Source organism: Canis lupus, chromosome 2 (genome assembly GCF_048164855.1).
Source record: "Canis lupus baileyi chromosome 2, mCanLup2.hap1, whole genome shotgun sequence".
NCBI classification, from domain to species: Eukaryota; Metazoa; Chordata; class Mammalia; order Carnivora; family Canidae; genus Canis; species Canis lupus.
The window spans coordinates 42,784,808-43,938,240 of NC_132839.1; the positions used below are offsets into that span (position 1 = coordinate 42,784,808).

General features: G+C 42.2%; 6 protein-coding genes and 7 long non-coding RNA genes across 42 annotated transcripts; 5 read left to right on the plus strand and 8 right to left on the minus strand.

The window, feature by feature from the left end:
• Positions 1-10,968: 10,968 nt before the first annotated feature.
• Positions 10,969-169,907, minus strand: LRRC28 (leucine rich repeat containing 28). Of its 9 annotated transcripts, none has more exons than XM_072797212.1 (11): positions 169,772-169,837; positions 168,424-168,541; positions 165,501-165,728; positions 147,174-147,214; positions 131,527-131,564; positions 130,281-130,418; positions 71,412-71,618; positions 53,570-53,672; positions 34,143-34,318; positions 32,387-32,546; positions 10,969-11,277 (listed from the first exon to the last, which is right to left on the minus strand). In XM_072797212.1, the coding sequence occupies exons 3-11, from the start codon at positions 165,666-165,668 to the stop codon at positions 11,205-11,207; spliced, it is 1,104 nt and encodes a 367-aa protein (XP_072653313.1). In that variant the 5' UTR covers positions 165,669-165,728; positions 168,424-168,541; positions 169,772-169,837; the 3' UTR covers positions 10,969-11,204. The 9 variants fall into 9 exon arrangements, 7 of the variants coding, with proteins under 7 accessions (XP_072653313.1, XP_072653324.1, XP_072653298.1 ...); XM_072797223.1 differs by having other exon boundaries at positions 165,653-165,728; positions 169,772-169,817; XR_012017006.1 differs by lacking the exon at positions 168,424-168,541 and having other exon boundaries at positions 25,827-32,546; positions 169,772-169,894.
• LOC140616609 (uncharacterized) lies at positions 158,173-160,920 on the minus strand. The gene is made up of 3 exons (XR_012017014.1): positions 159,638-160,920; positions 159,030-159,129; positions 158,173-158,344 (listed from the first exon to the last, which is right to left on the minus strand). It is a non-coding gene; the product is annotated as an uncharacterized lncRNA (long non-coding RNA).
• A 197-nt stretch (positions 169,908-170,104) lies between the features above and the next one.
• TTC23 (tetratricopeptide repeat domain 23) lies at positions 170,105-266,161 on the plus strand. Of its 14 annotated transcripts, none has more exons than XM_072797293.1 (14): positions 170,105-170,357; positions 186,476-186,623; positions 190,378-190,577; positions 195,085-195,208; positions 198,091-198,241; positions 198,431-198,556; positions 217,360-217,537; positions 235,392-235,497; positions 245,904-246,031; positions 250,743-250,892; positions 258,797-258,919; positions 265,057-265,139; positions 265,818-265,894; positions 266,022-266,161. In XM_072797293.1, exons 1-14 carry the CDS (start codon positions 170,349-170,351, stop codon positions 266,141-266,143), a joined length of 1,725 nt encoding a protein of 574 aa, XP_072653394.1. In that variant the 5' UTR covers positions 170,105-170,348; the 3' UTR covers positions 266,144-266,161. The 14 variants fall into 14 exon arrangements, 12 of the variants coding, with proteins under 12 accessions (XP_072653394.1, XP_072653489.1, XP_072653386.1 ...); XM_072797346.1 differs by lacking the exon at positions 170,105-170,357 and adding an exon at positions 172,166-172,288; XM_072797366.1 differs by lacking the exon at positions 170,105-170,357 and adding an exon at positions 179,053-179,296 and having other exon boundaries at positions 186,476-186,639.
• A 2,248-nt stretch (positions 266,162-268,409) lies between these two features.
• SYNM (synemin) lies at positions 268,410-296,670 on the minus strand. The gene is made up of 5 exons (XM_072797275.1): positions 295,745-296,670; positions 287,764-287,888; positions 277,906-277,976; positions 272,281-274,706; positions 268,410-271,429 (listed from the first exon to the last, which is right to left on the minus strand). The coding sequence occupies exons 1-5, from the start codon at positions 296,570-296,572 to the stop codon at positions 271,091-271,093; spliced, it is 3,789 nt and encodes a 1,262-aa protein (XP_072653376.1). The 5' UTR covers positions 296,573-296,670; the 3' UTR covers positions 268,410-271,090.
• A 63,000-nt stretch (positions 296,671-359,670) lies between these two features.
• On the minus strand, positions 359,671-376,439 carry LOC140616721 (uncharacterized). The gene is made up of 3 exons (XR_012017099.1): positions 375,231-376,439; positions 368,791-368,851; positions 359,671-361,582 (listed from the first exon to the last, which is right to left on the minus strand). It is a non-coding gene; the product is annotated as an uncharacterized lncRNA (long non-coding RNA).
• Positions 376,440-380,125: 3,686 nt separating this feature from the next.
• Positions 380,126-466,148, minus strand: LOC140610143 (uncharacterized). The gene is made up of 3 exons (XR_012011914.1): positions 465,629-466,148; positions 385,826-385,937; positions 380,126-380,862 (listed from the first exon to the last, which is right to left on the minus strand). It is a non-coding gene; the product is annotated as an uncharacterized lncRNA (long non-coding RNA).
• A 2,304-nt stretch (positions 466,149-468,452) lies between these two features.
• IGF1R (insulin like growth factor 1 receptor) lies at positions 468,453-771,330 on the plus strand. 5 transcript variants are annotated; one of them, XM_072797447.1, is made up of 21 exons: positions 468,453-468,593; positions 522,653-523,198; positions 700,085-700,397; positions 703,984-704,132; positions 707,184-707,328; positions 716,831-717,045; positions 719,111-719,237; positions 721,139-721,377; positions 723,755-723,922; positions 724,123-724,327; positions 730,077-730,360; positions 731,734-731,870; positions 732,353-732,512; positions 736,249-736,351; positions 737,119-737,189; positions 741,253-741,482; positions 741,806-741,916; positions 745,429-745,588; positions 750,107-750,236; positions 755,746-755,880; positions 763,620-771,330. In XM_072797447.1, the coding sequence occupies exons 1-21, from the start codon at positions 468,500-468,502 to the stop codon at positions 763,999-764,001; spliced, it is 4,104 nt and encodes a 1,367-aa protein (XP_072653548.1). In that variant the 5' UTR covers positions 468,453-468,499; the 3' UTR covers positions 764,002-771,330. The 5 variants fall into 5 exon arrangements, with proteins under 5 accessions (XP_072653548.1, XP_072653565.1, XP_072653586.1 ...); XM_072797464.1 differs by lacking the exon at positions 468,453-468,593 and adding an exon at positions 469,565-469,648; XM_072797485.1 differs by lacking the exon at positions 468,453-468,593 and adding an exon at positions 469,686-469,800.
• LOC140616759 (uncharacterized) lies at positions 667,906-675,513 on the minus strand. Of its 2 annotated transcripts, XR_012017129.1 has the most exons (4): positions 675,150-675,513; positions 673,591-673,782; positions 670,249-672,539; positions 667,906-668,354 (listed from the first exon to the last, which is right to left on the minus strand). It is a non-coding gene; the product is annotated as an uncharacterized lncRNA (long non-coding RNA). The 2 variants fall into 2 exon arrangements; XR_012017128.1 differs by lacking the exons at positions 667,906-668,354; positions 673,591-673,782 and having other exon boundaries at positions 671,648-672,539; positions 675,073-675,513.
• Positions 771,331-774,866: 3,536 nt separating the features above from the next.
• Positions 774,867-820,578, minus strand: PGPEP1L (pyroglutamyl-peptidase I like). 4 transcript variants are annotated; one of them, XM_072797510.1, is made up of 5 exons: positions 820,504-820,578; positions 813,971-814,023; positions 777,203-777,325; positions 775,810-776,036; positions 774,867-775,130 (listed from the first exon to the last, which is right to left on the minus strand). In XM_072797510.1, exons 1-5 carry the CDS (start codon positions 820,535-820,537, stop codon positions 774,881-774,883), a joined length of 687 nt encoding a protein of 228 aa, XP_072653611.1. In that variant the 5' UTR covers positions 820,538-820,578; the 3' UTR covers positions 774,867-774,880. The 4 variants fall into 4 exon arrangements, 1 of the variants encoding a protein (XP_072653611.1); XR_012017120.1 differs by lacking the exons at positions 775,810-776,036; positions 777,203-777,325; positions 813,971-814,023; positions 820,504-820,578 and adding an exon at positions 775,570-775,803 and having other exon boundaries at positions 774,989-775,130; XR_012017122.1 differs by lacking the exons at positions 775,810-776,036; positions 777,203-777,325; positions 813,971-814,023; positions 820,504-820,578 and adding an exon at positions 775,500-775,803 and having other exon boundaries at positions 774,992-775,130.
• Positions 775,918-776,555, plus strand: LOC140616770 (uncharacterized). Its single transcript, XR_012017138.1, has 2 exons — positions 775,918-776,063; positions 776,267-776,555. It is a non-coding gene; the product is annotated as an uncharacterized lncRNA (long non-coding RNA).
• Positions 820,579-829,129: 8,551 nt separating the features above from the next.
• LOC140616737 (protein FAM169B-like) lies at positions 829,130-916,861 on the plus strand. Its single transcript, XM_072797499.1, has 10 exons — positions 829,130-829,214; positions 850,313-850,446; positions 853,949-854,048; positions 858,814-858,924; positions 877,192-877,277; positions 884,193-884,370; positions 904,085-904,267; positions 907,708-907,839; positions 912,538-912,626; positions 914,081-916,861. Exons 1-10 carry the CDS (start codon positions 829,184-829,186, stop codon positions 914,264-914,266), a joined length of 1,230 nt encoding a protein of 409 aa, XP_072653600.1. The 5' UTR covers positions 829,130-829,183; the 3' UTR covers positions 914,267-916,861.
• A 167,037-nt stretch (positions 916,862-1,083,898) lies between these two features.
• On the plus strand, positions 1,083,899-1,088,635 carry LOC140610145 (uncharacterized). The gene is made up of 4 exons (XR_012011915.1): positions 1,083,899-1,084,188; positions 1,084,514-1,084,659; positions 1,086,849-1,086,912; positions 1,088,198-1,088,635. It is a non-coding gene; the product is annotated as an uncharacterized lncRNA (long non-coding RNA).
• A 5,328-nt stretch (positions 1,088,636-1,093,963) lies between these two features.
• Positions 1,093,964-1,097,158, minus strand: LOC140610146 (uncharacterized). The gene is made up of 2 exons (XR_012011919.1): positions 1,096,717-1,097,158; positions 1,093,964-1,094,294 (listed from the first exon to the last, which is right to left on the minus strand). It is a non-coding gene; the product is annotated as an uncharacterized lncRNA (long non-coding RNA).
• Positions 1,097,159-1,153,433: the final 56,275 nt, after the last annotated feature.

Sequence of the window (1,153,433 nt, forward strand, 5' to 3'; positions counted from 1 at the left end):
TCTCTCAGGAAAACTGAGATTAAGGGATATTCCTATGGCAAATAAAAAAGAGCAGGTTTTTCCTTTTAGGAGAGTCTACCAAGCACTTTTATGCATGACTTAATTATATGATCAATGTACAAGACTCATCAGTATAGCTCAAAACACAACTTACCTGGATTATTTCAAATAGTAAGATTATACTCACAACATTACAATTGGATTTGCTATTTTTTTCTCTACTAGTCCAATCAACTAAAAATAAAGAACATACACCTGAGAAGAGCAAGTTATAATTACTGTTTCTTACATACCATTTAAAACTCCCTATATTTAAAACTCCCTATATTTAAAAAAATAAAAATAAAAATAAAAAAATAAAAACAAAACTCCCTATATTTTATTTAAAATCTAGACATAGTTTTGGTTTACTAAATTAGACTGCAGATCCTCAAAGAGGGGAAGTTATTTGGCCAATAAATCTAACAGTGCCTTTTATCGGCTTCAGAGAATTATGAACAGCCTTGGATTAAGGTATTTTGGAATACCTGACAAAATAAACACAAATATTTAATAACTATGCTTAAAAGATAAGACCTTTAGGAAAGAATACCTCCCTGTACATTTTTGTTCGAGGTAAAGAATGGTACCAAGACAGTTTTGCAAACCAGGGAAAAGTAAATATGACTCCCTAGTACTTTACAGAATTTTCCACTTGATTGTATCTTCAAACACATTAATTTCATGGCACCTTACTTACTTGTGGTCTGAGGGGCCACATTGGAAGGGTGACTGATTGATGCATTAGGTGAGTTGAATGGCTCATCAACTGGAATTTTTAAATTACTGCAGTATTGGCCTGATGCTGGTGTTAACCAGGGAGGACTGACTCCGAAACTCGATAGGTTGTTAACACTGAGTTTCCATCCATTTCACAGCCATTGATGCACATGTCTATCTTTATGCCAGGGCCACTTAGTCTTAATTAATGTAGCTGTATAGGAGGGAAGTGTGCATCCTACAAATTTGCTCCTCTTTTTAAGATTATTTTGGCTATTCTGGGCCTCTTGTATTTCCATATGAATTTTAGGATTAGCTTATGAATTTCTGCAAAAAACACAGCTGGTATTATGATAGGGATTTGCACTGAATCTGTAGATTAATTTGGGGAGTATTGCCATCTTAACAATATGGCAGTTTCTCAATCCATGAACATAGCGTTTCTTCACATTTATTCAGGTTTTTAATTTTTTCAGTGATGCTTTGTAGTTTTCAGTAGGTAAGTCTTGTACTTCTTTTGTTAGTTTATTCTAGGTATTTTAATCTTTTTAATCCTATTGTAAATATAATTTAATTTCCTTCAGTTCCTTTCTGGATTGTTCATTGCTAATGCATAAAAATCAATTAACTTTCATATATTAATTCTGTGTCCTACAACCTTGTTGAACTTTTATTAGCTCTAATTCTGTGTGTGTGTGTGTGTGTGTGTGTGTGTGTGTGTGTGTATTCCTTATGATTTTCTAGATACAAGATCATGACATTGGAAAATATAGTTTTAATCCTTTGTTTCCAAACTGGATTTTACATTTCTTCTTGCCTATTGCCTAGGGTAGAACTTCTATTACAAAATTGAATAGAAGTGGTGAGAGGGGACATCTTTGGTCTTGTTCTTGGTATCAGGGTGAAAGCTTACAACATTTTGCCACCAATATGTTAGCTATAGGTTTTTCAGAGGTGTCATCAATCAGGTTGAGGAAGTTCCCTTCTAGTTTTACTTTGTTAAATATCTTAATTTATTTTTAAGATTTTGTTTATTTATTCATGAGAGGCAAGAAAGAGGCAGAGACATAGGCAGAGGGAGAAGCAGGCTCCCTGCAAGGAGCCTGATGTGGGACTTGATCCCAGAACCCCAGGATCACCACCTGAGCCAAAGGCAGTAACTCAACCACTAAGCTACCCAGGTGCCCCTAAATATCTTAATTTTAAAACATTTGTCAAATATCAAATGTTTTTTCTGCACCTATAGAGATAATCATGTTGTTTCTGTCCTTCACTCTAATAATATAGGGTTTTATATCATTTTCTACAAGTCTGTCAGTAACTGGTGTTAATTATTCTTCAAATGTTTTATAGACTTACTGGTGAAGATATATTCATTCTTAGACTTTTTTTGTGGGAACTTTTTTGATTACTAATTTGATCTCTTTTTTAGATCTGTTTAATTTTTTTTCTTCTTGAGTCAGTTTGGTGGTTTGTGTCTTTCTATAGGTTTCTTTATGTTTGCTAAATTGTTGGCATACAAATTCCTTTACGATTCTTTTATTTTTAAAGGGTGGGTAGTAATCTTTCATTCCTAATTTTAGTAATTTGAGTTTTCTTTATTTTTTTTCTAATCTAGGTAAGGGCATTTCTATTTTTCTTAAAGACTTTATTTATTCATTCATTTATTTGTTTGTTTGTTTGTTTGTTTATTTATAGGGAGCACAAGCAGGGGGAAAGAGTAGAGGGAGAGAAAGAATCTCAAGCAGATTTCCCACTGAGTGCAGAGTCCCCCTGTGGGAGTTGATCTCATGACCCTGAGATCATGACCTGAGCTGAAATCAAAAGTTGGATGCTTAACTGACTGAGCTACCCAAGCTTCCCTAAGGGCATTTCTATTTTGTAGATTTTTTTCTAAGAACCTGCTTTTGTTCTCTTTGTTTTTTTATTGAAGTTTTGGTTTAAATTTTCTCTATTATTTTCCACCTCTTTATTCCATTTATTTTGACTAAAATATGTATTATTCCTTTGTTCTGCTTCTTTTTGGTTTAGTTTGCTATTTTTTTCTGGTTTCTTGAGGTTGCAGTTAAGGTTATTCATCTAAGACCTTTATTTTGTAAACATAGGCACTTATAGCTGTATGTTACCTTTAAGTACTGCTCTAGCTGGATCCCATATGTTTTGATATGTTGTATCTTCACTTTCATTAATCTTAAGGAATTTTCTAATTTCCTTCGTGATTTTTTCTTTGATCCATTGGTTAAATTAGGAATGCATTGTTTAATATTCACATATTTGTGAATTTCCCAAATTTCCTTCTGCTATTTATTTCTAATTCCATTCCATTGTAGTCAAAGAACATATTTTGTATGATTTGATATCCTATTACAAATATTAAGACATGTTTAATGAACTAACGTATGATTTACCCCAGGGAATGTTCCATTGTTCCATGTGCACTTTAAAAGCATGTGCATTTTACTGTTACTGAGTATAATGTTCTATGGATGTCTGTTAGCCCTACCCAGCATTAAGTGTTGTTCAAGTCTTCTAATTCTTTGTTGACTTTGTCTAGTTGTTCTATCCACTCCTGCAAGTGAGGCACTAAAGTCTCCAAATGCTATTATTGAATTGTCTATTTGCCCTTCGATTCTATCAGTTTTTGCTTCATGTATTTGGAACTTTGTTGTTAGGTGCATATATGTGGATAATTACTTCTTGATGGATTGATCTTTTTTTTTTTTAATTTTTATTTATTTATGATAGTCACAGAGAGAGAGAGAGAGAGAGAGGCAGAGACACAGGCAGAGGGAGAAGCAGGCTCCATGCACCGGGAGCCCGAAGTGGGATTCGATCCCGGGTCTCCAGGATCGCGCCCTGGGCCGAAGGCAGGCGCTAAACCACTGCGCCACCCAGGGATCCCATGGATTGATCTTTTTATCATTATGTAATATCTTGGTCACTAGTAACAATTTTTGTCTTCAATTCTATTTTGTCTGATATTAATATGCCCATTCTAGCTTTTAGTTTGCATGATAGATCTTCTTCCATCCTTTCACTGTCAACCTAGCTGTATCATTGACAAAAGTGTGTCTCCTATAGGCAGCATTTAATTGGATCATGATTTTTACACATTCTGCCATCTTTGCTTTTTAACTGGAGTGCTTCATCCATTTACATTTCATGGAACTACTGCTAAGGTAGAATTTAGGCTGCCATTTTGTGATTTCTTTTTCTATATGTCTTATCCTTTTTTGTTCCTCTCTTTTTCCATTACTTTCATGCCTTCTGTTGCATTAGTTGATGCAACAGTGTCCCATTACTAGTGTCCCATTTTAACTCCATTGTTGTATCTTTTGCTGTATATTCTTTAGTTATTTTCTTTGTGGTTTCCCTGAGTATTATAACTAACATCTTAATATATAACAAACCAGTTTGGATTAACATCTAACTTAATTTCAGTAGTATACAAAAATTTTGTTCCCTCCCCTTTCCTTTGTACTGGTATTGTCATACAAATTTTATGTTTTTGCACTTTGTGTCCATCAACAGATATATATACATTTGCAGTTGTCTCAGAGAAAAAAAAAACATTTTACAAACAAAAAATGCATTTCTACTGTATTTTTATATTTATGTACATAGTTACCTTTATTAGTGCTCTTTATTTCTTCAGTGTGGATTTGCGTTATTGTCTATTGTCCTTCATTTTGGCTGGAAAGGCTATGTTTATTATTTTTTGTAAGGCAGGCTTGCTAATAATGAATTCTGCTTTTGTTTATATGGAAATGTCCTAATTTCTCCATTTTTGAAAGATAATTTTGTTGAATATAGAAGTGTTCGATAGTCATGTACTTTAGCACTTTGAGTAGGAGTATGTCATCCCACTGCCTTCTGGCCTCTGTGATTTCTGATGAGAATCCCCAGTACATGAGTATCTTCTCTTTGCTGCTTTCAAGATTCACTCCTTGTCTGTATCTTTTGACAGTGTGATTAGGTGTCCAGGCATGAATCTCTTGAGTTTATCCTACTAGGGATTCATTGAGTTTCTTGGGTATGTAAAATAATGTTTTCCACCAAATTTTGAAGATCTTAGTCATTATTTTTCAAATATTCTGTGGTCTTTCTCCTCTCCCTCAGTGGGGAGCACATGTTGGTGCATTCGATGGTATTTCATGGGCCTGTGAGGCTCTATTCATTTTTCTTCATTCTTTTAAAATTTCTGTTCCTCACATTGGATAATCCCAATTGACCTATATTCAAGTTCGCTAATTCTTTCTTCTGCTTCCTCAAATCTGATGCTAGGCACCTTTCAGGAATTTTTCATTTCAGTTATTATATCTCAATGCCAGAATTTATATTTGGTTCTTTTTTATAATTTTTATCTTTTTATTGATATTTTCTATTTAGTGAGACATCATTTTCATACTTGAGCTATTTAAACATATTTAAAATAGTTGATTTACAGTTTTTGTTTACAAAGTCCAATGTCTGGACTTCCTCAGGTACAGTTTATTCACTACTTTTACCCCTATGTATGGGACATTGTTTCTAATTTCTTTGCATGTCTCACGGTTTTTTGAGGAAAACTGAATATTTTAAATAATAATGGGGTAATCCTGAAAATTAGATTTTCTTACCCCTTTGCCAAGGATTTGATGAAGTTGTTGGGTTTTGTTTGCATAGGGACTCATTTCTATAAAGTCTATATTCTTTGTAATAATGGTCAGTTATGTTTCACTCAGGTGGTTTTGTGGTGAGCTAATGATTGGAACCTGAAACCAATAATCCTCCTAGTCTTTATTGAGGGCTTTGTGTGCATGTTGGGACACCCTTCAACATTCAGCCAGGAATGTTCATTTAAGCCTCACTTTCTGCCTGTGCAGATCCTCAAAGTCAACCTAAGGTGAGAATTTAGGATGTTCTTAGGTCTTCCCTGAAGCATATAATCTTTGGCTTGTGTAAAGTCCCATACATGAGCATTGCCATCCAAATTCATGAGAATGTCAGAGATTTTCAAAGCTGCTATGAACATCTCATCCCCCAGTTTTTCCTTTTAAGTTTTTGGTTAGCCTGTTGTTTGTTCTGATGGCTAACCACTGCTTCAGGCAGCCACAATTGCCTCTGATTTTATTTTATTTTATTTTATTTTATTTTTATTTTTTATTTTTTTTGCCTCTGATTTTTATTTGTTTTTTAACAAATGTCCCTGTGGAGGAGGCTTTTCACACCCAGTAAGCTCTGATCAGGCAAAATAAAGACAGCCTTGCAAAGGAGATCTTTCATGTAGTCACCAGACAAGTTAAATAATGACAATTCTCTGGGAATGAGGCTCTGAAGGAACTCTAACCCCCTTCTGCCTCTCCAGTGGCTTCTACACAGGTGCTTCTACCTTGATTGTAGATTGTTGGTTTTCAAGGATAGCAGAGTTGGGAGGTGGGATAGAAATAGAGCAAATTAGAATGCTACAAATCTTACTGTTCTTATTGAGATTCAGCTATTTCTTTTGAATAAATATTCCTTGGATTGTTGTAAACCTTTGGTTAATTTCCAGAGCGCTGAAGAAAAATTGATTCTGACATGTTTTGACAATTCCCTCCTGCTTTTATGGAGGGGAGAATTTTTGGAGGTCCTTACTCCATCATTTTTGCTAGCTTTAAGCATTTAATGCCCTTTTATTTTTAACAAAATGAATCTGGCTAAAACAATGAAGCTACCATCATCAACATTTCTAGGCATCAACATGATTCAAGCTCAACTATTCTATAAACAGAAATAACTGTGAGAACAACCAAACTGGATACAATATAAGTTTTAGAAAATGTCCACAGTCCAAGTGAATGTTGCCATAGTTTTGCAGTAGACAGACTCAGAGTTTTAAAAAAATCCTTTTTTTAAAGAAAGATTTTATTTATTTATTCATGAGAGACACAGAGAGAGAGAGAGGCAGAGACACAGGCAGAGGGAGAAGTAGGCTCCATGGGGGAGCCCCATGTGGGACTTGATCCCAGACCCCAGGATCACACACTGAGCCACCCAGGCATCCAAAAATTCGTTTCATTATGCAATAAAAGGAAGGAAAGAAGGAAGGAAGGAAGGAAGGAAGGAAGGAAGGAAGGAAGGAAGGAAGGAAGGAAGGAAGACTGATCATGGATTATTAGTCTCAAAAATGCTATGAGAAACAAATCTGATATTCTTTAACACAGGCAGCAAGGATACTCCACATGCTACTGTAAGGTGAATGGAAAAAACAACCTGTCAATCCTTGCAAGTCTCTTAATTACATATTGAAATGATCTTCAAATGCTCTACCTTCTGCCTAGCCACCACACTGGGTAGCCAGTACTTTTCTGTCTCCAAAGTTCACCATATAGTCATACTTCAAAGAGAACATCTTAGGCTGTAAAGCAATCTCTTTTCCTGACCAAGGATAACAGTCACTGAACTATGATTAGTCCCTTTTTTAGAGACACTTGCATTACATTCAATTCTATTAGCTGATGACACAGGGAGGTACTTTCTGGGTAGGGACAGTGACACTTGAATGATTTGTCGATAGACACGGAGATATTTTCCAAAAAATACAGACTTTGTAAAAAAAAAAAAAAATCCCCTCTGGGGATGCCTGGGTAGCTCAGTGGTTGAGCATCTGCCTTCGGCTCAGGTCATGATCTTGGAGTTCTGGGATAGAGTCCGGCATCAGGCTCCTCGCGGGGGCCTGCTTCTCCCTCTGCCTCTGTGTCTCTCATGAATAACTAAATTAAAAATCTTTTTTAAAAATCCTCTCTGCTTAAGAGAAGGCAAGCAAGGTATTCACTGAATTCCTAGTGAAATGTAGGAGAGTTTCATTAGGAGTAAGCAGGAGTCAGTGGAAACCACAAAAATAACAAAAGCATAGTAAAATGGCCAGGGTTATGTAAGGATACATTTTTAAATAAGATTCCTCAAAAGAGTGTGTTTACAAGTCTGTGAAATGAATTTACATCTCAATATTTAATTACATCAGGTTGCATTAGTGTTGGCCCGGTTAGGAATCCATGTTCATAAATCATCTGAACAAAAATGTTTTGACTTCTGCTGAAGTAATGCACCATTTTAAGCTTTCTACAGGGAAGATAAAAATGTCTGATTTTTCAGTTCAGGAAAGAGAAATCTAATTTTACTATTAATAGTTTTTTAAATCGGCTTCCAAAGTCCCCATAGATAAAATAGGTATACATTTTAGAGAAAACTATATGCAAAGCCTCATAGTCAACTGATGTTGAAGCCTTTTTTCTCAGACTGTAAAAAATTTAATTCATAACACTTAATGTGGAAAAGGGAGATGCACATTAGTAGACAAGCCAGATGTGAAAGGTTTTAGTACACTGTCCGAGATATTTAATGTATACCTGGCTTTTCTGGAAGAGGAGGGCTAGATAACAAAGGAGGTCATCACTCTTCTCTATTAACCAGAGTGGATCCTCCACCAGCCAGGACTCTGTTGTGTATTGATCATTTTTAAAAGTTTTGAAGTGTGCTCAAAATATATATTTTCTTCACTAAAGATGCAACATTTCATCTACACAATGTTATGTGATCAAGGATTTTGGTATGATAACATTTAGGCATTTTGAAGAACAGTAATAGGGGTAATCACTTAAAATGGACCTGCTTTGCATTATGTCATAAGAAGGCCCAGACCCATCAGGGTATCCTAGATTTAAAAATTTACCATTAAGGGGCACCTGTGTCAAGTTAAGCATCTGACTCTTGATTTCAGCTCCAGTCTTGATTTTAGGATGGTGAGTTTGAGCCCCACATGGAGACACACCTCAGATTACTGAGGTAAATTTACCTGAACAGACTATATTTTCCAAGTAAGTCACTTTTTTTTTTTTGCATTACTATAATTGCATAACGTATTTCTCTCTAGTATAAATTTTACTTATAGAAAACACATATAATGACTTCAGGATTTTCTGCAAAGCTCTGGACTCCATTAAAATACATGTAGCATGTAGGCCAATTTTATCGTTTACAACATTTCTTTATGGTATCAAAGGGTTAAGAATGATATCAGTGATATCAGTGACTCCAGTACAAAATTTTTATAATGAACAAGACCCAGGAAGCCAGATTTCAAGTTCCATTTCTCATCAGTTAAGCTGGTGCTGCACCAAGGATTAAGATTGAGAGTAGCAGGTTGTCTGCTAGCCAACTGTAGGTAGCAGATGCACGCTGTTCATCATGGGTACAGAGAGGGTGCTCAGATTGGAAGTGTCTTTGTAAAATTTCAAACAAGTTAAAACAGAAGCCTTATATATCCTTATCTCAACAAGAATCCTGAACATCAGGTTAGCACATCTCACAGCTCCGTTTTAAGACACGGGATTGTAGAGGGTGAAGTAGAGAGAAGTTGCAGTGTATTTACTGTCACTTAAATGATAGGCAGCAGCCACTGGAGCCTGAATTACATTTGTGAAGTTTCGTGCCACATTTTTCTTTCTTTTTTTTTTTTTTAAAGATTTTATTTATTCATGAGGGACACACACACACACACAGAGCGAGAGAGAGAGAGAGAGAGAGAGAGAGAGAGAGGCAGAGACACAGGCAGAGAGAGAAGCAGGCTCCATGCAGGGAGCCCGACGTGGGACTCGATCCCGGGACTCCAGGATCACGCCCTGGGGCTGAAGGCAGGCGCTAAACCATTGAGCTACCCAGGGATCCCATCATGCCACATTTTTCTGCTGCCAACTTATATACATGTAGAGGTTACGCTAAAACTTCAATTATTCCAAAGGATGAAAGAAGTGTTATATTTTGATATAGATCCTCAGTTCCTATTATACTAAAAGCCTTTGAAATGTGAAGGCTGACCAGGCCAAGTTATGAAAGGGACAAGAGGAAGGAAGAACAGTGGAAATGCAGTTGGAACACACGGTAATGTTCTGTCTTCACCACTCGACGTGGATAGTCCGCTTTCCGGGCAGCAGGTGGTGTGACTGAAGAGATCACACATTCGTCAGTAACCATGTAGGATTTTTAGCACTGTTAGAGCTTAGCATTACAGATTTAGGGCAGCTAATAAAATTCCAGAAACCAAGTTTTTGACAAGTCTGAAATTTTTTGGAAATAATTTTCCTACCAAGTAAATCTTGGTTCCCCTTTTAGTTCTGCGTTAGAGAAAACTCTGTATAATTAAAATTAAAAAAGAATTGCTTCGCAGCAACCAGATGAACATCTGGCAGCAAAGCAACATTAAAATGCTATCCTTTCAAAGGAAGAGCAAATATGTGGCTCTTCCATTAAGAGCATTTCTTCTGTCAGAGTATAATCTCACAGACTTTCCATTTATGGTCCTTTTTTTTTTTCTTTTTGTAAAAGTCCAAGGCTGAATTTGGACCCACTTCTTCTGTATTTTCCCAGTGGTATATGCACAATAGTGGGTTAAGTACATAAAGAACCTAGGGCCAAAATGAAGATAATCTAATGTATCAGGTATTTAAATAAATGTGCACAGGTTGTACTTAGAATCACCTGGCTAAAAAATTGGGAGAAGAGCTGAAGACAGTTTTTCACATGTAACAAATATATTTCAAAGTTAATGTAGATGTAATCATAAGCCCATCTAACAAGAAGCACTGGAGGACATATTTTGATGTTTTATCTTTCTCATTAGCCAGAAAATGTTTAATCCTACAAAGATCAGATCTTTTCAAGCCTCAAATATTCCTCAAACTCTTCTCATGTAAAAATAATTTTTTTTCTCAAAATAGCCTTCCAAAATAAGAGTGTATTTCACTTAATATCTACATTTTTATATTTAAAAATCCTCACAAAGGTCTCTTAATGTGTGGCAAAACTTATAAACAAGGTTGTAACTTTCCAGAGGGTGTATGCTAGGACCCTAGCAGGGCCTCCACTGGAGTCTAACTTCACTGCCAATTCCTCCCTCCCCCCACTCCCTGGCCCGTTATTCAATATTATGGAGGCCATAGAGTTTGCTGAACTTCGCTATAAACATGGAGGATAATCTCTGGGGGAAATAATTCTCTGGGTAAAAAAGAGAGGAAAAGATTAAAAGTATTGTGAAGGTATATGTGTTCAAAAGTTAATTTGGCTCTGTTATCAAATTAGAGGACTTCAGGGAACTGAAACTTGGCTTTCAAGATTTGGGGAGGCACATTGCACTAAATAGTTTGCTTATGAGACACACATAAAAAGAAAAACACAGAAGACAAAGGGTCCTTAATTTGGGGGAGGATATATTCCAACTTGGGGGGAAGAGTGAAGGCATTTCAGCTCTGAAGCTCAATCATGACATTTCCAGAGAGTTCTGTAGTCCCCCGCATTTGACAGGACAGGATGTGAGGGCCTGTTCCGCCAGGCTGGACTGTCCTGTCCCTCTGCCACACAAACAGCGTACAATATGCAGGCCACTGCAGTGTCAAGTTGGCAAAACTCCTGAGGCTCTTGAGTGTTTATCAACTCAGTAGGTCAAAAGTCTGCAGACACTGGGTGGAGCAGCAGTAAGCCACAAAACTAACTGTTGTCCTCCTGGAAGGGGAAAAGAGGGAGAGAACACTGTGAGTTCAAGATTAAAGTCTCAGGATTCTTTCCATTAGAGGCAGTCATTTTCTTTGTTAAAGCAAAGGATTAGGCATGGCCAAAAAAGTACACAACAGAAATGTAAATTTCCTTTTAAAACTGAACACTGGAATCAGGTGAGGTATGCGTAAGCTCATTTTAGTGATTTTCAAATGACCTCATAACCCCCAAGTTAGCAGCTAAGAAAAAAATAAGCTTTTTCCATGTTATAGTCTGAATTCTGCTTATTAGAACCAACAATGCAATAATAGAATTTGAAATATGTTATTAAAAATTGGGTAACAGAAAATATCACCCATTTAGCTGGAGCACTTAATACTGAAGAACTTAAAAAAAAAAAAAAAGGTTTTAAGGACTTTATCTTACCAATGTATTCACCCGGGATTGTTTGGAGAGGTAATTTTAGAATCTTACTAAGAGCATTTGAGGGTCTTCTTCACACATAAAAGAGGAATCCCATCTCAAACTCCCATCTGGCACCTTTTATCACTGAGCCATGAGCCCTCTGACCCACTCTGGACAGCTCCAGCTATGGGAGGGCCTGCTTTTCTCACCAGGAGAAAATGGTTTACTGTTGTTTCCACAAGACATCCTGTGGTGATCATCTTGTTTCCCCACCCCTTAATCCAGTGTTGGTTTTCTCTGTTGCCCAAGCAGGTCATGTCTATATATCACCCAAGCTGCCTGATGGCTGGTTTCTGACTGGATTAGGTCAGTGGAGGCAGAGCAGGAGGATGAAGGAGAGAAAAGCAGAATATTTTTTTTCTTCTGTTTAAAGTGTAGTTAATTGAAGTGTATTAACATACATACGAGAAAATTCACCTGCTTTCCATACACAGTTGAATGAGATTTGAAAAATATACAATTATTTAACACCAAAATCAAGAGAGGAAATATTTTTTATTCCCCAAAGTTCCTCATCTTCATTTGCAGCCAATTGCCACACCCCCTCCTCAGCCCACTCCCCACCAAGTCTCTGGCAACCATTCATCATTTTGATTATCTGTGGGTTTTGACTTCTTTTCCCCTGGGCTCTGACAGTCTTCCAAAAGAAGCTTTGCTACCATTTTCATCTTGATTGATAAATGCCTTCAAGGCAAGAGCTAGACCTACCTCTTTTGCCTTACATTTCTGGATCAATTATTCTGGATTCCCTTACCAACTAGCTTCCATCTAGGTTTGGCTGATGGGAGGATAAAGCTCCCCTGGATGGCCCTTCTTGAATGGCTCCAGTAACACTTCAACACTCAGCCAGGTAGTGCCAAATCGGCCTCAGCTTTTGATTCCTGCTTGCAGAGGGCCTCAAAATCATCAAGAGAAGAGAGCTCAGAGCCTCCCCGAGTCTTTTCTGAGCATGTTCACATCCCTATACATGCATGTAGCCATACAGACTCCCAAGGGATATATTAGCGGTTTTTAAAGCCCCTACAGAAAGCTTATTTCCCCAATTCCCTTTTCCAGCTTTATGGTTAGTCTATTGTTTCAGCCCCAACAGTTCTTCATGGCCTCAGGCAGCTGTGACATTAAGCAGTTGCCTATAATTGGTTTGACAATTTCTGACAAACACCCTCAGAGAAGAGGCTTTTTGTATTGGTGAGCTCTGACTGAAGTCTAATAAAGATAAGCTGGCAAGCTTGGTCTGTCAGTGAACCACAGAAAAGGACAAAGACCGTGCTCTGGTGATGGACCTTTGAAGCTCCTCTAGCTCCCTCTACCCCTTTTCAGCGGAGCCAGAATGCTGGTTTTACCTGGGATTGCAAATTCTTGATTTTCAAGGTTCAGAGTACAAGATGGTGCTATGAAAGCTTACTATATCACAAAGGTCTCTGTTCTGAGATTTAGCCACTTTTCTTGAGTAAATGCACACTAGATTGCTGTAAGCCTTTTGTTAATTTCCAGAGTTCTGAAAATTTTTGTTGTGGCCATTTTTGCTGGTTTTCTCTTTGCTTTTGTGGAAAGATTGAGTATTTGCACTCCGTCTCTACCTCTCTGACTAGAGCTCCTACCAGACAGCCCTTCTGTTGGCTCTGGTTCTCAGCAGCCTCCAGATTTCCTCATGTGTCAGGCCTAAGGTTAAGGGTGGTAAAGCTTCTACTGTTGTAAGTTTCCAGGGACTTTATCATCCTTGTGGGTGCTCTGAATCCTGCCTCAATTTCTGCAAATTGTCCCTCTCCATTCATTCTCTTCTCCATTCAATTCTCTTCAAAATCTCAGGTAATGTGTGTTTTCTATTCTAGCTAGTTTCCCAACTGATTTAGTAAGTGTTACAAGAAAGGAAACAGTCCATCAAGTTGGAATTCTAGAATTGGGTTGATCAGTGCACAAATGGCTTACTAGGGAAAAATGGGACACTGCTAACATGCAGTATGGTGTGGCATCTTAAGTACTCAAAGCATCACTTAAACAGACTGCTAAGGGAGGGTAAGGCGCTGAGGTCAAGTGACTGCAACTTGATTGCTATGGCATCACAGTCAATTCAGAGATTGTGCATGAGGTGGCTTCTTCTGATTGCTTATGAGATTATTGCTCCTCCACTTCAATCTCCATCCCCACCCCCAATAAAGTGCAGTGCCTTGAACTGCTAACTCAAGGCATAGATACAGAATCAACATTTCTGTTGTGGCTCTAAAGGAATTCTTATTCTATGAAGCCATAGGAAGGAAATGTCTGAAGCCTGAACATACAAGTTACATACCCCTGTATAGAGTCTCATACTAAGGTAAAGATGCTGGCTGGGAAGGGATAGAACCTGGAAACTTGAAATTAAAACCTCTGTACAGACACAAAGCTAAGAACTTTGAAAATTCTAATATCTCTAAGCATTTCTTCACACCAGAAACAGCCTTTCTTACCTTCCGAGACAATGAGCATTGCCTTGAGTAAAGATATTTCACTGACTTCATCTGGGTGGTCACCTAAAAAAGTGCCTATTCTCCTCAGGACCCACCAGTCACCATCTGTAGGGCCACAAAGGGTGTAAAATCCCAGCACAATCCAGAGAATTAATTGTAAGGCCTGCTACTAAGAGAGAGAACATACATGAAGAAGTTGCAGGATCTTGCCAAATTTTATTAGCAGGTCCTGGAGAGCAAGCATGCAAATGGATTCTAAGTAAATTAGCCAGCAAGACTAAATTTAAGTTTGGATCAGGCCAACAAGAGTGTTCACATATGCCTCAGGATTTAATGTGTTAGCCTGAGCACCTATAATAGCTGATAGAAGTCCTGAGTCAGTAAAGGCCTACAGTCAAGGAGCAGCAATGCTGGAACTCATGCTTCCCACTATGGAGGTAAGAGATCTAAGCTTCAGAGAAACAAGAACTTTGAAGTGGATCTGATGTATGTGATGCAACTTGGTCAGCCATTTCCTGAAAACCTTTGGGAGAGCCAAGAAGGCATTTCCTTTGCCAAAACTAAAAGTATGTATTGATGAGGGGGATACAAACTAGAAGCAGCAAACACACTTGATATTTAATATGACACATGCCTATCAGAGGTGAGAGAGAAATCCTCCGAAAGGTCAGGTGTCTGCTGCACTGCTAAAGTTTCAGAAGAATTACATCTGGAATGGCATTATGAAGAAACAGATACACACTGTGGGTGCCTTTGGATTTTCATGGCAAAATGTATTTGGGTGGGGACGTTTGGTTCTGCCAAGATGGAGTAGTCCAGTCCTTCCAGGTCCTTCCTCTTACAATTAAAACACAATAAACTGGCCTAAACACAACAAACATGAATAGGAAGGCTCTGAGAAACAGAAGGAATGTGGACATCTTAGAGACCTTGGGAAGCAACACAGCAGTGGTGAGTTCCCTAGGTTTTCTTACTGCCTTCCATATAGCCAGATAGGATTGCTTGGAGAAACCCAGAACCACCAATAGGCACAGGCAAAAACAATGATCTTCAAGAAAAGCCTCTTTCCCCCTTGCCAAAGGACCAGGACAGAGACATCTGTAGAGGCAAAGTAAGTAGTTGCTTCATGCTGGTATGAGGGAATAGAAAATGATAGCTAAAGGTACAAGGTTTCTTGAAGGGTGAGAAAAATGGACTGTAGTGCTGGCTGTACATATCCATGAATATATAAAAACTGCTGAATTGTATAAACAGGTGAATTGTATGATATGTGAATCATCTCATTAAAGCTGTTTGAAAAATAAAAGTACTTAAAGAAGAAATAGACAAAGCCACAATTAGAGTGGATACTTCAAAATCCAACTCAGCAACTGACAGAACTACTAGACAGAAAATCAGCAAAAGTACAGAAAAACTAAACAACTCAATTGAACCAAAGAATCTAATTGACATATATAGAACACTTCACTGAACAACAGCAGAATACCTCCCCCCCCGCCCCCTCCCCCCCAAAAAATGTCCATGGGAACATTCACCAGAATAGACTGTATCCTTGGCTCTAAAACATATTTCAACAAATTGGAAAGAATTGAAATGATACAGAGGATGCATGTGGTTTCATCTCCGATAAAGAGCCTAGAAGTTATTACTCTTGGCCATACAAGAACTGAAAATCAGGAACTTTTCTTCCAGCCACCAGAGAATTAAGGATGTAGGACAAAGAGCAACCTCAAAGTCTAGAGAGACAGGTCAATCTGGAGAGTCACAGCTGAGATTTGCTCACCTGGACAGAAGGTTCTAGAACTGCTGGAGGCTGAGTATAGGCTAGCCTGAGAGTCAGACAGTCCTGGGGCTGCAATCTTAGCATTGTCCCACACATTCTTGGGTTTTTACCTACAGAAATGCTATAGGCTGTCATGGTAAAAAATTTTTTTAAAAATTCCCTTGCCGCTCAGTCAGAAAGAGGAAAGAAGTAGTTATTGTGTGACATGCCCAGAGCATCATCCAGAACAAAGGACTGCTCTCCAGAGGAAAAGAGTTTATCAGAGCTTTATCCCAGCTGGAGAAAGGCATTGTTCCCACTCCAGACCCCTCTAGCCTATTCATATCACCTAAGTGGGGAAAGCAAACTATGAGACAGGAGAGAGACTTGTGAAAGTCACAGCCCAGACACAGGCCCATTAAGACACCGAGATATAATAAAATTTCAGAACGCTTCCCTCCCTCACACATTAGCACCCGAGTAACTGGTTCCTAGCATAAGAACAGTGGATTACAGATAAAACAACGAAATGCTAACTCTCTGAGGTGAAGTACATAGGATGGAGCCCAAAGTCAAGCAAGGAGACTAAAACAATGACACTAAAGGGATTTGCATTTGAAGCCTCTGGCACCTACACCTACAGCAAATATGAGACAGAGCCCAACTCCTAGCCTGATTAACATAAAATTTCACACTAAATGACTATTTGCCTCAATTCTTTTTACCTAATACAACATGTCTTGACTTTCAACAACAACAAAAAATTACAGATATGACATGAAGCAAGAAAAAGCACATGTTGAAGAGACTTCAGAACCAGAGCCAGGTAGGACACAGATGTTGGTATTACCAGACAGAGAATGTTGAAAGGTAGAACAGAAAATCCAAGATCTGTGGGATAATTTCTAAAGGTGCAACATATATATAATTACAATACTAGAAGGAGAAGAAAGAGAGAAAAGAAATTTGAAGTAGTAATGGTGAAGAACTTAACAAAATTAGTAACAGATCCAGTAGCATAACAGCACCGAGCAGAATATCAAAAACAAAACAACCCCAAAACAACACATAGCCATATCATATTCAAACTAGAAAAAAGAAAAAGGACATTTTCAAAAAGCAGAGGAGAAAAAAAAAAAACCCTTACATATAGAAGAACAAGTATATGTACTACAGTGGACTTATTAGTGCAAGCAAGAAAAGAGCAGAGTAAAAGTGCTCAAAGGAAAAAAAAATCACTAACTTAGAATTCTATACCCAGTAAAATTATCCTTACCTATAGAAGAACAAGCATATGAACTACAGTGGACTTACTTCATGCAAGCAAGAAAAGAGAATATTTTGTGTGGACAAAGAAAAAAAAAATCACTTCGAATTCTATACCCAGTAAAATTATCCTCCAGAAGTAAAGGAGTATAAAGACTTTTCCAGAGCAACTGATAAGAGGAAAATTCACTGCCAGGCAGACTTGCCCTGCAAGAAAGATTGTAAGTTCTTCAGTGAAATGAAGTCCTTCAGTGAAGGAAAATGATATAGGTCAGAAACTCAGATCTAAAAAAACCAGGAAGCCTGCTGGAGAAGGAATAAATAAAAGTAAAGTACTTTATTTTTCAAATTTTCAATTGATCTAAAACATAACTTGTCTAAAGTAATAAGGGTAGCAATGTATAGTATGAGTACCACAGATGGATAGTGACATGAATGACAGCAATTTCATAAAGGATGATAGGGAGGAATGCAGAATGTTCTGTTACAAGACACCTCTACTACACATTCAGTAATATAGTGTCATTTGAAGATGGGCTTTAGTGAAAAAATGTATTTTGCAAACTCTAAGGAAACCACTATACATTTTTTTAAAAGGAGTATAATTGTTGGTATGCTAAGAGGAGATAAAATGGAATCATGTAAAATACTCAATTAAAACCAGAGTAGGCAGAAAGGAGGGGGAAGGAGAAATGAAGAACAAATATAAAAATAGAAAACAATTATAAACATAGTAGATATTAATCCAGCTAAATCAAAATCACTTTAAATCTGAATTGTTTAAATATACCAATTAAAAGACAGACTATATTAGTGGATGAAAAAACAAGACCCAGCTATATACTATGTACAAGAAACCCACTTTAAACATATAGATGTGAACAAGTGAAGAGTAAAGGGAGGGAGAAAGATAAAGCATGTTAACATTAATCAAAAGAAAGATGGAATAACAAATCAATTTCAGATGAAGTAGACTTCAGGACAAGGAAAAGTGTCAGACATAAGGAGAGGCATGACATCATGATATGGGTGTTAATTCTCCAAAAAGACGAAACAATGTGAAATGTATGAATCTAATAACAGAACATCAAAACATTTGAGGCACAAAATGATAGGACTATAAAAAGAACAGACAAACCCACTATTAGAGCTGTAGATTTCAACACCTCTCTTTAAGTAACTGATAGATCCAGAAAGCAGAAAATCAGAGAAAATATAATTGAACTCAACAACACCATTAATCAAATGGACCTGACATTTATAGATACTCTATCCAACAATAGAAAAATACACATTCTTCTCAAGCTTGTGTGTAATATTATTCAGCAAGATAGACCACATTCTAGGATATAAAATCGCACCATAAAAAATTTAAAGGAGGAGAAATCATACAAACTTTGTTCTCAGACCACCGCTGGAATTAAACTAGAGATTCATAATAGAAAGACAGATGGAAAATCCCCAAATACTTGAAAATTAAACAATTAAGTTCTAAATAAAACATGAGTGAAAGAACAGGTCTCCAGAGAAATTTTTTTTTTAAAGATTTTAACTATTTATTCAGAGGGACACAGCTAGAGAGAGAGGCAGAGGCAGAGACAGAGGCAGAGGGAGAAGCAGGCACCATGCAGGGAGCCGACGCGGGACTCGATCCCAGGCCTCCAGGATCATGCCCTGGGCCGCAGGCGGCGCTAAACCGCTGCGCCACCAGGGCTTCCCCAGAGAAATTAAAATATTTTGAACTGAGGGGTGCCTGGGTGGCTCAGTTGGTTAAGCGTCTTGACTCAATTTCTGCTCGGGTCATGGGATTGAGCCCCATGTGGAGTCTGATTAAGAGTCTCTCCTTCTGCCTCTGCCTCTCCCCTACCTTGTGCTCTCTCTCTCAAAAAAAATAATCTTTAAAAAATATTTTGAAGTGAATGAAAATGAAATACAACTAATCAAAAAATTGTGGTATGCAGCAGAAGCAGTATTAGAAGGAAGCTTGTAGCACATGAAACATATGTATTTGAAAAGAAGAAATCTCTGAAATCAATAACCTGAGCTTCTATGAAAAAGTCAGAGAATAAAGAATAATTTATGAAGAACAGCCTAAAGTAAGTAAAAATCAAAAAGCGTGTTCTCTCTCCATAATGGAATCAAATTAGAAATCCACAACAGAAAGACAACAGGAAAATCTCCAAATATGGAAATAAAAAACAGTTCTTTGACCTTCTCTGACCCATGGGTCAAATGACTACTTTCCCATGGATTAAAGAGGCAGTCTCAAAGGATATAAAAATTTACATAAACTCAATGAAAATGAAAATACAACATATCAAAAATTTTAAGACATAGTAAACTAGTGCTGAGAGAGAAAGTTATAGTATTTAAATGCTTGTTAAAAAGGAAAGGTCTCAAATCAATAATCGGAGCTGCTGTTCCAACCCCCACCCCCCAAAAAGGCAAAGTAAACCCAAAGCAAGCAGAAGGAAGAAATAAGAAATCAATGAAATGAAAAATTTCACTAGGATTAAGGTCAATACAATTGATACATCTTCAGGAAGACTGGCAGAGATAAACAGAGGGAATACTCTCTTAATATAAGAAATGAAACAGGTGATATCAGTACAGATCCTGAAGCCATTAAAAATATGAGAATATTGTGAACAACTTCATAGTCATAAATTTGTAAACTGAGAATAGATGAATTCCTTGAAACTATAAATTGCCAACACTCAACCAAGATGAAATATCCAGGCTGAATAATCTTATAACTATTAAAGAAACTGACTTTGTAATTAAAAAAAGAAACTTCCAGGCCCAGATGATTTCACTAGAGAATTCTATTAAACATTTAAAGAAGAGTTAAGAGGAATTTTTACACAATCTCCTGCAGAAAAATAGAAGAGGAGGAACACTTCCCAACTCATAAGGCCAGTATTACTTTGACGCTAAAGCCAATGACGGGATGCCTGGGTAGCTCAGTGGTTGAACGTCTGCCTTTGGCTCAGGGCATGATCCTGGAGTCCTGGGATTGAGTCCCACATTGGGCTTCCTGCATGGAGCCTGCTTCTTCCTCTGCCTGTCTCTGCTTCTCTCTGTGTCTCTCATGAATGTATGAATGAATGAGTGAATGAATGAGTGAATGAATGAATAAAATCTTAAAAAAAAAAAGCCAATGACTACCAGAAAACTACAGACCATTTCTCTCATGAACAAAGAAACAAAAATCCTCAACAAAGTAATACTTAACTAAATTAATACAGAAATGTAGAAAAAGAACTATACACCAGGATCAAGTGGGAGTATTCTGGCTATGTAAGGCTGGTTTAATATTTGAAAATCAATTTCATCCACCATATCAAAAGGTGAGTGAAAAAAATGTGTATGATATCAACGGACTCAGAAAAAGCATCTGAGAAAATACAACATCCATTCATGATAAAGTCTCAGCAAACTAGGAATAGAGGGGATCTTTCTCAATTTGATAATTAGAATCTACAAAAAACTGACTGCTGGGACACCTGGGTGGCTCAGCGGTTGAGCATCTGCCTTTGGCTCGGGGTGTGATCCCGGAGTCCCAGGATTGAGTCCTACATTGGGCTTCCTAAATGGAGCCTGCTTTTCTCTCTGCCTGTGTCTCTGCCTCTGTGTGTGTTTCTCATAAATAAATAAATAAAATATTAAGAAAAAAAAAAAAAAACCAACCCAACTGCTAACATCACACTTTACAGTAATGTCTGCTATTATCACCTTAAGCAACATAGTATTTGAAGTTTTAACCACTGCAATAAGGCAAGAAAAAAATAAAACGCATACAAAATGGAAAGAAGAGAAGTAAAACAATTTCTGCCTTCAGATGGCATGATATGATTGTATACATAGAAAATGCAAAGGATCTACAAAAAATACTCCTATACTCTTAAGCAAGTTCACCAAGGTTGCAGGCATGTTACATCAAAACACAAAAATAAATCACATTTCCACATACTAATAATAAACACATGGAAACTGGAATTTAAAAATATAATATCATTTATAGACAGAAAGAAAGTGAAATATTAGGGTATAAATTTAACAAAACACTAAGGGATCTGAATGCTGAAAATCAGCAAATACTGATGAGAGAAATAAGAGTACCTAAATAAATGAAGAGTCACAGTATTCACACACTGGCAGCAAAGATGTTAATTCTCTCCAAGTTGATCTATAGATTGAATGCAGTTATTTTCAAAAACCAGTATAAGGGTCTTGTTTTGAGAAAAAGATAAGCCTATGGAAATTTATATGGAAATCCAAAGGCCCTGGAATAGTTAATACAATCTGGAAAGGTAAGAATAAAGAAATATCCCTTTATCTGATAGTAAGGCCTAATATATAACTACAGAATCAACATAGTTTGGCATGGACAGATAGACACAGATCAATGGAACAGAATAGGGAACATCTTTATGGCCTTGGGGTAGGTAAAGATCACTTAGGACACAAAAAGCACTAACTATGAAATTAAAATGGATAAATTTGACCCCATCAAAATTAAAGCTTTCTGCTTTGCAAATTACACTCATAAGAAGATGAAATCACTTTTGAGATTTTCTCAATTCAGGAAACTATATAAATTTTAAGCTATTAGATACTTTGTATTACCTTAATTTAGAAAAAAATAAAAGTTGGTTGGAACCCTATTTCAGATAATTTGCTACACCAGAATGTATATATTTGTATATATCACAACTGAAATGAAGATCAGATATAAAATGATCTTAAATGATAAGTGGATTTTTTGAGGATCACCTAACTAAACTCTCCCTGTTTTTTCTTAACTATGTTACATAGAAGCAATACATTTCATGGCACTGAATTTTTAAAAATAAAGGTTCTAAGCAAAAGAATCCAACTCTATAAAAATGTGGAATTTTTCTAACTTCCTGAAGCATAATGCCCATTGGCATCATTAAGTTCTTACGATGGAAGAGGGATGAAGAGGGTAGGGTGGGTAACCTGGAGGTGTCATATTTGTGCTACAAAAAAAAAAAAAAAAAAATCCCAACTCTGTGTACTTACTTTTGGGAGATTCATCTAAAAACATATTGTATCGGCCTTAAGAATGGATTTGTGCTGGTTTGATCCTTTAAAATTCCAGAACTGTGGCACCAGAGATGTGATAGGGGAGAAATTCTGAGCTAAGCAATAAACTTTATAGTTAGGAAAAAAAAAGATGCTAGTAAATTCTACAAAGAACATCAGATATGACATTTGTTGCTTTAGAATCTTGAACTTATTTATAGACGAGGCAGGAAAAAGAACATTTCAGCTTAGTTTTAAAATACAGAAATACCACTATTCTTAAAAAAAAAAAAATCACAATGTGGTTGGCACATACTGGAGCCCAAAAAATCATAAGAAATATGGTATTTTCTTTGCAAACGTGTTTCCTGATTAGGAACAAAAAGCATAGCCTTGACTCATACAGAAATTCAAGCCAGAAGAAAAATATTTATTAGACAGAATTGATTGGATGATATCCTAAGCCTGTGCACATATTAAGGGAGAATCATCTCATGACACATTTACATTTGTTGCACTTCTGTTAACAATGCTTGTTACAAAAAAAAAAATGCTTGTTATGTTTGTAACTTGTTACATATACAAAACTGCTTGTTACATTTATGTTAACAGTGACTGTCTCTCATGGGAAGAACCTATGTGCAGAATGAGGGGCTTACATACTACATACTGGTAGCTATATTTAATTGGTCCATGCCCTAGAATGTTAGGGGTGAAATATGTATGGGGAAAGATGGATCAGCTGGTTTGGTCACAGCTGAATCCCCAATACCTAGTACTGAGTTTGGCACATAGCGGATGGTCAGTACGTTAACTGTTGAGTGATACAAGGATAAAACAGTTACGAACAATTTACTTAGGTGAAGAACCTTTTACCTGTGCAAACTTACATAAGTCACCTTAAGAGTGTGCCAATGAATACACTTCTGCTGGAAGAAAAAAAATCCCAAACACAAGTAAGCAAATAATGTCAGTATTACTGATGTTAATTGTTTCACAGAAGAAAGTAATGGTCATAAAAAGCAAGGGTATAGAAATGAGAAACATCTTGTTAAGTGATCTGACCAGATAAGAATCAGAAGAGATTATTTACAGATAAAGTCCTTATCCCTAAGATAAAGAAGGGAGGAGTACTAAGTTGTTCTGAAAGATGTTGTTGGGAAGCCTTAAGACAAAGAATTCTGCATCCCTCTAGCAAACAGACCTCTGTCCCAAGGCAGTCACCCAGACATCTGGCTGTGTCATGGAATCACTCTGGCCTCAAAGACCTGAGTGATTTCCTGAAGAAAACCAAACTCTAACTCTGAGCTCAAAAGCAGCTGAGAAGCCATAGTGTCATTACCTACATGATTGTGAGGCACATTCACTGCATATCTGCTGACTGGACAGATTAATAAACAGGTGGATGAGTTATTCTGAGCAGTTTGGAAGGAACTCCAATGGCATTTTTTAACAGGAATAGGAAAAAAAGTTCTAAAACCCACATGGAAGCAACAAAAGATCCCAAATAGCCAAACAAATCTTGAGGCAGAACAAAGCTTGGAGGAATCTTACTTCCTGACTTCAAATGTTTTACAAACCTTCAGTAATCAAAACAGTATGGTACTGGCATAGAGATAGATATACAGACAAATGGAACAGGACAGAGAGCCTAGAAATAAAGCACACATACGTTGTCAACTGACCTTCCACAAAGAAGCCAAGAACACAAATGGGGAAAGGGCAGTCTCTTCAACAAATGGTTGAAGACTGAACATCCAGATGCAAAAGAATTAAACTGGACTTTTATCCAACACCATACACAAAAAGACCAACTCAAAATGGATCAAAGACTTATTTGTAAGATCAGAAAGTATAAAACTCCTAGAGGAAAACATAGGGGGAAATCTTCTTGACAATTTGCAATGTTTCTTGGATATGACGACCAAAAGCACAGCAAAAAAAGCAAAAATAGGCAAATGGGACTAGATCAAACTAAAAAGTTTCTGCACGGCAAAAACCACAATTAACAAAAGGAAAAAGCAACTTATAAAACAGGAACAAATATTTGAGAATCCCATATTTGATAATGGGTAAATATTTAAAATATAAGGAACTCCTATAACTCAATAGCAAAAAAAGTCTGATTTAAAAATGGGCAAAGCACTTACACAAACATTCTCCAAAGACACACAAATGCCAACAGGTATATGAAAAAGTACTCAACATCACTAATCATCAGGGACATACCAATCAAGACCACAATGAGATCCTATCTCATACCTGTAGGATGGTTATTATAAACAAATAAAAAACAAACAAAAAAGCCAACCAAACAAAAAATAATAAGTGTTGGAAAAGATGTAGAGAAATTGGAATCATTGTGTACTCTTGATAGGAATGTAAAATGGTAGTCTATGGAAAACAGTATGGCAGTTCCTCAAAAAATTAAAGTAGATCTGTCATATGATCCATAAATCCCACTTCTGGGTACATAACCTAAAGAATTGAAATCAGAGCCTCAGAGAAATACCTGCATACCCATGTTCATTACAGAATTATTCACAATATCCAAGATAGAAAAACAACTTGTGTCCATTGATGGGTGAGTGTATAAAGACAATGTTGTATAAATATACAATGGACTATTATTTAGACTTAAAAAAGAAGGATGTCCTGGCATATGCAACAACATAGACAAACGTGGAGGAGATTATGCTAAGTGAAATAAGCCAGCCACAGAAGGACAGGATTTCACTTGTATGAGGTATCTAAAAAAGTAAAACTCATAGAAGCAGAGAGTAGAATGGTGGTTGCCAAGGGCTAGGGGGGAAGAAAAAATGGGAGTAGTTGTTCAGTTTTAGTCATGTACACTGAACAAATTCTGGGGTGCTGCTGTGGAATGTAGTACCTATAGTTAAATAATATTATATTGTGCACTTAAACATTTGTTAGGAGAATAGATCTCCTGTTTAAATTCTCTTACCACAATTAAAAAAAAAAAAAAGAAATAGGGAGAATACCAATAATCTGATTCAATGGATCCTTAGTTAAGAAGTGGATTTAGGTGGGCAGCCCCGGTGGTGCAGCGGTTTAGCGCCGCCTGCAGCCCAGGGCGTGATCTGGAGACCCTGGATCGAGTCCCATGTCAGGCTCTCTGCATGGAGCCTGCTTCTCCCTCTGCCTGTGTCTCTGCCTCTCTCTCTCTCTCTGCATCTCTATGAATAAATAAATAAAATCTTTAAAAAAAAAAAAAAGAAGTGGATTTAGAGAGAGTCCACTTTAAAGTATTACCAGTGGTCGCTGAGTGAAGTAAGTCAGTCGGAGAAGGACAAACATTATATGTTCTCATTCATTTGGGGAATATAAATAATAGTGAAAGGGAAAATAAGGGAAGGGAGAAGAAATGTGTGGGAAATATCAGAAAGGGAGACAGAACGTAAAGACTGCTAACTCTGGGAAACGAACTAGGGGTGGTAGAAGGGGAGGAGGGCGGGGGGTGGGAGTGAATGGGTGACGGGCACTGGGTGTTATTCTGTATGTTAGTAAATTGAACACCAATAAAAAAAAAAAAATAAATAAAGTATTACCAGTGGTCATTTCTGGTGGTAGTACTTCCATTTGAAATAGTTTCCTTTTGTAGAATCGTATTTTCTAATTTTGCTTCAATGATAATGTATGAATTGAATAGATATGCTTTGTCACTCCCCAAAAATAAAAATAAAACCATTAGTCTACTAATGTTTTAACAATTAAACATATTTTTAATTTCTAAAGCAATTCCAGTTTTTTATAAAAATTCAGTACTACTCAAACGAAATCACTGTTAGGTTGAAAGCACTGTTTTACCATGCATAGTGGTACCCATATTTGACAAAGATTGGATCATGCTATGCAACCTGCTTAAAAAAAATTTTTTTTTAAGAAGAGAGGTGGTGCAGAGGCAGAGGGAGAGAGAGAGAATCTTAAGGAGGCTCCATGCCCAGTGCAGAGCCTGACACAGGGCTCAGTGTCACAACCCTGAGATCATAACTTGAGCCAAAATCAAGAGTTGGACGTTTAACTGACTGAGCCCCTCAGGCAGCCCTAAAAATATTTTTAACTAAACTTACAATTTTTTGCTGAAGAGTCTTTTCTTTTTTAACCCATATTAAGTTTTAAATAAAGGATTTTTTAAAAATCCCTCTCTCTCTCTCTCTCTATGTGTGTGTGTGTATATATATATATTTTTTCAAATCGTTGGTTTTGTGTATTTGTAAAAATATATTGTCACAATATGCAAATGATTCTATAGTATACAGAATTGAAAATTAAAGTCCCTCCTGACTAGACTATCCTACAACTCCACATTCCTCTCTCCCAAGATAACCACAGATAAGAGCTAGATGTACATCCTGTACACATGCATGTATTTCTGAGGTATCTTGTTCAGAATATTAGTGTATCCATTTTGTGTTTATGAGTACCACTTCAAAATTTCTTCATGCTATATGGTGATTCAATTAGTAGCTAATTGGTGAATCACTATGGTGATTCATAGTGTCTGAAACACAGATTTGAAGCAAGACTGCTAGGGTTCAAATTCCAGCTCTGCTATGAGACCTTGGCCCAGGTTCTAATATTCCTATGCCTCAGTCCCACCTCCTTCCACCCTCTATAAAATGGAGACTATATTAGGTTGAACCACATGTAAGTGCCAAGGCACATGATTGCTATGATTCAGTCTTGTTTTAAAATTCTTTAATTTTAAGGTTTTTTTTTTTTTTTTTTTTTTAAATAATTCAATCTAGTAACAGACCTGTCTTATAGTGCTTGGAGAGGAAATACAGTTCAGCTTCCAAGCTGGATCTCCTGACCCCTAAAAACCAGTATGTTCTTTCTATTCCAGCCTTCGGCCTCCCTGCACAAAAGCAGAGATGTCACCATACCAATACCTGTACACTGTAATATCTGTTACAGATAATCCTTAACCCAGTGATATCGGAAGAACCAGTGAGATTCTGGGCCATTTGTAGTTCCTGTCCCAAAACACCTTGGTGATTAAATGAAACCTTCTGAATGCCAAGATGATTACTTTTAGGTGTCAACTTGGGTAGGCCAAGGTGCTCAGTTGTTTGGTCAAACACCAATCTAGATGCTGCTGTAAAAGTATTTTTTAGATGCAATTAACATTTAATCAGTAGACTTTGAATAAAGCAGATTACTCTCCACGATGTGGGTGGGCATCATCTAATCAGTTGAAGGCCTTAAGGACAGAGCAAAGAAATAGAAAGACTTTTCTTTAAGACAGTGACCTGCTTGAGTTTCAAGTCTATGCCCTGCAGAATTTGGACTCAATTCCTAAATTTCCAACCTGCCAGTTTGCCCTATGGTTTTGGACTTGCCAACTCCTGCAATTGTGTGAATTAATTCCTTAAAATTAATCAATCTCTGTCTATATATGCAGATATAGGTATAGGTTCTGTTTTTCCGGACAACCCTTAACTAATATAGATATAACTACTGGAAGCGAGAAGCTGCCATAACAAATACTTAGAAATTTAGGAGTGGCTTTGAAATTGGGTAACAGGGGTTGGAAGAGTTATGAGCTGCATGGTAGACAAAGCCTAGAGTGCCTTGAAAAAACTGTTGGTAAAACACAGACATTAGAGGGTACTGGATGAGGCTCACGAAGGAAAGAGGGTGCTGTAGAGAGAGCTCCTACTGTCTTAGAGAACACATACATCGTCGTCATCAGAATGCTGCTAGGAAGATGAGCATTGAAGGTGTGTTTGCTGAGGTTTGGATAAAAGGGGAAAGTATGTTATGAGAAACTTGCAGAAAGGCGACCCTTTTATAAAGCACACAGAACTTGGCAGAACTGTATTCTGCTGGATGGAAAGCAGAACTTATAAGCAATGAACCTGGATGTGTAGCTGAGGGGATTTCTAAGCAAAGGGTTGAAGGCATGGCCTGGTTTCTACTTGCTGCTTACAGTAAGATGGTAGAGGAGGGAGCTAAGTGGAGGACACTGTTAGGCAAAAAGGAACCAGAACTTGAAGTTCTGAAAAATTCTCAGCCTATCCATATTATAACTAATGAGAAAGCTTGCTCTGGAGATAACACCAAGGGACAACTGTTTATACAATCAGTCATTTCAGCAGAAATGCTGACAGCTTGCACTTAAGGGGACAGGGATGGGACACAATGAGGAAAGGCTGTCAGGCTTCTGGAATTCTCCTGGCAAAAAAGGGGCAAGAAAGCAATTGAGGGAAGGGAGGAATGACCAAAGGGGATGGGGCAACTTTCTTGATTTTAGAGGGCAGGGCCCCACCCAGGGCTGATGGGGTGGGGCCTACACTGTGGTGGGCCTAAGGACAGAGTATCTAGCCAAAAGATTATTCTCAAGCATTAAAATCTAACGCGATTCTAGGTTCTGGACATATTTGGAACTCATTACCTCTTTTTCCTTCCCAATATTCTCCCTTTTGCCATAGGAAGGTCTATCCTATGTTTGTTCAAACATTACATACTGGAGCACATAACTTGGTTCATAACTGGAGAGGAGCCCCAGGAGGAATTATATCCGAGTTTGATCCATACCCGATTTAGATATTTAATATAAGATTTTGAACTTACGAGTTGATGCTGGAATGGGTTAGGATTTTGGGGGTGTTGGGATGGGATGAATTTATTTTGCATTTTTGGACCAGATTGTTAGGAGCTGAACTGTACTCTCCCAAACTCCCATGTTGAAGCCCTAACCTCAAACATGATGGTACTTGGAGTTGGGGACTTCTGGAGATAATTAGGTGTAGATGAGGTCATGAGGACAGGGCCCTTGTAATGGGACTCATACTCTTATAAAAAGAAGAGACACCAGAAAGCTGGTGTGTGTGTGCCCATACTCTCTCTGCCATGTTGAAGCAGCAAAAAAGTGGCCACCTGCAAACCAAGAAAAGAGCTCTCACCACATGCACCCTGATTTCAGATTTCCAGCGGCAGAACTGCGAGGAATAAATTTCTGTTGTTTAAGCCAGTGAGTTATGGTATTTTGTTATGGTAGTCTGAGCAGAGTATACAGTAACATTATTTGGAAACAGGATCACTGCAGGGATAATTAGGTAAGTGAAGATGAGTCAGTAGGATGGGCCCTAATGCAGTATCATTGATGTCCTTATAAAGGGGGGGCAGGCTTAGACACTGAGACAGAGAGAGAAGATGATGTGAAGACACAGGGAGAAGACAGCCATCTCCAAGCCAAGGAGAAAGGCTTCGAACAGACCCTTCCCTCAACAGCCCTCAGAAAAAACTGGCCCTGCTGACATCCTGATTTCATACTTCTGGCCTCCGGAACTGTGAGACAATAGATACCCTATTATTTAAGTCACCCAGTTTTGTGGCATTTTGTTGTGGCATTCCTAGTAAACGAATACATACTTCTGAGAAACTTTCAGTAGCCTGATTTCCTAATGGGAAATATAGAATTTGTGTAAGTCATGACTGTGTGGGGAATAATAAATAACTCTCTATGTTGCTGTTCTCCATTTTAATAAATGAACATAAATAAGTTTGGGGAATGAAAATTTGCTATGAGTATAAGGATTCACAGTCATGAATACACTAGTCATTCTTCTCTGTTATAGATATTTGAAGGTTTGGGTATCGCTTATGCAAAATATCGTAATTTCTTTTTACTGCACTCTATTAAATTTAAGTTGAAACTAACACTTGTATGGGACTTGGTATTTTAGAAGAATATCCAATATGTTCTTTTAAAATAATGCCAGATGTCCATATTAATTTAGATATTGGCTGATACATAAAATACAATTATTTTATGGCAAGCAATGCAAACTGAACTGAATATATTATAAAACTTAAAAATATTATTATAGAGACCTGAGTTTATGATATTAAAAATATTGATTTTATTTTCAGCAGTAAGCTACTGAATTCAAGTATTTGGTTTTTAGTTACAAAAGAAAGTACTTTAAAGACTATGATAGAAACTGAAGTCAATGCTTTTAATACAATCTCCATAGCAACAAGGGAAGGAGCAAAGTCTGGTGGACCAAATGAAAGCCACAAACTCTCAATTTCAACCCTAGCATTAACTCACCACAGAAGGCCATGTTTATATCTTGGCATTTCATCTGTGCTATAAACACAGGCACTTCTGGCTTTGCTCAACAAACGGGCATTGCCTAAATCCTATGTACTGAATATACTTATTTTATTAAGCTCATACTATTATATTTATGTTCTGAAACAATATAAGATTATTCATACTGAATTTTTAGGTTGTAGCAGAGAAGTAATAGTAAATAAAATACTCAAATACTGAATACATTTCCCAAATTTCACATAAAGATAACACAAAAATGACTTCATTTGAAGTATCTACTTTATTTTCACAAATTAATTACCATGATAAAAAGAGTATTTATCTTTTTGAATAGGTATTCAGAATGGTATCAGCTACTGACAGAGTATCCTGACCATACGGAATTGTTTTCATTTTCATATTTTCAGTAAGAAAAATGTCTTCTACAGAAAATTGTACAATAATGCATAAGGGTTTCACTATAGTTTAATGAATTAGTTAAAATTATCTCTGATGGTATTTTACTAATACGAAGAGCATTTGCTAAAAACACATATATCCACACAAGAAACTTTAAAGTCTCTGAGCTTAAGAAAAAAGATTAAAATAGTTAACATTTGCTTAATATTACATGGCTAGGCTCTTTCCATGAATGATCTCATTTGCTTCACAATGACCTTATTAAGCAGATATTATTATTATGCTCACTTTATTAATGAAAGGCTGAAGCTCAGAGATGTTAAGTGCTTTGCCCATGGTTTCCTGGTCCAAGCCCGTGCACCTGACTGCTATGCACTGGGGCTCTCCTCGACTCTGCCTATTTCATGTCAATTTTATTCATGTAGTAATACACTCAGACTCTGACTCAGTCCTTTTAACTTTAATCTAAATGGAATGCCGCCACTACATTTGATGATGTGGTCATCTTGGACTGGAAGTCACTCATTTAGAAAGGTTTAGAAGGAAGGCTTCTTGTGGGCAGGCGCAACAAAACAGGACACATTAAAAATACAGAAAGTGAAAACAGGTACTGAAAAGTATAACACAACAGGATCATTCAGGATTGGAAAAAGATCAATGTAGTTTTGCAAGGGAGTGGTTAGAGAGATAGTGGAGGGAACTACTGTTTGTTGGACACCCATTATATGTCAGGGTTTCACCTTCATCATGTGCCAATCCTCATGATGCCCCCGTCTCCCCAGCAGGCTGTTCTAATCCCATTCTGAGACTCGGAGAGGTCCAGCAACCTGTCCAGGCTCCCTTCTCATTCTATAAAAATGCTTATAAAGGAAACGCTCTTGGCACTAAATAGGAATAACAAGTTATCTGAAAAAGTTACTAACCCAAAATATCATTTGATGAATAAGTGAGGTGTTACAGAGTTTGTTGTGTTTTTTTTTTTTTTAACTTTGAAAAATGTGAACTTAGAAAATCCTAAATGTAGAATATCTATATGCTGAGGTTGTGCTAATGGGGATTTTTCATTTGATGTCCTAATTTTAATTGTCTAGTTTTTTTTTTTTAAACTACCAGGATAGGGGTTTTTACTTGGTGAACATTCTTAGCAAATTCAAGGCACTGTGCCAAGAAATAGAGAGTGGCAAGAGAATGGCATTTGGAAGTGTTAGAAATTCAAGACAGAAACACACATATACATGCACATACACACAAATGTGTGTGCACGATGTTGAGCCATGCACTTTCAGTTAGCAGTGCCAATTAAATAGAAGGGCTGGGCTGGTCCCATTATATAACAAATATTTTGTTCTTACATTCCTTATTGCCTAAAGACCATTGTGAATAGGGAATAGCAGGAAAACGCTCCTACAAAGAATAAGCTACTCTAAATAATACATACAATAAAACTGTTCTGTATACAACCAAAAAAGTAATAAAGGGAAGTCCAGTTTTCTTGTGATGCTGAAAATGTGCTTTTGTTTCATTCAGCTGTATCTCAGGAAGCACTCTATGCACCTTTAGAGCTGATGACTTAACAATACTTCCACGCATGGCCTCCACCCCTTGCCCAGGTGTAAGCCCTGGTGCCCACTTAGGCATGATTACCCCTGGTGCAGCCCTGCCATCGGCGTCTCTCTCAAGGGAAAGAGCTTGGGGTAGACAATCGTAAACATGGGCTCACTACACCGGTGACAGTGCCCCAGGGGGCAGTGCAGCAGCTCCAGGAGACTTCTGGGTAACGAGACTGGAGACAGAAAGTTCAAATCTGGAACACAAGAGAAAATCATGCATGAATTTAAAAAATCAGATTTCCTTAAGCTAGATTTAAGACATGTTTCTTTGTTACTAAGTCAGTTCAGTGAGTTAAAAAGTATCGCATGTTGAAAATACTATTATCTGATAGGCACAGAATTATTTGGAAATGAAAGATTTTTTAACCTCTTTGATACTAGGAGAAAAACCAAAATCTACTCTTTTAACAGCAAATAGAAGCTGTCTTGAGGTAGAAGCAAGAAAAGAATAAGACCAAATATTCTTGAAGAACAAAGATAAAAAAGGCATTAATTTACCCAGAGAAGGGTCGTAAAAACTTTCTATGGCAGACTTGAGACTGAAAAAGAACTGGCACCAAAGACCAACACTGACTTTCATTAAATTCTTCCTAAGTCAACTGGATATCTAGCATTACTCAAGTTGAACTATATTTACTGAAAAGAATGAAAATGGGAAACAAAGAAATCAAAGAAAAGAAAAAGAACGAAACAAGCTCTTCCGTGTTTCATTCCCGCAAGCTGTCATTTATAGAGAGGGTGTCTCCTTATCAGTCTAGCTGGAGCTCTACAAAAGAAACACTGAAAGCAAAACATCCCCATGGCCCAGGAATCCTGAACACAAGTGTAGCACTCTGGATTGCCATGGACGGGAAACATCCAAGAGACAGAGAGGGAAATGGTCACACTACAAATTACTGACTCATCTTTGGGAAGGAAACACAAATTATCTTCTCATCCTTTATATCTATTTGAACTTTATCAATAACCATTTATAAAAACAGAATTTACCCCTAGGTGAATAATTACAGTTGTCTTTTTAGTATTAAAAAAATAACATTGTATGAGACATTCCTAGAGGGTTAATGTGAGATGTTTTTGGATGGATCTTTATTTTTTTCTAAAGTAAAGACAAAACATTTAGCAGTTTTAAAAGCACTTGGAATGTATCTTATTAAAATTGCCTCCTGCTTTCTTAAAGCATCTCTGAGACACATATCACAATACCCATAAAATCTATGTACCGCCAAATCCTCTCCAAACCAAGAGTTAACGTGCTATGGTAATACTGCCAGGGACTCCTGATATTTCTTTCCCTTTAGGTATGAAATTTCTCAGATGCGAGGAGGCTGCTGGCTGAAACCTGCTTCTGCTGGGAGGTCCCCCATTTTGCTTTCAGGATAAGCTTTTGGCATTTTTTCCCCCAACTCAAGGAAGTACGTCTGCCAGCATTCTCACTTCCACCAGATATGTTCCCAAACACCAATTTCCTTCATTTAAACCACATGGTTTAACTTTTAACCTCCGTCCTTTATGACTGAAGACTGTATTTGAGTGAACGGTCCTCTGTGTCTGCAGGGGGTGCCGAAGGGAGCAGTGTTGATAAAATACTAAAACTGTGGTTTATTATTTCTTTTAATTAAAAAAAGGCCCCATTGTACAACAATGTGAATGTACTTAATGCCACTAACTGAGCACTTAAAACTGGTTAAAGTAAATTTTACGTTATGTAAGAAATGGACACCATAATAGGCACAGCATGAAATATAATTTCTAAGTTCACCGGTTAAGAGGCAGAAAGTCCTGTGTACCTTTAAGAAAAGTGTGGTAGGTGTGATGGAGACTCCTCATGGCCAGCTCTTGCAGAGGCAGAACATGGTCATTCTCTGTCCCTATGGCCTTCACCTCGGCAGGCAGGAAAACAGTTAGCTGCCCCGATGAGAAAGAAAGCAGCTTTACCTCGGAAACTTGAATGGGAGCCCCACAGCTGCAGAAAGACACATTCACAGTATTATTAGCAAAAAAAAAAAAAAAAAAAAAAAATAAGGCAAAGAATATACGTGCCAATAAAAATGTGTTAATCAAAATATACATTTAAAATTTTAAGACACTGCCGAATTGCCAGAATTCCTTTCAAAGTGAACAGATGCTAGCCTGGGTTCTTTAATAAAACCTGGCACAGAAATGTACACTCATCAATTGGAACTCAGCTATAGCACAGTTACTTCCAGTAAGGACAAACTTTGAAGGAACTTTCCTTTGTGAGACTGACACAATTTGTGCTGGAAGAGCCATTGATCCTCACTGCATTACCCTTTCCAAGTTCATGTCTACTGAAATTTTCAAAATTAAAAGGAAAAAAAACAGTGCTCTGTTAAGTTACAGCATTTTGTTTTAACCAAATTTTTGTGGTGGGGGAAGCAGCCCCATAAAGCAAATTGATTTTTAATGGTAGAAGATAGCTTTATTGGATCCCTCCACAAACTTGTACGGAAATTATTCATGACAAAGCCTATTGACTACACTAAGTTATGTCCTATCCCCCACAGCCACTCATAACTATAAAGGAGGTAGAGGAGCCTTGTTTCTACAACTGCCAAAACTATGGAATCCAACTTCATCCTATCTCTCGTCTGGGACCACCAGATTACCTAAAAGTCTCAAGACTTAACTTCTCTAATGACAAACAGGTGCGAACCAACCTTGGTTCTCCAGATACAATCTGAGGTAAGCTCTCTGTCCTCAACCAGAGACAGGCAATGAGGGAGAGGGCATGGGCTTGGGCTGCAGAAGCTGGCAGCTAATTCCTTTTACCAGAAAAATCAGAGCATCAGCTCTATGCCACCCAGTTAAAGAGACTTAAAGAGTATAACAACAAAACAAAAGAAAAGCAAATCCAAACAAGATGACTTTCCTTCGGAAAATGTAACAGTTACAATATAATTGTTCTAAAGTTGGGTCAGAGAAGATAAAGTGACTGATTGTCCAGGGAATTAAAGATTTCCTAGAGGAGACAATATCTGACTCAACTGACATCACTCAACCAATTTCTCCACCCAGCTGAAAAGAAAGAACCTCAGAAGGTCACTCTGAGACACCTTCCTGAGCAAAACCCATATCCAAAAGAGACCCACTGCTTCAAATTTGAACATTATAGTTTGATTTTGCCTTTTTCAACAGCATCTCATATTCTGTACCCAGTTTCTGGGATTCATCTATGTTGCTGCATGTACTATAGTTTACTCATTTTCACTGCTCTGTAGTAGCTGATAGACTGTTTCCAGCGTTGGGCTATCGTGAACATTTTTGTATTATTTGATGCAGATGAGCATACACTTCTGTTAGGTACATATGTAAGATCAGAACAGGCTTATTTATTACAGTAAGGAGAGACAGATGGTGAAAAGGTAAATATAAAATAAAACAGAGTGAGAGGGGAGTGAGAGCTGAATTAATCAAAGGAAGTCTTTTCTGAGGAGCTGACACCTGAGCAGAGACCCGACTGAAGAGTACAGTTGAATCAGGGAAGAGGAATTCCATCACAGGATGACAGGCATGTTAAATGGAGGACAGGAAATGAAGAACTCAGGGAGTCCAAAGCAGCTAGAACATAGTTGGGAAAAGTCTAAACAAGATTTTAGCAAACTGAATTCAACAATATATCAAGTCATTAGGGCCAAATGAGGTTTATTCTACCAATCAAGACTTTATTAACATTAGAAAAATCAATGTTATTCACTATACTAAAACTTAATAAAGGAAAAACCATAGATAATTTCAATAGATTAAAAAAGTTGTCTAACAAAATTCAACACTCATTAAAAAAAACTTAACAAATTTGAAAAGATGGGAATTTATTCATCTGAATAAAGCTAACTATGACAAGACAACAGTTTATACTTGGTGAAAGACTGTTTTCCCAATAAGTTCAGTAAGACAAACATGTCTGCTCTCACTACCTTTATTTAACAATGTACAACCACGCTAGGAATTTGAAGAGGGAGAATTATAAGAATTGTTAATCAGAAAGAAGCCTCTAGAAACTAGGAAGCATGAACAAGAAAGTTACTTAGAGGCTTAGAATGCCTCCCCCTCTAGACCTATTCGGGAAGGGCATGGCCACCACAGGAGCATGCAGTGCTATGGAGAAGAAACGTGCTACGGGGTGCACGCTGCAGCCAGTTCACAGATACAGTCTGTCAGGTACCTCAGAAACTTGCTGGAGAGTCTGACCTGCTGCTAGGGGCTAGAAAACATGCTGGAGGGTCTAGCTGGTTCACAGAATCAGCTCCTGGGTGGCAGATCACCAGGTGGTCTGCAAGAGTGGTCTGCCAAGGAACAGAGAAATTTGCTGCAGAGTATGGGTTTCTGCTGGACTGTTCTGGGTCTCCCTTTGCTAGCTGCAGGGCAGAAAACAGCAGCCTAGATGCATGAAGGGAAATGCCTTCCTCCTGTTTTGACCTTGAAGTATCCCTCTATGGCTTTCTATTTATTTATTTATTTATTTATTTAGTCATTCATTCATTCATTCATTCATTGAGAGACACACAGAGAGAGACAGAGACAGAGAGAGAGAGAGAGGCAGAGACACAGACAGAGGGAGAAGCAGGCTCCACGCAGGGAGCCTGATGTGGGACTTGATCCCAGGACTCCGGGATCACAGCCCAGGCTGAAGGCAGGCGCTAAACCACTGAGCCACCCAGGGATCCCCCCCTGTATGGCCTTCATTTTTTTTTTTAATTAATTATTTATTTATTTATTTATGATAGTCACAGAGAGAGAGAGAGAGAGAGAGAGGCAGAGACACAGAGGGAGAAGCAGGCTCCACGCACCGGGAGCCCGACGCGGGACTCGATCCCGGGTCTCCAGGATCGCACCCCGACCAAAGGCAGGCGCCAAACCGCTGCGCCACCCAGGGATCCCCCTCTATGGCCTTCTATTGAAGAAGACTTATATTAATCCAGATGACAAAGGAGAAAGTTCTCTAGGAGCCAGTTCCAGGGAAAAAAGTCGGTTTGGAGCAATAGAAGCAATAGATTGATAAAAGACACATATACTTGACTCCTCTCTATAGGGAGATAATATAATTTGAGGCATATGATAATATAACAGTTCTTTATATACCACATCTGGCAGGCAATCAAAATTAACCAGGTACAATGGTAGATAAAACGGCCTAAAAGAAAATAAAGAGAAAAAAATGATTAAAAAAAAGATTTTTAAAAAGATTCACAATGATGGAATTATCTGATACAAATTTATTTTTTAAATTATTTATTTTTGGCCGGGAGGCCCAGGACCACAAGGACACTCCTGCCCCGAGCTGAGCAGATCAGCGGCCCTGCCCCGGAGCCTCCAGGCCCTGCAGGCGGAGAGCGGTTGTTCCTCCTGGGGCCTCACGGGGTAAACAACCCCCACTGAGCCCTGCACCAGGCAGGGGGCAGAGCAGCTCCCCCAAGTGCTAACACCTGAAAATCAGCACAACAGGCCCCTCCCCCAGAAGACCAGCTAGACGGACAAGTTCCAGGGGAAGTCAAGGGACTTAAAGTATACAGAATCAGAAGATACTCCCCCCCTCCGCCCCCATGGTTTTTTTTGTTGTTGTTGTTGTTTTGTTTTTTGCTTTTTGATTTGTTTCCTTACCCCACCTTTTTTTCCTTTCTTTCTTTTTCTTTCTTTTTTTTTTTTTGCTTCCTTTTATCTTTTTTCTTTTTCTCTCTTCTTTCCTTCTTTCTCTCCTCTCTTTTTCTCCTTTTCTCAATACACCTTGCTTTTGGCCACTCTGCACTGAGCAAAATGACTAGAAGGAAAACCTCACCTCAAAAGAAAGAATCAGAAACAGTCCTCTCTCCCACAGAGTTACAAAATCTGGATTACAATTCAATGTCAGAAAGCCAATTCAGAAGCACTATTATACAGCTACTGGTGGTTCTAGAAAAAAGCATAAAGGACTCAAGAGACTTCATGACTGCAGAATTTAGATCCAATCAGGCAGAAATTAAAAATCAATTGATTGAGATGGAATCCAAACTAGAAGTCCTAACGACGAGGGTTAACGAGGTAGAAGAACCAGTGAGTGAGGGCTGGCAGGATATATTCAGGGTCCTAAATGAGAAGAGCATGCAACCAAGAATACTTTATCCAGCAAGGCTCTCATTCAAAATGGAAGGAGAGATAAAGAGCTTTCAAGACAGGCAGGAACTAAAAGAATATGTGACCTCCAAACCAGCTCTGCAAGAAATTTTAAGGGGGACTCTTAAAATTCCCCTTTAAGAAGAAGTTCAGTGGAACAATCCACAAAAACAAGGACTGGATAGATATCATGGTGACACTAAACTCATATCTCTCAATAGTAACTCTGAACGTGAACGGGCTTAATGACCCCATCAAAAGGTGCAGGGTTTCAGACTGGATAAAAAACCAGGACCCATCTATTTGCTGTCTACAAGAGACTCATTTTAGACAGAAGGACACCTACAGCCTAAAAATAAAAGGTTGGAGAACCATTTACCATTCAAATGGTCCTCAAAAGAAAGCAGGGGTAGCCATCCTTATATCAGATAAACTAAAATTTACCCCGAAGACTGTAGTGAGAGATGAAGAGGGACACTATATCATAATTAAAGGATCTATCCAACAAGAGGACTTAACAATCCTCACTATATATGCCCCGAATGTGGGAGCTGCCAAATATATAAATCAATTAATAACCAAAGTGAAGAAATACTTAGATAATAATACACTTATACTTGGTGACTTCAATCTAGCTCTTTCTATACTTGATAGGTCTTCTAAGCACAACATCTCCAAAGAAATGAGAGTTTTAAAATGATACACTGGACCAGATGGATTTCATAGATATCTACAGAACTTTACATCCAAACTCAACTGAATACACATTCTTCTCAAGTGCACATGGAACTTTCTCCAGAATAGACCACATACTGGGTCACAAATCGGGTCTGAACCGATACCAAAAGATTGGGATCGTCCCCTGCATATTCTCAGACCATAATGCCTTGAAATTAGAACTAAATCACAACAAGAAGTTTGGAAGGACCACAAACACGTGGAGGTTAAGGACCATCCTGCTAAAAGATGAAAGGGTCAACCAGGAAATTAAGGAGGAATTAAAAAGATTCATGGAAACTAATGAGAATAAAGATACAACTGTTCAAAATCTTTGGGATGCAGCAAAAGCAGTCCTAAGGGGGAAATACATCGCAATACAAGCATCCATTCAAAAACTGGAAAGAACTCAAATACAAAAGCTAACCTTACACATAAAGGAGCTAGAGAAAAAACAGCAAATAGATCCTACACCCAGGAGAAGAAGAGAGTTAATAAAGATTCGAGCAGAACTCAACGAAATCGAGACCAGAAGAACTGTGGAACAGATCAACAGAACCAGGAGTTGGTTCTTTGAAAGAATTAATAAGATAGATAAACCATTAGCCAGCCTTATTAAAAAGAAGAGAGAGAAGACTCAAATTAATAAAATCATGAATGAGAAAGGAGAGATCACTACCAACACCAAGGAAATACAAACGATTTTAAAAACATATTATGAACAGCTATACGCCAATAAATTAGGCAATCTAGAAGAAATGGACGCATTCCTGGAAAGCCACAAACTACCAAAACTGGAACAGGAAGAAATAGAAAACCTGAACAGGCCAATAACCAGGGAGGAAATTGAAGCAGTCAGCAAAAACCTCCCAAGACACATGAGTCCAGGGCCAGATGGCTTCCCTGGGGAATTCTATCAAACGTTTAAAGAAGAAACCATACCTATTCTCCTAAAGCTGTTTGGAAAGATAGAAAGAGATGGAGTACTTCCAAATTCGTTCTATGAGGCCAGCATCACCTTAATTCCAAAACCAGACAAAGACCCCACCAAAAAGGAGAATTACAGACCAATATCCCTGATGAACATGGATGCAAAAATTCTCAACAAGATACTAGCCAATAGGATCCAACAGTACATTAAGAAAATTATTCACCATGACCAAGTAGGATTTATCCCTGGGACACAAGGCTGGTTCAACACTCGTAAAACAATCAATGTGATTCATCGTATCAGCAAGAGAAAAACCAAGAACCATATGATCCTCTCATTAGATGCAGAGAAAGCATTTGACAAAATTCAGCGTCCATTCCTGATCAAAACTCTTCAGAGTGTAGGGATTGAGGGAACATTCCTCGACATCTTAAAAGCCATCTACGAAAAGCCCCCAGCAAATGTCATTCTCGATGGGGAAAAACTGGGAGCCTTTCCCCTAAGATCAGGAACAAGACAGGGATGTCCACTCTCACCACTGCTATTCAACATAGTACTGGAAGTCCTAGCCTCAGCAATCAGGCAACAAAAAGACATTAAAGGCATTCAAATTGGCAAAGAAGTCAAACTCTCCCTCTTCGCCGATGACATGATACTCTACATAGAAAACCCAAAAGTCTCCACCCCAAGATTGCTAGAACTCATACAGCAATTTGGTAGCGTGGCAGGATACAAAATCAATGCCCAGAAATCAGTGGCATTTCTATACACTAACAATGAGGCTGAAGAAAGAGAAATTAAGGAGTCAATCCCATTGACAATTGCACCGAAAAGCATGAAATATCTAGGAATAAACCTAACCAAAGAGGTAAAGGATCTATACCCTAAAAACTATAGAACACTTCTGAAAGAAATTGAGGAAGACACAAAGAGATGGAAAAATATTCCATGCTCATGGATTGGCAGAATTAATATTGTGAAAATGTCAATGCTGCCCAGGGCAATTGACACATTCAATGCAATCCCTATCAAAATACCATGGACTTTCTTCCGAGAGTTAGAACAAATTATTTTAAGATTTGTGTGGAATCAGAAAAGACCCTGAATAGCCAGGGGAATTTTAAAAAAGAAAACCATATCTGGGGGCATCACAATGCCAGATTTCAGGTTGTACTACAAAGCTGTGGTCATCAAGACAGTGTGGTACTGGCACAAAAACAGACACATAGATCAATGGAACAGAATAGAGAATCCAGAAGTGGACCCTCAACTTTATGGTCAACTAATATTCGATAAAGGAGGAAAGACTATCCATTGGAAGAAAGACAGTCTCTTCAATAAATGGTGCTGGGAAAATGGACATCCACATGCAGAAGAATGAAACTAGACCACTCTCTTTCACCATACACAAAGATTAACTCAAAATGGATGAAAGATCTAAATGTGAGACAAGATTCCATCAAAATCGTAGAGGAGAACACAGGCAACACCCGTTTTGAACTCGGCCACAGTAACTTCTTGCAAGATACATCCACGAAGGCAAAAGAAACAAAAGCAAAAATGAACTATTGGGACTTCATCAAGATAAGAAGCTTTTGCACAGCAAAGGATACAGTCAACAAAACTAAAAGACAACCTACAGAATGGGAGAAGATATTTGCAAATGACCTAACAGATAAAGGGCTAGCTTCCAAGGTCTATAAAGAACTTCTTAAACTCAACACCAAAGAAACAAACAATCCAATCATGAAATGGGCAAAAGACATGAAGAGAAATCTCACAGAGGAAGACATAGACATGGCCAACATGCACATGAGAAAATGTTCTGCATCACTTGTCATCAGGGAAATACAAATCAAAAACCACAATGAGATACCACTTCACACCAGTGAGAATGGAGAAAATTAACAAGGCAGGAAACCACAAATGTTGGAGAGGATGCGGAGAAAAGGGAACCCTCTTACACTGTTGGTGGGAATGTGAACTGGTGCAGCCACTCTGGAAAACTGTGTGGAGGTTCCTCAAAGAGTTAAAAATAGACCTGCCCTACGACCCAGCAATTGCACTGTTGGGGATTTACCCCAAAGATGCAATGAAACGCCGGGACACCTGCACCCCGATGTTTCTAGCAGCAATGTCCACAATAGCCAAACTGTGGAAGGAGCCTCGGTGTCCATCGAAAGATGAGTGGATAAAGAAGATGTGGTTTATGTATACAATGGAATATTACTCAGCCATTAGAAACAACAAATACCCACCATTTGCTTCAACGTGGATGGAACTGGAGGGTATTATGCTGAGTGAAGTAAGTCAATCGGAGAAGGACAAACATTATATGTTCTCATTCATTTGGGGAATATAAATAATAGTGAAAGGGAATATAAGGGAAGGGAGAAGAAATGTGTGGGAAATATCAGAAAGGGAGACAGAACATAAAGACTCCTAACTCTGGGAAACAAACTAGGGGTGGTAGAAGGGGAGGAGGGCGGGGGATGGGAGTGAATGGGTGACGGGCACTGGGGGTTATTCTGTATGTTGGTAAATTGAACACCAATAAAAAATAAATTTAAAAAAATTATTTACTTTTATTTATTTATTTTTTTAAGAGATTTTATTTATCTATGAGAGACACACACAGAGAGAGGCAGAGACATAGAGGGAGAAGCAGGCTCCTCACATGGAGTCCTTGATCTCAGGACCCTGGAATCATGCCCTGAACCAAAGGCAGATGCTCAACCACTAAGCCACCCAGGCATCCCTGATACAAACTTTATAATAACCATTCTTAATATGTCTAATAAGCTCTAATATTGAGAATTTTGATGGAAGAAGCTATAACACATGTGGTGTTAAGACTGAAGAAATCTAGGAGAATAGTAGTATTCCAGATAGAGGAGAAATAGGTGCAAAGAGGCAGGAGTCTGGTGTGCTCAAGAAGGGAGGAGGTAAATATGGCCAAAGTGGAGGTAGGAAGGGAGAGAGTGGTAGGGGAATTCAAAGGTATGACCTAGAAGACAAGTCATGTAGAGGCCCACAGGTCACTGCAAGGGCTCTGGCTTTTATGCTAAGTATATGGAATACCAAGGGTGATGGCTGAGTAAAGAGTAACTGGATCTGAGTTATGACATTGCTAGGATCACCAGACACCATGTAGAGAACAGACTCAGGGTGGTTGAGACAGAAAGAGGAAGACCTTTATTATCATCCAGGTGAAAGATGATGGTAACTTAGGTCAAGGTGATATTACACAGAAGTTGCAAGAGACTGAATATGTTTTTGAATGTACAGCCAACAGGCTATGTGATGGGTTGGTTGTGGGAAAAAGAGAAATTAAAGAAGATCCCCCCGAGCTTAGGAGCAGAGTAACTGGAAGAATGGAATTTCCATCAACTGAGATGTAGCAGATTATAGAAGACTGAGTTGGGGGGGCAAGGAATTAGGAGTTTGATTATGGATATGTTAACATTTAATTGTACATATCCATCTGGAAATGCCAATTAGATGCTGTTGGATGTAGGAGTCTGGAGGTCAGGCAAGTGGTCTAGGCTGAAGTTCTATATTTGGGAGTCATGCATGAGTAATATTTAAAGCATAATTGTGATCGCATGAAATAACCTAGCAAAGTTTCTCATCAGGGATGCTGTCAGCATTTCAGGGGGGCACATATTCTTAATTGTTTAGAACTTTTGTGTGCAAGATATTTAGCATCTCACCAAATGTCAGTAGAAATCCCAGTCTTAAAGCCTACTCCCTCCCCAACTTACACACATTTCCAAATGCCCTGGAGTGGAGAACTGCTATTCTTGCTTGGGAATCAGTGACCAATCAGACCAATCAGTGACCAATCAGAATTGGTAGAGACAGGGATCCCTGGGTGGCGCAGCGGTTTAGCGCCTGTCTTTGGCCCAGGGCGCGATCCTGGAGACCCGGGATCGAATCCCACATCAGGCTCCCGGTGCATGGAACCTGCTTCTCCCTCTGCCTGTGTCTCTGCCTCTCTTTCTCTCTCTCTGTGTGACTATCATAAATAAATAAATAAAATTAAAAAAAAAAAAAAAGAATTGGTAGAGACGGAGAAGAGTTTTGAGTCCTGATCTCAGTATGTTGTGAACAGGGGAATGAGGATGAAGCACTAGAGAAGGCTGAGAAGGGGTGGACAGTGGCAGAAGAGGGGAACCAGAGAGATGGTATTCTGAAAGCCAGGTAGTGAAGGTGTTTCAAGAAGTAGAAACTGATCAAGTGTTGGACAGGTCAAAAGATTAGAACTGAGAAGTGAATTTGGCAATGTGGAAGTAACTAGTGACACTGAAAATGCTGGCTTTGGTGTAGAATTGTGTTATCAAAGCCCAATTGGTGTGGGTGGATGAGAGAATGGAAGGAAGTGGTGTCAGGAAGTATAGGCATCTCTTTCAAAAAGTTTTCCTCCGAAGAGGAACAGAAAAATTAGGAAGAAAGTGGAGAATAAGAACAAAATGTTACATGAAAAAAAAGTAAGTCACAGGGGCATACATACAGCATGTGCCATTTACACAAAGATACAAAACCTGACAATATACTACCTGGGGAGGTATTTACGTATATCAAAATCAAAACTGAGTATAAATGAATGATCAATATAAAATTCAGGATAGTGGTTAACCTTGGGGAAGAGCGTACAATTGGAGAGATGCACATAGGAGCTTCAAAAATATTGGTAATGTTCTTGTGGTAAACTAATGAAATTTACATTGATGTGCAGGGTCAAAATATGGAAGCCTTCTAGCCAACTTTTAAGAAATGTGACCCTCTTACCTTAGTTGATGCAAAAAGAGGACAATGTAAGAAGAAAGGTGCCTATGGGGGCCTGTGACCTTACCATTTCCTTGTGGATTCTGAATTATAAGCCTTGCTCTAGGCAATACTGTCTTTATTAAAATGCACCATGGCCACTCCAGCCTACAGGCCAAATTGGCCTGAAAATTTCCATATCTGGTCATCCCAAATATAAATCTTACTTGTCCCCAAATCTAATTCCTTTATAAAGTCGTCCCTGATAATCCTCTCTTACCAATGATCTACCACGTTTTAAGTTTCTATCACATATTTCTAACTGTATTACAGGTGTTCTGCTGCTGTTAACTCATCTGAGTTCAATTTTCTCTTTTATCTAGTAGTTTCCATATTGATAGCTAAGCAGTTCCAAACACAGACATAGTTAAAGAAGCCTGAAAGAGAAAAGATAAGAAAGAAATGGGAAAAAGAATACTGAGTCATCCATACTATTGCCAAAAAGGAGATAATTTGGGGGTACTCAAAGGGGTCCATTAGAAGTCTCAGGACCAGGAGATGTGCTAGCGACCTCATAAGCATTACAAATATCTGTATTTGGTTATATTACAAGATCGCATGTTTAAGGACATGATTATATAGGAAAAATGACAGTAATCTGTCAAACAGGATTTTGGAAAATGTCTTATTTATGGATTAAATTAAATATATCTTGAGTCGTGTGTGTGTGTGTGTATTAGGGTGGGCAGGTGCTATGAAGTGTCACAATACATACCTGCTAAGTCTGTAAAAATGACAGACAAGCCACAGACTGGGAGAAAATATGTGCAAATCACATACTTGATGAAAGACATGTATTCAGAATATATAAAGAACTCTCAAGAGTCAATAACTTAAAACAATCCCATTTGTAAAAAGTGAGTGAAAGATTGGAACACACTTGGCCAAAGAAGATATATGGAGGGCAAATAAGTATGTGAAAAGAGGTCCAACGTCAGTAGTCATTAGAGAAATGCAAAGCAAATTAAAACCATAAGATATCACTACTCATTTATCAGATGTCTGAAAGAAAAAGAATCTGATAAGAACTCTCATAAGTTGCTGACAGAAATAAGAAATAGCATAGCCAAATTGGAAAATAGACCAGCAGTTTTTTATGAAGCTATGCATAACACTTACCATATGACCCAGCAACTACATTCTTAGGTATTCTATCCAGGTGAAATGAAAATTTATGTTCACACAAAACCCCATATATGAATGTGTATAGCAGCTTGTATCAGTACACTTTGTATGACATTATAGAAAGGGCAAATATAGGGACACAAAACAGACCATTATTTCCAGGGGCTAGAACGGGAGGGGAGAGTTCATTTCAAAGGGACACGGAGGGGATCCCTGGGTGGCGCAGCGGTTTGGCGCCTGCCTTTGGCCCAGGGCGCGATCCTGGAGACCCGGGATCCAATCCCACATCGGGCTCCCGGTGCATGGAGCCTGCTTCTGTCTCTGCCTCTCTCTCTCTCTCTCTCTCTCTGTGACTATCATAAATAAATAAATAAATAAATATTAAAAAAAAAAATAAAAAAAAAATCAAAGGGACACAGAGGTCATTTTTGGAGTAGATGAACTATTTTGTATCTTGATTATAGTTTGGCTTTATGACTCTATATATTTGTCAAAATTCACAGAAATGTATGCTAAAAAGCATGAATTGTACATGCTTGTACATTATTAGAACAAACAAAAAAGCCCAAACAGTATCATGCTTCTAAGGCAGGTCCTGGAGCCTTCTGCTCTATTAGTCATTAACCCTTTGTTGTGGACCTTAGGGGAGAGGCAGACATGGGAGTTGGGGAGCTCAGGTGACTTCGCCCAAGAGTTATTCACTAGCTTGGGTAGAAATACTTTAATACTATCAATAACTTAACAGCTGCAATGGGTACACTAGTGCAAACCAGCTACACATTGGCCTGTCAAATAATGTCAAGGTTTATGTGAAAACTTTTGCAATTTTTGCCTTTGGTATTTACTTTGCCTTTGCCTCTTGCTCTCAGAACCTCTGTTCACCCTGTGTGATCACATAAGCATGAGAGTCTGTAGTAACACACCTGCAGCTTGGTATGAATATTTCCATGGATTGGAAAGATCACCTTTATGAACCATTCTGTGAAGATGAAGAAATGAATCTCAAGTTTACTTTATAATGATTGTCTCTTTCCTAGTACAAAGAAAATTAAGATGAGAAAATCATATCCAAAATGCTACTATGCAGTGTGGCCATGAAGTCCGGAAGCATAGGTAAACACACAATAAATTATTCTTTTGATGATCTACTACAACACATGGTGTGATGATTAAATTTTTGTATTAAGTTGGCTTGGTCACAGTAGCCAGATATTTGGTCCAACACCAGACTAGATGTTTCTGTGAAGATATTTTTATGGATGAGATCAACATTTAAATTGGTAGATTGAATAAAGCTGACTACTCTCTATAATGTGGGTGGGCCTCAGAAGGCCTTCAGAGAAAAAGACTGAGTGAGACCCACTTCCAAACTGCCTTCATACTCAAGCTGCCACATCAACTCTTCCCTGGGTATCTAGCCAGCCCTGCGGATTTCAGACTCAGCAGCCAATTCCTCAAAATAAATCAACCTCCCTTTTCCCCTCACCCCCACACACATCCTATTGGTTCTGTTGCTGTGGAGAACCCTGACTAATATATGTGGTAAAATAATATTACTTGTTTCCAAACTTTATAGCCACACTGTAGCATGAGAACCCTGAGCAAAACGATAAAACAAGGAAAAAGCAGAATAAAAAACAAGCCAGTTATTTGTGAAATACTTCATAGTGTTATTGCCTTAACAGCTGCTGCTTCTTTATACAATCACGCATGAACTGTATGTGGACACTTCCCAAAGAATTTAACAATATAGAGTAACAAAAAAAGGTTTAGAAAACTGAAAGTCAGATTTTTCCTAATGCTTTCTTCATCTTCCATAATTAAAAAGACAGGTGTCTCAGTGAAACCACTGAAAAGGCTCCCATTAACAAGTAAGCGGATTCTCTGTTTTATATAATGTCTAATTTCCCTTTGACAAGTTCCTACTCTTCACCACAGGATATAAAGGGCTAATTAAATTCATTTTAGGATACATCTATTAACTGCCTTCTCTGCTTCATGGTGGAGAAGAGCCACAGCTATGAGGAATGCGGGCTGTAAAGGAGGAATTCACATGAGTTATCTGCTGTGCATGGTCAACCTCCCTTGACCTCATCAGAGATGAAATATCCATCCCTATTACCTGAAATGATGCAGGAGTGAGAAAGGTATTTTCCGTCTCTGCTCTCCAGGAACAAGCAGAGGGGCTCAAACATACAGAAGTGAATCGAGACCAAAGACAAGAGTAAGGCATTCTTGAAAAGTGTTTTTGCTGGATGCTAGGTTGATTGTATTTTTTTGTTTGTTTCACACCTTAAAAAAGTTGTTTCACTGTTTTCTTGCCTTCACAGTCTCTGATGAGAAGGTAACAACAGTCTTTTGAATTTTTCTTTATTTGTAATTTGTCATTTTTCTCTGGCATCTTTTGAGATTTTCTTTTTATCTTTGGTTTTCAGCAGCTTTGCTTAGGCATCATTTTCTTCATAATTTGTACTGCTTAGGGTTTGCTGAGCTTCAATGTAAATTTAAGTCTGATATTTGGGAAATTTTGATGTTAATTCTTCAAACATTTTTTGCCGCATTTCTCTTAGGCAAGAGAAAAATTAGGAAAAATCTGTTCCTTCTGGGACACCAATTATACCTCTATCAGGCTTTTTTTTTTTAATATAATCTGGCAGATTCCTGATGCTGGGTTCATTTTTGTTTTCAATCTTTTTTCTCTGTGTTCTTCACACTGATTAATTTCTATTGATCTACCTCCGAGCTCACTGACTTTTCCTCTGTTATACCCATTTGGTTGTTAAGCCCAATAAGAAAAATCTTTATTTCAGATATTGTATTTCAACTCTAGGATTTCCATTTGTTTCTTTCCTATAATTCCCTTTCTTACCCTGGTCTTTTCATTCACTACAAACTTATTTTTCTTTATGTCATTGAGAATAGTTGTTTTAAAATCCCCATCTATCAATTCCAACAGTTTGGGTCCTCTTGGGTTGGTCTCTGCTAATTGTCTTTTCCTTGAGAATGGGTCACATTTTCCTTATTATTCATGTTATGTAATTGTGGGTTGTATCCTGGATACTGTGAAAGATGTATTTATACTGTGAAGATGCTGGATTCTGTTACATTCCTCTAAAACTTAAAAGGAGTATTAATATTTTTGTTTAAATAAACAATTAATTACTTTGTTGGAATCAAACTTCAAACTCTCTTGATTGACGGTTCAATCTGTCAATTTATCTCTAGCCATACTACTTTGTGCTTGCCCCACAAGGAGTGGTTCAGGTATCTAATATTGCTTCTTATTGGCTGGAGGGCAGCCCCCACATAAAAAGAGACTGTGACATAAAGTCTATTTATTTATTTTTAAAGATTTTATTTATTTATTTTTAAGGATTTCATTTATTTATTCATGAGAGAGAGAGAGAGAAAGAGAGAGAGAGAGACGGGCAGAGACACAGGCAGAGAGAGAAGTAGGCTCCTGCAAGGAGTCCAATGTGGGACTTGATCTTGTGACTCCAAGATCATACCCTGAGCCAAAGACAGACCCTCAACCACTGAGCCACCTAGGTGTCCCAAGCCTATTTATTTATTTATTTATTTAACTTGTTAATTTTTTAAAAGATTTTATTTATTTATTTGAGGGGAAGGCAGAGGGAGAAGGAGAGAATCTCAAGCAGACTCTGTGTTGGGCACTGAGCCCAAGATTATGACCTCAGCCAATCCAAGAGTCCAACACGCAACCAACTGAGCCACCCAGGTGCCCCAAGGCTATTTTTAGAGACTGCTGGTTTAACTCAGAACTCAGAATGCATTTCTCACATAAACAACTCTGTTACCTTGAGTAGTTATATTAACAAACCATTTAATCAAGTCATTAAACCAAATTTGTATCAAGTCAAGCTGTAATTGCTTATTTACATAAGGAAAAGCAAAGCAATGGCTCAGTTTTCTGCATATAATCAGACAACTGAAAGAAGAACCGGTATAGGATCACTTTTACCATTATGTTTTCCTAAGTAAGCAAATATGCCAATTACCATTCTCTACAATTCTAATAGGATGGACTTCTCTTTCTGGGTAAAATACAGAAGAACTAAAGACATTTACTCCTACAGTAACAGTAAGAAAGACCCAGACAAAATAAAAATCATACTTTTCCATGAAGCTGGCAAAGAGCATTGAATGCACGGAAGCTGTGACAGCCCAGTTTCCAAGATGGCGCCCATGAGTCTCCCCTCCTAGTACTCACTCCCTTAAGTAGTCTCCTGCTGCAATAGATAGGACTGACCTGTGTAATCAACAGGATATAACAGAAATGACAGTGTATAACTTCAAGGCCAGGTCATAAAAGATAGTCCCATGCTCTAAATTTCTATCACTCTACCTCTCTTAAGCTATTTATTTTTTGTATTAACACTTATTTTTATATATTAGGATAAACATCTAAGTTATCTTTGTCTTTTCCACAATTCTTAGCACAGTGCTGACTTGCTAGTTAATGCTCAATAATTATATGACAAATAAGTCGTATAAGATTTCTAAGATTTCTTAAAACTGTACATTATTTGCTATATTTATGCTTTATAGTTTTATATCTGATTCTGTATTTTATTCTCAGATGTGAGTTATACATATAGCAGACTTTTTCATATTGTGCCACATGTCCCTAAAATGCTGTGTTCATTTTGCTCTGTTGCTCTAATTCTCTTAGACTTTTTTTTAAGATTTTATTTATTTATTCATGAGAGATACAGAGAGAGAGAGAGGCAGAGACACAGGCAGAGGAAGAAGCAGGCTCCATTCAGGGAGCTGGACATGGGACTTGATCCCGGGTCTCCAGGATCACACCCTGGGATGAAGGCGGCACTAAATCGCTGAGCCACCTGGGCTGCCCTCTCTTAGACTCTTCATCAGAAGAGGTAATGTAGAGACATCTGGGTGGCTCAGGGGTTGAGTGTCTGCCTTTGGCTCAGGTCATGATCCCAGGGTCCTGGGATCAAGTCCTGCATCAGGCTTACCATAGGGAGTCTGCTTCTCCCTCTACTTATGTCTCTGCCTCTCTCTCTGTGTCTCTTATGAATAAATAAATAAAATCTAAAAAAAAAAAAGAAAGAAAGAAAGAAGGAAGTAATGTAGTTGTTTCAGAGATGGTACAGTACAACAGAAGCTAGTGTGTTCTTATACTCCAGGCCTACACTGAAGAAGCATAGGTGAAAGCGGTGGAGAACCAAGTATATTGATTCTTAGTTTCTCAGCTTAAATATCCTCTCCTTAAAGAGAACTATCACTAAGCTTGATCAATTATTTATTGTTTATTTAGATTCCTGGATAGATTATATGGTCCACAAGGACAGATATTAAAAATTGCATTACTCATCACTGTATGGCCATTGTCTAACACAGTGACCAGAGTAGTTGCTCAATAAATATTAACTGAATGAGCTAAGTGAACCAAGATTCTTGTTCAGAATCAAGAAGCACACTTTCTAGGCCTCAAGTGCCCTTTTGCTCTATATATCAGGTTTACCTCAGAATCTTGTTCTACTCCTTGTCCTTCCTTCTCCCAATGCAGCCCCGTTTTGACTTGGAACGGGGAAAGCCCTTTGCATATATTCAACAAGAGAGATAAAAGAGATAAAAAAGAAGAAGGACCCTTAATTCTGTTGCCAAACCTTCAGAGCCATCATCTATTAGAATTTGGAGTACATTTTGCCATAAAATATCATATAATTTTGGGGGGTGCAAAATGGGTTAAATGACCTTTTATTTTTTATTTTATTTTATTTTTTGTTAAATGACCTTTTAATGAGTTGGCCAGGAATATAACCACCAGAGTTGCTTCTAACAAGTGCACTGACTTACACCAACAGACTAAAAATGCTTTTTGGATCACAGTTCATTTGTAAGTGGAGCTGCCTCTATTCCAAAAACTACTAATATTACAAACTCAATTATTTTATACTATCCTTTGAATAACTGTTTTATTTTTTATTGCTACTTCCAAAGGAAGATGTTAATAATAATAAATGTAGACTACTACTTAATAATTTGCATATTTCTCAAAGAAAATTAACTATAAAGTTCAATACTCCTGCTACCAAATACCAAGTAAAGGATTAAAAAATGTCTCTCTACTCAGCATATGTAAAACTTTCTGGCAGTCACTAACACAACAAATACATGACAAAGTAGAAGGCTCTTTATCTTAAGTAAAAGCTATTCCTTAATTGTGTGCAGTCTGAATTCCTAATTCAGTGCAGTCTCTGAAGGCTTAGGTGTGGGAAGAACTGCCTTCAGCCTTGGAGCACTCTTGCATCATTCCACGTATCTTGGTGATGGAAGGTATTTTACTTACCACTTGGAAGAATTAGGCTATGTTACAGATCCTTTAAGAACTCATTAGGATTAATGACTGAGTAGTATTAACAGCTGTCATATAATCAGCTGTCGAAAAATCACTGAGCTAAAACCCTACCGCACATTCTATTATCTCCGCTTCACAGAAGGTTCTGAAATACATCTCTGGGGTTGTATTTCATCAGCCTATATGGGCACTTTGAAGCGTCATCGAAGGCTCTTCCAAGATAACAATGGTATAATTTTTCCTAAGGGAAGGCCACTAGTCCTAGGAATGCCCTCTCTGGAGCAATTGCTGCTCAGTGCCTATCCCCTGGAGGCAGGCCAACAGGGGAGTGGCTGTCTTCTATGCACAAGTTTGTTGTCATCTCTATTCTTGCCAGAACTACATATAGTATGAGCCAGGTTACGCAGGGTGCTGGAATCACAAGTACAGAGTCAAATATGCTGGCTAAGTAGCCTTGAAGGTATCCCAAGTATCCTTTGGCTGTTTCTGTGAGGGAAGGCAGGCCCGTTTAAACAGGCTCTAGTAGCTGAGTGGTCCTATATTAATCTCACACCACTCTGGGAAACACTTTAAGGTGGTTCCGTCCCAACATTCTAGAAGGAGAGGCTGAAACCACTTTTCCAAACCGGACTGAGAAGAAAAGACTATTGCTGCTCTGAAAATAAAAGTCTATCATATCCTTTGAACGGAAACATCTGTTTTGGTTGCTAGGATCATGATTTGTATTAAGAGACTATGTCACATGTTGCATTCTAAATATTTTGAAATGGTCAAGTTCTAGGTCCTAGAGCTATTCCTGTAGTAAAACTGTCACTGCCGTGGAGGGTAGAGAAAAGAAAGCTTTTAAGTTCATGGTGATTCCTCCACTTTCAGGGACTGATACTATGGAGTTTATGAAGGTATACATGGATTCATTTTTGACCAGAAAATAATAAACAACTTGCTTACTGACTGAACTCAAAGTATAATACGGTAAATTGCTTGCTCAATATTCTTAGCTTCTAGTATTTGGTTTAGCATATTAAGGCCAAAGACAGAATTGAACAGGCATCTGATCCAAGGCAGTCTACCAATTTCTGAGTTACATCAGGATCAAAAAGTGAAATTGAAATAAATGTGGCAGAGTTCAGCTATAGTACAAAACATGAAATCAGCCTTACCCACTGCACCCGATGACTTTATTATACAGATAGGACGGCAAGCCTTTCAGGTGAATGTTGTTATCCACGTACACGTATTGTAGTTCTCGAGATCGACCTAAATCTGGATTAAAAAGAAAAGTACTATAATTCCTATAAATACGTATCAGTACAGTGTGAAATGTAAATGTAATCCATAATATTAGAATGAGTCAAAGTTTCTATTCTCGAGGACAAATTGTTACAGATTTACTTGAACTCTGTGTGTGAAATTATGTCAGGTGGAATATTAGATTCTGTATCAGAAAATGTGACCATAGAAAAATTACTCAACTCATCTGGTTTCTTGAACTATAAAATGAGATAACTGTGAAGAGAATATGATTAAATTTCCTTCCCCCATAAATGTTGTGACTTTTTATTAACAATTTTAAGAATACTACTTGTTGTAAGTCTGCATTCATTTTCATTTTCATTTTCCTCCAGCAGAAAAAAGGTGATATGAACAAAAGTGGCAGGTTAGCCTCACCAGGCTTAGTTCTACCCCTGTATCACCTACTGTGTTTCACCTCCCCTAGACAGAGAATGGGGAGCAGGGAGGGATAGGGATCAAGCCCTGGCTGGGCTGAAGTCTCTGGAGCTAGGCCGATGTAGGAATGGATAAACTGCCCAAGGCTGAAGACGGAGGAGGAAGTAAAGGGAACCCTAAATCCCAGTCCCCTAGTGAGGTGTGAAGAATAGGTGGACAATTAGGGAGACAAACCATGAGAGACTCCTAACTCTGGGAAACAAAGGGTTGCAGAAGGGGAGGTGGGTGGGAGGATGGGGTAACTAGGTGATAGGCACTAAGGAAGGGCATATGATGGGATGAGCCCTGGGAGTTATACTATATGTTGGCAAAATGAATTTAAATAAATAAATAAAGAAAGAATAGGTGGAAAATACCTGTAGGCCAGTAAGGACTGGAATGGGTATTGTTACAAAGAAAACCATAGGCTCAGAATGAAGTCACTTATGCTAGGTTGCGTCACCAAACTGGGCCTTAATACCTAATCTAATTGTAGTTTCAACCTCCCTGAGGAATGTAACCTTTAACTAGTCAATATGGAATTTCCTGGTGAGCACTAGGAAATTTACTGCTAGACCCCATCCATTCTGCCTTAGCAGGGCAACCTTGCCTAAAACAATGCACTTTCCTAATAATTTCCTTTTCACTGCTCCTGCTCTGCCTTTAAAAACTTTCCTTTTCTGCAACTTGATGGAGCTCCTTTCAACTTGCTAGATGGGATGCTGCCCCATTATCATTTAATAAAGCCAATTAAATCTTCAAATGTACTCAGTTGACTTTTTGGTATTTAACAGTATGGCTCAGTGGTTGAGCGTCTCAGGGTGTGATCCCGGTTCAGAGATGAGTCCCATATTAGGCTCCTGGCAGGGAGCCTGCTTCTCTCTCTACCTATCTATGTCTCTGCCTCTCTGTCTCTTGTGAATAAATAAAATAAAATCTTAAAAAAAAATAACAGTATGTACCAGGAATGGGAAGAGGTGAGAAAGGGGGTCCAGAAAGCAGGGTCTGCAACAGGAACAGGTGTTCCAGGAGAGACCGAATCCAGAGGTTTTCCAGACGCAGCTGGGAATTGGGGTGGGGGGGGGAGCACTAGCTGGAAGAGGACTTGGTGAAGAGATGAGGCACAGAGTACTGAAGGTGCTCTCTGCCCAACATAGGTATTAGCAGTGACACTTCCAAGTGTTGAGGCAATCCCTTCCTGCCTACTGTGTGTGCAAGAATGTTTGACCAGCCTTCCTTTCCACTCCTAGCACTCACTGGGTGGGGCTCTTTGTCTTCACTACCACAAAACAGAGTCCTCAGCAGTCTTGCCAAACCCTCTACTCCCTGAAGCAAGAACACAATCTTTGAAAAAATTTCTGGAGTTCTGCTAGTGCCAAGAGGCAACAGGCTGAAAGAAAAGCTCTTCCATCTAGTCCTATAGTTTGGAAAAAACAGAGGCCCAGATAACTGAATTGGGAAGTTCTTAAGTGTATTTACATTTCTAAAGAAAACCTATTTACCCATTAAGGACTTTTTAGGCACAATGGTAGGCTTTGGGGAATAGAGATACTAATAAGATATCATATTGATGTAGATGGACAGGAAAAACTGTTAACTGTTATACAATACAATCACTGCTTAGAGGCTTGTAGAAAGTCTTATGGGTTCACAGATGGGTTCTGGACAATCTGGTACAGAAAGTGGAAGGGGGTGATAGAAGACTGAGGTGAGGAAGGGTTCCTGGTGGGAGAGGGTAGGGAAGGGTCCATATTGCCTCCTTCCCATTGCTCATCCTCTCACAATGATCCTGATAATCCTGTCCAGGACTAGCACTGGAGTAAGACACAAAAAGAGTAATCAAAGCTGGGAGTGCTGGGAGGCAACAAAAGGGGAAGTGACAACTCTCAGAGAAAAAATAATTTCTGGGCTGCTGGCTAGAGATGCCCCTCCCCAGTGTGGTAGCTTAACAATATCTAACAAGCAGGACAGGCACAAACAGTGTGTGATTTCAGCCAGTAAGCCACAGAAGGCACTGTGGCTTCCTCTTTGCTCTCTATCTTGGATCATTCATTCTGGAAGAAGACAACTTCCTGGTTATGAGGGCCCACCTGCAGATCTCTGGAGAGGGAATGGGGCCATCTTGGAAGCAGCCTCTGCAAGCCCCAGGTTAAGCCTTCAGATTACTACAATCCCAAGGCTATGTGAATATCCTGTTCCTGGGATGCCTGGGTGGCTCAGTGGTGGAGCATCTGCCTTCAGCTCAGGGTGTGATCCCAGTCCAGGGATTGAGTCCCACATTGGGCTCCCTGAGAGGAGCCTACTTCTCCCTCTGCCTATGTCTCTGCCTTTCTTTCTGTGTCTCTCATGAATAAATAAAATCTTTACAATAAACAAACAAAATAACCAAAAAAAAAAAAAACAAAAAACCAAAAAAACAAAAAAAAATCCTGTTCCTCCTCAAAATCTTGCATATTAACTTTAACATCCACCAATAGATCTTGTTTGCAACACTTACTGTGTAGTTTTTATTGAATGGTGATTTTCTACTACCATTTTTCTGTCTTTATTTATTTTTAAAAGATTTTATTTATTCATGAGAGACACACACACAGAGGCAGAGACACAGGCAGAGGGAGAAGCAGGCTCCATGCAGGAAGCCTGATGTGGGACTCAATCCCAGGTCTCCAGGATTACACCCTGAGCTGAAGGCAGGCACTTAACCACTGAGCCACCCAGGCGTCCCTGTCTACATTTATTAACTGCTATTCTGTAAGGCAGAACCTTCCCTTCCTTTCCATTTATTTGATTTTTATATCAGTATGGATTGATGGATATTTATTTTATCATAAGAACTAAAAAAACCCAATACCATTATGATTTATCAGTCAAAATAAATGTTCCAGTTTTGGCAATTAGGAGCAGTCTAAGCCTGGGTCTTATGTTCTCTTAACAAGTTTTCATCCTTTTTTGAGCACTTCTTTACTTTCTGACACAAAATGTTCCAAACTCAGCTTGTTTTTTTCTTCCTCTAGCCCTGAAATCAACTACTTTTTCCAAGGAGACTTGATTCCTTTTATTGGGGTGTGTTTATAAACCAAGATCTGAGTGCCATGTGCTCATTACTAGAGGGGTACCATTGCTTCTAGGATCTCTCAGTGGACAGACCTATAAAATATATACCAGTATAAGAATCCGTGCGTCCATCTATGTCTGTATTAAGGGAGGTGTACCCTCAGCATTGACCCCTTGAAGTGGACTTGCAGGGTCAAAAGATGGGTAGATTCTTGGTACTTCCCTCCTGAAGGAGGTACTTCCCTCCAGTCTGCTTCCCCTCCAGCAATGCATAAAGGCATTGCCTTTCTCACTACCTCAATTTTTAAAGCAAATTATCCTATTTAAAAATGTTTGACATCCTGATAGGTGAGAAATGATATCTTGGCATTGTCTTAATTTGCATTTCTCTAATTACGAGTGTGAATGTTTTCAAATATGTCTGAGGACCATTTTAACTTTTTTTTAGTGAATTGTCTGTTCATAGTTCATGTGTCTGTTCTTTCACTTATTAACCACGTGAACAGAGTTTCAGTTTGCAATGCGTTAAATGGTATAGTAGTGCCTAGTCCCTGAACCTTACCACGTTGTTATGACAACTGAGAGTGAATGTAATCTGTGAAATTTAAATCACCATATTCTTTTAAGCATAAGAATATACACTTCATATAAATAATGTGTATTGCTACGTTAGTAAACATATATAAACGTATCTACTGGTATAAGGAGCTACAAATTTATAGAACATAGATGGAAAAAATAGAGACAGAAATACCAAGAATCCACTTGCACTGAAAAAGGTCTCGATATTAGCCAAAGAATTCTTATTCTAGATTTCTTCACTACTTCTCTGATGTGCCTACAAATCCTGTCATCACAAATAGACATCTGTGGACTTTAAAGGCACATAGAAAACTGTAAAAATTTTTTTCAAAATGAAACTGCATTGATAAAATGCAAAAAGCCCTGGTTTCAGATTTGCCTTTGGAGTCCCTATGGGACTCGAGGAAATATTCTTTACTTGTGCTTATGCAGAGGTAAAGCATGCAGAATACTAATTAAAGTTGTTAAGAACAGTCTTGGAGTCAGACAGCCTGGATCTGAATACCTGTTCTTCTATTTACTAAATGGTGTCCTCAGTTTCCCTGATCATATAAAGGAAAAAACAATGCTCTTAAAAAAAGAAAAAGATTTATTTATTTATTTTAGAGAAAAAGAGTGGGGGCAGAAGGAGAGGGAGAAAGAATCCCAAGTGGACTCCCCACTGGGTGTGGACCCTGAAGGGGGGGGGGGCTTGATTCCACAACCCTGAGATGGTAACCTGAGCCAAAACCAAGAGTCACTCAACTGACTGAACCACCCAGGCACTCCAATAACACTGTCTCTTAAGTTTGGTGAGAATTACTAACAAAGTTTCTACATTATCAAGCAGAATCTTTGCCATACACCTTCTCCAATATATGGCAATTTTTATTATTCTCATTATTAGTAGTGACATATTTGGAAGTATGGCCCTACAGCAAAAGGCCAATTAAGAGAGAATTCTCCCTAGCATGCAGCAAAAGGCATTAACACTTTTCTATAGTTATTGCATGGAAAGGAGTTGGAGGCAACAGCCTCTAGAGACAGCAATTCATCCCTTCGAGTCAAGGACACAAAATGAGACATGACAGAGGAAGCACCTCTCCCCTCTAATACACACAAAAAGAGCCTGTGCAAATGAAATGGTCTACGTGCACAGATCATAATACAAAAGTAAATAAAAGCTGATGCTGCCTACTTCTTATATGGCTTGGTCTTCCTTCCTATCCTAGTTTTATAAGGAAAAAAAATGAAGAGTCAATGATTTAAAAATGCTAATTGGTTTAGATCTTATTTTAGATTTCTGATATTCCAGAGAATTCTTTTTGTATCTCCTGACCACTTGGGAGAATGTCCTTTTTTATATATGCCCCTAATGGAATGAACTGTTTTCAACTGAAGCTGAAAGAAAACTCAAATCAGCTGTGATCAAATCTGTCACACAGTAGTAAGTGTAACACCACACAGACATGAGAATTTAATATAGACACTTAACCTTTCCAAATAACACAATTTCATACAGAGTTAGAAAGAGCAGTACTGGAATCACAGGATGTAGTGGGCTATGGAGTCAGAAAAGTGTCTGAATCCTGCCTTTCTACTTTCTAACTGCTTCAGGACACGAGGGGCAAATGACATGCTCCTAGCCTGTCATCTCTTCTCCAAAACAAGACAATACTACTTATCTCACAGGCTTGTCATGATGCCTCAACAATGTATACGCCAAGCTTGATCCCTTGCATAATAACTGGTTCTAGATACATCTTAGTCTTTTACCTCTCTCCTCTGACTATAAAGAGATCACAAAACAGAGTCCAAGATCATAAAAAAAAGCAGTCAAGTCTTGCTTTAGCTGACCCGCACACACAGCTACTGGGCAGGCTGAGACACTTTAACCACCCGTCAAGGTCACAGGCTGGAAGGGCAGAGCTGTGATAGCCTCAAGGGTGCATGCTCTCAGCCAAAGACTCTTCCGCTGGCAAAATCCCAAACACAATGGAATGGTATTTTTAATCATAATGAGGCTGAAATGCAAGTATTTTCTGTCTGAAAAAGCTTTGAAATATTTCTTCTGTTCTTAAGAGAGGAAAATCTTCACTTGATAATTAATGTTGGAAGAAACCATTCATGGACTGGCTAACGAGCTGGTTTGCTTTCTTCCTTCTGTTAATTTTAATATACCACTACCTTGCAATAAGAATACCAGGTAATAATATTTTTTAAAGTTCCCGTGCAAAAATGCTCAGTACATGAACTTTATAAAGTAAGGAAGTTGTCCATATGCATAGATGCTAAAGCAACACAGAACTTTTTCATGTGGCTTTTAAAAGTGCTGTACCGTGTCCACAATATTTCTCCTTTTTTTTCCCCAGGCCCACAGATCAAAGTATTGTTACTTCGAAATTAGCAAAAGCTAGCTGTCCTGAACAAACTCTAATTCCTTTTCTTTCCCCCCAACTTCAAGGCTCTGGCTGAGGATGGAACAAAATGCTTCTGTGTATTTAGGTTACTGCTCTTTTAACTATACTATAAAAGCAAGCATGGGGGTGCCTGGGTGGCTCAGTTGGTTAAGCATCTACCTTTGGCTCAGGTCATGATCTCAGGGTCCTGAGATCCGGATGGAGTAGGGCTCCTAGCTCAGTGGGGAGTCTGTTTTTCCCTCCCCCTGCTCTTAGGCTTTTATACTCCTGTTCTCTCTTTCTCCCCGTCCCACCCTCTCAAATAAATAAATAAAATCTTAAAAATAAGAAAAAAAAGCAAGCACAGAATGACAGCATGGGCTAGAACTTAACAGCAACTGTTTACTGTATACTTAACCAGTATAAAACTCATTTGTTTTTTTCAGAAGGTGAATGCTGTATCCTTTTCTACAAAAATGAAGGGGGAACAAAAACTACAACATCAAAGCAATAGATCCACATAGGTTGTTTGGAAGACTATCTATGTCACAATTATCATAGTTCAATCAGATACATTACGAGTCATGATTACATTTTTAATGTAAGTATGAAATGTGGGTTTCTTCACAACAAATTCGGAGTAATTTATAGTGTATTCCAAAAATCATCTTTAAAATAAGTTTGAAATGTACCTACATGGCATTTATGAAGAGAACTTTTCAGCTACTTTTTCCTAAGACTGACTTTTCTTTTCTTTTTTAAAGATTTTATTTATTTATTCATGACAGACACAGAGAGAGAGACAGACACACAGGCAGAGGGAGAAGCAGGCTCCGTGCAGGGAGCCCAACATGGGACTCCATCCTGGATCTCCAGGATCACATTCTGGGCTGAAGGCAGGCGCTAAACCGCTGAGCCACTGGGGCTACCCAAGACTGACTTTTCTTAACAGTGTTAGTTTCTTTTTTAATCTTTGAAGTACAGTTGACACATCTGTTAGTTTCTTTAAACACATGCACACATACTCCATTAAATCTTTTACATAATCATATTCTTTCTGATCTATGCAATTTGTACAATGTAAGATTTCACAGTGAATTATAATTTAATAAGATGCTTTAAACATCGATCATCACAACTGTTAAAATAAATGGATTTTAATGAATTTGAATGACTAAAGGCTTCTTTTGCTGTTGGTTTAAATATGCAAGCATCAGCATCTCTAATTCTTTTTTCCCCCAGCATCTCTTTTTGTGTTGCATAGTTTAGGTGACAAAGATATTACTAAGAGCCATCAGCTAGACACTATGCTAGGTGCTTGGGGTACAAAAGTGAAGACATACACAGCTCCAACCCTTTCTAACAGTCTAGCAAAACAATAAAAATAGTTCATGTTGACCACATGCTTATGTAGTACTGATGAGTGACACAGGTGTTTTAAATGGATCGTATTTAATTCTTACAATAGTGCTGTGAATTAGGTATTCATTTTACCTTGTTCCTGAGACTTAGACAAATTAATTAGCCTTTCTAAGCCCAAGATCACACAGCAATTAAATGGTAGAGCTAGAATTTAAAAGCAGACAGCCTGGTTCACCATGATGTTAGTTAGACAGCCTCCCAAACACATCATTTCCATATAAGCACGGAACTCCCACATAATGTAGCAGACAATACTCCCTAGCAAGCTGCATGGGTGGTGTGGCTGTCAGGGGACAGGCACTGTGCACAAGCATCCAGGTGTGATATCAGGAGATATTGCCAAGGAGATATGTGACGAATAAAAAATCCCTTTGCTTCTTTATTTTTTGATTATTTTCCCTCTTTGCTTCTTTTAAAAGATCAGATAGCTGGTGGGGTAGTTCTGACGTCTAGATTTACAGCAGTAATTTCAAGAAATACCAAGTAATTCAATAATTCCCTCAGAGAAGATCCCAGAGAAGACTTCATGCTGACTGTCCAGCAGACTCAGGAATTAAAACAGCAAGCCTTCCAGTGCCATGGAAACAGTGTGAAGAGCACAATGTCTTCAATCTGTATCTCTTCCTGAGCTGCTGCCCAGCTGGACTAGTACCTGTTTTTTTTTTCTGCCCTACCCCGCCCCCAAAAAAAACCTGAAGAACTTTGCTGAAAACTATGACTGATAGAAACTCCAGGTTTTTGCTTTAGACTGACAACATCTTCCAGATTTCCCTAGTACTGTACATTCTTGCCACTATTTAAAAAACTCTGAGTTCCCAAATCAAATTAACAAAAACTTTGCTGGGAAAGATCCTGCTCAAGGATCTTATTTGGGATCCTTATTTTTCTAAATTTCATATCTACTTATTTTTCTGAATTTCACATCTGTATTTTTTTACTATATTCCTTAGGCTGTACATTACATTGCTGTGTGTTATTTTATTACTGGAAGACTGTACCTCTTAATCTCCTTCACCTATTGCATTCATTACTCTACTGCCTCCACTCAGGCGACCATTAGTTTATTTTCTGTAGCTATCTATGTTCTTTATATTTATGAACAAACCACATAGAAAGTTTATAAGTTTGTTAGATTGTTAGTTTTTCTTGTTTTTTAGATTCCACATATAAGTGAATTCATATAGTGTCTTTCTCTGACTTAATTCACTTAGCATGATACCTTCTAGGTCAATCTATGTTGTCACAAATAGCAAGATTTCATTCTTTTTTTTTATCACTAATATTCATATATATTACATCTTCCTTATCCATTCATCTCAATGGACATTTAGATGGTTCCCATATCTCAGCTACTAGAAGTAATACTGTAATGAACATAAGGGTACATACCTCTTTTTGAGTTAGTGTTTTCCTTTTCTTTGGATAAATATCTAGAAGTAGAATTGCTGGGTCATAATGTAGTTCTATTTTTCAGTTTTTGAGAAACCACCATACTGTTTTCCTGAATGGCTGCATCAATTTACATTCCCGCTAACAATGAGCAGAATTCCCTTTTCTTCACAACCTTGCCAATCCTTGTTATTTCTTACCTTTGATACTAGTCATTCTGACAGGTGTGAAGTGATATGTCAAATTGCAGTTTTGATTTTTATTTCCCTAATGATGAGTGATGTTGAGCATCTTTTCATGTGTCTGCTGGCCATCAGTATGTCTTCTTCGGAAAAATGTCTACTCAGGTCTTTTGCCCATTTTTTGATTAGTTTGTTTATTTTTTTGATATTGAGTTTTCTGAGTTCTTTATATATTTTGAATGTCAATCCCTTATCAGATACATCATTTGCAAGTATCTTCTCCTATTTAGTAGGATGCCCTTTCATTTTGTTAATGGTTTCCTTCACTGTTCAAAATATTTTTGGTTTGATATAATCCCATTTGTTTATTTTTGCTCTTGATGCCCTTGCCTGAGGAGACAGATCCAAAAAATATCAGTAAGACCAATGTCAAAGGAGTTAATGACCATGTTTTCTTCTAGGTGTCTTATGCTTTTAGGTCTTATATCTATGTCTTTAATTTATTCTGAGTTTATTTTCATATATGGTGTAATAAAATTGTCCAGTTTCATTCTTTTGCATGTTGCTATACAGTTTTCCTAACACCATTTCTTGAAGAGACTATCTTTTCCTTGTTGTGTATTCTTGGCCACTTTGTCAGAAATTAACTGACCATGTTAAATGTGGGTTTATTTCTGGTCTCCCTATCCTGTTCTGTTGATCTAAAACAGGTCTGTTTTTGTGCCTGTGCCATACTGTTTTGATTCCTATAGCTTTGAAATCAGGTAGCATGATATCTCCAGCTTTGTTCTTCTTTCTCAGGACTGCTTAGGTGATTTGGGGTCTTTTGTGGTTCCATACAAATTTTAGGATTATTTTTTCTAGTTCCGTGAAAACTGCTATTGGTATTTAGATAGGAATTGTATTGAATATGTAGGTTGTTTTGGGTAGTATGGACATTATAGCAATATCACATCTGTACCTTTTAAAGAATGAGTAGTTCTCTCTTATTATAAAATAGTATTAAAGAAAACAGGGCTAACTTTTTCATAATAATCACTTTCCCGCCCCTAAATCCTATTCCAAAATTTAGACAAAAATATACTGTAGGTGAACTTTTCTCTTCACACATTAGCATAGTACAGTCAATGTCTGGCCCATGCTGCAGAAGCCATATTAAATAATCATATTAACTTCCTAAGAAAACCTTAAAGCAAAAAGTAAAGACCCAATGTGATGAAAGAAAAAAAAAAAGCAGAGGTATCATTTAAGGCAGTGGAAAAGGGCAGCCCAGGTGGCTCAGAGGTTTAGCATTGCCTCGGGCCTCGGGCATGATCCTGGAGACCTGGGATGGAGTCCCATGTTGGGCTCCCTGCATGGAGCCTGCTTCTTCCTCTGCCTGTGTCTCCCCTTATCCCCCACTGTGTCTCTCATGAATAAATAAATTTAAAAATCTTAAAAAAAAAAAAAAGTGGAAAAGGGTCAGATAAGTAAGTAGCGGATAATTTTTGTTACAAATACTTGCAAGAGGATAGAGTTCAAAAAGAGCACTGAACATCCATTTCCTGAAGAAATACAAGAGTTATAATAACTTCATTCTTGAAACAAGGTCTGAATGGACTTCAAAAACAGGATAATTCTCTCTCACTTTTTTCCATAACTAGTTTTTGAGCCTTGTTTTTAAACCCTTGTCTTCTCCTTTTCATTTTGCCTTTGATTAGAGACATACCCAACAATACCCACAAAAACACGGTACATTACATGATTTTAGTGGCATGTTTGGGTCTCTCCTTGGAAAGCAGTCATCATAACTTCTACTCATTTCAAACACTGGGACTTCTGGTATGTCTAAGAACAAACTTTTAAGCACTGACTTATTTAAGACTACAAAACTTTGCAAATACTTCAATTAAACAATGACCTCAAGGCAGTAGTTCTTCAAACTGCAGATCAAATACATTCGTCGTTCAGCAAAGTACAGTTTATATTCATCTCTAAGTCTGAGATTACAGGATTATTAGCCGGTTTTCATCTAATTTCTATACTGGTTTGAAGTTTGAGTAGTTTCACTGCATGCACTGACTTAAATATTTAAAAAAAAAAAATAGGAAAAAGAAATTCTTTCCCTACTTTGTAAGCTGACACATAGCAAACAAGAACAAGAAACCACAGAAAAAAACAAGTACAGTTAACAGATTATGTGTCTTATATACCATTTGCAATGAGAGAAGGGATTTCAGCATAAGTTTAGAAAATGCCTGGAAGCTACTTTCTTTTTTTTTTTTTTTTAAGATTTTATTTATTTATTCATGAGCAACAGAGAGAGAGAGACAGAGACACAGGCTGAGGGAGAAGCAGGCTTCCCGCAGGGAGCCCGACGTGGGACTCAATCCCGGGTCTCCAGGATCACACCCCGGGCTGCAGGTGGTGCCAAACCGCTGCACCACCGGGGCTGCCCTGGAAGCTACTTCTAAAACTGCACCCTACTTGGCATAAACTACTTTTTTTCCTACACAAGGTATCCAATCCCTATAAAGGAAAAAGTAACTACAACTACTATAGAAAATTGGGAGCGATCTCCTCTTATGTGATAAAAAGGCCGGTTTTACCTCCCTATCAAAGTCATGGTGTACAACCCATAACAGTAATGGAGTGGTCATCTCATTTGCAAGCACAAGCATAACTCTTGGAGAAAATATATACTGCACTACCAGAATCTCCAAGGACCAGCTCTAGAACTGGTTTAGAAACCCAAATAGTTCCCTTATTAGCAGAAAGCTATTCTCTGCTAAGTTTTGGGTTCATTACATGTAGTTTATGTACTAGAATATTCTATACATCTCAGTGTCATTTGCCAAATGTTCTTGGTTAAGAATTCGTCCACTGTTTATCTAACAGTCAAAAATTCTACCTGCTGGGGCACTTGGGTGGCTCAGCCAGTTAAGTGACTGCCTTCAGCTCAGGATATGAGCTGGGGTCAGGCCCTGCATCAGGCTCCCTGCTCAATGGGGAGTCTGCTTCTCCCTCTGCCCTTCCCCAGTGCTCATGCTCTCCTTCTCCCTCTCAAATAAATAAAAATCTTAAAAAAAATTCCACCTGCTAACGTAGGTGGAACTTTTGCTTTCTCGTTTTCTCAAACTAGAGAAGTTACTACCATTGAGATTAGATGACACAGCACTTCCTGGGGGCTAACTAAAGGATGCTCTTCCACAGCCAATTCATGCCTGGGCGACCTCACAGTATTTATATCTATTATTCATCATTAAATAAGTTGTGAACATTACTGAATAATCGGACTTATTAATTATGCAAGAGAAACCAGGAATAGTTGGTAAAAAAAGCCTCAGAGGAAAAAATAAAAACTTTCCTTTGTATTTTCTTATGCTTTCAGAAGCCCAGAGGTAAGTCACAACTCTGGGAGCTATTTAGTGTGCAGAACTATATTGAATCAACAACCAATACTGTCATTTCAAAACCTCTAGTAGATCTCATAGCATGAGACTCAAGTGATTAGTTTCCCTGTCTTCCTCATTAATAGTCACCACTGTGGAAAAAGTTTCTGTTTGTAGACTAACCTGTCACTCAATTATGGTATCATTAGAATAGGAACATCCTTCTTTCTTGATGCATCTCTTCATCTTAAAAAGAATGTACTCAAAGAGCATTATGGTTTAGCTAGTCTTACATATTATTTAAGTCATCCTACATGTACCTTCTGTAGTTCTTTTTGAATATGCTGAAATATGACATTCTTTTAAGAAGCCCCATAAAAACCGGCTTTTCTTCTAAGTCAACCTTCTTTCGTAAAGCAACCAAATTCAATAAGTAACTCCCCAAAGTAGGACTCCTACCTCTAATCAAGGACAGAAGTATTATTTTACCCATTTCATAAGACTTCGAGTTCCTGTACTATGCTGGCAGAATCACATTTAAACATGAGACTTCTATTTGAAAACTTTAGTTATGTGTATGTGTGTGTGCATGTATACACACAGTTACGTCCTCACTCTTGTAAAGAGGCATCTCCATTTGCTAGGTTTCCAAGAACAGTTCAGTTCTCTGAGGAAAGGCAGTGCCAGCAGCCACATACTTCATTTGACTCTGTCCGCCATAGTTCATAGCATTAGACAGCTCTTGTTTATCAGAAAGGAGTTCAAAGAAAGGTTTCAAGTGCACAAACTCTGTGGAAGGACAGCTATGGATTTAGTTATTTTTCTCCAAAAGACTTAATTGAATTCCCTTTCCAAAGCCACCCTTGTGGTATTAAAAAGGCAAAACAGAAAACAAAAACTCCCACAAAACCAAGAACAACACGGAGATCGCTGATATTCCTCAGATTCACTTCCATCATCTTCACAGATTATCCAGTCTCCAATCTCCCGAAGCCCTCTCTGGCTGTCTCAAGGTGGTGCTGATTTCTGGTTGTCTCATCTACTTCCTTACAAAGGTTTGCCCAATAAAACAGGGTATAAAGGCCACCAGTGTTCATATTTGCTTTCCAGCCCTGTACTCCTGCTGGTTTCAAAAGATCAGTCTGAGACCAGGGTGGAGCATTGCTTTAGGCAGCCTGTTTCTTTCTTGGTGGACAATTTTTATCCTCCTCCTCTTGCTTGTATATCTTTCTATGGTAAAATCAAACCTATCCACAGGCATGTGTCCTGCCATGAGCCTTACAAGCTGGGATAGTACCTAGAGGAGTGTGAAATTGCTTCCATCTCCTGGGCTGTCCGTGGCCCCAGGCTCAAGAGCTATGGTAGCCCGACTGTTGTGAGAGACCCTCCTCAGAGCCCAGTGCAGATCCCTCTGCCTCTCAAGCTCTTTGACACCATATTGACTAGTTCACAAAGGAAAACTTCTCCAAACACAGGCAAGGTTTCGCAGGTGACAAGAAACCTAGAGACAGAAACCCATCTGCAAGGCTCTGCTCACCGCTGAACCTGAGTGCTGAAGAAACGCCCACTCCTTCACCCAAACCAGTACTTACCACAGTGAACAAAGATGCTCCAGCAAATAAATAACTGAGGTGCTAAAGCAGAAGAGCAGTGATGTGTAGTGGACTCTATCTTCTACCAATCTATGTAACAATCATTTCTATCACCTTGCACCAGCTACTGCCACTCGGGCCATCTGTTGCCATAGGCATTCAGCATAATATACAAGGCCATTCCTTGGCACTGCAAATCAACAATGGTCAAGTTCCTGCTGGAATGACCTCTCTTCTCCCAGCACCACTGCCATCCCACCACAGCACATGTTTGGCTGTATCACTGCTAAAATGACAGGAAAGAAGGAGTGGCATGACCAGGGTAATAAGGAGCCATAGCTGGATGATCTACAGTGAGGTAGGGAGAATAGGCCAAGATGAAGGCATGGAGCTTGGTTGGACCTGAGATACGGCCCACAGGCTAAAGACTGGTAAATGAGATTCATTTAGTTTAAAAAGTCCAAGTATATATGGGTTTCTAGGCTGAACCAGGGTTCCAGAACTAGATGGCACTCTGGTTAGTATACCATTGGTATCAGACATGAGAACGGGGCTGTGGATTAGAGCCACTGGCAGGATAGAGTCAGTTGTTGGATGAATGGTTTAGGCTTCAGATAAAAGCATATGTGATAGAAGAAACAAGAAGACAAGGAAAATAAGTTATAAACTGCACAACTTCAAAATTAAGGAATCAGGAACTCCACTGAGGTTGAAGAGGCCAGGCAAAGTAAGAATGGCTAATCCCAAGAAAGAGCTAGATAACAGGTCTCTGGCCTAAGCTTTTATAAGATTTTTCCTGCTGTAGGATCTGCTAATGATAGATTAGAAACAAGTAACTGGGAGCACTTGGCTCCCAGAGTGGGTAAGTAAGACAAGGCCATTTCCTCTGGCAGACGGATCCTGCTAAGCAAGTAGAGATAAAGATTGAATCAGGCCAATGAGAGGGGCCATAGAAGTATTTGAATACAAAATGGTTGCCCAAATGACACTGGAAGTGGCTATACAACTAGAAAGATGCTCAGTACGGTTCTACCCTACTCCTTTTTTTTTTTTTTTTTTTTTTTTAAAGAGAACTACAGAGAGAGGGGTGGGTGGAGGGGCAGAGAAATAACCTTAAGCAGCTTCTATGCCTAGCATGAACCTGATGCAGAGCTTGATCTTATGACCCTGAGATCATGACCTGAGCCGAAATCAAGACCTGGGCGCTTATTCTACTGAGCAACCCAGATGCCTTAAGTTCAGCCCCATTCTCACATGAAGTCCCCCTGCAGAGGGATCATGCCCAGGATGTGGAGATAGCATGTCACAGTGGAAAAACTGTGGAGTTAAGAATCAGAGAGAGTCTGCAACTCAGTTTTGTCTCTCACTGGTTGTGATTCTAGATAGGTTACTTAAACTTCTCTGAATCTTAATTTCCTCATCTGTAAACCAAGGTTGTCAATAGGTTTTGTAATAACAGGTTCTATAATAATTAAATTAGAGAACGTCTGTACCATGCCTAACAGAATACCTAATTCAGTAAATGATTGTTCTTATAAATAGTTGCAATGGTATCACTCATGGATACACTCCTTATAGATGTGCTCAGTAGTAACAATAGTAAGAATAGTAACTCTACGAACAATAGTATGGGCAAGTCCAGACTTAACAAGTGAATCTGTTTCTGGGAACACCTGAGAGTCAAAGCATGGTTGCTTGTAATGGGATGTCCAGCTTGACCCTGAATGGTGACGTTAGACCACTGAGTTCTACATCATGCAGATCAAATCATCACATCCTTCACTACCCCACCTCCCCCCTTTCCCTGATTCACTGATGGGCATTGACTATGCCATCCTAGCCATCACTTGGTAGGCAGTCAGCATTGGTACAGGCAGCAGGTCTAAGGAAGTGGTAAATACAAGTTTTGGTGGTTACTACAGAGGGTCTTGAATATGAGAAGGAGGACAGAACTTTTAAAAAGCAGGATATGATAATCCACAAGCTATCTTCTCAGTTGGGTCGTCTGCATATGGTTCTTATATATAAGCTATCTTATTAGACTTCAAAATAACTCTAGAGTCAATAGGATAAACATTATTTCTGGTTCACAGATAAGGTAAATGAAGCTCTGAGAGGTTTTGGTGCTTTACTCCAGGTCATCCACTGTGAAGTGGGGGGATCTAGGTTAGAACCTGGATCTTTGGGTTTGTAGCTTAGTTCTTGACTGTTGTAGTTGTTTTATAACCTGTGGTTTATCCAGCAGTACTTTTATGTTTTTTAATCTATTTATATTTGATATTTTTCTCACTTGAAAGAAAGCTCTGGTTTCTTAGAAATATAACTTGCTTCTGAAATAGTTTTATTTCATTTTGCTAATTTTATAAGTATAGAATTTAATTATATTTATTGGAAAGTAATCTTCTTAAATTGGATAATTGGATAATTATTTGGTATTATTCAAATTGATTTTCATTTTCCAGTTATTTTTAATTGAAAATAATATGTGTACTGTATTATGGTAGAAAATATTTCCTCTCAGAGACTAGTAAATTATTTACTTCACTGCCATCAGGGATAAATTATTCATTATAAAAAATGCTTTTATGAGTAAAATCATAGGAGGCTTACTATGACAGCTTAGGTTTCTGTGGGGCCTCATATTTTAATTTCTTTTTAAATGGCACCTTTGTTTCTTACAAGTTAACAAAATAATTTAATTCTCAGTGAAAATAAATGTATTCTTTTATTAAAATGGGCCGGCTACAGAAATCTACAGTGAATAATATGTTATTTGCTAGCAACTGTGACATTTCGAGCTCTGCAGGCAGTTCAGCCAATTGTAAAGTTTTTAAAATTGTGTAGTCTGGTTATCTGGCAATGCTAATCATTAGGATGCTCAATACAAACTTTTCTACACAGAATTCAACATCTAAATGGATATCTTTGTACCAGATATCCTTTCATATTGCTATCCTTTCATATTGCTCAATACCCTCTGTTGATGTTATGGTCTTATGTATATAATACATACATATATGTGTGTGTGTGTGTGTGTGTATATATGCTTTCATTCCTTTTTCAGAGTAAATCCTCTCATATCGCCTGTATTTTGTCCCTAAACAACATTTATGCACAGATTTGTTTTAAAATATGAAATCTTGGATTGAAATAAACTCTGTTAATGGGGAATGATGCTTTGTTCACTACCAAAATGGATTTAGAGAGACAATTCAAGATAAACAGAATGAAGGAAACTACTCTCTCCTTCCTAGGCAAGGACACAAAGGCTCTCTGTTTTGGTCTTTGGCTTTTTTTCCTTTGCCAGACAAACACGATCACTTACCAAGTGGCAAAAATGCAAGACGGTTTCCAGCCATGGAGAGCTCATTGAGGCTGGGCAGCTGGCAGAGATGGCGCGGCACGCACCATAGACGATTTCGGTCCACGGTGAGGTACTGCAGAGAAAGGCACAGGTGAAGCCTCTCGGGTAAAGTTAGCAAACGATTGGTAGAAATGTCTAGTGTCTGCAGCTCCTTCAAATCGCCAACCTCTACAACCAAAATCAAAATTAAGATAAATCGCATCCTGATTAATTAAATCAAACGAATCAATACTGTTAACGGTTCAAAACAAATAAAATCAGTAGCTACAGCAATTTCCACAGACATGAATGTCAAAGTATGTAAAGAATCCAACAGAGGTAGGTATCTATAAATTAGCCTGCTAGAATATTCTTTTTTTTCTAATGGAAAAGAGTGCTCGCCTAAGAAAAGGAGATACACAACGTAGTGAATATGAGCCAGAAGTCTATTTCCATGGTTTCTGCTTGTCGATGAATCAAAAGTTGTTGCTAGTGTAGGAAAAGAATAATCACAGTCACTTCCAGGTACCTGGAAGTCTTTGCTACTCTTATTTGACCTTCTACTATTTACCTAAGTAAATAGTAGGGACTTAAAACATAAATAGTACCTCAGCAAGTATATCTTGTTCATATGAACTAAACAGAAAAAAACTTCTGGACAGAGAATTAGGATGTCTTTTGGAAATTTTCATAATGGCGAAGAATATAATAAGATGAAATGGCTGGAAGGTAATGTTTTTAGATATATTTGGCCATGTGGTTCCTTTTTAAAAACCCAAAGTGTACACATCCTATGAAGAGTTACTTTCATTCCATCCAAATGAAGTCCTTTCGTTTGCTTTAACATTCTCGCATTTTCAGTACCTATTGTTGTAATCTGTTCCGTGGTGAGTACAACTAATGTCTCTGTATTATGCCAAATCACCAAGTCTGAAGGTTTGGAAGTTCTTTACAAAGTACTTTATCCTTTTTTGGGAGAAATCACTGCCAGGAAGGCTCTCTGAGCAGAGTAAGCTCTGCTAAGCAATCTCTAGGGAATGGACATTTACCCTATCAGGACAGTACAATCCATTCAAGGCTCCACAGGATGTGCTATGTAGTGCAAGTCTACTTCTTTCACATGACGGAACTTCCAACTTGCAGTCCATTGAGGCCATTTCTTGGTCTTCTCTGATCCTAACCCTGTTCCATGAGCCGTTCCCTCAGGGTAAGGTTTCCCATGTTCCTACCACTTTATTGTACCTCCCCCTCCCAGGTACATCCCAGTTTGTTCAGGGCTTGGGTTAGTGTTAGCAATGTCTTCTCTACTAGACAGAAAGTCTTCTGTCCTCTTGGATCCCCAATTAACAGTTCTTACTGCTACAGACCAGGGGTTGACAAATTAGGACTCAGAGGCAAATTCTGGCCCATGGTCTGCTTCTATACTGCCTGCAAGCTAAGACTGGCTTTTACATTTTTAAAAGGTGGCAAAAAACAACAACAACAACAACAACAACAACAAAGCCAAAAAGGAATATGTGGCAGAGACCATATGTGGTCTGCAAAGCTTAAAATATTTAGTCTTGCCATTGATGAAAAAAGTTTGTCAGCCTTTGTTGGAGACTGTTACCCAGAGCATTTTTAGTGACTAGTTTTAATAAAAGTAACAGAAGTGCAAAATGTATTAATTTCTCATTGTTTGTATAATATTACAAGGGATTTGTGCCAGGAAATTCACACTTTATTACCCAGTTTCCCCAATACTGAGCAATATATGCAGTTGAAGATGGGTAAGGAGGATTCAGGAACACTCTGTGATGCTTAATTGGAGTTTTGTTCTACTTGAACCTAACTGAAGCACACGGGAGTCAATTTCATTCTTGGTTCCATTAGCATAGTATTTCATTTAGGTATGCCTGCCAATCTACCTTTCTAATTCACACATAAAAATGCTTCTAATTTGGGGTGTGTGGGGTAAGAAGTTGTGGGAAGAATCATGTTCTAGCATTGCATAAATAGTAACAAGAAACCTTCCTCACCTCACTTTATAAAGTGACCACAGGAGTGAAATAGGACAGAAGTGCAACCAAACAGCTACATATCCTGGGGCCAGGTGCCAAGAGAATCAGTTGGGATCTCTGCCACTGAGAGTCACAGCACATATGGGAGACAATGTGTGGGGCACATGGGTGGCTCAGTTGGTCAAGTGTGTCGGACTCTGATTTCAGCTTAGGTCATTATATCAGGGTCTCTGCACAGAGTCTGCTTGGGATTCTCTTCCTCTCCCTCTGCCCTTCCTCCCACCCACATGGATGCCCCCATTGCTCTGTTGCTCTCTCTCTAAAATAAATAAAATCTTAAAAAAAAAAGAGATACCGTGTGATAGGAGGTCAGAGAAAGAAGATGTAAATGAGGGGTTGGAGAAACTTTTGCAAAATGTACTGGCGGAGACAGGAACTTGAATAGCTGAAAAGAAAAATGGATAGTGTTGCCAGCAGGGGCTGGGTGTGGGGGTGGGGCTGAAAGATCAGGAAGGCACAGAAGTGAAATAATAATAAGCACAGCATGTACAAGGAGCTATCTGAAGCCTAACAAGTATCAAAGACACCCATGGGAGAAGAGTAGGAAATAAGTTCCTTAGGAAGGCTTCGTGGAGACGTGAGTGATAATGAATACTGGGTAGAGAGGTTTGGACTTACTGCCGTGAGAACATGACATCTCCTGAAGATTCATACAGGATAACAGTGCTCTTTTGTAAAAACTAGAATGATGAGACATATAAAAAGCAGTGGAATGGAAAGAGATTCAAGGCTGAGAAAACAAGGAGACATTTGACTAGACAGAGGCAACATGACAAACTTAAAGAATTTCAGAGATATTTTAAGAAAAGTATGAGGTATGCTTGATTGGAAACAGAAAATAGTGAAATAAAAAATGGTCAAAGATAATTTTAGTGTTTCTAGGTTATTAAACTCTAGATATGGTGATGCCAACACTAAAACTTAATTTTTTATGAAAAAATTAAAATTATATCAGTACTTCTGAATTGCAGTATCAAACCATATTTTGAAAGAAATTTGAAAAATATTAAAAATCATATGGGAGCAAGCAAAATAAATTATTTTAATCATTTACAAAATAATTAAATGTGTAAAATAGTGTTTTGATGTGGCTGCAAAAATTACTAAGGCTTGTTACCACTATTTTATTTTTAAAATTTATTTATTTATTTATTTATCTATTTGAGAGAATGTACACTTGAGCAGGTATAAGTGGGGGGAGGGGCAGAAGGGGAGGCAGAGGGACACGGAAACTCTATGCTAAGCGGGAGCCTTAAGCAGGGCTTGATCCCAAGACCCTGAGATCATGACCTGAGCTGAAACCAAGAGTCAGGAGCTCAACTGACTGAGCCTGACCTGAGCCACCCAGGTGCCCCAACTGCCCACCATTTCAATTCAGTATTGTCTTACTGTATTGTGAGATGGAGAAATAATATGTGATCATGATTTAAAATTTTCCATAATGTGATGATTTACATTTGACAGCGGTAACATCAATATTTATACTCTGCTTTGGCAGACATGCACACATATTTCAGATATTAAAATTAATAAACTTTTGACAAAAAAAAGAAAACACATAATGTCGTACCAAAGGTCAAAGTACTGAGGAATGGGAAGAAGAATGAAAAGCTGACATTTCTTACTTCCTATGTGAGATGAATAAAAGCATTTTATTAAATCTGAAACATTCTGGACTGCATATATTAAATGAATAAGTACAAAAAATGATATTATTCTTAGTAGCTTACTATTTAGGCCTTTTCAATTGTTATTTAGTGATTTTGTCAAATTTTGAAATTATGTGGGAAAGGAAGAAAAATAAAAATTAAATAGCTTCTCAAGTAGACTCAAATATAATTTTCATGACCACTTTATACCAGGCTGCAAATCTAAGACTACATACATATGGCATCTTAATTTCAATAATCAATTAAATAATATACTTGCTTAAGCTCAGCTAATGCAAAATACATTTTTTTCAAGTTTTTAATTCAAGTTCTAGTTAGATAACATACAGTGCAATTCTGGCTTCAGGAGCAGAATTCAGTGATTCATCGCCCACATACAACATACAACACCCAGTGCTCACTGCAAGTACCCTCCTTAATACTCATCAGCCCATCCCCCAACAACTCCCCTCATCTCCCCTTAGTTTATTCTCTATCTTTAAGAGTCTTTATGATTTGTTTCCCTCTTTCTTCTTTTTTGGGGGAAATTACATTTTTAGAAAGCAATTGAGTCAAACAAAAGTTATCTAAGATTCTAACTTGAATTCAAGAAAGAGGAAATAAACCTGAGGTAAAAAGAGATAAGCCCCAAAAGCCAATAAATGAATTCAAACAGAATACTAAAATATACTTGGATAATAACAAGAAAGGCAGGAAAGAGGGAATAGAGACAAAAGCAGAGATTACAAACAGAAATCTAATAAATGGTAGGCCTAAATCTAATGAGGTCAATAAGAACATTGAAAGCAAAGAGCCTGAGGACACCAATTAAAAGAGATTACTGGATTGGATTTAAATATAAGATCTAACTATAAAAGGAACCCATTTAACATATAAATACATGAATAGATTAAATATAAAGTGATAAAAACACATGTCATGCAAACCATAACCAAAAAAGAAACAAAAAGGAAAGCTGTACCTTCCAGTAGGATGCAGTGAGGAGGCTGCCAAATCCTCTGCCCAGAAAGTAACTATAAAATTCCACAAAATTGTCAAAAGCAACCATTTCAGTACTCTGGAAACTGACCAAAAGTTTTCAACAAATGGAAAAGCACGTATTTACGAAAAACTATAGCACTTCCACTAAGAAAAGCAGAAATGGGACGCCTGGGGGCTCAGCATTTTAGCACCTGCCTTCAGCCCAGGGTGTGATCCTGGAGTCCCAGGATCGAGTCCCATGTCGGGCTCCCTGCATGCAGCCGGCTTCTCCCTCTGCCTATGTCTCTGCCTCTCTCTGTCTCTGTGTCTCTCATGAATAAATGAATTAAAAATCTTAAAAAAAAACGAAGAGCAGAAATATGTGGTAAGCTCACTTGGGGTGGCTCCCATCCCTCTACCCAATTCTAGTATGGCAGAGAGGGTACGAACACTAGCAGCTTCACTGCTGGAGGGAGCTGACATGATTTGGAGCAAAAGGTGAAAAACCCACACCCAGTACTGTCCTTAATAATTAGTAATAATCTTGGTCACAAGTGAACAAGAGAGGCTAATGATTTTATGAGGCTGTGAGATGTTCTTGATTGAGGCAAGCAACGAATTGGGCAGATAGGTCAGAAAATTAACAAGGAGGTATGGGCTATAAAACAGGACGATCTATTGGATAGACTCTTCACATATATCTATATTTGTAGATTTACAAATTTCAGGTCTATAGAGAGCTTGCACATGTGTACAGAGGAGAAAAGATAGAGACCAACAAAAAACAACAGAGTACATTTGGAAACTGCCTAAATTGTTAAATGGGTTTCTGAACCCACACGCATCTACTGTCAGAAGAGAGAAGCCATACTAGCTCCAGGTGTTGACCACCAAGCTATACAGAAATAGGAACAAATCCTAATAAGCTAGGCTTAAAAATTAAAACAAAAAACCCCACAGAGAAATCAATGGTCACATACTGTGGGGGAAATGGATTTCATGTTTAGTCTGGGTAAATTACCATGAATATCAAATAAGTAAATAGAAATAACAATAATCCTCAGGTAGGGAAAAAAATCAGAATCCAGAGTTACAATATATTATTTAAAATATCCATTAAAAATTATGAAATATACAATAAAATAAGAAAGTGTAAACCATACTCAGGAAAAAATGAGTAAATAGAAAATGATTCTAAGTGGATCAAGATGTTAAATTTAGCAGACAATGACTTCAAATCAGCCATAATAAATATACTGAAAGAATTAAAAAGAGAGGTGCCTGACTGGCTCAGTTAGGTAGAGCATGCAACTCTTGATCTCAGGGTCATGTGTTCAAGCCCCATATTGGGTCTAGAGAAGGAAGGAAGGAAGGAAGGAAGGAAGGAAGCAAGCAAGCAAGCAAGGGAGGGACAGACAGACTAAAATGAACAAGTCCAAAGAAGGAAAGTATGATGATAGTGACTCAAAAAAACAAAAAAAATCTAAAAAACTAAAAATCAATTATAAGAAATATACTGGAAAGTTCACAGATATGTGAAAATTAAACAACATGCTACTGAACAACCAAGTCAAAAATCAAGAAAAAAAATTTTTAAAGCCTTGAGACAAATGAAAATGGAAATACAACATACCAAAATTTATGAGATACAGCAAAAGCCGTTCTAAGAGGGAAGTTCCTAGCAAAAAATGCCTCCCTCAAGAAACAAGAAAAAACCCCAATAAACAAATTTAATTTTATATTTTAAGGAACCAGAAAAAGAAGAACAAAGGAAGTCCAAAATTTATAGAAAGAAGGAAATAATAAAAATCAGAGCATAAATGATACATAGACTAAAAAGAAATAGAAAATAAAGAGCTCATTTTCTGAAAAGATAAACAAAATTGACAAATCTTTAGCTAGACTCACCAAGAAAAAACAAGAGGACTTAAATAAGATCAGACATAAAAAAGGAGACTTATACCACAAAAAATACAAAGGAGAGTACTATTAACAATAATATGCCAGCAAATTTGACAATCCAGAAGAAATTGATAAATTCCTAGAAATATATAACCTACCAAGAATGAATCATGAAGAAACAAAAGATCTGAACAGACCATTTACTAGTAAGAAGGTTGAACCAATAATAATAAAAAAATCTCCCAACAAACAAAGTCCAGGACCAGATGGCTTTTCTGGTAAATTCTACCAAATATTCAAAGAAAAATTAATACCAGTCCATCTCAAACTCTTCCAAAAAACAGAAGAGGAGGGAGTACCTGCAAACTCATTTTATGAGACCAATGTTACCTCAATACCAAAACCAGACAGAAGTGTCCCAAGAAAAGAAAATTACAGGGCAATATTCCAGAAGGACAGACACAGAAGTTCTCAGCAAAATATTAATAAGCTGAATTCAACAGCACATTAAAAGGATCATATACCATGATCAAGTGGATTTAATTCCACAGATGCAGGAACGGTTCAACATCTTTAAATCAATCAATGTAATAACACCACATTAACAAAATGAAGGATAAAAATCATACGATCAACTCAACAGATGCAGAAAAGCATTTGACAAAATTCAACACTGTTTTATAATAAAAGCTTCCAACATAGTGGGTACAAGGGAAATTTAACATATTAAAGGCCATATATGACGACCACAGCTATCATCATACTCAACAGTGAAAAGCTAAAAGTTTTTCTTCTAAGATGAGGAACAGACAAAGATACCCATTCTCATTACTTTTATTCAACATATTATTGGAAATCCTAGCCACCGCAATTAGGCAAGAAAAAACAAAAGCTATCCCAATTGCAAAGAAAGAAGAGCGTCGCTAATTGCAGATAGCATATACAGAAAACTCTAATGACTCTACTAAAAAACTGTTAGACTGATAAAGTTGCAACATAAAAAATGAATACATAAAAATTGGTTGCATTTTAATACACTAATAATGAACTGTCAAAAAGAGAAATTTAATAAACAATTTCATTTCCAATTGCATCAAAAAGAAAAACAAAACCTAGAAATAAATTTAACCAAGGAAGTGAAAGACCTGCTGACTGAAAACTGACACTGATGAAAGAAACTGTGGAAGATACCAATGGATAGAAAGATATACTATGCTCTTGAATTTAAAGAATGTTGTTAAAATGTCCATACTACCGAAAGCAATCTACAGATTCAGTGGAATCCCTATCAAAATATCAATGGATTCTTCCACAGAAACAGAACGTATAATCTTGAAATTTGTATGAGACCACAAAAGATCCCAAATAGCCAAAGCAATCTTGAAAAAAGAACAAAGCTGGAGGTATCACACTCCCTAGTTTTAAACTATAATACAAAGCAATAGCAATCAAAAAGCATGGTATTGACATAAAACAGACATATAAATACATGGAACAGAATAGAGAGCCCAGAAATAAACCCATGCATATATGGTCAATTAATTTACAACAAAGGAGCAAAGAATATACAATGAAGAAAGAATAATCTCTTCAATAAATGGTGTTAGGAACACTGGACAGCCACATTTAAAAGAATGAAAATGGCCACTATCTTATACCATACACAAAAATAAACTCAAAGTGGATTAAAGACTTGAATGTAAGACCGAAACCATAAAATGAAATGAAATGAAACCATAAAACTCCTAGAAGAAAACATCCAGTAAGCTCCTTGATGTTGGTCCTGGCAGTGATTTTTTAAATCTGACACCAAAAGCAAAGGCAACGAAAGCAAAAAATGAACAAGTGGGACTATATCAAACTAAAAAACTTCTGCACAGCAAGAAAATGAAAAGGCAACCTATGAATGGGAAAAAAATATTTGCAAGTCATATATCTTATAAGGGATTAACATCTAAAAAAACCAACCAAACAAAAAAAAAAAAACTTCCTACAACTCAATAGCAAAAAATCCCAAACAATCTGATGTTAAAATGGGCAGATCTGAATAAACATTTTTCCAAAGAAGACATGCAAAGACACATGAAAAGATTCTCAACTTCACCAATCATCAGGGAAATGCAAATCAAAACCACAATGTTGTATCACTTGATGCCTGTTTAGACCGGCTATTATCAAAAAAGACAAATAACAGATGTTGGTGAGAAGAAAAGGGAATCCTCGTGCACTTTTAATGGGAATGTAAATTGGTACAGCTACTGTGGAAAACAGTATGGAGGTTTCTCAAAAAACTAAGAACAGAATTACCATATGATCTAGCAATTCCACTTCCAGGCATTTATCCAAAGAAAACAAGAACACTTACTCAAAAACAAAGAACACTTATCCATGTTCACTGCAACAATAGCCAAGATATGGAAACAATCTAAGTATCCACTGATGGATGAATGGATAAAGAAAATGTACAATGGAATATTATTCATACATAAAAAACAATGAAATCTTGCCATTTGTGACAACATGGATGGACCTTTAGGGCATTATGCTAAGTGAAATAAGTCAGAGAAAGACAAATATCTCTCACTTATACGTGGAATCTTTTAAAAAAGTTCATAGATACAGACAAGAGAAGAGTGGTTGCCAGAGGTGGGGGGTGGGGATGGGATAGGCAGAATGGGAGAAGAGGATCTAAAAGTACAAATTTCCAGTTATAAAATAAGTTATGGGGATTTCATGTACAGCATTAGTGACTACAGTTAATAATACTATATTGTATATTTGAAACTGGATAGAGAGTAAATCCTTTTAAAAAAAAAAGATTTTATTTTTAAATAACATCTATATCTAACACAGGGCTGGAACTCACAACCTCGAGATCAAGAGTCATACACTCCACTGACTGAGCCAGCCAGATGTCCCTAGACAGCAAATCTTAATAATCTTCATCACAAGGAAAAAAATTTTTGTTAACTATGATGGTGGATGTTAACTATACTTTTTGTGGTGATCATTTTGCAATCTATACAAATATCAAATAATTATGTCACACACTGGAAACTAATATAATGTTTTATGTCAGTTACACCTCAGTTAGACAAAAATGAAAAAAATATTTATTAATAGAAGGCAATAAAGGAGCTAGAGAGGAACATAAAAGATATGAGTTGTGTAGAATACAAACTGCAAGATGACTGATGTAAATATGTCCATATTAACAATTACAGTAAATGTCAACAAACAAAACAATCCAAATCTAATGAGAAAGTCAGATGGCCTAAAAAACAATATGCTGCCTCTAAGAAGCACACTTCAGATGTAACTGTACAAATCGGCTGAAAGTAAAAAGTATGCAAAATATATATACCAGGCAAAAAACAAGAAGAGTGATATACCAGCTATATTCATATCAGAAAAGTTAGACATTAAGACAGGAGATATTACTAAGAATCAAATAGAAACACTTCATGACAGTAAAGTGATTAATGCTCATGGCATATGTAACAATTTTTAAGTATATGCACCCTAAAAACCCAAATGTACATAAAGCAAGAACTGAACAGAAAGGAAAAGTAGACATTTCAACAATGACGGATGGAGATTTTTGCACTTTACTCCCCATACTGACAACATCTGGTCAGAACGTAAGCGAGGATGTGAAAGACTTAAACCACACAGACCTAATTTGACATTTACAGTGTACTACAGCAGAATACACATCCTTTTCAGGTGTACATGGAGCACTCTCCAGTACAGAACATCCACTAGACAAAAAAACCACATCTCATATTTAAAGGAATTGAAATTACACAATGTTTGTCCTCTAAACAAAATGGAATTAAGTTAGAAATCACCAATAGGAAGAAGTCTGGGAAATTGCCAATATTTGGAAATTAACACTTCTAAATAACCCATGAATAAAAAATTACATGGAAAATTACAAAACATTTTTGAATAAAAATACAACATACCAAAACTTATGGGATGCAGTTAATGAAGTGCTTAGTGTAAAATTTAAAGCTTTAAATGCCTACATTGGAAAAGAAAGTTTCAAACTCCTTACCCAAGCTTCCACCTTAAGAAATGGGAGAAAAAACTGAAAACTAAACCCAAAGTAAGCAGAAGAAAATAAATAATAAAATTTCTAAAAAGTATAAAGGTCCTATGGGGGTGGATAAAGGCTGGTGTACAGGAAGCACAGAGAAATTTCAGGGGATATTGGAATTCCTCTGTGTTTCACTCTGGTGGTGGTTACACAACTCAAAATACATATTTTAACATATATGTTAAAAATTAAAAACAGTGACACATATTATTTTCAAAAATAAAATTCTTTCTAAAAGTTAATAAAATATACATCAAAACAAAAATTTAACCATTCCATATATTGATTCTCTGGACATTAGAAATAAATTTTGGCATAAAATGTATATAATTCAATCAGTTCCTCAGCTATTTTTATTTCTAATAATGCGCTACTTGCATTTTTCTGAAGGCTTTTTAAAAATATGGCATCAAAAAAAAAATAAAATAAAAAAAATAAAATAAAATAAAAATATGGCATCATTACATTTCCCATTACATTTCTATAATTAATTTATCATTAATAAATTTAACGTAGACACCTTCAAAAGCATTTATTACGATGTTATTACGAAATTAATGCAGTATTACTGATGTAGAGTTACAATGTATTCTTTCTGGAATACTAGTAGAATTTGACTCTTTTCAGCCGGTCTCCCTGTCCCCACACCACTCCTCAGGGAGTAAACATCAATGTGTACGCTTTATTTCCTTCACATACCTAGAATAATCCTACCTTCACAGTTGTTCATACTGTTTGCTTTTATACTAAATATACAATACCTTAAAACTTCTTACTACTTATAGAATAGTCTGAAAATGATTTCATTATTGCCACATAGTAATTACTTACACAATGCATAAAAATAATGTTAGAGTACCAATTTCAAAAGAAAAAACAGTAAGTCCCCTTTAAATCATCACTCTGCTGATACACACTGACCTAACCTAAAATTTAAGTGCGACTGGGAAGGAAGCCACCCACTCCATGCCAGGCCAATGACCACAGAGAGTCAATAACAAGGCTTGGTATTTTCAAGTGTTGGCTTTTTCCGGTACCACGAGAAATAGCTCTAATTTGAACTCCAAAGCACACTAGGTTAGGAAAAGCATACAGAGAAATAAAAGACAATATTGCAATGCCAAATTCCATCCTATATACAGTAAGGATGTCTCCCTTTATATTCATTTTCTTTCTTTTGATTAGGCTGTGGAGATACATACTCTGGTATGTAGATACAGGTTCAAACCTGTATTTACTCACACATTTAAAACCTTGGCTTGATGTTTAAAAAAAATCATCTGTAAAAAGAAAAGATAGAAACACGCACTCCAAATAATTGAATGAAATATCCTGTAAAATTCAATAATGCATGCAGAAACAATAAATAGTTGTAATTTCCAGCTCATTATACCACTTCATATTCTAAGTGTAAATCCTGAATATAAATATGTTTTAAATGGATGTAGTTCTGTCACAGAAGCAAATGTGAACACAGTATGTGTGTTTGTTATGTCTAGCACAGAGAAAGGAGCTCTTAGGAGGATGTCTTTAAGGAAATGGGCAGGACTACTTTCCTTGGACAAAAAAAAAAAAAAAACAAAAAACAACTCAGATTCCCATCACTTGTTAGTCCATTTTGAAGGAGAGCTAACAACAGCATACAGATGTCTCATGCCATGGGGTTAACAGCAGTAACCAAATGATACAACCTCATAGATGTTACTTGTGACAACTGGGATCAAATCCTATTCTAAAGTCATAACAAACATGTAAATGAATATTTCCTTAAGAAGTTTAACCTACTTATCTGACATGAGAACTAGAATTCTTTAAGCACTGAATACTGTACTTGTCTTTTTAAATCTAGACTGATCACTCTGCAAATAAGCAGCCTATCTAGAAATGGCTTTCTTACCACAGGTGGGCTGAAATATGTTCACAGACTAGGTAAAAAGAAAGCTTACCCTTTGAACCCTTTAAAATTATTTTTTAGTCAAACAAAAAAGTATATAATAAAGCCTTTTATTTTATCGATATTTTATGAATTGGCTAATGGCCAAATCTGGGAACATCATTAAAAGCTGTCATTTCCTCCACAGGATAGACACAGAGAACAAAGGCTGAGTACAGTGACAGGTCATACTGTAAAATCTGCCCTGAATGTCTTCTCTCTACCTCTAATGTTTCACACTGAGCTCAGCACCTTATCATTTCCTGTCTGAACTCACCCAACAGCCTCCATAACTGGTCTTCTTGCTTCTGTTCTGCCCCTTTCCCATCCATTTTCCACACAGAAGCCAAAGGGGTATTAAAATGGAAGCTAGGGTATCTGGGTGGCTCAGTGGTTGAGCATCTGCCTTTGGCTCAAGAAGTGATCCCGGGGTCCTGGGATAGAGTCCCGCATCAGGCTCCCTGCAGAGAGCCTGCTTCTTCCCCTGCCTATGTCTCTGCCTCTGTGTGTCTCTCATGAATAAATAAATAAAATCTTTAAAAAAAATAAAACGTAAGCCAGATCATGTTCCTTCCCTGTCCAGAACTCTGTCCTGGCTTCTCTACTGTACATGCATAAAATCTTACACGCCACATTACTAGCAATGAGGTCCCCCAGTCAGCCCTTGCCTGCCTCTCTTGTTCACCTCTGACAATCCAATTACCCTGCCCTTCTTTCTGGTCCAAGAAAGTGTCAAAAATTTTTTTTCCCTCAGAGATTCTAAATTGGGTATTACCTCTGCCAGGAATAACCCTTGCCCCACTCCTCAAACTACGGGCTCCTTCTTGTCTTTTGGAACTTCACTATCCTATTTTCACAATGGCCTTCTTTGGCACTCTAATTAAATACTATTGAGTTTTCTCAATTATAGAATCCCGTTTATTTCCTTTCCTGCATTTACTATGGTCTTTATTTATTCACTGATTTACCTACTAAACCACAGTCAGTGCCTCCCATTAGAAAATAAACTTCACAAGAGCAGAAGCACTGACTGCTGTATATATTGCCATAGTCTGGGCACCTCAGTTTCTAGTTCATGGTAAGTGTTCAGTAAATATTCTTATTCACTTAATTAATGAATCCCTTAAATTGTCTCATTTGTTAAGCAACCACAGACTAGACTTGTAGGCTGCAAAAAACCCCACAATTTGTGATTCCAATTTGTTTATCAAAATTGCAACTGTTTTAGAACTTCGAGACTCACAAATCCTAGAAAAAGAAATTTTGAAATCCAAGACTGCCAGAGGTTTATCACACATTGAACATAATTTAAGTTTTCCCCAATGCCTTATAATTACCTGTGGACATAAGTGATGGGAGTATTCAGTAAGAGAGATATTGATAGAAGACTAGCTGTCCACATATTAAATAGCCCGAGACTGTTAAGTATTTTCAAATTCTTTTTTTTCAAGATTTCATTTATTCATTCATGAGAGACACAGAGAGAGGGGCAGAGACATAGGCAGAGGGAGAAGCAGGCTCCCTGTGGGGAGCCTGATGTGGGACTCAATCCCAGGACCCCAGGATCACCACCTAAGCCAAAAGCAGATGCTCAACCACTGAGCCACCCAGGCATCCCAACCATTTTCAAATATGTGATTTCCTATAGTTGATAAAATTATAGAGAAATAAATATAATATACATAATTTATAAAGAATGATGATGAAATAATGTAACTAAAATTTCAGCAAAAATTTCATAAGGTATATAAGCAAATACTGTCCATCAAGCAAAGTAATTATGTTTTCATTCATATCTTCTGAAATTCCTGTTTTGGAATTGTCTTAAGATCTTGATTTTGAATTGCTTCATGGAGTCTAGGAATCAAATCTACCCTAAAAAGGACAGGGTTTTCCATCACCAATTTTATTTTATTTTTTATTTTTTTTTCCCCATTTCTTTTTTTTTTATATATATATATATATTTTTTTTATTGGTGTTCAATTTACTAACATACAGAATAACCCCCAGTGCCCGTCACCCATTCACTCCCACCCCCCGCCCTCCTCCCCTTCCAACACCCCTACTTCGTTTCCCAGAGTTAGCAGTCTTTACGCTCTGTCTCCCTTTCTGATATTTCCCACACATTTCTTCCCCCTTCCCTTATATTCCCTTACACTATTATTTATATTCCCCAAAGGAATGAGAACATATAATGTTTGTCCTTCTCCGACTGGCTTACTTCACTCAGCATAATACCCTCCAGTTCCATCCACGTTGAAGCAAATGGTGGGTATTTGTCATTTCTAATAGCTGAGTAATATTCCATTGTATACATAAACCACATCTTCTTTATCCATTCATCTTTCGTTGGACACCGAGGCTCCTTCCACAGTTTGGCTATCGTGGCCATTGCTGCTATAAGCATCGGGGTGCAGGTGTCCCGGCGTTTCACTGCATCTGTATCTTTGGGGTAAATCCCCAGCAGTGCAATTGCTGGGTCGTAGGGCAGGTCTATTTTTAACTCTTTGAGGAACCTCCACACAGTTTTCCAGAGTGGCTGCACCAGTTCACATTCCCACCAACAGTGTATGAGGGTTCCCTTTTCTCCACATCCTCTCCAACATTTGTTGTTTCCTGCCTTGTTAATTTTCCCCATTCTCACTGGTGTGAGGTGGTATCTCATTGTGGTTTTGATTTGTATTTCCCTGATGGCAAGTGATGCAGAGCATTTTCTCATATGCATGTTGGCCATGTCTATGTCTTCCTCTGTGAGATTTCTGTTCATGTCTTTTGCCCATTTCATGATTGGATTGTTTGTTTCTTTGGTGTTGAGTTTAATAAGTTCTTTATAGATCTTGGAAACTAGCCCTTTATCTGTTAGGTCATTTGCAAATATCTTCTCCCATTCTGTAGGTTGTCTTTGAGTTTTGTTGACTGTATCCTTTGCTGTGCAAAAACTTCTTATCTTGATGAAGTCCCAATAGTTCATTTTTGCTTTTGTTTCTTTTGCCTTCGTGGATGTATCTTGCAAGAAGTTACTATGGCCAAGTTCAAAAAGGGTGTTGCCTGTGTTCTTCTCTAGGATTTTGATGGAATCTTGTCTCACATTTAGATCTTTCATCCATTTTGAGTTTATCTTTGTGTATGGTGAAAGAGAGTGGTCTAGTTTCACTCTTTTGCATGTGGATGTCCAATTTTCCCAGCACCATTTATTGAAGAGACTGTCTTTCTTCCAATGGATAGTCTTTCCTCCTTTATCGAATATTAGTTGCCCATAAAGTTCAGGGTCCACTTCTGGATTCTCTATTCTGTTCCACTGATCTATGTGTCTGTTTTTGTGCCAGTACCACACTGTCTTGATGACCACAGCTTTGTAGTACAACCTGAAATCTGGCATTGTGATGCCCCCAGATATGGTTTTCTTTTTTAAAATTCCCCTGGCTATTCGGGGTCTTTTCTGATTCCACACAAATCTTAAAATAATTTGTTCTAACTCTCTGAAGAAAGTCCATGGTATTTTGATAGGGATTGCATTAAACGTGTATATTGCCCTGGGTAACATTGACATTTTCACAATATTAATTCTGCCAATCCATCAGCATGCAATATTTTTCCATCTCTTTGTGTCTTCCTCAATTTCTTTCAGAAGTGTTCTATAGTTTTGAGGGTATAGATCCTTTACATCTTTGGTTAGGTTTATTCCTAGGTATCTTATGCTTTTGGGTGCAATTGTAAATGGGATTGACTCCTTAATTTCTCTTTCATCAGTCTCATTGTTAGTGTATAGAAATGCCACTGACTTCTGGGCATTGATTTTGTATCCTGCCATGCTACCGAATTGCTGTATGAGTTCTAGCAATCTTGGGGTGGAGACTTTTGGGTTTTCTATGTAGAGTATCATGTCATCAGCGAAGAGGGAGAGTTTGACTTCTTCTTTGCCAATTTGAATGCCTTTAATGTCTTTTTGTTGTCTGATTGCTGAGGCTAGGACTTCCAGTACTATGTTGAACAGCAGTGGTGAGAGTGGACATCCCTGTCTTGTTCCTGATCTTAGGGGAAAGGCTCCCAGTGCTTCCCCATTGAGAATGATATTCGCTGTGGGCTTTTCATAGATGGCTTTTAAGATGTCGAGGAATGTTCCCTCTATCCCTACACTCTGAAGAGTTTTGATCAGGAATGGATGCTGTATTTTGTCAAATGCTTTCTCTGCATCCAATGAGAGGATCATATGGTTCTTGGTTTTTCTCTTGCTGATATGATGAATCACATTGATTGTTTTACGGGTGTTGAACCAGCCTTGTGTCCCAGGGATAAATCCTACTTGGTCATGGTGAATAATTTTCTTAATGTACTGTTGGAACCTATTGGCCAGTATCTTGTTGAGAATTTTTGCATCCATGTTCATCAGGGATATTGGTCTGTAATTCTCCTTTTTGGTGGGGTCTTTGTCTGGTTTTGGAATTAAGGTGATGCTGGCCTCATAGAACGAATTTGGAAGTACTCCATCTCTTTCTATCTTTCCAAACAGCTTTAGGAGAATAGGTATGGTTTCTTCTTTAAACGTTTGATAAAATTCCCCTGGGAAGCCATCTGGCCCTGGACTCTTGTGTCTTGGGAGGTTTTTGATGACTGCTTCAATTTCCTCCCTGGTTATTGGCCTGTTCAGGTTTTCTATTTCTTCCTGTTCCAGTTTTGGTAGTTTGTGGCTTTCCAGGAATGCGTCCATTTCTTCTAGATTGCCTAATTTATTGGCGTATAGCTGTTCATAATATGTTTTTAAAATCGTTTGTATTTCCTTGGTGTTGGTAGTGATCTCTCCTTTCTCATTCATGATTTTATTAATTTGAGTCTTCTCTCTTTTCTTTTTAATAAGACTGGCTAATGGTTTATCTATCTTGTTAATTCTTTCAAAGAACCAACTCCTGGTTTTGTTGATCTGTTCCACAGTTCTTCTGGTCTCGATTTCGTTGAGTTCTGCTCGAATCTTTATTAACTCCCTTCTTCTCTTGGGTGTAGGATCTATTTGCTGTTTTTTCTCTAGCTCCTTTATGTGTAAGGTTAGCTTTTGTATTTGAGTTCTTTCCAGTTTTTGAATGGATGCTTGTATTGCCATGTATTTCCCCCTTAGGACTGCTTTTGCTGCATCCCAAAGATTTTGAACGGTTGTATCTTCATTCTCATTAGTTTCCATGAATCTTTTTAATTCTTCCTTAATTTCCTGGTTGACCCTTTTATCTTTTAACAGGATGGTCCTTAACCTCCACGTGTTTGAGGTCCTTCCAAACTTCTTGTTGTGATTTAGTTCTAATTTCAAGGCATTATGGTCTGAGAATATGCAGGGGACAATCCCAATCTTTTGGTATCGGTTCAGACCCGATTTGTGACCCAATATGTGGTCTATTCTGGAGAAAGTTCCATGTGCGCTTGAGAAGAATGTGTATTCAGTTGAGTTTGGATGTAAAGTTGTGTAGATATCTGTGAAATCCATCTGGTCCAGTGTATCATTTAAAGCTCTCGTTTCTTTGGAGATGTTGTGCTTAGAAGACCTATCGAGTATAGAAAGAGCTAGATTGAAGTCACCAAGTATAAGTGTATTATTATCTAAGTATTTCTTCACTTTGGTTAATAATTGATTGATATATTTGGCAGCTCCCACATTCGGGGCATATATATTGAGGATTGTTAAGTCCTCTTGTTGAATAGATCCTTTAATTATGATATAGTGTCCCTCTTCATCTCTCACTACAGTCTTTGGGGTTAATTTTAGTTTATCTGATATAAGGATGGCTACCCCTGCTTTCTTTTGAGGACCATTCGAATGGTAAATGGTTCTCCAACCTTTTATTTTCAGGCTGTAGGTGTCCTTCTGTCTAAAATGAGTCTCTTGTAGACAGCAAATAGATGGGTCCTGCTTTTTTATCCAGTCTGAAACCCTGCGCCTTTTGATGGGGTCATTAAGCCCGTTCACATTCAGAGTTACTATTGAGAGATATGAGTTTAGTGTCATCATGATATCTATTCAGTCCTTGTTTTTGTGGACTGTTCCACGAACTTCTTCTTAAAGGGGAATTTTAAGAGTCCCCCTTAAAATTTCTTGCAGAGCTGGTTTGGAGGTCACATATTCTTTCAGTTGCTGCCTGTCTTGGAAGCTCTTTATCTCTCCTTCCATTTTGAATGAGAGCCTTGCTGGATAAAGTATTCTTGGTTGCATGTTCTTTTCATTTAGGACCCTGAATATATCCTGCCAGCCCTTTCTGGCCTGCCAGGTCTCTGTGGAGAGGTCTGCTGTTACCCTAATACTCCTCCCCATAAAAGTCAGGGATTTCTTGTCTCTTGCTGCTTTAAGGATCTTCTCTTTATCTTTGGAATTTGCAAGCTTCACTATTAAATGTCGAGGTGTTGAACGGTTTTTATTGATTTTAGGGGGGGATCTCTCTATTTCCTGGATCTGAATGCCTCTTTCCCTTCCCAGATTAGGAAAATTTTCAGCTAGGATTTGTTCAAATACATATTCTGGCCCTCTGTCCCTTTCGGCGCCCTCAGGAACCCCAATTAAACGTAGGTTTTTCTTTCTCAGGCTGTCGTTTATTTCCCTTAATCTATCCTCATGGTCTTTTAATTGTTTGTCTCTTTTTTCCTCAGTTTCCCTCTTTGCTATCAACTTGTCTTCTATGTCACTCACTCGTTCTTCCACCTCGTTAACCCTCGTCGTTAGGACTTCTAGTTTGGATTGCATCTCATTCAATTGATTTTTAATTTCTGCCTGATTAGCTCTAAATTCTGCAGTCATGAAGTCTCTTGAGTCCTTTATACTTTTTTCTAGAGCCACCAGTAGCTGTATAATAGTGCTTCTGAATTGGCTTTCTGACATTGAATTGTAATCCAGATTTTGTAACTCTGTGGGAGAGAGGACTGTTTCTGATTCTTTCTTTTGAGGTGAGGTTTTCCTTCTAGTCATTTTGCTCAGTGCAGAGTGGCCAAAAGCAAGTTGTATTGGGAAAAAGAGAAAAAGGAGAGAAAGAAGGAAAGAAAAGAGAAAGAGAAAAAAAAGGGAAGAAAAAAAAAACGAAAAAAAAAAAAAAGAGAAGAAAGAGAAAGAAAAAGAAAGAAAAAAAAGGGGGTGGGGGAAGGAAACAAATCAAAAAGCAAAACAAAACAAAACAAAACAAAAAAACAAACAAACAAACAAAAACAAAACAAAAAAAAGAACCACCGGGGAGTATCTTCTGATTCTGTGTACTTTAATAAGTCCCTTGGCTTCTCCTGGAAGTTGTCAGTCTAGCTGGTGTTCTGGGGGAGGGGCCTGTTGTGCTGATTTTCAGGTGTTAGCACTTGGGGGAGCTGCTGTGCCCTTGCCTGGTGCAGGGCTCAGGGGGGTTGTTTACCCCGTGAGGCCGCAGGAGGAACAGCCCCAGTGGCGGGGCAGCTCTGGAGCCCTGGATTCAGCTCCGGCAGGAACTCCGTCTGCAGGGCCTGGAGGCTCCGGGGCGGGGCCGCTGATCTGCTCAGCTCGGGGCAGGAGCGTCCTCGCTGTCCTGGGCCCTCCCGGCCTCTGCCTGTCCCGGGGGAGGCGGGATCCTGGGCTGTGTCCCGGCGCCTGCGCTGGTGGATTCGCGCTCCCGGGCCGCGCAGCCCCCTCCGCGGAGCCGCCCCCGAGCCCCCCAAGCTGCTCCTGGAACCGCGCAGCCCCCTCCGCACGGAGCCTCTTCCTCCGCCCGAGCCCCTCCGATCTGTTCCCGGGGCCGCGCAGCCCCCTCCGCGGAGCCGCCGCCCGAGCCCCTCCGAGCTGCTCCGGGTCCCGCCGGGTCCCGCCGTGCGCGCTGCAGCCCTTAGGGAGCTCGGCGCACTCTCCTGGGTGCGCAGTTGCTCTGTTACTGTCCCGGGGAGCCCGAGGGCATCCCCGCCCTCCTGGGTCCTGCTCCAACTCCCCACGAGCCCCTTTCCGCCCGGGAAGGTCGGTGCAGCTCCTGCTCCTCCGGGACGGGGGCTCTCCTGTCCTGGGGACACTCGCCCCGGCCTCAGCCCGGCTCCTCGCGGGCCCCTCCCCCTTGGAGACCTTTGTTTCTTTATTTCTTTTTCCCCGTCTTCCTACCTTGATAGAAGCGCGAACTCTTCTCACTGTTGCATTCCAGGTGTTCTCTCTTTAATTCTCAGGCCGAATTCATAGATTTTCAGGATGACTGGAAGGTTTTCTAGGTAATTTGGTGGAGACAGGTGATTTGGAGACCCTACCCTTCCGCCATCTTGCTCCTCCCCCCATCACCAATTTTATTAACAACATGCCTCAAACTCTGAAGGCAAATCCAAAACAACAAAAAAAATTTTAATGTTTAAATAAAATTGGCATCCTCAGAATCACTCAGGTTGAACATGTTCAATGATGGCTCCGGGGCATTCTCGTAACAGTGCTGCTTTCATATTTTTGGAAATTATTTAAAAGCTTTATTAGCCAATCTTATTATTATTATTTTTTAGCCAATCTTATTTAAACTACAAACCCCAGACTCCTGTTGGAATAAGTGTGTCTTTCAGATAATTAATTTGAAGGAATTCACAATAATTTGACTTCATGAATTCAGAATCTGGGTACATTTGTTCAAGTATTATATCCTTTTCACATTTGGGAAGGCGTGATCACATCTACCCAGTTTTGAAAAACTAAATCCATTCCTTAATTGGTCCACTTGATGGACCAGAAACAGCCTGAATTTGGTTCGCAACAGGATACAGTAAGACTGCAGGGAATGACTATTTTGGAGGCCAAACAGTATCAGTGTGTTTCTCCATCTTCACTCTTATATTCCACTGCAGTTGCATGCTTACCTCCTATGACAGCAGGTGCATAATGTATTTCAAAGGCACCATGAAATAAATGAGTGTTAGGAGACTTGCTTCAGAACCTACTCACCAATTATATTATTTCAAAGGGAATGTGGTTTATGAATTAAACATATAAAATGATATAAATAACATTTTTAATACCCTTTGTAATATATGACTTAGGGTCTTCCAGTATAGGACAAAATTGTCCTCAATCATAAGGGGCTTGCTATATATAACTTTGGATGTGTGGCAGGTTATGTTTAATAATGCATAATCACAACAGAGAATAAAATTAATGATACCAGAAAATTCACTGAAAAAAATCTATTAACTATGCATTTGCCTAATATAGACAATATACAAGAACTTTTAAAGTTAAGAAAATCAAACTAGCACTGAAGATGTCCTCTTAATTGTGAAAGATAATATTATTTGGAAGCTTTAAAATAAAGTGCTCTGAGACACATGACATCTGCAAAAAACACACAAAAAATTGATTTGACTTAAATATTTATGTCTGTCAAGCTTGCCAATTAATTCCCAACAGAAAATTTTAAATGTTAAAGATAGTATAAAATAACATTGTTTTGACATTTTACCCGGTGCTTTGTGTGTGATTAAATTATACACTAGACTCTCATTCAAAGTTCTTTAAAATAAGTAATTTACCAGGTGTTTATTGGTTATCTAACCAAATAGTCAATTTGGCATTTGAAGTACCTAGCAAAATGTCAATGAGAATTTTGCAGAAGACAAGAAAAAGTAGAAAGTATTATTGTTAAGGGGCAATTATAACTAACTGCTAGAAAGAAATGGCATAGATTTCTTTTTCAGATACACTGTCTTTAAAACTTAAAAGCATTTGTTCTAAAATTTAGCATCTTTATTACTGTTTTATGCCAGGACATGGATTAGTACTTGGAAAAATTCTTCATCTGCCTCATTCTGCAGAGTCATGAAGACAACATGACAACATATGCACATTTTCATTTTATGTTATGTTTCAGTGATTGTCTCACAGATTTCTTCTAGGGAGGCTTTTTATGTCTTTACCAAGATAGCACAATGGAGTTTTTAGGCTTTGACCTGAATGTGACCACCAGGTGACCACTGTTGGCATAAATATCATAGCATCATTATCCAGAATAAAATTTTATTTTTTTATTTTACTACTTTGCAGAGAATAGCTAAAAGCAATCCATATTTCACTATCTGAAAAGAATATTATTATAATGATTGCTTTCATCTTACTTTCTAAACTCAAAATAAAATAGGGGAAAAACCTTAAAGAGAAAAATTTTAGTGTGTATACATTTCAAATTGATCCAGTCCAGTTTAAAATTCCCATAAGATAGTAACTACCTTGAAAAGCAGAAAATTGTTGATAAAAAGAATGACCTCCACTGATACTGACAGAACACCAAGAAACCAAAGAAAAAACATATCAAGGAAAAACACATGAACCTGAGATTTAAGAAAATTCTCCATTAATTGAAAGAATTCTACGTTAAATTCAAAATATAGTTCTGATTTCTAAATGTGTACCCTTTATGCAAACTCATATAATCACTATTAATATGAGAAATTTGACATTTGGAATTTTGAATTTGTACATACTGGTCATCCACAAGTTTCTAGATTTACAACCTGCAATTATTTAGAGTTCTAGTCGAAGTCAGAGCAGAATGAAAACTGAAAGTACTCAATAGTGAACAACAGATGAAATGAGGGTACAGAAAAATGCTAACTTTTTATTTTTAAACTTTCCTATAATGTTTAAATATTTATATCTATCCTCATGTGTCATTTTTATAATAATATAAAATGCTTCATCACACACTTTGGGATTCCTTAGAACAAGAGATGCAACAATTCTAAACATTTGTATTACAGATATATGTATATATATTTTAGTTGTGTTTACTTTGGCTAAGAATGATCACACAGAGATCTGTGATTAAAATTCTAAGAATGTGGACTTCCTAATGACATTTCAGTTCACTGAAATACAATACAATAAAAAACAAAGATTTAGTAAGTATGCATATACTTGCTGCTTTGCAAATCTATATTGCTGAAAGTCCCTATAAATTCTTTCATTATAAAATGAAAAAAGTTAAACAGTTCCTGTTAAATATAAGTATTACACAAAACTGTATGGTGCTATTGTATGGAAAGAAAATGCATAAAAATATATTTCTTCAGATTTCCGTTTATTCCTAACCCTTTGGAAAAATACTACAAAATAGTACCACTGCTTAGCTGTAAGCCAGTTAGTATACATGGGAGTTCAAAGCCTTTGATTGTACTGTTATAAATCTTTTGTTGTGCGCTGCATTAAGAAACCTTTCAAATGTCCCTCAATAACAGGAAGTAGCAGAACAGTCGAACAAAAAGAATAAAAATCTGTAAGCACATAAAGAATACCAAACAGTTCAATGTGAACACATGATTTATACCCTATAAGCTGTATTTCTTTCAGAAATGAATTAGTTACACATAAAATTTCCAAGAATTTTAACATTTTCCAAATTAATTGATATTATGTTCTTTTCATTTAATTATTTGAACTGGCAGTTTAGCAAAAAATGAGAAATTATGTCAAAACAACACCCTAAAAGCAACCTTAAAAAAAAAAAAAAGCTAGAAAAAAGGGTCCATATTTACTTTTTCCATTAATTTTATCTAAACTAAATGTTTGCAATAACAGTTATGGTAGAGTTTCTGGAATATTGCTCATCTAAAGCAGTGTTTACTCCCAAATACATTCACAAGAACACTAGAGCAATGCTCCCATGGTCGAGTAAGTTTAGGAGAAACAATATGCTCCCCATTTGATAAAATGCACTTTAGCATACTAAAACACAGTTGTCAAAGCAGAAAACTCATTTAATTGTGATTTGCCAAGTTTCCTATTCCTTTGACCACAGTACACTTTTTTTTCACAAAACATGTAGAAAAAGTTTAGAAAATGCTGATCAACATTTAAGGCATGTTGTCTTCTATATACTTCATAAGAAAGGTCTAGCACTCTAAATATTAGCACTAATCTTTACTTTTGTATAGGAAATGTAAAAAGGAATTATCTTGAACTCTGCTGAAAGGAAAGAAATAAAAATATGATACGAAATTCTGGCTTTAACACTAGTGGTCAATGTAACACTTAATATACATATGATATCCGTGAGACCCTGATTATTATAACTATAGGCTGTCAGCTTTAAAAAATACTGTCCTGAGGTCCAAGCTTGTATTAGCTATGGGCTTTTCAAGACACTTTTGCAGATATTTTTATTTTATTTTTGCAGCCCTTCTGAAGAATATGCAATGAATTTCAAAATTTAATCTTACCTCCCTCCCCTCTGTCTTTGTAACTTTTACCCCATCAAGCATCAACTTTCTGCTTTCTTCCTTCTAGGCAAACAGGCATTTAGCTCCTTGTGCCCATGTTGCCATTACAGTAGCAATAATTTAAACTTACTAAAAATATATGGAACATGCCATATCCATAATCCCTTCAAATTCTTTCACAAAGATAGGATTTTCATTATTCCCAAAGAAATGGCTTCTACCATAGAAATTCTTCAGAAAAAAGTTTCAGATGGAACACTAGTAAATGAAACTAAGAGAAAAAAGGCATCTTGGTTTGAAATGACCCAACAAAAATATGGGTATAACTACTGATCAAATAATTTTTAATCCCTTTGTTTTTGCTTTCATTAGCATATAAAAACAGTATATATTACCTAACTTACATTTTTATGAGTGACTAAAAGTATAATAAGTGAAATAACTTAAACAGCTTTCAACTTTAGAAAATCTGTCAACAGTCACTGCAAATTTTACAAACGGCTTACTAGTTGAGCCAATATGGCATTAGAACTTAATTATACCTATGCACTACTAACATTTGCAGAAAGTATGAGCTCATTCCATTAATGGTATATAAAAGTTGCTAATTTGATGCTTTATTCAATTTTTCAAAATGTAATACTTTTATTTTAAAATATGAATTTGTAACAAAAAGTTTCTGGGTGGGAAATAGACTACTAGTATGCAAAGAGAGTGTTTTTAATATTTTATCTTAATCATGACTGTTGTCCTAGTTGGTGCTTAACAAAATGAGTGTCACAGAGTTTCAGACTTCAAAACTTTCTACATGGCCTGTTCTTATTATGCCCAAAGTAGCAATATCTAATTTTTGCAAAATTAAGTTAACAGGTAGAAAAAATTAAAAAGAAAAATATGACTGGGTCAAAGCATAAGAAAATATATGGGATTCTATACTTATCTCAAAATTAAGTTTAATAAGAAAGTAAACATATGGACTGCCCATGGCACTGCTACAATAGGAATCCTGGAACTGCTGCCTATCACAAACATTTTAGGATGGTAGCAACTTTCCACTGCAAGTTCAGCTTATAATTACACTGTAAGAAAGTTAATAAGGTTAAAACACCAAAACACTCTTGGCATCACAGAAACAATAGCACCTAAACAATAAAATGAATGACTTTACTTTTCTGTTGCCTAGACACTATTGTCTGTTGATGGGCTGCTGTCCTCAATAACCTAATTATGTTTTATATGTTAAATAAATAGTCAATGTTTAAGTTATACTATGCTCTTATGGGAATTATTACATGACTTGCATGTATACTTGTTTAAATCCATTTTATAATAAAAACTGCATCTTTTCACCCTCTGAAAATTTGAAAAATCTAACAAAAGCCATTCTCTAGCTATTATTATTTTATTCTTTTGGAGTAAAGAGAATAAAAACTGATATTAAATAATGCCCTAAGTAAAAAAATAAGTTAAAACATAGTGCCCTAAATACATAAAATCCAAGATCTGAGATTATATATACATTTTGCCCTATGAGTAAAGTATAATCAAAGATTTGCATTTGTCTTTGAGAATAGTTATAGACATGAATCTGCAAGAATGGGGCAAACTTCATTGTCAGAGATGAGCCACACACACTTCAGAAAAATAGTAAGGATACCAAAGAGACTTCTCAAGCTATACTTGAAGAATAATTAAGTTATACATTATAAATAAAATTCCACCTTTTCCAGGAATGATAATGATGTTCAAACTTATCCTAGAGAGAGGCACTTAAAGCCCAGGTTAGGTAAAGGGGCTATGAAGACTTTCACACACTTTAAAGCAGTTTAGCCAGAGAAAAAGCATCCCAAGATATTGAAAAAAATATAAGAAGTATATTCTCAGGGTTTTTTATCAATAACTACAGACACAGAACCTTGTCCAGTGCTAGAGAACCAGGGACAGAAAGATATTGCCACAAAAGTCATTATAAAAATAGGAATTCTGCAGCTCTAGGAGCCCCTTCAACATTTTAAATAGTTAATTAAATAAATGGCTTGTGAATATTTAAAAAGAGTGGGCATCCATTGTGGTGAGCAGCCTCTCCACCAAAAACAAGCATAACACTGGACAGAACTGGGCATCCCCAGTGGCCCAGTGGTTTAGTGCTGTCTTCAGCCCGGGGTGTGATCCTGGAGACCCAGGATGGAGTCCCACATCGGGCTCCCTGCATGGAGCCTGCTTCTCCCTCTGCCTCTCTCTCTCTGTCTGTCATAAATAAATAAACAAATAAATAAACAAACAAACAAATAAATAAATAACCAACCAACCACTGGACAAAACTGAAAAACAAAATCTTTTTAAGGTTCTGGAAGTAAACCAAAGGCAGACAATAAATTCAGAAATGTTTGTTCTTGAAAACCTGTTAAAGTTTCATTCAAGAATACTGGGAGTCTGCAGTCTTTTCTTGCTTGGAGTGGCTCCTATCCCATCCTACCACCAATCTCAATCTCAAGAACATTAGTTTACCAAACCACCAGCATGGCAGTCAGAGAGGGCATCTTTGATTTGGGGTGGGAGACAAAAATCTCACAGCTTTTTTCAGCTACAAGTAGCAAAACTCTGTAGGAAAAGAATGAGGAAAATAAACAGCATCTGTTTTGTTAGCCTGGGACTGCAGACCAGTTGGAATGAATGGCTGAACAGCCAGAAATTTAATTAAGATATTCTAGAAATGAAAAAAAAAAAAAGAGAGAGAGATTCTGGAAATGGGAGTCAAATAAGTGCTAGATATGTTGTCCACAAATCCTTAGATTACTGGGAAACTATGTGTAGTGCAGGGAAATCCAAGAGAGTCCATGGAAAGTAAAAGCCAAGGGAGATGTGATAACTGACTGCCTTTGCACTCTCTAGTCCAAACACATTTCAATCAACAGAAGACAAAAGTCTTATGGGCTTGAAGTGTTTCAGCAAACCTCTTATCAAATCAATGGCTACTCCTAAACTATACACAGTGTCAACAGCTACAAATTCAGGTTAAAAAATAAAAATTAGACTAAAATCTGAATGGAATCATCAGAGGCTGTATACCATGGAGAGGGGGTTATTCGGCAATTTAAAATTTAAACCCAGGAAATTTACAAAAATAAACAAATAAATAAAAATAACTCTCAGAAAAATCTATCAAAATCTGAAGTCACCACAATATATTACCTCAAATTTCCAGTTTTCAACAATAACAACAACAAAATACAAGACATGGAAAAAAATAGTAAAATGTGACATACTGCCAGGAGAAAAAAAAAAAAAAAGTTTTTCAATGTTTAAGCAATCAACAGAAACTGACTGAATGAGTCCAGATGTTGAACTTGGCAAAGATTTCAAAGTGGTTGTTATACCTATGTTTAAAGAATCAAAGGAAACTATGTCCAAGAAACTAAAGAAAAATATGATGACAATGATTCAATCGATAGAGAATCTAAACATAAAAATACAAGCAATAAAAAGAACCAAAGAAAAATTCTAAAAGTGAAAACTGAAATGAAAAATGTACTAGATGGTCTTAGGAATGGATTTGAGATGGCAGAGGAAAGAATTAATAAACTCAAGACACAGCAACAGAGATTATCAAATCTGGAGTTCAGAGGGAAAAAAAAATCAAAAGAAACTGAACAGAGCCTCAGAGACCTGTGGGATACTATCACATGCATAATGGGAATCCCAGAAAGAGAGAAATGGGAGGAAGTGGTAGAAAGAATGTGAAAGGACAATGGCCAAAGATGTCCCACATTTGATGAAAAATATTAATCTACATATCCAAGAAGCTCAATTAATTCCAAGTAGGACAAACATAAAAAGATCCACACCTAGACATATCATAGTCAAACTGCTCAAAGATAAATACAAGAAAGAAATTTTGAAACCAAGAGAGAAAAATCACTCAAACATAAAGAACAAGTAAAAATTGAATTCTTATCAGAAGCCACGAAAGTCAGAAGACACTAAAAGACATATTTAAAATGTTGAAAAAAGTTAATCAAGAATTATATATGCAATAGAACTATCCTTCAAAAATAAAGTCAAAATAAAGACATTCTCAGATGAACAAGAAGTGAAAAAACTGTTTGCTAGATTTGCCCTATATAAAATATTAAAGAAAGTCTACAGACTTGAATAAAAATGATACCAGATGGCAATTAAAATCAACAGGAAGAAATCCAGTTCTTTTACATTTACTGAGATTTGTTTTACGGATAGTACATGATCTATCTTGGAGAATATTCTATGTGTGCTGGAAAACAGTATGTATTCTGTTCCTACCGAGTGGAGAGAGAAATACACGTAAGTTTGGTCAAGTTGGTCAACAGTGTTTGTACAAGTTTTCTATATCCTTAGGTTATTTTGGTAGATGGAAAGAGGAGTATTAAAATCTTCCAACTGTAATTGCTTAGTTATCAATTTCCCCTTTTAATCCTGTCATCCTCTGTATTTTGGGCCTCTGCAGTGAAGTGTGTATACATTTATTGTGTTACATCTTCCTGACATAAGGACCATTTTATCTTTTTTTTTTTTTAAGACTTATGAGAGAGAGAGAGAGAGAGAGAGAGCAAGCATGCGCAGGTACAGGGGAAAAGCAGAGGGAGAGGGAGAAACAGACTCCTTGATGAGCCAGAAGCCCAATTCTAGGATTCCAAGTTCATGACCTGAGCAGAAGGTAGACTTGAGCCACCCAGGTGGCCCTGACCAATTTATCCTTATGAATTTTCTCTTTAACTCTAGTAATATTTTTTGTCTTAAGGTCTGTTGTGTCTTTTCTTAAAATAGCTAATGCAGCTAATACTTATTGTGCGCAAGGTTTGCCTTTTTCCTTTTTATTTTCGACCTATTTGAACCTATTCACCTATCTCAATTTTTTACTTCAAAGTTTATCTATTTTGGCAGGATATAATTATACTTTCCTTTTTATCAAGTTGGAAAATCTCTGACCTTTGATGGTAGTGTTTAGAATATTTATATTTAATGGAACTACTGCTAAGATTATAAATATGTAATTTTATTTTTTTTATGTCTCATACATCTTTTCATTTTGTTAATGGTTTCTTTTGCTGCTGAGAAGCTTTTTAGTTTGATCAGCCTCACCTGTTTATTTTTTATTTTATTGCTTCAGCTTTAGATGTCATATAAAAAAAATCATTACCAACACCTGTCAATGGTTTTATTCCCATTTTTTCTCCTAGGAGTGTCATGGTTTCAGGTCTTACATTAAATCATTAATTCATTTCAAGTTTAATTTTTGTAAGTGGTGTAAAATATGCGTTCAGTGCAATTGTTTTATATGTGAATATCCAATTATCCCAGCACCATTTATTAAAGAGAATAATTTTTCTCTATTGAGTACTCTTAGCTCCTTTGTCATATATTAGTTGACTGTATATGCTTGGGTTTATTTCCGGGCTCTCAATTCTGTTCCACTGATCTGTTTTTATGCCAGTACCATACTGTTTTGATGACTATAGCTTTATAGTATACCTTGAAATCAGGAAGTGTGATACCTCCTGCTTTGTTCTTCTTTCTCAGGATTGCTTTGGCTGTTTTGGGTCTTTTGTGGTTCCATATATATTTTAGGAGTGTTTTTCCTACTTCTGAAAAAATGTCAGTGGAATCTTGGTAGGGATTGCACTGAATATATAGCTGGCTTTCACTAGTACTAACATTTTGACAATAGTAATTCTTGAAATCCATAAATACAGGATACTTTTCCTTTTATATGAGTTTTCTTTTTTAAAAATTATTTATTTATTTATTTATTTATTTATTTATTTATTTATTTATTTATGATAGTCACACACACAGAGAGAGAGAGAGAGAGAGAGGCAGAGACACAGGCAGAGGGAGAAGCAGGCTCCATGCAGGGAGCCGGATGTGGGACTCGATTCTGGGTCTCCAGGATCGCGCTCTGGGCCAAAGGCAGGCGCTAAACTGCTGCGCCACCCAGGGAGTTTTTACTATGAATGGATGTTGAATTTTGTCAAATGTTTCTTATGCATCTATTGAAATGATTATATGATTCTTTTTCTTTCATTTTATTAATATGGTGTATCACATTGATTTGTGTACGTTGAACTATCCTTGCAACCCACATTATCAAGGTGAATGATTCTTTTAATGCGCTGAATTGGTTTGCTAGTATCTTATTGAGAATTTTTGCATGTAGGGAATGACAGCCAGTAATTTTCTTTTTCTGTAGTGTCCTTTTTATGATTTTGATATCAGAATAATGCTGGCCTTGTAAAATAAGTAAGGACTGTTCGCTCCTCTTCAATATTTTGAAAGAGTGTGAGAAAGGTTGGTTTTTTTTTTTTTTTTTAAGGTTGGTGTTTTCTTTAAATGTTTGAAAAATTCCCCTGTGAAGGCATCTGGTCCTAGGATTTTTTTTATTGGAAGATATTTGATTCCAGATTCAATCTCCTTATTAATTGGTCTATTCAGATTTTCTATTTCTTCCTGATTCAGTCTTGGAAAGTTCTATGTTTCTGAAAATCTGAGATCATTACTATTTCTTTTTATTTAAAGGTTTATTTATTTTGAGAGAGAAAGCTAGTGAGCTGGCAAGAGCAGGGAGAGGAGCAGCGGGAGAGGGAGAGCAGACTCCTTGCTGAGCACAGAATCTGATCTCAGGACCCTGAGATCATGACCTGAGCCAAAATCAGGATTCGGATGGTTAACTAACTAAGCCACCCAGGCACCCCTAGTGTTACTTAATGTAGATGTTTACTGCTACAAACTTTGCTCTTAAAACTGCTTTTTACTGCACCCCACAAGCTCTGTTATGATGTATTTTCATTTTGTCTCAAGGAACTGTTTAATGTCCTTTATAATTTCTTCTTTATTCTATTGCTGGTTTAGGAGAGTCTTGCTTAATTTCCATGTGTTTGTGAATTTTCCAGTTTTCCTCCTGTTGATTTCTAATTTCATGCTATTGTGGTCAGAGAAGATACTGGGTATTATTCCAATCTTCTAGAAGTCTCTAAGACTTGTTCTGTGGCTTAATGTATGATCTAACCCAAAAAATGATCTATGTGCACCTGAGGAAAAAAATGTATTCTTAATGCTGTTGGACAGAACTTTCTGTATATATCTGTTAGGTCCATTTGGTCTACAGTGTTGTTCAAATCCAAGGCTTCCTTATTTGATTTCCTGTCTGGATGATGCACCCATTGTTGAGAATGGAATATTATTAATGTTCCCAGCTGTTATTTTATTAATCTTTATTTCTCCTTTTATTTCTGTTGTTTTCCCTTTATTTGGGTGCTCCACTGTTGGACAAATTAAACACTTATGATTGCTAGATCTTCTTGATGTATTTATACCTTTAACATTATATAATAACTTTTTTTTTTTTTAAAGTACCTTTTAAATTGTAAAAACCATTCTTATCTTGTAAACCATTTTTTAAAAAGGCCATAGGCCAGAACTGGCTTGTGGGGCATAGTTTGCCAAACTCTGTGCTAGACTATAAAACAATGCTTATTAAATTAAAGGGGAAAAAAAGGGAAAACATACAAGTATATTCTCTGACCACAACAAAATTATATTAGAAGTCAACATAGAAATTTGAGAAATCCCCAAACATTTGGAAATTGAATAACACACTTCTCAAAAGCTCATGAGTCAAAGAAGAAATCATGAAGAGAATTATAAAATATCTTGAATGAAAACAAAAACACAATACTAAAAGCTTATGAGAAATGGTAGAAGTAGTGCTTTAATAAGCGTACTTCTTTTAAAATGCTTGCACTAGCTAGAGAGATCTAAAAATATATAATATAAGCTTTCAACTCAAGAAGCTTAAATAAGAAAAGTAAATCAAACCCAAAGTAAGTTGAAGGAAGGAAATAAAATCAGAGTAGCAATCCATAAATTATAAAACGGAAAAATAACAGAGAAAGCCAATAAAACCAAAAGTTGGTTCTTTGAAAAGAACAACAAAATTGGCAAACATTTAGCTAGACTAACCAAAGAGAATGAAAGCAAGAGAGGGAAAGAGCAAGGGAGAAAGAACACATATTACCAAAATTAGGAAGAATTCTACAGAAATGAAAATAATTGTACGCGAACATTATGAATAACTTTATGCAAAAAAAAAAAAAAAACAGACAACGCTAACATTGGGACAATCTGAACAACAAAATAATGGCATTGGATTACAACCCAACAAATAAATATCTATGAGTTCTAACTGGTGTAAGAAATAAAAGAAAATTCCTTACAGAATTTCAATTAATAAATGTAGAAGGAATGAGGGAAATGCAAATGTTACATTAGGCAAACACCATAGTAATTACTGTTACAGTAAAGAGAATGCTGAGGAATGCTAAAATCAGATAGTGAAGGTCTGAGAACAGCTTAATGACATAGTTTCAGAGTATTTCCAAGATACTTTTCAATTACAAAGGGAAAATTAAAAGTGGAGAAACTTAATAGCCATCAGCTTAACTGAGGGATCAAGGTTAATCAGCAGCAATCATGAGTAATAAAACACAGTGATATCATATACTCCCTGATATGATGCAGTGAGAACACAAGATCACTTTGGTGCTATTCTTGCCAAAAATATATAACTTCAATCTATTCATGAGGAAATAGGTCCATATAAGGTCTATTCCTGTGCTAAGATTCTAGGATTCCAAAGATAATGAACCAGCATCATGGTTCCTCCAAAATTCACTAGGAAAAAAAAGTACAAAAGATAACAAGAGGTAAGACTACAAGGCAGAAAACTTTCCCAAAACATAAATAATGGATGTGTTTTTAAATGTCTATATCATAAACATACATAGTTAACAGATGACTGAAACAGAACTATCAAATTTTTATAGCACAACATCTTAGGGTCCCGTGCAGGATCCAGTGTGACAAGTCTCTCTCCCTTGGATACCCAGATAATATAGTTCTTTCTCCTTAAATTTTGACTATGGGAAGCAGTAAACATTTTTCTCCATCTTCCACTCCAGATATGTGCCTTTTCCCTCTCACTTTGTTTTCATTCATTCAATATTAATTGACTACCCATGTGAAAGGCAGGGAGCCAAAAGCTGTGGGAAATACAAAGATAAATAAGAATAATCACTTCATGTCTCAAAATTGCTTCCAGTTGGTGCTTTTAAAAACAAGATTTTTGCAACTTATCCAGTTTTTCCTTAATAGTGGAAGCATTTGTCCGACTCAACTACATCCTCCTTGGAAGTTTAAGTCCCAAAAAGAGACTTTTCAATCCTGACTTTTATGAAAATCACCCCTTTGTCTTTTCACTTTTACCACCCAATTAAACATCCCTGAAGACTAGGATTTAGTTTTACTTATTTTATAACTTTATATGATTGGAATCATATAACATGCATTCTTTGTGACTGGCTTCTGTTGTTTAATATTATATTTGTGAGATTTAAACAAATTGTGAAATGTAGCTGCCTGCCTCTCTTCACTGTTGTATAATATTCATTGTGTAAATGAACCAATTTCATCTATACTCTTTTTTTTTTTTTATTTATGATAGTCACACAGAGAGATAGAGACAGAGAGAGGCAGAGATACAGGCAGAGAGAGAAGCAGGCTCCATGCAGGAGCCTGACGTGGGATCCGATCCCAGGTCTCCCAGGTCTCCAGGATCGCTCCCTGGGCCAAAGGCAGGTGCTAAACCGCTGCGCCACCCAGGGATCCCCATCTATACTCTTATTAAGAGACACTTGTGTTGCTTCTGGTTTGGGGCCATTATGAATATTGTGAATTTAATGGACATCACTATACATGTCCTTTGGTTCACATATAGGCATAAATCTCGGAGAAATGCTTGGTCAGGGAATGTACATCTTCAACGCTATAGGGTATGACAGCCCTTATTGTTCTATGAGTTTGTAAATGCTTAGTTTTGTCATTTTTTTTGGAGTCTAGTTGATATTTAGTGAATCTTATTGTGGTTTCAATTTGTATGTCCCTGATGACTAAAAAAGCTAAACATATTAACATACATTTATTGGGCGTTTGGATTTCCTCTTTAGGGAAGTACTTATTCAAGACTCCTGCTGAGTTTTTAAGCTAAGCCATTGGTCTTTTTCAATATTAATTTGTAGGAGTTCACTACAGATATAAGTCCATTTTCAGTTAGATGTATTGCAAATATCCTCTCCCATGGCGAGACTTACCTTTTCATTATTTGACAATCTATGTCAAGTAGCAGCACACTCTGACTCCCATGTCAGTTCTGGCCAACCATCCAAGTTTCTATATAAAGTTTCACTTATTATTTACATGCATCATTAACACATTGTCCTTGATCACTTTTGGGCCACAATGGCAGAGTAGCTGAAACAAAGACAGTATTCTACGTCTTGTTCATTTTTTGTAAATGTTCCAAGTGATTGAAAAGAATGTGTATTCTTCAGTTGCAGAGTATGTTATTATATGTATTCCATTAGATTAGCTTTAGATTTGAAAAACAGGTTACAGAAATAATTTGAGACCTAGGATAATGTTATCTTCTGCCTGAGAAAATTTCTATTTGCTGCTGCCAGGCACTTGGGGACATAAGCAACCTGAATGTAATGTCAGCAGGTTTCATAGTTTTGACAGCCCAGGTGACTGGAAGCTGGGCTGCAATCCGTACAAATGCTGCTTTATTTCAGATTCACCTTATGAAATATTTCACTTGCAAAAATACTTTAGTATATATTCTAACAGATAAGGACTTTTTAAAAATAAACCCACAATACTATTATTATACTTTTAAAAAATCAAGAATTCCTTTTTTAAAAATTATTTATTTATTTATTTATTTATTTATTTATTTATTAATTTATGACAGACACACACACACCAACACACACACACACACACACAGAGGCAGAGACACAGGCAGAGGGAGAAAAGCAGGCTCCATGCAGGGAGCCGGATGTGGGACTTGATCCTGGGTCTCCAGGATCACGCCCTGGGCTGAAGGTGGTGCTAAACCGCTGAGCGACCCTAGGCTGCCCAAAATCAAGAATTTCTTAATATTTCTAATACACTATCCATAATCAACTTTCCCTGGTGTTTACAAAAAAAATGTGTTTTTACCATGTTTGACTTATTTTTTTTAAGACTTTATTTATTTATTCATGACAGACACACACAGAGAGAGAGAGGCAGAGACACAGGCAGAGGGAGAGGAAGAGGAGCAGGCTCCATGCAGGGAGCCTGATGTGGAACTCGATCCCGGGTCTTCAGGATCACACCCCGGGCTGAAAGTGGCACCAAACTGCTGGGTCACCGGGGCTGCCCACCACGTTTGATTTAAATCAAAATCTAAACAGGGCCCAACAACTGCATTTGGCTGAAAGGATTCTTAAGTCTCTTTTAATCTATAACAGTTTCCTCCTCCTTTTTTTCATGTTTTATTTTTAAAATTGGGTATCTATTAAGGAATTTCCAACATTCTAAATATGCTTTATTATGTCTTCATGGTGTCATTTAAAATATTTACCTATCCCTTGTATTCCCTATAAAATGGTAGTTAAAAAAGCTTAAATAGATTCAGGTTCAATCTTCTTTGGTAAGATTGTATCTTAAGGGTAGGGCTATATACTTCCAATTGCATAACACTGAGAAGGATACAATATCTGCTTGACCCACTTTCAGTGATGTCAAGATTAATTAGTGGATCTAGGCATCATCAGCCCAATCCATCCAAAATAAGGTTCTCTACCAACTTTTTACCTAGTGGTTCAGGAGGCTGTTAATGATATTTGTTGCAATGTATTACTTCATTAGATATTACAAAGTACTGAATTTCCTAATTTCAACATTCTATATTTATTAGCTATAATTGTTCCATATAGAAAAATTGTCCTTCATTCAACTAGTTACCCTGAAATGTAATTGGTTTAGGAAAGGCAGAATAATGTTTAATTCTTTCCCTTTAAATTTTTCAGAGAACAAGTTGGTACCCTATCAACCTCTGGAGTTTACCAGTAAGTTTTCTTTTTTTAAAGAGTATCATTGTGAGCACATAAAAGTTTATATATCTGATGCATTTCAATCCATTTCAATTATTATTCTCTTTGATGGTCAAACTGACCACCTTTGACTTCTGTATTATTTTCACATAACCCCATTAGTCTTTGACTTGTTCTCTGTTTTCAGGTACAACATGTCTTGTGCCTCAACCAAGCAACTCAGGTTTGTTTCAGTGGGAAATAGCTTGTGAAGATGGCAATCTCTTTGGCCTGGGAATTCTTTACCACCTTGTTAGATCACTGGGGCCTTAAAAAGAGACCCCCCACACATACCAGTTAGTTTCTAACTGTCCTTAAAAGAGGGTTGGGCTGAATTACCCAGTCTGCCAATTTTGTAAACAGAAGTCTTCAAATAACCAAAGCAGAAAGCATACGGGAAGAGCCTAAAAGAAGAATCTGTGAAGGAGAGTACCAAAAAGCTTTTTTACAGACAGCTTCCCTCCGTTTTATGTCATAAAAAAGAAGACCAGTTCAGAAGAATCAACTCAGCTGTGGAAGAATTCAGAAAAGCTGTAGGATGGGAGATTCAGATCATGGTTCAGAGTGGCTTTGTTCCTGAACTCAAAGGTTTGTTCCAAAGCTGGTTTTCTTAATTCATAAGCCAAAGAATCTGCAAAATATCACCCTTACACTGGACTAAGAGTAGTAAAGTAAAAGTGAATTAGGAAGTAAAATAGAAAATAGCTATTAACAGGCCTAATTAGTGTGTTTAAGAGAGGCAGCAAAATGAGGAGCCAGATAACACCCACTAACACACTCTCCAGATACTAAGACTCTTACAGACTGTGATGAACAAATTTTTCATACTCCAAATGCTTGGTGTATGTATCTTAAGCTGATGTGAGAAGAGACGGCTCCTACAGACAAAAAGACAAAGGCACCATTCTTTAAAGATCTTTGGGATTCTCTCCCTTGAGCACCAAAAACAGTCAATAATTCTTTTGTTGGGATCCCTGGGTGGCGCAGCAGTTTAGCGCCTGCCTTTGGCCCAGGGCGCGATCCTGGAGACCTGGGATCGAATCCCACGTCGGGCTCCTGGTGCATGGAGCCGGCTTCTCCCTCTGCCTGTGTCTGCCTCTCTCTCTCTCTCTGTGTGACTATCATAAATAAAAAAAATAAAAAATTAATAATTCTTTTGTTAGATGGCTAACATACTAAAACATACTAAGATTCACTCTGCGACTTCAATAATTTTTATTCCAGTCCCTCACAGTAAACAGTATTAATGGATCTTCAGTAAGAAGCATAGCCTCCTGGGGATCCCTGGGTGGCTCAGTGGTTTAGCGTCTGCCTTCAGCCCAGGGCATGATCCTGGAGACCCGAGATCAAGTCCCATGTCAGGCTCCCTGTGTGGAGCCTGCTTCTCTCTCTGCCTGTGTCTCTGCCTCTGTTTCTCTTTGTGTCTCTCATGAATAATAAATAAATAAATCTAAAAAAAAAAAAAAAAAAAGAAGAAGCACACCCTCCTGCAGTTGAGTCTCAGGTGAGCCCATAGCATTGTCAACCTCACATTAGCCTTGTGAGACCCTAAGTAAGGGGGTCTAGGTAAGTTGTGCCTAGATGCCTGATCCATAGACACTGATAAGAAATGTGTGGGTTTTCTTAAGCTGCTAAGGTTCGTGGCAATTTGTTATGCAGCAATAGATAACTAATACAGTACCACAGGATAGTAAAATGATTTTAATTTACTATGTATTTCTGGCAACAGCTTGGAAAAAACTGCGCCAAGAATCAGAAGACCTTGTTCAGTCTTGATTCTACCTCAGTAACCTTTCTGCGCTGCAAGATTCCTTTTTTATTATCAGGATAAAACCTGCCCTGAGAACAAAAGAAAATGAGTGAAACACTGTGAAAGTTATAAAGCACTAAATAAACCCAAATTCAACTGCTTCTCATCAACAGTTCTGCTACCATCATCTCTTGCCTGGGTTATTTCCGTGGACTCCTAACTTGACTACCAGTGTTTGTCCTTGGCTCCATATGAATACAGATACCTAAGTGATTCATTTTTTTTTAAAGAGTTAATTTATTTATTCATGAGAGACAGAGACACAGGCAGAGACACAGGCAGAGGGAGAAGCAGGCTCCCCACAAGGAGCCCAATGTAGGACTTGATCCCAGGACCCCAGGATCATGACCAGAGCCAAAGGCAGCTCAGCCCGCTCAACCGCTGAGCCACCCAGGCGTCCCCTAAGTGATCCTTTTAAACTGAAGTCACATCATCTCACTTCTCTGCTCAGAATCCTCCAGTGACCTTCCATCACAAGTGGAATAAAGGTCCATAATGACCAAGGTCAGATATAATAAGGATATTATTATGGTCTATTACTAAGTATAGTATACTGCACCTTAGCAAGATTCTCAATTGCAGTATCTTTAATTTACCTTTACGACTGAAATGGTAATGGAAGTCAGAATAGTGGTGTCTTGGAAGAGTGCCCTTGGAAGGGGGGCAGACAATGACTAGAAAAAAGCACAAGTGGGCTTCTAGAGCTCTAGTAACATTTCATTTCTTGATTGGGTTGCTGGTTGTATTTACTTTGTGAAGTTACTTTGTAAGTTGTATTTACTTTGTGAAAATTTACTGAGTATATATTTTCATTTTTTATTTTTTTAAAGATTTATTTATTTACAGGGGAGAGGGGTAAGGGGAGAGGGGCAAAGGGAGAAGGAGAATCCCAAGCAGATTCCCTGAGGATAGACCTCGACCTGGGACTTTATCTCACAACTCTGAAATCATGACCTGAGCCAAAAGCAAGAGTCAGATGCTTAACCAACTGAACCACCCGGGTGCCCCCATTGAGTGTATACTTTTAATCCTTTTCTGTCTCTGACAATGGAGACCTTCACTCTGCCCATCCCTAAGTCAGCCAAAATCTTTTTAGAACAGTGCCCCTCTCTCAGGAAAGCAAACGAAAGGCCAAAGGCAGAGAAACTCTAAGTCAGTCTCCATGGGATGTGGATTTTTACTTTTTAAAGAAAGATTTATTTAGAGAGGGAAAGAAAGAGAGAGAGAGCATGTTGGGGGGAAGGTGCAGGGGAGAAGGAGAAAGAGAGAATCTCAAGTGGACTCCCCGCTGAGCTTTGAGCCTGATGCAGGGCTTGACCTCACAACCCTGAGATCATGACCTGAGCCAAAATCCAGAGTCACACGCGTAACCAACTGAGCTACCCAGATGCCCCAGGATGTGGATTTTAAGAGCATAGGAATAAACTAGAGGCTGAAGAATGAAATAGGGAAGGAAAGAACAAGGGAGGAATCCTGATGCTAGGACAGGGCATCTGCCCTATTCAGTTATTTACAAAATCTGAGGAATAAGTCATTTAAGAAACAGACTATTTTTAGAGATTAGTAACCTTCTGAGCACTTTTGGTCAAGAAGTTTGTGATGTTTAGTATTCTTTCTTTTTTAGATGGCAATTTTGCAATGAGAAATCTTACTGATTCTAAAGTTGATGTAATTTGACTACTTAAGTTTATATTAAATCCATTTTGTTCCATATTACAACTAATAATGCTTTAGTATGATTTGGATCATGCACATCATATTCTCCTCCATACTCTACCCATGTCCTACCAAATGTGAAAAAAGAATCAATTGTTCATCCCTATTCATCAAAAGTCTTATAAGGAATGAGATACTCTCTTGCTCTATGAAAATATGCTTCAGAATTGCCTGCCTCCAGTGTTTACATACAGTATAAAGCCAATTAAAAAGATGACCAGAGTGGGCACCTGGCCATATCTGACAATAAAAGAATCTAAAAGAAACACATAAAAATTTTAATGAGAAAAAAAGTGGGAAAAAAATCCTTAGACCTCAAGGCTCTCCTCTAAATTCAGAGGCAATGGGCCTTAAAAGAAGACTCCTGCCTGACAAGAGGCACCAACAGGAAGGAAAAGCAGCCAGTGCTCAAATATTCAAGAAAGCGCCACCGCAGCCCCACCCAGAGCACAGTGCACATCGCATAATGCAGAACATTAATTATGCCTGCACAGTGTAGCAGAGATGTCCAGCAAGCAGGGGCCAGAGGCGATGTGTAAAACCAAGCTTTTTTTTTTTAAATCTCTTTCAGAGTTTTCTTTCATTCTCTCACACAGAATCATACTACATATCTATATTACCAACTCATTCATTGTATGCTATTTTGAAAGGTATTACAAATGTATAAAATAACTAAATAGAGTTAATGAAATTTGATGTATTATTTACTAAAAGAGAGAAAGTGTTTTTTTATATAAAAATAAAAATAAGAGTAAAAACAAAGGTGAAGAGTAATTTGGGGAAAGGAAACAATATATCATTTAGTGTACATGTGTGTTTAAACAAGACTAACTCTTATTTCAGTGGCTGTGGTTTAACTGAGTTCCTTTAAATAGTTAGGGATTTGCAAAGCGCAAAGCTCATGTAACGTAATCTGTGTTTTCCGCAAATCCCCATCGGTCTACTTACTTAAGAAACCCATGCTTCCTGGCTGCATGCCAGCATGCCAAACCTGCCCAGTCGTGCATAGTTTTATTTCTGTTACTAAATTAGGAAACCAAAGCAGGCAACATCTGAGCCAACAGCAAAGAGGAAAGGCCCTGCATCATTAGTTTGGCTTGTCTTCTTAAAAGACGGATTATTATAAGATATTTAATTTTTAATTAGAGATACCAAAGTAATTTAACCTAATAAGGAATAACACTAAGAAGCAATTAAATGAAGACAAAGAGAGAAATACAAACGTTTAACAAAAGTATTCTTCTGAATAGCCTTAATCATGTTGAAAATAAACTAACTACTACCATTCAAGGCTTAATGTCTCAATGACAGATACTGAAATACTGCCTTATTTTTTTAAGCAGTGAGGAAGAAATGGGAATTTATTCATCACAATTTTTACAAAGATCTACTAACATACTTTATGCAGAGCACTGTTTAGAGAAACTAAGTAGAGCATTCAGAGACCCAAGTGAAGGAACACAAGGAAAGATTTCAAAAGAACAAAGTCACTTTGTTTATTTTCAAATTTTAGAATGACAGAAAAATATGGAAGGAAAAACACAATTTTCCACATTCCAAATTTCACTTTCCCCTAATTAGCATATCAGAGAGGTTTCAAAAGATGACAGTTGTTAAACAACATTCCTTAAAGTATTTTAAACACACCTGATACTTTATCGAAAGCTAAAGATTGACTCCTCTGGGTGTTGGCAGTATTTTAATTCTAGCAATATCTGAGTGATATTTCTTAATAAGCATTTTGTTAAATATTGATAAATTTCAAAGTAGTACTTACTTGAGTTCTATGTAAGAATTTAAAAATTAAATATATGCTATAAAATCTCTAGTTTTATATGGATGAAATGTATATAAGTGCCAGAATTTACACATTATAGAAAGAAATTAAAACTTGAGCATTGTAATGGGTCCTGAAAGACTTATCAAATATGACTTAAAAGAAAAAAAAGATGTTCACAATATTTACTTCCCAACCTTTAGCGATACAGACTTTCATATTTATAAAGAAATCATAAAGAAAACTCTTGCAGTAACCATCTTGATCGGTTGGTATCCTTTCATCTAATCTTTTTTTTTTTAAAGATTTTATTTATTCATTCATAGAGACACAGAGAGAGAGGCAGAGACACAGGCAGAGGGAGAAGCAGGCTCCATGCAAGGAGTCTGACGTGGGACTCGATCCCGGGTCTCCAGGATCACACCCTGGGCTGCAGGCGGTGCTAAACTGCTGCGCCACCAGGGCTGCCCTCATCTAATCTTTTTATACATATTTCCATGATTTTTATACAACACTGAAATGCATTTAGGTAATCTGGTGTGAGACAAAACTCAGAGCCTTTCTCTTCATTTCTCTCAACTCCTACCACCATGATCTGGCCATCAATGAAGAGCAGAAGCAGGTCCACAGAGACTAGACAAGAGGAAGCCATCTCCCCTGGTCTCAAGGCTATCCTTCAACTGTCTAACCTACTGAAGCCACAATGGAAACCATGTCCATATGGCCCCCCTGTCTGGCCTTTCACTGCCCCTATACTATTGATAAGAGGCACCCTGCTGTGGAAAGCACAATAGGATAGAGACACAAGCTTCATGTTGTTACATAAATAAAAAGCAAGTAATGACTGATTAGAAATTGTACTCAATAGTGTAGTCTCCATCGATCAGTGTAATAAAAGGTTTTTCAGACCCTCATTTTTACCTTATTGCTACATAAACATGTATATAGATGAATTACCCAAAAAGAAGGAAAAATTAATTTTCCACGATTATAAAAAATCAATGAAACTTATTTTCCAAAAGAAAGTTGAAAAGAAAAAGAACAAGACTGGAAGCCTTACATGGCCTCCTTTCGAAACTTCCCATTAAAGCTACAGTAATCAAGCCAATGTGTTATTGTCATAGGAGAGACATAAAGACTAACAGAATAGAACATCAGAAATAAACACGTATGTTTATAGACAACTGATTTTCAACAAAGGTACCAAGAAAATTCTACAAAGAAAGGATAGTCTTTTCAACAAATTGTGTAGGAACAATGTGAAGAGACTATGAAGAGACAAGCCACAGACTAGGAGAAAATATTTACACATATGCTATAGGGCTTGCATCCAGACAAGAGTAGGGTTGGCTGTAGGTTGCTGTAAGGGGTTATTTAGTAAACATTTTAGGCTTTGTGAACCATAGAGTAATTGCCACAACTATGCAACTCTGCCACTGTAGCACAAAAGCAGCCATAGACAATATGTATATGAATGGGCATGGCTGTCTTCCAACAAAACTTTATTTACAACATTAGGTAGGTCAGATTTTGCTAATCCCCGGTCTATAACACCTCTTTCCAAGTTATTTGATTCTCATTCTATGAGAGCTATTTCATAACTCTGTTAAGTTGTAGATAATTATTGATAGCAATGTAAAATAATCCTTGTTTATCAACACAAAAATAATTATGGAGAGACAACTCTCTGTCCCTGTGGAGAAAACCAGCTTTGCTTCCATTTGAACATTCACTTCAATATTCTTAACTACCCTATAACATCAGAACATATATAAACAACTCTTACAACTAATAATAAGAACAAAAACAACTTAGGGGCATCTAGGGGGCTCAATCGCTTGGGCATCTGACTCTTGGTTTAGGCTCAGGTCATAATCTCAGGGTCCTGGGATCGAGTCCCCAGTAGGGCTCCCCACTTGGCAGGGAGTCTGCTTGTCTCCCTTTCTCTTTGCCTCTCCCCCAGCTTGTGCATGCGCACATGTATGTGTGTGCATGTGTTATCTCTCTCTCCTAAAACAGATGGATAAATCTTAAAAAAAAAAAAACAAAAAACCACAAACAACAAAATTGAGCAAAAGATTTCTAAAGAGATCAACTTCACCAAAGAAATGGCAAATAAGCACAAGAAAAAGATACTACCTTAGTCTGTTCAGGCTTCTGTAACAAAAATACCATAAACTGTGTGACTTAAAAACAACAGAAACTTATTTCTCACTGTTTGGAGGCTGGGGAATCCAAGATCAAGGACCTGGCATATCAGGTGTCTAGTGAGGGCCTGCTTTCTCACTAATGGCTATTTTCTCACTGTGACCTGACATGGATGAAAGGCTGAGGGAGTTTTCTTGGGCTTCCTTTACAAGGGCTCCAATCTCATTCTTGAAGGCTCTGACCTAATGACCTAATTATAACCCAAGGGCCCCAATTCCTAATTGGGGGTTAGGATTTCAACATATGAATTTTGTGAAGACAAAAAAAAAAAAAAATGCCTAATCTTCAATTACTAGGGAAATGCAAAATAAAATCATGAGTTGCTACTGTATAGCCACTAGAACAGCCACAATAAGAAGAGAGAAAATACCAAATGTTGGCAAGGATATGGAAGAATTAGAACCTCACACATTGCTAGCAGGAACGTACATGGTATAGCTACTTTGGAAGACAGTTTAGCACTTCCTTTCAAAGTGAAAAACTTGGTTAGCCACAAAATCCAGCAATTCTATTCCTAGATATTTACCCAAGAGTAAGGAAAACATTTACCCACAAAAAGCTTGTGCACAAATGTTCATAGCAGTATTATTCATAACTGCCCAAATTAAAAACAATTTAAATGATCAATCGCCTAATGAATAAACAAAATACGGCATATTCATACAACAAAATATTACTTAGCAATAAAAAAAACCCAAGCTACTAAAACAAGAAACTGCATACAAGAACATTATGTTAAGTAAACTAAGCCAAGACACAAAAGGCTACATATTACATGATTCCATTTATATGCAATTTCTAGAAAAGGCGAAGCTATAAAAATAGATTGGCAGCTGGCTGGAGTTAAGAACCAGGGCTGGCGACAAATAGGAACTGGGGGACTTTTGGAGATGATGGACACATTCTAGAACTTGACTGTGATGATGGTTCCTCAACTGTACACATTCAAATAAAATTCATCAAATGGAACATGTAAAATAGTAAATTTCATGTTACGTAAATTCTCTCTATAAAGATGTTTTAAAAAAATCAATGGGCAGTAGTTCAAATCAATTTGTCACTCATGCCAGGAACAACATAACTGACATCGTTAAAAAGATTAACAAGATAGTGCATCCCTGGGTGGCTCAGCGGTTTAGTGCCGCCTTCGGCCCAGGGTGTGAGCCTGGAGACCCGGGATCGAGTCCCAAATCAGGCTCCCTGCATGGAGCCTGCTTCTCCCTCTGCCTGTGTCTCTGCCTCTCTCTCCCTCTCTCTTGGTGTCTTTCATGAATAAATAAATAAAATCTTTAAAAAAAAGATTAACAAGATATTGTTTAGAGGACTTTAAAAGTGATATGGAGGGATACAAGTTGTGTAAATCGATTACAGAGAGTGGCCCAGAGATAAGGAAATCAAAGTGCTACTACTTCTTGCTTTACTGTTTCTATATCATAACTTAACAGTTTCTAATTTACAAGTAGTTAGAAATTTAAACTATCAATAGGAGATAAACAGACATGATATATAAACACTCATACCTTGTATTATGTCATGTTTTTTAGCAGCAGAAAAAAGATTTTTGACAGTGATTTCCATGCCCTTCACAAAATGAAACCTGTCAGCATGAGCATAAATTTAAGGATGTTGTATTTTGACGGTAGAAGATACATCAGGACCCATCAAGTGAAAACCTATGTACCATGCTGAGTAAGAAAATGGAGACAGAGGGATTCAGTGACATTATGCTTTTTTGCTCTATTGAAAGTTCACAGTTCTTAAAGCTCCATGGAATTCTAAGTGCAGGAAATTCAAAGAGCTTTAGCCATAAAGTCTGAAATCATTTTCACAGGATATCATAGGCAAACCAAGAGCATTCAAATAAAATAGATATGATGATTGGCACTTTAGAAAAAAATTCTTAAAGAGTACAGAATAGGTAAAATCAGTACTAACTGTTGGTTGCAAAGCTGATTTGATCTTCTATGCTAAGAATCTCAAAAAACAAACAGAATAAAACTTTCATTTTTCTCTTTCATTTAAAATTAACAACATTCGGGCAGCCTGGGTGACTCAGCAGTTTAGTGCTGCCTTCAGCCCAGGGCGTGATCCTGGGGACCCAGGATCGAGTCCCGCATCGGCTCCCTGCATGGAGCCTGCTTCCCCTCCGCCTGTGCCTCTGCCTCTCTCTCTCTCTCGGTCTCTCATGAATAAATAAATAAAATCTTTAAAAAGACAAAAAAAAAAAGAAAATTGACAGCATTCTATAGTCTATGTTCAATGTATCACTTGCTAACTGTAATATAAATTTTTGGTTCTTAAATTGCTAAACAATATAGGGATTTAGCATGTATAAAATATATATTCAATTATGCCACTGGATCATTTCACTTTAAGTGAACAAAGCATGGATATTTATCTCTGAACAAGAGCAGTCCCTCTTGGTGTGTACAGACTTTAAGGCAATATTCCATGTAAGTAAGACAATATTAATGAATCTTCCTTCACTGGTTATGCAGAAAAATTTGTAAAAAAAAAATTGTCTCACATACTCAAACAGGTAATATTCAGTCACCTACTGAGAGCAAGCAATAGAAGAACACCACCACAGAAACCCTAACTTGGGTTTTGGATATATACAACAATATGCATAATTGTGCATACTTTTTGAAAATATTCTCCAAGTTATATTTGTTCTGCTTTATATCTTTTTCAAGTCATGTCAAGAGAAAATTATAAAAATATTTCCTTGGTTACTCAACTGAAGCTTTAATAATTCAATTTTTAATCTTATTTGACTTCTAAAAAACATACTTTCATTCATAAAAATACACATTTGAATTTTAGATAGGGGTAAAAATGGGTAAAAGAAAGAAATTCTGAGATTACTCTAAATATCCATATATATCTTTCAGCTACTATTTCCAACAAACTTGATTTCAACATTTTACAATAATGACTATAAAATTACAGCAAAAAGTCTCTCATTTAAAGAAAATGGATTCATTTTAAGAACCTAAATATATAAGTAAATAATATGCCTTCTACCAAACTTGCCATTACTCCCCCCAAAATAAATACTAAGACACTAAGACTGATACTGTAAGTTCACACTAAAGTAATAAATACCAAACTTTTGGGATTAAAAAGAAAAAAGTCATCAAAACAAAACCTGCCAGATTTTAATTCTCTTTCAGAATAAGGCAGGAGCAGGAAATGTCAGCAGATCTAGCCAAGAAAGAGAGAAGACATACAACTAGCTAATGACACTTATAACCATGTAAGGACATTCATTTTTTAAACTCTTTGACAGACACAGTTTTGACTTCAAGTCTTGTCACAAATACACAATGAAAACGAACACAAGTTGTTTAAAAACATCAACTTATCTGTGTAAAATTTTGATTTTTAAAAAAGGAATAGTAAAAAGGATTAAACAAAGAACTATGATATCAATTGTATGTGGTGGGGGGGTTGGTAACAAACTATATCAAACTAAATTTTGTTTAATTACTTCTCATTACATCAACCCTTGGCATATCATGAAGCTTTTCATTCACTAAAACAATCATTACCTTTAAAACTACTCGCACAATAGACAATATGACTTAAAACCTTTAAGAGGTTAAAACAATTTAAAGATGAAGTAAGTAACAAGTATGTTCAAATAAAATATGAAACAAAATAAAGGTTTTATATATTGAAGACAATATTTTTTTAGGAAATACCTATTTTAGCACATAATCTATATTCTGCCAGTTACTTTTTCTTCATGATTATATAGTTTGACCTAAAACTATAATTTTCTGATGTCACAAAATATACTGAAATCAAGGTTAAAATAAAAGACAGCTATAAAATAATCATGAAAATATAATCTTTTTAAATGTACCTATTTAAAACTTGCTTTTTCAAGAGACTGGTTCACAAATACAAATCAAATCACTATTAATATATAAAAATATATTTAATACTCAAAAACTCTTTAGTAAAAATGAACTATGAATCCCGAGTTTTATCAAGATATCAAAGCTATGATAGAAATTACTCCGCACCACCTGGAGGGGATCCCTGGGTGGCTCAGCGGTTTAGTGCCCGTCTTTGGCCCAGGGCGCGATCCTGGAGTCCCGGGATTGAGTCCCACGTCAGGCTCCCAGCATGGAGCCTGCTTCTCCCTCTGCCTGTGTCTCTGCCTCTCTCTCTCTCTCATAAATAAATAAATAAATAAATAAATAAATAAATAAATCTTAAAAAAAAAAAAGAAATTACTCCACACCACCTTGAAAGTACTGAAAGCTGATTTACATTCAAAAATAACAATTCAATCTCTGAATTCCCATTAATAAGTTGTGCCTAAAAAATACATTTTATAGGTTCTCAAGAACATTCACTCCTAAAGAGGAAGATCACTTATATTTATCAGCTTTTTAAAAAATATCCCTAATTCCTGGTATTTACAATAAACATATGGTTATGAACCCATTATGAGCTTCTATCACTGCAACCGCAATACTTTTGGCAAATTATTTTAACTGCCAAAGTAGTTTTTCAAATCTGAAATTTAGAAAGATGATCCTAAAAGGAATGTGTGTGAAAGACAATGAGTTGAATATATTTCAGAGAGAAAATAATGGGAAACACTTGAATCTAGATCATTTGGTCCTGAATACCACCTTACACATCAGCTCAGTCCCTCAACTTCATGCATGACTTCTTAAGTCCTCTTCAAATGATCTCTGTACTATCTTCACAGTTTCCATCAACCCCAAGCTCATAATAGACCTCGGTGAAGAAAATTAATTGTACACAAAGAGGGAAGAATAACAGTCCTGCATGTAAAGTAAATTTGGAAGTATTCCCCTTGGGATTTCAAATTGGGTCATTGTTATTATGATGTTAGCTGCTTTTAAATCTTTTCACAAAGGAATGGGCCATGGAAAGGAATTCAACATGCCTTAGCCAATAGTATGATTGATGGGAGAGAATTTCTAAGTCTAAAGGACTAACTTTTCTCCTTTTGCCTTTTTATTTTTTAAAGTATCATCACAATGAACTTTTGTTTTTCAGACATTTGGCATGTGTTCGGCAGTTTCCCTTCACATCTTTCCTAAAAAGGAGCGTTTCTGTATTTACTTGACATGGAAAAGGATGCATGGTCCAGAAAACAAAACTTTTTTTTCTTTTAGAAGAATCTTAATGGCCATTTTTATTCCAACGTGTTTGCCCAATTTTTAAACTTTGGAAAAGTTTTTAAGTAAAAATTTTAAAGTTTTAGCTCCATTTGTAACGAGATTATACAATATGTAATAGTATTGATAATAAAAATATTTCTTTCTGAGAAATCAATGTGTTTTATCTAATGTAGTATGCAGAGACAATTTTATATAAAAACCTGAATAAAGAATCTGTATGTTACTATGAAGTTACCAATATGTATTTAGCTATGGCATAAAGTTACCTTACTAATAGAGTATTATGTATAACAAAGATACTAATAAAGTAACTTTATGTGTATAAGAAACAATGAAAGAACAAATTCTGAATATGAGTTTTGGACTCTGGTAGACAACTTATTCAATTAGTTAATGGAAATCTAGCAAGCTGAGGATGTGTAAATGGTTAGATTTTATCCCTCTGTCCATTAGTTGTCCAACAGGTATCTTAACCACTCTGGACTGTACCCAGATAACTGAGTACTAATACAATACTTTTTTCCTCTATCCTCTCTGTCTACCCTCTTCCTTGGAAGTACAAATATTAGTCTAAAATATTAGACAATAAAACATCATAAGCTCCTTTGAAGTCTGGGTTTAAATTTTGTTCACCAAGGTGAGGCCTTCCTCTATCACATAGCATGAGTACTCTGAACCAACAAAAATTTTTTGTTAGGTAGATGAAACAGTAAGTCAGTGCCCCCCAGGTAATGTAGATAGCCTATAAGATAGAGGAAGTCTATTTATATATATTGCTGACTATACATATATACCTTGGTGACACCAGAGGGGTGCTGTGCCGGAGACTATTTAGATTCTTTATTAGTGAGAAAAGTGATAGTTAATTTGCCAGCACTGATATGGAATCAGTGAAAAGCTCAGTCTCCCTAGGAAGGTATATTATCCCAAATTATTGTGGTAGCCACCAAGGATGGTAATATGGGGTGAAGAGCCATGATAATTTGGGGGAGGGGCTTCAATAAGATCCTTTGTGTTTTGAGGATTCAAGAAGAGAGCTGCTCTATTTTCCCTTTGAGTTGATCTCTGAATGGCAGGCACAATGGAAGAGATGACAATGAAACTAGGGCTGACCCAGTGCTCCTGGAGGTACCCAGCAGCCCTAGAAACTAACAGAGGGAACACCAATGTGTATTACCAGTGACCAGTCTGTACTTACAGGAGTGGGGTTGGCACTCCTGAAGAAGCACAGCAGCCTGTGCTATCATATGTCAGATTACGCCAATAAAGTCTCAACAAATGGGGCAGTGAGCAACAGTGGAAGCCCTAGCATGACCAAGATCCATTCCTGCTATGTGCTCTACAGGAAGAGGGTAGATCTATTCCTCCCTACCTCTATATTAGACCAATGAGCACAGAGATTTCAGAACAATTTAGGCAGCAACAGGAAAGATCTAAGAAGAGATACTAAATTTCATTTCAATAAAGCAATGAGAGGCTCAACTAGAAGAAAAACACAATTTAAGAAAAAAATAATAAACTTGACCATACTTGAAGGCTGAATTTTTGGAACAATTCATGCTAGTTAAATGTAGCACATATTTCTGTGTTTGTGTATTTTATTTTTGCAGACATATGTTCTTTTGTATGCTTTCATTATTTAAAAAAATTATTATTAAATACAACATAGGTTGCTTTAATGTTTTAAATTTGGACTAAAAACTTTCCTTTTTTGGTATACAAAACAACTTTTCAAGGATAAAAAAATTTTTCAAAAAAAAAAAAATAGGCTGATTTATATGCCAGATGTAAGCAACATCTTTTCTAACTCCTGGTTACATTTTGTTGTTTGTTTGTTACCACAACCTTCTCTCATGGGAGTTCACAGCAAATCACAAAAGCATCAGGCTTCTGTTGACTATCAAGAGTGAGCGGATGCTTCTAATGTCCATTGGCCCATGTGGTCTTTACCAAAGGGTGAATCACAAAAATATTTGGCAAGCAGCTCTGCACTGATGGAAATCTTTCCTTAATATTCTTTTATTTGCAAGTGTATGGTATTTGTCTACCTAATGAATCACATAATTTTACTTGATGAAGTTAGAAAAAGCCTTTGGAATAAAATGAGTTTAAATTTGTTCTGTAACAAATATTATTCCACTTTTGATGCTAGAAGTAGAAGGCAATATACAATTGTTTGAGTAGTACATACTTTATATGTATGAAAGCATGCAGGTTAGCAATCAGATGAGAGATAAAAGAACATGTAATGGACACCCACTTCCAGACATGACAGGGTCACTGACACCAGACTTGTTCCCCACCAAAATACAATAAAACTACTCAAAAATATACGAGGTAACTGTTTTTCAAGGAACAGACAAGAAACACAGAACTTTGATCTTTCAAGAGTCGAGCTTCGTGTTGGGACATGGCTTTCTGCCATAGGGCCACAGCACTCTGGGCCACAGCACAGGAAGAGCTACCCCAAGCAGAGCTCAGCAGTCTCACAGAGCAGAAGGGCCAGAGATCTGACCTGGGGAGCTGAAGCAGCTGGAAAATGTAGGACAAGGTACCAAAGAGGAGAAAGCCATGAGAGGAAGAGGTGCTTAATAAATGACACACTGGAGAGAGCAAAAGAAGTCAGTGAGCAGAAGGCAGATCGTCAGGTATGTCATACACCTTCAGATCAAGAGAAAAAAAAATTTTCTTAGAAGAACAAAGTCTCAGTGACCTCTGAAACAATATCAAATGATTTAATGTGTGTGACTGGAGCTCTCGGAAAGAGAGGAACAGAGCAGAAAAATATCTGAAGAAATAATGACAGAAAACTTCCCAACTGGGGAATCAAGAAAACTCCAACCAGGATATTTTTAAAGTCCTACATTGTGGCCCATCCGAAACAAACTGCTAACAAAAGATAAAGAGAAAAATTTTAACATCACTATAGAAAAAGATATTATATACAAGCTAAGAATGATACAAATTTTGTATCATTGTATCAACAGAAGGTCACTTTCATAAAGTGCTAGAAAGAAATCCTGTCAATTGAGAATTCTATATCCAGAGAAAATATTCTTCAAAAATAAAGACAGTTTTGCATAAAGAAAATTGAGACAGGTCATTGCCAGAGGACTTGCACTACAAGTAATAACTAGAAGAAGTACTTCAGGCTGAAGAGAAATGATACCAGGTAGAAAATACAACTATAGGAAAGAACGAAGAACATGGGAAATAGTAAACATATGGGTAAAAACAGAATATCTTTTTTATTATCTTGATTTCCTTTATTTTTTAGGTTTTTAAAAAGATTTTATTTATTTATTCATGAGAGACACACAGAGAGAGAGAGAGAGAGAGAGGCAGAGACACAGGCAGAGGGAGAAGCAGGCTAAATGCAGGAAGCCTGATGCGGGACTCGATCCAGGGACTCCAGAATCATGCCCTGGGCAGAAGGCAGGCGCTAAACCACTGAGCCACTCAGGGATCCCCTTGATTTCCTTTTTTTTTTTTTCCTTGATTTCCTTTAAAGACAGTTGACTTGCAAAATAGACACTATACTGTGGGGTTCGTAACATATATAGAAAAAAATACAATATAAGAACAAGAGGAGGATATATTGAAGGAAATTACTAGAAGAGTCTTACAATTTATGCTAAGTAGTACAACATCCTAAGTAAATCGTAATGAGATATATATATAGATAGATATGAAAACCAATATCCATAGAAAACCTTACATAAGAATGTTTAATATTAGTGGTATTCATCATAGTCCAAAGCTAGAGGAAACCCATGTCTATCAAGAGAGAAATAAATATATCCACCATATATTCAAACATTAGAATACTACCCTGCAAATTAAAGAAGAATGGACTACCAATACATGCATCTTGAAATACAGCTCCACTTATATTATGTTCAATGGCAGATCACACTAATCTGTGGTCACAGAAATCAGAAGAGTGTTTGCCTATGGCAACCAAGACTGGAAGAGACATGAGAGTACTTTCTGGGGTAATGGAAATGTTCTATCTTGACAAAGATGCTGAATACATGCATATATACATTTGTCAAAACTCAGAATTGTACATTTTAGCATTTCACTATATGAAAAATTTACCTCAATTAAAAAAAAACAGTAAGAGAAGACATTGTTCTATTCTACTTCTGTATTTCAAATTTTCCATAATAAAAGGTTTTTTTAAAAAACAAAGGCAACTAATAATAATGTATTAATACACTTATATTAATGTATTGTACAATGTATTACTAATACACAATAGTTTATTGTATATTTGAAGTTTGCTAAAAGAGTAGATCTCAAGTGTTCTCACCACACACAGAGAGTAACTGCAGGAGGTGATGGATATTTTAGTTTCATTGTGGTAATCAATTCACACCACATACATATATCAAAAACTCATGCTGCATACCTTAAAATATATTATTTTATGTGTGAAAAAGATCAAAAATTAAAATTTTAAATATTATAGTAGAAAAAAATAAGCCAAAATCTTAATTCAATCTTTTCCTTACAGTATTTGGACACAAACCTATAAAACTCATTGCCAAGTAAAATACAAAGTTATTAAAATAATAATTTTTTTAAAAGGGAACTAGGCCTGCTCAGAAAAATAATGCTTCAAGATTCCAAAGTTCTTATACCATAAACCATGACTTGAGGGGAACCAGGATGGCTCAGTGGGTTAAGCATCTGACTTTGGCTCAGGTCATGATCTCAGGGTCCTAGAATCGAGCCCCACACCAGGCTCCCACTCGGCAGGGTGTGTTTCTCCCTCTCCCTTTGCCACTCCCCCAGCTTATGCTTGCTCTCTTTCTCTAATAAAAAAAATAAGTAAAATCTTAAAAAAAAAATAAAACAAAACCCATGACTTCAATAATTTTAGCTGGGAAGATTTTGTTTTTGAATGATGATTGTTTATTCATCTTGGAACCAAGTTAAATCCATATTATTAAATTCGCCTTCCCTTTCAGGCCAGGTTATAGATGAAGTCAGGAAAATATTTAAAGCATGTGTATCAAGAACCTTTCTTCAGTCTATGGTGCACGTCTGTCGGAATTTGTTGGAGCCCCATGCATATGTGACTCAGCCCTACCACTTGCGCGTTCTCTGGTTAGTGCTTCGCTGCCAGTATCTCTATCCCTGTGGCTGAGGCTTTTTCTACAGAAGGCTGCTGCTCTGCCACATGTATGTAGGTAACACATGCACAAGTACCCTTTCCCTAAGCAACTCTGAACCAGTAATTCTGGGGAGTCGATGTTTAACTGCTTAAGCCTCTCAACACTTGAGCAGGATGATTCCATGTGTTTCATACAGGAGTTCAGAGCGTGCCAACCCATAATCTGCCTGTCTGGCATATTAATTATTTTGAGTTAAATGCGCTAAAAAATGGCCGATGCAAGAAGGCACTTTGACCTTCTCTTTTCTTCCTAGAAGTACAAGATATAACTCCCACATAAAAGGTGTCTTCCCTATACCAGGAGGAAGGAAGACATTCTCATCAGCAGAGATGGAGAGCAGAGACCAAGGGAGATCTTAACAAATCAACCTTGTTAAACTAACCCTTACTGTTCCTAGTCACTGTTTCACAACTAACTGCCCTAGGCCACACCCCTTTGTCTTGTTACGTTTTCACAACTACTACTCTTCATCCAACCTAGTGCACAGTTGTTTGGCTTTATCCGCTTCTTTGGGTCTTTGTTTTTCTGATGAAGGTTCCTTTGTACGTGTAAAATTACTAAATAAAATTTATGTACTTCTCTTATTGATCTGTCTTATCTCAGTTAATTCTTGGGCCCAGCTGGAGACACTAAGAGGGCAGAGGAAAAATTGTACCTCCCCTGCATTGGCTTAATAACACACTCTAAGCTGTCTCTACATTCCTGTATCCTGTCACCACTTCACACCAGTGTTCTCTGTTCCTCCTCCCAAAAAAACTAGTTGTGCTGGGATGGAGGGAGGGGGAAGACATCTAATAGAAAGGGTGCAAAGAATGTTGTATAGAGGGGGGAAAAAAACAGATGACAGAATGAACTGCTTTACAGACATACTACTGCTCTTGTTATTGCTAACCCTGGACTTCCTTCTACTAATAAGAGCTTTTGCAATTTCGAAATATTAACAGTTAAGTAAATAAGGGAGTTCAAGAAACAATCAATCCTATACCCCAGAATGGCTGCTGTAAGCCTTTAGGGCAGCACTGTCACATGGAGCACTTTTGGTTGCAATTCATGGAAGCTTACTAGAGCTCTCTTAAGCACAAAGCCTATGGGCCTTAAGGACACAGCCAATGACTGGGATACTAAAGAAAACTTAGAAAGTCTCTGCCTCTATCTTCTCTCCACATATCTGCTTCATGTTTCTTTTTCTGTTTCCCAGTCTGTGTGGCTACTTCCCAGCACCCCAGAAGATTACATAGCATTATGCAGTAGCCCAGAGAGAAAAAGAAACTGATTTTCTTCTTTCATTTCCCCTGATATCTCTAACTCTCTTTCCTTCTCCCCCACCAGCCAGATCCAAAATTCCCAGGATAAGTGTTCCGCTTGGGTCAGGTACCTACACTAACACCAATCAACTGTAGAGATAAAGCTTTGTCATAAGGTAGGAAAACAGCAATACATTCAATCTAACAGAATGGGGTTAAGTGACATCCCAGAAAATGGATCCCAGTCCACATGGCTGCTACCATGTCTGTATTGGCAGACAACTCAATAGAATCAACCATATGAGTCACGGATGTGTTTAAGAAACTAATGAAAACATTGGACCTTCTTCACAGCAACATGTACATACTCATAAATATCAAACTGTGTGCAAATTTCAGGGTGTTCATGAAACCCCTTGTAATTCATACTTAGACCCTAATCTTAAAACTCCATGTACACATCTAGATTTTTCAAATATTGAGATCAAAGTTTTCAAATTTTAAATATTGAATATGAAATTATATTCAAAGGTTTTTCAACCACAACAAATGCACATAATGAAATGTTAAGTCTTTTGAGGGAATATAACATGTAGCAGTCTATACACAATCCTGGACTGGGTAGAAGGGGCTAACAATCAAATTTAACAATGGTGTCTAATGTCATCAAATAGAGACAACATGGGAGTCCCCCTCCTTTTTTTTTTTAAGATTTTATTTATTTGTTCGTGAGAGACACAGAGAGACAGAAAGAGACAGAGAGAGAGAGGCAGAGACACAGGCAGAGGGAGAAGCAGGCTCCATGCACAGAGCCCGACGTGGGACTCGATCCCAGGACTCCAGGATCACACCCTGAGCCTAAGGCAGGCGCTAAAGTGCTGAGCCACTCAGGGATCCCCCCTCCCCTCCTCTTTTTTTTACTACACTTAGAATACTTTCCGATTGTATATGCCCAACATGATCAGACATCTGGGGGATATATACCTAGCCCCTCAGCCATTCAAATCATAACATAGGAAAATACCTCATAAAGAGATAAATAAAGTGAGTCAAATAATTAGTAAGATCTAGTCCATTGCTACTCATGATGGTCTAGAAAGAAAAAAATCTACACACAACTCAGCCAAAAGTTCTATTCAAAACCCAGCTATTACTATATATAATTTTACCCAAAACAGGCAAACCTAACATACATAACAGAAGAAAGCTATGGAAATAAAACCAGAAGTAAACACTTAAAATCTATTATGTAACAAGTGAGATATAAATTAAAAATAAGATGCAAGCAATCAGAAAACCTATACCCTTCACTGGTTATTAGGAAGCAGTCAATGATATTAGTAGCACATCCTTAACCTCTAAGAGTATATAATGGAAGGAAATGACCGCATTCTACCACAAAATGCTCTTATATTACAGGAAAAAACAGAATAATAGAATACAAAGAACAATGGTCTAACAGAATTGTATTTCTCATATGCTCTTTAAATATATATAAAAAGGGGCTTCTGAATACAGTATTATATCCATATATTTTGATTTTACATATCTTGTAGAAGTTTCATATATGAGAATATGAAAACCCAAACTTTATCTTTACTGATACATTTTCTAGGCAATCTCCAAAAGAGAATCTAATTTCCTGAGCATTTAAATCTATAAACTTGATGAAAGCTAGAATGATAAACCCCACTATTGAGCCCGATTACATACAATAAACTCTAAAGGAAAGATCAGATTCCTACAACTTATTGAAATTTTTTGTATTAACTATCGTTGGAAAATGTAAGACAATAATTATATATGGCCAAAGAATTTTTTAAGCAGAGTCAACCACTATACTATTTTTGTAAACAATACTGAACCTATACATTAAGGCCAGCACATAGAGTATAAAAATTAATAAGTTATTGTGTTTCACTTTGAAATTTTTGTACTTGAAAGACTTAAGAGAAAGTATTTTTTATATCACAAAGAATTATTACAGACTTTTTCAGTCATGGATTAAGTATAAATAGTTTTTAACATTCTCATGTGACCCTGAAGTTCCATACCAGGTAGTAATTTGTAATTTTGGTTGAGTCATACATTTCACCCGGATACACTAAGAGACTGGTGAACTAAGAGATTTGGTGTTCCTGAATTACTAAGTAGAAATAATCCTCAGCAATGTGACATCCGCATTTTTCTCTGCTCATTCTTGAATGCAGAGTAACTTTCATACAATATTTAAGGCACAAGTTTTTTTTTTTTTTTTTAACATCTTTTTTTTTTAAATATGGGAAATGACATATGACAGAATTTGCAAATGTGTGGATTCACAAAGGAAGGCCCTTGGATGCCCCTTGTAAGAAAGCCAACAGGTTTAATGATAGCTCAGGAGAGTGCAGAATTTCAGGACTATACATATGTACATCACGTTCTAAGAGGATGTTCAGCAGGCAGAACTGACAAGTTCTTAGTTCTAGGACTTAGTTCTTAGTTCTTAGTTCTAGGACTCAAACTTAAATTCTGCAATGAAATTCTAGTTAAGATTTTTATTAAATCAAAATTAATGTACATCAGTTACCCTACTAGAGAATGACAGACAACACTGCATTTCCTTTTTGGATACTAAAATGATTACATCATGCAGAGTTCATCTAAATTCTCTGAGTTACCTTTTTGTATAAATATTTCACCAGAGGAATGACTGGAAGGGGCACTGATAGCAATGCATAATTGTAGTAATTGTAGCTAAAAACATAAATGCCACCTTCTTATGTCTGCATCAGGGAAAGACTCTTGAACACACTTCACCCACATTCCTTCGTTTCATCTTCAAACAAATGGACTGTCCCAAATCACAAATATACCCAAAGCCCGCTGTTGAGACACACAATGAGAAACGGGAATAAAAACAGATTTGTAAATAGACAAGAAACTATCATGTGCTACAGACTATGGTTACCTGGAGGTAGGAATTGCAGTTGGTTATTAGCTAATCGAAGGTGACGTAAAGCTCTTAGACGACCAATTTCTGGGCAAACAATTTGTAAGGCATTGTCACTAAGATCCAAACATTGGAGTTTTACGAGGGATCCAATGGCTTCAAAAAGAAAAGAGAGGTAATGGCAAAATCAGTTTTACCAAAGTGTTATGCCAAATCTTTAATGCAAGTACTGCCAATTAAAATATGTTAATACTTGATCTCCCTGCTTCTGTTGTTCATAAATAGTAAAAACATAGATCAAACTAAATTTTATAGGAGTGATAAGACTTCAACTTGATATAAAATATGATACCTTAAAAAGCACAATAAAAATGTTACAGTGTAAAGTACTGTTTGAATAAATAAATCATGAAATGATATATAAGCTATTTTTGTCTAACCAAAATTGTTAGCTGGACTTATTAAGTTTAAAATTTATCAGGGCACATGCGTGGCTCAGTCAGCTGAATGAACGACTCTTGATTTGGGCTCAGGTCACGATCGCAGCGTGATGGGATTGAGCCCTGTGTGGGGCTCCGCACTCAGCAGAGAGTCGGCTTGAGATTCTCTCCTCCCTGTGTCCCTCTCCCTGCCTGCACCCTCTCTCTCTCTAAAATAAGCAAATAATTTTTTTTTTAATTTATCTTTTTGAGATGCCTGGTTGGCTCAGTCAGTAGAGCATGTAACTCTTTATCCCAGGGTTCTGAGTTTGAGGCCCATGTTGAGTGTACAAAATACTTTAAAAATAATAAAAACAGATTAAAAAGTAATCTTTAAAATTTTATTTTATTATTTACCTAACAATTTATCCAATAATAATTTACCTAACAATTATAATCATTTCAGACTTATTTATTTTATCAAAATGGTTAACTGAACTTACTAATTAGGGGGAACAATCTTTGAAACTAATAAATTAAAGATGCTTTATAACTAAAATTCCCTAATACAGCAATCAAATTTTGTTCTATTGTTTTTTTTTATTGTTTTTTTTTTTAATTTTTATTTATTTATGATAGTCACAGAGAGAGAGAGAGAGACAGAGACACAGGCAGAGGGAGAAGGCTCCCTGCACCGGGAGCCCGATGTGGGATTCGATCCCGGGTCTCCAGGATCGCGCCCTGGGCCAAAGGCAGGCGCTAAACTACTGCGCCACCAGTTCTATTGTTATAAAGGAAAGTATAAACTATGGTACCTCCTAACTAAAAACTGAAAGTCCACTTACCTTCTGGGACTACGACTATGTTATTTGAGTGAAGGTACCTGTGGGAGGAAAGAAAAAAAAAAGGAGTGGCTATCAACCAGTACTTTTGCTAGATAATCAATCTGTAAAATGCTCACTTAGAAATTTATCCAATATAAAGGGATGAAAACTTTCTATCAGACTCTTTAGTGCATGACACAAAACCTGTGGTCATCACAAGTAATACCTTGAGAATGATATTTTTCCTGGAATTGCAATGTTAAACCTATTTACTGACTTAAGTTGTTATTTTAAAATAAAAGCATTCACGATAGCTATATGTTGAGATATTTCTTAAACTCAAAAAAAAAATTACTAGTTTTTCTAGTTCATTTTAAAGTATCAGGTTCTCAGAAAAACATGTTGCGTAAAGAAAAATCAACATTGCATAAATGAAAATGCAACTTTCAATTTCTAAAGGATAACTTCACAAAATAAATCAAAACTATTTCCAGGGAATATGCTGACTTAAGAACCAAGACTGGAGAGATTAAATAATGATCATTTACAGTATCTGTAAAAATACTCAACTGTCAAGGTACATGACTTATTTCACAGCAAAAGGAATCTCATAAACAAGAATCAAATTCTTTTCTTAAAAAAAAAAAAAAAAAAAAAAAAGAAAGGTTACCCTTGCTAACAAGTCCAGACAAGCCTAGTAAATAACACTTTTCCCACTAAAGTATCTTTAGCACACTCTGGTGGAGACTTTATGAAGTCAGCAGCAGCCAACTATTCAGAGCAGAACAATGGTGACAACTAGAGAGCACCTAGCAATAGTTTTAAAAAATAAATTTATATCACTGATTTTGAGACAAGAGAATTAGATATTTTTTATATTTTTCAAAACTATTGTTGTATTTGTTACATCTCATAAGTCAATCTTCATAAAGTATTTTGAAAAGAATTTTGAAATTTTCTTCTACATTTTTAAGCCTAACATCAAATGTTGCAATGTTACTGACACAAAATAAGAAAGGCATTACAGTAATACACTTAAGATTATTTAGTGATGCATTAAATAGATTTTGTGTAGGCATTAACCAGCTGGGTCTAACACAATTGAAATAATTGTTCCATTCTATCATATATTTTATTCCTTGCTTTGCGTATATAAAATGAATTCACAGTTTAAAATCAATATTCTTTAAACATTAACTTTAGGCAGGACTACCTAACTGCTTAACAGGTGACTCTAAAATTTCTTTGTGCCAAAAGACCATGTGTAATTAAGTGTGTAAGCACACACACACACCTACACATATGCTTTGTGCCAAAAGACCATATGTAACTAAGTGTGCAAGCACACACACATACCTACACATGTTTGCATTTGTTACACAAAAGCCAAGGTGGCTAGATACCAAAATAAAGAGACTACTGATTTTCAATTACCCACAAAATATATGCAAAAGGACCTTAAAATGTCCAAATCAAAATGTGAACTAAGGAGCTCACTTATGAATGAAATCAAAAAGTATATTTTAACACATTACATTTATCTACAGTAAAATGAAAATGCAGTCTACAGAAAGAAGAGAATGTTCCCAATCCTAACTGTAAAACATAGGTGCGTAGGACCATGCACTACCAAGTGAAACACCATTTCAACTCTTCAAGTTTTTCTGATGTGCAACTGATAAAGAATCACCACTGGTGGGATGGATCAGAGAGCAGGCTCTGGAGCCAAAATGAATGCACCACAGTAGCCATGTCACCAAGGGAAAATTACTCAACTTCTCACTTTCATAATCTATAGAAGCAGAGAATAAGAATACTAACAACAAGGACGTTGTAAGGATTAAATGAATCAGAAATGTAAAGCTCCTAGGGCAATCAGAATACCATGAATGTCACTGTTATAGTTATTATGAGTCATCTATAATCAAAGATTTAGCAATATTAAGTCACTTCTCTTTGCTCATTTTTTGTAATTTCAAAGTAATTAAAATGTTGGTGTTTTAATATAACTAGTTTTCATCATATTCTCCTATAATGCAGGAGCTTTCATTCATTGCTGGTGGGAATGCAAAACAGTACAGCTACTTTGGAAAGTAGTTTGGCAATTTTTTAATAAAATTAGATACAGATATTTACTTAATAGTGACATGCCAATGTCAGTTTATTTTTGACAAATGTATCATGGGATTTTAAGATGTTAACAATAGAAAAAACTAGGTGAGAGGTATACTCGAACTCTGTACTCTCTTTACAACTTTTCCATAAATATAAAATTGTTCCAAAATTTAAAAAGTGGATATTTCTTTAAATTAAAAAAAAAAACCAGGGCTTTTATTTCCAGCCATGATGGCATAACAGGGACCAGATTTACCTGGCTGCTATAAGCAACAGGAAAATTGGATGGAATATATGAAACAATTATTTTCAGATATTAAAAGCAGGCAATTAGGATTATGTTACCCAAGAGAGAAGAAATAAGGCAAGCCACACAATGTCCCTAGCTCTCTGCCTGGAGGCAAACCGTGAACTGTGGTACATGAATGGGATTCCAAAGTATGTAAGACTCACTGAATTATGGAGACACAAGTTAGAATTCAGGGAAACTGAGACAGCTGGAAGTTGTGGGGTAGAGGGGTGGAGTTCTGGAGGAGAGGATGCTACAGGAAAAAACAAACAAAAAAACCCAAAACACCTTTAATAATTTAAGTAAGGATCCTTTGACTCACTGCTGAATTATAAAATGTAGCCTAGGCAAAAAGTGACTGAAAATCTATCAGCTGAGTGGTCCACAGAGATCATACAGGGCTGGAAGGCATTTAAGTTCTGAGCAGCAAGTGTATCAAGTCCTTGCTGATTATTGGGCACTTTCAAATCAGATCCTATAAAGGCCATGCCTCAGTAATAGGGCTAAACTACCCCTAGCATAGAGGTTACACTAGACTGGTCCTAATCAAGTGTAAACACAAGCTATGAAAGGATCAACCTAAATTGTAAATAACTTCATGCCAGAATAATGCACAAGAAAAAGGAAGGCAACAAAGTCTAAAGACTCAGAAATGTAAACCTTGTAAGGATGCTGGCATCCAATCAGAAAGCATTAGGCTAATAAATCAAGAAAATGTGACCAATAACGATGATTAAAAACAGTCAATACCAGCAGATCCAGTATAACAGAGACAATAAAATTAGCAAAACAAGGACATAAGAACAACTATATAAGTTGGATCATATAAGTATATCCAGACAATTAAAGCAAAATATGAACATTGCAAGAGAAGTATTAAGGTATGAAGAAGAACCAAACAGAATTTCTAGAGATCAAAAATATAATGAACAAGTGAAAGCTTCACTAGATGAGATTAACAGCAAATTAGACATTGAAGACAGAGAAATACAAATTGTCCATACTGAAGAAAAAAAGACTGAAGAGTGTCAGTGATTAAGCGAAATATTAAACAATCTAACAAACATGTAAGAGTTTCAGAAACAGGGACCAGAGATAAGAGTTAAACAATAAATATCTGAGTATGTCAAAAAATTGCTAAATCCAATGAAAACTATAAAGACACAAACCCAGGAAGTTCAATGAATGTCAAATATAAGAAAAAAGAAAACTACAACAAGGTATATCAAAATCAAATCATATTACATGCAGGGGAACAAATATAAGAATAACAGCAGATGTCACAACAGAAACTATGTAAGCCAGAAGATAATGAACAACATAAAAGTGCTGAAAGGAAAAAAAAAAAAAAAGTCTTCAAGAATCCTAATTCCAGAAGACCAAAACAAAACAAAACTTCTAAACTATGATGAAGAATGTAAAACAAAAACTCTATGACCTTCAGAGAAAAAACTAATGTGAGATTTTTCTCACAGGAGAAAACCTTCAGGGCCTAATGCTAGACAAGAAGTTCTTAGAATTGACACTAAAAACATGATACATAAAAACAAAAATTGATAAACCAGACTTCATCAAAATGTAAAACTTTTGCTCTGCAAAGGAACATAAAGAGGATGAAAAGACAAAATACACATTGGAAGAAAATATTTGTAAACAATATATATAACAAAGAACTGGTTTCTATAATATTTCAAAGCTCTTAAAACTCAAGACTAAAAATAAATCCAAATAGAAAATGAGCAACAGATATATGTGCCTGAAGAAAAGATACAGATAACCATTAAATACTTGAAAAGATGTTCAGTATCATTAACCATTAGAAAAATATAAATGAAAACCACAATGAGATAAAACCACACATCTATAAAAATGACAGAAATAAAAACTAATGATAACACCAAATATTGGCAAGATGTGGAGAAACTAGAACAATCACATCTTGCTTGGAAGAATGTAAAAAGGTGCAGCCAACTTAGAAAATTATTTGGGAATTTCTTATGAAACTACAAATCTGGAGCAAAAGTAAAAGAGTAAAGACCTTCAAAAATTCTTTTGCATAAAATCAACAAGAATACTGGCAAAAATGGTAAGAAATCTATGTACAAAACTCTGGAAATTAACCAAAGTGATACTGGGAGGGTTTATTTGAGAAAAATGGCAAAATCTCATTAGGCACAATGAGCTGTGAACTTTGGGGCATTTTCACTTCCTCTAATTCTATCCCTCATTTTTCAGTTCTGCAGAAGCAGAATCAACAAAAAAATCTAGCCCACAATCAAAGTGAAAAGCAGCAGCCTGGCTAGCGCCTGAAGGGACAGAACCAAGTTACAGTTCACTCCCAGAGAACTGCCATCATTTGACTTGTTTCCTGATTTCCTTGGAAGCCCCCACTTGCAAAGCTATTTTTAACTTGATCTGACTAGAAACTTGCCCAAGTACAAACTCCCCCCCCCCCCCCCCCAAACAAATTATGGGCCATTGTTTAACTTCAAAGCCACCTGAGTCAAAAGATACTGCTGGAGCAAATAACAGACAACCAAAAACCTTGAATGGAAAAGCTGGGCAAGATGTTTCAGGAGCTCTGAAAAGCTCTGGTATATTTCTGGAAGTCTACAAGGTCAAAGGCAGGTCCAGAAATGTGCTAATGCTCAGGGAAGAGTTGAAAAGACCCTAAACAATCCCCTCTGCTGAACTTAAGGCTCCTACATAAGACAGAGTAGCTAAGGCAAAGTTGTGAAATACCAGGCTGAGAGGTGAGGGCCTGCTGCCATACAAAAACAAAGCTCCTCAGCAAAGACTGGGAGACCTACTGGACTCAGGCAACTAAGGAAATCTCTGCCTAATCAGCAGCTGACCACAAAGGTAACTGAGCAGATACTTTAAAGAATAATAAGAAAGAAAAAAGAAAGGAAAAGACAGAACTCTTTCAACTCATTCTATGAAGCCAATATTAGCTTGATAGGTGTCACAAGACCACAGATCAATTTCCCTCATGAATAAGAAGCAAAATTCCTCAACAAAATAGTAAGCCAGAGACATCACAAGAAGATAAAGATATCACAAGAAGACCACTGACCAATTTCCCTTATGAATACAGAAGCAAAATTCTCAACAAATTACTAATAAGCCAAATCCAGCAACATATAAAAAGTATTATATTCCACAACCAAATGGTATTTATCCCCACTGATAAAAGATTGGTTCTATATACAAGTATCAATCAATGTAATACATTGATTTTCATTTACATTATATTAACAGAAAAAAGAAAAAATAATATCATCGCAATGGATGAAAAAAAGACCATCTGACAAAATAAAAAATCCTATTGTGCTAAAAATCTCAACAAACAAGCAGTGGAAGGGAATCTCCTCAATAACATAGAGGATACCTATGAAAAATGTATAGTTATCACGACAATAAATGGCAAAAGACTGAAAGCTTTCCCCCTAACATTAGGCAGGAGCAAAACAAAGATACCCAGTCTCACCACTTTTATTCAACATTCTATTTATAGCCAAGGAAATTAAGCAAGAAAAAGAAATAACAGGGATACAGATTAGAAAGAATCAAAGCTATCTTCATAGGCAGATGACATGATCTTGTATATGGAAAATCCTAAGGAATCCACAAAAAAAAAATAAAAGAACAAATGAATTCAAGGTTGAAGAATATGTTGATCAACATACAAAAATTAGTTGTATTTTTTACATACAAGACAATGAATAATTCTAACATGAATTAAGAAAACCATTCTATGTGTAATAGAATCAAAAAGAATAGTTAGGAATAAATTTAACAAAAGAAGCTCAAGATTTTTACACTGAAAAGTGTTCAATGTTCAAACAAAAAAATGTTGAAAAAACTGAAGACCTAAATTGAAAGACACCTCACATTCATAGATTAGAAGACATATTATTAAGATGGCAGCACTCCACATATGGATCTAAGTAAAGATTTAATGCAATCACTATCATCAATTGCAGATGACTTTTTTCTTTAATAAAGAAAGATGCAGATATTAACAAGCAGATGTTAAAACTCACATGGAAATAATACAAAGGACTTAGAATAGCTAAAATAATTTTGAAAAATAAGAATATGGAAACACAAGGGACTTAAAAAAGCTAAAACAATTTTGAAAAACAAGAATAATTAGGAGGAATCAGACTTCTCAATTTTAAAACTTACTATGAAGCTACAGTAATCAAGTTTGTGTGCTACTGGCAAAAAGATAGACATATAGATCAATGGAATAAAACTGAGAATCCAGAAATTCACCCACATGTCCAATTTAATGGGGAAAGAGTATCCTTTCAATAAATGTTGAGGAGCTATTTGGACCTGCACATACAAAACAAGTTAGACCTTTACACTGTAGCATACGCAAAACTTAACTCAAAATGGATCAAAGACCTAAATGCAAGAGCTAAAATTATATAGCCTGAATAAGAAAAACAATTAAATCTTCATGATGATGGATTAAAAACAGTTTCTTATATAGGATACCAACATAAGATGCCAGATAAAAAATTATCAAGAAAGTAAAAAGGTAAACTACAGAATGGGAGAAAATATTTGAAAAGCTTGTTCTGATAAGTATCAAATGTATAAAGCATTCAAATATATAAATTATATATCTCAAATATATAAAGCACTTAAATATATGTAAAGCCATCTCAAATATATAAAGCAAATATATAAAGAAATCTTACAATTCAACAATAAAAAGACTAATATCATAATTTAAAAATGGATAGATCTGAACAGACATTTCTCCAAAGTAATATACAAATGGCCAGTAAGCCCATGAAAAGACATTATTAGTCAGAAAAATACAAAACAAATCTATGATACCAATCACACCTACCAGGATGACTATAATCAAAAGTACAGAAAGTAACAAGTGTTGATGAGGATGTGGAGAAATTAGGATCCTCACATATTGCTGGTGGAATTGTAAAATGATGCAGTTTTGGAAAATAGTTTGTCAGTTCCTCAAAAGGCTAAACAGAGTTAGCACTGCGATTCTACTCGTAGGTATAAACCCAAAAGAACTGAAAATATATGTTCATACATAAACTTCTACATGACTATTCACACTTTCATTAATCACCATAGCCAAAATGTGGGAACAACTAAAAATGTCTATTAACTAAAGACTGAATAAACAAAACATGGTATATCTATGCAATGGAATATTACACATCCATAAATAATGAATTCTGAAACATGCTACGACATAGACGAACCCTGAAAACATGCTATGTTAAAACAGCAAGACCTAAAAAAAGCCACATATTGTATGATTGTCCTGGACAGGCACAGCCATAGAAACAGAAAGCAGATTATTGGTCACTGAGGAGTTATTAGGGATTGGGAAAAGGGAGGAATGAATGCTAAGTGGGTTTCTTTTGAGGTGATGAAAATGTTCCAGAATTAGATAGTGCTAATGGTTGCTCAATCTTGTGATTATACTAAACACCACTGAATTTTATACTTAGAAGGGCGAATTTTATCGTATGTAAATTATATCTCAACAACAACAAAATGAAACATGTAATTATGGTATGACTCAGCAATTGCAGTCTTAGTCATTTATCTCAGAGAAATGAAAACTTATTCACATGGGACGCCTGGGTGGCTCCAACGGTTGAGTGTCTGCCTTTGGCTCAGGGTGTGATCCCAGGGTTCCAGGATCAAGTCCCACATCGGGTTCCCTGCATGTAGCCTGCTTCTCCCTCTCCCCCTCTCTCTGTGTGCCTCTCATGAATGCATGAATGAATGAATGAAGAAAGAAAGAAAAACTTATTCACAAAAAAACATGTATACAAATGTGCCAAACAGCATTATTTATTACAGATAAAAACAAAACCACTGATATGTCCTTCAATGGGTAAATGGTCAAAGAATCTGCATTATATCCATACCATGAAATATACTTCTCCAACAAAAAGGAACTACTGATACATGCAACAACTCCAACAGATCTCAAGGGATTGTGCTGAATGAAAAAAAAGCCAAGCCCAAATGGTTACATACTATGATTCCATTTATATAATATTCTCAAACAGATACAGTGATAGAGATGGAGACCAGAGTAGTAGTTGCCAAGGTTTGGGGGACTGCAGAGAAAATGAAAGGGTAGCTCAAACAATCCTTGCAGTGATGAAAGTACTCTCTCTACCTTGACTATGGTAGTGATTACACAAATCTATACATGAAAAAATTGCACAGAACACACACACACACAAATGGCTACACAGAAAATGATGAACACTGAGTAAGATAACACCAGTGTCAATTTTCTGGTGCTTATCTTGTACTATGGTTATGCAAGATGTGAATATTGGGGGAAACTAGAAGGGTACACGAGATATTTCTGTATTATTTCTTACAATTACATGTGATTCCACCATTATCTCAAAGTAAAAAGTTTAATTTAAAAAAAAGATGGAGAAATAAAGACTTTATTCAGGTAAATCTGAGAGAATAAAAGATATTTCGCATTTTAAATTTAAGTTAACAACCTAAATTCAAAATTAAAATGATGACTTCTGTCAGTTATGAGTTTAGTCTGTCAGCTCAAAATCTATCTTTTATGCCTGCTAGAGCTAGACCCTGTCAACACATCTCCTTTGTCAAGTGGCCTAATGTAAAGCTGTCAAAAGAGGGCCCCGGAGTGACCCTGCCAGATGACAGCAGCAGGAAGGCCCTCCCTTCTGGGTCCAGTCCGCCTTCAGTTGTTTACTTAGCACAGGAGCCAAGGCCCAGAGGCACTCACCTCAGCAGCCCTCTTGGAAAACCTCAAGCCACATTCTCAAACTATGAATTCCCCTGGCCCAGCTCTGTAGCAGCTCTTGGCTGCACCCTCAGGCCACTCTCCCCCTACCCAGCAATGAACTTCTAAAGACCAGCTTCAACCAGCCTCAACCAACAGTCTTACCACCCTGTGGCCACTTCTGTGGTAGCTCTGCTCACACTTCAGGCAGTTGCCTCCCCACTAGCCATACTGCTTCTACAGACCAGCTCCAGATTACCAAAACCCTCCTGCAATAGTGAGCTGATATTAAAGATCAGCTCCAGCCTAAACCATCTGGCAAGCTCCTTCACACCAGTAGGCTGTACGTTCTTGTGGCAGCCAGACCTCTGCCGAAGAGATCTAAATATCAGCCTAGGGGATGGTGTTCTCCTCAGTCATTATTCCCTTCATTGTCTACTTTCCCTCAGCCCAGAAGACCTACTTTTTGTACTTACTAATTCTGAAAACCTTAGACTCCTTTTAACCTCTTTTAGTAGCTAATAACATTTTACTAGTCAACAACTCTAATTTTTCCTGTTTAAGGGAATGGTTTCTATCTCCTAACTGGACCCTGACTGACATATACATGATGTGTACACGTATATGTATACTGATAGATACACACACAAACACAAACATATGTAAGCCATACAATAGCACAAAGAATGAAGTACTGATATAAAGTTCCTGTTACACATGAAGTGGTACATTATGTGAAGGCATATTGTAACAGGTTAAAGCAGCACAATATCAACCTTAAAACACTGAAAGTTAATAATCCAACAGTGGTAGTAAAATGGGATCCTCCATAACACTAAAATAATTTTAAAGGAAGAAAGAAAGGAGGGAAAAAATAAATAACAGCTGAGACAAATAGAACACAGGTTGTAAGATGGTTGACTTAAACTCAATCATATCAGTAATCATATTGAATGTAACATGATCTAAAACACTCCAGTTAAACCGCCCAGATTGTCAGATCGGTCAAAAATCAGAGAACCAACTAATACAGACTTCAAGAAACCACTTGAATTATAAAGACAGTTAAAAGAAAAGGTTAAAGTAGTTAGAAGAAAAGAATGCAAGTTCCAATTCAGTACAGCAAAATAAACTCCTACTGGATTTCTTCTCTGGCAGATAACAACTAAAATCCTAATGCGTGCATACACATGCACAACCATGCGCACACACACACCTCTAAGGTACTGCAGTGTAAATAAAAACAAGCCAATTCTGGCAAAGAATCTAAACTTAGAAGAAGGAATTGCAGTGAGTGAGTTGAGTTTTGTTTTTTAAGCAGCATTTTGTACCTTAAAGGCCGGGTATAGACAGTTACCAGGCAAAGTGGTTAAAATTCTGATAGAAAACATCAGTCTTACTACTCTAAAGAATAGGAGGACAGGGTTCAGGGCAACCATGACCACTGACAATTAAAGGGAGAATACCAGAAAAAAAGAGCCAGGGAAGGAGAACCCTAAATTCTACTTCTAAATTTTGCCTAAATCATTGGCCATCTTAGAACATACAAATATGGAAAAAGCTACAGTTAAAGGTAAAAGAACTGTACTGAGACTTCAGCTGCCTTCCAAGAAACAGTTCAATGCTTAAGTTAAACCAGGTAAATTTCCTGCTAAAGCAAAAATATCAAATATAGCAGATTACAGTCTTCAAGACACAACATTCCTAATTGTCAGGATAGAACCTAAAGTTATTCAACATATGAGAACACAAGAAAATGTGGTCCATTAACAACAACAACAAACAATGGCTATCAAGCTCAAGATGACCAAGATGTTGGAATTAGCAGACAGGAAATTTGACGTAGTTATTATAGCTATACATAGTGATCTAAAGTAGAATATGCCTATAATGTAAAGATGGGAAATTTCAGTAGGAAGGAAGGGAGGGAAGACAGATGGTCAGATGAATGAATGAATAAACTAAATAAGATCTGAGACTGAAAAAATTACTGAATAAAGGTGAATAACACAATGAATATGACAAAGGAAAGAGTTTATGAACTTGAAGAAAGCTCAATAAAAATAGTCTAATGTAAAATGCAGAGAGAAGGAGTGCCTTGGTGGCTCAGTTGGTTAAGCATCTGTCTTCAGCTCAGGTCATATCACAGGGTCCTGGGATTGAGCCTCATGTGGGGCTCCTTGCTCAGCAGGGAGTCTGCTTCTCCCCTGCCCTTCCCCCACTCAGCTCCTGCTATATCTCAGTCTGAAATAAATAAAATCTTTGGGAAAAAAAAAGAGCAAAGAGAAAAAAGACTGAAGGAAATATGAACAGTGCCTTAGAGGATTGTAGTACATCATCATCAGATACAACATATGTGTAAATGGTGCCGAAGAAGGCAGAATAGTGTATAAAAAAATATTCAAAGAAATAATGGTTGAAAATGTATCATATTTGGGAAAAGACAAATTCAAGAAGCTCAGCAAAGTCCAACATAAATACAAACAAAATTATAGCAATGTACATCATAGTTAAATTTCTGAAAACCAAAAAAGAAAATCTTAAAAGTAGCCAGAGAAAAATGATATATTAATACATGTGGAAAAGTATTAAAATCCAAATTATATATAATATACATAATACAGAATTATATACTATTTATTCATTCATATTACATAACTTAGATTAGATATGAACATATATACTTATATATTATTATGTAACACATAATAAATATGTAATATTATATGTAATATATAATACATATGTTATATACAATTAACTACATATATATTACATAAAAATACTTTTAAAGGGCTCAAAGAAAAACACTTCAAGCCTGAATGCAACCACCATTGTATACATAATACAGTTTGGAGTATTATACTACAGTCTTCTTCATCTTCATCATTGTTTCACTGTTTTGCCTGAAGGCCTCAAGAATTTTTTTCTGAAAAAGGTTTTGAATAAATTCCACACCCATTACTAATGACAATTCTTGAGAAAGTAGGAATTAATGGTGTGTTAGGCAGCCTCCAAGACAGTCCCCACTATCTCTACTATCTGGCATTTAGGCCGTTGTGTAACAGCCTCCCCTTAAGTGTTGGGCTGGACCTACTGTCTTGTTTCTAACAAAATATAGCAAAGGTGATGGGATTAGATTAGAAAGAGACTAACCTGCATACCCTCTCTGGCTCTTCTTTTTTCTGTGAACTGATGGAAGCCAGCTGCCATGTTGTGCGTGACACCACAGAGAGGCCAACTGGCAAGGAACTAAGGGAGTCAGTCCCCTGGCCAACAACCAGCAAGGAACTGAGACCTTCAGACCAACAATTTAAGATTAACTGAATCCTGCCAACAACCACATGAGTAAACACAGAAGAGGATACTTCTTTAGTTGAGCCTTCAGGGAAAACAGCAGCCCTGGGCAACAATCTTTGATTGCATGCCTTGAAAGAGACATTGAGGCCAAGAATGCAGCTAAGCCAAGCCCAGATTCTAGACCTTCAGAAAATAGGAGACAGTAAGTGTTTTATTCTTTTAAGCACCCCTACCCACAGTTTAAACCACTACATTCTGGGGTAATTTGTTAAGCAGCAATAGATTATTGACACAAATGGATATTTACTTAACACAATAGAATACATATACATTAATCGTAAAGCCAGTGTTTTTCTTATGGGGCAATGCTGGAGGCATTCCTACTAAGGTCAGAAAGAAAACAAGGATGCCTATCATCTCTAGTACAATTTCACACTGTTCTGAAAGGACTAGCCAATGCAATCAGACTAGAGAAGATAATTAAAGGCATAAGGTTTAGAAAAAAAAAGGAATAACACTATCTGTATTTTCAGACAAGAGGGTATGCCTAAAAACCCTGAGGAATCAACCATAAAACTAACTCAAACAATAAGATTTCAGCAAGGCATCAGGGTATAAAGATAACACACGAAAACAAATGGTGTTCAAATATTAAAAGAATAATCACTTAAAGAGGTAACAGGTAAGAAAATTCATTTATAATAGCAAAGATTATATATTAAATGTTTAGGAATAAACATTAGAAATATTCAAATCCTATATGAATGAAACTATAAGGAACCTTTAAAAACAAAAAGACTTAAAATAATTTTAAGACTTCCTTCTTCTTGAAAATACATACTGATTATTTAGAGGTAAAAAACCATGATGTATGCAACACTCTCAAAAGCTTCAAAAAATACACACATATTGTGGAGGCCGAGAAAATTAAGGCCATTCCACTTTAAGTTCAGGGTTAGCACAAGTACAGCCATCCCAGGCCCCTGTGAATAAGAGCTGAAATTTACATTACTTCAGTTACAGGAGAAAAAAAAACAGCTTATAGCTTAACGTCCTAGAAAGCCCCATATTAGAATAAGAACAGAGCCCAAGCCAAGGGCAGGAAGCTCCATATTAGAATAAGAACAGAGCCCAAGCCAAGGGCAGGAAGCTCCATATTAGAATAAGAACAGAGCTCAATATCAAAATGTAAACAGAACTTGAGGAATTGCTCCACCCCTTCTGGAGGTCTCCTAGACCAGCCCTTAAAACTAAGCTGAAACCCACCTCGGGGTCCAAGTCCCTGCTCTGCTGTGTCGGGTATACTTGGACCCAAGCTCGAGCTTGTAAATAAACCCTCGTGTGTTTGCATCGGTGTCAGCTCCTTGTTGGTTTCTCGGATTCACAATCTTGGGCACAACAATATATATATACACATATATAAAGTGAATGAGATTGAGGTGCCTGGGTGGCTCAGTCAGTTAAGCATCTGCCTTTGGCTCAAGTGATGATCCCATGGTCCTAGGATCAAGCTCCATATCAGGCTCCCTGCTCAGGAGGGAGCCTGCTTCTCCCTCTGCCCCTCCCCCTGCTCATGTTTTCTCTTCCTCTCTCAAACAAATAAATGATATCTTTAAAAGAAAAATAAAGAGAATGAAATTAAAAACTTGATAAAGCAAATGAGGTAGAAAATCAAAGATGTTTAAACTGATTCTAATCAAGGGGAAAAAATCAGAGAAATCTGGACACTAAAGACATTAAGTTGGGGAGAGATTGGGATAATTTAAATAGGCAATGTATATTAGATGATATTACTGAATTCATATTACTTTTTTTCTTGTTGTTAGAGAGAGCATAAGCAGGGGGAGGGGCAGCAGGAGAGGGAGAGAGAGAATCTTAAGCAAACTCCACATCTGGCAAGGAGCCCTACTAGGGGCTCAATATCATGACCCTGAGTTCACAACCTGAGCCAACCCAAGAGTTGGATGCTTAACGGACTAAGCCACCCAGGCGCCCCAGAATATTACTTTTAATGTGTGATAATATAAGTACATGCAAAATTGCTTTTATTCTTAGTAGATACATACTGTTATATTTAGGGGTGAAGTATCATAATATCTGAAATTTGTGTGTGTGTGTATGTGTCTACATGCATGTGAGAGGACTGGAAAGGGAAGGAGGGAGGGAAAGGATAGGAGACAGAAAGAGAAATAAAATGTGGCAAAACATTAACTGGTTAAATTAGGTGAAGCATATATGGAAGTTCATTGTACTATGCTCTCAATTTTTCTGTTAGTTTGAAATTTTTCAAAATAAAAGGATGGAGGGAGGGGAAGAAATGACAGACTCCCAGCTTAAAGATGGAGGTCTAGAGTTAGTTTTCCTTCCTTTACTTTTTGAAAATCATGCCAAATAATAAAGAACAAGAAACAGCAATGAAAACACCTCCTTCAACAAAAATAGGAGGGAGCTGGAAAGAAAGGAAAGAGAATATTCTAAATATCTTCCTTATAGGTAAATCAACAGATACTTAAAGTTGATGCACTAAAAAACAAAGGTGTAGGGATGCCTGGGTGGCTCAGTGGTTGTCTGCCTTTGGCTCAGGGCATGATCCCAGGGTCCCAGGATCGAGTCCCACATCGGGCTTCCTGCGTGGAGCCTGCTTCTCCCTTTGCCTATGTCTTTGGGCCTCTCTCTCTCTATCTTTCATGAATAAATAAATAAAATCTTTAAAAACAACAACAAAAAAAGGTGTGAACATATTATTTAGCATTATGGAAGTAATTGTCAAAAGAACTAAAGAACAAAAGAGATATGGAGGACACAGGGAAGTAGGCTTTTAGTCTATATTTTAAATCATTAACACTGTTAGATATTTATATCAAGTAACACATGGAGTAGTGGTAACAGCAAAAAACTTTCTCAATTACACTGTCCAGAAGGACTTTGTAACCAAGAAAAAAAAATATCTTTCATAGTTTTAAAAAGTTCATCTCTACTACCTTAAGGTAAGACATTTAAAACACAAATTTAAATGGTAAAATACTTTAAAATACTACTGACTTAGCAGAACTACCTACATGAACATGACGACCACGATACCAAAAAATAATAAATACATTAAAATTGTATATCCTATTATTTCAAATAACTTAAAATTATTTTCATTCTTGTTTTTTTAAAAAGTTGAATAAACAGACTCACAGTTCCACAAGGTTTGGAAGCTTCTGAGCAAGGTTTTCTGGCTGAAAATTAAAAACTCAGAATTAAATTTTATTTTTGAAATAGGTATAAACATTTCTAATGAGCTTAAACACAAAGGACTATTTCTGGGGGGAGGAGTGTAAATCTGGAGAAGGTAATGCAAACATAATAAAGCAGTAGGTCTGGGTTTTATGATTATATAGCTCATACTACAATTTAAACCTATAAATTTGAACACCTAAAATTAATGTCTCTCAGAGAAACCAGAAGCCCTGTATTCCACCAGAGTCCTGGGAGAAATTAAACTGTTCTTAACAGACAACACACAGGGAAGAATGCCAACTGACAATGAAGCCAGATATTAGAGTGACACCAGCAAGGAACAACAAGGATCACTGGCAACCACCAGAAGTAAAGAGAAAGGAATAGAGTCTCTCCCTCAGAGCCCCAAAAAGGAACCAACTCTGCCCACACCTCAATTTCAGACTTCCGGCCCCCAGAATTGTAAGAGAATAAATCTCTCTTGTTTTAAGCCACCTAGCCTGTGTAATTTGTTATAGCACCCAAGAAAACTAACATTCACCCCCACCTCCTTGCCTCCAAACTCCCAAATTGTGTGCCTCTTAAAAAAAATAAGGGAAATCCCCAGGTGCCAGAAACCAAGACCTACTTAAACTCAGGGTAACCAGAGTAAGCTGGGGCTCATGATCCAGGGAAGTGGCAGATCTTGGCCACCAGGTCCTGAGGGGTATGCTGTGGCAGTTAGGGAAAAGGCCATTGGGAAGACAGATTGGGATGAATCTAGGTGCCTTACACAGAGGCAAAGTTTTGGAGGGAATGGCCCTTCCATGAAAAGATCAGAAATTCCACTCACAGAAAGCCAGCCTGTCTGTCTCTGTCTCTCTCTCTCTCACACAAATACACACACACTTACGCACACATGCGCCCAGTTCAAATTTACATAACACAAAGACAGGGGTTGTTGAGACTAAATGAACACCTACACTCAAACATACTGTAGAGTGGGCTAGCTAGCAATAACAAAGAATCAGGAATAGTTTTTTTAAGAAGTAGTTAGGTGTGGCTGGAGTCCTGAAAGACAAACATAAATTTTCAGAGGTTGCTGTGGGGCAGGGAGGAAGAGTGCCACTGGTTTGCTTTCTAGGCACAAGAAGCAACATATGCAAATTTGAGACAGGGAGGTATGTTTGGGAAACTGCAAATACAATCTCTTCTGCTGTAACTCCCTAACAGTCCTCCTGAACAGATCTTACATTTTCAAAAATCCTGTTATAAAAACAATTGTGTAGGGAACCCTGGGTGGTTCAGTCAGTTAAGCATCCAACTCTTGATTTCGGCTCAGGTTGTGATCTCAGGGTCGTGAGATCCAGCCTCACATAGGACTCAGTAGGCATGGAGCCTGCTTAAGGTTCTTGCTCTCTCCCTCTGTCTCCCTCTGCCCCTCCCTCCTCTAAAAAAATCATGTTAATAGAAAAACAAAAGTGAAGACTAGAAAGTTTTCTGTTTGTAACAAAGCCGTTTTTCACACATAAACTTAGTAACAATGATTACCATTAAGGAAAGGACTAGGGTTGCTATTCCCCATCTACTTTAGTATTTGAATATTTAACAGTAAGCATGTGCATGTTATGTCTCACATAATTTTAAAAATTACATTAAAAATGTGGTACTCACAGCATAAACTCCTACATAATTGAGTAATCAATCATTATTTATCCAATTTGGGTTTTAAACACTCAGTTTGATTATGTCTGGGCCATAGGGTACAAAGGTCTATGATGATTTTGTAGAAAGTGGTGTGGAACAGATCGTTAGAGCTTATCTTACACTATGGGAAAACTTTTTACAAAAAAATTCTGAATACAGGGGCACCTGGGTGGCTCAGTGGTTGAGCCTTTGACTCATGTTGTGATCTCAGGGTCCTGGGATCGAGTTCCGCATCGGGCTCCCTGTGGGGAGCCTGCTTCTCCCTCTGCCTGTTTCTGCCTCTCTCCGTGTCTCTCATGAATAAATAAATAAAATCTTTAAAAAAAATTCTGAACACAATAAAAATGCAATGGTTTATTTTAAACAAGGAAATGACATTACTAATTTCAGTTGGCATACTGATATTTTTTTTTAGCAACAGCATCCAAAGTTGCTTATATATACATATATCTCCTTTTATGACAGTCAAATACTGAATACAAATATTCACTATTTGGCTGAATACTGAAGACAATGAAGCATTTATTGATACTCATTTTTTAAAAGATTTTATTTATTTATTTGATAGAAAGAGAGAGAGAGAGAAAGCACTAGCAGGGGAACAGCAGAGGGAGAAGCAGGCTCCCCGTTGAGCAGGGAGTCCAATGAGGGACTCCATCTCAGGATCATGACCTGAGCCAAAGGCAGATGCTTAACCAACTGAGCCACCCAGGCATCCCAAATATTCATTTTTTAATAAAATCACTTGTATTCAGTTTTCAAATGGTGATTCTTAAAAAAAGAAAACACACATTTTGAAATCAATCTATGCAATGAGATTCTTCAGGACAAGTCTCTCCTCAGATGTTACTCTTAGATCTGTCCAAAATCTCAAAATGTTTTAGTACTGGTATCTCCTCTATTAAGGAGAATATGCACTTCCATTTATGGGCATACATACAAAACTTTTTAGGCAAACTATTTGCCAGCTAGGGATAGGGTAACGTAGAGGGGGAGTAGCAGTAAGAGGCTATTTAATACAACAGCTGTTCCCTGAAAAGGAAAGACTTATCCAGAGAAAAACCTCCTCTGTTTTATCTGTGACAATCAGTATCACATCTGGCTGACTCACAGGACCTGTGGTCATTCCTTCCAGATGTCTATTTGGTGCCATCAAACAGTATTCTAATCTTCTCATGAGAACTTACTTAGCTCTTTCCAGTATACAGCTTCACACACAATTAAGCACTGAGTGTTTCTCCTGCTAATGGTGCAGTTACTCTATATAACAGAGTAGATACATTGTGTTTTTATTTAAAAATAAGCAAGCTGACCATAAGAAAACTGCAGTTCATTAGGATACTGGGTGGGGAAAAAAAAACCAAACCCTTATTAGTACCTCCCCCAAAAACCTTGACAAATAGGCACCCCATTGCATGAGCTGTGGCTGACACCTACTGGTAAGCATCACTGAATTACTTCCTCCTAAACTAGTTAAAAATTGTTTTCTAAACTAAGCCCAAATTCTCTTCATTAAATCCCACATTATACTCAGCCAAATAATTTTTCTGTACAAATAATGTAAAAGTATACTTGAGCAAGCACAGTTAAACATAAAATTTACCTCTATTTTTGAATCAATGATGTTTTACTATACTGTTTGAAGGAAAACCGTCCTTAAATGGGAACATTTTTAAATTGTGTATTTTGGAACCAACACTTCAAATATGTTGCGAACACTACATTCAGTGATGTTCTCTGATGAACACCATACACTACCTACTTCTCTTTCTTCTTCTTCTAGGCGACTGGTAGGATTACTTTGACTTACTTTGGTCAATGAAATTATGTTGAAGTGGTAGCCTTAAAGAGTCTGAGCTTGAGCTATAAGAACTAAAATATACTTAATTCATGACTTTGAAAGTTGCCACAAAAACTAGAAAGCTTAATGAGTTATTGAGCTGGTGTATGAATGAAATGTTTTGTTTTCCTTCAGGATCAAATCTTAATTAACTTTTTTAAATTAAAAACAAAATTTTAAAGTGAAATACAAAAAGTTATATATAATTCATATAGTTCCTAGTGACAGAACTGTATGATAGAAACTTTGTCAGCCTTCATCCCTGACTGTGGACATCATCAACCAGAGTCCCCAAGCAATATGAGTCATGCAGTGTGAGTAAAAGAAATAGTTGTGCTGTTAAAAACCACTAGGATTCAGGGTTCAGCAAAAACCTGCTCCATCCTGATCTCTAAAAACACATTAAAGAAGTCATGAATTAAATGTATTTTGCTTCTAATAGCATTTATAAAAAGTCAAATGAAGCTGGAACTCTATCTCTATATACATAAACTAATTAAAAGTAGATTAGTGACTTATAACTGCTAAAACCATAAAACTCATAGAAAAAAATATAGGGGTAAATCTTTATCATTGTGGATTTGGCAATGGAATCACAGATAGGATACCAAAAGCATGAGGAACAATAGATAAAATGGACTTCATAAAAATTAAAAACTTTTGTGCATCAAAGGGTCTTACAAAAACGTGAATTACAAGAAAGTGAAGACAGCATTTAAAATGGGAGAAAATATATATGAATCATGTATCTGCTCAAGGTCTAGCATCCAGGATATATAAATAACTTTTACCAAAAAAAGCCCCAAATAACCCAATTTGAAAATGGGCAATGATGTGAGTATTCTCTAAATATAAGCAAATGACAAACAAGCACATGAAAAGACACTCAACATCATTATCATTAGGAAAATGCAAATCCAAACTACAATGAGGTATCATCTTACACCTCCTCACTTCACACCCACTGTTGTAATAATATTTTAAAAACCGGAAAATAACAAGTGTTGGTGAAGAGATGAAATCTAGAACCGTTGTACCTTGCTGGTAGAATTGTTCAGCAGTTCCCCAAAAAGTTAGAGTCATCATATGACACCATTCCACATCCAGGTATATACCCAAAATAATTAAAATATAAATGTACACCACATATTCATAGCTGCACTGTTCACAATACCAAAAAGGTAAAAAAGAGCCCAGTGTCCATCAATGGATGAATGGGTAAATAAACTGTGGCATGCACATACAATGAGATCTTACTGAGCCATAAAAAGTAATGAAGAGCTGATCAATACACTACAACTTGGATGAACTCTGAGAACTTTACTAAGTGGGAGGAAGCCAGACGAAAGGTCACATACTGAATAATCCCATTTATATGAACTATCCAAAATAGACAAATCCATAAAGACAGAACACAGTATGATGGTGACCAGGGCAGGGGTGTGGTAGGGAATGGGGAGAAACTGCTTAATGGGTAAGGCGTTTTACTTTGGATGGAAATATTTGGAACTAGACAGGGGCAGTAGTTGTACAACACTGCGAAGATACTAAATACTACTGAATTGTTCATTCTGAAATGGTTCATTTTACATTAAGTGAATTTCATCTCAAAAATTACTACTATTATTTTTAAAGATTTTTATTTATCTGAGAGAGAGGGAGCACAAGCGGGGTAGGGGCAGAGGGAGAGGGAGAAGCAGACGACCTACTAAGCAGGGAGCCAGAGAGATGCAGGACTCTATCCCAGGACCCCAAGATCATGACCTGAGCCAAGGTCAGATACTTAACCACCTGAGCCACTCAGGTGTCCCTTTATAATTTTTCAATTAAAATAAAGTTAATGAAGTTTTGGTATTGAGGGGGAAAAGGAACCTCACTTATAATCACAACATTACTCAACAAACTTTTTTTTTTTTTAAGATTTTATTTATTTATTCATGAGACACACAGAGAGAAAGAGGCAGAGACACAGGCAGAGGGAGAAGCAGGCTCTATACAGAGAACCTGATGTGGGACTTGATCCCAGGTCTCCAGGGTCACGCTCTGGGCTGAAGGTGGGGCTAAACTGCTGAGCCACCCGGGCTGCTCACTCAGTGAACTTTCTAGTTGGATCAGTAATTTGATGTCACTGCTTCTGAGCAAGTATATCAGTGTGAGTCAAATGTTATGTGTTTATGTGGGAACAACAAAGGTAGACCTCTTTTGCTGCCCACAACATAGCCCGTTCCTCCTCCTGTATTTCTCTTCCTTTTAATATTTATCATAGAGCAGTATTCCTCCACAGAGTCAGACACTAACCAGAAGACTTACAGGAACAGAGAGCTAACCAGCACATCCTTTCATCTTCTGCAGTACTATAAAGACTTTCCAGAGTCCTGCTACCATTTGCTCCCTATTGTCCTTTACCATTTACCCATTTGTCTTTTGCTTAACTCCCTGTTAATTACTCATTTTCCTCTTTTTAAATTTCTCTCCAGATAAACTTTAAGTGGCCCAAAACAAACACTTGTCCTATTTCCTTGGTGTTTCCTGGAGACAGAAAAACACAGTAGGGTTCTCAATACCTGCAATGACCAACAACACATCTCTGGTGGTGAAGTTAATTTCTTCTTAAATGAGTGGCACAAAGAAATGCTATTACCTATGGTTTTCATTTGACTTACTCTACAAAGCATTATACACTTTTCAGGGAGAAAATGGGATATACAGGAAGAAAGGAGGTGCTAGAGAGAAAAAGGGACAAGGAAAAATGTGTTTGAGAGCATTAATAGCTCACTAACCCCTCTTGCTAAAAGACGACCACTCCTATCAAGTGCAATCACTGATAGATCAAGTACCACACTGTAAGTTTACATATGTTTTGTAAGCTAACACTGACATCTTGTTTCCCAGGGGGGAAAAAAATGTGACCATGCTGTGCAAATAATGGGTAATCTATTCATAAGCAATAAAAAAAAGATAATCCAAAACCTATGTCAGGGTTTTATGGGAAAATGCTGATTTTGCTTATTTGGAAATATGAGCCTAACATCTTTCATTCTTTGTGTCCAAAAGAAAAGCAATGAAAAGTCTGTGCAAATATTCAAATTTCTTGGAGTTTCTCCTCCAAAGTAATCAGCCCAGTACTTCGTGTCCTGAGTTCAATAAAACAAAAATCCATTGGAAATTCACAGAATGCTTGAATATAAAGCATTACAATTATTATAATTAACAAAGCCACTTCAAAAGGGAAAGGGGAAAAATGAGGTAAAGAAAATTTTGCAAACGTGCAGACAAGTTCTTTTGTTTTTGTAGTTGTCTTTGAGGTGCCTAAAAAGAACGCTGAAACAATTTTTCTTCACTGCTTTGCACTACAAATATCTATCACCACTACAGTTGCATTTTGACTTTTTTGACAAAAATGATAAAAATTACATTACTGTTTTTCAGGTTTTTACTTAAATTCCAGGTAGTTCACATATACTGTAATTTTTTTCTGATTTTTTAAAAGATTTTTATTTATTTATTCATGAGAGGCAGAGATATAGGCAGAAGGAGTAGCAGGCAGACTCCCTGCGGTGGGGAGCTCAATGCAGGACTTGATCCCAGGACCATCACCTGAGCCAAAGGCAGATGCTCAACCACTGAGCCACCCAGGCATCTCAATGTACACTGTAATATTAGTTTCAGGTACAGAATTTAGTGATTCATCATTTCCATATAACACCCCGTCCTCATCACAAGTGCCCTCCTTAATCCCCATCACCTATTTAGACCATCTCCCTACCCATCTCCCCTCCAGCAACCCTCAGTTTGTTCTCTGTAGTTAAGAGTCTGTTTTCTGCTTTGCCTCTTTTTTCCCATGTTCATCTGTTTTCTTAAATTCCACGTATGAGTGAAATCATATGGTACCTGTCTTTCTCTGACTTAACTTCGCTTAACAAAATACACTCTAGCTCCATCCATTTCATTGCAAATGGGAAGATTTCATCCTTTCTGATGGCTGAGTAATATTCCATTGTGTGTATATGTATGTGTGTCTGTTATGTGTATACACACATCTTCTTTATCCATTCATTAGTCAACAGACATTTGGGCATTATTGATTTTAATGTGTTCTTTTTCCCAAACCAATAGAACTTTCTGCAATGATAGAAATATCCCCTATCTTACCCTGACATGGTGGCTACCAAGCATTTAAAAAGTAGTTATAATCACTAACGAATTAATATTACTTCATTACAATTGAGCATTTATAGAGGCTAAAGTTATGTTCTTAAAAAAAAAACAACAAGAATATATTAACTATTTGCAAAACTGCCAAAATGTAGAAACTGAAGACCATTATTTTTTACTTAGCAAACACCCCTACAGAAAATATGCTAAAAAAAATTAAAACTGTACATTCAGTATATTTACAAAACTAAAGTGTGCATTTGGATTGTGATAAAAATTTAATTACCAAGGAAAACATTTTTTAAAAGAAGAAAAACAAAAATTACTGACATGACTCTTGAAGTATTAATCTCAACAATATTTGTTTAAAAATGTAAGTTAAATAAATATCATAAACAAGGGTTGAAAGTTAGAGAATCGTTTGCTCCTACTTTCTATTTTTTTTAAAAAACCTATTTAATATGCATCCAATAAGTATTTTATGAATGGAATGCTCAAAGCAACAGGAAAGTACACATACCAAAAAGATTAAACATTTACTCCCATAAAACCAAATGAAACATTAAAAATTACACATAGCATGAATAATTCTGTTAGGATTATGACATAATTTTTTATTGGGGGAGCACAGCTCAAGCTCAATGTATAATATTTCAAATGTCTCACTTATATATGTATTTATTGACTGATTTGATGGGGCTAACATTTAGAAACTGGTACCTCATTTTCAATGCACAGGTGTGCATTGTAATGAACGCTTGAAAATGAATTTCAACTTGTGGAAACACATACATAGCAATGGCTTTTGAGCCTTCAACTTGCAAACAGAACCTTTCCAGTGCACAAGGATATATAGTCTGGTATAAGGGAAAGAACTCTATGCCTGCCACCTCTTCCTAAACCCTCCCTTCCTAACTCCCAAGGCAGAAACTATGAGTCACATAGAGTAGGCTAAATCATGCTCCCTATATTTTAAGAAAGTATAGAATGATACATTTCAAAACCATTTATATCAAGAAGAAGAGTAACACAGTGAACCTCAGAGGTACACTTCACAGAAGTTAACTAGGAAAACTCACTTAACATGGAAATACCTCATTGCTCTGCCATGGTTAAATGGAGTTAAAATTTAACTACATGATGCTAGACTAGAAATGGGTCATCAATTAATACCTGCAGGATGAAAATGAAAGACTACATGACCAATTAGGAGACCTGGTATTTGCTCTAACTGGCCGTAAAAAGTGACTTTGGACCTACCCACTAACCTTTTCTAAGCTTACTTTCCTCAAGAAGAAGAGCTATCTAAATTATCTATAAAGCCCCAACTAGCTTTGAAATTCTATGATCTAGCTTTGAAATTCTATGAACTTAAACAGAATTAAGTTATAGGTCAGACATTCATTTTCCAAACTATTTCAAATACTTTGGTAGCTATTTGACAGGAACTGTCAATTAACCAGAAACAATGAAGGGGAAAAATGATGAAATCTGAAAATCCAGTATGAAAAGCAGTTTTTGGTTTATAACAAAACTCGTACTCTTCAAGTATATGTATTACGTATATGTATTACTGAGATAGGATATATTTGTAATGAATGTCCTGCAGGACAGTATCATATATACACATCAGGATTAATACAAAAACAGAGCATTTGAATGCTTTACCACTTGACATGACTATTTCCACACATTCAATTTAAGAAACAATTAAGATGCAGAGCACCTAGATGGCTCAGTCGGTTAAGCATCTGACTCTTGATTTCTGCTGAGGTCATGATTTCAGGGTTGTGAGATCAAGCCACATATCTCTGGGCTCAGTGGGGAGTCTGCTTGAGATTCTCTCTCTTGCCCTCTGCCCCTCCCCTGCTCTCTCTCTCTCTCTCTCTCAAATAAGTAAATCTAAAAACAAACAAAAACAAAGATAGTTTTAAGTAGAACTAACTCAAGGACAGAGCAACTGCAGTGATTATGGAGGCTCTGTATTCTAACAGTGGTTGAAGCTGGAAGGGCCCAACAAATTACAGAAAAACAAGAAGCCCCTCCTTATTTGGAATTCAAAGTGAATCAAACAAAAACAAAACTTAATTCCCTCTCCCACATTCTTCTGCCTCACTTGATGGCAGGATGCTCTTTTACCACTTTCTGTCTGCTTTCCCTTCAGGGTATTCTTATGTTCATTTAATCCAGATCCTATTTTTTCCAAATTCCAAAGGGGGTGGAGGGCACAGTTATGTAACTTTCCCAGACTTCGACCCCTTTCACCCTTAACCCAGCCACCCGTTGTAGGAGCCATCAATGTCAACAGCATAAGGACGGGCATCACCATCCTACCATCCTTATATCCATCAAAATATCTAGACTCACTGATTAATACAACTTGAGAGCCAGCTAACATCTGAGTGGTACTATATTCAAAAATCTCATTTGAGGTGGTTTTTTTTTTTTTTTAAGATTTTATGTATTTTAAGATTTTATGTATTCATTTGAGGGGGGAGAGGGAGAGAGAGAATGTGCACAAGTAGGGGGAGAGACAGAGGCAGAAGCAGCAGCAGACCCCCTGCTGAGTGGGGAGCCCCCCCTCAGGGCTCAATCCCAGGACTCTCGGATAATGACCTGAGCCAAAGGCAGACACTCAACTGACTGAGCCACCCAGACACCCCCAATGATCTTATTTTAATTGTTTTTTAATTGTAAAAATATGTAGTGAAAAATATATAAAATATAAACCAAACTTAATAGAACCTTTCCTTCTACATACTTCCAGCTCCTACCCCCATTCTCTTGCCTGCCCCCATCCACAGCTACAATCACTATTAAGTTTGATCTATGCCCTTTTTAATGCCTTAGCTTATTGCCTATAAAATAGGGATAATAGTGCCTACCTCACAGGATTGTCTTGAGGATTAATTAACTTAATACACGTAAATTAAGACAGCATCTGGAACTTACTAAAGACTCAAATGATGTAAGATGCTGTCATATTTTAACAAATCCCATATTGATGAACATTTAGGTTTTCACAATTTTTCATTATATCCAATGCTGTGATAAACAAACTGGCTTGCTTGACTTTTTTCAATTATATAAATTCTTATAAGTGAAAAATGCTGATTCAAACACATACTTATGCAAAATGTTGTCAGATGTGGTCAAACCACACACCAAAAATATTCAGCAAGTCCCCTCCAACTGATAGTATGTGAGAGCATTTTCTTATTGTCTTCCACATCAAGTATCTTCAACACTAGATATTAGTCTTTGCCAATCTAATAGGTTAAAGATGATCAATGTTTTACCTTACATTGGAAGTTAAACATCTTTTTTGTGTTTCTCTCATGATTTGCTTGCCTGTTTATATTTATCGGGAAGGTCAAGAATGCTTTCTTCTGTGTCAACAGGAAAGGAACCACTTCTTGCCTTACACGCTGTTCTAATTCAGAATGTTCTAAAATGAACAGAACTTTTCTTCCCTCCAATCCCAGCAGCATATCACTGTTAAGTTTTCTCCTATTGCATAGATTAATTACTCAATCAAGATCCATCTGCTGGGGCAGCCCAGATGGCTCAGCGGTTTAGCACCGCCTTCAGCCCAGGGCCTGATCCTGGAGACCCAGGATTGAGTCCCACGTCAGGCTCCCTGCATGGAGCCTGCTTCTCCCTCTGCCTGTCTCTGCCTCTCTCTCTCTGTGTCTATCATGAGTAAATAAATAAAATCTTAAAAAAAAAAAATCCATCGGCTGTCATTGCTTATACATAAGCCAAACTCCCCTCTTTCATTAAAAGATGTCTCTTTCTTGTCCTTTCATATTTATAAATAAAATTGGCAACTGATGAGAGCTCCATTAGTATTTGGGTAGGTCATTCTTTCATGTCCCCATGAAAATCTCCTGTTCTTCTCATTAAGAGAAGTTGACAGGTCCATTAAGTGATTTTGCTTTCAAGTTGAGATTTCTTTTTTTCCCCAAGTCTCTTTTATTTTATAAATAAAAAAACTGAGGTCCAAAGAGGTTAAGCACATAGGACCCAGGGGTCTATTATCTCCTAACGTCAGGTTTTGCTCCCAAACACTGAAACACCCCCTTTCTGAGGCTATAGTCCTCAAATGTTTCCACTGCTAATTCCCTACCTACCTTCCAGGAACTTCCAAGTTAGGAGTCAGAACTGGTGATTGCAGCTTCCAAGCCATAGTTTCTCTCCAACTCTTACGCTCCAGCTTTTCTGGTGGGGGAACTGAGGGGGGGATAGGGGTAGTCTTCACCTCAGCCTCCTTCATCCTGCACACCATACCTGGCCTTTGCCTGAAACTTCTCCACATATTAAGTTTCTCTCCACAACCACATGTTCCATGCCCCTAGCTCACTCAGGCATACATGATACATGTTTGTGGATCCTTTGGTCCCTCTATTCTGTTTATTCACTCCTTTCTTTCTTTGCCTGCCCTCCAGCTCATGTTCCATATCCCATCATCTGTGTCCCCAGTCACTCCTGCCAAGTTCCTGAACCTCCTTAGTCCATCTGCACTTGGGTTGTATCCACCTGAAAACAATCTAAGCCTGCAGGAATGCAACAGTGCACCTTCTTCATACCCCAGACAGGTGGGTACTGCTGGAGAAAATCCCCCAAGTAAGCAGATGGCTCCACCGTGAGCCTAGCAACCGACAGCTAGCTAATGCCAACGATCCTACTATCTTTCTCTAGCCAAACTGCCATGTGATTCTTTACAACAATCATTTCAAACCTGCGTTCTCTACAAATCTTCACTCCCCAGGCAGTTGGCCTTGCCAGATAGAATGTAGAATTTTCATGTCAGCTGTGCTAAATTAGTGGCTCTCAATTCTACTCTGTGGTTTCCTAAACAATCCATACAGTTCCTTAGAAGGGAAGACCGTATGGATTAAACAAGATTCTCGCCTATCCCATCCCTTAAATAAGAATAATTTCAGTGTACCTATTTTACTTAGTGAATTTTCTGAATAAATGTTTCTGCTAAAAGGAGTTTGAAAACATTTACTAGATATTACATATCCCACCCACGTCGGGGTTGGTTTAGAGAACATCAATATGCAAAGCAAACAAAAGGAGAGCTTTTCTGGTGGAAGTGGAGACATACTACTGCTCAGTCTCCCCATAATTCTCTACCTCGACCCTACTTAGGAACTATCAGGCTCTGAAGAACACATTTAAAAAACCACTGCTCTAGGCAAAATAGGCACCTAGACTTGTCCCCTGAACTTTTTGCCTTTGAGTCACAGTTCATACTTTCCCTTTAGCTTGAGATGTCAACAAATGAAAATTCCAGGAGAATTCCATAAGACTTTGTTCCAAGTCAGTGCCTTGAAGAGTATAGAGTATACAGTAAGTACTCAATAAATACATGTTGAATGAATACTGTTCCTCCTAAACTCCTGCCAATGTCATTCTTCAGTGTGAATGTAAACAGCACCTTCTTCAAAAACTCTTCTACAATCCTGCTACATAGAATTAGATTTTGTGTTCTACAAATGTTGGGCATTGGGCCAGGCATAGAGATACAAAATTTAAGACAAAGTCCCTTTCCTCAAAGGCTCTCAGTCTGGAACCTTTATGCCTGTATTGATAGTCCTTATATTAATCTACTTTATATTCATTTATTTATTCATTCAACAGTCATGTGAATATGTATCACCTGACAAACACAGAACCTATATCTCCTATTCTCCTATTTATCCTCTAACTCAGCCACAAAGGTGAGATTTCACAATTCTTGAACTGCATTTAAAATAGCCATAGACAAATTCTTTAAAAACATTTTCTAAGATGAGTGTTAGGAGCCAAAATTATGTTTCCTAATACTACTTATTCACCTATTAATTGCATAACTGAATTCCTATATAAATTGATTCATGCTTTTAAAAGTTTTAAGATTTCCCAGTTATACAAATAAGTGGTAATACTGTATAATGAAATACAGTTGACCTTTGAACAACATAGGTTTATAAAACATGGGTCTACTAATACATGAATTTTTTTCAATAAATACAGTACAACACTGTATTTTCTATTAAGTTTGTTTGTTTATTTGAGAGAGAGAGAGAGAGCATGCACCAGTTCCCACATGTGGGGTTGGGGAGGGAAGGGCAGAGGAAGAGGAAGAAGAGAATCCCAAGCAGATTCCCTGCTGATCCCAGAGCCCACAGGGCTCAATCTCGCAATGCTGAGGTCATGACCTAAGTTAAAATCAAGAGTCAGATGCTCAACCAACTGAGCCACTCAGGCACCCCCTTATGATTTTCTTAATAACACTTTTTTTTTTTTTAAGATTTTATTTATTCATGAAAGACACAAAGAGAGAGGCAGAGACATAGGCAGAGGGAGAAGCAGACCTCCTGTGGGGAGCCCAATGCGGAATTTGATCCCAGGACCCTGGGATCACACCCTGAGCTGCAGGCAGACACTCAGCCACTGAGCCACCCAGGTGCCCCAATAACATTTTCTTTTCTCTAGCTTACATTATTATAGTAACAGTACATAATACATATTACATGCAAAATATGTGTTAACTGTTTAAGTTATCAGGAAGGCTTCTGGTCAACAGTAGGCTATATTGGAGTCAAAAGTTACACATGGGGATCCCTGGGTGGCGCAGCGGTTTGGCGCCTGCCTTTGGCCCAGGGCGCGATCCTGGAGACCCAGGATCGAATCCCACGTCGGGCTCCCTGCATGGAGCCTGCTTCTCCCTCTGCCTATGTCTCTGCCTCTCTCTCTTTCTCTGTGTGACTATCATAAATAAATAAACATTTAAAAAAAAAAAAAAGTTACACATGGATTTTCAACTGAGCAAGGGGTCAGCACCCCTAACCCTGGCATTGTTCAAGGATCTGATGGTACTGATAAAAGTACTTTAAGATGGGGTGCCTGGGTGGTGCAATTGGTTATGTGTTGGACTCTTGGTTTTGGCTCAGGTCATGGTCTCGGGTTGTGAGATCAAGTCCTGCATTGGGCTCACGCTAAGCACAGAGTCTGCTTCAGACTCTCTCTCCCTCTCACTCTGCTCCTTTCACGTATGTGCTTTTTCTCTCTCTCTAAAATAAATAATCTTTAAAGAAAAAGAACCTTAAAATGTAAAATGTGCCTACCCATTGATCCATTAATCCTACTTTTAAGATTCACTCCTAAACACAAACACACATGCACATACAAAGATGTGTACATATCTCTTGCCCTAGAGGTTAGTGGAATGAGAATACCAGGAAGTAGAAAGAGAAATTGGCAAATAAGTATGTGTAGTATGATTCTATTTTGTTGTTTAAGAAGGAGATAAAGTATATAATTACATAAATAAAAGCAAAGCAGTAGGACCTACCCAAACTATTAACACTGATTATTCCACAGTATAAAACTGGATGAAGAGACAGCTACCTTCCAATGTTCCTCTATGTTCACTGATATTAGGGCATGTATCATTTTGTATTTAAAATATGAAAAGTTTATTCTTTTAAATGTATAAAAAGAGCTTTTACTGTATTTTAGTTTTAATACAGGCATTCCCCAAATTCTGAGCATTTAACATACAATCATCCTGCAAAACATATACCACGGCCATACCAAGAAAAAAAAAGGAAGAAGGGCAGAGGTGGTGCATTAGTGACTTCTCTTCTCACAGAAAGGTTTCATACTGTACAGGGTGGGGAAAGAAGGAGGGGCGGATCCCTGGGTGGCTCAGGGGTTTAGAGCCTGCCTTTGGCCCAGGATGTGGTCCTGGAGCCCCGGAATCAAGTCCCACATTGGGCTTCCTTCATGGGGCCTGCTTCTCCTTCTGCCTGTGTCTGACTCTCTCTCTGTGTCTCTCATGAATAAATAAATAAAATCTTTAAAAAAGAAAAAAAAGGGAGAGGGGAATACTAAGGAGAAATGATGTAAACAGATAAAACAATGTTAATTAAAAAATAATAAAACAAGGTTAATTAAAAAAATAAAACAATGTGAAAATGGAAATTATTTTTTTTTAAACTTTTATTTATTTATGATAGTCACAGAGAGAGAGAGAGAGAGAGGCAGAGACACAGGCAGAGAGAAGCAGGCTCCATGCACCGGGAGCCCGATGTGGGATTCGATCCCAGGTCTCCAGGATCACGCCCTGGGCCAAAGGCAGGTGCTAAACCGCTGCGCCACCCAGGGATCCCTGAAAATGGAAATTATTGACAAGAATTCCAAGCTTCCTTAAAAAAAAAAAAGGTCAAAACCCATAATGCATTAACACACCATCAGGGATCCCTGGGTGGCGCAGCAGTTTGGCGCCTGCCTTTGGCCCAGGGCGCGATCCTGGAGACCCAGGATCGAATCCCACATCAGGCTCCCGGTGCATGGAGCCTGCTTCTCCCTCTGCCTGTGTCTCTGCCTCTCTCTCTCTCTATGTATGACTATCATAAATAAATAATAATAAAAAAAAAATGTTTATTAAAAAAAAAAAAGACACCATCGGTTTCCAATAACGTGTTTTTGCCCCTCCCCTTTAGACAGCATTGTAGTTGCAAGTCAAATTCCATATATTTAATCCTCTTTAGGAAATATACTTATATCAATAACACAAACAAACATTCTAAAAGCCTGAAGTCACTAGTTAGAGCACCCTAGGATAAGTACTACTTCATCTGCTTTCAAAACCTGTGTGGTAAGCCATTCCCAGACTATACTGGATATGTTAGCTGTCTTATGTCAGTCCTGAGAGGGAAGGGGAGGCCACTATGTTTCCTACCACCCTGATATCTGTACAACACTCTAAAATTTAAAAGCTCTTTGATACACATGAATCAAATGTTCTAGCTCATTAAAAAGCATTCAAATAAAACACATACAGCTATCATTATAAACATATGCAACAATTTAATCTTTGAACAAAAAGATGGCAAACCATGAACTTGAAATGGATGCTTATGAGCTATTATGAATGCTGGTTATAAATGTAGAACAGATACCTAAATATTTTCATTAATTGAAAACTGCAGCTGAGAAACTGCCACAAATCCAAAAACTCACTGTTAACTTTCATAAATGAAAGCTGATTTCTTTGAGCAAACTCTCGGTGGACTTTGACTAATAATTAAGACATAATTCACCCACAACTTTTCATTTGTACATCAATAACATACATGGGAAAATCTGGGCTATCATCCTTGACAAATCATTTCTCACAACACTTGGAAAATACAGTTTCACCTCATGCAATTATGATTTTGCAAAAAGGATTAATATAACTGTATTACTAAAGTTTAAGATAGTTGAAGTTTTAAAACTGAAAAATCTACTTTAAAAAAATCTAACTAGGCACTCAAAATAACATATATGCCAACATGCCGAACACAAAAAATGAAAGATGTATTTCCATGTACTGTCAGAAACAGCAAAGATAAACAAATTTAATGCTCTCTACTCATCAGAGGTAATTTAGACAGATTGAATAAAACTTTTCCAGGAAAACACTCCATTTAAATGAAGCCAGTAAGGCATACTTTCAGATATTTAGGATAGACCAATATAGAGAAGGGATTGAAAAATAGGTCTGTTCACAACAAGATATCATAAAACAAGTAAAAATAAGAATTCGAATGTAAGACTCAAATGAAATCAAGTGATAATCAGAAAAGGCCACATAAAGGACATCCATTTAAAACAGAGACCAAATTTCACAATGTGAGTGGGAATAGAAGCCAGAGTAGGACATCCTCTTGAAAAAATTTTAACCCTATACATAATAAAAATGTAAGGCTATAGTAATAACTGTGCACTTATTCTCACAACATAAAGAGTGAATTAAATGTTGCTTTTGTGGCAAAAATTCTTCCAATAAACTGGATGATAGCCCAATTTAACATCATTTGATTTTTCACAGTGTAACCATAAAGGTTTTTTTGTTTGGGAGGGTTTGTTATGCTCTTCTTCCCAAAAAAAGAAAGGCTACATCAAGCTTCCCAAATGCCTGTCTTAATATTTTAATCTTCAAATCATCTTTTTAAACGCCTCTAACTCAGGTCAACTTTGTTGGCCTTTCTCTTTACTTTTTTTTTTTTTTTTTTTTTTTTTTTTTTTTTTATTTATTTATGATAGTCACAGAGAGAGAGAGAGAGAGAGAGGGGCAGAGACACAGGCAGAGGGAGAAGCAGGCTCCATGCACTGGGAGCCCGACGTGGGATTCGATCCAGGGTCTCCAGGATCGCGCCCTGGGCCAAAGGCAGGCACCAAACCACTGCGCCACCCAGGGATCCCTTCTCTTTACTTTTTAACTTGTCCATTGGATATGGTTAACATCCAGAAATCCTCTTGGAAGTTTATCACACAAAGACAGCAGAGACAGATGCATGGGCTAAGTGAAGAGGGGTTTTGGAAGAGACTACTTGTAGGAGTGGTACATTTTGTGAATATTTTGCTTTCCTATACAACCCTTCCTTCAACCTCATCCTGCAGGGACTTGGATAATGAATCCTCCCTGTACTTGCATTTTTATTACCTGTTTATATAAGAAGAAGGGATATGCATCTTAGTCTGCATATCTTAGATTTTGTAAAATATATATTGGTCAGGCCCAGATTCTAAATGATTTTTTTAAATGCAATATAATACTGTACCAAGGTTGTAAGGGAGTTCCTTTTCATATAGAGCCTCTCCAAGTACTGTAGTCCCTCATCTTTCAGTAACTCCAATGGAAAATGGTGCAGATTCCTATAATTTAAGAACAAATTCTTGTGCTTTTCCAGCTTTGCCACAGAGATCGTCTTACAGAGTTCAGATGCCATGACTGAACATATCCCATCAGGCACACTGCAGCACTACATCTTGTCAAAATTGGTCCATTTCTAAAGAGAAAAAGAAATTGAATAATTAAGATACTGTTCATCAGCATTGCCAAATAAACCACTTAGCACACATGACTATTTGCAGACACCAAAAAAAGAATTACACATTCAATCTCTGTATTTGTTTCTTTCCTAACAACTAAATTTATCACACATATATAGGAGATTAAAATGAGCAACTATTGGGAATCCCTGGGTGGCTCAGTGGTTTGGCGCCTGCCTCCGGCCCAGGGCGTGATCCTGGAGTCCCGAGATCGAACATCCGGCTCCCTGCGTGGAGCCTGCTTCTCCCTCGGCCTGTGTCTCTGCCTCTCTCTCTCTCTGTGTGTCTCTCATGAATAAATAAATAAATAAATCTAAAAAAAAAAAAAGCTACTTTTTATTAAAAATGCCCTCACTATTTAAGCTTACTTAGCACTTAGCAGCAACAGTCCCAAATGAAAAAAAAAAAAAAATAGTTCTTCAACTTCAAACAGGAATGTCTAACAGAAAGAAACCAGTTTCATAACCTGCAACCAAAGATAGCTGAAAAATCAGATACAGCAAACCCATTTCCTTCTTGAACTACCCCATTTTATGTTCAGCTTAAGGGATTTCAAAAATATTGATAAATACATACAAAATAGATCACTGACAGCTTCGTTTTCTTTATTTCTTACTATCTTTAGAATATTGTCCTATATTCTAATTTTTTTTATCTCTTTATTTTCTTTCTTCTTAGCTTTGAGGATTATCAGAAGTAATAAAGAATCATGTCCAGGACGATATGGTTTTATTATCTCAATGAAAGAAGAAATACTGTGCTAGGAAATAAGAACCTTGTGTTATTTTATTACTATCTTTCCAAGCCTCAGTTGCCTAATATAAAAAATGGAGACAGCAATTTATTGGTACAGACCAGAACCCAGAACAGATTAAATTCCCTTCTACCTCTGAAAGTGACAGGGTAGGAAGAGAAATAACATTTGCCATCTTATCAACAAGGAACAGAGCAAAAACAAATTTCATTCACAATCACTTAACATAAGAAGAAACAAACTCAGAGCTTCAGTAATTTGTCCAAGGTCAAACAGCTCATAAAGGCTAAAAGCAAAGATTTTTTCCCCATCTTGGGGTAGAGATGAGGCTGTTCCATGTATTTTAAAACCTGGGTTTTCTACATACACAGACTCACAGGTCTCTATATAATACTAAGGAAATGTGAAAACACTAAAAAGTTGAGCTTTGTTCAAAGACTACATTTTCCTGGGCATCCTTTCTCAAACTCCCCAATAGAAAGTATCTTTCAAAGAAAAATTTTTTTAAGAAAAACTATCTTCCCCTGGGAATTAACACTAAGTTAGTGCAAAACATAGTAACATAAGCTTTCGAAAGCAGTTTTGTAACTTTCTTGGTAATTTTCCATTATTCAAAATTCCAACTCCTAGCTAATAAAAAGGCACTTGCCATTTTATTTAAAAGGACAGGGGATCCCTGGGTGGCGCAGCGGTTTGGCACCTGCCTTTGGCCCAGGGCGCGATCCTGGAGACCCGGGATCGAGTCCCACATCGGGCTACTGGTGCATGGAGCCTGCTTCTCCCTCTGCCTGGTGTCTCTGCCTCTCTCTCTCTCTGTGACTATCATAAATAAATAAAAATTTAAAAAAATTAAAAAAAAAATAAAAGGACAGACAACATGGAATAGTCAATAATATCCCCAACGCAACATGAGAATTCAAAATTTTCCCATTCTGATCCTACTTACACACCTAATTTATAAGACATATGTGACTTGAACAACATACTCAATCTTTCTATATTTTAATTCTCTCATGTCTAGAACAAGGAGAACTAAACTAGAAATAATACCCATGATACTGCATGGGAAGAGGTTTCCTGGATTATTATTCACTGAAGTAGTGAATTGGAAGCAGGTTAGATGTCTCACCAGTGCCTTCAATTTAATATATTTTGATTTTCATCACCAATCTGAATTTTCCCTAGTGTTTCTCATCTCAATTAACAGCACACACCTCTATCCACCTAGCTGTGTAAGCCGGAAAGCTGGAAGTCATGAAGGATTCCATCCTGTCCTTCACCTGCCCTGTCCAATTTAGCTTAACACCGGTGGTTTCCATCTCCAAAATACATCTCAAATCCATCCACATCTCTCCACCGGCCAAAACCAAAAGCCACTGTCATCTCCTGCCTGGCCATCTGTACTACTGGTCTCCCTGTGCCCACTCTGGTCACTTTCTAATACATTAATCATTTTAGCAGTGAGCCTTTAAAATGTAAATCCCATTGTTTCCCTCTCTTGGGTAAACTCACTCCCCAGCGCACACATATCAACTAAATACAGCCTTGAAAAGCTTTTTTAGAAAATCAGACTCTTATCAGGCACCAAGGGCTCCTCACAATCTAGCCCCATTTGCTTCTCCATTCTCCAGCCTTATCTGGCAGCACCCTCCCTGGCTTCTCACCAAGCTCCTGGGCTTTTCTAGTCCTTTCTGTCTAGTCTCTTTCAAGATCCAAACTTCACACCACTTGCTACTCTCCACTTACCTTGAAAGCACTGTCCCATCAGCCTTCAAGTTTCAAAGTAAAAATCACTTCCCGATCCAAAACTATTCTCCTGTTATTCATTCAGAGAAGCCCCCCCCCCACTTTTATATATGACTCCTTGCAATCTGTAATCTAAGTATTTATTGGTGTACCTGTCTATGATCAATGTAGCCAAGGGACTGCAAGCTCCTGAGGGCAGAGATCTTGTTTTCCTCACTCTTGCACGCCTGTCCATGCACAGTATCTAACACAAGGCAGGCCCTCAAACAGCTGATGAGAGGATGAAAGTAGGACAGGTAAGACGCAAGGTAGATTTTTTTCACTCTGTAATCTATGGTCATCTTGTAGATACTATATCCCAAGAGCTTGCTATGTGCCATAAAGATCCCTAATCCGTAAGACTCTGCACTGCAAAAGACATTATTTAGCCTGTATTATAGATTAAAAACAGAAATTTTTCTCAGAGGGTAACTTGCCAGAATTCTAACCCAGGTGGGCCAACTCCAAAGCCTGTGCCCTCCCTGCCTTACAATATAGCCATTCAGGCGCTTCAAGGGGCCTGTGTTTCTTCCCTCTCATCACCGAAGTGGTAGGCGAAGCTTACACAAATATAAGACTACAAAGTAAGACTATATCCAAAACCCACCCTCACTGATGGAAGATCCAGTAAGAGAACTCGGTGAAACTAACTGCTTTCCTTCTCAATCCCGACGGCTGGGAATGGGCTCCTTTAAAACATCACTACACCTCGTTAAAACGCATCTGGCTACAAAGGCAGCTTGGGAGAGAAAATCTGCACAAACGAAATCCGAAAGCTGCCAATAATAAACAATGCTAATGGTTTTCCAAAACGCATTCGCTGGCAATATACAGCCTTTACCAGTATCGGTCATTTTCTTACACCAATTCCCTTGGCTACCTCTTACCTACAGTTAAAGATAAATGGTATACTTCATAATATTAACTGAATAGATACAACTGCACCGCCACAAGTTTTCTACGTAAACACCAATCCACTTTATTGTTTAAAACAAATCAACGAACCCCTCCCACCTTAAGAAAATGCCACACACTTTGAGCAGGTGTGTGTAAAAGGAAAGGAGACCCTCGGACTGACTTCCGTATTTAATGCAGCCGAATACTCACTCCAATTGCCTAATACTGGGATCAGAGAATGCAAAACTGTGTATTAAAAGCATCTGTAAAAGGCTGTTTTCTCAGTAGTCTCAGGCCAACACCTGCCGCTTTGCCCGAGTGAACCAAACACTAAGGTCGTTACGGTTTGGAAGCAGGGAGCCCCGCGGCAGGGATTTCACAGACCGGGTGTCGGGGTTCCCCGGCCGCCGCGGGCGGGGAGGGCCCGGCAACTATGGCGGCTCGGGCCGGGGGACCACTGGCCGCTGCCCCGACGCTTCTGCCGGACCCGGCGTGCTGGCCGGGCGCCGGGCCAGGGCGCCCTGAGCCACGCGAGCCACCGACGCGACAGGCGGCCGCACTCACCTCGGCGCCGGCAGAGCCAGCGCTCCGGGGGCAGGCGGCGCTGGACTGCGAGCCGAGGGTCTGCGGGCGGAGCGGGGCGGGGAGCCGGAGGGGGCGGGGCAAGGCGCGGCCGGCCAGGGGCGGGGCAGGGCGGGGCGGAACCCGCACGGTGGAGAGCGGGGGGAAGCGGGAGGCGTGGGGAGGAAGACGGAACATCGCGATAATTCGCCTCTGTTCTCGCGGGATCAAAACTCCCTGGACGAGAGGTTCGTTTTCCAAGCGACGTGCCTATTGGCCGAGAGCGCGGCTTCCTCCAGACCTGCCCCGCCCGCCGCTCAGGATTGACTTCCGGCTCCGGCTGGGGTCTTGCTCCATCGATCCCAGTGCTTCGCTTTGCTTTGCTTTTTGGAGGGTTCCACTTAGACGGCTCCAACATCAGGAGTTGCTGATACCGGATCTGTTCTTTCATTCATACATTCATTCAGGCACTCCCGCTTGCATTCATTGTACACAACAATAATCACACCCGAGCGCTTGTGTGCCAGGCAGCGTTCTAAGAGAGCTGTGCATAATCTCCCCAAACCCTGAAAGCAATCTCATGACACAGGTACTATTATTATACTCGTTTAACGAATGAAAAACTGAGGTCCGGTGGGTTCCTGTAATATGGTCAAGGTTGGTTATCAAGCGGTGAGCCTCAGCGTGGGGCTTGAGGGCTCACTGTGCGCGCTGGCAGGTTTGCTCCAAAAAGGAGGCGGCTGATCTAGTCTCTGCTCTGGAGATCCCTGAGGTCTATTGTGAGAAAAGACCGCTGCAAAGGACCATCAGAGCTTAGTGAGTTAAATATTACGGCAATTCCTTGCATGGCCGAGTAGGCGGTCGATAACTTTCTTCAAGATGAAAATATTTATTCCTATGTCAGCGGAAGGACGCATCAAAGGAAGAGAACTTTATGATGGTAAAAAGAATTCCAAATATTGTTAGGGAACATTTTAAAAACAATTTTATTTTTTTTTAAAATATTTTGTTGGGCAGCCCCGGTGGCTCAGCGGTTTAGCGCCGCCTACAGCCCAGGGCGTGATCCTGGAGACGCAGGATCGAATCCCACGTCGGGCTCCCTGCGTGGAGCCTGCTTCTCCCTCTGCCGTTGTCTCTGCCTCTCTCTCTCTCTCTCTCCTCTCTGTGTATTCTCGTGAATAAATAAATAAAATCTTTTTTAAAAATGTTAATAATGTCAGTTTTCTGAAGTGAACAGTTTTAAAGCTTCCTCTTGTGAAACTTGCTGTCATTTATTGTTCTTTGAAAAGCTTGCTGTTGACTTCTTAGCCATTCATTGACAAGCAACCTTGATTCTATAACTACTTTGCGTTGGTTTATTAGAGATGAATAATCTGAAAAGCAGATTCATACTAAATAACGCCTGTCCAAAACAAGTTTCGAGTTATAATAAAATACTGATTACTTATATATTAAACTGGTCTTCAGAAGTTACTGAAGCATATGGCAAGGTGAACGTCATGTAGTTCTAAGAACTTTGATACACATTTTTAAAAAAGATTTTATATACTTATTCATGAGAGACACACAAAGAGAGAGGCAGAGACATGCAGAGGAAGAACCAGGCTTCCTGCAGGGAGCCGTATGGGGGACTCAATCCCAGGACCCAGATCAGGACCTGAACTGAAGGCAGACGCTCAACCGCTGGGCCACCCAGGCGTCCCCACTTTTCTAAATACCTAAGAATTTGTAGTACTTAAGAACTTTTTTTTGCTAAATTTATAATGAGGAAGCCTACAGCCTGTATAACAACAAAAATAAGGTATTAAGGATCAATCCAAATAATACGACTTACTCCTAATATTGGAGAGTGACCCCCAAAATGATTAAAAACAGAACGACAAATTTTTAAAGCGATCGATGTTAGCCACTTAGCTTTCATCTCTTAAAAAAAAAAAAAAGAGGAAACATTTTAATGAATTAACTTTACATCCAATGTTTGATCGCAAAAAAAATGAATCATCTTAGCATTAACTTCTACACCTCTGAAATTTCAGGACACAAAAATAACCAAGTGATTCTGTGTGTCAGAATGTCCATTGAAAGGTGTGTTGATTTTCACATCTTGCCTAATTCAAAACACTAAAAAATCCTTAAGCTACCTATTTTGCAATCTTTAGCAAACTGTAGCATCAACAGGCAGCGCGGTATCACTTTAAAAAAATTCCAAGAAAAAGACAACCCCTTTGTAAAATTCCCACCTCTGGCTCCCCAGGATTGGGTTGCAAACTTCAACAAAATACTGTTCTCCACTCCCTATTGGTGCATGCTCTATCATTCATTCTTCGGCTGGAGTTTTGTGAGGTTGCTTTATGGGAAAACGCCGCTATGATTTAGTCTGGAACTTCCTTGCTTTTACATGGCTATTAATTTGTACAAAGAATCCCAAACTGATACAGCGGGAACCAAACTGGCAAATCAAGCTGTGGAGACAACTGTGTAATTCGCTGGAAAAAAAGGAGAACCTCTTCTGCGTGCGGGGTAAATTGACAAAGGATTTTACGACACAGAGATTTGAGAGTTAAAGAAACTTTTCCGGTTTTTCGATAGTATTAAAGGAATAAGCGTCAAAGGAGAAGCAGATAAAATCAGGCACAATCTAAGAGTGACCGGAAGAGCAGTTTTCAGAAAGTGTTTTTAGGGTGAGATTGGAAGATTGTTATTTCCAAATAATCAGTGGATTTTTGAATGGTAAAGGGAACAAGGTAGTAAGATTAATTATAGATTATTATATAGATTATATACCTAAAAAGCTGTGGTTTGTTGTTGCTTTAATACAGATTTAGAGGGACACTTTGTACTATTGTAATTTTTAAGTGAGATGGGTATTTGTGTATGTTATATACCGCATATAATAGACAATGTATGAAAAGATATAAGAAAAAATTAGAGTCAGCTTTGGATCCAAATTTTGTGTGTATTTGTAGATTAGGAAATTCAGAGACAAATCTGTTAAGGACCAAGGAAAATATAATATTGTTACATGAAGCAGAATCAGTAGGTAATTAACATAAGGATAAATTCTCAAAAAAGAAATCCAACGTTTATATTTTCAGAATGACATTTTCACTAAAACTAAAATACGAGGGACGCCTAGGTGGCTCAGTGGGGGTGCCTGCCCCTACAGGGATCAGGCTGCCTGTGAGGCACCTTCCTCTAAATAAGTAAATAAATAAATCTTTAAAAAACACTAAAATATGAAAGTTCAGGAAAATATTGATAAACAAGAATAACTTACATTTGAAATAGCAATATAATCCTTTTTTGTAGGATTCAACTCAATATAAAACTCCAAAATACAGCATCTTAAAGATTCTTCATGTGTTCATTTAATGAATATAGCTAGTGGCACATCTATATCTCTACAGGGCACAATTTATAGTGGGTATGCAATGACTATCTCTTAAATGGTTTCTGTTATATGGGGATTTTTTTTTAAGATTTTATTTATTTATTCATGAGAGACACAGAGAGAGGCAGAGACACAGGCAGAGGGAGAAGCAGTCTCCATGCAGGGAGCCCGATGTAGGACTTGATCCAGGGACTCCAAGATCTCACCTGGGGCCAAAGGCAGGAACCAGACCGCTGAGCCACCCAGGGATCCCCTATATGGAGATTTAAAATAGTAAGGTTAAGTCCCTCAAGAAGCTTATACTGTAGCTGGGAAAATGAGGCTCAAAACATTTAAATAAAAACTTCTGGACAGTTCTTGATGCATAGATGCCGATTGTAGACTACAGGTGCTTCAAGAGCATAGGTTATTGTGAGCTGAAATACTCGGGGAGCTTCACAACTGGCTTACGACCTAATTCAGTCCTGAGCAATGGGCAAAATTTCAGTAAATAAAAAAGAAGGGAAGTAGCATCCCAGGTAGTGGATGAGTTGTTAGCACATATGTGTGAGCATAAAGAATAATCGACTCATGGTTCATTTGGGGACTTTTTGGGCTTTGAAAATAAAAAGGAAGGACATCAGAAGTTGCATGAAGAGTCAAAATTGTCAGAATTAAGGGGTTTGGTCCTGGGTTTTCAGCAGGAGTAAGACCTAAGGAAAGTAGTAATGGGAAAAGATTAAGCTGATAGAGCAATTTAAGATGGTTCCAAGAACAGACTGGAAATTAAAGGATTAAATACTTTAGATAATGGAGTACAGATTGGTAGCAGCCTTATAAGAGATTTTATCAAAGTAACTTTACTTTCTGGTGGCAGACTAATGAATCTTAATGCGTTCCTTTATATTCTTCTAAAGCATTGAGCTTATTTTTTTATTCAGAGGTATAAATACAAATTTTACTAGGTGTAGTGGTAGTTGCAGTGCAATTAACACAGTAAACATGGTTGTTGTTCATATTGGATCAGTTCTTGCTCCTTTGTCTCAGATTTATGTGTATTTTTTGGTTCTATTGAACTGAATAGAAGGAATTTCAGCAACAACAACAACAAAAAGGCAGAAAAAAAACAACCTTATGATTGAAGAACACCATGGGAGGATGGGAGGTGTTCTTACTTGTACTGGAGGCTTTCACTTGACCTGTTTCTCTGAGTCAAGACTAAATTACATACACTCAGTGAGTTGCCCCCGTTTACCAGATAGTTTCCTCAGTGTTGGGCAAAGGTGAACCAAGAATTAGCCCTCCCCCCTACCCCCACCCCCACAAAGCAAAGTGCTTCAGAGACCCTAAACAGGGTGTTTGTCTCCTGCCTCAAACCTGCTTCAAAGGATCCTAAGTTGTTGATCAGTGGTTCTTACTTAGGTAGACGGAGAAGAAAGAATCTGGTTGTGGAAAAGGACTTTGAGACAGTCACCTGCTGCAGATGACTGGTATGGTGGGCTGCAGTGCTCATCAAATCTCTCTTTACTCCCCTCTATGTGCTAGCCATTTCAGGGAAGAAAATGAAATGTTAGCCCATGTGACCTATGTCACTTCTGGCCAATGATGGTGGAAAGTTCATCCCCAGTTTTCCAGTCTCTTGGTCTGCCTGCTAGGACTCCCATTACTTAAAGCTTGGATCTCTGAGTTACTGTGAATCATACATCCCCACTGTCCAAGCCCTATTCCCAAACCAAGTGAGTCAGTAGCATGAAGTGATTAATATGTTCCCTCATTTTAGCCCATCCAATCCTGCCCACCTAATTGTTAGCAGGTTTTCTTCTGGGGACATTGGCATTTATTTAAGTTTTCTTTAGTTAAAAAAAAAATTACCCTGATTAACAGTTTCAGATACCAAGTGTATGAGGTATTTGGAGAGAAAAATCACACCATGAAGATGGTTTAATTGTTCATCTAGTAAAGATTTATTGAGGCCCAATAGGTGCCAGGCACTAATGTATTTGATCTACCTATTCATAGAACCATAATACTTTTTTATTTTATTTTATTTTATATTTATTTATTTATTTATTTATTTATTTATTTATTTATTTATTCATGATAGACCCAGAGAGAGAGTGAAAGAGGCAGAGACACAGGCAGAGGGAGAAGCAGGCCCCATGCCAGGAGCCCGACGCGGGACCCATCCCAGGACCCCAGGATCGTGCCCTGGGCCAAAGGCAGGCGCCTAACCGCTGAGCCACCCAGGGATCCCCCCATAATACTTTTTTAAAGATTTTATTTATTTTGACAGAGAGAGCACAAGCAGGAGTGCGGCAGAGGGAGAAGCAGACTCCCTACTGAACTTGATCCCAGGACCCTGGCATCATGACCTGAGCCAAAGGTAGATGCTTAACCAAATGAGCTACCCAGCTGCCCCCATGGAACCATGATACTAATCTAGGATTGCTTTTTCAGATTTGGGAGCCTCTGCCACATTGTCTTTGGGAATTGGGGCTGCCCTATCTTAGAAAAATCTTGTAGGGGTGCTCAGTGGCTCAGTCGTGTAGGCGTCTGCCTTCAGGTCAGGTCTTGATTCCAGGGTCCTGGAATGGAGGCCCAGGGGTGGGGCAGACTCCTTGCTCAGCGGGGAGTCTTCTACACCTTCTCCCTCTGCCCCTCCCCCCAGTTGTGCCCGCGCGCACACGCACGCGCTCTCTCTCTCTCTCTCAAATGAATAAATAATATCTTTAAGAAAAAATAATAAAATAAAATTTTAAAAAAGAATAAAAAGAAAAGTCTTGTAATCATAGATATTTAAAAGCCAGAATTACACATAAACCTGCATTGTGGTTTCATAGCTATTTTTAATAGCTTTAGTGAGATGTTAATTATATACCGTAAAATTCACTCATTTTAAGGATACAACTCAGTGTTTTTTTTTAAAGAAAATTTACAGAGTTGTGCAAGTATTATCACATTCAAATTTTAGAAGATTTCTATCCTCCAAAGAAACTTTGTGCCCATTTGTAGGCATTTCCCACTCCTACCCTGGTGCAAGCAATCACTAATAAACTTTGTTCCTATAGGTTTGCCTTTTCTGGACATTTAACATAAATAGCATCATTAAGTATGTGGTCTTCATATCTGGCTTTCATAGAGCATGTTTTTGAAGTTTATCCATGTTGTAGCATGTATCAGTACTTCATTTTTATTGCCAAATAATATTCTGTCATAGGTACAGTACCACATTTTGTTGATCCATTCACCAGTTGATGGACATTTGGATTGCTTTTTTAGCTATTGTAAATAATGCTGCTATGAAGATGTATACAAGTTTTTGTGTGAACAAGTGTTTTCAGTCTCTTGGGGATATACACTAGGCATGGAGCTCCTGATTTATGTAGTAATTCTATGTTTACCTTTGAGAGGAATTCCTCATTCTAACCTGAATGTACTATCTTACTTTCCACCTGTGGCATATGAAGGGTCTAATTTTGCTACATCCTTGCCAGTACTTCTTAGTGTCTGTATCTTTGACAAGACAAAGTTGTCTTGTCAACAACTATACAAAGTTATAGTTGTTCTGGTGGGTGTGAAGTGAAGTGTGAAGTGGTTCTCATTATAGTTTTGGTTTTCATTTTCCTAAGGACTAGTGATTTTAAACATTTCATGAGCTTATTGGTCATTCATATATCTTCTTCGGTAAATTGTCTTTTCAAATTTTTTGCCTATTTTTTTACTTAGGTTTTTGTCTTATTTTTGAATTGTGTTTGTTATATATTTTGGATTAACGTCCATTATCAAACATGTGATATATCTACAATTACTTGCAAATATATTCTCCTATTTTGTGAATTGTCTTTTAACTTTCATGACAGTGTCTTTGAAACAAAAGTTTTTAATTTTGATAAAGTCCAATTTATTTTTTTCTTTTTATCAATTGTGCCTTTGGTATTGTACATAGAAATCTTTGTGTAACCCAAGCTCATACATATCCCTTTGTTTCCTAACAGCTCTACAGTTTTAGCCCTTACTTTTAGGACTTTGATCCAGTTGGAGTTCATTTTTGTATATGGTGTGAGGTAGGGGTCCAAATTTGTTATTTTGTATGTGCCTATCCAGTTGTTCCAGCATCATTTGTTGAAAGGACTATTCTTTTCCCATTTAATTACCTGGTACTCTTGTCAAAAAATAATTGACTGTAAATGTAGAGGTTTATTTCTGGACTTTCAATTCTATTCCATTAACATATAGTGTCAGTCCTTAGGACAATATCACCCTGTGTTGATTACTGTCGCTTTGTTGTAAGTTTTTAAAATGGGAAGAATGAGGATACCTGGGTGGCTCAGCGGTTGAGCCTCTTCCTTTGGCTCAGGGCGCGATGCTGGAGACCCGGGATCGAGTCCCACATCGGGCTCCTTGCATAGAGCCTGCTTCTCCCTCTGTCTGTCTCTCTGTGTCTTTCATGGATAGAGAAATAAATAAAATTAAAAAAAAAATAAAATGGGAAGAATGGTCCTCTAACTTTGTTCTTTTTCAAGATTGTTTTAGCTATCCTAGGTCTTTTACATTTCTATATAAATCTAAGGTCAAATTCTGCAAAAAAAAAAAAAAAAAAGACAGCTGGGATTTTGATAGGTGTTATATAAAATCTATAGATCAATTTGGGGGTATTGCTATCTTAATAATATTAAGGCTTCTAATCCATGAGTATGGAATGTATCTCATTTACTTAAGTGTCCCTTGATTTCTTTCAGCAATGTTATATAATTTTCAGTGTAAATGTTATATAATTTTCAGTGTAAAAGTTTTGTACTTCTTTTAAGTGTAGTCCTGAGTATTTTATTCTTCTTGGTCCTATTGTGCATGGAAATGTTTTCTTAATTTCATTTTCAGATTGATAGATATTCAGTTTTGGTTTATTTTGTGTCCTCTGGCCTTGCTGAAATTGTTTAACAGTTTTAGTAGGATTTTGTTGTTGTTTTCATTTTGTTTTGGGGTGTGTGTGTGTGTGTGAAGATCATGTCAACTGAATTGTGTGTGTGTGTGAAGATCATGTAAACTAAATTTTTTTTTCTTCCTTTCTAATCTGCATGCCTTTTACTTTTTTCTTGCTTTATTGCACTGGTTAGAATACCCATTAAGTCTTAAATACAAATGATGACAGCAAACATCCTTGCCTTGTTTCCAGTCTAAAAAGAGAAGCAGTCAAACATTCACCATTAAGTGTGATGTTAGCATTAAGTTTTTAAAAAGTTTTTATTGGCCCTTTATCAGATGGAGGAAGTATCCTGCCATTTTTTTTCTGCATTTATTAATATGATCATTCAGTTTTTGCCCCCTATTCTATGAATATGGTGTATTACATTAGTGATTTCAGATGTTAAACCAACCAGCTTTATTTATTTATTCCAGGGATAAATCCCCCTTGGTCATAATATATAATCTTCTTTATATCTTGCCTGATTTGATTTTTCTAATATTTTGTTGAGGACTTTTTGTGTTCAAAAGCATCATGGATATTGGTTTGTTTTCTTATTACGTCTTTGTCTGGCTTTGGTAGCAGGATAATATTGGCCTCACAGAATAGAGTTGCAAACTATTTTTCTGATAGAGTTTGCAAAGATTCATATTACTTCTTTAAAGGTTTAGTAGGATTTACCACTGAAGCCATCTTGGCCTGGGCTTACCTTTATGTAAATATTTTAAATTACTAAATTATTTGCTTGTTATAGTTCTATTCAGATTTTTTATTTCCTTTCAATTCGGTTTTGATGTTTTGTATCCTTCCAGAATGTTTTTCCACTTCATAGCTTGCTGATGCCACAGCTTACCTATGGGCAAGGTTGCTTTTTAACCAGTACACTCTCATACGGTCATAATGGTTGTTGTTTCCCAGGAGCCACTGCCCTGGGGGCTCCTGCCCCGCCCTCAAGCTTCCTACATCCTCCCCCAAGTCAGCCCCCAAGGGTTAACACCTGTAACAGCAGGGGACCTTCTGAACCTAGTTCCAGCATAGTTGCCATCTATACAGATTGGTTGGTCCTCCTGCTAAACCAGTTTTAAATTGTTGAACATCACCTCTTGAAATGGAAGACTGAGACCCCACTTCAGACCTCTTCCTCCTCCCATTTTGTTCTGAGGCTGATCATGTGCTTCAGCATTCTACTGAACAGGTCTGGCAGAAGGAATAGCATCAATTGATTGGATATGTCTGACTGGCAGTTGTGGGAGCCGATTGAGAGGCCTGGGAAGCTTTACCCAAGGCTGGCAGGGAGAGGGTTCTGTGTGGCCCTGGGCTGATTTCTAATGAAAATTTAAGCCCCACCTATGGCTATTACAAAGAAAACAAAAGTGACTGATGATAAGCATGTAGCTCCAAGTAAGTGAACTGAAGAGGATGTCTGTGCTAAAGATGTTACTATAAGATGCAACACACATTGACACAGACACATATTTAAAGCAAGGTCATAGATTCACATGTTTCCAAAAGCCAGGCAGGTACCGTGCCTCATTTAATTGGCAGAGATGCACATTTTGGTGTTTAAACATCTCTGAAATTGGAATGCATGTTACCGTTGATGGCAAGTCATAGTTTAATAGCTTTGTGGTTTTATTCTTAGTGGTTATAGAATAGTGATGTATCTGATAATCTTATATCAGTGATGGCTCAGATCAGATTACATTTAGGAAACGAGTGGCAAGTGGCATGGGCTAGGAAAGCCATATCCCTTTATGTCAGCCTTTCACTCTGAAAGAGAGGTATGGTTACAGAGACCTATTCTTTTACTATAAGGATAAAGCAACACAGGAGCAATGACAAATGGCAACTACTTTGGTGCCTCCCTGTCCAGGAGCAATAGGGAGTGGTGGCAACTGGCAATCGCCACGGCTTCTGCCATTCCCCCCTGATGGATTGTTGCCTGTGATGACATAGGCTCAGTATTTTTTTTTAATATTTTTTTTCAATTTTTATTTATTTATGATAGTCACAGAGAGAGAGAGAGAGAGAGAGAGAGGCAGAGACACAAGCAGAGAGAGAAGCAGGCTCCACGCAGGGAGCCCGACATGGGACTCGATCCTGGGTCTCTAGGATCAGGCCCTGGGTTGAAGGTGGCGCTAAACCGCTGAGCCATCCGGGCTGCCCGATAGTGTTGTTTTTATAGGAAGCCAAAAATCTCAAAAGCCAGATCCTAAACCTTCTAATTTTAAAGTAATGGCTTAATTTTTTTTTTCCCCTTTCTGGCCAAAAAGAAAAAAAAAAAAAGCATGTGCAAGTTAGATCCAGCCTGTGAGTGCTTGGATTAAAATGGCTCTTTTAAGGATTTAATATTTTAAGAGGCAATGTGAGACAAACCACTTGTTACAGTTAAGCCGAAAAAAGAAAGAAAAATCCGCTCAATTTCAAAGTTTAGCACTAGGTTCAAGGCCCAGAGTAGCAAATATTACAGAGCATATTACTCACATAGCTTCTAAAATTTCTTCTCTGCCTCCCCTAAGTAGAAGATAAGAAAGTGTGGTTAGATTTGTTGAAGATGTTACATTTCCTTGTTATAAAAGTGTATGATTACTTTTTAAAATGCCATCTTAGGTTTCCAAAGCAAGAATATTTGCTTCCCACTCCTAAAGACTGGTCAATGAAAGTCAGAATGATGTGGTAGGAAACCACCAAATTCTTAGACGACTGGAGTCCTGATTCTGCCTGTGTGACATGGGGCAAGTAATTTAGCTTCTGTCAGCTTCATTGTCCTCAGTTATAAAACAGAGATAATCATACCTGTCTCCCACATGGCTATGGCAAGGGCCACAAAAGATAAAATATGGGAAAGCATAAAGGGTTATGTAAATACCAGTTGATATTGCCCAAATCATGTGAGTAGTTGGACCAGCACAGATTTTTGAATCTCAGATTCCCAAACCCAATCTCCTGCTCTTTTTGTAGACCATAACACTTACTGAAATGATCAAATCATCAACTAGTGGGCTGAATAGATGAGAAAGCTTAAGTCAAGAGCTTGTTAGAAAAAAAGTCAGCCACCATTTTGGCATCAGAGATAGCACGGAGTCTCTGTACAGCAGGGTTTAGGGAAAGCTTAAATGTTGAATCAAAAGATGAGCCTTCCACGTTTTGAAGGGCTACCCAAGAATGGTTTTGCTGGGATTGATTGGCCTCTGAAGTTTTCTCAGACTGGCCTTCAACCAATTTCTTCCCTTTCTCATGTTTTCATTCTATATTGTCTCATGAAAGAAAGAAAAGTTCTGACTTTCTTCCTTCTTGGTGAAAATGTAAAGCTCTATTTTGGATTATTAAGGGGTGGCCACCTTTACCTTGGTAGGTAGGTCCAGGTTAACTGCTCAACACTTAACCTCTAGACATCTCAAATTCTATTTGTATAAAGGCATAGAAGGTTACTAATTTTTTTTAAAAGGAAAGGAAAAATATTATCTTTAAAAAGATGTCTCTCAGGACTAGTGATATATTTTTAGCTTCTTTTTTCTTCTAAAAATTTTTTAAAGTAAGCTCTATACCCAACATGGGGCTTGAATTCATGACCCTGAATCAAGTGTCACATGCTTTACTGACTGAGCCAGCCAGGTGGCCCAATATATTTCTAACTTCTGAGTTGGACATTCTTCTTCTTTTTTTTTTTTTTTTGAATTGGACATTCATTTTTTTTTTTCAAGTTTTTTTTTTGAGTTGGACATTCTTATAGAAATTTTCTCCCATAGCCTCAAATTCAATCTGGCTGAGACCAAATTGATTATCTTATCAAAAGGATAATTCTCATTTATCTTGTTACTTCTGTCCATGACATTAGTGTGTTTTAGGGGTCAGTAAACTTTTTCTGTAAAGGGCCAGATAATAAATACTTTAGGCTTTGAGAGCGATACGGTTTCTATCACAAATACTCACTTCTGCTGTTGTAGTACAAAAGTGGCCATAGATAAGATGTAGATGGATTAAAAGGGCTGTGTTCCAATAAAGCTTTATTTATGAAAACAGACAGTGGGCAGCACTTGGCCCATGCCATAGTGTGCCAGCACCTATCTAGAGTTCCTGGATGAAAATGTCAAAGTCAGTTTTGACTGTTTCCCTTCTTCAATTTTTACATCTAAGCAGCTCTCAAGTTGAGTAATTACTTCTTTCAGTAATTCTTATCCTTCCCATCACTTCCCTTCTCACTGCTGCTGTGCACATGAATTCATTCTATACAATATTCAGTGATTCATGCGACTGGTGGTAAGGGCTGGCTGCAGGACCATACCCACTTAGTAAAGAGGGTACCAAAATTTCTAGGGGGATGATTTTTTTTATTGTTTTTTTTTGTTTTTGTTTTTGTTTTTGTTTTTTTTATTGGCTAGGGGGATGATTTAAGAAGCATATAAAATATTCTAATTTTAACTTTAGGGAAAATACCTGCTTTGTCAGAATATAAATTATAGAAAGTAAAACCAATGAAATCTTACATGAAGGGCCATGGTTAAAAATGGTTGTCAAACGTTGCTCAAATTTAGAATTTCCCAAGGTATGCAATGTTTAAAATTGGTGATGCTTAATGTGATGTTAGGTGGAACACAGACGAACTTTTATTTTTTTTTTATTTTTTATTTTTTAAAGGGAAATTTTTTTTTTAAGATTTTATTTATTTATTCATAGAGACAGAGAGAGAGAGGCAGAGACACAGGCAGAGGGAGAAGCAGGCATCATACAGAGAGCCCGACAAGGGACTCGATCCAGGGTCTCCAGGATCACGCCCCAGGCTGCAGGCGGCGCCAAACCGCTGGGCCACCGGGGCTGCCCCAGACCAACTTTTAAAATATTATTAATACTTGTGTTTTTATTTTAACATGTATTGGAGAAAATATGATGTCAAACCCATAATATATCTGGTTATTTTTTTAGGGTGAAGCTGAAGTAAATATTTAGGTTTTTAAAAAGTTGTAGCCTTAAAGAAAAAGTTAATATTGTAGGCAGAATATAGATATGCTAACAGTTGTCAAGATGGTAAAAGAAAAGTTTGAAAATCAGTGACCACTTTACTGCCTATAGTTTCCATTATATTTGCCTACTAATTAACAGATCTGTCTCAGCATTGTCACTTATCTTTCTTGATAAAACCTTGAGGAGCTCATCACCACCTGCCAAATAAAGTCAATTAAACTCTTAACCTAAAATCAATGTCTTCTAAGCCTGGCTCCAGCCTTCCAGTCTTCCTCTACCTCCTGGCTTTCCAAACAGTGCTCAGAAAGTACCAGTTGCCTAAGAGTTAATGAGTGCTCCAGAAAAGAGGATTTCATAGTCCAAAAAGTTAGGGAAAGTGTTGCATACTGTATCCCTCTGAGTTCTATTCACAAGGAATTATACCATGTTCAAACCTTTGAGGAGAACCGAGGTAATGAAACTTGTCCATGTTTATCATAGAACAACATATCCTGTTGTGGAAACAGTCTGTGTGTTTATCAGCTTACTTGATCATCTTTGTCGATAACCCTCTCTTTTAGATTGTACATTAATGTCTTGTGTGTCTAGTGTAATAGGTTGGTTTGGAAAATGCTGTTCTATATCCATGTCTCCAACCTTCCCCCACTCCCCCTGCCAAACTTACCAACCAAACTGAACCACCCCCCATTAGATATCTACCCAATTCATTTGCACTTTTGAGCCTTTGCTAATTATGCACTCCACTTGGGGTGCTTTCTCCTCTCTGTCCTTGTTCTCAGAATCTTTTCAGCCAAGCAACCTGATATCCCACAACAGTAATGGTTCCTATTTCTGAAGTCTTAATACTTCCCACTTTTCCAGCATTTATAGTACCCAGTATCAGTATCATGGCAGCTGTATACCTGATCTTTTTTCCTGCTAGATTTTGCATTTCTCGGAGTTACTGTTTTCCACATAGTACGTTGTTTATAGTAGAAATTTAATAAATAGTTGATGAATGAATAACAATAAGGGTGAAATTTGAAATAACTTATCTATAGTAAATAATAGAATCAGAGTCTGAAGGATCTACATGGGGAGAGGGACAAATGGAGAAGGATCTCTGAAAGGCTGATACATATATATACATACATATATATGTGTGTATATGTATACTTATATTTTAAAACAGTTTTATTAATTGATATAGAAAAGTGTGCAATCTGATAAATCTTGATTTATGTGTATACCCATGAAACTAGCACCTCAATCAAGATAATAACATAACCATCACTCCAAAATGTTTCTTCATATCTCTGTCATTTCTATATCCTCCTCCTCCCTGCATCTTCTCCTCTGCAATGCCTCTCACTACCAGCCCGGTTCAAGACAACCACTGATCTGCTTTTGGTCGTTATACATTGGTTTGCATTTCCTACAATTTTATAGAAAGGGAGCCATATAGTATTTATACTCTCTTCTTTCTGGCTTCTTTCACTCAGCATAACTGAAGCAATTCATGTTGTAGCATATCTGTTCCTTTTTATTGCTGAGTATTATTGCATTGTATAGTTTTGTTTATCAGTTTACCAACTGATGGGCATTTGAGTTGTTTCTAGTTTTGGTTATTAAAAATAAAACTCCTTTGAACGTTTGTGCATAAGTCCTTGTATGAACATGGGCAGCCCTGATGGCCCAGCGGTTTGGTGCTGCCTTCAGCCCAGGGCCTGATCCTGGAGACCTGGGATTCAGTCCCATGTCAGGCTCCCTGCATGGAGCCTGCTTCTCCCTCTGTCTGTGTCTCTGCCTCTATCTCTCTCTGTGTCTGTCATGAATAAATAAGTAAAATCTTAAAAAAAAAAAAAGTCCTTGTATGTTCATTTCTCTTATGTTGTATGTCTCTTATGTTCTATCTAGGAGTTATAGTACTTTTTTTAAAGATTTATTTATTTATGATAGACATAGGGAGAGAGAGAGAGGCAGAGACACAGACAGAGGGAGAAGCAGGCTCCACACCGGGAGCCCGACGCAGGACTCCATCCCAGGACTACAGGATCGCGCTCTGGGCCAAAGGCAGGCGCCAAACCGCTGAGCCACCCAGGGATCCCCTCTATCTAGGAGTTAAATGAATCATGTGCTATGTGTGTATCTAGCTTATTAAGAAACTGCCTGCCTGGCTCAGTCAGTAGAGCATGCAACTCTTGATCTCAGGGCTGTAAATTGAGACCCCACACTGGGTGTAGAGATTACTTTAACAAAACAAAATCTTTGAAAAAAGAAACCGCCAATTTTTTTTCCCAAAGTGATTGTAGGATTTTGCATGCCAACCAACAGTGTGTGAGAGTACCTATTCCTCCTCCTCCCAGTGCTTAGTATCATCAGTCTTTTCAGTTTTATTCATTCTGATTGGTGCAAGTGGTATCTCATTGTGGCTTTAACTTGTATTTCCATAATGACTAATGATGTTGACATGCACCTTTTCATGTGCCTATTTGTCATTGATATATCTTCTTTGATGATGTGTCTTCTAAAATATTTTGCCCATTTTTAATAGTGGCTATGTTTATTAGTTTTAATTATACAAGTCACATTCATTTTTTTGGCAGATTTATTCCTATTTCATATTTTTGATGCTATTATACACAGTATTGTATTTTAATTTCAATGTGTCCACATCCAGAAATGGATATTAGATTTTTGTCAAGTTCTTTTTTGGGTGTTGATAAGAGGATCCTGCAGTTTTTCTTTTGTAGGTTACTAATATTATGAATTATATTGACTGCTTTGTGAATGTTAAACCAATTTTACATTCCTGAGTTAATATTGTACTTGGTCATGCTATATTTTCTCTTTTACATATTACTGGGTTTAATTTGCTAAGATTTTGTTTTGAATTTTTGCATCTATATTACTGAGGGATATTGGTCTGCAATTTTCTTTTGTTGGTTTTGTCTTATTTTGGTATCAGGGTTTCATAGAATTAGTTAGGAAATATTCTTTTTTTCCATTTTCTGGAAGAGATTGTATAAAATTAGTGTTATATCTTCCTTAAATATCTGGTAGAATTCACTAGTGAAGCTATCTAGGCCTGGAGTTGTTTTTCCCTTTCCTTCTTTTCTTTTTCTTGGAAGATTTTTAAAATACAAATTCAGGGGATGCTAGGGTGGTTCAGTAGTTGCCTTTGGCTCAGGTTGTGATCCCGCGGTCCTGGGATTGAGTTCTGCATCAGGCTCCCTGCCGGGATGTTCTCCCTCTGCCTATTTCTCTCTCTGTGTCTCTCATGAATGAATGAATGAATGAATGAATAAATAAATAAATAAATAAATAAATAAATAAATAAAATCTTTTAAAAAAAAACAAAGTCAGTTCTTTCTTTCTTTTTTTTTTTTTTAAGATTTATTTATTTATTTATTTATTTATTTATTTATGATAGACAGAGAGAGAGAGGCAGAGACACAGGAGGAGAGAGAAGCAGGCTCCATGCCGGGAGCCCGACGTGGGACTGGATTCCGGGACTCCAGGATCGTGCCCTGGGCCAAAGGCATGCGCCAAACCGCTGAGCCACCCAGGGATCCCGCAAAGTCAGTTCTTTAATAGGTATAGGGCTATTCAGATTATCTGTTTATTCTTGAGTGAGCCTTAGTATTTTGTGTCTTTAAAATAATTTGTCCATTCATCTAAGCTGTCAAGTGTATTGGCATAAAATTTTCATAACATTCCCATAATAAACTTATAATATTTGTAGAATCTGTAGAATCTATTTGTAGTGGTGCCATCTCTCTCATTCCTGATATTGGTGACTTTTGTCTCCTCTCTTTTTTTTCCTGTTTAGTCAGGGTAGAGATTGATTAATATGATTGGTCTCAAAGAACCAAAATTTTACAAATATTGTAAGTTTATTATGGGAATGTTATGAAAATTTTATGCCAATACATTGTATTTTGATTTCTTCTTTGAACAGTGGTTGGGTTTTTTTTTTTAAATTGTGTTATTTAGTTTCCAAATATTTGAACATTTTCCAGATACCTTTCTGTTATTGACTTAAAATTTAATCCCTTTGTAGTCATAATCGAGAATATATTTTGTATGTCTTGTATCCTTATAAATTTACTGAAACTTGTTTTACCACCCAGAATAAAATGTGTCTTAGTGTCCATGTGCACTTGAAAAGAATGTGTATAATGTGTATTCTACTCTTCTTGAGTATAATATTCTAGTAAATGTCAAATCATGTTGGTTGATGATGTAGTTCAAGTCTTATGTATCCTTAACTGATTTTCTGCCTACCTGGTGTATCAGCTATTAAGAGCAAGGTATTTAAATCTCAGAGTATAATAAAGGATTTGTCTATTTCTCCTTGCTTTTCCATCAATTTGGGGTCCCATATTTTGAAACTGTTACTAGGTATATAAACACTTAGAATGATTATATCTTCTTGACTAATTGACCTTTTATAATTATAAAATGACCTTCTTTATGATAATATTCTTTGCTCTACAATTTACTTTGATCTTAATATAGATCCAAGTTTGTTTTTGACTAATTTTAGGATATTATTTTCCATCATTTTACCTTTAATCTAATTTGTCCTTCTCTATTTGAAATGAATTTCTTGTAGGCAGCATACAGTTAAGTTTTGCATTTTTGTCTAATCTGTTGATGTCTATCTCTTAAGTGGGAGGTTTAGACCATTTACATTTAATCTGATTGTTGATAAAGTCTATCATCTTGCTATTTATTTTTTATTTGTTCCATCTGTTCTTTGTTCCCTCTCCCCACTTTTTTTCTAGTTTCTACTGGATTGCTTTTATGAGCCCTTTATCTCCTTTGTTGGCTTATTACCTATAATTCTTTATTTTGTTATTTTAATGATTGCTTAGAGTTTATACTATAGGTCATACCTTCAATTAATATACCATTCCATATACAATGTAAGAACTTCACAATTCCATTTCTTCCTTCCTAGCCCTTATGCTACTGTTGTCATACATTTCACTTATACACATATGTTATAAGCCTCACAGTACATTATTTTTTCCTTAAAAAATGTTATCTTTTAAAGAGATTTAAATAATATGAAAACAGCTACATATTTTCCCATGTAAGTATCATTCCCATTGTCTTCATTCCTTTATGTAGATCTAGATCTTCCATTTGCTATCATTTTCCTTCCTTCTGAAAGACTTTCTTTACTAATTCTTGAAGAACATTGGAGTATGTATCTGCTGATGATTAATTTTCTCAGTTTTTGGTTTTAAAAGATATTTTCACTGGTACAGAATCTTAACTTGACAAATGTTTTTCTTTCCAGTCTGTTGTTTCACTCCCTTCTCATGTGCATTTTTCCTGCAAGCAATACGCTATCGTCTGTATCTTTTATTTTTTCATACTAATATGTTTTTTCCCCTTACATTTAAGATTTTCTCTTTACCTTGGTTTTGAGCAATTTGGTTATCATATGCCTTGATGTAGCTTTCTCTGTTTCTTGTGTTTAGTGTTCATTGAACTTCCTGAATGTCTAGCTTTTTACTGTTCCTCAAATATGGAAAATTTGGGGCTGTTATTTCTTCAAATATTTTTTTCTGTCTCCGCTACAATCTACTTTCCTATAAAGACTCAAATTGCATATATACTAAGCAATTTGAAGTTGTTTCACAACTCATGATTTTTTTAGGTGGTTTCTTTTGCTGTGTCTACAAGTTCAGTCATCTTTTCATCTGTAATATCTAATCTGTCATTAATCCCTCTAGTTCATTTTTCATCTCACATAGTATTTTCATATATAGAAGTTAAATTTGGGCCTTTTTTAAATATCTTATGTATCTCTAAACTGTTTAAACATATGGAATACAATTATGATAACCACTTTAATACTCTACTAACTTACATCTGTGTCAGTTCTGGGTTCTGATTGATTGATTATTCTTCTCATGATGGCTTATGTTTTCCTTTCCCTTTGCATGCCTAGTAATCTTTGATTGGATGTCAGACTTTGTGAATTTTACCTTGTTGTGTGCTAGCTATTTTTGTATTCCTATACATCCTTGAGTTTGTCTTCTGGGGCAGTTAAGTTTTAGAAATAGGCTGATTCTTTTAGGTCTTATTTTTATGCTTTGTTGGGTGAGTCTAAGCAGTGCTCAGGTAAGGTAGGGTAAGGGTAATTTCACACTAGTGAAACAAAACCCTTCTGAGTGCTTTACCCAATACATCATGAATTATGAGTTTTCCAGTCTGGTTGGTGGGAACAGGCATTGCTAACCCTATGTGAATGCCAGGCATTGTTCCTTTTTTAATATTATTAAATGAATCTTTCCCCAGACTCAAGTATTTTTCTTATTCACATGCTGATCAGTATTCTCTCCCCTTATTTGTAATGGTCCCTCTGCTAATTTCAAGAATCCTCTATCTCTGCATCTATATCCTCTCCAGTAATCTATCCAATAAATTCTAGCTATCTTGTTCTCCCCAGATCCTCAGCTCTAGTTCCTCAACGCAGAGTCTACCAGGCTACTTCTGTGTTTCTGCTCCCTGCACGTCCTGAATACCTCAAAGCAATACATTGGGGAAATCATGGATCTCACTTTATTTCTTTTTTCCATTGATCAGGTTGATATCCTGTTTCTTTAAAAAAAAAAAAAAAAGATTTTTATTTATTTATTCATGAGAGACACACGCACAGAGAGAGAGGCAGAGACACAAGCAGGCTCCATGCAGGGAGTCCAACGTGGGACTCGATCCCGGGTCTCCAGGATCATGCCCTGGGCTGAAGGCGCACTAAACCACTGAGCCACCTGGGCTGCCCTTATATCTTATCTCTTGAAAACCATGTTCCCATAGCTTTTTTGTCTATGTGGAGTTTTTTTGGTTTGTTTTTGTGTGTTGGTTGGTTGGTTGGTTGGTTATTTCAGGAAAGAGAATAATCTAGTCCTGTTGCCCCATCTTGACCAGAATTGAAAGTTTAATACGTCATTTTTTTACTGCTTCAAGGTCAATTGGGGTTCAGGTGATCTACGCTGGGTTCTTTGAGAATTGTTTGGGCTTGCCTGATTTCTCCTGTATATGCATATGTAAAATACATATATGAATATGTATATTTGAACGAACGAGCAGTGTTTGATTTAGTTAAAAGTGGAAACCAGCCTGAAAGTTTTACAAAGAAGTTAGTACCAGTTATCAGGATCTTTTTTGATGGAATACTGCTAATTTCAAAGAAGTCATGGGTAGAGCATTAAAATTTTCCTAGATTTAGCATCAATTTCTAGGAAAAATGTGTATTTGTGTAAGTAACTATGGAAATTATCATTTAACACCTTTATTTTCTTATTTAAAAATTAGAGGACAATGTCTATAAAAATATGCAAGAATCAAAGGAAACCCACATATCCAATCACCTAGATGAAATTGTTGCTGCTGTCAGCGTAACGCCTAGAAAGAAGATCCAAAACAAACTGCCTCAGACAGCACTCTTCCAGCCTCCTCGAGAGAAACTCCACCTCTGTGAAGAGAAAGCGAAGTCCTATTCTAGCAGTCACAAAGTAAGGACCCTTCATTTTCTACACCTGTGCTCTGGTAACTAGTGAGAATTTAGGTTACATTTCTAACCTAAGAAGTTTGATACAAGAGAGTATATAGAGTACCTTTATCACAGAATGAGTGGGTGTAGGCCATCAGGGCTCCAGGCACAGCACTTGGCACAGTCAACATCATACCTGCTGAATGACCGCACAAAGGAACAAACACGGTTACCCTGACTCTGGCAAGTGTATACTAGACCAACTGGTTGTAGGTTTGACCTATCAGTCTTTTTCCATCTGTATAGACCTATTTATTGAGCTCCCCCTAGTGCCAGGTCTAGGCACTGGAATATAACACAAAGCGATGAAACTTCTACAGCTTACAATTCTTACATTCTTGATCTTCTTGCTTTCCACATACATCTGTCCCATTCTCTCCTCAAAGTTTTACGCATTCAAAAAAATAAAATAAATAAATTAAAAAAGAAGTTTTACTCATTCACTTGTTCATTTAATATGCGTTTCTCTACCACCACTTACGTTAGGCCCTACTGTCCGTTTTTTTTTTTTTTTTTCACAAATAGCTACTGTATACCTACTATGTGCCAGGTGCTATGCAGGTGCTGGGGGCACATATGGGAAAGCTACAGCTTCTGCCTCAGAGGGACTCATGGTTTGGTTGGGATGCTAGGCAGGAGGCAGACAATGGCAGTCAATGCTGTGATGGACACAAGTTCAGATGAAACCAATTCACAACATGGCATGAGGGTAAGCAGTGGGCATGGAGATAGTGAATGGAGAGCAACCAAAGTGCTTCTTGGGATGGGAGTTACTTGGACAGCACTGATAACAGTGCTTACGAGTTGGCCAGGTAAGGGAGAGGACAATGGTGTTCTGGGCAGATAGAGAATAGAGTATTATTAACTATAGTCACAGATGCTGTATGTTACATCACCAGGATTTAGTTATTTCATAACTGGAAGTTTGTACCTTTTGACCACCTTCATCCATTTTACCCACCCCCTACCCCTGGCAACCATGAGTCTGTTCTCTGCATCTGTGAGGTTTTTTTGTTCTTGTTATTTAAGATTCGACACATAAGTAAGATCATACAGTATCTGTGATTTCCTTCTGATACATGGTTGAATAATATTCCATCATATATTCAATGTCATTCAATGTTTTCTTTATTCATTCATCCATCCTTGGACTCTTGAGTTGTTTCCATGGAATACAGGCTTTAATGACATAGGACAGGAAATGAGATTGATTATAGAAGGAGCTAGGGCCCAGAGGGTATTTAATGCCCAGAGAAAAAGTTTAGATTTTGTCCTAAAAGTGTTGGAAACTATCATAGGATGACAAGTAGGAGTGCCATGAGCAGGTTTGAGTTTCTGGAATGGTTACTCACATAGCTGAGTGGAGGATGGGTGAGGAAGGAGCAAAACTGGAGAAGGCGCCCCAGTTCAGAGGATATTTAAAATAATCCCAGCAAGGGGGCACCTAGGTGGCTCAGTTGGTTGAGAATCCAACTCTTGATTTTGGCTCAGGTCCTGGGATCAAGTCCCTCATCAGGCTCCTTGCTTGGTGGGAAGTCTGCTGGAGATTCTCTCTCCCTCTCCCACTGCCCCCCCATCTCTCTCTCTCTCTCTCTCTCTCTCTCTCTCTCTCTCTCTCTCTCTTTCTCTCTCAAATAAATAAAACTTAAAAAAATAATCTCAGCCAGGAATTGTAACAGCCTGAACTACAGCAGAGGCAATAGAGATGCTAAGATCAGACAGGAATTTGGAAATGTGAACCAGTGGGACCTGGTAACTGAGGGGACATAAGGGTTGTAGTGGCAAGAGCCAATCAGAGTGGGTGTATGCAATCCGTGACTTAGGTCTCAGCCAGCTTGGGTGACTGGAAGCTTGCCAGTTCCTTTGCCACTGTAATGAATACAGGAGGAAGAACAGGATTATGGAGAGGAGACATGAATTTGGTTCTAAATGTGTGCTTATTCATTATGCAACAGATATTTATTCAGTACCCACTATATGTCAGGGTCTGTGCTAGGTAGGCATTAGGCTGGCAGCCTCTCTCAACCACAGGTCTGCAAGAGAATTAAACCTGAATGCCTCAAGGCATTTAACGTCCATAAAGAAGTAACTTCTCTTCTATGGATCTAGAATGGTACTAAATTATTTTCTGTGTTCTGGAGTTCAGATGAGGAACCCCTGGTTACAGTGGTGAACAACATAGACAGGTTGAAGGCCTTGTGGAGCTGAGGGGTTATCGGCATTATAAATAAACTAGCAAGCCCAGGGTTGTGTCAAGTGCTATTAGGGAAAGAGTGGGCCTGTCTGTAAAGAGGCAGCATATGAGCTGAGACCTTAAGAAGTGAAGGAGCCAGCATGGAGAAGCTAAAGGAAGGGTTCTATGGAGAGGGAATAGCACATGTAAAATCTATGAGGAGGGCATGAATGTGACATGTTTGAAGTGAAAGAGGAAGCCGTGGTCTGACATGAAATGTCAGGAGAGACAAGGAGTTCACTTAGAACCTTGCAGGTCTCCATCTAAGTGCCCTGGAGACCTTAAAAGTATTTTCAAGAAAGTATTAACATGATGTAACTGTTTTTTTAAAATATCCATTCTTTTCTACTTTTTTATTTTAAAATATTTCAGACTTACAGAAAAGTCTACAAGATTCACCAATTGTTTTTTGTTTGTTTGTTTGTTTAGATTCACCAATTGTTAATGTTTGCTTTATTGCTTTACTTCTCTGTGTACATATCATTATTTTTCTCAACTACCTGAAAGTAAATTCCAGATATTATGATCCTTTACCCCTGAATATCTTAGAGGAAACTCTAGGTAACCACAGTACAGTGGTTTAAGTAGGAAACTAATATTAGTACAATATTATCATCTAATCTACAAACCTTATCTATATTTCTCAAATTATCTCAATAATGTCTTTGGCAGAAAAAAACATCTGACAGATCCATGCTCTGCTCCATAAATGCCAAGATGGCGCACTCCTATGGTTGACTGATATCAGCTATTGGTGCCTTTCTGCATGGGCACCACTTAGGTTTCCTCATGGCATGGTGGTTAGGTTACTAGTTACTAGTTTGCTAGGACTATGATAACAAAATACCCCAGACTGGGTGGCTTCACCAGCAGAAGTTTATTTTCTCAGAGTTCTAGTGGCTACAAGTTCAAGATCAAAGTGTTGGCAGAGTTGATGTCACTTGGAGGCTTAGCTATCAGAGGATGTTCCCTCGCTGTCCCAACAAGTTCTTTTTTTGCACGTGCCCCTCCCTGGTGTCTCTTCCTCTTTTTTCTTTTCTTTTTTTTTTTTTAAGATTTCGTGTATTTATTTATTTGACACAGAGAGAGAGCACAAGTAGGCAGAGCGGCAGGCAGAGGGATAGGGAGAAGCAGACTCCCTAACCTGAGCAGGGTGTCCAATGTGGGGCTTGATCCCAGGACCTTGGAGTCATGACCTGAGCTGAGGGCAGAAGCTTAACTGACAGCTACCCAGGCACCCCTCTCTTCCTCTTCTTATAAGGACATCAGTCATACTGGATTAGGGCCATACCCTAATAGCCTCATCTCAACTTATGTCTTTAAAGACCTTCTCTGCATATACTATCACATTCTGAAGTACTTGGGCCTCCAACATTTGAATTTGGGGGGTGGTAGGCACACAATTCAGCCCATAATGGGTTGTAAATGGAAACAGAAAGTGGAAGCCTCTAGTTCCTTAAGACCTAGGGGACCCAAAACTGGCACCGCATCATATCTTCCATATTCCATCAGCCAGTCACAAAGCCCAGATTAAAAAAAAAGGAGACATAGACCCCTACCACTGGACAGAAAGAATCAAAGAATTCTGGAGCTATATTTTAAAGCTACCAGCCTTGCTTTAAGTGTATTGCTGCTCTGAGCTGACCTGGAGCTGGAAATGCCAGGTCCCTGTTCTCTTGATCCTGACATTGAATATAAATGGACTTCTGATTCCTTTAATGAAATCTCTTTGTCAGTCCTGCCAACCTCATTGCTGTGCTGATATCCTAGGCTGCTAAGAAAGGTATATGAATTGAGAACTAGCAAGTGTTATTTGAAAACCCACTACCAAGTTGCCCACGGGTGCCTAAATGTGTGGTAGCCATTCATAGCTGAGCAGCTGGAAAAAAACTAGGGAATGGTTACAAGTCTGCTCTGCTTTTTCCATGTCTTCTTTATTTATAATATTTTTCATAATGTACTACAAATTTAAATGTTTTATAAACATAAGTATACTATAAATTTTACTTGTTTCTGCCATTTATCGTCTCTCTCACCCCAGATAAACAGCCAACTGCCTCACAGAGATCTTTATCCATTTTGTTCTCAAATGTTATCCCAAATGCTTACAACCATGTCCAGCACATAGTAGGCACTCAGGAAATACACGCTGGATAAAAGTACAGTGGACTTTGTGCTTTTCAACTCTGTGTTTTCAGTTGTCTAACTGGTAAAGCCCATTTTCTTTCCGTCACAGCATAAAGAGGCTGTCCATGAGCTTGTGCGCTGCATTGCACTAACGAGAATTTGCTATGGTGACTCCCATTGGAAACTAGCAGAGGCACATATTAATCTGGCTCAAGGCTACCTCCAGCTGAAAGGTGAGTTCATCTTGGATGGGGAAGATCAGTCCATTGGTTTCTGCACTTTCATGCAAATTTGACTCTAGAAGTCAAATTTAACTAGAAGGATTAAGTTTTCTTGAATATTCTCATGTCCACACATTGAAGAGCCATCTCCTTTCAGAAAGTCCATAAGATTTTTCATTTGACATATAAAAAAGAGAAGGACGATTTTAGCCCTTTGGATGGCTTTGGCAGACCCTTTTTATGATCTTAAAAGTAGGGTTCTTAGGAGAGAATGTGTTAGCTTTGAAAGCATTGTAGAAGGGGCCCAAGGTATGGAGTAGGGACCTGAAGTAGGATCCATTCACATTTGTTTTGAGGGAGAATCTCTTGGCTGTAAGTGACCCCACCCCTCACTCCCAAAAAAATACATAAGTAAGAGACTAAATCAAGTTGGCAGTGAACAGAAGGTAATGTATTGGTTCATATAGCTTGAAAAGCCAAGGATAAAACTTGCTTGTAGACTTAGCCAGATCCAGGTATTCAAACAATGTTATCAGTTTTGTGTTTCTTCTCTCTTCTCCCACCACTGGGCTCTGTTTCTGTCTCTGTGGACTTTATTCTTACCCAAGCTTTGCCTACATGGCAGCGGTAAGGCTTGCAGAAAGAAGCTTTAAACTTCCCTCATCAGCATTCCCAGGAAAGAAAGAACATTTTCCACCCAAATCTCAGGATTTGGGGATTCTAATTGGGCTGACCTGGATGTATGTCAAAGGCAAGGAATGGTCTGATTGGCTTGATCTGCCTTTTGGCTCCACTAGATCCTAAGAGACAGGCTGACTTTGGCTAACTCACGTAGATTGGGTGTGTGTGTGGGGGGGTCAGGTGTCCCCAAAAGAAAACAGAGGAAGGGGATGGATGCAGGGAAGGCAAAAACAACAGGATATCATGTCTTCTTTTTTCTGATGGGCATCCCAGGACTAGGTGTACAAGAGTACATCTCTGTACTCCTTTCTTCAACTGAAAAGCAATGATAAGGTTGATGGTGGTACCTAACCTCCCAGGACTGGTCCAGAGAATACATAAAATTACAGAAAGTGGAAAACACCACCATGCTTAGCACAGAATTGCCTGTTAATAAATATGGCTAAATCTGATTATTGACTGATCCCACCTATTAGATCAAAGACTGTTGGAGCCAGAGGGGACCCTGGAGATCATCTAGTTTTGAACTTCCCCTTCCACTAGAAAGAACATCCCCTTCCTATATTTTTACTTTTAGATTCAGAATGAATGAGTGAATTCAAACAGCTTGCTTCAGTAATATATATATAGAAGTAGATGATTTGAGACTCAGACCTAGGATTTTGGATGCCAGCACTAGTGACCTGGCATCTGGGATTTCAAAGGATGCTTTTCTTCCACAGCCTGCTACCTTTCTGCATGATAGTCTTTATTTCTCAATTTAAAGTAAAAGAAACATCTACTCTTTATAAAAGCCTTACTGAATGTCAGGTACCGTGCTGTCTCCCATGCATTTTCTCATTCATTCTTCATCATAATCCTACAAGGAGGGTAATATTATCATCCTTGTTTATAGTTGAAGAAGCTGAAGCCAACGTTTCAGAGTAAGTAGTGGTTCAGGGAACTCATTCTGGGAAGTTTGATATCAGAGCCAGTGCTCTTGATCCTCAACCCATGCTACCTCCGATAGACTGAGTTCCTTGAGGGGATGTACCAAAGTTGATAATACAGTGCACCATTATCTTTTGTAATATCTCATGTGTAATTGGCACTAAGAAATTTCTGGTAGGTTGTTTAAATGTGTGCTATGAAAAAATTAGATGAAATTCTCTGAAGTAATGAGTACTGGGTATTGTACGCAACTGATGAATCACTACATTCTACCTCTGAAACTAATCATACAGTATATGTTAATTAAGTTGAATTTAAATTAAAAATTAAACAAAAAAATTAGACAAAATTTTCTAAGAGTTCCCACATGAAGAACATACCCTGGATTTTCCCCATCAGAAAATATATTCTTCTGTTTTATAGATGCAGGAACAGAATTGGTTTCGTATTTTGGAAGCTTTTTTTTAGGGATTTGAGATAAAATTTCATATAATGGAAAAACATAAGACTAGAATTGTATGGATGTGGGTGGAAGAGAGGATATCAGTGTCGGGGAGGAGGATAGAGTATGGGGAAGTGAAAAGCCCTGAAACCTAACTGTGACCCCCCACTGTTACCTTTACCACAAATTAATAAGCCCATGGAAGAACCCAAGAATGCACTGGGGAATTAGTTCTTGTTAGGGATTATTTTTCTCATTTTTGTTCCATTTTGATTCGTATTAGTCAATAACCTTTTGGGAATAAGAGATTGAAGCATGTCAGTTCATTCTGTCATTGGAATTGCGTTTGTAAGTTTTTGTAGATATCATTGTATTTGTATTACATTAAAATAAGTCTCTGAAGTTATGATTATGGATAGATAAGCAGAAGATTCAGAATTTTTAGTATTTCAGTAAGATTGCTGTCACAAAGCCAGAATTAAAATTCACGAATATCCTATTTCCTGCCCAGAATGCTATAGTCCTTGCATTCCATTTTTTTTCTTATAATTATTTAGAACATATTTTATATCTGATATTGGGGAGGTTTCAAAGTTGTTCAATTCCCACTCATTCTGTTTATTTCTAGAAAGACCATTTGGGGAAAAACTTGAGTACTAGATGTAAACTACTTCTTTGGTTTTTACAGTCCAGACAGTATTTCATGCTACCCTGATACTTCTCTGTGTATTATTTGCCAATACATGAAGGAGACCTCATTGGATTTCCTAGCCACAGATAACTATATTCTTGTCCTGCTGACATGAAAGAGAAACTGAAACCTTTTTTTCTTTGTCCACAGGACTGTCCTTGCAAGCGAAACAACATGCAGAAAAAGCCAAAGAAATCCTTACGAACTCCCTCATGCCTCCCTATAATGACAATACAGATGTTTTTAAGTGTTCAATTGAGCTATTCCATACCATGGGGAGAGCCTTACTCTCCCTCCAGAAGTATCCTTTTGTTTCTCATCTTTACACGTAGAAATGCCGTCCATAATGCTTATATTTCATTATCAAGGCCAAATCAAAAGGTGACAGATGGCTTAGGAAGGGGAATAGGAACCTTAAGAGCTAAGGATGTCTAGGAACTGGGGTCCCAGAGTCTAGAACCATGTGTGAAGTTTCCTAAACACAGTCCAGATTCAAGGAAGCTTCAGAGAATTTGTCAAAGGCAGAGAGACTTGCAAAGGAGCTGCTGCAGTGTGGAAGGATTATAAAGGAGGAGTGGATAGAAATTCAAGCACGGATCAAATTGTCATCTGCACAGTAAGTTTCTGGTTTAGGGCATTTCGAATACATGATGGCCAGAGATTATCTGCCAGAAGAATCTGTCTTCAGGCAGATGGTACTTCTCTGTGATGCTGTGTCCATGGCTTCTCCATGGCCATTGTCCAGAAGCAAAAGAGGACCATGCTCATCACAGCAGCTACAACCAAGTCACATACATTAGTGACACCATTCACTAAATGTGGTGCTGACACATTCACCCCTGGGTCCTAGAGTTCTGACGTCATTCTCTTGACTTTGTATCTCTCACCTGCTCTCCTGAATTTAAATCACCATGTGTTTCATACCACAGAGAGGTAGAAGATATTTGTGATACACATAACTGGCAAAGAGCTCACATCTAGAATCTGTAAAGAACTCCTTTTTATCAGTAAAACAAAGACAACTGAATAGAAAAGCGGGCAAGAGACTGCACCCACCACCACCACCCCAAAAAAAGATGCCACATAGCTAATAAACATATTAAAGGCTCTGTCTCATCAGTCATCAGGGAAAAGAAAGTTAAAATTATGAGCTACTATTACATCTCTACTATAATGGCTAATTTTTTTTTAAAAAGACTAATAATATCAAGTGTTGGTCAGGATGCCATGATCTTATATGCTTTCTCATGTGTTGTGGTTTGGAATATATTTGGCATAACTACTTTAGAAAACTGGCTTTTCTTCAAAACTTGAATGTTTGTCTATGACACAGCAGTATCACTCCCAAATTTAAGAGAAATGCACACATGCGTTCACAATAGACACAGCCAAGAATGTCCAGGCTACTATTTGTAATAGCCAAGAATCAGAAACCACCCAACTGTTCATCAGAAGCAGAATACATGAAATTGTGATCTGTTCTTACAAAGAAAATGATCAGACTATTCCTTGGCTTCTCATCGTGGATGACTCTCACAAACCTAAGGCATAGTGCACGAAGCCACACCCAAGGGAATTCATATGTAATGATTCCATTTAGTAATGAGAGGAGGAAGAGAGTAATCTCTGAGAGGGCCTGCCGGTCTAGAATTTCTTCCTGCCCAGAAGTAGGTATTCTGCTTGCACTGTAAGATAGGAAATAAGCAAATCAGAGGTCCAAGATCTGATATTTTCTGCATCCGTTGAAACCTAATAATGTTATGAGAACTCGGTGTCCAGCCCTGTTGCTGCAAAAAAGAGGGTAAACCATCCTCTGCCAGAGAGTGGCCCATCCTCTGATTCTTTCCAAATTAGCAGTACCCAATCTTGCCAGCAGATGGCGTGCCTCATACACATCTGCGAGAATACCCAGCAAGAGTGGAAGGGAATGTTCCCAGCTGTCCTGCAAAGTTATTTTGTGTTTAGCTGAGTTGTTCTAAACTGCCACTTCTTTACGTCCTGGTTCTTCACAGTGTCATAGTCACTGGAACTTGCATGTTTAAACTGCATAGTTTTCTTTTGATCACTCTGCTTCGTTTCCTCCTTGAATTGTGAATATTTTGCCCAAACGGGTCTGTTTTAGAAACTATGAGGCTTTGTTTTTGTTCATTTCTATTTATGTTCACAACCACAAGGGCCTTTTCTTTTTCCAGGTCTTGGTAGTACAAGACCAGGATGATTTTTCACGCCGCTCTCACGGGATTTGTGTTCCTCTTAAAAGGGTATCTTTCATGCATCCTCTTCCTCCTTCTGCCTCGCCTTTTATGGTGCCCATCAGGCCAAGCCAGTTCTTTTCTCCTTGAGCTGACAGATAAATGCTGCCGGGTGACTCATGCTCCATGCCTTCTATCCGTAAGTGTGGGCTGAAGCTTTGTCCCTTCTACCTGCCCTCCTTTTTCCAGTACTACTACCTATTCACTAATTATTAATTAACTTTGGAGAGTAAATCCAAAACACATTCCTGAGCACCCCCTTGCTTTTTTACGTGTGATAAACTCACTAGTGAAAATGGACAACTGCTTCCCCTGTCTTAGGAATTATTTTCTACCCTGGTTACTGCTGCTCCAGAATGTGTGACCTATCAAGGCTCTCCCTAGGACTGTGTGACGTGTCATCTTTGGAGTCTTCCACAGCTTGCTCAGTGAGCACGTGGCCTGGCGTTGCTGACTAGCTCTCAGCGTACTTGTGATAACTAGAGCATCAACAGGGTATCTCCTGTATCTCCAAGGAATGTGACATTGTGTATAGCCAACAGTGTGGGCTTTAGAGTCAGGTAGCCCCATATTCAAATCAGCATCCATTCTACCCTCCCAGCTGTAAGACTGTGGGCAAGTCCCCTACTCTGCTCTCCTGTTAAGGTGGGAACGATCAGAACTCCAAGGTTTGCTGCGGTGATGAAATAGACCCCACATTAAAGCATCTGGGTACATGGTAAACTCCTTTCTAAAGATTTTATTTATTTATTTATTTATTTTTGTTTATTTATTTATTTTTAGAGAGAGTGCTGATGCACATACCAGCAGGGGAAGGGGAGGCTGGTGCAGGGAGGAGAGGTTGGAGGGGGGGCAGGAGGAGGGACAGAGGGAGAGAAGAGAGAGAATGCTAAGGAGACAACATGGCCAGCATGGAGGGGAAGTAGGGCTGCATCTCATGACCTTGAGATCATGACCCAAGCTGAAATCAAGAGTTGGTCACCCAACCGATTGAGCCATCCAGATGCCCCACGATTTTTTTTTAAGTAATATCTACACCCACCATGGGACTCGAACTTGTGATCCCAAAATCAGGACTCACATGCTCTACAGACCGAGCAGTCAGGCACCCCGGTAGACCCTTTTTAAAAAGTAGTTATTATTATAGTTACTATCCATTTAAACATTTCTTTTTGTATGGTTTCACCCTGGAAATGATTTGATTTTAAAGCATGTGCTTATACTGCATGCTAAGATTCCGTACTTCAGGACTGCCCCTAGCATGCAATATTCTCTTCTATTCTTGTCCTGTGACTTGGGAAAAGCTAAGCACTCCCTGTCTTTGCTTTTGTGAACCGCTTAAGCTAAAATTGATAGTCTTCTGTTTTCATTTTTAAGCTTGACTTTGTTTCTTTGTCTTGCTTCTACTTGATCCATTATGGTGGTAAGATTTGGAAAGTGAGTCTAACATAAGGTTTCCCAAGAGGAAAGGAGATAAGGAAGGTTTCTCCCTTGGCTGATACTTTCTAGAAAGAAGTAGAAGGTAATGGAATAAACGATGGGGCAACGTGTCTATCTACCTGCTGCTACCTCACTGGGATGCTAAAATTCGACTTAGTTCCAGGTGCTTCCCCTTAAAGCATCCACCAATGGCTTTTATTGAGAATTTTTGATACTTCAGTAATCACAAAATTTACTATTTTGCTTTTAGATCTACAGTGTTCAGGGGCACTTGAGCGGCTCAGGGGTTGAGCATCTGTCTTTGACTCAGGTCATGGTTCTGGGGTTCTGGGATCAAGTCCCACATCAGGCTCCCCATAGGGAGCCTGCTTCTCCCTCTGCCTATGTCTCTGCCTCTCTCTGTGTGTCCCCATGAATAAATAAAATCTTAAAAAAAAAAAAATCCTACAGTATTCAAACTAGTAATCTCCAAATTTTGCTTTCAGGACTCGGGGTTTTTTTTGTTTGTTTGTTTTGCTTTTTAAGTTCATACCACCTGGAGATCCTTGGTGTCTAAGCTTGTACCTCTGTAGATGTGTTTCTTTAAAGAATCATCTTCTCTGCCTCTCTTTTTTGGGGTATAAAGGCTCTGATGAATGCTTGTGTATTCTAAGCCCTGCTTCTTCCTCTCCTCCTCTGGGAAATGCCCTGCTTTTCTCCAGAAGAGATATTTCTCCTGTCCGCTCCTCCCATGGGACACTATTTGTCTGGCATGCCTTATGCTCGCTTAACAAAGAAGGAAATGATTTATTTTTTTCTGGTGCTCTTCTTCATCCAATGTTACTTTGATTAAAGAAATGCTCTTCCCTTACACACAATCTGTTTTTTTAAAAATCATTTTTTTTTAAATGTGAAGAAGTATGCCCCAAGCATGGCACAGATTACCTTCATATACTTTATCTGATTTCTATTCCTTGAATCTCCTAAAGCTTTAAATTTCAGAGCACTATATTTTTGTCTTTCCCTTTCTGACACTACAGGGTTATAATACACATTTCCTTTAAAAACTACAAATAATAACAATGGTTTTAGATAACCACACCAGCTACTAACTCTTGGCTACCTTCTGGGTCAGGCTGTTGTGAAGCGCCTTTTAGACTTTGTCTCCTTTAGTCCTATGGGCTGGGTGCTCTTTGTAGTACCATTTTCAAATGGAGCAACCAAGGAGAAGGAAGGGAGGTCATTCCTCAGGGTCATATCGCTGGGAACACAGCCAGTTCTACCAAACTCGAGTGTCTGGGCTCCTTACCATGGCACAGATACATTCGCTGGTGCAGAATGAAGACCTGAGAATACCCTCTACAGAGCAAAGCCTTTCCTGTGTGTGCCAGAGGGTAGATAAAGAGACCCACGTGTAAGCCTTTTCTCACTTTGACTGTAGAAAATCCCACTTGTCTTTTTTCTGGATTGATTTCTCATCAGATTTCGATTATCAGCAACCTTCCCACAAAGGCTTTGCTTTTCATTGTTGCTCCATATTCTTGCCAAATTCCAGAGCTTTTATTTTTTTAAAGATTTTATTTATTTATTTGAGAGAGAGGGAACATGAGTGGAGGGAGAGGCAGATGCAGAGTGAGAGGGAGAAGCAGACTCCCTGATGAGCAAGGAGCCTGATGTGGGACTCAATCTCAGGATCCTGGGCTCAGTCCCAGCACTCGGGGATCATGACCTCAGCTGAAGGCAGACTCTTAACGAACTGAGCCACCTAGACACTCCCAAATTCCAGAGCTTTTAAAAAGAAACTGTTGTCTTAGTAATACCAGAGAGATTGCATTTGTTTGTGGCCTGTTAAAACAAGTCTCCATCCCTGTGAGATCTTCTGAAGCCCATCTGAAATGAGATAGTGTCTCATCACGTGCTCTGGAGAATTACTGTGGATGTATTTTCATTCAATAAAATATGTTGTGGTTGAAGTTGTGAACCTGCCAAATTAACATACTGCCACATTCTGTTGTTCAAAACTCTCTATCTTTTTATCTGTCTGGTGTTTCCTGAAGCTGCCTAAACATTTTATGGGCACACTAGACAATAAATCCTCAAAGCATTCCCAGCAGGCAGATAGAAATGGAAAGGAGAAAATGTTGCCATCCCAAACATTACACACAAGCAAATGGAGACAGATGAGATTATCTGAAATTGGCTGATGCTGTGAGTTGGTGGAGGTAAGGCCATCATTTAGGCATTCCCTGATAGAGTGCCCCCTCTGTTCCTTCTTTATTACATATATTGTGAAGCTAAAGTAATTTAATTTTCTATTTTGTCTTTTCTTTTACATGAACAGCATACTCTTGGTGAGCTCCGGAAGGCTCATTGTAGATGACATTAGCTTGATAAGTCTCCATTTCTGGCAGTTGTGTGGGTGCCAGGACCCTGGGACAGAGCCCTAGAACAAGCTTCATTCTTTGCACACACTAAACAAGAGAGGGTTGTATTTGTTCATCTTTTGAACAGTATAAAAGTATAGATATTGTTACATAAATACATACACACTCCCAAACTTATGAAATAGGACATTTCAGATACATGGAGGCCTGTTCTGTGTTCTTCCCAATCCCCTTTTCTTACCATCCCCCACATTATAGGCAATTATTATGCTTAATTTAGTGTTTTTCATTCCTTTGAATGTGTATTTATATTATATAAATATACATATAAATATACATATTCATGTATATATATGTACATGAAAATGTATAGTATCATTTCTCATCTTTAAAACTTTCTATGTGTATTTCCTTCTGTAGCTTGCTTTCCCCCAATTACATTTGTATTTTTGAGAGATATCCGTGTCACCTGTTGCATGTATCTCTAGTCTCTTCATTTTATTTTTATTTTTATCGTGGAGCTTGAACTCACAATCCTGAAATCATGACCTGAGCCAAAATCAAGAGGCAGAGGCTTAACTGACTGAGCCACTATATGCCTTTCTAGTCCTTTCATTTTAAGCCTACACATTGTGTTTTATCCGTCTGACTTCCCCCTAACTTAATCATCAGTGTTCACAGAGCAGACATGTAAATTCAATGGGATGAAATTCCAGTTTCACTCTTGTACTGTCTCTTTGGGCACACGTTCAAGATTATCCCTGAGGTCTATGCCCAGGAGTAGAATTGCTTACTTGACAAATACCCGCATTCTCAACTTGACCAAGTTTACCAAACACCAATTTATACTCTTGCCAGTAGGATATGGAAATTCCCCTTACTCTATACTTTACCAACACTCGATACTGTCACATTTCTTATCTGTGCCAATCATGTGATTCCTTTAACTGCATTTCCCTAATAGCGAGGTTGATCATCTTTTCATATGTTTGATGGACATTTGGAATTCCTGTTGTTGTTTATTTGTATCTTTTACTTATTTTTTAGTTGGACTATTTATATTTTTTCTTAGTAATTTGTAGACATTATTCATATTTCTGACAGTTATTTGCTGCTTCCATATATTGTATGTACTCCCAGGATGTAGTTTGGGCTTTTCACTTTCTTTTTGTGGATTTTTTATGAATAGGAGTTTTTATTTTTAAGGTGACTGCATTTACCCATCTTTTCTATGCTGATGTATATTTTTTGTATCTTGTTTAAAAAAATCCTTCTCTACCCAAAGTCATGGAATTACTTTTTCTTATATTTTTCTCTCAAACATATCCAAGTTTTGCTTTTTAAATTTAGGCCTGTCTAATCCACTTAGAACTTTCATGTAAATAGTGTGAGTGATCTAATTTTTTACCCTCTGCGGATGACCTAAGTGAGGAGATAAGTTGTTTTAGCTATAAGAGAAAGAAGTACTCAGGGTCTGAAGAATTCAGTAGTTAGAAACTTGAAGCAAATAATAGGCTGAGAAAATCTTTTAAGTTTAGAGTGTTCAGAAATGGCAACAGGTCACTTTCAAGTATGGAAGCCTCTTGTGTGATCACATCTCCTCCGGGTTAGCACCCTGCCAAGTTCAGCTGGCTGGATGTCATTGGATTCGTGATGTGTGTGTGCTTTCATTTGGATATTCTTATATCAGAGGCAAAACTGTAGTCAGTGAAAGTCACGTGTTTGTTCCTATTGAATTTGCCTGCTTCTGGGTCTCCTCAGCAGATATTCAAATTAAATTTACAGGCAGGGAGATAATAGAAAGTGGGACTTGAATACAGCGTGATTAGAAAAAAAAAATGGTGCTCACATGTCTAAGTAGTGTTCTTCTATTAGGAGGCTGAAGGAAGAGATATTTCTGGCCCTGGAATTGGCAAGCAGAGGTTCCATATTAGTTTGCAAGGTCTTCCATAACAAAGTACCACCAATTAGGTGACTTGAACAACAGAAAGTTCTCTCATAGTACTGGAGGCTGGAAGTCATAGATAAGTGTTGACAGGATTGGTTCCTTCTAGTGACTGTGAGGGTGGATCTGTTCCAGGATTCTTTCCCAGCTAATGGTGGGTTCCTAGTAACCTTTGATGTCCATTGGCTTATAGATGCAATACCTCAATCTTGCCTTCATCTTCACATGGCCTTCTCCCTGTATGTATCTTTGTTTCCAAATGCCTTCTTTTGTAAGGACACCAGTCATATTAGATTAGGGATCCCCCCACTCTAGTATGATATATTCTTAACTAATATCTACAACAACCTTATTCCCAAATAAAGGCACATTCTCAAGTGCTGGAGGTGAGGATTTGAACCTAAGAATTTGGATAGGAGGACACAATTCAAACCGTAGTAGATTCCTACAAGGTTTCTTTTATTCCACCTTTTATAAAATGTCAACAACTTCCCCAAGCTTTCATTAGATCAATAGTCTACAATATTCTTGCTACCAAATCAATGTGAAAACATGTGCTTTTCTTTTGAAGATTTTAGTCCTAAACTTTATTCTGGAATCTATGAAAATTTAGGTATGAACTCTGTTGCCTCAGAGTCTCTAAGCTAATGGATTTGTGTTTGTAGGTTGTTTCCTCCTCCCTCCCTCTTCAGCTTCTCCTCCCTCCTTCCATCAGACAGCTGACACCCACTTTGTGTCAGATGCTGCAAGGTGTTGGGATGCCAAGACCAATGAGGTAGCCTTGGACCCTGCCTTCATAGAGCCCAGCACTCAAGGGATTGGCACCGAGTTACCAGGCAGTTATATAGCATGGAGGGTGTTTCCTGAGCAGGGAAGGTTCACAGCTCAAGGAGAGAGCAGTAGGTTTTCACAGAGGCACCCAACCCAGCCTGGGATGTCGGGGGACAGAGCAGGGGTTAAGATGAGAAAGCCTAATACCCAAGCCACCATTTAAGGATGCAGTCACACTCAGGTGCCCACCCTGCACTTTCCTGCCCCTGAGAGTGTGTGCCACCTTAAATGGTGTGTCCTAGGTGTCTTTCTGGTCCCACCCTAGTCCTGGCCCTTGTAAGGGAAGCCTTCCTAAAGGAGGAGACTGCTAGGGTAAAACTAAAAGAGGAATAGTAATTAGAATGATGAATGGAAGTTTGCCAGGCAGAGATGGAAGAAGGAACGTTCCAGCTAGAAGGCTTAGCAAACACCCAGAAGAAAGATCCACGTGACACAAAGGCGGTGCTGACAGGAGGCTGGCATCAGGGAAGCCAGATGGGAAGATTTAGGTGACACTCAAGAGTCATCTGAATTCATTAAGTCCAAGGAAACTCAGGTCCCAGCAGAGCCACTGTCATCTCTGTGCTACCTTTGTATGTGGTTAGATAAGTGGATAGAGCCTTTGTGAGAATTGGGAAAGGTGCCATGTCTTCCAGGCAAACCTAGCTTTGTGCCTAAGCACCAGCTCACTAAGCAGAGTGTTGCCCCCTTGGGCAGATGTCCATCAGAACCTAGGAGCAGGAGTCTGTGGGTGCAAAGCCAGGCCCTGGAGGCAGGAGCTTGAGCTCTTTTGTGCTAGACCAGGACTCCCAAACCATGCCCCAGATGGCCTAGTGGGCAGCACTCAGCATGGCTGGGAATTGGACTTTCTATTCTAGCCCATCTTTGACACACTGAATTCTGCTCATCTGGATAACTTTAGGGGCTATATAGAACTTCCCTTTCTTCTATAACTCACCGGCACTCAAGCTAATTTCCTTAACCACAATTTATTGGCTTGAAACAATCAGCCAAAGGAAAAAGATTCCGGGTTTGTCACCAATGTCTGGATTCTTCCATTTTGCAGAGGTCATAATAGGAAATATATTAACATATTTAAACTCACAGAGTAATTGATTTACCAGAATACAACATTAAGAATAGTTTTCTATGGCTCTTTTCTCCATGAATTTCCTGCTTTCTCATTAGGATTATACTTTTCATAGACCTAGGCATTCCCCCAGGACACCCAGGCTTCGGAGCTCATCAGGAAACATGCTTATAGCCCCGAAAGATTAGAGTGAGGCCAGTAGCTCAGTGTCCAATTTATGGCCTCCTTGGGGAATGCCCATTGCTGAGTGTCAGGTGCAGTGGGACCCACAGCATTCTCTGCTCTCCTAATCCTCCACCCTAAAACAGATGAGTAGGATTGCCTAATCATGCAGGACCAATTTAAAGCCAAAGCACACACACCTTTTTCTGACCTCCTTTGTGCTGGTTAGATATGACTGGTTCAAGGATGATATGAAGAGAAAAATATTTTTATTTTTGCTTAACGTTACTACAATTATTTTTTAAACAAAAAAATACTAGCTCTATGGGTACCACTAAATCTCATCTATATTTAGCTTTGCTTCCAAATGTTCACAAGCTTTTTTATTTTTTTAAGATTTTATTTATTTATTCATGATAGAGAGAGGCAGAGACACAGGCAGAGGGAGAAGCAGGCTCCATGCAGGGAGCCCAAGGTGGGACTCGATCCCGGGACTCCAGGACCACACCCTGGGCCGAAGGCAGGCACTTAAACCACTGAGCCACCCAGGCTGCCCATTCACAAGCTTTTTTAAAGGACAGATTTATTGAAATATATTCAATGCTTTTCACTATATTAACAGGAGTTATGCAAGCCTTATCGAAATCATTTTGACTTTTTTATCCCATTAACAGTCTCTATTACCATCTTCTCCTAGCCCCTGATAACTACTAACCCACTGTCTCTCTCTTTGGATTTGTGTATTTGGGACATTTCCTATACATGGAATCATACAATGTATGACCTTTTGTGACTTGGCCTTTTTTTTTTCTTTTTCTTTTTTTAACAGTGTTTTATTAGTTTTAGATGTACAATATAGTGATTCAGCACTTCCATATACACCTGGTGCTCATCACAAGTGCACTCTTTAATCCCCATCACCTACTTTACCCGTCCCCCAAGCAACTCCCCCATGGCAACTATCAGTTTGTTAAGAGTCTTTTTTTTTTTTTTTTTTTTTTTTAATTTTAAGCAGGGCGGCCTGGGTGGCTCAGAGGTTTAGCGCCATCTTCAGTCCAGGATATGATCCTGGAGACCCAGGATCAAGTGCCACATCGGGCTCCCTACAGGGATCCTGCTTCTCCCTCTGCCTGTGTCTCTGCCTCTCTCTCTCTCTCTCTCTCTGTGTGTTTCTCTCATGAATAAATAAATAAAATCTTTAAAAAAAAATTTTTTAAGTAATCTCTACATCCACCATTGGACTTGAACTTAGAATCTTGAGATTGAGAGTTGCATGCTCTACCCACTGAGCAACCAGCACCTCAAGAGTCTGTTTCTTGATTTGTCTCTCTCTTTTTCCCTTTGTTCATTTGTTTTGTTTCTTAAATTCCATATATGAGTGAAATCATATGATATTTGTCTTTCTCCAACTCACTGATTTTGCTTAGCATTTTCATTATGCTCTCTAGTTCTATTCATGTCACTGCAAATAGCAAGATTTCATTCTTTTTTATGGCTGAATAATATTCTACTGTATAAATATACCACATTTATCAATTAGTGGACATTTGAGCTGCTTCCATAATTTGGCTATTGTAATTAATGCTACTATAAACATAGGGATGCATGTATCCCTTTGAATTGGTGTTTTTGTATTCTTTGGGTTAATACCCAGTAGTGGGATTGCTTGATGGTAGGGTAATTTTATTTTTAACTTTTTGAAGAAACTCCATCCCATTTTCTACAGTGGTTATACCAGTTTGCATTTCCACGAGTGTTCCTTTTTTCCCACATCCTCACCAATTCTTGTTTCTTGTGTTGTTGATTTTAGCCATTTTGACCGGTGTGAGGTGGTATCTCATTGTGGTTTTGATTTGTATTTCCCTGTTGATTAATGATGGTGAACATCTTTTTATGTGTCTGTTGGCCATTCATATGTCTTTGGAGAAATGCTTGTTCATGTCTTCTGCCCATTTTGTAATTGGCTTATTCATTTTTTGACTGTTGCATCTTATAAAGTTCTTTATATATTTTGGCTACTAACCCTTTATTGGATATGTCATTTGCAAATATTCTCCCATTCCCTAGGTTGCCTTTTAGTTTTGTTGACTATTTTCTTCACTATCCAGAAGTTTTTATTTTGATGCAGTCCCAATAGTTTATTTTTGCTTTTGTTTCCCTTTCTTCAGGAGCCATATCTGGAAAGAAGTTGCTTTGGCCGATGTCAAAGAAATTACGGCCTGTGTTTTCTTTTAGGATTTTTTTGGTTTCAGGTTCACATTTAGATCTTTAATCCGTTTTGAATTTGTTTTTGTGTATGGTGTAAGGTGTAAGAGAGTGGTCCAGTTTCATTCTCTCTCTTTTTTTAAAGATTTATTTATTTTATTGAGAGAGAGAGCATGCAAGCAGGGGGATGGGTAGAAGAAGGAGGAGAGTCTTAAGCAGACTCTGTAATAAATATGGAGCCCAACTTGGAGCTTGATCCCACAATGCTAATATCATGACCTGAGCCGAAACCAAGAGTCAGACGCTGAACTGACTGAGCCATGAAGGTGCCCCAGTTTTGTTCTTTTGCATGTTGCTGTCTCGTTTTCCCAACACTATTTGTTAAAAAGACTGTCTTTTTTTCCGTTGGATATTCTTTCCTGCTTTGAGAAGATTAATTGACCATACAGCTGTGGGTTTATTTCTGGGTTTTCTATCCTGTTCCATTGATCCATGTGTCTATTTCTGTGCCAGTACCACACTGTTTTGATTACTACAGCTTTATAATATAACTTTAAGTCTGGAATTGTGATGCCTCCAGCTTTGCTTTTCATTTTCAAGAATGCTTTGGCTATTCGGGGTCTTTTGTGGTTTTATACAAATTTTAGGATTGCTCTTGTTCAGTGGCATTTTGATAGGGACTGCTTTAAATGTGTAGATTGCTCTGGGAATTATAAACATATTAACAATATTGTTCTTCCAATCCATGAGCATGGAATGTCTTTCCATTTCTTTGTGTTGTCTTCAGTTCCTTTCATCAGTATTCTATAGTTTTCAAGTATAAGTCTTTCATTTCTTTGGTTGGGTTTATCTCTCGGTATTTATTATTTTTGGTGCAGTTGTGAATGGGACTGTTAATTTCTATTTCTGCTGCTTCATTATTGGTGTATAGAAATGCAACACATTTCTGTACATTGATTTTGTATCCTGCGACTTTACTGAATTTGTCAGTTCTAGCAGTTTTTTGATGTGGTCTTTGGGTTTTCTATATAATGTTATCATGTCATCTGCAAATAGTGCAAGTTTTACTCCTTCCCTACTGATTTGGATACCTTTTGTTTCTTTTTGTTGTCTACTGCAGCTAGGACTTCCAGTGCTGTGTTAAATAAAAGTGATAAGAGTAGACATCTTTGTCCAGTGCTGTGTTAAATAAAAGTGGTGAGAGTGGACATCTTTGTCTGTTTCCTGACCTTGGGGAAAAAAAGCTCTCAGTTTTTTTCCATTAATGATGATCCTAACTGGGTTTTTCATATATGGCCTTTATTGTATTGAGCTCTGTTCCCTCTAAACCTGCTTTGTTGATTATTTTTATCATGAGTGGATGTTGTACTTTGTCAAATGTTTTCTTCTGAATCTATTGAAATTATCATCTGGTTCTTATCCATTCTTATTGATGTGATGTATCGTATTGATTGATATGCAAATATTGAATCACTCTTGCAGCCCAGGAATAAATCCTACTTAATTGTGGTGAATGATTTTTTAACATATTGTTGGATTTGGTTTTCTAGTGTTTTGTTGAGGATTTTTGCATCTGTGTTCATCAGGGATATTGGCCTATAGTTCTCTTTTATAGTGCAGTCTTTGATTTTGATATCAGGGTAATGCTGGCCTTGTAAAATGAATTTGGAAGTTTTCCCTCCTTTTCTATTCTTTGGAATCATTTTTTTAAAGATTTTATTCATTTATTCATGAGAGACACACAGAGAGAGGCAGAGACAGAGGCAGAGGGAGAAGCAGGCTCCTTGTGGGGAGCCTGATATGGGACTCGATCCCAAGACCCCAGGATCATGTCCTGAGCCAAAGGCAGACATTCAATCACTGAGCCACCCAGACGTCCCTATTTTTTGGAATAGTTTGAGAAGAATAGGTATTAACTTTTCTTTATATAGTAGAATTCACCTGTGAAGCCATCTGGTCCTGGACTTTTGTTTATTGGGAGTTTTTTGATTACTGATTCAGTTTCTTTGCTGGTTATTGGTCTGTTCAAAATTTCTATTTCTTTCTGTTTCAGTTTTAGTAATTTATGTGTTTCTAGGAACTTATCCATTTCTTCTAGGTTGTCCAACTTGTTGGCATATAGTTTTTCATAATATTCTCTTGTAATTATTTGTATTTCTTCTCTCACAATTGTAATTTTATTTATTTGAGTCCTTTCTCTTTTTTTCTTGATAAGTCTGGCTAGAAGTTTATCAATTTTATTGATTTCTTTCAAAGAACCAGTTCCTAGTTTCATTGATCTGTTCTGTTATTTTTTTAAATTTCTATATCATTAATTTCTGCTCTAATCTTTATTATTTCCTTCCTTCTGCTGGTTTTTAGTTTTGTTTGTTGTTCTTTTTCTAGTTCTTTTAGGCATAAGGTTAGGTTAGGTTGCATGTGACTGGTCTTTTTTTCATACTTTTTTCAAAGTTCATCCATGCTTTAAGGTTTATCAGTACTTCTTTTTGATGCTTGAGTAATATTTCACTTCATGGATATACCATATTTTATTTACTCATTGCTCAGAATGGATATTCCTTAGGGGACATTTAGGTTGTTTGTGCTTTTTGAGTCTTATGAGTAGTGCTGTTACTAACATTGTGTACAAGTTTTTATGTGGATATATGTCTTCATTTCTTTTGGGCATTTATGTAGGAGTGGAATTGCTGGGTCATACTGTAATTCTATGTTTAAACTTTTGAGATAAATAAATAAATAAATAAATAAATAAATAAACAAACAAACAAACTTTTGAGGAACTGCCACTATTTTCCAAAGTAGCTGTACCATTTTATATTCCCACTAGCAGTACATAAGGGTTGCAATTTTTCCACATCCTTGTCAACACTTGTTACTATCTTTCTTTGTCATTATTATTATTTTTTTAAGATTTTATTTATTTATTCATGAGAGACATAGAGAGAGAGAGGCAGAGACACAGACAGAGGGAGAAGTAGGCTCCATGCAGGGAGCCCGACGTGGGACTCCATCTGGGTCTCCAGGATCACGCCCTGCGCTGAAGGCAGACGCTAAACCGCTAAACCGCTGAGCCACCCGGCTGCCCTCTTTGTCATTACTATAGCCACTGTCCTACTGGGTGTGAAGTGGCATCTCATTGTAGTTTTGATATGCATCTCCTTGATGATTAATGATAATGAATGTCTCCTTACATGCTTATTGATCATTTGTATATCTTTGGAGAATTGGCTATTTAGAAACTTTGCTCATCTTTAAATTGGGTTGTTTTTTTATTTTGTTGCAGGAGTTATTTATATATTCTGGATGCAAGTCCCTCCTCAGAAATATGATTGGTAAATATTTTCCACAAACCATTTTTTAAACTTCCTAAATAATACTATTTTTGAAGATGGGTGGCCAATTAAATCTGATATGACACCACTCAACCACTTAAAGTGATGTTACAGCATTCATTGCGATATTTTAATATATGATTAAGTGAAAGTAGCAAGCTCAAAAATGTTTTGATCCTTTTAAAAAATATTCATAAAAAATCATCTGGAAGTATATATATCAAGTTGTACAACACTCAGCTTTGCATATTGAAAATATATATTATATACATATATTATATTTCTGTATCTTTTCTTTTGATGAAGAATATGTATTTTATAATAAATTATTCTCAAATCTTTTAAAAGCTCAGCTGGATAAGAAAATGCCTGCCTCACTGGCACATGAGTTTGACTGATTATGCTTATTATTTGGACTTTACAAAATCTTAGTGGGTGAATGTGAGACCATGGTAGAGCTCATTTCAACAGAAGAACAACCCAAGACTGTAGTGCTCAGTTCCATATAGACTAGTGGTTGAGAGGGGTAAAAGGTATGATGATGTATAGGCCAATCTGTATGACATACCAATCTGTATGACATACCAATCTGTATGACTTGCCTCAGTTTGCAAAGCATTTCAGACATTTTCCTTGGTTCTCACAACAACCCTATTGGATACCAGTGTTGAGATGAGAAAGCCAGGATTCAGAGACATTTTGTCCTTGCACAAGGCTCTGTGGCCTGGTCCACAAGGATGCTCAAACTACAGTTTAGGGGGTGCCTGAGTGGCTCAGTCAGTCGAGCATCCAACTCTGATGTCGGCTTAGGTCATGATCTCAGGGTCATGAGATAGAACCTGACTTCAGGCTCCGCACTGGGCGTGGAACTACTAGAATTCTCGCTCTCCCTCTCTACTGCTTGCAAGGTCTCTCTCTCTCTTAAAAACAAAACAAAAACAAACAAACAAAAAAATCCCTACAGTTTAGGTTTTATGCTCCTGCTATAGTACTTATAACTGATGGTCCTGCCTTTCATCCTGTGTTTTGTTTTGTTTTTTATAAATTTGTCTCCAAGGGTCAGGTATCTGAAGGATGACTTTCTGGAGTGATATGCTGTACTTTTGCCTAAGAAAGTAGGTAAATGGCTACAAGTTATCCTCTTATAGACTCTCAAATACTTTTCTTTCACGCTCTATCTCAGGAAAGGAACAATTGTTGTTATATGAATTAACTTGTGCCTTGTTATTGTTTACTTTTTTTTTGCATTTATAAGCTTGATTACTAAGCTTTGAATATTGCTGTCTTTAAAAGCTGTTGCTCATGGGATGCCTGGGTGGCTCAGTGGTTAAACATCTGCCTTTGGCTCAGGACATGATCCTGAGGTCCTGGAATCAAGTCCTGCATTGGGCTCCCCACAGGGACCCTGCTTCTCCCTCTGCCTATGTCTCTGCCTCCCTCTGTGTCTCTCATGAATAAATAAAAACTTAAAAAAAAAAAAAAGCTGTTGCTCAAATGAAGTCATCTTGGCATTTGTATTTGCTCTATTACCCTTCTATGATTTTTACAGCAGCCTTGCAAACAAAAGACCTATTATTTCCTTGGCACATGCTTCATTATTTATGAACATGAGAAAGGAAGAAGATGGCTTTTTCCCTTTGCTCAAATATTTGTGCCATTGTTGGAGTTTTCTAGGCTAAATTAGATAGAAAAATATCTGAAGTCATTTTGAAAGTGTGTAGCTTTCTCTAGATTCTAGAGCAGAGGTTGGCAAACTTATTCTGTAAAGGCCCAGACTTTGTGTTTGTTGCAGCTACTCACCTCTGCCATTCTAGTGCGAAAGCAGCCATAGACAAAGTGTAAACAAGTGGGTGTGGCTGTGTGCCAATAAAACTTTATTTACAAAAATAGCAGATTTGTTGCATAGGCCATAGTTTGCTGACTCCTGTTTTCAATTATTCTGAAACATTTGTCGACCAGGAATCTAATTTTTTGGCTGAGTGATTTGTTATCAGCCATATGTTTCAAAGCCTCTTTCTATCACCAAAGATGCTAATGGGTTTTCTCTTCAAAAACAAAATATGATACTTACAAAGCTAATTGTTACTCACTATATCCAAAGCTCAATAAGAGTCAGAAGGCAAGTCCTGTATTACTCAATCACCTATTTGTCTCTTCCTTTCTAAGATTAAGAGTCACTGCAAGCTACAACCTGGATCCTATTTGGTCTAGGAACATACCCCTGACCTCTTCGCATGTTTTAAACTTCTTTCCAATTATAGAACGTATCCTCGTTTATAAGCCATCCAGTCAGGATTTTATTTTACAATGGCTATCTGAACCACAAATCTACAGAATCTTTACTTCTTTCAATCAATTCCTTTTAAATTTATTAAAGAACAAAAATAGTTGTGACAAATTTCCAATGACTGAGTTGAAAACAAGACTTATTTTTGTGTGTGTCTTTTCTTAGTCACTTTCTCACATTATGTCTGTGTTTACCCATAGGTGGTTGAGAATTGTAAGATCTTTCTGTAATAAAGATTCTAGGGCAAAGGGTAACATAGAAAGGGTTCATACCTTTCATGATGAATTTTACATATGAAATTTTTTCATGCAAGAAAAAGTTTCTATTTCTTAATATTTTAGAGAAGATTGTTCTTAAATGTCTGCTTTGCTGAAGAAAATATAGGAATATGTATTTTTTTATGTTTTATCCCAAAAAGCTACAAGAATCTTTACCTATAGATTTGCTGAAGAAAATATAGGAATATGTATTTTTTTATGTTTTATCCCAAAAAGCTACAAGAATCTTTACCTATAATTTTTAAGTTAACATTTTTCTGATGTCGAAGTAATATAATTTCATAGAAGAAAAGATGGGAAATTTGGAAAGCATAAATAAGAAAAGTAAAATCACAACCAACTCCTTAGAGATAACTTGCTAACATTTTACTGTCCATTTAGATAGCTTTTATGCATGTGTGTACATATAGATTAGATTGTTTTCACCTGCATGAGATATACAAAGCATTTTTGTGTTCTGCCTTTTATACACCTTTATTGGTAAGTTTGGATCAACATTAACTTTAATGGCTATGTGGCATTCTACAGTATAGATGTAATCTGCTTGGATGATCTCCTATTTGTGTATTTTAAATGCTTTATACTTTTCCACTATTACAAAGAGTGCTTAGGTAAACATTCTTATACATATCTTCTTGTTCTGCCAGAGAATCTCTTTAAAATAGACTACTAAAATTGCCATTAGCAGAAACATATGTGTACTTATGTATGTATAATTTTGATATAGAAAAGTTTATGCTCAAATTATATTCTTTCTAACAGTTAATGAGAATGCTTTTACCCTCACCAACGCTGGGAAATTTCTATAATTTCTCAACAGGTTAGTTATCAGCAACTTGGCATTTTTTATTGTTCGGTAAGTTATTTTGTGTTTTTTAAACCAACAGCAATGTAGCACTTACTATGGGTTGGAGATGGTTCCAGGTGTTTCGATGAGTAATAACTAATTTAATCTTCATTATAACTCAATAAAGTAGGCACTGTTGTGATTCTTAATTTAGAGATGAGAAAGCTGTTAAGCAACTGGAAGTTCACACATCTGATAGATAGTGGAGGCAGGATTTAAAACTTCTAAAGTCCGTCCTCTTTACCACCATGCCCTGCTGCCTCTTCGGAGAGAATAAAAACTTAGCTGGCTAGGCAGTGAACCTGGACAACAGGGATCAGAGAGCCAAATCCTAACCACTACCTATTTTTCTCACCTATATATTTTCTATTTAATTATTGTAAAAATAATCTCTTTGATTTTTTTCAGGATGTATCAAAGTCAGAAGAAGTCAAAAGAAGCTTTGCCTCACTACCAAGAGGCCTTAGAATATATTGAGATCAGTAGAGGTGAAAAAAGTCTTGAGTGTGTATCAATATTGAGGGAATTAGCAGGTGTAGAGCAATCCCTGGGATTTTACGATGCATCCATCAACCATTTTCTACAGGTAAGCTACAATATACTGGCCACCAAAGCTCTTCTGCCTTTCCCGGTGCTTTTTATAGACACAAGTGGAATAGCACCTCTGAGAATGCCTGGTTTTGTTATTTGCTCTGGATAAGAACACTGGCCTGGAGTAAATGTTCAACAAAGTCTTCATATAGATGACTGGGTAGATGAGTATGGGATCAGGATAGTGGTCCTTTGTTACCAGGTGCATCGTCTTCAAATAGGCCGAGACTCCCTGAAGGCTTTTCTCATATTAGAGGCATAATTCAAGTCTTATTTTCTAAAGTTCTTTATCTTTTCATGTTTATCTGTTTAGATCTTATGCTATCAAACTGATTAGTTCTTTTCTACTAGACTCTAAAATCCTTACCTGAAACCACTTAGAGTTATCATTTATTAGCTGCTAATCTACTTTATCTTAGGATTCTTCTGTGAGTGTGTCAATCAGGGTTCTCCAGAGAAACAGAACCAATAGGATATATACAGAGAGAGGAGAGATTGATTTTAGGGAATTGGCTGACACAATTGTGGGGGTGCACAAGCCTGAAATCCATAAGGTAGGCAGGCCAGCTGAAAACTCAGGATTTCTGTTATAGTCTTGAGACAGAATTCCTTCTTCTCCAAGAAACCTCAGCTTTTTGCTCTTCAGGCTTTCAACTGATTGAATAAGGCCCACCTCGTCACTGAGAGCAATCTCCTTTACCTCCAACTCTGATTGTAAATGTTAATCACATCTACAAAATATATTCACAGCAACATCTAAACTAGTGTTTGACTGGGCACCATGGCCTCACCAAGTTGACGCATAAAATTAACCATCAGAGTGAGTTCAGTGTTTCTGTATTGCATCATTTGCAAAGAGAACATTTTTGTTTTTGTCAGAATTTTTCCCTGTTAAAGTTGTAAAATATAGACTGAACTCATTCTTGTTATTTCAAATGAGATGCAATGACATGGGATGGCAAGTTCTGCATTACTCTTTCTTTTTAAATTTGTCCAACCATTTGTATGCCCATCTATAGTTTACTAAAATGTCCTTTTCTGTCTTGCTATCTGGATTATTTCTTTTAATTACTATCTCCCTGTGACATATTCTTATTTCCAATTTATAGATAAGGAAGTCAAGAATTAGAAAGGTTGAGTGATACTCCCAGGAGTACTATCAATGCCAATAAATGGCATAGCCCAGATTCAAACCCAGTAGTTTTTAGAAAGATTATTCTGGTTGGTTACGAGACTGTCCAAGTAGGAAAGCTGGAGATGATGGTGACTTGGACAGGATGATGATAGCAAGGATGAAGAGAAGCAGATGGGTTTGACGAAGATATATGAGGCAGAATTAATGAGGTATAGAGATAGATTGTATGTGGTGAAAGAAGGTATGGGGAAGAATCAATGATGACTCCTGGGTTTCTGGTCTAAACAACTGTGTGGATGTTTGTGCCAGGTACAGTAGGGGATTGGGGAGCAGGTGTGATAGGTGATGGAGAGATGGTAAGCTCAGGTTTCGATGGCAAGCTTGAGATGCCCGTACAGATGAAAATGACAGCTAAGTCAGTTAGATAATCAGGACTGGAGCTCAGAAAATAGGTCAGGAAGTCATCTATTTGTATGCATAGCTGCCTTGGGAGAGGATGTGATCACCCAGGGGGGTTATTGAACAAGAATATAAAAGGACGTAACTGAGCCTTGAGTAACTTAAGTATTCATTGGTCAAGTCAAGAAGGATAACCTGGCAAAGAAAGCAGAGAAGAATCTGGCGGAAAAACATGAATAAAAGTAAAAGTGGAAGTTGTATCTTCTGTCTTGTGATACCATTTGCTGTTGAAGGACATGGAGCTGTTGGGAGGATAAATGAATGATTATTCATAAAGTGCTTAGCACAGTGCCTGATATATGGTGCTACAAAGGATTTTAAAAATTCCCCTCCTTCCTTTCCTTGATGATTTGGTTGAGGGAAACATTGGAGCAATGATGAGGCAGAAACCAGATTGTATGGTGAATGAGATGTAAGGAAGCAAAGGTAATAAACACAAGTACCTACTTTTTAAATTTTTTCATTTAAATTCAATTTAGTTAACATATAGCATATTATTAATTTCTGGGGTAGAATTTAGTGATTCATCAGTTGTGTATAACACCCAGTGCTCATCACATCACATGCCCTCCTTAATGCCCATCACCCAGTTACGTCATCCCTCAGAACCTGCCCTCCAAGGAACCTTTAGTCTGTTTCCTAGAGTTAAGAGTCTCTTATGGTTTACCTCCCTCTCTGTTTTTTAATCTTATTTTATTTTTCCTTCCCTTCTACTGTGTTCATCTTTTTGTTTCTTAAATGCCACATATAAATGAAATCAAATGGTATTGTCTTTCTCAGACTGACTTATTTCACTTGGCACAATACCCGCTAGTTCTATCCAGGGCGCTGCAAATGGCAAGACTTCATTCTTTTTGATGGCTGAGTAATATTCCATTACTCAGGGTTAAAGAGTGCCTCGTGTGTGTGTGTGTGTGTGTGTGTGTGTGTGTGTGTGTGTGTATGTATACATATACACACCACATCTTTATTCATTCATCTGTCAATGGACATCTGGGCTCTTTCCATATTTTAGCTATTGTTGATAGTGCTGCTGTAAACATTGGGGTGCATGTACCCTTTAGAATCACTATTTGTTTATCTTTTGGAGTAAATACCTAGTAGTGCAATTGCTGGGTCATAGGGTAGCTCTATTTTTAACTTTATGAGGAACCTCTCTTTTCCAGAGTGGCTATTCCAGTTTGCATTCCCACCAACAGTATAAGAGGGTTCTCCTTTCTCTGAGACCTCACCAACATCTGTTGTTTCCTGAGTTGTTAATTATAGGTATCCATTTTACAAAGTACTAAGAGGTGAGGAAAGCCAGCCCAGGCAGAGGGAAAAGCATGTGCAAAGGTCTGGAGGTGAGATGCACCTTGATTTAAGGGAACTGCCTGGGCAGTGGGAATGGTGAAGGCAGTAGATTGGTATCTTTCAAGTAGGGTGTTGAAAGTCATGCTAAGGAATTTGAGCTTCATCCTAAGGGAAGTTAAAGGTTTTCAAGCACGAAGACAGACCTCATAGGATTATCAGTCCAGAAGGGTCATTCTGCAGTATGGAGAATGGACTAGATGGCGAAGAAGTAATCAGGCAAGTATCAGGAGACAGCCACAGCCGGCCACATAGGAGATGATGACACCTGGACTGGTCGTATCAAGGGGGTGAAGAATGTAGACAGACTTGAGAGATGTGTAGAGGGTAGAAACAGTGGGCATAGGAGTTAAGGGAGTGAAGGAGACAGAGTCCCACCTTGGGCCAGGTTTCTGGCTAAGGTCACTGTGTGGCTAGTGAGACCATATCCTGAGTTCAGGAATACTTGGTGGGCTTGCCATTTTTTGTTAGTATCCATAATTATGACTATTCTTACACAAAAAAAAAGTTTTTTTCTTTGATTATTTGCTAGTATAAATTACCAGACATTAAACCACTAGGAGGAAAGATGTGAATATTTTATAGTTTTTTATTCAGATTGACATTCTGCCAAATGGTTATTTTGATTTACCTCACCACCAGAAGTTGGTTTATCTTTGTTCTTAATTGAACAAGTTTCATACCAACCTTGCCAACTCTTTTATACTGTTTTACTTCCATGTTATAGAATATAGTCTCAAATTTAATTTAAAATTTTTTCCTTAGTCCAGTTTTCCTAAATGTTTCCTGACACTATCCAGCTCTGCCCTTAAAATCTCAGCACAATCTTTACTGTACCAGTTTCTAAAGTTCAAAGAAATATATCAAGTAATAATATGCTCAGAGTCCCCCAGGCAGGGTCATTACCCATAACAAAATCCACTGGAATAAAAGATAGGTGGTTTCGAAGACCCAACAGTATGCATTCCAAATTCAAATTTGGTTTAGAAAAGAATTTCCCAAACTGTGTTCCATAGGATACTAGCATCTCACACATCTCACAAGAATTCATAGGTCTTCCTAGAAAAGATGTTTGTGATTAAATAAATTTGGGAACTATTAAGTTAAGACCAAACAGATCTAACACATGGTTTTACAGTACATTTAAAATATCAATGTGGATTGTGAATTGAGACTCGGAGGGTCAAATACATCTATGAGACATTAGTGTTCCCTGGGCCATGGTTTAGGAAGCCCTGGCTTAGGGGGATAAATCATCAAAGGGATTCTCCCTTACAGTGTATTAGGCCTTATCACTCCTGGGAGCCTTGGCACTATGCAAATGGAAAATGGGTTAAATAGTGCCTCTTGTTTTGGTGCCCAGATTCACCATTTTACTTTTTTTAAAGATTGATTTATTTGCTTGAAAGAGAGACGGAGAGAGAGAGAGAGCAGAGGGAGAGGGAGAGAATCTCAAGCTGACTCTCCACTGATCATGGAGCCCGAGCTGGGTTCGATCTCATAACCCAGATATCATGACATAAGCCAAAACCAAGAGTCAGAAGCTCAATCAACTGAACCCGGGTGCCACCCCCCACCCAGATTTGTTCTCCCTATCTATCTATATAGACACACATGCATGCATATGTATGTGCAGAGTGGTAACTATTTACGTATTTTAAACATCTGAAAGTATTTGAATATACCATGTCCTTCTATCCCTGATTACTTAACAAAGATAGTCTCTTAGGTAATCACAATACAGTTACCAAATTCAGGAATGTTCATACTGGTAGAGGCTATATTCTATTTTGTCAGTTGTCCCAATACTGTCCTTTATGGCAGTTTTTTTCCCTCCAATAAAAGATCCAGTCCAGGATCATGTGTTATATTTAGTCAGTATGCCTCTGCTCTTTAATCTAGAACAGTTTCTCAGCTTGTCTTTGTCTCTTTTGACATTGAAATTTTTGAAGAATACAGGCCAGTCGTTTCATAGACTGTACCTCAGTTTGGGTTTGTCTGATATTTTCTCTTGACTAGATTTGGCCAGTGCATGCCCAGCTAGAATACTACAAAAGGATACTGTATTTCTTAAAGGAGTACATCTGGAAGCCCGTAACATCCACCTGTCCTTTATTAGTGACTTTAAATTTATCACCCAATCACAGTGATTCCTCACCATATGGTATCTATTGTTCCCCTTGCAGCCAATAAGCATTCTGTAGAGAGATCATTTCTAAGACCGTATAAATATACCACTCCTTTGCGAATTTTCTCTACATTTGGCATGCATTGATGAATCTTTCCCAAACTACTCTTTACTGCAGTGGTTGCAGATTAATGATTTTCCATTCTGCAATTCCATCCACATTTATCAGCTGACATTCTGCTATTAGGAATGTCCCTCCCTCTTCCCACCAAATTATTTACCTATTGTGCATATATTTGCTTTTTTCACTTAGCAGTATATTCTGGAAATCACTTTATAGCAGTTCATTCATCTGTACAAAGGTATAATAATCCATCTTATGTGCATACTATGTTTTTCTCAAATAGTTTTCTGTTTGGGCATTTAGATAGGTTCTGATATTTTGTTTTTGTTTTTTTTTTTTTAAGATTTTATTTATTTATTCACAGAGACACAGAGAGAGAGAGGCAGAGGGAGAAGCAGGCACCATGCAGAGCCTGACGTGGGACTCCATCCAGGGTCTCCAGGATCACGCCCTGGGCTGCAGGCGGCGCTAAACCACTGCACCATCAGGGCTGCCCAGTTCTGATATTTTGTAATTACAAATAATGTTCTAGTGAATAATCTTAACACACATAAATTTTTATATTATCGGAGTTGTATCTTCAGAGTAAATTCCTAGAAGTGGGACTGCTCTGTCAAAGGGAGCCTAAGCTGGTAGTTTTGCAGGACACTGCCTTCCTTGGTCTTCTACCACTTACACTCCCATCAGCAATGCCAGAGCCTGCTTATTTCCCCCATCAGCCTCTTCCAAAAGAGCTTATTGTCAAGCTTTTTTTTTTTTTTTTTTTTAGATTTTATTTATTTATTCATGAGAGACACAAAGAGAAAGGCAGAGACATAGGGAGAGGGAGAAGCAGGCTCCCCATGGGGAGTCCCCAATGTGGGACTCGATCCCAGGACCCTGGGATCATGACCTGAGCCAAACATAGATGCTCAACCACTGAGCTACTCATGTGCCCCTACTGTCAAGCTTTTGAATTACTTTCTGTCTGATAGGCAAGAAGTAACATCTCTGTTTAATCTGTAAAATGGAATTGCCTATCTTTTCATAGAGTCAGTGCATTTTCTTAATATATTTTTTGTGAATTTTCTTTTCATATCATTTGATTAGAATTTTTTCACTTAATAGAATTTTTATATAATTTCCCTTAACTGTTAAAAGTCATTATATATTACACATACTAAGAGCCCCTTTATCTCTGATATATGTCATAAATATTTTCACCCAATTTGTCATTTGCATTTTTTTCATGGTATTTTTATTGAGCTAATTTATATACCATAAAATTCACCTTTCTAAAGTGTACATTTTGGTAGTTTTATCATATTCACAAAGTGGTGCAAGCATTACTGCTATCTAATTGCAGAACATTTTTATCATGTCAAACGAAACTTGCACCCAGTATGAATTACTCTCTCATTTCCTCTATCAACTCATCCACTGGTAACTACCAATCTACATTCTGACTCTATGGATTTGGCTACCATAGACATTTCATATAAATAGAATCCTATAAATATGTGGCCTTTTGTGTCTGACTTTTTTTATCTAACATATTGCTTTCAAAGTTCATCCATGCTTAGCAAGTATCAATACTTCATTCCTTAAAAAAAAAAGTGAGAGTTTTTTTATTTATTTGAGAGAGAAAGAGTGCATGCATGAGATGGGGGGTGGGCAGAGGGAAAGGGAGCGAGATAATCTCAAGGAGACTCCCCACTGAGCACAGAGTCCAGTGAAAGGCTTGATCCCACGACCCTGAGATCACGACCTGAGCCAAAATCAAGAGTCAGGTACTTAACCAACTGAGCCACCCAGGTGCCTCTATTTCATTCCTGTTTTATGACTAAATAGTATTCTGTTATACAGATAGATCACATTTGTTCATCTCTTCATCAGTTGATGTATGTTTGTGTTGTTTTCACTCTATGGTAATTACAAATAATGCTACTACGAACATTCACATACAAGTGTTTATATGGTTATGTGTTTTCAGTCCTCTTCGATGTAAGGCTGGTAGCAGAGTTGCTGAGTCATGTGGTAACACAATATTTAACTTTCTGAGGAACTGCTGAGCTGTTTTCCAGAGCAGCCTCAGCATCTGATGTTCCCACCAGCAATGCATGAGAATTCTACTTTCTTCAAATCCTCACCAACACACATTACTATGTCCTTTTTATTTCAACTATTCTAGTGAATATGGAGTGATATCCCACCATGCTTTTGATTTTAATTTCTCTAATGACTCATGATGTTTTGCATCAGTTTATATAGATCTATTATATAGAAAGATGTCTACTCAAATCTTTTTCCCATCCTTTTTAATAGGGTTATTTGTCTTTTTATTGTTGACTGATAGGAGTCCTTCATACTGGATACTAGACCCTAGATACATGATGTGTAAATATTTTCTCACATTCTGTGTTGGCTTTTCACTCTCTTGATCACATCCTCTGAAACACAAAAGTTTTTAGTTTCAGTGAAGTCCAATTTATCCTTGTTTCCTTTTGTTGCTTATGCTTTGGGCCTCAAGTCTAAAAAACCATTGCCTAATTCAAGTTGATGAAAGCTTGTATCTGTTTCTTTTTAAGAGTTTTAAAGTTTTAGTTTTTACATTTAGGTCTTTGATCCATTTTGAGTTAATTTTTTACAGGATGTAAAATAGGACTCCAATCTCATTCTTTTGCATTTGAATTTCCAGTTGTCCCCGTACCATTTATTATAAAAGGACTATCTTTTCACTGAATTACCTTGGGAGGGACCTGTGTCAAAATCAATTGACCATAAATGTAAGGGTTTACTCTTGGACTTTTGATTTGATTCCATTGATCCATATGTCTATCCTTATGCCAGTACCACACTCTCAATTACTGTTGTTTTGTAGTAAGTTTATGGATATTATGAATAATGCTACTATGAACATTCATGTACAAGTTTTATGGTAAGTTTTGAAATCCAGAAGTGTGACATCTCCAACTTCTTTACTCTTTTTTAAGATTGTTTTGGCTATTCTGGCTTCATTATGTTTTTATATGAATTTTAGGATAAGCTTATCAATTTCTGGGAAAAAAGACTCACTGAGGCTGTATTTCAACTGGAAAGTATTAACATCTTCATAATATTAAGGCTTTTGATACGTGAACATAAGGTATCTTTACTTATTTAGTTCTTCCCTAGTTTCTTTCAATCATGTTTTGTAGTATAAGTTTTATATTTCCTTTGGGAGATGTATTCCCAGGTATCTTGTTCTTTTGACGCTTTTAGAAACAAAAGTGTTTTTTCTTAATTTCCTTTTCCTGCTGTTCATTGCTAGTGTGTAGAAATACAAATGATATGTTTACCCTACATGCTGCAATCCTGCTGAACTCATTTATTAGTTCTAATATATTTTTTGTGGCTTCATAATGCTTTTCTGCCATGCAAAAGCTTTCTTAATGCTTTCACATTTTCAACACTTCCTTTCACTACATTTGATTCTGCATCTTACATTAGAAGGATATCTCTGAGTTAAAGGGTAATTCACTCATTTTTATAATACCCGTAAAGTTTAATAGGTGACTTTTATTGTTGTTTATTCTTGAGGTTAATAAAGATTAGAGGGTTATTAGATTAAATAAATACTTACCAATCATTATTAGAGAGATAGCTTTGTGAAGTTGAAATAGCATTGGATGTGAGGTCAGAAAATCTGAGTGGGAGTCCAGATTCTTCTGTTTGACAGCTGTGTGATTATACAAGTCATTTAACCTTTCCAAAACAAAAAGCAAAAAACACAAAGACACAAAAAACACAATCCTACAAAAGACCCTATCCACTTCACAGAACTGTTCAAAGGTTCAAAATGGAAAGTGCTTTGTGAACCATTTGGCATGTTGCCAGCATAAACTACTTTTATTTATTAACAGTGATTATTAAACATGTATCAAGGCTCCTCTTTAAGAGCTTTAGCTTTACCTAGATACAGAAAGGTATGGGTGCAGCTCTCCATGAGAGCCCTTGCCTAAGAGCCATTTATTAAGTGCACGAAAAGAAAAGGGGTTTTGTTTATTTTCTCCTCCGGTTTTCCACTCTTCATTCCTTTAGAGTGAGAGAAACGCCTAGAGAGAAAAGACCTTTTATTTTCTGTAGAATGTCAACAAGTTCCAAAGTATTTTAGTAACTAACCCTTTTTTAAAGTGGAGAAAAATAACAAGCCCCTGGAGCCACCACCCAGAGAAGCCAGTGGTCCCAGGGGCTGGTGAACCAGCTGCCCTGGCCCCCATTGGTCTGAGAGGAGGGGTCTGTGAGGAAACCTGCAGGCAGGATTGTTCCTAAAACAACTCATGGCAGATTTTGGCAATAGACCCTTGTTTTCCTGTCCAAAAGGAAAATCACAGGATTTCATTTTTGTGAGAATGCTTTTGGGGGGGGTGTGTTTTCAGGGGGTATAAATGAACGCCACATGAGCTTCGTTGCTTTTTTCCATCTCTTGACAGTTGAATTGCATATATTTCTTTTCAGTTTTCAGGGTAGCTCTGCCTCTCAGTAGTTCCCAAATTTGGGGGAAGTTTGATTCACAAAGTATCATGAACTAATTTATCAGTCACTCCAAATGCTTTGAGGTCAGAAAATCTGGCTTCAGGTTCCTCTGGGCAGGTTATCAGCCTCAGCCAGACCTAAGTGACGGCTGATAGGTGCTCACACAGGGCTCCTGCCAGCTTCAGATGCCACAGCAAATGGCAACACCTCTTATTGGTTCTGGTTCATGGCTGTGTATTTGCTTAATAATGTGCTTTTTATAATTTCCCAAATCTCTGAAAATGCTAGCCTTTCCTGTTTAAAATTACAAAAGATACAGAATGCAATTATGATTCTGTGCCTTATAAATGTTTTCTAAGGATGATATAAATCCAGGTGTCATACTGTTTCTTTTTAAGTAACTGTTCTTTTTCATAAAAAATGATAATGCTCTTTATATTAAAAAAAATCAAGCCATGCAGAAAAATACAAAGAAATGAGTTACAAGTCGTCCAAGGCCTCTGCTCCCAGAAGTAACCAGTGGTGATCCTTATAATATCTTTTCTCTGCATATGTACATACGGGTATAGATTGAAAGACAGAGAGACAAGAAAGAAAAAAGAGAAAGATGAATTTGATGGCATAAAAACAAACTTTTTCTCTGTAACAGGATATCACAAAGTCAAGAAATAAATATCAAAGAAAGGATATATAGAAAAAGTTCTTATAAAACTTTTGACTGGGGATGAGGGATGACTGGGTGGCTAAGTCAGGTAAGCATCTGACTCTTGGTTTTGGCTCAGGACATGATCTCAGGATCCTGAGATGAAGCCCTTCATCAGGCTCCATGCTTAGCAGAGAGTCAGCTTGAGATTCTCTCTCTCTCTCCCTCTGCCCTTCCCTTTCATGTTCTCTCTCTTTCTCTCAAATAAATAAAAAAATATTTTTAAAAATGTAGATGAAAAAGACAAGTCAACAGAAATATAGACAAAAGGCAGAAATGGTCAGTTTACAGAAGAGGAACTACAAATGGCCAATAACCATACAAAAATAATTGTCAATATCATTTGATATTAAGGAAATGCATTTAACTAAGGAGAGGCCATTTTTCACCTGCTGGGAGCAAAATAAAAGAGTTTGATGATGCCCCATGATGGGAAGAGTACAAGAAAGCAAGTATCCTTACACACTGCTGGGAGTGGGGATTGACACCACTTTGGGGGAAAACAGTTGATATCTTATAATGCATTGACCCTCTGACCAGCAGATTCACATCTAGAAACTTAACCCAACAGATAGATATGTACACATGTGCAAAGATGTATAAGCAGTGAAACGGTGTCTTTGACAATAGTGAGCCTTTAGAAATTAGAAATACTCTTAAAATCCATCAAGGGGGACTGGTTATGAAATCCATGTGGTGGAACACCATAGCACCACTGAAAAGAATGAGATGTGTGTATACGTTCTGACTTGAAAGATGCCCAAAGTGCATTATTATTTTTAAAAAGCCAGATGTAGACCAGAATGTTTATTCAGTCAACAACTGGTTAGACCCTATGATGTGCCAGGCAAAATGGTCCATACTGGGACCATGATGGAGGGTCCTGCCATCAAGGCGCAGCCCAGGGAATGACATAGGCCTTACCTGAATAATCACACAGATGAATGTAGAATAGCAACTGTGACATGCACTAGAGAAGAGGTACCGGGTGCTGTGAGAACTCCCAACAGAGCTCTGACAGACCCCAAAGATTGAGGAGAGCGGGGAGGAGCCAGTGTGGCAGAGCCCAGAGGGTAGTGGCAGATGGAGCTGAGCTGGGGGAGGCTCTGGGGGATGGTAGATTCAGGGTATGATCTCACGTGTGTGTGTTTAAGAACATGCGCCTATATATGTGTGTGTTTGTATAAGCATATCAGCATTTCTGAGAGAACATATAGGATGCTTGATAGGGATAGCTATAAGGAGTCAGACTGGGAATGGAGAAAAGATGGGGAGTCTCATAGACAGAAGGGAGAGGATGTTTTAACTTACCACTTAGGATTTTTCAATATTATATACCAGTATTACTCTTATAATCTAAAAAATCTAACTACATTTTAAGAAAACACATGCTTAAAACCAAAAGGAGGGTGAAAGTCTAAGTTCCCAGCATGTCTATTTTGGTGCTAACCCTTACAGAGAATAGGACCTTTACTCCCCAGCCCTTGGGAGGAGCTAAAATTGACAACTGGGGACAACTGGAGAGCTGCCACTGAGGACTCTCTCTATTAAAAGAAACTGGCTTAGTCTGGGGCCCTTGAAACTCATTTTTTTGAATGCCCTCTATACCCAGTGATTTCCCTTTCATCTACTCCCCCAGCCCTCAGAGAGTCCCAGCAACATCTTTCACTTAGCCACGGCTCTCTGGCTGCCCCAGACCATGAGTGTAGGTGCCATGAGAGGTTTCCCTCCTGGCCAGAGATAGGAGATGAAAGGAAGTGGCAGCCTTGGGCTACAACATGAGCCTGTCTTGTCCAAGGCCATCTGCCCGAAGCTGAAGGGTGGAGTGTCCAGCTTTGGCAAGGCCAAGAGGAAAAGCCATGTAGCTGCACAGCCGGTCAGTTATAAAAGAAATGCAGCAGGCTTACACCTCCCAATGACAAGGGAACTTGAGCTTCGGGTGAATTAAAGCACTGACTTGGGGATGCCTGGGGGCTCAGTGGTTGAGTGTTGGCCTTTGGCTCGGGGCGTGATCCTGCGGTCCTGGGATCAAGTCCCACATTGGGCTCCCCAGAGGGAACCTGCTTCTCCCTCTGCCTGTGTCTCTGCCTCTGTGTGTCTCTAATGAATAAATAAATAAAATCTTAAAAAAAAAAAAAAAGCACTGACTTGAATCAAAGCAGACACACAGACACGTGGGGCACCTTTAACATCTGCTCCATCCATCACCCACTGCCTAACTCCACATCATGGTGTCCCTCTACAGTAAGTTCTCAGAAGCCCGTTTGGGACCCACATATATGGCAGCTCAGTCTCCTGCTTGCCAGCCCATTCAACCTATGGGCTGTGTCTGCTACTTAGCAACTATTTCTCTGACTCTCATTACCTTGATTAGAAAATCATCATTCTATAACTTCTACTCTTTAATACCAAATGTTAAACTAGAAGAGGATGCAGGTGGAAATCACAGACCTTAATATGAATATGAATATGAATCCCGGAGGCTTCATATTCCCATCTACAAATTGGGCTGTTGACATCACTCTTAACCACTCCTTCTGAGACTAAGTGAGCAAGCAGGTGTACGTATTTCACGTAGCACCATGCCTGACAAAAGTAGGTGCTTAATCAATGTGAGTTTCTGCCTTCCCACTGTCCTCTCTAGTGTGAGCCCTCAGCTGTACACTTAGTAAGTTGGAGACTTCTATTGCTTTCCCCATGAGTGTTCATGTCTCCAGGGTAAATAGACTCAGTTTACATCCGCAAATGTTCCTTGAGCTACTTGTGTACTCTTCACTTTGCTAGGGGAGAGGAGATTTCTGAGTCAGTGATCCCCTAGTTATTGCCAGATGGGAAAAGAATCCATCCCTCCCTCCTTGCCAAGAGCTGGGGTTCTGCCATCAGAACCCTGCATGTTTTAAGTTGAGTGTTCACATAATGGGGTCTGCCTGCATAAATAGAAACATCCTTTTTACTAGTCATCAAGTTTTCTCTTCAAGAACTATTACACATTTCACAAATCCAAGGGGACAGGCTCAGCTAGATAAGAGCCTGCCAGCTCTAGCTCTGGCTGTATCTCTTGACAGCTGGATTGGCGCGGTGGAATCCGTGGTTTCCCCCAGAAATGCTTAGGAAGACCAGAGGGAACAGCCACTCTGTACCTTGGCAGAGCTGGAGGTGGTTTGTCTTGTGAATGAGGTTTTTCGATTAAGGACCTGGCTCAAAATGGGATATTAAAGGTTTGATTTTTGTTTTTGTTTTTCCCCCAATACAACATGCTATCAGCTCAAGAGATTTAGGAATATTAAACGCTCCCTCTCAGCTTCAAGATGACAGTTGATAAACATCACCATAAAATACTGAAATCAACAAAGGATGGGAGGAGAAATTTGAGCCCTGGGAGATTAATAAATGATGAGGAATGAATGCAGTCAAACCACACATCCCCAGTAGGGCCCATTACTTGGGCTCCTGCATAAAAGCCAGAGAGGCAAGCATGGCTCCTGTAATTCTGTTAACACTAATGACTAGTCCTTAAATGCTCTCAGATGTATACAACAGGGATATTTGTATTCTCTTAGCAAGCAAAGTATTGTTCCAGAACTGTGGACAGTGGTTTTGTTTGGGAAATTGGGTAATCTAATCACTAGCTCTGTCAACTGCCTTTGCACTTACTCCCTGAGAAGGCCTCCTGTTATGGTGTGGAGCTGTGGTTCTCAGCCTGCATCACCCAGAGCCCTCGGGTTCCATGGAAGATCTTTTGGGGGCAGCCAGTTGGGGGCAGCTGGGTGAGCCTCTAGGCCCTCTCCACCTGCTCCAGTAAGAGCAGCTCCACCCTTACCTGCTCTGTATTTTAGAGAACATGGAAGATTCTGTTTGAAATGAAAGAGTTTTGGGTTTGTTTTTGTTTTTGCTTTCTGCTTCAAAACAGAGACTTGAAACTCAATGGTGCCATGATGTTTGCAACCTTTTGCAAGTTACTTTTCCACTCACTGATGTTTCTAAAATGTAACCATGTTAACATACATAGGTAGAGTTCAATCACTGTATACATAAACCGCAATATATTCGTTTTCCTTCTCATGGATATTTAGATGATTCCCCCTTTTTCATTTTTTTCTGTTTGAAATGATGCTTCAGAGAAGTTGAGGGCATTTTTTTTATATCAACAGTGAGGGGTGGTGAGCTCCGAGCTGGCCAAGAAGGGAAGGGGACAACAGGAGGGGGCAGATGGATAGTGAGAAGGAGGTGATGGATAGTCAGTGGATAGAGGACTAGAAATTGCATGGACTTGATTGTGGCAGGACATGATAGAGCCAGGGGGTGGGGGGCAGTCTGTGAGCTGCGTGGTCCAGAGGTAGCACAGAATAAGCTATGATAAGGCCTCAGGAGTGATGAAGGACACAATCTGGTATGTAGAAAACATTTAAAAATTAAGGTAAATTGAATAGGACTGCATTAAATTAAACTGAATTTAATTTTACTGAGTCAATGAGATGCTAATCTTGCACAATTTAAACATCATGGTTCCCCTTTCCTGCCCACTACTCCCTCAATGTTAAACCAGCATATGGTTTTTAGAAGCTTCATGAACATCAAATATAAATTAGATCAGGGATTGAGTTTCTGAAAAATGAATAATAAATGTTTGCTTCTATTAGTATCTCACAGAAAAATATTGAGGTTATGAAATTTTTTCTGAAATTCAGACCCCCTTAAGCTCTCAGGATCCACTTTCTTGATATTGTGAGCATTTTGCTCTTGGAAGATTTTGCTTCCTGCCTCCAAAGGCAAAAGGTGACCTACAGAACTTTCAGAACGTGTAATTATTCATTTGAAAATAATTTTGATAGATACCTATCTTTGACGTTGCCTTGAATTATAATACTGAGTGGAAAACAAATACAAAATCTTTTTAAACTTGAATTTGGGTTTTAATCAATCTAAAGTACTGTGTGTTAAAAGTCTCTGTAACATTATGAGTTAAATGTTTTCTGGCATTGCTGGGTGCCCTCCTCAGTGGTTGATTGTGGAGATAGTTAACCAGGGAAAACACCAAATAAACAGGATTCAGTTTGCATTTGGGGTGGGGCAGGCTTTTCCTCTCTCTTTTGTCCTCTCTGCAAACTCTGAACATGTGATGCTTTGATTCTATCCCTGTGGCTCCAATTGTCTTTACTTTTTGGAGTGAGCATTATTTGAAAAGCGCTTTCCAGTCAAAGCTTCAGGCCAAATTGAGGATAATGACTAATTGGGAGGTCACCAAAATTACTTGTTCAATTTATTTATGTCCTATAATAATAAAAGTAGTTTTAAGACAAAGGATATTCTTAACATTTATGAATATGAAATTCTGGTTTTTCTAACACAATAATTAAAGTTATTACCAGCAATCTTGATTTGGAGTAGCAGTAGCCCCTGTCATAAAAAGTCTAGAGCAAGTAACTCAGTTAATTTTAACATATGACAAATGAAGTGACAGTCTCGCATCTACCCTGATTATCAACTCAGAAATGGTGTTCAGCTGATCATGAGAGGACCAAGTCTCTATGACTTTGCCACCTCACTGCTTGGTCTGGACTAGAAAGTTCTAATGGTGTGGCTTTATCTCCTAGACCAGCTCCCCAGGACTAATCTTAGCTCCTAGAGGCTGAATGAATAGGTTCTCTGGGGGAGTGTGCTGACATCAATTGGTGGTGTCTGCCACCAGGGGTCCAGGTGGGAGAAAAAACAAATCTGAAGTCTGAGTATCAAGGTCAGAGTCTTACCTCCATCCTTTATTAGCTGTGAGCGATCTTGGGCAAGTCACCCTTTCTGCAACCTCAGCTTTCTCATCTACAAAACATGGATAGCAAAAGTTGTTAAGAAAATTAAAATTGAGGGGCGCCTGGGCAGCTCAGTGATTAAGCCTCTGCCTTCCACCAAGGTCATGATCTGTCCTGGGATGGAGCCCCTCCAGCCCTTGCAATGAGCTCCACACTCAGCAGTAAGTCTGCTTCTCCCTCTGCTCCTTCCCCTGCTCCTGCTCGCTTTCTTTCTCTCTCTCTCTCTCTCTTTTTTCTCCCTCTCTCTCTCTCAAAGAAATAAATAAAAGCTTTTTTTTTTTTAAAAAAAAAAAAAGGAGGGAGAATTAAAATCGATATTACAAGTGAAAAAGGAATCTTAGTTACTACTAGTATGTCTTGCCTGTCCCAATCTGGCATTTCTCCTTTAAAATTCACAGTACCCAATACAATTAATTGGGAACTACCCACCATCTCGAATTAGTGCGTTTTCACTAAAGTCATGGGGCCTTTTCTTGCTGCCCACACTCTGCTCCTGGCCTCTCCTGCCCTAGGTGATCGGTCATTATGTGTTTATTGAATGAATATAACCTTATTACTAATAGCATTTTTAAAAACTTAAATGTCAACAGTCAAATGAGTATATATCTTCTCCTTGTATATTGTATACTTATATATTTCTCAACATATATTTATTTTCTCTTTTATTTTATATCTTTTTATTTGGAGAAACATATTTTGTATTCTTTTTGAGAGGATTATCATTATTTTATATTCATGGGATCATAGGCTTTATTTTTTTCTCTTAAATAATTTTAAATTGGGCTTTATTTTCAAGGAATTGAGCTGTTTTCTGTGCTCAGGCAGCCCCATGGGCCAGTTTGAAGAGGATGCAGGCTAATTGTCTTGCTGGATCAGGCACTGAAGAGGCTGCTAATACCTTCACTGAGTCCCCCTTCTGAGCTGAGGGCAGGCAGGGGGCTGTGCTTGCTCACTTCCTCTGCACAGCACTGGCACTCCATAACCCATCTCCTTCCTTCCTGAAACCTTTCTCCCAGCTTCCTCATATCCCCTCGGCTGATACCACACTCAGGAGTAGACTTTTAAATGATATACTTACGGAAGAGCCCTGCTCACAGCTTCAAACCATCTGGACTCAGCCTTTCTTTCTCTACTTCACAATGCTTTTAAAATCCAGGTCTGGGGGTGGCCCAGCGGTTTAGTGGTTTAGCACCACCTGTGGTGGTGTGGTCCTGGGGACCGGGGATTGAGTCCCATGTTGGGCTCCCTGCATGGAGCCTGCTTCTCCCTCTGCCTGTGTCTCTGCCCGCCCCCTCTCTGTGTCTGTCATGAATAAATAAATAAAATTAAAAAAAAAAAATCCAGGTCTGGGGCGCCTGGGTGGCTCAGTCAGCTAAGCACCTGCCTTCAACTCAAGTCATAATCCCAGGGTCCTGGGATCTAGCCCATCATTTCCCAGCTCAGTGGAGAGTATGCTGCTCCTTTCTCTCTCTCTCTCTCTCTCTCTCTCTCTCTCTCTCTCAAATAATCTTGAAAAATAAAATAAAATCCAGGTTCCTAAGAATCATCTAACGAGCTAGAAGTTCCTTGGCTTTCTGCTTATCACTGCAAAAACAGTTAGTTCCCTGTTGCTGCCGCCAACACAGACATGTTTCTTCTTTCCTTGATGACAGGCACATCTCATCGTGCTAAGCAAAAACCCCTCTCAAGAGGAGGCAGCAGTCTCCGCACATTTTGTCGCCCACGCTTCCATCGCTTCTGGGAGACCCGAGCACCATGGTGAGTGCAAAACCTGTGGGCGTCCCTTGCTGCCTGCTTTCTGCCTGTCCTGCAGGCATGCTGCTGGGCCTGTAAACCAGCTGCCTTTAGGAGGGGTGAGCAGGTGGCCTGAGCTGTGACATCGCGATCCTTTGCCGAGCTTTGGTGGCTTTACATGGCCATACATAGCTGTGCCACTGTGTTAGCTTCACCAGTGGCCTTTGGTTTCTGTCCTATTCGGCCTTTCTCTAATCTTTTACTTTGAAATACAGTGAATCTTCATCCAAACGGAGCTGTTAAGATCCCCAGAGAATCTATGATGGGATTACAGGGAAATCTGCTCTGCTTTCAAAGGTGATCTATTTTTAAAAATTGTTGTGGCGCTACTGTGGCAACAGACCTGACTTGTCAGAATCCCAGCCCACAGACTTTCACAGGACTGAGTTTTCCATCAGCGTGAACTTACGTGGTTTTGGGAGTCCAAGAGGAAGCTGCCATTTATGACTCATATGGTTTTTCTTAGCCCCATGAAATAGGTAGAACAGTGAGCCTGGGGAGTTCTTTAATCCAGCATTCTGGACACAGAGCATACAGTGTGCCTCTGTGGATGGAGAACACATATTCCAGTGACTTTTTTTTATCAGAATATTCAGAAACAGAGTATAACTCATCATCAAGAAGACCAAGGGGTGTATTCCAATAAGATGAAAATAATCATGTACTGTAATAAAATAAGATCCAATGTGCCAACAGGCCTAAAATTGAGATCCAGAATAGTTGGGGTCCAGGAAGCAAGAATTGGGCTAGGATATAGAGGCTGGCGGGCAGGCAAGGATGAAGGGGCACCTCTGTGAGCAGCCTGGTCTGCACAGATCCCAGGGCCAGGCAGGGGCTCCAGTCCAGGGAGGAGCTGGTGAAATGTATATCGAGGTTTACCCATCTTGTCCATCCTGCCTTACAGACTCCTCATTCTGGTCTCCTGGAGCTTTGAGGACCTTTTCAGAGCAGCCTATCTAGGAATAGAGAGAGAAGGCAGGCAAACTTTCAGATTCTCTCTCTCTGAAATACTCCATATATGACAATCGACTTCAGAACCTTCCAAGAGCCGGCAGGTCTTTTTGACCAGGTTATTGGTACTGAAAATTACTTTAATAAGGAATTAATAGGGAAGAACCTTCCATTGCCAATAATTAAGACAGTTAAGATGCCAACACATGTCTGACGGAAATCTGACTAGCAGAAGTCACAAATCTACGTGTCTCTCGGAACCACAGAAGCAGTGTGACACAGATAGTCTTGACAGTACAGTAGGAGCAGCAAGTGCAATTGGAAATGGCAGCTATTGTTGGTTGTAACATAAGAGAGACAATACAGAGCACTGAGGACTGTAGCAAACTGGAGAGGCCATGCCCTATTAAGTGAGCAGTGATCTCTGGGCTCTAGCCTATCACTGTCACTTCTTTCAAGAGAAGGCAAAAATCTAGATTTTTATGTATAATTGATGGGAACTAACTCAAATATGTTTCTGGCTCTGAGTGTGGCAAAAGAAGCATGAGGGTCAGATGTGTAATGTCTGACCTGGACAGCAGGTGTGTAATGTGCTTGTCAGATCCTTCCTGCCATCCTCTGGGGCTCGTGGGTTCAAGACAACTGGAGAGTTCTGAGCATTTAAACTGGTGGAGTGGGGATGGGGTGACTTCACTTGGGTGAAGTCTAAGAAAGAGAATACCAAACAGCTAGAGGAGACCAAGGCCCAAAGACCCTCTATGCCTGGAAGGATTCCAGCTTGCCAGCATCTCAGCTAGTTAATAAATGGATGGATTGGGTCAGGTCCAGTAGAACTTGTGTCCTGAAATGTTTTTTCCCTCTAGCTGCAAAGTTAGGCCACTCTGCTTTGCATGATTCACAGAAGCAGATAATCCATATTTTTTTTTTTACATTTTTTAGTCTAAATATAGTGTATTATAACTGAGAATGACAGTAATAACAAGATCTTTGAGAATTCAGTGACCTCACACAGGAATAGTAATAGTAACAACTAATGCTTTCCTGGTGTATTCTGGTATGGTTCTAACCAGTTACATCTGTTAAATCAATTAATCCCCATAGTATTTCCCTGAGATTGGTGTAAGTACTTCCAGTTTCTGGTGGAGAAACTGAGGCACAGAGATATTATGTAATTTCCCCAAGGGTGCATAGCCAGGGAGTAGCAGGCTTGAACCTAGACTTTTTTTTAAAAGATTTTATTTATTTATTTATTTATTCATGAGAGGCACAGAGAGAGAGGCAGGGACATAGGCAGAGGGAGAAGGAGAATTAGGATACCTGTGGGGAACCTGATGCGGGACTCAATCCCAGGACCCTGGGATCATGACCTGAGCCAAAGGCAAATGCTCAACCACTGAGCCACTCAGGTGCCCCTGAACCCAGGCTCTTGACTTTATATTATATTAAAAGGGCTGCACGTGCCCCTTCTCCTTCCTTGCTTGCCTCCCTTTAGGCCTGTTTAGGAGTCTGTGGCATTTGGGACAGAGGAAGGACATGAGAAGAGCAGAGGCAGCCCAGAGAGATGGGTGGGGGCCAGTCTAGGAGCATGGACAGGGTCTCAGCTCCCCTTCTGCCTTTGGTGGCCTGAACCCCACAAGCTGACTTGCCAGTCAGAATTTGAACTATAGGAGGAATGTAGAGATGGAAGAAAACTTTCCTCAGGAGCATGGAGCTGCAATTGGCTTTAGACTAGGGAAAGGGGGTCACTTCTGCCGAGTGGACTGGTTGCTAGAAATGTAGGTAGCAGGAATCATGGTAAGATCATGTTAACGGTGACAATAGTAGCAGGAGTCAAGCTGGCCCTGTATGCAGGTGCTGGAACTCTAATGCATGTGCTCATTTAACCCTTTCAACAACTTAAAGGCAGGACATGACCTCCCACTTTACAAGTGAGCTAACACAGCCCACTCTCCCTACCTGCCACTTCGGTCAAACTGTATTGTCTACTCACTGCTCTGCCCAAAAAAGGACACAGTCCCCATGAGTCCATAGGGTGTCTAGACAAGCCCTTCTCAGGCTCAGCTTCTATGAATCAGAAAACACATGAAATGGCTATCACCCTGGTGCCATCAGGAAGAAAATTTACTGAAGCCTTAAAGGCAAGTCAGCGCTAAGTGAAACTGGGCAGTGAAACTAGATCACAACAGCTGCTTGCTGGGCAGCAGCATGAAGCCCTGGAGCAAGTGCAAAGGGCAGTACAGCCCTTGTCCCCAAGGCTTCAACCGACCATCAAAATGGGCACGACAGAAACAAACACAGGCAAAGAGAATCCCCCCACCCAACTCTTCCCACTCTGTGAACCAGATTGAAAACCATATGTATCAGAATCCTAGTTCCCTTGATGGCAATTATAGGAAAGGCTATGGAAAATCGACTGCTCCTCCAGCATTTTAAGATACAAAGATTGTTCTGGCTCTTACCCACAGTGCCTGAATGTGGTGCAGGCTGAGAAGACCCATGTTCCAAGCATAAAATTAGTGTGCCTCTGGAAGCAGGAACGAGGGCCTCACCCAGCCAGGAGCTGCTCTGGGAGCAGGCAGGCGCATCCCCATTGTGGGAGGCTTGCAGGGAGCCTGGTGTTTCATGTCCTCCCTCTGTTACCTCCTCACAGGCCTATGCCCCCTCAGCAGGAACAAAAGAAGCCCACCCATGGCTGGGGGCTCTCTAGGCTAGGCCTCTGCTGCCTACAGCAAGGGGGAGTTAGAGGGCTATATTAAAAGGGCTGCACGTGCCCCTTTTAAACTTTTAAGTTTGGAACTTATCTTTGACAACTTAAAGGAGGCCACCCCCTCAAACACATACACATGCGCACACTAGTTGGCTTTCACCCAGGATGGCAGAACTATGACCTGGACTTTAGTCACTAAGTTCAGAAATCACAGCCAGATCCCCTGGGAGCAAATCTGCATGTTTCACCAAATGCCCAGGAAATCCAAGTGCATAAGGACCTCAGCTCAGTTTCCCTATGCTTAAACCTGTCTATGCAGAGTACAGATTTTTTTTTTTAGAATCTTTAATGAGAAAAGTTGTTCATTTGGGGATTCTCCGTAGCCTGCTTGCTAAATGCCCATTGAAGGCATTGCCCTCTGACAAATGAAGTGTCTCTGGTCAAGAAGCTGGCGTGTTTCAGGCTCTATGCTCAAGCTAATCCCTTTGCTCTGTGCCTTTCCTGCATTCCTTATGCAGACAAAACTGCCCTAGAAGTCACGAAGGATTGTGATTGCATAAGGACTTCCAATTCAGGCGCCTGGAATGTCACTAACCTGAGCCTGGCCTGCATCCCGGAGCAGCCATAGACAAACTTGGTATTAACAGCTCTCCCAACCCTGCTAAGTGTTGAGGGCATTGGCCTTGTGTTTATAACTCTTCTCCTAAAGGATATTAAAATGAAATGGGCAGAAGCCAAGTGCATTTCAGTGTAAACCTTTGAGAGGCAGAGCCTGCTGAGCACAGGCGGCCTTGTTTGGAAGTGGCTCCATCTGCAGCCTGAGCTCTGTCGGGTCCAGACACAGCAGAATGGAAGGAGCTCTGTTGGAGCCTTGGGGACAGGGGGTGGGATCCCTGGCTGTGTGAACCAGACTCATGAGCATGGGGTGCATTCCCAAGGTGTAATTCCCTATGCACAAATATATAAATCTCCCTGGCCCCCACTTATCCTAGGCTCTCCCCACATTTTTCACAGCAGACATAAAATAGACATTGTGTCTTAATGATGTCTCTTATTTTATATACTTCCACGATCCTCCCATTTCTCAATTCTTCCTCCTCCTTCCTTCTTCCTTCTCAGCCTGCCTCCCTTCTGGGTCCTACCCCACCCCCAGCTCATTCCATGTCCCCTGGGTGATGGATACTTCTTGGGCCACGTGTGTCCCATGGAGACAGTAAGTCAGACAGGTTCTGGAATATACACACATGCCCAGCCCTGATGGACTCCTATCAGGTAACATAGCCACCTGAGAGAAGCCACAGTCAGGTGTCCTTCACCTTCCTGTGGCCCTCCTCAGCTGCCCTGACTGTTTCCCCCACCCCACTTCCAACCTGGAGAGGCCTCCAGGTGGGGTGTGTGGCACAGCCCTGCTGGGGGAAATGAGTGTAAGCCATGGCTGGCAACACCCAGCCACCTCTCTCTCTTCCTCCTCATTCTTTCCCTCACCATCTTCCTCCTTCCCTCCTCAGCCTTTGCACATCCCCCTTGAGCCCTGTGTGCTCTGAGGGACCCTTCCTTGGCTCCTAGGCAAGGCCCATTTCTTGTTACAAAATGCCCAGCCATCCTGGGCCTGGCCTGCCTCTGAGCTCCACAAGCAGATGTCAGCATCCATGCCTACTCTGTGCCCCAAAGACCATGTGAGATAGGGGAAGCTGTAGAGAGCAAGTGGTGGGCGAGGCCAAAGAAGAAGCCTCACCCTGCCTCCCACTATCTTCAGTAGGTGGTGAAGAAACCACTGATGCCAACCTGCCCCTCAGAGATGGCTTTGGACTTCCTGGGATTGCCCGGCTAGTAAGCCGAGGCAGGTCTGCCACTCAGAAGCCATGTCCAGGGCCTCTGAAAGTGTTCTTCCCAAAAAGGGTCTCCAGTGTGGACCACTGAAGGCCTTGAGGTGAGGGGCGAGCCTGACTTGGGCTTCCTATGCCCTCAGGCCACCCTCACCCACCACCCCCACCAGGGCTAGTAGGTGACCTCGCGTCAGCTGCCTGTGCAGAGCCTGTGGCAGCCCCCCAATAATGTCTAAATGGGTCTAGTCTGTTTGTTTGCTAGGTGATGGAGCTCCTCTGGGTTACTACCAGGCTAGATTCCCTATGGTCCTTAATGCTTTTACAGTGAGTATGGAGTACAGCCTGTTTCCTAAGACTGTTAACAAAAGATAATTGTCACGTTGTACACGCAGGCCTCCCTCTTGATGAAAGCTATCCTCACTGTTCAGCTCTTGCCTTAGCACAGCCTCAAGAAAATGAGCCCAGGGTTACTGGAATTTGTTTGGTTTTTTTTTTTTTTTTTTTTTTTTTGAATTTTTTTGGAATTAAAAGCCTTCTAACCTCCAGTATGTCAGATTGTAACCCTGCAATCCTCTTGCACTTTGAACAAAGCCTGGGATTTTTTTTTTTTTTTTTTGCCTGTATATGAACTAGAGACAGAACAGAGTCGGCAGGGCCTCCAGGAGACATTAAGCCCCCTTGCCCACCAGGCTACACTTCCTCCCTCACTCTAACTCACAGACAAACTAAACATTGTGTTGGAGTGGAAATGGGAGAAGATTCATGGCCTTGGAACACCTGTGCTACCAGGGCTCAGATTTACAAGCTATGTCATGCTTCTGTGCTTTAGAAAATGACCTCATCTCCTGCCAGGCCACAGGCATCAGGTTGCAGATGATTCTAGAAGATGTTTTTAAAGTTAGGGATGGCCATTGTAAGAGTACTGAAATCTCTGGCGCTTCATGGCTTCAGGGCGCAGGGGTATGTGGTATCTCCCCACCCTGTTTGACCTTCCATCTCTCTGGAAAATCCTGTTGTCACCTGTCCGAGATGGACGTCCAATGGTGTGCCCACCCCCGGAAAAACAAACTGCTCATCAGGGAGTAACTCCTTAGCTATAATAACAGGATAAATTTGCTCTCCCTGAAAAGACTTGATCATGTGGTTCCCAGTTCAAAAACCTAATTTGGGGGTCAGACAGGTGAGGGAAATACATCAGGGTCTTGCAATAAAGCAATTTTCCTGTATCCCAGGTAAAGAAAAAGTAGTTTCAAATTTAGAGACAGGGAAGTCACCCACAGTGGATGCCTACACCTTCCTCTGTTCCCCAGCTCGAGGCTGTGCTGATCTACAAGGGCCCTGACATAATGCCTGACGTGTGGCCCACTTGTATGGGACAACAGCTATCAGGAACCCCTCCTCCATCCTCACTCCATCTGATGAGCGACCTTGCAGGTGGCACCTGCAGAGAGCAGATTTCTGGGCAGAGTGGCTCTGCCATCCCACCTGGCCTAGGACCTCACAGTGTTCACTTCAGTCACCCCCCCCCAACCTTAATTTCAGTAATTAATCCCTTCTTCCCTCCCTCCGTCCTCCTTTCCTTTCACTCCCTCTTCCAGAGATCCATGCATGCTAACGAGCATCCTCTTTGGAAAGTATGAATAGGCCTTCCCAAGTTAGAGGTTGGGCCATTTAGGCACTAGCTGGAGTTCGGCTGAGCCGCATCACGTCCTCTCTCACAGCATCTCTGTGAGATCAGCCACGCTAAGGGAAGGGGGCATGTGGTACTCAGGGCTAGAGGACCAACTTAAGTGGGGTGCTTTGTAGGGGGACAGTTGGTCAGCATATGACTGCTGGGAGGAAGATATCCTAAGAGGTGAGAGGACATTACAAGTAAGGGGCTAGAAGGGTATTAAGCACAGCTGTGTCCTCCTGTGTCCGAGAGACCAGCTCCTTACTCAGGAAGGGGAGGGAAATGCTTCCCATCCCTCTTGCCTGCCCCGTTATCTGAGCGGGGCACCACTTCTGCTAAAGCCTAGGGTCTGAAACTCAGTCCCTCCTCTTCCAGCCGCAACCCCTTCCTACACCCTGGACATCTGTCAGTCTCGGTGGTATGGACTCATCTCAGGGGAACAAAGACTCAGAAAGATCTTTACTCTAGAAGAAGAGCTCAGATTCTTTGGCTAATTCCCAATTAGACAGAAAATCAAAATAGCCAGAGTCCTCCACTCCAGATTATCCTTGTTAATTTTTAGACCTGGCATGTTCATCTCTCTAATGCTTTTAAAATCGACAGAATAAATGCCACATCATCCTCACATTTGCTGTCACAAGATTATCAGAGTAGCCAAAATTAATACTTAGTTGGAGCATTAAATCTGCAATGCTTTCTTCCATGAGTCTACTCAAGTAAAGAGATTTTCTACTTGGTAGAATTTTCTCCTACCAAGAGAAACTTCTGAGTAAATACTCAGAGATACACCTGCTGATCTTGCAGTGGACAGAGCCCCATTGAAAGAAAGGAACAGGGAACTCCAGTTCAATCAACTTCTGTCTCCCTACAAACTCCGGGGGTGGGGGAGGGGCAGTGCAGCTGGCGCTGAGATCTCTCCAGAAGACATCACCTCACAGCAGAATTCCTGCTTCCATCCAGCAATGGCCTAGGTGCCAAGCAAAGTAGACCTTGCGGAGAAATGAAACTTCCTTATTCTCAGGCCTAACTTTTCTCTAGGTGGACTGGATTCAATAGACATGTTGTGCAGATGTTGACTTGTTTCCTTTCTAAAGGGAGCATGATCAGGGTGAATTTTAGGTGTTCTCAGAACTCTCCAGGCATGCCTGCAATACACACAAGCCCCGTGTTCTCTGCGTTTTGACCACTCTGTCTTCATAGAGCTCTCATCCTCGTAATGTCTTAATGTCCCACTCTGCTTCTGGTGTGCCTGCTGGTCTTCCTGGCATGAGCAAGAGAGGTCCATGACCACGATCCTCAAAGCTGTCCCTGAATTTAAATGATTACCATTTACTGAGCATGGACTAGGTGTTAGGCATGTCCTCAGTTGTTTATATGCATGAACCCATTTACTCCTGTCAACAACCCTATAAAGAAGGTACTAGTTTCCCCCTTTTCAGACAAGGGCATTAAGGTCAGTGATGTGGGGGCACACAGCTAGCAGGTGGCAGAGGCAGAGCCCAAACCTGGGCAACCTCAAAGTGCAGCCCTGGGAACACTCACTCTCGCTGCACAGGCTGACCCAATTCCTGCTCCTCCGTGAGTTCTGGAGTGCTGTATTCATGCAGGCCGCTCTGGAAGCACCTGGCACTCACATCACCATATGAGAAAGATGAATTCAAGGGGTGATACTTTGGAAAAAACATGAATTTAGATAAAACATTAGCTGGTCTAATCAAAATAGTGAGGAAGCACAAATACAACATTAGAGATGATAAGGGGGAAATAAGCACATGTAGAAGAATGTAAAGAAGCAGAAGATTACGTTTTATCTTTTTGCCCATATCTATTTGCACTACACGATACACGTGAGATTTTCAAGAGGAAATGTCGAGTAGACCACTGTATACGTGGGTCATAATCTTCTCTGGCAGTAGTTGTATGCTTGTCATGTGTCGCAGTAAGGTGGTCCACAGCAGGTGCTTCAGGGGGAATCCCATGTTTGCTCCCAAGATAGAAAGATACCGCATTTTCCTCTGCTAGAGCAGGGGTGGCTGGCCCCACTTGCCACTTGTATTAGTAATAAAGTTTTCTTGGCACACTGCCATGACCATTCATTTATGTGTTACCATACATTTATGGAAGCTTTTATGCCTCAAGAGCAGAGTTGAATACCTGAGACAGAGCCCAGGTGGCCCCCAAAGCCTAAAATATATACATCTGATCCTTCACAGAATAAATTTGCTAGCCTCTATGCTGGTACCCTATGATTTCTCCAGTTTCAGACTCATTCCTAGTTAATTTCTTGGTTCAGAATTTCCAAACCAAGTAGGTGATGCAGATGGAGACCTCACACATGCACCTGCCCCCTGTGTGGTGTGCCAGCTTCAGATGCTATTTTTCTCACATAACCTCATCACAGGAGTAATATTTCATCATATTAGCATGTTTCACTCACCATCACAGGGGAGGAATTAGACAAAGATGAGGGGCATATGGTGTCATCCTAGAATTCTGCCTACCGCGCTGCCTTTTTGTAGGGAGCTCTGTTCCATCTTCCTACCACACAGAGTCCTCAGGCCTCATCTCCAGTCCTTACTCTTATAGAATATACCTTTTTTTCTCATACCCTCATGGACCATTCTGCTTCAGCCTCCACTCACTGCTCTGGCTTCCAGTTGCTTCATTTTCTATACCTGAGGTTTTCCTTTTCTTGCTTTCAAGATTGGCATATATTTAAAAATACTTTCATTGTATTATAATCAGTATGTTTATATGTTTGGAATGATTGAGTTTCTTCCTTCAATGGCATATCAACCATATTTTCCCAAATTTTAATGTTGTAAAACTAGGTTCTAAGATAACAGAGTCCATTAAAGTGGACCCTTGGAGCCCTCCCCTCAGTGAACAGCAACCAGAGTTAAAGGAAGAATTAATGGTTAATCAACCGGAAAACTATACCAATGTGTTCAGGTCTGGGGACTATTTTCCCCGTTTGCATTAGCTTTGCTTACCATATTGCTGGAGAGCTAAAATGTATGAAAACCAAGGGAAGTAAATTGCTGTATCCTTCTGAGACCTAAATCTTTGCTGAGAAACAGGTAGATTAACTAGGTCCTCTTGTCTAAATACTTATTATTTTCAAATAGTTCGCCACCACTAAAAGCATATTGATCCTGTTTCCATTTCAAATCTACAAGCAATCTTCAAATATTGTTATGGTACTTTTCTTCAGATGTGGCCGAGCAGTATTTTCAAGAGAGCATGGCGAATCTTAAGGATGCTGAAGGAATGGGAAAAGCCAAATTTCTTTCAATTCAAGATGATTATTGCCATTTTCTACAAGTCATAGGACAAAAAGAGGTAAGTGAGTTTGGATCAGAGTTGACTAGTTAATTTACATGAGTTGTTATACAAAGGGCTACTCTTGGGCAGCCCCGGTAGTGCAGCGGTTTAGCGCAGCCTGCAGCCCGGGGCGTGATCCTGGAGACCCGGGATCGAGTCCCACATCAGACTCCCTGCATGGAGCCTGCTTCTCCCTCTGCCTGTCTCTGCCTCTCTCTCTCTGAATAAATAAATAATTCTTTAAAAAAAACAAAACAACAACAACAAAAAAAAAAAGGGCTACTCTTTCTACTCTGCAAGCAGCTATTAAGCCTACATGTCCAAGGCATGTGCTAAGCTCCCATTGGGACAGGGATAAATAAAGCCAGGTGGCCTCTCTCAGCAGCTCCCAGGTACTCAGTCTGGGGAAATGCAAACTATTCATGAGAATAGAATGCCATGCACCTCACCCCCCCCACAAAGGATCTTAAAGGACTAGAAACCTTGAAAACCCAATGGGCAGACCCTGATTATCATAGCCTGCAGTTATGTCTGGGATAGGGGGTGGTAGATAATATGCCTGATTCCTCTCTCATTTTGGGTTATAGATGGAATTTACATATCTAGTGAGAACTATGCAGCACAGAAGTTACAGCTCGTGGTCCATTGAACCATACAAGCATGCTTTTTTATGGCTTGTATGCTTTATATGCTTTATGTCAAAATGGAAGATGACCCAGAGTTTATTTTCACTTAATTAAACCCTTGGAAACTTATTCCATGCAAAACCAGCTACCAGAAAGCCACTTGCTGTGGCTTGATTTATATAGGTATATCTGTTTTCAACTTTAACCTATCAAGGCAAATCCTTGAGATAAAAAACCTTTATTTCTTCTGCTGTTCTGTAGACCTCCCCCCACAGCTCTGTTCTAGCCCTTAACTCCCCGCACCGTTCTCTCAATTGATATGAGCTTACGGAACGTGGGTTTATTTGGGGGGTTTTTTTGTATATTCTTTTATTGGAGTTTGATTTGCTAACATATAGTAGTATAACACCCAGTGCTCATCCCATCAAGTGCCCCCCTCAGTGCCCGTCACCCAGTCACCTCATGCCCCCGCCGCCTCCCCTTCCACTACCCCTTGGAAAATAGGTATTTAATCTAGATGCATCCATGTTCCTCAGGCCAAAGTAGGACGACAGTAACCATAACAAATGGAGCTTATATGATTTTCTGGATCACTCAACTAAGTAGAAAGGGGCCTTCCAAGGACCTCACATTCTAGAATATCTGTAGAAGTTCTCTGGAGAGTACTCAGGTCAGAAGCCTGGAGGGGAAGAGGGGGAGTGTGCCCATATCATGCCTTCCCCCTTCCAGCTCATCAGTCATTTTAACCTCTAAAATGTCCTGGTTGCCAGATCCACCTCTGCCAATCATCACCTCCTGTTTGGACCACTCAGACTCTGGTCCCCCAGCTGCTTTTTTCACTCTTGCCTTTTTCTCATCCATTATGAATAAGGAAGTGATGGTGATCTTTTCAAAATGCAGATCTGATCCATGAACCCCTGTTTGCAAAATACTCCAGTGGCTTCTCAATGCCCTTAAAATAAATCAGAATCCTGTATGTCTCACAATACCTGCCACATGATCTGGATTCTGCTGACATTTCCAGTCTTATTTTCCCCCCTCCCCTAATCTGTTCTGGCCACATTGGCTTTTCTAATCCTCACTGATTTAGCTAATGCAGATCCATCTTTGAGGACTCATCAGTTTGCCTGATTCCTTTCCCCACTCTTCATTAGATTTTTCCCATTGTTGTTCATCATAGAATCCTTTTGACATAATAATGTGATAAGGGGTGCCTGGGTGGCACAGTTGGTTGAGCATCCACCTCTTGGTTTCGGGTCAGGTGATGATCTTGGGGTTGTGAGATCAAGCCCCTTATTGGGCTCTGCTTGGGATGCTCTCCCTCTCCCTCTCTCTCCCACTCAGGCTCTCGCCCTTTCTCAAATAAATAAATTTAAAAACAATATGGTAAGCATGGTATAGGAATAATAAACAATATAATGAGAATAGTAAGTTTTGTGTGGATATGTACTATCTTTCCCGTGATTAGACTGAATTCTGTGAGAGCAGGAATCCTCTTGCTCATGATGGTTAGCCAGATGAGCAGATGGGTGGGTGGGTGCTTGGCTGTGGGTCACCTGACTGCTCTGGCTACCACAGGGCATCTGCCCTCCCCCCTGTTCTTGTCTGGTATCCTGCCCTGGTGTCTGTCACTGATGCCACACTTCACTGCCCTTGCCCTAGTCACCCACATCAGTGGTACTGAACTGAAGATGTACCTCGTTCCCCTCAACCTTTTGCTAAAATAGCAAACTGGCTTTTTTTGTTCAATCCCCTGCCAGCCCTTCTGGTGCCCTGGTAAGAATAGAAAAAGCTGTGTCTTCTTCAGGTCGATGCAGCTTGTGCCAGAGCACATTGCTTGGAGAGCGGCACACAGGCTGGATTTCAGCTGTCCTCATTTTCCTGCCCCTGTGCATGACACAACCCATCCAACCGAATGTGGTAGCTTTGCACGGTGCTCACCCTGGTCGCAGCCCTCTTTCTGGATTCTAGCCAGAGTTGACCAACAAGGCTGGGCCCGATGACAGTCCCAGGCATGAGCACGGCCCTGTGCTCAGACTACCCCGGATGTGGTCACAACCCATACATGAGCAGAATCCTGTGCTAACAGGAAGGTGATCTTTGGGAAGGAAAATGCCTTTTAAAGTAAAATGTCACTCTGCCATTTGTGTGAGTTTATCTTCTAGTTTTGCTACTTTCCTGCTCAAGAACTTTCTCCAGCTTCTTACTCCCCGTAAGAAAATCAAAACTCCTGAGCCTGGCATGAAAGCTCTCCACCACCACCAGCCCATCCTGTGACTCATGCCTTGTTTCCCTTCCTACTCTCTGGGTTAGAGTCAGATGAACCCTCAGGGCTGACCCTGTCCTTCTCCTACCTCACACCTGGGCTCCCAGTTTCCCATGCCTTCTCCTCAGCCCACCCAGGTCCTATTTTTCCTTCATCCCTCTCCATAAAGCTGTTCTAACTTTAACAGACTGACACAGTCAGTCCACCCATGTGGCATCTCTCTTCCATGGCCCTCTCCACCTGCCGTTCAAGTTCATGCACGTCTCTCTCTAGTTTCCCCAATCAGGCTATAAATGGCATTGAAAGCTTCATTTAGAAAAAGAATCTGGCTCTTCTTTCTATCATTGGCTCCTCAAAACCTGACAGTCAATTTGCATGGACAAGTTGCCAAGTCTAGCACCTGCGCCATCCCAAATCCTTGCTCAGAGATGCTGGGAATGGATCGCAGTACAAAGGACATGATAGGCTTTAGCATCAGGCAAGTTCCCCATGCACCGAGGTAGGTCACACACTTCACAGTTTACAGTTTCTCTGCTCCTATGTGATTTCATCTTTCTACCAAGAAATTGTTTCTGCATCATCAATGCCTTCACTGCTCCACACCCCTCACCCCATCCCTGGCACTTAACTCATATCATTGCCAATAAAACGTGTAAAGCTTTGCCAGCTCCTTCTGTCTCTGGAGCGCTTATCAGGATGTCTTCAGGGCTATTCGGTGGGGAAAGCCCTTTAACTGGTTCCAGGCTTATTTGGCTCTCAAAGTCAGCATTTGTATTCTGTAGCCATAGTCAGGCTTTCCTATACAAGAGCATGGGAGAAATTCAGGAGAAATGTTAGGGATGGACAGGCAGGGCTTTCCCTTTGTACATCTTCGTGTCTGACTAAAGAGCTTAATGTCAGAAGATACTGGTTTCTGACCAACTCATGTTTTTTATTCCACGTTAGTTTAAGTAAATCTGATAAACCAAACAAAATATCAAACGTATTTAATTTTTCTCCATGTTAGAATGTTTGCTTTTGGTTTCCTAAACTATTTCTTATGAGAAATAGAAAACCCTGGAATATGTTCTGGATGTTTTGTAAGGACCTAAATTGCCAGGAAACTCTGACTTCTGCTTATGTAAGAACATCACTGAAAAGAATTAAAATTACCAGCCAGATTCAGATCCTGGGTCTGCCCCTGCGGAGCTGTCTGATCCTGAGTAAGTTTCTTGACCACTCTGTGCCTCAGTTTCCTCCTCTGTTCAATGAGGATTAAAATCGTACTTAACTAGAGGAGACAGAATTAAAAGCCCTCACAGGTAAACTGTCCAGCACAGTTCTTGGCACATAGAGGACACAATAGATGTTAGCATCTTCTCCTAATACTCAGCTGAAGTGAATTCCTGTAGTATCTGAAGTGGCTTTGTTCTCCAAGTGTCGTTCATGCATTCTCTCTCCAGAGTTAATACCTCTCTGTCCCCATCCATGCTGTTTCCTGTGTCCTGTTTAAAGAGGAAAGTGGGCCTAGCTCATGAGACGCTACCCCTGAAAAGGGAAAATACACATCAGTTACATCATTTTCTTTTTCTTTTTTTAAAGATTTATTTGAGAAAGAGAGAGTACATGAGTGAGGGAAGGGGCAGAGGGAGAGAACATCCAAGCAGACTCCCATTGAGTGTGGAGCCTGACTCGGGGCTCATAAACTGAATCCAGCTAATGAGCTGAATCCAAAAGTTAGTTGCTTAACCAACTGAGCCACTCAGCAGCCTCCAGTTACACCATTTTATTAAGAGGCATTGATCTTTATCAGCCTTTGACCTTTCTTACCAAACTTTAGCTTTTGTTCCTTTCACAGAAAGCAACCTCAATCCTGAGAGAGTCCCTGGAAGCCAAAGTGGCAGTATTTGGTGACCTCAGTCCCAAGGTGGCAGAGACGTACCGGCTGTTGGGTGGGACCGACCTGGCTCAGGGGAACCACAGTGGGGCTCACAAGAAACTGAAGAAGGTAAAGCTGGAGCCAATACTAATATGGAGAAAATTCTCTCCTGGGTCACTTTCTCTCCCTCCACCATGCTGTTTTTAAATGAAACTTTATCAGAGGCTTATGTGGTAAGATGACACCACTTTCACAGTCAATCTAAGCCAACACTCTTTGGATAAAGAGTACAGTAATCCACTTATACACCTATGTTGTTAGATGAATTATCAATTATGTTTTTACCACGCAAATATTTTTAAAATTTTGCCTACTGCATTTTATCAATCTTTTATTGTACTCCTTTTGTACACACAGTTTATGGAGGAATTCTTGTGTGTGTTCTTTAGTATTTATATGTTTGTTTCTTTTTAAATTTGAAGTTTGTCTGTATGGAAGGTGTGAGGTAAGGATCCAATGTTATCTGTTTTTCAAATGGCTATCCAGTTGCCTAGCATTATTTTATTAAAGAGCCCATCTGTGCTCCAATGACTTGAGAGAACACCTTCATCATGTACTACCCTTCTATATATACTTGAGTATATTCCTAGCTTTCTATTCTCTTCTATTTGTCTCTCTGTTTACTCAAATTCCAGTGCCTCATTATCTCAATTATAGAGATTTCATAGTATGGGTTAATAGCTGGTAGGACTCAACTCCCTGCACGGTGCATGGTTTTTTATTTCCCTCGAGTATCAGGCTTTCTAGACATTTTTGTATATTTATTTTTCTTTATTTTTCCTTTTTTAAAAAAGATTTTATTTATTTTTTCATGAGAGACACAGAGCGAGAGAGGCAGAGATGCAGGCAGAGGGAGAAGCAGGCTCCATGCAGGGAGCCTGATGTGGGACTGGATCCCAGGACTCCAGGATCAGGCTCTGGGCCAAAGGCAGGCGCTAAACCACTGAGCCACCCAGGCATCCCTGTATATTTATTTTTATATGTGAATTTTAGTAATCAACTTGTCTAGCTCTATAAGAAGTTTGGTAGAATTTTTTTTGGAGCATTGTGTTATTTATAACAACTTCAAGAGTACTGACATCTTTATGATATGGAGTTATTCTACCCAAGAACAAGGGGTAGTCTTTATATTTGTTCATGTCTACTTGTGTATCATTCAGGCACATTTTAAAGTGTTCCTTGTATAAGTTCTGCACATTTCTTATTAGGCTGATTTCTAAGCTTTCCTCTTCTTTAATGCTATTATAAACGGAGTTTTATCTGGTATTATATCTTTTAACTGCTTGTGTATATGTGTATGCAAACTATTGGTTTATCTCTGTTATTTTATATTCTGCTAGCTTGCTTATCTCTTTTCTTGTTTGAGTTAATTTGAGCATTGGTTCTTTCAGGTTTTTCAGGTGTACTGTTACATCATCTGCAGTTAGTTTTACTTTCTGTTTTATGCTTCAATTCTTAACGCTTCTAATTGATTTCTCTTGTCTAATTGCATTGGTTTGTACCTCTAGTACAAAACAAGTAATAGTGGAGATAATAGGCATCCTTGTCTTGTTCTGATCTTAGTGGAAATGCCTCTAGTGATTCTTCATATAGTAGATTCTGGCTTTGGACTAAGTTTTATATATTTTATCCTGATAAAGACGTATTCATCAGTTTCTATTTTCATGAGTTTTTTTTTTTAAATAGAAATAAATGCTGGATTTTATTAAAGGTGTATTATATTATAACATTGAACCAACCTTGCATTCCTGGAGTAAATCCCCTTTGGTCCTATTGAACTATTTTTTCAACATGTTGATTCTGTTTGCTAACATTTATTTTAGGACTTTTTGCACCAGTATTTGTAAGTGATATTTGTTTAAGTACAATGTTATATTTGCTTCATAAAAATAATTTGGAAGTTTACCTTTATTTCCTATGCTTGAAGGAATTTACACACACTAAAACTAGTATCTAGTCTTTGAAGTTTTGTACCTCCAATGAAACTCTTTAGGCTTGCTTTTTTTGGATGGCAGGGAATATCTTGACAATCTTCTCTATTCCTCTGTAAAAAAAAATTGCTCTGTTGAAGCTTTCTATCTCCAATGAGGTCATTTTATTTAAAATTAATTCATGTAATGAAATTACACTATCTATTTCACTATCATTTTTTAGATTTATTTGCATTTTAATTGACTTACAAAGTAATCTCATGAATTTTTAAAATTTCTACTTTTTTAATAGTTACCTTCCCATTTAATTTCTTCATTTTATATTTGAATTTCCTCACTCTTCAATGACTGAGTTAGTGGTTTGTCGTTTTTGTCAGTTTCTCAAACTACATGGGTCAATCACCCTCCTGTTCTTTATCACTAATTTCTGATCTTATCTTTATTACTTCTTTTTTTTGTGACTTATTTTGTTTGACTTTGTTGGAGTTTTCTCTATCTTTTTGAATTGGGAATTAAATTCATTTGTTGTCATTTTTCCTGAGATAGTGTTTTTAGGCTGTACCTTTTTCTTTTCTTATTGCTTTAAATGCATCTCATAAGTTTTGTCATGTTGTGTTTTCATTACATGAATTAATTTTGAAAAAGGGGAAAACCTGGGAACCTCTAAGTAACATAACTGACCAAAAGAATTAACTTTAGTTCTGAGTAGGCTGCCCTATGCATTGAGCCTTCTCTTCTTAGGACTTTTGCAGAAGACATCAGATCTGGGAACATGAGTGGTGCCTATTTTTTAACAAGATGATACATATAACTATTATCACTTAGTCAACAGTAGTTATCGGCACCTTCTCTGTGCTAGTACTGTGCTCAGCAGACCTGGGAAAAGCAATGATCAAGTTAAATATGCATCTTGCTTTTATGAGACTTTCAGTCTAACCAGGAAGATATGTTAAACTAATCATTTAAGATAATTTATTTAAACAAATCATTTCAGATAATTTGAACATTATACGTGTACCAAAGACATTATTGAGGGAAGAATGAGGAGGGCAGTGAAGGTGGCAGTTGCCCTGGGTTCCTCCATCCCTTACTTCTGAGCTAATAATTATTGACCGATTGTTATATCCCTGGGTTGAACAATTTACATATATTAACTTATTTAAGTCCTATAGCAACCTGAAGAGTTGGATACCTCTAATTCTGTTTTGTTTTGTTTCTTTTGTTTTGTTTTGTTTACAAAGAGGAAAAAATGAGGCTAAAAGGATAGGTGTCTCAGCATTGATTGCAAAGTCAGGAGTTGTCAGAGTGGAACTTTGGCACCAAGCAGTACAGACCACACCATCTGTTCTACATTTCACATAGTTCACATCTTGGGCTCCTCAGTAAGATTTTATTTGAACCAGGGCTTCCTATGCTTAAAAACATTTGGGAACCAGTGGCATAGTGGGGAGAATGCCAAGATCAGGATAAGAAGGAGTCTTTGGATTATCACTGACAGGAAACAAACTAGCTCAGGTATAAATGGGTGTCTGTTTTGTGGTTTCCAAGGAAGAGCCAATAGGCAGATGATTAGCAGAGCAGGATGTAGCTGAGCTTCAGGAGAATGTTGCAAGGCTCTCTCTGTCCAGAACTCCTGCCTGCTTCTCTATGCACATCCTCTTCCTCCTCTGTCATGGTTGTGTCTCCCCTCAAGATGAAGATCATGGCTGCCAGCCTTCCAGAGTTTTACTTCCTATCCCTGTGCCATTTCTCAGTCCCAGCTTGAAAGTTCTCAGGGAAAGGTCTATAAGCCTGGCTTGAACCCAGTGCTCACTCTGGATCAGTCAGCTGAGGCCAGGGGCGGGGTAAGCTGTAAGAACATGGTGCCCTCAAGGCAGCTGGGTGGCCCAGGGTGGAGATAGTGCAGGAAACACAGCCTCATAGTCAGAAGACCTGAGACAAGGTCCATGGAGCCCCTCCCTATTTTTGAAGCACGTGCAATGCGTACAGTGGGCGTGGAGTAGCTTCCCCGTTTGAGAGCATCCCAAGGAGAGTGAAGGAGTTACAGATTGTAAACCCCCAACTACAATAGCATGTGCTAAGTTCTCCAGGTCCACCCTGGGATCTAGGGGAGGGAAGGGGCTTAGGGTAGGTGTCCACGGATAAGTAGTCCTGAAAAAGAGTGTAGCCTAACAGAGACAGGAATTCCCAGGTTGGAAATGGAGTGGAAGAAGAGGCTCAGGGGCAAGAGAGTGAAGCCTGTTAAAGAAGCACAAACTAGATGGTGCTGACCGTCTTTCAGGACTCATCTGGGAAAGACATGGGGTCAGCTCCCTGCAGCCATGGTTGTAGGTTAAGGGGCTGAAACTTGATCCCTTAAGCAGGTGTCCCAAACAATGGCCACTTCATTGCCTGTGTTTATTTCATTATAGTTAAGGACATAAGCCGAGTTAAAAATGGCTTTTGCAGATAGTCCTAAAACCTGTCATCATTTTATAGGTGATCATAAATTGACTGGAGTAGAAGGAGCACTAATTGAACCCCCACTAAGTGAAATCTCACCTGCACCAAAAAAGAAACCCATTCTTCTCCTTAGTAAAATTAGATTACAAAAACAACCTACTCATAATTTCACTGATAAAACAAACTTGAGGACATTTGCTCTCTCTCGTTACATATGTGCCTACACCGTAATTTTGTCTCTCAGCCTACAAAGCCCACAATATTTACCTTGTGGTGCTTTGCAGAAGAAGTTTCCTGAACATTGCTCTAAGCAGCTGGAAGCCAAGAAGGGAATTTTAAGCAGATAATATAGACCACGGATCTATATTTATACTTCAGATTTAAAAAAAAAAAATCATAGTGAGGACAGCATTGAGAATGGCTTGGAATGGGCCAGGAATTGAGACAAGAGGCTGCAGGTTTTTCATCTGTGAAATGGAGGTAACAGCAACACCCAGACTTTCTTCCCCCCACATTGTCCCGGGGACAGAATGAGGGGAGGAAGCAAGGCTGTCTTGGAAAGCAGCAGATCCAGTGGAGTCCAGGGTGCCAGGGTGCACCAGGAGGAGGAGAGGGCAGAGCTTTCCCAGCCGAGGCACTGCCTGCCCTTGGGAAGGAGTCTCCACTGTGATTCCTCTTCCGAGGGTTCAGCCTGGCCACTCAACTCCAGGTCGGGGAGGGACCCCAGGCATGGGGCAAGCTGGCAAATGTGAGCAAATGCCCAAGAAACTTGGGCAGGGGCCACTCGAACCTTCACAAAGTCCCACCATCCCCAGTGGAGCTGGGCAGGTACCACTATCGACCTACAGGCTTGGGGCCAGGCTGGCTGCTGCCCAGGGCAGCCCATACATCATTCCCAATCCTTGCAGCCCTGCAAGTCAGATGTTAGTAGCTCTGTGTTTGTTTCTTTGTTTGTTTGTTTGTTTTTAAAGATTTTATTTATTTATTCATGAGAGACACAGAGAGAGGCAGAGGCAGAAGCAGGCTTCCTGCAGGGAGCCTGGTGCAGGACTCGATCCCTGGACCCCCAGGATCATGATCTGAGCCACCTAGGTGCCCCAAGTAGTCCTATCTTACAGGCAAGGGGCCTGAAGCGCCTGGAAACAAGTAAGTTGTCTATGGGCAGGTTCCTCCTAAGCCCACATGCTTTCCTTATTACCAACTGTTCACCAAGTATAGGGTCTTAAAGCCCGGCATCAGGATGACCTTCTGAATCTGCATCCGGGGCAGGAGTCCAGGAGCCCAAGGATCTGCATTTTAGCTTTTGGGGGAAGGTTGAGATTACTGCTCTAGGCCCCATGCCCATCCACGGGGCTTAAAATCAGCTCAGCGTCAAGAAACTGTCAGGTTTCATCACTCCCAAAGTCTGCAGTGGAAGTTAGTGCAATTTTTTCCCTTCAGTTTGGCCTCATTAACCATCAGTCCTGAACACAATGGCTTTGACATTTTAAAGCTATCTGGTTATTTGCCAGAATGTGGGAAGAAAAGGCTGAAACTTCTATGTCTGTTGGTCGTGTGCACTGTGGTCCACACAGTCCTCGCTGCCACTCCTCTGTGCTCATCTGAGGACAGGGCTGGCTACACCGTGAATGCTAGGGCACACACACAAGACCTGAAACATGCCCTTGCATATCTGCTGCTGAGCCAGACTTTCTCCATTTCCATACTTAGCCCTGGACTCTATGGAACCAGCAACAGCTTTCTAAAGCTGCTGGCTTAGTGTTTCTCTGATTTTTTTCACAACAGGTGAATCTCCCAAGTTTTTAATTCTGGAACAGAAACCCAGTGAATACTAGCTTTTCCAGACATGCCCTCCTGTGATGAGTGGCCCGGGCATAGTCCTGTGGGCATGAAAAACAGGAAAGCATGAGAAACAAAGCAGACCGTGGGATTAAATTACTGAAAGGAAAACCGTATTATTGATCTGTTTTTCAAAGGCATCTGCCTGCAGGAGGCAATTGGAGAAATCTGTTGGCTTCAGATGGAAATTTCCACAGCAAAAGTTCCACATGCTTTTGCAACATAGAGACCTGGTTTGATTCTAGGAGGGGCATCACTGCCAACATTTTCATCCAGGTGAAAGGCTACAAAAAAAGGCTTCCTAAAGACTGTTTCCCAGGTCAGTAGCCTCTCAGGACTCATCCTGGGCCCAGTGACAAGATGAAGTTGGGGTGGGGCCCCCCTTCATCTGGCCTCCCTCATAAATAACCATCATTAGGGGTCAATCCACTGCCTGACTGCTTCACAGCTGTGAACATATGCGAACATTAAACATTTCCATAAAAGAATAACATAATTTTATGTGACCTCTCTCCAAGAAATTCATAACGATGAGATAACGAATCGGTTGAAGAGAGGTGGAGGCAGATGGTTGTTGTTCATAGATTGTAGATGAGAAAGCCATCCCTGGACAGCTCTATTTTATTCATAATTCACACACTGCCATTCCATCACGAGACCACTTAGTTTTACTTTCCCTTTAGCCTGGGTAGTATTTTCCTGGTTGTCCTGGATACCAGGAAATCCAGAGCAAGTTTGGAGTCTCCATAGAGCCGCATATTAGCCCACACTGTTTTCAAGTGTGGTCTTATTTGTTCTTGATTCTGATTTTCCTAATGGTCATTGACTAACCCACCTTGGGGCTACAGCAGATTCCCTCAAATCCTTTTTGAAAGAGAGTAAAATCATGACCACATGAATTTCACATCAAAAAAATCCTGTTCTTGGATTGAAAAGCACCCCTAAAGATGTTCCAGGCACTTCTTCCTGTTTGTAGATCGGTTGATAGAGTCTAACAGTGGGAGCTGATGGTTATAGGTCCATTTTTGACCTTCCGTGGGGAAAACATGAGCCTCTCTTGCCTGCTACAGGCCAGATGGGAATGATATCACCAGCTGCTGGGAAAAGGCCCAATGAGGGCAGCCCACATGCAGCACCCTCCACCTTTGCTGTCCCTTAGAAAACACAGATGAGTGGTGTACACAGGCTGTCCCCACGGAAGGGGGGGATGTTCACTGGAACATCGGAAGCTCCTCAGCTGTCAGAACACTTACTGTTGGCTCATTGAGTTCTCAGAGCCTTCAAAGTTCCTAAACTGGGGTCAGAGTCTGGAGGGCTCAGAACTGTGGGTCCAGACAGACTGTCCCGGCCTGACACTGGTGATTTGTCAGAGCCTACCAGATGCAGGACACCCAGGAGTTTACGGGCAGATGGCCAGCGATGGAGGGAAAGGCAAAATGTCCTGCCTGAATTCATTGTGACCTTCTGCGAGTGTTCACAGTGGTGGCCAGGAATGGCTGGTGTGAGTGCCCCAGCTCAGGAAGGACGCAGGCGATAACGGCCAAGCTCCGCGTCAGGAAGGGAATGGGCCTCGAGAAGGCAGATCAGAGGGCTTAGCTTGAAGAGGGTCTGGATCTCTTGCTCTATCTGGCTCCAAAATGGGCAAGTTCGGCTTTTATGCAAAAAACTGGCTGCCTGGACTGATAATGTGCGGGCGCAGCAGGATTCCCCACAATAGCAAGTCCTGCTGATGCCTGTGTCCTCTAAATATTTGTGTTACAGTTGTCCTGGAGAAAGATGATGGTAGCTTGCTCCAAGACAGTGGCCAGGGGATGGAGCAAAGTCGTGGGGGAGTCGAGGGATGTCGATAAGGATGTAGAAGCCACAGCACATGGCAGCTCAGAGGTGAGGAGTGAGGGAGACAAGGATGGCATGCACACTTCCAAGGCTGGCACTCAGCAGGCACTCGGGGAGAGCTTTGCAGACGGGGCCGCTCTCAGCAGCTGTGTGAGTGGCAGTCCCTGGGCCTCCCTTTCTTCCTCATCTCCCATGTCCCTCTCCTGGTGCCTCTGGTCCCACCTTATCTATCCTCCTGTCTGGGAGGCTTCCCACCCACCCACCCGTGCAGCAGGTGGGTCTTGGAATTAGTGGGTCTCCAGGTAAGGGAGCCGCAAGGGTGCATGTGTGCAAGTGAGCGTGCGTGTGAGAGGAAGGGAGGGAGAGAGGAAAAAAAAGAGAGACAGAGAGAGAAGGAGAATCAGAGTATGTTCCTTCAAACACTCTCCAGTCCTCCTACCTGGGACCTCCCCCATCACCACCACCACCTTCACCTTCCCCCGACCTGGTGCTCTTCACATGGCTGGCCAACTCCCCATCCTGCAGGCCTCAACTCACATATCACCCCACAAAGGCCTTCAGCCTGCCCCTGCCTCCCTGCTGTGTCACTGAGGTGGACACAGGGTGGCATCTTGCAGGGGCTCTGCACACATCTGCCGCAGGAGCAAGGGCAGATGGAGGAAGATGGGGGCCCGGTGAGGACAAGACTTGGTTCCTGGGTAGGGCTCCAGAAAGCCGAGCTTCCCTGTTTCTGTGTGGAAAATGTGTCCCTGTTTCTGCAGGAAAATGCCCCCTGATGAATTGTGTTTCGGTTTGTCCTTTCAGTCCTCCCAAGGTCATCATTTAAGTAAATCACTTCTGCCTGCCTGGTAAAGATTAGTAAATGAAAGTATATTTGTGTTTTTCTAAACACTGAAAACATTTCACACTTCCATGTATTTTGGTTTCTGACCTCTTCTCTTCTTCATACCAGTTCTGAGAATTGACATGAAAACAGAGACACAGCTCATGAATTTCTGGGTGATTTCTCTGCCAAGGGTGTACCGTTGCAGCAGATAATATGTAAAGAAGAGTAGTGATTTCAGATCTTGAGAATTAGAGTCTTTTTTTAATTTACCTTTCTCTGGTTTTGTTTTTCACCTCATATAAGGACAAAATACATGTAATAGCAGGACAAGCTTGGCACAGACCCTTACCAGGCTGGAAGTTGATGGAGGAAGGGAGGGCTAAGGCACCCCAATCCCGTCCTGCAGAGAGGCACTTGCCATGAAAATAAATGGCCTTGAGTTGGGACAGCAGATTGTCAGAGATTCCTGCCCAAACCAGAAGCTTCGCTCCTTTGTCAGTTTGGGCATTTAGCTGTTGTGGCTTTCTAAAGCCAGAGTATACTGAGTCAGCTAACCTCCATGCCGTAGCTAGCCCCCCATCCCCCCAGCCCAGAGCCACCCTTCCAACCGCACTGGGAAGGGCATGAGGTCTGGGCCACAGAGGTAGCCCAGAGCTGGGAAGACACTACCTGATGGCTCTAATCCCAACTGTTTTGTCTCCCAGGCCCCTTAGAAACCTAGCTCTCCAAGCTCAGTCACGTCAAAGAGAATTTTTTAAAATTTCACATCAGATGTTTAAAGTTGTGTCTTAACTAGCTCGGCACCTACAAATGACTAAGAGAAGCAGCACCTAGTGAACAACGCTCTTGTAGCTACTGAACCTGCCTGGATTTGGAGGGTGAAGGTGTGTAACGCTGCGCCCACAGTGAAGCTCCCATCCACAGTGATGGATCCCTGGAGTCCTATTTCTTCATATGAACAGCTTGTCCACTTGTTTGTTTTTAGGATTTCATTTATTCATTTGAGAGAAAGAGCGTGTGTGCAAGAAAGGAGGCGGGGGACACACGAACAGGAAGGGCAGAGGGAGAGCAGCGAGCAGACTCCTCGTTGAGCAGGGAGCCGAACATGGGGCTCGATCCCAGGACCCCAAGATGATGACCTGAGCCAAAGGAGATGCTTAACTGAGCCACTCAGGAGCTTCCTGCTTGTCCACTTGTTTAATCATTCATTCACCTAGCAACTATCGCACATCGGCTTGCCAGGGCCCTGGCAAGCAGCACAAAAGGCAAGCAACAGAAACACAGCCCTTGCAGGGGCAGCTTGCAGGCTAGTGTAGAAGCGGGTGCCCCCTTCTGTCTTTCTACAGCTGGAGGAAAGCTGCTTATTTGGCATTTAAGGAATAATAGAAACCCAAATGACTTCTCCCAAGCCCTGCAGATAAAATCAAAGAGAATAACAGCAATGCCTTGGCTCCTCAGAATTCATCTGGATTCTGGAAACTTCGGGGTGTCTTGTTCACTTAAGGAAAAATGAGAAACACCCTGTAGAGGCTGATTTCAAATAGGACTGCACAGGCCTTGGAGGAGTCTGGAGAGCACAAAACCAGCTTTGACTTACAGCGTAGAATGTTCTACAACCAAGGCTTGGGAGTTCTCTACTTAGTTCAGAGAAGGGTTTACAATGCTGGGCTCCCAGGAGGTTCCATTAACACTTATCGACTTTGCCTCTGTCAATGTCTGTATTTTTAACAAAAGAAATCGAAATACCTATTTCACGCAAAAGTGCTTAAGCGAATTTAGCTAAGAGGAGCAGAACATTGAAAAACTCAGTTTATGTTTCTCCGATACATACGCGGCTCTGTAAACATTTTCTAGTAAGGGTCAGTAAGGGATTATTTCACTCTTTTCAAAAGGTGGCTGTTGAAGACTATTCCAACTAACGGATAAATGATTCTTCCCTGATGTGCCCCGTATGGCATCCCTGGGCGCTGCATCATAAAGGAGGTTAGGCAGGGGCTGAGGACCCGTTTCCCTCTTAGTTGGCTTTCTTTTACAACTCTTCTCGCTTCAGCTACAATTTGGGGCAAATCTCAATGAGGATAAGTAGCCTTTAAAAAAATCTATTAATGCCAGGAAGAGAAGAGTCTTGACTGCCAGGGTCTAGGGAGTAGGGATGGGGATGGGCAGGGCTCACCTCTTTTGGACTTGAGTATTGATTATGGCCCTCTCTCCTACCTCCATCTCTCTACAAACATTTTCCCCGGGGAAAAGGATCGGCACACAGGGTCTGGGATGAAGGTAGTAAAACTAGTGAGAATTTGTAGAGGCACTGTCAATCGCCATGTCCGTGTTCCCAGGAATCCGTGAATATTTAGCTGCCAGTATATCTTTCCTGAGAGAATGAGGGGCCAGGGAGAAGCTTCAGTAACCAAAGGGGTAGGATGGAAATTCCTCCTGAGTTTTGGATTTAGGAGGCCATCTGTTAAGGCAGGGTAATCTGAGACCTCAAAACATCTCAAATAATTGTTAAAATGTCAGTAAAATTCTAATGTCACAATGAATGAATTAGCACAAAGGCATGTTGGCATGAGCTCATCTCAAAACGAGCTGCATCGGAGGTGCTCATAAATATCTACACAGAGGAGTCAGGTGTGTTTAAAATTAGACCTGATCTTTTATACTGAGTTAAGGTCTTTCTGGCCATGCAGGAGAAAATGAAGTCTTGTTAGCCCTGGACAGAGGCCTCTCACTGCCAGGCATGGGTGAGGGGAAAGCCTGCTGGCTTCCTGCTTGCAGTTCCTTCCTAAGCAACTCCTCTCCCGGGCCCTGTGCCCTGCGGGGAGACACCCCCAAGCTTCCATCAGCTGGGAGACATGCAGGAGAGGAGGGTTGAAAGAGTTTACGTTAAGTGTCGTGGGTATCAGAAACCCGTCCCCAAAAGCAATAGAGAACTCTCTCAGGGTCCTGCATTTCCCAAGTTCACAGCAGTTTATCTGTGGATTAAAGCAGGTCTGGCTCAAACCCATGGAATGAGCAGCACGTTGCCCAGGCCAGGCCTGGCCAGGGCCCCAGTGCAGATTCAGAAAGGCTGGGACTTGTTGGATGGAGGGGGTGGGGTTTTGGAGATAATGGATTATAAGCTAAATGGAATAAGAGAACAAGTGCACTACTTCCTGGTGTTATATAATTCAACAGAGTGAAGATCTGTTCTTTTAAAAGAGAACCGTGTCACGTCTCCATCTAATAATGCTTCTTTCCTCCAGAAGACAGCCACATTCTCAGATTCCAGAACCACATCAAGTCCTCAGACTGAACCAAACATTCAGAAGGTTTTGATATTTTCCATATCTTAGACAAAGGATTTTGGCTGCCTGCATTTTAATTCTCTCAAAGACCTAAAAATGTTGGCAGATTAGAACAAATAAACAGTCTTCAGTACAAAGTCCCCAAACCCTCACACTTTTTTTTGACTCAAGCTGTTACCATGTAGAAAGACCAATTCAGTATTTTAAAAATATAAAGTATTTCAGATATGCAGAAAAGTAGGAAGAATGTAACACTTTTGAGCTCATTATTCAATATAAGCATTTCCTACCCTACCTCCAGATGACTACTATCCTGAATTTGATATCATTCTCAAGCTGTCTTAATTATCTTACAATGGCTTTGTTTTTACATGCTTCTTAAGCTTCGTGTAAATTATATATACAATATATATTATAACAATATGTAATATATAATAATATAAAATGCAGCCATCTGCAATTTGCTTTTTTTTCCCCTCTAGAATCACGAGATTTGTCTATGTGGCTACATATACGCACATCAAAAATCTGTATGATATTGTACATATACAATACATATTTATCACAATTTACCTATCCATTACTGAATAGTGACAAATTGTTTTAAGAAGTGGTTGTACCAAAAAAAAAAAAAAAAAAGAAGTGGTTGTACCAATTTCAACACCCACTATCAATATGTAAGAGTTCTTTTATTTTTTAAAAGATTTTATTTATTTATTCATGAGAGACACAGAGGGAGAGAGAGAGAGACAGAGACACAGGCAGAGGGAGAAGCAGGCTCCATGCAGGGAGCCCGATGTGGGACTCGATCCCGGGTCTCCAGGATCACACCCTGGGCTGAAGGTGGCGCTAAACCACTGAGCCACCTGGACTGCCCAGTAGGTAAGAGTTCTTGCTCAATACCTTTGACAAAGCTTGGTATTATTATCAGACTTTTTGCAATTTAATAGGCGAAGGAACAACCTCATTGAAGTTTTAGTTTGCATTTCTGATTACTAGTGGGCTTAGGTGTGTTTATTAGCCACTTAACTTTCAACTTCCTTGAATAATTTGTTTATATTATTTGATTATTTTCTATTGGTGGGTTGTTTTTCTCATTATCTTATAGGAGTTCTCTATGCACTGTTAATACTAACCCTTTCTCAGTATTGTGCGAATATTTTCCCTCATTGTACTTTGTACTTTCCCTCTTTGTACTTTGCTTAAGATAAATTTTGGTACGTAGATGTTTTGAATTTTAATACAGTTAAATTTTATCAGTCTTTTACTTTTGGTTTGTCTGGATATTGTCTAAGAAATACTTCCCTCCCTCAAGATGAAAAAGACAAACCTCCAATATTTTCATCTAAAAGTTCCATTTATTGACTAGTTCAGCTCTTCCCCCTAGACCTTTCAAGGCACTCCTGCCATCTGTCAAGTGTTCGACTCTCTGCCATGTTCTATTGGTCTATTGTCTGTCTCTGGATGAAAACCATGTTTGGGTTTGGCCATTTGGGGGCACAACTTTCTTTATCCTTTCCTTGAGTTTGCCCTAGCCTGGTACAAGCAACCAAATGGCAGCTCCATAAGCAGAAGGGAGAAATCAAGGCAAAGCTAGCCCTGGATATACATAAGCTGAATATTTAACTCCTAAATCAATTAATTCCTAAGAAATTACTGTATAGTAATGAATATAGAAAGCCCATAAGATAAAGCATTTTAACAAAAGAAAAAAACAAAACCATTAAAACACTTTTCTGAGCTATAATGAGATTCATTTAAAAATGGAAACTAGAGATCTCCAGTCAATACCAATGTTCTTGCCTTTATTTTCTAAAAGTACTACTTTAAACACAGTTTGCATACAGCTAGTCATAGGGAGTTGTGTCAAATGGTGTTAAAACTTCACATTTGTTTCCTGGATCCCTCAGAGCGTCCAAACTGAAGGTCAGACTGTCGGTGAGAAACCCTGAGAATGCACCAGTCCCGTCAAGCAGGGGTCTGTGAATGAAGTATTCTTTACTGAGAATGATACTTGATGAAATGCTCTCAGTGACATTTTGATAATCTCATGATCACTACCTGGTGTTCTGCAGTGTCTTCAGATTCAGACTCTCTTATACGGACCACAGGACAAGAGGACTCTGGCCACCCAGCAGACCATGGACGTCCTGGCCAAGTGAGTTGGCTTCCCCTCCCACCATGTCCTTTGCCATTCAGATCTCAAAGGAAGCTGGTTCTGTGAGACTGTGGAAAGTCTTACCAAGTGACTTCCCTGTAACTCATGAACTATGCAGGACCAGTGGTTTCTTTGAAAACCCGGCTGTAAGAGATCTCCCTTGCCCCGATGCTTGGAAGCGATGAGCTGCCCCCCTGGGATCCTCCCTCCCGCCGGCCGGCACCTGCGGGCCCTCCCCGCCGCCGGAAGGCCAGGGCGCAGTCTAGCGCGGCCCGCCCGTGGCTTCCCCTCCTCCCAGGGTGCCGGCAGGATGGCGGGGTGCCTGAGAGCCCCTGACTTCACCTTGAAGGCCGCCCCAGGTCTTTCTCCGCCAGCAGGCTCACTCTGCTGTGGAGAGCCACCCCTCCCCGAGCCTGCGGCCTCTGTGACCGTGACCGTGACCGTGACCGCCCGGGGAGGATCCCGGGAGGCCCGAAGGCGAGGGGACAGCCAGCAGGGGGCGCTGCCTCAGAGCCTCCGGCTGATGCGGCTCCGCGCGAGTGCGCCCAAGGAATTGGCATTTTCTGTCCCTGAGCCAGGGCTCTCCCCTCGCTGGGCTTCCCTTCACAGCGGCGAGAGCTGCAGGGTGCCCGTGTGCAGGGCCGGGGGCAGCACGCTCACCCCCCTTCTCCTTTGCAGGGCCCCGGAGGTGGCCGTGAAACCCAGGCAGACCCCCAGAGCCAAAGCGGCGTTCTGCGGCAGCGCGGCCCAGCACGGTGCGCCGGGGAAGGCCAGGCCCAGCGCAGCCGACTGAGGCCCCCGCCCCGCCCCGCCCCGCCCCAGAGAAAGCTTCAGTCGTGCCTGGGAGCCGACGGCCAGGGAGCCTGTAAACCTCTCCCACAGGGCGATGGGATTCAATACCGTCAAGGCTGTTTGCTCCAACAGGCAACAGAGCTGCGCCGCCAACTCCCGGTGGGCCACACTGGGACCTCGGAGACCCTTCGGGCGATCTGGTGCTTCTATAAAGCCTTTGTTCTTTTTTACCGCCCAAGTGATTTTTCTTGCCAACAAAAATTTTTACCCATCAGTACTACCGGGGGCTAAAAAAAGGCTTCTCTTCAAAAGTTTGAAACTTGCTGTGTGTGAATACCATGCACAGTATCTGTACACACAGAGCCTCTTGTGTAGGCCTGGAGTCAGATTAGAAACAATAAAGTTCTGACAGGGAAAAGCCCCTTTTATAAGAAGATAATAGGGATTGAAGATAAAATGATAATAAGAGGAATCTTGGAAGTACTGGGGCTGTTATGTGTTTTTAAAAGGAGCCTGCCTCCGAGTTCTCGGAGCCCAGAGAGGAGCAGGAGGAAGCTTTTCTTTACCCATGCAAAGGGCCTTGACTGAAAGTGGCTGAGCCCCCAGTGTGCACCAGGCAAGTGGTGAGAGCTGGGGACACAAGAGTCAACAAGACATGCTGTCCCCATCCCCTCAGAGCTTGCCACCCAACATGGACACTACCTACTACACATAAGGGTGAAATTAGTCGGTAACGGAGGGAAAGAGCCCAGTACAGCGAGGCAGGGAGGGAATGGTGGTAAACGGGCTAGAGGGCAGGGGAGGCAGTGAAAAGGCGAGGCGGCCAGCCTGGAGAGGCTGCAGGGGAGGGCTGCTGACTTGTGGCCTCTACTCCAGGCAGGAGAACATGGCTGCCCTCTGGAGATAGCTCAGCTGGGCTCAGCACGTGAGGGAGGGGTGGGTGGAGCAGGACGAGCGCTTGTGTCCACAGTGGTCTTCCGTCTCCAGGGAGGTCATTGCCGCTAGAGAATGGAAAAGCAGAGTGGGAAGTTTTGAGCACCTTTCTTCATGCAGCAACCATGAGAGCCGGTACTGGAAAGAGGTGTAGAGTACACACAGTGCGCGGTGCTGTTCCTTCTCCTTCCCACCGTCATCCCATGGACCATGATCCAACAAGGCTGCAAGCTGGTGCTACGATGGCGACAGGATGCAGCACACAGGCCCCCTTCTACTCCAGTACCCAATGGGAAACCCAGAGCCACTCTGGTTCCATTTGTGCAGGATCCCACCTCAAGAATGAAGGGTGTTAATAAACCAAAAAGGCCTGTGACAGGGTGGAGAGAGAGGCAGGGTCCCTTGTCCCCTTTGGAAGTTGTGACAACTGGCCACACAAGCCATTCCCACTCCTTCCCACTTATCCCAGATAGGCCTGTGGGATGAAGGCAGGAGACATGGTCACTACTCACCAAGTGTCCCATCTGATTGAAGACATGGGTTTCAATGTGGATGGTGGAGTAAGCATTTTATTATTTTTTTAATGTGTGCCTCCAAAATTCATGACGAAGCCCTAATCCTCAGTGTGAAAGTATTAGGAGGTGGGGCCTCTGGGAGGTGATGGGATACATGGGAGTAGAGTCCCATGAATGGAGGTAGTGCCCTGATCAGAAGAGACACGAGACAGATGACCGCGTTCTCCACCGCGTGAAGATACGGCAAGATGGCTATCTGCGAACCAGACAGCTGCAACCGGGCACTGAGGCCCCCAGCGCCTTGATCTTCCACTTCCGGCCTCCAGAACGCAGAGGGAGAGGTGTCCACTGTGTGAGCCTCCCACTCTGTGAGTCTGTGCTGTGCTGTTGCATCAGCCTGAGCAGACAGTCCATGCTGGGCTTTTGGGGAAAAAAGTGAATTCTGATGTGACTTCCTCTGTATCTCTTGGAGGATAAGATCTTGCAATTGCAGAAACTAAAACACATTTTTAAAAAACTTAGCCCAGGAAAGAATGGATTTCGGCACGTCCTGCCCCAGTGTCTCCCATCTATTAAATGTGTTAACTTCAGCAAGAGAAGCAGACTATAGATCCTCATGGTCTTTGTGGTAAAAAGTTACGCACTGGTCAGGGTATCTAATAACTGTGCCTAGGTCTCAAAACAACTACAAGTCTTTCAAGCGCCTAAGAAATGGCCATGATTAACCAACTCCTTCAATTTGCACCTACGTGACCCAACCATTTTGGTGTGCCCAGGACTGTCCTGGGTCTAGCACTGAAAGTCCTATGTCCCGGGAGACACCTCCATTCCAGGCTGTGATGACCACATTCTTACCACAAACTGTCCAGTCTACGTTTGAACACGAGCAGCTGAGTTTTGCTCTGTCTGCCATGCTTTCTGGTTCTGTGTTAACATCAAATTCTGATTCGGGTAGGGAACTGGAACTTCTCATGCATGTTCTCCCCCCAGTGATTCTCTGCCATCATTAAAAAAAAAATTTAAAAAACAATGCTGTAAACACAGGTTTTAATTAGAGTTTAAATAGAAACTACAAAAACACCTACAGGAAAACACTCTCTCTAGGAACAATTTGGAGGGTTTTTTTCCTTAGATTTTTATTTTTATACATTCTTGTGACATTTCCCTCTGTAGGGAACCGGAGCTTAGAAAGATCAGCTTCTTAGATGATTCCATCCTAAATATACATTTGAAACAATACTGAAACCACCAGTGGGAGGGTGAAAAACGTTCTATCAATACTGTTTTGTCTCCACAATGGTAAATACTGGTTCTGTCCACCCCACCCCACCCCACTGCAAGTTGATTTCTAGTGTCTCCAGAGTGACTGGTTTTAAAGGACTCGGAGCTGTAGGGTGACCAGCACTGGGTGGAGGACATGCCCTACTCCTAGGTGATCCAGACCAAGTAACCAAACACAGCTCAGGAGTCCACCTTGGTGAATACCCTTGGCAGGCTACTTCTTGAAGATTCGTGATCTAACATTGAAATATGAATTAAGACCTAAGATAGATTTATTTTTCCAAATAGAGGTGGGTCATGATATTAATAACCTGTCCACATCAACACTCATTTACCAGATCACAAGGCAGGAGAGGGACATTAAACTAAGGCCACTCGGACTCACTCACATCATAGACTCCCCCATCATCAGTCTGTCTTACCATCAGAATGGCAAGCTGTCACCCTGACCAATAAATCACTTACACAAATACCATCACCCATTATGGCTAACATAAAATCAGCCCATCCTTGACTGTATTACAAATGAGAAGTCTTTGCTTGCAAAGCTGTCACCTCTGTACCAGTTTGTGACAATCGCTAGTTCATCTGGCAGATGACAAAGGTTTAAACTTGCAAGTCAACTTTCTCTATACTCTGATTCACAGTGTTTATTAGATCATCCTGAAAGCTTTGCTGCATTTCTCCCACTTAGTAAGAAAATGCACGCTCCTAAACTATCTGCTGTAGCCATTTCTGGGGGCTGAGGAGACAGGGAGGTCTCGAGAGGATCCGAGAGCCACTGTGTGACCGCCTCCCACCCAGGGGGAAGACCCTTGTGCTTCATAACCACCACCCCATCACCATACCCCACCTGAGGCTGATGTCACCTCAAATCCTTATTCCTCAGCTCACTACTGGCAGTTCTAGGATTGATTCTGTGCTAGAAGTACAGTTTCAACATGTGCAAGAAACTAGCTTGGATTATAATAATACTGTGCTAATACTAGAGATATTACTTTTGCGTGAGACTATCCCTTTAAAGATGGAAGCCTTAAAAGCAATGCCCTATGTAAAATGAAACAAACCCAGTAAAGCAGCCTTTACTCTAATATCGTGAACTCAATGGTACGTATTTGAAGGTCAGCATCCTGTGGCCTGTGAGGGTAGGGCCCTTGCCTTCCGCTAGGGCCCTTCCTGGGTGCTTCAAGTGCTGGGCAGCAGTACGGGCACCCAGCTTCTTCCCCCAAAACATCATCTTCTATTCTACATTAGTATTCACTTGCCTGAACAAAGCACCCCAACTGTAATGATTTCTGTTGAAAAGGCAAAAACTTCCTTGAGGTTGGCAGTGGTTTTTCATCACTAAGTCTTTGAGCTCAGGAAGACCTTGGCTCCTTTCAAGGTGGGTTGAAAGGGCCTCTTTGGGAGGCGCTGTCCACCCTGCACCCGACCATCTGGCAAGCCAAGTTCTCCTCTGAGCATCAACGATCTCTTTATGGTCTTCAGGGTCTGCCTCCCACCAGGAAAACTAAATGTTTAGGTGCTAAGGGCTAGAATGCTGAGAAGCTTAAGAATATTCTGATAGGAGCTGGAGACTCCAGAACTTTGGGTGTAACAAAAAAGAACTATTTAGACTGTGTGCTACTTAACCACCTAATGCTGCAAAAAAAGTACTCTAAGCTACTCCCAAGAGTCATTTTCCCTACACACAGGGCACAGTGCAGGGTCCTAGGGACCTGTGCAAACATAGCAAGTGTGTGGACTTGAAATACCACAACAGGCTGAGGCCGTCCTTCGCATAAATAAAACACTATATATTTTTTTAAAGCTCTACACATAGAAAGCAATTCATTTGGGTCTTAAAGTGAATTTAACTTTCTCCTAAAGATAAAAATCATTTAGAATTTATTTTTTTAATAGAAGAAGCAATCTGCTTCCTTCCGAGGATTCTTTTTGAGAAGACTTAGAAGAGAAAAAATGTATGCATTTTTCCTTTTAAAGGTTATTTGTTATTTCGTATTCGCACATGCAAGATGGACTCGTAAATATATTTTGATCTTGTTACCATAAAGACCTCTTACCTACAGATAGTTAATTGTGATTTCAGACAGATGCGAGGCATTTCTGTGACCAGGAGCAAAACTGGTAGAAATTGTCTCTAGGAGTGGAGAGACTCTGGTCCAGGAGAAGGAACTTCTAAGACTGAAGCCATAAAAACTAATTTTGTTCCAAGTTCCGCCTCAAAAATGAAACTCCCAACGCCTTCAATGGCGTGAGTTGATTTGCAAACTTTGCAGATTATTAAGTAAATTGACAGAGCCCAGAGCGCCCTTTGGAGAAACAAAAGGAGCCTTAATACATGAGTGAGCCCCGCTCCTTCAAATTAGTAAAGGCCTTTGTGTGCTGCCCCGTTACCAGGTAAGTAACCTCGGGAAAACAACATACGTCTCAAAACCAGTGTCCCTCACTCTCCTCCTCCTGGTTGTCTAGATAGAGGAGGGCAACTTTCTTTTCATCCGAAATCACCGACCTTTGGTCAACCATCCTCTGGAGCTGCACCGTCTTGTCAAACTCAGCCTGCTCCTTGGCCTGGTCTCCGGGGACCTGGCGTCCGTCCCCGGCAGAGCCCTGGAAACTCACACTGGCCACCCAGGCGCTTGCCCCACCCACGTCCCTCCAGGCACCGGGGTCAGGGGCGCCCTGCACTGCCGCTTCTGTCCCCCCTGGGAAGAAGACTGTGGTCTCTTGCGTCCAGCGGGGGGTCGCCTCTGCATCGCTCACATCCACCTGAAAGGTAAACAGAGAGGAGCCTTTGGGTCTCGGTGCAACGTGCCTTACTGCACTGCTGCGTCTGCTAAGTCAGCCTGGTTCGGAGAAGCCCGCCGAACCGGCAGGTGCCAGTGTTCCAGGAACGGGACACGGAGGACAACTTGTTCAGAGGGTTGGGTTCCTGCGGGGCCCAGCCCAGGGTGCCTGTTCATCATGCCCAACGTCTCTCCTGCCCACACGGGCCTCCTGAGGCCACTGGGTACTCCAGTCACCAGCATCTGCCTGCCCACAGCGTACCTGCGAGGAGCCTGGCGAGCCCTCTCTGCGGGCACTGCCTCCCAAGTCCTTTCATTCTCTCCGGGCAGAGGCTTGATGCCTCGGAGACCCGCCTTTGACCCGCCTGATGGATCCGCTGTTCCCTGACCCCTCTTCGGGAGGCACAGAAGCTTCTCAGAAGCCCCATTGCCTTCTGTCTAGAAGTGGGGCTGTGCCCCGATGTGCTCACTGATCCCCTCTCTGGGGTCAACCTGAAGTTGCTTTACAAAAGGCTGGGTCCCCACTGACTCTTCGGTTTGAGAATAATCACCACCTGTGCCCGCCCAGAAATGGGGCTCTGAGAAACAATATCCCTTTCATCACGAGACTGGAGGCAAACCCTGTGCTTCTCTGAGGTGTGGGTGTGTGTGTGTGGAAAGCTCTATGGGGCCAGGCTCTCCTGGGCCCCCCACCTCCTGAAAGGCAGGGACAGACCCTTGGAAGACGACTTCTTTGGACACTCGTCTTTGATCAGGACCCAGGGTGGGGTGCCTTCCAGACCAGGTGGCCCCGGCCAAGCCGACTGCCTGACGTCGGTCACCTTCCCCACTCACCTCCACCACCTGCGCAGTGGGTCCTTCTCGAGAGACTTGCTCCGTCCTCCAGACTCTGGCGGGGCCTACTGTGACTCGCCTGACAGAGCGGCTGACATCCTCTAGCACGTGTGACTGGCCGAAGCCCCTCGGGCTGGTGACCTCCACGGTGGCTGACACGGGGCCCTGGGGCACGGCGGCCTCGGTGCCGGGAGAGGCCGGGCCGGCCCGGTCCCCCTCCCCGGAGGGGCGGTACAGTTCCTGGGTGGCCCAGCGCTTGAAGCCAAGGCCAGCGGCCGGGACCTCGGCTGCACTCTCCCTGTCCGGGCTTCCGGGCGGCCTGGCCAAGCTGTCCCGTACCACTGACTCCACGGCCTTCTCGATTTCCCCGGCCTCATCTCTGCTCAGCTCCTCCAGGTCTAGCTGATTGGCGTCCACGGTTTTCGAGAGGTTGACTTGGGCAACCAAGGTCACGGACCTACCACCAGCGGTGTGGACTTTCTTTACATCGACAGAGACGTTCTCCGGGCTGCCCTGACTGTCTCTGGTGAGGGCAGAGAGCTCCTCCTTCATGCGCTCCGGAAGGCTTTCTTCCAGCTGCCCGATCACCTCTACCAGCTGGCGTCTGGGTTCCTTGGCGGCCCCCTGGATGGACGTGTGGAACTCAGGTGGTATCTGGATCTCCTTCTCAATGATGGTGGGTTCGGCATGAAATTCACCACTTCTAACCTGTTCCGTCCAGTGAATAAAGCCCACGTCCTCCCCATGAGAGGGTTCAAAGACATCCGCTGGCTTCACGACTGCCTCCCCCGACACGGCATCCTTCTGGATCCTTCTCCGAGTCCCTGGCACAATCTCGTCTTGCCAAGAGTACCTGATGGTGGATTCCTCTTCGATGTGGATCTGCCCATACACGGAGCCCTCATCCCTGTCCTGCGCCCCGGGGTGCTCATCTGGTGTTGACACAAAATAACTCTGTTCTCCTCCCTCCGAGTCACTGGCCTCCATGACTTCTTCAACTCGGGTTTCATTCTCAGGAGGCCGCTTGGTCTTCTTATGCTGACGACCAGAGACCGTGACGTCCGCTTCTCCATAACTCTCTTCTTCCTCAACGAGCCCCTTGGAGGCGGGAGACATGTCATCCACCTCCTCCACTTCGAATGGGGTAGAAAACTCTGCCTTCTCACCACTGACATAGCTCATGGGTTCCTCGATGATCTCCACGTTGACCACCTTGGCCCTCCCCTCTCTTCCCTTCAGCCCCAGGTTGATTATGTCTCCTAGCATCCGCTCGGCCGACTTCCCTTTCATGTCCACCTCCTTCACATTCTTGCTCAGAAGGTAGTCCAGGCCAGCTTCGTCTGAAACGTCCACCTCCTCCGTCAGCCTCGACTCCACAACGATCTCGGTCTTAGTTTTCCTGTCCCCGGGGAGCTCTTTCCTGTCCATGTACGTGACCTTCGTGTCTGGAAAAGAAGTGGCAGATGCCTCTGTATCCGGAGACTGGGTAAACTGCTTCAGGATACTGGACACGATGTTTTCAGCCACGGTTTCGGTGGTGGACTCGCCTTTCAGGGAGCTGGTGGGGACACCGGGGCCCAGCCTGGAGCGGGCCTCCTGGGTCCCCACACCGTCACGTGCGTCCTCCTGCAGCAGCGTCTGCAAAGTTCTCCGGGCCGCCTGTGGTGAGCTATCCCGGGAGACTTCTAGACTGATCGGCACCTCTCTTTCTCTTGCACTTTTTTCCTTCACTGGCTCCTTCCCTCTCTCCTTATCTCTCAGTTGCTGGCTCTCTCTCGTTCTTGCTTCTTTATCTAACTTTGTCAGCTCTTCCCACCGTAGGTTTCTCTCCTCTGAAGCCCTCTCCTTGGAATCGAACATTTTCTCTTCTCGCTTCATCTGGACAGCTCCTGGCCTGTTTCTGTCTTGCTCCCTCATGGCATTAGCTTCTGTCTTCTGTCCCACAATGACGGTCCTCTCGCTTGACCAGGTGCTTCTGGAAGCACCTGCTGACACATCATCCCGGCATTCTCGGGAGGACTTTTGGGCATTGGCAGGCTCTTTGGCTTCAGGAGTGGAGGCATCTTTCGTACCCGCAGTCCTGGGCCTATCGGGGAATGTTTTCACGGGAGCTTCTGTATCTCTTAAAAGACCACGCGTGGGAGAGAAAGTTCTGAAGCTGGTGTGACCCTTGGCAGTTTTCTCATGAGAGTTGGTAGCTTTTTCGTAAGTTGTTTCCTGCCGGCTGGTGGTACGGGAAGAATATTCTGAGCCTAGGAAGCCTCTTCCGGCAGCACTTCCCACGGTGGACTGTGGCACCAGGTGAGAGCGCCGCACTGGGCTGTGGCTGAAGCTGGCCGCCAGGGCTTTCTGCCTCGCAAACAGATTCCTTTCATTTTCCTTCTGTAACATCGTGTTGGTGTATCGATAGGGCGTGCTCCTGAGCTCTGCAGAAAATGACAGTCATCGTTACCTTCTTTCATCTTATTTTTTTATTTTTATTTTTTTTTACCTTCTTTCATCTTAAAAGCATCATCAAAGGTCAAATCCTATCGCCTCGTCATAAAGACACAAGATTACAGCAGAAAGGGCCTTATAAACGAGAGATTTTCAATCCCCAAATCATTTCTTTTGTTTTTGTTTTTTTTTTTTATGCTGCCACAATAAAATAGAGCACTATGCTTGCTTTGACACCACACTTTTCTCAAGTTACTGATCTCAAAACGTCATGAATCTTAACAGATGTTATCAAGTGTGTGATCGTAGAGCAGGGCACATGCATCAGAGAGGTTGGGGCGCCTGTTTTCATGGCTGAAATTTCACAAGGTCTTGATGATCTGGAAACATTTATTTCCACTTTGTTGATCTAAGTTTCTTTGACTTATTTCAATGGAGAAGAGCTTTATAATTACAAAGTCCAGGATTACTTAACAGTAACTGGCCTGTCCCTCCACTATTTCATATGTTATTTCCCATTGGTTTCCATTGTTGAGCCAACGAGTCCTGCAGAATTTTAACTTTTTCTAAGGCTCCCTGACTTCTTCTATTTTTACACTGCTATTTTTACAAACTTCTCATTGGAAAATGAGCCAGAGCAGGAAGCTGACCAGTCACCAACACTATGGTCTGTTTTAATGCCATGATCCTGGGAGGCAGGCCACTGGGCTTCCTGCTTGGCTCCATATCATCCACAGAGGCTGCTACCCTTGGAGGTATCCAAACTCCACAAAGGTACCTGCTCTTACGAATGGCAGCTGGGGGTTAGAAGGTTGTCAGGCACACCTTCCACCCTGAGAGTGTCCCCTCGTGCCTACCACACCCCATCTGGCCAAGTCCTGTAAAGCCTATTCCCCTAGCTGGGTCTCCCTGTCATTGCAGCCAAAGCCAGGGGTCCCTTTAGGATGGATCCCAGGACAGGGGAGAAACACCAAGCCAGGGCATTTTCCATGAAGATTCCTCTTTTCAGATCAACATACTAAGCCTAAACAGAGAAGCCTCAGGAGATGAGCCCCCCGCCCCCCAACCTGGGAATGTGTAGGAACCATCTGGTTTTTAATTCAGGTTCACCAAGAAATATGGAAGACGACAGACAGGTTTCAGGCTATATCATCTTGCAGGCAAGTGGCCAGCATTATTCTGGACAGTATTACAAAAGAAACATAAGGGTATTCACAAGCATTGATAAATTCATTATTTAGGAACACATCTGTACATTTATTCAGTGAACAGTTAATGGGCATGTATAGGGCACAGGACACAGAACTATCTGGAAGCTCAAAGCCTAATTTACTGGTCTTCCTTATTCTTTTTTTTTTTTTTTTCAGTCCTCTTTACTCTAATGCTACTTGCTTGGGCATAATCCATAACTACTAAGCTAAATTTAACTTTAGCTTTCTGTAAGGTTTCTGTATCCTTTAAGAAGCTTGACAAAACAGTTAATGAATAAAACAAGTTAACAGAGGCACCCAGTCACCCTCTTACTGGGCTCTCTCTGGGCTCCACGATCACAGCTGGTCAAAGATCTGAAACACAGGGCACCTGGGTGGCTCAGTGATTGAGCACCTACCTTGGCTCAGGCTGTGATCCTGGGGCCCTGGGATCAAGTCCTGCATCGGGCTCCCCACAGGGACCCTGCTTCTCCCTCTGCCTATGTCTCTGTGTCTCTCATGAATAAATAAATAAAATCTTAAAAAAAAAAAAAAAAGATTCGCAAGTCTTGACCTCAACCATTGGTTCTCCTCTAAGTCTCCAAGTCTGGCCACAGCTCTTTCCTCCTCTCTCCCCCTGAAGTGATGCTATGGACTTGCAGATTCCTGTACCCTCCCCTAAAATATGTCACTAAGTAAACCTTGAAATCAGGTGAATGAGATCAAGGCTTTTTTCAACCTTACCCTCCAAATCAGAAAGCAAACTTGCTGGATACTGTCAACGACCAAATCCACACTAGTCACAGATACCAGACACCGGGAACCAAACCTATTGTTCTGAACCCAGTGAAGTTTCAAAGCTGTCAAGTGCTGAATAGGGATGCTGATTTTGAAAAATAAAGATGGACAGTATTGGTTTAAAAAAAAAAAATCTGCCATCTATCTATCCAGACTGGCTGTTAACTAAATATCCTCCTGATAGAAGAATCACATACATGCATTCCCCATGTGCCATGACTTTGAATACAATAATACTCCCGGGAGACTGAAACTCTGATGAGGAAGGCATACACTGAGCATATACTATAAGTAATTCCCTCTGCCTTTCTTTACCCAGAAAGTGCTTTAAGTACTATGGAGCTTTAGAAGTTTTCTTTCTTTCTCTCTTTCTTTCTTTCTCTCTCCCTCGTTATCCTACAGGTTCTTAGATCTTTTTTGTTTTTAAGATTTTATTTATTCAAGAGAGACACAGAGAGAGAGACAGAGGGAGAAGCAGGCTCCCTGTGGGAAGCCTGAGGCGGGACTCAATCCCAGGACCCCGGGATCACAACCCGAGTCAAAGGCAGATGCTCAACCACTGAGCCACCCAGGGCCCCATTAGTGTCTTTCTAAAGAACGCTTATTTGTCAGTTCTGCAGCTACAGGGATGTGAGCTTTATTCTCTAGCTTTGGGCCTCAATCAAGACAGACCTCAGGGCACCAAAGGACACCTGTTGCATTCATCCACCTGAGCTGCTCAGGCCAACCTGGGGTAATACGAACCGTGTAACCGTTCCCACCTCCGCCCCTCATGGAGGAACAAGTTCCAGAGTGCTGACTCCCTGCTCCACAAAGTAATACCTCCCCAGACTTGTGTTAAAACCATAAGTCTTTAGTCTGTAAAGGCTGTTCCCTCCAAAGGGTGTGATAAACAAGTACACATCCAGTGTCTCCTCTGGGCCTCCCCATCAACCCCTGCTCCTCCCTCACCACCCTGGCTAGATGAATAAATGAGTTTACTAAGCACTCTTCCATGCGTTTACATGTATATTCTTATTTAAACCATGGCCCATTAAATAAAATCTATTTGGGACTTAAGAGAGGGATAAATGACACGTAGCTGAAAAAAATCATATCTGAGCCCAATTTCTTCCAGACAGAGGAAGCTGCACTATTGAACCATGGAATGAACCTGTTCAGATGGAAAACATCTTAAATAATTAGCTTTTCTTCTATTTACCTTGCGGCATGTTTTCAATGCATTCAGTCAAGATCAATATCTCTGGATCACTCTCTCCTTCCAGTAAGGCTCTGTAAAAATAATTTAAGGAGAAAAAAAAAAAACTCATCAGAAACATTAGGAGGGGTGAGGGCTTCAGAAGTTTTGGAGAGGCAAGCCCTTCTAGAATGCCCTTCCAAACCCAGGAAGAGGAGTAAACAGAAAGGTGTGGGCCTAGGATAGGAGGTCGGGGGTTGGTGACCCCAGGTCCGAGGATCCCAGAATAATTACAACTCCCACTGGGGTCCTTCTGGAGTCACAGGTTGGGGGTTGACTGGGAGCAGAGCAAGGACTGCCATCTGTTTGTAAATAAGGCAGCCAGACGGCATATGTGATTTTCACGCTGAGTTCCCTGAAAGGGAAGGGTAGAGCTGGAAAGCAGACAGGTAGAAGAGGAAAAGGAGGAGCTCAGGCCACCCCTCCACCAGCACCACCCCAGTGACCCTGTGTCCTCCACAAAAGCATCCTGTTATCTCCTCTAATAAAACAGCAAAAAGCACTTGACTGGGCCATCCCTGTGGCCACATCTACAAGCCTAACACCAAAGAGTCTTCATAAGTTGTCACTCATATGCACAACGCAGAGCCCTGAGGACAGAGTGGCGTGTCAGGCTTCGGCCCCAAAGGACCCAGCAAGCTGGGACAGGTTAGCCCTGGGCGTCCATCACTCAGAGAAACCCCCAAGGCACTGGCTGCCGTGGGCACAACAGTTGCTTGGTTGCTAGAGCAACGTGTGAAGTCACTACCTTCACTTCCAAAGACTACAGTGTATATGGCAAAGGGGAACCAGAGGCAGGGCCCACTTGGAAATGGCTCTCTTACCCATGACTTCTGGGCACAGGGACAGAGGAGGGACGCCAGTTCCCAGCAGGGACTGGGCAGTGCAGGCAAACCAGAGCCAAGTTCTATTTCCACTGACTCAAACGTGGTGGTTCCCATCCATGTAAGGACCCCGCAGGCAGGCGGAGCACAGCACGGGAGGGCCCGTCTGAGGCAAAAAGGAGAGATGGCAGCCAGTGGGAGTCTACCCCAAGGTGCACGTGGGTGCATTCAGGAAGATGAGGGGCCCAATCCAGAGCCCCAGCCCTTCCACTAGGGACAAAAGCCAAGCAACGGGACACCAACCTACTAATCTCAACCCAACCCTCATGACCCAGCGTTTTAGGTTCCAGGAACACAAATAGCTTCCATCGCTGAGAAAATTCTGAGGTCTGTATACAATAAGAGGAAAGCTCAGGGTAGAAGCCAGACTCCGTGAGGGTCTGTGCCCCGGGATGACAGCAGCAGCAGAGGCGGCACACTGCGGCGTACAGGGCAGGCCTGGGTGAGAAGGCCACGTTCTACCGCAGGTCTTCCCTCGGCCCACTCAGCAGGAAGCCTCAGGTACCAGAGGGCTTCTCGCTGGAGCCACCACGGCCAGGGCAGAAAGTGCCTGTGAGGAGTCCAGCTCAGCAGAGAACTCCGTGACAGGGCAGGGGGCAGGGGGCAGGGGGTGGGGGGTGGGGGTGGGGGGTTGGCCGGGCAGGGGATGAGGGCAGTCAGGGTAAAGAAGATCCCCTGCGGGGGCAGAGGAACTATCTTCCCTCATCCCTCAAAGAGGAATGCTTTTGTTCCTCTCAGGGGAAATCCAAACCACCATCAAATGTTGACTGAGGGGTTGCCCGGGGGGCTCAGTGATTGAGCATCTGCCTTCAGCTCAGGTTGTGATCCTGGGGTGCTGGGATCAAGTCCTGCTTCTCCCTCTGCCTATGTCTCTGCTCTCTCTCTGTCTCCAATGAATAAACAAATAAATAAAATCTCTAAAACTTTTCTGAGTTCCGGACCTTGAGTAGGATGCTCTGGTTATCTGGGAGCAGGTGCCAGTCCCCCAAGGAGTTTGTGTGCTCATATGCTGGTTACCAGCCCTGGCTAAGACTGGGTACCAAGCATGGCTCAGACCCTCCTATCTCCTACCTCAGGAAGCCCTTCTAGCAACCCCCACACAAGGCCAACAAAAAGCATCTGGCACCAGAGGTAAGAGGACTGTAGTGCAGGGACAGCTTCCCGGCCAGAGGCATCCAGCTCACCAGCAAGGAGAGTCAGATGGAACCCAGGCAGCCTGGGCGCCCGTTCCTGCAGGCTGCTCAGACCTCCCTGCCAGGCCTGAGAGGTCGGCATTTCGTACAAACTTTCAAAAGAATAAATCCTGTAGACAGCCCCCTTCCCAGGCTGTATTAATGCAAGCATATTTAGCATCTTTTGAGGACTTCAACCAAAACACCCCCTACAGAGAAGCTCCCCCACCAGGGAGGAACTCAGTCCTGCTCTAGAGGGTTGACTTCTGGAAGGCAGGGGCGTGTGCTACCTTCTGCACCTTAGCACCCAGCACATAGCCTGGCAACCGTCATTTAATTCACTCCTTAATTAAAGACACCTCTCATGACACACATGGTTCCCTGCCCTCCACCAGCACAGCTCACAGAGGCACAAATAAGATTGCTGAGAAGATGCCAGAAATTTCCTCAAAAGCTCCAAAAGGCACATTTTTAAGGAATGGACTCATGCAACTTTAAGGAAAGGGTAGAGCATTCTCTGGTTATTTTGAGAGCATTGGAAGAAAACAGCCTCCAAGCTGTGGTGACTGTGTGAAATGCCAACCCCCTGAATCACGAGCTATTAGCAAACGTTTTAGCCCCACAGGTTGGCAGCCTCTTCAGCAGGAAAATAAGCAAACATGTGCGGGAAAACCAAGTCCCTGGCCTCACTAAGGAGTCCAGGACAAATCCATAGTGCATAAGTGAGCTCTAATGTGGCCTCTGGCCAGGCTCCAGGCCCTAATAGACCCCACCAGCCATCGGAGCAGGGCCCCGGGTGGGATGAGGTTCTCTGTCCAGGATAGATTATCCTAACAGAACCTCAGGGCCTGGCTGCTGTTAATCCACCTTGGGGGGCACAAGGCACGCCCCTGATAAATGTAGACAAGAGTGAGGGAAGAGGGAAGATGTTTCCAGAAATGATGCCAGTGGAGCCTACTGGGATGGTCGACAAAGTGCTTCCTGGCTAAACGCAGGTAGGGAATGGTGGGATGGAAAGGTGATGGAGCTGGGAGGAGCCTCAGAACTGCCCCTCTGACCCCCAAGCTCCAGAGAGGGTGAGGGACCACCTGCCACCCAGGGACCACCCTGAATGGCCTGGTGGCTGGGTGCAAGGGTACAGGAGGGGGAAGCCAGGAGAGAGGACCAGCATCACCATCCCAATTGGAAAGGCCCTGTCCCATACCACAGGCATCACACGGAAGATAATACATGCCGCTTCTGGTCATTCCTTCTGTATGTGGCTCTAAATCACATATCAAAGCCTACCCATCAGTTCTAGAGACTGAAGAAAGAAAAAAAAAATCAAATGATCAACAGAGAGCCCAAGATTACTTAATAAAATAGAGAAAGGAAGCACTGGGAGTGGTCGATGGAGAAACTTCCAGAGTCAGGTTGCCTGGATTCAAATCCTAGGCCTGCCACTTCCTAGTTCTGTGACCTTGGGCAAGCCACTCAAACCCCCTGTGACTCAGTTTCCTCATTTCTGAAACAGGCAGCATCCACAGGCGTGTGGGGGTTGTTAACTAGAAAATTCTTACAATAGTGGCTGTCACAGAGTAGGGGCTCAATAAACTGTCACAATCATCATGACCACCATCTTCCACTAACCCGAGAAGCAAGCTGATTCAGCTAACTGAAGTACCCCAAGAGGGAATGAGACTCGGTAATCGAAAATCCCGGTCGTCAGAGCGCCATTGGTTTCTGCAGTGATGAGGGGGGAGGCCAAACGTATGGGTTACTCCTCTGTGTCTCCTCTCCTTGAAACTACAAGATTTTACTAATTTCAGCCATTCTACCTAATAAACCAGCTAAAGTCTCCATGTTAATACCTGGTGATAAGTTTTCAAAAGAGGAGGATCAGGGCACCTGAGTGGCTCAGTGGTTGAGTGTCTACCTTTGGCTCAGGTCATGATCCCAGAGTCCTGGGATCGAGCCCCTATCAGGCTCCCCACGGGGAGCCTGCTTCTCCCTCTGCCTGTGTCTCTGCCCCTCTCTCTGTGTCTCTCATGAATAAATAAATCTTAAAAAAAAAAAAAGTGTCGGATCCAGTTTAGCGAAATAAAATGTATCTCCTCAAGAGCCTGAGAAATTCCAAAAAAGGGCTTTCCTTTGCACAGGTACATGAGAAGGTGGAGGCGGGCCTAAAACAATAATAGAACGACCAGAAATACCACTACGATGATGAATCGCCAGCAGTGGGGAGTGAGCTCTATTGCTTTATTAGCAGTCCAGATCCAGATCCAGAGACTGAATACTGACTTCCTCCGGGTGAAAAGCACTGTTTCTGCTCCCAGCCCCACAGAAAGAGGAAACGGGAAGTTTGCATGTCCCCACTGTACGGAGGAACAAAGGATATGTTTTGATGTTGCTGTTTCCGACCTAACCTTTTAAGAAGGACTTTGCCCAAAAAAGAATCCAGGCAATACTTCTCTGTGTTGCATTTTTGCATCTGGCCAGCCAAGACTCCCTTCAGTGCTTTCCATTTGAAAAATCATCTTGCCCTGGGGCAGCCCAGGTGGCTCAGCGGTTTAGCACTGCCTTCAGCCCAGGACCTGATCCTGGAGACCTGGGATCGAGTCCCAGGTCAGGCTCCCTGCATGGAGCCTGCTTCTCCCTCTGCCTGTGTCTCTGCCTCTCTCCCTCTGTGTGTCTGTCATGAATAAATAAATAAAATCTTTAAGAAAAAAAATCATCTTGCCCTGCTTTCCATTTCTTCAAGTGACATTTAGAGTAACTGTTACGGATTTCAGTCCCAAAACATTAAAAAAAAAAAAAAAAAAAGCAATTCTTTTTCAAATTTTGAGGGAGAATGCATTGTCTGTCCCCCAGATCAAAATGCCAGGCTGGGCCTCTTGAGCACACAGTTTTCAAAGCCCGCAGGTTTGTGGGCTTTGGACTTGGTATATTCCTGGGTGTTTTTAGATTTTTTTGTTTCAAGTCTCTTTTTTTTTTCCATTATATTTTCTAACAGCTTCTTCCTAATGACTGGGTTCTGTTATCTTTATTTTGGGGGGGGCAGGGAGGGGTAGGGAGGAGAGACTATTTATTTTCTGGCTGGGCTTCTGCAAGTTCTCAATCTTCAGCCTTTGAGCCAGATCTTTGCATTGGCAGTGGGAGGGAGGGGTTTGGGGCACTCCTGCCCCAGTTTTTCACCGCATTCTGATTATGAACTAAGTTGGAACGAGCAGGTAGTTCATGGATAGGGCTGGCCTCTGGTGGTCTCCTCCACAAGAGCGTGTGCTGAGCGGTGCCTTCTCCCATGCTCCCACCCAGGAACCTCTGCACTCCTCCCAGCCAGGCTCCAGGGCCTTGCTCAGCCTATGCAGGGGGCCTCCCTCGGCCACCCGTGTCAGCTTCTCCCCACATGCCACCTCTCTATTCCCCACCACCCCTTCTCCTGCATATCTGTTCAAATCTCCACCATCCTTCAAGACCCAGCTCAATCTCACTTCCCTCCTGAAGCCTTCCCCGATCCTCACAACTCCCTTCTCATCTCTAGAAACCTCACACTCGTGTGTTTTATGAGACATTTGTTTCCTACTGTTCAGGAGGTGACTTAGGTCTAAGCAGCCTTGTCCACATCACATGACCCTCAATGCCAAGCCACACTGGTTGGAGGGTTTGTGAACCCCTCTGAGTTGGCGTGGCACCCTGCCTGCCAGTGTCTCTAGAGCAGCCTGAGGGCACTTGGCTTCACAGGTGCGGCTCTTGCCCACCCATCACACACCACCCTCCGTGTCAGGCCCCCGAGCTGCCCGGGAAGCCTAAATGCCTGGCATTGCCACAGATGCCATGCTAGCTCAGTGCTCAGGTCCTCGCCCAGACTGGCCCCTCTGCCTGGAAGCCCTTCCCAAATTATCTTCCTGGAAGCCCGTGTTGCATGTCTCATCCACCACTCCCCCACAGCACGTCGCACGCCACTAAGCCTGCCCATCATTCACCTCATCTCTAGACTACTGCGAGACAGATAGGCTTAGTGCTTTCAGGATGCTTCCTGAACTGCTCTGCAAATAGCAGTGTGTTTGTTGAACCACATGGCATCTTGTTAGAAGGCTGGCTTTGACCAGAAGGTCCAGAATGGGCCTGAGATTCTACAGTTTCACAGGCTTGAGATGCCCAGCAATGCCAATGCTGCCCGTGGACCCCTGCAGCAGTGAGGCCCTGCATCTGCATTGCACTCCTGACAATCCTCCTGGGAGCTGTAAAACCACCACACCTAGGCCCATTCAGCACCAAGCTGACTGGAACATCTAGGAATGGGCCCAGGGGCCAATGCTTTAACAGGCTGTCTAGGTGACTGCCAGGTTCAGATGCGGCTGAGAACCTCACCCTGTCCTGTCAGAGCATCTCCCCTCTAACCACTCGGCTGCCAGTGTGATAAACACTCACAGTCCAGGAAAAGCCTCATGATGACACAGGTGGTGGACAAGCACCCTCAACCCAAAACGACTCCACTGGTGACAGGCAGGTGAGTGCAAACATGGGTCCCCTGTGCCAGGCCACCTTCTCTTGTACTCTCCCTGGTCTCTCAGTGTTAGCCAGCCTGGAATGCTGCCAATCATCAGCTGTAGTGTGGGAGGAGAGGGCTCATTCTCACACTCGCCTGTGAGGCCAGACACCAGTGTCTTCCCTGGCTACCAACTGGCCTGCAGGGTTTGATGAGATCCCTCCAGCCTCAGACGCCGAGGTCTGCTTTGTTCTAATTTCATTATTTTATTAAATTGCATGTTTACTTATAGACTCTAAGTCTACACTTCCGTTGGAAATTATACTATCTTGTTATTACTGTTTCTTCTTCACACTGAAGGTTACCAGAAAGGGCCAAGTTATCTGGGTTTGGAATTGTCCATGACACTTGAGAGCTGGCTTCAGCATAGCTGACAAATTCCAGCAGTACTGGGATGTGCTTCCAACTTTGAGGAGCCACAGCCCCTTTCCTTACACGAGATGCTAGGTCAACATAATGACCATCAGCTACGCAATGCTGGGGGCAGAGCCACTGCGGGGAAGATGTGGAGCAAATCTACACGATCTCAGGAGAGAGGCCATGCCAGTCACACTGCCAGCCACATTAGACCCTCTGGACAGGGCTGGCAGGGAGTCACACTGCATGGAGCCCTGGGCCATGGACCCCAAGAGGCTGACAGTCTCTCTCTTGACACTAGGGCAGGGTGTGAAAGGAAGGTCAAATTCCTCAAAGGCAGCAGTAGAGATTTATAAAGACTAAATGGGCACCTGTGAAAGGGTCAGAAGAGCAAAAGTAGGAATTTTCATACCTGTCCTTTGGACAACAGGGCAAAATATAGGAAGAGTCACATCAGCAATGACAAGGGCTCTTCTGCAGGACACTCAACAGTGATAAAGATGCTAGACTTTTTGGTGCCTAAGAAGAACTGGGTTATATTCCACTGCCTGAATGACTTTTTTTAAAGATCTTATTTATTTATTTAACAGAGAGAAAATGAGAGAGCACAAGCAGGGGGAGTGGAAGAGGGAGAAGAGGGTCTCCACTGAGCAGGAAGTCCAAGGTGGGGCTCAATCCCAGGACCCTGGGATGATGAGCTGAGCTGAAGGTGGAAATCTAAGAGTGAGCCCTCCAGGCAACCCCTCCCATAGCTTTTATATCTGTGGACATCTCCCAGACTAAATCCTGAGCCCTAGGAGGCGGGAAGGTCTGTAGCTATTCCAGGCACTGGGCCTGTCATCTGTAGCTGGGCAGGGCCAGGCTCCTCATTTTCCATGTGCAAACTTGGACTTCAGAAAGACATACAGTGAAATCAATCACCCACTTTCCGGAAAATACTGATGCCTTCTCAATGGCTAGGAGGTAGCCAAGTCAATTCCTAATTGGGTTAGACCAACGCCAGCAACAGACAGAAGCCATAAACTCTGTCCCTGCCGACAGACTGCTGACGTGAGCACAAAGGCTTCCCCATCAGTGCCCTCAAAAAAAAGCTCAACGAGCAGGGTTGTGACCTGCCTCTCCAAAGAGTGAGGCCCCAGATGTTCAGGCAAGATACCCACCAAGCCCTCTGACTCCTCCCAACAGAGAACAAGGAGTAAGACAAAGGGAAGAAGAAAAGGGCTCAAATCCCAGAGAGAAGAAGCACAAGATCAAAGTCTCCGTATCCCACCTACAGAACCATTACAAGGACAATCCAACTGCCTCTGTAGGGAAAAGAGTCGCCTGACATCGAGGTCACTGAACACGGGCACAGATGTGGGTTTTCTGGGGCAACCCCAACATCTGCTCTAGGATGGTGCCAGTTTGGGGCACCTCCCACCCCCGTGTCAATCCATGTAGCTCACAGGAGGGTGGCCCTGTCCAGGCTCCAGAGCACGCCATCCCCCTGACTAGGGAGAGGCACATGGCCCAAAAAAGCCAGACTGCAGGGCCCAGGAGCTCCACTGAGATTGGATGAGAAAGGGCCCCTAGGCAGCCCATAGGAGTGCTGAACTAGGCCTGGGCTCTGTCCCAGCTCCGCCCCTAACCAAGGAAGTGGACTCAGCCCCCTTCTTATCCTCTCCAGGTTCAACTCCCCTGATCTCTTAGCAGTAATGCTGTCGGAAGATGGCATTTCCTATAACGTCTTCTACTCCCCTGCCGAGAGGCAAAGTTTCCATAGCTTGTTCAGACTCACGACTAAGTTATACTCTCACATTTCCGGGAAACAAAGGGGACATTGTGACCACTTTACATGCTTTGGTGGGTGAGGCACAGCTGTCTCACCAGCCTGGACCCCTGGCTTCCAGGCCCCCCTCCCTCACCCTATGAATGGCGCAAGTGGTACCCACCCACCAGAGAGGGTACCGCGGCAGCCAACAGCCACAAAGGCAGTCAGTCAGCGCTCAATCATGTTAGTGGCTGTTACTATCCTCACAAAGTGGGGAATCTGGGTGTCTCAAAAGTCCTTCTGCTGTCAGTGTTTGAGATCTGGCCATTCCCTGTACCAGTCCTCACTGAGCATGAAATCTGCAGGGAATAAGGAGCCCCACCCCAACCAAAGACTGCTTAACCCCCGGAGGCAGGACGGACACTGCCAAGGAGAAGCACTGCTTTCTGGCCCACAGGTGGCTCCAGGGACTCGGGACTGCCTTCTCTGCCCAACCCAGCATCCAACCCCTTTGAAGGCTTTGAGACTTTTTTATCTGGACTGCTCACCACCACCACCACCACCACCACCACCACCCACTCCCTCTCCCGACACCCAAGTCATCGTCTTGACAAACAAAGCCAGCTGCCTCAGTACAATGTTCGTCTTCTGGCAAAAATGCAGTTACTCAGGGCAAACCCATGGAGAGTCGAGTCAGAGCCCTGGGATCTGAAGCAACAGAGCAGCCGGCATGTAGACTCAGGCCTGTCCAGGTCTGAGTTCTGGCCTCCACTCTCTAGCTCCCTAACTTCTCTGAGCAAAGCTCACGCCCCCTGGAATCACAGTACCTAATTCCCAGGATCCAAGGTGTTGACATGAGCAAAACTTGTCCCCGGCACCCAGAACACACGAACACTAGGCAAGGGGGTGAGTTCTGCTAGTTGCATCGTGGGTGGGGTGGGGTGGGGTGGGGTGGAGGGGCATCTGCTCGGTGGTCTAAGTGCGGCCCTGCTCTTCCTTCTCTCTCTCTTTCTGGCCCTGGACTCCTTGCCAGGCCACACCAGGGGTCTGCTCTTTGATTATCACAAAGCTACAGGGACCCCAGAGGCTCCAGGTGATTTCGCCAAGGCAGTCCCCCCACAGCATCCTTACCGATACGTGGCCACCTCCAGGCTGAGGCCATTCTTCACCTGCACAAGCTCCTGATACTCCCGCAGCCGATCAGCCATGGCCAAGGTGAGGGCCGCCTTCTCATCCTCCAGGCAGGTGATCACTCTCTAAAAAGAACAAAGGGCTTTTAGATCGGAGGGCTGGAGCTCCATGTGGTCAAAATGCAGGTACCAACAGTTCAGGATGCAAAAGGAAAAAAAAAAATCTCTAGGCTTATTAATCATGTAATCATTGTAAGGAGTGATTTTAAATAGAGTATTCCTTCCCCATGGAAGTTTTTTTTTTCTTTACTACATACGGATGATGTTGACAGGACACTGGCTTCTCTGTTCCTACTCTTTAGTAAGAAGGAATGCTTAGAAGTTCATTAAACGTGGCAGTTCAGACATCAGGCTACTTAGGAAAAGTCAACACATCCCACCAGTCAACGCGGATGCTACTCAAAGGAAGCCCAGACCAGAAAGCAGGGAGTCTGCAACAGAAGTTGCTCCAATCTGAAACAGAATATCCCCTGTACTCATGATTTTCCCCCAACAAGAAGCAGGTACACTCACAGAACTCTTTGTTTCACCCAGAAAAGACAGGAATGTCTTCAGGGCATAAATGTCAATTCAGACCAAAATATGAATCTTCTTTTGGACTGTACCTGGCAGATGTCGGTCCTGAGCACTCCCTTGGCACCTGTTGACGTCATGTTTCCAGCCCTTACGGTGTGTCCACTCACACCTGCTAATTCTGTCTGTCCCTCTCTTTCTGGCAGGGAGACACTGAAGGACATGACCTGCACCCCCCATCTCTAGAAAAACGCCCATCCCCTGTAAGTCACACAGCACACAATCGGTGAACTGGACTTGAAGTGATGGAGACGGTGCAATCTCCTCAAAATGTGCTATTTTAAATCAGCAATATCTTTTAGTTGGTACACACAGTGACTTCATTGGCCCCATTTTAGAGTCTTGCATTACTCCGTGTTACAGTTTTGCATTAATGCTTTATAGTTGCTCTGGGGAATAATTAACTGAGCAAATATTTAAACACTGAAATGAGTCCATATTCTTTAACTTCTGGTTGGTAATGGAAAACAGCCTTATTTCTGAATACAATTAACTAAACTGGCTACATCTTTAGACATTTATCTTTGTGGAATTCAAAAATTGTAAGACAATCAGGAGAGGGGATCTATTTCCATTCCCCATGTAATCCCTCCAGCAAAGGTACCAGGCAATACATTAAAAAGTCCACAATAAATACGTAAGATCTGCAAAAGCAATGAATAAACAAAGATCTCACACTGGATCTACCATTTTAAACGATGCACAATCGGCATGTAAATAATCCTTCCTCCCTAAGAGTTCTATATCAGTTAATGATTGTTTCTAGGTTCTCTCTGTGTTCTCTCTCATGCTAAAAACAAAAACTGAAAGGGGCATCTGGGTGACTGAGTTGGTGAAGCGTCTACCTTCGGCTCAGGTCATGATCTTGGGGTCCTGGGATCGGGCCCCACATCGGGATCCCTGCTCAGTGGGAAGTCTGCTTCTTCCTCTCCTTCGGCTCTGCCCCTCCCTCCCCCTTTGCTTGTGCTCACGCTCTCTCAAATAAATAAAATCTTAAAAAAATAATAATAACCTGAAACCTCTCAGCTTTTAAAACAAAGGAGTAGGGCAGCCCTGGTGGCACAGCAGTTTAGCGCCGCCTGCAGCCCAGGGCATGATCCTGGAGACCCGGGATTTTGTCCCACATTGGGCTCCCTGCAGGGAGTCTGCTTCTCCCGCTGCCTGTGTCTCTGCCTCTGTGTCTTTCATGAATAAATAAAATAAAATCTTAAAAAAAAATAAAACAAAGGAGTAAATTTAAGAACCTCTAGCTAGCATCCCAGGATAGATCTACTTTTTTTATTTTTTATTTTTTTAACATTTTATTTATTTATCATGATAGAGAGAGAGAGAGAGAGAGAGAGAGAGAGAGAGGCAGAGACACAGGCAGAGGGAGAAGCAGGCTCCATGCAGGGAGCCTGACATGGGACTCGATCCCGGGACCCCAGGATCACACCCTGGGCCAAAGGCAGGCACTTAAACCGCTGAGCCACCCAGGCTGCCCCTACTTTCTTTATTTTAGATCTATGTTAATATCCTCCCAAACTGACATTATAAGTAGATAAAGAGGTTTGCCAAAGCGGATCACTAGCCAGTCTTGATGTAAGTGATGTAGTTGCCAGAATTTAGCCATGACATTCAGACACTGTATAGTTAAATCTTTTTTTTTTAAAGATTTTATTTATTTATTCATGAGAGACACACAGAGAAAGGCAGAGACATAGGCAGAGGGAGAGGCAGGCTCCCTGTGGTAAGCCCGATGCAGGACTCAATCTCAGGACCCAGGGATCACGACCTGAGCCAAAGGCAGATACTCAACTGCTGAGCCACCCAGGCATCCCTATAGTTAAGTCCTGTGTTCAAATCCCATGTTCCCCATTTTAGAGGGAGGATAATCCCAGGGACAAGGTTTGAGTGTAGGGTATGCTATAAAAATACAGAGAGTACTCCATCCTACTACAGGAAATTCAACCTGAATATCAAAACTTGAAAATCGTACTAATTTGTTCTATAGAGGGAACTTCAATTACTATTAAAATTGCTTAGAAAAAAGTATCTTATGCACATGCTTCTCCAACCACAAACCTCCTGAGCAGGTCAGGATCTCCCAGTCATGCCAAAGAGGTAGAAATGAAGATTCTCTTTCTTCCCAAAGGGCACAGAGTAGGTCTGTGCCCCGCAAAATCAAGGGGGGAAAAAAATCAAACTCTGTTTAAGTCAAAATAAGTATAGTCCCAACTGCATTTCCATGTGATTCAACTCTCCCTAAACTGTCAAAGGAAAATGACTTGACTTTTGGAACCAGGAACACCAGTCAGACTTATTGGCTCCTAACAGTCTCCAACAGAAACTGTAACCAATCCTTCAGGTTGAAGAAAGCTTCAACTTGGCTTTGACTCTGCCAGAAGTTCTCAAACTGGGGGCCAGGCCAGAGGTACTGGAGCAAGAGACACCAGCTGCTGATTCTAACCAAGCTAAAGCAGTTCCACCTCATGTTATAAAAGCTGGGTAGAGAGGTCACCTCTTTGGATTGCTATTTAGGGACCTTTTGGATGGCATCACAAGTGATGATGCAACGGAGGTCTGTTTCAGGGAGAGCATGCTGCTGTTAGGTGTCCAGAGAAAGCCCTTTTTCTTAACCCAACTGGAGCTGCTCTCCTCCAAGCAAGCCACACAGACAAAACAGGAAGAGCCTGCAAATGTCACAGTCACTCAGAATCTGGACTGGGAGAGCTTGAGGGAATTTAAATACTGTGATACCCTCATTTAGACACCAAAACTAAATGTAGTCATCATAACACGAGTCAATGGAATGCTAAGTTTGTATAGCTCTAGTCCAGACAATACGCTTACAATACCTAGTGGGTATTTAAGAGGCACCTCAAAGTGAACTCCGATCTCCCACCAAGAGCTACCAAATCTCCTGCTCCAACCCCCGTCAGCAAGGATCACTCCCTTTTTTCAGTGGTTTAGACTGAAAAGTGAGCACTGGAGTTAACTTTGATTTCTTTCCCTCTCTTCTACTGCATCTGATCCATCTGTGCAGACCCTGTGGGTTTCAACCTCAGAGAGCTCGTTCTCAGCCCCTCATAGCTGCCCCTGGTCCAAGCATCCAGCACCTCCTGCCTTGATTGGCAAAGAAGCCACCTAAAAAGTGCTCCCTGCTCCCACTCCTGTCCCACAGTCTGTGTCCAACACAGCTGGCAGAGCAATCGCATTTAGATACGGTGAGGTCACCACTCACCTCTGCGCAGAGTCATCCAGAGGCTCCCCTTGCTGCTCAGAGCCAAAGCCCAAGTGCTGTAGACGCTACTCTCCCCCTTGCTCACCCTACCCCACCACATCCACTTCCTGGACACCGTGCACTATTTCCCCCTCAAGACCTTTGAAGGCAAGGGATTTTCTCTGTTTTTGTTTTGTTCACTGCTATATCCTTATCACTTAAGGACCAAGCTTGGGGGACGCCTGGGTGGCTCAGTGGTTGAGTGTCTGCCTTCAGCTCAGGTCACGATCCTGGGGTCCTGGGGTCAAGTCCCACATTGGGCTCCCCGTAGGGAGCCTGCTTCTTCCTCTGCCTGTGTCTCTGCCTCTCTCTCTGTCTCTCATGAATAAATAAATAAAATCTTTAAAAAAAAAAAAAAAAGAACCAAGCTTGGCACACTTTGTGCTCAATAGCAGTCTAATGAATGAATGAACTGAATGTGTCCACTCTGTGAGTTGTTTTTATTACCCCTGTTTGGCAAATAAGGAAACAGACCCAAACAGTGGCAGAGACAAAATTCAGACTCAGGCAGGGTGGCTAACCCATCCCCATTCCAGTCAAAAGAAAGTTCTCATTCAGTCACATTTTGGAGACATAGACACCTTTGACAGTCAGCCTCAAAAGGCTAAGAGCTCAGTTTCAAGAGCAAAAATCTCAGTGTTTCTAAGGTAAGGCTGGCATAAACCACAAACATCTTAAGTTTTTGTCCAAAGCTCCTTCCTATGAACTGGGAGACAGAGTGTATCACTCAGGCTTCAAGTGATCTAAACCACGTATAAAATGCTGGGGATTTGGCTGTCAGTTCAGCAAACTCCTCTCTGGTAGATCTGGGGGGAGGGGCCTAAGAAAGAGAAGGCCTAACAAGGAGGCCTTAGCAGAAGAACCACTTTTCTCAGTAAGACAGTCCCAGCCAGCATCTTGTTCACTCAGGCTACAGAGGAGGCCTAGAGCCAGGAAGACAGTGGGGACACTGCGTGGGGGCTCTGCCTCCAGGTGAGGGAGGGGACGGTTCCTACTAAACCACAGGCTACACAAAAAGGAAATAAAACACATATGACCCTAAAACTATCCTGACAACAGCCAACTGGAAGAGTCAGAAAGTATTCTGGGATTTCAGCTTAGGGGGCACCTCTGGGCTAGCCCTAAGGAAAAACAACTATCATTATTCTACGAATGCAGAGAGAATGCTGGTCAAATGTTTACCTTTTATGGAACAGAGAAGAGCAGAAATGTGGATCCTTGGTTACTTGCTCTGACACTGGCACCTGAAGAGGATACTGACTTAGCTACTTACACACTAGGTGACCTAAGTGCCTCAGTTTCATCATCTGTGAAATGGGACTAATAGGAGTATCCACCTCCTAAGGTCAAGGTGAGGACTAAGAGTGAATACGTGTGAAGGGCCTGGTTCCCGTGGTACCTGGCACATGAGAAGTGCTTGATACAGGCTAGTTCTTAGGAAGGAAACATTTACTACAGTATATTAGCCCCACCACGTTTTGATAGAATTTCAAAAACAAAAAACAAGGGTTTGGGGTTAACTCATGGACACTTACTCCTTAACAAAACTCCTAGTATTTTTAGCCTTAAAAAAAATACTAATGGTTTGGTGTTGAATCTTTGGGAATGCCATTTGTAATTCGGTTGCTTTAAGGCTAACTGGGATAGATTCAAGATCCATGTAAGAAAACAATACAATGAAACCAGACAAATTGGAAGTGAAAAAAAATCCAAGTCCTGTGGGCATTCCTTGCTCCCTACTTTAGGGCAAAGAAGTGAATTTCAATGCAAGAGGTATTACCAGACTGTTGAGGGCAGGATCCTAGTCCCCGTCAGGTGTACCCCAGGGAAGGCACTTCCCCAGTGGGCCCTGGTCTCCTCTATCAAAGAGCAGGACAGTGATTCTGAATGCACATCCCAGGTGCTTACTTCTGCTGCAGTCTCTGTTCATATCTGTGGTTGCACTAAGGTTTATTTAGGGGGGACAGGGTCCTACTTCTAAAAAGGAACCCTGTAACCAGAGCTTCAAGGTCCAAATCAAGCCAAGTGAGCTATGATTCCAATGGTTGAGGATTTTGCCCACACAACACACCTCAGAGAAGCAGTTTCCAAACCTGCTGGCACAGCAGGGGCCTTGGGGGCGGGAGTTGGGGTTCCCTAGAGCCAGGCTCAAGGCTCCGTGGACTGTTAAGTTTGGCAAGCACTTCTGTTTGGTGAAAAGCTCCGTGAAAGCTTCCACCAAGATACTTTTTAACTTCCAGCCAACACAGAGCATGGGGCCCTATGGAACTAGCATTTCTGGCTGCCATCATTGGAGAAGGGAGCACTCAGGCATCGAGAGTAAGCTCTGGAAATCAGCACACACTTCAGCCAGTCCCTGTCCTTGCTCTACCTACAACCCTGAGTGGGGAGGGAAATGCTTTTGAAAATTATGAGGCAGAGGCCCAACAAAACCCACATTCCAAAAGAGTAAATTCCAAACAATTTAGTATTGTACTGCTTCATAGGATTTCCCATCTAGACTCCAGCTCTTTGTTTTTTGTTTTTTGTTTTTTGTTTTTTAATTTATTTATGATAGTCATACAGAGAGAGAGAGAGAGAGACAGAGACACAGGCAGAGGGAGAAGCAGGCTCCATGCACCGGGAGCCTGACGTGGGATTCGATCCCGGGTCTCCAGGATCGCGCCCTGGGCCAAAGGCAGGCGCCAAACCGCTGCGCCACCCAGGGATCCCCTAGACTCCAGCTCTTTGAATACGGAAACACCGACGCAGTACTCAGAACTAGGAGTAGTCGCTAGATATTTGCTGATTATTGGTGGACACCTGTCACACTACCATAGTCCTCGAGGCCATGATCACTGTGGCCTGTTTACTTCCTATATTAAAAAAAAAAAAGGCTCGTGTTCCATTTATTTCCTGTATTTAAAAAAGGGGGGTGCTGGGTGGCTCAGTGGTTTGGCGCCTGCCTTAGGCCCAGGGCGTGATCCTGGAGTCCCAGGATTGAGTTCCGCATCAGGCTTCCTGCACGGAGCCTGCTTCTCCTCTGTGTCTCTGCCCCTCTCTCTCTGTGTGTGTGTGTCTCTCATGAATACAAAATCTTTAAAAATATATATATTTGTCTTATATATATAAGACATATATAAGATTTATATATATAAGATTTTACATATTTTATATATATATAAAATTTCTGAACTTGTGTGGATGTTATCTTAAACTGTCAACCTGAGAACCACTGATAGTATGATTGGGGGATATTTGCAAATGTGGCTTCGGCCAGGCAGGACCAGGGCCAATCCTAGGACTGGACTGGGTGTACAGACAATAATCGGCCACAAGTGTCACCCTCCCTGTCCGTGTCAGACGTTTGGGCTTTGCTTCTCTGAAACAGTAACTGTTTATGTTACCCCGCACTTGTAGTAACATCCTGCCACAGGGGCCAGCACGTTTCCACGACTTTTACACTACCCAGAGCCCTGCTGTCTGCTCCTACCGTGAGAAAAACACCTCGGAGTGAGCTCTTTTCTGCATGAAAGTGCTGCCCCTCCCAAGAGCAAACAAGGCAGTGGCCCGGAGAGCCCAATCCACTGCCTCCTGCCGGGAAATCACTCGGGCAAAGTAAGAACCGGTTTAGGAAACGACTTAAGTTCTCCCCAGGGGCGCCCCACAGGCGGGGGAGGGGGCTGTCATTCTGAATGGCTCCCCGGTGGGGACCTGACGCCGCCTAGACACCTTCCAACGCGGAGACCCCCCCCCCCGAGAAGGAATGCGCTGTCGCCGCTGAGCCGTCTCTGGAAGTCGGAGAGGCTGCGTGGCGGACTTTTGTGTGATTTAGGTCAAGGGACACGGGCCATTGGGAGGGACCTAGCGCTGCCTGGGGACGGGCCCCGCCCGTGGACCGCACTCCCCGCAAACTGCGCTCCTCTCCCCCCGGGGGCGAGACGCCGGGCCGAGGCCTCAGCCAGGCCCTACGGGTGGGTGGGGTGGTCCCCGCCAGCGCCAGCTGCTGGGGCCGGGCGGACGCCCTGCGGGCCGGCCCCACCACGGGCCCCACCACGGGCCCCACCACGCGCCCCGCCGCCCCGCGCCCGCGCCCCCGCGCACCCACCTGCCGCTCCTCCGCCTGCAGCTCGTACTCCCCCCGCACCCGCAGCAGCTCCTGCTCCAGCAGCGCGCGCAGCCGCTCCAGCTCCAGCGCCTCGCGCCTCAGCGCCTCGGCCTCCTGCGCGCACAGCCGCGTCTCCTCCTCGGCCTCGCGCCGGCTCTCCTGGCCGCGCCGCAGCGCCTCCTCCAGCCCGCGCACCTCGTCCTCGTACAGCCGCGCCGTCTCCCGCCACGCCTCGGCCACCAGCAGCGCGTAGCCGTCGCGCACCTCCCGCAGGCGCGGCGGGGGCGCGGCGGGGCCGGGGCCGGGGCCGGGGCCGGGGGCGCGGGCGCGGTAGCTCAGGGTCAGGCGGGCGGCGCGCGCGCGCAGCTCCCGCACGTCCTGCTCGTGGGCCGCCTCGAGGCCGCGGCGCTCGGCCCGCAGACGGCCCAGCAGCTCCTCGAGGGCGGCGCGCGCGCCCAGCGCCTCCTGCAGCTCGCGCCGCTGCGCGCCCAGCTCGGCGTCCAGGCGGCCGCGGGCCGCGCGCTCCTCGTCGCCCAGCCGCCGCAGCTCCCACAGCTCGCGCCGCAGCGCGTCGCGCTCGCCCTCGGCCAGCGCCGTGGCCCAACTCAGCTCGTCCAGCTGCTGCCGCAAGCCGCGCGCCTCCTCGGCGAAGCGGGCCTGCCCCTCGGCCCACAAGGCCTCCTGCCCGCGCCGGCCGCGCAGCTCCTCCTCCAGGAGCAGGTTTTCGCGCTCCAGCTCCCGCACCCGGCACACGTAGTCGTAGAGCCGCGCGTTGAGCTCCTGCAGCTCGGCCTTCTCGGGGCCCGTGTGCAGCCGCCAGGAGAGCATCTTGCCGCGCCGGCCGGGTCCCTCCTGCCCCGGTCTTGTCCCCGCGTCCGCGCCGCTCCGGCCCCGCCGCTGCCCGGGAGGCCCGCAGACTGGGGCGGGAGCCGGCGCGCCGCGCCACTTAGCGGACCCGGCGGGCGGGAGCGGGCGCGGGCGCGGGCGCGGGCCGCGGCCTCCAGCCAATGAGAGCGCGGCCCGGCGCGGGCCCTGCGGCCGGACGGCGCCCCCTGCCGGAGTGACGCGGGCGCGGCGCGGGCTCCCGGCCCCGGCCCCCGCGGGCAGTCCCGGGCCCGGCCGCCCAATAGCAGCCCAGTAACGGGCGGGCGGGCGGGCGGGCGGCAGGCTCTCTGGGCAGGGATCCTCGGAGAAGGGACGCGGAGGAGAGCTCCCCGCTGCTGCCCCGACACGCGCACCTGCAGCACCCCAGTGTCCCGGCGCCCATGGAAAGACACAGGAGCCGCCCCTAAGTGAGACAGCTGATCACTTACTTGAGACTTCTCATCCACGGTTCTGAAGCTCCGAGGCCTAAAAATTATATACGTACATATAATGTACACACGCAAATCTAATACACATACATATGCATACGCATGCGTGGATGTGCATTAAATATTCTATTTTAACCTAGTACATAAATACACATTCACTTGCCAGGGCTTCTGTATACAGCCAAGACCTTTCTTTTGTTATAGGTTGACTAGAGGTCCACGTTTGCCTTGTACAAACTACCCGTAGAAGACATAGTCTACACTTTCCAGTATCAGTTTCTTTCTTTTGGAGCGGGAACTACAAAAGATTGTGAAGTTCTCCGAGTGCAGAATTTTCACCAAACGTTTACAGTGCTCACTGTTCCGCCTAATGGGACAGCTGCTTTTTTCCAACATCGTGCCTCCACTTAATTGTCACAGAAACCATAGCTCTCTTTCGCACGCTTGCGTTTCATTAGTTTTCATGACAGTTATTGAAGTTACAAATGACAACGAACAGGTACCAGTAGCATTGGGGAGCATGAGAACAAACGCAGCTGGCCTTTGGTTGGAGTACCCCTGGATTGGTGGGGACAGAAGTGCATAGGGGAGGCCTGGAGAGTCATCCACTGACTTTGCAGTTGGCATGGAAAGGTGAGTTAGTCAGCAAGCTGGTCCAGGGCAGGTCCCTTGAGACAGCTTCCAGGGCTCTCCTTGTGACAGGCATAAATCTCCAACCACAAATGGGGCAGAGGTGGCCCTTTGTTTTTCTAGAGAACTCGTATCACAGACTCTATTCTGCGGGTAGTAGAAGTATCTTTCGATTTAGAATTCCTCCCCCTTTCTGCCAAGGCTAAGTTAGGGGAGGAAAAGAAGGGGCCAAGGCTTGGGGCAGGGACTCTGGACCCCTGTTGTTGTTCACCCTTCTCCCTTTCACCCAGGTGCACATTGCACCTGGCCCTTGCTTCTCAGGCCACACTGCTGCTACGATGTCATTACCCAGACCTGTCCAGGGGTCCTATCAGCAACAAGCATCTTTCCTGGACCACGCCGGGACACCAGGGCACTGTGGCAAGCTCACACAGCTACCTGGACTCAGCACACTGCCATTTATTTTCAATTCTTCAGCTCGCCCAGGCTACCAGAGGTTCTGCTGGCCCACCTCTCCTGGCTTGGCAGGTGAGAAGGGCCTTCTCAGGACCCAGTGGGTCTCCCAGCAGGATGCTTTGCTCTGACTCATTAGGTTTCCCTTGCCTGGATGCCCATCATGGTCTTAAACTTTGAAAGCCGAAACTTTCCCCCTAAATCTGCTCTAAATTCTGTCCTTGAGAAATGACTGGTTTGGGGTACAGTGGCCCACTTTGGGGAAAGAGAAATAGGGCACTGGGCAATAGCAAGAGAAAAGCAAAAGTACAACTGGTTAATCCCTCAAAATAATGTCCTGCTGCATCAATTTAATTCTCACAAAACTATAACTCAGAGAAGTTGAGCAACTTGCCTGAGGACACACAGTCCCTAAATTTGGGAACAGAAGTATTAGAAGTTGTGACCACAGGGGCAGATTTGACCAGGCAGGGTCCAGCCAGGAAACAGAGGCACACTCAAAAGGAAGGGAATGGTTACTGGGATGTAACGAGAAGACTTTACAAAGGGTTAGATGGGATGCAGAAGCATCAGGAATTAGCAAGAGCTGGAAGCCAAAGAGCTGTTAGCACCCTAGGGGCAGAAGAAGGGAGAAGTGTTGGAGGAGCCTGGAGCTCTGGAAGGGGGGCCCTAGAGGATCAGGAGCTGCAGAATGCATCCCAGGAGGGAGCAGGTGAAGAAAAGCCCAAACCTTCCCTCTTCCCGTCCTCCCATCTCCTGCAGATGCGGTAGAGCAGATTTAGATTTAGCAGATTTAGATTTAGATTTCTCATTGTGGAAACAGGAGTCACTGCGGCCTAGCAGTGGTGTGCTGGGCCCAGCTTTACCGGCTTGTAAGAGCCAAATGTTAAATTTTCAGGAACTTTGTGAGTCCGTTGTTAAACAGCCATTGTTAAAAATAAAATTAGGCAAGTTTTCCGCGCACCTTGAGGGAGAGCGGCAGTTCTCCCAACCTCCCGGCAGGGGGCGCTGCGAGAGGATGGCGAGCCTAGAAAGGGCTCCAGGGCCGCGGCGGGCACCGGCTCCAGTCTGTGTTCAGAGGCGCTGCGGCCCAGAAGCAGAGAGGGCTCCCAGCAGAATTTCAGGGAAAGCTCTAGAAGCAGGGAGGGCCTGTGTAGGGGTTGGGAAGTGGGAATAGCAGGTGGTTTCTCTACCTGGAGGATCCGAAACACTGTGCCCCGGGGGCCCGAGGTGGGCCTCCCAAGCTAGGTGGAAGGATTGGGGGAGGAGGATTATGGACTCCCCTCGAACAGTTCATGCCACCCTTCAATCCATTGCCTGAGGGGAGGCAGAAAGCCAGGACAGAAATGTCTTCCTGGTGAGTTTTAAGGGCTTGAAGAGGACTCCTGACTAGATCAAAATCGGGAAGGAAATCCTAGGGCCTCAGAGCAGAAGGCTGAGGGAAGTCTCTCCTCCCAGGAGACCAGAAACGGTTCCCTAAGGTGGGGGATGGGAGGAGCAATGGAGGGCAGTGGTGAAAGCACAGTAGATCCTAGAGAGCTTCTAGGGAGGGGAGCCTTGTACTCCTTTCCCAGCAACGCCTCAGGGAGACAGCAAAATCCCAGCTATATCGTGAGCTCCAAGAGCAGGGGCCTTGTGCCCAGCTCCCCAGGTGCATCCTTGGAGGGGGGATGGCAGGCCTGAGGGGCAGGGCTGCAGTCATGGCCAGGGAAATCTTTTGGAGGTGTCCACTCCCAGCATGAGGGAGGCCAGGAGACAGAGCACCACCCAGAAGTGGCAGAGGGCCTGAGGGAGCCACTTAGACACAGAATGGGGTGACTCCAGCAGGGCCACAACCAGCTCCAAGATGCCTTCTGTGCAAATAAGAAAAAGGAGATGAAAGAGTCAGAGGTACATGGCCTGGCCAGTGGGTAGTCTGTTGGTGCAAAGAAAAAGTATCTTTTCCTCAGGAGAGAAGTGGTCCTGTACCTACATCCACAGCTTAGCAAGCACAGCACAGTCTGGATTTTATTCCCACTCATCTCATCATCCAGGTATGTCTCTGCCGTAGGCAACCCATTCAACTGTCCATGGTAGCCCACCGTCCCAGCTTCTGCCTCGGTGGATGAAGACCAAGGGCCTGTGAGGTGAAGTGGAAAGCTGGTGGATGCCAGCACAGGCAGGTGACACGAGGACCAGGTAGGCCTCAACCTCGGTGCCCTGGCACTGGTTAAGTCCTCAAGAATGCTAGTGCAGCCCAAAGGAAGGAGGATAGAGCCTTGAACTGATAGAGGATGAGTTTTCATCACCCTCATGGAAATTGGGGCCCTAAATAGAAATCAGGCTGAAATATAGGGAAAAACAGATCTGTTATTATTGCCTGCACACCCAAATTTGGTCTGGGAGGCACACCTGCTATCCTGCAGGTTTGGCGAGGTAGAAAATGAAGGATGCAGGGTGGGGGAAATGCACTGGGTCTGAGCTGGGCGCAGTGGCATAGAGTAGATTGAGCTCTTTCATGTCCTGGCCCTTACTACCAGCAGGACCTTGGGCACCACCACCTCTCTGAGCACATTTCCTTATCCACATAATAATGAAGACAGAGTAACACATAGAGAGCCTGTGGGTTGGATGAACTAGTCCTTGCATAGACTTTACCATGTGCCAGGCACAGTTCTGAGGGCTTTACGTGGATTAATTCATATCAGCAGCACAGCAATGTATGAAGTGGGTATTAGCAATTCTATTTTAATGGCGAGGATACTAAGCCACAGAGCATTCAACTTGCCCAAAGCCATGCAAGTAAAAAGTACAGGATTTGAGCCGTCCCTGCTCATACTCATTCCACTAGACTGGCTGTTATACTATGAGAAACTTGTCGCATAGCACCTGGCGGACAGCACCCAGAAAATATTGGTCATCCTTTTGGGCGGATCCCTGAAGCCCAGGAATGACACAGAAGTTCATAGCCAGGGGTCTACCAGGAAGGCCAGGTAGATGGGGCCAACGCAGGTGACACACAGCTCAGCGGAGTCCACAGCTTAGTGGGGCTAGGGAGGGCAGGAGAGCAGGCAGGGACTAGTCTTGGAACCTTCCAGACTCCATTTCTTCGTCTGTAAAGTGAGGATAACTCTTCCCTCATAGGATTGCTACGGAGACTAAATAGAGAATATAAAGGCATTCAGGACAAGGCGTCTTTATGCCCTAATACATTCAAAAAACTATTTGAATCCAGCCACTCTTGCTTGGAGCTGGGAGTGTTCCCCACTCTGTCACAGCTCTCTGGCTATTTCAAGAAAGCAGATCATTTGTTTATCACTGTTTCGTAGGAGCGCAGCAGGTGTTTACTGGGGATACATATAGGCTGCCTTTTTAAAGGTGCAAAAATAGCATTTGTCATATGAAAAAAATGCACAGTAACTTAACCTGCATAACCTCCCTCCCCTAATTTGGAAAGTCGTGTCATATACATTACAAATGAACTTGGGAAGGGCCCCAAATGGCAGAGAGACCTCCCCTGGTTAATCTTCCCAAGAGAAACAAGACTCACATTTCATCCTCAGAACTAAAAAAAGAAGAATCTTCTATCAACGAGGAACAGCACGTTTGCCATTACTGCCCTTAAAAATACATTTTCCGTGGAGTTTGTTGATGGTGGCCATGACCAGATCATTCAAAAGCTAGTCCCCTTTCCGTGCTGGAGGCTGAGCTGGGGCCCTGGGGCCACAGAGCAGAGGGAGACACAACCCCTTTGCTCTGGGACCCAGGGTCTGGGGAGTGCAGAGGCTCAAGGAGGGCTGCTGTCTTCCCCTAGTAGCCCTGTAAGTGTGTGCTTCCTCTCCTTCTTGGCAACCACCAGTTGCTCAGCAGGACTTCTCTCTGCCTCCATCTTGATTTTCCAATCCAGTCTCATGGCTTTACATATCAACCACAGGCCAGTGACCCTCAAATGGGTAATTCCATCTCAGATTGCTCTTCTGAGCCTGTTGTGTCTTGGGTCAGGGCTCTGTTTCGGACATGACCCTTACATATTCCTACTCTTAACAGGAGAGCCATACGGGTGCTTTGGGTCCCTGAATATCTGGTAATTTGGAGCTGGCTCTGGGTACTCAAACACTTTGGAAAGAAGTGCTGTTCCCCTTTCTCCAGTATGAATGGCTGTCATTCCCTGGGGGAAGGCTCTGCGGAACGCAACTGTACTGACTTACCATGGAGTTTGCCAGGTTCTGCCTTCACCGGGTGGCTTCTGGGTGTGAGAACTGACTCAGGACTGGAAATCGGGCCATGACTTACCATAAGAAAATTGAGTGATGACTTAGCATAGGGGTGGTTTTGATTATGTATTTATTAGTGATATTTTTGTCAGCAGCCCCATTTATCTTTCCCCTAGGAACACCATGTTCTGTGAATCATCTCTGTAGATCCCTTAGGTCATCTCCCCTACCCCTTCCAACCTTGCAGCTCATTATGGTAATTGTACTCATCTTGCCTCTGATACTTACAAGACTGCCACCTGCCCTCCACCAGGCCTGTGTCCACAGCGTGTCAGCGGTGCCTGGGTTAGCACCAGCAGCAGCACCTAGAACATTTTAGAAATGTACATTCTCCAGCCCCAAGCTCAGACCTACTGTCTCAAATGCTCTGTATTTTGACGACCCCTCCAGTGGATTTTAATGCATGCTAGGGTATGAGCAGTACTACTGCATTATTATCCCTATCAGAGATACTAGTTCTATATCCTCTCCTACCGGTTGTCTGTCCTCTTGCAGAAGACAGGCACCAGGGAGCTTCTCAATGATGTCTTGCCCCTCGCCCGTGTGTGCCTTTCCAGTTTGGTAGATGGAGTGTCCACACAGCCTCCACAAACATGGCTAGCCTGCTGTGTTTCTGGACTGATACCCACTTCTGCTATCTTTTGTTCCCTTCCTCTAGTTTCCTCCCATCCTACTGCCATCTCTACTTCATTTAAAGTGGACCGGCCCAACAGCAGGCTGGCACAATTGTCCAGGGCCCCTGTGACAGGAGGGTGCCCCCACACCAATAGATGCCCCCTGACCCAGCTTTCTAGCTGGTCCTGACCCAGTTCCCAGCTCATCCCTGCTGACAGCCAGGGCCTGGAACAGCTTTGGGGCTGAACTCCTTTCCTTCCTATGCAGGCCCAGCACTTCCCCTATCAGGTATGCTGAGGTTTCTCCCTAGATATAGGTCCAGGAGGCCAGGAGGGAGGTGGTGGTCAATCCCAAAGGCAAGCATTGTCCTGGAAGGCACCTGCCTCATGTGTGGCCTCTGTATCATCTTCTCAAAGGAGATGGGAGGGGGTTTTATATTCCACCAGTGGGAATGGGTCACTTTGTGGGTGCAGGGGAATCTGGAGGCCCTAGGTTCTTGCCTACAGTACCCAAGTACCTCTGTCCCAAATCTCTGAGTCCCACTCTTGCCCCATTGGTGCCCTGACTTCAATATAGGAAACTTGCCTGGAATGAGAATGCAGGCTTCTCAGAACTATTACCCCCTCTATGCATAAGTATTGTACCTCGTCTTCCCCTCTGTCTGCCTCCTGCCTGCAGGAGAACAACTGACTAGGTGCTCTAACTCTCACACTTGGCTTTCAATCACTGAGGAATAGGTTTGAGATGGACATTTTTCTCTCTTAGTGACTCAGTGGCACTTGGAAAATCACTGAATTCCACACTCCTTCTAGTTCACGTTTTCTCCAACCTTCTCAAAAGCCCACAATATTGCATCAGCTAATGCCTGCCTTCTGCCTGTAATCTGTCTCAATTTACCAAGATATTAGCCATCACACCATGACAGCATGTCAGGAACTATCAATACTCCTACCCGCTAGCAGGGAACAATTCAAAAATTAAGTTAAGAAAACAATTCCATTTGCAGTGGCACCAACACACACACACACACACACACACACACACACACACACTCCAACCCCCCCCCCAAAAAAAAAACAACCCATAGGGACAAAGTTAACAAAAGAAATGTAAAACTTGGCAGCCCTGGTGGCGCAGTAGTTCAGCGCCGCCTGCAGCCCGGGCGTGATCCTGGAGACCCTGGATCGAGTCCCATGTCAGGCTCTCTGCATGGTGCCTTCTTCTCCCTCTGCCTGTGTCTCTGCCTCTCTCTCTCTCTCTGCATCTCTATGAATAAATAATAAAATCTTTTAAAAAAAAGAAATGCAAAACTTGAACTAAAGAAGCTAAAGAAGACCTAAGCAAATGGAAAGACTCCCATGTTCATGGATTGGAAGATTTAATATTGTTAAAATGGCAAAATGTACACACAACCCATGTGTACACATATGTCTATATTTTTGTCATCTAGCTAGCTATCTACAAACATGAGCCCATACTGATCCTTCCAATTCCAACCCGCAAGGTTCATTATAACCTTCTTTCCCCCCTTTGCTTATTTATTTATAACTTCCTTCTCTGACAGTGAGAAGCCTAGTTCTTCTTATCCACAGTATATTAACTTATTTGTTCAACCCTGGTGTACATGTAGTTTCTCTGTAGTCTTTTCAAAACCTAATTCAGATTACTCCTCTGCTCAAATCCCTCCCATACCTTCCCATTTCATTCAGACTAAATCTAAAATCCTTGACTTCCTATGATCTTCAAGGCTCTACAAGACAAAGATCCTGGGATGCCTGGGTGGCTCAGCAGTTGAGTATCTGCCTTTGGCTCAGGGTGTGATCCCTGAGTCCCAGGATTGAGTCCCACGTTGGGCTCCCTGCATGGAGCCTGCTTCTCTCTCTGCCTGTTTCTCTGCCTCTCTCTCTCTCTCTCTCTCATGTGTGTGTGTGTGTGTGTGTGTGTGTGTGCGTGTCTCCCTGAATAAATAAAAAAAATCTTTAAAAAAAAAGACATAGATCCCTAATACATATTGATCTGCTCTTCCTTGCACTTCAACTCTAGATACTTTGGCTTCTTTATTGCACCCCAGAAGTGGGGGTGCTAGAAGGATTTTGAATGAAAACAGGGAAATAAGAGAACTTCTCAGGGGTAATAGAACTATTCCATACCTTGACTTTGGTGGTGGGAACACCACTGCATACATTTGTGAAAACTCCTTGAACTACACACTTAAAATGAATGAATCTTGTTGTATGTCAAGGATACCTCAATAACGTTGATTTTCTTATTTTTATTTATTTTATTTTTAAAAAAGATTTTATTTATTTATTCATGAGAGATACAGAGAGAGAGGCAGAGATGTAGGCAAAGGGAGAAGCAGGCTTCCCACGGGGAGCCAATGTGGGACTCAATCCCAGGATCCCAGGATCCCAGGATCACACCTCAAGCTGAAGGCATGCTTAACTGCTGGACCACCCAGGCATCCCAAAGTTGTTTTTTTCTTTTTTTAAAGACATTTGTATGGAACAATATTACCCATTTGAAATGTCATTTATAGGTTTCTAGAATATTTTTTTTAGAATATTTTTAAATAAGCACATAACTGATAAAGCTTTCCATGTTTGCATTCACTCCTGCTTAAAATCATGTCCCTTTTCACTGTGGTATGTTTCCCATAGTGAACTCTTGGGTTTTAGCAGAGAATCCAACATGATCTGTTGGACCTGGCTGCCTCTCTCTCCTCTCATAGTGAACAAATCATTATCCATCGGTGGCCTTCAAACTGCTTTGTTGGTGACCACAATGGAAAGGAAATACAGCTTACATTGAACACACATGAAAGTAACTGAAACAAAAGTTCTACAAAACAATGCTTATCCCTCCAATGTTTTTATCTTTCTTAAATGGTGGTTTGGATCTACAAATTTAACATTAGGACTCATTGATGGAGTTTTAACAATAACTTCAAAACTCCTCATCTAAATGATGCTATCTATAATTTTAATCAGTAACATTGACCTGGCAGTTGTCAACATCCGTGGTTTTTCTAAATGTGATGGCTAATGTGTCAGCTATGGAACATTCTTAATTGACCTCCATTAGTCATCCCACTGCCCCCACCTTTCTGAAAGTTCATAGTCTTTCTCAGGGAAATGCAACCCCCAGCCCTAGTTCATGCTTTCTAACCTCTTACCACCTGTTCAGGAAGACATCTCAAAGACCAAATCAGGGCAGCCTTCGTGGCTCAGTGGTTTAGCGCTGCCTTCAGCTCAGGGCCTGATCCTTGAGTCCCAGGATCAAGTCCCATGTCAGGCTCCCTGCACAGAACCTGCTTCTCCCTCTGCCTGTGTCTCTGTGCCTCTCTCTCTCTCTCTCTCTCATGAATAAATAAATAAAATATTAAAAAAAAAAAGACCAACTCACAGGCAGGTAAATCAGTGGGCAAAGATGATTCTCCAAAATGAACATTGACTCACCAACTGTACTTACACTTTTCTCCACTGAATTTGGAGACTGTCTGATGACCTAGATAGCCATGGTCAGGTAGCTGCTTTAATTTCTTGATCACAGAGTATGAGCTCCACCAGTAAAAACAGCAGTGGCAGCTAAGGCAAGTGGCACTCTCAGAAAAGCCATCTGAGTCCTCCTTCCAGACAACCCCAAATTTTAGTCATCAGTAGCCAATAAAATGATTCAGAGCTTGGGCCTGTGACTAATACTGCTGTGTTTGAACCTCATACAGTTAGGTTTGGAGACATCAGGGTCTCTCAGCCCAGCCCCACCCCACTTGTCCCCATTAGCCTAAAGCCACCCTTATTTTCAGGCCCAACTCAAATATCACCATATCCACAAAATCTTCCCTGATGGTGCTTCTGACTGCAGGTCTGAACTCTAGGGTCTTCATTTGTAACTCCAGGGAAATGTTCTCCATTCTCCCAGGTAATCTCATTCAGTGTATTCTGCTCCTCCCTCAGCCTACGACCTGGTGGGCAGGAATCATGAGTATATTCATCACCCTGGAATCTCTATGCTGCCTAGTCTGGTCTTTGCTTTTGACAATCACCAAGTAAAATAGGTAGTTGCTAAATTGAAATGTCCTGAAATATGGAAACTCCAGGTTCAAGTCCTGGTTTGGGTATCAACCAAAGGTATGAACTTGGCCAACTCAATTCATGTCTCTGGGCCACAGCTTCCGTGGCTGTAATTGAGGGAACTGGACTATGTTATCTCTAAGGTTCTATGCTATCCGGTCCACGTCATGGCTCCCAAGGATCCTGCTTTCTGTTATTCACTCCCTGACTGTACCAGGGAGAGTGGGCATGACACCTGAATTTGGGTTATTCTTTGTCACTCTTTCCTTAGGATCGCCTACTCTCGGGAAGGTCAAATGCCAGTCTTTGGAGAAGCCTGCAGTGAGGAACTGAAGCCTCAGGCCAACAGCCTTCAAGGAACAAAAGGCTGCCAACAGCACAGGAGTGAGCTTGGAAGTGGATTCGCCAATCCAAGTCCTTAAACTGACTGCAGCCTGGCTCACAGTTTGACTGCAACCGCTTAAAAGAACCCAAGCCAGAATAAGCCTGCTAACAAGTCTGGACTCCTGAACCTCAGAACCTGGGAGATAATAAATATTTGTTGATTTGAGATCATCTTTTATGTAGCAATAGAGAACTAATATGAACTGTTTCAGGCTCTAAAATCCTATAAGCCTAAAAAGTCACTATTTGGAAATATAGCTATTGCATTCAGGAAAAGCCTGATTTATAACAATTTTCAGTCTTTCCCCTTCCATCTCAGTCAGAATCCACAGAGAATACAAAATATGTCAAAATATGTTTCAAGTAACAATATTTATTTTGTCTATGTTTGTAAGAGTTCCCAAAGCTATATTGATTTTGCTTCACTGAATCCTTTATTTCAGATGAGGGTAGAAATATGGATAAATTAGGTGATTGGAATAATACAGATGTTCTTCATTTTTGCAAAATTTATATTTCTTCAGTGGTGAATAAAAACAGGGTACAGGCTCACCTTTTTCTGTACAGGTTCATCTTGAGAAATTTGTCTTGAGCAGTGGTACCACTTGCGCATATCTACCCAGGTGGCCACAGGCCCAGTGAAATCCCAGGGGTATGTAAGGCAGGGCAGCAATGAGAAGCATGCTAAGTCATCTCCAGAAAAATAGCTGGAGGCTGGGGAGGGACAGCCTGGCAATGAGAAAAGATTTTTAAGGCACCTGGCTGGCTCAGTCAGTAGAGCATGCTTGATCTTGGAGTTGTAAGTTTGAGCCCCATGTTGGGTGTAGAAATTACTTAAAAATATAAAATCTAAGGGCTCTTGTGTGGCTCAGTTGATTAAGAATCTAACTCTTGATCTCAGCTCAGTTTTTGATCTCAGGATTGTGAGTTCAAGCCCTGCATTGGGGACCATGCTGGGCATGGAGTCTACATTAAAAAAATAAATAAAATAAAATCTTTTTTTTTTTAAGGGACATCTTTTAAAGTTACAAGAAGTGATAAATCAGACTAAGAAAGACAAATGATTTCACTTTTATGTAGAATCTAAAAGACAAATAAACAAAAAATAGAAGCAGACTCATGAATAAAGAGAACAAATTGGTGGTTGCCAGAGGGGAGGGAGGTGGAAGGATGAGCAAAATTAGTAAAGGGGATTAAGAGGTACAAACTTCCAGTTATAAAATAAGTAAGCCTTAGGGATGAAAAGTACAACATGGGAATACAGTCAATAATAGTGTAATAACCTTGAATGGTGACAGATGGTAATTACACTGACCATTGTGTATCGCATAGAATTGTCAAATCACTGTGCTGTACACCTAGAACTAATATATCATATTGTATATCAACTATACTTCGATTTTCAAAAATCAACAAGAAAAAAAATAAGTGACAATAAGTGATTTTCTGTCTTAAATGAGACCACAGTCCCACAACAAACAGGGTGGTGGGAAAGAAAATTAAGAGCATGGTTAATAAAAGTGCGCATCTCCGCTGGCTGTAGGTATGAGCCCCAGTAGTTCCTCATATGAAAAACAAACAGCTTATGGCCTCAGTAATATGAGTGGAAAACAGGGGAGGTAATGAGTCTGGGAGGAGTGTAAAAAGGGTTCAAGAGGCAAAGGAGAATGTCTGAAACAGGTAAAGCAAATCGAGAGGTCTGATTTACTCACATACCCCTGCTTCAGGCTTCCTGAAGGACATCAGCAAGAGAGATTTATTGAAATGACAGAGGTGAGGGATGCCTGGGTGGCTCAGTGGCTGAGTGTCTACCTTCAGCTCAGGCCATGATCCCAGGGTCCTGGGATCAAGTCCCATATTTGGCTCCCTGCATGAAGCCTGCTTCTCCCTCTGCCTATGTTATGTCTCTGCCTCTCTCTCTCTCTCAAAATTAAATAAAATATTAAAAAAAAAAGGACAGAGGTGAATGTGATAAGGAAATTAGGATAAGAGGCATGGATGGGTGGGAGATGAGTCTGGGAGTTTGAAAGTGTGTTCCTTTCAAAGCATCCCCTTCATCGGACAGGCTGTTATTGCATTTTCCTAGGTAAGTAATACTGACAATGAAAGAAATCTCAGGCTTTGGCATTGCTACTGAATAAAGGGGGAGACTGGGCCAAAAAATAAAATGTATGAGGACAGAGGGCCAAGGGAGAAGCTGACTCCATGCCCAGCCTGCTGGTCAAGTCATGCAAGGGACACTCAAGACCAGAGGGAGCTGTGGCTGCAAACCTCCTATGGATTCAAGCAAATCTGGCTACTTCACTAAGACTCCTGAGGCAGATCCCTTGCTCCTCTGAAGAGATTGCTTTGAAAGTCTTAGACCACACACAGCTGAACACACTTTTGCTCCTCTATGTGGGTGCTTTCTTTGTTAATGGAATAAAGATATGCTTGGGGAATGAAGAACAGAAATCCAGTCAAAATGGAAATACTAGGAAATGGAGTTTTGGAAGGCAGGGAAACAGGCATTTTCTAGCGTATTAAAGAGCCGTTTCTCCCCCTTTGTACAGCACATGAGGGTTATTTTTTCTGAAGCTGAGTCTCAGGATAGATGTGTAATAGTTGTGAAGGTATCTTAACTATTGTTTTACTGGTGATGGAAACATGGTCTCATTCTCATAATATAACCATCACGAAGAAAGGAAGCAAATGTCATTGATGTGTTGCAGCCACAAAACCAAGCCACGGAGTTAACAATTTGTTAAGTGTGACAGGGTGGGTCAGGTAACTCTTTAGGGTAAAAAGTTCCAGGAGATGTCTTCGGTCCTAAGTATGTTTTTTCACTGGGACCGCCTTAGCATCCCCACAGGGATCTCAGTGAAGAGCAGCAGATGCAAAATTCACCTGCTGAGTTAGAGGAGGGCCACAGTACAAAGATGACCCAAGGTAACACACAAATCCAGAAATAAGTTATGTTGAACTTTGTAAAGCAAGACACCATGTTAGGATGCCTGAGCCAACATGATTATAGGGTCAGGTGGAGATGAGATAATTACCCAGGGTTTGGTTGTACATGAAGTACCACAGACCCAGGGCTGATCCTGGGGGTGACAGTGGATAACATTTGAAATAACAGCCCCACCCCCCCGTCCCCTAGTGCTCAGGGAAAGGATGACTCAGCAGAAAGAAAGGAAAAATAAAGATGAGGGCATTGGTCTTGGCTTTTCCGTGGGTTGTGGGAGTTATAGAAGGAGCCATGGCTATGTAGTAGATCCAGAAGAACTCCAGATTCTTCTGGAGAAAGACTGCACTTTTTGCTCTCTGCCCTTGGCCCCCAGACTAGAAATGAGTCTTCATTCACACTTGGTGGAGAGAAGAGTTGCTGAGGATGCCAGGAATAGAGTGGTGGTTTCCAAGGAAGGGCTTCTGTTCCTGGCAAAGGAACCCCAGGGAGGTTGGGGCACCCCGAAGGACAGGGGATTCTTGGGAGAAAGTGATGAGATTTCAAGGGAAATTTCTGACTGTCTCAGTGAATCTAACACAGAAAGGCCTTGGACAAGAAGGGCAAGAGAGGAAGTATTGCTAAACTAAGGGTCTGTTTGGTCATTGGACAAAAGGCAGTCCAAGATGGCTTCTGATTCCTGAGGTGGGCACTGCCAGCCTGACAGGATGTACTGGGTGCCATGATGGGAGTGGAGTGGAAGGGAATGAGCCCACAATTGGTCAGGAATCACTATGGACAGACGTGGGAAAGATGAACAGACAGGGAGGGATGTAGGGTGATTTCAAGGAACCATTTGGGAATTAAAAATATTGTAGGATAGGGGGATCCCTGGGTGGCGCAGCGGTTTGGCGCCTGCCTTTGGCCCAGGGCGCGATCCTGGAGACCCGGGATCGAATCCCACGTCAGGCTCCCGGTGCATGGAGCCTGCTTCTCCCTCTGCCTCTCTCTCTCTCTCTCTCTCTCTGTGTGACTATCATAAATAAATAAATAAAAAATATTAAAAAAAATATTGTAGGATAATAAAAAACAGGTACACCCCCACTAGAGACAAGTGAGACTTGGTTGTATTATGAAATATCAATTTAATAGGCATTATTAAATATCAACTAAATATCAATTTCCAAGCAATTTTCTCATCTTCTGAAAGGCATTGAATTTAGGCACATGTGTCAGGTTTTTGGTTCACTGTTAAAAAAAAATCCTAATAAATGAAAATACATAGTATATAACTAATACTGTGGTTATCAGAAAGCCAAGTGGAGATATGGATAGAGTAAAGTACATGTGTAAAGTCATTAGCTTTTCTTTTCTTTTCTTTTCTTTTTTTTTAGATTTCATTTATTTATTCATGAGAGACAGAAAGAGAGGTAGAGACATAGGTAGAGGGAGGAAGCAGGTTCCCCGCAGGGAACCTGATGTGGGACTTGATCCTGGGACTCCAGGATTACACTCTGAGCTGAAGGGAGACACTCAACTGCTGAGCCACCCAGGAGCCCCAAGTCATTAGTTTTTCTGATATGTTCCACCAGTGTGGTTGTTCAGGGCCTGTTGAAATAATACTGCCATGTGACTTTTCATTCTGATTTATCTAGCGATTTATAATGTAACAAGTATCTTTAAGTTATATGACAGAAATGAGGACAATTAATGAATAAATACTTTTTAAATTTAAAACCGATCAATTAACATATAGTATATTTTTAGTTTCAGATGTAGAGTTCAGTGATTCATCAGTTGCATATAACACCCAGGGCTCATCACATCATGTACCCTCCTTAATGCCCATCACCCAGTTACTCCATCTCCCACCCACCTCCCCTCCAATAACCCTCAGTTTGCTCCCTATAGTTGAGTCTCTTATGGTTTGCCTCTCTCTCTCATTTCGTCTTATTTTTCCTTCCCTCCCCTCATGTTTATCGGTTTTGTTTCTTAAATTCCACATATTAGTAAAAAAAATCATGTGATATTTGTCTTTTTCTGACTGACTTATTTCATTTAGCACAATACCCTCTAGGTCCATCCACCTCATTACAAATGGCAAGGTTTCATTCTTTTTGATGGCTAAGTAATATTCCATTGCATAACTATTTTTCTTATGACCATGGCACCCAGTTCTGCATCACTGCTAACAATTTACTTACTTACAGTAAAAGAAGTCCATAAATTAATGGATTCTACTGTCATTCATACTATCAACTCTTAGTACTTACAGTCAAGGATAGAAAAGCCACCACCACCAACTTTGAGAATGGGGTGAAGATCCAAAGAAGTACTATATATAGCTGGTGAATCAAGGGAACATAGGATATCCAGGAACTAAAACCAAAAGGCATGGTAACCTAGCAGGAAAACTCAACCCTATAAATACCCAAGAGAAATACCTGTAGGGCTGGCCTCTGTCTGGAGAAGCTCCAGCTTACTCATTTTCATAAAGCAGCTTTAGTAACTTATGGGTAACAAAAGAAATATATTGCTCAATTGGGTTCCAAGTGAATTTTGTGTTTTTGAAGTGGGTTTTATTATTTTTTAACTTTATTTTTTCAGAGAGAGGGGGAGGAGAGGGGCAGAGGGAGAGAGAGAGAGAGAGAGAGAGAGAGAATCTTAAGAAGGGTCCACACCCAGCATGGAGCCCAATGCAGGGCTCAATCTCACAACCCTGAGACCATGACCTGAGCCAAAAATCAAGAGTCGGATGCTTAACCAACTGAGCCACTCAGGCACCACTTGAAGTAGGCTTTAAATGAAGTATAGAAGAGCACAAATCCTAATTGCACACTACTCACATTATCACACCATGAACACACCCGGTTCCAGTATCAAGATCAAGAAATAGAAGACAACCAGCACCTAGGAGCCTCCCTCATCTCCCCTCCCAGGCACCAGCCTCTCCTTTCTTTAAAACCATAGACTGGTGTAGCCAGTATAACAGAATCACAGACTAAACATTCTTACATATCTGATTTCTTTCATTCCACATAGCAGTGTTAATTTGTAAAAACCAAGAACTGGAGACAACCCAAAGACTCAGCAACAGAAATAATACGTATGTACATTGAGATCTGTTCATACAAGGTAATAGAATACAGCAAGCAAAATGAATGACCTGTTGCTGCACGCAGCAGCATGGATTAGTTTTACAACATAATGTTGAGCCAAAGAAGCCATACTCAAACAAATATGCAATTCAAAAACAAACAAAAGTAAGCTATGGGGTTGGAAGTCAGAGCTGTGGTTCCCTATGGGGGTGATAAAAAGAGTAATGTCCCAGGAGTTTTTCAACATTTTCAATTGTAGTCATTATAACAGGTGTATAAGTGTAAGGGTTTAGGTTTTGGGTTGACTGTAGTTTTAGGGTTAGAGTTATACGTTGTGATTGCTGGTGATTTTTGATATATTTATTGGCTACTCTTTTGTGACCTGTCTGTTTACATCTTTTGTCCATTTTTTCTGTAAGGTTGTGTGTGTGTTGCTCATTGATTACCTCTTCTTTCTCTTTTACAAATTCTAGATATCAGTCCTCTTTATTGTATCTATGGTTATACCTCTCTGGTTATATGTGTTGCAAATATCTTCTCCTACTCCAGGTCTTCCTCTTCCCCTCCTTACTGGTGTCTCTTTAAAGTTGAGATGTAATTTGCATACCATAAAACACACCTATTTAAAGTGTACATTTCAGAGCAAGGTTGTGTATTTATCACCAGTATCTAATTCCAGAATGTTTTCATTAGCCCAAAAGAAACCTCATTCCCAAAAGAAACCCCATTTCATCAACCCATAAGAAATTTCTTATTCCCTCTTGGCAATCACTACTCTATTTTTTGCCTGTTCTGAACACTTCATATAAAAGAGAATCATACAATATGCTTCTTTTGTGTCTGGATTCTAACACTTAACAAAGTGTTTTCACGGTTCATCCATGTTATAGAATTAGGCACTTCCTCTCTTTCTATGGCTAAATACTACTCCATTGTATAAATAAAACAGATTTTGTTCATCAATTCATCAATTGATGGACATTTACGTTGTTTCCACTATTTGGTTATTATGAATAATGCTGCTATGAACAATTGTGTACAAATTTTGTGTGAACATATGTCTCCATTCTCTTGGATTTAAAACTAGGAGTGGAATTTCTAGGTTATATGGTAACTCTATGTTTAACTTTTTGAAGAATGGCCAAACTTCTCAAAAACAGCCCATTGTTTTACATTCACACTAGTAAGATATGAGAGTTCCCATTTCCCCACATTCTTGCCAGCACTTACTTATTGTCTTTTGGTTATGCCATCGTAGAGGATATGAAGTGGTATTTTATTGTGGTTTTGATATGCCTTTTCCTAATGACAAATTATTTTAGCATCTTTTCATATACCTTCTGGCCTTTTGTATAGCTTCTTTGGAGAAATGTTTATTCAAATCCTCTGCCCATTTTTAAATTGGGTTTTTAAAAAATCATCGAGTAATAAGAGTCACTGTATTCTGGACATAAGTCCCTCATCACATATATGATTTGCAAATATTTTCTCCCTTTCTGTGGGTTGTCTTCTCACTCTATTGATAGTGTCCTCTGGATTACAAGATTTTTAATTTTGATGAAATCTATCTATTGCTTTCTTTGATTGCTTGTGGTTTTGGTGTTCCAGCTAAGAAACCATTGCCTAATCCAGGGCTATATGAGTTTGCACCTACGTTTTCTTCTAAGAGTTTTATAGTTTTGACTTTCAGCTTTGGTCTACCATCCACGTGGAGTGAATTTTGGGTATGGTGTGAGGTAGGGGTTCGATTTAATTTCTTTAAATGTGGACATTCAGTTGTCCCAGCGCTATTTGTTTAAAAGACTCTTCTTTCTCTTGCTGAATTGCCTTGCCATCCTTGTCAAAATCAACTGACCATAAATGAAGGGTTTATTTTTTTACTCTTAATTCTATTCCATTGATTTATATGGCTATCCTTATGCCAGTACCACACTGTCTTGATTGCTGTAACTTTGCATTAAGTTTTGAAATTAGAAAGTGTACATCATTTTTTTTCAAAATTGTAAAGGCTATTCTGGGTTCCTTGCATTTCTATATCAATTTTAGGATCAGCCTGTCAATTGCTGCAGAAAAAGCATCTGGGATTTTGATAGGGATTATATTGAACCTGTTGAACAGCTTGAGGAGTATTGCTATCTTAACAATATTGTATGTTCCAATCCATGAACATGATGTCTTTACATTTATTTAGGTCTTCTTTAATTTCTTTCAACAGCATTTTATAGTTTTTAGTATGTAAATCTTGTACCTCTGTTAAATTTATTCTTAAGTATGTTATTTCCTGTGATGCTATTGTAAGTGGAATTGTTTTCCTAATTTTATTTCCAGATTAGTCATTACTAGTACATAGAAATTGCTAATATATAGAAATTCAACTGATGTTTGTATATTGATCTTATATCCTGCAACCTTGCCAAGCTCATTTATTACTTCTAGTAGATTCCTTTAACGTGGATTACTTAAAATTTCCTATATACAAGGTCATGTCATCTGCAAAAAGAGATAGTTTTACTTCTTTCTTTCCAGTCTGGATACCTTTTATTTTACTTTCCTACATAATTGTCCTGACTAGAACTCCTAGAACAATGTTGAATAGAAGGGGTGGGAGTAGATATCCCTGCCTTGTCCTTAATCTTAGAAGAATGTTAGATATTTCACCATTTCACCATTCAGCCTTTCTACCTTAATTATATATTAGTTGTGGGGTTTTCATAAATGCTTTTATCAGATCGAGGAAGTTCCCTTCTATTCCTAGTCTGTTGATCCTTTTTATCATGAAGCAATGTTGGATTTTGTCAAATGATTTTTCTGTATCTATTGAGATGAGCATATTTTTTATTTTAGCCTATTTAATTCTAATATGATGTATTACATTGATTGATCTTATCTTGAACCAATTAACAGTATCTTGCTGAACAAAGGTTCTTAATATAGGTCAGTTTATCAATCTTTTACTTCAGATTTCATGGGGTTTTTTGTGTCTTGTATAAGAAATCTTTGCCTATCCCAAGATCATGAAGATATTCTCCTATGTTATCTTTCATATGCTTTGTTGTTTTTACCTTTCACATTTAGATTTACAATCCATTTAGAATTGATTTTGCATAGTGTGTTTATAGAGATCAACATAAATTTTGTCCATATTGATTTTCAGTTGACTCAGCACTATTTACTGAAAAGATCATCCTTTCCTTGCTCTGATGACAAAAGCGTCACCTTTGTCATAAATTGAGCATGTATGTGTACTTCTAGACTCTCTATTCTGGTCTACTGAGTATTTGTCTAATTGTGCTCCAGTGACACATTGTCTTAATGACTGAGCTTCATACCAAACTGGACATCCTGTAGTGTAAGTCCTCTTACTTTGTTCTTTTTATTCAAGATTAGATTGCCTGTTTTTGGCACGTTGTATTGCTATACAAATTTTACAATCAACTTGTGACCCGATATACACAAATTCTGGAACTTTTATTGAGATTGCATTGAATCTATTGATCAGTTTTGGAGAGAACTGACATTTTTACAATATTGAGGACCCACGTGAGTTCATCAGTATGGAATTTTTTAAGCTTTGTCTTTTCTATAATTTTATTTAATGATTATAAATAAATATAGTAAAAGTAACAGCAACAATAATAATAGCTAACCCTTAAAAATAGTTACTGTATGCTTTGTGGGCATTATCTTATTTCATTATAAACATTTGCCAAAAATTATGGGACCCTCCCTGAAGAAAGAGATAACATTTTGTTAAAGACATAAAACAGTATTTGAATAAATAGCGAGGCACAGCATATCGTCAGATGGGAAGAATTGATCATCATAAGAGTGCCAATTATTTTCAAATAAATATTTACTTTAAATTACTTCCTGTCAGAATATCAATGTGTCTTCTTAGAGCTGTACCGAAAAAGCATTTTAGCACTTATAATGAAGAAATTCTAAATGTTTTAGAATTGACAACTTTTTCATGTTTTATTATTTTTATAAAGACTTTAATTTCTTTATTTGTGAGAGAGAGAGAGAGAGAGAGAGAGAGAGCCAGTGAGAAAGACCACTAGTGAGAGAAAGGACAGAGGGAGAAGCAGACTCCCCACTGAGCAGGGAATCCAACTCAGGGCTCTATCCCAGGACCCCAGGATCATGACTTGAGGCAAAGGTAGCCACTTAACCAAGTAAGCTGCCCAGGCACCCCATAGAATTGACAACTTTTTTTAAAAAGGTTTTTTTCTTGGGCAGCCGGATGGCCCAGCGGTTTGGCGCCACCTTCCGCCCGGGGTGTGATCCTGGGGACCCGGAATCGAGTCCCACATCGGGCTCCCTGCATGGAGCCTGCTTCTCCCTCTGCCTATATCTCTGCCTTTCTCTCAGTGTCTGCCATAAATAAATTAAAAAAAAATTTTTTTTAAGATTTTTTTCTTTAATTTCAAAAAAGCATATCAAGGTAAAATTGCTTTACCAGATATAAAATGTTCTACAATGGTAATGTAATAATTTTTTAAACTATGTGGTTTAGTTTATAAATAAGCTTACAGATCAGAACACCAGAAAGTCCAAAAGATCTGAGGATATATTTAACAGATGGTAAAAACAGCTTTTTTGTCCAGTGGTGAAAAGATAGCTTATTTAATTAGTGCTATTAACATAATTGGTTATTAATCCAAAATCATAATGAATGGATTACAGTGTGAAATGAAAAACATAAACCAAAAAAAAAAAAAAAAAAAAGGAAAAAATTTAGGAGAAAGTTTACATTGCCTCAAGATTGGGAAGGAAGAGAGACTTATACAACACAGGGAATCTAGAATCCAAAAGGAGGAAGACTAACAAGTTCAACTATAGAAAGTTAAAATGCAAAAACAAAATGGAAAAATATTTGCAATTTTTTTTACTAATGAGTTAATATCCAGAATATACAAAGTGATCTTGCTGCTGATTTAAAGAGAAAAACAAAAACAAAAACAAAACCTCAACTCAATAGAAACATGAGCAAAGGGTATGACCAGAATACACAGAAACTGAAATGAAAATAACCAGTAAACATTTAAAAAGATCTCTTCACTCTCTTCTAGACAGGAAACTACAACTTATATCACCAAGATAGCATTTTTTACCAATTACGTTGGCAAGAATTATAAGGCTTGTAGAGGAAACAGGCAATCTTATACAACGCTAGTGGGAGGGCAAATTCCTTCCTTTCAGTAAAGGAAACTCATTGGTAACATCAGTTAAAATGTCAAACCTTTATACCATTGAACCCAGCATTTCCATTTGGTGGATGATGTATTTCCGAGGACATATGTTCACAGATGGTTTTTTGCAGCTACGTAAGATCTATTGTGCGGACAATATGAGGTACCCATAACAGCTTTAGGTTGAAAAAGCAAGTTGCAGGGGCGCCTGGGTGGCTCAGGTAGTTGGGTGTCTGCCTTGGGCTCAGATGGTGTTCTCGGGGTCCTGAGATGGAACCCCACATCCAGCTCCCTGCTCAGCAGGAAGCCTGTGTCTCCCTCTCCCTCTACTGCTCCCCTTGCTCCTGCTTTCTCTGTATCAAATAAAAAAAAATATTTTTTAAAAAGAAAAAGCAAGTTGCAAAGTAATGTTATAGACTCTTAATGATATGCATTTAAATAATATTTATTATGCAGTAGGGTCAGTTCCAAGTGATTCACAGGTATTTGTTTATTCCTGGAAACATCCAGTGTGACTGAGGTTGGGCTCCTATCAGTCCTCGTTTGTTGATGGGGAAGTGGTAGCACCAAAAGATCACAGAGCAGACATGTAATGGAGATGGGATTGGAATCCAAGCCCTCGGATTCAATTCTGTGTTTGTAACCTCTCTGGTGTTCTGTATGTTGATCCCCCCCCTTTTTTTTTTTAATGATCCAATTTTAAAGAAGGAGGAGGAGGAAAGAAAGAAAGAAAAAGAAAGAAAGAAGAAAGGGCGGGAGAAAAGAAGCAGAAGAAGAAGAAAGGAGACCACTATACAGGAAATATTTTTATGAACTGTATAGTCTGAAAGAAGTGTGGGAAGTTTTTCTGCATTTTAACACATTCCTTTGGTTGCAAAATCACTGATTCTCTCGCTAGAATCATCTGGAGAGTTTTTAAAATGCGGATGCCCAGGTTCCTCCCACCACCCCTTCCCAGAATGTTATTTTTTTAAAGATTTAATGTATTTATTCATGAGAGACAGAGAGAGAGAGGCAGAGACATAGACAAAGGGAGAAGCGGGCTCCCGGCGGGGAGCCTGATGCGGGACTCGATCCCAGGACCCGGGGATCACACCCTGAGCGGAAGGCAGCCGCTCAACCGCTGAGCCACCCAGGTGTCCTCCCAGATTATGATTTAATTGGTTTGGTGGATAGCCTGGGCATCAGATTCTTACAAGTTCCCCTATTGATTTTTTATGGTGTAGCAAAGTCTGAGAACCACTGGCACAGACAACTTGGTCTAAAAGCCAGTTTTGGAATAGTTTGGCATGTGATCTGTGAAGGTATTTTTGCAATTGTCCTGTTAACCACTAGATGGAGTATTGCCCACATGACAACAATGCAGCAGCCCGTTTTTGCAGCAGTGTTTGGTAGGGGAAGTAGGAAGCATCCAGGAAGGGAGATTGGTCCACCAGCTCTGTGACCAAGTAATCCACCCGGCTGTAGCCTAACACTGTATCATGTAGTTAGCATACATCTTTTTAAAAAGTTCTTGGAAGAGATTCTTATCTTTTAAGCTTGACATTCCCTCAAGTCAGAGAGGCACGGCTCTTTCCTTTCTTCCTGTCTTCATGTCTTTTCTTGGATATGAATTACAGAAAGTCATTCTTTGTGGAAAGGCCACACCCTCTGTTGTTTGGCTGCAAGAGTAAAATGGTATGAAGCACTCTGAAAATCTCCTAATTAAAAATACACAATTGACTGTGTATTAAATAGCCAGGGGGGCAATATTTAAACCCTATGCATAGATTTAGATTTGTGGTAGGAGTAAATAAGGCAGTCAGGAGAAAGCTATTAAATTAACAAAAGTCCTGTCCCCCTAACACAGGAAAGTGCGATTTTTCCAGAAAACAAATATCTCTGTGCTTATCTTGTCTCATTAAGATCTCAAAATAAATACCACCAATATTTGGTGGTGCACTGTTGATTCATTAAAGGGCCAGAAGCTGATTTCCTGTAAGCGCTTAACTCGTAAGGATTATGGGCAAAATCAAGAAACATATTCAAGAAAAAATCTGCAATAAAATTAGCCTGAAAACTAACTGTAATGACTGTATCAGTGTTTCCACTATTTGGACTTTTTCCCATCAGAATTTCTAGTGTTCCTAGTGAACGTACAATTTGCATGTTTCCTAGAACAAAGAACTTCATCTCACCAAGGAATGAGATGATGGCTTTATTCTAGAGCAGGGGATTCATGTGAAAGACTTGAGGTCATAGCTATTCATTCACAAAGCAGTCTAAGAATTATGAGGTGGACCATCCTGCCAAAAATCTGTACCCAAATCTATACTAGTTGGGTTTCTCCAGGGAAACAGAACAACAGGAGAGATAGATAGATAAAAAGATAGATACATAGATAGATAGATATGTATGTATGTACATCTATTTTATATGTATATAGAAATAAATATAAATATGCATACATATATGAATAAATATTTATACATATATGTATAAATAAATACAAATGTATATAAATAGGCCTATGTTTGATTTATTTTATGGAATTGGCAATTCCTAATGATACATTTCTCCACAATTATGGAGGCTGAGAAGTTCCAAGATATGGAGTCAGGAGGCTGGAGACCCTGGGGGAGACAATGGTGTAAGTTCCAGTCCAAGTTGAAGTCCAGAGTCAGAACACCATGAGACAGAGAGAGTTAGTTCTCCCTTACTCAGGCTTTTTGTTCCATTTAGGCCTTCAAAGGATTGAGTGGAAATCCAAAAGCTTTGTTTGAGTGTATTCCACAGAATTCTAGTTCCTTGGGATGGTGATATAGGCAATTTCGTATTAAAGGGTTCCAATGTCAAATAAGTTTGGAAAATCCTGAATGAAATAGTTACACAAATTTCTTTTCTTCAGCCCTTCTCAAAGCCTTTACTATGTCAACATGCTTTGGGATTATCCAAGAGAGGTGATACTTTGCAAAGCTTTCCAAACTTATTTAACACAGTATCTTGTTTGGCATTTAGCACCTCTCCAAAACCTGGAGCACTGCTTTGTAAAACACCTCAGAGCAGAGACTGTGTTTTTTTTTTTTTTATAATAGATTTATTTTTTATTGGTGTTTAATTTACCAACATACAGAATAACACCCAGTGCTCATCCCATCAAGTGCCCCCCTCAGTGCCCGTCACCCATTCACCCCCACCCCCCGCCCTCCTCCCCTTCCACCACCCCTAGTTCGTTTCCCAGAGTTAGGAGTCTTTATGTTCTGTCTCCCTTTCTGATATTTCCCACACATTTCTCAGAGACTGTGTTTTATCTGATTTTGCACCCCAGCCTCGAGTTCCATGCCTGTCAAACAGAAGAGACCCAATAAATGCTTGAGGGTCTATTAAATGAAATGATGAATGAAGAATGAAAGAGTCATAGAGATATGGCCTAGCCATAAACATATTCTACACAAGACTAGCCTGAGACTATGGCAAGGACTTTCTGGCCCATTCCCAGAGAGCTGAAAATGTGAAATAGATTTTGAGGACCTTGGAGTAGAGACTACACTCTCCATTATGGGAGATGCTACAGGAAGAATGAAGTACTTCACACTTTCTAAGTAAAGTGGATGCCACCTATGCCCTGCCCATATCCCCTATTCCTATTCCTCCCAACTTCTGGCACCTGCATTTCTTTCTTTCCTTTTTTTTTTTTTTAAACAAATTTATTTATTTATTTATTTATTTATTTATTTATTTATTTAACTTATAACAACAAGAAAGAGAAGGAGAGAGAGCACGAGCAGCTGGGGGTGGGGTAGAGGGGGGTGCAGAGTGACAGGGAAAAGCAGACTCCCTGCTGAGCAGGGAGCCCAATGATGGGCTCAATCCCAGGACCCTGAGATCACGACCTGAGCCCAAGGCAGACGCTTAACTGACTGAGCCACCCAGGCACCATGGCACCTGCATTTCTGTCTGAACTTTTCTTTTACTGCAAGAGCCAGCTCTGCTGTCCACTTACCAGGCCCCTGGTAGTAACTCTCACCAGTGATCAACTGGAATTGGTGTATAAATAAATACCCAGTTCCTCCATGCCTCAGATGGGATAACCCTTAGTGTTGTGACATATACCCCTCCCAGAGTGCTCCAGCGGACTGTGTATAAATGGCCCACAGAGGCAACTTGACATGGCATTGGCTCCTCCCATCCCTGACTCACTTGCCCATGCTCCTGCTAGGATCCGCCAGGATCACCACTCACATGTACTACTTGATCCTGATCCTTGGCCCACATTCTGCTTTTTGAGGACCACTAATATAAGAGGGCTCACCTTCCTATGGACTCTTTCTTGTCCTGACGCCACCTCAACTACAGGACATCAGGACCTCAGGAAATTCCTCCTAAATTATTTCTTGGAGTCCTCAAAGGGAGCCTCCCATTGTCTGATAGTCCCGTTTATCATCTGCAGTCATCCTATGTGCCCCAGTCATTCATTCAATTGGTATTAAAGAGAGACTCTGTGATGTGCCTGGTACCGTGCCAGGCACTTGGGATGCAAAAGTGACCAAGACAGCCCTTGTAAAGCTTCCAGTCTTATAGAAAAGAGAATCACATTATTACACAAATCAACATGCAATGTTAATCTTTAATAAGTACTGAGACGTAAAACCAGAGGGTACTATGAAGAACAATAACAGGAGGGCCTAACACAAGGAAAGGTGTAAAGAAGGATTCTCAGAGGAATTGAGCTTGTCACTGAAATATGAAGGATGACTATTAACTAGTAGATGAGGGAGTGGGGAAGAGAGGTCAAGGAAGAGTGAACAGCATACGCAAAGGCCCTGGGTAGAGGAATGTGCTTCTTTCCATGCCAATGTTCATGACAGACGGGCCTTCCAAGGTTCCTAAAGCCATCGGTCCCATCTAGGAAGTAGAAGCAGGATCAGAGATGAGGGGAAGGCACCCTTCTTAGCTCTGCCAAGCTTTGTCCTCTGGGGTTCCACATACCTTTGCGTGTTCTCTGAGGCTCACGGATGTCTCCCCTGCAGATTAACTCCATCTCCTGTTATGTAGACTGTTCAGCGGTGCTTCTTTCTCTGCATAAGGATTGCACTCCCTGGATCTTGGAGTTGGGCTTGCTTCAGCCAAGGAAATGTGAGCAGGAGTGATAAATGTCACTTTCTAGAGGAGGCCTCCAAGAGCTGATGCACAATTGCCATGCTCTTTCCTCTCTGCTGTGGCAACTGGCAATGTTCCAAGTGGGCCAGCTCTGTCTGTCTAGGATGACAGTGACACATGATGTCACACTGCCAATTATCAATAATCATGTAGCATAAGCAAGACATAAACCTTTGTTGTTTCAAGCTCCTGAGATTTGGCGGGGGGGGGGGGGGCGGGGGGGCGGGTGTTACTACTGTAGCACGTAGCTAGCCAATCCTGACTGATAAACCTACGGAAATGTGGTCAGGAAAGACACATGCCAGAAGAATAGCACAGTGGCTAACTGCACGATCTCTGGGGCCCACCAACTTGCATGTGAATCCTGGCTCGGCCATGTCCTCACCGAGAAACCCCAGCAAGTAGCTCAAGCTCTTGATGCTTGTTTCTTCCTCTGTAAAATAGTAATCATTGTTAGTGCATATTTTTGGGAGAATTACCTAAGTTAATTCACATAGTTTGGAAAATCACCAGGCACAGAGTAAGTGCTCGATAAATATTAGCTTTATTACTAATATTTCTTCGAAAACAAATAACAGTTGGTAGCCACAGGTGGCCCAGCTCCCTCCTTAGGAAATACATAATCCATGGGACACTGGGATGGCTCAGTGGTTGAGCATCTGCCTTCGGCTCAGGTCATGATCCTGGGGTCCCAGGATCAAGTCCTACATCGGGCTCCCTGTAGGGAGCCTGCTTCTCCGTCTGCCCGTGTCTCTGCTTCTCTCTCTGTGTCTCTCATGAATAAGTGAATCAAATCTTTTTTAAAAAAGGAAATATATAATCCAAGGGACACCTCGCTGGCATCTGGCCTCCAGGAGAGACAAGCCTCTATATCAAGGGATGCAAACTTAAATATCCCCAAGGAGCCAGCAAGTGGCATCAATCTTTCTTTCTTTCATTTGTTTTCTTTTTCTTTCTTTCTTTCTCTCTCTCTTTCTTTCTTTCTTTCTTTCTTTCTTTCCTTCTTCTTTCTTCTTCTCTTTCTTTTTTCATGTTGGGAATAAGGCTCAGCTACAAAGAAAAATCTGAGTCTTCTATAATAAAATCAAGGGTGTAGATGAAGTGATAAATGATAGCTGATGCTCAGCTTTCAAGCTGGGGGGCTCTGGGTGATGTGGGTGCTATGGGGGGAGAAGAGCCCTGGAGAGTTCATTCCTCACTAGAAGGGGCAGCCCCAGGGGCTACCCACAAAGGCAGGTGCAGTGATTTTTCTAAGGCAGTAGGAGGTTCAGATTTTAAAAAGTGAACTTTAAAAAAACAAACAAACAAACAAACAAAAACACTGTCTCAGCCACACAGATATATTCAAAAGTTGAATGTGGTCTGTAATTGGCAGCTTTTGTTTTCAAGACCCCTGGAACTCATACGGGGCAGATGTTCAAACACTTGCATTGCTAAATGTTTGGATTCTTCCCTGAATGGCTTTTCCAGAACCCAGGTAACACCATTCCAAAGATGCACTTAGGTTCCCATCCCATTTTATGTTTATGCAAACATAAAACCCCTCCCAATTTTGAAACAGCAACGTTTTCAAGATCAACCATCCTCCCAAAGTTGCCCAGCCATTGGTTCCTGTCTGAGCTCAAACCAGTGTGAGTGGTATCTTCTCAGCAGTCTTTGGGAAAAGCAAGCTTGTCCCAGGCTCCTGGTCTCAATATGGAAGCTGATTAGAGAGGGAGCAACGCAAAGCCTGCCCCATGTCTCCAGCACCCAACCCCTTTCAGGGCCACTGTTTGGAAGGAATAGGTTTGGGGGCAACTCTGAAGGATTGGCCCCTGTTGCAGCCTGGAGCCACACTGCCATTCACTTGTCTATTAGGAATCTGTCCCAATCCCCCCTTCCCGGGAGACTTCCTCCCACACTCTCCCTTCTCTCGCACACCGTGGGGACAGGTCAGAGAGTTTAAGAAGTGATCCTGTCCCACTTTTGTCTGTTAACCTTGGCCTGGGGAAACAGTGATCTTACATCAGCCAGAGTGAAGCAGTGGGATCCTTCCAAACCATTACCAGTGGCTTCTAGGTTGACACCAGGCAGATCACTGATTTTTTTTTTTTTTTGATGATTCAATCTCTTATCTGTAACGTAGGTGTAATAATAGCATCCTCAGAGAGTCACGTGCCACATAACTCATTAGCATTTCCAAATCCCAGTGAGAGGCTCAGTGGAGAGGTGGTAGGTAGGCCCCAGCTGCACTGCTCCGCGTGAGCCCATACAGGGATCTCTCCACTCTCAGGTTGCAGTCAGATGGCAAAAAATTTTGAGAATCGTGATTTAAATACCTCACTATGGGGATCCCTGGGTGGCTCAGCGGTTTAGCGCCTGCCTTCGGCTCAGGGCGTGATCCTGGAGACCTGGGATCCAGTCCCACATCGGACTCCCTGCATGGAGCCTCCTTCTCCCTCTGCCTGTGTCTCTGCCTCTCTCTCTCTGTGTCTCTCATGAATAAATAAAATCTTTAAAAATAAATAAATAAATAAAATAAAATACTTCACTATGATGCATTAGTACTTCACGTGACTGTCAGAGCTGCTCACCTCAATTTATCATTCCATGTGAGTTTCTCCAAACAGAGCTGGCAGATTTTTTTCTCCCCAATCCGACCCAATTCCAATTCCAAACTTTCTCTCATTTCTTGCATGTGGTCTAAACTCATAGCCACACACAAACATGGGAACAGATCGGTTTTTGATCCCATGGAAGAGGGAGAACAGGGCGAGCCCTCAGTGGGTAATGAAATGCGGGGAGCCTAATGTTCTGGAAGAACAAAAACCTTTCTAGAGACTTTGTTGTTTCAGAATCGTCCTCATTAATATTAGAAGACATTTGCTGCCATTTTAAAAGATGAAGCTTTGTAACATGTCTGTAACTAGTGCAGAACAAATTAATTTATTTCAGGTTGGTTCATAGTAGCAGTGGGGGAAGTTCTTGCTTACACCTCAATCCTTCTAGCAGATACACGGGCTGATTCTTTCTTCTGCGTGAGCTTTGGACATGGCAGGTCCTTGAGGAAGGGCTTGTTACTCTGAGGATAGAGCAGCCAGGTTTTCCTTCATCTCTACCAAGCACCCACTGGAGCAAACGACATTGGCTTTAAAGGTATCTGGTTATTTCTATACTCTGTTACTCTCCAAATACTCTTGGCCCCGCACTTAGAAGAGAAGGAGGGGGGTGTAAGGGGCAGTAGAGGTGGGGTCCACCCACATATGCTTGCCAGCCCCTGGTGACCAGGAGCACACAGATGGGCCTCAGCCAGCAGGAGTCAAGAGGTCAGCTGACTCTGGGCAAATTTCCTTCATTGGATCATGGTGTATGGGCTACTGGAGCTCTCCAAACATCTATTTATGAAAACATAGCAATACCAAAGCTGATATTCAGCACCCTGGCTAACCCAGTTCTGATCAGTCAGAGGTCTCTTCTGACTAGACAGTGCCTATGCCTTCTGGGTTTTTCGATATTTCAAATGTTGTCCCTGCCCATTGGCATGGGAGACACTAATGGATCCCAGTTATTTATGTGTATGAGTTCATTTAATCTTCACATAGTCTTGCTACGTAGAAGCTATTATTATGCCCATTTGCACAAGTTAGAAAAGTGAGGCTCCAGTTAAGATTTGAGAAAATCCAGTCAACCAGCTGGAAGAAGCAGGATTCTCCTCTGTGGAGGCAAGGGTCTAGGTTGGCTCACTCATCTTTGTCTTCCCAGGTCTGGTCCAGAGTAGGTACTCAGTAAATATCTATTGAATAAATGCACATAAGAGTAAATAGTTAAATGGATGTCCATGGGCCCTCATTATCCCATTTCATGGCTATACCTCCTTGGGGAACAGGACCCTTCTGGTTTCTTGTGTCTTGCTTCCTCTTCTAACTGGTCGTGATTAAGCCCCTGCCTTAGAGCAAAGCTGGCTGGCAGGGGAGCCAAGATCACACAGCAGCTAGCCCTTTGTAAAGAAAGACACCCCCCTTTCCTGCCATGGCCTCCATTTAAGCTCCCTTCGCCTCTGTAGTACCCTCCTGCAGCCCTGCCAGGGGTGAGTGTGTCATCAGTTCTGTCTTCACCAGCTGTGTGTCTTTGGCCAAGTCACTTAACTCCTGAGTGTCCATTTCCTCAACTGTAAAATAGAACAAATAATAAAGCTTACCATACAGGTTGGATGAGATGAGCTTTTTGTAGGCTTTATCACAGTGATCCTGTTATAACAGAGCAATTGAAGAAAACATCTTTCAGAATATAGACATGGGAGTTCACTGTACTAATCTCTCTGCTTTTGAGTATTTGGAAACTTTATCTTTTTTCTTTTTTTCTTTTTTTAAGTAAGGCTCAGAGAAAGGCTCTTGAGTTAGTCCTTAGTGCTGTTCATCAAATATTGCCCATTCTTTTTCCCCTGGAAATGATAGGATTGAAGGTGGTCATGTGACTTGCCATGTGACACAGAGTCAGCTATGTGACTCTCTTTGGCCCATAAAATGTGACTGAAAGCAATTGTGTGTCACTTCCAGGCAGAAGCTCTGAGTCAGAGCACCATTTACCAAGCTCGCTTGCCCTCTGCCATGAAGTTGGCAATGTGCTGGCTAATGGTTCCTTTGTCAACCTATGACCTAGAGTGAGGATGACTCAGGGCAAAGCCTCCAGTCTCCCAACAATGGGCACTTAGTATGACCAAGCAATAAACCCTTGTTATTTTAAGCCCCTGAGATTTGGGGGTTGTTTGTTACCACATCAGGACCTATCCCAAACTGTCGGATGCAGACAAGATTCAGAGAACAAACAGGCTCTTGGCAGAAGAGCACAGGCCATGGCTAGTGGTTGATGACTGACCTTCCCCTCTAGGATACCATGAGACAGAAGTAGAGGTGGAGGGCAGGTGAAGCCCAGCCTCTATAAGGGGGCCTTTTCAATAGTTCTTCCTACTTCAGTGAAAAGAGAGGATAGGAGGCAGTGGAAGTATGGCTTCATTTTATCTTCTCTCCCCACCAGCCAATGTCATAGTTCCCTTGCCTTTGGCATGTGCTCCCAGACTCACATCAGCCCCCACCCTCCCTCTGCTTAATACAAGTACTTGGGTAATCCTTTAAGATTCCAGATCATGATTAAAACTACCATTGACATTTCTTGCACTGTTTGTCCAAGAACCAACCCATTGCCCTTTCTACCAGTGCTTTCTACCTCTCATGTGGTAGTAAATGTCTAAATTTCTTAATGGTTTGAGTCTGTATTTTTATAAAGTCATGTAAAGAAAGATGCCAAAATCCTTAGCGTACAATTTAGCAAAATTATCAGCCAAGATCCTTGTAATTATCACTCAGTTGGGAGATTCTTGCAAGATGCTAAATTGGAACTTCGACTGAGGTACCAAGACCCAAAGAGGCTGCATTCCAAAGCAATAAGCCTAAAACCAGTTGTATGACTCTTGAAACCAAGACCAACTGGAGGGTATAGAAGGATTGAGTTGTTGGTTATGAGATACCATTTGCAAAAAGCATCTCTTTGCAGAAGACTGAGCTAAGAGTACTAACACCCTCACCCATAAGAAGAGGAGTGGAACTCCTTTCCTCAGTCAAGAGAGTGGGGCTTTAACGGGACCCCACGGAGTGCTTGACATATGTTCCATGCCATAAAGAGGATCCAGTGGTTGGGTGTCTGACGGCTGCTCAGGAAATCTTGAAGACAAGGGATCCAATCCCAGTGGAATTGTTTATCAGTGATCTATCCTTACAAAAACAGCCTAGACAAAGGAATAAGGTTAGCATGGTACCTGGTACACACAGGTGTGTGTCCACCACAGTAGCCATGATTCTCATCATTCTTGCCTTTGAACTTGAGACCTGGTAAAAGGGGTACACCTCTTCTGGAGAAGGTTCACTGCTTTCTGGCTACTGGTTGGATAATTCAGGGCTAGGTCTTGCAGGGCCGCCCACATAAGCATAAGCAGAAGTGCTATTAAAGATCTGAAGGAAGCAGATTTGAACATTTCTCCTATCACCCGTCTCTGCCCCAGAACATCTCTACCATCTTAAATTCTATCATTCATCTTCCTTTGGTTATTACTCTAAAAGCACCTATGAACCATAGAAGGGATAGCCATTAATCTATGCGTTGGGTCGTGCCACTGAGTAGTGCCCTGGATCTCTCTGGGATGTGAGTATGCACTGTTTTCTTTTGGACTGCCTAGCATCCCACCCCCTTCCTGTCGAGGGGGTCTCCCCACAATTGGAGCCTCAGTCAGAGGCACACACAAGGATGTTCTAGAGCAAGATTCACCAGCCTACCAAAATCAATACTTAAATTCTCCAGATTCTTTTGAGGTGGGTATTAAATGGTTGGCAGATAAAAATTGGTGATAGGAATGTTTACACCACAGAAGGCAGCAAACTGCCCCAGATCAGAGCTCTTCCCACTGGAGAACAGGTTGCTAAACATTTACCAGCACACCACTAAGCCCATCACTTGGCTTGAGCCAGCTTATCCTATCTGAGGCTTTGAATCTCCGGCAAGGAATCCAAGACAAAGGGACAAGCCAGAATCTGCTTACTGCAGTAGCCTCTGGCCACAGCAGGGGTTGTCCACTGGGGGTAGTGGCGGTGCCCAGGGGAGGCTCCTCACGACCTTGACTGGGTCTTCCTTCTGCCTCACTTCTTTCGTTCCTGCCCATCCTCCAGCCTTCCAATCAATTCCAAGAGCTGCCCTTTCCCACTAAGTTAACCAGAGCCAGTTCCTCCTGAGGGGTTGCCTGATATAGGTGATTAATAACCTGGGAGACAGGAAGTCTCTGAGGAAGGAGAAGAAGCTCAGTTTGATTTCTCAAGGGGAAGGGCCACTTGGGGCTGAGCAGCTCTGAGCTCATTCACTTAATAAACAGGAGCACCTACTGTGTGCAAAGCAGCAGATATCAACCAGCTATGCCATTCATTCTTTTGTGGATTGTTCCATCATCGTCAGTTCATACCAATCTAGAGATGAACTATTTGAATCCTGCAATGGGTAAAGTGCTATGCAAGGTACTAAGGGGCATACTGGAGAAGTTCAACAATTTGTAGCTCCCTTTCTGAATGTATGGGTTACGTGGTGGCATAGGTATGTGCTCATGTAGCTAAATATCTGCCCGGACACAAGCTCTCATTCATGGGACCTGTGACTTCCAACAGTAGGGATCAGGGAAGGCTTTCTGGAGAAGGGAGGATTTGGGGACAGCCTTGACGGTGGTTGCATGGGTGTTTGTGTGTCAGAGAAATGCCATTTCCTTTTTTTTTTTTTTAATTTTTTATTTATTTATGATAGTCACACAGAGAGAGAGAGAGAGGGGCAGAGACACAGGCAGAGGGAGGAGCAGGCTCCATGCACCGGGAGCCCGATGTGGGGGATTCGATCCCGGGTCTCCAGGATCGCGCCCTGGGCCAAAGACAGGCGCTAAACCGCTGCGCCACCCAGGGATCCCTCCTTTTTTTTTTTTCTTAATAAAATACCTCTTTTTACTAGAAAATAATATACACTCATTTCCAGAAAGGGCTCAACAATACAGGAAACATACCTGTGGAATTCACCACCTGAAATCCTACCACCTCCAGGTGACCACAGTTAGCACTGCCACGTGCCCTTCTGCACAGCTGCAGGGAACCAGTTATGCACGCTGTTGTCTAACCAGCTGTTTTCACTCAACAATATGTCATGGACATTTTTCCATGCCAATTATTCCCAATCTACATCACCATTTAAGTGGCTGGAGAGTATTCCATTATACGGATGTACTCTAAATTAATCAAATCCCCATTGATAAACATTTAGTGTTGCGGTCAAGGGCACAGATTCTGGAGCCCAACGGTCCAAGCATAAATCCTGGCTCTCCCACTGGCTGGCTGGGCGATCTTCACTGGGAATCCAACCTCTGAGTGCAGGTTCCTTCTCTATAAAACGGGGTTATTAGTAATACCCACTGCGGAGGGATATTGTGAGCAGATGTCTGCAAAACATTTTTTAAAAGATTTTATTTATTTGTTCATGAGAGACACACAGAGAGGCGGAGTATACATAGGCAGAGGGAGAAGCAGGCTCCTCTCAGGGAGCCAAATGCGGAACTTGATCCCAGGACCCCCAGATCATGACATGAGCCAAAGGCAGATGCTAAACCGCTGAGCCAGAGAGGCGTCCCTCCACAAAACATTTATAACCGTTTCCAGCACAGAGTAGATGCTCAATTACGGCCAACTGTTGTTGCTGTCACAAGCAGGTCTGTGACCATCATCTGGATACGTACTCCCCGTTACCTACCTGGGATAAAACTGAGAGAAGTAGAGTGAGATAGCCAAACGGTGAGCATACTGAAGATTTATTTATTTATTTATTTATTTATTTATTTATTTATTTATTTATTTATTTATTTTAGTCAGAGAGAGAGAGAGAGAGAGAGAGAGAGAGGCAGAGACACAGGCAGAGGGAGAAGCAGGCTCCATGCAGGGAGCCCGACGTGGGGCCCGATCCCGGGACTCCAGGATCGCACCCTGGGCCAAAGGCAGGCGCCAAACCGCTGCGCCACCCCGGGACCCCCCACACTGAAGATCTTGACGACTGTGGTCCGCCTCAGTGGGTGGGCCGGGGGCCTGAGGTGGGCAGGAGGCCGGAGCGGGGCGGCCGCGGCCTGCTGGCCCAGGGCGCCCCGAGACCCTGGCACGGCGTCCGCGCGCAGCCAGCGGGACCTCCCGCCTTGCCCAAGCCTCTGGATGGCCTCCCGGAACGCGAAGCCGTAGGAAGATTAACCGGTCAGCCTCTCTCACTTTGATTTCTAGAAGGAAAACTAGAGTCGGGGCCATATTTGAAAATATAGGTCAAATCTCGGTTTCTGCGGTGACCGAGCACCGTGGGCCCCCGGCGACGCCCTCCGTCGGGGCTGATGCCCGGGTCCCGAGCCCCGGCAGCCGGGCCTGGCTCCCCTCGGGCCGCGCCCCCCGCCCGGCTCGGGGGCCCCGCGGGGTCGCGGGGGGACTGCAGGGCGCGCTGCCGGGGCTCCCCGGCCCTCCCCTTCCGGGGGCGGGCGGCGGGCGCCGCGGTGCTGCCCGGGGGGCGCGGGGCGGGGGGTGCCCAGGGGCTGCCCAGGGGGCGCCCCGCCTGGGCCCGGGCCGTGCCCGCCCGAGCAGGGGGGGGAGCGCCGCCCGCCACGGGGACAATGCGGTGGGTTGTTGCGCCGACCGTCCGCCGCGTCCCGGACCGTCCTTTCCACGCCCCTGGGCCTGACCGCCGCAGGCCCGCCAGCCGAGGGAAGCGCCCCCTTATTTGGTCTTGGAAAGAAAGGGGAAAGGTTATCCTCGGATGCCTGCGGCGTTGGGTCATCGGCCCGCGGCGGCTGGCGGCTCCCGCTGTGGTGCCGTCTCCCGCCGGCAGGTGGCGGTGCCGGGCAGCGCCGCGCGGAGGCGCCCGAAGCGGTAAACAGGCCCGGGGTTCCGGTACCGCGGTCTCCGGGGCTTCTTTTGTGTGCGCGCCGGGGCGGGGGCGGCGGCGGCGGCGGCGGCGGCCGGGGGCGGCCGGGGGCGGGGGCAGGGCGCGAGAGGAAGAAAACAACGCCTTTTTTTTTTTTTTTTTTTAACAACGCCTTTTTTAATGCGACAGTCGAAGCCGCAACATCGGAAGATGGGCTTCGGTGGAGGGTGTGACTTTGCCGTGCAGGTTTCATGTGACCCGTTTGCTGCGGCAGCGGCGGGTGCGGGCGTCCCTTTCAGGGGCCGCCGGGATGCAAATTGCGTGAGGAAGGTCGGTGGGCTGCTCCAGGAAGCTTAGCAGCGCCGGGGGCCCCTTTCTTTGCGCGCCCCGCCCCCCCGCCCGCTCGGCGGCGTCCCAGGTGAGCGGGCGGCGGAGCGGCCCCGACCGCGGCCCCGACCCCGGCCCCCGCCCCCGCCCCGGCCCCCGCCCCGGCCCCGGCCCCCGCCCCGGCCCGTCGGCGGCGCTGCAGGGAGGCGGGGGCTGGCCCGGCGCGCCCCGCTGTGCCGATCGTCACAACGCGTCAGCCGCGCAGAAGTGACCCTCGCCGGGCTCCGCCTCGCTCCCAGAGGCTCAGGTCACACAGACAAAGCTGGGATTTGAACCGTGGTCCTTCACACTTCAAAGCCAGGGCCTGGCCCGTCTTTAGGAGCCCAATGACCTCGCCAGTGACCCTCCGAATAAAAGCTCCAGTAAAGATGTGTCATTCTCCGAAGATCTTTTAAAAAGAACCCAAACAGGAGCATGATTTGCATTTCCCCAGCAAGACAGGCGAAAGCTACCACCTGTGGAGGTGAGGCTGGTGGCTGCAGGTGCTCCCCAGGGGCGGGACCGAGCCCCGAGATCCGGGGAGGCAGGGGGCGTTAGCTTCTGCTTTAAGGCCTCGCGGCGGGGGCGGGGGCGGGGGCGGTTCTGGGGCAGCCGCTGCTAGTACCTGATGCTACACAGAGGGCCCCAAAGAGGGGCCTGCAGGGTGAGGGCGGGGGAAAAGCTGTTGCTAACTTCAATTTTCCATTTGGGGCGATTGGTAGGGGCCCTTTTGTTTGGCAGGGCGTCCCACCTGAAACAACTCTGCCCCTTCCCAGGGTTCATTCCATCTGCTTCCTGGGGAGAAGGGGGCAATAATTTTCACCCAGAAGACCAGTTTTGGGTTTCCTCATCTGGAGATAAACTAATTTTCCAGGCCACACAATTACAGGTAACTTTTTAAAGAGTCAATGGAGTGACAGTTTCATGCTTGATGAACTGGTGCCAGGTTTTCTTCTTTTTCTTTTTCTTTTCTTTTTTTTTTTTTAAAGAAAGTTTGTGTGAATAAAGTTATATCCAAGAAATGTGTTTTTTCCTCTATCTCCCTCTTCATGAAATCGTAAAAGAGAGAAAGCTGCTTCTTCCAATTTTGGGGGGTTTCCAGGTTTCCAAGAAGCTTTGCTACATAGTATACTTCTGCTGGAAAATTAGAGCAAGAAAATCTTGTAGACCATTTCTTTTCCAGTCAGTGTTTTATTGGTCCCCAGCTTCAGTGAGAACAAGCGCTGTCTGGGTTTGCCCTGACATCCAGAGCTCAAGTCTTCATTACAGGAGCCAGAGAGGGTCCTTGACAGGATCAGGAATGTGGCAGCCACGACTACTGTCTTGTCCCTTGCCAGATCAGCTAGCACCCCATCCAGCCGTGTCCTGTAAGTCCCCACTCTGCACTCCTCCTGCAGTGCTTCCCACCATTAAACTCCCAAGTCTCCATTTGGTTCCATTCAGTTGCTTGGATTCTGCTCTCTGACTGTGTCTTGAGGCAGGTGGAGTCCAAGGGACACTTTACCACACTTGGGAGGGGAAGTTATAACTGAATCCTTGATGTCTCATCATCTCAGGGACTGCCCTGTTTAGAGGGGCAGTGGCACCCTGCTACCCAGCAAGGCCCGAGGAAGAGTAACCCAGCCTTGGCTGTGCCCCTTAATCTCTTTGCTCCAGCTATTGGGAGGATTGGATGATTTTCTCATATGCAAAGAGCTGAAGACAGTGGCCCATGGGGAGCACGCTAGGGCATACCTCTCAGGGTGGTTGCCGTGGGGGGAGGGGCATTAAGTGAAATAATGCTTGTAAAACCTTTATCCCAGAGCCTGGCATCCAGAAGGGGATCAATAAATGTCTAGGGAGTAGTATAATCAGCTACCTCTGTTTGAGTGCCAGCTGGAGGCGACAGATTACTCAAGGCTTTTTACGTACATGCCTGAATCCTTACAGAAAACCTAGGATGTAGATAGTTATTGCATGTAGAGGGAATTCAGAATCAGAGAGGTTAAGCAAATTACTCAAAGTTACACAGTCTGGCAGGACCAGACTCTGATTCCTGTGTCCTTTTGATTATGGGCAGCCTGGAGGAAAAGAAGAGATCATAAATAGTCCTATGTGCTGAGCTGAAGTGTTGTTATAGGAGTGGAGGTTTTAACTGCCTCCATAATATGAATAATTGCTATTATTCATATGTCTTTGGGGTGACTGTGGAACACAATCAGGTAGGGCTGATTATACCTTTAGATATAAGAACCAGTCACCTGCAGATCTCCTGATGGTCATCTGCCTAAATTCCCAAAGCCCCATGGTACCCTTCTAAAGGTAGGGCAGATATGGCTCTTTGTACTGGTCATGACTCTGTTTTTGCAAAAGGCAGAAACCCAACTCAAACTGGGTTAAGCAAGAAGAGATATAATTGGCTCATGAAAAGGGCACCTGGGTGGCTCAGTTAAGCATCTGTCTTCAGCTCAGGTCATGATCCCAGAGTCCTGTGATTGAGCACCTGAGTCGGGCTCCCTGTTCAGTGGGGAGTCTGCTTCTCCCTCTCCCCCTGCTCCTTCCCCTGCTCATGAGAGCGTTCTCTCTCTCTCTCTCTCTTTCCCAAATAAATAAATTTTAAAAAATATTTAATTGGCTCATGAAACTGATAATAGAAAGAGGAAGCCTTCAGACCTGGCTTGATCCGAGGTTCCACAATATTATCTGGACTTGGCCTTATTTATATCTCAGCTCAAATTTTCTCCACGATGACTTTATTCTCAGATTGGCTATCTCCCTGACCCTTTTCAGTCCTCATTGATCAGGTCTAGGAAAACTTGGGTCCCTGAAAGAAGAATCGGAGTTTCTTTTATTAAAAGAGGCTAGGGATGCCAGGTAGGCAAGAATAACAGATGTTCACTCTTCCTTGACTATGTAGCACCATCAATCAGAAAGATGTTAGAGAGAAAACCTTAATGGTGAACATTTTTGCAGCAAAGAATCTTTACTAGTCAGACAGGGGAGAAGTATCTAGAACTATTTCCAGTTATATGCGGGACCTAGGATTCTCCTCTTTCAAGTCAGCTAGCTGACTGTAAATGATAGAGTAAAACCTTGATGTCAAGGATTGTGTCTGAAGATCTTTAGAAATCTTCAGGGTCCTGCGATACCAAAATGCTTTAATGATATAATGTATAATAAGATAAACATAATTAATACATAACAAAATGCCATGACAATACAAATACATACAGATATGTGTAATAGCGAGGGCACCTGGGTGGCTCAGTTGGTTAAGCATCTTCCTTTGGCTCAGGTCATGATCCCAGGGTCCTGGGATGGAGCACTGCATGGGGTTGCCTGCTCGGTGGGGGAGTCTGCTGCTCTTCCTCTCCCTCTCCCTCTCCCTCTCTCTCTCTCCCTCTGTGTGCTCTCTCTCTCTCTCAAATAAAAAAATAATAATCTTTAAAAATATATGTAATAGTGGATATCTGTACTGTTATATTGATATATAAATTAATGTACAAATAAAGTCCTACTGAACTAAAGATCTCTACAAACGCCTAATGAGAGTTATCTCACACAAAACACTCAAAAAGTTACAAACCCATAATGGCAGTGGATGCCAGGCTGTTGATTAGGTTTGGTCCCAAACTGCATGAATATTTGTTCTTCTCACCAATCTGATGCAATTCAAATCAAATTGGCAAATTATTAGATGTCATGGACCTTTGGTCACTTCTCAAACAGCCAAGCTTGAGGACATTCACTGGATAAATTCCAAAGTGTGGCTTTCCTGCCATTAAATTTGCAGTTGAGGCATGTCCTATATTCAGGACAGGAGGTGCTGCTGGGCACCCAAGAGTAGGGCTGGGAAGTGGGCAAGCTGCCCACCTTCTGCCTGGGGTGTGGCTCCAGGGGGCCTCGTGCACATGCCCCATCCTGCATTGTCCCCATCGCTAGTGTAGAAACTTTGGATCCCATTTAGAGGTAGGCACTTGAAGTGAAATTGTCCTTTGAGGTCAATCAATGGTGTCCATTTGCCGAAAAACACTCTAACGTCATGCCCCACCACATGAGCAGGGAGCAGGTAAAACCAGGTAAAAACCAACCTGAACAGGTGTTTGTATATCCAGAATGTGTCCTCCCTTCTAGCTGTCTCCCTCCACTGATTTTCTGGCCCTGAGCACTGTCATTTGCTTGTCAGGTGCTTCTCCTCTGCAAGTCTGTTGTAGACCTCAGATGGTAATACTGGTTGCCAGCTACTGAGCATTTGCTATATCCTATGTTCATTCTTTCTTTCTTTTTTAATTTTTAAAAAAGATTTTATTTATTTATTCATGAGAGACACACAGAGAGAGGCAGAGACTTCGGCAGAGGGAAAAGCAGGCTCCTTGTGGAGAGCCCAATGCGGGACTTGATCCTGGGACTCCAGGATCACGACATGAGCCAAAGGCAGATGCTCAACCAGTGGGCCACCCAGGGGTCCCTCCTACGTTCTTTCACACAGGATTTTGTTTTATCCTCTAGCAGCCTGAGTGGCCAACATCATAGCTTCATCTTCTGCAGAGGGAACTGGAGCCGACAGAGATCCTGTTGTCACTTGCCCCGAGTCACACAGAGAGGAAGTGGGTAAGACCAGATTTCCATCCCATGCCCAGGTAATTTGTGTTTTCGGTTATCAAGTAGTTACTGAATATTTGCCAGGTGCCAGGCAGAGTGCTGGGGCCTGTGACTTCTGTAAGGAGCAAGACAGACTGGATTTGCCAGTCTTTCCAAAGCTTGGTCCTTTGGAAAGACAGACATTTAACAGAGCAAGCATAAAGCATATTAGTTCAAATTACACACGATAGGGGCACTGCCTATGTTTCTGCCTCTCTGTGTCTCTCCTGAATAAATAAAATCTTTTTTAAAAAATTACACATGATGCTGTTAAGGAGAAGTACCTGGTGCTGTAAAGCATATAATGGGGGTATCTGTCTTTGCCTGGGTTCCCCTACCACCAAGCAGCCCCTGGGACCGACCGGGTTTGGATCTGAGCAGTTCCTCTGAAGAGTGAATACAGAAAGGGAGTGACCCAAGGGAAGAAAGACAACAAAGGACATATCATGGGACTCTGATCACCACGGACAACTGGAGCTCAGTGTTGCTGAGGATACTCTTGGAGACCATGTAGACCGCAAGTGTCCTGCCACTGAGTGGTGGTGGCAAACTGGGTGTTTCTCACCAACTTCTGTCCCTCTTTGGTTGAAAGGTGAGCATCCCTCCCCCATCCAGCACTTCCAACCTGAAGCCAGAGACCTGACTGAATGCTTGGCTGCAGCCAGAGGACCCGCAGAGAGAAGCTGGTGCTTGAGGGAGGGACCCCTGCACCAAAGCCCCAGGATTCAGTGGGCGCTGATAGCATCTGCTCTGTGAACCCCATATCTGAGTTGAGAAAGAAGGTGGGCCAGAGGGAACAAGATGTGCAAAGGGGCAGAGGCTGGAGAGAGCACAGGAATCTGAGAATTAGGAGGAGGTCAGAGTAGCTGACCTGCATGTGTGCGCGGTGGGATGGGGCTGAAAGCCACTGGGCCAGACAGAACGTTGTGCAGAGAGCTCTGTGAAGCCCAGGAAGCCCTTGAGGGGTGGGTGGCATGTTGGGTTCACGTTTTAAGAAGGTCCCTGGCTGCGGTGTGGAGCATGACTCAGAGCGGGCCAGAGTTACAAGAAGAGATTGGGGAGGAAGTTCTTGTGGGGGTTCAGGGGGAGAGGTGATGCTAGCTGGGCCTAGGAAGGTAGTGGCTGTGTTGGAGGGGACAGGAATTAAAATCAGTGGGACTCCCACTCTCTGCCTCCCCCACCGCAGATCTTCCCACACCTCTGCCAAGGGCATGGCGGACCCTCATGGCCCTATTCCTGTTGACCTTCCATCTCAAGGGTAGGATGAGACACTATGAAGAGTATCTGAAAGAAATGAGGGTATTTTATTTTCTTTTCTTTTTAAGATTTTATTTATTTATTCATGAGAGACACTACAGAGAGAGGCAGAGACATAGACAGAGGGAAAAGCAGGCTCCCTGTGAGGAGCCTGATATGAGACTCAATGCCAGGACTCCAGGATCATGACCTGAGCCAAAGGCAGATGCTCAACCACTGAGCCACCCAGGTGCCCGAGGGTATTTGCTTTTAAAAGGTATATGAATTAGGGCTCATGGGAGTGAGTGAGAAGAGAACTCTAGCAAGCTCAAACACGAAGGACATTTACTAGGAGGTTCTCTGAGCTCAGAAGCCCATCATAGGCTGAAAGCCCAGGCTTGGGAATTAGACAGGAACCAAAATGGCTCCACACACCCAGACAGCAGGAATCATCCATTCTTTCATTCACCAAACACTTACTGAGTGCCTATTATGTGCTGAGCATCATTCTAGTGCTTTGGATGGTGTGCTCCTTTCATGGACCTGGCATTCCTTGCAGGAATAAGCAATAACCAGAATGAAAAGTGGTGGGAGAGTTCACGAAAAAGAGACTAGGGAAGCCTAGGGTATGGAGAGCACAAGGATTCTATTTTAGTTGGGGAGATGGGCATGTTCTTCCAACAAAGCCATCAGAGAAGAACTCTGAATGAAGAGAGTGGGGAGCCATGCAAATATGGGGGAAGAGCACTCCCAGCAATGGAGTGGAGGCTGGTGTGGTTACTGCTGGTGGAACAGGCATGGGTAGGACTGGGGCTGTTGAGTGAAATGGTGAGCTCCTGGAGGGATTTGAACATGGGGTTGATGCAATCTGCTTTACATGGTGAAGGAATTACTCTCACTTCTGGATGGAGGATGGATTGTAGAGACCTAAGGAGGAAGCCTAGGTATGAGGCTACTGGAGGGGTTTCAGCAATGATGTGTGTGAAGGAGCTGTTACAGTAGGAAGGAAGAGGTGGCCAGACCCAAGACATTCTTTGGAGGTGGAGCTGACAGCATGGATGGATTAGATGAGTGTAAAGAGAAAGACTCAAGAATAACTACTAGATTTCAGCCACATGTGATGTTGTTTATTGAGAAAGGAACAGGAAGTCTAGAGATATGTCTGTATTTGTTGATATCATGCTAAGGCACATAAGACCTTTAGAAGGATCTCTGGGGGGTAGGGATCTGGATGGCTCAGTGGTTGAGCATCTGCCTTGAGCCCAGGTCATGATCCCAGGATGCTGGGATGGAGTCCCACATCAGGCTCCCAGTGGGGAGCCTGCTTCTCCCTTTGCATATGTCTCTGCCTCTTTCTGTGTGTCTCTCATGAATAAATAAATAAAATCTTAAAAAAGAAAAGAAAAGAAGGATCCCTGGGGAAAGATATGAGCTCCAACTGTCCCATCTTTGTGTCCCTTACTCAAGATGCAAAGTGCTGGAACTTCACATGCATGCTCCCTAGTTGCTCTGAGGCTGGACAGAGAGGCCCAACCTGGGGGTGGTAGTCATCTCCTCCTAAAAAGAGGCTGCTCAGGTAATACCCTGGAAGAGACTCTAGTGCTGCTAGGAATGAGGTGAGATGTTGGACAACCAAAAATGAGTGAGAATCTACTCTAAAAACACCAGTCTGAGGGTAGGGTCATGGTCTACAAGCCCGTTGAAGGGCACTCCAGCTAAGCAAGAGCCAACATGTGCTGTGGACTCTAAGATCAGGGATGAGAATCAATTAGCAGAAGCTCCAGGAGGCAGGTTTTGGTTTGATATAAGAGAGAAACTTCCAGGCCTTCCTAAGATACCCTGAGCCACTGGGATACAGCCATTCCTTGGCCTTTGACTCACTTAAAGCATCACCTGGCCAAGCGCCTGGAGGGATGTGGAGGAGGAAAACTAAGGAGGAGGTTAGTGACAGACCAAGTGAGGGGCTCAGAGTGTTTTAACTGAGCACTCCCATCAGGAAAATATTGTGAGCATGCAGCCTCTCTCTCTATATATACGAGTGTGACTGTTTATTCAAATGTGCATCATGTTCTACTGTAATAATAATAATAGCTGTGCCTACCATAAGCCATCACAAAATAGACTTTTAAAAGGATGAATAATAGCTAAATGTGGCTTAAGTTAATTTTTTATTTTACTAACAATACTAAAAATCTCTTATCACTAAAATATTGCACATAAATTACCATTGTTAGAGAGTGATATGAATTAAAAATATTTTGCTATGTGCCGCATTGGTTTACCATTCTGTAATATTGTAATGTCAAAGCCTGGTTCTAAATTTAGTTTACTTGAGGACTTGGTTTTAATAACTGTTGAGCTGTGTCAGATAATTCTAAAAGATGCCTGGTTCCAAACAGCAGACAGGCATCATTGGTCATAGTGAATCATGACTCTCGTTTTCCAATCCCACTTATCAACCGATCAAAAAATTTTTATGAAATGTGGTATTTCTCTATCTCCTTTGATGTTAATCAGTTATTCTTGAAACTGAATTGGAAAGTGTCCCAGTTTTATAGTTTGAATTGTGATAAACTACACATAACATAAAATTCACCATCTTAGCCACTTTTATGCATACAATTCAGTAATTTTAAGTACATTTACCTGTTTTTGCAACCAACCTCCAGAACCTTTCTCATCTTGCAAAACTGAAACTCTACACCCATTAAACAATGCAGTTTTATATTTTTAATAATTGGGTACAAAACCCAACTAAATATTCCATCTGGAAAATAAATCCTTTGTTTCTAAATCTTAAAATATGTACCTAGTGGAGTTTAGCCTCACAGCGACCAGCTACGTATCTGTTTTGTAACAAAATTAAAACTGGAAAAAAAAATTAAAATTGGATCATGTTGGAAACATTTAAAAACATCTGTTTCGAAATGATCTCTAAGTAGCATGTTTCTTTCAAATTATATTGTAATTCATTGTTCCAAGGAGCATCTTTACCCCAATCTGATCTGTTTCTTTCTTCAATTTTACCTCCTATATAGCCTATATTATCGAAAGCCACTTGTCATCCCAGAAAAGGTCAGAAAATTTGGAGAATTTTTCTTTTTGTCAAAAAAGACATCTGTTTCTTAAGGTTACCACCTGGCACTGTAATGGTGTATAAATTTGACTATACTTTAAACTTCTTGTTTTCGTAAAATTAACTGTACTGATGACACCTTGTATCATTTTTGTGTACTTTTGCCTTTCAATTCTTTCATGCAGTGCTTTGCCTGGAATGAATGGTCTTCATTTATAGTGCTGGCTCTGAAACCCAACCCTGGAACTTTTATTAAAAATTGCAGTCAATGCAGCCATCCATCCCTGCTGTGGTTACATCTACCGTTTTTCCACAAAACACCATTTTTAATAAATTCATGTGCTATTGAGAATATGTCTGCTATATCTTTACTTTAACAGCTTTTAAACAACAAAATTCTTCATGTTTTCATCACTGAAACAAAATTTAGCAAATATCATAAAATAAAATAACACCGTACTCTCATCTAACTATATAGCAAATGATCCATATTGCATATTTTTCAAATACTTGTATTCCCAAATCTTCAGCAATATGTTCTATATCTTTCAGCAGTATTTGCTGACAAATGAATGCATTTTAGTTTGTCTTTACTTTTTCTATGTATTTCTGCTATTTTTATGTGACGAAGAAAAATTCACATATGATATATGAGTTTGGGGCTTTTGCACCAAAAACCTTAGAAGAGGTGTCTAAACTTTATCATTACAACTAATGAAATATTTTGAAGTTTAGACTGTCTCATTAAAGATTGCTAAGAAAATTGTAGAAGCTTATCTTCATGTTCTAGATGTTTGTTGATTTACATCCACTAAAACACACGAGTCTTATGTGTACAGCACAATGAATTTTTATTTATGTATCCCCTCATATAACTCTGACCCAGATCCAGATATAACACATATCTTGAGCCTCAGAAAGTTCCATTGTGTTCCCCTTTCCAGGGGAAACTGGAACTTGCAGAAAGTAGGAACCCCTATTCGGACCTTTACCACCATGGATTAGTTTAACCTGTCCTGAACCTTATATAAATTGAATCATACATCTTCTGTGTCTACCCTCTTTTGCTCAATGTTTTTTAGATAAATATAAGTTGTTGCAGATATCCATACTTCATTCTTTGTCATTGCTGTGGAGTATAATTCCAATGTGCAAATATATGAATCAACCACCATTTATTAATCTATTCTCCTACTGGCAGACATTTGGACTGTTTCCAGTTTGGAGAAATTATAAATAAAGTTGCTGTAAACGTTCTTGTGCAAGCTTCATAGAGTAGCTGTATATTTATTTTTTTAGAAATCACCAAACAGCTTTTCTGTTTATACTCCCACCAAAAATAGATGAGAGTTCAGTTGTTTTAATCCCTGCTAACACTTGACCTTGGTCTTTTAAATTTTAACCACTCTTACTGCTGTCTATTGATATCACAGTGTGGTTTTAACTTGCATTTCCTTGATGAGTAGAAATGGCATGCATATTTATTGGTCCTTTAGATATCTTCTTTTGCAAAGTGCTTATTCACTTATTGCATCCATTTCTTAAAACTTGGTTGTCTTTTTCTTATTGACTTGTAGGAGTACTTTAGATACTATGGATCCGATTTCTTTTTAGAATATGGTACAAATATTTCCTCCCACTCTGTGCTTTGCCTCTTCTCTTTCTTAATGGTGTCTTTTGATGGAAAATCTTAAATTTTGATGAAATCCAATTTATCAATTAATTATTTAATGGATAGCCTAGTGTGTCTAGAAATCTGTCCATTTCTAGGTCAGGACGATATTTTCTTATGTTTTATAGTTTTACACTTCTAAGTTTAGCATTTACATTTAGGTCTAGGATCCCTCTGGTCTTAAATTTTTGAGGTAGGGCACAGAGTTTTTCCCTTCCCCTAATGTGAATATCCGACTGTTCCAACACCATTTCCTGAAAGAGTGGATGTAAGTTTCAAGTGTCAAACAAATCATAATGACTTCATATTACCATTAGCAAGTGTCACGGGGAGCAATGCACAGTTAGGATGATGTTCATCATTAGGGACAGTAAATATAAACCCTTATTTAAAGACTATTCTTGGAAACTATAACATGATGTCTTTTCTGATCTCATTATCTCACCACTGTGTTCATCTTGCAGTTTGGCTAAGAACTCATACCAAGGCTAGTAGAAAAAAAAATCAGTTCTACAAATTTCTTTAATTTACTTGTGCTTGCATTATTATAGTATAGACTATATCTAACCTTTTAATATATTCCAGAAGAGTTTTTTTAAGATTTTATTTACTTACCTGAGAGAGAGAGAGAGAGAGAGAGAGAGAGAGCGCACACAGAGGAAGAGGGAGAAACAGACTCCCTGCAGAGCAGGGAGTGAAATGTGTGGCTTGATCACAGGACCCTGGGACCATGACACTATCCAAAGGCAGACACCTAACTGACTAAGCCACCCAGGCACCCCTCTGGAAGTATTTTTAAGCCGCTTATCCCTCTTGCTAAAAGTTTCCCACAGTGATGGAAGCTTTGTCTCCTTCTCTGTAAAATGTGTCCAATTTTACTTTTATATCTTGAGGCTATAACACTAATTGGATATACCCTTAAAAATTGTATCTTGCTGGTGAAACCAATTTTTTTATCACTGTAAAGTGATCATCTTATCTCTGGGAAGACGATAGCCCTTAAATAGTATATTATCTGCCATTAATATAGCCACATCAGCTTCCTTTGGTTATTTCTCCAACCTTTTCATTTTAATTTTTGGTGGCCTTTTGTTTTAGAGGGTTTTTTTGAAAATAGCATATAGTTGAAATGAAAAAAAGTCTGACGCTCTTTGTTGGTTCATGGAAGCTTTTACTCATTTATATTTTATGATGTATTTGTGTTAAGTTTGGCATCTTATTTTGTGCTTTCCAATGACTCTACCTTATATTGGTTTTCTAGGGCTACCAATATTAGTCTGGGTTGTATTTTATTTTTAAAAGAACCAAAAGGATATGTATATATTTATATTTACTATAAGGAACTGGTTCCTGCAATTATGGAGAGCGAGAAGGCCAAGATGTATAGTCAGCAGGCTGGAGACCCAGGAGAGTTGATGGTGTAAGTTCCAGTCTGATTCCAAGCATGAAGGCTATGGAAAATTGACGTGCCAGCTCAAAGGGAGGCAGAGAGAAACAATTCTTCCTTACCCAGAGTTTTCTTCCATCCACATCATTAATAGATTGGGTGATGCCCACCCACATTGGGAAGGACAATCTGCTCTACCCGTATACCAACTCACATGTTAATCTCACCCAGAAACACCCCCATGCAAACATTCCAAGTAACTGACTGAATATCTGGGCACCCTCTGCCCCTGTCAAACTGATACATAAAAGTAATTATCATGGTGCTTATAACAAAGTACCACAAACTGGATGGCTTAGAACAACAGAAACCTATTTTCTCAAAGTCCTGGAGGCCAGAAGACAGCAGGACCACGTTCCCTCTGAGACTGCGTGGAACCTTCTTTGCCTCTTCCTAACTTCTGATGACAGCCGCTGATCCCTGGAATGCCCAGGGTCTTTTGGCTTGCAGCTGCATGGCTCCAATCTCCACCTTTGCCGTCATGTGGGCTGTTCCCTCCAGGTCTGGGTCTTTTCTCATTTAATAGGGACAGAGCCATATTGGATTAAGTTCCATCCTACTTCAGCATGACACCATCTTAACCCAATGACATCTGCAAAGACCTTATTTCCAAATAAGGTCACATGCATGGGTACAGGGTTTAGGACTTCAACGTATCTTTTTGGGGGACACAGATCAACCCATGTCACACCTGTTCCACTTCTTCTTCCCTTTACTGCCTCCTCTTGGGTTATTTTTATCATTCCAATTTCTTATTCTACTGCATTGAGAGTTCTACATTCTATGTCTATTCTTTTCACCGTTATTCTAGAAACCACAACATGAGTATTAAAGTCTAAAGTTAATCAGTATCTTTACCTTGTTCCCAGACAATATAAAGACCTTAAACTCCATATGCTCCCTCCCAACCTTATATAACATTGTTATAAGGTCTCAATCTGTTTTAAAACACTCTTTATTGCAAAATAAAACCCAGAACGCAGAAAGCCACAGGAACCAAATGCATAGCTTAATGAAATATTAAAACACCATTCAGGTCAGAAATGAAATTTTGCTGGCTACCCCAGAAGCTCCTTTATATCCCCCTTCCCAATTACAACCCCCCCTCGTCACCCTTTAAGTAACCACTACTTTGGTTTCTACACTTATCATTTTCTTGAATTTCTTTGAAAACTAGTTTTATCAACCAAATGTGCAACCTTAGACACTATACCTTTGCATTGCCCATCAAAACTCTTTTATTGTATATTTCTTTTCAATCTTTTCATCTATAAGCTTTCTTTCCAGCCTTTTCTTTTCCTTACAGTTTATGCCTCAACGAACCTGGGCAGTATGGTGAGTGGTTTCGTTTCCCACAGCCTGGACTTTAAAAATCATATCATCATGATAGCATGTGTGTCTCAGGACCTCTCAATTTTCAGAAAATTGGGCAGCTGGATCTAGAAGCTGGATCACATTTGGATTCAATCCCCTTGGCAAGACCATAGGAGGTACGTAATATCCAGTTGTCATGTTTTTTTATGTTAACAGTCATTGATCCTTAATACCTAAATCTGTTAATTCATCAGGGGCTGCAAAGTGGTGATATTCTATCTCTGTTGTTGTTGTTATTCAATAGTTGTAATAAGAAGACACTTCTCCATCTACCATCTGGTCACCCAGCAGTACAGGTTATATAGAAAGACAGAATAAATGCTAAAGTCTTCCTTTACTTGGTAGTTTTCAAGTTAAGTTCCCTATCATCCTCTGAGGGTGACCAATTTTTTCCAGTATTATTATAAACTCATGCATTTAAACATTATTTTTACTGCAACTCAAATTGTCCCAATGGGAGTCTGAGTTCAGGTTGGTTTCTGGATCCTTTTGCCATGACCTTGGAAGTCCTTAATAGCTTCCTTGCTATACGATATGACAAGATGTTTCCGGCTCACCTTCTGTATTTCCTGCCCCAAACCTGGATTCAGCCAATCCTCTAAGAAGTCTTGGTTCCTTTTAGGAGAAATAAGTGCTTCAGGACCACCTGTCTCAATACTTGGAAGAATAATCATTGCTCCTGTGGCAGGTTAGTCATTGTTTTATTTTTAGTAGAGTTGAATGCCATCCAGGCATACGTGCACACACATGCACACACACACACACACACACACAATTGAGTTTATGTAATTCTGATGTGTATCATTCATTTTACAATTTTCATCATTTTCTTATAACCCATTTATACAAATACATATTTATTTATTTTTTTTTTTATTATTTTTTTATTTATTTATGATAGTCACAGAGAGAGAGAGAGAGGCAGAGACACAGGCAGAGGGAGAAGCAGGCTCCATGCACCGGGAGCCCGACGTGGGATTCGATCCCGGGTCTCCAGGATCATGCCCTGGGCCAAAGGCAGGCGCCAAACCGCTACGCCACCCAGGGATCCCACAAATACATATTTAAAGATCAAACATCTCACGAGTCAATACTGGTTCTTCCAATCAACATTAAAAACTACCCAGATTTCATTTGACTTTTTCTATGTTACACTTGTAACTCCTTTCTTCTGCACCATGAATGCTGGTTCTCAAGAATACAAGGGATCATGTAATCAGAACTGACCATAATTAGTAATTTGTCTTATCCCACATTACACACACAAAAGGCTTGGAATAAGAATACTGACAAAACCCCAAAATTCTAATGTACTATCAATATGATTATTTAAAACATTAAAATAACTCTTTATGTGCATGCTCTCCCCATCTTCTCCCCGTTTTCTAGTAAATGTACTATAAGTTGTCAGAGCATATGGCCATTGCAGTCTATGCTCACCCACTTTAAGTCATCATTCAGTCTTGGTTGTACACGTTACTATAAACTTAATCCTCACCATCTGCCCTCACATGAAGGAGGGTCATTTGCTTGTCTGAAGCTTACTCCCTATCTAGTATGTTTCTCACAAGGGGCTCCTGGGAACAATATTCCCTAAGATCTTGAATATTAACAGTTTGTTTTAATACTTGAAGTTCAAATCCTGGGGCATGATTTCCTAAACACATGACTAGATTTTTTTTTTTTTTCTGGCATAATTACTGTAGTCAAAAAGTCAGATCGAGGATTCTTTTCTCAGGAGTTCTATTCTTTTTTTTTTTTTTTTTTTTTTGGATGCTCAAATAATTTAAATATTTTTCTTTAAAGTCCAGTAATTACGGTAGAATATCTCTAAGTATTAGTAACTTTGGGGAGATATTCATAGGTACATGATGTCCTCTTTCGATGTATAATTTCAAATCCTTTTCCCCCCTCTAATTTTAGGCAAGTTTTCTTGGATTATACTCTATTATTTGTTCTCTGCCTTGCTTGGCTTTTATTATTTTTTTTTATTTTTTTATTTTCTTTCTTTCTTTCTTTCTTTCTTTCTTTCTTTTCTTTTGCTTGTCTTTCTTCTAAAGGTCTTCTATTAGCCATAGAATTTTGTCTTCTTTGCTATCTTTAACATTTGTTACTTTCTCCCAATACTTTTTATCCTTTTTCTTTCTCTTTTATTTGAAAAGTTTTTCTTTTTTCAACTTCTATCATTTATTCTCTCTGGTTTACTCTTCACTTCTGAAATGACATTTTTCTTTTGCTTCGAATTATTTATTTATATCACCTCATTCCTAAAGTTTTTCTAATTCTTGATGTATTTCCATATCTTTTATCATTTTCTTAAAAAGTGTAGCTTGTTTTGAAATAGGAGATTACACTTTTATCTTGTGGGCATACTTTTTGCATATTTTTAATATTTTGTTCCTCATTTTGTTGTAAATCCTAATTTTGTAAAGATTTGACTTTAATGGCTTTGCTACTGCTAAGTTTTAGGTGAAATTCATTTTTTCTGACTTTAAAATGAAGCAGGGTGCTATAGATTGAATGTTTGTGTCCTCCCAAAATTTACAGGTTGAAACCCTAACCTCTAATGTGGTGAGGGCTTTGGTAGATTAGGTCATTAGGGTTCTGCCTCCACAGATGGGATTGGTGGTTTTATAAAAGACACCCCAGAGACCTCCCTCACCCCTTCTGCTGTATGAGGACATAGGAAGAAGTCAGCAGTCTGCTGGCATCCTGCTCTCTAGAACTAGGAGAAATAAATTTCTGTTGGGTTTAAGCCATCTAGTTTATGGAATTTTGTTATGGCAGCCCTAGCTGAGCCATGGGGTTTGGGAAATATTGTTAACATCATAAACTGCCCTCTTCTGTTGTTTTATGTGATGTCAAACATTAGATAGCTTATGTTCTGAGATTTCCTGATTTTCTCTCTCATCTCCAGTCTAGACCTTCTCTTTTCTTCATCTATGGTGCCCTTATCTGGCTCAATTTAAATCCCTCTTTGAGCACTTTCCCCTGGTATGGGGGTCATGTCCTAGAAGAAAATCCTTAGAGGGCCAGTTTTAAGAATTCATCACTTTTGTACTCGCCCAGTAATGGCCCCTCCCACTTTCAACTGCTATTCTCAATTGACTTTCTGGGTGCCAGGTATTCCTGGCAAAATTCCTTTTGGGGTTCTGTTATTCTCAGGCATATAAAATGTCATTCTGTTATTTCTTTTTTTCTTCTTCCCAGACTCCAACATAAAGATCTTTTTAAAAAAAAAAAAAACATTTTATTTATTTATTCATAGAGACACACAGAGAGAGAGAGAGAGAGAGAGAGAGAGAGGCAAAGACACAGGCAGAGGGAGAGAAGCAGGCTCTATGTAGGGAGCCTGATGTGGGACTCGATCCCGGGTCTCCGGGATCATGCCCCAGGCTGGAGGCGGCGCTAAACCCGCTGAGCCACCAGGGCTGCCCCAACATAAAGATCTTACAGTCATTGATAGTTTGTCTATACTCACCTGTATTTTAGAGGTTTAGAGGGATATCTTGTCATTAGTTTGGTTATAAAGTTGTTATCATGTAGGGATTCAGAGTAAAAACAAAGCTGCTGCAACTACAGTTTTCTTCTAACGTCTTTCCTTTTTTGAACCTTACAAGACACTATTATTATTATTTTACATAGTCAGTGTTTGTTTAGAACTAGCTACAAATTTCCTGCTTCCTTGGCTCTTTGTTCCTTCTTTGTCTTCTTTTTGGGTCAATTTCTTTCAGTCTTTGAAGGTTCTTTTTTTAAAGATTCATTTATTTTTAGAGAGAAAGCTCAAAGGAGAGGGGGAGAGAGAATCTCAAGCAGACTCCCCACTGAGCATGGAGCCCAAATTGGGGCTGGATCTCAAGACCCTGAGACCATGACCTTAGCCAAAGCTAAGAGCCAGATGCTTAACCAACTGCACCACTCAGGCACCCCTCTTTCTGTCTTTAAAATTTCTTTTAAGGGATCCCTGGGTGGCGCGGTGGTTTGGCGCCTGCCTTTGGCCCAGGGCACGATCCTGGAGACCCGGGATCAAATCCCATATCGGGCTCCCGGTGCATGGAGCCTGCTTCTCCCTCTGCCTGTGTCTCTGCCTCTCTCTCTCTCTCTCTCTCTCTGTGACTATCATAAATAAATAAATTTTTAAAAAATTAAAATTTCTTTTAACAATAGTGATACCATCATTGATGGTAAAGTCAACAGCATTTGTTTGTTTGTTTGTTGTTTGTTTATTTGTGAAAGTATATTTATTTGGCCCTTGAAAGATATCATCTCTGAGTATAGAATCCTAGGTTGGCAGCCATTTTTGTTTCTCCAATTACAAGTGTCATTCAACTATCTCTTTTTTTTTTTTTTAATTTTTATTTATTTATGATAGTCACAGAGAGAGAGAGAGAGAGGCAGAGACACAGGCGGAGGGAGAAGCAGGCTCCATGCACCGGGAGCCCGATGTGGGATTCGATCCCGGGTCTCCAGGATCGCGCCCTGGGCCAAAGGCAGGCGCCAAACCGCTGCGCCACCCAGGGATCCCAACTATCTCTTTTTTTAAAGAGAATAGGGGAGGGGCAAAGGGAGAGGGACAGAATACCAAGAAGACTCCCTGCTGAGCATGGAGCCTGACTTGGGGCTCAATCTCATGACCCCAAGATCATGACCTGAGCTGAAACCAAGAGTTGGATGCTTAATGGACTAAGCCCAGGGGCCCTCGGTGTCATTCAACTGTCTTATAATGTCCACTGTCACAGTTGATAAACCAGCTATGAGTCTGTGACTCATAGCATATCTTTTTACTCTAGTTACTTTTTATGACTTATTTATTTTTCCTGTGTTGCTGTCTAGTATGTATTTAGGCTTGTATTTCTTTTATTTATACTACTTGAAATTCATTGTTGAATTCATTATGGAATCTCAGCCATTCTGTGGTCAAATACTTTTGCATCCTCATCTCTATTCTCTCCCTTAGGGACTCTGCTTAACGAGACCTTTTCAGTTTACCTTCCATATCTTGTAGCCTCTATTCTGTATGTCCCATCCTTTTGTGTCTTTGTGCTATATTTTGGAAAATGTCCCCAAACATATCTTCCATTTAATTAAATTATTTCTCTGGCTATGTCTACTCTGTTTTTATATGTATCCATGGAGTTCTTCATTTCAACTCTTGTACTTTTCATTTGTAAAAACTTTATTTGGTTCTTTTTTAAATTTTCTGTCACTTTTTATAGTTTCCTGTTCCATAAATGTATGTATATATGTATATATATGAAATATTTGTCTTTAATCTTTAAATATAGTAAGGATACTTGCTTTATGATCTGTGTTTGACAATGCCAATACATGAAGACTTTGCATGTTTCTATTTTATGTTGCTTCTGATTGTTCTCACAGTGCCTATTTTCCTACGTGCTTGATTATTTTTAGTTGGGTGCTGCTTTTTGCCAGTCATTAAAAATTATTTGTAGGAAGAATTTGAAATCTGGATGAAAGGGGCTTTCCTTAGAAGCAGATTTGCATTTGTTTCTGCTGAGTACCTCAAAGCACTATAGTGTGAGTTTCTTTCAAATGAAATTCACAGCTATCAGGATTTTAGACCTCCCCAGTGATGTTACCTTGGGCTGCAAATCCACGCAAGAGTGATTCTCTCGGGATCACTCATAACTTGAGAGAGCAACCCTTTGGGGTCTCAGTTTACTTGAGGGAGGGGTCTGTAGTGGCTTGATTTCTGTTCCTCATGCCCCAAGAGACTAAAATCTAATGCATCTTATGTGCCTAGCTCAGCAAACTCCCTAGGAACAAAGGGATTTTCAGGCTTCCCACTTTTCCATCAATTTTTAATTACCTTATAATTCCTAATTTTGCTGCCAAATCCTTGATATTTTAAGAAAGTTTTTTAAAAACCTATTTTTATCTAGCATTTTTAGATGTGAAAATGACAGTAAGGAGCATTAGTCCAAATGGTTTATATTAACACATCCAGAATACACAGTTGTCATTGTTGTCAGAGTTAATTTACTTACAACTAGGTGCTGTCATGTGTCATGCCACTTAATCTGGTTCTTGGAGTATAGTCTGTTAGGATGGGCTTCCCTCTCACTCCCCAGGTCTCCTGGTACCTTACACACTCAGAATGTTTGGCCAAGAGAGAGCAGTAGTGCTGTCCACATATTAGGTACTCATAAAAGTTAATTTATTCCTTATTTTGTTTTAGGGATTTATTTATTAATCAGTGGGGAGGGTAAAGGGACGGAGAGAGAATCCCAAGCAGGCTCCACACTCAGTACAGAGCCCAACTAGGGGTTCGACCTCACCACCCCAATGACCCAAGGCAAAACCAAGAGTCAGATGCTAAACCAGTCAAACCACCGAGGCACCCCTATTTCTTATTTTTAGCATAAAAATAACAAAAAGTCAAACATTTCTTTTTTATATTCCAAAAGATCTGATGCATTCCTTTTTGAATTTGGTTTCTGACTACCCAGGGGTCCTAAGATCCTGTCAAAACCCACTCCTGTAGCCAGCATCTTCAGTCCTGCCAACTCCCACGCTTCCCTTTGCTACAGGAGATCTTGGCCAGTCAAGTAACCTTACTTTCCACCATGTTCGCAGTTCTGCAGTTGGACTTTATTGAGGACAAGCTATGTCACTTCTGTGTATGTAGAAAGCCCCTTTTTCTTTGTAACATGAAGCATATGTTGGAGTAAAAACTTTACTCTGGATCTTCAGGCATCTGCAAACAGGCATGCTGGATTTGATTGTGTTCTTTGGAGGGTTGTGGCATGGAGATCACCCAGGATCCTTCCCATGACCCCATTGAACAGTTCTTTATGAGGTAGAGGGAAGCTAACCCCATATGCACCATTTCTATTCTGTTTCCTCTTCTCACGGTGTGAACATACTTTCCATCTTACACTTCCTAGAACGCCAATCTGTGGTCTCAGGTCCCACTGAGTGGGCTTTTCAGTGAACCTGTGGGTAGTTTTCTCCTTTTGTGTTACGGGGGATAAGCAGGCTGGCCCTGAGGTAGGAAATGTGGGTTCTCCCCATCAGTATGTCACCAGCCAGCTGCTAACCTTCAGTGAATTGTTTGACCTCTCTGGAGACCTCTCTGGAGACCTCTCTGGAGACCTCTCTGGAGTTTCCACTTCTATAAGGTGAAAGGACTGATTTGGCTTTATACTCTTTTAGATTCTCTCCCTAAAACAATGATAGGTTCCATATTCTAGGACTCTCCTCTATATTTTATTTCCTACAATGATTTCTTTTTTTAAGATTTAATTATTCATGAGACACACAGAGAGAGAGGCAGAGATATAGGCAGAGGGAGAAGAAGCAGGCTCCCTGCGGAACTCGATCCCAGGACCCTAGGATCACCACCTGAGCCAAAAGCAGATGCTCAACCATGAGCCACCAAGGCATCCATCCTATAATGATTCCTACAATGACTTAAATTTGTTGGAACTGAAAAATCAGAGCAATTCTGCTAGAGTGGTTTAAATACTACTAAGCGTTATGTGATCAGCCACGAAATTGCCACTGAGGCTGAACAATGAGTTTCTATCAGGACAAAGGTAATATAGATATTATATCTCGAGTTCAATAAAAGGGGAAAGGATGCGGTATACTGTCTTGGATTATATCCCACAGTCGTTGCCCCCATTTATCTAAAAAAATCTGAAACCATTTGGCAGAAAAGCGAGTATATACACCTCACCATGGTATGACTTAGAGTTGCTATTATTCCTCTCAACTTCCACCCTCCCCCCAACCCCCATCCCCACTCCCACCCCTGTACCCCCCTGCCAAAAGACATTCTTTGCTTAGATTTCTTTTTCTTATCCTATCAGGGAAACAGCAGAAAGAAACTTCCTTGCTAGCTCTTCAGTGTTAAAGTCCAGATATATGTTTGTAGTATGTTGTGGGAAAAGTGGGTGCGCCATATTGCATGGCTTTCTCTTTTCTTCTCTTCACATTTTCTATGATCCAGTTTTCAGAAGCTAAGCTTCCACTTAGAACCTGGAAGATATGCTGTTAAGGCAAGCACACAAATTTGGAATAGTTCATTCTAACTCATCTTTAGAATCTTTGGAGGAAGGAGTATCCCCTACAAACAAGCTTGGTCAGAATGCTGTTTGATCTCAGCCCTGGCTGTGGTCATATGTCCCACCTTGGAGAGAGAGAACAGGTGCCCCTCCACCCCCACCCCGACCTCAGCTCCTAAAATCCTGGCTTATGGCAGAGAATGTCCCTCCAACATGCCAGGCAGCATGGTCGTCTCTTAGGCTCATCCACTCCAGTCATTTTTCTCTCTGCACATTTTTTGGGTCCCTTTTTCTCTTTTTCATACCTCAGTGGATAGACTGGTGGGTTTCCAGGATTCCTGAGAAAGGTGTCAGGCGCCATCTGTTCGACTGCTTTTCAACTCAGGAACATGAGAACTTAGCTTCTCATTGAGATTGAGGTGGGGCTCAGGCACCGACAGGGATGTTCACATCCTCTCTAGGAGCTGATTTCAACCGCACTGAAATACCAAGGCAGGGCCTAATTGTTTTGTGCCGGGGCTCTTTTTGGGGAAATTGAAACTGCATAGAGATTCTGGAAAATAATGAAAACCAGAGCTTCATTTCTGCTGTGGTAGATTCTGAAAGCTCATCATTTGCTTCCAACCATTCCCATCGCTTTTTATCTTCTCCCATGACCCCTCAGCCCAGAAGAATGAAATGAGGTGGTGTGCTCCTCTCTCTGTTCCTGTGGATTTCCTACCTCAGCACCAATGGTCAGCCACCTCAATGAGCAGAGACAGAGCTACAAGAGCTGGGTGCTATGGGCCTGATATACAAAAAGACCAGATGTGGTCTGCAGTCCACGGCCTGCCCTGGTCACTTGGACCATGTGTCCTCAACAGAAGCAGTATCTCCCCCAGCTGTGAATCATGTGGTATGGGGGTGCATGGGGAGCATGATGGTTAATGTTAAGGTTCAATCTGATTGGGCCTTGGAGCACCCAGACATTGGGTCAAGCATTATTCTGGGTCTTCAAAGGTGTTTCTGGGTAAGATGAACATTTGAATTGGTAAGATAGTAAAGCAGATTGTCATCCCTAAAGTGGGGAATCAATTAAAGACTCCGATAGAACAAAAAGGTTTACCCTCCAGGAGCAAGAGGGAATTCCTCCTGACTGACTATCCAGAGCTGGGAATGTGGTTCTTTCCTTGCTTCAGACTCAAACTGAAACATCAGTTCTTACTGGGTCTTGAGCCTGCTGGCCTTTGGACTAGAACTTAACACCACTGGCTCTCCTGGGTCTCCGGTTTACCAACTGCAGGTCCTGAGACTTGTCAGTCTCCATAATCACATGAGCCTCTTATTTTATATATGTTTAAAAAATATGAATATACTGAAATATATTCATAAACATACATATGAGTATAGATAAATATGTGTAAGAATCAAGTCATGCATACACATACATCCTATCAGTTCTGAAGAACTCTAATAAGGAGGCAAAAATTCTCACACATTTTATAATGGTTTAATGGTAACCCCTCGCCTACAGGGCCATAGTACATAAACATATTTGCAATACATCTGTGGTATTAAAATTTCATGGAGGTGGGGGCAATTAGGAAAAATTGTTTTTTTACAATTTATTTTTTCATGAGAGACACACACAGAGAGAGAGACAAGCAGACATAGGCAGATGGAGAAGCAGGCTCCCTGCGAAGACCCTGATGTGGGACTCAATCCCAGGACCCTGCGATCACAACCTGAGCCAAAGGCAGATGCTCAACCACTGAGCCACCCACGTGTCCCAGGGAAAATGGCTTTAAAATTCTCCTTAAGGGTAGCAATGTGTTTTGTGACTTTTTTTAAGATTGAGAAACATGGCTTTGTATCCTAGTTTTTCATGTGCCCCAGATGGGAACCACCAAGACTGTACGCTTCTTGCCTCAAAGGCTTTTCCCCCTCTTGCCAGCGTTTGCCAACCACTGACTGACTGAAGTTGGTGTGTCAATGCCCCTACTCCCTCACTCCTGGGGCTCATGTGTTTCTCAGTTTGCCCACAGGGAATGAGCTTCAGTTGTCCTTTGTGGCTACTGCTTAAGGACATACTCCTTTGAACTCTCTTGCACTGTTGGTGGGAATGTAAACTGGTGCAGCCACTCTGGAAAACAGTGTGGAGGTGTCTCAAAAAGTTAAAAATAGAACTATAATCCAGCAATCATGTTACTGGGTATTTATTCAAAGAATATAAAAACAAGTGAAAGGGATACATGCACCCCAATGTTTATAGCAGCATTATCTACAATAGCCAAATTATGGAAGCAGCCCAAGTGTCCATTGATGAATGGATAAAGATGTGAGATAGATATATATCGAACTTGCAACAAGATGGATGGAGCTGGAGAGTATTATGCTAAGTGAAATAAGTCAGAGGAAGAAAAATACCATATGATTTCACTCATATGTGGAATTTAAGAAACAAAACAAATGAGCAAGTGGGGGAAAAAGGAAAAAGAGAGAGAGAGAGGCAAACCAAGAACAGACTCAATTATAGAGAACAAACGGATGGTGAGGGGAGGGGGTGGGGAATAAGTGAAATAGGTGGTGGGGATTCAGGAGGGCACTTTTGATGAGCACCAGGTGTTGTATGTTAGTGTCGAATCATTATATTGTACACCTGAAACCAATGTTATATTGTATGCTAATAAAAAGTTAAATAAAAACTTAAAAAAAGAGAGAGAGAATGTGTTTACCTATTGCTTTTCTTTTTCCTAACTTCTCCCACCTCTTGCTGATTTCCCTGTACCTTCCAAACAAACCACCCACACTCAAATCCCAGTCTCAGGGGAGCCCAAACTAAGACACTACATAGATGTGTGTGTGTGTGTGCGCGCGCGCACGCATTTTAAATGATTTGTAATTTTATTAACTAAATAAGGAAAAGAGGACGGGTGCATGAGAGAGTGTGTCATACCAAGATTGTAATGAACCCAATTCTATGTACCTGAGGTCTGTTTTAAATGTTTCTTCTGGGATCCCTGGGTGGCGCAGCGGTTTAGCGCCTGCCTTTGGCCCAGGGCATGATCCTGGAGACTCGGGATCGAGTCCCACGTTGGGCTCCCGGTACATGGAGCCTGCTTCTGTCTCTGCCTCTCTCTCTCTCACTGTGTGCCTATCATAAATAAATGAAAAATTAAAAAAAATAATAAAAAATAAATGTTTCTTCTAAAGCCTGTCTCATGCTGCCCGGCTCCCCTACTTTCTAGCTGTGTGGTCCTGGGCAAGTTCCCTCACCTCTCTGTGCTTCAGTTTACTTGTCTGTAAAGTGTCTTACTAGTGCCTCCTCACTGGGTTGTGTGCACTAAAGGAAGAAGGGAGTCCGTGGAAGCTCTCCGGCAGTGCCTGGACAGGGGTTAGCCACTATTTCTATCGTGGAGTTGCTGCTGAGCACATGGTGCTGTTATTGCCAGACGGTGAACACAGGCCTCTCTCGCGGTGAGAGAGCAGGAAAGGCGTGCAGAGCAGCAGTAAAAGTTTTACTAGGACTTTTTGAAGCAGAAGTTACCTTTCGTCTAAGACGGCCCAGACATTGGGCTATCCGGGCTAACATGTTCTTACTGTATTAATTGTCACATTATGGAGTGTCTACCCTGAGAGATCCCACACCTCCACCTCTAGGATTCAAAGATCCCCATCACCCATAAAATCCATAGCCAGCACCTGCTTTATGACCCACTGGGCCACTGAATCCAAACACAGAATTGTTAAACAGGTAGGTACTGGCCTCATCTAATGAACCCTATTGAGCAATCGATGCCTCCGGCCTGAGAAAGATGTTCCATGTTTCTTTTCTCTGCAGTGGCAGCAACAGTACAAGCCTGGGTGATGGCCTTCACACAAAGCCTTAAAAGTGAGAGAAGCCAACTGCTTTAAATACCACCACCACCACCACCACCCCCTCCCCACCAGTTGGCAAGGGGGAAGTTAGGATCCTTCCCTCCCATGTTGATGTCTCCAAAGAGATGTTTCCCTCTACTGAAGTTCTGATTCTGAGGCCATTTATTTGTGAGTCAGAGATCCCATGAGTTGATAAAATGTTTAATGCCTCTATAAAAACCTACATGGTAATTTCTTTTTGTACCCAAGCAGTTCCATTTAGATTTATACTCTGCATAGACTGCTCATTAAAGAGTAGAATCACAACACACAGAACCTTCTCTTTGCCTGTTCACATTGGAACCCACCTCCTCCTCGAAGCCACCTATTTCTCCTGTGTATACTCTGTTTCTACCTTCTCCTTATTTGGGAATATGTGATTTTTTTTTCTTTCGCCACACCATCTGGCCATCACCTCACCAATAGCCTGTGAATCTTCTCTGAAATAGTTGTTTCCAACGGAACAGGGGGTCAGTGACTTTTTCTATAAAGGGCCAAATAGGGGGTACCTGGGTGGCTTAGTTGGTTAGCCTGCCTTTGACTCAAGTCATGATCTCAGGGTCCTGGGATCAAGCCCCACATCTGGCTCCTCGCTCAGTGGGAGTCTGCTTCTCCCTCTCCCTATCCCTCTGTCAGCTTGTATGCTCTTCTCTCTGAAATAAATAAATATAATCTTTAAAAAAAGGGTCAAATTGCAAATATTTTAGGCCTTATGGGCTTGATGATCTCCACTGTAACTACTCAACCCTGCAGGTATATCATGGAAGCAGTGAACAGGCAGTATGTAAACAAATGAATGTAGCTTTTTCCCAATAAACCTTTATTTACAAAAGCAGGCAGTGGGCCAGATCTGGCTCATGGGCTGGAGTCTGTGGATCCCTGCTACAGAACAACAAAAACAAAATTAGTCATCCACCCAATCTACCCAAGAAAGCATTAAAAACTGCCATGCTTTTTAAAATGATTTTTTAATGTAATGCCATGCGCACAAGAATTTCTGTATTTAGGTCTAAAGCTGCTTTGAAACACAGCCAGCGTTGTACTGCAACCTTCTCTATGTTCACCATACTTTGTCGATTGAAAGCAATAATTAGGGCCCTTGTATTCATGCATTCATTTCATAAAAACCACACGCTGGCCACCAAGGTTACACCCGTTGGTGCATTCATCAATGCTTCTTATTTCACTTTTCTTCTCATTACATACGGTATAATTTTGTTTACCACATTAGACATGGTAACAAGGTTTTTCTCTACTAGGGACACACAATCACAAGCAAAGGAGAATATTGACTGTACTAACTTTGGCCCAGGACATCTGTATGAAAACTTTAGAACAGAAATACAATTTCTCTGGTTATTTCCTCCACTCTCCTGAGTTCAACTGGGCACAAATTATTTGTCATTGTGGTGGCACCAATAAGACTTCATTAACATCACCATTCTGATCTTGGTAAACAAGTTTATTTACACTCGAGGACTCCTGAAGAATGAAGTCACACAGAAAAGTTCATGGTAGGTGGTCCTGCCTTTTTCATTAAGGTGGGCTTTGATAAATTCCCCAGCACCTCAGCTAGACAAGCTGCTATTCAGTGCTCCACGATTCAGGCAAGGGGGGCTGTGTGCCTGTTGACAGGGGATGGGTGACAACCCTTGTAATCGAGGCTGGTCACATTTTTTTATTTAATGATATGTGTTGTGGCTGTTTCCTGTGGGTCTTCCTCACCCCCAGTTCCTTTGCACTCCCCGTGCCTAGAACAAGGATGGTAGGACCTAGCCGTTCAATTGGATTACTGACTTATAAATTAGAAATCAAGTAGTTCTCGAAGATGGCAAATCCCGAGAAGGTGTGGCTCCAGGTGCTCATCGGAGATTGTGAGCACGAACATGTTCAGTCCTTATACTGAGAACACAATGTGGGGCTCTGGCCGTGTTTCCTTCTTTGAAAGCAGAAGGCACATAATGGGGAAGCACCATCTGAATGTTCAGGCTCCTAATGTAGGCCTGGGTGGTGTGAGCCCTCACACAGGGAAAAGCAGAAGGCAATCCCAGCTCCCGATGCTGTATATGCTCAGAAAATACACGATGATGGATGCAAATGTGAATACAGATCACCGTGATGGCTTCGCCTGTGCCCACAGGAAACTGGCTGGGTAGGAGCCCAGCCCCCCACTCTGGGGCCGCCTGGTTCAGCGCTGGGCCCTTCCGCTGAGAAGGCCAAGCCTGGTCCTGTTCACATGCTCCCTGGCTGGTGGTTGGCCTCCTACCACTCTGCTGGATCAAGAGGAACACCTATCTGTGACAGCTCGGAGCCAGATGCCAGAGTGGTCTTTCCCTGGAGACAACGGGGTGAAGGCAGGCTCCAGGCAGGGGCAGGGAATCAGAATAAGAAGGAGACCTACTACCATGGAGTATCAATCATGCTGTGGGCATGGAGATGAGTGCCATATGTCATCTGGTCACATGTTACTGAGATTACCTGAGACTCTGGCAGTGGTATTATCCAAACCCCAAACAGGATGGTTTCCTCCCTCCATCCTTTTCCTGGGAGGTTGGCTTGAAACAGGAGAGCTAGAGACCTGTATTATACACTAACTCTGGAGCCTGTAATAAGAACAGTCAATGAGAAACATTTAAGAACGGATCCTGCACCATTCTCTGTACTCACAGGAAGACTTCTTTCTGGTAACAAAATGGACCAGTGTTGCAGGCACAGCTTCTCCATCTGCTTCAGAGATGAGACCTACAGCTCACAGGCTGAGTGTGTGGCCAAAGGTTCACCGCCTCATAGACTGGTCACAGCTTGCCCATTCCTCACCACGAGCAGCCAGCCAGTGAGTCCATGGAATGAGACTGAGCATCCCAAGGACTAGATTCAGCAGCAAATGGGAGTGTGTGGCTGGTAGAGAGATAAGGTTTCAAGCCCCAAAGAGCTTTTAGCCCAAAAGGGGAGACAACATGAACCAGTAGGTAATCCCTTCCTCTAGCAATAATTTAATGGATACCCCCAACTCTGCTCTACCTGCCTCATATACTTTAACTCACTTAATTCTTGCAACAGTGCTACGGGGCTGGTACTGTTATCATCCCCATGCTCAAGATGAGGAAACAGTTTAAAGAAATTCAATCCAAAAAAAAAAAAAGAAAAGAAAAGAAAAGAAAAAAAATTCAATCAAACAAGTCACATGACTTGTTAAGTGGCAGGGATGGGATTCTGAGCCCCGTGCTTCCAGATGGAGAAGGAGAATGAAGGCCGACCAGCACCAAGACAGCCAGAACTCACCGGCAAGAGGATTTCCCTCATTTCCAAGAATAGCTACATTTACAGAGGGTTTACATTTGATATGTCTAGTCCTCATAAGATAGAAATATGCCCCACTTTGCAGATGAGGAAACAGTGCAAGAGGAATGGTACAACTCAGAAAAACTCCCGTATCTAGTAGCTTGACAAAGTTGAGATTCAAACTTGGGTCTGTCTGAAATCTCTCCACCACTCTCCTAGTGGCTGACATGGAGAACAAAGGGATATTGTGAGCCCTTCCAGGGTTCCATGATGTCTGGTTCCTGGGAGGGTTCTAGAGTCATGAGCATTTATTCCCACTTACGGATCAGACAAGATTTCTCAAGGGTTGAGGTCTCAATATGGTGGCAGTTCAGAGGATAAGAGGTAGTTAATAGCTGTTTTCATGGCATTAGGTGCCAAATGGGAGGTTGAAACACCATTAAAATGCTCAGTCCAAGCTTCCAGCACCAGGGTCCTTTCTATATTCTTGGAAACTGAGATTTTTAAGGCCTAGATATAAACATTAGCCTGGCTCATGTCAAGTGTCCTAGTCACCCTACCATAAGCAAGACTAGCTTTGAACCATATGGAATGTTGAAGACTTAGTGAAACAGATTATTTGTTTTTTAATCCATAAAGTTGCAGAGATCAGGTACTTAAGGCATCTACTGGGAAGATCATAAGCTGAAAGGCTGCTATCATAGATACTGGGTGTAAGTCATCACCCACTTGCTAATTGAGTCACCTTTCAGGTTAGTGTGGATTTTTGCATGTCCAGGTACCCAGCTCTTCTAGACAGAGGGCTGGTTACCCAAAGTAACCTTGGCTGGAGGTACTAAAGGGCATCCTTGGAGTAAGTGGTATTTTGGAGGCTCTGAGGGTTCAAGCTGGCAAAACTAAAATTGTTGGAAACCTCAAGGGTCAATAGTCAGACATACACTGGAACCAAGAAGAGGCACAAAGCAAAGGTAGGCAATGTCTAGAAGGACCAACATAATTGTCACACTCTCTTATAAGATTAGATTCAGCTGTGTTTAGCAGAGCATCTCAACACACAGGGATTACAAAAGGTATAGAATTTGCAGGAAGTGCAAGCAGAGTGGTTTGCATCTTTCTCATATAATTGTTCCAATGTGGGTTAGTATGGCCTGTCTATTCCACGATGGTCTTAAGGACTATGTTAGGGTCAGTACTGGCTGCAGTGACAAGCAAGTCCCCAGATGTGAACATCTTAACACAATAAAAAAAAGCCATTTCCCTGGCGATTTAACCATGCAATGTCAGTGTTCCTCATCAGCAGGCATCTTTCCTCCCCAGGGGTCTGGCCTCTTGTTGGCTCTACTCACTATTGGTTAAATAAATCTCTTTAAGGAATGCAACCAGAGAATCGTGGACAAGGATTCCCTCCATCGTGTGGTTCTGCCATCTGTCTGCAGATGGCCAGATGATGGAGAAAGAGCACAGAGGAGGGAGCATGGAGCCTATTGGGCCACATGCAGAATTCCATTCAAATTTCATTGGCTGGAAACTAATATTTTTTAAATATGTATTTATTTATTTTTGAGAGAGGAAGGTGGGGAGGGAGGGATAATCTCAAGTAGACTCTCTACAAGTGTGGAGTCCAACATAGGACTTGATCTCACAACCCTGACATCAGGACCGGAGCCAAAACCAAGAGTCGGATGCTTAATCAACTGAGCCACCCAGGTGCCCCTGGCTGGAAATTATTCTAAGCTACAAGGGAGGTTGAGGAATCTAGTCTAGCTGTATGCTCAGGAAGAAGAGCAAATCACTCTGGTAAGCAGTCTTTGCTAGAGGCACTCAGAGATCCTCAGGATCTCTGTGTCTCTCATGAATAAATAAATAAAATCTTAAAAAAAAAAAAAGTGGCAGGCAACAATACCACATTCTAGCTAGCAACTTGAAGAGCCAGTGAGCTAAATCCTTAGTAGAAGTCATCCATCCCTAAGTAATTAATCTCTTGGGTCAGTTAGGACTCTTCATCTATCAGACAAAGAAAGGAATGAAGTAAAACAAAGAAAGAAGGGCAAGTGTCAGGTGTGCACCTTAATTTCCTCATCTGTAAAACAGAGACGATGAGAACACTAACTTCCTAAGATTCTGAGAAACAAGGAGCTGATGTATGTAAAATGCATAAAGACTCATACTCAGTGTTCAATAATAGAGAGCTATGGGAAAAGGTGGGGGGAGAGGAGGGAGAAGGAGAAGAGGAGAAAGGAAGGTGTCCCTGCACAGCAGAAGGTTCTCCAAAGCCTAAATTTTCCCAGAGTTTCTGCTTGTTTCCATTGGTTAGAACTTAGTCGCATGAGCACAGAGCTACAGGAAGGCTGGCAAATATATATATATATATATATATATGTATATATATATATATATATATTTTTTTTTTTAAAGATTTTATTTTTTTAATTTATTCATGATAGACTTAGAGAGAGAGGCAGAGACACAGGCAGAGGGAGAAGCAGGCTCCATGCCAGGAGCCTGACATGGGGCTCGATCCTGGGACTCCAGGACCGCGCCCTGGGCCAAAGGCAGGCACCAAACCGCTAAGCCACCCAGGGATCCCCCAAATGTTGTTTTTATTCCAGAGACTCATAGACACCTGGCTAAAAATCAGGAACTCTATTACCATGGAAAGGAAAGGAGAATGGACATTGGGGGACAGCTAATAGTTTCAGCCACTTTCACCAAGAGCCCAGACCAACGTTCATTCTTCACTGCCACCAAGTTTCCAAGGAGCGAACCGAACCCCCTGATTCCCATGACAGAATAGGGACCTGAGACAAAGTTGGTAGGACTGTGGAGCAAGGGATACTAGGTGCCCAATCAGGAGCAGCCCTGAGGCTGCTGATGCTGGGGCTACTCCTTAGGCTACATCTCTCTCCATGCCAATGAGCACCATCTGTTGGGGAGTGAGCACAAACCAGGCCACCTCCAGCGCTGAGCAAGGGCCCTGTCTTTATCCCTGCTCAACCACGCCCTCTTGTTTCCTTGATCCTCCAGTGTCCAAAGACCTTCCAGGTTCCTTTATTCCTGCCTGGGACCACCCCCCCGGCCCCCAGGCCCCATCTGGGCTTGCCTTACCCTCTGTACCTAGTGTTACAGGTTGAACTGTGTCTCCACCCATCTTCCAAATGTGTATGTTGAAGTCCTAAGCCCAGTTACCTGGGAATGTGACCTTAATTGGAAATAGGATCTTTCAGATGTAATCAATTAAGAGGAGGTCATACTGAAGCAGGGTCCCACCTTGGACTCTACTAGGTGGGACCAGACTTTTTTTTTTTTTTTAAGATTTTATTTATTCATTTATGAGAGACAGAGAGAGGGAGGCAGAGACACAGGCAGAGGGAGAAGCAGGCTCCTTGCAGGGAGCCTGATGTGGGACTCCATCCTGGGTCTCCAGGATCATGCCCTGGGCTGGAGGTGGCGCTAAACCACTGAGCCACCCGGGCTGCCCTGGGGACCTGACAATATAACTTGTGCCTTTAGGAAAAAGGGAAATTGGGGTGCCATGTGAGCATAAAGGCAGAGATCAGGATAATGTGTCTATAAGTCAAGGAGTGCCAAAGCTTGCTGGCAGCCATAAGTTGGGGGAAAGGCATGGCACAGATTCCCTTCATGGCTCTCAGAAGGAATTAAACCAGACAACACCTTGATCTTAGACCTCTAGTCTCCAAAACCATGCAACAACTGTCTGTTGTTTAAGAACCTCAGTCTGTAAGGGATGCCTGGGTGGCTCAGTGGTTGAGCATCAGCCTTTGGCTCAGGGTGTGATCCCAGGGTCCCCGGATTAAGTCCCACATCGGGCTCCCCACAGGGAGCCTGCTTCTCCCTCTGCCTCCCTGTGTCTCTCATGAATAAATAAATAAAATCATTAAGAAAAAAAGAAAAAGGCCCCTAGTCTGGCAGCTCAAGCAAACAAATCTACCTGTTCCAGCACCAGAGTACTGTCAGGGCTAAGTCAAGCTTTGCTCCAAGCATCCAGACATGGCCTTCTCAGCTGGTCCCAGCCCTTGACTCTGCCTCCACCTCTGCTTTCCTTGTTCTAGGCTCATCCCACTCACCCCCTGAGACCCCCATCTCCTTCCCCCTGCTGCCCCAGCTCTCTCACCTTAAGACCCTGGTCACGGCTACCAACACCCCTGGCGTGGATCACACGTTCACTTTTAGACTCCTCCACTCACAAAACAGTTTACAGCTAGTGAATGAGCATTTTAGGGGAAGCCAGAAACTCTCGCCTCCCCCTTAGGCTTTCTTTGTGCCATAAAATGAAATGGAGTTGAGTACCTTCTGGATAATCTAATCAACGTTGAGAGTAACGCTGCATAATTAGACTATTTTTCTTTGGAGGGAGGGGTGATCTATTTGCCAATAACAGCACCCCTCCTCCCTCCTCTTTAAGGTATGTGAATATGGCTTTCTGCCTCTCTCCTGTCTGGTTAACTCAGAACTTCCAATGTATGTGGGCCCTCAATGGAAGAAGTCTCAATGCTTATTTACAAAATATTTTCTGGTAACTGAAATAAGAGAATCCCATGAGACAGAAACTTATGAAAACAAACAGAATGGCAAGATGTGCAACTATTCTGACCATATCCAAAAAGGAAGTCTGTTGCTGGAAAGCTCTAGGCCACCCAAGCAGAGGGGCAGCCACCAGCTTCCCAGGACGGCCCCAATTTTCAAAAATTCACTTCCCTGAACACCTCAAGAGTTCTCATACCTACATGTTTTAGTCTGAGGTTCAGAAAACATAGTCATCATAGAAGCAGAGCTCCTGAAGGAAGCTCCCTGCTTCTAGAAGGGCACAGTAGAAGGCAGGGTATTTAGGGATACTGATGGAAATCCCAGTCACAACCCAATGGGGCAGCTGGCATGCAGGGGGCAGCAGTGGCACCTGGGGGAAATGCAGTCAAAAGTCTCCCACTGACTGATTGGTAAATGCCATCTGGTTAAAATGAGCAGCAAAGGCAGCCTTGAAATGGAAGACAAGTCGCAAATGGATAACCCAAGAGAGGGCATGCAGCGGACAGTCATAGGGTTCCTAACCGCCCCACTCCCTATGCTGTGGGAGTGAGCATCCCAGGTGTTGAGCTGCCTCTCTTAGCATCAGCCTCCAGGGAGAAGAGAGGCAAAGGGCAACACAGAAGATCAGCCCCAGAGCTCTCAGCTGGCAGTGGAAGTATAGACAAGCCCCAAGCTTTCCTCCTGATCTAAGTGAGGGAGCAATGAGAGGCATTCTCCTTGAGCTAGTGCCTGCACCTCCCTGGTGTGTCCCAGTCTGGGCTCCCCATGCTCCCCGAGTTCTGTAGGTCCAGGGTTCATGGTAACATAATAGTCCTTGGTGACTGGCAGCCACGGCTGGTGTTCAGGCTTTGCTCCCATGAGAGAACAACAGAGAATCTGCCCCCCCCTCCCCCACCCCTGGCCATGGGGGGAACCAGGACCCCAGCCTCATTTCAGAGGAAGGGGATGGCAAGAAGCAAAGGGCAAGGGGGATCCAGTCTGTGTCGCATCAAAGTTTTGTTTTGTTTTTTGTTTTTAATTTTCAGATGAATAATTCAGTGGCTATGCCAAGGTTGAAATATTTTTCTGTTTTCAGTAAGATGTGAGAAAAGGAAATGAATTTTAATGAAATGTTTTGGTTTACTTTATCAGAGGCTTCCAGTATAGTAGGATTCCCACGCCCTAAGCAGATGTCAGCTGTTTCATCCTCTTGCCTGCAAAAGGCAAAAGAGCCATGTGGCTGTCCTCTTTACCTGTTTACCTTGTCCTGCTCACCCTCTCACATTTCCCATTTCCTGGAGGGGAACGGCTACCTGTGTACACCGAGCTGGTGGAGCTTTGAAGCTCTGTGAAATTCAGAAAACTAAAACTCCAAGTGGTGATTACAATGTCTTTGCCACCATAGACCTTCAGGTCTCCCTAGGTGTGAGCAAAGCACCTGTCCAATATTCCTTGGGGCCCTGTGCATCCCAGCCCCATCAGGCAAAGCAGGCTTCGACAGATGGCCCAAATTCTCTGAACCGACCACTCCTAGGAAGGACCCAAGCATCATACAATTCTGAAAACAGGATTTGAGGGGAGGTGGAGAGATGTGGCAAACACTCTAAAGAGAAGGCATTGCTGTCAGGTGGAGGTGATGTCACAGACATCTGAGGATATGCCAGAGCATGAGCTAATTGATAGCTGCAGGCACAGGACATGTTTTTAGCAGAAGTTTCTGAACTAAGTCAGCAAGTAACAGACCACACAGACTCCCATAAATGGGATTACTGATGGGATCCTTCTTAATTCAAGAAAACGCCTGACTAAAATGAATTGACGTCTATAGATCAATCAAAGGAATGACTGGTTGGGCCCTGAGCACTGTGATAGTTTGGGGGATGGAGAAGCAAAGGTAACCAGCTCCTGCCTGCAAGGGCTTAGGAGAATATGCTTGTCAGGGCAGTAACTATGCATGACAAACCAAAGAAAACCCAAACAAAGTCTGTAATCAAGGGCTCCTTACCTGGATTCCCAGCTGCCACCATCCCTGGGGTGTCATCTTGTCTAGAGACCCAAGCAGGTATCTAAAGAGAGAAAAAGAGTAGCATCGAAAGAACACAGCTATCAAAGATTCCCTTTGACACAAGGACCTCACAATAAATCTGGTTTCATATATTCTCCATTTAAGTTTTTCCAATCATCCTGTAATCATATATCATATTGCACTGGTAAGAAAAGGGGGAACATCTTAGTCCTGGTCTTACTGGCAATTTGGAAGAGACAGTGGCCTTCCCAGGTTCCCAGGAGCAACTTTGCTCTGTTCTCCTGATTCATGTGGAGGGGGAGTTTAGCAGGGAGAAAAACCTGTGAGGTAGAAACTTCTAGGGGAAGCCAATTAGGAGGCAGCCCTTTCTCATTTTCTTTCCCTGGGTCTGACTCCCCAACAGTAGGAAAGTCCAAAGGTGGACAGTGATGGAAGGGATGCCAGAAACACAGAAGAAACAATGACTATGTCCACAAGCTTTGCAGATATATTGGAATATAAAATGAAGAAGGTAGGGGGAACCTCATATAGACCTGGCTCAAGGAATGGATTTGGTCTGGAAAAAGATTCAGCAGAGCAAACAAAGAGCTCCAGTGTGTAGATAGACAGCTGCAGTTAAGGGGTGAATGAATCAATAAAAAACCAGCAGAAAAAAAAAAAAAAACCACAGCAGAAATTTAATATAAGCCTGAAAAAGATACCAACTCCTTTATTCTGCCATTAGACAAGCCGATTCTACCATTTAGATGAGAAAAGCAAATAAGCTAGACTATGCAGAAAAACTGTGAAAAGGGAGTGTGCAATGAGAAGGGAACCCACCAGATCAAACATACTGTAACGCCTCAATAATTAAAATGGTGTGGGAATGGCCAAATAGCCAGACACACCAATGGAAGCACAGAAAACCCAGAAACAGACCCAGCGACATGCAGGAATTTGATTTCTGATATCAGTGGCATCTCACTACAGTGGAGGCAATGTTAACATTTTAATAAATGGTATTAGGACAAATGGATAAACATCCAAAAAAGATATAGCTGGGTCCATCCTTTGCATTGCACATAACCCCCAAGTGAATCAAAATTTAAATGTGAAAAATGAAAAGCCTAAGAAGAAAATGTTTTTAAAAATTTCTTTGAAACTTCGGTGTAGAAAAGGTCTGCCTATGATTTAAAGGACCAGAGCCATCACAAAATTATTATATAAGAATAAAAAGCTTCTAGAGAGGAAAAAATAGCACAGCAAAGAGATAAATAACAAATGGGGGGCGGAATGTCTGCAACTCATACCTCCATCCTAAATACAAGGCTCCTAGAAATTGAGACTATGAAAAACTGAGAATTCAATAGAAAATAGGAAAAGATTTAAAGAGTTTAATTTACTATGCATAACCAGGTACACACATGCACACACATACACACAAATGGCTCATACATTTATGAAAGATGTTTAACAAAACAATGCAATTTAAAACTATACTGATGTAGCATTTTTCACTGAGCAGTTTGGAGAAACCCAGAAGTTTGAGAACATATTCTGCTGGGGAGGCTGTGAGTAAACCGAACTGGTGGAAATGCAAAATGGTTCAACTCTTGGCAGGGGGAGGCAATCTTGTATTCAACAGCCTATCAAAATGACAAATGCACTACCTCTGCCCAGCAATCCCAGCTCTGGGAACTTCCCCACAGTTGCACATTACATACGTATGCAAGGACAAGATTCATCACTCTAACAGTATTTATATGCAGAAAAAAAGGATCCGCATCTCAGGTCCACCAATAGCAAAGTGGTTAAATGGATTATATTTAAAAATGGCACCACTTGGCTGGCTCAGTTGGTGGAACATGCAACTCTCTTGATCTCAAGGCTGTAGATTCGAGTCCCGTGTTGGGTGTAGAGATGGCTTAAAAATAAAATCTTTTAAAAACAATGAGGGGTGGGCAGCCCGGGTAGCCCAGCGGTTTAGTGCCGCCTTCAGCCCAGGCGTGATCCTGGAGATCCAGGATCGAGTCCCAAGTCGGGCTCCCTGCATGGAGCCTGCTTCTCCCTCTGCCTGTGTCTCTGCCTCTCTCTCTCTCTCTCTCTCTGTGTGTCTCTCATGAATAAATTAATAAAATCTTTTTAAAAAATGAGGGGCTGTTTATATTCTAATATGGAAAATTATCCATAGTATAGTAAGCAGACAAAGCAAGTTCTGGAACAGTATGTATGCTACCTTTCCTGAAAGGGGAGCACAAGATTGCACATATTTGCATAACAACACTGGCAGACTACACGGGCAAGTGATCACAGGGACATGGAATGGAATAGTCAGAAACAGGAGGACCCAGATATTTGGTCTGGGTCTGGCCCCCTAAATGAGCTATCCCAACCTTCCCAGGAGAAGAATCAAGTAGATTTATTACATTTCAATGGGGAAAAAAACAGTTTTAGTCAACAGGAAGAAACTCAAAAATGACAAAGAGCTTGTTCTGAATCTCTACCAACCCCATAGCCTTAGTCTGATTTCCAGCCTCCACTCTGTCAAACCTCAACAAGAAATTCCAAGTTTGGGGTTAGTGCTTCCTGAGAAGATAAATTACAGCTGATTTCCAAGTTTAGTTCAGCTCTTTGCTTAGTATAAAAGTCCAAACATATTTCTACAAAACAAACAGTAAGATTGTACCATGACTGGGGAGGGTGTACATATATGTCTCTCACATGTCCAACTTCATGTTATAAATAAAGTAAGACAATCCTTTATGATGCTTTAAAAGGGCATGAGAGATGTATTTACTCATTCCATCATTCACCGTCTGCTGAATGTGCACCAGGTGGAAATGTCTGTGTCAGACCCGCAGGTCCCTTGCCACCAAGAGAAACCAAGTCGCTCTGGTAGGCAGCATGACCTTCATGGCATGTGGCATGCTCTGGCCCACTCTCCCTCATATTCTAGGTTGTGCCCACATAGGTCCCCCGTGAATTCCTTGCCTGTACATCCCTCCACTATATGCTATCCTTAACTGTCATCTGCCAGAAATGCTCTGGTCCTCGCTGCTTGACGAACTGACCTCTCCTCATCCATCAGGGCTCAGCTCAAGAGCTGATCACACAAGGCAGATCAGTAGTTGCCAGGAGCTGGGAGAGTGGGGAACCTAGAGTGATTGCTCATGACCACGGGGTCTCTTTTAGGGTTGATGAAAATGTTCTGAAATTAGAGATGATGGCTCTATAACTCTGTGCAAATACTAAAACCACTGAATTGTACACTTTTTTTTTTAGATTTTATTTATTTATTCATGAGAGACACACAGAGACAGAGACACAGGCAGAGGGAGAAGCAGGCTCCCTGCAGGGAGCCCAATGTGAGACTCGATCCCAGGACTCCAGGATCATGCCCTGGGCCAAAGGCAGGCGCTAAATCGCTGAGCCACCCAGGGATCCCCAGAATTGTACACTTTAAAGGGTGAATTTTGTGGTATGTGGACTACATTCAATTATATATCTTTTTAAAGATCCCTTCTTAGGGGAAATCTCTTTAGCCCAGACAACCCACTACTTCTGAGGACTTGTGATACCTGTTATGCCAGGGATCACAATTATAAAGAATAATTATGTCACTGGTTCTTAAGTACAGTGGTGTACTGAGGGCCAGGCGGTGAGAAGGGTACATTGTAGAGAATTTAAAAGCAATAATAAAGCCAACTAAAAGCTGATCTTTTCTTTACAATGCCATGTCCTGGCAGTCCTAAATAATGTCAGTGATAAAATACATCCCCGTCCTCTCCAAAAAAGGTTTTCTGGTCTATGTTCTGAAAAAATCGTAGGAATTACTGTCGAGTCTTTAGAGATATGTGTGTAAGCTTCAAATGAACACACTCTTATTCGTTTAATAAACATTCTATTCTACATGGAAGTTAATTCGGAGAATTCCCAATTACAGCCAGTCCCCCGCAGATGAACTCAGCTACAGGGGTTTCTTTTGCGATAAATTTGTCATTGTAACATAACAGTGAGACGTGGCTCAGCTGGTGTTTCTAGCTCTGTGCTACTACAAATACCTGCCTTTCAACTGTAGATTCAAAGCAAACACTGATAGCACACTGATTATAAAGACCAAAATGGCACTTGAGGTTCTTACTTCTGCCAATCCGTGTAACTACTTGAGTGTTCATTTGTTTTAAATTTTAAAATCGCAGAAACAGGGAGAACGCAAATTTTCATTGGTGAGCGCAATAGTTTGTACCTAAAATAGTTCACTGAATTCGATATTGAAATGTATTCTGCTCCAATTGTTGTTTGCTTTAAACTAAAGAACAAATCCAGAAAAGAAATTGTTACAACAGTGGTACCATGGGGCACTTGCCTAAATTGTACCTTTTACAGTTTTGGTTTTATTAAAATTCATGTATTAGTTACTGAATAATTACTTACATAAAATAATATTGTAGGAGACGGTGACCAAAGGATCAAAGTTTAATCTTAAATAGATATAAAAATGAAGAATAATCAGATTAGGTTTTTCCCCTTTTAAGCACAATGTTTTATTTTTCTTCTCTTTTACTGGCAAGATTGTGCAAACAAATATTCAATATGAGGAAACTTTCTTTTTGAAATTATTTATTTAAATAATCTTTATACCAAACATGAGGTTCAAACTCACGACCCCAAGATCAAGAGCTGCATGCTCTTCTGACCAAGCCAGCCAGGCGCCTTGAAGAAAATTTCAACATGAGGGAAATATCTGCATTTCCTTTATGGCCATTTTTGTTATTCATTGCATTTTGTGATTACTCCTGAAAATAATTTAGTCATGCAGAGGAGGGGATTATTTTCTAATACACCCTTCTCTGTTTGATCAAATTAAATAGTAATATTCATGAAGGATATATTGATGAGTTCCATATGTTCTTGAATATATTCCTAAATATTTTGAATGTATAATAAGGGTATGAATTTTTGAATAATATTCATATTCATTTAAAATATTCAGGAAAAAATACTCTTCAATGCAAGGTGCTGTAAATTGCTAAATTGGGTGAATTAAATCTTTGGTGACCTAGCCAAAATGGAGATGTAGGAAATGTGAATTAATTTTTCCGTGGTCAGAGCATCTGTAGGAGGAGATGGGATCTGAACCAGAATCTTCTAACCAGAGTGCCCACTCTTGTGACCATTATACTATATTACTTCTGCACACATACCACTGAAACTCAAGTCGCCCATGAAATGCCATCCCACTGTACCTCCACCAGAAATGCTGCCCAGGTGAAGGTGAATAGCCAAGTCTCCAGAGCTGTGGGTCAAACTCACGTCAGCCCAATCACCAAGGATTGGGGATCACAAACAGGCAATTATTCAAATGCCATGGATCCACTTCCAAGAGTGGTTCATTGGGTTCCTCTCCTGGGCTAGTTTCTGGGCCATATTACATCATTTCTGCCTCAAGGTCTTTGCACCCACTGTTCTTTTGTCTAGCTTTCCTTCCTGGCTCTTGGAATAATGAATTCCCATGTTACCTCCTCGAAGAAGCCCTCCCTATCATATTTAAAGATACCCCTCCTGATCAATCACTAACCATTGCCCCGTTTCATTTATTTTATAGCATATAGCATTGCTTGCACTCTCCATCTATCTATGTACATCTATAAAGATATTTTAAATCAAATCAGTGGCTGGCATACAGTAGGTTCCTAATAAGTATTTATTAAGTTATTGAAAGAATGGCCAAGTGAAAGGATTAGCAATGCTGTGCTAAAAAGGATTCTGAGGTCACATCCAGGCCCAGTGAGACAGAGGACTGTGAGAAATTAGCCACATCTGCCATGCACAGGATGTGGGGAGGAGTCACACACCTGTACATGTGGGGCCCAGACCACCGTATTATCCAAAGCAGAGAGCCAAGCTAGGGTTCTCCCCTCACCAGCACCCATCAACCAACACACACTGGCATAGGCTCTCTCTCTGGTGCTTGAGGAGAGAAAGTGGGTGCAACACAAGTCACAGCTGATCTCAGAGTCAAGAGGGTAAGACTCTGATCACGATTCTCACCTTCATGAGGAGGACTAGAGACTTGACTGGTGAGCAAACTTACTTGATTGGGTTCAAAGTTCATAAACCAAGCCTCTACCAGCTTCCACGGCCTGAGTCTGAAAGTAAGGAGTTTTTAGAACAGAGGCAAGAGAATAAAACCAGCTCCAGCTGTATTGGATCCTCTCCTTCCCCTCCCAAGTCATTAACAAAGACTGACACTGTAGTCTTTATCAAAAAATCTTGTTCCCTGAGTGGTGATACAGAATAATTATCTCAGCATGCAATCAGCACAGCGATCTTCTTCAAAGCAATTTGTAAAATTTGTGGCAAGGATATGCATTTTTAAAATAGATTAAATTTTCAAGAGCTCGCCTCTTAAACCTGGTCAGAATGTATTTACAACTCACCTGGTGGGATGATGTAGCTCTCCAAGCTGGAATTCTTTCATTAGGCCTTGCTTAATTGAATCAGACAAAGTCATTTTGGGATTGTCCCAAAAGAAAACCTTTTATCTCAAGGCAAATGTGTCTTAACAAGGCCCTACAGGTAAATAAAGCCAGGTTTCCACAAACGCGAACTCTCTGCTCCTCCTTTCAAAAGCCTACCACCCAATTCCATTTGTTTTTCTTTTAAGTGAGGAAATTGCTTTCAGAGTTAACTGTTGCCAGTGAAAGCAACAAACTGGTCTTCCCTCCACTTCCTAACTGTTAAGAAACACCTTGTCTCCTTTTTTTTCCTTCCTTCCTTGCAATTAAGTTGTGCATAGGCTGGAGTGTGCCTGGCAAAGCAAGGGTTTGGTCAAGGTAAGACCAGGAACTGCAGATTCAGCCCCCAGTTGATTCCCACTGGGCTGACGATAGAATTTAGGCTCCGAACAAATCTTGACTGAATTATCCACAGGTCAAAGACCGTGACTCTGCATTCCCCCCAATCTGGTGTATGTAGTAGGAGCCCACCTAGTATGCCATGGGCTTCTTCACTCAGCAGCCAGGACACCTGTGTCCTCCAACATTCATGGTTGCACCTGGGGGGTTCTGCAGGCCTGGATGGAGGCAGGGCTGGCCCCCCCAGGCCGCCCTCTAGACTGGAGAAATCGTGAAGGGTGACCGTTGTGATAACCATACACTCCAAACAGGCAGGCAGGAGCACACGCCACCTCTATGAGCAATCCCCAAATCTGAAGCCGGGCTTGAATGGCCTGTGGCCCGCCAGTCATCACCCATGCAGCAGCCCCCCAACCTCCCCTCTCCTTCCGCCGCCGCCTCAGCCTCCCTGCTCCCAGCCCAGAAGAATCTGAGATTGGTCTAGAAAAAGGGACTTGTCTTTCCTGGCACTTTTCGCGTGATGTTTCCTTGACTCAGCATTAAGTATGGTTCCGGCCCCCACCGGAGGCGGCGGCACGGCCTCTATCCCCTTCCATCATCAGCCACGCCGCGGGGCCCGGACCAGAGCCGCTGCGCAGAGATCAGATGTCCCTCGGGATGACTAATCGGGGATGCAGATTAGAAGCCTTGAGCCTGCCGGTAAATGAGCCCGTGCAAACCTAGAACCAGTCATCTGACGGGGCACGTGGGCGGGCGCGGCGGGCCCTCGCCCTCGCCCTCGGCCCTCGGCCCTCCCCGTCCCCCCTCCCCCCTCGGCCCTCGCCCCTCGCCCGGGCCTCCGCGCGCCCGGCCCCCAGGGAAGGGCAGCGGTCACGTAAGCGCCAGGGGGTTCGCGCCGTGCGGCGGGGAGGCAGCGACCCAGACACCTCCTCTTCCAGCTCGGGGGGATGGGGGCATAGGGGGATGGAGGGGGGCCTAGATGGGGCGAGCCCCGCCCCCCTGCCGCCCCTCCTCCGATTCCCTGGAAGGTCCGCGAGGCCGCCGACGTTTCCAGAACGCGGCCGCGGGCCGGCCCGAGTGGTAAACCCGAAAGAGACCTCCTGCGTCCTGGGTCCCTCCCCCGTCCCAAGCCGGCGGGGGCGGGGCGGAGGCCGGGAGGCCGGAGAGACTTCTTCTATTATATAAACTTGTAATTGGCTCTGGCTCCTGCGGCTGGGGCGCTGCGCGATGTTTCCAACCAGACGGATTGTGAGGCCGGGCAGCTTCCATCCCCCGCTCCCCTCTCCTCCCACGTCCCCTCGCTGCTCAAGCCCCACCCTTCTGCCTCCCCAAGTCGACCAGAATTTCCCTTTTCTTTTCTGTTCCGTCCTCCCCCTGTATGGACGCTGGCATCCAGAAAAGCATGATTATTTGCAAGTGGTATTTCATTATTAAACTAACATACACCCAGCCTGCAAATTAGCATGTAGGAGCCTTTCACTAACCCAGTGGAAAATGAGTGATCCTACACCAGCGACCAGGCCTCAGACTTTTTTTTTTTTTTTGCATCGGAAGGCCCTGGAGGGCTTGTTAAAACTCAGGGTGCTGAGCCCCACTCCGAAAGTCCTGCTCACTAGGTCTGGAGCAGGCGGAGGAATTTGCATTTCTACAAATTACCAAGAGATGTCTTTGCTTGTTGAACCACTAGACAGGGGCGGGGCTACAATTTTTATTTTTTCCCCCTCCATGAAGGAAGGTTTGCCAACCAAATTAATAGTGTGAACAAGATATCAGGAAGACTAACCTCCTCTCAAGGACTCTCTGGCATTTTAGAAGTGTGCATTTACAAATAACAAACATTTCATTGTAAATCATAACATCCATCCTTGTGCATGATGAAACAGCGTTTCACGAGCCCCACAAATTAGCAACTGAAGTTGCCTCGTTCCAAGAATTTGGAAATCAAGCGTTTTATAGCAGGAGATGACCTCAGAGACTAGCCAGGCCAAAACCTCACCTAACAGGTGAGAACTGAAGGTCAGCAAGGTTGGTGGATAGGTGTAGAGAACTGGGAAGGCCAGCATTCCGGTAAGGAGGTGTAACTATCTGGGTATATTCAGACCCCCAGCTCCACCAATGGTTAGCTGTGCAATCTCCATTTTCTTCTCTTCCCTAATCTGTAAAACAGGACCAAAGTCTATTTTGCTGCAGTATTGAGAAGATTCTATATCATGTTTAAAACCTGCATAATTGGGATCCCTGGGTGGCACAGCGGTTTGGCGCCTGCCTTTGGCCCAGGGTGCGGTCCTGGAGACCCGGGATCGAATCCCACGTCGGGCTCCCGGTGCATGGAGCCTGCTTCTCCCTCTGCCTGTGTCTCTGCTTCTCTCTCTCTCTCACTGTGTGCCTATCATAAATAAATAAAAGTTTAAAAAAATTTTAAAAAAAACCCTGCATAATTCAGATCAGGCTTGCACCTGTGGCATATTATGCTGTTCTCATTTGTGGTCAAGGCCACTGTGCTATTTAGCAGGTGAGCTAGGACTCAAACTCAAGACTCCTGACTTCTAATCCGAAATAATTTTTTGCTGCCCTGGTGTGTAAGGGAATGTTTCTTTAAAAGAAAAAAAAATGTGCCTGTGGTCCTTGACCTCAATCATTCCTCAGATGCTGAAACATTTTCTCTTAATTAGCATAAATAGTTGAAGCATGTTGGATTTTCTGGTTGTATATGAACCTGACGGAAATAACAGGCACGGCCCAGAACCAGGAAGATTCAAGATGCCACTCTAGAGCTTTTTTGAAATACATACCCTGAATTGGCTCACTCTGTTTCTCCTGCTTTTTAATTTTTTTTTAATTTTTATTTATTTATGATAGTCACACACAGAGAGAGAGGCAGAGACACAGGCAGAGGGAGAAGCAGGCTCCATGCACCGGGAGCCCAACGTGGGACTCAATCCCGGATCTCCAGGATCGCGCCCTGCGCCAAAGGCAGGCGCTAAACCGCTGCGCCACCAAGGGATCCCTCTCCTGCTTTTTAAAACTGATGTTTTCAACTGCCAGGGAGCAGGGGCAAGCATTAGCTAAGTGACTCCTACCATTGCCCTACCCTAGAAATATCCCTAGGACTAAAGAATCTTTGAGACTTCAGGCTGGCACTTAATATTGCCCACTCTGAAACCCTGAACGGGTGAGATTTGTGTCTAAATCACTTTCTCTCTATTAGTAGGAAACAGGCCTGCTAGTCACACCTTTGCACCTGCTTCTACCAAGCCCTCTGAGAGACCCCCTGCAGCTCAGAGTCACAGATCAGAAAGAGTTGGGGGAGGGAAGAAAAACAGTCAAATAATCAGGGTGACTAATTGGATATATAGAACCCAACATGGCACAGAGCACCATCCGTGAGTACATGAGTATGTGGCATTCACATCCCCTCAAGAAATGAGATGCTAAATTGCTAATAGCTTCCCTGGGGTTCAGTTCCCTGCTGCGATGCCTTCTAGATTTTGTAGGAGTTTAGGCCCGTTAAAATATCACAGCGTATGCTCACATGTGAGGCATCCACTCATGTCTTTGACATTGACGCTGAAATTCTGTAAGGGAGAAAAACCTTTTTCCCCATGTAATCCGACTGAAATTTGGCATCAACAGGTGCTTCCAAATGAGATCACTGTCACCCATAAGCACCACTGGGACCTCTGAGGCTTCCAAAGTTGTTATAGCGATACACACAACATGTTTTGAGCTGGCGATTTTAATTCTTAGAATTCGTGTTTTTTCCACATTGTCTCCTTTCCTCTGCTCTCTGAACTCTCATTTGGCCTTCAATTCAATTTCATCATTGCTCTTATTTTCAGTTCCTTTCTCTCCCCCACCCCCATCTTAGATTTATTGGCTTTGAGGATGGTGAGTTTCCACTTTGGTTCCCATAGTTGGTTGGATTATGAAATCAACATGTCATTTTAAAATCCAGTCGGGCATACCGAGGATTGTGTGCCTAATGTGTGTCTTCGGGTAGGTGGTGTCTGTAACTAGATCGGGATCTCTTTTAAATCTATAAGCTGGCCTGAAGATTTATTCTGAGTTTTTTCAAGTTATTGTCCTAGAGCAGTCATTTATTTTCTCTTTTCATCTTGATATTTTCCTCTTCAGTCAGTAACGTTTGTAGCCTGTCCTTAGGCTCTTCGATGGAAAGATTTTGATTTATCTAACCTTTTACAAATTCAAGAGCATGGTTCATATTTCTCAATATGTGCAAGTGAAGTTTTGGTTGTTTTTGTGACAATTATTGATATATGTGATGTATCCAGACCTGTCATTTACAGATGCATCAAGAGAGACAGATGATATAAAGGTGAAATCATCACTCACTTGGCTCCCTTTCAAATTTGCAGCATGGTTATTCCCCTTGGGTTAGTCACTTAGATGTTAAAAAAAACATTTTTTTAAAATTTATTTTTATTTTTTAAAAAGATTTTATTTATTTGTTTGACAGAGAGCACAAGCAGGGGAGTGGCAGGCAGAGGGAGAAGGAGAAGCAGGCCCCCCACTGAGCAAGGAGCCCAATGCAGGGCTCCATCCCAGGACCTTGGGATCATGACCTGAGCCAAAAGCAGATGCTTAACCGACTGAGCCACCCAGGCTCACCTTTTTTTCTTTTTTAAATGTAGCAAGCTTACTGAGAACCCATGGTCAGGCCCTGTGCTCCTTCAGGGAATCTGGTAATGGTGGCAAAATATCAACAGATTTGATCCGTAACAGTGCCACGGTGGGAAGCAATGCCAGGGGCTCTGAAGCCTGAGGAAGGGCATCTGACCTGCATCTGGGAAGCCAGGATGGCTTCTCTTCTGAGTAGGTGGCATCTCTTCTGAGTGTTACAGGAAAAAAGAGGCTGAGGGACAGAAAAGTGAGTCAATTAAGATGGTGCTTGAGTGCTCACTTTGGCAGCACATATACTAAGATGGTGCTTGAAAGCATCTTTTATATAGATTATAGTCTTGTTTGTCCACAAATAACAAAGACTTAAAAAATAGTATTTGAAACAGGTAGAAATTCATCTCTCATACATAAACAAAGGCCAGAGGTGATATGGAGGTTCCAGAATGTCCTCAACCCAAGGTCCTTCTATCTTGTTGCTGCCGTGCATGATCTCTTGGTCCAGGATGGCTGCTGGAGCTCCAGCCATGACATCTTCATTCCAGGCAGCAGCAGAGAATCAAATTGTTCCACAGAGCTGCAAGAGAGACCAGGGAATAAGGGCTTTAATTCTATGGCAATATGCTCAAGTGAAGTCAGGGTTGTTAGGAAGGAAGAAGGGGAGGCATTGGGAAGCAACCAGCTGTCTCTGCCAGAGTGGTAATTGTGGGTGGAGAGAAGGCTGAGTGAGCGAAGGAGGGAAAGAACACTTATCTTGTTTCAGGGAATAGATAAAGATAAGTAGGTCAATTTGGCTTAGGGTTTGGTTTGCCAAGAGATAAAGCTGGAGAAATAAACAAATGGTAGGTTGTGGGAGGTCTTCTAAGCTATGCCCTGCTAAGAAGCTAGAGTGTTACCCTGAGGGCCATGGGAGCTGTTGAAGGAATTCATCCTTGAGGTAGAGGAGGAGATGCACTGCAAGGGCATCATTAAGAGGTGACAGCCTTTGGGGCACCTTTATAGCTCAGTGGTTGAGCATCTGCCTTCGGCTCAGGTCATGATCCTGGGGTCCTGGGATCGAATCCCACATTGGGCTCCCTGCAACCTGCTCCTCCCTCTGCCTGTGTCTCTGCCTCTCTGTGTCTCTCATGAATAAATAAATAAAATCTTAAAAAAAAAAAAAGGTGACAGCCTTCCAAGAGAAACTATGACAGCCTGAACTAGGCAGTGGCATTAGGGATGGGAGACGCAAGCAGATTTAAGATATTAGAAAGGTAGAACAGGTCAGTTGTGGGTGAGAAGGGAGAAAGGAGATGTGGCCAAAGGTGGCAGACACCCACCAATCTGGGCAGATACAACACCATTCAGTGATGTCACAGGGAATGCTGGAGAAGTTGGATGGAAAAGGTGAGCATGGTTTGGATGCTCTGTCCCAAATGTTTTATCTTCATATTCCATTCCGGTTGATCTGTTTTCTAGCAGCTTTGTTGAGATTTAATTTATATGCCAGAAAATTCGCCCATTTCAAGTGTACAGCTGGATGAGTTTTAGTGCATTTATACAATTGTGCAACTATTATTCAGTTTTGGAAGACTCCCAGCGTACCAGCAAGTTCCCCCTGTGTCCAGCTATATAGTTCTCTCCCACCCCTAGCTCCAAGGAATCCACTGATTTGCTTTTGGTCAGCTCCACTTTTTCAAGGGTAAGTTCAATAAAACGATGAGTGGAATGATTTCAAGGGGTGGTGTGGGGGTGGGGGTCACGATTCCCCAGGTAAGTATACACAAATCATCTAGGGGGCTTTGTTTCAGACAGCACACTAGTCCCACACCCCCTCAAGGACTGTGCTCCCTTTGCACATCCAACCCTCCCCCGCCATGAGCCACTATGTTCCAAATACCAGATGAGATGGTACTCAAAAGCACACTTTATGTTATATAACATATCACTTTTCAAGACCATCCCTGGTTTTCTCACTGAGAGAGTCTCAACAGTATTGACATACTCACCCCAATTGCCACTCCTTGGATGAAGTTTTTCAAGTGCAGATGAGCAATTTACAAACCCAACAGGTGCCCCAGCCTCCCTTGATACAATAAACATATTTTTTTTTTTGGCTTTGAATAATTCCAAATGTAAAGGCAGACAGATGATGCTTTTTAGAGGCAATGCAACCCCATCGAATGGTCCAAGGACACATCAATTTGAACATCTTGGTTTCTTCAGGATGGCTGTTCGATCAGGAAAACCTTTTCCTAGTACTTGATTTGAAGCTTATTATAGATATCTAAAGTCTCAGAGACTCCATTTCCATTATATCTATCTTGAGTCACGTCAAGATTTCTTAATTAGTTGAGAACACCATCAAAGCTAGGAATCCTAAGACTGCTGTTTTAAAAATGAGAATTATGTAGGCACTTTTTGCTCTCTTAATTGTCTCAAAGCATTAAGGATTCAAAGTGGGTTTTGGATGGGACTGTGGCTCCAACACATTTCCATCTCTCAAAAAGGCTTTTCCACTGTTCAGACCTCCCCCAATCTTTCTGTCACTTGCATAGATAGAAACCACAAGCTTTAAAAACCCATCATATCAAATAGTCTTCAAATTCAACTTTCCTTCTAGCAAAGAACACTGGTATTGCAGCTCATTGAAATCAATACACAACCTCTCTGGCGGGGGGTGGGGGGGTGGGAGGATGGTCAAAAGGGATTACTGTATATTCCTTCATCCCACAAATATTTTTTGAGCACCACTATGGGCCAGGCCCTGCTGGCACAGGGTGTTCAGCAATGAACAAGACAATATAGGTCTTTTCTTTCTAGGGCTAACATTCTGGTAAGGCAAGAAAAGGACCAGCAACAGGATAATTTCAAAGTAGTAAGAGAGGTAAATAAAACAGGGTGATGTGCTGGTGAGTGACTTGGGAAGAGTCTTCTTAGAATGGTCATCAGGGAGGATTTTTGGAGGAGGATTTTCTGCTGAACCTCAGATGAAGAGACAAGAGCAGCTGCGATCAAGAGGAGGACAGTCCGGGGATCCCTGGGTGGCTCAGCAGTTTAGAGCCCGCCTTCGGCCCAGGGTGTGATCCTGGAGTCCCCAGGATCGAGTCTCACATCGGGCTCCCTGCAAGGAGCCTGCTTCTCCCTCTGCCTGTGTCTCTGCCTCTCTCTCTGTCTGTCTCTCATGAATAAATAAATAAAATATTAAAAAAAAAAAAAAAGAGGAGGACAGTCCTGGGGAGAGCACCGAAGAGCAGATACAGATTGGCACACTCAAGGCACCACTAGGAGGCCAGGGGTCTGCATGGCCCAGGAGAAGAGCGGTATGTGATGCAGTGGTGGCAGGGCAGGATCCAGATGAATGCCGCAGTAGCCTATGGCAAAGCATTTGGACTCTATTGTAAGAGCCATGGAAAGTCACCGGAAGGCTTTGAAGCTGTCAAGTAGCATGACGCCCTTTGCTCTGTAGGGAAATCCCTTTGGCTGCTGAGCAGTGTCTGGACTGGGCCAGGGCAAAGGAGGAGACAGACAGGTTGGGAAGGTATTGCCTGATACAGTGGGAGATGACCACGGCTCTGAACTGGATGGGGATGAGGTCAGGTGGCAGCAAGGGCAGGGGGCGGGACATGTTTTGGAGTTAAAGCCCTGGGATACGATGATGGATGGGGTGGGGGGTAAGGAAAAGAGGGGAAGCAAACATGATGCCAAAGTTCTTGACTTGAACAACTGAAAGGACGGGGGCGGGGCGCTGTTTACTGGGGTGGGAAGGAGGGCAGGAGGGGCAGGTGTGGAGAATGTGGGGAATCAAGAGTTCTGTTTTGAACATGTGTAGTAGAGGAGGTGGACATGTAAGAAAAGGTCATGATATGGGTGATCAGCGACATAATAGAGGTTATTGTGGATGGGCCATGCCTGATTGAGGATCTGACCAGCTCTGTCCGGGGGGTGGGGAGGGTGGTTAGTGATGTTTAGGAGAGCTACGGTCTCGGGAAATTACAGAAGCTGCCGAGTTTACCAATAAGGTGGTTTTCCTTGGCACTGGAGATGGTAGCTGTGGGAGTCAGTAGTCTAGACCCAGGAAGGAGAACTAAGAAAGTATGTGACCATCAAGAGGGGCCATGGAACCACAGTGACTGGCATCTCTTTTGAATCTGGGCTAAATTGAGACAGTAACATGGACTGGATAACATAGATGTTTTAAAATGTTATATGAACAAACATGATATACTATATTGGCCCAAAATAAGAATTTTGTAAAAGAAAATGTAGTATTTTTAGTAGTATTTCTGGAGGAAATACTCCATTTATAGGGGAGCATACAGAAGTGAAGGAGCTTATCCAGAGTCACTCATGGGGGAAGTGCCAGCAGGGATTTCATCCCAGGAGACCTGGCTCCAGAACCCAGCCTGGCCCCAGCTCCCAAATGTGCCATCATGGACTGATTAGCAAGTGAGGATGAGGACATTGCATAACGGTGTGTTCAGCATGATCATGACTCCATTTATATTTACAGCAGACAAAAAAGTACTTAACCACAAACATTTGTGTTGTGGATCGAATTTTTCAAGGAGGACTGGATTTTTAAAAAGTGAGAATGCATTAACTTACAATTAAAATGTTATAGATAGGGGGGATCCCTGGGTGGCGCAGCGGTTTAGCGCCTGCCTTTGGCCCAGGGCGCGATCCTGGAGACCCGGGATCGAATCCCACGTCGGGCTCCCGGTGCATGGAGCCTGCTTCTCCCTCTGCCTGTGTCTCTGCCTCTCTCTCTCTTTCTGTGTGACTATCATAAATAAATTAAAAAAAAATAAAAAAAATGTTATAGATAGGGGACACCTGGGTGGCTCAGCAGTTGAGTGTCTGCCTTTGGCCCAGGGCGTGATCCCGGGATCCAGGATTGAGTCCCACGTCGGGTTCCCTGCATGGAACCTGCTTCTGCCTATGTCTCTTCCTCTCTCTCTCTCTCTCTCTGTGTCTCTTATGAATAAATAAATAAAATCTTTTAAAAAATTAAAATAATAAAATGTTAAAGATAGGTAGTCCAGGGAAGATCATGCCAGCATTCATAGGCTACTTTGCCTACCATCCATTCCACCTTTGTGGAATTTTTAGGATGCTGGCTTGTATTCCCTCCTGTGGCTACCCAAGCTGACTTTGCCATCGCCCCAGGACAAATGTGCTTGGAAAAGACAGTTTCACTTTCAGAAACTCATCTTTTGAAAATTTAGTTTCTGAACCTTCTTTCTTATACTTCACACCAATCCTTGCTGCCCTCAATTTGGAGCATGAAGTCCAGAGAGAGGTCATCGAATTCTTTCATTATTGGCCCAGAAGGAACATTCTGTATGGTCTTGCCCTGAGGGATTACAATATAGGCCAGAGATGTTTTAGGGGTAGAAACCCTAGATAACCAGAAAATCCTGGATGGCTAAGGACGTACAAAAGAGTACAGATAGCTCAAATAGGGCAACTTCAGGCAGCAATAAAGAGGGTAGGAGCAATTGAAGTTTGAACATTTCTTTTCTACATCACTTGCCTGACACCATCTTGGTGATAAATACCTTAACTACAGATGTAGCAAATAGATTTTGCCACCAGTGCCAAATCCATTCAATTGCTGTTTCCTGCCAGGAGCACAAAGCTGAGAGAAGATTCTGAGGCAAAGTCAGAGCTCTGTAGAAAAAAAAAAAAGGAATTGGTGATTGATTAGTGATATCTGCCATGGGCAAGGTATAGATAACTAAGGTACAGATGCCAGGTAGCTCTCATCCCTGGTTGACTTCAATCCTACCTTTGGCTTTTTTCCTCAAACGAAATGAGTAATTCAGATTCTCCCAGCTGATACTTATCTCATTCCTTCCTCTACACGCATAGCACTTGGTTCATACTTCTAGAACTATGCTTGCCACAGCCTGCCTCGTGCCTGGATCAGTCACATGTGTGTCTAGCTCTCCTCTAACTCACTGTTTCTGAGGGCAGTGGTCATGTCCTTGCTTCCATTTCCAGTGCATGGTCCTGGCATTCTGCACATAGCATACAGGGAATGTCTGTGAAATTGATACCCGTGGGACTGAATTTTGGTGCGGCCCCTGAGAGAGACCTAAACAACCTGAGGAATCATTGCAAAGCAGGGGAGAAGCTGCCAAGAGGAAGGGGACCAAGTCAAAAAAACAGTATGTAAGAAATACTGGTTCTATTTACTGTCTTTTGTATGTGTTTTCTATAGCTGTAGTAACAAGTCACTACGAACCTGGTGGCTTAAAATAACAGATTCATTATCTGACAATTTTATAGTTTAGAAATGCAACCTGGGTCTCCCTGGGCAAAGATCAAGGTGTTGGAAGAGCTATGTTTCTTCTGGAGACACTAGGGCTGGATTCCTATCTTCACCCTCTCTGGCTTCTAGAGGCCACCTGGATTCCTTGGCTCATGGCCCTCTTCCTTCTTTAGAGACATAAGATCTTCAGATCTCCTTATGATTCTCTTCTTTTGACTGCCTCTTCCACTTTTAAGGGCACCTGTGATTACATTGAGCCCACCACCGGCAGATTCCAGGATAGTCTCGCTATTTCCAGGTCAGCTGATCAGCTATCTTATTTCCACCTGCGTCCTTCATTCTCTTTTGTCAAGATAGCATATCCACCGGTTCTGAGGATTGCGATCGGGACATCTTTGTAGGGGCCCCAATTCTGCATATTACATCTTTAAATAAACTTACAGACAATTCTGAACCCCCAGCTGGTGGAATCGAGGGGACCCCTCAACTGACTCAGAATTGGAACTCCCTCCTGTCACCTCACAAAAACTGGAGAGGCCCACAGGGCCCCAGGGACATGGCAGGAGGGCATACTCCTGCCCCTCATGCTAACATGGTGGCCTGGCTCAAGAGACCAGTTCCCTACAGGGTATCTTTCAGTTCGGTAGCATTGTCCAGTCTAGTAACCTTAGGAGAGGAGACCCAGTTGCCCCAAGACCCCCAAGAATCTTTCCTTGTCTTCACAATCTCCTATGTGCCCCCCCTCTTGCTTTGGGACCTCCAGCAAATTCCATCCAGGAGTGTTTCAAGACAGGATCCCCTCCCCCCAGACAGACACACACGCTTTGCACTTTTAATGGAGCAAAAATCCCTGAGGTAAGACTTCCAAAAGCCCTGACTGCTTGCTTGGAAATGGGGTGGAGGGGAGAGAAAAACACAGAGAAGGAAACATACATTAATGCCTCAGAAATGTCTCAGGCCACACCTTTTGCCCAGTTTTGCCTGGGGCCCGTCTCTGCACCATAAATGCCTCATTACAACCCCGCCCGGGGCACTCTTCCCATTTGGACGGTGCTGATCTGCTCCTCTCTCAGCCCTGGGCAGGAGGCAGCCCCCCTGTCGCTGGCTGCAAGGATCATCAATGCCCAGGCCAGGCCGGGCACGTCAGAGCCTCCCCGGGGAGCTGGAGGGTGTTTACACGGCTGGCAAGGAGGCTGGCCCCAGCGTGAGAAGAGGCCTGTTTGGAGTAGAACGCCTGGAAGGATTTATGGAGGGCCGGCTGCTGAAATAGAGCAGTCATTAAGGAGAGGTGGGCAGCCGTTGGAAGCGGGAATATTCAGTAATGGCATGAGCACAAACATCGGTTAGGGAGGGCCTTCCTAGAATGTGCTGGTTTCTATTTGCTTTGTGGGGGAGGAGAGTCTGCTGCCTTTTTTGGAAAATGGGGATAAAAAGATGTGAATTTAGTGCTTGTGAGCGGCAGAGGAAAGCCCTGGAAGCAGAAGTCCTTAACTGGGCCCCAGAGGCCCAGGTGAGCCTGGCTGTGACCCCGTGCCCTGCTGTGGGGCCCAGGCCTGGAAGGGGAGTATGGAGGGGGGAGCCTGCAGGGTGGACAGACCCCAGAGAACCTCCAGCACCAATCCATGCCATCATGCCACCCCAGAGCCAGGGAGTAAGACCTCTGATTTTTCCATCTAGTTTGTACTTCATCTGCAGAAGACCAGCAGAAGTTTTTATTCTTTACCTTTTAGGATTTATTTTAAAATTCTGAACACTCTTGAAAGGTCTTTACCTTAGAGTCTAAGGCTCAGACAGATTTTCATATGAGCTCCTTGAGCATAGGTGCAAACTATCTCTGAATTTTCTAGTAACTTTTTTTTTTGCACTGACTTGACTTTCCCCGAGGCAGGGGTAGCTGCACCAGACATAATTTCCCTCATAACTTTTTGAAATTGGGAGATCTAAGTGTTGCGGTCATGTTGTTTGTGTCTGCCCAACAGCCGTTTCTTTGGGGAAGAGCCCTCCCTCATCAATATGGTTCTGCTGCCCTATCATGGTCCTCTCATTTCCCTTCCATGAGATGGGCGTAGACACACAGATTGGTCAGGAGTAGACACATGACCCAGTCTTGGCCAAACATAGGATCACTTCCTCTGGACACAGTGATTGGGAGGACTACAGGACTCAAACAGGGGCAAAGAGAGGTCCTTCGGGGAATGGCTACTCATTAAATTGAAAAAAGATTGGGTTTCTAATGGAATGGCTAAGCCAGGCCATCTGGGCCATCTTACCTGGCCTTAGCAGGGAGCCCATCTGGAGTAGGAGACAAGGAGCCACGGCACAGGAAAGGAGAATGGGGACAGGGAGGCAGAAGGATCCAAAGTCAGCATTTGTGCCCTGGATGTAGCCATCTTTTTAGTTGAGTGAAATTCCCTTTCGATGTTTAACCTATTTTGAGTTGGGTCTCTGTTGCAACCCAAAGTTCCCAACACATTTAACAAATATGTTTTGTAAAACAGAAAGATATTTGGATCTCCAAATGAGTATGTAGAATATTGTTTTCCTCTTTTGGTTTCTTCACTCGTTATGGTTGGGTCCACCATTTGCCATGCGTGGACTCAACCCATGCCATCCTAACTCAGGTACTATTCACCCCTCCTCCTGTGTCCTGTAGCATGGAGAGATGCTCTTGCTGTTCCACCCACATCCCTGGGTCCTTGCCCCAGCTCTTGGCCAGCATATGCAGCTGAAGAGCCGCTGGGGGGAGCCACCCCGATGCCCATGGTGAAGTGCCCAGTATGTAAATACACGTCCATTCCGTGCCAACACGCAGTGCCCTGCTCTCCCAAAGCTGGCAGAGAAGGGTGTAAAAGAAAGGAAGCTAGTCACCAGGAGGCAGTGTCATGTAGTGGTTGAGGAAGAGCATGGTTTGGGCGGCCAGAGAAATGATGATCCCATCTCAGATTTAGCAGCTTGGTCAATCTTGTGCAAGACTGGCTCCATTCCCTGTTTCCTATGCCTTGACAACCTTACCTGTTCAATGGGACTGATGAGACTATGTACCCTGCAGGGTTGGGCTGTGGGTTCAATGAGTTGTTATTGTTACTGAACCCCAGAGCCCAGAAGCAGGATACGTAGCACAGAATCACACCAAATGAGGACAGTCCAGTTCAGCTGTTTCCCATCTGTGTGACTTTGGCAGATCACTGAATGCCTCTCAGCGCAGTTCTCCCGTCTTCGGTGAGCACGGGGAATGTGCTCCTTACAGGAGTGCATGAGCACAGGGTGAACCTGTGCTTGTAAAATGGACATAATTGTAAAAGGTGCAGGGTAAGTACTCAGGACCCATCCGTTACCAGCTCTCCGTATGGCTCCTACCCGACAGATTAACATTGAGCCACCCCAGCTCCTTGGCCAGGAGCAAGCCCCGGGCATGGCAGGGGGAGCTCTGTCTGAGATGCAGTGTCAGGAGATCTGCCTCTGGCACAGTCCCCAACCCTCGCATGCGCCGCCATGCACACGTCCACTGGGGTACCTGGACTGGGGGCCTCTGCCTTTTCAGGAACAAGAAGCGATTGCTGGGACAGCTGGTTCTGACATTTCCTACTTGCTATTTCCTAATTGCCTATTTTAATTCAAATAAAACATCCTGATGTCTTGCTCAGAGGGTTTCCTTCGTGTACTGTATCACATAACACCCTTTACTTAGGTTAGGGAATACATTTCCTTAAAACTTTCCTGTTCACTCAAAAGGTATTTCTGTTAAAGGGTTCAATTAACTTACAGTGTAGAAGTAAATCAATATAATTAATTTTTATGTAACTGGCTTAAAAGCAATCAAATTTTACCTGTAACCGACTGTCTTTTGGTCTGGTATTTATTTGATACTTGATACATTGCATGGTTTTAAATGTGCTATCATTATGGTAAGATGATTTGGCACAGTATATATTATTCTGTCCCTGTCCCCAGAGAAATGCTGATCCCCTGGAAACAAGTGATTAAATTTATATTCTTAAAAGAGAACCAACAGACTTTTTAGTAGCCATGAAGCTAAAAAAAGCAAATAAACATTGAAATATTTAGACACGCCGTGTTAACCACTTTTTTTTTCAAGGATGAAAAGTACGATGAATTGGTAGAAGTAGTGGTATTTCTAAACAATGTTAGCTGAGAGGGTAGGAAATCACAATCTAAACAGAGACTTGCAAAAAGAGGAAGTGAGAAATCAGTGGAGAAGGAAGGTGTCCTACCTGCAGGGCTCTAGGCTGGCAGTGGCTCACCTTGGCACAGAGGAACCCTTTGCAGACCTGCCCTCAGACTTGATGGGCAGGCAGACCCAGAAGTGAATGAAAGTTCCATTCAAATAGCCCTTTTCATCCTGGAATCAAAAAGGACTACTCAGAGCCCAGGTCAATGAGCCGTGGTGTAACCGCAGACAGGCAGCCACCTCTGAGACGAAACACAAACGCGGGTTCTTGCCAGAATATTCCACGAAGGGGATGGGCAGTCATCGCACATATTTCCAAGTAGCCATGTGCTGATTTCTAATGTTTCTATACCTATGCCAGATGTTTTGACCTCTTTGTGATTGATTTTACCCCAATCTGCCTTGTGTTTCCCACTGTTTTGTATCTCTGTGTTTTCTCACCCACCCTGGTTGGGAGGCAGGATGGGGCACTGCAACCCACTCATGTTTTACCACCCAAAAGATTAGGCTCTGAAACTCAGCTGAGTGCCTTAGACGCCAAGAAGAATTTAACACATCCTATCTATGTGTTTGAAAATTTTACTTTTAACGTCCTTCCTGGGCCTCAGTCTCCTTATCTATAACGTGATACTAACACCTGATACGTGATACTAACACATTTGTTGTGAGGATTAAATGAAATAACCCAGAGAAGGTACCCAGCACACAGGTTGGCATCTTTTAGGTTCTTAATACATATCCACTATTATTATTTGTATTTTTATCATCATGGCTGGAATAAATATATAGCCTTCTAAGGTTTTAAAGGTCCCACTTTCAATAACATGGTCACTCCATGACAAGCTTCTTGTATGATGTTAAAAAAGGAGGCTCATTAACAAATTATTCCCAGACTTCCTGGGAAGACAGTGGAGTTAGTAAGATCCTAAGCTCCCCTCATCCCGCAGATACAACTGGATAACACCCACGTCAGTATAAATAACTCAGAAAATGACCCAAAAACTGGAAGGACAAACACTCCCCAGCTGAATGTAGAGAAGAGGCCACACTGAAGAGGGTAGGAAGTGTGGAGGCCTGGTTGGGAGTTAAACGGACACACGGGACTGTCTATGGGATGGAGAGATGCCTTGGGTGCAAAGAGGGGAGAGAAACAGACCCTCACACCAGGAAACCCATAACATATGGCTCTGAAAACCAGAGGGGCCAAATTTCAACAGTTCTTACAATCAGCAGGGCTTAATACCTGGAACTTTAAAAATTAATGTGTTTAGCTCTGGGAGAGCCAGGACAGCGAGAGAGAACTGAGCCCCCATCCTTAAAGAGACACCACAAGGAACAGCCACACAGAGATACAGCTCAGGAACAGGAGTTTGAAAAACACCCAGGACATATAGGAGAGAGATCTATTCACTAATCTCAGAACATATCCTGGAAGGGCAAGGAATCTTTGGCAGAATTCTCCAAGAACAAAGGAGCTGGCAGGTGCCATTTCCCTTCCCCACAGCCCAGCCTGGACACACAGACACCTGCAGGAACAAGCATGGCACCAGCATTCACTACCTAACTTGCTAACGGCATATCCCACCTCGTAATCCCTTACAGATGCAGCCCCTCCAGCCAGGCCTCTGCTACAGGTTCCCTCCCATAGTAGACCTGCACAAATATTGCTAACACCAGGCACCCTGCCCCCATGTTCTCCTGCAGACCTGCTTCCTCCTGTATGTCCTTGATTGGAGCCCATCCAAAGCAGTGCCACAAGCCTGGCAGTGTGCACACAGTCCTAACAGGGGCCAGGACCATTCCAAAGTGGCTTCTACCCTGTGGAGAGAAGAAGATAACCACACAGAACTGTCAGGCTTTGACCCCAGTGGTGGACTGGAGACAGACATCTGGTCTGACTGCGTGCCCTGCCCACCAGAAAAAGCTTCTTAGGAGACAAAACAGGGAAAGTGCCCTGCAGTTCAGTGCTACTGCATCTCTGGAAAATATCTGGTCTGACTCAACTCAAGCCCAAAATGGCCCCACGCTAGCCCGTGAAAGACACGGGGACCAAACTCTGCCTACAACAGGGAAAGAGAGCCATTGTAGATGACTGGACTGAAAGCAAAAGCAGCTCAGCCACAACAGCAGGGCAAACACAACACACATAGGAGACACTCCTGAAGTGCTAGGTTCCAGTGAACAGGGGACACTGCACTGCAGAGCACTATAAGACCTCTTCTCCATATGACCACCACTTTGACAGCAGGAAATATAGCCAACTTTCCTACATAGAAAAAAAGAGTAGAGAAAATAAGACAGAGGAATATATCCCAAATGAAAGAACAGAACAAAATCACCAAATGAAACAGAGATAAGTAATATGCCTGATAGAGAATATAAAGTAACAATCATAAAGATACACACTGGACTTGAGAAAAAAGTGGAGGACCTCAGTGAGATCCTTAACAAAGAAGAAACATTAAAAAAAAAAACAGAGATGAAGAACTCAATAACTAAAATTAAAAATACACTAGAGGGAGGGCAGCCTGGGTGGCTCAGTGGTTTAGCGCTGCTTTCAGCCCAGGGTGTGATCCTGGAGACCCGGGATCGAGTCCCATGTCGGGCTCCCTGCATGGAGCCTGCTTCTCCCTCTTTCTGTGTCTGTGCTTCTCTCTCTGTGTGTCTCTCATGAATAAATAAAATTAAAAAAAAATACGCTAGAGGGAATGAAGAGTAGACTAGAAGAAGCAGAAGAATGGATCAGGGACCCAAAGGACAGAGTAACGGAAAGCAATCAAACTGACCAGGAGAGGGAAAAAATTATAATTAAAAAATAAACATAGGGATCCCTGGATGGCGCAGCGGTTTGGCGCCTGCCTTTGGCCCAGGGCATGATCCTGGAGACCCGGGATCGAATCCCACGTTGGGCTCCCGGTGCATGGAGCCTGCTTCTCCCTCTGCCTGTGTCTCTGCCCCTCTCTCTCTCTCTCTGTGACTATCATAAATAAATAATAATAAAAAAAATAAACATAGACTTAGGAAACTCAATGACTCCACCAATCATAATAACATTTGCATTATAGGAATTCCAGAAGGAAAAGAGAGTAAAAGGGGGGGCAGAAAATTTATTTGAAGAAATGATAGCTGAAAACTTCCCAAATCTGGGAAAGGAAACAGAAATCTAGATCCAGGAGGCACAGAGAGCCCCCAATAAAATCAACCCAAGGAGGTCCACACCAAGACATGTAATAATTAAAAGGGCAAAAATCAGTGATAAAGAGAGAATTTTAAAAGCAGCAAGAGAGGTGCCTGGCTGGCTCAATCAGTGGAGAATACAACTCTTGATCTTGGGGGTGTGAATTAGAGCTGCACATTGGGTGTAAACATGACTTGAAAATAAAAAATCTTGGGATGCCTGGGTGGCTCAGTGGTTGAACATCTGCCTTTGGCTCAGGTTGTGATCCTGGGGTCCTGGGATTGAGTTCTGAATCAATCCACAGGAACTCTGTCTCTCCCTCTGCCTATGTCTCTGCCTCTCTCTGTGCGTCTCCCACAAATGGATAAATAAAATCTTTTAAAAATAAAAATCAAAAATCAAAAAAACAAAAGCAGCAAGTGAAAAGAAAACAGTTTCATACAAGGGAAACCCCAGAAGGCTATCAGCTGATTTTTCAGCAGAAACTTTGCAGGCCTGAAGAGAGTAGCATGATACATTCAAAGAACTGAAAGGGGGGAGGGGGAGAACTGCAGCCAAGAATACTCTCCAGCAAGGTTATCACTCAGAATAGACAAAAAGAGAAATAGTTCCCCAAACAAAAGATAAGGGAATTCATGACTAAACCAGCCCTACAAGAAATATTAAAGGAGACTCTGGAAAGGAAAGACCAGAAGTAAGAGTAAGAAAAATAGGAAGCACAATAGCAATTAAAATATCAGTCAAGGGATTCACAAAAGAAAAGGATGTAATTTATGACACTATATACCTGAAACATAAGCAAGAAAGGAGTAAAAAATAGGATTAAACTTAAGCAACTATCAACTTAATATAGACTGCTATATGCATAAGATGTTATATACAAACCTATTGGTAAACACAAATAAAAAAACAATAATAGATATGCAAAAATTAAGAGAAAGGAATCCAAGTATATCATGAAAGAAAGCCAACAAACCAGGAGAGAAGAAAGCAAGAGCAGAAAGGAACAGAGAATTACAAAAGCAATCATATAACAAGTAACAAGATGGCAACAAGTATATACCTATCAATAATCATTTTGAATGTGGGACACCCAGGTAGTAGTGCAGTCCATTAATCAGCCGACTCTTGGTTTCGGTTCAGGTCATGATCTCAGAGTTGTGAGATCGAGTCCCGTATCGTGTTCTGTGCTGACCAGAGTCTGCTTAAGTTTCTCTCTCCCTCTCCTTCTGTCCCTCTCTGCCTTGCTCTCTCTCAAATAAATAAATCTTTAAAAATAAATAAAAGAATCACCCACCTTGACTGTAAATCAACTGAACACTCTAATCAAAAAACATACCGTGACAGAATGGATAAAATGGATAAAAATGCTGCCTACAAGAGACTCATTTCAGACCTAAAGACATATGCAGATTGAAAAAGAAGGAATGGGAAAAGCTTTATCATGCAAATGAAAGTGAAAAGAAAGCCAGGGTAGCAATACTTACATAGGACAAAAATAGACTTTAAAATCAAGAGTGTAACAAAGAGACAAAGAAGGACATATATAATCATAAAGGGAACAATCCAACCAGAAGATATAGCAATTGTAAATACTTATGCACCCAACATGGGAATACCCAAATAAATAAAACAGCTAATTACAAACATAAATGAAGTAATCCACAGTAATACAATAATAGTAAGGAACTTTAATACCACACTTACATCAATAGATATATCATCCAAAAAAAAATCAACAAGGAAAAAATGGCTTTGAATGACCTCATTGGACCAGATGAATCTAATGGATATATTCAGAACATTCCATCTGAAAACAGTAGAATATGCATTCTTGTCAAGTGCACATGGAATATTCTCCAGAATAGATCACAGATTAGACCACAAAACAAGTCTCAACAAATTAAAGAAGATCAAAGTCATGCCATGCATCTTTTCCAACCGCCACACTATGAAACTACAAATCAACCATAAAAAAAAAAAATCTGAAAAAAACACAAATACATGGAGGTTAAATATGTATTTGTGCTATATGTATTTATAAATGCTACTAAACAATGAATGGGTCAACCAAGAAATCAAAGAGGAAATAAAAAATACATGGAGACAAATAAAAATGAAAATACAATGGTCCAAAATCTTTGAAGCTCTTCTAAGAGGGAAGTTTATAGTAATACACGTCTACCTCAAGAAGCAAGAGGAATCTCAAATAAGCAAACTAACCTTACACCTAATGGAGCTAGAAAAAGAGCAAAAACAACAACAAAACAACCCATAATCAGCAAAAAGAAGGAATAATAAAAGTTAGAGGAGAAATAAACAAAATGGAAACAAAAACAAAAAACAGAACAGATTAGTGAAACCAGGAGCTGGTTTTTTGAGAAGCTCAACAAAATTGATAAACCAGACTCATCAAACAAAAAAGAAAGAGGCCTCAAATAAACAAAGTCAGAAATGAAAAAGGAGAAATAAGTGACACCACAGAAATACAAAGAATTATAAAATATATTATAAAAAATTATACGCCAAGAAATTGGACAACCTAGAAGTAATGGATAAATCCTAGAAACATATAAAAAGATACTAGGTTTTTTTTTAAAGATTTTATTTATTTATTCATGAGAGTACAGAGAGAGAGAGAGGCAGAGACACAGGCAGAGGGAGAAACAGGCTCCATGCAGGAAGCCCGACGTGGGACTCGATCCCAGGTCTCCATGATCACACCCTGGGCTGAAGGCCGTGCTAAACTGCTGAGCCACCTGGGCTACCCAACAAAGGCAATTTAGAGGGAACATACCTCAGTCATATATGAAAAAAACCCACAGATAACATTACGTTCAATGGTGAAAAGCCGAGAGCTCTCACCCTAAGGCAAAAACAAGACAAGGATGTCCACTATCACTGCTTTCATGCGAAATAGTACTGGAAGTCCCAGTTACAACAATTAGACAACAAAGAAAGATAAAAGATATCCATATTGCTAAGCAAGAAGCAAAATTTTCACTATTTGCAGATGAGATAATAGTATATATAGAAAACCCTAAAGACACCACACACACACACACACACACACACACACACACACAAACCCTGCTGGAACAGATAAAATGAATTTAGTAAGGTCACAGGATACAAAATCAATATACAGAATCTGTTTTATTTCTATATACTAATAATGAAGTAGCAGAAGGAGAAATTTAGAAAATAATCCCATGTACAATTGGACCAAAAAGAATAAAATACCTAGGAATTAAACTAAGGAGGTGAAAGACTTATACTCTGAAAACTATAAAACATTGATGAAAAAGAAACTGAAGATAATATTAACAAATGGAAAGATACTCCTGCTCATGGGTTGGAAGAACAATATTTTAAAATATTTTTAAAATGTCCCTACTGCCTAAAGCAATCTACAGATTTAATGCAATCCCTATCAAAATACCAACAGTATTTTTCACAGAACTAGAACAGACAGTCCTAAAATTTGAATGGAACCACAAATGACCCCAAATAGTCAAAGCAATCTTGAAAAAGAAGAACAAAACTGGAGTTCTCACAATCCCAGATTTCACAATATTCTACAAAACTGTAGTAATCAAAACAGTATGGTACTGACACAAAACAGACACATAGATCAATAGAACAGAACAGAAAGCCCAGAAATTAGCTCATAATTATATGGTCAATTAATCTCCAACAAAGGAGACAAGAATATGCAATGGGAAAAAGACAAATGGTATTGGGAAAACTGGACAGCTACATGCAAAAAAAAAAAAAAAGAGGCTGAACCACTTTCTTACACCATACATACAAGTAAATTTAATGGATTAAGGACCTAAATGTGAGACTGGAAACCATAAAATCCTAGAACAAAGCACGGACAGTAATTTCTTTGACATTGGCTGTAGCAACATTTGACTAGATATGTCGCCTGAGGCAAGGGAAACAAAAGCAAAAATAAACTATTAGGATTACATCAAAATAAAAAACTCTGCACAGAAAAGAAAACAACCAACAAAATTGAAAGACAACCTGTGGAAGAGAAGAAGATATTTGCAACGGACATATCTGATAAAGGGTTAGTATCCAAGCTATATAAAGAACTTCTACAACTCAACACCCCACATACAAACCATCCAATTAAAAATGGGAAGATATGAACAGATCTTTCTCAAGGAAGACATCCAGATGGCCAACAGATGCATGAAAAGAAGCTGAATGTCACTCATCATCATGGAAATGCAAATCAAAACCACAATGAGATATCACCTCACACTTGTCAGAATGGCTAAAATCAAAACACAAGAAACAGTAAACGTTGGTGAGAATGTGGGGAAAAGGAACTCTCCTGCACTGTTGGTGGGAATGTAAACCGGTGCAGCCACTGTGGAAAACAGTGTGGCCATTCTTCAAAAAATTAAAAATATAATTACCATATGATCCAGCAATTCCACTAGTAGATATTTACCCAAAGAATACAAAAACACTAATTCAAAAGGATATATGCATTTCTATGTTTATAGCAGCATTAATTACAATAGCCAAATTATGGAAGCAGCCCAAGTATCCATCAATAGATAAATGGATAAAGAATGGATAAATGTATATTTATATATTTCACACAATGATTATATGTATATAATATACACACACAATGAAGTATTGCTCACTGATAAAAAAAAGAATGAAATTCTGCCATTTTCAACAACATGGATGGAGCTAGAGGGTATAATGTTAAGTGAAATCAGTCAGAGAAGGATGAATATCATGATTTCACTCATATGTAGAATTTAAGAAACAAAATAAATGAACAAAGAAAGACAAACCAAAAAACAGACTCTTAACTATAGAGAATAAACTGATGGTTACCACAGTGGAGGGGGTGGGGGTGGGAGGGGGGAGTGAAATAGATGATAGAGATTAAGAATACATTTACCATGATGAGTACTGAGGAATGTATAGAATTGTTGAATCACTGCATGGTGCACCTGAAACTAACATAATCCCGTATGTTAACTACACTGGAATTTAAAAATAATTAAGTCCTACATCATTACAAAATGCCCAGGAGATAGACATTTCTTTAAGCTTGAACACAATAGGGGTAAAACAATTGAAAATGTAGAAATAAATTAAACATTAGTGTGGTGCTCCTACATAGCAAAATGAAAAATTGGAGGAGGGGAGCATAAGTATGAGTGATTTTATTTAAAATAAATTGAGGGTGTTATACTACATGTTGGAAAATTGAATTTAAATTTAAAAAATATAAAAAATAAAGTAAATTGAAATGAATAAAGAATAAATAAAACAAAATGGAAAAGTTGGGGAGGGGAGCACATGTATGAGTGATTTTATTTAAAATCCTGATTCCATGCTCTCCCCTGTGTCATATGGGTGCTGCTCAATTTCAGAAATCCCTCCAGAAGGAAGTTCCTTTTGATTCCTTGGTCGTTCATTGGAATTCTATCACAGGTGGCTAGATATTGGTGCCCTGCTCATTTTTCTTTCTGGATGCCTTCAAATTTCCCAGAGTCTGGCCCCATAGCTTTCTGCCTGCCCTTTAACAATAGACAAACCTAGAGGCACTTTAAGTTACAACTTATAAGGATCCAGGCCAGGATGTGAGTCACTATTTTAATGCTCATTCAAAGCTGAGACTTCTCCTCTTCAGACAGCTAAGGACAGAGTGACCACACATCAGAGGTTGTCTAAAACAGTCCCAGTTCATGCATATTGTCCCGGCATCCTGTCTTTTTTAGTCTCTGTCCCAGATTTCTCATTTTTTAATAAAGTAGTGTTAGCAATAGTTGCATTTAAAGAAGCTGATATCACTTTGATAGATCTCCATTTGGGGCTTTTCCTTTCTTCTGGGGTCTCTACTAGGAGCATGCATGAATCATGCACAATGAATAGAGTTCTCACTTTGACACAATAGGGAAACTGAAAGTTGAGTGAAACTCTTTCCCAACACTTTCCAGACTGAGCATTAAATAATTCCCTTTTTTCAGAGACAGCATGCAGGGTGGTGGCTAAAAGAATAGTGTGCACACACATAAGCATTTGGGGACAGGTGGCTCCTTTCATTATCAAACACTGATGAGGAAGTAATCAATGCTGTTGGACCAAGCAGCCACTTGGTGTACCAGCCAGCTATACCACGGTGTGTGCTAAGTCACAAAGTTTCCAGGTTTCCCTGGACAGTCAGCATAATGTGGAAAATAATAGGTTAGGTGTGAGAGAAGAAATATGTGCAGAAAATAGAAGCTGTGATCCTGTTGGAGAGCATTCAGAGAATAAACTGGAAGTTTGTGCTATGGTAATGTACCATTATTAATTGGTAATGCTTTATTATGTGTGATAAACCTTTTTGGCAACAATGACCTCAAAAACAGTGTTAGTGCATGTTTAATGAAATGTTGAGTAGTGAATTTTCATTCCTTCAGAAATCAGATGATGAATATATAACTTGCACAAAATATTTGTTGACATTTGTCATCCACTGAGGAGCTGTAGCAGTATTATTGCCCACATGAAATCCAAAGACAACAATCTGCTGACAAAGCACTAGCATCCTTTACATTCCGCAGAATTTAACATATCTTCTATGACCACGACTTTTCATTTAGATCAAATGTCTTTGTTGTAAATTAATTTTGCTTATTTTTGATTCTTTATTTTCTTGTGCATGTGTAAAAAGTGAAACCATAGCTGTTAATGTGTTGGCCCCTTTAGCAGCAGAAGTTTTGCAAACAGGTGATGCCTGATTTACACCAGTGACATCAGATGCTTCAAACAGAATGCCAGTTAACTCTAGTAATAATATTTTGTCTAATTTATGGAATTGAAGTTGGCCTTTGGAGGTTCATTCTGTCAACAGTGAAAGATCTGACATTATATGGATGCTTTTATGAGTCTTTTTAAAAAGATTTTATTTATTTATTTATTCATTCATTCATTCATTCATTCATTCATGGAAGACACAGAAAGAGAGGCAGAGACATAGGCAGAGGAAGAAGCAGGCTCCCTGCAGGGAACCTCATGTAGGACTCGATCCCAGGACCCTGGTATAATCTGAGTCAAAGGCTGCTGGGGCAGCCCAGGTGGCTCAGCCGTTTAGCGCCGCCTTCAGCCCAGGGTGTGGTCCTGGAGATCCCGGATCTCATGTGGGGCTCCCTGCATGGAATGGAGCCTGCTTCTCCCTCTGCCTGTGTCTGTACCTCTGTGTGTGTGTGTGTGTGTGTGTCTCATGAATAAATAAATACAATATTTTTTTTAAAAGGCAGATGCTCAACCACTGAGCCACCCAGGTGCTCCTGCTTTTATAAATCTTAACAAGAAGTTCAACATTGAAGATAAAATCATTTGTCCTTACAGTGATAATAGAATTACAAATTTTGGTAGAGCATAGAATTGTGAAAACATCAGTTTGAACAGAAATGTTTTGGAATTGAACAGAAATCCAAATCAGTTTGGAGCAGAAATGTTTTGGAATTGACTGTGGTGCACAGGTAATTTATAACTCCTCTAAACAGACTGAAATATTTTATTTTCAAAATAAAAGTGTTGGATATATATTTATCTACCTATCTATCTGTATATACTACAAAATGAACTACAAAACTTTTGCAACTGAGATGATGCTGAGTACAAAAACACTTCAGCATGGCAGTATGTGTTTAGAGTTTGTTTCATTTTTGCAATAGTCATGAGTCATGAGACATGTTAGGGCCTTTGAAGGAGTATTTTATAATCAACTAAAATATCCTGTAATGAAATTAAACTTTCCCAAAGATGAATCATCCAAATGTTGGTTGCATTTTGGTTGTACTTTGTTCCAAATGAACGATTCCAACAAATCAGTTGGAAATATTCAACCAAGTATTCCAGGAATGGAGAAAAAAAAGAAAGAAAAGAAAAGAAAATCAGCTTTTGAAAGCTTTTTAGTCAACCACAATGATCAAAAGTAATGTTTGAAGCGGGAAGATATTACTTCTTTTTTCTCCACAAAAGCAAGGGAGGCACAATGAGATGCCACTTCACACCCACTAAGATGGCTATAATAGTAATAAATAAATAAATGGAAAATACCAAGTGTCAGGGAGGATGTGGAGAAATCAGAACCCTTGCCCATTGCTGGTGACTAAACTGGTAGAGCCACTGTGAAAAATAGTTTAGCAGTTCCTTGAAAAATTAAATACAGAATTATCAGATGACCCAGAAATTCTACTCCTTCGATAAATACAAAAGAATTGAAAACAGGTGTTCAAACAAACACTTGTAGAGCAATATTCATAGCAGCACCTTTCACAATAGCCAAACAGTATAAACAACCCAAATGGCCATCAACAGATGAATGCATACACGAAATGCATTGGAGTAGTATTTAGCCATAAGAAAAGGAAGAAATACTGGTACATGCTAGAAGGTGGATGAACCCTGAAGACATTATACTCAGTGAAAGAAGCCAGAAACAAAGCTCACATATTGTATGATTCCACTCATATGAAATTCCAGAACCTAGAAAATCCATAGAGATGGGAAGTAGACCAATGGCTGTCAGGGGTTGAGGGAAGAGGGAAATGACTGCTCGATGAGAATGATGTCTCCTTTTGAGGTAATAAGAACATTTTAGGGCTACATAGGGTTGATGATTGCACAAAACTGTAAGAGGAATAGATATTACTGAATTGTGCGTTTTAAAATCGTGAATTTTATTTCAATTTTTAAAAAGCAAGAGGAACCAAGCATATAAAAAAAAATGGGGGGCACCTGGGTGGCTCAGTGGTTGAGCATCTGCCTTTGGCTCAGGGTGTGATCCCGGGGTCCTGGGATGGAGTCCCACATTGGGCTCCCTGTGGGGAACCTGGTTATCCCTCTGCCTATGTCTCTGCCTCTCTCTCTGTGTCTCTCGTGAATAAGTAAATAAAATCTTAAAAAAACCCATATAAATGGTGTGGATGATTTGGGGAGGGGCTCCTTCTTTCTAGCAGAAGTTTGGTGTTATGTTTGGTAACAGAGTAGAGTATAATCAAAAAGACCTAAAAATTGCAGTGCTTAAAGTTGATGAAACATTAAAAACAATCATAAATAAAAATAATTTATTTGATTATTTTTGTCTTGTGCAAATATTTATCAAAGAAAGTTTCTCTGGATGAATGCAAAATGACAATAGCTGTGAAAATATTTTGGTTAAAATATTCACACATCTTGAATCCTGAAGAAATAGAATACTACACAGAATTTGCTCTGAAGTTGCCAGTTACCTGTAGAGAGAGTATTTTATCATTAAAATAATTATGGTCTATTAGAGAAAGCCCAATCAAAGATTTAAAATATTTCTTTAAAGCAATAATTATTTTTTAAAATAGTTTTAGTGAAACTATTGTTATAATATAATATTCTTATAATATAATAAAAGCAACTAAGTATTCCAGTTTGTATGGTCAATCACAGGGTTACACTAGGGAAGGCCTGGAAGACAAAGGAAGGGGACCTTGTTCACTTCTACTACCTCTTCCCATCTTCCCTCTTATATTGACTAAACAAGATGGAGGGAGGAGAAATAAGGGGGTACGAGTCTTTACTTGACTGGATATTTTGATCCCTCTGGGTCTAGAAGATACTTGTTGCTGACTTTCTCATGGGCACTTTCATGGGCTTCCTGAAGATTCCCTACATTGGAAACCTCCACTGAAGATTCCAATAAGTAGGCAATGTATATTCTTTGGCAACCACTTCCCACCTGGCTTTCCACCACTGCCATTTTCTCCCTCTCCCTCTATCTATAGGCATGGTGCTATTCTCCCAGGTTGTCCTGTTGGATTTAGAGCAAGATCTAAAAAGACTCCAGAAATAAGTCAATCATAGAAGGACAATCATCATATGGTTTCACTCATACAGGGAATTTAAGAAATAGTGGAAGGGGTTATAAGGGAAAGGAGGGGAACTAAGTGGGAAAAACTATAGAGGGAGGCAAATCATGAGAGATGCCTAACTCTGGGAAATGAACAAAAGATTGCAGAAGGGGAGATGGGCAAGGGGTTGGGGTAACTGGGTGATGGGCACTGAGGAGGGCACTTGATGGGATGAGCACTGGGTGTTATACTATATGTTGGCAAATTGAACTTCAATAAAAACAAATTAAAAAAAAAGATTCCAGAAACAACACAAAAGTCCATCAATGGGAACTAGTTGAATAAGGTATGGTACTCAATGGTTTTCAAATACTATGCAGTAATAAAGAGGAATGAGGGAGATCTCTGTATAGATATATAAGGCAACCTTTAGGATATGTTGTTAAGTGAAAAAAGCAAGGTGGAGAACAGTGTTTAAAGAATGTTACCTTTTACATAAAAAAAGGTAAGAGTATAAAAATATACATATAATTGCATTACATTTCAAGAAGAAACAATAGATAAAATAAAAACAATTAAAATGGTTTCCTGTGGAAAACAGGAATAAAGAGGGTCAAAGGGTAACTATGAATGTACCTTGGCAGAGTTATGACTTCAGAGTCACTTATTTACTTTACATGATTAAAAAACGAAGTTAAATCAAGATGGTGAAAATCAGCCCCACAAAATTGAAAACAAGTAGAAATGACTTGTATAACTTTGTGTTGGTGGCAAAACCAACTAAAGGCAAAAAATACTTCAAGATACTTCAAAGCACATCATATTGACTGTACAGTGGTATTGGTTGCACAAGAGTGTGAGCGTACTAAATGCCACTGACCTGTACATTTGAAAATAAAATGTTAAAATGGTAAGTTCTATGTTATGCACATTTTACCAGCATAAAAAAAAGACATATTTCTTTTTAGAATTATAGAAAACACAAGAAACTTTGGAGAATATAAGCCATTAGCATTCCTACTATTTAGAAGGCCTGGAAGCATGACAAGCCAATAAATAGCAAGAGCACCCCTTGTGCCCAGACTGTGGTCTCTAAATACCATTTCTCACTGAAAGGAACTTGGGATCCTATGAGAAATAGCTGATTCTAGGTCCACTGCAATACTCATAGATTGATGCAATCATATCAAAAGGACATAAGAGAATTTTTTTTAAGATTTTATTTATTTATTCATGAGAGAGAGAGAGAGAATAGACACAGGCAGAGGGAGAAACAGACTCCATGCAGGGAGCCTGACGTGGGACTCTATCCCGGGTCTCCAGGATCACGCCCTGGGCTGACAGTAGCGCTAAACCGCTGAGCCACCAGGCTGCCCAAAAAATTTGAATGAATTCCTGCTGGCCAAATTTAGGACAATTTTTACACCAAAATAATAATGACTGTGGTTAATTATAATATATTGAATGAATACATAATCATTAATAATAGATGTCAATGACCCTGAAAAAAAAAGAGAGAAAGCTCTTCCTTAAAAATGTCAGCTAATGTAGAGGTATAAAATTAGAAAATCACCACTGTACAAACCCCAGTGTAGCAATTGATTCAGGCAAAAGTCTTCAATGGCTGGTAAAACCATAGGGGAAATGTTTCAGGGGCCTGAATATTTGTATGATATCAAAACATTACCCTATGGGTTACTTACTCATTTCAAAGGAAAAGAGATATCTTCATAGACTTCTGGAGGTGACCATCTTAATGAACAATCAAGCTTAACATCACTCCAAGTGGAATGACCTGATATTACCTGCCCTTTGGTATGATGCAATTTGAAAAAAAGCAACTGTTTAAGGGTTTCTTACCAAAAAAAACAAAAAATAAAACATAAATAAAAATACCTAACTAACCTAAATATGATCAAGCCTCTAGACTTAACTTCCAGGTGACAAAAAACACAAGAAGTAGAGAAACAAGTTCAAGTTTGGTGACAGCATGAAGAAACAATAGACAAATTTAGAATCTGGGATGTTCTATTAAAAAAAAGAAAAAGTCGGAATTCTTGAAAAAAATCAGTGTCACCCAGCACTCATATTTTGGTCTCTAAATATCACTGTCCTCTAAAAGGAAACAGAAATCTTTGGAGAATTGGTCAGTTCCAGGTCTAGGGTAGGAAAGTCATTAGAAGAACCCGGAATTTGTTCCAGAGAGTAGAGAAGCCATCAAAGTCTATTAGGATCCTGTTAAAAGAGTTCAGGAACCATCTTGAAGACTCTCTCACTGGCCCATGTTGGGAAAATTTGAGCAATCATAAGAATAAAGCTGTAATGAATGGGAAACACCAAACAAGCTAAAAAATCAGTAAGTTCATGATAACATTTAAAAAAATCATTGATCACCACTAGATATTTATAAAACCCAATTCTTGACTCTAAAACATGATTAAGGCAAGGAATAACACATTTTATACTATATTTTATAAAATCTGTTTCAAAGCTATTAAATAGTTTGTGATGGTGACTTCTTTGCAGATGTATTCTAGTTAACATGCAGAAAGAATGATGGAGTTATCACCATTTTGAATCCCCTACTGAAATAGTGGATCTAGGTTATGGATCAATGGCTTCTAAGTCTACAAAGAGAAATGCTGATGGACAATCATTTGTAATGATCAATCGGGATGGCAGCACCTGGCCTCATTGATCAATCTTAATGTTAAAAAGAGATAACCAGACATAAGAGATGGAACAACAGGAAGTACACAGGAAGTATAATTGCTACAAATAAGTAGCCATTAAAAGCAACAGAGAGAAAAGGAACTTCTGGATTAAAAGAGTCTAAGGAGGCATATGCACCTAATACAGTGTGTGGACATTGTTTGGGTCCTGATTCAAATAAGGTCACTGGGGGGAAATATCAGAAAATTTGAATACTGACCAATATTAAGGATGGAGGGAGGGAGGAAGCGAAAAAGAGAGGGAGAATGAGGAAGGTTAAGAACACTTTCTTCAACACATTCTTTTGCAGAGATGGAATATATCAAACAGGTCTTGAGCTACTCAAGACACAGTCTGAAACCCTGAGGGGTCTCTAGGAAGAACATGGCTAGTTGGCTTGCAGAACACCAGGATCTACCCTGATGTCTATCCTCCATTGTCCCCTCAACCAGGTAACAAGATACATTCCAGTGCCAAACTCTACCCATTATATTTCAGTCCTCAATTGTTTCTCCAGGAAATCCAAAAGATGTGCCCTAAAGCTTTAGTTTCAAGAGCTGTCCCTTGTAGGATCCCCTTTCAGGTTCTACCTTCAGTCTCATAGTCACTTATTTTGTAAAGTTTACAAAACAGGAGTTGAACCACATCTGGTCATCTGGTTAAGGCCCCTGCCCTCTCTCCACAGTGACTCTGCCTTCCTCCTCCTTTTTCAGATGTTGACATTGGAATGGACAGGGGGAAGCTGAGTAGGAAAGCCATTTAGTTTGGATTTAGTGGGACATACATGTATATTCAGTTTTCAGTTATTTCCATGCATAGAGGATCCAGGAATACTTTCACTTCCCAACTCTGCTGATTTCCCTGCCAGACAGACACTGGAAGGAACAAAGCCAGAGGTCACATACAATATAAGGGTGTCCTACAGCACCTGGCATCGAAAGTCTGTGGGTAGTCCAAGAGAAGCAAGGTCTGAAATGCACAGAATTTCTGAAGTGCACGGGAAGCTAATCTGTGGAAAATGCTCCCAAATCTTACAGATCATACATAAAACTTAATGGAGCTTTCCCCAGATCTACCACAATCCTCATGCTGCTCATGACTTCAACAAAATTGAGTTGCAAAGCTGAAGGAAATGTTACACAACTAGCAATAATAAAAAATAAATTTTTATCAACCAATGTTGGAGTAATGACTGCATTATCTTTCTATAGTCTATATGGAAAATATACCACAAACTGCTATCATATGGAAGTGTGATTAAAGAGCATGCCAACAAAAGATGTCACCTAGGTATGTAAGAAAGTTAATTTAATGAAAATATTATGGGTTTGGGGGGAGAGGAGGTTTTATGCTGTAGCATTTGCAGCTTAAAAATTTTAGTGATTTGTCATCATTTATTTTTCATTCTAAATAAGTATTCTCTTTTAAGCCTCATTTTATATTTGTACTTTAGTGCTTTTTTTTTTCATAATGATGACCCTTCCTTACACAGCTTCAAGCCCTACAAAATCAGAATCCTTCCAAGGATGCCTTTCTTTTTCTTCTTTTTTTTTTTTAAGGTTTTATTTATTTATTCATGAGAGACCCAGAGACAAAAAGAGAGATGGGCAGAGACACAGGCAGAGGGAGAAGCAGGCTCCATGCAGGGAGCCCGACGTGGTCTCCAGGATCAGGCCCTAGGCTGAAGGCGGCGCTAAACTGCTGAGCCACTGGGGCTGCCCAGGGATGCCTTTCGTGAACTCCAAAACTAGGTAGGGTTACCCAAGTAATGCTGTTAAAGCACCTCATATTTTTTTCTTGATGGCTTTGACTACAGTTTGCAATTATTCATTCATCATGGTGAAAATTTGATTGACACCTACCTCCCCCTAGATATTAAGTTCTGTGAGGATAGGGACCACTTCCGGTATTGTTCCCAATTATATTCCATTTTCCCAGGCTCTGCATAGTGCCTGACACAAAATAAATGCTCAGTATGTATCTGTAATGAATTCATAAATGAATATGTAAACACGCCTTCTCTCCTTATCAACATTAAGTAATCTGTTGCTCTATTACTTGGTGTCTCTGATTATTTATGCCAGGTTCTCAAGTTCAACAGGTGGCCTACTTTGTGAATCTAGTGAAGTATTGTCATGATGTGTTTTCTAGATATTAGCTGTTTCTATGTATTGATTTTTCAAAAGACAGCTTAGCAAAAAACTTCATTTCATATCTATCTGTAATATATAATCTGCAAGAAATTTTTTTCTGCTTTGTTACTTTAAAAGAAATAATACTTCTTTGGGGCTTTATCAAAAATATATTTTCTCTCTCTCATGTACTAAGAGCTCTCTGTTTTCATAAATTTTCCTGTAAGTGTTCCTGAAGTATTATATTTTCATGTGTGAAAATTAGCAAATCAGAGGAATTTATTTAGGAAACTGAAGGTCTCTTAGGAGCCCAGGGTAGTTCCAGCAATGTGTAAATGATGAGACCACTCACTAAGATGGGAAGAGAGGAATGTCTGGGTGACTCAGTTGGTTAAGCATTTTGTCTTTTGCTCAGGTCATGACCCCAGGGTCCTGGGATCGAGCCCTACATCAGGGTCCCCGCTCAGCTTGGAGTCTGCTTCTTCTCCCTCTGCCCCTCCACACAAGCACTCTCTCTCTCTCCCTCAATAATTAAATAAACTCTTTAAAAAAATAACATAAAATGGCAAGAGAAACACTGTGCAGGGTGGCTTTTAGGATCAGTGCAGAAAGGGAAGAGATGCTATGTCTGAAGGTGCCTTCAAAACTATGATATTTGTCACAAATGTTAGACATTCATCATCACCATTGTCACCACCATCACCATCATCATCACTATCACCAACACAGCGTTTTACCAAGGCTTTGAAATTATTAAATATATAACTTACACCAACTCAAGGTAGGGATGGGAAAAAGCCTTGGGAAAACATAATTCTGTATATTTATTACTTCTATTATAACATTTTAATGAAAATCATATTTTTGTTTAAATGTAATTTTTTCTTCTCTAAGACAAAGATATGGCAATTTTGCCTGTTAGTAGCTCAATTTTTTAAAATTTAAAATCAAGAGTTCTGAAGAATAATTTTCCAGAAGCAATAATTCTCTTTTTTTTCTATTCATAGAATCCACTGTCAGTTTATACTCTAGTAATTGTATGTGAAGAGAAGGTTTGATTTCTTCCAATAGCATTCCATCTTTCAATGTCTATTGCCAACTTGTGAGCTAGAATATAGAATTATTTTCTGTATGAAAAAGCCTCTTTTTGTTGAAAATGCTAACAATGAACGATAAATTTCAGGGTTGCCCCACCATAAGTAATAGTAGGGACACAATGTATGCATGAATGCATAAAAACAAGGACATCCCTTATTAACCTCTTCACACAATGTGAGCCAGAAAGAGTTTTGGAAATGTTCCATTTTCAAATTAAAAATAAATATAATAACACAAATTTGACCCAAGATATTTCCATTCAGCTCTGAGTTTGCTTACCCATCATTACTCATAAAACCTAGCTAGGATTAGGGTCATTGACAGGCATCCAGCCACTTCTAAGTTTCCCATCTCCCTTACTGACAACTATTGCAGAAATACAAATATTTCAGTTACTGTATTTTTGTCTGAAATAAGACAAGTAGAGGATGAGCTGGTGCTTCCTCCTATTTATCAGCAATCTCTGTAATATGGCCTGCAGGTTTGTCACCATCAACTCAACATCCACAAAGGTAAATTATGTCACTGAAGAATATTTAGAAAAAAAACAGAAAGGTACAAATTATAAAATAAGAATTACCATAAGCCCACTTCCCAGAAATAGCCTACTGTGAACATTTGTATGTAGCGCCTTTCAGTGTTCTAAGTATACATGATGATTTTCATTTTCATGGTTGTCATCAATCTGATTTGTAACCTGCTTTTCTCATGTACATTGTGAATGGTATTTCATATAATTAAACATACTCTAGTGGCTCAGTCAGTTAAGCATCTGACTCTTGGTTTTGCTTCAGGTCATGATCTCAGGATTATGAGATAGAGCCTTGCATCAGGCTCTGTGCTCAGAGCGGAATCTTCTTGAGATTCTCTCTCCCACTCTCTCTCCTCCTCCCAATTGTGCACTCTCTCTGTCTCTCTCTTAAATAAATAAATATTTTAAAAATACACTCTAAACGTAATAATAATATCTACATTGTAGACAATATGACTGTGTCATAACTTACTTAATTCAGTATTTAGTTAAATTTGTATACAACCTTGAGCAAATCTTTTCATATACTCAGGCTACATCCTAAAGGTGGAATTTCTAGAACAAAAGATATGTTTGTAGAAGTTTTTGATAAATAGTTTAAAAATACTTTCTAGAAGGCTTCAAATAATTTAGAACCCCAAAGTCCTCACCAGCATTTGATATCTTTAAAGCAACAAACTTAAAGACCAAAAAAAAATTATTCCATTATTTTAACTTGACTATTTGAGTGCTAGTGAGTTTGAATTTTTGAAATATATCCTCATTGAAAGTGTGTGTGTGTGTGTGTGTGTGGTGTTTTGGGAAGAGGGGATCACCCCTCCATGATTACTAATGCAAAAAGTTGTCCTTTTTTACTGATTTATATAAATCAGCTTAGTTTTTATAAGTGGCAGCAAAAGATAAACTTTCAGGACAGCGGAATTACATAGTGGATAACAGTCAAATATTTTGTTTTATGAATATCACACTGGCCTTTTTGATAAAATACACACACACATACACACAAAACAAAAATCTTTGCAATGGAAACCTGTAGCTAAGACTCCATCCTCAATGTTTCAATATGAAATGGGGTCTGAGGAGTGGAAGCCAACCCTGACCTCCTCTTAGACCCCGTGAGGAACCAAAGTACTTCCAACAGTATAGCTCGAGCCTGCTACCATATTCTGGCTGGAACATTTCTTGCTGTGACCAGGTCTTAAGGAGGAGTGGACATGTCCTTTCCTGCTCACAGACCACAAGGCATGAGGCAAATCCTACTACCATTTACTAGTAAGTTGACTGTGGATAAGCCCCCTCTTGGGGCAACCTCAACATTCTCATTTGTGAAATGGGAATAATCAGAGCACCTCTCCCACGGATTAGTGTAAATAACAAATGATCTGAGAGCCCTGAAGGACTTTGTGTCACACACAACAGATATTAAATGTTTAATCCACATTCCAACAGCACAGAGGTGACTTTTTCCTATCAAGTTATAAGAAAACCTTTATATTTGGCAATCAAAACTAACTTTCCAGGATGGCTTAACTAGCTGTCCAGTTGCTGATGATCCAATTATGGATTCAAATTCAAATAGGACCATATTCCTTTCCTGAATAAAACACTCACTGGGCAGTAAAAGGAGCATTCTTCCTTTCTTTTTTTCTTTTTTCTTTTTTTTACAAGACTGCCAGGTGGGGGATAGCAAAATAGAGGAGAGGAAGGGGGAAAGTGGACTGGGAACTGGACCGAGCACCATTCTGGGACAGTTAGGAATGGGTAACACCCCACTCAAACAAACTTGGTCACCTTCTCAGAGCAGGAACATCCCCACAAGCCTGGTCACTAGGCACACACAGCTCTCTCCTCCTGAAAAGGTACAAAAGATGCATATTCCTTATTTGCACAGGACTTTCTGCACTTCTACTCCTATCTGATGTTGACCCAACGTGGCAGAGCGGAAGCCACATGGAAAGCATAAATGGAGCTCACATCCTTTGCCAGAATGCTCCCTGCAGCCAGACAGCTGGCCAAGATGCTGTTGTTAGTGGAGGATATGCGTGTCACTGAGGATTCCAAGGAATTTGGCTTGTTCTGGGCTCTGCCTCTCCAGCAAAATGATTTCCACTTGTTCCCTTGCATTACCGGCTCTCTCGATTATGTGAAGTGGTGGTATCCCTTCCCCGCACAATTGACAACATTAATAAAAATAGATAACGTATTTTTAAAACCTACAGCAGATTGTCATGGCAATAAATAATTGTATCATGTTGCTGTCATAGCAACGAAGTCTGTGTAACAGAGACAAATCAAGCCTATATGGAATTTTTCTAAATTTAGGTGTTTGAAAAGAGTTAAAATAGCCTATAGTCATGGAGAGGTGAGTTAAAAAAATCCTTAACCTTCATTGGAAGAAATATTTTTAGCCGTATTTTAAAAACAGAATTGCTTATTGTTACATTTCCTCATTCTCTTCAAATTATAAATAAACTTCCTTTTTTGTTCATTGTATGTATATATATATTATATATATATATATATCCTCAAGGACTTTAATGAGCAGTGCAAGATTAGAGAGGATATTCTCTCTCTCACTCTTTCCCTCTCTCTTCTTCAAAAGTAATTTACAAGGCAGCACATCATAATTCTTGTACTTTCTCCTGGCAGCTAATGACACAATATTAATGGAATAACAAGTTACATTAGCTAAACCACGCCATAGCAAATTAATAGCTAGTTTCCATACACTTGGCTCCATTTTTTTTAAAAAGCATTTATTACCGCATGATATCTAGTGTGTCATTAAGAACTACAGACTACCAGAACTAACTGTGATGATTCTGACACAGTAAACTTTCTCTTCTGACTTCAACAAATGCTACTGAGATGACAAATAAGTGACATTGCCCAAAAAGGGGAAAGTGATTTTTTCACAGCTATGTAATTATTGTGCCGTTAAGAGAAATCTCCAAGTCCAAAATAATTACGGGAAAAAATGTTGCAGTTTACATATGACAAAACAAGACCTCTCTCATTTGATTTTTACTTCTTTGATTTGCTTTTGATGAAATGAAAATGTTTCTTTTTTTTCTCCTGTAAAGATTTCTTCTATCTAAGTCCCCACTGGGGAGGAGCTGTTGTATCATAGAAACGGTTCAGTGCCAAGCTCAGCTACCTACACGCTATGTGCACTTGCTACATCACTATACAGCATTAAACCTTTAAAAGCCATTATCATTTTGAAAAATGAAAAAATTAGATCACTAATTTCTATTTTTATTTATTTAAATTTTTATTTATTTATGATAGTCACACACACACACACACACACACACACAGAGGCAGAGACATAGGCAGAGGGAGAAGCAGGCTCCATGCACCGGGAGCCCGACGTGGGATTCGATCCCGGGTCTCCAGGATCGCGCCCTGGGCCAAAGGCAGGTGCTAAACCGCTGCGCCACCCAGGGATCCCAAGATCACTAATTTTTAAATATAAAATAATTAAATGAGATAGTACATACAGAGTATCTATACACAGTAAGTGCTCAGAAATATGTAACCTGCTATTTTTAATTCAAATCAAAGATTGAGATATATATTTAACTTTGATAGGAGTCTAAAATGAGATCCTCACACACCCGTGATGTAGGAAAAACTCTAACATAAGCATGATAAGCAATGCATTATAAATCAATACTTCTAATAATACCAATTTTTCTTTACTGTGTCCCTTTATAATAATTTTCATGATATATTTTTCTCAGATGAATTTTATTCAAAAGTGACCAGAAGTGATCAGAAGCTGGTCAGACTATTAGGAAAAAGGGGAGATATTGTCTCCACATTATGGCACTCACCCCACTGACAGCCACCAGTTTGCTTGTGTGGCTTTCTGGAGGAAATGGGGCTTCCCAAAAGTCAGGTGACAAACCTGATCCCTCTGCAGTCCCAGCTCTACCCAGAAAGCCCGATGGCTGATAATAAATGTCTGTGGAAGAAACATATTGAAGGGATTAAAAAGATTATGACTTCCCCAAGAAATCAGAGGTGAATATATGTACATGAATAAAGCATGCAGGTTGCCTAAGGAAGAAGGTCCTCCTTGAGGATGCTCCACCAAGAACTTGCCAGAGGTCCTCCATTCTCTTTGCCACTGTATGCAAGCACAAACAAGAGTGCAACATGCTTGCAGGGAGAAGACTTATTTTGGTATGTGGCAGCTTCTTTTTTACTTCTTGAAGCATTCCTTTTTGCCTTTACTCTCTGGAGCTTTGTTTTATTTATTTCGTTCTGTTTTGTTGTTCACAATCTTTAAATGCCAGCCAAGGACAGACCAACTTTTTGATAATACTTGACAAGCAAATTATGCTTTTGTAAAGTTAGACACCTATAGGAAGCTCTTACAAGTGAGAAAAATCCTTCACCAAACATATAAAGATGTATAGATTTGTCAGGTTTCTCACTGCAAAACCTAACTTCATAGATTTCCCACCCTCCTGTGTTTAGAGCATACATTTCAATATATACCTCTTTTTAAAAAATTTAAATTCAGGGATTCCTGGGTGGCTCAGCATTGAGTGTCACTTTCTGCTCTGGGCGTGACCCCAGATCCTGGGATTGAGTCTTGTATTGGGCTCCCCATGGGGAGCCTGCTTCTCCCTCTGCCCCTGTCTCTGCCTCTCTCTCTGAGTCTCTCATGAATAAATAAATAAAATCTTTTTAAAAGTTAAATTAAATCAGCTAATGTAGGGTACATCACTAATTTCAGAGGTAAAGTTCAGTAATTCGTCAGTTGCATATAACACCCAGTGCTCATTACATCACATGCCCTCCTTAATGCCCATCAACTATCCTACCCTATCCCCCTACCCACCTTCCCTCCAGCAACCCCCAGTTTGTTTCTTGTAGTTAAGAGTCTTTTATGGTTGGTCTCCCTCTCTCTGATTTCATCTTACTTTATTTTCCCCCCTTCCCTTATGATCTTCTGTTTTGTTTCTTATATTCCACATATGAGTGAAACCATATGATAACTGTCTTTCCTTGACTACTTATTTCACTCAGCATAATACCCTCCAGTTCCATCCATGTGGATGTAAATGGCAAGATTTCATCCTTTTTTGATGGCTCAGTGATATCCCATTGCATATATATTCCACATCTTCCTTAACCATTTATCTGTCAATGGACATCTGAGCTCTTTCCATAGTTTGGCTATTGTGGACATTGCTGCTATAAACATTGGGGTGCAGGTTCCCCCTTCCGATCACTATCTGTGCATCTTTGGGGTAAATACCTAATAGTCCAATTGCTGGGTTTTAGATTAGCTCTATTTTTAACTTCTTGAGGAACCCCCATACTCTTTTCCAGAGTGGCTGCACCAGCTTGCATTCCCACCAACAGTGTAAGAGGGTTCCCTTTTCTCCGCATCCCCACCAACATTTGTTGTTTCCTGACTTCCTAATTTTAGCTTCTAAAGAGAGAAGCAAAAAGAAGAAAGTAGATGTTCTATTTAAGTGAGGATACTTATTTCCCTTATTCTACCCTGTTCCCACTACTAATATTTTTCACCTGAGAAAATGGACATTCTGTAGGGCAAATCAAATTCTTCTTCATGTGTCTCTACTGCCCTGGCTGTAATTAAAATTAAATCAGCATGACAGGATGAGGCCAGATGGAGTCTGTGACCCTTTCAGCTCATTGATGCTATAGACTCATTTTCCTGAAGTATGTATTGCCAACTGAGAAGAGGGGGCATCAAGCAAGTCATTCTATTTATTATCTTGATTACCTTAATTGTTATATTTATTGTTTTGGTAGTATCACTCACATCATTGCATTGCAAGTGACATTTTTGAACATTTTAAAACTATTTTCCAATAAGTTATTTTCTCCTGAGACTATAATATAACTTTACCCATTTTACAGAAAAGAAGACTGAATCATCTCACACTCAGTCTTCAGAGCCACTTCTCATCCTGTCTCTCTCTAGGAAATCCAAAAGCCATTCAGAGTTGACATTAATTCATAAGTGGCATGTGATTTTTGTGTGTATGTTAGAGGTGGCAGCAAATTTATCTTCCTAATTATGTTTTGCTTAGGCTAACATAAAAATCGGCTTGCATTTTCTGAGCATTCACCAGCTGGGAAGTAGAGAATGTTTTGTGATGGGGGGAAGCTGCCTTGAGATTCAAACTTGTCCATGTTTTAAAACAAACAAATAAACCAGGAGAAGCATTTAGAGCATGTGACCAAGCAGCGTGGCAAGAGTTAATATGTCTACTATATAATGAGCTTTGACGAATTGTTTACAGCAGCACGAATCCCCAACAGATAAAATGCACTCTACTTTATGTATTTTCTGTGACTAAGAAAAGATATATTTCTAGTTGAAAATACAGAAATGTCTGCTCAAGCATTGCATTTTTGTTCATTCCTTTAATAATCAAAGAAACTTAGTTTAAACCAAATTGGAGTAGAGGCACTTAACAGAATGAACATTTAAAAACATGAAATCAGTATACTTATCTTTGAAAATTGTCCATTTTAAAAATCAACCTGTCGGGGCATCTAGGTGGCTCAGTACTTAACATCTGCCTTCAGCTCAAGTCATGATCTCAGGGTCCTGGATCAAGCCCTGCATCAGGTTCCCTGCTCAGCAGGAAGCCTGCTTCTCCCTCTTCCTCTGTGCATTCTCTCTCTCTCTCTCTCTCTCTCTCTCTCTCTCTCTTTCTCTCTCTCTCTCTCTCTCTATATATATATATCAAATAAATAAATAAAAATTGTTAAAGATAATAATAATAAAATCAACCTGTCAATACCTATGAAGAGCCATCAAAATGTTGCATCATTCTGTAGTTTTAAGGCAACAATGACTATATATAGAAAACATAAGAAGATATCTGTGAAATGCAAAAGGAATCTCAGCATTGTGGAAAAATACTCCTGATAAAGTCAGCAGGAGAAAGAAAACAAAATTGCATGTACTCTATGATTATAATGACTTAAAAATAAATACATGAAAACAATAGTAGGAAAAAAAATACCCTGAAAACTGATTGTGGGCTTTTTTTTTTTTTTTTCTTGTTACTCTCTTTTTGCAAATAGTGATCATGGGGATTTTTTTCTCTTTCAATTTTTATTATTTCCATCCCTTTCTCTGTCCATGCTTTAATGAAAAAATAAAGCCATGGACCATCCATGTCTGGAACACAGAGTATGGGGCAGCTACACCAGAAATGTGATGGAAGGCAAATCAGTATCTTGAAGCTTAAACAGGTATAAATTCCAACCATATGATATAATAAGGACTTGCAGCGGTTTTATATGGAGTGATGCCTTTTTTCTGAGTTCTTATCATCATTACCATAGAATCTCATTCGTGGCGCCTGAATGGCTCAGTCTGTTAAGACTTCAAGTCTTGATTTTGGCTTAGGTCATGATCCCAGTGTCCTGGGATTGAACCTTGCATCAGGCTGTGTGTTCAGTGGAGAGTCTGCTTGAGAGTCTTTCTCTCTGCCCTGCTCACACACTCTCTCTCAAATAAATAAATCTAAAAAAAAAAAAAATACCTTTATTCAATTACCAAAGATTTCTATAGAGGAGAATTCTGAGAATGATCTATATGAACAGAATTTCTCCTATAAAATGATACTTGAAAATGTTCTCTGGGCCACCTATTCACCCTTTCGCCAATACCCAAGTGATTAATTCCTGCTTGAATTTAGTTGTAAGAAAATCTTTTACAAAAATGGATTAAGTTGTAAAGTCTCTTCTTAAAAAGATAGAACAGGCATCCCTGGGTGGCGCAGCGGTTTAGCGCCTGCCTTTGGCCCAGGGCGCGATCCTGGAGACCCGGGGTCGAATCCCACGTCGGGCTCCCGGAGCATGGAGCCTGCTTCTCCCTCTGCCTATGTCTCTGCCTCTTTCTCTCTCTGTGTGACTATCATAAATAAATAAAAATTAAAAAAAAAGGAACAAAAAACACCACTCTGTAGCCCCATGGTATGGATATTAACTTATTTTTCTATTATCCTGAAGTTGCCAGGGAGCTTCTAGCCAATCACTGCCTATTTGACTATAATCAGCATCGAACATCTCTTCCTTGTTTCCTTCAGGTTATCTGTGTCCTGGGGTTTTAATGCTTTGATGTTTCATCTTGAAGTTTTCTCAGAAGTAGGTTGGTACAGAAATGGAAAATAAACTAAGAAAATTATGTTGTTATAAAAACAGAACATACTAATGTTTCTTCATATAGATGCAAATTATCTAAATGACTAGAAAATGAGAAAAATCTAAGTGTCCATCCACCATTCTGCTCCTCAGAGGTAACTCTCCAGTTTGGAGAGTATTTTTTCATATTTCTAGACACACTTATTTGCTTCTTAAAAAAAATAAAAAAGATCTAAAGACTCATTTTTAACACTGAGTTCAATGTAGTCCTGAAATGTTAAACTTTATGTTTATGCTTTTTAAAAAACAGACTGCAACACCCAGTGTGTGTGATTGCTCACAACTCCCTACAGATAGGGCATACTAAAGTTCAAGTGGGTTTTCTGAAAATAGAAGAATTATGTTGTATGTGGCAGGTGAAATATTTTAAACATAGATTAAGAAATTACCCACATCAAAAAAAAAAAAGAAAAGAAAAGAAAAAGAAATTACCCACATCCAAACACTTAATCAAACTCCTCTCGAAGATTCTGAGCTGCAAATTCAGGTGAAACCCTTACAGAAACAGAAGGGGTAGCATTCAATTGTTTCTGTGTCTGACTGTTGTATGTTTATGTTTTGTATTGATTTTGTCTTTTTGTCTGATAGGATGGATTTTCTGTCCTGATAGTTTGGACGTGTGATGAAAAACAGTGCTTTCCAAAGGCTACTTTGGATAAGTTTTACCACTGACCCTCTTTTCTCAGCGGCTCTAATTGGCTCCTGGAAGAGACTGGACACAGCCTCTAAAAACTTAACTCCTGAACTTTCTATTTTTTAAAAAAGGTTTTGTTTTATTTTTAATAACACAGAAGTGATAGAATTCTTAGTGATTTTAACTTTAGCACACTTTACATTATGAAACTTTTCAGTCAAGTTTGAAAGTTTAAAGAAAAAAATTTTAAATTAATCTCTTAGGCATAATAAAGTTACCAGAAGGCTATATAAAATGTCCTGAACTTTAAAAAAATTCTGTCCAGAAGTATTAAGTGGAATTTACAATCAGAATTATTTGTTATTTCCATGGCTTTCTTTTAGATCTAGTACTAAAGAATGTTTGCGATTTGCCAAAAATGGATAATTATGTTATTTCAAATTAGTGAAAATATGAAAACTTGAGGTGGGATTATATTATGTAAATGACTCTTGATGATTTAAAATTATTATTTTTTATGATAGTCACACAAAGAGAGAGAGAGAGAGGCAGAGACACAGGCAGAGGGAGAAGCAGGCTCCATGCACCGGGAGTGCGACGTGGGATTCGATCCCGGGTCTCCAGGATCGCGTCCTGGGCCAAAAGCAGGCGCTAAACCACTGCGCCACCCAGGGATCCCTAAAATTATTTTTAATGAAAAGAAAGGATGTCATCCCTGTTAAAGTAAGAAATTATTTAGCTCATTTATTCTATCTGCAAGCAAGCTGACAAAGCTTCCATCCCTTACAAAAGAGGTGTTTCATTTATTTAAAAGGCTATATTCTTTTAAGATAATTATTAAGCATAATCATTTAAAATTCAGGTGAAAAAATAAATAAAATAAAATAAAATTCAGGTGAAAGGCTGGCTAGACACATTGCACAAGATGACTAAAGAATTAAGGTTAGGATATCCTATTTACTGACAAGAAATAAACATCCAAAATCAAGAGTATTTATAAAATATAAAATATTTTCAATGGCAAAAAAACCCTCTTTCGTGTAAAGTACTCGTATGAATACCGCACAATTTTTGTCTTGCACAAAGACAATGTCTTTTTCACATTATATTTGATACTAGTTTTTAGGTTGTGATTGGGAACAGTACCGCCCTGTCATGATTCAGAAAAACTTCCTTCAAAACATAAACCTGAAAATGCACACAACTTAAAAACAAAGTTTTCTTTTCAAGATTTATTTATTTATTTACTTTTAGAGAGAGATGGGGGAGCTCAGGGAGAAGGAGAGAGGATCCCAAGCAGACCCCTCACTGAGCATGGAGCCCAACACAGGGCTCAATCTCACGACTATGAGACCATAACCTGAGTCAAAACCAAGAGTTGGATGCTCAACCCAGTTCACCACTCAGGCACCCCAGGCAAGTTTTCTTTTACATTCAATTGTTAAGCTTTTGTATAAGTGGAATTTCAAACCAGGGTATATCTACGGTGTGGAATAGTACTCAGAAATAAAAAGGAAGGAACTGTTGGTACATACAATGACCTGGATGGAGCTCAAGGAAATTATTCTGAGTGGGAAAGCCAATCCCCAAAGCTTATATTCTATATGATTCCATTTCTATAATATTCTTGAGAGAAAAAAATGAGGGAGGTGGAGAATACATGGGTAGTTGCCAGGGGTGAAGCAGAAGGGAAAGCAGAGGACAGAAGTGAGTGAGTGAGTGATAGCTATAACAGGGCAATGGAGAGATCCTTAAAGAGATGCAAATGTTCTGTTTCTTGACTGAGGGGATGAATACTTGAACCCTTAAATATGATAAAATTGTATGGAATTAAACACATACACACACACACAAGTAAGTTCAAATAAAACTGGGGAAGTCTGAACAAAATGTATGGGTTGTATCAATGTCGGTATCTTGGTTGTAATATTGTACTATAATTTTACAAGATGTTAACCATGGGTGGAACTGAGCAAAGGGGTGCCTGAAATTTCTCTGTACTATTTCTTACAAGTATATATAAATCTACAACCATTTCGACATAAAAGCTTTAATTTAAAAAGCATTGTTGTTTTAGGGTTGTGCCTTCCAACCTGAATGAAATCAAGGTGCTGCCTCTCAGTATAAAAATATTACTAGTAAGACGTTTGTGCTAGGAGAATACACAATATTCCCTCCCACATGTCTTACGCCTTTCATGCATCCTAAGGACACGCTTGACGTGGCTGAATAGGCCTTTAACTTAGGGAACAGGAGCACCTGGGTGCTCAGTGTTCAAGTATTTGCCTTTGGCGCAGGGCGTGATCCTGGCCTTCCGGGATCAGATCGATCAGATCAGATCGAGTCCCGCATCAGGCTCCCCATAGGGAGCCTGCTTCTCCCTCTGCCTGTGTCTCTGCCTCTCTCTGTGTGTCTCTCATGAATGAATAAATAAAATCTTAAAAAAAAAAAAAAAAAAACTTAAGGAATGAAACAAGCCCAACAAACCCAAACTCTGAAAACCTTCCAAATGCTCAGAAGCCTCGGGTGATGCTACGCTTCTCTCCTCCCAATAAATGTTCAGAGAAACCCTTTTGGATGCTAGAGTTCTAACTTTCTGTCACTACGTATAAAATATCAAGCTTTGAAAAATCCACAGTATCTAAAATATTTGTCTCCCTCTGCGGGCTTTCTTCCCTTCACAGCAGGTGCTCGATGTTTAGATGAGGCCAGAAGAAAAGCTCCCCCTTGCCCAGCATGCTCTCCCTGTTCCTGTGGTGTTCGCAGTGCAGGCAGCTTGCGTTCCAGCTCTACACCCAGCCAGGATGGGCCGTACATGGCTGTGCACCTCTGCACCCAACTTAGTAGCTCTTGCCTCTTCCTCTTGTCCCAAGCTGTGGAATGAATCCAAGAAAACAATTGTTTGGAAGGGCTCTGAGCAACTTTAGCTGTGAAGCACTGGGTTCCTTCTTGCTAAACTTTACAACAATGTTGGGATTCTCCAAGCCAGCTGTTCTCACAGGGGAAGCTGTTAACAACTGCTCTAGAAAGAAATAACTCTTTCTGTTTCTAAAGTCAAATACTTTGGCCATTAACACACGGAGTTGTTCTTCTAATTCATCTCTTTTTATGCCAGAACCTGTCCAGCTCTTGGCTCTGGGTTGGTTTTCACTGTCATTTACTCATGTTTGATCTTACTTTGCCTGGATCTCACAGTAGGCCTGCCGGCTTTACCTTCTTCCCTTCGATGGGGTTCACCCACGCATCTCCATAGCCACTAATGCAACAGGGCTCTCCAGGGAGAGTGCCACCTCCTATACCTTGTCATACACGAAGCCTAGGAAACAGGACTGTCTTTTGTTGTTGCAGAGGATGAGCTACTGAGGGAGAGAGTTGCCAAGATCCTGCGGATGGCTTGATACAAGATAATAATGCTCTTATCTTTTGGGCAGGACCTATACTCCTTGATAGGGATACTTAGCAGAGTGTCCCCCAATAGAGCCTGGGTGAATCAGGGTCCTCCAACAACTTAATCATTCCCCGGGGGGAATTTGGCATGCATTATATAAGATAACTTTGAAGCTTTCCTTTATTTAGCTTGCCTGAAATAATAGTTTTTTCGGGAAAAGAACTATTTCACCAGATCCAAGGTCCACCTTCTCCAGCCTTGGATTCCACCCCACTCTTCTGGTTGTTAGCTTCTCTTTAAAGTCACTCTGATCTGATTATCCCCCTCTTTCCCTACCCCGACTCTTCCTGCCAACCCCCTTGAGCTTCACAAGAAATGGACCAGACCATTGAAAACTCTTATTTCCCTGTCGTGTTTTCAGTTCTTGATATTCGCAAAATTGTGCAAGAAAACAAAACAAGGGAAGGTGGACAGAGTTAATTCCAATAATATTTGGGGCATTTGGGGCCAGGCATTTTGGTGACACAGAAAACACGAACATCAGTCATCTCACACTGCAGAGACCTAATTAAAGCCATCCATCCATGCAGAACAAAACATTGGCTTCTGGTCATGTCAATCCAGTGGTCTTTGGAAAGTTTCCGCCTCTCCCGGTCTTAGTTTCTCCTTTTGGAACATAAGGAAATGGAAATACATGATTTTCAAGGTTGCTTTCAGAGCTAACATTCTTAGAAAATATAAATGAATTCTTTGGAAGGAGGTGAAGATGAAGGTTCTGAGAAATGCAATGTCATTTTAAAAGATGTAGCAAATGTGTCTGTTAAAAAAAATAATGCAGATTCAAATACTAAGGGTCCTTCTATTGGAATATTTATATCCAAGGACTAACAGTTACAAGGTTGCACAGGGAAGTAAAAGTCATCACAACATGGAAGCCTGACTCATGAATCAATCACTCACAATGTTTTTTTCTCAACTGAACATCCTCCCAGGTGTCAGAGGAACACTGACCCACGCCCATCACATCAATTTAGTCTTAGGTCGGTCTCTCTGCAATGATGACAATGCTGCAAATATCTCACAATATAAGGCACACAGAAAACAAATTGGCCACAAAGTGAAAATATGAACTGGGTGGGGGAGTTGCTTGCATTCACCTCTTATTTTGGAACGGTGTTAGCAAATCCCTACCACCAAAAAAGAGAGCTAAGTCACGCTCTGTTCTGAAAATCTGCACATGATTGTCAGTATTACCTAGCTGATTAATTTTGGTTACATTTTAATTTGCATCTTTGATATTAAGTTCCAATTAAACTCGTTGCTCCCATTGTTTGATGGAAAATGTGTGTCCTTTTTAAGTGGATTTATGTCACGAGGTGTATCCACAGCATCAATCATCAGGCAATGAGAATTCACTGAATTTTTTTTTTTTTAATTTTTTTTTTTCATTTATTTATGGTAGTCACACAGAGAGAGAGAGAGGCAGAGACATAGGCAGAGGGAGAAGCAGGCTCCATGCACCGGGAGCCCGACATGGGATTCGATCCCGGGTCTCCAGGATCACGCCCTGGGCCAAAGGCAGGCGCCAAACCGCTGCGCCACCCAGGGATCCCCGAGAATTCACTGAATTTACGAAGAAAGACCAGCAGAATATGTCAACCTAGGGGCACCTGGGTGGCTCAGTAGGTTAAGCATCTGCCTTGTGCTCAGATCAGGATCCTAGGGTCCTGGGATTGAGCCCCACATCGGGCTCCCTGCTCAGTGGGGAGTCTGCTTCTTGCTCTTCCTCTCCCTCTGCTCCTCTCTCCCTGCTCATGTTCTCTCTGTAATAAATAAAATCTTTTTTAAAAATGTTCCAACTTAGAGATATTAGCTGGTAAGCTCAAGGACATCTCCATATGCAGTGGATCCCCTAAAACTTCAGTAGTATCAACATGGAAAGGTTTGAGGCCAACACTCTGGTAGGAAGAAGGCTTCAGGGAACTTGTCTGAAATCCTGTTCAGATCACAATAGGTATTGTTTACTGAGGACTCACTGTAATTCACAGTCTACAAACACCATCTCTTAGAATTGTCATAATAATCTTATGAAATAGCTACAATTATAATTACCCCAATTTCACAGACCAAGAAACCAGCACAGAGCTCTTCTAAATTTCACACATCTACTAAGAGGCTGAGGGAAGTATAACCCAGGCAATCTGGCTCAAGAGCCCTTGCTTGTCTGAATCAATGGTTTGTAAACTACATGGAGATGCTAGAGCTGGGCCAGAGGCCTGGAACCTTCTGTAAAGTTCCCAGATGATGCAGACATGTAGCCAAGGTGCAAAACCTGACTCAGAGCACAACTTCTCTGATTTTTAAAAAAGATTTATTTATTCATGAGAGACATGCAGAGACATAGGCAGAGGGAGAAGCAGGCCCCCACAGGCAGCCCAATGTGGGACCTGATCCCAGGACCCCAGGATCATGACCTGAGCCAAAGGCAGATGCTCAACCACTGAGCCACACAAGTGCCCCTCACTTCTGTGATTTTTAATGTGTATGTGTATTCCTGGGGATCTTTTTTAAAAAATTTATTTATTTATGATAGTCACACACACACACACACACAGAGAGAGAGACAGAGAGGCAGAGACATAGGCAGAGGGAGAAGAAGGCTCCATGCACTGGGAGCCTGATGTGGGATTCGATCCTGGGTCTCCAGGATCACGCCCTGGGCCAAAGGCAGGCGCTAAACCGCTGCGCCACCCAGGGATCCCCCTGGGGATCTTGTTAGAATGTTAATTCTGGTCTGGAGGCATTTGGATTCTGTGATTCTATAGATCTAATAAACTTCCAAGAGAAGCTGATGCTGGTGGTCATGGAGCATGTTTTGAGCGACAGCTTAGGTTAGTCTATTTGGGGATGCTTTTGAAGGGGGCTGATAAGGGATCTGTAAGCCACTCCTTCTTGGCATCATTACAGGGGATCCATGAAAATTCACCCTCTGGCAGTGTGCCATAGCAGATGCCTCACTCCCTTCAGGGAGCAGGCGAAGAAAAGTTAACCTTTCATAATGTTGAGCCATGGAGATGCCAGCTTGATACAGGTAGGAATGAAAAGGAAAATCACTTCCAGGCACCCTCCCTATCCCTTCTCCATGTTATTGGGGCTTTTATTAACAACCCAAGGGATTGCCTACCAGTACCTAGGAGTGAAGAAACTCCATCTCTTTTGGCACTTTCCTGACAAATCTCTCCCTTCCAAAAGAGAGCCTGAGGTCATTCTTTCTTCTGGAACTCCAGGATTAGTACCACTGGGAAAGGAATACGTATCCTCCACACTGGTGCCTGAAAGAAACCCAATGCCCTTTGAGAAGTGTTCCAACCCTCCTTCCAGCTCCTGCTGCCCTCAAATGAGTCCTGCCTCCCTGAGGCACACACATAGCTGTTATTAAATAACTATTATTGTTTAACAGTAACTGAATACATTGTGTACAGAAAAGATACAGTCATTACCAGATGGACCTAAAATCTAAATGATACAAACAGGCACCAAATAGACACATTGAGGAAGCCTGTGTGCCAGTGGATTACATAAGGCTGGGGTAGAGGGGGAGTGGTGGGGATTGCAAGATGTTTATCATGACGATATCTGGGTAAAGAAGGAGCGTGCAATTTAACTTCAAAGTGGATGTGAAGAGCCGTGTATCTATTTGAGGGCTGGTGAGACACAGCTCAAATGCTAGAGAACTCAAAGCATTTGGCTTCTGCACTTCAAGAGGATGTATGTATGTATGTGTGCACACGTGCACAAGTGTGCATGTTTGCATATTTAAAAGGGAGCTTCTGGTGGAGAGAGAGAGCTATTTAAAGGTAATAAAGAGAATACAATATTTCTTTTCACTCTGTTGAAAAATTCTGTCCAGAACTGGTTTATATACTTTCAGCATCTTTGCCATGATGCTTGGGCTGTTTAAACTTACAAAGAGTAAGCACTGAAGTCTCTTCGCAATGTGTCACAGAGGGACCCCAGTCCCTCTGAATGCACTGCACACCACTTCCACTCCGAAACCTTCTCCAGGTCTTAAAAAAGTCCAGACATGGGTAGGAAGGAGTCTTCTCTCTCCAGAGGTTAAACTGCAAGTGATTTGTTTGTTTGTTTCTGCTATTTTGTTCCCTGTTGCCTGGAAGGTTCCTGAAGCCTTAGTTGTTGGCAAGATGTTAGGGATGGGCCTGCAGTTTGATGCCTCTGGCACTGCTGTCACCTGCCTTGTGGTCACCTGTCACACATCTTCCACCTCATCAAACCATCACCCATCTTCTGTACTACGGAGCTGTCCTTTTGGGAGATGTCAGCCCATGTCCTGAGCCACCTCGCTTTGCTGAAGGGCCCCTCAGCCACATCCAGTTCGATCAGTTTCACTTTCTTAACATCCCTCACCCCTAAAGAGTATCCTGGAGCCTAGAACCTCTGATTCACAGGCACCAAGAGCCCACTGTCCTGAACCCTCTACTGTCAAAGCACGAACAACAGAGAGCACAAACTTCCAGAGAAATACTCCAGGATACCTTCTAGGAACCTAATGGCATTCCAAAGGAGAAGTTAGGGCCCTTTGGACACCCTAAGAGCCCTATGAAAACCAAATAAACATTTTTATAATCTTAACATATTCTATCCCCTACTATATTCTAAATTCTCACTAAGATGACATTTTGCTCCAAAAAGATGCCAGTTGGCATTTTAAGATATTTCTTTTTAAAAAACAACTTAAATATCTGATGTGTAAAAAACATTGAATTGAATTTAGTATTTGTAATTGGAACTAACATTAAGCAGGATTTGTCAACAAGATTTTTGTAGAAATATATTAAATACAGGTTTTTAGCATACATGTAATAGCATGAGTTGGATGAAGAGATTTATAAAAATATGCAACATATCATTCTCTAAACCATGAATTTCTCAGGTAAAAGACAAAACATACTTCAGGGTAAATTTTGGACTTTAAAAAACTTTAGACAAGATTGGTTTTATGAAAAAAAAAAACCATTTTTTTTTTTTTTTGCTTCTGTTGTATTGTCCAGAGTCCCCTGCTCTTCTCCAGCATTGTTCTGATTGCATAATTTCCCACCAGACTATGAGCTCCAAGGTATGAAGACTGGGGGAGTGTGTCTCTTCTGTTCACTATTAATCCCCAGAACCCAGTTCAGAATTTGGCACCACAGTAGGGTTCTCTAATTATTTGTTGAATGAACTAATTCTACACCTGACTGCTGGGAAAGTCCACCCATTGCTTTAAAAGGGGGGAAGGGGTGAGCCAGTACTTTTCAAACAGATTTATTTAATTCTACTCCAGGAGAAGCATTCCTTTAGCTTGACTTCCCAGCTATGGGTGAATATGCAAATTTAGGGATAGCGGCTAATATTAATTAAGGGTTTACCATGCTTATTTTATTGGATTTTGACAACAGCCTTTGTGTTACCATCATCACCATGCCCATTTTACAGATGGGGACAGCGAGGTTAAATTGTTGCCCAAGGTCACAGAGCCAGCAAGAAGTAGAACGAGAATTCAAGCCCAGGCAATCTGGCTCTACATCACTGTAAACTCATCCTTGGGAAAGAATACTTTGGCTTTGGATGATACAGACAAATCATCTGCTTCCCAAAAATTGTATACTTTTAATTCAAAACCCAAAGCTATTAGGATCAGGATCTACTGGATTCAAATCCTAGCTCAGAACATGTGACCTCAGGCAAATGACTACCTCTTTGAAGGCTGAAAAAACACCTGTCTTCTAAAGAGGATGTGTGGAAACTCTTTTGGGCCCATAGCAACATCAGGCAAAGCTGGCGGCTTTTGGTAGGGCTTTTCTCTTCAGACACACTGGGAGAGGAGTATGGATTTTATGCTCGCGTCATTGAGATCAAAGGTATTTATAACAATAATTAATTAAAATAATTGCATTTTCCAGCAGGATATACAGAGAAGAGTGCGGCGATACATGATTGGCATAGATGCAAATTGCATAGATGCTGGCAAATATTTTGTGCCTAGAAGCTAGAGCACTGCAAAACAAACCATTCCTATTTATAGCTGAGGGTGGACAGCCTGCAGGCTTTGCAAGTGCGTTTTCCTCTTGCTGCTCTGAAGGAATGGGGGTTTCCGACCAAATCCCAAGTTTTTAATGACAATCCACACCAAGTTTTAGATTTAACATTTTGAGGGCCCCTATGTCATGAACTAAATATGTGAAGTTCAAAAAACTGGAATGGAATGTAATTTCCAGAGGGATCAGGACCTTTTGCAAGTAACTGAGTACCTACGGTGCATACAATGCACACACATGTGCAGGAGAGAGCTTTAAGTAGGAGGGCAGAGCTGAGGCCTCCTGAAAAAAAAAAAGAAAAAGAAAAAGAAAAAGCTAAATACAATTCCGAGAACAAAAAGGCCCCTATATTCCTTGAGCTGGAAAAATTTGGGCATACAGGTAATGTTTACAAGGCTGGGCTCACTGAAGAGGCTTTAAAAGACTGCAAAATTTTTTCAATGGGAAATAATACCTCCTCTTTCTTCCCCTTCCCTGCCTCTTCCTCCTCTTCCTCCTCTCCCTCTTTCTCTCTCTCTGCTCTCTCTCTGCTCCTGCATGCGCATGCGTGAGCACAAAAACGCATGCGCACCCACACTGTATCATCAAGGAGTCCATCCTCAAGGCTGCTGACTGGCTCCTGTGGGTGGTCACTCTCCAAGGAATGTGCTTTTTGGGTTCCCCTGTAAGAGGCCTCCAGTCCTCTTTCCTGGCCTCCGGCCTGATTTCTGCTGGTCGTTCTCACTCTCACTTTCTCTCCATTGAAGCCCTTTCCTGATTTATGGTGACAGCCCGAAATCCTACAAATGGGAAGGCCTTACATTGTGTCCATATTAAACATATAATGCGTTATTTAATTTCTTCTCAGACTGCAACAAGATTCCCTTGAAAACAATGGTCTCAGGAACGTGGCTACATTTTGCAACGGGAAATAGCAAAGTGGCCAAGGCAAACCTCAGTCAAAACTCAGGGGGAACATACAAATTAGTCCTTACATATAAATTTTTGTTTCCTTACAAAAACCTTTGCCTGCATAACTATCATAGCAGCACACTGAAAGCAGCAGACAGAAATCATCCTGAAATAGCAAGTGAGCCATGCAGAAATTACAGGCAGGTCTAGGTAATCTGAATTGTTTCAGTCTTGCCTTTACCTTCATTTCAAATACTGTGTTGTTAAGAAAGCTAAAAGACAGCTAGCAGAATGGGAGAAAAGATTTGCAATCTTATGTTTGATATGGGACTGGTATCTGGAATACACAGAGAATTCTTATAACTCAACAACAGAAATATCACCCAAATTTATTATTTTCTTTTTAGAGAGAAAAAGAGAGTGTGCACACATGTGAGTGAGTGGTGGGGGGAGGAGGAGGAAAAGGAGGAGGGGGAGAAGGAGGAGGAGGAGGAAGAGAGAGAGAGAGAGAGAACGAGAGAATCTCAAGCAGACTCTACACTCAGCACAGAGCCCACTTCGGGGCTTATCTCAAGGCCCTGAGATTATGACCTGAGCTGAAATCAAGAGTCAGAAACTTAGCTGACTGAGCCACCCAGGTCCCCTGGCCCAATTTTAAAATGGGCAAAGGATTTGAGGAGATAGTTCTCCAAAGAAGATACACAATGGTCATAAGTACATGACAAGATGATCAATATAATTAGCCACCAGGGAGAAGCAAATTAGAGCCACAATGAGGTACCTTTTCATATTCTCCTGGGTGGCTATAATAAAAAAGGCAGACAATAGCAAGTAACAGTGAGGATATAGAGAAATTGGAATAATCATATGTTGATGGTGGGAGTGTAAAATGGTACAGCTACTTTGCAAACACAGTTTGGCAGTTACTCAAAATGTTAAACGTAGAGCTACCAAATGACCCAGCAATTCCACTCCTAGGTATCTACCCAAGAGAAATGAAATCTACATCCACACAAAAAGTTTATACATGAATGTTCACAATGGCATTATTCATAGGAGCCAAAAAATGGAAACAACCTAGTGTTTTATAAACTCATGAATAGATAAAGAAAATGTGGCATATCCATACAATGGAATATTATTAGGCCATAAAAAGGAATGAAATACTTATCTATGCTACAACGTGGATAAACCTTGAAAACATTATGGCAAGTGAAAGAAGCCATTCACAAAAGAACACTTATTACATGATTCTGTTTATATAAAATGTCTGGAATAGGCAAATCTATAAAGATGGAAAGTAGACTAGTGTTTAACTAGGCTAGGGGAGGGGATGTGAGGAGTGACTCCTGAGAGGTACAAGATTTCTTTTTGGGATGATGATCCTGTTTGAAATTAGATCATGGTGTATGGTTGCTCAATTCTGCAAATATACTAACATCATTGAATTAAACACTTTAAGTGGGAGAATTTTACAGCATGTGAATTGCATTTCAAAAAATACATTTAACACATATAATTCCATGTTAACATTTTGGAACTGTAAGAAACACCTTAATTTGTCATTTTGTTTATAACACACCTTAGTACACCTGTTAGACTATTTCTATCTCTAATGGTAAAAATATGTACGCGTTTTGACATTAACGTTTGAAAGAAAATGAAAGTTGTTAGGAGTGAGAGTTTTCCACTTTCCTCAATGTTAGCACCAGGAAATGCTACCATTCCACTGTGGAGTAGGTGGATGAGCTAGTTGGGGTGGGAAAGGACTCCTGCTGAGGAACAAAAACTTGCAGGAGGAGAATCTTTCTTCTTCCTCATTCATTTGTTACTGGAGGAAAGAATTGCCTTCTATAATTAAGGGAACTCTCTGGATTTTCAGAGTGGTGGACTAAGGGTTTTCTCCTCACCACTGAGAGAAAGTTGAATGAAGAGGTAGAGGTAGATTGGCGCTGAAAACATGGGAGGCATGTCCCTGACCTTGATCCCAATGCCCTGTTTAAAATCTCTTCTCCTCTAGAGACTTCCCTGGCCTCAACCACCTCCCTACAACCCCAACCCTCAATCCCCCATCTCAGAAGCATAGCAAGTCCTCTCTCTAACTCCTTGGAATCTGGCCCACCCTTCACCAGGTTGGCTCCTAATAACTAGTCTTTCCTTTGACCAGAAGGTAGAGGTTGACCCAGCCATCATCTTTGAGTCCCTAGCTTTTGGAGCTATGCCCAGCACATGGCAATCTCCCCTTAAATGTTTGGCAAGTGAAAAATCAACTGTCAGGGCACCAGGCTGGCTCTGTCGGTAGAGCATGTGACCCTTGATCTTGGGGTTGTAAGTTTGAGCCCCACATTGGGTGTAGAGATTAAATAAAATCTTTAAAAAGTACTTTCTCTTTGTATTTTATTATTATTATTATTAATATTACTCTAATCATCATTATTATTGAATATTATTTCATTTTCTTCTTTGCCCTCACTGAGATCTACCTAGGCAGAAGAGCCTCCTCCCTGGCCAGGGACCTGACATCTTGGTGCAGCCTTTGAGATGGAGCACAGAATAAAAATGTGCTAGGACTTAGGGGATCCAAAGATCATCTGATCCAACCTAATTCTGTGAATGAGAAAACAGGACTCTCCCAAAGTAACCCCGATTTAACCCATGCCCTGATTCCTGCCCAGTGCTCTTAGTGGGATCCTATTATGCACAGGAGTCGGTAAGATGCTGGATAGGGATGGATTCCTACAACTGCCCAATGATCAGCTCTAGAGACTCTGGAGAGCTTTGGGCCAGTCAAGGAATTTTCCAACCTCAGTCTACATATCTTAAAAAGGGGACAGAAATTATTATTTCTTTCACCACAAGACTGCACGAGACATTTTATCTGAAGGCTTTTTTGAAATATGCATGCACCTTGTAAGTGTTAGTTCTTGGTATTTTTGTTCTTATTTGCAATAAACCCAAGGCTATCTGAGAAGGGAGGATACATCTTACAGTTTGGCAGTGACTTTTATAAATGCTGAAAGAATATATGGATGGCAAAGCTGAGGATGCCTAGGGTATTTTATTTGTAAAGACTTTCTAAGAGTGTGGCTGGCGTCACAGACACTTGGAAGTTGCCAGGTGTTGGCTGATCTGGTTGCATAAGAGCCCAAAGCAAGGATTCTGAAATACTGAGGCCACTCCGCATTCTCCTGAGCACAACCCTCTCAGCCTGGGTTCAGACCTCTGCCTCACCCAGGATGGGGAGATATACCCACTGCCTCTATGTCTGCCTCCCAGGATGTAACTTGGGGATGTTTATATTCTCAGAGAGCATCATTTTCTCTAGATACTTGAATATTTGCAGAAGCTTTTCAGGAATGAATTCTACAAGTCAGGATTGCACATAAGAAAGTCAAGCAAGTTTAGAGTGCCTCAGGAGCCTGCAGAAATGACTCTTTTCAGAAATCCCAGGCCCTTGGGGTTAATCTGCGATCCATCCCAGCTCTTCTCTCCAGGACAAGCACAGCCTAGGTCAAGTGTCTGGGGCCTAGGTCATTCATGCCTCTCATTCACACCCCCTTGGCCCACATTTTCTACAATGCTGGAAAGAGAACAAACAGCAAGATCTCCCCTCTGTAGCCACCATGGGTGATAAACATTAGCAAACAAAAGTGATTATGAGATCACAGTCCCAGGAAGGCTTTATCTCTCCCCCGCCCCACCTCGCTTCCCCCTGTTTGGAGAATATATAAACTCACAGGACCCAGGTGCTGCCCCTCGGCATTAGATTTATATTCTCCTTTATGAATCAACTGCATGTTATTTCCAAGTACACATCATTTGTAAATTAACAGGTGCAATGGTTGAGATATATGGTGCTTTTTATCACCTATCCTTCAAGTGTTCTTACAGTTTCCTTTTTTTGACTCATACACTCTTTAATTTTACATAATAGAAAAAATTAGACATGACCACAGAGAATACTGGCTGCCATTTCATCCCTTGCTCAGCATCCCACTGGCAGAACAAAAGGAGGACACTGTTCTCCATTAATCTATTTTTATATAACCATTTATAACTGTTTCCCCCCAATCCAGGAGCATGCATGTTCAGTTCATACATTTACTCATACGCGGACAGATTTAGCTGTGCCCCACTGTGTGCCAGGCTCTGTTTCAGGTATGCGAGAAGCAGCAGAGAGCTACAAAGATGAAAATCCCTGTCTTCACTGAGATTTTATTCTAGCACACTCTAGATGTGGAAGATAAAATTCAGGGAGAAAATTGAAATATCATCCTAATTTCAATCACTAATGGTTTAGAAATATCCTTCTGGTGCCTTTTAAACAATTTTCTTCATTTTAAAATATTTGTTATTTAAAAAGGCAATATAGTCCATTATCTTTTTCTCTATATTTGAAAATTTTTAATAACTTTTTTTTTAATTAGGAAATACGGTCATGGGGCCCTCTCCACCTGTGTCTGCCCTCCTAGGGAAAACAAGTTTCCCTCCCTGCCTCCTGCTGGTTCTTCCAGGGTGAATCTGTGGGTAGACAAGCATATTTCTGTGCTTCCTTGGAAAGGAAGTGACTGCTAAGAAGTTTGGCCTCCTAGACATGACCTACACTTCCTCAGGGCTGGGGCTGCCACGGCTCCATGAGAACCTCGCTCATGCCATTACCTGGGCTCTGTTCAGCATGAGCAACTTTTGCTACTATCATGCAATGTGGGCACAGAAACTCTTTGAACACAAGTCTTCTTTTTTTTTTTTCTTAAAATTTCATTTACTTATTGGAGACGGGGGGGGGGGGGGGGCGGCGGAGAAGCAGGTTCCATACTGAGCAGGAAGCCCAATGTGGGGCTCAATCCCAGGACCCTGAGATCATGACCTGACCCGAAGGCAGACACTTAACGAACAGAGCCACCCAGGCACCCAAGCACCATTCTTCTTATTGGTGATGAATGCAGGACACTTTATGGCTGGTCTCAGGCCAGTGGGGTCAAGTGGATTGGGACAGTCTTACAGAGTCCTACTTGCTGTGCATTGTATGGTGAAAAATGGTCCTCAAGCAGAAGTTCTCCCTTTGGTGGTACATTAGGATCCCCTGGGGAAAAAAAAACAAACAAACAAAAAAACAAAAAGACTATATGTCTCCCAATACCCAAGGCCCACCTGGACCAATCAAATCAGCCTTGCTGGAGCAGAAGCCCAGGTGTCAGCTATCTAAAAGCTGCTCAGGTGTTGCCAAAAGGCAGCCAGACTGTGGGCCAGCACTCAGGAGGACTTTGCCTCAGGCAGAGTTTGCAGAATGAATCAATATAGATGGGGGTGTCCATTAAGTTGTGGTCTGCGGGCTGTTTTTGCAATTGCAATTTGGGGGATTTTTTGCAATTCCGATTTAAGGGTACATGGTAGTTGCAAGGTTTGTGTTTAGGATCAGTGATGTTTAATAAATGGCTGCAAGAATATCAAAGTGTTCTCAGAGGTGGGAAATGAGGCAGCACTCATGCTTGGGGGTGGGTGTGGCTGGAAGGGGCACCAGCGGGATGCTAGTTACATAGGGGTGTTCAGTTTGCTGTGCACTGAGGATTTGTGCACTTCACTCTGAGTGTGTTACTCTGATAAAAGCCTTAGAAATCTCTCATACAAATTGCTACAAAACAATTAACAGTTGTAACCTCTCAGTTACATTTGGAGCACTTTGGGTTTTTTTTTCCCCTTTGTACTTTAACACAGTTTGAATATTTTACTGTGAGCAGGTATCACTTTACAAAAATAATAAATTTTTAAAAGAAAGCCTATGGAAGAAAGGACCCAGAAAGAGGGAGGAAGAGGGAGAGACATTTGATCATTTATCAGGATAACTCTACTGGTGTGTCATATTTATAATAGAGCATATTTGATTGTTTCTTATTGCCTTGCAGTCCAGTTCCCTAGCAAGTAGTAGCCCAATTCCTGATAATCCTCGTGTCAGGTGTTCCTTCCAAGTCCTGAGACCCTGACCTGAGCTCAAAGCCTGCCCAGAACAGTTAGTACCTGGACCTTTTTTGAACCTAGGTGAGACCAGACCCTTGGTCTATGCTAAGTAGGAGCAGGCATGCTCCCGTGGGCATCTGCCCAGGTGTCTCTCCTGGGCATAGGAGAGGGGCCAGGGAAGTTGAGGCACATGCTTCTCTCTGTTGGAGAGAAGTTCTACTGGGCGGATGCTTGAGCTTCCCAAAATTCACCTGGCTGGATTCAGAAATCCAAAATTAACTTTCCCTTTCATACTTCATGCCTCTTCAAAATTTCCCCCACTAGACAGAGGAGGATAAGGGGTGGGAGCTGTCAACCCACCAGTTTAATCTGATAGCATGAAACATTTAGCAATGATCATTCATTTGTAGAGAAAATGCCCTGAAATCATTGTATCAACTACTATTGCTGACTCTTGGTTATTGATTGATTGATTGATTGATCAATGAAAGAGAAAGTGTGGGAGTTTTTTATCTGTCAATGGTTCCTTAGACTCAAAAACATTTTTTTAAGTAGCCTTTGACTGTTGCCCTGTAAACAAGACCAGGTCCCCAATTCAAGGAGAATTATTCATAGCTGTGTCAATAGAGCTTGCATGCTCTCTACCCATCCATGTGACTGCCCAAGGCATCTTGAGACATGAACGGAAAAATCGCCACTCTCCAGTTTGAGAAGGGCTGCAGTTTTCTCCTGCCTCCTGCAGAGTCACAATCAAACCAGGTGACCTGAGCTCCTTTTTCTCCAAATGCCTATTCCAAAGGTCATACAATGTGGGCAGATCGCAGAGCCTAAAGGATGAGATCCCCAACTCCCACTCCAGCAAAAAAGCACTTTGAGAAAACGAATTATGTGCAAAAGCATTTTCTTTTGATGGAGGCATTTGGTTCCTTTTTCTGAGCCTCTTCACCCCACCAGGATCATGTCATCTCTATCCTTCTGGTTGAACATGGTAGGGACAGCACCAAATTAAAAGAGGACCCAAGTTCAGGTGTGGGTTCTGTGTCATGTGGAGCAAGCTCTGGCCTTGAGCCTTTCTTTACCTGTGAAATGGGGATAGCACATAGGTGTGAGAGTTTTCTCTTGGGGTCAGTAAGAGTACATTCCATGAGCTAGGACAAAGTGAAAATGCTTTGAAGCTCAGAAATACTGGTGCAGCCAAAGGTGGTTTAGATATAACTACATTCTTATTCCTTTTTCTTATCCTAGCTTCTGTTCTCTCTGGCTGCCATGTTCATGGTACTCCTCCTCCTGACTCAGGGGAACCCAGCATGAGGATTTATTGGGGTTGGAGGAGGAGGGAAAAGGTGCCAAGTTGTTTATTTATATGCTTACTATTGATCTGTCACATTCTCACGTCAGCTCCACGATGGCGGGGGTTCACTGTCTTCTATGCCCACTACTGTAACTCTGGACAGTGCCTGGACCCCCTTACCAATATCATAAATTATTACTATTATATCAATATCACCATTGGTATGTATAATTGACATATTATTGGTTATAGATTATATATAATACTTTCAATGATATAATAGAATCAATGCCTTAATAATATGACAATATGATAAATTCTAAGCCCCCCATTAAGGAGGAGCTCATGGACACAACAGAGAACTTTACATCAGCTATGCTGGAAGGGTCACTGCCCTTTGAGACCTGTCACTGGAACATTCGGACTTCAGGCTTCAAGCTGGAATCCACCCTTTACTATTGTTCTTACGGAAATCTCCTTGCAGCCTCCGGAGCACCCCCAGGAGCCTTTCCTTCTCTCTTAATAAAGCTTTGCTGAACTCCAGAGAAATTTTGGTTCATTGTGGAATGTCCAAAGCCTTATTTTGTAAAAAAGATTTTATGGATTTATTCATCAGACACACAGAGAGAGAGGCAGAGACATAGGCAGAGGGAGAACCAGGCTCCTTTCGGGGAGCCCGATGTAGGACTTGATCCCAGGACCCCGGGATCTCAACCCGAGCCAAAGACAGATGCTCAACCACTGAGCCAGCTAGGCAACCCCAAATTCTTATTTTAAAACATTCTACAGCTCTCAATCCCATTTATGTTGTCAGATGAATTCTCCTGGCGAAGCTTGTAAGGGCTAGGAGTTCCCTAAAGCATTCCTCTAGTTCAGGCTCGTAAAGAAAGAGTTTTCTCAGTGTTTCCTTCTTTCTGCAGGAATGTCAAGGAGCCAGGGTCAGGGCATCTGGTGTGAAACTGGGGAAATATTTTGCCTCCCTGTCACACAGTCAGTGCCCATCACATCTTAGTTGGATGACTAAAAACATAGAAAATGAGATTTCTTCTTTCCAGAACCTGGACCCTGATAGGAAGATTATAGAGAGTGTCAGAAACTTGAAATAAGACAAATGAAAGTGAGTTTGGGTGTGGAATGGAAAGAGCCAGGAGGCTACCTGCTGGAAGTCACCAGAGACAGCAAGGATCTGGGGAGAGAGCCACATGAGAGTCAACTGACCAGGAGCCAGTGCTTTATGAACTAGCTCTTTTTGTGTCCCTTGTCTGCATCCCCTTTCTTTTCTTTTCTTTTCTTTTTATGATAGTCACAGAGAGAGAGAGAGAGAGAGAGGCAGAGACACAGGCAGAGGGAGAAGCGGGCTCCATGCACTGGGAGCCCGACGTGGGATTCGATCCCGGGTCTCCAGGATCGCGCCCTGGGCCAAAGGCAGGCGCCAAACTGCTGCGCCACCCAGGGATCCCTGCATCCCCTTTATTTTCTAAGAAAGTTCTTTGTGAAAATGCCTCCATCCTGCCCTGCTTTTCTTTTCTTTTCTTTGTTTTAAAGATTTTATTTATTTATTCATGAGAGACATAGAGAGAGAGGCAGAGACATTAGCAGAGGGAGAAGCAGGCTCCCTGCAAGGAGCCCAATGCAGGACCTGCTCACCAATCCTGAGATCACGCCAAGAGCCAAAGGCAGACGCTCAACCACTGAGCCACCCAGGCGTCCCTCTGCCCTGCTTTTCTAAAAGGAAGATGGGGAAAGTTCTGGAAGCTGTTGTGAGCCAGAGACAAAGGAGAGTGGAAAACTTGCATGAGGAGCCATGACCTTTCCATGCTCGGAAATCTCTCTTTTTTTCTTTAGAGCAAACCTGATAGAGTGAGTCAAGGTCAGCTAGAGAGAGTTTACTGAACGCCACAGGGGGGTGGGGGGATTCAGAGGGAACCAGCCAGGTCAGCTTTCCCCTCCTATGGAAATAGACAGCCTCTTGACCAGTGTTTTTCCACAGTAGGTCCTGATGACCAGGGTGCTCTGGATTGCGGCAGGTGTCTCTCAAAGGGTTTCAAGGTCCAAGCAGAAAATCTGTTGCTACCATAGGGCACCTCAGAGCTGTTTGTGCATGCAGTAGGCTGAGCAATGGCCCCCAAAGATATCCAGTCCTAATAGCTGGAAACTTGTATAGCAAAAAGATCTTTGTAGATGAAACTAAATCAAGAATTTTGAAATGAGAGATTATCCACGCAGGTCCTAAATGGAATCACAAAACTCCTTAGAAGAGGCAGGTTGAGGGAGATTTGACACAGATGGAAAAAGAGGAAACAATGTGGCCAGGGAGGCAGAGATTGGGGGGTGATGCCACAGGCCAAGAACTGCCAGCAGTTTCCAGAAGCCAGAAGCAAGGAACAGATTCTCCCATAGAGTCCCCAGAGAAAGCACGGGCCCATGGACACCTTGGTTGTGACCCAGAGATCCTGGTTTCAGACTTTGTGTCTCCAGAACTGGGAGAGAATACATTTCTGTTGTTTTAAGCCACCAAGTTGGTGGCGATTTCTTACAACAGTCCTAGGAAACTAATACTGTGTGTTCAATTAAGACAAAACTACAAGCTTCCTGAAGGTTTGGGACTCTGATTCTTTCCCTATTTAATGCCCAGCCAGGCATTAAATAGGGCATTTAATCCTGCTGGGTAGTGGTCATACTCAATAAATTCATTTACTGAAAGAACCCTTTAAAAAAAAAAACATCTTTTGGTACAAAGGTTGTCCACTTCAGGGAAATGCTGATTTCTTTCTTGCTGTGTCTTTGGAAAGATATGGAGGGAGATGTTTAAACGGTGCATTGTGTGTTCCTGGCTTCTTAAGTGGTAACCATGTTTTCACCCAGAATATCCAGCATTTTACAAAGTGTCTTACAATCAGTGGGTGATGGGAAGAGCCTGTGGCTGTTGATGCTCAGATTGTGAGGAAAAATATTTATAGGAGTGAATGGCTCTGATCACACATTTGTATTAACAAAAACGTGATGCTTTGAAATGTTTAAATGCTACACAGGCGCTATTTATAGATTCTCCATTTAAAAGGAGAGGCAGTCAGAAATGTCATGCTTGCTCAGCTTTACAGTAATAACACTATTTATTGCAAGGATACAAATAGTAATGCTAGCAATATTTAGCCGTGATATCCAGCTTCCCATTCCCAGTGCAAGCTAACGTGGTGTTTTGTGTGTCAACTGCAAATTATCAATTACAGTTCTCCTGAAGGGGGCCAGATTCCTTTCTGTGTACAAAAATGAGAGAAGCCCTTTCTCTCCTTGCCTGCCCCAGCAGGTTTATTTTAGGCTTTTCAAAGAAAAATGCACAAAGATATTACTCAGATTTATGGGCACTTTGGGGGTACGGGCGATGGTGGGTGCGGTTCTTTCAGAGCACACAGTAACATAAAGCACTGGAATATATTGCATGCTGTGTATGTGTTAAGAGTTTACTCAAAAATGTGCTCCTGGGAAGGAGTTTAAGCAGCTGAAGTTCAAACAGATGAAAAGGTCTGGGCGAGAGGCAGGTGATAGGGGTGATAGTGTTGAAATTATTCCAGTCTCTGTTTAAGAACAATCTTTCCCAGGACGCCTGGGTGGCTCAGTAGTTGAGCATCTGCCTTTGGCTCAGGTTGTGATCCCAGTCTCCTGGGATCAAGTCCTGCATCAGGCTCCCTGCAGGGAGCCTGCTTCTCCCTCTGCCTATTCTCTGCCTCTCTCTCTCTCTCTCTCTCTCTCTGTCTCTCATAAATAAATAAAATCTTAAAAAAAAGAAGAACAATCTTTTCCCCGACAGAAAACATACCTGTATTGGCAAATTCTAAGAAGCTCTATAGGCGGGGGGATTACATACACAGATGGCAGGAGGTTGTGGAGAAGCAGAATTGTATTTAAGTGATTAATAATGAAAGGTCAAACCACAAGAATCAAAAGATGTCTAAGAGAAGAAAGTTTTTTAACTGTGAAATCATAGGAGTCAAAGAATGAGATAACTTCTCATGTTTGTCTCCTTTGCTGATGGTTAAGAATAGTTAGTCCCATTTTGTTATCAAGGCCAATTTACAGTAGTGGACAGTATTCTTTGTTTCACAAGATAACTTTCATTTTCCCCAGGTTCTTTTGGTAAGGTCAAATCATTGGGAAAGAACAATGTTCTAAATAGATGATGGAGTGAAGGTTTCTGCAAGGTTAACTTCTCTGTGTTAAGACTATTGAGATACCAATGAAAAGATCAGAAATCTAGAACCTCTTTGCCGAGCATATAAAAGCTTGGGAAAGAAAGAAATGAACCTTCTTAGAAACTATGTAAAAAGAGGGGTACCTGGGGGGCTTAGTTGGTTAAGCATCTGCTTTGGGCTCAGGTCACGATCCCACGGTCCTGGGATGGAGCCCAGTGTCAGGCTTCCCACTAATCGGGGAGTCTGCTTTTCCCTCTCTCTCTCTCTCTCTCTCTGCCCCTCCCTCCACTCCCGCTCTCTCTATCTCATAAATAAATAAATAAATAAATAAATAAATAAATAAATAAATAAAATCTTTTAAAAAAAGAAACCATATAAAAAGAAGAGTAAACACTTTAAAAATAAGTGAAAACCTTATTCAATACACACCACTCATAGCAAGAAAACCATTAAAGCTCCTGTTCCTTCTAAAAAGAGCAAGTACAAGAACCACAGTTGGAATATAGATGATATTTCATTCTCAAATAAAGAAGAGTGGGAGAGAACAATCACCTAATCTGTTGCAGGTTTAAAAACAAAAATGTAGTGATTGCTTTAAACAGAACAATCTAGAACAAACTAGAAGCAGGTTAGGAGGATAGGAGAGACAGTACTCCAGAATCTCGAGTCATTAAGATAAAGGATAAACTGGAAAATCAAGGGTAACATTTAAAAAAATATATAAGAAAAAGAAAAACTAATAAAATAAATTAAAAAAAAATAAGGAAAAGGATTCAATCCTCCAGGGACTCCCGAGTTGAAACTATGGTTTCCCAAAACTGACAGTGAGGCGGCTTATGTGGCAAAAGGTGGATAAATGTTAGCTGTTGCTGATAGTATTCCTCCTCGGGAAAAAATTAGTGAGTGCCCCCAGATGAACGTTTAAACTGTAAGCAAATAGACTTTCCAGAACTGATTGAGGAGCTCAGACTGGAAAGTGAAACAGTGCTGAGTATACACTTGATTTCATAGGTATTTAAACTATTCCACATCTCATTCCAAAAAAGAATCTCAGCTGTGTGGGGCAGTTACATAACAGAGAAGCTATAAATAAAGAAAGAATTAGTTCAATTGATATATAAATAAATGAACGGGGCTCTGGGACAATAGAGCGAACACTAGCGATCCAGAGATTGGCCCCTTGGACCACCTCAGTCATTTCGAGAGCATCTCAGTTTTTAGGAGATGCTGCAGCCCGGAGCAGAGCTAGATTTTGAATTCTAAACTCCCCAGCCCCGCCCAGCAAGGGCCCATGGAGTCTGACAAGCCCAGAAACGCAGCCAACTAGTGACTCGAATATTCCCCAGTCGAGAAAGAGAATGCAACCACGTTTTTTCAGTGTCCAGTGTGAGGTGAATACAAGCCGCTGTCCTGACGTTGCCTGTTCTATTCATGTCCTTATTTAAAATGTGATGAAGAGTGGTGCTTTTCTGCTTCTTAAAAAGCGCTTTAGATTAGGATCAAATGAAGCAGTTGAGACTGGAAGGTTCCCAAAGGCAGTGGAAAACTGTCTAAAGTATTCCTAAAAAGAAAGAAGAGAAAAGAGAGAGCCTCAGAGATTATCTACCAGATTCAGTAGCAGAAAATCCTACATAAACTCCTCGAGTGCACACTCTGTGTCCAAATAACATTTCTGGAGGTATGGCAATAAGCAACTGGTATCAGTGACAGAAAAATACAAAAGAAAATAGAAATTATTTCTTTCAAACATGAAAGCTGTAAGAAATGGGAGAAGGAGAAGAGGAGAGTGGAGATTTCTAAAGTCAAGGGTGTGAAATTCTAAGTGTCAGATTTTTCTCAACAAATAGTTAATACTATTCGTAAAAATACAAATATTTATTTTCTACTTCTTTTTAGAATCAAGTAAGGTAAAAGCAGTTTAAATATGACTCCCAAGTGAAGAAACAACAAAAAAGAAATATAACAAAAACTAAAGAGTAATAAAAATAGCATATGGTCACGGTGGTCTAAATATGACAATTGTAAGAGTATACACCAATGGATTACATTTCCCTATTTAGAAAAAAGTTTCAGATTGTACTTAAGAAAAAAAAGTCAAGAATGTTCTACTTAAAAGTAGATGAGGAAAGAGTAGAAATAATTGATTGGGTCAGAAAATATCAATCAAACATATTATGATATTAAAGCAAAAAGCACAAAGTGTGAAGCAATAAAAGTGGGTTTATTATGTGAGACTCCAAATAATCAGTGGAAGTAAAAAGTGTTAAGTGTATACAAACTAAAACACATTGCAGCAAATTACGTGAAAGAAATTTAGAATTATAAGATGAAATTGGAAGAAACAAAATTATTGCAGAAATTCTTTTTCCACTACAACAATGAAAGTAGGAAAAAAGAAATAAGAATTTGCAAAACTGCAATTAATAACGTTGAATGAGCAATTTAATGGTGTGAATTTGAAGAGAAGACATCGAATGTAGAAAGCTTTCACAGAAAAAAATTAACAGAAAATTTCAATAAAGGAAATATAACTAAATTCTAATGAAACAAGTAGTAACTATCAGCTTGTCAGGGAAGAAATCTGAAATGCAATAACAAATCATTTTAAAATGTGAAAAATAAATGAAGTGCGCATCACATTCTTGAACTGAAAGGAAAGATATGTGTAGAGAAAACTTACTGCTTCAAATGTCTTTATTAATAAGAAAAGCAAATTAAAAAAAAAAACTAGAAATATATTTGTAGAAAAACAACGAAGCAAAAACTCCTGGAAAAAAAATACATGCAGAACTAAACAAATAAAACAAGAAGTATTCTCTGAAATGCTAAAGCTGAGCTCTCTTACTTTGAAAAGACAGAAAAACAATAAATACACTAGTGAATTCAATGAAAACAATTTTTAGAAATCAGGAAAAAAATTGAAAAACACTAAAAAGAGGCTAATATTCATTAGGGAATATGTTGCCCATTTATGATGATGATGCATTTGGACAGCCAGGTAAAAGGAATGATTTTATCAAAGCTACAGAATTTTAAATGTTAGAATAAAAGTCTGAGAATGTGAAAATACCAATAACTAAGGAAGAAATTAAGGTTAGCCGAGAAACTGCTTTTCTTGCTATAGAGACACAATGGATTAACTGGAAAATTTTCCAAAATTTCAAATAAAAACTAATTACAATACATAAAAATTTTTTTTTAAAATTTTTTTGTTAAACATTTCTTAGTTTATTTTAGCAGACAAAAAAAACGATTCTGTTCTTCAACCTGGTAACATTACAAAGGAAATCTCTTGCTAGACAAAGCTCTTATAAATGTGAGAATATCTGTAAATAGAACCTGACTCTATTTCTAAAGAAGTTTTAGCATGAACAGGTAGGCTTTATTTTAGTAACATGTCCGATTTAATAGAGTACAGTTATGAATAAAATACACAATTTAAATAACCTCAGGAATAAAATTTATATGGCTTTAATAAAAGATTAAGATATTTGATGAAATTCAATGCTCTTTTCTGGTAAAAATTTAAAACCTGAAATAGAAAATGCTTCTTTAAGATGATAAAACCTACCAGTCTGTAATAGAGAAACTTTTGAAGCATTCTGTTTAAAAACAAAGAAGAACAAACATGATTTTTGTTAATATTATTTAGCATATCTTTAGAGACTCTTGTCCTAACAATGCTTCAAAATGCACCAGAGAATCAATATTATAAATTTTTAAATAATATTATTATTTAAAATGGAACCTGAAGAAATTAAAGATTCCAACTAAAAGTATGAGAAGTAAGAATAGAGTTCATGAAAGTGTCCAGCTAAGGCTAAATCCACACAATGCCAAAGCATTTCTAGTAAAAACCAGCAAGTAACTGGTAGTTTGAGGCAGTCCCATTCACAATACTAACAGAAATATGTAATACTGCCGAATTACCTTAACTCAGCATGTGCAAAGAAAACTAGAAAATGTTGAATTTTAAAAGGAGATATAAAGGAAGATAACTGCACTACATCAAGTGATTGAATATTTAAAAAAGGATGTGTTTTCCCACCTGTTAATTGTTGTACCTGATTTACTTTCAATTAAATAAAAATGCTTATAAAAATCTGACAAAAATTGTTCCAATGCTATGGCTCAAAAATAAATATGCATGAATGGTAAATACTATTGTTAGAGATGTTTCATCATTATAAAATATCAAATGCAAATAAAAGAAAATAGTGCTTATTTAAAAATTAGAAAACAGAATAGTGTAAATAAGAAAATGAAAATCATTTCGGTTGTGGTTTAAAAACAGAAACAAATTTAAACACAAGAGAGAATGCAGAAGTAGACTATCATATATAAGAACCTGGTAAATGACAAATATTAACAAAGTAAATGAAGAAGTAATAATTATTTAATGAATATTTTGCGGATAATTGGAAATCAAAATGAAGAAAATACTAAGTTAGACCCAGACCTCAAATCCACTACCATTATAGTGAGTGCATTCAATGGTAAATTAATAATAATAGTTGCTATTATTATTATAGGAAAAGGAGGAGAAAACAGAGCTATGTATGAAAATAATTCTGATTATTCAAGCAACAGAAAAAGCAGATTCCTAAAATTCAATTTCTAAAAATCATATGAGATGATGAAAAAAATTGAATTAAATGATAGGCAAATGCTTATTATCTAAAATAGATATAGGATTTATATAAATTCCTTAGAATGGAACCAAATGTCAGTGCTCAAGAAACAGATATTAAACGAAAAGGGATGGTCTAAACAAAATGAAACATCTGATAAACCAACCACCTATTCTAAAATTTAAAGAAATTGAAATGAGTCAATGTGTCATCATTTCACACCCACTAAATTAAGTGAAAGTAAAGAAAATGAGAATATTTATTGCTAGCTGTGCTTTAGAAAGACAAAGGACATTTGTTTGTCAAAGGCAATAAAAATTGGTTAATTTCTTCTGGAAAGTAATCAGAGAGGGTATATCACAAACAAAAGAATGTTTCACTCAGAAAAATCTGCCTCCCAGAAGTTTTCTTAATAAAATGAAATTTTAAAGAAATTATATATAAACATATTTACCATAGCATTGTTTAAATTTTCAAACATTGGAAACAATTTAATTGCATAGGAAAGGGGATTGTAAATGTTGAAATGAAGTATCACAGCAGTTAGTCCAAGGTTAGGTGGGTATCCCACCAAACCATATAGGATTTTCTTTGATAAAAGAATTATTTTACTAAAAAATATTTGAAAACTACTCCTTTCCAGGAAAAAAATGTAATAGTGATTGCAGATACATTGAAAAATGTGTACAAGACAATTAAAAGTGAAAAAAGCAGAACATATAAGAGAATTTGAAAATGTATAAAACTATGGATAAAGGTGGTGTGAAATCTTTTAACATACAGATAAAAATCAGAGAAAGGCTAAAAATAATATAAATAGTGAAATGATTTAACCGAAGAATGTGAATATTGTTTTTAAGTTGTTTTATTAATAAATTAAAGTGAAAGCTAGGTGGAAACTAGAAAAGGTAAGGATGTATCCTTAAACTCTAACTAGAGTAGGAAACATGTGCTTTTTGGTATGCATTTCTCAAATCATAACTTAGCAAGACCACTACTGAATTGAAAAGTATATTCACCCCATTTAAGGGGGGACAGAGGAAAAGAAAATTATTTCAGATCTGGGATCTCTGCCACTTCTCTCATTCATTTCCTGAGGATCTTTTTCCTTGAGCAAAAATGCTCGAAGAATTGTGGGTTATTCGAGCAATCTGAAACCAAATCTCTTTCAACTTATTGGTGTTTACAATCTGCCAGTGTCTCTATTGTTGCTTCTGGTATCAATTAATATGATTTTTAGTTAAATATATTTATGATACTTTTTTTAAAAAGTAAAACAAGTATTTCAATCAAAACCAGCACCATTCCTCCCTCTTTTATGGATGGTGTGCGTGTGTGTGTGTGTGTGTGTGTGTGTGTTTCATTTCAGCAACATGGGAGAGGGTAGGGGTCCTTTGGCCTATAATTCTGTTTGCTTAAAGGAGTTTTTGAGGACAAAGACCATGTGAATTTCATCTCTATGAGACAGTGCTGTTCCCAGTGCTGCTTTGGGAACCACTACTGATGAAAACAATCAAACAAAACAAAAATATTAAGATAACCAGAAAGCGATGGGATAAATTAGAATGATAGGCTAGACGGCAGGAAAACCAGGCAAGAAAAAAAATTAATGAACAGAAACGAAATATATGTACTCTTTAGGAAAAATTTATCTTACACCCTTCACTATTAAAATATCTCCTAAGCCATTTATTATTAAGATACCATTCACACTTTTTATCACCCTTAGAGCACCAATGATATTGTCATCCAGCATCTCTGTCTTTTTAACCCCTTACTTTCAGAAAGAGAAAACAAAGTCCTTTCTTATATTCCTTTCAAAAGTGTCATTTGAATGTAAGCCCTCTTTGTAGTTAGATCTTTGTAAACTTTGCAACTTGACATGACATCTTTACATCAGAAAAATCACAGGATGACAGAAAATAGCCATATTTTTGAAAAAGCAGCTTGGGGTGTTTTGGAGACCACTCAGGGCATGAAGCCAGAAGTCTCTAGTGTAAGTTGCTGCTTTGTCCAGCTTTCCCGAACCTCGGGAGTTGGCACATAAATAACCAGCTGCTGCTGAGGAAAGCGAGTGCACTACCATTGTCACACAGTGGTTCTGAGACTCAAAACCAAATTTTTAAAACTGGGTAATACAGGTAAAGGCTAAGGTCCTACACAAATGCAAGTTATTACTGTATCCTACCTGAAGGCAATATTTCTTATATTTTAAAATCTGAGTGTTCAAGAATTGAGCACTTAGTGTAAATGGTACCACGTTCCAGGCAATGGGGTTGTCTGCCCATCCTGCCCTACCTCTCATGCCCCTACTCCTGAGAGAAGGCACAAAATACCAACCAATAGCCCTCTCCCCCTTTATTCTCTGCTTGCCTCCCACCCAGATCCCAGAATCCTGCCCTGCCAGCCCCCACTATTTGTTTCAGATGGCATTCAGTGGCATTCCCCCAAAGCCACCTCATCACTTCCTGCCTTTCTGTGGGTTGCATTTGCTCCTATGGTTTTTCCCTCTCCCTTATTCCTCAGTCTGGGGATGGTTCCACCTCTGGCCCTTGGAGACTTGATTGAAATGGACCTCAAGGAACAGATGGAGAAGAACACTTGGGGAAGTGAATAAGTATTTTATAGGAAAGGAAATGGCAACAGCGAAGGTAAAGTACCTGGACATTGAGCACCTAGGTGTGGCGGGAGGGGCCTGCACAGTGGGTGGACATACAGACCTAAGTCTCCAGGCAAGGAGAGCCCTAAGGGTGTTTCCAGCTACCTCCCAGTGGCAGAGAATGGCTAATCATGCTAATGTGCCAGATCTCTACTGATTTCTTACATTCCCTGTTTAATCTATAAAAGTTGTCTCCCCCCCCTTTTCTACACCAATACCACCATTAGTGCCATATCATTAAAATTCCATGAAATTTATTCTTAATCATTTTGAAGAGATATAAAATGTAACACTCAGTATTGTCGAGGATGTAATAAAATATTCTTAAACTTGGCTGCTGCAGACGTAAATCACAAAATCTCCTACGAGGCAAATTAAGAATACAAGTGCAATAGAACATGTTTTAAAAGTTCATATTCTCAGGACGCCTGAGTGGCTCAGAGGTTGAGTATCTGCCTTTGGCTCGGGTCATGATCCCGAGATCCTGGGATTGAATCCCATACTGGGCTCCCCGTGGAGAGCTTGCTTCTCCCTCTGCCTACATCTCTGCCTCTCTCTGTGTGTCTCTCATAAATAAATAAATAAAATCTTTTTAAAAAATCGTATTCTCTGACCCGTTAATTGTGCTTTGAGAAATTTATCCTAAGAAATAATCAAATGTTCACAAAAGGTATATGTGAGGATGTCCATGACAGAGTTATTTAAAATTGTGAAAATATTGAAAACAGTTTACAGATCCAACAATTGTTGATTGGTTTAGGTAATTTAAGGCTCACAGATGAGACTGGATTCTATGGATTGTTATAACATTCTGTGAGAAAAGCAGGCTGTCATACAGGATGATCCTAGGTGTGTATCTGCATACCTATATACCTGTGGCCAGAAAAAAGAAAGGGCATAGCTCATTAGCTACCTATTATCACTGCATGGCTAGATAATGGGTGACTTTAACTTTATTTTACATTATAGGTTTTCTAAGCTTTCACTATTATTTGTTCCTTCACTAGGGGATAGGCTTGAAGAAACTTCCTTTTTAAAGTTTTTTTTTTGTTATGATAAAGTACACATTACATAAATTTTGCCATTTTAGCCAATTTAAGTATATAATTCAGTAACATCAATTACATCCACATGTTTTGCAACTATTACCACTATTCCCAAAACTTTTTCATCTTCCCTAAACAGAAACTCTGTATCCATGAAGCAATAACTTCCCATTCCCCTCTCCTCCCATCCCCCAGTTATTTCTAATTTATTTTCTGTCTCTATGAATTTGTCTATTCTAGATATTTTGTATAAGTGGAATCATACAATATGTTTCCTTTTGGATGATTTATTTCATTAATATAGCATCTTCAAGGGTCATCTGTGTTATAGCCTATGTCAGACGTTTCTTCCCTTTAAAGGCTAAATAATAATTCATTGTATGAATATACCACATTTTGCTTACCCATTCATCTGTTGATGGACTCTTGGATTGTTTTCGCCTTTTAGCTATTGAGAATAATGCTTCTATGAGCACTGGTGTACAGATATCTTTTTTAAGTCCCTGTTTTCGATTCTTTGGGGTATATACCCAAGAATGGAGTTGCTAGGTCATATGGTAATCCTCTGGTTAATTTTTTGAGGAATCTGCTGCTTTTCTGTCAGAAAATAATGACATGTTTTCAACCTCAGTGTGATTCAGCTTTTAAGAATATAGAGCAAGAAGGGACAGTATGATGTTGATACCTATCTGCTGTAAAATTGAATGCCTCAAAATGTTCTGAGTTTGACACGTGCCCACACCAGCTACACACCTATGCCAACTTTCAGAAAATGTCAATATAAATTTAATTTATCCAAATATCCATAAGAGCTCCATGTATGCCAAGTATTTCAAGGCTAGAAGCTAAAAGAAACTTTGTGATCAGTAACTCTTTTTGGAATGTTTCAAGTTGCAAAATCACCCCTGAGAAAACCGCATCATTTGCTTTATTGCAATCTTTTGCCAACACTTAGATCTTTTCCTCACATTTCCACATACTAAATTTTCAGTTCCAGGCAAACTCCATGTATTTTCTTTAAGGAGTTAGGTATCTTTTTTTTCTTTTTAATCAGAATGTCACTTTTAAAATTTAGTCTGAAATTCTATTCTGTTTAGTTTAAGGAAATTTTTCTTAGGTAACTTGTCAGGAAAAGATGATTGCTTATGACTTGAATATTTTAAAAAAGAAAATCATGGAATTTAATAAAGCATATTGTTTTCTCATGGGCGTAAGACATCTACAAAGGATCCAATTCAAATATGAAGTTTAACCTTCTTGAATTTTTTCCACAAAAATCTTTTCCTATTAACCTTGGGAAAGAAAGAAATCTCATCAACAGTCAAGTTAGGGGATATATCACTTTTGGTAGGCTTTGAAAACTCTTTCATACAAAGAGAAAGTATTATAAATAGAAGAATGGATAAAGTATAGATAGGAAAACAAAAATCTTTATAAACATTTGAGTTTTGAACATTTCCAGTTGTACAATCTAGTTGTATAATCTAAAGCCACAGGTACCTAGGATATATTCCAGAAAAAAATCCAACCCAGTGTATTTTATAGTGGATCAGACATATAAAAAAAGAGACTTATGCTGAGACTGGGGACATCTGGAGGGGAACATAAAAGCAGAAATTTAATAGGCAAAGGATTTATGTCAAGAATGCATAAAGAATTCCTGTAAATCAATAAGAAAAAGACAAACAATTCAGCTTCAAAATTGACAAAGTGTTGAACTGCTAATACCCAGAAGAGGAAACTGGGATGGCCAATAAACAAATAAAAATATTCTCAGTTTCAGTAGTAACGGGGGGAATGCAAATTAAAACAACCATGAAAAGGCATCTTATACCCATGATATTGGTAAAAATAAAGTTTAACAACATCAGGTAATAGCATGGAAGCAGGAATAAGGACTCTCCTGATGGGAGTATAAATTGGTGAAGCCACTATAAAGAGAAATTTGGAAAAATCTAGAATAGTTTGAAAATGAACATCCCCTTGACCCAGAAATGCCACTGCTAGGTTCATACACTAGAGAAACTCTTACACATGCACTTAAGGAAATAAATGCAAATTCCTCCACCAAAAATAGCAAGTCTCACAGGAAAAACAGGATTGGGGAAGATCACCCAAACATGTGGAATTTTGTCACCCAAGAAGTAACAAAAACAAAAATATTTTTAAAATCATGATGAAAACCCAATACAGTTAATCCATTGTTGGCAAATGCCCATGAAAGCCCCAGATATCTGTTCTTTGGGGCTCCTTACTAGACAGGTAGATGTGGATTTTCATTAAAATTTTCCTAAAATTAAAAATATGGCCCTTGGGATAGTCTTCTTCATTATTCCATAGTTTTTTTTTTGTTGTTGTTGTTTGTTTGTTTGTTTGTTTGTTTAAGATCTTATTTACTTATTCATGAGAGACACAGAGAGAGGCAGAGAGAGAGGCAGAGACAGGAGAAGCAGGCTCCATACAAGGAAGTTCGATAGGGGACTCCATTCTGGGACTCTGGGATCATGTCCCAAGGCGAAGGCAGAAGCTCAACCGCTGAGCCACCCAGGTGTCCCTATTCCATGGTTTTAATACAGGGGGGAATGATCCAATTTCTTTGTGCTTTTCATCTGTACTCCCAACTGTCTCCTGATCATTTAACAGTGGAAAGTGTTTAAACCTGTTGCTGTTTGCTTGGAAGAAAGATACTTCTGTTGATTTTCAGCTCAGGTCTTTATTCATTATTAAGACTTTATCTTTTAATCATTTTGAAACAGTAACATATTGGGAAAAATCACATATAAGCCAACATAATTTCATGTTCTACTAGCAGAGTTCCCCTACGTACCAATGGTATATTAGGTCATTTGTACAAAAAGTAACCCAAGTTGTAAAAAGGAAAATGCCGTTCATTACGGCATTGTGTGTCACAGTGAAGAATTGGACAGGAAGCCTCTAAATGCCTCTCACTTGGGAATGCACAAGTAAAACACAGTATATTCAAATTATGGGACATTACATAATAACAAAGAAATAAATGAGATGTATAGCATCAATGTGAATAGATCTTGAAAACACATGTTTAAGCACCAAGGTACAGAAAATGTAAAAGTTTTAAGTTGTGTAAAATAATACTAAGGATTATGTGCAGTAAAAGTATAAAAATATATATCAGGAGGATATATGCCAAAGTAATGATCATAGTTTTCTCTGCAGTGGGCAGGAGGAGAATGAAACCAGAGTAAAACCATCTGTAAATTTCATTTCCTTAAAGCAAACAAAGGTCTAAAGCAAAAATGAGAAAATGTTATTATTTGCTGCAAATCCTGGCATGCGGATAATGTGTCTCTTCAAAACATTTCTTCTTATTTCTCTGCATTAAAAATGTGCTCAATTAAAAAGGTAGGAGATCAACTCAGTTTAGCAGACGTGTACTGAATGCTTCCTATACGCACACAGGCCCCTAAGTAACATTAGTGAACAAAGTGATGCAAACTGCCTACAAATCATTTGCAATGGTGCAGATGGCAAAAAAGGGTGGGAGGGTAGGGGGAAGGAAAAGCTGATTCCATGTCTGGGAACCAGGGCTGCTCCTTCCTGAGAGATGCAAGGTTTTGTGGAGTGAATGAGTAAGTAGTGTTCAAGGGGGCATTTTTCCTTTAAGGTATGACATGTTGTAGATACACTAGCGCTTTTAAAAATTCCTTCCCTTTCCTTTTTTTTAAAGATTTTATTTATTTATGCATGAGAGACACACAGAGAGAGGCAGAGACATAGGCAGAAGGAGCAGCAGGCTCCTTGCAGGGAGCTCTGTGTGGGACTCGATCCCAGGACCCCAGGATCATGACCTGAGCCGAAGGCAGACACTCAACTACTGAGCCACCCAGGCATCCTGGGAGAAAGACTTTAAAGCAGACTCTGCACTGAGGGCAGAGCCCATTGTGGGGCTGGATCTTATGACACCAAGATCATGACCTGAGTCAAAACCTCAAGTAGTACTCTTAACTGATTTTTTGAGAGAGAGAGAGAGAGAGAGAGAGAGAGAGCATGAGCACCGGGTGGGGGGAGGAGCCGAAGGAGGGAGAGAGGAAGACTCTTAAGCAGGCTCCACACTCCATGCGCAGCCCCATGCAGAGCTTGATCCCATGCCCTGAGATCATGACCCGAGATGAAATCAAGAATTTGTTGCCCAACTGACTGAGTCATCCAGGCGCCCGTGTAAATAGTATATTTTTTAAAATGTTCTCCATGTCTGTGTTTAAGGCAGACTTTTTAACTTAACATTACAAGTTGTACCACCTTGGGAAACTTTGTCCTGTCCTTACACTTCAAGTTTTCTCATCTGTAAAAATGGCCAAGAGAACGATGACTGCCTCTGTAGGTTAAGGAAAGGGAAATAGTACATAAAACACAATGCTTGGCTGAAAATAAGCCCCCAACAAAGCTAAGTTCTTTTCTTCGTCTTCCAGAAGAATCTGTTTATATCCAAGCAATATTTGGGTTGCACTAAATAGAAATAATCCTTGTCCATTCTTGAATACAGCATTTCTATTTCATTGCAATTTGGTTATTCCACTACTTTATAATAAATAAAAGGTACAGTCCATTTTAAAGAGTCTGCAATCCAAATACTTTGCTATTTCTCACAATTTTCTTAAAACATGGAGTAATAAACTTGGGATTCAAAGACTATCCAAGGGGGATCCCTGAGTGGCTCCGCGGTTTGGCACCTGCCTTTGGCCCAGGGCATGATCCTGGAGTCCCGGGATCAAGTCCCATGTCGGGCTGGAGCCTGCTTCTCCCTTCTCCTGTGTCTCTGCCTCTCTCTCTGTCTATCATGAATGAATAAATAAATCTTAAAAAACAAAACAAAACAAAGACTATCCAGGCAGAGAATTAGGGGTTCCTGGACCCTGGAAGTTGCAAAAGTTGTACATTTGAATAAAGACAGATTTTCCCAGGGAGAGGGGTCACAACTTCCATCAGATGACCTCCCTCCCAAATGCTGCTGTACCTTGATACTGTGTGTCTTTCTCTGTAACCTGGCTTTTACATTACATACACCTGCCTACCTATATGTTAATAAGGAGGTTAAGGAGGGGGATGGGAGTGGGGTATGAAGATAAAAGAGAACAATTAGTAAAACAAGAGAAGAGCCTGGTATATAACAATAAAAGTAAGCCAAGCACAACCCTCTGTGTTTATGGTCCATTGAAAAGCAAAAAGCCAGCAGCACCTCAACCCAGTGGCAGCTAAACAGGTGAATGGAATGACTTTTGTAAGAATATTCAACATATCATCTTTTGTTGGAGAAATTCTTTCTCCTATCTTAGTTGTGAACCAAGAGGAAATGTGCAATGAAAATTTAATACCTCTGTTGCAAATGTCAAATTTTGGAGAGCAAGGAAACATCTCTATTTTTATGTTCCAAGTGCTGCAGATTTGGGGTGGGGAGAACTCTGGCTCCTTCAGGGAAATGTCCAAACTGCTTTATCTTTCTTCACTCTCACTCCCTCAGCCAGTGACCCCATGGCAAAGGAAAGTACCACACGCCCTTTATCCTTTGGCCCCTTAGTAATGACTTTGGCACCCTTTTGTTGGCTGTTGTCTTGGGAGATTCTTAAGGGGTTCCCTCCTATTCCCTCCTCCCGAGGTGGGAGGGCTTTTGATTGACAAAGTGATCCTGTCACATCAACTCCCCCTTTTACTTCTCATCACTGGACACCATCCATCTTCCCATGGGCAGGAGAGGACAGTTTTGAGAGACCTCTACAATTTCCCCTACTTAGGTAATGGGACTTAGCACCTACCAGTTGAAATGAGGCCCTTGGCGGCTTTGCCTTTAGGGAGACCTATAGATGCCAGGATTCAGCCTCAGTCTCCACTGACCTGAGGCTTCACCTCAGAGGCATCATTGCTATCTGCACCACACAGTGTCTACACCACACATGCAGTGGTTTTCAAACGTTTTTTTTTAAGTAGTAGAATTATTCTTTCCAAGTGAACTATTGAGCCAAGATCCAACCTATAAGACAGCTTGAAGCAGAACAGAACTTGGATTGGGGACCAGTCAGATCTTCTCAGGGAGAGTCACTATAGCACTTCCCAAATCGCAAGGACACCACTGAGGATCCATTGATGGAAAGGAACAAAGCAGTCATTGGTCACTCATCCTGTCAAGTGTCTTGATTACAAAGAACAAAATTCAATTCCAGGCCTGCTGGTCAGTGAAGGTCGGAAGGTTGCTGTGTAGCTGAAGATCATAAGGAAGGCTGGCAGAACAGGCTCAAAAAAGGAGAGAAAACCAAGGGGTCTAGATCATCTGACTTCCTTCTAAGAAGGAGGGCATGTATGATCACGCAGTTTATGCTCTGCACAATTCTCAGGTGCTAGTCATTAGACTTATGTGCAGTATACAACCTGCGTAGCCATCCATTACGATCCTGGGTGGGCCCTTGGCATCCACTTCTAAAAGAGATGAAGTTCAGATGCTGGGCTGTCCAAAGCAACAGTGTCCTTCCTGCTCCCGTGTGCCAAGTGTATTTTTGTGCATTTTATCTTCTCCAAAGTCCACAGAACGTCATAAAAAAAAATCATTGGGGACCCTTGTTTAAATGTGGATATCTAGGCTTTTCCCCTTAGGATTCCACATGACAAAAAAATTGTGGGGTGGCAGCCTGGGAAGTCCTGTTTTACAAGTATTTCCGCTGATTCTGATATGAGTGATACAGGAATCTGCCCTCCATGCCAAATTTATTATTGCCATTCTTTTTTTAGATTATTTATTTATTTATTTAGAGAGAGAAAGAGCAAGTGTGTGTGGGGGGCGGAGCAAGAGGGAGAGGGAGACAGTCCCAAGCAGATTCCCCACTCAGCGTGGAGCCCAATATGGGCCTAAATCCCACAACCCTGAGATCATGACCAGAGCTGAAACCAAGAGTTGGAAGCTCAATAGACTGTGCCAGCCATGTGCCCCTATCTGCCATTCTACAGATGAGGAAAGTTTCACATACCCAAGATCACGTAACTGGCAATTAACAAAGAGAGGGTTTGAATCCACCTCCTTCTGACACCAAAGCATCTGAACTTTTCATTATACTCAAGACATCTCTTTTTGCACCTATTTTTAGGACCTCAGTTCTCTACTGTCCCAAATATCACTTCATATATTTTTTTAAACTGATTTAAAACAAAAACAGGGGTACCTATGTGGATCAGTTGATTAAGTGGCTGCCTTCATCTCAGGTTATGATCTCAGGGTTCTGGGATTGAGCCCCATTTCGGGCTCCTTGCCCAGCAGGGAACCTACTTCTCCCTCTCCCTCTGCCCTACCCCCTACTTGTGCTCTCTTTCTCAAATAAATAAAATCTAAATAAATAAATAAATAAATAAATAATAAATAAATAAATAAATAACACATACTGATTTTAATAGAAAAATTATTTATTATCCCATAAATAGAAAGCCAGTGTCACTTGCTATTTGCTGTAAGTGGGAGGTAACCATAAAAGTGAACTGGCAGATGCCAGTGACAGACCCTAGGTCCACACCTGGAAGATAGGAGCTTTGCCCATCCTGAAAACAGCCACACTCAAAGAACATAGTCCTCACCCTGGGCCCAGTTGCTCACCCCTCCTTATTGACAGAAAAGCAAACTGACAAACTTGACTTTTGTATTATATATGCAAGGTTTTCTTAACCTGAGTTTCAAGAATGGGCTTAGAGATGAGGTCTCCCCCACCATGGGATAATTTTTTCATGCTACTTGATCCACATGATTGCTTTCCTAGGTTGAGGGTCCATGGCCCCCTTCTGAGTTTTGAAGGGGTCCATTTATTCAAAGGAGATTAGGAACTGCTGCTGAAACTCAATGTTTCTGATCTTGGTTTTCCTGTTGGTTTGAGGCCCACACCTCTTCGTTTTGGCTAATCTTCAAGAAGCCCTCCCAAGTGTGCTTTGGTGGTCTTAATTTTTCCTATATGGGCTTCCAGGACTTATTTTGAAAGGACATTTTTGCCTGTGTTTCCATGAATGCCCACTGGACGGGTACAAGGCTCCAGAGGGAGATCTGGGTTATAAATGGATCATGACATGAAATGTCCTTTCCTGGCAAATGTTTGCTCTGTGAATAGTGTGCATCTTTGGTCTGGATAACATAATAAGTGGAAGCATCTCCCTAGAGCTTTTATTTTTATTTTTAAGAAAATTGTAAATGGAGCAATAAGTAAATTGATGGCAGATGGTGAGAGCCAGGTTTCTCACTGTTGGAGTGGGAGCAAGGGGAGAAGGTCAGAATGACCCATGGGCTAACGGGTTAGAGCTGGGGATTGGGTATGAGACTCCAGTAGGAGTTTATATTTAGTTGAATTTAAATACAGATTTGTGTAAATGCATATTTGTATACACATACATTCCCTTGTTTTGCCAGCTAGGAGGGCTTAGGAGTAACAAGCACACCTAGTACCCAAATTTTGGTATATTAATAGGATTCCCCATTAGAAGGAATGAGAGCTCTTGGGAAAATGATTCCGGGACTGGGGCAGGAGATACATAAGACAAACCTGGAATATCTTATAGGGCCAGAAAATAAGGAAGATTGAAGGGAAACCTCCCAAGAACCGACAAAGTTCAATGGTGGGGACCCAGGAGCCAACCAAAGGAGCTTCCAATAGCCAAAGCTAGAGCAATTGAACAAAAAAAGGTAAAGTAATATTGGATTATAACCCAAAATATGAAATAAATATACATGAGTCTTTACCGATAGAAATAATAATTTTTTTTTTTTTTTTTTTTTTTTAGAAATAATGATTAAAGAAATAAACAGGGCAGCCCTGGTGGTGCAGCGGTTTGGCGTGGCCTTCGGCCCAGGGCGTGATCCTGGAGACCCGGGATCGAGTCCCATGTCGGGCTCCCTGTGTGGAGACTGCTTCTCCTTCTGCCTTTGTCTCTGCCTCTCTCTCTGAATGAATAAATTGAAAAAGAAAGAGAAAAAGAAAGAAAGAAGAAAGAAAGAAAGAAGAAAGAAAGAAAGAAAGAAAGAAAGAAAGAAAGAAAGAAAGAAAGAAAGAAAGGAGATAGACAAATCCCCCATGCAAAACTTCTAATAATTTATGGTGATACTTCACCCTGAAAGAGAGAGAGTATATCTCTGTATTCTTTAAGCATAGTGATTTTCTTTCAAAGAGGATGGTATGGAAAGACAGGGGAGAAAGAGTAACTCTGCAGTAGAAAAATCTGATAAACGCTACCTCAGCCAGGTGGTTGTAGTCAACATCCAGAGTGATAAATCAGTATATATCCTTGATAAGATATGATAAGAACAGCACTTTCCCTCCACAATTTTCCTCCCCAAAATACATTAGTGCAGTCTAATCCTGAGAAAAATACCAGACAAATTCCAGGTGAGAGACATTCTACAAAATACCTGAGCAGTACTTCTCAAAGCTGTTAAGGTCATCAGAAACAAAGGAAATCTAAGAAGCTATCTTGGACAAGAGCGGCCCAAGGAGATATTATATCTAAATGTGATGTGGGACCCCCGATGGGATTCCGAACCAGGAAATAGGCATTAGGGGAAAACTGAGAAAATCTAAATAAAGTATGAACTTTAGTTAATCAAAATAATGTGTAAATATTGGCTCATTAATTGTGACAAATGTATCATACTAATAAAAGATGTTAATAATAGGGGAAACTGGGTTCAAGGTATATGTGAAATCTCTGTGCTATGTTTGTACTAACCCATAAATCTAAAACTGTTCTAAAATTTAAAAGTTTTAACAAAAGACAAAAAAAATATAAAATAGCTCAGACATACAGAAAAGTACAGAAAATAATCGAAAAGATACATATGTACCCATTATCCAGGTTGAATAGATACTAATATTTTCTCCAATTTGTTATAAATTTCTTTTGGCTTTTCAAGAAATAAAGTATTACCAATACAGTTAAAATTACTCTATTCCTTCCTCTCCCCTCATTCCCAGAGATAATGTCTGAAGTTGTTATTATTTCCATGCATATTTTATACTTATGCCACATATGTATATTTCTATTAATAATATATGCTATTGTTTTTATGTTAATAGTTACATTAACAGTAACATGTGGTTATATAACTTTTGCAAATTGCCTCTTTATACAATATTGGTTGTTAAATTTATTTGTTGATTCACTTAGATCTAGTTCATTCTTTTAACCTCTGTATAGTATCCTATTGTATGAATAATGCACTATTATTCATCCTTCCCCTCAGAAGTAATTAGATTGTTTCTAGTTTTCTAGTATTGAAAACAATGTTCCAATTAACATTCTCATATGTGTCTTCTGGTGTAAATGTCAAGGGATTTTAGGGTATACTGTTTATGAATAGAATCGCTGTGTTGTGGGGTAGGTACATCTTTAACCTTACAGATATTGCCATGTTGCTCTCCAAAACGGATTCATTTAATTTATTTTCCCAGTAGCAGTGAATAAGAACTCAATTCCCCCATTCATCCCCATGAACAGTGGGTATTGTCCAATCCTTAATTCTGTCAACCAGGTTACAGAATATTTTTTTCACGCTTATTGGCTGTTCTGGTATCTTCTGTGAATTTCCTGTTTTTAGCTATTGTCATATTTGCACTGTGTTGCTTATAAGTTTCTTACTGAATACGTATTTAACTTGTTACAAAGGTTCTGATATCATAACCCAGTGATCATAGAGTCTCACAAAATCTAGGTGTTTTTTTCCCTCAAACTGTGTACTCAGTGATCTCACATTGGTAGCTTAAATTAGCCAGGATGGAATAGTTGCACAGAGGACGTTGACAAACTCTACAAATCAGGCCCCTCACCCCCAGCTTATTGTCAAACATTTGCCACTAGCACACTAGCACAGCATTATCTTAATCTCCTTCTGGCTCCTACCTGGATCAACCATCTCCCATAATGTGGCTGATTTGAAAGCAATCACGAACTTCCTAACTTGACTTTTTAGCCTGTTGAAACTGTGCCTTGGACCTCTTTCAGGAACTATCTCAACAGGGTTTCTATAATATAAGATAAATTCAGGATCCTATTAAACTAATACATCTTCAACTTTGAAGCTCATCCCTATTCATTTAAAGCAAAGCTAGGCTCCTTTGGTGGCCATCAGATACAGTAATCCAAGCATAGAAGTAGAATTTAAATAACCAGGGACCTCAGATGTCACCTGTTATCCTATCAGTTAATCAAGTACTTCTTTGGACAACTTCCCCAGTAGGTATGGAGCTTCTGTAAGAACTTCCCAATAATGCAGTTATTTCCCATACAAGGCAGAGGGAAGCTGCAAGATAATGCTGGTTATTTGTTTCTATTGGAAAGGAAGAAGCATTCTCAAAAAAAAGAACTGAAATCTGTTTTCCTTCCTATTAGTCTAGCTCTGCACATTGGAGTTACTTGGGTCAAGCCTAATAATCATTTTCCAGGTATATAAAACCAGAAGTCTTACAAGACTTCTCTTCATGTCTTTATGTCTTAATCATCCCTCATGGGATATAGCAACCAGCCCTTTCCTACTCCTGCCTCTGCGTCAGTATTCAGTTCTATTGTTGATCAATGATCCTCCAAGGACAAATGTAAACAACTTGATTTCTCCTGAGGTGGTCTCAACACTGCAGAGCACAGACATCTGCATAACTTTAAGATCTCACTTAAAGTTATAGTTAGAGTGTATCCTTGAGGCCAGAAACAGAGTTTGCTGCTAGTAAGGAGCCAGACACATTGTAGTTGTTTAAAAAAAGAAAGAAAGAAAGAAAAACCCCTGAAGAAATGCATAAAAGTATCCTACAGAATAAGGTTTCCACTGGAACTTAATATCCCAAAGAGGACATTTTCTTTCCTTTTTTTTTTTTTTTAAATTTTATTTATTTTTTCATAAGAGGCACACAGAGAGAAGCAGAGACAGAGGCTGAGGGAGAAACAGGCTCCCTGTAGGGAACAGATGTGGGACTCCATCTCAGGACCGTGGGATCACGACCTGAGCTGAAGGCAGAGGCTCAACCACTGAGCCACCCAGGTATCCCTTGCAGGAGCATTTTCAATAATCATTTGGGAGATTATTCCTTTTGTGGATCATCTATGGCCACTTTTACCTGCTGTAGTGAGGTATCCATTTGTCTCTTCATACCATATTCTTAGAAGAATATTTATGATAATTTTGAAGTTCTAAAATATGTGTTCCACTCTAAAAAACCCTAATGTGTGGGGGCATCTGGGTGGCTCAGTTGGTTAAGTGGCTGACTCTTGATTTTTGCTCAGGCCATGATTGCTGGGTAGTGAGATAGAGCCTCACGTGGGGCTCCACCCTCAGTGCATGGAGTCTGCTTGAGATTCTGTCTCCTTCTGCTTCTTCACCTCTCTCTAAATAAATAAATAAATGAATAAAATCTTTTTCAAAAAGATAAAGAAAGAAAGAAAGAAAGAAAGAAAGAAGAAAGAAAGAAAGAAAGAAAGAAAGAAAGAAAGAAAGAAAGAAAGAAAGAAAAAGAAGCCCTAATGTGTGAAAAATCTGCATTAATAAAAGAAATAAGGAAGCAATTATTCTCTGAGCCTGGCTTCCCTTGCTTATGCATTGATTTATAGACTATTAATTACTTGATAGGGAAGATAAAGGTAGGAGACATGCAGTTAAAGTGTAGTGATACCAAGCTACCACCCTCAATTAAAAGCCAAAGAGAGATATCATGGCATTGCAGCAGCCAAAAGATCTGCTTCAACATAATCATTTCACAGAGGAGAAAACACAGAGGCAAAGCGACATGCAGAGTCACACAGCACTACAGAGTAGGGCAGGGCAGACAGAGGAGCAGTTTTTCTCCTTCTGGCCTGCTGCTTTAAAAACATCTCAGAGCTGGTGGTATTAATCAGAGGGGACAGAAATTTTTATTTAATCCTACTTTTCAGGTACTTCTATGATGCATTTCAAAACCAAAGAAGCATCTTTTTTGCTCTCTGTCTGCCTTACTATTGGTATGCATTAATTACATGGAGGAGTAAAGATGGTACATCAATTTCAGAGACCAACCACAGCAAAGGACAAGTGGAAAAGATGAGGCCATTATAGTCTTCCCAATGTTGCTTATTTTCCAGATCACTATGTGGGGAATTGAACATATCTACCGTCAAGGTTGGGGATAGGTCAGTGCCAGTCTGTAGAAGGGTATGCTCAGGGCGCTGGTGCAGGGAGAGAAGCCTTCCAGCCTCTACTTTGAATCTATGGTGATTCCAAGGATGCCTATCACTCCTGGCTCAGGTTTTTCCAAGAACTTCCCTTATTGATATTTTACTCGAACATGGTTCTGGAAGTTGTCAGAAAAAGATGTCCCAACTGCCTCTGTCCGAATTCTCTCTGAAACCTCCACAATGCTTTTAAAGTATCATGGAGGAGTGTAACATTTATGGCCCTGTGAGCTGCCTATCTGTGCCAATCTACTGGAAAATCTCAAGTTGAGTGTAGACAGATCTCAAGGAGGCTGGGGGGACTTGCATTGCCTTGGCCATGCAGGGATTTGAACCAACTAGAGCTCACTAGTATTTTTCCTTCCCCTGGATTGCTTTGTGGGGACCCTTTGGTGCCTACCACAGCTAAAGTCCTTTGTGGGAGACCTTAGGCACATGGACCCCTGAAAGTGTATTTATCTGTAGAGACAGCTGTGGGCATGAATGTTGGAGACGAGCATCTCTGTGAACTCATACAACAGCAAAAATGGAAAGCATTGTGCTTTCTTTTTTAGAACAGCTACAAAATTTCTAAATTAAACAATACACTCCTTAAAACTTTTAAAATTCAGATATAATTACACACAATGAAATGCAACCATCAAGTATATAGTTCGATGTGTTTTTGATAAATGCATACACTACCATGGCCCATACCCCAATTAAGACACAGAGCATTATCATAAACCTGGAAAGTTCTTTGTGCATCTTCCTAGTCATTCACAACCCTGCCACCTCCACCAAAGGCAACTATGATTCTGATTTTTATCTCATTGATAAAAATCAATGATAAGCAAGTTTTGCCTGCTGCCGAACTTTATCTGAACCAGCTAATGTAACGCGTACTCTTGTGCCTGACTTATACATTATGCTTTTTAGGCTCATCCGTGTTTTTGTATGTTTTAATAGTTTGCTCCTTTTTATTGTTAAGCAATCTTGGATCAAATGGATACATCATGATTTGTTTATCCATTCTTCTTTTGGGTTGTTTCCAGTTTGTTGCTATTACTAATAAAGCAGCTACCACCATTCCTACAGAGGTCTTTGTTGTGGTCTTATTTTCATTTCTTTTGGTTAAATAGCTACAGTTAGAATTGCTGGATTGTAAGTTAGGTGCTTGTTTAACCTTACAGGAAATTGCCAGACAGTTTACATAATGCACTTTTCATTAATAAGCCTGATTACCTGTGAAGTGAATTCTTCTACATTTTTTATTTCATGATTTTTATTTCTTGAGTTGCATTGATAAGTTGTGGGTACACATTCTTTTGAAATGTATCCTTAAGGATAGGACCTTGATTAGCCATATCATTTTAATGATTCTTTAATTCTTCTGAGCTGTTTACATAAACATCTTAGAATCTGGAAGGATCATATTGGAAAACTCTTTTTTGACTCCCATATTTTTATCACCTTCTTTAATATTTTATACATACAAAAATATGTATAATATATGTATCTGTTATAAGGCATAATTATAAAGTGGAAATCTGTAAGTTCACCACCCAACCTGAGGATGAACATAGTTCTGAGAACCAATTGCATTTGCCTTTGGGGTTCTCTCCACTCCCTCCCAGAGGTAACCAGGATCCTATGTTTTGTACTCTTTACTAATCCACTTGCTAAAACAAAAGTAAAACAAGACAAAAATGTTTATTTATTTACTTGCTTTAAAAAAAATTGCCACTTGCTTTTTGTTGTCCTTGCTTTTATCAAATGTCCTTGCTTTATCAAAATGGTGTCATGTGTGCTTTTCCAGAACTTGCATTTTTTTTAAATTTATGTTTCAAAGATTTGCCTGTGTTGTATGTGGCTGTGGTTTATCCACTTTTTCTTTGAATAATATTTCTTTCTGGAAATATTTCACAATGTATCATGCACTTATAATACTTATCAATTGTCATCTGTGCTGTTTCTCAGATTTTCACTTGGCAAATATTGCATTTTGGGGGCGTCTGGTACATTTAGCAGAATATTTTGAAATAAAACTTTTCAAGTAAACAGTTTTTAAAAAGTGAAAATGAGCAACCAGTTTTCAGCTCCAAATGAAAGGGAAATTATAAGATACCTGAGGAAAATTGTGTAAAACAAAAAGTGTGATGCATTGTCAGTGCTATTATAAAGCAAAGCCTCCAATTAATGTTTTACTACATGATTTTATTTCCAAGGTTGAAAAAAATAAGTTTGACTTTGATATGTAGGATGTAATCCTTGAAGAAAATTCAAATCACCCTCTTTCTCTACATGATCAAGTTAGAGCTGAAAAGCAATCTAAATTCTCACTCTTCTTAATATTAAGCCCTATAATAGTAAGCATCTAATTTTACTATCCAAAATAACTTAATCTTATTTATTTCCGACTACTTCAGGAAAACACAAACATTGAAAAAAATCACAAAAAATCATTTGGGTCAAAAAAAAAGAAAAACCCTATAATATAAATAACTATGCATTTCTCTCTATTCCATAAACCTCCTTATGTTCTCAGGGACAACTCGATGGGCATTTTTATTACTAATTCTTGAAATATATTGTGTAGTAAAGATCTTCTATTAGCATTCACCTTTTAAAAACCGGCTCTAAACTTTTGTCTTAATATATACGCATGTATTTGAAAATTCTGAACACTAAATATGATGAGAATATAGTATTGATAGTGCTTTATATTTAGCTGCAGAATGGATCTGTAGGTATAAGACGAACCTCATGCAGGACCTCTCTGAAGAAATGCTTAAAAATTAGTAAACTAAATTTTAATTATTCACATATAGCCCCTGTTTTTAAATGATACATGCTAAATGTGAGTTTCTCTTTAAAGATTGTTTCTTCCTTTGTTAATATCCAGAAACATCTAAAACTGGAACACTGTATTTGAAAATCAAGCTGAATTTCAGTTAAACAAAAACAAATCCCATATGAATGACTCTCTTAACTAAAAAAGAAAAAAAAAAAGATTCATTTCTCTTCTATACAACTGACTCACTGAGTTGAGCTAAAAATTTCCAAGGGGAAAAATGATCTAGGAAATAAATATAGGGGGGAAAGGGCTAGGTTTCCATCGTGATAGCTCCTGACGTGTTTTCTCAGTTGATTAAAAAAATTATTTACGAACGATGGGATGCATAATGTAACGCGCAGATCTTTTACAATGAGAGTAAAAAAAAAGAAACCTACCTTTCCTTTAGAACAGATCCCCTCTTACCAGACAGCCTGATTGTTTATGAGACAAACACTTCCACTCGATCTAGACATTCACAACTCTTTTATTAGCCATCTTCTTTTTATTTATTATTGACATCAATTAGCCTGAGTCATGAAACCCGACCACATTACAGACGACACGTGGTCCAATCACTATTTTTAAAAGTCCACGTATTTCAAACTCCTTTCTCCAGCCGTTGCTGCGTCTGTGTCTCCTTTGAGAACCTGGTCTCCGCAGCATTTATTCATTAGATGGCAGTCCTAGGGCAGTCTCGCTTTGGGGAAACCTCTCCTTGGTCACATTCAAGAAAGCCACCAAGGAGACCTGCAATTGGTGTTGGTTTCTAGTCACTTGCGTAGCAAACGAAACTAGAGAGGCGTGTTCGGGAGGACCCGAGGCAGGTGCGGGTGGGTTTCCGCAGTGACCACGGATCGCGCGCGCGTGCGGCACGCTCCCGGGTCCCGACACCAGCCGGGAGACCCGGGCGAGCCCCGGCCCCGGCCCCCCCGCCCCGCCCCTCGGGGGCCCCTCGGACACGCCCCCCGCCCCCACCCCGGGGCCCCGCAGTCCCGCGCGGTGCACGCGCCTCGGTCGCTCCCCGCAGCCGCCCACGTGGAGGAGCCCGGAGCCGCGTGCGGCCGCGAGGGGCGCCCGGGGCGGGCTGCGGGTCCTGGAGGCCTGGCCAGCGCGACCCAGCCCCGCCAGCCCCCTGTCCGGGCCCCCACATTTCCTCTCCCGAAGGGAGGCGACTCTCCGCCGGCCGGCCCTCCCCGGCGCCTGCCGCGCCCCCTGGCGGCCGCCGCGGGGACGCGCCCTGGGCACGCGGGGCAGCCTGTCTGGGCCCCCCTTCCCCCGCTCGGGGCCCGCGGCGGACGGCGGGCTGTCTCCCCTGGCGCCCCTGGACCAAGCCACGCGGGCCGCGCCCTTCCTTCAGCTCCCCGCAAGCCTCAGAACTCCGAGCTCCCTGGTCGGGAGGCCGCGGCCGTCCCCGCCTGGCGTGAAAGTGCCTGCTCTAGTAGCTCGGGGGTCCCCTTTCTCCCAGGTGTGCCCCTCCCGCCACATTCGGGCTTTCCAGCACGCCGCGAAAAAAATGCCGCATGCACGCACTTATTTATTTATTTTTGCAACAGCTGCAAGAAACAATGAAGCTTTTCAAGAACCCGGGAAACGCGCTTTTCAGCCGCGCTGTTGTTGTCAATGAACCCCTCCGGCCCCGCACCGCCCGCTCACCCCGCCCCCTCCGGCCCCCTCCGGCCCCCTCCGGCCCCCTCCCCTCCCCTCCCCTCCCCTCCCCTCCTCCTCTGCTCCCCAGCCTGCCCCTCCGCCGAGCCCGGGCCGGCGCCGGGGGCATTGTTTTTGGAGTCTTGCGGGAAGGGAGGGCGCGTGCAGGGTGGCCGGCGCAGTGCGGGTGGGGGCGAGAGCGTGTGGGCGCGCGCGCGCGGGTGCCGGCGCGGGCGCGGGCGCGGGCGGGGGGCGGGGGGCGGGGGCGGCGCCTCGCAGCCTCGCACCCCACGCCCGGGCTCCGCTCCGCACGTCCCGGGAATCCCGGGCTCCGGCTCTTGGCGCGCGCCGGCCTGGGCCGGGCCCTGGGCGCGCCGCGGCTGCGGCTGTGGCCGCTCCGAAGTGCGCGCGAGAGCGTGTGCGCGGCCCCGAGAGTTCGCGCGCGCGAGCCCCCAGTGTGTGGCAGCGGCGGCGGCGGCGGCGGCGGCAGCGGCGCGGCGAGGCTGAGGCTCTTGTTTACCAGCATTAACTCCGCTGAGCGGAAAAAAAAAAAAAAAAAAAAAAAAAGAAAAAAAAAAAGAAAAAACCCGAGGAGGAGCGAGCGCACCAGGCGAACTCGAGAGAGGCGAGCGAGCGAGAGGGACGCCGCCAGCTCGCCTGCCCCCGGCGCGCCCGTGCCCAGCGCTTGCAGACCCTCGGCCCCGCTCCCGGGCCCGGGCCCTCCACGCCCCTCCCGCGCGAGGGGAGCTGCACGGCGCGTGGCGCGCCTCGGCTTTGACCTTCAGCGAGCCGGAGCCCCCGCGCGCGGAGCCGGCGGCAGCGGGGGCCGGGCGGGCGGCGGCGGGCGGCGGCGGGGGCCGGCGGGGGCCGGGCGGGGGCCGGGCGGGGGCCGGCGCGGAGCCCGGGCGGCGCGGCGGGAGTGCTGAGCGCGGCGCGGCCGGCCCGCCGCTTTGTGTGTGTTCTGGATTTGGGAAGGAGCTCGCGGCGGCGGCGGCGGCGGCGGCGGCGGCGGCGGCGGCGGCGCTGAGGGAGGAGGCGGCGGCGAGCGGAGGAGGAGGGGGAGCCGCTCATTCATTTTTACTCCGCATTTCTGCCCCCGGCCGGCCTCGCCCGCGACCCGGACTTCGGGGCGGTCTCGCCAACTGCGTCGCGCCCTCCCGCCGCGGAGGCTCGGCTGTCGGACGGCCACCCCTCCGCCTGGGGTCGGGTTTGTTTTTCTCCGCCGAGACGAATTTGGGCTTTGCCCCCTTTCCGTGCAGTTTCCCCCCTCCTGCCTCTCTGGGTTTGAAAATGGAGGCCGACGACGCCGACAGCCCGCCCCGGAGCGCCTCGGGTTCCCGACTCCGCCGAGCCCTGGGCCGAGGCTGCCGGCGCTGAGGGGCCGCCCCGGCCGCCGCCCGCCCGCCCCGCGCCCGGAGGGTCCCCGGCCGGCGCCGCCTGCCGAGTATTGTTTCCTTCGCCCGTTTTGGGGGGGGGGGGGGCGAAGACTGAGTTGGAGACTTTTTCTTTCCCGTTTTTTTTTTTTTTTCCTGTTTCTTTTTCCTTTTCCTTTTTTTTCTTTTTTTTTTTAAAGAAAAAAAAATTTTTTTTGAGAGAGGGGAATTTCGTCCCAAATAAAAGGAATGAAGTCTGGCTCCGGAGGAGGGTCCCCGACCTCGCTGTGGGGGCTCGTGTTTCTCTCCGCCGCGCTGTCGCTCTGGCCGACGAGTGGAGAAAGTGAGTATGTGCCCGCCGCCCGCGGCCACTGCGGGAACTTTCCCTCCGAGGGGCTGCGCCCTGTTTGCGAAACCCGAGTTGCCGCGGTCGCAGCTGTCGGGCCCGGGGGTGTGCGGGGCTCGGCGCGCCCTCGCGCGGGAAGGGCCGCCTCGCGGGCCGCGGGTCTCGGTCTCGGGTGTCGGTCTCGGGTGTCGGTCTCGGGCGGCGCTCGTTGCCCCGCGGCCCAGCCCGCGCCGGGACTCCGTCGGGGAAGTTCGCGCCGGCCCGGGCCCCGCCGCGCACACCCCCCACCCGGCCCCGCGCGGCGCGCAGACGGCGGTGACAGCTCCCGCGCGGCGGGGGCCGGGCTGCGGGGCGGGGGCCGGGGGCCGGGGGCGGGGGGCGGCGGCGCTCCGGGAGAGGCCCCGCAGCCCCGGGACACGTTTCCAGCCTCCCGGCGCGGCTCTCGCAGCCGGCGCGCTCTGCCCCTCGGGCGGTGTGGGTTCCTGGCCCGCCCTTCCCGTCACTTTGGTCCGCTCGTCGGCGCGTTCCCCAGCTGCTCGGTGCGTGCGGCCGCGGGGTTGGGGGCAGGCCTCCCGCTTGGGAACCCCCTCCTCCCCTGCAAGGTCGGGGGTCTGCATCGTCCAGGCCTTCCCGGGGAGCGCGTCCACAGGGTCCTGGGACTCTGCGCAGCCCGGGGGCTCCCCGGCGGCGGACGCCTCTCCTGGGTCCCGGCGGGGCTGGGTGTGCGGTCGGAGCCGCCGTGCGTCCGCACCCACGTGCTCGGACGCGGGGCCGCTCGGGCACACCTGGGCGCCCGGCCCTGGGCGCGGGGTGTGGTGCGCGGAGCCGCGGGGGCGGCGGGGGCGGGCGGGGGACGCGACGGGGTTTTGTTCTGGGTTCGTGGCCGGAGTTGTGCGGCACTACCTCCCCCGCCCCGCACTTCCTTTGTACGAAGTTAATAAGCAGTATCGCTCCACACGCGCTATCACTTGCAATCTGATAGCTTTTGCTTTGGGAGCGTGGGACAGGGGTAGGGAAGTGCGAGCGAGCGAGGGAGGACTTAGGGCCCCACGGTGAGTGCAGGGAGGAGACGGGAGGGGGCTCCGGACTCCGAAAAGCCTGAAGCGTGCTTTACTGACCTATTGGCGGTGGTAGGGTAATTTGAGCACGATTAAACTTTACATGCAGTCGGAGAACCGGGGCTGGGAACGGTGAGGGTGTGTTGGTGAGTAATGTTTGCCGACGGTATGCAGGTGGTGCCAATTAGCTTTGAAAAAAAATCACGACTGAGCCTCGAAGAGTGAGGGGGGGAATCGGGAGGCGGCGGCGGGGGGGTGGGGCGCGATTCGGAAGGGCTGTTTGTGTAAACAGTCCCTTCTTTAAGTGTTTTGTAAGAAATGAGTCCATGATGGAGTAAGAGGAGATTTCTTTTAAAGAATTAGTGTTTACTACATGGAGTAAGCCTCAGATTGAGGCCGGACCTTCCCCAAATCTGAGCTCTCCTGCTCTTTGTTTTCTAAACTTTCGGCTCCCTGGATTGGACGAAAGGCTTTCGGCTCCCTTCTAAGGATTACAGATGGTGTTTGGGGGGACAGGAGAGGGTTTCTAGCCTCTAAAAGCTAACTACAGTTGAGAAGCCACAGGAGAGCCAATCCATTCTTTTTATGGCATGCTACTGAAACGCGTGATGTCTCTAGTTTTTTTTAATGTTAGTAAGTTCCGAAATTCACGACACCAGGGATGGCCCTGCTTCTCGAGGAAGGAGTCGGGCATTTTAAAATAGGATGTCTTCTTGTTTGGAGCGATTTTCATGAAAAATACTCTTTGTGAAAAGCCGACTCCTTCTGAAGAAAATAGGGGGAGAAGAGGCATTTTTCATGACACTGAGAGACCAGAGTTTTTCTCAAGGATCCCCTGAAAGTTGTTGGTTCCTGAAAACCCGATGGATGGCCAGAAGGCACCCGGAGTCCTGATTTGGTTTGTCCAAGTCCTCACTCAGCGTCTGCTCCTTCTCATGGTTTTGGAGTTTTCAAGAGAAAATGATAAGCTCAGTGTTAGCCTGTGTTCACTTTTCAGTCAGAAAGGTGCTGGAAGACTTAGCTGATGGAAATAAACTACTGAATCCAATCAGAGAAAGGTATTCTTCAGGCTGTCTAGTACAGTGATAAAAATTGGGATGATGTTGGTTCTTATTGCGTTGGCATATTTATTATTTTTTTTTGTGTTGGCATATTTAAGGATCAGTGTTTACTCTTTGAACACTGAAACCTACAGTAGTAGGGTGATTTTCTTTTAAATCTTTAACTTAGAAGATTTAGAAGTTTTTGAGGCAGGTGAAGTCATGCAGACATGCTTGTTTTGGATCAACTTAATGTGAACAGCATGTAAATAAGGGAGTCTTGGAAGTTATAAGTGATAGCCAGATCATCCGATGGCTTCTCTTTCTTCTTCTTTTTTTTAAATCCACATGCACTTCAAATAATATTGTGGCCATCTCATTAAGAGGATTGAGTCATCTTTCTGCCCCCGGCACAGTTACATCCTATTGTCAGAGAAATATAGGTATGTGAAAGGTTAGTGCTTAAAGAAGTTGGTGTTTTATTACCGGAGGAAGAGCCCAGAATAAGAAGTTTGGAAAGAACCTAAATAGCAAATTATAGTATAGACTCTCTAAGGGATAGGGTGTGGGTCAGGATTTGAAGTTTAAAAGGTTAGATGTTTGATATGTCAGAAAGATTAGAAAAATCCAACCATAAGAAATATGCTAAGGTTGATTGAAAGAACCCTTAAGGTGCTGAAAGAAGTCAGTCACAAAGACCACATATTGTATGATTCCATTTATATGAAGCCCAGAATGAGCAAATACGTAGATACTGAAAGTAGATTAGTGGTTGGGGCGCGCACACGTGTGTGTGTGTGTGTGTGTGTGTGTGTGTGTCTGTCTGTGTGTGGAGGGACAGGGAATGACTGTTAACGGGTATGGGGTTTCTTTTGGGGGTGATGAAAATGTTCTAAAATTAGATCGTGGTGATGGTTGTACAACTCCAAACGTACTAAAACCCGTTGAATTGTACACTTTAAATTAGTGACTTGTATGGCATGCAGATTATATTCCAATAAACCTATTGTGTTTTTCTGTAAGAGCTTTGCGAAGGTCGACAAGAATGCATTCTGTTCCTTTGAACATAGAGATTAGATTAAATTATGAAGTAAAATTTTCCAGCAAGTTGGTGTCTGTTTTTTTTTTTTTTTTTTTAAATTTATGGAGTTTTTCAGATCCTTGCTCTATAGCAGTGCAACAGACCAACGGCTGATGCTGTATCAGCACCAGGGATCTGAAAAGATTCAGATCTTTTTTTAGTCTCCGGAGAAGTGGACGGGGGGGAAAAGAAATCTTGGTTCCACATAGCTCAAGCTAAGGATTAGGGGGTTGGATTAAAGAAACACAAATGCTAGTGAAAGTCAGATTTGTGACAGTAAAATCCTTCACTGCATCTGAAACAAAGTTGGTCCTTCCAGGATTAAAGTTTAGGAGCCGAGTCTGGATGGCTTTTTTTTGTACTTCCAGTTTTCTTACATATGTTTTCCAACAAAGAAATAATGTACTGTTTTAAGATGATAAAGAATTTCTACTTTCTTTTTCTGACGTCCCATGTTAACTACTCTGGTAGTAAAGACCGAAGATGAATGTGGTGGGGTTTTTGCTTATTTTATTTTTTTTAAAAGGGCTCCAGAATTTGAGCAGGAAACAGTCTTTATGAGAGATAGCAGTGGTTGCAGGCATAGAGGCATTTTTTTCTTTTTTGAATTTAAAATTTCTTGAACAAAAGATTTAAAAATACAGCAAAGGCAATTTTGCTTGTAAACTGTAATGCCTTTTTCCAGGTTTACCTTGGCCTTTTAATCGGAAAAGCTGTAGAGAATAATTGTTGTTTACATTTGTTTTTGGTCTTTGTCTAAGGCTTTGTTTACTAATAAAAATGTTTCCTGTCCTTATTGTTGCAAGATCAGGGCCATAATGAAAATCAACTGTATCATTTTCACTTGTTGCCTTAGAGTTTTGCCAAGGGGAGCCCCTAAGGGATTGTAGCTTCCTTTTAAATCTGGTTTCATTTGTTTTGTGAGAATGTGCTATAAGAAGCAACTGAATCCAGCTAGCACTTATTAGGCACCTTCTGTATGAAAGCTGGACCCAATGCTAGGCAATGCAGAAACTAAAAAAGAGAGAGGACTTTGCTTTTGTCCTTGGGGCATTTTATAAACTCCTGCATGAAATAAAGTTGCTTAGAAATTCATCTTTTTTAGACTCAGCACAGGATAGGCACTTTTCAAACTGACAGCAAACAGCATTTTAAAGGCCCTTTAAGAACATTTCTATAGACCTAAGATGTTAAGTAAACCAGTGTTGCTGAGTCTTCTTTAAAGGTCTGTTTTGTAGGGGCATCAGGGTGGCTCATTCAATTGAGGCTGAGCATCTGCCTTAGGCTCAGGTCATAATCTCTGGGTCCTGGGATGGAGCCCCTCATTGGGCTCTCTGCTCAGTGGGGAGTGTGCTTCTCCCTCTTCCTTTGTTCCTCCCTCTCACTCATGCTGTCTCTTTCAAATTAGTTAAAAATCTTTTTAAAAAGGTCTGTGTTGTACCATTTTTGCCACCTTAACATATTACATTCTACTGCAGTGTCACGCATAGGACACATTTACCCATCTTTGCACAGGCTCACTGCTTTTTTAGAACCTTGGTTATGACAATTGTGATTAAAAGTGTGAGTGTTACAGTTACCTTTTGCCAAAATTTGAGGAGTTACAGGTGTGTACATGAATGTTGCATGGCATGTTTTGAGTTGTAAGGAAGATGGAACTTATTTCAAAACTGTTCTGGATTTACACATTGCTTAGCTTTCTGGAAATTATTAGGAAATTTCTTAATTGTAAGGCTTCATATTTAAAAGAGCTCGCGGTTTTTAAAGGTGTGAAGGGGTAAGAAGAAGATTGAGGAAACTAAACCTTGAAATCTTTCTTTAATCGTAAAAAATAGAAGCCATGTTTCTCTCTGGGTTGTGGTTTACTTCAATTTGTTTTCAAAACTCCTTTAAAAATCATACGAACAGGTATCTTTGCCTGCCAGCCAACTTGCTTTGAGCAGCTTTTCTTAGCCAACCTAGGACAGGTGCTATCTGAGTCCAAGAGATGCACTCCTCTCAACTGTACTAAATATATAATGGTTGCACATGTGATTGAGGTATAGTTTCTCAATTTCTCTGAGAAATTTTCTGAAGGAAAATTCTGAACACTCTAAAGACAACAAAGTGAATAATGAATGAAGCATTCTGACCTGTCCTTGAAAACGGTGTTTGGCATCAGATTATCAAGAGAAGGTTTTCCTGTTAACTTAAGGTGATGAGGGGGCAGTACATGCAACAGTCCTGATGTTTGTGCACACTGAGACTTGTTGACATTTGGGGAACATAACTGATTTTCAGTATTTGGAAAGGTTAAAACTGGGAGATATGTGTTACACTTCCCTCTCCCACCTCCAAGGATCAGTAAAAACTGATTTGTTCTGAAAAGGGGTATGTGTATAAAATGATCAGTAAACACAGGATCTTGAAAAACAAGTCAGGTTGTTACCGCAATAAATGCATATTCTCTTGGCATGGTGAAGTTTGTTTCTTTTGTTAAATTGTGGTGGCCTTTTTTGACTGAAGTAGTAACAATTCCTTTGATTTTGAGACTTCTGAACTTTTGAAGACTAGATTGTTTTCCACTTTGAAAGCATCAGTTTTACTCATGTCGCAAAGCCTCAGATATCAGTCTTAAAGATTTTCCTACTTTTTTTTTCAGTTATTGCCAACTTTATATGGCTTCTGAAGTGGATCCATTTCAAAATCTTAAATATTTCTTTACTTGAATTGAGAAATAGTTTTATTTTTCCCCTCCTATGGCTTTCTCAGTAAATGCACATTGAACACTTACTGGACTCAGGTCTTTATGTTTAAAAATTCATTCCAATAGCATAAAATATTTTATGTACGTTTTTAAAGGTATAAATCAAACCATAGTAATCACTTGCTATGTTTACTTAGAACATTAAGGAAACAAACTAGCAAGCAAGGCTGTCATTTTTCTTTCTTTTTTTTGTGCCCTGGCTACAAGACTTTTTAAACTTAGAGATTGCTATTCAGATTTTACCAGAACACAACAGCAAGTAGTTTCTTTTATGATGAGGGGTGAATGCCTAGCATTGCAGTGACTTTTACAGTGTATTGTTACTGTTATTTGTGACTGAGAAAAGTTAAGTAGGGATAGGGGGGCTGACTTTACTCTCATATTTATCCTCTCCTTGGTTAGTGCTGGTGATGGCTTACTTTATAAGTTGCTGGGAATGCGTCCATGGAGTTGAGTGACTTTGCTCATATATGATGGCTGATGGTCTTGCAGCTCATACTTTCTTATCTGAAGTAGTTGGTGGCTTATCCACATGGGGGTGCATATGACTGGTGCCACCAAATGCTGCCAAGAGAGAGCTATGCCTGCCTTAAATTGCTTACATTATAATAGTCTGGATTTCTTTTTAAAAAGCATTTATATTTAAAGACTTCAGAAGTATACTATTCCTGGTCCAGAAGGTTCTTGGTGGGGTGGGGGGAGCTGAAACTTTATTCTTTTATCTTACTCCTCACTGTCTTAGACCTCTTAACAAGACAGACATCTACTTCAGTAATAATTATATCATAAAAATGCTGTTTGTTCAAAATTGTGTTTTCCATCCATTCATTCAAATTCTGACAGTTTTAAATGAGTTCATTGTTTCTGTCTTGTATATTTTTGTATGGCTACTTTCTTTTTAACCTGGCACTAGCTTTCCTTAAACTAGCTTTGGGATTATTTTCAGTTTGGTAATTCAGGTGTATGCATACTGCTGTTTAAATTACTCTTGACATGGGAGAACAAATATATTTTGACAGCCTTAACGCATAAATGTTTTATAGAGCAAAACTTTTAAATTTTCCTGAGATATTTTGGATGCCTACTTTCAGCTTATCCTCTCCTGTAAAATATAGTTAGTGGGTGGTTTGTTTCTATAAAATTGGTCATTGGAAATATATACTTGAGGGGTGCTTGGGTGGCTCAGTCAGTTAAGTGTCTGTCTTTGGCTCAGGTCATGATCTCAGGGTCCTGGGATCGAGTCCCACACCAGGCTTCCTGCTCAGTGGGAAGCTTACTTTTCCCTCTTCCTCAGCCTGCTGCTCCCCTGCTTGTGCTCTCTCTCAAATAAATAAAATCTTTAAAAAATTTGACAAAGTAAATAAGACAGCACCAATTTGTGTTAGGAAAACTTTAGTTAATAGTTTTAGTTAATAGTTAAGGAACAGAAGTCTGACGCTAATTAGGGAGAGATGAATTTATGCATAACAGGCTTCCCCAAATTTGAAGTATCTGAAGGACATTTAATAACTTCCCGGGAAAAAGTTGGAAGCATAGAGAAAGCCAAGGTGTGAGGTCCATGATCCATCTGGCTGTATCAGGTGGCAAACAGTTTTCTAAGTCATTAGCTTTATTTAAATTGTAAAATCTTCATCAGATGTGGGCTCAGATTTATCTGCGTTGTCCTGAATTTATTCTCTCCATCTTCTTTTCCGGGGTCTCATAATTGTGGGATAATACACAAGCTCACAGACTCAGAATTTGAAAGAGAAGCACAGATTGCCATGAAAACAAATGAACAAAGAGACCAGTGACAGAGGAAGATCTGCTGTTCAGCTTTCCGTAGTTCTGTTGTCTGATTTCTGTGGATAATGAGTTCACGGCATATGTTAGGTCGCAACATGGTATAGTTTGGTTACAGGAAATTATTTTGATATCATCCCTTTAAATGGTTGGGAGATATATTTGGATTTTTCTTTCTAACATGTACCTCAATAATATTTCCAGCAACGAGTATTGGATCAGGATGGAGTTTTTAGTTAAATTTTAGTTCTTCAACTCCTTCTTTTCTGGGGAGACTGGTTAATTGAATGTTTCCTTTCTACCTCACTGAGTCCCTTGAAATCATTCAGATTTGCTCCTGATTCTGGCTCCACCCTAGTCCAGGCCAGGCCTGCATCCTCTCTCTAGAGAGATGCTCAGCTGGCCTTTGAGCCACCACTTTGACTCCTGTGCCCTCTCTCTGGTTTGCTAGATCATCCAGCTTCAAATTCTCATAGTGTGCCTTTTGTAGTGCTGCATTGTGGTCCAATAAGTGAGTCCAAGGCTCCTCGGTATGGGCTGTGATAAATCCTTAGTATGACTTTGCAGTAGGGATCCTGTGTTAATTCCCAGCACTCCACAGCACCCATGCTTGAGCTCTGCGGTAAATAAGCCATGCCATCCCTGTCTCCATGGTTTTGTTCCTGCTGCGTTCATCGTCTGGAATGTTTTTCCTTTTTGCTGCTCTGCTACCCTCATACCAAATAGTAGCAAGTGCTACTCTAGGGCACAGCAAAGTCACCTGGTTCTGGTTTCTCCTTTGCTGCCAATTAGGTCTTTGGCTGTGAACAAGTTATTTTTTTGAGTCTCAACAGAAATGTAGACATTTAAAATAGCTGGGAAATTTTCTCCTTTTCTCATTAAACAACAACATAAAAACACTTTCTAACGTATTTAGAAAACTAGAATCAGAAAAATTGGGGGGATGTAGTTTTATTTTTAAAATCTCTAGGTTTCAGATCTATAAAATAGGGACAGGATGGTAGCTATCTAAACATTTTTATTTTAATTTATTTGAGAAAGTGAGAGCCAAAGAGAGAGAGCATGCATAAGCAGGGGGGAGGGGCAGAGGGAGAGGGAGAAGCAGACTCCCTGCTGAGCAGGGAGCCTGATGCAGGGCTCATCCCAGGACCCCTGGATCACGACCTGAGTCAAAGCCTGAGTCAAAGGCAGACACTTAACCCACTGAACTCCCCCAGGTGCCCCACAGATGGTAGCTATCTAAAGGTGGAATGCTAAGTCAGGAAATTCATTTCCCTTGTTCTGTGGTTTTGATAGATTTGAGATGACACCCTTTCATTTCTGACTCAGATTCCTCTTCTTTCATGAAGCTTTTCAGATTACTCTAACTTCTATAGACCTAACTTCCCCCTGACTCCCATATGAGTTTGTAACCACTACTGTGCTAGTTAACAGTGGTGATTTGTTTTGTCTTGTACCTGAGCTGTTGTCATTTTATGAAGCTGTAGAGAGCAGTGGAACCGAAGAGCTTGTTTGAATCTCAGGTCCTTGGTAACTAAGCTCTCAGGCAAATTGCTTAATCTTCCTGTGCCTCAGCTTCCTTGTCTGTGAAACTATGATTTTAGTAGGACCTACTTAATACATCCTTTATAAAAATTAAGTGAATTAATACATATGCCAAGTGCTTAGAACAGAGGCTGACATATACTAAGCCGCTCAGAATTCAGCTTGTTACTACTACTCTTATGGATGTGACGTTCTTGAACAGAGGTAGGTGTTCTTTGGATAGTGCTAGAAATATAGGACACGCTAGATATTTGACTGCCCTTGTCATTTACATGTGATGGATATAAAGCCTGACATATAGTAGGTGCTTAATAAATGTTCTACAATAAAACTTAATTTTGGGGATCCCTGGGTGGCTCAGCGGTTTAGCGTCTGCCTTCGGCCCAGGGCGTGATCCTGGAGTCCCGGGATCGAATCCCGTATCGGGGTCCCTGCATGGAACCTGCTTCTCCCTCTGCCTATGTCTCTGTGTCTCTCATGAATAAATAAATAGAATCTTAAAAAAAAAACCAAACACTTAATTTTGCTAAAGTGCTTAACAAGATGCATTTTACTCGTTAAAGCTCAGTAGTAGGACTTTGCCTTTTTTCAGCTGATAGTGGTAAACCGCTGTAGTTCACCTTCCAGTTCAGAGATCTCTTTATTTTGCTTTCTCCCCTAATTCTTCAGTTGTCCGTTTCTGCCAGCACCTTTGAAGTGGCCAGTGTGCTTTGCCCACCTCACTAATGCGTAGGCGACACCTAGTGGCCAGAAAAGAAATTCAGCCTCTTTGGTGACTTATTTAACGGAGCTGGTGCCGATGGATGAAGATAGCAATCTCCTCCTCCTTCCCGGCTTCACCCCCACACACTTCCCGGTGCTGTAGATTTTGCATTCTGGCTTGGTTCCTGGGAACCAGTTCCAGGAAAATGTGGGGACTGCAGGCATCTGTAGAAACCATTGGGATATGGCTTTGGATTAAGATTGCTATATAAGAATTAGCTACAATTAGGGTCTTCCTAAGTGATGTAAACAACTTTGGCAGAGTTATATCTAGTGTACCTTTCACAATTCAGAATTTAAGATGATTTTACAGGACTTTAATAAATAAAAAGTTCTGAGGAGGCTGGGTGGCTCACTTAGTGAAGTGTCATGATCCTGGGGTCCTGAGATCAAGACTGGTGTCAGGCTTCCTGCATGGTGGGGAGCCTGCTTCCCCCTCTCCCTTTGCCCCCCCCCCCCCATGCTTTCTCTCTCTTTATTTCAAATCAATAAATAAAATCTTTTTTTAAAAAAATCCCAAATAAAGAAATAAAAAGTTCTAAAACATTTCTTTTGAGATTAGAGATATTAAAAAACCTTACTAATTCATTTTGAAAAACAAAGCAAGATTTACTTCCTATTGCTCTACTGAAATATGTGGTAAAACTTTAATTATCATTCTTGCAGATGTTGCCTTGGGCAATTTTAATGTAGTTAAGATATTCACCAGTGGGGTGCCTGGGTGGCTCAGTCTGTTAAGCGTCTGCCTTAGGCTCAGGTCATGATACCAGAGTCCTGGGTTCAAGCCCTGCATTGGACTCCCTACTCAGTGGGGAGCCTGCTTCTCCTTCTCCCTCTGCCACTCCCCCCTACTTGTTCTCCCTTTCTCTCAAATAAATAAAAGCTTTTAAATTTATATTTATTAAAAAAATGTTCACCAGTCAGAATTCCTAATGGAGAACAGACACTTCGGTTACTGGTGTCAGGTCTTTACATCATATGTATTTTGTTAAGTATTTTTCTGTGTTTGGTTTAATGCTTTTTGGTATTTTGAGAACTCACTTTCTCACTTCCTTAGCGGAGACAACACTTAGTGTATAGGTGATTATTCTTCTTTACATCTCGAAAGTTTCTAGTTTCCCCATGATTGCTTTTTATTATTTTTAATTTGGAAATCATTTCTTTGGCCAAGAGAGGACTGCAGTGTATCATCATCTCAGATGTTTTGAACGACTCCTTCAGCTCTGTCTCAAACAGGCTGTACTCATTCAAGTCTCTGCCTTGGCTGGTGGAAGCCCCTCTGCTTAAAACAACTCTGTTACCAGTTTGCCCTCTGGAAAGCTTCTTTGAGCATTAGCTACTATTTCACCCTGATAGCCCTGATTCTGCATGCAGGGTGGCCTGGTGACACTCTGTAGCTCTATTGGTATATTTCCCCTATATTCTTTCTCCCAGTGTTTGGGGAGGGGAATGGTACCTTGGTCATCTCTGAATTCCCAGCACATGGCCTGGTGTCTGGTACATAGGAAGACCTCAAACAGAAGACTTCTTTGGGGGATAAATCCCCTCCCCTTTCCCCCTCCCATTCACTTTGAAGCACTCGTACAACAAATTCATCATCATCTTTTCATTATAGCTCCTGCCAGCAGAAACATTTTATCATGCTAGTTACTACTATGTAGAAGTTGAATGCAATAAAATTATCTTTAAAATCATTCTTTCATCAGGCTTTTTGCACATTGGAGGTGAACAAAAATCTTAAAACTCCTGGAAAGGCTATTTGTGAGTCCAGCCCTGTGTCAAGGCTGCCCCATCTCTGTGAAGGGAGACCATGTTCTGTAAGTTCCCTACAGATAGGATTTTGTGAGTCCTTCATTACCACCAGTTGTTGGTAGTGGGCCACTTGTAAACTGTGGTGATGCCGGATGCCTGACTGGACACAGGCAGCCAGGCTGTGCTATGCTGTGTGGTACAGGTGTGGCCTGATGCTGAGGACCTGGGTGGAGTCTTGGGGCCAGGTGGATGCCACCTCCTCTGCAGCTGCTGACTGCTTGGTCTCACTCTCCAAAAATCACAGGGCAGGCCTGGGTCATTTCTCATGACCTTTACAGCCTTCAGATCCCCAAGACACAAGATAGAAAGAGGTGGAGTTCTTCGGAAGGTCTACTTGGAACCAGCAGAAATACTGTGAACATATGTGTGCTTCTGTTTCTTGCACTGTTTTCTTGGTGAGGCCAGGGAATTTTTGCCTTGGATCCTGACAGGGATAGCAGCCAATCCTAAAGGCCCCTCATCCCTTGAGTGCCACCCTTTCCTTTTGGGTTCTGGCCAAGGCTTTTGACTGGTCTCATCGTGGAACCAGTGAAGGTGAAGTCAGCTTCCTGACCCCTGGCTCTGGAAGTTGACTTGTCTGGGATGGTGTGAAGAGGACTCCTGAAACTAATTAACACCTAAGAAATTATCCTTAAAAGCTTCGTGCTCCCAAGGAGACTGGTGAGGCGGGTTATTTCTTTTCTTCTTCTTCTTCTTTTTTTTTTTTTTTTTTGAGGTGAGATATTTCTTACAGAAAATGTAAACATAATCATTTGAACCTGGCATGTTAATTTCAAGCGTACCTTGTAAAAGAATGTCTTACAAAATTGCCATGTGAATGTTCAACAGGGTGGATGTGGACTCACCGGGACAAGCCAGTATAGCACCTGACTTTCATCTGCCCCTGTCAGTGGGGTTTGCGTGTGGGGAGCACTGCTTTTGAAGCCCCATCTCCTCAAACACCTCTCTGCCTCCCTCTCTCTGATGCAGGGAGGCATACTGCACAGGAGCTACAGGCTTCAGTGTCCCCATCTGCAGTTTGGGATACTTGGGATGATAGGAGATTAGCAATAACATACCTGAGATGCCCAGCAGAACTGGCAGATAGAGCACATCCAACAAAGGTGTGTTTTTATCTGGGTCTTTTCCATATGCCTTGGTGGTCCTGCTGGCCTCTCTCCAGGGCTTGTAGCCTCTAGCTTTCTCCCCAGCATTGGGCATCATCACTCGAGGGTGGACCTCCTTTCCCTTACCTACAATGAAATGTTTGAAACCCATAAAGTCTGAGCCTCAAGCTCAGCCTCTGGAACTACTAACAGGCTGTCTCTCTGAGCCACAAGAGAAGTTGACTTTAACCGAACCAGGCTGGCTCCTGTGGATCCTTAACATTCAAGGTGATATCCCATCTAAGGGTTGGTCGCACGTGGGGGCTCAGGCAGTGAAGCATGCGACTCTTGACTTGGGCTCAAGTCATGATCCCAGGGTCCTGGGATCGAGTCCCGTGTTGGACTCCCCTGTTCAGCAGAGTCTGCTTGCCCCTCTTCCTCTGTTCCCCCCCCCCTCCCCCTGTGCTCTGACTCTTTCTCTCAAATAATTTTTTTTTTTTTTTTTAAAGAGAGGTACAAGATAGGAGGTGGGGAGGTTATGAAGCCCAGCTTCTGACATCAAGACCTCCGATGGCCTCAGCTCCTCTGAGTGCATATGGAAAACATGTGTACTGCTCTCACCCTGCTCTCCTCAGGAGGCTTACTCTCCAGTTGGGGAGAGTCAGATTCTGGTGAATGGTCCCAGGCACATGTGTTCAGTGCTTAATAATGGACACTGACTAAGGCTGCAGAGATGTGTGTGAGCTGTAGGGGGATTTGAGAAGCATCAGGGAGTCTGACTCAGGATTCCAGGGGGTAGCACTCCAGGTGAGCAGGGCCCTTGGTGGGTGGCTGAGGGGGTGGCAGTACTCACTGGGCCTGGGCCTTAGCACCAGTGGACCCATGAAGGGACTCAACAATGGGTAGGGAGTGGGGAGCTCTGAAGCTCTTTGAACCCTGGAGCTCCCTGGTGGAAGGGTGCTGGGGAGGCTGCTCTGGCCTCTTGCCTGGCTCAGGGTTGGGGTACCAGGGAAGGTGTAGATGACGGAGACGCAGGAGGATCAGTCTCCAATGAGGTAATTGACACAGCAGAGACCTTTGGAAACTGCTGCCCTGGCCTTCAGAAAAACTCCCGTGGAGGAGCCCTTACCTTGACCAGGGGCCCAACAGGTACCGGCTCAGGTCGTGATCCCGGGGTCCTGGGATCAAGTCCCGCATCAGGCTCCCCCACAGGGAGCCTACTTCTCCTTCTGCCTATGTCTCTGCCTCTCTCTGTGTGTCTCTCGTGAATAAGTAAAGTCTTATAAATAAATAACAAACTGTGGTCATAATGCAGCCTCCAGACTGACTCTCAAAGTGAAAACTTTCCAGGGAGTACTCTCCAATCAATCACCAGGGCACCTGCTTTTTAACTTTCTAGGGGAGGCCAGGTGAAAGATGACCCTTGTTTCCACCTGAGCTGGATTGGGTGGACCTCACTTGGACCTGGCCTTGGCTTCCTGTGGTTGGGATAGCCAGAGAGGGGCCCCTGACCTGCCCACCCCCACCCCCCTGGCAGTGCTGGCAGACCTTGCAGGGCTATTTCCAACCCTCACCGCACAGGCTGAGAGGAATGAGAAATGATTTGTTTGAAAGAGGAGCCAACTTTGCGTCCAGGTCTGGGCTTTGCTGCTGGTGTTTTTTAACTCCTGTTGATTTATATTTTTAAGTCCTACTGGGCACATGGCATAGTTCTTGATGAGAAACAATCATCAGTCCTTAGCCTGCGATTGGTGCTAGTAGATTCGTGCTGCCTGTTCTACGACTGGAACTGTTTTCACTAGACAAATAACATTACAAAACACAGTAATGCAGGAGGTTTCCTGGGAAGGTGACATCATGTGGCCCTAGGGGATTTCTGTATTTCTTCTGCTATCAGGATAGTGAATTCTGAATTTTTAATCATCTTCTACTGTTTGAGTAAGTAGAGCCTAAGTATCTCAACAGGGTCTGTGTTTTCTCCTTTTGGAAAGTAGACCTTCTTCCATATGCTAGGTGCTTTCCCCCCCAGTCGTGTCTGATGGTCTAGGTTCCATTTCAAGATTTGAATTAGAGCCTGGGACCTCTCAAAACAAGAAGTCTACAGCTGTGCTGTGCCTGGGACACCTGATTTACTCTCTCTGCCCCAGCTCTGTCATCTGTAAAATGGGAGATGAAGGACATTCCTCTCAGGGGATGGTTACAAGTGTTCATGAATGAATACTCATAAATCCCTTAGAACAGAGTGTCTGCCATGAGCATTAGGGATTGACTGTTACTGTCCTTAAGGTTGGAGGATCTACACATTAGAGGTTGTTTATTTAAATCAGTGCCTTCCTGGTTGTGTATGATTTCTGTGTTTCACTCTTACCACATTTGTCTTTTTTGACCTTCACATTAATATTCTTGAGCTTATCCCTGGGTGGCACAGGAATTGAGAGTCTGCCTTTGGCTCGGTGTGATCCCGGAGTCCTGGGATCGAGTCCCACATTGGGCTCCCTGCATGGAGCCTGCTTCTCCCTCTGCCTGTGTCTCTGACTCTCTCTTTCTCTTTCTCTTTCTGTGTCTCTCATGAATAAACAAATAAAATCTTAAAAAAAAAATTCTCAAGCTTCGTTTTACCTAGAGGCATTTCAGAAGTGCTCTGTCCAGCCTCTCTGTCTCTGGGGATAAAAATGCACCTCTCTCCTTTGGGTTTCTCTTTCCTCCTGATACCCTTCTGCCTCTGTGGAAGGGCACAAAACATTCTCTGCCAGGAGAGGGATTATTTGGATCCCCCCCAAAAGTCCATAAGTCAGGCCAAATGACAGAGATGAGTCATTCACATGGTAGTATGAACAGCGTACTTCACAGCACTCTTCCTCCCTCAGGGAGAGCCAGGTGATGAGGTATCATGTGGCCTTCTAGGGAAGAACAAGATCTGCCTGGTCAAGGACATGAGTAGTTGGTGCTGAGAGTGCTATCCCCAGGCTAAATTTAGGACATAAGGTCCAAAAAGCACGATATATATCTAGAAAAACTAATTAAAATATTTCAGTTTGGAAGTAGGGAAAATTGAGAATCTATGCCCCTTATTGTTCGAGGGCTACTTGCAGATGTGGGAGTCCCGAGAGTCTGGGGCCTGGGACTGCCAGAGAAGGCTTTAGTCAGACAATGGGAAGCCAGCTGCAGAAATGGCACCTGGTGGGGTGCCTGTATGGCTCGGTTGGTTGGATGTCTGATTCTTGATTTCAGGTCAGGCATGATCTCAGAACCACGAGATCAAGTCCTGTGTTGGGCTCTATCCTGGCTGTGGAGTCTGCTTAAGATTCTCTCTCCCCCTCTGTTCCTCCTCCTGCTCATTCATGCTCGCTTGCTCTCTGGGGAAAAAAAAAAAAAAAAAAAGGGAAAGAAGTGGCACCTGGTTAGTAAATGTTTGCTGGTGAACCTTCCTCTGGGACAGTGAGGAGGAACTGTCCTCTTGGTCTGCAACCTTGGGTTGTATAGGGTTTTTACTTCCCAGGATTGGGATTCAGGCTTAGTCTTCTTTCAGGAGTTGGGCTTGGGTGGTCTTGCTAGGGGACCATCCCCTATGGTGGTGTTTCCAAGGGAAATGTATTTTGAATTGGAACCACTTAACCTAGTAAACTCAAAGGAAGTGATGGTGCTTTTCTTTTTTTTTTTTTTTTTTTTTGTGAGAAAAAGCTCTCTGAGGAGGAGGAGGAGTTCATTCCTTTGGTTTAAAACGTATTTCTTATAAGGACATGAAAAGATGCTCACATTACTCGTCATTAGGGAAATGCAAATCAGAGCCACTTCACACCCATTAGGATGGTGATTATCAAAAAAATTGAAAATAACAAGTGTTGGCAAGGATGTAAAGAAATTGGAACCTTGGTGCATTGCTGCTAGGAATGTAAATGCTGTAGTCACAGTGGAAGAACAGTATGGTGGTTCCTCAAAAAATTAAATGTAGAACTACATTCTTATCCAGCAACCTTACTTTTGTATAAACCTCAAAGAATTGAAAGCCTGGAACTGAACAGATTTTTGCATACCCGTGTTCACAGCAGCTCATAATAAATTTGCAGTGGCCAAAAGGTGGAAGCAACCTGAGCATCCATCAGTTGTTGAATGGTTAAACAAAATGTGACATATACACGCAATGGAATATTACGCAGCCTTGACAAGGAGATTCAGACACAGGCCACAACATGGATGAACCCTGGGGATATTAGGCTAAGTGAAAAAAGCTAGACACAAAAAACCAAATAATGTATCATTCCGCTTATATGAGGTACCTAGAGTTGTCAGATTTGTAGAGACAAAGTAGAATGGCAGTTGCCAGGGGCCATGGGGAGAGGCAAAGGGGAACTTAGTTTCTAATGGATTTAGAGTTTTAAGTTTTGTAGGATGAAGAGTTTGGTGGTGGTGGTGGTGGTGGTGGTGGTGGTGGTAATTGTGCAACAGTGTGAATGTCTTTCTGGACACTGAATCATGCACTTAAAAATGGCCAAAATAGTAAATTTTGTGTTGCCTTTATTTTACAAAAGAAAGAACACCTTATTTCTTGATTGATTCAACTGCGAACATATACCATGTGAGACAGTGGGGAGGTGGGGGACAGATTTGAGAAGACCCAACTCCTGCCCAGGGTGGCCATGGGGGAGGAGGCAAGCTGGGGGTTTTGCACGTATTATGGGAGCACAGTAGAGGACATGTGAGGTCAGGGGAGGCCTCACCAAAAAAAACGTTGATTTGGGCTGAGTCACTGGAGATGAGTTTGTTTTCCATAATGAGAGAGTATCGCAGATAATGTTTTCTTCTCAGGGAAAGTAAGTCAGGAGTCAGACTTTCATGCCATCTAGTCACAAATGAAATTTATTACTAATCAGCCATGTGATGTGTAATTGCTTTTCATTTCCTTATTTTTCCAGAAGAGAGATTTGTTTAGATATTTGGTCCCCTCACTGATTACACTGGAAGTTTTTCATTTGTTTTGACAGTTCAAATTTTTTTTTTTTTTTAATTGCTCATGGACTCCCCCATGACAGAGGGAGCTTAGAAGGAAAGGGATTGACCTCTGGAGGCAAAAAATGGGAGCATCTCAAAAGAACAGAAGAGCCAGAGTCTTCACTTTACATAAGGAGAAACTGAGGCTCCAGGGGGCATGTTGCTGTACAGCACAGGACCTGTGGTGCATGTCGAAGGCCATGTCTACTTGTCCATTATTTCACCCCAAGAGTGTCTGGTTCTTTTTACTGAGTTGTCACCCTCTAGTTAACCAGGAATCATGGCTCAGGCCTGGATCTGCTCCATTCCAGTGAGACTGGGACATAGCTGAGCCCATTTGGCTGCAAGAATTTTCTTCAACCCCACTGAGAGTAGCAGCCCCTTGTTCTGGGCTCTGTGGGAGGGAGGAGGCTGACTGCCATGGCTCATCTGGGTCTGGAAGTTGGCCTGGCATTTTCCCCTGCATCTCGGAAGGAAGCCTCAGAAGCCTGATGACCCATCTTTCCCTGAGTGGGCAGTGTGGTCCCCTGACAAGAGGGGGGTGGCATGTGTGCCTTTTCCCCAGGCTGGTGACAAGCTCACATGGAGCTGTGAGTGGGGATGCCTGTGTCAGCTCGGGCTGCTCTAATAAATTACCGTAGATGGATGGCTTAAACAACAGACATTTATTTCTCACAGTTCTGGAGGCAGGAAGTCCAGGAGCAGGGTACTGGCAGATCCAGTGTCTGACGAGGGCCCACTTCCTCACAGATGGCCATTTTGTTGTACCCTCATGTGGAGGGGGAGGGGGAGGGGGATAGACCGTTCTGGTCTCTTCCTCTTCTTCTAAGGACACTCACCCCATCCTTGGGGCCCATCCTTATGACCTCATCTATGCCTGGTCACCTCACCAAGGCTCCCACCTTCTATTTCCAATCCCCTTGCGGTGTTCAGGGCTTCAGCATAAATGCAGATGAATGAGCAATAGTTCAGGCTTCTCAAGACCAGGACTGTTTGTGTACGAATTCTGGGCCCATTTTGAGGGTTGTTTACAGATCAATTTCGGAAAAAATTCAGTGGAGTCCAGTACCTGAAAGTACACATTTTCAAAATGGCCCTCAGCATATTCACCCTTCTGATACTCTGGTCAAATGCTTGAAATGTATAGTTTGTCTTCTTCTGTGTGGCCCGTTGCTTTCCTGAAAGTGAGTAGTGCTTGAGAGGAATACAATTACTGGGAAATCTCACAGGAAATGACCCCATTTCCCCCACTTTTGGACAAAGAAGTTGCCGCTTTTAAACTCTGCAGTAGCTATATAGAAGAGAATTATACTCCGGAACAGCTGAACTTTGAGTGTTTGAAAGCTCAGTTCCTTGGTGAGCACACACCTATTGGATGTATGGAATCCAGTTCAAAGGCGTTCAGCTCTACTTCCCCAGGGTCTGTTTTGTAAACCTGACTCTAGCATCGGGGGTTGGGGGGCGGTAGGGCGGGGTGGGAGGTGGGGTCTGTGGAGGACTGCAGCCCACTTCAGAGCACTTGGTGGTGCTTCCTTTCTCAGCAAATCCAGAAGGCTGCGGAGGTGATTGTTCATTGTTTATAAGCATTAACTGTTTACAAGTCATACTTGCTATTTTAAATCAGACCCTGCTATTATGTTGTTTTGTTTCTGTTCACAGCTGAGTTTTAAGCTGGGTAGGATTTAATGGTGAGTCACTCCCATGATGGTAAAATCAGTATCGATCAAGCCTTCTTGTTAATCCTGCAAGCAGTTTAGAGACGGATAAAGACAGTCTTAAGGCTTCTGCCTGTGAGGATCCCAGCCCGTTGGTTGCTACCAACAGGCTGGGCTTCCTCGGGAGCATGTTAGTCTCTTTTCCCTGACGACCGACCTAGAACCAGCAAGGAGCACTTAATGTGCCTTCTGGAACCACCTTTGCCATCAAACAGGGTGTGATCAGATGAAGGGGTTATAAGCCCCCATGAAGTATTCCCCTCCTCTTTCCGCCCTGAACTTCACCCCCACTATCTTTTGAATATTCTGTGAATGTGAGGAATTCTTGATCCTCTTTCTTTCTTTCCTTCTTTTAATTTCTTTCGCCTTGGGCTCTGAATTTGCACCTTTTCCTAGTCTGGCTCAGGAGGTTGTCCTGAGGGTCCTGTATGCATGGCTGCTTCTGTGGATTCTTTGCAGCTGATAGGCAGCGAGTTTGAGGGCTAGATGTGTGGTTGGAGTGTGATGACAGCATCATAGCAGCAGGAACTCTGGGACCCCTCTTTTCTTGGCTCTATGAATTATACCTCGACTTCCCTGAGGGCAGTGGGGAGGCACTCACTCCCACCTTTCCTTAGTTGGCTCAGCAGCCTTGCCAAGTCCTCATTCCACACACAGGTAGGTGTGCAAATGGCAGGATGCCTCCCCAGGCAGTGTAGCCACCCAGGGTTCCCAGCTTTGCATCCTGAGTGTGGCCTTGGAGGTTGGTGGCCTGGTCAGGAAGCTACACTGGGCATGGAGGGGAGCTCTGTCTCCTGGCAGGGGTGATGGCCCAGGTCCACTGATATGGGGGTGCCCTGAGAGCATGGGCTGATGATACCATTTGGATTTGGCTGCTGTGAGCAAGAGAGTAGAAGGATTTAGTGTTGCTTTTACTGCAGAGCAGACAAGGTAGAGGAAGGCATAACAGGGACCCAAGGGAGGCTGAGCTGAGCTAGGTAGAGAGAATCTGGTTTAGTAGGAGCTGAAGAGAGGTTGGAGTGTCTGGATATTCAGAGACCTGCTGGAAGTAGACAGGTGTCTAAAGTGCAGCCCCTGCCCTAAAAAGACTTTGTGGTGTAGTTGAGAAGGTAAGGAGTGCATACCTGCTGGGATGATGACCTTCTTATGAGTGAGAACAGAATGAGCAGGCTCTGGAAGGGCTGTGGAAGTTGAGGAAGAGATTGTAATGTCCAGAGAGATCCTGGAAGCTTTATGGAAGAGGTACTTGGAGGACCCGAAGTGTTTTACTACCTGTGGGAGGTGGGCTGAGGTCAGGACTTTCACACTGTGGAGTGGGGCTTGAAGAAAAAGATGGGAGAGGAAGATTTATCGAGGTAGTAGTAGGGGTGGGGTGGGGCTGGCAGCAAATTGGGAATGGTTTTGGGAATCTTTAGTATTTTTCTGAGGGCAAAAGGAATTTATTAAAGACTAGCTCTCTTATTTATACTAAATTAAAATTTTATAAACTGGAGGCTAGTGGTCTTTGTGAAATAACCCAGGGCCTTTTCAGGGAGATTGTGGTGAATATCTAGTGGGGAACATGAGAGAGGGCTAGTCTGGGGGTCCTCTGTGGCTCCTTCCTAGTGTAATCCGTGCAAGTCCTCATTCCACTCTAGTTTGTATTTTCGAGTTTGGTTATGGCACATTTATTTATTGGGATGCTGGGGGGAAAAAGCCTTCCCAAATTATCGTATCTGACAGGAGCAAGTAGAAATGACTTTATTTCCTTCTTTTTTTTCCTTCGCTTTCCATCTAGATAAACATTTTTAAAAACCTGTCATCTAATATAATCTAGTAGAGGTGGTATGTTTGATTTCTATAGAAAAATAATTGGGACTATTTTACAAGCCCTGGTAGCTTTCTGGTGTTCAGATTGCTAAGACTTTGGAACAGGAATAAGTTTCTGATTGAGTTATTACTTTTGGAAGAAGGATGACAGTGCTTGCTTTTCCCTTGATCAGCATAATAAACTCCTGTGCAGACATTTGTTGGGTGTCTCAGGTTGATGCAAATGCAGTCTTTGTAGAAAGTGAGCTCATGCTGTTCCTAGAGCTTCGTTTGAAACAGGTGATCTAAAATGAGAGCAGCATCCCCTCACATCTGCAGGGCTGAGAGTATTCCTGTAGTTTTGTTCCATGGACCTTTAGATTTTACCCAGATTTTTAGCAGGATCTATCCAGGTAGTGTCTCTCTCCAAAAGGAAAGGGACCGTTATTTTTAATCAGCTGGTGACTGTTTTGAGATGGGAACTATTTAGAGTCCTGAGGCTTCTGAAGTTTCAACACGGGGCAGAAATGAGGAGGCTGAAGTATGGGCAGGCTCTGTCTGTGCAAAACCATGAGCCTCTCACCAACCCCCCCCCCCCCCCCAGCCCTTAGCAGCATCTTAAACAAAACCCCATTTATAGACAGTGAGTTCCCACTGAGCCTTTAATTATGGGGGCAAGGTATGCGTGGTGGTTGGGGCATGAAGCCAGAGGCTAGGGGCTTGCTTACTGGTTAATTTTCTCTGGCCTTTCTCTCTCAAGTCTCAGCTCTTTTAAGATTCAGAAAATAATGCAAAATGCCTAAGATTTCTGAAATTCCTGGCCTTGGAGTCTTGACTACATAAAAGAGCCAGGATTTTCAGGCTGGCCATTTTAGCATCAACCAGTTCCCACTTCCTGATTCATAGCTTCCAGGATTTGTAATGCCTGTAGACTTCTCTCTCTCTCTCTCTTTTTTTTTTTTTCTGTCTCTCTCAGCTAAAAGCAGCCATTGAAAGAAAAAATAAATAGCAAAATCCCCATCCCAGAAGTTCTACTTCCTGTTGTTGTACTATTGAGCTCTGAAAAATAGCTTTGCAAGTTTAGGCTCTTGTTTGAGCTCTTTCAAAAGAATTCTTGAGATCTTTTGTTTGGATAGGCTGTATCTATATGAAGGCGATAAGTTAAAAGAACTTCAGTTTAATCAGCACAGATATAAGTGCACAGGCTAAATTTTAGGTTCCCTCTTAGCCTTATGGTGTGTATAAGAATGTAATCCATTTAACAGTGAGTTAGCCAGGACACATGCATGTTTTCAACAATGCCAGTTGTTTCCTTCATGTTACTATTTATTTATTTTTTAAAAACATACTGAGGTACAAATTACACTTTGTGAATATAGAAGTGGAACTATTTAGAATTCCTGCAACAAGGGAGAAAGATCTAAAGTAATCAAGAAAATGATGGAATGTAAGACTTCAGGTTTTCACAACAAACCCTTTTCATTAAATAAAAGTGTAGATCAGCAAAAGTGTCTCAAGTCCAAATGCTTTTATGTTCTTTTATTCCTCCTTTGATAAATTTGTCATCAAATTCATAACATTTTCAGAAATACAAAAACCTTTCAGCTTTAAGGGATGATGTTTTGGCTAACGTGGTCCTGATGGAGTCTAATTCTGGTCCCAGAATCATTTAATCTCTGGTGAAGAGATTTCTACCACACTGCCCCTACCACTGTAGCCCACAAATCCAGGTGCCTAAAAAGCTGAAGCAGGATATCTAGTGATACTTAGTCTGAGACTTCATGAGGATTAACATGAATATTTCTGGGTGGAAGTCCTAATGTACGGCTTCCATTGTATGGCCCAGTAATTGTTCTTTGAGATACTGGGCTGTGTTGTCAGCTAGGGGTGCGTTAAAGTGCTATGGCTTACCTTGTCAGGAGTTCTTATTGGGTCCATTTGGAGCACACATGGTTTACACAATATGGTTAATTGATACACTGATGGAGCACCAGTCTTCTGGGACACTCTTTCTAGAGGTTATAAATAGGAGACCTATCTTTTTGTTTTGTCTTAACTGCGCCTGTCCGGTGGGGGAACAACAGGTCTCTTAGCTATAGTGGTTTTTTTTTTTTTTTTTTTTTTTTTTGGTTCTCTTAACAGTAAAAATTGGGGAAAACCCTCAAATCCCTGGGTGAAACTTTTTAGGTTCCTTCCTTCCTTCCTTCCTTCCTTCCTTCCTTCCTTCCTTCCTTCCTTCCTTCCTTCCTTCCTTTTTTTTTTTTCTTTCTGGAAAGACCTTACACATCATCTTTGGAAACACCTGTGTTTGTAACAAAATAGATGATGACCACTGGATTCCTCCAGGCGGGATTCATGCTCTACAATCACAGATAAACCCTCCTGCCTTACCTTGGGCTGTTCAAGAAATCTTTCCAATTCCTGCTGATGGTGAAGAGCTCTTGGGAGTAAGGTGCTCTGAATTAGCAAACAGGCAACTACTTTTTGAGGTTACTGTTCATTCTGTGAAATAAGTGATGTGCATATTCCTGATAAGCGCCCCCTTTGCATTGGGCTCTGCTGATAGGTTTTAAATTTTGTGTGTTTGAAGCCACCATCTTCTTCTCTCTGAAAGTTAGTGAGCTCCTCATGCAGTGAACTTCCTATTGTGGTTGCAGTTTCTCCAAAAGTATTTGTAAAAACTGTGGAGCACGTTTCTCTTTTCTAGTGAAGCCTATTTTGAGGACGTGGACAGGTTTAATTGGCAGAATGAGTCAGTGATCTCTGAAGGGTCAAAATATTAATGCTTTTGATAGATTCTAGCAAATCTATATGTTTAAAAGTAATAATGGTAAATTCTCACCTTTTGGGGAGAGTGGATTTTAGACCTGCTTTAAAATAATTGCTGCAAAATGAATGCAGTTCCTGTATTGGAACAGAATTTATCAAATCATACACACACCAAAGGGCAAAACAAAGGTCATGTTTGCCTTAATATAAAATTTTGGAAAAGAAACCTGTAAATCCCATGAAAGCAAGAACTGTGTTCATGTGGGTCCATGGCACATGGCACATAGCAGGTTTTATGTAAATGAAAGTCCAGAGAGTTCTAAGATCATGGTCAAGATTCCAATCCAAGCAATTCTTTCCTGCCTTCTTCCAGTTACTACACTCCCAGGAGAACTTACTGCCTCTTGTATATTATGGATCCTATAAGAAAGAGTTTGGATAGTTCTGAGAATTTGGATAGTTCTGAGAATTTGATTCAACAATCATGTGTCCATAAGGCAATTTAACCATTTCACATATTTGACCTGTTCAGGGATAACCTGCTACTTTGGTGAACAATGAACCTTTAATTAGGGATAAGTTTGCCTGCCACCTTACCTATAATTATTGCATTTATTGCTTTCTTCAAATTATAGTAGTAATACATAATTATTAGGGAAAATCTGAAACTATCATTAGGTAAAAAAGAAAAATAAATATCTTTAGTCAATCAGTGTAGAGGTAACTATTGTTAATATTTTGTTGTAATTTCCTGAAGTCTTTTTCTGCCCTAAACTTATATGTATATCTATATATTTTTATTTTATTTTATTTTATTTTATTTATTTTATTTTTTTAAAGATTTTATTTATTTATTCATGAGAGAGAGAGAGAGAGAGAATGGCAGAGACATAGGCAGAGGGAGAAGCAGGCTCCAGGCAGTGAGCCTGACGTGGGATTTGATCCTGGGTCTCCAGGATCATGCCCTGGGCTGAAGGCAGGCACTTGACTGCTGAGCCACCCAGGAATCCCTATCTATATATTTTTAAAAATAAGATGGGTATTACACTACATACACAGTTTTTTATCTTCATTTTCCCCACTTAGCATCACATTGTAATGTTTTTTGGTCTGTTACATTATATTTTTATCATCTGGAATATGATTTTTAATGAAATGGCTAAAATTATATAATTGCTAAATTTAAGCATTTTTACATTTTTTTTGCCATTAAATATAATGTGATAAAATCACGTGTACTGTTGCTGATGTGCTACTCTATTTCTTTGGGCTAACTTCTTAAAAGTTGAAAGTATGGAATACTAGGAATTTTTAAAGTGTGCACACTTTCGATCCTAGGTAAATATTGCCAAATCGCTTTCCAGAAAACTCTAGTTTTAAGTTCCTGGCAGGAATGCCTGCCGCCCATACTCTTCACCAGTGTTGATGCTAAATTGAGCCTTGCAATTTTAGCATTTAAAATTTTTTATCTCACTGTTTTAATTTCCTTTTTAAAAAATTATTGATGGGATCTTCATATTTTTACCCCATTTTTTTGCTTGGGTTAATTATCAATGCGTTTTTCTAGATTTGTGTAGATGCTTCTGTTATAAAGATGTTTTCCCCGTGCTCTCTATAGCAGATACTTCCCCTGGTTTGCTGTTGTTTACTTGTTGAGATGCCCAGTGTTTCATTTTAATATGGAATAGCAGCCTCTTCATTATGGTCTTTAATCCTTTTGTTGAGAAAGTTCACATTCATATCAAAATCAGTCAAATTTAATCATGCTATTCTGGTTTCATTTTTTTTTTTCTTTTAATTGTTCAATGCTTCTAGGAAATGTTTTTAAATAAAGCCTGATACATCCCCCTGTTGATTATTCAGTTTTCCCAACATGATGTGTTTTGTTTTTTCCTCATTGGACTAATATATTTACGTTATGAGATCTATTTTAAAGCTGTCTTTTCTCACTAATCTGTGTGCTGGTTGTGATCATCTTACACATGATAGCTTCATTACACATATTAATGTCTTCTAGGAAGAATCTTCACCCACTTAAAAATTTTTGAAGATGCTTTCTTACGGATGAAATGTATGTGTGTATGTTGCTTTGTTTTTGCAAGCATCATCTTCACCAGCCTCCTAAGAAAAGAGAAATCCATTAGATTTTGGTTGTGATTGATAATAAATCAGTTTGGAGAAAATAACATTTCCAAATATTTGGACTTCTCATTCAAGGACATTTCATGGCTCTCCATTTACTCACTTATATTTATACAATTAAATTACAAAAGGTTGTAAAGGACTTATAACTTTTCCTTTTGGGTTATTACTAGGTAATTAACAATTGTTGCTAATGTGGAAGGAATCGTTATTCACCATTGTATCTTTCAACTGACTAATGCTTGTGTTTGAAGAAATCTTTGATATTTCGTATATTTATCTTATATCTACCCAATTCATTGATTGCTTTTATTGATTCTCTTGGTTTTTCGATGCACAGAATGGCTGATAACCAACAAGGATAATTTTGCTTCCATTTTCACAGTATTTATATTTCTTAACTCTGTTTCAGATATGTATCCTTTAGGAATATAAATGGCTGCAAATAACAGGAACCCTGCCTAATAAAAATTTAAGTAGTCAGGGCGGGACTTATTTTTCTCTAGTTCGGGAGCTTTAGAAGGAAGCAGTCTGTGGCCACTGTAGTGTGCTCAAAGAGAGCATGGAGGACAATATTCCTGGCTTCTGTTTATCCCTCCATCCACGTGGCTTTTGTCTTCATGTCACAAGATGGCCCATGTGCCTCCAGGCATCACATCTGTGTTTCAGGCAGGAAGAAAGAGGAAGGTCAAAGGCAAAGGGCAAAGGGCCAAAATCATGTATCAGCAAGCCCTGCTCAGCCAACTGCTCCTCCCTCTCACCGCCAGAACTGAGTCACCTGGGTTCCCCTAATTAGAAGGTGGGAGGTGGCTAGTGGACCTGCCATGGAGTTTGGGTCAGCCAAGCAGCATTGACTGCAGAGTCTTATTGTTTTGGCTGGTATATCCAGAATAGTACTAAATGCTGACTGTGGGCACATTTGTCTTTTTTGGCTTATATTAATGGTAATACCTCCGATACTTCCCAATATGTATGATCTCTTTTGGTTTAAGACAGGGTTTCATCATGCTGAAGAATTACCCATCTGATTTGTATGGGTGACTTCTTTTTTTTTTTTTTTTTTTTCTCCCCGACCGCGCCTGCGCGACCTGTCTGGGTGACTTCTTAAGGATGGGTGTTGCACGTCATCAGATGTCATTTTAGCATCCATTTAGATTCAGATGTTGGTGTTATACTTAGTCTTATGATATGGAAACAGATTACCTGTTAGTAATTCCTCAATTCCTGGGATAGATAATTTTTGGTGGTTGTGGGCGACTATTTAGATTCCTAATTAAATTTGGTTTGCTAACATTACATTTAGAATTTTTCATCTCTAAATTTAAGTGAGATAATTTTACGGTTCTCTTTATATACTATCTTTTCCTGATTTTGCTATCAGGTTTATGTTAGCTTTGTCAAGTGAATTAATGACTTTTAACTTTCTTCTCTAACAGTTTATATAGTGTGGCAATACACTGTCTTTAAAGGTTTGAAAGAGCTCACTTGCTAAACAGTTGGAGGCTGACGCTTTTAAAAATGGGTAGTTCTGTGAGAACTTTAAAAAATTCTTCCATGGGTATTGGCGTTTCTCAGGTTTCTGATTTTTTGAGTCAATTTTCGGAAGTTAAACATTTCCAACAAAATCAGTTTCATCACATTGAAAGATTATAGCTCAGTTATCTGTAGTTTTCTTGATGGTGTTACTTCCTCATACATTTGTTTCCTTACGTATTTCTTTCCTTGTTTCTATTTTAAGTTGCTTTTCCCTTTTATTCTTGATTAGACCTGCCAGGACATGCTTTGTTTTGTGCTTCCCTCTGCCCTTTCCCCAAAGAACCAGAATTAATTACTTCCTTCTTTGCGCTTTAATGGCACTTTGCTTATGTTAGGATTCTGTCTTTTTACCCATCTGCTTTGCTGATAGATCGGGAGCTCCTCAAGGGCAGCTGCTGAGTCTCTGCTGTCTGTACCGTAGTTATTTCATCTACCTACCTGGCACCTGATACACACCTGATTCTTTACTTTTTGCCTCTTTACCCATGACTCTCATCCACCATCTGGTACTGTAGTTACAGGGAGGTTTTCATGGATTGCCATCTGTGCTATGGATGTTTCATGGACCTTAGAGGCTTTATGGAGAGGAAGATGCTTATGTGTTTGGGTTCATCCCAAAGGGTAGCCCCTGGATAAGCCTCCAAGTTGAGGTAGTATTATAATTATGGGATATATGGGGAACCCCAGAAAGTGGCTTGGATGGCCTCAGGTGGTTCCTGGCTGCAGAGATGGAAGCAGAGTTTAGACAACATCAGTGTGGGTGATGTCACATGTGAGGGATGGCTTAGGTCTTCTCAGGGCTTCATGCTCAAACCTCAGGCTATACTTGGAGGTGCTATGACATGCCCTTTGCCTCAGTGGAGAGCCTCACCCTGTGTATTGGTAAAGGTCAGTCTGGCTCAGTTTAATTTGAAATTCTCTTCGTGTCTCCTGATTTAGATCGATATCAAGCCAATCCTTTAATTTACTGATGTCTTTCTCTGATGTCAGCTGAATGACTTTTGGTATATGTGACCATGAGGAAATTGTCATTTTTCAGCAGGGGTGGAATGAGGGAGGAGAAGTGCCACAATTCCTATGGCATCCTGTGAAATCAATTTAGAATTTTGATGGCATCCTTGTACCCTTTCCTTTGAGCTAGGAGATTTTCTGCGTAGGGTGGAGAGTAATGAGGAAGGAGTTTGCTGCCCCTAAAGAGGTCCTTAAGCCTCAGAGTCTTTGTCGAGGGGCAGCATGAGCACCAGGGCAGACATGTGACCAGGTCTGCATCTGGAAACCTGCAAGGGGTTTGCCACTGTCATTTGGTTATAGAAAGTGTTTAGTGGTGATCTGGTTTGACATATTTTTGGTAAACTTCATCTCCCAAATCACAATACTAGGACTCTTTTATCTACAAAGATGACCTGAGCTGTTTTCCAGAAGGAACTGAGCTGGGAAAACATTCCAGGAGAAATGCCTTCCATAGGTTTGCTGAGGGTGTTTCTGTTGGATGAGCTAGTGTTCCATTTAGGGCCCAGAAACACCAACCTTCACACTGAAGAAGCATATCTGTGCTCCTGATGGGGAAAAATGTCAAATGTCATTATAAGGGGAATCTTTTTCTTTAAATAGTTGATTCAGAAATGTTGGAAGTTTTATTTGAAGACCTTGTCTACATTTTTACATTTTCCTTGGGGGCATGGAAACTAATATCTTTCTCTGGGTTGCTTTTTAAATTTATATTTAATGTCTTATTTGGGTCTCAAATGGAGTAAGTGGGGTTATACTTAACTTTTCTTCCTATGCATTTTACTCAAAGTAGCCTCTTGGGCAGCACTTCTGTCCCAAGAGTTGGTTAACATCTCCTTATGTTAGGACCAATCAGCGATCTCCCTACCTACCAGTATTCCTAGCTAGTATGCACTGCAGCCTCTACTGACCTCTTGGTACTGGGATGACTGCTTTGTCTTTCTCTTCCTCTTATTGCTTTAGGGATCCTATACGGGGATGTGTTTTCTGTCTCCTTAGAGTCTGACAGTGCCTGGCACACAGTAGGTATTCATTAAAACAGGTAGAATTAGGTTGACATTTCAAGAATCTTAGGGGAGTTCTGACTAGTTTGGGTGCTCAACTTAGCAAGGAGATGAAGTGCCTTTTCAAGGATGCACCTCAGTGATTCCTCAAACGATCAGGCTGTTTATTTTAAGATTCAGAAAGTAAAGTGTTCATTTGGCAGACCATGTCTTTGACAATCTGATGTTACCCATTTCTGTTGACTTTCCCCCAGAGTCCCAGATTTGGGGGGCTGTTCCTGCTCAGGAGGCAGTGAGGTTGCTGGCAAGTCCCCTGGGCCATGGAGAGGATGTGTGCTCGTGTAGGCACTGCCCAGCTGGGTTACAACTTGTTTACTGCTGTTGGTTTTTTAGGGATGAGGTAATCTTAGCTCAGCTTAGTTTAATACACAACAGTTTCATTTGTGGAGGAAATTGTTGTCTATTGAAGTTTTTAGGATGTTAGGGACGTTATGAATTGCAATCAAGTGGGTATCCTCTTATATAGGTGCATCTGACATGCCAATTTCACAAGCCCATCTCATCAGTCACAGTTGAATGGCAAGGTTTATTGTTTAAATTTTGTGTGTGTGTGTGTGTGTGCGTGTGCATAAAGTAAGGAAAAGAAGCCTTTATATAGAAACCAAATGGTTTTGGAGGCCAAGAAATGGCATGAAGGCCTTGATATTTTGGAATCTGGACATAATTCCCATTTCTTCTTTTTTACTTCTGATCTTGTGGACTTGGAGACAGCTGTTTAATCAAACTATTCATTGAAAATACTGAGATGTGATGAAATGCTAGTGTTGTGACCACTGGTGTGGATCCTTGGGACCAGTCCTGAGGGTGATGAGGCTACCCTGAGCAGCATTTTTACCAACTTGGCCTCTGAGCTGGAACCACGTGCTTTGTTCACTCTTGGTCGGCGTGCTGCCCATTCCTTAGCCAGTTGTTAAATCACTTTAGATGTGTTGACAACCTCAGAAAGTCATAACTTAGGAAAAAAAGTTCAAATTTGAAGAAAAAGGTAAGGGAATGATCTCCTAGTGAGACAACTTCTGCCTAAAAAATAAAAGCTTTGAAGACATAAATTCTGTGTTATAAACAACTTGTAATTTTGATCGTTTTCCATTGTAACTCCAACAGCCTCTATGATAGATCTTAAATATGTTTATCACAGCTGGAAAAATGCTTTATTGTCATCCTTGTTTACCATAATATACCACCTACTCTGGTTGTATCTACTGTAGTGCTGCTTTTTTGTTTTATGTTTTTTAAACGGGGGAGAGGGGGTTGCAGATGAACATAAATGGTACCTAGAAATTTGAACAGGAAAAAAAAGATGTATTCAACCAGTGTTCTTTCCAGGTTATAGCTAGACATCAGCTGGCAGCCTCCAAGCTGTGGTTTATTGAATAATACTTAATACTTAGCACAGCCCTCAGTGAAGATCTTTTTATGGCCTTTTCTGAATGTTTTACAAACATAACTAAAGCTTATCCAGATGAGAGTAGGGAGCTTTCTTTTTTAAAGGGAGCAAAATTTGGCCTTTGGGATGCTATAGTTTATAGAGAGTAGAAAGACAATTGTGGCCAGGGAGAGACCCTCTGTGTTCTGAGAAACCTTGCATAGGGTTTGGCCTCAATAAATCTGGGCTTGTAATTCACCCAGCATTGATATTTAGTGATTTTTTGGGGTAAATTATGGAGTCCCTCTGAGCATCAGGATATTTGGGAAAACTCGTGAGGAATTGGGCCCCATACTATATGCTCCACATGTACATTTCTTCTTCGTCCTTTTATCCTCCAAACCAGAGATTGTCCCTGCATTGATTCTACATAGCTTTAATTTTGCCCTGCTATTCTGCACGTAATTGGGTGCCATTTGTTAACAGAATTTGGAAATTGCAAATTCATTTTAATAATATCTTAGGCCAAGTGTAATGAGGAAAGTCAGTTATATGGTCCCAAATCATATTACAAAGCTAAAAGGAAACCCAGTTTAGATTATTTTATCTATTTCTTTGCCATCCCATCCAATGTATAGTGGAGGATCAAGTTTCACTAGATTGAAAAATCCAAAGATTAGTTCCTAGCATTTCAGAATTCCATTAACTTTGTAGTTGGAGCTACTGACTTTTAAAAAGAATGATGCTGTGTTTGGATTCATAGTCAGCATCACTGTGGTTTCTGGGAACTGAATGGAAATGGTGGATGGTGAGAACGAGAGCCCTGCAGTGGTATGTTGTGTTCCTCAGATCCCTGGAACTGCCCACTATGGGTCCTCACTGGGGCTGCAACTTACAAGAGCACAGACCCTAACTTCCAGCTTGAGTTGGTTGGCGCAGGGGGTTCAGAAGTATGGGGCACCAGCTTTGCTGGGGCTTTGCATCCTCAGCTTCCTGCATTTTTCTTCTCCTGCCTACCCTGCTGGGAAATCTCTTTCTCTTCCTCCTTTTTTTTTTTTTTTTTTTTAAGATTTTATTTATTTATGCATGAGAGACACACACAGAGAGAGGCACAGGCCGAGGGAGAAGCAGGCTCCATGCAAGGAGCCTGACATGGGACTCGATCCTGGGACTCCAGGATCCTACCCCTGGCTGAAGGCGGCGCTAAACTGCTGCGCCACTGAGGCTGCCCGCTGCGCCACCCGGGCTGCCCTCTTCCTCTTCCAGCTCTTTGCTCTTTGGCATCTTCCCAGGGGCTCAGACATAGCCTCTCTTCTGGGCCTGCCACTGGAGGCAGCCCTAACTGCTTTAGTCTATGTGTGTATTTGCTGATTGCCTGCCTGAGTTCTCTGTGAGATGCCTTTTGAGAGCTGAGCCCCCAAGTGGTACCCCTAAATGCCATTGAAGATGGGAGAAGGGCGTGCAAAAGACCAGCATGCTCCTGGTGTTACGGGTCTGGTTCAGGGCTGGCAACAGGTTCTATTTCCTGCACCCCATGCAGCCTCATCACTGAGCCTTTGGGCTGTAGCCTATTTGGATGGTAGAGCAGCAATCAGTGCCCGAAACTACTTTGAACTTTGCCTAGAACAGACAGGAGCAAATGAGGGCACTTTTCCCCAACCCCCAATTTTAGTTGTGCACATAATGTAAAATTTACATATACATAACAAAATATGCATAAAATTGACCATATTAACCATTTTTAAGTGTAACCATTTTTAAGAGACGTTCAATACATTCACACTCTCGTGTAACCATCACTACCATTTATTTCTAGAACTCTTTTAATATTGCAAAACTGAAACTGTCCCAGTTTAACAAACACTGACTCCCCATTTCTGCACCATTTCCTGCCCCCCCTTTTTGGTAATCACCATTCGACCTTCAGCCTCTGAATTTGAATACTCTAGGTACCTAATACAACTGGGACCAAACTCTATTTGTCCTTTTGTGTCTGGCTTGTTCACTTACATAATGTTTAATGTTTTCAAGGCTCATCCACATTGTCGCAGGTGTCAGAACTGCCTTTCTTTTTTTAAGGCTGCATAATATTCCATTTTTGGTAAAAAAAAAATGACACTTGTATATGTATTCATTTGTCAGCAGGCACAGGGGTTGCTTCCACTGTTTGGCTATTGTGAATAATGTTGGTGTAAACATGGGTGTGCAAATACCTGTTTGAGTCCCCGCTTTCAGTTTTTTGGGTATATACCCAGAAGGGGAATTGCTGGATCACGCGGTAATTCTATATTTAATTTTTGAGGAACCACAATACTGTTTTCTACAATTGCTGCACTGTTTTTACATTCCCACCAGCATTGCACAAGGTTTTCCAGCTTCTCCACATACTTGTCAACATTTGCTGTTTTGTCTGTTGGTTGATTGGTAGTAGCCACCCTAATGGATATGAGATGGGATCTTATTTTTGATTGAGGGCACTTTAAAGTTTCAGCCAATTTTAATGAAGTGTTTGAACACTTCATGGGCACACACAGATTTAAAACCTGAGGGTTCTTGGCAGAGGAAAGGAGAGAAGTGTATGAATGACTGTTAGTAGCTGATTTTGTACTGGTCATTCATTTGCCAGATGTTTTCAGCACCTGCTCTTCCTCAGGCCTGTGCTAGGGAGAGAGAAAACAAATGCAGTGTAGTCCTTGCTGCCCAGGGGCTCACAGTCTAGTAGGCTAGTTAGTGAGTGCCCAGGCACAAGGGGGAGATGAGTGCAGCCAGGGGCCTGTGGCAGAGCAGAGAGTAGAGGGTTGAGCTGGCACTAAGGTGAATTTTTTAAAAAATATTTATTAGAGAGAGAGAGAGAGAGAGAGAGAGAGAGAGAGAGAACATGGGGGGAGGGGCAGAGGGTGAGGGAGAGAGAGAGAATCTTAGGCAGACCCCATGCTGAGCAGAGAGCCCAATGCAGGGCTCAGCCTCACAACCTTGAGATCATGACCTGAGCCAAAATCAAGAGTCAGGTGTTTAACCGCCTGAGCCACCCAGGTGCCCCTGTGCTGCATATTTTTAGAAACAGCTCTGCTTCATAGCATGAGACTAGGGCTTCATTTCCATACTGCTGCCAACTAGTTGGGAAATTGGGGAAATCCACTGAATCTCTTTAGAGCTCTGTTTGTTCATCTGTAAAATGGATATTATAAAGGTATAAGGCTCAAGAGTTCTTGGTTAGAGATCTGTGACTCAGGAGACCTGCAGATGGAATTCAGAAGACCTCTTGAAATTTCGTGCAAACTCTTTGTAAGTATAGTTCTTTGGAGAAAGGGCCCAGCTTTTATCAGACTTTCTGAGAGATGCAGGACTGGAAAAAAACATGATTGATCTCAGAAGCTCCCCTCCCCCCCCTTTCCATTCATCAGTATCCACATCTGGATAGCCCCTCCCTGGCCCTTCAGGTCTTCTCTCCCTCCTCTGAGTGGTGGGTGGTGACTTGGGCCTGCCCGGAGGTTCAAATCAAGTAAGCAGAAGCTTAGCCAGGGTTGGTGAAATTAAATCACTCTGAGAAAAATCGATGTTAGTGAAATTAAGTCACTTGATCTTAAGAGCAACATAGAAGATTTTTTCCATAGTCATTGTGCTATTTCCTCCCTCTAGGTATCTTACAGTTCTTTCTGTTGGCTTGTTTCTCATGTTCTTTGTGAGGAGAAGCAGCTTTGGGCACCTATAGACATCCCAGTTGGGGAACCAGAGGTTCATCATAGGTTTGATTAATCAGAAAATATCAATCCAAAGTATTACAGTCTCCTTACTGTTGGAGGAGACCTTGCCTAGTTTAAAAATGATTCAGAAGGCACGTTAGAATCTTGCCATACTTTTCTGCCATTGTGGGTATCAGTTACTACGTTCCTGTAGCTCTGCCAGGATGCTGCAGGGGAGGGCAGCATCCGTGCCCTACAGAGCCATCTTGGATGTAGAGATTCTGTTGCCAGCGGCCCAGCTAATGTGTGAGTGAGGACGGGACCCCCTCTTAGGGTGCTGTGGGCAGGGCTTCCGTGTTATGGCCCTGGAAGCAGGATGATAAAATGTTTGTTAGCTACTTTGGGACTGGTTTAAGGCCAAGGAGATGGAACACAGGAGGAATGGACTACAGAGCATTTATTGTCATTTTAATGATGATTATAATATAAAAAGGCATGCTTTTGGTAAGGCACTTAACCAGAAGGTAAGGTGCAAACCCACCGAGCCCCCTCCTCTCTTCTCTCTTCAGCTTCTTCTTTCTTCCATTCTGCTTCCTACAGGTAAGCTCTGCAGATACTCGCCACGCATAGCAAAATGTCGTGTCCTCAGTCTCTTTAAAACAGAAGTGTACAACTTGTATTTTTTTGATGTAATGTATCTTGGATATCTTCCTGTAGCAGAATAATCTACTTTGTTTTTAAAACGGCTTTGGGTGTACAAGTAATACATGGATATATGCTCCATGTAAAAATGAAAATGACACATCACAGCATAGAAGGTGGCAGCTGTAACCTATCCTCTCCCAGCCCCCCAGAGGCAGCCACCCCTTATAGCTCAGTGAGTAGCCTCAGGTGTTTTCTCCTGTGTGTGTGTGTATATATACCCCTGTATAACCTGGGGAGGGGGTTGGCAGGTGAGGAGGGAAAGTAGCCACAGAGCAATATAGATAGTTGTGGGTTTTTTTTTTAATTTTGTATTTTTTTTGAGGAGGGGGCAGAGGGAGAGGGGGAGACAATCCCAAGCAGACTCCCCACCCATTGCAGAGCCCTATGTGGCGCTCCATCTCACCAACCTTACATCATAACCTGAGCTGAAATTAAGAGTCAGACGCTTAATAGATTGAGCCGTCCAAGTGCCCCTAAAAACAAACATAAATACAGTCCCTATTGTCCTGAGTCTGTCTCTTTTATTTTATTTTATTTTTTTTATTTTTATTTTTTTTTGTCTCTTTTAATAGAACTCTTTTCTATTAGAATAGTTTTAGATTTACAGAAAAGCTACCCCGATAGTACAGAGTGCCCACATGTCCCTTCACAGCTTCCCCTCTAACACCTGGCATGGCCATGATACATTTGCCACAACTAGGGGGAATGTCCCTACATTTCTGTTTATTACCTACATTGAATACCTGATTTGAATCTCACCAGGTTTTGCCCAATAATTCTCCTGTTTCCCAGCATCCCAGACAGGGTCCTGCATTACATTTAGTCTCTGGGTCTCTGTTACACCCTCTGGTCTGTTACGGTTTATCAGACTTTCCTCATCCTTGGTGGCTGTGAGAGTTTTGAGGAGCACTGGTCAGGTGTATGTAGAGTGTCCCTTCATTTGGGTTTGTTTAATGGCTTTCCTATGGTTAGACTGGGATCATGGGTTTGGGGTGGGAAGACCCTGGAAATAAAGTGCTTTTCTATCATAGCCCATCCAGGGAACACCCTGTCAGCGTGACTGATCCCCAGTGATGTTAACTATGACTACCTGGCTGATGTAGTGTTCACTGGGTTTCTCTACTTGAAAGGGCTTTTAAAAAATCAGCTGTGGGGCACCTGGGTGGCTCAGTGATTGAGCATCTGCTTTTGGCTCAGGTCATGATCCCGGGGTCTGGGAATGGAGTCCCACACAGGGCTCCTTGCAGGGAGCCTGCTTCTCCTTCTGTCTAGGTCTCTGCTTCTCTATGTCTCTCATGAATAAATAAATAATATCTTCCCCCAAAATCAGCTGCATATTGATACTCTCTGTTCTTTTCAGCTGTTCTATATTGAGCACTGTAAGGAGCCCTTGGTAGTTTCTGTGAAAGATGGGCATTTAGGTTGTTTCTCAGTTTTTGATTTTATGAATAAGATTCTAGAGAATACGTTTTGTCTGTTTGCCCCAGCTGTGTGAGGGAATGGGTCCCTAGAAGCAAGTGGTTGGGTCCCAGGTTTTGGGAATTCCAATATTTGTGATGATGTTGCCTTCCCAGAATGGCTGTAAATGTGCCGTTTATACATTGCCTTGTGTCCACTCAAGCTTGGTGTTATTAGATTCTCAATTTTTTGTTAATCTGATAAACTAAAATGTTTTAGTTCACACTTCTCTAATCACGAAAAGTGTGTTTATGATGCCCTGGAAACTTTAATGTAGATGAGCGCAAGAACTGGACTCTCCAGTAACATTTGATAAACATCTATTTAGTGCTAGACCCTAATAGAAAAAAAAGTATTGGGATCTAGTCTCAAGGAATCAGACCCTTCATTAAAAAATTTTTTTCCACAACCTCTACCTAATATATTCTCCTTGGTCATAGGCCAAATAAGTTAAAACGTAAAAATAGGTTTTAAATGTGGAAAGCACTCGATACATACTCTCCAGGTTGTTAATTTTCCATTTTATACAGTGGTGAGAGTTGCTGTCTTGATGGTATGTGGAGGCTGTTAGGGAAGGGAGAAATACATCTTGCTCTGGAGTACTAGGGGATGCTGCATAACGTGAGCCTGGGTGGGATACAGGAGTAGTCAAGCCACAGGGTCCTCAGTCTCCAGGGTCATTGCATTTTACCAGGGCTTTGGCTTATGTCTCATTTGTCCAGGCATTGCCTTCCATAGTGAGCATGGAGGGGCAGGTGGAGCATGTGTAAGCCCACTCCCTTGCCTCTAATCCTCTTTCTTAATCCCACGTGAACACCCATTTCTCAATTCCCTTTGATCTGCTGTTCCCCAGTGATGCTGTGACTGAGAGACCCACAAGGCTGGGTCTGGAATGAGCAGAAGGCATCAACGGCATGAGGTGGTGTTGGCCATGGGCAGGTGAGCATTAACCCTACCTGCAGATGGTGTCACCTGCGTGTGGGGGAACAGGATTTATTGCTCTATGGTGGGGATGCAAGGCTTTTGTTTAGATTTTTTTTTTTCCTTTGAAAACAACTCCATTTGAATCATGTACCTTGAGCGTGGTTCCTTGGCAGGTCCTGGGGAAGGCTGGTCTGCAGATTCTGAGCATGGCTGCTGTCCAGCAGCCCCCGCCTCCAGCTGCACAACCCAGAGGATGCTGCTGACTTGGTCACTGGTGCCCCGTGGGCAATGGTGTCCCCAGTGCACTGACCACAGAGGCTGGCCTTGTCAGAGTGCCCATAAGTGGGGCTGGCTCCACCTCCCCAGGACTTGTTTATTTCCTGGTAGAATGATCATCTGTTTTCTGCACTTCCCTGCTGTCTAGGGTAGAAACCTTAAAGGCTGCACCCTGCCTTATCCTAAAGATAAGGGAAAATGGGAGAAACTGTGGCCTCTCTCAAAGCTCCAGTGGTGGGGTTCCTCCACTTCACCTGTCTTTCTGGCTATTATCTGTTATCCAGTAGCACGGAGTACTGGCATTTACCCTATTGCACTTAATTGCCATGCTTTTATTTAATTTTGTAAACTAAAATGTATCCTTGTTCTTGTCTACATATATGTACCATGCTACTGCCTTTTTAGCAGATTAACACAGTAACATGCTGGGGTGCAAAGAGTGCAGGGAAAGGGAATTGGAGGAGTATCAGAGGGGTGACCCCACTGCCTCTTTTGTTCATGGGTACCCATGTCATGCCAGGCACATTCATTCTCTATGACAGTCTATCGAGTGGGCATGCGTGTCACCCCTTTACTAATGAGAATGAGCCTTGGGCAGTCTCTAGGGGCCTGGCTGTACCACTGTGTGGCTTTGCAAACACCTGCCACCTTCTTGAGGTGAGTGGTAATGGCAGGATGGCTTTGCCCCCTTCCCTTGGGGGCTCCACCTGCAGGGTCCTGGCCCCAGCACCCCTGAACCCACTTGAATGGAAGGCCTGGGTGAGAGGGGATGCAAGATGCTGGTGGAGGGAAATTTCGTCCCTCATATCTCACTAAGTGGTTTGAATGTAAGAGTTGCTCCTGCTTGTCCAAGTTTTGCATATAGTTGAGAGTTACATTGTTTTGCAGCCTGAACCTGCAAAGGAAAAAAAGAGCTTCTCCATTGCTGTAGAAGAACATAGAGATTTTTTCTGTTGGCTGGTAGCTCTATTAACATTAGAGCATCTGTGTGATCTGAATTTCATCATCAAATGAACGTGTATGCTGAGGTTGAGGGGGGCTGACTTCTCTGTGACTTGTGGAGGAAAGTTTGACCTAAGTAGAATTGTTATAAAGAGCGAGGTATAGAAGGAAAACTATTTGAGAGTCGCGATAAAGGTGGGTTGATGATTTCATGGGAAGGCAGGGAGCAATGAGGGGCAGTTGTCTGATGGAGTTGAAATCCTGTGTTCCAGATTTGCGAGCTCCGTCTCCATCCACCAAGGAAAACATCACATATACAGAAAGATTTCTTGTAGTTGGGTGAGATTGTGTTTTCTGTCTGTTTTTTTTCCTGGTGGTTTGTGAACAACAACAAAGGAAGAATTTGACATTCTGTAGTGGAGTTAGCTTATGGCAATAGTATATGCTTTTCAGTGGAACTCGAGGTAAAAAATGAGAACCCCCTTAGTCACTTTCTTGTCCCTTTATGTGTGGGTGGAGATATCTGTAAGGTTCTTTACAGGTTTCCTTTGTTGTTTTCCTGTGACAAGTCAGGGCTTCAGGCTTGACTGAGTGTCTACCCTGAGAGCCTTTAAAAGGGGTGCCTAACATGTACGTGGAGAGGGGTTCTCGCACATATGCATCTGGCGGTAGCATCTTTGCCACCTTGCAGTGCATCTGAAGAGGAATTCTCTGCTCCAGGATGGTAGGAGGAAATCAAGATTTAAGCCTCGGCTCTGCACCCCCCCCCCATAGCAGAGTGGCCCCTGTGGGTTATTTGGGTGTTTAGTCTCTGTTCTCAGTTGTAAATGAAGCGAAAGACACAGCTACAGAGTTATCAGTAGTAAATACAATCAAGCTTAGAAGAGCGCCACAGAAATTATTACCTCTCTAGGCAGTCCTGCCTGTCTTCACATAATCCTACTGTGTGTTCTCATATGGAGCCCACATCTCTACCAACCGACTGCACTGTTGGTCTGAGTTTTGTGTTCCCCTCCCCCATCAGGGTCATGTAGGACCCTACAGCCATTCCCCATGAAAGGGATTTCTGGTCCTTATTCCTTTCTGGCTGTCACATGGATGCTCTCCCATTTGGTCTCTCATCTCTTTTAACTATGGATACAGAAACCCAGTTTGAGGAAGTCTCCTCTGGTCCCTTACCCTACTAAGTCTCCCTTAGTATACAGTCTAAGACCACCTGACTTTTTTTTTTTTTTTTTTTTTTGGCATCCACAACTCCCCATCATCACATGCAGAAATTATATCCAATTAAATCTCCTGAGTCTTTTTCACACCTCCTACATTTGTGCGTTTCTTTTTTTTGCACCCAAGTGTCCAAATAACATTATTTCCTCTCAATTGCAATTCCAATCTGTTGATCTTTTTAGCTCTTGACTCTGTCATCCAATGTATTTGCCATCTCTCCTAGAAACTTGGCATCCTTGAATTAGATAAACATTTTATCTCTGCTGTCATTCAAGTAATTGATAAAAATGTTGAAACATATAGGACTCAGAAAGAGCCCTGTGGCCTTCCACTGGAGACCTTCCTTGGGCCATTCATTAATCAGCATATCCGAGGGTGAATAGCGCATTTACCTGGCTTGTCAAATGTTGCTCAACAAGGATGTGATGATATTTTAACGAGGCACACTATAGATAAAGTCGTGTCCCTACAATCTACCATTTAAAAAAAATCCTTATGCTAAGAAGAAAAAAAATCCAATTAAGGCTTATGACCCTGGCTTTGCTCTGCAGCAGTTTCTTTTATTCTGTCTTTGGTTGATAATACTACTGGAGTACAGTGGCAAATATTACTACCTGGTTGCTTGGGTATTGGGCTGTTAGCTAGAATAGAGTGGGATTGAGTGAGGGATGTTTGATCTTTTTGGGGAGGTTTGGGAGGGCACTGGTACAGGACACCCTCTCTTGCCAGGACACTGAGAGTGGTTTCCGTGGGCTGCTATCCAGGCTGGTGGATGGATGCCCACATGGCACAAATGGAGAAATCCCAAATGCAGAGAGTACCTGGTCTTGGTAAAAATTGTAGCATGCCTCATTGAAGGAGTCAGGGATGCACTGGCTTCCAGATGCTTGGATAAGCATAGCATGGAAGAAATACCTCTCTGGAGGTGTTAGAGCAGAATAATAAATGCAGATGTGGAAGATACAAAGGCCTTTGCAAGAGTGGGAGTGATGACCTAAAGGATGGCAGGAGATTGTGTATGTTGGAGGGTGGAGGGGTTGACAGGCTGGAGTGTGATTCCCCTTGTCATGCTTCCTCTGACACATCTTACAAGGCAAGAGCTGCATGGAGCTACAGATGGATCTGGCCATAAGACACAACTTGCCAACACCCAAGGCTTGAAAATTGATGAAATAGAGTGAGAAGAATTCTGTCCTTGAGTCATATCAGATAGTGAGGGTCAGCCACAGGCTAGTTTGTGGAGGCAGTGAATGCATGTGGGGTTTTAGCTTCTGCTCACTCTCTAGGGAGGTGCATGCAGGCACCCAACTGTGTGACCACTTACACCTGCCTCGGGTGCTCGGAGCCCTTTTCCTGGGGGAGTCTGTGTGGGACTCTTACTGAGGCCCTCTGTGCCCCAAGGTCTCTGGCCATGCTGGGTGCAGCCCCACAGCCATGCCTGGCCTGGTGGCATAGTTCTAGATGCCCAGCCTGTCGGTGAGCCTGCTTTCCTTCCCACTGGGCTCTCCTTGGTCCTTGGTGGTAGATGGGCTGCACAGCCTGTCTTAAGCTGTCCTTTTACACTTGTGTGACCCACATGAGGGGTGGAATAAAATGCAGTGAAAGTTTTCCCTTATACTTCAAAAAAAGTGTGGTAAAAATACGTGTAACATAAAATTTACCATTTTAACCATTTTTAAGTATACAGTCATGCTAAGACATTGACACTGTTGTATAGTGCGTCTCCAGAACTCTCTTCATGTTGAGAAAATGAAGCCCTGCACCCATTAAACAATGACTTTCCCCTTCCCTCCCCACACAGCAGGCACTGTGCTACTTTCCATCTCTATGACTTTGACTACTGTAGGTACTGGACTCATACAGTATTTGTACTTCTGTGATTGGCTGATTTCACTCAGCAAGAGGTCTTCAAGGTTCACTCATGTTGTAGCAGATGTCAGAATTTCCTTCCTTTTTAAGGCTGAATAATATTCCATTGTATGAATAGACCACATGTTGTGTATCCATTGGTTCATCAGTGGACACTTGAGTTGCTTCCTCCTTTCAGCTACCGGAAATAATGCCGCTATGGACATGGGTGTGCAATCCTATTTTTGTTTGGCTCCTGACCACTGCCAGGATGGCCATTCTCAAACTCCTTATATTTATAATATTCATGCTCAGACTCCCCCAAGGTCTTTCCATTGCTTTGTGAGTGCTGAGGTGATGCAACCAATTGAGATTTTCCCCTGGGCCTCTCTCTCTCTCTCTCTCTCTCTCTCTCTTTTTTAAGATTTATTTTTCCATTTATTTATGAGAGACACAGAGAGAGGGGCAAAGACATAGGTGGAGGGAGAAGCAGACTCCCAGGGGGGAGCCCAATGTGGGACTCCATCCCAGGACCCTAGGACCTTGCCCTGAACTGAAGGCAGACGCTCAACCACTGAGCCATCCAGGCATCCCTTCCCCTTGGCTTTTTTAGTGCCTCCTGTTGCAGGCTTCTCTTTGCCTTCCTCTGGAATGCCTCGCTTCTCTTCCTGCTTTCTCCAGACCTCTCCCTCCTCTTTCTTCTCCACTGCTTAAATCCCTGCCATCCCTCCCCCAGATCCATGCTGTCCCCTCTGCCATCAGCAGCTCCTGCTGTGTGTTGTTTTGGTTAGGCTTGCTTGTCACAGGATAGCTCTCTCTGAGCAACAGAGAGCCAGTGTCCTGGCACGTTTTGTGTGATGGTTCTTTGTAGTAGGTATGAGTTGACTCATTGGACATGCAGTGGGGGGCATCTGAGTGTGCATCAGGTCCACGGTGCTGACTCTGTTAGGGTGGCTGCAGGTGAGCCTGGGAGTCTGCATGGGAGAACATGGAGTGCACTGATTTTAGGGCCCATCAGGACTGGCTGCTCCACGAAGGCAGGAATATGTTGATTTTGTTCACTGCTGACTTCCAAGCACCTGGAAAGTGCATACATATTGATACATGGTAGGTATTTTGTTGGAAGAATAGGTAAATGTAGTCCCAAACCTGCATCTAAATCATGGGGGAAGGTTACTGGGTAGGTCAGTGGTTACCATCTGCCTTTGGCTCAGGTTGTGATCCCAGGTCATGGGATGAAGTCCCCACGGGGAGCCTGCTTCTCCCTCTGCCCATGTCTCTGTCTCTGTGTGTCTCTCATTATTATATAAGTAAAATCTTTAAAATAAATAAATTTGGGGAAACAGGCACAGAGCAACGAAGGAGCTGACCTCAGGCCAGGTGGCAGGCAGTCTCTTCCCCTCTGACAAAGCCGCCAAATCAGCTAAAAAGCCTCCACGATTCAAGAGACTGACCTTTAACACTGTATCCATGAAGAAGTGCAGCCCAGTGCAGAGGGAGCAGATGAGTGGAATTTGTACACTGATAATCAGCTTGTTTAGATAACTGGCTAATTGAAAGAGTACAGGTCACTTGAGGTAACTGGAACATTATAAAATATTTTTGAAATGAGGATGTGAACTGGAATGATGTAACGTGTTCTATAAAAGCCTGTGAGATAGGATGGGGGCCACAGGGCTGACTTTTATTTGGAAGGTTAGCCTCGTTCTGAGCAGAAAATCCAAAGTCAAGGGAGGGGCAAACAGAAGGCAGAAGGAGCCCGTATTTTCCAGGTCAGGCTGCACCTTCTCTGCTTGCCTCCTCCTGGCTCCATAGCTCACCTCCCGGCACCCAGGGCCCCACAGCACCATCCGCTGGCTGTACAGATTCCCCATTTGGAGGTTCTGGGTACTGTCTGGCCTACACTTGTGTGCCTGGTGGTGGTGAAGAGATGCCCTCAACCCGAGGAGGCCTGGCAGTGAAACCTGATGCAGGCTTCCAAAGGGCCTGTGGGGGTGCTGAGTGGCTGGTAGTGGAGTAACCAAAGGAGCCTAGTTCATGAGTTTTGCTTCATCAGAAAGGCAACCAGCTACAGGTGCCTGGGTGGCTCCACCAGTGAAGTGTCTGCTTTCAGCTCAGGTCATGATCTCAGGGTCCTGGGATCGAGCCCCGCGTTGGGCTCCCTACTCAGTGGGAAGCCTGCTTCTCCCTCTCCTTACACTCTTACCCCCAAAAGGCAACCAGCCACTGGGACTGGGAATAGAAGTGCTTTTAAAATATAGGGACTTGGAATATTGGACTTTTGATATTTTAAGATCAGAAGGGAGTTTGGAGGGGTACCTGGGTGGCTCAGTAGTTGAGCGTCTGCCTTCAGCTCAGGGCATGATCTGGGTCCTGGGGTAGAGTCCTGCATCTCACTCCCTGCCTGGAGCCTGCTTCTCCCTCTGCCTATGTCTCTGCCTCTTTCTGTGTGTCTCTCGTGAATCAATCAATCGGTCTTTTTTTTTTTAAAAAAAAAAGGAGTTTGGAATCACCATCAGATCAGGCAAATTTGTTTTCATGAAGACCCAGGAAAATAAGTGTTGTTCCTCCATTTGAGCAAATACAGCTTTATTCTGCACCAGTCTGTGTGGTTCCAGATGCTTTATGTGATGGGGACACTGGGGCTTATGTTCCCTCCCATCTTTGAAGTATTTCCCAGTGAAGTTTCCATTTCTTCACTGGAGAGGCAGGATGTAAACATCTCAGCCCGCTTTGTGAATTCTTTGCCACATTGTAGCATACTCTGTTCATGGGCAGAGACTTCAGGGCTACATCTTATGTGTGAAAGGATTTTTAGATTATATTTATGTGTGTGATAAAGGTGGTTCTTCTGTGGGACAGTGAAGGATGATTTGCACATTGAAAAATACACTTAATTTTTAATTTCTGTTCTAAAAGTCACCTGTGCAATGCAGTCCCTTACATTCTTATGTCGGTCTGTAGCTACTGAATTTGTCAGGACTGCTTGCTGCATGTATAAAATACCAATGTACATATACAATGTAAACACATTCTCATTGACACATGAAGATAAAAAGGCATAACATGAATTGTGTCTGTTTACACTTACACAGAAAATTCTACTATAATAAACTCTGGAGTATCCATAGTGTTTGTTATCACAACACTGTCTTTCTCTCCCCTCCCCCCCCATTTCTGATTTTTTTGGTTCCTTGCAGTCTGGGGATGAGTGGGTGGAAAGAAACCCATGCCACCACCCCTCCTCTGAGCACACGGAGTAAGTGCTGAGACAATACGGGGTAGGGGCTGCAGATTCAGCAGCTGCAGGTGGACAGTGCTATGACCGCTCCATCTCTACCCCATTTTCCTCCTGCTTTGCTGTGTTTCGTGTAGTTTCTGTCTGTTGCTTGGGGGATTTTCTGATAGAGTGAAGATCAAATTAAGAAATACAAGTGCACAGCTTTTATGCATGCCACATTGCAAATATGAGTGTGTGGGGAAGGTAGTGACATATGAGGAGGGTTAGAGTATTACTTTCTAGGGCAGTGGTTCTCACTAGGTGGTACCCAGACCAGCAGGGTCAATATCACTGGGCACTTATTAGAAACGCAAATTCTTGGGTCCCTGCATCTGTGTGTTAACAAGCCCTCCAGGTGGGTCTGATAAACACCTCAGGATTTTGAAGGCCGTTCCACCAGCAAAACCAAATTGACCTTGAAAGGGCTCATCTTAGTCTGTTTCTAGCTTCTGCCCTGTTGTGGCTCTTGTTTCTCTCCCTGTCACATGGGCTGTACTCCTGAGGGCTCCTGGAACTGCCACCAGCCACCCCATGTGTGAACCTCTCCTTCTGCCCAGCATCCTGATCCCTGCCTTTGCTGGCAAGACCGTGCTCATTTTTCAGATCATCCTCAAGGATCCCCTCCTTTGAGATGGCTTCCTGACCTTCCCAGAGATGGGGAGTCATGGGCCCCCTTCTTTGTGGTCCCACAGCCCTGCTCATTGACCTATTAAAACTTTTACCTAGGACGCCTGGGTGGCTCAGTGGTTGAGTGTCTGCCTTAGCTCAGGACTTGACCCCGGAGTCCAAGGATTGAGTCTCGCATGGGGCTCTCCGCAGGGAGCCTGCTTCTCCCTCTGCCTGTGTCTCTGCCTCTCTCTGTGTGTCTCTCATGAATGAAAAAATAAAATCTTAAAAAAAAAAACAAAAAACAACTTTACCCTCATTTAATTTGCCACTGGCTAGAGAGGTGGTTGCTTTCTCCCCTAACAAAATTTAGTTACACACGAACCCTCTCCTAACCTCTTAAACCAGTGTGGCTTTCAGAGTCCAGAGTTTTTATGGTACTGACTTATTGGTTCCAAAGAATTCATTTTAAGGGACATAAAGAACTTGAATAGAGAGAGCCAATGCCTGGGGGGAGGAAAAAGAAAAGGTTTTATTATGTTGGACTTTTCCACCAAGAAGCAGAGATGACAACTGTTTGTCATTTTACTCATTATCTGCCTATAGATCTATAGTACAATGATGCTAATTATGCTTCCCAGTGTCTTTTATTTCCATCTATAAGCTGAGACTGTCCCATATTTTTTAAAGAAGAGTTGATCACAGTTAAAAACATTTTAATTAGGTAACTACCTCCGATCATCTTTAATGGAATTGGTGTCAGAAGGCTCATCAACAAATTTGTTCATTTCCCCCCTTTGTTGTGTGTTGTTAATATTTAGTTTGGGGCAACAAAACAGATGAATGTTTTTGATTAATGTTTAATTTATGTGGTAACATTGCCTAGAGCTCAGTGCTGGCCAGAGGAACACAAAAGCACTTCTCTGATCTTTAGGGCAGCTTCCATAGGGTAGGTTTGAACAGCCCATTTTGCAGGCATAAGAAGGGTATGTGCCCTCTTGAGGGCAGGAGCCCATAAATGGCACTTGGGACTCAGACCCAAGTCACCCCATTTTTCTTTTTCTAGGACACAAGATTGTGTTTAGCATAGAGTATATACCAAAGCTATCATTAAATCTCTTCTGTAACTCTTCCACATACTTAGATACATAGCTTTTCTCTTGGAGGTTTTTTTCCTCAGGCAAATGCCTGTTATTAACCCATCTCATATTAGCAGATTTATTTCTTAAATGTGTAGTTTGTTTGTGCCATTCATTTACATTGGAATTTATTGGGAGTGGTGTTTTTTCAACGGAAACACTTTATTTAAATTTTTGTTTTGGGGGAAGTGATTTCTACCCCTGAGGCCCTTTGCCTGCCTTCCTGCCTTCCTCCTGCCAAGGGGGCCTGGCTTGGGTACCAGGCCATCCTTGCTCCTCCCATCCTCATCCCTTCCTGTACCCACTGCTCCTGCATTGGCGGCCCTCCATCTGTTTCGGTTCTGCTGTTGCTGTTCACTGGCTTCGGGCCTGCTGCCCAGGGCTCCCTGTCCCTACCTTCCACTGTGTTCTTTCCCTCTGCTTCCTGTTTGCCTTCATTTCCATAAGCTTCCGTGATTCTTTAAGGGCCGGCCTGAGATCTCACATTCCAGTGCCTTTCCTAAAGTCAAGTTATTTGGATATCTGTTGTTTTGAAAAGGGAGAAAGAGTGTTTTGCAATTTCCTTTTAATCATCAGTGAGTAGTAGCAAGGGTGTGTCTCTCTTTCATGTGCTGTGTGGAGTATTTACTCCTTCACTGCTTGTATTATTTTATGGCACCAAGGAAGCATGTTGTGCGTTCTCTTTCCTGTTTGTGGCTTGTGGCTTTTGAACCCTGTGTTATCATTCCTGGTCCAGCTGGGTTTTCCTTTTTCTGTTCCTATCACAAAATACCCCAAAGGCCGACAGTATCACTAACAGCATCCAAAACAGCTGGTGGCTGGGTCCTGCCTTGCACTCTGTGGCTTGGGCTTGTCTTCTCTTCAGGAATAAGTGGTTAGTTTCTTCCCACTTTTTTTTTTTTTCTTCTCTTCTATAAATGTGGAACAAAGTATGCCGTGTGGAGGCAGCTTGAGAAATCCGTCCATTCTAGCTCTGTAGCGTGGCTTGTTAACTGAATGGTCTATGCAGGCTGCGGAATGGGAGGCAGAGTGAAGCTGATTCTTTCCTAGTGTTTTTGTTTTTTTTTCCCCTAAGATTTTATTTATTTGACAGAGCGAGCGAGCGTACAAATTGGGGGGAATGGCAGAGGGAGAAGGAGAAGCAGACTCCCTGCTGAGCAGGGAGCCCGAGATCATGACCTTAGTCAAAGGCAGATGTTTAACTGACTAAGCCACTCAGGCGCCCCCTTAAGTGTCTGTTTTGCTTAGACTATAAGAGTTTGGCTAACTTTGGTGATGAGTCTTCATGCTCCTTCACCGGGTGCTGAATTTTCTGGTCTGTGGGAAATGATAGCAAACAAATTGTTCCCTAACGCCTTATGATACAATCAAACACACATTGGGATGCAATAATAGATTGCATCCAAGTACTCCTCTATAAAAACTTGTGTTTATCATTTAAGAGTGAACTAATATACTAAATTTATAATGACATAGAATGATTAGAAAATTTTAGGCTGGGCACAGGAAAACATGAATAGTACAAAAGCAGGAAAGACTTCCACAATGAGTCATTGACCTGAAGCTATCATTGGGTGATATTTCTTGGTTTTGGGAGTACTCTGGTGGCAAATATCTGAGAGGTGCCTTGTTTTCTCCATTCCATTTTAGGTTCATTTTGGACCTCAGTCAGGCAGCACATCTTTACTGAAGCTGCTGTGTGCCTGGATGTTAGGCATGGGAGACAGGCAGAAAACAAATACAGAGCCTCTAATTTCAGTGAGGGCAACAGATAGTGATCGCTCAACTAAATACATCCTTTTATGTCCTGACACTTTTCACACATGAAAAGTGCTGTGGATATGGTAAAACAGGGAAATTAAGGGGGGGAGACAGTTGAGGAGGACTCTCAAAGCTCTGATGGGGTGATGTGAGAATGGAAAGCCACAGGACGAGATTGGGGGACCTCCATGTGACAGGGAAGCACCCCAGATAGCAGGGGATGAGGAGAGAAAGAGCTTGGTGGCCACCATGTGCTCAGCAAGAACATACTAGCAGGTGAAGTAGAAGTCAACAGGGATGAGCCCCTGTGGAGTGGTGCTCGCTCAGGGATGGGCTGGGGGACAGAGGCTGGACCATGGGGAAGGTGTTGCTGTAGATGAGGCTGGAGATGACAATGGGCTCAGGTCAGGGTCGGAGCAGTAGAGATAGCCAGATATGGTGAAATCCATTCATTTTGTATGTGAATTAATGGTGTGTGCACCAGACACCAAATACTGCTTCAGGTCGTGAGGGGATCATTGTGGGTGAGATAGAAAATAATTCCCCCTCCCTCTGGAGCCAATGTTCTAGGGGGAGAGATCAGAGGGAGAGACTCCAGGGTGAGAAGAAGGCCTGAGGAGGGCAAATGTGTACAAGGAGGATGGAAGTGAGTGGGGTGGTTAAGGAACAGTGACTTGAAGAAGTGGGGCGTTGGGGTGGGAAGAACACCCCAGCTTCCCACAGGCTTGGGAGCTGGAGCCAAGAGAACTGTTTTTTCAGCTTTTCTGATATATTATTGGCATTAACATATGTCAGTTTAAGGTGTACAATGTGATGATTAGACACACGTATACATTGCAAAATGATTACCATGAAAAAATTAACACCTCCATCTTCTTACATAAATGTAATGCGTGTGGAGATAACATTTAAGATCTCCTCCTCTAGTGACTTCCAAGAATACAGCATTGTCAGTTCTAGTCACCACACTGTACCTTAGATCCCCAGATCTTAGTTATCTTAGAGGTAGGAGTTTCTACCCTTTGACCAACACCTCTACGTTTCCCCCACCTCCCAGCCCCTGACAGCTACCATTCTAACTCCATTTCTATGCATTTGGCTTTTTTAGATTCTAGGTATAAGTGAGAACATAAAGTATGTATCTCTTTGTCTGACATTGCAGTTAGCATAAAGCCCAAGAGGACTGTGTATGCAGTGTAAGGGGAAAGAAGAATCAGGAATGACCCTTTTGATTTTTAACATGTGCTATTCAGAGAATGGGAGTGCCACTGACCAAGATAGGAGAGCGCAGGAGGTGGATTTTGTGGGGTGTAGGGAATGAGTTATTAGACACCTAAATGGAGATGTTGAGTAGGCAGATGGATGTGCAACTCTGGACCTGCCAATGACATGCATTTGACAATCATCCAGTGTATGGGTGGCAGAGGAAGCCAGTCATCCATGTGAGAGGACAGAGAGGGGGAGGTGGAAGCCAGAGGCCAGCATTTAGAGGTTGGGTAGGAGAAGAAGAGTGGTGAGTGAGTGTGTGGAATCAGAGAGGCCTCAAGAAGGAGGCAGTGTCAAGTGGCTAAAAACTTTAAGTCGCGTGAGGACAGGAACGATCATTGGCTTTGATAATGTCATCGGGGCTTTGCAAAGAGTGGTTCGGTATCATGTTTGGGGCAGAATCTTAGTTGGAGTGGTTTGGAGGTAACCAGTTGATGAGGATGCTAAGAGCTGGGACTATTCAGAAACTGTGTCAAGTTTTGCTGTGAAGGGGCCATATGTAAGATGTGTCACTTTATATGAATGGCTTGACTTCTCTAAATCTGCTTCCTCACCTTCAAAGTGGTGAGGATATTATGTAGTGCGAGGTACTATTGAAAGCATTACATGGGATGAAACAAAATGAAACAAAGCTTCCTTCATAGCCCTTGTCCAGCATGGAATGTTCTCAGAGCTTCTCAGAGTACTGGTTTCTCCCATTCTCTTCTTGCTTATAGAGGCTTCATTTTTCTCATCAGTAGAAGAAGGGAATTGGACCAAATGAGGTTTCAAATTCTAGGTTTTCAAGCTTTGCCTGCTTCCTTGGCTCTTGGTCCCCTGGACTCCATCCCCTGCCTGCCATTCTCTGTCCAGTTTTTATCTATGGCTCTAACCCCACTGGACTTACCTCTCTTCTCTTTTCCCTCTCCTATTCCATTTTGTTTGTCTTGCACTTGGCCACCAGAATGTTCCTCCAAAAAAAGGCCTCCTTTGGGCTTCTCTCTCATTCAAGAGTCTTAAGAGGGGCTCATTCCTGAGATGAAAGTTTCCATCCCTACCTGTGACCTTTTATGACTTGGACTCTACCAAACTCATTTCCTTTGCTCTTCTCTACACCCCTGGCCATCCACATTGCTGTCTCTTGAGTATATATTGTTCTTCTCCCTTTTCTCTGGCCTCTGGAATGTTAATAGCCAGGGTTTTTTTTTTTTTTTTTTTTTAAAGATTTTTATTTATTACTTAGTGGGAGGGAGGGAGGGGGAGAGAAGAAAGAGAAAGAGAGAGAGAGAGAGTGTGCACGAGGGGGGGGGGTCAGAGGGAGAAGCAGACTCCCTGCTGAGCAGGGAGCCTAACTTGGGGCTCGATCCCAGGACCCCGGGATCATGACCTGAGCTGAAGGCAGACACTTAACTGACTGAAACACCCAGGCGCCCCTTAATATCCAGTTTTAAATACCACCCATCTTACAGCAGCCAAGGCATGTGTGGAGCTTTCCTGGGAACTGCAATAGAAAGAACCTTCTCTCTTCAGGAAGTTCCAAGGCTACCTCCAGTCTGTCCTGCTTAGCTCAATTCACATCTAGAGTGGATTCTCTTTTTCGTTTTTCCTTTTAAAGATTTTGTTTATTTATTTGGGAGGGAACGAGAGAAAGAGAGTGAGCACAAGCAGCAGGGAGAGGCAGAGGGAGAGGGGAGAGGGAGAAGCAGATTCCCTGCTGAGCAGAGAGCCTGACACAGGGCTCGATACCAGGACTCTGGGATCATGATCTGAGCAGAAGGCAGATGCCAACATATTGAACCACCCAAGCACCCCTAGAGTGGATTTTCACTGTGCACATCACTGCCAACCTTCTGCTTCATATGACCATTATTTGTCATGGGTCTTAGCTCCTGGCTTTCACCATGAGCCTCTTCAGAGGGTAGACACTGCTTCTTTGCACCTCTTACAGTGTCTTATGTGTTGAGTGCTCCAAAAATTAATGAATTACATCAATCAGAAAACTTGACTCTGAGAAGCTTTAATGGAAGGCTTGGGATTATGAAATCATAAGAAAGGGTATTAATGAAGGTTTGTAAGTGTGCCTGTATACGTGTCTATATTTTTTAAAATAAACCTTCCAGTGTTGAGGCTATTTTATCAAAAGTTTTTGAAATCTGCAGATGCCTTGGTCCAGTAATTCTACTTCTAGGGATTTATTGCAAGAAAACAGTCTTGGATATTTGCCGAGAATGTTCACTGGAATGTTGTTTATGATGTGAGAAGCTGGAATAACCTAAATATCCAACAATAGGGGATTGGTTTAAAAATATAAAAGAACTAGGGGTGCCTGAATAGCTCGGTTGAGTATCCAACTCTTGGTTTCAGCTCACGTCATGATCTCAGGGTTCTAGATCAAGCCCCGCATTGGGCTCTGCACTCAGTGCAGTCTGCTAGAGATGATCTCCCTCTGCTCGTCCCCATGCTCATGCTGGCTCTCTTTCATGTGAATAAATAAAAAAATTAAAATGAAAAAAAAAAAAGAACTCATGGTACATACTCATACTCTAGCATTACTGTCTCTAAATTGATGACATATAAGGACATTTAATGATTTGGCAAAATGTTCGTATGAAGTGAGGGAAAGTATTGTCTGATTTCCTTTATCTTAATTAAATTACTTATAGAGAAAGGATCACTGGTATAGGCACTGTTAATAGTGATTATCTTTGGATGTTGAGATATTGGTGGTTTTTACTGTCTTTTTGTTGTCTATTACCAAAACTTTCTACAAGAAGCTTGCTTTCTTGGTTAATAAATCATTTTATTGAAGTTGGGATTATATACCTCTTTTATTCATAAAAACACACATTCTTGTTTTTTTTTTTTTTTTTTTTTTTTTAGGATTTTATTTACTTATTCATGAGAGACACAGAGAGAGAAAGAGGCACAGACACAGGCAGAGGGAGAAGCAGGCTCCTTGCAGGGAGCCCAATATGGGACTTGATCCTGGGACTCCAGGATCATGCCCTGGGCCAAAGGCAGGCACTAAACCTCTGAGCCACCCAGGGATCCCCCTTGTCTTTCTATTAAATGAGCCTCAGTATCTATATTCATACAGTATTGGGGAAGAATACGAGGCCACCTGGTCTGTGTCAGATGGTAGCAAGAAATGTGGGAACTTCTGTGGGTCCCTACTTTCTAGGTCATAGTGACTGTTCTCCAGTGTAGACTAGTGCATGGTTTCCTTGAGGCTGGATGCAGTAGTAAGCTGTTGTTTCTTGGCTGCTGAGCTGTTTGTTCAGATTCTGGGCATTGGTGCTGTGCAGAAGGGGTGGGGAGTGTGCAGCCTGGAAGCTGCACTTGACTTGACTTGAAGTCTTGACTATGTAACCTTGACTCTCTTCTGTGCTTCTGTGTGACCTTGAGCTCTGAGCTGTGATTTGCACATCAGTAGGATGGGGATGGCATCTCCCATGGTCACTGGGTATGTTGCACAATATCTGGCCCAGTGTAGACACTTCATGAATAATAGTCTACACCTACGGTTAGTCTACAGCCAAGAACAGAGTCTTATTTCTTTAATAATACTAATACAGGTTTCCTGAAAACTGGCCATATTGTGGGTTGGGAAATAGTTCTAAAAATGATTTCCTTTTAACTCAGACATGTCCTGCCCTTGCCCTCTTGTCTCCCCTCAGTCTGTGGGCCAGGCATCGACATCCGCAATGACTATCAGCAGCTGAAGCGCCTGGAGAACTGTACAGTGATCGAGGGCTACCTCCACATCCTACTCATCTCCAAGGCAGAGGACTACCGCAGCTACCGCTTCCCCAAGCTCACGGTCATCACCGAGTACCTGCTGCTGTTCCGTGTGGCCGGCCTTGAGAGCCTCGGGGATCTCTTCCCCAACCTCACAGTCATCCGCGGCTGGAAGCTCTTCTACAACTACGCCCTGGTCATCTTTGAGATGACCAACCTCAAGGATATTGGGCTTTACAATCTGAGGAACATTACTCGGGGGGCCATCAGGATTGAGAAGAATGCTGACCTCTGTTACCTCTCCACAGTGGACTGGTCCCTGATCCTGGATGCAGTGTCCAACAACTACATCGTGGGGAACAAACCCCCTAAGGAATGTGGGGACCTGTGTCCAGGGACAATGGAGGAGAAGCCCTTGTGTGAGAAGACTACCATCAACAATGAATACAACTATCGCTGCTGGACTACAAATCGCTGCCAGAAAAGTAAGGATGATGCTGTTGTGGCTTTCTCTCTGCGCCTTTTACCCCTCCTGCTCTCCCTTGCCCTTTCTCCTCTTCTGAATGTGCAGGTTCTGCTGGGGGTTCTGCTGAGGGTTCTGCTGGGAGGGTGTGGTTGTGTTGCATTGAGGATGAGGCCACCTGCCCTGTGCAGGTTGGGGTCTTGCTTGGCTTCCTTTTGCATTCGGGAACTCATGGAATGCAGGACCTTGGCATGGCTGCCATCAAGAGCATCTAGATCATGTCTTGGATATAATCTGTCACCCTTCTGGGCTAGAAGCTTGCTGACCTTAAGCTTTAGATTCCAACAAGAAAGGTGACCTGGTGTGCTTGGAAGTGCCTAAGCCCTAGCAGTCAGGGACTGCTTACCTATCACCTGGCTCATCCTTTGTGGGATGGCAGGACTTCCTTTGTATGAATATACTTGGAATGTGGTTGAGTAAAGGGAAAGTAAAAATTCACTTCACATCCTGTGGAAGTGGTGACCTCCATCCTGTCCTCCCCAGTGACGGTTATGATGCTTAGGTGTGCTGGTTTATAATGGAGTACCTCACCACAATGGGAGAGCCCTGGACCAGATTCCAGGAATCCCAAATTCAGGCTGTACTTGCAGGTAGCTGTGTGATGGGTGCACTTGTACACTCCAGGCTTCCATTTCCTTTTTCCTACACCGCCCCCCCCCCGCCGCCCCCGCCGCCCCAAAGAGTTGTGCAGATCTTATGAAATCACCTAGTGAAAAGACTTTGAAGTGTATTCACTGCTCTGGGGGGTCACGTGGTGACATTTTAAAGCTTCTTATTTACCAGTAATATGCTTATTTTTCTCTTGAGTATAACCAGGCTCTTGAATTATTGTGATCAATTACCTTGAGACCCAGGTTGTTTGGTATTAGAAGGCAAGTCTGGGCCTTTGCCGTGTTGCTTTCAGCAATGTTTAGGTATGTTGGCCAGGAAGGTTCCTCTCCCTGGTTAGAAGTCAGTGTGGTAGCTATAAATAGCTATTATTTAATGGTTGGCCCAGTTAAAGACCCAAGGAGCTCATGTATTCTAGCTAGTCATGAAGAGCCAAGAAATCCCAAATTGGTAGGCTTGTCTAAACCATGAAGTGTATAAAATAAACAAATCAAAGGCCAGACCCCACAGGTAGCTGTTCTTTCTGTTCCCCGTCCAGCCAGGGTTGAAGCAGGAAAAGGATGGCTTCTTTGACTCAGAACACACTTTTATTCTATCAGTTCATCAGTGTGTACATGAGGATTTGATTAATAAGGGAAGGGGTCTCATTGGCTGTGACCAGGAAGGCCGAGAACACCATGAGGCCTCTTGATGGGTCCCTGTTGGCTAGGGTTGGAGGAAGGCACTGTGCTAAAGTCACATTTGTGATTAATTAAAATTCTACCCTATCATTAGGTTACCCACTGGTTTTGAGAAAACAACAGAAATCTCTTTTTAAGTAGTCTTGACATTTTAAATTTTATTTTAAAAGAAACCAGCGTCATCAAGGGAGGCATCATGTGTACTGGGAAGATTTTGGATGTGGTATAGTGGCCTGAGTGTCTTTGGACCAGTCTGTCCTTCTGGGCCGTAGTTGGGCATCTTTCGAATGTTCCTAACAGCAGTCCCATATTATGGACTCAGTGGCAACCAAACATGTGCACAGAACTGCTTTGGAAACTCATAAGCTCTGTACAAAAGGGAGGTGTTATTTAAAAAGTCATTAGGTGGGCACTTATTCAGTGATTCAGTCCATGTTTGCTTTGGCCTCACTGTGGATTTTTGGCCATTTCTGACCAGCTGGTTGTTGAAGAAGCCTGGAGCAGGCGAGAGGCCTGGGTCCTGGGTCCAGGTCTGGTAGCTGCAACCGGGAATGAGCAAGTAATTTAAGTTGCCTGGAGCTCTGTTTCTTCATCTGGGATTAGATCCTACCTTTCTCATCAGGCTCTTGGACTATTAAAAAAAAAAAGGAAAAGTACCAGAAGAAAGCAATGGGGTTAGAAACTGGGACTTGGTGCTGTTACAGCTGATGCTGACAGGCCTGTTGGCTGAACACCCGTCTCCCCAAGGCCACACCCCTCAGCCTTCTTCACTGCCAGTTGTGTCAGCCCTATTGACATTTTTCTGAGATTTTACAAAGGAGTGGTTATTGACAATTATGAACAGCATTCAAGGAAACTGTCTTTCCTTCATCTCAGAGTTTCAGGAAAACTTCAGGTTTCTTAGAGATTCTCTAATTGAATTGGCACCCTCCCTTTACATAGAGTCAGTCCCTGTGGACCTGTGTGGTCTGGTGGGTAGCTGCCAGCCACCTGTGGCTTATTGTGTACTCGAACCATGGTCTGGTCTGAATTGAGACTCACTCTAAGCATAAAATACATTGAATTTCAAAGACGTAGAAGGAGGGGAGAAAAAGTAAAGTACCTTCTTCATATTTGCTCTATGGATTCTGTGTTGAAATGACAATATTTTGGAACCTACTAGGCTAAGTAAACTACATTATCAAATTAATTTCACCTATTTCTTTCACTTTTCATGTGGCTACGAGATCGTTTGAAATTACAGGTGTGGCTCACATGCTCTTTAGAGAACTCTTCCTATGGCGATGTGTTCTCCCCCATTGTCTCTCTGGCTGAGCCTGGTAGTGCTGTGATGTTCCTACCCCCCTCTAGCAGGATGCTAGGAAACATCCAAGGAGCCAGGAGCCAGGTGAAGGGCATTGAGTCCAGACAGAATGTCTACCTAGAAGTCAGCATGAGCATTAAGATGGCCATTTAAAACGATGAAGAGTGGAAGAATCCCATTCAGTCATTCTTCACAGGGCTGCCTACGGAAGTAAAGAGAGCATCTGGAGAGCTACGTCAAATCAAGGATGTGTGTGAAATTTTTGACACAACAGAGAAACACTCAATTATGGGGTGCTGATATGCAGTTTTTACTTGACGCTCTACCTTAAACTCCTTCTTTGCTATCATGACTATGTGGCTGGCAGGCAGCTTCATAGATAGCCCCATTGAGGAAATGACTACTTTATGGGTTCCCTACATGCTTTGGTATTTCTCTGTTGTCTTAGGATTTAAAGGGGTGGTTTTTATTTTTGTTTAAAGATTTTATTCATTTATTCATGAGAGACACAGAGAGAAAGGCAGAGACATAGGCAGAGGGAGAAGCAGGCTCCCTGCAGAGACTCGATCCCGGGACCCTGGGACCACCCCCCAAGCCGAAGGCAGACACTCAACCCCTGAGCCACCCAGGCATCCCTAGAGGGGTGATTTTATTCAGGCTTGAGTTACTACTAAAAAGTGACCCTTAAAAAAGTTGTGTACAGCATTTTCCTTTCGGTAAAAATGAAACTAGTGTCCCTGACATTTGGCACCAGTGAGTCCTCCTCCGCTGCCTTCCCATAGCATTTCTCTTCCTATCTCTACAGCTGTTTCTTTGCTGGCTCCTTTTCCTTGGTTTGGTCTTTACTACCTGGCAGACTTCAGACTTCCATCCTAGGCCCTTTTCACTGTCCCTGTTCCCCAGAACTGTCCCGTCTGGTGCTTTAATATCCTTCTGCTGCATCTGATCTGCAGATATCATCTCCAGCCTAGACCTCTTGGTGAGCCCCAAACAAACCCACTCCTGTCCAGACAACTGTGGGTATCTCAGTGTCTGCTGGGCTTCTTGGGCTCCTCACTTCTACCCATTGTTTTTCTTGTATTCCTCCTTGGCATAGGCAGCATTCTTATATACTCCTCACACTCATGTCAGAAACCTGAGTGTCCTTTGGATGCTCCCTCCTCCGGTTGAATGACAAGCCCTTTCCATCCCAAATGTTTCTCGAATCTTCTATCCCCTGCTATCCCCTCTGCCATTTCAGTGACATGGCCTCTCTCCACCTGTGCCCAGGCCCAGTGAACTCCCTAACAGACACTCTGATCCATAAACTCCACTTCCTGAAATCCGGTAGTAGGAGCCCATGAGATCTCATGAAACTGGGCCATGCCCCTGACAAGCCACCTCCCTGCCTTCTGCATGCTGTATCTTTGGCCCATGATGGTGCTCTTCTGTGCTGACCAACTGGCCGTCCTCATCGCCAGAATCCTTGCCCGTTGGTGGAGGACTTTTGGACTTTGCAGATTCTGGTGGGCTGTTCTTGCAACAGAGAAACCTGCAGTGGCACTTTTTGCATTGCTGAGTAAATTCTGGGCGTGTCCTCCGAGCCTCGGAGAGCATGGCTGTCATGCCAGGGGTGAGCACGGCGCCTGCCTTTGTGAAAGATTTATTGCCAGATAGATCTGTTTCCCCTCCTTGAGCAGAGATCAGTGTGTAATGACAGTCCTCAGCAAGCCAAAAGATTCAAGGATTAGGAAATGTGGATGTTTCTTGTGTAATTTTCAGTCCCTGCTACCCAGGAGCACTGTCACCAAAGCTGTCTCTAGCTCTTCAGCTATGGATGGTAGTAGCTCCTTTCTCTCCTGCCCTTGTCAGAATGATTCAAGGCCAAAGATGGTGGAGAAGTATGGGAATCATCTTAACAGTTGAGGATTGGGGGTGTCTGGGTGGCTCAGTCAGTTAAGCATCTGCCTTCAGCTCAGGTCATGATCTCAGGGTCCTGAGATCAAGCCCCAGGTTAGACTCCTTGCTTGGTAGGGGAGCCTATTTCTCCCTCTGCCTCTGACCCTCCTCCCTGCTTATGCTCTTTCTCTGTCTCAAATAAATAAAATCTTTAAAAAAAAAAGTTGAGGCTTGGACTGTGGGACTGTTCATTACTTTGTAGGGGAGTTATATGCTGAAGGCCAGGCATGTACAGAAAGGGAAAAGGAGTGGATCCTCTTGCCATACCTATGGCTCTCCTCCTGCCCAGCTAATTGCCTAAGTGGTATCTGGTGTTCACTTGCCACTGGGCCTTTCTGGTACTTGATTTCAGATTTAGACACCTCCCCGCCCGCCCGCCCCGCCCCCCCCCCCCACGGAAATATAAAACTTACTACTAAACTTAGCGTCTCCAAGTACTTTTTAACCCAATAGGATGAATAGTTTATGTTCCACTCAAATCATGGTATTGCCCCATGAGAAGGCCTGGTCTTTGCCAGGAAATTTGTGAAGGTGGTGAGCCTGGCTGTGTTCGAAACTGGCTTTGCTGGTGGTACAGCCTTATTTCAATTAAAAGGGCATTGACTAGGAACAGCGGTCCTGGAGTGTGTTGCATTTCCCACTGCCTTCCAAATGAGAAATCAGGAAAACAGCAGATTGGAGCCTTCGTGTGAGAAGGCAGTAAGTGGCTCCCTTTATTGACAAAAGGAAAACATTTTACGGCCATCTCACTGATGAGATCAGGGACTTCAAATGAAGTCAGGTAGCATAAAAAAGACAATTCTACATTTTTTCCCCTTACAGGAAATATTCCTGTTTATCAGATACTTGTCATAGGGCAGTATTGGTGTGTGGAATGGAATGGTCCCTCTCGTTTTCATTATCTTAGAGATTTCTCCCTCATTTTCTTATAGGTTGATACATCTGGCTTGCCAGTTACAAGGGAGGGGGCTTGTTTAAGTGTAAATCACCTACTGGGTTGGGGTGCGGTGAGGGGCACAGTGTCTCTGCCCTGAGCTCTCATGCATGCACTTAATTCTTCCTCCTCCTCCAAGTTTTAAGCTTCCTGTGAGGGATATTTCTTTCTCTGGACTTCTGCGTAGTCAGCTGCCAAGTTCTTGCATGCTATGGCCCTCCAGACTGCCCAAGGTGGATGAAGAGAGGGACCTGCATTTCCAGCTGGAGCCGAGACAGGCTTGTGGATCCTGGATGAGAAGGCAGTGAGTTGAGCAGGCTCTGGTGTTGTGTTGTTGGTAGGAGCTTGTCTCTCTTCCCCTGGAAGGCCCCTACTCTGGTCAGCTGCTCCCAGTGTGGGGGTGATCTTTATTTAGAAGGGGGTCACATGCCCCTGGGCCTCATTTCTATGCCTTTTATAGTCAAGCATGGAGATCACATTCTGTTCTCCCTGCCTGTCGACCCTTGTTACCAAGATGGTGAAGCAGGTTATGTCCGTGGCTCTCTGGAACACCCCTTTGCCCATCCCCATCGTGTAGTTCTCAGGCCTGGTTCCTGTAAGGCTTTGCTCTTGGCTAATTGTCCCCTAATTAAGGTGTCACTCTCCTGGGCTCCAGAAGTTTATTTTTCCAATAAGGATCTCATCTTAGTAAAAGGCTTTCAGAATAGCTCTCCTAGGATAATTTTTACAATTCGAGGTATTTGGAAATACCTGGAGTCCCTTCAGGTCTCACCAGTTGAGCCTACTTGTAAGATTGTCCTGATTTCTTCCTACTCCTAAAATGCTTCTTTTGTTACATTAATATTTCTATCTCACTTTTCTTGTGTGGATGCCAGTGTGACATTCTTGATTAGAGTGGGAATGACGTGGATCATGTGGGCCTGTGGCTAACCTTGTCTTAGATTGCATTGCTCAGCTGGAGTGCTCAGGGTGGTTCCAAAGTTAGGTTTGGCTTGTTGTGAAGCTGGAAGCCATGAATTGGATACATACCTCCTTCTAGCATACAGTGCGACTTCCTGTAGGAAGTGGAGTCTCTGAGCACCATCCTGCAATGGAATGCTCCCCTGACTGGGAGCAAACGGGAGACAGCCACGGTGTTCCAGGAATGCTGGTAGCAGGAGAATGCACTCTTTCTGACTGTGACATACAGGATATTAAACAGAGCAAGCATCTGTTTATCACTATGCATAACTTGAGAATCTGTGTTGAAGAAATTTAGAGATATTTTGTGTGGAAGAAGGAGCCCCTGGTCAAAATCCAAAACCTAGACCATTCTGGGTTCTATTCTGTGTCTGGCCTGTTCTTGGTCCTTGGAAAAAAGTAGCTCATCGCAGAACCTTGCAACCATGTGAAGTGCACATGCAGGAGCAGGCACGGGAGGCGAGCAGGTCCCAGGGTCTGGTGGAGACAGTTGCCATCTCAGGCTGGGGAGTGATGAGGGCTTCCGGGGCCAGTGGAAAGGGTGAGTCATAGGCAGGAAGAATGGCCGTTCAGGTAAGAGCATGCTCCTGCAATATCAGCTCGGCCACTCTTCTGCAGTTCTTAGGATGTCATGGGGCTGGCTAGGGCCTCACTCCTGATATTCCCTGGGTGTCCACCCTTGCCAATATTGTGGATTCCGTGGAGAAAGCAGTACCATCACATGCCTGTTACCCTCTGACTTATCTTCAGGTGCGTTGAGGTGGCCCCGCACCTGGAAAGTGTGATTTTCCCCTATGGATCATCATGGCATATTAACATGGATATTTGCAAGAAAATGTAATTTTGTTTAAAAAAAAGGATATATATTTTAATACATTTAAACTACACATTCCAGTATGGGTAAGTCACATCATATGGCAAAGGTTTAAGAACAGACGATGAATTGAGGGGATTCCATTCATTAGCCTCATATGTTCTCAGGTGCTGGAATGGGGCTACCAGGCCTTATCTTCCATCTCTGAAACCGGGATGGGCAGGGACAGAACTTGTAAAGCACCAGACAGACTGCCTAGCACATAGTAGGTTGTTGAGAAATGATAGCAATTGCTAATCTTTGTAAAATTAAACTATTTCAGAGCTGCATGCAGAGACCATCTAGGATTCTGAACATTAAACTGGATTGACTGTGTATGTTTACTGTCATATCTTAAATGGTCTTTTTCTATTGCTTTTTCTAAATTGCAAAAATTCAATGATCATAAATAGCGTGGCATGGTGTAGGAGTGGTTCTTGCTAATTTAATCCAAATTGTTCAAATTCTTGTGTCTGTCCAGATAAGCTGTATCTTTAAAGAACGTTCAGTGAGGTACATATGTCTATATCAGGATGCCAGGGTGGCCTCTATGGTTACATGTAAACTCTATTTATTTGGTTATCAAACCCTATGAATTTATTCTGCTTGCAAGCTTGGTGTTGGGAAGAATTTAAGAAATATCAACAATAAGATTCTTGTTTGATACTAATGTTAAATATTATCTTTAAAAAATTTTTTTTCTTTTTTTTTTTTTTTTTTTGCAGAGAGCAGTAAAGTGGTTATAGAGTGGGCACAGTTTTTTGTAAAGATAACAAGGATGTACATTTTTATTTGTGACAACTGCCGGTCTCACATAGTAAAGGTAGCCAACCATCTGCTCCAGGCTGGAGCATGTGCCTGTTTATTCTCTTCTTTGGGTAATGCTAGCAGAGGGTGTGTGTGTGTGTGTGTGTGTGTGTGTGTGTACTTGTACATGCATACCACTTTATGCTACCACCCAGCCTCCCAGCCTCTTCTCCTGTTTTGGCTGTTTTGTTTTGTTTCGTTTCCCTACTCTCGCCCCCAGCGCAGGAAACAAAACACTGGCTCTCTCTGTCCTCCCTTAGATCTTCCTTCCGTTTGAGGGGATCAGGTGGGTGGGAAAATGCTGTGCAGGAATGTCAGGCCCCCTCCCGGAAGCCTGGCTTGTGTTTCATCTCATTATTGGACAGAAGTCACTTTTTGTTTCTTTGCCTCAGTCACAAACAACCACCCAGTCCTCTCTCCTTTCTCTGTGCCATTTTTTACGGAATCCACGTGGGATGGGAACAGAGGCAGCATGCTTGAGGGCTCTCTGGTGCTTTATACTCATAGCCTTGTGTACAGAGGCTGCGCAGACTGACCCAGTGTGTAGCTGCCTCTAATTTTGTTGTTGCAAGTTCTAATGATGGAGCGTATGAGGATGTGGTTGCTGGAGCCCGTATAAGCAGGCCCTGCTATCATGTGCAGGATCAACTCCTCAGCCCCTGGGCCGAGCCCACTGCGCCCAGGGGCCCCTAGGGAGGATGGCCCAGCTGTGATGGATGTGCATCTGCTCTTGGCAGCAGATCTATGAACTGAGGCTGCCATTCTGGATTTCCGGATAGATGCAAAGTGCTTGGATGGTTTTTAGCAGCTGCCGAGACCAGGAGTTGGACTTAGTAGCAAAAAGGAATGGGAAAACAATAAAAGAGGATCAGGGAGCAAATAACCTAGGATACCAAAAAAGACAAGATGAAGGCTGATATTATTAGAAACCTTTCCTGGGGAGCCATAGCATTTGAATTAGGAATCTCCCTGACCCCCATAGAAGGTGTTAGTGGTAATATGGAGACAAATGGAAACTAGGCAGATTCCTAGGTCCCAAAGAGACGAGCTTTTGTTCCTGGAGTTGTAACCTAGTATGTCGTTTTTGTTCTGATTTGCCAAGTAGATGATATTAGTAGGTTCCTAGACTATTCCTCAGAACCTGCTAGTAGTAGGTTTCTAGACGTTCCTCAGATAGGATATAGGGATATATATATATATGTATATATTTCTTTTTTTGTGCTCTTCCTCAGTGAACTTGAAATAATTGGATTATTTTGTAACACATACTTCTGTTAAAGGTACTTCTGTTAAAGGGTTTTGAATAACTGTGTCAAATAAGCTTTGGAACAGGTTTTAAGCAAGGTCATGGAAAATGTACCTTGTCCTCTCCCACCTACAAGGAAAGACAGAAAAGCCCAGATGCAGAATCACATACCCTTTACTTCCTTTTTATAATTTCATTCACTGTTTAGGTGGCACCAGCTAGGCCGTATGGTCCAGGTGGCGTGGTGTCATCTTCTGAGAGTATAGGGTTTCCTACCCCTGCCTTCCCCCACTGCTGCCTCATGTCTGGCCATCATTTTAGGCTCACAGGAATTCAAGGCAGGAAGGATCTTGATATTGTAGTTGTTTATGAATGGAATTCTGAGAATGTATGATTTTCCTAGGAGAATGCATCTTTAGCTCAAAAATATTTCTTGTTTATTGGGAGGAAAAACTGTCCTTGGAAAAGTCACTGGGTGCCAAAGATGGTTATTAGGAGGTGAACGTCTAGCGGTGCTTAAGTAAAGCAAGTTTTATTAATGGACAGTTGATAAAACAGGCAAAGCCAACTTAATGCTCTACTATTTCAAGAGAAAGTTGTTTTGCAGGATCAATTTGGTTTTATTTTATTTTTATTTTTTTAAAGATTTTATTTTTTCATGATAGAGGCAGAGGGAGAAGCAGGCTCTGACGTGGGACTCGATCCCGGGACTCCAGGATCGCGCTCTGGGCCAAAGCCAGGCGCTAAACTGCTGAGCCACCCAGGGATCCTCCCCTCAATTTGGTTTTAGATTTTCCGATGGCCACACTGTGATAGCTCCCAGTGCCTCACTGTACCTTCTGCCCAACACCATTCCCAGGAACATCCGCTGAACTTCATGTTAACACTGTAGGGTTGGAAGATTTCAGACCCTCAACTTGATTTGGTCCCACAGGGAGGTTTATACCATTCATCTAGATAACTGTCGTTCTATCTTGCTGGGCACTGCGCTCATAGGAAGCCTCAAAGTGTAGATGAAGAGCCACCAGAGAAGGCATTTAAATGGTCATTAGAGAGAAATGGTAATTGGGATGGTCTTCAGACCCCACTTCAGCTAATCAATAAAAGGTGAATGGTTTTTGTAAATCGTATAGTATGAGCTAGTTCAGATTCTGTGTGTGTAAACAAGCCTGGTGTACGTCATGCAATTTCAAGTGTGAAGCATGAGCTCTCCTATACCAGCTCTTCACACTCCTGTAACTCTAGTCTCAGATGCCTCCATTGTATCAAAGTAAATGCAAACCTCTGATCAGTGCCTTCTCATTTCTGAAGCCAGGCTGGAGAGGTGGGTGACTGGCTAATCAAATGGCAAGAAGGAGAAAGGACAACCCAGCCATGTGATCAAATGGAATTTGCATGAAACTTGTGTATACATGAGCATTGTCATTTATTGCAGAAAGCACATATCAGACCTCCTCCACTCCACCTTAACCTACTGGCTGGAACCCAGCCACTTAGTCTCCCTGCTCCTTGGTCTCTTTGTCTATTGAACCAGGTGAGCCCTGAATTTCCTTCCAGCTCTGGGATTCATTGTTACAGAATAGGATGTTGGGAACCTAGGATGGATGCGTTGGCCCTGGTACTTAGAGCAATGGAAATAGACATTCTCAACTTACAAAGGCATAAAGCAGTTGACCTGCTCTTTGAATGGGCCCTACCCCTAGAGACAGGACTGGAGAGTCGGAGGCTGTGGGGTCCCAGGAGGTAGCTGTGACTCACAGGCTCTGATGAGCTGGTAGCAGATATAGGATAGGAGGCTGGTGAAGCATCTCAGTGATAGGGTAGAAAGAAATAAAAGTGGTTAAAGAAGGCGTTGGGGGTAGGAAAATCAGTAGGATTTATGTTAAGTCCTGTATCTTTGAAGTGACTTATTCTGGTCTGGCTTTTGCTGTTACCAAAGTGAATTATTCATAAGTACTTTGAGAAACACCGATGTAACATGATTATGTTGAATGAATTTAAATTCATCTAAATCATTCTTTTCAACTGAAGTAAGCTTTCCCTCATCCAGAATCTGAGCAAACTGATAGCCTCACAAGAGTTTCCTGCTATCAATAGGCAAGTGACTGATGTCTACCATGATACTGCTGAGTTGCTTTGGACTCAGAAGCACTTCTGGAATTATCCAAGTGAAATTAAAGTACTTTCTCAGTAGTTTGAGAGTTGGGTGTGTTTTGCTGTGCATTTTGGTTCTAGGCAATCTGACTCTGATGTGTATACATACTGAGTTCCAGGCTGGAGCAAACATTGCCATGCTCTTCATGGTTTCTCCCCTAAGCATTGTCCTCTTGCTCTTCAAAGTTTTGGTCAAATCCATTCTCCTGCGAGACCTCCCCACAGCTCCCTCATGGGGGGCTCACATACCTGCAAGTTATTCATGTGCTGGTGTTGGGCCTTTGCTGTGTTCTTTGGTCAGTGATATTTATGTATGGATTCTAACAGTCATTTCAGAAAACGTTGCTTACTCGCCATTTGTGTCTTTCTGCAAATAGATGATAAACTGCTGGTAGGTTAGGACTTGAGCTCTATTTATAAAGTTCAGTTTGCTACCCTCATGACCAGAGGGAGGCCTATGGAAAAGATACTTTATAAGTCCATGTTCCACATGGGCTTGACCCTGGGTAGCATTCAAATAGTTTGGTTCTCCTGAAGATGAGGAGGCTGGGCTGTGAAAGGGAGGTGTTTGGGATGAGTAGACTGGGGAGTCTCCACTCAGGGTAGTGTAGATGTGAGAGCAAGCACCTGTTCAGTTTTGCACTTGACACACTAATTTGGACTCACTCTAGTCCAGGAATTTTATAAAGGGATTGATAAAATATTTTTGGATGGCCAAAGCCATTCTATCTGGAATAAATAAACCAGTTATCAATTGAGTTTAAGAACAGTTGTGCAAGTAAAGGTGTGAGAGTTTGTTTATATGGTTAGGTGAGTCCTTAACCTCTGCTGAGTTGTGGGTTATTTTGGGTCTCCTGCTCCTCCTTAACCTCCTTGTTAATATAAATCTAGTGTCATTAATGAAGTGAAAGATATTATACTATGTACATATCATTCCTGTGGTGAGGGATGGTGGTGAAGAGATTTGAATTACAAGTAACATCTAAGTTAGGTCTTGATGTGTCTGTGCACGTTTCACATTTGTTACTTGGCCAGAGTTTCCGTTGTTTCTGTTGATCCGTCTATTTAGTGCAAGTTCCATGCTAGGCAATATGAAAGGAACTTGTGATTTTGTTATGAGATAAGATAAAATATATGACATTCCACAGGAAAGAGATGGACAATTTATGCTGTGTAATGAGGCACTCCAGAATTTTGGCCAAAAGAGGAGAGGCAAAGAGTGCTAAGAGCAGAGAAGGGGGAGAGTCCCATATTTGGGGCTTTGCATGGAAAAAGTATTCGCCTCAAGTGAAATCGAGACCTTTCATTAAGGTAGTCTTCACTTGCTCAATACTATTTGCCTGGCATTGTATATGTGGCCCTCTAGTTGCAGATGGGATGCATTCCAAAACCTTGCAAGGCATTTGGAATGCGGAGCATATTATTTCAGAAAAACAGAAATTTGAGGATAGTTGAGGGTCCCAACCAGCAGCACGTCCTCTGCTTCCCAGCCTGCCCAAACCTGTTCGTCTTAGATATCATTTCTGTCCAACTACTGCCCATAGCTTTGGTTCCATGGTGGGGGGGATACTTTTTGAGCTCTATCCAGAAGCTCTATCCCTTTAGTGTCTGATTGGTGAGGCAGGCGTAGTGGTGGGAAGCTGGCAGTTTCCACTTTATATCAGATTTTTAAAAAAAGACTCTGAGGGTTTAGCATTTCCCAGATGTTCAGACTTTGGGGAAACAAAGAAGTTGCCTTTGCATTGGTCAGGATAGGAGCTGGGGGGGGGGGGGGTCAGCGTTTTTGGGTTTCTGCCTGCCAATTGGGGTGGGAGGATTCTAAGTCAAATCTGGAACATGTCCACTGAGTGCTGTAGGAGGTAAGAAGAAGTAGAAGATATGATTCTTGCCCTCAAAGGACTTGAGTTGGTTTCTGCGTAGTGGGCTTTTGGCTTATTACTCATGTCATGATTTTTATGAAATGTGGTCTTGGGGTCCATATCGGTTTAGACTTCCTGCTCTACCACAGAGCTACCAAGCAAGTTCTATGATATAAAGTCAGGAAAGTGTGTCTGAAACCAGGGTTGGCTCAATACATTTTGGTTGCTTCTCCTTTTCCTCCCTCCACTTGGGATCTTAAATGTGGGGGTGCTGATCTAAGCTTTTGCTCATTTAATGAAAATTGTTCTCTAGAACTGTCTGTGATAATGAAGGGATTCCAGACATCCTCCATCTTTCTGTGCCTCTTCAGTCTTCCAGTCAAAGAAAAACTCAGTATATGATCTTTGGCCTAAAGAAATATTAAACCTATGTTAAGTATGCAGACATGAATGGGCAAAGGAAGGATTTGTGGCAAAGAGGAACTGCTGAAACAAATAAGTAATGTAAATGGGCAGAAAGAAATAAGAAATACTAAATTGATTGCATCTTTCAGCTCCTAGTACTTAATGCAAAGAAAGTAGTGGGGAAGGGTTGTCATTTAAAGTAATGGAAAAATGAGGGAGTTTTGAAGTTAGCTGAGATTCTTCTGCCTGCCAATAGAGAGGCATGGATTATACAGACTGGAAAGGTGAAGATGTTTGAGTATGGCAGCTCCATTTAGCACAGATTGTGATACTTACTGCTTTTTGTACAACTTCTGTAGTAGGGGGAGAAGCGAAAACCATCAGGCCTGGAAGATAGCAGTTAACAGCTCATTAAACTCTTGTCAGACGCCTTCATTGAGCATCATGGGAAGACTCAAAATGTCTATGTTATGAAGCTGCTTAGATTTTTAAAAATGTATGTTGTTAACATTTTTTTATTAAGTGGAACAGGAGATTGGAATTCACTGGATGTGATTCCCTCATTCTGTGTAGTATGTTCAGAAGCCCAAGGTTTCCTAGAATTTTTTGGTGGTAGTGAAGGCAAATTATTAGCAAGTTGAAAGAGCTTTGGGGCAGATGAGGCCAATCCACCATTAATTGTATCAATGATTAATACTTCAAGAAAATGGAAAGAAACAAATTTCCATTTCTTCTAGGATTTTGTTATTTATGGTTCTAGCAAACAAGTTAACTTTGAACTAATAGACTAAAGCAAACCACAGCAGGTAACCATTAACTTTTTTGTGTCATGTATCATCTTCCCACTCCCCAACCAGATTATTCCATTAGCATCATGAACCAAAACCTGTGTACTTACAAGACTGATTTTTAAGGAGACTCAACTTTTTGGATTCCCACATTGAAGACATTTTAGGTATGGGCCCCAGAAATGAGTTTCCTGGAGGAGAGAGGTCATCTCTCCAGGTGGGTAAGTGAGGGGCGATTGTGCACTTGGCAGAGCTTCCATGCATGTATGGCTTCCAGGGACCACTGGACTGGGGATGAAGAAGCCAGTTTCGAGGAAATGCTCTGTGTCCATGGGTCTCAGAGTGGAAAGGAAACTTGGAGATCATTTAGTTAGCTCCTTGACTTAGTTCAGGAACCCCTTCCACTAGGACCTCTAGCAGATATTTTTCACACACCTGCCATTTTTACCAGAGTTACAGCTGTCATGGTGAACTTCTCCTGGGCCCATATATTCCTGTTAATATTCTTTGTATTTGTATTTCAGTTAAAATGAGACCTCTATAGGAGACACAGTGTTGCTGTTGTCTTCTGTATCAAAAGGTATACTTGACTGGGGGTGGGTCTTCAGGTTCAGAGGGGACCTGGGGGACAGCAAACAGGATGTGATGACTCTGGAGTGCTTTGCCCTCATGGAACATGCTCAGGCTTAGCAGGGGAGGAGAGGATTTTTCCTGCAGTGGACAAAGAAAACCACAGGAGGCTGAGTGTCCTGGTCTCACTATTTGTCACCCACTGCAGAGTCCTTCAGACCTGCACAGTATCTATGGATTTGGTTATTCAAGGATGTGCTGCCATTAAAACATAAGAAAAGGCTTATTAGGCCCTGGAATACCTATAAGTTCTGTTAGAATTTTGCATTCCATAAGCACTTGCTAAGAAATACCTTCATATGCTGTGCTTAATACCCTGGAAAAGCTATAGTGAGTTAGAGGGAAGCCAACCTGGAAATGGATGGGAAGATTTAGCCAAGGCCATGCCCATGACTCTGAGGATCAAGCCAGATTAGAACCTGGGACAGTTCCCATCCATGGTCTCTACCTAGACACACTCTCTTCTTCCCCTCCCATCATTCCCTTTCTCCTGCTTCCTTTTCTACCCTCAAGGGCTCTTGGAGAGGGGTGGGTGAGGGCAGTGAGCCACACCGATATGCCATGAATCACACCAAGACAAGGGTACTCATCTGATGATAGAAACAGAGCTACAGCATCTTATTAGGTCAGAATCTTTTGTCTTCTTGTCTGGTGTCTTTCTGTGACTCAGAGTTTTCTGAATAGAAATCCCAGGCAATAGAGACCATGTTGACAACAGGGCATTTTTTGCTAATCAATGTCAAAGCTCAAAGCTCTTCAGAGCTCAAAGAACCTTTTTTTTTTTTTAAAGATTGATTTATTCATGAGACACACACACACACACACAGACAGACAGACAGACAGACACGGGCAGAGGGAGAAGCAGGCTCCATGCAGGGAGCCTGACGTGGGACTCGATCCCAGGTCTCCAGGATCAGGCCCTGGGCCGAAGGCGGCACTAAACTGCTGAGCCACCCAGGTGCCCTCTTCAGAACCTTTTTAAGAAGATTCCCCTGCATTTGGAGGTTTTGCAGATTAGAACCCATTTCCCCTACAGTTACTTCAGCATGTCCCACGATGAGCTAGACCTCTGACATGCCTCTTGATCTAACCCACACATGCCAGACCCCTTTTCAACATGGGGTGTGGCTGCTGGCATGGAGAGGGATCAGGTGCGAGGTGGATTCTTCTGCATGAGATCTCTACGTGGGGGAATGGACCCTAGTTGCCCTTTGTATCCCTGTGGCAATTAACAATTAATCTCTTAGTAAGGACTGTTTACTATCATGACTGGCATTCACCAAGCAGTCAGTACATCCCAGACACCTTGTGAGTATTCTCATTTAACCTGTGTCAGTCTGTAGGGTAGATACTGCCATACCCTGTTTTGTGGATGACAAAACTGAGGCCACCAAGAGACCCAACATAACATGTGTAAGGTGTCATCAAAGCTAAGCAACCAAACTGAATCCAGACTTGCTTTTCTTTGATTCCATAGTAGCTCCTTCCTTACTCTCCCCATTGGCCCCACCCCTGCCATCTCCCAGGGAGCCCCCCCCCCACCCTCCCTTCCCAAAACATCCAATGAACACTCACCCAACAAAGACTGGATGGCTTGTGTTGCCCTGGACAAGGCCAGGCAACACATTTGATGAATTTTTCACAGCCTGCTCTATCTAGCTAGGGGGCACATCCGCCTAATGACTAGTGACCATGATATGGGTTCTGTTAGCGAGGCTCCTTCCCACTTCTCCCCTCTTCCTCCCCTGACCCCTCTCTGCTGCTGTTCTTAACATGATCAGAAAATTTACGACTCTTCAGATAAAAGAAAGATGAAAATGAAGGAATGACATAATTATAGTCAAATTATAGATGCTTAATTATGAAACAACTTGCTTCTAAGTTGTAATGCCTTGCTTTTGTCTCCTGTCTTGAAGGTCGTCCCCCCTCTTTTAGGGAGGATTCATTTTTTACATTGATGGATTATTTTCATGTGGGGAGCAAAGCTTTGATGCTGATCAGTGATCAAGCACTTTTTTTTAAACTGATTTTTAACCAGGAGATTTTTTTTTCTTTTTAAAACCCTTCTTTAATCTTATAAAAATATCTTTAAATGGTGGTAGGGTGTGTGTGTGTGTGTGTGTGTGTGCGCGCGCGCGCGCGTGCTCTTTGGCTCTGATGAATGGCAGGTTGTGGTAAAGGAAGAAAGGGATGTGGTTTACAAGAAACTTTTTATTCTTTTTATATATTAAAAAAATAACAGCCACATAGGGAGTAAAATATAAAGTGCCGGGAAATGATTTAATGAAATCATGTCTCAGAATGCTGATTTGACCATGATTTAGGCTTCCAAAAAAATCGGTTGGCCATGTGGCCCTTACGTTTATATTTTTCTTGTTTTCTTATATTTATTGGGCAAACTGAACTTGTGGTTTCCTGCCCAGAGTTTAAATCTGCCTCCTTCAGGCAAACAACCAGCATTTACATGGAGTCTTTCTCCAAGACAAAGGTGTACCCTGAAACTGGGCCTTCCGATTGCTCGGTGAAGTCAGGCCTGAGTCTGGGGTCCAGGTGCTCTGCAGGGGCCTGTGGAGGGCAGTGGGCTGTCACCTGTGTTCAGGTGGCCTCTTTTCCTTCTGCAGCCGAAGTGACCCTCTGACCCTTCCTGTGCCACCCCTGGGGCTTGAGGGCAGAGCTTGGGTTTTCTTTCTGGGGTAGGGGCCCTGGGTAGCCACGGGGCTTCCTCCAGCTGCCTGTCCTCGCTGTCCTCTGGGTGGGTTGGCATGGGCCAGATTCCTGTGGGCTTAGTCACCACACTTGCGGGGCTGCGGGAGGATGGGGAAACCGCAGCCGGGCACTCTGTCACCCCAAAGGAATGCTGGCTGGGCCAGAAAAGGTCTCCTGGATGCCCTGATGAAGCAAAATAAAGCCCCCTCTTCTTTTCCCATCATAGAAAACAGGAACAGGAGATAGTCACCGTATTCCCTGAAAGATGACTTTTCTACTCACTTTTTAAATACTTTAAAAATATTTTTGTTTTTGCACATTCCTGAATCTGTAAACATATCCAGAGTTCTTCAAGATAGGCACTTTCATGAAAAGTGATATTTCTGGGGAGAAATCCTGCCTATTGTTGCCTCTGTTTACTACCAGTCCTTTTATCTCTCTGGAAAAGGCTGTCAGTGGGGTTGGGAGCGAAGGGTGAGGTCAGCTGGCTTTTAGCCTAGGCAGTCTTTGTCCTCCTAGAGAGGCCTGAGTAGCTCTTCTACTCCTTTGCTCAGGACCCCTGTTAAGGGGACAACATAACAAACAAGGGTGAGAGGTGGCCCCCAGCGCTCCCCAATGCTAACTTGATTGAGCCCATTTTGCCCTCTCTCCCAAAGCCAACTGCTGGGTGAAACACCAGAAGTGGGGGGTAATGGCCCTTTCTTTGTACAGCCTTTTAGATGGCTTCCTTTTCTCTGGTGAAAAGCCAGCCCCTTTACCCTAGGTCAAGAAATTCCCTGCTCATAGGAGATCTTAGAATCAGATAGATCTGGCTTAAAGTCTTGGCTTTGCTATTTCCTGGCTCTCACACCTTATCTTTCTAAACCTCTTCTTCTGTAAGACAGGATACTAGCTCCCTTCCAGAGTTGTCCTGAGGAGTAAAGAACTCAACACAGGGCCTGACACAGGACAGCTTTTTGGGTGAAAGACTAGCTGACGGGATCCCTGGGTGGCGCAGCGGTTTGGCGCCTGCCTTTGGCCCAGGGCGCGATCCTGGAGACCCGGGATCGAATCCCACATCGGGCTCCCGGTGCATGGAGCCTGCTTCTCCCTCTGCCTGTGTCTCTGCGCCTCTCTCTCTCTCTCTGTGACTATCATAAATAAATAAAAATTAAAAAAAAAAAAAAAAAAAAAAAGAAAGACTAGCTGATGCATTGTAATATTATTGTTCCCATGGGCATATTTGTTAAACAATCCTCTTAGGATTACAAAGTGGCACAAAAAAGATTGCACATTGAATTTGTTTCTGATTCATATATTTTTGAAGAGTAGAATTCTCACAAATAGCTATTCTTTAAAAAGATCTTTAGGAGAGTTCCCATCCAAGATCGCGCTGTAGGAGGACCCTGAACTCACCTCATCCTTGACACACCAAATCTAAACCAACTTATCGAACTGTTCCTCCTGAAGAAAAAAATTAGATTTACATATGCTCATATAAATTAAGTGAAAAAATACGCAGACTATTGTGTGTAGCATGATCAGTTAGGTCGGACTTTAAAAGGCGTGTTTTTGGTGGTAAATATTTCTGATGAATGCTGGTATAGTCATTAAAAAGTTTTCCAGACGGGATCCCAGAAAGTGAGAAACACTTATTTTTCCATGGAACATGACTAGAGATTCTGGGTGACTCTCACTACTCATCTTGTAAATTTTTTTACACCCTTTGGATTTTCTAACCCCAGGCTTTTATTGCTTTTATTCTTTTCAAAGATTAACAGGTATTATTCAGACAATAAGGTATGGTCCATTTCCTATATTCTTTCTTACACTCCTTTGCATTAAAGAAAAAAAACCTCCACTTTAATGTGCTTTTATAAGGCAGACGTTTCTACACCTGATTGTCCTTCTGTGAAAGCAGGCACTGTGTGAGGTCTTGGTGAACTCCTCACCTCTCTACTGGGGGCCTCCTTGCCTTTCCCAGTGAGGACTGGGCTTTCTGAGGGATTGAAGCTTGGGGTTTCCCATCTCTATGAGAGCCCAAACAGTAGGCCCTGGCAGAGGCCTTGGTCTAGAATGCCCTTGGGACAGTGTGTGTGTGTGTGTGTGTGTGTGTGTGTGTGTGTGTCCTTGGTAAATGGCCTTGGAAGAGTCATGTGTGCTTTTGGCAAACTCCGATAAGGTTTTCCCTGCCTAACCCTTGGAAAGAACAGTTCTCACTTGTAACATCCTGTTTCTGCAGGTCCATGATTTTGTAATTAAAAGTTTATGGGATCACAGAGCCTATTTAAAGGGCATCTGGTCTGAACAGCCCAGTTAAAAGCAAAATTTGTGTCAGTGGCTCCCTTAATTTCACAAATATTGCTATTTGTAAATTCATCCTACTGGATGCTTGTGTTGAATGTTTTATTAATGAAAGAAGCTAGATTGCATAAGGGAAAGAATGTTTAAAAATGTTTAAAAATATCTGAGTGTATCAGTGCGTTAATTAGGCATTAACGTGAGGCAGGTTACCTCGCCTCTCCTGGAAACTAAGGTATCCATCACTGGTTTCCAGATGTTTTGACCAGACACAGTAAGACATAGATTTACACCTCATGACCCCAGGACAAAATAAGTATATGACTAAAATAAATGTTTCTAGAATACTTTTTATATGACATATGATATAGTGCTCACTCCTTTCTACTCTCAGATTTTCTTCTATTCTAATGCTAAGAGATGCATTAAAACAGATTTTGAGAATGGATAGGGGGCAAATAATAGTTTTAAAAGCACATTATTATGATCTTTTCTAGTTCTGACTTTGAGTTTGTTGGCTCTAAGTCGAGAAAGTTGTACCAGTGCAGGTGGAATTGGGCCTTTGAGGTCAGCCTTCTGTTTTCTTATGAAAATGAGAAGTGAAGGGCATTGCTTGTTTAAAGCTACCCCTTAAGAATGGGAGGATTTTAAGAATTTAAGTATATGTTCCTAACTGTAGGATCTATTTTGTGTTCACCCACAGCATTTTTGAATATTTGAGATGTATTTTATCTTACATAATTTATATCAATTCCTATTTTTTAAAAGAGTTTAAGGTCAATTATTAAAGTAACAAAAAAATGGCAAATTTTCTCCCTGTTCTTCCTCACACTTTAATTACGTACAAAAAAAATTTAAAATTTTATCACATCATTGTAATGACCAGACATTAATTTTGGACAGAGTGACAACAGATAATATTTGAGTGCTTATTATGTACTGGGCATTCTTTCTATTAAGTCACACTTGTAAATAACCCCATTAGCTAAGTTCTAGCCAAGCTTTGTTGGGCATGCAGAATCATTAGATGAATTTTGAAAATGACTTGGTCTGTTCTAAAAGCCCTACTAGATCCAAACTGTTGTGGACTGGTGCCTGGTAACTTTGACAGCCATTTTGAAATGTTACCATAGTGATAATTCTTCTGGAATCTCAAGTCATTAAAAGTGATATGGCTAACTCTGGGCTGTGTGCTATAAAAATAGATGTCATGGGATGTGTGAATCCTTTTCTCAACACTAGAGTTTATACCAACTGAAGGAATATTTTAGTCGAGGCCTGAATACTTATTAGGGGCTAGTTACTCTGCTGCCTTTTTGTTCTCCATACAAGTCATGTATCTGCTTTGTTCTCCATACAAGTCCTGTATCTGTGTAATCATTAACCCTTAAGAATGAATGGCATTTAAAAAGATTCGATTGTTTTCCCCCTCATTTGACTTCAGTTATTTTACCTATTGTTTGTTTCTCCCAGTGAATTTTTCAAAGGCTGGGTCATGACAAAAGATTAATCATCATTGATAACAGTGATAACTGTTTCCATAGATTTGTTAGTTTAAACTACATCCAGTGGCCCTGGGTTTCATGGCTAGAATTTTGTGCCTCTAATTCCTGCGGTGGTGCCTCTTCTGGGAGGGGGAATTGGGAGTTGGCACAAATCATGTCCTATTTCCTGTAATATACTGTGGACAGTTCAGCTTACTGTTGCCCCTTTATCTTCTGAACACCGGGGTAATAATTAAAAGAGTCTATATTAGTTTCTTCTCTAGTTAGAGGAACACAGGTCAGAGACTCATAAGTAGCGATTAGCCAGTTGGTCTGGGATGTGAAACAGACTATTGGAAAATGTGGTTAGCAGTGGCAGTTGACAGCATGTTTCTGCACGGTTGTGTTGTTTGGTTCCATTTGTTGACTGGGGTTACTGGCATCGGAGGAAGTCCAGCTTCACTTGGCCAATTGGGTAGCATTAGACCCACTGCATTTATTTCATAGGCACAGTGCTCACCTCTGAGCTGTCTCTCAGTTCTGTGCCAAATCAGTCAGGTTCAGCAAACATTTGCAGGTCGCCACCTTCTGCCAGGCACCAAGCTCAGCTCTGGGGATCTGAAGATGTGTGAGCCACAGTTGCTGTCCTGGAGGAGCCTTGTCTGGGTTGGGTTTGAGGGAGATTGACAGGTGAATAAGCTACATGGTAGTGTGGAGTGGATTTTATTAGAGCTGTGTTTAAAGGGTCATGGGTGTCTGGAAGAGGGCACCTTGGTGTGGAGGGCATCAGAGAAAGGCTTATGGTTGAGCAGGGCCTCAACCGATGCGGAGGAGTTCACCAGGTACCAGAGCTTGGGAACAGGGGTGAAAAAAGGCAAGTATAAGATAAACCAGGATAAGCAGATTGCCTCAAAGAGTAAGAGAGAGAGGCTGGCAAAAATGAGGTTGTGTGGGGCTGGTCGGTCTGCCTGCCTATGGAGATTGGACCTGACTTTATAGGCGGTGGCTGTGAAGCAGGAGATAGCTATAAGTAGATCTGTGCTCCATAAAGATTCTCTGACAGTCATTTGGGGAGGGTGGGAGAGAAACTGGCAGAGCCGGTAAGTGGAAAGTGAGTGTAGAAAAGGATGTCAGAGACCTTTTGGAGATAGATTTAGCAGGGCATGGTGAAGGAAGAAGGTGACAGGAAAGGCAGAAGAAAAGCAAAGAGCTCAAGGATCACCGAGGACCAGTCAGAGATGCTGATTGATCATCGATGCCATTAACTAGCATAGGGAAAAAATAGGACAGAAATTTGGTGGGGAAAGGAGAGAGAATATTTATAGTTTCAACATGTTGAACTTGAGGTGCTTGTGGCCTGAGTAAGTGGGGCTGATCTAGGAGGTTTCTGGAAACACTGTGACCTGGCTAGAAACAGCACCGGATACCTATTTTGGGAGTCCTCCCAGTGCTTTGAAGAGGTTGTGGGGGGGGGGGTGTGAAGAAGAGAGTTGCCAGGGCCCTTTTTTTTTTAATATAAATCTTTGTCTTTTAAACACTTTATATACGGAGTAGCTGCTACATAAAAGGATATCTATGTCTTATTGAGCACCTGCCATATTCCATAGTGGGAAGCTTCAGTGTGAACCTCCCCTCTGTAGAGGACCAGGTCACGGGCATCTCTGAGTCCCTAAGGAAGGAGGCTGTTTTGAGAGGCTCAGATTCTTCCTCAGAGAAGGTTTGTTTAACCGCCATGTGGTCTAGACCTCAAGTAGGGAAACACCCAAGGCCATTCCGTCCTTGGAGGAGCCAGGCCTCCACCGCTGTTGCCTTCCCCAGCACTATCACTTGAGAGAACAATCTTCTAAAATCTTTAACCTTATTCTCAGTACAAACAATTTGAAGCATAAGTACCTGAAGAAGATGAGAAGTGATGGATACCCCCCTCCACCGCACGTTGAAAGATCTTAATAAAATCTGGATGGAACACAGGACTCCTCGCAAACTACTTCTGTTTCCCAAATCACTATCATAGGGACCTTGAAAAATGCTTTGAGAGGTATCTTCGGGAGGCAAAGCTTAGGGATTGGTCTTGTTTACCTCTGATCATCTCTTCCTTTCCCTTTCTTGCAAGTCTTATGCCTAGATAATTTAGTACAGTTGATCTGCTAACAGGAAAGATCATAATGGGGGGTACGTACCCTGAAAGTCCTTTACAGACATGCTGCAGGGGTGATAGAATAGTTTCCTAAGCAGCAGGTAACATTAGCCTGCCTCATGGGACCCTCACATGTTGGCTCTGCATGTTGCAATCCTTAGACATAAAAGAGTGTGCATCCAGTTCATAAAAACTATACTACTATTTCCATTTGAAGTTTCTGTTGTACTGTAATTTCTTTGGAAATTTTCCATAATGGCATTACTTAATGTGAAGATCATGCAGGCTTGGTGACTGGATGTAATAACAGGTATTTTCCTAGTCGTTGTGCTCAGATGCATTAACCTACAGTTACAGGACATGACATTTTTGTATTCAACCTTTTTTTATTTTTAAAATACTCGGCTATAAATTCATCCTTTTTTTTTAATTTCCAAGTAGGTCAGCCTCAATCAAATCTCAATATTTTTCATCATGCTTTTTCCCCCCCTTGAAATGGAAACACATGGAGAAAAAAGTAGCATGTTTCTGCTCTCTCTCTGTACCCAGAATGGCTTATGGAATTTGCATCCAGGGAGGCTTCATAAAAGTGGCATTAACTTTGCAGTAAAGTAACTGACCCCAGACCTATGTCACTTTAAGCTTAGTCAGGTGCTAGCAGAGCAACTGAAAACTTAAACAGAGGTGTGAGCTTGATAAATCAGTGCGTGTTTTGGATAATTGGTGACCACCATTCTGAATATTAACTGCTCTTTGTACTTTAATGATGCCAGGGGGCTGATTGTGTAACCTTTGAATGCCTCCCTGAGTTTGGACAAGAACTAAATTAAAATGGTGCCTTCCTACTTAAAAGGACTTTTGGGAAACTGTGAATCACTTTCTTCTAAGTGCAGTTTTTGCAACAATTTTTATGTTGTTGTTCTGAATTTGGTATTTCGCATTTATGCTAAGATGAATTTGTAGGTTAAACTTAAAAAAAAATTCTGTACAGCCTAAATGTAAAACCTGGTCCTGAGGAAGGACTAATTCTACTTTCAGTTTCCTGCATAAAAAAAAAAAAAAAAAGTATTGGTAGCAATATCCTTTCTTTTTGTCTCTGCTTCCTAGTGATGCGTGAGACCCTGGAATATTCTAGTGTCAGTGCTGATTGGATTGTAGCTGTAGTCACTGTGGGTTCCAAACTTGGGGAGCATGGAGGGGCTGTTAACTGAAGTATTATTGTCTTGCAGCATGAAGGAAGATGATCACTCCAGTGCAGCAATATCCCATTCCTTCAAATATGGAGAGGGCCTTGTGGGAAATGTATTGTATAATATATCTTCACTTTGATTTCCAAAGGCAGGGGGGACCATTTCATCTGGTTTGTGCAAAACAAACCAAACAACAACCTATCTTACTTAATGGAAAAGTCTCGCCCTGGGGCAGGCTTCAAGAGCTCCATTGGGGGCTCCTCACAATTCACCTGCCAGCATGTGGGCTTCATTTTTGGGGTCCATGTGGCAGCAGGAGTATTCGGAGCTTCAACCCTGCATCCCCCAACTTTGGGTTTAGTGCAAAAGAGTCAGTACTCAGTTCTGAATATGGTACATATTCATTTCCTTATGTCTCTGCGGGTTGTAAATGGTGCGTGCCCTCCACCAGTGTGTACCAAGGAAATGATGCTTGGATGGCCAGCCTAGGCTTTGTCCTCTAACCTCAAGAAGGAAGAGGACAAAGTAGTTCACCCGAGGAAAATGTGGATATTCTGATTGGAAGACGGAGAGTTAAGAAGCAATAGTCACTTAGCATAGTTGGGTAGTACGATGTTTGTGAACATGCATTTTCAGTGTGTGAATAGGTTGGAGGTACTTCAAAAGGCAAACTCAACAACTTCTGTGTTTTTCTCTCAGAGAGTTACTTATCTCTGCCCTGAAAAAGAGCCTTGTGCCATTGCTCTGTTGTCACAATTATATTGAACAGGGACATCAAATTAAAAACTTTTGGGATTGCTCATCAAAATGGTTTCCTGTACAGTACTCCCCTGAGGGGGGATTGCAAGTAGTTATTCATCCATTTCATTGATCTATTGTTTTTATTAAAAAAAAAAAAACATCCAACCAACAGAGGAAGTGCAGCTGGCTGCTTAAAGAGTGGAGATGATAGGAGGTGATATTTTGATTACATTAATCTATATCCTGTTAGTTCAGTTTGCTTCTGTCACTGCCACTGGTGAAGTTACTAATGTGAACTAATTACATTTGCTCTGAAAAGCCAGCATTTTTAATGCATCTCAGCAAGAAAGGTTAATATCCATTTAACAGCATGAATGAAACATTGTGTGTGTTGAACTTAAACTGTCCTGAAAGCTTGGATAATAAAAACCCAGTGGCTTCTTTTATAACTCACTGGATAAACAGCTATTGGTGAGATATAGTTAATACTTTCTTTTCTTTAAATCTGACAGGGCAGGAGGCAGTCAGTGGTGGGTGCTGTCTGTTTACAGGGCAGTCTGGTAACTGTTTGGGACATAGCAGAACTTGTCACAAAAGGTGCTCCCTCCTTCTAAAATCTGCAAGAGGGTGAATGTTTTCTTAATCAATGGGGGCTATTTTTAAAGAGAATAACAAACCACCTCACCTCCCAAATAGTATTAGTCTTCTGTTGTAAAAGCATCTGTGAATTACCAAGACCTATAGCACAATAGATTTTAAATGTCAGTCACTTCCCCGAGACCGACCAGTGGCTGAAGACAGCGTTTTGGAGAGGGAGTGTTCTGGGAGGGGCACCTCGTCTACAGGGATTTAGTTGGCCCAGTGTCTTGCCCACACACATGGTACCTGCAGTGACCCCTTATCTTTAGTGATTTCCTGCTTTCCTATGACTTACTCGTTGGTAAACAGTGAGAATAGGTGCAGCGTCCAGCCACTCTGTGCCATCCATCGTCTTGGGAGCCAGTGTGTGGCATTTTCTCTAGGGTGGGGTGTTGCAGTTTTGGGCTGCAGTTGGTTCCTCAGTGTCTTTCACCATAGAGATTAGGGACCCAGAGAGGATCTGTCCTGTCAAGAACGTGACCTGTCTATCCTCTTGCCTGGGAGGAGTATGGAGTGAGTGAAAGGACCTCGAAATTCTCTTTTGGGAGGAACCCATTCAAAAGGGTGGGCTAAGACACAGAACTTCTGAGTTTGCAATCTGTCAGATTCCAGATTGTCCTCAGGTAAATTTTTCAACTGGAAGTTTCCCAGCATAAGTCATTTAAAAGACAGATTGAAAGAGTGCATCTTGTCTCCTTCCTTCCTCTTCCCACCCTCCTCACCAATATCTGAGGATGAAGAAAATACGGTTTAGAAAAGCGTTTTGTCATCATATATATATATCTCCTATACATATATATATTTTTTAAAGATTTTATTTATTTTAGTGAGAGTGAGAGCAAGAGAGAATGAGTGAGAGTGGGGAAGAGTGGAGGGAGAGGGAGAGGTAGAAGCTGACTCCACACTGAGCATGGAGCCCAATGTGGGGCTTGATCCCACAACCCTGAGATCATGACCTGAGCTGAAATCCAGAGTCAGGACTTTTAACTACCCAGGGAACCCCTGTCATCATATATTTTTAAAATAATCTGAGCCTGTTGAGATCCAGGTTGATAACTGCTGTACATCAGTGGGATGGAGTCAGAAGAGGAGAGGGAAAAGTCGTTGAGAGGTGTGGATGGGGAAGGAGTGGAAGGTTCTGCAACCTTCTCAAACTTTCTCTCTGGCTCTCAGGCCATGAGGATTTGTGCCATTTGTGCTTTATCAACAAGGAAAGACACACTCAGGCTCTGGGTGTCTGCTGTAGGAGCACAAGTGTTTCCTGGTCCTGATCGGAGCTCTTACAGCCTTGTTTACGAAAGTCTGTCACTCCCATTTGGATGATGCCTCTAGGCAGGCTTTTTCTCTCTGGTTGTAGTTGTTAGTGCAGGTTTTCCCATAGTGGTTGGTCATGCTCATGGTGTGCCTAGATTAAAATCCTATGATCCCCCCCCCCCCCCCGCAAGTGTGTATCTGAATTGGTTTGGGGGGCCCTAGGATGGCAAAAAATGACAGAGGCAACAGGTTTTACTTCAGAAAAACATAATTTATTCCTTGGGTTGGTCTTGTTGTAAGGCCAGCGGAGAAGCCAGATGATGAAGAGCTTCCTTATAAATGAGCAGGATTTAGAATGACCAGTGGGATGTGGTATCTTATTCAGAATTAGTCTCCTGGGGATCCCTGGGTGGCTGAGCGGTTTGGCACCTGCCTTTGGCCCAGGGCGCGATCCTGGAGTCCCGGGATTGAGACTTGCATTGGGCTCCCAGCGTGGAGCCTGCTTCTCCCTCCTTTTGTGTCTCTGCCTCTCTCTCTTTCTCTGTGTGTGTGTGTCTATCATAAATAAATAAATAAATAAATAAATAAATAAATAAATAAATAAATAAATAAATAAATAAATAAATAAATAAATCCTAAAAAAAAAAAAGAATTAGGCTCCTATATTGCAAATACCCAAAGCCCTTGTCTCAGACAGTGTCTGTAGTGGATGGCCTCGCTAGATGTGGGTGAGTGCCCACCTTTTCCATTGGACACCATAAGGCTGAGCCTCCATGCCTTGTACATGACTCAGGCCTGATAAATACCAGAGAGGAGCTTTATGAGTGTGTACAGTCATTTGCTTTAAGTTCCAGTTATTAAATCTGAGCTAGATAGCCATATTATAGAATTTTTTTTCATATTATAGAATTTTAGTACTAACTTGTATATTATCAGGCAGTTGTGTCCTTTTGAGAGCAAGCCAAAACCTGCCCCCCTGGAGCCCTGAACACCTTTTAAGGATTTAGGTGGATAAATCTCAGTTGCATTTTCAAGTGAATTTCTCTTTTAAGGTTATAAAAAGACCAAAATGACTGGAAATTTATACTCCTATTTGAATACCTAGTGATGCCCACCATCCCATGTTACAGTTTATTTAGCATACTCCTTTGAACCTCCCACCTGCCATTTAGGTGGAATAACAAACTTCGGTTTACATTCTGGACAGCGGCACGTCAAGCCGAGTGTCTTTGCCAAAGCTTCTTAAGTGGTTGAATGTGAACCCTCACACTCTTTCCACCCCAGGATGTATATACTTTTATATCCTGAAACACAAAACAAAATAAGAACAAGGTTTGGATGACCTTTTGTCCTACTTAAAAACTTCAAAGTTCACATTGAAAAAGATGCTTACATTGAAAAAAAAAGTAGTTCTGTCTTTGAGTGTGGGAGCAATATGCTCACTGTTTTCATGCTGGGGAGCTATACTCTTTGTGCACTTTAGACAAAATTGGCCTTGATTCATGCTCGACTCAGGAACTATGCAGAATATCCAGGAAATGACTGATCTTGGCTGTTCTTGGTTTCATGAAATGATGGTTCATGCGCCACATTATATGGGAACCTGTTGGAGGTCTAGTATGAGAGCGAATCTTCTGCCTTCATGTTTGTCTAATCCTTTCTGGTGGCTCTTACACATACATGGTGTTTTTTCATCCGTTTCCTCAAAGTGGCACTTCTTCAGCATTGAAGTAGAATCAGTCGGTATTTTATCATCAACAGAATTATAAATTGATTCGACATTTCTTTTGATGCCAAGTGGCATTTTGGGGGTGCTTCATCAGATCCTGTCTTCAAAATTTGTCTTTGACCCTACACTACCTACATGAAAGTACAAAAATAGTCTGTGAAAAATGGCACCTTTGCTACAAGAAAATATTGACTATGACTGGAGACTTGCTCTGAATGAGGGGATGGGAATCTTGTGACTGTGTCCAGCATGTGTCCCGGACCCTGCTGCCATGTGTGTTTACAAGGCACAAGGTTTAAGGGCCCTATGAAAAACCTCAAGCCTATGAAAGGAACTTGAGACCATGCTCACATAGTGTCACTTTCAACTTAAGATGTTTTGGTCCTATTATTTGTTTTAGAAAGTGAAAGCAGGAGGCCAAATGCTGTATTAAGTTTTGGTTAGTCCTTGACGTTTCAAAATGCCTTCCCATTCCTCCATTTGTTGTGCATGTGATGTTGTTTGGCCCTGATTTACACACCTCGTGCGTGTGATTAATTCACCGTGGGATGCCCGTGGCTTTTTGAACTCCCCTTTCTGGTTTTTTCCCTCTGAGAACATCGTGGCTGTGGTTAATGAGATGATAAACGGGATTGAGACTAAATGAAGGCTCAAAAAGCATTTAACAGGTCAAGAGTCTGAAGCTTTTAAGAAAAAACAAAAAACAAGAAACCCACAACAAAGCCAAAACACAGTCTTGAAGCACACCCATCAAAACCCAAGTTTCAGAGTTCCCTGCAGCCTTGCTTGCCAAAATCACACTAAAAACTTGAAAAGGTTTTTGTGGTCGGTTCTGTGTGACATAAGAAATCGAAGTGTCCAAAAGAAGTGGAAGTTCTCTTTTTGAGGAGAAAAGTACAACGAACAAAATGTTTTATTTTGAGATATTTTATTTACAGTAAATATGAGGCTTGCCTTCTCTACAGGGGCAGAGATTTGGTTGGTGTTGCTTTGAAGGCAGGATAAAGGAGGATGTTAAGATGTCCCTCCTGTATACTATGCATTATGGCTGCATATGTGAGAACATTGTAGAATTTACACAGTTTTAAAAAGTGGTTAATTCAGGGAATCCTTCTTTCCATTCCTTGGCATTCCCATGTGCCTCTTTCTCACCACTCCCCTGCCATTCCCTGTTATGAATTTAGATTGGCTCTTAAAAGCGATTGAGTGAAATTTAATTATCTCGGGAAACCCTACTTTGTAGTCCATAAGAATAGTCTTTCTGGTCAGCAGATCTCAGTCAAGTGTATCTGTGGTCCAAAAAAATCCTTGTACTGAGTAGAAATATCAAAGAATGGTATTTCATGATCCTTGAATTTTGTTTTTTTAAAGAGTGTTATATTCTGTACCTTTCAGCCTGACTCCACATTTCTAGATTTCCTATTTGAGAATAACTCTCAGGTAAGTTATTAGCAGAAACTCCTGTGTTGACATGTCCATATTTCTTTCCTTCGAGGCTCTCTTCGCTGGAGATCTTCTGATCTGGCTTAAATATGGTTTTTCTGAGCATTTGAGAGTGACAAGAAACCTTTGTGCGCTAACAAAGTGTTGGCTTTTCAGTTTATATCATTTCCTCAAATTTTTAGATGCCACATGGAAGCGTGATTTTCATCCAGGGTTAGGTAAAAATCTTTTCCTGAATGAGGTTTGCACTCCAGTCTTGCTGCCTGATTTGCTCATTTCCTTCTGCAGCATTGCCTTTTACCAGGCACCCAGAGGGTTGTGTCAGAAAATAGAAGACTCTTAGCAAAAGCATTCCCTCATGAGAATAAATGGCCAACTCCTTTCCAGGCCAGTGAAGAGGGCTTCAGAGGTCACATCTTCACATGTTGGAGTTGCATACCTGCTGGCTACTGCTTGTCCCTCAATGCCTTGTACTACACCTGTCTCTTTCCTTTCTGGAGAGTCATTTGGCTTCATCTAGAGGATCCCTCAGAGTTGTTAAATTTTCCCAGAGGATGCTGTGAAGGATCATCTTAAAGAAATAAAATCAGGTCTTGGTATAAAATTTTCAATAAGTAGATTTAAGGGTATATCTCTGGTGGTTCAGTAGGTTAAGCATCTGCTTTTGGCTCAGGTCCAGATCACAGGGTCCTGGGATCAAACCCCATGTCAGACTCTCTGCTTATTGTGGGGGGTCTGCTTCTCCCTCTGCCTTTCCCCCTAGCTTGTGCACACACACTCTCAAATAAATAAAATCTTTTTTTTGAAAGAAAGGCCTATCTCTGTTGTTCTCTTACATATGGATTTTTATATGGTTAATATTTGTCTAATTTCTATTGCTTGTTCATGTTTATAATATGGGTATATTATATATAATATATGTTATTAATATATAATATATGTTAATATATAATAATATGTTATATACACATACATAATATATGTTATTATTTTTATATATGTTATTATATACACACATACATATACACGTTTGTATGTGTGTGCGTGTATACATGCATATTCACGAAAGACTTCCAGTATCTTTGAAAAGATCAAGAGGCTTAGTTTATGGTAGTCTCTGAGCAGTATCAAGTGACTTGGGGGTGGGGGGGTGAAAGGAGACAATAGCTAAGTGGGTATGAGGTGGGGAACTTAGCCCTTTCAGAATCAGTGTGTCCCTGGTAAGCCAGACTATAGCACTTTCTTCCATAGCTAGTTCCTGAAATGGTTCAGCCTACTTCAGCTGGGTGGGGGGAAAAGTCTCTTTAAAGATCAGAGTTTCTTCCTGAGGACTGTATCTAGCCCTCCCACGTGCATATCCTGTTAAATATCAGTTTAAAATTAGCCCATGCTTGGAGAATGGACACCATGGAGCCAGGTCCAAAACACATCAGTTTGTGGATAAATGAGGAATTTGGTGAAATTTGAAAAGAAACCCAGCAGAACCAGTGCTGCTTTTGGTCATTGTTAAAAGAGGCAGGAGTGGTGACTAGATTTGTTTGGCTGAGCAGTCAAATGCTTGACAGAACAAGTGGGACCAGCTCATGGGAATCTGTGTGGGCTGAGGAATTCTGACACCATGAAGGTGTTTGCAACCATTTCTCAAGGGATTAAAATAATTTTATAGAGTTAACTCCAGGCTAATGTGGCTTGATCCAAACTACTCCCAGTCAGAACTCTGGTGTTACAATATTAGCATAAGGTTTTCTGAAGTTCAAGTTGAAAAAAAATGTTTTTTCTTATTTTAAAAATACAGGGACTGTTCATTTGGGTTTGTTTCTAACTAATATAATTTTCACTTGTTAGAAAAACTGGCTCACTGATATAATAATTGCCCTCATAACAAACCTTTTAAGAAAACGTGTGTTCAGTTAATCATGATTTCATAGTAAATAGGTCATTTTTAGATTTTTTTAATTGACCCTTCTTTCAGTGACTAGCACTTCTGCGTCTATCTTTTGAAAATAAAGTACTAATTAGATGGATTTTATTTTATTTTATTTTATTTTTAGATGGATTTTAACATAAAGGAGGTAAGATGGAAACACATTACTATTTTTATAATTTGTTGTTGTTAAGATTCAGAAGCATAAACACAAAAACTGTGTTTCCATGACACAGATACATCAAGTTCTTACAAGGTACCTTTAAGGTAACTAGAATTTTCATGTCATTTGGAGTAGGGCAGGCTAGTGACTCATTTGTGTCTTCTTTCATTGGTTCATTCATTATATAAATACATATTAAATGCTCAATAGGCACCAAGGAGTCATTTGCATACATTGGTGCCTGTCCACATGGACGGACTATCAGGAGACACATTAATCACTCAGCCACAAACAAATAGAACATTGCGTCTGTGATGAGTGCCACAGAGACTGGGTGTGATGCTATGAGACCAAGAGGGAAAAGAATGTGTAAAGAGCCTGTGGTGAGAATAAGGGGAGATAAGTAGGGACCAGGTCATGGCAGGCCCAGAAGCCATCTTGAGGGTTGTGTTTTAATAGCAAAGGAAAATCAGCATAGAATACTGAACAGATTGTGTGTGTGTGTGTGTGTGTGTGTGAGAGAGAGAGAGAGAGAGAGAGAGAGAATATGTCATGTTGGCATAAAAAAAATTGCCCTGGCCACAACATGAAGAATAGATAAGAAAGACCAATTAATTAAAAAAGCTGTTGAAAGCGGCAACTGGGTGGCTCAGTCGGTTAAGCGTCTGCCTTCAGCTCAAGTCATGATCTCAAGGTCCTAGGATTGAGCCCTGTGTAGGGCTCCTTGCTCAGCTGGGAGTCTTTTCACCCTGCATCTGCCATTCCCCACACTTGTGCTCTCTGGCTCTCTCTACCTCTCTGTCAAATAAATAAATAAAATCTTTAAAAAAAAAAAGCTGTTCAAGTGAGCAAGGCAAAGCATGAAACTCACTTGGACTAGCAGAGGTAATGAGAAGTTTTTTGGGGAGAGATCAGGAGGTGAAATTGCCTACATTTGCATTGAGGATCAGGCAGACAAGATGTCCAGGATAATATTTGGGGGTTTTGTCCCAGGACCAGGGAGTACTGGAGGGAAACCAGAGACAAGAACTATGAGCCCGAGTTTGGTTTTTTGGAGATGGTGAGTCTAGAGCACATCTGAATCACAGAGGCCTTTGAAGTGGGGACTGGTACTCAGAGGGAGGTCTGGGCATGTGGCTTATGTAGGAGGTTGAATGTGTGGAGTTGGTACTTGAAGGCAGAAACATAGTCCAGCACACCAGGGAGCTGGGGGCAAGAAGGTTAGGCCAGGGACAGATCCTGTTGGAATGGCAATGTTCAAGGGCCAGTAGAGGAACAAGGATCTGTAAAGGAGACCCAAGTGGTTCGAGTGCAAGGAGGAAAGCCAGGAAGTGTGGCATCCAAGATTCCAGAGGATTGGGTTTTAAGAAAAGGTGGCTGGTCAGAGTTGCCAATGAACACTAAGGAGCCAATGAGGAAGAGGTCCACTGGGTCTTGCAAAGGGAGGCCCTTGAGGACCAAACCTGTGAGCTGATTCAGTATGGTCATGAGGCCAGCTGCAGCTTTGGAGAAGGGGGGAGGACTGCAGGGGAGGACTGTGAGGACACAGAGAAGTATGGCTGTGCCTGGGAGGGGAGGATGGCAGCTGGGGAGGGGGAGGCTTCCAGTGCAGACTGTTTTCTGTAACAGACACTAGAGTCCACTGGAGGGTCTCTACCAGGAGGGAAATGTGAAGCAGGGAGTAGAGGGGGAAAGCCCAGTGCAGATCCAGAGACCTGGGATAGCTTCAAAAGCACAGATGGAGGTGTTCCCTGTATATAAGAGAAAGGACAGAGGGTCCCTTAAAGAGGATGGTAATGTAAACTGCTCCACTTTTTATGTCCTATTATGGTATTTACTCTGGGCTTTGTGTATGTTTCCTCATTTGATCCTTCCAAAATACTATGAGTAGAAGCTGCCACTACTTTCTGGTATAGAAGGACACTTAACTCTAGAGAGGTTTAGGAAATAGCCCCCAGCGCCCCCCCCCCCCCCCCCCCCCCCCGGGGAGGGCTAGCACTGGGAGATGGCCACAGGCAGTTCCCCGTACTGAGCCCAGCTGGGGTGGAATGGTGGCTTGTACTCTGACCTAGAGGCCTGGGTATAGCTGTGTAATGACTTTTTTATCCAGTAAAATTTAACATGAACTTACTGCTTTAGGGGATGGTTGCATTTATTTTAATGATTAGTTCTTTTTCTAGAAATATTAACCAGTGGAGGGAGGGGAAAGCTAAGTGCTCTTCAAGTAAAACAGTATCTGTGTATTGATTTACTGCATTGAGCTTTCTGCTAAATTACAGGAGTTAATTTACACCTTATTATACTCTGGGCGCCACGAAATCATGACCATGCATTTATTTTAAAATGGCACTAGTTATTGTTTCTTGGAGTGCCACTTGCTGCACTAAGCTTTTGCCTCCACTTGGCCACTCTGGGGGTCCCTGGAGTTGTTTGTGTGTCCTCAGTGTCGTGGATGTCACCCCGGTGCAGGGTCAAAAGCTGGGAGATGCAGAGACCTCCAGGCAGTGGCCATTGTGGGGGGGATCTCCTCAGTGGCAGATCTGTCCCTCCCCACTGGGTCCCTTCTCCCTCCTCTCTCATCTCACTTGAAATGAGAGAGGACTTTGGGAACTGGCCTGCATCGGGGCCCTGGGTAGTGCTGGAGTGCAGTGCTTCTCTTTGGTTTTGTTACGGTATCCTGAGGATAAAAGAGGGGGAAAAATCTTTGAGGAATTGCAGATGCTTATGTAGAAGATGTCGGGCCTGAACTCCTGGCACCTATTCAAATTTCTCATAGGAGAAACTTTTGTTTTCCCTTCCTTTCCTGGTCCCAGAGTCAAAGCTGCTCTGAAATCTAAAAATTTGCCCAACAATCTCTATTATCAAGGTTGTGAAGAAGCAAGAACTCCCATGCATTGCTGTTGAGCCGGCAGAATGGCACCAGCCTTGTGGAAGGCAGTTTGGCAGTGTCCATGAAAGTTTATGTAAATGCCTGTAACCTTTGACCCAGAAATCCCATTTCTGGGAATTTATCATTTGAGTACACCTGCATACATACTAATTGCAGCACTGTTTGTGATAGTAATAGATTGGGAACAAATCCTCATGTCCTTCAGTAGGGGACTGGTTAATAAATTAAGAGTTAAGCACAAAATGGAATACTCTGTAGCTTCACAGAGCACCAGAGTGCTCCATGTTCTGTGTGAAAGGTCTCTAGGATATAAGTGGAAAAGGCAAGAAATACTTCTTTTTTTTGTAAAATTAGGAAGAAGAAAATAAGATGATATCTTTGCATTCACTTGTGTATGTAGAGTGACCCCAAAAGGAAAACCAAGAACCTGGTTTTTAGCATGATGACACATGGGGGCAGGTGGGGACAGAGGTAGGAGTGATATGCCTCAATGTACATTTTTGTATCACTTTTAATTTTTAAGTCTTGTGCTTATATTACATATTGAAACTTGAAAAACAAAAAGCAAAACCATGTGCTCTCTCCTGCTCAGGTAGCAGAGGGCTTTGGATCTCCCTCTAGGTTGATCTAGGATGGCATTCCCTCTTGTAGGAAGACCATGTGACAGGTGCATGTGTTGCTTGGATAAATCTCCTTTTTATGTAACTTACAGACCATTTAGGTGGCTGCCCTAGGATGCTTCCCAGAAATCACCCTGGCAGTCCTTGTTACATGGATTTCTCGCACAGTCTCTGTCTTTCTAACATTACACTCACCAGTAGAGGGTCACTTGTGTTTTGTCTTCGTTTGTAGAAAGGGGTATCTCCAGACAACATGCCTGTCTTTTCTTTTGGTCTCCTTGTCCTTGTCATTATTCGAGTCACAAGTTCTGCTGATCAGATACTTTCCCTTATTTTAAAAGAACATAGTTTTTGGTTGCTCCATTTTGTTTTTGAGTGGAGCCCTCTCTGTGTGCCTGCAGTAAGGAATTCAAAGGGACAGATGGGTGTGTCTTCTTAGTTCTTTGAACGTCTTTTGGCCCTTAAATGGTTTTGATTTTTCCCTAATTAGGACTGGTGAAGAAACCCTTTGATCACTCCTTTAGAGTATTCTTACCTACTATCTCTTGCATTGATCCTATGCTGTCTTGATAGATGAACTTGTAATTCACCGGGTTCATGGATCACTATGATTAATTTCTCAAACTCTCAGCTATTTATCTGTCTTATGCCAAATGTTTAGGAAATATGAAAATTCATGCTGATGACTTCAGCAATCTACCTTTCAAGTTATAGCTGTTGATAATTTGATATAATCCCATTTATTGACAACACCGTTTTCCTATCAGGTTGCAATCAGAATAAGTTATTTTGGGTGCTAAGTCAATTAATTGAGTATATGTTATTTTGCATCTCAGATTCTCTCTGACAAAAAAATATTAGATGAATGAGCAGTAGAACTGTGTTGTGTGGTCCTGGAGGGGGTTTGGTAGTTGATTAGAAGAGGTTTCAAGATTACAAAAAAAAAAAAAAAAAAAGCTACCCCAAACTATAACTTCTGGACAGTGAATTGACTGATGGATTGTCACTCTTTGGGAAAGTCTATAAGGTTCTGTTGTCTCTGTCAAAAGTAAGAGAGAGACAGTGATATGATTAAATTTGGGTCAGGTATATTCCTCAGCATGGTAATGAGTATCACTAGTTTGTTGGGAAAATGACTCCTTACTGACTCTTAAAAATATGACCCCTAATATTAGCTTTAATAGCAGAATGGTACACTCATTGTGTGTATATCTGTGTATGTATTGCAGGGTGGTGTGGAAGGGGGATTAGTTAGGTCAGAGATTTTTTGAAATCTATTTGGAGGAGATAAATGTTTGCCTGTTGAACAGTTCTCAAACTAAAAATATCCCCCTCCCTTTTTTTTTTATTTCTGATTTTGCTTAATGGTGACAGGGAATAATTCTTATATGACCAGAATATGCTTTCACATTTATACTTCTGCTTGTATATTTGTCCTTTCTTTACCCATTATGTGCATTCCTCAGGGTTATTGTAAAATGAAAATATGTGTGCAAATCATTTTTTTCTCTTGACTTTCATTGTAAAATCAGAAAAGCTACATGATCTAAAACAAATCCCGGTTATGACTCTTAATACTCACTTGTAGGACCTGCTTGCCTTTTTTAGCATTCAGAGTGTTTTAAAACTTTTTGCTATGTAAGTAGATGAGTCCATTGACAATATATATTTTGGTATCTTTACTGCAAACATTTAGTTAATTGCTTTTATTCTTGAAGTCATCCTTGCTTCACTCCTAAGCCTTGATTTTCAGCATCTATAACAGTTATTCTAGGCGTTACTAGAATTAAGAGCCAGGGGGAGATGCTGTTTCTGCTACATTTAGGCTGGGCTGGTACACTCACATATTGCATGTGGTGGGGGTGGGGAGTCTAGAAGGGCTCTGTGCTGCCAGGTAAGGTGGGAGAAGACCTTTTGGATGTATCTTTTTTTTTTTTTTCCCCAATGAGACCCCAAATGTGCATTAGTTAAGTGCTTCCCATTGGTCCATTATTTAACCCGTATTTGTTGTTCCTGGAAGATACCATTGCTTATTTTTTCCCTGTTAGGTTTAAAAAATCAAGTTAGGTAGGATTAGTGTTGAGGCAGTATAATTTAATAGATTACTTACCACCTTTCTGAAACTTCTTCACCCGTGAGATGGGTCTGACACCACCTATCTAACTGGCTCAGATACTACAGGCTGACATTTTTTTGAGTGACAAGTAATGTACATTGGGAGCCAGCATCCTAAAAGTTAATTTCAGAGAATGCTTCAGTTTGGTTTTTAAATTGCTTTACAACGGGTGTGAGATCTTGGCATTTGAGAAGGAGGTTCTTTCCTCTTGTGATATTCTCTATGTTAAGGCTTTATAAACTTCTACTAGTACCTACTGGGAGCCACAGAATAAATTGTTTTATTATGTAAATATCTTTTAATTTACCTATTTTTTTTATTTTTAAAAGATTTTATTTATTTATTCACGAGAGACACAGAGAGAGAGGCAGAGACATAGGCAGAGGGAGAAGCAAGCTCCACACAGGGAGCCTGATGTGGGACTCGATCCCGTGTCTCCAGGATCACGACCTGAGCCAAAGGCAGACGCGTTAACCGCTGAGCCACCCAGGGGTCCCAAATTTACCTATTTTTAAAACTTGGGTTTTGGTACTTGCATTGTAGTTAGCCAGTGGAGACTGCTGTCTTTTTTTGTGTGTGCAGAGGCAAAAGTTTAAACTGTATCTTAAATATTTATATTTCTGTTTGTTCTTGGTGACACAAAGTGATTTGGGTCACTCTGACATTTAATCAAGTTAAACAATATAGCTCTTGAAAAATATGTCTAACAGGTAATCTGAGAGCTAGACTCCTCTAAGAAAAACAACAGAGAAATTTTCATCAAGATTATTAATTTCTTAAGCACCTCTTGCCCCGTTTGCCTTGGTTTTCTCATTTTTCGAAGTTCCCATCAGTGACTGTGGCCTGTCTCATTATTTAATAATGAATTGTTACAAATTGTTTGTGTGTTTTTGTAATTAGAATGTGATAGCAATCATCTACCGGATGAACTGACACTGTAATGACATAAAGTCAGTAACAATTATGCCTAACAGGAAAATTAATTATGTAATCCTATCATACCATATTTTGCCTATGAGATTAGATTTGGCTGTTACTAGCCTGGGCCAGGCAAGTGACAGCATGGTGCAACACTTCTCATTTTTCTGGATAGACTGGTTTACCATAATGTTCACCCTATCACCTGGGGAAAATCATTTGGCTAGTTCAGATTTTTAAGCTTTTGATTTTCTGCTTAAAAAGAGAAAAAAAACACCACTCTTATTTGGATATTTTATTCTTCCAGTTTCTTGGTGAATAAAGATATTTGCTGGATTTCCATCTAAGAGAGGTCATCCTTTCTTCTCCTTCCTCTTTTCCTGTAAGAGATAGGAAGCTGTGAAAATGAATTGCTTGCATACAGTTACCATTTTGAGTCCAGTGAAAGTCCTCACCTTTCCCTTTTGTCATTCCTCAGCTTCCAACCTAAGGCACTCATTCATCCAGCACATATAGCAGCTGCAAGCCTAAGGTACAGGTGGGGACTGGACAGGTTGAGGAAAGCTTCATCTGGTGACACTGGAGCAATTATGCCTCCCCTGGGAGGCCTGCTCTACAGCCCTGGCTGCATCCCTGTGCCCTGAGGTTCTGACGGTTATAGGCAGGGACTTTGGCCTCCCTGACCAGTAGCACTTTGCTTGAGAAGGACCCTGGAATTATCCAACCCAGTCATCTTTGAGGTATAAAAACTGGTGCTCTGAGGTGTTTAACAGTTTGTCCAGGGGTGGAGCTGGGACTACAATCCAAGTCGTTTTGAGCCTAATCTGGTATTCTTTCTAGCATATCTTGTTTTTATTTTGTTCTATTTTTAAAAATTACCTAAAGCTACTCAGCTTCTAGGAATAAAAGTTTGTCTCTCAGTGAAAGAATTTGGAAAAAAAAAAATCAACCCAAACTCAGAAAAGTCAAGTCCTCTATAAGTGTATCACTGAGAATAGTTGAGTGTATTTTATGCTAGATTTTTAAAAAGATTTTATTTATTCTTTTTTTTTTTTTTTTTTTTTGAGAGAGAGTAAACATGGTAGAGGGGTCGAGGGGCAAAGGGGGAAAGAGAAACAGGTTCCCCACTGAGCAGGGAGCCCAATGAGGGGCTCAATCCCATGACTGTGAGATCATAACCTGAGCCAAAGGCAGATGCTTAACCCACTGAGCCACCCAGGTACCCCTTTTCTGCATGTTAGTGTAGTCTAGCCTCTTAAAGTAATATGTTTATTTCCAGGCATTTTGAAGCTTTTCAGTGCCATAAACCCATCTTTAGCCTTATTTTTAAAGCCTACATATAGTTACATGGGATGGAGATGCTGTGATATACTTCCCCACTCTCACTTGTGGACTTTTAACATTTAAATTGTTGGGTATTTACATGGGCTCCAATTCTTCATAATTTTTCACAGTTGTCAGTAAGATGCAGTGAATATTGTTGTACCTTAAGCATTGTCCTTTACTTCAAATTAATTCTTAGGATATATATTCCCTGAAATAGGATTTCTGAGGAAAGATATGAATTTAAGGTTCTTGAGCCATACGGCCAAGTTGCTTCCCAGAGGACGTATGCCTGTGGGAATACTGGTGGGAAGACTGGTGCTCCTAAGTCGTGTGTGAGATGCTCATGTTCCCATTGTGAGAAATTCCCCATGAATAAGAAAACCATGAGAAGAGAGAATAACAGTACTGTCTTGATACGTGTTGTGGTCTGGGTAGGCATCTCTTATCCCTGTCCCTTGCCCAGCCCCAGTCAGCATTCTTCTAGATAACCAATGTATATAATATAAACTCTTTACTATTTATATTATACATTTATTTTGCCAGCCCATTTCCGTGTTTATGCGAGAATTAGAGCATCGGGCTATGTCTTTGGGAGTCCAGCATATACGATTGTGTACTTAGTTCTTTGAGTACTGAGTTAAGTGGTCCCAAGCCCATTTAGACAACTGTCCAGACACCTGGCCTGAGCATTTGTCCTTCCAGATCTCCCCCCCCCCCCCCATAATATTCATCACTAACAAAGAGATGCTCCCAACAGGAACATTCACTTGTGGACTTTTAACATTTATGTCTATTTTCCAAATCCCAAACCAGATCATTTTTAATAAAAAAATCAGGACATGTAACTGAAAACTCAGGATATATAGCCATTCCTAGTGAATAGGTTCTACTGCCTGTGGAGTTGTTTTGATTTAAACCCATTTTTAAGGAACAGATATATATTAATTAAATGATATATAAGTTTTATACTCTAGCTGTATTTTACATGTGAATGATATAGCTCAAACTTATGATATATACAATACTACCTGTACTTTGAGTTCTTATAACTAATACATAATTAGCTTTTAATTAAAATGTATTATTTCAGTTAGTATCAAATATTCAAGAAGAACAATCTAAAATAGTAATAAAGCAGTTACTCCGATGAGATGAGGCATATGTTTGGGGCTTGAGGTTCAGATAAACTTTGATATAAATTCTTAAAGGAATATGGAGGCTTTTTTTTTTTTTTTTGCTAAGCATATTTATATAGTTAATTCAATTGTATCTTTTGAGTCATTTCATTTAAATTTTAACTTATCGGGGAGGAGATTGTGGAGAATTTCCTTTTAGTGAAACCATGTTTCTTTTTTTTTTTTTTCCCCATGTTTCTTATAGATGGTTTTATTTCCTTTTCATATTACTTGAATCATGGAACAAGTATCTCAGAAAATGTGAGATACAGAGATGTGAGTTTCTCCCTGGTATGTAAGTTCTTTCTGTAATAGAGAATGGATACTTTCAGTTTAAGCCGAGATGTTTCTCCATTTCACTCTTGGCTGCGATTGTGTTGCAGAGAGGCTTCTGTGTCATTCTCTGCTGGGACGCTATCTGTTCCTTGACTTCCCAGTGTTCCTTCCACCCTCCTGGCCTCTTCATTTCGCAGAGAAGTCCTATTTTTCTTTTCTTTCCGTTTTTTTTTTTTTTTTTTTATTTAAGAAAATTTATATGTATTTTCAACACACAGTCTGACTCCCTTCCTCATTCCCTTTTCCTTCTCTGTCTTTTATTCTTAACTAACGCTAGCTTACACAATGGGATCCATGTCAGGACAGGGAGGTGACCAGGTCTCAAAATTCCCCTTTTCTGTTTTTCTTTTCTGCCCTTTTTTTTTTTTTTTTAAGATTTTATTTATTTATTTGAGAGCATGAGTGAGTGAGAGAGCACATGAGCAGTGGCAGAGGGCGGGGAAGAGGGAGAAGCAGGCTCCCTTGCTGAGCAGGGAGCTGGACACGGGGCTCGATCCCAGGACCTTGGGATCATGACCTGAGCCGAAGGCAGGTGCTTGACCGACTGAGCCACCCAGGCACCCCTCTTTTCTTCTTTTACTGTCCCTTCAAGAATCCAGGCAGCTTGGAAGCAGTAGTTTTGACTCTTAATGTTTTCCTTCTACATTTCCCCCTGGGGTTTGGAAGGCAGCTCTGCTTTCCACTGTACCACCAACACCAGCAACCCCTGGGAGTTGGAAGGAGAGGGCTGTACCCGTGCCTCATTTGTCCTCTTATTGTGCAAAAGAGTCTTATGAGCTCTCCTGTAGGAAATCCCTGGCCTCTGCCAGCAGTCTACCTGTGAATATTTGAGAAAAGTCGCTTCTTTTTAAATACTGGTTGTGAAGCTCAAGGCTGGGGTCGCAGTTGTGACTGACTCCCAACGTGACAGCTGAGAACTGCCCCAGCATTTTCAGTCACCTTTGACTCACTTACACTGGCAGCAACAGTAACACTGAAAAGGAATCGGCACAAAACCTTAGCTGTAATTGAAAGTAGCAAAAGTCATGGATTTAGGTACTTCCAGGAAGCCCAGGGAAGCCCACAGGGAGGCAAGTTTTGTTCCTTCTGTCTTCGTTTTTGAGAGGATAGAGTTAATAAAGGGACACTAGTAATGACCTTTGCAGGTCAAGTACAAACAGTTTAATCCTCCTGCCAAGCCACTGAAGGGTGGGAGAAGCTATACCCGTTTTATAGATGATGAAGTAGAGACCCAGGCTTAGAAACTTGCTACTAAGTGAAGTTGGGATTCCAGCCTAAGTTGATCTGAGGCCAACTGCTCAGTATACGCCCTTCTGACTTTTCCCAAGAAACAGCAATATCGAAGAGAATGTCTTTTCTAAATTCTGTGTGCCTGGTAGGTGCCTTGTGTTATCAAAACAGATACATGTTGTTGGGCTCCTTTAAATTTTTTTTTTCTTTCAGAAAATAAAAACAGTTAAATAGTGATGCAAATAAAAAACAAAGATACATATAGAAAACTTAATCTCCACTGTGTTCTTTTTCTTGGAGCATAAAACTATGTTCATACATATAGTATAATTTAGAGTGTTCATAAGAACGGGATCATGCTGTTAACATAAAGAGTATTCTATATATAGTATTCTGTAGCATTTTTGTTCAAGTGTGGCTATCACTTTAGGTCCATTGCATATATGGAAACGAGTTAAAATTTTAGCAGTTTACAATATGGATATATCATGATTGAGCCAGTCTTGTTTTGATGAATAGTCTTGTTGCTTTGGGTTTGTTTGTTTTTCTGTGCTTTGTTTTGCTACTAAAACAGTATTACGGTAAATTCACTTGTGTGTGTGTGTGTGTATATATATATATATATATCTCCTTGTTTGTTGGATGGTAGTTTTGTTTCTGTAGAAAAGAACATTGCTATCTTTCTTCTGATTTTAATAAACATTGCTATCTTTCTTCTGATTTTAATAAAAATATTACAGTGTTGTAAGTATTGAATGTGCTTGTTAAGTTTTGGAAAATATAATTTACCATTTTTAAGTTGTGTATATCCATTCATGTTTTAATTTTTAGTGAAAGAGGGTGATGAATTTTATTAAATGCCTTTGGGCCTGATGTAGTTGAAAGCTTTTACCTTTATGTTGTGGTGTGATAAATTATATTGATTAGATTTCCCAATACTGAATCATCTTTGCATTCCTGGAAGAAATTCGAATTTGTTACAGTGTGGTATTCTTTTGATATGTTGCTAAATTTGATTTGCTAATATTTTATTTAATCTTTATGACTGCAGCTTTGAGATGGGTCTGGATGTTTTTCCTTATTCTTACTCTATCCCATTTGATGTTATGGTTATGTTTTGAAAATGAGTCATTTCTTCCTTTTCTAGAGTCTGGAAGCATTTATACAATATAGGAAATACTTGTTCTTAAATATTAATGAAAACCAATTGGAAAACCACCTGTGTTTGAAATCTTTTAAAGCACATTCTCTACTTTTCCAGAATAAATTACAATGGTTCTACTTGGCTCTTTTACCTTTTCTCTGGATTTTGGTATTTTCTAATTGCTGGGCAATGAGTTTACCTCAAACTGAGGTACAACATAGAATTGTACATAATAACAACTATGTTATTATGTTATAATTTTTTGATAACTCCTTATAATAACTTCTTCCTCATTACTAATGTATATTTTTGTTTTTGTTCTTTTTACCCCTTTAATCAAGCTTGTTAGAGGTTTGTATATTGTATGCTCTTGAAAGAACTGGGTATATTAATTTTATATTCATCTTTTAAGTTTAATTTCAGTATTAATCTCTATTCACTTTTACTATTCTTTTTGACTTAGTTTATTAAGTTGAATGCAGCTCTCATTTTGCTTTTAGTCTTGAAATAATGGCATTTAAGGCTATCAGTTTGCTTTGGGAACTGCTTTAGCTATATACCTTTGGTTTTGGAGAATTCATCATTTTGTTATTTTTTTTAGATGGTTTGTAATTTTTTTCCCTTTATTTTTAATTTATTTTTTATTGGTGTTCAATTTACCAACATACAGAATAACCCCCAGTGCCCGTCACCCAATCACTCCCACCCCCCGCCCTCCTCCCCTTCTACCACCCCTAGTTCGTTTCCCAGAGTTAGCAGTCTTTACGTTTTGTCTCCCTTTCTGATATTTCCCACACATTTCTTCTCCCTTCCCTTATATTCCCTTTCACTATTATTTATATTACCCACATGAATGAGAACATATAATGTTTGTCCTTCTCTGACTGACTGACTTCACTCAGCATAATACCCTCCAGTTCCATCCACGTTGAAGCAAATGGTGGGTATTTGTCGTTTCTAATAGCTGAGTAATATTCCATTGTATACATAAACCACATCTTCTTATAGATGGTTTGTAATTAAAATATTTACTTGCCTTTTGATTCTGAGATTATTTAGAAGTATGCCCCTAAATTTTGTGCTTCTTTTGATATTTTGTGCTGATCTGTAAGGTAGCTATAAAATCTCTATCTAAAAGGATTCATTAAAGTTTACTCGTGTCAAGTACATGATTGATGTTTTAATTGTTCATGGACATTAAAATAAACATATTCTTGGTAAAGCACAGAGCTTTCACTTTTTATATTGAGTAAACTAATATAAACTTACTGATTGCATGCTCTTCAACTAGAGTCTCTAAATCCTTGTTTGTCTTTAACTGTCAGCTTGAAAGGTAGGTTCAGGTATCTTTTTATAATTTTTTAACTTTACTGTTTCTGAGTTTTAGCTTGATGTGCTCACCTGCCATTTTGTCTGATGCATACATCAGACAAATAATTCTTGTATTTGCCTCCGATTGCATATTTGTCATTACATAAATTCTCTCTGTCCAGTGAATGCTTATGTTCATGGCCTTGAATTCTACTTGATTTCAGTATTGCCACCCTTTTTATTTGTATTTGCTTGGTATACCTTTGTTCAGCTCTTCATTTGAAAACCCTATCACTTTGTTTTGGGTAGGTTCCCTTTTGTTGTTGTTAAATAGAGCTAGGCTTTTAAAATCCAACATGACAGTGTTGTCTTTTAATAGGGACCTTTGGCCTTGTCCGTTTTGACTGTAATCACTCAGACATGTCGCTTTATTGCTTTCATCTTATTCAGTGGTTGTCCCTTAGCTTACTTTGTTTTGTGTTTCTCAGTTCCCAAGTGTTTATTGAGCAGTTCCCTTGTTAACTTGAAAATTGTGTTACTTTCACTTCCACCAATGACCAACAGTTGCAAGTAAAGCTTTCTCTCATGGCACACCAATATTAAATCACTGATTCGTCCGCCATGAAGCACATTTGCCCAGCTTGTGTCATGCACGTCACTTTCTGTATCTCTCTGATCTGTCCTCCAAGCTTCTTATCATTTGACTCATGAATTTCATGTTCTTGTTCCTTACTCTTGAATACTTGCATTTTTTTTCTTTTTTAAAAAATATTTTATTTTATTATATTTTTTAAGATTTTATTTTTGGGATGCCTGGGTGGCTCAGTGGTTGAGCGTCTGCCTTCAGCTCAGGTGATGATCCTGCGGCTCTGGGATCAAGTCCTGCATCAGGTTCCCTACAAGGAGCCTGCTTCTCCCTCTGCCTATGTGTCTGCCTCTCTCTTTCTCTCTCTCATGAATAAGTATATAAAATCTTAAAAAAATTATTTTTCAGTAATCTCTACACCCAGCATGGGGCTCGAACTCACGACCCTGAAATCAAGAGTCTCATGCTCCTCCAACTGAGCCATCTAGGTGCCCCTGCATTTCTTCTCCTAATCCTCCAGCATATTAATTTCATACTGTAGAGCAATAGATACTTTCTGTTAATTTTATTTTTAAAATTTTATTTCATGCTAAGAACATTTTATATGATATCTACACTCTTAGTGGATGTTTAAGTGTATAATACAGTATTTTGACTATAGGTACAATGTTATACAGCAGATCTCTATAATTTATTCACCTTGCTTAACTGAGACTTTATTCTTTCCCATTAGTTTTAAAGTTTCTTTAATTTTTTTTTAAATTCAGAAATGTTATACTTCAACTGCATCTCCATGTATGTTCTCATCACTTTTCCATTAAAATTATCCTCTGTTTGGTTAGTTTTACTTCGGGAAGTGCCACTTGCAGTTCAGCTTGGTCACCCTCCGTGGGGCTCCTGTGTCCTTCTCAGTGGGTCATGGATTTTCTTTGCATGCTTATGGCTACTCTCAAGGAGCTTTACAGGTTACAGCTTGATAGGAAACAAACAGCTTGATACTACACAAAGGTAGTAGCAGGTGGTAGATGACCGCAGGGAGAAAACAGATACCCTGCTGCTATGTTCTCTTCCTATGAGCCCTCCGCCTCAGAGACCATAGAGAACCATGCCCTGCTGTCTCTTCTGCAGCTATGAGGGACCCCCGGTCTCTGAAGTCCCCACTACCTGCAAGATTCTTAGATAGTTGTCCTTGGTACTTCAGAGAGGGGCCTGAGAAGGGAAGTAGGGTCAGGAATGTTTTCTCAGGCCACCATCTTCCCCAAAAAGATTGTTAGGGTAGATTTTCACTTGCTGTATTGTGGGGTGGAAGTAGGAAACAGATTGCATACCTGCCTTGGGAAGTGCCTCTGAGAGTGATGATGCATCTGTGAAGCAGGATTGCCCTGAATTTAACTGTGGAAATTAGGATAATACCTAAAGGAAACACAATGCCAAAGCATGTTTTGCTTACAGAAAGGACTCTACTTCTTATCCTTTCCCCCATACCCAGCACCTTTTCCCCTGCATTGCTCAATACAGAGAATAAGACATCCTATTAATGGAGTAACCTTTGTTAATAACATTAACTATATGGCTGAAGTGTGTAGACAGAAACACACATATACACGCAGGGAAAGGTGGCATTGCCTCTTCACAGCTGAAAAACTTGAGGCACAATGCCTAACTGGCTTGGCCCAAAATTGAGAATGTTAGTATCGGCATCTCAGTGCAGGTGTTTATGGCTTATATTCATAGGCTATTTATATAAAGTGGTGCTGGGGTGCCCCAGAAAGGACTGCAGCATTAGGTTAGAACCATGTGTGCTTGCTTATTCTTCATTTTAATGACAGTCTTGTCTTTGAAATTAAGCATGTTTCCCCAATTTTTCTGAATCTTAGTATTTAAGTGCCAGAGCATCTGCAAGGTTTGGTCCAGCATGGGAAATTCCCGCCTTCCCGTCACAGAAGGGCCTCCTCTGTGGTCTGTTTGAGGAACACGGATTATTGCAGAGAGGTGCTATAGAAATAGTTTCGTGTCCTTGCAAAATTGGCAACACAGGCCAGAACCTGGAAATTGTTGCTATGCATGTATTTCAGATGACTTAACCGCTTCCATACTGAATTAAAAAAAAGAAAAAGCCAAAAAACTTTTTTATTTTCATGTCTTGTAGGAGTCTGGGGCAATATGTAAGGTCAGGTTGAATATTTTCAAGGTATTTTTTGTTGTTGTTTTTCCTTGGGTATGTGTTCTGTTTAGAATATCCCTGTGTACCAGGCCTACACGTTCAAACGCCTGTAAACCTGCTAACGAAAACGGTGTCTGTGACCCTCAGATGTGAACCATCTGAGGTTCATCTGCAGTGTGACTTGTAGGGTTACTTAATGATGCTAAGCTTTCCTCAGATGGCTTAGCTGTCTGTCTCACAGCACTTGGAGACTTGCCTCTTATCTATGTTGACCAGTATTTGCAGACAGAGCTGCTGCCTTTGCTTCCACTTTTGCTTGGTTAGTGCAAGAGAACACCATCATTTTTCTCTTTTTTAATGAAGCAGTAAGGTCCGTTTACATAGTGATAAATAAAGTAATTACTGCAGCAATGGCATTCTGCCTAAGTCATCTTGAAAACTGAATGCAATATCTTCTTAATAGCCCCATAATGGTCTCTTGAAGTGTTACAGATTTTTATAACGATAGCTGTAATACAAGTGCCATTATTTACTGCGGGACTTGAACACGTTGACCATTTACATGGGTCCTTGTGTGCCTCCAGCTGAGCTGAGTGCATATCAGTGTGGATGTGTGTGGGCCGGCTTCTGCAGTGGGCATCTGTGAGGTCGCCCTCAGACAGGCAGGGAGGCTGGCCTGTCACCATCTTGTGATGACTGCAGTGTTGTCTTCTCCAGCTCTCCACTGCCATGTTGGACGTTTTAGGATCTCTTCTTTGTTGGCAAAATGGAGATCCTGTTTTTGAGAATCCCTCAAGTTTCTGCCTAGCTTGGAGGGTGTTATGTAAGAAGTTGTGTTTCTTCTGTTTCCTCATGACCCACCATTTAATACAGACCAAGCAGAGCACTGCTAGTGATGAAAAGGGGGAGGAGACTGTTGCTCAATTCTTCTCTTGGCTGGTATTGTTTGCTTTTTGATGTCTAATTTATTAAAACAGTTAAAAGTGACTTACACTCTAAACAGCCTCTTCATGCCCAGTGTAAAATATACTGGAGATGAGTGTAGCACAGGGCCATGCAGATTGTTATCCTCTTGGTGAAGTCTAGGCCTACGTGCTATCTGGCCAGTGGACGGATGACCAACTCTACTATGGGGCTTTGGCAGCTTTATGTTCAAGGCAGCCCAGGCTCTAAGTGCCAGAATGTTCTCCCGTGGGAATGTCTGCAAGGGCATGGCACAACGCTTAGGTGTTATTCTTTACCTGTTTTATCAGCCAGTCTTGCCTTCTTAACATTTATTCCCAGTTTCAGAGCATGTGTGATGTGTACAGCTTTCCATAAGAGACAGCAATGTGCCTTTACCCGAAAGCTGTAGTAATGATACAACTGACTTGGTCTGATGACAACAATGACTCTTGCATATGTGCAGTGATAGGTATATTTGTGTAAAGAAATGGAAGCATCTACAAGAAACTAATAAAAATTGTTACCACCTAAATATGTACCTTTTGATATCATTTTGGCTCTCAAACTGTGTGATTACCTATTCCAGAAAAAGTTAATAAATTAAAAGAAACACATCTTTCAAAAATGCATACACATCCAAAGGTTAATTTTTCTGTTAGGGAGAGCACATTCATTCAAATATGTCAGCTAAATTTAAAAGGAAAGGTAAATATTTATGAGGAAATGAAAACCAATGTGATGTACACAAATGCAGTTTTGATAAGCTCTTCTTACTTGATGTGGATGTTTCCTGGTTCAACTTGGATAGTCTAGCCAGGGAGATAGCTCTCATTTTTTTCCACTCTAATTTCATTTTTTTCCAGTGTGTTTAGATTTTACCCTCTTCTGTTAATTTGAAGTGTTATGCTCTAGCATGTGAATTAGGGGTCACATTCAGTCTTTGAAAGCAAACAAACCATCCCCAAGGCCATAGTTTGCTTATTTGTTTTTAGCACAGTTGACATTGTACAACTGACATAGTTAGGACTCCTGTTTGGGTTTGCTTTTTGTTTTTGTGTTTTGTTTTGTTTTGTTTTTAACAAAGCATTATATCCATTGTCATCCTGGTGTTGAGTAGGTGGCCTGGCCCTGACCCCCCACCCACATTTCCCCTATTTGTGAATTATTCTAAATCTTGTTAAGGGTCCCGACCCTGGGACCTGTATGAGTTCCCTTTAGAAGCCTCTGAATCAGGATGCCTGGATGGCTCAGTGGTTCAGCATCTGCCTTTGGCTCAGGGTGTGATCCCAGGGCACTGGTAACAGCTTTACTGAGATACTATTCACATACCAATTCACCCATTTAAAGTATACAATTCAGTGGCTGTTAGTATATTCAGAATTATGTGACCATCAGCACAGTCTTTTTTTTTAGAGCGCACAATGTGATGATTTAATATGTATACATTGTGAAATGATTACTACAATCAAATTACTGAATGCACCCATCACCTCACATTGTTATCATTTCCATGTGTGTATTGAGAACGCTTAAGATCTACTTTTTAAAAAAAGATTTTATTTATTCATGAGAATACACAGAAGGGAGAGAGAGAGGCAGAGACACAGGCAGAGGGAGAAGCAGGCTCAATGCAGGGAGCCCAACGTGGGACTCAATCCCGGGTCTCCAGGATCACACCCTGGGCTGAAGGCAGCACTAAACTGCTGAGCCACCCAGGCTGCCCAAGATCTACTTTTTAAGCAACTTTCAAGTGTATAATATAGTATTAAGTATAGTCACTATGCTGTACATCTTATAATGTACAGCATTACATTATGTATTCATCTTATAATTGAGAGTTTATACCTTTTGAGCAGAATTTCCCCACCTCCAGCCTCTGGCAACCACCTTTCTACATCTCTGGTTCTATAGGTTTGACTTCTTTAGGATTCCATATGTAAGTGAGATCATACAGTATTTATCTTTCTCTGGCTTATTTCACTTAGCATAACATCTTCCAGGTTCATCCAGGTTGACACAAATGGCAGGAGTTCCTTCTTTTTTATGACCGAATAATATTCTGTGTGTGTGTGTGTGTCATTCATCCATTTATCTATCAATAGACATTTAAATTGTCTTCATATCATGGCTATTGTGAATGGTACAGTGAACATGAGATACACTTTCAATAATGGGATACACATGGGGTGGCCATCCGCTTCTAAAAGTGCTCTGTAGCTATGGTGCCATCCCACCAGTATGGCCCCGTTAATGTGAGTGGCTTTCAGTGAGAATGTGTCTTGTTTTTAGAGCATGCATTCCTATCCTGAGTGCTCAGGAGTGAGCTTTGCTTGTGTATGTGCTAGGGAGGGTTTGTGTTTCAGCTTTTTTATTATTCTGGCGAAAATACAGTTTGTTTTTGTTTTTAAAAAATGTTCATTTATTTATTTGAGAGAGAGTACATGTGCTGGAGGAGGGGCAGGGAAAGGAACAAGCAGATCCCACGCTGAGTGCAAATCCAAGGACATGGGGCTCAATCCCACCACCCCAAGACCATGACCTGAGCCGAAATCAAGAGTTGGCCACTCATCTGACTGAGCCATCCAGTTACCCCTGGAGAAAATATTGTTGATGAAAACACTTGACTTTGCATCTGATTTGTTCTTGTGGCTGCTGTATTAGCAATAAATAGAGCCTCGATTTGCATATTTAACACTCTTCGTTCAGGCTACTTCACTCTTCACTACTGATTCACAGAATCAGCTTTTCATTGCTTAGTAGAGCTTTTAATTGCATAAGGCTTTTGTGTCTTAACTGACATAAGACACAAGACACATAAGACACTTTTCTCCTTATTAATCAGAAAAAGCCACCAAGGGTGTTATAATTTATAACGGAATGGAGGAATATTCACAAATAAGCTTTTTTTCCCTCTTTAAAACTTTGTTACACTACCTTTATCACCGAAGAGGAAAAAGGAAAATTTGGAAGTAAAAATAAATTATTCATATGCTAAAATTATCAGCCTTCATGAGTGTTACTTATTACATAGGATGTTGGTCTGATGTTTACAGCAAAGACATTACATGCAGGGCAATTTCAGGGACTTTTACTGAATAAGGGAAATTAGATCTCATTACAAATAGAGGCTTTCAGCACAGAGAAAGGGGACACTTTATAAATATTGTGAAGAGTTTTCAGTGATAATAGAATAACAGAGGATACTAAATTTAATTTAAACAATTTCTAGCATATGTTTTTGACAGCACTGTTTGAATGATAATTCCTTATACTGTTTACAAATCCAGAGCTACACTGGGTTGCCTGGTTGTTTTCAGAGCCACTGAGAGTCTGTTTGAAGACTTCTTTTCTGATGTATATGATGAAAGATTTCCTTTTTTTAAAAAAAAGTTTATTATTTTTTATTGAGATAAAATTCCATAACTTAGCCACTTAAAATGAACAACGCAAAAAAAAAAAAAAAAAAGAACAATGCAGTGACATTTAGTGCATTCACAATGTTGTGCAATCAGCATTTCTATTTCCAAAACATTGTCATCACCCCTAAAGGAAGCCCTGTTCCCATTAAATAGTTGCTCCCCCCGCCCTTCCATTTCCCATTCTTCTCAGCTCCTGACAACCATCAGTCTGCTTTCTATCTCTATGGATAGACTGGTGGACTTTCCATGATGGACATGCTGTACACTTGATACAAATGGACTCATGCAATATGTGTCTGGCTTCTTGCACTTATCATGTGTGTGAGGTTCATCCATGGTGCAGTATGCATCAGCCCTCCATTCTTTTTTAGTGTCAAATAATGTTCATGGTATGGACATACCACATTTGTGTTTATCCAGAAGATTTGCTCTTTATTGCATAAACTCAGGATTCAGCATCTCAATCTCTGTCCTGGGCTGGGTACACAGGACCATGGATGGACACAGAGCACTTTCATGGCCATATTAGTGTCCTTCATTGTTCAGTCATGAGGGTACCCCAGAAGCATCTTCCATTGAGCCAGACTTTCTCTAATTCATTACTTCTTTTTTATTTTTTTTAAGATTTTATTTATTTATTTGACAGAGAGCAAGTGAGAGAGCCCAAGCAGGGGCAGAGGCAGAGGGAGAAGCAGACTCCCCGCTGAGCTGGGAGCCCAACGTGGGGCTCCATCCCAGGACCCCAGGATCATGACTCAAGCGGAAGGCAGATACTTAACCCACTGAGCCACCCGGGCACCGCTTAATGCATTCTTTCTAAGGCCTAAATAAATTCAGTACTAATAAACTGGCCAAGCACCCAAGTGACAAACTGAATCCCACAAGGCTTTTGAAATCCCTAGAAATCTTTGTCCTCTCCCACTGGCTCTGCAGATTGCAAATACACACTTGTTTGTGAAGTTGATTCCCACATCTACTTTTCCTTACTTCTCTGCCCAGTGGGTATATGTATTTCAACAAGATAAGGACAAAGTAGGTGTTTTGAAAATTCCAATATTATGAATGGTTAATGATGGGATTTTTTTTTATCCATTGAAAGATAAAAATTAGTCATTGCATTCCATACTTCAGGGGTCATTCTTTTCCTAGTGGTGGTGGGTTTTTTTTTTTTTTTTTATTTTGGCAAAACAAAATATATTTTATGCTAAGTTTTAGAATGAGCTTTTTTTGGGGGGGGGTTTGTAGTGCTTTTTATTTATTTTTTATTTTTTTTTAAATTTATTTTTTATTGGTGTACAATTTACTAACATACAGAATAACCCCCAGTGCCCGTCACCCATTCACTCCCACCCCCCGCCCTCCTCCCCTTCTACCACCCCTAGTTCGTTTCCCAGAGTTAGCAGTCTTTACGTTCTGTCTCCCTTTCTGATATTTCCCACACATTTCTTCTCCCTTCCCTTATATTCCCTTTCACTATTATTTATATTCCCCAAATGAATGAGAACATATAATGTTTGTCCTTCTCCAACTGACTTACTTCACTCAGCATAATACCCTCCAGTTCCATCCACGTTGAAGCAAATGGTGGGTATTTGTCATTTCTAATAGCTGAGTAATATTCCATTGTATACATAAACCACATCTTCTTTATCCATTCATCTTTCGTTGGACACCGAGGCTCCTTCCACAGTTTGGCTATCGTGGCCATTGCTGCTATAAACATCGGGGTGCAGGTGTCCCGGCGTTTCATTGCATTTGTATCTTTGGGGTAAATCCCCAACAGTGCAATTGCTGGGTCGTAGGGCGGTGGGTTTTTTTTAAGAGTCATTCTTAATATATCTTAAGATATATTCTTTTTTTTATTTTTATTTTTTATTTAAGTGATCTCTACACCCAGCATGGGACTCGAACTACAACCCTGAGATTGGGTCAGATGATCTACTGACTGAGCCAGTCAGGCAACCTATCCTAAGATATATTCTTAATATATCTACAGGATTTGAGTAGTTGGTAACTGAATTCCTCATTTCTTGATTATTAAATTAACTGTGTGGGTCTACAAGGATACATCTTTATATGCCTATAAATCCTTTATAGTCCACTTGAAAAAAATTTCACAGTGTAAGTCTTTGTTATAGTTGATGCAGTTACTGTGGAACGTGGGAAACAAGCCTATTGGATTCTTCTCCTTTAAATTATTTTGTCATGATTATCTTATACCTGTAATTCTGTATGAAGTGAGTTAATTTGTTAATTTAAGTAATTGTGAAAATAGCAATAGGAGGTTACTTAAGCAAGTAACAAATTAATGATTCTGTTTGTAGAAAAACCCTAACACATCAAGTCAACCACATCATTCTGGGACTGTGTGATGTCAAAATGGGCTTCCCCCAGGGGTGCCCTCAACCCCGACCCCTCCCCAGTTAGTAGGCCACCTTCCTAGTGGTGCCCTCCGAGCTATTAGAAACCCAGATAGGCATTTCATATTGGTCACTGGGAATCATTAATTTTCCCATCTGTATTTGTTTCATGTTCAATTTACTCATTGTAAATAGTTCAGTTTTACATGCATGCGGTAGGTGTTTCATGTAATCTCTTGATGAGTGCCCTGGGGGTGAATGATCTTAATATTATTATTTTTAATAGTTCAGATGAAATCTCTTTGCTGAGCATGAATTTTTCTGTTCCATTTTTCTTTTCTAGGTACGCTCTGATTCTGTGTTATGGCTCTGTTTAGGAGTGCTGTTCTTGTTAGGATTGCTATAGCCACAGAGTAGGAAAGGGTGCCTCAATCCAAGAGATCAGAACCATAATTACCTGGTTGGATGGGTTTGTGTTGTCTCCTACCTTTTCATGAAATTTAGAAAAATTGAGACTGAAAGGTCATTTTCCCCCCTCTAAAAGCTGTTTGAAGATAAAAGTGTAATGAAAAAGTTTTACAAATGTTTTGCAAAACCCAGGAAATATTGTTTGTTGTCAGTATTCAGCAGTTTGCAAATGCAAGGATTTTGGAGGTAGGCTTTTTCCAAGATGCATTTTTAGACATGATGGAATTTAATACATTAAAATATATGGTTCTTAGTTAAAATAGGATGAAAAGGGATAGTGAGCATGAACAGAACTTTCCACTTGAAACGACTTTGTTTTGCCCAGGCAGACAGCATCCCTGGCTGGTTGGGGCACCCACCTCCAGCTGGTGCTGTTGGTCAGGAAGAGGTGGTGAGCACTGTGCCTGTCCTATCTTCCAAGCCAGATCCTTAGCATTGTTTGAATATTTGTGTGTTTGTGTAGGGGTGATGTTTTCCTGAGAATGTTGCTAAATCATAGAAATTCCCAGAGTTCCTCAGTTTGCAGACTCTAGCTAAGTGGTGAGTGCCTTCTAGCAATGAGGTAGAAATTCAGGTTGATGGAAAGACAAAACTTTAATTAGAAAAATGAAAAAAATGAAACTGCTGGAGGAAATGGTGGCGTCTTTGTTACCTTGGTTGCCAAATGAAAATCTACAGCTTTTCTTCACATACATTCCATCCTCAGGACCTAGGATGAGTTTATGTATCCAGGAAATTGGGCTTGAGGGGCCGCGGTCTCCTAATATCTTCAGATACACTGATATGATTATTTTTTTTAAAGATTTTATTTATTTATTAGAGACACAGAGAGAGATTGAGAGATTGAGAGAGAGGCAGAGACACAGGCAGAGGGAGAAGCAGGCTCCCTGCAGGGAGCCTGATGTGGGACTTGATCCTGGGTTTCCAGGATCATGCCCTGGGCTGAAGGCGGCGCTAAACTGCTGAGCCACTGGGGCTGCCCGATTATTTTTTTTAAGTAACTTTGATTTCAGTTGATATGTCGTCTCTCCAAAGAAAATTTTCATCAAATGCCCTTTCTACATTGTGGCATTGTGCCAGAGGTACCAGATTTTTTTTTTTTTTTAAAGTAGACTGCACACCCAGTGCAGGGTTTGAACTCAAAACCCTGAGATCAAGACCAAAGCCGAGATTGAGAGTCAGATGCTTAATCGACTAAGCCACCCAGGGACCCCCAGAGGTAGCAGATTTATTTATTTATTTTTAAATATTTTATTTATTTATTCATGAGAGACACAGAGAGAAAGAGAGGCAGAGACACAGGCAGAGGGAGAAGCAAGCTCCTCATGGGGAGCCGGATGCGGGACTCGATCCCAGGTCTCCAGGGTCCACCCTGGGCTGAAGGCGGCGCTAAACCACTGAGCCACCTGGGTTACCCAAGAGAGGTAGCAGATTTAAAAGTAAAAGTGCCTCAACTCTGGCACCTCAGAGCTTACCTATTAAAAATTTAGCATAAAATGTGAATCTGCTTGATATCTGTTGCAAAAAAATAGCCTATTTGATCTTACCCATTGTTTTAGCTCCTTTGACACAGATTTCTATATCAAAAAGAATCAGCAACAGTTATAAGTGTGTAAATACATATTTGGCTTAGTTTTGTGAAAAATTTCAGACAAAGCCAATATTTTCTTTGTAAGTAAATAGTGTCAAGAAGTAGCCCATCTTTGTGCCGCCTATGGTACGCATCTTGTGATTCGTCCATGAAGGGAAATGCTTTGTGTTGTGTTGTTTAGATCACTTAAATAAAGCCTTTAAAGTGTTGCCAGATTCACCTATTTTTGCTCTGACAAGTACAAGGTGTCAGAAAAATGAATGGAAGTGAACTCTTATTCTCACCTTTTCTGCTGACTTCCTTCTGTTCTTTTCCTGGGAGAACTCACAGAGCTGTTTGCCTTGCCCGCTCCTGGGAGCCTTTGAAGCCCTCAGGTCCAGCAACAGCACCACAGGCTAGCAGGGAGAGAAGAAGACATGGCATCAACCCTTCCTTCTACACTCGTAAGAAATAGATCAGAACCTCTCAGATGCTCTCAGGATCCCAGTGTGTTACACTACCAGGAATTAAAACTAAAGCCCAAATTAAATAAAAAATAATTCTTTATTGATTGCTGGTGTTGTTAGAAAAGGTTTAATTAGATTGGGATATGAAGGGGGCTTATTGGCACTTTCATTAGACATTGTTGACATGGTTATTTTCTCGGTCTCATTTTGCTTGGGAGTTTATTATTCCCTTCCACCTCCTTGCACGTATGCTGACAGTACAACTTTAATGCTCAGTAGCCATTGGTCTCTGTGTGTGTGTGTGTGTGTGTGTGTGCGTGCGCGTGTGTTTTAACTTATCATGGCACGCGCGCAAAAGGGTTTCCAGGCAAAATTTCTGTGGAGTGGGATCTGAGATTGTCCTCCTTCTGTCGTGGGTTATGTTTGTGTGAGTGTTTTCTCAGTATTGCTGTGGTCTTTGGGTGGTTTCCTTGTTCTCTGGAGATCTCTGGATGTAAGTGGCCATTAGATGCCTCTCAAGCCCCTTCCCTCCTGGCGCTACCCTGGCTCTGTATCCTGGTGGGCATCTAAATTGGAATTTGTCTACAATGTGAAATCCTGGATTGCCAACATGTCAATGTGACTTTCAGATCTGGAGGTGATAATGAGAACCCACAGGCTGACCCAATGACCTTCTGTTAGGAGTTACAAGTTGGGGGAAGAAATAGGTTGGGCATAAATTTTTACCCTGAGGACATTTGAAGTGGGGAGTTGAGAGTCAAGTTCAGGGTATGGGGAGTCCCTGAATCCCTCAATATATGTCAAAATTTATCTATATGCATTTTTCTGGACAAGAAGGTCCCTAGTAGTCATTAGACTCTCAAACAGTGCCTCCTAAACCTTTAGAAATCACCAGTCAACAAGAAAGTGCTGTCTTATTAGTCTGTACAGTGATATATTTGAGTGGTTAAAGTTGGAGAATGGATACTTCTGGCTTAAAGCCATGGATGAACCTCTGATTGGGGATTGTTGGTGGGAGTTGGATCATAGTTGTATGATGAAGTGCAGCTTGGAACTAACTAGTGGGACTCAGGGTGGGGGAGTTGGTTGTGGCATTGCTGTTTCTGTGTATTGCAGCCATTCAGTCATCCTTATGTCCACATGCCCAGTATGGAGATCAGAAAGTTGACTCACATACAGACCCTGCTCTTCTTTTTTCCCAATGTGTGGTAGGATAGCAGACATTTAGTTTTCCGGAGAACAGTGCAAATTAGGATTTGAGGGTGACTTTTCCCATGTACTGCCTCCTGTTCCCCTCCCCTGTTTGCCCATATTTCCCTCTTTCTCCTTTCCCTGCCTATCTGGTGTTTCCTAAGGGTTCCCAGATTCCTTTGAATCAAGTGAACCCCTGTGCAGGTGTATGTGCTGGCACAGGCATGTATATTCACCAAGAAGGGACAAGGCTAACCTGGGACCAGTCAGCTGAGAAGTTCCATATATAGTGATGCCCAGAAAATAGTGATGTGGAAGGTGAGGCAGTTGATTGTGCCAGGAATATGCCCCAAAAGGAAAGACCTCTGGTGTGACCCACAAGCATCCTGGAGAAAGCATATCTCATATTGGGGCTTTGGTTTCTCATAGCAGGTCATCTGTGAACAAGCAGTATGCAAGGAATCAGTTTTTTGTTTCAGAATGAACATTTTCAGTGATAAGAGAGAGGAAAAAAATTAAGGGCAGGGTTAAGTTTGCATTGTTTGGCTATTGGCAATTGTTACAAAGCCCAGGGTATTCTTTCTTTACCAGCAGCTTGCTTATCAGGTTACTCATACTCAAGCTAGCTTTACCTCCTTCCCTCCCTCCCTCCCTTCCTCCTTTCCTTTCTCCTCCTTTCTCCTGCCCTGCCTACATTTTTATTTTATTTTACTTATTTTTAAAAGTAAGCTCTACCCTCAACATGCCTCAACATGGGGCTCAAATTCACCACCCTGAGATCAAGAGTTGCATGTTCCACCAACTAAGCCAGCCACGTCTCTTGCAATTTTTTTTGTATATTTTTTTATTGGAGTTCAATTTGCCAATATATAGCATAACACCCAGTCCTCATCCCGTCAAGTGCCCCCCTCAGTGCCCATCACCCAGTCACCCCATCCCCCCACCTACCTCCCTTTCCACCACCCCTTGTTCATTTCCCAGAGTTAGGAGTCTCATGTTCTGTCACCCTCACTGATATTTTCACTCATTTTCTCTCCTTTCCCCTTTATCCCCTTTCACTATTTTTTATATTCTCCAAATGAATGAGACCATATAGTGTTTGTCCTTCTCCGATTGTCTTACTTTTCTCAGCATAATTCCTTCCAGTTCCATCCACATTGAAGCAAATGGTGGGTATTCGTCATTTCTAATGGCTGAGTAATATTCCATTGTATACATAGACCATAGACCACATCTTCTTTATTTTTTTTTTTAATTTTTATTTTATTTATGATAGTCAGAGAGAGAGAGGCAGAGACACAGGCAGAGGGAGAAGCAGGCTCCATGCACCGGGAGCCCGACGTGGGATTCGATCCCGGATCTCCAGGATCGCGCCCCGGGCCAAAGGCAGGTGCCAAACCGCTGCGCCACCCAGGGATCCCCACATCTTCTTTATACATTCATCTGTCGATGGACACCGAGGCTCCTTCCACAGTTTGGCTATTGTGGACATTGCTGCTATAAACATTAGGGTGCAGGTGTCCCAGTGTTTCACCTCTTGCAAAATTTTTAAAGTAGGCTTTAGTTTTTCAGCAGCCCGGGAAAAACTTAACTGTCCCCCCTCTAGTGGCGTGTTCATAGCCCCTTAGATGAAGAAAGACGTTTGTACAGCTGAGTTCTTAATGTGAGTACATTGCTTATGTTTCTTATACACATACATACCAAGGGCTCCTCCAGTGAGATCCCCAAACTATGAATAAACAGAATTTCAGCTGAACTAAAAGCATGAATTTTTTTTCTTTAAGATCTGCCCCCATGATATCTGTGCAATAATTTGAAAATTTCTGAAAACATGAAGCAGGTGTTTGATTATAAGTTTTCTGACTTAAAAGATTGTGAGATAAATATTATACCCATTTCATTAAAAATTACTAATTTAGATTTGTGACTATTTCATACAGTTGATTTATTAATACTTGTCTCTGGAAAAGGGAACTCTTTGAAAGTGATATTTTTTCTATACTGTTCTTTTTTTTTAAACTTTAATCCATCTTCATGGAGTGGCAGGCTCTATTGAACAGGCTGTTTTGAACAGAAGAAAGGTTTGGGAAGAGTTGGAATGATGGAAGACTTCAAAAGGTCATCTTTTGGTGAATGAGGGGAGGAAGAATGTCAAACAGGAGCAGCAGTGATTTGTTGTTACTTTTCCAGGGCAGATAGTTAAAGATCATAGGATTGTATTTGCTTTTGAGTTGGGAGGATGTGGAAGGCCAATGGGTAAAATCATTCTCCTTCTCAGGGTAGAGTCATCATTATTACTCTCTAATTTAAATCACTCTTTAACATTAAAAAAATTCATTTCTTTGAGAGGAGAGAGAGAGTACAGGTGGGAGGGGCAGGCGGAGAGGGAGAGAGAGAATCTCAAGCAGTCTCCATGCTGAGCACAGAGCCCCATGCGGGGTTCCATCCCATGACCCTGAGATCACAACCCAAGCAGAAACCAAGAGTCAGACATGCAACTAACTGTACCACCCAGGTGCCCCAAACATGTAAGTTATAGATACCATTTACATACCTCTTTCTGAAGTTAAATCCTGGTTATGATCCTTACCTCGGGCCATGTGTGGCCAAGTATTGATAAAAGAGTTAAAACACTGTTTCCAGTAGGGGAACTTTTAGCATCTTCTTCCCTGGCTACAGGAGCCAAATACTTTTCTCATTGTTATTATTGCCATGCCTGATAAGCAGCTGATGTTTCAGAATGTCTCCACACTCTCCCCCAGATGCATTCCCATCCTGAGAATGTACAAAACTCAGGGCTTGGAGTGACTGTCAGTTTTTAAAAGATAAATATGGCTGCTGTTGGGTTAGAAGTTCAGTGTTATAAAAATACACATAGCTAGGAAAGATCAAAGCACCTGTGAACTCTTACTTGATCATAAGGGATAAGAGAAGGGGAGGGGAAGATCTTAAGAAGTATGTGACATTTTGGCACAAGGGATAATGTGGAATGTTGCTTAAGCCATGAGGTGTGTTGGGGGATGTGGATCAGCAGCCATTTCCCTTGGTTCACAGCACCCCGATTTTCCTTTCGTGACCACCCTATGTGCATTGTGTAGCAGCCACACATTTTAGGGAGATTAACTCCAAACTTGGCATAAGCTAATCAGAGCATCCTCCTCCTGCCCAAAGGATGATATGTCACAGGGCCCACATGATCAGTAGAAGACATTCCCTGGCCATAATTATCAGTCTAATACATGTTAATTGATTAGATTGACACTCAGAACTTCGGCTCAGGAGTTCTGAAAAACAGTGTGTAAGGTTGCACATCACTTCAGTTGGTACTAAAGCCATCTTGTGATCATGAGGGTTGCCAGCCTGAAGACAAAGCCAATGAGGAGACAGGACAGGGAGAATCACTGAAACAGAGTAGAAACCCAGAGCAAACTGTACCTAAAAGCCACCCTATTTCTTTATGTTTCAGTTTTAAGCAAATCCCCTTTGTTGTATAATCCATTTTAATCGATTGTTTTTATTCTTTGAAGTTGATTATTGATCAGTTGCCATAATTTGGAAATAGGTGAAGAACTAGGCTATGGGTTAGGTGTAATACTGTGACAAAAAGAAGAGGGTCTTAAAAGTGAAGGCCACTCACTCAGGCTTTCTGAGCTCTCCCTCAGTCCCTTCAAATCATGTTAAGTTCTTTTCCCTCCAAATCTTCTGTGCTTAGAAATGTTGCAGAGTAAGTCAGATTAGCTACAATACCATCTTGGATTCCTCATGATTCAGGTTGTAAAGTGAATTCGCCTGGTCCAAGATACTAGGCAGTGACTGAAAATTGAGAACATCTTACACGTCTCCCCACAAAGGATTGACAGATTCCTTTACCACTGATCACAGGAGAATTAGTGTGTGTACTCCCAGGCATGGTGGGAAATGCAGAGCTTGACTACAGACTTTAGTTGTTAAAATTTATTATTGTTTCTTTAAGAAGAAATGTAGACTGACGTTTTCAGCCTAAAATAGGAATAGTATTCCAACACCTGCTTGGACATAGATGAACCTGGAGAACATTACGCTAAGTGAAGTAAGCCAGTCACAAAAGGACAAATAGTGTTTGATTCCATTTATATGAGGCACCTAGGGTAATCAGATTTGTAGACGGTACAGTGGTGATGGCTAGGGGCTGGGGAAGGGGAATCGCTAGTGTTTAATGGGCACAGAGGTGTAGTTTCACGAGGTGATGAAAAGCGTTCTGGAGATGAATGAATGATGATTGATTTTGATTGCTCAACAGTATGAAGGCACTTAATGCTGTTGAACTGTACACTCAAAAAATGGCCAAAATGGTAAATTTTATGTTATGTATATTTTATCACAATTAAAATAAACCAAGAAGAAATATATTAGCTGGTCATTGGCTCTTAGATCAGGGGATAAGAAGTAGGGTCTCACTTGCTCATTTTGTAGCTCAGAGAACCTCAGGCCAGGCTCACGCACAAGCTGGGCAGCCCTGGGTGTGAGTCCTGGCTCCTTACTGGGGACTGTGTGACTCTTAAGTGCAATAATACTAACCTGTCTTAGCCCTAGATTCTTTGTAAGGAAAGTAGACCATTCTCCTGCTTCTTGAGTTTGACATTTTATTTGAGATTCTACATGGAAGTGATGCCATGCAGTATTTGTCTGGCTTATTTTACTTAACACAATGACCTCCAGATTCATCCATGTTATCACAAATGGCAAAATTTCCTTCTTTTTATGGCCGAATAATATTCCATCATTATGTGTGTGTGCACACGCACATGCATATCATATTTCTTTATCCATTCATTCACCAGTGGACTCTTAGATTGTTTCCATGTCTTGTCTATTGTGAACAATGTTGCAACGAACACAAGAGTGCAGCTAGCTATCTCTTTGATTTCATTCCCTTTGGGTATGCACCCAGAAGTCAGATTGCTGGATCATAGGGTGGTTCTGTTGTTAATTTTTAAGGCACCTGGGCACTGTTTTCCATGGAGGCTATACCAATTTACATCCCACCAACAGTGCATGTGGGTTCCCTATCCTCCCTGTCCTCGCAACACTTGCCTGCCATCGTTTTGATTCTAGCGTTGGGACAAGTGTGAGGTGATGATGTCTCCTTGTGGTTTTGCTTTGCATTTCCCTGATGGTCAGCTGGCGGTGAGGGCATCAGTATTTTTAAAGCTCCAGGCGAGTACCACGTGCCAACAAATTCAGGGACTGCTGCCATAGACAGGCTCTTCTCTTCAGTGTCTCAGCCTGGGACTCCTGTCACTGCTGCCATTACAGTCACGCCACCTATGTTTGGCCTGCCCCAAGGCCCTACTTGTGGAGGAGCCCTGGGGGAAGGGTCTTCTGCTCCCTCTGGGGCTGTGAGCCAAAGCTAGGCCAGGGGTCAGCTGCTGAAGGACCCTTGCCCTCTGCATGGTTGTCCCATGGGGGAACAGGGGTGCTTGTTAAAACTCACCTGACTGGCCCTACCTTTATGGCTTCTGACTCAGCAGGTCTGTTAACAAATTCTCCCATAACCCTGCTGCCACTGGTCCTGGAGCACACTTTGAGAACCACTGGCCTGTTGAGCCAATCTGCAAATTAGGGAGGGGTGTTGTGGGAGGAAGGGTGCTCCTGAGGGTTGAAAGAGTATTTGCTTAAATACATTGCCGAGCATTTGCCAAGTACACAGCCTTCTTTCTGGCTTTAATCATATGTAGGCTTTCTAAATCACATGTAATTGCACTTCCTTGAAGCAACTTTTGACCGACTCTGATTTTCTATTTGCGGTGATTTTCCCTTAAACTCCTGAAGGTGGGGAGGGCAGACAATACAGGGGAGATTGTATTTCTTTTTTAAAAAGGGCTTATTAGTTATTAGCAGAGTTGCCTTCTAACTACTTGATTTCATAACCATGACTGTTAAGAGTCTCTTCAGCTGCTCATGCTCTGCACCCCCCCCCCAACCCCTAGTTGAGTCCAGGGCCTCAAATAGCTGAAGTGTGCAGGTACAGGCCACCTGGTCACCTGCTGTCAGTGCTGATCCACCCTTATACCTCCCTTGACTCACCTGAGACCATGTTAGTGAGCCAGGACGTAGTCTGTCCTGTCACAGGCAACTTTTCAGAGTGGTGGTTTGTTCAGTGCCTTATTCCCCAGATAAGCCTACATGGGATGCCCATCTTAAATGCCCATGACCTTGAATGGTCTTTCTGGCGGGGTGGCTGGATTGGTGCTCCTGTCACCTCAGGGATGTGTCAAGCCTGCCGTTGATTTGGCACTGGACACAGGTGCTTAGGAAAAATGTCTTCCCAAAGGGCTTTTGGGATTTACAAGTTCTTGCTGTGTCTGTGACCTTGTGCGGTTTCTGGTTTCACAGAAGGCTTTTGCTTCTTGGTTCTTGCCCCTGCATGCAGCCCTGCCCTGTAATCCCTGGGCGCCAGGGAGGGCTGTGGTCTGTTTCCCCGGATGTGCTTAGATACTGTGTCAGCCCACGTGTGTCATCGCAGCAGGAGGGGGACTTAAGGGGGTGGCGGTTCTGAAGCATCCTCAATTCCTAATCATGGCCTGCCTTTGCATTTTGCACTTGTCCCAAATGTAGTCATTCCTTTGAGCAGCTTGATGTGGTTCGTTTTCAGCAGGCCATTGCTTAATTCACATGACCCTGGAGCTAGGTAGAGGGGATGCATGTGCTTTCAAAGTCTTAAAGTATAGGATCTGTTAGTTACAACATTTCAAAGAGAGGAAGAACTTGCCTTAAATTCATTGCAGGGTTTGGGAGTTTGGGGGAGGCTGCCAGAGAGTGGGGCACAAGAGGAGACTGTTAAGAAATAGAGCATTGGCCAAGGACCCAGCCTTTTAGCCTATATCAGGGGGCTTTAGTGTCCTGTCCGGGGAAGGAATGGTGACCAGAGGGGACTCTCAAAAGTGCAGGTGGCTCTGGCATCCCAGACTGCATGTCAGTGAGAGATAGAGCTGCTAAGGAGTGATACACTTGGGAAGTTTGCTGGCTAGAGTCATGGCGGACACTGGCTGGAATAGGGGCGAGGCAAGCACATCCTGACAGCTAATGGAGAGACTGGCCTTTTAGCCTAAGGAAAAGAGAGGAACACAGATCCAAGATAGAGCTACAAATAGTCACTCTGGAAGTGGAGAGACACAGCTTGGAGCCATTGCGTTATTTTTCTGAAAAGTAGCATATGTTCACTATTAGGGTCCCACGTGGAGATCGTTACAGTAGGACCTAGATGAAGGGCCTGGGAGATAGGGGAGAGGAGAGCAGACCCTTGTAGTACAAAGACCTATAGATGCTGTAGTCCACATTTCTATACATGTGTGGGCTAGGCATGGGAGGGATATTTTCGTTTATGGAGCACCTGCCACATACCAGGTGGCGTGTTCAGCAGTGACAATGCAGAGCTTAATAAGACAGGTTCTCAACTAGTCTGTGGGAGAACAGAGCAGAAATGGGCAATTGTACCCCTGACCTGTGAACACAAGCAGGGATCAGTGGGCAGCACAACCAGCTCTGCCTATGGCTACTCAAGAGAGGCATCTGCAAGTAGCCCTTGCTCACCACTGTGGGGCATGAATCTAGTTATCTTAACTCCTGTGGGAAACAGAGAAGCTGTAAGACTTGTTCAATCTGTCTTTATTGACTTAATTTTTGGTTTTATTATTTGGAAAACCGAGAGTGTCAGGATACCCTTCTCCTTCCTCACAGTCCTTGACACCAAACTATAGATTTGGTTTATTAATTTAGAGTCTCTCATTTTGTTGGAGACCTGCATTTCCTATTGGCAGTCACCTGGTCCCACCCCCCCACTACACAGGTAGGAACACTGAGACCTTGACAGGGGCTGGGATTTACATAGAACCAAACAGGGCAGAAGCCCAGTGGGCACAGAGGCTCTCAGACTCTCTAGTCCACAGGCTCCTTGACAATAGGAAGGACACCTTCCAGGGGAGGAGAGTGGGGATTGCCCTGGGCTGGGTGGGCATATACTGGTCTCTGATTGGCCATGTGACTCTGGCCAGCTCCCCTGGACCCCTGAAACCCTGAATCTGTTACTTTTGGTGGAGTAAGGAAGTGAGGCTGTTCCCTTCTGAATAATTGTTTCCTTGCACATCTGTCCTGCAGGGAGCCACCTTCCCAAGGACTTAGCAACAGCCTGGCAGTGTCCCTGCAGTGGGAGTTACCAGAGCCATGTGTTGGATCCCCAGTGGTGACCTTTTCTGTGCGATTTCCATGACTGATCATTGTAGCATCTCTGTAAGCTACCATGTGGGTAGTTCTCTGTCTTTTGAAAACAATGGAAAAACCCACCAGCAGCCCCAAACCAGCTGTCTTTCTGCTGATGAATAGATAGCAAACCACGAGGAGCAGAAGAGTAGTCTCTTGTAAGTGCTCTGAGAGTGCATAATACATTTTAAATAAGATTAAAAATTATGTATTATTCTAACTAGCATCACTGTCAGATAATTGAGGATGAGAGCATTCAGCACTGTGTGCTAGGTACGAAGTAGTAACATCAATTCAGTGTTCAGTACATCCACTTTGTTCAAGAACAATGTATTCAAGGTCAGTGTATTTTGGCTGTGGTACAGGATTCTGGAAATTCCCAGGAGAATAAGTTTTTTGTCTGTTATGTAATCCAGCACAAGTGAATGTGTAGAAGCACCCCATGTTTAGTATTGACTTGTAAAATGCAGTTGATTCTAAAATTTAGCTTTTTAAAACTTGAATGGATTAAAAAAAATACCTCTTAAGATTTAGGGTAGACTTTTCCTTATTTTATTTCATTCATTCAAGAAATAGTGACAGAGTACTGCTGTGTGCTGGGTACCAGGGCTTCTAAAATACTAGTTTATTTAATCCTCCACCTCATTAGGGAAGTTACTGCTGTGCCCATTTTACAGAGGAAGAAATTGAGCCACAGAGAGATTAAAGTGAGTTACTCAAGTGACACAGACCATTAGAGGTCTTGGCTACTTTTTAAGTTTCAGATCACCAGAGTGGAGCAATATATCCCAGAATTCTCATTGAAAAATACCAGCCCTTTCTCTGGAGTCAGACATGGTGATAACATAACAGCAAATGAGGTGGGCTTGTTTATGGAGGAGAATGGCGCCCACGAGAGCTGAGGCTGGGACTGGGGCTGTAGCCACTCTGGAAGAGGGTCTTCCCTCTGGTAGAGGTAACGTGAGTGGGCTGCCCATCCAGATGTCCTGGTGGAACAGAGGTAAAGATGGGCAGAGAGAACCCAAGCAAAGGAAGGGCAGAGATGAGTTAATTAACAGTGAGATTTTCCTGCTAGGCCTCTGTGGGCAAGTCTGCATGGGGATCTGGAGTTCCTTCTTACGCTGTGATTATTAAAACACTCCACTAAGAGGATGCTGGAGTGGCTCAGTGGTTGAGTGTCTGCCTTTGGCTGAGGTCATGATCCTGGGGTCCTGGGATCGAGTCCTGCATCGGGCTCCCCAGAGGGAGCCTGCTTCTCCCTCTGCCTATGTCTCTGCCTCTCTCTTCATGTCTCTCATGAATAAATAAGTACAATCTTTAAAACAACAACAACAACAACAACAAACTGCTCACCGAGTTCTGTGGCTTGAGGAGGTCCTGCTGTTGTGGTGACCTGCATGCAGCTTTGTGGGGCTGTCATCTGGAGAGTCCCTACACCAGAGGACAGCCTCCAGACGGGAGGTGCAGTGGGCTGTATGCAAAAGACACACCTCATACACTTCACTACCATCTGTTCAAAGTTAGTGGCCAAGAATGGAGCCAGTGGACCTTTTTTTCTATGTAACAGCAACAAGCATTCATATTTATTGAATATCTATCTCTGCGTGTCAGATGCCATTCTAGGTGTTTTGCAATGTATTCTCTGATTTAATAATTCTGGTCAGTATAAATTAATATAGTAAATAAGACTATATGGTGAATATGTAGCTTACTTGATAGAACTCTTTGAAATACCTTAAAGAATTTCGTGATTTCCTATTTACAGGTGAAAATTAACGTGCTAATTACAAATCATCCCTCAGTCACTCAGGCAGGTTAGCTCTTCAAGGATCCTCTTAAGGTTTAGATGGATAACTTAATTGAATTGCTTAATATATTTGAAATTAATAACATTGCATTTTTTTAAATCTATCTATCTATCTATCATCTATCTATCTATCTATCTATCTATCTATCTATCAAGGAATAACTCTAACAGGAAATGTGCAGGACATATTCATGGAGAATCTACACGATCTTACTGAGAAATACAGAAAAGAAGATTGAAATAAAATGTAATTTTTCCTAAAAGTGACCAATGTCACTCTTTCCTAGTTGGATTTATGATTTAAAAACCATTTTCCAGGGGCACCTGGGCGGCTCAGTTGGTCTATCTTTGGGTCAGGTCATTGATCCCAGGGGTCCTGGGATGGAGCTCCATGTTGGGCTGTCTGCTCAGCGAGGAGTCTGCTTCTCTCCCTTCCTCTGATCTTCCTTCTGCTCCTTGTCTCTCTCTCTCTCTCTCTCAAATGCATAAAATCTTTTAAAACAATAAATAAAAACCATTTTCCTGCTTCTGCAATTTGTTTGGACCTTGGCAGAGTGATTCTAAAGATTATCTTGAAGCTTCAATAGGTGAAACAAATTTAAAATTCTTTGGAAACAAAGAATAAATTGGGGTTGGGGTATGGAGGGGGCTTGTCTAATCACTTTTGCTAGAACTAAGTGTCCCCTCAAAGTTGCTAATGTACTTCAAACTACATTTAAATCCATTAGAAGATTTCACTTTTTTTTTTTAAAAGATTTTATTTATTTGAGAGAGAAAGAGAGAGAGAGTGCACACAGAGGCGGGAGGAGGGATAGAGGGAGAGAAGGAGAATCCCAAGCACACTCCATGCTGATTGCAGAGCCTGACATGTGGCTTGATCCCAGGACCCTGAGATCAGAACCTGAGCTGAAATCAAGAGTTGGACGCTTAACCAACTGGGTGCCGCAGAAGATTTCACCTTTAAGGAGCCCTATCAAATAACTGGTGAAGACTCTATTTAGGACATATAGAACCCAATTTCTGTTTTCAGCTTAGATTTACTTAACTGGACTTTTGTAAAGTAGTACTTGGCTCTATTTTTACTGTTTATCAAATCCTTTTTGAAGAGAAATAATGAGTTATCACATTTAATCTGCTTTGGTAAATTAATAGTATAAACCAGATTGTAGAGCAAATATTTAAACCGCTTGGAACTTTGCAGACCTTGGAGATTTTATAACTCCTATTTGCATATGCGTACCATGTGTGCCTTGTATGTGAAGGCACTGTGCTATCACTGTGCCAGGCGCTATCACTGTGCTATCACTATGCCAGGTGCAGAGGCCGTATTGGGTCTCTTTCCTGTCTTTGTCGACTTGATGGATAATATGGACAGCTTTGGGATCCTGCAAAGGCAGGGGAGTTTTAACATTTCTCAAACTCTGAAATTCACAGAGCATCTTTCTTTCTTTCTTTCTTTCTTTCTTTCTTTCTTTCTTTCTTTCTTTCTTTCTTTCTTTCTTTCTTTTAAGATTTTATTTGTTTATTCATGAGACACACACACACACACACACACACACACACACACACACACACACACAGAAGCAGAGACACAGGCAGAGGGAGAAGCAGGCTCCATGCAGGAGCCTGACGTGGGACTCGATCCCGGGTCTCCAGGATCACACCCTGGGCTGCAGGCGGCGCTTAACCGCTGCGCCACTGGGGCTGCCCAACAGAGCATCTTTCTATGCACTGGCCAAGTGAAAGGCGATTACTATATTCTCTCCCTGTGTCTGTTTTAACCAGCATTTTTCAAACCTATATGAACAAATAACTTTTTTGTTAATATACAGGATTCCTTGAAAGACTTGAGTTTGGGAATCCCTGATCTACTCACCTTTTAAGAAGAAACAATTCTGTGGCAGATTTGAATAAAAACCTTTAACCATGCATTTTGAGATAATAAAGGAAGTCACTTTTTTTTTTGTTTTACTCAGTTCAGTTTTGTGGAAAACACATCCTATTTTAATCACAGTTGATACAAATCTAAATTTGTGTGTTGTGATTGTTTTTTTTTGTAATGAAAATACATTTTGAAATGAATGTAGCATAAAGCCATTCCTCCTTCTCTCATCCAGTTCACCATCCCTCTCCCCCTCAAGTCTTTATTACATTCAATTTTGAAAATATTTTCTCATTTACATCATGTAAATGTAAAAAAACATTTACATATTCTGATCTGTCATTTTAAATTTATAATGTATAGTTTTAATGGGATCATTCTTTTGCATTGATCTGCACCTTTTTTCACCTTGATAACTTACCTTGATTATTATTTATTGTCAGTACATGTGGATCTAACCTTATTTTTAACCATTGCGTAATGCTAGAATAATGGGCAAAATTTCTTTAATCACTCCAAATTAGGCACTTTGTTGTTTCCAGTTTTTTAGTATTACAAACAACACTGTCATAAACATTCTTTTAGTTTAAAATAGTCTCATTTCTTCAGAAAGTTGCTCAATAATCAGCTTAGAAATTCTTTTGTGCTAATTGCTATGATTGCTTATTTTTGAGTTCTTCCTTTAGTTTATTGTTTTCATAGTATACAATCCTGAGCTATTATAACCAAAACAGACCTTTTGCTACAAATGCAATTTAGCTTAAAGATGGGATTTCTAAATAGAGACTTAAAGATTAACCTTTTTTCAAGCTGTGACTTCTTGATGAAGTGGTAACACACGGACAGAATATGTTCTACATCTGGATGGCCAGCATCAGGAAATGTGATTTGCAAGAAGCTGTCTAGGTTGCTGGAGGATGGCAAGTTAACTTATTTGTCATTGAAAGGCCTTTTTCCATTATTTTTTTTTAATTTGAGATAATTATAGATTCACATGTGATTAGAAGAAATAATGGAGAGATCTTATGCACATTTTCCCCAATTGTAATATTTTGTGAAACTGTTACACTATCACAAGCAGAATATTGACATGGTTACAGTCCAGATACAGAGCATTTTCATCACACAAGGGAATCTCTTATTGCTCTCTTATAGCCATACCTACTTCCCTCCATCTCTGCCCACTCCTTAATCCCAAATAATCTATCTCTAAAATGTTATCATTTTAAGAATGTTCTTTAAATGAAATTATACAATGTGTAACCTTTGGGGATTGGATATTTCAGACTAATTCCCCGTAAATTCATCCAGGTTGTTTATATTCCTTTTTATTCCTGAATAGTATTCCATGGTAGGATGTACCACTGTTTATTTAACCATTTGCCCCATGAAGAGTGTCTAGAATGTTTCCAGTTTTTAACTGTTAAAAGGAAAATGTTCCTATAAACATTCATGTACAGGGGTTTGTGTAGATATAAGTTTTTATTTCTCAGGGGAAAATATCTAGGAGTGCAATAGCCAGGTAATAGATAGATGCTTAATTTTTTAACAAACTGCCAGACTGGTTTCCAGGTTGGCTGTTCCATTTTACATAACCACCAGCGGTGTATGAATGACCCAGCTTTTCAAAATCCTTGCCAGCATTTGATATCATCATTATTTTTTATTTTAGCCTATTTTGATAGATGTAGAATGATACTTCATTGTGGTTTTAATTTTTATTTCCCTGATAACTGATGATTAACCAATATCTTGGCATGTGTTTGTTTGCTATCTATATATCCTCATTGGTGAAGCATGTTTTTGTCTTCTGATTTTTCTAGTTGGAATGTTTTTAATGTTTAGTTTTCAGTATTCTTTAAGCATTCCAGAGACTAGTTCTTTGTTGGGTTTATGGTTTATAAACATCTTCTCCCAGGAAGTTTTAAGTTTTAATGAATTTTATTTAAGTTGGAAAATTGATCACTTTTCCTTTTATGATTTCACTTTTGATGTCCAGTCTAAGAACTCTGCCTAGTGATAGATCCCTAAGATTTTCTTTTTTTTTCCTAAAAGATTTATAGTGTTACATTTTGCATTATAAGTCCATGATCCGTTTCGATCTGTTTAATTATTTTATAAGGTATGAGACTTAGGTTGAAATTTTTTTGTTTTTGTTTTTTGCCTGGGGATGTCTACTTCAGCATCATTTTTAGTAAAAGCTATCATTCCTCCATTGAATTGCTTTTGCACTTTTGTCAAAAATCAGTCATGCATATTTGTGTGGGTCTGCTCCATTGATCTGCCATATCACACAGTTTTGATTAATGTAGCCGTACAGTAAATTTTGAAATGAGGTAAACTGATTCCTCCCACTTCTTCTTATTCAAACTTATTTTAACTATTATAGTCCTTTGCCTTTTGATAATGGAATAAACATGTCTACATATTAAAATATCATGCTGGCATTTTGCTAGGAATGACAGTAAACCTGTATATCAATTGGGGAAGGAAAATGACATCTTTATGATATTGAGTCTTTTATTCTTTGAGTATAGTATCTCTCCATTTATTTATTTATTTCGGTTTCATTTTATTTCTTTCATGAGCATCTTGCAATTTTCAAAATGCAAGTCCTGTGTGTTTGTTAGAATTGTATCTAAGTATTTAATTTTTTTGTTCATTGCTAGTATATGAAGATACAACTTGTTGAACTCACTTATTAGTTAGGGTTTTGGTTTGGGTAAAATTTCTTAGGATTTTCTACATAAACAATATGCCTTCTGCAAATAAAGACACTTTTCTTTTCTTTTCTTTTCTTTTCTTTTCTTTCTTTCTTTCTTTCTTTCTTTCTTTCTTTCTTTCTTTCTTTCTTTCTTTCTTTCTTTCTTTCTTTCTTTCTCTTTCTTTCTTTCTTTCATCAGTATGCCTTTTACTTCCTTTTCTTGCCTTATTGCAGTGGCTGAATAAGGGTGGTGATAGGAGACTTCCTTGCCTTGCTCACGTTAGGAGAATTTCCGTGTTTTGGCTTTTTTAACTTTAAGCTGAGGTACAATCTTCTGTTTCTTAAAGATAGAGTAAAATGCTTTTCTATTTCAAAACTTTCTCTTGTGCTGGCTAGTACTAATAACTGCCTTAATACCATGTGATGGCATTTAATTTTAATCTAGTCTAGAGCAGTTAGTGCTCAGTATATGTAAACTCCTACTGCTTTTATTAGGAACCACTTGATAAATTTTGTGGAGCATACTGCTGCTATTTCTCAGAAAGTAGTTTTGTCACAGAGTGAGTTTATATATATTTAAAACCTCTCTCTTTATAAAACTCCTACCTTCTTCCTAGGATAGAAGTTATTTATATACTGTGTGCCTATATAGTTTCTGATTGGTCTGTCACATATAATATGGCAGTGAAATTCAATTTTTAAAGTATAAAAAGGTTTTCTTCACCTTGGGAATTAGTTTTTTTGGGGGGTGGGGATTAGTTTATACGTGGTGCAGAGATCTGGCATTCTTCTCATGGCAGTAAACAGAGGAGACTTAGAGGAATCCTGCCCCATTTGGGAGTATGGAATATGTGACAATTTTTTTTATTTCTAGAAAGAACATTTGTGTCAGGATGAGGTACTAACCGAGGTGGTCAGAGTTGGCTAAAATACAAATGATCCTGCTGAGCACTTTAAAAGAGTTTAATTCATACTTGATCACATGCCCTAGTTTAGAGTCTAATTTATAGGCATGCTTTACCTGAGTAAAATTTTATAATTCTAATAATTTATCATTTAAAACTGCAAAATTTTAAAAAATATTTAATTAATTTATTTATGAGAGATAGAGAGAGGCAGAGACATAGGAAGAGGGAGAAGCAGGCTCCATGCAGGAAGTTCGGTGCGGAACTTGATCCTGGGACTCCAGGACCACGCCCTGAGCTGAAGGCAGGCGCTCAACTGCTGAGCCACCCAGGGGTCCCTAAAACTGCAAATTTGTAACATGTCTAGTTTTTTGATGACTTTAGATTAACCTGGAAAGAATATGAACACACAGGTGTGTGTGCACACGTGTGTTTTTTGTGTGTGTGTGTTTAGAAGGGGGCAAGCAGTTAAACATGGGAAGTGGTTTCTAGTTCCTAGTAGCTTGTAATTTTATGATTACAATTTTAAAACCCAGTTTTACAATTGAAATATGCTTTGATTGGTTAGGGTCTTCTGGTAATTAACCTCCAACTCATTGGCATGACATCTTGTTACAAGGAATTGAATCTAATTTTCTTATATAAAGGCTGTTTTTAGAAACAGTACACTGTATATCTACTTTGTAGCAAGAATTGAATGTACCCAGGCAGGTACTTGCAGATTCTTTTTGAAGTGTGAGTTTCTTCATCCTTCTTTCTGTCAGATGTTAGTTTCCTATTCTACCATAGCACATGAAAGGGGGGTGTGTGTGTGTGTGTGTGTGTGTGTGTACTGGATCTGGGGACATCAGGTAATATCACCACTAGAATATACTCACTGATTTCAGTGCTAGGTAATCCAGAGTTAAAAATAATGTCCTTACAGGAGAAGGGTGGCAAATTTTACATTTGAATACTCATTATAGGAAGTGGTGTTGATCAGTCCTTGGGGCATGGGCTTGGGGATCCATCAGACTTCTAGTAGCTCTGAGGGGTTTTACAGAACCTGTGTGGCATTCTCATCAGTACATTGGGAATAAATAAACGCCTTTAGAGGTATTTTGAGTCTTGAATTAGTTAATGTGGGTAAACCAGCTTGCTATATTATACTATTAATGTTAATCAGTAACCCATGTTGATTTCTCTTAGAGAAATCCTTCTGGCACAATTTGTGCCCCAGGCGTTAAGGAAAAGAGGCAGAAGGTCTGACCATGTGAGATGCCTAATAATGGATTTTTATTGTAAATCTGGAATGTGGATATTGCATGTACTTAAAGTGCACCTACATGACTGCTAACTGGGCTGGGTGCACTGAAAGTGTGGGTTGGCTGTGGCTGCCTAATCTAATGATGGATGGTTTCTCAGTGTCCCCAGTCTCCCAGTGGCTGCCCATCTCCCCTGCAGGCCTTGCTTCTCTCACTCTTTCCTTTCTGTGCCTGGCCTGTGGTTGCACCAGAAATCCCAAGCTGGCAAGTACAGCCAGCCTCTTTAGATCAGGTATCCAAAGCAAGTTGCTGAGGTCTATGACTGGGTGTTAGATTTTTCAGCACATGACCTTAGTACAGGTTTTGTTCATTGCAGCCCTGTTAGGGTAGCTAGCTCCTGTTTAAGACCAGGAGAAGTAGAACAAGATGAGAGAATCTTGAAGGTATGACATGGTTTCTTTGGCTCATCTAATGAGATTGAGAATAATTAGCATTGTTACCAAGAGTTCTTACTCTGTAGTTCATTATTCATTAGTCACAGAGTAAAAAATAAAATAAAATAAAATAAAAATAAAATAAAATAAAATAAAATAAAATAAAATAAAATAAACAAAGAAGGAAAAAAACCTGTTGATCTTTCTGAAGAGATCACCCACTTGAAGGAAAGCTGCTCACTCCAAGAAAGCACCCAGGTCTTGTGTGACCTGAGAACATGGGTGATCTCTATGTTGACTCTTTAATACAGTACAACATCCCCTCTCTTTTACTTGTCCAGGTCTGTGTGTATATTGTCAGTCATAGGGCTTGTTTAGAATGGTCTGGAGGGAGGACATTGTGCTCAGGCCATGTCCCTGGTCACAAGATGATCAAGCAAGTGCCTGTGCCATCAGAAGTCAGAGAGCTGGGCAGATAGAGTCACTTCTGAAATGTGAACATTTTCCCTTGCTTTGTTGCCATCCTGATCTTTTCCTAAGCCATGGGGAGTTGATCCTGACTTGGGCATTCCTTACTTCTCTCACCCACTTGAGGATTGCTCAGAGCCTGGGTTCTGGATTGAAATGGCACTATTTCTGGTTGTTGATGACATCCTCTAAGCCTGCAATGCAGTTTAAATATCCACAAGAGTGCCCAGGATCCATCAGTACCCATTCGTACTTGGTCATGGGACCTGGGGGTGGAGGTTGCTGGGTAGGGCTTCCCTGCTTTGGCTCCTCAGCAGTGGGACTCCAGTGTGATAGGAGTATACAGGTCTCTCTGTTTTCTCTCTTTTCCTGAATCTGTCTGGCCTGCAAAGCAGAATTTAGTCACTATCCGCACATCTTGCTAAGCTGACTTTTTGACATGGTTATATTCAAGGCTTCAGTAGAAAGTGCCCCTGCAATTCTCCCAAATAAAACACCTTAAAACAAATCTGAACACTGTTACTCTGAAAACTACCCACCTTAAAATTGTGAAATTTTCAGATTGGTGAAATCCAAGAGAAGGTGCAGGAATGTGAGCAAATGCAAAATGGCTAGAGAGGCTTGCCTTTCACCATCCAAATTAAAAATTAGATAGCCCTCCCCCAAACATACCTTTATTAGAAAACCCTTGAACCCTTAGAAAGTGGATATCAAGAACACTATATTGATTGATCCTGAAAAAAAAGATTATGCACACTCACTCCAGGTATACTTCTAACTAAAATGAGTTCTGCATTAGAAGCATTCTGTGGAAACTCATAGAAGCCTCAGCTTAAAAGGAAAGAATTGGGGCTCCTGGGAGGCTCAGGCAAGTAAGCATCTGCCTTCGGCTCAGGTCATGATCTCCAGGTCCTGGGCGAGTTCTACATTGGGCTCCCTGCTCCGTGGGGAGTGTGCTTCTCCCTGTGCCTCTGCCTCTTCCCCCCAGCTCATGCACACTCTGTCAAATAAATAAAATCTTTGAAAAAAATAAATTCTGATAATTCTTTTTTTAAAAAGGGAGAGAATTGGAATAACCAGCTGGTAGTTTCTGATCAAGGTATACTTTTTTTTTTCCTCTCTTTTTAAAAAGATTTTATTTATTTGAGAGAGAGCAAGAGAGAGGAAAGGGAGACTCAGACTCTGCTGAGCAGGGAGCCCCACACGGGGCTCAATCCCAGGACCCTGGGATCATGATCTGAACCAAAGGCAAATGCTTAACCAACTGAGCCACCCAGGTGCCCCCATATCTCTGGTTTTTGAGTGGGGGCCATATACTTTTGTGCACATGCCTGGAGGCCATTCGTGGCATGAGGACATGTCATTTGAAGAGACCTGAGGAGGGAAAAGAGAAAGATGAATGATTCTCAAGGCTACATCTTTGTGAGGGAGAGTGGAGGGTCCCCATTTGTACATTGGACTTAAGAACAGATTTGCCTCTGGATCTCAATTCACAGTCCAGTGATGGCCAGGGGATTTTTTTTCCCTTCTGTGATGTTTTCCTTTTGGTAACTGGATCAGCGATCACTGTACATTAGTGAAGACTGCTGGGGTGACCTGCACATGCCTGGGCTCTATCGAGGGGCAGATGTTTGCTACACCCTCTAAACAGACAGATTTTCATCTGAAAGTGTCAGATTGTGCACCATTTCCAGATGTAGAAAGGAACCTGCTCACTTGGGTGGATGCTGTGGTTACCCTAATCCCAGAGTTCTGAGGAGAGAGGAGCATCTAGGACATGGAAGATGGTAGATAAGGTGATGCAGGCACTTTTCCTGGTGGGGGGAGGGCAGAGACAGTTCCTGTGTCAGGAGCTGGGGCCAGTGAAAGGTCAGAGGGAAGTTCTGTTGTCTTCTACATCACAAACTCTCTTCCTATTCTCTGGGCCCCATCACACCCTCTGTGCTTTTACTGAGAAGTGGCAGTGTCTGTTGACATATAACGTATATCCCTTTCATTAAAGAATTTCTCAGGTATTCCTCTATTGCAGGTCTCCCTCTGTAGGAGTATCTTTTGTCTGGTTGCACATACATAATGATGTCAGCTTGGCAGTTTGGATAATTCTTCAAATGGTGTGTTTACCCCTCGGTCTTGCTGGGCACTCCCTGAGGATGCTTCTGGTGGCACTGAACCCTCTGACAGCTCAGGGAGGGCGAGGTTGGGGTGGGGGCTGTCCTCTCTCCTGTACTCTCATGTGTGATTCAGCTCAAGGTGGAGGCTGTGCAGAAGAAGCTCCAGTAATCTTGGCAGAAGACACATTTTCTCTCTCCTTCTTTTCCCTTTTTGGCCTGGTATCTTCATGGTTTGGGGCAAGGCAGTAGGCTTCTTGCTTACTCTTTGTGGTTTCTTAGGAGTTACTTCTAGCATCTATTTCAGTTAATTAAAGCAGTTGAAGAATTTCTGTGCTCAGGAATCAGTGAAATGTTATTTTTTTCTAACTTTTAACTCAGAAACTAGTTTTACGGTGGCTTCTGGCTTGCTTTCCTGGCTTGCTTGCTCTCCCAAGTTTCTGAAGGTAGACCATGGTGATAACAGAAGAGAACACCTGAGTTCATGGCTTTACTTTTTCCAGTTCACTTTCCTGTTCATTTACCTTTCTGTAAAATGGAAAGACAAACAAGCAAACCCTTAAGGCTAACTCGGATCACGACTGCCAACTTCTTTCGTTGTGCGTAAGTAGTTCTATTATTTCTAGGTTATGCCTTCTTTATTTATCTTTGAAAGAAAAAAAAAAACCTCACACTGTTTACAAGAACGCATTGTTCTAGGCCTGTACAATTACGTCTGTGACGCTTTCTTCCACTTGGAACCATGGGGGCGATAAGGTTGATGTCAGCTGGCTAGCTTTTTTTTTTTTTTAAGGCAAAAGACTATAGTCCTAATTTATACCATGATCATTTTCATTACATATATATAAGTGTGTTTCTCAGAAAACTCAAATGTCACAATTCCAGATTCTGTGATTGATGTCTCATGTTCTCTCTTCCTCTGCCCACCACCTCCCTGTTCTTGACTTCTGGTCTTTTCTTTGGAGGAGGTAGTTTTCTTCCATGTGAATATTAAGAATTCCATGCCTTGGGATGCCTGGGTGGCTCAGTGGTTGAGCCGCTGCCTTTGACTTAGGTCGTGATCCGAGGGTCCTGGGATCAAGTCCTGTATCAGGCTCCCTGCATGGAGCCTGCTTCTCCCTCTGCCTATGTCTCTGCCTCTCTCTCTCTCAGGAGTAAATAAATAAAGTCTTAAAAAAAAAATAAAAAGGAATTTCGTGCCTAGCAAAGAAGGTGATGTGCCCTTTCTTGAATGTAATTACATGCAACTGTGACTTTTGAAGTGGACCTTTAAAATTATGCTATTGAACTTTTTCTTTGGGGGAGGGGCTTTACTATTGGATGGTGATCTTATAATTTAATAAGGACAGAATAAACAACAAAACAGACTGTACAGGGCATGTGTTCTTAAATCCTGTGACCAGGGTGGGTAACCCAGGGACTCTTTTTGGCCTTAGGAGGGTTTTCTATTTTGTGAGGCAGGGTTTCTGGAGGGAGATGGTCAGAGAAGGGGCTCTTGGGGCTCAGAGATAAAAGAAAGTTCAGACACTGAAAATAGCCCCGATTTGCTTTGGGTATACTCCATCTGCCAACATTTAATATCCGTGACTTAGAGAAAATGCATATTAACCTTTGAGTTTCTATGGCTTGTGTTCTGAGACTTTGCCCCCTGCCCGCCCCCCTCCCAAGGGTGCTCTGGGAAGCAACGGGATGGCTCTGTTCCACTTGGGTTGGGACAGGTGTTAGAGGCTAGGAAGTACTGGCAGCGTGGAGGGCATCGTGCTGGTGATATTCCAGATGGCCCAGCATATCTGGCATTCTGGAGGACTGGATATACTATCATGCTATGGGTCAGAGTACTGGAGAGGGGTGGGCAATATAAAATGAAGGGGGTACTCAAGTGACCTATATCCTTGCCTAGAAAGCTTATCAGAGGGACACCTGGGTGGCTCAGTGGTTGAGCGTCTGCCTTCGGCTCAGGTCATGATCCCAGGGTCCTGGGATTGAGTCCCACATCAGGCTCCTCGCAGGGGAGCCTTCTCTCTCTGCCTGTGTGTCTCTGTGCGTCTCTCAAGAATAAATAAGTAAAATCTTTTAAAAAAAACCTCATCAGATTTTTTGTTTAAAAGAGGCGTGGGGTTCCCTGGGTGGCTCAGTTGGTTAAGCGACTGACTCTTGATTTTGGTTCAGGTCATGATCTCATCGGTCTTGAGATTGGGCCCTGCATCAGGCTCACGCTGAACCAAGAGTCTGCTTGTCCTCCCTCTGTTCCTGCCCCTGCCACTTGTGTTCTCTCTCTCTCTCCCCCTAATAAATAAAATCTTAAAAACAAACAAACCAGAAGCATGTGGGGGAGCCTCAGGGATCATTTCTCCCTCCCTGCCCATCCAGGTGACACTCCTCCATAGGGCTGTGACAAACATGCACAGAAGACATCATAACTGATATGTAGAAGCACATCTGAGGAAGCTTATCTCAAATTCATTTTGCACCTTGCAAAGGAGCTGTGGTGCAGCGGGTGGAGTTCAGCTGTGGAGCAGCAAAGTTCAGGGACCTGGGGAGGAGAGTGGCTAGGAGTCTAGAGTCTCTGGGCCTTGCTGTTTTGATCAGCCAAATTTAAAACTTCTCTTGTCTTATAAAACCTATTTTTTCCCCATTTCTTATTGAATCATGTTGCCAAGCTAAATCAAATGATGGAGTTCTCACTATCCTATGTATGGGTATTCGATTCACTTTATAATGGTTAATGTGAAAGCAGAAAATAATATTGGTAAATGTGAAGAAAAGATCATTTTATTTTATTTTTTTACAACTTTTTTCTTTTGTAAGTAGGCTTCATGCTCAATGTGGGGCTTGAACTTATACTCATGACCCTGAGATTAAGAGTTGCATGCTCTACTGACTGAACCAGACAGGTACTCCTCATTTTTTTAATATATATTCTTGATGCCCCCTAGCCAAGATAACTCTCATCTCATACAAACTAAAACCATTCCTAAGCTTTCATTAGGCTGACGCTTGTCCCAAAACTTTTGTTAAATTTTTGTAGCAAGTTCATGTTCAAATGGTTCATGATGATGGATTCTTGATTAGAAATTAAGAATTCCAAAAAAAAAAAAAAAAAGGAATTAAGAATTCCTAATAAACTGCTGACTAATAAATGTTACAACACATTCTTTTAGTCCCTAAATCATAATCTTATGGTGCCAGGAAGGCCTTGTGGGTGTGGTTGCTTTTGTTGTAAGCTGTTATGCTATTTGTCAGATGCAATAAATATTACTGTGGTATCTCAAAAGACTTAAAGAAGAAACAACTAACTTGATTAGTATCTTCTCTAATAATTTACTATTTCTGACTTCTTGTTAAACTTATTAGGGGGTTTACTTTTTTTAGTATTAAATTTTACTTGTAAAAGGATGAAGCCAAGAAGATTGATGAACTGTTCAGAGTAACATCCCTGTTCTGTGACCACTTACCAGGTAACCACCTATGGTCTGAAACAGGACAGTTTTCCAGCCTAAACCCTTGGTATCACAGATAAACAGATCTTTTCACCATCTGATTAAAAGTAAGACGTATGGATGGAAACAGTATGCCAAGTGATAGAAGCCAAGTCACAAAAGGCCATATATTGTATCTGATTCCATTTTAATTTGTAAGTTGGTGAAAATGCTATGTGACTCTTATGTATGTATGTATTATGTATCTTATGTATTATGACTCTATGTAACTCTTACTAGAGTTGAGTGTATTTTAGTAGACAGAATTATAATGCTAGAATGAGTTAAAATTCACAGGCTCATGTGATGTAGTTAATGATATGCAGTCATTTATTGTGTTACAAGGCAATGATGCATGAATAGAAGGTAACACATGGAAGATTCCTGTTATTTTACACAAACACAAATGGAGAATTTCAGTGGTACAGTTTGGAGGGGAAGAAGCAGAAGAAGGAAAGAAAGAAATTGGCAGAGTGGAAAATCTGCTCTCATTACTTCTAGTACATATTCTAGACATAGGCCTTCATCTCACAGGGGGTGACTTTTGAAGGGGTTGGATAGGGCAGCTCAGGGTTTACAGTTTCCCCCTTTATAGGGCCAACCAAAGAGTTCAGAGAAAAATCTTTCTGTCCTTCCTATTACCTTAAAAAAAACTCACATTCCCTTCCTGTAGAATACTTGAATCAGATTGCCTTCCTAACATTAAGGTTTAAGGTGCAAATGGCTGACAGCTCTCTTCTCTCAGTACCTGACTTCCATTCATTTGTTGACTCAAAATGAGTGTTTAATTGGCCGACTCCAAATGAGTATAAACGTATTGGAGGTGAAATCGAAGCCTTCAAATGGTAGCCACTTAATGTCAGGAAGAAGGGAAGATGCCTGGCATCCACACAAATACCCATCGTTACATGAACTTAGCATTTATGAGACATTTTTCATGTATCTTGAGAGACAAGAGCACACACAAGTGAGATTTCTCAGTGAGATTCAATCTTTGGAAATATGGAAGACAAATTGGCAAAAATCTTTCTAATTTTAAAAATGTGCATTTTGATTTGATATCTCTTTGGAAAGAGGCTTTTAAAGTAAAAGCTATCAGTGTGTGGCCATTTTCATCAAAGACTGAATTCTGCTGGGCAGTTAGTACGCAGGTTACCATATTAAGATCATTATGGCTGGTGCAAATCATGGGCTCTTTCTCATAAATGTGTATGGTGTGTGTGTGTATTTATTTTTTAACCACCTTAGGTGGAGGCAGGGGTGAGGCCGAACTCCCAAAGCCCAAATTTTAAACAGTCATTATTCCTCTTAACAACTAGATATTTTTCCTTGAATTTACTGTGTTTTTCTTTTAGAAAAGTTTGCTTTAGTTTTTGTTATTTCGTACTGATATTCTGTGTCTAAACAAAAGAATTTTTTGTTGTTGTTCAATTAGAGTTGATATTTTGTTGGGGGTTGCTTCCTGTGAGAGTCCCAGTACAGATTTAAGTTCAACAGGCTTTTGAAGCGGATGTTTCTATGTGCTAAAACTCTGTAAACACGTGTAGCTTTGTCTACCATTATATATCACTGTATTGATTTTTTTTTTTTTTCTTCCTGAAAAGCTCTGGCCTGTCTGTTCTATGCTGATACAAAGACTGGCCTGTTCCCCAGGGCCACTGCAAAGAGACCTCTAGGGTGTGTGCACTATTAGATATTACAGTTTGTGAAGTCACTCCAAATTCTCTTGCACTCGATCCTAAAATTCCATTAAGAATTTAATGTTACGTGAAGCTGCTTTGTCAAAAAAGAATAAATGTTTACTCAACAGATGTAGTTGTCAGTTACTGACAGATGTGAAAATTAACACAGCAAAACGTCTTCCTTTTAGGAGGGGAAAACAAGTACTTTAAAAAATCTCGTATTGTCAATAAACGAATCCATCTTAAAAGCATTTTCAAACATTTGTCATGAAAATGGAGGCCTCGTAATGTTTCAGGGCTTATGGAAAGCCAGCTTCTATGTAATCAAATGCTTCTGTTACTCTTATCACCGTAGTCATAAGGCTTAGTTCTGCAGACTCGTGCTACTCCCGACTTTAGCATCATCACAATACATTTCTCTTTAAAAAGAAAAGAGACTGTATCCCAGTGCTCCTCTGTGCTGAATGCAAGAAGCTAGACTGTTAAAATGACAGTGTAGATGTTGTTATTTTGATGGAAATATTAGTAAATATGTCATTTTATCCCTCGCCAAATATTTATAGCTTAGATTGTATATTCCAGTGCATAAGATTTTATGAAAGAAATATCCTTTGCCTCAAATCTCTTCCAGTGCGTTAACTTCAATCTGTAATTTACATCTAGAGGTCTGTAGGCAAAACTCTATATTAAGACCTTTTTTAAAAAAGATTTTATTTATTTATTTGACAAAGAGCACGAGCAATGGGAGGGGCAGAGATAGAGGGACAAGCAGACTCCCCGCTGATCAGAGAGCCTGACCCAGGGCTCAGACCCAGGACACCAGTATCGTGACCTGAGACGAAAGGCAGATGCTTATGCACTGAGCCACCCAGGTGCCCCTGACTATATTAAGAGCTTTTATTTCAACAAAGATACAGCTCTATCCTAAGAAGGAATACTCTTGAATCTTTGGGACACTTTAACATACATGCATTTATTTTTTTTGCTAGGACTTTAATAGCTTTGTGTTTGTGGAGAAGGCACAAAAAAGAAGGTTATTTCATGTGTGAAATTTTGGTTTTGAGACTGAGCAAGGTGCACAATGGTGAGTTAGTTACCTGACATCAATATTTACGTAATGGCCGTGACAAGTGTCCCATGTGTTCCTGTCCAGAAAGAGAATGCTGTTGTGAGAATGAGTCTCCTCTGGGTTCAGTTCTGTGACCAAAAGACATTGTTCAACAGCTGTGGTTTTTAAAATGTCACACAGTGAATTCTTCTCTCTGGCTTATTTAGAGAAACCAGTCTGGATTTCTCTAGTTTTGGATTTTATCAGATGGCTCTCGGAGATACTTTTCGGGTGGATGTTGATATCATGCCAGCTGTCTGAGATGATTTTCCCTAGAAATGGATGGGTATATAGGATACATTCTGTATCAGAGAGCAGATGTGATCCACAGTGGTGCTCAGATTGATTATGTGTGAGAAGAAAAAGAGCAGAGATAAAGAACCAAGGCCATAGCTCCCACACAGCTCTCTGAATAGCCTAATGGTTCTCTAGGATGAGCCTGTTGCTGTTTTTATTTACAAAATGGATTTGGAAATCAATCAGTAAGTAGACTGTCTCCATTAGACAAGTAGCATTCTGATGTGTCTATGAAAAGTCCGTTTCCCAAGGAATGTCCTCCATAGAATTTTATGTACAGTGACCACAAACTTCTGTACTAATGTTGGCTGTCATTTGGTTGTGACAAAATCAGTCATGGGTTTCAGAATGGAATCATTTCAGAGTCCTTCATTTACAGTAGTTTGGGAAGACACTGAAAATATCAAGCAATCTTGACTACAGACTCTCTAACTGGGAGATACTCTTAGTATCTCCTTGAAGCAAGACTTCTCTGCCTCATCATCTTAGGACTGAGTCATCAACCTTGTTTTGTAGACGTCAATATTCATACTGTGTAATCTTTGACTTTCCCCCTTCCCTTCCAAGCCATGACCTGATTGTTTATATGTTAGTGTTGCTATCGGTTTGGACCAGAAGTCATGAATCTTTCCTTCCTTGACCTTAACTTCACCGTGGGTCAGCTTAAGGAAGAATCTGGATCTGCTGATGGATACGTGAAAAGTAGTAATACTTAACCCTCAAGTCCACAGATAATGTAAGTGGGAAAAGAATTGAATATGATAGCAGTTGTAAATTATTTAGGAAATAGCTAAAAGGTAAGTTTATATTTAACTAAAGTTTAAAAAAACAGGGTGAAAGATGGTGGGAAGCTGTATTCTTACTTTGCCCTCTAAGCTTGGTTAAATAATCACATATTTTATTTCTTAAAAACATATCCACATGTCTTTAACAAGTTAAACATTTAGTGATACACAGATTACTATGTTAGAATTGGTCTAACATAATATGAAGAAATGACCTAACTTTAAGAAGCACATTTTACGTATGCCATTTCTTGTATCCATTGCTTCTAGATGGAGTGTGCCAAATATTTGGTGTAACCCCTTTGCATTGTCCTCATTTTCTTCCCAATAATATGAAGCACCTATTTAAATTACCTTTGGCAAATAAAATAACCAGATCAACATTGAGGTTTATAATATATTTTTAGAATATCTAAAATACTGAAGATATTGTACCTCTCACATTTGGTTTATGCACATCTCTGCCCCATGGACAGATTACAGTGCTCCATTGCATACCCCAGCAGATAGACCAGTGCTCAGGCATGGCTCTGCTTCATGAGCACTCCTAGCACAGGAGAAAGTGTCTCTGTTGGAGGAGAGTAGCCAACAGGAGACATGAACTCTGTTGGGTACTGTGCTTGTGAGTGTGGGCATCACCCAGTATGCTGGCTGATTGTAGTAGACCTTCGGGTGCCTGGGGGCGGGGGTCAGAAGGAAAGTACAGTAAAGGTGCTTGGAGGAGCGTTGTGTTAAGGGTTGGGGGTCGGGGTTTATTTGAGATTTGTTGTAAAAACCCAGTTCCTTGCTTTTGGAAAAATTTCAGTCCTATTGAGGGAGTCACCTGCCAGGGATATTGCATAAACAAGAGCTTGGTGGGCAATCGTTTCATTTCTTCCACAAATGCTGGCTGAATCTCTGACCTGTGCCAGGCACTCTTCTTGAGCTGCGAATCGTTCAGAGAACAAAAGGGACAAAGATAGCATGGTCCTGCAGCTTGTATTCTAATGGGAACACTTTTGTCCATCCAGTAGTGGAACCTCTCTGGCACCTCTCTACTCCACTACTGTGGTCTCAGCTGCTGAGATCTCAGGACTAGTTATTGGTGATTTTAATCTGGATTCCTCCACTAGTGTTCTAACATATGATTTAACTTACTTAATAATTAAGCCTTTTGTATATTTTTCTCTCCCTGTCACCCCTCCCCCCACTGATGAGCTTTACAAGGGCAGGTATCTTATCTCTTCTTGTTTTCCTTATGCATGTCTCTTAAGCACCTAGACATAGCCTGAGTCACCAGAGCTTCAGTAAATGTTTGCTAAATGTTTGTTCACACTATTTGAGCACTCTCACTTATGAATCCTGTTGGAGTCCTGAGAGGGCATGTGTCTCTCAAAGCCACAGTCCTGTGGCGTCTTGCGGTGGGCGAGCTGGCTTCCACCTTTTACTAGGGCTGATTGAGCTAGTCCCTGACATTCCTCACCATGCTGCCCCCTTCCCTGTGCTCGGGCCAAGCGCAGTGCCCATAGTCACGTTTTGTGGTTCCTGGCTTCTCTACAGTGACGACAGCAGCACCATTAAGCATCACACCTGCTTTCTCAGTGGCCTTGAGGGTAATTTTTCTTCTTTAGGGAAGTCACCTGATGTCCTTGCTGCGTAGGAAATGCGTCCGAGGCTTTGGGAGCTTGGTGTTGGCCCTCCCTGGGCTATGGTTGTTGCCTGTTTTTGAGTGGCTGTCTCCCAGGCAGCTGTGAGGACCGCTATAAAGCCCACTCAGGGAGAAGGTAAACCTGCCACCTGGTATTTGGACAGGTAGTGCCGGCAGGCATTGTTGGCTGTGCACAGAGGTGCACATCTGTGGTGACAGATGTCGGGCTGTTATTTAGTAACTCAGACTTGTTTTCCTCTGTGCAGAAGCCACCTCTAGGCCCTGAGTGCTTCCAGCAGCCACCACGGAAAGCTGATGAGGAGGTGGGGTGTTTTCAGGGGGCCCAGGGTGCTTCATTGAAAGAGAACCTTCAGGGTGTGTTTAGGGAGTAAGACAGCACACTCTCCTGCATCTGTGCTTTTAGTTTTCAAAGATTATCCACATACATACCACCATTCCTTCAGAAAGATGGGTAGAGGGCACTGTTGCACTGGGGTAGCCACTGGAAGCACGGAGATGGACAAAGCCAGACCACTGTTTGCACAGAAATGTCACAGAGACAGGAACAGACAGGAAAAAAGTGAACACGTGACAGTGTCAGACAGTGATGAATAACTGGTGAGGGCAGAGACTTTATGTCGGGCTCTTGAACAAGGCATTCCCAAGGAGGGGCAGTGGCTTGAGACCATGAGTGAGCCAGGAGAAGACATGGGCAAGTGGTAGAAGATGAGCATGAGATGGGAGGGTCCCAAGGTGGGAAAGATCTTGGGGTTTGGGGAACAAGAGCCATTTATTCACTCTGCAAGTATACTTCCTAAGCACCTAAACAAATGGGCAGAGGAAAGCAAGGAGGCCAGAGGGCCATGGTGTGGCAGGTCATTTGGGGCCAGAAGCCATGATAAGGGCCTTGGCTTTGACTCTGACACGAGCTGGCAGGGTTCTGAGCAGAGGAGTGACATGAGCCTTGGCACACCAGCTGCTGAGTTGAGAATAGACCATGGGGCCCAGAGAGAAGTAGACTAGTAGGAGAAGGCAGTGGTCACAGTCCAGCACAGAGAAGATCTATCCTAGACCAGGGCAGTGGTGGGAAGGCAGTCAGAGTCTAGAAGCCCCAAAAGAACTGGCAGAGACATATAAGATGGCAGGGAAGGAGGAAGAGACAGGTCATGAGGCAAGGCAGAGGGCGAGCACAACCAGATCAGATCACATGGGCCATGGAGCCACAGTGAAGAATTCAGATTCTGTTCTGTGTGTTGGGAATGTAGAAGAGAGCTGAGATAGGTGGTGGAATGGCAGAGTGACGATATTAGGAACGGTGACTAATATGATTAGCATTTACTGAATGCTAATTGTAGACGAGTCCTTATAAAAACCCTGCAAGAGCCAGTTTTGTTGTTAGATACCCATTTTGGAAATGAAAAAATGGAGGCACATAGAGATTAAATAACTTGCCCACTATCACAGTTAGTTAGGTCCAAACTTAATTAAATGATGGGTATTCTAGTGTGCATTTTATTGTTCCTCTAGGGAAGTTACCACATTGTTGGATAACCCTAAGGGCGTAAGAAGCATTTTAGTGATTAATAGATGTTTGGGAGTGGGGCCAGAGACAATTTACCTATCAGAATCTCAATAAATCTGTATCTCTTCTATGACTCATATAACCCCCCCCTCCTTCTATGAGCCCCACAAAAAAGCGATCACGGGTACGTGTAAACCATGTTCATGGTCACAGAAAATGTGCAGAGAGCCACAGACCTGTCCGTCTCTACATGGGAGCTCTCACACAATGGCCAGAAGATCTGAGGCCAATTTAAAAAAAATGAGAATTATTGTGGATTCTGGGCTGCAGCCACTAGAAGGTGTGGGTAATCTCTTTATAAGGCTTGGCATAATTTCTCTAAGACTTGTTTATTTTGCTCTCAGCTTGTTATCTTGACATTTTTTGCCTTTGAAGAGGTTATAGAATTATTGTGATTTAATCACAGACCAGGTATTTCACAAGATTCATTTGCTGTCTCCAAATTATTTTCATGTTTTTTTTGGCTGTCAGTCCCTGGGCGAAGGTTGGGGGAGGGGCTGCTTGGGGGAGAGAATGTGGTAGAAATGAATGTTTACCTAAGGAGAGCACTGAGGGCTTCTATTACAGTCTCCCGGCGCCTGGCGGAAAGCGTGTAGGAACATGAACTGGTCCCCAGCCCTGATGTGCAGGGTGGGATTATGGAGGGATGGTGGTATTAGCGTTAGTATTTTCTGGAAATGTAGCAGACTCCCCTGGCCCCTGGCCATATGAGATTTTGAAACCCTGTTTGTTTTGCGAGAGTTGAGAGGGGACCAGGTAATAGCTCTGATCTTCCTATGTCTGGAATGAATTTATATCTCAATTCATTGGAAGACAGCTCTGGTATTAGGGCAACAAGAATGGTTTTATTCCTGTCTTCCTTCCCTGTATTCTGTTCCTATTTAATTTAATTCTTGCATTAAAACCATTCCTAGTAAATTAAAAACTGCTCTTGTGGGTTTTTTTTTTTGGTATATTTTTTTATTGGAGTTCGATTTGCCAACATATAGTACAACATCCAGTGCTCATCCTGTCAAGTGCCCCCCCCCCCTTCCCCGGTTTTTAATAAGGGTGTTGAGTCTGAAACCATGGATGGCTTCTCATTTTTCAAGGCGATATCTGACTTTCCTAAGGGAGGGCGTGCTTGAGCAGGGCTGCTTCATTTGCAAGAACCAGCCTCTCTGGGTCTGGGAGGGTGGTAAATGATGCTGAGCCAGTGGGGGGTGAGCACAGAAAAGGGACCCGACTTGCCAGGAGCTCTTGCCATGACACTGCATATTGATTGCTAACTTGTTTGGGAAGTAATATTAAGAATTAAAGTTGTATCTTACCTCCTGAGGTTTCTAGCATGACCATAAAAAGTTTGAATATGGCAATACCAAATTTAAAATGGACAATCATGGCACCCCCGGTGGGTGGCGCAGCGGTTTAGCACCGCCTGCAGCCCGGGGTCTGATCCTGGGGACCCAGGATGGAGTCCTGTGTCAGGCACCCTGCGTGGAGCCCGCTTCTTCCTCTGCCTGTGTCTCTGCCTCTCAGTCTCTCTCTCTCTCTGAATAAATAAATTTAAAAAAATACTTATAAAAAAATAAAATAAAATAAAATAAAATAAAATGGACAATCAAGTAATGCCACCTATTTAGGAAATGTGTTGCCACCTCCATGTTAATTTGGCAATCTTTAGATCAACTGGCGGCCCCCATTTTACCAACAAGGAAGAAATTTTGATTTTTTGCTTTTTGTCATTTAAAAAAAGAATGATAAGGAGGTGAAAGATACCGAGTGTGACTCAGCAGATGGGAATTCCTTTAATAACACACTGGGTGTGTTAGCATTAGAACTGCTCTGCAGAATGCCCTCTGCCTATTTGGGTAACAGATCTGGAGATGAGAGAAGCAGCAGCAGACTTCCCAAGAGAAGGCAAACTCCATGGTAGTATCTGAGGGATTCTCTTTGTCTCAATTGTTTTGCCTCTGTCTTGGAAAACACAGACACAGATCCAGTCCTGATTCCTGCAGCTGCTGAGGCAAAGCAGGCTTTTTATGAATGAGGTCCAGAAGGGGGAGGAGAGGGCTTGAGTTACACCAGCAGTTGGGTAATGCATTTCATTCACTCCCAGCCATCTAACTCAGGCTTATTTTAAAGGATATTGTTCATTTAGGCGATTCAGATTAGACTATTTTTCAACCCTATGCAACTGTCGGTAAATTAGAACTCTAAGCGTGTGTGTGTGTGTGTGTGTGTGTGTTAATTTCTTTTTTGAGTGTTTGCTCATTTAGTTGGGGGATGGGGTGGGGCAGTGATAGGAGAGATGACCTGAGAGAAGGAAAGAGAAGGCTTTGTCATCCCTGGAGCCTTAGTTATGTCTCTGTGCCTGCACTCACCAATGAGGAGGCAGGTGGGGTCCCTCTGCCCAGCCTTGGGAACCATCACTGTGTAGTGCTGATTGATGGGGTGACTTCTGCCTGGGGTCTACCCAGGTCTCTAGGTGCCTGCTCTCCTGTCCCACTACCAGTGGATGGCTCTTTGTGGCACTTGGGACCCCCTAAAAACCTGAATTGGAAGCTGTGTGACAACCCTCCCCCACTCTCTGCCCCTGCTTCCTGCTAGGGGCAGAAGGAAGAGGGCAGGCATTGTCTTGGGCATAAATGAAGTTCTATCAAAACAAACACCCAGAGAGGGGGGCGGGCGGCATGGTTACAGCTGCCTGTGTGAACCCAATCAGAGGGCCTTATTCCTCACAAAAAATGCTTTAAGGCCTGGGTGAGGCCTTTCCTTGGTGACCATCCTGTGCACAGAGGCCAAACCACCCACGCTGAAAGCAAAGAAAACTCCAAACCAACTGACCACGTAGGCCCCCCCCCCCAAAAAAAATGATTCCCCAAATTGGAAATGCTGGGTTTATGTTTCTGAGCATGTTCGGGGGGAAGAGAATTACCCCTGAGGCCTCAGAGCTGTGTATAGAGAGTATAATTCTATTTTAAAGCTATACGGTCAATAAGGTCAAGCATTCCCTCCTCCAAGGTAGACCCTGAGAGTAGACTCAGAAGGAATTAAACTGTTTTGTTTCTGTTTTTGTTCTTTGCTCTAGCTTTTAAATAGGACCCCTCCCCTGTTGCTAGCAGCAATCAGGTACCTTAAGATACCTAATGGCCTGATTTCACAAACACACTATCCAGACGCACTAAGCATCTTGCTTTTGCTCTCCCATGTTTTAATGTTGTATAAACACAACTAGTAATGACTCAAAAGCACCATTTCCCAGTGCTGGTATAGAATCTTACCCCTGCAACCAAAATCGCTTTCCTGTGTTGGTGTTTTGTGTCCTGTTAGCATAATGTGGCTTCCCCCCAATTATGTGCCCCACCTGGGCTGTCTTAGGTGTGGGCCATGTGAGCTTGGTTTTCTTACCATAAAAGGAAAGGCAGGATGGGTTGTTGGTCATTTCATTGCAACTACACCAAAGGAAGGTTTGAGAGGGAATATGCTGAGGGCTTGATATAAATAGTCTTGGGTCTTAATTGTCAAGTCCCTCATTTTAGCAAGTAGCCAACATGGTGTCACTGTGCTCAGCGTCCTGAGGGTCTGAAGTAAGGGCAAACTGCCTGTGCACCTCTAAGGCAGTGATGGCCTCTACCTTGGAGGTCCATTCGGGGCCCTAATTAGAAAAAAAGTCATCCTAGGCTGCAACAGGGTGGGGCTGGTGGGTTTTAAGACAGGATTCTGGCCCCTGGTCTAATTGCTAATAATGGCAGTCACTTAAGCCCACAGTCTAGGCCCTTGGAGGACCTCATGACTTGAGGAAGGAGAAGGAATGGAGAGGGATCACAGTAAGAAACAAAAGAAGGAACAAGAGAGGACTTCCGTAGGAGAAGAGGGAGCAAAATCATTCTAAAAGAGGTCTTTCCTTATGTTAGGAGGTGTCATTGGGTGATTGAGCCCAAAACCATTTCACTAGAAGGAGCTGGATAGCCCATGGCTCTCTTGACCAGAACTGTCAAGATCAAGAAGAGTTACTTTGACCAACAGGAACTGTGTGGAGCAAAGTATGCAGGTTTTGAACTTAGCTCCTTAAAAGAGGAGTCACTTATGTGTGCAAATTCATGTTTAAAGGATGCATCCTATCATAGCTGCAGTCTTTCTGTACATGCAAACATCTACGTGTGCATTTTGTTTGTCATTGAAACAGAAGTGTTTAGCCTAGGTTAATTTCCCAAGTAAACTGAAGCTCACTTTCTCAGAGTGCAAGATATTTCCATTTTTCTCTGAGTTGTTATTGGTTGACAGCACTTTACTGGCTTTAAGGGTGGATCATTTTCTTAGTAACCCAGGGTAGTATTATGAAACCTGTTGTCTCAGAATCTGTTGCCATATGGGGTTCTGATTTTCATTAAATTAAATGGCCTCAAACATCTATGCATGTTCATATTTGATTCATTTTGTGTATTCTCATATTCAGGGATTGTAAATTCTGATCTTAGGCTAACTGTCTCTCTCTTAGTAAAATAGATAACTGAATTTTTGAAAATGATTTTCCATGAAGCTCAAAGGGCTTTTGAAATTGCTTTTATGTTGGCATCAAGTTGCAAGTATTTCATGGTTGAGGCACTAGAATTCTGTCCATCAGATACATGGAGCGTTACTATAAACACATACTTGGATATGAATTCCAAATGGGAAAGATTTCTCTGTAATGGTTTTAAATTTTGAACCATTTCTGTTTATATCATCATATTTTTCTCCCTCATGTTTGTGGTCAGACCCCTTAAGAATTTTGGTTTCTTTATCTTACTTTTCTTACACATGACTCTTTATGTTTTTTGGACAGAAATTATGCTACCTAAAAATGAAAAGCAAATGTAATATGTAACATTTTATTGGTAATTGTTTCCATTTTGGGTTGACATTGAACTAATGATTTTTTAATTGTAGCTGACTTGAAACAGTGAAAAAAGTGGTTTCCTGCTGTTTTGTTCTATTTCTGTTAAAGCTGGATTCAGTAACTTGAAGTTAATTAAATGTGTATAGATCTCAGTATCGTATTTATATTCCATAGTCATGGGTTAACCAAGCTATGCTCGTGTATAATAGCTGGATGGAATGGAAGGATACTGAGCTAATGAATAGTCTGTCTTAAGTATTCATTACATTATGATTATTTAGAGGACTAAAAAAACTCTGTAGTTCTAAAATGCCATGAAATGTCTAGTTGAGGCATTAGCAAGCCATTTTGCAAGGTAATCTTCCATTTTGGAATAATGTTATCACATGTAACCACTACTCTGAGGCTGCTTGGGGACTAAACTTCTGGGGTGCTAGTGAAAGGAAAGAAGTAAACACATGCCTCTCTTCTTTCCAAAGGAAGAATAGTAGTTTGCTTATTGATTTAGGTTCCAGACTATGGAGAATAAAGGATAAATTCCAGGGAGAGTAAGGGGAAGTGACCCTGAAAAAGATGCACATTCAGGGGATATACAATACATACACACACACACACACAGAATGTGTGCAGATGTGATAGTGAGTTAGGAAGAAGAGTTCTAAGGCCATTGTAGATACTCAAAAAATTCTTACGAATCTGTTTGTTAGAAGATATAGGGACCTGGAGAGGATTTTTTTTTTTTTTACAAGAAATGGTAGATTCTCACAGGTAGGAAATACAGGATAATTATTCACCAAAGTTTCAAATAATCATTATATTCAAAGATATTTTCTTTTTGGATGGTTTTGTATTTATGGTTTGAATTTAAATGATTCATGATTTTAAATCTTTTTTTTTTTTTAAGATTTATTTATTTATGATAGAGAGAGAGAGAGGCAGAGACACAGGAGGAGGGAGAAGCAGGCTCCATGCCGGGAGCCTGACGTGGGACTTGATCCCAGGACTCCAGGATTGCACCCTGGGCCAAAGGCAGGCGCTAAACCGCTGAGCCACCCAGGGATCCCCATGATTTTAAATCTTGACATATTTCTGGAGCATTACAGAGAAATCTCATAGGCAGGTTAAATTTTAATTTGAAGATATTCCCCCATTTTAACTTAATGCTGCCAGAGTTGGCAAGCTTAAGTGAAAAGTTAAATTCAGATAGGTCTTTCCCCCCTCTCCCCCTACCACCCCCTCCAAAAGCTGGTTTTCACTTTGGATGAAATGTTTCTCATTTTTCACAGAGCTAATGTTTCTGTAGGATTGTTTTCCCTGAAGCATGTACTCACTCACTTTTGCATTTAGGCATAGCAACAAGACTGGACTTCCAAATGGCACACTGCATTTTTTAAAAGATTTTATTTATTTATTTATTTATTAGAGACACACACACACACACACACACACACACACACAGAGCAGAGCGAGCGAGAGAGAGGCAGAGACACAGGCTTAAGGAGAAGCAGGCTCCATGCAGGGAGCCTGATGTAGGACTTGATAGGGGTCTCCAGGATCACGCCCTGAGCTGAAGGTGGAGCTAAACCGCTGAGCCACCTGGGCCTCGCGGCATACTGCATTTTAAAGTGCTTTTACACTCGTCCTTTCTAGAAGGTGCTGGTGTGTTTATATGGTATCTGTGTGTGCGTGCGTGCGTGTGTGTGTGTGTGTGTGTGTGATTCAAGGCACTTTGTATCTGTCCACCGTCACCTCTAGCAGCCTTGACGTACAGCTTTTCTTGTCTGTTTAAGTTTTCCTGTTAAGTAGCAACCTGTGATAATTCCAGGAGAGTCAGAAGGAAGTGTTTATTTTGGTTGTCTTGTTTAAACCAATTAAACCTTTAATCTTGATTCTCAAAAGAAACTCTAAGATACTGAAGTAGCTTTGATAAGTTGTTACTATAAATTATTTTTTTGTGAATTAACATAAAGGACTCACCATACCCTTTTCTTTCTGGTGGATGGGCTTTGTAACCAAAACTATTTCTAAGAGTCATGTCAGCCTATTAGGGAAGATAAATGCATTTTTTGGTCCTTTAAGCTAGAAAAGCATCCACCATGAGCTTCCCACAGCCCTTCTCCCAGCACATGTTGGACAGAATTTGTTAGATGTGGGGACCATACATGCAGGGGGACCAGGCAGGATATGGTGTGCATGTGTGTCTGTGAGGAGCTAGCATGAAATGGACCTCTGCATCCTCTCTGTTTCAAGTTTCTATGTGAATCTTTGCCTCAGATTTTCTCTGCTTTTGGTGAACTAATCAGGAATATTGTAGGGAGGGCTGGGATGGGCTAGCCCAGTGATTTAGGGGGGCCAACTATCTAGATTTGTCTCATATGTCAGAGAAAGGTGCAGAAAGAGTCATGTGTCCTTTAGCCCTTCCCATCTTGCTGCCACCAGACCCCCAGGGCAAGGGAGGAATGCCTTCCCGCTGCCCCTGGCCAGCTCGCCTTGCATGGAACACGTGGTTCAGGGAACTCTTCCAGTAGGCTTTTTTTCCTGTGGTCACCACACCACTTTTATAGCTAGTACTTGAGCACTCTAGGATAAAACACAATCTCTCCCCTTCCCTTTGCCTTCTTGTATTTAGAAAGTTTGTGGCTGGCTTGGAAGGAAAGCAGGAGAAGTGGAGACAGAAGGAAGAGCTGGAAGCAAAAAACGATGTTTCTGTCAGAGGTGTGCAGAAGCCTCTAAGAAGGTGACAGTTTAGCCGCAATACCAGGTCCATCTGCTAAATCCCCTAGGGGGGTGCACTAAGTTCTGTGTGATGTCCATGCCAATGTAGGGATACCAGCATGGAGCCAGCCCACTGGCCTAGCTCACCATGTGCCTCCTCTGCTGCTGTCTTTGGCCTGAAGTGGCTCCCCTCCCTTACTCTTCATCTGTTTCTTGAGCAGAGCTTAAAAAAAAAAATAAATTAAGAGTTCTAGATAGATGATAGGAGCCTCTCTATATAATTGACATCTATGGGAATAAACACCTTCTAATAGATGTTACCAGAACTCCTGTGAAAATTCTCTCACAGTGTTTCAGCACCATAAACTGAAAAGCTGATTCCCAGGGATATCTCTTATCCTGGTCCTTCTTCAGGGCATGAAAGCCAGGAATGGTACTTTGCCCAGAAAAATCCATTCTCTGGCATTAGTAAGAGATAGCCAAGCATGTATATTTATCAGCATAGGTGAGACATCCACAGGATATTGACATAAAAATTTTAGGGCACAACTTACCCTAGACCTGACATGGTAATTAATATTATGCAGGTTGAAAATGTTATAGCATCTAATGTGCTATGTTCTCTAGGCACTGATGTCAGAGCTGCCTTATTCACCACCACCCCCAACCTGGCCTTCCTCAACTCATTGCCCTCTGCCTGGCTCGTAGTTGCTCAATAAATGCTTTTTTAGGTGTAGCATTGATGGGATTTTTATAAATTTAAGTAATTTGGAGTTAGTTGTCACATTTTTACCAGCTGAACACATACTAATCATACAGCTTAGATTCTTCTAAGTAGGGCATTGAATGTAAGATGTATTAACAGATGAATAACATCATGTGATACATTTTTTTGTCTCAGAGAACTTTCCTTTGCCTGCGTGAACCATCCAAGGTCCAGACAGCTTTCTAGAAAATTTCCTTATAGGGCATTGTGCAATAAATGCACTCCATTGTGATATCTGAGGCATATCGATTACATGGAATTTGAATTAAATTTAGGTAGCTGGCATAGTTGCAGATGTGAATTCATTCTCTGGATAAGGTAGGGGCTGAAAGCATCAACCTGCTGCCAGATGGGCTTCTGCCCTGATTCCACCACTTACTGGCTCGGATCTGTACCTACGTTTCCCTCTGTGTAAGATGGTGTTAATCATGGTGCCCACCTTGAGGGATGGTTGTGTTTGAATGAACTAATTCACATGAGTTTCATGGTACCTGGACCATAGTAAAATGTCACCTGGATAGGTGTAAGCCATCTTTGCTTTTGTCAACATTATCAGTAGTTAATGCATGCACTCTACCCTTGCTTTTTTTCTTTCATCATAGTAGTGGAATTTTCTGTCAAACAAAAGAAAGCCTCTATGTTTCACCAGTTTTTTAGAGGAAACAGTTGCAACTGTGGGAGAACAGTAACTTTCCTTGCAAGCTGACATTGGTAAATTTCCTCAGTGTATTTGATCCACAAGCTCTCATTATAGACATTGCTCCAGTGGACACTGCTTTTGGATATTTGAGGTATCACTTCTGCGTGGTAAAGAAGTGATACAAAGATACCAAATATATGATGTTTAGTAAAAAGTATTCAGGGCAGGTTGGCATGGGAAAGAAAGAATGACATGGGGTATTCCTGTGAGGAACTTAAAAGGTAAATTTGCATTTTATATATTTAAAATAATTTTTAAGTGATCATAAGATACCAGGCTATTGAGTAGCCACCAAAATAAATACCTCCAAGTAAATAGCCTTTTACTAATTCTGAAGCCTAGAGTTGAAAGATTTCCATTTTTCTTGTCAACAGGTTTATCTCCCTCAAAAATATGTGTCCACCCTTGGGATAAATTGGGAGTAATCATTACACTTTCATTTTTAATATTGCCAATGCAGCACTTTTGCATCTAAAGAACAGTGACCCTAAGAAGGATTCAAGAAGCCCTCTGGGATTACTGTATGTACCTGCATCTCCAACAACACACAAGGGCCTAGAAAGCAGATGAGTTTAATATCCATCTGTTGAGAACACACATAGATTGTTACACTTTTTGATGCTAGAAATCATGATGACAAATATGACATAAACTTCACCTATAGTCTGTGCAGGGACAGGGAAAATACAATCTTGAGTGGTGCCTTTTTAGACAGTTAAGGTAAGAGGCTGTCAAGATGTTCACCTGTCTTGAATTTTGCAGTTCCTCAAGGTGCTGGGTGGCTTCAGAGCTGTGCTGGTGTGGGAAATAAGACTCTAAAGAGGACATATATTCCGGGACTCTGGCTGAGGCCTTTGACATTCCACGGTGCCCTGACCCTAACTCCCCAGCATGTACTGGGGATGGAGGAAGCCTCTGGATGGCACAGGGTTTGTGGCCTGGCCAGCAGCACACCAGGGTGTGAGAACCTCCCATTCTAAGCTTGGATTAGCTTTCTCCAGAGCGACTGAGATTGGACTCCATTAGCTCAGGGTCTGGAAGGAATAGCTTCTGCTAAGGTAAATCTGGGAGAGGAGCCATGAGGTCAGTGTGAGCTCTGTTGCTTCCCAACTCCTGCCGGCTGGAGAGGCTTGCCTGGTGCCAAGGCTTTGGGCATTGGGAGCGTTGCCTAGCCTGCCGGGCAAGCAACGTCAACCACTGCAGTGAACTGGCAATGAATTAGCAGACTCCTTAACTGACATTTTCCCCCATTCCATGTTTTTATAACACCACTGAGTAGACGCCAGATTATAAATCCTGTGCAAATAGTCTTAGAGATTCTGGATTTGACCCCAGTGGAGACCAGTTTGGGTTTTGAGGAATACTTAAAGAAAATGTTTGTTTGGTTCCATTCTCCAATGTAAAGTGCTACATGAGACGCAGGGGTGTCTGCACAGCCCTGAGTGAGTGCCTGCAGTGGGCACAACTGCTTTAGAGGGAAGTGGTTGCAGTGGGTTTCCTGCTCTCCATTCTAGTTGCTAAAATTGTCTTCCCTGTGTGTTTTGTTAATAGCCACCCCCCCGCCCCAGCCTGGCATCTAGGGTAGAGAAAGATGGTTGTACACAAGACTGGCACAGGGCTTGTGAGCTCAGTAGGGGTGCTCCATCCTGAGGGACAGCAAACTGACCCAAAACAGATCCTCACTTTGGAATATTTGGGATGAATTCCGTGAAGAGAGGGTACAAGGGCCGCTTTCATGGTTTGAGTGGAGGTTGATGCACATCCCAGCCTTGGAAGACAGGACCTAGGATATCCAACCTAATGACGTAGGACATACTGGGTAGAGGGCAGTTTTTTCCTTTGCATCTCTGAGGAACCTGAGTGGTACACTGCTCTCCGCTTTCTGGGATGAATAGCTATGCTGGTGGTTTCCTTAAAATGTCTGCATTAATATCAATCCTGTGTTAGAACCTGAGTATTTACACAATTACTATGCCCTATGCAGCTAGTATGGACATGTTTTCAATGAGCTTCTCCATCCCATCCCCAAAGCAAAACCTTGCTATTTTGAGGTGAAAATACAAAAATTTTTATTTTAGTCTCTGGCTCAATTTTTGGGGAAAACAATACGTATTGAATGTTAACGTATGTATATAGGCATCCCTTTATATCCTACTTATAGAAGAGCAACACTTGTAAAATCAGAGATTGTAGATGATTTTCTTAAATGTAATTCAGAGTTTGGCAAAATACAGCCCACACTGCTAAATCTGGCCCACTGTACCTGCTTTTGTAAATAAAATTAAACACAGTCACATTAGCTTACATATTGACTATGGCTGCTTTTTTCACACTATACTAGCAAAGCTGAGTGGTTGTGACACAGCGTGGTTTGCAAATCTTTTTACAGAAAAAGTTTGCTGAACACCAGTGTATCTGGCAAAGGAAAAGCTAGATACTCCTACACCTCTATACTCAAGGAATTCATCGTCTTAAAGGGAACCCCTTACATTTTCAGACGTTTTAAGAGGGTTGGAAAATTCTTCCCTTATAGAAAAAATCAAAATCTTACTTCCTTATAACTTGATATATGTTTATTCTGTTTGTATCTTATGAGTCAAAAGAAATAAGTCAAACATTTTTTCAAGATAATTGCTTTTTTGAATGTGAGGACATCTTTCCAGTACCCTCTGAATTAAACCCTCTAGATTAAACATTCCTAGTTATTTTATCTTTTTTCCTCAAGTTTCAGAATTTTTAGTCTCCATCAGATAAATTCTAGTTTAACAACTCTCTAAACCATGTCTGTGAGAATTACAAAGTCATCTTTGAGGGTCATAAGCAGTAGAGATCAGACCAGGACTGTGCACTGCCCTTACTCTGGATGCCATGGCCCTGATGTAGCTGAAGACTGTGTTATCTTCCTTGGAGGCCTCCTGCACTGCTGACTTGTTGACATGAGCCAGCAGAGCATTTTGGACTCTCTGACCCTTTCAGCTGTTAGCCCTGTCACCACCGCATCATGCTTACATTGTTGTTCTTTATAAAGCATTTCAAAACTTGGTTGTGTAAGATTTGGACCCTCTTTCCAAACATGATCTTTTTATATACTGCTTTTTTCTAAATAATTTGTCTTTGAATTTCATATGTATATTGTCTCAGTCCCTCTTTAAGGCATTTTCCTTGTTGGCCTTTCCACTGGATAACTCCAGGCTGCCCCCAGATGAGGTGTCACATACACATGCATCAGGAAATGGACTATTGTTGACAAGTGATCATCATTCCATTACCTTAAGTCCCTTGATCCACTTCATTTCTTTTATTTTATTTCTTTTCTTCTTCTAGCCTTCAGCTGAAAAACAGCGGTTTAAGGGGCATTTCTAGTAATGCTAGTGAATTGAGAGCTTCTATTTAGATGTTCTCATCATGCTCCTTGACTTGAGTGAGGGTTACTATCTGGGGCCATGGAAATTTTGACCTGAATGACCTGTGCTACTTTTGTATATTAGTCATGCCTTTTTTACTTTCGTGATTCTGGTGCTTTGATATCTTGGGGGCCTTACGGACTCTGGACAGACTGCCCCTCCCAGGAATAGCCAATTTCTAGAGTTAGTAATATTGAGTATACTTTTCTTTTTTTTTATTATTATTATTTTTTTTAATTTTTATTTATTTATGATAGTCACACAGAGAGAGATAGAGGCAGAGACACAGGCAGAGGGAGAAGCAGGCTCCATGCACCGGGAGCCTGACGTGGGATTCGATCCTGGGTCTCCAGGATCGCGCCCTGGGCCAAAGGCAGGCGCTAAACCGCTGCGCCACCCAGGGATCCCCGAGTATACTTTTCATATATAAATCCACGCTCCTACCACCTCTTGGATAGGTTCTTACTCCGGGGCAGTGTTCCCTTCCCCTGATCACCACTGGGTCAGGGACCAAACAGTAGGAGATAGCTCTTACACTCCAGACCCCACTGAAAATACTTTATGTACCCTGACCGATCCTAGGCCTGATTACTCTGTCCCACCTGTTTCTTCCTACAGAACCCACAATAACTCTCATGCTCACATTTACTCTACTCCCTCTGCCTCCTGACTGCCGTTGGTGCTCCTCCATTGGCCCTGCTTAGTGTGGCCTGGCACAAACCCTCCATTTGGGAACTATAACAGACTGTTCTTTCCAATGGCTGTTAACCTCCCATCTGTTGTTCTTACCTGGATAACAATAAACCCTACATCATAGAACACTTTGAGGTGGTCACACATTGAGAAATGTAGGGGGATGAGGGCAATTTACTGGAGGCAGAGTGGCCCCATCTATTCCTTTTTTCTGAGCTCTGAAACTTTAGAAAAGGCATAGAGGGGTCTGAGTACCGAGTTGCCTTCTCTTATGAATTGGGTCAAAGATACATGACCCCCCCCCCCATAATTATGGTGCCATGTGTTGAAAATTACAATGACTTTTGACAACATCCTCAGTCCATTGGAAGAAAGATCCGGAATAGATTCTGGTCTACCATAATTGATGTTTTTACTTGTAGTGCTGAAGTCCAAGCAAATGTGAAAGCATCTCTTGGGTGTTTGAGGTAACTGAAGTGTGTGAGATTGTGAATAAGCCAGTGACTCCTACTTGAGCTTTACAACAAATGAAGCACGTGATTGTGGATTGCTTGCCTCACTAGATCCTGTTGAGAAACCAAGATTAAACTTTAGAACATATTTTAGTTTAAGTTACTCTTACTGGCACAAGTGACAGATCATTTCAGAAGATCACTTTACCAATGCAGCTAAAGGTCCTTTTTATGTAGCCTTGATCTCTGCAGGCTTATACGGTTTGTTTACAGGGTTTGAAAAACAAAAATGTATACACTCTCCAGATGGCTTCAGAGAGTCTGTTAGCATCTTGGCCACTTGAACTCCATTTCATTTAAACTGAGAGAGTAAAAGAGAAGTGAACAGGAGAAAGACCATAAATTTGGGGGAGAAGTAACCTCTTTGCATCTAAAATCTGTGGCTCAGGCTGGGAGAATGATTGTTCTGAATTATTGGAAGTATAAAGAGGATCTTGAAATTTCCTTAGTGGAAATACTGTAACTAGCAGATAAGGGCATTTATGGTCAAGGCGCTTCCTTGTACCTGTGGGACAAAAATCAAACTTAAACTCCAAAAGAATACATGTACTTTATATTTTTAAATACAAAAGATGTGTTTTTCAAGCAGCAGCTAGGAATCGATGAGTTTTAGTCATTATTTCACACCAATTCTTTTTAAGCCAGGAGAAGTACTCAATAGTACAAAATATAGGCACTCGCTTGAACTCTATTTAATTCCAAAACTGGTAATATGTAAAACTTAAAAACAAATATTTCTAGAGCTGCAGCTTACTACAATTTAAAATCATGGTTGACATTTCATAAAAAGTTTCAAAGAAATCACCAGCCTAAAATGGTGTCCTTTGGATTTTAGAACAAACAGCCCTCTTCTGGTGAAAGGAGAACTTTCTGGGTAAGGTCAAAGGCAATAGAAAATCTAGGCGAACAATTGCTGTTCTCTTTCATGGGTGTTGTTCCTTTTCCTTGTGGTAACAGTCTCTTCCTGTTGCCCCTTTTCTGATGGAATCACTGTAGTGAAGTTGTTGAAGAAATGGGGAGGGGGAATCCTATCCATCCTTCTGCAGCAGAGAACTGGCCCAGCCTCTGAAAGCAGGCCTTTGTGTGTGCTGGGCTGGGCCCCTGGCAAACAGGGCACAATCAGGCTATTGTTTGTTTGGGAAAAGCTTCAGCATCCTATTGCAATTATTTATGGAAGAAAATATTTGATGTTTTTGGAAGAGGTTGGGTGTGGGGGGGGATGTGGGAGGATGGGCAAGAGACTCACCTCTTGTGCCATCCACTCCAGATCTCTCAGGGTGAAGGGGACAAGGTTATGTGACTCCATGTGTCTGGCTGTTTGGGCAGAGAAATTCAAAACATTCCCAGTGCTGGTCCCAGGAATGAGGGAAGGGATGGCCTGACTTTGCCTAAGGCTGATCTGAGGCAGCTTGTCCTGTGTTTGAGCCTTCTGGTCCCCTCTTACTTCTTGATGCTTTCTTTATACTTTTGCCTACATACTGCCTCTACTCTGGCTGGAGTCTGGACCTGCTATGTTGATTCATAACTAATTATTAGGGGAAAATGAGAAAATATTTGCAGCTGCCCCTCTCCCTATGGATGTTCATTTTTGAAGTTGGATGCTCTTCCAGACTCTGTGGACACACTCCCTCATACTGTACCCTTGTACACCAGGCATCTTGTGGTCTGCTCTTTCTGCAGTCCAGCCTCACTCCCCCCCCCCCCCATTTTGGCTTCATGTTCTAACAATTACAGCCCCCTTGCCTGTGCCTGCTTCATCTTCTGCTTCATCTTCTCACTCCCCTATGGCATTCATCATGTTCTCTTCTTCCTAGACTTCCTGGTGGCTGTAATCAGGGATATCACCCAGTTCACCTGTCTGTAATTTGAGCAGCCAGCCCCTCCTTAAAGACCATCCATAAAATTCCCATCAAGAAGTCCACAATACACGGGCACTTGGGTGGCTCAGTGGTTGAGAAAAAGTCCTCTGCTTTTGGCTCGGGTCGAGATCCTGAGGTCCTGGGATTGAGTCCTGCATCAGGCTCCCTGCGGGGAGCCTGCTTCTCCCTCTGCCTGTCTCTGCCTGTCTCTCTCTCTCTCTCTCTGTCTCTCATGAATAAATACATTTTAAAAATCTTTTAAAAAAAGTCCAACATAGTAAGCTGTTAGGAATTTGAGAATTTATTGTTTGATTATACATTTTCCTTCATGGAATCATCATTCCTCACCATACACTTTGTATCCCAACCCTCCTTTTCAACAATCTGCTAATTCAGAAGCACCTGCCTGCATGAGTATGGTAGAAAAAAACAGTCCCAGCTGGCAGTCCCTCTGCCCGTGGACCCACCCTTTCTTTCCTCCTCTGCTACCATGACTTGCCTTCAGCTTGTTGAGGCAGTTCAAAGTTGGGCCCTTGAGAAGTTGTCTAATCAAAGTGACACCCGCTCTGTAGCTGTAGATAATAAATGTCGGGTCTACCTTCATGCTTTTTGTGCCTGGATGATTTTTTTCCCAGGCCCATGTTTCAACATAACACTGAGACTTGATGTTCCCTGGAGTGAAAGAATATGAATAACTACTCACTGTGGATATTGCAGTTAATTATTTTCTCCTGTTCCACTTGGCCCCTAGAGGAATCTGAGATTGTCACATACATGAAGACTCCCTTTGGGGAGGTAGGAGAGGAAGATGGGTTACAGGGCAAGGCACATTCCTTGGCCTCATGGCTCCTGAAAGCTGACTGGCTCAGAAAGTAGTGGGAAAAGCCCCATTCTTTACATTTAAGACCTGCAAGGGTAGATTCATTCACTTATTGGTTCAACAAATATGAAGACCTACTCTGTTACCTGTCTGCACAGCAGTGAACAGGACAGAGAAGGTTTCTGTGGTCCATACCAAAGTGGGGACGGGGGCCAGACAATAAACAAAAGAAATAGTAGGCTAGTGATGATTACCTAAGAAGAAAATTAAAAAACAGGGAGATTGAAATGCAGGAGTGTTGGGTGGGGTGTGCACAGTTGGGGATGCTATGTTAGACTGGCTAGCCAGGGGGTCTCTCTGAGAAGATGGCATTTGAACTCTAAGAATGGCTGATGAGAGGTCAACCAAGGGATGTTCAGGGAGAAAAGCAAGGACAAAATGCCATGAAGCAGTCCCAAACTTATAACCAGGAGGCTGGGTTTTGGCAGATTAGGGAAATTGGGTGTATCAGTCAGCTCAGGCTGTCATAACAAAATACCATAGCCTGGGTGGCTTTAAACTGCAGACATCTATTTTCTCATGGTTTTAGAGGCTGAGAGTCTGAGATCAGGTGCCAGCACGGTTGGGTTCTGCTGAAGACTCTCTTTCTCACTTGTAGATGGCCACCTTCTTACTGTGTTGACACGTGGCAGAGTGAGCAAGCAAGCTCAGTAATCTTCGTGTATCAGGGCCTTACCCTTATAACCCCATTCAGTCCTAATTACCCTCTGAAAGGCCCTGTTTCCAATACAGTCACACATGGGTTAGGTCTTCTACACAAGAATTAGGGGGGACATTGTGGAATTCAGCCCACAGCACTGAATGATTAGACAGATCAGGACCCAGAGCAGGGAGGTCTTCTAGGCCATGGCAAGAGTGAGACTTAACTCAATGTGAAATAGAAGAGTGATGTGCTCTGAATTTTATATTTTACAGTAATTACTCTGACTACTGTGGAGAGAATGGAGCAGGGTCATGAAGAGGTAGTAAGAGAAGAGCAGGGAGACTGGTTAGGAGGCTGTTGGGATAACCCAGTGGAGAGAGACCAGCAGCTTGGGCCAGAGATAGGTCCTCAGTGTTGGGACTTATTGACATTTGGGCTCCTGTAAGCCCTGGGTATATGTTGGGGATGTGTGTGTCCCATGCAGCATACCTAGTCTCTACTTACTAGAGTAGCTCACCTACCCCACCCCTCGTCATGACAATCAAACAGTTATCCAGAAGTTGCCAAATGTGCCCTGGGAGGAGAGGATACAAAATTGTCCCTTGTGGAGAACCATGGGATCTTAGCAATAGTTGGTAGTGGATAGATCTAGAGATATTTAGGGACTTGAAAAATACATAGCATGAGGAATAGAAACTGGAGAAATGAAGGTAACTCTTAGACTTTGGAGCTCAGGCAAAGCAGGAGGGTAGAGGTGTCAGTTACTGGAGCTGGGAGCAGGTTGGCTTGGAAGGAGCTCTCTGCCTCTCTTGAGTCTGAAATGCCGCCTAGATATCCAAGAAAAGCTAAGAGGGAGTTGGAGAAAGGAGTGAGGGGCTCAGAGGGTAGAGAGAGGCATTTGGGACTCCTTTGCTTGTCACTGCTCTGGTAGAAAGGATAAAGCCATCTAGAGGTTTTCAAATTCAGTGCTTTGAGGACTTATTTACATGGTTAAAAATTATTGAGAACCCCAAAGAGCTTTTTTGTTTATGAAGGTTTATACCTATTAATGCTTGCCGTATGAAACATTAAATAATTCAAAAATTGTTCCATTAACTTACCTATGAATAATAAACTCATTACATGGTGACATATTTTTGTGGGGAAAAAACTGTACCCCCTCTGGTCAACGTAGTAGCAGAGTGGTGAGGTTTTATGTTGTTTCAAAATCTCTTTAATATCTGAGGGATAGAATTCAACTAGATTCTCATTTTAGCTTCTTCAATTCAGTCTGCCTATCACACAACACACACACACACACACACACACACACACATCCACTATACACTTGTGTGAGACAATGAGAGTAAAAAGGCAAATAGTGTCTTAGTAGTGTTATGAAAATAGTTTGATCTCAGAGACTCACCCAACAGGCTGCAGAGCCCCCGGGAATGCACAGACCACACTTTGAGAATCATCGATCTGGAGATTCAGTTCCCTAATTTTTATGCTGTTTGGAGTGTGCCTGAGGCTCTTCACATATAATGAGTTCCATATCCCAAGTTGGTATTTCAGAGGTTGGCCCTCTTTAACTGAAGCCACTTGCACTTATGTGTAATTTTAACTTTTTTCTCTGGTCATTAGAAGACATACATAGGTGCTTTTGTGTCACAAAAATATGTTCAAAACAGCAGAGCATTCTAAGAATATGAGGAAAACTTCAATTATGCAAATGACAACCAAGTTACCTGGCTGCTCTCAGAGTCAGCTTTTTTAAGTAACACAATTAAAATCTTTATTTTTAAAGAAAATATTTCCAAAGGACCTTTTACATTGCTTGCATTAAAAAGAACATAAGGAACATAATCTCTTTTTCTTAATGCCTAAGGTCAGCACTGTGAAAGTAGCTTTATTCTATGATGAGATAATAAAGCGATGCTCTCAGAGCAGTGTTATTCGTCTGTGGTAATTGAGACCCCTTTTAAAGGTAAAAGATATTCACTGCCCCTCAGTGTCATCATAAATTACTTTGGTATAAAGATACTTAAATACCTACAATCCTAACACTGGTATAAACTTCTTATCAGGCAGCCCTGGCGGCCTAGTGGTTTAGCGCCGCCTTCAGCCCCGGGGTGTGATCCTGGAGACCCAGGATCGAGTTCTGCGTCAGGCTCCCTGCATGGAGCCTGCTTCTCCCTCTGCCTGTGTCTCTGCCTCTCTCTCTCTCTGCCTGTCATGAATAAATAAATAAAATCTTAAAAAAAAATAAACTTCTTATGATTCTAGATATTTTTATAGCTCTAACTCAAATAAATGTACAGAGGCTCCTGGGTTGCTTGGTTGGTTAAACATCTGACTCTTGATTTTAGCTCAGGTCATGATCTCAGAGTCCTGGAATCAAGCCCTGAGTCAGGCTCCCCAGTCATCGGGGAGTCAGCTTGAGGATTCTCTCCCTCTTCCTTTGCCCTTCTCCAAGCTTGCACTCTCTTTCTCTTTCTCTCTCTCTAAAGTGAATAAATAAATCTTAAAAAAGAATAGATATTAAATACAGATAAACAATTCAGATCCTAACATTAATTTAATGACCTGGGTGATATTTTGCTGACACTGAATCACTACTCAGAATGTTAATGAACTATTGACTCCAGAGGCATGAGTACCTTTAGTTATGGAATGCTTATTTTTTGACACTTCAGTTGGCTTTTCTCTTTAAATATTGTAAAGCCTTAGTTCACACAGAGCACCACAACCTAGTTTGGTCTTCACTTGGTATGTTAACACATGTTTAGATGTTCAGTGCACCATTTCCCTTCTTCTTGGTGTACAATAGCTAGAGTGACACAGTTTGCTTCCAGTGTGTTTCTGATATAATTGCTGATGCTGAAATCACTTTGCAGCACTAAATTCTAAGGTTAAATAGATGAACTAGAAGATAGAAAAGTAGATCATGGGCAGCCCGGGTGGCTCAGCAGTTTAGCGCCGCCTTCGGCCCAGCGCGTGATCCCGGGGACCCAGGATCGAGTCCTACATTGGGCTCCCTGTGTGGAACCTGCTCCTCCCTCTGCCTGTGTCTCTGCCTCTCTCTCTCTCTCTCTCTCTCTCTGTGTGTCTCTCATGAATAAATAAATTAAATCTTAAAAAAAAGTAGTCATACTTAAAATGAAAACAAAGAAAATAAAAATTATTAAGGTGAACTCTCAAGCCCTCAAGAGTGTGCAGAACAGCTTTTGGTGTGAGCAGCAATGTGCTAAATGGCTTGTTGAGTGCCTGATTTTTGAGATCCTGTTTTAGCTTTTTAGAGTTGTTCTTTTTTTTTTTTTTTTTTTTTTGCATTCATCCTGTTTTTTATTTTGTTTTTACTATTTTTGTCATCACTGTTTCTAACCCTACTCTCTAGAATTGACTGTTTCTGACATACTTTGGGCTTAGAACTTAAATATTTAACCTCACTACAAGATTATGCAAGTTAATATTCAGTAGAATATGAAAGAGTTTAAGTGACTAAAACAGAATTATCAATATGTAGTCACTGTGACCTCTTCCTTGCTGGATTTAGGTTTGTAAGCATGTTGGAAGGGAGTGGGAGGGGAAGGGTAGTTCGCTAACTACTTGAGTTATGGGTAAGGGATATGTTGAATGTGCATAACACTGTAAAATGCTTCAAATATTTTTACATCCACTGTAGCTTCTTTTTCACATAATAAAACTAAGACAGAGAAATGAGATGTAGTTGTCTGACCTTGGCTAGTGGTGGGAATGCAACTAATTTATTCATGAGACTAGACCCCAAACTACCAGGCTACTCTTGAGATAACCAAATTTGCTTGAGTAGGTATCTGCAAGGAGCTTCAGGAGTAGGATGCCTGGAGCCAAGGGGCCAAGATTTTTTTCTTAATTGAAGTATAATTAACATACAGTATTATATTGGCAGTGATTGGCAGTTCTGTACATTACACATTGCTCACCACAATAAGTGTAGTCATTATCTGTCACCATACAGTATTATTAAAATATTATTTTTCTATTTTAATTGTGGCATAGTTAACATTACAATATTATTGACTGTCCCCTATGCTGTAATGTTTTATCTTTGTGGCTTCTTTTATAACTGGAAACTTGTACCTCATTATTCCCTTTATCTATTTTACTTATCCCCCTCACTCACCTACCTCTTTTTTTACAACCACCAGTTTATTTTCTCTATTTAAGAGTCTGTTGGTTTTGTTCATTTCTTTTGTTTAGATTCCACATCTAGTGAAATCATATAGTATTTGTGTTTCTTTGTCACAAACACTTATTTCACTTAGCTTAATACCCTCTAGATCCAACCATACTGTTGCAAATGACAAGATCTCATCCGTTTTTGTGGCTGGGTAATGTTCTGTTGTATATATACCACATCTTCATTATCCATTCAACTATTGGTGGCTACTTGGGTTCCTTCCACATCTTGGCTTTTGTGAATAATGCTGCATTAAACATAGAGGTGCATGTATTTTTTTGAATTCATATTTTCATTTTCTTTGGGTAAATACACAGTAGTGGAATTACTGGATCGTGTGGTATTTTTATTTTTACTTTTTTGAGGAACCTCCATCCTCTTTTTCACAGTTGGTGCGCAAGTTTACAGTCCCAAAATGCCAGGATTTGAAGTGTCATAGGGTGGGAGGGAATTAGTTACTGGTCCAGCACATGGAGAGACACACATGTGTGTATGCATGCATACATATTTATGTCCATGGTGGATTCTGAATTCCAGCTTCAAACCAGGTCAGTTCCCTTCTCCTCAACAGGTAGTTATGTACTTACAAAAGGTTTATGAAGTGCTAAAAGTATTTACAGAGTATGTTGCAAATATGAATTACTCTGTAAATGATAAATAATAATTGACAAGTCTGGGCAGGGGAAAAAATCAGTGAAAATACAAGAAAAAAGATGTTAAGCCTATAGAAAGTAGAAATCCCCTCATCTCTGCAAGGACTGTTACAAAACATCTGAGCCGCCCTCAAATAGTTACCTAGTGAATGTTCCACAGAAAAGGACCTAGTGAATGTTCCACAGAAAAGGCAGCCCTGAGAGAGAGCCCCTTCCTGAGATTTTCACCAAGGCAGTGACTGTCTGTGGTTCTGGGTGCTGCCTCTGGTCAACAGGCTGAAGTGGAGTCTTCCTGAGTGTGTTCAATCATCTCTTGGTGATGCTTCTGGCAGGGAGTCAGGACTGGAGTCAGAGGCATGTTTTAGCTTTGGGATGGCTTTGTATGTTTGGTTACTCTTACTCTATTTCCCACAGAATAGCAAAGTTCTGGAGTGATAGAGGTTCCTGTCTTACAAATCCCAATGAGAATTATTGAGCCTAACTTAGAATTTAATATGTATTTAACCAGGGGTACCTGAGTGTGCAGTTGGTTGAGTAGCCAATGTTTGGTTTCAGCTTGGGTTGTGATCTTGGGGTCGTGGGATGGAGCCCTGCAGTGGGCTCTGAGCTCAACATTGGAGTCTGCTTAGGACTCTCTTTCTGTCTCCCTCTGCCTCTTCCTCCTGTGCTCTCTCTCTCTCTCTCTCTGGAATGAATGAATGAATCAATCAATCTTTTAAAGTAAATAAAATAAAATGCATTTAAACTATTGGTATTGGAAGCCAGTATAACTTCATTCTGGTGAATCACTGGGCTTCTCATTGGTATGGGTTTTTAAAGCCTATGAATTTTTTTAACACATTATCCTACAAGGAAGCTTTTTCTTTGAGTTAAACACAAAAAGTTAATAATGTTACACTGGGGTGCTTGAACTCTCTCTATTGCTTTGTGACTTCTGTGGCAACTCACTGTATGAAAGATAGGAAAAAATCAGAGTAAACTGCTTTAATTTGCAAATCAAAAAAGAGTTCTTCCAACTTCTGGTGGTCACATTGTTAATGTAAAAATAATAGGGCTAGGTGAAATAAATTAAGAGGCCTTGTAGAGAAAGAGAGGTAGTATTTGACTAAATGAGAAATGTTCTGTGAGTTTCCAAAGTGTGAATGATTTAAATGAGGTTCTGGCATAGAATTGCATGTGGTTTCCATTTTATAGTTCTCCTGCTTGAAAACAAACTGTCGGGATTTTTATTTAAGTTGATCAGATTTAACTTACTCAAAGATTAGCAACAACCTTTACTCCTCTGCCCATCTCCCTCCTTGTGCTCGGAAGACAGTCTTCTACCATTGTGGTGTTGATTGAAACCTCTGTTTCACCAGTTCTGCTATAAACTGGGTGAAGGAAAACAAAAGTCATTTGGCACTTCTTGACTACAGAAGACATGCTTCTTCCTCTCTCTTTCTCTTCTAAATGACTTGGCTTGGTGAAGTCCTTGACTAGGAGAAGCTGAAATGCAAACAAAGTTCAATTACAAAGTGATGTCACTCGGAACCAATTGGAACAGTTGGCATCACGTGCCTGGCGACTACTTCAAATGCCCACAAAACAAGAGTAATGGCTTAGGCCCCCTCCACCCCCCCCCACCCCCCCCACCCCTGTTCCTGACATCAGCAGCAGACTTCTAAAGAACAGAGGCAGAGCAGCTAGTACACTAGTCTGACTTTTTCGAGGAGAATGTATCTTAACAAGTTAGTATGTTTTTGCAAAGCATTAAAGCTAATTCAAATCTAACTTTCTGTTTTTGCCCTACCAATATGGCCAGAAACATTTCTTACTGAATGAGAAACTGGGATATGTTCAGGTTTGATTCCAGTTGAGGTTGTGAGTCGAACAGTGCTGGTCCATGAGCCCCATGGCACTTTTCCAGGTGACAGACCTGTGGTTTTAACCTAACGTTATGTTTACTGAGCCTTAGTGGCAATAACTGCTTGGTTTCATTATCATGGAGTTTTTTGCACAGCCTCCACACGTTTTCTCTTTGTGATCTAATAGTTGAAACTCTCCCAGCAAATGCTTCTCACTCTGGACCACCCTGGTTTAAAAAAAAAAAAAAAAAAAGCCACTGCAAAAAACAAACAAAAACAAGTTGGTTAACTACTACTCTTGGGCATATTCTGAAAGAGAAAGAAGAGACTAGTCATCCTAAAACCAAGCAACATGATTGTGTTGATGTTTATTACTCAGTCATTTGTGAAGAATGTGGTTCCAACAAAAACCAAATTGGGAAGAGTTTTTCTCATTAAAAATGTGTGTGCTGCATTTGGAACCCACAAAGGTAGTGGGAGAGTGTGGTGGTGATTCTCCGGGCTGTCTCGTTGATGCAGCCCATTCAGGAAAGGACAGTATGGGCTGGGTCCTTGTCTCTCACCCTCATGCCTTTTACTCATGCTTTCTCCCACTGGACTGGAATTTCTTCACTCTTTCCTTGACCATCACTCCCTAGGCTAAGGTCTATTTTTTTTTTCTAAGCATTTTATTGTCATTGTAGTCTTCAGTTACTCCACTGAGACTTCATAATGCACTGGATTGTTCAGTTCTTTAATTTCACAAGCTTGGCCATAGCCTGGAAGGCATTGTAGTAGTACCATAGATTGGTCGACTCTGTGGGTTTGGGAGTTGGACAGCTCCTCCAGTATTGCCAGCCATCTGACCTTTATGGACCTCAGCATCACTTTCCATATCTTGCAAACGGGATGCATTCCCCCCAGGAATGTGGCAGGGTGAAATGGCATGGCCTAAGTGTGCCAGGCATGTGGTAGGTGCCCAGAAAGCAGCTGGCCATGGTGGTAGTACTTGATTCCTTGGAGTCATGGAGGTCTCCAAATCCTTTCCCCAAGTCTGCATGCCTGCATGTTGTAGAAGTTCAATAAATATTCATTGTGTCTGGTACTTGTGTACAGTACACCTTTCATACACCCAGATATTTAAAACCAACCAAACTGTAGCACTTCCTCCAGAGATTTAACTTGCTAAATGTAGAAGACTGAATGTATACTGTATTTTTCTTATGATTCTACACACTGTCCATGTTGCAACTTAAAGATTTTTGGAAAGCAACATAAAAATGATTTACTTTTCTGTAATTGGTTTCCTAAAAGTAAAATGATATTTATGTGAGCTGCAGTGAAAGATACAACTTCTATAAGTTATCGTCAAAGACATTTTCAAAGTATATAGAATGACTAAAGCTTAAGTGTATTAAATATTCTAGAAGAAGACATATTTAGGTTATAAATCCATAGAGTCCTTTGGAATTTGTTTTCCTTCTTCTCTGCCAGGTGTAAGAAGATTTTAAGTCCTTAAGGCCTCAGTGGTGGAAAGATTTAAGGTTCCAGGAGTACATTTGTATCTCTTCTAAATTTTCTTTTGTTTATCAATGACATATATAAATGTTTTAGGGAAGTGTTTACTCTAGCATTACCCAGTTTAGCTCTGTCCAGTTGTCTGGCAACCAGTATGATAGAGACAGAAGGAAGTGCTGTATTTTGTTGCTGACAAGGATATCTCGAAGGTACTAGAGCACCTGAATAGGCAGTAAAATATTGAAAACTACTCTTAGAGTGGCTTGCTTATGTGATGTGTCTGTGGGGTTTATAATCGGACTGGCCACGGGATCCCTGGGTGGCTCAGCAGTTTAGCGCCTGCCTTTGGCCCAGGGTGTGATCCTAGAGTCCCAGGATCGAGTCCCACATGCAGTCCCTCCCTGTATGGAGCCTGCTTCTCCCTCTGCCTGTGTCTCTGCCTCTGTGTGTGTGTGTCTCTCATGAAAAAATAAATAAAATATATATAAAAAAAGAAAATCAAGACTGGCCATGCTACTGCCTACGCTCACACTCTCCATATCACACTAAATGCTCTAATTAGAAAAAAAAGAACAAAGATGTAGTTTATTTAAAAATGCAATTGCTGTGTTATAAGATTTGAATTTAGAACTAAGAATAAACCATTATCCATTATAGAAACTGGTTGAAAATTTTCAATCTAATGCCCACCCCCAGGTCCCCCCATATCAGAGAGGAAATAATAAATGAGCATGACAGAGAGGTCTTACTGTTGGCATTTTCATACCTATGTTCAGGAGTTTTGGAGTGAATGGCTCTTGAAAAAAATGCAGAATACGTTGCAATGGCATTTGTAGCCACCTTTACAATCTATAGAGTTCTGTGCTGTGCCACCTAGCTGCCGTGCACATAGGATTTGAATATATACCTCAAGACACAATTACATTAAGACCGCCTTAGTCCAGATTGCTTTGTTGCATTTAAGTGATGTTAACATTCTTAATGAACCAAAAAGGAAGCAGTTATGGGAGAAGAGCCTGGACTAGATTTCATTCTAATGATTATAAGGAGAGTCTTGAGGAAGCCCTCTGACTAGGTGAACTGAGGCACTTGGAAGACAGTGTGAATTAGTTTAAAAGGCTGTTTACCCCTTCTTTGTTAAATGGTCTTTTAAACCAACTCTTACTTAGCTCATTAAATGTGGTCATTTAAGCTGCTGGTAACAATCAGAAGGAAATACATTCTCATTGTGGTATTCTGCTGTGGGGGTAGGGAGCTGCACAGACATTTTTTTCCTCCTACAGTCCTCTTACCTGCTAAAAGCTGATTGATCAGTCAGGTTTTGATTTCTCCCTAATGGTAATATACTAGCTTCCAGAATTTCAGGGCAAGGGGGAATGAGAGTTGGAGACATCAGAGAAAGAGACTGTCAGGAGAAACATCACAGCACTCCACATGCTTGGGCTAAACTCACCATCGGACCTTTAGCCTCAGGAGAGGCTGTTGGGAACTTTTCTGTGACGCCTAGGTAGTTCTGCCCCAGGCAGAATGCTAAAAAGAGCCTAAGCCAGCCCTCTCCCATGGTTGTATATGACACAGCACCTTGGGTGGATTACTACCACTGACCGTGGGGCAGGTTGGCTGCTGGCCACCCGGAGAGGCAGGACACAGTGAAATGACTCATTTGTGGATCCAATGTCTTATCCTTCTGACTAATTGGATTCAAATGGGGTGATGAAGTGGCCTCTGGAAACCATGTGGAGAGAAAGGATAGTTGGTAAGTTTTGAAAGGATGATGCACACTGTTCAAAACCCCATTGAGCTTCACTTCCTGTGCTCTGGCCATGTGGTCTCTGTACACCAGCGCCTTCATGAAGTAATTAATGACCTGTGAAGAAACGCTCACAGGCATGGATAGGACCTATTTAAAGGGATCCTGAATTGAATATTTTTCTAATTCATATTTATCCTAATATATTTACTCAGCATGTGTTTTTTTCCCTATTTTTGAAGTTTGTTTTTCATTTCTTTTTTAACCCTGGGAATGCCTAATATGTACTATTTGGTGCATTTCTTCATCTGAATATCCCACCACGTGACAGAGTTGACCAATTCAGTTAAATGCCATAGAATCTTTTATATGAACTTGATGATATTTGAACTACTTGAGAACAACTACTTTCCAGCCCTCAGAAACACTTAGTTACAATTGTTGGCCTAATTGCACATTATTCTTATTCATTAAAACAAGTCCCCGAGGGCTTCTTAGGATACTGCTCCTTGTTATTATAAGTCCTTCTTGTTATTATAAGTCCTTACCAGTAGAAAAACTTCATTAATTTAAAAATAATCTCCAATTCAGACTTCATTCAAACAAGTCATTTTACCAATAAGTCCAGCTCAAAGAGCTTTTTTGCCACATTTGATGTGCTTCATGAAAGAAGAACATTTTTGCTAGACTCCCTGTTGTTACTTTGATCAGTTCTGATGCCCTTTTCCCTGCACTCCTTTAGCATTATCCATGTCTGAGATAACGTGATGCTAAGTAACCAAAGTACTGATTTGATGGAATTGCTCTGTGATTTTCCCACAGCAATAGCAGCTATTACTTTAAAAAATAACTTGAGGGTTTTTTTCTCCCTTTATGTGGATGTTATACAAATGTGTAATTAGGCAGTTTGGGGGTTACAGCTGGCAAACAAGGAATCCACTTTTAAGAATAAATTTACAAGCCAGGATTGAGTGGTGAACCGCTTTAGAGTGTGGGTCCACAGGGGGGGATGATGTCTACTTTGCTTTGTTTTGTTGGAATAATTTTTAACATTTCTATTTAGCATTCATGATGCTCTAAATAGAAGCAGGAGAACACTGTAGCTCTTGGATCCTAGGAGAGGCAGGCCACAAGGGCTCCTGCTGTTTGGGGACAGTCTGTGACTCTACATCTTTTTATATGCAGCAATTATGACCTTGAATAATGGGCCACTCTAATATTAGCATTCGTTGACTTGAAAAAATTTTTAATGTACAAATGCCAGAGACCAGATTGTCTCTGATGGACCAGAATTGACCACTGCTATGTTTGGAGCATAGTGTTTTGGTGAAATCTGATGCCCTGACTTTTCTCTGTGTACCTTGTTTTTTTATTGGAAAATAATTTATTTATGAAAATAACCGAGAGAGAAAAAGCAAAGCATAATTGATTGTGTAAGGGGCAGTTCTGTACAGTGGTAACTAATTGACGGCTTATCACATGTCCACGATAAATATGTTCAGTGTGGTTCTCTACTGTGATAGGGTAGCTCATCATTCGAAGTCTTGTTCATTTGTCCCTACTGTGTCCTGGCCTGGAATGTCCTTTCTCTCTCCAGCAAAGTTGAATGACATGATGAGCTCAGCTCCAGCCTCAGTTCCATAGAGATTCTTTCCTGTCCACCTGGGCCCTCCTCCCAAGTTCCCAGAACAGTGTTCCTGCCTTTGCTGCTCCTTGCTGGACGTGGCAGGAGCTCATCACCTTCATGGCTATATTATGGCCACACAGATGGGTTCTTGGACCTGCTCTCACTCTCTTTTTTTTTTCTTCCCCATGTCTCCATCATCCATCAGATTCATGAGTTGGGAAGGCCTCCCATTATTTCAAACTCCATCCCATGAAACACCAAATGTGTTGGTTTTTCAAAGCCAATCTGCATCCTGGACTTTGCTATTGATGTGTCGGCCCAAGCTGAAAACATTGAACTCTGCCATCAGTGATCAGATTCCGCCAGTTCTTTCCAAGTGCCGTTTTCCATTTGTTCTGTCTTTCTCCTATCCCAGGACTTCTAGTATCCCACATGAATTTTTTTGCAGCCACTTTCTTCCTTCCTAAGTCCATCTTGCCTTTCCAGCTGCCAGTTTAATACTCCTTTGAGGGACCCTGCTCAGGCATGAATGTAGCTCTCTGTTACCAGCTCTAGAAACCCACACCCTGCTTTCTATCTTGCATGAACTCTTTACCTGCTTGCACTTGGTGTATGCCATCCACATTCCTATCTTGACATCTCACTGTCTTTTATATGCTAGAAATAGTCTCACCTTCTTCGTCTCATGTTTCTGAGTCCTTTGTATATTTTTTTTTCCTGGGAATTTCTCTTCCTTTCAACTCCCAGAACTCTCCTTTTTCTTTTTCTTTCTTTCTTTTTGTTTTTGCTTCCTAGTACTGTACTTCTATTTAGTTTTATCATTATGTGCAGCTTCTGTGTGCTCAAGGAAATTGTAAACTCCTTGAGGGCAGGGATTATGTATTAAAACACTAGAGCGCAGTCAGAGGTCTTAAAGCACACCTGCAGCCCCAACTTCATTTGTGGATCAGCAATCATACATGCCTTATACCCCTCCAGGTCCCCAGCAGATGGCACAGGCCCAGGCTCATTCTAGAAGATAATTACATATTTAAATGAATGCCTGTATGAGGGAGAGAAGACAGGAAGGAAAGATTGTAAAACTTTACGTTATTGAGTTATCTCTGAATTGTTTAACCTCCTCACAAGTTAGGTTTCCTTAAGCCACGGTTTGGGCATTTTATTCCTACTCAAAGAACCTGAAAGATTAAGCATAATCCTTTTACAGATATATGTTGACATGTCTCTGTGAATGTGAATTAACTATGTAAATCTTGGTTCCTTTCTCTGGTGCACAGTTTTCTTTAGAAAAGCAAACTTAAGTTAGGATGCCTCGTGAAGCTTAGGCACCTTTCTCTTCTCTTTTTAAAGACCTTATGCAGTTAATTACCTTATGCTAAATGGAAATTGGCTTCCTAAACTCTGTTTACTTGCTATGTCTACAAAACACACACACACACACACACACATACACACACACATATGTGTGTATATAAATTTATATATATAATATAAAATTTTAGGTCCCTGCTATTCACAGACTTGTGAAACCAATTTCTTAATGCAAATAGCACTGTTATCAATTTAATTGCTTTAGATCCTAAACAGCCTGCATCTGTAGTAATGACTGCACTCATTCATGGCTTTGACTAGGGACCTGAATGTTGAACCAGTGCTGTAGGTTTGAGTTGGGTCTGATTCTAGCCATTACTAATAGAAGATGACAAGAACCACTTATAGACCCTCTCTCTGATTCAAAACTGTCAAAGAGAAGTCACTTTGGGTTGAGGTGTCCTCTGGTGCCTTCTCCTGAAGCTCAGCAGAATAATAGGATATGGTGGACCACCTAGAAAAACAAACAGACCTAGGTTCTTATATTAACACATTTAATCTCCATCAACATCACTTTTCTCATCCATCAAACAAAGAGTTTTGAACAGTCACACCCCTCTACTCCCCATCTGGAAAATTTAAGAACCACCATTTGTGGAGTATCTGATTGTGTCATGCTCTCTGTTCTAGATCTTTGCCTGTAGTATCTCAAAGAGTCCCATAAAATGATGGAAATAACAGTTCTGAGTATTATATGTTGACTGGTTGATTCAGTCCTAGTTTTTGATCTGGGCAACCTAATTTGGTCTAGCCTCAGAATGGGTTCACAGGTAGACAGCTTTCTAACATTTGTTCCAGGTATTCAGTGGAAGTACAATATTTGCATCAGCTGTTTTGTGACAGTGAGCTATTCTCTTGATGGTAATACCTTCAGAGTTTCATGTGAATGACTTAACAATAGTTTCCATTTTTGAATGGCCCATTGATAGTTGTATTCTAAAATTTTCCAGAAATTACACAAGGTTGTTTTTTTTTTTTTTTTTTAAGGAGGTGGGAGTGGGGAAGGGGGCATACCAACCAGTTCCAGGAGACTCTTTAGGGCAATTATACACTGTTAGAAATGCGTGCAATAGGAACACAGATATGCAAGCTTATATCACATAAATCATTAATCATGCATGCTCTTGACAGGGAGATTATTTTCTAGTTTTTTAAAAAGAAAAATCTTAAAAGCTTCAGCTTTTTTTGTTTGCTTTTTCAATTAAAAAGTAATTTGGAGCCAGTAACTTAACCTGTTTTTCATAAACGTGCTAGCTAGAGGCAGCCAAAAAAATATTCATGCTTACATAGTTGGGGTCCTCAAGTGAACTTATGTGTTGGATCATGATAACTCTAGTAATTGCATGAATTATCCTTGTTGAGTAATCATGTGGACCCTGAGTACAGGGGTTTGATTTATTATGGCCAGATGTCTACTCTGCTGGGTTTATGAAGTCTTGCTAAATGCTACCTCCTAATTAAAACCCTTCTTTACCCTTACGATCCTTCTCCGCCACCCCCCAGAGATAATTCATTTTATCTCTGTAGCATGTAACAATTTATGTTGTAGTTACATGCTTACTGCTTGATCTTTGGCTAGGCTGTGGCTTTTTAAAGGATTTTTAAGACTTTGAAGTTTAATTCTGACTTATCTTGCTATCCCTGGCATTACTGTGGTACCTGGCACATAGTAGGGTTTACATTCATGATAAAAACAGTATGTTAATGGTAGAAACATCAGGAAGAATTACTTCCTCTAGCCATGGTAGTTGTCATGTGTTTAGGGAGAAGATATTCTTTAAAAAGTGGAAGGCATTAAACACTCCAGCTTCAGTAGTTTAATATGTGCTTTTATTGTGTGAGTTATGTCACTGAAGGATCAGATTCTTGTGAAAGCTCTTGGCTTTATACTTATTTCTGCTTCATTCCATCTTATTCACCATTTAGCTCCACCAGAATTGATACCTGGGTCAATATGGCTCTGGTCCACTTGGGACACATTGAGCTGAAAAGACTGAATTGGTATTGGGTGTTACCAGACATACCTGAAAATAGCAGGTACTGATAGATGGGTATCTCTAAGCTTCCTTACCTTTGTAGATCCTTGTAACAGCTCTGAAAGACAGAGTTTCACTAGATGAGCCAGAGAAAGCCATTCTGAATGGTTCAGTTGACGTAAGCATTAGATAAAGAATACTCTTGGACTTGGAAGGGTTTTAATTGTGAAGGAAATTCAGGGCATTGTCTTAAAGTAGCTGACATAAACCTAGTGATTTAAATCAAACCTCTGTCTCTAGGGTGCATACTATTACTTGCACTTAGACCGTTGTCACTGTTATCAGCAGTTTTGGCTGGGGGATTTGAGGGAACCCTGGGGCTCACATCAGTATTTCCCTTAAGAGAGAGAGTGTTGGGATGCTTGGGTAGATCAATCAGTTAAGTCCAGCTCTTGACTTCAGCTTAGGTCATGATTTCAGGGTCATGAGATCAAGCCCTGCATTGGGCTCTGCACTCAGCATGGGAGTCTGCTTGTCCCTTTCCCTCTGCTTGTGCTCTCTCAAATAAACAAATAAAATCTTTAAAAAGAGAAAGAGTGTGTGTGTGTTGAGCTCGTCTTAAGGGCTTATATTGAAGCAAAAGTGATTTGATCCTGTGTCAGAAGTAACTCAGGCTTTTTCGGTGGCCAGACAAGAGAAAAAGGAACACCAACCACACACACACACACACACACACACACACACACACACTCTATTTGAAGGCTCCACTGAGAGAATACAACTATATAGGTAGGACCACCTGCCATTAACTCTTACCCGCAAAGTAGAAGCACTTGTCTCCCATCATCCTTTTTCATTCTACCCCTTCAGAGACTGCTGGAGTGTGAAGTGATTTTAACCATGGCTTTTAAATGGAGATTTCCTCCAGGAGTAATTGTTCTCTCCACAAGGGTAGGTTTTTCCATAGTTGTTTAAAACTGTTTTTGTTCACACAAAGGGTTCAGTTTAGTTAAGTTTAATTTTAAATTTTAGGCACACTAGGTCAAGGTTGCAATTCCTGGTAACAAGAGGGTATTGACTTAGTCTGTAAGGAAGTCAGGCAGGAGCGGAAAATGAGAGCCATACCAGTAGTCTTCCATGCAGGTGAGGTCTGGGAAGAACTGTGGTACCCAGTTCTCTCTGTGTAATGGAGCCTCTGCATCCTTCAATAATTTACCGGAAGTTTGTCAGAACTGTATTTTCTACAAAGCCAAGTTCTGAATAGGGAGTGTTTGTTTGGACTCTTGCCAAATTACTGCACTGTTGTTGAGGGAGATTTATCCATTGAAACGGTAGGGGTGGAGGCTGGGGATTATGTGAATTGTGAGGGTAGTATAAAGTACGTAGAAGTTTTAAATTTCTCAGTTATTCCTCTTTCCTCAATGTCAGTGTGACTTATTTGTTCATGTTCTTCCTTCATTCTACTCAATTTGAATTTAAATTGTGTAATATTAATGGTACCAAAGATGATAAAATCCAGCAAGTGAGGAAAATCTGGAGAGCCAGAACCAAAACTAGCACCTTTGTAGTGAGGATGTCCCTGCTTGCCAGGGGTAAACTGAACAGTCCCTCTTTCCTTTCTTTTTTTGCCCCCTTAACTTTTTGTTAATTGTAGACTTACACAGAAGTTGCACAACAGCAAAGAAAGTATCTGAAACATCACCCAGTTATTCCTAATGTTAACACCATACATAACCATAATTCAGTTACCAAAGCCAAGAATTAACATTAGCACAGTACTATGAACTACAGAGTGTATTCAGATTTCATCAGTTTAGGTACAAATGTCCTTGTCCAGCCCCCCGAATCCTTCATTACATTTATTAACTATATCTGTTTAGTCTCTTGCAATTGTGACAGTTTCTCTGTCTTTCCTTGTTTTTCATGACCTTGACACTTTTGAAGATTATTGATCAGTATTGTGGTAAAATGAATGCTCTTCAACTTCAGCTGCTCTGATGTTTTCTCATTAGACTTAGTTGTCTGTATTTGGGGGAAGAATGCCTCAGGAGTAATGCTGTGACCCCCTCAGTGTATCCTATCAGAGTGAGGTCAGTATGTTTCCTACTAGGAATGGTAACCATCACTTTGTTAAAGTGGTCCATGCCAAGTTTCTCCACTGTAGTTACTACATTCTCCTTTGTTACTAATATCTCGGGTAGGGAGTGATACTTGGAGACTATGCAAATGTCCTATTTCTCATCACTCACTAATTTTGGCATCCGTCGGTGTTGCTTACCTGTAATTATTATTGCTCTGATACTCTCATGGCAATTTTCTATTTCCTTCTATTTATTGATTGGAATTTTCTGTAAGAAAAAGTTGACCTTTTCCCCCCTGAATAGACTTTTTATTTTTATTACTATTTTTTAAAAGATTTTATTTATTTAATCATGAAAGACACACACAGAGGCACAGGTAGAGGGAGAAGCAGGCTCCAGGCAGGGAGCCCGACGTGGGACTCCATTCTGGGTCTCCAGGATCATGCCCTGGGCCGAAGGTGGCGCTAAACCTCTGAGCCACCGGGACTGCTCTGAATAGACTTTTTAACCATATTTTTCTCCAGGTTACTTTCTGGGTGGCTGAAGGTGATTTACAAAGAATGGACAGAGCCAACTTTTAAATATTGAAAAGATAACAATGAGATGGATACAAAGAATGCTTTTTTCCACAGGACATTGAGACTCTACAAACTGCCTTGACCACAGTTCTGATTTGGAGCCCTTGGATTGACAAACCTATTAGATCATTTACAAAATAATTTTCAGAGCTTGAGTGTCTTTCTGATACTGGTTTTTAAAAACTATTTCTTTACAAACAGCCTTTATTTAGTAGGATATTATAGAACATTTGGGGGCCCATTTTATTGGAAAGAATTAAATTTTTTAAAAGATTTATTTTTTTGAATGAGAAAGAGGGAGAAAAGGGGAAAAGGAAGGAAGGGCAGAGGCAGAGGGAAAGAGAAGCCCAGGCAGACTCCCCACAGAGTTTGGGGCCCAATGTGGGGCTCCATCTCATGACCCTGAGATCACAACCTGAGCTGAAACCAAGAGTCAGATGCTTAAGTAACTGCACTACCCAGGTGCCCCCAAGAATTTAGATTTTCTGATTTCAGCCTTTTCATTTTCTAGCACTACTGATTTAGGATATCATTTGGACCTCTTTCTCATCTGTCCACATTTGACCATTTCAGTTGGTGTTAGCATCTTCATCAAAGGTTATAAGATCAGTGAATGGAATGAAATGTATCTCTAGAATTGTATCAGAAGTCTAAGATGAGGTTCGAAAAAGGGAAGACATTGACATTATTGACAAAAAGGAATTTCTAAAATTATCTGTAGATTTCAATTAACCATGCTCTTTAACCATGCTTACCATAGATTATCAAAAGCTGGCTGTTCTGCAAGAAGATCAGAGAGATAGGTTGACATCAATTTTACCAAGTGATTATAATGATGTATTATTGATGCACAGCTACTAAAATCATGGGATCAAAATAGAGTCCTCCACAGGGATGGTGGCCAATCTATATTTAGAAAGATGGACGTTAAAATGCCCTCTGCATCTTGTCTATAAAGCAATGCAAACTTGTGCATGACCCTGAAAATTCTCTGCCTCTCACTCTAGGTTTTGCAGTTGAAAATGGAGTGTTAAGAACTAGATCTATTCTAGGACTTATTGGAATATGCATATTTAGGGGATGGGAATGGTAAGGATGCCTAAGTTTGCTTTCTTGAATTCCAGACTTGCTATTTAGAAGGTAGATGGCAGCCTGTGTGCAGCTTGGCAAGGTTCTCAAATGGCTGTTTGAAGTCTGTGCTTTAGTGGTCTCATGCTTTTGCCCATCAAGACCTTTCCAGCACTCTGAGGCCAAAGGGCAGTGTATCATGCTGATCTGATCATGGTGTTACCCTTGCTTCACTCAGCTCTATTTATTTGCAGACCTCAGTGCCCAGAGCATCCCTTTAGAATGGGACTTAGGACAACTTAAATAAGCCTCCGGCCAGATGGCAGCTAGCTACAATCTCGAGGGAGAAGCTCAGGCTCCCTTGCAATTGCCTGAGGCTCTGTTCTCTTGCCTCTTTGCTTTCCTCTTGTGACCACTCAGCTGGTCTTGGAAAAATACAAGAATTTGGTCCATAGTGTCTGGTGGAGAGACAGGGCTCCTGCTTTTGCTGGGCATGTTTCAGGTGTCTCGATTGCTACTAAACCCCAAATCCTGCCAAGGCCACCAAGGCCAGAAGGACTAGAAGACCATTAAGGGGTGAAAAGGCCACTGGGTTTCACAGATAGCACTGCTAGCCAAGCTATATAGCTTGCTAGCCATCCAAGATGCTCTTTCCTGCTGCTGGCAAGCTTACACTTCAATAGCAACAATAGCTCACACTTACTCAGCATGTACTGTATGTCAGGTACTATTCTAAGCATTTTACACATGCCCACTCGGTCTTCACATAGCTACACTTATTATCCCTACTTCAGAGGTGAGAATACAGAGGTACAGAGAAGGTAAATAACTTAACCAAGGAAACACAACCAGTAAGTAGCCGACCTGGGAATTGAACCCAAGCAGTCTGGCTCCAGCATATGTACTCTTAGACCCTATTCTCTACCCACTCTTGTTAGAAGTCCTCCCCACGCCCAACTCACACTGAATCTGGCTGGGTGGTTCAGAAGGCTGGAAATGGTATCTCAGCTCTATATGTCTCAGACAGGAAAATATTAGGGTCTGACTGCTCAGACTTCAGATAGTGTACTAGCTTTGTGTAGAAGGAGAAGAAATGTTCAGTGAGATAAACAGCCCTTCTTTGTCATGAGATTGTGTTCCCCCTCTTTGTAGATTGAGAGCAGTGCCACGAATGATGGGGATGGTAGTGGTAGGTGAGCTACAACAGCCCTTGAGTCTACTTCACCTCCATCAGTGACAGTTTGGAGGACCCCCTGGCTCATCCATTCACTAAACAGCTATCTCTTAACCAGCACTTTGGTGCTGCTGGGTGCTGGGAGAGGCGTCCAGAAGAATATCTCTACAAACCCCTGCTTCTGCAGAGCCATCCTCCACCCTTTGGAGTGGTGCTTGCCTCTCTTTCCATGTTCCCAGCTCCCCCTTGGGTGTGGGGTATTTGTCACATCATCAAGTGAGTGGGTATGTTTGCTCAAATGGTCCTTGGGTCATTTCACTTTAGAAGGGAAATCAATTGCCTGCTATCATTGTATCTGTAATCTTTTTAAAAGGCACAATCCAGACTTTTTTACCATATTATTTATCTTGCAGGTAGCTCTTTTTTTCAGGTTCCTCCTGAAAACTCAGCTATGCTACCAAACTGCGACATGGCCCTTTTGATGAACCTTGCCTCCGTAAATCACTCCCCTTGTAGTTTTAATTGCATGTTGCTTTCTTTTCTGTCCTTGGAAGTTCCTGCTAGCATTGTTGAGGCAGGCATTGCTTCCAGGAATCCCCTGCAGCCCCCACCCCGCCCAGCAGGGGCATTCCAGAGAGGGGTGTTTAGCGAACCCAAAGCAGGCGATGTGAGAGTCCTCCTTGATGAAAGACACAGTGTGTGCTGTTATCAAGCCCGACTGCTTAAAATGTTTTCTGTGGTAGCAAAATAAGCTTTTTATAGTGTCATATTTCCTCTGGTATCATCTACACCAGTGAAAAAAGTGAGTAACTTGTAACCTTTAGGAAAAAAAAAAGAAAGAAAGTAGGAGATGTACTGAAGGGACCTGGCTTTACCAGTAGGTTTTTTTTAAGTGTGTGTGTGTGTGTTGAAAATCAGTCTTACCATCACAATTAAGTTACTAAGTGCATTTCTATAGGCTACCAAGAAAGCTATTCCTCAAATCTTGTGTTTACCCGTATCCCATCTGGGAGGAGTTCGAAGTTGCTAGATCTTCACTGGTTACTCTGTGTTTAACCAGTCCTCTGCAGATTGAGAGTCTTCAGAATAGAGACACAAATTTATGGAAGTCTTTGAGAAGTGCATTGAGAAGCTGCCTGGTTCCTTCTGATCGTCCGCTCCTACAGGGCTGGGTTCCTAGACCACGTGGGGGCTGCTACCATGCTGTGCTTATACGTTTAAAGAGAAGTTCATCCACTCCTCAAAGGTTCTGGAAAGGGAGCTTTTCCACTGACCTCCTAGCTTCTTTGCTTCTGTACTATTGGCTTCCTAAGAAGAAGTGTTGTTCTTTCTGTCTTTGTAAAAAGGGGTGACTCCGGGCGTCTTCCTTCTAGATAAACTCCTTCCTGTGACTCCTTTAGAAGCAATTTTCTGTGTGTTTTGTTTTTTTTCCTGACTAGAACGTTCCCTTTATGATACCCAAAATGGCCTCCTTAGAAAATTTCAGAACAGACACCTTAATCTCTGTCCCGAAGAGAAGCAGAAGTAGGTGACTTGCTTTCCTAGGAAGCCAAGTACCCACATTTTCGAACAACCTAAGCTTAGAAATCTATGCTATGTACCTTTATTTCTTAAATGTATTTTTACTCTTTCACATCCTTTAATAAGGAAGAGGCTTCCTTATTAAAACTAATTTCACTTTGAGTGGGCTAAGAGAAAAAACAATCTATTGTCCTGTAGAGGTCAAGGCCGTGCTCAACAATGGGACCATTGTGTTGCTCTAGTTTGATTTGGGGGACAGGGGAATGTTTATAAAAACAAACTTTGGAAAAGGAGGACAGTGAAAGGTTTTGTTTACCTGGTGCTCTAAACTTAAGGTACTCATTTTGCAGGGAGAAGAATGAAATGCAGAGTTGTAATTTAAAAAGGTTGATGTAATTGATATGTTAACAATCTTTGAGGTTTCTCTCTCTCCAGTTTAGAGCAGTCATGTACTTATTTTTCTGAAGCCAAAATCAGAACTGTCCTTTGAAAGCAAAAACAGGGCTGTGTGTGTGTGTGTGTGTGTGTAGCTCTTTAAAGAACAATCTTGAACTCTTAGAACAAAACCCTGTAATGGAGTCATTTTTATGGAGGTGTGATAGGATTTGTGCAAGCATTCAGCTGTGAGCCTGAGATTTCCAAAGCTGAAATACAGTTATAAAATGACTTGTTCACTTTAACGGTATCTGTCTTAATCTGTGAGTAAACATTTGTAGAAAATCTACAGAAAATCAATTGTGCTCTTTTGTCTCTATGCTGTTGTCTCTATATAGCATGGTGAATGGGATTTAAAGTTTTCTTTTGGTTATTAGATTTAGGATTTAATCAGGAAAGTTGCAAGTCGAATTTCTCCTTCCTGCAGCAGTACGGTGTGTCTTCCACTGGCTCCCTGCATGTGTGTTCTTGTGTCATTTTGGTTGCTGAGAAAACTCTCTACCAATCCTTCATCCTGTAACCAGCTGTGTCCCATTTCCAGACACCTACCTGCTGTTTGTGTTCAAAATCTAATCACTAGAGATAGTCTTTTTTGCACATCTTCCCTCCCCCCCCCAAAAAATAAGAATATTGACACTTCATTGGTATTAGTGAATCTCCCACCCCATGTGGCAGGATGTGTTCTTATCTCTGTAGTCGAAGTAGGGTAAATTCTCTTTAAGTGGAGTAGAGTTGTCCATCAGGCTATACTAGGGTGCGCTGTGCTGTGCACCAGATACCCAGTGTGCCCTGGAGATTACAGAAGTAAATAGGACGGAGGATTTTTCTTGTTTTTCTTTATTTCCCGTTGGTTTCAGAGGCTTGCCAATTCTTGGTTGCTTGCCAATCCCATCCCACATGTACTCTGTCGACAGTTTAAAATATTTTTAAGTCTTCCTCCTCCGGCACTCGCTTTTCCCTGTGTAGATGGGATACCTCACTTGTCTTCATTCTTAACTTGGCCACAGAGAGCAGTTCCTACCAAAGAAAAGTGTATTTTTCCTTTGCTACTGGTGAGTGGTCTAGAAGAAATTCACTGCCGGTTACATGTCTTCTGGGCTTTCTTCAGAGTGGGATTGGTTTTTATCTTACCATAAATAATAGTCTATTAAATGAACAGTTGCTAGAGGAGAAACTCCATCTAGATACAGAATTATATTCTTGTCATCAGTACATTTTCATAATAGCAACGGGGGGGGGGGGGGAAACATTCTCACCAGCAGCTGAAACATACTAATATCGAAGAAATTCCTGTGAACTGTGTTCTCTGCTGCTTCCTTTTGTTTGTTTGTTTTCAGAGCAGATGGGCTTGTTTGCTTTTTGCTTAAACATTAATCAAAAATCAATTTATGGCTATGTAAGTGGCATTAGATAATTCTCATTCTGACTACAGTAAATAATATCTATTTGTTCATGTTAGATAAGTCTGGGTGGCGGTGAAATGTAAAATAGAATTACATGAGATATGACATATGGCTATGTGTTTTATAAATTAATGCTTTTATGCATGTGGGAGGAGAAGTTATTTAGTTTACTGACAAAAGGAAAAGCAAAGGAAATTCCAGAGATAGAGCAGGATAGCAAGTCTAAGTAAATTTGGAAGATGAAGAGAATATGATAATTTAGTTACATCTTTTAAACAATTCATCCCAATGTATATGTTGGGATAAGAAGCAGGAGAAAAGGAATATTCTAAGTGCTGAGCATTTTAATGTCCTCCAAAGGTGCTCTTATAACTCTTCTGCTGACCCCCCCCCAAATAGTAATTGGGGTGGGGGGCATGTCAATATAGATGAACACATTTTCCCCAAATCTTCCAGTAGGCATGCTCATCTGTAAATAAGTTACTTTATCTAGTCACACTTGTGCACATGTAACTAACATTTCCTTCATATTAGAAAATAAAAAATTAAGCTTTGCTGAGTAATATATGTAATATATTCTATAGAGAAAGAGATATACACTTTTCTTCAAATATCTGGAGAGAGAGTGAGAAATTATTGAAATTACTATTAATGCTCCTTTTTTCGTAGATCTAGATCTGTTAATTGCAAGAAATCTGTTTTGAAATCAATCAATGGGAACTTTTTATTTCTTCCCTAAGATTCATTTAGCCTTGAAAAGGCCAAAAGTTTAATGAAGCTTCTAAATGCCAATCTTTTCTTCCTTTTGTAGAGAATGTACTCCAGCTATAATTACATTTGCATTGTTTAAAATATTAGTGATTCTACAGCCAGCCCTCTGAGATAAGCGGAGAAACTTGAGGACATTATCAGGCCCCCTCCAGACACTCTCCACATACCACATGTGGATTCATTAAAGGATTTCATGGGAGGGCTGGGCTTCCCCCCACTCAGCTTTATTGAGGTATAATTGACAAATAAAAGGACCACCTTCCCAAGAGGTACAAGTTGATGTTTTGTTAGGTGTATACATTGGGAAATGATCCACAATTAAGCCTATTAACATAGCCATCCCCTCATTTAAGGTAAAGTTACCAGGAATATTTTTGCCTCCTCAACCTGGAAAGGACCTAGGCAGTGCTCAACACTTGGCCAACTCTCCTTATATCTTATATACAAAAGGGGCTCTGAGAGTAGAGAGAAGCATAATACATATACTCCTGATACTTTCTCAGTGTGTTAGGAACAGAGTACACATTCTGAATCTCCTTGTAAATTGTGCCTAGGACTTTATTTTTTTGTTCTCCTTGATTTAGCATCAGGGCTGGTGTGATAACCATTGAGGAGCTTTGTGTGTATGTGCAATATGGAAATAGAGTCAGTCTGTCTGTCTACACTCCATCCCTGTATCTTCTCTTTCCCTACCCCTGACTTTGTCTGTCTTTTTGATGTGCAGACTTTCTTGCCAGTTGAGATGAGCCTGCAAAGCACTCTATTTGCAATTGATTGGCAACTCACTGTTCTTCTATTCCAGCTGAGTCATCACTTACCTCCATCAGTTTCTGAACACCTCACCTAGTGATCTTGGTGGGGAAATTACAGTTATTAATGCTCTAAATCTTGTTTGCCCATAAGTAATCCAAAGTAGTATTTTTAAAAGCTTTTAAGATTTTTTTTCTCTCCTAGTAGATACAGTGAATATTAAATGTCCCCTAACTGATGACATTTTTGTACTATAAAATTGATTTGGCAGCTTTACAAAATAAAAGTTTAGAGGTATGAGCTTGATTAAGGCTCACAATTTCACAACGTCTTTGTGTTGCCTTGTTTTTCTTTTTTTTTCATATTTTTCTTCAGTTGTCACGTGACTATTATCAGTGGCTGTTCCCTTTTAATCTTGTTTTTTCTTTTTTTTTTTTTTAGATTTATTTATTTATTTATTCATGAGAGATACACACAGAGAAAGAGAGAGAGGCAGAGACACAGGCAGAGGGAGAAACAGGCTCCCTGCAGGGAGCCGGTTGTGGGACTTGATCGCAGGATCACGGGATCACGCCCTGGGTGGAAGGCAGGTACTAAACCACTGAGCCACTCAGGGATCCCATTGTTTTTTCTAAAAGAGGTATTGCTAATTTTTCTGTAGCTTCTCTGATATCAACCAAAGAAACTTTTCTTTGATTATATATACTTCTCTCCCCCACGACCTCATTGACATTAATATCAAAGTGTGCTCTTTCAAATGGCTTATAAAAATTTAAAGTTACACCAGTCCCATAAACCATGCATAAAAAGCAGAATGAGTACATGTGCTGACGATCCATTTGTAATTTGTGTTGTTCAGCAGCTTTAACATCCTCCACTAATTCCTTGGTGTTTCTGCTAGCTGATAAAGTTATCAAGGCATTACTGATGCGTTCATGCTTCCTTGGGCAGTGGCCAGTGTAAAGGCACAACGGTGCAGCTTTACTAAATAATAAATGAGGTAGGAGAGAATTGAAGGGTAAGGTAGTTAAGCATAATCTTTACTTTTGTGCCTATAACAAACCACAGTTGAAGGCATTTAAGGACAGAAAAAGTTAGGATCTATTCCCAGTAGCACCATTAACAAGTGGCTGACTTTGGGCTGGCCTGTTGATTGATTTCTTCAGTGCTACCATAGGGGTGATACCAGAGGTGCTGCCCAGCCTCTGGGTCACACAGCGAGGGCTTCTCAGAGGTCTCTGTGTGGAGAAGAAAGTGGTCTTTACTGCTGGACTCAGAGACCTGCTCTAGCAACAGCAGTACTGCTTCTCTTATGCTGCCTTAAAACAGTGTTTGAAAGCCATGGGAGAACCACCTTAGCCCCCCACCCAAGATTTATTTTTAACAGTAATTAATCAATGCAATCCAGGAAAATTCCAAAACACTTTCTCAGGAAATGTTTAAATAGATTTATGAATGCTCTGTTTTTGGCTTGGCATTAACCAAGTACAGCCTTGACCTAGGAATATGGTCCTAGACTACCAATTATTATATTTGCTCATCTGACAGAGTCATAACAAGGGTGCCTAGGTGGCAGGCATCTGCCTACAGCTCAGGTCATAATGCCCAGATTCCAGGATGGAGCCCTGCATCGAGCTCCCTGCTCGGCATTGGGAGGTCTGCTTCTCCCTCTCCTTCCTCCTGTTTATGCGCGCTCTCTCTCTCTCAGATAAATAAAATCTTTTTCAAAAATAAAAAAAAATACAAAGACACAACAGCCCATTGTTTATAAGGCGGTATCTAAGGATAGGTACAGAAGCACCTAGCCATGCCAGCTCCAAACTACATCAGCTCCATGACACTGTGTTGATAAACTAAGAGTGTTGGACAGTGTACTACTATCAGGAAAAGAAAAGCATTGTAACAGAACAGGCCTGGCTGCATTTGAATCTGAGTTCTGCTTATTTGCATCAGGTGCTCCTTATCTGTAAAATAGAAATGATTATACCTGTTGCCCAAGATGGCTGTGAGGATAAATTAAGCCAAACTATGTAACTGTCCAGCATGCAGTAAACACTCACATATAGCCATAGAAAGTTGATTTCTAAAATTTGATGATGCTAACCTTTGAGGTGCATTTATTTGAGACATTTGATTTGAAGCCTTTCTATTTCTGCTCCTAGAATTGTCTGGTCCTAAATCATGTGAGGATTTTTATTCCCCCCACCCCACACTTCCTAAGCACCATCATTACAGGTTGCATTTTCCTACAGACTTGGAGGTGAAGTTATAAATGCACAGGATTTACTAAAGAGCAACATTGCAAAAGGAAGAGAGGAGGAGAAGATGATGGATGTGTGCCAAAGGCGAGGAGACACCTGACCAGGATTCCGATCCAACGGAAGTTCTGCAAGCCCTCAAGGAGCTCAGAGAAAAGGGCCCATTGAAGAGTCCCTGTGGGATGGATATAACTAGGCCCTAGGACCACTGTCATGCTCAGTTACTGGCTAGGGGCTGCCCTAAGAAGAGCATGACCCTGGCCAGAAGCTGAAGTGGACCCTAGAAAAGCCAGCAGCCAGAGGCTGTCAGCTAGTGACACTGTGCAGCTGCCTGAGAGAGGATCTGACCATGTGCCCACACAGCCCTGATGTTTAAAGTCAGGACTTCTACTAGATTTGAAAAAATATGTTTGGGGGGAGAATTTGATTATTTTTAAAGGGACATCTCTTGAAAACATATGGCTATGGGAAAGGAAATTATTTCTTGACTTGTAAACTACCAACAGCCTGTGGTAATCACCTCATGGGAGGTAGAGCCCATTCATTCCCCACAATTTACCTGTGCCCACTCAAATGTCAATCTTGGATTTTAGTTTCAATATAGGCACTGCTGATGTGTGACAGTATCACCAAGATAACTTCAGGCTTTCAGGAAGGCATCAAATCAGCTATTCATGATTGTTAGATCAGTCCTTAATTTTTTTTCTGCTTATTTTCCTTAGCCCCTCTGAATCTATTGGATCCAAAGTTTAAGGAATACCATCTTCTCTTTGCCAGAGTCCTGCCTTGGTCACTCCAGCAATACACCCCACACCAGTTGACTTGCTTGTTTTGTAATTGCCAACTCAAAATGGGTTACTTCAGTGGTGGACTAGAAACCTGTTCTCTACATATTGTTAAGAATATTCCCATTGTATTTTTCTAAAGGCACAGAATAGAATGTCCTCTGCTAAAAACAACACAGTTTGGCCATAATACAACCCTACAATAGGCAAGTGACTTGCTAGAAATTAAAGAAGAAAAGACTCTATTTCCATTGAAAACAAAGTGCATAAGAATTAACAAGAAAATTTACGGCTATTAAAAAATATAAAAAACAAATTGAGTAAACAAAAAGACATACCATATTTTTAAACGTAAATAGTCAACGTTATGAAGATGTTGGTTCTTCATAAGTGAATTTATAAATTTAATCCAAATACCATTAGGGTTTTCTTTTCTTTTTCAACTAGGCTATTTCTAAAGTTATCATGAAAAAACCATGATAGCCAAGAAAATTATAGAACAATGGGGAGCCCCAGCCTTATCAGATATTGAAATAGTCCATAGAGTCTTAATTAAAATAGTGAGGTGCTGGGGCATGAAGAGAGAGGCCAATGGAACAGAATAGATAGTCCAAATATAAATGTAAGTACATATGGAAATTTAGTATTTGATAAAGGTAGCCTCTGAAATCAGTAGGATAAAGATAAATGGTTCACTTACTAGCATTGGGGTATGGGTAACCATTTGGAAAAGAAATCAGGTTGGGTCCATCCATCATACCATATGCACCAGGTTAAACTCCAAATGGATCCAAGGTGAAAATGTAAACAACAAAACTATGAAAGTGCTAAAAGAACATCGGGAATTTATAACACTGGGTCAGGGAAGGCCATTTTGGTTGCAGCACATAATCCAGAAGCCAGAAAAGAGAATATTCATAAGAATTGACTACATTATTTTTTTAAAAAAAGGAAAAAACAAAAAACTTCTGCATAGCCAAAAATCACAAAGATAAAATGACAAACTGGGAAAGATACATGGCAACTTCTGTCACTGACAAAAAGCAAATCTTCCTACTTACTAACACACACATAGACACACACATACACAACATAGCTCCTAGAAATTGATAAGGAAAAGACTCACAATTCCAGAGGATTTGTAGGTGAATCAATGAGCAGATAATTCACAGAAAAGGAAATACACGTACATATTAAACATGTGAAAAAAATGTTAATCTCACTTGTAAAAGAAACAAATTAAAACTACATGGAGATACAGTTTTATACCTCTCATGTTGGAAGAAATTTTAAAAACCCAAATTGTTTGATAACACATTCTGATGGCAAACCTTTGGGAAAACAACCTCAAGTTGCTGGGAGGGTTACAAAATGGAACCACATCTATGGAGGGGTATTTGACAGTATCTCTCAAGATAAACACACATACACAAACACACACACACACACACACACACACACACACCCATCCTCTGACTTGGAACTTTAGGGAGTGAATTTACCCAACAGGTAATACTTGCACACATACAAAATGGCAATTGTATGAAATGATTCATGATAGCATTGTTTGATATGGCAAAAGATGGGAAGTAACCCAAATATCCATCAGTAAGTAAACATAACTGAGGGCAATAGCTCCCAAACTTGAGTGCTCATTGGAATCATCTGGGTTTTTTGTTTTGTTTTGTTTTTAATTTCAAAATTCAGGTCACACCATAAACCAATTAAATCAGTCTCTGGAAGGTGGGACACGGATTTCATTGGGTTTTTTTTTTTTAGGTTCCCCAAGTGATTCTAATGTATAGACAAGTTTGGGAACCACTAAATTAGGGCTTATCCAGGGGAATATTATTTAGCTGTTAAAATAGGGATCTCCATGATATAGTAGTGAACAAAATAATAAGCGGAACAGTATATACAAAAGGTTATTATCTGTGTGAAAAAAGGAGAAATAAAAATACTTATATCTGGCAAATACTGAAAGCAAAGACTCTAAGAAGGAAGAGTCTATGCTGTGTCTTGTAGATACTTTTTTTTCATTTTTGAATTATGTAGTTATTACTTAATAATAACTACAGAAAATTTCTACCAGAAAATTTCAACTGATGATAAAAGGCTTAAAGCAGAGCTAGTTCTTATTACTGAAAATAGTAGAGGCGCCTGTGTGGCTCATCGGTTGGGCATCTACCTTCAACTCGGGTCCTAGGGTCCTGGGATCAAGTCCCACATTGGGCTCCCTGCTCAGCTGGGAGTCTGCTTCTCCCTCTGCCCTTTCCCCTGCTTGTGCACATGTTGTCTCTCTCTCAAATAAATAAACTCTTAAGAAAGTTCTAAGTTCATCCATAATAGTGGACCCTTTCCCACCATTAATCCATATCCACTTCAGAGTATATTCAGCATGATGCACATAACATGCTACACTGGGCATAAACAAAATAAACAAGGTCCATGAGTCCCAGGCAGGGGACACTGGGATTCTCAGGGCACCTGAACTCCTTGGGTCAAGTGAGGCCACAGAGCTTCATCCTGTCCTCCTTTTGTATGTTTACCAGAGTGTCAGCCTGAGGGTATTTACTGAAGCAAGCCCTCCCAAAAAGCTTTTCTTCCCTTTACCTGGGTATGTTTCTGAGTGATCTCTGTTGGCTTCTATTGTGCTCAAAGTTAATTTGGAACTTCTGGTATGGGTCATGCATTTCTCTAGATGTACTGAAGATGTGATGAGTAGATGAAAAGTTCCTGTCCTAATTGGAGCTTGTATGCCAGGGAAGTGAGAAGACAAGACTACAAAGCCAACAAGTGGATAATCAGATAAGAAGGATGATAGTTAAATCTCATGAAGAAATTAAACAGATCTGTGTGATAGTGGTCAGCAGGTGGGCACAGTGGGGTGACATCTGAGCCGAGACCTGACGGTCAAGAAGCAGCCAGCCACTCTCAGACATAGAGGATCCTTGGGGAAGAAAGCAGGGAGGGGCCCCCTGTCTCAGAGACAAGCCTGAAACACTGCATGTGTCCGTCTGAAGACCAGAATGTACTGGCTCTGTAGATACATGGGGGCACCATTTTGTGAATATGCTTTTCTTCCCCTAGTTCTTCCAGAAAATCTTGCCAGTTGCGTACTAGAGTTACTAGGTACTAGAGTCCTGGCAAGAAGAGGAGAGGATACATAGAGGCCTCACTCTGCAAAATACTCTTGGGGGATCAGGGAGTGGGGTAGAGCTTATGGAAGGTCTGCCCAAGGTAGAAAGTGATTTTTAGGCAGAGAAGGAATTTGCTGAGCAGAGAAGGCAGAAAAAGATCCAACTGGCAAAGGAAGAACAGGAGCAAGAGAAGCTGTGTCTGTGGAAAGAGCCTCCGAGAGATGCGCAGGGGCAGAGCTGCCAAGGGCCTCTGATCTGGGGGCTAGGGGGAACATGTTAGCAAGGAGCCAGTGGGAGAACATGAGGAATTGGCTGACAGGGGCGGGGGGTGCAGGGAGAGGACAAGGACTGATATGCAAATGTTTGGCAAGTCTGGACTGTGTTTATGGTGGGCCTGTTATCTCCAATAGATACATGAATCAAAACATGACACAGGCAGCTCTTGTCCTCAGGAAGTTCAGTATCTACTGAGGTGGACAGGCCCACAGGTAGAGTCAGAATATAATGCTGGAAGCTCAGTGGCATTGACATAAGTGCTACAGATTTCAGAGCAGTTCTACAGGGACAGGGGAAGCAATGGAGAACAGTGGCCTCTCCCGGGCAGGCAGGGGTAAGGCCTAGAAAGCAGAGGAAACAATCTGAGTGAAGAGTGTGTGGGGCTGATTCAGGGACTGTGACAAGAATAGAATGGCTGGAGGGAGGGGTGCCTGAAAGGAAGGAGCCTCCATGAATGGGGTCTGGGCCCAGGCCAGAAGGTCCAGAGGCAACTAAATCCGTTCTGCAGGCTTTTTTACAGGAGTGGTGACTTGAAGGGCTGAGAGGTTTCCTTAGGACCACTTGGGGGTGAGGCTTGATTGGAAGACACAGACACCATAGCCTGGAGGAGATCATGTGCTTTGGGGTGAAGAAGAGGACTGCCCCCCCCCCACCCCAGAGTGGCCAGTTTGACCTGAGCTCTATCCTGCAAGAAGTCTTTTGTATCTTTTTTTTTTTTTTTTAATGTTTTAAACTTGGACCATCTGGCTATCTGGCTACCAGTGACAGCATGACTTATCATCAGTGTAGAGTCAGTGGGGAAATGAGTGAAATAGAGATCCCTCCTGGGTCTAACTTCCTGGTCCCCTTCTTTGGCCTTCCTTGTCCTCCATCAGCACAGAGGAGCCTCCCTGGAATCTCTCTCAGGGGAGGCTGTTTGTGTAGATCTCTGAGGTGATGATGCACCTCCTGGAGGAAGCCCAGGGAGCTGCCTCACTTGAGAGCAGTGCCTCCATGCTGGAAGCTCCAGATTTTCACCCTATGGTCCTGAGAATGGCGAGGCCAGAATGAGAAAGGGTTTGTGATTCAAGTCAAACCAGATGGGGAATTCACCTTCTATTGCAGTATCCCGGGTGAACTACACCCTCTATGGAAAAATGCAAGTTAACCGCTTCTTCTCATCAGAGCTCGCAATACCTTCGTCTCAAGTTTCCTTTTATGTGTGTGTGTGTGTGTGTGTGTGTGTGTGTATGCTGCGGAACACGGGCACCTCTGAGCGAGCCAGCTCGAGAGAAACTTGCGATAAATCGGTCTCACGGGGCACCTGATTCACCTCTGCCATTTACGGCATATTATTGCAAGGAAATAATTTTTAGTACAGGTATTTAAATCAAGTTCCAAAAAGCCAGAACTAAGAAATTTAAGGGCAGGAAGAGGGGGACGGGGTGTCAACAAAATTGGCTCTCCCTCCCTTCAGGGAGGTTCTACACCTAAAGAAGGGGAGTAAGAATCGTGGCAGGAGAAACCTTGACGGTTTTGCACAGAACAAAAAAATGATGTGAAGCTGCAAGTCAGCAGTTCTCGCCCAGGGGCTCTAAAGGACGCCCACTCGCGTTTGTTTTCCTGGGCTGCCCCTCGTGGTCTGTCTGCCGGCCGCGGGCTCCTTTTGTCTTGGGTGCTGCCCCCAGCTCCCGGGCGAGGGTGAGCGAGCTGGCATCCCGCGCCCTCCCCGCCGCGGTGGACCGAGGTTGTTTACTACTTTCTACTCCGGGTAGCACGCCAATCACGAGGGCCCGCCCTCCCCGCCGTCCAATCAGCTCGTTGGGAAAGTCCACCTTTCTGCGGGACCCGGGCGGCGACTGGCTGGAGCAGCTGTCAGTCAAGTGGGCATCCCGCAAGGATGCAGCAGGAGTATTAGGGACGCGATCACCAGAGCGGAGGAGGAGTAACCTTCCCCATAAACAAGCGGTGCCCCCCCCCCCCAATAAAGAGGGGGGAGGAGAGGTGGGGGCTTCGAAGCACTACCCAGCCCTGGGGCCCCAGCGGAGCGGAGCGGAGCGGACTGAGCTCAGAGTCGGGGAATCCCTCCCTCCCTCCCTCCCTCCGCCTCCCGCCCGCTGCCGCTGCAGTTGTAAACACGTTTCCCTCCATGTCTGTTTTCCCTTCTCTCCAACAGTGGCCATTACAGGCTGCCGTTTACCAAAATCCCGTAGGGCAGAAGCATCTTCTTGGGTCCCCCCCGCCGCCCCCATTCCTCCGTTGCCTGCACCCCTCTGCCCTCATTCTGGCCTTTTTCTTTTCCGCCCTCTGGTCTGCAGAGTAAAGGAGGCAGGGTTGTGATGAGACTTGTTTTCCTTTTATTCTTGTCCATGTGGGAAAAGTCATGCTTTGTCAACATGCACCATTTTCTGCAGAGATCATGCCTCCTTTTTAAAAAACTGCGTGCCTGGGCTGCATTGATTTGGTGAGGAACGCTGCAGCCCAAACTGAAGCAGCTCTGGAAGGACCGGGTGGTTTGTTGTTGTTGTTGCTGTTTTTGGACACATAGAATGCTATTTTAATTCTGCGTTTTCTTCCAAGATGGGTCTTGAATCCTTTACCCCACTGGTAGATGTGAGATATGTACACACACACACACCTCCCCCCTCCCCTCCCAAAATAAGGGCAGCATTGTGTTGGACTAAATGTTTTTGTACCTTCTTCTGAGATCTGAATCAGGTTTCCCATTTCCAGCTGCACAATGTGGTTGTATTCTGTGTGATAGGGGCGTAGTGGACATGAATTATTTGCGACAGGGCTGCCTGGAAGATGCGGAGCGGAGTTTGCGTGGCCTGGAGCAGCTCCAGTGTCTGAGGCTCCTCTGTTATGTTACACAGGCTCCGAGCAGGAAGCGCAGGCAAAATGGCAAAATACAGCATGTGGCATTCGGTTCAAAAATCCCCTTTTCTAGGAGCTGCTAATCCATATGACTTCCAGTCTTCTTTAGTTTTTCTTTTTAAGAGAATGGAAAAGTTATCTATGAAGATGGCTCGTTCAGGCTATTTTATGAGAAGCCTTGTCAACAATAACAAAAAAAAAAATGATGATTTTAAGGTTCTGGTTTGCTGAGTGTAGGTTAGGCCTCCTTCGTGTTCTGAATCATAGTGGCAGAAAGAGAAAGCATTGCTCCTGGATTTATGGTAATTGCAGGAAAATACCCTGGAGCTGCAGCCATGGGGAAAAGATGGGAGGTTTTTGCCCATCTCAGCCCTGCAGCCTGGGTACTTTATCAGCCCTGGGGCATTGGAGATGCTTCTAGGGAATGAAAAGGTACATTGCAAGCCTAAATGTAAGGAATGGCACATGTGGCCCCAATTTGTAAGAGCAGCTTCTAGACCTACCTCAGCCCCAGGAAGCATGTCCTATTTCAAGTTAGCCACTGCATGTGATTTGGATATCTCTCTCTCTTTCTCTTTCTCTGTCCCCCTCCCCCCCCCCCCATTTCTCCCTCTCTTTCCATCTCCATCTCTCCTTTTCCTCCTCCAATTGTCCTTTTATACTCCCCTGCTAGGAATTTTTTTCCCAAGATGATCAAATTAACATATTATCATGGTGTTACTGTTTAGAATGGGCTCAATGGTCTCTTCATCAGTTGAGAAAACATGGCTCTTCTGAGTCAAAAAGTGATCACAGGTGAGGGAGAGGGCCAGGGTGGGGCAGAGTTCTGCCCCAGGGCCATGAAGTTCCTGGCAGCCTCATCCTAATAGCTTGTGAAGTTATCAACTAAGCAACAGATTGAAGGCAAAAAGACACCACACGGGAGGTCTCTGGCTTCTGATCCCTGAGCTTAGATGGGGCAGTTTCACCTCAATGACAGTGTCCCCCTGCATGGATGGGACTAGCGGTGTCTAGGTGGTATCTTAAGGACTAAAAGAAAAGCCTTAAGAAGTGTGCCTGCCTTTCTGCTGGGCCCTTGGAGATTCCTGTGGCCCCAGCTTTCCCTCTATCTCTGGAAAATCCTCTCCTGACTCTTCCTTTGGTGGCCCTTCACGTGAGCCTCCTACATGGCATGCTCAGCTCATCTTTCACTGGGTTTCTGCGTCACCTGCTCTTTTCCGGCCAGGTCAGCCTGTTCATTTTTCCATGCCAACAGCCTCTATGTGCCAGTAAGTCACGTCTGAATAACCAAAGCATGTTTCCCTGCTGGAGAGTGCCAAAGCAGGCTGGTCTGGGAGCCAAGTGGCTTTCCCTGGCCCAAGTAAGTGGGGGCCGGGGGAGGGGGTGGAGCAGAAGAGACCTGTTCGCCACAGCTCCCCAGTGACTTGAGACAAGTTTTGAATCATCTGGTGAATCTCCTGAAATCATGCCTTTAATCCCCACCCTCGGGTAGGGTTCCCCCCCTTTCTGTCCCACGTGACTGGGCTCTGAGCTCTTTGTGATCTGACTTTAGCCTGCTTCTGCCTCCACAACCCCCTGCAACCCCCCAGCATGCACCTGTGAGTCTGCCAGCCACCAGACTGCTCATGCTCCTGTGGCTACATGGAGGCCACATGTGGACTGATTTACCTGGCTTCCCCAGTTCCAGGTGGCCCCTACATAGGTCAGGGCACCCCATCTTCTGGAACCAACTTCAGACTGCCCCTCATGGGGCCACCCCACTGCCCCAGCCCTCACCTTCTTTTCTTGTGAGTCCTGTTCTCCCCACTTGGGGGACACTGATGCCCTGATGTGGCATGTCCTCCATGGTCTTGTGTTTGCCTTTTACTCTCTGTGTGTCTCCCAACCCCAAGGAGAGACAGTGTTATATAATGGCTCCCTGGACTATGGAACCAGACATACTGGCACCTCTGACACATGACTGGCCCTCTGAGCCCATCGTTCCTCATCTGTGGAAAGGGGTGATAATACCCTTCCCTTGGGGGAGATGTGAGGATTAACTGTGCTTGGCACCAAGTCTGCGCCTAGTAGGCACTCAGGAAACATGAGTTATCATAACTGTTGTTTTTTGATCAGCTGTAGATAGACTTTTTACCAACTTTACAGTACCAGTGAGAGAATCCCTGAGGGTTATGCACAGGCACTTAGTAGTTTACCCTTCTTCCATAAGGACATACTCAGACTCTTTTGGGGTCCCATTCAGCAAACCCTCTGTAATACTTATGAAAAATAAAATTGCTCTTTCTATGTGTAAATTTCAGGACCTGCTTCTTTGTCAATAGTGACTTCTTATTTTAAAATAAAAACGAACACTTATAGGTCAGACTTCTAGAACCTCTAATTTGAGGGAATTGGGACAAAACAAGAAAATCTGAGCTGCTGAGTTGTGTGACCAACACCTGGGGCCCTATGGATCCTTACTGAACCATTATCAAGTGTGTTTTTAAAGTACCAGGGTCTAGGGGTAGAGGTCCTGAGTAGTGAGAAAAATTATAATATTCGAATTGCTGCCAGCCTCTCCCAGTGCCATGCAGCTGGTCAGCTTGCGGAAGGAAGCATGAAGAGGTCAAAGCATGAAGCTGCTATATGGGGGTTGGAGTCACTGTGGGAGAGCAGTGGGGTGTGCTCCTCCTGTAACCCTAGTGTACACTTTCCCTAATGCTGGGTCCTCCTGAACCATTAGGACTACTGAGCTTTGTTCAAAAAAACATCGTGGATGCCTCTAGGGCAGGTGCTCTGCTAAACTCTGGGGGTGCAAAGATACAGAGTCACTACTTCCTTTGAAAGAGTGCCCAGGATCATGGTAGATTTTCTGACCCAAGCAGGAATTACAGGTATGATGGGCATGATCCCTAATTGCCACCAAGGGAACCTTTTCAACTCTGTGTCTTTAGCTTTGTGATGTTGGACAGGTCACTTAATTTCCCTAAACCTTAATTTCCACCTTCTCACAGCAGAGGAGAGATCAGAGTGAGGCACAGATGAGATTGCATATGTAAAATGCTTAGTGCTATGCCTTTCGCTGTGACTTTTAGAAGGAGCCATTGCTGAATATGGAAGATATTGAACTATAACATGCATGCTTGCATGAATCAGTCTGCTGAGTTATTTTAAGTTTGCATCTGAAAATAAAGGGTGGATTGCTGTCCAAATATAAAAGAATTGGATCCAGGCTCGAAAGGATGTTTGCTGTTCTTTAGCAAAATACCATTCTTCTTAAGTTTCATTCAATCATTCCACAAAAATCTGAGCATCTGTTTTGTCCCAGGCACTGTGCTTGTAATGGGTGTACAGCAGCAAACAGAACACTTGCTTTCTGCTCATATCAGGCTGACACTTGAATAGGGAATGTAGACGTTAAATAAATAGAAGTGTGACGATGGCCATATAGGGGGAAGCCTGCTGTGTGTTTTAATATTTAACACCTGCTATATGTGCTAATATTTAAATGTATCTTGGGAAGCTCTTTCTATCTAAAAATACTGTGTCCTTTTGCCTGCAAATAATTCCTTTCCCTATAGGCAATAGGAATCCTGTTCACATTGTGAGTGAGAGGTTCTGTTATTTGGGAAAAGAGCAGTTTTACAATTGAAAGTAAGCTGGAAGGGGCACCTGGCTGGCTTAGTTGGTGGAATGGTGGAGCATGCGACTCTCGATCTCAGGGTCATGAGTTCAGGCCCCACATTGGGCATGGAGCCTATTTAAAAGAAGAAAAAAAGAAAATAAGCTGGAGATGATGCAGAACAGACAATATATATTGGGTTTTCCTTGGCTCATGCATTGAAGTGGCTTAGGAAAAGTGGTTGTGGCCAGTGGAAAGATGTTTTAAAGGAGCTACCCCAAAGTGACCCCCAAATTCAGGTAAACCATGTTGTGTACATCTTTAAAAATAAATGTGAAACCCAAGGCTCACAGCTCTGTTCATCTAGACCAGAGCTGTCTTATAGAATTTTATGTGATGTGGAAATGTGCTTTATCTTCCCTGTCCAATAAAATAGCTGCATAGCCACATGTGGCAATGGAGCACCTGAAATGTGGCTAGTGGGACAAAGAGATGAGTTTCAGGTTTTGTGTCATTTTTAATTAGTTTAAATTTGAATAGCCACTTGTGGCTTGTGGTCACTAGACACTACAGATCTAGACAGAAGATTAGCCGACAAAACTCTTTCCTCCTGAAGTACGTGTTTATTTTGATAAGGGTAACTAAGACCTCCACATTTCATTTTCTCTGTTATATTTATGGCTAATAAAGGGGGCATGCAAATTTTTAAAAACACAACACAATCAGTTAGACCAGCTGTCTAATTGCACACATCTTTTGAGCTGTTAGCCTTGATTACTGGCAAGTACTAACTATTCCCAATAACCTAGGAACTATAAAACAAGCAAGTCATCTTCTATAACTGAATACCAGTGGGGGGATCCCTGGGTGGTGCAGCGGTTTAGCGTCTGCCTTTGGCCCAGGGCAGGATCCTGGAGACCCGGGATCGAATCCCACGTCGGGCTCCCGGTGCATGGAGCCTGCTTCTCCCTCTGCCTGTGTCTCTGCCTCTCTCTCTCTCTCTCTCTCTCTCTCTCTCGCTGTGTGCCTATCATAAATAAATAAAAATTAAAAAAAAAAAAAAAAGAATACCAGTGGGTTATTTGGTTGAGAGAAAATAATCAAGAAGGTCTTTATGGTTCTAAAAGTGTCTGTTGATTCATGGACATTCAAAAAGCTTTTGTAAAAATAGGCTAGATTTTAGAAATTTTGAAACAAAATTGAAACTCTCATCTAAGCTTAAAATTTTAGTACAGTTTATTTTTATTTCTTCTTTTGGTTCATCTGTGGTTTTTTTCTTTTTCCCCCCTGCTCTGTTGTTTCATCAGGTTGGAAGAATAAAGCCTGGCTGTTCAGTTTCAATTTTATTTAAATTCATTTTGTCTTCATTCCTTCTAATCTAGCACAGTCCTGTGTTATATTGAGATCAGAGTGCTTCAGGGAAATGTTGAAATATAAAAACATTTTCATGAAAACATTTCCACTTACATTTAATTTTTCTTCTCAATAGAAAAATATTTCCAACTTAATCCTCCCTCTCCCCTCTTGAAATGAATTGCATACTTTAGAAATAACATCAAACCACCCAAGTACACAAGGACAATCTTTTAGCCATTTAATGGAGATATAAAGACTCAGAGTATGGTGGGGTTCGGAGGCCCAGACTGCCTTTGAGGATGTTAATAAACATGGGCGAGGCCCTCACGGGGCCCTCGCTTCTCCACACTGCAGTGTGGCAAAGCAGTGCGGCACTGAACTCTGAGCCTGCCACAGAGAAATTTCTCACTCCATCTTAACCCATCATCATCGCAGAGCTTTATTTTCAACAAATCATGAGTGTCTGCCAAGGCAATAGATGTTGAAACTTCCTCTTTCCAAACCTCATCTGACATCTGGGACCAGCTATGCTAGAAGGTGTTTGAACACGCCATGGAGTAGCTCACCCCTTTCTTAAGGAAATAATGGCAAGTGAGCCCCTCTCAAGAACAGACTTCTGCACTCACTCTGCCCTTTTATTTTGTTGTTGTTCCTTAGTAACTTCAGCTTACTAGGAAGCCCAGCCTCAGGGGAAGGTGAGTCTCTCTTCCAAGGCAAAAGCAAAAACTCATGTGAGATATGCATCAAGTTTGAGCCCCGCTGTGCTATCATTCCAGTTACAAAGCACATGAACAGGGATGCCTGGGGTGGCTCAGCAATTGAGCATCTGCCTTCAGCTCAAGGTGTGGTCCCAGGTCCCAGGATCAAGTCCCACATCAGGCTCTCTGCAAGAAGCCCGCTTCTCCTTCTGTCTATGCCTCTGCCTCTCTGTGTCTCTCATGAATAAATAAAATATTTTTTTTAAAAAAGAAAGAAACAAAGCACATGAATATTGGAGTCTGTTTGAAAATTCAGCACATTCACCTACATTAGAATGAGCAGCACACATATTGAGAGTTTATTATACACTGGTCAGGCACATTTCATTTAGTTTTTGCAATAGCTAGTGGGGTAGATTCTCCCAATGTTGTTTTACTGTTGAGCAAATGGAGGCCTGGAAAAAATAAATTGTCCATTGTCACACACCTGGTAGGTAGGAGAGATAGGATTTGAACCGAGATATACACAAATTTTTATTTTTTTATTTTATTTTTTTTAAAGATTTTATTTATTTATGATAGTCACAGAGAGAGAGAGAGAGGCAGAGACACAGGCAGAGGGAGAAGCAGGCTCCATGCAGGGAGCCCAACGTGGGACTCGATCCCGGGTCTCCAAGATCGCGCCCTGGGCCAAAGGCAGGCACCAAACCGCTGCGCCACCCAGGGATCCCTACACAAATTTTTAAATGTGTGCCTTCCGATGCTCTACTTCATCTACAACCTTTGCACCCAGACATTTGAGAAAATTTTTGGTCACATGTTTTCCCACATGAAAGAGCTCATTGAAACAAAAATGTCCATGGGTACCTGGGTGGTATAGTCGGTTAGGCATCCAACTCTTGGTTTTGGTGCAGGTCATCATCTCAAGGTCATGAGATTGAAAACTGTGTCCGTCTCCCCACTAAGCATGTAGTCGGCTTGGGACTTTGTCTCCCTCTTCCTCTCCCTCTGTCTCTCAAATAAATATATAAAATCTTTAAACAAACAAAAATTTCTAGTTTTTAAGGTTTGCCCACAAGAGGGGAAAGAACCTCGAGGGTTGGTTCCTAAAACAATAAGAAAATGAAAAGTCATTTTACTCTATCTAGGCTATCTGATTAAGTTAAGATTTTTGTGACCCTCTAAATTTTTCAAAATAATATCAAGATACTTAAGACTTTTCCTTTAAAAAAAAAAAAAAGGAATCACTACCTAAAATATACATGTCACATTCTTAAATACATTAATTGTAGTGTGATTCAGGTATAGGATGTCATAGCCTAAATATAATAATGTGTGTGTGTGTATGGAATTAATTTCCTCTATAAGGAGGAAGAACTGGCAAACTCAGGAATTGTAGTTTTGCTGGCCTCTTGTATTGTTAGGCATGCAGCTTTGCCTGCACAAAAATCTTGGTCATGGGTACTGGTTCTTCAGGTATTGACTACTCTTTGATTCCTGTTTGATCAAAGACTTGGGCAAATTTCTATTGCTTAAATCCAAAAAATAAGTTAAAACTTCTTGAAAACTCAGTACATAGCACTGACTGCAAAAGTCCAGACACTTGTGCAAGCCATCTGGGTAGAAATGTGGGTTTTGAGCATCTTAGGTACAAACAAGATTGTGAATTCCATGAGAGCAGGAACCCTGTCACAGCAGTCCCTCCAATCTGCTCAATCAATAATTTGTCAATTGAAGGAATGAATAGACAAATACTATAAAAGCTGTAGGGATCATGGAGATTACCACTGTCATGCACACTGTCATGCTAGAAATCTTTCCAACATAAATTATGTACTTCTTGGCTTCTTCCTCTAGTGAATATAATTTAATAATTTCTGGCCAACTTGAGGACATCAGTGAACATATATTGTTGTATTATGCATAGTACGGTGATAGCCCCAAGGCATAGTGGGAGGCAGTTTGCCCTATACTGAAGATTCCTCATGTTTATTGTGTTCTTATGGTTTGGCTTTATCATTTTTATGTCCCCATTTCTGTTTAATAGACTTACTGCCATAAGACAAGAAAGCTCTGTCAGCCCCTCTGTAGGTGATTATTTGCTGTTTCCTCTTTGCTGTGGGTACTTTTAAAATGGATTTCCAAGCTTGTTAGAATTGTATGTAAGACTAAATAGGCTGTGAGATCTAGCTTCTTTCTGGTCCTTGGCTGTGTACCCCCAGAAACATGTATTCACTGGACAGTTGAGTTCTGGAAGGGTGCAGTATCCATCTGTGAGAAGTATTCTTCCTTCAAATGATCTTTTTTTTTTTTTTTTTTCCTTTTACTTTCTCTCTCTCTGCATCCATGTCTCTGTCTCTGTTTCTCTGTCTCACTGATAATATGACAGTTGCTGGAAGAAATTAAATGAGCAGGACTCATTTATTCACATGGGAGCCTCTTGTAGTGGTCAAAAAACATTTTCAAAAGGCATGCAGTCCCCACTTCTGTGTCCTAGACCAGTCCGCAGCACCTAGTGTAATGACAGAATTTTAGAAGGGTCCCCAGTACTTCACTTTGAGATAAATATGCTCAAAGAGGCTTCCTTAGTCAGCTTGGTATGATTCTCCTCTCCCCTGCTCTTAGCTCCCACTCCTGGTCTTTCTCCTTGGCGCATGCTGACCCTACTAGGGAGACTCCTCGAAACACTCCACTTCCAGTTCTTCTGGAAGCGGAGTGCATGACAACCTCTCTGTTGTCCTATATTAAGAGTTCTCCTGGGTCTCTCTAGCAGTCCTTCCTTCTAGGGGATACCAGCTTTCCACCCTCCACTCCACTGGACACCTCTCAGTTGTCGCAGGCTCTGTAAGCAAATTTTATTTTGATTTGGGAGGCCATGAGGTATAATAGAGCCTGGATCTTGGAATGAAGCCCACTGGCATCCGAGTGCCCCCTCCTACCGCCTGAGCTCAGACAAGTCAGATCAGTCCTGGAGCGTGAATCTCTTGTCTGCAGAAAGGAGTCTATACCGATTCAGTCAGCACATTCTCAGTGTAAAGCAGGGGCTTAGTCAGTGGCACCTTCCTCCTTGCCTTTCCGTATTAATTGCTTCTGTGTGGCACAGGTAGTTACAAGGGTTGACAGCAAATTTCTCATCTTCTGTTGCACACCCTGTAATGCTGGGAACACCAGAGGAAAAATGGTTAGCTTTCGCACATTAGTTTTTGGCCTCAATTTTCTGTTATTCCCCTATGAGGATCATTTCATTTGAGACCAGTATCTGGAAAAAAAAGTAGATCAAGCTTTTCAGATGAGATTTTAGTGCAACCCTGACAAACTCTTTTCATTGCCTTCACTACCACATAGTGGCGGATCAGAAAACTGTTTCTCAGCTTGCCGTGCTGGGAAATTGCTGCCAATGGAGTGAAGCTTTTGCTGTTGAAGGAATTTGATCTCTTTTCTGCATAACACAAAGAAAGCCGAAGCCCATATTATCTGTAGCAGATGACAGAGTGTATGTCCAGTTCAGAAAAATACATTTCTTACTACATTCCAAGCAAAAAAGGCCAAGTTGTTACAACAAGGCTCTGGGAGAGTCGGATGCAGTTTTCTGGTGTCCATTTTGTTGTTTCCTTTTGCATTCTTCAACCATCTTACTTCCTACTTCCACCCCACTGGAGGACATTTCAAAGATAAATGAAATGTTAGGCAGTATGTCAGAATGGATAGGGCCCTCAACACGCACGCAGGGTCCTCTACCAGCCTTATTACCCTCCAGCAACAGAAGTGCTCTAGGAATCATCTATTTTTAAAAAAGAGAGAGAGAGAGAGATTTGCCTTGCCTCCAAATTAAGGGTTTACCTTATTTACAGAACTCTGCTGGGGCCTTTGTCCGGGAGGGCAGGGTTTGTAAGTAACACTACTTCAAGTGGGAAGCACACAAGATTAAAGTCCCTTGTTCAAAGTGAGATTTTGGAGCTACTTGCAATTGATTGGCATGTATCCTGATAGCTCAAAAGCCCATTCACTTGCTCACCATGCTGTAGTTTCTTTCCTTTCCTTTTTGAACTAATGACTTGGAGTTTTTAACTTTTAAGTTTGAAATCATTTCAGACTTAAAAAAAAAAAAAAGGTTACAAAAAAGGTGAGCACCCTTCACCCCAACTTCCCCAAACATAACCGCTTACATAACCATCACAGGCTTATCAAAACTGTCATATGAACACTGACCCAGTACTATGGATTTCCAGACTGGATTCACAGGACTCCTCTGGTTTTCCACTGCTTCCCTTTTCTGGTCCTATATCCAGCAGAGGATCCCACCTGGCATTTATTGTCCTGTCTCTTTACTTCCCTTGAATCCAGGATGTTTTCTTCAGTCTTCCCCGGTAGCCTACCACCTTGACATTTTTGAAGTGTGGACTGGTTATTTTGAAAAAAAAAAAAAAAAAAAAAAAAAAAAGTCCTCCTCTTTGTGTTTGCTTGGGATGAATTATAGCAAGATTTAACAGCTCTAGCAAGATGATAACAGAAGGACCACTGTGTATCTTCCCAGTGCATCCTATCAGGAGCTCCATGATGCCCAGATGTTTCATTTCTGATGATGTTAATTTTGATCACTCTGTTAAGGTGGTCTCTGCAAAGTGCCTCTGTTGTTACAGCTCTTAACCTTTGTAATTAGGAAGCATCTTGCAGGGTTAGACACTTGAGACTAACTATCCTGTTCATACCGTTCCTCATTATTCTTTCACCTCCTAATTTTAACATCCATTACTGCAGTGTTTGCCAAATGGCGATTTCTCAATTTCTGTTTTCTACACTTAGTAATTGGAATTCTACTCAGAGGACTCTATGTATTTTTAAAATGAGGGACATAAAACTTTTTAAATAGCAGTGGCAGCTCCACTTTTTCTGGGAGGACAATTATGAATGACATGAAGCAGAAAAATATGCAGAAGCCTGAGAAATCTCAAATATGAATGTTATTCAAGCTGTCGTTGCCATATTTTCCTTCAGAGGAGGTGAGATAGAGGGGAGGAGATCTCAACTGCCCAAAAAAAGTCCCCATTAGTTTTGGTCCTGGCTGCAAGTGTCTCTTGCTTTTGAGGACTAAGCTAGAGAACACAGTTGGAAGACTGTATCTGGAGCACAGCCCTGAATGTTTTGGATGGGTTAGGAAGGCTTAGGCCACCATAAGAACTTTAATTAATAGTATGAAATTTTATCTCTGAGCTTAAAAGCTGTAATTGAAAGGAGTGCTCAAGATACTGTTTCCCTCTTTTAGAATATTCACTGTTACTGACAAGGCAAACAATTTGGAGGAGCCGCCCCCCCCCTTTAAATTTCAGCAGCCCCAAATCAGATCCGTGTGAAGAAATCATTATTTTGAACTTTTTTATTACCAGAAAGATTAAACTTACTCTTTATTCTTAGAGGTTTCTTTTTTTTTTAATTGGGTTATTTTATTCTTTGTGATCCTACCCATGTGATTTTTTAAATATTCCTTTTAGTTATACCTTAGAAGGAGGAAAAAGTATGTATATTCCTCAAGTAGAATATTTTATCAAAGCTCACGCATCTATTCGAAAGAACTGTGAATGGCTACATTTTAAAATATCCTACAGTTCATTCGTTTGTAAGTTTAACATCACATTCAGGCAAGATCACAGTCGGTACACTAAATTCCCGTGGCCCTCGTTGTTTTCCCCTCACCCATGTTTGTAACTCCTCACGAATTAAATTTTAGGAGCTTGAAACGTAACCATTATTTTAGGGAAAGGAAGAAGAACCTCAGACGCCCCAGGCTCGCATGTAGAGGCTCATTAGATACGGTCAGGGCACTCAACATTGACCAGACCAAGTAGGAATCTGGACGGTAGAATCGATGGTTCTGAATTAGGTTGCACGCGAAACACGAAACGGCTCCTCAAGGTGTGGCTGCACGGAACTCAGGATTCCGAGTACTGAGCTGCTTTCGTTGTTTGCAGTGACTTGGTGAACGTTTCAAAGTTGGCGGCAGAGCAGAGCGAGCTAGGAAACATTTATCTGAGCGCTCTTGCTGGACCCCAAGCCCGGCGCTGGAAAAAGTTGCAACGCAACCGTTAAAGTTGCAGCACGTGCGCGTGCGGAACGGGCTCGGTGGCCCCGGCCCGGCCAGGCGGGAGGCGGGGCGCGGGAGGCGGGGCTCGGGAGGCGCGCGCCCGCGCGGGAGGGGCCGCCGCCCACGTGACCTGCTCCGGCCACGCCCGCCGCCGCCTCACGTGGTCTCCGGACACCACGTGCAAGAGTGGCTGCAGAAGGGAGCGGCCGGGTGTGGCGTTCAGCTTTTGGAAGACATGAGCTTCCTGAGAATTTTTTTTTTTTAACCCCTGTCTAATTCTTTAATCCCGATGGCCAAAAAAAAAAAAAAAAAAAAAAAAAAAAAATGCAGGAAGCATTTCTCATGTATTTCCGATCATGTCATCCCATCCCTCTCGGTGGCTCAAGTTTCTTCATGGGAACGTGGTTTCCGTGTCGGGGAGTCGATCCCGCAGTGCTGCACGGAGCCACGCCGCCTCCCTCGGGACCGGGAGGGCTCGGGTTTCCCGAATGTCGATGCTCCATTTTACAGCGGAAAAGTAAACCCTGCTCCCCCATTCCGCTACAAACGCCTGGTTGCTTCTGAGCGATAATTCAGCGTTGATGGGAAAACCAGCTGTCCTAAAGTTGTAAGAGGACGGGGCTCCAACCTCCCGACTTCCGCGGCACGGTTGCCGCTTTCCCGCAGGAGGCGGCTCCCGGAGGGAGGAAGTCCCGTGCGTGGCCCCTCCACATTCGTGGCTCGGGGACTTGGAAGCCGTGCAAAACGTAAAAGGAAAATAAAAGGTATAAATAGGTTTCCCGGGGGGGGGGGGGGGGAAGGAAATAAAAACTACCGTGTAAGAAGGGCGTACATTCTTATATCGAACTTGGGTCTTATTGTTCCCAGCAAACGCCTGGCGCCTACGTGTTCCCGTCCGATCGCGGTAAAACCGCAGAGGATGCTCGCGCAGCCCGAGCCCAGGGCTCGCTGGGCCACACACGCCCTCTGTGCTTCCAGGCCCTCGGCAAACGCAGAGCCTAATTTAAACTTTCCGCACACTCATTTCTTTCGCGTGCAAAATTCAGGTTCTCTTTGGTTTACTTTCTATCCATGTTCATTACAATGCGGCAAAGCGAAAGGAGTTTCTTCTTAATGGAGTTTCCAGAATTTATGGAAAAGGAGGGCTCGAAAGATAAAACCTCCTCTTTAAAAAAAAAAAAATCAGAAAGAGATTCGTCGTTATTATTAGGACCTTAAGTGCAAATGGAAATCCAACTTTGAGAATAAATTATTTCTGAGGCGTTTCGGGGACCAGACATTTGGTAGGTAACGCTATGCCTGGTCATCAATTATAGTGATTTCCTTGCATCAGCTCCAGAAAATCAGAATATTCATGAGCTTTCTGGTCTGACTCAGACCTTCAGGAGCCATGAAATTTTCCTGTTGGGATGAGAGGAAGTGCTGTCGGTGGTTTTGGCAGCTGAATGAAACCAGAAATAGATAAAGCAAGACGGAGGGGTGATGTCCATTTGTTCAGCCCTAGCATCCTTCTTTTAATCTGTGAAAGTTAACATTCTAAAAATCATATTAAACGCGTGATCCTTGTTAGAATTCACTGAGGATGTTGAGGAAGTGGTTTTGTTTTTGTGAGTTTGTTTAAACAAATGCCTGAGGTTTTTGTTTTTCGCTGTGTCTGGCCAGGCAGCATTGCTACACTTTTTTAAATTCATGAAAAACTGACCAGTGAGTCTGTTCTTTAGCACTCCTATCCTTTTGTGATGGGAAGACAAGGAGGCAGACACCAATGGCGCCTCTCACAATGGAGGTTTGTTTGTTTATTTTTTAATTTAATGGAGGGATTGTAGATGGCTTAAAATTTCCTTGTGCCTGGGCAGAGAAAGGGGGTGAGGGGTGGGAGAATAATTAGCCCATTCTAAACAACTTTAGCAATAGATGATCCATAGGCATTAACTTTCAACAGCAACAGAAGCCTTTTTCTGGACCTCATCCTATGATGTTTTAAACAAATTTGATCTCATTTAATTAAAATCTTTCTTAAAGGCAAAAATGCACTAAAGTCATTTTCTTTTTAATTTCAGTTATATATTAATAAAGATGGCAATTTATGATTTTCTGTTGAAATATGTGGGAAGACCATCCCGCAAACCACCCCCCCACCCCCCAGTCCCTGAAACACCAGAGCGCCTTGCCTCTTCCAAGAGTCCCCTCCTGCCTTGCACACACCCTCCCATTACATGGTCCACTTAGCCTGGAGTGTTCTTTTCTTCCTGATATGTATCTTTTAGGACATGGATCTTTACCTTGAATTATTATCCATACATATGGTACCTGGCATGTCTTCCAGACAGGTGCACCCAGGTGTTAGATAAACAAATATTTTATCTGGAAGAATTTACAAGAAGGAGAGCTCTTTATATTTTTTCTAAAAACCATTGATAGTATACACTGTGTGGGGATGTACAATTCAGTGCTCTACTAATTTGTGTGAAATATGCCATTTAAAGTAGAAATAATTATAAAGTATTTTGATGTTAGGTTAAGCACAGGAGTGAAGTTCCCACTTTTTTTATGCAGTCAGATTCATTGCTTTTGGGTGCCTGGGTGGCTCAGTGTTTGAGCATCTGCCTTTGGCTCAGGGCATGATCCCCGGGTCCTGGGATGGAGTCTGGCATTGGGCTCCCTGAATGGAGCCTGCTTCTTCTCTGTCTTCCTGTATCTCTGTCTCTGTCTTCCATCTCTTGTGAATAAATAAAATCTTTGAAAAAAAATTCATTGCTTTTTGGTCCTTTGTGATGGTGTTGAATGACCCTAACCAATCTTTAAGGCACAGAAATGAGCCTCTTGCAGTCTTAGAGTCGAGCTACTGGCCTCCAGTACTTGCCTTTTGCTTATCATATGTCTCCCTGGTAATTCACAGCCTCTTTGGTCCCCCATCTCCTCATCAGTAAAATAATGCTGATTCCTTTATTTGACAAGAGTAGGTTACAAGAATTACAGTTAGAAAAGTCTGTGGCATGTGCATATCCACTGTACCATACGGGATGAAAGTATGGATCCCGGAGTCCTCTATTGCTTGGTTGGAATTTCTGCCTCTGCCTCCTTCAAGCTGTGTGACTCTGGGCAAGGTCCTCTCTCTGTACCTCAGGCTCTGGTTCAGAGGATGGGAAATAGACTCTCCCTCTCAGAGAGAGGGAGAGTTTAATTCTTTGTGGAAATTAAATCAGACACTGCATGCCAAGCACATGTAGCAGTGAGTGCCCCATATATGGTAGCTGCCTTAATATAATGATAACAAACTTTCTTTTTTTTTTTCTCATTTAGTACCTTAGGCTTTTACTTATATCAAGGCCTTGAGAGAAAGAGAGAGAATCGTTATATTAAAATCATACTCTGCCCCAAAGCAAGTATGACCTGAAAGGAAAAGAAGGCTAGGGTTTAATGTTGAGTCAGATGATTTCTCTAGTTATCCTCGGGGAAAACCAGCCAAGCAATGAAGTCGGAGGACTATGGTTCATTTTATTCCTCATCACCCAAAAGTAGCTTCTCTGATTTTTCTCTTTTTTTTTTTTTCTTTTCTTTCTAGGAAGAGGCAAGGAGAGTCGTTTTTCCTACTACTCTTATCATCATTGTTATTTATCTAGTAACAACTCACCATCAGAACATAGAAAGTACTTATCCTTCGGAAACTCCCTTCTGTTACTCACTAATTTGCTTTCAGTTTATACTTTGATGCCAAAGAGGCAGATTCCAGTTAAAAACAAAACAAGGGTGCCTGGGTGGCTCAGCGGTTTGAGTATCTGCCTTTGGCTCAGAGCGTGATCCCTGGTCTGGGATTGAGTCCCGCATTGGGCTCCTTGCAAGGAGCCTGCTTCTCCCTCTGCCTATGTCTATGCCTCTCTCCCTGTGTCTCCCATGAATAAATAAATAAAATCTTTAGAAAAATAAAACAAAACAAAAACCCTGGCTGACACAAGACCTGAATAGCCAACTCACCAAGATAATCATGCCATGCTAGAAAGTTGATTAGTCTTAGAATCTGGTTCCTCTGGGATTCTTGGCAGCAAGAATTTCCTCAAGGCAAAGAGGAAATACAGTAAAGTCTGCCTATGTATACATACAAAGCCCCCATACACATTTTTCTATAAAATTCAAGGGCTTTGTTTTTGGAAAGTTTGCAGGAGTCATAGTCCAGGGTTAAAGTAGCACGTGAGTGCACCAGTATGTATAAGATGCTCTAGAAGAGCTGTGAGGCAAATAAAAATAAGGAATGGTATCCTGTCCTTGAAGAGCTTACAGTTGTGTGGGAAACCATGAGTCATGAAACCAACATACACAGAGCAGCCACAATGGACCAGGTTCTGGGCATGGCCCTGAGAACACAGTGAAGAAAACACAAAGGATTCCTGCCCCAGTGCTTTGTGCACCAGTGGAAGAAAGAGAAAGAGGCATTAAATGTAATGAAGTCCTTTGTTTTTGTTGTTGTTTTTTTTTTTTTAAAGGTGTGGAGCCCAGCGCAGGGCTTGAACTCATGCCCCTGAGATCAAGACCTGAGCTGAAATCAAGAATCTGATGCTTAACCAACTGAGCCACCCAGGCACCCCAAGTCTTTTTTTTAAAACTGTGTACAATACATAACAAAATTTATCATCTCAACTATTTTAAAATATGTGGTTCATTGACACTAAGTACATTCCCATTGTTGTGTAACCATCACCACCATCCATCTCCAGAACTCTTTTCATCTTGCACAACTGAAACTTTGTACCCATTAAACAATAGCCCCCCTTCTCTCCAGCAAAAAAAAAAAAAAAGAAAAAGAAAAGAAAAAAGAAAAACCTTTGATTGTGAATGTGGTCAGTGCTTTGAGGGAGATGAAGAAGACACTGTGACATAAATGATGGGACAGCAGGAAGGACTCCCACCAAGAGATAGTTGGGGAGGTAGATCAAGAGTGGGAAAGAAGCATAAGCCAGGTAGAAGGAACAGCATGTGTGATGGCTCAGAGTCATGACAAGGTCTGCCCTTTTCAAGAAAGAAAAAGGAGCCAGTATGGTTGGAGCAGGGGCCAGGAGGATGAAAAGTTTTAGTTTAGTGTGCATATGGATGTTTGTGCATCCTTCATAATTCAGCAAAAGCATCCTCACCATGCCCTAAACTAACAAGGCCCATCTGCAGCTTTTTTAGTAACCTGGAGTACAAACTCAGAGCCACTGCTCAGAATTCCAGGCAGTGCCCACACCAGGAATTCGCAAAAATCCTTCCTGGCTGGCTGAACAAGTGGATCCTTCCTTGACACAGGACCAGAGAGGGGAGGTCTGATAGGAGAAGGTGGTCGGCATTCTCCTTGCCACCAGCTTCCCATCCCAGTAGCCCAGAGTGGTGGGAGGGAGCATGAAGGAATGTCCCTGTGGCACTGGCACCCAGGAGCATTTTTTTGTGAAGCCAGAGCAATGGGTTCTAGATAGGGAGGTGCAGGTTGCGTGAGAGCTGGGTAGTCTGATGGCTGCTCTAGCCAGCTGGCTGTCCTTCCCCCTCTTGATGCAGGGGAGCCAGCCCGGGGTGCCTGTGCACAAAGCCAACAAAGCCAAGTTTTGTTTTATTTTTGTTTTTGTTTTTGTTTCAAACAGCTTGCATATGTTCTTGGTTGCAACTCAGAGGTCTCACCCATGGATCCTGCAAGAGACTCCTTTGACCTGGAAAAATTCATAATGGCAATTAGTTTTACTTAGCTCTTAAGCCGGCCTCTGTTCCTGTAGAACCCTTAAATTTGAGTAGGCCGGGAACCTGATAGCAGAAACTAGTTGGAGCACTGTCCATGTATTTGAGCATTGATGACAGTTGGTGAGACCTATCCCAGATTTCGGCAGCACCATGTTATTCCTCCACTACTTTCACCATAGCCCAATAATTAACAAGGGAGATGCTTCTTTACCTCTCTATACTTTGTAGAGAAGCCTTGCATTACCCTAGAGAAAGGAAGCTTATATCTTTCTCTGCTACAAAGAATCTTCATCTCACCCATGTAAAAAGGTGAATAAAGTTACTTAGGAGAAAATTGTATTGGGGATTTTTTGTCTTTTTGAAGAGCCAAATGAAGTCTTTTGAAACATAGAAAATTCTTTTTCTCATCTGGAAAGAGCTTACTGCCTGATAGAAGTTGAAGGTTTAACTTCTGTGCTATGAAAGCTTTTTTGGCAGGCTTTAGAAAGTAATCTGTCCATGGCTCTCCCCAAACCTCCCCACCCCCCCCACCCCCCACATCTGTAGCTTGAGGACCCTTCAAAATAGTAACCAAAACTACAACCAACCTTCAGATGATGATGTCTTGGCTAAGTGACTGCCCACCTTGCATTAAGTGAGGATTATTTCAAAGCAAATGTATTTACAAACAGCACTCAAAAACTGGAATTAGAATGCTAGGCCGGCCAATCTGAAATTTATAATATTTTATTTGTTTAAGCAGAGATGAAATCTGAAATATTTTAGAATCCTGTCTCTTGATTTTCTTTTCCTTTTCTTTCTTAGCTACATAACTCCTCTCCTGAAACCAAGTCTTGTGGGTGTCCCAATATACAAAGCCAATCAGGAACATAGCTCTTGGTCTGTCCCTTTGCCCTTCCCAGCATGTGATGGCCCATAAGGTACCTCCAGGGGATTAGATAGAAGCCACTGGGTCACTAAATGAGACTAGTTCTCTCTCCTACCCTATGCACATGTCAGCTGAGCAGGCAGATAGATGGCAGAGCCAGGACTGGAACCTTAGGACCTTAAAATCCAGTCTAAGGATCAAATAATAATAGCTAATATTTACAGAGGACCTATAACATGCCAGGAGAAGTAATCAGTATAGTTAACGTAGTATATCACATTTAACCTTGCACTGATAGCACAAAGTGGTATTATCTTATACATTCATACACTGAGGAAACTGAATCCCATTGATACACATCAGTCAATAAATGGCAGGGCTAGGACATAAACTCACTTTTGTCTCACTCCAGACTCCACATTCTACTCCTCTGGGTATACTGCTTGCTCTCTCATGCCGTGTCTCCAAAACAGAGGATGAACTTAAGCATCTCAAAATTTTAAAGACTTGACTCCCTAAAACCATTTTTTTTTTTTAAAGTAGACAGACAGACAAGACTCAGGCTCTTAAAAATGTGGTCAAGCTGCTACATAAATGGGCGTCGGCTATATCTAAATTGTTGCTTTAAATTTTGCTAGCATAGCTTCTAGGCTGATAGTTTTGTTTGCTTTCTAATATACCTTTGACACTATGTGCAGAGGAATGCTACCGCTTGTCTCTGTGTCCCTCCTCCTTGAAGGCAAGGCAAAGGTGTCCAGGGCCACATGGAGGGCTACTCCCCCAGAAGGCAGTGGGAGGAATTGAAGTAAATGACAGTGTTTGAGAGCTTGTCGATTTCTTTGCATATCTCACAAACATGTATTGACATGTGTTCATCCATAAATAAGACACATTAGTGTTTCCCATTTTTTCTTGTTTGTTCTTCTGTTTCTTCATTTTCGTTGATAGTTCTTTCAAAAACATGTCTAGTAAAGTCTGAGACCTAATTAGAGACTTATCTTTAGATAAATAGATTTATGTCCTTGATGGCCATCATTATCCAGCATAAAGATTTGGAGGACAATCCCAGATAAAGGAAATAGGATCACTCTCTTCTTTCCCCTGGTTGTTTTACATGTGTACTAATTTGTGGATTGTTTGTATTAATGAAAAAAGCAAAACATTCCCCTTACAAAGGGACAAAGACACGTGTCTGCTACACCTCTGCTCCCAAATGCACGGTAAGACTTGAAAGTGAGCCAGGATTTGAAAATGTTGGATTGGGATAATGTTATTTTTAATTTAATATAAAGTGTTTACACTTCATTTTTCTGGCAGTGGACTTACTATGTAGGTGGTGGAAGATTTCCTGTAAGTTTTGCAAGTTCCAGAGAAGGAGGGTTGCAATATATACCCTCCCTCTGTGGTCACAGCCGCAGGAAGGGTGATTTCTTAATCTGCTATTGTTACATGTGTAGGTGAATGGTGGGTATTACAGAGGTGTACTTTCAACCCTGGGACTGTTGCAAGTTCACAGTTACATTAAGAAAAATAAGAGTGGTCTTTTTAGGAATTCTCAATCTTGAGTCTTGAAGAAAGATTTCATCTTTTCCCTAAATGTGTGCCCCGGTCACAATTGCCAGCTACAATACCTCGTGGGTAAAGCGAATATTTCAAGCATGACTGAGCTTATTAAAAGCCAGAGGCGCTTCCTCTACTGGGGTTTAGAAATTTCAAAGGATGGGGGTTGGGGAGGAGGAATCATGGCAGGCCCTACAGAGAGGGCAGGAGGATGGAAGCAACAGGTTCCAAGTGTATCCGCTATGCTCCTGCAGAGCTCTGGGTCGTCCAGAAATGTGAATTTAGGAAGGTAACGCCTGCCCATCTGGGGCAGGAAAAAAAAAGTAGACTTGGTGGAAAATGTAGGCACTGTTATTTAGATGGGAGTGAGAGGTGCAATTGAGGTGGAAATGCATTTAACAGGCTTTACTCATACCAGGAGAGCCAAATTTGCCGAGTGGGGGACAGGTGCAAGTGGAAGATACCTTGAACAGGCAGGTTCAGAATTGGAAAATGGGGAGAAATAATCCATTTCAAAATTTCCAACTGTGGCGTTCAGGCCGGCTCAGTTGCTGAAGCATGCAACTCTTGGTCTCAGGGTTGTGAGTTCGAGCCTCATGTTGAATATAGAGATTACTTTAAAACAACAACAAAAAGTCTTAAAAAAAAAAATAAAAAAACAATCTACCATCCATGTCAAAGGGGATGTGTGAGTGGATTATCCCAAAGGGGGTCCTGTGGTTTTAGCCGTCTGAGAGATGCCTCTCTGCAGGCGAATAGGGGGCTAGGAACAGAACATCACAGGATAGCAGGGGCCCTGGGCTCAGAGGTCCAGAAACCCAAGTCCTGGGCCCAGCTCTCCTTCATGGTGTGACTCTCGGAGCTTCAGCTGTCCACATTTCCCTTCCTGCCTGTGCCAAGTGAGGATGAAGACATTAGACTGGATGCCCAGTTCCTAGGTTCTCTCAGCTGCAGACAATGATGACTTTCTCTGTTGGGCATTCATCTCACTTCAGAGATGCTCCCAGCTAGGCAAGGCAGCAAAACAAAGGCAGGCAGACCCGCCTGGGGGTGTGGGGTGTGCCTTTAGGTGAGAAGTCCTCCTGGATGAATGGGAAACACAGCAGCCTTTTCCTTGTCCAGAGCACTCCACTTAGCAAGCATTGCACAGAGCCTGGCTCAAGCTGCAATGAATGAACGCTGACTTCAGGCTTTACCCTGGGTTTCAGGTCACCCTGATTGTTTGCAAAACATGTCCCCCCCCCCCTTTTTTTTGTCCCTTGCCAGTACTTGTTCTCTCTGTGAGTAAAAAACACATCCTGAGGGAGCCTGTGTGCCAGTTTGCAGCAAGCTAGTGTTGGGGCTTCCGTACCCTGGCCTTCTAGGCCCTCGGCTCTGGGACAAGGATGCCCCCGGGAACTTAGGAGACACACGGTTGTTTTGACATCAAATTCGAGGGAGTTACTCAGAGCTTATTCCTTTGAAGGAAAAAGAAGAGATAACTCTTTAACATTTTCAGAACCTTATCTACAATTTATTCAAGTCCAGGATTTTAGATAGATTTTTGAAGAAGAGCTTTGCGCTTGAGATCATTCCTTTTTTCTTTCTTTCTTTCTTTCTTTCTTTCTTTCTTTCTTTCTTTCTTTCTTTCTTTCTTTCTTTCTCTCTTTCTTTCTCTCTCTCTCTCTCTCTCTCTCTCTCTCTTTCTCTTTTTCTTTCTTTCTCTTTCTTTCTCTCTCTCTCTCTCTCTCTCTCTCTCTCTCTCTCTCTCTCTCAAAGCGACTTAGCCAGTTTGGGGTTTTCAGTGTTTAGGGAAAAGTTTAAAAAGTTGACCTGTGAAGCACACGGTCATGTGTTCTAAAAGCTACTGTTTTACTGATCCCTTGGTTTTTCGCAAGTAAACCTTATACATTCTCATGGTATGCCAAACATGTGGCTTTGTGAGTGAGCACCCTCATACTCACTAGAGCTGGAGTGCAATTGGACCCCTTTATGTTTATGAAATTTTGTGCAAATTGCTTCAGTCTTCATGCCAAGGATGGAATCAAAGAATGATTCTTGGACATGGTTTCCAAGTTTGGAGGCTCATTTGTGTTTTGCCTGGTAGAGCTGCCCTGTTTTGTGTGTGTGTGTGTGTGTGTGTGTGTGTGTGTGTGTGAATAAAATTAGTCCTAAGTGGAGGCTCATTTGTGTTTTGCATGGTAGAGCTGCCTTGTTTGTGTGTGTGTCTGTGCGTGTGTGTGTGAATAAAATTAGTCTTAAGTGTTAAGTTTTTCCGTCTTTCAAAGAAAATTCTTTTGAAGCCTGAAAATAAAACTATAGTATAAAACAAATAGTGTTTGGGAGGCAGTAAAAAGATGAAGATGTGGGGTGGAGGGGGAAAGTTGCTCAAATAGGAAGGGGAGAGAGACCCACCTATCTCCCAGCACACCCTGGGCTTCCTGCACATCATCCCTTCATTTGGCCTGCGGCAGTCAGGTCACTTGCTGTCATTACAGGCCAGCTAGTGACAGCCATCTGAAGGGGAAAGCCCCTGAACTTTCCACCCTGCTTTTCAGAGCTAACAGTAGGCTTTGTCGTATTTTGCTTCATATTCCGGTTTTCTTCGAGGCCTAAGTGATGTTGGGCCTGCAGCAATACATTCACTTTATAATTTGACTGATACTCTGGGAAAAAGCTGAATATCTAAAATCAGAAATGATACTAGCTATTTAATGGTTCAGAGATCAAATAAAAATATACTCTCAGAGGTTTCCTATTTAATTGGAAAAAGCAGAAGGTACCTGTGAGCCCATCTCCACTGGGTATTTACAACGTGAAACACACTCTTTCAACTAGCATTTTACACATGAGATGCCTATGTTAGCACTTCAGTTTAACCCAATTTTACCGATCACTTACAAAAAACCAAAAACCAAGAAATTCAACTCCAAAGATTAAAAAAAAAAAAAAAATTAAGTTGGGGGAAGGAGAGTCTTAAACTTGGAATAAACCTTTCCAAAGTATAGAGTCAAGATTTTTCCTCACGTGAAACTGGCAAAATGATACTTATCCATAGGACTGGATTTATATTACCAACATAGGATTTAAGTACTTTTAATGCTTTCTGACAAGGGTGATAACATTTTTATCAAAACTACTGCCCTACCACCACCACCTCTACCACTCACAAAAATAAAAACACTAAACAAAATCAAATATAAACCAAGAGAGTTCTGGGGAATGATAAGGTATTTTTGGTTTGGGTGTTTGTGTTTTTGTTTTTTGAGTTGTTGGGGTTTTTTGTTGTTGTTGTTTGTTTGTTTTTGGTAACAATCTTTGCAAGGACATTCCAATATCCTACATTTGTATGTTTTTCCAAGGCATTTTTGAATCATTAACTAGATGAAATAAAACTTCAGTGAATTTTTGTGGGTGTAGGTGTTCTGTGGTCCAGTTCTCCAGAACTGATCCTCAGAAGGTTTCTGTGGTAATTCTGTGAACTAGAATGTGTACGATCGTCTGGGACACCCTGTTCCCCTTGTTTCCCGATAACAGAGCTTACTGTACTTGGAAGTCTGGTGAATCTTTTGTGGTTTTTCCACAGTAGTAAAAATACTTTCATGTTGGGAAATGGGGCCAATAATCAGATTAGATAATGGAAAAGAATAACGTGGTGTTGTAGCATAACATATGCTCTAAAATAGATGTTTACAAGTCTGAAAGTGCACCATCAGGAAGTAACACAATCAAAGGAGAAAGGAACCAAGAATATAGAGAGGTAAAATGACTAGAAGCCAGTACTGTTACTATTCATGCTCCTCAGGTAGATTTGGTTACAGAAGAAGAGAGCATTTTTCTCTTAAGCCACCTAAAATTTTTTTTCAAGATACAATACTGCATTTAAAAAGCATATATTCTTTGGGGTGCTGGGGTGGCTCAGTTGACTAAGCATCCAACTCTTGATTTAGGCTCAGGTCATGATCTCAAGCTTGTGGGTGAGCCCTGCATAGATTGAGCCCTGCCATCAGGCTCTGTGGTGAGTGTGGACCATGCTTGGGATTCTCTCTTTCTCTCTCTCCCTCTGTCCCTACCCCCTCTGCACTCTCAAAAAAATAAAATAAAAATAGAAAATAAAATGAAAAGCATATATATCTTTAAGGGCTAAAATTTAAATAATTAGCAAAAAATCTCCCAAGAAAATGGGCCAGAGACATTGAAAGCCAGTTAACTCAGGAGGTACTGCAAATGACCAAGAAATGGGATGGGGGAGGGGGCAAAAATCCCAACCTCACTGGCAGACCCAAAACTGAGATGAGATACCTGTTTTCCCTTCTGACATTAGGAAAGAAAGAAAAATTGGCTTAAGGGCCATTTCCCCTTTCCTTTTACAAAGATGAGCCACTCTTGAGGCTGTTATCAAAGAATGTGTTAGTCTCTAGAAACATTTTTCAAGAGGACCCTGAAGGGCTTTGCAAGATTTTTGAGGTCATTGACTAGGTGTGTAGCCTCCCAAGGAGGCAGCTTTGGAGGAACTGTTCTTATTTCCTCTACACCTGTGATGAGGCTGGACCACAATGCATCTGTGTATACAGGTGTGCACATACAAATGTAAATTCCACACATACTGTAGAAATCTACCTCTATAAGTACTTCATTCATTTATCATTGTGTCCTGGTGAAACACTTCACTTGTTGACAAGTTTTATCCAAAACTTTGTCTGTTGGTCTCTAAATAGTAGTTGCCCTGCAAGTGGTTGCATTCAGTTCAATTTTTCTTTAAGATTTTATTTATTTATTTATTTATTTATTTATTTATTTATTTATTTAAGAGAGAAAGAGAGCGTGAGAGCAAGATAAAGCATGAGCTGGGGGAGAAGCAGATGGAGAGAGGAGGGGTAGATTCCTTGCTGAGCAGGGAGCTCGATGTGGGACTTGATCCTAGGACCCTGAGGTCATGATCTGAGCCAAAGTCAGATGCTTAACCTGCTGAGCCATCCACGTGCCCCCAGTTAATTCATTTAAATGATGTTGACATAAACGTTTATATATGTGGAAAGGGGCTTTTGTTTGGGTTGTTGTAGCACTATACCTTTTGGGCTAACAATTTCTGCCAAAATAAATAGAAAGAAGTGATAGCTATAGACCATGGAGCTCCCCTAATGGGCACGTGCCATAAACAATCTATCAGTAGCATTGATACTCGGTCAACACCAAAAAGGCGTGCAATTGCCCAGAAATGGGTACTACCACTGGTTTTAAGAGCTATAGCCAAACCCACAAAGCTAGAGGCCTCTCCCTCTGAGCTTGGCCTCCACTTGGACAAAACAGCCCCCAATTTGTCCCTCCAGGACATAGGCCTGCCTTGTTAGGAAATCAGTGAAGTTTAGTAGGAGCCCACAATACCTCACATAACTCTGTGTACAGTAACAGAGAATGGAAATAGGACTGTAAGCACGAACAAGCAGACCAGTTATAAATATAGAATACTCTTTCAATTCCACTTTAGTTAGTCATGGAGGGACAGTGTGAGTTTTATAAACTTATAAGGAATATACAAACAGTTCCAAATTTAAAATAACTTGGAGTAATTTTTAAGTGTGTGAAAAGAATATTTTTTTCCATCCTGTCCATTTAAGCATCTGTGACAGGCAATAGTAAGTGATGGGTGTCTTTACGTGCTCATGCCTGGCGGTCACAGCACTGGGAAGGGTTTCAAAAGAATCACCCATTTGTCAGTGAAAGACTCAAAAAAAGATGGGAGATGGGGGCGTGAGTTGTGTCTGATGCAGACACTTGGTGTTCCCATGTGAAGAAACAGCCACAGACTGCCCTCACTGTAGTCCTCCTGGTCCCCTGAAGCATTCCCCCCTCTTTTCCTTAATTTTTTTTTCCCATTGAAACTTACCCATGTCTCCCAAATTTGAATGTAGGCTTTGAATATGAGTTTATTTTCTTAAAAGATTGATTGATTGATTGATTGATTGATTTGAGTGGGGGAAGCAAAAAGGAGGGAGAAGGAGAGAATCTCAAGCAGACTCCCCACTGAGCACAGAGCCTGCCTCTGGGCCTTGATCTCATGACCCCAAGATCATGATCTGAGTCAAAATCAAGAGTCAGACACTTAAGTGACTGAGCCACCCAGGTGCTTCTCAGTTTGTATACTTTAAATGGGTGAATTGTCTCAATAAAGCTGTTATTTAAAAAAAAAAAAAATGTGTGAAGGAAGAAAAAAAAATCACATAGCCCACAGTAACCCAAACCAGCTCAGTTAGAGGAGGATTCCTGACCTGTCTTCTGCTCCTCACTTAGCTTTGGTATTACTTGTGATTCTGCATTGTGTCATTGCACTGATGGCTGTTCTTTCTTTACTCTTCTTACTAATTAGCTCTTGAAATTTTTACTTAATAATGGGGCTATATACAACTTTCCTCTTTTTGGTTTCTTGGTTGGTTGGTTGGTAGCTTGCTTGTTTGCTTTCTTTCTTTTTTTCTTTTTCTTTTTTCCTTTCTCTCAATGTTCTGCCTAGCACTACTTCTTGGATCTTGGAGACTTAAGTGATCTAGTGGGCACTATCTGTAGATGATTATTTCTTTTGCTCATTAATGAAATATTCAGTAGCCAGTATGAAATGTTTTCCCAGAACTCTTGGCTTACCTTGTGTACTAGACAGTGAGTCTAGTCTTGGGAGCTTGACTATTTCTTATTTCTGTAAGCCTTGATTATATGTGCTTATGTGCCCAACCTAGGGGAAGGCACAGAACTCGGGTTTTTTTTTCTTTCCTTTTTTTTTTTTTTTTCTCCTCTGTGACCAAATTTTCAGTCTTGCTGAGACATATGAATTGGTGAAGGAAATGAACTCTGGTTATCTAATCTCATGAGTAAGACTTGTTTGGGTGACATGGGTTCTGCAGGTCACCAAGTCTCCCTGGGTCTTGCTGGTCTGGCTTCCTGATAGCACATTTATATAGAGTTGCATTTGCCCCATAGAATGTATGCCAATTCAGTGTCTTCCAGTGTTGCCACTGAGCAGTGACATTTAATGATAAACCTGACGGGGCTCAGCCTTGCAAATTTGTGCTGGAAAAAAAAAATGTCCTTGAGGGTTCTGTTTGTTATAACTCCATAAACAAAGAAGGCTTAGTGGGCCCATGTTATCTCCTTAATATCACCTGGAGGCATGCCCCTTTTCTAGAGTGTCACGTTTCGTGGGTTTTGTCCTTCCTTCAGACTAAGTGGTATACCTCAGGGAGGGGGAAAGGATGCTAGGGCTTGTGATTTATTTTTTTTCCCAATGGAGGCATGCTTAAAAAGAAAAGTGGCAGAAGAAGGACATCTTAGCCCTTTCCTTTTAGGCGACACAGACCAACTGAAACATCGTGCCACCACAGAACAACGTGAGTGAAAAGGCAGCCACCCCTAGTCCTGCAGATCTAGGTTTCAAGCCCATGTTTACAGCTTACCAGTGATTAAATTGGGCAGTTAATAACCCTGGACAGTGATTAAATCTGTATGCCTCCATTTGGTCAGCTACAAATGAGGATGATGATACCCCATGTGATTATTAGGAAGATTAATGTATATAAGGTACTGAATGGATTGTCAAGCATGTGGGAAATGTCCCCATGAACGTTAACTTTATGTGAACCTAGAGACCTGTATTCAGATCAAAGTTGCATCCATATAGGAGAGTCTCAAACAGTTACTACGAAAAAGAAGACAGGAGTTTTCAGCAATTAGAAGCTCAGAATAAGCTATCTCGGTGTGATGCTGATAGTTAAAGATCCTTCAGAGATTACCCCAAGGATGTTGCCTTGGTCACAGAAGACCACCATTGGTCTCCTAATCACCTGGTATTCCATGCTGTCCCAACTACTTTTGCTGTGTTAAGAATAGGTTTGAGGGCAGATGTTAAGAAGCAATGGTATTCATGTATGTTACATGAGTATAACTGAGTAAGGCACTCGGAGGGAGGCCAGAATAACTGGCTCAGAATTCTGAGGCTGAGTATTTGCAAGTCTGACCTATGAAGAAAGCCTCTCTTCCCCCTGAGTATCAGACAGCTGAATGAGGCCTTGGGAGTGCGGAGTGTGCCAGGGAAGAAAATGCATTCTCTGGGGGTATAAGGAAGTACTTGGTCAAGGTTGGGGCTGCCTGGCCTTTGAAATAGCACTTTGTCTAAGGTAATGAACCCCTGAGACATTGCTTGAAGGCTTACCTAGGTTTTTATAGAGAAGTACCTGAGACAGGCATGAGTTGAGTGCTCTCTGAACTGTCTTTCCAGTCTAAGACTCTCTGCTTGGATGACAGTGGTGAATATGACTGCATAAGTACTTGTTGCTTCTGAACTAGAGACAGATCTAATGGCCCTAGGAGCTTCTTGCACAAGACTGCCTGCTATTATTGCATGTTCCAAAGTGGTCCCCTTAGGTGGAGTGGAAGGTTGAAGAAGACCATTAACTGGGGAGCTCAGGGGAAGGGGTGGTGTGGTGAGGAGCAGACATATGTAACTTCTTGCTCCTCTCTATAAACCCCAGTATTCCAGAAAATTAACAGGTTCAAACACTGTGGCCCACCCTTTTTGCTCACCAGCCCTTCTGTGCTCAGTGGGAGTTTTGTTCCCAGGCCTCTCTGTGTCTGCATGCATTCCCAAAGGCCCTGGTTCTCACCATAACCTTTCCAGTGGGCGCACTGAATACTTTTGATCCAAAAGAGAAGACCAAGTATCTTCATGATTGTAACCATTAAAATGTCTCTCTTTCTGGCTGCTACTGTGTTGGAATGTTTTCCCCAGCACAGGAGGAGGTTTCTTTTGGCATAGAGAGGAGAAACATTGTTGCAAATGTGACTTCTTTTGTGAACATTTAAGACATGGGTTGCCACTGGAACTTTCTTTTTCTGTTGGTAACTGATTTGGCTTACTCAATATCATTTTCTAGGCAGAAGCTTATCTTGGAGTTGTTTTAAGCTCCACCTGGAATTTCTAAGCAGTGGTTCTCTAGAGTTTTCCATTTGCCAGTTCTCAGGATGTTAAGAAACTTGACAGTCGATTCTTCTTGTCTTCCTTTGGAGAAAATTGTGCTTTGCTATATATATATATATATATATATATATATATATATATATATATGTGTGTGTGTGTGTGTGTGTGTGTGGTGTGTGTACACATATATATATGTGTGTGTATATATACATATACATATATATACACATACACACACAATACATGTATGTGTGTAGCTCACATATAGTGTGGTACCAGGGTTATTTAGTTTTATTTATGGCCTCTAAGCATTTTCACATAAGCCTGCTTTTCCATGCTAGCTGACTTATTTAGAGAACTCCAGACTAATACACTGGGATAAAATATAGCAGCTCTCCCTGAACTAGGGAAACCTTGATGCTCCTCGCCACTCTGCTCCCATTGATAGAGCTCTTTGCTTTGGGGTGATGGGTAGGGAGGAGTATGTGCATGAGGATAAAAGGGAGGACAGATTGAAGGTTATTTTATGTGGTAAAAGTATCCAGTGAACACCAAGCAACACATCTCTGACTGAACTTATCTTTCTGTCCCTCTAAAACACAAAAGCTCACTACACTTCCCACATTCTCCAGATGTATCTTGAATCTGCCTGCTTCCCCTCACCTGCATCACCGCGTCCTTGATCTAGACCAGCATCATGGCTCATGGAGATGGCTACTGCAACTCTGTGGGCCACCTGTCTATCCTGTTTCCCACTCAGCATCCAAAATGATCCTCCAAACTCCTACTTGTGGGTTAAAAGGCCCTCCTCAAGTCTCTCTACCTCCCGTGTCACCCTCTTCCCTCTCTGTCTCCTGCACCCCTCCAGTCCTGAAAACCTTGGTCGGTCACACATTAATCCTGAGTCTGGTTCTCTTGGCCCATGCTTCCCATCAGCCCCACCAACACCTGCTAGCTCCTGCTGGCTTTTCAAGCTTGGGTCTGGCAGTCCCTTCTCCTAGAAAGCCCTCCTCACTGGTCCCTTGCTTGCCCCTCTTGATACAACCATTGCCTGCCCTCTGGGTGGGGAGCCCTAGGAGGGCTGGCTGTCTTATGCTTGTCAGGACCTAGCCTAGGGCCTGGCTCATAAGGCTGATGATATTTAACAGTCAAAAGGAACCTTTCTCATCCCTTCACCTATGGCTAAGTAATACCTGGAGGACAATGTTGACAGCCTTGAGTGGACTTGGGCATTCAGCTGACATAGCTGGTGTCTTTCACTTCCCCCGGCCCTCCATGGTATCTTATGGAATCAGCTCCTCCCCTGGCAGAACAAGAAAACCATAAAATTTCTCTGGCCCCTGTATGTCTCTGATGCACTTTGGAGTTGAAGTGCACTTTCCTGGAGTTAGGAAAGGCATCTTTTTTTTTTTTTTTAAATGGAACAGTGGTGTGTCACTTAAGGTAGCCAAGAAATCATTGTCTTTAAACTAACCTGTGTTCTGAGTCAGAAGTTTGACGTCATTCAGACATCCACGAACCTGTTTCTATTCTTTAGAAGTTATTTGGGATAAAATTGTGACTAAGTGGCCCCCTTTCCATTTTTTGTTCCTTGAGAAGAGGTTGAGTTTCCTACCTTCTTTTCCCTTCCAACAGAACACTTTATAATCATATACATTTTTTAAATGGTTGCTTTTGAGTAAAGTTTGTTAACTCACGGGCAAGAACAAAAGTAAATGTTTAAAAAACAAAACCAAAAACAAACCAGGGACTCCTGGGTGGCTCAGTGGTTGAGCATCTACCTGTGGCCCAAGTCCTGATCCTGAGGTCCTGGAATCAAGTCCCACAATGGGCTCCCTGCAAGGAGCCTACCTCTCCCTCTGCCCATGTCTCTGCCTCTTTTTCTGTGTCTCTTACGAATAAATAAATAAAAAATTTTAAAAATCCCTAGAAAGAACTTACTGAATATAAGGACACTGGGGAGAGAGAGAGTTAAAGGCTGATGTGTGACTTATTTCCCATTCAAGAATGAAGAGAATGAGCTTTTATATGCAGCGCCTCATTTTTATGTGACTGTGAACCCAAATCAGTCCTTTCAGTGGTAGATGTGGGACATGCCTTAGCTTTTCTGACAATTTAGATCGGCTATTGTTTTTATTCTTGGTCATCCTAAGAATTCCAATAAGTAGAAGGATCTTGTGAGCAAAATAAATTTGCTTTTCCCCTGTATATCTGTTAGTTTATAGCAGCTTCCATTTTCCTTTTATTTGGAAAAGTAGAAATGCCTTTAATCACATTAGGTGTGCTCCTTCTTCATGGAAGCCAGGGAAGAGGTTCCCTTCCTGTCTCCCATAGCTCTGTAATTGGAAATTTGGTAACTGAACTAAATTTTAAGTTTTGGCATTTGTATGGAGCAGCCATCCATCTGCTGGCGAGATGCACTGACCGGGGCTTTTTGAGAAATCCCTTAATAGTCCTAAACACTAATAATATTTATATACATTGAAATGAGACAAAATTTACAGCAGGCTTCTGGGGCTGACTCCAGGACTCTAGTCCTGAACTTCCCACATGTTCTCCTGCCTCCCAGAATCCTCTGATTCTGTGGCAGCCGGGGGAACACCAGCTTCTGTCCCTGGAGCAGCCTCTTTCCATTTTTTGTCCAGCAAACAAGTCACCTCTCTCCTTTTTCCTCCTTCCCCATCACATTCCATTTTTATTCCCCTCGCATAAGGAACCCCTTGATTTGTGATCCCTTTAAGAGGAATTGTTCTGCTTATAAATAACATGATTTTACCTAATTTAAGCTTTGCTGAAATTCCTTCTGAAGGCAGCTCTCATTGCTAAAACAGAACCCTAATTCCCCAACCTGTGTGCTACTTGTGGCAAGAACTGACTGACCATGGAGTTTCATGTAACATGTGCCTTTGAAGGGTCTCAGAGGACCACTGCCCAGAGATGCCATTTCCATTGGAATGGGGAATGGAATGCAAAATATATCTGCAGATACTTTGTCAGGGTTTTGGATTTTTTTTTTCCTTTCTTTCTCCTGCTGGAAATGCCCAACATTTCCATCTGGGGAAAGCCAATTCCCAGCATGTGCACAGGGATATTTTTTTCTATTCTTTTCAATGCTCTTGAGTTTTTCATACTATTTAGTATTAATGTCTGTTACTTAAGATTTTACATTGCATGTAATTTAAATTATAAGTAAGGGAAAGGGGGCTTTGCAAGCAGATATTGGTCCCACTTAGGCTCTGTTGATGAGTGTAAGATCCTTTTTTTTTTTTAAGATTTTATTTATTTATTCATGAGAAACAGAGAGGAGAGAGAGAGAGGGGCAGAGACACAGGCAGAGGGAGAAGCAGTCTCCATGCAGGGAGCCCAATGTGGGACTCAATCCTGGGACTCCAGGATCACACCCTGGGCCAAAGGCAGCACTAAACCGCTGAGCCACCCAGGCTGCCTGATGAGTGTAAGATCCTTAATCAATTTTCCCTTCCTCCAGTCACCAAGCATGGTGGTGGCTGATGCCTGAGAGCACCTGCCAGGGACTTCAGTGCTTCTAGTGGGGTGTCTGCTCCACACAGCTGGTTGGTGCTGACCCTAGAGACTGAACACAGAGTTCTTCAGCCAGTTTCATTTTAGCCACATGAACCCATGGGTCTGTTATATCATAAACCTCATAGGGGCAGCAGGACAAGCCTATATCTCTCCTCTCCCCTCACCTGATCCCTCTCTGTCAGTTCTGCCCCCTCTGGTCATTGTAACCTCTGTGCTATTGCCCAACAACCTTCCCAATTTGAAAATCTGACCGTGTTCTGCTTAGGATCTTCAGTGATGCCTGTCAGCCACCAGTCAGCATCTAGCCCCCTGCTATCTTCACAGGTACCTGGTCCTCCCACCACAGTCACTGGACTGCCTTTACACACATTCCCATGTGATCTCATCTGTGCTCTTCTTTATTCTTATCCTCCTTGTCTTTCACCTTTCAGCTCCAGCCTCAGCACCTCTTCAAAACTGTCCCTGGTGCCCAGAACATGCCATGAACCTCCACTCACCCCTGTACTTAGCTGGCATATTGCCCATTCCTTGAGGGCAGGGTCTGGCACACAGGTGCAGCATGTTGCTAAGTGGATCAACAACTAAGGATAAATGGACTTATGTTCCTCTTATTACTTTAAAACCCCGTACTAAAAGAGAGACAGCTTGTCTCTTTAGATCTTGAGCCTTGGAGTTACCTCCATAATGGATATATTTAAAATTAAGTAGTTGTTGAATCTATTTGATAATATTAAATGTCTTCAGGTATGAGATCTGATAGTAGTGTGTGTGTGTGTGTGTGTGTGTGCGCGCGCACCCGCGCGCTCACATTTACTACAGATAATACTAGGCTTGTAAATTCAAATTAATGTTACACTCTTCAAGATTATCACCTTGGTGGACAATAGATGTATCGCCACATTTTTGGAACTATCTATAACACATACTATTTTTGCTGTGCTCAGAGATACTTTCTCCTTGTTATGTATTGGGTAGCTTAGTTTTTGGAAATAGCCAGAAGTCACTGAGGCAATTCTGGTAAACAAAAGCAATATAAACCAACAGGAATGGTTTTCTTCTTTGCTTATAAGTAGCCCTGAAGGTGTGTCTCAGGATTTTTTCAGTTGAATCTAATGAATAGCAGGCACATAAATAAGATAAAACTTTTTTATTTCTCTCTCATATAGAAAAGTCTAGAGGTAGGCAGTTCAGGGTTAGCATTTTGGGGGACCAAGATCCTTTTGTCTTGTTCCACCTTATTTTCTTTTTAAGAACTTATTTACTCATGCAAGAGACACAGAGAGGGAGCACAGAGAGAGAGAGGCAGAGACACAGGCAGCGGGAGAAGCAGGCTCCCTGTGGGGAGCCTGATATGGGACTCAATTCTGGGACTCGATCCTGGGACACTGGGATCAGGCCCCAGGCCGAAGGCAGATGCTCAACCACTGAGCCACCCAGGCTTCCCTCTTGTTCCACCTTCTTAATGGGCTATCTCATGTCCAAGATGGCTAGTTGAGCTTGATGCATTGCTTCTGCATCCTAGCTGGCAAGAAGGAAGGGCATGCTCACTCTGTTTGAAGGAACTTTCCGGTAAGTACCAGCCAAAAAAGTTTTATTATATCTCACTAGTTAGGACAGACGTCACTTCTAGCTATGAGAGAGACTAGGAGATATAATATCTACCTGAGTGGCAAAATGCCCAATTAAAAATCAAGGTCCTATTACCAAAATAGATAAAAAGAATAAATAATGGAAGCCAACCTATGGTCTCTGCCAAAGGATAATTTCAAAGGAGAAACTTGCAATATTATTTTAAGAAGCTTGAGAGTATCATGAGAATTTATCTGTTTTCTTCAGAGGTGACTATTCATTTGAATGTCCAAGTTCTGATGTTCATTTTTAAATTCACCTATTTGCAGTAAAATAGCTCTTGGATGCAGTTAGTGGGGTGTAAATTGGTAGAAACTGCAAAGGACAGTTTGATCTGGCCAGGTCAATTCTGGAAATTTATCCTAAGTAAATAATTAAAGATTCTCATGAAGACTGCAGTGTTCATTATATTAATAAAATGTTGGGAATAAACAAAATGTTTCATAGTAGGAGACACTTTATAACTTAAACTATACTGTGAGATGCAATGCAGCTGTTAAGTGATTATGGAATTCACAGTATATTATGCCAAAAAAAAGAGAAAAGGTTTCAGGATGATTTGTTCCTTTTTTGTAGATATTTATATGTACATGCACATGTATAAGAAGGGACCTGGGGGAATCCACATGAATATATTGATAAAGTGGGCGTTGGGGGCAGATGGACTAGATGTGCTGTATATTTTCATATCTTATTTGTGATCTCTGATTTTTTTGAGCACGTATTTTGTTTATAAGGAAAAACAATGATAGAATCGTCACTAAATAATGCATTTCAGAGTAAATAATATATATATTTAAATAATTTTGTGTTGTTTCCCAGCTCAAGAAAAAGTAGGAAACATATAATGCAAACCAGATTTCATATTTTGTTGATTTATACTTTATTTGCTAGTGAGGCTAACAGCCCCATAGAGTGTGATCATTACGTCGTCGTTATGGAAATAAAATGCCAGCTCATCTACTTGGGACATGAATTATGGATCTCTGATTTTTAGACACTGTTTTCACTTAAGTTTAGCAGAGTGGCTCAGAAAAGATGGTTTGTAATATACTGTGAGTCCTCTGGGCTGGGAGACACTGCCCAACCTCCCCCTTTTTTTTAATTTTGAGAATAACAATCAGACACAGGGACTTCTTGAATATATAATAGGTTAGAATATGTGAATAGGTTAAAACCATCATTTTTTGGAGTAAGACCATTGATACACAAGCAGACACAAACTTTTCTTTTCTTTTTTCTTTTTTTTTTTTTTTAATTTATGATAGTCACAGAGAGAGAGAGAGAGAGAGAGAGAGAGAGAGAGAGAGGCAGAGACACAGGCAGAGGGAGAAGCAGGCTCCATGCACCGGGAGCCCGATGTGGGATTCGATCCCGGGTCTCCGGGATTGCGCCCTGGGCCAAAGGCAGGCACCAAACTGCTGCGCCACCCAGGGATCCCCAGACACAAACTTTTCTAAAGCCATTTTGTAAACCCAAATAGTATCAACTTTACTATATTTCTAGTTTAATCATTTTAAAAACAAATGATTTTTAAGTTATTTTTAAATATTTTTACTAATATATGTAATAAAATAATTTTTAAAAGAATCATTTGTGCACACTAAGGCTTTTCAAGGTATTTCAAGGAACACATTCAAAATGCAGAATGGGGATGCCTGGGTGGCTTAGCGGTGGAGAGTCTGCCTTCCACTCAGGTCATGATACCAAGTCTGGGATCAAGTCCCACATCAGGCTCCCTGCGAGGAGCCTGCTTCTCCCTCTATGTCTCTCAAGAAGGAAGGGAGGGAAGGAGGGAAGGAGGGAAGGAGGGAGGGAGGGAGGGAGGGAGGGAGGGAGGAAGGAAGGAAGGAAGGAAGGAAGGAAGGAAGGAAGGAAGGAAGTCTTTTTAAAAATGCAGAATGAACAGTGCATGAGGCTCTTAAAAGGAATAATATGCTGTATTGTTCCCACAGGGCTACTACATTATCACTTGGCCTCAGGCAAACCTCTAATGTGGATATCACTACCCCCAATTTATAGATGTGAAAAGTGAGGATCAAGGTCAGAGAAGTTAGTGACTCACCAGGAGCAAACAGGGAGTAAATAGGAGAGGCTAGACTTTAAACCTTGGACTCCAAATGCAGAGTATTTTCTCCCTGCCTTAATGAAACTGTGGATATGCTCTGTAATATACTGTCAGTGCGAGTTTACCACAGGCTGGGGAGCCGGGAGATGCTCCATGTGTGGATTTCGTGGGTAAGTGGGTGGGTGCATAGGCGATTGTCTGTCACCAGGGCGACCTGGTTGGGCCAGTGCCCCAAGGACAAAGCAGGTCCAGCCCAGAGAAGGCTGTCCAACCCCTGCTAGGCTCACCTGTTTGTCCCCTCTGCCCCCACAGTGTGCCCGAGCGCTTGCGGGAAGCGGGCGTGCACGGAGAACAACGAGTGTTGTCACCCCGAGTGTCTGGGCAGCTGCAGCGCGCCGGACAACGATACGGCCTGTGTGGCCTGCAGGCATTACTACTACGCAGGCGTCTGCGTGCCCACCTGCCCGCCCAACACCTACCGCTTTGAGGGCTGGCGCTGCGTGGACCGCGACTTCTGCGCCAACATCCCCAGCGCCGAGAGCAGCGACTCCGAGGGGTTCGTGATCCATGACGGCGAGTGCATGCAGGAGTGCCCCTCTGGGTTCATCCGCAATGGCAGTCAGAGGTCAGTCACGCAGTGCACCCCCCCCCACTCCACCCGCTGCCCCCCTGGGGAACGGTTAAGGACAATGGGTCCACTCCAGAGGGCTGACATAACTGACATTTTATATGAGATTCCAGGAGCAATTGCTTCCCCCACCCCATCAGCTTGTTTTATATTGCCTTTTGGAAGTATACTGCCTGGCCATTGGAAATTAAGTACCTGATTTGCTGGCCCTCGGTACCTGGCGGTCACACATCTCCCCTCCCTGCACTGGCCAGGCTGCCTGCCAATCAAGGGGTGCTGGGTGTGAGGGAGAGCTGGGAGGACTCGTAGATTTAGGTTGTCCCACTCCTGGTGCTACTCTGCACCAGCCTTGTGAAGTCTTTGGGAGTGCAGGAAGGAAGGACAAGCCAAGCCCCAAACAGCGTCCTTGAGGCAGCCAGAGTCCTAAAAGTGTTAGCACAAACTCCATCCTGTGCCCACACTCACAGCCATGAAGAGTAGCCAGGAGCTCAAAGTAACCGTACTGTCCATCAGTACCTGTTCATCTCTCACTTCCTCCACCATCACCTTTGCTTGGTTTTCTCTGTCTCTCTCATTTTCTTTCCTGAATGCTGAGACTTACTTGGGAAGCAAAGACATTCTTTACAGCACACAGCATCCCTCTTGTGTATGCCAGCTGGACTTCTGTAAATTTGTTGTTGGTTTATGTTTTTGAAAAAGCAATAGTGACATTGTTATAAAATATAGAACTGTAGCCCTGGACACAAAGGAAGACCAGAGGTTTGGGGTCCTCGAGCTCTTCCTCCTCTATGTAGAGCAGAGAACTTTTAGGAAAGAATAGTTCAGTTGCAATGGGCCAAATGCTTCCTTCATCTTCAAACCAAAGAGAAAAACTCACAGTCCTTCTCAATATTAGACACAAAACAACTTTCCACCTGTTATAATGTCTTTACTATTGTAATAACAAAAATTATTCTGAATACTTCTTAAAAAGATAAGTGTGCCAAGGAGTCCCAATGAACTGTAAACATATTCCACCCAGAATAAATCTGCCACATTTTACTCACGTTTATTGGCAACCTTAGAATTTAGGAGGGCTTTCCCAGTACCCTGGGGCCATGCCACAGTTCCTCCTGGGGGTGGGAGCAGAGATGGGGCAGCTGGTGCATGAACTGGGGGTGTACCGTCTTTGTCCTGGGGATACATTGTCCTGTAATGTAGTGGGGCCAGAAGGAGGGGAGTGCTGTGCATTTCAGCAATGTTGTTTCTCCCACTGTGGTGCATTTTCAAAGAATCGAGCTGTTATTTTCCCTTCTGGTTCTTAGAGTCTGTTCAAAGCTATAGATAATACCTCTTCTATTTTAAAATAAAACACCAACAAGAAAGAATAAATTCCACTCTCAGCCTATTTGACATGGAGTTTAAAATATTTATTAATGCTGTTTATGCCCTCTCTGTACCAGAATGGATTCAAGGAAGGTTAATCTATAAACATGTAATCAAAGCACTTCCTTAGAAAAACATTTTTAAAGTACTAGAAGATTCCAAGACATTTTAGCAAAGGTGTTGGGTTCAGAAATTTCTATTTGAATAAAATGTCAGGGAAAACTAAACATACACTTAACATATGACCTAAAAATTACACTCATAGACACTCAGCCCAGAGAAGTGAAAATATATGTCCATGTAACGTGTACACAGTTGTTCCTAGCAGCTTCATTGGTGATAGCCAAGGACTTGAAAACAAGTCAGATGTTCTACAGTAGGTAAATGGTTAAGCAGTCTGTGGTACATCCATGCCATGGACTATTGCTCAGCAATAAAAAGGAGCAAACTGTTGAAATACACAACTTGCAGAGGCCTCAAGGACATTCTGCTGCTGTGTGCGGGAAAAAAAAAGCTGATCTCAAAAGGTCACATATATAGAACGCCATTTATATAACAGTCTCGAGATGACAAAAATGCAGTAGTAGAGAACAGATTAGTGGTTGCCAGGAAGGAGTTAGCAATAGGAGAATAGGGGGTGGCTCTATGGGAAATCTTCCTGAAGTACTTCTATATCTTGACCACATGAAGAGGACACAAGAGATGAGGTGATGTGGAGTTACACGTACATTGCACCAGTGTTAATTTCCTGGTTTTGATATTGCATTATATTTCCATAAGATGAAACCATGAGGGGAAACTAGGTAAAGGGTACAAGGGATCTTTCTGTACTCTTGTAACTTTCTGTGAATGTATATCTCAGGATAAAAATTTTTAAAAGGGAGGATGGGGGCATTGGATGATGCATAGGTGAGTTAGAAGAAATCAAAAACCAAAAACATAAAAAGTGCTGAAGGAAAGCTATTATCCACAGTAGAAATAAGAAGGTTGTGTTTGATGTTACAGGAAAGAGAAATATTTCTGTGGTTGGCCCACTTCCTTGGGAAACCTTGCCTGGCATTCTCCCAACACAAAATAGGAAAATCACAGGGAAATTTTGTTTACCTATAAGTCTGTAAACAAAACAAACCCCTGCATCTTTGCCTTAGATATCCAGTAAGGTTTCATTTAAAAAATAAAAAAAAAGACTTTCACATCAAAGACTTTCTCACATAAGCTATCACTTACACTGTTTGCTTGAATGTTTTTTACTTACCCTTGTGAAGTTTAAAAGATCAGTCAAGAACAATAATGTAAACAGACCTGGCTGTCCAGTTCACCATACTATTTATTACACACAAATGCCATAAGATTGTATCATTTGTTTGGAAATCAACACACCTTTGATCCTGGGTCTTGTGGTTCAGCAGCCAGATTAGCATTTTGTCTGCTATTTCTTAAATGATGGTAGGGAAGCTGGAGAAATGCCAAGCTCACTCTCTAATCCCTGACTCCTGGAGGTCTGCATCATGTTTGGGAAAGTGTTTGGACCCTTTTGGCTCATGACCAAGTAATGGAAGTTCCTTGCTTTCAGTGCAAATGCATGAAAATAACTCTCCAATCAATATGCAAGTTTCTGCAAAACACTGTTGAGAAATAATTTCTGCTGTACTTTAGCAGAACAATAATGGGTCTGTGTTATTCCACCTGTATTTTGAACCTCCTCCCTGGGTTCTGCTGGGATATTGGCCACAAGAGCCAGACTCCTGTCCAGTGGCAAAGACACCAACGACCCTTTGCTGTTCCTGTCCAGTCTCCCAGCTGCTCCTCCAGGGTGTCCCGGGCAAAGCCACAGCATTAGAGAGTAGCCCTGTTTGCCTGAGGAGCCACCACTGTGTCCTTTCTTCAAGGCTGTTTCTCCCACATGGAACCAGCTGGCTCACCAGCCGACAGCCTATGATACACCACATGCCCTAAGGATGCATCACAGATTTTGTCTGGAAACAGAAATATGCTCTTCCTTTGTAAGCACTTTCTTCCTTTGGTTACAGTTTGAATGGCTTGTCCTGGGGTAGCTTCAGAATGAGATACAGTTTGCCCACTTGAGTGCTTCAAAACAGTTGCTTTTGGTAATGTGTGCTATAAAAACAACTTAGAATAAAAACATTATCTCCATGATTTTTTTAATGCAAGGAGCATAGCATCCTCTGTTTTTTGGTTGATTCTTTATCTTCAACAGCATGTACTGCATCCCTTGTGAAGGTCCTTGTCCCAAGGTCTGTGAGGAAGAAAAGAAAACAAAGACCATTGATTCTGTTACCTCTGCTCAAATGCTCCAAGGATGTACCATCTTCAAGGGCAATTTGCTCATTAATATCCGCCGAGGCAGTAAGTATTCCATCCCCCTGGAAGAGATGGCTGGATCTCTTGGTTTTCTTTTGTTGATGCTTTTATCTCCCACCCACGACTCACAACTGAAGTGCAGGCCTAGAAAAACAACATGGTGCGTGAGCCTCATGCTCAACACCTCTTTTTTGAGTTTCCCTCCAAGATGAAAACAACAACAACAGATTGAAAGAGAGTCTATTTTGTAGCCATTGACTCAGCATTTATTCACGCCAAGGGTCATCACTCATCTTTCTGCTAGTCCAATCTTATGCAGGAGATGCACATCCTAACACATAGGAGCCCCAAAAGAAGCTGGTGGATCAAAGGTGTGACTCAGCAGCCTCTAGCTGGGGCCAGAGCCATGTGGCTTCAGGTCTAAAGAGTTTTGATTACTTGGAGGTATTGAGACTGAGCAAAGGAAAGAGTTTAATGATACTGCTTTAAAATTTTGTGAAGCCCAAAGTATGGTTAATCTCTACATTTACTTCGGAGACTACCCTCAAAAAATACTAGCATGTGTCATCACATATTTAAAGCTTCAACCCTTTTTGATCTTAAACTAACGATGGCTTCTAGCCTTAAATTCTCCACCCCTGGGACTACTCAGTCAAGGAACCAATGATAGTTTCATAACCTAGAATAAAAGCAGTAAGGAGACCTGGAGGTTGAAAGGATTTTTTTTCCTAAATCCTTTTGCAGAGAAATTTTTAATTTGAGGGGGAAAAATGAGTGATTTATTTATTCTCTGAATTTACTTTTCCTTAATACTGTTTGTTTGGTGAATAAGCTATGCTCTTATGGTTTACAGATGGCAAAAACACATTTGTGTTCAGTCCTTTTGGATTTTTTGATACTCTTCATTTTTCATAACTCCCTTCACCCCTCCACCACAGAGATAACTTTGCTTCCGTGTGGCTAGAATTTTCTTACCCTTATGATGCTTCTAAAATTTTATTCCTGGGCACCTGGGTGGCTCAGTTGGTTAAGCATTTGACTCTCGACCTCAGCTCAGGTCTTAATTTCAGGGTCATGAGTTTAAGCCCCATATTGGGCTCCATGCTGAGCTTGGAGCCAACTTAAAATGAATAAATAATGAAGTTTTGGCCCTTTTGCTCTTACTAGATTTCTTAATTTTTAAAAAGATGCCTGCATCCCTAAAACCCTTTGAGTACCTATACCTCATACCTACCCCTTATTTTTTCCTAAGTGTTCATAGCCTGAAGATAAACATTTAATCCACGAATTAAATCCACGAAGTATAATTTGGGAAGGAATCAGTACATATTCATGTTGGTGACGAAATCTGTCTTCCTGTTTATGTCCAATGGGAGAAATCAGCTGGATGTAGAGTGATAAAGACATCTCATTGAAAAGGACATCCCTAGCCTTAACTACGGCATACATCCTGCCCCACATTTAAAATTCATGATCTTTTCCTTGAAATATCAACCACAGGCAACTTCTAGTGTTTATAACTTGAGTTTCTTCTAGAAAACCATTAAACTTTACGTTAAAAGTAGTACCCTGCCCTCCAAGACAGCACCCTTATTCTTTTATTTTTATCAATTCAGAGCAAAATAGAACCTCTCATTAAGCCTTCAACAAGTCATATACAATAAAATCCCATTAGTTGAACCATACTAAATTCATTATGGTATTTATTATAATTTTGGCATAAGTTGAACTGAAGTTTATATTCTTTATTTACTACAAGGAAAAGACAGGCTAAACAGGATTATGGGAAATACAGTGTGTATATGTTATGCTGGTTTTTTTTTTTTTTTAAGATTTTGTTTATTTGAAGAGAGCACAAGAAGGGGAAGGGCAGAGGGAGAAGAGACTTCCCGCTGAGCAGAGAGCCCCACATGGGGCTCCATCCCAGGACCCTCTCAGATCATGACCTGAGCCGAAGGCAAATGCTTAACCAGCTAAGCTACCCACCTGCTTTTTTTTTTTAAGATTTTATTTATTTATTAATAGACACAGAGAGAGAGGGGCAGAGACACAGACAGAGGGAGAAGTAGGCTCTATGTAGGGAGCCCGATGTGGGACTCGATTCCGGGTCTCCAGGATCACACCCCAGGCTGCAGGTGGCGCCAAACCACTGCGCCACCGGGGCTGCCCCTGTTTTTGTTTTTGTTTTTTAAGATTTTATGTTATTAAAAAAAGAAGATTTTATGTTATTTTCACATATGTAGTATTATCAACTATTTTCCAACTGTCCTCTTGTTAGGAAAATCATACATGTGCATCATAGAAAACTTAGAAGCACAGAAATGAATTTTGAAAAATCGCCGGCAGAGGGCAGCCCGGGTGGCTCAGAGGTTTGGTGCCGCCTTTCAGCCCAGAGCCTGATCCTGGAGATTCCTGATCGAGTCCCATGTCGGGCTCCCCACATGGAGCCTGCTTCTCCCTCTGCCTGTGTCTCTGCTTCTCTCTCTCTCTCTCTCTCTCTCTCTCTGTGTGTGTCTCTAATGAATAAATAAAATCTCTAAAAAGAAAAAAAAATAAAAATCGCTGGCAGATAACCTAGTGTGTTAACATTTTGTTGTGTTTTCTTCCAGTCTTAGTGAGACAGCCTTTTTAAATATAGATCTCTGTATCTTAGGAACTAGAAATGCAGCAAAGGCGGTTCCTAATGAGATCGAGAAAATGTTGTTCATTTAGTCATGCCCTTGTATTGGGGAGGCAGTGCTGTCTGTTGACAGAGTGTATTAAAAGACGTTCCCTAGATTTGTCAGCCTTAGCTAATTGGCAGCCTGGTATTTATGATTTTGCCTTCGGTTAATCAGCCTGGGAGCTACAGTACCCAGCCTTCTGGAAAGTCTCCTTCCCCTGCCTCTGAGGGGCCCTGTCCCAAGAGAGGTTGTTGAAAGTCAAGCCCAAGGAAGAATGTTTTTGACAGAGATGGCAGGTCCTGTGCCAGCAGCCTGAGCCTCAGTGGAACCATGTCCTGCCACGGAATCAATCTCTAGACATGTTTGTGAGAAACCAAATGTGTCAACCTTATGCTACACGAACGCTCACTAACATGGCCCCCTCTTTGTACAGATAACATTGCCTCAGAGCTGGAGAACTTCATGGGGCTCATCGAGGTGGTGACAGGCTACGTGAAGATCCGCCATTCCCATGCCTTGGTCTCCCTGTCCTTCCTAAAAAACCTTCGCCAGATCTTAGGAGAGGAACAGCTGGAGGGGTGAGTGCTCCAGATTTCCTGAGCTGACATTCTCCTATTACAAAACAAGTTGCATGCTTTTAAAACTCTGCATTACTAAGGTTAGAGCTCTCTCTTGTTACGAAGAAGAAAGGAAGAAGTTAAGATAAGGCTGGTGCTACCTGTGTGATGGCCCACCTCCTTGGGCAGAATCCCGTGCAGCTGTGATTCTCTATTGTTGGGATATTGCTGTTTTGGAAAGTGGTGTTATGACCCATCAGCCAAGGGCTGCGTGTCTGACTGTGACAATGGAAACAGGAGACAGGGGTGCTAGTGGGGGTTCTCTTTGCCAAGAGCAATAGGAATGGGTCTCAGGTGCTTATGACATGACTTTTATCCTCAGGATGCTATATACTATGTAAAACTATTTCATCTTTTAAAAAAATCACAGGGGCTCCTGGGGGCTCAGTTGTTTGAATGTCCGACTCTTGATTTTGACTCAGGTCATGATCTTAGGATCTTGAGCTCCACGCTCAAAGCAGAGTCTGCTTGTCCCTCTCCCTCTGCTCCCCCCACCATTCTCTTTCTCTCAAATAAGTAAATAAATAAAATCTTAAAAAAAAAAAAAAAGAAAATACAGTTGACCCTTGAACAACATCATTTGAATTATGTTGGTCCACTTCAACACTTATTTTGTTTTGTTTGGATAAATACAGTGTAAGACTGTAAATGTATTTTCCTTATAATTTTTCTAAATAATATTTTCTCCATCTGACTTCATTGTAAGAATGCAGTATATTATGCACATAACATACAAAGTATGTTAATCAACTGTTTATGTTATCATAAGACTTCTGGTCAACAGTAGACTATTAGTAGTTAGGTTTGGAGAATGTCAAAAATTACATGTGAATTTGTGACATGTGGATAGTTTATTTTGTTATAAGGAAATCTTTTTTTTTTTTTTTTAAGATTTTATTTATTCATGATAGACAGAGAGAGGCAGAGACACAGGCAGAGGGAAAGGCAGGCTCCACACCGGGAGCCCAACGTGGGACTTGATCCCAAGACTCCAGGATTGCGCCCTGGGCCAAAGGCAGGCGCCAAACCGCTGAGCCACCCAGGAATCCCTGTTATAAGGAAATCTTAATTGACAAAATTATTTTATTGATTAGCCTATAGGATTTACACCACTGGCAGAATTTTTGCTTTCTGCTAAGATATGCTATGTGATAGGGATTTTAAACTAGCCAGAGACTTTTCACCACAAGATAAATAAGAGCTGGTGCTTATTGCTATGGTTTCTTTCCAGCAGTTGGCCAGTGTGTACCTCTGCATATATACCTTTCTCTTCATACTTCCTTTAAATACAGCTCTTGCCAGTATTTAAGTTTTGAAATAAAAAGAGATATCCATTAATGAGCAAATTCCTTCCAAAGAGAATTTGGGGAAATAATTTAGGAAAGAAAGAGGTGAGAAGGTCATGGGAAAGGTTGTCCTTGCTGATTTATCTACCCCGACTGGATAAAGTTACCCCATAAGGGTTTCTTTACAGCCTCCCTGCTTTTCTCAGACTAACTCATGGTCAGTCTTAAATTCTTAAAATTCCATCATCTGATACAGCTAAAGAGGGCAGCTCTTCATTCCATCCTTGAAAAGCACACTGTGCTCCCCACCGGGAACACTGATTCTCTAGAAGAAAAAACTTCTTTCTCCTTGCAAATCCAAGGAGGCCTCCACTGTGCCCAGCCCCAGAGTGTCCCAAGTCACTTACATGGCAAGCTGGGGCTCTGCTGTTTTGAGGTGATGGTTTTCATTCATTGTATTAAATTTTATTTTATTTTTAAAGATTTTATTTATTTAGTCATGTGAGACACAGAGAGAGGCAGAGACATAGGCAGAGGGAGAAACGGGCTGCCTGTGGGGAGCCTGATATGGAACTTGATCCTAGGACCCCAGGATCACAACCTGAACCAAAGGCACATAGATACTCAACCACTGAACCACCCAGGTGCCCCTGTTGTATTAAATTTTAAAGTGATTTTTAGCAATTTTTTTTTTCTCTCCAGGTAGGCTTGTGTTTCTAGAGTCCCTCGTGTTCATAAGCACTTTTTTTTTTTTTTTTTTTTAGCAGACCAGTATTTGCAACTTTTTCTGCTGATTAACACAATGCACGTTTTCTTTTTCCAGGCTGAACAAGTGATAGACTTAGAAGGGAAAGCTGGAAGGAGAATTTGATTTTTCTGATTGATTGATTGATTGATTTGAGAGAGAGATAAGCAGAAAGGGAGGGAGAGAGAAAGGGAGAGAATCTCCAGCAGACTACATGCTGAGCACTGAGCCCAAAGCAAGGGTGTATCTCGCAACCCTGAGATTGTGACCTGAACTGAAACCAAGAGTCCAATGCTCACCTGACTGAGCCACCCAGGCACCCCAAGAGTTTAATTTTTATTAAGAATGATTACACAGTGGGATTACCTTTTAGTCATGTGTTAACTTAAAAGTACTAAACCCTTGTATGTAGCTGAGAACTAAGACTAATTTTTATGTGCAAGGATATTTAAGATGCAAGATGCATTTCTCATTCTTTGAAACTTGTATAAAACCTCAAGTCCCAGTGGAGGCTCTTTAAGGATGCCTGCTATTGCTTAGGTGTTTGGAACTCCTCCATGTCCAAGTAGGCTTCAGGCCCCTGTCCTGCCATTAACATTTTAGATGGCAAGGGAGGGCAAATGGGCCTTAGGTTTTCATACCCTGCTGCTAATCAGTGGCCCTTGAAGCTCTGAGGGTGCTCGGCTTCCAGCCTTTCCTTCCTGCATGTTGCTTCTTAGAGGCCCTCTCTTTAGCTGGGGTGCTTGAGAATCTTGCCCCACTTGGTGGGAGTTGGGTTCTTTCACCTGCCTTCTTCACCCATGACCAAAAAAGGTATAAATCATCCTTACTTGTGATGAACACTGCCATAGCTCTTTGTATCTGAAGTGACTGGTAGCAATAACTCCATTCTTTATTTTGCATCCTCAGACTTAGGAAAGAGACTTAGTTCCATCTCCTGATCAGCCCTCCTCACTCTAGCAAGGAGGGAAGAGTCGGGAGAGGCAGAGAAGAAAGGAGTGTGATAAATAGATAAATGCCAACAACTGTGCAAAGCGAAACTTGCAAGGAGCTATGAGGGAAAGAAAAGGACTGTGCTCTGAGCATGAAAAAGAGGCAGGGAATCTGATTAAGAAGATCCCACAGGCTTTCAAGAAGAGGTGGCACTTGAGATGGGCCTCAGAGGGTTTCCAGAAATACTCAGAAAGCAGAGGATGAAGAAGGCAGTTTAGGATAGGGCAGCAAGAGCAAAGGCAGCGAGTTGGGGCATCCTGGGACCTGTCTGGCAAATAATGCTGGAGAGGTTGGTGGTATTAGATTACGTAAGGTGTTATGCACCCAGGCGTGGAGGTTATAATTTAGGTATGGAATGTTTTCAAGGCTTTTGAGTTGAAGGAGTGTTAGCAAAGCTGCCCGGACATTTCATTTCTGTGCGTCTTTGGTTTAAGCCAAGATGACTTTTATCTCAGTGGTTCCCAAACTTTGGCATTAGAACCATATTGGGTGGAGACAGGTAAAAAAAAAATCCCAATAACCCAAGTCTCATTCCCAATTCAGTCAGAATGTTTGGGGGGTGGGATCCAGGCATCAGTGATTTTTCTCAAAAACCCAAAAAAAGTAATTTCACTGTGTAGCTAAGATTGGATACCACTACTATGTCCTGTTACTTCTTTTTCTCATATATGAATCCCCAAAGCACTAGGCCTTTTTTCCTAAATATTTTCTTGTCACACTGTTGCCTTAAAATATGATTTTTCTTGGGACCCCTGGGTGGCTCAGTCAGTTAAGCATTGGCCTTCAGCTCAGGTCATGATCTCTGGGTCCTGGGATCGAGCCCCATGTTGGGCTCCCTGCTCAGAGGGGAGTCTACTTCTCCCTGTCCCTCTGCCCCTCCCCCCCAGCTCATTCTCTCTGTCTCTCTCTCTCCCCTCTCCCCCCTCCCTCTCCTTTCCCCCCCCCTCTCTCAATCTGTCCTCTCTCTCAAATACATAAATATTTTTAAAGGTATTATTTTTCTTGAACTTCTATAGCCAATGAGAACATAAATAAGTGCCTCCATTTGGTTCAATAGAATTGGAGTTTTATAGCATTTCATTTTGATGGAGAACAGACAAATTCATAATACAGGGATCCTTTGTAACTGACCACCATGGCTTTCCAAACTGGAACTGAGACGGACCTCCAAGTCTTCTGAGCAGCCCAAACCACTGAGTTCTGTCCAAACATGAAATTCAAGCATTTTAGCTGGAGTAGAGCTCATCTATGTGTCCATAAGAACCCAGACATCCAGGTTTCCTTGAGGATGTCACTCAGTCTGTCGATCTGTATAATGTTTCTAGAGTAATAACCTTAGAGATTAAGAAAATCAAAGTTTTCCTGCTATTTAAAAAGGAAATGGGTTTTGTAATACACCTGTATAAGGTTTCTATAAAATGAGTTATTTTTAAGCCCTTGAAGAGAAAACAGAATATTTCTGTTACCTGGACAATTCCTTGAGTTGGACAACCTTATTTTCTTATGGCATCAGAAAAATGAGATAAAATTTTGGATTCTTCGATGCCACCAAGGATCATTGCCCCAAAAAGTCTTAAAGCAGAGGTAGTTCTAAGATTTGAAATTCTTGGGTGCATTTTAGGCACCTCTAAAGTCATGACCCCACCACTTGACGTTGCAGCACTTGGTGCTTCATTCTGCCTTCCTGCAACTCTAAGGTTAGGTTGTAACAGGGATACATATTAACACTTCCCTGGGACTTTTAAAAATAAAGACTCAACCATGTGACTCAGCAATTCCAGGCTCTACCAAGTATCTTCCCAAGAGAAATTAAAACATGTCCACACAAGACTTGCATGTGAATGTTCGTAACAGCATTATTCATTATAGCCCACCCACCCCCACCCCCAAAAAACCCACTGGAAACAATCCAGATGTCCATCAACAGATGAATGGAGGGATGCCTGGGTGGCTCAGCTGTTGAGTGTCAGCCTTCAGTTTAGGGCGTGATCCCAGGTCTGGGGATTGAATCCCGCGTTCGGCTCCCTGTGAGGAGTCTGCTTCTCCCTCTGCCTATGTCTCTGCCTTTCTCTCTGTGTCTCTCATGAATAAATAAATAAAATCTTTAAAAAACAAACAGATAAATGGATAAACTAAGTGTGGTACATGAAATACTATTCTACAATAATATAACAACATGAGTGAACCTCAGAAACATTCAGCTAACTGGGAAAAAAAGCCATGCACAAAAGGCTGCACATTGTATGATTCTATTAGTTTCTAGCAAAAGCAGAACTATGGAGATAGAAAGTAGATTGGTGAAGGCTGGGGGCAGGAGCAGAGATTGACCACCCTTGACAGGGAGGGAACTTTGACACCATGGAAATGTTCAGAAACTGCATGGGGGTGCTGGTGGGACAGCTGCAAAAATTTACTGAAGGTCATGGCACTGCATACTTAGGATGGGTACAGTTTTTGGTAGGTAAATTATACCTCAATTAAGCTATTTAGAAAACTCTCAAAAACATTTTCTGAGTTTCTGTTTGATACCTAGTGCCACTTGAATATAAATTCCTGCCTTTGCTGAACCCCAAGGTTGGTGTAAAATTGGATTTTGAGGAGACTGAACATGGTGTGAGCATCTGTGAAAAAGCCAAATCCTGTATCTGTTGTAGATTGCTAGAATGCGGAGACAGTCCCTGTGTGCTGGATTCTGATGCCCCCTAGAGACAGCCGGAAAGAGTCCATGCTTTTCCCTCTATGAAATGAAAGGGAATAATCAGTTGTGTATTTGCAAGGATTTTGTTTTTTGTTTTCCAGTTTGTCAGTAAGAGCTGAAAGTGTGGGGGAAATATCCCTTCCTATCCCCATCATCTGGACTCCCAGCCCTCAACCCCCTTTGCCCCCAGCCTGGGAGAAGCCAAATAAGTACGTTGCCTAGCATTGTTGCTTTAGTAAGTGATAGAGACTTCGCTCGGGCCCTGATCTTTGGATTCACAGATGTGATGCTCCAAACCCTGGCCCCAGGGTTGTCTTCTGTGCACCATGCAAATCCCTAGCACTTTGCTTTGCTTTGCTTTCATATCCTTACTGTCCTTCATCAGAGCAGGTGGAGAGGTGGGTGGTTGTTGATAACTCAGAGGTAACACAGCCCCAAGCCGGGAGCTATCAGTAAAATATCTCACCTGAGTGTGTAGTATGTACTAAGCATTCAGAATGTCAATACAGATAAAATACAGATATACTTAAGGAAATGATCGACTGCTTCCAACCTACTTCTGTTGGTCTATATTTTGTCAGGTGGGTCCCACCCAAGCACAAAAACAAACTTATTTTGCCATACTAAGAAGGCTGGTAGTCAGGATACCGATATCTATAAAACCCAGGCATCTGTGTATGCTACAGAAAAATAAACAACTTAATTTTTAAAAATATTCCTTGAATGTAAAGGCAGTAAGCTTAAAAACAATTAGGAAATGACATGTGCTGAGTAATTGACTTATATAGTCATTTTCTTAGGAAACAATGAAAAGGTGTGTGTGTGTGTGTGTGTGTGTGTGTGTAAAACATGCAGACAAGTCTCTGCCTTTTACCATCTCTTGTCACCCAGTCATGGAAGGGGAATTAGGGGAGAGCCAGGCCTAACCTAGGGATGGAAAAACAAGAGCAATATTGACAGACAGCTTATGAATAGCTTGGTTATTATTTTGATGAGGGTTTTATTTTTATTTTTCTGTCGCTCACAGAGGCTCCATAATGCCTGGGTTTTATTGATGTTGGTATCCTGGCTCCAGGCCTTCTCAGTGTTGTAAAAAATGTTTGTGTTTACTGTAAAAAAAATAATCTTGCTTTTCAAAGTGATTAATCACACACACAGAATTTCAGTGGGCCTGCCATTCATTTATCAAATTCCTGATTTATAATTCATGCTTCCTTCCATGGGGAGAAGCATGTTTTGTTCAGAAGGTATTTCCAGTGTGGTTTCTGTTCCCTGCCAGTGAAATTAGTTTACTAAAAAGAAGCCTCATCCTATGTTGAGACAGAAGTGTGACCTAGTTAATTGGCCTTTACTTCCAGCCTGGAGGTTTCTACACTAGCAAGGAGGTTTTGTCCCACGGGGCCAGCTGAGGATACAGGGAGCAGCAAGACACACTGGGGTTGGTATTGGCTCTTGAGAGCTGAAAAGTACTCATGGACAAGAATGGGCCTACATAGAGGCATCTGTTTCTAGCTGCAAACCCCACCTTCACTTGTATGACTATCTGGATCACCCAGCATTAGCTTCAGCCTGGCCCTGGGGAGTAGATGTGGGTGGTTCTAAGGGATAGCAGAGCTCACCTTGCCATGTCCCAGCGCTTCCCACCTGTACGCATGGCCTTGCACTGCATATCCCAAGACTGATCGATTTGGACAATGTCTTGTGTTCTGTTTCCAGTGAATATATGTCAGGGAATGAGTGACATTCCTAAGAAGAAGATAGTACTGACTTGGGGGTTTTTGCCACCTCGTTCAATGCCCTTGAATGTGTCGGGGGCCTCAGGGTGGGTTAGCAAGGAGCCTAACTTGATTTAAGAGATCCTACCTTTGGACTCACTTGGCTCACAGAACCCTGGAGGCAGAGCTCTTGCTCCCACCCCATGGATAGGGCCCAGTGCCTGTGGAGGGGTTAGGCTCAGGCTCAGATTGGACAGAGTCCACTGCACCTCTGTTGACTCCTCCCAGGCATTAAGGTCTTGGATTCCTAAAACGAACAGGAAGTTCACATGTTCGTACCCCTTACTGTCCTATGAGTGTGTGTTCATGCCCCCAGCCCCCAGGCCTATGAAGAAACTGGATGGCTACACAAAGTACTAAGGGAACTGCCTATGGCTACGTGACTCATTAATGGCATTTGTAGTCCTGGATCCTTGTCTCTGAACTCCCTCGTGAATGTGTCACAAGTCTGCTTTGGCAACATCATCAACCATAATTTTTGCTTCCTTCTTAATGAGACTCAAGCTGAGGATTGACTGGGCAGGTAAAGGTCCTGGTATGAGTATATGTGAGGAACCCCATCAGGTGTCTGCCCATGGACATAGCCTCCAGAGCACAGGAATGCTTTGGACTTCTGTCCTGGCTATCCTGGCTTTGGAAAGAGGGCTGGATCCTTTCTTCTCTGCAGTTTGTGTGTTGGATTGTTAAGTGGATCTTAGAAACAGCTCAAAGTGCTGCACCAATTCCTAGACTCAGTTCTGTATAAAGTGCTTGAATGAGCTCCAGAATTAACCCGAGGCTGGGGACCAGGAGGGGGAGAGAAAAGATTCAAGGTCCATGGGGAGCAGACCTCTAATCACTGAAGACTTGGATGGGCAGCATGGCACTGCCTACCTGGTTTCCCCAGGGACTTAAAGAAAGAGGGATACAGCCTGGATCTTTCTCTGGACCCCTAAGCTGTAGCTGTCTACTATCTCACCTCCCAGACAATGGATTTCTCTCTGGATGGCCAGAGATAGCTGTTGCTGATTCTGGCTGTCCTTCAACTTTCCTTCACTTGCAGGTGGAGCTGGTGCTTCTTTGTCCACCCCCTCAGGGCAGGACTCATATCTCACTTGGTCATGGTTGAACCTCCAACCGCTTGTTGGTGCTCAACACCTGTTATACAAGTGCTTCTCTGAGTGTGATCCCAGTACCAGCAGTGTCAGCCTCAGCTAGGTGCATGTCAGCAATGCAGATTCTTGGCCCACCCAGACCTACTAACAAGATAGTCTGGGAGTGGGGACCAGCACTCCAAAAACAAGTCTTATACAGGCTAACCTAATGTTGGTCACTGAGTTACTGTTGCCTGAATGGGTGGCCAAGGAGGACTGTCTTGGAGGGGGGCTGTTTCTCCTCCCCCACCTGGTCTAGAGGCTATGGCTGTAGCTTTTCAGGATGGGGTGGATCTGGAGGAGGGAGCAGCTCCCTGGGCTGGTCTATCACTGAGTGTGTCTCCCTGTCCCATTCTCTCTCCTAGCCCATCATATGCTGTTTATAGCACGGATGGGATTTACCCCCAAGGATAATGGCAGGCTTGCTACAGCAAATATGTAAGCTGTTCCGGTTGAGTAGTCGAGCATATCTGCTCTCCCGTGGACTGATTTCAAGTGCATTATACACACTCTTCTCAGAGAAAAATACCCAACGGCATTTCTCCGGAATGATTCCAGGTCTACCCTCCGGTGTGAGAAGCATTATTTGTGGGTAATAGAAGTCTGAAAATTAATTAGCATCTTATCGATTTCCCTCTGTTGTCCTTGAATCATATTGCTATTGTTAACAGTAACCATCTAGCCTGACAAACTGTTAATAACTAAATCTCTTATGGGCAGGAGCAGTGTGTTCTAGAGCCACATGTGGATGAGGACCTATGTGGGACAGCCAGCAGGCAGGAGGGAATGCTGGGAAAGGGCAGGGGTGCTCATGGTAATTTTTGTGCTTCTAGGAACTACTCCTTCTACGTCCTCGACAACCAGAACTTGCAGCAGCTTTGGGATTGGGACCACCGTAACCTGACCATCAAAGCTGGGAAAATGTATTTTGCTTTCAATCCCAAATTGTGCGTCTCCGAAATTTACCGCATGGAAGAAGTGACGGGGACCAAAGGACGCCAGAGCAAAGGAGACATAAATACCAGAAACAATGGAGAGCGAGCCTCCTGTGAGTGGACCCAATGGCCGTGATCAAGCAGACCCTCCTCCAATCTAGAATGGTGGCTCTACTTATAGGCCCCTCCTCGTGAAATGGGGAGGGGAACACAAGGCCTTACCCAGCACTCTGCTCCTGTGTGTGTCTCTTTGGACTCAGCAGTGGGGCAGATTTGTGACAGATTCATATTTGTAAATTATCTTTTGCAGGTGCAGAAGCGTGCTAAACATTTACAGATAGATTCCTACCCAGATTTTACCCACGTGCTCACGGAACACAGGGTTAAATGTCTTTTAATGCACAGGAGTACAGTAAGATTATTATTTCTTTGAGATTATTTTTCAAGGAAGAGCTGGTCCCCTCCTCCACTGCCAGGGAGCAAGCTCGACTCAGTCTCCCACAGTTTAGGGGGAAGTCTGAGGGCAGAGGGGACCTAGCTACAAGCCCAGCACAGTGGTCACGGGTTCCCTGTCTCCCTTGGCCTCCTCCTTGCTCCCACTCCAACACGGAAAAGATGGAGAGAGCCTATCTCCCTGAACTGATACTGCTTTATATATTTAGAACAACATAATTATAACCTTGCCATGGTTATATGACTTCTACCTTAAGGTCTCGTAGCTGAGATACAACAGTACATCTTTCATCTAACCCTGTATATCAAACTGCTTTTAAAAATGTTGTGGTTCTATTTGGCTGGATAGAGTTATAAAAGGAAATTGTCTTTCTGCCATTGGCTTTTAATAAGGGAAGGGTATTTGAAAAAAAAATAGAGTAATTTATATGATCAGAAGTGATTTGTGCACATGCGCATACACACAGGTACCCACACATGCAGGAGGGGAGGGCTTGAGAAACCATTAGCATTTGTTTGGTTAGTTTCCCTGGTGTCTGGATTTACCTGGTAGACACTCAGCTCTGGAAGAGCTTTTAGAGGGAAGAAGCCTGACACGAAGCTACGTGACATGTTGGCCACCAGTACCTTCTCCCCAAAGTGCCCACCCAGCCCATGCTGTCCCCCTGCTCCAACCGTAGCAGAGTTAGTGTGCCTGAGCATTTTCAGAAGTGTTTCCTACTCTGAGTCCTACTTCCTACAGCCGGTCTGACCTGTCAGATTGTGAATATGGTGGCCATTTATTTTCCTCTGAAAACAGAATCCCATTTTCTCTTTTAATAACACATTAGCAGGAACTACAGTTCTTTTCTAACCTGAGATCAGCACATTTTGCCCCACTGACTTCTTAGTTTTCACTGCCTTTAGCCTCTGTATGACCTGCTGAGTGTGTGTCAGGATTCAAGCAAATAGAGGAAGAAAAGGACAGTCCATTAGGGAGCTTTCAGGTCTCCATGAAGGTTGGGCAGTCAGCAATGCTGCCCTGGGTCTTGTGGTCCTTTGAATCTGGCCAGATGTACCAGACGGGGCCTGGGGTGAGTCCCTGCCATACCCCTCTAGCAACTTCCAGACAAAGCACAGGAGGCTTGGCCAAGTGGCATTGTTCTTGGCAATGCCTAATTCATTTTCCACTGTGTGTCAGCCTCAGCTGGAGGCCTTCAAGGAGCATCCTTGTCCTTCCAGGCTGATAACCAAGTTCAGATGGAGAAAAGTGCCCCCCCTGTGGCACACCTGGTCTGTTAGCCTGTCGTGGCTGGTTCCACAGAACCAGATGGACATCCACAACCACAGGACAGGTGCTATCACAGCACAGAAGATGCAGCCTAGCCTAGAGGCTAATCCTCACCTTCCCTGGTCCTCTGGGTAGCCCGTGTCTTAGGGATCAGCAGAAAGACCCAGTGCCTTGCTCAAGTAGGCAATCCTTTCCTGTCAAGATAGGAGTCATAGATTCAGGTCCTGGGTGACCAAGTGTGCTAAGACAAAGGGACAAGCTCCTTATGGCCCCGTGTGGTAAAGTGTCTGGGTCCTCAATGGAAATAAGAGAGCCAAACTGAGGAGTCCAGGAGGGGACTTAGCACATACGGACAGCTTTGCAGATGAGGTTAAATAGCGCAGGGCAGGTGACGTGTAAGACATGTAGAGGAAGAGGACCTTGATCTTTGTCACAGATACTGCTTTATACTGCAGGTGAAAGCGACGTCCTGCACTTCACCTCTACGACCACATGGAAGAATCGCATCATCATCACGTGGCACCGTTACCGGCCCCCTGACTACAGGGACCTCATCAGCTTTACTGTCTACTACAAGGAAGCGTGAGTTTCTGTGCTCTGTGGTATCCTGTGGGTGGGGCTGTGGGTGGGGACGCCTGTGCTTCACCCTCAGTCCTCCCTCCCCAGCTGTCACAGGACATCTGTCACTGTGGTGACAACCACAACATCACAGTGTACAGTGTTAGCTTGAGGCCTTTCACTCTTTGTTTTCTTTTTCTTTTTTTGTTTTTTAAGATTTTATTTATTTATTAGAGAGAGAGAGAGAGCATAAGCAGGGGGGAGGGGCAGAGGGAGAGGGAGAAGCAGACTCCCCACTGAACAGAAAGCCCAATGCAGGGCTCCATCCCAGGACCCAGAGATCACGACCTGAGCTGAAGGCAGATGCTTAATTGACTGAGCCACCCAGGCACCTGAGGCCTTTCATTCTTCAGCGGGTCATTAGAAGGGTTTGAATAAAATAATTCCAAAAAGAAAAGCTTGTGTTTTAGAGAATTAGGTTAGTCCAGACATCCATAAAGTGGAATACAGAATGTGTCCACTAACCCCAAGAACTCTAGCTTCCCTAGGGGTGACCCCCAGACAATCTGTCATTTTATTCCTGTCCATAAGCTCTTCCCAAAACCTGCTCCTCTGCTCTAGGTTATGAGCCCTCTGAACCAGGGAAGGAAGAATGGAGGGAGACTGACCTTCATGTTTTTAACCTTTCATGATTTCTCCCAAAATCTGGGGGCTTTTCTTGTGCCTACAGGTGATATCCACCTGCCTCAGCAGGTCTCTCTCTTCCTTTCTTTGCCTCCTTATCCATGTGGTTCCCCCAGTCTCATTAACCACCCTCCTTAACCAGCTCCAATTGTGATTCTGTAGGTCTCTTTCCAAAGTGGTTGGCTTCCCCAGAGCTAGAACCAGAGCCACCAATGGCAGTATCTGGTCCCCTTGCCCCTGCCATAGCCAGGACCCTGGGAAGGGTCATAGGAGTAAAAAAAAGCAGATCTCAGGATTATTGGGTGCTCAGTGTGTTTCTGTGTGGGAGTCATTCATGGTCTTCTGTTATGATGACAGGGAGGGCCATGTTAATATCTGTTTCAGAAGCCAGCGGCTAGGGTCTGTCTGACCCTTTCATCTGATTGATGGAGAACCCCTACCTGCCCAAGAATGTGTGCAAAATATTCTCTCTTTGATTCTTCCACCAGTGCTTTGGCATTTTCACCTGGTAATCTCACCAAGGAGTCAGTGTTAGTTTCAGAGACAATCTGGAAGCTAAATACTTGAATATCATAAAATACTTAAGCAATCACAATTGTTTGCGAGCCATTGAGATTTTGAAAGCTCTATGTTGGAAGCTGTTCTTCTGTAGTAAAAGTCCTTTCTCCCCAAAAGTTTTATTCTTCCTCAGTAGCTAATGTTTGCATTAAATTATTATGCTTATTTTGTTCTTAATGGTGAAAAATGCCACAATTGGAAAAGAGAAAAATAGCATTTGCTTGTATGCTTAAGGAGCTGAGTTTTCAATCCCAGCAACAATTAGAATTTATTTTTCTTGAGGCAGAGTATGCAGTTCTACAGTGTGTTTGTAAATGTGGTGAAACCTGGGGTCCCGTTGCTTAATTTTATCCTTCTGTACAAATCTAATTGACCATGTATTTCTAATTCCCATTATAGAAAGTGTGACGGGACGCCTGGGTGGCTCAGCAATTGAGTGTTTGCCTTTGACTTGGGCATGATCCTGGGGTCTGGGATCAAGTCCCACATTGGGCTCCTGCAGAGAGCCTGCTTCTCCCTCTGCTTATGTCTCTGCCTCTTTCTCTCTGTGTCTCATGAGTACATAAATAAAATATTTTTTTAAAAATAGAAAGTGTGATGTGCTTGGCCCTTGGGAAAGGTTTCTGAGGGTTTTGATGTCAGAGACCTAAAACTTTCTCTGAGTTTCACCCACTGTCTTGCAGACCTTTTAAAAACGTTACGGAGTATGATGGGCAGGATGCCTGTGGCTCCAACAGCTGGAATATGGTAGATGTGGACCTCCCTCCCAACAAGGACGTTGAGCCTGGCATTTTACTGCACGGACTGAAGCCCTGGACGCAGTATGCGGTTTATGTCAAGGCGGTGACCCTCACCATGGTGGAGAATGACCACATCCGTGGGGCTAAGAGTGAAATCTTGTACATTCGCACCAATGCTTCAGGTATCTGCACACCGCCCATCCCATATTCAAGCTCACCATGCTTGCTTATGACAAGTGTAGGCAGAGGGCCAGCAACACATGTGCCTGTTGTTTCTCTTGAACCTGGACCAGTCTGCTTTTTATGTATCTTTCTTACCAATAACTAATGCTCTGTCATACTATTTTTCTCAGTCCCAATACCCTGGGCTCTCCTGGGCCATTTTCTGACCCATCTCCTATCATCTGTCTGCCCTGCACCAGTGAGCCCAGGTCCTCCAGGAGGCTGGGGTGGTTTTTTTCGGAGGACCCCTCCAGGATACAGCCCCCTGTTTTATTTTCATAGCTGAACCTCCAGGAACTGAAAACATGCTAAGTTCGTGTCCCATTTACCTCATGTGGCTACTTGGTTTTCCATCTTCATTCTGTAGGGACCGGGTCCCACGAAGGTAGACAGAATTTGGAAATGTCAGACAGAGTATGTATGTTGTGGACATTCCAGATATTCACTGGTAAAAGTGTTCCTCTTTCTGTCTCTGTCTTCATTTTCTAAACCACCTCATTTTTCTCAACCCCAGAGTCTGGAACTAATGAAAGCAAACGTTTCTGTGTATTAGCTAAGTATATGAAAACCAGCTTAGAGGTAGGAAAATCCACATCATTTCTAAAGACAATGATAAATATCCTTGGATGATAGGGGTTTTTAAAGAATACCCTTAAGGTAGCACAAAACAAGTTTAAATGGTGGAGAGGGTAAAGAAAAAGTGTTTATGGGGAAAACCTTTGGCTCCTGCATGCCTGCTTCTTCCTCCCTTCCTCCATCTCAGGGATCCCATAAGTGGTCACAATCATGTCACAGATCCTAAAGTGTTTATAGAAGTAAATCTGGCACAGGCTTCTGATCCTGGATGTGGGTAGTATAGCAGAGGCTCAAAGGCAACAAAACAAGTTATGCTTCCTAAGGTTTGGAAGTAAATTATTGTTGCCAGCTCAGGAAAAATACGAATCTTTCCTTTTTATGACAAATTCTTTTCTTTCTTTTTTTTTTTTTTTCTTTTTTTTTAAGATCCATTCAGGGGCACCTGGGTGGCTCAGTGGTTGAGTGTCTGCCTTTGGCTCAGGTTGTGATCCCAAGGTCCTGGGATTAAGTCCCATATCAGGCTCCATGCTGGAAGCCTGCTTCTTCCTCTGCCTGTGTCTCTGCCTCTCTCTTTGTGTCTCTCAGGAATAAATAAATAAAGTCTTTAAAAATAATAAAATAAAGATTAATTCATTTACTTTAGAGAGAGAGTGAGCTGAGGGAGAGGGACAGAGAGGGAGAGAGAGAGTCCTCAAGCAGACTCCCCACCAAACAGAGCCCAATGTGGGGCTCGATCTCAGGATCCTGAGACCATGACCTGAGCTAAAATCCAGAGTCAGCTGCCCAACTGACTAAGCCACTCAAGTGCCCCTTATTATATGATGAATTCTTAAACCCATTTCCCTTCCCCAAAGATGGAAAACTAAGCACCATACAAATTGGGCCAGTTCCCTACATTTTGGCCCCTGTCCTTTCAAGTGGCAGAAAGAGAGGAAGGCCCAGTAAGTCCTCTGCTTCAGCTTTTTTGTGATACTTAGACTTGAAACATCGAGGGGTACGCTATTTATTCTTGAGATATTGACTTTGGAAATCTGAAAGTGGCCGAGCATCCCGTGGTTGTTTTTCCTGAAAAATCTGGCATTAGTCACAACTTCTTCCTAAAGCATCACTCCAAACAGGTGTTCAGAATCTTGTGTATGATATTATGGGCCTTAAAGTACCCTCAAGCTCTTTGCCCTTTGAAATTTTAAAAGTGGCTTGGATGGCCATGTTGTGTAAGTGATCTACAGTAAAGAGGTCTCTTTACTCTTTACTTTGGAAAACCCATGAAAATCAGTGTTTTCTTGTGAACCCAAGGAAAATACGATTTCGCTGGTCCTGAGATGTGATTGCCCTTTATACATAAGGCAGCTCTGGGTTTGGGTTTGGGAGGCAGTAGTACATAAAACTTGACCAGATTATTATGCTTTATCTGTAAATCAGTATTCTTTGGCTGCTAACAGAGTCTATTGCTTGCAGCCAAGGCTCTGTGTATGCTTGGGTTTGTGGACTGCTTTTCCTAGTCCTGCCTCATTCATTCTGTGAATGAATGAGGGGATCATGACCTGAGCCAAAGGCAGATGCTCAACCACTGAACCACCTAAGTGCCCCTAAATTAATACGATTTCAAAGAAAGATTTACTTGTCATCTCATGGATCTATGTTCACTGTGTCCTCACCCAGGTCATGCCTGTGGCTTCTTGTTGGTTTGCTATGACTACCTGCCAGCCTGGGTTTTGGGTTCATTCCATGTTCTGAAATGTCCTCTGTTGCTCTCTCCAGTTCCTTCCATTCCCCTGGATGTTCTTTCTGCATCAAACTCCTCTTCTCAGCTCATTGTGAAGTGGAACCCACCCTCTCTGCCCAACGGTAACCTCAGTTACTACATCGTGAGGTGGCAGCGGCAGCCCCAGGACAGTTACCTTTACCGCCACAACTACTGCTCCAAAGGTGAGTGGGAGGGATAGAAGCGAGGGGGCTTGGGACCAAACCCCAGCATCCGAATGGATTCAGGCCCCAATGTAACATGCGGCCCCTTGTCAGAACTCGGCTACATTCTCCACTGAGTGTGCTGGTGGCGACCCCTTTTCCTCCCCAGCACATACAACCTATTGATTTCTATTCCTGCTGGGCTTGTCTTTCCTGAGTAGATAAAATCCCCATCAGGAAGTATGCTGATGGCACTATCGATGTCGAAGAGGTGACAGAGAATCCCAAGACCGAAGTATGTGGTGGAGAGAAGGGGCCTTGCTGTGCCTGCCCCAAAACTGAGGCCGAGAAGCAGGCTGAGAAGGAGGAGGCCGAGTACCGCAAAGTGTTCGAGAATTTCCTGCACAACTCCATCTTCGTGCCCAGGTACCACTGCCATTTGAGAACATCTCCAGGCTGCTAGTCCTCAGGCAGGTTCCGTTGCTTTGTCCCCACTCAGGGGGATTTATAGGTCAGCAGCCTCCTGGCAGAACCTATGGCCATCAGGGGAAGGACCAACAAAACAAGGTATCAGCTTGGTTGAGTGAGGTAGGGGCTGTGGAAGCCGGTTAGCCCTGACGGAGGGGCCGCCCCAGCCACACAGCCTCCCGCAGAGGCAGGTGGGCTCTCAGCTGTGGGGACAGGTAAGTGAAACTTGGAGAGGCTCACACCCTCAGACACCAGTGAATGGAGGGCCCTTTCTGTCCATCGCACCACTCTTCCCTGCTGCCTCTCAAAGCCAGGCTGAGAAGTGAAGCCAGAGTGAGTTTTGTAAGTGCCCCAACCTCCAAGCACAACCAGGTGCCACAGGCATCCCTGACACACACGTTTGAGGAGCAGCGTAGAGGACAGCCTTTCAGGGTAAAGCGGTCTCTGTCCCCAGGAATCCATCTGCTCCCCTGCCCCAGTCCCCGTTTCCACTAAGTGAGGACAAAAATGGAGGAAGGTAAATATGCAAAGCCGCACTATTCACAGTAGCCAAAGCTGGGAGCAACCCACGTGTCCATCAGTAGATGAATGGATAGGCAAAATATGATCTATCCACGCAATGGAATATTACCCAACCATGGAAAGGAATGAGATTCTGACAAGGGGCACAACTTGGATGGACCTTGAAAACATTATGCTAAGTGAAAGAAGCCAGACACAAAAGGAGCAGATATTATAGGATTCCACACATATGAGGCATCTACCAGAGGCCAATTTGTGACAGAAGGTGCATTCGAGGTTTCCAGGGGCTAGGGGGCTGGGAGGGAGAAACGGGGAGTTTGGCTTTAACGAGTCCAAGAGCTTCTGTTTGAGGCAATGAAAGATTTTGGAAACAGTGATGATGGTGATTACATCATGAATATAATCAATGCCACTGAATTATACACTTGAAAATGGCCAAAATGGCAAGATGTGGGTATTTTTTTTATTCAAAAATTTTATTTTACCACAATAAGAAATGGTTTAAAAAAAACATGGAGGGGAGTCCAGCAGGGTAGCCCTGCAATGTCTGGGGAAGGAGATGGAAACAGAGTGGTGGTCCTTGTTTCCTTTTTCCTCCTGAAAGATTATAGTGTGGCGTTTACAAACAGCCTCTTGCCTGAAACGTGAGCGGAGGAACTGGACTCTGTTGCATCTACATGCTGCTGGCTCCTACGGCGTCCCAGCCACCTGCCCACTGCCCAGCATGTTCTATGATCACTGTCCTTCCTGCCCCTGCCCCTGAGAGGCACCAGAAGTCTGTAACTTCTTTTTATTCTGTAATAACTTTGCCCTTAAAGGCTTACTTAGATTGTAACAACGAATGGCTTTTAAAGTGATTTTTTTCCCATCAAGTGACCTTTCTGATATTTGTGTAATAGTCAAAGATAGCCATTGTACTTTGAAAAGTCCTTAAGAAGTGAAGACCTCTTAGAGTTGCAAGCATTCTTTTCAGAACATAGCTCTTCGTTGCTTAGTGCCTTTCTGCCCCTTTTCTCCTCTCTAGGAGTCTGAAGGTGTGAGAGCCCACCATAGGTCCTCCCCACCTGCTCCACTGGAGACATCTCCTTATAGGGCTGCAGATCAAGTGTTAGCCTAGATTGTGTGTCATGTGTGGTTCCAAGAATAAGAGCATTTGAGGAGCTCAAAGATGTGTAAAAACTAAATTCAGGCTTAGTGACTTCTCTAATAGCCTAATTAGTTAACGAACCATTTGGGACTTGGCCTTCCTTTGGACACACCAATGGCACACACATGGGCCATTTTCCCCATGTCAGCAGGGACTCAGCTAGTGCTTCTCCCTATGGACAGATGCAGGTGAGTTTAGAGTGTCCCAAATAGGCTGGGCAGGAGTTGTCTGTTTATTTTCCAGCAAAAGCTGTCGGCTGCATTGCTATCTTGTCCCACCGACCTGCCAGAAGTTCAGATTGTGAGTCCAGGCTTTGGAAAAGTTTTGCAAAAGGGCCCCAAGCTTTCAGTTTGTAGTTACAAAGCAGTACCTTTCTTTCTCATCAGATGGGGAACACAAGATCGGGCAATGTGAAGGCAGAGCTGTGGCTGACACAGATATTATTAATGCATTGTGTTCGTGTTGGTGAATTCAAAATAAGCTTCCTCTCATGCCAAATTACCCCTGACGAATGCATGCATCCACCCCTTTGGCCCAGACATTCTCTCTCCTAAGATAAGTCTGACCTGCTATTCAGTCTTTTCATAGGATGAATATAAATACCACATTTGCCCACGGTGAGCAGCCACAATTTATACAAACTTCATATTGTTTTTTTTAATGCCTTTTACTAAGGATGTAAATCTCACATCCACACAATTTGCAACACAATTTTGATAGAAGGAGTGTCTAAGTGGCAGAATGATTGAATCATAAAGGAAGGTTTTCTATTTTACAACTAAACTATCCCAAGACGATTTTTATTTCTTTCAATTCATTCTAAGAACAATTTGTTTGGGGGCTCAAACCAGTCAAGTTTGGTATGTTAAATATTGTCCAACATGTCCCACATGGTTTGAAATAGAATGGAAACTAGAGTTGGTAGTGAATATCTTTTATTGACCACAGCCTTTATTTTTTATTATTTGTTTATTTAAATTTTATTTAAATTCCATTAATTAACATATAATGGATTATTGGTTTCAGAGGTAGAATTCAGTGATTCATCAGTCTTGTCTAACACCCAGTGCTCATTTCATCATGTGCCTTCCTTAATGCTCATCACCCAATTACTCCATCCCCCACCCACCTCCCCTCCAGCAACCTTCAGTTTGTTTCCTATGATTAAGACTCTCTTACGGTGGGGCACCTGGGTGACTCAGTGGTTGAGCATCTGCCTTTCTCTCAGGTCGTGATCCTGGGGTCCTGCGATCAAGTCCCACGTTGGGCTCCCCAAGAGAGCCTGCTTCTCCCTCTACCTATGTTTCTGCCTCTCTCTCTTCATGTCTTTCATGAATAAATAAATAAAATCTTTTAAGAAAAAAGTTTCTTACAGTTTATCTGCCTCTGATTTTGTGTTGTTTTATTTTTTCCTCTTTTCCCCTATGATCCTCTGTTTTGTTTCTTAAATTCCACATGAGTGAAATCATTTGATACTTGTCTTTCTCTGATTGACTTATTTCACTTAGCATAATATCCTCAAGTTCTATCCACGTCATTGCAAATGGCAAAATTTCATTTTTTGACAGCTGAGTAGTATTCCGTTGTATGTATATACCACATCTTCTTTATCCATTCATCTGTCGGTGGGCATCTGGGTTCTTTCCATAGTTTGACTGTTTGTGGACATTGCTGATATAAACATCGGGGTGCAGGTGCCCCTTTGGATCATTACATCTGTATCTTTGGGGTAAATACCCACTAATTGCTTTAGTGGGTCATAGGGTAGCTCTACTTTCAACTTTTTGAGGAACCTCTACACTGTTTTCCAGAGTGGCTACACTAGCTTGCTTTCCCACCAACAGTGTGAGAGGTTTCCCCTCTCTCTGCATCCTCACCAACATCTGTTATTTCCTGACTTGTTAATTTTAGCCATTCTGACTGGTGTGACATGGTATCTCATTGTGGTTTTGATTAGTATTTCCCTGATGCCAAGTGATGTTGAGCATTTTTTCATGTGTCTGTTTAGCCTTTATTTTTTAAATCACATAGTTGGGTTTAAGTAACTGAAATGTTGACACATGTTGAAGATTAAAAGGTTTTTCTGATGGAGTAAGTTGTGTCATGGAGTGGGAATAGGGAAAGCTCTCAGTGATACTTGCTATTGGTCATACCACTTGGAAATGTGACTATTTGCAGAGAATCATGGGCATACCATTCTGCTTGTCCCATATCTTATGTTCCTGATGTTGTCCCATGTGGCCTACCTCTGCCCAGTCCCTAAATTGGTGTCATCAGTAATAGTTGTAATCCCAGGTAAATGGCGATGGGCTTCAGGAAGGGTTTGGGCAGAGTATTATTTTGCAGTGGATTAAACCCAAGTTTTGTATTGGTTTTATGTGTTGTACTGATTTTGAAAAGAAGGCAGGACATTCATTCTGGTAGGTGTCAAAAAGATCTCCATAGCAATAAATGTAATTCCTTGTGTCCTTCTGTTCCAAGATTGATTGATGTGCAGTGTGTGAGGATAGAAAATTATCAGTCTCCTAACTTATTTCCTAACCTTTCCTCCCCCAATATTATGAAAGCGAATTCAGTGGGGCCATTAGCACATGGCCTTTCCCTGTGGTTCTCTATCTGGTAGAATGAGCATATATGGATTGAGTGCTTCATGTTTTTGGTTAGGACCCAGTGGGTCACTGCACAAAAGTGGTGACAGCATTTTCTGCAGGGGAATCCACAGGCTGGGCAGCCTGGGGAGCTCAAGCCCCCTGCTTTTCCCTTCCAGGTCTGTCACGTCCAAGCAAATAAGGACCCACAGGAAACCTGCTGAGTGTCAGCTGAACCACAAATGGCTTCCCAGGTGCCCTAATTCCCTGTGGGACTTCTCTTTCTCCCGTAAGCAAGAACTGATGAGCATTCCCATTTTTTTTATCTTTCTTCTTGCCATGAGATTTCAGTTTTCTTTCCCAGATGAACTTTTTTCTGCTTCCTTTCTACCCTTTGCCTGTGCACAGGATGAGTGATGCCCACTGACAGGCTCAGTGTGGAATGGGCAGCACCTCGGCTCTCATTGCAGCTGGTAGCCGGCCCAAGGCTGGCTGTTTGTCATCTGGGTGCTTACCCTCCTCCTCTGTTGCTGTTGGTTCCTGTAAATGCTAGGGGCTTGTTTTTAAGGTTCCTCAGGGGGAACCCAGAGCCCTTTTATCCCCACATCCCACAATAGCAGCTGTTGGAAGGAAGGGTCACCCCCTCCAGCTTCATGGACCGCATCATCTTCCCTTTTGGGCACAGACATTCTCTTTTCTCTTTTGCTATCCTATTGCTTTTGTGGCTATTATCGAAAGCCCTAGTCAAGTCCATGGCAGTGACTCCATCTCAGTCAATAGCAGGGCCTTGGAGAGGACACAGGAGGTCACTGCTGAGTGGGAGGCAAAGTCAGGCTGGAGAGACCTCCAGGAGTGTGAGAAATACAGACACTAGGGTCTCAGAGGAAGAGGGGGCCAGTGGGAGCCCCAGAGGGAAGGGTCTGGGGGTCCAGGCAAGTGCTCGCTGCCTGGTATATTTCTTTCCTCAAAGGGGGTCAGAGAAGCCACCAACCCCAGGCCTTTGAACTACCCACCCTGCCTCTACCACATGCCTCGCCTCTCACCTCACCCATTAATAAATTTTAGTGTGACCAGCAGGTTGGTCATCTTCAATGCTTAGCTATGAGGCCAGTGGACTACATAGCATGGACATTCTGATGAAAGGGCCAAGCTGCTGCAGGGTCAGGGGTGACTGAAGCATTTGTTTGCCTCTTGATACAATCAAGGAACCTCTCTGGGAGCCAGGGGGCAGCTTGTGTGCTGATTCTGAGGTTTGCAGTGTAGAGAAAGGAATATAAATAATGAAGAAGGAAATCCCCATATAATGTGTTAGTTCTTATCCAGAGGGGCTGAATAGCTCCTTTCATCCAAAGTTCAGATTTTTCTTTCCTTTCCGTTACTCTAACCCAAGTCATAGAAGGGACAAAAGAGGTAGAGTCACTTACAAGCCAAGTTTCTCTCTTCCTTGCAGACCTGAAAGGAAGCGTAGAGATGTTACACAAGTCACCAACACCACCATGTCCAGCCGAAGCAGGAACACCACGGTGGTGGACACCTATAATATCACAGACCCAGAAGAGCTCGAGACAGAATACCCTTTCTTTGAGAGCAGAGTGGATAACAAGGAGAGAACTGTAATCTCTAACCTCCGGCCTTTTACCCTGTACCGCATTGACATCCACAGCTGTAATCATGAGGCTGAGAAGCTGGGCTGCAGTGCCTCCAACTTTGTTTTTGCAAGAACCATGCCTGCAGGTAGGGTGTGATCCAGCAAACCCCACTCCTGACTTGCTCACAGCCCTGTGGAGAAGCTTGTGTTTTATGGACGCAGAGTCTGTCCTCCAGGACGATGACCCTTAGTCTCTGTTGTGCTTACTAAAGAACAATTGGTCATCTCTAGGCAGCATGGTAGACCAACAGCCCAGGGAATGGAGTCCACTCATAATGACATCATTTCCAACCTAGTCTCTGCACAGAGTACTATAAGAGCAGGGAGGGAGCACCCTTCTAGGTTAACTCTCCTCCTACTTGGTGTCATTGTACATTCCCGTGGCCCTGTTCCCCATTTGTGCACATGTAAATTTGCCTGGTCCCTCCTGAATCCTTGGGTTCTGTGGAATCCATTAGCTGCCTTGACTCAGAGCGGTACCTTCACTCCTCAAGGTCAACTGCTGGTGTTGCCTTTGGTGCTGCCTCTTGGGTCTTCACCTTCCCCTTGGAAGTTAGAAGCTGCCTGTTGTTCACGCTGCCATCCATCTTCAGGGATGGGCCAACTGCCCATTCTCTTTCCTGCCTGAGGCAGCAGGAAGTAGAAGGAGTCCAGAAGAAGAGCCTAGAAGGGAGGCATCCAGGGCACAATTCTGGCTGTCGCATGTGCATGTCTCAAGGCAGCTGTCAACTTCCCTTGCCTGAGTTTCCCAACTCATCTGGGAGAGACAGAAGCTAGCTCGTTGACCAAAGCTTTCCCCAGCTATAACTTGCAGTGACTCTTGCTTACCACTTGGCTTACTGCTTTAAGCAGAAGCAAGAGAGCAAAGCACCCAGCCTCAGCTAGCATCTGCTGGAGGGGAGGGGTTGACAGTGGCCACCGGCTGGCTCTCAGCACCAGCTTCCCAGAGGCTTCCTCACAGGCCTGGCTTGGGGGCCGTCCCTCAGGCCTCTATCAAAGCTATGTCTGCCTCATGCAGATGCAGACCTGGAAGGGTCCATGTCATGGCCTGAAAGCTTGCCACCACCCCCTCTACTTACAAGGCACCTTTTCGATGCTGCTTGTGTTCAATGGCATCACATAATTTCCCTTCTCAAGTGGTAGAAGCCAAATACCAGAAATAAGTGACTCAGGCTGCCAGGATTTTCCTACTGTACTCTATAGCAGGCTTTTTTGATGGTGGGGGGGTTGGGAGGTGTTGGGTAAGGTCCAAGGGGAAGGAGGGTATTGTGGCATCTTGAGACTTCTGGGTCTTTAGATTGCTTATATGCTAAACCCCCGTGCTATGTGTGAGCAGTTGGCTTTTGTGGAGTGTATGTGGTGACCGCCCTGGGCCCCTCATGCACAGAGAGAATGCTCAGGTTAGCTCACCCCAAGGAACCTGAATCTCACTTTATCACTTGTTTAAATTGTTGCACAGAAGGAGCAGATGACATTCCTGGGCCAGTGACCTGGGAGTCAAGGCCTGAAAACTCCATCTTTTTAAAGTGGCCAGAACCTGAGAATCCCAATGGATTGATTCTAATGTATGAAATAAAATATGGATCCCAAATCGAGGTAAGACTGGGGCAGTGGTCCCCACCTGGCTGTGTTGCCATTATAATTGAGAGCATATGCCACAGCACAGTACAGACCACCTCCTGGTTAGCTGAGAACTTAACTTAAAATGAGGAGGTAAGTCAGTGAGGATTTACGTCTTTCTACCAGCTCTAAGGAAAATACTCAGTATGTGAGGAGAGGGGCTTGTTCTCACCCTTCAGAAACTATTTTGTTACATAAAATGATCTTTCAGCATGAGCTAGATTGGTCTTAAGAACTTTTCATCTTGCTGGAACTCTTTTTGATTACCAAATATATATATTTGGTTAGAACTTAGTTATGTTTACAGTTACTGGAAGATTGCCATTCAACACTTGGTTTCTTCCCTGTTATTGCAAATCGGGATCACTGTTAGGTGGGACATGAGAGATTGGGTGGCAGGAGGCACCCATTTCTCACATGCTTGTGGGAAGTTGGCACTTATGTTTTATTTCCCCCAGGATCAGCGGGAATGTGTATCCAGACAGGAGTACAGGAAGTATGGAGGTGCCAAGCTTAACCGGCTCAACCCGGGGAACTATACAGCCCGGATCCAGGCCACTTCTCTCTCTGGGAATGGGTCGTGGACGGATCCTGTGTTCTTCTATGTCCCAGCCAAAAGTAAGGCATGGACAAGGAGTAGTTGGAAAACCCGAAAGCAGGTCGGGCCGGGATTGGGAAAGCCTGGGCTGTCGGGGCTCTCTCTGACTTTCTGATTTTCCATTGGAACCAAAGTTGGCCAAATTTCAGAAGGGTCACACTTCAGCCAGCACCTCATTTGGGAGCTCAAGCAAGGGAATGGCTTCATGGAGTTCCTACCTCATTTGGTGGGCAGGGAGAGGATCTGAGCCCCTTTTGAAGCAGTCAGCAAGAGGCCTTTGCTTGCAACTTGTTTTATGTCTGAAGCATTTTACAAAGCACTGAATTGACCATTCCAGCTCTTGTCCAATTAGCTGCTAGTCCGGGCTCAGATTTAGGGCTTAGAATCGTAAGGGGTGACAGAAACCTGGGAGCCATCTGGCCCAGCCTGTTCCAGGGCAGGAGTCCTTGTGACAGCATCTCAGACTGAGATGTCCCCTTTACTGCCTGTTGGTAAAATACAGATACGCTTTTAAAGTACCAACATGCATTGAAAGTACACAGAGATTGGGCCATGTTGTGATTTCATGCTCAAACTGTTGACAAGACAAGATTCTTAGAAGGCCATACTCAGCAAGGATTTCAGATTTGGAAACTGAGTTTTATGAAATGTATGAGTACACCAAGAGCCCAGTGCTGGCTTGGCCAAGAAAGTGGAGTATTTTATTTGGTGACATAAATATTCCTTATTATTTCCATATTGAGTTTCTATTTCGTATTAGAAACCCAGTTTTTCAGATGATTTCAGGTTTGTATAATGGGATCAAATTTGGCATAACATTGTTCCTTACTGCCCCACATGAAAGAGCAGCCCCCCTTGCTTACTGATGCTAATTGTGGGTCCAGTGGGTAGTCCCCACATCCCTGGTCCCTCCTGGTGTCCACATCCGTGCTGCCCTGACCTGAGGTCTGAGTTTTTAAAATTCAGGATTCAGCCTATCTAGTGGTCTACCTGGTCAGTGCCTAACAGTCAAAGACAGGTATTTGAAAATCCTAAGAGTACAGATACCAAAGGAAGGATGGTGTGAATAGAATTACAGACCTAGGTAGCATTTTATGAGCCTGGCACTGGGCCTGAATTTAAGGGCAAATAGATAGCTTAGGCAGATAATTCTGAAATAGTCTGAATTCTCCATGGTCCACTAACCTGTTCTTACCAGGAGCCTATGCCAACCAGTCCAGTGCTAGAACCTTCACAGTGATGCCTAGAACCCTCTCCAGAGCAGTGGCTGGCCTTTTCCTTCTCTCCTCTCTGCATCCAACTCTTAGGACCAGAGCCTAGGTTAGTAGTGTAGTGTCAAGGCTGCAGTCTTTGAAATAACAGCCTTGGCTTCTCTTCGGACAGGGCATGTTCCCCTCCACCACTGCTACCCTGTCTTTAACCCTGGGAGTGCTGGGATGCCACAGGGAAACCTGAGAGCCCCTCTGGTAGACTCTTTCCAGCAGAAGTTGGTACATACTGCAAGAAAATGAAATCTGTGTGCCTGCTTTGCTGTTGGGAGGTTTGTCCTTATGTCAGATAAGACGCTCTTGCCACAGCATTGTCTCTTTTCCTCCTGCTTAATCCTCAGAGGAGATGGAAGCTTCTTCGCAAGCTTTCTGGCAACTGCTGTCCTTTTAGGAACCCTTCATGTGCTTGAATGCTATTAAACGACTCTTCAGACTTTTCTTCTCCAGACTAAATAATCTCCAGTCCTTTGGCCTTTTCTTTGTGCCCAGTCGCAGAGACCAATTTTCTAGCCATTTAATCATTTTGCTCTTCTCTGGCTGTGTTCCAGTTTCTCCATGTCCCCACTGAAATGTGAAACTCAGACAGAACATGGTACAACCTGCCCAGTAGGCTAAGTGATGCAAATACAAAAAGTAGTCTTTGGGAAGAACTAAAACTTGGCTGGCTTCCCAAAGGCAGTGATATCTTGAGAGTGTTTTCAAGAATTAGCAAAGGCAGGAGATGCATCCGTGTTGAGAGGGATCTGATGAAAATGTCCTTAATTTTAAAAATTAAAATAGCTTTACTAATCCATAAAGAGTAATAACAATGACAATGATTTTTAGTGGCAAAATAATCACTGATGTGTGTTACAATAGGTGTCACTGGGTCCCCAGTGAGTTTCATCACTTCTACGTAGACATCTCTTACTTGGGTGTCCCATGGGGACCTCACACTCTTGTGCTCAGAACTGAAACCACAGTTGGCGTCCTCATAGTATCTTTCTGTCCTTTGCTCCCAGAGTCACTCAGTGGTGCCATAATCCACACACAGAACCTTGCAACCGCCCCTCCCACCTTTTCTTTCTCTCCAGCCACCATCTTTCATTCAAACCCCAGGCCCATTGATTCTGTGTCACTAAATCCAGCCCCTGCTGCCTCCACCACTGCTTCAGCTCCAGCCTCCAGGATGCTTGCTTTGGGGGGCAGGTCTGAGCTGTTGGGGCAGGAATAGTCCTGGGACCATGGCTTACCAGCTGCCTGCATGACCCTGGGGGGGACAGGTCATCTCTATGAGTCTTCTTCATGTGTAGCAAAGGAGCTGTGGTCTCTTCTTGAGGCCTGGGCTGGATAATACAGAACACAGCCAGGTCCCCTCCTGCCCACTGGCACCCTCCAAGGTGTAGCCATGCCTCCTCCATACCACCAGCCTCCTGCAGGCTGTCCTCAGACACAGCCATCCCACCATACATGAATCTGATCAGTTTAGTGCAGGCCTGAGAGCTCACACTGGCTCCCTTTAATACACAGAATGAGATTCAAACTGCTTGGCTTGAACAGACCCCATGGGAGCCAACCTGACTTCTCTCCAGTGTCATTTCCAACCGTTCCTCTGCAGTTGGAAGGCTTCCCCTGACTTGCTTCTCTCCACTCCCTTCCTCTCTGCATCCTTGCAACATGTGAGGTCTACCTTTTTGGTTGTTGAGCCACCTGCAAATGCACTGACTTCCCACATCCAGCAGAATCTTCAGGGGCATGCCACAGCATCCCCCGTGTCCAGCCTGGTACCTGTCCTATAAGTGCTGGTGATGGCGATGAGCAGGTGCCGCGGTCAGGCTTGTAACTAGACCCTAATGTTTGGGGAGAATTCAGAGCAACTTTGGCAAAGGGTGCCATCCAGTTAGGGTTTTTTAAAGTGTCTATGGAACTATATTAAGATGGATCACTTGATGGGATGAGCACTGGGTGTTATTCTGTATGTTGGCAATTTGAACACCAATAAAAAATAAATTTATAAAAAAAGATGGGTGAAGGTTGGTATAGCTTACTAAGACACAGTTTCATACTAAGCAGATTAAATAATATATTTATGATCTAAGTACAAGGGTCAGTACAGCTTGAGCTGTCTATATGTAAGAATCTATTCATTTTATTTTCATATATATATTTTCATATGTATATGTATATCCATTAGTAGTTATTAAATTGCATACAAACATCTTTTTTACTCAAGGCTACCAATTGAACTATTATTTCAGGATACAAAGAACTTTAAAAATGAGTATACTCTTTCGTGTGCACTTATTTTATCTTTTTCTTTCTTTCAAATAACTCGGACTTTTTTGCTGTTATATCCAATACTGTTTGCCTTCAGAATTCCCAGTTTGTGATAGGGCAGTAAAGGAATTTCCAGAGATTTTTTTTTTTCATACTTCCTGCTAAAAAACAAAACAAAAAATGACCAGCTTGTTTACCTAGTGATATTTTATCATTTCCCTTGTTTCTGCAGTAACGTATGAAAACTTCATCCATCTGATCATTGCTCTGCCCGTTGCTGTGCTATTGATAGTGGGAGGGTTGGTTATAATGCTGTACGTCTTCCACAGGAGAAGGTGAGTGACTACATGAAAAAGCTCAGAAACTTTTTGTGGTTGTGTGGTCTAATAGTGTGGACCCAAGTTCAGGGAAATGTCTTAAAGATTTTGAAGAAATATTTGATGGATTGGGAGACCTGATTTTCCAATCACATTTCCTCACAGGAAAAGAGAACATTTTCTTTCTTTTTTTTTTTTTTTTTTTAAGATTTTATTTATTTATTCATGAGAGACACAGAGAGAGAGGCAGAGACACAGGCAGAGGGAGAAGCGGCTTCCTATGGGGAGCCCGATGTAGGACTCAGTTCCAGGACCCTGGGATCATGATCGAGCCAAAGGCAGGTGCTCAACCACTGAGCCACCCAGGTGACCCAAGAGAGCATTTCCTAATGATTCAGCATCAACAGAAAATGTATTTGGGGCCAATACAGTTCATCCTTTTGCTGATTGCTCCCTCACACAGATACCTCTGCTTGTGCAAAAATTTTTCCAAACACAGTGTCCCACCTTTTCTGTCCACTAAACCTTTCCATTTCTGATGAAGTGAAGAAACAAATGTTTCTTAAAAAGCTGTAATCTAAGGCCACCGAAGAAACCCAAAGACATGTTAGCAAATGGCTTCACTCTGGACCTGATGGGGGAGTGTAGGTGAGAGCCAGCAGGCATTATGTGTCCCCTCGCTCCCTTCCTCTGGATGCTTAGTGAAACAGGACAAATAAAACTGATAGAGCAAAGATGACGTGTGGATATGGGGGTTTTTAACCTGAATTTTATCCTTTTGACAGAAATAACAGCAGGCTGGGGAATGGAGTGCTGTATGCTTCCGTGAACCCAGAATACTTCAGTGCTGCCGATGGTAAGCAGGCTAAGCCAAGGTCACTGCCCCGGGAGGTCCCAGATCCGGGAGCCTTCAGGAGTGTGGCTAATTTAGGGGGAAGAGGTTTGCATTATTTTGAGGTAACTCTGGCCTCTAATCCATCTTTGCTAACACATTTTTTTTATCAAAGTTTTTAGCGGTTCACTGAGTATGTCGAAAATTCTGGGACTGTGTGAAAAGCCCCAAAGAAAAACAGGCTTCAGAGGTGACTGGTCAGTGCAGTAATCAGTTTACTTAATTGCCTGAAATGTTATGCTAGAATGACAAAAGCTGTTTAATTGTTGACATCTAGTCAGAGGATATGCCACAGCTGACCAAATAGTGCTCTTAAACTTGTTTCAGCTGAGTTTCGTATCACTGTGACTTTGATCCCTTAGTGCTTCCCTGCATTTTTCTATCTTGGAGTTTTTCTGTTCACCTCCTCCTGCCTGGGATCACACAATTTACACCCTCACGGCCTGTTCACATACCTTTGGGTAATAACTCATGTAGTTAAGTGACTGAGAAGGTCTGACTTGGAAGTTGGGTTCTACTCAGTGGGTATTTCCTTTTTTCCTTGTCTGCTGTCTCTTCTCCCCAGTGGGCTTGAATCCAAACCTTTCAAATTAAGTCAGGGTGGAGCATTGGTCCCAGGATCCAGTGATACTAGCACCATTACTGGGCACTTTGCTGGGAGCTTTTACAAATGCCATCCCATTTGATCCCTGCATCCCTGTAGATGGCTTTTCTTGTGCCTGCCTGTGTGTAGGTGAGGCAGGGAGGTTCAGAGAAGCTTGCCCAGGTCACATAGCTAAGCAATTGAGAAGTTGGGGGTGATACAGACCCTGGCATCTTGTCGACAGTGTGATGCAGTCACTGTGGAAAAGGATGGTGAGGTCCTTGGGGCAGGCAAGGAAGCTGACCCTTCCAGGGAGGAGCTGGATTGGGTTCGTCAAGTGAATGAATAAGTGCACGGTATTGGGTAGATGTATTCTTGGCTTCAGGTGAAGTGAAAATAGATATAGATGTATAGGAGATGTAAAATAGATCTGTGATTCTTTTAACTGATTATCTTGATCAAATGGAAAACATAAGAAAACTGACATTTTAAAAGGACAATGTAAATGTGTAAAGTTTCACTATGATTTCTTTAATAATTTCTAATTCAATTCTGTTTACGGTAAAGCCAGTCAAAAGGATCCTCCCCTAGGGGAGGAATCAAGTACAGAATAATGACATTATTCTTGATTCTATAAAGATCTCAAAAACTTTTATTTTTAATAGGCATATATATATGTATATTTGTATGTACATATACATACACACATACCTCTATACTCCTAAATATAGTGTATGTATGTATGTAAGGCATAGAGAACATTCTGGAAGGAAACACACCAAACTTAAAATAGTAGTTACTTGTGGAGGGAGGATCTTTTTCTTTATAAAATAGAAAGGAAGGCAAAAAGATTTTTATGCATTGTTTGTATAAATGATAGATTTTTTTAAAAAAAATCAAGTAAGGTAAGGAGTCATCACACACTTAATGTAATTTATGGGGGAAATGCAAGACCGTTCTCCCTCTCAGTGAAGGTGGAAGAAGACTATTCCAGAGAATTTGCTCTGCTTTGAAATAAAGCACAGGAGACTGGCTTTTGTAGTTTTGACTATGAAGTGTCCAGGAAGTTTGGAAAGAGCATTAACACAATAATATCAGATTCTGCTGGTGATTTGAATTCAAATTATATATCTTTTCAGACTACTTTTGTAATATGCCTTGATTCTTCTTTAAAAATAAACAAAACCCAATCTCCTTGGCACCCATGCCAACAGGTAGGAACACTCACCTCATTTGAACGTAAATCATTTGGCCTTTTTGACAAGCACCTTATAGCTAGTTTCCTCAAGGGGCGACAAATGACATTGCAGTTCGCAAATGCTTCAAAAAACTTCTTTCTTCAAAAGCTAATCTGCATGTCACCATTCTCCAGAGTACACCGAAAATCCCCTGTAGGGAAGTGCTGATAACATTGTGCACATAACCCGCGGCTGGCTGGCTGGCAGGGCTTAGGACTGCTGGTTCAAGTCAGAGCTGCTGGGTTGAATTTAGAGAAAAGGATTGCAAGTATTGACTTCAGGGACCTCTCAAGGAAGGAATGTGAATCATTTTAACCCCGTGTTTTATGGTGTGCTACATAGTTTTTTTTGTTTGTTTGTTTGTTTTTTTGTTGTTTTTTTTTTTTTTTTTTTTTTTTTTTGGTGTGCTACATAGTTAATTCTCATTAAAAGCAAGCCTGGATTTTCAGATATAAATGGACATAGGCAATGTTTGTTATACTTTCTGAGGGGTGGTGTTGTGGAGAGTCTTATCTATCAGCTCGTCTTGCATACTTACTCATCTAAGCGAGCATTGGCCACTTCTTAGGGGCTATATGGCATCTAAACCACATAGAGGGTAGACTTCCATTTATGAAATTCCAGAACACATGTGCAATAAAATCCAAAAATGTGTATGAGAAAATTCTAGATTGATTAATGTAGGCCATATTGGACACCCCTCAAAGGTGTAAGTTGGTGGTATCTCCTAGACCTAGCTTATATACATCTTTCCTTTAAGACGCCATTTAAAGGTTAAATGCATGGGACCTGGGGATGTTGGAATAGAATTGTCAGCCCTGTTTGTCTCACATACCATAGGCACAAGGTTAACGTCCAGAAGTGTGAAAGCAAACACAGATACCATCCACGCTTCCCAGTCTTGCATTTCTGCAGGACCACCTCCTTCATAATAGTCAGGGAGGCTGCTGAGTATTCCGCTCTCAGGCTGGGATGTAAGCACACAACATTAAAAGAATGTCATTATAATTGAAATTTCTTATGGAGCTTATGGAATAGGTTGGGTTCGTTTGTTTGTCTTTAGTTTTAATTCTGCCCATCCAAGTTGTGGGATGGATCCTCTGTTTTCTTTCTTACCTCCCTTCTCCTCTTTATCTCTCCTTCCTGCCTGAAATTACGTATTTAATTCCTTAAACCAGATCTACTGAGAGTCTGGGCATGTCCCACTTGCTAGCCCCTCATCCCAGCTGTGGGAGGTCCCTGAGCCCTGGGGAGACCCCTCTGCTCATCAGCTGCCCCTGCAACCCGCTCACCATGGAATATTCATTCCTTCTGGACCCCTTTAGACTCCCCAGGGTCTTTGGTGAGGCCTGAGACACTTGTCTAGACTAGAACAGAGCTACCAATGGAAATACAATGCTAGCCCCATATATATAACCTCAAGTTTTTCTAGTGGCTAGATTTTTAAAAAGTATAAAAGAAGCAAGTGAAATAAATATTAATGATATGCTTTATTTAACCCAATATATGCAAAGTATTATCAACTTTAATATGTAAATCAGTTTAAAAACTATTGAAATACATGATTTTTTTTGTGCCAAGTCTTTGTAGTTTTTTTTTATTTTTGTTTTTTAAAGTTTTATTGATTTAAGTAATCTCTATACCCAACGTGGGGCTCAAACTCAATGACTCTGAGATCAAGAGTCACACACTCCTCCGACTGAGCCAGCAGGGTGCCCCTAAGTCTTTGAAACCAGTTGTGAATTCTATACTTAGCACATCTCAAATTGGACTCCTTGGTGGGTTTTATTTTTTTAAAAAGATTTTATTTATTTATTCATGAGAGGCAGAGACATAGGCAGAGGGAGAAGCAGAAGCAGGTTCCCTGCAGGAAGCCTGATACAGGACTCGATCCTAGGACCCCAGGAATACTACCTGAGCAGATGCTCAACCACTGAGCTACCCAGGTGTCCCTCCTGGTTCTTATATGGTATTAGTATCTTCAAATTATCACAGAATCCTTGAAAACTTGAAATACCAGTGTTTGATCATATAGCTGTCTTACAGAACTTTCAGAACAAGCCGTGTCATTGTTTCCTGATGTTCTCTGTGGGTTTTAAGAAGAAGTGGCATCTTGTGTTCTTTGCTTTCCCTCCCCTGCCCAAAGCACGTTCCGCCCAGGGTCTCCTTGCATTACTTGTCTCAGTTCTGGTTTCTTCTTCTCTAGTGTATGTACCTGATGAGTGGGAGGTTGCTCGAGAGAAGATCACCATGAGCCGAGAGCTGGGCCAGGGCTCGTTTGGGATGGTATATGAAGGAGTTGCCAAGGGTGTGGTTAAAGATGAGCCTGAAACAAGGGTGGCCATTAAAACAGTGAACGAGGCCGCCAGCATGCGTGAAAGGATCGAATTTCTCAATGAGGCTTCAGTGATGAAGGAGTTCAATTGTCACCATGTGGTAAGAAAAAGCACTGAGGAGCCAGAACCTGACACAGGGAGAACCCTTCACTGGAGCCCCCCCACAGGGTGTCTGTGGCTTCACTTGGGGGGTTTGGTGTCTTCCCCCCTGCCTTCCAGAGTTCCCCATCACCTCACTGTTGCCCTTACACATCTGTGCCTGGGAAGGTTCTGGATGGGATGCAGACACCAGCCAGTGGAGGCCCCTGTGACCTGCTCACCTGGGCTCTGCATGTCCCAGCACCCAATAGTCTGAGCAGCATGGGTGGGGACAGCTGTGGGCAACCTCACCCTCTGAGTCCTTCTCTTTGCCATTCCTCCCAGGTGCGGTTGCTGGGTGTGGTGTCCCAGGGCCAGCCGACGCTGGTCATCATGGAACTGATGACACGAGGGGATCTCAAAAGTTATCTCAGGTCTCTGAGGCCAGAAATAGAGGTCAGTTTTGATTTTAACTGACTTTGTGCGTTATTTCTTTTTTTTTCTTCTTTGGAGCCTTCCTCCAGAAGATACAGTGTTTTTAAATCCACTTACTTTCAGCATTAAATGTGTCTTGCTTCTCGCCTGGTTGTAGGTCCTTTATGTGAAAGATTTCCCTGACTAGAGGGAGACCTTTAGCTTTTGTAGGAGGCACTTGCCATTCCTCAAACACCTCTTTCCCTGACCCCTCTGTGCTTCCCCGCCCCCCCCCCCCCCCCGCATTCTGTCCTCTGCCAACACTCCCATATTTCCACCTGTGGACCCCTTCTCAGAGCTGTTTCCTCCCTGAAGCCTTTCCTGCCCCTACCTGGCCAGTAGGAACTATCTCCTCCTCTGCTGACTTCTCTTCCAGCACGGACTTTCTCCTCTTTGGTTCCCTCGGTGGACTGCCTTTCCACCCCATCGTGTTCAGCTTTTCATCCCGAGTACAGTCCCAGGTCAGGGGTCAGTGTTTGTGGCAGGAAGCCTTTGAATAAATGCTTATCAAAGTTCAATGTTAGATTGACATGATTCTTGTGCTGGGGTGTTTTCTCACCCAGCTCTGTGCGCAAGACATCCACGCATTCACAAGCCCCCTACATGCACGCGCGCGTGCACACACACACACACACACACACACCTTCCCCTATGCTTGTCAACAGTCTCTGCCTCTGAGACTGGGAAGGTCTGTTTCTCAAACTCTGCATCCACACATCAGGCTCAATCCCAAGGCAGAATGATAATCGCCTCAGCTGCCGTCCCTGATTCATCTTGTGAAAAAGATCAGTTTGCTTTATGAACTTCAAATTCTAAAGCTGCTGAAGTCCTATGTGATTTTCCATTAGTCACCGTGGTATCTCCCCTTCTGTAGCATGAACCCATCAGCCAGCTTTTTAGCATATGGCAGCATGACTTGTAAGTGAGGGGATTCTGAGGATAAACTGGTAGATAAACAATCCCAGCAACATCTGCCTCTCACTGGGCCTCCTCGGTGGGTCTAAAGTCCTCACTTTCACCCTTTCTCTACCCCTCTTGAATTTCTACAGCCTTTCTCTGTTTAATCTTTTTTCTTTTAATCTGAAACTTAATTATCCCCCAAGTAGTAGTTCCTTAATTTGAATTCCAAGCACCTGTTCACATGTGGCTTCCTTTATTCACAGCAGATGATGCTTGTGGTTCTGTGAGGGTCACGATGCCAAGTGTGGCCATGTGGCCCAGGGCCCCAAGAGCAGGGTGATTTACAATACACCCACCCTTGGTAGGCTCTACCAGCATGGGTCCCCAGCTCCCCTGGATCTTAATGCCTTTTCCCGGGCTCACTTTTGTAACACACAAGCCAGTACAAAGGAGAAACGCTTCATCAGATGGGTGGCCAGATATGTGGCAGCATATTTCATATCAGATTCGTTCAAGGCACCTCTGAAAAGTATGAAACACTCACTCTCTGCATCCCTGACATCAGGCACAGAATAAACATCTGGAACACGTCATCTGAGTCCTGGCTCTCGCTGCTGGCTTTCTGTAGTCCTCCAGCAGCCGCTATGGGCCTCTGCACCTCAGTTTCCTCACGTGTAAAATAAGCAGGTTGGACAAGATAATTACCCAAGTCCTTTTCAGATCTAAAATTCACTCTTAGATTTGTCAGATTTAAACTTGTTCTTTCTAACTCATGTCAAGTATAAAAATACACATGCTTGTCCTGCAGATTCATTATATTCTACTTGGCATCTTCTCCCCAAGTGAAGATTTGCTCATTTACTTTGCTAAATGTGGGTGTTTGTGTATACATGTCTTCAGTAGCTCTAGGCAAATTAAAGATTTCCGCTCTCTAAAATGTCTGAAAGAACTGCACTGTAGCACCATGAACCGACAAAATGTCAGCCCTCTCTTCCGATATTTATAACTTGGTTGCTTTTATTGATTCTGTTTTTCATATTAATTATGAATGACTACTTCTAGTAAACACATATACTTAATACTCCACAGCTTAAGTATCATGAGTGTAAACTTAACATTTCACCTGCAGATTTCCTTGCATTCCATACATATCTAGAGCCCCAAAAAGATTAAAAGGCAATGGTGGGTCCAGAGGGAAAAAACTTGTACAAACAAACCTCCTGTGTAAAAGATAGTACTGGTTTGGGGCTTACCCTTGGGGACTTCATATCACTTCCCCAGAAAACTCAGTGGTAAGTATTTTAAATCACCAGAGGCAGTGTTGATAGTCTTTTCAGAATGTACATGTATATCAAGTGTAGGGAACTAACCAGGAAATACTTGGAGGGCTGTTACCTTGCTTCTAGAAGCCAGCTTTCAACAGAAACTAGCACATCACTGGGCAAAGCCACCCTCCACTGAACACGGACCCTGGCCTGGTGCTAGCAGGCACTTTGCATGCGTGATCCCAGCTCATCGTCCCAGCAGTGACCCCACCCAGGGATGCTCTGCCCATGGTCCACAGGATTTGAGCTGGGAAGGTGGCATGTGGGACCTATCAGAGCAACATGGCTTTGCCGTGTTGTGACAGATACTCCGTAGTCAGGGAACCAGAGTTAAAATCAATTGTGCTAATGCAAGTAAAAGGTAGTTAGCATCTCAACTGTAGCAAGCTGATTGACTTTGGTGGTTTTTTGTTTTTGTTTTTGTTTTTTTTTTAGGATGGAGAGATTTGGGCACATGTTATATATAAATGTTTTTCCAAATAGATTTATTATTATTTGGAGGTATTTCTCTTTAATTCTAAAGCCAGTATGTTGCCCTTCTCTGCAGAAAAATGCTTATCCATGTTACTAGTCACTGGTTTACATTCAGCCCCCTCCAGAATAAGCTTCACCTGGGCTTTAATTGGCAAGTGTCTGTTTTCCTTGGTGCTCACAGAAAAATAATAACCCAAGGAATGCCACACTGTAAGGTGAAAACATTAACCTTGATATTTTTGTACTTTAGAAGGAAGTTGAAGAGAAAGAAAAACATCAAATAATTTATAATAATGCTTATGTGAAAAAAAATAATAATGCTTATATGAGAAATAAAGCCTACAGTGTCCATTTGGGAAGCATATTTGCTTATTCCCACATAGCTTTTGTAGTATTTTCTCCCTCCTTTTACCTGTACTTTGATTATAGAAATAAAAGGAATGCATGAACTAATAAAAATTTGAATAACTAAGAATTATTTAATATCAAAAATTGTTAGTGCCACTTTAAATAATTTTTTGCCCTACCCAAAATAGAAAATGCTGGTCCCAAGTTGTGCTAATTGGTGTTTCTCCTTGCAGCTTTGTGTGATGTGGTCAGTGAGCAAGCGCATGACTTTACCACGAAGCAGATGCTATGGTCTCCATAATAATATGTTCCTTTTCAGCAAGTCCTGTTTCTTAGCAGAATGACCTGTGGTGCTCAGATTGAATGAAGATGGATCTGCATATCCTAAAAGAATGTAGGGTGGGAAAAACTCCTAAATTCTCATGTTATATTTTTCCTGTACAACAGAATAATCCAGTCCTCGCACCTCCAAGCCTAAGCAAGATGATCCAGATGGCTGGGGAGATTGCTGATGGCATGGCATACCTCAATGCCAACAAGTTTGTCCACAGAGACCTTGCTGCCAGGAACTGCATGGTGGCCGAAGATTTCACAGTCAAAATTGGAGGTGTGTTCTTAGCTTTCCAGATCTGAGCAAGGACTAAATTCACACGTGTTTCAGAGACTAAGTTGGCATTAGCCTACCTGTGGAGAGGTTTTCCAATGCATCCCATGAGTCCAGAGTCTTGCTCTTGGTAATAATGTGGTTGTTTCCAGTTGATAGTCAATCACAAACCTGGCCAGGCTGGCTCAGACCCCGAAAGCACATGTGGGCACAGCGGAACAAGTGGACAAGGGTGAATTGAGGCTGTGATCGCTGAGGTAGCCTCTCTTGATATTTGAGGCATTTCTTGACAAAACAGTTCTAAGCATTGGTTACAAAAATAATTGAGGTAATATCCTCAAGGTGATTTTGACTTGGGAATAAAAGTTGCCACCAAAACTACCAATAGTTCCCCCAATTTTCCTAGCTTGAAAGGAGCTTTGTCTTCCCATTGGTCCATGGAGTTTTATAAGAAGTGAGGTCCCCTAATGATGAAGCCTCTACACAGAACAGGAGCAATGACAGGGAGGTGGCAATCCCTCAGGGAAGGGAAGATCACTGCTTATTGGGGTTCACATCCAGGCTGGGCTGGCCAACCTCTAAACTCTTGACCTATCACTTAGAATACTTAACCAACCAAGCTGCTCTTTTTGCCACCACTTATTGAAACACCAAAAAAGGGAGTTGGATTGCATTTCTGGTGATAGTTAGAAATTCATTTCAGCCTTTAGATTTGGGCTTTGCTTTGATCTCTTAACCCTGATTAAAACACACAGACACACACAGACACACACACACACACACACACATCCTCAGGGCTGCTCAGGAAAGCACCTGCTCTTACCAGGACCTTTATCTTGCTACTATGAGATGACGATGGCTCAGAAAAACATCAAATATTTATCCTGAGAAACTGCAGGGGGACACTTTACATCTGAAATCTATTTAAAATTAACCTCTTTGGCTTTTGCTGACTTTCCCAACACAGAGAGTTAGACAAAATGAGGGAACAGATGAAGGAACAGGACAAAATCACAGCAACAGAGCTAGACAAATCAGAGATAAGCAATATGCCTGATAGAGAATTCAAAGTGATGATCACAAAGACACTCACTGGGCTTGAGAAAAGAGTGGAGGATCTCATTGAGACCTTCGGCAAAGTGATAGAAAATATACCAAAGAACCAATTAGAAGTTAAGAAGTCAATAACTGAAATTAAAAATATACTAGAGGGAATAAGTAGAGGAAGTGAACTGGAAGAATAATTGAAAGCAACCAAATGGAACAGGGAAAAAAAAGATGAAAGAACAAAAAATGAGGATAGGTTAGAGGAAGTCAACAACATTATCAAACACAACAATGTTCACATTATAGGGAACGGAGAAGAGAATTGTTTGATGAAATAATGACTGAAAACTTCCCCAATCTGGTGAAAGAAATGGGCCCAGGAAGCAGAAAGAGCGTCCTCAACAAAATCAACCCAAGGAGTTCTACACCAAGAGATGTAATAATTAAAATGGCTAAAAGTAGTGATTAAGAGAATTTTAAAAGCAACAAGACAAAAGAAAATGGTTACCTACAAGGGAAACCCCATAAGACTATAAGCTGGTTTTTCAGCAGAAATTTTGCAGTCCAGAAGAGAATGGCATGATACATTCAAAGTACTGGAAAAAAAATAATAAAACTAACCTCTTTGTCTAGTTCTTGAACTATCCTGTTCTGGAAATGCTCACCTTTCTTTAGCAGTAATTTTTTTCTTTAGCAGTGATTTTGAATGAACTGTTTCGGCCTTTTAGTTGTGAATAATGAGTATCCCCTCTAGAATGATTATCAAATTATGGGTGAGTGTCTTTATTTCTCATTTGGAGAGACAGAGGTGATGAATGGAACCATATCATAGAGGAAACATCCCTTGGTCATTAGAATTACTCATTCAGGAGTCAACAGTGTGTCCCTGGATTTGGCCCTTTGAAGCATCCACACATCTGGTGTGTTTGAAGCCCGGGAGGCCTTCATGCTCTGGGATTTCTAAGAAGAGCCTCTTTGGCTGCTGTCTGGGCTTTCTTTGTGCTCCATGCTCACTTCCTCTTCCCTTTCCATTCCCTTCCCTTCTCTGTGGAGAATCAGATTGTTCCCATGGAGATGCCGACCAGTGCCCCTTCCCCAACTGTAGGGCACCCAGAAGGTCTGAGCTTAAATACTGGTTCTGCCAATAACAGATGAGACTTGGGGCAAGTGCCTGAAGTTCTATGAGCCTCAGTTTCTTTCCCTCTGCAATGGGCCTGCTGATATAGCAAAGCCATGAGATGGTGGAAAGAACTAGGTTCAGGAGAGCTCCAAGTGCATGCCTGGCATGAGGCAGGTCCTCAGTAGGTGTTAGTTCCTGCAATCATTGACATCGTGCTTCCCACCCTCTTCCTGGCACATGCAGGAGCTCAGTTCATGCTACTTTCTTCCTGATTCCACTTCACAGTGGGAGAGCTATTATTGTGCCACTTGCCATTTGAAGTCCAAATCAGCAAGGACCATATTTGCCATTTAACCAGGTGGTACATTTACAGTGACATCTTCTTTGTACTTGTGGTTTTTCTCGCTAAAATTTGAAATTTTTCTTTTGTGTTCAGAAATAGCTCACGTTCTTTTTCTGGGATTTCTTTTCTTTTCCTTCTTGTGCAATTAAAGGCAAGTACTCTCGTTTGCATATCCCTGGAGTAATTCTGAGATAAGACTTCAACATTTCAGTTTGATTCTTCACTAGGGTTCAAAAACCCTGTTGTCCCAATGCCCAGTGTCTCATGGATTACAAACATGACAAGTAATTTTACCAGAGGCAATTTGATGGCCCTTCGCTCAGTACAAGTAAATTGTGTTGCTTAATGTCCAAGGAAATTTATTCCTTGAATTTGCTCTGTAGCCTTACCACTTTGTGGCACAGATAGAGACATGAATGAGCATTTTAGAAAGGAGAGCAGCCCTTTCTCCTAGGAAGGAAAACAGAAGAGTCCCTGGAAGAAAAAGGTTATATGATTGAGTGGAAAATCAGAATCTGACAAAGAAGCAATAGTTTAGGATTATAAAGCAAGCCTGCCATCAAATGTAATTATGTGACATCTTCTAGAGACATGGAAAATGGAAGAAATTTTTAAAAATGAGTGGGAGTATTATGTTGAAAAACATTATTGAGTAATAGCTCCAGGGGCCTGGTAAATAGCATCCCCAAAGCATCTTACTGGGTACTTTTTTCCCCCGTGAATTGGTACTTTTCAATATTTTCCCCCTTAATAAGTGGCAAAACTACTTTATTTCCTCTGGCAGTGGGGCAGTGCTACCAAGTAAATAAGAGTCAACATGCTCTTGTTTATTTCACCAGCTTTGAAAACCACATATACATGACCTTTGGCCTGAGATGCCTGGGTGGCTCAGCGCTTGAGCATCTGCCTTGGGTTCAGGGCGTGATCCCGGGGTCCTGGGATCGAGTCCTGCATGGAGCTCCCTGCATAGAGCCTGCGTCTCTCTCTGCCTTTATCTCTGCCTCTCTCTGTGTGTGTCTCTCATTTTTAATTTTATTTATTTATTCATAAGAGACACAGAAAGAGAGGCACAGACACAGGCAGAGGGAGAAGCAGGCTCCATGCAGGGAGCCCAACGTGGGACTCGATCCCCGGTCTCCAGGACCATACCCTGGGCCGAAGGCAGTGCTAAACTGCTGAGCCACCTGGGCTGCCCTAAATAAAATCTTTAAAAAAGGAAAAATGACCTTTGGTCTACACAGTATATATTTTCTTGATAAACTGTAAGACTTGATAATTTGTAAACTGCTTCTCATTTTAAATGAATAAAGGAATTAACTTTATTTATTTATTTGGAATTAACTTTTTTTGTAAAATATTTTATTTATTCATGAGAGACACAGAGAGAGAGGCAGAGACACAGGCTGAGGGAGAAACAGGCTCCCCATGGGGAGCCCAATGTGGGACTTGATCCCAGGAACCCCAGATCATGACCTGAGCCGAAGGCAGACAGACGCTCAACCACCGAGCCACCCAGGCATCCTGGAATTAACTTTTTAAAAAACATTATTTGAGAGAGAGAGAGAGAGAGCAGGGGGAGGGGCAAAAGGAGAGGGAGAGAGAAAATAAAATCTCAAGCAGACTCCCTGCTGAGTGTGGAGCCCAACGCAGGGTTCAATCTCACAGCCCTGAGATCATAACCTGAGCTGAAACCTAAGGGTCGGACGCTTAACCAACTAAGCCACGCAGGTGCCCCAGGAATTAGCTTTTTTAAAGAGTCAAATTATAAACATATTTGAAAGCAGAGATTTCTTGGTATTTCCTTGTCACATGATTAATCAAATCAGTCATCCCTTATTGATTCTGCATTATACAATCGCTAACACTGAGGTCCAGCCTCCTTAAAGTGTGCCTCACCCTTGGATATGGGCATCCATATCCCCGCCTCCCTGCACAGTGGCAGGACATCTTTGCTTCTGCCCTGAGAGCTGCTCCAAGCGTATCACTCGGGTGCCTTCTCTCTACCTTACAGATTTCGGTATGACAAGAGACATCTATGAGACAGACTATTACCGGAAAGGAGGCAAGGGGCTGCTGCCTGTGCGCTGGATGTCACCTGAGTCTCTCAAGGATGGAGTCTTCACCACTCACTCTGACGTCTGGTATGAGAGACTTTTCCTATAACACAAGCGTGGAGCACTCCAGCCTCCACAGATCCCATTGGCTCAGTCCCGAGGGCTTTATTTTTCTCATGTTTTCTGTTCACCATTAGCCTATTTCCAGCTTTGGCTAAGTGTTATGTGGGTCACACTCCTGCATTTCTAAGGGTTCCTGTTGTGGGTGGGCCAGCTAAGGACCATGGGCATTTGTTGGATCTAAAGAATTTATAGGACCAACATCTCTTTCAGTCCTTAGCTGTTCACTAAGTGGCCAGGATACCAGGAGCCAGGACATGGCAGAGAACTTCACCTCTCCCCTGCCTGCCTGCTCTCATTTTATCTTTCCCAACAGATGTGTGTTTGTGTGTGTGTGTGTGTGTGTGTGTGTGTGCCTCATCTAATTAAAACTTGAGATTGCAGACATTACTCTATTTAGACTGAAAGATTTTAAGTCTGGATGTATTTTCTTGTTGGACCTATCTGCTGTCTGTCCTTTTTCAATGGGCACCATCATTGACCTGTGTTGACACAGGGATGGTATAGAAAGCAGAATATCTCCCTTAATAAATGTACCTTGGGGTAGAAAGCTTACCAGCTGAGGAATGCAGAGGACTCTGAGTAGTGCCATTTATTGTGATTCATCACCAACATTGCAGAGAGGAGGTCAGGTTCTCAAATACAACCGAGGTCCTTGGCAGGCTCAAACCCTGGCACATCTACCCTCTGACTCTCACAGTTTTCTACCTTCTGGCACGTCATCCAGTTTCTTGGCTGTCCTCTCAGGAGATCCCACTGCTGGTGTGTTACAGAAATGGTAGTTGTTTACTCCTACTGTCTGGATGACCACATAGAGGAGGTATTTAAATAGTGACCGACATCATTTTTTTTTAACCTCGTGAACCTTTCACGGTTCAAGGGCCTTGGATCTTACTTTGAAGACAGGTGCAAATTGGAAATAGCATTTGAATATGACCCAGCAGAGTGCAGTGACTTCTCGAGTTCACGTATGAGATTTGTTTTGCAATCAGCCTGTCCAACATAGTTACCTCTTTGCTGTCAAATCAAAGTGCTCACCATCATTTTTGTTGTAGAGATGATGGGGAGACGACAGGCCTGGGTCTGTTCATGTGTCTGATTATTCTAGCCGCCATGCCTCCAAAAACTCTGAGGTCAGCTTACAGTATGATAACGTAGAAAGAACTGTGAGAGCCAGAGAAAATGAGGGGCAGAATGGGAAGATAAAACTGGAGTTATTAATATCTAATTTTTCCCCAAAGTGTAGTTAGCAACGACTGCAACAAGCAGCAACAAAGGGACATTTAGGGTATTCCATGCCAGTTTTCTCCCACATGACAGCATAGACATTATCAATCAATAATATGTGTATATAAATAAGAGTGGGTATTTGGTATTCATTCCAGTCAATATTCAGGCATTAAGGGTGCTTTAGATTTTTTTTTAACACAGCCTTTGAGGTTAATGTAGGATAGGCCAGCCAGGACACTGGCGAATAGAGGTCTCTCAGCTGCCTAGGATCTAAAGCTTTCCCTGTCAAAGGAACAGAAATTATTTTAGATTATATTCAATGGCATGGTCATTCCTAAACAGTTGAAAATCTAGAAAAAGTTGCAAAGAGTTTTATTTGACTTTGTAAAACAGACCCCAGAATCTTAGGTTTGGGAGGTATCTCTATGGTCACATCCAGCCCCCAACTCCCATCCACAGCATCTTTGGCAGCTGGTTGTTGAGCTTTCACTCACATTTCCAGGGACTGCTTACTCCCTCCCTCATGAAAACAGACCACCCTACTTCTGAAGATATCTTTGTTCTTTGTGAATCTTGCTCATGCTGTGCTTATGTTGCCCTCCTGGTGACATCCGTTGGGCCTTCTCTGTGACACATTTGTATACCCTGCTCTGTTTTGACAAGACACCTTGGAGTCACAAGGAAATGGTATCTGTTCTCTAGTTTGGACATTTCCACTTTTTCTGCTGTCCTTTGAGATTCTATTCCCAGGCCCTTGGGCACCATGTTTGCTCCCCCTACAGCTCCCCTGGCACTGTGTCCCTGTCAGTGGTTCCTTTGGGTTAGAAGACACTAGCGTGCCCTCCAGGCCTGGAGGAACCCAAGCACAGAAGTAGGGAGATGGAACCCATAGTGTGTTCCCTTCTTTTGCATCTGAGTCATTCTACAACAGTCTTTATTTCTTGACTCACTAAGGTTTCCAAACTGCCACAAATATCCAGAACTGATTGCACCCCACTTAAAATCAAAATCATTTGCTTCTTTAGTAGCTAATTAATGTTAGCAGGGAACACAGATATCTCTGTAGTTCTTGATTTGCTGCTGGGTAGGACACTGACGTGATCCTGTATTGGTGCACAGAGGCATAGTTACTGAATGTGGACCCCAGGCAGCACTTGTATTGACATGGGAGACTCACAACAAGTTGTACCATTTCTGGGGAAATCCATGCTTGTAATCAGAATAGATGTCACACAAAGGCATTTGTCCAGTGTTTAAAGATGGAATGTATCTACAAAATTCATGCCTTGGTTTTCTGTGAAGGTATTTGTACCAGTGCCTCATTGCAAATTTCCTACTTTGAAAAACATGTGGGTTTTGCATATTTCTTAGCATCCCTGACTGGCTCTGTGGCCTTGGTCAAACCATGGGACAGCTCTGGGCTTTGGTGCTCCATCTGTGAGGTGAAGTCTATTTAGGAATGTCTACACTCCCTATGAGATCTGCAGTGGCTTGATAAATGTTTAAATGGCTCCTGTGACAACTAGTGGTGCCACAAGGCGTGGCCTCTTGGTGTTGGGTAGACATGGTTCAGTCTCTATACATTGGACTTCATACAGCTGATCACATCCCATGAGGAATGATCAGACTCCAGCATTAAGTGGCCCTCACTGACAAGTGACATTGACATCACACAAGAGTCACCCCAGGGAAAGCATTTATGGAGAGCTTGGCCTGTTACCTGCTATGTTGTTTCACAGGTGTGATCACGAGTACCTGGTGAGGCCCAGAAAATGGTCGGTGTGTACAAGAACAGGGTGATCAGAGACACACTCCCTGTCCTTGAGGGATAAAGTCTTATGGAGAAGAGGCAGGGATCCTGACAGGTTAGAGTCATGGAAGGCTGGCCAGAAGAGATGGGGTTGTGGGACACCCTAAAGTACAAATTGTCACCTATGGAGCAATAAGGATATGGGTTCCTGGCAGTAGGAATGCTGGGGAAGCGAGTGGCAGGACGCACTTGGTGCTTGTGGAAGATGGTGGGATCTCCTTGAGAGAGGAGGCTAGGGTAGAGAGAGACCAAGTAAGGCCTCCAATGTTGTGTGAGGTACTTGGGCCTGATCCTGGAGGTTCTACAAAGACATGTAAAGCTTTTGAAGAAAGAGTGACACAGGAATGTGACCTAGTGCTGTCATTTACAAAGATCATGTTCACTAGAGTGTAATGCTGTATGGAGTAGAGTGTTGGCCAAAGCAGAGGAGTGCTCTGGGCCCAACGAAGACCATGGGCACTGTGGTGGACTCTGAGGAGGCGGAGGCATGGATGGCCTTGGGTTGACTGCTCATGTTAGGCCAGAAGAGCGGGACTGTGTGAGGCAGATGTCAGGTTGAGACTTGTGAAGTGTATGGATAGCCAAGTACCCGGGAGCTTGAGCCAGAGTAGTTGGGGCTGAAGGAGTCCATGTGGGAGCCAGAGTGAGAACGGACTTCTGGAGAGCAGCTGGCACCCCTAGGAGAGCCCATGGGGTGCAAGTGGGTCTGGGAGGAAACTGTGTTCTCAGATGATCCCTCAGGCCAGGCCTGCAGTCAGTAAGAACAGCAGGCTTGTCATGTCTAGAGCTATACCGCCTTATGGATGCAAGGAGCACCCCTAGGAGAGCTATACCGCCTTATGGATGCAAGGAGCACCCCTAGGAGAGCCCATGGGGTGCAAGTGGGTCTGGGAGGAAACTGTGTTCTCAGATGATCCCTCAGGCCAGGCCTGCAGTCAGTAAGAACAGCAGGCTTGTCATGTCTAGAGCTATACCGCCTTATGGATGCAAGGAGCAGTAGCCTCCGGGGCGAGCTGCTTACCTGACCAGGACTGCTTCTGCAGGAGGCCCACCACCATAGCCGATGGAGGAGCCGGCAGCCCCAAGCCCAGGCCTCTGAAGGCCATGCTAGGCCTCCGGCTCTTTGGCTTTTCTAGGTCTCTTGTACAACATAAAGGCTATTTCTTGGTCACCAGAAATTTAAAAGGACTTTGGGTGGGTCCATCCTCAGCTAAGATCCTATTTGTGTCTAACATCTACTCTTGGTACCCATTTGCACAGAAACCTTCTGTTCATGGCCAAGTAGCTCTAGCTGAAGCTGTGAATAAAACGTTATGGTACAGAGTCCGAGGCCCTCCTGCTGCAGGCTCCCAGCCAGGATCCGAGAGCTCTCAGTGGGAAGTGCCGGCCCCAGAATTTTCGGTGCGGCTCTGCCAGCACCCATGGCTTTCCACAGTCCTGTCAGAAGCCCCGCAGGCCGTTTGCTGCTGCCGAGCCTGCTTTATTCTGCTGAAATGAACCGAACATAAAGGCAAATAGACCGAGGAAAATTTGTACAAGGTGGCAGTGTGCGTTGGGAAGGCACCTTTAGTTGGCAGATTACAACATTGCCTTTCTAAACAGTATCTGCCTAAAATTTCTGTGTGCGTGCCTGTGTGTTTTAATTTGTTTTCCAGTAGTTGGATCTTGTAAACCAGCAGGCAGGAGTGCATGCATGGCACAGTCGCTCACAGCTCCCCTTCCTGAATGTACTCCTCAGAACTTTGCCCCACAGCTCAACCCTGCTTGAGGACACCTGGCTGTTCAGGAGCCCTGTCACCAGCTGGCGCTGCCCCCCTCACTCTCCATGCTGTGAGGCTAAGCCCTCCACAGGCCAGCAGCTCCTAGCCCCCGTGGCCTTCTCTTCCCACCAGCCCCACTGGACCTGGGAGATCCCCGTGGAACTTCCCAGTACCCCAGACCAATGACATCAGAACTGTGGTCAGTCATCAGTGTGTTTTAAAAACTCTCCTCTGCAGCCAGCATCGAGAGCTCCTTGGGTATTTGATTGTCCCAGGATGGATTTGAGGCCACTGCCCCACTGTCCCAGCAGGAACCTGCCCTTGATTAGAGAATGAAGCACATTTGGGAGACAGTCCTGCTGGGCCTGTGGCTTTGGTGAGGCCCTGAACTCAGCTTGCCTGGGCTTCCCAGGAGAGAAATTAGGTGCTTCCTTGTCATTGAGGGGACCCTGCAAACTCCCTCCATTTCAGCTTCCTCCACTGTGCCCCAGGGCTGCTTCTCCCCTGCAGGAAACATGAGCAGCAACAGATGAAGATGGAGGTCCATGTGTAGCCGGGGCCGGGCTCACACACAGAAGGCAGTTGCTCAGCACCCGGGCAGGGGGACGCTGGGAAGGAGAGGGCCGTGTGGTCTGCCCTTCCCTTCCTGAGCCCTCACATTCCTCTCTTACCATAGGTCCTTTGGGGTCGTTCTCTGGGAGATCGCCACGCTGGCTGAGCAGCCATACCAGGGCTTGTCCAACGAGCAAGTCCTTCGCTTCGTTATGGAGGGCGGCCTTCTGGACAAGCCGGACAACTGCCCCGACATGCTGTACGTATTTCCTGGGCCCCCTCCACCCGGGCTCACCCTCTGAGTTCCCTCATCAGTGACCCAGGGGGTCAGTGGTCCTGAGAGCCTGTGTCTCTGGCCCGGCAGGTGCCGTTGGTGGGCCGTTTAGAAGAGGGTCATCCTGATGGAAGAAACCTGTGCCTTTGGGGAGCTACCTCAGTTTCCCCTCACTTCCCTTTTAGTTTAATAGTCAGCACTGCGGTTTCTCAGGCCACACATCTCTGTGAGGTATTTAACCAAAGCAATCCTTACGCATCTTGTCCATGAAAAGTTTTAAAAGGTGGGGGGAGGTGGCAACAGTAGGACTGAGTGCTCTGAAGCCCAAATTCCAGAGCCTGTTGCCACCACCACAGGCCTGAGAGAATGCTCCAGTCTGTGTACACAGTGTGATGGCGGCACTCCTGGCACGCCATGTAGGGCACACCTCAGACCTCTTACCCCACGCCACTGCCACTACTGCCACCATGGTCCTCTCAGGTCTCTTCTTTGTTGAGTGTTTGCAAGAGTCATAAAGCATGGGAGCCACATGCACTCTGGGCTACTTGGCCCTCAGTTCAGCTCACCTCCCTGCAGACACAGCGTGGGGCACGCACAGCGTGGGGCACTGGCAGATCCATCACTTCACTCCACTTCTTAACAAAAACAAGCTTCTTGTTCCTGAGATTTGTCCAATCCTGGCAGAGCGTTCCCGATGCCCCCCGCCCCCTGTCAGCAGAGGTCAGAGGGCCTCACTGTCTGTCAGAGGAGGGTGTGAAGGTGTTCTTTCTGTGGTTGGGCCACTGGGTCCCAGAGGGTGGAAGGGAGGCTACCACTAGTAGTACCTCAGGACCAATTCAGGGATTTTCCACAAGTGCTTCTCAGGATGTCTTTGGCTTCACGTGAGGAAGATCCCCGAGGAGTTGTCAAGCTGTGTCTATGTCTGTGTCTGTGTGGAGGAGCCCTGGATCTGCTACCTACCTGTATGCCCCAGGCCTCCAGTGCGCACTGCCTCAGGCTAGGCCTCAGGGTGTTGGGCTGGTTTGCAAATGAGTCAGATGCATGTCAGGTGGCTAGCAGGGAAACTGAGGCCTCAACCCTCATGAAAGCTTTTCTTGTCAGAATCTCTCAGCAGTTTCCTCAGGTCAGGAATCCAGACACAGGTATGCTGGCCCCCTTGTTCAGTCTCATCAGATTGACATCTGACGTAGGCTGGGGCCTCCCTCATCTGAGGCTCTGGGCCTCCCTCTTACCTGCCCTCCAGGTGGTCAGCAGGATTCAGCCCCGTGGCTGCAGGATGGGGGTCCTCCCAAAGAATGGGTCTTCTCTCCCTGGAGCAGCTTACTTCTTCAGAGCCAGCAAAAGAACCTGTCTCTTTGGGGTATTTACCATTAGTTTTTGCTGACTAAGCCATATCTACCCAAGATGATCTCCCTTTTGGGTAACTCAGAGGCAACTGATGAGAAAACTAACAGAATGAAATCCCATCATCTTCCTTAGTCCAACCCACATCTGGTTGAGGGGCTGCACAGGGCATTTACCTCAGAAGCAAGGATCTTGGGGAGCATCTTAGGGTCTGACGACCACAGCTTGGGAAGCAGAAACCAATGTCCGTCAACAAACCAAGGTTGTGTGTTTTTCCCAAAACACCCTGTCATGACCCGAAGCTGAATTCCCAAGCTCCATGTAGATATGGGAGGCTTTGTTCCCATGGCTCTGACTGTGCAGCTGTGGGGCCCGCAGGCTGGAGGAGACTTGGTACAGCACCCCGCACTTCTGGAGTGCATTAGCTGAGCCCTGTACTCTGTAACTGCTGCTTCTGAATGTTTGCTCAGCTGAAACCTGTTCTGTCCCCTGGACAGCTTGCATGGAGTTAAGAAGACCCAAGATCACTGTAGGGAAGGCAGCATCCCTTCACCTCTGCGTCCATTTTGGGGGCAGGGGAATCCATTGGTCATCTGAGTAGGGCCTAGAGTAGGAAATTTGCATGGTCCTAGACATGGGGCATAGAGTAGGCCCATGAGTGACAGGAAGCTCCACTTTTCCGGGGGGGGCGGGCAGGGCAGTGCACATGGGATGCGGGGGGGTAGCTGAGACAGGTGGGGAGACAGTGAGTTTTCCCAGATCCCTCCAGAACCTTCCCAATTAGCTTCTTTAGACTTCAGGACCCAGAAATGGAAGAGACCCAGTTAGCTTCTTTAGACTTCAGGACCCAAAGATGGAAGAGCCTCAAAAGGTCATTTAGTAAAACAAACAAACAAAAAGGCAGTGCATTTTCTTGCCTAGCATGGAAACGCTCCCTCTCCTGGCCTGTACCAGTTTTTTACTGCAGTTCAACATTATCCCAAACCTAATAGTTAAAAACAACAAGAAGCATTTACCATCCCACAAAGTTTCTGAAGACTGGGAACCCAAGAACAGCTTGCTGGATGGCTCCGGCTCAGTCTCTCAGCCAGGGCTACAGTCAGCAGAAGGCTTGACTGGGGCTGAGACCCCCTTTCAAGGTGGCCCACTCATGTGGCCAAGTGCCATGCAACTGACTTCTAGAGCAGGGCTCAGCAAACTTTTCCTCTAGAAGGGCAGGGAGGAAATATTTTCAGCTCCAGGGGCCTATACAGTCACAGTGACAGCTACTCACCCCTGTTCTAGTGCAAAAGCAATCACAGTTACCACTTGAATGAGCATGGCTATGGCCCAATAAGACTTGATTTGGGGATCCGGAAATTGGAATTTCCCATAATTTTCATGTCACAAAATATTACTGTTATTTTTATTTTTTTTCAACCATTTATAAATGTAAAAACCATTCTTAGGTCGTAGGCTTTACAAAATCAGACGATAGGCTAGATTTGGGCCATGGGCCTGTAGCTTGCCTACCCTGCCCAAGAGTAAATGATTCCAGAGCAGAGCAGAGCAGAAGCCCCAATGTCCTTTATGGCCTGATCAGAAGCAGCCCTCCTGATGTGAGAGGAGATTGCAGGGAGCCTACCAGGAGGTGGGGATCACTGTGGGGGCTGGTTACCATACCCCACTGACTCCCAGATTCCCTCACAGGTGACTGTTCTCTCTGAACAGTATGTATTCTTGTCAGCCCATCATAAGAAAAATCTTCCTTCTGAGCAAAAATCTAACTAATGGAGCATGAGGAGTGATGCCCATTGAATTTGCATCCAAGTGTCTGGAGTGCCAGAATAGAGGTTGTAGCTGGAATCCGTGGTGTTGTAGTAGCTTAGAAATAGTCTGAGAAAGCCGGTGTGTGTTTCATTCATGTGGCTTGGGGGTGATGAGAGGAGAAGTATTGTTTTTGAGCTTTATCTTTGACTTAGAAAAATGTTGGCCTCTGAAAAACTTGCAGGACTCCTAAAGTTGATCTACCTTCTGGTGCCTGGAGTTTTGATATTAATTTAATATGCCTGGGAAGCAGCCCCCCTGCCATGGGAAAGGCAGTATACTTCCTGTTCCCAGCATTGAGTGACAAGGAAATTCACACGGAGAGGTTACCGTCAGATATTAAATGTTTAATTCACAAGGCATTTCTGCTTTGTCATCCAGAACCCCTGTGGCAAATTGTTCTCCCTTCTGAGAAAATAACAAAATGAAAGGAACTTAGTTGATTGTATAGGGAGTGTCTGTTGTGTCCTGAGTTTATTGATGAGTTTAGGTAAAGAAGAAGTGCTCTGGGAGAGGAGTTCTTTTGTTATAGGTGATGAAAGAATGGATTCCTGTTTCTCCCAGAGGAGAAGAGAGTCACCGAGCTCTTGGGAGTTGCCCAAAAGCCCTGCTGGGCCTCCAGGTGGGAGAGAAACCACTTGGGTGGTGTGGCTCCAGGGGTCTGAACGAGCACCACCGCACCGGGAGGGTAATGTGGGGGCGCGGCGTGCAGTGGCCGCTGAAGGTCCTCAGCTCAGCATCCTTATCTTGGCGATGCCCACAAGCAGGGGAAGTGGGCACCCGGGAGTGCCCAGTAATCCCCATGCCTTCAACAGCACAGTGCACTTAGGCTTTAGAGGAAAGGCTCCATGGTCCAGAGCCACAGAGAATCCAGGCTTGCGAGTCTAAACACCAAACTCAATCTGAATTAATTTAACAAGTGGCATGAGATCAGATTTGGCTTGTGGTTCGCTGGTGGTTCCACATTTCAAATTGACAACAGAGCCCATCTTATGACTCTGTACTTAGACCATGAATGCCCTTGAGTCCCTGTGGCTACGTGCTGACTGTGGACATCCCAGAAACGGGACTATAAGGCACAGCCCCAGCTGTCACAAGTCCGGCGGCAGAAGGACTGGATTCTAATGCTTCAGGATAAAGCTAGAGCAAAGACCTGTATGGGTTCATAAGCCAAGAGGCCAGATCATTTTGCAATGTCACATGTCCAGACCCTGGCCAGGGTGGGCCTCAGTATCCGGTGCTCAGGAAGGAATTTGAACTTCTTGCCTTGAGAGTCACCCATAGATGAGTCTGAAACAGATTCAGTAGTCTCTGGGGGGGTGGGGGTGGGGGTTGGGGGGGGTTGCAGTTTTCTTTTTTTTTTTTTTTTTTCCCTTTTTAAGATTTTATTTGAGGGAGAGAGAGTACAGCAGGGGAGAGGGGCAGAGAGAGAGGGAGAAGCAGACTCCCTACTGAGCATCCCATGACCCAGAGATCATGACCTGAGCCGAAGGCTGAGTCACCCAGGCACCCCTGCTTTGTGGTTTTCAAACATGCTTTTTCCTGTTGCTGACTAAAGCTCCCTCATCCCTCATCCCTAGTAATCCTGTGCTGGTTTTGTGGGAATCGGGTACTTGAATAGAATCCAGTCAGGAATGGCCGTTCCTGCCTGGCTAACCTTGCGACCATGGGCTGTCCCGTGGTACCTGGGCCCTGCATTTGATATGGGTCCAAAGGCAGAGTGGCCTGGGGTGAGGGGTCAGGCAGGCCTGCTGTCGCACTGCCAACCTCAGCAGAGAAGTGGCTCATGAGACAGTCAGGCAGAGTAGGGGCACACCAAGCCCCTTGGGGGCTTTCTGGAATCTGGTCTTTGTTGGGACAGTGGCCACATGGACCAAGGTTGGGCCGCCTCTCACACCTTGGCTTCTGCTCCCAGCCTGTGCGCATGACAATAGGGCCGAGTAGGGTGGCAATCCAGAGGCCCCTCTGTGTGCAGGTTGGGAGGGGGTGGGCCTCACACTGCCCCTGGGATTCTTCCCCCCCCACCCCCCCATCTCCGTGAATTGGCTTTACCAGCTTCCCCACAGGGCAGGGCAGCAAGTAGCTCCAAGTGAGGGGCCTGCGCACCCCCCCTCCGCCCCCACAAGGGGGCATCCGGGAAAGAGCTGCACTGCCTCAACAGAGCGACCTAGTTGTAAAACGTGCTTTTTTTTTTAAAGGGGAGTTTAATCAGCCCATAAATCCTTCTAGAGTCTACTGGAAAGTTTTCTTGTGGAGATAGTGTAAACAAGGTTCTCAAATCCTACAGAGTAAAAAAGGCTTCCTTTTATGGGCAGCCCTGGAAGGGCTGTGACTCGAGTGGTTTGAGAAAGGCATCACATGGCCCATGTGTTGATGTCACGCCAGTCGCTCCCTGGCTGGTGGCACCTCTAGCACCCCCTCCCCCCACCCCACCCCTTACCACAGCCACCCTGAGCCAGGGCACCTCACATGTTCTTGGCCCTGGCTGCGCTGCTACTCAGGGATGAGTCAGTCAGCGGGAGAGGAAATCACAGCTGAGCCATGGAGAGGAGTTTCCTGTATTTATGGCCCGATTTATTTTTTGGTGGGGGGGTGGGCAGGGGTCCTAGGCAGTGATGGGGGGTCAGGGAAGGCTTGTTGGCCATCTGCCCCCAGGCAGGAGCTGCCTGCTTATCAGTGCAAATCCCCTACAGCACTTGTGACAGAAGGAGAGGAACCCTTTTCCTAGGAGGACTGCCTTTGCCTTTGTTGAGGTGGAGAAAATGCCTCTTTTCCTGAGGCAGGTGGTGTTTAAAGCACAACCCTACTCTTTCCCTGAGAACTCCATCCCACTCCGCCCTCACTGTTTTGGGGACCTCGGACAACTTTTTTAATGTTTTGGTGCTTCCACTGCTTCATCTACGAAGTGGGGATATATTATAAGGTGCCTACTTCTCAACTTGTGAAGATTAAAAGTAGTTCACGGCGTAAACCCTGCCTGCCAGCCCATGGATGCACCCAGTGGATGCACCGACCGAAGCATAGCCCTGCCCTGGGACTGGTGGCATGGCCAAGGTGCAGGTGGTTTTGTTGGAAGGGGGAAAGTCTAGTCAGCCTTCATATTTTGTCCAGATCTTTTTCTGCTAGAGCACAGTGGCCAATGTTTTTGGTAAAGGGCCATGCAGCGAATACTTTGGGCTTGTAGGCCAAACGGTCTGTGTTCCAACCACTCAACTAGAACTTGTCTCTTGAAAGCAGCCTGGACATATGTAAACAAGTGGGCATGGCTGTCCCAATAAAACGTGATTTATAGGAACAGGCAGCAGCACAAGCAGAAAGCCTTGCTCCTGTTCCCACCCTCCTTCAAGGTCACCTACTCTGCCCTCCACCACCTGACCCCTTCCCCCCAGGTCTTTCAAGGTAGTTAGTTAGCTTAGAAGCTTTCCCTGCAGGCTGGTTTCTGTGTCCCACAGGGCTTCTCCCCTGGGCCAGACATAAGCTAGCGGTCAGTCTAACAGGAAGCGAGAAGCCAATTTGGGGTGTTCTGTGCTTCTTAAAAATGGGGAGTTCCATTTAGCCATTTTTATTAAAAAACATCTCTCTAGCTAGAATCTCTCAAACAAAATGGAGAATAGAATTTTCGGGCGAGAACGGCAGTAGAAGGGCAGGTTCTTTTGTTTGAAGATCACAGGAGAAGAGCCACTGGCCAGTTCCTCCTCAGAACCATGGCCTCGTCCAGCTCTGTGGCCAGCCTGGATGTTTGTGCCATCACCCTCCTTTTTGCTCCCCAGGTCTCCTAAGCTGGGTCTCTCTGTCCTGTGGTTCAGTAAGAAGCACCCCTTCCTCCCCTGGCCACCCCTGGCTCAGGGCCTGAGGCCTCCAGCTCTCCAGTGGGGAGCTCCGTCCCACTGCCAGGACTTGGTGGTGGTCCACTTGACTCTGAGGGCTTCTCAGAGGTTGGCAGCCCTGGTGCCATCATGCCCAGCGGATGAGACCCAGCCTGGACATCACGCTGTGTCTCCGCCTGCCCCTTTCTTGGGGCGGGGGAGGGCGGATCTCCTGCACAGGTTGGCCCTCCCTGCCTGGTGGGGTCCTGACTGCAGGTCTTCCCTGGGACTGTCACTCAATTCAGTGCAGCCTGGGGCTATGTAGGGTTTTTGTTTTTCTTTTTTAAGATTTATTTGTTTTAGAGAGAGTGGCAGGAGGGCCAGAGGAAGAAAGAGTGTCGGGCAGACTCCCCTGTTGGGTGCAGAACCCGATGCGGGGCTCGATCACAGGACCCTGAGATCACGACTGGAGCCGAAACCCGGCCACCCCCGCCCCCTATGTCTTAGAGCTCTCACCATACAGATTGCGTGTGGCCCTGGATCTGTCCTTTCTTGGAAAACGAGAGTTTAGGTTTCGTCTCACAGAGGGCCCGGGTCCCAGGGGGAAGTGAGAGCAGATGGGAGAAGTGGAAGGCTGCTCGCTCGGGCCACCAGGAGGGAGAGGCAGAGGCTCCGAGCTGCCGTGCCATCGGGGTGCCCAAGTCCGGGGGGACCGCAGCGAACAGTCCGTTCGCAGCCCGGCCCATCTCCTGTCTGTGTGCACCATAGGTTTGAGCTGATGCGCATGTGCTGGCAGTACAACCCCAAGATGAGGCCTTCCTTCCTGGAGATCATCAGCAGCATCAAGGACGAGATGGAGCCCGGCTTCCGGGAGGTCTCCTTCTACTACAGCGAGGAGAACAAGCCGCCCGAGCCGGAGGAGCTGGACCTGGAGCCGGAGAACATGGAGAGTGTCCCCCTGGACCCGTCGGCCTCCTCGTCGTCCCTGCCTCTGCCTGACAGACTCTCAGGACACAAGGCCGAGAACGGCCCAGGCCCTGGCGTGCTGGTCCTGCGAGCCAGCTTCGATGAGAGACAGCCTTACGCGCACATGAACGGGGGCCGCAAGAACGAGCGGGCCTTGCCTCTGCCCCAGTCTTCGACCTGCTGATCCCTGGAGCCCGAATCCCGTGCAGACAGTAACGTGTGTGCACGCGGGGCGGCGGGTGGGGGGGAGTTCTAACAATCTAGCCACAGCCTCCTGTACCTCAGTGGATCTTCAGAACTGCCAATGCTGCCCGCGGGAGACGGCTTCTCTGCAGTAAACACGTTTGGGATGTTCCTTTTTTCAATATGCAAGCAGCTTTTTATTTCCCTACCCAAACCCTTAACTGACATGGGCCTTCAAGAACCTTAACGACAACACTTAATAGCAACAGAACACTCGAGAATCGAGTCTCCTCACTCCCCGTCTCTTCTCAGACCTGTCTCCCTCCCTCCCTCTCACATTTCTCTTTCTCTCTCACCTTTCTCTTTCTTTATGCTTCAAAATGGAAAAACCTTTGCCGCAAGTCCATCTGGGACGCCCTTTTGATCAGAGTAAGGAACTAACTGGCTGTCCCTCCCCGCGGCCCCACGTCACCCTGGACACACCTGCCTGTCACCGTAGGTCTTTATAAACATACACACACATGAACACATTGAGACGGATTTTTTTTAACTGTATCTCTCACCTTTTTAGGAACATACAAAATTGAAAAAGGGTCATCGTTCATTCAAGGTTGTTACCATTTTAATGCTGCCAAATTCTGCCAAATCCTTGACTTCCTCCCTCCCAGCCCCGCACCAATTCCCTTGTTCCCAGAGGCATGGGGCCAGCATGGCATCTAGTCTGCCTGCTGAGGCTGCAGTCCATCCGATCACCCCTGGTGTTCCTCTCCAGTCTTACATTCACGCAGGTCTAGTTGCTCCTGACTAGGTTAATATTGGGGAGAAGTGGGCAGATGGGGAGCTTCTCTCCATGAAGCCTAGGAGAGGCCGAAGCCTCCTACCCCGCACCCGCCCGCCAGCCCCCAGCAATTCTGGAGGAAACAGGCCCTGTGGAGAGTCTGGCAGACAGGCTTGAAGGGGAGGTCACGCACGTGCCAGTCTCCTGTCCCCCACCCCTCAACCCCAGCCCCCACTCCCGGCCCCCCAGGATGCAGACGGGAAGGAGTTTCCAGGGACTCAGCCCAACTGTTGGTGCAGGTTTGCAAGGAAAGAAATTCAAACACCACCACAACAGTAAGAAGAAAAGCAGTAAACAGATTCAAGCATTCTAAGCTTTGTTGACATTCTCTCTGTTACTAGGACTTCTTCATGGGTCTTACAGTTCTATGTTAGACCATGAAACATTTGCATACACATCGTCTTTAATGTCACTTTTATAACTTTTTTACGGTTCAGATATTCATCTATACGTCTGTACAGAAAAAAAAAAGCTGCTATTTTTTTTGTCCTTTATCTTTGTGGATTTAATCTATGAAAACCTTCAGGTCTACCCTTCTTCCCTTTCTGCTCACTCCAAGAAACTTCTTATGCTTTGTACTAGCGTGCGTGACTTTCTTCCTCTCTTCCCAGTAACCAATACTTCTATAACATAATTTGCCATGAACTGTTTGATGCCTTTTTATAAACACTCCCTCCCCTCCCCGCTCCCTCTACCCGTTAGCTCCGTTCTAACCCATAGGCTCTGTGGGCACGAGGCTGGCGCAGGAAGCAGGCTGGGGGTGGTGGGCGCCCCCCCAGTGGGAAGGCCCCCCCCACTCCTCAGCCTGCTCCCACACAGCGCTGGAGTCTGTTACAGTGCAAGACATGATACAAACTCAGGTCAGAAAAAAAAAAGGTTAAATATTTCGCACATCCTTGTTCAGTGTTTCAAGTCACCGTTGTTGGAAAGTCTCACCTTCTCTTGCCCTCACCTTTGTTTCGGTTGTGACACACATATATCTATTTTTTTAATTCTTGGGTACAACAGCAGTTTTAGCTGCAGACACTAGGCATCTGGATTACTAGTTTTTGGGGTTTGGGGTTGTTTTTTTTTTTTTCATTTTTTTAAAATGGATATTTAATCCTTCCCATCCCACGAAAAAGAGCTGCTGAGTCCAAGGGTGCAGTGGAGCAGGGCTTCCGCCACCACCCTCCTGACCAACCTACCTGTCTTTAGAACCAGAAAATCCCCAGGCACCTCCTTGGCACTGCAGGGGGCGCAGGGTGTGCAGGGGCAGCCGCCTCCTCCAGGCTGTCAACCAGCCTCCCACTGCCCCCCATGTCCGTGGCCAGAGGGCTGGGTCGGGGTGAGCGCAGAGCCGCAGTGGCTGGGGAGCCCCTCTGCTCGCTCCCAGGGGACCAGGGCCCCAGCCTGGCCTGCTTTTCCTTGGCCAGGAATCCAAGTCTTCGGGGGCCTGGGGGTCTTGTTTTGTTTAGTTTTTAGCACTTCTCACCAGAGTGATGACAGCGCACAAGTTGCTTCTGGGATGGAAATGTTTAAATTATGAGTAAGAACAAAGCTAAAATATGAGGATTACTAGTTGTGACTGGAGATTAAACACGAGAAAGCAAGTGCATAGTGCGTTTCTGCTTGTCTGGAGCTTCAGTCCTACAATATTCTCTAGCCTCTGTTCCATAGTTTTTTCCCTTAAAAAAAAATGAGAAAAAAGAAAAAAGTTAATTAAGAAGGTATTATATGTAGGAGTTTTCTTTTAATTTATTTTGTGATATCAGTTTCAATCACTGTAAAGAAGCCCCATTATGAATTTAAATACTGAGAAAAGGGTTTTGTGTGTATGTGTGTAAGACAGGACAGTTTTTGGGTTTTTTGGGTTTTGTTTTTGGGTTTTTGTTTTGTTTTTCAAACATTTATCTACCTCACTCTTATTTTTTATATGTGTATATATACAAAAGAATACATCTCACATTTCTCAGCACCTGACAATATGCCGTTGATACTGGTAACCTCATCTACACCACAGGCCACACACACCAGGCGAGGCAGGGAGAGGCCAGGCTGTATTCCTGGGTCGAAGCAACACTAATACACCTCTCCACTTATGTCAGACAGCTTGCCTTTTTCTGGGATATCTCGTTTTGTGTTGCTTTTGTTCTTCTCCTAACTTGGTTTCCTAAGAGGTTGTGAGGTGTTAGGATTTCCTTCCTCTCGGCCTGGTGTGTTGGGGGTGGGGGGGCGGGGCGGGCTGCACTCTGCTGTCTGCTGGGAGGTGAGCAGAGGGCCAGAGCATGCAGTGGGGGAGGGGTGCTGCTGCTTGGCAGTCCCAGGCCGGCTGTCTTTAAACCAGCCTCTGTGCAGATTGAATGACAAACAGATTCTGTCATTGGAAGAGCACTCACTTCCTTGGTTTTGAGCACTGGAAGTACTGAGGGGGGCAGGCAGGCAGTTTCTGGGTTAGGATCATACCTGGCAAGGTGCCACGGTGGCGTGGCCCAGGCCTGCTCCAGGTGGGGACAGGATGTCATTGCGCTGGGTCCATCTTATGGTGCAGCCACGTCAGTACTCTTGAGAGCTCAGTCCGCCAGGCCTCCTGCTGGAGAATGCAGAGGTTCCTGATCTGCTAGCCAGTCCCATTCAGGATGTACAGAGAAGACAAGTCCCCCTCTCTCCAGATTGTTCATCCACTTCACCCTCACCTCCTCCTCCCCCAGGGGAAAACAGAGACCAAACCTCCAGGCTGGATAGGGGGGGCCGGTGGTCGGCGCCCAGCCTCCTGCTGGGGTGGTGTGCGACCCGCCGGAGCTGTGCCTTCATCCCGTCCTCCTGCTGCTCACAGGGGTGGACGGCACATGTCCCAATTCCAGCAGCTGCTCTCACAGGCACTGGTGACTCTATCTGGGAAACATGGTGGGGGTTTTCCCAAAGTGTGGATGGCTCCTTTCAGTTCCAGTACTGCAGTGAAGCTCAGGAGCACTCTTCCTCCTGCGAGAACACTATGCTCTCTTCCCAAGGCCCCTGGCATCTTAAGGTCACTGAGAAATACTGTTGGATCAGGGTTTTCTTCTTCCACACTGTAGATGACCCCTTGGAATAGTGGCCGCTCCTCTTTTGCACATACCTACCGGTTTCCACAACTGGATTTCTACAGATCATTCAGCTGGTTATAAGGGTTTTGTTTAAACTGTCCGAGTTGTTGGTGTCCTCTTGTTTTTGTCTTCTGTAGGTGGTTTTTCTTTAAGTAGAAAGAAAACATTAATAGTGTAGTGCCCATCATAACCAATGCTTCAGAAACACTTAAATAAAAAAAAATTTTTTTGCTTGTGTGATGGTGCAGTCATTTTACTGGACCAAACCACCCACCTTGACTATCCCAAGGCATCATCTATCCACAGTTCTAGCCTAATTTTATGCTGATTTTCCAATCTCTTCTTGATTTTTCTCTTTTGTACGCTCCAAATAATCTAATCAAGCTGAGTTGTGGCATTTTTCCATGCAACCTTCTTCTGACAGCGGCTCACACTGCTTGAAGTGACGTGAACCACTGAGGCACATCATTGAATTGATGTGAGCGTTAAAACATTAGCACACACGGCCCTTCCCTGAGGCAGCAGGAGCTGGTGTATTCTGGAGACACTGTCGAACTTCAGCTGTGTGACACCCAGACTACCCCAGCTCTCTCTTTATGGGATGTCATGACATTTGACACACAATTGGGATGTGCTTCCTCCTTGGAAGATAGAAGACCGTGTTCTTGGACAACACTGGCCTCTCCTTCCAGCATGTTTCTTGTGACTTGGGACAACATTTCAATGGTAGGAAAAGTGGCTTGGTAAAATTGGGGAAAAAAAAAAAAAAGTGGCTATTGTGGAACTACCCAACGGCAAAATGCTTAGCAGTTGCGGCGTGCTGTGGTTGGGATAACAGATTTACAAGCCAAATATGATGCCAAACTCTAGGCCGGCTTGTTCCACCAAAGCCCCTTTCTCAGCAGCTCACCTCCATTGGCAGGTGGCTGCACATATGATGCAGGCTGCTGTTGCATCCTGTTGCTGGAAAGATCACACTAGCTCAGATCGGTGAGGAGTCTAGGATGCTTGGTCCCAGGTCCTCAGCTGTTACTGCTGGGTCTTCCTTGGGGGGGCTGGTGTCAAAGGCAACTCCTTTCCAAAACATAGGCCCCCCCTCCTGTTGACAGTAAAGCTCCACAGTATGCCTTGGCCCATTCCAGCAGTCCCACTAATGTATTTAAGGTCTGGGGTTTGTTCTTTTGTTACTGTTACTTTTGTGTTTGTTGGCTGTTTTTTTGTTTTTTGTTTTTTAAATTTCCTGGGCTAAGCAGCATTGGGAGATACGGACCAGATCCACTCTCTAAGCACCGGTTATGAAAGTCAACCTTTCTTATTCCCCTCTGACTAGTCGGTGGTACAAATGAGAATTTCAAGAGAGGATGTTGTTTAGATTGAACCTCTGTTGCCAGAGATGCTGAAGATACAGACCTTAGGCCTCCAGCTTACATGACTCGTTCACTTCAAGAAAAAGCAGACTGAACACTCTTTGACAGTGGGATGATGAGGCAGTAGGAAACCACTGTTAACAGGGTCATGACATGACATGAAGCCAAGAATGGCAAGCAGAAGGGTATGGGGTTGGGAAGAAGTGTGGGCCATGTTTTGAACTTGATGGTTTCTGAAGGTATCAGACCACATCAAGTCTCAACAGTCATCCATGGGCATTTGGTTTCAACAAAGAAACTGACATCCTCCTTTGGAAACTGTTGTTGCAGAGTTCAGTGAAATCGTTCAAAGAACTCGAACTGCATTGCACCCGTCAGTTGTCAGTTCTGAGGCATGACGTTAGGGTTTTGTTTTATTTTGTTTATGCAAGAACATAATCACTCATCTGTATGTCCACGTTTGTGTGTGTCCACATCTTTCTGGTAAACATTGTTCTAATTAGTCACTCATTAGCGTTTTCAATAGGGCTCTTAAGTCCAGTAGATTACGGGTAGTCAGTTGACGAAGATCTGGTTTACAAGAACTAATTAAATGTTTCATTGCATTTTTGTAAGAACATAGAATAATTTTATAAAATGTTTGTAGTTTATAATTGCTGAAAATAATTTAAAGACACTTTTTTTTCTGTGTGTGCAAATATGTGTTTGTGATCCATTTTTTTAGGACACCTGTTTACTAGCTAGCTTTACAATATGCCAAAAAAAAAAAAAAAAAAAAAAAAAAAGGATTTTTCCCTGACCCAGGCCGTGGTTCACCCTCTTTTCCCCCATGCTTTGTGCCCTAGTTTATAACAAAGGAATGATGATTTAAGAAGTAGTTCTGTATCTTCAGTATCTTGGTCTTCCAGAACCCTCTGGTTGGGATCATCTTTGGTCATTTCCCTTTGGAGTGTAGCTACTTTAACAGAGAGAACCTCATTGGCCAAGGACACAGCAAAGGTGTTGCAGCTCAGCAGTGCGTTTGGCACTCCTGAGTATCTGGTTTGGTTGGTTTGGTGGTTCCCATTGTCGTGCAATGCCCAGAGAGGGAAGGACTTGATGGCACAACTAATGGTTTCACAGTGATCACAGCATACATACAGACTTATCACATGAATGATGGTAATTCTGGTGCACACAGGCCGTTTGCTTACATGCCTCATATTGTGATTAGCGCTTTGTTATAACAAGGAAGAGACCCTATTTATTTTATTTAAGGCAGAACACTGAAGACACATTTTTCTAGTCCAAAACAAGTCCTTTTCAATAAAAACTACACACATGAAAATGTGTTTCAGTTGGACTCCATTTCCTCTAACTCCCAATGGATTATTGGCCATGTCTACACTTCTCCACAAAAATCTCTATCATTAGAAACATCTGGATGCTTTGCACTACATGGGAGAAAGGTCCAGAAACATTTTTGTTTTCAACTGTTCAGTCAGATGTTTGGCGTTGCATAGACACATCCACAGGTGGAATAGATGCTTGGCAAAAACACCTGTCTGCTTTCTAAGCCAGTGAGGTTGAGGTGAGAGGTTTGCCAGAGTATGTCTACCTCTGGGACAAAAAAACAAAAAAACAAAAAAAACAAAAAAAACAAAAATCAAACCAGAAGGCGCAATGGAATGGATGCATCGCAAATAATGCATTTTCTGAGTTTTCTTGTTTAAAAAACGTTTTTTAAAAAAGTAAAAAAAAAAAAAAAGTAATAACATGGCCAATTTGTTACATAAAATGACTTTCTGTGTATAAATTATTCCTAAAAAAAAAAATTCCTGTTTATATAAAAAAAAATCAGTAGATGAAAAAAATTTCAAAATGTTTTTGTATATTCTGTTGTAAGAATTTATTCCTGTTACTGCGATATACTCTGGATTCTTTACATTATGGGAAAAAAAAAGAAACTTTATCTATTTTGAATGGCTGAAGCTAAGGCAACTTTAGTTTCTCTTACTCTGCTTTTTTCTAGTAGTTAAAGTACTACATGGTTTAAGTTAAATAAAAGAATTCTGTATGCATTTTTGGTCTCTGATTTCGTTCCTCTCCCTTTCTGGAAGGATCACCACGCTTCTGAGGCAGGGAAGCTGAGCTACGTGTGGCATGTGTGTTCACACATGTCGCTTGGAGGTGTTCTGTGTGAAGGCTTTGCTTTATTTCTGACAGCTGAACCTTCTCAGCATGCAAATTGCTGGGGAAGACAAGGAAGCTATTCTGTTTCTCACTCCATTAAATCAGCTAGAAGAAAATCTGAATACATAAAATATAGAAATCTGTTTTTGACTGATTTGGAGACTTTTCCTCTATCTTCCACTGACAAGTCAGGCCAGGGCAGGTTTGCTGTAGGTGACTCTGGGACAAAGGACTTAAACTTCACATTTCCTGTCCTGGCTGGTACCTCACAGCCACCATACCTACTCAGGACGCAGGGGAGAAGTAAGCAAGCACACAGAGGACGTGGCTCGCTGGAGGTGTTCAGAAGGTTACCTTCTAGCTGATGATCTTGGCCTGTCCCCGGGCCTCTACCATCCAGGCATCTTTTTTTTTCCCCCAGGGGAAATGGCCATAGTAAAAAATGTGAATATATGTTCAAAGGAAACAAGCTGTAAGTGTTGTGGAATCACACCAGAGATGTATAGACACATCAGGAGGGCAAGCTGATCATTTCACTGAACTTTGATCATAGGAAACTACTCCAGGAACAAAGCCAGGCCACCATATAAAAAGTCTAAAGAGCCAGGTGAAGGCGGGAGACAAAGGCCACAGTTATTTAAGATCTAGTGAGTCTCACAGTTATTTGGATCTAAAGACAAAAGGCCTTTCTCAGAAGATTCTCTCAAGCCCTTGGTGTTGCCCTGGGGTTTTTGTTCACCATTGTCACGGAGTAGCTGGCACTCAATGGTCAAAGTAGCTCAAGGCTCATTTCCAAGGTACATATGAGCAAGCCTATGAGCGGCCAGCAAGGGGGACCCAGGAGTCCATCGTGGCGCTCCTATGTGCCCAGGCAGGTAAACCTGTGCTTTCAGCTAGCTGCGGCACCCTGGCCACCTGTCCTCAGCCCCAGGCAGCAGCAGTCTCTTCTCTGGGTAAAGGTGCTGAGTCTTCACAAGTGCTAACACCTCCTCTACCATGCCAATTTAAGGCCATAGATCCAGTGGGGCTCTGTGTGTATCTACCCCTTACAGGTCCAGCTACAAGCCCGCACTTGGGTGTGTCTGTACAGGATGCATTCATCACTGATGGAATGGTTTCACCGGATGTTCACAACTCTGCAAAGGAAGGATTTTTTTTTAATAGATAACCAAGCACGCAGAAGTGCCCAGAGACGCCCCCCATCCCCCAGTAAGTGACCATCCCCCGAGTTCAAGCTGCGTCAGCTTTCAAACAGACTCAGAACCACCACGTATCAGCCACAAGTAAACAGGCCCCAGTAGGCACCAATAGCAGATGGCAGGCTGCTTAGACCAGGAGGTGAATGGGGCCTTTGGGATTCTTCCTCAAGAACACCGGAGGGCACACAGGGAGAGATGATAACGTTCACCAAGAGGGAATATCTTGGTGGGCCTCCCCGTTGAGGTGACATTTGAAAGTTTATAAAATGTGTATGTGTATGGCTTGGTGCCAAGCAATCTGAAATAACACTGAGACAGGGTCTCAAGGCCCCCTGCTTGCCCCGGGCCTGAGACAGAAGCTACAATGCGAGAGGGGGACAGGGCTCTGGGTAGCAGGTGTTTGCCTACAAATGCAGAAGGGTCTCCACGTTAACAACCGTGCAGCTGGACCTACACATGCTGGCCATACCATCCCACCCCACTTGGCTGGCTTTGGTCTGCTGCAAAGTGACTCTGATCTGTTTTATGTCAAATAAGCCAGTTTTCATTTGCAAAAAGGGTTCTGTAAAGTCTGTACCAAAGGCTCAAGTATGCTAGAGAGCTAATGATAAAACAAGCAAGGCCTGCCCGGTTCCTTTGTTATTATTAAGTTGCAAATGCTTTTCCTTATAGTAATGGGCAGCCCCGGTGGCGTGGCGTGATCCTGGAGACCCTGGATCGAGTCCCACATGGGGCTCTCTGCATGGAGCCTGCTTCTCCCTCTGCCTGTGTCTCTGCCTTTTTCTCTCTCTCTGTGTCTCTATGAATAAATAAATAAAATCTTAAAAAAAAAAAAAGAATCTAGACACTAAGTAAACGATGTTTTTTTTTAGATGTAATTATGTGAAAGTGATAGCTGTGAGCACAACACCATAACAAGAAATTTCCCAGACCTTAGCCACCTCAACCCCTTCCCCCCAAAATCAATGTATCTCAATGGATGTTTGCCCCCAGAAAACACTAAACATGTAAGACCTTGCTCTGAGCAACTTGGCACAAGACCCAGAGCAGTGCTTGCCCAAAGGCAACATGACAGCTGAAAAGGGGAGATTCTCTTTCTAAAAAGTAGGGATAACACCCAACATGGCAGAGAAGCCAAACCTAGCTAGTATTCTTTGCTTTAAGAGCAAATACTACTAATAGCAATATAAAATAGCACAGCTGCCATGGAAAACTGTATGGCAGTCCCTCAGAAACTTAAATGTAGGATTACCTTATGATCCAGCAATTCCACCTTTAGGGATATAAATAAAGGAACTGAAACTGGGGACTCTACATATCTTTGCACACCAGTGTACACAGTTGTAGTATTTCCAATAACCAAAAGGTGGAAGCAACCCAGTGTCCACCAAAGGATGAATGGATAAACAAAATGTGGTCTATATATACAATGAAATATCACTCAGCCTTAAAAAAAAGGAAATTCTGATACACGTGGATGAACCTCGAAGACATTATCCTGTGCGAAATAAGCCAGTCACAAAAGGACAAAGAGTGTCCTTTACACGAGGTCCTTAGAGTAGTCAAATTCAGTGATGGAGGGTGGAATGATGGTTGCTAAGGGCTGGGGGGAGGGGAGATGTGGTTTATTGGGGACAGAGTTTCAGTTGGCAATGTTGCGAAAGTTCTAGAGATAGATGGTGGTGATGACTGCACAAGTGAATGTACACAAACAGTGAATTGGTGAAAAGGGTAAATTTCATGTATGTATGTTAAACACAATTTTTTTAAAAGGAGAAAAAAAGAAAAACCAAACACTAGAGACTCAGTGATCAGAAGCTGCACACAACACCTGGATGCATGAGTCTGGGGGCCAGAAAGGGGGTATTGAGCGGCCACTCCACCTGTATTTCCCCCTGGCGAGCTGGTCACAGATCAACCCATCACATACAGCTCTGCCCAACAGGTCTGTGGCTTTGGCAATCTGGGCAGGATCACACTGGCTCCTACACAGTTTTAAAAGAAAAAAAAAAAATTACTAGGATTTCATTTTATTGTCAAGAAAACCATAACTGAAGCTAGTTAATCCCTTGTGAAATGTCTGCCTTTGAGTGTTCTTCTTTCTTCTGACAATAAAATAACCCTTTGTGATTTCTTTGGGCTAATTCAGAGCTTTCTTCCTCTGTGTAAAAGGTTTTACAAGCCATTTTTTAAAAGTCTCTTAAAGCACAGTTGAACTCTGCACACAAGATTGAAACATTTAATTTTCTCTAAAGAGGCAATCCCCCAACTGGCCCCCCTGGGCTGGAATCACCGAGGTTGAGTTTTCTGCAAACCAGGCTTTGAGCTCAGGCTTTCTCATCTCCTCCAGCATGTCCTGGATGATGACTTGCAGGGCTTTTCCCAGCACGCTGGCTGGGAGCCAATGGGATAACGGAGGCACGTGGATGAGTGCCGCGCGTCCATTTCCATGATGCAAAGACAGGTAGTAGGTGTACTCGCAGACGTATCTGCAACCACACGAAATGCCATGTTGTTACTCCCTGGGACAACCTCTAACCCCAGAAAAATATAAAGGGACAATGCAGCATCCCCAACGCACGAGGAAGTCCCACTGCCACCCACGGAGGCAGGTTTTGCTGCTCTGCCTCTGAATGACCCCTTTGCTGGGAATGAGCCAGGAAGAGGCTGATTCTTGGTCTCATGGTCCCACAGCCAGCAAGTGGCGGGGCCTGGGAAGGGGCCCGATTTTCAAGCAACCACTCCATGACACCTTTACACCCCGAACCCCTCTCATTCATGTCTACTGAGTCACTGTACAGTGATTCGCTGCATATTCATTCTTGGGGGGGTGGGGGGGGTGGAGGAAAACTACCTACTGGGGGCCAGAGTTGAGAGACCAGGGCGAATTTATCTCTACGTGGGGCTAAAGCAGTACAGTGAACTCACACCCGGGCCCAATAAAGAGAAACAAAGCATCCACAAAACGCTGGTGGCCCTCGAGACACGCCTTCCCGTCTTGCCGCCTGTCCACGCACCGGAGGCCGGGCCGGGCCGGGGCGGGGCGGGCGGAGACCCTGGCGCGGGGTCATCGCGCACGTGGGCAGCAGCCGCCCCGGGGCGGCCAGTGCCCAGCCAGGCGGCACGGGGCGGCCTCCGCACGACCGGACGCCCGCGGGACGTACGTACCTGCCGGCATCTCCAGAAACGGCCACGGCCACGCCCTCCGGGGCCGCGCGCTGGCTCGCCGCCCTCGCGATGACCCCGGACGCGACCACTTCCGGGCCGCCCGGAAGGCACTCCCCGCGCGCCGGCCGGAAGCCCCGGACGTCGGCGTCCCGGTAGCCGCGGTTCTTGGCGCGCCGCTCCAGGAGGATGGCCTTGGCCGAGGCGTCCAGGCCCACGTGCACCGCGAGCTGCGCCAGTAGACGCGGCAGCCGGGGGTTAGGGAAACCGAGGCCGGCGCTGCTCCCCGGGCTCGGGGGCGCCTGGGGGCTCGGCCGAGTGGGGGCCTCGGCGCCCCGGGGTCCACCCCCGCCCCCCCCCCCCCGTCGGGCTCCCCGGGGAGCCTGCTTCCCCCGCGGCCTGCGTCTGCCTCGCCCTGTGCCTCTCATGAGTGAATAAACAAAATGTGTTTGTTTTCAAGGCCCAGATCTGGCACGCGAGCTCCAGGCTTCCCCGCTGACCTGCCCTCATGAACGCGCCGGAACGGGAGACAGCTGGAGACCGACCCGCGTGGCATTTACTGGGGCTCCTTTGATCCGGGCAGATGCTCTCGCAGGGCGGTTCCCGCCCCTTGTTTTCCCGGGGGGTCGCCCGTCGCCAAGACTAGCACCGGAGGAGCTTAGCGTTTCGGGGGAATCTTCCATCTCTTTTGTGAAACTCTGATATAAAGGAGTTAGTGACCATGTGATAAAATATGGTTAGGATTTTGAGAGCTGATTATTATTTTTCCTCTTTGAAAAAAATAGCCACAGAGCGTTTTATCAAAACACCCAGGACGATTGTCTTCATGGTTTGGCGGTGTGTGTTGTGTTAACCTCATCATCCGGCCTTCCTCCTTCGTGGATATTTGTACCAGTTTTTAAAATAATGACTCTGTTTGGATTTAAAAAAAAAAAAAAAAAAAAAGCCAGGTGTGATGGAGATGGGACCTCTGCTGATGGGCCATCCTCCCAGCCGCTCTTCCAGGCCCCAAAAATCCTTGTCTCTAGCCTCACCTCAGGGCCAACCTGCCCTGTCTGAGCAGGGCTGGGAAATAACCCAAGGGCCTAGCCGTTGGGTGGAAACTATCTTTGAGTCCTGGCAAGGAATAGAGATTCCATGGATTTTCCTCCTTTTCTCTCTCCCAAATCTTCTTCCAAGATCCACTCTGAATTTTAACTTAAACTTTTATGAACAGACCCAGAACCTTAGAAAAGTGGCTGGGACCATACTGGCGGGGACACGGGAGCTGCGTGCACCTCAGTCAGCCACCCTAGGTCGGGGGTCCAGAGGTTCACAGGCCCTGTAGCTCCACCACGTCATCACCCCTCACCCCACCCCACCCCCCAGCCTCAGGGCCTTCCCGGCCATCATTTACTTGTGGTTGAAGATCCTCCCAGATTCTGGTGACCCTCTGCTTCACCTCCCTGTAATCTACAGGCAGTTGAAGAATCCGCAGCTCCACCTCCATGCCGCTGTTCAGGCCCAGCTTGGACAGCTCCTGCAGGAAGAAACAGGTAGACTCACCTTTCTTTTTTCTTTTGCTTTGCTTTGCTTTGCTTTTTTTTTCTTCTTTTTTCTTTTTCTTTTTCTTTTCTTTTCTCTCCTTTCTTTCTTTCTTTCTTTCTTTCTTTCTTTCTTTCTTTCTTTCTTTCTTTCTTTCTTTCTTTCTTTCTTTCTTTCTTTCTTGAAGGATTTTATTCTTTCCTTTTCTTCTTTTTTTCTCTAAGACTTTATTTATTCATGAAAGACCCAGAGAGAGAGGCAGAGACACGGGCAGAGGGAGAAGCAGGCTCCCTGCGGGGAGCCCGATGCAGTACTCGATTCTGGAACTCTGGGATCACGCCCTGAGCTGAAGGCAGATGCCCAATCACTGAGCCACCCCGGCATCCCTAGACTCACCCTTCCTGATGGAGGGCTGGGAGAGTCCCTGAAAAGCTAACCCTGGACTCTCTCACTCTGTGCCCAGGGGCCTTCTGTGGGCCTTGACCCTGCCCTCAAGGAGCTCACAGGGCTGCTGCTGTGAGGGGCCCGCAGGAGCCACAGTTCTTGCCTCTCAAGGTCCTGGAAAGCCTGTCCCATTGAGATGTAGATACACCTGAGGCATATTGACCTAGCCTGCTAGAACATTGTCTGCAAAAGGGAGGCAGGGGAGATGTAGAGAGCAGATGGGAGCAAGCCAGATGAAGAAGCAGGGGAAAGGGGTGCCGGGCAGGGACTTCAGAGACACGGGAGCACGAGGGCGAGTCTTTGGGAAAATGGTGTGACTTGGCGCTGGGCAGTGGGCGTGGGGCAGTGGAAGCCTTCTTCCGTGTGTCCTGCACCTCCAAGGACAGGATGGTTAGCACCCCTGGACTCAGCTGAGCATTAACTGCCTGTAGCACCACCAGCATTTTGACAAGTAACCCACCAACACCAAGGGTGTATCGGGGAGCACTACACATGGGGAAAGATGGGAACAGCAGCTAGAAACGTCTGTGAGAGCCAGACTGAGTGCTCAGCTAGAGGCTGGACTTTAGCTAAAGCAGAAGGGAGCCAGCAAAGGATTGTGCACAGGGAACCAATGGGTCAGAGCTGCCTCCTAAGAGGATAGAGGTGGGAGTGGGCTTGCTGGGTATCACAAGGACTTTGGACCTGCTGAGTTTGAAGGGGAGGGACCCGATTCCTTGGATCTGTGTGTCTGGAGCTCACAGAGAGGATCCTGGGAAGACAGCGGCATGTCAGGACTGCTAAAACATGGGTCTAGGTGAAATCCGGATGGAGTAGGGTGGGGTGACGGGGTGGCAGAGAGAGGAAAGCAGGGCTGTGGAGAAAAGGTCAGGGAGCAAGCGCCCTCCTTCACAGGTGGGAGTCTGGAAGGAAGAAAGCCAGGGAGTGAGATGTTAGGCATGTGCTAGTCCCCATTGGGAAACGTTAAATCAGGAACCTAGGCCCAGTCCTTTCCCTGCTCCAGGAGCCGTGCTTGTCACCAGGATGGTTTGGGATTAGCACCTCTGTTTTCCCTGACTCCCTTCCCTGGCACTTCAGGACATCCAGGAGTGTGCATCCTTGGATGGAGGCTGCAGCCGGGGTTGTCAGGCCTGCCCAAAAGGTCACAGGCAGGACATCCCAGGGCCCTGCCCTCGGCTTCAGAGGGGACAGGCAGGGACAATGTGCCCCCTGTGGGTCTGCCTCTGCTGCATTGTGGGGGGCACTTCTGACTTTCTGGTGTCTGGGTCAGTCCTCGACCAGCTCAGCCTTCCTGAGGGGCTCTGCTCCAAACCCAGTTCCCTCACCTGGCTCCAGTTTTGTTCTCTTCCAAAAGTAAGCACCTAGATCACATCCCCATTTGGGGCCTGAAGGGGGAATTCCTTTGCCTGACTCTGGTGGTGGGAGGTGGGGAGGAGGACCAGTGGCCTGGACGACTGTGGAGGAAGCAGGCCAAGCCTCCACGTGGACATTGCAAGGGCCAGACACACCAAGGGGGTTCCAACTCCTGTGTCCCCACCTTGCCCCCCACCTTCCTGCGGGGAATGAGTGAGACAAGGAGCAGGGAGGCTGCACAGGGCCCGGCCCCTCCGGCTGCTCCCGGTGCAGGAAGCAAGGCCTGCTTCTCAGAACCCAAACATCTGCGAAGAACTAGTTTCTTCTACTTGGTGGGGTCCTTACGGGGTCTGACTCTGAGCAAAGGCTGCAGAAGAGCTCCAGAACCAAATGGAGTTGCCTGGGAATCTGCTTTCAGAGCTGTCCCCTGAGAAGCTGCAGTGGCTCAGTCATCAGTGGAAACGTCGATGACTTATGCTCACTAAGCCTGCAAAGGCGCTACGCCGGAGAGGTGGGCACATCCACCCTGAGCCAGGCAGGCCCAGTCGGGCCCAGCAGCCAGCCGGCTCAGCAGTGACTGGTGAGCGCCTCCTCTTCACAGAGGAATGCAGGCAGCTCCGCCTCTGGGTTGGCATGTGTAAGCCCAGGCCAAAGCAGGCCACAGCGGGAAGGGGGGGCGGGGGGCTTTTTTTCCCTACCTCAGCTTTTTCTTGCCACCCCATACCAAGGCAGTTGAGAGGAGAGGAGAGAGAAAGCAAACCCCTGGACATTTTATAGGTGTCCCAGCCGCTGCCTGGGTCCGGGACCAGCTTTTGGGGGCTCCCTTGCATGAGTTTCCTGTGGCTGTCACAACAAAGTGGGTGGCTGAGGACCACACTTGATTATCCAAGCCTGGAGGAAAGAAGTCCAAAATCAAGGTGTCGGCAGGAACACACTCCCTCTGAACCTGTAGCCTCACCTGCTCCTTCCAGCTCTCGAGAGCCCCAGGCAGCCCTGGGCTCCTGCAGGGTCTCTGCAGGCCTTCCTGTCATCTTCCCTCTGGGTGAGTCTGTCTCTGAGTCCAGGTTCCCCATTTTATAAGGATGCTTCACCCCTAACACTGTCTGAGGCTGTGCTTCGCAGAGGCTCATGGCATCACTCCTGCCAAAGTAGAAAGTGCAGGGAAGCCAAACTGTAACCTCCTCGGAATTCACAGAGCCGGCGTGGGATGGACAGCATTCCACATGTGACCTGACACCTCTGTTGTTTTTGTTCTGGTTTGTTTTTTAAAGATTTTATTGGGGCGCCTGGGTGGCTCATCAGTTAAGCATCTGCCTTCAGCTCAGGTCATGATCTCGGGTCCGGGGATGGAGCCCTGCATCCCTGCATCGGGCTCCCTGCTCAGTAGGAAGCCTGCTTCTCCCTCTGCCACTCGCCCTCCTCATGGTCGCTTGCGTGCTCTCTCTCTCTCTCTCAAAATAAATAAATGAGGAAGACGAGGAGGAAGAGGAAGAGGAGGAGGAGGAAGAAGAGAAACCAGAGCCTTTCTTTCTCTGCCAGATGAGGACACAGCCAGAAGGTGACCACCTGCAAGCCAGGTAGACGGTTCTCACCAGAAACCAAATCTGCCAGCACCTTGATCTCAGGCTTCCAGCCTCTAGAACTGTGAGAAATAAATGTCTGCTGTTTAAACCACCCAGGCTATGAAATTTTGTTATGGCAGCTCGAGCAGACTGATACAGGGGCTTCAGGTCAGTAAGGAGATGGGGCCTAGCGGAGTCTCAGATGCTTGCCCACTCATCCATCCGGCTCTTTATGGAGCTTGAAAGTGCCACACACAGTCAGGGACTGCAGTCAGAATCTGATTTGGGATATTGAGGAACTTTTTCTAACTTGAAATTATGGAGAGAGTCTCCAGGTACTGCCTCATGTGGACAATCAGCTCACTCTCTCATTCCCTCCCTCTCTCTCTCTCTCTCTCTCTCACACACACACACACACACACACACACTTTGGTGTCCTGGGCCACCTACACAGTGCCCATGGCAGACAAAGGAATTTTACCAAATATAAGCCAACTTGATGATCGTCACCACCCTCAGCCTAGAACAAGTAGGGTGCGGGGCAGAAGGGGGGGCCCAACTACAGTGCCACAGGGAAAGGCATGGGCTTTGGGGTCAGGAAGACGCTGGTTTGAGACCTGGCTCTGCCAACTTCACTGGGTAAACTCAGGCATGTTATTTAGCCTTCGTGCGACTCCGTTTAATTCTCTGTGAAATGGGGAGAATGAAAAGTCGGAAGAGTTTTCATGACTATTGAATGAGAGGGTTCCCCCAAAAGTGCCCAGCACAGTGCCTGGCACATAGGGCTTTATATGAGGGATCAATGCTTATAATTAATCCATATTAATTTGAGAAAGGCATGCAAGGATTTATTGAAAGTGACATTTAGTAGAATTTGATGAGCCTGGGGCCTGTCAGAAGTGGTGAGTGGAACATTCTGCATAAGCAGAAGGCAGGCCTTCTTTCTGCCGAGAAGGGCTGGTTGCTTTAGCACACAGAGCGTAGGTTCTGTGCAAACGTGGAGGGAGCCAGGGGTTTGTGCCTCCCGGACTGGCACACTTTCTCAGCTAGAAGTGCAGAGTGTTTGTGCTTCTGGAGGGCAGGGACAGAGCCTGGTATAACCACCCTGACCACGGTAGAGTCCAGGGTGCTGTGCTAGCTCGAGGAATGACAAGGCCCCATGGGACGCTGAGCGCCCATGCAGAGCCTATAACCTCTCAAAAAAAACCTGAATCCCACCAGTTGCAAAGGTCCTGGGGAAGCAGGGAGCCCACCTTCTGTCTCCTTCTCCTACTTCTTTCTGTCTCCTCGCAGCCTGAAATCTGGTCACCAGGAACACATGGCAGTTTAACAAAGGGAAATGAAAGGAAGGAAAAAAGACACCAGTTGCTCTCTCAATTTTTTTCAAATCCACGGAGGCTGTGGCACCAACTGGTGTTGTAAAACACTTGCTGTTTTTCCAAAACGTGATGCTTCCCCTATCAGATGAAAGTTCGGGACTAGGACCAGCCAGCAAGAATGCATTTCTTCGTTCAGTCATTCAGGCTGCAGGGCTGCCTGTCCTCTGCTCAGGGCTTGGCATGCCTCAGAGGGTCACATTCTTAGAGGAGTTTCCAACTAGAAATGGGAAGTGATGACAGGATCCTGGTGGGAAGGCCTGGGTGGGCCTCCCACCCTGGGCTGCAGAAGCCCTGGGGTAAGAGAGAAGGAACCCAAATTCTGCTTCTTCCACTCCCAACTGTGTGAGTTTGGCCAAGTCATTGAAACTCGCTGAGCCTCAGTTTCCCCAGCTATCAGCCACAGTAAAACAGGACCTCCTTCATATGGGTTGCTGTAAAGGTTAAACTGTGCACAGGGGGTTGCAGTCTGAGAGGGCTGCATGGAGGAGGGGCCTCTGCCCAGGGCTTGGAGGATTAGCAGGAGAGTGCTAGGGAAAGCAAGAGGGAAGCTTGGAGATGTGTGCAGACACTCCTCTCTTCCTTCCTCCCTCCCTCCCCTCTTCCTCCCTCTCTCCCTCCCTTTGCAGTGAATTTATTGACACAGGAAAACCCCTGAGAAGGAATAAGTTAAAAAAAAATCAGGATCTCAGACTATTTCCTGGAGTCATTCATGGAAATGAAAACATACTGAAATGGGTATCCCTTGAGGGAAGAGTTGGGGTGATTCTTCTTTTATTATTATTATTATTGCAGTGTAAGTGACATATGTAGGAGAAATTCTCAACTCTTTCTATACTCTTTATAAGATTTTTACAAAGCATGTGTATACTATTTTTCTGGTTCTAAAAGCTTAAAAAAATAGTGCACTATTCAGACTAGCTGCTCCTGAAGAATGCTTGCTGTGTAGGGCACTAAGCCCAGCACCTCCCCACAACCCTCCTGATGAAGTGCTAACAATGCCCCTATTTTACAGATAAAGAAACTGAGGCCCAGAGAGGATATGTTTAAAAGAAGGCACCAGGACTGCTGGGTGGCTCAGTGGTTGAGCATCTGCCTTTGGTTCAGGGGGTTCAGGGCGTGATCCTGGGGTCCTGGGATGGAGTCCTCCGTTGGGCTCCCTGCAGGGAGCCTGCTTCTCCCTCTGCCTGTGTCTCTCATGAATAAATAAGTCTTCAAAAATAAAAATAAAAATAAATAAAGGTGGGAGGAATTCCAGGAAGTAGCCACAAAGGAGAAGTTATCGTAACAGTGAGGTCAACTGTTTAAGTAATTTAGGAAATCATAAGTGATTTGGGAAATCTGGGGGTTCTGTTTAAAGGTCACTCTCTGGACACCTGGGTGGCTCAGTCGGCTAAGCGTCTGCCTTTGGCTTAGATCATGATCTGAGGGTTCTGGCATCTGGGATGGAGCCCCGCATGGAGGGAGTGGTTCCTGCTCCATGAGGAGTCTGCTTCTCCCTCTCCCTCTGCCTGCTGTTTCTCCTGCTTGTGCTCTTGCTCTCTCTCTCTCAAATAAATAGATAAAATATTTAAATAAAATTTAAAAGATCACTCTCTTTTTCTTAACAATGCCAAGTTCCCTTCTCCATATGACAACTGTCTCAGCATACTCCCAATATCCTTTGAGTCATTCCTCCACACTCATGGGTCATGGTCTGAAAAATCCAGTAATAAAAAACAGAGACCCTATAATCCCCAAACCTCTATCTAGAGCAGCTGTCTCCAAGAATTTTGATCATGTGCCCCATTAGTAAAAAATTTTAGTGTGCATACATAGGCACATATACACATACACAAACACTATCATTAGCTGATGATGTCTTGACATCTCGAGGCATGATACACCCTTCAAGTAGGTTTCATTATTCCTAAGTGGATTTAAATCTATATTTTCAATGGTTTTCTTAATTCCTCCTCTTTTGGCGAGGAGGCAATTTCTTATCAGATGGTCATTGTTTTTATGTAAAGACCTTAGCTGGCAAAGAGCTCGTTGGAGCGGTAGGAAGAGTATCACTGTTTCTTTCACAGGTTTGCATTAATAATATTGTCTTTTATTTGGGGGGTTTTGTAGATTATATTTGAGAGTTCCTTGTCTATAATTTAAAGATTAGGTTAGGGGCACCCAGATGGCTCAGTCGGACACTCATGATCATGGGATTGTGAGATTGAGCCTCTCATCAGGCTACAAACTGGGCATGAAGCCTGCTTAAGATTCTCTCTCCCTATCCCTCTGCCTCTCCCCCCAATCGCTCTCTCAAGTGCATGCACCCACCCCAAGAATATATAAATAACAATTTTTTTAAAAATAAAGATTAATTAAAACCAGGTAACATAATCCTGAAACCCATTAACTCAGCTGAAATACTTGTAATAAATTAAAGTGAATCCGAGAGGGAGAGCCTCTGTATCACCAGTGGCATTCCTTGCCCCAAGGGTGACATGCTCCTTTGGCCCTCTGAAAAAATGTATTATTTTACATTTTGCATCATGTTATGCAGTGTTACAATTCATTTCCCTGCATACATACAAATCAAGGCCAGCATCAGTCTAGCTATGAAATACTGATCAAGGCTAATTTCTTTATTATTTTCATAAACTGAAAACATAAAAAATTCACACCTGTTAGAATGGCCACTATGGAAAAAAAAAGAAAAGAAAAGAACAGGTGTTGGTGAGTATGTGGAGAAATTGGAACCCTTGCGCACTGTTGGTGGGAATGCAAAATGGTGCAGCTGCTGTGGACAACAGCATGGAAGTTCCTCAATATATTAAATATAGAATTACCATATGATCCAACAATCCTATTTCTGGGTATATATTCAAAAGAATTGAAAGCTGGATCTCAAAGAGATATTTGCACACCTATGCTCATTGCAGCATTATTCACCATGGCCAAAAGGTGGAAGTAACTCAAATGTCCATCAATGGATGGACGGATGAACAAAATGTGACATACGCTAACAAAAGAATTTTTAAAGATTTTATTTATTTGGGATCCCTGGGTGGCGCAGCGGTTTGGCGCCTGCCTTTGGCCCAGGGCGCGATCCTGGAGACCCGGGATCGAATCCCACGTCGGGCTGCCGGTGCATGGAGCCTGCTTCTCCCTCTGCCTATGTCTCTGCCTCTCTCTCTCTCTCTCTCTCTCTGTGACTATCATAAATAAATAAAAATTAAAAAAAAAAAGATTTTATTTATTTATTCATGAGAGACAAGATTATATTTATTTATTCATGTCTCTGCCATAGGCTCCCCTGCAGGGAGCCCAGTTGGGGATTCAGTCCCAGGACCCCAGGGTCATGACCTGAGCCGAAGGCAGATGCTCAACCACTGAGTCACCCAGGCATCCCTAACAAAAGAATATTACTTGTCCTCAAGGAGGAAGGAAGGAAATTCTGACACATGCTACAACCTGGACGAACTTTGAAGATGTTACGCTAAGTGAAATCAGCTGGTCACAAAAAAGACAAATCTCATGTGCCTCCACTTATATGTGGGACCTAAAAGTAAGATGGTGGTCCCCAGGTGTGGGTGGCAGTGGGAAATGGGAAGTTGTTTTCGAGGAGTATTGAGTTTTACTTCTTGAGATCTATTGCATAACAATATGAATATACATAATAAACACTACTGAACTATACCCTTAAAAATGGTAGAGAAGATAAATTTTATCTTTTATATCACAATTTTTGAAAAACATGGAAATGGAAATCCTAATGTCTTTCTCCTAAACCCCAGTGGATCACCTTGCAAACCCTACTATGGAAATGAGCTTGGATCCTCAAGTGGTGTTGATGTAGCAAGTATTGGAATGACCCTGGGGTGGGATGGGGGGGCTGCATCCCTCTGCTTAGGAGCTGGAAAGTAAAGGGTTGCCTCAGCAGGCCTGGGCTGCTCAAACCTACATATTTCCAAGAAAGACCTATCTTTGGGAACGGCCCTTGGCTGGCTCCTGGGAGAAGAGCTCTGAGTTCTTGGGATGTTCTCCCTGCTAGAGTGGTTTTGTATCCCTGAGGCATTGGGTCACCTCCTATTACCTTGACTAGAGTCTCTGCTAACAGCATGATTTGTTTCTGCTCTGAAGTCTGAGTCACTGAGGTCAGCCAGTGAGGGGGCAGGGTACTGCATGCCTATATGACCGACCCCCCCATTAAAAACCCAGACTCAGATAAGCTTCCTGGATTGAAAACACTGCACACTTGTTGTCATAGGTCCTGCTGGGAGAGTAACACCTACCCCTAGTACTCCACTGGGAGACAATGCTTAGAAGCTTGTGCCTGATCTCTCCAGGTCTTTGCTCCATGCCTCTTTCCCTTCGCAGATTTTAATCTCGATCATTGTACTGTAGTAAACCATAACTGTGAGTATAGCTGCTTTTCTGGGTCCTAATTCAGGTTTATCACAGAGCCTCAGTGTGATCTTGGGGACCACCTGACACAGAGGCCTCTCAGGGTCTCTTGTGTCCTGACCTGTCTTTAAAATCATCTCTCCTTTCTTTTTTCCTTCTAGCCTTTGGTCTAAACAGGAAAGAAGACAATTTTCTTGGTTTTCATTCATTCATTCATTCATTCATTCATTCATTCATTTTCTCAGTATTTTTTGAGCCCTTCCTTCCACCAGCTATTGTGCTGCCTTGTTTCTACCATGAATAGGAAGTGCTCACAGAGAGTAAATGTCCTCAGAGCAAGTAGAGGGTGGGTAGGAGAGGCCAAGACCAAATAGGAGGACATCATACATTGTAGGAGTTGAGAGAAGAAGTATGGGGCCAGGTGGGTTCAGGTTCAATTCCAGATGTGCCCCCTCAGGCATCAGCTCAAGCACTTGACCTTGGCAAGTGACTTAGAATCTAGGATCCTTGGATGCCTTATCTGTAAAACTGAGGCTTTACCCTTGCATTGGCTCTTCGCAGTGATGCTGCCCCCCGAGGGGGTATCTGACACATGCAGAGTGTTTTCAGTGTTTGGGGGAAAGCTCCATGTCCAGGAGGTCAAGATGTTAAATACTCCTGAAAGCACATTTTACTTTATCCCACACTCTGTATAGAGTGGTCTAATAATAATAATAATAATAATAATAACCCTACTACCAACAATATAATCACTGAAAAGTTGAAGATAATCTTTGTTTTGTTCTTGTTTTTATCCTCAAATCGCTATGTTTCAAAACCACTCTCTCAGGGCATCTGGATTGCTCAGTGGTTGGGTGTCTGCCTTCAGCTCAGGTTGTGATCCCAGGGTCCTGGGATCAAGTCCCCCATTGGGTTCCCTGCAGGGAACCAACCTGCTTCTCCCTCTGCCTACGTCTCTGCTTCTCTCTGTGTATCTCTCGTGAATAAATAAAATCTTTAAAAAAAAAGACCAAACCACTCTCTCTGTGTGATCATGTCACTAACTAGGTATACTTTTAGGCTTAATAAGTCGATTGGCTTTTAATTTCTATGGACTGCTCTTTTTTACAAACTTAATTTTGTTTAATTAGTATGTACAATATTCTACATGGTTCCAAAGTTAAATCCACAAAACAAGCTTTATTCAGAGAAATCTAGTCTCTTCCCTTCCCCTCCATAGGAAATCACTTTTTAATTTTATGATTTATATTTCAATCTTTTTATCATCATAAACAAAGAAGGGACATTTATCCAGTACCCGTCCATTCTTAAATATACTTTCCCCATCTTTGTGCATATGTCTTTTCTTCTATCTGCCAGTGTATCTTTGGGAGAGCTTCCTAGGAATTTGCTGGATTATGGGATATAAGCATATGTCACTTTGTCATGTAGTGCCAAATTCCCCTCCATTGGGATTGTACCATGTTGCATTCCCACTAGTAAAGCATGACAATGCCCATCAGCTTCACAGCCTTGCATAGTAGTTGTCATACTTTTGGATTTTTGCCAACCTTATCTTAGTGTAATTTTAATTTACTTTTCTCTTATGAACAAGTTGGAGCATAATATCACATGGTTGAGAGCCATTTGTATTCCTTTCTCTGTAAAATGTCCTTTCATATCTTTGGCCCATTTCTCCATAGAATTATTCACCACTTTTTTTTTCTATTCATAAAAGCTCTTTATATATTAGGGATATTTCATTTTATTTTTAAAAGATTTTTAATTTATTTATTCATGACAGACACAGAGAGAGGGGCAGAGATACAGGCAGAAGGAGAAGCAGGATCCCTGTGGGGAGCCCAATGCGGGACTTGATCCCAGGACCCCGGGACCACACCCTGAGCCAAAGGCAGATGCTCAACCACTGAGCCACCCAGGCGTCCCAGGATATTGCATTTTAACTTAGAATTGTCTCAGCTGCATTTGGCCTGTGAGGACCAGACAGGACTGAGTGGGGAAGAGAAAGGATGGGAGGCAACCATCCCCTCTGGGTAGCCAAAGAATAACAGCGCAGAGTCTGCCACGTGCCCAGAGCTGGCCAGAAAGGGAAGTCAGTAGAGATTGCCACTGGACTTGGATGAATGAATCTCCAGTGGTTTTGTCCCAAGAATAGCGCCACGCCCTCAAGGGCTGTCTACAGCGCCCCCCTCAGCTCCAGGGAGGTCCCAGCCCCCATCTGGGAGCCCAGACAGATTTAGGCTTCTCGGTACCACTCTCGGGGGCCTATGGAGGCCCCAGGTCTTCTCGGCAGCCAGGAGCCGAGGCTTAACCAGACCATTAACACGGTTCACAACAGCGAGGTCAAGGGCGTTCGGGAGAGCTGCTCAGGCTAGAAGGGCTGCAGTTCGTGCTCCTGATGCCCGCTGGGCTGCTGTGGGGGGTCAGAGTCAGGAGCGGGGTACTTTAGTTTCATAGCCCTGGCAAGACAGCCTTTTCACAAAATGGATTGCTCTCTGAGTATCAATTTGCCTCCAGACTTTCTGAGTCTGCTCAACTGGAACTTTGCCTCTGCAGCAGAATGGAAACGCACCCTCATTCCGTTCACGTGACTTTTTTCTAGTGAGTGACCCAGCAGAACAATTATCCCAAAGTAATCTTATCCCAGAAGAGCATTCCTCTGGCCTGTCTGGCTTCTAATTAGCTGGAAGCTTGTAATCAAAGGAACCTGGGTTTGACAAGTTGAGGTACAAGTGGGCATCCTCTTCCTGGCTTGGGTACTGTGGCCCTGGGATGCCATCCCCAGATTTCCAGCAGGTGCTCTTCCTCCTGGAACACTTCCTAGAGCAGCTTTTCCTTGTCACTCAGGTCCTAGCTGAATTTCACCTCCTTCGAGAGGCCTTCCTGGCCCACTTCTGCTAGAGGAGCTCCCCAGGCACACACACCCTCACTGTGTCACCCTAGATTAATTCTTGGTGGCCCTCAGCACTAACTGATATCATCCTGATTAGATTTTACTTCTTTCTGGTCTGTTCTCCACCACAGGAGGCTGGCATCACCAGAGTGGAGGCTCAGGCTCTGGAAACAGGACCCGGCATGCAGCAGATGTGTGCCAGATGTGGAATCAAGCAGGGAGTGACCAGCCTGTCACTGAACTGTGTCCCCGCAGATCCCCAGTGGTGGGGTTCTTCACTGGGATTCCAGGATCATTCCAAACAAAACACAATTCTGCCTACTTAGGCTTCCAGAATTTTATCAATGTTTCCAACCACCTACATCTGAAGGTTTGAGTGTCAAAGTGCCTTGTGGGGCACACACACAAAAGGAAACCAGAAGTCTTTGTCATCCAAATGAGCAAGGGGGGGCATGTTCATATTTACTTTTATTTTCAGTTTATCTTCCAAAATCAAGTGTAGAGGGGTATTTTGACTCCATGATCTATTTATTGGTCACTATGAGAGTCAAACCACGTCACTTGAGGTTCACAATTGTAAGAAACTTGGGAGAGTTTTCCAAACATACACATGTACTCTACTCTTATCAGGATTATTTTCAGTTTCTACAAAGTGACCAGTCAAGAAACTCAAAGGAATTGAGTTGATGACACCTCTCCACTCCTTTCACTGACCTTTGCCTTGATTTAGGAGTGCTGGTTTAATAGGGTTTATTTATTTATTTTTTTAATAGGGTTTATATTAACAATGTGACACTAGTCAAACTAGCAAAGGTTTTGAAAATCCTCACACCCCGTGCTGGAGTGTGTACAAATTGACACATGCGTATTCTCTCTCTACTACTGAAAGGGGGAGTTGGTTTATCTCTTCTGAGAGGTAATATTGTTTCATGTGGTAGAGTAGCTCCAGGATGTCCTCCAGTATGGACTGAATATTTGCGTCCCTCAAAATGCATATGTTGAGGCCCTAATTCCCAATGTGATGGTATTTAGAGGTGGGGCCTTTGAGGGACAATTAGGTTTAGATGGGGTCGTGAGGGTGGGGCCCCCATAATGGGATTAGTGGCCCTTAAAAAGGCATGGTGAGACTAGAACTCTGCACACATGAAAGAAAGTCCATGTGCGGTCATAACCGGAAAGTGGGCCCCCATCAAAAACCCAATCTGACTGGTGCCCTGATCTTGGACTTCCAACCCCCAGTACTGTGAGGAATAAATGTTTGTTGTTTAAGCTCCCAGTCTATGGTATCCTATTACAGGAGCCCAAGCCGACTAAGACTGCTGCCAGTGAAGTGTTCTTATATTCACACCCTGGTGTAATCTCCTCCCACAATGGGTCTGAGCTGGCCTGTGACTCATTTTAACCGAGAGAATTTAGCCAGGCCAGGGCCTACAGCTTCGGTGTCTGGCTACCTTGCCCGAGTGACCTCATGTGGCGAGGACAGAGGTCCTGTGGTCCCAGCACCCAAGTCAAGCCTCCATGCTCTTGCTGCAGCCTCCATCTTAACACAATCACATGAGAGATCCAAGCAAGATCAGTAGAAGAACCGCCCTGCTCAACCCACTTGTCCCACAGCACTGGGAGAGATAACAAAGTGGTATTTGGTTGACACCACTAAGTCTTGGGGTGGTTTGATGTTCAGTAATACCAAGCCGACATAGAGCATGACAATAAAGATAGGGAGAGCTCACACAGTACTATTTTGTTAGGTGGTACATTACAATCTCTTTTCCTCTGTCCTTCCTTGTGGTCTATGAAGGTCTTGTGTAACTACTCATTTGGAATTGGGAAAAAGAACAACATGTGTTAAAAGCAAGGTGTATGTGTTTTGCTTCCTTGGGAATGTAGCGTTTCTTTAACAATGATAATCCTCCAAATATATTAATTTTGCTCCTGGGCAGTCCCTGTGGCTCAGCAGTTTAGCGCCAACTTCAGCCCAGGGCGTGATCCTGAAGACCCAGGATCGAGTCCCATGTCAGGCTCCCTGCATGGAGCCTGCTTTTCCCTCTGCCTGTGTCTCTGCCTCTCTCTCTCTCTCTGTCTCATGAATAAATAAACTCTTTAAAAAAATTTTTGCTCCTACCATGTTCTAAGCCTGTGCTAGGTGCTTGTGAAAACCTGGAGTCCAGGACAGACCACAGAGAAGAAGGGCAGATACCAGGAACAGTGTATCAGAGGAGGGGAAGCAGCCAAGTTCAGTAGCAAATGTGAGCTGAAATAAAGATTTATGGCGAAAGAAGCCAGACACAAATGGACAGATATTGTACGATTCCACTTATATGAGGTAAGTTAGAATAGTGAAATTCATAGAGAAGGAAAGTGGAATGGTGATTACCAGGGGCTTGGGGGAGAGGGGAGATGGCGATTTGTGGTTTAAAGGTGACAGAGTTTCTGTTTGGGATGATGGAAAGTTTTGGAGATGGATGGTGGTAATGGTTGCACAATGATATGAATGTACTTAATGCCATCAACCTGTATACTTCAAAGGATTAAATGGTAAATCTATTATTATGCATATTTTGCATAGTTTAAAAAAATTTATGGACCTTGCCATCATGCTCCACCAGCAACATTTAGCCTGGTTGGAAGCACAGTCTGAAGGAAGACTGAATTCTCAGTGACTTAGCTCAGGCTGACGCCTCCGTCTTTTAGACAGGGCTAAAAATTATGTGAGGATTTAAAAATATATTTATTTATTTGAGAGAGAAAGAGAGAGTATAGTAATCAGAGGGAGAGGCAGAGGAAGGAGAGGAGAACCTCAAGCAGACTCCCCACTGAGCATGGAGTCCATGTCGGGGCTCAATGCCAGGACCCCGAGATCACCACCTGAGTCAAAATCAGGAGACAGCCACTCAATAAACTGAGCCGTCCAGGTGCCCCTGCTATGTGGGAATTTTAACAAAACCTACTCTTTTCCATACCTGGAAGCCTTCCAGCATGTTATGGTATCAAGATCTAGAACTCATCTTCTCAGATGAGAGCATGAGAGTCTGAAAGGTAACAGTGAGCTGCTGGTTTACTGAAAGTGTCTCAGAGGGATCCTAAAGAGAAGTTCTTGTGGACGGCAGTTACTCCCACTTGAAGGCTGTTTGCAAACCCAAGGCCATCAAAATGTGGATGTCTCCCCAGGAACAGGGGAAGAGGCAGGGACAGGGGAGACTAGACTTTTCTGGAGGCGGGAGTTAGGGGATGGTGAGCCAGTTGGAAGTGGGTCTTACTAAGGAAAGCTCATGATCAAATGTTTATTTGATGTGTACGAGCTAAACTAAGACTTTACGGGTTATTAGTTATTTGGTTGAATGCTCAAATTCAAGCCAACACAGGGAGAAGAAAGGAGGACCTGGTTGACCTGAGCCTCATCTGTACAATGGGAATAATAACCATATGGTATCCATCACAAAGATTATTAAGGACCCCAGAGAGGTCAAGCAAACTGGCAAAAAAGGAGGCTTTAGTGACTGATGGGAGAAATTTGAGTGTGGAACTAGGGCTGGAAACCAGGCAGTGGTAAATTAATAGAAATCATTCTCTCTCTCTCCCTCCTCCTTCTCTCTCTCTCTCTCTCTTTCCTTGATCAGTCTGGCTAGAGGTTTATCAGTTTTATTGATTTTTCTAGAAAACCCAGTTTTTGGTTTCTTGATTTTCATTTTTAGGATTCTGTTCATTTTCACTGATTTCTGCTTTGCTCTTATTCTCTCCTTTCTTCTCTTTAGTTCAGGTTTAATTTGCACTTCTTTTTCTAGTTTCTTGAAGTAGAAACTGAAGTCATGATTTGAGACCTTTCTTTTTTTTAAGATTTTATTTATTAATTCATGAGAGAGGCAGAGACATAGGCAGAGGGAGAAGCAGCCTCCTTGCAGGGAGCCTGATGCAGAACTCGATCCCAGGACCCTGGGATCACAACCTGAGCCAAAGGCATTCAACCACTGAGCCACCAAAGTGCCCTGAGACCTTTCCATTGTTCAGTGCTACAAATTTCCCTCCAAGATCTGCATTAGCAGCATGCCATGAGTTTTTTATACACTCTGCTTTAATTTTCATTCATTTCCAAAGACTTTCTAACATCTCTTTTCACTTCTTTGAGCCATGGCTTGCTTGCTTACGTATTTATTTATTTAAATATTTTAAATATTTTATTTATTTATTCATGAGAGACACAGAAAGAGAGGCAGAGACATAGGCAGAGGAAGAAGCAGGCTCCAAGGAGCAGCTCGGAGGGGCTCGGGTGGCGGCTCCGCAGAGGGGGCTGCGTGGCTGGGAGCACGAATCCAACAGCGCAGGCCCGGGAGCACTGGGCGCCGGGACACAGCCCAGGATCCGGCCTCCCCCGGGACAAGCAGAGGCCGGGAGGGCCCAGGACAGCGAGGACGCTCCTGCCCCGAGCTGAGCAGATCAGCGGCCCCGCCCCGGAGCCTCCAGGCCCTGCAGATGGAGACCCCCGGAGTTACTGCAGGAGCTGACACCAGGGCTCCAGAGCTGCCAACGCCACTGGGGTTGTTCCTCCTGGGGTCTCACGGGGTAAACAACCACCACCGAGCCCTTCACCAGGCAGGGGGCAGAGCAGCTCCTCCAAGTGCTAACACCTGAAAATCAGCAGAACAGGCCCCTCCCCCAGAAGACCAGCTAGATGGACAAGTTCCAGGGGAAGTCAAGGGACTTAAAGTACACACAATCAGAAGATACTCCCCCATGTTTTGTTTTTTTTTTTTTGTTTTTTGTTTTTTTTTGCTTTTTGATTTGTTTGCTTCCCCACCCTTTTTTCCCTTTCTTTCTTTTTCTTCTCTCTTTTTTTCTTCCTTTTTTCTTTTTTCTTTTTCTCTTTTCTTTCCTTCTTTATCTCCTCTCTTTTTCTCCTTTTCCCAATATAACTTGTTTTTGGCCACTCTGCACTGAGCAAAATGACTAGAAGGAAAACCTCACCTCAAAAGAAAGAATCAGAAACAGTCCTCTCTCCCACAGAGTTACAAAATCTGGATTACAATTCAATGTCAGAAAGCCAATTCAGAAGCACTATTATACAGCTACTGGTGGCTCTAGAAAAAAGCATGAAGGACTCAAGAGACTTCATGACTGCAGAATTTAGATCCAATCAGGCAGAAATTAAAAATCAATTGAATGAGATGCAATCCAAACTAGAAGTCCTAATGATGAGGGTTAACGAGGTGGAAGAACGAGTGAGTGACATAGAAGACAAGTTGATGGCAAAGAGGGAAACTGAGGAAAAAAGAGACAAACAATTAAAAGACCATGAAGATAGATTAAGGGAAATAAACGACAACCTGAGGAAGCAAAACCTATGTTTAATTGGGGTTCCCGAGGGCGCCGAAAGGGCCAGCGGGCCAGAATATGTATTTGAACAAATCATAGCTGAAAAATTTCCTAATCTGGGAAGGGAAACAGGCATTCAGATCTAGGAAATAGAGAGATCCCCCTCTAAAATCAATAAAAACCTTTCAACACCTCGACATTTAATAGTTAAGCTTGCAAATTCCAAAGATAAAGAGAAGATCCTTAAAGCAGCAAGAGACAAGAAATCCCTGACTTTTATGGGGAGGAGTATTAGGGTAACAGCAGACCTCTCCACAGAGACCTGGCAGGCCAGAAAGGGCTGGCAGGATATATTCAGGGTCCTAAATGAGAAGAACATGCAACCAAGAATACTTTATCCAGCAAGGCTCTCATTCAAAATGGAAGGAGAGATAAAGAGCTTCCAAGACAGGCAGCAACTGAAAGAATATGTGACCTCCAAACCAGCTCTGCAAGAAATTTTAAGGGGGACTCTTAAAATTCCCCTTTAAGAAGAAGTTCAGTGGAACAATCCACAAAAACAAGGATTGAATAGATATCATGATGACAGTAAACTCATACCTTTCAATAGTAACTCTGAATGTGAACGGGCTTAATGACCCCATCAAAAGGCACAGGGTTTCAGGCTGGATAAAAAAACAGGACTCATCTATTTGCTGTCTACAAGAGACTCATTTTAGACAGAAGGACACCTACAGCCTGAAAATAAAAGGTTGGAGAACCATTTACCATTCAAATGGTCCTCAAAAGAAAGCAGGGGTAGCCATCCTTATATCAGATAAACTAAAATTTACCCTGAAGACTGTAGTGAGAGATGAAGAGGGACACTATATCATACTTAAAGGATCTATCCAACAAGAGGACTTAACAATCCTCAATATATATGCCCCGAATGTGGGAGCTGCCAAATATATAAACCAATTAATAACCAAAGTGAAGAAATACTTAGATAATAATACACTTATACTTGGTGACTTCAATCTAGCTCTTTCTATACTTGATAGGTCTTCTAAGCACAACATCTCCAAAGAAACGAGAGCTTTAAATGATACACTGGACCAGATGGATTTCACAGATATCTACAGAACTTTACATCCAAACTCAACTGAATACACATTCTTCTCAAGTGCACATGGAACTTTCTCCAGAATAGACCACATACTGGGTCACAAATCGGGTCTGAACCGATACCAAAAGATTGGGATCGTCCCCTGCATATTCTCAGACCATAATGCCTTGAAATTAGAACTAAATCACAACAAGAAGTTTGGAAGGACCTCAAACACTTGGAGGTTAAGGACCATCCTGCTAAAAGATGAAAGGGTCAACCAGGAAAATAAGGAAGAATTAACAAGATTCATGGAAACTACTGAGAATGAAGATACAACCATTCAAAATCTTTGGGATGCAGCAAAAGCAGTCCTAAGGGGGAAATACATCGCAATACAAGCATCCATTCACAAACTGGAAAGAACTCAAATACAGAAGCTAACCTTACACATAAAGGAGCTAGAGAAAAAACAGCAAATAGATCCTACACCCAGGAGAAGAAGGGAGTTAATAAAGATTCGAGCAGAACTCAACGAAATTGAGACCAGAAGAACTGTGGAACAGATCCACAAAACCAGGAGTTGGTTCTTTGAAAGAATTAATAAGATAGATACACCATTAGCCAGCCTTATTAAAAGGAAGAGAGAGAAGACTCAAATTAATAAAATCATGAATGAGAAAGGAGAGATCACTACCAACACCAAGGAAATACAAACGATTTTAAAAACATATTATGAACAGCTATACGCCAATAAATTAGGCAATCTAGAAGAAATGGACGCATTCCTGGAAAGCCACAAACTACCAAAACTGGAACAGGAAGAAATAGAAAACCTGAACAGGCCAATAACCAGGGAGGAAATTGAAGCAGTCAGCAAAAACCTCCCAAGACACAAGAGTCCAGGGCCAGATGGCTTCCCAGGGGAATTCTATCAAACGTTTAAAGAAAAAACCATACCTATTCTCCTAAAGCTGTTTGGAAAGATAGAAAGAGATGGAGTACTTCCAAATTCGTTCTATGAGGCCAGCATCACTTTAATTCCAAAACCAGACAAAGACCCCACACCAAAAAGGAGAATTACAGACCAATATCCCTGATGAACATGGATGCAAAAATTCTCAACAAGATACTAGCCAGTAGGACCCAACAGTACATTAAGAAAATTATTCACCATGACCAAGTAGGATTTATCCCTGGGACACAAGGCTGGTTCAACACCCGTAAAACAATCAATGTAATTCATCATATCAGCAAGAGAAAAACCAAGAACCATATGATCCTCTCATTAGATGCAGAGAAAGCATTTGACAAAATACAGCATCCATTCCTGATCAAAACTCTTGAGTGTAGGGATAGAGGGAACATTCCTCAACATCTTAAAAGCCATCTACGAAAAGCCCACAGCAGATATCATTCTCAATGGGGAAGCACTGGGAGCCTTTCCCCTAAGATCAGGAACAAGACAGGGATGTCCACTCTCACCACTGCTATTCAACATAGTACTGGAAGTCCTAGCCTCAGCAATCAGACAACAAAAAGACATTAAAGGCATTCAAATTGGCAAAGAAGAAGTCAAACTCTCCCTCTTCGCCGATGACATGATACTCTACATAGAAAACCCAAAAGACTCCACCCCAAGATTGCTAGAACTCATACAGCAATTTGTAGCATGGCTGGATACAAAATCAATGCCCAGAAATCAGTGGCATTTCTATACACTGACAATGGGACTGAAGAAAGAGAAATTAAGGAGTCAATCCCATTTACAATTGCACCCAAAAGCATAAGATACCTAGGAATAAACCTAACCAAAGAGGTAAAGGATCTATACCCTAAAAACTATAGAACACTTATGAAAGAAATTGAGGAAGACACAAAGACGAGATCGGGCGCGTTCAGGGTGGTATGGCCGTAAGAAGACACAAAGAGATGGAAAAATATTCCATGCTCATGGATTGGCAGAATTAATATTGTGAAAATGTCAATGTTACCCAGGGCAGTTTACATGTTTAATGCAATCCCTATCTAAATACCATGGACTTTCTTCAGAGAGTTAGAAAAAATTATTTTAAGATTTGTGTGGAATCAGAAAAGACCCCAAATAGCCAGGGGAATTTAAAAAAAGAAAACCATAGCTGGGGGCATCACAATGCCAGATTTCAGGTTGTACTACAAAGCTGTGGTCATCAAGACAGTGTGGTACTGGCACAAAAACAGACACATAGATCAATGGAACAGAATAGAGAACCCAGAAGTGGACCCTCAACTTTATGGTCAACTAATACTCGATAAAGGAGGAAAGACTATCCATTGGAAGAAAGACAGTCTCTTCAATAAATGGTGCTGGGAAAATTGGACATCCACATGCAGAAGAATGAAACTAGACCACTCTCTTGCACCATACACAAAGATAAACTCAAAATGGATGAAAGATCTAAATGTGAGACAAGATTCCATCAAAATCCTAGAGGAGAACACAGGCAACACCCTTTTTGAACTCGGCCACAGTAACTTCTTGCAAGATACATCCTCGAAGGCAAAAGAAACAAAAGCAAAAATGAACTATTGGGACTTCATCAAGATAAGAGGCTTTTGCACAGCAAAGGATACAGTCAACAGAACTAAAAGACAACCTACAGAATGGGAGAAGATATTTGCAAATGACATATCAGATAAAGGGCTAGTTTCCAAGATCTATAAAGAACTTATTAAACTCAACACCAAAGAAACAAACAATCCAATCATGAAATGGGCAAAAGACATGAACAGAAATCTCACAGAGGAAGACATAGACATGGCCAACATGCACATGAGAAAATGCTCTGCATCACTTGCCATCAGGGAAATACAAATCAAAACCACAATGAGATACCACCTCACGCCAGTGAGAATGGGGAAAATTAACAAGGCAGGAAACCACAAATGTTGGAGAGGATGCGGAGAAAAGGGAAACCTCTTACACTGTTGGTGGGAATGTGAACTGGTGCAGCCACTCTGGAAAACTGTGTGGAGGTTCCTCAAAGAGTTAAAAATAGACCTGCCCTACGACCCAGCAATTGCACTGCTGGGGATTTACCCCAAAGATACAGATGCAATGAAACGCCGGGACACCTGCACCCCGATGTTTATAGCAGCAATGTCCACAATAGCCAAACTGTGGAAGGAGCCTCGGTGTCCATCGAAAGATGAATGGATAAAGAAGATGTGGTCTATGTATACAATGGAATATTCCTCAGCCATTAGAAACGACAAATACCCACCATTTGCCTCAACGTGGATGGAACTGGAGGGTATTATGCTGAGTGAAGTAAGTCAGTCGGAGAAGGACAAACAGTGTATGTTCTCGTTCATTTGGGGAATATAAATAATAGTGAAAGGGAATATAAGGGAAGGGAGAAGAAATGTGTGGGAAATATCAGAAAGGGAGACAGAAAGTAAAGACTGCTAACTCTGGGAAACAAACTAGGGGTGGTGGAAGGGGAGGAGGGCAGGGGGTGGGGGTGAATGGGTGACGGGCACTGACTGAGTGGGGCACTTGACGGGATGAGCACTGGGTGTTATTCTGTATGTTGGTAAATTGAACACCAATAAAAAATAAATTTATTATATAAAAAAAAGATCAATATACACACACACACACACACACAAAGAAGCAGGCTCCAAGCAGGAAGCCCAATGCAGGACTTGATTCCCAGACCCAGGATCATGCCCTGAGCCAAAGGAAGAAGAAGCTCAACCACTGAGCCACCCAGGCATCCTGAGCCATGGCTTATTCAGAAGTGCATTTAGTTTCCAAATATTTGGGGTTCTTCCAGATACCACTCTGTTGTTGACTTCTAATTTAAATCCATTGTGGCATCATGAAATGGGCAGAGACATGAACAAACATTTCTCCAAAGAAGACATACAAATGGCCAACAGACAGATGAAAAAATCAACATCACTTGGCATCAGGGAAATACTAATCAAAACCACAATGAGATACCACCTAACATCTGTCAGAATGGCTAAAATTAGTCAGGAAATGTTGGTGAGGATGTGGAGAAAGGGGAACCCTCTTACACTGTTGGTGGGAAAGCAAACTGGCGCAGCCACTCTGGAAAACAGTATGAGGTTCCTCAAAGTTGAAAATGGAGCTACTCTACGACTCAGTAATTGCGTTACTGGGTATTTATCCCAAAGATACAAATGTAATAAACCAAAGGGGCACCTGCACCCCAATGTTTATAGCAGCAATGTCCACAATAGTCAAACTATGGAAAGAGCCCAGATGTCCATGGATAGATAAATAGATTAAACACATTAAGTATATATATATGACTACTACTCAGCCATCAAAAGAAAAATGAAATCCTGGCCATTGGCAATGACGTGGATGGAACTAGAGGGTATTATGCTAAATAAAATATGTCAATCAGAGAAAGACAATTATCATATGATCTCATTCACATATGGAATTTAGGAAACAAAATAGAGGACATAGAGGAAGAGAGGAAAAAATAAAACAAGGTAAAATACGAGGGAGACAAACCATAAGAGACTCTTAATCATAGGAAACAAACTGAAGGTTGCTGGAGGGGAGGTGGGTGGAGGATGGGGTAACTGGGTGATGGGCATTAAGGAGGGCACTTGATGTAAGGAGCTCTGGGTGTTATATAAGACTGATGAGTCACTGCCCTCTACCTCTGAAACCAACAATATATTCTATGTTAATTAACTGAATTTAAATAACATTTAAAAAATAAAAATAAAACATTGGGAAAACAAAATAAAAAGGCAATATGAAAGGAAAAAGTTTTACTTATGTTATGAATGGTTTATTTGAATTAAAAACAAGTTTTATGACAAATACCCACCATTTGCTTCAACGTAGATGGAACTGGAGGGTATTACGCTGAGTGAAGTAAGTCCATAGGAGGACAAACATTATATGGTCTCATTCATTTGGGGAATATAAAAATTAGTGAAAGGGAATAAAGGGGAAAGGAGAGAAAATGAGTGGGAAATATCAGTGAGGGGGACAGAACATGAGAGACTCCTAACTCTGGGAAACGAACAAGGGGTGGTGGAAAGGAGGTGGGCGGGGGGTTGGGGTGACTGGGTGACGGGCACTGAGGGGGGCACTTGACGGGATGAGCAATGGGTATTATGCTATATGTTGGCAAATCGAACTCCAATAAAAAATATACAAAAAAATAAATAATAAAATGTTATAATAAAAAAAACAAGTTTTAAAAAGCCAGATGCAATGTCTTGTTGACATTTTAACATAAGGTACAAAGTGTTGTTGGTTATTAATCCCATTTATCTTCCTGGATGGTTTAACTTGAGCATTCAATCTATGGAAGGCACATGGACATATGTGCTATATACATTTTGACTGTATGATGAGAGGAATTAGAGTACACACTGAAATAATAAAACTCTGTGATTTAAAAATAAATAAGTAAATAAATCCACTATGGCCAGGCAATATACTTTATACAACCTGGATCCTTTCAAATTTATTCAGACTTGTTTTATGGCCCAGGACATGGTCTATCCCGAACATATGGTAGATGTTTTATATGCACTTAAAAGAGCGTGTATCCTAATGTTGGTGGAGTGTTCTATAAATGTCAATTAGGTCAAGTTGGCTAATGGTTTGTTCAAGTCTTACGTACATTTGCTGATTCTCTGTCTGTGTTCTATCACTTGAGAGAGGGGTACCAAAATCTCTGACTAAAACTGTGGATTTTTTTCTATTTTCCTTATACTTCTATTCATTTTTGCTTCATAATACGTGAAGTGCTGTCATTAGGGGCATAAATGTTTAGAGCTGTTATGTCTTCTTGATTAACTGACCTTGATTAATTGGCTAGTTATTCCATAATTGCTAAATGGATCTCTGACTCTAAATTGTGACCTCTCTGAACACAGTTACCAAGAGAGGTAAAGGACAGGAACAATTTTACAAGTGGCAAAAAAGAGGGTGACTCCAGCAGCCTGAAGGCTGATATCCAAAATGCATCTTGTGGCTTCCCAAACATTTCCCCACCCCTGGGGAACCCAGTACCTGAACTCTGACCATCACACATCCTTTGGGTTCATTTCTCCCTGTCTGGATATTTTTGCAAATGCTTGCAAGAGAAGAAACATGGTCTGAGCACACCTTCCTGCCCAGAGAGGAGGTACAGTGTGGACGTGAGCAGCAGGACCCGGCATAGCAGAGTCAGGAGCACCCCAGAGAGCTACAACCCTTACTGAGACTGGTCAAGGAAGCAGCATAATCCTCCATGAGGAGAGACGTCAGTGCAGAGGCTGGGACCTGACTAAGGATGTCTCAAACTGATGCTCAGCCCACAAGCCCACAATGGCCTCCATGGGTTTTGGAATCCTGGGTGTGCAGCCCTGATGTAATGCTGACATTTTTTTAAGATTTGTAACATGCTTCTAATGTGACTGAATGTGAGGGTGGAGAAGAGAAAAAGTAGGTCCAAGAGCTTTTTGTTAGTTTTTCCCCCAATTCTGTCCCTTCCCAAAATAAAAAGGGACTTCAAATCTGACGCTGTGCTGCCTGGGGTAACTTGCATGATTTCCAGGGTCACGCTAGTTTGCATACTTGACCCTGGTGTTGGACTGTGTGTGTTGTGGGTTATAGTTTCATATATTTATGGCAGCACAAATACAGGTTTAATCCCCTCAACGTTCTGGTCTAGACTCTACAGAACAAGATAAACAGGCCAGAGTGCTTCCCATGGCGATAGAATGTGTAATCCAGAAAGGACGTGATGAATTTCATCAACACTAAGCCTTAGAGACCAAATACCCAGCGTCGAGAAAGCAAAAACTCTGCTCAACTATGGCGAAGTGTAAGATGCAATTGACTGTAAGATTCATCCAATTTTAGGATGTCCAAATGCTTTTTTTTTTTAAGATTTTTAATTTATTTATGACACACATACGCAGAGAAAGAGAGGCAGAGACACAGGCACAGGCAGAGGGAGGAGCAGGCTCCATGCAGGGAGCCTGATGTGGGACTCGATCCTGGGACACCAGGATCACGCCCTGGGCTGAAGGCGGCGCTAAACCACTGAGCCACCCAGGCTGCCCAAATGCTTTTTTTTAAGTGGCTTTTTGCATCAATAAAATATGATGAGAGGACTCCTCAGTGGTTCAGGGGTTGAATGTGTCTGCCTTCAACTCAGGGCGTGCTTTCGGAGTCCCAGAATTGAGTCCCACATCGAGCTCCCCTCAAGGAGCCTGCTTCTCCCTCTGCCTGTGTCTCTGCCTCTCTCTCTCTCTCTCTCTCTCTCTCTCTCTCTCTGTCTCTCATGAATATATAAATAAAATCTAAATAAATAAATATACAAATGAATGAATGAATGAATGAATGAATGAATGAATGAATAAATAAATAAATAAATAAATAAATAAATAAATAAATAAAATGATGTGTCAATGTGAAGGAGGACAAGAGAACAAACTCAATCTTATATGTAAAAGTAGTGCAGTTATTTAAAAAGTGCCCACCTGGGGCTCCTGGGTGGCTCAGTCATTGGGCACCTGCTTTCAACTCAGGTCTTGATCCCAGGTTCTGGGATCAAGCCCCACACCAGGCTCCCTGCTCAGTGAGGAGTCTGCTTCTAACTCTCCCTCTCCTCCTACTTGTGTGCCCCCTCTCTCGCTCACTCTCTCTCTGCCAAATAAATAAATAAAATCTTTTTTAATTTTTTTAAAAAGTAAAAATTAGAAGTGCCCACCTTAGTTTAACCTAGTACAGCCAAGTACGTGGTGGAAAACAAAATATGCAACTGTGCATTTCCTTTACAGGAAAGGGGCATTAGTGATCAGGAATAGTGAAGGTGATGGGACAGGTTTTGAGAGAAAATAGACTTTTGAAAGAAAACAGGCCATAATCCAAAGTATAAAATAAATATCTGGGAGTCCATACCGATGTAAAGAAATGATTAAATAGGGATCCCTGGGGATCCCTGGGTGGCGCAGCGGTTTGGTGCCTGCCTTTGGCCCAGGGCGCGATCCTGGAGACCCGGGATCGAATCCCACGTCAGGCTCCCGGTGCATGGAGCCTGCTTCTCCCTCTGCCTGTGTCTCTGCCTCTCTCTCTCTCTCTCTCTCTCTCTCTCTGACTATCCTAAATAAATAAAAAAATATATATTAAAAAAAAAAAAAAATAGGGATCCCTGGGTGGTACAGTGGTTTAGCGCCTGCCTTTGGCTCGGGGCGCGATCCTGGAGACCCGGGATTGAATCCCACGTCGGGATCCCGGTGCATGGAGCCTGCTTCTCCCTCTGCCTGTGTCTCTGCCTCTCTCTCTCTCTCTCTCTCTCTCTCTGTGACTATCATAAATAAATTTTTAAAAAATTAAAAAAAAAAAAGAAATGATTAAATAAATAAGTAAGTAAGTAAGTACATAGGTGGGGGGTGGAAGAGCCAAATCTTGCCTGCAGGTGCATTCCAAATAATTTATGCAGACACTCTGCCCTCAAGGGGGCGTAACTCCCTATTCCCCAAAGGTGGACTAGGCTTACTGCTGTCCTTCCAAAGAGTATGATATGGGAAGGGGGTAGGGAGGGAGAGCACTTTATGGTGAGAAAACCTGAAAGCCAAGTCATCATGGTCAATGTCAATGATGATCAGTCACATTGACAGTATGTGCCCTTGACATGATGGGAAGAGAATGGCACTTGACCCCTGTGCTCTTCCTCCCTCAAACCCATAATCTTAGTCTAATCATGAGAAAAACATTAGACAGATCCTAATTGAAGGCAGAGTATAATACCTAGCCAGTACTCCTTAGAACCATCAAAACCATCAAAATAAGGAAAGGCTAAGAAATCATAACAGCCAAGAGGAGCCTAAGGAGACCTGAGGACTGAGTGTGATGTCATATACTGGTTGGGATCCTGGAACAGGAAAAGGATATTAGGTGAAAACTAGGGAAATTTGAATAAACTATGGACTTTAGTTAATGATATGTTAATGTTGGTTCATTCATTGCGACAAAAGTATCATCCTGATGTAAGATGTTAATAAGAGGGGAAAGTATGTGTGGGATATATGGAAACTCTGGGCTATCTTCATGACTTCTGTAAATCTCAATGTGTTTTTTATTTTATGTATTTATTTATGTAAGTCAGCTGCACACCCAGCATGGAGCCCAACGTGAAGCTTGGACTCATGACCCCAAGATCAAGACCTGAGCTGAGGGGGCACCTGGGTGGCTGAGTGGTTTAGCACCCACCTTTGGCTCAGGTCGTGGTCCCAAGATCCTGGGATCAAGTCCCAAATCGGGTTTCTCGCAGGAAGCCTGCTTCTCCCACTGCCTATGTCTCTGCCTCTCTCTGTGTTATTCTCAGGAATAAATAAATAAAATAAAAAAGAAATAATTGGCTTTTACGTGGAAAGGCAAACAGTCCCCTGCTTGTTATATAGGACCCACCCTTCATTGTAATGGGCTGATCAACATGGTGCTTCTTGCACTCTCCTGATACACTGCCTTTTATTCTTTATTATGATGGTATTTTTAAAGCAACATATAATAAAGGTGCAAGACCACGTCATCTTTGGAATAAAGAGAAATTATTCTGTATATCAAATTTATCAAATCTGGCAAAAGCCCTGACCCTCTGGCCACCCAGGCTGGGTTTATCTTATGTGCAATTACATAATGCCTTGGCCCAGCTGACCTCTGGTATGATTTACATAACTTTTGTTTTATTTGCTGCCTTTCTAGGCTCAGGCACTTGTAGAAGAGCTGACATAATTCCTTTGGAAAGAATATGAAGTGGTACTGGCTCCAAAATTAAAGTGTCCAAGAACCAGGAGATAATGATGAAGCCATTTCATTCATAAGTCACTAGATAAAACTTATGGACAGAGAGGGGTGGGTGCCCCCCACCGGTCAGTGCGATGGTAAACACTTTGACATATGTGGATAAAGAGCATTAAGTCATCCTTCTGGGAGCTTGAAGGAAATGCCTCTTTTCATTGCGGACTTCTAGCATTTATATTATTTTTCTATATTTTCCTTCTTTTTAAAAACACTCTTCTCCCATTTGAAAACAAAAAGCACCTGTCTGGCTTGGTTGGAGGAGCATACAACACTTGCTTTTGGGGTCCTGAGTTCAAGCCCCATCTAAGTATAGAGATCACTTAAATAAAAAAAATTTAAGAGCAACTACAACAAAAGCACATTCAGGTTATTATTTGCTAATAGCTTGCTTCTCTGAGAGGTGAGAAGTTGTTAGTGTAGAATGAGACATTCTTTTCCTCTCTGGATTCCTTAATGCCTACCTATGATGCCCGGTATGGGGTAAGTGCTCATTAAACATTGTCCATGATATCGACAAGGCTGACTTTGCTAGGAGACAGCATGGGACTGGAATAGCTTTCTTTCCTGCATCCAGCCACTGGAACACATGCTTCAGGCTAGGCCTTCTATTTGGGATGGAGACATGTTGATAGAAGTCCCCACAGACAATGAAGTGCTTATACTGACCTAGGGAGTGATGTGCCCTTTTGTGCAATCCTGATTTGTGCACCCATCTGAGTTTCCATATCTGTATAATGGGTCAAATGTATGTACATGAACTAGGTTGGACTTTTGCCTTAATATGCCTGCTTAGATGATTAGTCCTGCAAAGGATGTTCTGTGGACAGTCTGCTGGTACTTTCAGTAGATACGACCAGTGTGGCCCCAAACCAGAATGAGAAAGTCTAACACTGAGGAGAGTCTGCAGACATGTTAGTGGAGGCCACAGAATGACCCAGGGCGGCCCAGGAAGTGAGAAGGCTCCTGTGGATTGAGAGTGAAGAGAGCGTCTAAAAACATCACAGGTCACTGTGCTCTGGAGAAAAAAAGCCAGAAAGAAGAGCAGAGTAGAAACCAGAGACTGAGAGCAGGGACTGGTGGAGGAGGCAAATGGTGGCAATGGTTGTGGGGAGCTGGGCTTGGGCTCACTTGCTTATCAGCTATTAGGGCAGCTTCTGTTCCGGTCGCCACCACCGCGGTACATCATGAGCTAGGAGACTGAGCAGACTGTCGCCTCATCCGTGTCTCAGGCGCTGGCAGGAGAGCTGGGAAGGGGGCAGAGATGAGCTCAAGGCAGAGGGTCTGCCATCATGACACGGCCCTAGGGCTAAGGCGTTTGGGTGAGTCTCCTCACTTTGCTCACACAGGGGTCATTGGGTCGTAGTTCTGGATGTTTCTTGAGTTCTAGGAATTTTCTAAGCCATTATCATGCTGTAAGCGGTCCTCCTCCTCTGAACCAAATGATGTTTTCCCCCAGGGGAGGAGGGAGGCAAGTGGGCCGACCCTGAACTTCACTCACCAGGACCATGTGAGACTGGAATCTAGATGGCAGGTGTCCTCAGGCCAGCTCCTCAACGTCCCTGAGGCCCACAGCCGCACCTGCACAATGGGGAGAAATATCCATTTCTCTGGACTGCAGGAAGAATCCACAAGCTCCTCTGCATAAAATGTCCGGTGTGGTATCCAGGACCTGGTGGTTGTGAGGATTTACTCCCACTTGCCAGAAAGAAGCCTGTCCATCCCCCTGCTTCCACTAGATGGCCATCCCAGGGGCCTCAGAGATGAGGGTGGGCCAGTTTCCTCTCATTTTGCTGTAGGTTCCTTTCTTCCATATGTTCTTCCAAATGAATCTTTTCCTCTTCAGAGTATCTAATCGTGTAGTGCTTCTCAGAATCTGCTTTGAGTTATGATGATTTTATTTAAGGGCCCCCTTCTCTTCCTAGACAGGGAACCTGTGGAGGGAACTGTGGTATAAGAAAGGGGATATCTGGGTTTTGTCCCTCTCCCCAGGCACGGGAGCTTCAACATTCCTGGAATTTCCTGAGTGGCAGGAGCATCTTTGTTATGCTAATGAAGTGGGGCTCCATGCTTCCGGATGGGATCTGGCTACCAGAAAAACCAATCATGAGGTGAGGTAAGAGGGTTGGAACTTTGAGTTGCTTGACCATCAGGGAGGGAGGGTCATTGCAGATTGAGTTTAGGCTCGCTGCCAATGATGTCCACATAACAGAACTCCAATAAAAGCTCTGGACAGGGGCGCCTAGGTAGCTGAGTCAGTTAAGCATCTGCCTTGGGCTCAGGTCATGATCCCGGAGTCCTGGAATTGAGTCCCACCTAGGGTCTCTCTGTTCATTGGGGGGGGAGGGGGGTCTGGCTTCTCCCTTTCTCTCTGCCTCTCCCCTGCTTGTGCTCTCTCTTTCTCTCCCTCATTTTCTCTCTCTCTCTCTCTCAAATAAATTAAAAATCTTTTTTTTTTATCTTTAAAAAAATAAAAAAAATCCTCTGGATAGGGAGGTTCAGTAGAGTTTCCTGGTTGATGAATGCACTGATGTGCAGGAAGAGCTATGTGCCTTGACTCCACAGGGAGAAAGCACAGAAGCACTGCATTTGGGACCCTTCCAGACCTCACTCTACATGTATCCTTTAAAAACAAACAAACTGGGACACTTGGGTGGCTCAGCGGTTGAACATCTGCCTTTGGCTTGGGGCATGATCATGGAGTCCGGGGATCGAGTCCCACATCAGGCTCCGGGCTTGGAGCCTGCTTCTCTCTATGCCTATGTCTCTGCCTCTCTTCCTGTGTGTCTCTCATGAATCAATAAATAAAATCTTTAAAAACAAACAAACAAACAAACAACTGTAGTTGTAAATATAGTGCTTTTCTGAGCACTCTGAGTCAAGTTATCAAAACTGAGGGGGTCATGGGAACTCCTGAGTTTATAGTCGGTAAGAAGAGCAGGAGGCCTGGGGACCCCGGACACATAGCTGGTGTCTGAAGTGAAGGCAGTTTTGGGAAGGTCTGCACCCTTAACCGGTGAGGTCTGTGTGAATTCCAGTAGGTAGTGTCATAACTGCATTGTAGTACACATATTTGGGGTAGAATCGGAACAGGAAGAAATTACTGTCTTAGCAGACTCTGTGCTCCATATCGGGAACTGGGTAAATGTGGGCTGAACTGACAAGTGTTGAGCCTTCCTGTGCTTTGGGACAATCCTGATTTGATCCTGGAGACTTGGTAAAAGAACCTGGCTCCCCTCCCACAAAGGCTGCAAAGGTCAGTCTCTCTGTGGCCAGGGCAGATCATCTGACCTACCAATGCACTCATCTTTGACCTTGAGTCAGGAGCAAATCTCTCTGATAGAAGCAATATCCTTCCAGCTTCCCAGGGCAGTGAGATGCCAGTGGGGGGTGTGCAGCAGGCAGTGTCATGGGGACAAGCAGCAGTAACTAATGTTCACCAGCCTTGTTTTCCCTGGCCTGATTAGTTCATACATTTCCTTATTCTATTTTGTTTCTCTACCATCTTGGAAGTCATATACTCTGTTTCTACCCGTTAATAGTTACTGTTGAAATTTTGCCATGCATAAATAATTTAACAAAGTATAGATACCTATAAGGGCTTTAGAAAATTTAACCTTCAATCACCCCTCAACTTCTACACTTTCATTGTCCTATATTTTAATTCAATCTTTTATTATTTTTTTAAAAGATTTTATTTATTTATTCATCAGAGACACACAGAGAGAAAGGTGAGACACAGGCAGAGGGAGAAGCAGGCTCCATGCAGGGAGCCTAATGTGGGACTCGATCCCAGATCTTGGGATCATGCCTCGACCCAAAGGCGGATGTTCAACCGCTGAACAACCCAGGCGTCCCTTATTTTTTATTTTCTAAAGATTTTATTTATTTATTCATGAGAGAGACAGAGACATAGGCAGAGGGAGAAGGAGGCTCCCTTCAGGGAGCCTGATGAGGGACTCTATCTCATGACTCTGGGATCACGACCTGAGCCAGAGGCAGTTGCTCAACCACTGAGCTGCCCAGGTGCCCCTAGTTCAATCCTTTGTTTGTAAACCTACAAATTAGCCATTTGGTACTATTATTATTTACAAATAATGCTGCTTTAAGATTTTATCTCCTCTTCCTTCTTCCATCTCATACTATCTTTCTAGAACCATCTTCCTTTCTTCTAAAGGACATCCTTTGGGACACTTGGGTGGCTCAGTTGGTTGAGCATCCAACTCTTGGATTCAGCTCAGGTCATGATCTCAGAATTGTGTGATCAAGCCCAACGTTGGGCTCCATGCTTGGAGGGGAGTCTGCTTGTGTGTGTGTCTCTCTCTCCCTTTCCCTCACCCCTCCTCCATGCCTATGAGTGCATGCACGTGGGTCCTCTCTCTCTAAAATAAATGAGTAAATCTTTTAAATAAATAAAGAAAGCACATCTTTACACATTCATTTTGTGTTATACCTGTTGGTAGTAAATTCCTGGTGCTTACTTTTTGAAATTATAACTATTTTTTTAAAATTAAGTAGGCATAGGCTCTGTGCCCAATGTGGGGCTTGAACTCATGACCCTGAAATCAAGACTCAGATACTGACTGAGCCAGCCAGATGCTTCTCTTGGTGCTTGTTTTTATGAAAATATCTTTATTTCATTCTTGTTCTTGAAAAACAATTTCAGGTTGACATTTTTTTTTTCTCAGCACTTTGAAGATATCACTCCACTCTTCTCTGGCTTTTACTATTGTTTTAGAGAAATTTACTCTTGGTCTCATTGTATTGCCAATTTCTGCAGGTGGCCCATCTTTTCTCTCTGGCAACTTTTCAGATCTCTTTGTCTTTGGTTTTCTGTGGTTTTACTGTATGCATAGGTGTGGATTTTGTTAGTCTTTGCCTGCTATATTTTGTATCTCTTTCTTATCTCAGTGGATTCATATATTTCAAAAATTCTGGATTGATTATCATGTCTTTTCTCAATCATTGTATTCAAACATTGCTTCTCTTCCATTCTCATTCGTCTTTCCTCATGGAATTTTGATTAGCCATATGTTAGAATATCTCATTTTATTACCCATAACTCTTAATTTCTTTTTTCACTTCTTTGTCCACCTTTTTTTGTGCTGCCCTTTGAATAATATCTTCAGATCTATCTTCTACTTCACTAATTTTCTCCTCATCTGTCTCTAAACTGCCATATACCTGTATATTTGTATGGATATTTCACAATTTGCCCATTTAAAGTCTATAATTTAAAAAATTAAGTCCAAAATTCAATGATTTTTAGCATATTCACAGAGTTGAGCAACCATCACCACAATCAATTTTAGAATCTTTTCATCTCCCCTGAAGAAACCTTGTACCCATCAATAGTCATTCTCTATTTCCCCCAATTTCCCCTCACCTACCCTCAGCAACCTCTAACCTACTTTATGTCTCACTAGATTTGCTTCATCTGGACATCATTTAAATGGAATCCTACAACGTTGTCTTTTGTGACTGGTATCTTTCACTTAGTATAATTCAAAACTGCCTTATATCTGTTGAATTCTTCAACAATTCTTTCTATAAGCTCTATTACTCCCTTTTGCAATTTATCTGATCTTTTGATAATCTTTTTTTTCCTGAAAGTCTCTTTTTTGTGATTCCATCTTCTTTAAATATTTCACAGTTATGCTATTTTATGATGACAACGAGCAGAATTATTTAAAATCTCATGTTCTTGAGATTCTAAATTTGCTTCTGCTGATTTTTACTCAAAGCTGTTCATTTCTCTATGTATTTGGTGATATCTGAATGGAAACTAATGTTTAGTTGCTCTTAATTTGTGGAAATCTGAGGTTTTAAATCTTCAGGAGAAGCCACATATGCTTCTGCTGGGAGCTGGGGTCCTAGAAACTGCAGGATCCCTTTCCAAGGGTCTAGCTTACATTATGTATCTTGGTTTCATCTCTACCACCTTCACTGCTGACTGCTGATAATGGCGTTTGCCCCCACCTGCCTTTTGTGTGGAGGCTAACCTGTCAGTCTTTCAGGCTGCAGCCAATCATGTGTGATATAAACATGGGCATGATGTCATGTATGCGAGCTTTCCTAGGAAGCATCATATTGCATGCCCAGCAACATACAGAAGTTCTGTTCTATCTAGTTTATCTACAGGGGAAGGGCTCCTCAGAGCACCTAGCTTTTGCCATCCTGCTTCTGCTGCCTGGAAGCCCCTAGGTGGCTTCTGTCTATGCCCTATTTCTCTGGCTTCATTGGTCAATTTTGAGTCACTCAAATAATGTTCTCCATCATTCTATTTCCTGTGTGAATCTCCAAAGTCAGAATCTATAGGCCCACAACTGAGAAGACTGGCTGACAGAGTAGCTTCCTGGTAATAAGGATTATATCTGTGAGCACCAGCAGTATACCCTGCCCCATTTCAAGGTTTTTTGTTTGTTGGTGTTTTAAGATTTTATTTATTTAGGGCACCTGGGTGGCTCAGTGTTTGAACATCTACCTCTGGCTTGGGTCATGATCCCAGGGTCTTGGGATCAAGTCCCACATCAGGCTCCTCACAGGGATCAAGTCCCACATCAGGCTCCTCACACTTTTTTTTTTTTTTTTTAAGATTTTATTTATTAGAGAGAGAGAAAGAGAATGAGTGGGGGGAGGGGCAGAGGGAGAGGGAGAAGCAGACTCCCCACTGAGTCTGGAAGGAGCCTGACATGGGGCTGGAATCCCAGGACTTGGAGATCATGACCTGAGCCAAAGGCAGACACTTAACTGACTGAGCCACCCAGGTGCCCCTCCCATTCCAAGGCTTTTCTGTTAACTCCAATAGTTCTGACAACCATTCCACTTTGCAGATAAGGAAACTGGAGGCACAGAAAAACTGGGGGCTTGTTTTGTTTGGGTCCTACAGTTTGTAGCTGTTGGAGCTGAGAGGCAAACTCAGGCAGCCTGCCTCCTTTCCTTTCCATGACAGCATAGAGACATAGAAGGACTAAGGGCCATCCAGCATTCAGCAGAAAAAGCCCTGTTTTTTGAGGAAAAGGCTTCAGACACCTGGGAGCTCACAAAAGCCCTGACCTGGCTTTTCTGGTATGATGTGTACAGCAGTGAGGCTTGGCAGCAAGTCTGGGGTTCCCTGAGCTTTTTTTCTGGCTGAAAAACAACAACAGCAAAATAATCCAAATTCTAACTCAAGAGTCTCAAGTTTCCCTGACTGCATCTGTGCAGTCTAGAAAAGCAATCCCCAGTGGCTACAAACCCGTGATTCAAGTAGCTTTGTGGCATTTTCAGCTCTACTGGGAAACCCTGAGAATAGACACAAGACCCCACCTTTGACTTAATCCAACAGAGGCAAGAAATTGACAGTCAAGTGAAAATCAACAGCTGGCTGTGTTCTAAGCCACTAGGTGACACCCACATGGGGACTGGTAGGAGGCATTTGCTCCAAGGAGAGGTGGTCCCATCTTGTGATGAGACCGTGACCCCTCCTCATCCTGTCCCAGGACGTGCTTTCTACTAGTTGACTACTTCCTTAAAAATAAAGGTGTGTCCTCTTATGAGTGAAGTCATATGATATTGGGGCATACCTTTATTACTCATATGTAGAATTTAAGAAACAGAACAGATGAACATAGGGGAAAGGAGGAAAAATAAAATAAATTGAAAACAGAGAGGGAGACAAACCAAAGAGACTCTTAACTCTAGAAACAAACTGAGGGTTGCTGGAGGGGAGGTGGGTAGGGGGATGGGGTAACTGGGTGATGGACATTAAGGGCATGTAATGGGATGAGCACTGGGTGTAATAGGCAACTGATGAATCATTAAATTCTACCTCTGAAAAAAATTCTACCTCTGAAACTAATAATATACTATATGTTAATTAAAATGAATTTAAATAATAAAAAAATAAAAGTGTGTCCTTTATAATGAGAACCATGGTTAAGCACTTAGCCTGTGCCAGGCACTATAAAAAATTGTTTTTACGGACTTCCATGCTTACTTGCTTTACATGTTTGTCTCACTCCTGCTCTGTAACATCAGCTCTATTATCTGCCCATTTCTTGCATAAGACCCCTGAGGCTGGGGGAAGTGACTTTCCTGAGGCCTCAGGGCCAGAAGAGGTGGGGGTCATAGGAACCTAGTTCTTGGGGAAGCAGAGCCTGCTTTCAGGCACTCCCCATTCTTCTCAGGAATATCTCCACAGTCTCTTCTTTACCTCATAGCCAGAAAGGTCACCTGGGGGCAGGTGAGTCACAACCCAAGGACCAAAGTCTAGTCCTTCTCCCAGGTTCTTGAGTATTTGTTCTCTCCCCTCTGATGTGGATCTGGCTACCAAGGGGCCTTACACACTGGGTTTCTCAGAGCCACAGAAGGAACTGGTGGGGCCCTGAGCTAAGGGCTCTGGGCCTGTTGGGTCTTTACCTTCACTGCTTCCCAGCTGGAATTTACCAGGTGCTGCCGGAACGGCCCAAAACCTGAAACCAAAGAGACCCTGGTTAGCTCAGGCCAGGCCTAGTTTTAGGGAGGATGTCTCTACACCTGGGCTGCTCCCTGTAATCTCCTGGGAGCCACCTGCTGCTCCCAGGGTCATGGTGGGCCCCGGGGTGTGTTGTGTGGGGGAGGGGAGGGGGATTCCACACATGTCCTTTCTTGTGGAGGCCTGCAACCTGGCCAATCTGGGAGCATTTTCATAATTCTCTATGGGAGGCATTATGGGGGAGCCAAAAAGGAACTTTGCTGCTGACCCAACCCTGAACTAGGAAGGCTTGAGAAAGTATACGAATATCTGGTTTATTTTTTTATTTTATTTTTTTTAATTTTTACTTATTTATGATAGTCACAGAGAGAGAGAGAGAGAGGCAGAGACACAGGCAGAGGGAGAAGCAGGCTCCATGCACCGGGAGCCTGATGTGGGATTCGATCCTGGGTCTCCAGGATCGCGCCCTGGGCCAAAGGCAGGCGCCAAACCGCTGCGCCACCCAGGGATCCCAAATATCTGGTTTAAATGTATGCTTTGTTAAGAGCCTGGAAAGACACCATGTGAATATGCCCAGTCATTTGCTAAGAGAGGTGCAGAGTAAGTTCCATGGAGGAGGATGGTCTTTTCAACAAACGGGCCCGGAACAACAGGACACCCAGAGGCAAAAACATGAATCCTCAGCTTCGGTCTTACAACTCAGTTAATTGTACACAATTAACTCAAAGTGGATCATGACCTTCAATGAACAAAGTAAAACTGTAAAATTTTCAGCGGGGGAGAAAGGGAGAAAATCTTGAGACCTACCGCTAGGCGAGGAGTTCTTGACACCAAGAGCACACCACCATCTATGAAAGTAAATGTTAATAAACTAGACCTCAAAAAAATAAATAAATAAACTAGACCTCATCGAAGTGTACTTGTGCTGTACAAAAACCTCTTTTGAGAAAATGAAAAGAAAGTTACAGACAGTATAAATAGTTGCAGATGACACATCTGATGAAGGCCTTGTACGAGGGTATATAAAGACCCCTGGGGCATCTGGGTGGCTTAGTCAGTTAAGCCTTTGCCTTCCCCATAGGTCACGGTCTCAGGTCCTGGGATAGAGCCTCAGGTCAGACTCTCTGCTCAGCAAGGAGTCTCCTTCTCCCTCTCCCTCTGCCCCTCTTCCCTGCTCATTCTCTCTCTCTCAATAAATAATACATCGTTTTTTTAAAGATTTTATTTATTTATTCATGAAAGACACAGAGAGAGAGGCAGAGACAGGCAGAGGGAGAAGCAGGCTCCTGCGAGGAGCCCGATGCGGGACTCCAACCCTAAACCCCAGGATCACGCCTTGAGTTGAAGCAGAAGCTCAACTGCTGAGATTGGGATACACCCAGGTATCCCAATATTACATCTTTTTAAAAAAAGAAAAAAAAAGAACCCTCAAAACTCAACATTAAAAAAAAAAAAGAAAAACAAATCCAAAAACCAATTAGAGAGTTGGCAAAACACACAAAGGGACATTTCACTGAAGAAGATCTGTGATGTACAGACAGCAAATAAGCACAGCAGGGGATGTCTGACATCGCTCACCAGCAGGGAAACACAAATTAAAACACAAGGACATATCATCACACTACTAAAAGAGTGGCTAAAATAGAAATACCAATAACACCAAAAGCTGACAAGGATGAGGAGAAACCGGCTTAGACATATTGCTGGTGGGAATGCAAAACAGTACTGCCACACTGGGAAATAGTTTGCCAGATCCTATTAAAACTGAATGCAGGGGCACCTGGGGTGCTCAATCAGTTCAGCATCTGACTCTTGATTCAGCTTAGGTCACGATCCTAGGGTCATGGGATGGAGACCCATGTCAGGCTCCCTCTCCTCGAGGAGTCTGCTTGGGTATTCTCTTTGCCCCTTCCCCTGCTTATGGGCATGCACACTTGCTCTCACTTCCTCCCTCTTTCTCTCCCTCTCTCTCTCAGCATAAATAAATCAATCTTAAAAGAAAAGACCTGAGTGTGGACTTCCCACCACATTCACTCCTGGGTATTTATCCCAGAGAAATGAAAACTTGTTTTCACACAGAAGCTTGTCCACACAGGTTCATAGCGCTTCATGTGTTACAACCCAAAGCTGGAAATTCTCCAAGGGTTCTTCAAGCTGTGAATGGTAAAGCAAGAATTCCAGATTGTGAAATACCACCTCGAAAAGAAAAAAGTGGAAATAACACAAATGTGACCATCAGCTAATAAATGGGTAAACAAACTGGTGCGATCCATACCATGGAATATTATTTGTCAATAAAAGGACATGAAGTACTAATACATGATACACCATGGAGAAGCCTTGAAAATATTATGCTAAGTGGAAGAAGCTGCCACAAAGGACCACATGGTGTATGGCCCCATTCATATTATATATCCAGAATTGGCAATCTAGAGAGAGAGACAGTAGGTTAGTGGTTAGTGGATTTGGAGTGTGGGGGTAGGTGGGGGGTGATGTGGTAAACAAAGGCAAAAGAAAAATGAAATTTTCTTACTACCTATAGCCCATTCACAAGTCCTTAAAACAGGCAGAGTAACATTCCTCTAGGAGCTCAGCTGCCTCAATGCTAATGGCAAAAGGCAATTTTGGCCCGACTAGCCAGGATCCTGTAAGTCTACTTAATTTAATTTAATTTAGTTTTTAAAAGATTTTATTTATTTACTCATGAGAGACACAGAGAGAGGCAGAGATAAAGGCAGAGAGAGAAGCAGGTTCCCTGTGGGGGACCGGACATGGGACTCAATCCCAGGACCTCGGGATCACCGCCTGAGACAAAGGCAGACACTCAACCACCGAGCCACCCAGGCATCCCTGTAAGTCTAGTTTAACATATAAGAATTCCTTTGAAAGCATCCTTTATCTTTACTTCCCAAGATATGTGTTGGTAACCATCCCCCAAACATATGGCCCACTCATCTACACCTGAACCTAGTCTCATGACTAAGGTTTTATTAGACAATCATAAGTGATCTTTTCCCACCAGTAGGTAGCACCATCAAGGTCCTGGAAACCAGGACCTTGGAAACCTTGGAAATTTTGCTTCCAAAATTTCTTAGAGACTTACACTCTCTCCAACTCCCTCCCAACTTGAAAGTACATAATGGGCCACTCTTCCTGACCCCAGGCGCAGCTCTTTCTGCCTACAGGTCCTATCCCCAGAGTTTAATAAAACCACCTTTCTGCACCAAAGTCTCAAGAATTCTTTCTTGGTCATCAGCTCTGAACCCTAATATCTTTCCTACACTGGGGTATTAGGGAATGATAGCTAAGGGATATAGGGTTTCCTTTTGGGGTAATTCAAATGTTCTAAAATTGATTGTGTGATGAAGGCACAACTTTATGAATATACTAAAAGCCATTGAACCATACATTTTATTCATTTTTATTTTTTTTAAAGATTTTCTTTTCTTTTTAGATTTTATTTATTTATTCATGAGAGACACATAGAGAGAGGCAGAGACATAGGCAGAGGGAGAAGCAGGCTCCCTGCAGGGAGCCTGATGCAGGACTTGATCCTAGGACCCCAGGATCATGACCTGAGCTGAATGCAGATTCTCAACCACTGAGCTGCCCAGGTGCCCCCAAAAGATTTTATTTTTAAGTCATCTCTACACTCAACATGCATCTCAAGCCCACAACCTTGAGATCACAGGTCACATACTCCACCAACTGAGCCACATGTGAAAACTATCCTATTTAAAAGAATTATACCACACATGAATTTTATCTCAATAAAGCTGTTAAAATGTTTTTTAAAAAGGAACCATAGAGGGATCCCTGGGTGGCGCAGCGGTTTGGCGCCTGCCTTTGGCCCAGGGCGTGATCCCGGAGACCCGGGATCGAATCCCACATCGGGCTCCCGGTGCATGGAGCCTGCTTCTCCCTCTGCCTGTGTCTCTGCCTCTCTCTCTCTCTCTGTAACTATCATAAATAAATAAAAATTAAAAAAAAAAAGGAACCATAGATACGTACAACTTGGATGACCCTCAAAGGAAATATGCTGAGCGAAAACAAGCCAACCTCAAAAGGATATATATTCATTTATACAATATTTGCAAAAGAACATAATTAAAGAGATGAAGAACAGATTAATGGTGGTCAGGAGGTAGAGATGGGAAAGCAGCTTGTTTTCACTCAGATATTTAGACACACGGTGGCCCAGTCAAGTTGACACATGAAGTTAACCATCACAGGGCCTCAAAGATGGTGTAGGAGTGACCACACCCATGGGACCTCTTATTTCATCTCTCCTTCAGAGTGGCCCTTGGTCTGAACTCATGGGGCCACTCCGCACCCCTGCCCCTGTAGGGGAGGTCAGGGACTGTCTGGACCTCAGGCTTTTTGAGGAGGAGCCCAGTTCTGGAGAGGACTGTGCCTCTGAAGTTCCTGAACTTCTGGAACCACTAACAAGTGTGGCTCACAATGGGAAAATCTTTCTCAGGGAATGCAGAAATTTGGACAGATGTCCCGGACACCAGGAAGCCAATGGTGTCCCCTCGAAACCCACTAACTCCTATAGAATAAATGAGACTGTAGCTGCCATAGGAGCAGCCAAATTAAAAAAAAAAAAAAGGTTTTAGAAACGATTGAGATTCAGAAAAAAAATCACTGAGAAACCAGGTACCTCCTGGGATGATTGTAGACATACTAAAAATGCAGCACCGCACACATACACACAAAATAATCACATTCTGCTTTAGATCATATTCAGATCAACAGAGTCAGATCATCTGTTAACTGTTTTTAGTTAGGAAAAACAGCTCAGCAAGTACAGGTTTAAAGCTCTTGTTTTGCAGGGTCAAACCGTGTACTTTAAACTTGGCAGGCTCTCTGCGGTGAAATTTGCATAAGGCTGGAGGAAACTTCTCTGGCAATCTAGGGAGCCCTTTGGAGGGAGGCAGGTTTTCTCAGCCTCCCATTGTTCTCGTTGGTGCTGTCAAAATGCCTTGAACCCAAGGCAGTTTGTCAGAGCCCTTGCCCTCCCCCTCCCCCCAGCAGTTCTTAGGCCAATTGCCTTGGCCAGATTTACACAAAAATCCAATTAGATGAAAAGACTACCCCTGGCAGCTCAAAGCATTTCTAATAAAGGAAGGCCACACTCTGGAAGCCAGTGGGCACTCCCAAATCGTGGCTGATTATCAGGTACTTGATCAAACAATCTAAGAGTTTGCCAGCAAACCACAAACTAACAGGTCAGAGGTAGGGGTCAATGGGAGTCGAAGACTTGCCAAAGGGGCTTCAATATTCAGATGGCATCTGTGACAAACGTTGCATTGATCAGGGGTACAGTTATCGTACCAATTCAAGACTATTTTGAACCATTCAATATCTACCCAAAGTTACACAAATGAGAACAAGGGAGAAAAAACGTTTTTCAAAAGAATTTTCTTTTCCTCAGAAGGTTAATAGGAATTTGATTATAGCGTGAAAAAAAAAGATAGGTATGTTTCAATTTTCCAGGTACACAGAAATCCTTGTCTCCTGTTTCCTTCATCTGACACAATTCAAAAAATTAAAAAATAGGGGGATCCCTGGGTGGCTCAACGGTTTGGCGCCTGCCTTTGACCCAGGGCGCGATCCTGGAGTCCCGGGATCGAGTCCCATGTCAGGCTCCTGGCATGGAGCCTGCTTCTCCCCCTGCCTGTCTCTGCCTCTCTCTCTCTAGGTCTATCATAAATAAATAAATCTTAAAAAAAAAATAAAAAATATGTCAACTGTGTCTAACTAAAAAGAAGGAGCTTTGTAAAGAAATGAAGCCCTTCAGGGACTGGCTGTGACATTGACTGGGGGTGGCTGGAGTTGATTTGGTTTGTGCTGGTGAAAGGCAGGAGCGGGTAGGTGGCTACCATGCCTTTCAAGTTGATCTTTTGGAGTTCAGAGTCTCCAATCGGTGGCCCTCGGGGGAGCTTCAGGGTTTTCTGAGGGGCTGAAAGTTCTTCAGTCTGGCTGTGGGGGCTGTGTGCTCCATAGGGGGTGGTTATTGTACATGGACCACCATCCCAGCCCTATAAGGGCCTATTTCTTTTTTTTTTTTTTTTTAAAGATTTTATTTATTTATTCATGAGAGAAGGGCCTATTTCTGAAGCCCCAGCTCCCACTGGATGCCACATGGGCCCACTGGTCCCAGCCTACGATTCCTCCCTAGTTGGGGGAACAACAAGGTCTGAGCCTGAGCCACGTGTGGGCACCTGTGTGTGTGCCACCTGAGAGTTATTTGCAGGGGAAAGCTAACCGAAGCAGAAAAGCCTCTCTGTCCCCTGTTTTTCAATAGGGCACAGCAAGAAGTAGCTTCCAACTGGAATTACTGGCACCACCAGTTGCCACTCTTCCCCCCACCCCCCGCCAGAGGGAACTGTTTATATGACCCGATCAGGCAAGTGCACATTCCATGGTACCGCTAAAAGTAGCAGCAAACGGGAAAGCAGAAAAATAGTCTTACCAGTCACCACCACGCAGCTGGACTGGGAATCCATGAAACCCAAGTGAGGAGCATGTATCTGAGCCTCGGGGTGGGGGGGGTGTGTGGGGGGGTGTCAGATGGCCATGGCTCCGCCCATCTGGGGCCCTGGGAACACTAGGCGCCCCTCCCGCCTGGCGGTTGGCAGCCTCAGGCTCCTATCAAGGGCACTCAGCCTTGTCTGGCCAGGAGGCCCCCAGAAAGGCTGAAGACTCTGGGGTGGGGGTAGAGCGGTTAGACGATGCCCTTTCAAAGCAAAAATAGCCAGTTCAGAAGTCAGAGGCTTTGGGTAACAGACACATGGAAAGTCAGAGCACCATCAAGGACTTTCTGGATCTTTGGGTCTGGGTCAGTTTGTGGCTGGGTATGAGTTTGGTGATCAGCTGTCTCTGTCTGGGACTCAGGGTTTTCTGGGATTGGGATGGGGCTGAGGGTGGGGGCTGGGCAGGTCGCTACTAAAATGTGCTGTAACCCGTACAGTCCCAGGCAAATCAGGTTGGTGAGTGACCCTACAATCTGTTCAGATCTTGCTTCCTCTCTTTAGTAATCTTTCCCCTGGATCCCTCATTTTGTGCGGCCATGATGACTTAGTGAAATTTGGTTGCTCTTGAAATTGATTATGCAAAATACGTTTAAAAAAAGGAAAAAGAAAACCAAAACCACAGATGAAACTATGGTAAAAGTGTTGATTGAAAGCACCTGTCATCGGGATGCCTGGGTGGCTCAGCAGTTGAGTCTCTGCCTTCTGCTCAGGTCATTAACTTCGGGGTCCTGGGATCGAATCCCACATCAGGCTCCCTGTGGGAAGGCCTGGTTCTCCCTCTGCCTATGTCTCTGCCTCTCTCTCTCTGTGTCTCTTATGAATAAATAAATAATCTTAAAAAATAATCATAAAAATCGAAAGTACTTGTCACCTATAAGCTATGAGCGGTCAGACAAGTTCACTTCTCTGCCCTGTCTCCCCTTTCTATGAAATGGAGAGGCTCATAGCACCCCCTTGTTATATGGAGTCTTCCTTAGCCCTGGGCATTGTCCTTTCAGTACCCTCAGCAACCCTGGTGGGGGCAGTCGCTCACAGTGCCAGCAAAGTCTGTGCTGGCTTCTCAGACTGTGCCCTCCTCACACCACATTCTGCCTGCCACAAGCACTTAATGCAGTGATTGACCAACGACACACCACTAAATGTTAGCCACTGGCCGGTGGTGGCATTCCACCTAGTTCTGTAGACATCCTTCTTCCTTCTAATTGTGTCAGAGTAAAGCTAACATTTGAGGCTAGTTTCTCTACTGAAGAAGCCATGTTATGCAACATCTTGACCTTTCAGAATGTGTATATATAAATATATACACACATCTATATGGTTTTTATATAGTTTTATATAGAAAAGTTTTATATAGTTATATATATTTATATATACATACAGTTTTTTAGCTAAAAATAGCTTTGTTTTTTTAAGAAAGCTGTCTGAAAGGAGGTGGGGCATCTGGGTGGCTCAGTTGTTTAAGCTTAATCTGACTCTTGCTTTTGGCTCAGGTCATGATCTCAGGTTGTAAGATCAAGCCCCACACAGAGCTCCCCTCTCAAAGGGGAGTCTGCTCGAGATTCCCTCTCCCTCTCCCCCTCCTCCTGCTCTCACTCTCTCAATAAATAAATAAAATCATTAAAAAAAAAAGAAAGAAAGCTGTCTAATAGGAGACACAAAACCATTCTTTTCCCCCATCTGGGCATGGCCACGAGAAGCTCCATCCCAGGGAAACCAGTAGAGCTCCTCCAGGGTCACACTGATTTCCCCAGTTCAGTATGCCCCGTATTAGAGGGTGTGACCATGTGATTCCATCTTCTTAATTGGTCCCCTGATGGAAAAAAACAAACCATCCCCTTAAATTGGGATCACTGCCAAGGCCTAGACTCCACCTGATGCCTTCCTAGGATGCCGAACCAACGACCGTTCCTTTTAATTGGCCTCTGGTGTGGGCTGCAGGCTCATTTCCAGCAGAGAACGGGTGGGAAGTGGCATTTGCCTCCAGTGGCCTTCCCCTGCCTGCTCTGGGAAGCCAGGAGAGGGGGAAAGGGGGGGCCTTGTTTTGCGAGGATGCAGAGAGCATTGCATTACACCTTATTTTGAGATTAAAGTAGACAATACTGAGATCCAAGTTTGAAAGCAATTACCCAGTTTCTCATACTCCCTCAGGCATTGTTGATCTTGAGTCAACCCCTCATTTTAGTAAATGGCACCCCTGGTTCTAGGTCACTGTCACCTAGTCCTTCTGTTGGAACGGTTTCACTTGCCCATCACAGTCATAAACAAATTAGGCCATTGGAAAGGCCGGCATTTGTAAAATTGGTTGCTGCTAAATCAAACTCTGATATCCACACCAACTAATGAGATCTGTGTAGCTAACTTGTGTTTACGAATGTTAACTTATCACGCCTCAAAACAGACTCAACTGTTGTTAAGACTGCCAGTTGTTGGGACACCTGGGTGGCTCAGTGGTTGAGCATCTGCCTTTGGCCCAGGTCATGGTCCTGGGGTCCAGTTCCACATCAGGTTCCCCACGGGGAGCCTAGACTGCTTCTCTGCCTCTCTGTGTCTCTCATGAATAAATAAATAAAATATTTAAAAAAAACCTGAAACACTGCCAGTTGTCAACGAGGCCCCTTCTCCAACAAGGATGCTACTTTTCTGATAAAGACACTGCAACTTTTATGTTTATTTTTTTCAGGGTTTGATGTAAGCCATTGTTATTGTAACTTAAACTGGAATGCATCCTGCAATTTTCACTTTTCCATAATTCACTTATTTTCTTATGTTCTAAACTTCCCCTAATTGTGCAATTAATAAAAAAGAAAGGGAAAGATGTAAAATATTTTTACTTAGCAACAGTGACCTGTCTCTGATTTCATCCAACCAACCCCACCCGGAAAAAAAACCTCCACACATTCTCATTCTCTAAAATGAAAACAATTCAGAGAAGTATGGATTTTGAGGTCTGACATCTGCACTTTTATTTCTTTTTCCATTGTAAAAACAAATGGTCTCTAACAATTGCTGATGTCAAACACAATCTTTAGGCCCATGAAACACAGTAAGCCTGAGAATGAATAAAGCAACTAAAGAGAGATGTTTTATTTAACAACAACAACAAAAAAGCACAGTGATCTTCCTTAGGAGTTAGATTCCCAAGAGGAAAATATTTGTAATCATGTTTGACTCTGGGATTAAGAGGGCAAGGTGTGACCCCCTTTCAGTGAACTGAAGAGCAAGCAACAGTACGCACATGTTCTCACCAGGGACGACAAATGTGGGCTGCCAAGATTATAATATCCCAAGACCTAAATATTTCGAGTTTTGAACCAAACATAAAACTTCGTGGGATTTGTTTTAAATTTCTCATTGGCAAGTTGTGACTTCCTGTTTAAGCCAGAAAAAGGATTAAAAGGGTTTGTTTATTTGTCTCTAACATGAACAGCTCTTACAACACGTTTTGTACACTTGACATAAATGAAATTTAATCAACCTGGTCAAATTCCTCTTGGGAGGTAGGGAGAATCAATCAATCAAGATGCACTTGCAATTAAATAATAATAATAATAGTAATAAGCTCTCCTCTATGTCAAACACCTCTGCTTCCAGCCCAGCTACTTATGTCTACCATAAAATATAAAACTCCTATGCCAACTGCCTCTTGCCAAAGCACTGAGTCTCCAATAATGTCACTTTTCCAAGGTAGCCTTTGGGACTCACTCACCCCATTCCTTTGCTTTTCCAGCTCAATAGTTCAAAAGGGGCCAAAATACAGACTCTAAAAAGCTCCAAAATAAACATTAGGGGCGACAGTGTTTCTGTTGCAAATGTTCAACTCAGCCCCTTAGTAGCTTTCAAAGCAGCTGGATGATATGCAAATGAAGGGCGTGGTCACGTTCCAATAACTGAATTTTGAATACATGTACTGCCCACGTGTCACAAACCATTATTCCTCTTTTGATTTTTTGAACTATTCACAAACGTAAAAACTATTTTCAGCTCACAGGCTGTACAAAAAATAGGCGGGGGGCTGGGTTGGGGCCGTGGGCTGTAATTTGCCAGGCCCTGGGCTAGAATCCAATTTTTTTCCCAAGGCAAACAGGATATGGTTGATGATCAAGTGACCTTATGGGCTATAGGAACAAATTTATAGTTAACTATGAGTAACTAGATTTGGTTAACATCAAAATGAGGATTGAGTGATTCAGAATATTCCATCAAAAAAACTTTTTTTTTTTTTTTTACTTTCTCTTCTTTGTTAAGTTCACCTGGTGTTAAATTCCAGGAGCATTCAGAATGAATGAATGTGGCAAATGGTTCTGTGTTCAGAATTATAGTATTTATGGTTTTTTACTACTGTGGATTTGCTCACTGAAGCAGTTAGTAATAGATATTTTTTCCTTGGGTTGATGTGCTATTGCTGGTTTCCTAGGTGAGATTTGATTCCAACACCCGTTTAAGGAAGGACCCTAAGGACCTTCATCTTTTTGGAAGTTTCTGACACCATAGTCATGTTTTTGACTTACCTACCAAAGAATAGCTCTCAAATGCTCATGGCATTTACTGATTTAAAAACTGAACATTTTAGACTTTTATAATATTCTGAAACAACCATTTGAAACTGTTTTAAAACAAAGAATTGGTATATTAGAAACTATTACAACGTTGGGATTATGTTCAATATTCCATAGGAAGTTGGTATAGAAAGATACTAGTTTTTTAATATTTTATTTATTTATTCATGAGACACACACACACACACACACTCACACACACACACACACACACACACACACACACACACACAGAGGCAGAGACACAGGCAGAGGGAGAAGCAGGCTCCATGCAGGGAGCCTGACGTGAGACTTGATTTCGGGTCTCCAGGATCACGCCCTGGGCTGCAGGCGGTGCTAAACCGCTGAGCCACCTGGGCTGCCCGAAAGATACTAGTTTTTATAATGTCACCGAAGAATTATTACTTAATAGCTTGAAAATTTGTGTTTTAAAATACTTTGCTATGGGGATCCCTGGGTGGCTCAGCGGTTTAGCGCCTGCCTTTGGCCCAGGGCGCGATCCCGGAGTCTCGGGATTGAGTCCCGCGTGGGGCTCCCTGCATGGAGCCTGCTTCTCCCTCTGCCTGTGTCTCTGCCTCTCTGTCCTCTCTCTATGACTATCATGAATAAAAATAAAAATTAAAAAATTAAAAAAAAGTTTGCTATGATACATCACAAGGTACTATCTCCTCTACATTTTATAGAAGAAAAATTTTGTACTTTTCTCTGTCTTATATTCTTTCCTTCAATTTTTACTAAGCCTTGATCTGCTTTTTTCTTTCTCCTTTTTTTTTCCTCAGGCCTACAGCTCTTTGACAGAAAAGTAACAACTGCTACAAGAGGAATTTGTTTACTTATTAAAATCCAGTAGCTTGCTAGCGCTTTTGTTTAAGTACCAGATTTTTGTTTCCAACTTCACAAATACCTTGGGAATGGCTACAACAGTTGTGTGTGTGTGTGTGTGTGTGTGTGTGTTTAAAGGTTTTATTTACTTATTCATGAGAGACACAGAGGGAGAGAGGCAGAGACATAGGCAGAGGGAGAAGCAGGCTCCCTGCAGGGAACCTGATGCGCAACCTGATCCCAGGACCCCAGGATCACACCCTGAGCCAAGGCACATGCTCAACCGCTGAGCCACCCAGGTGCCCCAACCTATGTGTGCTTCAGTCCTTTGATTGGAAGACTCCAAACTTTAATGATATGTAATTGACGTTCAATGTGAGAGGCAATCTGAGTCAACTCTCAATATCTTTAAGTACCTGGTTTGAATGTTTGATTAGGACGGGCTTTTCCTCAGGCTCCCTGCATGGAGCCTGCTTCTCCCTCTGCCTGTGTCTCTGTCTCTGTCTCTCTCTCTGTCTCTCATGAATAAATAAAATCTTAAAAAAGAAAAAATATTAAAAAAAAAAAAAGGAAGGGCTTTTCCTCCTTGGATGTCCAAATACATGATAAAGCTGTGGTCATAAGATAGTGTGGTATTGTAGTAGAAATAGGAAAAATGGTCCATTAAAGAAGAGGCATAATATATATGGGAATTAATATATGATTTAGAAAATAATTCATAGTAATGGCACAAAGAATGGACCATTAGATGGAGTGAGATCAGATCTAAAAGCCAAAACAATAAAAATACTGGAAGCAAATGTAGAAGAATTTATTTTCTAATTTTGGGGTAGTTTCAGCCTACCCAAGGGAGACAGAAAACCCAGAAACTACTAAGGAAAAGAGGGAGTGTTTGACTAAATACCAGTTTTGGGAAGAGGAGTTTAATGAGAAACAGGGAATTCTCTATATTTTTTCTGAAGGAACATGTATCAAGTACTGAGTAAGGGACAGGCTGGGTTAGGTAGGGAGGAATAGGTAGGGGGCTATGGGATCAGGCTCAGAGAAATCCCAGAAATGCTGAGGCATCAGGAAACCAGAGAGAGGGGAACAAACCAGACTATCCTGCCCTGGGTGTTGGGTTTGTGTGTACGTGTGTCTTTTTTATGGCAGTCACATTGCGACCAACAAAGAATAACCAGACCCCAAAGAAGAAGTAAGCCATTAAAGATGTTATCACTAGTCCTTATTGAATGAAACCAAGACATCACAAGAATGGTAAGGCCACAAGCTCCCTGGTTAGTTCTAAATAAGACTGTTGGTGGAGACCCACACTGGCAACCCTGTCTGGACCCCTCTCACTGCTGAGAGCTTTTTCTGTATCGTAGCTTAATACAACACTCTCACTTTACCCACTCTCCTTTGTCTGCAAGATTCATTCTTTGACTCTTTTGACTCAGTGAGAAGAGAACCTTGCTCTCGTGCTTCAGGATTATGTAATTTAAAAAACAATACAAACAATTTTAAAAAATGCAATAGGGTTTTGAAGAATATGCTTTATTTTACTTCATTTTTAAAGAAGATTTTATTTATTTATTTGACAGAAAGAGAGAGGATAAGCAGGGGGTGGGGTGGTGGTGGCAGGCAGTGGGAGAGGGAAAAGCAGACCCCTGAAGAGCAGGGAGCCTGGTACAAGGCTCGATTCCAGGACCCTGGGATCATGACCTGAACTGAAGGCAGATGCTTAACCTACCGAGCCATACAGGTACCCCAAGAAGTATTGCTTTAGAGCAGGGATTAATAAACCTTTAGTTGTGTGTACCAATAGCTTAAGTAACACCCACACATATCAGGGGTTCAACAAAGGTGCGCAGACCCCAAAGAGAGACTTGGTCTCACCCCAGGGCCTTTGCACTTATTGTCACTTTTGGCATTTCTGCTTCCCACATACTTAGCTCCCTCATTTACTTCAGGTTTTTGCTTTCCTTTTTCTGTTTTATTATTCTTTCCCCCTAGCCCGTATTTACCATACTATTATGTTCTATCTCCTGTTCACTTTTACCCACTAGATAGTAGCTTCCAAAGGCAAGATTTTATTAATTCTGTTCATTGTTGAATTGCTAGAATCTGGAATGGGATAAAGCACATAGTAGGAGCCTAACAAATCTGTGTTTAATAAGAACAGGTGATGGGAGAAATTAAGTGTTCTGAAAGCTATTTCATTTTTATTGCTGTAGAAAATGAAATCTCAAACTTCCAAGAAGTGACTCAGGTTGAATCTAAGGAGAGCCTCCAGCTCTGGTCTCCATTAACCTGCACATTTCTACAATACGCAATGGAAGCCAAACTGGGGCCAGTTTTTATCCCATTCAGGAGGATACCGTGGCCCACCCCAAGTCCCTTGCTCCGAAAGTGGAGGTGCCAAGTGGAGGTGCCGTTGGGAGGCTTCCCAGAGCAGCTGGTTGCTGGGGTAGAGGGATGATAGGCAGGCAGGTGAGTTCCAGACCCTCAGGTCTAGAAGGACTGAAGATGCAGATCAGGTGGTTTTCCACAAGGATGAATTTCAGAGTTGCAACCAAAGATAGCAGGCTAGTTAGTTGACTAACCACAAACCTTTGGGTTTCCAAGGCCATTGGCATTTTCAAACCACCCCTGCTCCACACCTCTCCTCTAAAAAACACCATGAAACACGCCAAGAAGAAGAAACACTAGGGAAACAGCTGGCTGTCATGGAACTATGCCATTTCAAGTGAGTACAAGCCCGAACATTTAATAAATGAAAGTATTAGTTATCAGCCAAAATGGGCACATTATAGTCATCAGAAAAAATCTGACATGGGCAGAAAAGGTTATTGGATGTCCTCCTGCCTTATGCGTGCCATTCATGGTCTTTGAGTTATTTTAAAACTGTGTAAATTTTCCAAAAGGAATAATGCAAATAAATGATTCTCGTCCGTAGAAATGGAAATAGCGGAAGGAAACGAGAAGGGGCTCGGGAGAGGGGCATTGGCCATGGGGTGCGCTGCAAATAGTTTTCTCTTGCGAAGAATAACCTCCTCGGAGGGGTGGGGCTGGCTTTGCTCAGCGGGGCGTCAAGGTCGCTGGCAGGCGGCGCAGGCCGCAGGCGGAGGGGGCGGGGCGGCTCCGGGGTGGTAGCCGGGATCCGGGGCAGCCCCGGGGGGGGGGGGGGCACGCGGGGGCGGGGGCGGGGAGGGGAAACGCGGCAGCCCCGCGGGAGGGCCGCGAGCCGCGGGAGCCGAGCATGGAGGCCGAGGCCGCTCGCGCAGCCGCAGGTAAGGGGAGCCGCGGCCGGCGGGGCCCGGGGTCCGCTCGCCTCCCTCGCCCCAGCCCCGGTGGCCCCTCCCCGCGTGTCGGGTTTCAATGGCTGGGCTGGCCGGGAGCTCGGGGCCCGCGCTGCAAAACGCGACCGTAAACAGCGCGCCGCGGCCGGGAAACTTTCCCTGGACTCGGCGCCAGGGCGCCACTCGCCGCGCACCTGTCGCCGCGGGGCCCGCGCTGGGCGGGCGGGTGCGGGGCGCAGGGCGCTGCGCGCTGGTCCCCGAGGGCTCGCGCCCCCAGCGCATCTCCAGGCCCCCCGGCGTCCGACCCGTGACCGGGCTGGGCGAGCCCCCCGCCTTCGCTGGCCTCGGTGGCCTCGTCTGTGACATGGGCACCGCACGGTGGGGGAGAAAGCAGCATCGGAGCCGGGGTCCTAGCGGCGCCCCGCCCGCCCCCGGGACGGCCCGTGTGGTCCCCGGGCACCTTGCGCGACGGGCACGCGGGCGCCAGGCCAGCGGGGACTCTGGCTCTGAGGGCGCCCCCCTCCCCATCCGAGCCCCCTCCCTCCCGCGAGCCCACGGAGGGGCCCTGCCTGCCTTCTGTCCCGAGAACGAGGCGAAACGGCGCCGCTTCGGACTCCGAAGGCAGGTTGAACGCATCCGCAAAGCGGTGCTCGGGAGCTGGCGTCGGGGTGTTGGACGCCGAGAAAATGCCCTTTGCCCCGCATCTCCCCGCATCTCCCCCCCCCCCCCCGGGACCGGTGGCTGGAGCGGCCGGTTGGCCGGTACCCCTCGACCTCTCTCGTCCCCTCCACGTCCAGGCCGGCCACCAGGCGCGTGGCCACGGATGACCAGCCCTGCCCCCAGTGCAGTCAAACCCCAGACTGGACGCTTTCTCCAGCCACACCATTTCTGTAAGGAAAAAATCGATCTTGGGGAGGCTCTTCTGCCTTTTATTGGTAGCTAGCCGACAGCGGCAAAGACTGTTTTTTAATGGCCTACATTTATTTTTTTTATTTTTTTAAATTTTTATTTATTTATGATAGTGAGAGAGAGAGAGGCAGAGACACAAACAGGCACCATGCACCGGGAGCCCGACGTGGGAGGATCGCGCCCTGGGCCAAAGGCAGGCGCCAAACCGCTGCGCCACCCAGGGATCCCCAATGGCCTACATTTAAAAGCTGTGACTCTGAGTTGTTTTCCCCCGATTTCCAGTGAGTTGAGGAGAGAAGGTGGCCACTAGCCAATTGTATGAATTTTCCATTCCTTGTTGAAAAAGTGTTCATTGGTCTAGAGACTGAGAAATGGTTTGTTTCTCCCCATTTTTAAGGGGGAGACGATGCTGTTTGGCTTTTTGATTTTCTTTATTCCCCTGTGATCGTTTCTGGAAAGTTGGTCCCCATGGTTTTGGGTAAGGAGTCGGCTGCAAGGTTGCTTGAGAACTGGGTCAAGAAACAAAAGTAACCTGCTCTTCTGACCTCATCTAACACATCTGCAAGATGGAAAAGATTTTGCCCAATTAGGGACTTATTGTACAAAACTATCTCCTTCATTTTCAACACTCAGTGAGTGGGCACAGAGTTGCTCAATCCATACCTCCTCGCTTCCTCTCCTCCTCAGAGTGGTACCGAGTCGGAGACTTCTCCCAACTCTTCCCTTCGCGCTGTGCCCGTTTTACCCAGTCTTTGTACACTTAGTGGGAAAAGTAATGGTAATTTCATCTTCTGGAAAAGTGTAGTTGGCTTAAACACTTTAAGATTTTCCTGTATTTCTTTCAGCATTTGCTGTGGCTTTCATGGTTGCTGATGGACCAGAGGACAAACAGCAGTTACACATTAATCATTTCCACATGTGCTAGATTCTAATGGATTGGCGTTTCGCATAGCTGAACCATTGCCTGAGCTTTGATAGCTCCTTACCAAAAAGGGCTTGAACAAATCATGTCTATGTCGGAATCCTTTTTCCTTTAGCAAGGAAGCATTAAACTTAAGAATTAGGCTTTCAGATAAGGTTCTGTCCCGGTCCCCCCTTGAGCCCTAAATGTAGGGAAAGGGCATGTGACATTCTGATGGGAGTTGTATTCTGTATCTAGATGAGCCTCCTCAATATTGAGGTGTCCATTTGGTGGATACTATCCAGTGGGGCTCTGGAGCTACCCCCAGTAATTCAAAACATGTCCCAGGGCCACACACACACACACACACACACACACACACACACACACATTCTTTCTCCCTCCCTCCCTCTCTCTCACTCTCTGAGTTTGTATGTGTTGTATGTGTTTTTAATTTGTCTGATGCTGGAGACCTTCTTAGGTTCCAGCAGACCATCTGCTGCTGTCATTTTAGCTTAGAGCATCCTGGAGAGGAAAAGGAAAGTGAGACGTGGTCTAGTTCTGTACTCCTCTCATCCTTCACCTTGAATTTCTCTCATGTATAAGATAAGGACTGACGTACCTCGGAAGGGTTATAAGAGACCCTGTGCTCATCACAGTCGATTGCTGGGCCCAGCCTAAAACTTAGGGTCTCTTCTGAGAGAGCCATTTCTTTTACCCCCATCCATCCCTTCTGTTTAACACCCCAAATTGAAGCGTTTGTGAGAATTGCCTGCTTGATGATCTCCGTTTAGAAAGTCAGTTTAGTGTTCCAGTTAAGAGAAGTTAGGTGTTGGACAGTTTGCACTGTTAATAAAACAGAGCTTTATAGCTATATAGGAAAGCTAGCAAGCAAGGAAGACTCTAAAGGATGGGTTGACTCTGAAGCTTGGGTCGGGGGAATAGGTACAGTGGTGATGCCAGTGAAGGAACCAACTTTCGGAGGGGAAAAACATGAAGCCATCTAGATGGTGATTCTAGATTGTTCAGGAACATGACTCTTGTTGGAGATACTGAAGAGCTAGTCAGAAACACTAACTCTGGAGTGTGGGAGGAATCTAGAAAGGCCAGTTCAGCCCTGAGCTCCGTTGAGGAATCCCAGAGGCCTGGTGAGAGTGCAACCTAGGGAGATGGGAGGAGGAAAGGAGCTGAGGGCATAGCCTGAAGGCTCAAAGAGGGTGAATGTCTGAGATTATGAAACACTGGGACTCAAAGGAGGAGAGACCAGAAAACAAAGGAGCCCCTGGCAGGGTCTGGTGATGAGAGAGGCTGAGGTAGTTACAGACCTGGGGCTGCTCAGAAGGGGGTCAGGGCAAGGGAGAAGTAGTGTGCCTAAGGTCACATGCTAGGAAGTGGCAGGGTTGAGATTCACATGGGGGTGGTGGTGGTATCTCACTCCCCAGAAAAAGAAACCTGTCATGATGGTGATGTTTGATGTGGAGCCCCCTCTCCCCCCCAAAAGAGTGCAGGCTCAGGAAGGAAATAATCCACAAAACCAGTCCCTAAGGGGCCTATTTCTTCATATGAACATAAAATAATAAAAAAAAATCAAATCTATAATAGCCATTTTGGTCTTCTCTAGTTCAAGATATAGAAGGGTCCTCATAGAGGTATGTGGTTGTGGCAAGTCTGAGTTTCTGGAAGCAGGGCTTCTTTGGGGGCAGTGGGCAGGGGGCTGGGGTGGCCACTCGGACTCATGTCGCTGTCACTAAGTGCTTTCATGGCCCTTGGCAAGTCCCCATCCCTTCATCAGGAAGCAAGGCCATGGTTTGTCAGTTACTTCCTACCCTTCCAGACCCTAATCTCTCTGAGGGCAGGACCTTAATTGATCTTTCTTCTCTAGTGCCCTGCTCTTACCTGGCACATAGCACGAGCTACATGAACTTTGAATGGAAAAATCATTTCCCTCGAGGAGCTGGTAAAAGCCTTTGGTGGTTGTGTGGTTGTAGGATTACTGGGGAATTTCTGCAGGTTGGGAGTATCAGGCTATGGGGTGGTACAGGCTGGCCTGCCTTCCCTGGGGCAGAGTGCCCATGGACAGCGCTCTGGTCAGTGCATCCCTTGGAATATCTTTCCAGGATCCTGCGTGTCCTGGGAGACCCAGGTCCTGAGCAGGTCCTTTCCTGTGACCCACCACTGTGCCACCACCATTGGTTCTGATTCCTCGCCATATAATATCCATGCTATAGGTGGTTCTTACTCACCTCTATTTCTAAACAGTGGGAGCTGATTCAGTGGGGATCTCACTGCATGAGGCCAGACCAGATATGGCTGGTGTCCTGACCTCCTCCGGCCGTGTCTTGGCAGGATGGAGTGAATGATCGAGTGGCCAGGACTTGGGGTGGGTGGTGGGAGGCTAGTGGGCACAGAGATGTTGTCTTTCTGACCTTTGAAACCGTAGTCTGCTTCTGCCGACCAGCTGCCTGGCCTTAGCTGGGTCCCTGACGGCGGTTGGCTCCTGGTTCCTCTGCTGACATTCTTATTTGCAGCTCAGCCTTGGGAAATGCCAAACAGAGGATTGTAGACAATGACTCTGTTTTCTGCTGTGTCATGTGGTATGGAAAGAAAATTCAGGGTAAAATTTAAGCACATTTGTTGGTTAGATGCCTCCAGTGTCATGTGGCTTTTAAAGTCCGGTTACTGGATTGCAGGGGGCTGGCGGTGGCAGTTAAAACTATCAGTGGCATCTGAGGACTGGGGCCTTTGAATAAGGCTCATTAGGATGTAACAGCTGTGGTTTGGAAATTTCATGCCTTTAATGCACCCATCCTCTCGTGGGGTTTCTTTTCCAAGGCCCATGATCAGCAAGCTTGGGTGGGGAAGGGTGGGTGAGAGTGGTGCACACAGAGTGTGTAAGGCCACTGTCTGTTGATGTCCAGGCATGCCATCATCCCCACCTCACTCTGGCCCATGGGGAGCTCTATCACATCAAACCCTTTGCATTCCCCATGCCTCGGCTGCCTTATTTCCTGCTTAACCCAGGCCCTATTGTCTGTCCAGGCATAGAAACCTTTCCATGTGCTTATTTGCTCTTTCAAAGTAGGGCAGCCACAGGACCACTGGGACCCAGCTGAGGTGAGGGCTGGGGGGTTCAGGGAAGGGTTGAGGGGGAGCTCCCATCGCTGCATGTGCTTGGGGCTCCCGAGGCCCAAAAGCTCTTCTAGACTGCTTGGTTTCCTTCACTTGCAGAAATTAAGATAAATGTGTTTTTCTTGGAAACCAAGTTGCTAACCACTACTCTTGAATCCAATTAAGAGAGAGAGAAAGCTGTGTTCATTTCTTCATTGCATTTTGCTGAAACTAACCCTAATCGGAGTCTCTGAATATTTCATTCAGTGGTAAGAGCTTGAGAAGTTGATATTGTGGAGACTTCCCCATTGCATGAAGCTTCCTCTGGCAGTGCTGCCCTTGTCCAAATCTCTTCTCTTAGATTGCTACTTCGTGGATTATTTTTGCAGACTGTGTGTATGCAGGTAGAGGAGTAAAATGCCCAAACAGTGAGTTATTCACTGTTCATTTTGACCTTTCTGTCTTCCAACAAGTGATTTCCGTAAGGCAGGTGTATTGCCTACATTTGGGCTCTTAGGACATCTTGGGTGGCACCTGGGTGGCTCAGATGGTTAAGCATCTGCCTTTGGCTCAGGTCATGATCTCTAGGTCCTGGGATTGAGCCTCATATTGGGTTCCCAGCTCAGCTGGGAGTCTGCTTCTCCCTTTGCCTCTCCTCCTGCTCGTGCTCTCTTTGTCTCTGTCTCTTTCAAATGGATAAAAAAAAAAAAAATCTTGGAAAAAGGTTTTAAAACTATATAGAAGGAAAGGTATTGCGTTTTGTTTTTTCATACTAATGAGAAATGAAATGAATTCAAAAACTAAATATGTTCAATCATGAATTTTTTAAGGTATGTAGAAAGAAAGATATTGCTTTGTGTTTTTTCATACTACATGACTAGAAACATTAAAATATTAAGAAATATTTGGGGCGAAGAAACAAAATATTTGAGAAATATTTGGGGGTAATGAAACAGAATATGTCTTTCTGCTAAAGCAGAGTCTAGTTACTTGATGAATATCTGTTTTTAATCATAATAACTAAACATGGATATCAGCAAATCATCTTGTTTCATTACTTTTATATTGAGATCTTCGCCCCAACACTTGCCCTAACTCTATTTTTTTCTCTTTCCTATTTTGAAATATGATACCCCTGTTTCTATTCTTTTGGGGGCTAATTTAGTAATTATAATATGCATGTTAACTCTAATTCTGAAATGAATGAATTTTAAACCTTCTCTAGAATCATCTAAAGGCCTTATAGTGCTTCCCTTCCAATTTTCCCCTTCCCAGTTTATGTCCTATTGTTATGTAGCACCTTTGTTCTATTATGATTTTTAATTTCCTCCAGTTAGACATTTTGTTTCATATGGTCAGCACTGGCTTGGATTTTTTTTTTTAAGATTTTATTTATTTATTCATAGAGTCAGAGAGAGAGAGAGAGGCAGAGACACAGGCAGAGGGTGAAGCAGGCATCATACAGAGAGCCGGATGTGGGACTCGATCCAGGGTCCCCAGGATCACGCCCTGGGCTGCAGGTGGCGCTAAACCGCTGCGCCACCGGGGCTGCCCCTGGCTTGGATTTTTATCTGCGTGTATATTATTATTATTTTTGTTCCCAATCCTTTTTTTTAAATAGCTCTTATTTATTTGAGAGAGAGAGAGAGAGCACACACACACACACACACACACACACACACACAAGTGGGGGGGAGGGGCAGAGGGAGAGAAAAGCAGGCGCCCCACTAAGCAGGAAGGTAAACATGGGGCTAGATCCCAGGACCCCGAAATCATGACCTGAGCCAGAGGGAGACGCTTAACCAACTGAGCCACCCAGCCTCTCCTGTTCTCATTCCTCCTCCTCTTCTTTCTCCTCCTTCTTCTCCTTTTAAAAAAGATTTTATGTGTTTATTCATGAGAGACACAGAGAGAGAGAGGCAGAGACACAGGGAGAGGGAAAAGGAGCTCCCTGTGGGGAGCCCAATATGGGACTCGATCCCAGGACCCTGAGATCACGACCTGAGCCAAAGGCAGATGCTCAACCACTGAGCCACCAGGCTCCCTGTCCTCATTCCTTCTTAATTAACTTCTTCTAGAAGTTATTTTCCTTTAGAAATAATAATAATAATTCATAATAATAATAATTCATAAGAATAATAATAATTTCCTTTAGAAATAACTTGAGTGAGGATTTTCTGATAGCAAGCTCCCTCAGGCTTTGTTTTTCTAAACATTTCTTTATTTGCCCATGTTCTTGGAAGTTACTTTTGCTCAGTGGAGGATAGAAGTTATTTTCCTTCTGTCCTTTATTATTTTTTTTAAAGATTTTGTTTATTTATGAATGAGAGAGAGAGAGAGAGAGAGAGAGAGAGGCAGAGATACAGGCAGAGGGAGAAGTAGGCTCCATGCAGGGAGACTGAAATGGGACTTGATCCCGGATCCCCGGGATCATGCCCTGGACTGAAGGCGGTGCTAAACTGCTGAGCCACCCCAGGCTGCCCTCTTGTCTTTTAAAAATGTTTCTTCCATTGTTGTCTGGCTGCCATAGTTGCAGTGGAGAAGGCTGCTGTCTGTCTACGTAGCATTCCTTTGGAGGATCTGTCTTTGTCTTCTGGCTGCTTTTATAGTCGTATTTTTGTGTTTTTTGCAACTGACCAGTGTGTCTTAAGGTTTTTTTTTTTTTTTTTTTTTTTCCTTTTTTCCTGCTTTGGGGATTGGTTGGGATTCTAATATCTGAAGACAGGTATCTTTCATCCATTATGGAAAAATTTCAATCATTTCTTCAAATCTTTACTCTTCTTCATCCTATTTTCTCCTTCTAGAACTTCAGTGAAGATTGTTACTGGACCTTATTATTCTGGGTAATTTCTTTAGATATATTTTCCAGTTCATCAGCTATTTAAGACATTAATTTTTAGAAATTCTACTTTATTTTCCCTTAGAATCTTATTGGTCAAACAATAATTTTAGCTCTTTAACTTTTCTATTTAAATTTCTTTAGACATATTGACTATCCTTATCCTCTGGGCTGGATAATTTCAATATCTATAGTCTTTGTGGGTATGCTTTAGTTTGTACTGACCCTGATGAACCTGCAAACAGAAAGAATAAGATGGATGTTATTCTAAAATATTAAGTATTTTCCTTAAGGTATTACAAGCTGAGCCAGTCTGAAAAGACAGATGAAGCAACCACAAAAGGATGCTGCCCTGTGAGAACTCCCTAATATTGAGCCACATAAGCCATGAAGTTTGAACCTGAGGGAAGAGCACCAGCTTTGGGGTCATTCAGACTTGATTTCAAAAATCTCTGAACATATGATGAAATAAACAGTCACAACAGGATCAGCACAAACTAAATCAGACTCAACTATTCTATTGTGGATACAAAATTCCAGTTGAGCAGACTCAGAAAGTCTGGAGGCAAATTGATACTCAGAGAGCAATCCATTTTGTGAAAAGGCTGTCTTGCCAGGGCTATGAAACTAAAGTACCCCGCTCCTGACTCTGACCCCCACAGCAGCCCAGCGGGCATCAGGAGCACGAACTGCAGCCCTTCTAGCCTGAGCAGCTCTCCCGAACGCCCTTGACCTCGCTGTTGTGAACCGTGTTGATGGTCTGGTTAAGCCTCGGCTCCTGGCTGCCGAGAAGACCTGGGGCCTCCATAGGCCCCCGAGAGTGGTACCCAGAAGCCTAAATCTGTCTGGGCTCCCAGATGGGGGCTGGGACCTCCCTGGAGCTGAGGGGGGCGCTGTAGACAGCCCTTGAGGGCGTGGCGCTATTCTTGGGACAAAACCACTGGAGATTCATTCATCGAAGTCCAGTGGCAATCTCTACTGACTTCCCTTTCTGGCCAGCTCTGGGCACGTGGCAGACTCTGCGCTGTTATTCTTTGGCTACCCAGAGGGGATGGTTGCCTCCCATCCTTTCTCTTCCCCACTCAGTCCTGTCTGGTCCTCACAGGCCAAATGCAGCTGAGACAATTCTAAGTTAAAATGCAATATCCTGGGACGCCTGGGTGGCTCAGTGGTTGAGCATCTGCCTTTGGCTCAGGGTGTGGTCCCGGGGTCCTGGGATCGAGTCCTGCATTGGGCTCCCCACAGGGATCCTGCTTCTCCTTCTGCCTGTATCTCTGCCCCTCTCTCTGTGTCTGTCATGAATAAATAAATTAAAAATCTTTTAAAAATAATAAAATAAATCTATTACAAGTTGGAAGTTCCTAGTAGAATTTCACAGACTTATGTGGAGGGGAAGGGTTAAAACCGAAAGCCACCTTGGCCCTTCATCCCACACATCCAAGTAGTAGTTTTGCCATAGCCACTGCACATCTGGCTTATGCCTGCCATCTCTTCCTTGTCGTCTCCTCTGCCATCACTGATCCAAGCCATTTTCATTGGCTGCCTTACCCTGCATCACCTCTGGTTTGGTTTCCCATCACTTTGTATTCTGGAAGAAGCAGTAAACAGACACTCCAGTTGTCATGCCCTGTTGGGACCTTTCAGCAGCCTCCTATTGCATTTTCCTTGAGACCTGAAGTCAGGATGAAGGCCAGGGTCCTGTCACTTTGGCCTCTGCCTGCCTGCTTCCTGTGATTCCTGCCCTTCTTCCCTTGGCCAGCTGTACTGAAGGCACACTGGCTGATCTTTAGCTCTTGGAATCCCGCGGCTCCTTTCTTTTTCCCACACGAGCTGTTCCTTCAGTCTGGGGGGCCCTTGCCCCTGGTCTGCACAGGGCTAACATTTTATTCAGTCCTGTGCTTCCAGGTTACCTCCTTAGATCCAATTTCCCTGGTCATCATGTCTCTTGTCTCCCCCTTCCTTCTCCGCTGTACCATGGGGGTATCTAACTGCTTTTGTGTCTCTCTGACCAGTCTGTAAGTTCTATAAGTGCAGAGAGTGTGTCTGCTTTTTTGCCAGTGTATTGCCTGGAACCCTTAAATGATGGCTATGATGTTTCTTGTTCCACATTTTAACCCAGCTGTAGAACAGAAAAATCTGTAGAACTTTGCTGTGGGGTTGGTATTGAATATGGCCTGGGTCTGATTAGAACTCTTCTTAGGACCCTGGGGTACTAGGGTACTAGGAAGACCTTGGTCTAAGCTGATATCACCCTTGGGTAGGGATGCTGGGAGCAGGTGTCATAGAGGCTGCAGGGCATTACTATATTATTATTATTTTTTTAAATTTTTATTTATTTATGATAGTCACATAGAGAGAGAGAGAGAGAGAGAGAGGCAGAGACATAGGCAGAGGGAGAAGCAGGCTCCATGCACCGGGAGCCCGACGTGGGATTCGATACCGGGTCTCCAGGATCGCGCCCTGGGTCAAAGGCAGGCGCCAAACCGCTGCGCCACCCAGGGATCCCGCATTACTATATTGTTATTTTTAAAAGTTGGTAGAAAGTTTTTTATTCCCCTCCAAACATTAAAGTGGCTTTCCAGATGACAGTGCACAATTATTCTGTCCTCCTGACTTTGGCCACCTCCCAGCTATTGCTATCTTTGTTTGGAGTGTGGCTCAGCTGGACAGTGGGCAGAGGTGGGCATCATTGTCCTGTGATGCAGGTCATATGAATGCTCCTCTGCAGGTAGCCTGCTTAGGCCACAGCAGCCTGGCGATTTAACCCTTTGTGAATTCATGTCTTTCTACTTCTCACGGTTTTTGAAGTACATTTTAAAAATTACAACTATAATTTTCAAAAGACTTGAATAGATCTTTCTCCAGAGAAGACATACAGATGGCCAGCAAGCACATGAAAAGATGCTTAATATCATTCATCATTAGGGAAAGGCAAATTTAAACCATAATGGGAGTGCTTGGGTGGCTCAGTTGATTAAGCGTCCGGCTCAGAGTCCTGGGATCAAGTCCCGAGTCAGGGAGTCTGTTTCTTCCTCTGCCCCTCTCCCCTGCTCATGCTCTCGCGCTCACTTGCTCTCTGTCAAATAAATAAATAAAATCTTAAAAAAAAAAGAAATACCACTTCACACCCATTAGAATGGCTATTATCAAACAAAACAAAACAAAAACACCCACAACAGTCAGAAAAGAATGAGTATTGGTAAGAATGTGGGGAAATCTAGGCCCTTTTGGTAGGAATGTAAAATGGTGCAGCCATTGTGGAAAACAATACAGTTGTTCTTTAAAAAAATTAAACATAGGGACGCCTGGGTGGCTCAGTGGTCGAGCATCTGCCTTTGGCTCAGGAAGTGATCCCGGAGTCCTGGGATTGAGTCCCACATCAGGTTCTCTGCATGGAGCCTGCTTCTCCCTCTGCCTATGTCTCTGTTTCTCTCTCTCTCTCTGTGTCTTCTATGAATAAATAAATAAAATCTTAAAAAAATAAAAAAAATTATACATAGAATTACCTTATGATCTAGCAATTCTAGTTTTGGGTATATACATCCAAAAGAAGGGAAAGCAGGAACTGAAAGAAATATGTTAAATCTATGTTCATTCCAGTATTCTTTGGAATAGCTCAAAGGTGAAAGCAGCCCAAGTGTCCAACAACGGGTGGATGGATAAACAAAATGGCATTTTTACACACACACACACATACAGACATACGCACTATATAATGTAATATTATTCAGTCTTAAAAAGGTATTTCATGCGGTGCTATGCTGAGTACTTGCTCCCCTTTGGTGCTGGTAGATGAATGTGTGGCCCTTGGCATGGTATACAGGAGTAAGCAGGTGCACTGGTAGAGGCTGTGCTGGAAATCTTAAGATCTGAGTTTGAGTCCAGCTCTACTACTGACTTTCTGTTTTTGAACTTCTGTTGCCACATCTGAAAAATACGGGTAGTGCTTTGTGTGCTTTATTGACTTCAAAGGGTTGATGTTAAGTTTCAAATAAACAAGGACTTGTGTGAAAGCCCTTGTAACTGGAAAATACTCTGTGAATGTAAGGTGTAAAAGGGTGTATTTTTGGGCAGCCCCAGTGGCGCAGCTGTTTAGTGCTGCCTGCAGCCCAGGGCGTGATCCTGGAGACCCTGGATTGAGTCCCACGTCAGGCTCTCTGCATGGAGCCTGCTTCTCCCTCTGCCTGTGTCTCTGCCTTTCTCTCTCTGCATCTCTATGAATAAATAAATAAAATCTTTAAAAAAAATAAATAAAAAAATAAAAGGGTGTGTTTTAATGTGAGAACTTATCATTAAGATAATACTTATTCTCCCAGCTAATACTTTTTTTAAATTCATTTTTTATTGTTTTAAGTAATCTCTATTCCCAGCGTGGGGATCAAACTCATGACCCCAAGATCAAGAGTTGCATGCTCTTTCAACTGAGCCAGCCAGGTGCCCAACTCTGCTAGTACTTTAGAAACTTTATCCATAGAAGGCAGAACATCACTTTTTTAAAAAATATTTTATTTATTCGTGAGAGACACAGAGAGAGAGGCAGAGCCACCCACAGAGGGAGAAGCAGGCTCCATGCAGGGAGCTTGATGCGGGACTTGATCCTGGGACTCTGGGATCATGCCCTGGTCCGAAAGCAGGTGTTCAGCCGCTAAGCCATCCCGGTGTCCCTAATTTTTTCAGTTTAAAACTGATCTAGTACTAACTTTGATGCAAATATTCACATTTGGCATGTACTACTTCATCTACTTTTTAGTTTTACACCAAAAGGTCCCGTCCTTATAGAAATATAGCTACCTCGACACATTTCTAGTCACTCAGGAATAACTGTCATCTTCCTAAGTAAATAATTTTTTAGCTTTATAAACCCATTCTTTTCCATCCATTCATTCTCCGTGCATGGTGGTCTGGGTGATGAGTCGAAGTACCCTGTGGTGTGCACAACTTAATCTAGAACTGGGTTGTGGAGACTGAGGACTGGTCTATTTTCATCTTCCTTTCTTGCTTGGCACAGGGCTGGGCATGCCAAATAGAAGCCAATTTTTTCCCTCCTCTTCAGAGGTATTATTGTTTGCAGTGTATTAGATGAACATATAGGGCTGTGATTTCTGGATGAAAGTTTGTGAAGTCCATTAACAGCCACAATTTTGGGGTAAGTTCTGAGAAATGTTATTCTGTAAATACTGGGTAAAACCATTACACATTGAAGAAGAATTATTTTTCTTCCTCTTCACTGCATCCTGTGTGGTTTAGGGCTTTGGTTCCGCTCTGGACAGTGGCTCTCCACAGCGTTTTCCCATCAGCTCCAAGGCCACCATGTGTTAATGGTGGTGTTACTGACACGGGGCTCAGTATTTTTACAAGTTCTTGGTCAATTACATTCGGGATACACAGAGTCAGGCTTTCTGTGTTCTCCTGAGCGTGTGCCAAAGCCTTGTCCTTCTCAGTAAAGGTTAGAAAAATATGGTACCGTGGTGATGACCACATGGCATGGAGCGGCTCGGGGTTGGGGTGAGGAAAGCCTGAGGCTCCTGTGGTTGTCAGAGTGGGGACCCCTCTTTGTTACTGTTCATAAGGAAGTATGTATGTGAGAATCTGTTTAATTCCACCTGCCCCAAACAAGGCTTCACATTTGTCCCTCGATGTGACACCTCGTTGTATGCAAAAGCAACAGTATGTTTCATTCCCACCTCATGTCCTTTGGAATGATTCAGGGAGAAAAATAGTTTTATCTTTGTATCATTTGCCTAAACGTAAGATGCACCAAAGCTTGGATTATGAGACCTTCATATTAGAAGCAATTAGGATTACATAAACCTTTGTGTGGGAGGCACACAAAGTCATCTGCATATTTTACCACCTTAGATTTGGGACAAGTGGTTTATTCTCAGCCAAGGCAATGACAAGCTGCAAGTGGGCCAATACTAAATATGTGATAACAGAGTGACAGGCTCCCTGTCAATTACTGGGGATGAAACCTTCCCGCCACCACCTGCAGACCTTTCCCCAGCATGCCTCCATTCCCTGCAAGTTTGCTCATCTGCTCGAAAAAATTCTAACATATTCCACATTTGTGTCTTCCAACTTTTTTTTTTTTTGTACAATTCTTTGCTAAGAATATTTTGGCAATCAGATGCTCTTCAAAACCAACAAAAATATCCAAGTGTGTGTTCGCTTCACCTTCTGTTTTCTACTCCTTTCTGGAGACAGTTGCTCTGCTAACACAGTGGCCCCCTTGCTGGGTGGGGCCTTTGGGCTGTGAGCGTTTGTACCTTTCCTGCCTGTCTGAGAATGATGCTTGCTCCTGCCCTGACGGTACTTGAAAATGCTTCTCTTTAAGGTGTGCTTGTCATCTGTTGGTTGGTGTTCTGGGACAAAGGGGTCTCTGGTTACATCAATTTGGGAAATAAATGCCGGATTAAGCAAATTCCACTGCTTGAGGATTTCTAAATGTTCTACTGCAGACAGGCATGTGGAACTCCCAGCAGTGAGTTTTGAGTGCCACAGCAGACCTGTTTTTTTATTTTTTTATTTTTTTTATTTTATTGATTTATTCATGAGAGAGAGAGAGAGAGGCAGAGACACAGGCAGAGGGAGAAAGCAGGCTCCATGCAGGGAGCCCGGCATGGGACTCGATTCTGGGTCTCCAGAATCATGTCCCAGGCTGAAGGCGGCGCTAAACCACTGAGCCACCGGGGCTGCCCTGTTTTTTTTTTTTTTTTTTTTAAGATTTTACTTATTTTATTCATTTGAGAGAGAGAGAGCAGTAGGGTGGGGCAGAGGGAAAAGGAAAGAGAGGGAATCTCAAGCAGACTCCCTGTTGAGTGTAGAGCTGGACGTGGGGCTTGATCTTATGATCCTGAGATGATGACCTAAGCTTAAATCAAGAGTCAGATACTTTAAATGACTGAGACCCCTAGGGACTCCTAAGTGCCACGACAGACCTTCTTTTTAAAGCCTGCTGGCCCTGGAAGCCCGATTTACAGCTTATCTTATGGAGTTAGTTTACCACAGGATGTGCTTAGGAAAATACTGGAGTGGCAGGAGAGAGTCATAGTGCTGGCTGCACAGACTTGGATTCTTTGATAGTAAGTAAATGCCAGGCCGTGTTTTATGCAACTGTGGATATTTCCCACTACGAGTTTCCCCCACTCTCTGGAAGTAGAGTGTTCCCATGAAACCTATCGTAAGCTAGAATGGTATAAGAGAAGAATTAGTTACCATGAACTTATATGGAAAAGTTTTTGAGCATGCCTAGATATACAACTAATGTGTCTTAGACTTCTCTGATACCTTGGCATCCATCTTGCTAAGGGATACATAAAATAAATGGTGATAAAAGGCAGATGCTCACAGACATTGTCCAGAGTTCTGGGAGCTTGGTGCTCGATGTATTTCCTGGGGCAGGAGCTTGTCAGAACCACTTTCAGTGCTCAGGTGTGCAGTATGTCTACATGGGGTCGCTCTGGAACCTATGCTGAACACTGTTTTTGCTTTTCGCCTTTTATCATCAGAGCAAAAGGCCTTTTTGGATTTCTTCAGTTAGTAGAAAACAGGTAGTTCTTTCATAAAAGTGAAGCAGTGTCATGTGCATTATTGGAAGGCGGGGATACCTGTTAATGCAACAGCCCTCTTTTTTTAAGTTAAACATAATCATCCTTTAAGTTAAAAGTAGTTCTCAGTTTTAAGGCTTCCTGTGGTGAAAGCTTTAGAGGCCCCAGATGAAGTTTGCATTTGCAAATATGGAGTTTGAAAGCATAGAGCTTGAGTACACACAGCTCTGGGACTGCACTGTGCAGTCAAACACATGCTTCACTTGAAATTGGGGAACGTGATGGATTCCTGGTCTCAAATTCTGAGCAACTGAGGTGGCATTGGGGAATCTTCTCCCTTTTGGTCTTGCCCTCACAGCCTTGGGTATGCAGAACACCAGGGTTCAGCTCTCCCCAGAGACTTCTGCTCCCTGCCTTGGTATCTCCTTGGTGCTCTCCTCTCTCTGGTTACAAACTAGTCTCCATGTTTCATGCTAAGTCCAGAATTAGTCATGTAATCCCCTCTGGCCATTTTCCTCTATAATATGGATTCTTTCTTTTATGTTCCTTTCAGAAGAAAATTGATTCGTGAGGAAAAAGCAGACCACTAGTGTGAAAAATAAAGAAAAGCAAAAAACAAAAAAATCTTTTTTCCTGTATTAGGAATATCCACTCTTAACCATCCTTGAAAAATAAAAGTAGAATATTAGCTTATAATCTTGTGTGCTTGAAGTTTTTTTTTTCATGTATTATGAGCAAGAGTTGTTTTTAACTCTAACTCAAGAATGTCAACCCACATGACTACAAAAGAATCAAGTGATTACAGTCCGCTTTTCCAGTGACATAATGCCATGTTGTTAACTGATGGATAGATAGAGGCTTTCATGAGGTCAGAATTCTCAAAAGCAGGGCTAGTTAAAGTTAAGAAAAGATATATTTTAAAGGTTTCATTTATTTATTCATGAGAGGCTCAGGGAGAGAGAGAGAGAGAGAGAGAGAAAGAGAGAGAGAGAGAGAGAGAGAGGCAGAGGGAGAAGAGGCTCCCCACTGGGAGCCTGATGCAGGACTTGATCCTAGGACCTTGGGATCATGACCTGAGCCTGATCCAAAGGCAGATGCTCAACCGCTGAGCCACTCAGGTGTCCCTAAAATATCTTTATTAATGTTTTTTTACAATAATAGTGCCATATGAGAAAAATCTCACTTTGCTAAAATGAAAGAACTTTACACATCTTTGCGGTGAGGTAGTATTTGGAGAGAATATTCTGCAAGTGATACTGAATTAAATGGTTAAGTGCAGAGCATTGACCTCTCTCAAGTTCTTCATTAATTGGCTTTGCTGTTTATATAGGGAAGACCAAAAAGTGCTGTGAAGCCCCTAGAGTATTAGGCTTTATCGGACTAAGCAGTAGTGGCTGACCCACTGGCTGTGGCTGATAGGTAGTGGGTGACAGGCAGGGGCTCAGTGGGACACCATGCGTGCCTCCCTGGGAACTAGGGCTTTGGTGCATAGATCCTGAATGATTGAAATATTTTCCCTAGAAGTATGCTTTAAGAGGTACCACTTTGTTGTTGTTCCAGTGACTACAGCAAACAGATGCTTAAAGTGAATTCTTAAATTTGGGGCTTGTTTAGGGATTTCATTTTCTTTACAGTCTGCAATGAATTATCATTTCAACTGTGTGCCTTTTTCATAAAAGCATTTTACATTGTACTGAAAAGATTACACTCTTTTGGCTTTGGAAAAATATTTCCTGTTCAGTTTGAGCCATTAAAGCCTGTTAGCATTTCACATCTGGAAGCCCCTGCCCAGAGCCTGCCTTCCATCACCAGCGAAGGGAGTGTGGCGACCCAGCTCAGCTCCAGAGCGCGTGCGTAAAACACCCCAGACTTGTTTACTTCCTGGAATCCCCTGGGCACTGCCCAAGTGTGCCCTTGTGGTTGGGGGTGGGGTGGGAGGCTTCCTTCTTCTCAGGGTCTTTTGTGTGTGTGTGTGTGTGTGTGTGTGTGTGTATACAGGCACTTCCTAGGCTGGGGAGGGAGTCTATCTTCCTGCCAAGTTGGGGAGAGGTCTTTCTCCTCCAGAAGAGCAGGGGTCCCCTTCCCAGCTGGCCTTGGATGTGCCTTCCTTCTGCCTCAAGTATTTCCTTTTTCATTCCCAACCAGATTTCCAGAAAACAAACCCAAACATTTTGGGTGTAAGAGTGAAGCTGCAGGAGGTTTTCTAATGAGGGATTCCCTCACCCCCTACCCTGCACTGTTTCCTGTTCAACACCCCCTGCCCCAGGCGGAGGGGAACTAATTAAAACCCAAAAGGGCTGAAGAATTCAGCTCCCTTCCAGGAGGCTGGTTTGCCAGCCCCAGGACTCTTCTTGGGAGTCCTTGAAAGTCCTGTGGGGTCTGCACCCAGCTTGCAGACTTTAAAGGGGGATGGAGCATGGGTGCTGGGTTATTCTGTAAGTGTTGAGATGTTTATAGCTGCCCTCTACTCAGAGGGTTATTCTGTGCCATCCAGGGCTCTGAACACCCCCCCCCCCCCCCCCCCCCCCGCAGGCCTGACTCTTCTTGTGGGCTCTCTGCTGAGAAGAAACTCCCCTTCAGGGCTTGAGGCTCTGCCACTGGGCCCAGCTGGCAGTAGAGCCAGGAGGTACAAGGGTGGCCTGGGGTTACTGTCACAGAGTTCTCTGAGGGGGTCTCACAGCCTCAGCCAGCAGAACCAGCAGGGGAAATGATTTCATGGTGTGGAAGGAGCAAAACACATTCATTGCATTTCTCCTGACCACATGCGACCAGAACTGATGCCAGGTAACCCGTGGCAGCCTGCAGGGGAGCCAGGCAGGAGCCTCCCTGGGTGCCCCCAGGAGCACCCAAGCCTCTCTGGGCCCTGTAGCCATGGTGAGGTGCCCCCACTCCCAAAGCCCTGAAGGCCATGGTGTCCTCCCCAAGCCCTGTCCCAAGGGGGGCCCAGTTGTGCTTCTCAGAGGAGCCCAACTGAGGCTCCTGATTGAGGCTGCTGTCCTGGCAGCCCTGGATCCCATTGGAGTGCCCTCGAGGCCTGGGTCTGACAAGCATCTCTCCTTCTCTCCTGAGAAGGGCCCAGCAGCACGGGGTATAAGCGCTGGGATCTTGACTGGCTCCAGAGATGGAGCTCCTGGGGGCAGTTAGGGAAATGTGGTTATTCCAGCTGCTTTCATGGGACAGTTGTGCCGGAGGAGCCCAGTGCTTTGGGGTTGAAGCAAACCTCCTTTCCAGTTTGACCTTTTTTTTTTTTTAATTTTATTTATTATTCATAAGACACACAGAGAGAGGCAGAGACATAGGCAGAGGGAGAAGCAGGCTCCCTGTAGGGGAGCCCGATGCAGGACTCCATCCCAGGACCCTAGGTTCATGACCTGAGCTGAAGGCAGACACCCAACCACTGAGCCACCCAGGTGCCCCATAATCTGAGTGTTTTGCACAGATTCTGAGATTGGTCAGATCTTCATGGCCTGCTGTTGCCACTAACTAGCCAAGCATGCTCTTGGCCTCAGTTTCCTCATCTGGCTTACCGAGGGGTAAGCAAACTCAGTGATATAAGGGGTGGGAAGTGTGCAGAATCCTGCTGGACCTGGGCCCCAGGGAACCCAGCTGGGTTATTTTGATTGGTGGCTAATGGAGGGGGGCTGAGCAGAAGACGGTGAGGCCAGAGGCTGAGCCTCCGGACTAAGGACAAGCAAAGAGAGAGGCGGGGCTGGACCTCATTGCCCAGCAGATGATGCCATAAGTACGGGGAGCCTTATTTGGTGCAAATGCCAACAGGAAGTTTTTGGACTAAACCTTTGGGAGAGGTAGAGTTCATCCACTGCTCTTCTGCTGTGGCGTGGAAGTTTCTGACATTTGAAGAAACGAGGTATCTGTGTGGCTTCCTCTTCCCTGTTCTCATAGTTTGTATTTGTCAGTGGATTCTCTGTGTAGCTAATGCCCTTATGCTAATTGTTAACAATAGAGAGAAAGTTTCACTTCATATAATCAGGAAAGCTCCTTCTTAGCTTATCTAAAAGTAGCACAACTTTCGTCGGCTTCTGTAGTGTGAAGGTGAGGGTATCAGATGGTGGTCGCAGGAGCTTCACCAAGTCTCTGCTTTTCCTCCAGTCTTCCAGTTCTTGAGCCTAGAGGTGATGTGTACGGTGTTCTCTGACATGAAGTCTTTGCTCTTAGGCTTAAAGTGCATGGGGGCCGTGCATTCCTCCCAGCAGTAGTTGCTTCACCGCTAACCTGTTTGGGCCTAGAAGTGTTCCTCATCTGTAAATGTGATTTAAAACCTAAGCCATGAATATGTCTTATTTATTAAAACAAAAGGTTTACATGGAAGAAAAAAAGAGGGGAGGAGGAGGAACCAGGAGGAGGAGGAGGAGGAATAGGAGAGGGGAGGAGGAGGAACAGGAGGAGGAGGAGGAGAGGGGAGGAGGGGGAACAGGAGGAGTAGGAGGAATAGGAGAGGGGAGAAGGAGAAACAGGAGGAGGAGGAGGGGAGGGGAGGAGGAGAAGGAGGAGGGGACGGGGAGGAGGAGCAGGTGGAGGGGGGGAGGAGAGGAGTTGGAAGAATAAGGAGCAGGAGCTGGAGGAGGAAGAGGAGCAGGGGGAGGAGGAGGATCTGGCAGCCATTTCGACAGCCTCCCCCATAGGAGGCCGGAGCCGAACCAGAGGCAGGATCGGCAGACGAGGCGGGGACCCCAGAGCCCCCTCCCACCTGGGGACCCGCCAGCCTGAAGCTGCCAACATCTCAGGGGAAAGCTGCTCCTTCCGAGCTGAATTGGATGCTATCAATTTGTCCGATTCTTTGAGGATATAATTTTCCTCCACCAGGGTGAGGAAGAGCCAGGGGAAAGCTCGCCAATGATTCCGTACCATAGCCCGCGGTGTAGGACGGGTTTACAGGGCCTGCTGACTTGTACATCCAGCGCTCTCCAGAACAGTAGGCCCGACTCAAGGAGGTGGGCAACGCTTATCAATCTGCACAGCTGGCAAAATAATAACTCGAGCTGGATTTTGTCAGTCATCAAGGTTCTAAGCAGCTAGTGTGGGCTCTCGAGGCACCTGCCTGTACACGTGGCTGCTGTGACTTCCCTCCAGGAAGACTCGTAGAAAATCAGTTGGTGGTTCCGGCATATGCAAGGAAGTTTCTGTAGCCTTCTAAGGGGGCGGGGGGGTGGGTGGGTCAGGTGGTATTTCCTATCTTCCTGAGGCTGCTGCCAACCCTGCCATTGGGAATGTCTTCTGTTTTCTTTTGGCACCTGATGCAAAACTTTTCCTTTTCTTTATTTTTTTTTAACATTTTATTTATTTATTCATGAGAGAGAGAGAGAGAGAGGCAGAGGCACAGGCAGAGACATAGGCAGAGGGAGCGGCAGGCTCCATGTGGGAAGCCCGAGGTAGGACTTGATCCCAGGACTCCAGGATTACCCCCCTGAGCTTAAGGCAGATGCTCCACCACTGAGCCACCCGGGCATCCCCAGAACTACTTTTTTATTTGAAAAAAAAATTGAGGGCAAATGGCTCAATGGTTGAGCATCTGCCTTTGGCTCAGGTCATGAACCTGGGGTTCTGGAATCTAGTCTCGCATAAGGCTCTCTGTGGGGAGCCTGTTTCTCTCTCTCTGCCTATGTCTCTACTTCTCTCTGTATCTCTCATGAATAAATAAATACATAAAATCTTTTTCAAGTGTTCCTTGTGTGCTTAAAAACAAAACAACTTGGAGAAATAAGGGGAAGTCCTCTTTAACAAAAGGATAAAACTAATGTCATTTCTTGCTGTCTTTTTCCCTTAGCAGGCATTTATCCAGTGGATATTTTGGAAGATGACCCCGAAAGGCATTGGGAAGCAGCCCTGGCTTACTATACCACACTTAGGGAAGGAATGCGGCCCCCAGTAGAGTTTTTCTCTCTTCCCACGGGGGAGCAGGTACGTGTGATCCTCCTTGTTGGTAAAGAGCTCTGTAAGATCTAACTTAAGGAAGTAGAATGTTAGTACTAGAAAGAGTATTATAGATTTAAAAAACCAATAACTTCTTGAACACTAGAATAATTCCACTTTGAGGAGCAGATGGAATCCTAGAATGGGACTCTGGAGTCCTGAGAATCAGTCCAGTGATGCAATGGGGTGAGTAGGACAGTCTGCTATGAATCCCACATCTACTGCTTACTAGCTGTGTGACCTTTAGCGAGTGTCATAACTTTTCTGGTTTTGGCATTCCTCATATCTAAAATTGGGATAATAATATCAGAGCTTATTGGGGTGCCTAGGTGGCTTAGTCGATAGAGCATCTAACTCTTGATCTCAGGGTTGTGAGTTCAAGCCCCACACTGAATGTGGAGCCTATTGGGAAAAAAAAATGACAGAGCTTACCTTGTCCTGTTGTTACAAGGACGAAATGAGACACTGTGTGTAATGCCTTGTTGGGCCTTGGCTTTTCCATGTGTGAAATGAGAGACTTGGTTGCTCTTTGGTCTCTAAGCTTTGGCTCAGTTTTAAAATTTTGTGATTTTTAAAAAAGATTTTATTTATTCATGAGAGACAGAGAGAGGCAGAGACACAGGCAGAGTGAGAAACAGGCTCCCTGCAGGGGGCCTGATGTGGGACTTGATCCCAGGACCCCAGGGTCATGACCCGAGCTGAAGGCAGATGCTCAACCATTGAGCCACCAGGTGCCCCCAAATTTTGTGATTTTTGGAATGAAGTTTTGTCAGTTGGAATTTAGTTATAGCCATGTGATTTGTAGCACTGATAAGATAGTCTTTTGAATAAGGCCTGGAAGAGAACAGAGAGAAATGAAAACCATTTATTTGTTGGGATGGTGAGACTGTGGGTAAAAATTTAAAATTGTGTTACTTTTAAGAACTACATTTCCCCGTGCAGTAAATAAAAAGAATATGTGAGTTTTGGGCTGCACCTCAATCAGCCACCTTTCTTTCAGATTGAAGTCAGATCTATGCAGAGACAAGATTTTCTTGTTTACATACAAGATTTTACTCGTACTAGATAGATATCATTGCTGTCTGTCCAACTTAGTAGAGTTTTATTTCACCGTACTGAAGTTTTTCCAAAGTTAATTAGAACAGTGGCTTGTGCAACTTGTACAGTTGTGGCTTCCTTGAGATTTGAAGATGCTAGTTCATAACCAACTCCTAGAAGCCATCCCCTGGGTGATTCTACGTTGTTGATCTGCAGGCTGAGGTCCCTGCACGCACACGCTTTCAGCGCCCCCTAGTGTCATGTAAGCCGAAAAAGGAAGCAAGCTCTCCATCAGGGATGGGGTTGCTAATTTTGGGGGGAGCCAGGAGCTATGAGCTGCAGGGTGGGAGGGAATGTGGGAAGGTAGGTGTAACCCGAGAAGCGGGTGAAACCGGAGACTTAGCCCTGAAGTGCTCTATGATGCAGTCTCAGAGTCCTCTGCTTTCATTTTACACTTATTTATGAGGTTACATTACTTGAGAAAAAAACCCCAAAACTAATATGTAAATATGCTCAGTGAGTGAATGATTTTAGTGTTATTAGCAAAAACATAATAAAATAAGACAGCTCTTAAAATTAAATTGTTTTTATGTGATAGAAATGTTGAAATATCTTTATACCTATCTGCTTCCCCTCTTAGAAGAAAATAAATTTTCACGAGAATGTTTTCAATTTTTTTCCTACCATTTTGGCAGTTACTTAAGAAATGGTAGGTGCTCCCTATCACTTAGCAGTTGAAGTAGTCTCATTTGGGGTGGTATTGGACTTCCTCATAGCTTTTAGCAAATTTAACTTTTCTTTTAGAATCTTAAGAGAAATTTTTTTCGAATAAAAAAGAAAGTTGAGAAAGTGGTTTGAGAATATTTCACACCACATTGCTCTGGTTCTCTGAAAAGCCCTTAATGAACTGTTTCCAGTCTTGAAACTGTCCTGTTACATTTAAAACACAATAATACTTATTTATTTTTCTGCTAATAATAAACCAGCGTATGCTTATTGGATAATATTTGCGAACTATAGCCAGGGACAGAGAAAATGAAAAAAAAAAAAAAAACCTCACAATTAACTGCTGTGAACATTTTGACATGTTTCCATTTGATTTTTATTTCTGCATATGCTTTTTTAAACATTCAGGTTACTCTCAGAATATAATATAATAAACATCTTTCTGTAATAAACACCTTTCCACGTCGATACAGTGCTTTGTACATTTTTTTTTAAGATTTTATTTTTAAGTAATCTCTACATCCAACGTGGGGGCTTGAACTCACAACCCGAGATCAAGAGTCACATGCTCCGCCTGCTCAGCCAGCCAGGTGTTCCCCTACATGTTGTTTTTAATGGCCTATAACAGCCCTCTGGGGGATGCACTGTGTTTCACCTAACTACCGCCTGAGGGCCAGCCTGGAGACTCTCCCTTAAGGTGCCTTGAAGACAGGGTGCTGGGGTGGGGTGAGGGGGTGGGCGGGTGGAGCCATGCACCAAAATGTTTGCAGCTCTCAGAATTTAAGGAACAGTTCTCTGGAACCACGGAGGCTTGCTATAAACTTTTACCGGCAGCCTGCTGGCCTAGCTCAGCAGACACGTTCTTTTTTCTTTTTCTTATACTCTCCTCAGTTTTCAAAACAGACTTTGTAATGGAGCATGTTGATCTTTTGCTTTGGGAGCTGGGGGCAGTTCACTGGATGGCTACAAAGAGGGTTAGGGTACCAGTGCTTGGGAGAGAGTCCCAGTGTTAGGAGCCCCACAGACTCTTTGGTGTTTCTCTTGTTTGTAAGCAAGCTGGCGCCAGCTCTCTCTCTCTCTCTCTCTCTCTCTCTCTCTCTATCTCTATCTCTATCTCTATCTCTCTCACAGCAGAGGATCTCTGCCCCTGGGCTGCCCTCAGAGCCAGAGCTGAGCCTGTAGGGCCCAGAGGGGGTTCTCTGTTGAGAATGCTTGCATAGACCTGAGGCCGGGCAGCAGGCAGCCCAAGTGGCATCCGGGGTGGACACAGTCTGGTTCAGGCTGTTTCCATGGAATGGCCATGGAGGACAGTTGAGGCCAGCCTGGCAGGTGCAAACCTGAGGTGCGGCTGTGGCCATCAGCTTTTGTTGGTGAGCTCTGAAAGGGTTTGGGGTAGGGAAGTCTGATGGGGCCTGAAGCATATGGGAGGGAGAGGCTGGAAGAGTAGCTGAGTAGGTGTTTAATCAGTCCTTGATTAGATGGACAGGTAAATGAGGGATGGGGAGGGCTTGCTGGGTGGGAGACAGAAGACGGGTTTTTGTCACTTCGCACTTGTGTTTAGCTCAGAGTGGGTAAGGTTTCCAGTTTTACATTGCCTCCATCCTGTCAAATTAACCTCTGTGGAACACTGTTCTTTCAGTGAATACTGTGCTAATTAATTGGTAAGTAATTTCCTGTGCCCTTACTTTGATGTTGGAACAAAATGGCGATTTTATTGTTTTTTCAGGTTAAACTTGAAGCTACATCTGTTTGCTTTTGCACGGTGCACCGTGATGAACCTCAACATAAAATATTAGTCTTGGTTAATCCTCAGGACACAAAGACAGGTTGGTAGTTATACATGGATTTTAAAAAACAAGGATTCTGATTTTAATACTTACAACTGATGGGATGAAATATGTAGGAAATGATGGTTCTACTCTTAGAATATCAAAGCAGAAATGATTTATTTTCAGCTTTTAGACATCTGATGATGCAATTATTTTTGTTTACTGACACCCATGTTGATTTTTGTGTCAAGACACTAGACACTCCCTCACCCACCATGACTGTATTCTAAGCCGCTTTTGAGGGTAGCACTTGCTGTTCTTGTTAATGACACGTACTGGTTGCATGGACAGGGTGGAGTCCTTTTGTTGGAGTATCCCACTGCCCTATGAAGCATGAAGCCTCTGATGGTCAAGTAATTTGCTCCAGGGCCACACAGCTAGTGCGTGGCAGGGGATTTTTGTAAGGTGATGATTGGGTGGGGTTTTGTTTCTGGTTGGAAAGTTTATGTAATCTGTAACTCATTTATTCTTCCTCTGCATTATGAAGAGACCATTTGTGAGTGATTTCAGCTCCTTGGAGTGAGTGCTGAATTGCATATGAGGCAGAGATCTGGGGTTGTTGGCTGTGGCAGCAGTTGAGATGGGGAGGGGAGGAGGGTTCCAGCCCATCATTTCACCTGGCGCCCAGGGCATCAGGGAGCTGTAAGCAAAGCACTGTGGAAGTGTTTGAGTCCAAGGTGGGGAGTCCCAATTTAAGTTGAATTCTATTTTAGAAATTTTCTCCTTGATTATATTTTTTCTGTGTTTTTTTTCCTGTGTTTTATAGATTTCCTTCTATGACTATATATTCCTTTCCGTGTAAGAAATGAAAAAAACCAAACCAACCCTTCATCGGTCAACCCTCCTTAGATGATGTGGTACCTGGTGAAAGTTTGGGGTAGAGTTCTTTAGCTACAATTTGCAAAGGGGGCTTCCTTCAGTTCTCCAGCCGCCCTGGAGATAGATCTTTGCCCGTCACTGTGCATGTCTGTCCTGGGTTTGTACTTGGAGGATGTTCTGCTTGATTGGTGTCACAAAGCCCAAGGTGACATCCTTGAGTAGAGAAAGTTATTCAGCACAAAGACTGTCGCTTTTGCTTCTTTTCTTGTTAATCTGGAAACACGAATGTGCTTAGCTAGCTGTCTTGGAGTTTTTGGCATGTTGGTAAAGTCTCTTCATTGCTCCAAGGCTGAGGGTGGCTGAGCTCTGTGTGAGACCTTTTAGGTCCAGGTTCAGGACTACTCCCAAATCTGTCCAACAGAGCCTTGGTTTCCTGAGCAAAGGGGGCTGTGAAAACCCCAGGCCTGTGCCTTTGCCTTGAATTTGGCACTCTACCACCAGGTTGGTGAAAATGACAAGATGTGCCCACAGGCACTCCTCAGTGAACAGATTGTTAGAAAAACTCAAAATATCATTTGCCAATTTTAAGAAAATGTCCAAATATCAGCAAGCGCTTACCCCCACTGCCTTTTTTTGGCTTTTAACAACATCCTGGTTGTGGGTCTTTAGCTATAATTTGCATAATGTAAACATATGACTGAGTCATAAATCTGTTTCCTATTTATACTGTACTTAATTTTTTGGTTGTTTTCAAGAATGTATTTTAATAAATATTCATATGCTCCAAGCAATCTCGCTCCGGACCTTTCCTTATATATAAGAGTGCTTTAAATAAAGTTTTTGAATGTCTTCCTCCTGGCCGGGGCTCTATTGTGCTTGCTGAAGTTTTGCACAAATTCCAAAAAAGCATGCAGGTGTAATCCATACCTTATGATCTTTAATCTAGTAGTTAGAAGCAGACACGATGGCATAAATGCACCTCCTGTGGCTTGAAACATATGGGCTCTGTGGCTGATGGTATCCCTAGGTCCTCGTCACAGCTTTGACCCGTTTGTCACTTCATCTGCATGCTCATTTGTGACCCCTGAGTGTACTGTCCCCAGTTCCTTTGAAATTCTGCTTGAAGAGTTGTTTTATATATTTTTTTAATTTTTAAAAAATATTTTATTTATTTATTCATGAGAGACACAGAGAGAGAGAGAGGGGCAGAAACATAGGCAGAGGGAGAAGCAGGCTCCATGCAGGGAGCCTGATGTGGGACTCGATCCCAGGACCCCAGGATCACATCCTGGGCTGAAGGCAGGCGCTAAACCGCTGAGCCACCCAGGCGGCCCGTCCGGGAAGGCCCTGTGTGTGTGTGTGTGTGTGTGTGTGTGTGTACCTGTGGTTAGATGGCATCTAAAGGGATCTGTAGCTGTTTGACAAGCCCCAGGTATGAATTAATTATTGAGAAGCTGGTGAAATCCATTATGGCCATTTCCGATAACCCTGTGAGCAAAAGAAAAACATCCTAAAACAAAAAATAAAAAAACAAAAACAAACAAACAAAAAAACATCCAAGAATTCTGAATTCCTGGGTGGAGGGGGCGCAAGCAGTTAACATTCATGACAGGCTGCTCTTAGGATGTAAGTAATGAAGTTCTCCAGCTTCCCCCTTGAATAAGCAAGGAATGCTTTCTCCAGCAAGGTGGTTTGAGAAGCACATGCCTTTGTCTTTGTCCCTGTGGGGCTCAATCTTGGTGGTTTCCCTGATCAGAGGCTAGTTTGTCACCAAGGCTGCTGACATTTGCCCCCCCCCGCCCTGTTCTTTAGTTACCTCTGTACTTCTCAAGGGTCTTCTCTTTCATTTCTTCCCCCTTGTTTTGTTATCCCTCCTATTTTAAAATTATTAACTGATGGCAAGTGTTTACAGAGATGAAAACAAAAAGACTCCTTATCAAAAAAAGCTGTGGTCTTTTTCTTACTTCCTGCATTAAATCAGAACTGCGTTCCAGATTTCCATCAGTTGATGGCCTTTGGCCTTTCTCATTTCCTGTGACTTGCAGAATAGAATAGGATGAACCTGGACTATAGCATCAGAGACAACTAATTTGGCATCCTGGCTCTGCCAGCTGCCTGGGGAGGGACTCAGAGAAATGATTTGGTCTGAGCCAGTTTTGGCCTTTGCAAAATGGGACATCCCACCTCCTAGGGTGGTTGAGAGAAGGAAGTGATTTGTGATAGAACCTCTGATGCTGTGGATCATCCCGGGCAGAAAGTAGGCACAAGGGCAGCCCAGGTGGCTCAGTGGTTTAGCACCGCCTTCGGCCCAGGGCCTGATCCCGGAGACCTGGGATCAAGTCCCACATCAGGCTCCCTGCATGGAGCCTGCTTCTCCCTCTGCCTGTGTCTCTGCCTCTCTCTCTGTATCTCTCATGAATAAATAAATAAAATCTTAAAAAAAAAAAAAAGAAAGTAGGCACAACACTAGCAGGATTCTTCTATTATGGCACACCTTTGCTTGTTTTCCCTCTGTCTTTGGGTGTTGTGTTACAGAAGCATGGGATTTTAGCGTAGGAGGGCTTCTTGTCACCTGCAGACCAAACATTGGCTGCTGAATTACCTCCCTGATGAATTCTGCTTGCACATCTCATGGGTAGGAAGGCGGTACAACACTAGGTCAGTTTAGTCTATTGTTTGAACAACCTGAATGTAAGAGAGCTGTTCCTTCTACTGATCCCAAACTGCCTCATTGGATAAATGTTATACAGTTCATCCGAAAGCAACCAATGATCATGGTTGAACCAGGGAGGATGTGTCTCTACACTACTTGGGGAAGAAAAAAAAAGACACACATGGCAATTCTCATCCTCAGAAAGCACAGTGAGCCTCAGCATTGAAGTGGGCTGCTGGAAAGCAGACATGACCTGGGACTGCATTAATGGAAGGATAATCCCCCAGTGCAATTACAGCTCTGTTCTCTTTGGTGCTGTTCAGGCCACATAGGAAGCAAACCGGCACTTATCCATGGAGAATAACCGGTTGATGAGAAGGCTTGAAACCATTTAAAGAAGGCTTGAGGAAGCCAGGGCTATTTAGCTTTGGAGGAGGGAGGCAGGGGTCCAGAAACTCACGATCAAAGGGCTGTTAAGATCATTAGATGCAGTATTTTCCAAGATGATTTTAGGTGGTGCGATTGAATTCCAGAAGGAGAAAAAGGATGGCTAATCTTTTGAATTTTATTTCAATCCTAAATATATCAAGGAAAAAGTTTTCATTTCCACTAACGTGCCTTTGATGCTTATCTAACACTTGTTCATCTTAAAAACAAAGGAAAATAAGAAAACAGTCCTCCCCGCTGAGAGCCCATAGCTAGAATTGAAAGATTTGTCTAAGATTTATTTTTATAATAGCAAATGATGCCTCTTTTGTGGTAGGGCTAATAAGATTGGTGTATGAATCTGTCAGAATCAGGAAGGTGGCATCTGGGGGACATGAGCTTCTAGTCTGGGGCCTCTGCATCCTGGGAAACCTGTTCTACTCTGGGACAGCTCTGACTATTAGAACATTTTTCAGGAGTCCAAACTGATATATCCATATGTCTCCTCCCTGGCCTAGTTGCCCCTACTGGGGCCATCCAGACTTGTAGGTATGACTCCTCCACAGGATATATCTTCCCAGGCTTGGGCCAGTTGCCATGTCTGTCACACATTTCTCATTCTTCAACTGTTCCTCCTGTGACGTGGGCTCCAGAGCTTATTCCATCCTGGATTCTTCTTTTATTCAGATCTGGCTTCTCCTGGAAAATGGTGTCCAGGACTGATGTCATGAATGCTATGGTGGAAAGAACCTGGCTTTTAGAGTCAATTAGATCTGACTTCAAATCCTCTGTCCCTGGTGAATGGGGTGGCTTGGGTCAAATTATTTAGCATCTCTGAGCTTCAGTTTCCTGTCTTTTACTCAGTGGTGTGGCCCGTGGCCCAGCAGCAAGACATCACCAAGAAGCTTGTTAGAAATGCAGAAGTTTGGGCCCCACTCAGGCCTGCTGAGTCAGAATCTGTAACAAGATCCCCAGGTAACTGGCACATTACTGTCAAAGAAATGCTTGCTCAAGAACAATGAGACTCGAGTGGTGGCTGAGAGATTTTCTCCCTCCTCTCGGATGTTCTACTTCCAGAAACTTAGCCTCAGTGTGCCATGGCATTTCAGTAGAACCAACCCAAGGTTTGATTCACCTCCAGCTAATAGTTAACTCACTACTATACATATCTGGCTTCTGGGCTTTTTAAACATGAGCTCATTTTTTTTTTAAGATTTTATTTATTTATTCATAAGAGACACACAGAGAGAAGCAGAGACATAGGCAGAGGGAGAAGCAGGCTCCTCACAGGGAGCCCGATGTGGGACTTGATCCCAGGACTCCAGGATCATGACCCAAGCCAAAGGCAGATATTCAACCATTGAGCCACCCAAGTGTCTCCACAAGCTCATTATTAAGACGTGACCCTATCTTCCAAAATTTGTGGAGTTGATGTTTTGAACCTACAGGAAAGACTACTTTTATTCCCATTATATATATATAAACATTTATTGAGTCATAGTTGACATATCATACAAGTACCCATTTAAAGCATACAGTTTGATAGTTGTTAGTATCTTCACAGAGTTGGGCATTTATCACCACGTGTAATTTTCACTATCTCTCAAGGAAACCAACCTTCTCCCCTTATGTATCACTTCCTTCTGCCCACCTCTCCTCTTCAGCCTTAGGCAGTCTATTCTGTTTCTTTCTTTTTAAAAATTTATTCATGAGAGACACAGAGAGGCAGAGACATAGGCAGAGGGAAACATGGGCTCCCTGTGGAGATCCCGATGCAGGACTCGATCCCAGGATCCTGGGATCACGACTTGAGCCAAAGGCAGACACTCCACCACTGAGCCACTCAGGTGCCTCAGTCTATTCTGTTTCTATGAGTTTGCCTATGCTGGACATTTCCTATGATGGAATCATGCAGTGGTTTTTTCTCATTTCTTTCACTGAGCATGATGTTTTCAAGGATCGACCATGTTGTAGATGTTGCAACACTTGATTTATTTTTATGGCTCAATACTATTCCACTTTATGGATAAACTACACTTTGTCTCTCCGTTTACCAGTGATGGACATTTGGGTCATTTCTACCTTTTAGCTATTATGAATAACGCTGCTGTGGAAATTCATGTACAAGGTTTTGGGTGGATAGATATGCATATATCTTTTCTAGTCAGTGTTTTTTTCCCCTTCAAATGGATAACCAGAAGTGCAGTTGCTGGACCATATAGTAGTTTTATTTTAAATTTTTTGAGGACCTTCCATACTGTTTCCTTTTTATTTTTAAAGATTGTACTTATTTATTCATGAGAGAGAGAGAGAGGGAGAAAGAGAGAGAGAGATAGAGAGAGAGAGAGAGAGAGAGAGGCAGAGACATAGGCAGAGGGAGAAGCAGGCTACATGCAGGGAGCTTGACGTGGGACTCGATCTCCGGACTCCGGGGTCACACCCTGAGCCGAAGGCCGATGTACAACTGCTGAGCCACCCAGGTGTCCCCATACTGTTTTCCATTGTGGATACACCAATATACATTTCCACCAAGAGTGCACAAAGGTTCCCTTTCCTCCACATCCTCCCCAATAGTTGTTGTCTCTTGTATTTTTGATACTAGACATTTTTAACAGAGATGAGGTGATGTTCTACTTTTTGGTTTGCATTTCTGTGTTGGTTAGTGATATTGAACAGTTTGTCATGTACCTGTTGGCCGTGTGTATATCTTCTTTGGAAAAAAAATGTCTCTTCCTATTAAATGTGTTCTGAGACTCAGTTTCCAATATGTGGAGGGGGTGCTTTCCCATACAACACCAAGTAATTCTCCATAGACCAGCTGAGTGTTACACCATTCAACTCAGTTCTGACACCATGTACCCAGAGGTAGCATCGGATCCCACAGGGTAAGGGTTTAGATACAAGATACACCACATCCCCTGCAGATGGTAGTTGCAAGCCCAGATTTTTACTTTAATTTTGACCAATTGGCTACAGATTGGAGGTTCCCACGAACTTCTCTTTGAACTTCAGATGCCAATTGCACATCCAGGTGGTTACCTGTGCTTCAGACTGCCTGGCTATAAAATCAGAGTTTCCTATTTCTTCAGTTTGATTTGTTTGCTAGAGTGGCTCACAGAGCTCAGAGAAACATTTCACTTGCTAGATTTAAAATCAGCATGGTTTATATAAAAGGATCAAACTCAGAAGAAGCCGATGGAAGAATTGTATAGGGCCAGGTATGTGGAAAGGGCGAGGAGCTTTCATGCCTGCTCCAGGCACACCAGTCTCCTCGCACCTCCTCTTGTTCACTAGTCTGGAAACTCTCTGAGCCATTCTCCTTCTTGATATGGACATGATAGATTAAATCATTGGCCACTGGCAATTGATTCTACCTCGAGCCCTCTCTTCCTCTCAAAGGTTGAGGTGATGAGATTGAAAGTGGACATGACTATTTACATCGCTGGTTCTCCTGACCACCAGCCTCTATCTTTAGAAGCTCCAATAGTCGCCTCGGTAACATAACAAGAAACAGCTTTGTCACTTAAGAAATTGCAATGGTTTTAGGAGCTCTGCCAGAAATGGGGGATGAAGATCAACTATATATATATTCCTTATCATAAGTCACAGTATCACACAGATCCTCTGCCCATTTTGTGATAGGATTGTTTGTTTTGCTGTGGAGTTGTAGGAGTTCTTTATATATTTTGAATAGTAACCCTTTATCAAATATATGATTTGCAGATGTTTTCTATTTAGTAGGTTGCCTTTTCATTTTGTTGATGGTTTTCTTTGCTGTGTAGAGGCTTTGCTTTTCAATTTGATGAAATCCCACTTGTTTATTTTGCTTTTGTTGCCTTTGCTTTTGGTGTCACATCTCAAAAAAAAAAAAAAATCATTGCCGAGACCAATGTCAAGGAGTCATTGTGGTTTTTAAAAAATTTTATTTATTTATTTTATGTTTATTTTTATTTTTTAGACTCACTGTAGTTTTGATTTGCAGTTCCCTGATGACTAATGATGTTGAACATCTTTTCAAGTGTTTACTGGACATTTTTATGTCTTCTTTGGACAACTGTATCTATTCAGACTCTGCCTGATTTTTACATTGGATTATTTGCGTTCTTGTTTTTGAATTGTAAGAATTCTTTATATATTCTAGATACAAGATCCTTACTAGATATATGATTTGCAAAAATTTTCTTCTATTTTGTGGGTTGTCTTTTTACTTTCTTGATGCTGTCCTTTGATGCCCAAAAGTTTTAACATTTTTATTATGCTCAGTTTATCTATGTTTGGTTGCTTGTGCTTTTGGTGTCATATCTAAGAAAACTTTGCTTGTTGGAAGAGGAAGTCCTTGTATCCAGTCAGACTCTTCTTCAGAAGGTATTTTACTTTCTGAAGTGGTGCATTCTTTCTTTTCTTATTTTAAGCTTCTTTCTTTTCTTTTCTTTTCTTTTCTTTTCTTTTCTTTTCTTTTCTTTTCTTTTCTTTTCTTTCTTTCTTCTTTTCTTCTTTCTCTCTCTCTCTCTCTCCCCCCCCCCCCCCCCCATGTGGGGCTTGAACTCACGAACCCAAGATCAAGAGTCTCATGTTTCACTGACTGAGCCAGCCAGGTGCCCCTAAAGGTGTGCATTCTTTAGTTTTTAATCCAAGTAATTAAAAAAATACTGTTTTTTTTTTTTTTAAGTAGGCTCCACACCCAGTGTGGAGCCCACTGTGGGCCTTGAACTTACAACCCTGAGATCAAGACAAGATCTGAGGTCAAAAGTAGGCTGCTTACCTGACTGAGCCACCCAGGTGCCCCTGGAAATGCTGGTTTTTAAAATTCATGCAGTTATCATACCACTGAACATACACTCATCCCATTATTTAGCATACATTTCTGGTTCATCCACAAGGGTATTTAAAGAGGTTTTATGAAATGCATGCCCGAGATTAAGAATGGAGGGAAATCTGGCTAGTGAAATTAACATTACATATGTTTAATTATTTTCTAACACTAGCCTGGAACACTTGTCAGAAAAGGGAGTGAGGCCAGTGTATCTTCTTTGGTCTTGGTGAATCCATGCTGATTTTAAATCCCATCTTTGTTTTCTGGGGTCCTTATGGACCATCTTTTATAATTCACCCTAGACTGTCATGAAGAGGGGATGTTCAGGGAACCAGGGATAGGTTCCAAGATCTCCATCTTCCCCTAACACACTAGGATAGCACTGGTTCATTTTTGGGTTTTTTTTTTGGTCCACTTCTGACCTCCCATGCTCTCCGAGATGAAGGGTTATAGCTTCAGAATCACATTCACAGGACTTTCTGGCCCCTGGGACATAAATTCACTGTGTCTAGAGACTTGAGCTTCTCCAAAAGTAGCTCATGAACCCCTCTTGCCATTCCACTATTTCCAGTGGCCAACCTTGCTCCTAATTTGGTGACATTCCACTTTAACAGTGAAGATGGTCCTCTGTGACTTAGAGCATCTGGCTAAGGTGTGTTCCTCCCTCCACGTTCTCCCCTCCGAGTTGAGCCAGTCTCCTCTGGCTGCTCATTCTATTTTCTTGAATGTTTTCCCAGCCAGCCCAGACTTACTCAGTGCTCCAGCCTTTCCCATGTGATCTTAAAGGATTGTGCTGGGCCTGGGGGCCTGGCCTTTGTTATGAGGGGGCTCCCATCTCTCCACTCATTCTTTTTATTTATTTTTAAAGATTTTATTTATTTATTCATGAGAGACACAGAGAGAGAGAGAGGCAGAGACATAGGCAGAGGGAGAAGCAGGCTTACCTCAGGGAGGCTGATGTGGGACTTGGGACCACTGATTTGGGATCACGACCTGAGCTGAAAGCACATGCTCAACCACGGAACCACCCAAGTGCCCCCCACCCCCACACTTATTCTTTTAACATCTGATCCTTTCTATTGGAAGGTCTCTCTGCAAGCTCCTGAGCCACATATGTAGTTTTCCTAGGTGATCTCTACCTATTCTCCATGTTAGGAAACTTGCCAGGTTTTTTTTTTTTTTTTTTTTTTTTTTTTTTTTTTTTCCAGCACTTTTTCTGACAATGATCTGTTCAATTTTTTTTTTTTTTCATATAAAACCTAGTGGTCAGATGATCAGTGTGGATGGTAAAGAATGTCCAGAGGCTGATTAAAAGCAGCAATTTATAATTGCATCAAATGAAGAAGAACCGATGCCAGAGTGCTACAGAAGTTTCCAGAATAAGGGGTCTTTTGGGTCTTGCTGGGTGTGGGGAGGGACCAACCCTGGTTCTTGGTAGGGAAATGGCAGTCTGGTCAAAATAGGGGGCAGGGGTTTTCCACTGTCTATTTCCTGGGATCTCTGGCTCTCTCTCCAGCATTTGCGCTCATTGGTAGTCATGCAGTGGCCATACAGGCTGCTCCTCTGCCCTGCAGGGCTAGGGGCTCTGTACCTGATGGAGTGCCTGCAGAGGCACAGGGGACCTGGAAGATGGTCCCCATCATGCACTCCCTGCAGTTCCACATCTTGGAGAGTCTGGCCATGACTCACACCAGTCCCTTCTTTTAATACATATATACATACATACATACATAAGAGAAAGCAGACTGGGGAGAGGGCAGATGGAGAGGGAGAAGCAGACTCCCTGCTGAACCAAGAGTCTGATGCAGGGCTTGATCCTAGGAGCCAGGATAGTGACCTGAGCCGAAGGCAGATGCTTAACTGACTGAACACCCAGGCTCCCCTCACACCAGTCCCCTTCTTTGAATATTTTGATGTGTCTTTCTCAGAACCTTCTCATGATGCCCCTGGCCCTTGGCTGCAAGGAGGCCATGCTGAGGGCAGTTAGAAAGATGCCTAGTGATGCTCTGCAGGGTGAGTAGGTTCTGGGGCTGGAGACATGGGTCCTGTTCAGATCTTCAGCCCTTTGCAGAATGCCTTCTGCATGCCCAGAGGGAGGATGAATAGAAAGACAAGCTAACAAACCCTCAGGAGGTGGTTAGGGCCGAGGGCTTGTCTGGTGGGGAGGGTACTGGTTGGACAAACAGTGGGAGTGACACAGGATTGGGGGTGGATAGCAGGTGCGGGGAGGAAGGGCTGGGGAAGGCTTGGGTTTCAGCTGGGCTTGGTGGTGGTACCAACAGTGCTGGGTGACTTGGAAGGAAAAATTTGGGGTGAGGGTAAGCTGAGCTCTGAAGGGTCTGTGGGACCTCAAATCAGACAGAGGGGCTTGGGTGGGGCCCTGGGGCCTGGGCACATCTTCAGGGAGGGGCACATCACTTTGTAGTTGGTCACCTGTGGCTGTTGGTCTCTCCAGTCATTTCCTGTGGCTGGTCTTCTTCGAGGGATGGTCAGCTCTTTGAGGTGAGGGCTCTTCCCAGACCCTGTTGGGTGAATTCTTGTCAGCTTCCCATGCAGGGCAGACAGATTGTGCAGGGGAGGCGGCAAGGCTGATAGGAAAGCAAGATACTTCCAGAGAAGGCAGCCGGAGTAGAGATTGTTTGCAGTCTTCACCACATGTTGACTTCTCTGATTAGAACATCTATCCCCCTAGCTCGCTTCCAGGACGTTTTGTGACCAAGCATAACACTCATCCTTCAAATTGCTGCTAATTTATTTACAGTTTTTGGTGATTGCATGTCATGTGCACCCTGAGAAAAACAAGCAGGGGATCAAAAAATGATGATTTTTTCCTGGAAAAGCATGCCCATTCTAGGCCTGCAGCGGTAGCAAGAGCCAAGGCAAACACTCGGATGAAATTGGAACCGCCGCGGAGCCCGCCTTCCCAGTGGCTGTCATGGGCCGGGTGGGATTGCGACACGCCAGGCCCGAGTCCAGTCCAAGCCGACGCTGGGCTGCGTTCAGGGCAGGTGGGTGGGGTGGTCGGGCGTGGGGGGTGTGCCCCTGAGCTGCCCAGGGGGCTTCAGGATTGGGGAACCCTACCTGGGATGCTCCTCACCCTGAGCGCTCTGTCCAGCTTTCTGGGGAGGGGTCAAGGTCAGAAGGCCGGAAGGGAATGTGGTGGCGGAAGGATGCCATGAATTTCTGACCCCCAGAAAGGGACACCACTAGGGCAGCTCCAAGTCCTAAGTGTGCCTTAAAGGGAAAGGCCTGACCTCCTGGTGTTGGGGTGGGGAGATGAATGGGGCTTAAACACAGCTCTACTGAGCAGGATGAGCCTGTCAGTCTGACCCAATGAAATGGTTTCTGTATACCCAGTAAAAAGCAGGCTAGGCTACTAAGGCAGGGGTGGAGGAGAGGCTTGTAGGCCTGGTAAACTCTGAATTTCATCATGAGGAGGAGTAGTTGCAGGTTTTTTTTTTTTAATTTAATTTTTAATTTTTGTTTTTTAAAATATTTTATTTATTTGTTCATGAGAGACACAGAGAGAGAGGCAGAGACACAGGCAGAGGGAGAAGCAGGCTCCATGCAGGGAGCCCGACGTGAGACTCAATTCCAGAACTCCAGGATCACATCCTGGGCCGAAGGCAGACGCTCAACTGCTGAACCACCCAGGCATCCCTTTTTTTTAATTTTAAAGATTTTATTCATTTATTCATAGGGGACACAGAGAGAGAGGCAGAGACACAGGCGGAGGGAGAAGCAGGCTCCCCACAGGGAACCTGACGCGGGACTCAATCCCAGGACCCCGGGATCACGCCCTGAGCCAAAGACAGATGCTCAACCACTGAGCCACCCAGGCGTCCTACTTTCTTTTTTAAAAAGATTTTATTTATTTAATTGCAGTTTTTCTGGCTTTGAAACGTGGTGTCCTCACAAGCTCATGAAACCATGTGTCCAGGGACCACCTGGTTAGCAGGCACCCTATTATTGCAGCTTCTTCTGATCATGTGGACATTGGATCTTGGTGTTTGAGCCTGTGCTTTTCTGGGTATTGCAGAGGTAAACGTTGGCCCAGGTTGGGTTCCTCCTCCCATCTTCCACATGGGTGGAGTCCCACTGAAGTGGTTTTAACAGTTTGGGGGAGAAGAGTTCTGGCCAGGAATGCACCTGCTCTTCCCGGCAGTGAAGATGACTCCCCTGACCCCATCCCTGGCTCAGTGGGACCCAAGTTCACTTAAGCTAGAGGATCTCCGTGCTAGAAATGGAGGGCTCTGTTTCCCTTGAGCAGTGACGGGTGCAGATTGAAGAGCTATTCACAGTGACAGCGTTGCGTTTGGGGAACACATGTTGGCTATTATTTGGGATTTTCTTCTTTATTCCCTGTTAATTTATGGCACTTACTGTGAGTTGGACTTAAGCATAGGGGAAAACAGCATCTCGCAAACAAAGACATGTCATTCTTACCAAGGGACGAATGGTATTTGCAAAACAGGGAAGGTCCAAGGAAAATATTTCTAGTGCCAAAGATGGAGCCATTGTCTGGGGGTGGGGGTGCATCTGTGAGGCATCCGAGGGTTTTACCAGTGCCCTTTGGGCTGTCTGCACCTCTCTCTGCTTCCCGGAGTCCTGAAAAACTCTCCGTGCTTGCCCTGGTCCAGCCTGGGGCTTTAAGATTCCCTTTCTAGATGGACTAGCTTTGATGAGGGTTTCTTTCTGCCCCACCACCCCGCAGTCCAGGATCTAGGCACCCCATCTTGTCCCTCTTCCTTAAGTTAAGATCTAGATGCATGAAAACAAAAGTGCTTAAGGCAAGAAAGGCCTGAGAACCACAGGGAGGCTGTTGCAAATCTGCTGCAAACCAGATGTTTCTCTCTCCATGGCAGAGAGGCGCCCAAGTTCATGGGGCATCTGGGGAAGTGTTTTCCTTTAAGGAAGACATCTGTATGGGAATGGTAGCCCGAGTAATGCGATGTGACAGTTGCTATGTCAACTTGCGGATTTTTTCCCCTCCCCTTAAATTATTGACCGGCTTGGTCAATGTTGCATAAAAGTCATGCAATGCCTTGGAATGTGTTTATGTGCTGTCCTCTGCCAGAACTTTTCAGCGTTCTTTTTTTTCCCCCTATGTGTATTTTGCTTTTGGGAAGATGGCCTGTCACTTTGGTTTAACTATGCCCTTTTTTGGCGGAACTGCTTATTTCTTAGATTTGTAACGGGGCAATTGATGGCAGCTTAGACTCCAGGGGAGCCATCAAGGTGGGGCAGGGGGTGGGCAGTGGTGGGGGGGGCCTTAAAGCCCTTTCCGTTGTGATCAAAGAAGTGTAGACCAGGGACCAGGACATGAACAACTTGCGGTCAGTGTGAGGAGGTAAGACGAGTGTGTGTAAACCCTTCTGCCACGGTTCCCAGGATGCTATGGGGGCAGGGACCTGCTCTGCATCTCTGCTCAGCTGTGGGCTGCGTCTCCAGCTGCCTGCTGGCTGCCCTGACCTTGCTGTCTCTAACAGGCATTTCAAAACTGAGACTTTCACGTCTCCATCGCTTTGTCTTCACTACTGCCTGGTGAAAGCACCTGTGTCTTTCACTCAGGCTTGAGAGCTGGCTGTCACCCAAGCCTCCCCTGCATCTTCTGCCTTAGACCAGTCGGAGTCCCAGGAGTGTTTAATCTCCCCTGGGCATCTCCCTCCACACCCCTCCACACCAGCAGGACACTGCTGCTGTCAGCTCTGCTCACTTCTCGCCTGGATCACCGCAGCCTCCCGTTGTCCTCCCTGCCTCCAGCCTCACCTGAAACCACTCACTACACTCAGTGAGATCCTTCTCACTGGGCAAGGACAGGAACTGTAGTGCCCCAAGGCTGAAGGTGTAGCCTTTCCAGCATGCTTCTCCTTTTTAACTTCAAAAGGACTAATTCCTCCTACCTGGGCATAACCCAGCTGTTCTCTTTCTAAAACACCACTGTGATCAAGTCTCTCATTGGTCAGACTCTTCCAGAGACTTCTTATGAAGCTCATAACTCAAGCCTGGTCCTCACAGCCCACAGCTGTAAAGCCTAGTCTGGCTCAGGCCTTTTACTAGCTCTCTGCCCCAGCCTTCCAGAAAGACTGTAGTGGTCTGAATGTTTGTGTCCCCCCTGCTGTAAATTCATCTGTTGAAATCTAAACCCCAATGTGATAACATTAAGAAGTGGGATTTTGGGGAGATGCTCCATCCTCATGAATGGGAATCAGTGCCCTTACCAAAGAGACCCCAGAAGGCTCCCTTGCCCCTTCTGCGACATGAGGACACACCAAGAGAGGTGAACAGTCTGTAACCTGGAAGCGGGCTCTCACCACGACCTGCTCCTGCAACACCCTGATCTCAGACTTCCAGAACTGTGAGAAATATGTTTCTGCTGTTCAAAAGCCTATGCGGGTCTATGATTTTTTCTCATAGCAGCCCAAATGGATGACTATATAGCCCCCAAGTGGGTGCATGATTGCTGCTCATGTCTTGGAGGTGCTGGTCATGGTGTGTGTGGTCATGGCCTGGTCACCTGTGTTGGCCCTGCTGGTGCCAAGTACGGTGCCTGGCACTTGTCAGTGCTGAATGAACGGCAGACCCTTTCCCATCCCGAAGTGCCAAATGAAATCGTAAAGTATCCACTATGGTAAGGTTTTTCGGTGCTGGTCTCTCCATTCTTTTTGTTTTTGTTTTTTTTTTTTTAAGATCTTATTTATTTGTTCCTGAGAAACACAGAGAGAGGCAGAGACAAGGCAGGGGGAGAAGCAGGCTCCTGCAGGGAGCCCGATAAGGGACTCGATCTCAAGACCCCAGGATCACGACCTGAGCCAAAGACCAGGTGCCTCTGGTCTCTCTATTCTTGTCACAATGTCTTGGCTTGTCTATTCCTCACCTTTCATTTCTCTCTTTTTTTTTTTTTTTTTTTCATTTCTCTCTTTCTGACTCCATCTCCTTTCATGCCTCCTCTCCTCTCCCTGGCCCTGTCCTCTTGGCTCTCTGTCCATTCCTTCACCTGGAGGGGGCATGGAGCCTCTGGAACCAGTAGGACCCAATTCACATCCAGTCCTAGTGCTGCTGTTTATAGGCACAGGACGGTGAGCAGATTTCTCAGCTCCTCTGAGCCTCACTTGGAACACAAGAGTCAGCTGTGGCAAGCATGAACTTAGATGCTGCCCTTGGTGTTGTGCCAGATGAGAGGTGAGTGCTTGCACCTGTGGTTGTGGTAAGTGTTATTGTTTTCAAGCTGCAACTGGATCATGTCCCTTGTTTCTCCAAAGCATGGTGGCTGGCGGTGGTCTACAGAGTGCATCTGGTCCTAGAGTCCTCCCTGACTGGCCTCCTCCCTGCTCCCTACACATTCAGCCATGGGGCGCTACAGTTCCTGTCCTTGCCTAGCATGCTGTGTGCTCTCACATCTCTGAGGCTCTGTCACTTACCCCACCTGGAGTCCCCTTTCCTGCCTCAGGTACCTTCTATGGAAGACTCACCCGGCCCCTCAGGGGGAATGCCTGCTTCTTCCTCTCTGCTGTCCCGCAGCAAACAGCCTTGACCTGATTTTACTTTATTCTGCTTCGTGTCCCAGGCAATGTCTCTTCCTTTTGAGTTGTCAATGTTTAAGCCAGAGTCTAAATTTGATTCCTTGAGTGGATTTATTATGTGCTTTGCAGGTAACAGCGACTCAACACGGGGGTTCAGTGAATGGCATGTGCTTCAGAATTGTGACCTTTGTGGGAGTCCATGTACCACTTGGGCGTGCCCTGCTGGTTGTGCTGGAGCAGACGAGGAGGGATGGCATGCACAACCACAGGTGCCAGTGTTGTCCTCCAGGATGTTGCTAATCCATCACAGTGCTCCTTCCTCCTTGCTGAATGGGAATGTGGCCTCAAAATCCTTCTCGGGGAAGCTCCCCTTGGTCATAGCCCATCCTCCCAAGGTGACAGGTGATAAGCAGCTCTCCCTGACCTGTGCTATGGAAAAATCATGTCAGCTTCTTTTTTTTTTTTTTAAGATTTTTTATTTATTCATTCATGATAGACACAGAGAGGGAGAGAGAGAGAGAGGCAGAGACACAGGCAGAGGGAGAAGCAGGCTCCATACAGGGAGCCCGACATGGGACTCAATCCCGGGTCTCCAGGATCACACCCCAGGCTGAAGGTGGCACCAAACTGCTGAGCCACCAGGGCTGCCCTCATGTCAGCTTCTTAACAATGATTGTTTTGTATCTTCATTATAAAAAGCATATTTAAATAAAAAAATAATTTATTTCCTTTAATAAATCTGAGTAGACAAGATGAAAGGTTTAAAAATTTTGTTGGGGGCACCTGTTCAGTGGTTGAACATCTGCCTTTGGCTCAAGTCGTGATCCTGGGGTCCTGGAATCAAGTCCTGCATCAGGCTCCCTGCAGGGAACCTGCTTCTCCCTCTGCCTGTGTCTCTGCCCCTCTCTCTGTGTCTCTCATGAATAAATAAATACAATTAAAAGCAAATTTTGTTGGGAGGTACGGGGTTGGTTAAAGTGTGTGTCTTGATCAAGCATGGTGCATGCCACAGCCTTGGAAGGAAAAAGTGAGGGACATAGTGGTCAGCTTAACACTCTGATAGAAAAAGGAGCAGTCATGAGAAGATGTGGTGGGTAGAAACTTATCTCCACTTGAGGGAGCAGACAGGATAGCAGTGGTCAAGCTGGGGAAAGAAAGACAGACATTTCCGTGCAAACCAGAGCAGAAAGTTTGGGAGTTCCCAGGAAGAAACGGGAGTGTTATGAAGCAATTTCCATTGTCTCACTGACAAAAGCCAACAAGTAACAAAGGGCTTTTCATACTTCTTCGAAATCCCAGAGCACCAATTGGAGAAGTGGAGGAAGTTTCTGCAAACTGACACTGACAAGCTTCAAACATCTTAGGAAAGGCAGTTTGGTGAGGTGAACTCTTTGACCTAACCTGCATAGTGACAGGTGATAGGATGTTGTGGTCTCCACTTGACAGTGGGGGACTTAAGTCTGGGGGGTGGGGTTTAAGGTCACATAACTAGTAATTCGAGAAGCCAGAATTTGAACCCCATCTGGTTCTGAAGTCTGTCTTTTTCCTACACAGGTGCATAGGGCTGTATCTAAATATTTCATGTCCTCTTGCTTTCTGCTAGCAGTAAAGTCTGTTAGAGATTGGTAAATGAATGAAGCTTAGAGTTTGTTGAGATGGTGTTTGTGAAGGGTGAGTGGTCTGTGTCTAGCTTCATTTTTATGTGTGTGGATGTCCAGTTGTTCCAGCAACATATGTTGGAAAGACTTTGTTTCATTGTATTGCCTTTGCTCCTTTATCAAAGATCAGTTGACTATATTTATGGGCTTTCTGTTCTGTTCCATTGATCTTTTTGTCTCTTCTTTCGCTAAACCACACTGTCTTCATTACTGTAGCTTTATAGTAAGTCTTGACATTGAATAGTGTCTTTCCTTCAAATTTGTTCTCCTTCAGTCTCGTGTTGGCTATTGTGGGTCTTTTGCCTCTCTATATAAACTGTAGAATCAGTGTGTTTATATGCACAAAATAACTTGTTGGTATTTTGATTGGGATTGCACTGAATCAATAGATCAAATTGGGAAGAACTGACATGATGACAATATTGAGTCTTATCCGTGAGCATACAATATCTCATTATTTAGTCCTTTGATTTTGTTTTTCAGTGTTTTGTAATTTTCCTCATAGATCTTGTAGATATTTTGTTAGATTTATGCCTAATATTTCATTATTTGGGGTGCTGATGTAAATGGTTTTGTGTTTTTAATTTCAAATTCCACTTACTCATTGCTGGTATATGGGAAAGCAGTTGGTTTTTGTATATTAGCTTTGTGTTCTGAAAACTTGCTGTAATCAATGTTTGCAGCCCTATCTTTCCATTGTTTGGTCTCATTCTAGCTATTCTTGCTGTTTGAGATGCCCTGAGTGTGGCCTTGGACTTGTAGGGTTCTGTGCTTCTGCTTACAGGTTACCTTGCCTGTAGCGCCCTTGCCTATTGTCTCTGCCTGTTGAAACCTTACCCATTGATCTAGAACCCAAGCTGTCTGAAATCCTAGGGGATGTTTTCCCAACACCCCTCCACAGAATTGCCTCTTTCCTCTGGGTCCTGGTGACACGTTGGCTCCTATCTTGAGTCCAGTACCTTTAATGCACTGGCCTGTACTGGAGCAGCTTGTTTACTGCTCATTCTCTTCCTTTGCAGGCTGTGAACTCCCAATGGCAAGGATGGGGACTTATTCCTCAGCCACTGAGGGCCCAGGACAGACAGCACTATTCATGTGTTTAGGAACTCGGCCATGGGTAGTTGAATACAGTTGATCATGCTGAGCTTCCATGAAGCCAGGCCACTGGGAGTCAGCCGTAGGGACCTCCCTGTCTTAAGTTGTTTGGGAAACCTTGGAGTGTCACAGAACAGAATTCATTACTGGCATTTCTTTGTGGTCTACATCGCCTGTCACTCAGTGGGGCAGGGAAATTAAATTCATGCAGCAAGGCTGGCCTTTAACTCACAAGGCCCTGTTGATTGTTGTCACCACTGGACAGCTTTCTGCGAGTATCCAGTCTCTGCTCAGGCCCTAGATGGGAGACAGCCTAGAGGAGACTGATGATGTTTTCTTTTAAAACCACAGATGTGTGGCTTCCGCTTTCTAACCCTTGGCACTTGCTGGCTTCAGGGTCTTAAGTGATGCCCTGAGGCTGGCTCTTCAGTGCCTGTCAGACCCCAGGATCTGTCCTTTGTCCTTGCTGAGCTGGATACAGTCTCTCTCCCGGGGCTCTGCCACCATTCTGTCCTGCTGTTTCCTCTTGACGAGGTATTATGCTTCTCTGATCAAAAGCTGCTAGTTTCCAGAAGGCTGATTCTGTTTTTTTTAGGAGTTGGTTTGGAGGACAATTTATTTTAGGCCTGTTAAATTTGATTGGACTTCACCTTCATTTTATGTATCCTTAGCAGCTTAAGATGTGTTTTGAAAAAAACAGTTCAATCTATTTTGTGACAACTGGTGTGACTAATTAATGCTCCTCAGTACACCGTGAAGCTTGCAAGGCACCACACAAATGCCAAATCATAACACGTGTCCTGTTTGAAACTGTCTTAGCAAATTGAACATCTGTATTACAGTAATATACTGTATTAGTAAATGAAACATCTTTTATTGATTCACCTTGTTAAGCAGGAAAATAATCCTTATGGCTTTATAAACCTCCTGTAAGTTCTAGTAGGTGCCATTTTGAACATGAATTTAATTGAATAAATGAAGGCAGGTGTCAAGCATTTAATTGGCCCTTCTCTCTCAGCCAGCTCAATCAATTTTGGAACTATTGTTGATGATGTAATTCACCGATGATAGGAAAATGACATAGTGAATTAGATGCTATTGGTCTTTGGGGAGGAGGGGTTGGTTGGGCAGAGTTAATGCTTAATAACTGACTAATATCGTAACCTGGGCTTTCCAGAGTTTTCTTTCTTTCTTTTCTTTTCTTTCAAGATTTTATTTATTTATTCATGAGAGACACAGATAGAGAGAGGCAGATACACAGGAAGAAGGAGAAGCAGGCTCTATGCAGGGAGCCTGATGTGGGACTCAATCCCGGGACTCCAAGATCATGACCTGAGTCAAAGGCAGACGCTCAATCACTGAGCCACCCAGGTGCCCCTTCCCATAGTTTTCTACTAGAGTTCCTCAAAGAGCAGACAGAAATTGGGAAGAAAGTGGTAGTAAGCTTAACCTGATTGGCCCACAAAATTGGTGTCAAAATATTGAGCCTAATATTAATGTTCAAATGACTTTTGTTTTCTATTCCATGTTATTTTCCTATACATCTTCAGCTAAAAAGATTTGACTGGGAAGGTGCCTCTTTTTATTGTATGGTTTCTGGACCCGTCAGGCTCAGACGCCTGGAGACGCTGGTATAAAAATGGCAATTTTATAAAAGATACCAGAGGAGGAACTGTAGTACATCCAGACAATGGAATATTATTCAGTGCTAAAAAGATTTTTGAGATCTCTAGCCATGAAAAGATAAGGGGGAAACTTAAAGGCATATTACCAAGTGAAAGGGGCCAATCTGGAAAGGGCTACATACTGTATGATTCCAATTAAGTGACTACTGGAAAAGGCAAAAGTAGAGAGAGACACACACAAAAGTATAGAAACAGTAAAAAAAAAAAAAAAAAAAAAAAAATCAGTAGTTGCCAAGGGTGGAATGGGGATGGGAGGAAGGTGTTAATAGATGGAGACCAGAGAATTTTTAGGGCAGTGAGAATACTCTGTATGATACCATAATAATAGATGCATGTCATTACACATTTGTGCAAACAAATGTACAATGTATAACAAGAGTGAACCCTAGTGTAAATTATGGCTCTGGTGACTATGATGTATCATTGTAGGTTTGTCACTTGTTCAAACATTCCCACTCGGTGCAGATGTTGACAGTGGGGGACACTATACATATGTGTGGGCAATGGGAGGTCTCTGTACCTTCCTCTCAATTTTGCTGCGAACCTAAACTTGCTGTAAAAAATGATCTTAATTTAAAAAAACAAAACAAAACAGAAAACAACCAAAGTAACTTTGGTTAATCAAGGAAAGGAGGGTTGTCCAGCTGAGAGGCAAGAGACAGAGGCCATGATTAGATTTGTCTTTGGAGTGGCCACTCAGTAGGGATGGATCAGGAGGGGAGACTGAGGCAGGGGACCAGGTGAGCACTGTCACAGTCTTCTGTGGATGGTGGCCTGGACCCTGCTGGCATGTGGAGCTGGGGACCAGGGGATGGAGTCCATTATGAGGCAGCAGGTGGAATTAATTGATTTAGTGGCAGTGGTAGGGAGGAGGGAGAACTGACATTTGTCAGCTGTCACCAAGCACGTTTGACACACTGGGCCCTGTGGTGGGTGTTTCACACCCAGTCCTCATCAGAACTTGTCAGCCATCTCAGGTGGTAGGTTTGGACAACTCTGATGAGGAGTTGTAGAGGTCATCTCTATAATAGGACAGAATCCATAGGCCTTGGGGACTATCTAGAGTGGGGTAGGGCAAGAGTTGGGGGAGAAGAGATGTCTCTTCTTTCTCCTGCAGAATCAGCCCTGGAGCTTCCTTATTCAAAGGCATTCCTACCACCCCTGCATGATTTGCCCCATTTCCTAACAAGTGACTCATTTCTGGCTTCTGCTAGAGAGCACTGCACTTGGGAGTCCAGTGGCTCTAGCTGGCTGCCTTCAAGCTACTTTACCTCTCAGAGTGTTGGTGTCCTCCTCAGAAAAACGCAGGTGACAGTTTCACTGTGAGAAGGGAAAAAAAAATCACGGAAAAGAAGTCATTGCCAGGCCCAGGGCTGAGGGCGATAAGAAGATTCTGTGCTCGAGGGGCGAGCTGGGTGGTTCAGTCAGTTTAACATCTGCCTTCAGCTCATTTTATGATCTCAGGGTCCTGGGATGGAGTCCCGTATCAGGCTCCCAGATCAGCGGGGAGTCTGCTTCTCTCTCTCCCTCTGCCCCTCCCCCTGCTTATGCTTGTTCTCTCTCTCAAATAAAATCTTAAAAAAAAAAAAAAAAGAAAAAAGAAGGGACACCTGGGTGGCTCAGCGGCTGAGCATCTGCCTTCAGCCCAGGGCGTGATCCCCGAGTGCCGGGATCAAGTCCTACATCCGGCTCCCTGCATGGAGCTTCCTTCTCCCTCTGCCTGTATCTCTGCCTCTCTCGCTCTCTGTGTCTTTCATGAATAATAAATAAAATCTTAAGAAGAAGAAGAAGAAGAAGAGGAAGAGGAAGAAAGAAGAAGAAGAGGAGGAGGAGGAGGAGGAGGAGGGGGAGGAGTACTACTACTACTACTACTTGGGTGGCTCAGCAGGTTAAGCATCTGCCTTCAGCTCAAGTCGTGATCCTGGGGTCCTGGGAACAAGCTCTGCATCGTTGGGCTCCCTGCTCCATGGAGGGTCTACTTCTCCCTCTCCCTCTTGATACCCCTGCTTGTGCTCTCTCTGTCAAATAAATAAATAAAATCTTTAAAAAAAAAAAAGATTCTGTGCTCAATGCCCTTTGATAATGTTGGATTGACTAAGTGGGGAGTTCTGAGTTGTGGCACATAATTGGATTTCTTGAGAAAACAATGTAATTTTTTTCCATCAAATTTGTCAGTGTTGGTGTGTAGCATTTTTTGCCCTATAGCATCAGGACACACACATCTTGTTTTGGAGGTGGCCATGGGCCACCTGTGAAGACTTCTGTGAAGACCCCTTCAGGTCAGAGTGGCCACTCTGTCCTGGTCTGTGCTGACAAAGAACTAAGCTCTAGCAATACCACCTGCTTCACCAACACAGACTTGTGTCGTTTGCACCTTCGCAGCGAGTGGTTGCATGCTTTTGAAATTGCCCCTCTGGTGGCCGGGTGGCTGCTGGCACATCATCATTTTCTCTTGGCTTTCTCTTCAGTGGTGGCTGTTTACATAAAGGAGTTCTGGTGGCCCACCGAAGATGTGCTAAGAACCTCTGATCCTGCAAGAGAAGGTCTGATGAAGGTGAGATGGTGAAAATTTATATAGATATTGCAAAACAGGTTTTAAAGTCACTAAGCTTATTAGCATTTACTAATTGAAAGTAGCCTGCTCGGGTGGATTAGTTTTCTAGTGTTGCTCTAACAGAGTTTCACAGACCACCGGGGGCAGGGGTTGGGGGGCTGAAACAACAGAAATGTATTGAGAAATACATGAGACTGTACTGTCTCACAGTCCCTGAGACTATAAGCGTGGAATCAGTGTTCTTTCTGAGGGTCATGAGGGACAATCTGTCCCCGGCCTCTGTTTTGGCTGCTGCTGGCCTCAGGCATTCCTTGACTTGTAGATAGCCTTTTTCCTGTGTCTTCACATCATCTTCCCTCGGTGTGGGTGTGTCTGTCTCTGTCCAGATCCCCCCTTTCTTTCTTTTTTAAAGATTTTATTTATTTATTCATGAGAGACACAGAGATATGCAGAGACACAGGCAGAGGGAGAAGCAAGCTCCCCGTGGGGAGCCTGATGCAGGGCTCGATCCCTGGGATCGTGTCCTGAGCCAAAGGCAAACACTCAACCACTGAACCACCCAGGTGGCTCCAGATTCCCCTTTCTATATGGACACCAATCATATTATTAGGGACCACCCTAATGACCTCATTTTCACTTGATCATCTGCAGAGACCCTTATTTCTAAATAAGTCACATTCACAGGTACTGGGTGTTAGGATTTCCAGCATCTTTCTGGGGGACCCAATTCAATCTAGAATGCCCTGCCAGGAAGGAAAATAGTAATAAATGGCCCTATGGAACAGACATCTGGCTATATGCAGATCTCTCTTACTCTCCTGAGGGTCCTCTCTTGTCTTAGTTTTATTTTATTTTATTTTTTAAAGACTTTATTTATTCATGAGAGACACACACACAGAGGCAGAGACATAGGCAGAGGGAGAAGCAGGCTGCACATAGGGAGCCCGATGTGGGACTCAATCCCAGGACTCTAGGATTACGCCCTGAGCCAAAGGCAGACGCTTAATCCCTGAGCCACCCAGGCATCCCTCTTGTCTTAGTTTTAAAATTTAAATCCCCAGCATCTCTCTAGCGGGTAGGAAGATTCTGCTTATTATGTTCAAGTAATGTTTATTGGTACTTACTCTGAGTCAGACACTATGTTAGGTACTCGCCTATGTCCTCAGACTCCTTACAGGGATTGTCTGCTTTTAGAATCCTCAAGGTATTTCTTTTGCAGATGAAGAAATTGAGGCTGAGCCACACAGTTAGTGAGTGACTTAACTGGACACAAATTCCAGTTTCTTTGACATCAGGCCTGGAGGTTTTTGATGTGCTGTGGCTTCATAGAACAGTTCTAAAGCCAAAACCTAGGAGGATGGCAGGGGTGAGGGCAAGTGCCACAGCAGCTCCTCAGAGTCCCTATGGTGTCTTCTCCTTTGCCGTTTGGCTAGGGCAGAGGCTGAGGAGAAAGGTAATAACTTGTGAAGAATTTAGACTATTTACATCATGTCTGCCCATTTTAATTTGATTGGCATATTTATCTTAATTCTATAGAATTGGAGTTCTTCTTGGCAATCTTAAAATGATGGCTCTGTCCACAGTTGTCTGGAATTCCACTTGATCTTCCTCACTGGGACCTGTAAATACTGAATGAAATATCAATATTCTTTTGGGTTTGGTTTAGAGAATGAATTGATAACTTGTGTTTTTTCCCCTGTATCAAACAATTAAAAAAAAACAAATTCTGTTTTTTTCCTTCACACAAGTTCATTGAAATCTAATACACATGCTGTCAATTTCATCCTTTCAAAGTATACAATTTGGTGATTTTCAGAATTTGCAGAGTTGTGCATCAGTCACCACTATTGAATTCTAGAGTGTTTTCAGCATCCCCCAAAAGAAACCCCTTACCTATCAGCAGTCACCTCTCATTTCTCTTTCCCCAGACCCTCACAAGGAATCTACTTTCTGTCTCTGTGAATTTGTCTATCCTGGACATTTCTCATTCCCAGAATCAGATAATATGTAGTCTTTTGTGTCCGGCTTCTCTCGCTGAGCATGTCTTTAAGGATCATCCACATTGTAGTGTGTCAGAATTCCATTGCTTTTTAGGATTGGATAGTATCCCACTGCATGGTTAGAGCATGTGTGTTTATCCGTGTATCTGTTAGTGGAATAATGTCACCATGAACACCTGTGTTTTTTTTTTTGTTGTTGTTGTTGTTGTTGTTGTTTTAAAGATATTTATTTATTTATTCATGAGAGACACAGAGAGAGAGGCAGAGACATAGGCAGAAGGAGAAGCAGGCTCCATGCAGGGAGCCCGATGCGGGACTTGATCCCGGGACTCCAGGATCACACCCTGAGCCAAAGGCAGATGCTCAACTGCTGAGCCACCCAGGCGTCTTTCACCATGAACATCTGTGTACAAGTTTTTGTGAGTAAACGTATTTTCAATTCTGTTGGGTACATACCCAGGAGTAGAATTACAAGTCATAATGGTAATTCACTATATAACTTGTTGAGGAACGGCCAAACTGTTTTCCACAGCAGGCATACCATTTAACACCCCACTAGTAACATCTGAGGGCTTCCATCTCTCCATGTCCTCTCTGATACTTATTATTGTCTTTTTTTTTTTTTAAGAATAAAATAAGGTTTAATTTTAAACAAATTCTAGGTCACAGGTGAAATCTACTGGTAAAGGATAGTTCATTAAGGTATTTAGGATATTCCAAATACTTGTTTTTTAGGTATAATAGCAGGTTCTGAAGGGGAGGCCTCCATGGTTATCTGGTTGTTACCTGGTTTGCTGAAATCCCCTAAAGCAAGAAAGGATGGAGAACTGGAGGTACTAGAATATCTCCCCAACCAACTGCCCTCCAAAAGGGGATCAATCTACAAATGAGCTAGTTATTGACAATGACATACTGTTCTTAAAGTATGTTAAAAACAAGTCTGACTAGTGATTATGAGAATGGAGATGTTTAAACATTTGATATATTACAAAGATAAGACTTTATTGCTCAGCAATTACAAGTATTCAAACATTTATTTTTCTACATAACTTACTGTGAGATGATCAATGTTAAATAAAATACTAATTTTCATCATCTGTTTCAACTTATGTCTTGTTGACCAATTCTTCGTTTTTCCTTCCAATTGCATGCCTTTGAGGCAATGAATTTTAACCACAATAGTTGTGGACGAGAATATTCATCTGCAGCTACCTGTATGCTCATTACATGCAGATGTGCTCCTAGTGGTTTTATCAGAGCCATCCTCTGAGCGGTTTCTGGAAAACATCAGGACAGTCTTCATTCATCTTCACTTCATAGACTCTGTTGCACCTCGAAGAGCCCGGCGACTGGCCCACAGACACTACCACCTGGCCTGCTTGGCCGAGGTGCTTCAATCCATCGCTGGCCTCATGGAAAAGCTGTCTTTTTTTTTTTTTTTTTTTTTTTTTTTAATGCTATCCATCCTACTGGGGGGAGAAGTGCTATCTCTTGTAGTCCTGAGCTGCATTTCTCTGATGGCTAAGGGGGTTAAGCATTTTTTCATGTACTTATTGGCCATTTGTATGTCCCTTTTGGGAAAATACCTGTTAAAATCCTTGGCCTTCTTTTTGATTGGGTTATTTGACTTCTTAACTGCTGAGCTGTAAAAATTTTTCATATATTCTGGATGCCAGTCCTTATTGTGTACATTGCATATCTGATTTGCAAATACTGTTTTCCCATCTGGGGGTTTTCATACCTGTTCCCTGTCCCCAGCTTAATGAGATATATCTGACATAAATATTGTGTAAATTTATGGTATACATTGGTCTGATACACTTACATGTTGCAAAATGATTGCCGCGTTGGTGTCGGCTAACACCTGCATCCCATTACATAATTGTGATTTTTTTTTTGTAATGAGAACATTTAAGATCTACTCTCTTAGTAACTTTTAATACAGTACTATTAGCTATAATTACCCTGCTGTATATTAGATTCCCAGAACTTATTAATCTTAAAATTGGAAGTTTATACTTTTTGACCAATATCTTCTCTCTTCTACCTCCAGTCTCTGGTAATCACCATTCTGTTCTCTGTTCCTATGAGTTGGGCTTTTCTAAGATTCCACACGTGAGATCATGCAGTATTTGTCTTTGACTTATTTCACTTAGCATAATGCCCTCTAGTTGCATCCATATTGTTATAAACAGCAGGATGCAGGATGTTTTCAGGTCGTGTTTTAATTGACTCAATAGGTACTGTTTTGAAAAGGGTCTCCCCTCACCAGCAAATTTAACAGTGGCTTGAGAATCAGCCAATGGGTGTGGGCGACCTGGTGTACCCATTTGTGTTGATGTTTTGACCCCTTCTCACAGGTGGGCCAGAGGTATTTTAGTGGTTGGGTGAATGCCATGAGGAATCTGACTTGCTCTTTGAATAATTTATTTTTCAGAACAAGAGAGGTCACTTCTGTGTGTCAATTTTTCTGTGTTTAGATGAGGAAGACCCCAAATTTTCTGAAAATGTGGTCAATGTTGTGAACAGAAACTTGAATGTTACTTGCAGTTAATGAACCGTGTTTTAAAGATTGATCTGCCCCAACTGTCTATGGAGATAATTTCCTTCTCCATTGGTAGAATTTTGGGTCTTAGCTTTTTTTTCTTTTAATTACATTTTGTTTCTTAGCCAGCTATGTTTCATAAATTACAAAAAAAAAAAAAAAAAGCTTAATGTTCTTTCTGTTAATGTAATTAGTGGTCCTAATTGAGGGATTAGAACTGGATCTGTATTTTGTGTTTCCAGAAACGTTTCTAAGTCAGAATCACATGTCACACATCCCCCCTCCCCAATGAAATTGGACAAATTAAGTGCGTTTTCTTTTCTCCTTTTTCTCCTGCCAGTTTTTGATTGGATATTTCCCTTCTGCCAGATGCAATCTGCTTTTCTCTTCTGGCTTTCCTCTGAACTTTTTTGGTTTTATAAGTTGAAAAAAATAACCTCCCACATCACCCCACTCAGGTTTTGTGACCAGCTAATTATTCCTCAAGTCTGAACTTGATTTGGCTGCTACTGTCTAAGATACAAAATTGGGGCAGCTTCTTCAAGTTGAGCTTGGTGTGGTTTTCACAAAGCTTTTTCTTATTTAAGATTTGGCTCCAGATGAAGGTGAACTTTTACATTCTGGACCAATTAATAAATTTATTGGCACCGAAACACTTTGTGCCATTTGTGAGGGGGCAGCAAGCTGCCTTACTTTTAATATCAGAGCATTTGAAAACAAGTGGGATTTTTGTTTTTTTATTACCCACTCTTCCCCAAAAACAAGTGTTTTAAGGACGACTCAGGCAATCTTCTCCCTTGACCGGTGGACAAAATTGAGGCTCAGAGGGTTGGGTATTGCTAAGGATCTCCCAGCAAATCCAGGCTGAGAAGCCACAGACACAAATGATGATGATGATGATAAAAATCTAAGGATTAAGTATTCGATATAAAACTAAGTGTATTTATAATAAACTTCCCTTTTCCAAAGCCTTAGTCGTAATGGATGAAGATGCAGAAGGGAACCATGGGCTCGGCTGTAGCAGGTGCACCAGCCTGGGACTCAGAAGGCCTGGCCTATTTTGAGCCTGCCTGCCTCTGACAGAGCCCTCATCCAGCTGTCATAAGTCCTCTTTGGAATGAGGCAGGGAAATCAATAAATGTAATCACTTAACCCTCCTTGAATTTCAATTTCCTTACCTATAAATCAAAACCTCCCCGGGGAGGGGCGGAGAATCGTATGCTAGCTTGTGGGTGGAAGTCGCAGTCCATTTAATGGCATTGCTGACCTCGTGGTGATGCATAAGATGGGGTGACGAACACCCACACACTTAGGCTGTCACATAGCAGTCTTATCAGAGTAAAATCTAATAAAACAATACGGTCACTAGATCAATACTTGATTGGGTTCATCCCAAATACTACATTTAGTGCTTGCCTGTGGTTGTCCAGAGACTGCATTTAGGAGGACTGTGTGACCACATCCACGCTCAGCACATAGTGTGGGATTGATTAGTTATGTCTGCTGGGGGTGCAGGATTAGCAGGCCTTTGTTTATGCCACACATTTGCCACCTGTGGACTATACAGATCAGAAAATTTTAAGAGACAGGAGCATGAGATCATTTTGACTTGTTAAGGCTAAAACTCTTTGTAGGCCTGACCTTGACCACACCCAGTTTCCTCACGTGTCATGACATTGTGGTGGGCAAGAAGTTGTTTTGTTTTATAGTCTTAGAACAAGATGGAGCTTGACTCTCAGTAATTCTCTGGAATTGAGACTGTAGCATGTGCTCCAAATCTATCACATCACAAACCATTGCAAATCATTTGTTTTTGGTATAGTCATTGATCCCCCCAATTCTTTACCCTCCTTCTGAGGGCCAGAATTCTGGGGCTGGTATTAAAAATGACATATTGGGTTTATTTCTGGAGGTAACTTCCTGTTTTGTGGACCTGCAATGGAATGACATCTGTGGCTCCTCTGGCCCTGCCCCTCACTCCTAGAAGCTAATGGGTGTGAAAAGCCAAGGTTGTGAAAACCTCTGTGAGAAACTTAATGATTCACATTTTGGCTCTTTAACACAGAAGAAATTGTGTGATGGTGGCACACACACCTGGCCCCAACATGTGGGTTGATTCCAAGGTCAAAATTTATCGCATGTGATTTTCCTCTCTCACTTCTTTTCTTTTCTTTCTTTTCTTTTCTTTTCTTTTCTTTTCGTTTCTTTTCTTTTCGTTTCTTTTTGTTTCTTTTGTTTCTTTTTTCTTTTCTTTTCTTTCTTTTCTCTTCTCTTCTCTTCTCTTCTCTTCTCTTCTCTTTTCTTTTTTTTCCTTTCCTTTCCTTTCCTTTCTTTTTTTTTCTTTTCTTTCTTTTCTTCTTCCCTTCAAAGGTTCAGTCATTTGGGGAAAGGATTGTGCTTTTCATTCTGAACGTCGTTATTTTTGGAAGATTGGAGAGAAATTTGGATGACGGTGACATGTTTTTTTTACCTCACTCTGTGAAGGAGCAAGCAAAAATTCTGTGGCAGGATGGAGCAGCCGTTGGATTTTACACAACCAAAAGGAAAGGTAAGGGGCACAGGGCCCTGGGTGGGTGGGTGGCTGGTGGGGGGGCTGACTCTCTAGATGTCTACCTGCCTCCGAGGACTCCCTCAGCACAAATGTTCCTTGGAGAGAACCTTCTGGCACAGGAAGTATCACTAATTCAGTTGCCCTGTAAATAAGCCCGAGTAAACCCAATTTATGGATTTCATTTTCTCATTTCTCATTTTACTGGCAAATAGAATGAAAAGTGTGTCCTTTGGATTCCCAGCCAGTGCCATGTCCCTCATAACATGCTTATTGCTGCTAATGGTGTAAAATGACTCTGTAAAGCACAACACTCTTCATTGCTTTTCCTTAATGTTACCAATTAGCTGTCAGGAAAAATACTTTTGCTAATAGCTGACATGTGGTGCAAAAGCACACTGGATGCCAAAGTTTATAGACGTTACCTCAGAACAGGGGGAGCTCGGCCATCATAATAAGGTCGGGGTAAAATACTGGGACCTATTTTTAGGAGCTGTGATGAGAAGTGAGTGTGATACTGGGACCATTTAGCTTTGGGGATTGGTCTCTTTCTTTAAAGTCACTTTCTTCAATACCTTCTTGAGTTTTTAAAGGCTGTCAACATCTCTACTCCCAGTAGAGATGTCGTCCCTACCCTGTCCTTTTAGTTCTTATTAAGTCCTAAATTTTAGGGATGTCTGGGTGGCTCAGTGGTTGAGCATCTGCCTTTGGCTCAGGTCGTGATCCTGGGGTCCTGGGATTGAGTCCCACATTAAGCTCCCCGCAGGAAGCCTGCTTCTCCCTCTGCCTGTCTCTGCCTCTCTCTGTGTGTCTCTCTTGAATAAATAAATGAATTCTAAAAAAAAAAAGTTCTAAATTTTAGCAAGAATAAAGTTTCCCAGTGAACCACCAGGGACGTGCTGTTCTCTGGGGTTAGGTGTTTTTCCCAGGGGGATCGAAAGGCTGATTGTGGTGTCGAACTTTGTTTACACTTCGTGTTTGCTCCACCTGTTCAGGATGGAGTAAATCCATTTTTCTCCCTTGCAGTGTGAAACAACCAGTCTCCCATGCAAACAACTCCATTAGTGACATGTTAAGATCCGTCCAGACATGTAAGTGGAAAGGTTGGTTGTGGCTGCTTTGTTCTTCCCAAGGCTGACCCAGACCTCAGAGTGGACGGAGGACCCTAAGATGTTGAGATGAGGCAGGTCAGCCTCAGTATTTAGGTTTCTGCGTCCTCTTCATTTTTGAATTCCATGAACTTGGTGGAAAGTTCTTTGAAGCTGCTTATGGTGTCCCATCATTACATCTATGAACTGATTTTTTTTTTTTAACTGATTTTTTTAAGTGGCTGTTGACTTTTATTTACTCAACAGTTTATGTTGTTTAAGAAGTACCAAACCAGGGCAGCCCGGGTGGCGCAGCAGTTTGGCGCCACCTTCAGCCCAGGGTCTGATCCTGGAGACCCGGGATCTAGTCCCACGTCAGGCTCCCTGCGGGGAGCCTGCTTCTCCCTCTGCCTGTGTCTCTGCCTCTCTCTGTCTCTGTCTCTGTGTCTCTCATGAATAAATAAATAACATCTTAAAAAAAAAAGAAGTACCAAACCAGTATAAGATTAAATAAAGAAAATAAAATATATGCTTCAATATATATACATTGCCAATTAAAACTTTTTTTTTGCCTTTTGTTAGATTAACTTATTTTTGGAGAGATAGAATAAAAATATTTCTGTTAGAATAAATACATACATGTTGCCACTAGCAATATATAAGAGTTCCAGCCACTCCACATCCTTGCCAATACTCGGTATTGTCAGTCTTTTTAATTTTATCTATTCTACTAGGTGGGAAGTAGCATTTAAGTTTGGTTTTAATTTGCATTTCCCTAATCGTAAACGATACTGATTATGTCTTCATGTGCTTTGTTGATGGTCACGTATCTTCTTTAAATGTCTGTTAAATATTTTAGCCCATATTTTATTGGGTTGTTTGCTTGTTGCAGTTTCTTCATATGTTATAGATGTCAGTTCTTTATCAGATATGTATTTGGAAAACATTTTCATTTTGGTACAATAGTATTTTTCAGAGAGCAGACATTTGAAATTTTGATGAAGTCTATTTTATCAGTTTACCAATTTTTATTATTATTCAAGTGAAAATATCTGCTAATTTGTGATCTTTATGAGTTCTTTAAAGTGAGTTTTAAATTTCCAGATATTCCAGATGTTTTATTTATTTATTTATTTTTGATTTCTAACTTAATTCTGTTGCAGTAAGAGAATGTAGTCTATTACATTTTAATATTTTAAGAACTATTGAGAATTGTTTAATGATCCAGTATATTGTTTGTATTGGTCGATGTTCCCTGTGGACTTAAAGGAATGTGTATGTTTCGTAGGTATTGGGTTTCGTGTTCTGGAAATATTAGTTGGATGAAGGTAGTTAATAATGTTATTCAGATTTTCTACATTCTTACTGATATTTTTGTCTAGTTCTATCAATTTCTGGGGGTTTATTAAAGTCTTTATGATTGTAGATTCATCTCTCTCTCATTTTAGTTCTGTTAGTTTTTACTTTATGTGTTTTGAGGCTTTGTTATCAGTGACATCTATATTTATAATGGTTTTACCTACCTGATATATTGGCCATTTTATCGTTATGAAGTCCCAAATTATCTTCAGTAATATTTCTTGTTATGAAGTCTTTTTTATTTGATATTAATAGACACTTCATCTTTCTTATGCCTATTTTGCATGGAATATATTCTTTGTAGCTTTTTATTTTTAGTCTGTTTATGTCTTCATTATTTGAAGCATATATTTTGTTGACAGCATACAATTGGATCTTGGATTTTAAACCTTGTCTTTTGAATGGAGTGTTAGTCCATTTACGTTTAATTTTTGATGTGTTTATACTGAAGTCTCCCCCCCCCCCTTTTTTAAGATTTTATTTATTTATTCATGAGAGACACAGAGAGAAGGCAGAGACACAGGCAGAAGGAGAAGCAGGCTCCTCACAGGGAGCCCAAAGTGGAACTCAATCCCGAAACTCCAGGATCATGCTCTGAGCTGAAGGCAGATGCTCAACTGCTGAGCCACCCAGGAATCCCGAGGTCTTCCCTTTTGCAGTTTGTTTTGTGTCTTCTGTTTTTTTGTTCCTCTGTTCCTCATTTATGTCTTCTTTTATTTTAATCAGATATTTTTTAGTATTTCACTTTAATTTCTCTATTGGCTTTCTAGTTCTATATTTTTGCATTTTTAAATTGTTAGTTATTGCTCCAGGAATCACATATGCATCTTAAACTTTTTCCAATTTACTTATAATTACTATAGAATTACTTCAGATAAAATATAGAAGTCTTGCAACAGTGTATTTGTATTTACCCCTCATTTTATTTACATAGTGCTCTTATTATATATTAGATCCATTTATGCTATAGATCTATTAATATTGATTTATAATTTTTAATTTAATAGTCACCTTTTAGAGGTATTAAAATAAAAAATATCGTTAAAATCTTGACTCAAATACTCACCTTTTGAATAAATTTTAATTTTTTAATTTAATCCCACTTGCCACCCAGTGTTGTTTTTCTTTCAGGCTAAAGTACTTCCCTTAGAATTTGATGTAGTGCAGTTTTGGTGGCAACAAATATCTCAGTTTTTATTTACTGAAAATATATTTTATTTCACAGTCATATTTGAAGGATAGCTTAACTGGATATAGAATTATTACTGATAGTTCCCCCCATACCCCCAGTGCTTTGAATATGTTTTTCCAGTCTTCTTGCTTTCATGATTTCTGCTGAGAAGTCAACCAGTTATTTATTGTTATTCCCTCATACATAACCCATAGGTTTCTTTGATTGCTTTAAAAAATTTCCCTTGAACTTTAGTTTTTCTTTGTAATTTGAGTGTAGTGTGTCTAGGAATGATTTTATTTTTGTTTATCTTTCTTGGGGTTTGGTAAGCTTCTTGAATCTTCAATGTTTTCTACCATATTTTGGTACTTTTTGGCCATTATTTCTTCAATTTTTAAAAAATCCTGCTTTCAGAACGCCTAGGTGACTCAGTGGTTGAGCATCTGCCTTCAGCTTGCGGCATGATCCTGGGGCTCGGGGATAGAGTTCCACATTGGGCTTTCTGCGAGGAACCTGCTTCTCTCTCTGCCTATGTCTCTGCCTCTCTCTCTCTGTGTGTCTTTCATGAATAAATAAATAAAATTTAAAAAAAATTCCTGCTTTCATTGTTCTTTTCCTGGGATTCCAGTTAGTTGTATGTATGTTGGAGTGCTTCATAATGTCTTAAGTTTTGTCTCGGTGGTTTTGTTCATTTTTCTTCAAACATTTTTCTTTCTTTCTTGGGTAATTTCTACTGGTAGAAATCAGTTCATCTGCCATCTCCAATCTGTTGTTGAGACCACTGAAAATTTTAGTAAATGTACTTTTTAGCTCTGGAATTTATATTATTTTGTGTAGTTGCTATTTCTCTGTTGAGATTTTCTATATATTTCCCTCTAATTTTTTGAATTATTTTAATGCTTTGAATGTATTTGTAAAGCCATTTTAAGGCCTTTACAAAATCCAACATCTCAGTCTACTTAAAATCAGTTATATTGGCTACCTTTTTTTTCCCCCTGAGTATGGGTCACACTTTCCTGTTTGTTTGTTTGTTTGTTTTTGTGTGTGTGTATGTGTTGAGCAGAGATAGTGTAACAACTCTAGTTGTTGTGTGTGTATGTTTTCTGAGGATTTTTAGATTTTTGATCTAGTAGCTGTTCAACTTGCCTGGATTCAAATGGCGATTGTCTCCTTTGTGATATGTAGCTACTTGACATCTGTGTGACTTCCCACGACTCCTTTTTAGCTTGGCCCTAGAAAGGTCCTCCCTGTGCCTGCAGATTTGGTCAGACAAAGATTTGGGTGTGGATTTCCTGAGGGTTTTTGTTTATTGTTTATTGTTGTTGTTTTTTGTTTTTATTTTGGTTTTTCTCCTGCTGGTTTGGGGTTTTGTACTTTCACTATTCAAGCCCATTTGGCTTCAGCTCTCTATCACTTGAGCTGTCTCAGCTGGGGAATGTCTTTATTTAATGAAATTATCAAAGTCTCAGATCTGATCCTGTGTGGTGCCATTTTTCAAAAGTGGATATCTCTCTGGTCTTGACTTTTTTTCTCATTGGGTTCCCTGTGGGCTCCTTCACTCATGTAGGCTAGCTGTAAGCCAGGGATTTGGGCAATTGCTCTGAATTTGAGTCTGGTTCATTCCGTGATTGTCATACTGCCAGAACTTCTCCTTTAAATTTCCAGCTGCTTTCCTAATCCTAAATCTGATCTCTGACACCTTTACCTGGTAATGCTTCAGCTTTTCTCACCAGTGTTTTCTGTAGCTTTGGGGGTTGAGTTATACCCCATAGCCAGTAAGCTGCAAACCCACAGGTTTTACCTATTCAGTTGCAATTTTCCCTTCCTCCCCTCCCCTCCCCTCCCCTCCTCCCCTCCCCTCCCCTCCCCTCCCCTCCCCTCCCCTCCCCTCCCCTCCCCTCCCCTCTCCTCTCCTCTCCTCTCCTCTCCTCTCCTCTCCTCTCCTCTCCTTTCCTCTCCTCTCCTCTCCTTTCCTTTCTCTCTTTTCCTTTTCCTTTTCCTTTTCCTTTTCCTTTTCCTTTCTTTCTACACCACAGGGCTTCAACTCATGACCATAAAATCAAGACCTGAGCTGAGATCAAGAGTTGGATGCTCGGGATGCCTGAGTGGCTCAGTGGTTGAGCATCTGCCTCTGGTTCAGGGCATGATCCCAGAGTCCCAGGATGGAGTCCCGCATCAGGCTCCCCTTGAGGAGCCTCCTTCTCCCTCTGCTTATGTTTCTGCCTCTCTCTGCATCTCTCATGAATAAATAAATAAAATCTTTAAAAAATAGTTGGATGCTCAAACAACTGAACCACCCAGGCACCCTTCCAGTTGCAATTTTCTGAAATTAAATTTTCCTCTACTCAGTGGTGTCTTTAAATGATTTCTTATATTTTTTTATTTCTTTTTAAAAAAGATTTTATTTATTTACTCATGAGAGACACACAGAGAGAGGCAGAGACGTAGGTGGAGGGAGAAGTGGGCTTTCTGTGAGGAGCCTGATGCAGGACTCGATCCCAGGATCCTGGGATCATGACTGAGGCAGATGTTCAATCACTGAGCCACCCAGGTGCCTTTACATTTATTTCTTAAATAGTTACCATATGTGGGGATTTGTGTGACCATTTCCTTCCACCACCATTATCTGATGGGGATCTTGTTCAGGTATGGACCATAGAATTTTATTCCTTTCCTTCCCATCTTTTTCTATAATCAGAGAGAGAGAGATTTATTTTAATGAATTAAGAAATGGAAAAAAAAAGAAGAAATGGTTGTAGAGCAGTATACAAATAGTTTAAACAAAACAATTTTAGTTAGATATATTTTATTTGTATATTTTTGCTATATTTTATTATAGATATATTTTATTATATTTTACTATTTGCACAATGGTTTATGAAAAATCACTGGTGAATATGTTGGTTTAACGGACTACAGGAGGAGTTTGTAATTCAGAACAGTTAATATTTCTTCAGTCTCAGCTCTTCAGTGCTTGTCACAGCATTATGCAGTGTTTTTGTGTTGATGCTGAGGATATGGGCATAGCACGTGGCATACTTCTCAACTTTGTATCATTACAATTTTTCCTCATGAGTTTAGATTCTTTTGGTCCAGAATATCTGTTAATTTAGCTTAAGCTGGGCTACAGTGTATAATTTCATTCTAAGAGGAAAATAAAATGTGCAGATTCATCAGGGACCAGGATTAACCTATTTAAGAGTACGTAGTTTCTAAGAGCAATTTTGGCACATATTTTTAAGTATTTAAAATATTTTTCAGACAGTAAAATTGGCCCTTTTTTTGGCCATACAGTTCTATGAATTTTGACCTATGTATAGATTCATGTAAGTACAACCATAATTAAAATGCAGAATAAAAGCCACCATCCCTAAAACCTCCTTTGTGTTATCCCTAGGTATCTCCTACCCCATGGCTGCCACCTGAAACCCCTGGCAACCACTTTTTGTTTTCCATCACTATCGTTTTGTCCTGTAATGGAATCATATAGTTTGTAAGCTTTTGAGACTGACTCCTTTTTTTTTTTTTTTAAAGATTTTATTTATTTTAGAGAGAGAAAGAGAGCATGAGCAGAGGGGAGGGGCAAAGAGAGAGGGGAAAATCTCAAGCAGACTCCATGCTGAGTAGAGAGCCCAACAGGGGGCTTGATCCCAGGATCCTGAGATCATGACCTGAGCTGAAATCAAGAGTCAGCTGTTCAAACGACTGAGCCACCCAGGCATCCTTAGAGACTGACTCTTTTCAATCAGCATAATGCCTTTATTCATCCAAGTCAATGTGTAGATCAGTAGTTTGTGCCTCTTTATTGCTGAGGAGCACATTTAGTTTGAAACAAGTGGGTGCCTTTGTATAGATTGAATGAGGTCTTTTCAGGTAGACTCTCTCTTTGGGAACATTTTCTTAATAGGCTGGTCTGAATTTCTCCCTTCATTTGACTGTTCAGTAATTGTCTTTCTTATGAAATATTGACACTTCAGCCATTTCACTATTTTATGTTGAAGTTCTCCCTAGATAATCAAAACTAATGAGTTTTACTTTAACTTTTGTTGTCAAATCACTAGTCCACAAAGCTGTCAGCATTCAAAGGCAGAACATACTGGACTGGTAAGTGGAGAGTTGGCCAATTTAAGGCAGAGCTGAGAAGTATTTTACTTTTGTATAAAAATCTAAAAAGAACAGCTTTGTATTTCAGATTCCTGAAAGCTCCAGCACTAATGCAAATCATAACAATGGGAGTGGCACTTAAAAGTATTAAATTAGGTGATTTGCAATCCAGACAGGCATGTGACCTGTGAGATGGCAGTGAAGCTTCAAAGTGGCCTCAGTTGCCCTGCTCATCAGGGGGTGTAGAGGGTGTGAGGGGGGCTACTGCTCTTCCCTCCCCCAGATATCCAGTGCCACAGGCACCTCCTGCAGTATGGTCCTATCAGGCAGGACCCCCTCAAGCCATCTTCTGGACTTCAACAGAAACATTAGCAGAAATGGAATGAGTTGGGGAGTTCATTCTGATTGCTGCCAGATGAGAAAGGGATTACTATTTGCGAGGAATGGAAGTCCTCTTGAAGACAGGGTATTGGAAGGTGCAGGGGGAAGTGCCTGGGATGTAGCCTGGCTTCTTTTCTTTCTTTCTTTCTTTCTTTCTTCCTGGGCTCCATCCCAGGACTCCAGGATTGTGACTTGAGCTAAAGGCAGACCCTTAACCAACTGATCAGCCTGGATTCTTATGCTGGGATGTGCACAAGCAGCTCCTACATTCTCATCCTTGCAGACCTGCTAACTTTACTCACTTATATCTCTTGCTTCTTCATGACCTTGACTTTAGTTTGCCACAATGCCCATCTGGCCTCTCCCTGTACTTGCTTTAAAGAACCAAGATATACTGTGGTCCTCATTTCACTTCATTTCAAGTCTCTCCAAAGAATCAGATTGGTCCAGCTGGCCTGTGGATTGGTTTCTTGTGGATCATGGGTCCACCTTTAGCTCAGCTGATTGTAGATGGTGGGCTAGCGTTCATGGTCCAGATATGGCCACCTAGCATTCGTTCTTTAACCGACGCTGTGGTAGGGGCAATTTTAAAGGACTGTAGGCTGGATAGACATCCCATAATAATCCATGGAAGAATCCTGTTTGTAAAGTCTCAGTCTGGCCTGGAATACTTCTGGTCAGGACCACCAGGCAGCCCTTCATTGCTGCACAGTGGAGGATGTGTAGTAGGAAAAAAATGTCTAAAAAGGCTCCTTAGGTTGGTGATAATGAGAAAACATTTGGGCAATACCACTTGAGAGTGTATACTTAGAAGAGGAACTGCTAGCTGTAGCGGAAGCACACTTCCCCAGGGGATGCACAGCTGTCTCCCAAAATGGTTGTACACATGTACATGGTCACCTGCAAAAGGTGAGCATTTTTCTTGCTCCACATCTTTATCAATATTGGTCTCATCCTGATTTTTTGCAGTTGCTGATCATGTGGTTATGAAATAATATCTTATTTTAATGCCTATTTTCTAATTGTTGCTTGTAGATAGAAATGCCATTCATCTCTTCTGTGTTGATCTTACATCCATTAACCTTGCTAAACTTTCCTTAGTTCTATAATTTGTTGATAGTTTTCTTTTGCTTTTATAATTTTTCTATATTCTGTGCCATATGGACTGGATTATGTGCAGAATATAGCACAATGTTGAGCTGGAGCAGTTCTTTCTCCTATAATCTACAAAGAAGGTGAATTACTGATACAGATTTTCTCACATTAACAACTCGAGATAAAGTCAACTTGGCCAAAGTTATTTCTTTGAACAGATAAGCTCCCTCCATACCCACTCATATTGTCCACAGCTGATTTTGTACAACTGTAGAAATGAGTGGTTGCCCCTAAAGCCTAAAGTATTTTCTGGCTGGAATTTACCGAAAAAGTTTGCCAGTGCCTATTCCAATGAATACAACTTAAATGTCTCATACTTTTTTAAAAAAATGATTCTATGCAGATGGGTGTTAGCAATACTTCTTAGTGGGAGCAAGACAGGAACATCCAGATCATTTACTAGTATTGTGAATAGATGTTCAACTGCCCCAGATTCCAAGGGAGTCTGGTTCTGACCTTGTGCATTGGGTTCATCACACACATGTAGTATGATTGTAGCAAAAGGCTAGCAAAAGTTAATGCTTCTAGCTGTTTCTGTTTTGGGTTTCCATGGGTTGGGAGTATCCCAAATATGTTTATTATTCTGAACTTAATCTCTTGGACTGCCCACTGAGACCTGAATTTGGATTTTTAGAGCAGTTATTCTCAAAATGCTTCACAGAGCCAAGTATCCGTGGCAGCCACGGTCAACATATTGTCTTTGGTATTAGCAGGACAAACCTGGAGAGGTGCTTCATAGGCCCCACAAATGCTACTTTGTGAAAGGAAATGCACTGGGAGCAGGACTGCTTTTGGCCAGGCACTTGGTTCTTTTGTGCCTTGGGACCTTGTAACTTTCCTGGTGCTCAGGTCTTAGTTCTCAAAAACAGCCGGTGGTGGGAATACACTATGACTTTTGTCTTGCCACCTGCCTGTTTTACCTTCTTCCTGACAAATCTTTCTCTTTGAAGCAGATCCACTTTCTTCCATTACTTTCTGGCTGCCTGTTGCTATCGTTTTCCCGTGGTACACCATCTGTGATTTCTGTCTTAGGTATTCCACGAATTCACTCAATGTCTTTGTGAGGTATAACCCTCCTTGTCTTTTCCTGTGTTTTGTTGGAGGTGCATATTTTTAATGGGCAGCCTGTTGGCATCCCCTTGTTTATTCTTTGGTAGGCTTTGTCTCCTTCTCTCAGAGGTTCCTTCTTCAAGTCCTCCTAGGCTGTTGAAGGCAAAGCCCTCATCATACACGTGTTATTTTATGCCCTTTAGTCATAATTTCATCGTAGATACCTCATTGATTATGCATCTCCTCCAGAACAGCCAGGGTAGTGAGCAGAGAAACCAGCCCCTTACAGTGATCAAAGGTAATTTGTATACTCTATTGAATTCAGTTTGTTAATATTGGTCTAAGTTTTTGTCTTATGTTCAAGAATTACTGTTATTTACCTGTTTTTCCTATTGTTAGCTATTTTTTCTTTTTCCTTAAAAGGTTAGCCTCATAAACTAAGATGGAGAATATTCTCCTTTTCTGTTCTCTGGAATGCTTTCCTTGGAAGGTTAGTAAAACTTCTATCTAAAGCCACCTGGCCTGTGGCATTCAGTGTGAGAGAGGTTTAAATCACTGATTTCATGTTTTGATGCTCATAGGACAGGTTAGTCTTTCTGTTTTTTTTTATGAGACAATTTTGGTGGTTTGTATTGTTCTAGGAATTTGTCCTTTTCGTCTGTTTTCAAGTTTATTGGTGTAGAATTATATTCTTGCCTTTGAAATCTCTGCCACATCTATAATGGTATCTTTATTTTAATTCCTAATGTGCTTGATGTATGGCGTATTCATTCTTACTTTAGCAACTCTTGACATTTTAAAGAATCCTTTATGTTGTATTTTTGTTTTCTATTTTATTAATTTCTATCCTCCTTGTCTCCTTCCCTTTATTTTCTTTGGGTTTCTCTTCTGTTCTTTTTCAGTCCTTTAAATTCTGATGCTTGGCTTATTAATTTTCAGCTTTTCTTGTTTATTTCCTATCAGCATTTATGGTAAAAATGATCTCATGCTGCTGTCAGTTTAGCCAGTTCACCCTGGTATAGCCTCATGGATTGAACATTCTGATTGGTTTGTGCTTTACCATAGTTTTGTCTGTCTGTTTTTGTTTTATCACCACCATTTTCTATGAATTGTGGTCTCCATGGATCTGTTCCTGTGACCTTTCTTTCCAGGATCAATTATCCTCAGGTAAAAGACCTTTTTGGATATTTAAATTTGCCTGAGAGATTGCATCTTTGTTTCGATTTTGAACAGTGCACATCTGGAATATGATTTAATCTTCTAAGTGTTGTTAGGTATAGACAACTTGTATAATAACTGAAGGTAACTTTGGACACAAAGCAGACAGAAAGAAGAAGAAAGGACAGGAGGTCTTGGTTCTTGGTTTAGTTCTGCCACCAGCTACTTTGGCGGTGTGGGTTGGTCTGAGTTTGCTCTGGAATCAACAGACTCACTGTAAGTTGATGAGAGGCAGTAGGGCAGTTGTTACATGGACAGAAGGGAGCCAAGCCCTTTGTTCTCTCCGTGTTTGTTGTTGTTGTTGTTGTTTGTTGACCCTGTCAACAATCTTTCTTGACCCTGTCAGCTGCCATGTCTGTAAAATGGGTATAATGAATGAGATCATTACTGGGAATCTCCCCACCATTCCATGCTATGTGATATGATTTCCTTGGATTTTATGTTCTCATTATGAGTGAAGAGTCTGTTGGCATGCAGCCAGCTCATTGCCTCTGCCCCTGTTCATAATCACATAATATTCTTATTATGGTTAATTGATAACTGTATTAAAAAGCCAATTCTCTGGCTTTGAGAATTGATTTTAAAGATTTTATTTTATTTTTGAGAGAGTGAGAGAGAGAGAGAGAGCGGGAGCGGGGGTAAGGGCAGAGAGAGAGGGAGAAGCAGACTCTGCTGCTGAGCAGAGAGTCCAGCTTGGGGCTTGATCCCAGGACTCAGGATCATGACCTGAGCTGAAGGCAGACATTTAACCTACTGAGCCATCCAGGTGCCCTGGGAATTGATTTTAGAAGATAGATTTTATTTGACCAACCTGATGATGTAATTAGCTTTTAGAAAGGACTTGTGGAGTGCTTTTGTTTCTTCTGCCCTCCCCCTCCCCCAGCTTTTTATTTTGAAATAATTTTTGATTTATAGAGGATTTGCAAAGATATTTCAGAGTTCCTGTTATACCCTTCACTTACCTCCCCCTACTGGTAAATGTTTTATATGATCAGTGGTTATGTAAGTGGTCCCCAAGGTACATGGATCAAACCTAAGAAATTAACATTGGTTAATTTTTCAGCAAGGTCCATTTTCTCTTATAGGGTTTGATCCAGGCAGGATACCACCTTGCATGTAGTTTTCAGATCTTGTTGTCTTGTTGTACTGTATGTGACCCATTTCTTCGTTCTCCTTGTCTTTCATGACCTGGACACTTTTGAGGAGTACTGGTCAGGAGATTTGTGGAATGTCCTTTAATTTAGTATGTCTGATATTTTCTCATGATTAGATTGGGATATGGGTTTGGGGGGGAAAGGGAAGTGTCCTTGTCCTCACATGCTCACATCATATGTGAAGGTATATGATACCAATATTACTATTGGCGATGCTCACTCCAGTCACTCAAGGGGGCATCTGACAGGTTTCTCCTCTGTAAAGTTACTATTTTTCCTCTTTTACACTTGGTTGTATCTTTTTCATATAATTTCAAAACAATTTTATTTTTATTATTTACCTATTTATTTAAATATTTTATTTATTTATTTTAGGGCAGCCTGGGTGGCTCAGCGGTTTAGCGCCGTTTTGAGCCCAGGGCCTGATCCTGGAGACCTGGGATCGAGTCCCATGTCAGGCTCCTTGCATAGAGCCTGCTTCTCCCTCTGCCTGTCATTCTTTCTCTCTGTCTCTGTCTCTCGTGAATAAATAAAATCTTAAAAAAATATATTTTATTTATTTATTTTAGAGAGAGAGAGAATATGTGAGCAGGGAGAGATGGGGAGGGAGAGTGAGGGACAAAGAATCTGAAGCAGACTCCTTGCTGGGTGTGGAGCCTGATGAGGTGCTCCATTTCACGACCCTGAGATCATGATCTGAGCTGAAACCAAAGACAGATGCTTGACCCGCTGAGCCAGTCAGGTGCCCCCAATACAGTAATTTTAGTATAATTCATTGTATCTTTTATTTTTTTTATTTTTATTTTTTCATTGTATCTTTTAAAAATCAATTTTGTTGAGGTATAATTTACACCCCATAAAATTTGCCAATGGGAAGTGATTTCTAAGAAATTTAGAGGGTTGTGTAACCATCACCACCGTCTAGATTTTAGATATCTACATCACCCCCAAAAAGTTGCCTGCTTGCTGTCCATCTCTGTTTCCACCCCAGCTCTAGTCAACCCCCAGTCTGCTGTCTCCATCAATTTGCCTCTCCCAGGCATTTCATCTAAATGGAATGATACAATATTTGGTCTTTTGTGTCTGGCTTGTTTTACTTAGTGTTTTTGAGGTTCATCCAAATTGTAGCAAATATTAGCTTCCTAGGGATAGAATTGTTGGGTCATCTGATAAGCATATGTTTAACTTTAAGAAACTGTCAGATTTGACAAAGTGGCTTTAACATTATACATTCCCATCAGCATTTTGTGATGGTTTCAGTTTCTCCACATCTTGTCAACACTTACTAATGCTTGTCTTCTTGACTAGAGCCATTTTTTAGTAGGTCAAAAGTAGCATTTCTTTGTGGTTTTAATTTTCATTTTCCTAATGGCTAATGATTGTCTTTTCGCTGATTATTAACCATTTGTTTGTCTTTTTTGAAGAAGTATCTGTTCAGATCATCTGTCCATTTTTAATTGGTTGTTTTTTTTTTTGTTACAAGAGTTTTTCATATAGTCTGGATAGTCATTTATATAGTCAGAAATGTGATTGGTAAATATTTTCTTCCAGTCTAATGTTGAAGTACAAAAGTTAATTTTGATGAAATCATATTTGTCAATTGATTGTGCTTCTGGTATTAAATTTAAGAACTCCCTGACTAACCTGAGGTCTTGAAGATTTTCTTCTGTTTTCTTCTGAAAGCTTTATAGTTTTAACTTCTATTTGTGCCTCAATTCACCCTAAATTAATTTTTGTATATGATGTGAGGTAAGCATTCAACTTAATTTTTAAAAAATACCTAGTACCTTAGTAGGCTTTGTTTTTTAGGGCAGTTTTAGGTTTATAGAAAAATTGAGGACAAAGTATAGAGAGTTCTCCTCTATCCTTCCACTCTTTTACACGCTCACACACACACACACACACACACTCCTGTAATTATTAACATATTGCATTAGTGCAGTACATTTGTCAAAATTCATAAACCAGTATTGATACACCTATTAGTTGGCTAGGGCTGCTGTAACAAAATACAGCAGACTGGATGGTTCAAACAACAGAAAGTAATTTTCTCACAGTTTTTGAGACTGGAAGTCCAAGATCAGGTTTGGTTTCTTCTGAGGCCTCTCACCTTAGCTTGTAGATGCTGCTTCTGTGTCCTCACATGATCTTTCCTCTGGGTGTGCACTTCTCTGTGTGTCCAAATTTCTTCTTCTAAAGACACTCATAAGATTGGATGTGAGCTCACTCGAAATGTGAAGTCACCTCTCTTTGACTTGATCAGCACTTGAAGTCCCTGTCTCCAAATACAGCCACATTCCTAGGTACTAGGAGTTGGGCTTCAATGTAAGAATCTTGGGGAGAAACAATCCAGTACAGAAAGATGTATTATTATTGACTATAGTTTACATTAGGGTTCATTCTTTGTGTTATATTCTATGGATTTTGATGAATGTATAGTGACATTTATCTACCCTTGTAGCAACATACAGAATAGCTTCACTTCCCTAAAAATCTCTGTGTTCCTCATGTCTCCCTCCCCAGAACCCCTTGACAACCACTGATCCTTTCACTGCCTTTATGTTTCCGCCCTTTTCAGAATGTCATTAATTGGTGTAATTTTATGGTATATAGACTTTTCAGATTGGTTTTTCTCTGAGTAATATGCCTTAATATTTCTCCATGTCTTTTTGTGGCTTGATAGCTTTTTTTCTTTTTAGCCCTGAATAATATTCCATTATCTGGATGTACCATAGTTTATTTATCCATTCACATATTGAAGGATACCTTGGTTGCTTCCAAGTTTTGGCAATTATAGGTGCCATGTACATTTGTGTAGACATAAGTTCTCAACTCCTTTTGGAGCACAGTTTCATGGATCATATGGTATGAATATGTTTACTCTTGTAAAAATTATCAAGCTGCCATCCAGAGTTACTGTACCATTTTGCATTCCTATCAATAGTGAATGAGAGGTCCTATTTTTCCACCAGCATTTGTTTTTGATAGTGTTCTGGAATTTGGCCACTCTATTAGGTGTGCAGTGATATCTTGTTGGTTTAATTTGCATTTACCTGATAATGTATAGTGTGGAGCATCTTTTTTTTTTTTTTTTAAAGATTTTATTTATTTATTCATGAGAGAAACAGCGAGAGAGGCAGAGACACAGGCAGAGGGAGAAGCAGGCTTCATGTGGGGAGCCTGATGTGGGACTTGATCCCGGAACTCCGGGATTACACCCCGAGCCAAAGGCAGGTGCTAAACCACTGAGCTACCCAGGTGTCCCTAGAGCATCTTTTGATATGCTTCCCTGCTGTATCTATACCTTCTTTGATGAGGTGTCTTTTAAAATTTTTGGCCCACTTAAAAAAAAAAGATTTATTTATTTATTCATCAGAGACACAGAGAGAGGGGCAGAGACATAGGCAGAGGGAGAAGCGGCCTCCATGTAGGGAGCCTGATGTGGGACTCAATCCTGGAACACCAATATCACGACCTGAGCCGAAGGTAGATGCTCAACCGCTGAGCTACCCAGGTGTCCCTTTGGTCCACTTTTTAATCAAATTGTTTGTTTTCTTACTGTAGAGTTTTAAAAGTTCTTTGTATATTTTGGATAACAGTCCTTTATCAGGCAAACAAGTCTTTTGGAAATACTCTTCCCCTGTTTGTGCCTTGCATTTTCATTCTTTTGACATGGTCTTTCACAGAGCAGCAAATTTTAATTTTAATGACATTCAGCTTATCAGGTTTTTTTTTTTCATGAATAGGGCCTTTTGTGTTGTATGTAAAAATGTTATTGCTAAACCCAAGGTCATCTAGATATTCTCTTGTGTTATTTTCTAGGAGTTTTATAGTTTTGTGTTTTTCATTTATGTTTGTCATTCATTTTAAGTTAAAATTTTTGAAGTGTTTAAGGTCTGTGTCTAGATTTTGTTTTTTCATGTAGATATCCAGTTGTCTACTATCACTTACTGGGACTGTCCTTTTACCATTGACTTTACCTTTGCTCCTTTGTCAGAGATCAATTGACTATATTTGTGTGAGTCTAATTCTGGGCTTTGTTCTATGCTAGCTTCTTCTTTCCTTAAAATTTTTTTTAAAAAAATTATTGCTATCCAGTCATCCCACTACCATTTCTTGAAAAGACTATCTTTACCTCATTTGAAAAGGGCACCTTTGTTGAAGTTCAAAGTAAAAGAGTTTATTTCTAGACTCATTTATGTTCCCCTGAAAAACATGCCTATCCTTGCACCAGTATTTCACTGACTTGTTTGCCTTGATTTTATAAGAAGCCTTGAAATTGGGTAGTATAAAACCTCCAACTTTACTCTTCTTTTTCAGAGCTGGGTTGCTTAATTTAGAGACTTTGCATTTCATGTTAATTTTAATATCAGCTTGTCCATGTCCCCAAAAATGCCTACTGATGGGGTGCCCGGATGGCTCAGTTGGTTAAGTGTCTGACTCTTGATTTCTTTTTTTTTTTTTTAAGATTTTATTTATTTATTCATGAGAGACACACACATACAGAGAGAGAGAGAGAGAGAGAGAGAGAGGCAGAGACACAGGCTGAGGGAGAAGCAGACTCCATGCAGGGAGCCCGATATGGGACTTGATCCCTGGACTCCAGGATCACGCCCTGGGCCAAAGGCAGATGCTTAACCGCTGAGCCACCCAGGGATCCCTGACTCTTGATTTCAACTCAGGTCATGATCTCAGGGTCATGAGATAGAGCCCCAAGTTGGGCTCTGGGCTGGGCGTAGAGCCTGATTAAGACTCTCTCTCTTCCTCTCCCTCTGCCTTCTCTCTCTCTCTCTTACAAAAAAATGCCTTCTAGGATTTTGGTAGGACTGGCATTGAACTTACAGGCCAGTTTGGGAAGAGTTGCCATCTTAAAAGTATTGAGTCATCCAATCCATGAACATGAAGTGTCTCCACTTATTTAGATTTTATTTAATTTTCCTCCACAATGTTTTGTAGTTTTTCAGTATTCAAGGCTTTGTTTGTTAAATATATTCCTAAAAATGACTTTTTAAAGGCTATTGTGAATGAAATTATATTTTTATTTAATTTTAAACCTTCTTAGCTTCGGAGGACTTTCCATTTGGGGAAAGTTGTTCTCATCATCTATAAAAGTTGGAAGTTACAGAATTCCAACCCAAGTTTGTATTATCATTTCAAGAACACCAAGGGTGAAATTCAAATACTCTACAATTGCCATCTCAAGTGAATTGGGTGCTGTTGATCACTGGCCACAGATTATTTATTCATTCATTCATTTTGGCCACAAAACTGACTAATCTTTTGATTGATAGTTTCCATGGGGTTTCAACTGGGTGGCCATCAGGCTTCTTGGGGGTAGCAAGATGTTTGCTGGGAACACAAGGGTACCTGGGTCATGGTTCTTTCATGGTGACAGGCTAGTCCACGTTTGTTATTGAGGTGAGTGGCAAGGATATGAGAGAGAAAGGAAGGGCACTGGATCCTACAAGGCCAGATCCCATTTCTTGATGGCAGGTGCTTCAGAACCACATGTAAAGGGATATGGATATAGGAAGGGGAGTAATTGTGGCCATTTTTGCAACCAGTTACTACAGTAGCATGTACCTCTGCAACTCAGTCTGGCTGATTAGAATTAGTCTTCTGCATGTGGATGTCCAATTTTCCCAGCACCATTTATTGAAGAGACTGTCTTTCTTCCAATGGATAGTCTTTCCTCCTTTATCGAATATTAGTTTCCCATAAAGTTCAGGGTCCACTTCTGGATTCTCTATTCTGTTCCACTGATCTATGTGTCTGTTTTTGTGCCAGTACCACACTGTCTTGATGACCACAGCTTTGTAGTACAACCTGAAATCTGGCATTGTGATGCCCCCAGATATGGTTTTCTTTTTTAAAATTCCCCTGGCTATTCGGGGTCTTTTCTGATTCCACACAAATCTTAAAATAATTTGTTCTAACTCTCTGAAGAAAGTCCATGGTATTTTGATAGGGATTGCATTAAACGTGTATATTGCCCTGGGTAACATTGACATTTTCACAATATTAATTCTGCCAATCCATGAGCATGGAATATTTTTCCATCTCTTTGTGTCTTCCTCAATTTCTTTCAGAAGTGTTCTATAGTTTTCAGGGTATAGATCCTTTACATCTTTGGTTAGGTTTATTCCTAGGTATCTTATGCTTTTGGGTGCAATTGTAAATTAGTCTTTTTTGTTTGTTTGTTTGTTTGGGAAATTACCCACCTTCTGAATCTTGGCAGGGACAATCCACTTCTTCCAATAGGAGCTGATATGCTACATACTTCTTTTCCAGGACTCTAGTGCAGGCACTTGTGCAGTTTGGAAGTGAGAAAAGTGATGTAGTAGGCTCCGTGCAGCAGTGATTTTCTGGTTAGGGTGATGACAGAGGCAACTGGCTATAAGATTCAGCTCCCGTGGTAGAAACAGCAACTGTGCTGGCACTGGTGCTGGTTGCAGGGAAGTTGAGTTCAGGGTGGAAAAATGGGAAGGGTGCCAACTGTCACCTCTCTTGCTCTGCTGTAGTAAGGTCACTTTTGCTGTAGGGGAAACAGGACTGAGTCTATTCAGGGTAGATGTACTTTGCCTTAGTAGGACATGATGACCCTTTGTTATCAAAACAAGTCCATGCCCTAACAGATGTGTTAGGTGGGTCTCCCAGCCCATCATCCCTGGGTTCATAGAGAATTTTGATGTCACCCAGATGCTCCTCATTGACTTCAATGTCTCTGTGAACTGTGAATGGTGAGGGAGGAATCTGAGGGTCTTGGGTGCATGAATGGTGCATTCACCTGGGTTTGCTTTTCATTTCAGTACAGTAGTCTGGTGGCTGTACTCCCCGCAATCAGTAACATGTGGGCTGATCAGCCAGCTGGAGAACTGGTGGTTTGGGATGATCTGCTGTTTTGTCTTAGGTTGTTTAGTGATGTGAGCCCTTCATCCAAGTGGTATCCATGCCCAGCTGTGCAGGAGTCCCGCAGGGTCCTGGTGGCTTGGTGCAAGTCTGGGAACAATGCATGTCACTTCCTTCCCCTGCAGGCAGCCTGTGTGGTGATGGCACGGGTGCATGCTACCTGCTGCCGGTCTTCGACACTGTGTTTGTCAGGAGGACTTACCGTCGCCAAGGCCTGGGCATGGCCATGCTGCAGGACTTTTGTGAGACATTCCAAGAGGACGAGGCCCTGGGTGTCAGTTGGCCAATTTCTCCTGCCATGTACCAAGGTAAACCCACCTTGTATCAGGTGGAAGTGCTGGGGTAACGGTGATGGATAACACATGTGCATTCTAGGTGATCGTGGGGAGGAGGTTCCTTGGCACTCTCAGCATGTGGGTTTTCTCTCCCCCTCAAGAAATCTCCCATTGCTTCAGCACAAATGAGACTTTATGCTCTCTCACAAAGGGTGAGCCCTTCTCAGTCTGAGAAATAACTGGATTTAGAGATAATAACAAAGAAGTCACACAATGTCAAGAGAAGCAGAATCCAGAGAAGTGCACCTGTGCTGCTGATTGCTGCTGAGTGCTTAGAGGATCTTTGCTCTTTCACTTGAAACTTAGAGCCCATGACTTTGTCCTTTCAACTAGAAGCTGCAAGGGATCACAGGAACTTCAGCTGGGAGGGCAGCTGGAGTGCAAAGGCAGGCTCTGACTGCACTGAGCCCCCAAGCACCTCTGTAGCTCCCCCTATAGAGACAGTCCCCCTTTCCATTCTCGACCTACTGAGTCCCCGTACTTTCTCTTTCCCTGGAGAAACAGAACCAATAGGCTGTATGTATGTAGAGAGAAGAGATTTATTATGAGTTGGCTTACAATAGTGTGGAGACTGAGACTCTCAAGATCCACATTTAGCAAGCAAGAGATTCAGGAGAGCTGGTAGTGTCATAACAGTCCAAGTGCCAGCAGGCTCCAGACCCAAGAAAAGCCAACAAAAACTTTTTGGTTTAAATCCAAAGGCAGTAAAAGATCGATGTCCCAGCTCAACAGGCAGGAGGAGTTCCCTCTTGTGGGAGGTTTAGTCTTTTTGTTCTGTATTCAGGCCTTCAACTGATGGGATGAGGCCCACCCAATAAGGGAAGGCAATCTGCTTCACTCAGTCTACTGTCTCATGCTGATCTCATCCAAAACATCTTCGTAAACACTCCCAGAATAACGTTGGACCAAATATCTGGACACCCCTGGCTCAGTCAAGTTGACACTTAAAATGAACTGTCACAATCCCTTTCTACATTCTGGAAGAGAAATCTTTATAAATACTTGTCACAGGAAATGAAGAAAGCTCTGATGTGAAGCATCACATTCCATGTCTGTAAGAGGGGTAGATTCTGGTGAGCATCTCCCCAGGTCCCTTTGCACCCCACCACTCCCATGAAGCACACCTACCTCACATTGGGTTCTGTTATACTTCTTGTCATACAGATGTTTTCAGATCCAGTGCCATTATCATATAGGAATGAAAGATAAGAGAGACAAAGTAGGAAAAGTAAGGAAGTTTCTGTTGCTCTCAAGAAAAGGAGGTGAAACATATTTTCAAGTAGGTTTAGTCATTTCTTTGTATTTCCAAACTCTTTGGAAAAACTTTGAAGATCTATGAATTTCTGCAGAGAGCATTCCAGGCTTTCTGCTCTGTATTGCTCACTTCGAGGTATTGGAAAGTTCCAGAACCTAGGCAGCTGGTTCTCTGTCCAAATGCCTGTCCTTTGTGTTCCTCTCCTTATTTTTTTTTTTTTTAAAAAGGTTTTATTTATTTGAGAAATAGAGCACACGCAGGGAGAGTAGCAGAGGGAGTGGGAGAGGCAGGCTCCCCACTGAGAAGGACCATCAGGTCCCTGGGATCATGACCTGAGCTGAAGGCATACACTTAAATGACTGAGTCACCCAGGTGCCCTCCACCCCTCCTTATCTTTGCTTCAGCTCTGAGACCTTTGCTTGAGTACATTGGCCTCCCAGGGCAGCCTCCTCAGCTTTCCCTAGGGGAATAGCGGGCTCCAAGGACTGGGGGCTGCCCCAGGGCAGCTCTGCTAAGACCTTTGCAGGGTTCTGTGGATCCCTGTTTTTCCTTCTCTGTTTCTGCCCTGCAGAGAAAGAAGATATGAAGGTGCTGATTCTGAAGCGTGCTATTTGTCTTTGGGGTTTCAGCTGTCTAACTGAGCATGCTGGGGCCTCAGGCTTTTATATCACCTCTGGCTGTATCTGGGCACATAGGTGAACAGGTAGACTGTGGAGAAAGAAGCTGCTGGAGGCTCAAGATTGGGTGCAGGTGCACTGACTGCATGCTTCACTGACTTTTATTGAGCACAGTCTTGCTCTTTGAATGGACAAGAGGGACTCCTCTGCCCATGGCCCCATGCTTTAGAGCCTCTTGCAGCTGTGTCTTTCTCCATGGTATAAAGGGGTCTGTGGGCCCAAGAGGGTATTCCTACCAGGGTCCAGGCAATGCCTTCTAAGCTGACTCAAGGTACCAGGACCCCGGGTTTCCTGCCAGTGGTGCTGAAGGCCGGAGTGGACTCCATCCCTGGATCTGTGCACTTAAGGGTGGACCATGACACCAGTTTGCCTATCTTTAGACCCCAGGGACAGCCATTGATGGGGTGTGGATGGAGTATGGGCGTGGTGTCCACACTTGTACGCACAGACCCCTTGCTGGGTGTATGTGTGTGGCGCTGGGGTAGGAAGGGAAGCAGGTGGGCTGCCTTCAGGGGGCCAGCTCTCTTGGTATTGCTACATTCTGGTGCAAAACTCCAAGGAGTCCAAGAATTCTAAATTTGAAACTAGCTTTCCCTGTTATTATGAAGTTATATTTGTCAAGATGGGAAAGCAGATCATTCTATCTAGCACTCTGCTAGCTTGGCTTACACTTTCGGAATACTTAGTGTCATGCTCTGGAGCTTTCCATCTGTGCAGTTGCCCTGGGCTGGGAAATATTAGGAGCGGGCCGATGCTGCCCCCACCGACACCTGCAGGACCAGGAGCAAGCAGCTTCCCATTTGGCTGGATTCAGGATTTCACCGCCAAGTGAAAAACGCTCACCCTGTGAAGGTGGACATAGAAGTTTCTAAGCCTTGAGGTGACTCTGGAATCAAGGCATCCACAGGGGATGCGCTGGAAGGTTCTGCTAGAGAGGAGAGCCGGCGAGGCTCGGAGGAAGGGCAGTGCCTGAGGAGAGGACAGTGTAGCGTGATGTTGTGGGCTCTGTTGGGGTCCCCCCCAAGTCTTATGTTGAAGCCTCCTCTGCCCCCTCCCAAGTGACTGTATGTGGAGGTAGTAAGATTAAGTGAGTTCATAGCAGTGGGGCCCTGATCCAGTAGACTGGTAAGAAGAGGTTCTTATTTAGAAGAGGGGCCCGGGACACAGACACCGAGGGACGACCACGTGCGGGCACGGGAACCAGGCAGCCCTCCGCGCGCCCCTGCGGTCATCTGGATGTGGGGCTTCTGTCCGCCACGGTGAGGCAGCTTAGGTCTGTCGGTGAAGCCCCCCGCCCCGGGCGGGACGCGTTGTTACCGCGACCCCCGGCTACGACCGGGTGTACGGAAGCGGGAGCACGTGGCAGCCGGAGCAGGATGGACGTGGCTTGCGCGCAGTGCAGGAACCGCAGGAACCGGAAGCGTCCCGCCCGGAGACGCCGCGGGGGGCGGGCCTTCCGGCCGACACGTGCGCATCCTCAGTCTGCAGGAAGTTCCTGGAGGCCCATCCGGAGGAGCGGGGGCGCCTGTGGGAGGTGGAGCCCCCGGGAGCCTGGGGCCAGCGAGGCAGCATCTGGCTGAAGGTTCGGCGGCAGCAGGCCCAGCTTCCAGACTGTGAGTCCCGGGGAACGACGTGCGCGTTGAAGCCCAGGTCAGTGCTACCGATGGAGTCTGGCCTGTGCGGGTGTTGGGTTTGTTGTCGCAGGAACAGGAGGGAGTGAGACCCGGGAGGTGGTTTCTTGTCCTCGGCCCACCTTCCTTTCCTGAGTGGACCACATCTTCTCGACCTTGCTCTAGATCTCCCCCGATGCAGCTAAGTCAGAAGCTCCCTGGGACGGAGGGGCTCCCCGTTTATAACGAGACGGGATCTCTGAAACGTGGAAGGAGACTAATGTGTGCACCTGCCTCAAGATTGGTGAAGCCACCAAAGGGTTTACTGTGAAGCACAAGCTTTCCATGCCCGCCCTTCCCTTGTGGGAGATGACACGCATGCATAGTGGTGGTGTTGCGTAGATAGCATGCTGCAAAGGAGTACCTTGTCCTTCCTGTCCTGTCCTTTTTTTTTTTTTTTTTTTTTTTAAAGATTTTATTTATTTATGAGAGACACATAGAGGCAGACGGAGAAACAGGCTTCCTGCAGGGAGGGTGATGCCGGACTTGATCCCAGGACCCCAGGATCAAGGCCTGAGCCATAGACAGAGGCTCAACTGCTGAGCCAGCCAGGTGTCCCCTTTCTGTCCTTTTTATTGGCAGCATAGTATGCTGCTGTGTGGAGATGTTGTTGATTTGGGCAGCTCCTCTTACAGACACATTGTCCTCAGTTTGGGGTTTTGTCCTCAGTTAGAGCCCCACGGTGAGTTTGCAGGGATTTTGATGGAGGGTCCTGATGGGAGGCAACAGGTGGGAAGACCAGATGCAGTTGTGTCTGGTTCCCCAAGTTGCTTTTCAACGGTGTGCCTTCCACCTCTTCCACGTGGGTGATTTGGACTGCACATTGTTGGTGGTTCTCAGCCCCCTGCTCATGGCGAGGGCCCCTGGGGGCAAGGCTGCAGGTGCCGTGTATGGGTGGGAGGCGCGGGAGGGTCTCACAGTTTAAGTTCACTGGCCAAAGTGAAAAGCGCTGGCTTTTCTTCCCTCCTGGGAAAGAAAGCTCCTGTCAGCATGAAATGCCATTTCCCAGGCTGCAGGTAGCTCATTAGGGGACAGTGGATAACTGATTTACTTTAGGTCGTGACAGGGAAGAAAGAGCGCCTTGGAGTTTATTGATGATAACAGTGATAGGTTTTGCTTTTATGGTGCCTTTCAGCTAGAAGGTTTAATGGATCTTTACAGATATTAATGGGGTGACCAGGCACCTGGGAAAGAGGCCACTGGCAGGGCTGTGACTGTGATCCTAATGAGGCGGTTAAGTGACTTGCCCTGTGGCATCCACAGTTAGAAATGAAGGGGGAGCTGGCCCGGATCACCACTCAGTAAGCTCAACGGGTTTATCGAGGAGCTTCACAAATGAGCCTGCAGCTCCCACGTGGACGAGGCCTTTGTGTCTTGGACGTTACAGTTCCTTGGCTGGGAATGAAAAAAGAAGAAAGGTTTGCATATCAGAATGTGGAAATAATATGGAAATTGCACAGGCCGGGGGGTGGTGGGCAAGCAAGGGGAGGATGTTTTGGCATAACTGGGGAGACTGCTTTCCTCGGAGAATTCCTCTGGGGGTTATTTCAAGAGCTGAAAGTTGGTGTGGTCTGGTCACAGGAAACTGAGCTGGGAGTCAGATGCCAGACCTGTCACTTTAACTCACTGTGAGATTTGCCAACCCTCTCTTTAAAACAGCAAATGAGGGGACTTTCACAGAGAATGTTCCAGAAGCATGCTTTGAGTCTTTTGAAGAAAGAAGGGTCATCATTATAATTAGGATATAATTAGATTACTGAAACTATATAATTTAAAAAAAAATCTAAATTATGGTCTTTTCACTCCTTGTATAAATCATAGCTAGTTCCCAGTTTCACCCACAACTTCTGTCTCCCCCCAGGGCCAGCAGTCAGGATTTTAATTCACTTGGGAAGGTTTTCAGCCAGCCAGCTTCATCGTGTAACAATTTTGTCAGCACTGACATTTCAGGTTTTTTTCCGGGTTGGTGAGTGGGGGCTGCAAATGCAATCACAGATTTGCCCAGATGCTCTGCAGTGTCTCAGTTTTTAGTCTCTGCCTTCATGGAAATCTGCAAGTGTTAGCCCATTAGGTTTTCCCACAGGTCACCAAACAGTGTAGGTTCTGGAATCATCTCTTGCCTGGAAATCTCACACAGCCATTTATTTATTTAATTAAAGATTTTTATTTATTTTTATTTGAGAGACAGAGACAGAGAGCGAGAAAGAGAGGATGAGTGAGGAAGAGAAGCAGAGGGAGAAGCAGACTCCCCACTGAGCAGGGAGTCCAATGCAGGGCTCAATCCCAGGACTCCAGGATCATGACCCAAGCTGAAGGCAAATGCTTAACTGATTAACCAACTCAACCACCCAGGCATCCCTAACATAGCCATTTAATTTAATTTTAGTTTTTAATCAGTCTGTTATTCTTAGAGTTGCTTTCTTGAATTGTTCTGTTTTTCAAGTTCTATCTTTTGTTCCTTTATTTCTGACTGTTATTTTGGAGGTTTCCTACAATTTCATGTGCTGTAGAAATAGAACTGTAAGCAAGAAGCCCAGCAGAGCCAATTGCTTTTTACATTCTAAGTAAGGCATGGACATTTTACATCATTCCAAAGGGAAATTAACTTGTGCTCTTTTCAAAAGTTTCGAAACCTATTTTTGAGGCAGAGTCCTTTATGGACTAGGTCTTTTAAAGTTTGCATGGATCTTGCCTGTTGATAACATCTGTGGCTTATAATGGCCCTGAAAATATTTACAGGGTTTTCAGAACTTTTGAGAGAAGGAGTTTGTGGGAAAGTTTTTTCTTCCTACACTCAGTTACATATGAAGCCTTTGAAACTTGACCAATAGGATCATAATTCTATCTAGTGTGACTTCTCATTTAGCTTGCACATGCTTTAGGTTTTTGTAATGGAGGAGGTGAAATTGAATGCTCCAACAGTGGAAAGTTACAAAAATGTGGCTGGACGCAGGAAGTAATTGCACACAGCTTTAAAAATTATTTTTTTTCATTCCTTAGGTTATAGTTTTGCTTTTTTTCCAGGTGGATTTTTAATATATTCAAACATCATCCGTAGGGAAAATAATTTTCTTCTATTTACATTTAATTTTTAATGCTACAGTGTACATAAAAAGATGTGAAATATATGAGCTGGGGAGGTGGGGTCATTTTTCTAAAAGTCTGAATCTTAGAAAACTGCAACTCTAGCCTCATCTCACCTTGTTCTGATGATGAGTTGGACATTATACAGTGCAGTAGTAATAGCAGTTTTATGGCAATGAGCTGTGGTGGGGAAGTGCTGAGAGGAGAACCACCATACTGGATGGGTTTTTCCTAATGCTGCTCTTTTGAAAGGTTGTGTGGCTCCCTCTCGTGGCTATTGTCATCTACTGCGTCCTGGATGGCAACTCCTGGATGGTAACTTACTTTGACCCACCTGTGTTGTTGCTTCTCAGAGTCTTATCCTGGTGCTTCCAAATTAGAGCATTCATTTAAAAAAATTATTGAACTTTTATTGGTTAGGAATAAAATATGAGCAAGTATTTGGTAGTCTCTATCATGCTTTAGTCCATACCACGTAAACACATAGCCTTACACATCAGGAAGGGTAGGAAATAAGGGATTGCCTACTTCATTCTCTCATTCATTCTTTCATTCATACGTTCACGTATTATCTCATTCATTCAACAGATTACTATAATGGAGGATCTACCAGTGTTGGGCCACTGGCAAAGGTGATAAGGATACTGAGGCTGACTGAGTCTGAACTCATTTATGAGTTTGCATTTTTACAGAGAAGTACGTGGGCAACCATTACTGCATTATATAGAAACTCTGAGAGAGCACTAAAGTAAGCTGGTATTTTTAAATGCTTATGATTCAGTTTTGCCAAACCAAAGTTGGCTAATTCATAAAGTCTATAAATAGATTTTAAAATTTATGTATATAGGTAACAACTAAATAATATATTCTTATTTGAAAAGTGTGTTTCTTATTTTTTTTTTAAGTGTGTTCCATGCCCAGCATGGAACTTACCACTCTGAGATCAAGACCTGAGCTGAGATCAACAGTCAGATAGATGCCTAACCAACTGAGCCACCCGGGTGCCCTGAAAAATGTGTTTCATTTACATTTTTGGCTCAAATGGAAAACTGAATATTTTTTTCCTAAAGGATCTGAACACTCTTCCAACACACACACACACACACACACACACGGATTTGGGGGCCTAGGGAAGTACACAGTGGGATAAGAAAATCATCCCTTTTCAAGTTGGGGCTGATTTGGTAAGAGGGAGTGGGGGGCTGAATTAAAAAGAGTGATTATGGGCTCTCTTTCAAGTAAAAATTCTAGTGAGCAAAGGAATATAACTAGAAACTGACTCCATTTAACATCTGAATAATTGGAAGAAAAGATCAAATTCCAGATCAGAAACCCTTGAGTAGAGCCATCACTTCACATCTGCCCAAACCTGGCAGGTTTCCCCGTCCTCTGGAAGGTGCTGTAGCAGATATCACAGTGAAAGTCAAGAAGATGGAATTGGGTTGTGGTGATCAGTGCTTTTGGAGGGGTCCCAAGTGTATTATTAATCTTTCGATTGTCCACTCCCTTGGAACCACCCCTGTTTGCTTATCCTGCTTTCTTGGTTGGGGAGGGCAGCTCACCCAGGAAATTCCAAGGAGGACATGAGCCATCATGGGTGGACTTCTCCAGATGATGGGCCCAGACCATCTCAAGATGACAAGAAGGTACAGTGGTGAATGTGTCGTTCTAGGAATGGGTTTTGTTTTCTTAGCAATCATGTTGTGCTTGTTTAGTGAAGCTCTAAACTTGCAAAGCATCTTCCTAATAACCTTGGCTGTGGGCTTCTCCGTCGCTGTGGGCTGTTGACTTAGAGTCTCTGTACTGCAGTATGAGGAGAGGCTCTTCTTGAAGCTAGACAAGCTCTAACAAAGCCAGAACTAAACGGGACACATGGGAATCAGCTGTAGCCTTGCATTGTTAAGGAAATATTGAAAAATCTGAATTTCACATTCTGCCACGGACCAGCATCTTTCAAGCAGAGCAAATGTGTGGACAAATTTCTTTCTCTCCTACTCTGCCCCTCAAGCCCAGATGCTAGAAAATGGAATATGGCATTAGGTTATCATAGAACCCAGAGTGATGAGAGAAGAGAAACTATGGATAAGGATGGCTGCTAAGTATTTCTTAGTGGCCCATTGTCTGTTCAGTGTTTCATAAGATTGGAAGTGGTGTGATTCCATTAAGCAATTCCCTGAAGCCCAGGCAGATACTCGCCATGCAAGGTAATTCAGATGACAAAAGCGTCTTTGCTCTTGAATTCCTAAAGAGTTAATGATTTTAAACTCCAAAACTTACAATTGCAGCTTGTGAGCAATGTTGCTTATTTTGGAAAGTAGGTGGTACTGGGATAGAAGACTCAACATCAAAGGCATAATATATCCTAGTAAGTGCTGGATTGTTTTAGAAAAGCTGGCAGAGGAGGGCTTTCATTTTCCTTGGTTTGCAATGGAAAAAGGGGCTAATATATGGCCCTACCAGGCCACTGAATTGCAAGTATTGTGCTTTGCCTCTTTGCTGATCTAGGACTTTCATGTTTTTTTTTTTTCTTTTAAGATTTTATTTATTTATTCATGAGAGACACACAGAGAGAGGCAGAGACATAGGCAGAGGGAGAAGCAGGCTCCCTGTGGGGAGCCCGAAGTGGGACTCAATCCCAGGACCCTGGGATCATGACCTGAGCCAAAGGCAGATGCTCAACCAGTGAGCCACCCAGCTGCCCCTCTCTGACTTTCCTTTTAAACCTTGAAGGCTGTTAGAGAAGCAGGAGAGGTTCGGTGTGATGTCACACCCATGGGCACGTGTCTGGGGAAGTCCATATCATTAGTCATAAGAACACCACCTTTGAAAAGTAGAGCTTCCTTGCTTTGCTCTTTCTCTGATCTCCATGGGCTGGGCTCTTCAGTTCCTGTCAGGAAATACGTTCCCACCAGTAAATACATAACTCAGAGAATCTTATGAACAAAATACAGTGTCTCCGTAGCTGGCTGGGGTGTTTGAACCTGGCTTGTCTGTTCTGAATCTGAGCACACAGCATGTGCAAGGGCCTGGCCTGGCCAGGACACTGGCAGGCCCATTACACCATGTGTTGGAAAGCTTGGTTGATTCTTTTTTGATTCAGGAGAGGACCAGCGGAGAACCGGAACAGACAAAGAGTGATCAAGACTGCGGAGTGAAAGAAGCAGCCGTGGGGCGGCTTAGACCAGCCCGCTGGGCCGAGCCAGAGGAGAAAGAGGCCAAGAGGACTGTGATGGATGTGGGGCTAGCCTGGGAGTCCCAGCAGAAGCACATGCGGCCCAGCTCTTAACTCGAAGAGGGCAGCCTGAGTCATGGGGAGTGGCCTCTCTGGGCCCCAGGGGATATGAGTGTGAGGGCTGCCTCTGTCACTCCGTGGGTGGCCAGGAGCCAGCCTCTGCCTTGCCCTTTGAGGAGAAAAGCTAGGGCATAGACCCTGCCTACCTCAGGCTTTTTGGGGGGCCCGGGTGAGAGGAAGCCTGGGAGAGTGCTTCAGTCTTCAAGCACAGAGATCTCAACAGGTACAGACAGTTCTTTTCCCGAGCTTTGATTTCAGAAGTGCGTTTGTTAAACCTGATATGGTTTCTGTGATTCAGGATGAATTTGTAAAGATGGTACTGGAACCACTTGAACCTTCTTTCACACAAGGAAACTCTGAAAAGGGCATGCCCCTTCAGGTCTGCACTGCAGCAATCTGTCTCAGGTCTGCCCATGCCAGCTCAGATGTCATCATGAGACCATAGACACCAGAAGGGTTTCTGGGGAGAAGAATCTTTTCCAGAGAAGCTTTTGCCATATCGGGAGCTCCCTGAGGGCAGTGGCTGGGACTGCCTGCTGATGTACACCCTCACTCACATCTGGCCTGGTATACAGGAGGCACTCAGAGTGGCTTCCGGGGGACATCAGGATCATAGCCATAACCCCATTCAGAGGGGAAGCCACTGGAGGGAACTTTGTGCTGATGGCTCTTCCAGCATATTGATGCCTCTAGGGAAAAGGCTTGTACTGGTAAAAGTGACTGTAGAGCTAATGGCCTGCCTGCACCTAGCGAGACAGTGGCCTCCTCAGCTATCTACACCACCCTGCTCGCGGCACATACTTGGCCACCATTGGGGATTCTGAGCTGAGCCAAGGACCCAGTCTGGAAGACCCCGTGAGGGCAGGCAAGCAGGCTTCACAGGGTAAGGCACAGTCTGGGCTGCTTCATGAGGCCCCAGAGCCTGCTCCCTGGAAGCTGTGGTAGGGCTTTCTCTGCAGCTGGCCTAGTCTCACCAGTGTTCAGTAGGATTCCAACCAATGAAAGCTGCCTGGGTCCTCTTGGGGCAGGCAGCCCAGTCCCAGCCCCTACTTGTGGGTGAATGCAAATTTGACCTTATCCCTGAGGACACTCCTCGATGGCTTTATCACTGTCTCTGGGGCTACCTAGGGCCCTGAAGACTCAGTTCCCATCTCTGGGCGCCTTCCTTGCTTTCTGTATCCCAGCTGCCTGGGCTTCCCTTTCCTCAGACACACCTGTGCTCTTGCTCCAGGGTCAGCACTCAACCGCTCACTCTGCCTGGGGCACATGCCTGTCCTTCTCTCCCTCTGTCTTTCTGTCTCTCTCTCTCTCTCTGTGTCCTCCTCCTTCTCTCTCTCTCTCTTTCTTCCTGCCATCTCTCCCCCATCCCAGCTGTGGTTGTGTGTGCCTGTGCACACACAGACACACAACTTGTCAGCCTGATTCCTACTGAGGCATCTAATCTCAGCTTCAGTGTCCCTTCCTGACCACCTACCTCCTCCTCCCCTTCCTACATGGCCTCAAGACCCTGGGCACTTGGCTGTGACTCCCATGAGCCACCAGCAGGACCAGCCCTGGGTCTGCTCATTTGCTTCTTGTTTCCTCAGTGCCAGTGTAGACCTGGTCTTCAGTAACTGTGTGGGGAATGAGTGGTAGCAGATCTCCTCAGGGGTGAGGGGTGGCACCTTCCTTCTGCTCCTCTGTTAAATGCTGGAGATGGATGGAATAACAGTTTCAGCTTTTTAGGGGTGCCGTAAAGCTCATCCTGGAGTCTGGGGATGGGGAGGAGACCACCAGCCCCATGTGCTGGCAAGATACTCACTGCTGCTCCCCTAGTGGTCAGAGGACACGTGTGATGGGACCTCTGTTACTTATTTACTCATCCATCTGTCCACCCACGCATCTGTCCATCTGTTCATCCTTCCATTCATTTATCCATATACTCATCTGCCTGTCTGTCCATCCTTCTGACATCTATCCGTCCATCCATCCATCTGTCCATCCACCCACCTGTCTGTACATCCATCTGCCCACATCTGCCCACATCTGCCCATTTGTTTATTTCTCCATCTCTCCACCAACCCATCCATCCATCCATCCATCCATCCATCCATCCATCCATCCCCCACCCTGTTGTACAACAAATATTTAGCATGCTTGCTTGGGACTGGGCTCTGTGCTGGGTACTGGCAATGTACAGATAAGTGAAATGTGTTTACTGGACTCAGACTCTTCTCTCTGGAAGAGTCTCTTCTAGAGTGTTCCCCTGGAGTTGTTGTCTTACACCCATTAGAAAGAGGGAAAAGTCCAATGGAAGGAAATAGAGCTTAGAGCTCCATATGAAGACCATGAAATCTCTCAGTGCCTTTGGGCCCCTTGTGAAGGAGGGACAAACCATAAAAGTAGACTCATCAGTGGCATCTGCAGTCAAGGGGTGCTCCACGTGTAATGCTCTTCATTGTGTGACAAAATGGATGCTGTGAACTTGGCATTGTTCAGGACGAATGGCTAGTACTTTGTGTTTACCTGGAAATGAACTGATGAAAATATCTCAGGGGTTTCATGAAGTTACTGTTCAATAAAAGCATCCTCCCAAGGGAGAAGAACTGATGTGTTGGTGTAGTTCATTTACAGATGCAAAAACAAACCTTGCAGAGTTAAAGAAAACACACTGGCGCTCCAAGCAACACCCTCTCCAGCCAGTGACACAGTCCAGTTTGGTCTGGGGCCTTGTGCAGGGTTCCCTTCCATGTAGCTTGTGAGGGGAGTGTCTATAAAGTGTTTGTGTGTATGTGTGAGCGTACACGTGGTGTGTTGTTTTTCTTAAATCAGTAATTTACAAACCATAACATTTTCATTTGAAGTATATATAATTTCATGTTTTTTAGTATATTTATAGAGTTGTGCAATCAACACTACAATCATTATCCCAAAAAGATACCCTATACCTATTAGCAGTCTCCCTTTCCATCCACCCTCAGCTCTAGGCAACCACAAATATACTTTCCCTCTCTATAGATCTGTTTTGGACATGTCTTACAAGTATAATACTATGAGTGGTCATTTCTGTCTGCCTTCTTTCACTTGCTGTAATGGTTTTTAAGGATTTTTTAAAAATTATTTATTTATGGGGAGGGAGGAGCAGATGGAGAGGAACAAGCAGACTCCATGCTGAGTGCAGAGCCTGACGTAGGGCTCAATCTCAGGACCGTAAGATCGTGACCTGAGCCAAAACCAAGAGTTGGACACTTTAAAAAAAAAAAAGATTTTATTCATTCATTCATTCATTCATTCATTCATGAGACACACACACACACACACACAGAGGCAGAAACATAGGCAGAGAGAGAAGCAGGCTCCATGCAGGAAGCCGGATCGATGTGGAACTCGATCCCAGGACCCCAGGATCACTCCCAGGACCCTGGTATTGTGACCTGAGCTGAAGGTAGAGACATAACCAACTGAGCCACCCAGGTGTCCCTGTCTCTTCACTTTTTTGATGGTGTAATTTGAGGTGCAGCATTTTGAATTTTGATGATGTGTAGTTTATCTACTTTTCTTTGGTTGTTTACGCATTTGGTGTTGGGAGTGATAATGATTGTGTCTTATAAATGCACTCTAAAAGGAATTATTGAGGAGAAATTTGTTTCTGTAATGAATATAGAAAAATCCACAAAGGATTCATTACTTAGAAGAAAGCCATCTCTAGATCCCAGGCTCATGTCCTGTGAGTGGTGTGTTGCCTTGTGGGTTATTTTATCCAAAGCTTACCATGATCCAGAAATTAACTTCTGGGTACATAACCAAGAGAACTGAAGAATTGTGGCCTCATAAAAACGTACACAAATGTTTAAAGCTACATTATTTATAATAGCCCAAACTGAAATCATACCCAAAGCCCATCAGTTGGTAAATGGATAAACAAAATGTGGCATATCCATACAATGGAATATTATTTAGCTATAAAAAGGAGTGAAGTACTGGTAGTGCTACACCATGGATAAACCTTAAACACATGCTAAATGGGAAGAAACCAGATATTGAAAATCCATGGTCCTGCAGAAACTTGCCCTATGGGTTCAGGGTCTGGCAGTGGTGGCAGACATTCATTGTTGTATACAGGGTTCTGGAATGGATTTTCTTCCAAGGAGTGGGGTTTTAAGCTATCTTAGTATCAGATATTTTGTTCTAGGAAGTCTTTGGGAACACAGTCCTTTGGGATGAGGAAGGAATAAATACAACTGGTTGGATACTTACAGAAATCTTAAGGGCTCAACAGACTATGAGACAATTTCTAAAAGCCCCATTTTCTGTGAGAAGCATTATAAGATTTTTTATTTTGATTTAGTTCTTTTTCTAGGGAGAGATGGTCAGTATCTGGAAGTTTTGAAGTTAGGGGTCCAGGTTTCCATGTTGAGAAGCCATGAAATTCCTTGGCCACCTTCCTCTTCCACTTCCACTTCCACCTCTGCCATTTTACATGGGGTGTAAAATAACACAGTGGTCAAGCAAGAGAAAGGAGCTGGAAACCACAGCAACAGGCATGGAGGGTCTGCAAGCCCAGCCAGCACCCAACCAAACATCCAGGGAGCTGGACTTCCTGTCATCAAATGAGACCCTACCAGAAGGAGTAATCTCCTGTAAGAAAACTCCTACAAACGGCCCAGCAACTGAAATGCTTCCTTGAGTATGTTCTTCAGGCTTTCTAGAAGGTAACCTCTCCAGCAGTGACCCTTGGCGGTGTGCAGATGAGCTGCAGAACTTGTGAACTTTTATGACCTTCATTGCTCCTGACTCATGGCACCTACTCGCTGGTGGGCAGCTCATGGATGCTGCATGAGGCAGACACTGAGCAGATGGCTCCTTTGGTCCCAGGGTGCTTGGACTCTTCAAATTTCATGGGATTAGAGGGTGTGTCCTTTGGTGGATTGTGGTACCGTCTTTCTGGCTCATTGTGAATTGCAGGAATAGGCTCCGTTGGTTATTATTCCTTCTTGGCTCTACACTTCCTTGATTTGGGGAATGTTTGCTGGATTCTTGGATTACCAACAGAGGCAGGTAAGAAGCATGTCATATATATATCTCCAGGGCAGCCCCGGTGGCACAGCGGTTTAACGCCGCCTGCAGCCCAGGGTGTGATCCTGGGGACCCGGGATCGAGTCCCGCGTCAGGCTTCCGGCACGGAGTCTGCTTCTCCCCCTCTGCCTGTGTCTCTGCCTCTGTCTCTGAATGAATGAATGAATGAATGAATAAATAAATAAATAAATAAATAAATAAATATTAAAAAATATATCTCCAAATGTGTGTATTTTATTTATAAGGTAACTTTAGAAAGTTTGTATACATTAAATCCACATAAGCTACATAAGGAAACATTATAAGGAACATACTTAAAGGAACTTGAGCCTTTTCCAGCCTCCTGCAGTAGGGCTGCCTGGGGCAGGGGGTCTTGGTGAGGAGGGCACCAACTCACGTGTACATTTGACCCATCAGAATCTCTGGTCTCAGGTACCCCACCATATGGGCGTCAGGAGGTACACCTCTGGCCTCCGACACCTGGACTCTTACCATGTAGCCCCACTGGCATCTGCTGGTGCTTCACCTAGTCCCCACTGGGAGGTGATACGGAGGCCTGCACATTTCCTCACAATCTATGTGTTGCTGCTCCTGGCCACATTAGAAATGATTTGCTTTTCCACTGGGGACCTTGTGGCTTTGATGTGGGGTGGGCCCTGGTGCCCCAAGGTGACTCCCATAGCCTGGGGCTCAGGCTGCTCTTTGGGGCCTTTCCTTCTCTGGGAACTCTGGGCTGGGATAGGACATTTCTCTTTTCCACTCTGGGGTCCCCCAGTCTGAGAGTTTCTATCACCCCCTCCATCCCTGCCCAAATGAGTCTGGCTTTTCAGACTTCAAAGCCAATGGCCTGGTCATTTCATTTCCACACCCTTCACTGATACCCTGTGTCCTCACATGTGTCACAGAGCCTGACTCTGAGCGAGTACCCTCAGTGCATGGCAGAATTAGGGTCCCCACGCTGTTCTATGTCATGTCCCTCTGGCAGGGAAGGCTCCTTGGCCGAGTCCCTCAGTCTTCCAAAACTCCAGTGGGACATGGGCTATCAACAGCCGGAGGCCACCATTTCTCTCTCACAGGCTTGCTGCACAGCCTGAGGTCCCACTGTTAGGAATGTTTGCCTTGGGGGGTAATTTGTTAACAGAGGCAACAGGAAATGGGTACACCCCTAGACTGGTGCCAATGAGTACCCCTGGTGACATCTGGCCATGTCCAGAGACATTTTTTGGCTGTCACCATTGGGTGAAGGAGTGAACTTCTAGCAGGTAGAAGCCAGAGGTGCCACTCAACGTCCTAAAACACCAGGGCAGCCCTCGTTACCTCAAGAATTAGCTGGCCTGAAATGTCATGCCAGGGTTGAAAAACGTTGTCCCAGACCAACAGATGCCTGTAGCTCTCAAATCCTGGGTGTCTGCAGGCTCAGATAGTGTCAGCCTTGATCAGTTATGGCTTCAGAGCAAGCCAAGAGCTCAGACCTTGAGGAGAGCTGGACAGAGTACCTTAAAGTGCTCTTGATTGAACATTCAGTCTGCTGGTTCAGTTCCTGCACAAGCGAGGATTCGAGGACCTCCTAGGACTGTGTGCCGCTCTGAGACTAGGGCGGGGCTTGCAGGATGACCCCGCTGAGACCAGGCCAGTGCTTGGGGAGGCTTCACATCTTGGACCTTCCCATTGTCCTGACTGGTGAGAAAGTTCTTCCTCATTTACAGGAGAAATCACCGTGTGCCTGGAATTGAAGTCCATAGTAGGGCCTGGGAAGTGCTGTGGAGAAGACTCACCCTCTCAGTCTGTGTCCTGAGCCCCCATTCTGGCTGGTGGCAGAAGATGGGTGATCTGAATCTAGACTTGGAGAAGGCATGAAACTCTGTCTGTGGGCAGTTTTCTGAGAATACCCGCGGCGGCCACACGATGGCAGCCTTGCACAAACCAAAACCAAAACCTGCTCAGCCCAGGACGCAGCCCCCAGCTGGGTGTCTCAGGGCGGAGGACACCTGCCTACCTGCAGAAGCTGAAGAGGCCCAGTGTGGCTGGGGGTGGAGGGTGGGGGGTGGGCAGGCTGAGCTTCTTCAGCTTCTGGGTTCCCAGAGTTGAGAACACTGAGCTTTATACGTGAAAGAAACAGCAGTGCAGACTGCCGCACCTGCCTCTGAATCGGTTTCATTGTGGAGCTAGTTTGCCACTCTAGCCCCTGAATTCCGGTGATGTGACAAGACAGACCATGCAGTTGAGACTTCTTCTCAAGAGGGGCTCACATCACTCTTTTAAAGGACCAAGTGTTCCTAACTGACACACGAGAAGCCACATCTTTAGTGCATACAATTTGATAAATTTGTACATATGCACACACCTGTGCAAACATCACCACCATATCAGGGTAATGGACCTGTCACCTCCAAAAGTTTCCTGTGCCCCTTTTTATTGGTATAAAAACATAAGATCTTCCCTCTTCACCAGTTTTAAGCATATAACACAATATTGTTGACTGGAAGTGCTCTGCTGTATATTGGATCTCTAGAACTTGTTCATTTCATGTCACTTGTCCCCTCCCCCAGCCCCTGGTAACCAGCATTCAGTTCTCTGCTTCTAGGAGTTTGATTCAATATTAGATGCCACATACACATATACCTGGCATCCTGCAGTATTTATCTTTCTGTGTCTGGCTTCTTTCACTCAGCAGAATGTTCTCCAGTTTCATCCATGTTACTGCAGATCACAGGATTCAGCCTTTTTAAGGCTGAATAATATACCATTGCATGTATATTCTACATTTCTTATCTGTTCGTCTGTTGACAGGGGCTTTGTTTCCATGTCATGGCTATTATAAATAACGCTGCAGTGAACAGGGGGATGCACATACCTCTTCAAGATCTTGATTTCAATTCTCTCTCTTTAAAGGTGTCCCCCAGGGAAGGACTCTTCCAGCCAGACTCATTTTTGGTGTTTGATGGCATTTTATTTTTCTTACTCAGCACATTCCCTTCCTTCTGTGCACCACTGTAGGGGGCTCCAGGGCTCATTTACTGATCAAGGAGCAAAGCTCAAAGGGGAGGAATGCAGGTCCCAGGCCCCTTGGTGGCTCCTCCATCCAGGCCCCTGCCGCCATGCTCCCTCCCAGTTCTGCTAGCCCCTCGCATTCTCCCCTGGAAGAAGGGTTCAGGAAACCCCAGTGACCATGCACCTAGAGACAGGTCACCATCCAACTGTGATTTGAACTCGCTTCTCCACTTCTCTTTTATCAATCTGGTCCCATTTTCTAGATTGTTCCTTTGAGGGGTTTGTACCCTCTGTTCTTGGAGCTAGGAAACTTAGCTGACCCTGTTTAATTTGGAGTGGGAGTATTCTTGGTTGAGTAAGAGAGAAAGTTGTATCAAAAGTCAGGGGACTGTGACCTAGCCCATCTCTGCCCCCACCAGGTGGGGGAGGTGGGAAGCCATAGACCTTTGGGCAGGCTTCTATCTTCATACAGTGAGGGGCTCCCTGTGGGTGCTCTAAAGGCTTTTCCTGTCTCTCTGCAGATACTTACTCTACCATACATCTGTTTGGCTGGTTAGGGTATGGCAGGCAAAGATGCAAGTGTGGCTGTGGCTCACGCCAGGGCTGCCTGGATCTCCTCTGCCCAGAGCATCATGGAAATAATCATGGAGGAAGTTTGGGACCTGGGGTGACTAAATGGTTAGGCAAGAGCATGCTGGAAGCCACCAGGGGTCCGTTTGCTCTTGAATAACATCTTATGTCAGCGAGGGTAGGAGGCTAAGGGTGCTATATTAGGGTTCTCCAGAGAACAAGAACTAATGAAGTATTTATCCACCTCTCCATTTACCTACTTCCCAATCTTTCTGTCTATAAACAGATTTATTATAAGGAATTGGCTCAGGCAATTGTGGAGGCTGAGAAGTCCCCGGATCTGCTGGTTTCAAGCTGGAGACCTGGAAAGTTGGTGTAAATTCCAGTCTGGGTCTGAAGGGCGGAGAACCAGGAGTGATGAGAGTGTGAGTCCCTGTCTAAGGGGATAAGACTGATGTCTCAGCTCATGCAGTCAGGCAGGGAGGGAGGCAAGGAAGGAGAGAGAGAATGAATGAATGAGAGCTCTCTTTCTACACCTTTTTGTTCTATTCAGGCCCTCAGTGGATTGGACGATGCCCAATAATTGGGGGGAATCATCTTGTTTATTCAGTCTACTGATTTGATTGCTAATCTCATCTGGAAACACCCTCACAAACACACCCCCAAATAATAGTTAGCCAAATTATCTGGGGGCCTTGTGAGCCAGTCAAGTTGACACATAAAATTAGCTATCATGGATGCTGCAGCAGAACCAGCAGCCGTGTGATGGAGGGCAGGGGACCAAGCTATAAGCTAGTGGTCCTTTGGCCACATTTGGGGCCTGCTGTCCATGCCTCCTGCTCCAGGGGATTCTAACTTTTCTCCCTTGGGCCCCACAGTGCGTGGGATGTGGTGGGCATGCAAGAGAGGACCTTAGGGGAATAGCACAGTGCCTGCCTGTGTTCTGGTGTGACCAGGTAGCTCTCATTCTTCAAAGAGAGCCAGTGGACCATTCCCTACCTGTGATGTGAGGTGATGTTGAATGGTGTGCAGATGACCACTTTTAATAGTTCTGGGTTAATTTTGAAATGAATCTTCATTTGAGGAAGGATGATACTGATTTATAGTTGTGATATGTTTAAAACCCATTTTTGTAAATGTAATAGGCAAGTTGACTTAAGAAAAACAAGTCGGTAATACTACAAGTGGCAAAATTGCAAGAGTGATGTGATATGATGGCAGTTGGAAAGCAGCAAAAAGACCTGACCTGGAAGGTTGTCTCTTAAACTTACAGAAATGAACTGACCTGCAAGGGCCTTGGTATATTTAGGGATTTGCACACCTTCCTGTTTTCTTCCCCCAACACCTTTCTTGGGTGGGTGATAATTTTCTCTCTTGACTCTTATACTGCAAGTAGATAGTAGTAAAGTAGCCAAACACACACCCAGAGTCTGGAGATTTGGCTTTGTGTTCCAGCTCTTCCACTTTCCAGGCAGATGATCTTGGATGAGCAGTTTAACCTGTCATGGCCTCAGCCTCCTCATCTGTAAAATGGGGATAATGAGATCCTGGCCCCAGAGTTTGTTGGGTGATTACATATGCTGATTTATGCAGAGACTTTTCACTTGTAAGGCATGTGCTGTTGAGTTGTTATGTTGGCTGCTCTACCTTGAGGTTTGAGTGGCCCAGGTGACCCAGACCTAGGCCAGTCAGAGCAGGAGTCAAGACAGAATGAGTTGAGTCTAAGATGCCTGAAAAGAAGCTGGTGGGAAGTGAATGTGGAAGGATTGCTGTCATCCTGTTATCTGGCTACAGGGGAGGGCCAGAAAATGGAATTGTAGCTGAAAGACAGGGACACACCGGATCCTAGTGGCTTTGAGGGAGTCTCTGGATCTAGCTGCACCTGAAGCTAGACCAACTTAGAGTTTTCAAGAGACAGCAGTCTCTCTCTTTTGCCTAAGGCAGTTTGAGGTGTTTTTGTTTTTTCACTTGAAACCAAGAGTCCAGACTGATACACTTTTGTCTCTAATTTACTGTGTCTTTTGTTATAATGGAAGGCAAAGAGGTTACACACAACTACAGATGGTTAGAGCTGTACGGGCCTTCAGGACAATCTAATTCTGCTCATTTGCTTAATGTGTGACTTTCATGGGCCTTTGCACTTTTGCCTCTGGGGGCCCCATTCTTCATTTTAAAAAAAGTTACATTTTGCTGCTCTGTTAGTATAAAGATGAATCTAACCCAGGACAGAGAGTATTTTTTTTTTCTTTTCTTATTTTAAAAGAAAACATTTATTTCCTTGGGCTATAGACAGAATGTCCACTGTGCTAATGAGTAAGTCAAATCTGAGGGCGTTAGCTTTTCTCCAGCTTCTACACATTTCTGTCGTGGGCAAACATTTATAACGAATACTTAGTTCCTGGTTGCAAGCAAAGCACTTTTTCAATGAATCTTTGACGCAATTGAAAGCCACCACAAGTGAAATCCAGTTCTTAACAGAACAGGTACACAGAGTGTTGTAGATTTTGGTGGGCCGGTTTCAGACTATAATCACTTGTGATTGGGTGAATTTATCGGTGGTCTCATTGGCTGTGATGGGGGTGGGCAGTGATCACTTCTGATTGGCCAAACCGCCTCATGGTTTGATTGGACAGAATGTGATAGGCTATTATTAAGAGCGCTGCACACTTCTGATTGGCTGAACACACGTGTTTTATTGGCCTGGGTGTCAGTCAAAGCCTGCAAGCTCAAAATTGTAGGCTGAGAAGATGGGATCCTGTAAAGGAATAAGGCTGGTTGTACTGGGGCAGGAGCTCCCCATTTGTGTTAATGAATCTCAAGCATCGAATGCCCTGAGTGAGAGTCTTTCTGTGAGGGTTTTGGGAAGCAAACGAGCATTTTTGCAGAGATGATGTAAAGCTGTCCTCAGTGAATGTGGATGGGAGGTATCCTGACCTCATTGTCCTGCTCCATGCTGTAGTTGGAACCAAGGGTCTTTGCAGTGTCAGCAGGCCTGGCACTGGGTCTGAGTTGGTCTCCTGGTGGATCCCAACCTGTGACGGTGAGGAAGTGGGAAAGAGGGCCCCGGCATTCAGCTCTATCTTATCTACCCGCCCTTGTCCTTCAAGTTCCTCCCTGGCTTTTCCTAAGAGAGTCGCCAGACTGAGCTCCTGGAACTCTGCCAGTGTAGTGGAGTGAGATAAGTGCAGACCACGGGAGCTTTCCAAATATTTAGGAAGAAGCAGTTTAGCGTAAATAACTGTTAGGCTTTTTTTTTTTTTTTTTTTTTTTTTTTTAAATAACTCTTATGCTTAGCAAAGGGTCTCAGAGTGGGGACCTAGACCAGCAGCATCAACATCACCAAGAATGTGACAGAAGTGCAGATTCTCAGGCCTCACCCCAGACCTACAAATCAGAGCCTCGGCTGTGGCCCAGGAATCCTTGTTTTAACAAAGTCTCCAGGTGACATTGCTGCACATTCCTCTGAGAACCTGTGCCCCTTTGAGGTCTCTTCCCAAAAGAACACAATCTTCCTCTCTTTGGAGGAGGCCTTTCCGTATCAGCTTTGCTAACCAGCAGGCCAGGCAGACAGGCACTCCAGGCTGCCTGGCTTTAGCCCTGGCAGGAGACCCTAGGACCCGAGAAAGGCCCGGGGTCCGTGCACCCGGGAGTCCCAGAAATCCTGTCCCGCGTCCCTTTTAGGACCCTCATCAACGCCCAAGCCGAATAAGTCAACCCCCTGGACACATTTTGGCTTTTACGTCTCTTGATGTGGCAGCGGTAGCATCACTCTTATCCAAGAAGCTCGGGAGGCCGCGTCCACGCCCCGGGACCACGAATGCTGCGGACCACGGTTTCCCTGGATGGAAAACTCGGTCCCGGCGCGCGGATGTCCGCAGTGCCCGGCGTGGCCACTAGATGGCGCTGTTGCACTTCCCTGCGCCGCCTCCCAGCTCGGGGCCCACCGGAGTCCCCGAAGTGAAATAACGTGCCATTGTGAGCAGAGGCCTATTTCACTAAGACGTTCAGGAAATGATATGCAGTCGGGAGGCTTTGGCCAGAGGGAACGCTGGCTGTGGGATTGTAGCTGGAAAGCTCTTTAGGACTTTACAAGTCTCCCTCCCCACTCACTGCATGCCTTCCCCCACTCCCAGCCCTAGCCCCTTGGGGTGGCATAGTTCAGGCCACAGGCCCTAATATCCATCGGTGGAGGAGTGCTCCTAAGAGTGGCGACAGGCTATTTTCTTCCCTGGGAAAGCCTCTAATCTGATTGCATCCCTCTGATTCTTTTGTGTATCTGTGCATCAATTTAGTGGTGACAGGGAGTAAAAGGACGAACACTGCAGACTGGCGAGGGATGTGCAGAAGGCCTCTAGGGGAGCATAACTTTCTGCTGGGTTTGAGGCTATCAGGCCAGGGTACGTGCATGAGTGGGCCTCTGGGCGTTGGGGGGCAGCAGGAGGGCAGGCAGCTCCAGGCTGGCACTGCGTTTCAGGCCTGCTGAAGGTTGGAGGCAGGGTCAGTCTCAGTGTCTCCCCAGGTGTTAGACACCACTGCATGGGAGGCTCCATGCAGTTCTGGGGGGCAGAGGGCCATGTCTAGTGACACTCCCAGACGTGGCAGTCTCCTTGGAAGGTGAGGCTGTCAGAGTAATCAGCACAGCAGCAGCAGCAGCAGCGACAATAAGGTGCTATCTGTGTGCCCAGCACTGTTCTAAAAGAAGTAACTGGGGAGATCCTCACCACACCCGGCAAGGGAGGGCCTGTCGTGTACCAGTTTTTCCTCTGCTTCCTCTTCCTCCTCAGGTCTGGAAACTCTGTGAGACTGTCCACTATGCCTGGATCTAGAGATGCTTATGGACCATAGTGGGTCCTGGAGAAGGTCAGAACGGTTCCTCCCTGCTAGTGCTGCCCCTGCCAGATCCTACTTTGTCACCAGCTAACACTCTTAATGGCAGTGCATTCTCTTATCTCTGCTGGTAGTGGCTCAAGATCTGATGTAAAAACCAAGTTTTTATTGGTAATTAATTTTAAATGGACAAGAGCTGCAAAACTGCATATAAGACAAGGAGCAGCCTTGTACCCCTTACCCCGATTTGCTCTGTGTGTAATATTTTCTTCTGGCCCGTGCAAGGTCTTTAACATACATCATGGCCTTGTAAACCTGAATATTTCTTTTTCTTTCGTAAACCTGAATATTTCAATGTGTATTTCCTAAGAATGGAGATGATCACTTCTGTGATCACAGTGAGGTTCTCAGTATTAATTTTCATTGATACAGAACCTTCATCCAATCTATCTGTATTCTAGTTCTGTCACTTGATTTGATAATGTCCTTTATAACATGCATCCCTCACCCCTGAGTACAGGATCCACTTGAGGAACAGATACTGCGTTTATTTGTCCTGTCTCTTTAGACCTCCTTAATCTGGAACGTTGCCACAACATTTCTTTCTTTTGTGATATTGACATTTTTAAAGCATATAGTAACTCTGCTTGTTTTAATCTTTATTTTTTTTCAGTGGAATGTTCCTGGTTTAATGCTTGTCTGCTGTTGCTGTGATCACGCTGGGCCACAGCGTCAGTGATGTTGTTCCTTCTCGGGAATAACATCTGGAGGCAGATTTAAAGTCAGAACTTTCCCTGAGTGCCCCATCCTTGCTCAAGCTGGCTCTATTTTCTCTTTGCTTCTACAGGATCCGTACAAATGCTGTAGTGTCAAGAGGTGGCTCTTTTTCAATATGGGCTCTGAAAAAAAATGTCTTTCTTCTCTGCTATGGTTGCAAGACCTGAATGCGCCTCCTGCCTTCTGGCAGGAAGTTCTGACTTCAGGCATGAGCGACACTGGAGATTCCCACGCTTCCCAGACATCACACTCTCTGTACTTACTGCCAGGGCTGTGCTATAAAGTCCTCCCTGAGGAGCAGATCCGGCCTGGGAACAATCTACCTTTTACCTTCTTGGCAGTGCTGCTGCATAGTTTTTAAAACACTCCAGCGTGTGTTATGCTGCAAACGGCAGGGGTTTGGAGAAAACACTCGGAAGGCCTCCTCATGCTTAGAGCTTTAGAATGCTAATGTCCCAGGAAAAGGGGACCCCAGAAGCTGTTCCTGGCCCTGGGCTATTGGAGGTGACCCAACAACTGCTTGTCACCAGGGAGGGGACTGTGGAGAACCAGACCACAGGGGCACATGGGGCACTCTAGCTACAGTGATGACATCCTGTAGATGGCTTTTTCTGCCTGATCCTTGCCAGTCCCAGCAAAGAAAATGAACACATCTTTTTTGATGCTTTAAAGTGTCCATTGGGAAGGCAGCCTGGGGAGGTGGAATGGGTGTCCAAGTTTGAGTCTTAGTTTCAAATCTTAGTTCCAGTTCCGATTAGTGTGAGGCCTTGACTGCCTTGGGGGTCTCTCCCGTGTTCAAAGTTTGTAACCACGAGAGAAAGCAGAATGTCTCTAAAGCATTCTGCCAAGACAGAATGTCTGTCTTGTTCCTTCCCTCCTCCAGCATTGAGGAGCTGGGGGAGGTCCAGGATGTGCGGCCATGACCCAGGCCTCAGCAGGCATAGGCATCTAGAAATGCTGGTGACATTGGCATTTTTGACTACTGCTGGTTTAGCATTGTTTTGAGGGCCCCCGGGATTTGATTTGATCAGGTCTATTAAGACATGCAGAAGCAGAAACAATGAGTGTCCTGAAGAAGTTTGGCACATAAACAGTTCTCTAGGGCCAGAGTCACAGTGATCCACCCAGGTCCACGTGGGGCAGCAACACAGTGAGTCAGGAAGCAAAGGGAGCAAAGGAAAACGTGGGTGAGAGCATTTACTGAGGTATCCATGGGAAGAATGAGCAGTTTAGGACTGGCTGGTTTGAATGGTTTCAGAGCCATGGGCATAGAATCTGTCCCTTGTTGTCTGGTCCTGGGTGATCGGGGGCAGGGGCATGGCTGCTCTGAGCCTGCCAGCTTGTTAAAGGAGGTACTTGGGTCTGTGGGCTCTGGATTGGTTGGTTTGCCTATGAAAAGTGTTCCTAGGGTCATGGAATTGTTTAGGAATCAGCTACCCTGGAAGAGGCCAGTCCCTCCAGGGTCAGCCAGGCCTCGGATGGCAAAGTATCAGAATACAGAACATAAAAGACGTAATCAGTATAGACACCTTCTGGTCCCCAATAAGGAGGAAGTGGAACTTTGGGGATCCCACCCATCGAGGCTATGCTCCTGCCCCTCAAGGTCACAACTTGTGTTTATGGTATTTTGGCTGCATGGTTCACTGCCACAGATAGAGTCTTCCTGGGTGACTGCAGAAAGGCTGGACTTGTCATTTGAAGAGAGCTACCTCCAGCATTGTGTAAAACTCCACAGGCAGGGCAAATGTGGACACCATGTTAACAGCTTTTTAACCTGTTCTTGCCTGGTAAGCCAGGGGAGTCACCAGGAATGCTGGCCTGGGGTGGGCTGGAGGTTTCCAGGGGAGCAGTGACCCTTCCAGGAGAGGCCAGCATGCTGACTCTGCATCCGTTTCATTCTCACTGGGGTTTATGCTCTTTCAGGTGGCAGCTTGGAAGGGGAAGGGAGAAATTGTACAGATCACTCTGGAACATATGAGCTTAGAACTCAGGGTTTTGTTTGCAACTGGGAATGAGAGTGTCCTTGATCACTAGCTTTAGCACTGGGCAGTAGCCTGCATGTTACTTCCTGTGTGTGCATTCACATGTGTGCATGTGTGTGTGTGCACGTGTATGAACTCCATGTGTTCAAGGGATGAGGGTGAAGGTCATTGTGCAAGGCCACATGTGGGTCCCAAAGCATGCACACTTGTGGGTAGAGAAGGGAGACCTTCTCTGATTGGGGTGAAGGGGCTGCTGATTAAGAGCGATGCTGCCTGATGGGCTGGGTGCAGGGTGGGAGGGTGCATCTGGCTTGATGTCAACAGCTGGGCTTGGATGGGTACAGTTTGGGGTGGTGTTAAAACTCTCACAGGCAACAGTGTGTTGGTCAAGACAAAATTAGTAATGATCCTTCATCCAGCCTTAAGTTTTTCCGGAGAATGTGCCTCTCTTCCCACCCTCCCTTCTGTACCTACTGTACTGTACCTACCGTGAACCAGTCGCGGTGTCTTAGGCACTGGGAACAAAGCAGTGGATGAAAAAATACCCGCTGCCTGGCTGGCTGGAGTCTATACTCCAGGCCAGGGCTTCTCACTCTGTGTGGTCTTAGCCTTTGGGCCAGAGAACTCTTTGCCGTGGGGACTGTCGTGGGCAGTGTAAGAAGCTTAGCAGCATCCCTCCACACTGCTCGATGCCAGTAGCCCCTCCACAGTTTTGACAATCAAAAAACATCCCCAGACATTACTCAGCACCCCCTGGGTGACAGAAGCCACACTGGTTGAAAACCACTGATCTGATGGCACAGACAGGCAACTAACTGAGCCTCTTCAGCATGGCTTACATGGCACAGAAGGGCCTCCGATGGGCCTCCACTCAGGGCAGTTCTCCTAGAAGCTGGGCAGTGGAGCTGGCCATCAGTTCTTAGTACCTGTCTGTTGAGCAGGTAATTGACCACAGGCCCCCAAAAACTCACATCAAGAGAGGACCCGTGTTAATATCATGAGAGGATTGTTATGGATGCTCTAATGGGCACCAAAATCAGTAGATGAGGGTATCTGTGAACAAGATAAAGAGCAAAACAACCTGCTCTGTTATTCTGTTTTGACCTTCCCTTCACCTTGAAATGACTGCAGGGCAGGAGCAGGAGTTCATCTGGTGGCAGGTGGGCAATCTGCACTTCTTCTACCTTTCCATTAAACCTTGAATTCCCACAGTGTTTCCGTGGCCCCTTCAAGGAGGGGAGGCGAAGAGTGTGCAAATGGATTTCTCTGTGCCGGCTCCAGGGGGCCAGCCTCAGCTTTTGCCGAATGTTTGGCTGTATCTGGCACTTGGCAGAGGCGTATATACATCTGTGAAGTCCAACAGAAGAGTACCATCTGATTCAAAAATCCTTTACAGAAGGCGCTGTCAACACCCCCTGCTCGTTCTGCCCTGTGTCCAGCTGAGTTTCTTTCTCTCTGCCCAGCTCCAGAGTGTTGATGGGTCAATCGATGTGGTGCTTGCAATTTTCTCTCCACTGGGAATTCTGATGTGGCGGCTGTGTGCCTGTGTGCATGCGTGCATGTGAGCTAGCTCCTTGATCAACACACACTCTTTTAAAGTGCTGCAAGATGCTGCTGGAAAGGATTTTTATCTTGCTCATTTGACCATTGAAAGGGGCCATGTCTGCTCCAAGTTCCTCACATACTCAGGGATAATTACAAGCATTTCAGAAAGCAAGACATCAAAATAGAGATTCTTTTGTTGTAAAGAGACATGCTTTGGCCCGTTCAGTAACTGAAACGGTGTATTTGGAAACCCCGCTAAGTGAAATAGTTTTCTAAGAAGCCATCTCTGAGAGTATATTCTTTGAAAGGAAAACTGTTCTTGGGGCGCCCTGGTGGCTCTGTCAGTGAAGTGTCGGACTCTTGGTTTCAGCTCAGGTCATGATCTCAGGGTCATGAGACAGAGCCCTGCATCGGGCTCCGTGCTTAGCAGGGAGTCTGCTCAAAGATTCTCTCCCTCTGCCCCTCCCTCGCTCTAAAATAAATAAGTAAATCTTAAAAAAAAAAAAAAAAAAAAAGAAAAGAAAAACTGTTCTCACAATGGTGATGATGATGTTTATGATGATAGGAACAGATCCATGCAATTTCCAAAAGGCTTTTAGGTCCTTCTCAATTGCTCAGGGTCTCAACCTTGCAGTGATCTTTACCACCTTTCTGTCCTACACTTCTCATGGCCAGCCAGTTACCAAGATCCCTTGTGTTTCTGTCTTTTGTCAATCCTGGGTGGTCCAGACCTTTCTGTTCCTATCACCCTTATTCAACCCCTCATGCATCTTTTCTAAACTTTGACAAAGGCTGTCTAGCTCTCCTTTCTCCATTTACTTTCTCACTCAGCTTTTAGCAATTTTCTGAGCATCCCAATATAGATCTCTAATGCTGTGTAATAAATTACCCCGCCCCCCAAATGTATTAGTTAAAACCAACAAATATTTATTATCTCACACACATTAGAGAGTCAGGAGTTTGGGAGCATCTTAACCAGGTGGTTCTGGCTCAGGGTCTCTTGTGACGTGGCAGCGAAGATGCTGGAGTCACAGTCATCTGAAGGGTTGACTGGGACCAGAGGATGCACTTCCAAGATGGTGTGCTCCCGTGGCTGTTGATGAGAGGCATCAGTTTCTTACCTATGTGGGCCTCTCTGTGGTGCTGCTTGAGTGTTCTCATGACATGCCATCTGGCTTCTCCCAAAGCAGATGGTCCATGAGAGAGAGCAATGGAGAGGATGCAGTGCCTTTTAAGACCTAGTCTTGGAGTCAGAGACCATTTCTTCCCCCAAATTCTATTTGTCAGAGCTAGCCCAAACTTTAGTTTAGGGGAGGGGACTTAGGTTCCACCTTTTGAAGGGAGCAGTTCTGAAGAATTTGGGGACCTATTTTAAAATCACCATATACTTTGTATGTATGTTACTCTCCTTTTTTCTAAGGAAGTTACTCTATAAACCTCTTCCATGTTGGTTTATCCTAGCTGAGACAGACAAGCTGCCAGCAGAGTTACTCAGACCTGCTAGGTCCTTGCTTAGCAACCAACCACCTTTTTGGTGTAGGATTCAGCACAGAGTTGCCCCCCATTCCAGCCCTTGAAGGCCTCCCACCGTAGCTTGTCTGTCACCTGCCAGCCCTGCTGGATGACTTGCTCTTTTCTGGACATGTTCTAGCTTCCCATCCTCTGCCTCCATTGATTCCTATCGCCCTCTGAACCCCTGTTTCTCTTTTATCTCTGTTTTCAATCACCAAGCCCTGTTCACTTTCTTAATCCATCTCAAAAACTGGTCCCTAGCTCACTCTCTCCCCTTCCCGAACCCAGGTCAGACACCTGGCCTCTCACCAGCACTCCCAAGGGATCCACCTCTCTGGACTCTCTCCATTTTTTTTAAAAAGGATTTTATTTTTATTTATTTGAGAGAGAGAGAGAGAGAGAGAGCACGCCGGGGGGAAGGGCAGAGAGAGAAGCAGACTCCTCACGGAGCAAGGAGCCCAATGTGGGACTGGATCACAGGGTCCTGGGATCATGACCTGAGCCGAAGGCAGATGCTTAACAGACTGAGCCACTCAGGTGCCCCGGACTCTCTGCATTTCTGTTGACTTCTTCACTGATATCTAGAGATACAGTTGCCCCATGATCCATCCAAAGTACATATCTGATCCTTTCACTCCCTGCTTAAAGTCCTTCCCTGCCTTTTTACCATGGGCTAGCTAAAGTCCAGCTTCTGTCCATGATACCCTAGACCCTCTGTACCCTGTCTGCCAGCCTGATCTCCTGTCCTTATTTTGTTCTTGCAGCACCAGAGCCCTTGCTAGTACAATCACATGAGGCAGCTCATTTTATTGTCTTGCTCATGTTTCTCTTTGGCAGGTGGGGTGAAGGACAGGGGAGCGAGGAAGCAGCACCATAGGAGCCCTGTGAATGTAAGCCCCAAGAGTCCGAAGATATCTTGGGGAACACTGAACTTTCCATCTGACAAGGAATGGGGGTTCCCATCTGATTTTATATAGGCCTCAGAGGATGGGGTTACATATAGATTCTGAAGCCAAGATGCTAATTAAACTCCCTAATGATCTTGACCTGGAAAATGAGGTCCTTTCCTGAGTCCCCTGTAAGCCTTGGCAGAGCCAGGGGGTACTGCTGTTGCTAATAACTCACAGCCATACCTGGCAGGGTAATATGCCCAGAGGAATTTCTGCTTCTTTACACATTTTAAAACTCACTTCTAAATTAGGGAAAGAAGCACTTTCTCACCCCCATGCAAGAATTTGAATTCTTTGAGGCATTCTGTTTTGTTCTTGCCCAACACAGGCAGTATTGTGATAAGATGTACATGCTCAGTTAGCATGAACACCATTGACTTTTAAAGAGAGCAGAGAGGGAATTCTGAGTTCCCCCACCTTTTGCTAAAGGCAAAGTAAAGCAACAGTTGTCTTTTGCAACAATCCCCATCTCTGATCTTAGGAGCGGTTTGATGCATTTGCCTTGCAATCATCCTCATGGTACCGCTATCCAGGGCTGGTCTGGTTTGGACAGAGCTTGCTAGAAGTTCCTTCTCTTGTGGCATATGGTATCTGGTGCTATTCACCAAATATGTCCTTTTCCTTCCATTGTAGGCACGTGTTGGATTGTACTTCCTGGCTCCTTTGGGGTTGTGTGGTGCCAGGTGATTGGTTCAGGCCAGTGACAGTACATGGACTGTGTCACCCACAGACTGGGCATTTAATTGCCAATATGAGCCCCTCTACAACTCCTTTCTCCCTGGCACTGGTGATCAGCTATTTGAGATGGCAATTATTCAATATGCCTGGCCCTCCAAACCAAGTCTCTTTGCAGACCAGCAAAGGACATGTGACATGACTTTTAACCCACTGAGATTTTGGTATTGTTACTGTAGCACAACCTAGCATATGCTGACTGATACATACTGTTGGCATTCTTGGCAACTTAATATTTACCATAACTTCGTTTACACAGAGGTGGTGCCTTTGCCTTCCCTGGTTCATCCATTCATATTCCTGGAGGAAGTTTTCTCTAATGGCCTATTGGATGGCCAAAATTTGTTATCATTTTCAAGACTAGGTAGAAAGAAGTTGTGGTCTTAACATTTTTGGCATTCAACTCAGCCATCTGATATGTTAGAATGACCTTGGCATTCTTTGTGAGGTTAACCTTTCCTGGCTTGGTAACAGGTACCTCAGCTTTGCCCATGCCACTCTCTTGCTCCATAGTAACTACAGCTTACTGAGTGCTAACCATTTGCCAGGCACTAAGCATATCCTATCTCTAATCCTCCATACAGCTCGATTAGGTGGCCTTATATTGCTCCCATTTCTTAGATGATAACACTGAGGGACAATGAAGCAAAAATAGTTTACCTAAACTCACTTTTCTAGCAGAGGCAAGATTTGGACCTAGCTCTGGATGCACAAGTCCATGTTCTTATTACATCTAGCCAATTCTTTGCCAGTTTCTGGGAAAGAGATGAAAGATGGTACTTTCCTTCAGGTTATTATCCTTGGGGATATTAGCACCTTGATATGCCCTATTTGGTTGGATGCTGCACTTTCATTCACTCACTCCTTCCCTCTTTATTAATTCACTCTTTCATAAATTCATTCATTTATAACATTACTCATTCATCCATTCACTCACTCATGGGCTTCGTTGGGAGTCTGTTAGGGCTGAGTCTTATTTGGGACTGGGATTTAAATGAGAACTGGTTGGATTCCTACCCTCAACCTCATGGACTCATGTCACTGAGGGGGTAGCAATATATACCTGCACAGAAAGTGTTAACACATATGCCCAGGGAAGTATGGGCACATTCTTCCAGGAGAAGGAGACTCCTGGCCTATATAGTGTATCAAGTAGTTTTAGGGCTGCCTTCCTGGAGGAGATAACACCAGAAATAATTGTGTGGGCTTCTGTTTCTTTTTGAGAGTCTTTGGCTGTTTGCAGCTCCACTCTCCACCTGTCGCACTACTTCGGTATTCTGAGGGTCAATGTCATTATCATTAGCCATGAACCTTTTATTTCTGAAGGTCACAATGTCAACAGCTTCTATGTTGTATCCTCTTTCCCTGGCCAGCACTTGGCCCCCTTCGTGTTCTCCTGCTCTCACCTCAGCATCCTCATTTTCCTGCATCTCTTACTGAGAAGCTTAGGTGGGCCCTCCTAAAGAATGGTGGTATAGAATCTGAGCTCTTTGGGGGCATCAGTAGACTTTCCCAAAGTTTGGCCTGTCACTTGTTCTTAATGGCTTGAGTTGGTTGTGGAACTAGCCAGCAGGAAAAATGAAGAGAACCTTCTGATTATGCTCTCCTCAGATGGCTGGGGTAATTTGAGCAGAAACAGCTTTGGAGCTCTGGGGAAAAAAAATGTAATTCTCGTGTATGAAAAGCGTGAACCAGAGTTGCCATGTTCACTTCTTGTTTTTAAAGCCCCCACAGGCCAAGTCACATATCTGGGTCAGAGGCCTATTGATTACCTGTCAGGGCCTGAGGTGTAGGTAATCAATAATACTAACCTACAAGAAAGGTGGCCTTGAATGCAGAGATTCCATCACACTGACCACCCGTTTCTGGTGGTCTATAACTACTTTAAACTAGAGCCCCAAATGCCCCAAATCCAGGGCAACGTTCCTATATGCCAAAGCTTTGGAAATGTCTCCCTCTGTAAGCCAAAGACAATTTATTCACATGATCATTCAGCCCTTAAACAGCCATGGGGCATGTAAGGAGACAGGGAACAGACATACATGGCAACAGGAGGGTTCCTGGGGGGAGAGGTGAGTGATTTTGTCAGGAGTTTCTTAGGACCATGACCTTGACTTTCAATTAATGTTTAATCAGGTGCCCAAAGCAAAGCATGTAAAAAAACTCCTGTAAATCCAGAAGAGCAATGAAGGGCCCTATGATGGAGGAGTTGGACTTTGCCAGGACTGGCCTATGAAGCTCCCCATGCAGATGATTTTCTCTGGAGAGATGTGCCAGACACAGCATGTGGCTTCTTATCATGTATTGGCCAAGGGGGTCTGATCTAGAGTTTGTGATGAGAAGAACCAATATCATGGGACCTGCAGTGGTTCTTGGGGCCATTTACTTAGCATTCAACTCCTCTTCCTAAGGGGACTCCAATTTCGTTATGCGCCCCCTCTTCCAGTACAGCTGTGTGTGTGTGTGTGTGTGTGTGTGTGTGTTGTGGGGGGATTGGGGGGCAGGAAATATGGCTGGAGAGTCAGCCTCTGTCTTAGTCTTCTGGTCCCTGAGCTGAGTCCAGGGGTGAGCATAGGACCTATGTTAGCCCAGTGAGAAAAGTTCCAGAGTCTCCTGATGGACTGAGGGAGGAGGAGCTCTCTCTGGTGCAGGATGAGAATAGTCTACCTTCCAGCCCATCTGTTTGATGGAGAGCTGCTGGTGGCAGCCATCTTTGGAGCTTCAAGGGACTAGTGTTAAGATGAAGTAGACTGGGGACAGCAGAGTACAATCCTTGAAGACACTATTGAGTGGACAAATCAATGCCTGACCTGGACACCCTTTATAGGAAGTAATCAATGTCCATATTTTTTAAAATTTTAAAAGGTTTTTTAAAAAAATTATTTAACAGGGAGAGAGCACAGCAGGGGGAGTGGCAGGCAAAGGGAGAGAGAGAAGCAGACTCCCTGCTGAGCAGGGATCCCAACTTGGAGCTCAATCCCAGGACCCTGGGATCATGATCTGAGCCGAAGGCAGATCCTTAACCGCCTGAGGCACCCGGGCGCCCCTCAATGTCCATATTTTAAAACCAGTGTAAATCTGGGTGGTGTGTTACTTGGAGTCGAAATCACCCAAACTGGGCACTGGCAGATACTGTGGGTATAGCTGTGTTCCTGGATTTTGGCCAAACAATGCTGGTTAACATAAAAACACACAGTTTGGGCCAGTGAGTATGGGAAAGGAGCTTGAATTTCAGAATTTCTGGAAAAAAAAAAAAAAAGGCATGTATTGCATGCAGGGAAGCCAGTGGAACCAATAACAGATCTCTTCATGCCCATCTCTTAGTGGGTGGTGTCCCATAAGGAGGGAGAATGGGTGTTGGAAGCCACAGACCTGGCCTCGTGAATTGTTAAGATAATCAGAGGTAGCCAACAATACTAGTTCCTTGCTGGTGACACTCATTCATGATTTGTTATTCCATGAATGATGAAAATTGCACCTAATGTTGCTTTAAATGGTATTTTCCCTAAAGAAGCTCAGATAGTCAGAGACCAAACTTTCAGGGCCTTCAGGTGTCATGGAGAACTCCAAACCTGGAAACACAGGAGAGAAGTCTCTCAGGGGGGAAGAAAGAGGTGATACCAGTTTAGCTCATCCTCACACCTCAGAATCATAAGTTAGGATCATAGATTCTGGCCCCAGACCTACACAAAGTAGAATCTCCCAGCAGTTTTTTTTTTTTCTCCTAGCAGTTTTGAGAGTGCATTTTCAACATGTGTTTGGGAGACTTTTTTGGTGGGTGGGGGTGGGTAGCTGAAGTTTTAGACTATTGCTTTAAGGGCTCAGCACCGACAGGAGCAGCAGGGAAGCTGAAGGTGACACAATTCCATGGGGAAGGAAAAGACTAACAGAATTGACTGAAAGATTAACCGTGTGTGTATTTGTGAGTGTGTGAGAGTATGTATGTGTGTTAGAGAGTGCATTAGTATGTAAATGATAGTGAATACAAGGGTGGGTGTGTATGCGAGAGCATGTGAGTGATGAGTGTGTAAAACTGTGCCTGTGTGAGTATGTGAGATGTGTGAGTATGAGAGTGTATGTGTGAGACATGTATGTGAGCGTGTATACATGTGTGAGATGTTTGAGTGTGTATGTGTATAAAAGCATGTGAGTTATGAGTGTGAGAGTATGTGAGTGTTATGAAAGCATGTGTGTGAGTGCGACTATGGGTGCAAGATGTGCCAGTGTGTATGTGTGAAATGTGTGAGTATATGAGGGTCTTTATGTGAGTATATATGCATGCGTGAGTGAGAATGCACATCCTTTTGTGTGTATGTATATGAGATGTGTGTGAATGTTTATGTGTGTAAGATATGTGTATGAGAGTTGTGTGAAATGTGTGTGAGATGTGTATGAGTGTGAGATGTGTAAGAATGTATATGAAAGGCTGTGAGTTGTGAGTGTGAGGGTATATGTGAGTGTTGTGAGAGCATGTGTGAGTGTGAATGTATGAGAGTAAGATGTGAGAGTGTATATATGAGTGTGTGTGTATGGAAGATGTATGAGTGTGTGTGAGAATACATAAGATATGAGGGTGTGTGAGTCTGTGAGTGTGTGAGTGTGTATGCCTGCGTGAGAATATGCATGCTTGCATGAATATGTGAGATGTGTGGGTGTGTATGTGTGTGAGTTGTGAGTGTGAGAGTATGAGTGTTGTGAGAACATGTGAGTGTGTGCTGTGTGTATGAGTGTGTGAAGAGTGAGTGTGAGTATGAGTGTGCATGAGAGTGGATGTGTGAGTGTATATGCCTGAGTGAGTGTGTGAGTATATGTGCTTGTATGAGGATGTGTGAAAGTGTGTGTGTGTATGTGAGACAGAGAGAAAGGGGGAGAGAAAGAGAGAGAGGGAGAGAGAGAGAGATGAGGAGAGAAGTGACTGGATGCCAGGAGGCTGAAGAGGAAAGGAACAGGAGCCTGGATGCTGGAAGAGGCAGTGAGGACAGCATCGTCTGCTGAGGAAGGGAGAGCTGTGGGTGGACAGGTGGGTGGGAGAGGCTGGGCAGGTGGTCCTCTCTGGAGAAGCAGCCTAACAACCCCCAACACTAGCTCCCCTTCTGCAGACAAGGAAAAGGAAACTTCTAGGATTTTAGTGAGCAAGACCTGTCAGCAAGTGAGCGATGAGAAGGGAGACTTGGAACGGCGGGGCTAGCCTTTCTCATTGCCTTTCTCCACATGGACTGTTGCCCGGTCATGGGCTACTTTTCTCCCTTGGTGACCTGATTTCCTTGTCCTTCGAGACTCAATTTGGCGGCTACCTCTAGAAACCCCTTTCTGCTCCATCCCACAGTCCAGGTTGGGGCCTTCCTCTGTGCTCAGCAGCATCAGGGTTTCCCTCTGTCCTTGTATTGCCATTCTCTTTATTGCTGGGCCTTTTGGGGAGGCTGAAATCCTGAAGGAAAGTCACTGTTCTATGGTGGCCTTGTCCGTAGGGACTGAGTACACGAATTGCAATCTGGAGTCGGGGGAGGCAAACAGATACCCTTCCCTGTAATGCTCTTGCTGTGGTCTCTTGCAAACCCTGTAGTGTTTGTGTGTGTGAGTGTGTGTGCAAGAGAGATAGCATATGTTATTTCACAGAGTGTCATGCATACATGATATGTGTAGTCACAGTAGCATCTAGAATGCAGCACAGCATGTCACAGTTCCATTGTCACAGGGATTGCCTATGAAATGGGGAATGACCCGCAGCCACAAGAGCCTGAGGGAGGAGGGCAGTGCCAGCAGGAGGCAGCCCAGTGCAGTCCCCATAGCAGTGGTACCACTCATTGGGGAATCTGGCCGGATCCTGAACTTGTGCAAAATGAGCTGCCCCAGGTGAAGGCCGACTCAAGCATTTATTAGAGACAAACTTCTGTAGGGGGAGGAAGAGGCTCAGACAGCCAGGCTCTGGCCTTGGCTCTGCAGCCTCACCCTACTTGTTCTAGAAATGGAAGTTCCATTGGAGGTCGCTGGCCTGGGGGTGGGGGTGCCTGGGAGCTCCAGGAAACAGCACAGGCCTTGATCTTATGGCACCTTTGTTTTCTAAGTCTTTTTACTGTGGTAAAATATACACAACATTAAATTTACTATCTTAACTGTTTTAAAGTGTACAGTCAGTGGTGTTAAGTACATTCACATTGTTACCCATCCCTGCCATAGAGCTCTGGAACTCTTCTCATCTTGCAAAATTGAATCTCTGTCTCCATTAAATGCTAATTCTTCATAGCCCCTGGTCGTCACCAGCCTATTCTGTCTCTATGACCTTGACTACTCCAGGGACCCTGGATAAGTGGAGGCACGTGGGTTTTGTCCCTTTGTGATGTGTCTGCTTCACTTAGCATAATGTCCTCAAAGTCCATCCATGGCGTAGCATGTGTTAGAATTTCCTTCCTTTTTGAGGCTGAATAATATTTCATTGTAGGAGTAGACCACATTTTGCTTATCCACTCATCTGTTGACGTGCACTTGGGTTGCACAGTGTCTTTTAAAAGTGTTTCCAGGGGGGATCCCTGGGTGGCTCAGCGGTTTGGCACCTGCCTTTGGCCCAGGGTGTGATCCTGGAGTCCCGGGATTGAGTCCCACATCGGGCTCCCAGCATGGAGCCTGCTTCTCCCTCTGTCTGTGTCTCTGCCTCTCTCTCTCTCTCTCTCTCTCATAAATAAATAAAATAAAATAAAATAAAAATAAAATAAAAGTGTTTCCATCATCAAATAAAACCTCGAGGTCGAAGTCGGAGTCTCTACTCTTGATTACCTATGCTTTTAAATTTTTTTTTTAAGATTTTAATTTAAATTCAATTTGCCAACATCTAGTAGAACATGCAGTGCTCATCCCATCAAGTGACCTCCTCAGTGCCTGTCACCCAGTCACCCCATCCTGCTGCCAGACTCACCTTCCACTACCCCTTTTCCGTTTCCCAGAGTTAGGAGTCTCTCATGGTTTGTCTTCCTCTCTAATTTTTCCCACTCAGTTTCCTTCCTTTCCCTTATAATCCCTTTCCCTATATTCCACATATGAGTGAAACCATGATTGTCCTTCTCTGATTGACTATTTCGCTCAGTATAAAAACCTCCAGTTACAACCACCTTGAAGCAAATGGTGATGACCTATGCTTTTGTCTCCTTGAATCATTTCCCTGGAATCCTATTCATGTGGTTAATGTGATCTCTGGGAGGGAGGTGTTTGGAAAGCAAAGATAAGCCTTAGTGTGTCTGTCATGGACATTCTGTGTAAGCTGGAACCTAGGACTTACCTTGGGGTGGCCAGTAGGCTGGAGCCTGTTCCTGGTGGCTCAAGTGTTTACCCAGTGATGGGGGCTTCTGCCCTAACCCCACCCAGATTTCCCATGGTGCCTCCTTCCTACCGACCAGCTGGTGTGTTGTGGTAGACACTGGGTTCCTAGGTGCGGTGGCTAGATACACCTGGCCCTGAATTTGTGACCTTGGGCAGGTGACTTTACCTCTGAGCCTCTGTTCTTTTGGGGCCCCAGAAAGAACATAAACAAATGAGATAGCACAGGCTCCTACCAATAGTGAGCACTGCGTAATGGGAGCTTCCTTCTCCATTCCCTTTGGGGTCAGGCAGAAGATATCACCTGATTTTTTGGGGAATCACACATAGAATGACACATTGCGTTCTGTCATGCTGGTCCCCCTGACCCACCCAAGAGAGTCTGGCTGTCTCTGGGTGTCTCTTCAGCTTCATGAAGTATTCCACAGAGTCTCTGTGAGTCTTTTATAATCTTGTCATTCAAGGGCACAGTGAGGTCCTGAGCGCCAGATGTTGTGACATTGGAAGCAAACCTACAAGCCAAGTCTGACTGGGTGAGAGGGACACTGGACCCACACCGCACTCACTTTATTAACAAATTAACTAATTAATTAATTAACTTAAAGATTTTATTTATTCATAAAAGACACGGGGCGGGGGGGTTGGCGCAGAGACACAGGCAGAGGGAAAAGCAGGCTCCATGCAGGGAGTCCGATGTGGGACTTGATCCCAGGATTCCTGAACTAGGCCCTGAGCCAAAGGCAGATGTTCAACCACTGAGCCACCCAGGTGTCCCCCGCACCCACTTTAAAGACCTGCAGGGATTGCATCCTGGCCACCAGCTACACCGATTCTGCTCAGGAGTTCAGTGCTATTGGCTGATTAGATTCAGGTAGTGTTTTGGGCTAAAATCCTTACGAATTTCATGGTCTGGTCTGGTGCAGCATTTGTGCAGCTTGAAATGAGTCTGGTCACCTTAGAAGTTTTCCTTGTGACATCCTCCTGGTGATAAGGCTCCATTTCCACACAGATGGGGCATCTACCCCAAGTAAGCGGGACAAACATGCAGACACCACCAGCAACTCTGGCCAGAGGTCAGAACCCCGGCTGGCATCCCTGCTCAAGGCTGGTGAAGTTTGGGATACAACAACTGTCTGGGAACATTTCTGGGGGCTCATCTGCACACCACTCCCTTTTCTCTGGCCCTGCTGCTCTTCCCCCTAGTGCTGCCCTGCCTGGTACAGTCGTCTCTTTCGAGCCTGGGTCCACTCACATAGAAAGAAGAGCACTATGACTAATTATAAAATCATTATATGATTAAACTCAATTAACTTCAAATAACCCTTGAAATTTGTTTAATGTCAGCCCCTGGCCCCACTTGAACTGCTAATATTGCTCGCCTTTGAAATTCTGATGAGAAGAGCTGATTATGCTGTGGTACTTGGTGCTCTGTGGGGCACAGGCTGTGTCTCCAAGTGGGGGGCAGGAAGTGATGCCAGTGCCGAGGGTCCTGAGTACAAGCGGGGAGGGGGGAGGTTTGGGGAGACCAAGGGGATAGAATCAGGGGGAACGGTAGCTCTGCTGGGGCATTGGACCAGGAACTGCTGGCAGGGAGCCCTGAGGAGCCTTTCACTTGGGCTCTGACAAGTTTGTTCAAACCTTTGGCTTTGGACTTGGTGCCTGTTACAGGCTGAATTGTGTCTCATCCCCAGCCTTCCCCCGCAAATTCATATGTTGTGGTCCTGACCCCAGTACTTCAGAACATGACTGTATTTGGAGATGGGGTCTTTTAAGATATAATCAAGTTCACATGAGGTCATGAGGGTGGCAGCTAATCCAATTTGACTGGTGTCCTTGTAAGAAGAGGAGATTAGGACACAGACACACACAGAGGAAAGATGTGTGAAGACCCAGAGGGGAGACGGCGTCCATCTACCAGCCAAGGAGAGAGGCCTTAGAAGAAACCTACCTTGCCAACACCGTGATCTTGGCCCTATAGACTCCAGAACTGTGAGAAATAAATTTCTGTTGCTTAATCTGCCCTCATCTGTGATACTTTGTTATGGCAGCCTTACCAAACTAACATAGTGCCTTTCAACCTCTGCTTGATTTTGGCTACCTGTCCTCTACCCAGCACCTCTTTAGGGGCCCCAAAGTCACCTCGCTCAAGGAGGTACCCTGTTTAAGACTGGACCCTAAGGGCAGACGCAGGAGGCAGGTATCCCTCAGACCAATTCTGAGTAGGAAGATGAAGGGTTCTTAAGGTGACCCAGGGCTTCAAGGGAGGGATGCCAGCAGCCACTTGGAATTTCAGTGCCGACTAAATGTTAGAAGAAGTAGATAAGACACAAGTAGTTAACAGGTACATGAAAATGTGCTCAATCTCACTCATTATCAGGGAAATGCAAATCAAAACCACATTGAGATAGTGCCTCACACCTGTCAGAATGGCTGTTGTCAAAAAGACAAGAGCTAATAATTCTTGGTGAGGAAGTGGAGCAAAAGGAACCCTGTGGACTGTTGATGGGAATGGGAATTGGTGCAGCCACTGTGGGAAACCATATGGAGGGTCCTCAAAAAAGTTAAAAATAGAACTCTATATGGTCCAACAATCCCACTTCCAGGCATATATTTAAAGGAAACGAGGGACACCTGGGTGGCTCAGTGGTTGAGTGTCTGCCTTCGGTTCAGGGTGCAATCCCAAGGTCCCGGGATCTAGTCCCACATTGGGCTCCCTGCTGAAGTCTGCTACTCCCTCTGCTTATGTCTCTGCCTCTTTCTCTGTGTCTCTCATGAGTAAATAAATAAAAGCTTAAAAAAATAAAGGAAATGAAATTGGTATCTTATTTTTTGAAGATTTTATTTATTTATTTATTTGAGAGAGAGTGAGAGAGCACATGTGCATGTGTGCGCAAGCAGTGGGAAGGACAGGGACAAGTAGACTCTGTACTGAGCACAGAGCCTGATGAGGGGCTCCATCTTAGGACCCTGAGATCATGATCTGAACTGAGCTGATCCCTCAATTGGCTGAGCCACGCAGGTGCCCTGAAATCATTATCTTGAAGAGTTATGTGCACCCCTGTGGGCATTGCAACATTATTCACAATGGCCAAGACATGAAAACAACCTAAGGGTCCATAGATGGATGAATTTCACATATATGTAAAATACTGAATATGAAATATTCAGCCTTTAAGCAGATCCTGCCATTTCAACAACATGGATGAACATGGAAGACATTATGCTAGTGAAATAAGCCAGACACAGAGAAATACTGTATAATCTAATTTATATGTAGAATCTGAAAAAGTCAAACTCCTAGAAGCAGAGAGTAGAACAATGGTTACCAGGGGTCAGAGAAATGGGGAGATGTTGCTCAAAGTGTACAGAGTTTCAGTTATGCAGGATGAATACATTCTAGAGATCTAAGTGCACCGTGGTGACCATAGTTAATAATACTGAATTGCAGTATGTCCCTGGACATTTGCTGAGATCTCAGGTGCTGTCATGACAGCAGCAACAATAGGATAAGTATGGGATGGATATGTTAATTAGCTTCACTGTAGTAATCCTTTCACTATGCATTTGTTTATCAAAACATGTTGTATGTCTTAAATATATACAATCTTAATTAAAGAAAAAAGAAATGGGTAAGAACTGGCTAAGTGCTCGGTGCCCTGATTTTTTTCACCTATAAAAAGGGGATATACAGGTCCTGAGAATTAGTTGAATTAATTAAACTTGTAACTGTCTGGCAAAGAGGAAGCTCTGAAGTTAGCAGTTGTATCAGTTATTTTTTTATTGCTGTGTAACACATTACCCCATAATACTTTGTGGCTTAATGAGTTGCCCATGTATTAGCTCATACTTCTGTAGGTCAGAGGTCCTGGCATGGCATGGTTGGATTCTCTGCTCAAGGTCTGACAGGCTGAATCAGTGTGCTGGCCAGGCTGTGTTCCATTATAGGGGAATCTGGGCAAGAATCTGCTCCCAAGCTCAGTCACATTGCTGGCCACATTCACTTCCTTACTGCTGTAGGAATGAGGTCCCTGTTTCTTTAAGCTGACCTTGAGCTGGGGGCTGCTCTCACCTCCTAGAGGTCACCCAGGTGCCTTGCCACATGGTCCTCTCCATCTTCAAAGCCAGTCACAAAGAACTCTGCCTGCCAGAGCAGTTCTTGTCACTGTAAGTGTATCATTCCCAGTTATCTTTGGGCAGCTCATCTCCATGAAGGCACTCTGGTTTGCTTGCTTCTGAATATGTCCCTTGCATGTAGAAACTGCAGTGACATGAAAAATAAGTTATTTTCTTGAGTCATTCTTGTGTGCTTTCTGCTGACCTACTGGGAAGGGCTTCTCCATTTTTATTCCCAGCGCTTCCCCCCACCCCCAGTTGATTACATTGCCCCTTTTTCCTTTTATGGGTTAAAGCACCATGATAGGTGACAGTCTTCCCTGGGATTGGGCCTGGGGTCCCCTGGTTTGGGCCCTCACCTGGCTTCCATTCTGGAAGGGGCTCTGTTGACTGAGATGCACTGGGCTCAGAGTTAGAGGTTGTGGGCTGTGTCCTCACCAGCAAATGAGGACACCTGGTCTGGACCTGGTGAGGACACCTGATCTCCCTTCCTGACTTCTAAATGGGGAATAATGACCTAACATTCAGAGCTGTCTTAAGGTTTACACGAGATGAGGTACATGAGGACTTTTTGCCCATTACAAAATATCCAACAGATACAATGATGTTATGTACCACGTGGCCTTTAGACCACCCAGTAAGTGAATTTTGCAGGCTGATTCGGGAACTTGGAGAATGCAGAGTACAAAATAGATTCTGTATTTTGCTAGGTGAGACATTGTTCCTTGTTTAGGAAAATCCCTATCATCTGCACAAATCTATATAACTCTTTGTATTCTCCTTCCTTCACCATAGAGTGACTATGTGGGTGAACTCTGGAAACCTCTCTTAAATTGGTAATGGAGTCCATAGTGGGCTCATGGCTATAGCTGGGAAGTTTCTAAAGGCTCCTCCTGAAGGATATAACTTCTGTGCTGCGGGTTGGACATCAGCAGGGCTGGGTACTGCTTCTGTTGGTGTCAGTACAAGTCCTCACATGGTTCTCCAAGGAAAGGTGTACCCACCCTTAGAGGTTGAAAACTTTGACATTTCTGTACTGAGGAGAGCAATCAGCTCTCTCTGCACTCATAGACAACTGAGCTAGATGGGTGTGGTGGTTAATCTTATATGTCAATGTGGAGGGTGTTTGGGGATGAGATTAACATTTAAAATGTTGGATTTTTTATATGTATTTTTTATTAGAGTTTGATTTGCTGACATATAGTATAATATCTAGTGCTCATCCCGTCAAGTGCCCCCCCTCAGTGCCTGTCACCCAGTCACCCCATCCCCCCGCCCACCTCCTCTTGTACTACCCCTTGTTCATTTCCCAGTTAGGTGTCTCATGTTTTGTCAACCTCTCTGATTTTCCCACTCATTTTCTCTCCTTTCCCCTATTAGTCTCGGTGTCCATTGAAAGATGAATGGATAAGATGGTGGATTTTGAGTAAAGCAGATTGGTGGCTTCCACAATGTGGGTGGGCCTCATCCAATTAGTTCAAGGCCTGAATGGAACAAATAGACTGGTCTCCTTCAGCAAGAGGAGGTTCTCCAGCTGACTTCCTTTGGACTAAAACAGCTCCAATGGTTCTCCTACGTCCTGAGCCTCCAAGACCACAATGCAGATTTGGACTTCCTAACCTCTGTAAGTATGGGAGCCAGTTTCTTAGAATAAGTCTCTTTCTGTACCTACACACCTTACATTCATTTTGTGTCTCTGGAGAATGCTGACTAATGCAAATCTTGCTCCCAAATCTGCTCTTCTCTCCCCAGATCAGCAGTATCCCATCCTCTTGACTGTTCTTCTCCATCACCTCCCACTGATAGCCAGTCTGTGACCAGGTCCTCTGGATGCCTCAGCTGTGCCTATTCTCTTCTGTTTGTACTTCTGTCCCACAGGCCTCAGTAATTTCTTGGCTAAAGAATTTTAAAAGTTGCTTAACTGGTCTCACTTCCAGTATCATCCCCAGACATGGCTCACTTCATTCCAGTTTAGACCAATTCACCTTCTGGCCACAAATAACCTTTCTGGTTTCTTGTCCTGATCTTCTCCCTTCCCTGCCATGACCTACTTGACCTTGTTCATCCCTCGTGACCTCATTTGATGCCACCTCCATGGTGGAGGCTTTTTTCAATCCCTTCTGGTTGTTTTCTTGAAGACTCATGACTTGGGGCTGTGATGGAAAAGCAACTCAATTTTTTCCCCACTCTCCCACCACCCCTGGACCTCATGACCTTACCCATCACTCTAAAGTAAGAGAAGGTCTTGCAGAATCTAGAGCAAAAATGGAGTTTCCTTCCAGTAATGAAGATGCCCAGTCCTGTATAATATTTAATGGTCTGAATCTGATTCAGAGGAAATTAAAACTTCTAGGCTGGGGGCCAGCTGCCTGCCCCAGGGGGGAGCATCGGGTCACCTCACTGGCTGCCCCTGCTGCACTTCCCTCAGCCTGTAGTTCTGGCTATGGACCCCTTGAGGCTTTAGCCTGGTGAGGGAGAATAGAAGAGGAGGTAAGGACAGCTTTATGGGATGTCTTAGTGCGAGCTGTGTGACAAAATACCGTAGACTGGGGGGGAGGGGCTGAACCTCAGAAATCTGTTTCCTCATAGTTCTGGAGGCCAGAAGTCCAAGATCAAGGTGCCAGCAGGTGGGTTTCTGGTGAGGGTCCTCTTTTCTGATGTGTAGACAGCCGGCTGCCTTCTCACCATGTCTTCACTTGGCAGAGAGAGAAAGGAAGTAAGACATTTTGTGTCTCTTCTGAAAAGTGCACTAATCCCATCATGGAGCTCCACCAGCATGACCTCATCTAAACCTAATTATCTCTCAGAGGTCCCACCTCCAAAGACAATCACACTGGGGGGCAGGGCTTCAACATATGGATTTGGGCAGGGGATAGGGGAATGCAGTTTATTTGGTAGCACTTGATTACTGCCATTATTTCTCTGGGTGTAGCCAACCTCCAAAGCCATCTCTTCATTGTTACCATGCAGAGGTATCTGTGGGTCCTTCAGAGGTTCTGAACCTCATGAAGAGTGTGGTGCTCACCTCCTACTGGCAGCTCTTACCACCTCCTTAAGCTCAGTTTTTCTATCCATCTACCTGCACATACCTCGTTATGGTCTGATCCCTTTAAAGATTTTATTTATTTATTTATTTGAGAGAGAGAGAGAGAGAACGAGAGAGAGAGAGAGAGAGAGAGGGAGGGAGGGAATGTGAGATTAAATCTCTCTGGGGAGACAGGGTAGGGAGAGGGAGAGAGAGAATCCCAAGCAGACCCATATTGAGCATGGAGCCGATGCAGGCCTCCATCTCATGACTCTGAGATCATGAACAGAAATCAAGAATTAGATGCTTAACTGAACAAGCCACCCAGGTGTGCTCTGGTCTCATCCCTTTAAAATGTTTCCAGGACAAGCTCCCATCTGTGGATTCCTGTCTGAGTCCCCAACTCACCTGCAGAGGGGGGGCCCTCTGCCCCTCTCTTTTAGATCCCTCAAGCGTGGGCCACACAGGCCCACTGTTCCCTCCGCACCAGGTATCTGCTTGGAGCCTCAATTTGAGAGAGCCAAGCAAGCTGGAGCCTTGAGGTCAGCACCCAAATTCCTTTCCCATTTCTCAGGAGCCGCACGGTCACTACAGCTCTGGTCACATTGGCTGCATGTGACCTTGGTCATCTCTGCTGCCATCTCCTGTTTTCTGGCCCCTTCCAAAAGCCTGAGTCTGTGTGGCCTTATTGTCACTGGATCTACCTGCTATGTTGTGTGTCCCTATTCCTCCTCTCACGCTCTGAACCTTGGGTGACTCACAGGGAACTCAATACATCCAAACTCATTCTTTTCCCCCTATAAAACAGTTGTCTTCTAGCTCTTCTTTCCCCCAGTGAATGGTACCATCATCACTCCACTGTGGCCAGGTGCTCAGGTGACAGCCCTTATGATGCCTCCTCCTCACCCCCACATCAAATCCTTCTCAAAAGGATTCTCAAAAAAGACTCAGCTTCTCAAAAAAGACTACCACTGGTTTGCTCCGGACTTCAGGAGGGTTAATTTCATACCTAGGGTCTGGGGTTTTGCCCTATGGGGTCTGGCTGTGGCCAGGGCCACAAGACCACTAGCCCTGACATAGTCGCCAAAGCCACAGGCTGGCACACTCTTCAGAACATGCCTCCCACAGCCTCAGGCTAGATTTTATCTTTCCTCATAGTCCCGGGTGTCTAGCCCATTACTTTGCATGAAATAGGTACTCAGTTTACCAGGGAGAGGAATGCATATATTTCTTAAGAAAGGCACTGTGCTTGCTTTCTTTTCTCTATCCCCATAGCACCTTGCAGCATGTTTTATATGACAGAGGTGCTTAGTAAATATTATTGACTGATTCACTGGGAAAAGGGTAGTCTAGACATGCCTTCTGGAAATGTCCAATAAGCCCCATTATTCCTCTCTGCAGTCCATTGTCATGGAATGGGTCTTTTGGCGTTAATCCCGAAAGGGCAGTAAACAAGATGGCTGTATAATTTTATTGTCTCTCATCCTCCATCAAAGCAGGCTTTCTCGCCTCCATCCACATCTCTGCCTCATTGCTTCTGGGTTCACCCCTAGTACAGCTGTTGGATCATGCTAATAGCCCCCGGATCTTCTTTTTGAACAATAATGTTTGTTTCCAGAATAATTGAATCCAGCAGAGAGACGAAGAGTGTAGAACAGTTTATAACACTTGCTGTGGAAAAGGGAAAATTCAAGAATTTGCTTGATGGCATTTAGTTCAGGGAACACAATTTATCAGGGCTGTCTTTATCTACTTATGTTTTAGTGATTCAGTGCTGGGGAAAAATAGCCTCAGACATAAAACGTGAAGAGCACTTCTGGCAAAGCCTGTCGGTTTAATTCAGATGTTAAATATTTTCAGGAGGGTCAAACGCTCAAGGACCCTATGTTTTGTCCTTTGAGTGAAACTAGCTAAAATAAAAAAGGAGATAATCAGTAGCCCCAACCTGGAATACACTTCAACATGGAAGGGGTCAGAGGTCCCAATTTTACAGGAAACGAATGTTCCAGCTCTGGGGCTCTGAGAAAAGAATTTGAAATGTGGGTAATTGCATTATGTAAAAGGCAGCTTAGAAAGATCTTTGTTCCTGGAAAATAGTTTGCTTTATTTAAAGTTGATTAAGTTGGAACTCTTTCCCTAAAACTTTTATCTGTCTGTGTTTCCCCCAGTTAGTCAATGGGACATTCTGGCATAGGAACCCTATAGAGCCATGCAAAGTTTCCCTGTATCCTGGGGTCATTGCTGGGAAAGGGTAGGCATTGGTTGGCTTCCAGGTCTCAGGGAATAAACCGATGGGTTCCTGGAGAGAATTGTGGCCTCTGGGGGTGCCAGCAGTTTGTGTTGTGAGATTTGTACTCACAAGGTCCTTTATTAACTCCTCTGGCACTTCTCAGGCAATGGGACGGACTCTGATCCGTCATACAGAGACGGTGGGGGTGGGGGAGCAGCAGCAGGTTCTTCCCACAAAATTATGCCTTTCAACATAGAAATCATCACACCAATGAGCCAGTGTGCCTTAATTATTATTAACCCAAATACCATATTTGAATAGCTACGATTTGGGGAATTATACTTTTATGTTCAACTTTCCTTATTGACTGGCTGTGGTGTCTAGAGGTAACTAACTAGGAAGACATCTATAAAATAGAACTTTTTATTAACTCAGTTGAACATAAACATTCATCAATTTTAGTGTAAGCATAGTCCTAAAATAAACTATACAATTAAAATAAGATTTAAATAATTGTCTCCTTTATTTACTAGCCACACACATGGAATAAATGAAAAAGAAATAGGTAAACTGAAATCAGAATATAATTTAAAAAGCAAAGCGAAACATAGGGCACTGGGAAACCTCAGCGGTTGAGCATTTGCCTTTGGCTCAGGGTGTGATCCCAGGGTCCTGGGATCGAGTCCCACATCAGGCTTTCCACAGGGAACCTGCTTTTCCCTCTGCCTGTGTCTCTGCCTCTCTTTCTCTGTGTCTCTCATGAATAAATAAAAATAAAATCTTTTTAAAAAATAAATAAAACAGAGCTTAGGAATGATCTTATTCTGCAGGGGCCCCTAGGTTTGTGGTATTGCATCCTAAGATATTGAATTTTTAATTTATAGAGAAATGTTATAATTTGTGATCCAGAAGACGTTTAAGGAGTTAGTATCTAAAAATTGTAAAGCATTAGCTGAAGTCTGCTCAGGGTTTTTGTAGAGAGACGGTAGTTAGTTTCTCCATAAAAGCTGTCTCTTGCAATTCCTTTTATTATGCATTTAATGTCTATATGTCTTGGCAAAAGACTTAGTTAGCCCTAGGGTGACCATACAGTTTATTGTCCTGGCCTGGCCACTTCTGAGCATGAAAGGGGAAGCTTTAAATTAAGCAGGGACCTCAGCTTCAACTGGGATTGTCAGGGTGGCTTCTCTGGAAACTAGACACCAATGTAATTATGGCCTCTTATTTGTTTCCACCTTCACCATCCCAATGTTTGCTTCCCGTGCTCCCAAAATATCCCTGTGGGCCTAAAATATATAAAGTAGCAGTTCTAGGGGGGCGGGTCAGAGGACATACTTCTAGAGAAGTGCTCAGAAGGCAAGAGAGCTCTGTGGTTAAGGGGACGCACACTGGCCAGTTACAATTGTCAGTGTGGATCTTGGCATTGCCCCTTATTAGTTCTGTGACCGGAGATGACTTATTTCACCTCATTGCCTCGATTTTCCTCATCTGTGAAATAGGGATTGCTATGACGTTTAAAGAAGATAAAACATTTATTACTAGTGCTGCATAGCACATGGCATGGTTATTGTAGTCACTGTTACGAAGAGCTTTAAAATGGTGAATTTGATCAGGCTTTAAAACAATAAAAACTAGGAGTCTGACTTCTCTAAGGAGCCCTGCAGGGGCTTGATCAGGTTGGAAGGAAGTGCTAATGTTGAAAAGGTTTTGTCATAGTTTGTTAGATATTAAAGCTGCTTTTCCCTGGGAAGAAGCACTTTATAGGGTGAGTGTAGGAAAAGCTTTTGACTTCCTATACTTTCTCAGATCTGCCCAGGTCCCAGTATGCCCTTTCCTTGGTGGTAGCCAGGCGCTCTGGAAGGTGACCTTGATTTGCAGGCCCTAGTAGAGTATATGAAGCCCATTCACTTCCCCTTCTTGAATCCTTGCTTAAGTCATGGAAGTAAGTGACTTGGACCCATTTTCCGGATGAGCATATTGGGGCTCACTTGGTAAACAGAAAGAGCCAGGGGTAGATCTAGGACTGGGGCTAGATCTTATAACCTGATGTTAGGTTTCTCTTATTGCATTGACTACCCACCTTTGAGGTTCAGTACACAGCCATAACAGCCATAAGGACACACATCCCATCACAAAGTCCAGACTTGGAAACGTGGAATAGGCAGGCACCTGGGGCCAGGGACACATATCACCAGCAGTGTCACCTCTGGGTGCACCTGCATGCAGCCAACAACGTCCCGATGCTACAGAGGCTCCACTAGTACTTTCTATTCTTCAATACTCTTGAGTTGTTGAAACAGAACAAATCAGGATGATACACAAGCAAGGTGATTTCCAGAGTGTAAGGGGCTTTTTATTTTTAAAAGAAGAAGAGCAACTCTGTTTCATTGAGCATTTCCACAGCTTTCCCCCAGTACAGATGTCGAATGCACATATGGAATTGACATTAATGCAAAGGACACACAGCGCTTCAGTTGGCATGTCTAGTAAGTGATGTGTGTGTGTATGGGCATGCACACGCCCCCGCACACATGCCCACTGGGGATGGAGGTGGAGGATTCAGAATCACGTATGGATCTCCAGATGTCTATTTGGGTGTGAATGGCTACACTTGCCCACACTTATGTCAATTTAACGGCACGACGCTCGCTCTGCGGTATGTATTTTGCTGCTCAACATCTTCATTTCTCGGCCGCTTGGTTTCAAACTTGGAAAAGCTTGCATTTGATGTTGAAAGCTAAGTTCACACCATGCAGGATATTTTAAAACGCAGCATCTGATGCCTGAAGTGTGAAAAAAAAATCTTTTTAATCATTTTTGTGCGTACCAAAAGCTGGAAAAGTTTTTCTTAGCTTACCAGAGACCATAAAGCATTGACAGAGGATGATGGTGTGGGGGGTGGTGGTGAATTTATCTGATGGTCCTGGAAGTACTTAAAAATGATCCCTGACATTTGGCTATAAAACAATTTCATTAAACATTGGTTTGGTAGAAAAATGATAGAAATGTTCAATGACACAAGGGTCATCTTTGGAGAAAAAATTACTTAAATTCAGGAAGTGAAAATAGATTTATCTGAATTTTTAAAAAAGAATTATGTGATGTTACACATTGATGTTGAGGCTTACAGAACAAAAATCAGGGCTAAAGGAAGTAAGGGCAGGATGATAAAGATGAGGGTTGGTCACTGTAACACTCCAGCTTATTTGGAGCCCACTGTGGGGCTGACCATGGCTTTCTCAGGGCTGCGCTTGGCTGGGAGCCTACCTGCCTCCTGCCTGCCTGTTATCTCAGCCATCAGATCTGCATCTGAACTGAAGGCTCCCCCTCCTGTTCCCGAACCCCTTTCACTTTATGAATCTCTCATATTTCCAATGTCTGGGGGACCCAAGTGATACATGTGCTTATTGGTCACCTGCCTTGTGACTCCCGGTTTCTCACCAGATCCAGGGGACCCTGGATCACACACTGAGTAAGAGTTGGACACTCATTTGCCACCTGGGTGGCACTTTGTGTCACACCTGTTGTTTTATGTGTATATTCCCTGTCAGAGTATAGGCCTCAGGACGAGAAGGACTGCTGTCTGGTTCATTTTTGTTCCCCTCCAGGTATTGTTCATAGCATAGTGCCTTTCCCACGGAAGGAGAGGAAAGGTGACAGTTTATAGAAGGAAGTTGGGGGAAGGCTCCCTTCTTCAAAATACCTTACGGAAAATCAGTTCTGTGTTTGCAGAAGTCAAATCTGATCTCATAATGGGCTTCAACTCTAAAGATGATTTTTTTTAAAGTTAGGGTAGCCCAGAAAACAAATGATTGAAACTAAGAATTCTAAATCCCAACGTCCCCAGCTGAGTGGCAGGTATTATCCACAGTGTCAGCTGAAGCTTTGTTTGGGGGCTATGGTGTGGCAGAGATGGGGGATGCTCACAGACATCTTCCCTAGTTCTCAGATCTCTAGGATCCAGCCGTAGGCCAAAGCCATGCAGCGGTAAAGGATATGTACCATGGTGCCAAGACCTATGGCCTCCTTGCTTGCTTTCATTCCTCTAGAGCAGAAGTTGGCAAACTTGCCTATGAAGGTCCAGACAGCAAATATTTTAGGTTTTGAGGGCTGTAAGTCTCTATTACCACTTCTCAACTCTGCCTTTATAATGAGAAAAATAAATAAGCATGGTTGTGCTCTAATAAAACTTTATTTACAAAGTCAAGTGGTGGGCTGGATTTGACCTATAGGCCATGTTTGTTGACTACTCCTCTTGAACTGTGTGTGACATTAGAGGAGGCAGGTAGGGAACAGATTCCTAAATATTTCTTCTGAGAAAGGCACTTCCCTATTCATCTCTTTTTATTTATTTATTTTTAAAATTTTATTATATTTATTTATTCATGAGAGACACAGATACAGGCAGAGGGAGACACAGACACAGACACAGGCAGAGGCTCCCTGAAGGGAGCCTGATGTGGGACTTGATCCCAGGACCCTGGGATCATGATCTGAGCTGAAGGCAGACACTCAACCACTGATCCACCCAGGTGCCCTTACTGATCTTTTTTTTAATACTCCCAAGGAGGGAGGTGGCTTTGCCGCATTTGGTAGATGAGAACACTGAGGCTCCGTAGCATCAGCCAAGTTGCCCATAATAAGATAGTTGGTAAGAGACACAGGTGGGATTTGAATCCAGATCTACCGAGTCGGAATCCAGTGTTCTTTTTATATTATGGTTTTTCTTGATCTTGCCTCAAAGTATGGAGTACTAGGTCAAAATTCCCACTGTACCTGTATAGGTCACTCTCCCTAGCTCTCCTGGAATTGAGGCCTGGCCCATGCTAACACACAGGGTGAGAGACAGCTTCTGTCCTAGCTCTTCTGCTTACCAGTAGGTAGAGTATACACAACAGTGTGTTACCTTGAAGCATGCAGAAACTAGGCTGGATTTTCTACAACAGGCCTGTGTGCACAAGCTAGTGAACACCAATAGAAAAAAAATAACCTTATCGCAAATTAAAAGAACAATCTTTAGAAAATAGCTAAAATGTAAGGTTAATTGGAGCCAGAAATGTCAAATTAATGCAGCAATGCACTGGGGAGCCTGCCCTGGCCTTTGTGCACAGAATCAGTGCCTACGATGAAAGGAAGCAGGGAATGTTATAATAGGATTTTAGGGAGTCCCCTGTCATATTAAACAAGCTTAGCAATTAATTTCATGCTGCAATGTTATTTTCATTGGCCTATATTTTCTGTGACCTCTCACATTTTTTAAGCTACCAATGCGGGGCAAGTGGGATTTAGAACTGAAATTTTAAAAACCCACAAAACTGTTTTGACTGAAAATCAATAGAAATGTGGTAAAAACTGCCATGGGGGTGGGTGAGGAGTTGGAGTGCTCTTGGGGTGAGTTGGGGTTCACAGGTCCTTCCATGGGCAGACAGCGACCTGGGGGCAGGGGGCCTGCTTTGCTTGGTGGTCTGCCTCATTATCTCAGGTCCTTTCTGAACCAGCCCCCAGCTCCTGGCTTGCAGGAGAGGCTTGGAAAACCCACCAGGAGGGTAGTGGTCTTCTAGGCCTACGTCTTGGATTCACTGAGCATGAAACACAGGCCAAGCACCTTTTAAAAGCAATACCGTATTTAATCTTCATCAAAACCTTATGAGGTAAGTTCTGTTACTACTGCCATTTTCCACTGGGGAAGAGGTAGCAATGGGGATGGAAGAGGTAAATGCCCGGAGGGAGCCACATAGATAGTAACCATCCCAGGCCTGGATTTGAGCCCAGTCCTCCCATTTCTAGGGGTGGTGTGTTTAACTGCTGTGTCATACTTTCTCCTCCTAGGGATGACACATGAAAGCCAGATAATTATAATCAATTTTATTTCTAGTTTTATTTTATTTTATTTATCTATCTATCTATCTCTTAAAGATTTTATTTATTTATTTATTCGTGAAAGACACGCAGAGAGAGGCATACATAAGGAGAGAGAGAAACAGGCTCCCTGTGGGGACCATAATGCGGGACTCTATCCCAGGACCCTGGGATCATGAACTGAGCCAAAGGCAGATGCTCAACCACTGAGCTGCAGTGCTATATTTTTAATCACAGCAAAATACATAACATAAAATTTACCATCATGACCATTTTTTTGGTGGATGATTCAGTCATGCGAAGTATGTTCACGTTGTTGTACACCCAACCTCCAGAACTCTTTTTGTCTTGTAAAACAAAACTCTGTTCCCATTAAACACCTGCTTCTATTCCCCTCCTCCCCCAGCTCCTGGCTACCATCATTCTGATTTCTCTCTCTACGAACTTGGCTTCTCTAGGTGCTTCATATGAGTGGAGTCATACGGTATTTTTACTTTTGTCACTGGCTTATTTCACTTGGCAGAATGTCCTCGAGGCTCATCCAGGTGGTAACAGATATCAGGATTTCCTTCCTTTTAAGATTGAATAGTATTCTTTCAGATGGAGAGACCACATTTTGCGTATCCATTCATCCATCAGTGGACATTTGGGTGCCTTCCACCTTTTCTCTTTGTGAATTATGCTGCTATGCACCACAATCCATTTTAAAAGTTGGTATTAGAGTGCAACAATAAAGAGATTACAGGAGGGATTCCCCTGTATCCTGAGGATGGTGGTGGTTGCAAGAACCTGTTTATGGGATCAGATTGCCTGGAGACACACACACACACACACACACACACACACACAGAGTGAATGCATGTAAAGACTGGTGAAAATGGAATAAGGTCTGTTGTCTGAAAAACAATATAATTTTTCCAAAGAAAAAAGTTCCAAAAATAACTTTTTGAAGAGAAAGCTCCAGAGAGGATTTTTGTTTACCACAAATCTCCAACTACCAGTAATGACAGCAAGAGGGATGGGGTTACCACATGCTACATGTGGTGTTCTGTTTGTGTAGAAGGAAGGGTTTAACACTTTGTTCTTTTGTGGCACTGGATCTTCTTGGGCAATGTTCTGGCACAGAATGGGGCAGTGTGATCATGAGTCCTAGGTTTAATTGTTGCATCCTTTTATTTTTAATTGAAGTATAATTGACATGTTAAATTAGTTTCAGGCATATACCATAGTTATTCAACTATATATATTATGAAATGCTCACCATGATAAGCATATTACACTATTATTGACTATATTCCCTTTACTGTACTTTCCATTTCTGTCACTTATTCATTTTATAACTGGGAGTTTGCACCTCTTAAGCCTCTTCATTCATTTTGCCCATCCCTTGCCCATGTGGCAACCACCAGTTTGTTCTCTACATTTATTTTTTTTTGTTGTTGTTGTTGCCGTTGGTTTGTGCATTTGTTTTGTTTTTTAGATTCCACATATGAGTGAAACCATGCAGTATTCATCTTTTTATGTCTGGCTTATTTTACTTTGCATAATACCCTCTAGATCCATCCTTGTTGCTTCAAAAGTCAAGATCTCATTCTTATGGCTGAGTAATATTCATTGTATATACATACCACATCTTTGTTTATTCACCTATTGGTATACACTTGGGTTGCTGCCATGTATAGGTTATTTTAAATAATGCTGCAATAAACATAGAGGTATACATTTCCTTTCAAATAAGTGTTTTCATTTTCTTTGGATAAATATCCAGAAGTGGAATTACTGGATCAAATGGTAGTTCTATTTTTAGTTTTTTGAGGAACCCCTCTCCTGTTTTCCAGAGTGGCTGCACCAATTTACATTGCCACCAACAGTACATGAGGGTTCTCTTTTTCCCACATGCTCATCAACACTTGTTAGTTCTTGTCTTTTTGATACAAGGCATCCTAACAGGTGTGGGATGATATCTCACCGTGGTTTTGATTTATATTTCTCTGATAATGATGTTGAACATCTTCTCAGGTGTGTTTTGGACACACACCTGTGTGTCTTCTTTGGGAAAATGTGTATTCAGGTCCTCTGTCCTTCTTATTGCATTCTATGGATGAGGACCCTGGGACTACAAAGGGGGTAAGTTATGGTCCAGAGTCACACAGTTAGTAAGCCAGATACGAACAGCTACATTTTATGCTGCAGTCTAATGGTTACATCTTTGTCTTTTCACACATGCTGCTCTGTTTTCCTAATGAAACAGGGCTGTAAGAAGTGGGAGCAGTGTTTTTGTGGTTTGCCTCTGGCTTCAGCATAAAATTATGTGCTCTCTTGTGGATCCTCAGCATGAATATATTAACAGGTATCTCTCCTGAGATTTTTGAGGATCACATTGTCTTTTGCAAAATGGTTGACCAAAGGATAAAAAGAGAAGATTAAATTTTAGTATTTAATCTTTGCCAGGCACAGAAGCATTTCATTAAGTGACAAAATGCCATATAAGTTTGCTACTTTGGGCTTCATGAGAAAGAATATATGTATGTGGAAAGTTTTTGGATGGACTTGAGGTAGGGAATTTGACAGGCTTGCACATTTAAAAGCTAGAAACCTGAGATATGAGTGTCATGGCTAAAATTTGCCATATCCATCTTGAAAAAAAAATGTTCTTATTCATTTGGGGAATATAAATAATAGTGAAAGGGAATATAAGGGAAGGGAGAAGAAATGTGTGGGAAATATCAGAAAGGGAGACAGAACATAAAGACTGCTAACTCTGGGAAACGAACTAGGGGTGGTAGAAGGGGAGGAGGCCGGGGGGTGGGAGTGAATGGGTGATGGGCACTGGGGGTTATTCTGTATGTTAGTAAATTGAACACCAATAAAAAATTAAAAAAAAAAAGATTAATCAACAAAATAAAAACTCAAACAAAAAAAAATGTTGCTTCTTGGAGTCGTTCGAACGCCTATAACTTAAACACTGGGGTGGTTTGTGTTATCAAATCCAGCCCCATTGTACTTTGCATGTCACAGCACTCATCTGATGTCAGGCTCTTTTGGAACGTAATGTACTAATTTAGAAATGTATGTCAGGAGATGTGTGAAATGGAGCTACGAATGCTCTAGGAGCACAGGGAACGTTTTCTGCCTCATAAACAAGCCCCTCAGGAGATCGGGGGCCCTGGCTGAGGGTGGGTTGGAGGGCTGGCTTCCCTCATTCTGGAAGAGAGAAAGGAAGAAAGTGAGTATTTGGCTTCTTTGATTGCAGTTCTTCCCACATCCTTCCAAGGTAGATATGGTTTTCTCCATTTTGCCATTGAGGAAACTGAGGCTCAGAGGGGTTAGCTTACCGAGGGTCACACACTTGTGAAAAAAAGAGCCAGGCTGGATTTCACATTCTGATCCCAAGTGTGGTTCTTGAGCCTGCATGTTATGCTGGATTTCTTGTCATTTGGCTCTTTAGGACAAGTGGTAAAGCCTGACATTGGGAAATTCTGGCTTCCTTACACATTTCCATTGATAAATATCTTCCCCATTCATGTGTGCGTGTGTGTTTATACGCATAGTAGCACTTATTATTTAATATATAGGATGAAACTTGATCTTTCATATGCTAATTAATTTTAGAAGATATTCATTTCTTACATGAACTGTGCAATTGTTGAAGATCAAAAATTGAAAGATGAGTTTGAGTGTGTTTAGCCAACTCAGTGATTCATGATCTCCTAGGACACACAAAATGTGATGTATAGGTGACTATCTACAGCTGGCACATATCCAGCCCTTTAAACTTCATTGAAAATTTAGAATTCAGGGGCTTCTTGGACTTTTGTTACCTTCCCCCTACAACTAGCCCAATTTGTATGTATTCCCAGAATGCTGAAAAGGTGGGAAAAATTTAAAAGGTGGAGATGATTTTGTTGTAATATGGGCAAATCCTTAATGGCCCTGCCAACCAGGTGGCTAGTTGATGAACCACTGTATTACAATGGTATAAGCAGCAATTTATAGTTAAATATTTGCACGTGTATCTAATTGCCTATATGAAATTTTTCCTGCCAAATTAGAAGTCTGGTTGAGCCTTCAAAATAACTTGGCATGCAACATGCATTAATATTTTAAACCATCGCTAACACTTGGTGCTGTGGATCCAATTTTACTAATGTGTTTTTTTTTTTTTAAAACACCTCCCACTGCAGTGTGTAATTTTTGAATATCCGTAGCCTGCTTAGAATACTATTGTAAGGTCTGGAGAACCAAGAATTTTGATTGTGTATTCACAGTGCCTAAATAACCAGTAGAGGAAAAAAAAAAAAAAAAAACAACTCCAGATTTAATCAACTGGTTATTTTTTTTCTAAATGATGTTAAAAAAAAAACTGAATTAGCTTTGTGTTACTGCTTCAGGTGGAGTATGGAGAGAGCTGGTCACTCAGTGCTATGTCTTGTAGATGATGCCCATCATGGAACATGGGCATTTGGCCCTGTGTCAGAGCAGGCTCCTGCTGGCATTTGCAGCAATGTGGCAGGTGGGGGTTTGGATGGGGTATTTCCCCCACTCCTGGAGGGGTGGTGAGCTCGGAACCCAGTGCTGAGCCATCAGGAGGCATCCTGCAGGGTGGCCTGGGGTCAAGGTGATCCAGACAGGAGGGGGAAGAACAGAGCAGGCGTGGGGAATGCTAGGAGGCTGGCGTGGTGTCTGGCAGGTAAGGGGGTCATAGAGGGTGGTGGTGAGTGAGGCTGGTGAGGACATGGGGATTTGAAATCATGGGAAAACTTGCAAATTGTACCAAGAACTGTGGCCGTTCTAGGCTGAGGGGGTTTTCAGCAGGGGCTATGCTCTATGACCACTACTACCCCATTTCTGAGATAAGCATCTTGTGGGCTGTAGCACTGAAACTCAAGAGAATGTTTCAAACTCCAAGAGCCTGTTGGATACATGTGACCTCCCTGTTCCCCAGCTGTGGGGTCTTTCACAAAGATCAAGAGAAACACTATTAGAAATTAGAAGTTAAGAGCAGTACTGGTGCAGCACAACTCAGACACTATGGTGGCCATTCATTCATTTCATTTAACAAACGTTTGTGTTGTTTGGTGGTTTTCCAATGAGACAAAATGTCAGTAGACATTTTTGGTTGTTATAACCAGGGTGGACGGTGCTACCGGTGTGGCATCGATTAGGTGGAGCCAGGGATATTGCTAAACCTCCTCCAGTGCACAGGACAGCCCCCACAACAAATTATCTGGCCCCAGATGGTAGTTAGTGATTTAGTATCTATAGCTTCTGGCCATTGTGCCAATGCCTGGGAATGTTGAGATCAATCAGATCTTGATTGGTGACCTTGAGCTCCCGAGCTATGGTGGGGACTTGGAGGCATTGCAGCTGGAGATCACCAAAGGGCTGCAAGCTGTGGGTTTCTGGAAGCAGGAGCACCTCCCCATGAGTCCGTGCATGGACTCAGGTGTTGGCTTTGCCTTTTCTCATGTGAAACAACAAGTCCTGTCCTTCTGTTCTTGGTGGCACAAGCTCCTTTGACCTGCATTGGAAGAGATACTAGTACAGGGAGGTTGGGGTAGGGAAAAATGCTGAGGGGAAGACAGCCAAGGAAAGAGATGCTGAATTTAGAATGCTCTAGTATCTGTACTCCAATTTTACCTCCAAATTGTATTTTATTTGAGAGGCAGGCAAAGACCTTAACTTAATGTTTTGCAACCCCTGAGCCCTAGATGAGAGCTGACACTTGGGGTGCTGTATAAATGTCTGTTGAGTTGATTTGGAATCGGTACTTGCACGAAATCTCTTACAGTCTCTCTACTTGCTGCCCTTTCCAGGGGTGGGGAGGGGGTGTTATTATGATGTTTGAGGCTTCCAAATTGTGGTGCAGCTCATCCTAAAGAGAGCAGAGCCCTCCAGAAGCATCCTTATCTCACAGTCCCTCGGCCTGCTTTTGCAATCAGGCTAGTTACCAAAATCTCTGCTTCCTGCTGACCTTCTCATGTTGTGGAGGGCAGGCTGCAGCTGCACCAGCAGCCGGGGCTCTGACAACTTCCCAGATGTTTGTGCTCTAGGGACAAAGGTCCCTCCTCTGCCAAAATGCCCCATGCAAGGCTCCTGCAAACTCAAGCCTGCAGCCACCCTCTCTGAGACATCCTCCCGACCCCCTGCCATGTCACAGAGTCATTTGCTGGCCACTCTGGGCCATAGCAGTGGGGAGAGTGACAGGGTAGGGGAAACAAGGCCCATGCTGAAGGAAAAGAGTGACAGGAATCTAAAAGAAAATGTATAAAAATTTCTGCATGCTGGAGAAAGATTGTGCTGGCCTGCCCACTAGGGTCCCGCTGGGCACAGTTGTAATTGGAATGTACTCTTTGCAAAGTTTATTGGGTCCTAGAGCGACTTGTTACTGAACTGGTCAATTAATCTATTTTTTTTTGTTTTTTTTTTTTTTTGTTTTTTAATGAGTTAGGGGATTTCCTTTAGCAGAAAATCACCAGGAACCATGACCAAATGCCCAGAGCTCAGGGAAAGGCTGGCCTTTCCTTCCCGAAAACCCCATCCAACAATTATAAAGGAGGAAATGGACTCCTCCCGCTACAGGTGGCAAATTGGGCTGATCTGGGAACCAAGGAGGAAGGATTGATCCCTCACAGAGGTGAGCACAGGGCGATTGCCAGGAACCGATAACTCAAGTGCCCAAGTTTGAGTATTCGGAAATAAAGCCGTTAGTCTCCCTGCTGAGAGACAAATGATTTCTATTTAAAAACCTGCTTGTTCCGCACACTAACTCCCAGTGTAGCAATAATTAATGATATCAGAAGGTTAAGGAAGACCTTCTGCTGAAATCCCTCTGCTCCAAGCATGAAATTGGATTAAAGTGAAGATAAACTTAGACATTAAATCTGTTGAGGAAATCAGTAATTATGTGGAAATGCACACATTTTGAGCTGTTTGAGTGAGTGGATGACGTGCTGCTAGTCTTGTCCCAGGCATTTGGGCCTTGGTGGAAATGAACTGCCAGAGTCATTGCTGAAAAGGGCATTCTACCTGCCTCAGTCCCAGTTCCAGATTTAGTGTTTTTCCCCAAAGTGACATTCTGTGGGCCTTTTGGATACACTCTGTGGCCAATACTGCTGGGTGCCTGCCTGCCTAATAGGTGTTTTCCTTCTTCTTTATGAACAGATTTTTTTTTTTTCTCCTGAGGAGGACAACATACAGGCCAAAGAATAGAAGTTCCCATGAAGTCTTGCAGTCGGTGGTGGCTATGTGATGTAGTTCTGGCCAAAGTAATGGAAGTCTACTGGGTAGAGCTTCTGGGGAAGTTATTTGTTCTTCCCAAAAGAAAGGGGTAAGGACAGGCCTTTGCCCTTTTGCTCTTTGCCCTTTGCCTTCCCCTTCTCCTCTTTTTCCTTCTGGAACAGCAGTGGAAGGGCTGGAGGTTGTGCCGCCATTTTGTTAACCACAAGGATGAAATTTCTGTCCTTGGGTTGGTGGAGTTGGCAGCTACAAGGAACTCAGCCCCTTTATGATTTCTGAAGACAAGTGGGAAAGAGCCCAGCCATCAGGCATCTTTTTTTTTTTTAAGAGAGATTTTATTTATTTATGAGACACACAGAGAGGCAGAGACATAGGCAGAAGGAGAAGCAGACTCCCTGTGGGAAGCTCAATATAGGACTCCATCCCAGGACCCTGGGATCATTACCTGAGCAAAGGCAGACACTTGACCACTGAGCCACCCAGGTGCCCCGCCATCAGGCATCTTAAGTGATAAACCCCCAAGCTATGAAGTTGAGATTTAGAATAAAATTCTTTTCCTGACTTCAGTCATAGAGCCAAAAGAAAATCCAGTCGTGGGCAGCACAGTGATGTCATTTGGGATGACTCAGTGTGAGGCCTCCCTGAGGGGGTGAGCAGCAGTGCATTCTCTCAACTTCAGGGGCAGGAGGAGGAGGTGCTCTTGGCCTTCCCTGTTGTGTGGCTGAGGGATGTGGCTCTCTCTGTCCCCTTGGGTCTCTGTAGTCCCCTTGGTGTATCATGGGTCCACCTGTAGGGCCCCAATCAGTTCCCTTTGCTCTGGGTTCTGAGGTGAACAGCAGGCATCTTTATATCAAGGCTGGTGGGACTACTAGAGAAAACCTTCAGTCCCTCTCCCTACCGATGTCCAAAGGTCACTGTGTAAGCCAGAGTGGATTTCCACACTGCCAGTTCTTGATCCTAGGATGCTGCTGTTGGATCCAGGCAAAGCTGGTCTAGAGGTTGTTTCCCTCCTTGGAAGCACCTTCTGCTAAGGACTCTTCATAGTTCTTATTATCTGGGGTCGGGCTTCCTTCTCTGGGCACCATGCCTCTGCCTTGCCTCTCTGGGCGAAGGGCAGACTCTGTAGAGTCAGAGAGAGGGGCTGGAGCACAGAGGCCATATACCTGGGGCAGGCTTTTCTAGGTTGGGGCAAGGAATAGCCTTCGGGGAGCCTCCTGAGCAATACCCCTCCCACCAGCAGGAGTCATCAGCTCTCTCCTACTTCCTCCATGATATTATCAAAGTCCTTCCTTGGCTAAAGGGTCCAGTATTTGGTCTTTAATCATTTAAAACCCACACTTCTATGGATTGCTCTAAGTCTTTATAACAACCCTGGACTAGTTACTTTCAGCATCATGTCACATATGGGGGAAACTGAGGCTACACGAAGTTTAGTATCTGGGCCAAGACACAGCACTAGTCCTTCGCAGAGCTGGGACTGAATTCAGTGCGTCCTTCTTTCTTCTCCCAGTGCTGTCTCCACATCGGCTCCTCCTTCTCCATAGATGTTTCCCCTTGTGGTGGCGTCCCAGAAATCACAGCTTCAGATTGTTGGCTGAGCTGCTTGCATTCATATAGCCAGGTTTCCACTCCTTCCTGGACACACAAGTGAATTGTTTTTTCCCAGGCCTCCCTTATATCAGGTGGTACATGAACTCAGACCAATGCTATGATTTTTCCCATGTAATGCAGACTCTGAATGTGGAGAATCCAGAGGGACTTTAAGAATAGAGCCACCCAGCTTACATTGGTCTGTTCTAGCAGTGAGAAATTTGGGGGTTGTTTGTCACAACAGCTAGTGTTAATAGTCCTGATGGATACAGACTGCATAGGAAGTTGACACACACGTGTGGAAGATTGTAAGTCATGACTGGTTAGTGGGAAGAGACCATGACCCAGATGGTCTGACATGGGTGTAAGTTTGGTTGTGGAGACATTCTCTTAAAGTCTGAGATTCCTTTGGCTATATGTCTCTGAAGAAGGCTGGCACATGCTCTACGTTTAGGGATAGAGCCACTAAAGCCTGAAAATAGCTCACAGCCCCCAATTAATCAGGTTTTTCTGTCTTTAGTCTCTTAGAGGTTTTCCTTAGTCGTACCTTGAAATGCTGAACTGAATTCCCCCTTGGGTTTTTCCATAAACATAAATGTGAATGTCTTACAGCTGCTTCCTGAATCTAGCTCATAGGAGATGATTCACAAGTTGTGCAAATAACTCTAGACAACTTCATCATCTTCTGCCACATGCCCCATCATGCACACACACACATACAGAGTTTGAAGTTGCATATTGTCTTGTTTTGCTCCCAATAGCAGTGCATTTAAGGCTATGTTTATATATCAGAGAGCAAGTCATTTCCCTTCTGAAATCCACTTTCTACATGTGGAAAATGGAGATAAATATAACCACCTCTCTGGGTTGTCTCAAGAATGGAACATGGTAATGTATGTAAAGCAGTGAGCACTGTGCTGGGAGCCCAGTAAGCTCAACCAATGGGAGACCTGATGCTTATTAGCCACATAGACTTGTCTCCAGAGTTGAATCAGAGGGTGGGGCAAATCCAGAGATTCACAAATGCTTGAAAGCGGTTTGAGAAGATCATGTGTGATGAGAAAACATAATCTGAGATATTTTGCAGCCAGTGATCTGCTCCAATCAGAGTATTATTACAAAGAGATTTTAATGTGTATCAAAGAGTTAATATTTTATCTTTATCAGGATTCCAGGACTCTTCTCTTATCATTTTACTCTCTCTTCCAGTTAAAATCTCCTTTCTGTCATTCACCCCAAGGCAGATTAGTATATACTATGTGGCTTGTTTTAAGTGGAAACTCCCCTAAATTTGAACACTTTTTTATTATTTACGATAGCAGAGGAAGGTTCTCTTTGTGTTCTCACAGTAACCTGCTGACACTTGAGAGCAGACGCTGAATTTAGAAGAAAAGGTGCCTTCCCATGCCGTGCCTATATTAATGTCCTTTTGGGATGCCTTCCATTTGAGGTGTGCTTTACCATATCTCAGTTCTTCCTTTTCACTTCATTTCAGCTTTGCTTTTTCTGACATCAGTGAAAATGGCCAGAGTTGGCAGCTCTTACATTGTGCGTCCAGAGAAATATTTTGGGGACCTATTAATTCTCAACCACTTCAGTTGGCAGGTGGAAGGCCTGGAAACAAAATGAGTCTGGCGAGTGGCCTGGGCTGTCAGACCAGGCTGCTGTTCATTAGCAAGGCCCCACCTTTTGTGCCCTGATGTAGTTCTGCTTTGCTGCCGGCTTCTTTATCTGACTTAGTGGACTGCTTTGGGATCTTGGGGTTATTACTCTACTCACTCAAGCAGGAACTCAGAGACACCGAGGAATGCATAAGGGGGAAGCAGTGCTTGGCGGGGTGGGGTGGGGGTCTTCTTGCTCATTGTTCCTATTCCTGATTCTTAAGGTTTGCATTTCAATCCCATCAATGATGAAATATGAACTTAGAAAAATACCTTTGTCTTTTCTTGCAGAACAGTCACATTCTGATGCGTATCATGTGAATTTTTTTCTTTTATTTTTTTAAGACTTTATTTATTCATAAGACACACACACACACACACACACACACAGAGAGAGAGAGAGAGAGAGAGAGAGAGAGAGAAACAGAGACATAGGCAGAGGGAGAAGCAGGCTTCCTGCAAGGAGCCAGGACCCTGGGATCATGCCCCGAGCCAAAGGCAGATGCTCAAGTGCTGAGCCATCCAGGTGTCCCATCATGTAAATTTCTTGTTTGTGAGCAGACCTTTGGGCGTCTTGGCTCCCTGAGCATTCCTTTCCCTCCTCTCTTCCCTCTCAGCCACCATCCTATTCTCTGCCCTGGGGCTCCCATCATCAAGGAGAAAAGTGGGGAAAGCTTCTGGATATTCGGTCTCTCCCACTTGCTTTAATTTTTCTTCTAGAAAATTGCTTTTATTTTCCTATCATGAGAGTATTATGTCTTTCCTATAGAAATTGCTCAAAATGCTCTTGGAGAACATGCCCTAGCTGAGTTTAAACTGGGATTCAGATATGGCACTGCCTGGTCAACAGGTGGGATGATGCACCTTCCTCTCCTAGCACCACTCTGCCTCCCTCTGCCCATGCCTGTGCCCATCCATTTCTATGAATTTACTGTTAATTTTCTTTTTGCACAGGGCATGGTAGGAGACTCACTTTAAACCAGAGCATTTAAATCACAGGAACTGGCAAAACCCACCTGGCTTTTCTCCATGCAATTCTCTTTAGGAGTTGCATGTGCTTTTCCTAGACCATCTTTCTAAAGTTTGAGAAGGGTGATCCTGGGGGTCCCCAATACTCTGAGAGTCTGTAAGATCTCCTTTTTTTCCAGTCACATATCTGTGCGAGGCTGGATTTTCTTCATACACTTCTACCAAACAAGATATTGCAACAGATTGAATGCAATGATACAGCTGTCTTCTATCAAGCCAGATGTTCAAGAGATTTGCAAAATGTAAAGTAGTGCCCTTCTTATCACTGAGTTTTGTTTTGTTTTATGAAATATGGTTTTTTGTTTTGTTTTGTTTTATTGTTTTGACAGAGAGAGAGAGAGAGCACACATGACCTGGGGTGGGGGGTCAGAGAGAGAGAGAGAAAGAGAGATCTAATGTAGAGCTTGATCTCACAACCCTGAGATCATGTCCTGAGCTGAATGAAATCAAGAGTTGGACACTTAACTGACTGAGCCACCCAGGTGCCCTGGGGAAATATACTTCTTAAAAGTAAAAGTCTGTTATTATGTATGTTAACATGTCATAGTTTCTTATTGTTATTTTTAAGTCAGTTGATAGATATATTAACGTTTCTCATTTTAAATTTATAATACAGTAAATATTGATAGATAAAACCTGTATAAACCAAATTATTTTTGTGTCTTCAATAAGTTTTAAGTGTGTAAAGAGATCTAGAGGCCAGCAACTTTGAAAATATCCTTATTATCCAAAGTAATATCCTAAGTATTTGAAATACCTGTTGGTGCCTTAAAATCATTGGTTGTTTGGAAGCATCCTAAATGTCCATCAACTATAATGGCTGATGTAATGATGATATATTTATACAATGGGATACTATACAGCAAAAAAGAATGAATCAACTATGTAGCTATGCACAATTACATGTTCCATAAAAGAACCCAGGCACAAAAGAATACATCTTGTAGATTTAAAAACTGGTAACAATAAACTACAGTGTTTAGGGATACATATATGGGTGATAAAAGTATAAAGAGAAGCCTAGAGGTGATACCTTAAAAATTAGAGCTGTGATTGCCTTTGTGGGGTGGAGGGGCAGACTGAACAGAAGAGATTTTAAGGAGCTTCTTGGAGTTGGCAGTGTGTACCTCATATACACTGAGGTTTTATGCATTTCTCTGTGTGTGGGTCTGCTGATTATTAACGTATTGTCTTTGAGCTCCAAACCTACCCTTTCATAACACCTTTTTTTTTTTTTTAAGATTTTATTTATTTATTCATGATAGTCACACACAGAGAGAGAGAGGCAGAGACATAGGCAGAAGGAGAAGCAGGCTCCATGCACCGGGAGCCCAATGTGGGATTTGATCCCGGGTCTCCAGGATCGCGCCCTGGGCCAAAGGCAGGCGCCAAACCGCTGCGCCACCCAGGGATCCCTCATAACACCTTTTTTGATGCTGGGGATGGCACTCTGGAAGCCACGTTCTCCTTTGCCAAATGGTTCAGTTATGTATTGCTGGTTGGCGCCTCTGGGGAGAAGCTGGAGGTCTGGGAGATACAGTAGGGATGTTGTCCTTCTGATGTCACTGTAGCTACTCTTTGTCACCCTGACTGTTCCAGTTGCAGCCTTCTTAGTCTCTTTGAACTAGGCTGGTTGCCCTTTTCCAGAAAACACAATACCAGCCAGCATGGTGAGTCCAGAGTCTAGCAGTGGCCTGTCCTAGAAGGTCTGATTTCTAGCTCTGCAGGATCTCTCCTTCAAGCCTCTACATTTTAATAATCCCAACCTCTTCCCTTTGTCTCTGCAGCCTTTGGAGATGCTTCCTACAGGTAGCTGCTTTCTGTGGATAACATTTATAACTTACTATTAGCTAAGATGATTAAATGGTATCAGGTCCTGTTATTGTTCTTAGGGTCATTTGCATTTTATTATCAAACGTCACAGATTGGAGGAATTGCCTAGGAATCTCACTTGGGAGATATTCTAGGTGTTACTTCGATAATAACTATGTGTCCACCTTGATCCTTTTCTTTTTAAAGATTTATTTATTTATTTGCACAGGCAGGGAAAGGGTCAGAGAGAGAAGAAGAGAGAATCTCAAAGAGACTCCCCACTGAGTGAAGAGCCTGACTTGGGCCTCGAACTCATGACCCTGAGATCACCACCTGAGTGGAAGTCAAGAGTCTGCTTGATGCTTAACTGACTGAGCTGTCCAGGTGCCCCCACCCTGTTTCTTTTCACCCCCATTATTAGTTAACATGACTTTATAGTAAATCCTCTGTTTAAATTGATATGCTTCCTGTCTCCTGACTGAACCCTAAATAATACAGAAAATAGTTCCAGAAATGATCCTCAAAGATGGGATTTGGGCATGATTTTTATCATGTTCTTGGACTTAGACTCAGTGTTGAGCTCTTTGCTGTTGGCAGGTAGTGATGTCATGAGTAATCAGTGTCCCCTGCAGTGGCTTTTAATGAAATGCTTGCTGCAGCAAAGGCCTGGGGGATCAAGAGGCTGCTGCACTTGACCGTTGGGTAGAAGGATGACTGCAAGGACTCTGAGATATAGGATGGCATTTCTCAATGTGCTGGGACATTTCTCAATGTCTCACTTTGCAGAAAGAAAAACAACGCATTTGGGTCTTGAAACTCTCAGTTCAAGTGTTGGTCAGAGAACCAGAGAGCTTCTAGAGTGACTGCCCTCAGAATCTCTTTTTCTTATAGCCTCAGGGCTGCTGTTCCTGAATATCAGACAAAATGCTAAATTGTGCAGGATGCAGAATTAAAACCTTTTTTGAATTAAGAAGTGAAATCAGAGCTATGGCAAGTCTCTCATGTGAAATTTAGGGTGTTCTTTGGGAAGGAGTGGAATCCTGAGTCCTGGTATGGAGACATCTGGGTAGACTCAGATGAAGCTGGTAATTTGGACACTTTGATCCTCTTCTTGACTGTGGAAACAGCTTGCCTTCTGTGCCTGGGGATATCAGGCTTTTATCGTATGAAAACATTGAAATAATCTCATGCAGGGAAGTGGCCTTGAGAGATAGGCCTACCTTAACCAAAACCTAACCAACCACCTTCACTGCCCAGCATGCTCCAGAGAACAAGCACAAAGTCTGCACAGGAGGAAATAGCCTGTACTATAAAATTATTATAAGATTTTGATAATTTATATTACTAGAAACTTGGGACTCTGTGTAGTAGTGTATTTTAAGGATGCCACAGAGAGGACAGGATACAACACTGGAGGACCAAATTTCTCTATCTGGTTGCACTTACCAGACATCTAGGAGCTCACATGCAGCTGCAGTTGGATCTCCTGGTTTATTTCGTTGGATGACTACCCCTTGGACCCAGTGGCAACTCACACTTAATGATGGCGAGATGCCAGAACTTCTTCGCCATATTGTAGAAAAAGGAATTCAAAGGCTTAGGGGGATGGGAATGTGGAAGTGGATCTATGTTGTGAAACCTTTACTGTCCTCTGCCAACCACATCCCTCAGGAGGGCCCAGGGCACCTTCCCTTTGTTAATGAGCTGAGAAATGCAGGGATGCGGAGGAATGCTGGGATTATTGAAAAGCTTCATTGGTTGCTCTTTCCTGATGATTGGAGGTGCTGCTGCTAAGGTGGGCTCTCTGGCTTCATTGAGGATGGAGGGCTGTGCCCCACCAGAATCTTTGGCAGTGACTAGTGATCACGATGTTCTTAGGAATGAAATAGATGGGCAGCCTACTGAAATGTATCTTTATTGGGGTGCTCAAGTGGCTCAGTTGGTTGAGTGTCTGACTTTGGCTTCAGGTCATGATCTCAGGGTCCTGGGATGAAGCCTTGTGTCGGGATCAGAGGGGAATCTCTGTTCTCTCTCCTTCTACCCCTCCCCACAATCTCTGTCTCAAATGAGTGAATGAGATCTTTAAAAAATGTATCTGGGGCACCTGGGAGGCTCAGTGGTTGAGCATCTGCCTTTGGATCCAGGTTGTGATCACAGGGTCCTGGGATTGAGTCCTGCATCAGGCTCCCCAGAGGGAGCCTGCTTCTCCCTCTGCCTATGTCTCTGTTCCTCTCAGATAAATAAAAATCTTTAAAAAAATGTATCTGTATTATGGAAGACTCTTCACTGTGGAGAGTCTGGCCTTGTGCTCCAATCCCAGGCCTAAGCCAGTTCTCAGATCTAGAGCCCTTTGAGAGGAAGCAGAGTTTGCCTGAAGACTGCTGGGCTATCACAAGTGTAGACTGTAAATCTTCCTCTAAGCCTTCCCCAAAGGGAGATGGCATCATTAGTAAGGGTGACACCACACTGAGGAAAAAGACATACATAGACTCTTCAGGATTTTCTGACTGAATTGATGCTAATTCCTGGAGACCCAAAATGCCATTGGGATCCATCTGTTGAAATGGGAGCTTATCATGATCAGGTTATAAATGGGAAACTGAGCCAAGCTCAAATCTCAGGGGTCCCAGTAGGTCTGTGAATTCATGCTAAAACTGTATCTCTAGTTAGGGAATATAAAATCAGAATATACATACCTGGCATTGGGCAGAACTCATAGTGAGTTCTTATATGGCGGGAAGTCCTTGGAATTTCTTCCTACCTTGATAGTAAACCAGAAGCTATTCTATAATCCTGACTCTGAATTGACATAAGTGCCACCCCAAAAGATATGAGAATATAAGTGATACTGGCCATATACTTGCTATAATCCTATGTAACTCATCTTTTTGGCTTGTGCAGATGGTGGGTAGATTCTGGAGAACAAGTGTGAACAATCCTCTACTTAATCGTTATTGACTTCAATTGCAGCTGCTCTTCCAGATGTGGCATTTTTATTTTAGACCAGATCAATACTGTCTTTGCTGCTGGGATGCAGCTCTTGACCGGATAAATTTGCTATTTCTCTAGATGCATTTGCAAAAGCATCAGATGCTTACTTTTATCTGACAGGGCCAAATTATACCTGACTGATACAGTGTGTTATAGATCACAATAAAACTTTTCAAGAATGAAAAATAAAATTAATACAGCTCTTAACCCGTGTGAATAAAATGACAGTTCTCTGTGTTGTTAATGCATCATGCAAAACTGGCTGGAGAGATTTTCATTTGAATCAGCAGTTGTATTTGAGATGGCTTAAGCACAGAGATAGGTGGCATGCATGGAATGCATGCTATTTACTCTGGGGACCAGGGGGCATGCCACTCAGGTAGGCAGCTTTGAACATCATGCACCAAGAAGTCTGAGTGCTGACCAATCCATACAGCTGTGTGTACATGGACTGTATGTATTAAGAACCAACAGTGCTTTGGCATATGAGTCCTTGTATAGAGCATCCAAATTTCAGGCTCTGGTTTGAGATCAAGTTGCTTCTCAGGATAGCATTCCAGGGCTGAGTCCTCCAGAGTCAGGCATGCCGGCCTTCGTTTTATGATGGCTCATGATGCTGGAACAGCACTGGGAAGGCTCAGCTTGCAAGTCACTCGGGCAAAGCTTTTGAGAATTAGGCAGGGTCGGTGCCACACCATTTTAATCACACACCATCTGGATTAACCGGAACAAAGAAACACTACCATCAGAGCCTATTAGAGACTGTCCTGTGTGAGAAATGCTATCTGAGCACGGAAGGTTCTTTCTCTGCTTTCCTTTTTGATGGAGCCTGCAGAGGAATTAGAGGTTTGAAATAAATCTTTCAAGTAATTAGGCTGACCTCACGCCCAAGGTAGGAATAAGCCTACAAAATACAAAGCTGTGTGTGTAACCACCATGAGGAAGGATGGGAAGCGCCCTTCCTTCCTCATCCTTAGATTTAAATGCACTTCCTTTGACTTCTTATGTCCCTTAGGGATTCCCTGCATCTTTCTATCTCTCACAGTCTCCTGTCTTTAGAAGCGTTCAGGGCTGCTTCTGCAGCTAGATGGTGAGCCAGCAGAGATGCAGGCCATTGTTTTCTCTTCCCTGCAGCCCTGGCCACAAGTCTGTGCTCTATAAGAAGTTTCCAAATGTAAAAATTTAATTTAATTTTTCTTTTACCTCTCTGCACTGACAGCTTTTTACTCCATAGACGGATAGCCAGGAGCATGTACACATATACAGACACATACACATACACACAGTCTCTCTCTCTCTCTGTCCTTTAAGAAATATGGGATACAGGAGAACAGTTTAGAATTATAATTTTCTAGGGGCTCTTAGGTGGTTTAGTTGGTTAAGCAAGGGACTTTTGGTTTCAGCTCGGGTCATGATCTCAGCATTCTGAGATTGAACCCCCAGTTGGGTTCTGTGCTCAATGGGAAGTCTGCTTGAGATTCTCTGTTTCTCTTTCCCTCTGCCCCTCCCCCTGCTTACTCTTTCCCTCTCTAATAAGTAATTACATCTTTTAAATTTTTTTAAATCTTTTTATTTTTCTGTTCTAGTTCTATATCACAGGGCATCGCTAAACAATCGCAAATAATCTGTTCACATGGTTAAAATAAGTTTCTAACTCATATATACTAAGTGGGATTTCTGTTTTCTTTTGGAGGCAGGATGCTGGGTAGGATATGCCAATACCAAATTAGGTTCAGAAAACAAACAAACAAAACACACACACACACACACACACACACACGGAAAGAAAGAATAAAGCCTCAGTACATACTAAGGGATTTGAACTTGGTAACTGACTAAGCGAGAGAGACTCCTCTTTCCATTGGTGATACTGCCCAGAGTCAAGGCTTCCTCAGTACTCAGAGGGACTCTGAGGTTCTGGAATTGCTTAAGGCACCTTGCTGGCAGCCCTGAATGTCCTTCCTTACAGAGGCTCTACTGTGAAGTGGAGCCTGTGGGCTTGCAGATGCTTTGGTTGGATAAAGATCCCCATCGAGTAAATACACATCCTGCACCTGTTGCTCTTCACCATGTCGTTGGCAGTTCAGTTCGTGTGCCCTGAGTTTATTAGCTCTGTCATCCTGAGACCATGCTGCATGGTGAGTTGTGTTGACACCCATCTGCAGATGAGGGAAAGAAGGGTCAGAAGGATTGGGGAAAGTTTCCCAGAAAGAAAGTGGCTGACAGCATTCCAGGAAGGCTGTGTGACTCCAGCCCCAGAGCCCAGTGCATCTCCACTGCTTCTTAGAGAAGTCTGGGGACACCATGGGGGTAGCGGCTCTGGGTTTGAGAAGGAGCTAGGCCTGGACCTGAGGAACACACAACTGTACACAACTGTACAGAGGGTTGTTCTACTTCTTTTTTATTTTTTTTATTTTTATTTTTTTGTCCTACTTTTTAAAAAGATTTTATTTATTTGAGAGAGAGAGAGAGAGAGAGAGAGAGAACGAGTAGGGTGATGGGCAGTGGGCAGAGGAAGAAGCAGGCTCCTTGTCAAGTAGGGAACCTGACATGGGGCTCGATCCTAGGACCCCAGGATTATGACCTGAGCTGAAGGTGGATACTTAACAAACTGAACTCCCCCATAGGCACCCCGGGTTGTCTTACTTCTTGAGGAAAACAGAGGATGGCCTTTGTCCTTTGTTATCACTCCAGAGCTCTCAAGAACTGGAGCATCCTTCTGTTCAGGCAAGTTAAGACATTTGTTAATCATCTGGGTCTCAAGCTCTTCCTGACCACAAAGGAGGATTAACAGTGCCTCCCCTGGGCGTGCTGTGGGATGAAACAAAATAATGAATGTCAAACGCTGGGGAGATGGAGACTTTAAAAACAGGGCAATGGGCCTGCAGTATGTTCATTCAGTTGGTGGCTCTCTGTGTAAGCTGAGAGTGTGCAGTGCCCAAGGCTTTATTTCAGTGGAGAGGCTTTTTCAGAGAGCACCTGGGCACGAAGGAGGCATCTCCATGATAGTGTCCGATGGCTTAAATTTCCTGTCACTGCGTGTGTTTTGAAAGTATGACTTGGAGGTAATTGTCATCTGAAAGGTCTCTTTCTTTTAGTCAATTATGGGGTTTTGAAATGAGCAACTTTTTTTCCAATTGGGATCTTATATCCTATCTTTGTTATTGTTTTTAAGATTTACTTACTGGGATGCTTGGGTGGCTCAGCAGTTGAGCATCTGCCTTTGGCTCAGGCGTGATTCATCGAGTCCTGCATTAGGCTCCCTCCCTGCAGGAGGCCTGCTTCTCCCTCTGCCTATGTCTCTGCCTCTTTCTCTGTGTTTCTCATCAATAAATAAATACAATCTTTAAAAAAAAGAAAGATTTACTTACCTATTTTGGAGGGAGAGAGAGTGAGTGCATGGGGAAAGGGGCAGAGAGAGAGAGAGAGAATCTCAAACAGACTCCATGCTGAACATGGAGCTGGACACAGAGCTCGATCTCAGGACCCTGAGATCAGGACCTGAGTTGAAACCAAGAGTTGGACACTCAACCAACTGAGTATCCTAGGCACTCCTTATTTCCTATCTTTGTACTGATGTGAGTATAAATATTTATCTAGACTTTTGTCTGTATGGATATAACACAAATAAAATAGATGGTAGAAGGACTTGTTCTGACAGCTACACTCCTTCTGTCTGCCTTGTGTCTTTCCTAAAATATATAAATAATATAAGAAATAATTTAATATATAACTATTAATTATAATAATATAAATTATATATAAAATTTAAATGTTTTAATTACAATATATTGTATGTAAAGATATGATAATATATTACACATAAATAAAAATATTATATATTATATATGCACACACTTTTGGTAAGAGACAAAAGACTATTAACATTATAGTTTATCTAAGCTGTGCTATAAGAGCCACAGTCAACAGGAGAAATGGTTGCTGATCTTGTTGTTATTTATTCTGGAGGACCTAGAAGATGCTTCTAAGGAAGTTCTCAGGGGCTCATCAATCTGGTAGATTGCAAGCTGGGGATCTGCCAGGAGGGAAGGGTTGGGAAGAGGTACAAGGAGACTCCCAGACACCTGTCTAAGCAGGGATGGGAAAGGTTTAAAGAACTGAATATTGTGAGTGACCACCATCATCTAGTAGGATTTCTTTCTGGCAGCTGTAAGTTGTATCTCCAAGCACATGTAAACATTGCTCACACAACTAAGAGGTTACAAATGCAATTTAAGATCTGTCACCAATTATTTAGAAAAAGATCCAAATTGGTTTCTCCCATCCAGCATGAGTAGGGCATAGCATATTTAGGTCAATTAAATTTTACAATTAAGAGTAGCAGATAAACTATAAACACTTCACTAGTTTTTACAGACCTGGGCTGCATGAACATATTCTTCACATTCCAGCGTCGTAGAATGAAATGCCCTTCTGTGGATGAGGACTTGGAAATTTTAGTGCCTCAGGGTCATGAAAGAACACTTGCTGCCATGGACTAAAAGAGGTGTAGGGCTCTTAGCCACCAGCACTTCACAGCATTTGGGCTGTGCTCTGAGGCACCGTATAAACACTGGAAGATTTAAACCGGGCCTTAATGCTGTATTAGCTTGCCAGAATGGCTACCATAATGCAGCACCATAGTTGGGTAGCTTAGAACAATAGAAATTTACTTTCAGTCCTGGAGGTCAGCAGTCTGAAATCAAGGTGTAGGTAGGGCCACAAGCTCTCTGAAGGTGCTGGGGATCAGAGGAGGAGGAAGACCTGCTCCTGGCTTCTCCCCTTCCCTTTGATTGCTGCAGCCTTGTAGACGGCCATCTTCTGCCTGTCTCTTCACATCATTTTCCCTGTGTCACGTCTCTGTTCCAGATTTCTCTTTTTGTAAGGACAACAGACATATTGGATGATGGCCCTCTTTAATGACCTCATTTTAACCTGATCATCTTCATAAACCCTGTCATTAAATAAGATCACGCTGTGAGGTACTGGGGGTTGGGACTCAGTATATTTTTTTTTGGTGTGGTCGGCACAGTACTAAACCCATAACATGGGCTTATAACAGAGTGGAGCTCTAGCTAAGATTTGTTGGGAAAGGAAGTTCATTGTCAAGTATTTTGCAAATCCATTACATGAAAGGTGAGGCAATTAAAGCCTAGTGAGTTGGATGTTTTGCTCAAGTGGTACAGCTTATGTGGTGGATTTCAGATTCAGATCCAGGGCCATGGGACTTTGTAGTTTATTTTCCAGCACACAGCAGGAGCTGCCATGCTACTTGATATAAAGTTATGATTGCTAGCATGGCTGCTAAAGCAACTTTATTCTTTAAAGTTTTTATTAGTCTTTTCATAAATGTCCCCTTTAATTGGAGATTTTGACATCGACATTCTGTTGGTTGGAAAGAGCCTAAGGCAACATAAAGTAATTGTCTTTCATTAGAAGAGTTCAGAAGTATATTTGATGATCTCTGTCAGCAGCTAAAAAATATTCATTTCTTCCTGGAATAATTTTGAAGTGAAAAGGTGGAAAACAATCCAACAGTTAATGACATAACAATCAATACCAAATAGAAGGAACATAAGTATTGTTGGGCTGTTTTAAGATTTCTTTATTCCCTCTCCACCCTCTTTTTTTCCCCCATTGTCTGACAAGACTCATTGACAGATGCTAATTTAAAGGATTCAGAACTTCTGGGAGAGTGGAAGCCAATTTGGAAATCCTTTGAAGTCTTGATTCTCTTGTGACAATTTGGAAATGTGGAGAGCCACAAAATGAAAATAATTAGCCAGTGAGATTTATCTTGTTAGACCAGGATGTGTTGTGCTGTTGGGCATAAAGGGCAGCCTGAGGTCTTTCCAGAAAGCCAGTCCTTCGGCACATTGGGCGGTGGGTCATATTTGTCCCTGGTGGCCCCTTGATACTCTCTTCATACCCCTTCCCACTCATCATCCACTTGGCACCCAGGGCTCTCCTTGGCCACTTCCTGTCATTACTCGTGGTGAACTCTGGGAAGATGGTGGCTTACATGTGCGTCTCTGAGGCTCTCTGCCTTTTAGGAGTAACACAACAACCAGTGAGGACCAATGACCAATATAGGCGTGGCTGTGAATTTGAGCTCTCTGAGGAAGACTAGGGGCAAGGTGGTGGGGAAGGGCAGAATTCTTGAAGGCATAGGGTGAACCAGGAGGGAGCAGGGCAGAGCACAATGCCTGTCTCTCCCAGCAACCCAGAGGAAAGACTGCAGACACTGTCCCTTGAGGAGGTCCAGCCAGCAGACGCCTGGGCTCTCCCGTGGGATCCTTCTGAACCTTCTCTGAGGTTGCTCATAGTGTGACCCTGGAGAGTAGGAGGTCGCCCCACACAGACACTGGAGAACTATCTATGGGCTTTGGGGTTGGGACAACCTGTTGGATGAACTGGAATACACCCAAGAGTAGTGAGGTTCCTTTGGTATTCCTCAGCTGCAGACTGAGTCGTGGGGATCCTCCACACGTCCTCAAGGAAGCAGCTGCCAAGACACACCTAGAAGTACAAGATTTGGGGATTAATGCTTGTGAAAGACAAAGAGAAGGAGCAGGACTAGTCAGGGAAAGCCCTTAGACCATGATCTGCTTCTTGTGCCAGACAAGGGGAGAAGCATTGAGGTGCAGCTGTGAGAGTCAGCCATCCCCGTGTGGAGCTCCAGCTGGGATACTGCCTGTAGTGTCCGGATGGGACAAAAATGGCTAGTCTTAGTGCCTCCCTTGGGTTTAGTTACTGGCTGGGAGCAGCCTGAGGAGGATATGGCCTCAACTTGAGCCCTGCAGCAGGTCCCAAAGGCTCAGTGGCTCAAAGCTGTCAGCCATGCACACTCCTGGTGTAAGATTCTTCCCAAAGAATCTTGAATGACTGAAAGGAGGTTGGAACTGAAGAGAGAGATGTGGGATATTTCTATATTTGTAGCTGTATTTTTATCTCTGTCTGTATCTCCATATATCTTTTCTTTCATATATCTATATGTACATCTATACCTATGTGGATAACTTCAGTGGTATGTACTAGAACAAAAGAAGGTTTTCTAGATTTTAAAACAAGTCTTTTTGATATCAAAAAATTTTATATTTATATGCATACATAATATGTATTTGTATGATATATATAAAATCTATATATATATGCCTACACAAATATATGAATCTATGTATATATACATCCAGATAGACATATATATGTTATAAATAATTTATTCATATATATGTAATATTTCTATTTGTAGAGGCCTAGAGAAATGTATGTGAAGGTAAGTGCATGCATAAGAGAGTGTTTATCTTGGGGCGAGGACAAAGTGAGGGTTTGTATGCACATCAGTTATTTTCTTCTACAACTTTGGGTTGTACATTTGTTGCAGTGAATTATTTGTGCATTAAATTTTTACTTTTAATCAAAGTTAAATGTGCTTAATGTTACTAGATCTACTAGTACCAACAAGATTTGTAGTGGAAAAAGAGGCCTTCCCTGCTTTTTTCTCACAGGCAATCACTTTTAATTATCTCCCCTATCTCTTTCCATGGTTACTTCCATATTTCTAAATAATATGCTCATGTTGCTCTTTCTTGATTTTTCCCATTTTAGACTTTGTCCCTGTTGTTCTAATGTTACGGAGGAGCATTTATCTCTCTGGCACCACCCCATCCCATGGGCCCCTCCTCTCTTGTTTTCCCTGTAAGGATTCTATGGTATTACAACCATTAATGAAATCAGTGAAGTGTCTGTATCATCACTGACTATGGTTTCCTGGAGAGCCGAATATCTTGCTATAAATGCATTTCTTTTTCTTTTTTTAAATTTATTTATTAGAGAGAGAGAGAGAGAGAGAGAGAAACAGGCAGAGGGAGAAGCAGGCTCCATGCAGGGAGCCTGACGTGGGACTCCATCCAGGGTCTCCAGGATCACGCCTTGGGCGGAAGGCGGCGCTAAACTGCTAAGCCACTGGGAATGCCCCGTTTCTCTTATTACTAGGATATTTTGTGTCTTTCCAGTGAAATTTTTTTCTCTGCCATTGATACATCTTAGCAGGCAGACTCTCTCTACAGAGCAGTCTGCCTTTCTTATGTTACATTATTTTACATTAATTTTATGCACATTCAAACACATATGTGTATGTTTTCCTTCTCCCCTGAAATAGAAGCACACTGTACACAGTATCCCTCACTTTGATGATTTCGAAATAATACATCCAAAGTATTGTTCTATATTAACACATATAGACATACCTTGTTCTTTATAGCAGGTGGTTGCGTAGTATCTATTGTATGCATACACCCACATTTATTTACCTGGTGCTCTATTGATGGAAATTTAGATTATCATCAGATCTGGAATGAATATTCTTTATATGCATCATTTCATATGTGTGCTTATTATTTACCTAAAAGTATAAATTCCTATATGTGGAATTTCTGGGGAAGCAGTAAGGCCATTTTAAGTTTGGATGATACAGTGAAGGTGTCCTTCAAGGAGATTGTATCAATTTACATTTCTAACAAGATAAGTTGTTTATCTAGACTTTTGCCAGCAGAGAATATTGTTAAATAATTTCCTCTTTGCCAAAGTGATAAAGAACTACAATGCGATATAATTTTATTTTGCATTTCTGTTATTATGAATGAGTTTGAGCATATTTCCATATATTTTTGAGCCATTTATAATTATTTCTATGTGAACTATCTAGTACTGTATTTTGCCAATTTTCTATTGGATTCTACATCCTTTTGATTTGTTGAAACGATTTATATGTTAAGGGGACTGTTTTTTTGCTTGGTTATATCTTGTGGATTATTTTCTTCAACTTGGGGTTTATCTTTTTTAAAAAATATTTTATTTACTCATTCATGAGAGACACACAGAGACAGAGGCAGAGACATAGGCAGAAGGAGAAGCAGTTCCCATGCAAGGAGCCCAAAGCGGGACTTGATCCTGGGACTGCAGGAATCGATCCCAAGACTCTGGGATCATGACCAAAGGCAAACACTCAACCACTGAGCCACCCAGGCATCCCGGGGTTTATCTTTTGACTTTGTTTGTAGGGTTTCTTTCATGCAGAAATTATCAGTTTTTATCTATCAAATTTTGCATTTGTGTAGCTTTAGTCCACTTTGAGAAAACATCAGACAAATCCAAACTGAGGAGCATTCACAAAATAACTTAATGCTTTTCAAAATGTCAAGGTCACCAAAGACTTAGGATCCATTGCACACTGCAGGAGACTAAGGAGAAATAATAACCAAGTGCAACATAGTATCTGGATAGAATCCTAGAACTGGAAAAGGACATTGGTGGAAAAGGAAACAACATGGATTTTTTGGTTCTAATTATTATATTATGGTTATGTAAGATATTAAATATTAGTGGAAACTGGTAGGCTGGGGATGGTGGTATATAAAAATGATCTGCTCTATTTTGCCTCTTTTTTGTAGGTCTAAAATTGGTTTTAAAAAGTTCAAAAAGGGACTCCTGGGTGGCTCAGTCGATTAAGCATCTGCCTTTGTCTCAGGTCATGATCTCTGATTCGGTCCTGGAATCGAGCCCCGCATGGGGCTGGCTTCCTGCTCGGTGGGGAGTCTGCTTGTCTCTCTGCCCCTTCCACCTGCCTAAATAAATACAATCTTTTTTTTTTTCTTTCTTTTAAAGAATAAAAAGTTCAAAAAGTTAGTTTTGGCAGAGACTTATGGTTGTCTACTCAATTTTATTTTATGCTCTTTCCTTATTAACAAAATGCTGGGCAATGTTCCTGCTTCTTTGCAGGTAAGGATGCCAATAAGAGGAAAGCCAAATTTCTTTAGTGGGGCCTCTGTGAAAGCCAGTTTGCTTTTCTCTTCCCAGTTGTCTGGGAAGCAGGAAACATGGCTGGAGCTTCAGCAGCCATCTTTGGTTCATGAAGGAAGGGACAAAAGAATTGCAGAGACCTCACACTTGGCATCAGGGATATCCTGAACTATCAGCAGCAATAGTCTATCCTTTTGTGATTCAGTTTCTTTATACCTAGAATGCAATTTTTAGCAGATAGCAGCATGGCTCCTGGCCTTTCTCACTTCAAAAACTGAAAAGAAATGCTTCAATTTTCTTCTAGTATGACTTTGGTTTGATTTTTATATTAAAAATGTTCATCCATCTGGAATTAATTTCATTTGGTCTGAGGATTGAGAGATCTAGCTTAATTTTTCCCCCAAATACCTGCTCAGTTACCCAATACCATTAATGTATTGAATTTCCCCCTCCTGATACTCAATGTCATTTTCATAATATACTAGATTTTAATAGATATTTTGGTCTATTTCTGGGATTTCTATCTGGTTGCCTTGATCTAATTATTCATGTGCCACTTTCATAATACCTTAATGCTAATTTTATAATATATTTTAATATTTATTAGGACAAATGTCTCCTCTGAACTTTTTTTTTCAAAATTTTTTGCTCTTTTTAAAAATTTGATTTAATTAATTTATTTTAAAAGTTAACTCTACACCCAGCGTGGGGCTTGCACTCACTACCCTGAGGTCAAGATCAAGAGCTGAATGTTCTCCTGACTGAGCCAGCCAGGTGCCCCTCATTTTTTTTTTTTTTTCTTCTTCTTCTTCTTCTTCTTCTTCTTCTTCTTTTTTTTTTTTTTTTTTTTTTTTTTTTTTTTTTTTTTACTCCTTATGTATTTCCATATAAACTTCAGAATCAGATTGCATTCTAAATTTTTGGTGTTGGTATTTATATTGAGATTGTGTTAAATTTATGTATTAGGTTAGGAAAGAGTGATATCCTTTTAATACTGAGTTTTCCTATCTCAAAAAATGAGATATGCCTTTCAATTTATATAAGGTTGCTCTTTAGAAACATTATGATATTTTATTTAGATAGGTTGTGCACATTTCTTGATAATTTTCTTCTCACATATTCAGTTTTTTTCCATTGTTATTTAAGAGAGTTTTTCATTATGTTTTCTAAGTTGTATGTAGGGAATATAATAATTTTGTATAGTTTGTAATTAGACAACTTAAAACATTTTCATAATGTTTTCAGTTATTTCCTTTTTAGGTTTTTCCATTATATAACCATGTAACCTGCTTATAAATTCTTTATATACTCTAATTTCATCCTCATGGCTAATTGCATCAGATAGTGGGGAGGAAGTCAGAATTCTAATATAAAGCAGGTGGCACAGTCAAATTGAGTAATAGGAGAGAGGTTTAATAAATGAGTTGCTTCCCAAGTGTAAACAAAGTATGGGGAAACGACACAGTGCAGTACTCTGGCCAGTCGCAGTGGGAAACTTCTAACACCTCTTGGCCTAAAGGGGTGAAGAGTGGGAGCAGTTATTGGAGCCTGGACCCAGAGAGAGCTGTATGGGAGGGTCCTTCGACAGGAGTGATGGCCTTTAGTTGAGAGACACAGCCAAGCTGCTATGAGAGGGAGAGAATGGGAGAAGGGTGTCTGATTCCTCTGTCCTGTCTGCTAGTGCATCCAGTTGGTAGAATGCAGTGAGTAGTCAGAGCAAGACATGCTCTTGATGTGCTCTATGTAAGTGAGCTTCTTAAGCAAGAACAAGGTCCAGAGGGATAGAGCAGATCTGGAGGGGCAAAGAAGGTGAGTACAGGGCATATCCTTGTCTTGTTCCTGATGTTAGTAAGCCTTTAGTATTTACCATGAAGCACATGTGTTTGTACATATGAATGTGTATATATCTACATAGCTATATATAGGTGTGTGTGTATGTGTGTGTGTGTGTATATATATATTATCCATCTGTATATGTGTATATGAAACCATGTTTAACAAGTAAGCATTGATTTCTTTTTCTAATTAAAAAATTCTGGATGGCTCATTCAGTTAAACATCTGCCTTTGGCTGAGGTCGTGATCCAGGGTTCCTGAGTCGGGATCCCAGCTCAGCAGATACTGTCAGCTTCTCTCTCTGCCCCTCCCCCTGCTTGTGCTTGTTCTCACTTGCTCACTCCCAAATAAGTAAATAAATAAATAAAAATATTTTTTAAAAAATTCTAAGATTGATGTTGAATATTATATTAGAATCCTTGTGGTATTTAAAGAAATGATTATATGATATTTTCTTTTGATATAGTAATAATAAATATTTTAATACATATCCAATGATCATATAATTCTTGCAGTACCAATATGAAAACTTAGTCACTGTATTATTTTTAAAATATGCTCCTGGATTCTGTTTGTTAATATTTTATTTAGGATTTTTGCATTGATATTCATGGAGGCGATTTTTCTGCAGTTTGGGTATTTAATCTTTGTTAAATTTTCTATCAATATTATGCTGACTTCATAAAAAGAATTTGAAAGCTGTGCTTCTTTCTTTTGTGCTGTGCTAACAGTTTAAATAGCATTGGTGTTACCAGTTTCTTTAGTGGTTGGTAGAATTTGGTAAATTGGTCCTGTGTATACATGTATGTCTCTTTTTGACAACTTGCTCCATCTTTTAAATGGAAATTTGTCTCTTTAGACTTTTTCCTATCCAAAATTGATGAGTTTATGTAATTTATATTTTCCTAGAAATTCATGTATTTTATCAAAGTTACACATTTATCTGCATAGAGTTGACCAAACTAATCTATGGCTCTTTAAATTTCCTATCAATAGTTATTTTATTCAAAAAAATTTTTTGTTTCAGTGTGTGCTTGCTTCTGTTTTTTTTTTCTTGACTTGCTAGTGACAATTTAAAAAATGATTTCTAAAAACAAAAAGATTTCTAAAAAACATCTCTAGATTTATTTCTACCACTTTCTGAATCGCAAGTCATTTATTTCTGTTCTTTTATTAATTCCTTCTTCGGATTTACTTAATTTAATTTTCTGGTTATATTTCTAATTTCTTGAGTTGGATTATTAAATCATTTAAAAACATTCTTTGTCATTTATTCCTCTTAGTATTAAGACTCTTTCTTACGGGACCACTTTAGCTGTAACATGTGGATTCTATAATAGAGTTTGTAATATTGTTTGCGATACTCTTTTTTTCTAACTCTGCAGTGACAATGCTGTCTTCCTCTGACTGAAGGGTGCTTTAAAGAAAGTTTTAAAGTTTTCAGATGGAGGGGATCCCTGGGTGGCTCAGCGGTTTAGCGCCTGCCTTTGGCCCAGGGCGCGATCCTGGAGTCCCGGAATGAGTCCCACGTCGGGCTCTCGGCATGGAGCCTGCTTCTCCCTCTGCCTGTGTCTCTGTCTCTCTCTCTTTCTGTCTATCATAAATAAATAAATAAATCTTAAAAAAAATAAAGTTTTCAGATGGAGGCTTTCATACCGCTTTTTGTTCTTTTAAAAAAATACTTTGTCATGTGACATAGTTTTAGGAAAAATTGAGCAGACGGCACAGAGATTTCCCATATGCCCACAGTCCACCTTTGGTCCTTCCTCTTTGTGAGATGAGAAACCAATGGAGGGTTTTGCAGGGAGAATATGTCTTTTGAAGGGTCTGCTCTGGCTGTTCTCATGGAGAACAGACACATGGGGATCCCTGGGTGGCTCAGTGGTTTAGCATCTGCCTTTGGCCCAGGATGTGATCCTGGAGACTGGGGATCGAGTCCCACGTCGGGCTCCCTGCATGGAGCCTGCTTCTCCCTCTGTCTCTCAGGAATAAATAAATTTTTTTTTTTTTTTAAAAGAACAGACACACAGGTGGAAGCAAAGTGACTTGCTCCCCTTTGTTAGGTCCTATTCTCTGGTCGGCTTGTTTTCTTTTGCTTTTCTGTTTACTCTAACTCGTCTTGGAGCCCATCTCCTGGTAGTTTCTTAAGAGTACTCCATAAGGAAACACTCCATGTCTTTGTGTGTCTAAGAAGGCCTTCATCCTCTCCCTACATTTGAATAGTAGTTGGGCAGGTGTCCATGTCTGGCTTGAGAATTATTTTCCATCAGCATTTTACAGAACCCATTCTCTTGTGTTAGTGCAACTTGTTCTTGTTTTATTTTGTTTATTTATTTATGTTTAAAGATTTTATTTATTTATATGAGAGAAAGATAGGGGGAGAGAGCATGAGCAGGAGGCCGAGTAGGGGGAGAAGCAGGGGGAGGGGCAGAGGGAGAAGCTGACTTCTCACAGAGCAGGGAGCCGGATGTGGAACTCCATCCCAGGACCCTGGGATCATGACCAGAGCTGACGGCATCACTCAACTGCTTGAGCCACCTGAGTGCTCGTCTTGTTTTATTTTCTGAGTTTGTTCACCTTAATCTTCTGTACTTCTCTGTACTATTTGTTAGATTTTAGACCCTCTAGAATGATCCTTGTAATTTTTTATCTTTTTCTTACATATTTCAACTCTAACATTTTGTTCTCTTTCCTGTGAATTTTTCTCAAATTATTTAGGAACATTTCTATTAATTTTTTGTCTTTGAAATGAAATTTTTATTTTTGAAGACAGTTATTTTATAAAAACAATTATGTTTTAGTTTGGTGAAAGCAAAATATATTCTCGTCTCAGACCATTTTTTTTTCCTCTGCTCCCTCGATGACTTCTCTTTTCCTCTGAGTTTATCCTCCCCCCTCCCGCCCCACATTTGTTTATTTTCTTTTTCATATCAGATGACTTGCTGCAATGTCAAGGATTTCCTTAACTTGGGTGGTTTCTGTAAGGGCCTGACAGTTATTTGGGTGGTTCCCAAATACAAGACCTGGTGGCCTTTTCTCTGATTTGTTCAGTTTTCCCAGGTGAATACTGGAATCTCTCTCCTGGAGAATATTTCCTTGGCTTCCAGCTTTTTGTATATGGGTTATGAAATTGGAAGCTAAGAGTCAAGATCATTCCATATTTGGTTCCTCAATTACCCTGCCCCATTCTGGGTTCAGGCATGAGGTGTCTTGGGATCCTGTAAGAGTCTCTTTCAGCTTCTCCAGGGTATAGACTTCTACTTTCTTGCATGAAGTGCAAACCACCTGCTGGCATTCTGTGTGAGTATAGCTGGGAGAGGATAAAGGTGGGCCTTTCTGTATGTGACTCTTAGCCATTATATTCAACTGTGGGCCTCTGCCTCCAGAGCCATCTTGGGAGGCAGGTGGACTCTCTTGTCCCTATTCCTCTCCGCAGACCCACTGGGCTGTCACTTCCTCCTGCCTGCTGAATCAGGCACCACCACCCCATCTGCCTTCCGTTTCCTAAAACTATGTCAAAATCTCTTATCCACTGATGTGCTTAACATCACTGCCTCGCTTTATAGGCTCCACGTTTTCCCCCTTTGTTATAATTTCCATGGGATTTCAGCTAGAATGGAGACAGACATTGCCTCAACCTACTTACTATCTTTTGATAATTGAAAAACTCAAATAGAGAAAAATGTAAAAGGCAGGAAGATAATTCTACTGGCAGAAGAGTCCTTTTTTTTCACTTTGGAACTGACTTAAGTGCTTGTCACATCCCCTCCTGTAGTGTATGATTCACTGTGAAAATTCACTGTTCTTTTCAAAGGACTTGCAGGCACAGAAAACTAGATAGAGCTTAGGAAGAGCAAGGATGAGGTCTGGAATAGCTCACATAGGTCCTGGCTCCTGGAGAGAGAGAAGTCATTCTGGATCCCCATGGACATTTTGAAACAAGCGGTCTTACTGCTCGGCTTGTGGCTTTTCCAGACACCAAACATTGAGAGATGTTGGGTGGAATCTGGGGACTGGGGGGCCATGTGGGGCAGAGCCAAAGCTGCTAAGGATAGAGGTTTCTGCTGCACCTAACCTTGGTGAATTTGAGAACCTGGAGAGCCCTCTAACTTATAAGCTGGGCACCCTTGGAGCAGACAGCACAGCAAAGCCACCAGGGCTCTGGCATTCCTTCAGATTCGATCACTTGCATCAGCTTCAGAGGTAACTTTTCTGAGTGTATTTTCAGTGTCGTGCACCATGCTGGATACCTGACAGGCATAATCTCAACTTTCAGAACAACCTGAGAAATAAGGGTTGTATCCACATTTTACGGAGGAAGAAACTAAAGCCCAGGCAGGTAAGAAATAAGAACCAGAACTTGAATTGAGGTCTGCTGGGCCTCTGCATTGACCAAGGCATGAAGCAGGTTGAGGCCAGACATCTCATCAGCAGCCTGGGGGCCAGGTTTCACTATATATTTATCCCTTGGCCCAAGTACTGTAAGTGCACACAGTGTCCTAAACATATTTTGAACAAGTTGGCAGTGTTGGGAAACTCAGGGGTTTATATAATCATCCAGAATTCTAGCTTTATTTTGAAAAAGTCCGCAGACTTGACCACACTGGGTCTTCTACAATTTTTGTGTGCCAACAATACTTGGAGCCGGAGCAGTTTACACCTTTCAGTGGCAGGGATGTACCCTCCTATATGGCCCCAAAACAGCCCACGTGAACACCTGGCCCCTGGAGAGCATGAAGTTATTCCATGTGGATGCAGCTGAACTCCACAGATATCTTAGAACAAGCTGTGACACCTGCTTGCCAGTTTTTCCCTTTCCCCAACACTTCCTGTCACTCCCCATCGTGGGTCCTGATGTTGGTGCCTGTTACTGAGCTTGTGTCCTGATTTCCCTTAGTAACATCTAATAGACTGGTTTATTGAATGAGCTGGACATAGAAGCAGGGAACTTGTAAAGTAGTTTCATGCATAATCAACCATTCTTCCCCATTGAAATCCCTTCCTAGGGTCATTCTTCCTTGTCCCTGAATGAATCTTGAGGTGCATCTAGAAAATAAGAAGTGCTATTTGGTCTAATAGTCATGTTGCTTCAACCTTCTTCCCCTCCCTCTTGTAGATCTCGGTCACCAGTCTGCTGTAGGCCGAGGAGGCTGGCAGGCTGGCTGATTTACCTCTCCTGGCAGCATTTGCCCCTCCAAGTCAGCAGTGGGGACTGGTGGACAGGATACCATCCAATGCATCCAGAATAGCTAGAAATTGGCTTATGTTTGTCTCCCCAGCATTGCTAATCCTTTTGGGGTTCCTTTCTAGGATCTCTACCTGCAATTCGGTAGCCTTTTTAAAAATTTTCATCTAATTTCTATGAGTTTATTTTTTTGAAAAACTGGTCTATTGGTACAACTTATATGTCTTTTTTTTGTTTTTTGTTTTAGATTTTATTTATTTATTCAGGAGAGACAGAGAGAGAGAGAGGCAGAGACAGGCAGAGGGAGAAGCAGGCTCTTGCTGGGGAGCCTGATGTGGGACTTGATCCTGGGACCCTGGGATCACACCCTGAGCCTAAGGCAGTTGCTCAACCGCTGAGCCACCCAGGCATCCCTAACTTATACATCTTTAGATAGGTTATGTGTTTTTTTTTTAAGATTTTATTTATTTATTCATGATAGAGAGAGAGGCAGAGACACAGGCAGAGGGAGAAGCAGGCTCCATGCCGGGAGCCTGATGTGGGACTCGAACCCGGGACTTGATCCCGGGAGTCCAGGATTGTGCCCTGGGCCAAAGGCAGGCGCCAAACTGCTGAGCCACCCAGGGATCCCCTAGATAGGTAATGTGTTTGATAGCATGTATTTGAGTATTATTCAAGCAGAACTTTTTATCTCTTAAATGATGGAATTTAAGATATACATGTTAAGAGGAATGCAAACTGGTGCAGTCACTGTGGTAAACAGTATGGAGGTTTCTCCAACAATTAAAAGAAGAAATACAACATGACCCAGTAATTCCACTACTGGGTATTTACCTAAAGAAAATGAAGACACTAATTTGGAAAGTATGTACATTCCTTGTTATTAAAGCAGCATTATTTCTTTAAAATTTTTTTTAAAAAAGATTTTATTTATTCATGAGCAACACATAGAGAGGCAGAGACATAGACAGAGGGAGTAGCAGGCTCCTTGCAGGGAGCCCAATGCAGGACTTAATCCTATGACCTCGGGATCACGACCTGAGCCGAAGGCAGATACTCAACCACTGAGCCAACCAGACATCCCTAAAGCAGCATTATTTATGAGCCCAAATATGGAAGCAACCCAAGCACCCATCAATAGATGAATGGGTAAAGAAGATGTGGAATATTATGCAGCCATAATAAGGATGAGACCATGTCATTTGTGACAACATGGATGGACCTAGAAGGTATTATGATAAGTGAAATAATTCAGGAGAAAGACAAATGCCCTATGATTTCACTTACATGTGGAATCTAAAAAACTAAACAAATAAACAAAAAGCAGTATTAGACTTATAAATACAGAGAACAAACTAATGCTTTCCAGGGGGAGAGTAGTGGTGGATGGACAAAATAGGTGAAGGGTTGGGGGAAATTCAGGCTTCAGGTTATGGAATAAATAAGTATTGGGAATAAAAGGTACAGCATAGGGGATCTAGTCAGTGGTATTATAATAACATTGTATGGTGACAGAAGGTAGTTACAGTTGTGGTCAGCATAGCACGTGTAAACTTGTTGAATCATTACATTGTACACCTGAAGCTGATGCAATGTTGTGTGTCAATTAAAATTAAATATAAAAAATAAAAAATACATGATTTGTATATTATAGGTTAAATTTTTCAAAGCAGTAATGGGTCAGGGCTTATAATGGAAATGGTATATAATTGTACATATTAAGCATTTCAATGTAAAATTTCTTAATTGGAATACTCTTTCTCTTGGCTAATTCATTAGTGAAAGTATTAATGCTATATAGTATGAAGCAATCCTTACATAGTATAAACTTGTTTATGATATTTTTATTTCTCTTTTAAACCTGTAGTTTGCTCCTTATACATATGGTTCATACTCAGTCTAATAAGTGCAGACATTCATGGAAGAAATTCATATCAGCTGTTGGGTTTTACAAACAATAGTAAAAACACTGTGTCTTACTAATTTTGACTACTTTGGGTTCCATTTAGCCCCTGGGCTCTTCTGAGGTCTCTTCTGAGGTCTCAGTCTCCTCGAAATGGTGCTTAGGACAATAGCCTTTCTGGGCGACCCTATGCTATCTTGCTTCTGTGGACTCCACCTCCTGTCTTCTGGGAAACCTACACTGTTGGTCATACAATTGGTGTTTAATCAATTCTTTACATCAAATTCTCTCTGTTAAATTGAACTGCTGTGGTTTCTGTTTCCCTGGCTGGACCTTAGACACAGTAGCTCTGTCTACAGCCATACCACCCTGAACGCGCCCGATCTCGTCTGATCTCGGAAGCTAAGCAGGGTCGGGCCTGGTTAGTACTTGGATGGGAGACACAGTAGCTCTATCATCTACCCATTTTCTCAGTGCTCCAAATGAGGCACAGATTACCTCGGAGAGGTATTGATTAATCTCTGACAGTGCTTAGAGAACTTGAGTTCTCTTTCCCTTTCTTTCCATCTATTCCTTTCCCATCTCTTGAATTTTCTCACATTTCTATGAAGAGAATGGAGCACATTTGGCAACTGGTTAGCTTGAAGTATCTACGGTAATGGTTCATTCAGACAACGTTGTTGGTAGAAAGATGAGGGTGGTTTATACATATACAGAAGAATTCTGAATCATGGTTCATTTATAAGTATCACTTCTACTTGACAATGTTTTTAGCCAAGCAAAATAGCCAAAAGAAGAAGGATTTATTTGGAAACCTGATTTACTCAGAGTGGGTTAAGTGATTGAATAGATTGTTTTCTTTGGATCTCTCCATTCACAGTGGCTGTACTGTGATTTTTATTCTAGCGACCTTTGGTATAAGTCAGCTCTCTTGTTCTTATGGAACTGTGTTGAAGAGATGTGTGGATGTTCAAGAAAATGGTTATATAATTAGTGTGAATAGAATTCCGAGGCAGATAAAACTTGGGAGAAGTCCTCTGGTTCATCTCTTTGCCTTCAGGCAAGTCAACACTTAACCTAATTTAGACAGAAAATATTCAGAGAATTCCCCTCATTGCTTTTATTAGCTTAAGTCCTATGTTAAAAATAGTTTCCTCCGGAAAGCTCTCCTCTGATTTTTACTTTGAATTAATTTAGTCTCTTCATCCTTCACTCATTCATTCAACAAAGTTCTTTTTGAGCTTCTACTGTGTGGCAAGGACTGCTAGCAAATGCACAGTTTCCACATAGCCCCCAATGCTTGTACCAAGACTGATGAGGGAAACATGTTTCAGGAAAGCAGAGCTCAGCTCAGTGAAGGAAGAACTTTCCAAGAGTGAGAGGCACTCAAGATGGTTCAGTATTAAACACACCCTTGGGTCACTTGGTCAGAAGTAGAGAGGAGGGAGCAGCTGCTGGAGGCTTGGACTGGACGTGCTTAAAGACCCATTTCAACTTTTGGTTCTCGTCTCTCATCTGAGTACTATATTGTCATGTTGGCCCTTTCTTCCCATTTGATTTTCGGGATTTCCTTCTTCTATTTATCCTGGGCTTTTAGGAAGCCTGGTCTTGTTGACAATGAACTGTCATTAGTTGGTAATTGCTTAGTCATTAATACTAGAGAAATGACCCTTCCTCCTGATTCTCTTAGAAGGATGCTCTCTGCCTTGCCTCTCTCACCACCCAACTGATGCCTGATTACATTCTCTGTCACACCAAGTACTTCCCTTCACTGCACTCAAGTACAATTCTACTTTTATTTGAGTGATCTTTAAATTATATATATATAATTTCCACTGATACAACATCTAGCCTGACACAACACTGGCACATAGTTGGGCTTAATATTACCTGTGTGTATCTATGTGATATATGTATATTACATATAATATTATATATAACACATAATATGTCTATATAGTATGTACATGTACTTTGAAATGGCTGAATAAGTCTTTAGCCATTAGCTGGATTTGTAGAAAATAAGAAAATAATGACATTGTGTTAAGATTCTCCAGAGAAACAGAACCAATTGTCTATACCTATTATATCTTGAGGGGATTGGAATACAAGATTTTGGGGTCCAGTAAATCTGTAGGGTGGGCCAACATGGCAGAAATGTTGGTTGGAATTGATGTGGAGTCTTAAGTCCAAATTCCTCAGGTTAGTAGGCTGAAGATCCATACAGGGTTTCTATGTTGCAAACTTGAGACATAATTGCTTCTTCTGCATGATACCTCAGTCTTTGCTACTAGGGCCTTCAACTGATTGAATGAGGCCTACTATCCTCATTAGGGAGACTGATCTGCTTTACTCAAAATCCACTGATTGTTGGTTAACCATAAAAAAAAACTTCATAGCAACATCTACACTGGTGTTTGACCAAACAACTGGACTCTAGCCTGGCCAAGTTGACATGTAACAATCAAGCATCACACACATAAAAATAAAACCTGCTTTTGGACACATATTAGATTGGGCACCATGTTGGGCATTATGGCAGACAGGGTGACTCCTAATAACTGTGGCTCTCTGGTGTCTGTGCTTCTGGGTGATCTTCTCCTCATGAATGTGGGTAAGACATATGACTTGCTTCTAAACAAGAGGATATGGGAAAGGTAACAGGATGTCACTCCTGTGATTGTGTTCCACTGTGACACATGTTAGTGGACTGGAGTGAGCAGCTCTCCTGTTGGCCTAGAAGAATCAAGTTGCCCTGATGTGGTCTGACTGTAGAAAGGCTCATGTGGCAGGGCTTTGGGGGTGGTCTTTAGAAGCTAAGGGCTCAGTCCTACAGCTTCAAGAAATTGACTTCTGCCAATAACCACATGGTCTTGGAAGGGGTCCCTGAGCTTCAGATGGGACCTCATCCCAAGCCTTGATTGCAGACCCAGTGCAGAGGGCCCTCCTAAGCTGTGTGATCTCTTGACCCACGGAAGCTGTGAGGTAATAAATATGTGCTGTTTTAATCCACTGAGTTTGTGGTGATTTGTTATGCAGCAAAGGAAAACTAATACAGCACATTTTATGCACCCTGCACTAGGGTAGGGTTGATACTAAATGAATGGCTAGGGCTCCATGAAATAAAAAAGCTTGCCACATCAGGGCTACTTCAGAGCACAGCTGGGACTCCCAAGTCCCAGTAGGTCCCAGTCCACACCCACATTTCTCCTCAGTTAAGTGTGGGAGAACAGACCCCATCATGAGTCTGTGCAATGGTGAGGACAGAAAGAAAAATGCATTGTGCATATGTAAACAGAGTCTAGCAGGTGAGATTTAAATGTCTTTTTTTTTTCCTGAGAAGGACTCCAAGAAGCTGCATCACTGTCCTTAGGAGCCAGGAGAGACTCCAGACTCCCTCTGAAGGTAACCTTAAAATGCCAGCAGAGTTCTTAATTAGGAATGAAGGTTTAAACATTGTCTGAATTGGTCTTCCTTTGCACCCGTGTGTGTGTCCCTTGATGGACACTGAAGCAGACCAGGTAAGGGAAGAAGTGAGACAGGTGCCGTGGTGAGGATGCAGGTGGAGTACAGGATACATGGTTGCTCTTGTCCAGGGCTGAGCCGAGCCGGCCCCAAGATGCCAGAAGCCTGCTTGACAATTGCCTTCTCATTCATTGCAATAAATTAGCTCCCTGTGGATAATGTTGCCTCCTGTTATCTGTGGATGTCAGGACTTTTTATTATTCCTACTTTTTGAGACTCTCTTCTGTCTTGACTTAGTACAGGAGACAAAACTAGGACAACATTGGGAGGCCCAGGCCTGTTTTTGTGCAATAGCTCTGCCTTGGGGGATGTGTAAGATTAATCTGGTCATAAGATGAGGAGAGTTTGGGCCAGAACTCCCTGGTGTCAGCTTTCAGAGATCCAGAGGCCCTTCTATGAGTCTTGTGTGGTCCCCTGGGCAGGAAACCAATTCTTCCTTGAAAGGGATTCTTGGTGATGTTCTTTTTTTCCATCTAAAGTGAGCAGCTGATTGCTTCTTCTGAGTCCCATCTCACCTTCCTTAGCTTAATCCTCTGAAAACCCAGCTTTTCTTCCCTTATAACATCAGAGATCAGGTTGCGCATCCTCTTTTGTGTGTGTGTTAGTTTCATGTTCTCTGTTGCGTGATGTGTGACAGTGCTCCGTGAGCTGACCCTGTTCATGACTCTCTGGCTTTTCCTCCTGTCACCCCCCTCACCGTACCTGAAATTCCAACTGTTGGGAACTACCTGCATTGCCAGGGGTGTGCCTGACCTCTTGCCATTACTTCCTTCCAGCCTTTGCAGAGGCTGTTCCTCCCTTCTGGAATCCTCCACTGCCTCCTGGCTAGTGCTCACATGTTCTCCAAAACACAATGTAAGTGTGCCTCCTCTGCAGAGCTCTCTGCTAGATCCCAGTCTTCTCTCTCTCTTGATGGACTAGCTCTGAAACTTGAGGCAAGTTGCTTTGCTGCCCATGGCTCAGTTTTCTAGTCAACAAAGCAAATCTTATAATAATCCCTACTTAATATGGTTGTTGGGAGGTAATGAGAAAATGCATAAAAAAGGCTTTAGCACAATACTCAAGGCATACTGACTGGTCAGAAAGCTAGATATACCTTCATACTGGCTTTATTTATTTAGCTATCTCTGTCCCCTGTGTAAATCTGTGAGCACCTTGAAGACAAGCATTGTTTCTTAGTTGTCACTGTTGATCACTGGGCCTCGCCGTGGCAGGTCATATTCTTCCCAAATGGCTACAACATGACTTTGACACTCTTCCCAGTGGGAGGTGGAGTCTATGTTCCTTTCCTTTGAAGGTAAGTGGGCTCGGACCTATGGTGGGAGTGATGTTGTGTGACTTCTGAGGCTGAGACATAGATGATGACACACCTCACAATTTGGCTCTCTTGTGGTGCTTGCTCTCAGAATCTGGTCTCCATGAACAGGCCCATGTAAAGAGGAAATGGGGCCCCTAACGGGGCCCCCAGCTGATACCAGTATTAATGTGCCAGCCATGAGGGTGAGCCATCTTGAAGATCCATCTTTCAAGCATAGTTCAAGTTTTCTTCCTAAATTGCAGATTTGTGAGCAAAATAAGTAATTGTTGTGGTTTTGAGCTGTTGAGTTCTGGGGTAGTTTGTTACTTGGTGGTACTCATAACCAGAAAATCCACTGTAGCCCCTGACTTAGAAGCTTTCCAGTCAGAGGGCATTAATGAATCAACGGGAATGGGGTAGAAGTCTGTCTGTCCTTGAAGGGACCTCTCTCAAGGCAGGAGGAATACTTTCCGAATCTCTGACTCTTCCCATGATGATTTCCACTGTGTAAATGCTGGTCGAACTGAACAAAATGGGTGAAGAGACTCAACCAAACAGTATTTGCAGCGTGTTATTGCATACCTCAAATCTGCCAAGGGAAGCATAGGGTAAGTGTCTGTCCTCAGGGAGCCTGGGATCTGTTGGGAGGAGAAAACACACAGAGGAAACAGTTGGAATGTAACAGGAGAAACTACATTTTCAAAAGCCAAAGTCAGTGTCAGGAGAGGTCAGACAGGGGTAAGTCACCAGGAGGGAGTTGGAGTTGAGGCAGGCTGGGGGGCTGAGGGGAGGAAGGAGGGCATCCAGGTAGAGCAAGGAGAATGAATGGTGTGGGGAAGCAGGTGCTGGGAGGGAGCAGAGTTGGCTGGTTCTTAAGCATCAGGATGAGGACTGTGAGTTTGATTGTTTTTAGGCCCATTCTAGGTTCCAGAACAAGGGAGTGGACTTGATGAGTAGGTGTGTTGGGATTTGGGTAGATTTGGGTGGGGGAAGCTGGATCCAGAGTGGATTTGGGTGGGGGGAGACAGGAGGCTGGAGGAGGGTGGTGACTGGAGGTCTCAGCAGTAATTGGGGGGACTGGGAGTATTTCATTGCCCAGGACATCACTCCCAAATCAGTGCCCCATGGATGATGCCAAGCCCCTCTCAGATGCCCCTTGTCTGTCTGTGGATTATTTATGTGTCTTCTGGTGGCACAGCCTTCTTGTTTGTGAAGTGAGGTGGGGACCCAGGTGACAGCTTTGAATCTTGGCTCCATATCTTATTAGCCTGTGTGCTCTTAGGCACGTTAATTAACTTTGTTGGTGTCAGTTTCCTCATTTGAGATATGGGGACAGTAATAATAATAATACAGGGCTTTGTGAGATTGTGAGTTGGTTTGTATGGAGAAGAAATGCTCAGTGAATATTCCTGTTACTTTATGTCACATCTTTAACATGTTTCCACAGTTGACTCTGGCAAATAGGTATGTGCTGATCTTTTATCTGGGACTTCCCAAACAGCCATCATTCACCAATCTATAGTTTATCTCTTAGATGGAGCTACTTTAAGGGATGCTTGAGCGCATTCAGCATATATGAATTTAATCAAATTCCAGGGTATCATACTGTTTCCCCTCTGTGTTGTTCTTCACTTACAAATCGTTGTCAAAGTCCATGTACTTGGCCTCTATAAAATTGAACAGTCGTTGTCTCTAAGGTGGTTTAATCCAGGCAGATAATCACATAACATCCTAAGTGCTTTTTGGTCCCTAGGTGAAATGCCATCAGAAAGATGATATCTCCCAGAATTGAGGTTCGTTTGGGGTGATGTAAGTCTTGCTGAATATGGCTGAAATCTGGAGCCTGGGCTTACAAAAGATTTTGGAGCAGATTTGAGCAGCAAGACATTCTTCTGTCACTCTTTCTCTCTCTCTCATTCTCTATTCTTAAATCCATCCACCCATCCGTCTGTCCATCCATCCATCCGTCCATCCATCCATCCATCCATCCATCCATCTGTCCCCTCCATCCATCTTTCCTGTATGCTGATAAATCTTTTTCATCTACAAAACAAGTTGATTTGTTTGTTAGCTTTATTGGTTATTCAACAAAACTATGACCAAATCAATGCATTTTTCTAGTTATGTAGACCCAGCTAAAATATTAATACATTGTCCCAAATAAGCAAATAATTTTTGAGCAGGGTCTTTGTCTTCGGTTCCATTTATAAGATGTGATTCATTTTTAAAATTTAGTATCATGAGTAGGTACTTGTTATTAAGAAAGGTAGAGGTTTTGTGAAATTTGAAGCTCCAATGGGTCCTTGATAGCTGCCCTGTAGTCCCTTGTTCCTGTAGGCACTCATGATTTATTCTTTTTCCCAAGGCCAAGAAGGACAAGAAGCTTTCTTTGGTGTTGATTGGAAGCATTAAATAGAGCACAAGGGAAAAGCACATTGCTCCGATTACTATCTTTCCTAAATTGGATGTAGAATCTTCTTATTTCGTAAGGCCTTTAGCACTGATTTAAAAAAAATTATTTTCTCTTTCATTTACAAAAGGTGCCTCAGGCATCCATTGTATGATAGGTGCTTAATAAATAATAATAACAGTTATTATTATGGAGCAGAAATCTGCTGATCCTTTCACATCAATGGAACCTTGAGACCTCTTTTCTATTATAGAGGTGGATATATTTGTTTCAATACCACGTTATTGTGGCTTTTTATTTCAATGCATCAGCATTCTGTTTATCCACATGCTTCAGGATTTATGATTATTACTGTGTCTGTTTTTCTGTCTTCTCCATATTCCGAGGGTTTACATTCTTTTCTTTCTAAATTCCAAAAGTTCAGATAACAACATAAAATGCATAATAAATTTGTGCCTCCATAAATAATATAGAAAGTGAATGAAGCTTGCATGGGATTAGACTCATTTGGTCTGTTTTCCTCACTTGGAAAAATTTTGATGAGTTTATTCTTTATCACTTTGGGAAATAATGTAAAATGTGATTAGAGGCCTACATAAATCTGGGCTGTGTTCCCAGAACTGTTTTTATTTAGTGTTGCTGTTTTTGGGTGATGAAATGTTTATGCCACAGCAATAGATTTTTCAAGTTACACCATTTTCAGTAAAGATACTGCATTTAAACCTCTTCTTGTCCATATTGGGGTGATCAGAGTAGGGAGTTTTTTTGCTTCAAACCTTATCCAAAGTGTATTGGATGGAAGATATTTTCATAGGGGTGACACATTTCTCATGCATATAATTTCATCTTTTCTTCATGACTCAAAGTGGTTATGAGCCTAAGCTGGGGAGCATGGCATTTTCTTCAGGAGTGATCAAAATATTCTTACACAGAATATCCCCAGGCTGCTTTCCAGAAAATCTCCTTCATTGATTCTTTCTCCTTCTGTATTCCCAGGCTGTTACTTATTTAACTATTTGCTGCTGTTTCTGCCTGGTGTTTCCTGTCTCTCACCCCACAGTCATCATGTGTACTTTGAAATGGAAAAATAGAGAGCACTGTTGGTATTGTATGTTAAATAAAAATCAGTAAGCTAGGAATAAGATACCAGGCTCTGTATGGGAATTCAAGTTAATGGACTATAATTCTGCTCTGAGAGCCACTGGTGTGACCTTGGGCAACAATCTCTCAGGACCTTAGTTTCTCCTGCTGTAAAATGATGAAGTTAGGTTGAAGACCAATGGTCTTAACATTTATGAGTTTGCCAAAGGCGACCTTTAGTCTCTGTACTTTCTGACAGGTGGAATGACTCCCTGGGTGCCATTTTTGTTTACCTGTGGGTTTTTGCTGCATCCTTGTGGTAATCTGCTGATGCTTCCTCTCAGATGAAGGGAGCATTAGCCTACTCATGACCTAGCTCTGCCCTCATGTGTTTATCTGGGGTCATTCCCCCATCAACTACCAGGTTGTAAATCCACATCTCAAGAGGCTGCTTCTTACAGGAAACCCTGACCTATGACCGAGCTGTTCAGTAAAGATTTCTGTGCTTGGCTGTATATTCTGTACTGAAGAAAAATTAACAAAATAATACATTAAAGGATGTAAGAGCATATGGTAGGATAAATACTGGCTCCCAAAGATGTTCACTTCCTAGTTCTTGGAATCTGTGACTGTATTACCTTGTATGGTAAAAGGGATTTTGCAGGTATGATTAAGTTAAGGATCTTGAGATGGGGAAATTACCTTGGGTTACTTGGGCTGGGTCCGATGTAATCACAAGGGTCTTTGTAAGAGGGAAGCAGGAAGCTGGCTGTAAAGATGGAGGAATGCTGGTGGCCTCTGGGAGAAGTTAGAAAAGTCAAGGAAACAGATTCTCCCCTAGAACCTCCAAAAAGTAATGCAACGATGCTGACACTTGATTCCAGCTCCCTTAAGACTCCTTGTAGACTTCTGACTTCCAGAAACATAAGAGAATACGTGTGTGGTGTTTACACCACGAAGCTTGTGGAATTTTGTCACTGCAGCCACAGGGAGCTAATGCAGAGCTGCTCCTGTTCTCTTCGTCTGAGTTATTCTCTGTTCTCAGTCTGCTCCAGCAAAGTGAGCTGAATAGAGGGCTCCAGAAAGATGTGCTGGATCCCTTTCCCCAGACACGGAACCCAAATCTGTGCTGTGGAGGACCTCTGAGCCTAGTTCTCTGGCTCATTTGTCCTGCCTGTCACCATGTCATGGAGTGTGGACTCTCTTTGTAGGCCTTCATTCCCTGGACGGTGGGAGAGACTCTGGTAGAGGGAGTCTTCTCTAGACTCTGTCTCCCAGTTGACAGTGAGAGCCAACACTTCCAACCCTATCCCCACTACATTCTAGTTTCTGCTTGTGCCTGCAGGATGCAGGCCTTCCTTGGGGTAATTTCTGAAGGCTAGTTTCCTCGGACACCCGCCTTGATTCTTCCAGGCTCTTCCTCTGGGTCCTGATCTCAGGACCACCTCTGCAGGTATTTTGGCCCTTGTTGCTCTCTGTACTCCCAGGACCCATTTTTCCTCTGTGTGTTCTAAGCATTCGTCGCTCTTGTCTCAGGCCTCTTTGACATCCATCACATGCTCCAGTCTGATGGTTGCTGTGGTCTGGGTGTCAGTCAGAACCTTCCATCCTGAGCACTTGTAACCTCTGCCTGTATATTTTGTATCTTCCAATGCTCACATCAAGGTCAGGTGAAGAGAGGCAATTGAAATGGAAAGTCTCATAACAAAAACCCCACAGGGTGGCCATTTACCTTGGTTTGTATTAGTGCATCTTCCTTCCACTTTGCCCTAAAATATATCTTACGCTACATATGTTCCAACATATGTCTTTTATATCCCAAAAGAAGTGTTTGGGTGGACTGGGAGCCTAGTTCTGACCAATAAGAAACTATGTTTGCCATATGGAAGGGCATTCCCATTTCAGACTGCTAAAAATGCCAATTCATTCTCCTCATTCATTGTAGTGAGGTTTCTGGTGTCCCCTGGATGTACTTTATGTGTTGAGGGAGCTCTGTGTTCTGTATTTATAGAGTTTGTTCTGTTAGAATGAAGGTGTTAATTACGGGCCTCTATAAATTGCGCTCTGTGCAATGCATGGTGAGCATGCACAAAGTATGGCACGAAAGTAACTAGATGAGTTCTATTCCCTCCAGCATGTTAACGAGTCACGAAGGGCTCCAGGTCACAGCCCTGGAAGCCTGCCCTGCCTTGGTATCCCAAGCACATTGACACAGCAGCTGACAGACATGCAAGGCATAGAGTCAGCGATTAATTAGGCCATTAATCCTCTTCTGGTCTGAAAACTTTGCCCAAGGAGTGTTATATTTGAATCCATTTTCTAGCAGATTTGTTAAGAATAGTCAGAAGTTCAAATAAGATCAGTCTTGTTTCATTTATTACTTGTTTGATTGCTGTGAACTGGAAAGGAGGAGAGGGTATTAGGAAAGAAAATGCAATGTCCCAGGGCAGACCAGGTGTCTCAGTAGTTTAGTGCTGCCTTCAGCCCAGGGCCTGATCCTAGAGACCCAGGATCAAGTCCCACGTCAGGCTCCCTGCATGGAGCCTGCTTCTCCCTCTGCCTGTGTCTCTGCCTCTCTCTCTCTCTCTCTCTCTCTCTCTGTCTCTCATGAATAAATAAATAAAATATTTTAAAAAAATTCAATGTCCCGAAGCATGATAGAGCCAGGCCAACCTAGGTTTGAATCTCAGCTCCATGATAGTAATATTTACCTTTCATGATTGTTGGTGGATTAAATGTATGCTTGCCTCTGTCCTTTGTCACTTCCAACATGATCTATGTCAATAGTATAGCAGTATTGTCAGGAAGGGGCTAGATGAATGAGCATGAGGTTGCCTGAATGTGGCAGAGCCTGGGATATAGAGGTCTCTGGGCCCTAGTGATGGGATGCAGCAGGAGTTTAAGGTGATGCTCTATGTAACGTTCTTCCCATGATGTGATAGAATGTCTCAAACATATCTTGGTTCTGATTTCATGTTGTTCAAGTCCCTTTCTGATTGTAATTTGGTTTTCTCTTCTGTATTCTGTATTACCTGTGCTGGAGAAAATAGTCCAGTCATACCAAGGCCATTAATCCAAAGACACTAGGTTTATACATCAGTCCCTCTTGATTTGACTATGGTGAGTTTGCCCCAGGAGACAAATCTTTTTGGTGGGCTTACAAAACCAGGACGTTGTGACTTGGAGCATGACACAGCTCTGTGGTGACTTGTTCAGGGGATATGCTACTCCATTTTCTCCTGGAAATATTCCAAATGCACAACATAGCTTTCTCATTCACCAACAGTTTTTCATTTGTTTATTTGATGATTTAGTTAATCACATGAGTCTATGAGGGAAGAAGGAGTTCTTTAATATTTCTTCGGTTGTCCTAAGTGAACCTATTTTTTTTAAAATGTGTTTAATCCCAGTTTTTGGTTTTATTCATGCCTTGAGACTAGAGGAATAATTCCATAATATCCTGTAAGCCGTCCAGCTCCCTGGGGCTCCTTTTTGGTTAAATGGGAGTAGCCTTGTTAATTGTGGTATCTTCAAAACGGAGGTGCTCATGAAGCACAGTGCTGTGGTTAAGGGTATAACAGACCACACTTCGAGCAAGAAGGATGTTGATGTGAGTCAGATTTGGTCTGAGGTTACTCAGAGGAGGAAGCAGAGCCCCAGCCATCACACATTTTTGGGCCACCATGTGTTACCTTGTGCCCTCAACTGCCCTGCCTCGATCTGGGGAGGATGCTGCTTTCTCCCATGCAATCGCTAGTTTCAGTCTCCCGACAGGATAAAATCACATCGCATACAGCAAAATCACATCAGATAAACACCTAACTTACTCAAATTCAACTCTCTGCTCTCCTTACAAGAGGAAAATGATAATTTCAGTGGCACTAGGGAAGAGAGAGACCCATCACTGGCTGATACACAGAATTCATCCTCATTTTTCACAGTTTGTTGGACACTTGACTTTTATACATGCATGATAATGTACTGGGTAGAATGCACCAAGCCATGTGTGCTGAGAGGCAGAAAAGCCAGGCCGCTGGAGCCTAGTCCGGAGCCTGACTTCCCAGTGTTCAAATTGCTGGTTCCACCAGTCAATGGCTGTGTGACTTTGGGCAAGTATAAGTTAATCGCTCTGTGCCTCAGTTTCCCACATCTATGAAATGGAACTTGTAATCATACCTCCCTCTTAAGTTTAGACTAGAGCTGGCACATGGTAAGCTCTAAGTGCTAGGTATTATTACAATTCTTCTTATTCTATTTAATGAGCTAGTTAAGGGATTTTCAAGGGCAGCACTGGCTCTGTGTGAGTTTTTCATTACTTGCTGATTTTATAAATGTCGTGGAGCTTACCTACAAAAAACAGGACCTGTAGGATGTCTTTGCTGGGAGCATCTCCAAAACTAAGCCCTCTCTGGGGTACCAAGAATTATGATCCTCTTCCAGCTCAGTGGGAGGGAAGGCCACACCCCTGCCCAGGCTTCCTAACCTCCTTGTTGCTGAGCTAACCTTGATGGAAACTTCCAGCAAAGTGTTTCTGCAGAGTGATCCATAAAGCATGACCTAGAGCCACATTAAACCTACAAAAATCAACCTCCAACAGTGAGAAACAGTTTTATATGATAAAATAGTGATTACATTTTCTAATGATTGCTCAAAGTATTATGTAATCTATTGGGAATATATTTCATAGCTCCTGGGAGCCCTCCCAGTTACCCATTTGTCATTCCAAGCTTTAAGTAGAGCACAGAATATGAGGAGAACAATCTTGGCATATGTTATCCTTTGGGGAACTCAATATATGCAATACTCATGCAATTAACCTGTGTTTAGCTAGCTGGCTCACTATGATGCTGTTTTGTCCTCAGCCACAAAGAGAAATCATTTATATGATCTGCATATTAGACCCCCTACCCCGCCCCAAGTTTCTTTTTTTTTTTTTTTTTTTAAAAAAGAGGGTCATTGCTAGCGTTTTCTGTTTTCTTGCTAGAAAGATTTTTTCTGTTGAAAAGTTAGAGTTTTAGATCCTTTGCAAAATCTTTCATGGAGGTCTTTCAAAGGCTCATGGAGATGTGCAGTGGGCCCTGATCTAAGTCTTCAGACAAGCAGTTTCTTGCTCAGAGACTGTTTAAATCTTTTCCCTGCTTATTCCTTGAACCCCCCAGCTGGAGCTTCCAAGGCAAGCATTCCTGGCTTGAGGTTCAGAGCCCAAATATAGGAGTTTTTCTGAAGAGAGAAAACGTGCCACTGCTAATCATGAAGAAATTGCTGTGGGTCTGGATTCTAACAGAACATAGAGAAGCATGGAGGGAAGAAAGAAAATAGAAAACAGAAGTATAGAATTTAGTTGACCATCTTATTCAGGGCTGGGTCAGTGTTGGGCTGGAAAGTGGCTTTGATAATGGTCTCAAGCCAGGAATCCCTGGTTGCTGTTGAGACTGAGGCCAACATGCAGTGTATCCCAAAGATTTCTATTTAAACTGTAAGCTAGAATGAATATTCTAATAAAGGACATACAGTATAAAGTTGGAAGGGATTAAAATAAATTAAGACATGAATGCACACTGTACATGAGTATATATGTATGTTTGTGTGCTCCTATACGTAGATGCGTGTGTGTGCGTGCGCCCCGATGTCAACACTTGATGCTGTGTGTGTGTGTGTGTGTGTGTGTGTGTGTGTGTGTGTATGTTTCATTAAAGGAGCGTAGATGTGGAGCCTGGGCTTTCATTTCCAGTGACTTATAGCCTCAGGGACAGCAGCGAAATGGAAAAGAGCAGGGCAGCCTGCGTTCCCAGAGATGTTCACTGCATCTGAAAGGTCATGTCATGTTTCCTGGCAATTGACTCGATGGGTTTGGATTCTATAGCATAAGGTCAAGGCTGTTTCCAGTCTGCCTGTGTGTCCGAGGAACATGCCTTCCAGTTATGTTCACATTGACCTCATTACCCAGCGCTGGCTGTGAGTTTGGCACGGACTCCCTGCTACTTCCACTGCTCAGGGCTGCCAGGCCCCCAACAGCCCTGTGTCTCTGCCCTGGGGGCATCGTTGGGTGTGGAGGGCTGACCCCTCCCCCAGCAAAAACCACCTGCGTGTTCCCAGAGAAGAAATGGAATATGGGGATGTGTTGCTGGATGTGGGGACTATTTCTCTTACTCACAGGAGGGCGGGAATGGAGGGAAGAGACCAGAAATGCCTAGGCCTCTAGTCTCAGTGCCATCGCATGAACAGAGGGACCTAATCAAGACCAATAAAAATTCCTGAAATTCCTCAACTCCAGATCAGGCCCAGAAACTCATTTTGAGGAAAAAAAAAGAAAGTAAATGTATTGAATTCACTGCCTCTGGATATCTGCTGCCTACAAGATTCTCCTTGGTAACTTTCAAGGGAATTACAATACTTTTTTTTTTTTACCATGAGAGAGATTGGGGTGTCCGGGTGGCTAGTGGTTGAGGGTCTGCCTTTGGCTCAGGTCATGATCCCGGGGTCCTGGGATCGAGTTCCGAATCGATCGGAACCTGCTTCTCCCTCTGCCTATGTCTCTGCCTCTGCGTGTGTGTCTCTTATGAATAAATAAATAAAATCTTAAAAAAATAATGTGAGAAAGAGAGCATGAGCAGGGGGAGGGAAAGGGGGATGGGCAGAAGCAGAGGGAGAAGCAGGCTTCCTGCTGAGGGTGGAGCCAGACACAGGCATTGATCCCAGGACCTCGAGATCTGACCTGCCCTAAAGTCAGATGCTTAACCAACTGAGTCACCCAGGCACCCCTGGAATTAAAGACAGTACTTTTTAAAAATGAGATTGTTCTAGTCCTAGGAAATAGACTCCTTCGCAGCCAAAATGCTCAGTGAATTCAAAGTTTTAATTCCCAGACTATTGAAGATGTGGGCATGAGCCAATGGCCAGAGTGCCTCTTTCAATCAAATACCAGGAACCAAGTGGATTGGACCCTTCAGATCAAGTCTCAGTCACGGTTTTATCCCTTGGGTCATCACTGTGGCTGAGTTGTTTGAAACCTCAGAGGCTGTCACATGAAGATCTTGTTTCATATCCTTATTATGACAATTCAATGAGATTGCATCTAGGGAGAATTTATTAAAGGTCATATTTTGGATTTTGACTATGGGGCTTTTTCATTTGCCAGAGTCTGGCCAGCTATCTGAAGTCAGGGGAAGGAAGACTAAAGTCTGACACCCAGGAAAAGAACATTCTGAACCATGAAGGTCAATGAGGCAATAGAATAATTGTGCTTGGGAAGCTGTCAGGACACTAGAACTAGAGGTATTCAAGGGAAAATTGGATGTAATACTTAGGGAAATAGTATGAGAAGACTTTTTGCCCTTGTTTTTGACGTCTGAAGGAAATGACCCCACAGCCAATCTATAAATAAAATGCTTTTTTTGTTGTTGTCTAAGATTTTTGGTGCTCTGGGAATGATGGGATATGTCGGGCACTTTGAAAAGTGATAATACAAAAGGTCTTGCAGGAAAATGAAAGCCTGGTGTTTCTCTTCATCACAGAAACCATATTTTAAATGTGAGGCTCATTCTAAAATGCATATCTGACAGTGTCACTTGCTCTCTATGTTAGAGTAGGTCAGGCTGTATGGACATGTATGATGGTTTGACATGATAGGACTTTATTTTTTGCTGTGCATTTTGAGGCAGTGGTGCCTGGTTGTTGGAGAGCTTTTCTCCACGTGGTGATGCAAGAACCAAGACTTCTTTTGTTTTCTGGTTCCATTATGCCCGACACCCCTGCCACCCTCTTCATGAGCTATAGAAGGAGAATGAATGTGTGGGAAGGATGGCCACTTCTTAAAAACCTTGGCCAGAACATGTGCCATCTTCCTTTTCATATTCCATTGGTAAAGCCCCAATCATAGGGCCATATTTGCCCAGGAAGCGAAGAAGATGGCTCACATACCCTTTCTTAAAGTTCTTCAACAGATCCCCACAGCAGCAATGGAGCATTTATACCATGCAGAGCAAAGCCATAGTCTTCCTCAAGAAACAAATATGAGCCACAAGCCCCACAAGCCCCCTCCTTGTCCTTATACCCAATGCCAGTTCTGCCTGCAGGTTTAGGAAGAGTTCCTAGATGCCATTAACAGAATCTCTGATCTAAAGGGACAGAGAAATTATTCTCTGATAATGGTCCAGTCTGTGAAGTAGCCTTTCATGAAAATTTAGTGCTCTTTCAGAAGGCCTGGAGTCAATAGGGAACATACAAGAGGCTCATTTTAAGTGCCAACATCTTTAGGATTGGTTGCCTGAGGACATATGTGTATGAAAAATGCTAGTCCTGCACACCAGCACATGGTGAGCTGAGCCATTTTCTCCAAAGGTGCTGCTAACAAGGCCTTGTTTTTGATCGCCATCGTTCACTGGAAGACCATTGTGGCTCCCTGCTGAAGAAGCAAGGCAGACTTGTATACACAAGGTGGCCAGTCCTTGGGGCCCAATTTCATCGAAATGCATGCAGGTGTCATAATTAGCTATTTCCTGGCAAACCCCCACAAATAAGCTATAATCCTCAAGACACAACCCTCTGGAACCTTTTATAGAATTGTTTGCAGACCAAATAATACTCATCTGTAACCTGTTTAATTACCCCAGCCATATATTTAACTGCCCTGGACTTGCTGGTACAAATTTTACAGCAAATGGGATGTGAGGGGGTGGTTAACAGCAGGCAGGGCTCTAGCTACTCTGTGGAGCTCAACAGAGCCCAAATCAAGGCTGGTCTGCCCGCAGCTAAGTCAGGTGGGTGCAAGGTTGCAGTTTTCTGTTCTATTCTTTGCCCATCAAGACCAATAAACATGTCATGAAGTGGCCAGAAACGTGTGAAGTTGGGAAGTCAAACACCGATGTTGAGCAACGTTTTAGTGGTCTGAGCAGCTTAGCTTCTCTGGTCCCCTAGGAGGGGAAGTTAAGGCACTGGATTATTTAAGGTGAAAAAACTCCCACAAGTCCCAAGCTTTCTGTTCCCAGGTATTCCCTGCACATCCCAGCTAATATATGAACCAAACCAACATTGCCCTTTTAGGAGAAAATTGAAATCATATTTACTTGTTAGTAAGGGCATGGGTAAGGCTCTCCTCCCCTGAACAGCAAAATAAGTGGGAAGCTACTGTGCATTTTTAATGCTACAGGGGAGATGCCTATTGGGGATGCATTCATGTGGTGTGTCTCCAAACTTTGGAGGGCATGGTCACTGGATAAACAATTGCTCTGATTTCCTGGAGATTCTTACAAACATATTTGCATCATACAATCCATCTGCCCGTGTGCAGCTCTGTTTTGAAGATCCCCATTCTCATGAGGTTTTGGAATCCCTGTTAGACATCTCAGGCTCAGGGTGCACAGATAGTTCTTGGACAAATCCAAACTTAACTACATGGCTAGATGAGAAAATATGAGGGGCAGGTATTGTATGAAATGTGACGCATTCCTCTTTGGTAACATTGGGATTTGACAAGGTTGATAAGAATGGAAAAACAGCAATTTTTTCTCTCCTGTTTGCAAAGCGTAATTATGAGAGAGAGAGAGAGAGAGAGAGAGAGAGAGAGAGAGATTGGTGGTGGAGTCATTCAGGCAAAGCTTCATTTGTTTTATTTTATTTGAAAGAAATCTGGACTTTCTCCTTCTCTTATTGTTGTAAATACTGCTCCAGTGAACATCTTCCTGCAAGTGATTTCTTTTATCCTTCTGAATTATTTCCTCAAGAGTAAGTTTTACACATGGGAATAGTTGATTAAAGGGAATGAGTTTTTTGACATTTAAAAAATAGATAATCATCCATTTACTTTTCCAGAAGAATTATGCTAATTTATATGGTCACCAGCAAATAGTGAGTTTAACAATTTTATTGCAATTTTATCAGCACTGGATTTTGTCTGGTCCTTTTGTTCTTTGGCTTAGTTGGAAAATGGCACTCATTATTATTTCAATTTGATTTTTAAAATTTTAAAAAATTTATAGCAATGGTATTTTCCCCTGTGTATCCCTCTTTGTATTTTTTGGTGAATATTCAAATATAGTGACTTTTGCCAATTTTGTTAAGTAATATCGTCTTCATTTGAATGAGCCCTTTATAAAACATGAGCATCATCCCTTTAAACAAAGTGAAGTGTAGCAGTGATAATTATGTTCATATCTGTAAAATGCATGTAATAATTTATTCCCTGCGCTCAATGCATAAATTGTGATCATGCATATTTCAAAGTGCTTTGGAAAATCATGAGCATTATATACAGGTCAGATGATCTTAAGGTAAAAATGTAATATAAAAAATTATATTTGTTTAAAAGCATAAGTATGGGGGCACAGTTGGTTAAGCAGCTGCCTTCGGCTTAGGTCATGATCTCAGGGTCCTGGGATCAAACCATATGTCCCACTTCCTGCTCAGTGGGGAATCTGCATGTTCCTCTCCCACTACCCTTCCCCCCACCCCTCTGCTCCTTCGTTCTCTCTCTAATAAACAAATAAAATCTTAAAAAAAATAAAAGTGTAAATATAAATATACTTTAGGGAAAATAGTTTAATAGGTATTTATGTACAAAAGATCGGGGTATTTTAACCAATCACAAACTCAATAAGGTGGTGGGACCCAAATGATAAAAGGTTAATATGAGACACATTTTACACCCGAATGTATTTTTTTCCCACCAAAGTTATCCACTAGGGGAGAAAAAAAAAAGCCACCTTGTATTCAATTTCTAAGTCATTTTTAAATTTTTATTTTTTTAAAAGATTTTATTTATTTATTTATGAGAAGCACAGAGAGAGAGAGAGGGAGAGGGAGAGAGAGAGAGAGAGAGGGAAAGAGAGAGGCAGGGACATAGGCAGAGGGAAAGCAGGCCCCCTGCAAGGAGCCGGATGTGGGACTTGATCCCAGAACCTGGGATCACGCCCTGAGCTGAAGGCAGACGCTCAACCACTGAACCACCCAGGTGTCCCCTAACTCTATTTGTTTAAATTGAAGTATAGTTGACACACAGTCAACTATGTGTCAACTAACTTATATTAGTTTCAGGTGTATGACACAGTGATTCAGTAACTCTATACGTTATGCTATGTTCACCACAGTATAGCTCCCATCTGTCACAGTGCAACGGTATTACATGGCATTGACCGTATTTCCTATGTTGGACCTTTCATCCCCATGACTTACTCATTCTATAACTAGAAACCTGTATCTCCCCGTCCCCTTCACCCATTTTGTCCCTTGGGCAACCACTAGTTTGTTCTCTGTATTTATGGGTCTGTTTCTCATTTATAGGAAAAAAGAATGCATTAGGAAGACATGTTAGCATAAGAATAGCTCAGTCAATGCTAGTTTTTGATGCTTACAGAAGCTCCTTGATAAAAAGGATTAAAAAAGGAGGCAAAGAAATTTAACATCAATTTTGTGATTATTCCCAGTGATATGACCTCACAATTTGAAATGCCAAATGTTGAGCAAGTCTTTCATTGATCCTTCAGAAATCACTCCACAAAGCCTAACCAGTCCCGGGTCATATTGTGGAAGTGACACAATATGGGATGAATTTAAAAACCCAACTGCCTAATACTATGCTGATGGACACTTGTGGCTCAGGAGGACATCTTTGGCAAATGCACCACACGCAGATTTAAACAGTGCTATATTCCTTGAACTGTAAGTACAACCACAAAACGAAACAACATGGATGAATCTCAACCAAACAGGAACTAAACACAAAAAAGCGCTTAAATAAAATTTGAAAATAGGCAGCTCTCATAGACTGTGCTAGAAGTGAGGAGGGTAGTTATGTTCTGAAAAGAGGTGATGGGGAGGTTCCTGCAGTGCTGGCAGTGTGATGAGTGCAAGGGTCAGTCTACCTTGTGCAAAGCCAGCAGGCTAAATAAAAATGCTTTGTGTATCTTTCTGTATATACAGCGCCTTAGCAAAACATTACAAAATTTTTTTCTTTTCTTTCTTTCTTTCTTTTTTTTTTTTTTAAGAGAGCATGAGCAGGGGCAAGGGGTAGATGGCAGGAGGCAGAGGGGCAGAGGGAGAGAGAGAATCTAAGCAGGCTCCATGCCCAGCACAGAGCCTGACTGGGGGCTGGATCCCATGACTGTGAGATCATGACTTGATCAGCGAAACATTCTGAAAAGACCTCATCTCAAACAACCCAGAGCTAAAGATGTTGGCTTGGGAAAACAGCTTCCCATGATTCCAGAAGAAGCTCTTGCAGTGGCAGAGATGACATCAATGATGCAAATGAAGAGTGAATAAATTTTGTGATGAAACATGGATAGGAAAGACAAGCCACACTTACTAAATGAATCTATTGCATTAGAATAGAGGATCGAGAATAATTTGAGCCTCAAATTATGAAATTAAAATGAAAAACTTAAAGGAGTCGTCTGTTTTATTTCAGTCCCTCAATTATGTAGGCACATGGGCCACGCAGTGTCCTGTAGTGTTTTCTCTTCAGGAAACTAGTGTGGCTCTTTTATTTTGAGGGGCAGGTGGACCTCATTACCTGCATGTGTAGTTGTAGGTGCTTTGTTTTAAAAGGGAGCCTTATGTCCTGAAGCCACCCAGAAGAGGGGAACTAGGGTATGGAGAAATTGTAAGAGCACTTGTATGGGGCCCCAGGGGTGCTAACCTGAGATAACAGAAAATATGGGGTGAAAGAAGTCTTTGAAAATTGGAAGGGCCATCATGTGGCTCCAGAGAACTTTCTAGAAAAGTGAGTGGCAGGCACATTTCAAGCCAGTATCAAGAAGAGTTTTCACAGCCATTGGAGCTTGTTAGAAGTGACATGGGCTGCCTTCAGACTGGTCCCCTAGAAGATTCAAGAAGAAACTGAATGTTAGAAATACTTGTTGAAGAGATTCCTTTAATGGATTTGCTCATCTTTGAAGATTTCTCCCAAACTCAGGTGCTCAGGACTTCATGATGCCTATCTTAGCTGTCTCTCCCTGGTCAGCTTAGTGTCTGCAAAGTTCGGGAGGTGGAGAGTGACTCTGTGAAGTGATCTGCTCTCCAGAGTCAAGCTGTTCTGGCAACAATCTGTGGCCAGGATTATCTGGTTTGATTCTTCATAGGGATCAAATGAACAAAAATGACTGTTGCTTTCTTTGTTCATTTTTCTAGGTCAGAATTCTGAACCAGTGATGAATTTTGCTTAGCTTCCAGAGTTTAAAAAAAAATGAGTTTGTTGCCAACATCTAAAAATCAGATGTTTTCACAGAAAATGCCAGGTTTCTGGGGTTTTCTGGAAAAACCTGGAGGCAGACAGTGCTTGGACGCTGTTCCCACAGGGAGCAGTGAGAGCCTGTGGTCTTTGCTGCCTGTAGGTGGGGCTGGCTTGCCTGCCTTTTCCTGGGCCACACCCAGCTGCTTTACCCCCTCCTCATCTGCCCACCCCTCCTCTTACAGCCTTTTGGATTTGCAATCCTTATTTGAAGAAGATAGTTTTAAAAGGTTTTTTTTTTTTTTTTTTTTTTTTTTAATTTTACACAATTTCAATTGCCTTTAAATGCGGTGAAGTCTATGGTGACCAATCCACAGCAATGAAAAAAATCAAAGCCTACTGCTTGCCAATCAGTATTACATTCTAAGTAAAAAATGACCCTCCCAAGAACAGCGGGTATAGTATCTGCTAACTTGCTTTTCAGTGTGAGTTTAGAATGCTATTTTTCTCAACAACTATGTCTCTCTGTTACTCCATATGTAAAACGGTGTAAAAGGTAGTCATCGTAACCTCATGGAATAGCGTTGTGGATTACATGGAGGCATGCTAGAAAGCACTGTCAGTGCTTCTTTGCAGAATGCTCTTGGTAAATATTATGATACCAGATTATGATGAAGGAATTATCTGATCTTCAAATAGTAAAATACACTGAGCTAGAAATATCAAAATATCTACTGTGGTTATCAAATTAGCAAACATTTCAGTAATTTGGCAGCCATTGTATTTGGTAGGATTAATAAAGTTCATGTCATTGTGTTCACATTCCAATTATCCTGCTTTGACACAGGGGTCACCGTAGTCCTAGAAGCTCCCTTAGGGTGGGGGCAGTCACTTAATAGAACTGGGGTCTTTTATTTTGTATTTATTAAAAGGTTTACTTATTCATTAGAGACACACAGGGAGAGGCAGAGACATAGGCAAAGGGTGAAGCAGGATCCTTCTGGGGAGCCCGACATGGTACTTGATTCTAGGATCCCAGAATCATGCCCGAGCCAAAGGCAAGACGCTTCACCACTGAGCCACCCAGGCACCCCAGGACTGGGATCTTTTAAAGAATAAAAGTAATCTTCCTACCTTTTTATCTAGGATATCTCTTGAAATTGTCTTCAAAAACAGAAATAAAACTAAACCATAGACAAACAAAGTAGACAATTCCTTGTGGCATAAATAGAAGAGCAAACATCTTTTAGGTACTACCTGGAGTTAGCCAGACTCAGGGTGAAGGAATAGTCCTCCAAGACCGCCAAGTTTGCCCAAGACTTCTGACACCAATTACAAGTGTGGGAGTTCCCAGGGCAACCCTCACATGAGTTATAAACTTGGGGAATCCTCATGGACTCCCTCAGGTTTGATAATTTGCTAGAATGACTCATAGAATTCAGGAAAACACTAAACTTATAGTTACAGTTTTATTGTAGCAAAAGGACGTAAATCAGAATCAGCCTGGGATGCCTGGGTGGCTCAGTGGTTGAGCATCTGCCTTCAGCTCAGGGTGTGATCCTGGGGTCCTGGGATCGAGTGCCATATTGGGCTCCCCACAGGGAGCCTGCTTCTCTCTCTGTGTCTATGCCTCTCTCTCTGTGTCTCTTGTGAATAAATACAAATCTTAAAAAAAAAAAAAAACGCCAAAGGAAGAAACACATCTGGCAGAATCTGGATTGGGAGGGTCCCCAGTGCAAAGCATCAGTGTCCTCAGGGGTGCATTTCATTATGTAGGCATGACTCATGGAGTCCTTGACTACATGGCTCAATCTCCACCGTCTCCTCCCTGGAAGGGCCACTGATATGTGGCTCAGAGCCCTAGCCTCCTAATCATGTGGCTAGTCTTTCTCATAGTCAGTCCCCATCCCAAGTCACCTTGTTAGCACCAACAATGACCTACCATGAATAACAAATACACTGCTTTTACTTAGACAATTCCAAAGTTTAAAGGTTACCTCTTAGGAGCTGAATCAGAGGCCAGAACTCTCTTTGGGTAAAGTTTACTCCTCACTACCGAATTACCTGCTTGTGGCAGGTAGCCTCTGAGATGGCCCTCATCTCCATCTACTGGTATTCATACCTCATGTAATCCCCCTCCATTTGAGTGTGGGTTGGACCTACAGTGACTCATTTCTAGCAAATAGAATTTTAAAAAATAGTGGAAATCACTTCTAGGATTCGGTGAATAGAAAGAGTACATCTTTCCTCTTGTCATCTTGCTTCTTACATGAAGCCAACTGCCATGTTGTGAATTGCCCTACAGAGAGGCCCAAGTGGAAGGAAGTGAGAGAGGCTTCTGGCCAAGAGCCAACAAGGAACTGAAGCCGTTAGTCCAAAAGCCCGTGGGAAACTGAATCCAGCTAGCTAATACATGAACAAGCCTGAGAGTAGATCCATTCCTAGTTGAGCCTTGAGATGAGACCCACATTCTGCCAACACCTTGATTAAACCTTGTGAGAGACACTAGGCTCCTCCCTGGAGATAGCTTTAAACAGCAAGCATTTATTCCTCATAGTTTCTGTGCGTCAGGAATCTAGGTGCTGCTGAGATGGCTGTTAAGTTTTGGGATGACTTTTTTATGCAGGAGCAGCTGAAATAACATATTATCCTACCCTTTGCTCTTTTCTCTTGGAAATATGCTTTACAATTGGTAATAGACATATCTTTCAGGGAGCACCTGGGTGGCTCAGTTGGCTAGGTGTCTGCCTTTGGTTCAGGTCATGATCTTAGGGCCCTGGGATCCAGCCTTGCATCAGGCTCCCTGCTCTGTGGGGAGTCTGCTTTTCCTTCTCTCTCTGCCCTTCCCTTCACTCATGTTCTCTCTGTCTCTCAAATAAATAAATACAAATCTTTTTTTTTTTTTTAAAAGGTACCTTTCAGATCACAGGTTGAAAAATGGGTTATAGATGCACTACTTAAACTTTGATATGTCCTTTATGGCTGTTCATCTGAGCATTGACACCTAAATGATGCTGTTATTTTGTTCCCTTTAAGACATCCTACTTGCTACCCTCTTGTTATTTTGCTTATAATGGGTTAGTATAAAGTTAATACAGTTTATAACTTTTGTAATTTTTAAAAAAGATTTATTTATTTTAGAGAGTGTGAGAAAGAGAGCAAGCAGGGGGAGGGGCAGAAGGAGAGAACCTCAAGAAGATTCCTTGCTGACTGGGGATCCTGATGCAGGGCTGGATCTCACAACCCTGAGATCATGACCTAGGCCAAAGTCAAGAGTTGGATGCTTAACTAACTCAGCAACCCAGGTGCCCCAATCTTCTTAATTTTTAAACAAAGCATATAACATCTGTCCATTGCTATTATGTATTAAGGGATAATAAATTTCTCAATAGGAGAAACTGTTTTGGCTTATCTTCTTTTTTTAACCTTTTAAAATATTTTCTTTATTTATTTTAGAGAGAGAGAGAGCAAGCACACAAGTGGGGAGGAGAGGGAGAAGCAGACTCCCCAGGAACAGGGAGCCCAGCACAAAGCTTGATCCTAGGACCCTGAGATCATGACCTAAGCCAAAGGCAGACGCTCAACCAACTAAGCCACCCAGATGCCCCTGGTTTATCTTCATTTTACATTGGTCTTATTCTGCCTACATTTAGTCTATGTTAAACTAATAGGGAATTGAGCCATTCGAATGTTATTTTTGGATATTTTTTTAAAAAAAAGTATGAACACTAAACCCAAAAGTTTTGTTTTTGTTGAAAGTTATTATTTTGGCATTGGAATTTTCTTGCAGCTACAACTAGCCCTCGGCTAGTTGTAAAGCCTACACCTGAGAATTTGTACCCTAGAAGACGCTTTCATTTAGTGCCTGATTGTTTCTCTGTGGATAAATTCAATTATAAATTACAATAGAATTGACTTTTTCATAGCATCCCTCACTCTCTAAGTATCTTAACGTCCTCTGTGGATTGTAAAGTAATTACAGTGCTCAAAGGACAGCTTAATAATTGTGGACTTGAACACAGACTCCTCTATATTCAAGAAGGGTTCATTCCCAGCTGGGAACACTAAGTTGGATTTTATTGAGACTGAAGCCAGACAGCTGGGTGATCCCCTGTGCTATTTTGAAAAGTATCCTGGGATCTTTAATTTCCACCTGGATGGTCAGGGAAGTGAGAGAATGATCCTCCCTGTGTACAACCTGGAGTTCTACTTGGGGTCTTGAATCAGGCCACCTCCCACCACAGAGGTGAGATGTGCAGTATGGGCAAATTGCACAGCATCTTAATTATTTGCCCTCAATCCCAACTGAATTCCCAGGGTTAGTTCTCTCCCAGGTGAATTCAGATGGTAGCCAAATAAAGTGTTAGAAAGTTTTCAGACAGGTGTTTCCTAAGAATATTTCAGTTGGCCTATATGTGATGTTTTGTTGTTTTATTTTCTTTTAATACAAGTTTTCTTTTTCTTTTTCTTTTTCTTTTTTTTTTCATGCTGTGAGGCTATTGTAATACAATAACCTGGCAAACACTCAAGGTTCTTTGGTTTTGGCCACAATTTTCCTCTGGCTCATCAAAAATTGAGCATCATCGTCTTTCTCCCTTTGTTCCTTTTCATCTGTCACCTTGATACTGCTGACTGATTAAATGTTAGTACATCTTGTGCACCTCACCTTGATGGGCTTTAGTATGAAAAGATGTTAATTAAGCTCTAGCTGTTGGCCCTGTTGTCTGTGTGGGCTCCAAGACCAGAAGGAGCTGGATTAACATGTATGTGTGTGTGTGTGTTCCATTTTCAGCTTCTTCAAAAATTGTTACTAGTGAGAATTTGGTTTAGAGCTTAGAAACACAACACATTCTTCAAACTAAGGGATTGACTCGAGCAACTCAGAGAGTTTGGTAGTTTGGTGAAATGCTGTTTGGTTGTTGGTGGTGTAACTCCACTTATACTGATTTTGAATATTTTCTGAATCTAAAGAGTGTTGAGTGCCTTCTAAAAACAGTCATTGTTTCCTCCCCCCTCTGCACCCTATAGATAGTAGGAATGGAGATGAGTGAATGTACGAACAGAACTGAGTGCTTTTTATCATCAGCATCTAAAATGTGAAGTTAATTCATGCCACTGTCTGGACCCATGGGCTCACCCACTGGATTGTGATGACCACAGCTTTCTCTTGGTATCAGTTCCAAGGCACTGGTTATGTTTCTTCTGAAGCTGAAGTACCTAGTTTTGCTTTTAGGCCTTTTAATACAATTTGTAGGCTTTGGCAGATTTTTAAAGTATCCCACTTGATATCTGTCACAGCTCAAGACAAATTGTATACCATGAATTTATAGGATTTTTTTCTTTTACCTGGGGGTGAGAATGTACTTTTTTCTACTTCTACTTTGCTGATATACCTTTCATTTGTTTATGTGAATTCCATTTTCCTTGCTGTGGTTAAATTTTTTTTTTTGAAGCTGTTGACATAGATGTGAAACTTTGGTTGTGACTTTCATGAAGTTAGGTGGGACCAGAAGGTTTTTATCTCTGTATCCTGAGTGCCTCTCACACTGTCTAGCCACAAAGTGGATGCTCCACTGACAGTTCTAGAGGAGTTGAACAGGGCTTACCAGGGGCAAGGAAGTAGGGGAAATGGGAAGATGTTAGTCAAAGGGTACAAAAGTTGACTTTGTTGTAGAATGAATAAGTATAGGGATCTAATGTATAGCATGTTGACTATAATCAATAATACTGTTTTGCATACCGGAAGTGTGATGGAGATATTGGTTTGATTGTAGTAATCATTTCACTCTGTGTATATCGATTCACCATGTTGTGTACCTCAAATATACACAATTTTAAAATTAAAAAAGTTATTGAATAAGATGGTGATGAATCCATTCTGTCAATTGATTGGATTATTTGTAAGCACTTCATTGGTTGATTGGATTAACCTATGCAAGGGCTGTTCTGGGCATCAGAGATATTTATATGCATCTGGAGACTGTACAATCACCTTGGTTAACAATGTTTGTTGGAGGCATCTGATGGCAAAAAGGGCCTAAAGAACCATGGTTGAATTCTGCTTGCACATAAGTCTACTTTCTACCACAAAATGGATAAGAGCTTTTAAATAACTGATGTGAAGATTTCAGCTCCAAAGGACAACCAGAAAAATTCTCCTTTTGCAGTAAACAGATCATTCTGAGGGAATCTGAGAGAGGGCATGGTGTGTTATATTTCACTTTTGGCTGGAAAATTCTTGAAGTCTCATCTGAGAGGATGGTCTCATTATGAAAGAGTAGAAGGACCCAAGCATCCACTGTGCTGTTCATGTTTGGAGTTAGGGAGGGGGCTCAGAGCTTAGGGGAGGACTCCTCACAATAGTGAAGGACAGCTGAAATAATAAAGATGTGTCATCCACACTTTTTTTTGTTGTTGTTGCACAACCCTAACATTCTTGAAGAAGTTAAAGGGAAAGGAAAAATGAGTTTTTTGAAGAGGAGGGTAATGGAGGACAGGAGGTAGAAATGTGGAGTGATTTAATGTGTCTAGTTGGCTTTCATCTTAGCCCCTAAGGCTTTTACCTAACCCTGTCACTGTCCCAACACCTGCTTGGGGCTGACAGTCTTGGTAATTGATGGGCTGGTTGGGGCTCTTTTTTGCAAATACATTAAGTTAGGAGGGGACACTCCAGCCGCCACCCTCCCCCACCCCCTGCCTGGCTGCCTGGCCACCTGGCACGGGGGCCCCAGAGGGGAGCAGATCCAGGGCCTGGCCATGTTGTGTTGGGGAGAGGGGATCGATCTTGTCAATCTGGCTGCCCAGTGACTGTCAGGCTCGGGACCTTCCACCTGCTCCTTGGAGTCATTAGAACTCTCAAATCTCTTTGAAGGCCTTTTCTATTAGACACATACTCCCATGTTTTGATTTTTTTGGTCCCAAACTCATTTTTTTTTATAATTACCTGCATTGAACCACACTTACCATCCGTGAGCTGAGAGCGGGCAAATGATTTATTAGTCTCGGTTTCTAACCATGCGGAGCAACGCAGGATTGATTTGGCTGATGACACACACAGCGGACCTGCCGATGGGTGGGGGTCAATGTCACAATGATGCTTCTCGTGCAACTGACGCACACGTGGGGACCTGGGTCTCGGTGTTTAGTCGACAGACTGTGACATTGCAGACACTGAGCCTCAAGCCTGGGTGGGTAACAACCGGTGGAAAAAGCAATGACTGGCAGTGCAGGATTGTTTTCTCTTCAAGTAGAAAGTAAAACTGTGTGAAAAGAGGAGACGGCTGTTCAGCTCAAATAGTTTCTGGTGAGGGTCCCCAGATTTCTTTTGTCCATGTTGCTTGTTTATATCCAAGGACTTGTGTGTGGCTATTGTGTGTGTGTGTGTGTGTGTGTCCCTGATCATTTGACTTGGCATTTGGGTGGACCTTGATTTATACCCAAATCAAGGTATCCATCAATGTAACAGTTTCCCAGTGATAAACATGCTTCCAGGGCTAATTTTCCTTTAGATTGATGTCAACTTGCAGCATGGCCCATGGGATGCATCTGCTTGGAAAATCACCTGTCCTCACACACAAAATGTTGACTATAAGACACCAGTTGCCATGCTTGGCACATGGGCAATATTCAGGAGCAGTGACTTCCTTCCTTTGTCACTCTGTCCTGTCCAGAACAGGAAGGAGACTGACCCAAATTGCTTGGGACGATGGAGAAGATGATATGAGGAGGACAGTAGGGATCCAGTGTAACTTTCATGGGTTTTGGGGACTTTTGCCTTTCATGGGCCCCTTTGCTGTAAAAAAAAGAACAAAATAAAAACAAAACAACAACAAAAAAACCCCCCAATTTTACTATAAGTTTCTACTAAAGATGACATTATTAATATTATATAATAAAACTTTTTCTTTCACTAAAAGTTTGCATTTATTCATTCTGGCTTCCAAAGAAATTAAACTATTTTCATGGCCCTTAGAAAGATTACTGACCTTGGGTACTGTGGCTGCTGGCCTTAATGGATCCACTGGCTCTGGAGAAGAGGTGTTGGTGACACTTAATGTCAGGTAGAAAATGTAAAATAATATGATCTTTTTCCCAGTGATAAATAAGGCATACAAAACATGTTTTATTTATTTATTTTTTGATGTGGCCTCTTAGTTATGAATGCTGTCTACTTTTGATCTGCAAGGTAAGTTTAGAGTCCATCTATGTTGACTCCAAGAAATTCCCAGAGGTTCGGATTTTTTTTGGATAACTCTTGATATGAATTATTTATTTATTTTTCTAGCTATGACTTTCACCTAGATTTCTACATCTGTGTAGTTACATAGCGCTCCATCCCAGGCCTTTGGGAACATGACCTGAGCTGAAGGCAGACACTTAACTGGTCTTCCACCCAGGAGCCCCCAGAAGTATTTAAAATATTATCTCGGCTTTTGATCACTTAGCTAACTCATTATTGGGTATGTTTGTTGTACAGTCGTTCCTGGGGTTATTGTCTTTGTACACTTCATCACATATATACTCTGATGAAGTAATATGTTAGAAACGCAAATATTAAAACATGTAGTGAAATAAAATAAACAAGACACTAAAAATGGGTCCTAAGAGATGAGGACCTATAGATTGAAGGTGAGTAAGATTTGGAGGTAAGAGAAGAGCCATGGAGGTTGGGGTCACTGTTGTCTGTTAAATGCCTGGAAGATACAACTCTTTGGCCCATAGACTATGCGAATGGCTTGGGCATTATCTTTGTAATCAACAGTCTAAAAGGAGGGTCCTCTATCAATAAAAGAGTGTTGATGGCAAGATTTCATTCTTCATTTAATCTTTAGTGGATGGTGACTAAAAGGTCCTAATGTAATCATGGCTACAGGGCATATGATTCAAATGCGACCCAACATTCCACATATTCATCCTCTTCAAGATGGCTCTAAATTAAGGCACTGGTGTAATTAGGGGAGTATACCAATCTGAGTTTTAGCCTAACACCTTCTTCATAATTTCCTCCAAAAATTAGTGTTAACCTCTCCTTAGAGGCTTTATGTCCTGGCACATTTTTCATGTCTTCTGCAATGCACATAGAAGGTGGCATCTGTTAAAAAACAGAAGTCTTTCTTAAATCTTTCCAACCATCCAGGCCTTGGTTTGGAACTCGACTTCTCCACTGAATTTTCTCTTTGTCTTCTGACCTTTCAAAGGTGATTAGTCCCTTCTGTTATTTCATTAGGATGCTCAGCAGCATCCCATGAGGGCCATCCAGCCTCTCCCTGGGTGTTTTCCCAGGTTTTAAAAAGTACTATGGTTTCCTGAGTAACACTGTGAGGCTTTCTGTAACTAACCGTACTTTAATAATTTTCTTTATTTTCATATGCCTAGAAAAGCCATCAAGTCATTGTGAACTTGGACATGACCAAGTCAAGTGTTCAGGTGTCCATTTCTCCCACTCTCCCCTTTTTGTCGAATGTGTGTGCTTTTCTAGCTCTCTTGGTCTCACAGGTTTTCCACTTTCTTAGTAGGCATTTTCACCTCGTAATGTAGAAAGATGATAGCAATAAGGCATATCACATATATTTAAAAACAATGTTGAAATGAAATCAGTGAGTGATCTCAGTACTCAGTCCCATAGACTGTAGAGCAACCTCATATACCCTCTCAGGAGATGCAGGAACATCAAATAGTGAATTTGGGGCAAAGCTTTTTGCAGAGCTTTCTAACAAATATTCTGGTAATGAGAGTCAGGTAAGGTGTACTTGTAGTACGTGCCTCATTGGGCAGTTACAAAGATGAATATGGAATCCAAGGACAGGAGGTTGGATGTGGGAGGCATTGACATCATGCAGGGCCTCTGAAAGGAGGAGCCCACTCGCTCAGCCCTTTGGGCCATCAGTGATGACTTGCTTTGTAACTGGCCTCTCCCATATGCAACCATGCTCAAAGCAGCTTGAATGCTGCCATAGGGAGAAGTCCTGGGGGACTGTGAGAAAGAGAGGCCCCAAGGGAGCTTGGAAGTGGCTAATGGGAGATTAAAGAAAAGAGGTAGAGAGCTTCCTTCTTTTGAGGAAGCTCAGCAGCTTCTGCCTTGGGTATCCGGGTCATTTAATGTGCAAAGAGGCCAGGACAAGGCTGAACCATCTCCCTGTGGCCTGTAAGAGTCTAGGGAGGCAGGAAGTGAAAGAGGTCTCTGGGCAGACACTATGAGGGTGGACAGATTCTCACAGGAAGCACTTTACTCACAGGAAACCTGTTGAGGGCAGAGCAGAGAATCACCAGCTTCCGCTGCTAGTTCCTGGTTTGATGTGAACACGATGTTTCTGTAAGTTAGCTTTGCTAATGTTGGATCCCAATTAGCAGTGTTTATAAGACACATGTGTAGGCTGAGATATCTCCACATCCAACACACACTAGACAAACTTAACTCTCCAAAAATTCTTGATCTGGGCACCTCAGGCCATACAGAGGTGACATTCAGATAGTGAAGAGAATTGTGTTCTTCATAGTGCTAACTTTTGGATTTTGTTTCATATTTTTTTTTCAGCCAGCTGGTAAATGTTGAATTGAAGACTAAAGTATTATTTTGGCTCAGGTTTATGTAGAATAACAAAGAAACATTTCATTGAACCCAAGGAACCAGCTGGACCAAATTCCCCCATTCATTACTCTGGCTTTGTAACTTTCTTGCATCTCCAGGGAATTGCTACTGTTAATGGAATGGGAAGTGTCAAAGCTTTCTAACACAGATTCTTCATGAATACAGAGAAGTGAAACTGTGTGGGGAGAACACATAGCCAGATAGAACTTTGGTACAAAAATCAGATGTGATCTATAGACTATTTCACTTTAGGAATGATGACTGTATTTTAAATTCCTGACTTAAAGTAACTATTGCATCACTGCCACCTGCTGGCTAGAAAAGGTATTAGGTTAAGGTGCCATTAGTAAAGGATCTGGTCTTTATGAGGTAGAGTATATTAACTCCTTTCTGTGGTTGTTTTGTATATAAAAGGTCTTTCTCTAAAGTTTTTTTGTTTAGAAAATGTTTTATTATTTAAAGACATTGTCATTTCAGAAAGTAGGGAAAATACAGAAAACTATTAGGATTATATCAAATAGTTTCTTAACATGAAAACATTTTGAAAAATGAAATGGGATGGTAATTTTATATATTGCTTTGTTTTATTCAGTTATTGAATTAATTTTTCCTTTTTTAGTCATGAAATATTTTAAGCATACCCTAAAATATAGAATATAGCAGATACCCATGAACTCGCTTATTTAGATTTAACTCTTAATATTTTACTGCATGGTTTGCTTTAGAAATTTTTATAAAAGAAATGCAATTTTATAGGTACAGGTGAAATTCACATCTGTCCCCACCCTTGCCATCAATTTCCCTCCATTTATCCATAATCAATCCATAGTATGGTATTTAAAATGCACTGAAAATTGTACACAGTTGGTTGATATACTATACATTTTTCAATTTGCTTTTTTTCACTGAAATGTGTTAACACACATTTTTTTTCTGAAATGTGTTAACGTTTTAATATGTAAATCTAGTATATTAATTATATATATAGTTGAATTACAAATTCCAGTCTGGAAAATTTGATCTTTGGAGAGTTTAATCCATTTACATTTATTGTGAATATGTTTAAATATATTTCTACCATATTCTTTTTGTTATCCGTTTATCATGCTTTGCTTAAACATCTTTTTGTCTTTTGTTAGAGGCTATATTTTAAAAAAAGATTTTATTAATTTATTTGTTAGAGAGAGAGAGGGAGAGAGAGAGAGAGAACATGAGCAGGGGCAGGTGCAGAGGGAGAGGGAGAAGCAAGCTCCCCACTGAGTGGGAAGCCTGATACGGGGCTCCATCTTAGGACCCTGAGATCATGACCTGAGGTTTAATGGACTGAGCAACCCACCTGCCCCATGGGGCTGGGTATTTTTAAAAATTGTTTTTCCTCATTTAGTTGTTTTGAAGCTATATATATATATATTTTTTTTTTACTCTTAAATTTGTACTGTGCCCATGTGACTTAAGTCCAAAGGTAATAATCATTGCTTCTCTTGTGAAGAGTAAAAAGACCTGAGATCATTTCTTTCACATTTCTCCCATCTTCCATGTTGTACTTTCCAGGATTTAATTCCTTATTGTTTTAGATTGCCCACATAAGCTGCCACATCGCCAAAGTCATCATCATTATTACCATCATAGATCAGTGGGTGCTTACTTAGATTTATCCATATGGCCACTTGTTACATTTTGATGTGTGTGGCTTGTTTTAGATTTTAATGCTTGTATTCTGTATTCTAGCAATCTTACTTGGGAAAGATTATTTTTTTTGGAAAGGATAAAAGAATGAAAAGATAAAAGAATAGAGTAACATTGGGATTTAAATGGGGTTGTAGTAAAAACTGAAAGGGAGAAGGAAATAAGAATCTAAAGAATAAGAAGATACAAAATCCAAGTCCAAAAGAACATTTGCCTAAAGCAATAAGTGGGGTTTATTCCTTCCTGTCACCTCAAATATTAAAGAAACATTTCTGGATTCTGAGTTACAAACACATGAACAGGTTATATATAAATTGACTTCCTGCTCTGTGTGGTCATGTAACCATGGGCCTCTGTCAGTTTGTGCACCATGAACATCTGTTAATAGAATCCACAGCCCTGGAATTGGAAAGTGGAACTGGATAAAACACTAGATAATCTCTTAAACTTGAACTACACGTACGTTCTTTTTTCTTGAATATCTGAACTGATGAAACAGGATACAGAGTCAAATTTTACTCATTTTTAGAAACAAATAGATATGATATTTACATGCCTTTTATTATTTTTTAAATTTAACTTGTTTTCTCACAAGAGACTTTTGCTCTTTTGGGGAAAGCTTTCAACTTTGCATGACCACAGGTATGGCCTGTTAGGAGGGATATATTAAATTGTTCTCTTTTTCTGGAAGTTGCTTTAGGACTGGAGGATTGGAGGGCTGGTGGGGGGTTGTATTTTCATAGCCTCCTTTTTGTTGTTGTTGTTTTTTTGAAAAATATTATTTATTTGAAAGAAAAAGAGAGTGCAAGCACAAGCAGGGGGAGGAGTAAAGAACAGAGGGAGATTCCCCACTGAAGAGGGAGCCTGATGCAGGGCTCGATCCCAGGACTTGGGATCATGACCTGAGCTGAAGGCATATGCTTAACTGACTGAGCCACATAGCCTCCTTTATAAGTGGGCAGATACTCTGATGAGTTGAGGTAATCTGAGTAGGATGTCTTAATCCCCTTGGCGATTCCTTTCATGTTCCTGACAGAAAGAATCTCCTTGGAAACAGTCATAGTAGACACACTTAGACCATAGAATTACAGTAGGTTAGCCTGGAAAGCTCTAGAAATGTATTCATCCAGCCCCATAACTTTCCAGAAGAGGAAATGAGGGTTTAAAGTGGTAGATGATTCATAATGGCAATACTCACCAGCTTACCCTGCAGGACAGGAGAAGTGCCTTTGTAAACTCAAATCCTTTATCTATAATAACGAGCCTTGGAAGCCAGCCTGCTACAAGCCAGACTTGTAGGAAGCCATACGGTGATGTCTAGAAGCAATCCAGGACAACAGGCCCCAAATAACCAGGTCTTGGCTAATAACTGACAGCTTCTCTGATTTTGTCCTGCTTCTGATTTAGTACCAACCAGAGAAAGCCAAATGTGCTTCCATAACCAATGACATAGGATGCCCTCTTCTAGTTAGCTGCCTGCAGCTTCCCCATGGACAGCCTCCCATCAGGGCATATCTGACACCTTCTCTTGTTTCCCACTCCTCTGCCAAAATGCAAGTGACAGTGGCTGATTCGCTTGCCATAGCCAGCTCTGAAATGCCTTTGCCTCTTCTCATTTGGTTGGTCTTTGTTTATTTCCACTCAGCAGTAATACCGGGGATGGGAACTAGGACCCTGGACCCCATGTCTCTCTACCCCCGCCTTCCTCCTGACTACTGAGGGTTCTAGCAAGGTCAGAAGCAAAGGTCCCCACCCAGCAACACAGCCAATCCTGTTTTTTTTTTTTTTTTTTCAATCCTGTTCTTTTGATCCCGTTTTGTGACATTTCCCCCGTGGCTGACCTGAATGTTTTTGATAATGACAGGGGAAAAAAAAAAAAAGTATTTTTATGGAATGAAAAATCCATGCAACTTGAACCTGGATCCTGCTGTTTGCAGTGTATTTGGATGTAGGTTTCTGGACAGTTTTGTCACCTGTGAGTTGGAAAATTGCAGCTTTGGGTTGGGTCATTGGGGTTGGGTCAAAAGTCTCTTTGAGAGCAGTTGGGCATGAATCCCAGTCCATTTCTCTCAGATCCCTTCAGGTAATATCCCTTCAGCTTTCTTTTGCCAATGATAAATAGTTTAGTATTTTAGAGCAGGGGAATGTGGACATTTTTTTTTCTTTTTTTTGGACATTTTTTAAAAAGGTATTTAAAAAAAGGAAGACTCATCTATTCAGCAGTTACTGAGCGCCTGCTATCTGCCAGGGTCATGCCTTACTATCAAAATATGTTTTCATCGGGTCTGTGAAAGTACAAGTTTATATAGACATGGCTGATTCATTGTTACCACTTGCTATGACTTTCTCTTTTGCACAGTTTACACATTTTTTGGTCAGGGAATGTTGGATGAGAAAAAGGCATCAACTTCTGTTTCTTCATATGAGGTTCTTTGACCATCTGCAACCACACTTTCCAGGATGCTTCTGATGAGAATTGAGTTCACCTAGACTTGCAGACTCGGACATTCTGGGGGGTGGAATCTGCGTTTTTGGCAGGCTCCTTCTGAGAGCTGTGAACACCAATGCCTAGGTCACATGGCTTCTGTGTTATTGGATGTAGAGGGATTTTATTATGTAGGAAGAAACTCAGCAAAGGAGGTTAAGTGGCCTGCTAAAGGTCACAGAATCAGTTAATGGGTGGTTGTAACATACAAAAACCCAAGGAGCTGAATGATAAAGTGATTTGAATCTGAGTCTCTCCGAGGCTTCAGGTCAAGTGCCTACTATTCACAACTCATAAAAGAAATCACTTAATAATGTGATACTGTTCTCAGTCAAAAGTTCATTGAATGGGGTGGAAAAGCTGGTGCTGTTCCTGGAGTTTGAGTTTCTTTGTGTGTGGCTTCTGGGCAGCCAGGTGCTAGGGTCTGGGAGACAGGGGCCCTAGCCCAGCCCCTGGCCCAGAGTGAGTTCCTCAACCCCTCCAGTGAAGGAACTGGGAGCACCAGTTCCCCTTTGTAAAGCTGAGAGGGCAGTGCCCCTCCCCTCTCAAGAGGGGTCAAGGTTGTTGTAGCATCTTTGAGTGGAATCTTTGCTAACTTCAGTTTCCCCTGTAGTTTGGGTAATTCTGTGGGGGTTTCAGCCGTAACTGAAAAAATCCTTTTCTAGTTTTTTTTTTTTTTTGGGGGGTGGGGGGTGGGAATAACCTAATTGGGAAGACTGTTTTGATTGGAATGATGCCCCTCCTTCCTTGTCTTACTCCCTGCTTTTCTGTTTGTTTTATTTTATGGCAATCACTTTACAGGGCTGGTGATCACCTCTGGGGGTGGGCTGCAACCCGAGTTGGGGCTTTGCCACCTTCCAAAGCTGCAAGCAGCTGTTGCAATGTCACAACACCCCGGTGGCACCCTGCAGTTAAGAGTGTGAGTCCTGGGCAGGACTGATCCCTGGGGGAGCTTCCCACACTGCTGTTTACATGAACACAAGAAATCAGTGGCCAGACCTAGGCATTTCCAGAAATAGAAAATAAAAGTGAAATGAGCCCTGCGTTTATATAGAACTTGCAATTTATTGAACAAAAATGTTTCTGTAAAGCATAGTATACTTTACAGAGAGAAATCATTCTTCCTGAAGCAACAGATTGTAAGGAGTCCCTCTTTCCTGCTTTACTTATTCTGGATTCCAAAGCCTCATCTGGCCAAAGTCAGGCAGGTCTATTGATCCTTTTGCAACGATCCAATCCATATCGTGTCCACATACCATAGATCATACTTGCTGTGCAGCTGGGTTCCAACAGAAGCATCTGACTCTTCCTTTCAAAGACACTGCCAACATCCTTCTCAGAGGAGCAGAATTTGTCCTGGTTCCTCTCTATGCCTTTGTCTAGGTTCTGTGCATTCTTTTCCTTGGATTTCATCACTGTTCTGGATAGAAGCATGTCACTGGTTGGATTGCTTCTTGTATAAGTCTGCTCGACTTATTACTTGCTCGAAGTTCCAGGAGTCTTTTTTGTGAGGCTTGCAAAGAAGCCCTGCTTTGTGCCAAAGTGCTCTGAGAAATGCAGGCCACTAATTACTTCTTCTAGCCTGCTGGTTGCTTCAGTGCCATGTCCTGACCCAGGCTGTCCATCACGTCAATGTTTTGTCCCCAGAAATTTTCTGCTGTGCTGTCCTGAGAGGAGGATGCCTGAAAAGCAAACACAACTAGCCACACTTCCTTACTCATTAAAGAAATGATAAAATTATGATTGTAACATATAAAATAACATATATATGTATAATAAATAAAAGCAGAAAACAATCTAGGAAATAGAGATGACCTATAAGGAGAGAGAGAGAGGGAGAGAGAGAGAGAGAAAGAGAGAGAGAGATCTTCCATGGTTTCATCCAGAAATAGAAACATCAACATTTTGGTTTATGTTACAGGCTGATGCTGCCATCTGGTAATCTGTTTTTCCCACCTACCATGGCATCTTGAGCATATTTTCAGGTCATACTCTTGTTTCTAAAATTTTTAGTTTATTTAAAATTTTACATGCTTTGTAAAACTATCATATTTGGGAGAATTATTGTTTCAATAGTATATTTTCTTCCTCTCATTTTCTAAAAATAGTGGCTTAGTCCATCATTATAGGGGAGGTCTGTACATATCTGACTTTTATTGGACAATATAGATTGTTTCCGGATTTTCGATACCACAAATGCTATGGGAGTGTGGCTACATAATCTTGTGTCTACCTGTTTGCACCATCCGTGATTATGGAAAGGCTGTTTTTACTGTTGTTTTGGTTGGGTTAGGTCAGAGCTGAGGACAGATTTCCCTAGTAGGCAGAAGTGACCATGTTGTTTGGTTTTGTGGACATCAGGGAACATCTTCCTTGCCGTCTCAGCTCAAAGATGTCCTGCTTCACCCTGTCCAGCTCACCTTCAAGTGTTGCACTTTCACATCCTTAGTGATCACTTGCCACATGCCAGGAGGTAGGTAGGAAGGGCATCCTATGTTTTGTGGAGGTCAGGGGAGACCCACCCACACCAGCCAAGGAGACCTTAGTGTTCTCCATCCATGCATGGGGTGAGAGGTACTTGGCATGAGATTTGTCTTTCCCTTCTTCTAACTGATTCCCTTTCTAATCTGTGACCCAGTTTCAAGGCTGAGGATGCTGTGTGTTCCCACTGCCATCCCTCCCCTTACAGTGTTAAAGGAGGGATCATCCTTTTTCTCATGTCACTGCTCTTTTATTGTTACGTGAGGTCCTTGACCTCTCAGTGCCACAGGCATTAATAACTCAAGTAGAGGCCAAGTGACCACCCATCTCAAATGGATTTGGGGATAAAATGGATGGTGAAAGGCACTATGGGTGATGGGGTTCAGTACCCTGTTGCCTTTTCTAGGGGCAAGGTAGGCTCTTCAGGAGACAGAGGACTTCCTGGTGCATTTCGATGTGGCTTTTCCTTCTTAGTGTTAAATGCTTCCACCCTTTTCCAAAACCAAAACCAGTTTACCATCTATGCCCTGGCATCAGAAAATGACTTTAGCATCTACTGGACACCGAAGGGGCTCCTCAAGTGGAGTTGGCAGACATTTACCCCTGCAGTTTGGGTTTTAAAGTTTCCAAGTCAATGGAGTTCTGTGCAGGAAACAGTCTCAGTGATGCTTTGGCTCCAAGCTTCCTAGTTACTAGGGGAACTTGGTTGGCCATTTTGGGGTCAGAAAGAAGGGTTAACATGGCTGTTTGGGTCCACCTGTCAGAGTCCACATGTGTTCTGTATTGATCACCCATATTTCAATGGCATGTGTATGTTACCAGCATGGCCTCTTCAGTAATAAAAAATAAGGCATTTTATAATTGTTGATGCCTTTTCTTCCAGCGATTCAATGTCTAGGAATCTATTACTAAGGAATGAATTGAAGATCACCAAAAACCTTTTCAAGAATGTTTACTCTAGTGCTTATGGAGAAGAGGAAAAATGAAAGGAAACAAACATTACAAAAATCATGGTAAACCAGGGTAACCATGAATAACCAGGAAGGAAAGTTCACTGGTGTGGCTGGGGAAAGATTTAGAAGCTAATGCTGAGGGGAAAAAAGCAGGAGATAAGACAAGTATAATTTAATACAATTCTGCTATAGAATAGATGGACATACCACCAGTATGTTTGCATTAGTTGGAACTGGTTGGGAGCATTTCCCCTCCTTTTCTTGTGCCTTTGTGTTGAGGGGGGCAGGTTTTTAGTTATTGTGATTGGAAGACCCAAAGTAATGCTTATGCAGATATATTTATAGATAGAATAATGGTGGGGCTTAACCAGCATTTTTAACCTACAGGATGGAGACGGGTTACTCTCCATTTTTCCTGAAAGAAGCAGGCAACCGGTTGGTGTCTCACACTCTTGAGAATTTTTAACATTTTCATGGTGCACACATTTTGTTATTTCACTTTGTCCTTGCAACTTCACACTGCCTGTGAGAAACAGAGGGATAAGTGACCCACTAAAGTCTAGGCATTTCCCTAGCCTGTAGGTTAGGCATACCATCTTTGGAGTCTCAGAGCACTTATGTGGAATATAGGTCAGTATCTCTGAAATCAGGACTTGCCTGGAAAAAGCAGTATAGTCACCACCCACCTATAACCCTGCATTTCCCTCCAGACACCCAAGGAAGAGGATGCTGGAGACCAGCTCCTGACTCATCTCCTGCTGCCTTAATGGAAAATATGGCTGGGAAATCTCATCCCTATCGTGAAACCGTTTTTATTTTATTTTTAAAATATTTTATTTATTTAGGAGAGGGAGAGAGCAAGCGCAACCAGAGAATGGGCAGAGGGAAAAGCAGACTCCTCGCTGAGCAGGAAGCCCTACCCGGGTTGATCCCAGGACCCTGAGATCAAAACCTGAGCAGATGCTCAACCGACTGAGCCACCCAGGCGCCCCAGTGGAGCTATTTTTAAAGAGAGAAAGTGCTAGTGGCAGAGACAGCTGGGAGAGACTGTGTTTGAGCAGAAGGTTTCTTCTGAAAGCCTTCCTGCAACGTGTATGTGCACACACACATGCACACACATGCACGCACAGCTATATGTAGGGAGTGAGTTCGGATGAGATGCAGTGGGATGGGGAGAGCCTTGATGAAAAGCACCTGCCCCTGCCCCCGAGGAGGGAAGCAGCAGGTTAACAGGAAAGAATAGCATGAGGCATGAACCTGACAGTAGAAACCTAGGGAGAAGGAGGAAAAAGATATTTAGATAGAAATGCCCCTTCCTTATTCTTATTGGAAGCACGCGGGGTTGCTTTGTTGGGAGTGGGGAGGAACATCATTCTGGAGATACGTTTAAAGGGGTTTCTTGGGTGTGGACCCCACCGAGAGAACTGATTGAGAAGGGTATTAGTGGGGACTAGCAGGCAGGCAGGGGCTCCCGAAGAGAGGAGGGCCTGTAGGGCCTGGGACCCATGTGGACTTGGGGCTTCAGCTGGGAGGGAGAGAGTGCAGAGCTGCTGGGTGTTAAGGATGGGTGGTCAGTGCACCAGCAGGGGCCCCTTGGAGGCAGCAAAGGAGAAATAGGGGGAAGGTAGGGGTCCGCGCACAGGGGTCTCACTCTTGGCAGAGCTGAGTGGCTCTCCTCTCTGTGGACAGCCTGTTAGTGGCAGTCGGGTGATCGAGAATCTCTGAGCACCACGAGAGTATATTAAACATGTCTTTCTATTCTGGAGTTTTGAGGCCTGGGGACAGGTGAGATGTGGGGAGCCAGCCTCTCCCAAGACTAGCCAATTCCTAGAGATAGTTGGAGGTCTCACCTGTGAGTACACCTTTCACCAACTAATCCAGAGTCCTGGAACCTATCTTCCCCTTTTCTCTGGGCCATTATCCCCTCTACCCTAATCACCCCAGGGCCAGGAATCACACAACTAGGGACAGCCCCTAAATCAGAGCCTGCTGAAATTATTTTAAGTAGCTAATCCTAAACTTGTTTATCCTGCCTCACCCATCCCATCCTGTGGAAACAAAAAGGAGGCTCTTGTCCATGTTTTTTCTCTAACTCCTGCTTCTGACCTGGGCCCATGCTTCCCCTGTGTGCCATGCCTCCTGCATCTAGAGAACGGTGAGTAAAAACTTCATGGCAGTCCTTTCTGTGTCTGCATGTCTTACTGTGTCTGGTTAAAACAAATCCTTGTATAACAGAAAGTGAACAGGGTCTGGCCCAAGTAAAGATGGCAATTTCTGTGTCCCCAACATTCTTGATTTCTCTCTCTCTCTCTCTCTCTCTCTCTCTCTCTCCAATGCTCCCTGGTACTCCCAAAGGCACCCAGTGTTTTTATGCTCTTGGTCTCTGCACTTCATTTGAAATTAATTGCAGTGTCACCTAATCTATTGGGTGACTCCAAAATCAGCATTCTGTTTCTGACTTAGTGACAGAGGTGGAACAGGGTGGAGGTGGAGGTGGAGGGGACTGGGGGCCACTCTACTCATCTGCTATCAGACATTGTCTGTAGACTGGAGAGTAAATCAAGGCACACATCGTTCTTGAAATAAAATTTCACACAGCCTCAACACATGATGAAAAAGGAAAAGGAAGCTGTGAATTATGCAAACCGTTTGGAAATTTTCGTGATGGAAGGTTTAGAACAGTCTATAAGTAAAGGCGATTTTAATACTGAACACAGAGATCCGATCGATATCTTATTACATTATGAAATCTTCCTGGGGTAGTCAGGCTGCATTAGGAGATGCTGATTTTTGATGTTATCTTTAAAATAAATTCCTTCCCTCTTAACACTAGAGGTCACTCTGCGACCACATATGTGAAATTAGTACCCTGGGGCCGGCAAGGTCAGAGCAGCTAATCTGTATAATTGCTGAACCATGAGTCAAATTTGTACCTAATTACAAATTGCTTTGATGCAGCTCTGCTTCTGTTAAAAGTTTCCCTCTTTCCTGCGGAAATGCGATGTTGTGATGTGTATATTCCAGCCAGAGCCCCGCAGGAGCCCACTGCTATTTCCCGGCTAAGCAGTCACATTTGAGGCACTGTCTTCCTTACCCTCCAGATTCTTTTTGGTGTTCATTTTCCAGGTGGAGAAAAGGACCTGCCACTTCGGTATCAAATGCTGAAAAATGAAAACTTGGTTTATATTTCTTTATGACACTGAGATAGAGACAAATTTTATACAGCCCTGGAGATGGGTGGGTGGAGACCACAGGCAGGTCAAACTGTGTGGAAACAATTGTCTAGAATGTTCCAGAAGCTTCTCTTTTCTGTTTTTGGTGATACACAAGATCAGCTTGCAACCAGTGTCTTGAAGTTGCATCTGATGTGGTTGAGTTTTGGCTGAACCTCAAAATCAGTTGGAATTGAAAAGCCTAAGGTCAGCATCCCTAGAAAATGTCAATTTTCTTTGGTTTGCATCTTTTCAGAGTAACATTATTTCTAATTTGGATAGCTACAGCTTTGGATATTTACCTGTGCCGAAATTTCATATATAATTGCAGGCAAAAATTTTGAGCTTTTTATTAATGGCTCATATTCATTGGAATTTGTTTCCGGCCAGTGGGACCTGTGAGGCCTTTGGAGTAGCCTCATTCAAGGACAGTGAGGTTTCTGAGCTGGGCAGGCATCAAAGAACTGAATACCAAACTTAATGGGAAATAGTAGTAATAATGGAAGCCTGTCTCTCTGTCTAGTAGCTCCCTGAGATTTGATAAGGACTTTGCAGGAGAGGAGGTAATGCACAGGATATGCAGGGCCTTCTGCTCTGGAGGGCAGGCTCAGCCTCTGTAAGGGTCAGAGGGGCCTTGACATTGGCAGTTGCAGTGGGGCTGCTACCCTGCTGTTCTGCTAAGCCTCCAGCACTGGCAGCAGCTGGAGAGCTGATGGGCACACAGTGAGGATGATGAGCTGTCCTAGGTCTGCTTCCTCACATCCTGGGGTGGCCACATTTAGAAAGATCTTAACTATAGGCAAGCTAGACAGTCCCCCCCCACCCTGCCCCCGCCGCAAGGATTGCACCATAATCATGTAATTGCCCTGACCCCTCTGTGTCAAACCCAGGCCTGGATTGAATTTGCAGTGTAGTTTTTTTGCTTAGATTTAGAGCACTCAAGGCAGTTGAGATCATTATTCTGTGTAAGGAGATAACAGAAATACTCTATGGCCAACTTATCATGGCACCTAACCCGCCTGCCCACCGCTGATTTCCTATCTGGGTTCGCAAGGTGCTGGATGTAGCAGATCAATTTAACAGCACTGATGTGGCTCAAACATTCCCATAATCTATATTATCAGTGGGCTGCCTTCCTGATGTCCTCATCTGAATTGGTCAGATGGCTTCTTGATCAGATAAGTGAAAGGGGGCATTGGGAGGTCTTTGTGGGAGCCTGTCAGCTTTAGTCTTGCAACTCTGTGTGGATGGGGGTCTCCTCATGTCCCTACTCACACCCCCCCATATCCCCTGCCACATTTTTCCTAATGTACACACTTGCTTCTCCCTGCTTGGATTTAAATTAAAAGCCCTAATGAGTCTCCTGTTTTCTAGCAGCCTACAAAAACACCATTTGGGGAGGAACTGTTTAGAAAGCAGGTTTTTACTTAATAAACAGTGATCAATCGAATTGATTAACCATGAACACATTCCCGCGGAGTCTGTGGGTGGCGCTTGTTGGTAATTGTAGTTCACGTGTATCAGACTATTAAATGGCTGCCTGTAGACTATTTGCCAGCTCTTTCTTTTAATGGAGATGGGGGTAGGGGTGCCAGCCTCTGTTAACAGCACTTTTTGGGGAGGGACTGCCTTAGCCAGCCTTTGTCCCCAGCACATCTTTGTAATATCTCTATCAATTGTGAGCCATTTACTAGGTACTCCAAGACATTTCTGTAAACCTCACATCTGTTTTGTTTTTGTTTTTGCTTTTACTAATTCACGTGATAATTAGATCTTCTCCTGCTGGCTTTGTGGCTTTACATAAACTGCAAGTGTTTGGAGCTGCCTGCATATTAGAATTAGTGCTGAGTGCTCTGCAAGGCTTATTACCACCAGTTTCTCTCTGTTTGCTAAAACCACAGCTAGAAGCTGGGAGGCAAGCTTCCTGGCAGCATTAGCAAACTAGCTGCCCTGTAGGGAGATGAGAACGATGTAAATGAAGGTAGTTTGTGCGGGAGAGACACCAGTCTCCCGCTGTAGCTGGAGGGGCTGCCTGGAGCTGCAGTTGATGAATGCAGCCCAGAGCAGAGGTGCAGCTGGGCGGGTTGCCCAGGGCTCCCGGCCCAACTCCAGGCCCAGAGCACGGGCTGCTCTCTGCATGACAGAGGGGGAAGGCACCAAGGAGAGGACACCTGCCATTTGGAGTCTCCACTAAGGCTCCATCTCATTGGGGCAAGTTTTCTGAGCCTTCCTGGACTTAGTCTCGCAACTTAGCAGAAGTATAAAATAGCAACCTAGTGTATTCTGCATGGCCAGGATTCAGTAAGACAGTGAGTAGTTCTGGAAGATGGGTGCATTTGTGTTGGTTAGAATGCCTTTTATGCCTTTGGTACTGTCCCTAGGTGAGTGGGAACAGCCAGAAACCCGGATCACAGATCTCCAGGCTTCTTGGCCGAAGAGGATTCCTCTGGGCCAAGTTATGTCTTGCGCCCTCTCGTGGTTCACTTACATACTCTTCCGACTCTTCACCTAGTCCTGAGCTTTCACTGTGAGTGTAATTACAGGGTCCCATCCCCAGAAAGTTTCCTTGGTCTGAGTACTGACCCAGGTGTTGGTGCATTTTACAAGCTCCCTAGGTGGTTCTAACGTGCAGCCAGGCTAGGGAACTTCTGATATAAACCAAGAAGGGATAGAATCCCACATGGCAGGTGGTAAACCATGTATGTTTGGTTTTGAAATGTTTATTTTTTAGGTGTTTGTTTTTATTTTACTTAACGTTTACCTGATTGGTCTTAATCTAAAAATAGTCCAGTCCCCTGGGAAGACCCTAAAGGTTGCCTGGCTTCCCAGCGATTCCCAGACCTTAACCCCTTCTAGTCCGGGGACTGAAAAAACAAAGTAAATACATGATCTCCCAGTATCTTTTTGTGCAGTGGGAACACCTGGGAAGGGAGGGGAACAAAGCTTCTGGCACATTCTTCTTGAGGGGAGTGTTGACTATAAATGATGTAAAGACTGCAAATCTGGCAAAATGGGCAGAAAACTCCAGGTCTGTGCCAAAGGCAGAGGCTCTGTGTCTTTGATGGAGAGGAATGGAGAGCCGATGTCAGAGCCTATGTCAGAAGCTTACCGGCGACGGCACCTCTTCATATATGTGTTACAAAAATTCATGCATTGTAATAGCTTGGACCTTCATCACGGATTGCCAGGTCAGTCGTTCCCTGTAAATCTGTAAATCTTTTCTCTTCACATAGCACTATGTTAAAGACCCCTTGCTTCCAGGCAGCCAGCACTGTACTCCACCTTCCATCCTGAACATGCACCCTGGCACCACTGTGTCCTGTCTCTCAGGTGGAGTGGCTGGCCTTGAGCCTGTGCTGCCTGTGTCACTGGTGTGCACCTTCCCCGACTGGATAGATCATTAAGAGAATTGGTTTACAAGGCTCTTGCTGAGCTGTTGGCTGTGGGAGAGAAAGTAAACAGACGCTAGATAGAGCTGTAACATATGATGTTATATCCAATGCTTAATGAGGCCAGTAAAAACAGGAAAGCAAGATTAGCCGCAGATAAATGAACATGCCTGGTGTAGAATCAAGAGTTGACTGTATTTTATTTGATTTAGTTCTAGAAATAGCAGATGTTGTGTCAATTATTGCAAGTAGTTCTCACTAATCTCTTCATTGGATTCATCTCGTTGACTGAAATGGATTAAAAAATTATTTCGTTTCCATGATGATGAGTAGAAAAATATATGGAAGAATAAATCAGAGAACTGGCAGGACCCGGAATCCCATCACTAGTAATTATTCTTAACTTTTATTTATTTAAAGAATAATTAATTAATTAATTAATTTATTTATTTATTCATGAGAGACACAGAGAGAGAGAGAGAGAGAGGCAGAGGGAGAGGCAGGCTCACCGCAGGGAGCCCGATGTGGTACTCAAACCCAGGACCCCAGGATCATGCCCTGAGCCGAAGGCAGATGCTCAACCACTGAGCCATCCAGGTGTCCCCATTCCTAACATTTAGATAATGTTTACAAGTGCTTTACTGGGTGCCATGCTCTGTTGAGGACCATTGCTCCATGGGCACGTCAGTCAAATTCTCTGTGATGAAGGAACAACCAGCAACCATTTGCTTTAATATGAAAGAAGTGAAAGAACTTCTCTAGTATTGCATGCTCAGACTTGATGTAGTCAGGATACAGGCCTCTGGATTCTGCATTTTTAGCTACAAAGACCCACTGCCTCTGAGGGAAACTACTGATACCACGTAGTTATCACTTATGCTCTGAAAATGCATATAAATACATATTTGCAAATTTGGGACCGTATTCCATATGCTGGTTTGCAACATGCTTTGTCAAGTAACTTTATATACCATTCTTATAAATAAGGTGGGTTTTTTTTTTTAAAAGAGTTTATTTATTTATTCATGAGAAACACACAGAGAAGCAGAACATAGAGGGAGAGGCATGCTCCCTGAGGGGAGCCCGATGCAGGACTCTATCCCAGGACCCGAGGATCATGACCTGAGCCAAAGGCAGACACTCAACCACTGAGCTACCCACGTGCCCTATAAGTAAGTTTTTGATGGCTGCATCGTATTCTTTCCTGTGGAGGTCCACAGGAGTATTTTAAACATTGATCTGCTAACTTCAGGCATTTATGCTGTTTCCAAGTGTTGGTTCATTTTATAAGTAATGCTGAGATGTGAACCCGTTTTATATACATTCCTCTGGGGGAATCACTGATTATTTCCTCTAGGTCAATTCCAGAAGAAAAATTACTCGCAAAAAAATTATATGTAGCTTTAATGATCTCAAAACTGAAACAGGTTTAGTTTGGTGATTAGCTTTGATTATGGTGATGAAATGAATGGGTCAGTTTCAAATTTGTGGTTGTGATTACAGCTCTGTCCTTGGCTATATGGCAAGTATGCATTTGATGGATTGGAAAATAAGTCATCCAGTGGCTCTAATGAACCCCAAAAGCATTGTGGGGGATTGTCCTCCTTTGCTCCTTCACACCACTGTGTACACCCCTGTTACTTGTCTGCCTCCACCTCTGGGCTGTAAGCAGGAGGAAGGTCATGCACTGACTACGGGCTCACTGAGCATCCTCCAGACGCTGGGTGCCACGTAGGCAGGGGTTCCATCCTCACCTGAATCCCTGCACTCGTGTAGAACTGAATGCTCTAGAGGCCCTTGGTGAATGGCTGCTGAAGGAATGCTCTCTCCTTCCAGTTTGCCTGATATCCTCACACTCAACCTTCCAAACTCATCCAGGTGCCTCCTCCTGGGCTGGAAACAGACACTTTAAGGCAGACAAGTGTAACAGTATAGCCAACCCTTGGAAAAGTCTGGAAAGGTAGATCCCTGCGTTATTATCCCGTTTTGCAGATGAGGAAACCAAGGCGCTGGGAAGTCTAGGCTATGCTTCTGGGAAGCAGGAAACTTGGGATTTGAATCTGTATCTGTTGAATTGCCAAGGCTCTGTTCTTTCTACTTCTACCCTGTAGCCTTTAGGAAAGTTCAGCAATTCTCACGGGGGTTAAGCTTCGGGTTCAGCACTTGCCTGGACTCCTGCAGGGTTGGTGTGACTCACCCCAAGCCACCTAGAGAGCAGGGACTGGCCTTCAAGCTATTCCTTATGGTTCCGGTGATGGATTCAAAGGCCTTGTGGAGGGGAGGGAGCCCTATGCTTGCAGCATGAACCAGGCTGACATTAGTGTTTGGAATTACTCCCTCTGGTAGCACCTTACTCTGTTGTGATGCATCTGGTGGCAATCTCACCTGGTTTCTTCTAATTAACAAAAATAACTTTCTTTCTTTTTTTAAAAGATTTTATTTATTTATTCATGACACACACACACACACACACACACAGACAGACACAGGCAGAGGAGAAGCAGGCTCCTCGCAGGGAGCCCGATGTGGAACTCGATCCTGGAACTCTGGGATCACGCCCAGAGCCGAAGGCAGACGCTCAACCACTGAGCCTTCCAGGCATCCCCAAAAATGACTTTCACTGCTGTGGCCATTTTTAGCAAAATGGATTCCAGCACATTGTCAGTCTCAAGTGAAGAATCTAAAGGCTCTCTCCTCTGATCATTCATTTGTTTGGCTGCTTCTGAGCCCTTTCTCTGTGTCATTCTCTGGCACTGAGACTCCAGAGGGAACTACAGGAAACCTTTTCCCCCAAGGATCTCCCTGTGGAGACACTTGGACATGACTCTTCCACCACCCAGAAGTGGACAGTGGCTCCAGGTGCAAAATGCTCTGGGTGTGAGATAAAGGGACAATTGATCTTAAGAGATATTCTCTCTACAGATGCAGAGGGATTGTGAGAAGGCTCCCCAGGAGAATCCTTTTGGGATAAGAACTCAAACTAGGGGCACCTGGGTGGCTCAGTGGTTGAGCATCTGCCTTCGGCTCAGGTTGTGACCCCGGGGTCCTGGGATCAAGTCCTGCATCAGGCTCCTCGCAGGGAGCCTGCTTCTCCCTCTGCCTATGTCTCTGCCGCTCTCTCTTGGTCTCTCAGGAATAAATAAATGAAATCTTAAAAAAAAAAGAACTAAAACCAAAAAACATTAGAAAGTTGTAAGCAGAAATGTATTACTACAGAGTAAGTCAACAGAATGATCAGGGTCACATTAGGCTGGGGGGAAAAATCAAGGAGGCAACGAATGGCAAGAAATTACATCATGACCAAGCAACTTTAAGAAGTGGGCTCATTTTAGTTTCTTTTTAGCCAATTAGTGAAAAAGAGAACAAGGTAAATGGGAAAGAGTAATCAAAGGAATTGATTTTTCTCTCTTTCATGCTGGAATATTTGCAAAGCTTGACATAATTTGCACTGATGTTTTCCTGGGAAGTGCATCAAGACAGCACTCGAAATAATTATGCTCCTAACAGTCCTGTTCTGATGCTGGAATCATAGAACAGAGCCTCTGGGAGCTGACACCCCCCAAAGGGCCTGTGGGTGCCCCATGCGGGTGGAGAGGAGCAGCAGCTTCTGTAGTGGGGTTCTTAGAGGCTGTTCGGTGAAGGAGGAGAGCTTGGGGACCATGCTCAGCCTTGTATGCCCAGAAGCTCTTCTAGGAGTCCCTTGCTGGGAGAGGAGTTAGAGGCTCTGAAGCTGGCCAGCCCAGATGCCTGAATACACTGTGGGGACCCTGGCCCTGGGACTACCTCCAAGGCCTGATGTCAGGAGCCCCGGGCCTCACCTGCAGTGCTTTGTCCTGGCACAGAAAAACTGGCAAGAGAAGTGAGAAATTGCAGGCAATAGTCACTCTCTCCTCTGCCTTCTGTATTCTGGAGAGTGAATTTTGTCTATCAATCTGCTCTAATGCTGAGAATTGTGTTCCTGTGAGGGTCCTCAGCCTCATACCTGCACAGTTGGATTGTCTGTGGTCCTGCCATGTGGCTCCCAGGGGCTCTGAGGTCAATAATTTGCAAATTAGGAAGAATTTACATGATAGATTGTGATTGCAGTAGTTTCAATAGGAGACGCCAGAGTCTTTCAGATCAAAAGATTTTCAAAGGTGCCTTCCATTTTCACACTGCCTGGTCCAATGGGTCTACTGGGTTTGACCTAGTAATTCAAGCTTTAAAAATTCCATGTCTTTGTTTATGTTTAAACATTACAAAGCTCTGTCGTAAATCACCTCCCTCCTGTGGCAACCTCTTCCATCGATGGGAAACCCTGGTTATAAATCAGGATCAAACCAGACACGGTGGTACCCCCACTTTTAAGTAAGTTTATGAGACTTTTTAATTGTAAGAAATAATGTTCCTGGTAGACATTTTAAACAATAAAGGTATAGCAAATTCATAGAAATTAACCAGAGTCCCACCAATCAAAGGCAGTCCGACTATTAATTCCAATACTTTTTTTTTTAAACAGCAGAGCTATGGTTATATTGTTCTTTATATTGAATGAATAGGAATGACTGACATCCATGTACTCAGTATGTTTTTTACTTCTTCCCTCTTAATAATTTTGACAGTTGGGGCACCTGGAGGTCTCAGTGGTTGAGCATCTGCCTTTGGCTGAGGTCGTGATACTGGGGTCCAGGGATCAAGACCCGCTTTGGGCTCCCTATCGGGAGCCTGCTTCTCCCTCTGCCTGTGTCTCTGCCTCTCTCTTTGTGTCTCTCATGAATAAATAAATAAAAATCTTAAAAAAAAATAATTTTGACAGCTTTGTGGCACTAACATATTGCAAGGTGGGGGCTGCATAAGGTAAACTTTTCCTTTCTTTGATGGATCCTCCTGACTATTTTCAGTTGTCTTCCTGACTGTAAGTAGGGGGTCATCTTCAGGCAGTACCAAAATGTAGCCACCTTGGAGGGGGTGCACTTGCCTCTGCTGCTGTCTTCACTCACAGCTGGGTACAGTCTGTAGAAAGGGCCACCCATCGTCACCCAAAGTCCCCCTGGCCCTGCTCCATGTTGCTCATCTTGCCCGGCATTTGGTTATCTCTCCATTGGGTGTTGTCCATGGCCTCCATGTGGGCAGGCATTTAGAAGGTAGGCCTGGCATTTAGTAGATGATCAGCTAAAAGTTGTTGACCATATAGATGTGTGTTGGGAATGTCAGGATATGCAGGGATTCAATCTCCAGCTTGAAAGAATGATGTTGAGGCTGCCATGATAATACCACAGACTGGGAGGCTTAAACAGCAGACATTCATTTGCTCATAGTTCTGTAGGCTGGCAAGTCCAAGATCAAGATGCGAACCAATTTGATTTCTGGTGGTGCTCCCTTCCTGGCATGCACATAGCCACCTTCTTTCTGTGTCCTCACATGACCTCTCCTTGGTGTGTGCTTGGAGAGGGAGAGAGCTTTCTGCTATCTTTTATTTATTTATTTATTTATTTATTTATTTATTTATTTATTTACATGTGCACAAGAGAGAGAAGAGAGGGAGAGAGGCAGAGGGAGAGAGAGAATCTCAAGCAGACTCCCTGTTGAACACGGAGTCCAACAGAGAGCTCAGTCCCAGGACTTTAGATCATGACCTGGGCCAAAATAAAGAGCTATCCACTTAACCGACTGAGCCACCCAAGTGCCCCTCTGTGTGTCTCTTCTTATAAGGACAACGATCCTATCAGATCAGGGCTCTACCCTTAAAAACTCATTGAACCTTAATTACCTCTTAAAGGCTCTATCTCCAAATATTGTCACGTGGGGGTTAGAGTTTTCAGCATATGGATATTGGGGGAACACAGTTCAGTCCATAGCAAATGAGGTTGCCATTGACAGCAGTGATATCCTACTGCAGTAGTGGCAGGAATGTGGCCTCTCTTGTCCTGAAGGTGGACTGGCATGGACTTCATCACATGTGTCTTTAGCACCATTCAGAACAGGTCCTAAAGGAAAATCAAGCAAATCTTCTTACTAAGTGACATTTGAGTTATTGAAACCCAGGCCAGGTGTTCTCAGCTAAGGCAGTTTTGTCCCCAAGGGACATCGGGCAAAGTCTGGAGACCTTTTTATTGTCACAAGTGGGGAGGAGGATTGCTGCCATCTCCTGGGTAGAGGTTAATGATGCTGCTGAACAGCCTGTAATGCAGAGGACAGCCCCTTTGGTAAGGGGCTAAAAATGGTCAGGCCAGTAGTGCTGGAGTTGGGAAACTCTGTCCTAGTCCTTCTCTTCTCTATACTGAAAGAAAAACAGAGATATTTAGCCCAAGAAGGGAAGTGACTTCCACTGATCACCGATGTACCTGGCTCTGTTAGATCTTCATAGCTCAGTAGATGCCATGTTCAGTCTTCACAGTGAAACTTTGAAGAGGATATTATTACTCCCATTTTACAGATGACAAACTGAGACTCAGAGAGGTTAAGTAACTGACCCAAAGTCATACAGCACAGCTAAATATAAATCTTCCCTGTTCCCAAGCCCACACCATTTCCACTAGATATAGCGCATCCTGCAGGTGGTAGGATGTGGCTCACTTCCCAAGGAAGCATATTAGATGAAGTAGGAGACCTTCAGGAAAGATGCAGTTAACGTTTTGCATTTTAAGACTTCATTAATCTTGAATCTGAAAATTTGACCAGGCTGAGATGGAAGCTTCCTTTTGCCAAGAAAAGATTTGCAGTGTGCACAAAACTGTGGTGGGGTGGGGGACATAGTGGACTCATTCAGGGAACTGATGTTAGTGCAATGATTATTACTGAGCAGGACCTCAATTTGTAACCACTGATCCTCAGTTGTGTGACCTGGAAAGTCTTACTGTCCCTAATGCTCTGCATTCAGGAAGGAGTAACTTCCCCACACAGTTAGCAACACTTTTAGTAGACATTTATGGAGCATGTGCTTTGTGACTGATGTGCCCCTGGCCCTGAGAAAGCCCTGAGGAGACATACTGACCTGACCAAGTTCACAGTTTATGAAGGTCAGACCTAAAATAAAGAGTTGCAATAGCCTGGAGGAAGTGCTGCAATGGAGACATGGATTGAAACATGGATATCGCTTTGTAGGTGATGGGACACTGCAGAGGGAACAGTAAGAATCCTGCTAGGGGAATAGGAGCAGGGAGGGAAGGCATCCCTGAGGAATAAAGGTTGATCCAGATTCTGAGGGATGAGTAGAACTTTCTGGAACAGACATAAGAAACAAGGGCATGTTGGCAGAGGAAGCAGTTGGGGTAAATGCCTTGGGACAAGGGAATATTTTTTTTTTTCCAGGGGGCAGTAAATATTTACACATAGACAAATACTTGAGCCCCTGCTAGGCTATGGATCCAGGATAAACAACAGAGACCAATGAGTGCTACCCAAAACAGAACAAGGTCTCATGACCAACGTGAGGTTAGAAGGAGGGTATCATTGGACTCAAGCCAGCAGTCTCTAGCATGAGTCAGTTATATGACCCAAGTATTTCATATCTAGACTCTTCCTTTTTCCTGACCCAGGCCCCAGCCGGAGCATTTTGGGCAGTAAAGTTACATCTTTGTTCTAAGGTTCCTGGGCCAAGGTTCCCAGGACACAGGTAGATCATGGAGAAGGAGGGAGGCTTTCTGCTTCTTAAGTTCTGTGTTAGTCATTTGGGAGGTGGGGGCCGGCCCTAGTGTCAGCCAGCTCCTTGACGACCCCCTGAAGCACTCCTTGAAGGTTGGACGACCTGCTGAACATCCCACATGACTCAGGTTGCTTCTCTGATGAAGGTGTTACTGAGAAGATCCCATTCTTGGGAGGGGGGGAGGGTGTGTCCTCAAGATCACACAAGATGTGACATCATTGGGAAAGTACAGACTCACTCTGCCCTGGACTAATTATTTCCTGAGGGGTAAGACTGGGCTTTCATAGGGAAGAGTTTTGTCATGGGAGGAGAGGTAGCTGTAGACACAGTTGGGCTTTGTTGGGAGGCAAGGTCATTAAAACACTATCTCCGATACCTAGGACCACTTTGTCATGGGTAGAAATGTCAGATAGAGTAGTCCAATGAGCTGAGCCAGGAGAGACCCCCAGAGACCACCTGGGTGAGTGAGGTTGAGAGGGCTGGAAATGCAGATAGAGCCTTGTGAGAAGTCATGTCATAGACCTGGGATGTCCCCCTGCACATGATCAGAAAACACCCAGAGGTGTTGGGGGGGTGGTGAATGACATGGCCGATTTGTACTTTACAAAGATTCCCTCTGGAGACGGTCAAGAGGACAAGCAGATAGACTGGGGTAGATACAATACAAAGAATCAGCAGGTGATGTCAGAGGTGACAGGGGTCAGGACCAAGAAGAATCCCAGATTTCCAAAGTGGGACAAGAAGGATGGTAGTTCTGTCATCAACTAGAGCATGAGGGGTCAGAAACATGCTGGGCTAGGGAAAAGACTGTGAGTTCAATTTTGAAAATCATGCTGAGTGCAGACAGCCAGGCAGCCCTGGAAACTCATGTCTGATGCTCTAGAGGCCTGTGACAGAGTAGATTCATCTGGAGTCATGAGTAGCAGGTTGGCCACACCCTGGACATGGGAAGAACAGGAGACAGAAGACAGAATCCTGCCAGATCCCAACATTAATGGGAAGATAAGAGGAGAGGGTTCTACCGAGGTGGGGAGGAGGGGTACACAGGAGGCAGAGGATCAGAGAGAGTGGGACCATGCATTATGGTGGAAAAGCATGACAACCACCTGTGAGAAGAGATTGTTCTTTTTCATGGTGAAATTGAAGCCCAGAGAACTGAACGCCTCCCTTGGGTCATCAATGGAAGGTGGCAGGTCTCAGCAACCCCAGGTCAGGGACGGATCCATCCACCAAGCCACTTGCTTCAGATTCATTTGACAGGCTCACGAGAGTCACATTTACAAGAGTTACGTTTCTTTTTTTTTTTTTCTTTTTCATACCAGATTAATATGTATTTTCTATTAGAAGGGATCTAAATGCATTGTAGGGAACTTGGAAAATCAGAGACAGAAAAAAAAATACTCTAATCCCCTCCTTTTAACCCAGTTACTGTTGTCTTTTAGTGCAACTTTTGTGTGATTTCCTTTTCCTGATTTGTATTTGGAACGTTTAAACCTAATATTATAACCAGTTGCTCAGATTTTGCAGAATCTCCATAACCGTCCCTTTTAATGGTTTCATAATAATCCATCAAGTGGATGTACCGCTTAATTAATTTGAACGTTCTCCAGTTTTGAACACTCAGGTTATTTTCTCTCTTTGCTGCTGTTGTGGCTGTTTTATGTGATATGATCATGCTATCTGGAACATTTTTCTGAATTGGAGACTATTTCCTCATGAATGTTTCAGTCAATATTTCTATTGCTTTTGGTACGTTTTGCCAAATTGCTTCATGAGAGGGCTGTGCAAGTAATTATCCAGCAAATGTGTGGCTAGAGATGTTTATTTTTTAATTCTGGATTCTTCATTAGAATCACTCAGCTCAGCGAGATGGAAGTCGGAGGCAAGAAAATGCCACCTCTGGGCTGCAGTGTGGCTTCAGAGCAGTATGCAAGGCAAGTGGGGATTTAGAAGCGTCAGATTTGCTCATTCATTGAAAACTTGGCTAGCAGTGGACTGAATTTGCAAAGGTCTGGAGGAGGCCAAAAGGGAGCTGGGTAGGATTGGCTGCAGGTGAGTGGGAGGAAGACAACCTGATCACATGAAACCAAAGAGGCAAGAGGGTAAAATAGTGAAAGAGATGCAGGTGGGAGCTCCCCAGTTAACCTTTGCCCATCCTGGAGTCTTCAGAGGACTTGCCTCCAGAAACTATACCTTGTAGAGTCTTGAGGGACTAACTTCTGGGACTGGTTGAGGATCCCACCACATCCTTGAGGGATGCATGGAGTTCTCGGGCTCTGCTGCACGGGGTGTGGGGAGTGGGAAGTGGCCAGCCAAGGGCAGGGGTCCCATGAGGGCAAGCCCCATGCTGGGGTCTTAGATGGGATGGACAGGTGTACATCACCAGCCAGAATGGGGCTAGATGCCACTCCTCTGTGTGCACGTTCTTAATTTCTCTGGCCCCTGGAAGATCCATAGAAAGACAACAGTAATAGAAGGGAGCTAAGGTGACAGGGAGGCGTTGTACGCTGGTTTCAGGTACAGATGCCATGTACCTGATGCAGCAAGACCTCAATACTGCATAGCCAAGGAGAAAAGGGAAAGGTGGCTGCCTGGTCCTTGTCCTTCGCACTTGCACTGATAGACCAAAGCAGATATTAGTGGGAAAGGCTTTAAAGTCCAACTTACCTTCTGTGTGTTTCTAAATTCCAAAGGGTTTGGATAAGTCCCCTGGATTCCCAGGAGGAGTGAAGGGATAAACTGCGCACAATCACTGCTTTCTAGAGAAGCCTTAAGATAACAAAGCACTCATTAATGGAAGAAATATACTGTGGCAGGCACCTTTATTTTTGTTTAGTCTTTTGACAGGGCTGGAATAACAAGAGTTATGTGATAGGGAGAGAAAGCCCTACCTCCATTTAGCTTGCTGTATGCTGCAATAGGGTATAATTACCTATAAGTGTAATTACAGAGAAGACAAATGGCATTTTTAGCTGTGGTCCTAAAGAGGCGAGTTAATTTCCGACTTTGACCAGAACTATGTTAATTAGCCTCATGCTCTCTCCTTCTCCGAATGGAACTTCCTTGCCCAGGACCGAGCGTGGTCTGCCTCTCCTGTACCTTTGAGTAATGAAAGGACACTGCATGCCAACCGAATCAGGGCTGCTGTATTAATAAGGCTACTTTCCTGTCCATTTATCATCAATTAAAGGTGCGCTAGTGTGTAAAGTAACCCCACCTTCGGCCCGGCCGCCCAGAACGGCTCCTCATTTATTTTCTGCCTGGTTTCCGTTGGCGTTAGAACCACCTTGCAGCTCCGAGGTGACAGGCGGCATGAAAAAGTACACTAATTGAGACATCTCAAGGGAGAAATATAAGAAAACTGAAACAGTAATTAGAATGAGGGTTTCAAGCTGGGTAAGGAAAAATCGAATGGAGGTGTACATTAGGGGCCGTTGCAGACGGGGGTGAAGGTACTTGGAGGCGGGAAAGGGAGAAATGGATCTTAGAGTCGCGTGTACCCTCTTCACACTTTGGGGAGAGGGGGGAGAGAGTGGGAACATATCCTGGGTGGGGTGCGCGGGCTTTCCGGAAGGGTGGCCTGGCACGCCGGCCCTAGGACAAAATGAATAGAGAAGGCGACCGACAATCTCCAGGGTCAGAATGGAGGAGCAGAAAATGCTGAACCTTTGGGAATGTGGTTCTAGAATTAAAATATGAGGGACATCTGGGGAGCTCAGTGGTTGAGCGTCTGCCTTTGGCTCAGGTCATGATCCCAGGGTCCTGGGATCCAGTCCTGCATCAGGTTCTCCAGAGGGAGCCCGCTTTTCCCTCTGCCTGTGTCTCTGCCTCTCTCTCTGTGACTCTCATGAATAAATAAATAAAATCTTAAAAAAAAAAAAAAAAGAAGATTTCTAGTGCTCCCAGTCTTCTGGGCAGAGGTAGGGAAACCACAGGGACCGTTCCCGTGATTTGAAAATGAGCGCATTCTTGGGTTTCTGCCTCCTTCTGATGATGTCACTGTGAGTCCACAGCTTCACAGGCCGAAAGGTGATGAAACAGTTTACCCAAATGACCCATCAAATGTGGATATGTGTTTTGGTTAAGGATTTGGTTCCAGTTGATCCTTTTCTTCCTGAAAAGGAAGTTCCGGAAACCAGGTACGAATGGGCCATTTTAGGAAATGTTCCCTCTAAGCGTGAGAATAGTTTTGAGTGGTCAGTTCCTACTTTAGCTTCATGACCATAAGCCCCCAGTCACTGCCACCCAGATGCACCAGCTCAGAGAGCATGGCAGGCAGCACTTGCTGTGGCCTTCTTGGCTAGCTGATAAAGTCCTGAGGTCCAGAATGGAATTCCCAGAGCAGTGGAATGATGATGCACAGACTACACCCCCCAGGTTGGAAGAGAGAGGAAATGTCTCATAGCCTGAGAACTTTGCCAAGTGATTGGAAGACTCAGATTGAACACTTACAGCAGCAGGGAGCCCCAAGTGTTTTTCCAGTACCTCGCACCTGTACTTCTCTCTGCAAGGAAACAACTCCCAGTGTCGTAGAAGAACCCTTCAGATATTTGCATCCAGTGGCCATCATTTCCCTGTCTTGTTTCCGACTTCAATGTGCTCAGTGCGTTTTAATGTTCTTTGGAGGGTCTGGTTTTGAGTTCCTTCCCCACCTTAACCATTTTTGTCTGGCATCCAACATGAACCCTTGTGTGTGATCTGGGACCTCCTTTGTCATAGAACATACACCTTTTCTAATGTCTCTCAAGACCCATCTTGGTTTCTTCAGCAGTTGTATCACACTAACCATCATCATCAGTTTCTGTTCACTATTGGTTGAGTCCTGTGATGTGCTGGGATGAGCTAGACAAACATGGCCCCTGCCCACATGGGCTCCTCAGTGTGATGAGGAGGATCCACATGGATGGAGGAATCCCAGTCATGGGTATTAGGGAAGAAGAGAGCTGGGCAGTGATGGGATTATAGGGCATGGGTTTGGATCTGGTTCTGTGGGAGGTGGAAGACCCTTGAGGAAGACTGGTCAAACTGGGACCTGGTGAAGTGCGAGGAGGAAGAGAGACCTGGTGAATGTTTCTCACCAAGATAGTATGTGCAAAGGCCCTGAGGTGCAGAAGAGTGAGGCATGCTGAAGGAAAGGATAAATATAACTGGATCTGAGAGCAAGGTGGGAGAAGATTAGCATGAGGCCACACACTGGAGCCAGCCTGGTCTTGGAAGGGCCTTGGAACCCACAAAAGGCTTCTGCCTTCTGTGAAAGCCAGTGGGAGGCCCCCGTAGGCAGCAGATGCATGATTAGATTTTAGCTCACTCATATCAGGAAATCCTGAGTCTTTTCACATGTCTTCCTGGAAACCCCATTCCTTCCCTCCCTACCTTGACTGTGGCCCAGCTTTTCACATTCTAGTGAAGATCTCGATATTTACCATTCAGACTTCATTGTGTGTAATTTTGACAGTCCACATGGATGCCCATTTGGGGATTTGGATTCTGTCTCCTGTTATATTTATCCTCCCTCACAGCTCTGCTCTGTTTTGCTTTGTGTCTCCTCTGGCTCATTCCAGGTTGATGAGGGTTTTGAGCCTGGTGGCACATCAAAGTCTCCTGGGTTGATTGAGGTCCATTCATGGGCACATGCTGGGTCCATGATGAAACCTCCCTTGTATCCTCCTAAACTGTACCAGCCTCAGCCTGTGTCCTTGTCTTTGTGTCATCTGTCAGGGTGCAGATGGGAGCAGGGACCATTGGCACCCATCATGGAGTGGGGCTGGGGCTATGTACTGGTGTGTGCTGCCCCTGGCCACCCCTCCACAGTGTGTGTGGGTCTCCACACTAGAAGGGCTTAGGTCCCCCACACAGACGTTTTCCTAGGGAGCATATGAGAAAGATCATTTCCCATAAATCCTGTCTGACTCTTAGTTGAGAGTACAGGTGGCCCAAATGACACAACTGCCACCATCAATGACAGCGTGAAGGGAGCTTTTAATGGGAATGCCTGCAAAACTTAGGCAATCTTCCCAAAGTCCTTAATTTGGAACCCCTTCTGAAAAGTGCTCTGCTTTGGGGACATCAAAATACTGACTCAGTTGTCCAGATGCTTATTTCTGTCAACACGTGATATATTTTGGGGGCTTTCTGATTATGTACTCCAAAAAAATTAGCGGAGTCCCTGTCCACAAATGTGGCACCTACTGGACCCCCAAGTACTGATGCTGTATGGGCTGGTTCTGTTACCAACCACAAGTCCCTCCTGAGTTCTAGTCCCCTCTGGGGCTTTAGGTCTGTCTCGGTCCCCTGGGGGAACTCCAGCTTTCATCAGTCTGATAGATGTGTCTGTGGAATCTCTTTTGGTTGTCTGCTCTGCTGCAACTGTGAGTTTGAATCAACTCTACTTTCTTTTTTTTCTTTTTAAAAATATTTTATTATTTATTTATTCATGAGAGACACAGCGAGAGCACAGAGAGAGGCAGAGACAGAGGCAGAAGCAGGCATCCCCCAGGGACCCTGATGCAGACTTGATCCTAGAATTCTGGGATCACGACCTGAGCCAAAGGCAGATGCTCAACCACTGAGCCACATAGGCATCCCATCAACTCTGCTTTCTTGGTGCTTTCAGAGCCCAGTGTGGGGGAATCCTTAGTCTCTTTACCTGCGGTTATCAATTGTCCTCAGAATTGATGTGCTGATATATTCCAGAACCCTCAGCATCTTGCTTTTGTCCACTGTGCACTTTCTGCAAATGCCTGCTCCTGACCCCCATCCTTTGCCTGGGGGACTTGCTCTGGGAGAGCTTTTGTACAGAGCCAGCCCCTGCTCCTCCCTGGAAGTACACCACTCCCCTTGGCAGGTAAAACAAAGGCACATGTGCTGGGGAGATGTCCTGGCTCCAGTCACTTCCCTCCACTGCCTTCCTACACTTTGCACTGGTTGTCTCAGGAAGTGGCTCTTTGCCCCTTTGGTGCCTGTATAAAGTGGGCTACACATTTCTGGATTGCACATGCCAATTAGCATGCTTTACTGTTAATAACCACAGTAATGGCACGACTAATTTCACTGATCACGCAGCAATAGTTACCAAAGGCAGCATATTTGAGTGAGAATGGGTAATTTTGTAAAACCGTGAAGACATGGCCTTATGAAGGTTGAAAATTCAAAGCTAGCATCACTTGGATGGCATGGCGTTGAATTAGCTAATTATAGTGTTTTATATCTGTGTTTGATCATTATTAAAAAAGTTTCTCCCTCTTCCCAACACACACACAAAAGCAGGCAAAACCCTATCAAGCAAGTTTCTCTTTGAATTGAAAATTACTCTTGGGGCCAAGGAGGTTTCTGAATTACAAATGAAACTTTGGACATCAAAGAGATTTTTCCTCCGTCTACTAAGGGAAGAAGAGCTGTTTTTTCCCAACTTCATAAGAAGGGGAAAAAAATACATAGATTTGAAAGTGAATTTTCACCAGAGCAAAAAAAAAAAAGAGTGGAAACCACTGAGTTCCTGTTGTGTAGACAAATTTGAATGTTGCTGTAATGAGATAAAATGTGGCCAGGACTGATAAAAAGGAAGAACATGCTTTGTGTTAAGATCAGGTCCAGGGCTAAATGACCATTTCTTCCTGAGCAGACCTAATTTCTCTATCAGCTGTCTAATCAAGAGAAGAGATGCTGGATCCCTAAGAACAGTTAGCTTTGAATTGGCTTCCAGATTTATTCTTTGGAGGACTGATGAAAAGTGACTTTTAAAAAAATACAATATATTTGATAATTAAAAAAAGTATCTGGCCCTGTATAAACGTATTTGCCTCTGAATTGATTCTCCATTTCCAAAACGATAGTATAGCCACAAATGGAGGAAATAGATCCACTATAGTAATTAGTAGGAACAGTAACTGTCTACTACTCCCAATTTGTATTTTTAAGATATGTCATTTTGGGAACTGTGTTTTCATGGACTGGGCTATCCTTTCCTTTTCTGGGCTGTTTCTTTGCTTTCTGGGATTTAATGAATGCTGAGAGCTAAAGTAGAATAATCTCTGGATTATAAAGTGTTCTCATTGGTTGTCACAACAATCTAGTAAGACAGAGCAATGATACCTCCCACATAGTTGAACAGGAATCTAGCTAAGAAAAACCTATAGTGGACATTGGAATTAAGATTGGGACAATGTCTACCCTGACCACTCCTCTTTATAACATTATATGGAGTTTCTGTAGGATGCCAGGAATTGCACTGGATGCTTTACATTATGGTGTTTTGTTTAATCTTCTCCACTGGACCATGGTATAGGGATATTACCCCCTCCTTTTTTTTAAGTGGGCTCACCATGAAGCCCAACATGGGGCTTGAATTCATGACCCTGAGATCAAGACCTGAGCTGAGATCAAGAGTCGGTCACTTAACCAACTGAGCCACCCAAGCACCCCTATTTCCCCCACTTTAGAGATGAGGAAGTTATGGCTCAGAGAGGTTATGATCTTGTTCAGAGTTACACAGCGAGTGACTTTTGGAGCAGATATTTGTCACCACAGCAGTATGTCACTCCAAAGCAGGAGTGCTATTCTCTATCTGGCACAAAGATCCTCTACTTGTTTTATTTATTTATTTATTTATTTATTTATTTATTTATTTATTTATTTATTTTCTCTACTTGTTTTAGAAATCCGGACCTTGAGAGGGTTCATGTCCAGCCTGAGGCTAAAGATGGTGGAACAAGCTCTCCTTGGTTTATTTTCACTTATCAGATACAGGCCAGACTGTTGGTAGATCTTTAAAGTTTTCATATATTTTGAGATCCTGCATGCTATAAAACATACAATTTTTTTTCCCTTTCCAGGGAAAAACAAATTCCATTTGGGAAGTTAAAAGAAAAAAAAAATCCAGTGCAGCCTTTATATTTTTAATGCCCTTTAAATCTCTAAGGTCATTTTAATACATTGTCTGGCTTTTCTCATGAAAATATGTTGCTCATTATGTTAAGTAGACTAGAATAGTTTAGTCAAGGTTTCAGATGTAGTGATTGATTTTCATTTTCTTAGGTTGTAAATTAAACTTTATGAGACATTGGCATGAAGTTGAGGGCAGAAGACTCCATCAAAGTGGACCGAAAACAAAGATGTGGTGATATGTGGCAGGGCTGGGTGTACACCCCCCCTCCCCCGGGCCCTGAGACTCCATCGCACCGAGTCAGGACACCACACAGGGATGTCCCTCCCCAGGGGGAGTCCTGCATTATCCTTCATTGATTCTGGGCTCTTTCTCCACCCATTTTCAGTTGTGCGGGGGTGTGGGGGGTGTGGGGGGTGTGTGGGGTGCGGGGGTGGGAGGTTGTGGAAGGGAGGGTAAAAGAGGGAAGGTAAGGAGGGGAGGGACCAGCTTTCTGCTTTCATTTTCTCCTTCTCCTTCTCTTAAACTCCCACCCTGTGGCCACAAGGGGGCCAGATGGCGAGGGAGGAGGAATAGCCTACCAGAGTTTGCAGGTACAGTGGCTCCCTGCGTAAGTGAGCTCCCTGTCTAAAGATTTCCAACTGCTTCAGGCTGCATGCCATTTAATATTAACATACATAATTGCAGCCAACTAGAAATGATTGTGTTAGGAGAAAGTCAGCTAGAGGTACATCTAGAAATTCTGCAACTCCCAACACATTCTAAGAACTAATATTTCTGGGTTTTTCTGTTAAATTAATTGGCTGCTTATTGTTTCATTTTATTATCTGCCCTTGTTAGCAAACAAGTGTTAGCATTTGTCAAATGCCGGAACATTTTCTGGAGAAAAGCATGACGTCTAAAAAAGTCGTTAATGTTGTGGAGGCGGCCAAAAGAATCAGGCAGTAAAGCTGTTTACAGCCTTTGTGTATGTATATTTACCCTTTCCTTCCCATTTCTGGTTATGATAATACTATTATTGATAAAGTATAATATTCTAGCATGATAATAATTATAAACGAGTCATGTAAAAATGCAGAGATCATTCTATTATCAAGATGATGTCTCTAGCTTTTTTCATGTATAATTATGGCAATCTTTGCAGATGATTAAGCTTTTTTGTCCCTCTTACCCAGCTCATTGATGGCACTTCCCAGTTACTCATTTCAAAGTGGAAGTTTTGGGAAATAATTCAGTCTCTAGGATAAAGAAATCAAAGCATTGAAGTGATTGCTTTTTTTTTTTTTTTCACATTTTCCTTGGATTTGGAAACATTTGGGTGAACACATAATTTTAAGAGGCACATATTAAAATTTCACCAAACATCGGAACACAAGATTTTGCTTGTCATAAGAAAATTAAGAGTTGTCATTTATCAAAAAAAGAAAACTAAAAATCAAAAGAAAAAAAAAGAATTGTCATTTATCCGTGTGTGTTTTCAACTCACCAGCTGACTTCATTCCTTTTTCTCATTTGGTTCTCTTCTGATAAACTTCAGGGAGAAAGGGTCTTGTCTTCCTGTGATGAGAGTGGGTGAGGGTAAGGGTCACCTCATATCCATGCTAAGTCAGATTTGAGCCAAAGAGATGCAGGGGGAAGAGAAGTTCACGTTGGTTTTGTGTGTCACTGATCCTGTTTCCTGCAGACTTGCTGAGATTTTCCGGGGCCACAAATCAGTGGTTAGTGGAATGGCTGGACTTCCCCCAAAAGTCTGTGGGATATAAAGCCCATTTTCTAACAATCCCAGACTGTATTGTTTTACCCAAATGCATTGGACACAAAACTGTATTTTCAACTGAATGCGTGATGTTTATATATTTTTTTTAACTATGGCTCTCCGTCTATCCAGTTAACACTGGTTCTGCTTTTAATGAGCTCATGCTTCTGACATTGCTAATGATAACAGCATTATCAGCTACTGGACATTTTCTTCTGAACATTTAGTATGTGCCAAAGACTTTACATGCACCGTGTTTCTTTATTGTCACAACAGTACTCTTATTTACGTGCAATTCACAAATAAGGGAAAAAGGTTCTCAGAGGTTAAAAGGTCACAAAATTGGGCCGACCCAATTCCAGGCCTCTCTAGCCCCAAAGCCTTACTCTTCATCATTCTACTTCACTACCAATAGCAAAGGGTTTTTCTTTTTTCTATAATGAAAAGAGATTAATGGCTTAGTTTTAAAAATTTTTTATTAAAAATAAATTTTGTGCCAAGGGTGGGTGGGGCGTGGCGTCTTCCAAATGATGCCTGCTGAGGTGGCAGGCAGGGCTATAGTCCAAGGTCCCTTCACGCTTTACTGGTGGCAAGGCAATCAGCCTCTGGTCCTGCTAGGGCAGGGGTTGGACCTCTTACCAATCACCCAGCTGCTCATCTCACAGCTTCTCTCTGAGAGTCTGATGTTCCCTTCTTAGATCCCAGGCCCTGCTGCAGAATGCTCCTGCTAGTGTCCTGATGCTTCCTGTCACTACCTGAGTGTCTCAGGTGAATGCAATTCCAGAAGGCCCGGTGGGTGTGTATTATCAGGACATTTCTCCCTTTTCTTATCACACACTGTGATACAACATGGAATCTTTCCTGGTCATCTGGTATAGATCTCATTTCTTTAAACTTTTTATTTAGAAAATTGGAAACATACACACAAAAGGCAGAACAGGATAACAAGACTTCCTGTATCTATCATCCAGGATCTGCAATGATTACTTAGGGCCAATTTTGCTTCACTTCTACTTGTAACTCCCTGTCTCCTTCCTAGTGATTATTTTGAAGCAAATTATAGACATATTATCTCATCTGTAAGTACTTTGGAATATATCTCTAAAATATAAGGGTTACATTCAAAAATGTATTTATAATCCACTATCACACTTAATGGATTAACAGAAAATGTTTAAAATAATAAAATAGTGATTTTTCTCATTTCCTCAATTGTCTCAGGATTTTTTAGCTTTTTTTTTGTTTAAATCAAGTTCCAAGGGATCCCTGGGTGGCGCAGCGGTTTGGCGCCTGCCTTTGGCCCAGGGCGCGATCCCGGAGACCCGGGATCGAATCCCACATCGGGTTCCCGGTGCATGGAGCCTGCTTCTCCCTCTGCCTGTGTCTCTGCCTCTCTCTCTGTCTCTCTGTGACTGTCATAAATAAATAAAAATTAAAAAAAAAATAAATCAAGTTCCAAATAAGCACCATAGCTTGCAATCTGTTGATCCATGTTTTAAGTCTCTCTTAATTTATAGACTTTCCCTCCTAGTCTTTTTGTCTTCCTTTTTTCTTTTTTTAAAAATTAAATTCAATTTGCCAATATATAGTATAACACCCAGTGCTCATCATATCACATGCCCTCCTTAATGCCCATCTCCCAGTTTTTGCTCTTTATTTGTTGAAGAAACTGGGTTATTTGTTATATAGGACAGTGTATCTCAAACTATGTGCTGTAAAGGATGAGGGTTTTGTTGTTGTTTTAAATTTTAATAAATCACAGCCAATAGTTGGATAATACGTAAGAATTAATTACTTAGGGGGCTCAATTGGTTAAGCATCAGCCTTTGGCTCAGGTCATGATCCTGGGGTCCTGGGATTGAGCACCTTGTAAGGCTCCCTGCAGAGTGAGGAGCCTGCTTCTCCCTCTCCTCCCCACTCCTGCTCTCTGTCACTATCTCTGTCTTTCTCTCTCAAAAAAATAGATATAGTCTTTTTTTAAGAAAAGAATTAATTACTTGAAAAATAAAAAGATGCAGAAAATACCACCCCTAATTTTTCAGACTCAATAGACATAAAATTACATTTCAAATGAATATAATCACAACAAATATAACCTAGGCAACAAGAAAAGAATTATTCAAAGCATATGCATTGTTCATTGAAATTATGTGTGATTAGGGGTACCTGAGGGACTCAGTCTGTTAAGTGTCAGACTTTGGCTTAGGTCGTGATCTCAGGGTCCTAGGATCAAGCCCCGTGACATGCTCCCCACTCAGCAGAAAGTCTGCTTGTTCCTCTTATCCTCCTCCTGCTCGTGATCTCTCTTTTACAAATAAAGAAATAAAATCTTCAAAAAAGAGGAAATTATATGTGATTAATAACATTTCAATTATATTCATAAATTTCGTCCATAAACAATTGTCACTAAATGAAACTAATGAGTAAAGTCACAATTTCCCACATTAAGCACTTATATAAACACTTTGATTTTGTACAAATACCATAAATATCACTATTTAAAGTTTTATGTGATAAAGAACTTTCTTCTTGCTTGTAAGTATAGTTACTCTAGGTTGGATTGATGACATCACCTACAGATGATAATGTACATGTGGACTTTTCACTGTTTTTTTTTTTTTTAAGATTTTATTTATTTATTTATGAGACACACACACACACAGTGAGAGGCAGAGACATAGGCAGAGGGAGAAGCAGGCTCCATGCAGGGAGCCCGATGTGGGACTTGATCCCGGGACCCCAGGATCACGCCCTGGGCCAAAGGCATATGCTCAACCACTGAGCCACTCAGGCGTCCCATGTTTTGTTGTAATAACAATAACACCTATATCAGAGAAAGCAGAACTAGGTACTGACAATGGATTAAGGACAAATTTTGAAAATACAGCTTCATTTGCTTCACTTTGAATGAATTAAAAATGAATATCCTGAGCTGGCTGAAATCGTTTTAAAATCTCTTCTTTCATTCAATTAACATATCTCTGGTTTCTACTTTATCCTTAAAATTACAGTTATATTTACATAATTTTTTATTCAATCTGATAATCTCTAATTTTTGAGATAGTTAACCATTTACATTTAATGTAATTATTGATATGGTTAACTTTAAATCTATAATTTTTCTTGTGTTCTGTTTGCCCAATCTTTATTTACATTTTTCTTCTTTTCTTGTTTTCTTTTGAAATAATTAAATGCTTTCTATGCATCCATTTTATCTCCACTGTTGGCTTTTTAGTTATGCCTCTTTTTTATATTTTTAGTAGTTTCCTAACAGCTTTTAATATACATTTTTAATTTATCATAACCTACCCCAAACAATATTATACCACTTCATGTATAGTATTAGAACCTTTCAGCAGTATATTTTCAGTTCCTCCCTTCCATACTTTGTGCTATTGTTGTCATGCAGGATTTTTTTACATATATGTCCAGCAATATATTGTTACTGTTTTTGCTTTAGCCAGTCAATTATCTTTTAGATTAAAATTAAGGAAAACTATTTTTTATACTTTCATTTTTATCATTTCCAGTGCCATTCATTTCTTTGTGTAAATCCAAGTTTCTAAATAATTCCATTTTTCTTTCACCTGAATAAACTTTAACAGTTTGTGTAGTGCTTATCTGCAGGAAATGAACGACCTCAGTTTTTCCTTATGTAAAAAAGCATTTTGTCTTCATTTAAAAAGACATTTTCATGTGATACAGACTTCTCAGATGATAGTTTATTTTCAGTACTTTAGAGATATCCACCATGTATTCTGATTTGTATGATTCTGATGAGAAGTCTGCTATAATTCATATGTCTATTTCCTGTATTCCCCTCTGTACACATTGTTTCTTTTTTTCCCCTCAGTTCTCTGGCTGCCTTGAAGATCTTCTCCTATTTTTGGTTTTTTAAAAATCTGACTATGGTATGTCTGAGGCTCTCTGTGTGTGGGTTTGTGGGGGGTGATTTTATTTTAATCCTGTGTGTGGTTCTCCAAGCTTCTTGGATCTGTCATTTGATCTCATATGTTATCATTGGAAAACATTTAGCTATTATCACTTGTAATATTTCTTCTGATATGTTCTATCTTTTCTCTTTGGAATTCTAATGTGATAGATCTCTTTTTTTTTTTCAAAGATTTTTTTTTAAAGACTTTATTTATTTAATCATGAGAGACACACAGAGAGAGGCAGAGACATAGGAAGAGGGAGAAGCAGGCTCCCCACAGGGAACCCAATGAGGGACTCGATCCCCATACCTGAGACCACGCCCTGAACCATAAGCAGACGCTCACCTGCTGTGCCACCCAGGAATCCCTAAGGATTTTATTCATTTGAGAGAGTGAGGGAACACAAGCAGGAGTAGGGGCAAAAGAAGAAGCAGACTTCGTGCTGAGTGGGGACCAGGACCATGAGATCATGACCTGAGCTGAAGTCAGACACTTAATTGACTGAGTCACTCAGGCGGATACTCCACAGTGGTGCACCTGGGTGCCTCAGTTAGTTGAGTGTTTGACTCTTGTTTTAGGCTCAGGTCATGGTCTCAGGGTCCTGTGATTGAGTCACCCCTGCTCAGTAGGGAGTGTGCTTGAGGATTTCTCTCCCTCTCCCTTTGCCCCTCCTCCTGCCTGCACACACTCTCTAAAGTAAATAAATCAGTCTTTTAAAAAAATGCCCACACCTCTTGGGTGTTCTGAGGTTTTTTAGTCTTTTTTTCTCTTTTGTCATAATTTGTATAATTTCCATTGTACTATTTTCAAGTCCACTAAGTCTTTCTGCAGCTGTGTCTACTCAATTGATAAGTCTTCTAAAGGAATTCTTTATTTCTGATATCAAGTGTTATTTCTAGCATTTCCTCTTGACTTTCTCATAGTTTGTATCTTCCTGTAGAAACCTCCTACTTATATACGTCATCTAATTTTCTAGTGGATCTATTAATATATTAATCACAGTTGTTTTAAAATTCACATTCAGTAGTTCTAACATTTGGTCTGTTGATTGCTTTGCTCTTAACAATGTGTTGATTCTTCTTATTTACTTGTATGTCATGTAATTTTTGACTGAATGTTAGGTATTATGTATATGAGTTGAGGTAATAGTATTTATACCTGGAAATTGTTACACCATTTTGTCAGGCTGTTAGTACAAGGGGTTGAGCCGATATAGTTAGGATTCGATCTGCATTTGAGTTGTGTTGTTGCTATTGTTACCTTTAGAGCATCTAAGTCTTCAAATTTTTGTGATAGGTTGCTCTTATTTTGTATTTAGCATTATGGGTTTTTTTCTCAGCACTCCTGCTTCTGAATTATCGGTGTTATTTCTGCACACCTGAAGCATGGTGGGAGGGTAGAAGGAAGTCTCTGAAAGTTTTTGCATTCAGCAATATATTAGAACTATCTTATACAATCTCATGAGAACCAGTTGTACTCTTTCCCACTCCATATTCAGTGCTGTCATGTGATAATTTGAAAGAGGTGATGGCGAGAATGTTTACATCAAGGAAACTGGCCAATACTGCAAATATGGCCATTTTAACCAGGGGAACTGATAGGTAGACATGTGCCAGCACAATAACTCTTGTATTTATAGTTGGTCTTGAGTGGGAAACTATATTAATCCTTCCTCAGTGGTTTAAAAACAACAAAAAAAAAAAAACAAAGGTCTTCTGCTTTGTATCAGTGTAAGATTCTGAACCCCTGAGGTAGAGGGTTTTGATTCTACCCTTCCTCCAGCAGCAAGGGACCTTTGACTTTGCTCTGGAAAAGAATTTTCTATCCCTTCCCCAAAGGCAGACATATTTTGCTTCTGTTTCCCTCCCAGAAACCATGGATCTTTGTCTATGCCCTTGTGGTCAAAGGGATTACTGCCCTTTTCCCATTGGCTTAAGACTTTTAATTCATAGGAGAGTAAGGTTTGGGAATGAAGGTAAGGTTTTGTGCTTATCCTTTTGCTCTCCTTGATTAGCTCCTGATGCCTGAACCAAGAGGGCTTTCAGTTTCCTGTTTTTCTCCCAGTCTTTCTCTTATGAGAAAGATTTGTTTTAATGGGGAAATTTTCTTTCTTTTTTTCTTTTTTCTTTTTTTCTTTTTAAATTATAACAGAAAGAGTATAAAATGTTTTCTATATTTTAAGAGCAATTCAAACATTTTGTGTGTTTCCAGCAACTGAGTTCTTCAACAGATTGATTCAATGATGCTATATATGCACAATTACAAAAATAAAACTTACAGAAAATAACTTATCAGAAACTGAAAACTTCCTTTATGTCTGAAGCTCCCAACTACTCCACAGTGACATGCTAGTTCACACTTGACCTTTAAGAATTCATTAAAATCTATACAATGTCTTCTTTTAGGCCTGTATGGTGCCCACCCCTTCCTACTGGGTTCTGTCAAATATGAACAGTTCATATGTCTCATACTTCCTCAGAAGGACTAGTCACTCATGGAAAATAGTTCACTTGGTTGCCTAGTTACCACAGTTTTATGATGGGTTCAAGAACAGTTATGCTTTTTAGATTATTCAGCTTTTTTCATGTTAAAGTGGGAGTGATATTTTTGGTAGTTTTCTAAATCCTAAGGAGAAGCAAGATATCCCTAAACTTTTTGTTTTTTCTTTTTAAAAAATGAGGCATAATTTATTTAAAATAAGCTGCACATAGTTAAAGAACACAATTTGAGAGTTTGATATGTGTATATTTGTGAATAATCCACATAGTCAACGTAATGACTATATTAATCCAAAAATTTCCTCCAAAAATGTCCTTATACTTTTGGTAAGTTATTTTTTTTCTCTCCTCACCTTAACCTCCATTCTTTGGCAAGCAACTGATCTATTTCCTGACCCTAAATTATCTTTTTTATCTATTTCTTCTGATAGATTCCAGATTTTATACACTTTTGGTTCACAGTTGACCAATTACACTTAGACTAGGATTTAACTGTAGCATGGTCCTATTGCTCTGGACTAACAAATAGCTCATAGTACATGTAATTCATCACATGAATTAGATATGAGTTTGGGTGACCTGAATAGATCTCTACTCTATTCAATGAGATAAGTCCACTGACCAGGGGATTAGATGTTAAATTACAATGTTAAATTACTATAAACATTTCTAAATGCTTACTCCCAATTTCTGTACTTATCATGGGTCAGTGATAAGGAGTTTGTGGACTACATTGTCAATGGATCACACTTTGAGTAACATTGCTACAGAATTTTAAGTCTGGATTTGGTTGATTACATTCATGTGGTATAACTTAATGTCTTGCATTGTGCCCACTTTTTCTATAAACTGATTGTTCTAGGGGCTTGATCTAGTTTCAGATTCAAATTTTTTTCAAAAGAATTTTATCAGAGGTGCTGTATATTTCCATTAGTGGGTATAGAATGTCTGGGTGTCTCTCTTTTTGTAATTTTAGCAGCCTGTTGATGATTGTTACTTATGTCCATTAGTTCATTAAGGGTTGAAAAATGATTCTGTTCTGATTTTATCTTAAAAAAATTTTTTTTAGCATCTTGAATATTTCTGCAAAAAAGATATATCCCTTTGTCAACTTTGGGTATAATTTTGGGTTACCTTGAAGACCATGGAAAGGCTGGAGAAATATTCAATTCTTCCTTTTTATTTCCCAACTTTAAAAACAATGAGTTAGCATACTCTAAACATGGTCAGTGAAGTTTTAAAAATAATTGTTACCATGGACTGATATAAATGCATGCTAGGCTTCAGTCATTGCAGTTCTTATTCTAATGCTCAAATGGTACCTTCTTTGGCCAGTGGAGGATCATTTAAGCCAGCCTCTGTGTCTTTTGGACATGATTCTATTGGTGTTTTAGTGCTGTTTACTTTCTGGTATAAAATGTTCCAGATTTATTTTGTCTGTTTCCTGCTCTGGAGTTAGAAGCCCTGGTTTATTATTATTTTTTAAATGGTCAGTGGTGGTATATGTATACAGTGGAACATTACTCAGCCATTAGAAATGACAAATACTCACCATTTGTTTCAGTGTGGATGGAACTGGAGGGTATTATGCTGAGTGAAGTAAGTCAATCGGAGAAGGACAGACATTATGTGGTCTCATTCATTTGGGGAATATAAAAAATAGTGAAAGGGAATAAAGGGTAAAGGAGAGAAAACGAGTGGGAAATATCAGTGAGGGTGACAGAACATGAGAGACACCTAACTGGGAAACGAACAAGGGGTAGTGGAAAGGGAGGTGGGTGGGGTTGGGGTGACTGGGTGATGGGCACTGAAGGGGGCACTTGACAGGATGAGCACTGGGTGTCATGCTAGATGTTGGCAAATTGAACTCCAATACAAAAAAATAAGAAAATATATACAAAAAAAATAAAATTTGACTTTCAGAAAAGTTTAAAAAAATAAATAAATGGTCAGTGGTATTTAGAAACCATAATCTGGGTAGCAGAGGATATAAATGATTTTAATGGCTACACAATAGCCAAATATATATCAATTTTATTAAATCACTTTCCATCTAATGGACAATGACTACTTTTCAACTTTTGACCCTATATCTTCAAACATAGCTCTTGACTACTGATTCTGTCCTTTCACTTAGTGTTAGCCATTCTGGAGAAGAAAGAGATCAGCTCATTCCAGCAGAGGTACCCATAAGTCCTCAGATAATGTTAACTGTTTAATGGGTGAGGAGAGGCATGTGATAGGAACTCAAACCAATAATCGTAATTCAGTCTTTATAACCTGCATCTGAAAAGGGAGGGCAAGAATGGATTCTTCTCAGTATGAATTAACTGTTGGGGGATTGATAAAATAAGTTTTACTTTACCAACTCAAAGATGAGGTGTTTTTTTGCAGCCAGGTTCCAAGACTTTTCCAGATTCCATGAGTTTTTCTCATATGAGGAAGCAAAGTTAGGATCTTTCATTGACAGTAATGGACATTACTGGTAAGCAAATACCATTCATTAATCACAGAGCCTTTCAAATCTCCATAGCAAAGGGAAAACTGATTAATATTCTTTTGACAAGCTTTCTCTGTTCAAAGGGAAGTGCACAAACAGATCATAACAACAAACTATAAAGGGGGTAGTATAAGTAAAATTCCACAGAAGGCTATTTTCTGTTGCTTTTTGGGAATGGGAGAGTGAATGCAGTTATAGGCAGAATAGTGGTTTGCTAATGAATGTTCACAGGTGGTGTTAGAAAATCACATGACTGCTTTTCCTGTCTATGAATTTGGCACATTTGGTTGAAGAAGGATGTTTTGGTAGCTAAAATATCACAATAAATGAGAAAAATGATGCTTACTGGAAAGAAAGTATTCTCTGTGAAATACATTGGGAAAACCACTGATTCTTGTAATTTTAAAAAAATGTTAAATAAATAAGTAACATAATAATGAAAGAAATAGAGAAAACATTAAAAAATTGATATCCTCAGCTTAGGAAAATTTGATATATTTTATTTATTGACTTCTTTGCATATCAGAAATGTAAATCTGCACATCATTCTTGCTGATAACTTCTTTCTTTCATCAGGTTAGAGTTTTCCAGCTTTAGGGCCTCACATCTCTCAGTTGCATATTTTCTCATTTTTTTCTTTGGTGATACTATCCAGCACTCTGGCTTTTAAAACCTCCTATTTGGCTTTGAACCTGCAATTCATATTTCAAACCTTGACCTGTTCCTATCACATACCTCTCCTCACCCATTCTATAGCCAATGGCCTACTCAACCTATTAACTGAGAATCCATGGTTATTTTTGAACTCTTGATTTTGTGTGCTAAACCCTCCCCACTGTAGTCTCTGCAGCAAGAAATAGACCACTATCAACCCAGTTGTTAGGCCAGAGGTCTGGGCATCATCATTAACTTGTACCCTTTCCTCATATCCCCTAGGACCTGTGAGCAGATCCTGCTATTTCTCATTGCCTCCATCACCTTGTCCAGATTACCATTGCCTTAGCCAACAATCCTGCAGTCTTGTCTGAATCAGGCTTACAACCTTTTATCTCATTGGTCATCTACTGAGACACTGTGCAGCAGGAGCCCCACCCTTGGGGATTTATTTCTACTGGAAAAGACACACAAAGACAAGCAGCTACCTTATCATGAGGTACATGCCAAAGTGGAGGTAGGTAGAAAGTTGCTTTGAACTTTGAAAGGAGAGCAACTAATAGTGACCGTCCCTCAGGGATATTTGAACTGTGTCCTCAGGATGAGTATGAACTTGCTAAGTAGAGAGGGGGGAAAACCTATTTGAGGAAGAGTTAATGGCAAGTACAAGAACTGTAAAAGGATATGGTGGCAGGTGGAAATCTTTAAATGGGTAAGTGAAGCTAAAGATTTTCCAGGGAGGTCACATATATGGACAATTTTAAGGGTATCTGTTTCTAAACTGTCAGCTTTCAGATATGCACGTTCCTAAAATGGCTGTGCTTGAAAAGGAGCCCATGTTCACAATAGCCCTCTCCACTTTCTGGTAGAAGGACACACCTCTCACCCCACCCCATCCAATCTCACTTTGATGCATTGCCTTATGCTAGGATGTGAAAACCCCTACGGTGTGAATTAAGAGGACAACTTGAAATAATCAGACTATGGTAACACACACACTCCTAGGTCTCTTCTGTTTTATACACATTTCTGTTGAAGGTGTTAGAAACGGGACTTGAAGATGTTAGGATGTTCTAAATTCAGATGAGGAAGTTGTATAGGATAGTGACAGGATTCTTGTAAAAAATAACAGAAATGTTCGTTAGACTACCAGAATTTTCAAGATGCATTGGATAAAGCCAGTGGGTATAAATTTTTTCAGGATCAGTTTTGGATTTAATGGTTTTTATTCAATAAGGTAATTAAAATATACTTCGTCATATAATTAAATAGATATTCTAGTTCCAGTGGATCCCCTTCCTGCAAAGCATGTATGAGAGGTCCATGCCCAGAAATTGAAACTTAGCCAATAAAGGAACAACTGGTAAAGGAACAACTGGGGTTCACATCCAGATCCACTTGACCCCAACAGCCCTGCTCTTGGCCAGGTGCATATGACTTCTGACAGGTCTGTGGCTTCTTCACCCATCTTTGGAATGTGCCTATGGCTAATAGCCAGCCAGAGGCCAGTGGACTGTACAGAGGAAGGCCGAGGGCCCAGCACTCAGTAACTGATCCACACAAGGTGACCATTGTTTCTAGACATAGGATTTTGTCTAGAATGAGCTAGCTCTCAAATAGTAATGATGATTTCAATGCTTAATATGATAGTTTGCCCAAACTTTCCCCAATGAACTCTCCTGATTTCTGAATTGTTTGGTATTTGAAGGGGCACTTAAAGCAATTCAGCAATTTAGAATGTGATGTTCACACTCACAGTGTCCTTTTCTTTGCATTTTGACTCAAGTATTTTGGGCTTTAGGAAGGAAGGACAGGGATCCCTGGGTGGCGCAAGGGTTTAGCGCCTGCCTCTGGCCCAGGGCGCGATCCTGGAAACCCGGGATCGAATCCCACGTCAGGCTCCCGGTGCATGGAGCCTGCTTCTCCCTCTGCCTGTGTCTCTGCCTCTCTCTCTCTCTCTCTGTGTGACTATCATGAATAATAAAAATTAAAAAAAAAAAAAAAAAAAAAAGGAAGGAAGGACAAAGAAACCACTAGAGAACTTTCACTCAAGTGTCCAGACTTGAGCAGCATTGGAGTTAGGTACCTGCTGTTATGAACTGAGTTCACAGAGCTTTCTATACTCCTCCTTGAATTTAGAAAGGGAATGGAAGCAGACAAGCAGTTCTTGGGGAGAACAATAAATCTGCTCCTCTATACCCAAGAGCAGCACCAAAGCCTGGTGGTGCGGTGCTGGCTCTTCCTTTTGCTGCCCCTTTTTCTGTCCTGGTGAGGATGAAGCACATCCTGTCCACTGCATACATTCTCCCCAAGAAAAGGGCCCAGACTCCAGCTGTGAGAGTTGATTGATGTCATTCTAGATCCCGGAGGCTTTACAGGCCTCCTCTGTCATTTCAAAGGAGGAAAAAGGACAAGTGTGGGTGGGGAATTATGCAGAAAAAATTTCTTTATTTTGTCAAAATGGGGTGGAGTGAAAGGGAAAAAAGTGTGGGAGTAAGCACTGGGTTTCTGTGATAGACTGCTTAGGTTAGAAGAGTCAAAGAACTCTTCTTTGAGAACTAATTGTTTGGCCGTTTGTTCATTCATTCATTGAGCAGATAGAGAGGCCCTATTATACATTGGACCCTGTGCTGGCTTTGGAATAAATAAAGATGAATAAAATTGAGTGCTCACCATGTGTCGTTCACAATCTTGTGGTGAATACATATGTTATAAAAACTGTTACAGTGCTACTTGAGATGTTATGTAGAGAAGGCGGGAAATACTACAGGATGAAGAATTTTCACCCTCCCCACTATGGGGAGGAGCTGTTGGAAGGGGAATGGGCTTTATTTTATTTTGTTTTTAAAGATAGATTTTATTTATTTATTCATGAGACACGCACACACACACACACACACACAGAAAGAGAGAGAGAGAGAGAGATTGACAGAGAGAGGCAGAGACACAGAGGGAGAAGCAGGCTCTCTCCTGGGATTACGACCTAAGCCAAAGGCAGATGCTCAACCACTGAGCCACCCAGGTGCCCCAAGAATGGGCTTTATAAAGACAGTAATATTTGAACCAAATATTCAAAGGGGCCTTTAGCATCAGGGTTAGGAATGAGCCTGGAGAAGAGGCTGCATGGATCTTAGGACCTTACTCCACTACCTCCTGGCTTTGTGATCTTGGCCATGGCCATGTCTGTAAATGAGCATAACAGCATCATAGGGTCATTGTGGGCTTTAAATGAGATGGTATTTGCAAACCAAATGCTTGATGTGGAGCTGTGCCAGGGCGAATTCTCTATAAAAGTTCTGTTGTCAGGGTCCTGGCTGTCCTTTGTGGTTGTTATGGAAGGATATGTAGGAGTTTGTCTGTCAGAGAGAAGGGGGAGTATACATGGACGGATCATCAGGAGAAAGAAAGGAATTTAGGTAGCTGAATGGAGGGCTGAGGTAAGGGTGGGGGAAGATCTTGCTTCCATGTAAAGCAGCTTGATCCTCTTTGATTTGGGCTTGGATGCAGGGGTAGGGAGAGGGGGAGGGTTGTTAAACCTCTGAGGGCATTTAAACAATTACAGAGAGGATAATGTGGTCCAAATTATTTTAGTCCCATTCTCAGGACAGGTATGCTGAAGAGCACATCACTTGTGGGTGTTCAGAGTTGATTTGATTTTACAGATGCAGGTTTTTGTTTTGTTTTATTATGTTTTGTTTTTTTCTGATGAACTCAGCTAGGCTGGTTGTCAGTTGGGTCAGAAGGTTTCGGGCTTGTGACTGGCATGGCTCTGGTGGCACCAGTGTTGGTATGCTTCATGGGATTCTAATAGCTTTGACCTGAAACCTCCTTATCTCCTTTAAATCAAGGTTCTATTAGGCCAGTGGTTCTTAGCCTTGGGTATACATTAGAATCACCTGGAAGACTTAAAAGGTACCAATGCCTGCACCACCCCCCTAGATCCTATTTTACAAAAGCTCCCATATCATCCTAAATCATAGTATCTATAGTCACTGTCTTGGGGAGTCAAAGGCTCATTAATGGGTGTTGTGGTTTAGAATAACCCCGACCTTACTTAGTGACATTGGGCCTTCTTTGTAGAGGTAGGGCTGCCTTGGTGATAATGTGCTAGAAGCCTTCCTTTCCTGGGAGATACCTTTAACAACAAAAAGGATATTCTTAGTAAATATGTAACATGGTGAGGGTACTTCTGGCTCATCTGAGCCAACTGTCTACTCTCATCTAATCTGCTGCCTTGAACTCAGGTGTGGCAGAGAATAATTTCTGGGCTCTGGAGTGCTTGTTGCCTTTGGTGACTACATAGGATCCTCTGTTTTGCTCTTAGTCTTTCTCTGCTTTCTACCAGTTTTGCCTAATTTCTTACCCAGGGGCCTTGCAGTTCTGACTTTTTGTGGCTTGACCATTGAAATCTTCCTGCTTTGACCCTAGGATCTGCCTAGAAGGGATCAGCTGCTTCTGCTGTAACCTCTGTCACAATCCTGTTGGCAGATTTCTCTCCTACCCCTGGGGTCAGTCCACACCCCACTCCCAGGTGTGATCATTGGCATCCAAAGAGCATAATCTCTTTAGAAGATGCCTAAGGCAAGTCAGCTGTTGAATTGGTCCAAACAGGTTCCTTTGAGGAGCATTAAATTGCCTGTTCCTCAATAAAATGTTAAACTGATATGAATCACTTTTTGCCAAAATTAAGATGATTGGACTTATGGAGGAGGCGGGGAAAGCAGGACCTTTTGATCTCCTGCTAAGCACCCCATGGCAGTTTTGACTTTTGGATTGAATTTTGGGCAGGTTGGCTCAGATTGAATACAATGCCAGGGGCTGAGGTTACAAGTGGCGTTCCTGCAGAGTGCCAAACCTCAGAAACTGGCATTCTACCAGATGGGAACATTTGATTGCTCAGTGCACAGTGATTGAGGAGAAACAAAACAAAAAAAGATCAAAAATAGAAGAGAGAATCCCCGCAGAAATCTTCAAGGCACCCTCTTGTCACCTGGAAAGGAAAGGGTGTGCTTTTTTTTGGTATTCCAGTAAGATTCATCTATTGCAGAAAAAAAAAGCCCTAAAAACTTATGCTCTGATAATCACAATAATTATAGATTATTCTTCTATGCCTGGTAGAGCATCTAAGTCATAAAAAGCCTAAGCAGGGCTGAAATGGAATTTTTTAAAAGTTACATAAAAATTCCATGCACAGAGTTGGTGATTATATATGTAGGAGAGGTTAATATTGAAGCAGTGACATGATTAATTTCAGTCAGTAAAAGGTGATTGTGAGCCCAGCCTTTCTCCAGCGAATGTTGGCTGTAAAAGAAAGCTCACATGGGGGTGCCATGGAAGAAAAGGTGTTGTAACCATGCACCTTCTGCCAGTAGCTGTTTCATAATGCAAGCCCATTAATCGAGGAGGAAGATGACCCTGCGCCCTACAGCAAAACCACACATGTTCTTGCTTGAAAAAGTGGACATAAATGCAATTCCATTGTGAAAGAATTGGGAGCAGTGAAGTTTTTCCCCTTTCTTTTGGAAACCTACGCTCTAGAAGGGTTAAGATGGTTTAAAAGTAGTTACGTAAATAGCTGTTTCCAGCCATTGTCAGTAGATTGTCTTGGAGTATTAGCTGTTTATTTCACTGACATATTCTGAAGGGTCTATAGGGGGCTTTTTCAGAAGTCAAGACCTCAATGTAATATACAAGCATTGATTCTGATATTTCCCTTGATAACAGTGCTCGACCATATTGGGGTCGTAAGTCAGTAAGGTTCATTGGCTGCCGTAATGCTCACTGTCACCAGTAATAAGTACAAAGGACTTGCTCTAAAAGCTGGCTTATAAAACTTTAAGGAAACTTGGATTGCTTAAGTGAACTTGCGAGGCTCTGGGGGGTGCCAAGCCAGTCTTAGTTGTCTACTTATATTAATTTCATAGAGTTTAAAGGGTCAAGAAAGACGGTTGGTGATGCTTATTAATTTATGAAAGACAGACTCTTGTCTGTCTTGCTATCTCGCTTTGACCATTCTGCCTTCCCTTTTAGAAAATTTAATATAAATTAAACCTTACCAGACAAGAGTGCCCTAAAGGATTAAATCTAAAGTTCACAGCTGGACTAAAAGGATCCAAAGACGCTATGTCTTTTTGCTGGCACAATTTCATTTGAAGTGATGTTCGAACAATAGAACCACATGGTGGACATAAAACATGAGAAAAGCAATTAGAGGCATATTGCAGTTAGTCAAGGATTAGGATATTTTAAAAATATGAGATATACTTGCTTCTAAGGATTTTTTTCTCATCTCCCCAAGAAATAATAGCTTGTAAAGGGAGCATCTTTTTGGCCTTAAGTGGGGGCATGGTTCTTGTTAAGATGAGAATGTTTATGTGTCATTACAATGTCTCAAAATACACCTGATGGCTGAGGCCAAACTTCTGAGAAAAGAGAAGTGGAACATTGCCATAGAAACTAAACCCAATCTTACCAATGGAAATATTCCTCCTTGGTTGATTTGCACTGGAACAAAGAGGGAAGGCCACAATCATGCAAAGACGGGTATTTAAAAATGCAATTTTTAAGTAGTCTTCACAAAAATCTTTGAATGTTTTTTCCCATTTTACAGATGTGGGTATGGAGGCACAGAGAGAGAGTAATACATTTTCCGAGGTTGTATGGCTAATGGTTGCCTGAGGAGTAGTAGGAAATAAAAGGATCTGCTACTTATCCCCACCCCCACCCTTCAAATCAGGGATTGTAGTTGAGCAATATTACTGCCAAGCCAGACTCTTTTAAGAAGACTTTTTAAGCAATATATCCAAAGGAGAGAATAGCATGTACGCCAAGGCCTGGAGTGAGGGATGGAAATCTAGCCAGCTTGGCTGTAGTGCATTGGGCATGGGGAGTGTAGAGGATGCAAGATTAGGCTGGGAAGGTACCAGGCAGCCGTGCTGAGTAAAGTAGGCTAGTAATTTGAATTTTACTCTGGGAGCAGTGGGAGACATTTGCAAGTTGGAAGCAGAGGAATACTCGGATTTGTAAATCTATGAGTTTGAAAGGCTACTCTGAGAGACCACCACTTCTTGTTGGGCTAGAATAGCTGGTGGCAGATTGTGTTCCCTAGAGAACAGGTAAAAAATAGAGACAAAATACACAACCCTGGGCTTGAAGGAGGCAGAGAGCTGCTGAGGAAAAGAGGAGAATGGCTAGGACTCCATAAAAGTAAGCTAACTTCTCTAGCCTCTTTTAGATTAGGTTCATTTGCAGGTGTATGGATGGGCAAGAAGCTGAAAAATCCAGAATTTGCACTAGTAGAAGGCTGCTGCTGGGGAATAGAGAAACTAGCAGAGCTTCTGGGGAAGCCTTGAGAAGCCTCAAGCATGCAGCTGGTTCTTCCTTCAGTTGAATTCTGAGGCTGCATGGAGTGGGAGACCAAAATCCTAGGTAGAAGTCCTCTGAGAAAAATATGGCAGAGTTTTAATTTTCAGCAGTCTTCATAGTTTCAAGAGACAGAGATGAAAGTTCAAGCTCATTGTGGAGAGAGAGTCCAGTGAGCACACAGACTTTGAGGTTGAAATCTTGGAGGGCTGTGCCTTCCATGAGGGTAAACAAGAAGTAGATTGCACTTTGTCTTGACTGTTACCCAGCCTTGATAAAGGCTGGTTGGATAGTCCTGGTTAGATAGACATGCTAGTCTCTCATTAGACTAAGGTGATCAGATGTTGCTATGTCTGCCTAAAGGAGGGAAAGGAGGCAAATGGTCTCTGGAGGAAAATGATATCATCTGGAGTCTCTAAAAGCTTTATAAACAATAGCCATTAAATCAATAGTTGCTAGACATGCCAAAACTCAGAACCACATGACTGAAAACCAAGAGAAAAACAGCTCGAGGAAATAGGCCCACAGATACTCCAGCTGTAGTAGTTATTTTACAAGACCTTTAAGTAACTGGGTATGTATGTTGAGGAACACAGAGAAACTAAAAATAGAGATGGTATATCAGAGGTATGAATCTGTAAAATCCAATCAAAGGGTTAATTGTAGAACTGAGTAAATGATACCAGTAACAGTAATCTGGATGTGATAATAAGTGGAGTTAGTGAACTGGAGGGCAGGTCAATGGAAAATCTCCATGCTACAGCACACAGAGAGGAAAGAATAGAAAATACAGAAAAGAGCATTATGTGGACACATGGGATTTAGTCAATGGATCTAACCTATGAATGGCATTCTAGAAGGAAATGATAGTGAGTAGAGTAGGAGCAATATTTAAAGAGATAATGGCTGAATATTTTCTAAAACTGATGGATGGTATTAATCTACAGGTTTCTGAAGCTCTGTGATATCAAGAAGTATAAAATACAATGTCATAGTATTGTATTATAAATAAATATAATAATTAGACAGCTAAAAACCAAAGACTAAAAGAAAAATAATATACATTACCTTCAAAGATGCAATAAGGTTATACCTGACTTGTCAACAGGAACAATGGGAGGCAGAAGACAATAGAATGACATCTTCCAAGGACTAAGAAGATTACTATGGTTTTCAGTAAGGAGAATGGATTTTGAGGGTCAGGGGTGGTTAGAGAGGATATGGGAAGAACAATTCACAGGCTTTTACTGTCTTACAATGTCTTGTATGAGGTGCCTGTAATCTGGGTTAGGATAATGAGGGTAGAGATGGAGATGAGTGAACTGAGTCAATAAATACTTAAGTCAAAAGAAGTAATGCAAAGCTGCCAATTCACCCACCTCCAACTTCCCAAAGACTTTGTCTCATCTCCATGGTTGCTTTCTTCTTTCTTCAGGTACCTCATAGACCTTCTGGTTGGCTGAGATGAAAGCACATCTTTCCCACAAGACAGTCTCTTGAATAACTCTATTCCCCCTCATTCTCATCTTCACATGTGATGCTCAGACAGTGACTGAGTACACCTCTGGCTCTCTGTGGAGAATTCCAAGTGGTACCATAACAGGATTTTGGCACGGGACTTCAAGTGTATCCAAGTGTATCCAAGTGTATCCAAGTATGTGATGGTCAGGATGTAGAGTTATAGACAAATAGACATAATAAACGGCCAAGGGCTGGGTAGGGCAGATGTACTTTCTTTGGAGTCACTCTCTGTGGATAAATATGAGTATGGGGAGGTGGACTTTGAGTCTGACTTATTAAATCCAAAAGCCACCTCTGCCAACTGCTGTTTGTGTACACTTGGGCCTCAATTTCTCTCATCTGGAAAATAGGATTGCTGGTAATATCTGCACAAGGTGGTGCCATGGTCACTACATGTCAGTATTGCCATATTCTACCCCAGTTGTCTGGCTGGCTAGATGATCTGGTGCAGACCATTTGCCAGGATGTGGCACCCAGAGGTAGAGGCCAGTCCTTTCAGCACATCCTGTAGTGGTCTTTGAACATATAATTGTGTGTTTTAGGTCAGCAACGGATGGGGAAGATCTAAGAGGGGGAGGAAAGCAGATCTCTTTGATCAAGATACAGTCTTGGAAATTGAGAGGGATGGCAGAACTGAATAGCAATAGCTTTTTCTGTAAGTTCTGCTTGGCTCTTGATAAAATCAGAGCTTTGATAGTTTAGTTTCTGTTAATGAGAGATAACTAAAACCAAGTGATGAGTGTTTGAGGGCAGGGACTATTTAATTTTTGTATTAGTGATTTGCTGTAATAAATTACCATGAACCTAGTGGCTTAAAACACACATTTATTCTCTTACAGTTTTGGAAGCCATAAGTCTAAAATCAAGGTGTGTGGGGGAACTGTGTTCCTTCTGAAAGCTTCAGGTAGAATCTGTTCCTTGCTTTTTTCAGTTTCTAGAGGCCACCAGTCCTGTATTCCTTGGCTCATGGGCCCTTCTTTGCATCGATAAAACCTTGTATCTTTGTTGTATCTCCTATTGCTGACTTTGGTTCTCCTGCCTCCTTTCAGTAAGGACCCTTATGGTTACATGAGGTCTGCCAACATAACTTAGGACAGTCTCTACATTTTACCATGATCACATCTGCAAAGTCTCATTTACCATGGCAAAAGTAACATGTTCACAAGTTCCAGGAATTAGGACATGGACATTTTGGGGAAGGGGTTATTACGAAGTTTACTACAAATTTGTTCTTTCTTAAAATTGTAGTAAAGTGCAACATAAAATTTACCATTTTCACCATTTCTAACTATACAGTTCTGTGGCATTAAGTATATTCACACTGTATTGCAACCATTATCACCATTCATCTCCAGAATTATTTTTCATCTTCTCCAATGGAGGGTCTGTACTCATTAAACACTAACTTCCTAACTCTCTATCCCCTGCCACCCCGAGCCTGGCAGCCACCATTCCACTCTCTGTCTCTATGAATTTGATTACTCTAGCCACCTCTTATAAGTGGAATCATATGGTATTTATCCTTTTGTAACTATCTTACCTCACTTAGACTAATGTCTTCAGGGTTCTTCTATGTTGTAGCAGATGTCAGAATCCTCTTCCCTGTTACAGTTGAATAAGAGGGAGCACCTGGGTGGCAGAGATGAGAGAGCGGGTTCCTGTGGCTGACTAGCTAGTTAGACCACAGGAGTGGGAGATGGTGATTCTCCAAAAGAGGTCTTGCTCAGCAGAAGTGAACTCCACATGCCTTTTATAAGAGGTGGTATCAGGCACTTCACAGAAGAGGAAACACAAAGAGTGTCATCACTTGAAAGCATACGCAATTTCATTACCAGCCAGGGAAATTAAAAAGCCCTTTGAGACACCATTTCATACCAACTAGATGGGAAAAATTAAAAACATAATATAAATTAATAAAATTAAAATATAAATAAATTTGGAGAGCATGCAGAACCATGATCTTTTTACTAAACTGGCTTCAGGAAAATCTGTTATAATTGAATCATAAAAGAAAATGCTATTATTATGAAGTCTGAACCTTCATATATACCAGGACCTAGAAATTCCACCCCTAAGTTATACCTAGAAATAAGGACATGTGCAAGAATGATTGTAACCTGCTTATTCTTAGTAGCAAAAAGTTGTAAACAACTTATATACCCATTGGCAGGAGAATGAATCAATGAACTGTAGTGTAGTCATGAATGGAAAAAAGAAACATCAGCTAATGAATCCACATCAGTGAAGCTTATAAACATAGTATTAAGTAAGAAAGCAAGTTACAAATATACAAATATATATTTCTATAAAGCTCAAAAGCAAGAAAACCTCAATAATGTTTTGTTAAATAACAAAAGCAAGAGAATCATAAACACAGAATTAAAAGCACTGGTGGTTACCTCTGGGGTTGTTACTATTCCTAGTGCAGGAATAGTAATGGCATTTTTTTTGTATATTTTTTTATTGGAGTTCAATTTGCCAACATATAGTATAACATCCAGTGCTCATCCCATCAAATGCCCCCCTCAGTGCCCATCACCCAGTCACTCTGTTCCACCTCCTATCTCCCCTTACACTACCCCTTGTTTGTTTTCCAGAGTTAAGAGTCTCTCATGTTTTGTCACCCTCTCTGATATTTGCCACTCATTTTCTCTTCTTTCCCCTTTCACTATTTCTTATATTCCCTGAATATGAATGAATGAGACCATATAATGTTTGTCCTTCTCTGATTGACTTACTTCACTCAGCATAATACCATCCAGTTCTATCCACGTTGAAGCAAATGGTGGGTATTCATCGTTTCTAATGGCTGAGTAATATTCAATTGTATACATAGACCACAGCTTCTTTATCCATTCATCTGTCGATGGACACCGAGGCTCCTTTCACAGTTTGGCTATTGTGGACATTGCTGCTATAAACATTGGGGTGCAGATGTCTCCGTCTTTCACTGCATCTGTATCTTTGGGGTAAATCCCCAGCAGTGTGATTGCTGGGTCGTAGGGTAGCTCTATTTTTAAATCTTTGAGGAACCTCCACACAGTTTTCCAGAGTGGCTGTACCAGTTCACATTCCCACCAACAGTGCAAGAGGGTTCCCCTTTCTCCACATCCTCTCCAACATTTGTTGTTTCTTGTCTTGTTAATTTTCCTCATTCTCACTGGTGCAAGGTGGTATCTCATTGTGGTTTTGATATGTATTTCCCTGATGGCAAGTGATGCGGAGCATTTTCTCATGTGCTTGTTGACCATGTCTATGTCTTCCTCTGTGAGATTTCTGTTCATGTCTTTTGCCCATTTCATGATTGGGTTGTTTGTTTCTTTGCTGTTGAGTTTGATCAGTTCTTTTTTCTTTTTTATAATAAATTTATTTTTTATTGGTGTTCAATTTGCCAACATACAGAATAATACCCAGTGCTCAGTTCTTTATAGATCTTGGATACTAGCCCTTTATCTGATATGTCATTTGCAAATATCTTCTCCCATTCTGTAGGTTGTCTTTTAGTTTTGTTGACTATTTCATTTGCTGTGCAGCTTTTTATCTTGATGAAATCCCAATAGTTCATTTTTGCTTTTGTTTCCCTTGCCTTCATAGATGTATCTTGTAAGAAGTTGCTGTGGCCAAGTTCAAAAAGGGTATTGCCTGTGTTCTCCTCTAGGATTTTGATAGATTCTTGTCTCACATTTAGATCTGTCATCCATTTTGAGTTTATCTTTGTGTATGGTGTAAGAGAATGGTCTCGTTTCATTCTTCTGCACGTGGCTGTCCAATTTTCCCAGCACCATTTATTGAAGAGACTGCCCTTTTTCCAGTGGATAGTCTTTCCTGCTTTGTATAGTAATGGTGTTTTTGGTGAGGGTTTTTTTTTTCCCCTTTAACATGAAGATAGGTTTGCAGGTATTTGTTTATTATACTTTATAAAACACAGACATGTATATATGTGTGTGTTTGTATGTTATACATATGCTTTTATATTCCAAAATATTAAGTAATAGAAGCATGGAAAAAATATGTATTACCTACAAACTAGATAAGAAATGTTCATTTCAGTAGACATTAATCTGCAGGTAACTAAAGAATGTTAGGAGTCAAAGTATCATTTGTAGGGACTTGTTAAGTCTTAGGACATACTAAAAGTTTAACTTGGTGAAGTAACTAATGGAACATTTGATAAGTTAGCAAACTTTGAAAGATACAAGGAGACCCACAAAGAGGGATCTGCCTTTTCTAGCCTGACCACATGGAACATTGGATTAAGTAGAAATAATGGGGTACTCATTTACTGAATTCATTTTGAATATTTAGAGCAACATTCCCACCTCAGAGCCATCAGACCATGGAATGGAATAGTTACCCTGGGCCAGGGACTGAGGAGGGTTTGAAAAGATTTACTTATCGCCTCAATGGCTGTTTGGTTGCACCAGTTCCTGGAGACTTAAAATCAGCATTAGGTAATGACATGATTTTTAACTCATATGGAAAATTTTGACTCATATGGGAATAGTTTGAATTTGTATTCCTGTTAGGATTTTAGAAATAGATTTTTAAAAAAAGATTTTATTTATTTATTCATGAAAGACACACACAGAGAGAGGCAGAGACATAGGTAGAGGGAGAAGCAGGCTCCCTGAGGGGAGCCTGGTATGGGACTGGATCCCAGGACCCCAGGATCATGACCTGAGCCAAAGGCAGACACTCAACCTCTGAGCCACCCAGGTGCCCTAGAACTGTATTTTTATACAACCTGGCATTTTCCTGGAGGAGTTATGGATTATGAAGTATTTATAATGAACAAAGATGATAGAAGAATAGAAAAGCATGGGGAAAGAATGTGGTGGAGGGAGGGAAAGAGTGGGAGGATGGTGTGGTGGAGTGAGGAGGATCTGGGTGAGGTTCCTACTGAAGCTGAAATCTGCCTTTGCCACACAGTGCTAAGGGTCGTGGACAAGTGGATCACCCTCTCTGATGTTCAGTGGGCATGTTCTACAAAGAGGGACACCAGTGCCCACATCCCTGTGTTGTTGTTGGGATCATGTACTCTGCAGGCACATGCCATCTGACCCAGGAAGGATCAACGGAGAGATGTGGGGAGGATGAGCTCTGTTCTTAATAATTTGTATGTTCATAATAAATATTATGGGAGAATGTGCTTACTATGAGGTGAATGACTAGCATGAATGAACAACTTAAAAGATGGTTTTGGAAGGGATGGGACTTTATTATTATTATTTTTTGCCTGGTGCCAGCCCTGTCATTGAGCTATGGACCATCCCTGTCTGTTTAATGCAGGTGGTGTGTCTGGCATGCAGATGGAATGTTTTAATCAATGTATCTGTACTGTGCTGTCTACCATGTTTGGTTGTTCTTTCCCAACATTAAACAGTGCCTAGCTGGTGACTTAAAAGGAAGGTGAGATCCCATTGTTAGGGGTGGGTTAAGTATATAAGGGATTGGTCTCAGACAGTGGATGATTGGAGTTGGGCACCATCTCCTGGTACTCATGTCTGTTTTGGGAAGCTGTGGTGATGGAAGAAGGAACATCAGCTCCGGAACCAGGCACGTGTCAAGTTAAGTCCTGGTTCCTTCATTTATAGCTGTGTAACCTTAGACATATTACTTTACCTCTCTGAAAAGTGGAATAACACCACACTTTCTGTTGGCTGCCTCCTGATCTTTTCTTTTTTTTTTAAGTTAAAGATTTTATTTATTTATTTGAGAGAGAGACAGAGCAGATGCAGGGAGAGGGGCAGAAGGGGAAGGAGAGGACAAGCAGACTCCCTGCTGAGTGAGGGCCTGACTCAGGGCTTGATCTCAGAACCCCAAGATCATGACCTGGGCTGAAGTCAGATGCTTAACCAACTGAAACACCCAGGTACCCCTGATCTTTGCTTTTTAATCTTGACTTTTGATGTTATTATTTTAAAAAATATTTTATTTATTCATGAGAGATACAGAGAGAAAGACAGAAACATAAGCAGAGGGAGAAGCAGGCTCCTCTCAGGGAGCCCCATGCAGGACTTGATCCCAGGACCCCGGGATCATGACCTGAGCCAACCCACTGAGCCACCCAGGTGCCCTGACTTTTAATGTCCTTCTATACACTTGATCATTGCATTTGGCTTTCTTCGCTTGAAATGGGATCCAAATCTGATAGACTGCACGCCCATTATGATAAACTCCTGTAATGTTGCCCACTCGCTATTACTTCCCAGCCCAATGGGACTCAAATGGAAGGGCCTGAGCTTTCTTCTTGGCAATTACAGTCATCACTATTAATAAGCTTTTGTCACCTGGGCATGTCATGATGATAGCTTGTCCTGAGTGGGACTAGTATCAGCACAATTAATCAGTAATTCTGTGCAATGACAGAGATCCTCGATCCTCTCCACTCTAGGGATGTCCTCTTGAGTAGGCTGTTTATTCTGTTCCATGAAGGGCCGCCACTCATTCGTGTATTCATGTTTATCCTGAATGGGGCTGCTGCCCATACTCCCTGCCTTTTCTCCAGCCCCAGACTAGAAAGCACAAAAAGAAATCCTAAGGTTCTCTTTTAGTTTCTTCTTTAAGGGACATCAATGGGACATAAGTCCCAACCACACAAATTCTTTTCTCTTGAGGCTCTGCCCTGGTATCTTTTGCTTCCAAGGACAAGGGTCTTTCTATGCAGAAAATAGTCTGAGAGTCTTGGTAGCACAAATGCTACTTCCCTCTGAAGACTCCAAATGGCTGCCTTTGCAACCCCTTCACTATTCCTACAAGGATCTTCCACCATCAGATCTGTGCTGTCTTCCCCGAAGAGATGGAAGGTGGGATTAGATCCATCCTGGATGCCTCTGCCCTATGCTGTCCTTTGCTATTGGCCCCTCCTTGTGAGTTGAGTCTGGAGAGGGGAGACAGTGGTTGGAGTGGGGCTGGAAGGGGGGTATGCAGGTCACAGAGTATGAGTGACAGCCACAGGTGTTAGAGGCTGTTATGACTCTCATGGTCTCATTTGCAGACCACTCACACAGCTGGACTCAGTTCACATCTCTAATAATACCAAGCGACAAAGGGAAAATATGCAACTTTGTCGAGCACTAATGCATGCCGGGGGTTTTATGTGTTACCTCCTTTATTTATAACAGAAACTCTTCATGCAAATTATTACATCCTTAATTTTTAAAAACCCACTTTATGAGGCACAATTGACATACAAAAGACTGCATATTTAATGTATACAATTTGATGACTTTGGAGGTAAATAGGCATCCGTGGAACTATTGCTACAATCTGTGCTGTGGACATATCCATCACATCTACAGGTATCCTGCCCTCTTTATTAACTATTATTATTGCTATTATATTCTGTGATGAGAACACTCAATGTAAGATCTACTCTAGCACATTTTTAAGTACAAAATATGGTATTGCTAACTATAGGCTCTACATGGTACAGATCTCTAGGACATACTCAAACTTTGTACCTTTTAATTCATACCTCCCTTAATAACCCCTGGCAATCACCATTCCACTCTGCTTATAGCAGTTGGCTTATTTTAAGTTCCCAAGTGGTTTCCACCAGATCATACATGGAAGTTCTGCATTCCCCTTCAAGGACACCTGACTATAAGACACAGGGTCAGCCCGATGACTTGCATTGTCTCCTGTTTGATGGAAAACACAGATTACCCTACTTGGGTGTCATCAGGAGAGAGTCATGGAAAGCATTTACAGATGAGGAAGTGGGTGCTCTTTGGCTGTGAGTGGGAGAACAGGGCCAGGACACTGAGTCTTTTGATTACAAGTCCAGCCACTGAGTGTCACATGGAGGGAAAGGAGGAAGACACTTGCCTGTGTTACTCTAGAAACATCATAGAACTGTGAGGGGAGTTGTAGAGGGCCAGATTTCTGGGTGAACAAACAGGAAGAATGAATTCCTAATAGTTATCCATGGGGTCTGCCACCACCTGGTGAGCTACATTGAGGAGGTAAGTGGAGAGACTGGGCCTGGCCACTCATGATGGAAAGTTGGCCAACCAGCTCTAAGTGACTGTGACTCTTGAAGTTCCAGAGCATCTTGCTTCTCTTCATGGAATCGTGGCTTATCCTACACTAAAGCCAAGATCTAGAATCATGCCTCCGAGTTCCAAGTGCCTCACCATTGCAAGGGATACCATAAAGAATTCAATTACTGCTCTCTGGTGTGAATCACCCAAGGATTCCAAGTGATTTGCCTATTGATTCTCTGCATTTGGCAACAACCTCTCTGCTCTGTGGGATGTGATTTTAACTTCAAACCTTATCACAGGGAATCTACTATTTTGTTTAAAAGACCCATGAATTCATAAAATTGGATAATACTGCCCTGGAACACACAATCCCAGACCCCTTTCTGGCCAAAGGAAAAAAAGTGGGTAACACCATTAGCTGTTAACATTTTCCTTAAATCTACCCTCTTCTCAGCTCTCATGCCTACAACTCAATGCTCCCAGATCAGACGTGTGTTTTTCAAATGAAATTGCAGTTAATGTAATGGTGGAAAATATTTACATTTATGCCCCAAATCCAAAAAGCCACAAAACTTTATTTCTCCTTTTGTAGTTTCAATATTTAATTAGTGATGAAGCACCAGAAACCTGTAGGGAAAACACACCCCATTATTTTTTAAGTTATAGTATATTTACAACCCATTTCCACCTGCTCCCTTTGTCTCCACCTGTCTCTGCTGCGCACAGATTCGTCTCAGCTGTCCCCTCAGGAATACAGCTGTGTCATCGCATACCGTGGCATCCTAATATTTCATACTAAGCTTTAAACCAATTAGGAATGACTACTGACTGTGCTGACTCATGGGAAGAGAAGGGGATAATGTGTCCTTCAGGTAATGAACTTCTTTGGGGACTTAACACATATTTCATTTTTTAGCACTGTTGGTTTTCCCTTGTCACATTTCTGTGCATGTGGCTTCATTTTGCTTCATCGTGCCAGGGGGATTATGTAGGGATTAATATTTGCCAAGTAACCAAGCTTATATTAATAATGGCATGAACTAAACTGATGCACAGTGGGATTATTGGGCCAACCTCTGAGGCCTCATGGATATTCTGGAGGTGGCAGAGGAAGTCATGGCTGGTGGGACCCATTTAAAGGCAGCAGCCTCAACTGAGCTCCAGCCGACTGTGATATGTAGAAACCAGAACTTTTTTTGTAGGACTTTATTTATTTATATGAGAGAGAGAGGGAGAGAGAGAGAGAGAGAGAGAGAGAGAGAGAATGCATGAGCAGAGGGGAGGGACAGAGAGAGAGAGAAGCAGACCCCTTGCTGAGCAGGAAGCCTGATTTGGGGCTTGATTCTAGGACCCTGGGATCATTACCTGAGCTGAAGGCAGATGACTGATAGCCCCCCACTCCTGCCAGGCACCCCTTTAGATGTGAACTTCCCCTATTTAAAAATGGAGGCACTATACAAATGAAACTACCACCTTCTGGATGACAACTACAGCTGGCTTTCACCTGTCAGTTTGCAACGGACTAAATAAATCTACCCACTTTTTTTTTTTTTTTCTCCTAGAGGGTAGATAGGTGCATTACAGCATGCATAGACTTTCTTTAGGGTTTCCTAAGATTTTGCCACTTGCCCATCCTAGTCCAGTGAAGGACTTGGTTCCGGACTCCCTGTCCGTGTGGTAAAAGCCCAAGGTGGAGGGCTGGCCAGCTAGGAACAGGCTGGGTCAGAACCCTGGTGGGAACTAGAAGTGTCCACATACCAGTGACATGGGATGAATCTGACTCTATTTGATTAGAGGGAAGGATTCTGGCTCCTGGTGGTGGTTGGGTCTGGAACAATTTCTGTGTCTCTGTTGGGGCCATGATAGAGCAGGGACCTGTAGCCCACCTCAGAAGAGTAGCAAGGCTCAGGCAGCTGGGCTGGAGGATTCTTGTCCGATTCTTGTCCTAGGAACTTTTCCCATGCTGCATCTCATTGAGCCACACAGCAACCTGATAAGGTGGTTATTGCTGTTTTGCCAAAGATGAAGTTGAAGGTCTGAGAATTTTTGCAGTCAGTAAGTGGTTGAGCTGGGGCCTGAATCAGGATCATTTGATAGTAAGGCAAGTGGTCCATGCCCTTCCCCCCCCAGAACTCAGGGTGAGGCCCCCTTGCCTCTTTGCCCAGGAATAAAGCATGACAAATGGCATGAAATCTATGGCTTTCACCTAATTTTTAGGACCCCAAATTTTATAATGGGAATTTGACCTCATATTTGCATCTATACCCACATACGAAGAGCTTTATTCTCTTGATTGGCATAAAAAAGGACCCCAGGAGAAGTTCATTCCCAGCCCAAGTAATCTGTGTTGAAATAGGATGTTAACAGAAACCTTTACCCTGCATTGCCCGCTCCTCAGTCATTAACAGCCTCGAGTTTCAACAGGGCAGGTCTTAATTCTTCAACAGAGATTTCTTTGCTCCACTAAGTTCAATCCATGTTGGAGCTATTAAAATGTCTTCCTAGTGCTTAGCTTGAAATTACCTCCTTTTACAAATTTTCCCGTTACGTAGATCTATAGCCCTTTGAAAAATGAATTGCTTTTCGTGGTGGTGGAAGAATGTCTGTGCTTTTAATATCATTATGCAATGGATCTTGATTCATCAGGATTAGAACTTTCTAGCTCAAAGCTAGACTACCAGTAAATAAAAATAGACTTTGTGCCTAATTCCCACCTCTATAAAAATCCAGTGAAATGCAGATAATGGGAGCAAGGAGCAGTGCCTGAGCCCAAGAACCTGGAAGGTTTAAGTGAGGTACTTACTATTCATCTGGCATTCATTGCAATAACATCAATCTTACCAAATTCTCTTGATATTAATGTAGATGCTCTGCATTTAATATATACTTCCATTGGAATTTCATTATAATTGAGCACTAAATGATGTCCACTTATGGTAAAGTGGTTCCAGAATTTTTTGTAATAAATGGATTTTAGTAGAATCCCAGATTCTTTGCTGAGTCTATATTAGACTTTTTATGCTCTAATTGTCATTGACTGTCTTTACTGTATTATTTCCAGACAGTTCATAATTTCCTCTGCTGAACAAATGGTGATTTGTGAGCAAAGTAAGACACGGACTGGGGTATGTGGTACCATTGATTTTTTTTAATTGCTCATTTGGAAAATATCTTTTAAAATCATTTGAATCATCTCTGTTAGTGTCATTATTAATGGCTGAGGGGGAGCTCATTAGGGGAGCGACTGGTAGAGTAACAATGATAGCAAAAATTTATTGAGTGCTCACTATGTGCTAGACAGCCTGCAAAGGTAAATGCTTTACATTCCTTATCTCATTGGAACCCCACAACTATTCTGTAGGTCTGATTAACATTTGTATTTTAGTCAAGTGGGCAGGAGAAGATAAGGACTTTCTGTGAGATCATACAGCTAGAAAGGGTCAGAGTGGAGATTGAATTCATATCTACCTCGCTTCAGGCCTCAAAGTCTGTGCTGTTAGCCACCATACCAGATGGTTTGTGGAATAGAACCCCTGTAAGTAGATGGAGCAAACCATGAGATTCCTGGACCCGTAAGAAATTCCTGTGGTTTTTTTTTTTTTTGGTCATAAATAGCTATACATAACTACGATAACTTGAAAACTATCTCTATGATTAAGATATACTTTTTCTCCCCCCCCACCCCTTACTCTCAGGGATGGTTGGGAGCTTACGTTTTGGGGGAATAGATATTCTGATAACTAGAAACACAGTGATAACATGAAGTGAATAACCAGTACACCAAATTGTACTACTGCATTTGTTTACATGGAAGCAGCTTGAGCAGACATAAAATAGTGGCTAGTTCATCCCAGGGTTAGAGCATGTGGTTGTTATGGCTGAGGCTAAAAGCTCTGTATGGTTCAGAGTCCTCATGCTGTTCATGCTGACTCAGCTCTCCCATCCCAGCTCTGACCCTACCCAGCCAATGGCCTTGGGGATGCATTGCGACTTCTTTCATCTGAAAAATGAAGAGATTGGGTTGAATTCAAGACTTTCAAATTAATTAATTAATTAATTAATTAACTTTTTAAAGATTTTATTTATTTATTTGAGGGAGAGAGAGTGTGTACAAGAGACAGTGAGAGAGAGCACAAGCAGAAGGGGAGGGGCAGAGGGAAAAGCACACTCCCCACTGAGCAGGGACCCCCCCCTAGTGTGGGGCTTGATCCCTGGACTCAGGATCATGAACTGAGTTGAAGGCAAATGCTTAACCGACTGAACCACCCAGGCTTCCCTAGACTTTCAAATGTATTTAGATTTTGGCATTACAAACCTTTTTTACAAAGAAATAGTATGCAGAAATCTGTATAAACAGATGAAAGTGAAACATCTCTGATTGAAGTGAGCACTACTCCTTCCCTATTCTAGGTTGGAACTTCTTGGACCTCCCCATCCTGGGGCCCAGAGCCCTTGAGACTCTACCAGCTATCTTGGGATAAGCCTAGGAAACTTCTGGACCAGTTGCTTCCCAAAGATCCTGCTAACTGACACTTCCAAATCTGCTTTGTCTGGATATGGAACACACCCAGAGTAATTCGTCTGCTTTAATTTGTGAGCCCTGGGAACTGAGTCACTGGTAAATTTTCTTTTGCCATGGTGGCTGGCTCTCAAACTACTGGTGTACTTAGGGCAAGGGTATGGAACACTAAGGCATGCATTTTGGATTAACCACATTTTATGTTCCCATCATTCATTTTTTTTCCTCTACTTCTGAGGCATGTAACCGGGCATTTGACACAATTCTGAAAACCACCTGAACTCTCTTTTTTTGAGTAAGGTGGGTTAGGAAATGAGCCAGTCAACACATAAAACTAAATATTTTTTTAAAAAATATTTATTTATTTATTTATTTATTTATTTATTTATTTATTTATTTAAGAGGGGGGAGCATGAGTAGGAGACACAGGGAGAAAGAATCTCAAATAGACTCTGCACTGAGCACAGGCCCCATGTGGAGCTTTGATCTCACCACCCTGAGATTATGACCTGAGCCCAAACCAGGAGTTGGACGCTTAACTGACTGTGACACCCAGGCACCCCCCTCTCCCAATCTTTTCGGATTCTGTGCCCAAAATGTGTTATTAACATCTACAAATTTTGCATCCTGGAGGTCAACTGTCACTTGCTCATTGTCACATCAACCACCCTTGTTGTCACCCTTGTCACACCTGTACCCTGCCTTTACCACAGTTAGCACAGCTTATGATTATCAACTTGTGTGATCCTTTGCTTCAGCATGGAGCTGACTCTGGGCTGCAAGCTCTCCAAGGGCAAGGAGCATACCCATAGTGCTCACCGTCTTATACTAAGTACCTAACCCAGTTCCTGACATGGGGAAGATATGCAACATATAGTTCTAGAATGAATTAATGTTGAAATCCTTTTTATTTGAGTGTAGTCTAACCAGGTAGCCATTCATTAAAAGTGAAGCTCTGGAACCCAGTTACTTGATTCAAATCCAGGCTCAACCAGTTACTTATTGTGTATTCTTGGAAGTCACTGAAATCTTTTATGGCTCAGTTTCCTCCTCTGTAAAGCAGGACTGATAATAGTATCTATTTCATAGGGTTTGTATAAGAAATAATGAGAAAACATATATACTTAGTGTAGTGCCTGGTATATAGGTAAACCTCCACAATTTTTAGATTCCTATTTTTATACAATTTATTTTCCTGGTGGAATACACAATCCTATAGAGGAGAGACACATAAATTGATGATTATAATATAACATGATGAATCCAAAAATTTGACTCAGTTTAACTGGGATTCTGCTGAAGTCCAGTGGAAGAAATCGAGAATGGAATGACTAATAATGAATACCAATTAGTTGCTTATTTATTTATTCATTTTATGAGTAACTTATTTATGACTAATAAATGACTAATTTATTCATTTATGCTAGCCCTGGGCTAGATATAGGGACATGGGGGAAAATGTGGCAATGTTCTTATCATTCGAGTATTTACAAAATCAGACTAGGGAGAAAAAATAGTAATAAATAAACTTGATGTTGTATAATACATACTTTAATCAGAGCAACATTAAGATCTTCATGTCCTTAAGCTCTGAAAGATTGTGATTTCACCTTCACTTTCCCTTCTCACAGGAATTCTGAATGAAATCAATACTAAACTGTAAAATATATAAGGAAGGCTAACACATTCTGACTTTTCTTGTGATGACTACTCTGATACTATTCTGGAATGCTGTTCTTAAATATCTTTGCAGGCCCCTGTTTTCTTGGTGACTTACACTTACACTGGATGTGCCTATGGGTACTCAACACGGAGCATGGGTATGAGTGCATGGCACTAACCATGGTGGGCATGAGTTCAGAGCACGCTGGGAACTCTGGAGTCTTTTTATCACCTGTGGGTGCTTGCTCACCCTATAACCTCCTGGCTTGTCATCCACAAAGTAGACCCTACGTGAGCTAGTGGTATTGTTATATCCCCAGAACACCACTCAGGTGCTCTTCTGGCCAGCTTGTTTCTTGGGCCATTTCTCTGCTCTGGGCCATCACCACACATAATGCTGAAGTAGAAAAATTGTGTTTTGGTAACTCTTGGGATTCCTCTCTTTCCATCTCTTATATAATTTTCTTTAAGATGTTTTCTAGTTGTTGTTTTGAAGTTGCTTCAAGTGCATACACATGCACACATGTTCATCTTAAAGAGGCAAAGACTCTTGGGCAGAACCATGTTGCCCCACTTGCACCCTTGGTTCATTGCAATGCAGTGCACTCTGCTAGGTACTAGGCATAGATGATTAATGAGACATGTATGTACTACTCTCTTGGGGTGACATGTACTCTGATCTTAGGTGAAATAGCTAAAAGGAGGCAGTGACACACTCTGCCCTGGGAACTGGAGAACATTTGTGGGACCCTGAATGAGAAGGAGTTCTTCAGGCAGAGAAGGAGTTTGTGTGTAAGTGTTGTGGAAGGCAGGGTTTTTGTGTGTGCATGCATAGGATTATGTGTATGTGTCTGTGTGTTGTGGGGAGTGTTGTGTGAGTGTGGGAAGGTTTTGTGTGTGTATATTGTTGTATATTTTCATGATTTGTCAGGAGGTTATATGTGTGCTAAGGGGTTGTGTGTATGTATATAGGGATTGTGGTTCATATGGGGGATTATGGGTGTTGGGGGAGAATCAATATATGTACGGTGGGTTGTGTGGGTGTAGTATTGTGGGGGATGTGAGACAGCTATGTGTGTGTGTAGGGGTTGTGTATACATATATGGGGTTGTGTGTGGGCATTTTGGGGGGTTTGTGTGCAAGGGAGCTATATAAGAGAGTATGTGGTGGAGAGTGTGTGTGGAGGGGAGCTGTGGCTGTATGTGGGTGGCTGTTGGCAGGCATGGGTAGATACACTTAAGATAAAAGACACATATGGCCAGAAAATAGAACAGTGGAAAGCCCAGCTCATTGGAGGATAGTGAATCTTTAAGAGAGGAAGCTGGAAAAAACTGAGTTGGGGTCAAATGAACCCCATTTAGGGTCGGGGCCATACTAAGGTGTTTGGAGTTGACCCTGTCAAGTTACAAAGCCAAGTGGACATAGAGTAGGTCCTCAGTCAACCATTACTGAATGGTTGCAGGAAACAGATGAACCCCTAGAGACTTAGTGGGAGGCTGCCATTGCCACTTAAGACTCCACGGTAGGAAAAAGCAGTTCTTTATTGTTAATGCCAACACCTCAGATAATATACTTTTTATCTCTGCTCATAATGGTCATGTAGATAAATTCCATAAATCAAGTCTCAGCAGTAAAAAGGTTAATAAGTTTATGCTGTATAATTGAAAGCCATATTGGTGATTAAAAGGATTTTATATATCAGTTTTCTGGGTCACCAACTAATTATTTTCAATGGCCAGTCATAAAACACAGTGCGATGGCTGGCTAGACACTGCAAACTGTCAGATGTTAAATCATGTAGAAAGGACTACACAGCAGGTTACCTTAAGTTGGCTGGTCTTCCCCTTGGGATGGGATACCACTGAAATCTCTGTTTTTTTTTTTTTTTTTTTTTTTTTTTTGTGCCAGTCCTACATGATGCTTTTGGGTCCTCTTCCACCCAAAAGAAGGAAGTTAGACAGCATCCCCTCCCTCCCCCAAATTTAAAGTACATGTTTAGCTCTTAGGACCCCAGGGTAGCAGCAATCACTCACGTTTGCCTTTGGCCGTAGTAATGTTAAGCAGTTTCTTCTACAGCAAGAGCAAGACCATGGCAGTATGGCACATACTTGGCCATCCTTGCTCATAATGGAGGATTCAAAAAGGAAGGGAAAAGTGTAGCCATGGTGCAAATTAACATTTACTGATCCCTTAAAATGTTCCTGGAGCAGTGCTTTGAGATTTATATTCACTAGAGGCCACTAAATTGTATAGTGTCAACCCAAGTTTAAGGACGTGAAAACAAGCTTAGAAAGTGTGGGTGAGGGGCGCTTGAGTGGCTCAGCCAGTGAAGCATCTGCCTTCGGCTCAGGGTCCTGGGATCAAGCCCTGTACTGGGCTCCCTGCTCAGCGGAAGTCTGCTTCTCCTTCTCCCTTTGCTTGCCACTTCCCCTGCTTGTGTTGCTCAATCTCTCTGTCGAATAAAATAAATAAAATCTTAAAGAAAAAAGAACATGTGGGTGAATTGCCCAAGATCACGGCTATTAAGTGGCATGGGCCAGCTTTCAGGCTTGGGTCTGTCTGACCCCACTCTCAAGTGATTCCACTATTGAGTTATGCATTTCTTATTTCTGGTTTCATGGAGTTCCGTCTGAAGGCACGACCACAACATGAAGGTAAAATGTTCATGGTTGGTTCTGACCTCGATTTGAGAGATTTGGAGGTGGTAGAAGCCAGGTTGATGCATTGCATAAAACACACATTGTGTTCTAGAGAAATCGTGTCGCTGGTATAGTGCAAGGTGGAGTAAGTGCCGAGATTATCTGTCTCTGGCTTTGGAAGTTGCATAAAGGTAGATGGGAATGAGACCGAGAGGAGTCAGAAGAGGAGGGGCATTTGTTTCCACTCCAGGTATTATTCCTTAAGAATGGGCCTGATGCATTGCTGAGCCAAAATGTCACACCTCTAGAGTTTGTTCAAAGATAAATATATTTATAGGTTTTATATCAGTAAAGAAATTACTGTAAATGTAAGCATGAATTAGTTGGCTTGAACCTGGAAAAATTTGCTAGATACACTGGTTAACTTGTTTTCTTTTAACACTTGAATGTGTCAGATTTTGCTCCATTCAAAGGAGAGAAGCTAAGGTTGGAAACCTTCTGGTAGTTGAAATCTTTCACTTGGCTCCTCTAGTTCTTTGTCAGGTTCTGGCTTTACCTAGTAAAATAGGCAGTGTTGAGTCATGACTGTGCGCATGTGCATGTGCATTCATAAAGCCAGGGGGAGGGAAGATTTGTAAAATTATTCTCTTGAAGGTCTGCTAATAACAGATGAATCAGAAAGTTTGAACTACTCGGTTGCTTTCTTCAAAGGCAGATGATTTGCAGATGAAATAAAGAATGAAAATTGGAAGGTGAATAGTTTAGTCGTTTAAAGAATAGCCAAGAACATCCAGCGTGGTGATGAGTGGTTTAATACATGTATTTGATAGATATGGTAATCAAATCACCAAGTAAAGGAGACAATCTGAAAATGCCACTGAGACTGGACATTCCCAGAACTCTCCGTGTGCTTGGTAATTAAACCCAGGTGCTTAGAAAGACTGACCTAACAGTGACTTGCTGTTCCCATCTCCCATCAGTGGTAGTGAAATGGAGCAGCCTCAATTCCTTCCTTGTGGAAGGAGATGTGATTAACCTGATAACCCAAGGGGAAGTCTCAGAAATGTGCATGGAGAAAAGGCAAATGACTCTTTGTGGGGTCAGGGTGGAAGGGTTGGCCATGCAGGAAAGAATTGGGTTTCTCATGTTGCAGGGATTCTTCAAACGTCCACTGTGACAAGAGCATTCCAAAGATGACAGCTCTCTTGGCTTCCCTGCCATATTTTAGCAAGAAATATTGGGAAGAGGGTGAGGAGAGGGAGGTGAGTGGGGGCAGACTTGAAAGCAAAGAGAGAAAAGGGGAGAGCGTGGCACACATACTCCCATAAATATGAAAACAAATGGGCTTCAGATGGCTTGAGGCACAAATGACATTTCTCTTTAATGGGAAGCACACTTTGAATAAAACCAAGCAAGCATCATCCATCATCTCTCCTCCTGATGTGCCTTAACAATCAGTATGTGTGAGGGCATCTGGGACTTATGCAGGGCTTGTGGGCTAGAGCTGTAGTTGGGAGATGAGGCTTTTCTGGGCTCCAGGAACACAGAGCTGGGTGCCCAGGGGTGATGAGGTCAGAAGGAAGCCAAGGCTGCGATGTACCATCAAGGGTCTCCGTGGTAGACTGCTTCTTACAGGAGAAATCCATCTCTGTCATGGGTATGCCATCCCTGACAGCTCACTGTCACCCTAACGGGGAGGTGGTAGAAAGGAAGGCAAGAACAGGGTTTGAGTTATGCCCTGAAAGGCTATAAAAATGGTGTACATTTGCTCTGGCTCATTCTTTCCCTGCAAGGCCTAGAGCTTCCCTGATAGGCTTTTCCTATCTCCATCCTTTCCCTAAACAAAAAGTTTTATGCCTTGTTGCTTGCTCTCAGCTTATCTGATGGACACAACCGGTCTGGCATGAAAACCCCAATTAATTGGTTCATCTGATATTATCACATAATGGGCTATGATCTTAACAGAGCCTGTTGGGAAACAGCACCCTGATGCAAGGATGGGCTTGGATGGAGGAATTGCAAACACTGTGTGGGCAGGGCAGGAATTAGCATGAGGTGTGTGAGGCACTTTCAGAGGGCACAAAATTGGAGTGGTTAAAACAAACAAACAAACAAACAAACAACCCCCACTATTGGTTAAGACAAAGAATACTTTATTATAGTATTTTTTATAAATAAAAAATAATGCAAGAAGTCCATGATGAACAAAATGGCACAATTTTAAATACAGAACACATGGGCCTGAATTAAGGTGAGTCAGTGGAGCACTGACTCTCAGGGTTATGCAAGTGAATGATTGAATCTTGTATTTCAAATTTCAAAATTTTGTTCATAAGGAGTGGGGTTTATGAGGCTATGTGATGGGCCAGTGCCTTCGCTTTTAGTTCTGTCTCAGCCTTCTTCTGCAGTCCAGCTATGATTCTCTTTCTGAATTCATATCATTTCTTTGCAATAAATTTTTTTGGCTTAAGCTGGGTTGAGTGAGATTTTGTTTCTGGCAACCAGGAATCCCTAATATAGAAATAAATACTCACTTCTTTCCCTTCATGGAGCCCTGTCAGAGAATCTTGTCTTCTAGATTCAATCTTCTATTTCAAGTTTTAAAGAGCAATTTTTTAACAATAATAAGGATTTCCTTTTAAAATATATTACTTGTAATCTCATCAATCAAATACAATAGTTTTCTTTTTTACATGTTCCCTTAAAAGATCTAATCACAGTTTTACATGGTTACAGTGATAATGAACATATAATTTTGTATTCTGGTTTTTTAAATTCTTTTTATTCGTATACCAATGGTTTTCCATGTTGTTACATGTCAATGGCTCTAGGCCATTCCATTGAGTTTTACGTTCCGTGTTTTACTTATTAAATCTCTTATTGTTAAACTTATAAACTGTCTCCAATTTTCCATATAATAATGTGAAAATGAATATGTTCATCCCCATAGATTTTGTTTCTCCAGTTATTTCTTTAAATTATGCTCCCAGAAGTCTGATTTCTGAGCCAAAGTCCCTTGTTATACTTCTTAATATATAATTTGCATTGCCATATAATTTTTAACAGCACTTAGAATTTATAATGAAAACAAAAGAATTTGAACCAAAAGAAACTTTACACATAAGCTACCACATTTCAGATTTAAGTAGGAGTGGGGGAAATAATCATCTTTAAAATTTGATTTATTTATGATATTGTTCAGTTTTAAAATTGAGCCTCAATTATATTTTTACCTCTCACTTGCAGTAGAGCCTTATGGTTGCACTAACTAATTTTTTTCCTCTCCAGTTAATTTTGCAAACTGGAGGAGCAATAATATTTTATGGTTTCTTTATAAGAATATATATTCTCATGATAACCAAATAGTCATCTAAGTTGCAAATTTAAATTGGAACTCTAACATACGTGGCAGATACTGATGCGAAAATACTTATTTTTAAAGGTAACAATATTAATGTCATGACTCCAAGAGAGAACTAAAATCTTCTGTTTCAACTGTGGGCGTATGCAACAATCCCAATATCCCCTCTACTCTTCAGGAATTAAATATATGCAAATGAAAATCCAAAGACATATTTCACATTTCTGTGCTTTATTTTCACTGGAGCTTTTAAGACTATTTTAAAACAAACAGTAGAGACAAAAAAAGGACCTCCCACCCCAAAAGGCTCCATTTTCCCAGATCTAGTTAATAACCGAACTAGTGATAAAGCAAATATTCCTTACATGTGGGCCATTGTCTCTCTGTAAAAGAATTCTATCAACATTCCCCCAACACCAACATTTCAAAACATTAAACTCATTCTCAACATAGATAAACAAGACGGAGATAGAAAGCTCAAGCGTGACCATTGAGAGGTCAAAGTCTTAAAAGCAAATCTGATTCTGGCTACATCCCTTCATGGAAATACTTTCATCAGCCACAGCATTAGGTCAACAGCTTTAAAGTCCAAGCTGCCTTTCAGAAGAAGAGTTTTCTGGGTAGACCTAAAAACAGGAAGCAAATGAAAGGAAGAAATGTGGCAGATCACAGTAGCTAGGGCTGATGAGGGAAAAATCTAACTCCTAAAATAGATAACTCTGGAGATACACAGTATCTTGAGATTCACCTGTAGAATAACCCTTTCATCTTGTAAATGAAGAATCAAAGATCCCATGGCTTGCCCAAAGTCAGATGGCTAGATTATCCAACACTAAGGCTACTCTTTAGCTCTATGGAATTCTGTGCACTGTTACTTCATTTTATTACCATGTCACTGATAATAACATTCATTCTGGTGGCATGCCTCCATTCCAGTCCCTCTTCCTCCTGTGTTAGCCACATCTCTGTCTTGGGAATCAACTAGGGGAGTTCCCCATTCCAAGTAGTGCCATGGCCATTGGGCTACTAATATTGAGCAAAACGGTAAATTCTCTTTCTGCCCCAAATTCTCATTCTCTGTTCTGTCAGGCTGGGACCTCCACCACCACTTACAAATATAGTCTCTGTTTCTCTTAGCACAGATTCTCCAGAGAACATTTGTTGTTGGGCTCCATCCAGCTTGTGATTTCATTCTCTTTAGATTAGGTTTCTTTCTTTCTTTTCCTTTCTTTCTTTCTTTCTTTCTTTCTTTCTTTCTTTCTTTCTTTCTTTCTTTCTTTCTTCTTTCTTTCTTTCTTTCTTTCTTTCTTTCTTTCTTTCTTTCTTTCTGCTTTCTTTCTTTCTTTTCTTTCTTCTTCTTCTTCTTCTTCTTCTTCTTCTTCTTCTTCTTCTTCTTCTTCTTCCTTCCTTCCTTCCTTCCTTCCTTCCTTCCTTCCTTTCTTTCTTTCTTTCTTTCTTTCTTTCTTTCTTTCTTTCTTTCTTTCTTTCTTTCTTTCTTTCTTTCTTTCTTAATTTTTTATTGGTGTTCAATTTGCCAACATACAGAATAACACCCAGTGCTCATCCCGTCAAGTGCCCCCCTCAGTGCCCGCCACCCATTCACCCCCACCCCCCTCCCCCTCCCCCCTCCCCTTCTACCACCCCTAGTTCATTTCCCAGAGTTAGGAGTCTTTATGTTCTGTCTCCTTTTCTGATATTTCCTACCCATTTCTTCTCCCTTCCCTTCTATTCCCTTTCACTATTATTTATATTCCCCAAATGAATGAGAACATATTACTCAGCCATTAGAAATGACAAATACCTACCATTTACTTCAACGTGGATGGAACTGGAGGGTATTATGCTGAGTGAAAATAGATTCGGTTTCTATCTTGGTTTCTTCCAAAGGGGCTGCAGAGCAGTTCCACAGAATGGGCAGCTGTCTGGACAGGTAGTCTTAAAACTGAGCATCATTTTGGGGTTCAGTATTTTGATAGATAGAAGTTCATGGGAAGGAAAAAATTCAGTGAGGTGTTTCCATGAAGAAACTTTCAAGAGTGGGCTACCTTCAAAGGAATGAACAGCATTAAGGGGACCAGACCAGAAATGTTGATACACCCTGAGTTTGGCAACAGCGGGGAGCTGCTGCCACCAGAGGGCAAAGTGGAAAATGAAGGAAATAATGTTATATAACCTGGTGAAAAATGGTGCCCTGGAAGAAAGATCACTTGACAAAGCCACAGCCATGGAGGATGCTAATTGTGTCCAGAGACGCTGCACTGATTCAGGGAGGACATGAAGAAGAAATACTCCTGTCTCTCTGTCTCTGTCTCTCTTGTCTCTCTGTCTTTCTCTCTCTCACCATCCTCCTTTTCTGGCATTGGCCAAACTCAAAGGGAAGTCAGCCACCAAAAGAGCGGGGAGTGTGGTTCATCAGGGTTAATCTCTAGGGGCACAGAGCAGAACAGAGAATGGACTGGGGGAATAAAAGGAAAAATCTTGGCAACTTTTTTGTCAATGGGTCTTCTCATATAGTATTTGAAACAGTTTCATGGAGTGGTTAAGGAGACTGAGTACCTTGGCCAGGTGCATCAAATTTTTTCTGAGGTAAGGCAGTTTATCCATCCATAAACTTGCCCAAGGTCACAGATCTAGAGTGTCACTGGGATGTGAACATGTCTGTGTCACCACAAAGATAATAGTATCGAACACGGAGTATGCAGATAGTATTCAGGCACCATGCTAAGGCAGTCACAATCTTTAACTCATTTAATCTTTATGGCCCTGAGGCCTGAATATCATCACAACCTGGGGGTGCCAGGCCTGGGGTGCTCCATCTTCAGGAGGTCCTTGGTAGGTACTAACAGTCATGAGAAGTCCTTTTTTTTAATTAAAGATTTTATTTATTTATTCATGAGAGACACAGACAGAGAGGCAGAGAAGCAGAGGGAGAAGCAGGCTCCCTGTGGGGAGCCCAATATGGGACTCTGGGGTCACGCCCTGAGCCGAAGGCAGACACTCAACCACTGAGCCACCCAGGCATCCTGAGATGTCTTCTTTATGGAGAAATAATGATTTGAAATGACATTTTCCTTGATCCTTAGAACCATCCCACAAGGAGGGTGCTGCCCCCATCTCACAGGTAGTGGAATTCAGGTTTGATAGATGTGTAGCTCAAAAAAAACTCACATGATACTAAGGCACAGCCAGTGTGTGAGACACTTGGACTGACTGTAATATCTGCCCTCTTTGCTTTAATTCACACATCACACTTTCTCATCCACCTTCAAATCAATTAAAGAGCTTGAAAAGAAACCTTGTCATTTGTTCCTGAAAGTCAGCGTGGAACCATTATGTTGTGCCTTTGGCAATTCCTGTCTCGTCTCCTTATCCAGACTTGTAGCATGAAACCTCCTGTCTCTTTTTGTCCTGTCAGAAGAGGGTAATTGGAAAAAGTAAATGAAAGAGGGAATGAACAAATGAACAAATGAGTAATATGTATATAGCATACATATTCTCATTCTGACTCTATGAAATCCATAATTTCAACTCTTTATTGTCTCATTAAAACCCTGAGATGGGTGGTTATTCCCCTTTTACTGAACATCAGGTTGCTGGAGATGAAAGCTGCATGGTTGCAATTTAGTTTTCCTTGTGCTTTGCAAATTGCCTCCACTAGCTTTTCAGATGGTGGAAGCTGAAAAAATATGCAGCAGAAATTTAATAGACTTGTTTATTTGGTGTGTCAGGAACTGGACAGAACCCTTTGAGGGTTTATAATCTGAGAATTGGATATTACATCCTGTAAACTAATGGGGCCATGCGAACTGGTCCAGGATCAAATGGCCAATGCTTGAAAGGCTGAGTCCATTCTCCTTGACCGAAGAATGGTCCACTTTCAGCAGGGAAATTGTCCTCTTAAATTAGTGTTCAAATTTGGGGGTGTGTGTGGGGAGCCAGGAGGGAGAAATGGAAGATGTGCTCAGCCAACCACATCACCTGAACTCGTTCTAGTGACCAGGAGGGTGGCCAATGGGCACTTTTTTCACTAGGCAGGCATTATTACCAGGGTAGTGCTTCCTTAACTTCATGTCCATATAATTCACCTGGCCATTCACCAGATTTTGACTAAATCTGAGATGTGCCCTGAATTTCTTCACTTCTTATAAGTTTCCAGGTGGTGCTGACATTGCTGGTCCAAGGGTCTAGAGGGACAAGGCCCTAGAATGTCCATTTATCCTATTGCTGTAGGGCTCTCATTATGAGGTCAGTGAATTATAAGTAGCTGTACTTGGGGGCAGGGCTAATCTTCTTCAAGAGTGTATGATGTCATGAAAGGTAAGGCCATTGTCACTGTCCTTGTTGGAATCATCATCGTTATTACTGTTTGTTGAAGATCTCAATCAGGGCAAAATGCTTGCAAGCCCCAGAAACTTGCTCAAAGAGGTTCATATAGAAAGAAAATTGATTGTAAGATATACAAAGCCCTTAGAACCCAATTACAGCCCTATGAGACTGAGGCAAGAAAGAGCAATTTCTCTATCTTTGCTTCCTGCTGTACATCTTACTTAACTGCTTCCACATGGCCCATCAAGATGAGAGCAGACATGATGTGGAAATGGATTGTGACCTGTGACCTGAACCTGGTGGTTTAGAAGCTAGACTTGGACCCTAGTAGGCACAGTCTGAACTCTGTCATGGTGTTTTCCCTCTATCAGCACTAATGTCTTCATCGGTAGAGGGTAGGGGGGTGCAGAGCGGGGCATCATACTTGCTTGAGATGTTGTGAGGATTAACTAAGATAAATGCTGGGCACAGTGCCTGGCACACAGACAGTTACTTTTAAAAAATATTTTATTTAAATTAAATTTGTCAACATACAGTAAAATACCCCTGACGGCTTTTTTTAATTACTAAATTTAAAAACTATAAAGACAGTGAGATTAATTATTATGGGGAGACAGTGTCTTACAGGATATTAGAAAAGCCTTGGCATTTGGAATCTGAGAGCCTTGGTTTTGGATCCCAGCTACACACCTACGGCTATGGTTTGGGTGTACCTCTTAATGTCCCTGAACCCCATTTAAAAAAAATCACTTGTTGCTTCATGGAGATGGGAAGGATTAAATGAGATAATGGGTGATGACACATTAATTAAAAATAAAAAGTACTATTCTAGAGTAACTTTTCCTGTCCTCTGATAGCTAGGAAGGTAGGACTGGCTTAGACAAAAATTGAATAGAGAAGATTGCCACCCTTCAGCAATACTGTTAACTTAAAAGAAAGACAGATTTCGAAAAGGAGGAGAAGCAAAGTTTTGGCTAACTGCAGCCCCAATCCGCTTAGCGATTATCTTCATCAGTCTAAATTCTAGTGCCTCCAGCAAAACATCATACCCTTTGTTAATTGTAACTTGAGTGGTCTCCTGAGGGGCCTCTCCTCTCCTGCACTCCTGTAAATCAGTGTGTCTGCCTGCGTCTGTCTCTACATCCTTTGAAAAAGACTGTAAAAAAGACCCACAAAAGGAAAACCGAGTACCTTTCAACTTTTTTCTCACTTTCTAATTCTTAAGTTTCATTGAACATTAAAAGTTTTTATGGGTAGTGAGGAAAGGCATTTTGCCACTTGAAGCTAAGGTGTGATCCAAATTACAGGAGACTCCATTTCCAAAGTGGTATTTAGTGAGTTTCACACATATCTTTTTTACAGGACATTTGCACTGGTGCAGAGGGGTGGAAAAAGCGACAGCAGCTCTCTGGTAACTTGCCCTTGCAGCCCAGGTGTGGTCACAGTGTAGCCTGGCGGGTTCTTTCCTTCAATCCCTTTCCTTCATGCCTTACTAAACAATAACGAGATGCTTTTTCATGCATGAATGGGCTGCAGTCCACTTGCTTCCAGAAGCTCCTCTCTGCCCCACCCTGCCTCCGCCCGTGTGTACAGGTGACTAGCATCCGGAGGCACACAGAGGGCCTGTCTCAGTGGGCACATACAATGTTTGTGTTCAACTGTCTATGGGGTTGCCTGTGAGGCCTTGGCATTTTAATTATACTACTGTCTTAGCATTTTGCTCTGCATTGGGTGAAAATGAATCATGTCCAGGTTGAAATCTAGACTCTTTCTTTTCTCTTTGTCTCTCTCCACTGTCATTAATGCTTGCAAGACTTTGGTCATGAAAGCCAGAGAGAGCTTCCATTTTCCAAAGGATAAGAACAAACAAACCAGCAGAATCACTTTGTTATTTAGCAGAAAGGGAAGCAGTAGTATTGACACGCAGATAACATTTCTAAAAATCCCATAGATTTGAGGGTCATGAGCTAATTAATACCTGCAAAGTCATGCATTGAGGAATTAGAGATGTGTGAACCTTCCTCTCTTTCTTCTTGGAAGCGGTGTCTTTTTTTGCCTAGGGCATAACCATCTGGTTAATCTGGTCAATAATTTAAAGTTGTTTTTTGTTTTGTTTTGTTTTTGTTTTTGTTTTTTTTTTTTTAAATTTGAAGACTGATTTCTAGTTTGATTTTTTTAAAACATTTGTCAAATTAGCTAGATAATCACCTAATTGGTACTTTTCCTAAGTAGATCCAACCTGAATGTAGAAGAAACTAAAAAATGATTTCTCCTGCCAATTAGAACAGAAAGCAGTCCTCACCCACCTACTGCTGAATCTATCAGTCTGTAAACAGGGATCCAGAAAACAGGGGTGTGTGGGAGGAACCTGATGAAAAAAGTTTCTCGTTTTATATTTAGCATAAAGCCAACTCCACAGAGGCAAAGTGGCCTGTTTGGCTCAAGTACTAATAAAATGCCTTATAGAATTGAGAACAACCCCCACCCCCAAGTCTATTTACCCGTATTTCCACTGCACTAAAAGACACAGGAGACAAATTATTTTTTAAACTCACAAGAGAAACCTCGTCTTCTCTTAAAGTCAAGCAAATCTGAGTTGACTTCTCTCATAAATTCAAGAACAAAAAGTTATAAATTGAACAGATGAAGGACATTGCCTTCTTTAAAGTGATGTCTCCTTACCTTAATGGATTTAGCTATGGCAGGGAGTCAGAGTAAAGCTGTCTTAACTAAATCTTTGACTGATTATGCATTTTTTTCCCTATTCATACACGATAGATTCATCATCCCAATTTGTCAAGCTGGCGAAGTTCCAATTAATTACACCCGGCAAACCTCGGCTCGCGCTCTGCCCGGTGTCAGGCCTAATCTAGTACCTCATTTGCCGGCGGCCCAATGAAGAGGTATCAGAGGTGTTGTTCCTCTGGTACTTACTGTGATGGATGCCCCTGGCGGCGTGGCCGGTGGCAGAGGCAGAGCGGTGGACGCCTCTCTCCTCCGAGCCTGAGGCCTCGAGGCTCCTGCACTAATTTGAGGGCTCATCTGTATAGTGGATGTTGTCATCAAGTCTATCCTTCATGGCAGGGCTGAAGGCTTTCCCTGCTGCATGGGCTGCGTAAATGCCTACGTGGGTTCTACATTTCTGTCAGATTTGTCCTTGCAAAACAGAAAAAAAGGAAGGCAGCTTGTCCTGGAGCTGAGTTTCTGAGCTCTTTAGTGGCTGATGTGTTGTAGGGGAAAGTCACAGAGACTACCGTGTACCCAGAGCATTTGTGAATATCTGTGCATGCTCATACCTGCGTCTCTGTGCTATTTATAGGCAGTGCTGTGTTCTTTTGAGTATGGCGACTTGGCTTTCCTGCTCTTAGCTATCAGGCAATGACCTGCTAACAAATATTATTTATTAAGCAATGTGAGGCCCTACTGGATATTGATATGCGATCTCTGATGCATGCAGGAACTCATGTTTGATGAGTGACTAGAGCCCTGTGCTGTGCCAGATGTTACTAGCGTAACATCTCTTTAGACGATTGTTTTTATCCTTATTTGAGGTGGGAAAAGTTAGCTCAGGGAGTTAAGTGACTTGCACAAAGTTGCACAAGCAGTAAGCATGGAGATGGGATCTGAACCAAGGTTGAGTTGATGATAAGGTTTCAGCTCTTTCTAGTACCCAGTCATTTTTCTTAAGTAACTGCTTCTTCTTCCCCCGTTCACATTCTGTCCTGGCCTATGACCCTTGCCTTCCTAACCTGCAGACTGAGAAGCTACAATATCTTGGCAGGGTTGCAGAGCTGCATGACTGCACTATTGGTAGGGCTGTGTCTCCACTGGTCCATGGGACTAGTCCAGCATGGGGAGTAGCTCTAGGTGTAATGGAGCTAAAGCCTGGGCATGTTCCCAGATTGCTTTGACCACTTCCCTCTTGCTCTCCCAGGCTTTCACCCATATGAATCACCCCTCCGTTCTCAGCTTTGGATGAACACCACCTGCAGGTTATGAGGTCTGGATCCCAGAGTGGCCAGCTCCACAGAGGCTGAGCATTGACCCATGGAAAATAGGAGATGGGAAGGAGACAAGCTGATACAGACCCTCTCCCTTCCCGGTCCTGTGGCCACCTCAGAGGTGTGGCACCTCCTTGCTTCTCTTGAAGACAAGTCCCATATGCTAAGTGAACGTGTGTGCTGAGCTATGGGCTGAGACTCTGGGGTTCACAGTGAGTCAGTGGCTGTTCAGGAACACATGCACAACATCACCTTACTGCTTGGCCTCCCTTCTCTTTTAACCCACCTCATTTTTAAAACAAAGTGTGGTACCTTAATCCTTATGCCTAGACCTGAGACAGGGCTACAGTGGCATTAAGCACAAAGCTAACTTCCCACCTATACAGCCTACACAGAAGAGACCCTGAAAGGGACTGTCATGTTTTGGAAAGAATCAAATCACATCAAAGATCAACTTTTAATTTAAATAAAACTTCAAGTGCATTAATATTCAGCATTTAAATTCCTTCCTGGTTCACAAATATAATATGTTTTACAGTTATCAAAAACATATGCTGCTTTTCAGCAGCATTTTATATACAACTTGTTCAACAGAAGGTGCCAGCATCCCAATATGTTTTGCTAAGCTTTGGCTTTAACCATTGTGATGAAAGAATTCAAGTGCAACAGTGTCATCTTTTTGAAAGTAGGGAGGAGTGTTGCCAAAGGGTAACTCATGCTCCAAGAAGAAAGAAGGGAATTATTTATTATTTCTTTCATTGAGTTAATTTTTATGATGTTTCTATTATGAGAAGATCTCTGTATGAAGATTGGTGAGAGCTACATGGATTAATCAATCCCAGATCTTGTTTTCAAGAAAACTTCAGTCTAATAAAATACCTTTTGGAAGAAGCTAGTGGTGGCATTCCTCTTACAAAAGAAGTCCACTAATCTGCTGCTTACTTTTGGAGCCATATTGATTGTTAAAATATTGTGATACTTTCCATGCTTGTTTGTGAATATGCATTATCCCAAGCCTCCTACACCTGGCCTACCTGGTCCCTCTCCTTTGGTCTGGTGACTAAAGCAATAATGCCTAGCAAGGCAGGGGATTCTAAGTCCTTCCTCCAGCCCTATTGCTAGTGCCTGTTCTGATGGCTCAGAACCCATGCCTCATTTGTTAAATGTGTGGAATGTCTTTTGTGAATGTGGCAGAGATGCTATGCCTATTATATTCAGATGATCTATACCGTTACAGTTACAGTCTCTAACTAGGAATGTGGATCAATTTCTATCTTTTTAAAAAAAATTCTGTCGATTTTGCCTCATGTTTTTGAAACTCTGTTTTTAGGTGCATGCTTATTAAGAATTGTTATATCTTCTTTATGAATGGGCTCATTTATTACTAAAGAATGTCTATGAAGTTTATTTTATCTGATATAGATATAGCCATACTCACTTTGTTTTATTGAGTTTGAATGGGCTGTCTTTCCCCACCCTTTAATTTAACTGATTGATCTGTATCTTTGCATTTGAAGTCTCCCTCTTAGATAAGATGACATCTAGGTGGGTCTTGTTTTTTTTGTTTTTTTGTTTTTGTTTTTAAACCCAGGCTGACAATCTCTACATTTTAATAGGAATTACTTGTCTATTTACATTTAATGGATGTTTTGGTATAGTTGGGTTTAGTCTGGGATTTTGCTGTTTGTTTTCTTTCTACTTGTACATCTGTCTTTTGTTCCTCTGTTCTTTCTTTTTTGCCTTCTTTAGGTTATTACATTTATTTATATTATTTCACTTCAATTCCTCTACTGGATCTTATCTATTCTCTTAGGAAACTTTAAAAAAATAATTGTTGCTCTAGGAAGTATAATATATATCTCAGTTACTAGCTTATCACTGTCTATTTAGTATTATTATTGCATCATTTCATGTAAAATATAAGACCCTTGAGACAATGATTTTAGTTATTCTTCTCCTTCATCCTTTGGGGTATTGTTACTTTATGTTTATATACATATGTATACTGTTGACCCTTGAACAACATGGGTTTGAACTGCCTGGATCCACTTATATGTGGATTGTTTTTCAATAAATATACTACCGTAAATTTATTTTCTCTTCTTTAGGATTTTCTTAATAATGTTTTCTTTTCTCCAGCTTACTTTATTATAACAATACAGTATATAATATATATAACAGACGAAATGTGTGTTAATTGACTGTTGATGTTATCAGTAAGGCTTCTTGTCAACAGTAGGCTATTAAGTTTTCGGGGAGTCAAAAGTTGCACTTGGATTTTTGACTGCATCGGAGCTTGGTACCCCTAATATTGGCATTGTTCAAGGATTAACTGTATTATAAACTCTGAAATATTCTGAAATTTGTATGTATATGTATGTATGTATATGTGTATCTGTATATATGTATATATATAACATATATATGCATTATATATATAATTTTTTTAAAATAGTAACCTGCCTTTTAAAGATACTCAGAGGAAAAAAGATAGTCTTTTGTTTTTGCCCTCATTCACCATTCCAGTGCTTTTCGTTCTTCATTCTTCTCTGTGTATCTAAGTTTTCATCCTAGCATCATTCCACTCTGTCCTGAAGAACTTCCTTTGGCACTTCTTGAGGAGTAATTCTGTATATACATGCATATCACTCAGTGTGGCTCTAGTTTCCACCTGCTTTTCCCTCTCTCTAGTGACCACATTCAAATAGAAATGAATGTGGATTAAGGGGTGCCTGGGTGGCTCTGTCGGTTGAGCTTCCAACACTTGATTTCAGCTTGGATTATGGTCTCAGGGTCATGGGATTGAGCCCCTCATCAGACTCCATACTGGGTATGGGGCCTGCTTGGGATTCTCTCTCCCTCTTCCTCTATCCCTCCCCACCGCCTCACACTTGAGTTCTCTCTCTTTAAAAAAAAAAGAAAGAAAGAAAGAAAGAAAGAAAGAAAGAAAGAAAGAAAGAAAGAAAGAAAAAAAAGAAATGAATGTGGATTAAAAATACCAGAGGTGACTAGTCATTTCTAGGGGCCCAGCCTTACTACAAAGGCATTGGGAATGAGATTATAAAATTAGGAGTCTTTGGGCTGGTTTCCACCTTTAGTACTGACTTAACACAGGGTTTAACATATTTTAAGCTTATCTTTAGATTTGGAAGATTTTATATAAAACTGTGGATTTCTGGCTTCTCTTGAAAAATTAGAAACCCTGTAAATTTAGGCTCTGACTTCTGTTACTTCATTTGGTACCATCAGCCAGAGGTGGATAGCATTCCTGATGCCAGTGAGACTGTGCTTTTTAGCTTGCCATGATTTCCCATTTTGATTGGGTCACCAACATTGTCTTCCTGGTTCTTGAGGTTCAGAATGAGGAACTAGAACATCTGCATGCAATACATCATCCAGAGGTACATTCTACGGTGATCTAGAAAGTGAATTGAGGTAATTTATATATTTTCAATTCACATCAGATAAGTGATTAGATGGGAGGTTCAGAAGCCCCTGTGCTTGTGTCTCTTTAAGACCAAATGAAATCTTCTGTGATGGGAATTTGAGTATGGGGAACTCTAGTCATAGTAAAAAACAAAAACAAACAAACAAACAAAAAACATGTCTTGAATTCTTAGATGAAATCTCCAATCAATGGCATTACATTTCTTTGGCTCAGTGAATTTATGCATATTGGATGGAAGACTTCCTCATCCAAATCATTGCAGAGGCCATATTTTCTGAATGTGTTTTCTGCTCTGAAGGTAAAACTTAACATAAAGGAATGGCTCAAGAATACAATTTTTGCAGAGATGGCAAGGCTTCAGATTTTCCTGGGAAAGATATAGGTGAAATGCAAAATAATTTTGCTGTAAAAATTATTAGACACACTAGGGAATCCCTTTGAATCTTTGCCCTCTTGGAATCACTTGAAAAAAATTATTGTAATTACCTTGACTTTCGACAACTCCAGGATGATTTAGGATTTAGACACTCTGCTTCCAAAAGCTAGATTGCACAGCATATTTGGGGGCCAGAGCTGTGGTGCTGAACAAAATATAGGAACCAGAAAGAACAAATGGAGAAGGACAAGTTATCTCAAACAAGGAGCATGTTGGTGGTCAGTGTGAAGGATGGGATTCATGACCTAATATGAGATGAGCTTGAACTTGTGCTGGGCACTTTGCAGGAAGAACCTGAGAAGAAACTCTAAATCCAGCTAGGGTGGCACAAATAGCAATCTGTCAATGTAAACAGATTGACAAACACTCTTCAGTTTATTTGATTGTCTTTGGAGCTTTATAGAGAAAAAAAACAAAAAACCTTCCTCTGATGACAGAAATTTAGAAAAGACAAGAGGAATGGGATCTCTGCCCCCAATCCATCCTTTTAGATTAATGCTCTCTAATGGATATTAAAGCATGGTAGATTAATGAGAGCCCGATAGACCATGCAGCTGAAAAAACACACTTTCTTTTGACAGCTAGGCAGTTAAGAGATGCCTAGGAATTAAGGAGCAGTTCAGATTAAATTACCCTCTTTATTAAGACATCTTTTCCTTGGTAAATAGTGTGCTGGGGGAGAGGAGCAAAGAGATGCCATGATCACCAGAGGTTATTCATGGAACCTATAGTTTGTGACCATAGAAATAAAAGACTCATTTAGATTTTATATACTGGCAGGTTAACCAAAATGGGTCAATGGGAGGCAGGAGCAAAGAATGCTGGGCTTTTGGATAAGCAGCTTCTGGAAATCATGAGGTGCTTGGATGGAAAGAAATGAAGGAGCCTGCCAGGTGTCAGTTGGCCAGCATACCAGTGAAGTGTGTTTTCATCATCAGATTGTTGTTTGCTCTCCGTGCTGGTTATGTACTGTGTAAAATTAGCTGAGCTGGAACTACAGTTCCTAGAATTCCCTCCCTTGGCTGGTTCCTTGTTGGGGTTGGTCACAGGAGAAGTATCTGTGAGATTTGGAAGATGGGAAGTAAAGCAGAAGCAAATTTTATGCTCCAAGGGTTGAGGTAGATGGAGCTCTAAGCACTGCGGCAGCCAATTTACATTGTCACTGATGTGCTATCTCACTTTGCTGGCATGGGCACCTGGATCTACAGCTCCTCCGTCTCCCATAAGTTTCCTCCTATGTGCAGCTCTGTGGTAGAGGATGTCAGTTTTTTCTTCATGCCACCATGACTTTTAGGTTAGAGGTGGTGAGAGACAGCTGTGGGGCATCCAGATTGTATTTGTGGGTTATAGTTTATGTGTGTGTGGTCCAGTCCTTAATTGTTCTCCCCCACTTTGTATACAACTTTTCCACAAGACTGCCCACCTACCTGACTTAATAATGGTGACTTCAGGCATACCACCAGATGGAGAGGCAGCAGCTTGCATAGATTCTTCTCCATCCTCCAGGTCTCATTTGGCAACACATCCCTTATTCTAAATGCCTCAGTAGTTTTGCTTCTTGGATCAAATCCCCACTGATACCCTGACTCTACAGGTGATATGCAGATATTCAGATTGACTTCTGGGGGCAATATTGCAAAGTATTATTACTTAGTAATTGGGGTCTCTGTCCTTATAAGTGCTAGCTTTCCTTTAGCTACAGGCTCTAGGACAATCAATGTTAAACTGTGATGGGCTATCTTTATCCTCTGTACAGTGATGAAGGCTGCTAAAATGGAAAGATTCTAGTAAAATTGCCCTAATATCCAGGGATGAGGGCCACTGCTATGCAATGTTTCCAGGATTGTGTGTTACCTACATCCACTTAGCACTAATTTAGGAAGGAACTTGGTTTATTTATTTTATGCTTTTAAATAAGTGCATGCTGTAAATAGTTCTGATCAAAGCGGAAGATAGGTTACTCTCATTTCATTGCTCTTATCTAGTTGGGCTTGATGGTACCTGCTTCTTATGAATTTATATAGTGGGTAGTTGAAGTTGGGTGAAGCGTCCGCAAAATCAAGACTTACTCTACAAAAAGTTAGTTATACAATATGCTTCTCAAATATTGTGTTAATAAGGTATTCTTTTCAGTCAACATTCAACTCAGTTTCCTTTGCTTTTACCATCATCATCCTCACCACTAGCACCAAAAGTACTTCTTGAATGTCTGCGTGTGATCACAACACACATCTATGTGATATGAACTTTTGTGGGGAGACACCATATTGCAGTGGAAAGAGAACTGGCTGAGGCAGGGGATCAAATTTTTCTTCCACCTTTCCAGTTTAGCCAGCTCTGTGTCCTGGGGGACCCATAAAATGGGAACAAGGATGCCTTCTTTCTTCTTCTTTTTTTTTATCTCAAAAGATTAATAAAAATAAGCTTTGTACTCAGGGAGCCTGGGCAGCTCAGTTGGTTAAGGGTCTGACTCTTGATTTCAGCTCAGGTTGTGATCTCAGGGTCTTGAGATTGAGCCATGCATTGGGCTTCTGGATGGGCATGGAGCCTGCTTAAGATTCTCTCTCTCCCTCCCTCTTCCTCTTGCATATGCTCTCTCTCCCTCAAAAACAAAACAAGACATAACCAAAAAAACCCACCTTTGTACCCAATGAATGTTAGCCACTTTAGGCAACAGAAAAAGAAAGGAAATGCTAGTCAAATAAAATTTATTGGGTCCCTTTACTTTTACATTCTTCTATAGTTTATTTTAGGATGGTGGTTTTCAAACTATGTGTGCCAGCATGTCCTCTGATGGTACCCCAGTGGTGGTGGGGGGATTCAACCATTCTCATCAGAAAAACCCTATTTTTATCTTTTTTTCATCATGAGATTTTTATTTATTTATTTTTTGAGATTTTATTTATTTATGAGAGAGAGAGAGAACACAAGCAGGGGGAGAGGCTAAGGGAGAGGGGGAGGCAGACTCTCCACAGCAGCCCTGAGATGGGGCTCAATCCCAGGACCCTGAGGTCATGACCTGAGCAGAAGACAGATACTTACCTGACTGAGCCACCCAGGTACCCCATCATGAGATTTTTAAATTAAGACTTTTAAAAGAACAGTTAAAGGTTCACAGTGAAATTGATGGGAAACTATAAGGATTTCTCATACATCCTTGACCTCCTCCTCATGTAGCTTCTGGCACTATTAACATCCTTCACCAGAGTGATAACATTTGTTACAACTGATGAACTACCTGAACATGTCATAATCACCCCAAATCCATAGTTGTCATTAGGGTTCACTCTTAGTGGTGCTCATTCTATGCTTGGACAAATATATAATGACATGCATCTACCATTATATTATCATATAGAATAGTTTCCTGTCCCCAATATCCTCTGTGCTCTGCACGTTCATCCCTCTGTCTCCTCTTTATAATGAGATTTTTATGTTGGAGTACTGAATAAGTTTGACTAGAAATAAAAAAGAAAAGCTTCTGGTTGGTACCTTAAGTCTGAAGCCACTAGATAAGGTTCTTGATGACTTTATGCTTAGAACAAACATGAGGTAGATAGGAAGATGTTTAGGTCATGTACAAAAGATGAATCTGGAGTAGAAGGCCAGTCTAAGTATAGAATTAGGATATGTATTAGGAAAGCAATAATGGAGATTCCAAATTTAGTTCTGATTTTGTTGTTTGTCAGGAGTTGTAAGTGAATGTGTTCCTCTTCTCTGACTGTAGGAAGTGGGACAAGGAGTGGCTCAGATAACTGGGAATCAAAATGCCAAGTGATATAAGGCTTAGAAATAACAGTGGTTGGGAAGATAGAAGATATGGATCTAGTATAGCAATTGCACTCACATCTGGTAGTTAGCAAGTCACTTCCCCATGAAGATGCTCATTTGCACATTCACAATAAACTTACTTTGTACAGGTACTAAGGCCAAAGTAATGATATCTTGAGTCTCTAAAAATATGCTAATATTTTATGCTCAGTGCTGCTATTTAGGGGGAGTAAAGGTGGGTGGAAGGAATGGGAAGAGTGGTCCAGGGTGTGCAGGGAGTTGAGTGCAGGAGGCATGAGAAGGGAGAGAAAAGGAGCGTTGCCTGATTTTCTTCCTATTTCTGCTTTTGTCTTTCCCCAGTAGTCAGATAGATGGTGGAAATTGATGGGAGGTCCATTGCTTCAGAGTATTGGCTGACTCCATGATGTAGACATCCAAGTGGCTCCATCCTTTAATTGACAGATTCTAATAGGCAATTAAAGCCATCTATGGGACCTAGGCATTCTGCAGAGATCACTTTTTTTTTTTTTTCAGAGGAGGGCAGTGGGAACCCATCAACCTCATGTTTGGTTTTGCCAACAAAAGGCATCGGAGCTGGCCAGTCTACTTGTGGGCAGCCATTTTTTGGCAGAAGACTTAAAGACAGCAGTCATGGAGAGCTTTTTTATGAGGATGCAGGGCATCCATAGACATAAAAAGCAGAAGAAATGCTTGTTAGTTATGGGGAAGGTGAAAGGCTCAGAAAACTGATTAGCGTAGCAGTGTGGTCAGATGGAAATGAAAGCTCAGAAGCATAATCGTTAATTGGGTGCTTACCTACTAATTTGAGCTTGGATGTCAGCAGTACTGCACTTCATTTCAAACCCAGGGTCAGACTTTAGTGCTACATCATAAATTACGTAAAGGCACAACACTAACAATTAGATAATTATGGAGACCCATGCTGTTGCAATTTAACTGGGCAAGTTCAGGGCAAACATGACAGGAATACTGTTTAACTCTCAGACTGCTGGCAGGTTTTTTTTCCCCTCAAAGAGACAAATGAATGCATAAGATGATGTGGCTGGCTGGTTTTCAAAGCTTGTGAGCTCAATCATTTCTTTCCAGGTGCTAGGTTCATTGGATGACCCAAACAGACTCTGAAGAAATATTAAAGAAGTGTTAATTATACCTGGGAAAAATTCATTCTTAACATCCACACCAGCTGAAGCACCTGGGAGTAGGCTGGGTTCCAGCTCAACTTGAAGCTTAAGCTCAAAAGCAAAGCTAATTTTTATCATTATGAGACATTCTGTAGATGAAACATGTGATCTCTCAATTCCGGGTCCCTCACATTAATGTGAGGGAATGTGAGGGAATGAAAATAGAAGATTCTGGGGTCTGTATTTTATTGTCACTGCATTCATGCTGGTGAACAAGTGGCTAATTCCACTGATGAAGGTGTTTTCATGACAAATGTGAAGTGACAAGGCTGTGCTGGTGCTTCTGTGCTATAGACATCATGTGTTCCTTCACTGACATGAGAAACTTTGTGTGCTGGGTATGGGAGATGAGACATCATTAGACAGGCATTTAAACATTGGTCTGATTTCCTGTTGGAGTCAGAAGACGTGTTGGGGGTTGGCCCACATTCCTGTAATAAGGGTGTTATTTCTGGGAGAAGTTTGTTTTCATTGTCGGAACGTGAGCTTGAGAAAGTCAAGAGCCACGCCTTTATTTTCTCTCCATTCCCACAGTCCCAGCACAGAGAGAGGGGTTCATATGAAGAAACAACTGGGTCTGAGAGCTTTGGTGCAGGAATGAATAATTTTCCTCCAAGAGCAGTTTAACTCAAGTTTAGGTTTTAGAAACTCCTATTGCCTGACGAAGGAGATCCCTTTTTAACTTCCCAAAAGTGATTTTGAATAACTGAATTCTATCATGCTGTGGTGAGTTACATATCGATATGCTTTGTTTCTTCTTGTTCCAGAAGAAGACACAATGTGACCAGCCCTCCATCGGAGAATCAGGGACCATGGAGTTGAAAATTGTAGGCTTCATAGGGAGTTCAATATTGAGTCCCTTAGTTTTACATGTAAGAGAGTGGGGTATGCAGGCCTAGACCGGAGGGATGTGGCTCAGGGCAACGACACAAAGATAGAGGTAGAAAGCGGCTGAGACCAAAAATCTCCTTAGGGCTCATTTATCCAGCATTGAGGACATGCCACAAGGGAAACTGCTCTGTGTGTTTGTGTGTGTGTCTGTGTGTGTGTGTGTACCAACAGAGTAGTCTAATTCTAGAACTGTGCGAAGGTAGGGAATGTTAGAACCAAGCCTACCCCTGGGGAAGAGAGAGATCCTCTTCTATTAGATTCCATTCCTTGCCAGTGAGGGATGGTATTTTGGCAGCTGTCTCCCACATGATCTCTCCATGTCATAGGGGGCAGGCATCTAGAGAGTTTGCGGGCAGCACATGACAGGTCATCACAGAGCCTTTAGGATGGACTAGAACTGGACAAAGAGAATAGGACTCATTGATAGAGCTCTTTTTTGGGCAGGAATGTAGCTAGGAGTGACCTTGTAAACCTGGAGAACACTTCTGGATTGCTGAGATTTATCACAGAAGGGAGGATTCTGAGGAGAGGAGAAAGACAGAGCTTTGTGAGGTTTATTTCTTTATTAGAGAGAGAGAGAGAGAGAGAGAGAGAGGAGGGACAGGGGAAGAGGGAGAGAGAAACTCAAGCAGACTCCATGCTGAGTGCAGAGCCCTACACGAGGCTAGATCTCATGACACTGAAATCAGACCTGACCCAAAGCCAAGAGTTGGCTGCTTCACCAACCGAGCCACCCAGGCACCCCTCTTCTAAAACAATTCTTATGCAGAAGAAAATGCCATCTCGTGGAATGCCATCTCAACACTTACTTACCTTGGCCAAAGTCCTTTTAGCCACATCACAATTTTTGTCCTCCCAAATTCTCCAACTAATGGGCTAAGTCAGGAAACCTACTTCTCTAGTCAATGTTATATGGACATAAATAATACTATGAAGTATATGCTCTTAATTCTAAAGAATATTACAAAAAGAGGGGCATCTGGGTGGCTTAGCGGTTGAGCATCTGCCTTTGGGTCAGGTTGTGATCCTGGGTTCCTGGGATTGAGTCCCACATCAGGCTCCCTGCAGGAGGTCTGATTCTCCCTCTGCCTATGTCTATACTTCTCTCTCTCTCTGTGTTTCTTGTAAATAAATAAATAAATAAATAAATAAATAAATAAATCTTTAAAATACCTTACAAAAAGAAACTGGATTAGCAGAGTGGCTTTTTTGAACCATCTAGGAGATTTGTGAGCAGTCAATGGAGTATGTTTGGGTTTGCTGTGCATTGGTAGTTGGCTGTTAGTACATCAGTCAGGGGCTGGTTCTGTTTGGGAAGTTAATTCATAGAGGGGTCACTATAATTCAAAGAAGTCATGCTTTTCCTAGAGAAGCACTGTGTAGTACTTGAATAAATTCACGTCTGCTTTATTCAACCTGCCCAAACTCCATTCCTCAAGTGAGTTTATCATTAACTCAGCTAATTATATCACAATTAAATAACAAAAAAGAATAATGACTCCTTATTGAGCCCAGGAAAGTCACAATTTTCAAAGGAGAACCAAGCTGCTCTCTCTGATATGACAATTCTTCCCCAATGGTCAAGGTAACACTCACATTACTTGCTTGTCTTCCCTTGTGTTATTTTGCTACAAATGAGACCAAAAGGAGAAGAACTAGAAAAAGCAGTCAGAGTTGCGCCTTTTCTCTTCCCTAGGACACACATCCTTCCTCCTTTCTCATTTTCTCCTCCCTTCTTTCTCTCTTCTTACTGTAAGTAGCAGAGCAAAGTGCATGGTTCTGCACTTTGGTTTCAGTAGCCTATTCTACTTTGGCATTTTGAGGATTGCCTCATTCTTTCTAGTGGAGACCTGGCATTCTGTTGTGTGCCTGGACCATGGCTTATGAACCTATCTTCCAAAGATTGACATTCCAGAAGATTGCAATCTTATGCCTTTGAAAATAGTGCTACTCTGTGGACATCCTTGTGCATGTGCCTTTGAGCACATGTGAGGATAAATTACGGGAAGGGTACATTATTGGATCAAAGGGCATGTGAATTTTAAATTTTAGTGGGTATTGCCACATTACTCTCCAAAGGCTTGGCAGTGATTTGGGAGCCTAACTAGCTATCCAAAGACATCTTGAGCCAGAACTTGACCAAATGTAGTTTGTTCAGACACAAAAGAGAAAAACTCTAGGTAAGAGACTATAGAAGGAAGAAGTCCAGAGGTCTGTCTTTCAGGTAGAAGGGGGGGTGGTTGGCTTGTCCTGGAGGACCCAACAGCACAGGAATTGACAAGCAGATGAGACACATTAAGGCTCAGTGTAAAGAAATACTTTCTAAAAGTACTTGGCAAATGTGGATCTGGTTGTCTCAAAGGAAGTGAGATTGCCATTACTACACGTGTCCAAGTCAAGGCAAGTGGTATGTTTGTGTTTATGTATGTATTTATGTTTGTATATGCATATGTGTATGCATATTTGTGTGTATGTTTATATGTGCACGCATATTTGCATGTATGTGTGTTTGTATGCTCACATATGTGTATGGGTATGTTTGTATATACATGTGTACACACACGTGCACAGGGCAGTTTTGCATGCATATTTGCATGTATGTGTGTTTGTATGCTCACATATGTGTATGGGTATGTTTGTATATACATGTGTACACACACGTGCACAGGGCAGTTGTGTAGAGGGGGTGTGGGTATCAGATGAAGTGCTGTAGTAGATGACTTTAAAGCCCTGTTTAAGTGTCTGAGACACAGATTTAATGAATGAGATAAAGTATGGGAAATTATCATTTGCTTAAGATACAAATATTTGTTTGACTGAATTGTCCAAGTCTAAATACCCTCAGAGACCAACTTTACTGTGATATTATGTTCATTATTTCAGTGACATATATTGAGTGGGTAAGTGTCTTACGGCAAGGCACAGGTGATAGAACCGACCGACAGATAGGTCCTTCCCAGAGGGAGCATTCATAAGGCTCAATGGATGAGCAAGCGAAAGCATCAAGGCACAGAGTCAAGGCAAAGGATAGTAAAAAACAAAACAAAACAAAACAAAACGAGTGCCATGGGGAACACAGGCCACACCCAGGCTAGAAGGTTGCATTAGACTGAGATCTGAAGGTTGAATAAGAGTTTGCTTAGTGCAGGTGAACTCCTTGATGATCACAGATAGAAGATTTCAGCCAGAGGCCCAAAAGTTCAAGGAACTTAACAATCTAGGGGTAGACATTTGAAGTATGGAGGCTTCAGGGAAGGTGGGTGAGAGCCTTACAGATGAGGCAGGCTGGAGGCAAACAGAGGGTGAAGGACCTGGGGGATTTTGTTCTAGGAGCAACGATATTTGAAGAGTTTTGAGCAGCAGAGTTACATGTTAAGATTTGTGTTTTATGGAGCTCCCCACAGCACCTTTGGAGATGTTTTAGGGCAAAGTTTCTCAATGTCAGTGCTACTGACATTTTTGATTTATGATTTCCTGCTTTGGGGGCTGTCCTCTGCATTGCGAGATATTTAGCAGCATGCCTGGTCTCTACCCATTAGCTGTCAGTAGCACCATCCTCTGCCTCCAGCTGTGACAACTAAAAGTGTCTCCAGACATCAAGTGTCCCCTGGTGTGTGTGTGTGCACGCGCGCACGCGTAAGCACATAGTGGTGGTGGTGGTGGTGGGATGTGAAACTGCACCCGGTTGAGAATATTTGTTTTAGAGGATGACATCACATGATGGCCTGAACTGATGAAAGGTAATGGCAGAAGTGTGGGTGGGTCAGAAGGTTACAGGCAGAATGAGCAGATCTTGGGCACAAGTTGACTATGTGTGGAGAGGGAGGGAGGGCTGAAAGATGAAGCTCAGATTTGGGGATTTGGCACATACACAAGTGGTAGGTGCCGTGATTTCTGAGTGTGGGACATACGAGTAGTTTTCCAGAGAACATGGAATCCCGTTCCATTTTGGAAATGCTGTGTTTAAGGGGGACATCCAAGTAGGTATCCAGTGGGACTGAGTCTAGGGTGCGGGTAAGTCTTGCAAGGATCCTAAATTGGGGTATGGCTGTGCTATGGCAGGCAGTTGCAAGAATTCTCCTCTGGGTCCCTCTAGTAACACGGAGGAAGTGTGCATCTTCGATGCTCGAGTGAGTGTTTGTGGCACTTGCTGGGCACTGTGCGCAAGAGTATGTGGCCAATTCCAGATGCTCAGAGTTCCTGGACCATTCACCAGGGCCACCCCACTGGAAAATGATCCACATGGCTTCTCGACTAAGGAGGGGTGGGTGGCCCTGCAAGGTTGACCTTTCCTGCTGCAGGCAGCTGAAGTGCTTCATAAGTGCTGGCTGAATGGTCGAAGCTATTACTCTAACTGTAATTTGTAATGGCTCTCTAAAGCTTTCGAGAGAGCTGGAGTTCGCTGGGATGAAAGGTGACTTTTAGAAGTCAGTAATTATACTTCCCAGTGAAAATGTGTCTTTGGCACGGTATGTAACTGTAGCATGCCGGGCACCCAAGAATTCACTCCTGGGAAAGGCTTATATTAATCATAGTTTCAATGCCCAGAGAACATGTTCTCAGTAGTTAACCATTCTCTTCCCCCCTCCTTAAAATGTGGGCCTTGTAATCAAAAGAAAGACACACCCTTCACTATAGCAGGGCTGCTGTACTAAATAAAAAATTATAGTTATTATACACGGACTTCATACCCAGCAGGGTCAAGTAATAACACATCTGGTAACCTCCATTAAAGAACTGAGTTATGTTCAGCTTGTGTTTTAATTAGCCTGTGATAAACAAAGAATCAAAGGCCATTCTGCTCTAGTGGTTTTTATATTTACGACTGCCTTCACCTGCACTTAGATACAGGTTTATGAAGTGTAAAAAAGCGAAGAGTTCTAGTCCCACTGTCTAGACCATTTACTGTAATAGATCAGTTAGGAGGCTGTATTTCTGAACTGGCCAGATGTTTACAATGGCCTGCAGAGCTGGCCGGCTGCTTGGTTTACCGAACTGTTCAGGACAAACACAGTCTCACCTCCCAAGAAAGGATCTGGTACCAGCACTTTCAGATTGCTCAGATTCCTTCAGAGTTTGTGCAGAACGTATCAGAACCAAGAGAAAGAATTTGGTAACTTCTGAGCTGAGACCTGAGTCTTCCTGAATGGTGGGAAAAAGTTACAGGATCCAGCGAGAAAACCTTTTTTAAGGGGAGGAAGTCTAGCCAAGAAAGACAGCTGCTGTGGCCCACCTCACCAACCTGCCAGCTGAGATAAATACTGAGCCAGTTTATGTGAAAGACTAAAAAATTTTCCTATAAAGTCTTCTTCTGAACTTTAGTGATCTCCTGGGTATGTTCCATCTCTGTAATTCTCATGTAAAAGATTAAAGTATTGTTCTTTTGAGGTTACCTGATTTGGCCTGTTTAGTTGGCCTGGAATAAGCATTCTCAAGTGACCCTGCTCCTTTCTGCCTCCTTGGAAAGCTCACTACCACCTTCCTTGTTTCTCTTGTGGGGGATTCTGTGTCAACTCCCAGGATAGGGGCTTGACTCACAGATTTAGTGCCACTTCTGAATATTTTCTTCCTTCCTTTCAACCACTTAAAAATAAAAAAAAACAAAAAAGCACCTTAAGTTTGCGAGCATTATATGCATGCAGAAAAATGCAAAAATATCCAACTGGGCATATTTTGTAACCCCCACCTAGTTCAAGAAGTAGAATATCCACAGCACCAGAAACTCCCTGGGGTCCCTCCTGCAATTACTTTCCTTCCCTTATTACCCAAAAGTAACTCTTGTGACCTCCAAGCTATAATAGTTTTGCCTCTCTTTGAAGTTGGTATAAGTAGATTTAAACAGAATGTACTCTTTTGTGTCTGACTTCTTTCATTCAACATTTGTGAGGTTTATTGATGTTGCATATAGCTGTCCTTTTTTAAAAGCAATTATGTAGCATTCCTTGGTGTGGTTGTATACTCCAATTTACTTATTCATTATACAGTTGATGCTAATTTGTCCAGTTTGGACCTATGATGAGTAAAGAAATGGACATTTTCGGACATGTCACTTTGTGCTCACATACAAGCTTCTCTCTTAGACCTGTCCAGCCAACTTGTGATTTCACCTCTGACAAATCAGTCTGTTTTGTAGGATCTGTTTCCTTCTCTTTGAAGCCTGTTAATGAAATCAGCCTTGATATACCCTCTCTTCATTGTATCACCCCACCGTTAGTAGAATGTTTTAAGCAAGCTTGTCATCTGCAATCTCCCTATCCTTTCTCCTTGTTTTCTCTTTGTGAGCATATGTTCACAGGAAGCTCCCTGATATTTGAGGAGCCACATCACATTCTTCCTTCAGGTCAGTAGTTTTGACAGCGTGGTCTGTAGAGCTGTAGCATTGACATCACCTGGATACTTGTTAGGAATGCGTATTATCAGGTCTCTCCCTAGACCTACAGAATCAGAGACTGTGTTTGGAGCACAGTGCTGTGTCTTAAGCTCTCCAGGGATTTCCGATACCCCATAAAGAACCACTGTTCTAGTCTGCTTTCCTCTGCCACCTTTCCCAGCTTCTAACATGGTAAGAGACACTTGGTAGGAAATTTATTAATTTACTTATCATCTGTGCATTCAACCAATACTTGTTGGGCACCTGCCATGTCTTGGGTGACACTGTGCTAAACATTCGGGATATGAAGATGTATTAGAGATGGTCCTTGCTCTTAGGAAGCTCAAGGTCTGCAAATGGATATAACACAGTATGATGGATGTGCCGAGTCATGAGAAAGAAAGTGTTAACTCTCTTGGGGAGGTCAGGGAATGTTCCACTCAGGAGGTAAGTCTTGGACTCAAATAGTCTGTTGACCTAGAGTGTTAAATGGAATGCCCCATAAGTGAAAACTAATTAATACTGGCAAATTGCTAGGAGCCCTATAGATATGGGAGGGCATAGTGTTATCACTTATGAAACCCAGGTGATTGGAATATAGTAGACAGCCATTAAATATGTGTTGAATTTCTGAATGAATGGCTAGCTTCCTCTATGCATTTTTATCTGATTTCTCATTCACTTCAATGTGCATTTACTGAGTGCTTGCTGTGTGATGGGAACTCTGCTGTATGCTGGGTTAGTGAGTATGGTGAGTAGAAACAGATCCAATAAGGGCAGTAGAAATAGACACAACATCTATACTTCCAGAGACTGGTGGTAGTTGAGGCCGCTAAGGGGACATGTTTGAATGGTAGAAGTCAGTTCACAGGTTCACAGGAGGTAGTGTTTACTTCACAGTCTTAGCTGGTTCCCAGCAAGCAGTTTCAATACTTCTGATTGGTCAGGTCCATTAAAATGTCTGTGAGGCTGGAACAGGCCTGTGTGTTTGATCTTCTTGTACAGAGAAGTAGATCTACTCAGTTCTTTAGGGTGTTTTTTATAAGATTTACGGGTCAGGAGCCTAGGGGGCTCAGTCAGTTGAGTGTCTGACTTTGGTTCAGGGGTCTGCCTCTGCCTCTCCCCCACTTGTGTTCTGTCTCTCTAAAATATATAAATTTAAAAACATTTTTAAACCAAGATTTACAGGTTCTTTTGATGGCAGGACAAATGTACCAACACTCACATAGATGGAAGGCACAGCTCTTATGGTTTAGAATGAGAGAAGGCTGCCAGGCAGGGCCACACAGAGGCTTGAACCTGGGGACAGGGCAGTAGCAAGATGGAACTGCTGGAGTCATTTCTGTATCTGAGCGGGGTGGGGGCTCTCTTGGTTTCATGGGCTCCATGTAGATTAGCTTATTTGGATAATTCTGTGACCCTCTGAGTATAGTGGCTGCTGCTGGTTATCTGGTACCTGGCCCTGGAGCGAAGAAGGCAGGTGCACAGGTGGCCCTGGGCAGGGAGGGTTCCATTGGGTAAGTGGTGGGAGTGTAGATTTAATCAGCTTCTCAAGGGGAACTTTTCTAGCCTGTCTAGGCAGGGCCTGAAAACCAAGTCAAGACAGCATTTGAAGAATATATTTACACAGGAAGGTTTATAGCATGACCAAACCCTCTTCTGCTACAGTGAAGCACTTGTGCAGCTTTGGGCTAGCTGTCCCCTTATCTCTGTGCCAAACATTCCTATCTCTGTTGTGGACAGTTTTTGGTTTTCACATAGTAGGAGAATTAGGAATATTCTACTGGTATAAGTGAGCCTATAATTTCATGTACCTTATATGCAACCTTTGTAGCCTGGTGAGAGTGATGGATATATTAAAAATAAGTTCTGCAGGCCTCATATGGGGCTTCAAGTTGAAGTTATCTGCTATGGAAGATGTCCCCCAAATAGGGGTGGCCAAATGCTCCTCACTTGTGTTGTCAGAAAGCAGCCCAAATGCAGAGGTGGTACCTGTCGTTCTCTCATGGAGCTTCTATACAGGGCTTGTAGGAGAGCAGATAGTAAAGGTGAGAAACCACTTCATCTGTGGGAAAGATTCCAGTTAACATCATTGTGGCCATCGAGTGGTACATTTTTTTTTTCCTGTAGTGAGCCAGAATAAAATCTAGGGAGGCATAAGAAAGGTGACAGATCAGAAATGAGCTGCTACTTTTTTTTACAAAAAGGTTTTATTTATTTGGGAGAGAGAGAGAGAGAGAGAGAGAGAGAGAACATGAGCAGAGGAAGGGGCAGAGGCAGAGGGAGAAGCAGACTCTCCATCAAATAGGAAGCCCGATGTGGGGCTTCATCCCAGGACCTTGATTCATGACCTAAGCCGAAGGCAGACCCTTAACCAACTGAGCCATCCAGACACCCCTGGACTGCTACTTTTGGAAACTTTTTTTTTTTTTAACTGCGAGTTTAGTGCAGATATTAAAGGAGTGGGCAGGGGGTTTGTCTCCCCTAGAAGCTCTGCTGAGAGCTCTGTCATCTGGGCGTATCTTTTTCACTTGAACTCCTCCCATGCCACAAGGATCTTTGCCTCTGCTGTCTTCCTCACTGGCTGGGCTTGTGAATGCACCCACATGAAAGCTGGCTTATTGGGCTAGACACTTGGGAAGACCAATTATTCCACCCAAGCCTCCAAATGACCTGTTTTCCCAGTGAAACTCATGCCCTGTTGGAACTGTCCAAAATACAGATATGAAGTTCATTTAGAGACCGAAGCACATCTATACTAAAAGCATCAGTTGTCCCAGGTTACAAAGGTAAAGTGGTGGTATGTTATTCTTGGTAGATTTGCTGTCTGAAAGCCCAAACACTTCCATCCTTTCATAAAATCCTGATGCTGTAACTCATTGTTTATTTAAAAAAAAATTCAACCTGCTTCTACATTAAAAAAAAAAAAACACAAAACATTGCCACTGTGCTTATTTTAGCAAGTTTCCTTTTTAAAAAGATAAAAATCGATCCTCTTCCTTGCACAGCTGATGTCCTGGGGGATGAACTACAGGAATCATTGTTAAATTGCTGCTAGTCTGTCTGCGTGATAGAAAAGGTCAGTGTTTTTCTAGAAAGAAAGCCCTCTGCTTTCCTCTTGGGAGACAAGAGAATGCAGCAGTGGTAAATTACTGGATTTTGTGCCCAAGTGATTGCCAGGAATAATTCTGCTCCTTGAATGGAAATACCCCTCCTCTGCTACATTTCTTTCTTTTCACTTCTCATACTCTCAACTTAGAAAGGGTTTCCTTTGGTCTGTATCACTTACTTATTCTTGCTGAACTACCCCACCCCCTCAACTCAGTAACATAGGAGGTCAGCTCTAGAGGTTGACTCTCAAGAGTTCAGATCTAAAATGCTACTATATTGGGGCACCTGGGTGGCTCAGTTGGTTAAGTGTCCGCCTTCAGCTTGGGTCATGAGCCTAGGTCTTGGGATCAAGCCCTGCATCCAGCTCTCTGCTTGGTGGCGAGTCTGCTTCTCCCTCTCCCTCTGTGATCTCTCTGGCTCTCATTCTCTCTCAAGCAAATAAATACAGTCTTTAAAAAATAAATAAATAAAATGCTACCATATCAGCCAGGATATACTGGGTTACATCAAGGTAATAAAGAAACTTCCGTCTCAGTTACTTAAAATCACCAGTGTTTAATTTTACTCACAGTGTCTACTGTAGGCCAGCAGGGGTGGCTGCTCATTGGGATTTTTAAGACCTGTGCTGAAAGAGACCCCTTCCTAATACTTGCTTTTATGACCACTAAAGTCATAGAGATGGAGTAAAGTGAGTTGTCCTCCACTCTTAAGCTTTGCTTGAAGAGATATACACACTTAGGTTTCATTGGCCAAAACAAGGCATTTGACATGACTACCTTCCAGATGCCCAGAAAGAGAAAAGTACTGGGATGTTTGTGAATAGTTCTAATGACCAGTGGGACCATCGATCCAACAAATTAGAAAGGTGGAAAGAATCTGAGAGGCCATCTCCCCTAGACTTCTTCCTAAGGGAGACATCTTTTCTGTAACTCATTGGCCTTCTCTCCATGCTCAGCCTCTGTTGAGGCATCTCTGGTGAGTGGGATCTCATTACTTCTCAACATGGCCATCATCCTTTGGGACAGCCCTTGTCTAGTCAGGGCCACTAGGGCTGTCTGGAGCTTGGTTTCGTCCTCTGTGACCCTGACTGTGCAGCTCACCTTGCTGAGTCTCTGTTTCTCCTTCTGCAAAATGGGAATAATATTATCCTTATTCAAAGTTGAATTGAGAATTCAATGAAATGAAGTCTATAAAGCTCTTATATGGTTGGCACACACTCCATAATAGACAAAGGCTTGTTCCCTTCCCCTTTCTCTTATATAGCTGCTAGGGGGTGGAATGTGAAAATGTTTACAAAAGTGCTCTGCTAATTGTAGATGGTTAAAATAAAGTAGTCAAGTGACTCTGAGCCCAATTTAAAAACATACCCATCATTGAGCAAAAGTGGCTATGGAAAATCTTTGAAGTCCATTGGCCTGTATGAATATTTACAAATTATCCTATCATGTCAGACATTTATTTATTTAAAAATGGATGCGTTTTATTTTTTCTTTACTTCTAGCCTGTTCCCTGGAACACATCTCTGCCTCCATCTTCTACTCTGAATTATTCTTTGTGTCTGTTTCTCTGTGGTGTTCACTGACCAAGTGGCCTGTATTTACTGAGATCATAGCATTTATTACATGACATTGCCTGCAACTTTAAGTACCAGGGGACTCCTTTTGAATATCATTGCATCCACCCTTGCTTTTTTAAATAAATGAATGGATAACATACACAAAGCATCTCTTATACTCCCTAGCACTTAGTGAGTCCCCAACATATGATCACTCTTCTCCCTTATCCTTGGGTAATCTTGGAGGTCAAATGGACCTCCACTTCTCACTGTTTAAGCTCAATATGCTAAATGAAATTCAGAAACATGTTGCTTGTCAATGCCCTTCATAAAATATTACCATCATTTCGGACAAATGGTTCAGAGGACATCTGGCTATTCCCTGTGAGTTATGATGATCTAGCAAAGCAATGGCTATTTGAGGAATGGCTAAAGGCATTCAAGAACAGTGGATAAGCAGAAACTACAATGGGATCAAGAGAATGCCACAGAGGAGGGGGGCAAATATCTTTCTGACTTTTAAAAATATATACAGATTGATTTACATAGTGCTTCCCTTCAGAGGTACTTTGTTGTGTGAATGCAAACATGTATGCCTTTACAAGTTAATTGGATGATAAGCGTGGAGAACAACTCTGAAAAATTGTTGCTTTCAAGGAAACAAAAGACACAAACTCAGCTCAGTGAGTTACACTGTATTGTCAGCACTGGGCAATGCCTTACCGATTGTTTAATCTGACCCTCTACTTTTCATATGAGAGGACTGGGGTCCAGAGAGGTCACAACAATTCAAATTGAGAAATAGTGATTTAGATGTCCATTCTGATTTTCTCAATTTTCTGAAGGTGGATGAGGACCCTGGGGCTAGTGTCGGAGTATATTGCATAGTGACTTCCACCAGGGCTGATCTGTATTGGTCAGACTTCCATCTTTCTGGTCGTTGGTTCAGGAAGTGGGCCTCCAAAAATCCTCCCCTGGAGAGACAGTGGCACATGAGAGACAACACCCTCTGAGATTACCTCTGGACCTTCTAGCTTGCCTTTGTGATCTGCTTTAGCTCAGGCTGCCCTGTTTCATTCAGGTTTTAGAAACATCTTAGATTTGGGCTTTTAATCAAGAGGCACAGCGTGCAGAAAATTCTTAGTTCTTGGGTCAGTTGGTTTCAGGAGGAAAGAAAAAATTCGTGCTGAGTGTTCTAGTGTGAAACGATGCCATAAAAATTGATTATGTGGAAGTGATCACAATCTGGGCCACATCATCAGAGGGCATTTTCTCCTTTATTGTACATTTTTTATTTCTTTCCTTTTTTTCTTTTTCTTTTTGTTTTTGTACTAGCTCTAGGAAAGGACCCCTTCCTGTAGGAGTTTGCAGGTGGTTCGGGTGAGAGTCTTCCTGACTTCTCTCAACCACCGAATAGGAGGGATGTTTTACTCTCAGAACCTGCAGGACATTTATTTTATCCATGTTCCCTGTATGAGCCTGTCACTTTTTATTTTGGTTGAAGGTGATCGGGTCTGTGCTGCAATTTCACATGGTAGAGTATGAACCCCTTGGAGATGTGTCTCTGACTTGCTCTTGAATCCCCTAAGTGTATCCTCTTAGAAGTGGCTTTAAAAATATATCTGAAAAGCATTTAGCCATGTCTTATTGTTTGGTTGTCCAAAATAAATCGGTGGCTTCTGCTGAAGCCCATGTACATCTCAGCATGCAGCCTTCACTGCAGGGAGACTGGGGGCATGTGTGCATTGGAGACATTTCTGAGTCTTTCTGAGGACACTGGACCTTACTATGGCATCTTGATTAATACATCCACTGCTTAATAAAACATATCTGGTGTATGGCAAGGCATGCAGTAAGCACTCAGCACACTTGGGCCGAGGGAGTAGCTTGCTGGATAAAATGTATGGGAAATCAGTGTCTCAAGGTGTATCTACAAGAGATGGGAAATGCAAGTTTGATGAGGCCACATTACACATTGCCAAGACTATGGATTCCAACCAGTGGTATGGTGGTAAGTGTTGAAAAGGCTTTCTGGTAGTAGGAATGTATGGAAAAGCCCTTATATGTTGCATTTTGTGGTTGTGGTGGTGTGAATACTGTCACCATGGATGATTTCAAGCTACTGATGTGGTCACTAGCTTTATTTTTTATTTATTTTATTCTATTTTTTAAAAGATTTTTATTTATTTATTCATCCATGAGAGACACAGAGAGAAAGGCACAGACATAGGCAGAAAGAGAAGTAGGCTTGATGCAGGACTCAATCCCAGGAGCCTGGGATCACAACCTACGCCAAAGGCAGATGCTCAACTGCTGAGCCACCTAGGTGCTCTGGTTACTGGCTTTAGACTTGTGAGAAGATGCACATATTAGTCTCTTCTAGCCTGTCTGTGACTAATCTTCTTCCTTTTTAGGATCATAGGTCCAGCCAATGCAATAGGACACTGCAATGGTAGTAGCCAAGGTTGAGTACAGTCTGGGGATTTTGAGGGCCTAATTTTCTGTGTCTCCATCAGACCATCCTTCTAGATGGTAGGCTGGTGTTTCTAGGTTCATGATCTTCCCAGCATGGAAGGTGTATGGAGCATTTCTTTTGGTCATGTTTAATTCTGTGTCTATTGCCCAGACACAGCCAATAAAGTGCCCAGAATTAACAGCTAAACACTTGGTAATGAAAGCTGCCTACATTCTGAATTCAAACAGATGCTGGAAATTCACAGGAAAAAAAGAAGTCATTTGCACCAGCTTTTTGATATTATGCAGAAAGCCAACAGCAGCTTTATTGGATTTGAATAGATATGCTTCTAAAAACAAAGTTAGGTCCAACTGGTCTGGGTATATGACAGCAACAATACAAGTATCATTAAAACTGTGGAAGTTCCTACCTACAGTGGCTGCTTATCTTCATTCACTTCATGAATGCTATCAGCATGAGCAAAATGCTTAGGAGTGTTAAATAAGAGGACTCAAGGAAACAGGCCAGGATTCAAGACTTAGTATTGTGACCTTTGGCCTCCATTGACCTCAGTATGCTCATCTATAAAATGCTCATTGTTATCATCATCATCATCTCCTAGGGCAGTTATGAGACTTTCAAGTCACTAGGCACATATTAAGTCCCCAGTGCTGAATTGGTAATGACTAAGGATCTGGGATTCCTTAGTAACAGTAGAATCCTTGTGACACTTTCCTGGTTAGTTCTGCTTTAGTACTTCATCTTTATCTTGAATATTCACATTTGTGAAGCAGGCTACATTATTGGAGTTGATGCTTACAATAATCCTGTGATATAGACACTTCCCTGATAGATTACATCCAGTAAACCAAGGTGCTCACACATAGTGTTAAATGATGAAGCTAGGATTGCTCATTCAGGGATCTTTCTGCTGTCCCTCTTCATGCCCAGGGCTGACCTGTGCTAATAGGAGGGTGGGAAATGTCACAGGACTGAGACCACTTGGACCAAAATCTTCTAGGATGAAAGCAACAGCTCTCTAAGGGAGGTAGTATGTTCTTCAGACTTGGATGGTCATCTGAAGATGATTGGGAAGTAGAGACATTTGTCTCAAATACAAGGGTCAGTTGATAGTTATTCGTGGTGGTTGAGAATTAGTTATAACCACGTTACTTTTTTTCCTTGAATTAGGCTTTTCTTCCAATTATCCCACATTGTTCACAATGTACAATTGTTAGGGTGTCTTTTTACAACAACAATACCTAATTATATCACTGTATTATTTAATCCTATGGAGGAAAGTTTGTAGTAATATCTCCGGACCCACAGGAAAAATTAGATTAACAAGAAGCCTAATTAAAAGGCAACTCAAGTTGCACATGGTGGCTTCTGTCTGAAAAGTACACTACAAAAAGGAGTAAAAATAACTTTATTGTGTAGAAACTGACCAATAGTACCTCAAGGTCAACATAACAGTGATAGGTCATGTTGGTATAGTGTATACCCTTGATATGGTGTAATGAGAATGGCACTTTGCCTCTGTGGTCTTCCTTCTCCAAGCTCATAACTTTAGTTTAATGGTGAGAAAATAGTGGACAAATCTCAATTCAGGGACATTCTACAGAATAATGGGCCAGTATTTATCAAGACTACCAAAGTCATCAGAAACAAGGAAAGTCTGAGAAACTGTCACAGCCAAAAGAAACCTAAGGAGACATCATGACTAAATATCCTGGGTATGATCCTGGACCAGAAAATGAACAGTAGGCAAAAACTCAGGAAATTGAAATAAAGCATGGACTTTGGTTAATAATAATGTATCAATTTTAGTTTATTAATTGTGACCCATGTGCCATATTGATGGAGAATATTAACAGTACGAGAAACTGGGTGTGAGTATTTGGGACTCTGTACATTTGGCAAATTTTCTACAAATCTAAAGTTATTCTAAATTTTAAAAATCACAAAAGTTAAGCAACTTAGCCTTGAGACTTGCTTTACTTATTTATTCATTTATTTATTTTTAAGAGTAAAATGAAAAGTTATAATTATGAATATACAATTCTTTAAGGAATGAAGACTATAAATATACCCCTTGGTTATATACTTTGGACAATTCAGGCAAAGAGATAGAGGTGTGGAAGAAGCAGGAAAATGAAGAGATGTTGAGAGAGAATGGAAATCAGGAGCACAGAGGAGCAGGGCAGAGAGAAGGACCTGATCATAGACTGAAAATAACTCCTCCAGGCACAGAACAGAAGCTCAGATACCAAACCCCATCCCACCACAAACAGGAGAAACCTAAAAAGCTATGGTTGAGACAGGGAGACCATGTTTCCATCTTGGGTCTACTCTGTCCTTGCCTAGTCCTTTAGCACTATAATCAAAAGCCTTATTGGTCCTGAAGTTGAGGGCTGTTGGTCCCAGGAGTCACAAGTTCCTTCCTTCTGCATCATATAAGCCCTTTCAAAATAATACTTTATCAACAAATGAATAATTAGAAAATGAATTTGAATGCACATGACTTGCTGCAACTTTATAATGAAAAGAATAATGCACTGGAACCTCAGCTGTCACCTAACAAAATTTAAGGGAAAGAAGATGTGAGCATTCTAGTGCTTTCTTAAAACCTATGCATGGGCACAGAGCATTTTTAAGTTAGAAGGACCTTAATCAGAGTCTTTAGCTGAGACTTGATGATGTCAGGAACCTATGCTAAACCTGAATACCATGTGCCTGAGTTTTGCAATGCCTCTGAGCTCCACTCACCTTTCATCTGGGCACAAAATACTGTACTGTTCATTGTCTGCCAGGGCCTCAGCATACTAGCAAACATGCCAACAGAATTGCATTTGAGGGGCTTCTAGGTGGCTCAGTGGTAGTGTCTGCCTTTGGCTCAGATTGTCATGATCCTGGGGTCCTAGGATCGAGACTTGCATCAGGCTCCCTGGAGGGAGCCTGCTTCTCCCTCTGCCTATGTCTCTGCCTCTCTCTCTGTGTGTCTCTCATGAGTAAATAAATAAAATTAAAAAAAAAGGAATTGTATTTGAATTTGTATTTCTAGGCAGTGGTTTTGTTTATTTATTTATCATATTTTACCTCAATGGGTTTACTTAAAAAAATGCGTTTTTATTTGAGTACAGTTGATGCACAATGTTACATTAGTTTTAGACGTACAACATAGTGATTTGACATCTCTGTATGTTATGCTCACCATACAAGGCTATTATACCATTGACTATATATTCCCTATGGTGTGCCTTCTATTCCTGTGACTTCATTCTATTACTGAAAGTCTGTATCTCCCACTCCTTTACATCCATTTTCCCCATCCTACCAACTTCCTCCCCTCTGGCAACCATCACTTTGTTCTCTGTGTTATGGGACAGTTTCTATTGTTTTGTTTGTTCATTTGTTTTATTTTTAGATTCCACATATAACTGAAATGCAGTGGTTCTATTTTTTTAATATTTATTTATTTATTTATATTTATTTATTTATTTATTTATTTATTTATTTATTTATTTATTTATATTGGAGTTCAATTTGCCAACATATAGCATAACACCCAGTGCTCATCCCATCAAGTGCCCCCCTCAGTGGAGGTGGGCGGGGGGTGACTGGTGAATGCAGTGGTTTTATATATTAATCATCGGACATGACTCTTGTTTATCTATGACATGTGCTCTCTTGAAATATTAGTATTTGAGTACTTCTTCTCATGTATTGTTTTTAGTTTACTGGAGCCTCTCATTATTTTTCTTTTCTCTTACTGATAAAATAAACATATTCCCCTTCTGTCACATTTCTATTAAATTTCAGCTATTGAATCATATTGTTGAATGGAATCACTTTGATTTTCTTACATCTTTCCAAGCATGTGTATGACTTCCTTTCTCTTTGGATCAATTTCCAGCTTATTACATGCATGAGCGCCAGGGGTTCATTTTATTTCATCCTAAGTTAGTTCCTCTATTTGTTAGATTTTATTTTTTCTTTCTTTCTTTCTGTCCCCCCCCCCCCCAATTTTCCTGGAATAAATTTTAAGGCTTTTATGTTTGTTTGTTTTTTATGTCTAAAAGAGCCTCCATTCCTGACAGTTTGGATGGATGTCGAAGTTAAGGTTTAAAGTAATTTCCTTTTGGGGTACCTGGGTGGCTCAGTCAATTGAAATGTCTGACTCTTAATCTTGGCTCAATTCATGATCTCAGGGCCTTGAGGTCAAACCCCATGTCAGGCTCCCCACTCACCTTGGAATCTGCTTGGGGATTCTCTCTCTCGCTCTCTCCCCTCTGTCCCTCCCACTGTTCTCTCTCTCTCTCCCCTAAATAAATTCTTTTTTTCCCCCAAAGATTCCACCTATTTATTCATGAGAGACAGAGAGAGAGAGAGACAGAGAGAGACAGAGACAGAGACAGAGAGAGGCAGAGACACATGCAGAGGGAGAAGCAGGCTCCATGCAGGGAGCCTGACATGGGACTCAATCCCGGGTCCCCAGGATCAGGCCCTGGACTGAAGGCGGTGCCAAACTGCCCAGCCACCTGGGCTGGCCTCCCCTAAATAAATAAATTCTTAAAAAAAAAAAAAAATTCCTATCTTAAGGCATCTCTTCATTATTTCCTAGCAGCTAATATTTCTGATCATAAGTCTGTTGCCAATCTGATTCTTGTTTCTTTGTAAATAAGCTAGTTTTTCCATCTCTCTAACAGATTTTAGACAGTTTCTTTGTCCTGGCATTCTGAGATTTCTTTACAATTTTCCTTCCATTTGTCCTGCCTGGCATTCAGTGGAATTTTTCAACCAGAAAGTTTGTGGGTTTTTTTTGTTGTTGTTGCTGTTGTTAATTTTAATTGTTTTGAATATTTTTCTCCTCTCCATTAAAAAAAGGAGTGTATTAAGTTTCATGGATTTATCTTCTATGATGCTTATTTTCTATTTTCCTTTTCTTTGTCTTTTTGAGTAATTTTATAGAGATTTCTTTGACTTTGTATTCCAGTTTTGTTTTTTGTTTTTGTTTTTTCTGTTTTGTTTTGTGAAGTTCAGCCATGATATTTTTAAGAACTGACTTAATCCCTGAATGTTTCTGCTTTTGTTTTATGGATCAATAAATTAGGACTTTTTTTTTTCCTGGGGATACTGAGAGCTGTCTTCTATTTCTGACATTGTCTTTTCTCTGAGCTAAACGTTATATTTGTTTATCTTGGATTTTTCTCGTTCATGTTTCTTGTTTTCTTCAAATATCCACTGATTCTTGGTTGTCTGTTTATATTTGTGATTGAGAAAATATGTTAAGGGTAGTCAGTCAGATAGGCTTTCCCAGGATGTTGATCACTTCTGTTTCTGTACATAGGCTGCTGTGAGCAGACATCAGTTTCTCCTTCAGGTCTGTGGTCTGGGAACAGGCAGGCAGGCAGATTGATACCATCCTCCACCTTGCACCCTCCATACTGCAATATGAGGGATTGTACAGTGGCGATGCATCACCCACCTTATGGGTCCTTACTCTCTCCTGGCTATGCGTTCATTTGCTATTAGAGTACAGTCCCCTAGTGTTAGCCTAGAGGTAATGAAAGTTGCTTCCAGCAGCTTCAAAATTGAGCAAGAGAGTCTCAGTATTTGAGGGAAGGCATCAGTCCACCAATGACTGCCCTGGGCCTATGGCTAAGAAAATGGGGAGATGGATTCATTGAATACTTTGATCAAGAGAAAATTCTTATTGCACACTGGTTCAAAGAGTAGGTTAAATTCCACATCCAACACTCTTTCAGTTGTGAGGCCTGGGGGCACATTTCTTAAAGGCTCTGTCCTTCTTTCCTCATCCATATAATCAAGGATAATACCAGTACCCCATTCAAAGGGAGATATGAGCATTGAGAGAAGGCCCCATGCCTGATGCGAAGTTCAACAAATGTTCACTATATGGTGAGTCTCCTCTCCAACAGGAGACTGTGGTGTTTTTGATAAAAATGAGCAGGGTTAAAAAAATGTGCAGGGTTAAGTCTGATACAGTTGCATTTATATCTACATTTCCATGAAGAATCATATACGCCTGATCTGAAAAAAGTGACATAACAGGTGACAAACCACAAGTTAAGCAAGGACCAGGCTGGAAGAGACCTTTGAGCCTTTCATATGCAACCAGGTCATTTCATCAATGACAAGAGCATGGCCTAAAATGTAGGAGGTGGTAACCAAGTGACAGAGCCCTCATCCACATCCAGGTCTTCAGATTCTCCATGAAAACCATTGTTCAGTTATTCTCATTAACCATGTCAACAGAAAGATACTTCTACTATTTCTGAATTATGGAGAGAAAATGGAAGCTCAAAGGAGAAGCAGCTCATGTGGGGCTGGGTCCCAAAATCAGCATGGAAGTGAGAGCCCCATCCAGGCACGTCACCTGACATTCCTGCTAGGAATTGTTACACTGGAGACCAATACATGCAACCTCCATAAATCCAACACATCTGTTTTCCCCTTGGCCTTGGATTAACCATTATTTCTTCAACCGAACATCAGTTAAAGCAGTTGACTTGCAATCAGCAGGGCATGATGTATGCAAACAGTGAAGAATCTCCTGGATTGGAGAGGTACCTGATTATCTGAATGAGGGATGGCGAAGCTCTGTGGTCTGACTGCCTCTTGCTCTGGGACAAGTCACTTACTGAGGGAAATGGTGGGTAGAGAGTCCCCTCCCATCTGTAAATTCTTTCTTTACCTTTCACAGCAGATTCCTGTAGTTGAACTTGTTCAGCTAACACAGAACGCAGCCCTACTGTAATTTGGCCAAGTCACCCAGCTGGTAGGTGGGAGACTTGGGTATATGTACCCCTCCTCCAAGGCCAAGACCTTTGCATGGGCTCCTCCCTATGGTCCCAAAAGGGCTCACTATTCTCCAGTTCACCATGCTGGGCTAATTTAGTTCAGTTTGACATTCAACACAGATGACTTCTGTTTTCTGCTATAAATCTCCAGACATTTTATGGACCAATAATGTCCAACATGTACATGGACTGTTCTGCTGCTTAGTAATTACCACTGACCTCTTTCCAGGACCCTTCTCCATAAAGAGGCCACCTCTTTGGGGCAGTCCTGCCATCCGCTTCTCTCCAAGGCTATAGGTGGAACAACCAAGTTCTTAATTAGCCAGCCTGCACAGGGAAGCTTGGTGTGAGATTTCCAGGTCAGCATTTGATGGAGGGGTAATCAGGGGAGGTGATGCATTGACTTTGATTAAAGAGCTGTGATGAATCAAGATAAAATTGACATTTAATTTCTTTCAGATGAACTAATCTTGTAGACCAAACTTAAAGGCGAATTGTCTACTCTTTTTGGCTTGTGGGGCAGGGGGAGTTACCCATGATGGAAGCGGTACCCCTGAAAAAAATTGCTATAATTCTTTCTCAAATCACTGATATTTAATCAAACACGGGGCTCATGGGATGATTTGGTGGAGTTAACGATTTCTCTTCCACTTTCTCATCCTAATGGAATCCCCCCAAATCCTCCCAGCACTCAGGAACCCCTTAAGTTCATACACTTCTGCTCTCAGCCAGGGAACCCCATCCATGATGGATCTTAACCACTTTAAAGCACCTTACTTACTGTCATGCCCACCTCACTTCTTAAGCCAGTAGGAAAAGGATTCTCTGTGATTCGGAAACCAAAACCCAAAAACAAACAGAAAACCCTACAATGGAACCAAACCCAAATAAAACTACCACACAATGTGGTATTTTTGATAAAAATGAGCAGGGTTAAAAAAAAATGTGCAGGGTTAAGTCTGATGCAGTTGCATTTATATCTACATTTTTCCAAATGAAGCTGACACCCCTCTTCAAACCAAGAAGAAACAGCTTCAAGTGATACTTTTTTCTTTGTCAAAGTGAAATGAAACAGGAGCTCACCCAGTCAGTAAACTGGAGTGATGTTAATGACTCTCAGAACAGACGCGCGCGCGCACACACACACACACACACACACACACGGACCAGTCTCCCAGGCGCAGCGACTTCCCTGCGCCTGGATCCTCCTGCTGCAGGGTCCGCACTGGCGAGGGCGCGGAGGAGCGCTGCGGCGAAGTAGCAGCCTCTTAGCAGTAGATGGGAGTAGAGCAGCGCGGATGGCAGCGCCAGGCAGCCCCGCCCGAGCGTCCCCACCCGCGCGCGCCCAGCCCCTCGCAGCGCGCAGCAGCCTTCCTGCGGGGGAGAAAGGACCGGCACACGGAGGCTGTGAATCCATCAGGACGGGCTTTCAGATCCAAGTCACACTAGGACATGCGAGATCGCGACAGTAACGGGCAAATTTAGAGAACCGTATTTCCTGCCAAGCTGTACATTTCATTTTGTACATCTTTAATTCGGTTCAGAACTGATCAAATTATCATCTTCAGGTCTCTTTCTCGCTAGCCTACGCTGTGTCTTTCTTTCTCCATTCTGTCTCCTCTGGTCTGATACGCTTGCTCATTTCTCTATAGCTACCATTCCCTTTGGAACATTCACATCCTTTTTGGAATGGGTTCAGTGGAACTAACTTAAAAAAAAATAGCTGTAAATGTTCTTGCAGAGTGTCTGATTATGATACTTTTTCTTTAAGGTATTTAAGAAAAGGAAGTTAGAACATTTCTGGTACAACTTGTCTATTTTCTTTGGAAGGAAATCAGGTACAATTTAAAGTATTTTTGGGGGAGTATTAGTTAAAATATTCTAGCATAAACAATATATAATAGAAATAAGAAAATATAAATTCAAATATAAGACCTGATCCTGTTCTTCATCTCCTGGCATATTGTCAACATCAGTAAGTGTAAAGATTCTCTTTTAATTAATTTACTGTTGTTTTTCCTTATCCCCATTCCTCACATTCATGACCAACCACCACCCTCCCTCACAGGCAACTCTGCAAAGGTAGTTTGTATATATGTTTTTATTAGCATGTGTTCTTGAAGGGTATGTATTGTTTGTGAGCACATTTTCTAATTTACATAAATGGTATTATGCTACTGACCTCATTCTGTTTCTTTTTTTCTGCCACCCACTCAGTATTATCCATTAAAGCTCTATTCTTGTTGCTGTGTGTACTGTTAGTCTCCTGCTACAGTTATTGCAGAGGATTCCGTCCATCACATTATGCTTCTCCATTCCCCCATGAGCAAATGCCTAGGTTGTCTGTAACTCTCTGCATCCCAAACAATGCTGTGATGAACGTTCTTACTCCTATCTCCTGTGGACGTGTATGAGGTCCCTAGAATGTACGCCAAAATGCCATGTTGCTGTGTCATACAGAGGATGTAACTATAGCTAATTTGATGGCTCCCTGGAATGGCTGCACCATTTTATGTTCCAATCAGAGTACCTGATCTCTGTATCCCTAACTTCGAGTTGACTAGAAAGCTGAGAACTTTTCTTCATTTATTCAGATATTATTTCCTATTCTTTGTTAGTGGTTAAAATTTTTCTTCATAGAAATTTGGCATATTCCTTAAGTAAATTCCCAGATATATTGCAATTTTTGTAGCTCTTGTGACTTTTCCTTAAAGTGTGTTCTAGTTGCTTATCACCATTGTAGAAAAATGCTGTTCAATTTTTTATAAGTGATTTTGTATTTAGCAAGCTTTCTGAACAGTCATTGTGATTCCAATAGCTTATCTGTTGATTCTATTATATTTAATTGGTAAGGAACATATTGCCTGAAAGCAGTTTTTGTTTTTAATCCTTACATTTTACTTAGATATCATCTCTTAAGGCATAGGCCAGGACCTCTAGTACTATGTTAAACAATAGCAGTAATAATGGGATTTCTTGTTTTATTTCCAGTCTAAGGACATGTCTGTAGTTTTTCCATTAATTACAGTGTTTGCTATATATTTTTAGTATATACTTTTTATTAATTTAACAAAGCTCCTCTCTATTTCTAGTGGGGTAAGGATACATTTCTGCAACTATTGAGATGATCATATGATTTTTCTCCTGTGGTACACTGCATTGATAGATTTCTCAGATGTTGAAATATCCTTATATTTTTGGGAAGGATGTTGTTTTTATGATAGTAAAACGGAAAAAATTTGTTGGAAACAGGTCTTTAGCAGTGAATTTTTCTGACACTTTGTGCTAGTTTATTTCACAAGTATATTTAATTCATTTATGCCTTTATTATTTATTAAAGATTTTATTTATTTATGAGAGACACAGAGAGAGGCAGAGACATAAGCAGAGGGAGAAGTAGGCCCCCTGTGGGAAGCCTGATGCAGGACTCGATCCCAGGACCCTGGGATCACAACCTGAGCCAAAGGCAGACGCTCCACCACCGAGCCACCCAGGTGCCCCCATTTCTGCCTTTATTTAAATAATATTTATGTTGATCTACTCTGTATTAAGCCCTGGCCTGAATACTGGGGATATACTTTTCATTTTACCAATATTGAGGTTTTTCAGTGAGGGATTTTGTCCTAAACCAGCTGTGGTTTCCACTGGCTATTAAGTCCATTCAAGGAGATGATAGAGAAGCAACAGGGTTTCTGTTGACTTTTGTCTTAGCCATAAAATGTAGGTGGCCATTTTTCACTGCCATTTAAGAAGGGAGGGCTATTTAAGATATGAAGCAAGCAGCATGGGAAGTGGGAATCACACATGTATGTTGGGCTTCCCTCCAGTTTCACAACTGACAGTGTATGGACTATTTGCTGGACTTACTAAGACTTAAAAAATACTGTGCTCTACTTGCTTATTGCTCAGTTACTTCAGTTACACTAACACAATTTATAACCCCAAACTTATAAACCAATTTAAATGATAAGCAAGCCCTTGGCAAAACACGTGTTTTAAAATCCCACCTGAAAATTATTAAAACAAGGACACTAGAATGCCTTCTCAGCCGACCATTTTTTTTTCTGAGAAAATTTCTAAATGTAATACATATGACATATTTGATGGGTGAAAGGATGCATCCAGAGCAAGATTCCAACCTTTGCATGTGAACCATGACCTACATAATAAGTGCCTACATGAAGTATTGGTTTGCTTATAGTCAAGATAGTCTTCATCCTGGAAATGGGTGGGGAGGGAAATAACAACTTAGGATACTTGAGATGAAGTAATTGGATGTTCTGATTTGTCCTCTCACCTAATAGGGTGTGCAAATAATCTCTCTGCACAATGAGCTCGTGCCCGTGGCTCTCTTTCTCTGGCATTTGTATGCTGTGAGCGTATGCACGTGTGTGAATTTACACCAAATCACACAGGCTCTCACGTGTACGAATTTACACCAAATCACACAGGCTCTGTTTTCCTGCAGGGAGATGTCTGTACCCCCAGAACAACAACAAAAAAGAATGGCTTCTTAATTGTGATGATGATTGTAATGTTGCCATGCAGTTTTCTGGTAGTTTTATTTGACCTGTCATAAAAGCAGGGGACAGAGAAGAGGAGGTGCCTATTAGAGGGGCTTGTAAAAGGCATTTTTGCTGTGCATTGGTGTATGTGTTACACTCAGCGGGGGCCACTTTATTATGCATAACGGTAATATTTTGCCAGTGGGTGTCTCCTGCACCCGACATTTCAGATACAGATTTCATTCCAGTCACTCCCCCATTGTGAAACTGCTAAGTATAGGCTAGACTCTGATCCTATGGGAAAATCTCTCTGTGGTTCAGAATCCTTTTAGGGATTAGCATCTCAAACGACTTCATTCCATCTTTCCATATAAGCCGAACTAAACTACTAGATAAATTTGCCTTAATGGCCTGTGCTATTATTTCCTCTTCTACTTTACAGTGGCTGCAGCTTTGGGAAGACCTCATGTAGCCTGGGGGTGAAAGTGAGGGAGTCAGGAAAAGTTTGCTGGAGGGGAGCTTTCTACCTGAGTCTTTTTTTTTTTATTAAAGATTTTATTTATTTATTTATTTATTTATTTATTTATTTATTTATTTATTTATTTATGAGAGACAGAGAAAGAGAGAGAGAGGCAGAGACCTAGGCAGAGGCAGAAGCAGACTCCTTGCAGGGAGCCCAATGTGGGACTCAATCCCCAGACCTGGGATCATGCCCTGAGCCAAAGGCAGACAGACGCTTAACCACTGAGCCACCGGGATCCCTCTCCCTGAGTCTTAAAGAGGAACCAGGGCTGATAGAGTGAAGAAGCAGTAGGGGTACTCCAGGCGGAGGGGATTGCAAAGGCTTAAAGATGCCAGGACAAGTGGCCTATCTGGAAAGTGAGACTGGCAGACCATGGTAGAAGGAGGCGAAGCAGGGAGTTGTTGGGGGGGAAATGGGGCAGGCAGACCATGACTTTGACTTCAACTTGTATCCTCACTGCCTTGGGATGCCAGGACAGTATATTTAAGCCCTACCTTCACCTATCTAGGCTCTTTTGCTCTGGTGGCTTTCCTGTCCTGTGAGTTTACCTGGCTAGCTTTTCTCCTTACAGCAGGTTAGCATAGGTCAATTTCTGTTAAAAAAAAAAAAAATTGCATCTCAGCCTGGGGCATTAACCAACCTGGGACATTGGTTAGAATCTTTCTTCCCTCATTTCATCTTACATAGGCATGCTCTTGCAGTAGTAGTTTTAAATTAACTGATAAATAAATGCCTCTGTGATCCTCAGGTTACTGGTTTGTCAATGGCACATGATTCTAACATCCTCAGGCTGCTGTTTTTCAGTTGCATTCCTGAAACCAACAGTCATGAGTCCTGGTGATGGTGTCACACCATGTGAATGACAGTCAGGGAAAGAGTTAACTCTGGGGGGAAACTCCACTTCTGGCCAAAGTGGGGTAACATGCACTGGATTTGCCCTTTCACCTTAAAAGACTGACTTTACTTTTGAACTCTATGGTAATTTCATTATTCTGTCTGAGGACTCAATGTACATCTGACTTCCGCTCATGGTCATGGAACCAATCATGAATTTTGGTCTCCATGACTTTTTATTGTTTATAGAGCTTGGCAATATAATAAATAGATCATAGGTTTATAAAGAGCATTGTTTTCTTGGAAAAGACTGAGAAGGAAAGAAAAACCAGTATTTATTAGATACGGATACCTACTATGTGCCAGGAACTGTGTGTAGCACTTCCCCAAACATGAGCTCATTCAGTCTTTATTGCAGCCTTGTGAGAAATTAGTTATTATTTCTGACCACGGAAACTGAGAGTCAAGGGACTTGCTTAAAATGAGTGATGAAGTGTCATATCATCTGGTTCTAACTCATTCTATTGCACTAAGCTGAATAACAGTGTTTTCCCCCTAATTGGTTTTAGACTTGTTTTTAAAGAATAAAATTAAATGCTCATGGAAGACCAGATCTTGTCTTATTCACCTTTGACCCCTGGAGACTAGCTTAGAACCTGTTGCCTAGTGGCAGGGCATGTTTGCTGGATGTTTGAAAGGAGAAAAGAAAGAGAAGGAGAAAGATGAAAAAAGAAAAAAAAAACAGAAAAGGAAAAATGTAGGAAAAGAGAGAAGGAAGGACAGAGAGGAATAGAGCAAGACTCAACCAAGCAAGAGAGGAGAACATAATTAACCAGAAACACTGGAGGTTAGAAGAAGACCACTGCAGTTGAGCCCAAAGCTTAGTGAGGCACTTCTAATTAGCTGGTGAAATAGAAATCAGATGTCTGATTTCATCTTCATGAGTTAAGAACAGGACACCAGGATTTCTACTTCTGACCAAGGTGAAGTAACATGGGCCATATTTTCCCCCAAAATAACTCTGAAAAACCCCAGACAAAATATATGAAATAATGGTTATTAAGACATTGGATTCAGGTAGTGAGGACAGGGGTCCCTTAGAGAGGGGAAACAAGTGAGGTGAGTCCTGTAACTGCCCCCAGCTTATTGCCTGAGAGAATTTCCAGGCTGTACTGAGGGAGGGGAAATAATCAGAGGGCTTCCTGAATTGAGATGTTGGAGATGGACACTCAGAGAGACCAGTGCAGCTAAAGATAGAGTACGAAACAGGAGAAAGTCAGAGAGAGAGAGGAAGAGGAAGAGAGAGAAGTATCCACTGGAGGAGAATATACTCTGGATATCTGTAGTGAGTCCCTCTTGAGTATATAGTTGTGACTGATTAGCACATGTGTGTGAGGAAATTACCTGAGGCTTTGGGAAGAGAGACCCAGAAGGATTAGAACTAATAAATCCCAACTCCCATAATGCCCAGAATTCCTTTTTTTAAGATTTTATTTATTTATTTATTCATGTGAGACACACAGAGAGAGGCAGAGACATAGGCAGGGGGAGAAGCAGGCTACCTCTGGGGAACCTCATATGGGACTTGATCCCAGGGTCCCAGGATCATGATCTGAGCCAAAGGCAGATGCTCAATCACTAGCTACCCAGGTGCTCCCAGAATTCCTTTTACTACCAGCAAGAGTGGATAATCTCATAATTCACTGGGCATAATATATAGTTTTCAGAAGTATTTTGTCTTATTTAGTATGTCTGAAGTGAGCGGAGGAAAAATAGGCCCACATCAAGTGCTTTTTTGAACTAACAAAGCTGAAAAGTATGACATATAAGGATCCAGCTATTTTTTAAGTAACTTAACTATATACCAGAACAGAGTTCAAGAATAAACATAATAAACTAAAAAACATAATAAAATTCATATTGCTGGGTATCCACTCAAAAACTACCAGTCATACAAAGAAGCAGAAATAGCTGAACCATAGTGAGGAGAAAAAAAAAAATCAATCAGAACTAATACAGAAATAGCACAGATGATAGACTTCTGATAGCACAGATGATAGACAAGGGTATTTAATAGTTATAATTATATTCCATATGTCCAAGAAGCTAGAAGAAAGACTGAACATATGAAATATATTTAAAAAGATGTACAACGTATGAAATGAAGAAAAATACACTGGATGAGATAACCAACAATTAGACATCAAAGAAGAATAAAATTGTGAACTTGAAGACAATACAAATAGCAACTATTAAAAATGAAACAGAATCATCTAAAAGATTGGGGACAAAAGTGAACATGAGTTTGGGGATAAATTCAAATGGTTTACATGTGATTAGATAAGGAAGGAACAATAAAGGTCTTGGAGGAAGCAAGAGTTCCAAATTTCCTAAATGTGGTGACAATTTGAAAACAACAGATCCAAGAATCTCAGGAAATTCCCAAGCAAAAGATCCTTGAAGAAGATTACACCAAAGTATGCCATAATCAAATTGCTCAAAACCAGTGATAAACATTCTAAAAAGAGGTCAGAGTAAAAAGACACACTGTGTACAGGGCAGCAAATTTAAGAAAGCGTATTCTTAATCAGGAACAGGGCAGACAGAAGATAGAAGAGAGCAGGTGTCAAAGTAGTGAAAGCAAAAGAAAAATCTGTCAAGCTAGCAAAATAGCTTTCAGAAGCAAAGATGAAATTAGAACTTTTTAGACGCAAAATACTAAAACATTTCATCAGTAGCATAACAAGAAATGTTAAAGAACATCTTACAGGCAGAAAGAAAGTGATACTAGAAGGAGGTCTGGATCTATGCAAAGGAACAAAGATGCTCAAAATTGTTAGCTATGTGGGCAAATATAACAGATTGTCTTTTTCTTATTATAGAAATGTTTTTTTAAAGAGAACTGTTTAAAAAAATAAAGAGGACTGTTTAAATGAAAAATAAAAATATATTGTGGGGTTTATAACATATGTGGAAGTGTAATGTATAATAACACTAGAATAAATGGAGACATGGAATTGTTTTGTTGTAAAGTTCTTATACTATTAGCAGAGCAGAAGGATGGGAAAAGGTATACCATGCTAGCACTAGTTGAACAAAAAAGGTGGAGTGGCTATAGTAATATCAGATAAAGTAGATTTCAGGGCAAAAAAAAATATTATCAGAGCTAAAGGGCCATTTCATACTGATAAAACAGTTAATTCCCCCAAAGAACATTTCTAAATATGTACCTAACAGCAGAGTTTCCAAGCATATGAAGAACAAACCATTGGAGAACTGCTTCCATGGGCCACAGACAGAATTGACCCTGAAATGCACTCTGGCGTAACACACCTGTGCTAAGAAAGACAATTCCTTGAACCTCCCTGGCTGATTCCTGTAATGTTGTTGAGAGCTTTGTGCATTATCCAACATACTTTTGGAGGGGACCTGAAATAAACACCATTGTTCTTCTCATATGATAGATGGGGTATTTCTATTCTCCTCCTTGACATTGATTCTTCCGTGTTTTGATACTCGATCATTTCAAATGCATAATATTTCACTACCTGTATTTTGCAGACTATACTCATCCTTTGACCATTGTTTCTTATTTTCCCTTCATTGTTTTTATTAATTACACATTATTTTTATCTAACTATACTACATGCATCATCAGAAGCTTTCTTAAACTCTTTCAAAACACTGAGACAGTATATAAATCAATACATAATAAACAATGCTTTATTAGTCTGCTAAAAGAAGACATCAGCTGAGAGACAAATTTTTTCTTTTACGGGTGATTTATATATTTACTAATGACTGGTGTTTGCAGTAACAGTTTGAAAGGTATATTTCTGACCTGACACCTATGCCCTTGATCAATACTGAGGGCATAAAGCTAAAGTGGGCTTTGGGAAAGTGTGTCTGTCCCCTTGGAGGAGCCTGACATCTCATAGAAGGTCCAGCCAGCTGGGGCCCGAGGAGCAGGGCACATCCACTGGAGGACCACTCAGACTACCTGGATGGCAGCTTCATTCATAATCTGAGTAGTGCAGGTAGATCATTAAATCATCACTGCTGAGATGACTCAAGGTCAATGTGAGAGGATCCGGGGTTTAAGTAAGCTGCAGGGAGAGGGTGTGAGCCCTGAGATGTAGCAAGTGGTGGGATTCGGGGAAGCCAATGTCAGGCACAAGTCAGGAAAAATAACTTGAGGTGGGACAGGGGAATAAGAATATAGGCATGTATTATTGGCCAAGGCAAAGTGCTGGTAGCTTGATTTCCATGTTGGGTAGAGCTGCATGTTGGGAGGCAGTGTAAGGTTGGGAGTGGTGGTGGAATATGGGATGGTTTATGTCTTTAATGTGCACAGCTAGGCACAGAGCAGGGCAACCTAGACACACAGCTTCCTGAGTCCCAAGGCTGCCTTGAATTACAGATGAGAGAGTCAGAAGAATGCGCACGAGCTCCAGGCAGGGTCTCCTCCTGGAGAGGTCTTTCCTCCTGTTGAAGGGGAATGAGGATGCCAGCTCTCTTTCCCTAATATCCCATTAGGAGAGACTAATTAGATAATTAGATAATGCTCAAATGAGAGAATGCTTCTGAAATACTCTAAATACCGAAGAGGCTTTGTTGGCAGCTAGCTTGTTTTGGGAGTGGGTAGGGGAAGATGTGGAATTCTCAGGTGGAGAGAGACTAGGTCAGTTTCAACAACTTTATTTCTGCTAAAATTTATTTATTTGCTAAAATCAGACATCCTAGATAGAGGCACCTGGAAAGCCACTGATTATGGATGAGAAAGCCATATGGCTTATGCAACACAGCTGTGGATGGAGGCGTCTCAGGAGCAAATCTTATGGGGGTTGGGGGGTGAGGCTCTCAGAGCCTCCTGGGGCCTGCCTGGTTGGCAATAGAAGAATGGAGAATGGGGAAGAAGAGGTGGAGAATGTGTGTTGATTACAGCTTCTGGTACTTCTTCCTGCAGAGCACTGTAGCTTGCTTCTCTTTTACATATTGAGTTCCATTTAAATATTTCACTTAAAAAAAAAATCTCTGAAAGCAGTACCAAGAGAGAAGGAGTGGTCCTAAGACATGACAAGGCGGAGAGCATGTCCTCTGTTCATTCAGCAGCCAATTGGGTACCCAGGTAAAAATTGTGGAAAAACCTGTAGATTTTGGATAAACTGTGAATGCCATTTGTATAGAGTACTAAGGGTATTGCTATGACAGTCAACCAAAGTGTAGGTACCAAGTGCTTTCTATATCATTTACCTTTCAGTTAATGTAAGATCAGTTAAGCAATATGAATGATATTCCATACTCAGTGTGGTTCTGGCCTCAGCTCCCAATCCCTCTTCCCTGAGGTCTGACCCAAGGCACATGTCCCTTTGTGTCACTGTCTGGATTCTATTGTCTCACAGTTTATTTTAATTTTATTTTTATTTTAGAGATTTTATTTATTTATTTATTCATGAGAGACAGAGAGAGAGAGAGAGAGACATAGGCAGGGGGAGAAGCAGACTTCCCTCAGTGAGCCTGATGTGGAACTCCATCCCAGGACCCTGGGATCATGACCTGAGTCAAAGGCAGATGCTCAATCATTGAGCCACTCAGGTGCCCCTTGCCTCACCATTTAGGCGTCCCACCACCTTCACTCCCTTTATCAGGCTGTAGATTACCATTTGCAGATTGTTCAACTTCTCAGTCATTAGTTTCTCAGGGTTTAGGTTCTACCTAGAGCATCCTCATTAACCACTTCCTCTACTTGTCTGTGCCCTTCCCTGTAGAGGATCCAGAAAGTGGCTGCTGCCTCCCACGCACTAAGAAAAAAATGTGGCTAGTGCTTGTTATTTATCACTGGGGATGGGCATTGGGTTCTCTCTGTCCAAGTGCTGTACTTTTAGCCCAGCCTCTTGCCCTCCAGCAGCTTGCCTCCGAAGCCCACCATGACACTGGTGAATCTTTGTTGTCCCTTGCAGTGTTGGCAGGAAGAGTAGCTTCAAGAATGTTTCAGAACTGAAAAGGAAGTGATATCCATTGCACTAGTTATTTATTCACCAATTCAACCTGTGTTTATTGAGTCTCTACTTGATACCAGACATTGTGTTGGGGATAAAGGGATGAACTGAACAGCAAGGCCACTCCTTTGGCAAAGAGAGGCTAATGGAAGGTTTGGCAGGGGAATCAGAAGCTTCTTGTGGATATCTCATGGTAATTTCTCCTGAGGAGTTCTCTATTTACTTATCCCCATTTCCCTATAAGTTACAAATAACTTTACAAAAATTCCACACCAGTAGGAAGTATTCTTTATTACATTAAAACTTAGAGCAGAGTGATGATCTACATGTTTAGGTGGCTAATACTGCCTGTGGATTAGATTTACTGGAGAACGTTTTGTTTGGCTGACAGGGTAATTATTTTCTCATTAGACTACTTTTACATTGGCCATAAGTTCTGTGTTTTGCCATAGGCCTCACTATTCCCTATTGTCTGTACCCCACCGTGTTTATTTATTTGCTTCCCCTAATTGCATCCTGTAGATATTTGCATTTGCAACTTCTGGACTATACCACCTGGAAGATGAGGCTAAGACAAGCAAAAGCTATTGAAAGGCTGTAAAAATCTAAATGAAGGACTTAATGTTTCAATAAAAATCTATTGATTATCTACCATGTATCAGGGTTGGGATTTAAGTATCATAGGGATTTAGAGAGAATAATTTAGTGTGGGAAGTGAAATAAGCTACAAAAGTGTCATAGAAGGGGACCATTAATTCCTCAATAAATACCTAGGGGATGTTTCATGGAGGGTGCTAATGAGTTTGGGACTTGTTTTGTAGATATGGCATGCTAGAATGTATATTCTACAGCTCATCACAGGATTTTAAGCAGAAAAATGTTATCAACAGGGTAAAATGGTAAGAGCGATGTCAATTGATGGGACCATTAGAAGAGGTCAAGATTAGAGACAAATTAATTCACTAGGAATCCTGTCCTTGAATGATGTAGGATGAAAATGAAAACAGGGCCTTCAGGGGTGTGTATCGGGGTAGACATGAACAAAAGCCTCAGGATTATAATGAACAGAGCAAGTTCTCAGGGGTGTGGAAAAAGCAGCCTATGGAGTGGTTATGTCTAGAGAATTGGTAGATAACTTTAGGTGGGGCTTAGGGTCTTGGGAGCCACACAGAGAAGTTTGAGCCATTTTCTGTTTTTCTTTCCACTGTCTAATCTCCAATAGCTCTGGCTCTCTTTTACAGGCTTAAACTCCCAGGATCCCCTTTGATTCCTCTATATCATCGTCTCTTGTGTTCACCATATTCAAGCCAATTCAAAGCTGATTGACTTCGCTTTCAATATATATCCAGAATCTGGCTTCTCTTCCTCATTTCCACCCCTGTCACCATCATCAAGACCCATTGTCCATTATCCAAGACAAATTTTCTTAGGGGTGGATCTGTGTTCCTTAAACTCCCTGGGCTTTGCACACAGGATGTTGTATGTGCACAGTGTATGCTCATTCAAGGCTTGCATCTGATAGCTCGTGATGCACTAAAGACCTTGCAAATGCATGTCTAATAGAAAAAGTGATAACTACATTTAAGCTAGTTAGGTTCCCAGTCTAAGAGCTCTAAGACTTGAGAGGAAGTTAGCTGAGGTGTGAAAAAGCAAGGAAAACTAGCCGGAGTTAGAGAATTGCATAGGAGCATCATACAAACTCTAGAACTGTGTTTTCCTATTTTGTAGTCACTAGCTACATAGGACTGTTTAAATCAAATAAAATTAAATACAATTAGAAGTTCAATTCCTTAGTCATACCAGTAACAAATTTTAAAAGAGTTTTATTTATTTATACATGAGAGACACAGAGAGAAAGGCAGAGACATAGGCAGAGGGAGAAGCAGGCTTCCTTCAGGAAGCCAGATGCAGAACTTGATCACCTGAGTGGAAGGCAGACACTCAACCACTGAGCTACCCAGGTGTCCCACACCAGTCACAGTTTAAGTCCTCAATGTGGCTAGTGTCTACCATATTGGATAGCAGAGATATATAACATTTTCATCATAGAAAGATCTCTTGGACATCATGGATCTTGAAGCAAGAGATAAGGTTAAAACTGTTCCCCAACATGGGCTTGATCTGCGGCATGGAACATGCTGACATACGGGGATATCTAGGCAATGGTCACCCAGGTTACTGGGAATAAGGTGGAGGAGGGTATGAGCTGACTAACATGTCAATAGCTGGCAAATATCAGGATCAGGTCTGCCCTTAATAAGAGCATGTTACTGCTCTACTCACCCAGGCTGGGCCCTTGAAATGGGAGCCAGAAACCAGAGGAGCTAATTGGTTACCTGTGGGACCCCAGTTTCACTGAGGCTCCCAGGCAAACAGATACCAGCTTTAGCAGTAGGAGAAGTAGGGAAGGCAGCATTACTGGTTCAGACCCACTGGTGACCGGTCATCTTTATGGGACTGGAGCAGGTAGGCTCCAACACAGTATTTCCCAAGCTGTGAAGGTACTTCCTTCCTAATCTCTATGGAGCCTCTCCTTATTGGGTGCTAGATACTTGCTGTTACCTCAGATGTTATTTCCCCATAGATCCAACATTTTTCTGGAATTTTGCCAACACACACAGGAAAATGCCTCATGGTTCATTGGTACCCTGTTGAGTTCTTCTTCCAGCTTCTCCTCATGCATTAACAGTATCCTGGCTGCAGTGATGTTGTGTGGAAGGCATCTTCACTTCACAGGAGGCAATGGGAAATTCAGAGGGATGAGTAACTGACTTGAGTCCACAGAGCAGGTCCATGGTTGGAGCTGGAATTCACATTGTGATTGTGATTCCAAGTCTGGTCTTGGTCCCATTATGGAACCACCAAGATGGTGGTTTCCCTCTGCTATAGACTGAATGTTTGTATCATCCTTCCCTCACCCCCACCAAAATTCCTATGTTGAAACCTAATCCTCAATGCATTGGTATTTGGAGGTGGTGCCTTTTGGTGAGACTTTATACAAGAGACCCTTGAGAGCTCCATTCAGCCACATGAGGACACACAAAAGGACAGCTGTCTATGAACCAGGGAGTGGTCCCTCATCAGACACTGAATCTGTTGCTACTTTGATCTTAAACTTCCAGCCTCTAGAGCTGTAAAAAATAAATGTCTGTCATTTATGAGTCACTCAGTCTATGGTATTCTTTTTTAAAAAGTTTTCTTTATTTATTTTTAGAGAGAGTGTGTGTGCACATGAGTGGGTGGAGGGGCAGAAGGAGAGAGAGAGAATCTCAAGCAGGCTCTCAGCTGAGCGAGGAGTCCAATGAGGGGCTCGATCCCATGACCCTGAGAATATGATCTGAGCTGAAACCAAGAGTCGGACAGCTTAACAGAGCCACCCATGTGCCCCCGGCCTATGGTGTTCTATCAGAGCAGTCCAAACAGACTAAGAAACCGTCTGTGACAAGTGTGAGAATTTTAGAGCTGATCAAGGAGAAGACAGGCAGGGAAGGCAGTAACAGACAACACACTTTATTAGGTAGTGCTTGGACAGGGTTGTGTGAGAGGGGAATTTCTCCCAGGAGGAGAACTTCCAGTGTCTGGTATGAAGTCATCACTGGGAGGTGAATAGGACAAGGGGCCTCCCAGGGGATCAGGGGAGATAAGAGAGAAGCTTTATGTGTCTAGGTGAGGTTGCTAGGTGGGGAGTCTGTGTGTCAGAGAGCTTTGAAAGGCAGCAGTGGTTTGGGGTCTTACACAGCTGCAGAGCTTGTCTTATCTATAGTTATAAGGTGCAGTTTTGTGGGGTATGCAGAATAGGTAAGCTTTAAATGGCTAAAGTATGTTTATTTGGACTCTGTTTAAAGCAGTTGGATCTGCAGACTTTGAATTTGATGCCTGCAGGCTTAAGGCTAAGAGTTCCTGGCCTGGTTCAAAGAAGTAAAGAGCATGGGGACAATTTTAGGACAATACGCAGAGGCTATCTCTGGCCCATTTATATAACACCCTCCAAGATAGTAAGATAACTATCTGTGGTTCAAACTTCTGTATCTGCCATTTTTAAAACATGAGAGATTTCATTTTAGTCACTATTCTTTCTTTCTTTGAGTTATTGTCCTACTGGGATAGGCTTCCATTTACTTCTTTGATAACCTTCCAATACAATAAAGGTTAGGATTGCACTAAAATATCTTCCTGGAACCTTGTTGGCAACTCCTGTAGAACATTTCTCACCTTCTATTTTGAATTGGGGATAATTTTCCTACAGCTCTTATTTCTGCTTCTGGACTTAAGGACAGATAGCATGTCTTCATCATTTCTGAATTCCCGCAGGGGCGAGCATCACTGTTATTTGAAGAAGCATAAAGAGGGAAGCTGCTACCTGCCTGCTGGTATCCAAAGCCTCCCTTCCACACCTGTGTGGTGGGTGGTTAAGGCTGCCCCTAAAGCCCTCCTGTACTCACAGATTTAGATGAAAAAGAACAACCCACTTCATTCTTGTTCAGAGGGATTTGTCGGAGGGCTTTCTAAGTGGAACACTTCCAAGCATGTCTGTTGTTTCTGACTATCCCAGTGGTTGAAGACTAGTTGTTAGATTCAGCCAAATGATGCAATGTGGTAATTGACGTGGTCTCAACAACCTGCCCATGAGCAAGTGGTAGGTGATGTATTTTGACGATCTCGCACTGGGTAAAGCGGTCCCACATTACTCATTTTAACTCTGAGAGGTACATTATTAGACCTAATTTTTAAAAAGGAGAAACTGAAGTCGGGAGCTAATGAATGCCAGAACATGGGCCCAGACCAAGGTTCTCAACTATTGTTGATTATATAATATTCTAATTTTGGCTATATAGTTTTTTGGGGGCAGGGAGGGTTAGCAACCTTTCTTTCTTTCTTTCTTTCTTTCTTTCTTTCTTTCTTTCTTTCTTTCTTTCCTTTTCTTTCTCTCTTTTTCTTATTTATTTGTATAATCGACACACAATCTTATGTTAGTTTCTGGCATACCACATAGTGACAAGATAGGTCTGTAAGTTCTGCTGTGTTGGTTATTTATCTTTTATTTTTATTTATTTATTTATTTTAGAGACAGAGAGAGCTTGTGTGCATGGGTGGGGGTGGAGGGGCAGAGAGAGAGGAAGAGAAAGAATCTTAGGTAGGCTCCATGCTGGGCGTGAGATGAGTTGTGAGATGGGCTCGATCTCACAACTCTTGAGATCATGACCTGAGCTAAAGCCAAGAGTCAGAAGCTCAATCAACTGAGCCAGACGCCCTGGCACACACAGAAAGCACACCATGTACAAGGAATGAAGTCTGCTTGCATTTATCCCAATAGAGGTTACAGTATTATTGCCTCTGTTCTGCAGGTGAGCATCCTGAGGCTGAGCCAGGAAGGCTCAGTGACAGTCCCAAGGGCAAGAACTTAAATGTAGCACATCCAGGATTAGAACATCATCCTTCTGACCAGAATTCCTGTTTTTGCTCCACTTGCTCTAAGGGTAAATAAGCCCCTCTTTAAAAAAAAATACTTTTTTGAGAAAGAGATAGAGACTGCTAGAGTGCAGGGGAATGGCAGAGGAAGAGGGAGAAGAGTCCCAAGCCGACTCCACACTGAGTGGGGAGCCTGATGCCAGGGCTGGATATCAAGACTCTGAGACCATGACCCAAGCTGAAACCGAGGATCGGCTGCTTAATCAACTGCACCACCCAGGTGCTCCAGGTGAATAAGCCCTTTGATAAAAGATGGACATTTAAAGAAAGCATTTGAAGAAATCAGGGCCTCTTGAAAGTGAAGATTGTTCACTGGTGACTTTTGGTTTTACCTGCTGCTCCTTAGTATATTCCTGTCCTGGCCTAAGCCTTTTGTGACTTCCTCAGAGATGCCTCATTTGTGCTTCATCAGTGGCCCCAGAGACACTGCTCTGGCTCTCAAATGTGACCCCTGGGGCTTTGGGACAGGGGCCCACAGGACATAGGCCAGTTGGTGCTCAGGGGTTCTCTTTCTGTTTCTGCCTCCAGTGAGCAAGAGACAAAGAACTTCTCTTATGTGGTTGCTGTGATTTTTCTCACCTGGAAATCCAGGGGCTTAGGCCAGATGATCTTTAAGGCTTTCTCCTGCTCGGAGATGATTTGTAGTAGGATTTCCCAGTGCCTTCCACCAGTATAGTATAACCACTCTCTGTGAATCAAATTGTCATTTTTCTTTGCTATCTGACTTCTTGTTGTGATCTCAATATTGGCTGTTCCGTTAAGAGCAGCAGTAAAATCTCTGTGCATGGCAGTATTTTAATGAGCCCCAATGATAAGAGATTTATATTTTAAACCAATCGTCCATCCCATTAAAAAAAAGGTGTTGGGTATCCCCACATAAAATACTGATGAGTTGGATTAACTGTCCAAAAGTGCTTCACAAACTCACTTCCATGTAATCATGAAGCAGAGAGTGGAAATGCTGCAGCATTTACAAAGCAAGAGCTGACACCAGGCATATTTGAACACCATGAGATATGGTATCACTGGGGACAGAGAGTGAGTTTAGTTAATAATGAATGGCATATCCCATAAAATACCATTACACAGTGTTCAGGCCCCAAGAATGATGACATAATTATTAGGAGACTGGGAGATTAAGATATAATTTAAAAAAACATGACAGGGGAGGGTGTAATTGGGGAGACAAAATACACAGGAAGTTTGTAATTTACATGTCAAAATACCTTTTTCATGTTTTGATTGGATTAGACGCTGCCTTTCCACTCCATTTATCCTGGCTTCAATTAGAGGCAGCCGAAATGACATCTCACGTTCATATTCTTGACACACGCTGCTCATAGGCACTTTCTAATTCTAACCGACAGGAAGGGGGAAAGGGAAACTCGGTTTTGCCTTCGTCATGCACTTTTTACTTAACCCCTAATTTGTTTCTAAATGAGCTTGTCACTGTGGTTCACATGGCTTTGTGCATGGGCCCCTGCTGCCTGGTTCTGGTCAAAGCTCTTGTCATAACTTGATGTGCTCTGACCCCCGCGAGCTTGTGGGGAGACTCTAGCTGAGCAGGGGTGGAAGGAGAAGGAGAACTATGGATGCCTTTTTGAACAGGGCAGGGCGAAGACATGTTGCGGAGCCATATGATGTTAGCAAAATCATTTTTCTCATGATGTCAAGCACAGTCTCTCCAAACTAGAGGACATGGGGTGGCAAACGCTCCTCTTTATTCCCATCTTATGAGTTTGACC

Bases quoted from the DNA above. Each gene is read 5' to 3' on its own strand.
- LRRC28 (XM_072797197.1), bottom strand. From the start codon at position 165,668: ATGGCATCTGAACTCTGTAAGACGATCTCTGTGGCAAAGCTGGAAAAG. The intron at 71,619-130,280 runs GTAACCATAGTC...TTTTGGTTGTAG, and splicing joins ACTGCAATTCCTACCTCCAG to AGGTTGGCGATTTGAAGGAG. The intron at 11,278-32,386 runs GTAATCATGCCT...TTCCCCTTCCAG, and splicing joins ATGGCAGGGCTGCACCAGGG to GAGGACAACAGTTAGTTTTG.
- TTC23 (XM_072797285.1), top strand. From the start codon at position 172,120: ATGGGAAAACGCCGCTATGATTTAGTCTGGAACTTCCTTGCTTTTACA. The intron at 235,498-245,903 runs GTGAGTGCAAAA...ACTTTTCTTCAG, and splicing joins TGGGAGACCCGAGCACCATG to ATGTGGCCGAGCAGTATTTT. The intron at 250,893-258,796 runs GTAAAGCTGGAG...TTTGTGTTACAG, and splicing joins CTCACAAGAAACTGAAGAAG to TTGTCCTGGAGAAAGATGAT.
- SYNM (XM_072797275.1), bottom strand. From the start codon at position 296,572: ATGCTCTCCTGGCGGCTGCACACGGGCCCCGAGAAGGCCGAGCTGCAG. The intron at 287,889-295,744 runs GTGGGTGCGCGG...TGTTCTTTTTAG, and splicing joins TGCAGGCGGAGGAGCGGCAG to AGAGTGATCACCTGCCTGGA. The intron at 277,977-287,763 runs GTAAGGATGCTG...TTATTTTTACAG, and splicing joins CTGGAGGTGGCCACGTATCG to AGCCTTACTGGAAGGAGAGA.
- IGF1R (XM_072797447.1), top strand. From the start codon at position 468,500: ATGAAGTCTGGCTCCGGAGGAGGGTCCCCGACCTCGCTGTGGGGGCTC. The intron at 468,594-522,652 runs GTGAGTATGTGC...GTCTCCCCTCAG, and splicing joins CTGGCCGACGAGTGGAGAAA to TCTGTGGGCCAGGCATCGAC. The intron at 736,352-737,118 runs GTGAGTGACTAC...TCCTTTTGACAG, and splicing joins TACGTCTTCCACAGGAGAAG to AAATAACAGCAGGCTGGGGA.
- PGPEP1L (XM_072797510.1), bottom strand. From the start codon at position 820,537: ATGGATTCCCAGTCCAGCTGCGTGGTGGTGACTG. The intron at 814,024-820,503 runs GTAAGACTATTT...CTTTGGTTTCAG, and splicing joins CAGCTGCGTGGTGGTGACTG to GTTTTGGGCCGTTCCGGCAG. The intron at 776,037-777,202 runs GTAAATGATGGC...CTACTGGCGCAG, and splicing joins GGGAGGATCTTCAACCACAA to CTCGCGGTGCACGTGGGCCT.
- LOC140616737 (XM_072797499.1), top strand. From the start codon at position 829,184: ATGGAGGCCGAGGCCGCTCGCGCAGCCGCAG. The intron at 854,049-858,813 runs GTTGGTAGTTAT...TCTTTTACTCAG, and splicing joins TCCTCAGGACACAAAGACAG to TGGTGTGGCCCGTGGCCCAG. The intron at 877,278-884,192 runs GTGAGATGGTGA...TTCCCTTCAAAG, and splicing joins CAAGAGAAGGTCTGATGAAG to GTTCAGTCATTTGGGGAAAG.